The sequence below is a fragment of the Ambystoma mexicanum genome, chromosome 9 (assembly GCF_040938575.1).
Source record: "Ambystoma mexicanum isolate Mex_15411 chromosome 9, UKY_AmexF1_1, whole genome shotgun sequence".
NCBI classification, from domain to species: Eukaryota; Metazoa; Chordata; class Amphibia; order Caudata; family Ambystomatidae; genus Ambystoma; species Ambystoma mexicanum.
The window spans coordinates 228,726,611-229,880,043 of NC_090931.1; the positions used below are offsets into that span (position 1 = coordinate 228,726,611).

Below are 1,153,433 nucleotides of genomic sequence, written 5' to 3' on the forward strand. Positions count from 1 at the left end.
TCTTCATTGGATTGATTTTATTTTTCATTTGACTTTGGACAACATTTTTTTGGATTAGGATTTGGTGTTTTTATTTTTTTACACGGACATGCAGCTTATCTTTTTTTCATTGCCATTGTAGTTTGTTTCATTTCATTTGCATTCTTTTTTTTTTAATACAATTTTGTTTTCATACTTCACTGTGTGGTATCATCTCATTGGTTTCATGCATGTCATGTTGGGTGTTTTCCCATTCAATTGCAACCATTGTGTGTGACGGACATGGGTTCATTTGCTTTATGAACATTGGGGTGTAACATGTAATTTCCATTTCCATGTGGGTGAATGGGTTACTTGGTAGGGCTTTTTGGCTGTGGAGGCTGACCATAACGCACATGATTGGGGATTGTGAGGACCTGGTGGAGGCTGCCCATGGTGGCTGGTGGGTGGGGGTGGTGGGAGACATGGGTGGGGGCCTGGTGGAGGCTGCCCGTGGTGACTGGGGGGGAGGGAGACATGGGTGGGGGCCTGGTGGAGGGTGCCCCTGGTGGCTGGGGGGTGGGGGGTGCTGGGAGACATGGGTGGGGGCCTGATGGTGGGTGCCCCTGCACTGCTGGGGGGTGGGGGTGGTGGGAGACATGGGTGGGGGCCTGGTGGAGGCTGCCCCTGGTGACTGGGGGGTGGGGGTGGTGGGAGACATGGGTGGGGGCCTGGTGGAGGCTGCCCCTGGTGACTGGGGGGGTGGGGGTGGTGGGAGACATGGGTGGGGGCCTGGTGGTTGGTGCCCCTGGTGGCTGGGGGGTGGGGGTGCTGGGAGACATGGGTGGGGGCCTGGTGGTGGGTGCCCCTGCACTGCTGGGGGGTGGGGGTGGTGGGAGACATGGGTGGGGGCCTGGTGGAGGCTGCCCCTGGTGACTGGGGGGGTGGGGGGGTGGGAGACAAATGGTGGGAGCCTGGTGGAGGGTGCCCCTGGGGGGTGGGGGTGCTGGGAGACATGGGTGGGGGCCTGGTGATGGGTGCCCCTGCACTGCTGGGGGGTGGGGGTGGTGGGAGACATGGGTGGGGGCCTGGTGGAGGCTGCCCCTGGTGACTGGGGGGGTGGGGGTGGTGGGAGACATGTGTGGGGGCCTGGTGAAGGCTGCCTCTGGTGACTGGGGGGGTGGGGGTGGTGGGAGACATGGGTGGGGGCCTGGTGGTTGGTGCCCCTGGTGGCTGGGGGTGGGGGTGCTGGGAGACATGGGTGGGGGCCTGGTGGTGGGTGCCCCTGCATTGCTGGGGGGTGGGGGTGGTGGGAGACATGGGTGGGGGCCTGGTGGAGGCTGCCCCTGGTGACTGGGGGGGTGGGGGTGGTGGGAGACATGGGTGGGGGCCTGCTGGCAGGTGCCCCACAGTGCTGGGGGGTGGGGGTGCAGGGGTACATGAGTTGCACATGGGTGGGGGCCTGCTGGCAGGTGCCCCACAGTGCTGGGGGGTGTGGGTGCTGGGAGACATGGGTGGGGGCCTGGTGGAGGCTGCCCCTGGTGGCTGGGGGGTGGGGGTGGTGGGAGACATGGGTGGGGGCCTGGTGGTGGGTGCCCCTGCACTGCTGGGGGGTGGGGGCGGTGGGAGACATGGGTGGGGGCCTGGTGGAGGGTGCCCCTGGGGGGTGGGGGTGCTGGGAGACATGGGTGGGGGACTGGTGGTGGGTTCCCCTGCACTGCTGGGGGGTGGGAGACATGGGTGGGGGCCTGCTGGCAGGTGCCCCACAGTGCTGGGGGGTGGGGAGGTGGGGAACATGAGTTGCGCATGGGTGGGGGCTTGCTGGGAGGAGCCCCACAGTGCTCGGGGTGGGGGGGTGGGGAACATGAGTTTGACATGGGTGGGGGCCTGCTGGCAGGTGCCCCACAGTGCTGGGGGGTGGGGAACATGAGTTTGACATGGGTGGGGACCTGCTGGCAGGTGCCCCACAGTGCTGGGGGGTGGGGGAGGTGGGGAACATGAGTTGGACATGGGTGGGGGCCTGCTGGCAGGTGCCCCACAGTGCTGGGGGGTGGGGGTGGTGGGGAACATGAGTTGGACATGGGTGGGGGCCTGCTGGCAAGTGCCCCACAGTGCTGAGGGGTGTGGGTGCTGGGAGACATGGGTGGGGGCCTGGTGGAGGCTGCCCCTGGTGGCTGGGGGTGGGGGTGGTGGGAGACATGGGTGGGGTCCTGTGGAGGGTGCCCCTGGTGGCTGGGGGTGCAGGTAGACATGCGTTGGTGGGCAGTAGTGCAAGTTGACATGTGGGTTGGCTGGGGGGCATGGCCATGGTGGATGGGGTGCCTGCAGGACATGTGCAGGGTAGGCCCCTGTGGTGTGAGCCACCTGCAGGTGCCGTGGAGGGTGTAGAGGGAACACCTGGGAGGGCCCACACGTGCAATTCACGTGTGGTGCTCCCGGCGCACCCCTGTAATACACGTACCCTGATGGAATCACGTGTCGAACTTCCCCCGCACCCCGAAATACACGTACCCTGATGGAATCGCGTGTGGAACTTCCCGCGCACCCCTGGAATACATGTACCCTGCTGATTTTGCGTGTGTAACTTCCCCCGCACCCTGAAATACACGTACCCTGATGGAATCGCGTGTGGAACTTCCCGCGCACCCCTGGAATACACGTACCCTGCTGATTTTGCGTGTGTAACTTCCCCTGCACCCTGAAATACACGTACCCTGCTGATATCGCGTGTGGAACTTCACACGCACCCCTGAAATACACGTACCCTGCAGAAATCGCGTGTGTGACTTCTCCTGCACCCTGAAATACACGTACCCTGCTGATATCGCATGTGGAACTTCACGCGCACCCCGAAATACACGTACCCTGATGGAATCGCGTGTGGAACTTCACGCGAACCCCGAAATACACGTACCCTGATGGAATCGCATGTGGAACTTCCCGCGCACCCCTGAGATACGTGTACCCTGCTCGCACGGGCCCAATCGCGTGTGGAAATTCCTGCGCACCCCCCCTGAAATACACGTACCCTGCTGGAATTGCGTGTGTAACTTCCCCTGCACCCTGAAATACACGTACCCTGCTGATATCGCGTGTGGAACTTCACGCGCACCCCGAAATACACGTACCCTGATGGAATCGCGTGTGGAACTTCACGCGCACCCCGAAATACACGTACCCTGATGGAATTGCGTGTGGAACTTCCCGCGCACCCCTGAGATACGCGTACCCTGCTCGCACAGGCCCAATCGCGTGTGGAAATTCCCGCGCACCCCTGAAATACACATACCCTGCTGGAATCGCGTGTGTAACTTCCCCTGCACCCTGAAATACACGTACCCTGCTGATATCGCGTGTGGAACTTCACGCGCACCCCGAAATACACGTACCCTGATGGAATCGCGTGTGGAACTTCACGCGCACCCTGAAATACACGTACCCTGATGGAATCGCGTGTGGAACTTCACGCGCACCCCTGAGATACGCGTACCCTGCTCGCACGGGCCCAATCGCGTGTGGAAATTCCCGCGCACCCCTGAAATACACGTACCCTGCTGGAATCGCGTGTGTGACTTCCCCTGCACCCTGAAATACACGTACCCTGCTGATATCGCGTGTGGAACTTCACGCACACCACGAAATACATGTACCCTGATGAAATCGCGTGTGGAACTTCACGCGCACCCCGAAATACACGTACCCTGATGGAATCGCGTGTGGAACTTCCCGCGCACCCCTGAGATACGCGTACCCTGCTCGCACAGGCACTATTGCTGTATGTTGCCACTTTTGTAATGCGCACGGACGCTACCGCCTGCCTTCGTGTGGCGGACGTGTTTGGGCTTGTGCGTGTCTTTCGCTGTGCGTGGCTTTGCCCTATTCGATTCCATGAATACGTGTGGTTCGGGTGCGTGTGGGCGTTCCGTCTGCTTCCCTGCAGTACATCCCCAGTTACGCCCTTGTTTTCGCGAGTTGTTCCCGATTCCGCGCGTTACGCCCCGTGTTCCGCCCACTTTCTAGTGTATGCGCAGAGGTTGTGCGCTTTCACTGTGCGTGTCGCGCACGTCTTTCGGGATGTTGCAGTGACGTGTGCGCCATGCACGGGTTTGGCGCACATCCCGAGGAAGACACGTGCAGGGACTTCCATGAATCGCACGCGTGCGCCTGTTTTTTCCTGCTTGCGCCTGCTTGCGCGTAGATTTTCGGCGCACGTTTGTTCCATGAATCGGCCCCTAAGTTTCCTGACCAAAAGAGATGTGGCAAAAGAGCCACTTAATGTGGAAACATCTTTATTGCCTGAGAATAACTCCATGATCGATAATAATTCCCTACTGAATTTATGCCATGATTTTAGAAGACATTCAATGGGCATTCCCGTAGAATTAGGTAGGCTGTCAGTGGAAAGAAGTATTGAGCAAATGGGGAACATGGACAATGTGATCAGAATAAATTTGTCCCGAACACCAGACTTAGAAAAACTGGCTCATGAGAACTCCAGAAATGAGGAGGAGGACTATTCATGGAATGACTCTAAAAGCACACATGACATCACTCTAAATATGGGAGGAAAACTCAATGCAATCACAACAACATTGGACATTCTATTTAGTATTTGCACTAGTCTCATGAGAGACAAAGAATAAAATGGCAGAAAATATGCAAATTAAAAGTCAAATTTCAAATATTGTGTTATAGAAAATGAGGAATTGGTGGGGGAGAGTATGGATGACCTGAGTGAGTTATGCCTCGCCATGGTGGAAGAGGAATGTGGTATAGTGAATGGAGTAGAAATAAAGGAATTAGAGATACATGAAGTACGATCATCTGTTGAATGTATTGAGAATTTGGATACTTATTCAGAGGGTCTAGTATATGATATACATGGGAACAAAAGGCTCACCCGCCATAAACGAAACAATAAAAAAAGGTGTAAAAAGTAAGGGCAAACTTGGAAAAGTAAGATTAAATGTGCAAAAAAGGAATAGTATAGCATTGGCAGAGACAGTTAAAGAGGATTTTATATGTGTTGCTGTGGGCAATAGATTTGATTTAAGTGTGGTCTCTAAGGGAAAAGAAGAAGTAAGGAAAAGTACGGATAAACATGGTAGATTGATGGAAGAATGTTTAAAAGGGAAGCAGATGGGGGGCGTGGCTTGGAGCCGCAGCGAGTGGCATGATTCCTTAGGAGCTCCTGTGTAGATCATCGCGCCATCACCGACGCTGCCGCCTCCAGACCCCGTTACAAGGCGAAAACGGAACGCCTCATGAATGAAGCCACCCTGCTACTGCCAGCCGAGCGGATTCCCGCTCCATGGCTGAATTGCAGAGTTTCGGCGTTCTTTCCCCGCGAGTCCCGCACTGAGTTAAGATGGCGGCCGCGGGGCACCAGCAGAGGAGTACCTCCATAAGGGGGAGGGGCAGGCGCACTACAGCAAACAAGGCCGCCTAAAGCTTGAAGCTCTTCACCCCGCACTGGCTATTCCAGCATCTCCCCTGTAATACGCGACTACGACCAAGCCCACCTGCAGCGAGCAGACCCGTGATCCAAAGCGGCGTAGGAGGAGTGACAGCGGAGAACGATGCCGCTCCCGCCGGAGCTCCTCTCGGCCCCGAATCGGATGCCTGATGATGATGCACCTCCTTCCCCCCACACTGCACGGGGATTAGCTCATTCCCCGCTTCACGAGCCTCGGCCGAGCCGGGGCCGGTCCCCTTCGAGGAGGAGCTGTGAAAGGGGGGCGCCGCCGCACGGGCGCTCACGGTCTCTCTACCCCGGAATCCGCTCCAGAGGCAGCGACCCAGCCTCCTAGCCGGATACCAGCCGTGGGCGGAGGAGCAGCCGAATCCCGCTCAACCTCACAGCCCAGCAATCTGCTGACCGTAGCGACCCGCTGGCAGCATACCGGACCTAAGCAGCCGGGGAACTCGAGGGTTCATGTGCAGCCCCCTAGTCCTCTGAGGTCCGCACCAGATCAAGCACCCTAAGGTGAGGAGTGGGCAGGAACAGGGGGACCCCCAGCCGAAACAGCCGCCCTTTTTGCGCACAACCTGGGCCACAGGAATTCCCTCAAAGCTCCTCGCCCCGGCACTCTAGCGCAGCCCTTTACGCCACTAGGATCCAACAGTCAAACCGGTGAATCTCCTCGCCATACTCAGCAAAGAACTGCTGACAATTCATCAAGGTCATTAACAGAGCTCCCTGGAACGTGCCTGGTGGGCGAATAGCCCAAAGTGGAAACCTGAAATCCCTCCAGGGGACTGATTGTTCAAAATCACATGTAGTAAGACTCATCCCCACGACCCAACATCGCCAAAATGTCAAAAAACAGCAAGGCGGCTAAACAAGCGGACATTACTTCCCTATTATCCAATACTGCAAATGAAAAATCCAGCAAGGGGGACCCGCCGGAAGACTTCTCCGGCAACCCCATGTCTACGGCTTCCATACCGACCCACAGCCCATCCCAACTGGTCACTAAGGCCGACCTACAAGACCTACTCTCGGCCCTAACCAAAGAAATTCAAAACAGCACAGGAGAGGTCACAAAGACAATCGATTCTCTGGATAATCGGGTGGGAGATGTGGAACGCCGGACAGCTGAGATTGAATCTGAGGTCTGTGACCAGCGATTTGAAGGCGAGCAGGACAGGGACAGAATTACAGCTTTGGAGACAAGATGCAGCCTTCTGGAGACAAAACAGGAGGATGCGGAAAACCGCTCTCGAAGGAATAACATTGGTTTGCGAGGGATCCCGCCCACAATCCCAGATGCAGAGCTGGAAGGCTATGTCTCTGACCTGTTCAGATTCATCATCACACTTCCGGACACCGCACCTCTGGAGCTGGACCGGGTCCACAGAACATCCCCGAGGCGAGATTCTGCATTCCCCCCGGACGTCCTAGCTAGAATCCACTTTTTCCGTATGAAGGAGGAAATCATGCGCGAGGCGAGGCAAATGCGTCAGATCCCCTTTCGTGGATCCACGATTTCACTCTAACAGGACTTGGCTGCCTCCACCCTCCAGAAGCGAAAAATTATGCGCCCGCTAATGGAATGGCTGCGAGGAAAAAAGACCCCATACCATGGGGATTCCCAACCTCAGTTAAATTCAAATGGGAAGGTACCATGAGACAAATTTACACTCCGAAAGAAGCAGAGAAATTCATGGGTCTCAGAAAGTCGGATGGGGAGTCGGAATCAGAAGATCCAATCCGCCCCCCGGGGGATAAATCTCCCACAGGTGCCTGGTCAAAAGCTGGCAGAAGACACAGGCTACGGGGTCCCCCAAGAAAAACATCAACCCGGGATGACCAAACCAGCATTTTTTCTTGGTGGAGTTCTGGCACTCTAGATCTGGGCTAGCACCCCTTGCAGGTATCCTGTTTACTGAGAAGGAGTATCTCATTGCTTACAACAATTCGAAGTTCATGCATCAATAAAGCCCTCAGAAACATTCGCTTACAAGTTCACTAACAGTGTGGGAGCAATGTTTGAGCTCCAACATCTTTCAGTTCAGCAGCCCAGTTGGCCAACACTGGCGCTTTGATGCCACCAGTTCCCCAGTGGCAGCAGGACAATAGTTCCACTACCAGTTCAAGTTGGGGGTGGGGAGAGGGGGGACACAGGCTAACAGAGCACTTAGCCAAGGGATGGGCGCGCTGTACCCCATGGGGTCCGGCTTTTCACTCATCACAGCAACAGGACATAACAACAACTAAGCTTTCACCAGAACAATGCAGAAATCAATCTCCTCCAGCAGTGTCTCAAACCCGTGGTGAGGTCAGGGATCGAAGCAGATCTAACGCGGCAGCAAATAACAATCGCTGATGCTAGTGAGATAGTAATACTCTCATGGAACGTCCAAGGCCTGAACTCGCTAAGAAAGTGGAAGTCAGTTGAACACAGATTGGGGCAATTATCGGGAGACATCGTTCTTCTCCAAGAAACTCACCTACTACAGGAAGATGAAAACCGGGTGAGATTCAGCAGGTATAAAAACAGGGCATACTTTGCCTCCTCTGGACAGAAAAAAAGGGGAGTAGCAATTCTACTAAGCGACAGAGTCCCACTATCGAAAATCACCATAAAAAGAGACCCGGAGGGCCGCTTTCTACTCCTAAAGGGCTTATTTGAAGAACTTCCCATCACCATAGTCTCAATTTATGGTCCCAACACCTCCCAAGCCAACTTCATCACAAACTTAATTCCGATCATTACAGCCTTTTGTGAAGGTCATCTAATCATGAGTGGAGATTTTAACTGCATGCCAAATCCTCAAATGGATAAGACTTTACCTCCCACAAACTCGGACTTTGCACAAGCACGATCAATAGCCAAACTGCTCAGAGAAACCAAATCCGTGGATGCATGGAGACTATTCAACGGCACTACAAGGGACTACACACACTACTTCTGTGTGCATAGAGGCTATTCAAGAATAGATCTCATACTAATATCTGGAGTCCTATTCCCCTGCCTTAACAATGCAGAAATCCACACCTGCATGATATCGGACCATGCCCCAGTATCAGCTAAATTAGCCATTTCAGGCAGGAAATGACTTGTGCAAAGGCACTGGAAACTTAATGACGCACTACTATTAGACGTATGCATCCGATCGGAAACTGAAGAAACGCTCCTCAACTATTTCAAAGAAAATACAGCAGAGAGCTTGCCTATCAACATCATCTGGGATGCCATGAAAACAGTCGTCAGAGGCACACTGACTAGCGCTGGAACGGAACAGAGAAGGGTCGCGAACATTATGGCAGCTAAACTGGAAGGAAAAGTAAAACACCTAGAGGATGAACTGTAATTACGCAGCTCCAGGAAAACGGAGAGAGCCCTGAAGAAAGCCAAAACAGCACTGGAAATGCATTGTGCCGATCGCACAGCGAAAGCCTTAGCATTTACTAAGCAATTTTATTATACCAAAGGGAACAGGGCGAATAAAGTGCTCGTGCAAAAATTGAAAAAACTCCGGAGTCGAAACAATATTCTGAAATTAAGCGGGGAAGATGGAAAAATGTACTACTCGGAGGCAGAACAAATTGAAGAGCTATTGAACCACCATAAATCAATCATGAACGGAAACCCCACAGCACTGGACAATCTGCCAGAATATTTGAGCACATTTCCCCCCAGAGACACATCCCAGCTCGAATCCCTAGAACTACCCATCTCCACCGAAGAAATCATAGACGCAATCAAGTCTCTCAAGCCCACCGCGCCGGGCCCTGACGGCCTGTCTGCAAATTTATATAAAATGTTCGCTAGAATCCTAGCTCCTCAAATGACAGCCCTATTTAACTCCTTCATCGACTCAAAGTCAGTAACCGGATCAATGGCAGAATCACTTACTGTACTGTTACACAAACCTGGCACGGACCCCGAACTAGCAGCTTCTTATCGGCCTATCTTACTCCTAAACAACGATGGGAAGATCTTTGCCAAAGTACTGGCCAGCAGACTGGGTCCAATTTTACCAATCCTAATTGACCAAGACCAGACGGGATTCATCCCTGGGAGGGGAACTCACAATAACATCAGACGGGGGATAAATATCATCAAATTTGCCCACAAACTAAAGGTAGGCATGGCCGCTATATCGCTAGACGCACACAAAGCCTTTGATCTGGTAGACTGGGGATACATTCGAGCAGTCCTGGAACACCTGGGTTTTGGCCCAAACTTCATCACTTGGGTAATGGCCAACTACCAATCTCCCACCACGCAGCTGCGAGTCAATGGGGCCAGATCTAGCAAAATCCACATAACCAGGGGCACTAAGCAGGGATGCCCACTCTCACCTTTAATCTTTGCTCTGTCTATGGAGCCCTTTGCCGCAAGAATTATACAAAACTCCAGCATTAGGGGGCTAACGGTGGGGGGCCATGAATATAAAGTAGCGCTATATGCGGACGATGTCCTGATAACAGCGACTAACCTGGCAACGTCCTTGAAGGCTTTATGGGAGGAAATTTTTGAATTCGGGGCCCTGTTAGGGTTCTCGGTAAACCTATCCAAATCCACAGCCTTGGCGGCGAAAAAGACACTCTCAGACCACTAATGCCAATCCCATGGTCGACGGGCCCATTCAGTTATCTCGGGGTACACATCCCCAAGGACCCATTGCGCCTGTATTCGAGTAACTTCCCGCATTTGATCAGAGATCTCCAAAACGATCTCAAAAGATGGAAGCCCCAGGAAATATCTTGGTTCGGTAGAATCGCTGCTATCAAAATGAACCTAATCCCCAGATGGCTGTACCATTGGACAGCACTCCCCGTCCATATACCGGGTCCGGCCCTAGCAGCCTTACAAAAACAAATCCAAAAGTTCGTATGGGGAGGGAAAAACCCTGCATAGCCAAACGAATAATGTTAAGGGGCATACCACAGGGAGGCCTGGGAGTACCAGACAAAACAAGGTACACTCTGGCTGCGCAGTTATCTCAAGCTTTCGCATGGGTCCAAGAGACGGACAAGCCAAAATGGACACAACTCGAGGAAGCTTGGTGTCCGGTGCCTCTCTCAGTCCTCCCACACCTGCCAACAATGAAACCACAGGCAAATAGTGGACCCCTACTAGCGACAATGACAACAGTCCGTTGCTGGAAAGAAGCGGCCCGTAAATGGGGAATCCGCGGCCACATGGGCCCCCTAACCTCCATTTGGAACAACCCAGAATTCTCCCCAGGCCTGTCGACACACGACTTTCAACAATGGATAGAGGGAGGCCTACGGACGACTAACGACTTCCTAGAATCAGGAGCACCCATCTCGTTTCAAAGGTGCAAAGTAAAATTCGGGGTGGGGGAACGGGAAAGATTTCATTATGTACAAATCCGTCATTGGCTGTCCCACAGAGCAATCAGGGAAAAGTGCTCCAGAGAATTAACAGCACTGGAACTTACTTTAGCAACCCCCACAAGTAAAGGCAGGATCTCGACCCTGTATCGACTCCTTGACAGAGCAGACCCATATAAAAAAGAAAGGTATATGCTTCAATGGGAAAAGGACCTGGGAAAGGAAATTGCAATCGAAGATTGGGGAAGAATATGGGCCAGACTACATAAAAGCTCGCAATGTATCACAGACAGAGAAGGGGGCTATAAACTCTGCTACAGGTACTACGTAACTCCGGCGCAAATTAACAAGGCCAATCCATCCATACCCGGAACTTGCTGGCGAGGATGCCCAGATCCTGGCTCACTATTCCACATGATATGGACATGCCCGAAAGCCGAAGTGTACTGGAGAGAGATAATCAATCATATCAAAGAAATCACGGGTCTCTCCATCCCGTGGGATCCCGGAGTCATTCTCCTGGGTGACACAGGTGGGGGTGAATTCCCAGTCTCAGGCCACATCCCCAGGCTGTGTACGCATCTACTTCTAGCAGCAAAAATAGCAATGGCCCGGGTGTGGAAGGATAAAGAAGGCCCCTCAATGGCCCTTTGGTGGGCGAAATGTTGGGACATAGCGGTCGCCGAAAAAATCACGGCGATCCGTACGGGCTTCCTAAATAGAACCTTAAACATATGGGACCCGTTTTTGGACTATGCAGCGAAATTCCCAGCGCTCACCAGGAGGCCACTGCTGACCAGATGGCTCCAGGGCGGCCCGCTCCCCTTAACCACAACCCTAATCCATAGCCCCCCCTTTATGCCGCAACCAGCACATCCCATCTGGCATCCAAGGACAAGATGGACCATGGACAATGATGCTTCTCCCAGCATTTTGGCCCCCGCACACCGGTCTCCCCGACACTCGCTGCTGCTTTAACAGATTATTGAATGATACACTATAACTGCTGTTATGTTCAATGTAATGCTCTTTAAAAATGCCAATACAATGTTGTTATGAAAAAAAAGGGAAGCAGATGGTAGATGATGCTGATGCAATCCCGCCAATCTCATCTACCATGAAAAATTTGGAAAAGGAGGAATGTAAGGGGAGGACAGTGAGGTATTTGAACCTCCCCATTAATAAGGTTATAGGGTCTCTCTCAGCCACAGAAAAGGATATATGCATGAGTGAAATGGAGAGACTGGCAATTTGTAATAATAATAATAATGAGAAACATATTGAAAAACTGATGGGTACCATAGAAGATAGTTTAGATATGGTATCTAGTTTAGGTAAGTGCATTAGGATAATAGAGAGGAATACCTCTGAGGAAACCCTTTCACTCAACCGAGCATGGCTCTTGGAACATCTGCATTGGGTCCCCCAACTTCAGTGCATAAAAACCACAGATATTGAAAATGTGACATTCTCTGAATCCGGTAGCTGGGACAATTGGTTAATTTTTGAATTTGGGACATCTGTTATAGTGGAACTAATTAGCGAACATTCACAGGCACTATGGGATAAGGGCTACAAAATAATAATTTGCAATAAAATTATGAAAAGTGTGCCTAATAAAAGTAAATAAAGTAATCATAGTGGGAATAAAGAGCACATTTTGGAAAGTAAAAGGAGATCGGACAGGTGGATCCCAGATAGGGATTTCTTTGAATACTTTGGAGAATGTTGAGAGAAGGATATAGGCCGTGAGCCTATAATCATTTCTGGAATACTTGAGGGTTCCGCTCCTTTCTACATAAAGATGGGAAAAGTAATATGTTTGCCTTTCAGGAGACGAGGGTAAGTGGTACTATCCTGATTGAAGGTTTTAACATTCTGATAAAACCTGCACTTTGTAGTGGAAAGGGACGACCAGTTGGAGGACTGTGCATAGGAGCCAAATGCCCAGCCACAATTAGAGAGTACAATACATATGGCTGCTCTCCTTTTGTTATATGTGATATTATAGTTAATATATATACATTTTTTAAAGCGCTCACACAGCACGGGGGCATCGAGGCGCTGTTACAGGAATATGTCCTAGTTGCGTATTTATAATGCGCTTAACACCCAGAGGTTTCTAAGTGCGGACCCGGGGATCGAACCTGTGTTGCTTCGTATCGTCTTGTTTCCAAGGCGAGCAAGCTGCCGCTGAGCTATTCTCCCGGGACATATGATCATGACTGGTGATTTACTGTTGATAAATGTGTACTCATGACCAGAGGGGGGAGTTAAATGTAGAATCAGTGGGTAAGGTGATAATGGATACCATTGAAGGTTGGATGATGGTATCTCCCAAATCGGAAATTATGATAGTGGGGGACTTTAAAGTCTATGTGACGAGGCCTCTGACATGATAGAAAAATGTAATGATTTGTGTGGGGAATTTGAGGTATAACCCCCTTCTGATCTGGGAGAAAAATGGAAAAGGACATAACTCCTCTCTACAAATTATCAATGGGATCAAATGGGTAAATATGTTTCAGAGCTGGGGCTTATTTTATCAGAACCCAGATAATGTAGGGGGAAAACAAGCAACTTGGACAAATGGGAAAGTGAGTTATCGATTACATTAAATGTTTGTTAGTAATGGTCTGTGCAAACAGGTGGATCGTTTTGATCATATAACCGTCCCATTAAGTGATCATAGGGCGCTTAAATGTAAATTTACTAAATATAATCAAAAAAGAGACCATCAGAAAGGGGTTACTTTGAATATCCAGAGCACAGCAAGCAGAAACAGAATACTCTGGATGGAAAAAAACCTGAATAACTTTGATCACATGTTTAATATATTGCCCATTGATGGAGAGGATATTGTTCTAAATTGTCTAGAGGTTGTGAGTGATCTGCTCGGAATGATTAAAAAAATAATAATAGAGTGAGTGTCACCCAACATACTGTTAAGAAATATAACAATCCATATGACAGTATGATACACATGATGAAAAAAGGGTAAAGGAAGTAATAAGCAAAGTAAGCAAGGATAAGGGAATAAAAGAGGATATAAAGAGACAAAAGATTGCTACCATACGATGAAGTTTAAAAATTGGCTAAAAGTCCATAAACATGATATCAATAATGCCAATTGGAAACAAATCTTCATTCTATGCAAAACCAATGAAGCTAAAAAGTTCTGGTACTTGATAGCCAGCACCTAATTAAGGATGATAATAAAAATGTAAATGTTATAACATTAGAAGAATGGACTAAATTGTTATACCATATGGGGCATAAGACCTGTGGGATAAATATCACATTTTGGGATAGTAGCAATGTAATATTCCCTTTTGAGATGGCTGATATCCTCAAGATAATTAATAAAATGAAGCCATCAAGAGCCCCGGGGCCGGATGGGCTAGCAAACATTGTCATTAAACAAAATCCATATAAATGGGCATATGTGTTCCTCCAGCTGTTTACCTCTATTTGACAAAGTGGCATTATTCCAGTAAGGTGGCGTAAAGCAATGGTAGTACCAATTTATAAAAAGGGAAAAAGAACTAGTCCCAGTAATTACCATCTACTAGCTATGGCTGATACTAGCTCTAAAATGTTCTGCTCCCTGTTGCTGGAAATCATTAATAGATGGATGGTGTAGAAAGATCTGTTATGCCCACAGCAAACTGGCTTTAGACAGGGTCATGTTACCCTAGAACCATGTTGTTGTGGATAAAATAAGCAGAAAAATTACCAACTTGTATGTATGTGTCATCGATTACTCCAGAGCCTTTGATAGTGTAGATAGGGATAAACTCTGGAGTACATTAGTTATTTGGGAAGTTAGCCCGATAGTATTGTACTTTCTAAAGGCCATGTATTTAGAAACAACAGTCACTATTTACCTGGGTAAGGGAGTAATATGGGTTTGAAAAAAGGATGCATCACATCTCCGTTCCTATATAACCTCTATGTCGCTGATATGAGGGAAAGGCTAGTAAGAGTAAAAAACGTTCCGCCTAAAGTTGGGAATGTTGCCATTAGCTGGATAACGTATGAAGATGATACGGTCATCCTGGACAAAACTCTAATAGGGTTGCAGAGAATGCTGAATGCTATGTATATATATGCAAAAGACAATGGGGGTCATTCCGAGGTTGGCGGTAAGTATTTGTTTTTACCGGCATGGCGGAAAGAGCGAGTCCGATCTGGTACCACGCCGCTATTTACAGGCTATTCCGACCTCGCGGGCACGAGCTTTCCGCCATGCCGGTAAAGGGCCCGTTAAACCCCTTACCGGCATGTAGCGAGGCGTTCTTAACAACACCGCCATCGAAGCCTCACCGTCCGTAATTAGCGGTGACCGTAATTTACGGATACCGTAAATTATGGTCACCGCTAATTAACGGATACGGAAATTACGTCATCGCACAGGAACGGGAAGGAGCGCGGCGGCCATCTTTAAAAACACAATCCATTGCCATCCTCTTCATACAGGACCCGGAGGCATATTTGGATCGGAAAAATAGAGATTAGAGACCAGCATCATGCCAAAAGCACTGAAAAAGGGTGCCGCCCACATAAGGAAGGAGCGCTTTACACAGGACGAGCTCCAGGTACTGGTGGACACTCTGCACGAACATGCAGAGATAGTATTCAGCAGTGACATGCGTAGGCCCACCGTCGTCAGGAAGAAGGAGATCTGGGACTTGGTTGCACAGAGGGTGAGCGCTGTAGGAAACACCCCCCGCACCACGAAGGACTGCAGGAAACGGTGGGATGACCTCCGTCTCAGGGTGCGGGCCATCCTATCGGCCAACCGAAGTCAGGCCCTGGAGACAGGAGGAGGCCCAGCTTCTCCCATCAAAATGATGCCCTGGGAGGAAACATGTGCGGACATGATGGGCACAGAAGCCATAGAAGGGGTTGGAGAAATGGAGTGCGGTGCTCCGTCATCCGCTGATGGAGGTGAGTGTCATGAGTCAAGACAGTAATGTAAGGCACCGCCAAGGGCTGGGCAAGCTGTCACATCATGTATGGGAAACCCCCCCTCCCCCCAATGAAATCATGCCGTAACAAGTGGGACCCAGGCTGATGTCAGGTGCAAGGCTGCAACCCATATTGGCCATACCACACAAAGAGGCTGTCAATGTGAGTTACCACAGTACTCCGCCAACATGAGTGACCCAGACATCTGCATGCATTTTCCATCCAAGCCCAGATCACTGTCCCACTCACCACCCAAATGTCAACAAAACGCTGCAATCCCATTGTGATACCATAGGCTTGAAGAAATGCTGACCCCCAAATCATTGCTCATGCCGTCTCTCTCTTCCCCCCCACAGGCAGCGGGCATGAAAGTGAGGACCAGGAAGCCACCCGGGCCAGTACCTCCAGGGGCAGAGCCAGGGGACACCGTATACCTGCAAGCAGGAAGAAAACACATGCAACACCACCTGCTCCAGCAACCCCCATGGAGGGTGCACAACCCCCACCCGCACCCCTACCCATGCCTGCAGTGCCGCCGGACACATGCCCCACGGTGCACTCTGAGGAGTCCAGTGTGGCAGGGGAGAATGCTGCCATGTGCCTCCTCGATGTGCCAGACAGCTCCACATCAATTTCCGTGGCCAACGTGGAGGAGCCCAATGACATTGGACATAGCCCAGACACTCCATCATACAGCCAGGTGGCACACAGCGACTCCGGGGAGAGTGACACCCCAGGGCTCACAGGCCAAGGAGTACCACCTGCCTGTCCTGGATCCACTTCCCCTGCAGGAAGTCCCGAAAGGGCTGCAGGCTCAATACCAAGCCTGCCAAGCACATCGGCCACACCGCCCATGGATGCAGTGCGCTCCCAGCACCTCACGGGCCTGATTGAGGAGTTCATCCGGGACAACCGCGATTCAAGGTTGGAGTGGCACAATGACCTTCAGGCTCTGGGCGAGGTGATCACTGCGAGCACACACCGGCTCTGTGAGGTGCTGGGCCGGATCACAGATGCCCTGGAGGCAGCACCCCCCAGACCACAGCCCCAGTGGGAGCACCCACCCTCCCAAAGCTCCTCCACGCAGACCAGCCCTGTCCGTCGGTCACTGCGTACATTGCGCCGCCACGACATGGATCCCCCTGGCTCTGGGAGTGCACATTGGCCATACTGCCACACACATGTGGCCTATGTTGCACTGATGGGACTATTGTGGGGTTGTTGTGGGGGGAGGTGAAGGGGGGTGAGGGTGTGTGTGGGAGTTGGGGGGGAGGGGGAGGCGGTGAGGGTGTGTGTGGGAGTTGGGGGGAGGGGGAGAGGGGTGAGGGTGTGTGTGGGAGCTGGGAGGAAGGGGGGTGAGGGTGTGTGTGGGAGTTGGGGGGAGGGGGGTGAGGGTGGAGGTTTTGTTGTACACGTTTCTAAATTATTATTCAATACACTGGTTGATCATCCCTAAAAAACAGAGTGGACATTTATCATTGTGCATGTGTCTTTTAATGTCTCACAGTGCATGGTGTACATGTATCCCCACACCCAGTGCCCAATGTCCTGTCATCCTCACACCCTCAGCTGACTTGTGAGTCAGTAATATTGTCCGATCAATGATTGCCGCACGGAACGTCCCTCCTGTGCATCGGCACCGTGATGCTGTCCTGCCATTCCTTCCTCCTCCCCGTCATCATCACCTGGTGGTAACAGTTCCACGTTAGGGGGCAGTGGCACGTTCCGAAGGACGCACATGTTGTGCAGCATTACACATGCCATGGTGATCTTGGACACCTTCTCGTGGCTGTAGATGAGTGCCCCACACGACCGGCTGAGGCAACAAAATCGTGCCTTCAACAGGCCGAAGGTCTGCTCTATCACCACCCATGTATGGGTATGGGATCTATTGTAGTCCTCCTCGTGCCTGTTCTGTGGGTTGCGGACTGGGGTCATGAGCCACGGCTTCAAAGGGTAGCCAGCATCACCTGCATGAGAGTGGAATGAAGCTAAGTGTTTGTGCATTTATGGTGGAGAATTGTACTAGTCTTACATGGCCGCAGGTGATTGCTGGCCATACACACATGTCCCAGGATACAGTCACCGCATTACTGGCCCGGCTATGTGTCATGTGCAATGGAATGATGCAGGGGGTAGCTTCTCCCTGATGGGTCATGGTGTGCACTCACGTCTTGTTGCATGTGCATCGTATATGCATGCAGCAGTGTTGGACTGCATTCATTGATGTCTTGCGCGAGACTTGGTGTAAGGGGGTGTTGGCTGTAGTTGGTAGCATACTCGTCATTCTGCACGGATCCCTACCATGGTGACTTGCAGCAATCCTATGGGGGTGCAGGACCAGTGACAGGCTGTAGGATCCCTGTTAGACTCACTTCTATGCACTCCCAGGGATGACTGTCCTGTGTGTTGAGATGCAGGAGTCAGCGACATGGTGCTATTGCACTGCATGGTGCAGGATGCCCCTATAGTGTGTAAGGGCCGCCGATGAGTGCTGCATGTGTTGTGGTATCTGGCCAGGTTTCCTGTTAGTCATGTAGTGTTGGGTGTCAGCTCGAATTCATCACTGTGTGGTTATGTGGTCATGTGCCGTGTCACTTGCCTTGGGGCACAGTGTGCTGTGAGGTGCACATCGTGCACTGGCGTGAACATTCCCACCCAGGTGGAGTATACATCTCCCCCCCTTCCCACCCAGGTGGAGTGTGCATCTCCCCCCCTCTTTCCCACCCAGGTGGAGTATGCATCCCCCCCCCCCTTCCCACCCAGGTGGAGTATGCATCTCCCCCCCCTTTCCCACCCAGGTGGAGTATGTATCTCCCCCGCCTTTCCCACCCAGGTGGAGTATGCAGACAACCTACTCTCAGCCCCAATGCACTGCCATGGCCCATTCAGGTTACTCACCAAGCAGCCAGGCACGTCGTCCAGCATGTCGCTCCATGTAGCGTGGTAGTGTTGAGTTCCGCAGGACCAAGGAGTCATGAGTTGATCTCGGGTATCGGGCATTGCAATGTGTGATGGCTTTACTGGCATTACACACCATCTGGACGTTGATGGAGTGTTATTACTTGTGGTTGCGATACGGCACCTCCATGGCATGCGGGACCACCAATTCAACGTGGGTGCAGTCGAGGGCACCTATGCAATTTGCCATGCCTGCTAGTGCATGGAAGGCAACTTTGGTGTCATATATCTCCTGGGGAGTCCGGGGTAGGGATATGTAGTCCCTTGTGTGGTTGAGGAGGGCATCCAGCACTTGGTTGAGTATCCGGGAAAATATGGGCTGTGAAATGCCATGCATGTGCCCCACTGTATGCTGGTAGGTGCCTGTGGCAAGGAAGTGGAGCACAGACACTACCTTCAGTAGAGGGGGGATGGCAGTGCTGATTTCTATGCGGCTCACTATATCGTCATGTATCAGGTCTACTATGGTGGTAATAGTGTCCTGGTCAAGCCGGTACAGGGTGTGGATCTGCTCTGGTGTGAGGTTGAAGGGGGTGGCTCTGATGTGGGGGATTGGGGGCTGCCGGTATCGTAATTGTGGCTTCACCGGTAGGGCATGCTGGGCCTGTCTCACCATCCTTCTCCTCCTGTGTATCCTCTGTGGTGGGGGCTGTGGTTGTTGTTGTTGCTGTTGTTGTAGTTGCTGCCTTGCAAGCAGGGCCTCCAGCTCCAGGAATGCTGCTACAATTGGTATCATCTTGGTGTAGGAGGGGGTGTGGTGCGCTCCTTTTGTGCTGTGCCAGACTCCATTGCCTCCACCTGTGCTGATTGAGTGCACCTGTTCCTCTTGGAAACACTGCTCAGGGTTCTTAACACCTTCTCGGCGATGCCGGTATTTACTCCATGGCGGTAAGGTACTTTGCGGTCTTGTGGGGGCCGTTTTTTCCATGTCCGCTTTACTTGGGATCAGCTCCGGTTTACGCCATGCCGCTAATTTCGGCATGGCGTGTCGGGCGCGCGCCACTAAACCGCTATTTACGGCCTCGTACTTTACGGCGCCGTAAATAACGGTCTGGTGGGTCAGAATGGGCCGTAACGGGAAACGATGCCGGTAGTCCTTTACCGGCATCGATTTTCCCTTACCACCCAACTCCGAATGACCCCCAATAACTTATGAATCAATGCAAACAAAAAAAAGATCATGGTGTTTGGAGGACGTAGACCCAGGAAGGAGAAGTTTGACTTTAAGTGGAAGATTGACAGAGATCTTAGCAGTAGTTGAGGAATTTTGGGAATTACAATGTTTGGGAATTACAATGTTATACAAAGGTAGTAAAAAAATAATTGAATGTTATGAGGAAATATATGGCCAAAAAGGGGGGGGGCATTCAGTGGAAGTATACTAGAAATATATGAGTAGTGTTGTTTCTGGGAGCGCTATATGCACTGGAGACTTTGGAGGGCAGATATATTACTGGCCTAGATAAAATAGAGGGAACATTTAGGAGACCTGTCTTGAGACTCCCAAGGTCTATACCAACTGAAGCCATTAAATGTGAATTGAGCCTTACTTTGCTAAATACAGTGTGGAAGATACGCTGTTGCAAATTGTATATTAAAATCATGGTATCGGAAAGTAAGGAAGTGGGCCTGATTAGCACGATTGGCAGGAGCATGGATAACACAGAAAAGCGGAGCAATTTAATGTAAGGCTTGCAGCTCACTGTCAATTCATTTTTAAATGGTCATTCCGAGTAGGGCGGTAAGGGTTAACGGTCACCGGTAATGAGACCGGTGCCGTTAAACCCTTACCGCCCTATTCCGAGTTCCCTTTGCGGGTTGGTACTTAACGCCTGCTTTTTGCAGGCGTTAAAAAACCAACCCGCAAAGGGACCTTGGTGCTAATTACGGCACTGTAATTTACGGTGCCGTAATTAGCGCCTTCCCCATTCCCATTGAGCCCTATGGGCCAAAAATGGGAATGGGGAAGGGCCCATGGTGAATGAGGAATTACCGCCCCCGCCAACCTTGGAATGGGGCGGTAATTACGCCATTCACCATGGCGGAGTCGGAAAGATAACGGCCTCAACCAAGGCGCTAATAGCGCCTTGGTTAACGCCAGGGTCGGAATGAGGCCCATTGGCTTATGTCTACCGTGGGTGGTATTTCAGATTAAATCTATATATACGCAACTAAAAATAAAGGCCATCAAATGGGATGCTGCCAATAATATGGCTATATTGTCAAGTAAGAAACAATATGCACTATATAGCTTGCCGGGGCTACATATCTCTTCTCCCCAAAGTTATCTATTAAAGGCTAACAATAATGAATTCTCCAGATTCATTACTCTCCTCCAATTTAATATTCTACCATGCCTCGAGTATGTGGGGGCCTGGACTTCTATACCCAGAGATGAAAGAGTATGCAGGTTTTGTCAAAAGGAGATAGAAATTATTAGACATCTTCTAACAGCATGCAGTTGTCTTCAGGAATGGTACTACAAGGACTTAGTATGTGACCCTAGAATGATAACATCGGACCAATTCTGGTCTACTATCTATATGGCTGAAACTCTGGTATAAGCAGGAGCGGCATACTATTTTGGAGAATTAGCATTAGATAAATGATTGCATATGGTAGCAGGGTGAAAACAAAACTAAACTAAACCCATTTATATCCTGAAAGTGACACCTAACTGTTACATATTGCCTTTATACTTGTTTTATATTAAAACCTTTAGTAGGTATGCAAATGATAGGAAAAGGTTACTATTGAATTGTAGGTAATTGTTGCAACATTTGAATAGAATGAACCTGATTTTAACTAGTTATGATATGTAATGGAATGTTATATATAAATTGTGTAATTCCTTGCTATTTTTCTACAAAGTGTATAAGGTTTTAATTAACCAATTGCACCATAAATTAAATTTTAAAAAAGAAACATGGTTGCAGGGAGTGCATGTATGTTTCCATGTGTAAGAAATCTGGAAGATTTCATTTATAGGGATGTTTTTGGTGTCAAGTACTTGTAGTAGGTGCATTAGGAATTCGTGTGGATCTTTCTGTGTGTTTATTGTAAATGTTACCATTTCTATACAGTAGTCCAATTCTTCCCTTATACCTGAGACACTGTAAGTGTTGCCAGATTATTTGTGGCATTTCTGTGAAGGACGAGCATTTGCAAACACAACTGGTCTGAGCAGTTTTAAGTAAATGTTGTGAAAAATTGGTGGCAATTGAAAGAGAAGATTCATTGTTACATTAGTATAACAATTTACTCCAGATGGGTTGCTGAATTTAAATGGACCAGAGAGTTCTGTTTGTGGATCGTTTGCTGGGCATGCAGATTTTTCTGGAGAAGAGACATTTGTGTCTTTGTTTTCTGATGGACGTGCAGTTTACTTTGCACTAGACAGTTTTGTGGTTTCATTTTGTGATGTAGAAGGCGTTGGTTGTTGTTTCTTTAGCAGTAGTGTTGGGAGATCTGTTATAGATTCTGTTTGTATTAGTTGTCATTTTAAAGGTTTCGTTTTTTGAGGTACGGTTTACATATCTAGATGGGGGGTGTATAGTGCCCATAGCCTGTTGTATTCCAGGATGCAAGGAATGCGAGCGTTGACTTTGTTTGCATCAAAGTTAACTAGGAATAGATAATTCAGCGTACGCAGACGTGAACATGCTACATAGCTAGTCATTTCTTTAAAGACTGTGCTGCCAATGTCAATCAATATTTGATCTAGGTTTAGACATTGTGATTTGTGAATAGTGACAGCATATGCAATCGATAGAGAAAATTGCTCTATGTGTACGTGCATGTCTTTAAAAAGAAGGAAATGTGCTATTGTCTGGCCAATTTTGTTAACTTCTGCAAGTTTGTCAAAGTGGATGTTGACAAACTGAATGTTGTTGCCATGTGGATATGTTTGGAAGCCAACAACTATACAAATTGCTCCATTGACTAAACCTTGTTCTACACCAAGGTTACGTTTAAGAATTACTCTGCAGTTTAGACACAAAGTCAATATTTTCTCCAATTCAGTTGTGTTGGAGATACATTTTCCTAAGCTATTTAGTCATGCTGTTGCTTGTTGACACATAGGAAGTGTCATGTTGCACACTTCTACTTTGTCTGTGGAGCCGATATGCAGTATGGGTTGCAATTCATTTTTCAACATTGTCTCGTTGAATTGACTACAGCTTGCATGGGTTGCCATTAAGGACATGCATTTTAGATTTTGAGTTAATTGTTCCATGACATCACGAGCAGATGTGTTTCGTCCATATAGCTCATGGATTAGTCTACTCTTTAAGATGGATTTTTCATCTTTAGTAAGCAGACCATTTGAATGTTTTTCAAAATGTTAGCATAGGTGAGGTCTGCAGACTGATGCATGTTTTGAGTTAGTTCTCTGTAGTGAAAATGGTGCCAGCAATTAACGTTTCCAATGCTGCCGAGTGTATTGCAGCATTGTTTGTGTCATAATGTTTTGAAAATAGGTTGACCTTTTACTGGTGTTAACTCTAGGAGGTGTCATGATGCCTACCCCCGGGCATCCAGACCAAGGCCAACAACCCCGGAAGCAGGCATCATGTTACCCAGAGAAAGCCCAGCAACCCTTGTTAGGGGTTATAAGGGTACAGTCCTTGCGTCTATGGCGCCAGGCTCATATGGGGGAAAAGTCCTGGTGCCATAGGCGCCAGGCTCATATGTTAAAACTTACCTGATGCAGACCATGCTGCAAGAGATCCAAGCCCATGTGAGGCTTGGAAGGGACGACTTTACCTAGGGACTATTTTGTTACTCGGGTGTGGTTGTGGAGGAATACTTACCTGGGACTACTTTGGAGGCTTTTTAAACCATTCTGAAGATCAGCACACGCTTCGCGTTATTCTGCATCCAGCAGGGTAACGCTCACCGTGCCTGCAGTCAGCATCCAGCCTTGTGCCACACCCGCCTCGAGTCCAGAGCGCCTAGAAAGATGGGAAAGAAGAAGAAAGGTTAGAACAAGAACATCATTGGGTTTCTTACCTGATTCCGGATTCATCGCATCTTTGAACGAGAAAAAGACTTTATTTTAAACACGGTCATCGCCAGCAGCAGCGCCGCGCCATACTCACCATTCCTCGCAGCATCTCTACGATCCGGCGCTGTCTCCATCATTAAGTTGCCGCATTCCAGCACCTAAGGGGGACAAGAAAACAACAAGGTGAGCCGAGGGAAACAAATAAGGGCAATCTCGTGCCACTATATGCTTACCTGATTTTACAGCCAGAGTTATTATTCACCAGCACGCCAAATCTTCTTATGCCGCACCTGTAAGAAAAGAGACAGCAGTGAGTTACACTTGGGCATCATTTAACGGACAGTGTGGGATAGCACAGACTCTTACCAGAACGCTTTCAGCTGCCACAGAACTATCTTCATTTGGGTCTAAGCTGCAAGATAAACAAACGAATTGGACAAGAGTGATTATTCTTTCATTTTTGAACTCTTTAGAACTATATACTTACGGCCCTTCGCCAGGAGTTTTGGAGCCAAGATTTGTCTAGAACTCTTCCAATATCCTCAAGCCAGTGAAGTAACTGGCCATCAACGCGCCCCTGCATTCCTCGCAGGATGGAGAGCTCATCATTCAAAACTATAAGGTGAGCTTTGTGAAAGGGAATATCAGAGGTGATAAATGGGGACGCAGTGAGGGGCTATTACTCAACTCCACGGGTTGCTAATTCCCTTTCTCCGCCTTTAGGAGACTAGTTCTATGGGTCAAGCAGACGAAGCTAGGTGGGCCAGTCCAGTCAGTCATCTCTGCACTACGCATCACGTTGGTGGAGACCGCGGCTGTCCAGTTCCGCCCGACACCCCTGTGGGAACCAGGTGAGCGTAACAGAACACAAAGCCTCTCTACAAATCCTCACCCGGGTGTCATGGATACCTCAGAAACTGACCAATTGGCCCTATTATTAGGGGAATTTAGGGCTGAAGTACATGCCGCTCGCCAAGAAACTAATACCCTCAGGAGAGAACTGATTGTTTCTAAAGAACACACTGATGATCTTGCCAGACAATTATTGCAAAACCAAGCTGGGCAAACATCACTACCTGGACTCAGGGGGAATTCAACTCCTGTTTCATCAAGCAATCCTGTGCAAATGGTTCTACCAGGGAGCATTCCTTTAGCCCCGCCGGAACGTTTTGCTGGGGACCCGAAAAAGTTTGCCGTGTTTATGAACCAATGCCGCTTGCACTTTTTATGCAGACCTGGAGCCTTTCCAAACGATCAAGCCAAAGTAGCCTTTGTATTATCATATTTCAGCGGCAGTGCAGCGGATTGGTCAATTCCACTAGTCAATCAGGATGACCCTATTCTTCGGGATTTTCAGGGTTTTCAAATGAGCATGGAAAGACTATTTGCCCGGCACTCCCAAGGACAGGCCCTAAATAACAAACTTTTGTCTCTACGACAGGGTATCCAGGACCTTTTAACCTACATCGCAACCTTCAATAGGTTGGTGGTGGAAACTGGATGGCCCGAGGTAAAACAGATTACGTTATTTCATCGAAGACTTCGAGGAGAACTCAAAGATGTTTTGGCTCAAGTTGTGAACCCACCTCAAGACTGTGCTGAATATATAGACTTAGTGGTCCAGTTAGATCACAGACTTCAGGACAGAAAGGCCGACCGAGCCAAGTTCGAGAACAGGGTGTTGGTTAAACCCAACACTACCCCCAAAGGAGCAGATGCCTCAGAACCCATGCAAATCGGAGGGGTTAAAGGACCCTTGACTCAGAAGGAAAGAGAAAGGAGACGGCAAATGCAATTGTGTCTATACTGTGGAACTTCGGGACATTTTCTAGGGATTGCCCTGTAAAACCACCCAAGAAAGTGGTAGGAGCTGCTGATAAAAGCCATATGGAGTCTGACTCGGGAAATGACCACGCCCAACAAGCGTAAAGGTCCGCTTGCCGAGCTTGAAGAAGGATACTCAGACCTCGCACTTTATCATACCAATGGTCCTTATAGATCCAAGGCAACCATCACGTATGCACGCAGTAAGGGCATACATTGATAGCGGGGCCATAGGAAACTATGTGGACCACGAATTGGCTTCTAGGATGAATCTACCTCTCTGCAGAAAGACCACTTCAGATGTCATCACCACAGTCGATGGAACTGAAATTGCCTCTGGGCCTGTAACTCATTCCACCGCAGAGATGACACTATTGGGTCAGGATGGGCATCGAGAGACTATTGTGTTTGATTTAATCAAAGCCCCGCAGTTCCAAATAATACTGGGGATACCTTGGTTGGAAACACATAATCCTTGTATTGATTGGCGAGAGAAAAGAATAACCTTCCCGGATTGTGCACATACTTGTTACCCGAAAAACCCCTTGAATGAAGGCCTGGCCGCAGTCGCTACTCCAGTCGTGCAGTTACCTCAGGAATATCAAGAATTCCAGGATGTTTTCCAAAAAGAACAGGCAAACACCTTACCACCTCACAGATCATACGATTGTCAAATCGATCTCATACCCGGTGCACAACCTCCATGTTGTAGGATTTAAGCCCTTACTGAACCTGAAAACCTTCACCTACGACAATATTGAACCAATACCTTGCCAATGGCTTCATTCGTCCATCCAAGTCCCCTGCATCTTCAGCTTTGTTCTTCGTGCCAAAAAAAGAAGGTGACCTCAGAACGTGCATAGACTACCGCGCATTGAATCAGATCACGGTTAAGAACCGATACCCATTGCCTCTGATCCCCGAATTACTAGACCAAGTAAAGGATGCTTGCATCTACACTAAATTAGATCTCCGAGGGGCATATCATCTGGTACGTGTGAAGAAAGGCGACGAATGGAAGACTTCTTTTCGCACTAAGTATGGGTTATTCGAATACCAGGTGATGCTCTTCGGGTTGTGCAATGCACCAGCAGCCTTCCAGTATTTTATGAACGATGTCCTTCGTGAACTCATTGACGTCTGTGTTGTCGTATACATAGACGATATTCTAGTGTACTCCTCTTCAGAATCAGACCATGTGAAGCACGTTCGTGCAGTCCTAGAGAAATCACGCCAGCACAAGTTATATGCAAAATTGGAAAAATGCGTTTTTCATGCTACGGAAGTTGAATTCCTTGGATTTATCCTGACTCCAAAAGGAGTCCGAATGGACTCTCGAAAGGTGGACGCAATTCTCAAGTGGCCATCACCTAGTTCAGTTAAAGGAGTACAAAGCATGCTTGGATTTGCTAATTTCTACTGCAGATTCATTCCGGATTTCTCACATGTTGTACACCCTATCATAGCACGCTTGCGAAAAAACAAACGCTTCTTGTGGACTGAAGAAGCTGAAACGACTTCCAAGAGTTGAAAGCGAAATTCACGTCTGCACCTGTATTAAAGCACCCACGCCCTGAACTTCCATACATAGTTGAACCTGATGCATCCAGTTTAGCCATGGGAGCTGTCCTGTCCCAGAAGGATCCTGAAACTGGTCAACTTCACCCAGTAGCATTTTGGACCAGAAAGTTTTTGGCACCCGAGTTAAACTATACGGTTACCGATAAAGAGTTATTAGCCATCAAATCCGCCTTCAAGGCTTGGCGACACTATCTTCTTGGTGCCAGGCATACCATTACTGTAATCATCGATCACCGGAACTTGCAGTATTTAAAAACAGCCAAGGCCCAATCGTCACGCCAACTTCGATGGGCATTGTTCTTTGCTGAGTTCGATTTCGTGATCACTTATCGACCAGACTGTAAAAATGGCAAGGCAGACGCCTTATCCCGAATAGGGATGGGAGAAGCATATGCGAAGCCAGACCCGGTACCTATAATTTCAGAACAAAGAATTCTTGGCATAACTACTCTACAGACACTAGAGGATATTCAGGTAAAGATCCAACAACTCTTCGATCCAACAGCCCTGCAGGACTGGTTAAAGACAGGCCCGGACTACTCAGTCATCAATGATCTACCTTATTATCACGGGCGACTATTTCTGCCACACAAGGAACTACAAGAACTAGTCATCTCCAATTATCATGGCACCCGGATGGAAGGGCACCCAGGTATCGCAAAGGCTGAAGCTAAAATTAATAGACAATTCTAATGGCTCACCTGGCGAAAAGACATAAAGTCATTTGTAATGTTGTGTGGCATTTGCGCCCAAAACAAAAATCAGAAGAAAAAAACAACTGGACTTTTACAACCGTTGGATATCCCGTCTACACCATGGCACACCTTATTGTTAGACTTTATTACAGACCTACCTCCATGTAATGGATTTAACACCATTCTAGTTATTGTGGATCTTTTTTCCAAGATGGCCCACTTTATTCCTTTAAAGGGATTACCTTCTGCTTCAATCCTGGCCAAGGAGTTCCTCGAAAATATTGTTCGCATACACAGATTTCCTTCCATATTGGTCTCTGACCGAGGTAGTCAATTCATTTCACATTTTTGGAAACGTGAGGTTATCAACCAGTCACCACCCCCAGACCGATTGTCAGACAGAGAGGACCAACCAGACTCTTGAACAATGCCTGCATTGTATGTTACACCAGACTGAAGGTAATTGGAAGGACATTCTATGGATTGCCGAATACACATACAATAACTCTGTACATTCTGGAACTGGACAAAGCCCCTTTTATACCATATACAGGCACCATCCTCGAACCTCAGAACTTGACTCACCTCAACACTTAGAAATGCCCGCAGTGAACCATCTGCACGCTACTATTACACAAGCCTTTAAGGAAGCAACTGAACATTTGAAGCAAGCGAAAGAAAAATACAAGAAAAATGCTGATCAGCATAGAAGTGATGCTCCACAATGCCAGATTGGGGATCAAGTTTGGTTGGCCACAAAACACATACCTTTAAAGGGAATGCGGACCTTTAACCCTAGATATTTGGGACCTTACTCTATTAAGGCCATTATCAACCCGGAGGCCGTCAAATTGGAATTACCTGCTAGTATGCAGATTCACCCTCTCTTCCATGTGTCACTTCTGAAGCCAGTACAACCTGGAACAAGACTAATCAAGCCACCTGACCCCATCCTTGTAGACGGGGAACCCGAATTTGAAGTTAAAAGTATCCTGGACTCCAAAATGGTTCAGTCAAAACTTTTTTATTTAAACGACTGGAAAGGCTACGGACCACAAGAAAGGTCATGGGAAACCTAGTGACCACGTTCATGCACCTCGGTTGCCGAGAAGATTCCACCGGAATTTCCCAGACAAACCAGGACCAAGGGGAAGAACGACTTTAGGAGGGGCCTTGGGGGGGAGCATCCAGACCAAGTCCAGCAACCCCGGAAGCAGGCATCATGTTACCCAGAGAAAGCCCAGCAACCCTTGTTAGGGGCTATATGGGTACAGTCCTGGCGTCTATGGCGCCAGGCTCATATGGGGGAACAGTCCTGGCGCCATAGGCGCCAGTCTCATATGTTAAAACTTACCTGATGCAGACCATGCTGCAAGAGATCCAAGCCCATGTGAGGCTTGGAAGAGACTACTTTACCTAGAGACTATTTTGTTACCTGGGACTACTTAGGAGGCTATTTAAACCACGTCCGAAGGGCAGCACACGCTTCGCGTTATTCTGCATCCAGCAGCGTAACGCTCACCGTGCCTGCAGTCAGCATCCAGCCTCGTGCCACGGCCGCCTTGAGTCCAGAGCGCCTTGAAAGAAGTGAAAGAAGAAGAAAGGTTAGAACAAGAACATCATTGGGTTTCTTACCTGATTCCGGATTCATCGCATTTTTGAACGAGAAAAAGACTTTATTTTAAACACGGCGCATCGCCAGCAGCAGCGCTGCACCATACTCACCGTTCCTCGCAGCATCTCTACGATCCGGCGCTGTCTCCATCATTAAGTTGCCGCATTCCAGCACCTAAGGGGGTCAAGAAAACAACAAGGTGAGCTGAGGGGAAACAAATAAGGACAATCTCTTGCCACTATATGCTTACCTGATTTTTCCGCTGGAGGTATTATCCACCAGCACGCCAAATCTTCTTACGCCGCACCTGTAAGAAAAGAGACAGCAGCGAGTTACACTTGGGCATCATTTAACAGACAGTGTGGGATAGCACAGACTCTTACCAGAACGCTTTCACCTGTCACAGAACTATCTTCATTTGGGTCTAAGCTGCAAGATAAACAAAGGAATTGGACAAGAGTGATTATTCACTCATTTTTTAACTCTTTAGAACTATATACTTACGGCCCTTCGCCAGGAGTTTTGGAGCCAAGATTTGTCTAGAACTCTTCCAATATCCTCAAGCCAGTGAAGCAACTGGCCATCAACGCGCCCCTGCGTTCCTCACAGGATGGAGAGCTCATCATTCAAAACTATAAGGTGAGCTTTGTGAAAGGGAATATCAGAGGTGATAAATGGGGACGCAGTGAGGGGCTATTACTCAACTCCACGGGTAGCTAGTTCCCTTTCTCCGCCTTTAGGAGACTACTTCTACAGGTCAAGCAGACGAAGCTAGGTGGGCCAGTCCAGTCAGTCATCTCTGCACTACGCATCACGTTGGTGGAGACCGCGGCTGTCCAGTTCCGCCCGACACCCCTCTGGGAACCAGGTGAGCGTAACAGGAGGTCTCTGAAATCAATAACATGTTTCCTCCAAACAGTTCTACGTAGTTGGTTTTTAGGACTTCTTGCATTCTAAGATGAATTAAAGCCAACATGAGGTTGAAAACCATGCATACTTCATCTATCAGGAGCACTTTCATTTGTTTCAGAATTCTGCGTACTTCAGTAGCAGCTTCTGCTGATAATGGGTAGTATTCTAATTGTTTTAATGATCTATGGGGAGGAGCAGTAGTTACACCAACTATCTTGTAGGCAGCAACACCTATGGAGGAGCAACACCAGCCGAAAGGTTGTTGTTTGTTAAGTTTTATAGACATTTGCTGATTATTTTAACTAAGAATGTTTTACCAGAACCAGCTTCACCACTTACATACAGAAGCAGAGGTTTATCAATTTTACAGCTACAGGTTTTAGTTTCATATTTAAAACTATGTTATATTTTGTGAGTGACATCTATATAAATGGTGAGTTGCTCATCATTTAACTGTGATTCAAGCACTGACAAGTCTTCCTCAGATTGTTTATATTGACACATGGTATTTTCTACCTCAGTCATGGCTATTTCTGCTTCATTTAGAATGAGTGGTTGTCCAAGTGGTTCTTGGCTTCCTGCAAGATAAGGCTGACTGCCCTCAGGAGTGTCTTTGTCTAGCTGATCTTCAATTTCTTCCTCTTGCTGGCGTTCATTGTCCAACATTTGTTTGTATTGTTTTAAATTGTCATTTGTTATACTGTTTTCCATTTGCTTTGAATGCAGCTTCAAATGAATCATAGTCACCTAATAATTCTTCTTCTTTTCTCCAAGGTTTAAAAAGTTGGAGAAGGGCCATGTAATACATTTCTCTATTTTGGGAGATTTAAATGATAACTTTATATGATTAGACTGGGTTTTTGTGAGTTTCACTAGGCTTCCTTCACAAGATGAGACTGACTATTTTCCAGTTCTCATTTGGTGTTACATTGTTTTTGTAGGTGTAGTATTGGGCAATGTTATACAGACACATGTTTTCCAAAGCAGTACTTCTGTTTGGGTAGTATGTGTCAATTAAATAGTTTTTTCAAATGTTCTGGCTGTTGAGATCATTTGTGGCTATGTTTTCTATCTCTTGGTAGGATTTTAGTACTGAAGAATTCTCTCACGCAATTAAATGTGTAGAGAGGTTTATTTAAGTATAAGGCTTTAGCCCACCGGCCACATCAATATTACAAAAGCAACTGAACATCACTGCATCATTCCTAAAGCAATGTGTTCCACATTCCACACTCTATTAGAACATGATTCTTCCACCTGTAATCCAATGTTGCATGTCCCAATCAATTCCTGGTGAATTGCAGATAGAAACATAGAAATGGTAAGATGAATAAGCAATGAAATACTACACACCTCCCTTCTTTATAAAACACAAAGAAAATGTAAGATGTAAAACCGTTGCCACCATTCTTTCCGGACCGGCTGATTGAGAGTCCTGCAAGCGGGAGGTGTCACTCCCGCCAGGTCTGACCTGGCGGGTTTAACACCACCCGCCTGCAGACGGACATGGAAACACCGGCTCTGTCATAGACGGAACCAGTGTTTCCATTGTCCCCATCCCCATGGAGACCTATGGGGCTCCATGGGAATGGGGACTTACACAATTCCACCTCCGGAATTCCCGACTCACCGGGGTTGTAATGCCCGGTAATTCCGGGAATCACGGAGGCGGAATGGTAATACAAGTCCGGAGGTAACCTGCCGGTTTTTCCGGCTCAGTTACCGCTGGACTCATAATGAGGCCCCATGTTTAACATGATGAACTATAGTACAATATTGCAATTCACCAAAAATTACACATGGAAAAATTGTAATACACAGTATTGGAGATGGGTGTTTAGCTCACATTATCCTTAAGATATGACAGTCTTTTACACACTCGTTTGGGGCAGACAGTCTTCAGGAATTGTCTCTTTCTGGAATCATTATCCTTCTCAAACTCCTCCCTATCTTTACCGTTATCCCTAGACTTGCACTCCTGATTGGAACATTTGCACACACTGTTCATGTTCCAGACTCTGCCATCCAAAACTTTTATGGCCCCATGGAATCTTTTTACAACTTGAATAGGTTTGGACTTCTTAACAAGTCCTCTAGTATTGACAACTGGAAGCTTGATTCTCACCCAATCACCCACTTCCACACGACATTCCTTAACAGCTTTCCTCAAATCGAATAACTGTTTATTACATATTTGTCTCTGATATACTTTCTTCCCCACTTGCTCAAAATCAATGTTCCTGTTACATGCGTGCCCAACCACGCAGGACATACTCTCATGTTAGGTTTTCTACCTCTTAGGATTTCAAAAGGGGAAACCCGTGTGGTGGAATGAGGCGTGAATCTATGTGCAACAACGGTGTCTTCAACTGCCTTCTTCCAATCACAATTGCTTGTCAATGCACACCTGATGCTATTCTTTATCACCTTGTTGAATCTTTCAACTATGCCATTAGTCTGGGGATGATCAATAGAACTCGTCCTATGCTCAACACCATTGTCATTGAGGAATGATTTCATCTCTTCTGACACCAATTGCACCCCATTATCAGTAATGATGGTGGTGGGATAACCTTCCAGTTTAAATATTCTATACAAAAATGAAATAATATCCTTCGAACAAAATGTTCTGTACCCACTCAATCTCAACCCACCTGGACAGCATTTCAATGAGCACTATGCAATATCTCAAAGTATCTTGGCTCCTCATTGGACCAACAATATCTAAACCAACGCGGTCCCAAGCTATGGTGGGTATAGATGTAATGCTCATTGGTTCCTGTCTGGCAACGTATCCTTTGGCAGAATCTTCACAACTGCAACAGTCTCTAATAACCCTTTCTACTTCCAAATCTACTCCAGGCCACCAAAGATCTTGCCTGACCAATTGTTTAATCTTAGTCATACCTTGGTGTCCCTCATGTGTTATCTGCAATATTTTCTTCCTCACTCCAACAGGTGGATATAATTTCCCATTCCTCAAAACTAAACCTTTGTTTACCTTAAAGGTGTATCCCATGATTCCACTCTTTTAATTACACCTTCTATTCTTTCAAGTACTTCTGTCACTGCCGATTTTATCACTAAAGGTACCGGTCTCAGTTTCTGCACAACAGGGATGGCATCATGTTTCAATCTAATTTTGTGACTGAAATTCCCTAAACCTCCAAGTTCTTCCCTAAATACTGAGTGTTGTCTAAGAATCTCATTTAATGTTTCTTGATCTACCACATACACTGCTTCCTCTGCATTAGGGTCCAGTTTTATTTTCAATCTCCTTTGATATTTTCTCCGGAAGAAGTGTTGCACTTTTCTGAGCAGAAGGGTTGTTTTTTTGCAGATAAAGTGCAGCATGGCAATGAAGCGATGGTGAAAGTACCTTGATACATTGACAGTGACAAGAGTTCTCCTGGTGTTTTTATATCTATATTTCAAAAACACTTGAGAAGGCATTCCAGGACATATAGCACCAAAGTCATTCCTGGTATGGAAAATAATTCATTGTACACAAAAGACCTTGAGCAATAGAAAATGTGCTCACAATGAAACAAGACCTATTGAAGGCAGCCATGAGGCTACTGTGTGAGGTACCGCTGTCTGAAGACTAATTAGGAGGATCTCATGTAACAGTGTGCCTGTTGGTTATTTTCAAACAAAACGATAGCCAGTCCGGTCCGAGATAGATCGAGCTTGCTTGACTATTGAAACTAATGAAATCCAGTGGACTACCACCACAACACTTTTTCTGAAGGAGTTTCCTTCCCATACTTACCAGAATGCCAGTCACTACAGACTTGGGGAGCCACTTGGTACTACCTTGTACAAAGAGATGTGAAACACACAGAATCATCATTAATGAACTTCTGTATTAATTCTGTTTTGTACCGAGAGTCCACTGAATCAAAGGTGGAGCACCTACAAAATTATCATAATTCCCACGATGAATTTCCTAACAATCAATTGAATAGTCTGAAGGAAAGAAACATGTTGGGTTATATGATAGTATGTGTGTAGTGAAGTGTATTGTGATTGTTAATGCTGACTGTTTGGTTAGGGTTATAGATTTTTTTCTTGAGTTTGAAGACAACCTTTGGTGTGTTTTATGTTATGTTAATTGTGGTAGCTGAGCCCTGTATGTTATATTTGTGATAATAGTTTTTGTTGGTGGATACATGCTAACTGAGTTTAGCTAATTGGTATATATTGATTGAACGGTCTTAATTGTTGTAACTCTGTATACATTTTTATATAGTCACGATTATATGTGACAGAATGTGTTGTATTCTTCTATATTTGAAGTATATCAACTTTTAATGTTACATATTTTTTGTACAAATATTAAAATATGCAAGTAATTTATTCTTGAGGGTAATTTAAATGTGTTGTTACTTTCTCTTTCTTCTTGTGTCTCGTTGTGCGTAAGTGGTTTTCTACAGCACAGATGAAGTTATAGAGCACATATTTTATTGCCCAAGGTCGTTTGTGTACAATGAATATTTTTAATATTTATTCCAACTTTATTTTGGTTTGCAGTGCGTAAGAAATTGTGCAAGCCATCACATGCATACTCTGGAAAACTTAAAGTAAAAAACCATGTGGGTGGGCCTAGGTTCCTTAGGATACAACATACATCAGTGTGACATTGGAACAATTATTCTTTTGTACCATGCATGTTTGCCAAGAGATGTGTGATACTTGACTGCAAAACTTCATATTTGTCTTTTATTTGTTTAAGTAGTTGGGTAGCAGTTATGTTTAAAAAGTTAGAGCCTGTTTTTAATGTGTGTCCAACTCCCTAACATAGAGTTGCTAGTTCACTTTCGAAGAGGAGGTGCAAAATGTATTCAACATTTTGTCTGAATCTGGGGCCTTCATAATACATTCTTAAAGAGCGATATTCTGATGCACTCATTTGCGTGGATCTTTCATCATATCTTACTCCTTTTCATATAGGAAAGAGTAGAGGAAAAGAACGTTCTTCTACACTTTTTTCCCATATGCTCATTGGGGATCCTTTGGCTTGATGCATTTGATATGTTTCTAATGCACCGTCAATGGTGTCCTTGGAGTGTAGTGGATGAATTGTATACTGGTCTAAAATGTTGGCTGCAGTAAAAGGATCTACACGTTCAAATTGGCAAGTTGAATTATTTGGGTGGTTTCTTTTAAGTTTTTCTCTTTGTTGATATTGTTGTAGTATTCATTGTTTTCTTTTAGATATTGTAGGGCTTGTCTAACGTTGTTTAAGTCAACTTGTTGTTGCCACTTTTTTTGTCTTTTGTTGATACACCATTAGCTAGTAAAATCAAAGATTGATCTATTGGTCTCTGTACTCCTAGAGTTTCTACGTTTTCTTTGATATCTAATGGCAAATATACTACTTCGCCACAGATGCCCTTTAGTAACTCGGATTAAGGTAATTTGGCTGAAGGTGTATTATAGCTTGACATGGGTGTACTGTTTGGATTATAATGCTCTCATACAAGTTAAGTTGTTGGAGTGCCTTTGGAAGTAGGAATATAATATAAGTTATAAGTGATAGCACGTGATGGCATTTGGTTATTGTCAAGCTTTATGTTGGAGTAGGTGCAAACTATTGAGGTTTCAGTTATTTTGTATTTAGTTTCTGCTATTAGATATAAAGTTAATTTGTACCATTGGGATTCTTCATTGTCCTCTATTTTGTAGGCTATATCTACTATTTTTGGGCTCTTTGTATAAAAAGTTCTGCGCCAACAGACACATACTTGGTCTGGTATTTCAGCAGATGTGTTTTGAAACATATCTATTCCTTTTTTCTATGTCTTTGTTAGGATGTTGGTGTTTATGAGGTTTTCGGTAATGTTTTCTAAAGTTACAGAATTTTCTAAGTCGCCTTCAGTTCCAAAGTATTTACTTTGGATGAGCTCTATTTCCTGAAGGAGTTCTTTGGCTGTTTCATGTAGGAGATTGTTATTTCAAATTTATTTTGCAGTTGTAGAGCAGGACTTTTTTCATGGTATAGTCTATGCACAAGATTGCGTATAGTAGAATGGTGTGTTGCAAACATTTTGATGTGGTGGAAGGTGCTTTTGCAAGCAGTTCCCAAAATGCAGGCTAATGATTGTCCTCGCAGACCAGTGTGGCTGTGCACTGGACAGGAGTCCATGATTTGTAAAGTTTTCATTCAACTTTTACATTTTAGTTTCACATAGTGATTGAGGAATTGTTGTAAAGATTTAAAGGATTGTTGGCGTACATTACACATTGAGCTGCATTTGTACACTGGACGGTTTGTTTGTGCGAAAGGAGCATTTGGTTCAAAGTTTGTTGGGGATGTTTTTTTCTATAAGGATTCCTTTTGGCATAATGGTGTCTTCTACCATTTCATACCGTCGACCATTATTGTCTATGGCAATTGTTTTTTGTTGTTCTTGTTTATAAGCTTCTTCATTGAAATATGGTTCTGTACTGCTTGTTTGAATTCATTCACCTTCACAGAATGCGCATGCGCATGTTTAGAAGTACTTTTTGTAATGTATTGATTAATTTAGTAAGTGGTTTAATTCTGTTTAAAATCAATTTGAACAATGTTCTCTTTAGTAGAAACGTGCTGACAATTAGAGCTTTGAGGATTAGTCTCCTGCAATAGTTTTTAAGGGTAGATCGAGACTTTTCAGCTGTTTTGAAGAATTCTACAGTGGAATTTCTTTTGTAACATACCTTTTTTTAATTGTTTTACTGTGACTATGTTAACACTGGTAGATAGTGTTAGGTTCGTTAGTAGGTCTGATTTTCTTTGTATATATTATTTTACTTTTAGTTTTTGCGGTAGGGGGCTTACCCTTTTTAGTCATGGCTAGTTTAGTTTTGTTGAGTGAGGTTACCAGCTCTTTTGTTTTAATGAATGTGTTTTATACATTGTTTCAGAGGTGGATGACTATATGGTTTGGTTTTATTCTTAGTTGCTCTATTTTTCTTTATTTTCTATGAGTTGCTTTTTATTAGGCATTTCGTTGTGTCTTTTTGGAAAAGAGAAAGTTTGGGTTTGAAATGTGTGCAATATATATGCATGTATTGTGAATGAGTGTGTGGGTGTGATTGGGGTGCTTAATACAGTGCTGTTTGATTGTGAGGTGGCATGTGTTGTGGCTGGGAAGGTTGTGAGAGTAAGAGTCTGCAGAGATGTTTTGGAGTTGGGTTACTCAGGAAGGGAGTGGTGGTGTGATTGAATCAGTAGCGACACTGTGCTGTTTTCAGGAAAACAGTGGGTGTTGCAATGGTGGTGTTTAGATGGGAATAGTAAGAGTGAATGGTGCAGTATAATGAGTTAGAGAGAAAGAAATGTTGGTTTGAAAAGGGTAGTCTGGGGTAACATATAGTGGAACTGTGCTTTTGTATTTATATACATATACATGGTACATTACTGTACCTACTTTGTAGGATGTGAAGGGTGCATCAGCCAGAACCCATCTAACATGGGACTGTTGCAGTCTGTGAACTGACACGACATTAATAAGGAGGTTTCTTTACAAAAGATCGAAAGGACAGAAAGGACTTCAGAATTGCCCAGGAGACATTTTCCAGTGACTGAACTGTGGTTACAGTGAAGCTACCACCTGCAAACCACAACGCCACTTTAAACACTCCACCTGACATAAAGGGCATGAATTGTTGGGTGATGTTACTCCCCTTAACCTCTTGAGAAATTCTAGGGAACCCATTCCTTATATCCACATAGCGATATCCAGGCGGCACCCACGAGAGAATTTACGGACAGAATTATGAAAAGGAATATGAAAACTAGGTTACATTTTTCTCCTGACGAAGGGATTCAAATCCCGAAACATGTAGAGCTCATTACTATTTGGATGAAGGAACAAGTTACTTACCTGTAACTGTTGTTCTCCAGCATGGGTCTGGCATGGATTCACATGCTCATGAATATTCCCCGTCGTCAGGCTGGGAATCCTCGGTAAAAGAAAAAACCAGTATCAGTTTCGTTTCTGATCTGTCTTTCGTAGTAATAACCAATCACTGGTCTCTGCGTCATACTGACCACAGCCAATGACTGCCCTCTACCTAAGCACCGCCTCTGGCAGCCATCTTCAGATTTGGAAGCACGTGAAGTGGCAGTATGACCAAGTGAAGAGCCGCAGAGGGGTAGGCGGGAGGGTTCGCATGTGAATCCATGCCAGACCCATGCTGGAGAACAACAGTTACAGGTAAGTAACTTGTTCCTTCTCCAGCATGGGGTCTGGCATGGATTCACATGCTCATGAATAAAGAATACATAGCAGTACACACATGCACAACCACGGGAGGTGGCAAAGGCTCAACATTAAGCATTACATCAAACTCAACATCGAGCAATCTTACCTCCTCACCAGGCTCACCTCAGGCGAACAGGTTGCGCAGCACTGCTTGGCCGACCCTGGACTCCTCCCTGGAATCCCGATCGACGCAGTAGAATTTCGTGAAGGTGTGCGTCGACCTCCACGTAGCAGCCCTGCATATGTCCAGCAGGGGCACACCAGAAAGGAACGCCGTGGTAGCTGCGATCGCTCTGGTGGAATGGGCTCTCGGACGGCCAGGCAGCGGTCGGTTTGCCAACCGATGACAGTACATGATACAGCCGGAGAGCCATCTGGAAATGGAAGCCTTCGAGAGAGCCTTCCCCTGATTGACAGGTCCAAAGTTCACAAAGAGTTGTGACGTCTTCCGAAAACACTTCGTGCGGTCCACGTAGAACTTCAGCGCTCTAGCCACATCCAGCGAGTGCAAAGTCCTCTCAGCCGGCGACGAAGGCGACGGGAAGAACACAGGCAACACCAAAGGTTCGTTGAGATGGAAGTCCGACGGTACCTTGGGCATGAAGGAGGGGTGCGTCCTGAGCACTACCCTCGTGTCGTGAAAAGTCAAGTACGGGGCCTTGCAGGAAAGGGCCTGGATCTCTCCCACCCGTCGTGCGGAGGTGATGCCCACAAGAAACGCTGTATTCCACGACAGAAACTTCAACGGGGCCGAGTGCAGAGGCTCGAACGGAGGTCCCATGAGCTTGGTCAGCACCACGTTGAGCTCCCACGCCGGGGCCGGCGCCTTCACCGGCGGGAACGATCTGAACAGTCCCTTCATGAACTCTTTCACCAGACGATGAGACCACAAGGACGTCCGGCCCGTGGTTCTGGTGTATCGGGAGATCGCAGCAAGATGAATCTTGATGGACGCGTGTGCCAGTCCAGCTTTGGCCAGCGTCAGCAGGTACGGCAGTACCTGGGGAGCCGTAATCCGTAGAGGGTTAATCTTCTGTCCGTGGCACCCGACAGAGAACCTCTTCCATTTGTGTCCGTAGCATTAAAGAGTCGAGGACGCCCTGGCCTTTGCAAGAACCTCTCTGCAGTCGGCCGGTATGTCGTATCCTCCAAACTCTAGCGCTGCAGGAGCCAGGCCTGCAAGTTCAGCGATTTCGGGTCGTGGTGGAGGATGGCGCCTCCTTCCCTGGAGAGTAGATCCGCGTCCACCGGCAGCTTGATTGGCGGGGACGCTGACAAGTCCAGAAGGTCCGGGAACCATATCTGCCTCGGCCACGCAGGTGCGACGAGGATCATCCTGCACCGTGGCCTCTTGAGCTGGTTGACGAGCCGGATTAGCAGTGGCAAAGGAGGGAACGCGTAGAGGAACAGGCCCTCCCAGGGGAACGAGAAAGCATCGCCCATGCTCCTCGCCTGGGGAAACCTGCTGGCGAACCTCCGGCACTTGGAGTTCGTCGCCGTCGCGAACAGGTCGATCTGGGGTGTGCCCCACCGTCGGAAGAGGTGATCCACTAGATCCTGCCGTAGTTCCCACTCGTGGCACGAGCGCAGCTCCCTGCTGAGTGAGTCGGCGATGGTGTTTTTTATCCCTGCCAGATGAAACGGCACCAGAAACATCCTTTGGGCGACGGCCCAATGCCACAGGTCCTGCGCCTCCTTGGACAGCGCTGGAGACCTGGTTCCGCCCTGTTTCCTGATGTAAAACATGGTGGTGGTGTTGTCGGTGAAGATCCTCACCACCTTGCCCTTGAGGGACGGAAGGAAGGACCTGAGGGCCCAGAACACTGCACGGAGCTCCAGGACGTTGATATGGAGGAACTTCTCCGTCGGGAGCCAAAGGCCTCTCGCGTGCAGATTTTCGGTGTGCGCTCCCCACCCTTCCAGGGAGGCATCCGTGGTCACTGTCTCCTGGTGGTCTGAGGTCTGGAAGTCCATGGCCGCCGTCAGATGCGCGCGGTTGCCCCACCACCGGACCACTCGGCGGAAACTCTTGTCGAGTGTGATCCTCTCCTCGAAGCCGCCCGTCGTTTGGATCCAGCGCGCGTCCAGGAACTCCTGCAACGGGCGAATCCGGAGCCTGCACATGGGAATGAGGTAGATGCAAGAAGACATCATTCCGAGGAGGGACTTGATGGACCTCACCTTGGCCGCGTCGGAAACCAACATCCGCTGTACCTGCCCAGGATGGACCTGGTCCTTTCCTCCGACGGGGAGGCCAGAAGGGACACTGTGTCGAGCTTTGCTCCCAGAAACAGTGCGTTTTGCGCGGGTACCAGGTGGGACTTGGCGTAGTTCATGGAGAATCCCAGGTCCGTGAGAAGTTGGACGGTCCTTGCCGTGTGCTCCACGGCGAGCTCCCTCGTCTTGGCTCGGATGAGCCAGTCGTCCAGGTAGGGGTAGACGTGGATCCCCTCGCGGCGCAGCTGCGCCGCCACCGGTGCAAGGCACTTGGTGAATCCCCTGGGTGCCGACCGTAGTCCGAAGGGGAGGGCTTTGAACTGGTAGTGACGCCCTTGGACCACAAACCTGAGGAATTTTCGGTGCCCCTTTAGGATGGGAATATGGAAGTAGGCATCCTCCAAATCCAACGACGACAGGAAGTCTCCTTCCTCCAGCTGCTCCAGGACGTGCTGGAGGGTGACCATCCGGAACTTCTGCGCCTTGATGAACTTGTTCAGACGTCGCAGGTCTAGGATAGGGCGCCATCCTCCCGTCTTCTTCTTCACGAGGAAGTATCTCGAGTAAACTCCGGAGCCCCGAAGCCTCTTTGGGACGAGTTCGATGACGCCCTTCCTGAGCATCGCCTTTACCTCCAGGAGAAGCTGAGGGTCGTGAAGCTCTTTCCTGGCCACGGGGGGGACGCGCGGGCACCTTCTTTGAAACTCGAGCGCGTGGCCCCGGGCTAAGGCGTCCAGCACCCAACGGTCGGTGGAGATGGACTCCCACACGCTGACGAAGCTCGCCAGCCGGCCTCCCACCAGGGTGCTTCGGTGGGGGCCCGACCCCACGGCCGGTTCAATCCTGTTTCGACGAGGCTTTGCCGCCTTGACCTCCTTGGCGACGACGGCGGGGTCCGCCAGACTTGCCTCGTCCTCTGTAGGCCTCCTGAGACGACGAGCGGGCCGCTTGACGGTAGGTGGAGAAACCGCCGCCGGAACCTTTGGAGGCGCCCTTGCCTCCGCTGCTCCGAAAGGGCGTCCGTCGTTGCTGCAGAACCCCAAGGGCCCGGGCCGTCTCAGTGTCTGCTTTAATGGCCTGAAGGGAATCGTCCACTGTTTTCCCAAACAGGTTGTTCCCATCGAACGGCATGTCCAGGACTCTGGTCTGTACGTCTTGACGGAAGTCCGTAGCCTTGAGCCATCCACGCCGCCTAAGGCACACGCCGTTGCCCAACTGGCGAAACCCAGTGTCGGCGATGTCCGTCGCAATAGTGATGGCGTGATCCGACGCCACCTCGCCTTCCTGTAGGATCTCCAGGGCATCCGCCCTCTTGTCGTCCGGTAGGAAGTCCAGCAGGGGAGCCAGTTTGTACCATAGCTCCCTGTCGTAGCGGGCCACGATAGCCAAGGCGTTGGCCGCTTTAATCGTCGTCGCTGCAGACGAGATGACCCTGCGTCCCATATCGTCCAATTTCTTTTCCTCGCCGTCCGGTGGGGAAGTCGATGTGGAGGCCGCACCCCCCCCGCTTTCTTCCTGGCCGCCGCGGAGACGACAGAGTCCGGGGTAGGCTGCGCCCGGAGGCATAGGGGGGCCGCGTCCGGGACCCGGTACTTCTTCTCGTACCGGTCTCTTCTAGCTGGCGTCGTGGAAGGGTTCTTGAGGAGGGCGAGGCCCTCATCCCAAATGTCGTCCAGTAGAGGCACCGCGAGGACCGTCTTCCTCTTGGCCTCGCGCCGTTGATAAAGGAATCCTTCCTTTTTCTTCTCCTCAGGGCAGAGTTGGAAAAGCTCGGATGCCCTGGCGATCATGGAGTGGAACGATCCAATCTCGTCGGGCGGAGAAGCCCTGGTGGGAGGTGACGACGGTAGATCCTCGTCGTATACCTCGTCGTCCGTACCCGTCGCTGCCGTGTCAGTCCCCGTATCATCCCCTCGGGTGGACGGGGAGGAGGGCTGGACAGAGCGCGACGGCTGAAAAGGAGGTGGAGGGTGAATCCTTCTTTTCTTGGGCGGGGGAGCACCAGAAGGTCCCGGTTCAGGATCCCCCGACGGGAGAGGTTCCTCCGTCGGCAACGGTAGTCTCGTCCTTATCTCTGAACATAAGGACTGTATAGCCAACAAAATGGCCGCCGAGTTGTCTTGCGGCACTGGCAGAGGGGAATCCGACGGGCGATCAGAGGCCCCGTCGGCACCCTCGACGATGTTGTCGTCACCTGCGTCGGGATCCATCCCGACGGGCCGGTCTTCTTCCACGCCAAGGCTGTGGTTTAAGACCTCAATCAGCTCTTCCTCTGAGGTTGAGGCCGAATCTACGACGACGCCCTGCCCCCCTTTTTCTTCCCCGCCAGGGGTTTCACGGGGGTCCTATCGATGGGCACAAAAGAGGACTCCCTCCGAGGTGGCAGGGAGACTCTGAGCCCCGAGGTCGCCACCACTGGTGTAGCCTCCACAGGCTGAGCCAGGGCCGCCGCGACAGTATCGATAGAGGGCTTAGCCGGATGGATTAAGGCCTTCACCACCTTAGGTGCGCTCACCGCCTTATCCTTGAGGGGGGGGACACTGCCTCGCTCCCCCTCCGATGGGGCCTTCGAGCTCGACCGGGGCCTCTCCAGGAGCTTCGCCGGGTGCTCGCCCTTCCTCTTACCCGACCCAGAGCGTTGGCTCGTGGCTGAAGGTGCCAGGGAGGGTGCGCCCTGCCTGGCGCCCGTAGAGCCTGACCGTTCGGCGCTCCCGGTGCCAGCGGACTCGCGGTGCTTGGCCTTGTGTTGGACCCCCGTCGCCGGGGCATCCTCAAAGGTCTTAGAAGACCGCTCGAATTTCTTCCTCTTCTTCTCGCCTGACGGGCTCTTCCGTTCCAGCCAGTTGGCGAGACGTTGATGGCGGTCCTTCATGGTCCGCTCCGACATATTGCCGCAAAACGCACAGTCCTTCTCCACGTGCGTCTTGTCCTCATGTAAGCAGTAGAGACAAAAGGAGTGTTCGTCCTCCTTAAAGACGTTCTGCAGCTGGCATCCAGGGCAGATCCTGAACAGCTTTCCGGGCGTCGAGCTTCCCTTCTCCTGGGCCATGTCCGGGCCTGAGAAACTTCTGGAGTCCTCCAAAAGCGTAGCTCGACGAAATCTTCACCCTTGAGGGGCGCAGACGAATCCGACACGGATCCCCGTTGATCGGATGGAGAGTCGGTGGAGCTTGAGGCTCTTTTGACCGAAAAAACGTGAAAAAATAGCACTAACGCTCGAGAGCAATAGCACGAGGATCCCAACACATGAACGTGCGGTAAAAATCTGAAGATGGCTGCCAGAGGCGGTGCTTAGGTAGAGGGCAGTCATTGGCTGTGATCAGTATGACGCAGAGACCAGTGATTGGTTATTACTACGAAAGACAGATCAGAAACGAAACTGATACTGGTTTTTTCTTTTACCGAGGATTCCCAGCCTGACGACAGGGAATATTCATGAGCATGTGAATCCATGCCAGACCCCATGCTGGAGAATTATGTATTATATTGAGATATGTGCCATGGACAATATGAATTAAATATTGCAATATGACCATAATACAAGTGAAAACTTGTGATTACAATTCTTATGAAAAATTTGCAATTGAGTCTTTGAAATCATTTGGGTATGAAAAAGACAATTGGATATTCCACTTTCACAAATTACCAGTTACACTGATACTAGTACTCTTTGAATATTGTTTGTTACATCAAAAAACCTAGAGTGTGCATGGGACACGTGTGTTCTACAGACCGTGGGCACTGTTGTTCTTTGTTTTGTATAACTGCAACCTACTGTCAGGGCTGCTACACACTCCCCTGCACCTCACTACAATCTTTAAACAAGTGAAACCCATACAACGGCTAGGTGTGCACCTGTATAATTTCTTCCACATTAAGTTAAGAAGTATACATATACTGTCAATATATTAAACTGGCACACACTGAGTGCCAATTAAGAATTGTGTACAAACACATTTTATCTGCTTTTACTTTCTTTTATGAAAAAATGACAGTGCTGCTATAAATGCAGATATGCATTGTTTAACTTTTATCCAAATGCTTCTTAAAAAAATATGTTGAAAAGCTCAGGATTTCGTATGTTTATTCGATATACATGTGACAGTTTTGAATCTTCAAATTCAGTACTGTTTTTTTCTTTGCATTCTGGGAGTTGTCGTTTGAGTTTTACAATGAGAAAAATGGAATTGAAAGGGATACAATGCAAAGGAAAAAATTAAGACATAATAAGCACCTATAGATCGTAATGGGTGATGTTGGGATGTATGCATCCATTGCCAACATATTAAACTGGCACACACTAAGTACCACTTACAAATGGTCTACAAATCTATTTTGTCTGCTTTTCCTTTTTTATGAAAAAGGGATGGTGCTGCTGTAAATGCACATATGCATTTTTAAACTTTCATCAAAATGCTTGTAAAAACAAACATTTTCAATTGCAGAGCATTCTAATTGTTTGCTGCTTCATGTGAGCAGGTAATGAATGTTGCAATTAATGGCTAGAGTGGGTAAAAAAAAGAATGTGCTTATTGAGAAGCTTATTATAGGGTAATAGGGTAAGCAGCAGGAACTATATATATATATATATATATATTTGTGAAAGAGTTGACACATTTTATTTTAAAAATATAAGCATACCTGTACTATGTTTTGTTAGTCTTAGCAGTGCATGGAGGTGATGCGAGTTATGGTTGCTTAGTCTACCATAACCGGCGAATTTCAAGGGTTTTTCAGTTTTACATGTAACCATAACGTCCCTTTAACAAAGTGTTTCCACTGAATATAGAGGCTTCCCAGTCCCCATTGCACAGGCATCATCTAGCTTTTATCTATGTTGGATATCTGGTATTAGACAAAATAAATCTCCAATAGCACGGGTTGAGCAGTAGATTCAGGTTGTGCATTTTTTGGGGAGTCCACTGCACCCTCAAGAATATCTTATGTGTTACTGCCAGCACCGAAGGTAAGACTAATTTCCACATATCTTTCGAGGAGCTTAGACCACTTAATCGTTCTGACTTCCAAGTACAATTCTTTTTTCAGGCAATACAATTGTAATTTCTTTTTATTTCATGCTTTCATTATTATATCAGATTAAAGAAACAAGGTCGTGATATTTAAAAAGAATACAAATATAAAGACTATCTGCAATTCTGGGCAGATGCAGCAGTTATCCAGTAGATCAACAAGGTCTTTGGGAAGGTATCAACTGTTTCCTCAACTGAGACCCACTAACAAATGTACGTTAGGAACATGTTAACTTGATTTGCTACAACTTCTACTGGCGGATGAGCAGTGAATTCCCCATATGCTGTGGTCATGTCCCATGTATCAATAACGCCAACATTCATATCCTGGAAGATGAGAGTCATTGCCAGGTTCTGCATGTAGCCATGAAAGTCACTGAAACGTTCCACATCTGGGTTCTTCTCTCTGGTGTTTTCTAGTTTCAAAATTACCTTGGTGTCAGGACTTCGAACTAAGAGTCGCTGCACTGCCTTGCGGACATTGATGGCTCTTCTGAGAAAAAGGGTTATTGGAAAGGGTCTGAAATGCTGTCCAATAGTTATAACGAGGGCAGTATGTTCATCGCCAGACACCAGGTCAATTTCACGAGACAGATAGCGATGGTTTTTTACGTTGTAAAAACTCATTGTCACAAATGGGTGGCCATGTCTCTTCCACTGGATTCTGAGATTCGTGTCGATGTCCAGAGCGAGTAGGGACCCGTGTGGTGCACCTTCATGAAGATCAAAAAACTTGAGAGCTAGTGGAAACAAAACAGAGCATCACTTAAAGAAAATATCCTTCCATTGATGGATCCACATTAGTAAATTGTTGAAAGCAAGTGCAACTGTGGCTTGTGCAAGCAAGCAATGACATTTTGATTCCCCCTTCCTTGCCATACGGTCAGATTTGATGTTTATTGGGCAAAATAGCTCCCCACTACTCACAGTAAGCCTCTGCTATCAGAGCCTTAGGCAGCAGCTTAGAATTGCCTTGTAGCATGGGCATTGGTTAATACCAGGTCCTCCCAAATGAGCATTAGTAAGTTTAGTATGAACAAGTTGCTTACCTGTAACTCTTGTTCTCCAGCATGGGTCTGGCATGGATTCACATGCTCATGAATATTTCCCATCGTCAGGATGGGAATCCTCAGTAAAAAGAAAAGCAGTTTTGCTTTAGCTAAAAAACTGCATTTCTCCTCTATAATAAATCACTGTGCTCTGAGTCTTACTGCCCCCATCTGATGACAATTGTCTCCCTAAGCTCTACCCCTGGTGGCCATCTTCAGATTTGGTAGAGCACCCACAGTGGAAGTATGAAGCAAGAAGAGCTACAGAGGGTAAGGAGGGAGGCTTTGTATGTGAATCCATGCCAGACGCATGCTCGAGAACAGGACTTACAGTAAGTAAATTGTTCCTTCTCCAGCACAGGGTCTGGCATGGATTCATGTGGTCATGAATACGATTACATATACACAACCACGGGAGGTGGCAAGGCTCAACAGAAGCAAAACACTTACTCCTGGAACAGAGTCACCTCAAACAAACAGGTTGCGTAGCACGGCTTGGCTGATCTGGGACTCTTCCCTGGAACCCCTGACAATGCACTAGAATCTTGTGCAGGTGTAGGTGGACCTCCACGTAGCAGCCCTGCAGATGTTGAGCAGGGGAACACCAGAGGGAAATAACATTGTTGCTGTGATGGCTCTGGTGGAATGGGCTTTCGGCGTGTCTGGAAAAGGTCTGTTGGCCAGATAATGTCAGTGCATGACGCAGCCGGAGAGCCAGTTGGATATCAAAGCCTTTGACAGGGCCATCCCACCATTCACAAGTCCAAAATTCGCAGAGTTCAGATGTCATCCGAAAGTCCGTCATGCTTGCCACATAAAACCTCAAGGCACAAGCAAGTGTGGTATATTTCAACGCATGCAAATGCGCCCTACTACATCCCTTTGCCAATGGGGGAGAGAAACTGGCAAAAATTGAGGTACTAACCCCTGTGTGTGCCAAATCTGCAAAACTGCACATGGTTCATAAATCACAAAAAGGCTGCATCACCCTGACACACACAGGCAAAGTTGACGTCAAAACAGAACTCCCTACAGGAGAATGCCAGTGGGTGCTGTCACCTGTCACATGAAGCAAGGCCACAGAAGGGCTGAAATCCAAAAATGCTTTTAAAATGCAGTTTTCTTAATCCATTACAATCTTCAAAGTGCTGTTATGGCGCTCATTTCAATCATTTTTCCCAGTGAGCTATTGAAATTAAAAGTGGGCTGAAATCACAAATTCTCCAGTGCAGTCAAAGGAATCCAGGCCTCACTGCCTGACAGCTGTATAAGACAACTAGATGTCAAACCCAGTTTAAATGGATTTCTTTTTCCTTGTGAAATTGCAAAATTTGCCTATTTAAAGCATGTTTGTGAAGGGCTTAATTCTTTTGAATGTCCAAATCCTTTGTAAACTGTGCTTATTTTTATATGTGTTAAAGAAAATACTTTATTTTGAATTTAATCAACCCAGTATTGGAGTTAAGTAACTGCTTAATTCTGATTGGACAGCGACCAGCCTGTGAAAGTTTGACACTTCAGTTTGACATTAACTTGCTACAGGAAGGCTAATGCCTGCTGGAGGTTCCCGCATATGGAGTACAATAGACTTCATTAGACATTCGTCTTTTGGCTGAGCTAAGAACAAAGGACAGGCTGAGCATTGACCTCTGCTGGGGATGGGCAGATGCTTCCCTCTACACCCCACCCTGATCAAAGGGATCTGACAGCTGTTGTTTGTTGAAAGGAGAGAAAAAGAAACTGCTGGTCCTTTTTGATGTTTAAAACTTTATTTGTGCTTAAGTTTGAAACTGTTTAACTGTGCAACCTAAAGAAGGATACATCTGAAAATTGGTAGATGTTAACCTAATTTCAGGCTTTTGCTTTGAAGACATTGATGAACCCTGTACTACTTAAGGAACCAAATTTACAGAAAAACCCTCATTGTAGCAGAACTATTAATATTGCAAGCCTACGATTGTATATTCACGCTCCAGTGATAAGCGCCCAGAGATGTACCGAATTAGAAATTATTAATCCAAACTGTTGTGATTAAAATTGATAAAATTCTATAGAATGATAAAGACAGCTCGCACAGAGATGGGGATTGAATGTAAATATAACCCATCAAATATGCAATGTATCTGTCCGATTTTATTAGGAGACATAATTTTTTATTTTGGTTAAAATCAATGGCGGAGTTCCTAAATCCCATCGTAAAGATGACCGCTCTGTTCTGACTGCCAACCAAAACAAGGCAAGTGCCTGTGGCCACTCACAGCCGTGGGGGGGGGGGGGGTGTTTTTAAATTCTGCCCACACCATAACCTTTGTGATGTCATTTGTAAGGATAAATATAGGAGCTTCACCACACACATACACACTGCTTCCAGAACACATCCGGATTTCCGGGCAGCGTCTTGTTCCTGACTTCTTCATCTTGTCCAGAACTCTTCATCTTGCAGTTTACTCCAGATTTCTTTGCAGAATCCAGGCTTTAGCATTGCTGAACTCTTCCTAGCTAGACCCAAATTCAACCATCCCAAACTTGAAGGGATTTAATTCTGATTCAGTCTGGCTTGCTACCCTTAAGGCTTGCCCGCTGAAACTCGCATCCTGCTAATCTGCCGTGTCCAGTGACCAGAAGGGGCCATCCAAATCCCGTCTGAGGTGCAGTCCAAAATTGGCCAGAACCACCTTGCTGATCCAATCCCGCCAGAGGTGCCCTGCTGCCGGTAGACTTGACCCGATTCCATGACGAGAACCCTGACGGTCCAATTGTAATGAAAAGGGACTGTAAGTATTAATAGGAAGAACATTGACCCATAGTATATTTGCATTGTCTTATCCCAATCTCAACCCATCCCATCTTTAAGTTCAGAACCCTAGTATTTTCAGAACCATTCTTGCGCTGATTTTCTCTCATCTGTTTTACAAAACCATAAGTCATTAGTGATTTTGAGTAACTTAAGTAAATATCAGAAAGAAATAGATTATCCACCACGTGAAGGGTTACGTTGGCCACAACTGTGAAGATTACCCGGTGGCAACCTCTTTTTCATAATCATTAATACAGTATAATAAAATCAACCTGTCATTTTTAAAACCAAATTTCTGTTTCATTTTCGTGCCTATTTTGCAAAAATGCCTCTCACTAAAACCTCTATAACTTCTTCAATTTTAAAGATAGAAACGACATTTCAACTCTCACTGATACCTAAGACCCTTAGCTACATCCACAACCAATAACCGCATCGAACGGTGTGACTTTTTCCCATTCAAAGCGTTTCTTCAATCCCATCATGATCTAAAGTGTGTACTGTTGTTTATATTATAGCTCATGTGTATTAGGACCTGTTTAGTGTTGCTTTCCTAGGAATTTTTTCAATTTTAGCATTTTTGCACCCTTTTGCATTCTTTCACAAAGCCATTTTCACATGTCAGTTTAAAAGTGTCTATTTCCAAAAACAGTTTTCTCTCTTGTTTGGGGAGGGAAGATTGCATTCAAACTCTAGACATTGGGGTTCATTCCGAGGTTGGAGGTAAGGAACAGTCCTTACCGGCATGGCACAAATAGCCTGTCTGTGTAGTCAAGAGCCCGCTAATAGAGGGCTATTACGACTTCGCGGGAACAAGCTTTGCGCCATGCCAGTAAGGGCATTACCTCCATGCCGCAAAAGGCCCAAAAAAGGCCCTTAACGGCATCATGTATAGCACAGATTGCACAACCGGCATGAACCAATGCGGCATTAGCGGCCACCGCTAATAGCGGTCACTAGGTCACCGTGAATAAGCGGAACCGGAAGTAGCGTCATCGCACAGGAACGGGAAGAATCATGGCGGCCATCTTTAAAAACACAATCCATTGCCATCATCAGCAGCCAGGACCTGTTGGATACTGCTGTTCGTGTAAACTCATCCTCTAACATACCACAATGCCTAAGGCTGTTAAGAAGGGCGCCTCCCGCCAGCGCAAGGAGCGCTTCAATGAAGATGAGCTGGCCATGCTAGCTGAGACCCTGCAGGAACATGCTGACATTGTGTTTGCCCAGAGCATGAAGAAGGAGACAATTATCTGCAAGAAAGAGATCTGGGCACTTGTGGCACAGAAAGTAAGTGCAGTCCGGAACACCCCACGCACTATAAAAGACTCCAGGAAGCAGTGGGACGACTTGTGGCTGCGAGTACGCAACATACTCTCTGCCAACAGGAGCCAAGCACTGGCAACAGGTGGAGGAGCTAGCTCCCCCATAAAGCTGGCCCGATGGGAGGACATCTGTGCTAGCCTGATTGGCATGGAGGGCATAGAAGGTGTCAGAGAGATGGAGTGTGGCGCCACAAGCTCGGCGGATGGAGGTGAGTGTTCTAATAAAAAACTGTAATGCAGAGTCTGATGAAAGTCCACCAATATGTCTGTCCAAAGAGGCAAGCCATGGCCCAACACACACACATTCCCAGCAAATTTGTCGGACGCAGCACAGACACAAGCAGTGGCCTGCTGCAAGGCAATGCCGTACATGACACATACCACACAAAGATGCAAATGGCATAAGTCACACTGCTTGCAGGCCCCAACAAATATGCATGTCACATACCATACGTCTGCCCCAACATGAGTGACCCCGACGTATGTATGCCTGCATCACCCATCCATGCACTTTAGTAGACATTCATCATTGCGCATGTGTCATTTATTCATATACAGTGCATAGTGTACATGTACCCCCACACCCATTGCCCTCTGCCAACTATCATGTCACCCTCTGCAGCCATGTGTGTCAGAAATATTGTGCAATCACTGACTGACGCACAGCACGTCCCTCCTGTGCATCGGCACCGCGATGATGTCCAGCCACATCTTCTTCATCCCCTTCATCATTACCAGGTGGTAGCAGTTCAATGTCAGGGGGCAGGGGCACGTTCCGGCGGATACACATATTATGTGCAGCATGACACATGTCATGATGATCTTGGCCACCTTCTCATGCCTGTAGCGAAGTGCCCCACCCGACCAGCTAAGGCAGCAAAATCGTGCCTTCAACAGGCCAAAGGTCTGCTCAATGACCACACAAGTACGGGTGTGGGAACGTTTTTAGTCCTGCTCATGCCTGTTCTGTGGGTTTCGGATAGGGGTGAGGAGCCACGCTTCAAGGGATAGCCACTGTCACCTGCATGGGAGGCAACAAAAAATACATGTCAGTCGAATCATGATGGACAGCTGTACTAGTCACACATGCCTGCAGATTATCGTTGGTCACATGCACATGTCCCTGGTTGTATGCACGCCATTTTCAGGCCCTCAATGTGTCATGTGCCATGATCTAATGGTGTGGGTTGCATCTTCAAGATGATACACGGTGTGCACTGCCGCCTTGTTGCACATGCATCCTGTACGCATACAGCTGTGTTCGTGTCAAATTTGTGATGTGTTGTGTTCTGTGAGATTTACTTACAGGGAGCGTTGGCAGTAGTCTGTGCAATATTAGGCATTCAGCGCTGATTTTTCACATGGTGACATACAGCATTCTGTGGGTGTGGCGGCCTTGTGACAGACAGTGGATTCCCTTGTTGGTTCAGTTCAATGCACTCCCAGGGATGCTTGTTCTGTGTGGTGATTTGCTGGAGACAGCAACATAGTGCATATGCACTGCATGTTGCTGGATGGTGTTACGGAGGGTGAGGTCTGCTGATGAGTGGTGCACGTGTTGTGGGATGTGGGGTGGTTTACTAATAGCCATGTAGTGATAGGTGTCATATGGGATTTGGGTGTCATGTACCGTTTGTGATGCTTTGGGGCACAGTGTTCGGTGATGTGCACATCGTACAGTCACATCAACATTGACAGCATGGTGGTGTGTGCATCTCTCCCCCCATTTCAATGCCATGCGCCAGTCATGCAACTTACCAAGCAGCCAGGCACGTCGTCCAGCATGTCGCTCCATGAAGCGTGGTAGCGTGGAGCTCCGCTGGACCATAGAGTCATGAGTTGATCCAGGATATCGGGCACAACAATGTGTGATGATCTTGCTGGTGTCGCATACCATCTGCACATTGATAGAGCAGTATTGCTTGCAGTTGCGGTACACCACTTCCATGGCATGCGGGACCACCAACTCCACGTGGGTGCAGTCGAGGGCACCTACACAATTTGGCATGCCTGCCAGTGCACGGAAGCCAACTTTTGTATCAAAAATCTCCGGGGGAGTCCATGGTAGGGATATGTAGTCCCTTGAGTGCTTGAAGAGGGCATCAGGATGCGAGAAAATAAGGGTTGTGATATGCCATGCATGTGCCCCACTGTGTGCTGGTAGGTGCCTGTGGCAAGGAAGTGGAGCACAGACACTAGCTTCAGTAGAGGGGGGATGGCGGTGTGTATTTCAATGAGGCTGACAATGTCGTTGTGTATCATGTCCACGATGGTGGTGATGGTGTCCCGGTCCAGACGGTACAGGGTGTGGATCTGCTCAGGGGTTAGGTTGAAAGGACTGGCTCTGATGTGAGCGATTGTGGGCAGCCTGCGTGGTAACGCTGACTGCACTGGTGGGGCATGCTGGGCCTGTCTCACCCTCCTTCTCCTGCGTCTTCTCTGTGGTGCCGGCTGTTGTTGTTGCTGGTGTGGCAATGTAAGCATGTCCTCCAGCTCCAGTATTGCTACAACTATTGGAATCATCTTGGTGTGGGAGGGGGTGTGGTGTGTCCGTGTGCTCCTTTTGTACTGGGCCAGACTCCATTGCCTCCACCTGTGCTGATTGTGTGCACCTGTGGCAGTTGGGAACACTGCACATGGCATTTTCCGGTTGGTTCGCGATGCCGGTATTACCGGCATGCCGGTATCACCTATGAGCGCCTTCCTGATGCCGGTATTTGCTTGTCCGCCTACCTTGTGATTTCTTCGGATTTACGACATGCCGGTATTGCCGGTATGATGGGCCGCATGCCCGTGCCGCTATTAGAGGTACCGTTAATTAAGGTACCGCTAATAGCGGTGTACCAGTTCAGAATAGGCCGGAGGCGTATGCGATGCCGGTAATCCTTTACCGGCATCGTTTTTCCATTACCTCCAACCTCGGAATGACCCCCATTGTCTTTCATTCCTGAATATCTGCTGATCACTTACATTTGTGTAGGATTGCTCATTTGTACCATGAAGTAATTTGGAGGGGAAATATGAACCTTAACGCTATCTATTCACAAACCAAAACTGTTCTTTTTCCTGTGTTTTACATTCTGCATTATCCTAAGTGAATTCAATTGCTTTACTTATTTTCTGAATTGTATTGTCACCACTTGTTGATTGCTGCTATATATATATATATATATATATATATATATATATATATATATATATAGTTATATATATATATATACATATATATATATATGTCAAACAAAGGGTAAAGGTGCTGAAGAGAAGAAAAGCTCCACCACAAACAAAAAAATGCCCAAGCACACAAGACTTCAAAGTGTGTTCTAAAATTTCATTTATTTATCCAAAAAGAGTGAACATAGCATAAAAAGCATACATAGCAATACCTAGGCAGACCAGGTGTCATGCAGCACTCACCCACAGCGGGTGGAAAACGCCACGTGTTCCGCTCGACTCGCGAGCTTCCTCAGGCTTGTTATAAATCCAAATGTTAGTTTCCACGTGTTTTTATACCCTTGCAAGGAAGGTGATTGGGTCTGCCCAGCTGTGCAGCGCGCGTAACGTGAAAAAATGTTAGCAGTTAATTGGTTAGAACTCTATGGTTCTAATGGCAACAAATTCGCCATTGTTCAATGTGTAAATACATAGTTACCCACCATTGTGAGTCACCTAATTCCCCATTAATATGCTAAGTGTATGCCCGCTGAACATATAAACTTGACAGCCCTTCACCTCCTCTTGCTTAGCAAAATGTTAAAAGAAATGACCACGAGTTAAAGCGCCAGTGCGCCTGTTTAATATATTGCTGCGCCGTGATAGAAAAAAATATCTTCACGGCGCTGCTATCTTTCCGCTAGTGGCGTAAAGTGCCCTAAAACAAATGTATGCAGATGCTGCCCTAGAACCACAACGCCCGCTCTCGCACAGTAAAATGAGCTTTCAAGTGAAAGCCTACATTGAATGTAGTGAGTGCAATACATCAAAATCTAGGACATAGTTACCTCCCAGCCTGAAGTGTAATGGGGCGAATAAAAAACATATATGTATACATTTTACTGCAAATGCTAAAACATATCTAGAAAAGATTTCATACAAGTTATTAATGTATAAAACGACTGGATAACCTTTACCAGTATTAACATATATATATATAAATAAATATATGTGAAAAGATATGTCACATATGGTTAAAAGCTCGTGATTTCTGCTAAACCATGGCCCTATTTAGATTAACACGATAGATAAAATGCAATGCATATACTAAAGTGACAGGATAGGTCTAATTGCCAAAAGAGGAAGTAAACTAAGTTGACCCTGAAAAGGAAAAAAATCCTCTACCCAAGACGCATGATGTGCTCTAGTTACGAAAGATAAGGTTGCACCCTATGCAGAATGGCAGTACCAGTGTATTGCCATATTAAAACAATAGTAGTTTTCACTACACGGAGCGAGCATATGTGGTACAGACAGCATGATTCTCAATGACATATTAAGAAGATGACAATTAGTGAAAAATCACTAAACAGAATAAAGTGCCTAGTGCATAAAAGTGCAATATGAGACAAAATCTCAAACCTTAATCCCTATTCAGTGCATAGATATGGCTGTATGACATCCAAGTGTCCATACATTTTAGAGTATGTTAAATCATATGTTACACACAGCCAATACAAGGGGGAGTCCACTTAGTTAGGCCTCATAACTATAGACAATAATCTATGAACTAGTGATAATCATATGCGCAGAATGTGAGGATGAATGGACATACCAAGGTGTATTGGTTGACATAAAGTCCCACCTGGATATCAGTGTTTAATTTCTCATTCATGTAGGAACACGTACATCTCTGAGTCTATGTTTAGACCATTGTGTTTCAAAGTATCATATTTGCATATGAGCTTGGCTTCTAGTTGACGTAACTTAAGTTCTCTATTGCCAAGTCTTTTATGTTGTGGTATATGGGCTAGTCCTTGGAAACTCATTTCTTTTACATTTTTGTTGTGTTGTTCAGCAAAGTGTGTTGCTAGTGGATAAGTTTGATCTCCATTTTTTATAGCTTTGTAATGTTGTAAAATGCGCAATTTAAGCGGGCCTATTGTTGATCCTATATAATTCAGACCACAACTGCAGGTAATGGCATAAACAACAAATCTAGTCTGGCATGTTATTCTGTGTTTGTGTTTCCATTGTGTGCCATCAACACCGATTAATGTTTTTTTGGATACAAAATTACACATTTTACATTTACAACATTTTTTGAAACCCATGTTGTTCTCTCCTAAGAGCCAGCTTGGCGATTCATTCTTAGTCACTACCATACTTGGCGCCAAGATATTTTTTATTGTGGGGGCTCTGCGGAAGGTAACACTAGGTCTTGTCCTAAGGACTTTGCACAAATCTCTATCGGTGGTCAAAATGTTCCAGTGTTTCTGCATTATGGCTTTCATCTGTTGGGCTTGTTGGTTGTAGCCTGTTATGAACCTAATCATCTCATCTTTAAGTTTGATTTTGGGCTCAAAAAGACTGCTTCTAGGAAGCTTGTCTGCTATTTCAAAGCATTCTGTCACCGTACTTTTAGAGTATGCTTACAAACCTTCTGTCGATATTTTTGGCTTCTTCCTGGAAGTCTTTCTCCTGACTACATACACGTTTGGCTCTCAAGAATTCTCCATATGGTATGGATTTCTTGAGTGATGTGGGGTGATGACTATTGGTATGGAGGGTAGAGTTGGAACTAGTTTCCTTTCTATAGAGTGTAGATTTTATCTTGTTTTCTTCTATTTCAACAAGGACTCTCACTCAAACAGAAGAGTCAGTCCTGCTACTAGGTCTGTCATACAGCCCCACCAACGCCTATGATTATACATCTGCCAGGATAGATCTTTTCAAATTTACACGTAAACTGAAATTGACCAAATTTTATACAAATTGTATGCAACACAAGTTGGGGATACCAGATATAAAAAAGACCAAGATAAAGAAACTGCATCAATCCTGTTAGAGAGAGATTTGGGCACTCTGCTCTGTTTAGATGAACTACAAGGGAACACTGATCCCAGCATTAAATATACAGATACCGTAAACAGTGATGCATTGGCTGAACAGTTTGGAATCAATTCTAATGTGCGCTGTTTCAGCAACTTTAGACCCAAATCAGTCTTTTGTCCTAACATTGAATGCAGTCCAATTGATATCTTTGAGAAACTGGTGATTAAGGATTTGAAAGACTTGTCAACCCTCAATTCTAATGCTACGAAACTCAAGAATCTGAAAGCTTCGCAATTCAGCGCCTTGGAAACGCTGCGTAAAGATCATAATATTGTCATTCGACCATCGGATAAAGGTGGTAGTATAGTAATCATAGACAGTATCAGTTATAACAAGGAAGCCAGCAGACAACTGAGTAACACATCATGCTACGAAAAAGCCGACAAATCAATCCTTACAATCACCAATCAGGAATTCCACCCTCTGTTACATAAATGGATTGAGCAGCATCTAATAAATGAGGATGAATATTTCTATTTGAAGAACGTCCATCCCATTACTCCCCTCATCTACTTTAATCCAAAAATCCATAAGAGTCTTATTGACCCTCCTGAACGTCCTATTGTATCCCCGATAGGCAGTCTATTGGAGAACACTTTGAGATTTTTAGATCACTTTCTCCAACACTTTGTATTGAGCTTGAACTCATATATACGAGACACTTCCCACTTGCTAACAAAGCTTAATGATGTCAATTGGGAATCTAACTTTCTTTTGGTCTCTCTAGATGTAGTCTCACTTTACACTTCGATACATCATCAGTATGGGTTAAATGCATGTAAGCACTTTCTAGCGAGTAGATCTGTGAGTTACCGTCAACACAATCTCATGCTATTAGATATGTTGAAATTCTGCTTGGAACACAATTACTTCCTGTATGATAATGCTATCTATAGACAAACACAAGGTACAGCCATGAGGTCATGCATGGCACCTACCTATGCAAATCTGTATATGGGATGGTGGGAAACGACAGTGGCATGGAGTGAAGAGATGGAAGACTTCACCAAACACATAGTGATGTGTTATCGTTTTATCAACAATTTGTTCCTAATATGGGATGGTACTGAAAATGAATTAGAGAAATACATCTCCGTCTTGAATTCCAAGCCATATAATCTGGAATTGAGCAGTACTGTCAGTAGAAATTAATTGGTCTTTTTAGATGTGTTGTTTAAAATAGAAGAAAACAAGATAAAATCTACACTCTATAGAAAGGAAACTAGTTCCAACTCTACCCTCCATGCCAATAGTCATCACCCCACATCACTCAAGAAAACCATACCATATGGAGAATTCTTGAGAGCCAAACGTGTATGTAGTCAGGAGAAAGACTTCCAGGAAGAAGCCAAAAATATCGGCAGAAGGTTTGTAAGCATACTCTAAAAGTACGGTGACAGAATGCTTTGAAATAGCAGACAAGCTTCCTAGAAGCAGTCTTTTTGAGCCCAAAATCAAACTTAAAGATGAGATGATTAGGTTCATAACAGGCTACAACCAACAAGCGCAACAGATGAAAGCCATAATGCAGAAACACTGGAACATTTTGACCACCGATAGAGATTTGTGCAAGGTCCTTAGGACAAGACCTAGTGTTAACTTCCGCAGAGCCCCCACAATAAAAAATATCTTGGCGCCAAGTATGGTAGCGACTAAGAATGAATCGCCAAGCTGGCTCTTAGGAGAGAACAACATGGGTTTCAAAAAATGTTGTAAATGTAAAATGTGTAATTTTTTATCCAAAAAACCATTCATCGGTGTTGATGGCACACAATGGAAACACAAACACAGAATAACATGCCAGACTAGGTTTGTTGTTTATGCCATTACCTGCAGTTGTGGTCTGAATTATATAGGATCAACAATAGGCCCGCTTAAATTGCGCATTTTACAACATTACAGGGCTATAAAAAATGGAGATCAAACTTATCCACTGGCAACACACTTTGCTGAACAACACAACAAAAATGTAAAAGAAATGAGTTTCCAGGGACTAGCCCATATACCATAACATAAAAGACTTGGCAATAGAGAACTTAAGTTACGTCAACTAGAACCCAAGCCCATATGCAAATATGATACTTTGAAACCCAATGGTCTAAACATAGACTCAGAGATGTATGTGTTCCTACATGAATGAGAAATTAAACACTGAAATCCAGGTGGGACTTTATGTCAACCAATACACCTTGGTATGTCCATTCATCCTCACATTCCGCATATAAGATTATCACTAGTTCATAGATTATTGTCTATAGTTATGAGGCCTAACTAAGTGGACTCCCCCGTGTATTGGCTGTGTGTATCATATGATTTAACATACTGTAAAATGTATGGACACTTGGATGTCATACAGCCATATCTATGCACTGAATAGGGATTTAGGTTTGAGCTTTTGTCTCATATTGCACTTTTATGCACTAGGCACTTTATTCTGTTTAGTGATTTTTCACTAATTGTCATCTTCTTAATATGTCATTGAGAATCATGCTGTCTGTACCACATATGCTCGCTCCGTGTAGTGAAAACTACTATTGTTTTAATATGGCAATACACTTGTACTGCCATTCTGCATAGGGTGCAACCTTATCTTTAGTAACTAGAGCACATCATGCGTCTTGGGTAGAGGATTTTTTCCTTTTCAGGGTCAACTTAGTTTACTTCCTCTTTTGGCAATTAGACCTATCCTGTCACTTTAGTATATGCATTGCATTTTATCTATCGTGTTAATCTAAATAGGGCCATGGTTTAGCAGAAATCACAAGCTTTTAACCATATGTGACATATCTTTTCACATATATTTATTTATATATATATATATATATATGTTAATACTGGTAAAGGTTATCCAGTCGTTTTATACATTAATAACTTGTATGAAATATTTTCTAGATATATTTTAGTATTTGCAGTAAAATGTATACATATATGTTTTTTATGCGCCCCATTAGACTTCATGCTGGGAGGTAACTATGTCCTAGATTTTGATGTATTGCACTCACTACATTCAATGTAGGCATTCACTTGAAAGCTCATTTTACTGTGCGATAGCGGGCGTTGTGGTTCTAGGGCAGCAGCTGCATACATTTGTTTTAGGGCACTTTACGCCACTAGCGGAAAGATAGCAGCGCCGTGAAGATATTTTTTTCTATCACGGCGCAGCAATATATTAAACAGGCGCACTGGCGCTTTAACTCCTGGTCATTTTTTTTAACATTTTGCTAAGCAATAGGAGGTGAAGGGCTATCAAGTTTAAATGTTCAGCGGGCATACACTTAGCATATTAATGGGGGATTAGGTGACTCACAATGGTGGGTAACTATGTATTTACACATTGAACAATGGCGAATTTGTTACCACTAAAACCATAGAGTTCTAACCAATTAACTGCTAACATTTTTTTCACGTTACGCGCGCTGCACAGCATGGCAGACCCAATCACCTTCCTTGCAAGGGTTTAAAAACACGAGGAAACTAACATTTGGATTTATAACAAGCCTGAGGAAGCTCGCGAGTCGAGCGGAACGCGTGGCGTTTTCCACCCGCTGTGGGTGAGTGCTGCATGACACCTGGTCTGCCTAGGTATTGCTATGTATGCTTTTTATGCTATGTTCACTCTTTTTGGATAAATAAATGAAATTTTAGAACACACTTTGAAGTCTTGTGTGCTTGGGCATTTTTTGGTAGGTGTTTGTGGTGGACCTTTTCTTCTCTTCAGCACCTTTAGCCTTTGTTTGACATATATTGAGCATTGCCTGCTCTAGCCCGGTAGCACCAGCTCAGTAATGAGGCAGAGCGCAATTTGTTGGCTAAATCATCTGTTATATGTATATATATATATACTTATATATATATAATATATGTATATATATATAATAAATGTATGCGTGATTTGAATATTAAATAAATATTTACCTTTACAAACAAGCGTGATTCCTGGTACACTGTGACCTGGGGGGTATTTTGAGAAGGGTGTGATATGAGTGGTATATCATTCAGAATATTGAACTTATAGACACAAAAAAATAAGTGTTTCATTGCGCTCTACATGCTAGGCGAAACCTGGGTGTGTGCCTGAATGAAATCCTTAACACAACATCCAGTGAATGCAACATACTTTACAGCGGAATAGAAGGATTCGGGAAGAAGACTAGCATAACCAAAGGCTTGTTGAGGTGGAATTCTGAAGCAACCTTAGACATAAAGGAGGGGTGAGTTTCGCAACACCATGCTCGCAGTGTGAAAGGACAAGTACAGCTGCTTGGGACCCCATGAGCTTAGTCAAAACAATGTCGAGCTCCCAAGCAGGAGCCTTCACTGGTGGGAAAGTCGTAAAGAGGCCTTTAAGGATCTTCTTGATGAGTCTATGTGACCACAGGGAGGGCTTACCAGGTGCCTTGTAATAACGGGATATGGCAGCCTGATGCATCTTGATGGAGGAGTGAGCCAGGCCACTGACAGACGTAGCAGGTCCGGGTCCCAGATCTACTGCGGCCATGCCGGAGTGATGAGTATACCCCTGCAATGATACTGCATGAGTGTGCTGATCATACATAGCAGGAGCAGAATCAGAGGGAAGGTGTACAGGAAGAGCCCCTCCCACGGGAATGAGAAGACATCCCCCAGGCACCTCGGCTGAGGAAACCTGCTGGCGAACCTCTGGCACTTGGAGTTGGCCGCCGTTGCAAAGAGGTCATTCCTCAGTTGACCCCATTTGTGGCAGAAAAGGAATAGTTGATCCTGATGAAGCTCCCACTCGTGGAATGACCACAGCTCCCTGCTGAACGAGTCTGCAATGGTGTTTTTGGTGCCTGCCAGGTGGAATGGGACAAGGAACATGTCCTGAAGAAAGGCCCAGGGCCCCCAGAGGCACACCAGGGTGCGCATCCCCCCTATTTCAGATGTAGAGCATGGTGGTTTTGTTGTCTGTGAAGATTCTCACCACCTTCCCCCGCAGTTGAGGCAGGAATTATTTGAGGGCCCAGAAGACTGCCTGTAGCTCCAGGACATTGATGTGGAGATCCTTTCCCACTGGGAGCCAGATGCCTTTGGCATGTGACTGTCCGGTGTGGTCCACCCACCCTTCCAGGGAGGCATCCGTGGTGACTGTTAGGACTGACTTTCTATACTCTGGCCTAGGGGACAGATATATAGAAGGCCAACCTATATTGTGACAGGGACAACTCTGGGAGCTGTAGCCAAACCAGCTCAAGGTATCAGTGATGAGAGGTCTAGGCTAAGTCTCAAGAGGTGGTGATCTTTTAAATGGACCACAATGAGTACACACTACGGGACTCACAAATTACACTTAGACAGTATGCATAAAAATACAGTTATTTATTTATGGCCAAGCAGCACTATGAAAAATGACTACTAACTGGTAGAAGTACCACACAGCAATAATAATAGAATACATATATACAGTCACTAGAGTAGGGCATAATACAGATCAAACCCCTTCAATGGAAAGCGTAGATTAGTGTATGCACTACAGGTTCACAGAGAATTAGCCTTAGCTTCAAAAGTCCTTCCCTAAGTTGTCTGGGGTCTTATGCCCAAAAGTTCAGGAAATGTTCTGACACAGTTTGTAACGCAGGAAAAAATGAAGGTAGGGCCTCGGGGTCCAGTGAATGATTTGAAGGGTTAGAGGACAAGTTATTCTAACTAACAAAAGTGTCCCCAACTTCCGGAAGGCATGCACGAGCACGCAATGGCAAAGCCAAAATATTGTAAATGTTTTAGAAAAGTTAGTAGGGGCAGTTTAAGAACCACTGTAACTCACCCCCATACTCTGATGATTCTTCACAGGACTTGGCAGGTCAATAGAGGGTCTGAGGTCGCTTTTCCCACCATCAGCCTCAGTCTCTGATTCACAGGGTTTGCAGATTCAAGCAGATCTCCAGTCGGTGTCTTTGGCTGGTACAAGGACTCTCGGTGGTCACTGCAGCAGGCAACGCAAAGGGACTCATTGTAGCGGTCAGACTTTCCCTCCTATCTCGGGTCCCCCTAATGCTAGGCCTCTGACATTTCGCTGAGGTAAGTCTTGGAGGTCAAGCTAAGGATCCCCCAAGTCCCAGGCCTCAACACGGAACAGCGACACTGGCAGCAAGGTAGCCCAAACTCAGAGTTGTCAGCAACAGGGCAGTCGTGGGGCACTTCCGAAGGCTCTTCTTCACAGGGTACCGAGCAGACGACAGGAATGGATGTTCCCTCCACTCCACAGGTCGCAGTCCCCTCAAAGGACTGCTGAAGATCAACAGCAAGGCAAGGCTCTTGGAGGACAGCAGCAGAAGTTGGTCACCAGGCCTCCTTCAGACGGATCTCTTGTCTCCTTACGGGTCTCACAGCTAGACAGGAGTCTTGGCACCTTCAAGCCTCTCCAGGATCTCTCTAGAGTGGGTGCAGGGGTCCTCTTCCCATCTCAAAAGCCAGGTAAGAGCTGAAACTCCCACTAGCCAATAGAAGACCTATCCCCACAAACACCCAAGCAGTGGTCCAATCAGGACCACTGGCCGGAACACTCATGCATAACACTCAGACACATTGAAACCAGGTTTGTGGATTGGGACCAGACAGTCTCAGATCACATTCTGCCAGCAAACCCACATGGCCCTCCAGTAGCCCACCAAAAGCCTCTGCTTTCCCAGGCACTGGAAGTTCATATAAGGATTTTCCTGGCCTGACAGGCCAAGAAGAAGGCTAAAAAAGATTAGATGGCCAAAGGACAAGCGAAAAACCTCGGGGCATGGCCATGTTTGGTCAATAGAGTATCTGAAAGGCACAGGGAACCCCACTCTCTAGATTAGGGTATTAGCACAATAATTCATCTCAGAAAGAAAAATCCAGAGGATACAATTTGAAAAATACTGTATTAAGGGTTTTATTATATCTAATACATATAATCTGGTGTGAGTTTAATCACAATTTAATCCGCACTCAGGCAATTATTTACTTAACATAGCAGGAATAAATTTAAAAACATCAAAATTTCATAAAATTCATACTATTAAATGCATTCATCCACATCCATACCACATACATCAATCCACTCATCCAAACCACAGTTAGTAGCCAAACGCGGCAAGGCTAAAACAAAAAGCACAAACAAATTGTAAAATGTCACTGCTGCCACCAGCCTGTCCATTTTTGCACACCTAGGGTAACCAGAAACTAGTCTAGTGCAAAAACAAAAGTGCACCCCATTGTACTACATGGTGAGATGCATTGTACGATGATAAAAGATTACCACAAGTGAAAAAAAAATCACAAAAAGTAGTAGCAAAGTAACTAGACTAAGGGAAACTATGTTTCCCAGTACTGACAGCCTGAAGGCCATGTCATTTTGCCCATAACAGACGAGCAAAAGACAGTGTAGTGGAGTTTGAGGCTTCACTGGACTGTAAAAAGTACAGGTCAGGATCAAAAATAAAAGCAAAACGTTTGGGGGTTCATTAAAATAGAAGGATAGGTGCAGTAAAGAGAAATCTTTCCTAACAGTAACCATGGCCTGGTACGGTGTGATCTGAAATTGAACTCCTTGTGCCAGGTGCGGGTGTACTACCCACCATCATAGAGCTTGCCGGAACTCCTGGTTGAGGACAATCTTTTCCGTCCAAAAGCCCGTGACTTGTAGCCACCGCGCATCCAGTAACTCTTAAAGAAGTCCCATCTGGAGCCTGCAAAATGGAACGCGGTGGATGCATAAGGACATCATGCCACACAGCGACTTGATGGCTTGCACTGTCATGGATGTCCAAAGCCACTGTGAAGGCGTGGTCCAAGTACACCTCACCGTCCTGGAACAGGGCCAGCGCCTCAACCTTCTTGTCCTCCAGCAGGAAGTCCAGAATGGGCCAGAGCTTATAACAGAGCTCCCTGTTGTAGCGAAACAGGATGGCCCGGGCATTGGCAGCTTTGACCGTTGAGGCCACGGTGTAAATGATGCGCTTGCCCACCAACATCAAGACTTTTCCCATCTTGGTCAGAAGGCGCCATGGAAGATGAGTGCTTCCTGGTGGTGGCAGACACCACAGAGTCTGGACAAGGTTGCGATCTCTAGCACCTGGGAGCCGAGTCTGGGACTCTGTACTTCATTTCCAGGATGTCTCTCTTTGAGGGTTCCATACTCGGCATCTTCATCAGAGCCAAATCTTCCTCCCAGACATCGTCCAGCAGAGGGATTGGCTTGACTGCCTTCCCTGAGGAATCCTGTCATTGGAAGAGAAACCGCTCTTTCCCTTTATCCTCCGGTAACAAACTGATGAGAGCGGAGGCCCTCGAAATCATGGTGTGGAAAGAGCCAACCTCATATGGTTGCAAGGCTCTGGCGGGCTTATTGGCACCCAACGGCTCCCCGTCTGCTGGGACAGTCATCATACTTGTCAGTATGAGTTGCAGTAATGTCTCTATCAGTAACAGTCTCGGTTCCTCCACCACTGGAGTCAAAGGCTGGTGGGGCGGCCGCGGTGCGTCGGTTGACGCTTTGGCCCTTATGGGTCCATCGGCCCAGCAGGGCCCGGCTTAAGCCTCGGCCTAGGGGGACTCGGCCTAGGAGGACTCTGCCGGCTGCTCTTGTGGCTGGCCCAGTCCAGTCATTGCTGTATCACTGACACCAAGGTGTGGAGTGTCGTAAGAATGTCCAAAGAAATGTTCCTGGGCACCGGATGGGGTGCAAGTGGATCAGCCGGCAATGGATTCACACTGAAATGCCTTTCGGTGGGGCAGATGGCTTATCCGGCTCCACTGTAGATCCCTCCTGGGACATGGGACTGAGGCCTCTTACGTGATCAGGGTAGTCCTCTGGCAAGTGCTCGTCCTCCTTGTCGACTCTACCAGCACTCGTGGGGACATCTTCACAGGCCAGTGAAGAAAGTCCATTGGGGCAGCAGCTCCCTCAACCTACGTGAATCTTTCAGGAAGGATACGATGATGGTTACCTGAGTTCTGGGAGGCGCCTGCATGGCTGTCGTGGTCGGTTCTGTCGCAGCAGCCAGAGGCCACAGAGGCAGGAGTCGCCATCGTAGCGATCATAGAAACCACGGTCGTCGCAGGGTTCCTCCTCGCTGAAATAACTTGGTGGTGATTGTCGACTGAGTAGTTGACAGGACCGTCAATGAGGTGGACACGGGTGAGGTAGTTGACAGGGTTGTGGTCGTCAATGGGGCATCCGTTAATGAAGTAGTCATCTTGGAAGATGAAGCAGTCGCAGACGAAGGACAGGTCTTGGATGACAAAGCAGTCATTGATGTGGTCCTGGGCCTCTCCTTCACAGTCTTGTCCTTTGAAGAGGACCTGTGCTTCAAAATGATCAGGGACCTCCGCACGCAAAGGCACACGTCAACTGGTAGGCTAACCATGGACGTAGATGGAGACAGGGAATAGGTCCTTCCCTAACTGGGTACTGCAGCTGCAGCGACCCTAGTGGGATCAGCAACATAGTGCTTAGCCTTCTTTTGGATCCGCTGGGAAGAGGCATCTGCAAAGAACGTCAACCTCTTTTCAGAGGGAGCACGCTCATGGAACCGGCCAGTTTTGGAAGAGGCATGACTGCACCGGGAGGACGAGTCGAGGCCTTCCCCAACTTGAGTCACGCTGCAAACCTGCGATAAAGGTCCTTTGTCTTCGTCGGAAATCCGCTGCAAATCTTGTATCCTTGCTCGTTATGGTTGTCTGGATGTAGGCAATATAGATACTTGAGGTGCCAATCCTCGATGTAGATGTTCTGCAGTCCACATTTTGTGTAGAGTTTGAAAAGGCTCCTCTTCTCCTCAGACATCGTCGAGGTGCAAAGTAGGCCTAAACCTGGGCCTTCCGAAACTTGAAGTGATGAACTGGCAATGAAAGCAGATCCCCGCTGCCGGTAGTGGACCGACGGTTGATGATGAAAAGTATCAGAGAAAGAAATAACAAATGTACCGAATAGAGCAAAATACTCAAAGAGCAAGATGAGAGGACTCCCAAAACTGAAACGTGCAGTAAAAATCTGAAGATGGCCACCAGTGGTGGAGCCTATGGAGAAGACTGTCATTTGATGGGGGCAGTATGGCCCATAGGACAGTGATTGGTTATAGAGGAGAAATTAAAGTTACTCACTGTAGTGACTAGAGTTCCCTTTCCTACATCCTTGTGGGTGTCCCCAGTTAGGGAGAATTCTTCAGAATGGCAAATTTCCCTTACCTACTGAGTTCCTCAGCAGCTTTGCTGGATTTCTAGGAGTTATTTTTTTCATCTGGTAAGAGTGTGAGCCTTTTTTACACTCATACATGTGTTTTGGTGTGTGTGTTTAACATTTTTATGTTCATAGACTATGGAGCCGCACCTACTCAATAAGCATCATCTTTTACTGTGTGTTACACAGCAGCTTCAGTGCAGTGACACAGGGTTGTCTTTTAGACTTACCAACTCAGACTCCATTTTCTGGGACTGACTACTGTCTCACAGAACATTTAAAGTTACCATTGACTTTATTAGTCTTTTAAAATCCACAGACCCAGTACAAACCATTTTACATGGAGTACTGGAAAGGGTTAATACCTACCCCTTTTCGCTTGTTTCTCTTGGAGCATTGTTTCGCTCCCTTTTCATCAAGACTTGGCTGGTGTCAGTGGTAACTACCCTATCTTTCCTACCGCGGTTATCTTAAATAATCTTGGTATATTTAGGGTATATTGGTAGCCTCAAACTAGACCATATAAGTTTTTATACGGTTCCGTGTGGGTTTAGTCGCCATTTCTCTTTGAAAATGCCTTTCTTGTGTTTTTCTCTGTGCGCCAACCCAGGTTTGGTTCCTTTGTTCACCGTCTCTTTGCAGTCTTCTACACAGACGCCCTCCTTAGGCGTCTGAAAGTCTGGGTAGGCAGGATGTGAGGGAGGGGTTTTAGGACGCCTGCCATGGGTTCCATTGGTAACCCAAGTCGCACTCCTGTTTGATTGGCTAGGTGACTGTCCGCCAGGACAGCCACCCTGCTGTGTGATTAACAGCCAGGCTGTGTGAATGTGGGAAAACTGCATAAAAAGCAGGTCTCTGGGTCTGGAAAGGCAGAGTCGCCACTGGAGCGAAAGAAACGATGAGGAGCTGACAGAAGAGGACTCCTACCACGACTGAACCGCCCGGTGAAGCCCTGCTGCAGGTCCGAATCTCCAAACTCCAACGACAGAGAAGATCCTCCAGGAATCTTCTTCCCCTGAGCTGGTGGGACCAACCAGTTCACCCAAACTGCAAGCCAGGACTCCCTCCTCTGGTCGAATTCGCTGTACAGTGCTACAGTGGGCCAGATAGCCAGGAAGGTTGGACTCTGCTTGGGTTTTAAGGAGCGCAACTTTTATTTGTTGCTTTGCTCTGCTGCTGGTTTCTTCCCTGGTCAGTGCAGGACCCTCCAGTCTTCCTGATTCATGTCAGTCAGACAGTGGTGTGGTGTATTAAGAGTGTGATTTTTAAACTGCTTTAATTTAGTGAAATGTTATACAACTGATGTGTAAATATATATATATATATATATTCTTCTACCCAGAAACCTTGAGTCAGTGTTTGCTTGAATCATAGTAATTGATGTCCTTTGTGTAACTATTGATACTGCTCACTTGCTCTTGAGATAAGTCTGGCTGCTCAGCCATCGCTACCACTTTACTATGTAGTACAGGCTTGTACCAAAGGTGAATTTGTACTGCCACTTGTAGACTTAATTGTGTGTGGTGTTCCCAAAGGGTACTGCATATAATTCTGCCTACCATCCCCCAACATGGGGACGGTACCGGAACCCTTGGCAGAGAAAAATTGAGCTTCCCCTTTAAATTTAGTATAGGCTGCGGGGCGTGGCCTCGGGCGTGGAAATGCCTTGCCAAGCCCTCGCCCTCCGGCACCTCATCTCAGTCCCCTTTCAACACATTGGATGCTTAGATACCTTGCTACTCTTGGTACATATTAGCCCTTGGCATCCTAGTGGAGGAAGGTGGGTGGGGGGCGTATGGAGGAAATGGGACTATGCATACTCTAGTCACTACGGTATCTTTAATTACTCATACGTCCCTTCCCCTCTCCTCCATCCTTGTGGGTGATTCCACCAAACAAGAACATAGGGTGGAACTGTGATAACCTGCCTCATATCTAGGACGAGGCAAAAATGTTCTTCAGAACCGCCTGACCAAACTCTGCATCGCATCAGGAGCTAGTCTCCAGTTCGTAGTGCTTACAGAAAGCCGACGGGGTGGCCCAAGTAGCCTCCTTGTGCATGAAATCCCAAGAAGCATGTGTCCGAAATACGACAGCTGTGGCCTTAGCTCTGAGCGCATGGGCATGAGTCCTCTCATGGCCGTCTATGCCTCTGAAATGGCCTGAGCCAGCCAATCGGCGATAGAAGCCTTGGAAGCATGAGAGTGAGGAGCCTGCAAAGTCACAAACAATGCCTTGGACTTCCTAAAGGATTTTTTGCAAGAGAGATAAAACTTGAGGACCCTCTTGAGGTCCAAGGAATGTAGGGCCCTCTCTGCCTCTGACTGAGGGTTCGGGAAGGACACCGGCAGGCAGATCTCTTGATTCAGAACAAATAGTGAGATCACCTTGCTCAAGTGCTTTGGTGATTGCACAAGATGATCTTGTAGTTGTGAAACGTGGAGAAGGGCTTGCACGAAGACAACGCCTGCAGCTCACTAACCCTGCAAGCAGAGATGAGCGCCACCAGTAGAACTGTGTTTAGTGTCACCAAGTGGATGTCCACAGAGGTCATCGGATTGAAGTGGTTGCGCTGCAAAGCTACAAGAACCAGATTGAGATCATAGACCGGGATGCGGCCTATGCACTGAAGGAAAAAGCCTAGACAACCCCTTAAGGTGGGCCTTAACCACCGGGTTGGCGGCCGAAAACACATAGGGGAATTCTTGTAAGCCCCAATGGCTGCCAAGTAAGTGCGGAAAGTACCCAGCTGGACTCCAGAGTGAGACAGGTGTACTGCAAAAGGCAGTATGTCATTCAGAGGACAATGGCAGAACCTAGTCCATTTTCTCTTATACTGGAACAAAGTCGAGGGCCTCCTGGCCTGCTGAATGATGTCCCAGTTGTCATTCAGAAATTAAGCATGCTGAAGCCTCTGCTGGTCAGGGATCAGACTCCAAGGGCCAGCTGGGCCGGGTTCCGGATGTTCCACTGCCCCGCCCTGCTGCGTCAGGAAGCCCCTGCTGGAGATCGGAAGGTTGACAGGACCGTTGGAGCACAACTGCAGCAGATCGGAAAACCAGGGTCTCGAAGGACAGTGGGGGGCAATCAGGATGAGGCTGCAACCCACTGAAGCCCGGAACGTGCGGAGGGCCTGTTGGAGCAGAGGGGTGGGCGGGAATGCATAACACCTGTGTCTGTGCCAATAGATCTGGAAGGTGTCTCCCAGAGATCCCTGACCCCATTCCGCCCATGGAGCAAACTGGGGGTACTTAGAATTCAGAGGGGATGCAAACAAATCCAGGTTTGTGAACCCTCATTGCTGGAACAGGGGTGCACAGAGTCAGTGTGAAACTCCCATTCATAGGCGTTGAACCCCAAGCAGCTCAGTTGGTCCGCGTCTGCATTGCTGTCCCCGAGGAGGTGGACTGTTGAAATCCAAACACCCTCCGTCAGGGCCCATTCCCATATCAATACCGACTTCATGCAGAGGAAGGGGGGGAGAACGGGTGCCACCCTGCTTCTTCAGGTAAAGCATTATATTAGAATTGGCCATTTTGACCAGAACAGGCCTGTCCCTGATGAGGGGGAAAAACAACTTGAGGACTAAGCCCACTGCCCTGAGTTCGGGCAGATTGATATGCAGGAGGGCTTCCGTCCTGAACCATGCGCCATGAATCACATAGCCGTACAGAGTAGCTTTCCAGCCCGAAAGAGAGGAGTCTGTCATCACCACCAGGGTAGGCTCCGGCCGAGTGAAGGGGGCTCCCACTGAAACATCGCCATCATTTATCCACCAGCGAAGATCAGGCAGTAGGAGTGGCGGTATTGGGATCCTGCCCAACTTAGACCCCATCTCCTGATCCCAATTGGCCACCAGGTGGAGCTGGAGGCTCACCAGCCAGTCATCTAAATAAGGGTACAAATGATGGCACTCCAAGCGTAGAAGGCCCAGGACTGCGTTCATGAACTCCGTGAAGACACGAGTGGCCGAGTTCAGGCTGAAGGGCAACACCTTGTATTTGTATTTTGTATTTTATTTATTTCTATAGCGCACCAGGCCCAGGGGCAACCGGGCGCTTAACTTAGTTACAACAAGATGAAAGCATGACAAGGCAATGTGACAGAGTATTACAGGATTATTACAGGAAGATTTACAAAATTTACAAAATATACATTCAAATGAATATCGATAAGGCAGTGATTTACAGGATAGTTAATAAGGGATGCAGAGTAGGTCAAAGTGCAAGTAGGGCAGTAAGCTGGTGTTAGCAGTCTTGGGCGGATAGCCAAGCTTTGGTAAGGTATTTGAATTTCAGGAAGGAAGGTTCTGCTCTAAGGTCATTGGGGAGTGAGTTCCAAAGTTTGGCTGCCAGGATGGGGAAGCTGGTTCCACCAGATCTTTGGAGATTAAAACGCGGGATGTCAAGGCAGTTGGCTTGGGCCGCTCTGCGAGGTCTGGTGGAATTGTGGAAAGAGAATCTGTTTGCCAGGTAGCGAGGGGCTTGGTTGTGGAGGCATTTGTGTGTGAGAGCCAAGGACTTCAAGGAGATGCGCTGTGGGATAGAGAGCCAGTGCAGGTTGCGCCTGGTGTCAGATATATGCTGGCGCCTAGGAATGTTAAGGGCCGCTCTGATCGCATTGTTTTGGACAATTTGTAGCTTGTTTAAGTTGCGGAGATTAGTACCTAGATAGAGGGCATTACAGTAGTCGACCTTGGATAGTACAAGGGTCCTGGCCAAGGTTACGCAGTTGGCAGTGGTTAGGAACGGGCGACAGGCGGTGATGAGCTTGCAAGTATGCGCTGCTGCAGATGAGACTGCGTTGGATTGTCTAGTCAAGGATAGGGTTGAGTCGATGTAAATCCCTAGGGTTTTCGTGTCCTTAGCAATCGGGATGGTGTTCCCATCAATGGTGAAAGACTTGAAGGCAGGGTCAAGTTTAGTGAGTTTTTGTGGTGAACCAAGAATGAGGAGCTCTGTCTTTTCATCATTTAGGCAGAGGCCGTGTTGGGCCATCCACGCTTGGATGACCTGGTAGATGGCGTTGATGGCAAGGGAGTCAGTTGTGTAGTCTCCTGTGATGGGGATTAGTATCTGTGTGTCGTCAGCGTAATTGGTATACGTGACGCCCAAATGGTCCAAAATATCAAAAAGGGGTTTGGTAAACACGTTATATAACGTGGGCGAGACACAGGACCCTTGAGGCACACCACAAGAGACCGGAGCGGGTGGTGCGGCCGCAAGTGGGGAGAACACGCGCATTGATCTATTATCCAGGAAGGATCTGATCCAAGTGGCGGCATTTTCTGAGAAGTGTGCGGCTGATTTGAGGTGATGGCAGAGAATTTTGTGATTGACAAGATCAAAAGCAGCAGAGAGGTCCAGGAGAAGTAATAACGCCAGTTTGCCTTTGTCTTTGAGATCTTCGATCTGCGTTTTTAAGTCAATAAGGGCGGTCTCAGTGCCATGGCGAGGCCGGAAGCCTGATTGCCTGAGTCCCAGAAGTTTATTTGATTCAAGGTATTCCTGAATTTGTAGGTAGGCCGCGCGGTCAAGGATTTTTAGTAAAAAAGGTACAGTGGTAATTGGTCTGTAGTTTGTGGGTATGCTGGGATCCAGGGTAGGTTTTTTCAGAAGCGGGATGACCCATGCATCCTTAAGATTGTCCGGTACAATCCCAGAGCTAAAGGAGGAGTTGATGAGCGTAGTGATGAAAGGTGCTAGGTCGTGAGCAGCTTCCTTAATAATAGGTGCAGGACAAAGGTCACCCTGACAATTGGACGGTTTAAGGCTAGTGATAATCTTTTCCACTTCGAGAATGGAGAGTGGAGAGAAGCTAAAAGGAGTCAGAGAGTCTGTGATAGAGAGGTTTATGGTAGGTATAGGGATCTGTAGAGGGTTGGATTGAAGGCTAGATTGTTTGTTGTTGATTTTAATTTGGAGAGTGGCAATCTTACCTAGGAGAGCTTCTTGGATTTTGGAGCACCAGGTGCTATCTTTGGTACATGTGTCAGGTGGAGTAACAGGAGTTTCAAGTTCTTTTAGGATTTTAAACAATTCTTTGGTGTTAGATTTGGCTTGCTCGATGCGTTTGTTATATGTGTCTTTTTTTGCCTGGAATATAGCTTCCTTGTAGTTAAGGGTGGCCAGGAGTACGCGTGATTTGTTAGCTAGAGAGTGATTGCTTCTCCAGTGGGATTCTGCAATTCGTTTTTCTTTGCGTAGTGCTCTGAGATGGGGTGTAAACCAAGAGTTTAGGTGGGCTCGAGGTTTAGATTTTCTCAGTTTCGAGGGTGCAATGGTGTCTAAGGCTGTAAGCATGGCCCGGTTGAATGTGTCGACCAGGGCCGTAGGGTCAGAGCATGATGGATCCCGAACATTAAGAGCTGGAAGGAGGAGGGGGAGGAGTCTATCGCAGGTAATGTTGCGTTTGTTACGGGTGGCCATAGCCGGGGCAATGTTGTGAGGGAGGCTGATAGGTTTGGACTCAATATTGAATGTAATTAAGTTGTGGTCTGTCCAGGCGCACTGTTGGTTAGAGGTGATGTTGATGGGACAGTTGAGGGCGGCTAGCCAGTCAAGGGTTCTGCCCTTGTTGTGGGTAGGTTGGTTTAGGAACTGAGTGAATCCAGCATTAGTGAGGATGTTGTCAATAGACGAAGCAGCGGTGTCCTTGGGGTCGTGGAGGCCTAAGTTGAAATCCCCCAGTATCATGACCTGGGAGATAGCTTTGGTGTTGTGTGTGAAGATGTTGGAGAGGTCCTCCGCGAAGGTGGATAGTGGGCCGGGTGGCCGGTAGAGTAGATGAAAGGTGATAGAATGGTTGGGTGTGAGAGCTAGTTTAGCTGTCAGTGCTTCCAGAGTGGAGGAGTGATGTGTGGCTGAGAGGTGGAAGTTCAGAGCGTTTTTGTGGATGATGGCGATGCCACCTCCTTTAGATTGGATGGAATTACGGTCATGTCTGATAATGTTGTAGTCAGGAGGGATAGCGAGGGAGAGAAGAGGACCTGAAGCTGGGTGGAGCCAGGTTTCAGTGATTGCTATAAAGTCGAGGTCAAGGTTGAGGATCAAGTCAGCTACTTCTAGGGCGTGAGCCGGGAGTGATCTGGCGTTGATTAGCGCGCCTTTGATATTGTTTAAGTTAGGGGAGTTGGAAGATGGTGGTAGATTAGGTGAAAGTGTAGGTGGTGACAAAGGGAGAGGCAGTTTGATGCGGTGAGCTAAATGATGGGAAGCGTGGGTAAGACGCGAGCCAAGTCTAGCATTTCTCAAGGAGATAGAGCAGGGTAGGTTAGGTAAAGGTCTGGTGGCGAAGTGCTGGATCCAGAGGGCTGGGTTGTTAAGATAAGGGTTGGTGTGGTGAGCGTGGGATGGCATAGTTGAGGTATGATGCAAGTAAGAGTGGTAGATAGAGGTGGTGGTATGGTATAGTGCAGTGCAGCCAGGGTGCAGTATAAGGATGAGAAGGGTAGGCAGCAGTCTGGTAAGTAGGGTACTGAAAGAGTACAGTGGTGAGTTTGCAGTAGTTAGACTGTTGGTGGGGGGCATGTTGACCTGGTAGAGTCTAAGCGCGCGTGGTCTGGTAAGGAATGCGAGGGCGACCATATGACATTTACACAATAACACTAGTCTGTTAGTGACCAGGGGCACAACACAGTTGCAGTGGTCAGTTAGCGACCATAAGGCACAACACAATTGCAGTGGTCAGTTAGCGACCATAAGGCACAACACAATTGCAGTGGTCAGTTAGCGACCATAAGGCACAACACAATTGCAGTGGTCAGTTAGCGACCATAAGGCACAACACAATTGCAGTGGTCAGTTAGCGACCATAAGGCACAACACAATTGCAGTGGTCAGTTAGCGACCATAAGGCACAACACAATTGCAGTGGTCAGTTAGTGACCATAAGGCACAACACAATTGCAGTGGTCAGTTAGCGACCATAAGGCACAACACAATTGCAGTGGTCAGTTAGCGACCATAAGGCACAACACAATTGCAGTGGTCAGTTAGCGACCATAAGGCACAACACAATTGCAGTGGTCAGTTAACGACCATAAGGCACAACACAATTGCAGTGGTCAGTTAGCGACCATAAGGCACAACACAATTGCAGTGGTCAGTTAGCGACCATAAGGCACAACACAATTGCAGTGGTCAGTTAGCGACCATAAGGCACAACACAATTGCAGTGGTCAGTTAGCGACCATAAGGCACAACACAATTGCAGTGGTCAGTTAGCGACCATAAGGCACAACACAGTTGCAGTGGTCAGTTAGCGACCATAAGGCACAACACAATTGCAGTGGTCAGTTAGCGACCATAAGGCACAACACAATTGCAGTGGTCAGTTAGTGACCATAAGGCACAACACAATTGCAGTGGTCAGTTAGCGACCATAAGGCACAACACAATTGCAGTGGTCAGTTAGCGACCATAAGGCACAACACAATTGCAGTGGTCAGTTAGCGACCATAAGGCACAACACAATTGCAGTGGTCAGTTAGCGACCATAAGGTCTGAAAGTGGTACTACATAATCGTGAACCGCAGAAATTTCTGATGCGGTTAGTAGATGGGTACATGCAGGTACGCATCCTTGAGGTCCAGGGAACACATCCAGTCCCCTGCACACAGACTCGGCTATGAGCGCGGTAGTAATCATCGTGAAGCGTTTCAGTGTTAAAGACAGATTTAGAAATGACAGGTCGAGGACAACGCTCAGCCCAGCCTGGTTGTTCTTGGATACCGCAAAAATCTTGGAATAGTACCCAGAGCCCCTCTCTGAAATTGGAACCAGTTCTATTGCTCGAGCGAAAGGACCTCCCATGAAAGGGGGCCCGATCTGATGAAGAGGAGGAGATGAAGGTAGAGGGAAAGGAAGAAGACTGAAGCCTGTGGAGACTACGGATAGGATCCATAGGTTGTTGAAAAGATGCGCCCAGGTGTCCTGGAATAGGGCCACACTGCCCCCCACAAGCGAGCTGTGTTCCCCGACTTGGACATGCAATACCCATATAAAGTGCTCTGCTTCTTCCTCCTGTTGTCGCTGGCCGACCTGTGAGGCCGCCGTGTACCACGGTCCCAAAACCCCTTGAAGCCAGAGAAACCGCAGGGTTTCAACTCTGCCCTGCCCTTGGACTGAGGGAAGAATTGCTGTGCAAGTTTTGTCAGGATGGCCAAGGACTTGAGGGTTTGAGTGGAGGTTTTCTTCTTTGTCAACTTGTCATCGGTTGAGGAATGAAAAAGGTCCACGCCCACGAAGGGCAGATCCAGGATCCGCTCCTGCATGTCATATGAAAACTTAGTAGCGTGCATCCATGACGTCCTTCTCATCTCGACACCAAGGCACAGCCCTCTGCCTGACCGGCCTTGAAGGAGGCTTGCTTGTCTGAAGGAAGGTTGGGTAGAAATTCCCTGAGATCCTGCCAGAGCTTCTGGTTAGCTGTAGCCAGGAGGGTGTCTCTGTTGGCTTGATACAAATGCAATCCTGAGACAGAATAGCAGCACTTTCCCAAAGACGTCCTCCTTGGAAAGTCAACTCGAGGTGGGTCCTGTGGGGGGATGCCAGACTGGACCGTAGTATGCTTACCAAAAACCTCTGCCAGCACTCCCGACTCCTGGGGTGTTTCCTCAAGCAGAGGGACCGCCAAGAACTCTGCCGCCAGACCCTAAAAGCAGTCATCAAAGGCCTTAACAGATGCTGAGGTATCATCGTCCTGGGCGTCATCGTCCTCATAGTTGTCATCTTCCCCCCTTTTCTACAGACTGAGGGGAGTTTGGGTGCTGACGGGGTCCGCTCTCCCAAGTCTCGAGCCAAAGACAGGTCCAACGGCTGTTAAGGGGAGGTGTTGGTGGTACAGCAGGAGGTGGCGGAGTCTGAACAACCGGTAGGGCTTGGACCGGAGAAAGGATCGTCACTGAACTGTCCTTCTGGAAGAACAAGCCAGTACGCTGCAGAGGAGACAAGGTGAATGCCCCAGAAAGAACCCCTTCCTGTGGAGCAGGTGCCTCAGGTACTGGAACATCCAGAATTCACATCATGTCTAGCACCCGGTCGTGGAAGGCTCTAACAGAACGGGGCTGGTTCTCGCTGTCCTGATCCCCCTGTGTGTCATCGGACACATCCGGGTCAAGCTGCGTTGCATCTGGCCCTGATGAAGATTTGTCCACTGGAGACAAGTGAGGCAAGGGAGGAAGAACTGGAGGCGGGCCGGCCAGTAGAGGGATAGCTGGCAGAAACACTGGTGCCGCAGCTGGAACCGACCGCGCAGGAGCCACTGGAGGGTAGATTTCCCTAAACAAACCTCGTAAATACTCCTTCATGGGGTCGGAGTGCATAAGCCTTTGAAATTTTCCAAAAAAGGCGTCCTCCGCCGACGGTTTAGGTGTGGCAAGAGGGGGCCTCTCATGAGCGCAGTAGCTCCAGGGGCGTAAGGGAGAGGGCTGCCAAGAAGGTCCTTCTCCACTCAAATCAACGTAGATTAAGGGAGCAGATGCCGCAGGGAGCGACACGGTGTGCGGTAAAGGCATCTGAGCGTTCCAGTCATACACTGCACGAAAAGGATGCGTGCAAGGAAAACGATGTTCACCTGAAAACTGCTCGCAGCACCAAAAGCAGATGGCGTAGGTGTAAGGGAGGAATCCAAAATGGCTGCCGTAGTCTTGGCGGGAACGGCCAGCATTTTGTCAGCTCCTGAGGAGAACTGCGACACATGTGGGAGTGAGGCAGGGGTCTCCACAGGTGGGTCAGGAGTCTTCATTTTAGCCTTGACACAAGGAACCTCGGCAGAGCCGGTACTGTGTGGCCTAGGATGTTTCTGAGACATGCTATCAGCCAAATTAGCCTGCAACAGAGGGACCTCGGCCACGCCGGTAACAGTGGAATTACGGTCAGCGACCTCAATCTTTGCCCCCTCGACAGAACCGGTATCACCGCCAGAGCGGGAAAGATGGGGAGAACACCTCACCAACAAGACCTTTAGAGGCCTCTCAGAACTATCGGTCACCTTAGTCTCAAACAGAAAGCCTCAACCGAGGACTCAGGGCGTACCCTGGTGTCTGTATGGGAAGCTGAAACACTTCCTCCTACCGCTCCAGACAACGTTGAAGCACCCGGACCGAAAGGGAATCGCAGTAGAAGCACGAGTCCCACCGGTGGTCCGGACCCAACCACTCTAAACAAAGAGGATGGGGATCCGCCCTAGCGAAGCATCGTTCGCAGGAAGAACACTTTGGAAAATCTAACTGGAACGGCATAGACGGACTACTATGTGACCGCTAAACCGGAGCAGGAGAGGACACTAGAAGGAAAAAAATCGCCCAAAGATGCAAGTGCGTCCAGTCGCGATCGTGCAGAGAAAAAGACTGATGGGCGATGCGCTGGGCAGAGCTAAGGAGGGCAGGGTTACGGCCGCGTGCAGTACCCCACGTAAAAAGAGAGGAAGGACACATTTTTTAAAAATGTGATGCTTTTTACAAAGTGCTCTGGTATCGTCCCACAGGACGGAGGAATGTCCCATAAGTATGGAGGAAAGGGGACGGGATGTAGGAGTAAAAGCTTTTATTGATGACCTTCTGGCCAAAAGCAACACCTCCATCGTGTCTTCCAGAAGGTTGCAATCCCTGTATATTAGTCTTTCAGAAGCCAGGCATGCAGGTTGAGCGTTTATATTCTCGGGTGTAGAACCAGCCCCTATCTTAAAAGAGAAAGTCCCACCTCCGGAGAAGACGATGTGGAGGACAGATGGCCATGTCCAGAAGGTCTGGCGACCATGTTTCCTGGCCCAGTCCAGGGCAATTTGGATCATGGTTGCTCCGTACCTCTTCAACCTCCTGATCACTTGAGGTATGATGGGAATCTGTGGGAACGCATGCAAGAGCTGGAAGTACAAGTCCACCACCAATGCATCCCCCTGTGCTCCTGTCTTGGGAAATTCCCATGAGCAGAAAGGTTTGCACTTCTTGTTCACAATGGAGGCAAACAGATCCACGTGAGGGGTTCCCCAAATTGACGAAGATCTGTAGATGATCTTCCTGGCACAGCTCCCACTCATGGTAGATGGACCCCTGCCTGCTCAGGCCATCCACGGTCATATTCTCCTTCCCAGTGAGGTGAATTGCAGACAGAGAGATCTTCTGTAACACCAAGAACCAGAGCTGCATCGCCTCTCTGCACAGTGGCAGTCACCCTACACCACCTCTCTTGATGCTGTAGTGTATGACCACTTTTTTGTCCATCATGATCAGGACAGTCTTCCCTGTATGGAGGGCCAAAGGTAATCAAAGCCAGTCTGCTCGCACTCAGCGTCAACAGGTGTATGTGAAGTTTTGTCTCCATCAGTGAGCACAACCCACTCACTGTCAACTCATTCAGGTGAGCACACCAGCCTTTCAGAGATGCACCCATCACTACGCTCATCTCTAGCCACGGGTTTTCAAAAGGGTTCTCCCGCTATCACGATCTCTACCGAGTCCATCACAGGAGATCCTGAGCGACTCTGCTCGGGACTTGAATCAAGTCTGAGAACTGCCACCGTTGAGAGCAGAAGGCCCATTGAGAGCTGACAGCTCAATGCAGCGATTTCATTCCCAACAGTGCCTCTGGCACCAGGAAGATGCAGCATGCCATGAGGCTGAGTGACTGAAGAAGGTGTAGGGCTAGCAGGTGTTGGGCGTTCTGGAATTTGGTGACCATCTGTAGATGTGTAGAGCTATCTCCTCAATCCAGGACCATTTCAATGAATTGGAGTGTTTGAGAAGGTGTCAGCTGAGACTTCTTTAAATTGAGGGAGAATCCTATTTGTGGAAGTGACAGGTGCAATGGAGATGATCCAGGGTTTCCTCCGGGGGCCGTGTCCAGATTAACCAATCATCCAGCTAGGGAAAGACGTGAATCTCCCCTTTCCCGACACTGGCTGCCACTACCGCCGGCAACTTGGTGAAGACCCTCAGGCGGATGCAAGCCCGAAAGGCAAAACTCTAAAGTGGTAGTGAGTGTTGCCTATGACGAACCTCAGTTACTTCCTGTGCTTTTAATTGCTTGGCACATGTAAGTAAGCATTCTGTTGGTCGAGTGACACCAACCAAACCTGAATCTCTAGGGCCAGGAGGATCTTCAAGTGTTACCATCTTTAATTTGTCTTTCCTGAGGAACTTGTTCAAGCGTCCTCGGTACAAGAAGGGTTACAGATCTCCCCCTTTCTTCTGGACCAAAAGATAGTGGGAGTACCACCCCCTGTTCCTTTCCTGAATAGGTAACAACTCTATGGCGCCGTTTTCCAGAACAGAGGATACCTCTTCCAGGAGCAGTGGTTCTGGAACAGGAGATGGGCTTGCCAGAGAGGGTCAAAACGGCAAGCATTTAAAAATGGAAGCCATTAACCTTGGGAGACTACCTGAAGAGCCCATGCGCCTATAGTAATGGTGCACCATTCTTGCGAATGGCGTGAAAGAAGCCCCTCTACCCAGGTAGTTTGGCAGAAGTCCTTAAAGATGTTTTGTGGCAGGGGCCGCACTGAGTAGTGTGTGAAACCAGAAGGTGTCTCACTCACTAGTCCCCGGGGATCTGTCATCCAGGTGGCCAGGACACAGCCATCACTTTTGGATGCCAGTCCTGGGGGTGGACCAGTGTGGGAGGATCACCTGGGTGAGGAATCTTCGGGGACTGGGAAACTGGATGGTGAGACGCGGTATACCCTTCCCTGTAACACCTTCACCCCATCCTACCAGATAGGATACGTAGGAGCTCTACCCCCCCTTCCAAAACTAACACTTTCGTACGGACATCCTGCTATGGGTGAAAGCAGACAAACACCTGCGCAGTATTCCTGACATGTCCTACATTAGTCACGCGAGGTCAGGCAAATACTGACAATTACTCAGAAATGACTTCCATTAAACTTCCCCACACGGATAAAAGCACGAGAGCACACTCTGAGCGAGGCAAAGTAAATGAGGAAACAGCAGTTTCGAGATGGCAGCTAAACGAGAGAAGAAAGACGGAACAACAGGAGGGTATCGGAAGGAAGGAAATTCCCTTGACTTTTCCAACAAGAAATCATTACTTTCAAGAAGCCTTGAGATTAGAATGCGTACAAACAGGAAACCAGGCTGAAGAATCCTGTATTGTATGGCGTAGATACCTGGGGCCCTCCAGTGTCATTAATCAAGGTGGGGAGAAGCAGCAACTGCAGTGGTTCCGTACTAGGCTCCAAGAACAAAGCAGCAAAGCAGTGAAGTCAACACAGCCAGTGAATTGGGGAGACCGATACAAAGCCGGTCTGTGTTGAAGCCAAGGTTGCAAGTGGCAACATTGTATGGCGAGCAGTGGAACGAACATTGTTAAAACGCGTGTGATAAAAGACGCAAGTAAAGTTGAACTGCTGATGAGTGTTTGAACTTTAAAAGGAAAAGATAAGATACTTCTGACATAGTGGTCCGGCACCGCGTGGGTGCTCAATCGAAGGTCTCTGTGAGGTAACCAGCTGAGAAGTGGCAGAAGTGAAAGTTAAAGAGTTGTAAAGAATTGTGTATCGAAGTGGTCCTGTGACGGTCAAGCAAAATCCTACACACAGTCAAAAGTCTTTGATTTTTGGTACAGTGAAGAAAGTTTGGAAAATTAGATAAATTGGTTCCAGCCCAGCAGAGGGAGCCTAATTGAAAGTAAAGTTTGGTAAATGAAATAAATTGGTCCGAGCCCAGCAGAGGGAGACTAATTGAAGATTTTGTCATAAAGTGGGTCTGAGCACGGCGGAGGGGGACCCAGGGTGAACAGTGAATCACCAGAGAAGTTGTACATATGAGAATCCTGAGGAGAAAGGAACTTTGAATGTTTGTTTGTCACATCAGGCCCTCTGAAGTAAGAGACTTTGAATGGCAAAGAGACTTTGGCACAGAAGGTCCCGATACTGAGATTGGGAACGGCATCCTTGTGCTAGAGAAGCCAGAGTATGTGCTAAGCTTGAGTGTGTTGCCTTGTCCTGTGCTGAAAATGTGGGGAAGGGAAGCCAATGTCTCAACTATCCTGACATCATTTCTTGAACACTTTTCTTTTGCATACCATTATTTTCCACACTATTTGTTTTTAGAAGTAAGGATTGGCAATAGGTTTGTATAGGCCCTTTTATTTTGGCAAGACACCACTAGGTCTGCGCTATTATTTGATGGTTGTAGCTTGCTCCCACCTTTATATTCAGGATTTGATAGACGTTTTTCTAACCCAATTGGAGTTCAATAAACACACTTGAACTGTGGTCACTTGTGTCTGTCTTACTGTCTGATACCATGCCTTACTTACATGAGACAGACGCGGACGCGGCCCATTTCTTGCCTCCTCTATCTCTGAATGGGAGAGAGAAACTTCTCTGGCTTTGTCCGTGACAAGCTATTTCCCTTTTTGTCCATAGTTGTAGAAACAAAAAGATTTGCCCCTCCATTGAGTGGAAGGTTGCGCAGGTTGCCTAATCGCCTCACCTAAGGACTTTCCCAAAGCCTTGGATGCTTGCAATCTTTCAAGGCTGTTTTGGCCAAAAAGATGCGAGCTGTCAAAAGGCATGTCAAGCAGCTTTGCTTGGACGTCCTGCACAAATCCTGACTTTCTCAGCCAGTGGAATCTATGCATGACATAACATGCTGCCATAGATCTCCCGACACAATCGGCCGTGTCGAGTCCTGACTGCCAGGATTAGCGCATTGCTTGCTTGCCATCCTCCACTATATTGAGGAAACCTTTCCTCATTTCACCTTCTGGTATGTGCTCGGCTGACTCAGCTATCACAGACAAAAGGGTGTGTGTACACTTTGACAGAAGCATTAACTGCTTTAAGTGCCGTACTGCCAGAGACAATACCTTTTTCGCTAAATCGTTGCAATGCTCATCATCCCAGCCTTATTGCTCATAGTCGCAGCCCGTACTACCAGACTATCATGAGCCATATGTCTGGTTCAGAATTCTGCATCAGATAGAGCTGGTTTGAACTTCTTGGCCAAATCCTTGTGGATTTCGGGTCCCGAGCAGGGAGTCTTCCATAGCTCTCAGATGATTTTTGATGGCATTTTGTAAAAGGAGGACTGGTTCAACAGATGTGCCCTTGTCCAGAATGTCAGTGAAGTCGCATTCTGTTATGTTACAAGTTTAGTGACCCTAACCTAATGCGTCCGTCACCTTGTAAGAAGGCCCAAGGAAAAAGGCCCATTTCCTGTTTGCCGCCTGTTCTTCAATCGGAATCTACACCGCTCGTGAGAGGGTTGGAGCCCCTTCTTCTACTGACTGCAGGAGCAGTCACCCCAGGACAGCCTGTCCTGCCAGCCTAACAGTATGTCCCCCCCAGGACAGCCTGTCCTGCCAGCCTAACAGTATGTAGTGCAAGCCCCTCATCATACTTACACTGCATGTGTGACCCCCTTTGGAGACCCGCTCAATCGCATAACAGCGATCGGACCATCTCATCAGCTGTTCTCATTTCTTTCAATATCCCGAAGCGCATCGCCTGACCACAAAATGGCAGGCGTGATGCGGGATGAAACTGAGGCCAGACTCAGTTTCTAGGCAACAGTGTGCCTTATTTGGAATCCCCTGCCCCTGGTAGGCGGAAGCCGGCCACGTGGAAGAAGGCACAAGGAAAAAGGCCCACTTTCTGTTTGCCGCCTGTTTGCCGTTGGATGCCGTATTTTATGTTCTACTCATGCAAGGTACGACTACTCCCTGCCCATACCGCTACCCGCCTAACTATTCTGTCCAGTAGAGCCTCCGGCTGTAAACATCCGCGTGCGCTCACTCTAAAATCACACATCCTCCGCCGCAAGAACATTGGGCGCCCCTGTGCTACCCAGAAAGCCTAGACTATCATGCACTGACCAATGTTATTATGCTAATTGCAAAAAATGCATGATATTATTCTTGCCATTACTAGTCCCCTACTCTGCCATTTCGCCACCATCATAGAGGACTAGCACTGCCCTGACTTCGGTACTATCCTCATGCCTACTTTGAGCTGCCTCTTCTGCCTGATTTGTTGCTGCGTTTCCCTGGGTACCTTGTACAAACCTATTGTTCACTGTATTATCTGATACTGGCCTATTGTTCATTGTATTACTTGATACTGGCCTACGGCTCACTGTATTACCTGATACTGGCCTACTGCTCACTGTATTATCTGATACTGGCCTACTGCTCACTGCATACCCTAGCATCGACCCACTGCTCAGTGTGCCTTGAGCTAGCTATTGCCTATAGTATACCCTTGAACAAGTATACCATCCACTGTGTGCCGCCTGAAGTGCCAGTACCACCATTAAAATCCAGTGCTATAACATGTACACCAACACCCACAACTGTTACATCACCAGTATACTTTGTATAACCCTTTTTCCTAACACAAGGTGACTGGCTCCCTCCCTTTGATGCACAAGCCCCATCTAACATAAACAGAATGACAGCAATTAGCCCTCCCATCAACTGCCTACCTAGCTACCCGATCACATCGAGTACTCTCGCTAGCAACCCTTGCACCTTACAATGCAGGAACTCCAGACTTCGCGCTAGACTGCCCAAACTTTATGAACCTCTCACGAGATAACTGCCCTCATCAAATAAGAAAATGAACTTCCAAACTTGCGAGAAGCATAACAATACCAACCCAGGCACTACCCAGCCTCACGCGTACGCCACCACTAAGCAGCATAACGTGGACAAACCCAAGTTAGCTGACTCAATACTAACTACTCCCACTCAGCCGACTACTACCACAGAGGCTCACTCACTTAAAGGAGCCCTCATAAATGCCAGGTCCTTGGTGGCCCATGAAACAGACATCTCTGACCTCATAACAGTCGACAACCTGGGTTTCCTGGCCATATCTGAATCATGGCTACATGATGCGGGAGGATCACTACTCTCGCTAGCTGTCCCAGATGGCTACACCATACTCAGACAGGATAGAGATACAACTCGAGGAGGAGGCATTTCCATTATATCCAAAACAAGCCTTGCTCTGAGACCAGTCCCCCCGCAAACCATGCAATCTTGCGAAGTCTTCACCGTTAAACTCCCCCCAATCAACTCACAGACCCTCATTATCTACCTAATTTATAGGCCTCTGGGCCCACTTGGAACGTTCAAGGAAGACATCTACAGTTTACTGTCAAATAACCTCAAAAACACCACCCAACTATTACTACTTGGTGACCTTAATCTAGGATTTAATGACCCCTCACATAAGCACGCCTTAAATATAGCCAACATCCTATCTGATCTTGGATTATCCCAAAAAATGAACAAGCCTACCCATAATAAAGGAAGAACCCTAGATTGGGTAGCTGACTACAACTGTACTGCCAACATCACCTCCATTACACCTCAACTATGGTCTGACCACTAACTTGTGTCCTTCACATTGGCTACTGCTAGACCACTCCCGCTAGCCACACCCATTGCCCCACCTTGTTTAACAAGGAACAAAAAAAATATTACAGTGGACAAAGTGATCCCTGCCATTCTCCTGACCCTTAATACATTGGCTGACAACTTGGATCCATGTACTCTGGTCAATGAATATAACAAAACCATGCTAAACGCACTCGACAAAATTGACCCACTTAAACTTAGACCTAGTAAACCCAAATCCCACTTAAATAAGTGGTTCACCCCCCAACTAAGGGATCTACGACTCCTAAAGAGGAAATGCGAAACCACCTGGAGACTACTCCCTTCAGAGGATAACAAATCCAAACTAACCAAAATGTCCTCCCAATACAAAAGGGAAATTTGTCTAGCTACAAGTAACTCATACAACAAACGCATCTCTAACGCTAATTCCAGCATGAAGGAATTATTTACCATATTGAAGGAACTAGAATCTCCCATCCCTACACTTGATATCTGCAACAAAAATAAAACCTGGTGTCAGATATTCAACAGGCACTTTCTAATAAAGTAACCACCCACCAGAACAAAATAGCTATAAAAAAGCCTCCCTTAACATGATACCTCAACCGAACAAGCTTGACCTATCCACTAATAAAACACCTCATGACCGCCCTGCCGAATTCCAATTCACCAAAACTTCCATACTTGAAGTAGAAAAGATTATTCTCTCACTTAAACTGTCCAACTGCCAAGGTGACCTATGCCCAGCCCAGATTATAAAAGACGCAGCAAGAGATCTTGCCCCTTTTATCTCCAAACTTATTAACGCTTCATTTGCATCGGGCACCATCCCCACTAACCTGAAGCAATCCTGGGTGCTCCCATTGCTATAGAACCAAACCCTAGATCCATCAATTCCTACTAACTACCGTCCCATTACAATGGTACCCTTCCTGCTCAACATACTAGATAAGGTGGCTTATACTCTGATCCAAAAATACTTGGAACTCCATAAACTCCTGGGAGCAAGACAATCAGGCTTCCGCTCCCAACACGGGACAGAAACCGCCCTCATCGACTTGAAAATTCAAGTTGATGAGTTAAGAGACAAAGGCAAGACTGCCCTCCTCTTACTGCTAGACCTCTCGGCCGCATTCAACCTCGTCGATCACAAGGTCTTATGTGGCCATCTGGACTCAGCGGCTCACTTCTCCATAGAGGCCGTTAGATGGATCGAATCATTCCTGAGCGACAGAACCATGAGGGCCTTTTCCCCATTAGCAGCGGTGGACCCTATTCCTATCACGTGTGGGGTTCCCCAAGGCTCCTGTGTCCCTCCCACACTCTACAATATATTCACCAAGCCCCTGTTTGATGATCTGGACCTTCTGGGTATCACCTACACTAACTATGCAGATGATACTCAGATTCTCCTCCCGCTTTCTGGGGATTATGATAAGGATTTGGCTTTGGTGAATAGAGTGTATCTCATCATCCAGGCATGGATGGCCAACCATGGTCTATGCCTGAATGATGACAAGACTGAACTTATCATTCGGGGCACCCATAACAACCTCAAGAAATTAGGCCAGGAATACCCCTCATTCAACATTGATGGTGGCCAAGGAGGTAAAGACCCAAGGCTTTTACCTTGACCATGACCTCTCCTTCGATAAACAAGTGAATTCACTGGCCTCCGCCACTGCCTACACTTGTAAGCTCATTAGGTCTGCCAAACCATTCTTGTCAAATGATAATTGCATGATCCTGGCCAGAGCTCTAATACTTGCAAGGCTAGATTACTGTAATGCCTTCTACATAGGCACGAATAAAGCTATTATTCAGAGGATACAAATCCTCCAAAATAACACACTAAGAACCGCACTAGGGGTGACCAGAAGATCACATATCTCAGTAACTAGGCGCCAAAATAACTGGCTCTCGACTCAGAACAAAGTCTACCTAAAAAATGCATCACTCACCCACAAAGCACTAAACAATGCGGCCCCTAGCTACATTATGGATCAGTTCCATAGAAGAACCTCAACCACACCTATGAGAATTGGCAACGCCAACGGTCTTACTACTCCTAGATTTAGGCTTACTAAGGTTGGTGGTAGTAGCTTTCCTGTGAAAGCAGCCAAACTTTGTAAATCCCTACCACACCCTTTTAGATATGATCAACCCTAATTGACATTCCAACAAAACTATATCAACTTAAATCTACGGACCTGTAGGTGTGATCATTGTATTACCTCTACCTTGGGATATACCTCAAACACTTCTTGACCTATGTTTACTGTATATTTGTTTCTGTATCTCAACTGCTTTATAACCTACACATTTGCTGTTTTCTTGCCTCTATGCATAACTTACATATTTGCTTATTTGTGCCTGTATGGACATTTCTGCATAGTCATTGTATAACTCTCTCTATCTTGTACTTGTAACCTAAGCCTTGCATTTGCTTGTATTGCTGTGCCCTGATACCTCGGGGTCTGGTGCGCATTAAAAATAAAAAAACAAACAAGCAAACAAACCTTAGCCATAATTGTCCTATATGCCACAATATATGGGCTCTATAATCAGTGGGAACAACAATGGGAATTCCACCCCAAGAGAGGTGTTTAGGCCACTTGTGTCATGCAGGGGTAAAGCTAAGTGTTAGGCAGAATCCTGTGCAGTGCCCTTAGGGACCACTACACACAATTAAGACTACATGTGGCAATACAAGTTTTACCTTTGGTACACGCCTGTACTACTATGTCCGAGTGGTAGCAGTGGCGGAGCTGCCAGGCTTATCTCAAGAGTATATGAGCAGTAGCAGAGATTACACAAAGGGACCACAATTACTGTCTCAAGCAAACACTGACTCAAGGTTTCAGGTAGAAAAATATAAGTACATTTATTTTCAAACCATTTGTTGTAAACACGACACTTCTATTAGATTTAAAACCACACGAAAAATATACTACAACTAACCAATTCACTTTGTACAGTAAGTCTCAAGTTAAGTACCCTGTGTTTGAATGGACCGGTGTTACGAACAAAACATGTTACCGTGAATACGATTGCGATCACTTTTTTGACAGTTTGGTCTAATAACTAAACACGTATCTGTGACATGAAATGCTACCGGAGCAAAAACACACTTAGCACCTGAGATACCCAGAGGGAGTTGGAGGCAAAAATCACAGGCAATATTTCGGTTAGGCAGACAGAACCGAGAAACTCAGAGACAGGATTTCAAGAGTCAAAGGGCCGGAGCCAGGGTTAAGTGACACCGGGGACCTGTTGCCGAAGATCACACAGTCAAACAGTTCACGATTCAACGTAGCCAAGAGTACTTCGATATTGTCAATGTTCGGAAGCAAAAGTTATAAGAAGGAGGGAAGACAAGGGCAAGCCTTAAAGATGAAGAAACGGGATCACCCTGTTTACTCAAGCAGAACACAGTACCTTATTCCAATGGTGCAGCTGGTGCCCTGGCAGTTGTTCCTTTTGGTGTCCCGCAGACCCACGGTTCATGGAGCCTCGAGGTGAAGGAGGACGTCTGAAGGGGGTCTGCACCACACAGGGATGATGCCGGCAGCAGCGACAATGAATAGAAGGTGTGCTCCTTAAAAACAGGAGAGGCTCTTCAGGTGGCCATACGGACCACTACAGCAGTGTGCAGCGATTTCGACCACGAAGGTGACCTCTAGCTGAAGAAGATGAGCTGGTTATCTCCACCAGGCTCAAGGGAAGAAGACTCCGGACTGGATCTTCTCTAGTCGTCGAAGGGTAGATAGCTCTGTACTGCAGGAGGGCTTCACCGGGACGGGCTAGTTGCAGCAGTCGTCGTTCTCTCCGCTTCTCTTTGGTTCCTTGTAGTTCCAGTGGCGACTCTGCCTTCTAGCTCAAGAGACCTGCCTTTTATGCGCAAAACCCCCATTCACACAGCCTGGCTGTCAATCCCCCAGCAGCGGGGTTGTCCAGCTTGGACAACCACCTCAGCCAATAATGGCAAAGTGCGACTTGTGTTACCTAGGAAACCCTGTGCAGGGGGTGACTAAACCCCTCCCTCACATTCAGCCCACCTAGACACCCAGGCGCCTGATGGAGGGCTTCTGGGCAAAAGCCCGCCAAAAGACGGTGAACAAAGAAGGCGAACCTAGATTGCCACGCAAAGTAAAACACAAGAAGGACTTTAACAAAAAATAAATGGCGAATAAACCCAACCGGAGCCAAAAGAAAGACAATTTGGTCAAGCGGGTTTATGTTCGAGGCTAATATAAAAGCCTAAAACAATACCACATTTATCTAATATAATCGCAGTAGAAAAGTTAGGGTAGATCCCACTGCCACCAGCCAAGTCTAAATGTTAAAAGAGCGAAACAATGCTCTAGGGGGTACAGATAAAAAGGGATACGAAGTAACCCTTTCCAGTACTCCATGGAAGATGGGGTGTACTGGATCTGTGGTAGATTGACTAGGTAAAGTTAATGGTAACTTTACCCTTTTCTGGGGGACTGTAGTCAGCCTCAGAAATGGAGTCGGGGGGAAGTCTCAAAGACAACCCTGTGCCACGGCACTGAAGGTGATGTGTGACACACAAAAGAAGGGGGCTACTGAAGTGGTGTACTTCAGAGTCCACAATCACAAAAACAGAGAAATATACCTGGCAAAACACAGATAAGAGTGGGGAAAAGCTCACACTCTTACCAAGTGGAAAAAAAATAAACTCCAGAAGTCCAGCAAAGCTGCTGGGAGACTCATTAGGTGAGGGAAAATAGCCATAAATGAGAATTCTCCCTAACACTAAGTCAGACAACCTCTTTTTCTTGGCCTGGAATGCCTCAGGACGTCGAGGAAGATCCATGGGCACAACCCCAAAGGGAGCTGGGTCGTCATCCTCTTAGAAAATGTCCTGACAATAGGACATAAAATCCTTAGTAGATTTTGGGATGAATCTACTTGAGGGATCCTCGACTGTTTTCAACAGTTTAGGCTGTGACATTTATGGCACCAATGGAGCTGATGGAACATCAAAGAACGCACAAGCCGCCGATGGTGTTGACAGTCGGATCAAGGGTTTCACCGGTTTCTGACTAAAGCGCACAAGGTGGTTGATGAGTTGAGTCCCCGCTGGCCTTGTTGGGTGTGGTGGGCTCAGAGGTGTTCTTACCAGAGGAAGTGAGAACGGGTGGGGACGCTTCTCAAAGACCCGCATCATCTTGATGCAAATCTCTTCCCACATTTCCGCCCGAAGTCACGGGGTGCAGAGCACTCTATTTGTACCAACATCAATGCCACATGAGGACACGAAGCGAGGACTCGACGGCCATCGATGCGTGTAAGTTTTTCTGAGCGCTGCAAAATGTAAGGAATGCATGGTATCAAAGTAAGAGAGACACAAGTGACCACAGTTCAAGGGTGTTTATTGAACCTTATCAAGGATGTGATGAACACTGATCTAAACCTAAATCTAAGATGGGAGCAAGCTACAACCATAAAATAATAATAATGCAGTCTGTGACAAACCTGACATCTCCCTGGCTAGTCCCCAGGGATCTGTCACCCAGGTGGCCAAGACACAGCCATTGAAATTGGATCACGTTCCTGGGGGTGGACCAGTGAATGAGCATCACCTGGATGGTGGTCTTTGGAGAGTGGGGCACCGACGGGCGAGATGCGGTATCACCTTTCTTCCAACACCTTTTCTCCATCCTACCATGTAGGATAGTCCAAAACACTGCCCCCCCCTTTTCCACACGAACACTTTCGCATAACACAAAATACACCAGACTAACACCAGAGCCGTTTACCCGACGTGTCCCCATACCAGGGTCAGGCAATAGACCAGAATCACAGACACCTGACGGCCCTTTCCCTTCCCCACATGGATAAAAGGTGGAGCACAAGAAAACAATACGATCAAGGCAGGCCACATGACGTAAGAGCTAACTCAGCACGGCAGTTCAAGAGAAGGAAAAAGACCGAGAGGGGAACAAGGATAGAGTCAACCTTGCCCTTTCCGATCAAGGCCCGTGCAGCCTCCGCAGAGGGAATGATAAGTCTCCGAACAATAGCCAACGTGTGCTGCAGCAGATGTGAATGGTACACAAGACCCTGCACCACTGATTACGAAGCCGTGGAGAGACGCTTGTATCTCTAGTACCAACCTTGACTCCAAAGAGGAAGAAAGTCAAGCGGTTCATCACAGCCGGTTCGTCGAGGGCAGTGTTGTTAGGCAGAATCATATGCAGTACCGTTTGGGAACACCACACACAATTAAGACTACAAGTGCAAGTACAAATTCACCTTTGGTACAAGCCTGTACTACACAATAAAGTGGTAGCGATGGCTGAGCAGCCAGATTTATCTCAAGAGTAAAGTGAGCAGTATCAGAAGTTACACAAAGGACAGCAATTTGTGGTTCAAGCAAACACTGATTCAAGGTTTCTGAGTAAAAGAATATACATTTATTTACACATCAGTTGTATAACATTTCTCTAAAGTAAAGCAGTTCAAAAATCACACTTTTAGTACACCACACCACTCCCAATAGATTCCAGACAAGTTAAGCTCACAAATGAAGTGGGAGCAAAAGGAAAGACAAGTTTGGCAGAAATTGAGCAGCACCTACAGGGAAGTAAGCAGGGCAATCTAGAAAGACAAACTACATTGATGGAATCAAAAATGCTTAGGGCCAAAGTCAATGGGACAAACGCCTTTTGCTCCAGATCACACAGTTCAGGGTAGTTTGCCAAGAGTTCGGACGAAGTTGGTGGGTAGAAAAGTTAGTTTAACGAGTAGAGAAGGACAAGCCCTCGGATTGGAGAAAGATTTCACACACTTTCACCGCGTCTGAACGAAACGAACAACTGGATTTGAACAGTACATTTAAATGGAGAAGAAGCTGTAGCTGAAGCTTAAGTGTGAGCAAAATGGCACTCCAGCAATTTAAAAGGGAGGGAAAGGACAAGGTTATCAAAAATCAACAACTCCAACAAGTAATAGGCAGGGAAATCTAGAAAAGACTTACTACAACTAGAATTCAAATCAATAGGCCTGGGCCAATGTCAATGGTTCAGAGCCTTTGCAGAGGATCACACAGTTCAGAGTAGTTTGCGGTTAAGTCTTTGCCAAGAGCTCAAAACGAAGTTAGTCAGAGGAAAAGTTATTTAAAAGAGTAGGGAAGGACAAGCCTTTGGAGAGGCAAAAGATTTCAAACACTTTCACCGCGGTTGGACGTAACGAACGACCGGATTTGAACAGTACCTAAAATGAAGAAGAATGCTGCAGCTGAGGCGGTAGTTCCTTTAGGCTGTTACGGTCACTTCATTTCTCTGTTTTGGTTCTTTTGTCTCTTCCCCCTCCCCCTGCCCAACAGCTTCGATCTTCTGACCGCCTAGACCTCAAAGACAGGAACTGATCTCCTGCTACTAAGACTCCTTTCACACCGAGGGACTCACGCAGCTCCTCGCCCAGCGGTACCCATTATACCAGGTACCCCCCTTCTTTTGTCAATTTTAACATCATGTCAGCAACTATTAGGCTCCCCAGCCACATGTGCCTTAATCCACCACATATGTCTTTTTGAGGTCGCTGCTCAGTGTTTACCCAGCGTCCCTCAGCTAGCGGGCAACCATCCTGTTATCATAAGCACTGTTACTATCAGCACATACACCTAAAAACCTCCGATTGCAAGGTCAGTGCTTGGGTACGGAGGGCTTTTCCCAAGTTTGTAGCCTCTCACGGGCGTTTTTAACATTTGCATACATGGTCCATGTTCTGGAACATCCAACAATATTTTATATATTGTATTTTAATCATAGGGAGACCCGCTTTTCCTGGCCCCATAAGTAGGCTGCCACCCTTTCACAGCCGAAACGTCCCACGTCATCGTGTCTTGAACCTACATCATAGAGACCAATGACCTACATCATCCTTACCACCTTCAGTGTTGAAGTCGCCTCTTAGCAGACCCTATTTTTAGGTTTCTTGAAGTAAACATTGCATTATACGAAGTACTGGTTGTAAAAGTGTTGTCAAATATGAAGTAATATTTTGGAACACAACACACAGGCAACACAACAGAGTAACAATATAGTATTGTGGAGACAACACACTATACCTATCTTACGAATGTGTTCTTTTTTGAAATGTTGGCAGAGTGCCTATAAAAAGTCACTTTAGATTTTTGTACGACTTTTAAGTATAACAGGCAGCATTTTGTGGCTTCTGTGTTAAACATTTGTGTCCTTGCCTTACAAAACTCAGCAAACAGGTGATTATGTTTACTGCTTATCGTTTATATGTAAGTCTTTCAGTTAGCAAAATTGAATTATCCATGCTGAAATACGTGACCTAGATAAATATAGGTTGCAACAACTGGTTTCCAAGTTTTTCCAGAATTTGGATGTGTACGTTTCCCTCCTATGATGCATACTTATGAAGATGTATTTTACTTAATATGGAGATGTGTTATAATTGTTTCTACAGCAAACCACTGTAGTCTAAATGTTTGAAGTCAGGACCACCCCCCTGTACTAAATATAATTTCAGCCTTAACGTCCTGCCCGACCACAGGCTATCCCTTAGGTTGCAAGAGGCGGTAGTTCCTGGCAGTTCCTGCAGGCTCATGGTTCATGAAGCGACTGTTCGACTGACAAGAAGGAGGAAGACTGGAGGGACCTGCGCTACCCAGGGAAGAAGCCAGCAGTAGAGGAAAGCGACAAATAAAAGGTGTGCTCCTTAAAAGACCAAATGGACTCTCTCTCACTGGCTATCCGGTTTCCTGTAGCACAGCAAATTCGACCAGGCTGAAGAGGAGGTCCAAGGACTTTGTGTGCTGGTTGGTCCCACCAGGCTCAAGGGGAGAAGACTCCTTGCGGATATTCACTCCCGTCGGAGTTTCAGGCGATTCGGACCTGCAGCAGGGCTTCACCAGGATATCCAGTAGGTGCAGCAGTCGTCTTCCTTCAGCTCCTCGTTGGTTCTTTGGTTCCAGTGGCGACTCTGCCTTCCAAGTCCCAGAGACCTGCTTATAAGCAGTTTTCCCCCATTCACACAGCCTGGCTGTCAATCACACAGTAGGGTGGCTGTCCTGCCAGGACAGCCACCTAGCCAATCAAACTAGAGAGCGACTTGGGTCTCCAAGGAGACCCTGTGCAGGGGGCCTAAAACCCCTCCCTCACATCCTGTCCACTCAGACACTCAGGCGCCTAAGGAGGGCTTCTGTTCAGAAGCCAACCAAAGGACGGCAGACAAAGGAACCAAACCTGGTTTGGCGCACAAAGTAAAACACAAACAAAGAAACGGCGAATAAACTAAACCGGAACCAAATAAAAATAAAAGGGGTCCAGCGGGTTACAGTTCGAGGCTACCACCATAGGCTCTAACAATACCGAGGTTATTTTCATAGCTTGCGGTACAATTAAAATGGTAGATACCACTGACACCAGCCAAATCTTAGAGAAAGGGGAACAAAATAATGTTCCATGAGAGACAGGCAAAAAGGGATAACTATTAACCCTTCTAGTACTCTATGGAAGATAGTTTGCACTGAGTCTGTACATTTTTAAAAAGACTAGTAAAGTCAATGGTAACTTTACATGTTCTGGGAGACAGTAGTCAGTCCCAGAAAATTGAGTTTATCAGTGGGAAGTCTAAAAGACAACCTTGTGTCACTGCACTAAAGGTGCTGTGTGACACACAATAAAAACATGATGCCTATGGAGTAGGTGAGACTCCATAGTCCATGAGCACAAAATGTACAACACATAGCCTAAAACACATGTAAGAGTGGGAAAGAAAGGCTCACAATCTTACCAGGTGAAAAGTTTAAATCCTAGAAATCCAGCAAAGCTGCTGAGGGACTCAGTAGTAAGGGAATTTAGCCATTCTGTAGAATTCTCCCTAACAAGTGTCAATAATAAGCCGAACTGTGTTGAACGAAAAGTAGCCAAAGGCTAAATTGAACTTTGGAAAAGCAGGCGACACTAGTAACAGAGGAGGGGAAAACCAGCAATAAAGGAGTCCAGCACCACGTGGGTGCTCAATCAGGAAACGCCAAAGTGGTCATACAACAGTCTTGTAAAATCCTCTGTATCGTCGAAAGACTTTGACCGACAGATGATTATAAAATCTAAGGGAAGTGAATTCTACATGGTGAAAATTAGTACAAGAACTGGATTTCGTAAAAATTAGCAAGAGTGAACCTGGCAGAGGGATGCTAATGAGAAGGGGCGAAGACTAAAGTCCTGTGATGAATTGTCTGTAACAGTCGGCGAGAGTGAACACGGCAGAGGGAAACCGACAACAAGGGGCAAATCACAAAAACCAGTTTAAAAAGATAATACGATTTGTGAAAGGTATTGTAAGACAAGGGCAAATGTCCCCCTTGTCATTTGGGATCCGAGGCTGCCGATAGAGATCCAGGGGTGGAAAGCTATCACCCAAAGTTCACTGAGAAAGGAACTGTCTTGTGAATTTGTTGAATACAATTTCACAGGGGTCTGTGCCCAGAAGAGGGGGACCCAGAGATGATATGATATTATATGATAGGTTATTTATAACATACTTAATACCCAGAGGTTTCTAAGCGCGGACCCGGGGATCGAACATGTGCAAGGAGTGGTGTTAGGGAGAATTCTCCAAAATGGCTAATTTCCCTTACCTACCTAGGGAGAAGACTGTCATTTGATGGGGGCAGTATGGCCCATAGGACAGTGATTGGTTATAGAGGAGAAATTAAAGTTACTCACTGTAGTGACTAGAGTCCCCTTTCCTACATCCTTGTGGGTGTCGCCAGTTAGGGAGAATTCTCCAGAATGGCTAATTTCCCTTACCTACTGAGTCCCTCAGCAGCTTTGCTGGATTTCTAGGATTTATTTTTTTCACCTTGTAAGAGTGTGAGCCTTTTCTCCCACTCTTACATGTGTTTTGCTGTGTGTGTTTAACATTTGTGTGTTCATAGACTGTGGAGCCTCACCTACTCCACAGGCATCAACTTTTTACTGTGTGTTACACAGCACCTTCAGTGCAGTGACACAGGGTTGTCTTTTAGACTTCCCAAATCAGACTTAATTTTCTGGGACTGACTACTGTCTCCCAGAACATGTGAATTTGCCATTGACTTTATTAGTCTTTTTAAATCCACAGACCCAGTACAAACCATCTTACATGGAGTACTGGAAAGGGTTAATATTTACACCTTTTTGTCTGTTCTCTTGGAGCATTGTTTCGCTCCCTTTTCATCAAGACTTGGCTGGTGGCAGTGGTAACTACCCTATTTTTCCTACCGCGGTTATCTTAAATAACCTTGGTATTGTTTTAGGCTACCTTGGTAGCCTCAAACTTAAACCAGCTATGCCATATATGTTTTATTACGGTTCCGGCTGGGTTTATTTGCCATTTCTTTTTGTAAAAGTCTTTCTCCTATTTTACTCTGCGCCCCAAACCATGGTTGATTCCTTTGTTCACCGTCTTTTCGCGGGCTTCTACGCAGAAGCCATCCTTAGGCGCCTGTATGTCTGAGGGGGACAGGATGTGAGGGAGGGGTTTAGGACTCCCTGCACAGGGTCTCCTTGGAGACCCATGTCGCACTCTGAAATGATTGGCTGTGGTGACTGTCCCGGTGGGACAGCCACCCTGCTGTGTGATTGACAGCCAGGCTGTGTGAATGGGGGAAAACTGGATAAAAAGCAGGTCTCTGGGTCAGGAAAGGCAGAGTCGCAGCTGGAACGAAAGAACCGACGGGGAGCTGACAGAAGAGGACCCCTACAACGACTGAACCACCCGGTAAAGCTCTGCTACAGTCCGAATCTTCAAACTCCAACGACATAGTAGATCCTCTAGGAATCTTCTTCCCCTGAGCTGGTGGGACCAACCAGTTCGCCCATACTGCAAGCCAGGACTCCCTCCTCTGGTTGAATTCGCTGTACAGAGCTACAGTGGGCCGGACAGCCAGGAAGGTCGGACCCTGCTTAGGTTTTAAAGAGCACACCTTTTATTCGTTGCTTTGCTCTGCTGCTGGTTTCTTCCCAGGGAAGTGCAGGACCCTCCAGTCTTCCTACTTCATGTCAGTCCGACAGTCGCTTCAGGAACCGTGAGCCTGCAGGAACTGCCAAGAACGTCCGCTTCAGCTACAGCTTCTTCTCCATTCAAAGGTACTGTTCAAATGAAGTTGTTCGTTTCGTTCAGCCGCGGTGAAAGTGTGTGAAATCTTTCTCCAATCCGAGGGCTTGTCCTTCCCTACTCTTTAAACTAACTTTTCTACCGACCAACTTCGTCCGAACTCTTGGCAAAGACTTAAGCGCAAACTACCCTGAACTGTGTGATCTTGAGCAAAAGACTTTTGTCCTATTGACTTTGGCCCTAACCATTTTTGATTTGATTCCATCAATGTAGTTTGTCTTTCTAGATTGCCCTGCTTACTTCCCTGTAGGTGCTGCTCAATTTATGCCTAACTTGTCTTTCCTTCCCTTTGAAATTGCTGGAGTGCCATTTTGCTCCCACTTCATTTGTGAGCTTAACTTGTCTGGAATCTATTGGGAGTGGTGTGGTGTACTAAAAGTGTGATTTTTGAACTGCTTTACTTTAGAGAAATGTTATACAACTGATGTGTAAATAAATGTATATTCTTTTACTCAGAAACCTTGAGTCAGTGTTTGTTTGAATCATAGTAATTGCTGTCCTTTGTGTAACTATTGATACTGCTCACTTGCTCTTGAGATAAATCTGGCTGCTCAGCCATTGCTACCGTATAGTACAGGCGTGTACGAAAGGGGAATTTGTACTGCCACTTGTAGTCTTAATTGTGTGTGGTGTTCCCAGAGGGTACTGCATATAATTCTGCCTAACACTGGTGTACAACGGTGAGGATCAAGTATAGTAATTACACTTAGGGTGCTGTTATTACCTTGGATCAACTAACCACAAGGCTTACATCACTAAAAAGCAATATTAATCATGTCTGATATGGAAAGCTACAGCCAGGAGACCCTCCTTAGTTATTCTGTGGATTATTTAAAAAATCTCTGTAGGGAAAGGAATCTCTCTGCCAAAGGCAAAAAGTCTGAATTGATTGAAAAGTTTTTAAAGAACCAAAGTCTGGGGAGTGGGTATGAAATATATGACTCTCCAGAAAATGTGGAAAATAATGAGGATGATAATGTGTCTATTATTGATGAGTTAGAGAAAGTAAATGTGTCTCCTAATGTAGGCCTCACTGCTCCCTTATCTGCTCAGCAACCTCAACCTTTGTCCACTAAGACCCCATCAGGTCCTACACTCAGTCCTGAATTCACTGCTCTAGAAAAGATGAGGCTTGAATTGGAATTCACACGTTTAAATGCTCAAACTGAACAAAAGCACCAAGAACGTAAGCTCAGAGAGATGGAGTTGAATCATGAACTAGAAATGAAAAGGTTATCTCTTGAAAATGCTTCTCTCCCAGAGTCTTCTAGGTCTTCGAGTCCTAAGAGACGCCGTATGCCGTAAGAAATTGTGGGTGTGTATGAGGTTAAGCTTGTTATTTTGGATTGGTTGGCAATGTTTGAATATAACCATGGGATTCAAGGTGTTACAGGGAATCAGTTGCTTCCCTGGCTCTTCTCTATGCTACAAACAATAAAGGGACACTTAAAAATTATAAAAATTACACCTTGATACTAAGGTACATTGTCCTCTCTGTTACATTTATACAATATATCACACAAAACATAGGACAGTAGAAGCTTTCTTAGAGCTGATTACTTTGTATACTGTTATTGTGTAACTCTAGCACTCACCCTGATGAGAAGAACATCTTTCCCTTTCGAGATGTCAGATAGCCCTAGGTAGCGCTGTGGCATCGCCTAGCTAAAAGGGATGGGTGAGGAGAAACTTGCCCTCTTCCTACAATGTATTAAACTGATTCGTGCTCCTGCATGGTTATGGATACAGTTACAGGTTTTTCAGTCAAAATTACAGTTGGGATAGCTAATTCCCAGTCTGCGTCTTTCGTTTGGACAGGCAGTTTACGTGGGACTCTGTGTCATGAGGACGATTTATTTGCCCTCCGTGAAGGCTGTCTGGCCAAATCAAAAAGCTATCTGCAATAAAAAAATAATTTGTTTTCTTTCTGTCTATTGTTTACTTGCTCAAATTATTTCTAAGATTGTGTGTAGCGACAGTAAGTGGCTATAGACAAGGATTACTCAGCATATGCGTGACTGAATTTTCTGTATATAGTCCAAGAAACACCATAAGATGTTCCCGGTTGATTTAATTTGTCTGTGTGTCACCCTTAGTCAGGAGAAATCAGGAATTCAGGTCGATCGGTTTCAATGACATTTCCTCTCGTGCGTCATCTTCCTCAGGACCAATTTCTTCAATCAACGGAAATTAATCTGTTTACGCGCCAGATTGTACACAGCATACTCTAGGGGGCAAAAATAGAAAAGTTGCGAGTGACTTCTCATGTGTCGGACTGAGTTCATGCATTTATTGTATTGATGTCTAATTCTTCTATACCCAACTAATGGACGTCACACTAGTGACATTGGAAACAGTAATATGAACGGGGTCCTCCCCCCTCCCTCTTCCATCAAGCGTATATCTTTTCCATTATGTGACTTACACAATTGAGTGGTTCTCCATCATACCTGTTTAGCCTGCTGTATATAGGCGTGTGGTTCAGATGGTATTGTTCTGCCTGTGCAGATGTGTTTGCTGCTTAGGTACAACTGTATGAATTCATCTGTCTTGCGCTGCATAGGGACGGCATACAGAGATGGAATGAGTTTTCTGTTCCCCCACTTATTGCAGAGCAAGCAAGCTTAAAGTCATTCGTTAAGTTGATGTTCTGGTATACATTCATCCAATTTACCTGACGCTCAGTCAGTTAATGCATGGTTGTACTCTCTGTGTTCAATGTACGAGATTGAGCGTTGAGATGACCAAACCCGTCTTTTGCAGGCAATGTTGTTTACTCCCACAGGGTGATTCTAAAGAGAAAAAAAACCCACGTGGGGGAGGACTAACACTACCCTAAGGTGGCTTGTATTCCTTGAGTGTCATATAATTAGCGTGATGTAGCTAAACAGACAGGCTGTTTACAAGTCCTTATTTTTTTGTATATGCCCAAATTGGCCTATGGTCCCGGCGAATGTTAAATCCAATGCCTAGCCATTCTTATCCGGCTCGTGGTTGGATTGCGTGCCTTTTCAAGCCAGCCGCTTACCTGTTTCACCTCCTGATCCTGCTCAGCGTATGGCGGATCTCGTCTGCTACAGGTCGCGCCGCTCTGATTCTAATTGTGCACGCATCGCCCTGTACGCGTATATTGTTTACTTTTGACCGATCCGGTAGCCATTTTGGAGGGGGCCGGAGAGGTCTTGCTTGTCGGCCATATTGGGATGGGCAAGGGTTTACCAATCGCTATTCTATACTGCTGGTCTGTCAGACACCCAAGAATGTATGTCAAATCCGCTAAGTTGGAATCTAGCAGGTAGGTGTTCGATACGTGATTTTTGTCTAGGCCATGCGGGTGCAGTTTTTTCTTTTTTTCTCTACTTGGATCACCCTAAATTGCCATATTAGTTTAAATTTGAACAGTAATGGCTTGTCCGTATCTTAAATATAAAGGTGGGTGGGGGTCCCAGATGGATTACATGTGCTCGGATCTTGTGATGCGCGACACGGAATGGCTGTGGGAAAGAGGTTTTGGTTCCCTGGATAGCCATTTCCTGCAAAGTTATTACCCAATGTGACACTCGGCCACTGCATCTCAGTCAGACCGAAATGGCACTGTGGTATCTTGGGTTGCAGTGGCTGCTGTTTGTGAATAGTGTCTATACCTAGATGTTACTTCTTGGCCAAACTGTTCCATTGGAAACCTCGTTTAGGCCATTCCTCACTGTGTCTAAGCGAAAAATCCACTGTTGTTCCTTTTTGAAAAGTATGTCATGAAAATTACCTACCCTGCGTGGAAGATTAACCAGGTTACTCACCGTAGTGACCACCTTACTCCTAGTCCATAGTCCCCTTTCCTCCATATCTATGGGACATTCCTCCGTCCTGTGGGACGGGACCGGAGCACTTTGTAAAAAGCATCACATTTTTCAAAAATGTGTCCTTCCTGTCTGTTGACGCGGGGTACAGCACGCGGCCGTAACACCGCCCTTTCTTAGCTCCGCCCAGCGCATCACCCATCAGTCCTTTTCTATCGCCAGGTCAGAGACCTTTAAGCAATAATAGAGGAACCTTATTAGAGGGGACGGCGGGCGGGCGTATGGAGGAAAGGGGACTGTGGACTAGGAGTAAGGTGGTCACTACGGTGAGTAACCTGGTTGTACTCCTACGTCCCGTCCCCTTTCCTCCATACTTATGGGAGATTCCCAAGCACTCCTCACAGGAACTACAGGTGGATGGAAACCCCTTACTGAAAGAGGTTTTTTAGCACAACCTGGCCAAACTGAGCATCAGATCTGGAGCTCAAGTCCAAGCAGTAATGTTTTCAAAAAGCTGATGGGGAGGCCCAAGCAGCCACTTTCGCGATGGTCTCCCAGGGGACATACTTTTGAAAGGCAACAGCAGCTGCCTTGCCCCGTACCAGATATGGATGAATCCCTTTAGGATGCTGTAGAACCAGAATAGTGTAAGACTCCATAATACAGGCAGCAATCCCTCGCTTTGGATGCCTACTTGCCTTGCGGGTCACCAAAGGTCACCAAAAGTTGACAAGAACGCCTAAGTTCAGAAGTTCTGTCCAGATAGAATTTAAGAGATCTTCTAACATCCAGGCAATGCAAAACCCTCTCAGCTTCCGAAGCCGGGTTTGGAAAGAAGACAGGCAGCGAGACTGGTTGATTTAGATGGAAATCGGAAACCACCTTTGGTAAGAAATAAGGATTTGTCCTAAGGACAACCTTATCCTTGTGGAAAACCAAGAAGGGATGCTCCACCGACAAAGCTTGGAGCTCACTCACACGCCTTGCCGAAGTAACAGCGACCAAGAAAGCCACCTTCCATGAAAGGTGCTTAAGATCTACCGTAGCCATTGGTTCGAAAGGCTTATGGCACAAGGCTGTAAGAACCATGTTCAGATCCCACGTCAGGTGCGGTTTACGAACAGGAGAGTAAAGACGCATTAGACCCGCAAAGTGCCGTTTAATCACTGGATTTGACAGTGAGAAAGAGCACTGGTCCGTGGATAGGTAGGCGGCCACAGCCGAGAGATAAGTCCTGCATGACAGAACATGAATGGCCGACTCAGCTAGATGAGAGACGAAGGACAGCACCATGTCAATTGTAGCCACCCTAGGGTCCAACTGTTTAGCTAAGCACCAGTGACAGAACAAAAGCCACTTGCTCTTATACTGAAACCTCGTGAAGGGCGTCCTTGCTGCCTGAATAATACGCATATTGTCAGCAGACAGGTTGAGATGTTCTAAAGATCTGAACTCAGGCACCATGCCACCAAGCTGAACGATTGTGGGGAGGGGTGCCATAGATGCCGATCTCTCTGGTGAAGCAGATCGGGAACTAGCGGAAGCCTGATCGGTACACACACAGACAGATGATGAAGCTCTGAAAACCAGAACCTGGCTGGCCACCACGGAGCTATGAGCAGAAGAGAACAGTTCACCGTGTTCTTCAGCTTGCAAATCGTCCGATGAATCAGAGGCAGAGGCAGAAAAGCATAGGCCCTCATGTTGTGCCAGGGAATCTCGAGAGCATCTCCCATTGAGGAGCCTCCCAGCCCATTTCTGGAGGCATACAGAGGAAGTTTCTTGTTTGCCGATGTTGCGAAGAGGTCCACTTCCGGAGTGCCCCAACACAGGAATATCTGGAAGAGGACCTCCGCTTTCAATTCCCACTCGTAGCTGACCATTGTTTGTCAGCTGAGGGCATCTGCCGTGACGTTCAGCTGGCCCGGACTGTGTACTGCCAATAGCCAGACACCATGCTGAACCACCCATTCCCAAATCTGAATGGCCAGATCCACAAGAGGAGGAGACTGGTGCCCCCCTGCTTGTTGATGTAAAACATGGACACCACATTGTCCGTGCGGACACAAACCACTTTGTTGGCAATGGCTGGCCTGAACGCCTTGAGCGCCAGGAAGATTGCCAGAAGCTCCAGATGATTTATATGAAGGAACTTGTCTTTGGGCGACCAGAGGTCGGAGACCTGAAGAAGATCCAACGTCGCACCCCACCCCAGAAGGGAGGAGTCCGTTGTGATCGCCAACATCGGAGCGGGGTCTTGGAAACCCGCATCCACCGACAGGTTGCTGTAAGACGACCACCACACCAGGTCCACTCTCATAAAAGCCGGAATCGATATTATCTTGGAGTCCGAATCCACAGCCTGACGCCAAGACCTCAGAAGAGCCATCTGTGTCCGCCTCATCTTGAGCCGAGCAAGGGGAAGAGCGAATACGCACGAGGCCATGAGGCCCAGAAGCCTCTGCAACCATCAGGCCGACATGCTCTCCTACTGCGCAAACATCTGACACGTGACCAACAGATCCGCCATTCTGTCCCCGGTCAGGTAAACTCTGCAGTCGATCGTGTTCCAACGAAAACCCAGGAAAGTCAAGTCCTGAGAGACCATCATGGAAGATTTCCGCCAGTTCACCAACAGCCCAAGGTGAAACAGGAGCTGGAGGAGAGACTGAAGATTGCTCAAGGCTTTCAGCGGACAAGGACTGCGTAGCAGCCAATCGTCCAAATATGGATACACATGGATACCCTGTAGCCGAAGATAAGCTGCGATAACCGGCACCATCTTCGTAAAGACACGCAGTGCCGAGCTGAGGCCAAAAGGGAGCACTCAGAACTGGAAGTGCTCCTCCCCCATGGAAAACTATAGCTATCTCTGATGCGGATTCCATAAACGCATCCTGGAGGTCCACCACGCTGAGCCAATCGCCCTTCTGTAAAGAGGACTTGATTTGACAGGGCATAATCATCTTGAATTTCTCTTGGGGTAGAGAGAGATTGAACTGGGAAAGGTCTAGGATGGTGCGCAGGCCAGCCTTGTTGGGTTTGGGCACCGTAAACAGCTGGGAATAGAAGCCCTCCCCTCGCTCCCCTAGAGTAACGGGTTCCACTGCCCTGAGATCCAGTAATTTCTGAATCTCGGCTCTGAGGGAGGCCGACCCCGACTGCTAGAAGGGAGGATTGATGGGTGGGGTAGGGGGAGTGGTAGGGGGAAGGGGTAAGCGGAAGCCCGCCCGAGCAACTGACAACACCCACCAGTCCTCGTGATGGTCTGCCAAGCCTCCCAATGAGACACTATGCATCCTGCCACCGGAGTCTTGTGCAAGTTCCCAGTTCAATCTCTTTTTACCCCAAGAGAAATTCAAGATGATTATGCCCTGTCAAATTAAGTCCTCTTTTTGCTGGTTTGTTGGTGGCAGCATCACCTGAACCTGAGGAGGAGGCTGAGGAGCGGGAGAAAAACATACTCGTTGCTGCCTTCGGCGGGAATTTCCCAAAGGGGTGTCAACCCTGCGGGATTTCCGATCTAAAAAAAACCTGAAACCAGAGGAAGGCCGAGGGTTTGACAAGGATCTCTGTGTCCTGAAAGGAGGTTTTACCAGGACAGACAAGGACTTGGCGGTCTGAGTGCTGTCCTTAGTTTTGGTCAGCTCCACATCTGTTGTAGAATTAAATAGCTCCTTGCCATCGAAAGGCAGGTCCAAAACCTTATCCTGCACCTCCTTGGAGAACTTGGTGGCGTGCAGCCAAGCCTGACGAGAGGTATCCACACCAAGCATAAGGCCCCCGGCCGAGGTGTCGACATGATGCGCCGCAGCCTCCAGCAGATCCTGTGCCAGGACCCTGGTGTCCGACAAACCCGCTTTGAAATCTTCCAGCTTTTCAGCAGGAATAAACTCCTCAAACTCCGACAGACCTTTCCACATTTTCATATTCGCCCCCGCTAACACTAGTTCCGCATTGGCTTGACGCAGCTGCAGGGCTGAGTTAGCGAAAATCTTCCTCCCAAGGGAGTCGAGAAGCTTATCCTCTTTGGCCAGAACCTGTGTAGCCGTCGTAGAAGAGGATGACGCAGGTCTGGATTGAAAAGTGGCTGCAGCCACTACCGTGGAGGAGGGGGGCGGACACGACGCTAAGGCCACCTCTTTCGAAGAATGGAGCCTGTAATGCGTGCCAATTTTCTTGTTGACAAACAGTCCAGAGTGTGGTTTCTCCCAAACTATACGGACCTCGGCCAAAACTTCCTTCTGCAAGAACAACACGGTATGCTCCAAAGGAGATAAGGTGAACGACCCTGAAAGCATGCACTCCTGCGGAGCGGGTGCCTCGGGTACTGGAACATCGAACAGACACATCATGTCCAGCACCCAGTCATGAAAAGCTCTGACAGAGCGGGGCTGGTCTTCGCTGTCCTGATCGCCCTGTATATCTTCCGACAGGTCCGGATCAGGCTGAGTCACATCCGGCACCACAATAGCCTTGTCAACTGGGGATAACGGAGGCAGGGGTGGAAGAGTTGGGGGAGGCCCAGCCGGTAAGGGCGGCACCGGTGGAGGCACAGGAACCGCAGCTGGTACCGGTGCAGGCGGGCATATCTACCTGAACAAGCCTCGAAAGTACTCCTTCATGGGGTTGGAATGCATCAGTTTTTGAAACTTGCCGAAAAAGGCGTCCTCTGCCGATGATTTAGGAACAACAGGAGGAGGCCTCTCATGAGCGGAGTAATTCCAGGGGCGTAAGGGAGAGGGTTGCCAAGAGGGCCCTTCCCCACTGTTGTCTACATAACTCAAGGGCACTGATGCCGCAGGAAGCGAGACATTGGGCCTCATTACGAGTAGGGCGGTAAGGGATACCGGGCACCGTTAAGGAGACCGGTGCTGGTAATCACTCACCGCCCTACTACGAGTTCCCTTAGCGGGTCCCTGTGATGCTGGAAATGCATCAGAGGTACAGGGCCTCTGAATCCTTGTCCTTTACTGCTTTTTATCGTGTGTTCTGTCATGTTTTCTGCCCAGGAGTCCATGTGGGACTCCTGGCAGTGCAGCTCTCTCTTTTGGTTTGGTGAACAGACCCATGGGATACCCTTATGGCACCCATGGGTAGGGGTACAGCCCTGTGCCCCTAGTGTATGTTTTTGGGCAGCTGTGGGTGGCCCCAGAGCAGGATATGGGCTGGTGGCAGCTCCATGCTGAATTTGACAGGTGCTCTGGGTGTCCTCCATTTTGGGATACCCAGGCCCTGCCATTGGGATCAGTTGATTCCTGATAGAAAACAAGATGGCCCCTGTGGCCTCTTGCTTTCTATTGCCTGTTATCTAGTTTTCCCAAAGTCCTGGGAAGCCCTGACTCTGTCCCTTCCCCCTGACTGGCTGTTGGGTGGAAGTTCCATATATGGAGTTGTTGTGAAGGCCCAGCTAGACTGACTGGAGCCTTCCCAGTGACTGTATGATGTGGGTACCTCCTGTGGGTGGGACCTGGGTGAATGGAGTGTGTGACCAATATACACTCCTTGTTGTGGTTGTCTGGTTTCTGGCATGAGAGACAAAGACTGAGACAGCCCTGCCCGAAACTGGCCTGAATGCAGTGTGTAGTGTTGAATGGCTGGGTACTTGTCCCAATCCACATTCCTTGTTGTGAGTGTCTGAAAGGGAGGAGTGTGGCCTGAATGCACTGTGTGCCTGATTGGCTGACAGACTGCATGAATGCCCTTCTGTATGATTGGCTGCTGAGTTTGTGCCAGCAGTGTGGATGGGAGGCAGAATAGTATATCTGGGGACCTCTCACCACTGTTCAGAGGTCAGGAACGTTCAGGAACGTTCAGGAACATTCAGAAGCATCCTGGAGCTGAGTCTCCACTCTAAGAGTAACTGGAACTGCTGATCCTCGACGTCCAGCTGGAAGAAGAAGACTTGCTGTGGCATTTGCTTCGACCGATCCGAAGGCTGCCGAAATCGTCAAAGGCTGACCCGAGAGAGGACCTGGTAAGGCGCCCTCTTCCCGTGCTCCGAGGGACCATCGAGCACCGCTCCATCTTCACCAAAGCGCCCTGGAAGACAGACCCCCGAAAGGCTGTCAACCCGAGACGGGACCGCCGAGGAGATCGAAGTGAAGCACCCGGACATCGCCGCCGTCGAAGTCCATTGCCGTCGACCAGGGTTCGCAGGTTTGTGTAACCGCTGGAGGCCCGTCGAAGTTGTGTTGCCCAGCCATGGGAACCACTTGACGCCGTGCCGCCGACGACCGGAGCCTTCCGCTCCTTTGCCTAAGAACATTCGAATCGAAGGACTCCCTCGTCCGCACCGTCGACCGCTTTATCCTGCCGGAGAAAGTCGAGGACGACCAACGCGCCGAGGAGAAACCTGCCGGTGGGTTTCCCGCCACCCGAAGATCACAAAGACTCAAACGACTCGACGCCCTTGCTGGGCCTCCGTCTCCACAATCTTTGCGGTCCAGAACTATTGTCACCGAGGTGCCCCGCACGCCTCTGCCTTGCAGGACGTCGACGCTCCGATGCTGACGAGCACTGCTCGGACGAAGCTGCCGCCTCATCAACGCCGTTCTACCCTGTTTGTCGACGGACGTTCGACACCCCGTGCCTCCCGCTTGAACGGGAAGGCATTCAAGAAGGGCCGTCGATTCCCCGTCGCCGAACGCCGAGTTTCTCGACGTTTCTCGACGATCCGTGACTCCCGCTTGAAAGTGGGTCGCTCTAGAAGGATCTGTCGACGCCTCTTCGAAGAACTCGACTCCACCAGGTACATTGGGGGGGTAAAAACATTATAGGAGGGAATAAGACTTGCAGAACAATATATGGACTGGGCTTGTGCTATATCTTTATTTTACAGGTTGCCCAGGTGGGGGGATCTCCACACAGAACTGTGTCTAGTGGTAGGGGCCAGTATTCTGCCTATTGCTCAACCATCTTATTTTCTCTCCTCTCTCTATTGCTGGTTTCACTCTATTGATCTGTGTGACATTGTTACAGTATTGTTCATGCACTTTAATGAGATCTAATACAAAGGGTGGTACCACTTTAGAATTGTATATATTTGCCATTGTTGATTTTCCGGAGTACAAAGTGAGTTATTATGATAAGTGTACATAACCTTGAATATTGATTATATAAAGACTGTGTTCTAACCAATACAGTGTGTGGACATTCCTTTGTGGGGGCTTGGGGACTACACTGTACTTAAGAACCAGCCCGCATCACCTCCTGAGAAGCTAGTCCTTGATTGTTCGACCATTGCTACCGTGATAGAGAATCTTGGCTGGGGTCTTCTGTGCCTCTCCTCTACCATATAGAGAGCAGAAGTACAGACACCCCCCACCGGTCTTCTTTCACACTGGTGGCAGCGGTGGGATGCTTATGGTTTTAAGAATCAGTGTATAACCGTGCCACTTACAAAGGATATCTGCCCTTTATTAAATTAAGGTTTAGTTGTGTACAAGATAACTGCATTACAAACAATGGAGTCTATTGCAAATGGCAAATTGACTCGGATGAGCTTGGAGGCTCTCCAGAGTGCTTGTGAAGCCAGGGAGTTAGACTTTGTGGATAAGTCTAGGGCTGAGCTGATAGCTGCCCTGGTGGACTACCAGACTGATAGTGAAACTCTTGATGAGGGGGGGAATGCAACCAATGAGGACTCTGCCCCTGGGGTTTCTGCTGAATCTGTTTCTGGGAATGCCGCCATTCCTGCTGCCTCTATTCCAAACCCCAGCAATTCCTTGGAGCTTGAGTTATTAAGGATGAAATTGGCCTTTGAATACCGCAAGTTGGAAATAGATGCTGAACTTAAGAAAGAGGAGTTGGCTCAACAAGTGGAGTCAAGAATAGGGATCTTGAACTCAGAAATAAGGACCTTGAACTCAAGAGCCAGGACACTGAATGTCAGAGAATCCAGCTAGAGAAAGCTAGAGTGGAGACTTCAGCTAAAACCAGTGAGAGTGTCAGGTCCCCAGCCACCAAGTTTATGAAAGATTTAGTTGGTGTATTCGTGGAGGGTTCAGATATCCTCCAATGGATCGAAGCTTTTGAAATGGCTTGTGCGATTCATGATGTTGATAAAAGAGATTGGGCTAAGTGTTTGTTAAGCAGAGTGCCTCAAACCGGATATGACTGTATTCTGAAGCTGAGTGTGGAAGAAAGGGGTCAGTATGAGTGTATGAAGTCTGCTTTGATTGCCAGGTTTGGCAAGACACCTACCCAATACCTTAGAAGGTTCAGGGATTTTAAGAAAAGAGAGAATGTGTCTTGGGTTGACTGGGTGAGTGCTGCGCACATGAACATGATGGGGTGGATCGATGGATACAAGGTTAAGACTTTTGTTGAATTGTCCCACCTCTTGTTTTTTGAGCATTTTTCTGAAGCCTGTTCACCAGAGCTGCGTCAGTATGTGGCTGACCAGAACATTTTGGACCCCTTTAAGCTGGCTAGGTTGGCTGACAAGTGGGTCTCCCACCGGGTGTCCCCTAAGGACTCCAGTGGGAAGGACAAGGACAAAGAAAAGGCGGCCTCTCAGAAAGCTGAGGAGTCCCCCAAGCAGTCACAGTCGGGTAAACCAAAACCTTCCTCTCCTAAGACCCAAAAATCTAGTGGGGATAAGTCATCTGGGGGTGGGAATAAGAGTAGTGGTCCACCTGCTGCAAAGCAGGCTCCCAGTGGTTCCAGTACCGTACCCCGCACTCCTGGCGCTTGTTGGGACTGTGGGGCTCTGGATCACAAAAGGGGTGACCCCAAGTGTAAAGGTAAGGCACTTGGAGTACAGGCTGTCAGCCTGACCTACCCTTACCCCGTGTCTGAGGTGGAGGCCACTGTCCTCCCCTCCTCTGTCGGGATCACATTTGGTGCTCCGGTAGAGATTTCCTTAGTGTCCCTTGGGGCCTGGGACCAGTATGCAGAAGTACTGGCGACTATCCCACAGAACACCCGTAGGTTTTTGAGAAGTGTCCTCTTGAATGGCCAGCCTTCTACTGGTTTGAGAGACACTGGGGCAAGCATGACAGTGGTGGACAGGACCCTGCTCAAGCCAGAGGACTATGAAGGTGCTCCTCTGCAAACCACCAGGTTAGCTGGTGGGCCTCCCAAATTATCACCTGTAGCCTTAGTCACACTCATGATTGGAGACAAGACAGCAAAGCTTCCTGTCCTGGTTCAGGACAATGTCCCTGCTAACATTGTGTTAGGAAATGATCTAGTAGAGTTGGGGTTGATCTCGGATGGTCTTCCCATGACTGCTGCTGCAGTCACTAGGTCACAGGTGACACCGGGTCTGGCTGTGGGTCAGGTACCCGAGCCAAAGGCGAGGCCTAAGGCAAGAAGAAGGAAGACCAAGAAGGCCACCTCTGTGGAGGGAACACCTTCTCTTCCTGCTGTTCCGACAGCACCCATTGGGATCCATGCTCCGGACGGGCTGGGTCCAGTGGAAAACCCAAACTCAACTCCTGTGGGAGAAGAGACAGAAGACTCTCCTGTGGGAGAGGTTCTCAACCCGGAGGATCATCCTGACCTTCAATGCTTGTTAGCTGAAGGGGGACCCTCCCGGGCAGACTTCTGTAAGGGACAGAGAGAGTGCCACTCTCTCGAGGGACTGAGGAAACAGGCCCTGGCCCAGGCACAAGGAGAAGTGCCTAGGACATTCCGGATTTATTGGGAGGGTGAGCTCCTTGTTAGTGAGCCCACTAAGCCTGAACCTGGTGCCCTCAAGAGGTTGGTGGTACCCCAGGTTTACAGGCCCTTCCTACTGCAGTTGGCGCATGAGGTGCCCTTGGCTGGTCATCTTGGGACCAAGAAGACTAAGCAGAGGCTCTCTGCCCATTTCTACTGGCCACGGATGGGAGTAGAAGTGGAGTACCATTGCAGGACCTGCCCAACTTGTCAGTTGTCTGGCAAGACTGGAGGCAGTATCATTGCCCCACTGCAGCCATTGCCAGTGGTTGGCACACCATTTGAGAGGGTGGGCATCGACATCGTCGGTCCCCTTGACCCTCCCACTTCAGGTGGACATCGGTTCATCCTGGTCTTGGTAGATCATGCCACCAGGTACCCTGAGGCGATACCCCTTCGGACTGCTACTGCCAAGGTGGTTGCCAGGGCTCTCCTGGGCATTTTCACCCGTGTTGGATTCCCCAAGGAGGTTGTCTCTGACAGAGGATCCAACTTCATGTCTAGTTACATGAAAACCATGTGGAAAGAGTGCGGGGTAACCTACAAGTTCTCCACCTCTTACCACCCCCAGATCAATGGTCTGGTTGAGAGATTTAATAAAACTCTCAAGGGCATGCTAGGGGCTTTGGAAGAACCCCTAAGGAGGAAATGGGATCTCCTCCTGCCATGCCTGCTGTTTGCTTACAGGGAGGTACCTCAAGAGGGTGTTGGTTTCAGCCCCTTTGAGTTACTCTTTGGATATCCCGTGAGGGGGCCCCTCGCCTTGATCAGAGAAGGCTTGGAAGCCACCCCTCCAGGTCCCGCCAAGCAAGTGGGGGACTATGTGTTAGGCCTCAGACGGAGGATGACACAGATGATGGGTCAGGCAACAGCAAATCTCAAGGCCAGCCAGGAATTGAATAAGTACTGGCATGACCTTAAAGCCTCGCAAGTGGATTGGACTCCGGGACAGGAAATCCTTGTGATGGAGCCTACCAAGCCTAGAGCTTTGGCAGACAAGTGGACTGGACCCTTCAGGATCATCTCCAAGATGGGCGAAGTCAATTATCTGGTTGACATGGGAGCCTCTGGGGTAGCCCCTCAGATATTCCATGTCAACAGGCTCAAGCCTTTCCACCGGCGAGCAGAAGTCTCATGTCTCTTGCTAGCTTCCGGGCAAGAAGAGGATGAGAGTGAGCCCCTTCCTGATTTGCTGCATAGCAACCCTCAGGATGGCTCAGTGGAGGGAGTACATCTCTCTCCAGATTTGACAACAGAGCAACAGAGGGCCTGCAGGGCTTTGCTCCAAAAGTATGCCTCTCTGTTTTCACTGACGCCAGGCCTTACACCGTGGTGTAGGCATGAAATTGACACTGGTGACAGTGTGCCTGTCAAAAGCAGGTGTACCGTATGTCAGATACCGTCAAGAACCACATCCAGGCTGAGGTCGCCAAGATGTTGGATCTGGGTGTTATTGAGCCCTCAACCAGCCCCTGGTCCAGTCCAGTGGTCCTTGTCCCCAGGGCAAGTTCCCAGGCGGGTACCAAGGATTGGAGGTACTGTGTGGACTACCGAGGAGTCAATGCCGTCACCAAAACTGACGCGCACCCATTGCCCAGGGCTGATGAGCTCGTGGACACCATAGGTGCTGCCAAATTTGTGAGCACCTTTGACCTTACCTCAGGCTATTGGCAAATAGCTCTGACGGACCATGCCAAGGAAAAGACGGCCTTCTCAACACCTGAGGGACACTTTAGGGTCATGCCTTTTGGGTTGAAGAATGCCCCTGCCACCTTCCAGAGATTGGTCAACCATGCGCTCAGTGGGCTGGAAGCCTTTTGTGTGGCTTACTTAGACGACATTGCCGTCTACAGTTCCACCTGGGAAGAGCATTTGACACATCTGGATAAGGTGTTGCAGGCCTTGAAAAGGGCTAACCTCACTATCAAGGCCACCAAGTGCCAGATAGCTCAGGGGAAAGTTACCTATCTTGGTCATGAGGTAGGAGGGGGTCAAATCCAACCTCTCTCCAGTAAAGTACAGGATGTACAGAACTGGGAGACTCCCACTACTCAAACCCAGGTGAGGGCCTTTTTGGGCCTGACTGGGTACTATCGCAATTTCATGGCAGACTATGGGACCATAGCTGCACCCCTGACAGCTCTAACCTCACCCAAGCAGCCTAGGAAGGTTAATTGGACCGAAGACTGTCAGAGGGCCTTTGATGGCTTGAAAGAAAGTCTGTGTAGGGCACCTGTGTTGAGTGCGCCTGACTACAGCCGACCCTTTATCGTCCAGACGGATGCCTGCGACACCGGAATTGGAGCTGTCTTGTCCCAGTTAGATGACAAAGGGAGAGAACATCCTATCATATTCATCAGTAGACAACTCAAGGGTAGAGAACTTAGGTGGGCTACTGTTGAAAAGGAGTGTTTTAGCATAGTTTGGAGCCTTAGGCGTTTTAGGCCCTACCTTACGGGGTCTACCTTCAAGGTCCAAACAGATCATAAGCCCCTGAAGTGGCTTATGCAGATGAAGGGTGAGAATCCGAAATTGCTCAGGTGGTCCATTAGCCTGCAAGGGCTAGACTTCACCATAGAGCACAGACCAGGGAAGAGTCACGATAATGCAGATGGCCTTTCCAGAAGGTATGTTGACCGTCTGGATGAGGGTGTCTATCCCGTGGGAGATTAGACACCCTCCACCTCAGTCTGGGGGGGCGACTGTGATGCTGGAAATGCATCAGAGGGACAGGGCCTCTGAATCCTTGTCCTTTACTGCTTTTTATCGTGTGTTCTGTCATGTTTTCTGCCCAGGAGTCGATGTGGGACTCCTGACAGTGCAGCTCTCTCTTTTGGTTTGGTGAACAGCCCCATGGGATACCCTTGTCAGGACGAGGTGGGGGGGTCTGTACTTCCGCTCTCTATATGGCAGAGGAAAGGCACAGAGGACCCCAGCCGAGATTCTCTGATATGGTAACGCTGGTCGAGCAATCAAGGCCTAGCTTCTCAGGAGGTGATGCGGGCTGGTTCTTAAGTACAGTGTATCCCCAAGCCCCCACAAAGGAATGTCCACACACTGTATTACTGAAAACACAGTCTTTATATAATTAATATTCAAAGGTTATGTACACTTATCACAATAATGCACTTTGTGCTCCGGAAAATCAACAATGGTAAATATCTACAATTCTAAAGTGGTACCACTAATATTCGATTTAGAGTGCATTCAACAAGGCTGTGAAAATGCCACACGGATCAATAGCAATGAAACCAGCAATAGAGAGAAGAGAGAAAGCAGACGGATGAAACAATAGGCAGACGACTGGTCCTTGCTACGGGACACAGCTCTGAGTGGAGATCCCCCCACCTGGGCAACCTGTAAAATAACGATATATAAAACAAGCCCAGTCCATATATTGTTCAAGAGTCTCGTTCTATCCTACAATGTTTTACCCCCCCAATGTACCTGGTGGAGTAGAGTTCGTCGGCGAGGCGTCGACCGATCCTTCTGGAGTGACTCCCTTTAAGGCAGGAGCCACGGATCGTCGAGAGGCGTCGCGGACTCGGGGTTCGGTGTCGGGGAATCGGCGGCCCTTCTTGAATGTTGCCCCTTTCAAGCGGGAGACACGGGGCGCCGAACGTCCGACCGTGAACCGGGTAGAACGACGTCGATGAGGCAGCAGGCTTTGATCCGAGCGGTGCTCGTCGACGACAGAGCGTTGGCGTCCTGCAAGGAAGAGGCGTGCGGGGCACCTCGGTGACGATAGTTCTGGACCGCAAAGAGATGAAGAAGAACTGTGGCCCAGCAAGGGCGTCGAGTCGTCGGCGTCTCTGCGGTCTTTGGGTGGCGGGAAACCCACCGGTGGATACTCCTCGGCGCGTCGACGGTCAGGCCTTCTCCCACAGGAGACGGCACGGCGATGCAGACGAGAGCGTCCGTTGATCAAGTTGAAGTTCTTAGGCAAACGGGAGCACGGCGGCTCCGGTCGGCGACGGCGGTCGTCGACAGTGGCGGACAACAGTCCGGGTGCTTCGCTTTGGGATTCCTCAGCAGTCCCCGTATCGGGTCGGCAGCCTGTCGTAGGTCTGTCTACCAGGGAGCGTTGGCAAAGGTCAGCTGTGCACGATGGTCCCTCGTAGCTCGGGAAGAGGGCGCCTTACCAGGTCCTCTCTGGGTCAGTCCTTGGAGACACAGCAGCCTTTAGATCGTGAAGGAGAGCCACGGCAATCCTTCTCCTCCAGCAGGGCCTCAAGGTCAAGCGTCAGTTACTCCAGTTACTCGTCGTAGTGGACTTCAGCTTCTGAACAATTTCCAGTGGTGAGAGGTCCCCAGATATACTATTTGGTCTCTCATCCACGCTGCTGGCACACACTCAGCAGCCAATCGTACAGAAGGGCATTCATGCAGTTGGTCAGCCAATCAGGCACGCCGGGCATTCAGGCCACTCTTCTCCCGCACAGACACTCACAACAAGGAATGTGGATTGAGACAAGTACTCAGCCATTCAACTCTACATACTGCATTCAGTCCGGTTTCGGGCAGGGCTGTCTCAGTCTTTGTCTCTCATGGCAGAAACCAGACAGCCACAACACGGAGTGCATATTGGTCACACTCCCCATTCACCCAGGTCCCACCCACAGGCGGTACCCACAACATACAGTCAGCGGGAAGGCTCCAGTAAGTCTAGCTGGGCCTTCCCAACAACACCATATACGGAACTTCCACCCAACAGCCAGTCAGGGGGAAGGGACAGAGTCAGGGCTTCCCAGGACTTTGGGAATACAAGGTATCAGGCGATAGAAAGCAAGAGGCCACCGGGGCCATCTTGTTTCCTATCAGGAATCAACTGATTCCAATGGCAGGGCCGGGGTACCCTAAAATGGCGGATACCCAGCGCACCTGTCAAATTCAGCATGTAGCTGCCACCAGCCCATACCCAGCTCTGTGGGCCACCCACGTGTGCCCAAAAACATACACTAGGGGCACAGGGTTGCACCTCTACCCATGGGTGCCATAAGGGTATCCCATGGGTCTGTTCACCAAACCAAAAGAGAGAGCTGCACCGCCAGGAGTCCCGCATGGACTTCTGCGCGGAAAACACGACAGAACACACGATAAGCACAGAAAAAGGACCAGGATACGGAGGCCCTGTCCCTCCGATGCATTTCCAGCATCACAGTCGCCCCCCCCCAGACTGAGGTTAGGGTGCCTAATCTCCCACGGGATAGACACCCTCATCCAGACGGTCAACATACCTTCTGGAAAGGCCATCTGCATTATCGTGACTCTTCCCTGGTCTGTGCTCTATGGTGAAGTCTAGCCCTTGCAGGCTAATGGACCACCTGAGCAGTTTCGGATTTTCACCCTTCATCTGCATAAGCCATTTCAGGGGCTTATGATCTGTTTGGACCTTGAAGGTGGACCCCGTAAGGTAGGGCCTAAAACGCCTAAGGCTCCAAACTATACTAAAACATTCCTTTTCAACAGTAGCCCACCTAAGTTCTCTACCCTTGAGTTGTCTACTGATGAATATGATAGGATGTTCTCTCCCTTTGTCATCTAACTGGGACAAGACAGCTCCAATTCCGGTGTCGCAGGCATCCGTCTGGACGATAAAGGGTCGGCTGTAATCAGGTGCACACAACACGGGTGCCCTGCACAGACTTTCTTTCAAGCCATCAAAGGCCCTCTGACAGTCTTCAGTCCAATTAACCTTCCTAGGCTGTTTGGGTGAAGTCAGAGCTGTCAGTGGTGCGGCTATGGTCCCATAGTCCGCCATGAAATTGCGATAATACCCAGTGAGGCCCAAAAAGGCTCTCACCTGGGTTTGAGTAGTGGGAGTCTCCCAGTCCTGTACGTCCTGTACCTTACTGGAAAGAGGCTGGATTTGACCCCCTCCTACCTCATGACCAAGATAGGTAACTTTCCCCTGAGCTATCTGGCACTTGGTAGCCTTGATAGTGAGGTTAGCCCTTTTCAAGGCCTGCAACACTTTATCCAGGTGTGTCAAATGCGCTTCCCAGGTGGAACTGTAGACGGCAATGTCGTCTAGATAGGCCACACAAAAGGCCTCCAGCCCACTGAGCGCATGATTGACCAACCTCTGGAAAGTGGCAGGGGCATTCTTCAACCCAAAAGGCATGACCCTAAACTGGTAGAGTCCCTCTGGTGTGGAGAATGCCGTCTTTTCCTTGGCATGGTCCGTCAGAGCTATTTGCCAATAGCCTGAGGTGAGGTCAAAGGTGCTCACAAATTTGGCAGCACCTATGGTGTCCACGAGCTCATCAGCCCTGGGCAATGGGTGCGCGTCAGTTTTGGTGACGGCATTGACTCCTCGGTAGTCCACGCAGAACCTCCAATCTTTGGTACCCGCCTGGGAACTTGCCTTGGGGACAAGGACCACTGGACTGGACCAGGGACTGGTTGAGGGTTCAATTACACCCAGATCCAACATCTTGGCGACCTCAGCCTGGATGTGGTTCTTAACGGTATCTGACATACGGTAGCACCTGCTCTTGACAGGCACGCTGTCACCAGTGTCAATTTCAGGCCTACACCAAGGTGTAAGGCCCGGTGTCAGCGAAAACAGAGAGGCATACTGCTGGAGCAAAGCCCGGCAGGCCCTCTGCTGCTCTGTTGTCAAATCGGGAGAGAGCTGTACTCCCTCCACTGAGCCGTCCTGAGGGTTGCTATGCAGCAAATCAGGAAGGGGCTCACTCTCATCCTCTTCTTGCCCTGAAGCTAGCAAGAGACATGAGACTTCTGCTCGCCGGTGGAAAGGCTTGAGCCTGTTGACATGGAATACCTGAGGGGCTACCCCAGAGGCACCCAGGTCAACCAGATAATTGACTTCGCCCATCTTGGAGATTATCCTGAAGGGTCCAGTCCACTTGTCTGCCAAAGCTCTAGGCTTGGTAGGCTCCATCACGAGGACTTCCTGTCCCGGAGTCCAATCGACCTGCGAAGCTTTAAGGTCATGCCAATACTTATTCAGTTCTTGGCTGGCCTTGAGATTTGCTGTTGCCTGACCCATCATCTGTGTCATCCTCCGTCTGAGGCCTAACACATAGTCCCCCACTTGCTTGGCGGGACCTGGAGGGGTGGCCTCCAAGCCTTCTCGGATCAAGGCGAGGGGCCCCCTCACGGGATGTCCAAAGAGTAACTCAAAGGGGCTGAAACCAACACCCTCTTGAGGTACCTCTCTGTAAGCAAACAGCAGGCATGGCAGGAGGAGATCCCATTTCCTCCGTAGGGGCTCTTCCAAAGCACCTAGCATGCCCTTGAGAGTTTTGTTAAATCTCTCAACCAGACCATTGGTCTGGGGGTGGTAAGAGGTGGAGAACTGGTAGGTTACCCCGCACTCTTTCCACATGGTCTTCATGTAACCCGACATGAAGTTGGATCCTCGGTCGGAGACAACTTCCTTGGGGAATCCAACACGGGTGAAAATGCCCAGGAGAGCCCGGGCCACCACCTTGGCAGTAATAGTCCGAAGGGGTATAGCCTCAGGGTACCTGGTGGCATGATCAACCAAGACCAGGATGAACCGATGTCCACCTGAAGTGGGAGGGTCCAGGGGACCGACAATGTCGATGCCCACCCTCTCAAACGGTGTGCCGACCACTGGCAATGGCTGCAGTGGGGCAATGACCCTGCCTCCAGTCTTGCCAGATAACTGACAAGTGGGGCAGGTCCGGCAGTGGGACTCCACTTCCACTCCCATCCGAGGCCAGTAGAAGTGGGCAGAGAGCCTCTGCTTAGTCTTCTTGGTACCAAGATGACCAGCCAAGGGCACCTCATGCGCCAACTGCAGTAGGAAGGGCCTGTAAACCTGGGGTACCACCAACCTCTTGAGGGCACCAGGTCCAGGCTTAGTGGGCTCACTAACAAGGAGCTCACCCTCCCAATAAATCTTGAATGTCCTAGGCACTTCACCTTGTGCCTGGGACAGGGCCTGCGTCCGCAGACCCTCGAGAGAGAGGGACACTCTCTCTGCCCTTTACAGAAGTCCGCCCGGGAGGGTCCCCCTTCAGCTAACAAGCATTGAAGGTCGGGATGATCCTCCGGGTTGAGAACCTCTCCCACAGGAGAGTCTTCTGTCTCTTCTCCCACAGGAGTTGAGTCCGGGTTTTCCACTGGACCCAGCCCGTCCGGAGCCTGGATCCCAATGGGTGCTGTCGGAACAGCAGGAAGAGAAGGTGTTCCTCCCACAGAGGTGGCCTTCTTGGTCTTCCTTCTTCGTGCCTTAGGCCTCGCCTTTGGCTCGGGTACTTGACTCACAGCCAGACCCGGTGTCACCTGTGACCTAGTGACCGCAGCAGCAGTCATGGGAAGACCATCCGAGATCAACCCCAACTCTACTAGATCATTACCTAACAGAATGTTAGCAGGGACATTGGGCCTCATTACACGGTAGGCGCTAAAAAATGTGATTTACCGTCATGGCGCCATTAGCGTGTCCGCCATCGTAGGAGACCGCTAATAGCGTCACATTACGAGTTAGCGGACACGCGCATAGGGCCATGACGGTAAATGACCCCACCGCCATGGCGGAAAAGCACCTTACCGGCTCCGACCAAAGTGCTGATAGCACCTCCGCCCTCATGCTGCACGCTATTAGCGGCCACCGCTGTTAGCGGTCACTGCTATTAGCGGTCACTGCTATTAGCGGTCACCGTAAAACACCGGAACCGGAAATAGCGTCATCGCACCGGAACGGGAAAGAGCCCGGCGGCCATCTTTAAAAACACAATCCATTGCCATCCCCTGCACTCAGGACCTGCAGCAACACCACGACTGGCAAAACCACATCCCAGAAGAACAAACAATGCCCAAGGCCCTAAAGAAAGCCGATGCGCGCCAGCGCAAAGAACGCTTCTCAAATGAGGAATTGAAAATGCTGGCAGACACCCTGGCTGCAAATGCAGATGTAGTGTTCGCTAGCGACATGCGGCGCCCGGCACTCCTGAGAAAAAAGGAAATCTGGGCTGAGGTGGCGCAGAAAGTCAGTGCGGTGGGCTCCACCCCCCGCACCGTAAAGGACGTGCGCAAGCGGTGGGATGATCTGCGCCTCCGTGTACGCAGCATTTTATCGGCCAACAGGAATCTGGCCATGGGCACAGGAGGCGGAGGTGGATCCCCGATGAAGATGCAGGAGTGGGAGGAGACATGTGCCAGCACCATTGGCATAGAATCCATCGAGGGAGTGGGCCGAATGGAGTGTGGTGTGGCAACAACGTCAGACGGAGGTGAGTGACCACGCAAGACACAGCAATGCCAAGCATGAGTCCCTCCCCTAAATGTGAATTGGGAATCAGCTAATGGATGGGGTCATCACACACACATGTACACAACCCTGCATATATGCCCTGCACATCCCCACACAACCACATGCATGCAGCACCTCACACACGTGTCACCCTGACACATGTCCGGATGACCCACCCATCTGGCCAACAACCTGCAGGCCCAAAGTAGATGTCCAAATCCAAAGAACTGCAGCAACAACAACATATGCATGATGCACGTTGACCCATCACTGATGTTATCCCTGTCTTGCTCCCCCACAGGGTCACAATCTGACAGTGAGGAGCTGGACGCTGCAACGCAGGCCCCACCACCCAAAAAGCAGGCCAAGGGAAAGGATGCAGGCACCAGGCCCAGTACATCGAGGGGCACTGGGATATCTGGAGTGGCCCAGCGTACAAAAGCCACCCACGCAACGACCACACCAAGGGTCGAAATGCCATCCGACACTGTGGCAGCACCCCCACCACCCACCCCCACCACTCAGGAGCCAGTGCCAGAAGGCACGCCGTCCGCAGCCAATAGCTCCGTTGGGGAAGCAGCAGCCACGGCACCTATGAGTGATGTGGACGACCCATGTCCGACACCGGAAGGGCAGCGTACACCCAGCCCCCAGCTGTCCCCACTCCACAGCCCATGCAACACATCCAATGGCAACATCCATGAGGTGCATGCCGGAGATGCAATGGATGGGTCATTCAGTCCCGTGGCGAGCTCACCTGATGTCGGCCACATGCAGCAAGCTGCGCCGAGGAGTAACAGGGGCAGGGCCGCAGACGACACCATGAGCCTGATACGCCAGCGCCAGGAGGAGCTCAATGCCCTGGTTGCCCGGCAAGTGAGCGAGGCTGCCTCGACCAGGGAGGAGATCCGGGGGTTGTCAAGGGACATGAAAGCTGCCATGGACAGCAACACGACGCGCCTATGTGAGGAGATGGCCGCTGTGAGGCAGGTCCTAACGCGCATTGCTGAGGCGATGGAGAGCATGCGTCACTCACAGGGAGCAGATCAACCAGCCACGCCCTCGTCTACTAGCTCCGACCAGACAACCATCCTGCGCAGGTCCAGCCGGTCCTTGCGGCGGTCAGACTCACAACCCCCCAATGGTGGTAGTGGAGGAGGGAAGTAGGGCCAGCCTGTCCCTGTTGACACTTGGGAACTAATGCAGCACTGATGTGCACACCATGTTCGGTGGAGTTGTGGGGGAAGGGGGGTGAGGGTGTTTGGGGGAGTTGTGGGGGGAGGGGGGTGAGGGTGTTTGGGGGAGTTGTGGGGGGAGGGGGGTGAGGGTGTTTGGGGGAGTTGTGGGGGGAGGGGGGTGAGGGTGTTTGGGGGAGTTGTGGGGGGAGGGGGGTGAGGGTGTTTTGGGTGGAGGGTACATGCACGTTTGAATGTCATAATGCTCAATACAGACGTAATGGCATGGATAATCACATGACTCGACATTGATAATTGTGTATGTGTGTTTTATTGTTGAAGGGTGCACTGTGATTATGTCCTCCATACACCCCGTGCCCTGAGCTGAACACCAATTGCACCCTCCTAATCCATGTGCATCAGAAACAATGGTCTATCAGGTGCTGCCGCACAGCACGTCCCTCATGGGCATCGCCACCTGCATGACCTGCAGCCCCCTCTCCTCCATCCTCATCCCCGTCATCATCCTCAGACGGTGGTCGCAGTTCTATGTCAGGGGGCATTGGCACATTCCGTCTGATACACATATTGTGAAGCATGACACATGCCATGGTTATCTTGGCCACCTTCTCATGCCCGTACAGGAGTGCCCCGCCCGACCTGCTGAGGCACCGGAAGCGTTCCTTCAATAGGCCGAATGTCTGCTCGATCACCACGCGGGTACGGGTGTGTGCATGATTGTAGTCCTCTTCGTGCCTGTTCTGTGGGTTCCGCACAGGGGTAAGGAGCCACCTCTTCAGGGGATAACCTGCATCACCTGCATGGGTGCAACAATGGGTATGTGTAAGTGTCTACATAATGTGGAGCGTGCACATGTCACACAAACAAACATTGCATATTCAACGACATCCACTGATCCAAGCACGCATGGCAATCAGGGTAACTGCAATGTGGGAAGGTGAGGTGGTCCTTGCAAGTGGACATGCACCATGCATGCATACAGCAGGGATTGCCATGTCCCGCCAGAGTTTAAGTGATTTGTGTTTCCTGGCCCTGGCAACGTTAGTGCCACACTGCTAGTACACTGCCATTCCTTAGTTGATGTCCCCATACTGTTTGATGGCAATTCTGTGGTGGGGTACGGGTGTGCCTCACCACAATGGCTACAGGGGATCCATTTGTATGCACTCATGTGCGCGGACCATTTCTGATGTAGTTCAGCGTACATTTCAGTTGTGATTTTGATATGCATGTTGCTGATTTGTGTAATGGGGGAATGGTGTGTTGTGCGGTGTGCATGTTGTTTGGAATGGCCTGTTTGGCGTAATGGATTGATATGTTTGCCGTGGCACTCACTTCCGGCATGTGGTTTTGTCTCTGGTCCATTGTGGGCTGCCTCACTGTACAGTGATGCAAATATGTATGTCCATTCTTCTCATGACACAAGTTCACGCACAGTTGGAGTATGCATCTCCCCCCCCCCCATTCACGGCCAGTTGGAGTATGCATCTCCCCCCCCCCATTCACGGCCAGTTGGAGTATGCATCTCCCCCCCCCACTCACAATCCACATCACACTGACATGTGGTCAGCCTGCTACTCACCAAGTAGCCACGAACGTTGTCCAGCATGTCGCTCCATGTATCGTGGTATTGTCGAGTTCCGCAGGACCATTGCATCATGGGTTGAACCGGGATATCGGGCACAGCAATGTGTGATGATCTTATTGGAGTCACATACCATTTGGACGTTGATGGAGTGGTATTGCTTTCTGTTACGGTACACTACCTCATTGGCATGTGGGACCAGCAGTTCTACATGGGTACAGTCGATGGCCCCGATGCAACTTGGGATGCCTGCCAGTGAATGGAAGCCAACTTTGGTGTTGGAGATCTCCTGGGCAGTCCGTGGCATGTATATGTGTTGACTTGTGTGCTGCAGGAGGGCTTCGAGCACCTGGTTCAGTGTGCGTGAGAATACTGGTTGTGATATGCCATGCATCTGACCTACCGTATGCTGGTAGGTGCCTGTGGCCAAGAAGTGGAGCACTGTTACTACCTTCAGTAGAGGGGGGATGGCAGTACGGATGTCAATGAGACTCACAATGTCGTTGTATATCATGTCTACTATGGTGGTGATGGTATCCCAGTCCAGACGGTACAGGGTGTGTATCTGCTCAGGGGTTAGGTTGACTGGACTGGCTCTGATCCTGGGAATTGGTGGCTGCCTCTGTGGTATCACTAGGTGCACTGGTGGTGCTTGCTGCACCTGTCTTGCCCTCCTCCTCCTCCTCCTGCGTCTCCTCTGTGCTGCCTGTTGTTGTAGCTGCTGCACAGCAATCATGTCCTCTAGCCCATGTAATGCTGCTAGTATTGCATCCATCTTGGTGTGGGAATGGGTGTGGGGAGGGGTGTGGTGTGCTCTTTTGTGCTGCCAGTCTCCATTGCCTCCACCTGTGCTGATTTTGTCCACCTGTGGCAGGTTGGAACTCTGCTGTGCTCTTTTAACGTGTGGTTCGCGATGCCGGTATTAGCGCCTTGCCGGTAAGGGTTCTTTGGGTCTAGTACATGCCGGTATTGCCATGTACGCATGGCTCGTGATGCCGTGATATTAGCGCTATGCCGCTATTTCCGGTCTGAGGGGCCGCGCGCTCACGGACTTGCCGCTAATAGTACCACCGTACTTTGCGGTGCCGCTAATAGCGGTATGTCCGGGTCGTGATTGGGGAGGGGATTTACCGATATCGGTAATCCCTTACCGGTAACGGTATGTCCCTACCGCCTACCGTGTAATGAGGCCCATTGTCCTGAACTAGGACAGGAAGCTTTGCTGTCTTGTCTCCAATCATGAGTGTGACTAAGGCTACAGGCGATAATTTGGGAGGCCCACCAGCTAATCTGGTGGTTCTCAGAGGAGCACTTACATAGTCCTCTGGCTTGAGCAGGGTCCTGTCCACCACTGTCATGCTTGCCCCAGTGTCTCTCAAACCAGTAGAAGGCTGGCCATTCAAGAGGACACTTCTCAAAAACCTACGGGTGTTCTGCGGGATAGTCGCCAGTACTTCTGCGTACTGGTCCCAGGCCCCAAGGGACACTAAGGAAACCTCTACTGGAGCACCAAATGTGATTCCGGTAGAGGAGGGGAGGACGGTGGCCTCCACCTCAGACACGGGGTAAGGGTAGGTCAGGCTGACAGCCTGTACTCCAAGTGCCTTACCTTTACACTTGGAGTCACCCCTTCGGTGATCCAGAGCCCCACAATCCCAACAAGTGCTAGGAGTGCGAGGTACGGTACTGGAACCACTGGGAGCCTGCTTTGCAGCAGGTGGACCACTACTCTTATTCCCACCCACAGAGGACTTATCCCCACTAGATTTTTGGTTCTTAGGAGAGGAAGGTTTTGTTTTATTCGACTGTGACTGCTTGGGGGACTCCTCAGCTTTCTGAGAGGCCCCCTTCTCTTTATCCTTGTCCTTCCCACTGGAGTCCTTAGGGGACACCCGGTGGGAGACCCACTTGTCAGCCAACCTAGCCAGCTTAAAGGGGTCCAAAATGTTCTGGTCAGCAACATACTGACGCAGCTCTGGCGAACAGGCTTCAGAAAAATGCTCAAAAAACAACAGGTGGGATAATTCAGAAAAAGTTTTCACCTTGTACCCATCAATCCACCCCATCATGTTCATGTGCGCAGCACTCACCCAGTCAACCCAAGACACATTCTCTCGTTTCTTAAAATCCCTGAACCTTTTAAGATATTGGGTAGGTGTCTTGCCAAACTTGGCAATTAAAGCAGACTTCATACACTCATACTGACCCCTTTCTTCCACACTCAGCTTCAGAATACAGTCATATCCAGTTTGAGGTACTCTACTTAACAAATACTTAGCCCAATCTCTTTTATCAACATCATGAATCGCACAAGCCATTTCAAACGCTTCAATCCATTGGAGGATATCTGAACCCTCCAAAAACACACCAACCAAATCTTTCATAAACTTGGTGGCTGGGGACCTGCCACTCTCAATTGGTCTAGCTGAAGTCTCCACTCGAGCTTTCTCTAACTGGATTCTCTGACATTCAGTGTCCTTATCTTTGAGCGCAAGATCCCTATTCTTGAGTTCCACTTGCTGTGCCAGCTCCTCTTTCTTAAGCTCAGCTTCTATTTCCAACTTGCGATATTCAAAGGCCAACTTCATCCTTAATAACTCAAGTTCCATGGAATTGCTGGGGTTCGGAACAGAGGCAGCAGGAATGGCGGCATTCCCAGAAACAGATTCAGCGACAACCCCAGGGGCAGAGTCCTCACGGGTTGCATCCCCCCCTTCATCAAGAGTTTCACCATCAGTCTGGTAGTCCACCAGGGCAGCTATCAGCTCAGCCCTAGACTTATCCACAAAGTCTAACTCCCTGGCTTCACAAGCACTCTGGAGAGCCTCTAAGCTCATCCGAGTCAATTTACCATTCGCAATGGTCTCCATTGCTTGTAATGCAGTTATTTGGAACACACCTAAACCTTAATTCAATAAAGTGCAGATATTTTGTAAGTGGCACGGTTATACACTGATTCTTAAAACCATAAGCATCCCACCGCTACCACCAAGCTTGTCAGGACGAGGTGGGGGGGTCTGTACTTCCGCTCTCTATATGGCAGAGGAAAGGCACAGAGGACCCCAGCCGAGATTCTCTGATATGGTAACGCTGGTCGAGCAATCAAGGCCTAGCTTCTCAGGAGGTGATGCGGGCTGGTTCTTAAGTACAGTGTATCCCCAAGCCCCCACAAAGGAATGTCCACACACTGTATTACTGAAAACACAGTCTTTATATAATTAATATTCAAAGGTTATGTACACTTATCACAATAATGCACTTTGTGCTCCGGAAAATCAACAATGGTAAATATCTACAATTCTAAAGTGGTACCACTAATATTCGATTTAGAGTGCATTCAACAAGGCTGTGAAAATGCCACACGGATCAATAGCAATGAAACCAGCAATAGAGAGAAGAGAGAAAGCAGACGGATGAAACAATAGGCAGACGACTGGTCCTTGCTACGGGACACAGCTCTGAGTGGAGATCCCCCCACCTGGGCAACCTGTAAAATAACGATATATAAAACAAGCCCAGTCCATATATTGTTCAAGAGTCTCGTTCTATCCTACAATGTTTTACCCCCCCAATGTACCTGGTGGAGTAGAGTTCGTCGGCGAGGCGTCGACCGATCCTTCTGGACTGACTCCCTTTAAGGCAGGAGCCACGGATCGTCGAGATGCGTCGCGGACTCGGGGTTCGGTGTCGGGGAATCGGCGGCCCTTCTTGAATGTCGCCCCTTTCAAGCGGGAGACACGGGGCGCCGAACGTCCGACCGTGAACCGGGTAGAACGACGTTGATGAGGCAGCAGGCTTTGATCCGAGCGGTGCTCGTCGACGACAGAGCGTTGGCGTCCTGCAAGGAAGAGGCGTGCGGGGCACCTCGGTGACGATAGTTCTGGACCGCAAAGAGATGAAGAAGAACTGTGGCCCAGCAAGGGCGTCGAGTCGTCGGCGTCTCTGCGGTCTTTGGGTGGCGGGAAACCCACCGGTGGATACTCCTCGGCGCGTCGACGGTCAGGCCTTCTCCCACAGGAGACGGCACGGCGATGCAGACGAGAGCGTCCGTTGATCAAGTTGAAGTTCTTAGGCAAACGGGAGCACGGCGGCTCCGGTCGGCGACGGCGGTCGTCGACAGTGGCGGACAACAGTCCGGGTGCTTCGCTTTGGGATTCCTCAGCAGTCCCCGTATCGGGTCGGCAGCCTGTCGTAGGTCTGTCTACCAGGGAGCGTTGGCAAAGGTCAGCTGTGCACGATGGTCCCTCGTAGCTCGGGAAGAGGGCGCCTTACCAGGTCCTCTCTGGGTCAGTCCTTGGAGACACAGCAGCCTTTAGATCGTGAAGGAGAGCCACGGCAATCCTTCTCCTCCAGCAGGGCCTCAAGGTCAAGCGTCAGTTACTCCAGTTACTCGTCGTAGTGGACTTCAGCTTCTGAACAATTTCCAGTGGTGAGAGGTCCCCAGATATACTATTTGGTCTCTCATCCACGCTGCTGGCACACACTCAGCAGCCAATCGTACAGAAGGGCATTCATGCAGTCGGTCAGCCAATCAGGCACGCCGGGCATTCAGGCCACTCTTCTCCCGCACAGACACTCACAACAAGGAATGTGGATTGAGACAAGTACTCAGCCATTCAACTCTACATACTGCATTCAGTCCGGTTTCGGGCAGGGCTGTCTCAGTCTTTGTCTCTCATGGCAGAAACCAGACAGCCACAACACGGAGTGCATATTGGTCACACTCCCCATTCACCCAGGTCCCACCCACAGGCGGTACCCACAACATACAGTCAGCGGGAAGGCTCCAGTAAGTCTAGCTGGGCCTTCCCAACAACACCATATACGGAACTTCCACCCAACAGCCAGTCAGGGGGAAGGGACAGAGTCAGGGCTTCCCAGGACTTTGGGAATACAAGGTATCAGGCGATAGAAAGCAAGAGGCCACCGGGGCCATCTTGTTTCCTATCAGGAATCAACTGATTCCAATGGCAGGGCCGGGGTACCCTAAAATGGCGGATACCCAGCGCACCTGTCAAATTCAGCATGTAGCTGCCACCAGCCCATACCCAGCTCTGTGGGCCACCCACGGGTGCCCAAAAACATACACTAGGGGCACAGGGTTGCACCCCTACCCATGGGTGCCATAAGGGTATCCCATGGGTCTGTTCACCAAACCAAAAGAGAGAGCTGCACCGCCAGGAGTCCCGCATGGACTTCTGCGCGGAAAACACGACAGAACACACGATAAGCACAGAAAAAGGACCAGGATACGGAGGCCCTGTCCCTCCGATGCATTTCCAGCATCACAACCCTTATGGCACCCATGGGTAGGGGCACAACCCTGTGCCCCTAGTGTATGTTTTTGGGCACCTGTGGGTGGCCCCAGAGCAGGGTATGGGCTGGTGGCAGCTCCATGCTGAATTTGACAGGTGCTCTGGGTGTCCTCCATTTTGGGATACCCAGGCCCTGCCATTGGGATCAGTTGATTCCTGATAGAAAACAAGATGGCCCCTGTGTTTTCCCAAAGTCCTGGGAAGCCCTGACTCCATATAAGTTCCATATATGGAGTTGTTGTGAAGGCCCAGCTAGACTGACTGGAGCCTTCCCAGTGACTGTATGATGTCGGTACCTCCTGTGGGTGGGACCTGGGTGAATGGAGTGTGTGACCAATATACACTCTTTGTTGTGGTTGTCTGGTTTCTGGCATGAGAGACAAAGACTGAGACAGCCCTGCCCGAAACTGGCCTGAATGCAGTGTGTAGTGTTGAATGGCTGGGTACTTGTCCCAATCCACATTCCTTGTTGTGAGTGTCTGAAAGGGAGGAGTGTTGCCTGAATGCACTGTGTGCCTGATTGGCTGACTGACTGCATGAATGCCCTTCTGTATGATTGGCTGCTGAGTGTGTGCCAGCAGTGTGGATGGGAGGCAGAATAGTATATCTGGGGACCTCTCACCACTGTTCAGAGGTCAGGAACGTTCAGGAACGTTCAGGAACATTCAGAAGCATCCTGGAGCTGAGTCTCCACTCTAAGAGTAACTGGAACTGCTGATCCTCGACGTCCAGCTGGAAGAAGAAGACTTGCTGTGGCATTTGCTTCGACCGATCCGAAGGCTGCCGAAATCGTCGAAGGCTGACCCGAGAGAGGACCTGGTAAGGCGCCCTCTTCCCGTGCTCCGAGGGACCATCGAGCACCGCTCCATCTTCGCCGAAGCGCCCTGGAAGACAGACCCTCGAAAGGCTGTCAACCCGAGACGGGACCGCCGAGGAGATCGAAGTGAAGCACCCGGACATCGCCGCCGTCGAAGTCCATTGCCGTCGACCAGGGTTCGCAGGTTTGTGTAACCGCTGGAGGCCCGTCGAAGTTGTGTTGCCCAGCCGTGGGAACCACTTGACGCCGTGCCGCCGACGACCGGAGCCGTCCGCTCCTTTGCCTAAGAACATTCGAATCGAAGGACTCCCTCGTCCGCACCGTCGACCGCTTTATCCTGCCGGAGAAAGTCGAGGACGACCAACGCGCCGAGGAGAAACCTGCCGGTGGGTTTCCCGCCACCCAAAGATCACAAAGACTCAAACGACTCGACGCCCTTGCTGGGCCTCCGTCTCCACAATCTTTGCGGTCCAGAACTATTGTCACCGATGTGCCCCGCACGCCTCTGCCTTGCAGGACGTCGACGCTCCGACGCCGACGAGCACCGCTCGGACGAAGCTGCCGCCTCATCGACGCCGTTCTACCCTGTTTGTCGACGGACGTTCGACGCCCCGTGCCTCCCGCTTGAAAGGGAAGGCATTCAAGAAGGGCCATCGATTCCCCGTCGCCGAACGCCGAGTTTCTCGACGTTTCTCGACGATCCGTGACTCCCGCTTGAAAGGGGGTCGCTCTAGAAGGATCTGTCGACGCCTCTTCGAAGAACTCGACTCCACCAGGTACATTGGGGGGGTAAAAACATTATAGGAGGGAATAAGACTTGCAGAACAATATATGGACTGGGCTTGTGCTATATCTTTATTTTACAGGTTGCCCAGGTGGGGGGATCTCCACACAGAACTGTGTCTAGTGGTAGGGGCCAGTATTCTGCCTATTGCTCAACCATCTTATTTTCTCTCCTCTCTCTATTGCTGGTTTCACTCTATTGATCTGTGTGACATTGTTACAGTATTGTTCATGCACTTTAATGAGATCTAATACAAAGGGTGGTACCACTTTAGAATTGTATATATTTGCCATTGTTGATTTTCCGGAGTACAAAGTGAGTTATTATGATAAGTGTACATAACCTTGAATATTGATTATATAAACTGTGTTCTAACCAATACAGTGTGTGGACATTCCTTTGTGGGGGCTTGGGGACTACACTGTACTTAAGAACCAGCCCGCATCACCTCCTGAGAAGCTAGGCCTTGATTGCTCGACCATTGCTACCGTAATAGAGAATCTTGGCTGGGGTCTTCTGTGCCTCTCCTCTACCATATAGAGAGCAGAAGTACAGACACCCCCCACCGGTCTTCTTTCACAGTCCCTCCTTCAACGCCTGGTTTTACCAGGTGTTATGGACGGGACCCGCTAAGGGACTTCAGAGCTAATAACGGTACCGCAAATTGCGGTACCGTTATTAGCTACTTCCCCATTCCCATTGAGCCCTATGGGGATCAAATGGGAATGGGGAATGTTTTTTTCAATGGGGACTTACCGGTCCCGCAAACGTCGGACTACACCGGTAAGTCCCCATTGAACGAGACCGGTGCCGGTACTGTTATTGGAGGCAGTCATGGCGCAAATAGCGCCATGACTACCTCCAATCTCGGAATGAGGCCCATTGTGCGGTAGATCTTGGATGCGCGACACGGAATGGCTGTGGGAAAGAGGTTTTGTTTCCCTGGATAGCCATTTCCTGCAAAGTTATTACCCAATGTGACACTCGGCCACTGCATCTCAGTCAGACCGAAATGGCACTGTGGTATCTTGGGTTGCAGTGGCTGCTGTTTGTGAATAGTGTCTATACCTAGATGTTACTTCTTGGCCAAACTGTTCCATGGGAACCCTCGTTTAGGCCATTCCTCACTGTGTCTAGGCGAAAAATCCACTGTTGTTCCTTTTTGAAAAGTATGTCATGAAAATTACCTACCCTGCGTGGAAGATTAACCAGGTTACTCACCGTAGTGACCACCTTACTCCTAGTCCATAGTCCCCTTTCCTCCATATTTATGGGGCATTCCTCCGTCCTGTGGGACGGGACCGGAGCACTTTGTAAAAAGCATCACATTTTTCAAAAATGTGTCCTTCCTCTCTTTTGATGCGGGGTACAGCACGCGGCCGTAACACCGCCCTTCTTAGCTCCGCCCAGCGCATCACCCATCAGTCCTTTTCTATCGCCAGGTCAGAGACCTTTAAGCAATAATAGAGGAACCTTATTAGAGGGGACGGCGGGCAGGCGTATGTAGGAAAGGGGACTGTGGACTAGGAGTAAGGTGGTCACTACGGTGAGTAACCTGGTTGTACTCCTACGTCCCGTCCCCTTTCCTCCATACTTATGGGAGATTCCCAAGCACTCTTCACAGGAACTACAGGTGGATGGAAACCCCTTACTGAAAGAGGTTTTTCAGCACAACCTGGCCAAACTGAGCATCAGATCTGGAGCTCAAGTCCAAGCAGTAATGTTTTCAAAAAGCTGATGGGGAGGCCCAAGTAGCCACTTTCGCGATGGTCTCCCAGGGGACATACTTTTGAAAGGCAACAGCAGCTGCCTTACCCCGTACCAGATATGGATGAATCCCTTTAGAAGGCTGTAGAACCAGAATAGTGTAAGACTCCATAATACAGGCAGCAATCCCTCGCTTTGGATGCCTACTTGCCTTGCGGGTCACCAAAGGTCACCAAAAGTTGACAAGAACGCCTAAGTTCAGAAGTTCTGTCCAGATAGAATTTAAGAGATCTTCTAACATCCAGGCAATGCAAAACCCTCTCAGCTTCCGAAGCCGGGTTTGGAAAGAAGACAGGCAGCGAGACTGACTGATTTAGATGGAAATCGGAAACCACCTTTGGTAAGAAATAAGGATTTGTCCCAAGGACAACCTTATCCTTGTGGAAAACCAAGAAGGGATGCTCCACCGACAAAGCTTGGAGCTCACTCACACGCCTTGCCGAAGTAACAACGACCAAGAAAGCCACCTTCCATGAAAGGTGCTTAAGATCTACCGTAGCCATTGGTTCGAAAGGCTTATGGCACAAGGCTGTAAGAACCATGTTCAGATCCCACGTCAGGTGCGGTTTACGAACAGGAGGGTAAAGACGCATTAGACCCGCAAAGTGCTGTTTAATCACTGGATTTGACAGTGAGAAAGAGCACTGGTCCGTGGATAGGTAGGCGGCCACAGCCGAGAGATAAGCCCTGCATGACAGAACATGAATGCCCGACTCAGCTAGATGAGAGACGAAGGACAGCACCGTGTCAATCGTAGCCACCCTGGGGTCCAACTGTTTAGCTAAGCACCAGTGACAGAACAAAAGCCACTTGCTCTTATACTGAGACCTCGTCAAGGGCGTCCTTGCTGCCTGAATAATACGCATATTGTCAGCAGACAGGTTCAGATGTTCTAAAGATCTGAACTCAGGCACCATGCCACCAAGCTGAACAATTGTGGGGAGGGGTGCCACAGCTGCCGATCTCTCTGGTGAAGCAGATCGGGAACTAGCGGAAGCCTGATCGGTACACACACAGACAGATGTTGAAGCTCTGAAAACCAGAACCTGGCCAGCCACCACAGAGCTATGAGCAGAAGAGAACAGTTCACCGTGTTCTTCAGCTTGCAAATCGTCCGATGGATCAGAGGCAGAGGCGGAAAAGCATAGGCCCTCATGTTGTGCCAGGGAATCTCGAGAGCATCTCCCATTGAGGAGGCTCCCAGCCCATTTCTGGAGGCATACAGAGGAAGTGTCTTGTTTGCCGATGTTGCGAAGAGGTCCACTTCCGAAGTGCCCCAACACAGGAATATCTGGAAGAGGACCTCCGCTTTCAATTCCCACTCGTAGCTGACCATTGTTTGTCAGCTGAGGGCATCTGCCGTGACGTTCAGCTGGCCCGGACTGTGTACTGCCAACAGCCAGACACCATGCTGAACCGCCCATTCCCAAATCTGAATGGCCAGATCCACAAGAGGAGGAGACTGGTGCCCCCCTGCTTGTTGATGTAAAACATGGACACCACATTGTCCGTGCGGACACAAACCACTTTGTTGGCAATGGCTGGCCTGAACGCCTTGAGCGCCAGGAAGATTGCCAGAAGCTCCAGATGATTTATATGAAGGAACTTGTCTTTGGGCGACCAGAGGTCGGAGACCTGAAGAAGATCCATCGTCGCACCCCACCCCAGAAGGGAGGAGTGCGTTCTGATCTCCACCATCGGAGCGGGGTCTTGGAAACCCGCATCCACCGACAGGTTGCTGTAAGACGACCACCACACCAGGTCCACTCTCATAAAAGCCGGAATCGATATTATCTTGGAGTCCGAATCCACAGCCTGACGCCAAGAGCTCAGAAGAGCCATCTGTGTCCGCCTCATCTTGAGCCGAGCAAGGGGAAGAGCGAATACGCACGAGGCCATGAGGCCCAGAAGCCTCTGCAACCATCAGGCCGACATGCTCTCCTACTGCGCAAACATCTGACACGTGACCAACAGATCCGCCATTCTGTCCCCGGTCAGGTAAACTCTGCAGTCGATCGTGTTCCAATGAAAACCCAGGAAAGTCAAGTCCTGAGAGACCATCATGGAAGATTTCCGCCCGTTCACCAACAGCCCAAGGTGAAACAGGAGCTGGAGGAGAGACTGAAGATTGCTCGAGGCTTTCAGCGGACAAGGACTGCGTAACAGCCAATCGTCCAAATATGGATACACATGGATACCCTGTAGCCGAAGATAAGCTGCGATAACCGGCACCATCTTCGTAAAGACACGCAGTGCCGAGCTGAGGCCAAAAGGGAGCACTCAGAACTGGAAGTGCTCCTCCCCCATGGAGGACCATAGCTATCTCCGATGCGGATTCCATAAACGCATCCTGGAGGTCCACCACGCTGAGCCAATCGCCCTTCTGTAAAGAAGACTTGATTTGACAGGGCATAATCATCTTGAATTTCTCTTGGGGTAGAGAGAGATTGAACTGGGAAAGGTCTAGGATGGTGCGCAGGCCAGCCTGGTTGGGTTTGGGCACCGTAAACAGCTGGCAATAGAAGCTCTCCCCTCGCTCCCCTAGAGGAACGGGTTCCACTGCCCTGAGATCCAGTAATTTCTGAATCTCGGCTCTGAGGGAGGCCGACCCCGACTGCTAGAAGGGAGGATTGATGGGTGGGGTTGGGGGAGGGGTAGGGGGAAGGGGTAAGCGGAAGCCCGCCCGAGCAACTGACAAGACCCACCAGTCCTCGTGATGGTCTGCCAAGCCTCCCAATGAGACACAATGCATCCTGCCACCAGAGTCTTGTGCAAGTTCCCAGTTCAATCTCTTTCTACCCCAAGAGAAATTCAAGATGATTATGCCCTGTCAAATTAAGTCCTCTTTTTGCTGGTTTGTTGGTGGCAGCACCACCTGAACCTGAGGAGGAAGCTGAGGAGCGGGAGAAAAACCTACTCATTGCTGCCTTCGGCAGGAATTTCCCAAAGGGGTGTCAACCCTGCGGGATTTCCGATCTAAAAAAAACCTGAAACCAGAGGAAGGCCGAGGGTTTGACGAGGATCTCTGTGTTCTGAAAGGAGGTTTTACCAGGACAGACAAGGACTTGGCGGTCTGAGTGCTGTCCTTAGTTTTGGTCAGCTCCACATCTGTTGTAGAATTAAAGAGCTCCTTGCCATCGAAAGGCAGGTCCAAAACCTTATCCTGCACCTCCTTGGAGAACTTGGTGGTGTGCAGCCAAGCCTGACGAGAGCTATCCACACCAAGCATAAGGCCCCCGGCCGAGGTGTCGACATGATGCGCCGCAGCCTCCAGCAGATCCTGTGCCAAGACCCTGGCGTCCGACAAACCCGCTTTGAAATCTTCCAGCTTTTCAGCAGGAATAAACTCCTCAAACTCCGACAGACCTTTCCACATTTTCATATTCGCCTCCGCTAACACTAGTTCCGCATTGGCTTGACGCAGCTGCAGGGCTGAGTTAGCGAAAATCTTCCTCCCAAGGGAGTCGAGAAGCTTATCCTCTTTGGCCAGAACCTGTGTAGCCGTCGTAGAAGAGGATGACGCAGGTCTGGATTGAAAAGTGGCTGCAGCCACTACCGTGGAGGAGGGGGGCGGACACGACGCTAAGGCCACCTCTTTTGAAGAATGGAGCCTGTAATGCGTGCCAATCTTCTTGTTGACAAACAGTCCAGAGTGTGGTTTCTCCCAAACTTTACGGACCTCGGCCAAAACTTCCTTCTGCAAGAACAACACGGTATGCTCCAAAGGAGATAAGGTGAACGACACTGAAAGCATGCCCTCCTGCGGAGCGGGTGCCTCGGGTACTGGAACATCGAACAGACACATCATGTCCAGCACCCGGTCATGAAAAGCTCTGACAGAGCGGGGCTGGTCTTCGCTGTCCTGATCGCCCTGTATATCCTCCGACAGGTCCGGATCAGGCTGAGTCACATCCGGCACCACAATAGCCTTGTCCACTGGGGACAACGGAGGCAGGGGTGGAAGAGTTGGGGGAGGCCCAGCCGGTAAGGGCGGCGCCGGTGGAGGCACAGGAACCGCAGCTGGTCGGGGGAGACCGAACGACAGGAGGAGGCCTCTCATGAGCGCCATGACTACCTCCAATCTCGGAATGAGGCCCATTGTGCGGTAGAGGGATCCGAACGTTCCAGTCATAAACTGGACGAAACAGATGTGCACAAGGAAACCGATGTTCACCTGAAAAACCAGCTGATGGCGTAGTTGTAAGGGATGTATCCAAAATGGCCACTGTGGTCTTGGTGGGAACGGCCGCCATTTTGTCGGCACCTGAGGAGAACTGCGACACGTGTGGAAGTGAAGCAGGGGTCCCCACATGTGGGTCAGGGGTCTTCATTTTATCATTAGCACAAGGAACCTCGGCTGTCCCGGTACTGTGTGGCTTAGAATGTTTCTGTGACATAGTAACAGCCAAACTAGCCTTCAAATGAAGGACCTCAGCACTGCCGTTAACGGAGGGATTACGGTCCAAAACCTCAGTCCGTGCCCTCTCAACAGATCTGGGGTCTCCGCAAGAGCGGGAACGATGAGGAACACACCTCACCGACAAGACCTTAACAGGCCTCTCAGAACTGTTGGTCACCTTAGCCTCTAAATGACAGGCCTCGGACCAGAGTCCGGTAAAAGCCTCTTCACGAGGGGCCTCGAACTTTCGTTCGGTGTCAACAACCTCAACAGAGGTCTCAGGGCGTACCTCGGTGATTTTACGGGAAGCTCCAACCAAGGAGACCTCGAAGCAAGCTCCGGCACCCGGTGCCTCAGTAGAACTGGGCCCACAAATAGCCCCCACAGGAGGGGCCTTGGAATGTATTCCAGTGGCAATAGGCCCCATATGGAAGCCCTGGGAGAAATCTCTGGTACAATTCTTAGGCCTGGAAGGCACCTCAGGGCTAGCCCCGGTAATAGAGCTTTTGACGCTCCTCCCGGACCGTGAAGACCCCGGAAAGGAGTCCCCCAGCCAGGGTGCTCTAAAAACTAAAGAACTCACCGGGTGTTTCTTTTTCTCGTCGATAAAAGTTTGAAAATGCGCCAGAGGAGTACATTTAAAAACCTCCTCCCACCGCTCCAAACGACGTTGAAGCGCCCCGACCGAAAGGGAGTTGCAATAAAAGCACGAGTCCCACCGGTAGTCCGCACCCAAACACTCTAAGCAAAGAGGATGGGGATCCGCCCTATCGAAGCGTTGCTGACAAGAAGAACAATTTAGAAAGTCTAGCTGAAACGGCATAGACAGACTACCACGCACCGCTAAGCCAGAGCAAGAGAGGAGGAACTGGAAGGAAAAAAATCTTCCGAAGATGCAAGTGCATCCAGTCCCGAGCGAGCAGAGAAAAGGACTGATGGGCGATGCGCTGGGCGGAGTTAAGAAGGGCGGGGTTACGGCTGCGTGCGGTACCCCACGTAAAAAGAGAGGAAGGACACATTTTCGAAAAATGTGATGCTTTTTACAAAGTGCTCCGGTACCGTCCCATAAGTATGGAGGAAACGGGACAGGGCGTAGGAGTATTACCTTTTCCAGAATTGTCCATTTGAAATCGTCTCCAGTATGTTTTTCTGCAAAAAAATGGGAGACTAGTGGTGCTGTTCCTTTTTTTCGTCCTCAAACAGGACTTGTTTGATAAGTCTGGTTTTTGCAGAGCTTTCTGTCATGCCAATAGATCTAAGGTTACAGGGGAATGTGATCAAATACATGACCCCTTTGGTGTTGCAATTTGTAAACTTTCTCTGTTCCTATGGAGTCTTCCAACCTATAGCTATGGTTTTACATCTCCTGGTTTGCACAAAGGTGTATCCATACACCACTGAAGATTATTTCACACCAGAAGCCAAACAAGTAAGACCGGACGCATATCTAGCGAACCCACAAAGTGGGTACAGAAACTATAGAAACAACAGCACGGCTCCTCAAATACTTCTAGTATGAGTTCAAACAACAGTGCCCAAGGACAATGGGGTGGAGCACCAGCCAGTCCAAAACAACAAGTACGCTTTAACGCACAAAGCCACCCGGGCAATCACGGAGGAGGCGGCAACCAATATCAGCAACAACAACCACCAAATGTTTTAGGACAACGCAGCAACAACCGGGGGAGACCGAGATGGCAAACATTTTCACAGAGGGTAACTCGCAGCAGGGGACAGAATTTCGTGTAGCCAGCTTTTCCCTTATAATGAACTTTTCTCAACATCATCTCTCATGAGCTTAGGAACAGGTTTTACAAAAAAGTCTCTCTTTCGTGCCTACGGCAAGATACGATCTGTTTCAAACTCGAATAGAGATAACACAATTGATGCAGAAAATAAGACTAATACAGTTCTTTGCAGACAAAATGCAAAGTAGACGTACAGATGATACGGACCATCGGCCACCGTCCCAATTCATACCACTGCCTCACAGCAACACGCCAGAGTCGGCCACATTTGAGCAAGCTCTCATGAAAAGACTGAAAGAGTTGAAAGACCACCTACGTTTATTAATAATAACTGCTCTAGAGAACAACTGGAGGCACTTCATGATCTAGCGGCCAATGAGGAAATAACCATCAAACCGGTGGACAAAGGGGGAGGCATAGTAATCATGGACAAGGACGACTACAATAGAAAGGTAAATGACCTCCTACGAGATGAAAAAAGCTGTAGAAAACTACCGGCTGACACAACATCTACCATCCGGAGTCTCATTGCACCGGTGGTAGAAGAAGCATTGATGGAGGAAATGGTCACTACAAATGAAGCAGCATTTTTAACACAACCACATCCTTGGCTCCCAGCTTTCTATGCATTACCAAAAGTTCACAAAGGGGTGTCCCCCATACCAAGTAGACCGATTGTCTCAGGGATACAAATCATCCTGGAACCCCTTTCGCAATACGTAGATAGATTCCTGCGGGATGACTTACCCAAGATGCAATCGTTCGTGAAAGACTCCACATCCATGTTCACTTTAGTAGACACATTGGTTTTCAATGCAACTACGCAGTGGTTGGTGACAATGGATGTGGAGTCCATATATAAAAGCATCCCACAATTGGAAACGGTAGAGATGGTAAGGAGACACCTGTTAAATAATCTCACCCTTAGTCCAGGACATGTGGGTTTTATTACTGCGCTTGCAGAACTAGCCCTCACAAAAAACTTTTTTCTGTTCATCAACCAGTTTTACCAGCAAATCTCAGGCACAGCGCTGGGCGCAACCTTCACCCTGAGCCTAGGCAATTTATATGTGGATCATTTCGAAAAAGAGAATGTATACTCCTAACCCCTATTTGAACAAAATCAAGGTGTGGCGTAGATACATTGATGACATTTTTATCATCTTTGAGAGTGACAAGAACGACATACTGTTATTTCATCATTGGCTCAACGAGCAGAGCCCGTTCCTGAAATTCACAATAGAATATGATAAAACTGAAACACGTTTTTTATACTTGCATATTATGGTGCATGATGGCGGCCTCATTTCCAAAGTCTATAAAAAACCTACCGACCGCAACGCACTACTCAACTACGGGAGTTACCACCCACGTGCCCTACGTGATAACCTGCCGTTTGGAAAGTTTCTGCGATGTAGGCGCACATGCACCAAAATCACAGATTTCCAGCAACAATCAAAGGAACTAAAATCCGAACTGATCAGGAGAGGGTACCCAAAGAAGATAGTGAAGAACACACAAAAAAAGAGGCAGAAATATCCGACGTGACATCACCTTGCAACAACACATAAACGATATAACAACAGATACCATCACAGCAGTCTTGAGTTACTTTCCAATTTTTAATATACTTGAAAGAGAGATCAACAAATTATGGCCTATATTAAACACAGGCACTACCGAGTTAGTCCGTCCAGTATTTGCCATCAAGAGGAGACAGTCTATTCGAGATAGACTGGTGCATACACTGGCAGAAACAAAGGACATTCCTGAACAGAATACTCTCTGGGATACCACCACTCCGAGGGGCCACACCCCATGGGGTGCATGCATCATGTGTAAGCAAACCACGAGAAGTAAAGCCATAGATATAGGTTGGAAGACTCAGTGGAAACAGAGAAAGTTTACAAATTGCAACACCAAAGGGGTCATTTACATGCCCCTGTAACCTTAGATAGATTGGCATGACAGCACGCTCTGCAAAAAACCAGACTTATCGAACATAAATCCTGTTTGAGTACAAAAAAATGAACGGCACCACTAGTCTACCATTTTTTTGCAGAAAAACATACTGGAGGCGATTTCAAATGGACAATTCTGGAAGAGGTAAATCTTCCACGCAGGGGAGGTAATTTTCATGACATACTTTTCAAAAAAGAACAACAGTGGATTTTTCGCCTAGACACGGTGAGGAATGGCCTAAACGAGGAGATCCAATGGAACAGTTTGGCCCTGATAACATAAAATAAGAAGTAACATCTAGGTATAGACACTATTCACAAACAGCAGCCACTGCAACCCAAGACACCACAGTGTCATTTCGGGCTGACTGAGATGCCATTGGCTGAGTGTCACATTGGTTAATAACTTTGCAGGAAATGGCTATCCAGGCAACCAAAACCTCTTTCCCACATCCATTCTGTGTCGCGCATCACAAGATCCGAGCACATGTAATCCATCTGGGACCCCCACCCACCTTTATATTTAAGATATGGACAAACCATTACTATTCAAATTTAAACTAATATGGCAATTTAGGGTGATCCAAGTAGAGAAAAAAAGTAGAAAAAAAAAGAAAAGACTGCACCCACATGGCATAGACAAAAATCAACGATCGAACACCTACTTGCTAGATTCAATTTAGCGTATTTGACATACATTCTTGGGTGTCCGATAGACCAGCAGTATAGAATAGCGATTGGTAAACCCTTGCCCGTCCCAATATGGCCGACAAGCAAGACCTCTCCGGCCCATTCCAAAATGGCTACCGGAACGGCCAAAAGTAAACAATATATGCTTACAGGGAGATATGCGCACCTTTAGAATTAGAGCGGCGCGACCTGTAGCAAACGAGATTCGCCGTACGCTGAGCAGGATCAGGAGGTGAAACAGGTAAGCAGCTGGCTTGAAAAGGCACGCAATCCAACCACAAGCTGGATAAGAACGGCTAGGCATTGGATATAACATCCGCCGGGACCATAGGCCAATTTGGGCATATACAAAAAATAAGGACTTGTAAACAGCCTGTCTGTTTAGCTACATCACGCTAATTATATGACACTCAAAGAATACGAGCCACCTTAGGGTAGTGTTAATTTTACGAATTTATCAATACGAATAAAATCCTCCCCCACGTGGGCTTTGTTTCTCTTTAGAATCACCCCGTGGGAGTAAACAACATTGCCTGCAAAAGACGGGTTTGGACGTCTCAGCACTCAATCTCGTACATTGAACACGGAGAATGCAACCATGCATTAACTGACTGAGCATCAGGTAAATGGAATTAATGTATACCAGAACATCAACTTAACAAATGACTTTAAGCTTGCGTGCTCTGCAATAAGTGGGGGAACAGAAAACTCATTCCATCTCTTTATGGCGCCCCTATTCAGCGCAAGACAGATGAATTCATACAGTTGTACCTAAGCAGCAAAACACATCTGCACAGGCAGAACAATACCATACGAACCACACGCCTATATACAGCAGGCTAAACAGGTATGATGGAGAACCACTCAATTGTGTAAGTCACATAATGGAAAAGATATACGCTTGATGGAAGAGGGAGGGGGGAGGACCCCGTTCATATTACTGTTTCCAATGTCACTAGTGTGACGTCCATTAGTTGGGTATAGAAGAATTAGACATCAATACAATAAATGCATGAACCCAGTCCGACACATGAGAAGTCACCAGCGACTTTTCTATTTTTGCCCCCTAGAGTATGCTGTGTACAATCTGGCGGGTGAACAGATTAATTTCCGTTGATTGAAAAAATTGGTCCTGAGGTAGATGACGCACAAGAGTAAATGTCATTGAAACTGGTCGACCTGAATTCCTGATGTCTCCTGACTTAGGGTTACACACATACAAATTTAATCAACCGGGAACATCTTATGGTGTTTCTTGGACTATACACAGAAAATTCAGTCACGCATATGCTGAGTAATCCTTGTCTATAGCCACTTACTGTCGCTACACTCAATCTTAGAAATAATTTGAGCAAGTACAACAATAGACAGAAAGAAAACAAATTGTTTTTATTGCAGATAACTTTTTGATTTGGCCAGACACACTTCACGGAGGGCAAATAAACCGTCCTCATGACACACAGTCCCACGTGAACTGCCCATTCAAACGAAAGACACAGACTGGGAATTAGCTATCCCAACTGTAATTTTAACCGTAAAACTTGTAACTTTATTCATAACCACGCAGGAGCTCGAATCAGTTTAATACATTGTAGGAAGAGGGCAAGTTTCTCCTCACCTATCCGTTTAGATAGGCGATGCCACAGCGCTACCTAGGGCTATCTGACATCTCGAAAGAAAAAGGGTGTTCTTCTCATCAGGGTGAGTTCTAGGGTTACACAATAACAGTATACAAAGTAATCAGCTCTAAGGAATCTTCTACTGTCCTATGTTTTGTGTGATATCTTCTGTAGGCTACCCACTGTTGCATCTGATGTTGTGATGGAGTTGGGAGAGGTGGATAGGATGGATTATGAGTGTGTGAAGCTAGCTTTAATTGCTAGATTTGAGAAGACCCCTTCCCAGTACCTTAAGAGGTTTAGAACCCTCAAAAAGCAAAACCTAGATGGTTGGGTTAAGCGTTACAGAGTGAACACTTATGAAGGTATGAGAAATCTTGTTATGTTGGAGTCAATTTATGATGCCTGCTCTCCCGAGCTCAGACAGCACTTGGCTGATTCTGAGTAGATAGATCTAAATATGTTAGCTAAGGCTGCTGACTTGTGGGTTGCCAACAGGGCTACTCACAAGGATTCTGGGGCAACTCAGAAGAAGGATGAGGGAAAGCAGCCAAAGAAAGATAACAAGGAGAATTCTAATACCTCCAATCCAACAGAGGGCCACAAACATCAACATAAGGGTAAACCACGGGGCAAACCGAATCAGGCTAGTGCACTATCTGGACTCAAACCAGATGGAGGACAGAACAAACCCCCATTCATCAAGACATTTGGGAAATGTTATGTTTGTGGGTCAACTAACCATGTGAAAGGGAATCCCAGATGTAAGGGTAAACCTTCAGGGATCCACACTGTCTCCTTAGCCTTCTCCGCAGAGGAAGAAGTACCTATGGCAAGTGGAAACTTTCCCCTACTGGCTGATGAACCCATGAGAGTCTCAGCTAGTGTTTCTTTAGTGTCCCTTGGCTTCTGGGAACAACAGAATTTAGATGTCTATAATTCCGTCCCAGATAATACTAAAGAGTATTATAAAGATAGTGTTCTTGTGAATGGCCAGGAGACTGCTGCCATCAGAGACACTGGAACCAGCATAACTGTGGTGGATGAATAATTTTTCAAGGTGGAGGGTGTTGCTAAGGCACCCAAACGCCTCATCAAGTTAGCTGGAGGCCCTGTGCAAATGCTTCCCCAGTTACCAGCTCTCATCCAGAGTAATGATATGACGGTCAAAATACCTGTTAGTGTTCAGAGTGAAGTGCCTGGGCGAGTTCTGTTAGGTAATGACCTGAAAACTCTTGGAGTAGTGTCAAGCACCCCAGGCCTCCCAGTAAAAAGAGACAGGAGCTCAATAGGCCTGCAAAGGAGAGAACCTTAAGAAGCTCTCCAGAGGAGTTGATAGAGGAAACTACCACTCCCACTCCACAGGAGTTGCTCATTGCTATTTCTAGAAAGAATGAGGCAAAGGGGAAACCCAAGACCTCAAGAAAAAAGTCAGACAGCACCCCTGTGCTACCAACAAGGACATCCCCAAGATTGTCCAAGGTCACACCTGTGACTCCTCCACCTGCTGAGGCAGAGTGTGAGGTGGAACCTTGTGTGGTTGAGCCAGTTTCTGAAGAATCAGATCTGGAAGAAGACACTGTTTTAGCTAGAGATCTTGACCCTGTTGATCATCCTGAGCTGCAGTCTTTACTGGCAGAAGGTGGGCCAAACAGGGCAGACTTCAGCAGAGGACAAAGAGAGTGTCCTACTCTCGAGGGTCTTCGACAACAGGCTGCTAACCAACTTGATGGGCAAGAAGTTGGAAAGCATAGGTTAAGCTGGGAAGATGGCCTCTTCTACAGTGAACTGACTGAGTCTATCCCTGGGGACTGCAATAGAATTGTAGTGCCCCTTGCCAACAGACTCCAGTTCCTACAGTGGCCCATGAGATACCTTTGGCTGATCATTTGAATTTCAAAAAGACCAAGGAAAGGCTCTCCCTTTACTTCTACGGGCCTAAGATGGGTTCAGAAGTTGACAAATTCTGTAGGAGATGTCACACTTGCCAAACCTCTGGCAAGAGTGGAGCCAAGAATGTGGCACCCCTGGTGCCTCTCCCAGTGGTGGGAGTCCCTTTTGAGAGGGTGGGAATCGACATTGTTGGTCCCCTTGACCCTCCCACATCTTCAGGGAATAGGTTTATCCTGGTTGTAGTAGACCATGCTACAAGATACCCAGATGCCATACATATGAGAACTGTTACGGTTCAGGCTGTGGCTAAGGCTCTACTTGGTATTTTTACCAGAGTAGGGTTTCCTAAGGAAGTGATATCCGACAGGGGATCCAATTTTATGTCCCACTACATGCAAGCCATGTGGAAAAACTGTGGTGTCATTTACAAGTTCTCTACAGCCTACCATCCACAGAAAAATGGACTGGTAGAGAGGTTTAATCGTACTTTGAAGAGCATGATAGGTGCTTTAGAGGAACCCCTTAAAAGAAAATGGGACCTTCTACTGCCATGCCTTCTCTTTGCTTATAGAGAAGTCCCTCAGGAGGGAGTTGGATACAATCCCTTTCAACTTCTCTATGGCCATCCAATCAGAGGTCCATTGGCCCTGATTAAGGAGGGGTTGGAGAGTGCTCCTACCCCCAAGCCAGTCAGAGTGACTAACTATGTGATAGGTCTCCGGAGGAGAATGTCACACATGATGGCAGAAGCTAGTGATAACTTAAAAGCAGGTCAGGCTCTGGTCAAACATTGGCATGACCAAAAGGCCAGCATGGTTGAGTTTACTCAAAACCAGCTTGTATTAGTTATGGTGCCAACAAGGCAGAGGGCTTTGTAGGACAAATGGATAGGACCCTTCAAGGCTGTGGGCAAACTTGGAGAGGTGAACTATTTGGTGGACTTATGCAGACCCAAGGAGGCTCCCAGAGTCTTGCACACCAACCGTTTGAAGGCATATGTCTCGAGACCAGAAGTTGGAGCTTTGCTTCTAGTTTCAGCTCAAGGGGAAGAGGAGAGTGAACCTCTATCTGACCTCTTAAGAGGCCAACCTTTGGATGAGAAAATAGAAGGAGTCAATCTCTCTTCTCAGCTGTCATCTGAACAACAGGAGGAGTGAAAAGTTATGTTAAATCAGTTTGCCTCCCTGTTTTCACTTTCACCAGGCTTGACCCCTTGCGGCCAGCATGATATTCTCACTGGTGACTGTCTACCTGTAAAAAGCAGAGGTTACAGAATGTCATAACATGTGAGATCCCACATCAAAGGAGAGGTCAACAAGATGCTTGATCTCAGAGTTATAGAGCCCTCTACAAGTCAATGGTCTAGTCCAGTTGTTCTAGTACCAAAGGCAGGATCCAAGAAGTTGAGATTCTTTGTGGACTATAGAGCTCTAAATGCAGTCACTAAGACTGATGCCCATCCTTTGCGAAGGTCAGATAAACTGGTGGATAGACTTGATTCAGCAAAGTACCTCAGTACATTTGATCTGACGTCAGGCTATTGGCAAATAGCCCTGACACATGCCAAGGAGAAAACTGCATTCTCAACCCCAGCAGGCCTCTATCAGTTTAAGGATATGCCTTTTGGACTAAAGAATGCATCTGCTACATTCCAAAGGATGGTCAATCAAGTTCTGAATGGGATGGAGGACTTCTGCATGGCATTCTTGGATGATATTGCAGTGTTCAGCCCTACATGGAAAGAACATATTGATCACTTAGGATATGTTTTGCAGGCTCTTGAGCAGGCTCATCTGACCATAAAGGCAAGCAAATGTCAAATTGGTCAGAGCAAAGTGGTCTACCTTGGTCATGAGGTAGGAGGACGTGAAATATGGCCATTGCCTAGCAAAGTACAAGCTGTAAAAAACTGGGCCACCCATACTACTCAAACCCAAGTGAGAGCTTTCCTAGGTCTCGCTGGGTACTACAGGAATTTCATAGAGAACTATGGGACTATAGCATCTCTCTTGAATGTGATCTCCTCTCCAAAATTCCCTAAAAAGGTTAGATGGAATGAGGAGTGTACGCAAGCCTTTGAAAACCTGAAGAAATCCTTTTGTCGAGCTCCAGTCCTAAGAGCTCCTGATTATCACCAACCCTTCATTGTGCAGACAGATGCATCCAATACAGGTATAGGTGCATTCCTTAGTCAACTGGATGAGGAAGGCAGGGAGCACCCCATTTGCTTCATCAGTAGGAAACTGAAGGAACCAGAAACAAGGTGGGCAACCATAGAGCGTGAGTGTTTTGCCATTGTGTGGTCTCTGAAGAAGTTTAGACCATACTTGTATGGATCTACTTTTGTGATTCATATAGACCACTAACCCTTGACATGGTTAATGCAAATGAAAGGGGAAAACCAAAAACTTCTGAGATGGTCAATCTACCTGCAAGGGTTTGATTTCACCATTGCGCACAGAGCAGGATGTCACCACCAAAATGCTGATGGTCTCTTGTTAGGGTTGGCTCTTATACTTGCATGTGTGCTGAGCCAGATTTGATGTCATTATCAGAATGTAGGCTGTGAGTGTGGAGTGTGAGGTTAGAATGTTTGGAGTTTAATTGGTTCTAACCCAGGCAGTTACAATTTGTGAGCCTGGGTGGTGGGAGCCAGTGGGCTCTTGTCCCTGATCCTCTTGATCTCTTAATTACCTGATTATATCTGATCCTGTAACTAAGAATCCTAATAAAGTAACCATTAAGTGTACCTGGCCTGAGTATCCTGAGTGTACCTAGGAGTGAACCCTATGACCAAGGACCGGTCATAACAATTGGCGACGAGGATGGTCCAAGGTATGGTGAAGGAGGACCTTGGAGTGGACTGGAGAAAAAGAGAAACAGGTACCTGTGTAATGTCATGTAAGAGAGAAGAAGAGACTCTGCTGTGGGGGGTGCAAGCAAGAGGACAAAGTGACTGTTGAGAGAGAGAGAGAGCCCACTGCCCCCCATGGACTGTGCAGCACCCACCACCCAGGCCCAGGGCTGAGAGTGACAGCATGCCCCTGAGGGGGAGAAGAGATTTTTTTTTTCCTGTCTGTCTCTGGCAAAGGCTAAAGGTGGCTGTCCAGCCCTTGAGGAGCTGTGATCCTCCCCAGGGCTGTGTGAGGCAGCCTGGCCCAAGGGACTACCAGAAGCAAGGACCCCTGGGATAATAGGGGAGAGGAGCCCTGCCAGTGCCAGAGCCAGCAAGCATGGCAATTCTGGAGATTAGAAGTACTGCCAAGTGTGTAGAGTGACACCCTGTGCGTAGTAAGGGAAGATGCCCATCAGAGGGTGCTGCATTTGTAAGGCTACCTGCTGCCAGCATTATTCTAAGGAAGATTAAATCTGATTTCTTAATGTGGCTGAGGCTGCTGTGTGTTATCGCAGCACGGATTGTGTCGGTATCCTATTTTAAAGGGGTCGTGTTGTCTGTGATTGGACCTGAAGAAAGTAAAAGAATCTACGGTCTGTGTCAGCAGGTGACCGTTATTTGAGTGGAGCTCAGACAGGCTCTGCTGCTGCATTGTGACTGGTGACGTCACGGGGAAGACACAGGGAGATGGCGATGCGACGTAGTGTTGGGCCATCAACGTTCTCAGAAGAAACGTTATAGGAGGTGGTTGCCCGCATTAGAGTAAAGCACCTCAGTCGGCGTGCTCACATAGACATCAAAGATTCAGGAAGTGGAGAACTACGCGTTCCGACTATCCGGAACGGAGCAACAGCAATCGCGTCTGCTGCCGAGGGAGTTTCTTGTCACGATTTTGGTGGTTGGTGAGATGTAGGGAAGCGCAGCCTAGGGCAGCTCATCTCTGGTAAGGCAGCTGTTCTGTCCTACAAGAGCAGTCAAGGAAAGAACATTGTTGGGCAACGTGAGCTGCTCTGCCCAGAAAGTGAGTGCGTGCATGACTCAACGTAGATGGTATCGCTTATGTTTTCTGTGGATGCGATGCTGACTGTGGCGGCGGACTGCCCATCGGAGCATAGAGGTACTTCCAAGGTGCTCCATGAAGTGGCAGGGCAACGTGCTGTTTACCAACAGAAATAATTGCCCTGGGAGGTTTTGGGGTTTTGTGTTCACTCATAAGAATTACTATGAACTTTGTGAGTTTCGCTAATGATTCCTGGTGGGGTTATGTCGATTGCCAGTGATGCAGGCTCCATCAAGTAGCATTGTGAATTATTTGCTGCGGGGCAACAGAAGTATTGCCAATGGTACGTTGGCATGTTGTGTGGGTTTTTTACAAGCTGATGTTCATCAGATGGCATATTTAGAGAGTAATTCATTGATGTTGTCAACAGTTAAAGGTGCATTTAAGGGTGACGCTTTGGATGCATTATGGAGTTGAGTGTGAAAAAGTAATGAAATGATTTCTATGCTTAGCCTAACACTTTGAGGAATTTCAGCATTTAGAGTTGCCTTTTTGTGACAACATGGACTTTTAGGTCTCATTTAAAGTCGGTTATCACTCTTGTGTGGCTACAGGGGTTGTGTGTTAGTGGCATATATGAGGTTGACTGAGGTGTACATTCAAAGTGGTGTTGATACTATTATGCCTAGTATAACGTTTTGAGGCATTTTAGCATATTAGGTTGCCTATTTAATGGCGACTTGGACTTTTAGAAAATGTGACATGAATGTACAATGTGTCAATGTATCATTCAAAGCTATGTTTAGTATAACCAATTTTGAGGCATTACAGACATGGTGTGTGCATGTGCGTTATTAATGTTCTACCCAAGATTCCTGCTGGAGCGACTGCAGAGCTTACTGGCAGAGTTACATTCTATGTACGGGTTTGACTGTGTTTGATGTCGTGGTGTATGTTTTGACTAGAGTGTGAGTGTGGTGTATGACCAGTGGTTGGTCAAGGAACCCTGCAGGGTCTGTAAGAGATTTTAGATGTAGTGTATGACCGAGGAGTGGTCAAGGAACTTGTTGGAGTTCTGATGGGTGAATTGGTTAGTGACTCTGAGGGGTCCAGAGGTATCTAGTAGGAGACTAGTACCACAAGCTTTGCAAAGCTGTGTTGTTTTGATGATTGGTGGCTCTGAGGAGTTCACGTGAAGCTTAGTGAAGCTTTGATGTTGTTTTAGGTTGTGGCTCTGCGGAGCAGCCCAGAGGCACCTAGCAGCGGAGTAGTGCCTAAAGCTGTGTGAAGCTTTGATGTTGCTTTTGGTGACCTTATGGAGTTGTTAGGGTCCAGGGATTTTGCTTGAAATTCTGAAGATGCAGGTGACATTGCATCTTGTGTTTTCATTTCTTGAACTTTAGGTGACTTCTGGGATTGTTCTTGAGTTTTTCTTGATCAATTTCAGAAGCCTGGCAACGTTTCATCTGCAGCTGTGTTCACTTTGGAGCGATTTGATTGGTTTGAAGGGCTCATTTGTCTGGCCAACATTTGTAGCGTTATGCTGGTCGTGGTTGTTTAGTGACAGCTGTTTGCCTTTCTTTATTGGTGTGATGAGGTGAGTGATTGGTGATTTGGTGTGTCTGTGTTTGCTTGAATTTTGGATTGGATTTGACAGTGGTATGAGTTGTGAATGTGGTTTCTTGGTGACCCGGGTAGATTGTTGGGTTGTTAGTAAGTATCTTGCGTTGTTACGATAGTACCTGGTTTTTCCCGGTTTTGGGAGTTAGTGCTCCGAAGTGGCAGTTCGAGGTTCCTTTGTGGCAGGGAGGAACGGAAGGAGTTTTGTGTTTGGTTGGTTTTGGTAGTGTTTGATTTGTTTGCCGAGGTGGGTGGTTAGTGCTCCAAAGTGGCAGTTCGAGGTTCCTTTGTGGCAGGAGGGAACGGAAGGTGATTTGTGATGTTTTCAATGGTTAGAAGTGTTAGTTGTGGCGGCTACGACTGTCGTAGGATGTTAGTTAAGCCTGTTGGTTCAACTCCCGGGCTGTTAGTGGAACATGGTTGAGAGTGAGTAGTGTTCTGGTTTTTTGAAAGAGTGTTGTGGTCATTATGCAAGAGGAGGAGGTGTTAGGGTTGCTTCCTCTAAGTGAGTTTGAGGTGTGTTTGTTTGTTGTAGGAAAGGAGGTGTTAGGGTTGGCTCTTATACTTGCATGAGTGATGAGCCAGATTTGATGTCATTATCAGAATTTAGGCCCTGAGTGTGGAGTGTGAGGTTAGAATGTTTGGAGTTGAATTAGTTCTAACCCAGGCAGTTACAATATGTGAGCCTCGGTGGTGGGAGCCAGAGGGCTCTTGTCCCTGATCCTCTTGATCTCTTAATTACCTGATGACATCTGATCCTGTAACTAAGAATCCTAATAAAGTAACCATTAACCGTACCTGGCCTGAGTATCCTGAGTGTACCTACGAGTGAACCCTATGACCAAGGACCGGTCTTAACATCTCTCTAGGATGTTTTTAACCAACTAGAGACAGAGATTCATCCAGGAGTGGATTAAATCCTCCTGTCCCTTGGTCTGAGGGGGGCGTGGGGGCGAGTGTGATGGAGAATTCTCCAGAATGACTCATTTCCCTTACCTACTGAGTCCCTCAGCAGCTTTGCTGAATTTCTAGGAGTTAATGTTTTCACCTGGTAAGAGTGTGAGCCTTTTCCCCCACTCTTACATGTGTTTTGCTGTGTGTGTTTAACATTTTTGTGTTCATAGACTGTGGAGCCTAACCTACTCCACAGGCATCATCTTTTTACTGTGTGTTACACAGCACCTTCAGTGCAGTGACACAGGGTTGTCTTTTAGACTTCCCAACTCAGACTCCATTTTCTGGGACTGATTACTGTTTCCCAGAACATGTAAATTTGCCATTGACTTTATTAGTCTTTTTAAATCCACAGACCCAGTACAAATCATCTTACATGGAGTACTGGAAAGAGTTAATACTTACCCCTATTTGTCTGTTTCTCTTGGAGCATTGTTTTGCTCCCTTTTCATCAAGACTTGGCTGGTGGCAGTGGTAACTACCCTATTTTTCCTACCGCGGTTATCTTAAATAGCCTTGGTATTGTTTTAGGCTATCTTGGTAGCCTCAAACTTAAACCCGCTAGACCATATATGTTTTATTACGGTTCCGGCTGGGTTTATTCACCATTTATTTTTGTAAAAGTCTTTCTTGTGTTTTACTCTGCGCGCCAAACCAGGGTTGATTCCTTTGTTCACCGTCTTTTCGCAGGCTTCTAGGCAGAAGCCCTCCTTAGGCGCCTGTATGTCTGGGGGGGACAGGATGTGAGGGAGGGGTTTAGGACTCCCTACATAGGGTCTCCTTGGAGACCCATGTCGCACTCTGAAATGATTGGCTATGGTGACTGTCCTGGCAGGACAGCCACACTGCTGTGTGATTGACACCCAGGCTGTGTGAATGGGGGAAACTGCATAAAAAGCAGGTCTCTGGGTCTGGGAAGGCATAGTCACCACTGGAACGAAAGAACCGATGAGGAGCTGACAGAAGAGGACCCCTACAACGACTGAACCGTCCGGTGAAGCCCTGCTGCAGGTCCGAATCTTCAAACTCCAATGACAGAGAAGATCCTCCAGGAATCTTCTTCCCCTGAGCTGGTTAAACCAACCAGTTCGCCAAAACTGCAAGCCAGTACTCCCTCCTCTGGGCGAATTCGCTGTACAGAGCTACAGTCGGCCAGATAGCCAGAAAGGTCGGACCCTGCTTGGGTTTTAGGGGTCTTTCGTTCCAGTGGCGACTATGCCTTTCCAGACCCAGAGACCTGCTTTTTATGCAGTTTCCCCCATTCACACAGCCTGGGTGTCAATCACACAGCAGTGTGGCTGTCCTGCCAGGACAGTCACCATAGCCAATCATTTCAGAGTGCGACATGGGTCTCCAAGGAGACCCTATGTAGGGAGTCCTAAACCCCTCCCTCACATCCTGTCCCCCCCCAGACATACAGGCGCCTAAGGAGGGCTTCTGCCTAGAAGCCTGCGAAAAGACGGTGAACAAAGGAATCAACCCTGGTTTGGCACCTTTCATTCGTTGCTTTGCTCTGCTGCTGGTTTCTTCCCTGGGCAGTGCAAGATCCTCCAGTCTTCCTACATCATGTAGTCCGACAGTCACTTCAGGAACCGTGAGCCTGCAGGAACTGCCAGGAACGTCCGCCTCAGCTACAGCTTCTTCTCCATTTAAAGGTACTGTTCAAATCCAGTTGTTCGTTTCGTTCAGCCGCGGTGAAAGTGTGTGAAATCTTTCTCCAATCCGAGGGCTTGTCCTTCTCTACTCTTTAAACTAACTTTTCTACCGACCAACTTCATCCGGAACTCTTGGCAAAGACTTAACTACCCTGAACTGTGTGATCTTGAGCAGAAGACTGTTGTCCTATTGACTTTGGCCCCAAGCCTTTTTGATTTGATTCCATCACTGTAGTTCCTCTTTCTAGATTGCCCTGCTTACTTACTTGTTGGTGCTGCTCAATTTCTGCCTAACTTTGTCTTTCCCTCCTTTTTAAATTGCTGGAGTGCCATTTTGCTCCCACTTCATTTGTGAGCTTAACTTGTCTGGAATGTATTGGGAGTGGTGTGGTGTATTAAGAGTGTGATTTTTGAACTGCTTTACTTTAGTGAAATGTTATACAACTGATGTGTAAATAAATGTATATTCTTTTACTCAGAAACCTTGAGTCAGTGTTTGTTTGAATCATAATAATTGCTGTCCTTTGTCTAACTATTGATACTGCTCACTTGCTCGTGAGATAAGTCTGGCTGCTGTGCCATCACTACCACTTTTACTGTGTAGTAAAGGCTTGTAACAAAGGTGAATTTGCACTGTCACTTGTGTGTGGTGTTCCCAAAGGGTACTGCATATAATTCTGCCTAACAAGTGGCCAGGAGGCAGTGCAGGAGGGTGGCAGGGTGAGCAGGAGCTTGGGCCCAGTGGGCAGAGGGTGGCCAGGTGCACAGTAGGGATGTAACGGTATTACGGTATACCGTTAAAGATACCGTGAACCACTTAATTGAACAACAATAACCGTCACATTGTTTAAACCGGTATACCGTTCATACCGTTAAGTGTGTTTTTCAATCTGATTTGGAAAGGCTGCAGTAAGCAAGTGCTGCGCAGTCTTGGTCTTGCACTGTTGGATGTGCCGTCTGCCAAGTAGTTTCAGTTGGAGCAGTTTTTAATGCCATTCCATAAACCACACGTGCCTGACACAAAATCAATATGTTAGCAATAGGAAGAATAAATACAGTGCCAAGAAGGAAAAGGGTTTACTTTGGGTTGGCGGCTTTGGGGTTTATATATTTATAATGGATAATGTTTTCTAAACATATGACAATGGGGGATTTCCCTGGTTCTATCATTGAATTTACATATAATAAGTCACACTGTGAAATTTACTCATCTCTGTGGGTATTCCCTGCTGCCATACCAAAGGGTAACATGTCGGTGATTACTGAACACCTTTTGGTCCGCAAGTAAACTAAAGGCTGTAACGTAAAGAGAGATTGCGTGTGTGTGTATGAGCACAAGCGTCTACTACCATCAGACTCCATTGATCTGTGGCATGCAGGTTATCAAGATGGCAACATGTTCATCTTCACCAGTAGCCAGTGGGGGAGCTTAAAGCCTAAATGACCACTTAAGAAAAGCTATTCAGTTTGCTTTGCCAGTCGCAGCAGGGCTCCCCCCTCCCACCTTCCTCTCCACACGTCTGTTTGTGTTTGGTGGAAGCAAGGGGTGGCATTTCAGTGGAAAGTATGTTGAAAAGCCCAATTCTGGCCCTGGGTGCCTGGTTTTGTTTGTGATGATAAATCTGACAATTTATGACCTTTTAGAAAATATTTGTTAAGATTAGTTAACTCCACCTGCTATCCCGTGATAACCATGATATACCGTCATTTGGCAAGAAGGTTATTGTACCGTCATAAAACTAATACCGTGACACCCCTAGTGCACAGTGCCAAGAGAGAGCAGAACAGCAGGGGAGAGGGGGAGCGAAGGCAGAAGCAAAGAGGAAGGTCTTGATGTTCTTCCAGAACCGGAGATGGTTCTCTTCAAGTTTGCCTCAGTTTAGTTTTTCCCCCCAGAATGTGTGGCACCAGTCTCCTGCCAGAATAACTGCCTACAGCATTGCAAAAACGGAAGCTGCAAGCACAGAGGAAATTCTCCAGAGGGGCAGGCTGTGAGGGCGACATGGAATACGTCAGAGGAACATCCCATCGAAAGAACGTTACCAGTTTGGTAAGTAACTTTTAAAATTTAGATTACCCAATCAAATGGCGGAATGTAGGACCGCCTTCCCAAAGGCCAAAACCTGCCCATGGATAGAATCCAGGGAATAGTGTTTAACAAAAGTATGGACAGAAGCCCATGTGGCTGCTTCACAAATATTCAGAATAGGAACCCCCTGTTGGAGAGCAGTAGAGGCAGCGACACCCCTAGTGGAGTGAGCCCGTAAACCTACCAGAAGGTCCTTCCCCGCCAAACGATAGCACTCAGTGATAGTGAGGATAATCCATCTGGACAAGGTCTGTTTGGAAACAGCCTGACCCAAGCGGTGTCCAGCATAACCTACAAAGAGCTGATCATCCTCTCTGACCCAGGACATCTATGAAAGATAAAAGCTCAAAGCTCGCCTAGGATCCAACCTATGGAGCCTCTCCTCTTCCTTACCAGGATGCAGAGGAGGATAAAATGCCTGAAGAATTATCTTCTGGCTCAAATGAAATTCAAACACAACCTTCGGAAGAAAAGAAGGTCGCACCCTCAGGACAACCCTGTCGTTATGGAAAACAGTAAAGGGTGGCTTGGCAGAAAGTGCTTGCAATTCACTCATTCTGCGTGCGGAAAGTGGCCGCAACTAAAAACACAGTCTTCAAAGACAACAGTCTCAAAGGACAAGAGTGCAAGGGCTCAAACGGAGCTCCCATCAGAAACTTTAAAACCAAATTCAAATCCCAACCCGCCACCTGGAAAGTGGACAGTGGAAACACATTAGACCGTCCTTTCAGAAACTGTGAAACTAAAGGAATCTTAAAGTAAGAACACTCCTTAGATGAGCGCTTAAATATGGACAGCGCCCACAGGTAACCCTTAATGATACCCACATGAAGACACTTGTGGGCAAAAGAAAGCAGAAAAGACAGCACCAGAGGAATGGAACATTGGAAAGGATCCACATTCTGTCCCCTGCACCAGTCGCAGAACTTCTGCCAACGGCAATGGTACAGGGATTTTGTTGCGGGCCGCCTGGCCGAAAGCAACACCTCCATCATGTAATCCGGGATGTCCCAATCCTTGTATCTCAACCTTTCAGATACCAAGCGTGAAGGTTGAGAGACCTCACCTGACCCCCCCTCCCATGAGAGCAGATCATCTCGGATGGGAAGACGGCGTGGAGGGCAGATGGACATGTCGAGAAGGTTCGGGTAGCACACTCTCCTGGCCCAATCCGGAGCAATGAGGGTCATGCGGGAACCGAACCTTCCGTAACCTCCGCAACACCTGAGGAATGACGGGGACTGGAGGAAACGCATATAGCAGTAGGAATGACCACTCCACTACAAACGGGTCCCCTAAGGCTCCTCTCGGGGGAAATTCCCACAAGCAAAATCTCTCGCACTTCTGGTTCACTCTGGTGGCGAAGAGATCCACTTGAGGGGTTCCCCATATGGTGAAGATCTCCAAAAGGACTTCCTGAGCCAACTCCCACTCTTGAGAGACCGCGCTCTGCCTGCTCAGAGCGTCCGCTGCGTTTTCATCTCCGGAGGTTGACATACTGCAGCGCTCAAAGACTTTGCTGCAGCTTTCGAGGTCTGAAACCTCTCAAAGCTCTCGTCAGCCCTGCTGCCAAATAAATGAACACCATCAAAGGGCATGTTCAGAAGACGGGCTTGCCCATCAGGAGCAAACCCCTGTTAGGCAGAATCCTGTGCAGTGCCCTTAGGGACCACTACACACAATTAAGACTACAGGTGGCAATACAAGTTGTACCTTTGGTACAACACTGTACTACTATGTTAAAGTGGTAGCAGTAGCGGAGCAACCAGGCTTATCTCAAGAGTATATGAGCAGTAGCAGGGATTACACAAAGGGACCACAATTACTGTGACTCAAGCAAACAGTGGCTCAAGGTTTCAGTTAAAAAAATATAAGTACATTTATCTTTAAACCATTTGTTATAAACACAACACTTCTATTAATTCGAAAACCACACGTAAAATATACTACAACTAACCGATTCACTTTGTACGGTATGCCTCAAGGTAAGTACCCTGTGTTTGAATGGACCGGTGTTATGAAACAAGACACGTTACCGTGAATACGATTGCGATCACTTTTTGACAGTTCGGTCTACTAAATAAATGGTTATCCGTAACAAGAAATGCTCCCAGGGCAAAAACACACTTAGCACCTGAGATACCCATAGGGAGTTGAAGGCAAAAATCATAGGCAATATTAGAGTTAGGCAGACAGAATCGAAGAACACTCATAGACAGGAATTCAAGATTCAAAGGGCCGGAGCCAGGATCAAGTTACAGCGGGTGCCTGTTGTCGAGGATCACACAGTCGGACAGTTCACGATTCAACGTAGCCAAGAGTACTTTGATATTGTCAATGTTCATAAGCAAAAGTTATAAAAAGGGGGGAAGACAAGGGCAATCCTTGGAGATGAAGAAAAGGGATTCACCCTAATTCCTCAAGCAGGACACAGTACCTTATTCAATGGAGAAGCTGGTGCACTGGCAGTTGTTCCTGTTGGTTTCCCGCAGACCCACGGTTCCTGGAGCTTCGATGTGAAGGATGGACGTCTGGAGAGGTCTGCACCACACAGGGATGAAGCCGGCAGCAGCGAGGATGAATAAAAAGTGCGCTCCTTAAAAACAGGAGAGGCTCTTCAGATGGCTATCCAGACCCCTACAGCAGTGTGCAGCGATTTAGACCAAGAAGAGGATCCTCTGGCTGTGGAAGATGAGCTGGTTAATCAAACCAAGCTCAGGGGAAGAAGACTCCGGACTGGATCTTCTCTGGTCGTCGAAGGGTAGATAGCTCAGGACTGCAGCAGGGCTTCACCGGGATGGGATAGTTGCAGCAGTCGACTTCTTCTCCGCTTCTCTTCGGTTCAGTGGCGACTCTCTGACTTCTAGCCCAAGAGACCTGCTTTTTATGCGAAAATCCCCCATTCACACAGCCTGGCTGTTAATCACGCAGCAGGGGGGTTGTCCGGCCGGGACAACCACCTCAGCCAATCATGGCAAAGTGCGACTTGGGTTTCCTAGGATACCCTGCGCAGGGGGTGACTACACCCCTCCCTCACATTCAGCCCACCTAGACACCCAGGCGCCTGGGGGAGGGCTTCTGAGCAGATGCCCGCCAAAAGACAGTGAACAAAGGAGGCGAACCTAGTTTGCTGCGCAAAGTAAAACACAAGAAGGACTTTAACAAAAAGAAATGGCGACTAAACCCAACCGGAGCCAAAAGAAAGACGATTTTGGTCCAGCGGGTTTATGTTCGAGGCTAATGTAATAGCCAAGAAAAATACCACGTTTATCTAATATAATCGCGGTAGGAAAGTTAGGGTACATACCACTGCCACCAGCCAAGTCTAAATGTTAAAAGAGCGAAACAATGCTCAAGGAGGTACAGATAAAAAGGGATACGAATTAACCCTTTCCAGTAATCCATGGAAGATGGGGTTTACTGGATCTGTGGTAGATTGACTAAGTAAAGTTAATGGAAACTTTACCCTTTTCTGGGGGACTGTAGTCAGCCTCAGAAAGGGAGTCGGGGGACGTCTCAAAGACAACCCTGTGCCACGGCACAGAAGGTGCTGTGTGACACACAGAAAGAAGGGGGCTACTGAAGTGGTGTACTTCAGAGTCCACAATCATAAAAACAGAGAAATACACATGGCAAAAGATAGGTAAGAGTGGGGGAAAAGCTCACACTCTTACCAAGTGGAAACAAATAAACTCCAGAAGTCCAGCAAAGTTGCTGGGGGACTCACTAGGTGAGGGAAATATGCCATAAATGAGAATTCTCCCAAACACGTGTCAAATATGGAAAGCTACACCGAAGACAGTCTTTTACTCTATACTTCTGAAGGTTCTGAGAACCATGTGTAGGGATAAGAATCTCTCTGGTAAAGGAAAGAAATCTGAACCGATTGCAAAGTTAATGGGAAAAAGTCTGGAGAGTGGGTCAGAAGGGCCTACCACTCCAGCAAATGTGGATTTTGATGTTTCTGATTCTGAGAGTGTTACTTTAGAAGAAGTAGATGAGTCCTTGTTAGGAAACCCTACAACTCCTTTGCCTGCTCAGAATGCACAACTTCTGTCCACAGGGACCCCACAGGTCCTACACTTACTCATGAGTTTATTGCACTGGAGAAAATGAGACTTGAATTGGAAGTGAAACGTACTGATGCACAAACTGGCATGAAACATCAAGAGTTAAGGCTCAGAGAAATGGAGCAGAACCATGAACTAGAAATGAAAATGAAGAAACTGTCTCTAGAAAATGCTTCTCTCCCAGAGTCTTCTAAATCTTCCAGCCCTAAAAGACCCCGTATGCCAAAGGAAATGATTGGTATGTATGAGACTAAACTTGAAGTTTTGGATTGGTTAGCAATGTTTGAGTACAATCATGGGATTCAAGGTATCTCAGGGAATCAGTTGATTCCTTGGCTTTTCTCTAGGCTCTCCCCTGTTGCAAGTGATGCTGTAATGGAGTTGGGGGAGGAGGATAAACAGGATTATGAGTGTGTGAAACTAGCATTAATAGCTAGATTTGGAAAGACCCCTTCCCAGTATCTTAAGAGGTTTAGAACCCTCATAAAGCATGATGGTACCCCTTGGGCTACCTGGGTGTGTGAATGTTTGAAAAACCTAGATGGTTGGGTTAAGGGTTACAAAGTGAACACTTGTGAAGGTTTGAGGAATCTTGTAATGTTGGAGTCTATTTTTGATGTCTGCTCTCCTGAGCTTAGACAGCACTTGGCTGATTCAAAGGAGATAGATCCTAAGAAACTAGCTAAGGCTGCTGACTTATGGGTTGCCAACAGGGCTACTCACAAGGATTCTGGGGCCAATCAGAAGAAGGATGAGGGGAAGCAGCCCAAGAAAGACAACAACGAGAATTCCAATAATTCCAATCCAAAAGAGGGCCACAAACATAACCAGGGTAAGCCCCAAGGTAAACCGAATCAGGCTAATGTACCATCTGGTTCCACACAAGATGGAGGTCAGAGCAAACCCCCATTCCAGAGAGCATTTGGGAAATGCTTTGTTTGTGGGTTACCTGGCCATGTGAAAGGAGATCCCAAGTGTACGGGTAAACCTTCAGGGATCAACACTGTCTCCTTAGCCTTCTCCCAGGTGGATGAAGTACCTATAGCCGGTTGAAACTTTCAGCTACTAGCTGATGAGCCCATGAGAGTCTCAGCTAGTGTTTCTTTAGTGTCCTTGGGTCTTTGGGAACAACAGAACTTAGATATCTATAACTCAAACCCAGATAATACTAAAGCGTATTACAAAGATAGTGTTCTTGTGAATGGTAAGGAAACTCCTGCCATCAGAGAAACTGGAGCCAGCATAACTGTGGTTGATTAATGTTTTTTCAAGGTAGAGGATGTTGCTAAGGCACCCAAACACCTAACCAAGTTAGCTGGAGGCCCTGTGCAAATGGTTCCCCTGTTACCAGCTCTCATCCAGTGTAATGTCATGACTGTCAGAATACCTGTAAGTGTGCAAAATAACAAACCTGGGAGGGTCCTGTTGGGTAATGACCTTAAAACTCTTGGAGTTGTGTCTAGTACCCCCAGGCCCCCCAGCAGAAGGAAACAGGAGCTCACTAGGTCTGCAAGGGAGAGAACCTTGAGAGGCTCTCCTGGGGACATGATAGAGGAAGCTATCACCCCAAGTCCACAGGACTTACTTACTGCTATTGCATGTCAGAAAGAGACAAAGAGGAAACCCAAGTCTGCCAGCAAGAAACCAGCAAGCGCTCCTGTGCCCAGAAGGACATCTCCACGACTGTCCAAAGTCACATCTGTGACTCCTCCACCAGCTGAGGCTGAGTGTGAGGTTCAACCCTGTATGGTTCAACTAGATACTGAGGAATCAGATCTAGAAGAAGATCTTACCCTGGTGGGAGATCTTGACCCTGTTGACCATCCTGAGCTGCAGTCTTTACTGGCAGAAGGTGGATCCAACAGGGAAGACTTCAGCAAAGGACAAAGAGAATGTCCTACCCTGGAAGGTCTTCACTACAGGCAGCTTCTCAGCTCAATGGGACTGAGCCTGGGAAGTATAGGTTACACTGGGAGGATGGCCTCTTCTACAGTGAACCAACTGAGTCAACCCTTGGAGACTACATAAGACTTGTAGTACCTCTAGTGAACCGACTCCAGTTTCTGCAGTTAGCCCATGAGGTACCTTTGGCTTGTCACTTAAGTTTTAAGAAGACCGAAGAAAGGCTCTCTCTTCACTTCTACTGGCCTAAAATGAGTACAGAATGGACAAATTCTGCAGAAGCTGCCACACTTGCCAAACCTCTGGTAAGAGTGGAGCAAAGAATGTGGCACCCTTAGTGCCTCTCCCAGTGGTGGGAGTTCCTTTTGAGAGGGTTGGGATTGACATTGTTGGTCCTCTTGACCCTCCCACGTCTTCAGGCAACAGGTTCATCCTAGTTGTAGTGGACCATCCCACTAGATTTCCTGAAGCCGTACCTCTGAGGACTTGTTTTCCTAAGGAGATGATATGTGACAGGGGATCACATTTTATGTCCCACTACATGCAAACCATGTGGAAAACCTGTGGAGTCATCTACAAGTTCTCAACTGCCTACCACCCCCAAACCAATGGATTGATAGAGAGGTTTAACAGAACTATGAAGAGCATGATAGGTGCTTTAGAAGAACCCCTTTGAAGAAAGTGGGACCTTCTACTGCCATGCCTTCTCTTTGCCTATAGAGAAGTTCCTCAGGAGGGAGTAAGATTCAGTCCCTTCGAACTTCTTTATGGCCATCCAGTCAGAGGCCATTGGCCCTGATTAAGGAGGGGTTGGAGAGTGCTCCTTCCCCCAAGCCAGTCAGAGTGACTGACTATGTGATAGGTCCCCGGAGGAGAATGTCACACATGATGGCAGAGGCAAGTGATAACTTGAGGGTTGGTCAAGCTCTGGTCAAACATTGGCATGACCAGAAGGCTAACATGGTTGTGTTTACTCAAGACCAGCTTGTTCTCGTTATGGTCCCCACAAGGCAGAGGGCCTTGCAGGACAAATGGATAGGACCCTTCAAAGTTGTGGGTAAACTTGGAGAGTTGAACTATCTGGTGGACTTAGGCAATCCTAAGGAGGCTCCCACAGTCATTCACACCAACCGTCTAAAGGCTTATGTCTCCAGACCTGACATAGGAGCTCTGCTTCTAGCTTCAGCTCAGGAGGAGGAGGAGAGTGAACCTCTGCCTGACCTCCTTAGAGGCTTACCTTTAGATGAGCAAGTGGAAGGAGTTAATCTCTCTTCCAGGCTCACATCTGAGCAGCAGGATGAGTGCAAGTTACTGTTAAATCAGTTTGCCTCCCTGTTCTCACTTTCACCAGGCTTGACCCCTTGGGGCCAGCATGACATACACACTGGTGACTGTTTACCTGTTAAAAACAGGGGGTGCAGAATGTCACACAATGTCAGATCCCACATAAGGAATGAGGTCAACAAGATGCTTGATCTCGGGGTTATAGATCCCTCTACTAGCCCATGGTCTAGCCCAGTTGTGCTTGTAGCAAAGCAGGATCCAAAGAGTTGAGATTCTGAGTGGACTATAGAGCTCTAAATGCAGTCAGAAAGACTGATGCCCATCCTTTGCCTAGGACAGATGAGCTGGTGGACAAACTTGGTGCAGCCAAGCACCTCAGCACATTTGACCTAACGTCAGGCTATTGGCAAATAGCCCTGACAGACCATGCCAAGGAGAAAACTGCATTCTCCACCCCAGCTGGCCTCTAACAATTCAAGATAATGCCTTTTGGACTAAAGAATGCACCTGCTACATTTCAGAGGATGGTCAATCAAGTTCTGAATGGGATGGAGGACTTCTGCATGGCATACTTGGATGACATTGCAGTGTTCAGCCCTACATGGAAAGAACATGTTGAACACCTAGGTTATGTATTGCAGGCTCTTGAACAGGCCCATCCGACCATAAAGGAAAGCAAATGTCAAATTGGTCAGAGTTCAGTGGTCTACCTTGGACATGAGGTAGGAGGAGGTGAAATAAGGCCATTGCCTAGCAAAGTACAGGCTGTGCAAAACTGAGCCACCCCCACTACTCAAACCCGAGTGACAGCATTCCTAGGTCTCACTGGGTATTATAGGAACTTCATAGAGAACTATCGGACCATAGCTTCTCCCTTGAATGTCATCTCCTCTCCCGAATTCCCTAAAAAGGTCAGGTGGGATGAGGAGTACAATCAAGCCTTTGAAGGTCTAAAGAAAGCCCTTTGTCAAGCTCCAGTCCTAAGAGCTCCTGACTATCACCAACCCTTCATTGTAAAGACTGATGCTTCTAATGTAGGTATAGGTGCAGTCCTTAGTCAACTGGATGAGAAAGGTAGGGAGCACCGCATTTGTTTCATCAGCAGGAAGTTAAAGGATCCTGAGACAAGGTGGGCAACAATAGAAAGAGAATGCTTTGCTATTGTGTGGTCACTGAAGAGGTTTAGACCATACTTGTATGGATCTACCTTCATTATTCAGACTGTCCACCAACCCTTGAGATGGCTGATGGAAATGAAAGGGGAAAACCCAAAGTTACTGATATGGTCAATCTGCCTGCAAGGATTTGATTTTTCCATTGAGCACAGAGCAGGAAGTCACCACCAAAATGCTGACGGTCTCTCTAGGATGTTTGTAACCGACTAGAGGTATGAGGTCCATCCAGGAGTGGATTAAATCCTCCTGTCTCTTAGTCTGGGGGGGGGGTCGAGTGTTAGGGAGAATTCTCATTGATGGCTAATTTCCCTCACCTAGTGAGTCCCCCAGCAGCTTTGCTGGACTTCTGAAGTTTATTGTTTTCCACTTGATAAGAGTGTGAGCTTTTCCCCCACTCTTACGTGTGTTTTGCCAGGTATATTTCTCTGTTTTTTGTAATTGTGGACTCTGAAGTACACCACTTCAGTAGCCCCCTTCTTTTGTGTGTCACACAGCACCTTCAGTGCCGTGGCACAGGGTTGTCGTTGAGATTTCCCCCTGACTCCATTTCTGAGGCTGACTACAGTGCCCCAGAAAAGGGTAAAGTTACCATTAACTTTACCTAGTCAATCTACCACAGATCCAGTACACCCCATCTTCCATGGAGTACTGGAAAGGGTTACTTTGTATCCCTTTCTATCTGTACCTCCTAGAGCATTGTTTAGCTCTTTTAACATTTAGACTTGGCTGGTGGCAGTGGTATCTACCCTGACTTTTCTACCGCGATTATATTAGATAAACGTGGTATTGTTTTAGGCTATTATATTAGCCTCGAACATAAACCCGCTTGACCAAATTGTCTTTCTTTTGGCTCCGGTTGGTTTTATTCGCCATTTCTTTTTGTTAAAGTCCTTCTAATGTTTTACTTTGCGCGGCAAATTAGGTTTGCCTTCTTTGTTCACCGTCTTTTGGCGGGCTTCTGCCCAGAAGCCCTCCACCAGGCGCCTGGGTTTCTAGGTGGGCTGAATGTGAGGGAGGGGTGTAGTCACCCCCTGCACAGGGTATCCTAGGACACCCAAGTCTTACTTTGCCATGATTGGCTGAGGTGGTTGTCCAGGCTGGACAACCCCCCCTGCTGGGTGATTGACAGCCAGGCTGTGTGAATGGGGGGTTTTGCGCATAAATTGCAGGTCTCTTGGGCTAGCAGTCAGAGTCGCCACTGGAACTACAAGGAACCGAAGTGAAGCGGAGAGAACGACGACTGCTGCAACTACCCCTTCCAGGAGAAGCCCTGCTGCAATCCTGAGCTATCTACCCTTCGATGACTAGAGAAGATCCAGTCTGGAGCCTTCTTCCCTTGAGCCTGGTGGGGATAACCAACTCATCTTCTTCAGCCAGAGGTCACCTTCGTGATCGAAATCACTGCCCACTGCTGTAGTGGTCCGGATAGCCACCTGAAGAGCCTCTCCTGTTTTAAGGAGCGCACCTTTTATTCATTGTCGCTGCTGCCGGCTTCATCCCTGTGTGGTGCAGACCCCCTTCAGACGTCCTCCTTCACCTCGAAGCTCCAGGAACCGTGGGTCTGCGGTACACCAACAGGAACAACTGCCAGGGCACCAGCTGCACCATTGGAATAAAGTACTGTGTTCTGCTTGAGGAAACAGGGTGAACCCCTTTTCTTCATCTTCAAGGCTTGCCATTGTCTTCCCTCCTTCTTATAACTTTTGCTTACGAACATTGGTAATATCGAAGTAATCTTGGCTACGTTGAATCGTGAACTGTCTGACTGTGTGATCTTCGGCAACAGGTGCCCGGTGTCACTTAAACCTGGCTCCGGCCCTTTGACTCTTGAACTCCTGTCTCTGAGTGTTTCTCGATTCTGTCTGCCTAACCAAAATATTGCCTGTGATTTTTGCCTTCAACTCCCTGTGGGTATCTCAGGTGCTAAGTGTGTTTTTGCCCCGGTAGCATTTCATGTCACGGATACGTGTTTATTTAGTAGACCGAACTGTCAAAAAGTGATCGCAATCGTATTCGCAGTAACATGTTTTGTTCGTAGCACCGGTCCATTCAAACACAGGGTACTTACCTTGAGACTTACTGTACAAAGGGAATTGGTTAGTTGTAGTATATTTTTCGTGTGGTTTTAAATCTAATAGAAGTGTCGTGTTTACAACAAATGGCTTAAAAATAAATGCACTTATATTTTTCTACCTGAAACCTTGAGTCAGTGTTTGCTTGAGTCACAGTAATTGTGGTCCCTTTGTGTAATCTCTGCTACTGCTCATATACTCTTGAGATAAGCCTGGCTGCTCCGCCACTGCTACCACTCTGACATAGTAGTACAGGCTTGTACCAAAGGTAAAACTTGTATTGCCAGCTGTAGTCTTAATTGTGTGTAGTGGTCCCTAAGGGCACTGCACAGGATTCTGCCTAACACACAGACCTTGAAGGAAACCTTGAAAGTGAAGAATGTACCTCTCAGCCATTGAGAGTCAAGAGGGGCCAGGATATCATCTTGGACAGTGGGAGCAATGTGAGAAACTAGGCATGATATGCCTCTAACAATGGTTCTGCTCTGCTTTCTTATGTACGATTTTGCTGTAGTGTTGTCAGTGATGTGTGACTCCATTGTAATGAATCATTACAAGGAAAAAAAGTAGGACAGGAAAGATTATGTGCCTATTAATTGTACAGCCAAGAATATCATCTGTTCTATAAAACACAGAACAATATTTGCACACACGCAAACTTAGAAGTCTGTGGTGATGGAGATTTGAGAAGTGGGTGGAGGATCTAAAGATAAAAATACCAAGGAAGCTACCATCACAGGTACCAGGTGGTAGAAGATATGAATGTACTTAAATTAGCTTGGATTAACAATCTGGGATCTTTCTCTAGTTATACCATGCATTCCTAGTCCTAGGCATGATACTTAGAAGCCCAGACACAGCTGGGACCTCAAGAACAGTGTCTGTAGGTGAGCCAATAAAGGTGGGCAATCTCTTTAATTGCCACAATTCGTTTGGGGAGAGGGGAGGCTTATAAAAGAGCAGTCTTTGATGGAGTCAATGAACTGAATCCTTGTGATGTGTTGCAAGGACAGCATTGATTTTTATGTAAAGAACGAACAAAGGTTACCTAAGAGTAGGATTTGATAGAGACAGTTTTTGAGGGGTGTGCTTATCAATCAAACTTGTATTCTTTGTAAAAAGACCTTCATGTTATACAACAATAAAACACAATACAATTTTCATGGTAAAATTCATAAATGTACAATTGGCTAAAAATGTGATGAAAAGATGGAACATCGTCAGATAAAAACCTTCACTCATGAGACAGTAACGATAATTAAATACCGAAATACCAGCGAAATTGGTAGACACAGAGAGTAGAGTGTCAATTGGTATAGGCCAGAGATCATAGATCATCACCGCTAGTCAATTAGGTAGGTACTGACGGGGAGAGCAAACTCGCAGTCCCAGTGTCAGTATCATAGAGCTGTATGGGCTGAACTCCTGCTCCTGGAGTCTTTAGAATTTTTAATCTATGCAACCACGCTCTATGGGTATATCTGTCAGTTGCAAAAATGACGTGTGGTTTAAGAGATTGTCTCAGGAGCTTGACAGCATTGCCTATGCAGTGAATCCTCAGTTCGTTTAATTCTGGCTTCAAGTAACACCGTCTCAGGTTAATTGTACAAAGACATACCAGTAAGTAATGCGTTAGCGTTTCTTATGCTAATTTACACATGGAACACAATGCAGAAGCATTTTCGGGCCACCCTCTAATGAAGGTAGCAATCTGTAAAGTGCCAAGTTTCATGCAGATATATAGTGATCGTTCAAATGGGTGTGAACTGTGTTCAAGATATAAGGTATATTGATCCCCTGATGACCACCGAGATAAGGAATTTGGGCCCAGCTTTGACCACTAGCCTCTCTTTAATTCTTGTTTTTATCGCCTCCTTCAGGGTTGATGACCTTGTACCGTGGCTGGATCTAGAATGGTTTCTCTTGTCACTTATTCCCATCACACTCAGTGTATGTTTCAGGTGTGTAACCCATTTAACACTGTACGCTCCATTCAAGGTTAACAAATGGTTTGCTGTTTCACAGTAAATTGTCAATTCATCTGTATTTCTAAGGCACACCCAATATAATACCACTTTGAACTCGACTGAATCACATAACGGGGCAATTTTAAGTTCAAGCTGTAGCAGCGATGAAGGTCTACTGCTCGGTAGAAGAACCAATTTGTTTATGAATGTGTGCTCTATGCAGGCCAGTTTTCTGGTATTGGCGTATCCCCAGAGTTCAGATCCATAGATGGCTGCGGGTACAGCCTGTTTCTTGTACAGGTCCAAAACCAGAGATATTGCACCACTGCCATGCCTTCTGTGGGATGATTGAATTGCCCCACTGTATTTTTCCAGGGTAATCCCTGATTTAAGATTGCAACCATACCCCAGAATCTTGAAATCTAACACCCAAGTGGTCAAAGTATTTATCCTGCTCCAGTCTAAAATTGTTTACTTGGATCGGCAGGGGGCAGTACTTGGCAGACCGTGGTTTGAACACCATGGGCCTCATTACAAGTATGCCGGTCCAGAAATAGCGGTGCCGGTCACGCCGTACCAGCACTTTATTCCGGACCGGCATACTCCGAGTGACGATGTTGCAAACTCGTCACCGCAAATGACCTACCGTATCCGGCAGCCCCGTGAACGGAAGCTGCAGAATGACGCGTCGGCCATGCCTGAACAGGTGCACACCATAAGCACTATAAAAAAGCACAAAAGAATCACTCCCACACCATTTCCAACACAACCATGCTTGCAGCAGCAGTAGCAGTAATGGAGCTGGAGGCCATGCATGCAGGGATAGAACTGGAAGAGGCAGAGAAGGCAGTGGAGGGTGCAGTAGGAGAAGGAGGATTGACCTCTTTCCTCTCCAATCGACCCTCCCAGGTCCAACTGGGGTCTTTCCTCTCTGACATCTTTTTCTCTACCTGTGGTGTCCCCCAGGGATCTAACCTCTCTCCCTGGCTTTTCAACCAGTATCTGGCACTTCTCGCCCACCGCATCGCCGCTCTCTGCCCCAACTTTCAGTGCTATGCGGAAGATACCCAGCTCATCTTCAGGCTACCCTCGGCCCCCTCTTGTCCTTCCCTCATCTCTAACTGTCTTTCTGCTATCCAGGAATGGTGTGCCGCCAACATCCTCTGCCTTAATGCCAGTAAGACTGAGATTCTACTCATCGGCACACCCACTCCCTCCTTCCCTGCAGCTCTCTGGCCGGCTCTCTTGGCCCTCTTCCCGCTCGTACCTGCAAGGCAAAAAACCGTGGGGTCATTTTCGACTCTACACTCTCCTTCTCTCCTCACATATCCGACGTCTCTAAGAAGTCATACTACCAGCTACACCTCCTCAGAGGTATCCTTCCTTTCCTCTCCTTCCCCCAGAAGCTCACTGTCTCTGGAGCCCTGGTTCTCTTGAAGCTGGACTACTGTAACAGCATCTATCTAAATCTGCCCGCTTCTACTCTCCGCCCTTTGCAACTCATCCAGAACAGGACTGCGAGACTTGTCCTTGGCCTCAAGCCCAGGGACAGTATCTCTCCAGGACTGAAATCACTACACTGGCTCCCAGTGACTGTGATGATCAAGTTCAAAACCCTCTGCATTGTCCACAAGGCCGTCTGGGACCTTGGGCCAAAATACCTTCAACTCTCTCTTCCTAAATATCTTCCTTCTCGAGCTCTTCGCTCATCTGCCTCCAACTCCCTCAGGGTCAGCCGCCTCTCCAAAAAAAGAGTTGGGGGCAGATCTCTCTCCTCTGCAGGGGCCTCCCTCTGGAACAGCCTTCCTGCCTCCTTGAAACTTGAGGAGAACCATCTCCGGTTCCGGAAGCACCTCAAAACCTTCCTCTTTGCCTCCGCTTTCTCTCCCCCTCTCCCCTGCTAAAATTACTGAAACTGCACTGAATCTGCAACTGGGCCACTCACCGTTTTCGGTCCCTGCCCAGCCACTCTCCCCTGCACTGCCTCCCGGGCAACCCCTGCACTGTGGGACTGTGTCTGTATCCCTACAGCCCCCCTTCCCTAGGACTTGCCTGCACTTACCTCGCACTTGCCACCAGCTGGCCCTTGTTATTTATAATGTTTTTTGCTTATAACCCTGTACTGCACTTCCCCTCTCCCTTTCCCCTTGCACTTTTCTCTTCCCATCTACCCCTGCACTTGTGCGATCTGAATGACACCTGGCCTAGTAGGATTGTTGTCTGTCTCCCCCCTGTTTCCCCCCTGCCTCGTCGTGCCTTGAAACACTTGTGTATAGGTGCGTTACAAATGCCATATCATATCATATCCTGGCCATGCATAATAACAATGGCCAGCAGGTAGTACCCCACAGGCAGCCACCCATACGCTGCATAAGGGCCACACCCTTCAACCTCAGCCAAACACAGATCCACACCCTGTACCAGCTAGACAGGGACACCATCACGTCCATAGTGGACCTGATCCAAGATGACCTCATCAGACTCATCTAGATCCGTACTGCCATCCCAATCTTGCACAAGTTAGCGTATGTGCTACATTTCCTTGCAACCAGCCCCTACCAACACACTGGGCCTCATTACGAGTTTGCCGGTCCGGAAACAACGGTACCAGTAAGCTTGCCAGTACTGTTGTTACCTGACCGGCAAACTACGAGTTCTGCGAGCGGGTGCCGTTCCGCCCACCAGGTCTGACCTGGTGGGCGGAACGGCACCCGCTCGTAGACCTTGACGGATGCACCAGCACTGTTGCACACAGTGCCGGTGCATCCGTCCTCCCCATTCCCATTGAGTTCAATGTACACTGTTAACATTTTACCTAAAAGTGGATGTAATAGATGGAATGGATAGAGTGGATGGGAGGGATAGAGTGGATGGAAGGGATAGAGTGGATGAAGTAGAGGGAATGGACGGAATGAATGGGCATATGGAATGGCCGGAATGGATGGAATGGAGCGGATGGATCAAATGAATGCAAGAAATTGAAGAAATGGATGGATCAAATGAATGCAAGAAATGGAAGAAACGGATGGAATGGATGGAGTGGGTGTATGGAATTGATAGATGGAATCGAAGGATGGTGTGGAGAGATGGAACGGACAGAGTGGATGGAATGGTGGAGTAGATGGAATGGATGGAATGGTGGAGTAGATGGAATGGATGAAATGGATGGAATGAATGATGTGGGTGGAATAGATGAAATGGAAGAAAATGACTGAGTTGATGAAATGGATGGAAACGGAAGGAATTAATAGAATACTCAGTTGAAACTGTGAACATTAGCCTGCGCTGGACCCGAGGGGTTTGGGAACGCTAGCCTGTGTCGCTTCTGGATAGAAGTGTAGATGTTGGCTTGCCCCACGCCTGGGTGGAGCTGTGAATGTTGTCCAGAATCGCAACTGGGCAGAAATACGAATGTGAATGTTAACATGCCCCACACGAGTATCACCGTGCACCCTGCCTTCCTGTCCCCATGCTATTGCTATGTATCCGTATCCCCCTGTCTCTATGTGTCTGTGTGTCGCTATGTTCCCTGCCATCCTGTTCACGTGCCTGGTCTTGGGCGCTTTAAAGATAAGCATCATATCAACTCACTACGCTTACTCTCTACTATACACCATCATTCAACTAGAACACAGCTATACCCCAGATTAATTCGGCCTAGCTGTTCACATACCAATACAACCTCATGAACACCTCATCACCCTAATAAAACACAGCTAGCTGAGCACATTCCGGCCAAGTTGCTCACATATGCGTCCGTCAGGCCTAACGCAGCCAGAGCCAGTCTGGGTGTCCACCCACCAGACTGCACACATCCAACTGATATCTCCAGCACCACACCAAAAAGCTAGGATGCAGCTACCACCCGGCAATTCCATCAGCTGCACACATATCTGGTGCACCCACGCACCCTACGACACTATCTCTCTCTACTGACCAGAACTATGGTTCCCGAGGGCGTTCAACCTACCAGCGCTTTGAGGTCATACCAATGATATATAGAGCACTGTGTAAATGCCAATTAACATAACATAACACTGGGGAAGGGCAGGTGTTGTGGGCTCATGAGGTTTATTGGATTGAATTCTGCAAGCTCGTAGCTTGTGTGGTCGCTGGTCTTCCCTCTATTGTCTCCAGCATTGTCGGCTATATCATCAGCACTTGATTCATGCTAACGTGCATATGGCTGCTGTGATGGTGTAACAACAGCAGTTGGGGCTTCCTGCATGGGCGCAGCAGTGGTGTCTGTGACAGATGGGGCTGCCTGAATGGGTGCAGCAGTGGTGACAGTGGCATTTGGGGCGGCCTGAATGGGCGCAGCAGTGGTGACAGTGGCAGCTGGGGCTGCCTGAATGGGTGGGTCGCTGCAGTGTCCTGGGTGGTGGTGGTGATCCGTGCTGTCCTGCGGTGGTGGCATCTGGTGCCCTTGATGTGTTTGCATGGCCCACTTCACTGTCAGATGATGTGCCTGTGGGAGTCAGAAAGGCATGTCGTCAATGAGCAATGTGGATTCAGGAAGCACAGATACATGTAATATGTTGGTCATGGCCGTGCTGTGTCAGGGACATGGCGTGGTACATGGCATGTGTACTGAGCTGCAGGATGTGTGATGTTAGTACATGGTAGACTACTGCGCTGGGGATATTGTTGTGGTCTACTGCCACATGCTGGGTATGGTGTTAGGGGGGTGGCCGTTCCTGCGGTGGGATATTGGGGTGGGGAGGGGTGTGGTATGGATGGGGCAAGCATGGGTTTGCTGCTTGGACCAGTTGCCGGGCCAGTATGTGCATTTGTGATCAGGGGTCGGGCTGGCTGGGACAAGGGGGACACATGCCATTGACATTGTGTGCAAGGGTGGTCATGTGTGGGTGGAGATGGGGGTCAGCACTGCTGTGTTTTGGTGCCAGTGGAAGCACAGCGGGCACACATGCAGTATGCTGTAACAGGGTGATGTGAGTGTGTGGGAGCAGATATGTGAACACTTGGCAGTACAGGGTGCCGGTGCTGTGTTCAACAAGTATTTCAGGCATGGGTCAGTGTTAGGTAGCCAGGGTGTGTGTCCATGTATTCACCCTGGATTTTGTTTGTTGTGGGTGGGCGGGGTGCGTGTGCATGCAGGGTGTTTTGGGGGTGTGGATGGTGCAATTCCCATTTCAGTGATATGTTAGTACAGTGGTGGGAGCAAGGTGGCCAGGGATGTTGATTATTACATTGGGGTTACGTGTACTCACTGACCTCTTTGGGTGTCTCCGCTCCGGCCTCCGTAGCGCCGACCCCTTCTATTGATCCTCCTAGGACATCCGGCATATTGGTGAGGCGCTCTCACCACCTGGGCAGAGAGGAGGTTCTGTACCCTCAGGCAGAGGTCGTCCAGTGCTTGCGGCAGTCTCGGACTGTGCGTGGTGTTGTCCCCACTGAGACACCTTCTGTGCTACCTCTTCCCAAATGCTCTTCCTGCACAGCTGTGTTTGCTGGCGCTGGTCTTGCTGAATAGCTCCCCTGCATGTTGGACAATGGTGTCCGCAAGCATGTTGAGCTCAAGCTCTGAGAAGCAAGGCTTTCGCTTTTGGGTCTCACAAACTCGAGATGACATGGTCCTGGGGATATTTATTTGCTCAAGAGGGATGGATGTCGCCTGTCAGTTGCAGATTGCAGTGGATTGTGTTTTTGTAATGGCCACTGCCCAGTTTCCTGTTCCGGCAATCATTTATTTCTGGCCACGGTAAAAGCGGCACTGCAGTTTCTGGTGCCGCTGGGTCTGGCATTTGCGATGCCGGTTTCGGAGGCACCAGCACCAAGGACAATTTCTGTGAGTTTTCATGATGTTTCCGTGATGACGGTTCCACCATTTCTGGCATGCCGAAATGTGCGAGTCCGACAACCCGTAATCATCCGTTGATTCCGGAATCACCAGTTGCCGGAAACGGTGGCACCGGCATGATGGAAACTAGGAAAACGTACTGCCAATCTCGTAATGAGGCCCCATGACTTGTTTTTCTGCATTCAATTCAAGATGCAAGTCTTTGCATTTTGACAGAAAAATATTCAGTGAGTTTTTCAAGCCCATCGGTGTGGTGGCCAAAATAACTTGTCCGTGTAAAAAAGGGCAGGGATCTCCAGGGATGCCCTCTTTGGGAGGTCAAAGCAGCCCCTCACCAGGGCATTTATTACCTCCTGGATATTAACACAGAATAAAATGGGGGCCAGGATACCTCCTAGTCTCACTCCTTTGTTTACAGTAAAAGCATCAGTCTGCTGCCCCCTGGGCCATAGCGTACAATGGCTCAATTGATCCCCATATAGTAACATTAAGTAGGTCAGCAGTTGAGTGGGTATATTGCGATTTCTTAAAATCTGCTGCAGTAAGGTCATTGACACCGTATCGTATGCAGTTTTCAGGTCCAGAAATAGAGCATATTATTTAATTTGGCGTAATACTGTATATTTCTGGATCACTGTGCACAATAAGAAGCAGTGGTCAATTGTACCCCTTTTTGCATCGAAACCACCTTGCAAGTCACTCAACAAATTATTATTGTCGTCTCATTCCTGCAGTTGATTGAGAATCACCTTCCCAAATATCTTCCCCGCACAATCTAGTAGGGAAATTGGGCGGTAGTTCCCTAGCAACTCCATGCCCCCTTTTTTGTAAATTGGAACTGTTACTGCATTCAGCCAGGACTTGAGGATAGACCTTGATCTAAGCACTGCATTCAAAGGATTTATCAACACTGGGGCCCAAATTGCTGGCTCACCCTTATAGAGATCCAGCAGGATCAGATCTGTGCCTGCGACGCGGCCACTTCTGTTCTTTCACTGCCCTCACAACTTCATCGATTGTTATTGGCAGCCCGGAAGATATCAAATTCCCTGGGGACCAAGGCTCATTAGCCTGATAGATTGTTCCTGCCTTGCTCTTATATAGAGCACTGAAGTGAGAATGCCTTAAAGGGCAGATATCACGCAATGGTGGGTTTTGTCCCCCTTCGATTCTCTCCCCGTGACCAATTCCCAAAATGTGGTATGATCTCTATCAATCACTGCTTTTCTAAGAGCAGCCCAATGGTAGATGTGCTTATTAAACATCAACCAAGAATAGATAGCAATGGACTTTTGGATGCATAATTAAAAGCTGCAACTACGTTTACAGATTTTAGTAAAGACACATGGTACTGTGTTCATGCGAAGAATGACAGGATCTTCCACCAATAATGCTTCTCTCCCATTGGGAACCAGAGGTGATGTCTCTGGTCTTGCTGGACTAAAACATCAAAGTAGACACCCTGCAAGCACACTTAGAAAGAACCAGTTATTTTATTGAATTAAAGCCAACTCTAGAGCAAACAGTAACATCATGAACAGAGAGAGGAATTTAACGTAGTCATACAAATTCAGGATGTGGCCAAACACTGCCCCTTTTTTGGCGACAACAAACTATCAGGAGTTAATTCCCCTGTCTGTCTAGAGGTCTGCAGGCTTTTCTATTGCACCAGAAATTATTCTCTCTATGTCTGCAATCAGTTTTGTAGCGAGAAGCTGGAGATGTGGAGGCCACCGGATGAAGGAGTTGTAGAGCATAAACAGTAAGCACTACTGAAAGCACCCAAGATACTTGGTCCATCTGGCAACATTCCTGGTAATGGTGGCACACATTTCCTCTTACCAGTATGAAATGTGCCCTCTGAGGTGGGACACTGTAAGGCATACAGACCACTAAGGAATCTTTGAGAATGTTTGGGATTGGCTGATGAGAAGAGATTGGGGTTGCCACTGTATCACATCTTTTTTACTCGTGCAGCCAGATCAAAAGCAAAAAGGGCAGCAGTAGTGTATTTTAGGTAAAGGGAGTTCTGTACCTTGAAGTACCTAAACGCCTTTGCCAAATGGAAAACAGGATTGCTTACCAGCCTGGTACTGAGAGGCTTTGCTGTGAACATGCATGTTTTTTTCTACACTTCATTGGTGGAAACTTAAAATAATTCTTACCATGAAAAGGGATAGCAATAGACTAGTCATTTGCCACTTGTGTTTGGTCTAAGGACATGAGGTAAGTCTGCCTACTCACTGAAAAGAGATCACACATTTGTGCTCCTACTATATGCAGAATAGTTTCTCCTCATCCTAATATCAAAGTAACCCAAGAACTTATACACTTCTTATTGCCGCTAGGAAAAAGAGTAGAGTAACATTAAAATGTCACCACTGGAGTATGTAGCCTGGCAGGATGGCAGGGGCATAGACATGCCTTAATGAAAGACCACCTGAATGGTAATTTTTTTGCCATTGGTCTCTAAGGACTTTGAGGCTTTGTGTATGTGAGATGAGGAATGTATTCTTTTTGCTGAGAGAGGCGGCCATCACCACCACAGATTGTGTTTGATGTTTCACTTGTTTTCCCTCACCAAAATTGCTTATTGTTCAGATTGCTGCATTTTTTGTCCACAATTTGAGAAAAGGAAGGCCTGGCATTGGGTTTCTGTTGAATCTCTTTAGGCTATTTGAACCTCGAGGATGCCTGAGAAAAAAAAAGCTTTACTGATGGAGCTAAGGTTGACACGAGGGTGAACACGTCTTTGTCATTCACTGGGGATAGAGTGAACAGTCTATTGGAAATGCGTGCAGTCCTTTTACCGACCTCTAAAATAATTTCTGGTGTGGTGAAAATCTATATTCCCTACCAATATTATCAACTTTGGTTGGTTTCTGCTTTTTTGGTTTGGATTTATCAGCTTTATCCTTATTGGAGGGAGGCTCTGCTGCATTTGGGCCAGGTATGAGGGTGGATATTGGGGCTATATCAGCAGTGATGGTAAAGAGGAATCTTTTAATTTAACAATACAGTCTTTTGCCTCTCATTTAGTTTGTCACGCGATGGTTGAAAGAAAGACATCTCATGCCAGAAATTTAACACGTATTCCATATTTGTGCTTGAACCCGCTGGATTTAACACGATCCTGTGCGAGGAGCCATCCATATCAGGAAGGAGGGCCAGCAAAGGAAACTGTGGGTGTGCAATGACTATGGCACTGTTCAAATATGATAGGCTTTTTCTGATCAGGGATGCTTTTTGCACACCATTCTTTATCTTTCGGGATTTTCAGAAGGACACCAGAGATGTTTTGTTATCAGTCCAAAGTCTGAAGAACCGCACGGCAACCCTGAGAGACCGATAAGGCAGCCTTATCAGAAAAGGCACTAGCATAAATGGCACAAGGGAGAAAGGTTTACAATGCTTTTTTAGTGCCTTAGATGTAGTTGATGGAGGAGACATTACTGGCATTTCACCAGAACCTGTCCTTTGTCACATTGAACGTATCAACACCTAGTGGTTGCAGTCATCTAACCAGATTGCGTTGTGGGGAAATGGTAATATTTAACTGAGTCACATGACAGGTGGCTTCCTTGAAGCACTCAGTGGACTGCTTGCCCAATGGAGAAGTCTTGCCCCTGTCCCTTGAGCAACCTGTCTTAGTCACCCGAGCTAGAGAAACGGTTGTGATATCCTGTATGCCAAAAAAGAAAGGCAAACTTGAATAGGCGGTACAAAGAGAGAGGGGTTAGATGGAGCAAAAGCATCTCTTCACTGCACCTCTCTCAGATACTGTTGCCGTACTGAAGGAACATAGCTTGTATTCATCTTATAATCATCATATTGCTTTAAAGCCTCACCCTGGTATTCACCTTGCATGACGAATTTAATTCACTGGCTACTAAGTATATAAGGTTATTGTTATCCTTAACACTATTTATTTATTTTATTTATTTTAATTCTTATAACGCGCCGAATGCCCACAGCCCTCAGGACACACAAAAAACAGAGACATAGACAAGACAACAAGAGAGAGCATGCAGGATCAGAAAAGGGGTCACAAGGATTACTCCATGTTAAAAAGGTAGGTTTTTATGGCTCTTTTTAAATAGGAAGTAGTTTTTGATTTGTCGTAGGCCTGCCAGCAGAGCATTCCAAAGTAGAGGGCCCTGAACGTCAAGCGTGGTGGCTCCAAATTTTGCGGTCTTAAATCTGGGGGAAGCAAGGACTGTGGCAGAGGATGAACGAAGATTTCTTCCATTGCTCTTGATCTTAATGCATTCAGACAAGTAGATGGGACTGCTGAAAGAGAGGCGTATGTGTCGTAGTGAGTAATGCGAAGTTTGACTGGTAGCCAATGAAGCTTCTTCCTGAAGATGAAGATATGGGAGCGACGAGATTGAGTGAAGATGGTGCACACAGCATTGTTCTGGGCCACTTGTAAGGATTGGATATTTGCGGCAGTAGTACCAGACAATAGGCTATTGCAATAGTCCAGTCTGGAGTTTATCAACGCTGTGGATAGAAGAGCACAGTTTTCGGCTGTTAGAAATGGACGGATGTAATTAATTATCTTATTGATCAGTCCGCAGCTAGACCTGATGAAAGAGACATGCGGCTTCATGGATAATTCGTCGTCTAAGACAACTCCCAGAGTTTTTACCTTCCTTTGGACTGTAAAGATGTTGCCTGCAATAAGGATGTTGGAGTAATCAGAATCTAGTTTGCTCTGGATGTTCTTGGAGGATACTATCATTAGTTTGGTTTTATTGTTGTTTAAGGCTAGATAGTTACAAGCAATCCATTCCTGGATGGCTTTGTAGATGTTATTGATGGCCTCAACATCATTTCTGTACTGACCACCAAGCTGTATGACCACCTGTGTGTCATCTGCGTAGTTCGTATACTGAACACAAAGTTTGTTTAAGAGGTCCAAGAGAGGGCAAATGTACAAATTAAAAAGCAGTGGCGACTGCAGGAGCCTTGTGGGACACCACAGGTTTGGGAGACAGGAGTGGAGTGGTGACTCCCTACACAAACCCTAACCATTCGAGGGCCCAGAAAGGAGGTGATCCAATTTGATGCCATCGAGGAACAATTTGCTACCTCTCCGAGCCTTGTCACTAGTAAGCTGTGATCTACCAGATCAAAGGCTGCGGAGAGGTCAAGAAGCATCAGCAGTACGGCTTGATTCTTGTCAGCAATGCTCGCCAGTGTGGACTTAAGGTTGAGCATGGCTGTTTCAGTACCATGCCGAGTCCTATAACCCGACTGTCGAGTGCCAAGGATCTTGTGTTCTTCAACATGAGCCTGGAGTTGTTTGTAGGCCAGTTTGTCCAGTATCTTTAGTATAAAAGGCACGTTGGTTATTGGCCTATAATTATCCTTATTGGTGGCGTCTAAATTTTCTTTTTTCAGCAAGGGTGTTATCCAAGTTGATTTTAACACATCTGGTACCACACCTTTGTCAAAAGATAGGTTTATCAACTTGGTGATCCAGGGTACTAGCAAGTCAGTCGATTCTTTGAAAATGTTCGTGGGACAATCGTCACCAGGGCAGGAAGTAGATTTAAGATCTTGTATGACCTTGAGCACTTCCTTTTCAGAATAGTGGGAAAAGGAGAATTGGGGTATTTTATCTTCATTGTTATTGAGGTGCTTGGCATTTTTTGTGGGCAGTGGTTGTGTTACGTTGCTAAGGGCTTTATTGATTTTGGGCCTCATTACACGGATGGCGGAGAACCATGGCGCTATTAGCACCATGGTTCATGCTGGTAAAATACCGGCACCGCCTTGGCGGAAAGGGGAATTACCGCCCCATTCCAACGTTGGCGGGACGGTAATTCCCCCTTCCACCATTGCCCTTCCCCATTCCCATTTTTGGCCCATAGGGCTCAATGGGAATGGGGAAGGCGCTAATTACGGTACCGCAAATTGCGGTACCGTAATTAGCTCCCTGGGTCCCTTTGAGGGTTGGTTTTTAACGCCTGCAAAAAGCAGCCGTTAAATCCCCCAACCCGCAAAGGGACCTTGTGGTAAGGCGGTAAGGATTTACCGGTACCGGTAAATCCTTACCGCCATCCGTGCAATGAGGCCCTTTGTCTTTATGAGAGTCAATTTTCGAAAGGAAAGCATTGTGGATGTCTTGACACCATTTGGAGTCTTTAGTTAAGTTATTGGAAGGTGGAGGCTGTTCCTGAAAATCAGATAGGATTTTAAACAGTTCACCAACATTGGATTTAGCATTTATAATTATTTTATTGTAATGTGTGGCTTTGGCATTAGTGATCAGTTTCTTGTATTCATGGGTGGATTTTTAGTAGGCATCTAGTGTGTTGTTGTTATGGTCCTTTCTCCAGGATCTTTCCAGAGCCCTTTTGTTTTGTCTGGCCCTAACAATGTCATCTGAGAACCAGGTGTTTTTTGTAGTTTCAGACTTGATGGATTTCATTTTCATAGGTGCTAGTACATTCACAGCTTGTTTGGTAGAGAGAGTCAAGTGGTTAACTAAGGCGGAGGAGTCCGCTAAGTTAGTTATAGGTTGAGGCTTGGATGCTACTAGGGATGAGAATTTAGGAGATGTAATGTTTTTCAAATTATGAGTTAGTTTTCGCAAGGCGCGGGTTGGTGTTGAGGTTATGTGGAGGACCTGGTAATTAGATTTTTGCCTGGATAAGAGAGTGATCAGACCATTTACATGGTATAACCAAGATGTCTGAAATAATAGCATTTTGTGAAATAAGCCAGTCAAGTGTGTGTCCACTCTTTTGTGTGGGTGTTTTAATCCACTGGGTTAGTCCAATAGAGGTGATTGAGTCCTCTAGACTGAGTCCTATTTTGTCAAGAAGGTCGTTGGCCCCACTACATTTGCTACTTCCTACTTAAGAAAAGAATTGTGCTGTCCTTATTTCATTCCATTATTTTTGTGGTTTACGTTTACCATCTGCAAACTTTGCTGAAGCAGAAATGTTGCATTGCAGATGATTGGTCCGATTTAGAAAGATTTGCATCATAGCAAATCAGGAGATACCTTGAGCATCTCAGATTTGCTCCTGTGACCTTATACCATATTCCAAAAGCCTAAAACTGGAGCAAATATGGAGATGCCTGAAGCAACTTTGACATGCTCATTTACAAATGTGGTTCAAAAGGTTTTGCTCAAGGGCGTCTGCAAGATGGCCTTCGCACCTCCAGAATTGCTGCAGTTTTGAATCAGGCATGGTCTAGCAGAAGACAATTTCAGATGCTAAGGACATCATAAAGATTTGCACACAAACGTTCACAAATCCGGAAAACAGGGTCCTATGAATTTCAATTACTTGCTACTGAGATCCTATCTCTCCTACCTGGAATATTTTTGATTTGCATAAAAAAAAAACAACGTTGCCCTTGGGTAGCTGGGTTTTCACGTGTCGCTTAATCTTAGCTGCTATTTTCAGTATTTGATTCCATAGTTATTTTAACCTATTCATGGATGCATTTCTGCATATATTGTCAATTTTCCATAATTGTATTTTCATAAAAAAAAAATTATTTGGGAGAAACAGACATTCATGTACACAGGTCTGTAAGGGTCAATTAAGCAAATGCATTTCAGACAAATGTGCCAGTTGCACCGCTAGAGCCCTTACATTTCAACATCAAAATTACCCATAATAAACAAAAGAAAAGAAAAAGAAAAACAGAAGCAAACAAACACATTGTTAGTAACATTGTTTCATTAATCCCATGTCCTTAGACAGAATTAATTAGCTAGAACTCCAATACCTTTGTGTACTTCTTCTAATGAAGTAACTGTTGAAAAAAGTCAAAATATATACACAAGATTCAGTTATAATCATCAATTCTCAAAAGTGCTCAAAGTGCAGTAATATAAAATACAATCTTTGTTATGGAAATCACCAGCACCTCTCATGTGTTGGCATGTAGCCAAAGTATTGAGTGCTGTTCTCCTAGAAAAAAGTAGAGAAAATGTCTGCTATAAGTTTCTATAGTGTTTATGTTCTCAAGGCAACAATGTGTCCTGATTATTTGGGACATACCGTGTCAATCTTCAAATTAGTCCAGACTAGCGTTCGGGAGCAGCCGAATGGCCGGCCATTACCGCTTACCTGTCTATATTCTTTTCTGCAGATAGCGTGACGTCATCCATGCAACTTCACTGCATGTGATGTCGGAAGCGTGGTGATGTCACGCACTGCTTAGTAAACAATGGCATTAGCAAAAAAGTTGTACAGTTACCATTTCACGTATCCACTTGTAGTGTGTCAACTTAAATTCAATAAACACAGCTCTTGGCCCTCATAACTCGGGCGGGCTGTGTGTCTATGTTATACCAACATCAGGGACGTCATTTAGGGGTCGCCAGGGGTTGCAGTTGCGACCCCTGAGGTCTCCCTTGCTACCCCTAGAAAAAAAACATGTGAAACTTTTTTTTTTAAATGTAAGCTCCTGGACTGTGGCCAGTGTCATGTTGCTCTTTATTTTTGGAGTGGCTTATTTTATCGTGCAGGCCTCTTAAAAAAAAATGAGGATCCACAGGTGTATCACTTTGAGCAGTTACGCTAAATAAGAAAGAATAGGAATAACACATAATTTGTCTTTCTGGAATTCTATCCAATAATTGCTAGACTCATAGGTTCCAGGCACTCTTCAGGTGGCAAGTCACTGATTTAGCCTGTTCTTAAACACCTCCACTCAGCCTTTCACCCTTCCAAGGTCGATACATGAGTACCAACACAGGTTGGGTGATATTGTATGTATATTTGACCTATATAAAGCGCTTATGCGTAAGTGCTATATAATAACCTATCAATATCATTTGGCCTTGTACGTCTGCTTGCATTCACAGTAATTTGGCAATACGGTCCTAAACACACTGTTATTAACGATAGATATAGTGATCCATTCTTGTATTAAATATATATAACATAGAGATATCACAACCATATTTTTGTAGTGTACTTAGGAACAATATGTGATGTCCCTACCTGTTTTGTCAGGGGGTTAAAGGTAGTGTTTCATCGGTTCCTGTGATATCACTTCGAGGTGGCCGGGGGGGGTAAAATGAAATCACTTGCTGTGATGTCATCAGAGAGCAAAGGTCATGTGATGTCACTTCCGCTACTCCTAGCATTTTGGTGAAATGACGTCCCTGACCAACATCCTTATTTTTCGATGCGATATGCAAAGAACAGTGATCACATGCGATGTAAAACAGATCTTCTGTCTACACATTGATGGCCAATTAATTTTGATGTGTACTTAACTGTTATTAACTCTTAAGAACCATATTACATTTCGTGCTTTAAACAAGGTATATAGACTCTGCTCCTCCTTATTTTATACATTTCCACTATTCTATTCTTTAACCCAGCATGGATTTAATACATTTTGGTGATTTCAATACAGCCTCATTCGGCATATATATCTATAGCCACATTTGCATAAACATGATTCCCAATTCTAGTATCTCAACCTTGTATGAATGAATGCTCAACGTTTTACATAGAAGTAGATATGAACCAGTGATAGTATTTGATTCTTGGGCTCTGTAAGTTTTGTATAATGCATATTTAATTGCCAGAGCATTGAGTTCTGTGTAGTCCATATATGTGGTATCCACAGACCCTTTACACAAGAGGTATTAAAAAACGGATTCTATTACGGTACCTGATTGCAATCAACATCTTAGCTCTATAATTTTTCACAAAAGCATTGGTAATTCACTTCTTTGTTGATCCCATTCGGGGTCATAGTCTAACCGTTCTATCCAAAAAGTCTCTCTTTGGTCCAATCTTCATAATAAGTCTTCAGGCTTTCCTCTTCTTGTCACAACTTCAACCACTTGGAAGCGAATCTGGGTGATACTGTGCCTTTTCTCCATCCAGTGTCCTGCCACTGCCAAATTCATGCTGTGTGTTCGAATACACGATCTGTACTCATTCTATCTGACTTTTCACTGTCTTAAATGAATGGCTGACATAGTACATGCCACAGGGGCACCTTATTGTGTAAGCCACATTTTTAGTGTCCCAATGCTGTAATTTTTATTTTTACTCCCGATCTTGGGTGATGTATAACATTACCCTTTGTTGCAAACAACGCAGTTTGCACAGTGCAGGGAGGGAAACATTCCTGCTTTTTTAATTTGGGATGGTTCTTTAAACATTCTAGTCTTCACCAATCGATCTTTGATATTGGCACTGAGTTTATAAGCAAAAACTGGGAATTTGTGAAACAAGTGTTCGACTCGTGCATCACATGTCAATGTCCTACAATTTTTTTGTATCACAGATTTAATTGCTCTACTTTGTATTGCGTACTTGGAGACAAATACCAATCTTGAAGCTTGTTTGGTTTTTGGTTGTTTCAAAAGAATGTCCGCTTGTCGGTCTCTTGATGCACTTACATGTAGTCTTGGGCAGAGAAGAAAAAGTTATTTACCAACTGTAACGTTCTTTCGATTGTATGTTCCACCCACGTATTCCTCATCTTAGATATTTCATGACCTTTAGTTCGCCTCGGAAAATTTTTCCTCTCTCCAGCAGAGGGCAGTCCACTCGAGGCGGCGACATCGATGTCCCTCGGCGGCATCCGTCGAGCACCAACGTCATCTGTTGTATAAAGGCCTCGAGCGCGCCCGTTGGCTTCAGTTTTTTTCCGTATATCAGAGTCCATGACGATTGTTAAAAGCGTGCCTCTTTTGACCCCAGCCTCAAAAGAAATCAGAGTGTAAACCACGTAAACTGTACTGTGGGGTAGGTTGGGAGGGTCGATGAGGAATACGTGGGAGGAACATCCAATCGAAAGAACGTTACAGTTGGTAAGTAACTTGTTGTTCGAATGGATTGTGTCCTCCCACATATTCCTCATCTTAGATAGACTCCCAAAGCAGTTTTTATTGGAGGCGGGAGTACAGATATCTTTTTAGTCATGTACTGAATGTAGCACAGATTTGGCAAATAGACCTCCTTGAGAGGTAGTTGAGTCCAAAGCATAATGTTTTATGAAAGTATGCATGGATGACCATGTGGCTGCTGCACAAATATCTTGTACAGGGACACCCCTTTTAAGTGCTGTTGAAGTTGCCATGCCCCTAGCTGAATGAGCTCTTAAACCCTCAGGGGGATCTTTTCCAGCTAGCCTATAACACTCTGTTATGGCTAGGAATATCCATCTTGATAATGTTTGTTTAGTTACAGGTAGTCCTAACTTACGACCAGTGTATCCCACAAACAGTTGGTCACACTGATGTATTTTTGACAATCTTGAGATATAAAAGCTAAGAGCCCTTCTAGGATCTAGCCTATGTAGTCTTTCCTCTTCCTTACTTGTGTGAGGAGGAGGGTAGAACGTAGGTAGAATTATTTTCTGTGACAGGTGAAAGTCTGAAACTATTTTTGGCAGAAAAGAGGGCTTGACTCCAAGGACAACTTTATCTTTATGAAAGATCGTGTGAGGAGGACCACTCGAAAGTGCCTGCAACTCACTTACTCTGCGGGCTGATGTCAATGCAATCAGAAGTATCGTTTTTGGAGTAAGAAGCCTTAACGGGCAAGAATGTAAAGGCTCAAAGGGTGCACCTGTCAGAAATGGCAGTACCAAATTTAAATCCCACACAGGAACTTGAAAAGGTATTGGTGGAAAAACATTGTTTAAACCTTTTAGAAATTGTATTATTAAAGGTATCTTAAAATAAGATTTTTCTTCTGACGAGCGCTTGAAGATAGATAGCGCTGCTACGTATCCTTTTATCGTCCTAACCTGGACCCCCAGATTAGCCAAATGTAATAGAAAAGATAATACCATTGGAATATCACATTCAAAGGGATTCACATTCTTATCCCTGCACCAGTTACTGAACTTGTTCCGACAACACTGGTACAAACATTTTGTTGCTGGCCTTCTGGCTGAAAGCAAGATCTCCATAACACGATCCGGAAGGTCCCAATCCTTGTATCTCAACCTCTCAGAAGCCATGCGTGAAGGTTGAGTATGTTGACCTCTGGATGGAGAACGTGACCTCCCGCTTGCGAGAGAAGATCCTCTCTTTTTGGAAGACGTATTGGAGGGCAGATGGACATGTCTAGAAGGTCCGGGTACCACGTTCTCCTGGCCCAATCCGGGCGAATTAGGATCATGGTTTTCCCGAACTTCCTCAACCTCCTGATTACTTGAGGGATCAAACGGACTGGAGGAAATGCGTATAGCAGTGGAAACTACCAGTCCACTACGAATGCGCTCCTAGAGCTCCTCTTGGGGGAAATTCCCTTGAGCAAAACAGTTCGCATTTCCTGTTGACACTGGTCGCGAACAGATCCACTTGAGGGGTTCCCCAAAGGGTGAAGATCTCCAAAAGGACTTCCTGAGCTAACTCCCACTCGTGGGAGACTGTGCTCTGCCTGCTCAGAGCGTCCGCCGCTATGTTTTGCTCTCCTGCTAGGTGAATGGCAGATAGAGAGATCCCTTCTTGTATTGCCCAGAACCAGAGCTGCATTGGCTCTCTGCACAGTGGTAGTGACCCTACACCTTCTCCCTTGTTGAGGTAGTACATGGCCACTGTGTTGTCCGTCATTATCAGGACATTATTTCCCCGTACAGCTGGCAGGAAGGCCTTCAGTGCTAGTCTGATTGCCCTCAGCTCCAATAGGTTGATACGTAGTTTGGACTCCGATGGAGACCAACGACCGGTGATCGTCAACTCGTCGGTGTGAGCTCCCCATTCTGTAAGGGAGGCGTCCGTCACTACTGTTATCTCCGGCCATGATTGCCAAAAAGATTCCCCTCTGAGGATGTGCTATCTGCAAGTCCACCATTGGGGATCCTGTGCCACCCTGGTTGGAACTTGTAAAAGATCTGACATTTCCCCTGCAAACTGGGACCATTGAGTCCTGAGAGCCCATTGAAGAGATCTCATTCTCAATCTGGCCTCTGGCACCAGAAAAATGCCGGATGCCATGAGACCGAGCAACCTGAGAAAGTCGAAGGCCGGTAGATACTGGGCATTCTGGAATTTTGTTACCATCTGCAGAATGTGGTGAGCTCTCTCTTCGGGAGGCAAGGTTTTGCCCGAACAAGTATCCAAGACTGCTCCTATGAACTGGAGTTTCTGTAATTGTATCATGTTTGACTTTTTTAAATTCAGAGAAAACCCTAGTTTGTGAAGGAAGTGGCAAGTCTTGGATAGATGGTCCCGGGCTTGTTCTGGGCAACATGCCCTGATCATCCAGTCGTCCAAATAGGGGTAGACATGGATCCCCCCTCTTCTGAGACTCGCTGCCACTACCGCCATCAACTTGGTGAAAACTCTTGGGGCGAAGGTCAACCCGAATGGCAGAACTCGAAACTGATAGTGAGAATTGCCAATCGCGAACCTTAGGTACTTTCTGTGCTTGAGAAGGATTGGCACATGAAAGTAAGCATCCTGAAGGTCCAATGATACCAACCAGTCTTGAATTTGGAGAGCCTGAAGGATCTGAGAAAGAGTGACCATCTTGAACTTGTCCTTCCTGAGGGACTTGTTCAAGTTTCTCAAGTCCAAGATGGGTCTCAGTTCTCCATCCTTCTTTGGAATGAGGAAATATGGGGAATACCAACCCTTGTTTCTTTCCGCTACAGGTACATGTTCTATTGCACCTTTCTGTAGCAGGGTAAAAACTTCCTGCAACAGGAGCGGGTCTGGATTTTTGGTAGAGTTGTATTCCGGTGGGTGATTCTGAGGTTTCTTTAGAAAGGGAAGGCAGTAACCTTAGGATACTGTTTCCGGTGCCCAAGCATCTGAAGTACTGCCCCGCCATTCTTTCAGATGCTGTGAGATCCTGCATCCCACTGGGGTCTTGTGTGTCAAAAACTCAGAGTGGTTTTGCGGCAACTCCAGTAGCGGCTGAAGGGACAGATGCCGCTGCTGGGGCAGATCTAGCACCTCTTCCTCGCCCCAGAGGAAATTTCCTTTGCCCTCTTTGACTGGCCTGTCCCCTTCCTCTCCCAAATGAGGAGTAAAAACGAAGTGGACGACCCCTCCAGGATATGAGCCTGTGTAGGGACGTTGCTGAGGTTGTCTTATAGCGGCACTGAGTGACTTTGCCGCTGCCTTAGAGGTCTGCAGCTTCTCCAAACTTTCATCCGCCTTGCTGCCAAACAACCTCAAGACGTCAAATGGCATATTAAGAAGTCTAGATTGAACATCTGGTGCGAAACCTGACTTCCTTAGCCACGCAAATCTGTGTATCACTGCGCTAGACGCCATGGACCTGCTGATACTGTCAGCAGTGTCCAAACCTGTTTGAAGACATTCTCCTGAAGCCTCCTTGCCATCCTTAATTATGGACAGGAAACCATCACGTTCCTCTCCTTCCGGGATGTGTTGAGCTGCCGCTGACATGAATTCCCACAGAGTATAAGTGAATCTCGCCTGAGTGCAAGATACATTAGTGGATTTTAGAGCCATGCTCCCTGATGTAAAAACATTTTCGACCATGCATCGATCTTTTTGTCATCCCTACCAGGGGGAATTGTAGGGTAGGCAGCATTTTTTGTTGATGTGGCTTCCTGAACTACCAGACTCTCAGGACAAGGATGCTTACTCAAATACTCTGGATCAGAGTTACAAGGTCTGTATTTTTCCACATATTATTTATTCACTGCTGGAATGGATTCAGGGTTTTCCCAAGCAGCATTTACTCTCCTTTGCAGGGCAATATGAAAGGGAAGTATGGGATCTGGTTGAGGACCTCCTGACAAAATATCCGTCATATCATTATCCTTGTATACAGGTGAGTTCCTACCCCATCCCATAAACTCTGTTACTTAGTTCATACGTTTTCTATAGCCCAAATCAGCATGTTCTGCTGGATCTGGTTTTTCAAATTCGTATTCAGGGGACGTATCTAGTCCACTTGCAGACTGTAAACATTCATACAGGTTTTGCATTTTTGATTGAGGATCAATTAATTCCTCAGGGACCTCCCTTGCGCCATATTTTACCCCTGCTGATGAAACTTCAGGTTCAGCTTCTTCTTCATCCTCCTCATTTCCTGAAGACATTTCTATATATATAGATGTCATAGGGCCTCATTACACGGATGGCGGTAGGGATTTATCGGTACCGGTAAAATACCGGTACTGGTAAATCCTTACCGCCTTACTACGAGGTCCCTTTGCGGGTTGGGGGATTTAACGCCTGCTTTTTGCAGGCGTTAAAATCCAACCCGCTAAGGGACCTCGGAGCTAATTACGGCACCGCAAAATTGCGGTGCCGTAATTAGCGCCTTCCCCATTCCCATAGAGCCCTATGGGGCAGAAAATCCCCTTTCCGCCAAGGCGGTGCCGGTATTTTACCGGCATGAGCCATGGCGCTGATAGCACCATGGCTCACCGCCTACCGTGTAATGAGGCCCATAGTTTGGAAAAAATCATGTCTGCTTTCTGGGTGAAATACTTTCTCAGGAATAGGTTTCACCACTGTAATTGGTGTCAACGTTGACAGAAGCGTCGATGGCGTCGAAGTCGTGGCCGTTATCTTCGATGTTATCGAGGCATTCTTCGATTTTTTCGAAGGCGCTACGAATGCTGTCTAAGGAATCTTCGAGGCAATCAACGTCGTCGAAGGAGCCTTCGAAACAATCAACGCAATCGAAGGAGTCTTCGAGGTCGTCGATAAAGTACTCGACGCAACTTTTTTCGGCTGGGTCGTCGACCCCTTCTACTCAATAGCCTTCGACGGAGGCTTCAAAGATGTTTTCGTCGAGGTTCTTAATGACGTATCAACGTCTAAAGTCTTTTTCTTAAGGTCTGCCTCCTGTTTATGCACTAGAAGGCTTTTCTTTTTAGGTGTTTGGGAAGAGTCCCTAGAAGACGCCCTCGACAATTTCTTGTCGGATTTCCTAGTTTTAGACCTTCCCCTGTCACTTTTTTTGTGCGTAGAGGCATGATCTTTAACAGATATTTTTGAGGGGGTCTGGGCCGCATTCTCAAAAATGTTCATCATTGATGCTCTAAATGCTTCCCACTTTTTAGGGGAGTCATGTTTTGTTGGACAAGTAATAACTTCCTGTTAAGATGGATTTCTGAACTCTGTCCTGGAGGGGCTGAGGTTCAGAAGGCCAGCCTAGCTTCTTGGAACAGGGTAACCTCTGGACAAGCCAGACCAATCAAGGTAGCGATCGCGGCGGTTAAGACTAGGTCTCAAGAGGGGCAAGGGTGACTAAAAGCCCGCAATGAGCACACAAAGCAAGGATGCTTACAAATTACTCCAAGCAGGTGTTATATTAAAAATATAGACACATTTATTAAAAGGCCTTTGTAACATTGACCATAGTAAAGAATCACGGTAAAACTCAAGTAAACCAACACATCACAATCAAATACAATATATATATACAATTACCGAAGGGTCTAAAGAGTTAGAATCACGAAATATGCAGACCACCTAGATGGGGAGGAAAACAGGCAGTGCAAGTAATCGTTTAGACCCAGTTCGCCTTCAGAGGCCACCTAACTAGAACCAAGTCCGAGCCCTACGAAGAGTGGAGCCTTGTGCTTAAAAGTACCTGCACACGCTGGTGCCAATGGGCCAAGGGGAGTCTCTTCAAGGAAGTCAGGCAGTTCAGAGCGGTGAACAAAGGAGGGCGAACAGATCTCTGCTACTCAAGCGCGGCCTCCACTTACGGGCAGAAGCAGAGCGCGAGTGCGAAAACGGTGTGCTGTTTAACACAGAGAGGAAAAGCTACGGGCTACTGCAGGAGGGCGACCAGTTCCTAGCGTTGCTACTCACCGGTCCCCGATGCAGGCAGACCCAGGCTTCTCCGCATCAGTTTCAGTGCTGGCAGGTTCAGATACGACCAGGGGATGTCTTGGCATCGTTTAGATTCTGCGCCAGCAGAAGTTAGATTTGAGGATGTCCCAAACGCAGTGAACCCGCACAGATTGTTACCACAGCAGGGCAACGAAGCGGCTCTATGTATTTCAGCCCAAAGACACTTCTCACTTCAGACCTGGGAATGCCAAGTGTACGAATCGTGTGAGAGTGTCAAGGACTCGGAATACAGCAGCAACCTGACGGCGGTGACAGAGCAAGACTCCGAGGTAAGCTGGTCAGTCCACTGGATGGCCCAGAGATGCTTCCGAAGGCTTACGTGCAGGAGATGATGAAGATGCTGAGAATAGTTGTTCCCACTATTCCAAAGGGTCGAAGTACCAGTACAGGCCTTCTCGTTCGATCAGAGGCAGAATGGTTTCACAGGGCGACAGCAGTGCAGAGGAGCAGTCCTTCAGCGGGTCACCAGCGATTCCTCGGTTCAGCCTCTTATTTGCAGGATACTTGGCTCCTGTATCCGTCGTTCGCGAGAACTCAGGAGATCGACATGGTAGTGGTGTTTCCAGCCTCCTCTTATCCAGAGGTCCCTTCGTGTCAAAACGGAGAGGACCCAATGGGAGATCTGCTCACAAAACACTCACACCATACGTGGACCTATCACGGACCACGGTGGTCCCAGGCATTCAAGACACACTAGACTCTTTGGCACCCAGGATGTGTATTGGGACCAGACATCCCAGCCCACATCCTGGAGGCGCACACAAGGCATGCAGAAGCCGGTGAAAGCATCTGTGTTTCGCGGGAAAGTACATGCCCAAATAAGGATGGCCCCGGGTCGGCTCGACCTGGGGAAGGTGAAGGGGCAAGAGGGTCAACGGAGAGGACAAAGAACCCCGTGGCATGGCCATTTTGGAAGCCAGGCCACCCATTTTGGGCAAACGCAAGAAGCGAGGTTAACAGGGCAAAAGGGAGTCCAAAAACACAAAGAAACGATTGCTGCCACTAGTCCCGTCTGTGACATACTTGCACAGTTCGTTATAAATCCATCGAGAGTTTCTAGGGCCTGTAGAATGACTAGAGACCGAAGAGCGCAGTAATGTAAGTTACGGTGCACTCTTGTGCCATGTTGCGCGAAAGCTGCAACATGCGAAAAGAACTATGGAAAACAACGTTTCCTGGTACTGACTGTTCTAAGGGCATGTCAGTTTCCCCGTAAGAATGGAGCGAAAGCCCAGAGGAGTGTGGCGGAAGGCTGCGCTTCTCTGGCAAAGTCTAGATCAGGGTGAAAACAACAGCAAAAAGTTTAGGGGTTGCCACATGGAAGGAAAATTGCCTACAATTAAGAAATCTTTCCTAACACTCGCCCCTCCCAGACTATGGACAGGGGGAACTAATCCATCCCTGGATGAGTCTCTTGTTCAGGTCGGTTAAACATTCTGGACAACCCATCAGCATTGCTATGTTGGACGCCTGACCTCTGCTCAATAGTGAAGTCAAAGCCTTGTAGACTTATGGACCACCTAAGCAACTTTGGATTCTCTCCCTTCATGTTCATCAGCCACTTTAAGGGCTTATGGTCAGTTTGCACAGTGAAGTGGGTCCCATAGAGGTAGGGCCTCAGCTTCCGTGGGGCCCACACAACAGAGAAACATTATTTCTCTACTGTGGACCATCTGAGCTCTCTGTCCTTAAGCTGGCGACTAATGAAACCAATAGGGTGTTCCTTACCCTTCTCATCTACTTGCGATAGTACAGCTCCTATCCCAGTGTCAGAGGCGTCTGTCTGCACAATAAAAGGTTTTTGATAATCAGGGGCCCTAAGGACAGGGGCCTGGCACAAGGAGTCTTTTAAGCCGTTGAAGGCCTTCTCACACTTGTCGGTCCAAGTTACCTTCTTGGGTTTCTTCGGAGTGGTGAGGGCAGTCAGAGGGGCAGGTATGGTGCCATAGTCTGCCATGAAGTTGCGGTAATACCCCGTGAGTCCTAAGAAGGCTCTCATTTGGGTCTGTGTAGTGGGGGTAGGCCAATCTTGTACTGCTTGTACTTTACTGGGAAGAGGCTGTATCCTCCCTCCACCTACTTCATGTCCAAGGTAAACCACTCAGCCTTGTCCAATCTGGCATTTACTAGCCTTCATGGTGAAGTGTGCTTTCTGAAGAGCCTGTAGCACAATCCCGAGGTGTTTCACATGGTCTTCCCAGGTGGCGCTGAAAACTGCTATATTATCCAGATATTCAAGACAGAATTCATCCAACCCATTCAACACATGATTCACAAGCCTCTGGAAAGTGGCAGGTGCATTCTTCAACCCGAACGGCATTACCCTGAATTGGTAAAGGCCGTCTGGAGTGGAAAACGCTGTCTTCTCCTTGGCCTGTTCTGCTAAGGCTATTTGCCAATAGCCCGCAGTGAGGTCAAACGTGCTGAGGTACTTGGAGGCACCCAAGGTATCCACCAGCTCATCTGTTCGAGGCAAGGGGTGTGCATCTGTCTTGGTGACAGCATTCAGAGCCCTGTAATCCACGCAGAACCTCAATTCAGAAGTGCCTGCTTTTGGAACCAAAACCACAGGGCTGGACCAAGGACTACTGGAGAGTTCAATCACCCCAGGATCTAACATCTTGTTGACCTCTGTCTTAATGTAAGACCGTACTTTGTCTGACATCCTGTATCCTCTACTTTTGGTAGGAACGCTGTCTCCTGTGTCTATGTTGTGTGTGCACCAAGGTGTCAAACCAGGGGACTGCGAAAACAGGGGGGAAAATTGCCCAAGCAAGCTTTTCACCTCAGCCTGCTGATCAGAAGTCAGGTGAGGGGCCACTCGGACACCCTCAAAGGAGCTATCTGAAGGGCCGCTTTGAAACAGGTCGGGGAGAGTTTCAGACTCCTCTTCCTCAACATCTGAAGCCAGTAGCAGTGCTGCGATTTCGACTCTTGGGAGGAAAGCCTTCAGCCTATTTACGTGGAACACTTTTGGAGCCTGTCCAGGCCTTCCAAGGTCCACTAAATAGTTGACCTCACCCAGGGGCTCCACCACTGTGTAAGGGCCTGACCATTTGTCCTGTAAAGCTCTAGGCCTTATGGGATTCATGATCAGGACTTGCTGACCAGGTGTAAAGTTGATGAGGGAAGCCTTCTGGTCGTACCAATGTTTCACCAGCGCTTGTCCTGCCTTCAACTTGTCACTAGCCAGGCCCATCAGAAGTACCATCTGTTTTCTGAGCCCTAACACATAGTCGACTACGTTGGTAGTAATAGGGGGAGTGGGCACCTCCCATCCCTCCTTGACTATGGCTAAGGGTCCCCGCACAGGGTGACCAAACAGAAGTTCGAGGGGCTGAAGCCAACACCCTCCTGTGGTAGGCAAACAGTAAGCATGGTAAAAGAAGATCCCATTTTCTTCTCTGAGGTTCTTCCAGAGGCCCAATCATGCCCTTTAACGTTCTGTTGAAACGTTCCACCAGACCATTGGTCTGGGGGTGATATGCAGAGGAGAACTTGTAGGTGACTCCACATTCTTTCCACGTAGCCTGCATGTATTTTGACATAAAGTTGCTGCCTCTGTCAGACACAACTTCTTTAGCGAAGCCAACCCTAGTAAAGATGCCAAGCAACGCTGTTGCAACTGACTTGGCAGTTACAGTTTTTAATGGGATGGCCTCAGGATACCTGGTAGCATGGTCGACCAGCACCAGAATAAACCTATTGCCTGAGGATGTTTGCGGGTCGAGGGGACCAACGATGTCGATACCTACCCTTTCGAATGGTATTCCCACAACTGGGAGTGGTACCAATGGAGCTTGGATTGTTGAGCCACTCTTACCAGATAACTGGCAGGAGGCACAACTCCTGCAGTGACTTTCTACTTGCACTCCCATCTTGGGCCAGTAGAAGTGCATGGATAACCTTTGCTTGGTCCTCTTAATACCAAGGTGACCAGCAAGGGGCACTTCATGCGCCAGCTGCAGGAGGAAGGGTCTTACAGCAAGGGGAACCACCAACCTCGTATGGTCTCCTTCTGTAGACTCTGTGGGCTCACTGTATAGGAGTCCACCTTCCCAATAAATCCGATGCTTCCCAGGAGGTTCCCCCTCAAGCTGGGAGCAGGCCTGTCTCCTTAGGCCTTCCAGAGATGGGCACTCACGTTGGCCTCTACTGTATTCTTCCCTGTCAGGACCACCTTCTACTAACAAGTCTTTTAGTTCAGGATGGTCATTGCGGTCAAATACTTCAGGTATCGCCGCCTCCTCGTCAGGTCCGGGCGATTGACCAACTTCCTCCACCGCAGTGGTAGGTGGGTTTGCGGGAATATTTTCTTTCCCTCGTTTTGGTTTCTTTACTCCTTTAGACTTGGGTTTCCCCTTTGGCTGGGGCAGCGCATTGGTCTTGGCCAATGCTGCCCATGTTTGAGACCGTGTGCAGGGTCTGTCAGCAGTGTCTCCCACAAGCCCTAAAGCTCTGAGATCGTTGCCCAACAAGACCTTTCCTGGGACGTTTCTCTGAATGCTCACTGGAATCCTGACTGCTGTACCATTTAAAGTAAGATTTACAGGTATTACTGGAAACATGCGAGGTGGGCCGTCAGCCAACTTAGTGGGCATCAGAGTAGCTCTGGCAACTTCCTCTGATTCTACCAATGAAGAATCCACTACAGTACCACTGCACCCAGTATCCCTAAGAGCTGGAGTATCTACTCCATTGATCAGCACACTGGGCCTCATTACACGGATGGCGGTAAGGGTTAACGGTCACCGTTAATGGTACCGGTGACCGTTAACCCCTACCGCCTTACTACGAGGTCCCTTTGCGGGTTGGAGACTTTAACGCCTGCTTTTTGCAGGCGTTAAAAACCAACCTGCAAAGGGACCAGGGAGCTAATTATGGTACCTCAATTTGCGTTGCCGTAATTAGCACCTTCCCCATTCCCATTATGCCCTATGGGGTGAAAATGGGAATGGGGAAGGGCAATGGGGGAAGGGAGAATTACCGCCCCACCAACCTTGAATAGGGAAGTAATTTCCCTTTCCACCAAGGCGGTGCCGGTATTTTATCGGCATGGACCAAGGTGCTAATAGCACCTTGGTCCACAGCCGTCCGTGTAATGAGGCCCACTGTCTTTAAAGTAGTGCTTGGTGTTATTTGGAATCCTAGCATAAGCCTCTGCGACTTTAGGCTCCCAAGAACCCAGGCAAACTAAAACTACCTCAGCTTCTATCCCACTGGGGAAGGAGTCTGAGGAGAAGGATGCTCCTGTAATCTCTTCTTCCTCGTAGGAGGAGAAGGCCAGATTAGCGGAGTGGACCCCCAAACCTTACACCGGGGATCCCCCTTCACGTGGTCAGTTGCTCCACAAGCAAAACAAGATCCATTGGGTCTGTTTACATAGGGAGGCTTATTATAACCAGAGTTCTGTTTCGGAGGCTGACCTCTACTACCCTGTGAGTTCTCTTGTGTCTTACCCTTATTTTTCTTTTTGTGGCCCTTTTGAGAAGAAGATTTATCAGATCCCCCACCCTCCTTATCTTTGGACTTTTTCCCTTCCTCCTGCTTACAAGGATGAGTTTTGTCCTTATGGGACACTCGATGTGACACCCATAGATCTGCTGCAATGGCAGGTTTCTTTGGATCTATCTCCTTAGAATCCGCCAAATGCTGCTTAAGCTCCGGGGAAGAAGATGCAAAAATATGTTCCAGCATGACAAGACTTATTATGCCTTCAAAGGTAGAAACCTTATAACCTTCGACCCAGCCAATCAAGTTTTTTAAGGATTCGGTTACATAAGATACCCAAGTACCACCTTCTTTTTTCTTATACTCTCGGAATCGTTTTAAATATTGGGCAGGACTCTTTCCAAACTTTAAAATGAGAGTTTGCTTTCACATTGCAAAATCTGCTCGCTCAGCCTTCGACATTTCCATAATGGCACTACAGCCAGAATGGGGCAGTCTGCTGAGTAACCAGGCAATCTTATCAGCATTGTCAACTTGTTGAACTTCACATGCATACCCAAACGTATACAGCCAGTCCATAATGTCATTCTTTTCCTCATACACACTGAGCAGATCTTTTGGAAACCTTGGATGAGAGGAGGCCCCAGACCCATGTCCAGGACCCTTGGATCCATTTGCAACCTGAAGCTTGGCCAGTTCAAACTGGTGATCCCTATCTTTCTGTTTTTCTGCCTGTTCGATTTTTAGCTTAACCCTATTGAACTCAAGCTCTTCCTGTAGTTTGGCCATATTGAATGCAAGCTCCTTCTGCCTAAACAGCAGCTCTTGCTTCTTGAATTCAAGCATGGCCTCCCCATCGACACTGGCAGAGGAAACATTAGACATCTCATCCTCCCTGTCCTCATGGTCGCGGTGGACCAGTGCAGCGGCAGAACCGTCGGTTCTACCAGTGAGAGCAGCCCCACCTCCTTCTGCACTGTCCTCGGAAGCTATAGCGTCAAGCTGAGCTTCTTGCCAAGCCACGATTCTTTGGATCATATCCAATTTGGTGCCTTGAGAGGAGACACCTCTCTTCGCACACATCTTTTTCAATGTTTCGGATTTAGAAGCATTTAAAGTTAACAAGGTATTTGTTTCCAAACTGTTAGATAGGACTATGGCCTTTTAAAAGTTATACTACGACAATTCACTACGTGTCCTGGTAGGAATAACTTGAAATGCCTTCGCTCATGCGCAACACTGGATACCTTCAGTCGTATCCCATCGCTGTACACCAATTTGTTAACATGGATTTCTGAACTCTGTCCTGGAGGGGCAGAGGTTCAGAAGGCCAGCCTAGTTTCTTGGAACAGGGTAACCTCTGGACAAGCCAGACCAATCAAGGCAGCGATTGCGGCGGTCAAGACCAGGTCTCAAGAGGGGTGAGGGTGACTGAAAGCCCGCAATGAGCACACAAAGCAAGAGCGCTTACAAATTACTCCAAGCAGATGTTATATTAAAAATATAGACACATTTATTACAAGGCCTTTGTAACATTGACCATAGTAAAGAATCACGGTAAAACTCAAGTAAACAAACACATCACAATCAAATACAATATATATACAATTACCGAAGGGTCTAAAGAGTTAGAAGCATGAAATATGCAGACCACCTAGATGGGGAGGAAAACAGGCAGTGCAAGTAATCGTTTAGACCCAGTTCGCCTTCAGAGGCCACCTAACTAGAAGGAAGTCCGAGCCCTACGAAGAGTGGAGCCTTGTGCTCAAATGTACCTGCACACGCTGGTGCCAATGGGCCAAGGGGAGTCTCTTCAAGGAAGTCAGGCAGTTCAGAGCGGTGAGCAAAGGCGAGAGAACAGATCTCCGCTACTCAGGCGCGGCCTCCACTTGCGGGCAGAGGCAGAGCGCGAGTTTGAAAAAGGTGTGCTGTTTAACACAGCGAGGAAAAGCTACGGGCTACTGCAGGAAGGCGACCAGTTCCTAGCGTTGCTACTCACCGGTCCCCGATGCAGGGAGACCCAGGCTTCTACGCGTCAGTTTCAGTGCTGGCAGGTTCAGATACGAGCAGGGCACGTCTCGGCGTCGTGTAGATTCCGCGGCAGCAGAGGTTAGAGTTGAGGATGTCCCAAACGCAGTGAACCCGCATAGATTGTTACCACAGCAGGGCAACAAAGCGGCTATGTATATTTCAGCCCAATGTACACTTCTCACTTCAGACCTGGGAATGCCAAGTGTACGAATCGTGTGAGAGTGTCAAGGACTCGGAATACAGCAGCAACCTGATGGCAGTTACAGAGCAAGACTCCTGGGTAAGCTGGTCAGTCCACTGGATGGCCCAGAGACGCTTCCGAAGGCTTACGTGCAGGAGATGATGAAGATGCCGAGAATAGTTGTTTCCACTATTCCAAAGGGTCGAAGTACCAGTACAGGCCTTCTCGTTCGATCAGAGGCAGAATGGTTTTACAGGGCGACAGCAGTGCAGAGGAGCAGTCCTTCAGCGGGTCACCAGCGATTCCTCGGTTCAGCCTCTTAGTTGCAGGATACTTGGCTCCTGTATCCGTCGTTCGTGAAAACTCAGGAGATCGACCTGGTAGTGGTGTTTCCAGCCTCCTCTTATCCAGAGTTCCCTTCGCACCAAAACAGAGAGGACCCAATAGGTGATCTGCTCACAAAACACTCACACCATACGTGGACCTATCACGGACCACGGTGGTCCCAGGCATTCAAGACACACTAGACTCTCTGGCACCCAGGATGTGTATTGGGACCAGACATCCCAGCCCACATCCTGGAGGCGCACACAAGGCATGCAGAGGCCCGCGAAAGCATCTGTGTTTCGCGGGAAAGTACATGCCCAAATAAGGATGGCCCTGGGTCGGCTCGACCTGAGGAAGGTGAAGGGGCAAGACGGTCAACGGACAGGACAAAGAGCCTTGTGGCATTCCCATTTTGGAAGCCAGGCCACCCATTTTGGCCAAACGCGAGAAGCGCGGTTAACAGGGCAAAAGGGAGTTCAAAAACACAAAGAAACGATCGCTGCCACCAGTCCCGTCCGTGACATACTTGCACAGTTCGTTATAAATCCATTGAGAGTTTCTAGGGCCTGTAGAATGACTAGAGACCCGGGAGCGCGGTAATGTAAGTTACGGTGCACTCTTGTGTAATGTTGCGCGAAAGCTGCAACATGCGAAAAGAACTACGGAAAACAACGTTTCCCGGTACTGACTGTTTTAGGGGCATGTCAGTTTCCCCGTAAGAATGGAGCGAAAGCCCAGAGGAGTGCGGCGGAAGGCTGTGCTTCTCTGGTAAAGTCTCGATCAGGGTGAAAACAACAGCAAAAAGTTTAGGGGTTGCCACATGGAAGGAAAATTACCTACAATTAAGAAATCTTTCCTAAAAATCACCATGTCAGCGGCAGCCAAAACTCTAGGAGTTTACATAGAGTCCACCCTATCCATGTCAAGACAAGTTAGCGCCATCGCCTCATCGGCCGCGCTAACAACAAAGATCATAAACGCGGTCAAACCCTACCTCTCCTCCAAAAACTACCTGTCCATAGCCAGAGTTACAGTAGGTGTAAGGTTGGACTACTGTAATGTCCTGTTCCTAGGCACTTCATTAAAAAACCTGAATAAACTCCAAACCACACAAAACAACACCCTCAGAGCTGCCCTCAGCATACCCAAGAGGGAGCACATATGCCAAGCCAGGAGGGATGCCCATTGGCTCCCAGTTAAAGAGCGAATCATCTTTAAGGCCCTCTCAATCAGACACTCGTGCCTCGCTAACACTGCACTGCCCTTCCTCTCAGAAATCATTCACTGCGCCACCTCAGAAAGACCCAAGCGAGCCCAACACTGCAACCAGCTTGCAGTCCCGACCTTTAGAAGAGCCAAAGTAGGAGGCGCAAGCTTCACAGTCCTAGCTCCAAAAAACTGCAACACACTACCACCAGAACTCATGAGTAAAACACCTTCTGTAAACTTCAGTGAACTGTATATAATATGTAAATTGTAAGATGTAAAATGTACGTTAACTGGTCATCAAAGCAAGTATCCTGTAAGAGCGCCACAATGCCCAAGGACCGCGGAGCGCTTTATAAATTCAAATAAATAAAATAAATAAATAAATGTAACATACCCAAACAGAAAATTAGGAAGTTATGCCAGAACGGATGGTCTAGTACATGGGCCCTTTCGAATTCATGCATAAAGCAATTTCCATACATTGGTGCCATCATTGCCCCATTGAGGTGCTCTGCATTTGAAGATAGAATTGGTCCTTCTATTGAAAATATGAATTCTCTGCAATAAACTATAACAAAATCATGATAAATTCTTTCGATGATCCTAGGTGTCCTTCATTGAGGAGAAACCGCTCTATCGATTACACACCCAAGTTATGTGGAATCGGTGTATAAAGACTTCTCACATCTACTGTAATCGTGATGCTTCAGGTGAGTAAATCATTTCTCTTAACCGGTGCAGGAAGTGTGTTGTGTCACGGATGTACGTGTACATTTTTGAATGAGGGTTTGTAAGAAATAGTCAATGTATTTCCACAGTGGTTGCAGTATGCCTTCCATGGCAGCCAAAATTGGCCTGCCCGCTAGATTCATTGGATGTTCATGAATTTTGGGGAGCGTGTAAAAGTTGGGAATTCTAGGATGAGTGTTAAACAAGAACCTCTTTTTGTGATGATTAATCCATCCTAGTTCTGCTTTGTTCAAAACCTCTGTCGAAGTTTTCATTATTGATATGGTTGGATCGCTCTCTGGTTGTATATTGTTCTGTCACTCAATTTTTCTCTGGCATTCTTTATCAGAATCGCTGGTGTTTATTATCACCAGGGCCCCACACTTGTCTGCCGTGCATGTGTTTGTACGAGATCTTTCCCAGATCTTTTAGGACTTGTTTGTGGAATATCTCTACCGACGGAACATTAATCCGTGGCATAAATGTGCATCTCCCTCTAAATTCTTTCATCTCTTCCTGTGAGTCTGCATCATTCTGGTCTTCTTGATTCTCTATTTCTTAAAAAAATACTTTCAATATGAACTTTCGTATGAACCCAAAGAGTTCTACCTTAGTGTCAAAGAGGGTGGTACTATATGTTGGTACAAACATAAACCCTTCTGTAAGGTATTTATTTCGGGCAGGGTTCAAATTATTTTAGATAAATTAACTACTAAATCTTCCTCTGTTGTCTGGTCACCATTCCTCCTCCCTTTGCACTTCCTCTTCCCCCTCCACCCTCTCTTCCTTCTTGGTCCTTTCTAAAAAAGTAGCCACCACAGTTGTACTCTCTGCCAATGGTATTTCTTCTGTTTGGTTTGGTTAACTCGTGCATCTGGTTCGTTGTTGGCTTCTGAATCAGGTGTTTGAGCTGTGTAAAAGTATCAATGCAAGTGTAAACTTCTTCGTTGCGATAATCGTATGTATCTCTCTTGAATTTCCTTATTTTTTTTGTTCCTAGTTCTGTTTGATAACTTTCTAATCTTTGGTTTATTTCAACTCCTTCAATTCCTCAATTTCTTGGATATCTCCCGTGAGTGACTCCAAATTATTAGCGAATTCTTGGATTGTCAGTAGGATCAAGTCTAGTGAACATTTATTAAAAAAAAGACTCACAATTTATTAACAAATTCCTTGTTTTCTTTACAGAGCGTAGGTCTTAATTGTATTCTAAGGCCTCTTGGGATTTGTTGGTTTTAGTAATACATCCCTAGGGTTATAGCATGCAGCTTTCTGTTAATCTCCTTTTGTATAAGGTACTCAAGCTGTTTTATGCATTTGACAGGATCTGTTATCATGGTGGAAGCAGTTAATGTGGTATCTCTGATGAGATTCAGGATTGCGTCCGCTTCCTCATTTGAGAAATCTAGTGTTTCTGCTCTTTTATTGATTCTATATCTTTGAAAGACATGTTATTGGTGTGCCTCCACCTTGTGATGGCCTCTAGACAAATGTGAACGATGGGTGGGCACCACCTGAATTTCTTACAGTGTGCATGTATATTATTACCATTCGCTAATATTCAATAACAATTAATCTAGTAATAAAAACACATTGGAAACAGCTCAAGGCACTAGAGTCAAAATGACATATGAAAACCCAAAGTTGCCCATGGATAGCCGTGTCAATCTTCAAAGCTCTCCGGACCGGCGTTCAGGAGAGGCAGAATGGCAGCGGCCATTACTGCTTACTGCTTAACTGTTTTCTTCTGTTTTTCTATTTCTTTTATTTTGCTTATTATGGGTAATTCTGATGTTGAAATGTAAGGGCTCAAGTCCTGAAGACGGCACATTTGTCTGAAATGCATTGGCTTGATTGACCCTTACAACCCTCTGTACATGAATGTCTGCTTCTTGCAAATAAATGATTTTTTTTATGAAAATACAATTACAGAAAATGGAGATTATATGCCGAAATTCAACCATGAATAAGTAAAAATAATTTTGGTACCAAATACAGAAAATTGCAGCTAAGATTTAGCGACACCTAAGCACAGGGGTACCCAAGGGCATCTTTGGGTTTTCATATGTAATTTTGACTCTAGTGCCTAGAGCGGTTTCCAGTGTGTTCCGATTACTAGAATCATTCTTAATGAATGTTAGCGATTGGTAATAATATACACGCGCACTATAAGAAAATCAGGTGTTGCCCACCCATTCTTCACTTACAGCTTTCAATTGCCAAATATAATTTTTTTTAAAAAATTCGGAACCCTGCCTAGCATATGTTGTCCTCTCTAGATGGCTTCTCTGAAGCTGAAGGTTGTTCAGCCTATGATGCAAAATATGCCATTCATAGATAACATTTACTCACTGTAGTGACTACTGTCCTCACAGTCCTCCATACTCATGGGGTCTATGGCAAAGCAATTTTTTCAGCAAAAAAATCCCCCTTAATCCGACTGATGCACGTGCATGAATGTATGTGGCCACGACACTACAGGTGCCTCTCCCAGCCTCTCCCCACCAGTCTTTTTCCATATGCCCAGGCCATAAATGATTGATGATAAGTTACGATGGAAGGAAGAAAGGGGACCATGAACAAGGGGTACTTACTCCTACATCATGACTCCCTTCCTCCCTACCAATTGAAGAGTTAAAAGTAAGCTAACCCCATGGTGAAGAGACTGTATAGATGATCTAGTTAAAGACAGTGTGTAGTACTTCATGGCCAAACCAAACATCGGTTAGTTAGCTGTTATCAAGCCTGTAAGCAGAAGGGTAGGCCCATGAGATGTCCCAGGAATCATGGCACTGAAAAACCACTGAAACCGCCTTTTCCTTTGTTACGAGGCCATGGTGCCCTTTGAAGGGTTCAGATTCTGACACTGGGAGATTTCTGAAATGTAACAGATGGAAGAACCTCCATAGAGAGCAAAGATCCTGTCTCGGGAATGAAACTGACTGGTCCTGTCGCCATAGAACGAGAGACCTGTGAATGCCTGGAGTCTGTAAAACCCTCTCTCGCTCTTTCGACTCTGGAAAAAACATGCGCAAAGAGATTTCTTGGTGTCGTGCCTGGTTATTTCAGGTGTTCCCTCCCGAGACCCCTCCTCAGCTCTGGCTTCGGATGAGCTGTCTCGGGCCTCTGTGATTTCCTTCTGTCAAGACTTCTTGGGTTCCTTGGTCTTCTTGGCATTCTTTTCTTTCTTATCGTGTAAGTAGGGCCTGGCTCCCCCGGAGGCCACCGTGGCAGGATTCGTGAACCTGACCAAGAAGAACCCAAGGGGGCGAGCACTTATTCAGGGAAAAAGCCTCTTTGCACCAAAATACCCTGGTTGAAGAGTCTTGATTCACACACAATCCCGTAGGGAAGATTGGGAGTTAGGCAAGTTCGAAGAAAACTTATGGCTGATCTCCTTCTTGGACCAGATGGAAACGTTCCTAGGGATCTTGTGCTGGACGGAGAAAGCAAGTGTAGGCTTGAGTACAGGAGAACGCAGGTCGTGCCCACAACACTTACTGCAGAGAATAGCCTCTAAAGAATAAAGTCCAGGGAATAACCCCTATGGGCAGGCACAGATCAAGTAGACAGGAAGAAGACAGCCTCAGTGAGTGGGAAGGCAGACTGGCGCAGCGGAAGATAGAAACGGAAATAGACAGAGAGAAACCCCCAGAGTGGAAGACAGGTATGCAGACAACAGGAAAGGAAAGTCAGAACGAGATGTAGAAGCCCGGAGATGAAGGCGTGAATGGGAGCGGAAGGAAAGTAAGGCAGCAACGCAGAGGAAGAGTGGAGATGAGAGTACCTGCCGGAAGGACGGCAGAAACAGCCTGCGTCGGAACGCGGGGTGAAAGCTAGAACAGGATGCAAGAAACAGAAGGGGATTCGAGGCAAAGAAGGGTATGACCGGAGCCACGAGGAAGCAAGGCAACTCAAAATGAGCGGGGGAACTGCAAAACGTAGCAGCGGGTAACCAGGGTAGAGCGGAATACAACGCACTGTGCGTACCGTGTAGTGCGTTGTTATAGTCACGCTTGGTAGCCATCTTAGGTGAGGACTAGACTGTTGTCACAGTTCAGGGTGTTTCTTACGGATGTATATTCCGGTACTGGTATTTCCACCGGTGCCAGAGCAGCCACATGACATTTTGCCCTCTTCCCATGGGCACCCGCCCCCCCCCCGGCTTACTTGGGTGCATTCTATGGAATCTCTGCAAGAGTCTGGGTGCATGACAATGGTTCTTGGGTTCCCAAGTCCGCTCCGACTCGAATACCCTTTCCAGTGAATTAGATATTGGAGAGTTCCTCTTCGGTATCTGGAATCGATGATATGGGACACTTCTTATTCCTCAGGTTCTGCTGCCGGCTTGATCCTATAGGGTCTCTTCCTTCTCAAAAACGGGTCTAGAACATATTCTTTCAGAAGTGAAGCATGAAAGATTGGATGAACCCTCCTCAGACTCTTTGGGAGCTTCAGCTTGTAGGCCACTGGGTTGATCTTGTTAGTGATCAAGAAGGGGCCTAGAAACCTGGGGGAGAACTTCCATGAATGCACCCACCTGGTCAGATGCTTGGTCGACAAACATACTTGGGTACTTGGTCCCCAGTCGGGATTCGGTCTTCTCTTTAGGTCCACCTGATTCTTGTACCCTTGTCTGCTCTCTTCAAGTGCTTTCCTAGCGTCTTTGTGGGCTTCCTGAAAATAGCTGAGTAGGTGGTCCACCAAGGGAGAGTTTGTGGCGGAAAACCTGATCCTGGGAACATTGTTACACTCACCTGGTATCCACAGGGACGCTACCCAGCCGGGTTACTCGCTGGTATGCTTCTCAGCTTAGCCCTGATGTGGTCTGCGGGGAAGGTTCTGCCTGAAAATACAGGAGGTCTGTGTTCAAGACTGACCAACTGGGGTAAGGATCCTCCCTCCACCCCCGTATGATTTCAGTCCCTCTGGCGCCCTCTCCTCACCTTGTGGTATAATTAGGCGTGCTCTCCGTCCTGCCTTCTTTGCAGGGGCACGTTGTCTTTCATGGGCGAGTGTGGTCCAGTTACTTCACTGACGCCGGCCCGTTTGATATTGTTCAGGTAGGTCGTATTGCTGTTCTTTAGTTTTGTTGCTATCCTGCATGCCTTTCTTTGTTTAAAATGTCTCTTTTTTCTCCCTTAGGTATGCAGAGCTTCAGCGCGGCGAACTGGCTTGGTTGAGCCCCGCTGGTAAATGATGGCGCATTAAGAGCGCTATGATGCGGTAAGTAAGCGCTATGCGCAGCGCTGCAAATTCTTGCCTTTGCTAACCTGTGTTTTCCTTCCTTGTAGGTCGCAGTGTTCTTCAGCGCGAGTGGAATGTCCAGAGTGGTGCTAGCCGAGAGGCGACCAGCCAGGTAAGCCTTTTGAGCAGTTCGTAATTTGTAAATGTCTCTACTGCTTTCTTTAATTTTGCCTCTATCTTCCTCTTTCAGGTTGTTCTTCCCGGGAGGCGTGCAGATTCGAGGAAGCTGTTCTCAGTAGCTGCGAGTGTTTAAAGATGAAGACTGCAGGTAAGATGCTGCTGCTAATGATGTTCCTTTTGTCTCCTTGCAGGTTCTGATTCTCCCAGGTTCGAGGGAATAGCTGGACACGGTGAGCGTCACGTTGCAAGCTGCAAAGTAACGCGAAGCGTGTTGTCTTGCTCGGGTGTGGTTTAAATAGACCCAACAAAATAGTCCAGGTAAAGTAGTCCCTAGGCTACCACACCCAAAACACTAGACCGCATAGCTTGGTTCTTAGAAACCATGCTATGTGGATGCCTCCATGTTGGCTGACAATACAATAAAGTAGTTCCTAAGCACATTGTTTTTCATGGTGTATGAGCCTGGCACCATAGGCGCCAGGACTGGCCCCATGAGGGCTTTTGAAGAGGATGCCAGGCTCTAGAGGCCCAAGTCCTCACTCCACCTGGCCAATGGGTTTGCCAGAGGGGGTTCTGGGCGAGGGTCGTGACAAAGATGTTGGGGAAGATACCCGAAGGTACAATAAAACTGGCTCATCAGGGTGGATGTATGGTATTTGTAGTTGTACGAGAATTTGGCTAGAGGAGGTAATGTGGACCAGTTGTCCTGTTCTTTGTTGCAGAAATATCTTAGATAATGTTCTATTGTGGCATTTAGCCGTTCAGTCTGGCTGTTGCTCTGTGGGTGGAACCCTGATGAGAGGGCCCTCTGAATGACCAGCTGTGTACAGAAGGCTGTCCAGATCTTGTGGACTGCGTCCCTCTGTCGGGTACCAGGGTCTTGGGGATCCCATGTAAGCAAATCACATTCCTGAGAAAGACTGAGGCAGTCTCCAGGGCGGTAGGTAGCCTGGGAGAGAAGACTAATGCGCAAGCTTGCTGTAGCTGTCAACTGTTACTATGATGGCTCGATACCCTTCTGACAAGGGGAGGTTCACAATCAAATCTGTTGTGGCATGTTCCCAGGGTCTGGATGGCAGTGGGTGTTTTTGCAGCTGGCCAATTGGTTGTCCAATGGAGTTCTTATTGGTTGCGCATATGGAACAGGAAGAGATATACTTTTGGACATCTTGGTGTAAGGTTGTCCACCAGAATGTTCTCCTTACTAGCTTCAGAGTTCCTTTTTGACCCTTATGTCCGGCCAGTGGTGAATCATGGCACCAGGAGAGAAGAACAAGTTACTTTCTTACCTGGCAACGTTCTTTCGATGGGATGGTCCGACGACGTATTCCATATCTATGACAGGTAATGTCCACAGCTGTGCTGCTTCAGAAAATCTTCGGCGTCAGCGTCCTGCGTCGATGCGCCGTCCCCGAGGACCTCCTCCGACGGCCGACATCACCCGATGTGATAAGTAGGACGCACGACGCCCACAGCCTCAGTTATAGTTTTTTCCCCCAGAACGTGTGCCACCAGTTTTCTGCCAGTCAGACACACAAGGCCTTGCGGAACGCAAGTTGCAATCGCAAAAGAAATTCTGCAGCGGGGAAGGTAGGGAGGGAGCGATATGGAATACGTCGTCGGACCATCCTATCGAAAGAACGTTACCAGGTAAGAAAGTAACTTGTTCTTCGAGGGGATTGGGTCCTCCGACGTATTCCATATCTATGACAGACTACCAAAGCAGTACCAAGCAAGGAGGTGGGAAAAGAATTTAGAACACGAATTTAGCATGCCCAATCAAATTGCGGAATATAGGACTGCCTTGCCAAAGGCCAGATCCTGCCCTCTGATGGAGTCGAGGGAGTAGTGACGTACAAAAGTATGTACTGAAGCCCAGGTGGCTGCATCACAGATGTGACGAATAGGAACACCCCTCTGCAGGGCAGTAGACGCAGCCACTCCCCTGGTAGAATGAGCCCGCAAGCCAGCCGGAGGATCCTTATCTGCCAAGCGGTAACACTCGGAGATAGTTAAAATAATCCAACGAGACAAAGTCTGTTTCGTCACAGCTTGTCCCAAACGCTTTCCAGCTTAACCAATGAAAAGTTGATCATCCACTCTGACCCGGGACATGCGCGAAATATAAAAGCTCAACGGTCTCCTAGGATCAAGCCTATGGAGCCTGTCCTCTTCCTTACCAGGATGTGGAGGAGGATAGAACGCTGGAAGAACAACCTTCTGACTCAAATGAAATTCCGAAACCACCTTCGGAAGAAAAGAAGGACGAACTCTAAGGACAACCCTGTCCTAATGAAACACAGTGAAGGGTGGCTTAACTGAAAGTGCCTGTAACTCACTCACTCTGCGAGCGGAAGTAACCGCAACCAAAAACACAGTTTTCAGAGTTAACAGCCTCAAAGGGCAAAAATGTAAAGGCTCAAACGGAGCACCCATAAGAAACTTAAGAACAAGGTTCAAATCCCAACCAGGCACCAGAAAAGGTGACGGAGGGAACACATTAGTGAGCCCTTTCAAAAACTGCGAAATTAAAGGAATCTTAAAATAGGAACTCTTCAGACGAGCGCTTAAAGATGGACAGCGCCGCCAGGTAACCTTTAATGGTCCCCACTTGCAAGCCCCTGTGGGCAAAGGAAAGCAAAAAAGACAGAACCATGGGAATGTCACACTCAAAAGGATCCACATTCTTAACCCTGCACCAGTCGCAGAACTTTCTCCAATGGCAACGGCACAGAGACTTTGTTGCCGGCTGCCTGGCCGAGAGCAACACCTCCATCACGTCTTCAGGGAGGTCCCAATCCTTATACCTCAACCTTTCAGAAGCCAAGCGTGAAGGTTGAGGAATCTGACCTATGGATGGAGAACCTGACCCCCTTCCCGTGAGAGCAGATCGTCTCGGTAGGGAAGACGACGTGGAGGGCAGATGGACAAGTCGAGCAGGTCCGGGTACACGTCCTCCGGGTCCACGCCGGAGCAATGAGGATCATCCGGGAACCGAACCTCCGTAACCTCCGCAGTACTTGCGGGATGACGGGGACTTGAGGAAACGCGTACAGCAGTGGGAACGACCACTCCACCACGAACGCGTCTCCTAAGGCTCCTTTTGGAGGAAATTCCCGCAAGCAAAACCTTTCGCACTTCCGGTTGACACTGGTGGCGAAGAGATCTACTTGAAGGGTCCCCCAAAGGGCGAAGATCTCTGGGAGAATCTCCTGAGCCAGCTCCCACTCGTGAGAGACCGTGCTATGCCTGCTCAGAGCGTCCGCCGTCTCGTTGTCGTCTCCGGCCAGATGAACAGCCGAGATCGAAACTTCCTGCTGGATGGCCCAGAACTCGAGCTGCATTGCCTCCCTGAACAGAGGAAGTGACCCTGCACCCCCCTTTTTGTTGAGGTAGTGCATGGCCACCGTGTTGTCCGTTAGAATCAGGACACTCTTTCCTCGCACAGTCGGCAGAAAAGCCTTCAGGGCTAGCCTGACGGCCCTCAGCTCCAACAGATTGATATGGAGTCTGTACTCCGACGGAGACCAACGACCGCTAACTGTCAACTCATTGGCATGAGCTCCTCATCCCGTGAGGGATGCGTCCGTCACCATCGTCACCTCCGGCGAGGGCAGCCAAAATGGGTCCCCCTTCATCAGATTGCCTTCGACAGCCCACCACAGACCGAGGGCGGCACCTGAACAGGGTCCGACAGCCTGCCGGAGGACTGAGACCACTGGAGCTGAGTGCCCACTGCAAAGATCTCATCCGCAGACGAGCCTCTGGCACCAGAAGAATGCAGGATGCCATGAGGCCGAGCAGTCTCAAGAACTCGGACGCTGGGAGATTCTGGGCAAGTTGAAACTTGTGCACCATCTGCTGAATGTGAAGAGCCCTCACCTGGGGAGGAAAACACTGCCACAGGGATGTGTCGAGCACTGCTCCGATGTACTGGAGCCGCTGCGTTGGTGTCAAATGGGACTTCTTTAAATTGAGGGAGAAGCCCAGCTTGTGAAGGGAGTGGCAGGTGACGGACAGATGATCCAGGACTTGCTCGGGAGAGCTCCCCCTGATCAACCAATCGTCCAGGTAGGGGTAGACGTGAATCCCCCCTATCCTGAGATGCGCTGCCACCACTACCATGAGCTTGGTGAAAACCCTCGGGGCGGAGGTCAATCCGAACGGCAGGACCTGAAACTGAAAGTGCGAGTCGGCAACCGCGAACCTCAGGTACTTCTTGTGCTTGAAGGGCCTGGAGGACTTGAGAGAGAGTAACCATCTTGAACTTGTCCTTCCTGAGGAGTTTGTTCAAAACGCGCAAGTCCATGATGGGTCTCAATCCCCCGTCTTTCTTCGAAATCAAAAAATAAGGGGAATACCATCCCTTGTTCCTCTCCGCTACAGGCACCAGTTCTATGGCGCCTTTCTCCAGCAGGGCTTGAATTTCCTGCATAAGGAGCGGATCCGGACTCTTCAAAGAGAGGTTCCCAGGTGGATTGTCGTGAGGCCTCTGCCGAAAAGGAAGACAGTAGCCGTGGGTTATGATCTCCAGAACCCACACATCTGAAGTAATGGCTTGCCACTCTACAAGATGCTGCGCCAGCCTTCCCCCAACCGGCGAACCATGGGACCTGGCCTCATGACTGAGTGGTAGCGGCTGCGGCGTTGCCTGAGGGCAAAGAGTCAACCGCCCGAGCGGCCTTGGCACCTCGAGTACCCTCGTTTCCACCTCTGGCACTCTTACGGTGGTCTCTTTGACTGCTAGCTCCTATCACTTTACTGAAGGACGAGTAATAGAGAAAGGAACCACCCCTCCATTGATGTCCCCTAGGATAAAAAGGCGGAGGTTGGCGAACTGCAGCGCCCAACGACTTTGCTGCAGCTTTGGAGGTCTGCAACTTCTCAAGGCTCTCGTCAGCCTTGCTGCCAAAAAGATGTTCACCGTCAAAGGGCATGTTGAGGAGCCGGGACTGCACATCAGGAGCGAACATAGACTTCCGCAACCACGCAAACCTGCGTATTACGGTGCTCGCCGCCATGAACCGGCTGACACAATCTGCCATGTCCAAACCCGACTGAACGGCCTCACCCAGCAAGGAAACCATCCCGTTAGTCCCCTTCGGGAATACATTCAGCCGCTAATGCAACACAGTTCCACAGAGTGTGTGTGAAACAAGACAAGGCACATATGGAGTTGGCTGTCTGAAGCGCCATACCCCGTGAAGAAAACACTTTCTTCGCCCAGCCGTCAAAACGTTTGTCGTCCCTATCCGGAGGGATGGTAGGATACGACGCCTGCTTTGCCGGGGCCGTAGCCGCCTGCACCACCAAACTCTCTGGAGTGGGGTGCCTGGACAAGTAGCAGGGGTCGCTACTGGCTGGACAGTATTATTTTTGCGACAAAGACTTGCCCACTGCCGGGAGACTCTCCGGAGCAGTCCAAGCCGCTGCCACCCTTCTCTGCAGAGCCATATGAAATTGCAAAACCGGGTCAGTGGGGGGACCAAGATCAAGGATGTCCGTGAGATCATCCTGAACGAACTCCCCTGGGGGAGCCGACCAACCCAAGTACTCGGTGACCCGAGACATAAGGCGCCGATACGAAGAATCGGCATGAGTGGCAGGCTCCGGCCCACAAAACTCCACCTCCGGAGAGGTGTCCAGTCCACAGGCATCATGCAGTGACTGCCTCAGGTCATCAAACTGTTTATGGCCCGAGATAAGCTCATCTGGTACCGTAACCGGAACCAAGCCGTCATCAGAGCCTTCATCACCCTCTGAAATGTACTCCAGGCGGGGAGAGGAAGACATCTGGGGACCAAAGCAGTCCCTGACCTTAGCCAGAGCCTTTCTAGGGGCTAACCCCGTGCCACGGGGCCCCTCCGACACCACCGCCTCGAAAGGCGTTGAGGGCGCCATCGACGTTGAGCGAATCAGCGTCGACATCAGCTGCAGCGCCACCAGCATCGATGGCGTCGACGCAGGCCTCGAAGCCGGAGCTCCAAGCGTCAATGACCCCCTCGGAGTCGGAGCCTCGAGAGAAATCGTCGACGACTTTGGCACCACAGGCGTCGACGTCTTCTTCGAAGACGGCACAGGATCACGCAGTCTCGAGCGCATCGGGGACCGGGACCTGGAACGGGCATGGCGAGAACGGCTACCCTTGTCCGAGCGAGCCATGCCGACCACCCGAGCCCGAAGGCATATGAGCGGTGTCTCTCGACCGGTGCCGACCGACCCCACTCAGAGGCGCGGACGGACCGGTGCCCTGCGATTCAAGAATCGCTAGCATCTGCTTCCCGAAGGAAGCCCATTCCTCCGGTTTCGCTTGCATGGAGGGATAAGCGACCCGCCGACGGGCGGCGTCCTCGGAAGAGGACGGGGAAGGCGACCGATGCCGGCGCTTCCGGGAATGCCTAGAAGAGGTGGAGGAGTGGCGAGACCGACTCCTGGAAGGAGACCCACTGGACTTCCGACGATGACGCGGAGAGTCGCCTCTCGAGTCATCCGTCGAAAGCCCCGCAGACCTCGACTTCCGGGGCTTAGACACCCGACCTACCGACAGCTTCTTCTTGCGTTCCCGCAAGGCCTTTGCCGAGAGCGACTGGCAGTCGACACAGTCGTCCGTATCGTGGGCCTCCCTGAGGCACCAGAGGCAGGCGTCGTGCGAGTCCGTGACCGACATCTTGGACCCACAGTCCCCGCATTTCTTGAAGCCCGGACGCGGGGTTGAAGACGAAGTAGACATCGCCACGAACAGGTCTTCACCGAACAGGTTCAACGAACCGAGAAGAAAACAGCAAACTCCAAAGGGTCGAGGCGTACCAAGATTCACGAAGCAAACACGTTCGCGGAAAAAACGGAACTGAGGCTATGGGCGTCGTGCGTCCTACTTATCACATCGGGTGACGTCGGCCGTCGGAAGTGGTCCTCGGGGACGGCGCATCGACGTCATCGACGCAGGACGCAGACGTCGAAGATTTTCCGAAGCAGCACAGCTGTGGACATTACCTGTCTTAGATATGGAATACGTCAGAGAACCCAATCCCCTCGAACTAAGGTTTGTATTGGCTTGGTCGGAAAGTATAAGGTTGCATCGTGATATAATAACCCATCTCTCCGAGTTAGCAGTAGCACAGCCTCGTCAGTGGTTCGGATACCTTCCCAGATGGCTTTCAGGAAGGTTGATAGATGTGCTATAAACCTTTCAGGTAGAAGCAGTTACTTGTCTTGTTGTTTCTCTGTCCCTCGCCCTAGACTTCTGGAAAGGGCGTCCGCTAGGATGTTCTCGGACTCGGGTATGTATGTGATCAGGAAAGTCGTACTGTGAAAAGTAGTAGGCCCACTGGGCATGGCGTGCGTTTGAACATTCCATCTAATGGAGCACTCTAAAGTTGCGATGATCTGCACTTAATAGGAAGGGTTGTGTGGCACCCTGCAACAGATGTCGCGACTCCTCGCAGGCTTGCTTGATCGCCAAGAGTTCCTTCTCAAGGACTGCATCATTTCTTTCGCTAGGTGTGAGTGCCCTTGAATAATACGCGACGGGATGTTCCTGATCGTCCTGGGATTTCTGAAGGAGAGCGGCGCTCATGGCTCCATCAGAAGCATCAGTCTCAAGAATAAACTGTTGTGTCTGGTCGGGCTGAACTAGTATGGGTGCAGTGGTAAAAAGGGACTTCAGTTTCTGAAATGCTTGCTGTGCAGAGGGATCCATGTGAAACACTACCCCTTTCTTGAGTAAGGCTGTAATGGGCAAGACGACATCAGAGAAATTAGGGATGCGTCTGTAAAAGTTGGCCAATCCCAGGAACCTTTGAACCTCCTTGACGTTCAGGGGTTCAGGCCATCTTAGCTGCCACCTTGCTTGGCTCCATGCACACCCCCTCCTTGAATAATATGTATCCCAGGTAAGAAACGGAAGGAACGTGGAACTGACACTTCTCTGGTTTGGTGAACAATTGGTGATTCTGGAGTCGTTGGAGTACTTTAGTCACATGTCTGTGATGTTCCTTCTCCGAGGAGGAAAAGACCAAAATATCGACTAAATAGACTACTACCGACATGCATAAAAGGTCAGAAAAGATCTTCTCTATAAACCTTTGAAAGATTGCTGGAGCATTCACAAGTCCAAAGGGCATCACCCGGTATTCATAGAGGCCCAGAGAGGTCCGAAAGGCAGTTTTCCACTCATCCCCTTCTCTTATCCTTAGGAGATGATAAGCTCTGCTGAGGTCCAACTTGGTGAATATGACTGATCCTTGTACGGCTTCTGGTATGTCTCATATGGGAGGCATAGGGTAGTTTTCCCGCAGAGTGATGCGGTTGAGACCCCTGCAATCAATACAGGGTCGAAGTTCAGTCGTACCCTTCTTAAGATGAAAAAGAGAGATGCACCCCCAGGTGACCAGGATTCTTTAATCAGACCGTTCTGTAAGTTTGAATCCAGGTAGTCCTGAAGAGCCCTTTTCTCCGGAAGCGAGAGAGGGTACATGTTAGGCAGAATCACCTGCAGTACCCTTTGAGAACGCTACAGGCAATTAAGACTACAAGTGTCAGTACAATTTCACCTTTGGTACAAGCCTGTACTACACAGTTGTGTGGTAGAAGTTGCTGAGCAGCCAGACTTATCTCAAGAGTTGAGTGAGCAGTAGAACAAGTTACACAAAGGACCAACCAATACAGTGATTCAAGTAAACACTTACTCAAGGTCTCTCAGTAAAAGAATATACATTTATTTACTCAATCATTTAGAAAACATTACACTAGCACAAGCTGCTCAATATAAATACACCACAAAAATCTAACCGTAAGTAATTAAACAAGTTTAGCTAAAAAATGAAGTGTGAGCAAAATGGCACTTTAGATACTTAGAAAGGGAGGGAAACGTTATAAGAATAGACAGCCCAAACACAATTATAGGCAGGGAAAAAGGTTCAAGTTAAATACAACCAGCAATTCTTCTCAATAGGCCTGGGCCAAAGTCAATGGTTCAGAGTCTTTTGTATAGGATAGCACAGTTCTGGTATGTAACGGTTAAGTCTTTGCCACCGATTTTTAAAGGATTTGGCTAGGCAAAAAGTTTGACAAATGTTTCGGGAAGGACAAGCCTTCGTAGTGGAGGAAAGTTTCACCCACTTTCTCGATGGCCAAAAAGAATTCCGGACCGCGTTTGCACAGTGCCTTTTAAATGAAGAAAGCTGTAGCTGAGGCAGTTGTTCCTGGCAGTCCCGGCAGATCTCGCTGTTCCTGAGCTTCAGTCGTGGGGACAAGAAGGAGGACATCGGGAGGTTCCTGCACTGCCCAGGGAAGAGGCCAAAAGCTGAAACAAGACGTTGGTTTAAGGTTTGAGTGCCTTAAAGTCCCCCTGGTTTCCTTCCCTCTGGCTATCCTGTTTTTAACAGTACTCTGCTAAATGTTCGACCAGAATAGGACGGTGTCCAGGTGGCTTGCGAGTTGGTTGTTCCCACCAAACTCAAGGGAAGAAGTTAACCTTGAAGGGCTTCTCTGTCGTCGGAGTTTCAGGCAATTCGGACCTGTAGCAGGGCTTCACCGGTCGTCCAGGAAATGCAGCAGTCCTCTTCCTTCCTCTCCTCTTCGGTTCTTTCGTTCCAGTGGTCGACTCTGCTTTCGAAGTCCCAGAGACCTGCTTTTAAACAGTTTCCCCCCATTCATTCAGCCTGGCTGTCACTCACCCAGCAGGGTGGCTGTCCTCGCCAGACAGCCAGCTGGCCAATCACGCCAGAGTGCATTCAGCTCTCCTAGGAGACTAAGCACAGGGAGTCTCGGGCACCTCCCTCACATCCTGTCCACCCCAGACACTCTGGCACCAGAGGAGGGCTTCAGCACAGAAGCCCGCCAAAGGGCAGGAACAAAGGGACCAAACCTGGTTTGCCGCGCAGAGACAAACACAAGAAGGCTTTTGCTAAAAGAAATGGCGAAAATAGTTGACCGGAGTCTGTTTTTACAGATAGGTCTTGGGCGTCATATTGAAAAACATGCCTACCCTTGATTTTTAGCTACCGTTGTTAGCGGTCGGGAAAAATCATGGTAGTTGATCTAAACCACTGCCGCCAGCCATTTTAAGTAGGAAAAGGTAACATTTTACTGTGACATGAGTGTTTTGACTCAGGGGAAGCTAAGCAACCCCTCCAGCACTCTATAGGAATATAGTGTGTGCTGGGTCAGTACATTTAAAGAGACTAGTAAAGTCAATTTAACTTTACATGCTTTGGGAGACAGTAGTCAGTCCCAGAGACGGTATTTAAACCCTGGGGAGTCTGAAAGACACCCCTGTGCCACTGCCCTGAAGGTGCTGTGTGACACACAGAAAAAGATGATGCCATGAACTACCTATTTTTCCCAGCACCTAATTAATTCCTTCTCTTTCCACTTGGTTTTTAATAGGTGGAACATGGTGGGTACACAATTAAAAAATCTTTTAACTATTTAGCTTGTTTCATGAGGTGGGGCACTGCCGCATACTTATGCAGTATTTCTCTTCTCTTGCAGTCTTCTGTTCCATACCTCCTGATGAAGAGGTTGTGCAATAGACATACCATTGTGCAATAGACTTACCACGTTGAAACCGGTTGAGTTTTGTCCCCAAGGGATGTGATCTACACTACATGTTCATCTTTAGATCTGCCCTTGCGATAGATTGTTTTAATAATTTTTTCTATTGTATGTTTTTCTGCTTCTATAAAACAAAAAAAACATTAAAGTCAGCAGTTGGGATGTGAGGATTGTGCTCGCTCCCCATTATGAATTAACTTTGCCATTTTTAGCTATTGTTGTCTGGATGAGTGTCATGTTGAATGTTGTATGGGTTGAATGCTACACTATGAATGGTTTGGATGATGGACTAATTTTAGCCATGTTTTATATGTACCTCTATTGTTGTCATATGTAATAATATGTTCTCTAAAGCACTGTGTCATTAATTGATCATTTTTCAAATTCCTGTATCATGATTAAATAAAATTGATACAATTTGTAAGCAACACAGTTTTGCTCTCTGGACAATTTTTCCAGATTTCTGTGGTAGAATAATACTCTGGTCCAGAGTATAAAGTTTCCCTGCTCCTTTCTGTTTTCATGGAGTTTGTTTAAAACACCATATCCAAAGAACACAAAAGTAAAACACATCAAAATATATGAAAGAGTGGGAAAAAAGGCTCACACTCTTTCCAGGTAAAAAATTAAATCCCAGAAATACAACAAAGTTGCTGGGGGTCTCAAAAGGTAAGGGAAATTAGCGCACATTTGGAGAATTCTCCACAACAGTACATACGCCTGAATGGAACTGTGGAGCCCTCATGTAGTTCAATAGAACAACCCTCAGGCCTGTGTGGAGGTAAAAGCTTTGGTACTTTATGTTAGGGAGAATTCTCATAAATGGTTGATTTCCCTTACCTACTGAGTCCCTAAGCAGCTTTGCTGGATTCCTAGGATTTGTTTTTCTCAGCTGGTAAGAGTGGGGGCCTTTTTTCCCACTCTTACATGTGTTTTGCTATGTGTATTTCTACTTCCTGTGTGATCTTGGGCACTGGAGCCTCACCTACTACAGGGCACCATAATTTTCATGTGTGTTACACAGCACCTTCAGTGCAGTGACACAAGGTTGTCTTTTGGACTTCCCACCGACTCCATTTTTTGGGGCTGACTACAGTCCCCCAGAAAAGGGTAAAGTTGCCATTAACCTTACCTTAGTCACTTTAAACCACAGAGTATTGGAAAGGGTTAATTCTTATCCCTTTTTTGTCAGTGTCTCTTGGGGCATTGTTTTGCTCCCTTTACATTAAGACTTGGCTGGCGGCAGTGGTATCTACCCTAACTTTTCTACCGCGATTACCTTATATAAACGTGGTAAAGTTTTAGGCTATTATATTAGCCTCGAACATAAACCCGCTTGACCAAATACATTTTATTTTGTCTCTGGCCGGGTTTATTCGCCATTTCTTTTTGTTAAAGTCTTTCTCGTGTTTTACCCTTTGTTCATCGCCTTTTCGCGGGCTTGCACACAGAAGCCCTCCTTTAGGCGCCTGAGAGTCTGGGTAGGCAGGATGTGAGGAGGGGTTTTAGGACCCCTGCCATGGGTTCCCTTGGTAACCCAAGTCGCACTCTTGTCTGATTGGCTAAGGGGATTGGCCTTGCCAGGCCAGCCACCGTGCTGTGTGATTCACAGCCAGGCTGTATGAATGGGGGAAAACTGCATAAAAAGGAGGTCTCTGGGACTGGAAGAGCAGAGTCGCCACTGGAATGAAAGAACCAACGAGGAACTGGAAGAAGAGGACCCCTACCACGACTGAACCGCCCGTTGAAGCCCTGCTGCTGGTCCGAATCCCCAGAATCCGACGACAGAGAAAATCCTCCAGGAAACTTCTTCCCTTGAGCTGGTGGGATCAACCAGTTCACCCAAACTGCAAGTTAGAAGAAAACCTATGGCTGATCTCATTCTTGGATCAGATGGAAACGTTCGTAGGGATCTTGTGCTGGACGGAGCAAGTAAGTGTAGGCTTGAGTACAGGAGAATGCAGGTCGTGCTCACAACCCTTACTGCAGGGAATAGCCTCTGAAGAATAAGGTCTGGGAAATAACCCCTATGGGCAGACACGGTTCAAGTAGACAGGAAGAAAACAGCCTCAGTGAGTGGGAAGGCAGACTGGCACAGCGGAAGATAGAAACTGAAATAGAAAGAGAGAGACCCCCAGAGCGGAGGACAGGTGTGCAGACGCACAGGAAAGGAAAGTCAGAACGAGATTTAGAAGCCCGGAGATGAAGGCATGAATGAGAGCGGAAGGAAAGTAAGGCGGCAACGCAGAGGAAGAGTGGAGATGAGAGTACCTGGCGGAAGGATGGCAGAAACAGCCTGCGTCGGAACGCCGGGTGAAAGCTAGAACAGGAGGCAAGAAACAGGAGGGGATACGAGGCAAAGAAGGGTACGGCCGAGCCGCGAGGAAGCAAGGCAACTCAAAATGAGTGGGGGAGCAGCAGAACACAGCAGCGGGTAACCTGGCTGTTATAGTCACGCTTGGTAGCCATTTTAGGTGAGGACTAGACTGTTGTTAGAGTTCAGGGTGTTTCGTACAGACGTACAGTCCGGTACTGGTCTTTCCACTGGTGCTAGAGGCGCCATGGCAGACGCATGACACTTGGTTGCTGTGGAAATCTGTGACCAGCTTGGGGGTGAATAAAGGGTGGATGGGTAAGACCACCTCATCCTTATGGTAGGCCATGAAGGGTTCAGAGGAACAAAGAGCCTGCAGCTTGATCACCATCTAGCCGAAGTTAGACTACAACAAAGTCTGTCTTCCAACAGACTAGGCTAATGTCCATGGAAGGCATACATTCAAGGGTTTGTGAGCTACCATGTCAAGATCAACATTCAAATCCCAGGCCGGATGTGGTGTCCTCATGGGAGGAAACAGCTTGCACGAGTCTTTGAAATGCTCCTTCACCACTGCCTTCTGGTGCTCTGGCCCTAGACACTCGAGGCACAGGGAGTGTGGGTCTGTGGTTGTCCCCTGGTGGTTGTAGAGGGCACTGAATGAAGATCTGACTTTTCCCAGCAAAGACGAGAGAGACAGCTGAGGTCAGGGAAAATTAAGAATTGGAAAAACAAGGGAAGAAGAAGCGCAAGGACAGCTAGCTGAAGGTGCCAATCCATCCATGTGGACAAAAGTTCTAGTGGCAGCGCCTAGAGGGGCATGGTAAAGAGAACAAATCAGACTGTGTGACTATTAAGTTGCTGAAAAAATTCTTTGGTGCTATCCCTGTGAACGAGAAGGAGTAAGTTGCTTACCTGTAACTCCTTTTCTCCAGTATCGGTATATTATATGGATTCACATGCTTTGAATATTACTGTCAGGCTGTGAATCCTCAGTTACACACTTCCTACTGTATTAGTATTATTAAAGAAAAACAGGAGTGGTGTAGTCTGTCCACCTCATTTTGGGTGTTTGTAACTCCATCCAATGAGTACCAAGTCCCAACTGAAGAGGCCTTCTTCAGATTATAAACCCGGCATAATAAGGAACAAGTTGCTTACCTGAAACTGTTGTTCTCCAGCATGGGTCTGGCATGGATTCATATGCTCATGAATATTCCCCGCTGTCATGCCGGGAATCCTTGGTAAGAAAAAGAAAGCAGTCTAGCTTTAAAAGCTTGAAAACTGCCTTTTTCTCATTATCCAAACACTGTAGAATCCTGCACCCATTCAATGACGACCGTCTGCTCGAGTCCTGACCCTGGCGGCCATCTTCAGATTTTTACCACACGTTTCAGTGCAGGGAGTACTTCCGAGTTGCTCTTTAAGCTATTTTCCGTAACTGTTGTTTTTCGACAGAAAAGAATCCTATTTTTGTCCAAAATCTCTCCTTTGCTGACCCGTAGTCAGTGCCGGTAGCTGCGAACCATTGCAGGTGAAGATCGACAACTATACCGTCAGATCTTTGTGTCAAGTATTGGAACTCTTAGTGAGGTCTACTTCACTCCTCACCATGTCAGAGGAAGGCAATAGGAGTCTGTTTAGGCTCTTCTCCCAGTGTGGTGCCTCTATTGTGTGCATCGCAGCCATGAGGAAGACAGATGCAACATCTGCTGAAGTTTCCCAGCCAAGACTAAGAGCGACTGTTACTGACAGTTGGTGACATAGCCGAAGGAAGACAGGGGCCCTGGCATGGCCTATGCGCACACTCAGGCAGATCCCAGATCCGGTCAACCTCTGGAGCGCTCTCCCTCGGGTAAGAGGTTGAGATAGGCCGAGGATGTATCCCCGCAAGGTGTACGGAAGGCAAAGCATCATGCTGATGAGTTGACAAGAGATGCTGCAGCTGCGAGTCCTAGTTCGGGGCACACATGCTCTCTGTCACCATCCCGTCCACAGTAAGCTTGCCGATGGGTGGTGTATCATCTGTGAGACCTTCTAAGCATGGCCTTTCGTCGAAGGATAAATGAAAAAGCATTCCCGTAAGGGGGCCACATCAAGGTCCTTGTCGAGGATTTAATTGGTGGTAATGCCACACAAGCAGAGGCCCCCATCGACGATGCCTTCAACCACGACTTCGAAGACCAGGCCTCCATCGACGGTTGCCCCGTTGACAACTGTGGGTGGCACATCCGTGTCAACGATGCCATCAGTGACCCCCGTACACAGATACCCCATCGATGACCAGGGAGAAATCCAGGGTATTGCTGCCTCCAAGGCCCACGACCGCTCCGACCACAACTAATGCCTTGTCAACTACCACTACTCAGTCGATAAAGGCACCAGAGGTATCTTCTGCTTTGAAGGCGGCGGCAAGACCAAAGGATCTGTTACCACCAACTGATTTTCTTCCTAGATCAGTGGGGGGTCAGTGGAGCCCCCTAGGCTCCATTCCTGAGGGGCGTTCTTGAATGGTGGAAATGTACAAAATAGTCCTTTCTTGAAGTGTTTCATAATCCTGTCATTGAACAGCGGAGTGCGATTCCTTTGTTGTATCTGTAAATAGCTGCAAGATATATTCTGATAGATGAGTTTGACAGCCCCCCTTGTGACAGGCTTAGGAGGCATGTCAGAAGGCGGTTTGGTTCAATTTCCAGAGGGGGCAGCTGGTGTTAAGTGCACCACTTGCAAAATCGGGTCCACTTGTGCTTGTAGGACTTGTTGGTAGATACTGCTCTAGCTGCCTTAAAGATCCTCCTGCACTCGTCCGGCATCTCTTACTGCCCAAATTCAGGGAGTCAGGAGCCACGCAATGAGTCTGAGTGACATCAGGTCGTGGTGGAGTATTTGTCCTTTGTTTTGTGACAGCAAGTCGGGAGCTGCCCGAGTAGGATTGGGCGTTCCTGCAAATCGTGTTATAGGTTAGAGTACCACGGTTGGCAAAACCACACCGTAGCAATTAAGTTCAGTTGACAGTTATGCATCCATATCTAAAAGATCCTGTGGTTCACTGGAATCGTGTATGGATGGCGAAGCGCACGCAAACACACTTCTCCATGACATAGCGAAGGCTGCTCCCAGTGTGGACAACTGTGGTTGCCCGGCTGGCGAAGGATTTGCATTTTGCGTTCTGTTGAGTCACGGATAGATCTGTGTGAAGTATGCCCAATCATTTGAACACCTCCATGAGCTGCTGTTGCATAGCTCACATTTGTGGCATTGTTCTCTCATTGTGCTTAGGTTGTCTGCAATTGTATTTTGCACCCCTGGTAGATGAAAAGCTTGCAGATCGATCTGGTTAGTGGTTGACTGTGCCACAGTTGTTGCGCTTCCCTTGCTTTCTTATGTAGTTCATGGTGGTCGTGTTGTCCATTAGCATTCTCACCATTGTCCCTTTTAGTATCGTTGGAAACTAATGGGGTGCACAAGCCACCACCTTTAACTTGAGGAAAGTGATGTGTAGGCTTGCTTCTTGCTTTGTCCATTGTCCTTTTACGCATAACTGGTTGTCATGTCCTCCACCCATCCCACCAAGGTCATTTGGTGTGGCATTTCTTGTAGTAGCATGCCCTTGTTCTGTTTTGAGGCATCTTCTACCATCCCAATCGTTGGAATATTTTAGATGTAACCTGGACTTTTTTAGTTCCAGGTTCCCTACACTTGTGACCATCTGTCGGCTATGAACTCTTGCACTGGTCTTATATGCAATCTGCAATACGGGATCAGGGCTATGCATGATGACATTGTCCCCAGTAATTGCGTACACCATCTGATGGATATCCACATTTTTGTCTTGAATGTGGTTGCTACCTGTATGTTAGTCTTTGCTCTCTCCTGTGACGGATGAACCAGCGCCTCTGTGGCAGAGAACACTGCTCCTAAAACCACTTTCCTTGAGGGGCGTATGCAGGACTTTTTGTAATGAATTATGAATCCAAGCTGTGTTAGTGTTTCCATCAACTTTGTTAGTGCCACTGACACTACTTCTAACATGGCTCCCCTCTCGAGCCAGTCGTCCAATTAGGGGTATATGTGGTGACCCTGCCGCCGCAGGTATGCTGCCACAGGTACCAAACATTTTGTGAAGGTCCTTGGGGCAAACCGGAGGCCAAATGGTAGAACACTGAACTGGTAGTGGTTGCTGCCCACCATGAAGCACAGAAACACATTGTGTGCTTTGTGTACTGGACCACAAAAGTAGGCATTTGTGTAAATCCAATGATAGTAGGAAGTCGTTTGCTTGTACTGCCTTTTATCACATCTGATATGGTGAGCATTTTGAACCCTTGCCCTTTGAAGAAGTTGTTGTGGGCCCTTAGGTCTGGAATCGGTCTCCATTTTCTATCTAGCTTTTTTGTTATGAAGCACAGCGAGTAAACTACTACACCTTGATCCTGTTTTGCGACTTTTTGTATAGCCCTTTTGATGAGCATCTTTTGGGCCTCCGCTTGGAGAACCTTTTAAATGGGGCTGTGTCTGATATTTTGGCGCCATGTTTGTTTATTTTTTGGCTAACTCCAGGACATGTCTGATTATTGCCAGGACCCATGTGTCTGTTGTAATGCATTGCCACTCCTTCAGGTGATGTTGGAGGTTTCCTCCAACCTGTGTCCAAGTTGTGTCCCTTGCGTTTTTTAAGTCATGCCTGTTTCGGTTGCCTTCCTCTTCAGGATGACGAAGACGGCCTAAGTCTTTGCACGTTTCTGTAGTCCTTGGATTTGTATACTTGGTAGGGATTTCTGAATCCTTGGTAGTAGTAAGAACTACGTTGGTAGGACCTGCCCCCTCTTGTAGAGGTCACTGAGCGACCTGATGCTCCCCAAAATGGATGAAAAGTACATCTACCTTGTAGTGAGTTTAGCAATCGTGATGTGTTGGTGTCTGTTTTTATTGCTTCTAAAGCCATGTCAATTTGTGGGACGAATAATTGGTCTCCCTGAAACTGCATCTCTAGTATTTTACACTGAACATATGTGCGGAGGTTTGTGCAGTAAAGTCACACTGGTCTCCGGAGGACTACTCTATTACCAATTTGTTTGAACCCCGTTTCTACAATGTCAACTGCTGGGCTAATGTTCTGGTTTGATGCTTCTTCACCATCATGAAGGATGGCCATGGCTTCTTTATGTTTTTCATCAGGCAAGTGCTCTAAGATGGGCCCCACCCTGTGCCAAAACTCTGCCGCTTCAAAAAACATGATCGCTAGAGCGTTGGCTGCTTTTTCTTGTTGCTGCTCCAATGGCCAAGACTGTTTTCCCCAAGGCATCTGTCTTCTGTCCCTTGTTGTGGGGAGGAACTGATCATTTTGGCCCTTACGTCTGAGCTTTCCTTCCTGCTGTTGCTGACACTACTGAATCTGCAGTAGGATGTGCCGCAAGACATTTGGGTGTAGAGTCTGGTGCCCTAAATTCTTTCTCTAGCCTACCTTTGAGAGCCAGTTCTGAGAAAGGTTTCTTCATGAGAAGAACGCCATTCTTCCACACACGATTCAATATAGGAATGGAAAATATGGATTTTATTCTCTTGTTCATGAGATCAAACAAGAAACAATCCTTCTCCTCAGTGGGTGTGTGGCCAAACTCTTCACAAGTGTTTGTGATCATTGTGTGGAAAGCCCCCACCTAGTCAGGTGGCAATTGTTTGGCTGGGGCACAGCATCCTTGGGGATGTTATCCGTGTCCCAGTCGTCGTTCCCAAGTGAGACAGATGTTGTGGAATCTGTATCCCCTGCGTCGCCGTCTGTGAAAATGTGGTGTCGTCCTGGTCTTCCCATCTGGGAGGTGTTGAGTGATCCGGTAACTCCCGCCAGGCAGGTGACTGCATTCTTAGGCTGGCTGACCTTGAAGAGTTGACGTCGGTCTGTGCGACCTTTACCTCTCTAGCGATGACCTTGACCACTGTGTGTGCTGCCTAGCCATTTAGTACACTTCCCTTTGTGGTTTTTGGGGGTCTGGTAGACATTTGTCCAATTAAGCTACTAATGTTTGCAAGAATGTGAGCACTTGCGTAGAAAGTAGCATCTCAGGGTCTATGCTGGGGCCTGGAATAGGAGATGGCACTGTGCCTGGGACTGGTACTAGTACTGGTCCTTGGGCACCCTTTCTTCTCCTATCAGACTTTGCCTGCGTCATCAGTATAACTGAGTCATCGGAATCCGAAAATCTGCAGAAGTATTCCTGTTCAAAATCTGGGTCTATGTGTTGCTGCAGTATCTGACCGGGCATTATTTCAGAAACTAGCACTAGAGCTGGTGATATTGGCTGTGGAAAATATAACGGTTTCTTCTGCTGCACCTTAACATTGTTTTTTGTCGTTGATTTCTTATCTTTATATTATGATTGATTGGGCACTGACTTGCTGCCTTCTGATGACGGGGCAGGGTTAGATATCGTGGATGATATCACACTTGTCGGCAGTTTTCCATCGTCGAGGATTGATTCTTGGGTGACCCTAGAGAGGGTGATTTTCTCCCATGTTTACTCTGCTTCTCTGCCCCTTTGGTACTCGTCAACGGGCGATCTGCTGACGGTGTTGTGGACGACTTTGTCAACAATGTCTTTGATCCGCTCCTGTGGGTGGTCATTGAAAGTCTCATCTCGTCGAGGTCCTTCAATGATAGGGCCTTGAGTCTATGGATGATCATTGACGGGTCTTTCGTCGTCGAGTCGCGCCTTTCGATGGCATGGTCTTCGTCCACTGTACCTTAGCCGTAGTTATTGAGACTGGGGTCGTTAATTGTACTTCCATCGGACCCTGGAAGGTCTTATGCATTTTATGAATATCTGGCTGTTACACTTCGGGCTTCCTTGCAGAATACCTTGCAGAATACGACTCCTTTACAAGCTCCTCTGTGGACCAGATACAGGTTGCCATGGCGCCTGTACAAACTACGACGGAGTCCGTGTCAGATGGCACGTTCTGTACGTGGAAGACGTATGGCAAGACACGCCCCCATACGGCTTTAAAACTGCTGTCTTTCAAGGGGTTCGTTTCTGCTAATTAGCGTTACAAGCTACAGCGGTTACGTCTGTTACTACTTCGTGTCTTCTCCGCACGAATTCCTAATCTGCTTTCCTGGTTTTGACCCTTGCCTGGCTTCTGGATTGGCTTGCCTCCTCCTTTATTCTTGTCGTGCTCGTCTGGCTTTTGACCCGAAACATTATTGGATCTTGCTTCCTGCTGTCTCTTGCGGTACTTTATTCCAGCTAGCTGCTACTGGACGCAGAACCACTTTGCCTTCCTCACAGGTGACTTGCTATCAATAATCCGGAACTTTTCTATGCCTTATCTGGATGCGTGTGTGCTCAGGTACATACTTGTAATTGGCAATTCCACCTCTGCTATTAATTTTCTCCACGGCCTTGTTTGGATCTTTCTCTTTTGTTGGATTTTGGGACATTGAGTGACTATATTGTGAACTTTTCTTCAAGTGCATGTAAACGCTCTGCTGATACTGCACCAACCCGGCACTAGTGCGACTCTCGTGCCGTTCGGGGCTATTTCCCTATACTAACATTCCTGTTTGTTATTTTCTCCTTTTGTTGTCTTCTTTTCCATAGACTACCTTCCATCCTCAAAATATCCATATTCAGGTTAGTTGTTATTGGTTCAATACTTTAGGACATCTCCTTAGAATTATTCCCACTCATTGGCCCTCATTACGACCCTGGCGGAAAGTGACTGACCGGACCGCAACAGCGTAAATAGCGTTTCCGCCATTGCACGAAGGAGCAAAGTGCGGCCAATCACGACCCATCGGGCACGAGCATTACGCCATGGCGGAATCCGAAAGGCTGCGATGGCGGAAATGACCCCAAAACGGCCCTTACCGCCGCCGTACGCTGCACCAGGTGCAATACCGCCACCCATCTTAGCGGTCACCGTAATGAGCGGTCACCGTAACGAGCGTGCACCGCAAATTACGGCCACCGTAAATATACGGAAACGGAAGTAAAAGCATGTGGCCGGAACGGGAAACAGCACGCCGCACAACTATAAAATCCGAATCCCAACACAACCATAAAAAATCCGACCCTGACACACATCCCAACCCGTTAGCAACCCCAGTTAAAAAAATAAATATGGGAAAGGTAGCCAAGAAAGCGTGTGACCGCAAGCGGCAGGTACACTTCTCCCGAGAGGAACTGACCGTGCTCACCGAGACCCTACAGGAAAATTCCGCCGTCGTCTTCTCCAGTCAAATGACCAGGACGGCCCTTGCCAACAAGAAGGCCATATGGGCCCTGGTGGCACAGCGCGTAAGTGCGGTGGGGACAACACCCCGCACGCCACAGCAATGTCGCAAGCGGTGGGACGACCTGCGGATCCGCGTACGCAGCATACTTTCTGCGAACAGGAACATCGCCACAGCTACCGGTGGGGGTTCAGAGTCGCCCATCAAGTTGACCCCCTGGGAGGAAATCTGCGCCTCCACCATAGGAATGGAGAGCATAGAGGGAGTCGGAGGGATGGAGAAAGGAGTGCCGACATCCGGAGAATCAGGTAGGTTGGCCAAGAGAAACAATGCGAAATCCACAACCCACGAACATGTGCAGTACCATGTGACCCCATAGTGCAATACATACTTAGCCCTGACAGCGCCCTCTAAAAGTCAGAATGAACAAACAAATCAATCAAGAAGCCATAAACAACCCCTACATGTGCAGCATGCACCCCCTAACTGCAGGCAGCCAAATGAATGCATCCTCAATCCACACGAAAATGAGACCACCTCCAAGGCCCAGTCCCAAATCAGCCTCATGTACCACCCCAATGCATTTGATACGTTGCCATTCCAAATCCGACAGACCCATAACTAACGCTCGCCCCTCTTTACTCCACCACAGGGTCCGATACCAACGACGAGCTGCAGGACACCCCTACCAGCACGCCTGCAAAGAGGGCCAGGACCAACGTCCCAAGAGCCTCCACCTCAGGTGCAAGGATCAAGACACGGCAGCAGCAGGAATCAAGTGGCAGCACACTGGAGGGGACTGCAACAGGCACCCCAGCAGCCAGCAAGTCCACAACCCCAGCACCACAGGTCCCCCCAAAGAACGTATCTGATGGCACTGCCTCTGGTGGTAGCAGCACCATAGGTGACACAGCTGTCATGCCAGCATGCTCCGACACGGAAAACAGTGCTGGCGACGTAGGTACCATCCATGACCTTTCCCAATCCCCCTGCATGTTCCATCCCCTACACCATGACGAAACCACGCAGGGGCACCCTGAAGACGACGACTGGCCAACCCCCACAAGTCCTGTGCCAAGGCAACATGTGTTGAGCAGCCCCCCTGTCACACCACCGCAAATGTCCATGGCCCAGCAGAGGCAACAGTCCCTCGACCTGCTGATCGAGCAACAGCAGGAAGCGTCCACGCTACTCAAGGACCATGCAAATGAATGCGGGGGTTCCAGGGCAGCCATGGAAACATCCACCGAGACACTCAGGGCACAAATAGAGAAAAGTAGTGAGAGCCTCAGGGGAGAAATGGAGAGAAGCACCGAGAGCCTGAGAGCACAAATGGAGAAAAGCACCGAGAGCCTGAGGGGGGAACTGCATGCGACGTCCAAAGACGTTTGTGCTGAACTTGCTGCTGTGCGCCGTGTGCTCTCGGAGCTCTCACAAACCCTCAGAGACATGCATGGACGCGAGCAGGCAGAGACCTCATCCGTGGCAAGTTCCGTCCAGGGCAGCCCCCAACGCAGATCTGGCAGGAACCTGCGCTCCACGGGCAGGGGTGCCCCTGATACCCGTAGAGGGGGCCTGCAATAGCGTCTACCCACGGACAGCATGCATATTTGGACACTGGTGTTGGGGGGGGAGGTAGTAGGGTGGAGGGGGTGTGTTGGGCTTCACTGGGTGGCGGGTCCATAGGGTGTATAAATCAAATCACATTAACAATACAGCACCTCATTATCATCCAATGACATGTGTGGACATTGATATTTGCGTACGAGGCCTTCATAGGCGTACAGTCCACAATGTGCCTGTACTACACACACACAGTGCCACAGGTCCCCTTTCCGTGTAATAGGCACCATGCGTGGTTGCTAGAAGCATGCATCTATGATGCTCTGTCGGATTGCACGTGCATCCTGTGCCTCATGGACTCCTTGAGGTGCCTCCACATCCCCACCCTCATCATCATCATCATCTTCAGGTGCATGCAGTACAGCGTCAGGGGGCATGGGCACATTCCTACGTATGCACATGTTGTGCAGCATGACACATGCCATGACCATCTTAGAAACCTTCTCATGGCTGTATATGAGTGCCCCGCCAGACCTGCTGAGGCTGCGGAAACGAGCCTTCAGTAGGCCGAATGCCTGTTCAATGAGCACACGGGTACGTGAGTGGGCATGGTTGTAGTCCTCCTCATGCTCGTTCTGTGGGTTCCGGATTGGTGTAAGGAGCCATCTCTTCAGTGGATACCCGGCATCACCTGTATGAGACGAATAAAGGGTGTCAGTGGAATGATAGTGCTAAGTAGCCCCCCCCCCCCCCTGCAAGGTCATTGACGCATCAAATGGGCCACGATGTCATGCATGGAATGAGACTCACCGAGTAGCCAGGATCTGTGCCCTGCGTGTCGCTCCATGTAGCGTGGTATTCTTGTGTTCCTCAGGACCATAGAATCATGGGTAGATCCTGGAAATCTGGCACAACAATGCGTAAATATCTTGTTGGAGTCACACACCATTTGCACATTGATTGAATGAAATTGTTTCCGGTTGCGGTACTGGACCTCCATGGCATGTGGGACAACCAATTCAACATGGGTGCAGTCGATGGCACCAATGCAACCCGGGATGCCGCCAAGTGCATGGAATCCCACTTTAGCGTTGGTAATCTCCTGGTACGTGCGTGGTAGTGTGATGTGGTCGTCGGCGTGCTTCAGGAGGGCATCGTGCACTTGGAAGAGTGTCCGTGAGAACAGTGGCTGTGAAATGCCATGCAACTGTCCCACTGTGTGCTGGTAGGTGCCTGTGGCCAGGAAGTGGAGTGCAGACACCACCTTCAGTAGGGGTGGGATGGCGGTTGGGCTATCTATCATGCTCACGAGGTCAGCATGTGTCATGTCCACAATGGCGATTATGGTGTCCCGGTCCAAACGGTAGAGGGTGTGGATCTGCTCAGCAGTGAGGTTGAACGGATCGGCTCGGAGGCGTGGGATTGCGGGCCGCCTGCGTGGTGGTAGTGGCAGTGCTTGTGGGCCTTGCTGACCCTGCCTTGCCCTCCTCCTCCTCCTTCTCCTCCGTCTCCCCTGTGCGCCCGGTTGTTGTACCTGTTGTTGTTCGTCGTCTTCTTGTAGTTGTAGCACTTGCAGTGCTATCTGGTACCCCAGGCCCAACATCGCTAGTCCTGCCGGTAGCATTTTGGAGTGGGAGTGGTTGTGGGAGGGGTTTGGGTCTGCAATATATGTGCTGTCGGCCTGTATGGCCTCCACCTGTGCTGATTGAATGAATCTGTGGCAGATGCAATCCCTTCTGGTCGAGCACGGCCCGCACGTAAGGCTGCATTTGGCCGCATGGCATCTTGGGATTTGAATCATGTATCTAATCCCGATGGCAGTGTGATGTACTTTGACTGATCTTCATGCTATGCTCCCATTGTTACACATGCTATGATTGCAGCCGCTTACATACCTGTGAAGAGTCAGTGGTATGTAGGGCTCGATCGATGGGCGACCCTCATGCAGCACAGTAACGTAATTCACCGACGGGCGTGGCGTACCATTTGTGATTGCAGCCAGTTAGCATCATGACACACAGCCGCACTACATTGATGTAATTGTGAATGCAAGCGTTCACAGAAGCCTTTTCGACGTAATGTTGCAAGTGAGGAATTCGAAGGCCAGCATTCTGGGTTTTGAAGTAGCGGCGAGGATACGCCCACAGGTCTGGCTGGAAATGTAACGTTCTATTGTAGAATGTCCTTGGGACATGGCCCATAACGAGCAGGCAATGAATGATATGAATTGAATGGGATGCGCAATAGCGTAGTGGACGATGAGGCAGGACGTTCCCAAATCCATCTTGCTTCACAACACTACAGATCCGGCCAGGGGCACAGTGGTTTTTGCGGACTGCATTACGCACAGACGCGATGGAAGTTTCACATATTATGTGAGTGAATATTCATGCGTTTTCATTGCGGGATGAGGGAATGATGTGTGGATGCATGGACTGATGAATCCGTTTAGGGTCTGCCATGTACATGGGTTTTTTGGTTCACTCCCCTTCCCCTGCGTTATGTGATGCAAGGCTGCCATAGTGGGACATACGTCTATCTGCCCTTGTCGGATCCTCCCTGTCTCGACGCGCCTTCATACACTTGTGTCTAGGCACGTTACTAATCCCATGTCATGGGTTCTATCTTGACGGACGCATGCACAGTAACCGACGTTGCCAATGGTGTATTTAGCTCGATTGGTTTCGTTGTGATTCGATACTGAATTAGGGGTGTGTATATTCCTTTGGAGTGGGCTAGCATGCATATGGGTGTGGATTTGGTGTGTTGAATGAAGATTGTAATGCATCATGAGTCCCGTAATGCAATCGGTTGATTTGTGTTTCTTTTGGGTGACAGGTATCTCCTGCCCTATTGCAGATGCCATCTCTACGCCACTCCTCCAGATGGTTTTTACTCTCGACTCCTGCAGCTTCGGGTGAATCAGTGGAGCACCATTTCGATCATATGGGACGATCGCCAATGGGCCACATGCCCTTACGCTGTACTGGTGGCTAGGTGCAACATTTCGGCCTTTCAGCTCGACTAGTGCCTGCCTCATGGGACGGACCTGCGGTTCTTGCCGCTTCCATGTTGCCTTTTGGAACGTTGATGTAAGCCCTGTGTGCCATGATGGTACAGGGCGTCACACAAGTGGAAGCCGGTCAATTATTGCAGATGCAGCCCTCGGTGATGATGGTTGTTTTGGTGGTATTTTGCAAATTGCTGTGGGGCCTTTGTCATTTGGATGTGCATTTAAATTGTATTCCGATATTTGTCGTGTTGCGTTGTTCTTTGCAGGTGATGTGGCGATTTTCGCTTTGTGGCGGTATGTATTGCGTGATGATCTGCTTTGTGTTCCGCCTTCTGAGTTGAGTTGTGTGGTACAGTACTGGCCGCGTTTGCCTACGTAGCACAGTATGGTCACGGATAGAGGCTGCCATTGTGACTGTTTACATGATGTGCTGTTTAGGGGCGGGGGATTGGCTTTTGGCCGACTGGTGCCTGTCAGCCAGGTCGATTGGTGGAATGATGGGTTGTTCAGAATGTGGCTGGTCACAGGTGGCTGTGTTTGCGTGCGTTTGTTGGAGGGGGACTGGGGTCATGTCCATTGGAATAGCTTCTGTATTGATGCCATCTGTGCCCTGCAGCTCCCATCGGCCCCTCTTGGGATGAGCCTGGCTGCTCAGTCACTCTGCCGACTTGTGTGGTACATGCTTCTGCTGATGGTTGGTTTGTTTACTGGCATGAGTACAGGGCTGGTGCAATCCCCCTCAGGATGCTGTTGTGGATGTTGCCTTGCGCTGGTGGCAAGCGATGGGGGACTACTGTTGTTTTGTGTCATGTGTTCTTGATTTTCATTTTGATGTGTTGTACCTTCACATGCCTGTGCTGCGTCAGTACGGCTATGGTGACATGCCGTACATGGATGCCCACTCACGGGGCGCTTTGAGCCACTGCATGCTTTTCTACGTTGGCATGCATGGGTGAATTGTGGATTTCACTGGTTGCATAGTGTGAGTACATTGCGCCTGCCAGGAGTTGTGCAATGAGGCCAGGGAGTGGAGTACAGGCACTCAGTGGGCCATTTACGGTTGGTTCGCGTTGCCGTATTTCTCGCCATGGCGGAATGGTACTTTACGACGTGCTTGATGGCGTTCAGTACATGTCCGCTAGGGTCAGAATTCGCGTACCGTTGCGCCATGGCGGTGATTCCGGTTTTGCAAGGCGCGCGTGCGCGTACTTGGTGCAGTTAGCGTTGCCGTTCACTGCGGTGTCGCTAATGGCATCGTACTTTACGGTGACGGGTCATGATCGCAACGAGCGGTGTTCGATGGCGGTATTGCATTTCCGCCATCATTTTTCCATTTCCGCAAGGGTCGTAATGAGGCCCATTGTGTTTATTCATATTTTTGTAGATCCACCCCGGGGAAGCTCCACTCCAATACTTACCTAGGTATTTTCCTGTAAAATACAACTGTTCTGATTACTTAGTTTATTTTCAACACTGTCTAATATCTTTCTATTCCTTTGCAGCATTGGTATTGGCGGTGTGTGTTCTCCCCGCTCTTTTATTCAATTGACACCTCTGTCTGTCCCAATCGAAACAGCAGAGAGGTACATTGTAGAAAAGAGCCCCTCTTTGAGGAAGCCTCGGTCTTGTACTCAGGGGGGTTGGGATGGAAGGCTGAATATCGATTCTTGTACCACCATCATCTCCAAGGTCACTCATCCACATCTTGGGCCTATTTCGGAGTGGTGAGTAACAGAATTAGCAGCCACGAACAATGTACACGGAGGCCAGTGATGCTTTGACTCAAATCGTGCAAATGGTCACGGATCTACGAATCGACTTGACCAATGCACAAGAGGCACTGCACCAACGTATGGCCGCCATTCAGGCCTTGGTTACCACACCAGTGCCACAGATGGCCGGGCTGGTGCTGCAGCGTCAGGATGAGGGTTTCCACACCACAGCAGGAATCAAACCTTATCATGCTTACAACCCAGATCCCTCTAGCTCCTCCTGAACGCTTCCTTTGCGATCCTAAACAATACCGAACCTTCATCAACCAATGAAAACTGCACTTTTTGTGCTGTCCCGCTTCATTTCCAACTTCTACTACTAAAGCAGCTTTTGTTTTGTCACATTTAGGAGGCACTGCAGCCGAATGGGCTAACCCATTGCTAGAATCCAACAGTCATGTTCTCTACAATTGTGGTGCCCTTCTTGCTATGATAAGTAAAGTATTTGATACACGTTATACTACTCAAGCTACTGACCTCGAACTCTTAAAACATCGACAAGGGAACAACTCCCTATTGGTTTATTTGGCCCGTTTCAATCAGTTGGTAGCAGAAACTGACTGGCCCGAAGAAAAGAAAACTGCAGTCTTCCATCAAGGCCTCTCAGATGAATTAAAGGACATCCTCTCCGCTGTTCCTGTAGTCCCCACGGCATTTGGGGAACTGCTAGATCTAGTCCTTCAGATTGATGCCTGTAAATCCGAAAGACGTGGCGAAAAGAAACCTGCTTTGTTCAGCACGGTTCCAGCAGAGGCTTCGTCTTCTTCACTTCCTGCGCCAGAACCTATGCAGATTGGTGTGGTTAGGGGACCACTCACCCCTGCTCAACGAGAATATCGTAGATTGCACAATCTCTGCATGTATTGTGGGGCCTCTGACCATTTACTGCCTGAATGTCCCAAAAAACCTAAAAGAAAGGCGGGAAACGCCAAATCCCGACAGTAGACGGAGTCCCTACGTCGGGAAGTTCACCTTTGGACTCTACACTACAGAACCCGAGCCATCTAGTTTGCCTACCTGTTACATTTTCCCTGAATCATGGTGTTTCATTCCAGACAACAGCAGTGATTGATTCAGGAGCAACGGGTAATTATGTTGATCAATGCTTTGCCTCTATGTCAGGGATACCACTGATTCGCAAAGCTATACCTGAAACAGTGAATGCAGTGGACGGTTCAATCCTTGTATCTGGAATGGTAACTCACCAGACGGTTCCATTGCATATGAGCACCGATGAAGGCCATACTGAAGAGATATCATTCGATATCATCAAAGCACCGGCCTACAGAGTCATTCTGGGTATTCCATGGCTGAAGCTTCATAACCCTGCCATCGATTGGTCGACATCTCAGATTCAGTTCCCTTCCAATATATGCAATACCCGATGCACTACATTGCTTGGAATTACCCAGGATAGTCCTGTTAGGGCACTGGTTTCTCCTATTATGCATATTGGAGCCGTTTCTAACAACGTTGTCTCTATGATACCTTCTCAATATGCAGACTACGCGGATGTCTTCGACAAAGGGATGGCAGAGACTCTACCTCCACATAGAGTCTATGATTGCCCAATAGACCTAATACCGGGGATAAAAATACCATCCGGCAGGGTGTATTCACTCACTCTCAAAGAAGACGAAGTACTTAAAGAGTACATAGACAAGGCCTTCGACATGGGATTTATTCATCCATCCAAATCACCAATTGCATCACCGCTTTTCTGTGTTCCTAAGAAGGAAGGGGATTTACGTCCCTGTATTGATTATCGTGCATTGAATGCAGCTACCATAAAAAACCAGTACCCTCTTCCCTTGATCTCTGCCCTCCTTGATCAGTTGGGATCCTCCAAAGTATTTACTAAGCTCGATCTCAGAGGAGCTTATAATCTGGTCCGTATGAGACAGGGGGACGAATGGAAGACCGCTTTTAAAACACGTTACGGTCTATTTGAATACCTTGTCATGCCCTTTGGGCTATGTAATGCCCCGGCCACCTTTCAGGCATTCATGAACGATTTGTTTTATGACGTCCTTGACCAGTTTGTTGTAGTCTACCTGGATGACATTTTGATCTATTCACGAAACCAGTAAGACCACGAAATACATGTCAAAACAGTGCTCCAACGTCTGAGGGATCACAAATTGTTTGTAAAAGCCGAAAAGTCATTTTTTCACGCCTCAGAGGTGGAATTTTTGGGGTATGACCTTACTAACAACGGGGTGCGCATGAGCCAGTCCAAAATCAGTGCTATCCTGGAATGGCCTGTGCCCAATTCAGTCAAATCTTTGCAATCATTCCTGGGATTTGCAAATTTCTATAGACGCTTCATCAATGGCTTTTCTGGAATCTCTGCACCTCTTACCTCCCTGACAAGTGCCAAGGTGCCATTTGTATGGTCTTCAGAAGATCAGAAGGTTTTTGATCAATTAAAATCCGCCTTCACTTCCGCCCCTGTCCTCAAACATCCCGATCTTCCTTTTTTTGTTGAGGCTGACGCTTCGGGTTATGCTCTTGGGGCGGTGTTGTCACAAACCTGTCCTCATTCGGGCGAGATTCATCCTGTTGCCTACTTCTCTCGTTAATTGTCACTTTACGAAAGGAACTATTCCATCACGGAACACAAACTCTTAGCCATCAGAGACGCATTCTTGGAATGGAGACATCACCTTCTGGGGGCCAAACACCTTGTAACGGTGTACTCGGATCACCATAGTCTGTTAGCCTTCAAATCTATGAAATGCCTTACAGCTAGACAGGCGCGGTGGCATTTATTTTTTTCACAGTATCAATTTGTTATCACATACCGTCCTTCTAAAGCTCAAGTTTCGGCTGACACTCTCTCTCGCCTCCATGCGAGTGACCAGTCCCAACAGGTCGAAGCACTTCCTCGTCTACCAAACAAAGGTGTTTGCGGGTGTTCGGTTCAGCCCTCTTTGCGTTCAATCATCCTTGATTGGGTCTCAACCCATCCAAAAAAAATCACTGACTTCAACCTAGAAGTTATTCAGGGTATGCCATTTAACCAAGGGCGCGTCTATGTACCCTCAGGTCAAGCTAGAACCTTAGCTCTCCAGTGGTCCCACGATTCTTTGGTTGCAGCATATCCGGGAAGTCAAAAAACTCTTGAGGCCTTACGGCGTTGGGCTTGGTGGCCTTCCATGGCACGCGATGTAAAGGACTACATTTTGACCTGTTCCATTTATTTTTAAATGTTTTTATTGGCATTTAAGGTCATACATAAAGCAGTTAGGCATAGGTTATGGCTCGTAATATTTATTGCGTGACACATTCGCCAATTGAACATCAAATGACAACAAAACAACAACAACAACAATTCAGACTGTCCTCTCTCCTGCTGTTATAGTGCGGTCCACTCGGCACGTGTGGACTCAGTATCGGGGCAGTCTTTCTCCGTGCCAGTCTTCGGGGGTGGCGCCAGGGCGTGCGCAGGTTTGGTGGTCTCATCAGGATGGCTAAATTGCAGTTCATGCCATAACGCTCTGCTCAGGGGGGTTTGAAATTCGTCGAGAAGATCATGTCTCTCATGAGGGCCTTCCAGGGCTCTAGTGTGGCACTCACATCTTCTCCGGCTCTGCTGTTCCCCTCCTCCCAGGCTCTGGTGCCTGCGACAGTCCATCTCTCCATTTCCTTGATCCAGGGTCCAAATCGCGGGCCTGCAGGCGACTTCCAGGCCATCGCTATTGTTCTCTTCGCGAGTATGCACGCCATGTCCATGAGTTTGACTAGACGCCTGATTTTACTGAGTCTCGGGTAGGTGCCCAAGAGGCATTCCTTGGGGGTCCATTCGTACCTTTCCAGTCCAGCTTTCCTGCAGGTCTGTTCGGCAGCTAGCCAGAGCTTCTGTGATCTGGGACAGGTCCAGAACATGTGAATCATGTCGGCGTGTTCAGAGGAGCACCATGGGCACGTCGAGGCAATGCTGCCGTTGAAGGTGGATATTCTGTGCGGTGTCATATAGGTCCTGTGGAGGACGTTCAGCTGAATCATCTTGAACCTGGCGTTCCGTGAAACCTCCTTCGGTTGCAGCAAGGCCCGTGCCCATTCGCCCTCCGTGATTTCGGTTCCAATGTCAGCTTCCCACTTCTCTTTCAGGTGCGCACTTCTGGGGTTAGATCGGGCGTTTATTTGGGCATATAGTCTCGATGTTGGCTTCCAGCCGTCGCTCAGGTTGTACATTTCCTGTACAAGAGGGTGTGTCTCCGGCTCCTCGGGCCATGTGTTCCATTTTGCCTTGGCTACATGTCTCACCCTCTGGTACCATAGGAACTGGCCTGGTGAGAGCCTGTCTTTTAATTGAAGCGAGTCAAAGTCTCTGAATGATCCCTCGTCGAACAGGTCTCCCCATGTGTAGAGACCGCAGGTCTCCCAGCTCCTCATCATTGGTAGTTCAAGGGGGGTCTTGCAAACATCAGCCAGAATGGGGATTTCAGGCATATAGGGATGCTGAAGGCCAAGCAGTGATTTAACCTTGTTCCAGACCTGTCTCCCCAGCGTCACTATCATGGGTGGGTCGGGGGGTCCCACCAGTGAACTCCATATTACCTCCTTGGGGTGCATTGGCGTGATCAGCCGGTGCAGGAGGCCAGTCTCAGCCGAGGGTTCATCCGAAAGCCACTTGGTGACATGTGTTAGTTGTGCCGACAGATAGTATCTCTGGAATTCGGGCAGTTGGATGCCGCCCTCAGCATGGGGAAGTGTGAGGATGTGCAGGGCGAGTTTGTGTCTCTTCTGGCCCCATAGGAAGTCTTGAAGCAGGGATTCCAGTTTCCTGAAGAAGGGAGGGGGGATATAGTGCGCAATATTGGTGAAGTAATAGAGGAACCTTGGCAATATTATCATTTTGGATATTGCGGCTCTGCCCATCACCGAAAGGGGAAGTTTCGACCAGAATCTGATGGACCTGCGCACCCCGCACAATGCAGTTTCAGTATTGCGCTCGTGAGTGGAAAGTGGGGATTGCGCGATGGTGAGGCCCAGGTATCGAAAGGCCTCCACCTGCCATTGAATCCCAATCTCGGGCAAATCTTCGATGTCTTTCCCTCTGAGTCTTGCAAGGGGAAAGGAACCTGATTTCTGTCTACTAAACTTTATCCCAGAGTATTTGGCAAAGTTGTCGCGGATGTCCAGCGCAGTGGGTGCGTTCTATCTGGGGTTCCGTAGATATAGAAGGACATCATCGGCGTACAAGGAGATGATGTTATCTATTCCACCGATGTTGATGCCAGAGTCCAATAGCTGCCTCCTGAAATAACTTGCCACTGGTTCCAGGCCCAGGATGTATAGCATCGGCGATAGTGGGCACCCTTGCCTGGTTCCCCTTTGGATGGGCCAAGCCTCCGACACCATACTTCCAGTCTTCACCCTCGCCACTGGGTCGTTATAGAGGACCTCTACCCACCGAATGAATCGTTCTCCGAGTCCAAACTCCCTCAGGGTAGCAACGAGCCATTCCCAGAATATTGAATCAAAAGCCTTTATGGCATCTAGTGAGAGCACAGCTAGATCTATCTGGCGCTCCGCTGTTTGTTCCATAACGTGTTGTAGCCTCCTTAGGTTGGCAGTGGTGTTGCGTCCTGGGACGAAGCCGTTCTGGTCCTCGTGTATCAGGGATCCTATTACCTTCGAGAGCCTGTTGGCTAGTATAGTTGTGAGGATCTTGCCGTCATAGTTCAGCATCGCCAGGGGGCGATACGAGTAGCATTCATCGGCAGGTTTACCTGGTTTAAGCATTGGTATTATGAGGGTCTCTCTCATGCTGCTCGGCAGGGTCCCGGTCTCGTATGCCTCCGTGTACACTCCATGCAGTATCGGGGTTAGGATCCCCTCATAGGCCTTATAGAATTCTGGGATAAGGCCGTCCGTCCCAGGGGTCTTGTTTGTGGAGAGGGACCGGATCGCCTCCGATATGTCCTCCAGTGTGATGGCTTCTCCCAGCGCATCTCGTTGTTCTTGGCTTAATCTGGGTAGCTCGATCTCATCCAGGGTATCTCTGATATCCGCTTCAGGGATTCGCTCATTGTGAGCATAGAGTTTGGCGTAGAAGTTTGAGAAGACTTCGTTAATTGCTTGTTGTGATCTTTGCGTTATACCATCCTCATCTTTGATCTCTCTGAGGGGCTGTCGCGGGTTCTCCTTCCTGCATAATCAGGCAAGTATCCTGCCTGGCTTATCTGCTTCCTTGTGTGCCTTGAGAGTCCGTGCAGAGAAGTCGAACTTGGATAGTCTTTCCCATGCAGTTCTGGAGTCCTCTCTAATCTCCTTCAGCCTGGCCTCACTCGCAATGGTCGGGGGTAGAGTTCCCTGTAGGTGCCTAATCTCTTCTTCCTTGTGCTCCAACTCCCTTCTCAGTTGCCTCCTGATCCCGCCAGCTTCAGCTATTATCACGCCCCTTGTTACCACCTTCATAGCTTCCCACAGCGTGCTCCATTTCTCGACTGATCCCGTGTTGATTTCTATGTACTCTTCCAGTTTTTCTCCTAGGGTCTCCTTAAATGCGGAGTCCGTCAGGGTTTCCGTCGGCATGCGCCACATCGGGATGGGGGGCCTAGGGCCCTTCAGGCAGAGCTGCATTAACAGGGGGGATTAGTTCGCTGGCTATGAAGAAGTGGTCAATCCTGGTGGGCAGGCCGTGAGGTGCGGAGTAGAAAGAGTAAGCCCTGTCGGTGGGGTGTAGGTCTCGCCAAATATCGACCAAATGTAGATCTCCCACCGCGTTGCGTAGGGCACAGGGGGCAGGGTTATTGAAGGTGCGTGGGGTTGCAGTCCTGTCTAGCTCCTCATTCATCACGCAATTAAAGTCTCCCCCCCACAGGAAAGCTGCCCCCCTGTGGTGCGTGATTCTGGCATACAGCTGCTTGAGATGAGCAGGTATGCCATGTTGGGGGAAATATGAATTCACAATGCATAATCGAAAGTTCTCCAGCATGCCCCAGACTATGACATACCTGCCCTCTTTGTCGGCCTCCATCCCCATCTGGCGAAATGGTATGTCCGGGCTAACCCATGTGTATACGCCTCTTGCGTACTTCGAGTAGGAGGCACCATTGCCTTGGCCGCCCCAGTAGCCCACTAGTTTGTCGGTGACATCAGTTGTGAGGTGTGTTTCCTGCAGGAGGGCAATGGATACCCGCTTCCTTCTCAAGTATGAATGTATACGGTTCCTGCGCAGATAGGATCCCATCCCTCTAACATTCCACGTGATTATCTTGAGTCGTGTCGCCATCGTTCAGCTTCGATTATTGGTGTGGAAGGCTTCTCGCCCGTCTTGTGACTTGATCGTGTGTTACCGGGTGTTTTGTCCCGATGCAACTGTATGGAGTGGTAGGCTCCAGCCTCTGGCCAGTGATCCGCTATAGTCTGATTAGTGGTCTTCATGAGGAGGGCAGTCTTGTCATTAACAACAACAACTGCTAAACTGGAACTGGTGCGCCCAGCTACTGCATCATTCTTGCAGTGCTCGGGTGCTCTCGGGCCGTCGGAACCCGTCCGGGTGTCAGGCTCGAGCATGGTCGGTCAGGCAACTGGCCTGACCTGATCTATACGTGGGGGTCGGGTCCTGTGCCTGGTGTGAGGGCCAAGCGAGGGCCGCATCAAAGTTGGCTATCAGTAGTGTATGTTACTTTCTTGGTTGCTTGAGGTTGCAGGGAAGCTACGTTCATGTTACTTATGTGCTGCGGGTTGGTTTCATTTTCAGCTGTCCTTGGGATGGGCCTCAGTTCCTTCAGAGAGGTTGTTATCCTCCATCCAAATGTTAGCAGCCGCAGGGGACTCCAGGGAGATCGCCCGGCCCTTCTAGATGACTTTAAGCCTCGATGGATAGAGCAGCATGTATTTTAAGTTTAGTTGCCTGAGCCTAGCCTTAACGGGCACAAATGAGTTCCTTTCCCTCTGTACCTTCGGGGTGTAATCCGGGTAAATGGTTATTTTGGCATTGCCTCATTCAATGGCGCCCATCTCCCTGGAGTACCGTAGGATGGTTTCCCGATCTTGGAAATTGAGCACTTTCGCAATTATCGGGCGAGGATGCGAGCCCGGAGGGGGCCTTTTCTGGAGTGACCTATGTGCTCTCTCCACGGCGAATCCTTGTGTGAGTTTTCCCGCTCCTATCTCCTGTTGCAGCAGGGATTCAATGTACGCTGTTGGGTTAGGACCCTCGTCGCCCTCCGGGATGCCCAATATTCTGATGTTGCCCCGTCTGGCGCGTCCCTCCGCCTCCTTGGCCCTCGCTTCAAGAATGGCAATTTTTCTCTCAAGGTCCACAACTTTAGCTTTCAGTTCGACATTGCCTTCTGCCGTTTCCTTTATGGTTGTTTCATTGTTGGTCACCATCTCCGTTAGTTTCCTGGCATCGTGGCGCACCAGCTGGATGTCAGATCGGAACTCGTCTATTTTTGAGTCTATATGTGTGCGGAGTGACGCTATGGCTTCTAGCACTTGAGATTGGTTTGCTGTGGAGTCCGGTTCTTTTGCTTGTGGGGGATCTGGGACGGCGGAGGACGGAACGGTGGAGTCCTTACCCTTAGTCGTGACATAAGTGTCCATTGTTGCAGGCCTGGTCTTGTTTCTGGAGCCCATGCTGAAGTCTCCGCCCCAGCCCTGACCGTTGGTCTTGGTAGAGGGTTCCCACAATGGTTCTGGTGTTGCCCTAGCGCTGCGGCCCAGTTCTGGGGGTGACCAAGCTAGGGAAGCTGGGGTTTATAGTGCTCAGCTTGAGCCGGGGAGGAAGCACTCCCGGCACTCGTCCGTGACGGGTCAGGGCGCAGTCCGGGGTGTGGTATTTGGGCAAGGTGGGTCGAGGGGGGAAGGGTCTCAGTGTCCAGGGTAGACCGCTGGGGTGTGTTGGTGTTGCACAATGCGCGTGTTGCGCTGGGCACCCCCTCAATGCCACATCCCGGCCCAGATATCGTTCATGCTAGTGGGCGCCTTGTTGGGTGCTGGTGGGGTGGGGGACCAGGGTGCACTTCCTCCGGTTACGCTCCCCCCGGGTCTCCTCACCTCAGGCTTGCTGGGTCGCCACTCTGGGCCTGCCGCTGCGATGCGCCGTCGTCGCGTGGGTCCTCCCCGAGGCCCCACGGCTCCTCCGCCGATGCAGACTCCTTCGGGGTCAGGCTAGGACAGCCGGATTCGTAGCTGCTATCTGGTGTGTTGTCGGCGGCTCATCCGGCTCACGTGTCGGTAGGGTGTCGTCGCGCAGGCACCTGCCGTTGGGGCCCGAGCAGCCTGGTGGTCACCGACCCCTCCGGAGGGGGGATCACGGGCTCCTCCACTCATCCACCGCCAGCCGCTATGGGGGTATGGGAGCAGGGGCAGCCTCCGCTCGGGTCGCAGAGGCTTCACGTGGCGGTCGCCATCTTGGGCCCAGGCAATTGCGGGAGGTAGGGGAAGTGCGGGCGGGCATATGAGCGGTTCACCGCTCCGATTCCGCCAGCGGTTCGACACACCTTGTGGCAGGTCGGTTCCCACACCTACACAGCGGTTTATAGTGTCAGAAGGTGTCTGCTTCGCACCAATACAGGATCGTGATGCGGTGTCTCGGCCGGAGCTCAGCACATCAGGGTCCGTCCGCCATCAGCTCCAGGGCACGCCCCTTTGACCTGTTCCATATGCACTCAATGTAAGACCTCTAGAGCCAAACCAGTAGGCTTATTACAACCTCTGCCTGTTCCGTACCCACCTTGGCAGATGGTGTCAATGGATTTCATTGTGGAACTCCCTGACGTCCAGGGTCATGACACCATTTGGGTGATTGTGGATTATTTCACAAAATATGAACTGTTCATACCTTGTTCCAGCTTGCCTTCGGCTCCGGAATTGGCGAGACTGTTCATGACGAATGTGTTTTGTTTCTTTGGCTTACCCTCGGTCATTGTTTCTGACCGTGGTACACAATTTACTTCACGATTCTGGAAGGCTCTTACAGCTTCCCTGGGCATCGAGGACAGGTATTCCTCGGCATACCATCCTCAGATGGATGGGCAGACTGAGAGAACCAACGCTACTATCGAACAGTACCTACGCTGTTTATGCCTTCAGTTCCAACAGTCCTGGTTTACTTCTCTACCTTACGCAGAGTTTGCATATAACAACTCTATGCATACGTCAACAGGGGTTTCTCCCTTTTTTGCCCTGTATGGTGGTCATACTAGGGCACTCCCACTTGATCCGGTATTGCCGGCTGTCAACCCAGCAGCAAGAGGCTGCGTGAGAGATCTCGATAAGATTCATCGGGATGTACGCTGTCATTTGTTCCGAGCTCAAGACCCTGCCAAAAAATATGCCAATGTGCATCGATCCCCTGCACCGGTCTATCGGAGCGGCATGAAGGTGTGGTTGTCGTCCCGTAATTAACGAATTGCGGGCAAACGCTCACTTTTGCCTAAATATGTGGGACCCTATGCCATTACTGATGTTATAAATCCTGTGGCGGTCAAGCTTTCCCTGCCGCGCTCATGGCGTGTACATCCAGTTTTTCACGTCTCCCTGATCAAGCCTTTCATCCAGGGAACTCGTCTACCTACACGTCCCTCGCCGATCTTGGTGGATGGAGAGGAGGAGTACGAGGTTTCTCGCATCCTGGACTGCAGGGTGTCTAGGGGTACGTTGTTCTACCTTGTGGATTGGAAAGGTTATGGGCCTGAGGACCGTACCTGGGAGCCTTTGTCCAACTTACATTGTCTGGAGCTTCTGAGGAGTTTCCATTCCGCCAGGGGGTTGCCGGTGTCTTTGGGGGAGGATGCTGTTACACTTCAGGCTTCCTTGCAGAATACCTTGCAGAATACGACTCCTTTACAAGCTCCTCTGTGGACCAGATACAGGTTGCCATGGCGCCTGTACAAACTACGACGGAGTCCGTGTCAGCTGACATGTCCTGTACGTGGAAGACGTACGGCAAGATACACCCCCATACGGCTTTAAAACCACCGTCTTTCAAGGGGCTCGTTGCTGCTAATTAGCGTTACAAGCTAAATCGGTTACGTCCGTTACTACTTCGCGTCTTCTCCGCACGAATTCCTAATCTGCTTTCCTGGTTTTGACCCTTGCCTGGCTTCTGGATTGGCTTGCCTCCTCCTTTATTCTTGTCGTGTTCGTCTGGCTTTTGACCCAGAACGTTATTGGATCCTGCTTCCTGCTGTCTCTTGCGGTACTTTATTCCAGCTAGATGCTACTGGACGCGGAACCACTTTGCCTTCCTCACAGGTGACTTGCTATCAACAATCCAGAACTTTTCTACGCCTTATCTGGATGCGTGTGTGCTCAGGTACATACTTGTAATTGGCAATTCCACCTCTGCTATTAATTTTCTCCACAGCCTTGTTTGGATCTTTGTCTTTTGTTGGATTGTGGGACATTGAGTGACTATATTGTGAACTTGTCTTCAAGTGCATATAAACTCTCTGCTGATACTGCACCAACCTGGCACTAGTGCGACCCTCGTGCCGTTCGGGGCTATTTCCCTATACTAACATTCCTGTTTGTTATTTACTCCTTTCGTTGTCTTCTTTTCCATGGACTACTTTCCATCCTCAAAATATCCATATTCAGGTTAGTTGTTATTGGTTCGATACTTTAGGAAGTCTCTTTAGAATTATTCCCACTCATTGTGTTTATTCATATTTTTGTAGATCCACCCCGGGGAAGCTTCACTCCAATACTTACCTAGGTAGTTTCCTGTAAAATACAACTGTTCTGATTACTTGGTTTATTTTCAACACTGTCTAATATCTTTGTATTCCTTTGCAGCATTGGTATTGGCGGTGTGTGTTCTCCCTGCTCTTTTATTCAATTGACACCTCTGTCTGTCCCAATCGAAACAACAGAGAGGTACATTGTAGAAAAGAGCCCCTCTTTGAGGAAGCCTGAGTCTTGTACTCAGGGGGGTTGGGATGGAAGGCTGAATATTGATTCTTGTACCACCATCATCACCAAGGTCACTCATCCACATCTTGGGCCTATTTCGGAGTGGTGAGTAACACTGGCTTTTGTGGCCTTTCCTTGGAGGTAGACCCCTTTTGAGGTTGGGAGGTTACTTTTAAAGATGGTTTTCTTGCTGCCACATTTTTAGAGGACTACACCACAGATGGGGAGGGGCACTTGCCCTCATTCCGTCAGCACACCAGCCTCCTATGCCTATCTCTTAGGGTTTTTGCACTAAAACTTTGGCATAGCTCACAATAATCTGTGGTGTGGTTGGGAAATAGTCAATACATGTCTGTTTTATCCCTGTCACCCTCAAACATTTTTCATGCCACATGTAACACATGCTTTAAATAAAGATTTCTTAGATCTACTCTCCATGTTATTAAAGTAAAAATCCCTTGACTTATCGGTCTCTTTTTAAGTATTTCTAATGTCAAGTTTAGGAGGTTTTTCTCTCTGGAGAAAGGCGCAAGAACTCCTCTCAGTATGATGTGCGGTTAGAATCTGAATTTGACCTCTAGGATTGGGGTTTGGAACTCGATGTCCCATAAAATGAGGTGAGGCTAAAAAGGACCCTTAACAAGGTGAGCAGTTTACAAAACACTTCTGTTTTTTCTTTGTAATAATAAAGTAGGAAGTGTGCAACCGAGGACGACTGAAAATAATCAAAGCATGTGAATCTATGAAAGATCCAATGCTGGAGAACTCACGCGACTATGGGGGAAGGCGGGCGGACACGGGAGTACGTAATAAACCAGGCATGGGTGGAAAAGAGCACCAAGCCCAGGGGAAAGATGGTTGCAGCATCCAGTGTTTTTACTCTTGGATGAATTGTTTGAACTGTTAGCAAATGTCCCTCAATCCTCTTTGTGTTGGCTCTTTTTCTACCGTATAATGTCGAGCATTTATTTATTTATTTATTTATTTATTTATTTATTTAGTATTTGTAGAGCGCACTACAGCCCACAGGCAACAAGGCGCTATAAGGAAATTTTAAGAGGGCTTCCTTGAGGGTTACAATAAGCGGCCCCAGAAGGTATACTTAAATACATTCACTTACTGGTTACAGAAGATACACATTGATTGTTACAGTTGGTTACTCATATTCTTGTCTAGGTAGCAGGTGGCAGAACATATATTATCCTATACATGGTGATACAGTAGTAATGTATACCTAGAATGAAGGGCTCTTTAGATAAAGATCTGGGCTTTTAAGGCCTTGCGGAAGGCTGTGTGTGAGTCGATTGATCTAATCCGAGCTGGGAGGTTGTCAGCAGGATTGGACTTCTACCTTGTCAGCAGTATTGAACTTCTACCTGGTTTACATAAGCGAGACTTCATTTGTGTGTGATTTGTTAGAGATTATGGCATAATACACTGAAAGGATGAACCTCACAAAGGTGAAGTAATAGCTTTGCAGATAATTTGCTGAAAACTGTTTGTGATACAAGTTGAATAACCTGAAACTAAAGCATTACTTAGAAAATAGGATTCCTGTTGTTGAGAGGTAAGTTGTAAATTGCTGAATCTGTCTCTAGTTGGACACCAATTCAGAGCAACCCGCCGACAACTAATCAACACAGCCAACGCCTCCTACTATCAGAACACCATAGCAGAAGCCGACAACAAAAGCAGAGCCTTCTTCAAAGCAGTCAAGCAATGCGCCAAACCTCTACCCAATTGTGTCTCTCGAGGTGACTGTAGTTTTTCAGTTGGCGCACCTAGACTCTGGAATAGTCTTCTACTCACCTAAAGAAGGGAAGTCTCCCTACAAATCTTCAGGCCAGTATTAAAAACGTACCTATTTAAGTAGGTTCTCGTTATGCCACGGTTCCCTCTGCTCTTTCTGGGTAGTGATATCGAACCACTCTAATCATGCTGTTGTTGTTGTTTCTCATGTCGGGATTCCAACTGAGCCAGGATATGATTCAGTTTGTTGTGTGCGCGTTATAAATATATCAAAATCAAAATCAAATACCCGACACTGCCATACCACACTCCACTGAAAAATCCAACACTATAAACACCTTCTTCATCAACAAAATCAGCAAGATTCACCAGCCCATATACACCAGCTCTACATCCACAGACCCACCTCATGTCCCTCCTTACGAAATCTTCACAACCTGGACAACATTGAAGACACTCTCAACAGAGAACCTGGCAGAAATCCTGGCCACCCTCAAACCCACATTGCATACAGATGACACCCTCCTAGCATCCATCCTCAAGACCCTACCCGCTGAAGCTCTCCTTCGCTACATGGATATCATTAACAGCTCCCTAACTCAACACCTTCCCATCGCTGCTAAGGACAGGACAAATCCTCCCTCTACTAAAGAAACCCACTCTGGATCCAAACAACCTAGGTAACTATCGCCTCATCACCCATCTTCCCATCCTAGGTAAGATGATTGAGAAAGATGCCACACAACTGCAGCAACACATCAACTCCAATGATGTCCTCCAAACATTACAATCTGGGTTCCAACATAGATGCAGCACAGAAACAGCAACCATATAGGTGAGTGGCGATGCCCTGAACACCCTTGATGAATGCCACCCTTGCCTCCTGGTTCTACTCGACCTCTCGGCTGCTTTTGACACAGTAGACCACCAGCCGTTTATGGACACCCTACATCGGCGCATGGGAATCAACAACCTTGTGCTACACTGGTTCAAGTCCTACCTCGCCAACTGCCAGCAGTTTGTTCTGATGGACTCCTCTAGATCGCTAATGCTACCAGTCACCTGGGGAGTCCTGGACGGTTCCCATCCTACCCCGAGTGATCTCCAATCTATACATGGAGCTGCTGGCAGCCTTCCTAGCCACACAAAACATCCACCAATATGCCGACGACACACAGCTATACCTCAAGATGAACTCCATCAAGGACATTCATAGGCTCAAACCCTGGCTCTTGCTCATCGAGTCTTGGATGGCCAATGCATACTTGAAGCTCAACCCCTCTAAGACCAAATTCCTACTCCTAACCAACAGTACTGAACACCCAGACCTACAGACCTGGCTATCAACCATGAACACTTAGAGGTTCACAGCCAAGCTCACCTCCTGCGCCAAGTCCCTCAGGTTCCACATCGTCAAAAACCTCTCCTTCAAGACACACAAAGCTAAGTAAATTGAGACAGCTTGGTATCAGCTCTCCCTCCTGTGGAAAGTTAACCCCTTCTTCCCTCTCGACAACTTTAGATACACCATGCAAGCACTAGTCCTATCTGACTTGGATGGGGCAATGTTCTCCTCAAAGGCCTTCTGTCATCCTCCCTTGTGTCCCTGAGAAGTGACCTACGCGCGGCTGCATGCCCCATCAAGGGCCTATGCAGATACAACCACATTACCTGGCCCTCATCGACCTTCACTGGCTCTTACTGCACGCACAAATCATCTTCAAGTCTTGCTGCATCATCTACAAGGCAGTCACTCTCAAGTCACCAAGATACCTCGCAGAGAAATTTAGCATCTCTGGTGGACAGCACACTACCAGAAACCAGGACACTTGCAAACTTGAAATCCACTGCTGCAAAAAGGAAAGGACCGGAAAGAAAGCCTTCCTTGTCAATGTCTAAAGCCTATGGAACCTCCTCCCTGTCAGCATCAAACTCACCCCCACACTCCTACAATTTAGAAAAGAACTCAAGACCCACCTCTTCAAGGAGTCTCTCCTCAACACCTAGGCCATCATGTCACACCTTGTGCAATCTGACTCGCTAGACAACGCCCGCCCCTCTCCTACCCTCCGACCGGAACAGCTGTACCCCTCCTCTGTATCCTACCCCCTGCTGTATACCTGGTCTATTACCTCTGAAAGGCGTTCTGTTATGCATCTGTACTGTTGTATACCCCTGTAAAGCACTCTGTTGCTTCTCGAAGCTAGGTATGTGCTCAATAAATACCCTAATAATAGTAGTAATTTGCTTTGTCACCATTTGATTAAAAAAACATATAGAATTTTGACATGCGCAAAGTCGTTTTTAATCCTCATAACTTCTGTATAAAGAGTAATGGGTGGGGGAGAGCTTAACAGGATGGAAGAGGGGGATGTTGCATAACCTCTTTCATGCTTGTGCAGGAATGGGATGTTCACAGGTTTGGTTTAACAGGTGCAGGAAGCTTTTCCCAACCTGGCCACGGGCTCAAAACACACCCTGAGAACAGACAAAAGGCAGCATATAGGCATATCAGTAGTAATATGAATACGGACCAGGAATGCTGTATAGGCTGTCAACCTTTAGGGACCTTCAATATATAATGACAAATACGTAGAAGAAAATGGCACACTTTTTTGAAACACAATTCTGCCCCTGCTCCACAGATCAGGAAACTGGAACCCGCATAATGATGTACTTTGAAGGCACACAACCCCCTGTCATCTCTACAATTATACACGTGTGCACCCATTCACCAAGAGCCTACACAATCAGCGTTCTCACCAACTCATTATTAATAACAAAAGGTGCATGTTTTGCGCCGACACAAAGACATATGAAGTCAACTGCACAAAGTGCACAATGATGCAATTTCTTGGAATCTGCACAAAACCAACCTAATGATGCATGCTGACTGAGCCACCAACCCAGTTCATGCAGTTATGTACATTCAGTACTCCTGTCCATCAAGAGATCTGCAACACAATGATGTGTAATCAATGCACCCATCCACACACCACCTGCATAGATGAACACTAAGAATACATGCCCACATTGCTTCTGCGTAATTATGAGCATTTAGGCTGGCCCCCAAACGGGCACTGGACAAATATTCACAAAGAGGTCAATTCTCTACACAGTCCGTTTGGTGTCACCACATTGATGCTTATTCAGGGGGCCCTGCCGCCAACCTGGTGCATACCCAATGATGCAGTTGACGGAGTAGAGAGGCAACCCGTTGTGCAATCACCTTATAAAAATGTCAGAGAAAATGCTGATCTTCCTCGCGGGCCGTGGCAGTTGTATAGGAATTAAAAGGTTCAAGGGGGTATATGCATGAATGAGTGCAGGATGAGTGGAGAAAAGGGAAACTTAAAACTATATTTAATTCACAACGTTTTGGGGGAATGATTTATAGTATGTTTGAAAAATGGGTTTGCTTTATAGAGTTCTGAAGACAAAGTTAATGAAAATGCATAGCATTTTATGATTAATTTATTTTTAATCTTTAAATTAACCATTTTGACTGGGATAGTCAAGGAAATGTGTCCATTCACCCTGTAGACGAGTTGGGCAAAATTCAGAAAGAATCGACTTTTTGGTTTAACTTACAACACGTTTAAGTGGCTCATAAATGCCTTAAGTACAGAAAGGGAAAAAAAAGAAAAGGGAAAATAAATGGGTAAAATAAAAGAACAAGACACAGCATTTTTAGATATTATTTGCCTCTTTAAATCCATCACAATAGGTGTGATGCCCGTACTGGTGGTTTGGGGAGACCGTTAATTACTCCTAGAGAAGGTTGCATGTTTTGGAATGGTAAAACAGCTTTTCTAGGGGAGTGCAAGGGTTATCAAGAAATCTTTTTGTAAGGGAATTTTCTTGGACCGCTCTACAGCTTTGTTTATAAATGCAAATGTTATATAAATGTCACTGCCGCCGGTGACTGGCGTTTGTGGTGAAGGTGGAAACAGGGACGCCATTAAAGTGTTACGTTACGTGTTTTCTCCGTCTACTAGCCACGGTCTAGTTGTTTCCAAGATGGCCGCCGCCGCTTGTATATCTCACTCGGCTGCCGCCGGCTCTGCGCGTTGCAACTGAGTTCATTTCTCGCCCCCGTTGCTTGCGCTAGTTCCCTGTGACAGTGTGTCCTTCTATAGCACCATTTCGGCGCCTGTTTGTTTCCTTCTCCTCCCGTTCCCGTTTGCTCTCTCTCTCTTTGTTCCGCTTCCTTTCTCCCTTTGCTTCCCGTGCTGCTGCCCCCTCGCTGCTCCTTCTCGCTCTCTGTGGTTCCCTTGGTCATCTCTGTTTTCTCCCGTTCTCGCTTGTCCTCCACGTTGTGGGGTACTCACTAGAATCCAGCTACCTTCTACGGTCGGTCAGCACTGACACGCTGACCTCACGGTCCCTGGGTATTCGGCGGAGGACCAATCTACTTGCTACGGATCCGGCGACTTCCATTGCCCTTACGACCACTCCGGATTCAGGGGTTTTTTGCCATCCAGCAGCTTTTTCCCCTCTGGCTGTCGCGGAGAGGAGTCACCGAGGTTTTCTCTGTCATAGAGTCACGGTGGCTTCCTTCCGAGGTAGACCCTATCTTCAAAAAAAGAAGAAACCATACAATGGACTTACCCGCAGAAAGAAACTGGACTATTCAGGTGAGGAGGAGGTGATCGGGGAATGTGGTAATTCTAGTGAAGACAAAGACATTGCTGACCTTCTAGCTGATCCCGTAGCCCATAGCGCCAGTCTTGATAGCTTGCAACGCCCGGAAGAAGTTTTGGCTACGCCACAACAACTGCAAGAGCTAGTGACAACTGTCCAAACCCTCAACGCAGAAGAATATTGAATCAAAAGCCTTTATGGCATCTAGTGAGAGCACAGCTAGATCTTCCTGGCGCTCCGCTGTTTGTTCCATAACGTGTTGTAGCCTCCTTAGGTTGGCAGTGGTGTTGCGTCCTGGGACGAAGCCGTTCTGGTCCTCGTGTATCAGGGATCCTATTACCTTCGAGAGCCTGTTGGCTAGTATAGTTGTGAGGATCTTGCCGTCATAGTTCAGCATCACCAGGGGGCGATACGAGTAGCATTCATCGGCAGGTTTACCTGGTTTAAGCATTGGTATTATGAGGGTCTCTCTCATGCTGCTCGGCAGGGTCCCGGTCTCATATGCCTCCGTGTACACTCCATGCAGTATCGGGGTTAGGATCCCCTCATAGGCCTTATAGAATTCCGGGATAAGGCCGTCCGTCCCAGGGGTCTTGTTTGTGGAGAGGGACCGGATCGCCTCCGATATGTCCTCCAGTGTGATGGCTTCTCCCAGCGCATCTCGTTCTTGGCTTAATCTGGGTAGCTCGATCTCATCCAGGGTATCTCTGATATCCGCTTCAGGGATTCGCTCATTGTGAGCATAGAGTTTGGCGTAGAAGTTTGAGAAGACTTCGTTAATTGCTTGTTGTGATCTTTGCGTTATACCATCCTCATCTTTGATCTCTCTGAGGGGCTGTCGCGGGTTCTCCTTCCTGCATAATCAGGCAAGTATCCTGCCTGGCTTATCTGCTTCCTTGTGTGCCTTGAGAGTCCGTGCAGAGAAGTCGAACTTGGATAGTCTTTCCCATGCAGTTCTGGAGTCCTCTCTAATCTCCTTCAGCCTGGCCTCACTCGCAATGGTCGGGGGTAGAGTTCCCTGTAGGTGCCTAATCTCTTCTTCCTTGTGCTCCAACTCCCTTCTCAGTTGCCTCCTGATCCCGCCAGCTTCAGCTATTATCACGCCCCTTGTTACCACCTTCATAGCTTCCCACAGCGTGCTCCATTTCTCGACTGATCCCGTGTTGATTTCTATGTACTCTTCCAGTTTTTCTCCTAGGGTCTCCTTAAATGCGGAGTCCGTCAGGGTTTCCGTCGGCATGCGCCACATCGGGATGGGGGGCCTAGGGCCCTTCAGGCAGAGCTGCATTAACAGGGGGGATTAGTTCGCTGGCTATGAAGAAGTGGTCAATCCTGGTGGGCAGGCCGTGAGGTGCGGAGTAGAAAGACTAAGCCCTGGCGGTGGGGTGTAGGTCTCGCCAAATATCGACCAAATGTAGATCTCCCACCGCGTTGCGTAGGGCACAGGAGGCAGGGTTATTGAAGGTGCGTGGGGTTGCAGTCCTGTCTAGCTCCTCATTCATCACGCAATTAAAGTCTCCCCCCCACAGGAAAGCTGCCCCCCTGTGGTGCGTGATTCTGGCATACAGCTGCTTGAGATGAGCAGGTATGCCATGTTGGGGGAAATATGAATTCACGATGCATAATCGAAAGTTCTCCAGCATGCCCCAGACTATGACATACCTGCCCTCTTTGTCGGCCTCCATCCCCATCTGGCGAAATGGTATGTCCGGGCTAACCCATGTGTATACGCCTCTTGCGTACTTCGAGTAGGAGGCACCATTGCCTTGGCCGCCCCAGTAGCCCACTAGTTTGTCGGTGACATCAGTTGTGAGGTGTGTTTCCTGCAGGAGGGCAATGGATACCCGCTTCCTTCTCAAGTATGAATGTATACGGTTCCTGCGCAGATAGGATCCCATCCCTCTAACATTCCACGTGATTATCTTGAGTCGTGTCGCCATCGTTCAGCTTCGATTATTGGTGTGGAAGGCTTCTCGCCCGTCTTGTGACTTGATCGTGTGTTACCGGGTGTTTTGTCCCGATGCAACTGTATGGAGTGGTAGGCTCCAGCCTCTGGCCAGTGATCCGCTATAGTCTGATTAGTGGTCTTCATGAGGAGGGCAGTCTTGTCATTAACAACAACAACTGCTAAACTGGAACTGGTGCGCCCAGCTACTGCATCATTCTTGCAGTGCTCGGGTGCTCTCGGGCCGTCGGAACCCGTCCGGGTGTCAGACTCGAGCATGGTCGGTCAGGCAACTGGCCTGACCTGATCTATACGTGGGGGTCGGGTCCTGTGCCTGGTGTGAGGGCCAAGCGAGGGCCGCATCAAAGTTGGCTATCAGTAGTGTATGTTACTTTCTTGGTTGCTTGAGGTTGCAGGGAAGCTACGTTCATGTTACTTATGTGCTGCGGGTTGGTTTCATTTTCAGCTGTCCTTGGGATGGGCCTCAGTTCCTTCAGAGAGGTTGTTATCCTCCATCCAAATGTTAGCAGCCGCAGGGGACTCCAGGGAGATCGCCCGGCCCTTCTAGATGACTTTAAGCCTCGATGGATAGAGCAGCATGTATTTTAAGTTTAGTTGCCTGAGCCTAGCCTTAACGGGCACAAATGAGTTCCTTTCCCTCTGTACCTTCGGGGTGTAATCCGGGTAAATGGTTATTTTGGCATTGCCTCATTCAATGGCGCCCATCTCCCTGGAGTACCGTAGGATGGTTTCCCGATCTTGGAAATTGAGCACTTTCGCAATTATCGGGCGAGGATGCGAGCCCGGAGGGGGCCTTTTCTGGAGGGACCTATGTGCTCTCTCCACGGCGAATCCTTGTGTGAGTTTTCCCGCTCCTATCTCCTGTTGCAGCAGGGATTCAATGTACGCTGTTGGGTTAGGACCCTCGTCGCCCTCCGGGATGCCCAATATTCTGATGTTGCCCCGTCTGGCGCGTCCCTCCGCCTCCTTGGCCCTCGCTTCAAGAATGGCAATTTTTCTCTCAAGGTCCACAACTTTAGCTTTCAGTTCGACATTGCCTTCTGCCGTTTCCTTTATGGTTGTTTCATTGTTGGTCACCATCTCCGTTAGTTTCCTGGCATCGTGGCGCACCAGCTGGATGTCAGATCGGAACTCGTCTATTTTTGAGTCTATATGTGTGCGGAGTGACGCTATGGCTTCTAGCACTTGAGATTGGTTCGCTGTGGAGTCCGGTTCTTTTGCTTGTGGGGGATCTGGGACGGCGGAGGACGGAACGGTGGAGTCCTTAGCCTTAGTCGTGACATAAGTGTCCATTGTTGCAGGCCTGGTCTTGTTTCTGGAGCCCATGCTGAAGTCTCCGCCCCAGCCCTGACCGTTGGTCTTGGTAGAGGGTTCCCACAATGGTTCTGGTGTTGCCCTAGCGCTGCGGCCCAGTTCTGGGGGTGACCAAGCTAGGGAAGCTGGGGTTTATAGTGCTCAGCTTGAGCCGGGGAGGAAGCACTCCCGGCACTCGTCCGTGACGGGTCAGGGCGCAGTCCGGGGTGTGGTATTTGGGCAAGGTGGGTCGAGGGGGGAAGGGTCTCAGTGTCCAGGGTAGACCGCTGGGGTGTGTTGGTGTTGCACAATGCGCGTGTTGCGCTGGGCACCCCCTCAATGCCACATCCCGGCCCAGATATCGTTCATGCTAGTGGGCGCCTTGTTGGGTGCTGGTGGGGTGGGGGACCAGGGTGCACTTCCTCCGGTTACGCTCCCCCCGGGTCTCCTCACCTCAGGCTTGCTGGGTCGCCACTCTGGGCCTGCCGCTGCGATGCGCCGTCGTCGCGTGGGTCCTCCCCGAGGCCCCACGGCTCCTCCGCCGATGCAGACTCCTTCGGGGTCAGGCTAGGACAGCCGGATTCGTAGCTGCTATCTGGTGTGTTGTCGGCGGCTCATCTGGCTCACGTGTCGGTAGGGTGTCGTCGCGCAGGCACCTGCCGTTGGGGCCCGAGCAGCCTGGTGGTCACCGACCCCTCCAGAGGGGGGATCACGGGCTCCTCCACTCATCCACCGCCAGCCGCTATGGGGGTATGGGAGCAGGGGCAGCCTCCGCTCGGGTCGCAGAGGCTTCACGTGGCGGTCGCCATCTTGGGCCCAGGCAATTGCGGGAGGTAGGGGAAGTGCGGGCGGGCATATGAGCGGTTCACCGCTCCGATTCCGCCAGCGGTTCGACACACCTTGTGGCAGGTCGGTTCCCACACCTACACAGCGGTTTATAGTGTCAGAAGGTGTCTGCTTCGCACCAATACAGGATCGTGATGCGGTGTCTCGGCCGGAGCTCAGCACATCAGCGTCCGTCCGCCATCAGCTCCAGGGCACGCCCCTTTGACCTGTTCCATATGCACTCAATGTAAGACCTCTAGAGCCAAACCAGTAGGCTTATTACAACCTCTGCCTGTTCCGTACCCACCTTGGCAGATGGTGTCAATGGATTTCATTGTGGAACTCCCTGACGTCCAGGGTCATGACACCATTTGGGTGATTGTGGATTATTTCACAAAATATGAACTGTTCATACCTTGTTCCAGCTTGCCTTCGGCTCCGGAATTGGCGAGACTGTTCATGACGAATGTGTTTTGTTTCTTTGGCTTACCCTCGGTCATTGTTTCCGACCGTGGTACACAATTTACTTCACGATTCTGGAAGGCTCTTACAGCTTCCCTGGGCATCGAGGACAGGTATTCCTCGGCATACCATCCTCAGATGGATGGGCAGACTGAGAGAACCAACGCTACTATCGAACAGTACCTACGCTGTTTATGCCTTCAGTTCCAACAGTCCTGGTTTACTTCTCTACCTTACGCAGAGTTTGCATGTAACAACTCTATGCATACGTCAACAGGGGTTTCTCCCTTTTTTGCCCTGTATGGTGGTCATACTAGGGCACTCCCACTTGATCCGGTATTGCCGGCTGTCAACCCAGCAGCAAGAGGCTGCGTGAGAGATCTCGATAAGATTCATCGGGATGTACGCTGTCATTTGTTCCGAGCTCAAGACCCTGCCAAAAAATATGCCAATGTGCATCGATCCCCTGCACCGGTCTATCGGAGCGGCATGAAGGTGTGGTTGTCGTCCCGTAATTAACGAATTGCGGGCAAACGCTCACTTTTGCCTAAATATGTGGGACCCTATGCCATTACTGATGTTATAAATCCTGTGGCGGTCAAGCTTTCCCTGCCGCGCTCATGGCGTATACATCCAGTTTTTCACGTCTCCCTGATCAAGCCTTTCATCCAGGGAACTCGTCTACCTACACGTCCCTCGCCGATCTTGGTGGATGGAGAGGAGGAGTACGAGGTTTCTCGCATCCTGGACTGCAGGGTGTCTAGGGGTACGTTGTTCTACCTTGTGGATTGGAAAGGTTATGGGCCTGAGGACCGTACCTGGGAGCCTTTGTCCAACTTACATTGTCTGGAGCTTCTGAGGAGTTTCCATTCCGCCAGGGGGTTGCCAGTGTCTTTGGGGGAGGATGCTGTTACACTTCAGGCTTCCTTGCAGAATACCTTGCAGAATACAACTCCTTTACAAGCTCCTCTGTGGACCAGATACAGGTTGCCATGGCGCCTGTACAAACTACGACGGAGTCCGTGTCAGCTGACATGTCCTGTACGTGGAAGACGTACGGCAAGATACACCCCCATACGGCTTTAAAACCACCGTCTTTCAAGGGGCTCGTTGCTGCTAATTAGCGTTACAAGCTAAATCGGTTACGTCCGTTACTACTTCGCGTCTTCTCCGCACGAATTCCTAATCTGCTTTCCTGGTTTTGACCCTTGCCTGGCTTCTGGATTGGCTTGCCTCCTCCTTTATTCTTGTCGTGTTCGTCTGGCTTTTGACCCAGAACGTTATTGGATCCTGCTTCCTGCTGTCTCTTGCGGTACTTTATTCCAGCTAGATGCTACTGGACGCGGAACCACTTTGCCTTCCTCACAGGTGACTTGCTATCAACAATCCAGAACTTTTCTACGCCTTATCTGGATGCGTGTGTGCTCAGGTACATACTTGTAATTGGCAATTCCACCTCTGCTATTAATTTTCTCCACAGCCTTGTTTGGATCTTTGTCTTTTGTTGGATTGTGGGACATTGAGTGACTATATTGTGAACTTGTCTTCAAGTGCATATAAACTCTCTGCTGATACTGCACCAACCTGGCACTAGTGCGAGCCTCGTGCCGTTCGGGGCTATTTCCCTATACTAACATTCCTGTTTGTTATTTACTCCTTTCGTTGTCTTCTTTTCCATGGACTACTTTCCATCCTCAAAATATCCATATTCAGGTTAGTTGTTATTGGTTCGATACTTTAGGAAGTCTCTTTAGAATTATTCCCACTCATTGTGTTTATTCATATTTTTGTAGATCCACCCCGGGGAAGCTTCACTCCAATACTTACCTAGGTAGTTTCCTGTAAAATACAACTGTTCTGATTACTTGGTTTATTTTCAACACTGTCTAATATCTTTGTATTCCTTTGCAGCATTGGTATTGGCGGTGTGTGTTCTCCCTGCTCTTTTATTCAATTGACACCTCTGTCTGTCCCAATCGAAACAACAGAGAGGTACATTGTAGAAAAGAGCCCCTCTTTGAGGAAGCCTGAGTCTTGTACTCAGGGGGGTTGGGATGGAAGGCTGAATATTGATTCTTGTACCACCATCATCACCAAGGTCACTCATCCACATCTTGGGCCTATTTCGGAGTGGTGAGTAACACTGGCTTTTGTGGCCTTTCCTTGGAGGTAGACCCCTTTTGAGGTTGGGAGGTTACTTTTAAAGATGGTTTTCTTGCTGCCACATTTTTAGAGGACTACACCACAGATGGGGAGGGGCACTTGCCCTCATTCCGTCAGCACACCAGCCTCCTATGCCTATCTCTTAGGGTTTTTGCACTAAAACTTTGGCATAGCTCACAATAATCTGTGGTGTGGTTGGGAAATAGTCAATACATGTCTGTTTTATCCCTGTCACCCTCAAACATTTTTCATGCCACATGTAACACATGCTTTAAATAAAGATTTCTTAGATCTACTCTCCATGTTATTAAAGTAAAAATCCCTTGACTTATCGGTCTCTTTTTAAGTATTTCTAATGTCAAGTTTAGGAGGTTTTTCTCTCTGGAGAAAGGCGCAAGAACTCCTCTCAGTATGATGTGCGGTTAGAATCTGAATTTGACCTCTAGGATTGGGGTTTGGAACTCGATGTCCCATAAAATGAGGTGAGGCTAAAAAGGACCCTTAACAAGGTGAGCAGTTTACAAAACACTTCTGTTTTTTCTTTGTAATAATAAAGTAGGAAGTGTGCAACCGAGGACGACTGAAAATAATCAAAGCATGTGAATCTATGAAAGATCCAATGCTGGAGAACTCACGCGACTATGGGGGAAGGCGGGCGGACACGGGAGTACGTAATAAACCAGGCATGGGTGGAAAAGAGCACCAAGCCCAGGGGAAAGATGGTTGCAGCATCCAGTGTTTTTACTCTTGGATGAATTGTTTGAACTGTTAGCAAATGTCCCTCAATCCTCTTTGTGTTGGCTCTTTTTCTACCGTATAATGTCGAGCATTTATTTATTTATTTATTTATTTAGTATTTGTAGAGCGCACTACAGCCCACAGGCAACAAGGCGCTATAAGGAAATTTTAAGAGGGCTTCCTTGAGGGTTACAATAAGCGGCCCCAGAAGGTATACTTAAATACATTCACTTACTGGTTACAGAAGATACACATTGATTGTTACAGTTGGTTACTCATATTCTTGTCTAGGTAGCAGGTGGCAGAACATATATTATCCTATACATGGTGATACAGTAGTAATGTATACCTAGAATGAAGGGCTCTTTAGATAAAGATCTGGGCTTTTAAGGCCTTGCGGAAGGCTGTGTGTGAGTCGATTGATCTAATCCGAGCTGGGAGGTTGTCAGCAGGATTGGACTTCTACCTTGTCAGCAGTATTGAACTTCTACCTGGTTTACATAAGCGAGACTTCATTTGTGTGTGATTTGTTAGAGATTATGGCATAATACACTGAAAGGATGAACCTCACAAAGGTGAAGTAATAGCTTTGCAGATAATTTGCTGAAAACTGTTTGTGATACAAGTTGAATAACCTGAAACTAAAGCATTACTTAGAAAATAGGATTCCTGTTGTTGAGAGGTAAGTTGTAAATTGCTGAATCTGTCTCTAGTTGGACACCAATTCAGAGCAACCCGCCGACAACTAATCAACACAGCCAACGCCTCCTACTATCAGAACACCATAGCAGAAGCCGACAACAAAAGCAGAGCCTTCTTCAAAGCAGTCAAGCAATGCGCCAAACCTCTACCCAATTGTGTCTCTCGAGGTGACTGTAGTTTTTCAGTTGGCGCACCTAGACTCTGGAATAGTCTTCTACTCACCTAAAGAAGGGAAGTCTCCCTACAAATCTTCAGGCCAGTATTAAAAACGCACCTATTTAAGTAGGTTCTCGTTATGCCACGGTTCCCTCTGCTCTTTCTGGGTAGTGATATCGAACCACTCTAATCATGCTGTTGTTGTTGTTTCTCATGTCGGGATTCCAACTGAGCCAGGATATGATTCAGTTTGTTGTGTGCGCGTTATAAATATATCAAAATCAAAATCAAATACCCGACACTGCCATACCACACTCCACTGAAAAATCCAACACTATAAACACCTTCTTCATCAACAAAATCAGCAAGATTCACCAGCCCATATACACCAGCTCTACATCCACAGACCCACCTCATGTCCCTCCTTACGAAATCTTCACAACCTGGACAACATTGAAGACACTCTCAACAGAGAACCTGGCAGAAATCCTGGCCACCCTCAAACCCACATTGCATACAGATGACACCCTCCTAGCATCCATCCTCAAGACCCTACCCGCTGAAGCTCTCCTTCGCTACATGGATATCATTAACTGCTCCCTAACTCAACACCTTCCCATCGCTGCTAAGGACAGGACAAATCCTCCCTCTACTAAAGAAACCCACTCTGGATCCAAACAACCTAGGTAACTATCGCCTCATCACCCATCTTCCCATCCTAGGTAAGATGATTGAGAAAGATGCCACACAACTGAAGCAACACATCAACTCCAATGATGTCCTCCAAACATTACAATCTGGGTTCCAACATAGATGCAGCACAGAAACAGCAACCATATAGGTGAGTGGCGATGCCCTGAACACCCTTGATGAATGCCACCCTTGCCTCCTGGTTCTACTCGACCTCTCGGCTGCTTTTGACACAGTAGACCACCAGCCGTTTATGGACACCCTACATCGGCGCATGGGAATCAACAACCTTGTGCTACACTGGTTCAAGTCCTACCTCGCCAACTGCCAGCAGTTTGTTCTGATGGACTCCTCTAGATCGCTAATGCTACCAGTCACCTGGGGAGTCCTGGACGGTTCCCATCCTACCCCGAGTGATCTCCAATCTATACATGGAGCTGCTGGCAGCCTTCCTAGCCACACAAAACATCCACCAATATGCCGACGACACATAGCTATACCTCAAGATCAACTCCATCAAGGACATTCATAGGCTCAAACCCTGGCTCTTGCTCATCGAGTCTTGGATGGCCAATGCATACTTGAAGCTCAACCCCTCTAAGACCAAATTCCTACTCCTAACCAACAGTACTGAACACCCAGACCTACAGACCTGGCTATCAACCATGAACACTTAGAGGTTCACAGCCAAGCTCACCTCCTGCGCCAAGTCCCTCAGGTTCCACATCGTCAAAAACCTCTCCTTCAAGACACACAAAGCTAAGTAAATTGAGACAGCTTGGTATCAGCTCTCCCTCCTGTGGAAAGTTAACCCCTTCTTCCCTCTCGACAACTTTAGATACACCATGCAAGCACTAGTCCTATCTGACTTGGATGGGGCAATGTTCTCCTCAAAGGCCTTCTGTCATCCTCCCTTGTGTCCCTGAGAAGTGACCTACGCGCGGCTGCATGCCCCATCAAGGGCCTATGCAGATACAACCACATTACCTGGCCCTCATCGACCTTCACTGGCTCTTACTGCACGCACAAATCATCTTCAAGTCTTGCTGCATCATCTACAAGGCAGTCACTCTCAAGTCACCAAGATACCTCGCAGAGAAATTTAGCATCTCTGGCGGACAGCACACTACCAGAAACCAGGACACTTGCAAACTTGAAATCCACTGCTGCAAAAAGGAAAGGACCGGAAAGAAAGCCTTCCTTGTCAATGTCTAAAGCCTATGGAACCTCCTCCCTGTCAGCATCAAACTCACCCCCACACTCCTACAATTTAGAAAAGAACTCAAGACCCACCTCTTCAAGGAGTCTCTCCTCAACACCTAGGCCATCATGTCACACCTCGTGCAATCTGACTCGCTAGACAACGCCCGCCCCTCTCCTACCCTCCGACCGGAACAGCTGTACCCCTCCTCTGTATCCTACCCCCTGCTGTATACCTGGTCTATTACCTCTGAAAGGCGTTCTGTTATGCATCTGTACTGTTGTATACCCCTGTAAAGCACTCTGTTGCTTCTCGAAGCTAGGTATGTGCTCAATAAATACCCTAATAATAGTAGTAATTTGCTTTGTCACCATTTGATTAAAAAAACATATAGAATTTTGACATGCGCAAAGTCGTTTTTAATCCTCATAACTTCTGTATAAAGAGTAATGGGTGGGGGAGAGCTTAACAGGATGGAAGAGGGGGATGTTGCATAACCTCTTTCATGCTTGTGCAGGAATGGGATGTTCACAGGTTTGGTTTAACAGGTGCAGGAAGCTTTTCCCAACCTGGCCACGGGCTCAAAACACACCCTGAGAACAGACAAAAGGCAGCATATAGGCATATCAGTAGTAATATGAATACGGACCAGGAATGCTGTATAGGCTGTCAACCTTTAGGGACCTTCAATATATAATGACAAATACGTAGAAGAAAATGGCACACTTTTTTGAAACACAATTCTGCCCCTGCTCCACAGATCAGGAAACTGGAACCCGCATAATGATGTACTTTGAAGGCACACAACCCCCTGTCATCTCTACAATTATACACGTGTGCACCCATTCACCAAGAGCCTACACAATCAGCGTTCTCACCAACTCATTATTAATAACAAAAGGTGCATGTTTTGCGCCGACACAAAGACATATGAAGTCAACTGCACAAAGTGCACAATGATGCAATTTCTTGGAATCTGCACAAAACCAACCTAATGATGCATGCTGACTGAGCCACCAACCCAGTTCATGCAGTTATGTACATTCAGTACTCCTGTCCATCAAGAGATCTGCAACACAATGATGTGTAATCAATGCACCCATCCACACACCACCTGCATAGATGAACACTAAGAATACATGCCCACATTGCTTCTGCGTAATTATGAGCATTTAGGCTGGCCCCCAAACGGGCACTGGACAAATATTCACAAAGAGGTCAATTCTCTACACAGTCCGTTTGGTGTCACCACATTGATGCTTATTCAGGGGGCCCTGCCGCCAACCTGGTGCATACCCAATGATGCAGTTGACGGAGTAGAGAGGCAACCCGTTGTGCAATCACCTTATAAAAATGTCAGAGAAAATGCTGATCTTCCTCGCGGGCCGTGGCAGTTGAAGACGATTTGTATAGGAATTAAAAGGTTCAAGGGGGTATATGCATGAATGAGTGCAGGATGAGTGGAGAAAAGGGAAACTTAAAACTATATTTAATTCACAACGTTTTGGGGGAATGATTTATAGTATGTTTGAAAAATGGGTTTGCTTTATAGAGTTCTGAAGACAAAGTTAATGAAAATGCATAGCATTTTATGATTAATTTATTTTTAATCTTTAAATTAACCATTTTGACTGGGATAGTCAAGGAAATGTGTCCATTCACCCTGTAGACGAGTTGGGCAAAATTCAGAAAGAATCGACTTTTTGGTTTAACTTACAACACGTTTAAGTGGCTCATAAATGCCTTAAGTACAGAAAGGGAAAAAAAAGAAAAGGGAAAATAAATGGGTAAAATAAAAGAACAAGACACAGCATTTTTAGATATTATTTGCCTCTTTAAATCCATCACAATAGGTGTGATGCCCGTACTGGTGGTTTGGGGAGACCGTTAATTACTCCTAGAGAAGGTTGCATGTTTTGGAATGGTAAAACAGCTTTTCTAGGGGAGTGCAAGGGTTATCAAGAAATCTTTTTGTAAGGGAATTTTCTTGGACCGCTCTACAGCTTTGTTTATAAATGCAAATGTTATATAAATGTCACTGCCGCCGGTGACTGGCGTTTGTGGTGAAGGTGGAAACAGGGACGCCATTAAAGTGTTACGTTACGTGTTTTCTCCGTCTACTAGCCACGGTCTAGTTGTTTCCAAGATGGCCGCCGCCGCTTGTATATCTCACTCGGCTGCCGGCGGCTCTGCGCGTTGCAACTGAGTTCATTTCTCGCCCCCGTTGCTTGCGCTAGTTCCCTGTGACAGTGTGTCCTTCTATAGCACCATTTCGGCGCCTGTTTGTTTCCTTCTCCTCCCGTTCCCGTTTGCTCTCTCTCTCCTTGATCCGCTTCCTTTCTCCCTTTGCTTCCCGTGCTGCTGCCCCCTCGCTGCTCCTTCTCGCTCTCTGTGGTTCCCTTGGTCATCTCTGTTTTCTCCCGTTCTCGCTTGTCCTCCACGTTGTGGGGTACTCACTAGAATCCAGCTACCTTCTACGGTCGGTCAGCACTGACACGCTGACCTCACGGTCCCTGGGTATTCGGCGGAGGACCAATCTACTTGCTACGGATCCGGCGACTTCCATTGCCCTTACGACCACTCCGGATTCAGGGGTTTTTTGCCATCCAGCAGCTTTTTCCCCTCTGGCTGTCGCGGAGGGGAGTCACCGAGGTTTTCTCTGTCATAGAGTCACGGTGGCTTCCTTCCGAGGTAGACCCTATCTTCAAAAAAAGAAGAAACCATACAATGGACTTACCCGCAGAAAGAAACTGGACTATTCAGGTGAGGAGGAGGTGATCGGGGAATGTGGTAATTCTAGTGAAGACAAAGACATTGCTGACCTTCTAGCTGATCCCGTAGCCCATAGCGCCAGTCTTGATAGCTTGCAACGCCCGGAAGAAGTTTTGGCTACGCCACAACAACTGCAAGAGCTAGTGACAACTGTTCAAACCCTCAACGCAGAAGTCCAAACACTCAAAGCTGACAACGTGGCGCTCCAGCAAAGAGTGGCTGCAAGAGAACAACAGACATCTGATTTGCCCCCACTACCCCTGGTGTCGGGTAAATTCGATGGCTCAGAAAGAAAGGTGAAGGAATTTCTGAAAGCCTGTAATATGCACTTCACCTTCCGCAGGAATGCATTTTCCACCGATCATTCCAAGGTGGGTTTCATGATCACACACATGACGGGAAATGCCTTGGCATGGGCTACTCCATTGGTATCGCTATCTGACCCAGTTCTGCAGGACTATGCGGCCTTTAAGGAACTACTGATACACACCTTTTTGCGAACCGAATGCTCGCACGTGGCTAGCGAAGACCTGCTGGATGTGCGTCAAGGGAGTACCGACTTACTGTCCTATATTTCCACCTTCAAGAAGCTCGCTGCAGAGGCCGGTTGGCAAGAGCAGGCCCAGTACGCCATATTCCGCAGAGGCCTGCGTGAAGAGCTTAAAGATGAACTTGCCCGGATCCCTCGGCCAGCAACCTTTTCAGATCTTCAGACTGATGTTCTGAGAATCGATTTTCGCCTGACGGAACGAAAGAACGAAAAGATGAAGGCTCGAGGTCCACATCCTTTCTTGGATACGCTCCCGTCAGCCTCCTCACCTGCATCGCGTCCTGTCAGAGATGAACATATGCAGGTCGGAACCACCAGATCTCCGTTGACTGCCGAAGAAAAGAAGAGGAGGCGCAAAGGGAATCTTTGTTTGTATTGTGGAGCAGCCAACCATCTGCTGAGAGATTTCCCTGATGTGCCCCCAAGGAGATCGGGAAACGACCGCCCTCGATAGTCAGTGGAACAGACTATCGAGGGGCTGCGCCTTGTTCCTACACTACTCTTTCTGTGGCTTCATCTCAGATGTGCGAAGATTTGCGTCTCATGGTTATAGCCATCAAACTCCGCTTCCGGAAGAGAGAAGTAGAGACACAGGCTCTACTGGATTGTGGGGCAGCTGGAAACTTCCTTGACACCTTTTGGGCTGATAAGGTGGGTCTGCTTAGGATTGAGAAAAAAAGAGGACCAAAAGGTCGAAGGAGTGGATGGTACTCCTCTATGTTCGGGACTCATTACTCACACCACCGAGGAGATTCAAGTATCCATTCACCAGCATTCTGAAACCATAAAATTTGACATCATACGTGCAGCCCATTTTCCGGTCTTATTAGGGATTGGCTGGCTCCGGAAACACAATCCAACAGTGGATTGGACTAAGAATCTACTAAGTTTTCATTCCGCTTTCTGTCTACGAGAATGCCTTCCGGAACCAACGTTCGAAACTGTAAAGACCATGTTCGCTGTCGAAAGTAGTTCCATCCATTGCATACCGGAGCTCCTTTCTGAATACGCGGAAGTCTTTCAGGAACAGACCCCCATCAAACTTCCTCCACATCGTCCAGAGGATTGTGGTATCGACCTTGTACCTCAGGCATTGGTCTCCTTTGGGAGAATGTTTCCTCTCTCTGTATCCGAGAAGGCTGTGCTCTGATGCTACCTTGATGATAATTTAGCAAATGGACTCATAAGGTCTTCCAAATCCCCTGCAGGGGCCTCTCTGTTTTTCATACCCAAACGGGATACTAAGGAGTTGCGGCCCTATATCGACTATCGGGGGTTAAACAGAGTGACCATAAAGGATCGTTACCCTATGCCCATCATCTCAGAGATTCTAGAGGCTGTTCAAGGCTCCGTTGTGTTTACTAAACTAGATCTACGGAATGCTTATCATCTACTCTGCATAAGAACTGGGGATGAGTGGAAGACAGCGTTTCGCACTCCCTATGGTTTGTTTGAATACCAAGTCATGCCGTTTGGCCTTGTCAATGCACCTTCAATTTTCCAGAGATTAATGGACCGATTATTTTCTGACCTTCTGAATCTTAACACAGTGGTTTACCTGGATGACATTTTAGTCTTCTCACGGAGCCAGGAGGAGCATACTCTGCATGTCAAGGAGGTTTTGCGCAGATTACAGCATCACAGTCTTCTTGTTAAACCAGAGAAGTGTGCATTCGCTCAATCCTCGTTGTCATACTTGGGATTCATCCTATCCGACAAAGGGGTTACCATGGACCCAAGGAAGGTGGATGCCATCTTGTCATGGCCGTCGCCTTCTTCAGTTAAGGATATTCAACGTTTTTTGGGGCTGGCAAATTTCTATCGGAAATGTATTCCGAGGTTTTCCTTACTCACTCTTCCCATCACATCCCTTCTCAAGAAATCCACAGGTCCTTTCATCTGGTCCAATGAGGCTTAAGAAAGCTTCCTCAGTTTGAAACACAAGTTCTGTACAGCTCCTATCTTGAAACAACCAGATCAACTACTACCCTTTATTCTGGAGACTGACGCTTCTGCAGCTGCCGTGGGTGCCGTTCTTCTTCAGAGAGTCAAGGACCTCGAGCATCCGGTGGCTTACTTCTCCAAGACTTTGAACCCTAGCCAATGCAACTACTCTGTCATAGAAAAGGAACTACTTGCTATGAAGTTGGCTTGTTTGGAATGGAGGCATTTGCTCCAAGGGAGCCTACACCCATTCCAGATACGAACAGATCATAAGAATCTGCAAATACTTAAGCAGCAAGAGTGTTATAACACCCGTCAGGCCAGATGGGCTAATTTTTTTGCCCAGTTTGATTTTGTCATAACATTCATTCCTGGCTCTCAAAATCTTGTCGCCGACGCTCTCTCTCGCAGAGACGATGGTAACTTTCCCTACAGCAAGGAGCTTATGTTTCCTCGTACTCGGATCATATCTGCAGTGACTAGCTTTTTGGAAGAAGTAAGAGGAGCCTACCTCCACGAACCAACTCTCAATGTGGGTAATCAACCAGTCACCACTAAGGACGGTTTGCACTTCATCCACGGAAGACTGTTCATTCCATCCAAAAGTCTCAGACGACGGGTCACTCAGTGGTGCCACGATTCCACGACAGCTGGTCATCGAGGAGTGAGAGGCACTCTGGAGCTTCTACAAAGAGCTTTCATTTGGCCCAACATAATCCTGTATGGTGTGCTTACAAAGCAAATATTCCACCTCGAAACCTTTGGGGTTGTTACAACAGGAACCGGTCCCACATAGTCCCTGGAAATGCATTTCTACGGATTTTATTGTGGAGTTACCGGTTTCCCGAGGCTGTACCTGCATAATGGTAACCTTGGACACGTTCTCGAAACTTGCACATTTTTCTCCTTTGGCCAAGATCCCATCAGCCTCGGTTATGGCCGACGTCTTCCGCAAGGCCATTTTCAGGCTACATGGGCTTCCCCAAAAGATAATTTCCGATAGGGGATAGGGGCAGCCAATATACCTCCAGATTCTGTGTAACTCATTGGGCATTGAGAGAGCTCTTTTGTCGGGGTTTCACCCCCAGAAAAATGGACAGACCGAAAGGTTAAATGGAACCCTAGAACAGTACTTAAGGTGTTTCATAAATAAGCAGCAAGACAATTGGGTCGACCTGCTCCCCACAGCATAGCTTGCATACAATAACGCTGTTCACACTGCTACAGGGGTTAGCCCCTTCTTCTGTACCTACGGTTTCAACCCACAGTCCATCATTCCTGGATTCTGGGAGGAGACTAACATCCCTTCTTTGGAGACCACCCTCGTGCAGATCAAGGAGGCCCACAACACAGCCCGTCAGAGCCTCCTTAAGGCTAGCAGACACTACAAGGAGCAATCTGACAAACACCGGAAACAAGTTCCTGCCTGGGATAAAGGCTCTAAGGTCATGCTGTCCACCAAGTTCCTTCCTCGATGGGTTTGACCTTCTAAGCTGTCACCCCGCTACATCGGACCTTTCGAAATAACTTCAAGGATCAATCCTGTGGCTTACCGCCTCAAGTTGCCTAGAGGACACGGGCGGATTCACCCTGTGTTTCACTCGTCTCTCTTACGTCCCTTTGTGTCAGATACCCGGAAACAAGCACCCCCCCAAGTTATGGACTTTGCCTTTTCCAACCTTTGAGGAATACGAAGTTTCTCAGATACGTGACTCCCGTTATCATCGGGGACGTCTTGAATATCTCGTACATTGGAAGGGGTATCCCTCCTCGTAAGATACTTGGGAACCCCATTTTCACATTCATTCTCCTCGATTGTTACACAAGTTCCACCGGCTCCATCCTGAAAGGCCGGGAGGGAGAAGCCTTCGGAGGGGGCATACTGTCACTGCCGCCGGCGACTGGCGTTTGTGGCGAAGGTGGAAACAGGGACGCCATTAAAGTGTTCCGTTACGTGTTTTCTCCGTCTACTAGCCACGGTCTAGTTGTTTCCAAGATGGCCGCCGCCGTTTGTAAGATCTCACTCGGCTGTCGACGGCTCTGTGCTTTGCAACTGAGTTTATTTCTCGCCCCCGTTGCTTGCGCTAGTTCCCTGTGACAGTGTGTCCTTCTATAGCGCCATTTCAGCGCCTGTTTGTTTCCTTCTCCTCCCGTTCCCGTTTGCTCTCTCTCTCTTTGTTCCGCTTCCTTTCTCCCTTTGCTTCCCGTGCTGCTGCCCCCTCGCTGCTCCTTCTCGCTCTCTGTGGTTCCCTCGGACATCTCTGTTTTCTCCCGTTCTCGCTTGTCCTCCACGTTGTGGGGTACTCACTAGAATCCAGCAACCTTCTATGGTCGTTCAGCACTGACACGCTGACCTCACGGTCCCAGGGTATTTGGCGTAGGACCAATCTACTTGCTACGGATCCGGCGACTTCCATTGCCCTTACGACCACTCCGGATTCAGGGGTTTTTTGCCAACCAGCGGCTTTTTCCCCTCTGGCTGTCGCGGAGGGGAGTCACCGAGGTTTTCTCTGTCATAGAGTCACGGTGGCTTCCTTCCGAGGTAGACCCTATCTTCAAAAAAAGAAGAAACCATACATTGGACTTCCCCGCAGAAAGAAACTGGACTATTCAGGTGAGGAGGAGGTGATCGGGGAATGTGGTAATTCTAGTGAAGACGAAGACATTGCTGACCTTCTAGCTGATCCCGTAGCCCATAGCGCCAGTCTTGATAATAAACGCGGGTGTATTTAGAATAAAAAGGAATTTTGTTATAGGAAGTATTGCAGCTGTTTCCATGTCTGTGGAATGGTATGTGTGGACTGATTCAGTATCTTTGACATGAGCATGGTTTGCAAGGGGAATGGACAGGTTTCCCTTCCATTTAATCGGACAACGTTCCATTTCATTCCATGTAGGAATCCCCCATTTGCCTCATCTAGAAAAATGACTGTCTTTCTACTTAACCTATCAGAGTCTTTAAAATTATTGAGCAATTATAGGATGAAGGGGACAATGATATTAACACGATAGATCATTCCAACTTGCAAAAGGGGTGTTGTTCCACTTCTGACACTGGGAGGCAGAGTGTTCAGAAGGATTGTTATCTCCCATGTATGGACAGGTTTTTTGGACAGGTTTTTCTAGGTGAGAGCTGCTTACTTCCTAGGGAATGATGCCTTTTAGCAGGAAGCAAATCTCTTACCTTTGGCTAATACGCATAAATCAGTTTCCACACACTCTCTGTTGATCCCATTCATTAACAACAACTCGTTAAGTTTTAGATTCCCAGTTCCTATACCAATCTAGCCTATTTTTACTCCAAACCATGCAAGGCATGTATTGCACAGACACTCCCAGGCCTCTCTTGATTGCATATCCGGGTCCTTAGTGTTAGCAAAGCTCCTCCTGCTGTTGATCACATTTGAGATATTCTCTACTCATGTTCGGAACTGCATTGCTATCAATGGTACTATCTGGGATTACAGATGGTCTTTCAGGGAACTGCTAGTCCTCTGCACGGTCCCTCAGGTGTGGTATAAATGTGTGCTTTGCCCGGAGGAATGGTTATATTGGGGCGTTTCTGGTGTTCTGTCTGGCTCTTGGTAAGTGGCTGTCCTGTAGGCTTCTGCAATCTTTTGGGGTGGATTCTGAGATGTGCTCCCCTCTAGGATGGATGGTGTTTCTAAAGCTCTTTCTAAGTTGCTGTACTTTTTAGACTGTCTACCCACCTGTAGCCTTCTCCTGCTGGAGCTCTTTCGAAGACTTTTTTGTGGGCGATTTGTCTTTGGTGGTGTCATACAGGCCACCAACATGCCTTCTTTTCACAAAAGAGTTACGGGACTGGCTACCATAGGAGCTTTGTGTCACATTATAAATGAGGACTGATATGATTCCTGTGTCCTTGGCTCATTTAAGTCAAGTTGGGGCCCCATGAGCATTGTTATCACGCTGGATGATGGTGCATTTTCATATTTACTCCAGGCATCTCTGCCCTACATTTGGCCTTTGTCCTATGTTCGCTATGACTTTGCTATTACTGAACTGCTCTGTAGCATCTCTCTCCAAAACCCTCCTGTCCCCTGTAACTTCTTAGGCCCTGCTTGGAGCCTGGGTCCCTGGTTGCCTGCCTGGAGCCAAGGTGTGCGGGAGAGTCCCTATCCCATTTTACTTCAGGGGATTTATAAATGGAGACAACACTTTATGATATACTATTGAATTCTATACATGCAGACAACAGAGGAACATAAATGGATAAGCCCGCTAAGCAGGAAAAGAGGCGACTTGTGTCATTCAGTGTCCTAATATCCTCCTTTTCATAACCACAGGGACTTGTCCCTGTTATTGCAGTCCTGCACCCCTACACTTCAGGCACTTTGAAATGGACCATGGCAAGACCTCAGACAGCATCACCCCATCAACATTCAGCTATCCAATACTGCAATTCGATATTTTACTCTCTATTCTTTGAAGTGGGGAGTAAAATGCTAAGGGTGTAAAAAGGCCATTGCTAATGCCAGTGGTGGTATTTTCTAGGCAAGTTAAAGGGCATTTCAAGTCTACAACAGATATATGTTTGTAATATTTATTTGCACTTAGAAAAACATGTAGATTAAAAGATGCATTTTTACCTTAAAGATTCCACTTCATAACAGACAATGACAACTGTAAAGTTCCCTTCCTTTGCTCTGCTAGTACCATTGATCTGAAAATATCCATGTAGATTTGTTGGTCAAATCAAGGGGCAAGACTCCTGTCTATCAGCTGTTTCCTATTCTTTATTGAGAGTATGTTAGGCCATATTATTTTAATTGGGGACATAGCCTGCTCTCAGGGAGTAAAAGTGGCGCATTTGGTGCTTATCCATTGTTTCAAAAACAGATTTCACCTATCCTTTTGACATACCTGCAACAACCTAATGCACGCCTAAGAACAATCACTTTTGCTGGTTTTTAAGCAAGCAATAGAAGGGAGTAGTTTCTTACCTGTAACTCCATTTCTCCAGCGTTGGTATCTTTCACGGATTCACATGCTTAGAATATTCCCCGTCGTCAGGCTGGGAACCCTCGTATATTTATTAAGATGTTTTCCATAGGAAAAATTTCGACACTTCTGCGTCCTGTCTATGTCGTTTTTGGGCTGCTTATGCATGACCCAATAGGACATAGGGTATAAATAGCCACGCCCCGCGGCTCCCTTCAGATTTTAACCCCCAAAGTAGCAGGGGCATATAAAGTTTGCATTCAGGGGAGGCCGGCGGGCACATGTGAATCCATGAAAGATACCAACGCTGGAGAAAAGGAGTTACAGGTAAGAAACTACCCCCTTCTCCACCATTGGATCTTTCATGGATTCACATGCTTAGAATAGATTATATAGCATTACCCCTAACTTGGAGGTGTGCAGTGCAAACCAAGATTATCAGAGCCGCACATGCAGTTAGGCATACGAAAAAAAAAACATCACGGTACATTGACAATAACCCAAATTATGGTATATTGACAAGAGCTTACACTCCTCTGTGGGGCTTACCTTACTGAAACAGGTGTTGCAGGACTGCTCATCCCATCTGCATATCCGCTTCATGCTGTTGCTCTAGGCAATAATGCCGAGTAAATGTATGCGGCACCGACCATGATGCCGCTTGACAGATGTCCACCAGTGGGATTCCGGACCACAATACCGCCGATGACGAGGTGAATCTTGTTGAATGAGCCTTTGGATGTCTTTCCAGAGGCTTCCCTGCTTTAGAGTGACAAAAGGCAATAGTCGACGACACCCAGCGGGCTAGTCCTTGCTTAGAGATCTGTTTTCACTTCACTGAAGGTCCATAAACCACAAACAGTTGTCTCGTACGCCTAAACTCTTGAGTACGACTGAGGTAAAACTTCAGAGCTCTTTTGACATCCAACATGTGGAGAGCTTTTTCCGCAACAGAAGAGGCTGTCGCGAAGAATGTTGGCAGAACAATAGAAGAATGCCTGTGGAATGTAGTCGGAACTTTTAGTATGAAATGAGGGTTGGTTGCCAATACCACCTTGTCTTTGAAAAACCGCAAGTATGGGGCGTCAATGACCAATGCTTGCAATTCCGAAAGTCTTCTTGCTGAGGTAATAGCCACTAAAAAAGCCATTTTCCACGACAAAAACATCAACGATGACGACGACATAGGCTCAAAAGGAGCCTTCATTAGTGCTGACAGCACCAGATTGAGACTCCAGTTAGGAGGAAACTTTATGTCTGGAGTTGAATGTCTTTTTTTACGAGTAAATCTTGAAATGGCTGCCAAATGAACTTTTATGGAGGAGAAAGCTAATCCTTTCTCCGCTAAGTGTAGCAAATATGGAAGAACCTGTTCTGGCGCAACGTTTATGGGATCCACCCCCGGTGGATCCCTGCACCACACACAGAATCTCTTCCACTTACATGCATATGAAGTGTTCGTGGACGGAGCTCGTGCTGCCTGTAAAATTCGTTGACACTCTGAGGAAATGTTCCGGTCCCCAAACTCGGAGAAGTCAGGAGCCAGGCTGTCAGGCCGAGGGCGTCCAGGTCGTGATGCCAAACTGCTCCTTTGTCTTGGGGTAGAAGGTTCAGAATCTTCTGGAACCTCACTGGTTCTGTTATGGGCAGTTGGAGCAGGTCTGAGAACCATGACTGTCTCGCCCATTAAGGAGCCACTACAATTACACGACATGGGTACTTGTGAATCCACTGGAGGGTCCGTCGGATGAGTGGAAACGGATGGACACCATACGCAAACTTGTTCGTCCACGGGAAGGAGAATGCCTCCCCCAGCGAGCCAGGTTGTGGCCATCTGCTCGCGTAATGTTTGCACTTCTTGTTCTCTCGGGTTGCGAAAAGATCCAGGGAAGGATGACCCCACTTCTTGAAGATGTTTGTCAGTTGTTGAACGTTCAATTCCCACTCGTGCAGTTGATTCATCTCCCTGCTGAGAGAGTATGCTTGTACATTGCTCACTCCTGGAAGATGGTAAGCCATTATGCTTATATCCTGTTCGAGGGCCCAACACCATATTTCTTGAGCTTCGCTCGAGAGCGTCCTGGAACGAGTGCCCCCTTGCTTCCTGAGGTAGAACATTGTTGTTGTATTGTCTGTTAATATTCTTACGACTGATCCCTGTATGCGTGCTAAAAAGGATTTCAGAGCCCAACGTACCGATCTTAACTCCAGCACGTTGATGTAAAAGGTCGACTCTGCTGGGGACCATTGACCTTAAACTTGTAGGGATCCCAGATGGGCTCCCCATCCTTTCAGCGATGCATCCGTTACCACCGTCGATTGAAAATCCGGTTCCTTCAAGGGGCATCCCTTTCGTCAAATTGTCCGAGAGCTGTCACCACTGAAGTGCTCGTAGAAGCTCGCTGCTGATGCTCAACTTGTCTGACCATAAACCTCGACTTTGGGACCATCGGTCTGCCAGAAACTCCTGTATTGGTCTCATGAAGAGGCGACAGTTGTTCACCAATGGGATACAGGACGCCATGGCCCCTAGTAGTGACATGTATTTCCAGACTGACACTCTGGTGCCCACTTTCCACTCCTTCGCTTTTTGTTTGAGTTTTTGAACTCTCTCCAAGGACGGCTTCCCTAGCCCTGATTGAGTTTGGAATTCCGTGCCCAGAAATATCAAGCTCCTTGAGGGAGCTAAGGAGGATTTCTCGAAGTTGATTGCAAAGCCTACACGCTGTAGAAGTTGCATGGTGGCCTACACACTTCCTTGTGTCCTTCTCGGCGACGAGCCCCTTACCAGCCAATCGTCCAGGTAAGGGTAAACATGATGACCTTTTCTTCGTAGCCAAGCTGCCACTGGAGCCAAGCATTTTGTGAACGTCCTGGGAGACGATTTTAGTCCGAAAGGAAGTACTTTGAATTGCTAATGACTCTGACCGACTACGAACCTTAGAAACTTTCTGTGTCGTCGACGCATGGGTATGTGGAAATATGCGTCTTGTAGGTCTAACGACGCCAGAAAATCTCCCGGCTGTATGGATCGGAGGACCTCCTGAAGCGTAAGCATTTTGAACTTCAGGCTTTGCAGAGTCTTGTTGAGAGCCTGAAGGTCCAGAATGGGTCGCCACTTGTCGTTGGGTTTTTTGACCACAAAGTAACGGGAGTAAACTCCCTGACCTCTCTCGGCCACTGGAACAAATTCTATAGCCCCTTTTTGCAGCATAAGCACCACTTCTTGTTGTAATATGTGAATATGGGGTTGCACCAAATACACAGGTGGAATTTGTGACGGCGTCCCCTTGAACTGCAAAGAGTGGCCTAGTTTTACCGTGTCTAACACGCACCGGTCTGATGTTATTCTTTCCCACTCGTCGACGCGACGGGACACTCTGCCTCCCAGGACGTCCTGAAGCTCGTCATTGTTGGGACTTTGACTGCTTGCCTTTTGTGGACAATGAATATCATCCCTTTCTCCTCGAAGCCTGGTAGTCTCGGCCTCTTTGCGTTGCTTGGACAGCACGCCTATAACCTTGGGAGGAGTATGACGGCCTGCTGAAACTCCGGTCGCTGTATGCGGTAAATCGGGAATTCCCCGATGCTCTGCTGAAGAGGCGAAAGGACCGAAATGCTCTCCCGCTTTGTAGGGCTCCTAGCAACCTTGCTGTGTCCGTATCTTCTTTCATACCTTTTAGGGCCTCGACAACCTCTCCCCGACCAACTGCTCACCCTCACATGGCATATCAAGCACCTTATACTGGACCTCCGGTCTAAAGTTAGTACATTTCAGCCAGGCTTGCCTTCTCAAAACCACTCCGTTGTTTATTTGCTTGAACCTGGATTCCGCCAAGTCCACAGCGATGTTGATCACGTGGTTTGATGCCTCTTCCCCCTCATGAACCGGAAACATGGCTGATTTTCTGTGCTCATCCGGGAGGTGTTCCAGGATAGGGGGCAAACAATGCCACATCTCACGGTCGTATCTTGCCATGATAACCAGCGAGTTAGCTGCCTTAACCGTCATTGATCCTACTGACAAGACCTTCTTACCAAAGGCATCCTGCCTTCTAGCTTCATTGTCCGGAGGTGTTGTACACTTATGCTGCGAGCTGGCTTTTCTAGCCGCTGCCGCCGACACTACCGACTTCGGGGAGGGCTGAGCGGTCAAACATTTAGGTGTAGAATCTGGGGCCTTGAATTTCTTTTGCAACCTACCCTTTATTGCCGGTTCCGAAAATGGATGGCGCATGGTTCACATGCCTTCCTGCCGGACGTGGTCCAGAATGGGCACCAAGAAGACTGACTTCCTCCTCTTCCCCATATGATAAGCATTCCTTCTTTCCTTCCTCCAGGGTCAGACCAAATTCAATACAGGCTTTGCCCATCATCGCATGAAAAGAGCCGATGTCATCTGGCGCGACGGCTGAGCCAGTCTTCTAGGCGCTTCCACTTCTGCCTTCGATTCCCATGTAGGATCTCTCGAAGCGAACGATGAAAAATGTGAGAAAGAGTCTCTAGGCCCTTGTTCTGACTCTAAATCTTGCAATTCCCCTTCTTCTGGGTGTGAGCGAGGAGGCTCCTTGCTAGCTGGACGGGAGGCTGGCATCCCCGTCGTTAACTGCGGAGCGGGACCTGGTTCGTCGTCGGCAGGCATCGCCGATATCCATGTAGGTGCACCTACGGGGGGTAACCTTGCATCCAATTGGCTCAAAAGAGACTGCAGCGTGGTCAACACCTGTAAGGATAATACTGACTGAGGGTTTAGCAAAGACAATGCAACAGGGATACTTTGCCCTCCTGAACTTGTCGACGAGCCAACGCCCTGCAATCCCAGATCCGCTGGACCAACAATCTGTTCACGGTCTTCCTCCATTGACGATATTGAGAAAGCTGCTTCCTGCTGCAATAGGGTATCTGGCAAAACCTCATCGTACACCTCCGGCTGCCAAGCCTTTGGAGGATCCACGATGTCAATGTGGAAGCCCTTTCAATCGTCGCTGCCGGAGTCGACAAAACCACTGCAGGTATTGCCTGCGGCGGTGGTAATGATCCCGTCAACGACGGAACCCCTATCGACGATGGTGGAGGCTGTAACGCGGGCTCTTTATGCGATCCCGCCTTTTTTGAGCTAGACCTATGTTTCGTCGAGTCTCTACTCGAGGAAGACCTGTGATGGTCTCCTGAGGAGGCGGTCTTTAAAGGATCTTTCCCTTTTTTGACGAAGATGAAGAAGAAGACTTCCCTTGATGGCGATCTTGTCCATGTTTCGAAGAGGATTCTTTCGCCGGGTGTTTCTCTGAGGGACGTTTCTCCGTAGAACGTGGCTTCTTCACTGAAGGCTCTGCAGACACCGATTGGCGATGGACTACCAAAGATTTAGGCCTCGATGCCAGACTGTGTGCAGATCCTACCTCCGATGAAGGGTAGGTCCCCTCATTTAGCCACGTCACCAGACGCCTATTCCGATCTTTCAGCGTCTTCTGTGAGAAACCCTTACAAATCTCACAACTGTCCACAGAGTGATGCGGCTGTAGACAATACAGGCAATCCATGTGCCCATCTCCTTCATAGACTTTCTTCGGTCCGCACGTAGTACACGGGCAGCACAACGCCTTTCCAGACATTGTAAAAGAAAGACTTGCAAAGAGTAGATTCAACCTTGTACAGAGTAGAAAAAACACGAGGTGCTCCCGCTACTTTGTAGACGGTTGAAATCTGAAGGGGGTAGGGCTATTTATACCCTACATCCTATTGGGTCATGCGTAAGCAGCCCAAAAACAACGTAGACAGGACACAGAAGTGTCGACATTTTTTCCTATGGAAAACGTCTTAATAAATATACCTAGGGTTCCCAGCCTGACGACGGGGAACATTCTAAGCATGTGAATCCATGAAAGATCCAATGCGGGAGAAAACTTGAAAATCGATTTGGGAGTCAATTGCAAGTCTTTTAGGAGTAACATAGTAAAGGGTAAGTTGATACATTTTACAATAATAAATCAATCGTGTTCCAGCAAAAGAATTTGTGGATTGTACCAATTGTGAACTCCTGTAAGCCTTATGTAGTTATTTAGCTTGTTTTACAGTTCTTCACTTTGTGATAGGCACAAGACCACTTTAAATCTGCAAAACATGCATTATCCCTCGGTAACGCAGACATACCGATTTGCCATAATACATATTTTAAAGTGAACCCCCTCTAACCGGGGGTGTACTCTCTCCCTCTGTTTCTCGTTCTCTCTCCTCAGTCTCTCGCTCTGTCTCTCCATCTCTGTCTCTATACTTTCATCTCTGCTGCTCTCTATCCCTTCCCCCATTCTATCTGTCTGTTCCTGACATGTAAGAGGTCTTGTAAAGCAACCCTCCGTCACTTTTGGTGGCCTCACTGCGCTTTGCTCTGTAATAAAAAGTATGTGGGGTCACATTAGTTGGACAGTGGGAGAGGCAGATGAGAAACCTGTGGTGCAGGTCTAAAGTACCCAGTTCCTGTGCCGATATGCTTTTTATGGGATTGGTGAAGACCACAGGGAATATGATATCCACAGGAAAGAGCCCAAGTTCTGATAGACTCCAGTGCTTTAGGGCTGATTAGCTGCTGATTTAGAAGTGTGTGAAGGGGTGAATGGAGAGAGCATTATCATGGTTCGATGAGGGGGACCTGCGCGAGAAGTCTGTAAGGCATTGGTCTTAAGGGCTAGGCAGGGTACAGCATATCGGCTCATTTTTCTCAGAGGTCTATCTACCCTGCGGTTTCCCACAAGTCTTAACATCTTCTCAAACAGTTATTTTATGTTAAAGGATATTTATACTGTGCACCATCACCACCTGAGTGGTTCCCTGGTGCTCTTGTGGATCTAAAAAGCAAGAGGGCAGGGTAAGTGAGTAGGACTGAGTAGGAAAAAAGTGCAAGAGAGCTGTGATGTGCTGTTGGCAGCTTCAGTTCAGTTTACACCGTTCACGGACCGTAAATGTGATTTTTCAGTCGGTAGTTGACATGTGCTGTTGTGCGGAGCTATGTGTGGTTTGCTACATTGTTGCGGTGTAGTGAAGTGCAAGCGGTTTGTTTTGCTATATAGGTATGGTTGTGTTATGTTTAGAGTTTGAGAGGTGTAAGCAGAGGGATGAGTTTTTTAGTGGGTTGGTTAGTGGTGATGCTTTATCGTACCCCCTCCGTTTTTGCCACATGTGGCATATGTCTCTTCCAGTATTGTGCATTGTGGTGTGCTATCCTGGTGTGCAGCCACGATCGACTCCCTGGGCCCCTTGATTTATGTGTTCAATTGCCACTCTTTCCCCTTCAATTCTGATGCCTTCTGTCTGTGGTTCAACTTAGGATGTTCCAAACTCTCTCCTTAGTTTCTGGTAGGGCCCTCTATGGAGATGGGTGCAGCTGGGTCTCCCTCCCATTCGGATGTCTCTCTACTTCGCTGCACCTTGTCGTGGTCTGGTCTAATCCTCCGTCTTGCTATTTCAGTGTCCATTCCGAGGTGTGTGGGTGTTGCTCATTCATTTTTGTCCCGTTCTGAGTTAAAGAGCCAGTTTTTAGGAGTTTTCAGAATTTTAGATGGTCCTTCATGTTTCGTATTTCTCTCGGGAGGGAGATGCAAATGTTAGTGCTATGCAAGAGAATGCAAATCCACCATGTTTTTCCTTGTGTATGGTTTAGGTTCCAGGCAGATGTCCTTGCTGGGTCAGAGTGTTCTGGTTGGCTGGTAAATGGTAATTTTAATTTGTAAGAATTCAGCTCCTTGACCGTGGATTGCTCTGTGTGTTATGCACCGTGTTTTGAAAGCAATTCATTTTTTGAATGGCAGCCAAATGTAGCATCCTTAGCGCTGGAGTGATGTGGTTGCTCCGTGAGAGCTTGAGGAGAAGTCTGGCTACTGCGTTCTGTGTGTGTTGTAGTTTCTTCAGTAGATAATCAGGCATTCTGAGGTTTAGGCTGTTGGCGTAGTCTATCCTCGACAGGAGGCAGATGATGGTCAGTTTTGTGTGTGAAGTAGAGGAATGGTAGAATATTTTTGATTGGGTGCAGGTAGAAGCATTTCTTTTTTTGTTGATAATTTTATTTTAGTTTACAGTATTTACAATTAAAACAGAACAATGAAAAAATACAATAATATGTTGAACACAAAATTCACAAATACATCCCTATACTTATTTACAACTTCCCCTCAGGAGTCACATCATAGGTCATTGATCAGTACAGTGTGAGGAATTTACCCCACATTTTTTCAAATAAAGCAAGTTTTTTATCTTTCCGAAACATCACTCTTTCCATCTCTGCCAAATTATGCATTTCAGCAACCCACAACTCAATAATACCTGAGTCTGCCGTCTTCCAACCTCTAAGAATTATTTTCTTTCCCACTATTGCGCCTCTAAAAATCCAATTTGTTTTTTACATGTAGACATATCCTCCAACAATACATCACTTCCTAATATTAAGGTTTGAAAATCAAAGGCAATCCTTTCATTTAGAGCATTTTCGCAAATTCTGCCATACTCGAACCATAATCCCCTCACTCTGGCACAATTCCATAACATATGTTCCAATGTGCCAGTGTCATGGACGCAAGCCCAGCAATCAGAACTGTCAGCCATTCATCTTTTTTCTAACCTTTCTGGTGTCCAACAAACCCTGTTCATGATCTTAATAAGGTGTGACCTCTCAGTCAAACTCAAAGAACAATGCTTGATGTTCGTACACATACGTTATACGTGACCAATGATCCTCATTGATGTCGCTCCCAATCCTCCGACTCCATTCCTCTCTCAACAAATCATTGCTTTTATATTCTCCCACGATGAAGCCATATACACGACTTACCAATCCACACTCTCCCACTTTTGGTTTTTGCCACAGCATTTCAATGTTAAGTCTCATTTCCAAGTCAACCTCACCAATTGCTTTCCTGATTCTTCGATAATCGGCCATGCAGAAATTTGAAATATTACATTTTGATTTTAATTCTCTGGCATTCATCCATCTTCCATTTTCAAAAAGGTCCTCTAACCATTGCTCACCTGCTAGAAAGCACTCAGACCAAAACAAAGTCTTACCCTCCAACTTAATACTCAGATTCAACCAAACAGGGGCCCTAGGATCTCTTAATGCATCAAATCCCAAATAGCTATTCAGACTTTTCCAGGAATTTTGCAGACTTTTAGTCAAGAGAACATTTACACCACAATTTCTCAGTATAGTTGTTAATAAAGCCCTAGGTAATAGTGGACCACTGTTACTGGTTTCAGCACACACCCATTCATCAGGATCTGGTTTTATAAACTCAATCAGGGTTTGTGACATAAAGGCCAAATGATATGCTCTATAATTAGGTACCCCCAAACCCCCCGTTTCTAAGGGCAGTTGTAATTTACTTATTTTTAGACTTGGTGGTTTTTGGTCCCATAAAAAGTTTTGAGTGAGTCTATACGATTCCAGCCAATATTTCTTTTCAATGGCTAGCGGAATCATGCTTAGCACGTAATTTATTCTCGATGTGGAGACCATTTTCAATGCATTTACCTTCCCCCATAAGGATAAATGCAGCATGTTCCATCTCTCTATATCCGTTTTGTATGTAGTGCAAATCACATTCATATTTTCTTTAACAAAGTCACTGATACTTGGTAAAATCCACACTCTTAAGCATAACAATTTTTCTGCACACCACTTAAAACCCCACTGTGTTAAAAACATTCTTGTCGCAGAACGGCACCAAGGGCAGGACCTCTGATTCAGCCCAATTTATTTTATAGCCACAGTATTGATTAAAGGCCAACAAAATATCCAAGTTTGGGCAATGAATGACTCAGATTCTTGAGAACTAATAACAAATCGTCGGCATATAACCATATTTTTTGTTGCAATCCCCAACAACTTACACCCTGAAGGCCTTCTTCTGCTCTCAGTGCTACAGCTAGTGGTTGTATTCCAATGACGAATAATAAAGGGGACAAGGGACATCCTTGTCTTGTACCTCTCTCTAATTCAAACAACTCTGATCTTTGCCCATTGGTGTTCACATCATCCGTGTGTTTGGAATAGAGCAATTTTACCCGAGATATATACTGAATGCCAAATCCCATTTTCTCTAGGACCATAAACATAAATTGCCAATTTACTCTGTCAAAGGCCTTTTCGACGTCTAAAGACAGGACTGCAGAATCCTCTAATGACTCTGTTGCCACAGATATAGTAGGTAGTAGTTTTCTGGAAGTTCTTCTTTCCTTTACAAAACCTGATTGATCTTGATGTACTAATTTTCGCAGTAGATTCTCCAGTCTCAACGCAAGTAGTTTAGCCAATATTTTGTTATTGACATTAATTAGGTTAATTGGTCTATAACTTGAAGCTAGTGTGTCACCCTTGCCTTTTTTTTAAGAACACCAAGATCATAGCATGTCTTGTGGTTGGGGGGAGTAATCCCCTAGAATGGGAAGATGTAAACATGTTCAATAAGAGAGTCAGTGCTGAATTGGGTAACCATTTGTAGAATTCTACCGGTAATCCGTCTGGTCCAGGTGATCTACCAGTATTTAGTTTTCCAATTGCTTTCTTTACTTCATCTAGCGTTATGTTTCCATCTAGATTTTTTTATTCATCCTCATTAATCTTTGGAAGTTGCAGTCCTTCTAGGAACCCTCCATCAGTTGAAGTAATATGAGATTCATTTTTGATTAGGTCTGTGTAGAATGTCTTGAAAACTTCATTAATTTCTTTTGGCTTGAAAGTGATTTGCCCATCCATCCCTCTGATAGATGTAATTGTGCGTTCTGACTCTCTTTTTCTCAACCTAAATGCCAGCCATCGATCGCATTTTTCTCCTCTTTCCAAATAAGTGCATTTCTGCTGAAAGTACTTATCCGCTCGATCTGAAATTAGGGTTTTCAATTCCATCTTCAATTTCTTTAGTTCTTGGACCATAACTGAATTTGCTGGATAAGCCATCAAGTTCCTAGAGATATCTTTAATTTTTTATTCCAATTCTAGATGTCTTTTGTCAAAGTTTTTCTTCAAACCACTTGCCAAACTGATGAGCATACCAGATACTGTACACTTGAACGCTTCCCATGCAATATCCAGCCTGACCTCCCCTGTGCAGTTTTCTGTCACAAAGTAATCACTTTCTGTGGAACGTTTGTCCATCTCATCCTGGTTGTCCAACAACATGGTATTTAGTCTCCAAGTATGCTGTTTGTTTAATGCAAAGTCTAGTTTCAGATCCATAGTACCATGGGCATGGTCAGTCAATACTATGTTTCCAATTCTGGTTGTCAAATAGTTTTCAGAAACTCTACCAGACGTTAAAAGCATGTCCAACCTTGAATATGTCGCATGTGCTCTGGAATAGAAGGTGTATTCTCTGGCTGCGGTATTTTCCATCCTCCAACCATCTTTCAGATTGTGCTCCTCCAATAGATCTTTCAATGCCCTAGAGTGCATGTCAATATTTCTATTTCGTCTTGAACTGATCCTATCCATGCCCCGATCTAGAACCGTATTGAAATCCCCACCCAAAATCATATTTCTTGACCCTAGATTTTGTATGATTTGGGCAACTTTCCTGAAAAAAGTACCGTCATCCACTGTTGGCGCATATATATTACAGAAAATAACCTCTGTGCCTTGAGTATTGGTCAAAATTGCAACAATTCTACCCTCTCCCTCATTCACTTCTTTCAGTACTTTAAATGGGGCGTTTTTTCTAATCAAGATTGCCACACCTCTAGATCTTGAGTTAAACGTGGACCCATACACTCTCCCAACCCACCCTTTCCTCAGATCATCCATTTCCTTCTTTATGAGATGCGTCTCTTGAATAAGACACACATCGCCTTTTAGATCATTTAAATATGTCATAACTTTGTTTTTTTTTGTACATTGTTTAAGCCATTTACATTCCATGTGACCACTCTTAAGTCATCACCCATTTTCAAATTCAGAATGTGCTTAAATAGTGGCCCCTGATCACCTATACAATAAGTAGATGTGAACCCCACCCCACCCACTCCAAGGTAGATGCAAAACACAAAGAACAGCGTAAAATATGGACTTGTATACCACATTCCAAGGTGTCCAGCGCCTTGGGCACCTCTCCTAAATTAACTGAACTCTAAACAATTGGAACTCACTTACTAAAAATACCAACAACAAACCCAGTACCTCACCTGAGTTGGCCCATTTCAAAGATATCATACCCCACATTCAAATTGAAAATACCTGGACCACCTGATGAATATATCTTGATCTACTTGAGATAAGCATTAATAGAGCCGACTTGAGATCATTCATTTTCAGATTTGCTTTGAAGTTATTCTGTTAGTAATCTTTATCAAGCATTTCTTGATCATTGCATTTGCTTGTGGTTCTAGGGTAAGCTCATTTTCCATTAGGATTAAAAGGTTTTTTACTATTTTGGATGGCATGGGCGCTGTACCTAGTTCTGCGAGCCATGGGATGCATTGGTTGCTTCCCTGGTTTTTGTAAATAATCATGATTTCTGTCTTGCCTGGGGTGACTTTGAGGCTGCTTGTGTTCATCCATTCGTAGAGTTCTTTGAGACAGTCTACTAGAGTTGTGTTCTCCTCTTGTACATCTTCGATTTTGTAGATGATTTGGGTGTCATTTGCGTAGTTGTAGCAGGTGAGGCCATGCCTTTTGATGAGGTTGATTAGTGGAGTCATGTAGATATTGAAGAGTGGGAATAGGGAAAATCCTTGTGGTACTCCACAGGTGGTATCCCGTGGCATGATAATAATAATAATAATAATAATAATAATAATTAATAATAATTATTATTATTATTAATTATTATTATTATTATTATTAAAAGCCTAATTATTATTATGATATGAATGGTTTTATCCATACTGCTTGTTCTTTCAGATGCAAACAATTTAATCCAGAGCAGCGCAGTGTTGATGATCCCTATTTCTTCCAGTCTCTTGATGAGGATGTTGTGGCTGACTGTCGAACACTGCAGAGAGGTCAAGTAGTATCAGTGCAGAGTTTGTGTTGGAATCTAGATAGAGAGAAGTGACATCACTGTCCCTCTCATGGGTCTGAAGCCGACTTGTGTCTGGTCCAATAGTTGGTGGTTTTCTACGTGTTACAGTGTTTGTTCGTAGACATAGGTCTCTAGGAGTTTTGCTGGACAGGTAATATTTGATATTGGTCTGTAGTTAGAGAGGTCTTCTACATCGCCCGTTGTATCCTTGAGGAATGGTTTGATGTACGCAGATATGAAAGCCTGCGGTACTCTCCCCGTTGAGAGCAATTGGTTGAAGAGGTTTCTGTGGCATTCCAATAGCATGCCCGGTGTAATCATTGATTTCTAGAGGTCTGGTGGGCAGGGGTTCATTGGGGAGCCTGCTTTGTTGCTATGTTTCACCAGCTTCACGAATCTCTCTACTGATAATTGGGTGAAGCTTTTCAGCTTGTTCTGTGGTTCCAGGGTAGGTGGGGCATGGTGCATGGTCTGTTTGATTGGTCTGCTTTGTATGAAACGATGTATGTCAGTGGTTTTATTTTTTAAGTGGTCTGCAAGGTCACTGCTCAGTTTTTGGGAAGGTACTGGTGCGTTACATCCAAGTAAGTTTCTCATCTCATTAATGATGTTGAACATTTCCTTCTGGGTATTGGTAGCTTTTGTGATCCGGTTGTCATAGTATTTCTTTTGGGCTTTGAGAATTTCTTTTTTGTACGCTTGGATTTGTTTTGATAATTTATTCTTTTGTCTGGTTATAGTTTTTCCCCCATTCTAGTTCAAGTTTCCGCTTAGTTTTTTTCATTGTATTGAGGTGGGTGTAAACGATCTTGCCATTGCTTTCTTTTCTTATGGGATGAAGGGTTTATTTGGGGAGATGCTGTCTATTTTTTCAGCGATCCATTTCTGGATTAGGTCTGCTTTATTGTCTAGGTCGGTTCTGTCCAGGTTTGCGGTTGATGGTTTGAAGGATTCCAGTTCTTTTAAGTTACTACTTTCAATGGTATTCCAGTTCCTTTTCCAGTTCACAGGAAGCTCTTATGGCTGTTTGTGTGTATTAGCTGGTAGTTGAATCATGAATGGTATAATGAGAGGGTCGTTCAATAGTATTTGCATTGGTGGCACAGTTGAGATCAGTTTTTTGTTGGCGAAGACTGGGTCAAGAGTGTGTCCTGCTGCGTCCGTCTAACCATTTCATTGTACCAAGCTGCTTGATTAGGGATTTTTGTGAGTTTGCATTCTCTTCGTCAAACCATATGTTGAAGCCCCCAAGGATTATCAGGTGATTGTGTTTGATGGCCAGGTTTGTGATGGCTTCTATGAAGGGGTCTACAAAGGTTGCCTCATATGTCGGTGGTCTATTAATGTAACGCTCACCTGAAAACTCTGCGGGAACCTTATGGAACTCCAACTGACTTCTACCTTCCTGGGAACTAGACACTGAATTTCTGTGAAGAAAATAACAATTTTCCCTTCCTTAGTTTTCTCTTGTAAAACAGAAGGTCAAAACTGGTAATATGGGAGCCAGCAAATATCTCACCTTGGTATTTAATTAGTTGAGCTCTCCATCCTGTTCTATACAGGGGCGCAAGTTCTGAAGATGGGATACTGGATAACAGTTTCTTTTGAAAGGGACTAAATGGCACTAAAACAATGACATAAACCCTATGCTATTTGAACCTAAAAGGGGGCAATAAGCTGAGGTGTAATGCAAGTGTAGAATTACAGAAAAAACTACCTCACTACGCTACGAGACGGAAACAGGAAAATACCTTATCACTGAGCGTAATATGAACCTTAGTGTGACCAAAAATATCTGACTAGAAAATCAGCTTCCAAGACAAAACTCCACAGGAAAGGGCGCGAACCCGCTAAAAACAACGTAATATCCTGAAAATGCGTGAGGAATTCAAATAACATTCATACACAATTTCAATGTATCTGATAAGGCAACAAAGCAACAAAAACGAAGCAAATGCATTTGCATATAATAGGTGTACTTGCGTGAGAGAAGACTACTACGAACTGAGAGATGAGGAGACCGCTATGACAGGACTTCAACTATGGACTGTGACTGAGCCGGGAACGGCAGCAACTGGAAAACACAGGAAGGGAGCTGATAACTAATTAAAGTTACTCAAGGAATTAATGGAATTTTCTGTGGACAAGGTATATTGAGCGGTGACAGGGAACAGAGGTACGCGGCGAGCGTTCAGTCTGAACTCAGACAAACGACGCGAAGCGTGAGCCTCCTGAGGGGCGGGGCTTAAATAGCTGGCACATGAAAACAACTAGACCCGCTAACTAACTGACCAGAGGCGCCACCTAGCGGCCATTAAAGAAACTCAACCAACCATTAATATGGGGAGTTAGAATCAATAACTAGCTAGGGCAAATAAATTCCCTATGAACCTGCAACTCTTAGGACAAGTATGGGAAAATAAACTAACCTGTGGTCATGACAGTACCCCTCCTCAAGGACTCTCCTCCCGGTTTATTGGGGTGATTCTGATGAAACCTTTTTAACAATCTAGTGGCATGTATGTTTTCTTTAGGTTCCCAGGATCTATCTAAGGGACCGTAACCCTTCCAGTCAATCAGATAAAAAACCTTGTGCCTGACAATCTTGGAGTCTAAAATATCCTTCACTTCATATTCAGATTGATTGTCTTCAAACTCAACGGGAGCAGGAGCTGGTTCTAAACGAGTATCTGGCGTTACTGGTTTCAGTAAAGACACATGAAAAACTGGATGAATTCGCATCTTCCGAGGAAGGGTAAATTTCATTGCCACTGGGTTGATGATGGCTTCTATGGAGAACGGACCCAAAAATCGAGGAAGAAATTTCTTTGAACCTTTCAACATCAAATTTCTGGAGGATAGCCACACAGAGTCTCCGACTTGAAACCTAGGAGCTACACTTCGATGGCGGTCAGCAAACTTCTTCTGACTTTCCTTGGCTGCGGACAAGCTAGCTTGAGCCCTAGTGTGGGCCGTTGAGATGAATTCATGGAGAGTTTTCACAGCAGGCTTCTCTAAAGGTTCTGGAGGGTCAAAGGCTGAAGTTCGAGGATGTTTGCCATGTAATGTATAGAATGGAGTAAGCCCAGTAGAGGAATGAGTTGAATTGTTGTAAGCATATTCTGCCACCCACAATATATCCAACCAAGAGTCTTCTGTTTGGTGAAGCATGCATCGTAAATACTGTTCTAAGGTCTGGTTGGTGCGCTCCGTCTGACCATCAGTTTGGGGATGATGGCTGGTGGATAGTCGAACATCAATCTTGGCCAGAGCACAACATTGCCTCCAAAATTTAGAAACAAATTGACTACCTCGATCTGAGATTACAATGGAGGGAAAACCATGCGCCTTAACAATATTCTCCAGAAATATCTTGGCCAATCCAGAAGCTGTCGGAAGTCCTTGGACTGCGATAAAATGTGCCATCTTGGAGAATAAGTCAACCACCACTAGAATGGTGTCAAAACCCCTACATGGAGGAAGATCGGTAATAAAATCCATTGACACGGTATGCCAAGGACTCGGTGGTACATCCAAAGGTTGAAGAACACCGGCCGGTCTTTTCTTAGTATTCTTATTTTGTGCACAGGTTCAACAGGTTTGAATAAATTGAATGACATCTTTGCGCCATGTAGGCCACCAGTAGTGTCTCTTGATTTTTTCCAAAGACTTTGTGACCCCTGGATGTCCCTCAATCAAGGAGCTATGGTAGTTAGCAATTACTTGTCTTCTCAATTCTTCAGTAGGTAGGTACAAGCGATTTTGATAATGCGGGATATCCTCCTGCAGGGTGAATTGATCGCCTCGATTTGTCCAGGTAAGCAGCTCTTCAGGAACCACATTCCTCTTGACTTCCTTACGCAGTTCTTCATAAAAAGGGTCTGAAGTGTTTAGCAATCCTAAAACCCTGTCTCCAGCAATGATGTTGTTTGGAACTTGGGGAACAAAGGTCTCATCTTCATTGCCAATCCGGGACAAGGCGTCGGCCTTCCCATTTCGAACTCCTGGCCGAAAAGTGATGACAAAGTCGTACTCTGCGAAGAATAAAGCCCATCGCAGTTGTCTAGCCGATTGGGCCTTGACTGAGCGGAGATACTGCAAGTTTCGGTGGTCGGTAAGGATGGTGACTGTGTGTTGGGCACCTAGCAAATAATGTCTCCATTCCTTTAAGGCGCACTTGATTGCCAACAGTTCCCTGTCGGTAATGGTATAATTTCGTTCTGCAGCTGAAAATCTTTTCGACCAAAACGCCACTGGATGCAAAACTTGAGTCTGTGGATCTCGTTGAGACAAAACAGCCCCCATGGCAGCACTCGAGGCATCTGTCTCTACAATAAAAGGTAAGTCAGGACGAGGATGTCTCAAAATAGGAGCCTCAGTAAACTTGGACTTGAGAGTCTGAAAAGCAACGGTGGCCTCTGGTGTCCAGGCAAACATCTGGTTCTTTTTAAGCAAAGACGTGATTGGATGAACCAACTGCGAGAAATTTTCCACAATTCTTCTATAGAAATTTGCAAAACCTAAAAAACTTTGGACTCCTTTCACCGAAGTTGGAACTGGCCATGAAAGAATCGCCTCTACCTTACGAACATCCATCTTCACTCCTTGAGAGGACAGCACAAACCCTAGAAACTCTACTTCAGGAACATGAAATGAACACTTTTCCATCTTCACAAAAAGGGAGTGCTCTCGCAATCTTTTCAAAACTGCTGAAACGTGATTCACATGCTCCGAGGGGGTTGCTGAAAAGATCAAGATATCGGCAATATATACTACTGCGCAGACATCGAGCAAATCTTTCAAAACGTCATTCATAAAGCACTGAAATGCTGCTGGAGCGTTGCATAACCCGAATGGCATGACTTGGTATTCGAAGAGGCCATACTTTGTGCGAAAGGCAGTCTTCCACTCGTCGCCTTCCTTCACTCGGATCAGGTGATACGCCCCTCTAAGATCCAGCTTGGTGAATATCTGAGATCCTTTAATTTGGTCCAACAAATTTGAAATGAGGGGAATAGGATATTGATTCTTGACAGTAATCTGGTTGAGTGCTCGGTAATCGATGCAAGTTCTGAGATCGCCTTCCTTTTTTGCAACAAAAAAAAGAGGCGAAGCAGCAGGAGACTTAGAGGGTCGGATGAAACCGTTGGCTAAGTATTGGTCTAAGTATTTCTTTAGGTGAGCATCTTCTTTCTCCGTTAGTGAATAAATCCGACTACACGGAATTTCACTTCCAGGAAGAAGATCAATCTGACAATCATAGGGCCGATGTGGAGGAAGCTCCTCGGCCAATTTCTCTTCAAAGACGTCTCGAAATTCTGCATACTCGTGAGGTAGTAAACCGATGATTCCTAACGTTGATACAGAGACCTTCTCCATTAAACGGGAATCATCCTGGGTGTTTGTTTTACAGCAAGATTCTCTACACTTAGCAGCAAAGGTCAAAGACCGAGTTCGCCAATCAATCCTTGGGTTATGTTTCTCCAACCAGGGTAAGCCAAGTATAATTTGGAGTTGGGGAGCGCTAATAAGGTCGAACGTGATTCTCTCTTCATGTTTTCCCTGACAAAACATAATAAGGTTCTCCGTGCATTGAGTAACAGGACCTGAAGCCAAGGGCGTACCATCGACTGCTGATACATTTTCAGCTTCGTGCTTGTTCGTACGAGGAAAACCCATCCTAGTTGCCAAATCGATATCCATATAATTCCCAACTGCTCCACAATCGATGTAGGCTTGCAAAGTCTGCATTCTGGTGGGCTGTTTCGTACTGGATAAGGTAATGGGAAAAACAAAATGTGAGGTCACCAAACCTTTTTCCATGCTCGACAAGTTGACCTCTACACTTGTCGGGCAATGGAGTTTTCCGAACCCGAGTCCTTCTTGTCTGGGTTAACACCTCCAATAGGCTTCCTGGAAGGTTTAATAGGACACTCCTTGAGAAAATGACCAGCCTTACCACAGTAAAGACACAACTGTTGTTGGCGTCTCTTGTCTCTTTCAGCTTGTGATATCGGTCCTCTGACGGCTCCCAACTGCATGGGTTCAACGGAACTCTCTGAACTGGTTCTCAACTGATTTTCCTTGGGGCGCACAAAATAAGTTCTGTTTTCTGAACGAGAGCGATCCATTCTTCTGTCTTGCAATCTTTGGTCAAGTTGTACCGTTAGATCAATGAATTCTGCAATTCCTTCTGGAGGATTCACCACCTGAGCCAGGACGTCCTTCAATTCATTACGTAATCCTCTCTGAAATAAGGTGGTTCTTTTCTCTGTGGGCCAATTTGTTTCTGCCACCAATCTGTTAAAGGTTGCTACATATGCCAACAATTCCTGGTTACCTTGGCGAAGTGAAAGCAACTCATTATCCAGAGCCTGACCCTGAGCAAGACGTGCAAACAATTTCTCCATCTCCTTCTGAAAATCTACAAGATTTCTCAAAATCGGATCATCCCTATTTACTAACGGGATTGACCAATCAGCTGCATAACCACCCAAATAGGATAATATAAACGCTACCTTGGCCTGATCAGAAGGAAATACCCCAGGGCGACAGAGGAAATGAAGCTGGCATTGGTTGAGAAAAACCGCAAACTTCTTAGGATCTCCTAGAAAGCGTTCAGGAGGAGCTAATGGGATATTGCCGGGAACAATTACTTGAACTGGTGAGGGAGGCGTGACTGAAACGGGGGCAGATGCACTGGCAGAAGGCAAGGGAGTTTGACCCGCTTGGGCTTGCAACATCTGACGAGCTAACTCCTCAGTGCGATCCCGGTTAACAATTAATTCTCTCCGGAGAGCACTGGTTTCTGAGCGGGCTGCATGGACCTCAGCCCTTAGTTCTCCCAATAACTGAGCCAACTGGTCTACTTCTGGAGTTTCCATAATGTCCAGGCAGAGTATTTTTTTTTTAAAAGTGGCTTCGCGTTCTGTAACGCTCACCTGAAAACTCTGCGGGAACCTTCTGGAACTCCAACTGACTTCTACCTTCCTGGGAACTAGACACTGAATTTCTGTGAAGAAAATAACAATTTTCCCTTCCTTAGTTTTCTCTTGTAAAACAGAAGGTCAAAACTGGTAATATGGGAGCCAGCAAATATCTCACCTTGGTATTTAATTAGTTGAGCTCTCCATCCTGTTCTATACAGGGGCGCAAGTTCTGAAGATGGGACACTGGATAACAGTTTCTTTTGAAAGGGACTAAATGGCACTAAAACAATGACATAAACCCTATGCTATTTGAACCTAAAAGGGGGCAATAAGCTGAGGTGTAATGCAAGTGTAGAATTACAGAAAAAACTACCTCACTACATTACGAGACGGAAACAGGAAAACACCTTATCACTGAGCGTAATATGAACCTTAGTGTGACCAAAAATATCTGACTAGAAAATCAGCTTCCAAGACAAAACTCCACAGGAAAGGGCGCGAACCCGCTAAAAACAACGTAATATCCTGAAAATGCGTGAGGAATTCAAATAACATTCATACACAATTTCAATGTATCTGATAAGGCAACAAAGCAACTAAAACGAAGCAAATGCATTTTAATATAATAGGTGTACTTGCGTGAGAGAAGACTGCTACGAACTGAGAGATGAGGAGACCGCTATGACAGGACTTCAACTATGGACTGTGACTGAGCCGGGAACGGCAGCAACTGGAAAACACAGGAAGGGAGCTGATAACGAATTAAAGTTACTCAAGGAATGAATGGAATTTTCTGTGGACAAGGTATATTGAGCGGTGACAGGGAACGGAGGTACGCGGCGAGCGTTCAGTCTGAACTCAGACAAACGACGCCAAGCGTGAGCCTCCTGATGGGCGGGGCTTAAATAGCTGGCACATGAAAACAACTAGACCCGCTAACTAACTGACCAGAGGCGCCACCTAGCGGCCATTAAAGAAACTCAACCAACCATTAATATGGGGAGTTAGAATCAATAACTAGCTAGGGCAAATAAATTCCCTATGAACCTGCAACTCTTAGGACAAGTATGGGAAAATAAACTAACCTGTGGTCATGACAATTAAGGAGTAGCAATGTGAGCTTTGCGTTTTAGTTCGCCCTCAGGTGAAGGACAGGGGATTCGCAGTTTCTGATGTTCAGCGAGTCATTTGTTTTTATTTTCAGTTGTTCTTTGCATACTATTGCAAGTCCTCCTCCTCTTTTTCCTTTTCTGTTTACCCGTGTGCATTTGAAGTTGTCGGGTAGACAGCTGTGTAGTGTGACTTTGTAGTTGTCACCTAACCAGGCTTCTGTGATGAATAAGATTTTGGTTCCACCTAGTGTTATGGTGATACATGAAGTGAGGGTGTCATTTTCCCTTATTCCTTCTGGATGTTTCTGGTCTTTTCCTGTGTGGTCCCGGTATCTTGCTGGAGCATCTAGCATTGTTGGTGGTTGTGAATTGTTCTGTTGGGTGGCCCGTCGCAAGGTATGGTATTAGGTATAAAGATTTTCTCCTTTTAGAGTTTTTTTCTATTTTCTGTCATGCTTATGGGTGTGTGTTCCGTTGTCGTGTCTGTGTTTGTTGGCATGATGCCATGGTGTGGTTCCATTTCATTTATTCCTTCTCCTAGTTTTCTCTCGTATCGTCCCGTTCTATGTTGTGGAGTATTGTGTCTACTCATTTAATGAGTTTGCGTTTTTGTGTTTCAGCCGAAGGCGACCTTGCCAGCTGGCAAGACTTTCCTGAGTTTTGTTTTGGTTGTAGTTGTCCTTCGGCATCTTTGTGGTTTTCGGTGGCCTGCGGTTATGGATGTGGGGGATGTGGTCGAGGGGGGGCTTACTGTCCGACAGCTAGCAGATTGGGTATGGAGGGGATTTGAAGGCAGAGGTGGATGGTGCTTCCTGGGTGCGTGCCTTAGGTGTCCTTATTCTTTAGGTTATCCCTAAAATTCGGAGTACTGTGGGGGTGGTGGACCCTTATTATGTGGAGACATGATTCTGCTGTTGTTTCACTCGTAGCACAGCTGTAATGCTAGAGTGCAGCTCAGGCTGGACGCAGTAGAGGCGGTGGAGCACCTAGAGCTGGGAGCACGGTGCTAGATGGAGAGAAGGGTGTCTAAATTTCTGGATAGAGGGAAAAACGGCTACATTTCAAACAACAGCAAATGCAAAACACCTAGATTTGAGCTTCCTGGATAGAGAGAAAAAAGCATACGTTTCAGACGCTGCAGTAAATGCAAAACACCCAGATTTGCGATTGCAGGATGGGGGGGAACATCTAATTTCAAACACAACAGCAAATGCAATACCCCTAGATTCAAGTTTCCTGGTTAAAGGGGAAAGAGGATACATTTCAAGACACAGCAGCAAATGCCAAGCAGCATGATTGATCCCCTAACAGATTAATATAAAGCACCGCAAGTGGCTGCCGAAGGAAAGCACACACACACGTTAGAATAGCAGAAAATCCAATAGATGAAATTGTGCTTTCAACAGTGGCCCACTACTACGTGATGGAAAACAATGGTCATATATTCCAGGCACAATTAGATAGGGCCACTTCCTTGGCACATCCAGACAGAGACGACATGCCAAGGCCACACACAGACTGGCAGATAAGGCCACAGGTCTGGGAACTGGAAGTGAGTAACTTCTTTAAACTGGATAATACCCATTCGCCCACCTTTCCCCACCGCATACCTTGGCACTGCATAAAAGTGCCTGGGGTCGGATGAGAAAACAGCCGACCAATCGAATTGCGCTCTTATCGACTAGTGTTGTAGAGTGCCAACCAATGGCATGGTAGATTGAAATGCATCTAGGAGGAGTTATTAGTTGTGAAAGAACCAAAAGTAAAAGGTTCACTGATAGGCAACTATATGTCCTATGTTCCACTAACAAATTGAGTGAGAGACCAGAATTTGTTTTTAAATTACTAACTATGACATCGGCAATGATGATTATCTGGTTATTCCTCTGGTTTATAACTGTGTTATTCCTATCACCATTTTGAAATGGTCCTTTGTATCAGAATAAAACTGGGTTTGCTCGTGCACTAGGAGTTACTCAGTTTGAGTTTTTCTCCTATTGGTGTACTTGGGACTATCTAAAGAGTATCCCACTATCGCCATCGCTAACTGCGTCTTTCTCTCTCTCTCTCTGTATTTCTACCTGTCTTCTCCTTCCCTCAGTCTCTCTCTATTGTTTCTATCTCCTTCTCTTTCTCCTGTGCAGGCTCTGTGAGCTGGAGGGGCTATGACCACTTACAAATTATTTTAAAAAATGCAAAACTCCCAAGTTGATTTAAACATGTAGTGTTAATTAAGTGAATATATTTTCCAGTGCATTCCTTGAACTCCAGGAAATATAATCTGTATGGGTAAAAGTGGGCATCTCAGATGGCCACCTTCGTATCCCCTTTGCAAAGAAATTTAGAGAAGGGTCAATAAGGACGCTTCTTTTCATCAGACTACATTTTAAATAACATCATTACCAACTTCACACAATCCATTCATTGCTCAAAACATGGATGGAAATGAAATAAAGCAAGTTCTAGAAATACCAGCAGCTTTTCTGAAATAATGCAAACAGCATTTCAGAATGTTCATCAATGTTTGCCATCTTGGCAGCATTCTTGTAGTAAGGCAGGATGCAGGGATTGCCACTATGATAACGATAATTACCACCCGCAAAAATCCCGGGAATCAATCTACCTGAGACCTTTATTCCGATCCAGGCTGTTTCCTATCTTGATGACTACTTGCAGTAATTACTGTTCACGCTTGCAGTCATCTGGTAAATCTGCCCATTGTAAGATTACCTAGGATAACGCATTAATGGGTGGATATTGGCCCTCATTACAACCTTGGCGGAGGACCATGGTGCTATTAGCACCATGGTCCATGCCGCTAAGGTTACGATTCCGCCATGGTGGATGGCGCAATTACCGCCCCATTCCAAGGTGAGTGGGGCGGTAATTCCCCATTCACTATTTGCCCTTCCCCATTCCCATTTTTGCCCCCATAGGGCATAATGGGAATGGGGAAGGCGCTAATTACGGCACCGTAAATTACGGTGCCGTAATTAGCTCCAAAGTCCCTTTGCGGGTTGGATTTTTAACGCCTGCTAAAAGCAGGCGTTAAACACCAACCCGCAAAGGGACACTTGTAATCAGGCGTTAAGGGTTAACGGCGCCGACGGCGCCGTTAAACCCTTAACGCCTGAGTTGTAATGAGGGCCATTGACTTGGTTATGATGCATTTCCAGAGACGGTTTATCCATCTCTGTACAGGGTTGGCATTTCAGATGCATTTCAGGTGCTCACTATTTCATCCCCGTTTTTGAATCCCTAAAAAATGTGGGCTGTGTGAAATGAAAATTATCCTTGGAGTGGGGTTTACAAATTTTATCGACCTTTTGCATGGAAGATTTTTAATGAAGTAATTCACTTCATAATCAAGCGGTATTTACCACATGTCAAATTCCAAAAATTGCATGTTCACGGCCTATGTTATAATGAATCCCTATATTTGGCATGTATCTCTTTAATATAAATTAACAATGTACATCATGAATATTTTATTTAAAAAAGCATTTAACCTTTTCTTTTTTTCCATTGTCGTATGGTCTCATTCATGTAAAATATTTACAAAATACTTTTTTTTAGATATGTATGTTAAATATATATTTTGTGTATGTATATATGCATACATGTGTGTGTGTGTGTGTGTGTGTATTATAGTGCGGCGGTGCCAGGACTATAGTTGAGTTGAGCACTATAATTAAATTGAGTGTCAGGTTCCACAGGAAAGCTGAAAATTTAATTCCTAATAACTTGACTTGCATGACGTATTTGGCTGATATTTTGCAACAAAATGTTGTCACATCCCTCGTCCCGTGAAAAAAAAAATGCCATTTGGAGGAGAAAAAGGATGAAAGGAAGATAGTGTTTTAAAATATACAGTGGACACGGCCAAAGGCCCTGGGCTAGAGTCCCAAAAGATGGTATCAGGTATTAATATCGCCACATATATGGTCGCCGTAAATAATATCGCTGGGAAAATGTCGTGGCGATATTATTTGGGTGACCATATATGGCGACAGAGGCAAAAAAAATAAAAAAAAGTGGGGGTTGCGGGGGTGTCCCCCGCATGTTCCATGCAATAATGTCGCCACAAAAAACGACAATTTTTCGGCGATATTTTTGCATGACAATATTTTTGTGGCGACATTATTACATGGATCCCAAAAGACATGTATAATGGCCACGGCAAAGGTCTGTGGTCACCTAGTGGGTCGAAATTGAAACACATTAGGGGGAACATGTATAGTGGTCACAGCTAAATGCTGTGGTCACGTGCGAAGGACATGGCTAGCGCCCAGTAGTATTTCAAAATATACAGTGCACATGGCCCTGACGGCCCTGGCTTGTGGGCCCGAAAGATATGGATAGAATGGCCGTGGCCACCTAGTGGTCCAAAAGAAACATATTGCGGGAACATGTACAGTGTACACGGCCAAAGGATGTAGCCACTGGTGATCGTCAAAGGTCATCGCTAGTGGGCCGTAAAAAGTATGGTATAACAAAACCTTTGAAATTCACTGAAAAAAACCTTAGTTATGGTGCAGTTAGGTTGTGCAGATTTAACGTTACAAAACCCTTGAAATACAGCAAGATGTGGAAAGTGATGACCAGCTTAACTCGGCGCGTTCCCATTGAAAAGCCCAAAAGCACATACATATTATAAGCGAAGGGATTCACAATGACATACAAAATTGAATTATGGGGGATATGGCATTATGGGAGACATCAATGGGAGCGCGTCACGTTAACATGACTTCCCACATCTGCTGAATTTCAAGGGTTTTGTTGCGTTAACTCTTTGCAACATAACTGCACCTTAACTAAGGATTCAGTGAATATATATATATATATATATATAAAATAAGCCATTGCATTGAACTAAGAGTGATTTATTCATTGTTTGTGTGATCACCACATGACCTTTATACACTGCAGTTGCCTTGACTAATTAGTGGGTTCTCTGTAAATGTGCTCAAATGCACAAAATTGAATATTTCCCGATTGACAATCTTTTTTCCTCGACATTCCCTTCAATATGATCCCATTATATTTATTGTAGATTTGCCTCTGGACCGAATCTGTGGATTTCTCATGATCGTCCTGACGTTTGCCGGAAGACTCGTGCTGTCTGGGGGTTGCTTGCACATAGCATGCATCTATGTGATCTGTATAAACTTCATGTTGCCTATATGTTAAACATAGAAAGGCTCTCAGATCCCATTGCCAATTGTGGTGTTTCAGTTTTCTGAACCTAAAGATCCAGGATAGTTAGTCTTGCATGTGTTTGCAATTGGATATCGGAAGAATGTCGCCAGTACTTGAGGTGTAATAAGCAGCACCTGTTCCTGTTTACATAGGCTGTACATGTGGCCTGACCACAAGTTAATTACTCTAATAAGTAGCCACAAACATATTGGGCTCAGAACTATGACAGCCATCTTATATGCTCTCGTCCATACACTATGAAGTTGGTTTCATGAACAAGCAGGGGGATTTTGTGGTAATAGAGGTAGTATAACATAAATGCCAAGCTACTGGGACAAGCAAAAAGAAACATACTTTTCATGATGCTTCCAAAGTACTCTATCCACTGGCGCAGGGTCGAATCTCCCATGAGATAGACTGACTTATTCTTCAGGCATCCATTGATCTGATCGAGGGCTGGTTTGGACGAGAGGGTGCAAAAAGACGGCTTCCAGACATTTTGCACGAAGTGGCCACTAGGGAATGGGGACTTCATCCCGATCTTGCATTTCTGTTCGATAATTGTCGAAGTTCCTGAAAAAACACAAGAAAGTTGACGAAAAAGCACTACACTTTTCAGGTCCCTATTGGGAAGACATACACTATATGCTCTAACATGTAAATGTTTCAATGGTCAGCTCTAGACATCATGAAGTGATACTATGAAATGCCTTAAGTACACTTCAACAAATGTGTGTCCCTCTTTCCAGCCAATCACAATGTAGCAACTACCATCAATTCTCCATCCCAGCACACATTTGTAATACATTTCCTTTCTTTTGACCCTAATCTGATCCTTTCAATATAGTCTTGACCAAAGTTAACAACATAACCTTCTCGTACATGCATTTCTTAGAAACCTGCCATAACAATTGTCTGACGAAAAGTAAATGGGGCCATAAACAAAGCTGACATGATTTGCTGGGATGAGCAGTGGTAACTCTAGAAGCACATTTTGCTGTGATCCTGGATGTCTCATCTAATTTCTGAGACTCTTTCTTCATCTTTTCAGCCCATCTTCCATAGCACAATCTTTTTCTCTTCTCCATATGTTTGATCTCCTTTCCCTATTGTTCTCCCTTTTCATCTGATACGGTTTCCCTGCCCTCCTCTTGGAATCCCTCTTCTTCTCCCTTCTTCATCTTTCTCTTTCCAACCTTCTCATTTGGCCATCTCCTTATTACCGTTTTTGTCCTCTTTTCCCGCTTTCTCAGCTCCTCTTATTTTGCCTGCACTCTCCCCTTTCTGTCCAAGACGATTTTCGCCATTCATGGCTGCTATAATTAAAGTCACAATGGAAAGCTATGCTTTGGCCCTTTATTGCAGTTGGTGGTGTAAGGGTTTGCAATGCCAAATTGGGATGTCCTGATTTCCTGCCTTTCCGAAAGTAAAGGTTTATGACTGGTTTGGTTCCATGTGATTGTGCTGAGGCTCCTCTCCCTGAATATCTGACCCACTGAATCCCAGCCACTGAATAGGGCTTATACAGCCTTCACGCTAAATTCTGTTCCCCAGAATGTACCTCTTGTCCCTCTGCCTTCACACTCCTCGTCTGCTCTGTAATTAGGGGATTCAACCCCCTTACTCCACGACACATTCCTGCCCCAATCCCTCGTTCACCCCCTCATCCCCAACCTTGTTCCATCTATGCGCCATCAATGGAGGGGCTCCATCCCCCATGCTTCCCTCTCACACAGCCTGCCACATGCCCCTGAATCCAAGAAAGCCCTTTCATTCCTTACCTAATCCTTCTTCGATCCCTGTTCCTCTTTCTGCCTGAGTTCAGTGAACAATGATCATAGAAAGTAAACCAGGCTTTTTACCACTCTGTTTTCGCCATGCACAGGAGTTAGCGGGCTGTGATTCTGGTGAGTTGCACTTAGCTGAGGAAAATGTATTTGTTGCCAATGTTAAGAGAAGCAGAGGTTAGACAATCGGTCTGTGCTGTGAGATTTCTGAGCCACTACTCGGACATGCATGTTCTCTGAGCAACGGCTCATTATATCCATAGAGCTTGGCTGCTTAGAGTGTAATTGAGAGTAAAGAGCCGAGATTATTGATGTAATTTAGATGAGGCTGCCAGTGGTGGACTCTCCTCATTCTGTTTTATTCTGTATCTTTTTTTTTCCTTTCTAAAATGTTTATCTAATTATGAAAAGCACATGCACTTTGTGGCAAAGATGTACTCCTGGTCTTTTTTGTATTTTAATGAATTTAATTAATTATGTGGTTATATCAACCTTTGATATGATGGTGTTATGTTAAAATACTTATTTTTTCTTTTCTTTTCTGTACCATGAATTCATTGTCTTTATCTGTGTGTACTTTTATGGTTGACTAACCGAAATAATGTTTATGATGATGATGACTTGGCATATCATCCTCGACCTAGGAGAGTTAATCCAGTGTTTGGCAGCAGGCTGACAAAGGGATGCCCAGGGGATGAGCCAGTGGAGTAACTTTGTTGAAAATGTTGGGGGGACATGACATCTAAAGGAAAGGGGCACCTACTAAATGAGGGGGGCGGAATAGTGTGCCTATCGTACATGGGAAGGTACAGATTAGGTTGGTGATGAGAGGGACCAGTGCATGGAAGTCTCGGTGATTGCTTTGGAGTTCCAGTAGTCTCTGCAAGGGTCTGCTTCTTGAAAGATACTAGTAGAGTTCCGGTTTCTTCTTATTGGACCAAAGTGTACTTGCATACACCTGCTGGGCAAGAGAGTCAAGCACCTTCCCTCTGGTACTCGATCCAGATGCTCAGAATGCCTCCTTAATGCTCCAATTTCACAAAGCTCACCAAACGTTGCGTTTTCCACAACAGCTCACAAAGGACTAATCCCAATGGGTGCACAGACCGTAACTCACAGAAGTGCGCTACTGCTAACATGTCTGCCCAATCGATGGCTACCCACACCCTGTGCAGCGCCCTGTTGCTCTCGAGCTAAGCCTGCACTTGAAACAATAAAATAAAATATAACTTAAAAATAGAATCTCAGTGCAAATAGGGACCAAATGTGGGGCATATATTGCAGTATCTGGACTAAAGTGCTAACCTTACTACAGAAGAAGCACATTGGGTTCTCTGTGTGACTCATTTTTGGAAAAAAGGTAATTAAATGCGTGGAACCACCAATGTTATCACTTACATCATATTGGTACCCCTCAATGCAGATTTCCACATTCACAAAAAGGAGTAGCAAATGAAAGAGGAAAAACAGGCAAAATCGCCTTCATCCTTTCACTTTAATCACTGTTTTGCAAGGAAATGTAGATTCCTCCCTCCTGCAAATAACACTTTACAGGCTCAATATACATTGGATTACTATGAAATGTGCCTGTAGCAGGTGATAAATGCAGGCAAATTCCATGAAATCCATTCGTTTTACCCCAGAATGAAAATGTCATGCACCCGTAAAAGAGAGAGATTTTGCAAGCAGATTGGCAAGTATGAGGCTAAAATGAATGCCCCTCCCATTTTCAACTTCACCCACAAAACATATGTAATATCTCCAGGAGTGGAATAGAGAGGAGTAAATTGCTTCACGCCTTGGTTTTACATTTTGCTATAATTTAGTTCTGCCCGATTTAAAATACCCCCCCCCCCTGCATACTTTAAAAGTTCAATTTAGGGCCACTAGTTTGGTGTATATCTGTAATCATTTGGGGGCATTTTCATCATTTATGATTGGAAGAGGAATTTGTTGGCACTCAAGTATCGGTGCTGTTATTGGTCGTAGGATTAGAACTCTGATCCAAGAACGATTCTGAATTTTACCACCTCCTTCCTAGGTCTCTACTATTCGTTCCACTAGATGGCAGCCATCAGTCAATCAGCTATTACGCTTCTTGATACAGAAATCGGCTTTTAGGGATTCAAGAGGAGTAGGTGGTCAAGAACTAGAAACTAGGACAGGAAAGGGAATTTAACACTGATAGAGAAATGGTCCTAAAATCTATCTTCCGGTATGGATGAAGCAAAATGGGACAGGATTTGTAGTAATGAAGGAGAGCATGCAAAGCAGCTTAAGCTCTGATTTACTGGACGCCTGTTTGAATGTATGATTTGGGTATGTGTGATTCAAAAGTTATGTTGGGGATGTGGACACTTCGATGGGACAATGGAACACATGATTTGGGACTGTGCTAGAGTGAGAACATTTTGGGGTGAGGTGTGCATGATAATGAACCAGGTTCTGAGACAAGACTGGATGTTTGATTTTGAAACCCCGATATTAGGGGATAATACTCTTTTTGGAAGAATTGACCAACTCAGAAGCGATGGCTGTTTCAAGCTACAATGGTAGCGACAAGTTTGATTCTTAGAGGTTGGAAAACTGTTCAACCTCCATTGGATGATGTTTGGACTAACAAACTTAACAAATTGTCTCCAATTGAATTAACCATATACGCCAGACAAAATAAGCTATCTATATGAGAAAATCTGGGCTAGGTTTGAAGATCTAGGTTTGTAATCGGTGGGTTTACTGTGTATACTGTGGATTGAAGCATGATTTTCTTTTCCCCTTTTTTATCTTCTTTATTCATCTCAGCTTGAAAGCTATATTGGTTTGTGTTGTGTATTGTAAATACCTGTAAATATACAATAAAAATGAAATAAAAAAAGGTTTATCAAGATTCTCTTTTCCACGGGAGCTGGAATTATGGTATGGTTGGGGATGCCAGTGGCAGATCTTCTACTGCAATGAGAGACTGACTAAGTCTTAGGGCAGATCATTTCTAGTATTACACGAGAGGGCAGATGCAGAATTAGATAATTTAGGTTCGAATCCAAGTTTACCATTTATGTGCAAGTGGTGTTTGTGTGATTTCACCAGGATAGTGGCTTCTACTCAAAGTTCTGTAGTTCTTGGAGCATGAAGCCAGTGATCTGTAACCTTGATCTCTCGAGATGTTTTGGACTACACCTTCAGCTTTAGCCAGCATAGTCAAAACACCTGGCTGCAGATCTCTGATAAAGCAAAGTATGCCATTACTGTCTTCAAAGCCATTTGGTTGACCTAGCAATCGAGTGAAGATCAGGTTAATGCTATACTATCAGATTAAAGCAGGAAAATAATCCCTAGGAAAAATAATGCAGTGAAAATAATGTGATTTTAATAACATTCTTTTCTAAAAATAACATTACTTGAATCAAGTGATAGTAAATATTAGAAAAGGCAATTCACAGTGTTTACTATTTGAAAAGGTAGGTGCAAGGATCACAAATCACAGGTAGTCTACGGGGTAAATGACATGTTTACTTAGATTGAGACAAGGGAAAGGGTGCAATTTAAAGAAGTGCACACAGTTGAACGGGTCAGTTGTTAATTTGGACATAATAGCATCATTTTGTGGGGGTATGAGTGGGTGCCCACACGTTTGGCACTTTATTTAGACATTGGAGGACAGAAAACAATATAAGTATTCACAGACTTGGTAATGTACACAATGTAGGCAACTGTAATCATTCTCGCAGGTTGTTAGAAAAGGATATCGAAAATATAGCAACAAAAAGAAAACACTGACACAGGTGGATAGAAAAATCAACTACACACTCTCACTGCCTTGTGATGCCCTGGTTATTGTTGTAAGTAATTTCGTTTTGTATAATCTGGCTAAATCCCTCTTTTTTGTTACTGGGGGGGTCTGTCTCATAATGGAACAGACTATGTGAGAAAAATGAAGTGAACATAGGCTACACCGCCCTTACACACGTCAGTGAATGGATAGAAGCTACAGATTGTACTGAAGTTAACCACTAATCAGCAAATATGGTCAGACAAATTAATACAATGTATTCAAAAGAAGACAAATATATGTAGTATCAAAAAACATACTTTGCAGTGGTTGTCATTCCATCGACATCCAAATCATCTAATGCCATACCATCAAAAAAAAGCATCTAAAAAGGGGAATCTAATGCATTTTTAAAAAAAAAAACAAACCCCCTTTTTTAACCTTTAACCTTTAAAACCCATTTTTATTAAATTAAACCCTGCTTTTTTTAGATGCTTTATTTTAGATGGTATGGCTGTCGATGCAATGACCGGATACCCTTTGTGCAATACATATCATACATTTAACACAGACTAGACAGCAATCAATAATTGTACATCTACAGCCACTGGAGACGGCTGTACTTAAAACGTTCACTATTTCATGGGCACGGCGGTCACTGTGAATATGCTCTAAATCTAAGTAAGGTTAGTAACAGTGCGACAAAAGTGGCACTATCAATGTCGACACATTGTGTTTCTGGCTAGAGAGGGAAGACTGTGTCTTGCATCAGTTCAAGGTTTTATTCTTCCTTCCAGGCCTTCCTCGGGACACCCTACTCAAGGCGATGTGAATATATGGTTCCCTAATTATGAAGAACACCTCCAGATAAACACTAAAACAAAGAACATAGCGAGGTTTAAAAACTGACCATGAGAGGTTTATTTATATATGAAACCCATATACCAAAACTGTCCACCCACCTTCAATTTTTTCTAGGTATCTTGGGCCACTCATGTTTCTGCACAACATAAATAGTGTGTTCAGTAATTTCTTACAAAAATCCAAAAAAAGGGAGGGGTAATCCTGTTGCTCGTGTCATTATTGGTCACCCTATGGTGCAGTATAACTACTGAGAACATTATTAGAAATCTTATTACCTTGCTGAGTGTAGCAGCCGGTACTGTACACCTCATGTCCGGTTTCTTTTTCTTATTGTACTCCAATGATTTTAGTAACAAATTACTGAACACACAATATTTATGTTGTGTAGAAAAGCGAGTGGCCCACAAAGAAAGGTTGTCCCCCTTCCCATGAAAAGATTTGGAATGGAGCCCCTCCTTCTAAGGGTTGGGGCACAAAATTGTTCCTGCCTTGTCCTTGCTTATGTCGTCACGTAGTATTAGACAAGGGAACTAACGAAGAACTCATCACATTTCTTTGTTTGATCAAAAACTGAGTCTACTTGTTGGGACAGCTTTGGCCAAACATATAGTATTGTGAGCTCAGTGTATGCCAAACAAGAGAGTAAAGCAATGACAAAAACAATACAGAAAAAACGTATATTGCAAAAGCAGTTTATATAATCAAAGTGTGTGGTGCAGTAACACAATTTTACAGTGACACATGTATTCAAATGTAAACAGAAAATGAATATAATATATAGCACTTTCAAAATTCCATAGTCAAAGAGAGAAGGAACATATATACACCCCTAATGGGTTGCAAGAACATATATACAATGTTGTAAAATAACTCAGTGCAATCATAAAAAATGTATGAAAATTTCACATTAGTTCTGTGAAGCAATCTCTTTTAAGATTTGCAATTGAGCAGGGTTTGTGGACTAAGTCATTTCTAAAGGTGAGGAAGCCAATCTTGCATTGCTTTCACCATTTCTTGTTGTCCCTAAACTCCAGTGCTCAGGTTGACCTGTACGGTCTGGGTCTTGGACTATAAGGATATCTCAAAATGTAGCCAACGTGTTCAAAGAAAGGTAGGTTAACAGACTACTTGAAGACGGATTTGGAATTAGTAGGTCCATAGTCATCTTCTGTGTGCTGACTCGTGTGTACACGTTTCAGTGCATGTGTGTACTTATAGTACGGGGCACCTTCTTCAGGGTGTCCAGTGAGCAGACCCTATTTCAAATTTAAGAAGAAACAAAAAGGAAGGAAGTGTGAGAGTTCCTCAAATTTTTGAATCGCTGCTAGTTCAGCAAATTATTTAGAAAAATGTATATGCTCAAGTTACCGGCTGTACTTGTAGAGTAGTCGGTAACAGGATCCCAAGTTCCCTGGGTAATCCGGTTCGAGTGGGGCACTTGCGCAGGGCAGGAGGCAGTAATCTGCTTGGTGCAGACCTTGGACGGTGATGTGGCTTCCTTAGTTCGTGTGCCCATCCGTCAGAGCGGGTTGTGCTGTGTTCTAACATGGCATGATGGCAGAGCGAGAGGGAGGGAAAGAAGAAGGAAAAGAAAAAGGAGGCGCAGGTGAGCTCATAGGTACCCAGCATATATTAGACAGTTGTTGGCTGTATATGCTTTTCCTCGCAAAAGCAAGGTCACCTTGGTATGTGGTCTCTGTACGCAGACCTGATCTTCTGCGGTAGCTGGAGAGCCATCTTGTGATTAGTTCAGAAGATGTGGGGAGGGGGGGCCTCTTCTCTCCATGGCCTTCCTCCGAAGGGCATTAGATGCCTGTATGTAAAAGAGACATCATCTCAGGGGACATGCTGTAATGCACACATGGTTTGTTGTGTGGACAGGCACAAGGGTGAGCTTGTGTAGCATGGGGACTGTTGGGAATGCACGAGGGTGTATGTTACTACGTCCTGTGGAATAAGCATGCGGTATGACATTTGCTGGAGGGCACCGTGCATTTGAAAAGGAGGGTGGCGATAGATGTGGTGGTACTTGTTTCCCCCTCTTTATCCCCCTCGTGTCATGCTAGTAAGTAAACAGTCATATCTAAGAGTGCAACCAATGCTTCAAAACATTCCATGCGGTCCATTGATAGAGGAAGCCTCACTATGCTTTCTCACCTTACTTCTCTTGCTCCAATGCTCCCTATTGTGTTCTCGTTCCTTCGGCTGTATCCTTGGTCCTAACGAGGACTGCGCGGGTTGTGCTAATGTAAGAAACGCCGGCAGGTAGTTATGGCGACCGTTCCAGCTGTTACGCTCACCTGGCTCCCACAGAGGCGTCGATCTGGACTGGGCTGCTGCGGTCTCCACCAATGTGACGCGTAGGGCCGAGATGACGGACTGGACTGGCCCACCTAGCTTCGTTTGCTTGGCCCGTAGGAATATTCTTCTGTAAATGGAGAAAGGGAATTAACCACCCGTGGAGTTGAGCGTAAATCCCCCCACCCCGCTGTTTTCCCCACTGATCACCTTGGATGTCCCCTCTTATAGTATCACCTGATGATTTGAAAAGATGAGCTTTCCATCCTGCATTGAGCGCAGAGGCGCGTAGATAACCAGTTACTTCACTGGCTCGAAAGAATTGGTGAGTTCCAGGACAATATTGACTCCGATATTCCCGGCAAGACGCCGTAAGTATGTAGTTCGTAAGAGTTCAAATGCCTGACTTTCACTCTTGTCCGATTCCTTGCAGGTTGCAGCTTGACCCTACTGAAGAGTTCCTCGTGCCCACCGGTAATGTTCTGGTAAGGATTTGTATTATCCAACACAGTTCGGTAAAATAATGTCCATATGTAACCTGTTACTTTCTCCCTTATTCAGGCGCTGAGAGAAAGTATGAAGTCTCGGGGAATAATGCCTCTGGCGGTAAAATCAGGTAAGTCTTTTGTGGTGAGGAGGGTTCCCCTTGTTAGTCCCTTGTTTTACCTTGCTGTCCTTTTGTTTCCCCTTAGGGGCCGGGGTTTCGGCTTGGATGCAGTGGAAGCTGTTCCGACCCGTGAAGAAGAATAGTACCCCCGGTGGTAAAATCAGTTAAGTCTATGGGGGGTATTCCTCTGTGTATTCCCTTGGCTCACCTTGCTATTCTTGTCCTCTCCTTAGGTGCCGGAGAGCGGCGGCAACATGCAGGAGGATGCAGTGAAATGTGAAGATGCTGCGAAGGCCGGTGAGTTCAGCGCGGCGCTGCAGCAGGCGAGGCGACGCGTATAAAATAACTTCTTTCTTCCAGCTGGAAGGCGTAATGGATCGGGAATTCAGGTAAGGATCAAAGGTATTGCTCTTGTTCTAACCTTTTCTCCTTCTTTCTCCCTTTTTCTAGGAGCTCCAAACTCGAGGCGGGCGTGGCAGAAGACTGGATGCAGACTTGCAGGCACGGTGAGCGTTACGCTGCTGGATGCATAATAACACAAAGCGTGTGCTGCTCTTCGGGCGTGGTTTAAATAGCCTCCAAAGTAGTCCCAGGTAAGTATTCTTCCACAGCCCCACCCGAGTAAAAAAATGGTCCCTAGGCAAAATAGTCCATTCCAAGCCTCGTTTGACTTGGAGCTCTTGCAGCGTGGTCTGCATCAGGTAAGTTTGCAGCATGGTCTGCATTAGTATGTTTTAATCTATGAGCCTGGCGCCTATGGCGCCAGGTCTGACTCTCCATATGAGCCTGGCGCCATAGGCGCCAGGACTGCACCCAAATAGCCCCTAGCGGGGGTTGTTGGGCTTGCTTGGGGTAACTTGATGCCTGCTTCTGGGGTTGCTGGACTTGGTCTGGGTCCCCGGGGGTAGGCATCATGACAGCAGCTTGCCCTGCACTCATTGGTGCATCGTGCGTAGTGGGGAGGCACGGGTCACAGCGTGCTTGCTGAGTGGCGTCATCTGGGAAACAGACGACGCCGAAGCTCCGAGTTCCTGGGGCGGGACCGGGCTCGTAGTCCATGGGGCCGCATTTGCTGGTGAAATAACATGGCTAAATGGCTGGATAGCAAATTGGTGTCTCGGGCACAGACGACTGACATTAGGTAACAATGAGGAAAAAAATCGAATAGAGTTGTGGGTGCACCTGCCCTCTTTTTGAAGTACTTGTGAGTCTGTGGTCCTTAGGGGGGTACAGGCGGATGCCGGGGTGGCGGAATGACCATTGAGTGATCGAGTGGCCCGGGCAGGGAGCAGTCCCTGATTTCTATGTAGGTCGTAAAGGGAGTTGCCTATGGCCTGGGGGTGGTGCCATAGATGTACAGGCTATGTTCTTAGTGGAGTGTATGCACGTAAGCCTGCATCGCAATATGATGTGGTGTGCATAGAGATGCCAGATCATGTTGTTGCAATCTGCAGGTGGGGGAAGTGGGATAGTATAGGAGGATCTTTGTGCACGACTCCCACCCTATTATGTGCTAGGGTGAGTCCCATATGTGTTGAATGGTGAGTCCCATATGTGTTAGAGCCTTAATGCAAGCTGGGTTGAAGGACTCGTTGAGGCCATTGTAATACTTGTCCAAACGGTGTATCCATCTCGATTCTCCGTGCATTAAGATTTTAGATATGTCAGGTTGTGAAAACAGAAAAATAATATGAGGCCGGGAAGCCCAAAGGAAACACACCAAACACAGGTTACAAAGGAACATACAAAGTACTTCATTTTACGCTTAAGCAGTTACAAAAGTCAATGACAAATCGGATAGCTATCGGCCCTCGGTACAACACAACGAACTTCAACGGAGTTCGATGCATTCAGTGAGAGACTGTACATTGGGACATTCAGGCTTTTATACATTTCTCCAGCCTTTTGTCCAACCCCTTCGCGGGTTAACCATTCCATGAATGTATTACTGGTCTAGTGTCTCTGCCAGGTCAACCTTTAATATATTTGTCAGTATGCGCATAGATCAGTTCCGTTGATACAGGTAATCGATTTACACACAGGTTAACAGAAGGACAGGGTCTCAGATCACGACCCTAACAAGTGGCCCGCAGGCAAGTTATACATTAGCTGTACTGAGGTCATGATGACCAGATTCTGTTCGGAATGACATTGTCCGCCATTTTGATGTACAGGGTGACTTTTACACAGCAAGAGAACCTAAAATGGCGGCTTGATTCAAGATGGCGGCTTACATCAATTTCTAAGGTCAAGACCTTGCCGTAGAGAGTTATTCGCATACAGTTTTAAGCGACTTGGGGTAGGCCAATATACATACAATCGTTACAATAGGAGGCATAATATAATATCCAGTTTGACAAACCCTCCTTTTGACCTATGCCAAGTGCTAAGACTACTTCTGATTTCTTTGCAAGTAACTCCATACGTCATCATCCATACACCCTGAATCGCTGTCAGAGATATCTATGGCCATCAGGTCGTTCACTAAAATCTCTTTTAACACATACTCCTTGGAAGTTTTATCCGAGGCATATACTTTATGTCCTATCATACTTATCGCCTGAGCGCAACATCCCCCTAGCATCAAACATATACTAGGCAGACATTGGATACAACAACAAAGGAATAGCAGAATTCCCAAAATGATCTGCAACACTGAAAGCACCTTCCAGCCCCAAGATCGCAAGAAATCCCAAAACCAAGCACTAAGATTCCAGTTCCCCTCGGGAACATGCCCTTCTGAGCTAAGGACGTGCAGATTCTGAATTGCCTTGAAAATAGTCGGGGAGGAATCTGGTACGAAAACAAAGCAAGCGGACCCCACTAATTTACATACTCCACCACGTTCAGCCAGAATGACATCTAATGCCATCCGGTTCTGGAGTGCTACTAATCTTATCGCTTTCTGCTCTAATGTCATGTCATAGAGTATATCTGTGGTCCGGTTGATGGTTCTCTCCAGTACTCTCGCTAGTCTCCTGATATCTTCGGAATTTGCTATCTGCCCCCAAAATGGCACAACTGATTTTGCTATATCTCCCAGGATTTGTGCAGGAGTATCACCATTCTCGTCCCGCCGTGGACGAGCCTTTGAAACTTCCAAGGTGCTTGCCATGAACACCCCAGGTAACAGGATCCCTAAATAACAGGTTCCCTGCCAATCCCTGGGCAACCATGGAAATGCTACATTACCGCAAACGAAATAGACAGGTTCGCCTACATACAAAGGTCTGTTTTCCCCAGTCAAATTTGCAACGTTGGCACAACCTTTAAAATCTCCCATTGACCGGGTGCCATTCCTCTGTATGCAGAAAGAAACTGAATCGGGGCTATGGTTAACAGAGTAAGAAGGAGGCACGGCATCCTTATTGCCTATCGGAGCCATTTTAAAGGAAATCAAAGATTGGAAAGGACGAGATAGTCTATCAGAAGGCCTAATAGAAGCAACGTTGAGCTTACTCCTATTTGCGAAACGCGAGCATCCCAGGGGAGTCAGTACACGTTTTTCAAAACTATTCAAATTAGTTCCATCAAAGTTCCCCGAGATACTATCATTCCAACGGCCAAAGAACAGTGCTCTGGGAATAGGCATAACAAGCAGTCGTCAAAGGTAAGGGATGAATATACCAACCTAGCTCCTTATCCCCATGTTGCGGTAAATGCGAGAAGACCCAACAATTGGTTTTGTTAAAAATGGCATGTGTCGAATTCATAATCAACATCAAAGTATTGTTGTGATACTTTTGTCTATGCTGAGAGTCCCTAGGTGACAGAGTATGCAGATGTACAAAAGGAGTAAAAACAGTAGGTGCAATTTTAGTTGGCAAAAGAGGCTCTAGAGGATAAATCTCCTCGAAGTACCAAAATCCTAAAGCAGTGACTATTAAAATCCCAATTATTATCATCAAAACACAGCAATACGTTTTCGGGGCCCAGGCACATTGTTCATTGTCCAAGTTGGTCACCCCCTTAGTTACAAGTCCAATACGAGCAGTAGCGGTGGCGAGCATCGTCGTCTTCGGATGGAAACCCCAATGTTCGTTGCTGGCGACCCCCCGGTCGCGCGGCTTCTTAGTCCTTCCACTACCCTTAGCCAACAGAATCCCTTTTTCTTCCTCAAATTTGGCCAAAAACAAGCCCTCAATGATCCTTTCCTTTTCCAAATGCACAGTCAAAATCCGTGCCGTAGGTCTATTTTCTCCGCCGAAGTAACGTCACTTCCTGAGGGAAGCAACGTATTAGATGCAATGGAAGTTGCAGAATTCGGGGCAATGGTTTCTGGAAATGACTTTTCCAAAGAGTGTGGAGACAAAATGGAAGGTTCCCCAAACCCCACGGGATCAGAGAGATTCTCTGACTCACTCACAGTGTTATTTGCTGCTTCTGGATCGTCGATTGCAGCGTTAGCGAGGGGTTCTGCTTCTTCTGTAACGTGTGGCGTTGGGTGAGGAAGTTTCTTGACATGCGTCGCGTGGATCCAATTCTTCTTTCCAGCCACCCGCACTGCCGTTTGGGTGACCAACAAGAGCTGGAATGGTCCCCGCCAGCGAGGCGCGAGGCAAGAGGACCGCTCGTATGCTCTCACCAGGACCCAACTTCCAGGCCGGATGTTGTGACCTGGGCCTTCGTAGCGTACAGGTAAAGCTGATAGTACCTGATGATAAATGAAATACAGATTTTTAGTCAACTGGTTACAGTAGTCTGAAAGCAATACATTCTCAACACTTCTCAGCGCTTTAGGTTTCGGAAGACCCCAAATATTGGCAGGCCTCCCCATCACCACCTCAAATGGAGAGAGCCCAGTCTTAGTTTGAGGGGTAGTGCGCATGGCTAGTAACACGATCGGTAAGGCGTCCGGCCATTTTAGTTTGGTGCCGGCACACGTCTTAGCGAGCTTGTTCTTTAGGATACCGTTATCTCTCTCTACCAACCCGGCACTTTGAGGATGTCTAGCCGAATGAAATCGATTATCAATATGTAGTGCCGTACATATCTGCAAAATTACAGCAGCAACAAAATGTGGACCATTGTCCGACCAAATGAGTCTTGGCAACCCAAACCGCAGGAAATATTCTTTTATCATAATTTTCGCAGTGGTCATGGCTGTAGCATCTTCGACAGGGAAAGCCTCAACCCATTTACTAAAGGCACAAATGACCACAAGGACATATTTTAAGCTATTGCACCGCTCCATCTCAATAAAATCAAAATGAATCACTTCAAAAGGGACAGAAGGAGGCCCAAAGCTACCCCTTGGAGTTGCTGTTCCCTTTCCCACATTGTGCTGTAGGCAAATCATGCAATTTTGGACACAATGCTGAGCAATTTTCGAAATCTTATCATTTACCCATACTTTCTCTAACATTTTCGTGATCTGTTGAGCACACACATGTGTGGGACTGTGTGCCATGGTAACCATCATTACTATGTAGGCATTAGGAAGCAACCATTTCCCTTCAACTGTGTCCCCCCAACACCCATCATCATCTAATTTCCCCAAGCCTTCAGCCCACTTCATAGATTCTTCCATTGTGGCATCAGCTTGGATATCCTGTACAGACCCAATATCCTCGTCCATTACATAGCTATCCCTAGTTTCTCTTAGAGCATACATTTCTGTGTGAAGATCTGTGGCAGTTTGTCTGGCTATCTGATCAGTGAAAGCATTCCCTTTTCCTACATCATCTGTGATCTTGCGATGCACTGCGCATTTCATGATCGCTAACTGACTAGGGAGCGCGAGCGCCGAGAGCAATTGTACTATCAGGGGGCCATGCTGAATCTTGGTCCCATGTGAAGTTAGAAACCCCCTCTCTGACCAAAGTTGTGAGCCACCCCAAAAGCATACTGACTGTCAGTATATATATTCACTGTTAGCCCTTCGGAAAGCTCACAAGCTTGGGTTAATGCTATAATCTCTGCGGCCTGCGCAGAGTTATGCTTAATTCTCTTGGTCTCTACAACCGTACTCAATGTAGAGACTGCATAAGCAGCTGTGGATGTACCATCGGGAAGTTTGAAGCAGGAGCCATCACAAAACAGCTCCCCTTGTGCATTATCCAAAGGGGTATCCTTAAGATCAATTCTGCCCTTTGTTTCTTGTTCAGTAGTATACAGGCAGTCATGTGACTCATCAACACCGCAAACAGTATTTTGCGGGAAAGGTAGGAGTTCAGCCGGATTAAGAACACAACACCTCCTAATTTGGATGTGGGGAGCAAACAAGATCAATTCATATCTCGTCAATCGTGCGAAAGTGAGGTGTTGCGTTTGGGTTTTGTTCAATAGGACATCTACAGAGTGAGGTACCATCAGGGTTAGATCATGGCCTAGGACCATTCCCTCACTCTGCTTTACAGACGCGGCAGCAGCAGCGACAGCTCGCAAACATCTTGGCAAAGCGCATGCGACAGGATCAAGGGCAGAAGAGTAGTAACCGCACGGCCTATTCTTCCCTCCATGTTCCTGCGTTAAGACAGCCAAAGCACATCCATCACATTCATGCACAAACAACACAAAGGCCTTGTTGTAATTTGGTGTACCCAAAACCGGTGCAGAGCGTAATGCGGTTTTGAGAAGCTCAAATGATTGTTGATGTTCCAATTTCCATGGCATTGGCGAAGAAATGCCCTTCTTTGTCAAGGCCAACATCGGTTTTATCACTAGTGAAAAATTTGGGATCCATAACCTACAGTAAGAAGCCATACCTATCAAGGCTCTGACTTCCTTCTGTGTATTTGGGACAGACATGCCAGAGATGTGTTTTATTCTTTCAGGTGTCAATCTTCTTCCCTCCTTTGACAGGGCCTCCTGGCAACAATATTGAAACTTTTTAAGCAAAGCTTTGTGACCATGCTTAGCTAGATGGATGAGCAACAACACAGTGCCTTCTTTACAAGAGCTCTCAGAATCTGCTGCTAAAAGCAAGTCGTCAACGTACTGAAGCAGCGTACAAGTAGAGGGTAATTCAAGAGTATCAAGCTGTTCTTTCAAAGCCCTACTATAAATGCTAGGACTCTTGGTGTAACCTTGAGGTGCACGAGTAAATGTGAACGAGCGTCCCCCTAAGGTGAACGCGAACAAATATCTTCTGTCTTGTGTATAGGAATACTGAAGAAAGCATTCTTCAGGTCCACAACACTAAAGTAAGTAGCCGTAGCTGGAATCATAGTTAATATCGTCGTCACATCGGGCACAATTGGAAATTGCGGAGCGACAACTCTATTGATGGCACGCAAATCAATTATAAAACGAAACGGAATGGCATTATCGCCTTTTTTGTACACGGGTAAAATCGGACTATTGCACAAGCTTCCTGCAATCTCCTCAATCACCCCACGATGCACAAAATCGGAAACAATGCTCTTCAAAGCTTGCTCACCTTCAACCGATATTTTATACTGCGGGATGCGTGGCAGCTTAATACCATGTTTCAAGAGTATTCTAACAGGCTCAATCTGTAGAACACCGACATCATTGTCGTCAGCCGCCCACAAACACTCTGGGACATTACGCAATTCGGGTGGCAAAGGTCTGGTAAAAAATTGTGAAACAGAAAATTGCTGTGGTGAAATCGTCAAACGCACTCCATCAGAAGAACAATGAATTACCGCATTTAATTCCTTCAACAGATTCAACCCCAACAAATTCTCTCCGCAATTCGAAGTCAAAAGAAATGGACAGTGGTCCGTAAAGGCCAGACAGGGACATTACTGTAAACATATAGCAACTTGGGGAGAAGGATCATTTTTACCAGCGATAGTCTTCCAGCCAATGATAGTGGAAGCGTACGCCAGCGCACAATTTTGACCTCCGCCTGCTCTGCAGCATCCCGGTAGTTGTCTGCTAGAAGCGAACCTTTGGACAGAGACACCTGGACTCCCAAGTACTTGATCCCATTCGGGGACCAACGAAGCGGGTTCTCGATGGTGGGTTGTATCGTGGAACTGGTAAGTGGGAAGATCTCCGATTTAGTGTAATTTATAGTGAACCCAGAGTACATACCTATGCGAGTAATGTCACGTAGGATCGGGTCTAGATGGACATCTGGGTCTCTTACGAAGAGTAATACATCGTCCACATAGAGTGAGATAATCTCAGGGGAGTCTTTTAGCCGTACCTCTTTACGTACATGCCGCTCCCTGACGTAGTCGGCCATCGGCTCTATCGCCAAGGCGAACAGTATCGGGGAAAAGGGGCACCCTTGCCACGTACCTCTAAAGAGAGGGAACAGACCAGACGTCTTGGAGTTCACTCAAACCCTGGCCACCGGGGAAGTGTACAGCAACTTAATGTATGCCAGCATATTAGGCCCTATGCCCATCGTCTCCGGCACCAACCAAATATATCTCCAGGACACCATGTCGAACGCCTTCTGGGCATCCAGCGTGACCGCAACCGCACTCACACTGTGGTCAATGCGCGACATGACATTAATCAGTCTTCTAATGTTATGGGATGTCGATTTCCCAGGTACGAAACCTGATTGATTATCATGCACCATGTACGGCATGACCGGGAGGAAGCGGCAGCAATCACTTTGGCGAAGATCTTGATGTCCAAGTTCATTAGCGAGAGGGGCCTATAAGATCCACACTCATCAGCCGGTTTACCAGGTTTAAGCAAGACCGTGATGACGGCTTCACGCAGTGTAGGGGGAAGGGTGCCCAGCTGGTGAGACTCGTTCCAAACTTCTAACAGTTTGGGGGCCAGAATGGCCACGTGCTCCTGATAAAACTCAGCTGTTAGTCCGTACGAACCAGGTGCTTTCCCTTTGGGAAATTTGGATATAGCCTCGACTATTTCATCCAGTAGGATGGGGAGTCCAATTGGTCTCTGGTTGCGGGGGAGACGACGGTTGTTGGGATCTGCTCGAGGAGGTCGCGCATCTGGGACTCACTGTGCTCAGAGGGTTGGGAGTACAGGTCTGAGTAAAAGTCCGCAAAGACTTCCAAAATGTGTTGGTCTGACCACCGTTCCGCCCCCAGGCTGTCCCTGACGCCAACGATCTGCGCCTGGCCCCACTCACCCCTAGCCAATGCCACCAGCATCCTGCCGGGCCTGTCCCCCTGCCTGTATTTACGTGCCGCCTGTGGACGACTGAAGTACTGAACCTCCCTTGTGGCCTGCTCGTTAAAGACTCGAAGTTCCTCACTGATCTGGGAGAGGGTGGCAGGGTCTATGGATGCAGGATGAGCACTCTGAAGTTTGCGTAGTTTGGCCTCAGAGCGGGCAAGGGCAGCCCTAATGGCTTTGAGGACTCCCGCCTCCCTGGATATGGACATTCCCCTTATGAAAACTTTGAAAGCCTCCCACCGTACCCCCAAGGAAGTGGACTGAGGCGTGTTAAACTCAAAATAGGACTGGATGTCGGACAAAATATCAGCCTTGGATACTATATCCTGTAGTGCCAATGATTTGAAACGCCTTGCGTTAATTGTAGGGACGGGCACTCCCAATTCCAGGGACAGGTGGACAGGTGAATGGTCCGACAGTGTACGTGCCAATATTTTGATTTCCCCCACCCTCCCCAACAGGGTACCAGAGAGGAAAAACAGGTAAATTCTGGAGGAGCTATCGTGCACAGATGAATAATGAGTATATTCACGCCCCTGTGGGTGCATTACTCGCCATGCATCACAAATGTCAAGAGTAGCACTATGCGCCAAGAGCCTGCGGGCAGCGTCAGTGAGCAGCCTAGGGGCTGTGCCCATTCTGTCCAGTGTGACGTCTAATATGAAGTTCATGTCCCCCCCCATATGATCTGCACCCCCACGTATCCTAGCAATATGGATGCTACCTGGTCAACAAAGTCGGGAGAGTCCACATTAGGACCATAGGTATTGACCAATAAATATTCCCTGTTAGCTATTGCACAATGCAGGATAACATACCTGCCCTCCGAATCAATGTAACTCTTACGGAGAACAAACTTAAGTGATCTGTGTATCATTGTCAATACCCCTCTAGCACGGGTCGAGTAAGCAGTGGAATATCTATAGGGACACCATGATGGTGCCATGCATCTAGACAGCTGGCCCTTAGAGTGTGTTTCCTGCAAAAGCAATATTTTACAGCCGTGCCTGTTGGCGTAGACCATGATCTTACGCGCCTTGATGTAGTTACTTAAACCCCGGACATTCCAGGACATCACTATGATGGACATTTCAGAAGATCAGGGTACATCCCATAGTCGCTGTTGAAACTTGCATGATGAATGAAAAGAGCCCTGATGTCATACGTTCTGCCAGACTGCCCCTGTCATTTTCAATACCAATACCCCAACCACCAACCATACCACCCCCCATCCTCACTGCCCACCCCAACCTTGCAGTAGAACTCACCGCCCCCCCTCCCCCCGGATGCATGTACCAGCAACTAACCCGACTAGAAAGTGGAGGTCGGAGGACAAAATCCAACAGGGATATGCCCCAACCAGAGCCCAACTGGGGCCAACAAGCAGTACCATCCAACACAACATAAGCATTGCAATTGCAGTGAGGTGCGCTGTTGCTGTGCAGATAGCTACTTGACCATTATGTAGGACAGCAAAGGCTGTCAGAAACAAGTTTCTGCATAGTAGGGAGTCCATGTAGAGCCCCAAATCCAGGGAGCTATTGGAACCAGGGTGTGACTGAAGAGGCAGCCAATGGCAGGGACCAGCTCCACACCCCAAGGGGGGAAAAGAGAGAGAGGGCCACAGAGCCCGAGCCGGGCCGCGGTCTGAATGTACGCTGAGGGGGCCTAGTCCGCATGGTTAATGAGAAAGCATTGCCATCGACCCATGTGTAATGAAGGATTATCTACCATGTGGAGCCATGGCAAGCTGTAACACATCTAGTCAGTCAGGATTGGGGCGATCAGCCTGCGGATTATGAAGTGGTATGTGTGTTTCAATGAATTTGACCGCCTCGTCCGGGACCGTGAAGAAGTACAATTTGTTGTTGTGAGTAATTTTGAGACGTGCCGGAAACAGGATGGCATACGGGACATTGCATTCTCTAAGCAGTTTCTTAACCCCAAGGAATTGACACCGTTCCTGTTGCACCGCTATTGAGAAGTATGGGAAGACCCTAACGATGTGGGATTCAAGGCGTAGATCTCCCTTTTCTCGGGCCAGGCGAAGAATGAGGTCTCTGTCCCGGTAATTAAGAATCCTGGCGATGATGGGCCTTGGGATATCCCCCGGCTTGGGCCGCGGAGAGAGGGCCCTAGGTGCACGTTCAACAGTAAAGTACGGTGAGAGAGCAGGATTGTCTAGTAGATCCTTGAGTAGAGCCTCAACGGCATCCTCCATGCACCCCTTGAGGGCATTCTCAGGGACCCCAATTATGCGTAGGTTATTTCTACGAGAGCGTGATTCGAGGTCATCGCACTTAGCCTGCACACTCTTCATGTCACGCAACAAGGAGGCGACGGTACTCTGCAGCACACGGATTTCATCCTCATTCGTAGATATCCTGCCTTCGGTTTCAGTGATTCTGGTGCCTGCCTGGTCCACTCGAGTCTTAAGGGAAGCAACATTAGCGTTAATGTCGTCTAATTTCTCGTGAAAGGAGGCAAAGTTCTTAGCCATGGACTCCATGAGTGTAGTCAGATCAGGGGTTCTCGCTCCAGAGGGTGTATCACTAGCCAGGTCGTACTGCAAGGAAGAGGTGTGCCCCGCCTCCGCCCTCGGGACAGATTTGGCAAATTTATCCATGGTTCCCCTCCCAGATGACCCCCTGGATCTATTCGGCATTGCGGATATAGACTCAGAGATTACGAAGGGCCACCAGGGCAGATAATGGAGTAGAAAGAGCGGGCCAGGGACTCAAATGTCAGACAACCACAGATAGGACACCAGTGGCAGTCCAAAAACCAGATTCCGTGTGGCTGTGCGTGTGGATGTGGCAGTCCAGAGAAAGCGAGGGGTCGAAAGGATCAGAGCAATGACATCCGTCGAGCACTGCACCCATGGCGGTGGACTGGGTAAATTACAGCGGCAGGGTAGTCGGCCAGGCTGCAGCTATATTAGGGAGCATGAGACCATACAAGAACCAGTAGCAGCGGATATTCAGTCCCATAGAGTGACAGGTCCCCAACAAAAAGTGTAGAGGTTCCCCTTCGGTTAGACCAGGGATTTCTGACCAGATTCTGTTCGCCAGATACCCACAATAGAGTGGGTGGGAGGTGCAGGTCTAATATCTCACTGGATCAAGGATGCTGCAGCCACGGGTCGCCAACATAATGAGGGGGAACCCCAGTGCAGTCTGGGGTTGCAGCAACAAGATGTGGCGTAGTAGGCAGTGCCTAGCGGTCCAGGGGCCTCACAGGGGCAGGCAGTCCAGGTGTTGTGCCCTTCCTTAGAATGGAGTGCGAGGTTCAGGCCCCCCAAGCGCAGCCAGCCAGGGAGATGGGGGACAGCCCGGTGGACCCAGAGCTCTGCAGCACGGGCCACCCCCCCTCCCGCTCCTCACCTCAATAGCGAAGTTTACAGCCCCGGAGCAGGGGAGCCAGGCTCCGGCCCGGCCACCGTGCTGAAAGAAGCACTTCAGCGCTGCTGCAGTGGAAGAGGAGGCCTCCCTTCCGCCCGAGAACACGGGCCGTATGCTGTCAGGGCGGCTAGGCTCAAGCCCAGCCGCCGAGCCGAAGCGTTCGCTCTGGTGTCGTCCGCAGGAGGAGGAGTGGGGGCACGCCGGCCCCCGCCGCACACTCTCCGAGGCTGAGGGATGTAAGCTGGGTGCCGCCAAGGCAGCCAGGATCCAGCCCAGCCGCCGTGTAGAGCCGAGCACTCCGGCTTAGTTGGCAAAAGAGGCAGGGGCGCACTCCAGCGCTGGCCCCCGTGATGTTCCCTTCACGGCGCCGTCGGCAGGAGAAGCGATGGGAGGCGCGCGCAAGCACGGGACCCGCAGCAGCCTCCCGCCGACAGCGCACTCCAGGGGAGCCGCCGTGCTCGATGGGAGAGGCCTGCTGCAAGCGTGTAAATGCAGCCACGCAGCGGGTCCTCCGAGGGAGGGAGGAGGGCACACAGCAGCAGACGGAGGAGGGCCGAGTGGAGGAGGCGGAAGCCGGGCGCCCGCTGAAGCCCGGGACGCCTCCAGGCGGCCGGCCCAGATGACCCGTTCACAGGCTTCCCGACGCCGATTTGAGTCAGAACAGCGGCCAGGCAGTCGGAAGGGAAATAGAAACTGCTCCACCAAAAGTAATAAGTAATTAGGCAAAGGGAGCCGCAGTTGATGACAGCCAAGTCTGCATGGAGCTCAGGAGCTAGGCAGCCATCTTGGGCTGCTCAACAGCGCCACCCCCGATACCACATATATTTGTCTTCTTTTGAATAAATTGTTTTAATTTTTCTGAACATGCATGCTGATTAGTGGTTAACTTAAGTACAATTCATAGCTTGTATCCATCCACCAACGTGTGTATGGGTGGGGTAGCCTGTGTTCACTTCATTTTGATCATGTTGTACGTTTCGGAAACCTGTCCAAGTGTTTCTCGGAGGTTGAAAAGGAGAAGTCATTCAACCATTCGTATGGTCCCATACCATCAGCATACAACAATTCCCTGCTCTATTCCTTGCACGATGAGGATGTCTGGATAACCAATGTTTAAGAAAATATTGTTTAGCAATCAGACAATCAAGGTACAAGAACATGCACATGATCACCACAAATTTGCCAATATCACTAAAGAGATATTTAGTGGGAGATGGGGAAGCAAGGATATCAAAGTCTTCAAAAAGTGTTGCAGAAAACCTGTTCCAAAGTTAGTAAGACTAGGACGGGTCCAAAGCATATACAGTTGTAAAACAGAAGAAATGAAGTCTCTTAAAACCCTTGAAATGAATAATACATTGTAAATATGATTGACTCAGGTTCTCAAGGAAAAGATGGTCTTTTGCAACTGAAAACAGCTTGCATACTATTATAATGCACCAAGAGAATATAACTGACCATTATCTTACACTGAAAATCATCCAGAGAAACAAATTACAATAGGAAACATGTTGCTCGGGGGGAATCACAGTCTGAAGTGGCCAAACGATTATAGCCCATGCACAAACTGGATCAAAAGGTGCAGAATCTGAAGTATACCAATGAGAGGCAAAATGGGCTTGAGAAACAAGAACTCAAAATCCAGAGCTGAAATCCCTCTCAGATTGGAGGGAAGAACCACGTCCGTCCAAATCAGCCAAGCTCATCAGTGCTCGACACCATCCTTATGAACATACTAGAAAGTGAGTCCAAAAATCCTCTTTGCAGCCAAAATGTGATTAATAATAAAAAAGAATTATGGTTTTGCTAGAACTACCATTTTAAAGTATAGACCAGATGAGGAGATGTGAACCAGGTCTTCAACATTGTGGACAAGGTTCGAAGATATTTTCTCAGGTTCAAATCACAGAACTCCCTACAATTATTGGACAGGGCTATCCCCAGATAAGAAATCTAAATAAAAGACAAGCCGAAACCATGAAGGTTGGTTGGAGGCATTATAGAAGAAACAAACGGAAATCATTCAGATTTGAAACCTTATTGGTAAATCTGGAAAAAGAGGCAAAAGTACAAACCTTTTCCAAAATAGAATCTACATTAGTAGAGAGGTTATAAATGACCAACGGGATATCGTTCTCATCCGAGATGATGTCCAAAGTGGTGGTAAATTGAACCACTTATATCGATGTCTGTCTAGGATAACAGATGCTAGATGTTTGTCTGTGAGAGTGAAAAAACAAGGAGAGAGGGGACATGCTTGCCAAGTACCCCGACCCAAGGAAAATGTAGTAGAGAGTTGCATTGGTACAAGCACAGTCTACTAGATCTGTATATAATAGCTGCATACAACTGAGGAAATATGAACCAAAATGAATATGCAAAAGTGTGGAGAACAGGATAACCCAGGAGATTGAATAAAAAGATTTCTAAGCATCCAGGGCTGTGGCAACAACTGAAACCTTAGCGTCCAATTGTGACATAGTGCAGAAGAGCCACATAATGTTAAGCATGATGAATCTGTGAGGTATGAAAACAGATCAGTCCGAATGAACAGGTTAGGCATGTATGGGAGAAATCTAGAGTAGATTAGCAATGATTAGCAATGATTTTGTCATCAACATTTTTCAACGACATTGATCCATACAGCTAGTACAAGGTTTATTAAGCTTAACCACTTCTTGAAAAGTAGGAGGTAATTGACTAGGATTACTGTCAGAACTTGAGCAGATAAGGGCCAATATTTCCATAAAATCTTTGTAGAATTGTGACACTAAGCTGGCAGACCCCAGACCATTCCCACAGAAGTGATCTACAGTAGCACATACTATTTCCCCCAAGCCCTATTTCCCCATAAACCGCCAAAGCCTGTCATGATTTGCAAAGTCGAGTAGCACCTAGTGAAGCACACGTTGATATCGACAGTGATACAAGAGAGAACTGTCAAACTCATGAACAGTGCAGATTTAAGTTCCTTATCTAAAAGTCTAGCACTGATGCAACCAGGTCAATCACCGCCATGCTGATGAGTTTAATAGGTAGTTGTGCCTTGCGTTCAGAGAACGCTCGCACGCAACAAACTCGCCGGATCCGGCCAACGATCGGCTATCCAGCCCCCCTAGCGTCCTTATCTGGGAGGACCAGTTTACAGCAATTGATGTCCACCCTTAACTCAATTTGCCTTGAAAAAGACTTAGGTTGAAACGTGCGTCGGCTGTGTAGCGAGTTACTATGTCAAAAACTTGTCATTCATTTCTACAATGATGTTTTCTTTCGTGCTAACTAACCAGAAATAAACACATTAATGACTATGACCTGACTGGACCATATAATTGATCTAATCGCCCAACAAGCGACCATTGGGCCACCATGCCCCATCAGCGCCCAACTGATCCAGAGTTTGTCATCCCCACAACTAAGGAATATACCACTTGCAGTTTCCCTTTGATAGATTTCTGAAATCATAGATAAAAAAGAAAGTGCATTATTGTTCTAAAGAAAGAAGGTGTGTTTCAGTAATGTTTAACTCTGAGTGAATTGCACTAATATACTCTTTAAAGGCTTCACATAAGGTGGAGTAGGAAGAAACCATGACCAAGTTTGTCCCATAATAGGGATGAATTGAGCACTCTACAGCCTGTGAGCAACCCTTCTACTACCACCACTTATCTGCCCAAAGGTTCAATAGAAGTGTTAGTACATTAAAAGTCAAGAGCATGATATATAAGGGTGAGTAGACCATGTGACTGAGAGGAATAAGAAGTGTACTACTGTTTACAACCACATGGTTTGGCAAAGCTCTGCTGGGCATAGCATGGGTGTCTTGCAGCATTGCCACCTTAATTGAAGGATGGAACACATATGCAACATGCCTTGTAGACTTAAGAAGATGCCTGGGGCATTCCAACTCATGAAAGAAGTAAGTGAGGCCCAAGAGCAGATTGAGAGCCCGTAACCGCATGAAGCATATCTTGTAAGAAAACAATACTCACCTTTGTAACCTACATTAAACAAGAGCAACCATCAAGCTAGTTTGGCTAACAACCCCAAACCAATAATCCTCCAACTTCACCTTGTGCTACAACATGATAGTGATTCCTAAAAACCCAACATTTTGGAAACAAATGCCAAGAGGGAACTATGACCAAATCAACTAGCTGGGAGACATCAGGTGTGCTCATAGCAAATAAACGAGTAGACATATTAGCGCACTGGCATGGCACAACAACTGCATATCGCAATTCAATCCAATGTAAAAGATTTCAAGAACAAAAAGCAGAGTAAAACACAATGATGAAAGAAGCCCAGTACTACGAAATCTAACATGTCAAATACCACATGGTGTTCATCAGCTCTCCTCACATGACCAACACTACCAGTCAGACAAGGATTGTCAGACAAGACTGAAAGAGATTCATGCCCAGAGTGGGGAGAGGGCTCTGGGACCTTGGCTTCAATATAGGAGATAGCATCTGAGGGTGAGATGAAAAATAGCAGCTGACTCATGCTGAATACCCAATTTGACTGGTTAAAGCATAGCATACAGAACATGCGTCTCCTTGAGGAATTGCTTGACCACTGTAAACTATTTGCCAGAAGCCTGAAACGAAGTTCAGAAGTCTGGTTAAAGAGATATCCTGCTGAACAGAAAAAACACAGTTCTCCTCGCTGCTTGGCATATTGCAGATAAAGGTCCCTGTCATGCTAGTTCAGCATCCGGGCAATCATAGAATGGGACATAGGACAGGGGACATAATTGGATTGGATTTGGGCATGATGTGCCGTTTCCACAGTAAACTGCAGGGAGAAAGGAGACTCACCCAAAAAAGTTTTTAAGTAGGCCTTTAAGAAATAGCTCAGTATTTCCTTTAATGGAATTTTCAGGGATCCCAATGAAGCAGGGTTCATTGTGTCGAAACATTGATTCCAAATCATCAAACTGCAGGTCAGAATATCAGAGCATAACAGAGCAACAGGGACACTTCCTCCAAAGAGGCAAACAGTGCTGCTCGGAGGGCAAGAGCATAGGTGTTACACCACAAGGAGCATCAGAGTATTATAATGAATAACGGTTGAAAGAGACAGAATACATCATTAGCTGGGTCAGAATTCTTCCGCTCTGCAAATCAAACTAGCACCAATCAGTCAATGGTGCTTCAAAATCTCAGACAAGGGACATCAGAACGGAGACCAAAGTACTCTATGAGGTGCTCAAAGACTCAATTTGAAATCCAGATGAAATATGTCAAAAAGGTTCACTACCCCAAGAGCAGGCCTCAGCAGGTCCAGGAAAGCCCAGCGAGAGACCAACACTGTCAAGACAGAAGTGCTGTGGACCAGAGAAACAACAATTTTCACAGCAGGAGATTCCAGGGCCAGCCACCAAAAAACATCAGTCCAATAAAAATCAATCAGAATTGTTGCTTGCGGCAGGCTGAACCACAGGCCCCCACTGCCCACTAGAAACAGCCAGAGAGGAGAGAAGGAGGATGGTAGCCCTGGGCCAATATGCACTGTGGAGCACAAAGCACAAAGGGGATGCTTTCCACACAACGCAGAGACGAGATGAGCCCAGTGAGCAGTGCAAGTCTAGTGCAGAAGAAGGTGCTAGCAGCCAACAATGGGAGCATCATGGCAGTCGACAAGGGTTGCAAACAGAGTTATGCGGGCAATACGATTTATATGCCTTTTTGGGTAGTTCCTATGCTCAATATCATGTTGGGACAGAAAGGATAACAAGCACCCAGCAGAGATCCCACACAAAGCAGGCATTTTAACACCTGATCTCTTGCGCCTCCAATAATTAACTTTTTTTAATAATGATGTGTATGAGGAATAGCTTGAGGGTGCTGAGGGTATTGGGATTGTTACCCCATTTTAAAAACACTTTATAAAGCTTTGCACACACATTTATTTTTAATATTAAAGACCAAAGCCTAATTTTGTTTATTTTTACTTTTGTAATGTGTTTCCATTGTTGCTGTTCACATTACTTACAATGTCATTTGTTTACATTTACCTCTTTGTTTGATATAGAGTTAATTTTAGGTTTTACCCGAATCTGGGCCTAGCTACGTAGGCTATATTCTTGTCCCGCGAGAGAAAATAAAAACATGAAGAAGCACACAACATGGAGAGTAATTTATTTACTGTGCATTGCTTGCGATTTGGTTGTCTATTTAACTGTACAACTTACCTGTGTACAGTGGACTGAGCCATCCAGACTCACCACGAGGGATGGATGGAATGTAGAAAGAAAACAAAGAGAAGGGAAAGAACAATGGAGCAAGAGCTCCTGCCACAGAGTGGAATGGGCAGAGGAAAGAAGGTTGAGAAAAGGGAGTGTTAAGAAAAAACTGTTGAAGGGAGGAGAAGGAGCCAGAGACAGCAATTGGCAGCTCCCAGGGGCGGAGGGTATTCGACCTTGTCTTCAAGCAACCCCCCAGGGCAAGGAGAACATTATCAGGTGGACTGTGTATGCCAGGGGTGGTCTATCATCAACCGTGACCAAGGACAGTGTGCCCACTGCAGGCCGGGCACTCACAGGGCCTATGGAGCAGATGGCACGCAGCAGGACCAAACTGGCCAGACTCAATAATAAAACACCCAGGGGCGCATGTATCTAATTATCAGTGTTTAGTATCTAGCTTTATAGGGCATATAATTAGTAATTAGCGATGATTTAGGTTTATATGGTTGAATATAAGGTTACTTATGTATTTTATTTTAGTAAGACGAGTTAAGTGTAGGGATACCTTGGCGTGAGACAGGAAGGAGAAGAAGCAGCAGTATGCTAAAGTTCGCCCATGGGATGGGACCGTCCACTGGGGGCAGCTCCTGTCCCTCCTCAACAGTGGCCGGTGCCAGGTAGAGAGTAGGGGTCTTTCCCGTTAGTCCTACCCTATGATATATCTGCAAGCCCTCTCTTGGATGGTGGACTCGCAGGGTAGAACCCTCAGAGGGAATTCATGCCAGGGGAAAAAGCGGGCTAGGAGTATTAGGTGAACTAGTGTTATTAATGATGTTTATTGAGTTATGTGAAAAATAAAAAGGGGCCTCAGTTAGGATCCCTTAAATAATTCACTTTAGTGTCTATGTTGCAGTGAATATAGTAAGGTAAGAACTCAGGGTGTAGCCCATCTCCTGTGAGACCAACATCTTTATTTTGCAGGTTACTTAGCACCCCTTCCTATCCAGCTAGTCTGTGGTGTGGCTCCAGTGGGGTCTATCAGTGGCCTGCAGAGAACGAACTGGATTATTTGAATATATAACCAGATTACCTTTTCTTTTTATCTGAGGATAGCTGCTTAAGGGATCAATATGGTCTTTAGAACTGAATGGAAGAGGCCTGGCTTGGGTGCATACCTCCCTTTATTGAGCATATCTTTCAAAAATTGGCCACAGACTTGTATACAATGCCCAGCAGTGTAACTTTGTTGCAATGGTTTCTGTTGGCCGGCTGAAGTGACTGCACCATACACAATATCCTTTCAACAATATTTATTCCTTCTGTTTACTTTGGTTATGTATCATATGTTTGCTCTAATTATTCCAGGTACATTGATATTGGATAGGAGAGCAAAGTCTAGATCTTAAGGAAGTACACATGGCAGTGTTTCAGATTACAACCAGGGACATAATGATGAAAAGGGTTGTCCTCTGTATCCTGTAAACAACTAGTTTGAGAGTGATTATGAATAAGGCGATAGATTTATAACTGGCCCATCTAAACTGCCTTTGCTTTGTGATAGTTGATACTACCTAACTGAGTTACGTCTTCATGCCACCAGGGCATCCTTGATTTGCAGAAAACTGTTTGCAATGTGGCATATTTGTCATCAAGGGGGTACAATTTTGGGACTGGAGTCTGAAGAGGTTAGGATACCATGACCCTATAGCATAGTAAAAGGAGTCTAATTTGGATGGTTAAAGTAGGTCAACTTGCCCAAAAATGAGTCATGTGCCACTTCCAACCTTCTGGGGATTTTGTGGCAACCCTCATAGCTCTGTAAGCCAATCTGTCTAGCCAAATCCACTTTACCGATTTGGTGATGCGCATGGCAGCCTCGTGAATTTATCGGAATCACCCAGATCACTTCTGGAATTTGGTTAATATCGAAGGCTGGGAAGTGCCTGAATGCTGGCTGAGTGAGATTTGGAAGCCACAATTTGGGACAAATGCATAACGCTTTAAAGAATCTTGAGACTTCCCATTTCAGGTTTAGGTAGACTGGAGCCATGTGAGGAAGGTCCAGTCCACACTTGTAAAGAGTGGCTCCGGGGCATTTGAGAGCATACTAAACTAGTAATTAGGAGTTATATGTTTCTGTTATAGTTTAAATTATTTGCATTTGGTTTCTTTAGTATTTTTTCAGTTTTTATGCTTTCCTAGTAACACTACACATTTGAATTCCTTGTTTTCCTTTAGTAATTTGATTTTGTCAGGCATTTTACTCGGCATTTTAGGCTAATGGTATTTTCTTTTTGAGGTAGCTCTTAATTTGTTTTAAAATCGCTACTTCACTAGACACAATGTTTTTCTCTAGGGATTGTGACAAATCCCGAAATGCGTCACTTCTCCACAGGTGGGAGCCCCTTACCATCAGGCCAGGATGGTGAGCCCACTGCCCAATTGTCCCCCTGGGGGTGGTACTCAGTGGGAGGATCTCATGGAATAGACCTCCCCACTGGACAAGGGAGAACTAGTTACGACATTCCTCATCCAACACCCTACACTCCGCCATACCGCATAACCCCTAAAACTATGTCCAGTATGCCCACGTACTTTTGTAAGTCAGTGACTGAGAAATACTGAGACGAAGAAGGGACTACCCTAAGCGAGTATACTAGACAAGTACTGGGACAAGGAGGAGGTGCAGAGCCATGAAGAACGCTCCATGTAATCTGGATGAGCATTCTAGTCATCCACGGCAGTGTAAGATAAAAAGCAGCAAAGGAGCAACAATGTTGCTCAGCCATCCCAGGAGGAACCGAAGACCAGAAAGCTGCTTGGCACAGGAAATTCAAGTGGCTGCAGACAGGGACTCTGAAAAGGAGCAGACAGCTTCCCGAGCGGGTCCAACGACGGCAGACCCTGGGCGAAGCAATAACCAGACCTTGCAGGGGAGGTGGACCACGCAGTCTGTAGCGGGCACGCATAATGTTGAAGGACAGAAGTTGTGTAGCTGCTGCAGTGCAGGAAAAGCCAGCGGAAGCCACCAGAGACCCAAGCACACCGAAGGCAGACCGGAGCCCACCACAGAAGTCCCGGAAGCTACAGGAGTAAACGGGATGGTCCTGGAGGTATGAAAGGGTCCAGAGTCACACAAGGAGATCAAATCTAAATCCTAGGGGATGGGACATAACTCCTAAAATAAGAGAGAAGTGGGGAGAGTCATAAGAAGAAGTGGTTCACCAATAGGGTCACAGATCAGGCCCCCAACCCTAAGGGCATGTATCAAGAAAGGAACACAAGTCATCTTCTTTGTGGAAGTACTTGGCAGTAGAGTAAACCAAGTCTGGAGACTAAAGAAACATAGAAACACAGGTTTGGGACCCGCACCCAAAATAGGGTGATATTACAAGTCATCTTCCAGTGCTCCAGATAGGATTTTGAAATGTGGGTACTTTACTCCATATTTTTGAAATTTGGAAGTAAAATGATTTTTAGGGAGTAAAAAAGTAAGTCCTGTTCCCAGTGGGAGTATTTTATATGCGAGTAAAAATATATTCAACTACAAAACAGAAATATTTTGTGAGAAATACTTCTTTGCACCATTTTATTCACATCCGTAGACATTATCTTATTGAAAAGAATAGCATGAGAAATTATCACGTTTTTACTGGTTTTGTTTGGAATTTGGGGACATTTAACTACAATATAGGTGTGAGGTGGGTTAAGGGTAATCGGTAAGGTAGGAGGGAGGGGGCGGGGCTCTCCCACATTTAAAAATAAACCAAAAACAAATATGTATAAAAGGTAACTCGCAACTCCTCCGTGTCACTGCCTTACGTGAGACAATATACACAAAGGCCTTGTCACGCCCACTCAGCGATAGGGCTCATCCTTTATATTTTCGGAGTTAGGCATCAAGCACACTCATCTGCCAAGCTTACCGATGGGTATGCTGCTTAGTGTGTGTATCCAGACATCTACTATGCCTATATGAGATTAGAAAAGTTGTTCTAAAAATGAGGCCCACATTGTGATGGTACTAAAATCAACCTTGAGTGTGGATGCAGTACACAAGTCCTTTTTGCAGGTGGAGGGGGGCATGATTCGTCCACGAGATATTATAAATTGAAGGCAAATGAATCCCTCCCCTGTGATGAAGCTAACAGAAACTATAGATAAGAATCTCCCTTTATTGGGCGAGCTGGTACACACGATTCACCTCTGTTGCTAGCCCTCTTAGTGGCTCTCAGTGTGTGCAGAGCATGGGAAAGAGGCCGAGATGCCTATCCTACAGGGTGCACGCAGGGGCTAAATACAATATGGTCTTGGCTCTCCTCTGAGCAGGAGTGGCTCATGGGGGGTAGCTGACAAAAGGTTTACGTGTGCTTCTCTTTGCTGGGGCAGCCAGAAAAATTGCTTCTGGAGGTGCCTTTGAAAATTGAATGCAGCTCTGGACCATCTATCCTAGAGGAAGGCCACTGGCATGAAATAAACTGTGGTGAGTGTGTTAACTCTCGTTTCTTCCCACAATTGACACCGCTATTGCTTTCATGTGCATGTCAGTGTCAAATTTCACTACTTTACTCTTTTCTTCTTGTGTTGCCAACTGTACGAAAGGGCGGGTTGTATAATATACTGCTGTAAACATGGTGGTCATTCACTGTTAAGAATAACAGTGTATTAGATTATACATGGAGACTTCTGCATTCAGACACAATGCTCGTAGATGCAGAACAACATGTCTCCAATTGAGCTTTAGCTGGGTGGAAGATTACGATTTTGAGAGCTACTTGGAAAAATGGTGACTGCTACAGAGACCTCTTGATGGACTAGTATTGCAATGAATCATTAATCTTTCTGTGAAATAGTGTTGTAATGGTTCAACGTTCCTTCCCTGGCCTGGTGGCATGGTTTCTGCCAATATATAGATAGCAGCTGTTCAGCTGTACGTCCACATTCTGATGGTATCAGGTAATAAAATCACGGCAAAAATGTTGCCGGTAAAAAAAATTGCTGCAAAAAAGCTGTGGTTTGACCCGGTAAAGGTGTACCCCATTATACCATTTAAGGGAAGCGGGAGATGCGGGGGTATCCCCCGCTCCTCTTAAATGGTATAATGGGTCCAGGGGTTCCGGGGGTATCCCCCGCATTCTTTACATGATTGTGGCGGCAAAACCACAGCATTTATGCCGCAATATTTTGTATACACGGCTATTTTAAGACATGGAACCATTCTGATATCATGTCCTTAGTCGCACTGAGTAATGGAGACTGGTTGCAAGTCTCAAACGGCCGTCTTAATGCCAGCAGATTGTAGAACAGGATTTTACCTCCGAAAATGGCACAGAGTGTAGCCAGTAGAGGGTAATGAAAAAGTCCTTGTATTCTCAGAGTGCAAATCTGTAGGCGTTGCTCTTGACTTTTTGAGAAGGATCTGCTCTTCCAAGCATTTCTCCAATGCATTACTGCAAAATATGTGTTTTTTTTATTTGGCTCTTATCCGCATGCAGGCTAAAAGGAAGACACTTTAACCTTAAAAAGTGTGTAGAGGAGGGAGACAAGGAAAGGCACACAGAGCTGGTCTTCTTCATAACCTTTATGAGTAGATGTGCATGACAAACACCAGCTGTGCTAGTTATGCCTCACCAAAGCTAACATGTTGCCTCTCCACTTTTGATTATTTATATTCAGCAGGTATGTTAAAGGCAGAACACTACTCAGTGGAGCCATGTTTTGGCTAAATGTTTTGTGGTCTTCTGGAATGAACTCATTGAACTCTTTCAATAGTGGCGTCTCACATTGTTTAACATCTCAAACATCTGGAAAGTAGGTTATGCATTGTAAGAATGGCTGAAATGTGAGAATAAATGCTGCAAGTACTTAACACACGCTTGCATTCCTTCAAAAAATGCATTGTTTAAGTGTGAAGGATATTTGCAGAGAATTTTACGTGCATTGTGCTCCCATCCCGTAGGGCAAATATCACATTAGAGTTGTGTAGGCTACCAAAGCACATTTGCATCTGTTGTGGCTGAGGCCACTAGTCCCGGGCTCCTCCACTTTCTCACATATACCAGGTATTTGCATTAGTATCAAATTCTGTGTGAAGAGTGGGTGAAATCTGCCAGTGGTTTAGAAGTGTTGTCGAGTAGACAGGCATCTTGTAACTTCTGGCTCGCTCTCAGCTTCTTCTTTCGACCACTTGTGTGTTCTCTAGTGGTTTTCATTTCCCCTAAATCTTACTATATTCTTCTCTGAGAAATTTATCAATCATTTATTTTACCCAACAATCTACCTTATCCACTATCTTTTTGGGTTTCTCATTTTGGTTTGTCTTGTTCTCTTGTAGAAATGAGGTTGCATATTTCTTCAATTTCATTTCTTTTCATTGTTGCAAAGTCTTCTGAGGATCCATAATTACCATCAGCATTTTTCTGTTCACATTCATGCTCCTTCTTACGCTCAATATTTCCTTTTTTTCTCCCCACTTCACCTCAGTGGAGCAGTAATTTAGGTATCTTTCACCGCAGAGCAAGGATTTTCCTTTATACCTTTTGTCTCAGGAATTGAGAATAATAGACCCATATCGATCTCTCCCTCCACTTCAACCGTCTCTTCCAACAGTGCTTCTTACTTTTGTTTTGTCAGGGTGGACTATTCCCTTAGTTTGAATATTTTCCAGGTTTTAATATCTAATCCCAAGCATTCTCACAGGGGTTCTCAGTGCTTTCCCTCTAGCACTCTCGCAGGGGTATTGTGCTCTGGCAGGGCTTCAGTACTTCATCTCAAGCACTCACACAGGGGTTCTGATTGCCTTCTCTCTAGCACTTGAACAATGTATTTAAATAAAGTCTCAATAGCACCCATTGGGCTATCAGCAAATTCACTCAAGGATGTCTAAAGGATTGTAGCACAGCTGCTCTAGCCAAGGCGTCTCAGCACCTTATTCTATTTCTGGGAGGTATTTGTACCTCCTCCGAAGTGCTCCCACAGGGTTATTAGCAACTCCTATCAAGTGCTCCAGTAGAGTTTCCATGTCTCTTCTGTAGGGCTTTGACAAGGGTTTTCAGCAACTTCTCTTTAGTTCTAGCACAGTGGTTCTGAGCACCTCTTCTCGCCGGCACTCAGAGTCCCAGCGCCTGCTCTCTGACACTTCAACAGGCATTACCACAGTCTACTCTCTTATGCAAATACTAAATATATGAAGTGATTGACATATCACTACGGAGTTTATTTTTGTAAAGTTTTTCAAAATAGCTATACAGATATAGGATTCTTTAATAAGGGGTACTTCCAATTTCCTGGCAAGGTTTGCCAGGGCTACCTATTCACATCAGTCAGCCCCTAGTGCAAACGGAGCTCTCTCGGTTATTGCAATACATAAGTGAGTGAACAATTTTTGAACCATTACACACAATACGTGGTACACACTCTGAATCGCCATTTATTAACTTATACCTTTCTCCATAACAACTGAAAATGCTGTGGACGATGGCAAAAGAGATGAGGAGGGCTTGAGTTCTGTGGCTCCTCTTTCTACCTGACTTTATCAGCAGGAAAGTGCAAACAGCTGAAAGTAGTTATGATAGGTCTGGAGATGAGCTTGGCCAATAAGCCATAAAGTGTAAATATCATCTCATTCCTACGGCACAGTGTGGCTCAGTTTTGATGTCCCCTCTGATGTGAGGGCTTTCCAAGATAGTTTTGGTGCCATCTTGATAGTGTCAAAGAAGTACTTAATGTCAGTGGCAATATGCTGAGGTCAAACAAGAGAGGGAGATTCTTCGTTATCAAAGAATATACCTGCACCACAAGAAGTGCAAATTAATTTAACATAGGGTAGAATTTTTTCAGAAATGTTTTCACCACTGATCGTCTGTCAGCGTCTTCTTCTGTGAGAATGTGACATTAAGGCAAAGTTCCCTACTGCTATCATTACATAGATGTGGAATTTCATGGGTATATTCAATGCCAGTGGCTGTTTCATCCCAAACCGGGCAACGAATATGGAAATAAGGTTAAAGACTACAGTGCCTTGATAATTTATTGGGGCTGATCAGACGCCTTTACCTCCAACACAACAAAGACAACAATGGATTATGCTGAGCCACATAAAACCACTGTGATAGTTCTTGTTGAGAGTCTCTCTTTGTGGCTTAGGGGCTGCCCGTACCTGGGATGGCTCCATACACCCTGGGGAATCTTATGGCCATGTAACAAATATTCATAAAGCCACAACAATACTCACAAACAGGAAAGGAGATGATTTCCATTACATAGAGCTGCTGACACACCCACATTCATGTTTAATGTAACTTGCTTGTGGTGGTGACTGGCCATAAGCCACTCATACCCATACATGAACTGGACTGTGCAACTGTTTTGTGGACGTCATTCTCATTCTAGAAAGAAATTTAGCACCTCATAATATTCCAGAGGCTATATGATTGGACAATGGCCCGTATTTGTCAACTGGGATTTGCCTGTAGAGTAGTTCATGCATTCACTCAAGAAACATGTTATGTATAGCAAAATTTCAAAATTAAAACGTAATGGGGCCATGCATTGATGATTGTGAGAAACCCGGACACAAACACACTCATCAACAATTGTGTCTCCAGTGGAGGTATTGTTGGGGAGATTCATACGCTCAACATTACCATTTCACCCACCGCATCAGGTACCGATAATTGCCATATACTGTGTTTTCAACAACTTCTTTTTAATAGTTTTAATTTAGGTTGTGCACTTTTATTTAACCAGAGTTCAACCAATTGTTTTCCTAAGTGTATTTGTATGCTGGGGCAGGGAGGTGGGAGGGGTGGATGAAGGGGATGGGCAGCAGGTGGCGTTGTGAAGAAATGAAGGTATGTGGGAGACACCCCATAATCCATAATTAAAAAAAAAACTGGTTGAATTCCAGACGAACAAAATAACGTTTAAAATGAAGGTGTTCAAAACATGCAGAACCCAATGCGCAGATGACAATGTTCAATCGTGTTGAGAAGCTGCCAATAGCAGATAAAGTCAGAAGCAATAAACATATAAACCATCTATCATGGTGGGTGACCGGAGACTGTTCTCAAATAGTAAGAAGTACAAGTGGTTGGCCCTACTATTCGACGCAACCCCGCTGTCTGTCACAGCATGAGGGAAACCAAAATCTCTGCGAAACAAGGGCATACTTGGATCACACAAAATGTAGGGGATTTCAATGAGGTAGTTTATAATGACAAAGTACCAATCACTAGCCAATCAAGAGATACTGCAGTGAGAGAAGACCAATGACTAAAGCAATATGGCATCAACCCTGCGTCGGAGGATGTACAAGGGCTGGTAATGGACCGTTATTAGCTCGGGCCTCGGTGATGGCTCAAGACCAATACTGGAACTGGTACACACGCCCCCTTCCCTCATAACAACTATGACAACTATAGCTATTTGCAGGCCAGGGATCTGACCGCAGTGTGGATAGTTTTATTTACTTATTTTCACTGTAGATAGTCTCTGCGAGTACTATGAGCTAATTTTCCTTTGAGAAAAAAAACAAGATGGCTGTCGCCATTCCACATAGAAAGGGACTAAGTGTCCATTCTCTTTCCATGATGGTGGCCCGACATGAAGGCGCTCTGATGCAGGGAGCCCCAGCAGACACGTGAAGTGGTGGTGGGTGGGGGTTGGGTGATATCCCAGGGGATAATGTGGGAAGGAAAGGGGAAGCGCTGGGGCAGAGCTGGAGGAGGGCACCAAAAATGGCAGCACCAGGGGAAAGGCCTCGGGTGGATGGATATGTGGGTGGTACCACTTCTTATTTTCCTTTGTGTCTTTAGCTTTCTTTCTTGTGCACACTTGCACTTTCCTTACTTTCGTGCACGCACCTGTACCCTTCTTGCTTTCTCATGCACTTGCTTGCTTTCACACTCTTTTCCAATCGCTTTCAGCTTCATAATCTTTTTACCTTCTGTCGCTTGCTTTTCGCTCTGTGCCACTTTATATTCTGTGCCTTTATCTCGCTCCGCTACAGTCACACGTAAGCCCCCGAGTTTCTTTCTCACTGCTTTCACGAAACTCACCGGGCAGCATCACGTTGAGCGGCAGTCCATTCAGGATACACAGGGTCCAGGGTCTCACCACCTTCCCCTCAGACCCCCTTTGGGCAGGCACAGGTCCCAAGGGAACAAGCACGTTCCTGTACGCCACCAGAAGGATGCAGGCAGCCACATTCTGGCTCCTTGGAGACACGGCTCCCTCGCCACGCTCCAGCCCCTCACAAGCACCAGGCCAGCGTATCGGCACAGCGTTATCCTCCAGCCCTCAGCTCCTGTCAGACTCTGCTCATTGTGTGATGAATTCGACCATCCACACAGGGAGAGCGTGCTCGCCTGAGCTATTTGATTGTTTTGTTTATTCAAAAAGAATGATGGGAGATTAACCTCCGAAAATATGTGGGGCCATTCCTGCACATATTTTACACGCTCACTGCAGAGCAGAAAAATAGTAATGTTCTCTGGGAGGACACAGCATACCAGCACCATTCTCCCCAGTCATTTGTAGCGGACACCTGACAGCTGTGGGTACATCAAAAGCCTCTGCCCCTGGGCAGCCTGATTAGCATTTCAAGGCCCCATGGATTAGCACTCTCCACTGTTACACCTTGCTGGTGGTGGCGAATACTGAAAAATGTTAATTAGCAGGCCTCAGGGAAGACATGGTAGCAGGAAGTAACAATGGAGACCAGAGACCAACGCTTCTTTGTAATCCAATGTGTCAACTTGACAGTGAATGTCCTGGCTGGAACCACTCCTTTCAGAGCAGGGAAGTATGTGAATTGTAGGAGACGAAAGACTACCTGCAACCCCTTAATTCAAAGGAGGCCCATGTTGTGACCAAGCGCTGCATAGGACTCCGTTAATCAGGGAGACACTTTGATGTAGAGCATACAGGAAGATGGGTGGGACTTAGAAGTATGTGTTGTCATCCTTCCCCGGTCTGTTGTCAAGTGTTCTGATTCTGACCTGAAGCATCTCTGAAGATTGTTGGTGGGAACCCAGGATTGGTTCATTAAGGTGGGCTTAGCCTGCACCAATCACTGGGGCCCGTTTGGCTTTAAAAGAGGGCTGAGCCTCTCACTGATCAGATCATCTGAAGACTTTGCAAGGAGTAAGAAGGACTCATTTGGACCCGAACTGAAGGTACAGTCTACCTTACATCTTCAGCTAGTGAAGGCAGGCCAGGAGTTCTAAGAGGGAAGCAAGATCCCTCCCCTAAACATCCCCCAGGGAACAGAGAGAGATACCGGACTCAGAGGACCCATCCAGCAGCTCCAGAACCGGTACCCAGCCAGCACACAGAGTGCCCTGCTAGTTTCTGACAAGAGGCTTCCTAGGTGGGAAGTGCCGGAGAGTCTCTGGACAAAGGACAAGGCTGTTGCCTGCAATCAGTGTCCTGAGCTTTGGGCCGTCCGCCTTGAAAGGACACAGCGTGCGAAGAGGCTAGGAGGAGTGCCACACAAGCATAAATAAATAATAATAATAATAATTTAGCATTTATATAGCACTACGAACCCTTGGGTATCTGAGGGCTGCTTAATATTACCCACGGTGTGTGGTGCCCATTTATCCACCTCGGAAGGAAGAAAGGCTGAGTTTGGCCTTGCCGGGATTCGAACCTGCGTCAGCAGGCTCTACACAGATGTCAAAGCGAGCGATCTACTCGCTGCGCTATCGGACCGGCTATCAGTCAGCATCCATCTTTTAAAGAACAATTTCGAGACAGCCGGGTCCTCGAACCACATCTGGCTGCATCACTGACTGTTGTCACGCCGCAGTCACCATTGCCGTCTGAGACGCCTTGACCAGCATTCCAGATCCGCTAAACAGCACAGAGACAAAGATTTGTGGCCCGAGCCGCCATGCCAGACAGCCTGCAGACGTCCGTCCAGCCTCGCTTGCCGAAATGCCTGCTACCGCAGCTGTCTCCTGCCACTAACACTGTCTCACGGGCTGCGAAGAGCCCTGGAACCTCCTCGATGGTGTCGAGCACCAAGAACTTCTTCAGCACCAGGTACATTGTGGTTCTGTCCCCCTGTCCTTCTCCGAAGGCCCCTAGAGACAGTTATGACCCTTTGCCCCTTTGGTGTTGAAACCAAATAATCTTAAACTATAGGACCGATTACTTTACCAGCTACGCTCCCGTCAGTATCCAGAGTGTATCCCTTTCCTTCGTGAAACTGTCTGTCCTATGTGTTCCTTTAAAGTGTGGGTTGTAATTGTAGTGTGCTAGAACTGTCTGTTGTAGTAATAATAAAGTAGATATTTGTATACAACCTTGACTGAACAGTCCCTTTTTTCATTGGGTAATCATTGTATTCTCGCTGTGTTGAAACTACTGACGATCCTCGACCTTGCGGTGATAAGCCTGCTGTTCCGTCCACGTTACCAAAACTGGACAAGGAGGTCTTATAATTTACTTGTACTCCAATCTGTTCGGATCCCTTCTGGTGTACTAGAGGTGTGGGGTTGATTGATGGTTTAGAAACCAATATTCATCCTTGGACCACTGGTGCCCCGGGAGTTGATTCGTCACATCTTGGCTCCTCTGGTCCAGACAGCATCCGCAGGTGATTCACTCTTGAAAAAAAACTACACCTTTTATAGTTGTGAAAACAGTCAGGTGGAGTCAGGTGTGAGTAACAAATTAGTACGTGGGACAGTTTAAGTTGTTTCTATAGTCGGTTTCCCTTACTGTCCCCATGTTGTTTCTATGTGTTACTGCTCCCAGTTACCTCTTCCTCGTCTCAGTATTGGTTCAAAATGGGGAGGGCCTGATGGAAGGGTTTCGGAGGGTAGATCTATTTCCTGTTCTTCTATCAGGAAATGGACAATGGATATAGGGACATCCTGTAACCTGGTTTTCCCTCAAGGAGATGGTTGCCCCTTCCATAATCTTGATGGTTGAAAACATGAGTTTCTATGGTGTTCCCTGTAAATTTAATTAGTAGAGGATGAATGGATATTAACATCAGACTCCTCGCTTAGTTTTAGTTAGTTTTTCTTCCTTCCCCTTTGGTCATTGATGACAGGATTGGAGTTAGGGAAAACTAAACCTGGATTAGGGTGATGGGAATCAGTGTTTCCCGTGGAGCCTCCGGGACTTCAACCCCTCTTTTGTCACCCTGTCAGAATACTGCATCTCGCCTGGGGTATTCTCACAAAGACAACCCTGTATTCCCCTACCCAGGTGATCCTCCCTCACCTCATGCCAGTCCCACACTTCATGAGTTATAAGTTGAACTATGCACCCAAGATTAAGAACTTGGGTTACATATCTCAATCTGATTTCGGGTGCAATAGCCAAGTAGGGGCCAAAATGCAGTCCGATTTCTACTCTCTGCTCCTTTTGCGTTTGGTACTTCCATACATCCCATCTCAAGATCATGCCGCAGTAATAGGGACTTTAATTCTAGACTGGACTACGGTAACTGCGTACTAGGTGGTATCCGTAAGGGCCAGTTAAGCAAGCTTCAGAAAGCCCAAAATGTCGGAGTCAGACTTATTTTGAAAGTCCCAAAAGTCAATCCCATCTCAGCGCTGTGTAAATCCTTACACTGGCTTCCGGCCAAACAGAGAATAGACTAAGATTTTGTGCATGGTTTATAAATGCGTACACGGTCTTGCCCCCACCTACTTAGCAGAAAGGATTATACAAACCAACCCGTTCTCTACGTTCATCTGATAAACTGCTGCCTGTTAGTCCCCCTTCATGCTGGATCACCACAGGAGACATATGCTTCTCAGTCAATGGACCAAAACATTGGGGTTCCATCCCCTGGAGCATTAGCAACCTGGAAGAGTTGACCCAATTTCGGAACGCATTCAAGACCCATTTGTTTAATGAAGGCAGTGGTCAATTATCAGGGCCTAAACTGGCCTCTTGATGGAAAGGTTAAAGCTTGATTAAGATCAGCACGCAGATGCAGTTAATTCTGGCTTGTTGCACAGTATCAAGTAAATCAAACCAAGGAAGCTTCTTCTCAACAACAACAACAGGTCCCTGCTTACACATGCAGCATGAAGTGATATAAGAGCTTGGAAGCAGGAGCTCTGAATCAAATACAGTTTTTGGGACAATTTCTTGATAAAAACATCAGAGTTTATTTCAAATCTAGCTAATTCTTATATTTCTTATTCCTACAAATAACATGACTAAACAAGGGCAGGTGTGTCTATATTTCACCTTTGCTCTGAGGAAGTCCTGCCTTTCCTGAATAACAACACCCTCTCCCCAGTTGTCAATCCAAGGGTGAGGGGGGTGTTCTCCTTGGGTCCTCCACATGTCCCGGTGGATAACCAACAGGCATCCGTTGGGCTGTTGTTTGGTGGTGCATATGGGAATAGTTTCTTACCTGTAACTCCATTTCTCCATCATTGGTATTTTTCATGGATTCACATGGTTAGAATATTCCCCGTGGTCAGGCTGGGAACCCTCGGTACATTTATAAAGACGTTTCCCATAGGAAAAATTTTGACACTTTTGTGTCCTATCTACGTCGTTTTGGGCCGCTTACGCATGCCCCAATAGGACGTAGCGGTATAAATGCCCCGCCCCCGCGGCTCCCTTCAGATTTTCACCCCCCAAAGTAGGATGGGGTATATATTGTTTGCATGTAGGGGAGGCCGCCGGACGCATATGAATCCATGAAAGATACCAATGCTGGAGAAATGGAGTTACAGGTAAGAAACTATTCCCTTCTCCAGCATTGGATCTTTCATGGATTCACATGCTTAGAATAGATTGCATAGCGGTACTCCTGATTTGGCGGTGTGAATGCAAACCAATAACATCCCAACCACATATTTTCTCTTTTTTTTTTAAACTTCAGCGGTTACACGCTAGCTTAAAGAGAATAACAACAACAACCATAATATATTACGATATGGGATACATTACTCACCGTAATCGTATTTCTGATGCTTGCATCTGCTTAGATTCACATGCTGTGCATAGGCCGACATCTAGTGGAAGCTGCGGAGTATTACAGTTTGTTTTTCGAAACTCGAAAATGGGCGTCAACACAGGGCATGCCAGTAATACTATCCCTAGTGTGACGTCCGCTGTACCCATGATCCCTCACGCTTCTAGGCCCCTCAGATTGTATTTTCCTGACATGAGATAGCATGAGGAGTAGCGGGAGTACAGATAATCCAAGCAGATAGATAGATAGATAGATAGATAGATAGATAGATAGATAGATAGATAGATAGATAGATAGATAGATAAAATAAGACTACAATCATCCATGCGCCTTATCTCAGAGGGGAGGAAGGGTGGGTCGCATGTGAATCTAAGCAGATATAAGCATCAGAAATACGATTACGGTGAGTAATGCATCCCTTCTGAGGCTTGTGGAATCTGCTTAGATCACATGCTGTGCATAGATTAGCAAGCAGTGTTAGAAGAAGGAGGTGGGTTGTGAGAAGGATCATGAGCAAATAAATGTCTTAGAACCGCTTGTCCCACTTGAGTATCTGTCTTGGAATGGGGGTCAATGCAGTAGTGCTGAGTAAAAGTGTGAATAGAGCTCCAAGTAGCTGCTTTGCAAATGGTGTCAAGGGGTACATTTGCAATGAAAGCCAGAGTGGCCCCAATGCCTCTTGTAGAGTGGGCTCTTGGCGTGAAAGGCAAAGTTTTTTTCAGAAAGGGAGTAACACAGCTGGATACAGTTAACAATCCACTTAGAGATGGCACCTTTAGAGACACAATCTCCCTCTTTGCCTGTAGCTATGGAGACAAACAGTTGGTCTGTTTTCCTTAGCGGTCTGGTTTTGTTTACATAGTATAGGACCGCCCTATGCACATCTAGGGTGTGTAGTTTCACCTCAGCCGAGCTTTGTGGGTCTTGGAAGAAAGCCGGAAGCTCGATGGACTGGTTCACGTGGAATTTAGAAATAGACTTAGGTGAGAACCTATGGTGTGTACGTAAAACCAGTTTATCTTTATGAACCGTAAAGAAAGGATCCTGCACTGACAGAGCCTGAATTTCACTGACCCTTCTTATCGATGTAATTGCTACTAAGAAGGCCGTCTTATAAGTCATGTGTTTTGAGACTGCTCTTATGCATGGGCTCGAAAGGGGGGCCCATGAGTTTAGATAGCACCACGTTAAGGTCCCATCCTGGTGGTGGGTTTGAAATTGGAGGGTGAAGTCTCTTTACTCCTTCCATGAAAGCTTTAACCACTGGTACTCCACCACAACACCTTCTTATGGGATGTGGTGTATGCTTGACAGAGCTGCCAGGTGTAACTTTAGTGAGTTAAAAACCAACCCTGCGCCCAGCAGGTGGAGCATGTATGTCACAATTGTGGAAGGAGTGCAATCAACTGGGTTGATTTGCTCATTCTGGCATCAGATAACAAATCTTTTCCATTTGTCGAAGTAGCAGTGCCTCGTGTTTGGCATCCTAGATTCTCTTAGGATGTCCATACATCTCTGCGGTAAATGGAGATGTCCGAACTCTATGACCTCAGGAGCCATGCTGCCAGGTTCATTGAGTTGGGTTGAGGATGCACTTTCTGACCTGGTGCTGGGACAGTAGGTTGTACCAGCCCGGGAGTTTGACGGGTTCGCGCACAGCTAGTCTGCCTAAGTTTGGGAACCACGGTTGTCTCGCCCACATGGGAGCAACTAGGACGAGCGTCATCGATGATTCTCTGTTCATCTTGTTGACCACCTTCCTGATGAGAGGTGTTGGTGGAAAAGCGTACGCAAACATCCCTGACCAGTTCCTCCAGAGGGCGTTCCCCTGGGAGTCTGGTTGGGGGAACCTGGATGCGAATCCTGGGCACTGTCTGTTTTTGCTTGTGACGAATAGGTCTATAGTCGGAAGCCCCACTGAGAGAAGATATCTTCTACGATTTCTCTGTGTAGACACCATTCGTGTTCCTCTGGGAGGGGATCTCTGCTCAAAGCGTCCGCCAGAGAATTGAGATCCCCTGGAACATGTTGAGATGACAGGAAGAAATTCTGTCTGAGTGTCCATATGCAGATTTTCTGGGCAAGCTTGGACAGATTTGGCAAACGAGTCCCTCCTTGCTTGTTCAGGTAAAACATAGTTGTAGTGCTGTCCGTCAGGATCTGCACTGACAGGTTCACCAGGTAGGACTCGGACGCTTGAAGCGCTCTGAATACTGCCAGAAGCTCTAGCAGGTTGATATGATTCTTGGCCATTGAGTGAGACCAGAGACCCTGAGCTGTGTGGTGGAGATGGTGTGCTCCCCACCCTGACAGGCATGCGTCCGTTGTGACTACTGCCTGTATCTCGAGATCGTAAAAGGGTTTCCCCTTGGACAGATTTTCTCTTGTCCACCAGTGAAGGCTTTGTGCAAGTGTTGGCGAAACGACCACTAGATCGTCCCACTGACCACTTGCCTGAGACCACTGTTTTGCCAACCATTCTTGCATGGGACGCATGCGCAGGCGCGCGTGGGGGACCAGGTAAATACATGACGCCATCATGCCCAGCAAACGCATAGCTTTGCGTACCGTTATCTGGCGACCGGCTTGATATTGCGGAATTTGCAGCAGTATATTCCGAATTCTTTCCTGTGATGGAAAGGCCAACCCCTCCTGTGTGCTTAGGATAGCTCCTAGGAAATGTTTGGAGTTGCTTGGCACCAGACTTGACTTTTTCTCGTTTATGGAGAAACCTAATTCGAAGAGGAGGTTGATCGTTCTTTGAATGTTTGTTCTGCAAATTACTGGGGTCTCCGCCGTGATGAGCCAGTCGTCCAGGTAAGGGTACACTGGGATTGCCTCCCTGCGTAGGTGTGGCGCCGCCACCGCCAGTACCTTGGTGAATACCCTTGGAGCCGAGGCTATCCCTAAGGGCAGTACCTTGAACTGGTAGTGCTGACTGTCCACCTTGAAGCGCAAGTACCTTCTGTGCGCTGGGAACATGGAAATATGAAAATAGGCATCTTTCATGTCCAATGTTGCTATGTAATCCCCCTTTTTTAGGAGGAGGATTACCTCTTGGAGAGTAGTCATGCAAAATTTTTGGGGCTTGACATACTTGTTTGCAGGCCGTAAGTCCAATACTGGCGCATTGTCAAATCTTTTTTTTGGCACAAGGAAGTAAGTTGAATAAATACCCTTGTTTACCTGGTGTCCCGGGACGAGTTATATCGCGTCCTTTGCTAGAAGATTGGCGATCTCTTCGAGGAGGATCTTCTGGTGGTCTAATGAATGTACTCTTTGTCGTGGAGGGTGGTTTCGGGAATGCTCTAACAGTTCTATGCAGTATCCTGCGGACACTGTGGACAGCACCCATCTGTCTGATGTGATCCCTTCCCAAGCTTGGGTGAAGTTGGAAATGCGTCCCCCTACTGGGGATGCGTGGGAAGGGACCCTGAACGGAACGTCACTGTTTTGGGGGAGGCGTGCCACCACCTCTATTGGGGCTGCCTCTACCCTTACCACGTCCTCTTTTGTTACCCCTGCCACAACCCTGGGTAGACTGCTGGCTGCTGTTGTTCCATGGTGTGCCCTGCCCCTGGGAATAGTTGGAGCCTCTTTGGGAATTTTGGCCACGTGGGCGACGAAAATTGCCATTCCCCCTTTGATTCGGGGGTTTGTTGGTTAATTGGCCCAAGGATTTAAGAGTCTCGTACTCATCCTTGGCATTTTTTAGCGCGTCCTCTACCGCCTTGCCAAACAGTAGATCAGGCTCCACCGGTTTGTCTATTAACGATGCTTGGGTCTCGGGTTTGAACCCAGATTGCCTTAACCAAGCATGTCTTTTGATAACAGTGCTCTCTGCTATCAATCTGCCGGCGTTATCCGCGGCATCAAAGGTTGCTTTTAAGATGCAACCGGACACGGCTCTTCTGTAACGCTCACCTGATTCCCGTAGAGGCGCCGGTCTTGACTGGGCGTATACCGTATCTTCAAAGGTGATGTGTAACACACGGCTGGCTCTTTGGGCTGGACCTCTGTGCACTGTATGTCTGACTCGAAGGGTAAGATGTCTGCAGATAGAAAATATGGGATTAAGGAACTGGGTTATTGAATGTCTCTCTCTTCTTCCCTTTCTCTTCTCCTGTAGAACCCCAAAGGTTAACACTCTCACCTTAGGTAAGTGAACGCCGTGCTCTCCATCTGCCTCGGGGCAGGGTGCTGTAACCAGTTTCTTCACTGGATAAGGGGAGCAGGCCTCTTGACTTCAGAGGACTGCTGTCCGTCGTTTACTGCACGAACGGTAAGTTTCGAGTAATTCTAATGTCTTTAAAGTCTTTAGTTATGATGTTTCTTGTTTTGCAGGGTTCCGGCGATGGCGGATGACGGGCTGAAGTGAGTTGAAGATGGAGCCCGTGTGATGAATAGAAGCGCCTGGAAGCACGTAAGTAAGCGCTTGTTGCCTGCTTCACGATGCGCTCTAACTGTCTTTTTATTTTGCAGGTACAAGTTCGGAGCGGCTGCAGGGTGCCGGAATACCCACTGGGTTAGATGTGGAAAGGAGTAATGGCACGTGAGTATTAAAGTTCCCCAATGTCTTTAAACGCACCTTGTTTTGTCTTTCAGATGCGGGATGCAGCGCCGAAGGCCTCCGGAGCGTGCGAAGAGTTGGTAAGCTTTTGGCTTTCAGATGCCGGAATGCAGTGTGAAGACCTCCGGAGCGCACGAAGAGTAGGTAAGCCGTTGTCTTTCAGATGCCGGAATGCAGCGCGAGCCGTTGGTGACAGCCGATGGACCAGGTAAGTGAAGAGCTGTCACTGAAGACCGTAATGCTAACCTGTTCTTTCTTGTCTTTATAGGTGTTGCTGAAGACTGGATTCAGGATGGTAAGCCTTTTTCCTTAGGCCCAGGATCAGATGCAGAAGACACGATGAGCGTTCTGCTGCAGAGGATGCAGAATAACGCAAAGCAAGATTCATCCATCGGGTGTGGTTTAAATAGCCTCCTGTAGTGCTTAGGTGTCTCCTTCCACAGCCACGCCTAGGTAAGAAAAGAGTTCCTGCTTTCCAGAAGAGTTCCAGTGTTCTGAATCTAGGGGGTGGCTCCTGCCCCACCCAACAGGAAAAGTAGTTCCAAACAGAAGAGGATCAGAGGCTCAACTGGCAGGCAAGTAAGCAGCATGGTCTGCTGCAGGTAAGTCCACCCAAGCATTATGAGCCCGGCGCTTCCAGCGCTGGGACTGGGCATATTTATGAGCCTGGTGCCACTGGCGCCAGGACTGGGTCCAAAAGGTCCCAATTGGGACTGGTTGGCACTCGGAACCTGGGTTATGGATCTGCTTCCAAGGGAGTTGGGAAAACCCTGACCTTTTGGAAGCAGAGATCGTGACAGTACCCCCCCTCAAGGCCCCTCCCAAACCGGGCTTCTCCGGGGGTTTTGGCTTGTCAGGAAATGTTCGGTGAAATCTTTTGATTAGGCGAGGAGCGTGGACATATTCAGCAGGTTCCCAGGATCTCTCTTGGGGGCCGTAGCCTTTCCAGTCAATTAGGTAAAATAGTTTAGATTTGGAGATCTTGGAGTCCAGAATGCTTTTGACTTCAAACTCGAGTTCTCCATCAACTAGGATAGGTTTTGGAGATTTAGTTAGTCGGGTTTGAGGTTGCACGGGTTTTAATAGAGAGACGTGGAAGACCGGATGTATCTTCATGTGCGGGGGCAAGTCCAACTTGACCGCTACAGGGTTTACAATGGTAGTGATGGAATAGGGACCAAGGTATCTTGGGTTGAATGTGCGTGGCCCTTTTAGAGGTAGATATTTGGTGGATAACCAGACTTGATCCCCTACTTGATATTGAGGGGCTTCCTTCCGATGTTGATCTGCTCCTTTCTTGTATTGTTCTTTAGCCCTTTGAAGGTGAGAAACAGCTTCCTTAAAGGCTTGGGTGATTGTAGAATGCAGGTAGTCTACTGCTGGCGTTTCAAGATCTTGGAGGGGATCCAACTCCGAGGTTCGAGGGTGACTGCCGTACAAAAGAAAAAAACGGGGTTTTCCCAGTTCCCGTATGGACAGAGTTATTGTAGGCATATTCGGCTATCCAAAGGATGTCTTTCCAAGTTTTTTCAGTTTGTTGCAGCATGCAGCGTAAATACTGTTCCAGAGTTTGATTGGTCCTCTCGGTTTGTCCGTCGGTCTGAGGGTGGTGACTGGTCGATAGTCTCACATCAATTTGAGCTGACCGACAGCAACTTCGCCAAAAATGAGAAATAAATTGACTACCTCGATCCGAAATTAGAACCGAAGGAAAACCGTGCAGTCGGACGATGTTTTCGAGAAATTCTCGGGCCAGAGTTGCTGCTGTTGGCAAGCCTTTGAGCGGAATGAAATGCGCCATCTTGGAGAATAAGTCCACGATTACTAGAATCGTATTGTATCCGGAGCATGGAGGTAGATCGGTGATAAAGTCCATAGAAAGCGTATGCCAAGGGCGAGGTGGGATGTCAATAGGGCGTAAGAGGCCTGCTGGTCTTTCCTTTTGACTCTTGTTTTGGGCGCATACTCCACAGGACATTAAAAAGTCTCTGATATCTTTTTTCCAAGACGGCCACCAGAAGTAGCGCTTGATCTTTTCTGAGGTCTTGGCCATACCGGGATGTCCTTCCATTAAAGAATCGTGATAACAAGAGATTACTTTTTCTGTAAATCTGTGCTGGGTAGGTATAATCGTTCTTGGAAATACAATAAGTTGTCCTTTACTGCAAAGTCCTTTCCCTGCAGATGCCAATTCTGTATGTCTGCTGAAGTTACAAGTTGCCTGGCTTTATCCTTAACTTCCTCTATGGATTCTGTGGCGATTACACCCAGAATTCTTTGTTCGGGAATGATTGGTACAGGTTTAGGGTTGATCAAGTGTTCTTCCACTCCCATCCGAGAAAGGGCATCAGCTTTACCGTTCTTTGTACCAGGTCGATAGGTAATTATGAAGTCAAACTCGGCAAAGAATAATGCCCAACGGAGTTGTCTAGAGGATTGGGCTTTTGCGGTTTTCAAATATTGCAGGTTTCGGTGATCCGTAATCACAGTAACGGTGTGTCGGGCCCCCAGCAGATAATGCCGCCAAGCCTTAAAGGCAGACTTGATAGCCAGAAGTTCCTTGTCAGTAATCGTGTAATTGATTTCAGGAGGCGAGAATTTGCGGGACCAAAATGCCACGGGATGCAACTGATTGGTTACCAGGTCCTTTTGTGATAGAACTGCCCCCATGGCAAGGCTTGAAGCATCAGTTTCCACGATGTAGGGGAGTTCGGGGCGAGGGTGTTTTAAGATTGGTGCAGAGATAAATTTAGTCTTCAAATCCTGGAAAGCTTGTTCCGCCTCGGTAGACCATTCAAAACTTTTGTTTTTCTTTAACAAGGCAGTGATGGGCTGGACTATTCGAGAGAATTCGGGGATAAACCTGCGGTAAAAGTTAGCGAAGCCTAACATGCTTTGCACACCTTTTACGGAGGATGGTGATGGCCATTTGAGAACTGCATCGACCTTCTTTGAATCCATACGCACTCCGCCAGGTGATAATATGAATCCCAAGAATTCAACTTCAGTCACGTTGAAAAGCGAAAAGTTTGTGTTGACGCAATCTTTCGAGGACCATTTTCACGTGTTTCCGATGTTCAGATTCCGATGAAGAATAAACGAGGATGTCGTCAATGTAAACAACACACACATCTATGAGCTCTCTGAGGACATCGTTCATAAAATATTGAAAGGCGGCCGGGGCATTGCAAAGTCCGAAGGGCATGACCTGATATTCAAATAGCCCATACTTGGTGCGGAAGGCCGTCTTCCATTCATCGCCCTCTTTTACTCGTACCAAGTGGTAAGCTCCTCTAAGATCCAGCTTTGTATATATGCATGCTTTTCTGACTTGGTCCAGGAGTTCAGGGATCAAAGGTAACGGATATCTATTCTTAACGGTGATCTGGTTCAGGGAGCGATAATCTATACAAGTTCTAAGGTCTCCTTCCTTTTTTGGAACGAAGAACAAAGCTGAAGAAGCAGGGGACTTGGAAGGACGAATAAACCCATTTGCCAGGTATTGATCCAGGTATTGTCGAAGGTGAAGGTTCTCAGGCTCGGTGAGGGCATAAATTCTACTACAAGGAGGAGTAGATCCAGGTATCAGGTCTATCTGGCAGTCATAAGACCTATGAGGAGGTAGAGAGTTAGCCTGATCCTTCCGGAAAACATCTTGGTATTCTAGGTATTCGGGAGGTAACTGGGGAGTCTCTGAAGAAATTGCTGCCAGTGCAACACCAGGTGGAGGGTGACAAGTAGAGACACATTCTGGAAACTGGACCGTTCTTGCTCGCCAATCGATCAGAGGATTGTGTTTCTCTAACCAAGGTATTCCTAGAATAATCTGAAACTGAGGGGCCTTGATCACATCGAACACGATCTTCTCATGGTGTCCATCTTGACTTACTAGCGTCACCTCTTGAGTGGTATGCGTTACTGGCCCGGAGGCTATCTCCGTACCATCCACCGTAGTAATGACGTCCTTTACAGCCTTGGGACAAAGAGTTAGATTCATCCTCAAAACCATTTCATGATCCACATAATTGCCGATGGCACCGCTGTCGACGTAAGCTTCAATTGCATGTAATCGATCCGGATTATCAGGGCTAATGAGGACCATAGGTATCACGAAATGCGAGGTCACGGAACTGGTTTTCACGCTCGGCAAGAGGACCTCTATTCTTGTCGGGCGAGGTCGTTTCCCTGCTCAGAGTTTGTAACTTTGGTAACTGCAGCTCCTACTGCCTTCTTGGCAGGTTTCACCGGACAGTCTCGAAGAAAGTGCCCTGAGTTTCCGCAATAGAGGCATAATTGCAACTGTTTTCTCCTTTCCCGCTCCTTTTGTGTTAGAGGACCTTTCGGACCCCCTATTTGCATGGGTTCCCCGGAGTCTACTCCTTTGGAAGGAGTTGGCGGTTTGGAAAATACTCGAGCATCAAACTTGGAACGATCGGCCTTCCTGTTCTGCAGTCTGTGATCTATTTGAACGACTAAGTCTATATAGTCCGAACAATCTTGTGGGGGATTCACTACTTGGGCTAACACATCTTTGAGCTCTCCACGTAGACCTCTATAAAACAGCGTAATCCTTTTGTCCTCAGGCCATTGAGTTTCCACTATCAGTCTGTTGAAAGACGCAATATAAGCCAAAAGGTCTTGATTACCTTGTCGCAACGAAAGAAGCTCATTGTCCAAGGCCTGCCCCTGTGAATGTCTTGCGAACAGTTTTTCCATACTGAGCTGAAAAGCTTGAAAATCATGGAGGACCGGATCATCTTGATTTACTAGAGGGATCGACCAGTCTGCCGCATTGCCACTAAGGTACGAAAGCACAAAAGCTACTTTAGCTTGATCAGTTGGAAAGGCTGCTGGCCGGCATAAGAAATGCAACCGGCACTGATTGATAAATACTGCAAACCTCTTTGGGTCACCAGAAAATCGTTCGGGCGGAGCCAGAGGTACATTCCCAGGTAGGTTGATCTGCACTGGATTCATAGAGGATGTAGAAGGAAGATTTCCCCCAGATGCGGGTAACGGGGTCTGTCCGGCTTGTGACTGTAGCAATTGTCTAGCGAGATCATCTGTTCGCTCCTTGGAAATAATCAGTTCCCTTCTTAGAGCGTTCGTTTCCTGACGGGCTGCATGCACTTCTGCCCTTAGTTCCCCAAGTAACTGGGCTAGCTGGTCGGTATCCGAGGTTTCCATAGCGCCTGGACGGGAGTTTTGTGGTAGGCTTTGCGTTCTGTAACGCTCGCCTGATTCCCGTAGAGGCGCCGGTCTTGACTGGGCGTATACCGTATCTTCAAAGGTGATGTGTAACACACGGCTGGCTCTTTGGGCTGGACCTCTGTGCACTGTATGTCTGACTCGAAGGGTAAGATGTCTGCAGATAGAAAATATGGGATTAAAGAACTGGGTTATTGAATGTCTCTCTCTTCTTCCCTTTCTCTTCTCCTGTAGAACCCCAAAGGTTAACGCTCTCACCTTAGGTAAGTGAACGCCGTGCTCTCCATCTGCCTCGGGGCAGGGTGCTGTAACCAGTTTCTTCACTGGATAAGGGGAGCAGGCCTCTTGACTTCAGAGGACTGCTGTCCGTCGTTTACTGCACGAACGGTAAGTTTCGAGTAATTCTAATGTCTTTAAAGTCTTTAGTTATGATGTTTCTTGTTTTGCAGGGTTCCGGCGATGGCGGATGACGGGCTGAAGTGAGTTGAAGATGGAGCCCGTGTGATGAATAGAAGCGCCTGGAAGCACGTAAGTAAGCGCTTGTTGCCTGCTTCACGATGCGCTCTAACTGTCTTTTTATTTTGCAGGTACAAGTTCGGAGCGGCTGCAGGGTGCCGGAATACCCACTGGGTTAGATGTGGAAAGGAGTAATGGCACGTGAGTATTAAAGTTCCCCAATGTCTTTAAACGCACCTTGTTTTGTCTTTCAGATGCGGGATGCAGCGCCGAAGGCCTCCGGAGCGTGCGAAGAGTTGGTAAGCTTTTGGCTTTCAGATGCCGGAATGCAGTGTGAAGACCTCCGGAGCATACGAAGAGTAGGTAAGCCGTTGTCTTTCAGATGCCGGAATGCAGCGCAAGGCGTTGGTGACAGCCGATGGACCAGGTAAGTGAAGAGCTGTCACTGAAGACCGTAATGCTAACCTGTTCTTTCTTGTCTTTATAGGTGTTGCTGAAGACTGGATTCAGGATGGTAAGCCTTTTTCCTTAGGCCCAGGATCAGATGCAGAAGACACGATGAGCGTTCTGCTGCAGAGGATGCAGAATAACGCAAAGCAAGATTCATCCATCGGGTGTGGTTTAAATAGCCTCCTGTAGTGCTTAGGTGTCTCCTTCCACAGCCACGCCTAGGTAAGAAAAGAGTTCCTGCTTTCCAGAAGAGTTCCAGTGTTCTGAATCTAGGGGGTGGCTCCTGCCCCACCCAACAGGAAAAGTAGTTCCAAACAGAAGAGGATCAGAGGCTCAACTGGCAGGCAAGTAAGCAGCATGGTCTGCTGCAGGTAAGTCCACCCAAGCATTATGAGCCCGGCGCTTCCAGCGCTGGGACTGGGCATATTTATGAGCCTGGTGCCACTGGCGCCAGGACTGGGTCCAAAAGGTCCCAATTGGGACTGGTTGGCACTCGGAACCTGGGTTATGGATCTGCTTCCAAGGGAGTTGGGAAAACCCTGACCTTTTGGAAGCAGAGATCGTGACAGTACCCCCCCTCAAGGCCCCTCCCAAACCGGGCTTCTCCAGGGGTTTTGGCTTGTCAGGAAATGTTCGGTGAAATCTTTTGATTAGGGGAGGAGCGTGGACATATTCAGCAGGTTCCCAGGATCTCTCTTGGGGGCCGTAGCCTTTCCAGTCAATTAGGTAAAATAGTTTAGATTTGGAGATCTTGGAGTCCAGAATGCTTTTGACTTCAAACTCGAGTTCTCCATCAACTAGGATAGGTTTTGGAGATTTAGGCACTCGGAACCTGGGTTATGGATCTGCTTCCAAGGGAGTTGGGAAATCCCTGACCTTTTTTGAAGCAGAGATCATGACATCTTCCCTCCGACACCACCCGTGCCAACTGGGCCTTTAAAGGTTCCGGGGCGGAGTCGATGAGTGCTGCGACTTCTTCCCACTGGTGGCAGTTGTAACTCGCCAGTAGGGTGGTGGAGTTGGCAATCCTTGCCTGGTAGGCGTAAGTGGAGGCTACTTTCCTAACCAAACCATAAATCTTTTTGCTCTCCTTGTCGGGAGGAGCTTCAGACGATGATAGGGGCGTTCCCGCCCTCTTTCGGGTGTTTGTCAATACCAGGGAGTCCGGTCTTAGATGCCCCCTTATGTACAGCAGGTCTGACTGGGCTGCCCTGAATAGTTTTTCGATCCTGGGGTTTACCGCCCTGGTGAGGTTAGGATTTACAAGGGAAGGGTCTATTCTCCTTTGTATAGATTTGAGGATAGGGATGGCCTGGGCAACAGGTCTCCTTTCTCCCACTAATTCTTCGGCAAAATCCCTCTCTTCTTGTGCTCCCTGTGTATCAATGTAGAAGTGTTCTGCCGCTCTGGACAAAACCTCATTCAAGGGAGGTTGGTTGTCGACAGGGGAGTCGGTAACCGGAGGTTCTTTGCCTACTGGGGAATCTACTCTGTAAGTTTCTGGATCATCCTCGTCCTCCTCTTGGTCCTCGTCATGCCCATAGTAGTCCGTCCCAGTTTGGTCTCCCAACGTGTCCAAATCTGGATCCTCAATCACAAGTGGATCCTCAATATAATGAGAGTAGGGCTGTATACAGAATGGGTCCGAAGACCGACCTTGTGTTGGTGCTTCAACCCGGGACTTTTTACTTGGGGGTTGCGGGTCCCTAGAGCTAGAGGGTGTACCCCCGTCAGGGTTATAGGAGAGGAAGTGCTCAGGATTCTTGGTATAGAAGTCTGCCAGGGATGACATCCTAGACATAACTCTGTCTATGTCCTCACTAGACCATTCCTTAGAGCTGGGGATTACTCTTTCCTGGGAGAGTTTCCCTGTTGTATCATGACTGGACCTATGGCCTTGTGCAGGGGTCCTGGGTAAATTGACAGAAGACTGAGACTTGTCTGTCTGTTTCTGTGGTGTAGAAGAAGGTTGAGAATGCTTCTTTTGTTGTTTTCCCCCCTGCCCGTGGGTGGAAAAGTGTTTCCCCAGTGTGTTCGCTCCTTCTGAGCTTTTCAACGTCTGGCGTCTAGAATCGGGGGTAGTGTCCCTATCTCTAGAGTGTGGAGGTCGGGACTCGGGGGCAGTCGTCACGCGATCTGCTGACGCCGACTACTGGAGTGCGGCCTAGGGATAGAGGTCGGCTTCGTCTTCCAACCATCGAACCTCTATAACTTTAGTGAGCGAGGTACTCTTGGCAACAGTGGATGGTTGCCTGGTGTCATGCGGCGATCTTGATAGTGAATACCCAGAGGACACCGATTCGGTGGACCGTTCTCTGTGTGCCTCTTTCCGAGAACTCGATGTGCGCGTCGAGTCTCGGTTGGACTTCGCGTGTTTGGTGGAAGTGCTGTGGGTAGCGCTCGTGTCGGCGGGGGTTTTCCCCATAGCTGCCTTGCCAGACAACCTTCCGAGGTCGGGGACTTGCGCTTGGCTGTCTCTCGATGCCACGTTGCCCTCGCGGTCTGAAAGCACGGCGTCGCTGCCATCAATGAAGGCGCCCTCCGCTGCCATGGCCTCTTGTCGCCTGGCGTGGTGAGCCCAACGTTTGGTCGAACGGTCCTTTAGGGTCTTCGGTTTAAACCAACTGCACGCTCTGCAGTTCCCCTCAGGGTGGTCACTCTGCAAGCAGAGGTTACACGTGGCGTGTCTGTCAACCCAAGGGTACTTGTGGTTGCACTTGGGGCAAAATTGGAAAGGGGTACCCTCCATACGCACCCTGTGGCAGCGGGCTAGTGAGTATAGGAATATATAAGAAGATGTACCTATATATTTAAGAGTGTGGAGTATGTACCACCCCCCACTCTCCCTACTTGCAGGGCCGAGGCCAGAGGCCTTCCAAGGCCCGGGCCGAGGCCAGAGGCCTTCCTAGTCCCAAGTTCGTCGTGCAGCTCTCGACGGTTCATTCCTTCTCCGGGCCAGCGTCGAGTGTCGAAGTTCGGTGGCTCAACGTTGGGGTGAAGAAATGGGGAAATATCAAGATATTTTTGCAAAATGATGGCTAAGGCAAGGGAACTCCACGGGATGCTTCCGACCAGTATGGCGGAAAAAAACAATCTGAGAGTCTTAGATACGTGAGGGATCATGGGTACAGCGGACGTCACACTAGGGATAGTATTACTGGCACGCCCTGTGTCGACGCCCATTTTGAGTTTCGAAAAACAAACTGTAATACTCCGCAACTTCCACTAGATGCCGGCCTATGCACAGCATGTGATCTAAGCAGATTCCACAAGCCTCAGAAATATATATATATATATATTTATTAAAGGACATTCCCCTGAACAGAGCTTACCTCACTGAAACAGATGACGTAGGACTGCTCGTCCCATCTGTACATCGTCTGCATGCTGCCGTTCGAGGCAATAATGGCAGGTAAATGTATGTGGCACCGACCAGGATGCCGCCTGACAGATGTCTCCCAGCGGAATCCCGGCCCACAACGCCGCCGAAGATGAAGTTGATCTTGTGGAATGGGCTCTCGGACGCCTTTGCAGCGGCTTCCCCGCTTTCGAGTGACAAAAGGCAATCGTTGACGAGACCCATCGAGCCAGTGCTTGTTTTGAGATCGCCTTTCCTTTTTCCGACGGTCCATAAACCACAAACAGTTGTTTTGTATTTCTAAATTGCTGAGTACGATGAAGGTAAAACTTTAGAGCTCTTTTCACGTCCAATGTATGGAGAGCTTTTTCCGCGACCGATGAAGGAGCCGCGAAGAATGTAGGTAGTAGAATCGACAAATGTTTATGAAAGACAGTAGGAATTTTCGGTATGAAATGAGGGTTGGTTGCCAGCACCACCTTGTCCTTAAAAAATCTCAAGTATGGAGGATCTACGACTAATGCTTGTATCTCCGAGAGTCGTTGTCTTGAAGTGATAGCCACCAAAAAAGCCAACTTCCACAATAAGAATTTCATAGATGAGGAAGCCATAGGTTCAAAGGGAGCTTTCATTAGTTCCGTCAACACTAGGTTAAGACTCCAGTTCGGAGGAAACTTTTTATTTGGTGGAAATGTGCGAAATAAAACTTTCATGAAGTGCTTTATCAGCCTATCACTAAACAATGGTAACGAATGCCTTCTTCGCGTGAATCTTGAAATGGCTGCCAGGTGAACCTTTATCGATGAAAAAGATAACCCACTCTCTGCTAAATGCAGCAAATATGGCAGAAGCTGTTCCGGAGTTATATTCAGGGGCTCTAACCCTGGCTGATCTTCACACCACATGCAGAATCTCCTCCACTTGCATGCGTACGAAGTGTTCGTGGACGGAGCCCGCGCGGCTTGCAAAATTCAATGGCAATTCGATGAAATAGTTAGGGTACCAAACTCCGAGAAGTCAGGAGCCATGCTGTCAGGTTGAGACTGTCCAGATCGTGATGCCACACTGTTCCCTTGTCTCGGGTCAGGAGGTTCGGAACCTTCTGAAACCTTACTGGCCGCGCTATTGATAGCTGTAGCAGGTCGGAGAACCACGCCTGCCTCGGCCAATAAGGAGCCACTAAGATCACTCGACATCGGTATCTGTGAATCCATTGCAGGGTCCGTCGTATGAGTGGAAACAGGGGAAAGGCGTATAGAAACTTATCCGTCCAAGGGAAGGAGAACGCTTCCCCCAGTGAATCGATCTGTGGCCATCTGCTGGCGTACTGTTCGCACTTCTTGTTCTCTCACGTCGCAAAGAGATCCAGAGAAGGCTGTCCCCACTTTCTGAAAATCTTCAACAACTGATGTTCGTTCAATTCCCATTCGTGTATCTGATCCATTTCCCTGCTGAGAGAATCCGCTTGTACGCGTTTTACTCCCGGAAGATGGTGGGCTACTATAGTTATATTTTGTTGTAGAGCCCACTGCCATACTTCCTGAGCTTCGGTGGAAAGAGTTCTGGAGCGAGTACCTCCTTGTTTTCTCCAGTAAAACATTGTTGTCGTGTTGTCTGTCAGTATTCTCACCACTGACCCTTTTATGTGCGGCAGAAAAGCTTTCAAGGCCCAAAGCACTGCCCTCAACACCAGCACGTTGATATGAAGGACTGACTCCTCCGACGACCACCAGCCTTGCGTTTGGAGAGAGCCCAGATGCGCTCCCCATCCAGTCAGAGACGCGTCCGTCACTATGGTCATGTGAAACTCCGGTTCCTGCAGGGGAACCCCTCTGGCTAGGTTTTCGAAGACTTGACACCATCAAGGTGCTCATAGGAGCTTGTTGTTGACGGTCAGTTTGTCCGACCAAAGTCCTTGGCTCTGGACCCATCGGTCTGCCAGGAATTCTTGAATTGGCCTCATGAAGAGGCGACAGATGTTCACCAAGGGGATACACGAAGCCATGGCTCCCAATATCAACATATATCTCCTTATCGACACTTTGGTGTTGACTCTCCACTGTCTTGCCAGCTGATTGAGCCTGTGGACCCTCTCCACAGATGGTCTCACCAATCCTGACTGAGTTTCGAACTCTGCACCCAAAAACACTAAGCTTCTTGAGGGAGTTAATGAGGACTTTTCGAAGTTGACCGCAAATCCTAGTCGTCACAGAAGTTGCATGGCAGCCTCTAGACTTGTTTGGGTTTTCATAGGGGACGACCCCCTCACTAACCAATCGTCCAGATAAGGGTAAACATGATGACCCTGTTTTCTTAACCATGCTGCAACCGGGGCTAGGCACTTTGTGAACGTCCTGGGTGATGATTTTAGTCCGAATGGGAGCACTGTGAACTGGTAGTGGGTCCGCCCGACTACAAACCTTAGGAACTCTCTGTGTCGTTGACGCATTGGTATATGAAAATACGCATCCTGGAGATCCAACAACACCAGAAAATCCCCCTGTTGAATCGACCGGATCACTTCCTGCTGAAGTGTGAGCATTTTGAATTTCAGATTTTTAAATGTTTTGTTGAGGTCTCGTAGGTCGAGAATGGGACGCCATTTTCCGTTGGGCTTCTTCACGACGAAGTATCGGGAGTACCCTCCTTGCCCTCTCTGTGACACAGGTACCAATTCTATAGCCCCTTTTTGTAGCATAAGTACTACCTCCTGTTTTAAAATTTTCAGGTGGGGTTGAGCCGAAAACACTGGTGGGATGTGCGACGGCTTGCTTTTGAATTGTAAGGAATGACCGAACTTCACAGTGTCTAATACCCACCGGTCCGAGGTTATCTTTTCCCACTCGTTGACACAGTGAGACACCCTGCCTCCCAGGACGTTCTGAAACTTGTCATTGCTGGCCTTTATGAGTAACCTCCCCTTTTCCTTGAGGCTTGATAGTCTCAACGTCTTCTTGCGGTTTGAGAAGCCCACCTGTAGCCCTGAGAGGAGTACGGCGGTCTATTGAAAGTACGGTCCCTTGATGACGAGAACCGGGAATTTCCTGACACTCCTCTAAAGGGGCGAAACGAACGAAAACTTCTGCCACTCTGGAGAGCCCCAAGAGAACGTGCTGTGTCTGAGTCTTCCTTCATACCTTTCAAGGCCTCATCCACCTTCTCCCCAAAAAGAAAGTCTCCTTCAAAAGGCAAATCCAACACTTTATATTGCACTTCAGGTCGAAAGTTGCTGCATTTGAGCCAGGCCTGTCTCCTCAGAACCACTCCGTTGTTAACCTGCTTAAAGCCTGATTCTGCCAGGTCTACAGCAATATTTATAGAGTGATTAGAGGCCTCTTCCCCCTCTCGAACAAGTAACATCGCAGCCTTTCTGTGTTCGTCTGGCAGATATTCCAGTATGGGTGCTAAACAATGCCACATCTCTCTGTCATACCTCGCCATAATAGCTAGAGAATTGACCGCCATCACCGTTGTTCTACCCACCGACAACACCTTTTTGCCAAAGGCATCTTGTCTCCTGGCCTCGTTCTCCGGAGGAGTTGTGCATTTATGTTGAGACCTTGGCTTTCTTGCAGCAGCCGCCAATACCACCGACTCTGGACAAGGTTGAGAGGACAAACATTTTGGAGCAGACTCGGGAGCCTTATATTTCTTTTCCAGTCTACCTTTTATCGCCGGCTCCGAGAACGGATGATGCATCGTTTGTAGTCCCTCTTGCCATACATGATCTAAAATGGGGACCGAAAACACCGATTTTCTCCTCTTTCCCATATGATCAATCAAAAAACAGTCTTTTTTCTACTCCTCCTGGGCCAGTCCAAATTCTGTACAAGCCATACTCATCATTGTGTGGAAAGAACCAAAGTCATCCAGAGGTGACGGTTGGGCTGGGCTTCTTGGAGCTTCCATCTCCGCCACCGACTCCCAGGTCGGGGTCCCTAGAGGGGGATAACGATTTATCCGATATAGGCTCTCTCTCTGACTCGGATTCCGGCAGTTCTCTTTCTTCCGGGCGCGCACATGGAAGGCCTTCACGGACCGGCGCCACCGTCGACGCCATAGGAGTTGGTCGATGGGAAGGGCCTGGCTCGTCGTCGACTGGTCTCGCTGGAGCAGCAACCTGAGGTAACTTTTCATCTCATTTCTTCAACAAGTTTTGTAATGTAGACAGAACTTCCAGGGATAAAACAGTTTGAGGATTAAGTAACGGAGTTGTAACCGGGATATTCTCCCCGCTCAAAAGAGTAAGAGAGCTAACCCCTTGCAACCCAAGTTCCGCAGGCTGAGCCACCTGCTCACGTTTGTCATCCACGGAGGATATGGACAGGGCTGCCTCCTGCTGCAACAAGGTTTCTGGTAAAACCGGGTCATACACCTCCGGTCGCCAGCCCTCCTGTGGAGCCTCCGTCGACGAGGCTAATTTCTCGACGGTCACCGTTGTCATCGCCGTCATCTGACTTGGCGGAACCCATGAAAAACGATCTGCGTCAATGGTAGTGAGGGCGTCGACGATCGCACTCCCGTCGACGACGCTGGTGGATGCACAGAGCCCTGAAGCGTTCCCGCCTTTTTTTAACTTGATTTGTGTTTTGAAGAATCTCGACTCGAGGATGATCTATGATGATCACCTGAGGAGGATCTTGACAGGTCTTTTCTCTCCTTCTTTGACCAGGAGGAAGACAACGAGGTTTTCGTTTTCAACGAAGATTCTCTCGTGGAATGTTTTGCGAGGAGCCTTTCTCCATCGAACGCACTTTCTTCGCAGGAGGTTCAGCCGATACGGAACGGCGGGGGGGCCCCTAGAGATTTAGCTGTTGAGGCCAAGCTATGCGTGGAGCCTACCTCCGAAGGGGGGTACGCACCCGCTCCGTTATTCAACCAAGCCACCAACCGCCTATTCCGGTCTTTGAGGGTCTTCTGAGAGAAGCTTTTACAGATGTCACAATTGTCTGCCGAATGGTTAGGGTGGAGACAATATATACAGTCCATATGACCATCTCCTTCATACACCTTCTTTAATCCGCATGTAGCACACGGACGAAAAAGAGCTTTTCCAGACATTAGGAAAAACGAAAAAACAACCTAGCAAAAATAGTAGATGAGGCAAGGTGATCCCACTACTTTGGAAGACGGTTGAAATCTGAAGGGAGCCGCGGGGGCGGGGCATTTATACCGCTACGTCCTATTGGGGCATGCGTAAGCGGCCCAAAACGACGTAGATAGGACACAGAAGTGTCGAAATTTTTCCTATGGGAAACGTCTTTATAAATGTACCGAGGGCTCCCAGCCTGACGACGAGGAATATTCTAAGCATGTGTAACGCTCACCTGGTTCTCACGGGGGCGCTGGTCTAGTCTGGATTGCTGTGGCCTCTTCTAGCGTGATGCGCAGGACCCGGAACACCGATTGGACAGGACCTCCAAATCGTGCTTGCCTGGCCCGTAGGAATATCCTTCTGCAGATGAGAAAGGGGATTAACAGTCTGCAGAATAGTGTGCTAGCTCCCCCCTTTCCCCCTTCGTTCCTCTCTAACTTCCTCCAAACCTCGGTTTAAGCTCACCTTATGGTTTGGAAGGATGAACTCTCCATCCTGCTTCTGGTGCAGGGGCGCGCGTTCGTCCAGTCACTTCACTGGTTTTCAGAATGGTGCTGGCAAAATCCACTTGACTTTCCTGAGCGATGCGCCGTAAGTATGAAAGTTCAAAGTTCAAGTGAGGCCCCCTTTATGTTGTCTTTCTAACCTGTGATCTGTCCTTTATTTCAGGTGCAGAAGGCGATGCGTCGAGGGGTTAAACTGCCGAGGTGAGTAAATGTCCTTATCATTCCCCAGAAATGTCTCTTGTCCTTTCCCCATAGGGGCCGGGATACGGTACCTGCCAACGGGGCGGCGCCGACCCGAAATGTGGAAGAAAAGCCGGTAAGTATTATGGCTGTTAATCAGGCTTTCCTTCTGTGTTCCTTCTGCTCACCTTTTGTTTCTTCCTCTCTCCCCTAGGTGCAGAGATGTGGCGTCCGATGCTGACAGCCGCGATGGAGCCGGGAGATGTCTCGAGGACAGGTGAGTGAAGCGTGGCGCTGCAGCGAGCAACGCAATGCTTTTAAATGGAAGTCTTTCTTCAGGGATGCTGGCGAGAAGATTCCGGATGCAGGTAAGAAGTTTGAAATAGTCCTTGGTTTTCACCTTTCTCTTCTCTTCCTTCCTTGCAGGTCTTCCAGGTTCGAGGCAGGCGTGGCTGAAATCCAGGAGCAGGAGCAGACACGGTGAGCGTTAAGCTGCAGGAAGCAGAACAACGCGAAGCATGAGCTGCTGTCTGGGCGTGGCTTAAATAGCTTCCAAAGAAGTCCCAGGTATGTATCCTTCCCCAACTAGGTATGTATCCTTCCCTGGCCACGCCCGAGTGAAAAAATAGTCCCTATGAAAAAATAGTCCCTTTCAGGTCTCAGGGAGGCCTGAAGCGTGCAGCATGGTCTGCATCAGGTAAGTGCACAAAACACCTCCCTTTATGAGCCTGGCGCCTATGGCGCCAGGACTGATGTCCAACATGAGCCTGGCGCCAAAGGCGCCAGGACTGAGTCCAAAGAGCCCCTATAAGGGGCCGCTGGGCTTTTACCCGAGGGCATGATGCCTGCTTCCGGGGGTGCTGGGCTTGGCCTGGTGCTCCGGGGGTAGGCATCATGACAGCATGTGAATCCATGAAAGATCCAATGCTGGAGAATGTAAAAAACCTAAGGGTACTCCCCCGGTTAGAGCCCAGGAATCCCTTATTTGGGTGGCCAGGACACGGCCATCGCTATTGGATGCAGTTCCTGGTGGTGGACCAGTGGGGGAGGATCACCTGGGTAGGGGAACCCAGGGTTATGCTTGAGGGAATACCCCAGGTGAGACACGGTACCATCACGGGGAGGATGGCGAGTGGAACAAAGTCCCTGAAGCTTTTATAACCTATTCTCGCTCATCATCCCTTCCACCCATTGAATCTTCCTTACCCAAAGATAAAGCCAACAACCCATTCGCATCTTTCCAACTTGCTAAGAACCACAACTCCCAGAATCCCACTTTTCCTGGTCCAAATCAGAATACACACATTCACTTTTCTCCTTGTTCCTTTAATTATTATTTTCCAAACTCCCGGTCAGCTTTGACCAAACCCTACCCATCCTACAATTTCCCTTGTTTATTTTACAATAAGAATCCTCGTCATTCCTGTTCATTTCATAAACCCTACAAATCCTAACTTTCCGAGTTGCCTTTTACACTATGATAAAAACCAGGCTAATGTTAAAACGGTTTACCTGACATGTCCCAACCAAAGGGTCAGGCAGAGTTAGGCAATTAACTCGAATCACACACACCTAATGGCCCTTCCTTTTCCCCTCAGGGATAAAAGTTGGAGCAAGAGAGCGCAGTATGAGCGAGGCAAACAGCATGACGAGACGGCTATCCAGACCCGGCAGTTCAAGAGGAGGAGAAAGGTGGCAAGCATCGAGAGGCTGACAATGAAAGATACAACCTTGCACTTTTCGACTCAATCCCGCGAAACCTCCACACAAGGAATCGTTAGACCGAGGACAATAGAGGGAGTGTGTTGCAGCAGAAGCTGCGGTACCCACAGCGTGTCTACGCCGATAAGCAGGAGCGTGGGAAGGCCCCGCAACCGTGGTACCATACCTGACTCCAGTGAAGAAGAAAAGCCAAGCGGCTCATCACAGCCTATGAGTCAAAGGGGAGGCCGATAATAACCGGGCTGTGGTGAATGAAAGTCGCAAGGTGGCATGTTGAACAGAGTTCAAAGAACTTTAAGGGTGTTAAGAGGAGACCAGCTGCAGAGGGAATCGGCACCACCTGAGTGCTAGCTCGGGAGACTCTGGTCGATCCCTGTCTGAGTAAAACTACTGATATCAGAAGGCTGTAGGAGAGCCACCAAAACAGGTCAAAGTGGTCATACAGGAGGTCAAGCAAAATCCCTGTACAATCGAAAGACTTTGATCTGCAAATAGTTAACAAGTATAAGGGAAGTGAATCCCGCATGGTGAAAGTAAAAGGGAAATGAATCCCACCAATATTGAAAGTATTGAAACGGCAAGAGTGAACCTGAAGGAGGGACGCCAGTAAAGAGGGACGAAGACTAAGGCTCCAAGAAACAATGTGTTGACAGACATGAACCCGGTCGAGGGATGTCCACGATTAACTGTTCTGAAAGACATTGAAATAAGTGAGAGACAAAGAAGCCATAGTGAACCCGGCGGAGAGAGGCAGAAAAGATTGCGAAGGGTCTACGCCCGGAAGAGTGATATAATCACTGAATGTTAAAGCAGTCGCGAGAGTGAACCCAGCAGAGGGAGCCCGGCAACAAGGGGCAAGGCCCATTTAAAAAGACATTAAGATTCGTGAACGCAAGAAGCCTGGCAAGACAACGGGAACGGAAGTGTCCCCCTTGTCATCTGGGTTCCTAGCCTGGCTGAGGGAGATCCAGGGGTGGAAAGTTATCACCCAAAGTTCACGGAGAAAGGAACTGTCTTGTTCATTTGTTCAATACGTCTGAGGGGTCAGCGCCCAGAAGAGGGGGACTAAAGGGTAAAGCCATCACCCAAAGTGTTTGTAGAACAGAACTTTGTGTTTGTTTATTGTGGAATACATCCGGCCCTCGAGGGCAAAATACTTTTACTGAAAAGAGATGTTACTATCAAAAGACCCCGATAGCTGTAACAGAACTGAATGGTCATGCTGAGAGAGCTTGAGCGTGTGCTGTGCCAGCTGGAACAGAACTGTCAGCTCGTACTGGAAAGGCTAGATTGTGTGCTGTGCTCCACGCTGTATTCACGCTAATATGTAGCTCTGCTATCTATTTGAAAACTAAATTAGTAAATCTTCATATATTGAATGAATCGAAAAATACATTTATTGGAATCAATTCTGCATTAGAAAAATATATAACTGCTCAATATAAAAAGGTTTTAAAACTGTCCCAAAGGACAACACTTTAATACATACAAACAAACACATAGTAATTTAGTACTCAAAACAAATTGATAGCTAATATACATATCCCAGGTCTACGTCCATGATAGCACCTTATGCACACATATTCTCATGTTGTCACAATAGGGATAGCACAGGCATAGATCTCAATATTTTATCATTTACATTCAGTCCCTATACATGCAAGTAGCGGGTGCATCTCTGTCATATTTATTGGTTGGGTAAGTTTCCCATCTGAATTTTGAAGAAATACTTTGGAATATATACCCTTTAACATATTGGATGCAATTTGTCAATTATTGTGTATAACATTTAATATTTTCTACAAATGCTAGGTACATAACATATTCGGAGCATGCCGGACATTTCGGCTGAGATGTGAGGTAATGCACCTTCATCAGGCTCCTAATTATACAGAGCTCAAGGGCGATAAAAAGCACTTCTAGGAGTCGAAGCATAGTAATCTGTCCGGAGTCGACCATTTGAGGTACTCGCAGCATGCCGCCCTGCTCTGTCAGGGATACAGGCAGGCAGACACATAGGCAGGCTACTCACAAGGGTGTTGTGGGGACTATTGTGGCAGAACAGGCTCTGCGTGGGAAGTTGCAACCATATAAAAGGCTGCTTTGACCTATGTGCAGGAAAAATGCGCTAAAAACTACATTGCCCAGCAGCCGGCGCCGAGTGACTACAATTCCCAGCATGCTTTGGGCCAATCCGGGCCAATCAGGGACCAGGAAGGGCGTGGCACCCCAACGTGCATGCGCAGAGCCCCAGGCACGGGGCTTGCGCTTGAGACTCCACGACGAGAGGACGTGTGGACCGGAGCTCCAGCAAAATCACATGCGAGGGGCCCAGCCCCACCCGAGCAGCAGCCCGGCCCCTCGCCTCCACAAGATAAGTACCTCTTCATGCCTAAGCCTAAAAGGGATTGCGGTGAAAGTGCAGGGGGCCATCGTTTGCCCATCCAGAGCCCCTGCACCACTACGAAAAGATAAGTGGGTGTAACTTCGGCACCGTAGTGCGCAGGCAGCATTTTTGGGAGAAATTAACCCGTGCAGGGGTCCGCATTGTTGTTGGGGTGTTTCTGCCTCCTGGAGACCAAGGAAGACCCACGAGGCGAAAACTCCAGTGACATCCTACCAAGTTTTGAACGCACACGCATTTACGAGGGTCTGCAGGAAGACCGCTCGTGTGAATCCAGTGAAGCCTATAATTACGCTCGCAAGGGTCTGCAGGAAGACCGCTTGCTACTACTCGTACACTCTACTGTACATCACTTGTTCTTGGTGCATCTTTCTTGCAAAATCCGTGCCTTGAGAAGGCAACACTGTGTGTGTGTGTGAGTGTGGCATGGTGTGAATGCTGGCAAACTCAGAGGACACATTTTAATGCTTGTCATTTCTTTTAACTTGGACCATTGGAGAGAACATTTCACAGACGTGCCCAAGAACTCGACCGCCCTTCATGGACAGGACTCTAAAGACCAGAGCTAAGTCTGCATGCTAATTGTATTGTTTGAAACTGTGTAGTGGTCTGTTGACATAGGGCTAGATAGCGGAGGGGCGAGCTTATGTGCAAATTGGTGCTCATGTAAAGAATAGTTAGTAAGGGCTGAGGACACCTGAACAAAAGTGTGCAGCAATCAATCTTACCCTATATTCCCCCTGTCCTGTCCATAGCCTCTACCTTGTCCTCACCCCGGTTTACCTACCTTCCCCCTAACTATCCAACCATCGAGACCCTAACCCTCCTTCCCTTCTCTGGTCAAGGAAACCCGTCTAAGCTTTGACTTGCGGGCTTCGCGAACATAGTGGGGGTGGGGGATCTGGATATCGTGACATGCTTACTCCCCAAGTCGCATTGGCATAAACTGCATTCACATTTAAAGGACAGCATTATAGTCGACAAACAGTGGGTGCTTATCATCCAGATGATGAGTGGTAGGGTTGCCTCTACTCATGGAGAGAGGAAGAAGAAACCGCAAGGCGGCTACTTCGAGTGCATGTGTCATACCGGTGTTGGAGCAAAGGCCGTTATACACAGCACTGGACACAGACGTGTCGCTGATTGTTCGCGAGCCGGCTCACAAACAATCTGAGACACTTGTGTGCCACATGCACTCAAAGTAGCCACCTCGCAGTTTCCTCCTCCTCCCTCCAAGAGTAGAGTCAATTTTTTTTTAAAAAATCTAGCCTGTTGGGAATATATCTTGTGTATATGCCTCAGTGTTCTCCAGTTCCCAACAGTGATGGAGTTTTCCCTTATGTATACATGTTGCTTTGTGGTGAACATTGAATTTATAAAAAATAAAATGAGCACAGGTAAAGGATGAGCATAGCGGGGACATTCAAGCTCCTCTTGATGCAGCCCAAGCCACAGCCTGCATGACAATGTCTCATCCGCCCCATGGCACTGCCACCTGTTACTTCTGTCAACTGCCACGGTGCAATGTTTTCTGCTGTACTGCCTAGCTGAACTGGAGAGAAGATTGGAGTGAGTGTAAAGGTCAGTTATTGCATTCATGCTTTAAATGTCTTGCTTTGTGTATATGTGTGTGCATGCAAGAGTTTAAATATGTGTGCATGACAGGGAGCATGTGAATTTGTGCATGTCTGTAAGTGTATGTGCGACTGAATAGATGAGAGCGTGTCTGTCTGTGCACGTGAGTGACAATAATGCATAGATAATGTTTGGAAGAGATGGGGCGAACCATAATTATCAACTTGATTTACACTGCCAATGCCAGATTTACTGTGTTTGCAAAATCCTGAAAGCCATTTAGAATGGGAATGCTGGTTTATTTTATGGGTACAATGACAGCAAAGTGATTTATAGTGGGATGCTAGCATACATATTTTACGCAGCATCATAATGGTGATTTACTGTGTCAATGCTTGGTTACATTGTGGGCATGACATCAAAGTGATTTACAGTGGGGATACTGGCATATATTGTGGACATGGCAACTTCAATGTGAATTACAGTGGGAATGATGGCATTTAATGGGGGCACATGATCATGAAAGTGGTCTATAGTGCTGGCATATGTTGTGTTTATGCATCATAAAAGAGGTTTACAGTGAGAATTATGACATTTACTCTGGGTGCGGGATCATGAATGTGATTCCCAGTGCGACTGCTAGCATATATTGTGGGCACTATAAGATCACATACAGTGTTAATGCTGGCCTATATTGGGGGTGCTGCATCATGAAAGTGATTTCCAGCGCCAATGCTGGCATACATTGTGGGGGCTGCATCATTAAAGTGCTTTTTTGTGTTAAGGATTGGAATATATATTGTAGACATAGGCATCATTAAAATATTATAACATGCTCTTATATACTCCTGGTGACCTAGCATCTGATGGATCTTATCATGTGTTGTCCTAAACAACTGAGTGTGAATTGTAGGTCTTTTTACCCCATTTTCTCATGGATTGTGCTGTAAAATACATCATTTCAACCCATTTTTTAAAAAAAATCTCAGGGGAGAGCCCAACCGACCCCCCCCTACATACTGTAGAGCTTCCTCGATAATGCTTGGCTATATATGCCAATTAGAGGAAATATTAATGGCCCTCCACTACAAATATTCACCTGCCGATAATAACCTTGAATAATTTAAAATGTTGCTGCCCCCTCAGAAGCTTCTCAACTCCTGGCATCAAAATCTAACTCTGTCGCTGCCTCACCCACTTGCAAACATAACAATTTCTTTCTTGCCTCCATAATCCCAAATTAACTTCTGCCTGCCATCTCTGCCAATAAAACCCGTGCATTACATAATACTGTATATGCAAAACCCTTTTAAAACACTAAATTCAACTGTGTCCGCATTGCGCTTCCAACATCCCACACACTGTCAAATATGTTAATATAATCACATTATGCCTCTTCTGCAAACAAATGAGTTTTTCACTTTTGTGCATGCACATCTGTCAATAATCCAGACTAAGCTTTTATGGACAATCTCCGTCTATGAAAATTACTCCCATTGAGGATCACTGTTTCCAAATGTATTTTATATGGTTCTTCTGAAAACATGGAGTGCATTTCAAACTGAATAGGTGGACCAGAGAACTCCTATAATGGATGTTTTTTTCCTAGACTTGTTTTTGGGCCAGGTGGGAAGAACTCCCTTTTCCACGTGGGCATTGACCGAGACCAGATGTGTATTAAAAAGACATTTTGATGGCTTGTCCTTATTCGTGGACCTTGTAGATTTAAAGAGCAAGTCCCAGAAAGGTTTGGCTAATAGAGAAAGATTTTGTTTTTTATTTAGGCATTGTTATTCAGATTTGAATAAATATTACATTAAGCCACACCCACACAAACCCAAAACAAACTTACTTTTACACCGAGAGACGTGAATCGTTTCAAACGTTTTTTTTATTTCTGCACCAATGCTGGACCTTCAAAAAAATAAGTTAAAAAAATGTAAATGCATGCTCAATGTAAAGAAGTAATCATGAATAATCAAAAACTAAAGCAATTGCAAATAAATACATTTCTCTGTGGGAGGAAAGACATATCGTCCCCACAATAGATTAGGTACCACCTAAAATTGTCTGTAATCAATTTCAGCAGTTCGTTGATAGTAGAGATATCTTAGATGAACATCAATCGCAATCCAGGATGACCTACTGTAGGCTGCAGACAGGGGAAGCAATTCAATATTATTGATGCTCGACCTGTCTGCAGCGTTCGACACAATCAACCATAAGATTATACTTCAACGGATCGAAAATATTGGCAGAGCAGCCAAAGTAGTGGTGGATTGGTTTGACGCCTTTTTACAGGACAGAACTCAGCAGGTGATACTGGGAGCGTTTCCCTCAGAATTAATACAACTGAGGTGCAGAGTTCCCCAGGGATCAGTACTTTCACCTCTGATCTTCAATCTATATATTCGATCACTGTTCGACATCTTGAGGAAACACGGTCTACGTTTTCACTCATATGCCGACGACACACAGATTTATGTGGAGACAGACAATCTACCTGAGGCATTTGAGATGATAGACCGATGTATGCAAGATATAAAAAAATGGATGGCCTGCAACCAATTTCAACTTAATGCAGGCAAAACAGAAATAATATTATTCAGATGGGAGAAAAAAAATAGAGAAAAAGTTACAAATATCACCCCACAGATTTTGGGAGTGAGTATTCCGTTCTCAAAGAAAGTGAAGAACCTCGGGTATATCTGGCAAGAAAATCTTGCCAGCGAAGCCGAGGTAGGGGCAAAAGTAAAACCAGTATACTATTCCCTGCGCCTGTTTAGGAATATACTCCCCTTTTTAATACCTCAAGATTATCCAGTGGTGGTGGGAACTTTGGTGAATTCCCACCTAGACTATTGTAATAGTCTCATGACAGGGATGCCTGGGAAACAAATGTTAAGACTACAGAGGGCCCAGAAAGCGGCAGTTAGATTAACGGGCCACCTGGGTAAAAGAGATTATGTGTCCACAGCCAGGAAAGCATTGCACTGGCTGATGGTGGAGGATCGTATAAAATTTAAGGTGGCATGCTTGGTGTACAAGTGTTATCACAAACTTGCACCCCAATACCTAAATACTAGAATCCTTCACTAACACCCATCCAGAGACCTCCAATCAGGAGATAAACTCATGTTATGTGTCCCTAGGACAAAATGCACCTTTAAAGGCGATAGGAGGTTCTGTGTGTTCGGGCCTAAGCTATGGTACCAACTGCCCTTTGGCATCCGCTGAAGCACTACTTTGGCAAGGTTCAGAAAAGAACTCAAAACCTTCCTATTCAAATGAATATATCCTTTTAGGGCTATTTTAGGCTCCCACAGCGGTACATCCAATTTTTAGTTAACATCTGCGCCCAAATACAGTTATCTGTCTGGTGTGCGTAAGAAATGACTCAAAATCAAAATCAAAAATCAAAATTAAACAAGTTCTCCTGCGGTTGTGGATCTTGTTAAACCCCATTCTGCAATTTAAGGAGCGCCATCGGGGGTTCTTGAAGGTATGTCTGGGCAGCTCATACTGATGACCCCTCCCCCCTTTGGAATATTATCACTCAACCAGTAGCCCCCTGAATGTTCCAGGTGAGTCCTGGCAAGATATCGAAAAGGGGTTCCAGCAGGTGAAGGAGAGTTTTGTCAAACACACAGCTAATCGCAGAGTATTGATATTCTGGAATATAGCTTGCTGTCACAGTGGTAGTGTGAGGAGTAACTGTATTGTGTGGTTGCTCCCTGGAAATGTTATCGCACCACAGACACAGAACTATGCACAAATGTTTAAGAGGCTTGCATTAGCTAAGGTGACTGATAGTGGAAGAGTGACTAAGGTGGCACGGGCATGCTCCTGTGATTACACATTGCCGAAATCTGTAGAAAATGATTTTTACCACTGAGAAATTTCTGTTTGAGAATGAATTGAAGAGGGTGTGGGAGAAGGATTCCCAGAGAAACAGAAACCCCAATTATCTAAACCACCCTGTATCTACCATTGATAGAAGACTGTGCCCTATGACAATTCAGAGCACAAAGTGGGCCTCGCTTGCGAAATTGAAAACTATGTTAGAGTCTTTCATTTCTGGTGACTAAGACTCATTTTTCTGCACAACAACGGACATCATGCAAATAAAAATACATTTGTGAGTGACCAAACTGGACAGCAGCCCTTCAATTTAAGTTTGCCACATTAATAAAAAATTGCTGTCTGCCAAGCCAAAAGCAAGCCTCTGGGTTAGCCAAACTGAAATATCTAATGGACAGTGGGGCTGACTTCAAAAACAGAGATTCAAAACAATCTTCCCCCACTCCTAGCTTTGTTCGGGTGTTCCCAGCTGATAAACAATTGCTTTGAAAGTTTCAAGACCAAACAGAAGGATATAGCCCGAGCGTGACTGGTATTTATTGATGGGCTATATAAACAGAGGATATGATCAAGTGAAGATGAACTTTGAAAAATACCCCAAATTGAAGAAATGTTTTGGACTAATTTACTGGTTTCACTAGGGGAGAAGATACAATCTTTGATGTATAACTCAGCTAAGCTTTTAGGCTACACAAAAGTAATTGATAATTTTATTGCAGGCCTGAACCAACAGCCTAATCCACAGGCCTGAACCACGTGGGTCCAGGGAAATGAAAAACTGAATCTACCTTTTGTCCATGCAAATTATGTGGTTATTGACTTTCATCGCAAATGTTTTTTATTTAATGATGTTGAGACTGAGAGGCTTATGGGCTTGTGGACGATCTCATTTTGAAGCTAATCTTCAGGCAATGGTATTAATGTGACTTTCATTTTGATGTGGTTGGCAGTTTTATGTTACATTGAAAAGGGCGTTTTTAGCTGCCCCGCAAATGTACTGAATCTGAAAGATGGCTAGCTGATGACTTATGGAATCAAATATCTGATTAGGAATGTTCATATTCCCAACTATGTTCATTTTAAAAGTGCTAAAAACTATAGCGTACCTGTGTTACAGCGTGCCGAAATGAAAGTGACCCCCCTACTGATTTTCATGAGGAGGTGAATATTAATATCTATATATTATGGCATTTATCAGTAAGTTACTAAAATTTGCCATGTTGGGACTTGAGGAAGAAAGCGGTCATGTTAAGAAAATGCAAATGATAGAAGGTGTGTATTTATTCACTTCACTTCAATCACAAAACTCCCCTAGCCTATCCAAAGGGATGGGTTGGCTATTGGGGGGATGAATAGAGAATGATCCTCCAATGGGAAAGTTAGCACCAACAAACTGGCACCTACTAATTGTAATAATTGGAGGTGTGGCGGATACATTAAAAATATTTGCTCTATGCAGACAGGGAGGACAAGGAGAAAAGCTGCCTAAAAAACCAACCCTGAGGGAGAGCTGCCAAACAACTTCCAGGATTTACCCTTAATCCACCTGGGGGTATCCTGAGACAGTTGCCTGACATCTTGGGTGGAGAGGCCTTAACATTGAGAGGCCTTAAACCTTGCCTGTGAGAGAGAAACTGGGGGAAGCCAACAGCTGACTCGTCCCTGATCCTTAAGGAGAAGCCAGGTGGGGGATGAAAGCTGGTGACGATCTCTGACTGAAGTGACCAAACCCTATGCTGTCCAAAGAGGAGCCTGGCTGTCTTCCCTGAGCACCCCAAAACAGAGGTCCCAAGTAAGTAAAATTGATCCATTAGAAACCAAGTGTGCCTTAATATCTTCCCTTCATAGTGGGTGGGGGGCAAATTGTTTAGACCCTTAGTATATTTTAATTTAATTAACTCCCAAATAAATTGACGCAGGGGGGTGCTTAGAAGAGTATGAAACTTCCACCCCCTCTTCTAGCAGGAATAATGCTATAGTCACAAAGTAATTGGGGTGTCCTAACCACAAAAACTAAATTTGCAATTGTCAACACTTCTTAACCAATGCATTTAAACAAAGGGTTGCCCTTGGATCCAAACCCAATTCCTAAACTGTTCCCACTCCCTAGACCTGGCCTTTAAACAGAAGGGTGCAGCATATCACTGATGTCTGGGTCTTTGGTGTTGGGGGCGAGAAATGCTTGGCAAAGAGAAATTTATGTAATTTCCATAGAGCAATATATGTGACCCTGCTAGCGGAATGATTTTAGATTATTTTGGGGTAAAAAGGAAACTGGCTGCTATTTGCCAACTGCATTTTCCCAAATCTGTTTTTACGAAACTGCAATCATTTTAAAGTGTGCAGGGAATAAAATAAAGGATGGCATGTACCACCTATTCTCATGTTAAAACAGCGCTTTGTTTTCACTCAAAACTTTATCAAGTATTATTTCCCTGTTAATTGTTGAAGTTTGGTTGTGTGCCCCAGAGAAGGTTGTGTGTCTTGTCATTAAAGATTAATTGAACATAAATTATAAATACATACATATCTGCCTATACCCCTGGCTGGTTCTTGGAAAATTCTTGGCAGAGGAGGAGAGGTCCACGTGGCTCTATATGAGTCATAGATAGGGTGGGTTGAACCCAACCAACTGTGTGTTGTGGTCTCGTTTAATTGGGGGTGGTTGGGGGGACTCCCTATGTTGAGCGTTGTATCCAAATATATCATTACAAAAGTGGGGGCTCATCTGTGATTTTGCTTGCTGTCTTTTGACTCATGACAAGCGTATTGTGACAGATTCCATTATGGTGTAATCGCATTGAGTTGGATAGAAAGTTGTTATTGCTATGTTAAAGTACCATAAGGACTTGACTGCTGAGTTCCAGAGAGGTGTATAGGTGTAGAAAAATAAGATTGCATAGAGTACCGAGGCAAAAAGAAGATTGATTAGAATTGATTTTTGATTTGGCATTGTGTGTGGAAATCAAGCAGGAACAGGGTGATTTTGACCCTGCTCAAAGAAAGTGTTACAAAGTTGCAAAAAGCCATATTAAAAAATGACTACTGTAGAAGTGGGTGATGCAAGGAAACCTCTCCTGGCTAAGCTTTTCAATCGAGGAGAATAGAGTAAGGACGAAGCCGGGAGCTGGTAAACCAGAATGGTCCAGGGGGTTACATCAGTGAGCACTGACATTTGGCTGGAAGGTGAGATATTACACAAAGTATTAGAGGTATTTTACAAGATCCAAAATGCTCATGAAGAACTGAGCCAAATAGCCCAGATCACAGCTTATTTGTATTTTCACTTGCAGTTAGTGGAAGAGCGAGTGCAAAATAGGAAGGCTGGTATGCCGAGTCATCTGAGAAATATAAACATGCCCAGAAAGAAATCAGACAGTTAGAAGATAAAGCGCAACGGTGTGAGATTTTTGAAGTTAAACAACAAAACCTCATTGAACAATTACACAGTGAGGGGAAAACCCACATACAGGCCAGTGCAGAGGGAGAAATAAAGTTTGCTGTACTGAAAGACACATACAAAGAGAGTGCAGAAACTGTGAGCTACCTCCAATGCAAATTGAATGACTAGACTGGTTATAATATAGAGTTGTTAGATTACATTGTGTCCCTCAAACAACAAATGAAGACATTGGAAATGGAAAACAGTCAGTTCATCATTAATGAGATTGACTCACAACAGGAGTTTGACTAAATGCTTCAGGACATAAATATTCTGAAGCAACAGAATTTACAAATGACTAAAGAACAAGATTCATTCAATTGGAAAATGGATGCAGAAAGGGGTCAGTCAGATTTTCAGGAAATGACTAGAATGGGGCAAGAGAACATAGAACTTGTGGAGGGTGTGAAGCAAGCAGAAGCTGACCTGTCACAGGCAGCGAATTGCAGGGACGCGGAGGAAAAAGATTTGTTTCTTGAAAGACAAGCGACAAGAATATGCATGCATAATACAGGACTCCTAGAAAGAAAATTAGCATTTCAGGAGGAATTACAGCAAATGAAGGTTTGATTAGTGGTACACAGCAGTGTGCTTGAGACTAGTCAGGCCTTGGTGTCAGAATTAAAAAGCTAGCTCTCTGAATACTAACAGGAAATAAGGACAGGGAGAAGTAGGTTTCAGGATTGTATAAGGGAAATTGAAAAATATAAACAGGCCTTTATGCACACTGACCAATCAGGGTATGGGTTAGGGCCTTCTGATCAAGGAGAGTGGCCCCTCCCAGTAGAAACCTCAGGCCAGATATCCACCATTTCCCATGCACAAATGGGAACTGACCTCATGCATGCCACTGATAAAGAAATGGGGAACATGAGGCAGTTGGACTTACCCAAGCTTAGCTAAACTGATCCAGAAAGCCAGCCCTTGTCTGATATTGATGAGTACTCATTTCTACCACACAAAAGGTAAGGGGGCCGGACCAGTGTGCCCTGGAAGACTCAAAGGAATATTGCGAGTGCTTCAGACCATGAAATGTCCTATGATGAGAAAATCAGGGAGATAGATGGCTATAGATGAGACTACAAAGAGACCACACCGTCCCACTTCACTGGAGGAGCAAAACCCGAGCTCCAGCCTAGGAAGGGCATAATAAAAACCTCCATACATTCAAAGGAGGATGGGTATGTCCCCAGACTCGCTGGACGATGAAACTGTTTTATCCTGGGCCTAAAAGTGACCACTGGTAAAGTGACCCTGAGAGTTCACAGAGGTCTAGGCAAGTGGAGCCAAAATTATATGAGTCTGGAAGATATCCCCAATTTTACAGCGATTGGGATCGCCTAGAGGACAGGGAATGGAGTCCAAATAGCAGCTCTGAGTCCGAAAATTAATGGACTCGGGTGCAGAGGATAAGAAAGACAGTAAAACCGAGGGCTTCGTTAAAGACCCAATCAGAAAAATCAAGGACAAAAAGAGCTTCCTGACCTCATACCATAACAATACCAAGTATTCAGTGTGGGAGCTGTAAGTAAGGCATGGTATCGAAGTAAGACAGACACAAATGACCAAAGTTCAAGGGTGTTTATTGAAATATCACAACGGCGTGAAAACGCCTATCTAAACCTAACTCTACGGATGGGAGCAAGCTACGACCATCAAATAACAATAATGCAGTACTACAAATACAAATAGTGTGGGGTAATGTTAATGAATATAAAAGAAGTGTTCACAAAATGATAAGTCAGTATGTTCGGGCCACTGGCCTCCCTTCCCCACGTTTTCAGGGGGCAAGGCGGTTTACTCGAGCCAAGCACACACTCTGGCTTTCTTGACACAAGTATACAGTTCCAATTCCAGCATAAGGGCCTTCTGTGCTCAAGTCTCTTTTCCATCAAAGTCACATGATTGGGAGGGCCTGATGTACAAAACAAAATAGAAAGTTATTTTCTTATAATTATGTGATTGGGGTGCTTCTCTTTGGACCCCCCTCAGTCGGGCTCAGATCCCTTTATTTTAAGATTCCAAAATGATTCCTTCTCAGGTGACTCATGGTTCACCCCGGATGCCCTTGAGCAGGGCTCAGATCCCTTTATTCCTTCTCGGGTGACTCATGGTTCACCCGGGATCCCCTCAGCTGGCTCAGATCCCTTCTTCACATTCAATTAGTCTCCCTCAGCCAGACTCAGACCATTTGCAGTTCCCTTTATACTTATCAAACACTTTTGAATGTGCACAGGGTTTACCTTGATCTGTTGCAGAACCACTTTGATACAAAGTTCCCTTCTTACAATGCAGTTGAAATTCAGTTGGATACCTAACAGAGACCTTCGGAATTAGCACTCACATGGTGCCGGACCACTCTATAGACAGTATCTGGTTTGGCTTTTTCCAAGTACATTCACTCCTTTAGTTTCCACTTGTTTGCGCCTCTCATCACATGCACTTCAAACACTGTCCTTTGTGGATTTCTTCATACAATGTTGCTGCTTGCAACCTTGGTTCAAACACAAGCTGATTTTGTATCGGTTACTCCGACTCACCGGCTGTGCTGCTTCTACTTGCACTGCTTTCTTGCAGCAGCCAAGGACAGTACCACAGGGGAAATTGCTCCTACCAGCCCGAGTTATCGACACAGGAGCGTCCCTGGATAATTTTGATGCACAGCGTAGGCTTGTCCAGTTGTAGTTCCCGGTCTTAGACTTCTCACTTTCCAAGGCTCGTAAAAGTAACAGTTTCTAGAGGTCAAGGGTACTTCCTTCATTGTGACCCTCTACGGTCTTGCCGCCTTTCTCCTTGTGTTAAATCGCCACCTTGGAACTGCTGCTTCCTCGTGTGCTTTTCCTTGCTCAGATTGTGCTTTCGTGCTCTGCCTTTTATTCCGTGGGGGGAAGTGCGATGGGAGTCTGGTGTGAGTAATGATTAGTAATTGTCTGACCTTGCCTGACCAGGGTGTTGGGACATGTCAGGTATACGGCTCTAGTATTAGTCCGTTGTCGCTCACGATGAACTGTTTGTGAGAAAGTGTTTGTGTCAGGAAAGGGGAGGGGGGGTTGAGCTTCCAGGTATCCTAGTAGGATGGGCAAAAGAAGTTACAGGAAAGGGGATACCGCGTCTCACCCTTCGGTGTCCCACTTCCACTCCCTAAAGACCCCTCATACAGGTGATGCTCCCACACTGGTCCACCCCCAGGAACTGGATCCAATAGCGATGGCTGTGTCTTAGCCACCTGGATGACAGATCCCCAGGGACTAGCTGGTGAGACACGTTTAGGTTTCTCACAAAGCACTTGGAACTTTATGAGCAGATGATGGCCTCACTCCAGATCAGAAATGATGTGAATTGCATTGCATTTGCGAAATGGACATTCTCACCCGAGTACTTCAGTTTCTTTACCGGCTGGAGGACCAGAATCATTATAAATGGTCCACTTATAGGGTGGCCATTTTAATGCCTTTTTTTCACACACAGGAACCCACAAGAGGCCCATATGCTGTATATAATTTGCAATGTTGGGAGGATCAGGCACCTAGGGTGTTTGTGCAGGAGTTAAAGCGTGTATTTGCGCAGACTTCCCGGTGGGTTAACACACATAGTACCTATTTCCATCTGCTCCCCAAATATATTATTCATTTGGTGCCCGATTTTCATGAGCGCAGGACCCTGTATTGGGTAACTGAACAGGCCACCAGATTTCCATGAGGCTTAGAAGCCCACTGAGAGTAAAAACACCCAAAAGCCACCAAACCATCTAATACACCTGCTGCTGCGAAGGTGGCGGAGGTGAAAGCTACCCCTCCTTTGGATCTGGAAACGGGGGGGACCTAAAAAGAACCCTCTTGCTAATAAGCAAAAGGGAAGGCAGAGGGAACCTCCACCCTGGCCCAATCGAATGGTAGACAGGCAGGGGTCCAGAACAATGATTACTCTGGCCCTGCCACCTATGTAAGCCCTAGGTACAAGGGTACCAAACCAATCATGGGGTATGGTGGGGTTGGGCACAAAGAGCTAAGTACTGCCCTGGGAAACTTCCCTCAGGAGAAGTATCACTCCATCTCCCAACCTGAACCTTTTGCCCCAGATAGCGCCCGAATCATAACTTCCAGAACAATCGTCCTCTCTCTCTCCCCGGTTCCAGGACAACAGATCCCTGAACACAGAAGAAGGAAGACTTGGGATGGAAAATGATGGGGGGACATTCCAGTACCCAAGCTACCCTGGGAGAGGAGAAAGTTACTTACCCCTGGAAATGTTCTTTTGATTGGATATTCCTCCCACGTATTCCTCATCTTTGATATTCTATATCCAGCTTGAGCTGCTTCTGAAATATTTTTCAGCAGAGGGCACTGTGTGTCGATGCAGTCAAGTTGATGTCCCTCGAGGGCCTCCATCTCGAGGATGATGTCATCGAAGGCATATATAGCATGCGCAGCGCCCGTTGGCTTCAGTTCTGTTGTTCTTACAGTAGAAATACCTGCATAACCACAGGAATGACCATACTCAACTTTGAAATAGCGAAAGCTGTAATAGCATGGGAAATCCAACTGTGGGGTAGGTTGGGAGGGTGATTCGGAATATGTGGGAGGAACATCCATTCGAAAGAACATTACCAGTTAAGTAACTTGTTCTTCGCATGGATAGTGTCCTCTCATGTATTCATCATTTTTGATAGACTGCCAAAGCAGTATTAGATTTGGTGGAGGGAGTAAGAATGTAGTTTTTCTTTTAAAGGTTTTCATGAACCAAATGCAGGACTGCTTTTCCAAAGCTCCCATCTGGACCGAGGAAAGACTCCAGGCAGTAATGTTTCATGAGCGTGTGAATAGTAGACCACGTTGCTGGCTCACAAATACTTTTTATCGGTACACCACACTGCACGGCTGTGGAGGTAGCTATGCCGCTGGTGAAATGGGCACTTCAGGAGGCTCCTAGCCTGCCAGTTTGTAACATTTCCGAAATAGCCCGAATGATCCACCCAGATAAGGTCTGTTTCGTAACAGCCTGAACCAGTATGTGGCCTGCATAGCCAATGAAAAGCTGATCATCAATGCAAAGTTTTGATAGCCTAGATATATAAAAGCTCAGAGCTTTGCGAGGGTCTAACCTACGCTAAATAGCCCTTAATAGTTCCAACGTGGAGCCCCAGGTTGGCTAAGGATAGTAGAAAGGATAACACCTAAGGTGTTTTGCACAGAAAAGGGTCTACAGTCTTGTCTCTGCACCAGTTGCAGAGTTTGTTCCATGCGTTTCCCGAACTATCTCAACCTCCTGATCACATGTGGAAAGATGGGGACTGGAGGAAACGGGTACAGAGTGGAAACTCCCAGTCCACTACAAACACGTCTCGTATAGCTCCTCTTGGGGGAAATTCCCTGGAGCAGTGCAGTTCGCACTTCCTGTTGACACTGGTCACAAACAGATCCACTTGAGGGGTTCCACAAAGAGTGAACCTCTCTTGAAGGACTTCCTGAGCTAGTTCCCACTCTCGGGAGACTGTGCTCTGCCTGCTCAGAGAGTCCGCCGCCGTGTTCCCCCCTTCCAGCTAGGTGAACTTCCGATAGAGAGATTCCTTCTTGAATTGCCCAGTACCAGAGCTGCATTGCCTCTCTGCACAGTGGTAGTGACCCTACGCCTCCTCTTTTGTTGAGGTAGTACATGGCCACCATGTTGTCCGTCATTATCAGGACATTCTTTCCCCATACAGAGGGCAGGAACAATGTCAGCGCTAGTCTAATTGCCCTCGGTGCCAAACGATTCATATGTAGTTTGAACTCCGATGGAGACCAACGACCGCTGACTGTCAGATCAGTGGTGTGGTCACCCCACCACTTGAGTGAGGCGTCCGTCACTACTGTTATCTCCAGCCATGTTTGCCAAAAAGGTTCTCCCTTCAGAATGTTGTCCTCACAGGCCCACCACAGAACATCCTGTACGATCCTGCTTGGAACCTGAAGTAGGTTCGACATCTTTCCTGAGAACTGGGACCATTGAGTTCTGAGGGCCCATTGAAGGAATCTCATTCTCAGGCAAGCCTCTGGCACTAGAAAAATGCAGGATGCCATAAGACCGAGCAACCTCAGAAAATCGAAGGCCGGCATACTGAAATATGGAGACCATCTGGCAAGCTTTCCCAAGGATGTATCCAGTACAGCCCCAATGAACTGGAGCTTTTGGGAAGGTGGCATATGGGACTTCTTGTAATTGAGGGAGAAGCCCAGTTTGTGAAGAGAGTGGCAGGTGACGTTGAGAAGATCCAGGACTTGTTCGGGAGGACTCGCCCTGATCAGCCAATCGTCCATGTAGGGGTAGATGTGAATCCCCCCTCTCCTGAGACTTGCTGCCACCACCGCCATCAGTTTGTTGAAAACCCTCGGGGCGGTGGTCAGCCCGAATGGCAGAAATCGAAACTGATAACGAGAACCGCCAACGGGGAACCTCAGGTATTTTCTGTGCTTTAAATGTATTGGCACATGAAAATAAGCATCCTGAAGGTCCAATGACACCATCCAATCCTTGAGTTGGATGGCATGATCGATCTGAGAAAGTGTGACCATCTCGAACTTGTCCTTCCTGAGCAACTTGTTTCAGTATCTCAAGTCCAAGAAGGATCTCTGTCCTCCATCCTTTTTGGGTATTATGAAGTATGGAGAGTACCATCCTGTGTTCCTCTCCGCTACAGGCACCGGCTCAATAGAACCTTTCTTCAGCAGGGTTAACATTTCCTGTACAAGGAGCGGATATGGAAATCCCAAAGAGTGGATCCCGGTGGATTGCTCTGAGATCTTTGAATGAAAGAAGGCAGTCGGCGTGGGCTATGGTTTCCAATGCCCAAGCATCCGAAGTCATGTCTCGCCATTGTTCTAGATGTTGAGACAGTCTTGTCTACCGCTGGTAAACTGTGACTCAAGACCTCAGAGAGGTTTTGAGGTGGCTGATGCAGTGGCAGATGCCTGCTTGAACTGGCTTCGCACCTCTCCCTCGTCCACCACAAGGGAATCATCTTTGGCCCCTTTGACAAGCCATTCCTCTCGCTCTTCCCACAGAGGAGTTGTAGCAAAAATATATTCAAGGTTGTCCAATAGGCAAAAAGGCTCAGGCTGCCTAATAGCAGCACTTAAAGATTTGTCTGCCGCCTTTGAGGTCTGCAACTTCTCAAGGCTCTCGTCAGCCTTGCTATCAAAAAGGTGAGACCCGTCAAAGGCATGTTGAAGAGTACGGATTGCACATCCGGTTCAAAGCCAGACTTCTTCAACCACGGAAATCTGCGTATAACGGTGCTAGTAGCCATGGCTCTGCTGATGCTGTCAGCAGAATCCAGACCCGACTGAAGAGACTCGCACATGGTTTCTTTGCCGTCTCCAATTATGGCCAAGAAACTGTCTCTTTCTTCCCCTTTTGGAATGTGCTCTGCCGCCATGGAAATGAGGTCCCATAGAGTGAATGAGAATTTTGCAAGGGCACATGTGGAGTTGGCGGATTTGAGCACCATACTCCCTGCAGAAAATACTTTCCTGGCCCATCCATCTACTCTTTGTCGTCCCTATCTGGAGGGATGGTAGGGTAAGCTGCCTGCTTGGAAGTTACAGTATCTGCCTGCACCACCAGACTCTCTGGATCGGGCTGTTTGAACAGGTAGTCGGGTCACTACTGGAAGGGTGGTATTTTCTGGTCAGATTCTTATTCACAGGCGGATTAGATTCTGGCGTCTCCTAATTTGCTGCCACCATTTTTTAGAGTGCATTATGGAAAGAGAGTACAGGATCCAACTATGGACTCTTATCTAGGATATCCGTAAAATCATCCTTCTCAAATGGTAACGGAGGTCCACTCCACCCCATATATATTACCACCTTGGAGATTAGCTGTCTATAAGATGCACCAGCATGTTCCCCAGCTTCTGGCCTTCCAGATTCTAGCTCCGGTGAGTTGTCTACCCCACTGGCCATCTAAGGTTTCATAAAGGTCTTTCAACCTTGATTCCTCAGAAATGAAACTTTCAGGCACATTTGGTGTGCCAAAATCAAGGCCAAAGGGTGCATCGTTGTCTGAGGGCTCATTCTACTCATATATTGAGATAAGGGATTTAAAATATTCTTTTCTTGGGAAAGGAACATACGTTTTTTCAGACATCAAGTGTTTGACAAATTGTGGATTTGACGCTCGAGGAGTCATCGAAATAACTTTCAATGGCACCATAGGTTTGGATGGGGTGCCCGACGTCAACGGCACCGATGGTGTCGAGGGCGCAGCCGGGGTCAATGTCGAAGGTGCAGCTGGCATTGGTCGTGCAGCTGGCATCGATGCCGTTGGTGTCAAACGACAATGTCAAGGGCTTGGCTGGCGCCGAAGGTGCAGCAGGCATCAATGGCGTCAATGGTGTCAATTACCTCGACCTGTGCTTATGTTTTCAGCATGATGGATGCTTCGATGAATTGTCATCTCATCAAGGCCTTGACGGTTCTCGATGAGAATCAGGCCTTCGTCCCGGGCTCGAGGGCATGCAGGATTTAGGTCGAGCCCTTTCCTTAACGGCTTCTTTGGAAGGCGCGGTAGGGGCATGGCTTGCTGTGGGTTTTTGCTTTCCAAATAGTTTTAGTATTTCTGCTCTAAAAGCTTCCCATTCAGCAGGAGTGGATTTTTTTGTGGGGCAAGATACCCTCTCAGGGGAGGTGTCCGACAAAGTAGAAGAAGGCGACCTATGGTGCCTCTTTTTGGACTTCGACAACGAGTGGTGGGAGCCACTTTTTGATGTCGATCTTTTAACTTTCTTCTTCCGAGGAGAGTCGCCTCTCGACTCGTCAGTCAAAGGTTTTTTGGTTGGGGTAGAAGGTGATTTTTGGGGTTTTGATCTACTGCCAATTTCCCCTTTTGCTCCTTCAGGGCCTTTCCGGTCATCGACTGGCACTTGGAGCAGGCTGAGGTCTTATGCTCCCCCCCGAGACACCATATACATACACGGTGTGGATTGGTCAACGACATTTTCGAGTACCAATCTCAACACTTCTTGAACCCAATTTTCAGGGTTGTCAGTGTCGACAAAAAAGACATACTTGCGATGTAGTAATGAAGCGCACTGTATTTCTCGAAGCGATAGCATTCGCGGAAAAACAGAACAGAAGCCAACGGGTGCTGCGCGTGCTATATATGCCTTCGATGACATCATCCTCGAGACGGAGGCCTTAGAGGGACATCAACCCGACTGCATCGACACACGGCACCCTCTGACAAAAAATGTTCCGACGCAGCTCAAGCTGGATATCGAATATCGAAGATGAGAAATACATTGGAGGACACTATCCATTCAAAGGGACAGTTACCCTTTCTGGGAACAGCAAAGGTATGACTCAAGACCTCCCAACAACCCAGAAAAAGTCTTGCAGCTGGAACAACAAATCCAGCAACTGACGGACGATATGTGGTGCATGCAGAGGGCTCAGTCCAATCCTCAACCTAGCCCTGCTTCCCAGAATTCCCCAACACACAGGTCTGATACATCGCAGGGGAGATGACAGGAAGAAACGTCTGAGAAGCCACAGGTTCCTAAAGAAGGGGGCCCGGGTGGAGGGGAGATGTCAAGCCATAGAAGAATCTTCTTTTCATACCCAAACAGAAGCCCTAGAAAGCGGTCACGCTGTAAGGGACCCATTCTACCCCCGGGAAATTAGAACCCAAAGAGCAAAGGTTAAGTAGGAGAGAACCCGATTTGTGGTGGAGTTAAAGATCATGCCCTTTGAAATAGAAGAGCCCCTGGAAGATTCAGGTAAGCAATCCTTCTCTTGGAGGAATGGGGGGGTGCCTCCCAAAGAAAAATGGGTCCCAAAAGACCCTGCGTTAGACAGGGTAAGTAAGGAGACCGACCCAGATCAAGAACTCTTCCACCCCAAACATGCAAGCCAGACAGAATTGAAACTGAGGAGATGTCCTTCCCCCAAATGGGTTCTGAGAACTGTCTCCACGGAAAGGGGGAGAGCAAAGAAACAGGGGAGAAAGAGGATTCCCCAAATCCACCCATTATTAGTTGCACAATGTTCCTTACAGATCCCCGATCTTCGACACAGAAAATTGCCCAAGGTCACACAGTGTCAGAGTGCAATATCAAGAAAATGACTGTTGTGCTGGCAAATAACTCACTTTCTCTGCACCCTGGAGGAGAAGGATGGCAGATTTTATGCGCCGGTCAAGGTGCAAGGTCAGTGTGAATTATCGGCTCTGGTGGATACTGGATCCCAAGCCACCCTCCTATTCAAAAAGGCCTCTGACCCACTAAACTCAGACCTACTGCCATATTCCCCTCAACTCCTACTTCCCGGTCAACTTCACAATTTCAACAGGAATGACATTTCTGTCGAAGGGACTGCGAATTTGGAAATAAAAATTGGGCGACATCATTTGAAACACCCGGTGAGTTGTGACTCCAGAGGGAGTGGAACGATCTCCCAAGGAGGCCATCACCTCTGATCAACTGTGTAAACAAGATCCTCTGGACCCAGACTAATTGGCCGATAAAACTAAAAATGAGCACTAATTATGGCAGCATGAACAGTAGCTGCCATTTAATTGACCAGCGGCCAGAGAATGTAGAATTCCATTTCAGGAATAACCAGGTCCCAGACATCACTTATGTCTGTAAAAGAACAAACTGGTGATGGGAACCCTTCTTGAAAATCAACCTTCCTCACAGTTTTAAGTGGCATTCCACACTGGAAGGGAACACAATGACATTTTACACCAGTCCAAAATCAGAAGAAATATTGAGTCCCGTGAAACAAGACAATGAAGAACCAGCTCAGTCTGATGGATATTCAGAAAAAGGGTGAACAACTGTTTTTCCCCCATTCAGATACATGAGGGGTAGGAGCCTGTGCTTGCCAGAGTATGCCTGAATAAGGAAGAATTTTCATCAGAGAATGATTGGAAACTCCCAAAAGATCAGACTATCAATTGATTGATAAATGTGAAGGAGGTCTGGAAACACAAAATTCCAAACAGTTCCTGCCTAGCAGGTGTATGCTAAAAATGTCCATTGGCAACAAAAGCATAGAACATCATTTTTGGTTTGTGAGGGATGTTCCTTCCGCCTTTTGTTTAGTTGGTGACATTAACAACCAATTTGCAATCAATTTGAACCTAATTAATAATAAAACCTGGTCACGACTGGGGTTGATCCCATGGGCTTTAACACTGAATAAGCATTCTGATCAAGTGCGAGAAGAGGTTATCATCCCATGACAGGTGCGAAAATTCACAATTCCCCTCAAAATTAAGCGAGGACAGAACCTCAAACACTAGGGCCCTCATTACGACCCAGACGGTAAGTGATCGAAATTACCGCCATGGCGTAATGAGCGTTAACGCCATGGTCCGATGGCGATAAGAGCGCCATATTACGACCCATCGCGCACGAGCATTACGCCATGGCGGTAACGTAAACTACGCCATGCCGTAAACAGCCCTTACCGCCCTTGTTAACAGCGCAGGGTGACCTACCGCCACCCATCATTGCGCCGACCGTAGTCAGCGGTCACCGTAATTAGCGGTGACCGCAATTAGGAGGAACCGGAAATAGCGTAATCGCGGCGGAACGGGAAACAGCACAGCGGCCATCTTAAAAAACACAATCCATTGCCATCCTACCCAACCACACCACAACCAACCCTCAAACCCTGACATTCCCATAACCCACCCATTTCCACAGCCAACCATGCCTAAAGTTGTCAAGAAGGCATGTGACAGGCAGCGGCAGGAGCGCTTCAGTCGTGAGGAACTGCAAATGCTTGCAGACCCGCTCCAGGAGAAGGCCGATGTTGTCTTCTCCACTGAGATGACCCGGACAGCCATAGGCCGCAAAAAGGAGGTGTGGGAACTTGTGGCACAACGTGTCAGTGCTGTTGGAACCACCCCACGCACCTCCAAACAGTGCCGCAAGAGATGGGACGACCTGCGGATCAGGGTCCGGGGCATTATGCCAGCCAACCGTAACCTGGCCCTGGGAACTGGCGGGGGAGCAGACTCCCCACTGAAGATGCAGCCATGGGAGGAGACATGTGCCTCTCTGATTGGCATTGAGTGCATCGAAGGTGTCGGCGAGATGGAGAGAGGGGCCCCGACATCTAGAGAGACAGGTAGGTGCCTCATAGCCAGCCTTGCAAGACACCCTGATACACTTGCACGTGACAATCACAATGTGGCAGACGCAACACATCAGCAGATGAGCCACACCCTGCGCACATGCAGCATGTACACTGTACAGTAGGCAGACACACACCTGCATGCAAAACCGAACCTAAAGGGAGGCAACCTGTATGTCACGGGCTACTAACTCCACCATCTATCCATTACACTCTTCACAATGCCTGCTCAATGTCCGCTGAACCATCAATAGCAGTCACCCTCCTCTGCTCCACCACAGGCTCGTAATCGGACACTGGCAGGGACGACAGCACCAGCACCCCAGCCAAGAAGGCCAGGAAAGTGGGAGAAGGGAACCGTGCATCCACCTCTGCTGGACCCAGGCCGAAACCACGCCAGGCTGAAGAGGCCAGGGCAGCAAAGTCCCCCGAGGAAGGGGTCGTGACAGCGCCTGCAGCCCAACAACACCCACTGTTGCCCACTGAGGGCAATGTGTCAGCAGGGAGCAGTAATGTTGGGGAGACTGCAGCCATCGCTGCCTGCTCCGACAGTGATGTGGAGGATGACACTGGACTTGACCACAACACGCAACTGCACTCACCACACCTATCCCCAATCAGCCATCATGGAGATGACACCCAGGGCCCATCGCCACCTAATTCATGGCCAGCAACACCAAGCCCAGTGGGAGTTGTGGAAGATGGGAGTAGTCCCATTGGTCCCCCATTGGCACCCTCCATTGGGCCAGAATTCCAGCTGTCGCTGGAGCAGATTGCCAACAGGCAGGAAGCACTGGGCACACTCCTCACGCAGCATGTTGCAGAATGTGGAAGTGCCAGTGCAGCCATGGAGAGGAGTGCTGATGGCATCAGGGCTGCCATCCAAACTGCCAGCAGGGACATATGGACCGAACTTGCTGCAGTGCGGCAGATGATGAGCCAGCTCATCCAGACAATTCTGGACACATGCCGTAATGAGCAGCCCGGTACATCCTCAGCTGCAAGTTCAGCACAAGCCTCTCCCGTCCGCAGGTCATCCAGGACCCTGAGGAGCACAGGCAGGGGGGCCCCAGGTTCCGGGAGAGGGGGCAGTCAATAGTGTGTAAACTATACACACTTCACCACGGGCACTGTCACATGTTTGCAGGGTGTTCAGGGGGGAGGGTGAGGGGGGAATTGGGTGTGTTGGAGTGTTCAGGGGGGAGAGTGAGGGGGGAATTGGGTGTGTTGGAGTGTTCAGGGGGGAGGGGGAGGGGGGAATTGGGTGTGTTGGAGTGTTCAGGGGGGAGGGGGAGGGGGGAATTGGGTGTGTTGGAGTGTTCAGGGGGGAGGGGGGAATTGGGTGTGTTGGAGTGTTCAGGGGGGAGGGGGGAATTGGGTGTGTTGGAGTGTTCAGGGGGGAGGGGGAGGGGGGAATTGGGTGTGTTGGAGTGTTCAGGGGGGAGGGGGAGGGGGGAATTGGGTGTGTTGGAGTGTTCAGGGGGGAGGGGGAGGGGTTCTGTTATACCTATTCAGAAGAACAATACACTTTTTATTTTCTCACAAACGAAATGTGTGGACATTGCTCATTGCGTATGTGTGCCTTATTGTTTTACAGTCCACAGTGTTGACATACCAGACACACACAGTGCCCCAAGTGCCATCCATATGTTACACACTCGCTGTGTGTGCTAGAAGTATCGGTCAATGACATTCTGACGCATTATATGCCCCTCCTGTGCATCGCTGCCTCCCTGAGGTGCTGCCCCATCCCCATCATCATCATCCCCATCATCAGGTGGTTGTGGTTCTGCGTCAGGGGGCAGAGGCACGTTTCGTCTGATGCACATATTGTGTAGCATGACACATGCCATGACGATCTTTGCAACCTTCTCATGGCGGTACAGGAGTGCCCCGCCAGACCTGCTGAGTCAGCGGAAACGTGCCTTCAGTAGGCCAAAAGCATGCTCTATCACCACACGGGTACGTGCATGGGCATGGTTGTAGTCCTCCTCATGCAGGTTCGATGGGTTCCGCACTGGTGTGAGGAGCCACCTCTTCAGGGGATAGCCCGCATCACCTGTAAAATGTGAGAATAGAATGTGTCAGGAACGAGATTGACATGTGAACATGACGCACAACCATGCCTTGATTCTGACTGTTACTGTGCACCAATTGGAGTTGTGGTTATGGATTTACACTGTGCAACCAGTATGTGTTCATGGCTCTCATGTACTGTTTTGCATGCAAAAACACAATGCAGGGGGGACGATTGCCTTGTGAGTGGCCATCCACTGTGTCCGGTCAGGCCGTCATTCATGTGACCTTGCACGTGTCCTGTGAGCTTGAAGCTCACATGATAGCAACTTTGATGTCTGGCTCATTATGACCTCAGTGAGCATTACTGGTGTCAATGGGGACAGTTTGTGGGTCTTGTATTGGTGCATTGATGTTCCTGTCTGTCATGTGCCTCCTTTGTGCGCAGTTCTGGGGGACAGGCCTTTCAGTAGTTGGTGCATGGTGACGTGCATGTTGGTGGTTTTCTTTAGGGTCAATGCGGTCACAATTTGCACAATGCACTTGCAGATGGTTGTGTCGTTTTTGGGATGCACTTTCATTCACATGTTGGGATGATTAGGTCAGGCATGATGTGTACACTACTCTGTTGACGTCAGTGCTGCCACAGGGAATGATCTGGCTACTGCTAGTTGCACCCATGTGACGTATGCATCACCCCCCTGTATCTGCCAGATGAAATATGCATTGGTACATCATTCAACACCCACTTTGCATTTCCATGCTCATGACATTAGACTCACCGAGTAGGTAGGATCTTGGGCCTGCATGTCGCTCCATGTAGCATGGTATTGTGGAGTTCCGAAGGACCATAGAATCATGGGTTGATCCGGGGTATCTGGCACAACAATGTGTGATGATCCTGTTAGAGTCACAGACCATTTGCACGTTGATTGAGTGGAAATGTTTACGGTTGCGGTACGGTACCTCCATGGCATGTGGGACCACCAATTCAACATGGGTGCAGTCAATGGCACCAATGCAACCAGGTATGGCGGCCAGTGCATGGAAACCCACTTTGGTGTTGGCAATCTCCTGGGCAGACCGTGGTAATGAGATGTGGTCATCTGTGTGCTTGAGGAGGGCATCGAGCACTTGCATCAGTGTACCCGAGAATAATGGTTGTGATATGCCATGCAAGTGCCCCACTGTGTGCTGGTAGCTGCCTGTGGCCAGGAAGTGGAGCACGGACACTACCTTCAGTAGGTGGGGGGTGGCAGTGGGTGTTTCAATCATGCTGACGATGTTGTTGTGTATCATGTCCACAATGGTGGTGATGGTGTCCCGGTCCAGTCGGTACAGGGTGTGGATCTGCTCAGTGGTGAGGTTGAATGGGCTGGCTCTGATGCGTGGGATTGGGGGCTGCCTGCGTGGTGGCACTGGCTGTGCTGGTGGGGCGTGCTGGGCCTGCCTTGCCCTCCTTCTCCTCCTGCGTCTCCTCTGTGCAGCCTGTTGTTGTTGTTGTTGTTGTTGTTGTTGTTGTAGTTGCTGTTGTAGCACTCGCATTGCTATCAGGTCCTCCAGCCCCAACATTGCTAGTCCTATTGGTATCATTGTGGAGTGTGACTGGGTGTGGGAAGGGGTGGGGTGTGCTCTTTTTGTACTTCCTGAGTCTGTATTGCCTTCACCTGTGCTGTTTCTGTGCACCTGTGGCAGCTGCATTCACTTTACATGGCCCTTTACGGTTGGTTCGCGATGGCGTAATTAGCACCATGGCGGTAAGGTACTTAACGGGCTGGGTGATGGCGTTAGGGGCATGTCCGCTTGGGTCGGCATTCGCGTACCTTTCCGCCATGGCGCTAAGTACGGTGTGGATGTTCGCGTGCGCGCGCCCTTGGCGCAGTCAGCGGCAGCGTTAGCTACGATGCCGCTAATGACATCGTAGTTTACGGTCACGGGTCGTAATCGGCCCTAGCGGAAGACGATGGCGGTAATCGTTTACCGCCATCGTTTTTCGCTTTGCGCCTGGGTCGTAATGAGGGCCTAGGACGCTTATATAAATTTGAATTCCTCATCTCCAACACCAAGGTTTATCTTTAAATCTGACACCTATAGTGGACCTAGAACATGACCCCATTTGAATATTGGTGGATAACAGAGACCCAAGTATCACTTTTGGTGCAGACTCCTTTACTGGAATGGCGATTGATGCCCAACATTATTCTATTGATTTAGGTAATGAAATCAATGAATCAATCCCAAATGATTGCTTTAAAATCAGCATTGCACAAAAAAAGATTGTTTTCCAGACAAGGGGGAAATTTCTTTTGTACTCTTCCTGCCCTTATGTAGTGGAAGAGGTGTCCTGTGACATCAGGAGGAATGAGGTAGTGCTCATGAACTATGGTTCGTTGACAGCTGAAAACTTGCATCTTTCACCGATTTTTAACCCCTTCTGATTTGTTATGTTTTCTTTTGTCCCGTTTTTCTTTCTTTTGTCATTCTTGTGTTTTTGTTTGAGCACCCCGATGCCTGCGGGCTTTCTGCACCTTATAAATATATAAACATATAAACAAACATATAAACTCAAAGTCAAGGATCGCAAGGTAAAATCCCTGGAACCTCTTGTCCAGGGTAACACCATAAAAAAAATTCTCCTCCCAACTGGAGGGTGCCACTGAAATTGCCAAGCTTCAAGTCTTAGCAGGTTTCCTGCAGATGGTCGAAAACGGATCAATCTTGCTGATGCCTGTGAGACCAAGGAGCAAATACAAAGGCTGAAACAGGTCTTCTTGGAATGCCCACGCACCCCGAGATGGCTCCAGTATTTGTTAAACAACACCAGTTACCTCTCGCGTCCATGGAGTCACTCCTGGAGATTATTAAGAATTTAGCATCCCGTGGGATAATTTGTCCAATCCACGGTACCTTTAACAACCCGGTTCTGGAGATACTTAAACCAAGAGACCAATGGAGACTATGCACAGACCTGTGGGGGTTGAACAAACTGGGCCACGTGTCAAAATGGCCACTTCACTATATTGATCAAGGGCTGGCACAGATCCACGGGTCAAAAGTATACATCGCCATTGATTTGACCAATGGCTACTTGACAGTGCCCATGAGTAGGAAAGACCAATACAAGCTGGCATTTACCTTCGGGGGGCAGCAATAAAATGTGGACCCTAACCGCCTTTGGATCGATAAACTCTGGTAATTAGTTTGACATCTTTCTGCAAAAGGCCATGTCTGATTTGGGCAAAAGGGGAAACATGGCCTACGTAGATGTTCTGATCAAGAGCTCAACTGTGGAGGAACATACAGCAGAAATCTGTTATGTTCTAACCCGGTTGCAGAAAGCAAGAGCAAAATTCTCCTTTCAGAAAGCACAGTGGTGTAAGACCCAAGTGAACTTCTTAGGATACGAGATCCCCCCCTGAGCGCCTTAATCCCCAGGTGAAGAAGGTGGAAGCATTATTGACATTAAAAGACCCTACTACACTGCAAGAATTAAGAAGCCTTCTTGGACTCACTAATTATAGTCGAAAGTTCATTGAAGACGACGCAGAGGTCACTCGACCTTTGGTCCATTTAAGAAAGACTGTAGTCAAGTGGGAGTGGAGTCCGGTCCAGAACACTCTTAGGGAGTTAAACAACTGAAAATAAGCCTTTCCCAGGCACCTTGTTTGGCTTACCCTATAAAGACACCAAGAAGTTATTCTTGGAGACGGGGTTCTCAGATACTTGCCTAACAGTGGTGTTGTACCAAAAGCATGACAAGGTCAACAAAGTCATCTTGTAAGCGAGAAAAACGTTGTCCTCTGTGGGGGAAAAATTCAATTACTGTGAAAAGGCACTCCTGACAACAGTGTGGGCATTGAAAAATTACTGCTGGTTCATCCAGGGGAAGCACATAATTGTTGAGACCCCCCACCAACCCTTGCAATAGTTCCTGGTTTCTGTCCATGCATGGCTTTCATGTGGAGATCAGATATGGGCAAAACAAGAAGAGTCCCCTAGCGCAAGGGTTGGCGGACTTGCATAATTGTGCTCAAGAAAATTGTCTCGAGAATAAAAATCGAATGACCAACAACATGGAGGCATACTTAAAGTCCCCGCAGAAGGTCCATGAAGAAGACACGTGTCAGGGGATACCTACAGTTTATGTTGATGGGTGCTCCCTACCATGTTGATAATAAAGGGGGGAAAGAACTAGTAGCTGGCATTGGGAATGCCTGGGTGAATGATACCCTGGAAACCTCTGCTGGTTAAAAAAAAAGGACCCTGAAGTAGTCAGGTGGCAGAGTTGATGGCCGTTTATCAAGCCATCCTCAATGTAGTGCACCACCAACTCAAAGAACTGGTCATAATCACAGAGTCTGATTATGTCCGTAATGGGCTAGAGGCTTGCTTTGTGCCAACAACGAACCATTAGAGTATGGCAAACTGATCCAGTCAATTGATAATCTGGTGATCTCTATTGGGAGAAAATAAGAGGTAATTCAAAAATAGAGGGGCCAGATGAAACTGGGAATGACCTAGCTGGCCAGCTGGCTAAAACCAGAGCTCTGCAGGGGGATTTCATAGAAACCAAATCCCTACTGGATGAAATTCAAGTCGCTGCTGTCACCAGGTCACAAACACGTGACAACAGTGAACTCTTGACTGCCTAGTGGAGTAAAGATACAACAGATGCAGATATGATCACTGCACAGAAAGAGGGCCTGAATATTGGAAAATGTTATTGACACATTGAAGACCCTGTGAGTTTCCCTCTAACAGAATTGGATTATGCTGATAAAGAGAATCTCCGGGTGTTGACGATGTTTTCCAAGATGTTACTGATCCAAGACGGTTTGTTGGTACGGAGAGCCCAATCTGGATGTGACCGTCAGCAGTTCCAAAGCCTGATGTTGAACCACGGGCATGACGTGGCCACTGCCGGTCATAGGAGGTTTCATGCGACATTGGAAATCTTGTGCAAGGTTGCTTACTGGCCTCACATGGGCCAGGACCTTGACATTTACCTAAAGGGGTGTCTTGTGTGTATGCTCAATTCCAACCCAGTTCACTCGCACGCTGAGCTCCCCTACAAAGAAGGGGAATGACACTACTTAGATCAGATTTGCAAGTCGATTTCATTGGGTCAGTGATTCACTCCTCTAGAGGAAACAAGTACATGTTGCTCTTGTTCGCTCGGCTGTGAACAAGAGCATCACTGAGACCACATTTGTACATGCAGAAGCATGTTATTCCAGAGCGTTGTGTATGCAATTGCTTCCCTGATAAGATGGCCACCTCAGGCACTACGATCTGCACCTTCAAGGTACGAGGCTCTATGAAGCAAGAGGATTGGCTTGCAGTACATCAAAGATCCAGCCCCGACCGAAGCTGGATTGCAGAGCTGGCTGATACTAAAGGCTGTGTTTTAAGGACAGTAACACACTCTGCAGCTCTCTGCTGCTCGCCGCAATGGATGCAGACCAGCCCATGCAGAGCCCGCTCTGAGCAGACTCAACCTAAAGGTAAGCCTGATGCATACAATTGTACTGTCAGCTCCTATGTTGATGTTATGGGGGGGCTTGCATGCCTGCTATACTCACGTGATTATCCAGTCTCCTGCCCAACTCCGTTCCTCCCACCTGTAGTCCTTTGCCAATCTCCCACACAGATAAGTCTGTAGACCTACAGAGCACCTCCAGGAGCTACTGCCCACTTGCCGATCACAAAGGCAGTGCCCCAAAGGGCAACCCCATAGCTGTGGTAATGTGCAACCTCCACAATGCTACAGAACATCACACACACTCTTTGAACACTGCCCCGACCGTAAGCCCGATACAGGGGATACAACACCAGACTACCCCCCAAACCCCACCTCCACACTAAGCCCTCCAACATGCCATACATATAGACTGAGAAGGCAAGCGTTACGCTCTCCCTGCCATCTCTGGCTTCCGGCACACCCATACCCACCCTCCTGAACTGCGCAGTGGCCATTGGACATGACGTCTACACTATACCAGTCAGCAGACTTGACGCAAGTGGTCCTCCTGACAAATCTTACAAACTGAGAAGAGCTAAGAAAGGCACTACCCCCACGCTGCCATCTACGTTAAGGATACCCAACTCATGGAAGTAGTCACCCCGGACTTCGCTATCATAGCAGCACAGAACAGCAGACTAGGCTACAGATGAACTAAATAAAGCCCCTCCCACCTCCCAGCAAATATGACAAGAAGGAATCATCATCTTAGCCTAAGAATACTCCCCAGTGACCTCTCAACCACCTCTAACACTGAAAGTTCTCCTTAAAGAACACTATAAATACAATCACACAACACTATATCAATATACGGGCAGCAGTCCCACTCATGGAAAGAGAAGGCAGCCCACCACTGCCCCAATCAGTCTCCACCTGCTCATAAACACCAAAACACCCAGGCCACACCCCACAACGCCAAGACCACCTTACCTAGAAACACCAACATACAAATGCCCAGGCCCCACACTACACTAATAACAGAAGGCTAATTAATTTACAAAGTTATTCCTAACGCTGAATCGCTAGCACAAAGTTAAATGCCCCTATCTGTAAAAAATCTCGTATCGATTGATTGAAGGCCCTAATGAGTGCTGCTGAGCCGACTACAAGGGATGTCGAGATCCTGACCCTAAACTCTCTAAAACACTTTCCTAGTGTCTACAAGTGCACACAACATGGAGGTCGGTATTCTGTGTTTTAATCTTTCCGCCCCCACAGCGTGTGTCTTATCGTTAAAATAACAAAGTGACTATGACCTGACGGTCAATAGAAGTATTCTTAAAAACAACCTATTTTCTAACCACTGTGGTGTAGTGGAGAGAAAATATGTCTGATGATAACTAAACCAATTTCTTTTTTTTGGACAAAGGGTCGGTTCTGATCTGGCTGGACTAGAATAGGGGCTGTAGAGAAATGTTCCTTTAAACACTGGAAGGACTCCCTCTGGTCTTGATCAAATCAAAACTTGACGCCCTTCTTGAGCAAATTTGTGATGGGTTGTACTAGCTGGGAAAAATTTGGAATGAATTGTCTATAAAAGTTCGCCAACCCTAGGAATCTTTGTATCTCCTTGACATTTTGGGGTTCTTTCCAGTCTTGGATAGCACGTATCTTACTTGAGTCCATCTGTACTCCTGCCGCAGAGAGAATAAAGCCTAGATAAGATACTGACCTGGCTTCAAAAGTACACTTCTCGGGCCTGACTAATAGTTGGTTGGCCTGTAAACGGGATAATACTTCCTTGACCTGATCTCTTTGTTCTGGAAGGCTGCGTGAGTACACCAAAATGTCATCCAAGTAAACCACTACTGACACAAACAATAAGTCTGAAAATATCCTGTCCATAAACCACCGGAATATGGCGGGAGCGTTCACAAGCCCGAACGGCATCACCTTATATTCGAAGAGATCTAAAGGTGTCCGAAATGCAGTCTTCCACTCATCACCCTTACGGATCCTCAGAAGATGATAGGCTCCTCTGAGGTCCAATTTGGTATAGAACTGTGTTTCCTTGAACTGCTTCCAGAACGTCTCTTATCAAGGGCATGGGGTAGCGGTCTCTAACCGTTACCTGATTAAGCCCCAGGTAATCTATGCAGGGTCTGAGTTCTGCCGAGTCCTTTTTAGGTATAAAGAACAGTGAAGCTCCGCAAGATGACCTGGATTCTTGGATCAGTCTGTTCTGGAGGTGAGCGTCTAGGTAATCTATTAAAGCCTTGTTTTCTGGCAAACGCAAAGGGTACATCCGACCAAACGGAACTTGAGAGGAAGGCTCGATGTTGATGGCACAATCTTCCGACCTGTGGGGAGGAAGAACTCTTGGCAATATATCCTTGAAGACTTCAGCGTATTCCTGGTCCTGGAGTGGGATAGAAGATACTGTCTTCTTTATTGGATTACTCATCACTTCTACTCCAATCTGGAGGTTAGGGACCTCCATGCAATGTACTTGACAGTAATCCGAATCAAAACACACCTTGTTTGTGTACCAGTCAATTGAAGGGTTGTGCCTTCGAAGCCAGGGAATTCCGATGACCAACGGAAAGTGTGCCGCCTTAATCATATCAAATACCATGTCTTCTGTATGCTGTTCCATCTTCATCCGTAAGGGAACGGACTCCTTGACTATGGGCCCTGAGGACAGAGGAGTACCATCCACTCCTTCCACTGGAATGGGTTTAGTCTTGAGGCGCTCGGGCACCTTGTTCTTCCTGGCCCAGTCTATGTCAAGAAAATTCCCTGCGGCCCCGCAGTCCAGCATGGCCAACACCTCGATGGGCTCAGGACTCGTTATCCAGAGTTGGACCTTGAATACCATGAGTCTATTGTCTTCGCCCCCTGTTATTGGTCTTGTAATGAAGCAAGGGCTGTAGCTGGTTCCCCCGACACCTCCCTTGCATAGATTCGGGGGCTGGAGTTTTCCTTTCGCCGAGGTGGTACTTCTGGGCAGTTGCGAAGTAGATGCTTGGAAGAGCCACAGTACATACACAGTCCTGCTTCGCGGCGTCTTCTTTGTTCTTCTGGAGTTAGAGGCCCCCTGGTTGTTCCGATCTGCATGGGTTCATCCCCTCCGGTGTTTTCTCGGGAAGGTTGGAAAAGAGGTGTGGTAGTCAGTCAGTGGACGAGGTCTTCTCCTTTCTTTTCGTAGTTCGTTAAGACGCAATTCAATCTGTAAGGCTATAGTAGTGAGTTCCTGAAAGGACGACGGGCGAGCAATCCGAGCCAGCTCGTCCTTGATATCCTCATGAAGGCCTCTTCGGAATATAGTCTGTTTGGCAGAGTCCGGCCAGTCTGCCTTTGTGGCAAGCCGGATAAAACGGGATAAGTAGGTTTGGACATCTGTAGTGCCCTGTATCACATCCAAAATGGCCTCAAAAGAAGTGTACAGGACCTCCGGCCGATCGAATCTCTCCTTGAACAATTGTGTGAAGCGGTCGTAATCTTGTAGCGCAAGGTCATTGTTTGTGACCAACGGAGTGGCCCAAGCCAAAGCGTTACCAATCAGGTTAGCTATGATGAATCCCACTCTGGACTGGGCTGTCTGGTAGGCGTAGGAACGGAATGCGAAATACACCTGGCAGGCATCCAAGAACTCCTTGAGACCTCCAGGATGCCCATCATATTTCCCAAACGACAGGGCCATAGGGGGTAGATCTCCCCGGTCATCTCTTTGCAGGACTACCTGCTGTCTTAAAGCTACATTCTCTGCTTTCAATGCCTGTACTTCAACCGTAAGGTTCTGCATCGCCACCACCAACTCCTGATACTGCTCCAAGGACGCCATGGGGATCTTTTGGCGTTGTATACTGTCAGACTCACCAGGTGAGTACCCTCCTTTCCCAACCTCCTCCTCACCTGAACCTTCTGAGGTGTTGTCCTTGGTTTCTGTGGTGGGTCTTCTCTTAGCTTTCTTGTCTTCGGCAGGCGACTGCCTTTGGGATGTCTTCTTCTTATCGCGTAAGTAAGGCCTGGCTCCCTCAGAGGCCACCTTGACAGGGAAGGAACACCTGCCCAAGGGGAACCCCGAAGAGCCAAACCTCCAATGGCAGGGAAAAAGACCAAAAGGCACAAAAAACCCTGGTAGGATGTATTTCTTCCTTGAGATGGATAGTCAAAGACTGTAGATAAATTGGAGTCTTTTATGAGCAACTCCCGGTTATGATGCGGAAAACGGTATAAGGAAGCTTGAACCTCGATAGGAGTCTGAAGAGGGGAATCCTAGGATCTTGGAAGAAAGAAAGGGAATATATACAAAAACAGTTCCCACTTACCGAGAGCTCTGGCAGAACCCAGAGAGTGAAGGCACCCAAGTCGTGATCGCGGATGCCTAAAATAAACAGCTCCGCGACCGCGAACAAGACGAGAGTGCCGCGGCGCTGTGAAATGAAAGGAAAAAAAGTGCCGCGGTCAGGGAAAGAAACCAGAAACAATAAAGCGTCAACAACATCGAGTAAGTGCAAAATAAAGAACGAGCGGACAGGACAGAAAGAAAGTAACGAAGGAAGGCAGAAACCAGATCACAGGCGAGAAGGGTGAGAAAAGAAGATATGAAGGGCAGACTGAACGGAGGCAAGGAAAGCCAAAGGCTAAGCGGGAAACTCTGAGAAGAACTGTGGAAGGACGATCCGTAGCTCGCAGCGTTGAAGAGTCTGAAGGAAACACAGATACAACGCGCCGGAAAGGGGGCGTGGTTGTGTCTTATAGTCCAGAGACGCCATGTTGGGTGAGGACTAGACCGACAGTATACTATTATCAGAGACGCCATGAGCTCCACAGCTTCCATGGGCGAATCCTGACAGTAGGCTTAAATGAGGAGAACTGTTGGCAAACCCTGGCGGTTCTATAAAGTTAATGGTCCCCGTTTTAAGGGGACGAATACATTAAACACTTTGAGAATATTGGTGATCCGAAGTGGACTAAACTTGAACTACAAGCCCCAGGTATTCCCCGGCATCTGTTATAGTAATTATACGTTCGAGTGAATACAATGCGGCGATTTATACTAACATGGCATAGCATCACTGATTACAATCCATAGGTAATTTCGAGCTATTTTTACAGTGAACACGACGCAGCAATATACGCAAACACAGTCTCCATTACGGGATCACAGAATGTTCTATGTAAATATGACACTGGAATAATAGACTACAACTCCCAGGTAAACCTGCGCTATATCTGTAGTCGATACGCGATCACATGCACGTAACACGGTGATATATGTAAACATGGCCAAAGATGGCGTCGAAACGGATCGCATAACGAGAGGCGGCGAGATAAGGAGACAGAGGTAAGCGTGTCTGGCGGCGCCCCCACCTTCTGTATCTATACGCTCCAGTATGCCCCACGACTGCGAGATAAACAAATATCCTGATTAGCAGACGAATGTCCCTTAAACACTATAAATTGTAATAGAGTTGAGAAACACTAGATGTAGTTCACCTAGCGTGATAAATGATAGTGAATGAGAGGCACTATACATGTAAAATATCTGAGTGCAGACACTTGAGAATGCCCATAAAAGTATTTATACTACAATCTGATACTCCTCCCCATTACAGTGAGAACAATTCTGGAGAGAAGAGCGAGCCACACATCTTCCCCACACAGAATTGAACGTTAAAGACCTAACCGTTTATGCAGCTGAGGCCAAGAGACCTGCAGCATATAACGGACTACATGATTTAGTACTTTGATATATAGAGGTAAGGAGAACTCCATTTTAAAGTTACAGCACCTTCCAATATACGTCTTTTAAAGGGTTTTAATAGTACTTGAGACTGATGTCAGTCCCACCTGTCTTTCTTGTCTTTGATTATTCCACTATATCCACTCTGGACCACGGAAGACATCCTATAACACTTCATAGGTTTGAAGATACCTTAAGAATACCAGAATTAAGTAGTGTATTCGTCCTGAAGAAAGCGGCCAATCAAGAATCCCGCTGAAACCGATTGACTGTTGTCAAGAGGACTGGTTGATAACCCAGACCCCAACACCCTTATAAATAAAAAAAAGGGTTTGTTAAAATAAATTGTTTTAGTTATCATCACACATATTTTCTCTCCACTACACCACATTGGTTAGAAAATAGGTTGTTTTTAAGAATACTTCTATTGACCGTCAGGTCATAGAGTCACTTTGTTGTTTTAACGATAACCTCCATGTTGTGTGCACTTGTTGTAACGCTCACCTGATCCCCACGGAGGCGCCGATCTGTTCTGGACTGCTATCACCTCTTCTAAGATGATGCGCAGGACTCGGAAGACGGACTGGACTGGACCCCCAAACCTCGCCTGTCTGGACCGTAGAAGAATCCTTCTGTAGATGGAAAAGGCGATTAACTGTCTGCTGGATAATGTGTTGGATTCCCCCCCTTCCCCCTCTCACACTCCTCGAAACCCCTCCGCGATTCCCCGTAGAGTCTCACCTTAGAGTCTGAAAGGACGAGCTTCCGATGCAGGGGCGCGTTGATTTCCAGTTACTTCACTGGATCTCGGGTTTGGTGAGCATTCAACTCCGCTTGACTTTTCCGATATGAGGCCGTAAGTATTCAGTTGCAAAAGTTCAAGCCTTAATTGTCCGTTGTCCTTTTCTCTATTTCAGATGTAGGATGAAGAATCCGCATAGAGGAATGGATTCGCCGAAGGTAACTCTGGTGAGTCTTTTTGATGGATGGTTCCCTTAGTGATCTTGCTTTCACGCACTAATGCGTGTGTCTTTTTCCCCTTAGGGGCCGGGGTACGGAAGTGCCAAAGAAGCGGCGCCGACCCGAGGTGAGGAAAGATTGTCCCAACAATAATCAGGTAAGTCTTAAGGTGGAAGAATCAGGCCTTCCTCGATCTGTTCCTTCGCTCACCTTTGTTTTGTCTCTTTTTCCCCTTAGGTGCTGAAAGGAGACGGATGGTGCCAATGGTGGCTGAAGAGCCCGAGGGCGCCTCGTGAAGGTGAGTGGAACGCGGCGATGTCTTTTCTCAGGATCGTCGGAGTGATGGTTCCGGACTCCGGATGGAGGTAGGTAAAGTTCAATTATTCACCTTTCTCTCCTTTCCTTCCTTTTCAGGTGTTCCAGGTTGCAGGCGGGCGTGGCTGGAGCCAGGATGCACGGTGAGCGTCCAGCTACTAGATGCAGAACAACGCGAAGCGTGAGCTGCTGTCTGGGCGTGGTTTAAATAGCCCCCAAAGTAGTTCCAGGTAAGTATTGTTCCTCAGCCACGCCCGAGTGGTAAAATAGTCCCATAGGTAAAATAGTCCCTTTCAGACCTCAAGGAGGTCTAGATCCGGCAGCATGGTCTGCATCAGATAAGTCCATCCAAGCACTCCCATAATGAGCCTGGCGCCTATGGTGCCAGGACTGATGCCTTCTATGAGCCTGGCGCCAAAGGCGCCAGGACAATGTCCAAAGAGCCCCTATAAGGGGTTGCTGGGTCCCTCCCTGGGGACATGATGTCTGCTTTCGGGGACGCTGGCCCTGAACTGGCTTCCCGGGAGTAGGCATCTTGACAGCACTCTCCCCCAAGTCCCCCCCCAAGATTGTTCCCTCCGGGGGTTTTGGTTTGTTTGGGAAGATCCGGTGGAATTTCTTAATTAATCAAGGTGCATGTATATGGTCACTGGGTTCCCACGACCTCTCCTGAGGCCTGTATCCCTTCCAATCGATTAGATAGAAAAGTTTTGACCTTAACATCTTTGAATCTAAAATGTTCTTCACCTCGAATTCAGGTTCTCCATCTATTTGAATGGGTTCTGGAGGCTTGATTAGTCTGGTTCCAGGTTGCACTGGTGTTTAACGGCCGCTGGCTTGATTATGGCCGTAATGGAGTAAGGCCCCAGATATTTTGGATTAAAAGTTCGAGGTCACTTGAGCGATAAGTGCCTGGTAGCCAGCCATACTTGGTCCCCAATCTGGTACTGAGGTGCTTCACTCCGATGCAGGTCAGCATTCTTCTTGTATTTTCTCTTGGCTTGTTGTAAATGTGTAGTTGCTTCTTTGAAGGCTTGGGTAATTGTAGAATGCAGATGGTCCACTGCGGGCATTCCGAGGCCTTGAGGCAAGTCGAGGTCTGAGGTTCGAGGGTGATGCCCATATAAAGTATAAAAAGGACTTTGCCCAGTTCCAGAGTGTACCGAATTATTATATGCATATTCGGCTATCCAAAGAATGTCTTTCCAGTTACTTTCAGTTTGCTGCAACATACACCGTAAATATTGCTCAAGGGTCTGATTCGTCCTCTCTGTTTGACCATCGGTCTGAGGGTGGTGACTAGTCGATAATCTTACATCGATTTGTGCCAATTGACAACATCTACGCCAAAAGTGGGAAATGAATTGGCTTCCCCGGTCTGAGATTAGTACAGACGGGAATCCATGTAAACGAACAATATTTTCAAGGAATTCTTTGGCTAGAACTGAAGCTGAAGGTAAACCTTTCAATGGAATGAAGTGGGCCATTTTGGAAAATAAATCCACAATAACAAGAATAGTGTTATATTCTGAACAAGGAGGTAAGTCCGTAATAAAATCCAATGACAGGGTGTGCCAAGGTGCTGGCGGAATGTCTAAAGGTTGAAGGAGACCGGCTGGTCTTTTCTTTTGGCCTTTATTTTGGGCGCAAACACCACAGGACTTCACACATGATTTAACATCTTTTCGCCAAGAAGGCCACCAGAATTGTGGTTTCACCTTTTCTTCCGTCTTGGCAATACCGGGGTGCCCCTCTATTAGTATATCATGATAACGAGAAATAACAAGCTCTTGTAATTCCTTGTGTGGCAGAAAAAAGCGCCCTTGGAAATAAGGTAAATCATTATTTATAGTAAAGTCAGATCCCTTTTGTACCCAATCCTGTAAGTCCGTAGGGTCCAGGAGTTGTTTAACTCTAGCTTGAATGTCTTCAAGCGTTTGTAGAGAAGTCATGCCCAAAATTCTCTGTTCGGGAATTATCGGTACAGGTTCTGAGTTAGTATCAGTTTCTCCCATTCCTATTCGGGATAGAGCGTCCGCTTTGCCATTCTTACAGCCAGGACGGTAGGTGATTACAAAATCGAATTCCGCAAAAAACAAAGCCCAACGGAGCTGTCGAGATGACTGAGCCTTGGCGGTCTTTAAATACTGTAAGTTCCGGTGGTCGGTGATCTAGCGTCAAGTAGATAATGCCTCCAGGCTTTAAAGGCGGATTTAATGGCTAACAGTTCTTTGTCAGTGATTGTGTAGTTAACCTCGGGTGCCGAGAATTTTCTGGACCAAAATGCAACGGGATGCAGTTGGTTAGTTTTGGGATCTCTTTGAGACAGGACAGCTCCCATGGCTAGGCTGGATGCGTCAGTTTCGACGACATAAGGGAGATCTGGGCGCGGGTGCTTCAATACAGGTGCAGAGGTAAATTTAGCTTTTAGTTCCTGAAAGGCCTGCTCGGCTTCTTCAGACCATTCGAAACGTTTATTTTTCCTTAAGAGCGCAGTGATGGGTTGAACAACATGAGAAAATTCCGGGATAAACCTGCGATAAAAATTGGCAAAGCCAAGCATGCTTTGAACACCTTTCACGGAGCTAGGCGATGGCCATTTGAGGATAGCATCCACTTTTCGTGAGTCCATGCGGACTCCTTTAGGTGTCAGGATGAAACCAAGAAACTCGACTTCCGTGGCATGGAAAACACATTTTTCAAGTTTAGCAAATAGTTTGTGTTGGCGCAATTTCTCAAGAACTGCCCTGACATGTTTTCTATGATCAGATTCCGAAGAGGAGTACACAAGAATGTCATCGATATATACGACAACACAAACGTCGATGAGTTCCCGAAAGACATCGTTCATGAAGTATTGGAAGGCAGCCGGTGCATTGCACAATCCGAAAGGCATCACCTGGTACTCGAATAGCCCATATTTGGTGCGGAAGGCAGTTTTCCATTCATCGCCTTCGTTTTTCGCACCAGATGGTAGGCCCCCCGGAGATCTAACTTGGTGTATATGCAGGCATCCTTCACCTGGTCAAGGAGTTCAGGGATCAGAGGCAAAGGGTATCGGTTTTTAACAGTTATCTGGTTCAATGTGCGGTAGTCAATACAAGTTCTGAGGTCGCCTTCTTTTTTAGGCACGAAGAATAAAGCCGAGGATGCAGGAGACTTAGACGGGCGAATAAAACCATTGGTTAGGTACTGATCTAGATATTGTCGTAAATGAAGATTCTCGGGTTCGGTAAGGGCATAGATCCTGCTGCAAGGGGGCTGTGCACCGGGCAATAGATCGATCTGACAATCGTACGACCTGTGAGGCGGTAGAGTGTTGGCCTGTTCCTTTTGGAAGACGTCTTGAAATTCTTGGTATTCTGGCGGTATTTGCAAAATGACAGGGGTTACTGTAGCTATGCCAATATTTGGATTTCTTGGAGAACAGGTTTGTGCACAATCTGGAAAGGTTATCCTCTTCCTAGAATTACTTGAAATTGCGAAGCCTTGATTACATCAAACACAATTGCCTCCCGATGTCCGTCTTGACCCAACAATGTCACTTCTGTAGTGGAGTGTGTTACCGGCCCACAGGCGATTTCGGTTCCATCCACTGTGGTGATGACATCCTTACTGGTTTTAGGGCAAAGAGGGAGGTTGATCCTGGAAGCCAATTCACGATCCACATAGTTTCCTATAGCCCCACTATCGATGTATGCCTTAATGGCATGTAACCGCCCAGGCTGCTTCGGATTTACGAAGACCATTGGCATGATGAAATGCGAGATCAGAGAGTTAGTTTTTAAGCCCGGCAAGCGGACCCCTACGCTTGTCGGGCGTGGTCGTTTCCCGACTCAGATTCCATCAGGTTCTTATTAGCGACTCCTACCGCCTTCTTAGACGGTTTTATAGGGCAATCTCGTAAAAAGTGTCCAGAAGCCGCACAATAAAGGCATAATTGCATTTGCCGTCTTTGTTCACGCTCTTTTTGAGTTAAAGGTCCTTTAACCCCTCCAATTTGCATAGGTTCAGTAACATCGGCACCCTTGGGGTTAACATGGGTTTTGACCAAAACCCTGGTCTCAAACTTGGACCAACCTGCCTTTCTGTTTTCAAGCCTGTGATCTAATTGGACCACCAATCTATATATTCAGAGCAGTCTTGGGGTGGATTTACGACCTGCGCCAGGACATCCTTAAGTTCTCCACGTAGACCTCGATGGAATAACGTGATTCTTTTATCCTCCGGCCATCCAGTCTCCACAATTAACCTATTGAAGGTCGCGATAGAGGCTAAGAGGTCCTGGTTACCCTGTCGTAGGGATAGAAGCTTGTTGACCAGTGCCTGTCCCTGAGAATGCCGCGCAAAAAGTCTTTCCATGCTTGTCTGGAAGGCTTGAAAGTACCGAAGAATTGGGTCATCTTGAATAACCAGTGGAACTGACCAATCCGCAGCACAGCCGCTGAGATATGATAGTACAAAAGCGACCTTGGTTTGGTCGTTAGGGAAGGCCCCAGGTCTGCAGAGGAAGTGCAATCGGCATTGATTCATGAATACGGCGAACCTTTTGGGGTCCCCGACAAAACGTTCTGGTGGGGCCAGTGGCATATTTCCAGGTAGATTAATTTGCACGGGGTTATTTGAAACCACTGGGGCAGAATTACCCCCAGAACTTGGTAAAGGAGTTTGACCAGCCTGACTTTGTAATAGCTGTCTGGCAAGATCATCAGTTTGTTCTTTAGATACAATTAACTCTCTCCTGAGGGCATTCGTCTCCTGGCGAGCGGAATGAAATTCAGCCCGTAATTCCCCCAATAGCTGGGCCAGCTGGTCTGTCTCGGAAGTCTCCATAGCGCCTGGGTGGGAAATTGTAGGTAGGCTTCGCGTTCTGTAACGCTCACCTGATTCCCACGGAGGCGTCGATCTGTTCTGGACTGCTATGACCTCTTCTAAGGTGATGCGCAGGACTCGGAGGACGGACTGGACCGGACCCCCAAACCTCGCCTGTCTGGCCCGTAAAAGAATCCTTCTGTAGATGGAAAAGGGGATTAACTGTCTGCTGGATAATGTGTCGGATTCCCCCCCTTCCCCTTCTCACACTCCTCGAACCCCCTCCGCGATTCCCCGTAGAGTCTCACCTTAGAGTCTGAAAGGACGAGCTCTCCATCCTGCTTCCGATGCAGGGGCGCGTTGATTTCCAGTTACTTCACTGGATCTCGGGTTTGGTGAGTATTCAACTCCGCTTGACTTTTCCGATATATGAGGCCGTAAGTATTCAGTTGCAAAAGTTCAAGCCTTAATTGTCTGTTGTCCTTTTCTCTATTTCAGATGTAGGATGAAGAATCCGCGTAGAGGAATAGATTCGCCGAATGTAACTCTGGTGAGTCTTTTTGATGGATGGTTCCCTTAGTGATCTTGCTTTCACCCACTAATGCGTGAGTGGAACGCGGCGCTGCAGCGAGCGATGCGATGCGCTTCTAAAAATAATGTCTTTTCTCAGGATCGTCGGAGTGATGGTTCCGGACTCCGGATGGAGGTAGGTAAAGTTCAATTATTCACCTTTCTCTCCTTTCCTTTCTTTTCAGGTGTTCCAGGTTGCAGGCGGGCGTGGCTGGAGCCAGGATGCAGGAGCAGACACGGTGAGCGTCCAGCTGCTAGATGCAGAACAACGCGAAGCGTGAGCTGCTGTCTGGGCGTGGTTTAAATAGCCCCCAAAGTAGTTCCAGGTAAGTATTCTTCCTCAGCCACGCCCGAGTGGTAAAATAGTCCCATAGGTAAAATAGTCCCTTTCAGACCTCAAGGAGGTCTGGATCCGGCAGCATGGTCTGCATCAGATAAGTTCATCCAAGCACTTCCATAATGAGCCTGGCGCCTATGGTGCCAGGACTGATGGCTTCTATGAGCCTGGCGCCAAAGGCGCCAGGACAATGTCCAAAGAGCCCCTATAAGGGGTTGCTGGGTCCCTCCCTAGGGACATGATGTCTGCTTTCGGGGACGCTGGCCCTGAACTGGATTCCAGGGAGTAGGCATCATGACACTTGTAGACACTAGGAAAGTGTTATAGAGAGTTTAGGGTCAGGATCTCGACATCCTGTGTAGTCGGCTCAGCAGCACTCACTAGGGCCTTCAATCAATCGATACGAGAGGGATTCAGCATTAGGAATAACTTTGTAAATTAATTAGCCTTCTGTTATCGATGTGTTATAATACTGAGGCATAAACGGGAGGCAATCGCCTTTCAACTCCATTTTGTGGTTACCCCACACTACACTACCCATACCTCAACCAGTCCTTCCCCACACACTACTCCAAGGAACCCTCATCAATGCTAGATCGCTCCCTGCCCTAGACATCAATGACTTAATTACTTTGTAAAAACTAGAACTGCTAGCCATTACGGAAACCTGGCTCCACCAAGCCTCAAGCCCTGCCTTATCCCTGGCTCTCCCTGAAGGCTTCACTATACTTAGATATGACATAATGGATATAAGGGGTGTAGGGGTAGCACTCATCTTTAGAGACTTCCTACAAATCAGACCTCTCGATAGGCCTATGGATGGGAATTGCGAGCTCCTCTCTGTGAAGCTTACATCTTCCCCATCAGATTGAACCACCATTCACATTATCTATCGACCCCCAGGCCCAACCTCCCTCTTTGAGGCTGACTTCTTGCATAGGATTGGTGATATCATCAAGCCTACATCGAGAATCATACTTCTGGGGGCCGTTAATCTAGGCCTTAATGACCTGCAGACAGAACCGCTACTGCCATTGCAAACCTAGGTTTCAAACACTGTTTCTCTGCGCCTATTCATACTAAAGGTAGAACACTACACTGGATAACCGACATGAATAGCCACATCGCCATCAGCACTAATGTCCCTTGCCCGTGGTCAGACCACCACACTATGAGTTTCTACTTCCCCCAGTGGAAACAACAAACTCCTACCCCGGCTTTGCCCCCTACCATGTCTCGCAGCTCCTGGAAGATATCCATATCCAAAGAAACTATCTCCCCCCTCCTCACCCCACTCTACCCAGAACACCTTTACTCTACAGACCCGCAAGTCCTTGTAGACATCTACACCAATAAACTAACCAAAGCAGTAAGCCTGGTGGCACCACTACTCCATAGGAAAGCCAAACCAGCAAGTCACATCAAAGTTTGTATTACCCCAGACCTCTTGGCCTGTGCACAAAAAAGAAAAGACCGGCGGAAGCCATATGGAGAAAAGCTCCATTAGTCACCTCAAAAAACGTGTTTAACTTGACAGACTAAGAATACAAGCAGGCCATTTTCACAGCAAAAGCAGCCACCTATAACAAAAGAATAGTTAACATGAACTCCACTCACAGGAAATCTTCAAAATCCTCTGGGAGTTAGAGTCGCCTTTCTCCCCCAGTCCACTATCACCAAAGATGAGAACTGGCGCCTCAAAGTCCAGAACGCCATGCCCTTGAAAATTAACACACTACAACAGAAAATTTTAAAAAAACAAGCCTTTTGCAAAGCACACCCTCACCACATTACCTCGACCAAACCACCTAATTCACCTCAATTCCACCTGAGGGAAATATAAGAAATAGAAACAGCCAACAGTCTTAAAAAGTAAAAACCATCAAGATGTAAAGGGGACATGTGCCCAGCCATTGTCAAAGGCTGTTCAGAAGACCTAGTACGAGTCATCACCAAATTTCATCAACTCCCCATTTAGCTCTAGCCTGGTACCGGTCAGCCTCAAAGAATCATGGGTGCTCCCATTGTTAAAAAAAACCTTCACTTGGCCCATCAGTTCCGAACAACTACTTCCCCATCATAACAGTAACCTTTCCTGCTAAAGATATTGGACAGGGTGGCATACAGACAACTACAATCCTACCTAGAAACTAACCATATCCCAAGGATGTGCCAATCTGGATTTCGGCCAGGCCAAGGCACGGAATCAGCGCTTCTGGACCTAAAAAATAAGTTAGAAACCGTTAGAGACGAAAGTAAACCAATGCTCCTCCTCTTACTTGACCTCTCGGCCGTCTTCGATCTGGTGGATCACAACACTGTTTGGCACCACCTCACTGACGGAGTGAATTTCTTGCATGAAGCAACATCCTGGAAAGCCTCCTTTTTGGAAGGTAGATCCACAAGAGTGTTCAGACCTTGCCAGTGCACCACCAATACACACTTCCTTGCAAGGATCTTGTGTCTCCCCTTCCCTCTACAACATTTTCACCAAGCCCCTATTCGACCTCCTGGATAACATCAGCATATGCTACACAAACTATGCCGATGACACCTAAATCCTGCTCCCACTGTAGGCATTCATGATAAGGACTCCCTCACCATCAACAAAACTTAGTCAACCATTCAAGCCTGGATGGCAGAGAACCACCCGTGTTTCATTGATGAAAAGACTGAGATCCTACTGATGGGATCTCCAACCTTGCTGAAGAAACTTGACCCACAGTTCACCTCCTTCACCAGAGACACGATACAGATGCATCCCTCTCCCTCACTAGACAAGTTAACATGATCGCCCAATCAGCTGACTACACATTAACGCAGCTAGACAATTCCTGATTCCCACCAGCTGTCTAACTGTCTAACTATCACCCGAGCAATCACTGGGGGCCAGACTGGTTTATTGCAACGCACTCTTTGCAGGTACGTCCAAACAGATCTTAAACTACAAATAATCCAAAGCAACGCTCTATGAGCTGCGCTCAACATCCTGAAAAGGGGCCACTTTTCAGCTGTGAGAAAAAGAGTCCATTGGCTCCCTATTCGAGAAAGAATTATCTTCAGAATTCTCACAATCACCCACAAATATTTATCCAACTTTACCCCACAATATTTGTCACAAGAAATAGTGAAGTCTAAATCCACCAGACCGGTAAGGGACATCCACGCTCATAGCCTGACCCTACCAAAAGTAAAAATTGCATAACATCACTCCAGCCAACCTACTCCCCCTGCTGTTACCTCTAATAGCCTATTCACATGCATACTCTAACCCTACCTCCATGGTCAAGCTTTATAACCAAATTCTCATAGAAGCCATTAACAAGGTAGCACCCTTGAGCAACCATAAACCCAAACCAATAGCTCAACTGAATTCTTGTTAAACCCCAAATCTTAAAGCCTTACGCTCCACAAAAAGAGCAGCTGAGACTGCTTGGAAACTAATATCCTCAGATGTGAACAAACAACACTTCCCTGCCCTATTCAACACATGGGCCATATATACAACTAGAGGATTTAAAAAGCAAACTCATATTCAAGAGAGCTTTTTGCTATCTCATGTGAACTCGAAACATCAGCTCCCTCACCAGATAATTGCATTAAAGACCTCCCTTGGTGCTTGAACATCCAAAACACACTCCTCAACAAAATCTCCCTACTCCAAAACAAAATTGCAGCAAAAAAACAAACTCTCGTCAGCTGACCAGCCTCTGGACCAACACCCCCATCCCCTATCTCAACTTCTTGGTTTGAATTTGCCCCGGTCACGATCACTGAAACTACCAAAATGATCAAAGGCTTGAAACCATCCAGATGCTAACGAGACTATGCCCAGCCTCTTTTGTAAAAGATTATGCCAAACAGCTTGCCCCTTTCATTACAGCGCTGATCAATAACTCCTTCTCAACTGGCAATGTGCCAGAGAATATAAAAGAAGCTCGGGTACTCCCCCTCCTCAAGAAGCCTACATTAAACGCCAACTTTCCCACAAACTACCACTGTATCACAACCGTTCCCTTCCTCCTTAAAATACTTGACAGAGCAGCCTACCTGCAAATCCCTAAACAACTGGAAACTCACAACCTCATCGGCCTATGCCAATCGTGGTTCCGGCCTCGTGATGAAACAGAATCCGTGCTCTTGGACCTAAAAATTCAAATGGATGAAATCAAAGACAAGGGTAATCTCGCCATCCTCCTCTTACTTGACCTCTAAACGGCCTTTGACTTGGTCAATCACAAAAACTGCTCTGCCAACCCCTCTGCTCATCTGCCCATTTCTCGACCAAAGCCATAGCTTGGATAGAGTCCTTCTTATCTAACCGCACAATGAGAGTGTTCTCCATCTCTGCAGCAGCCCCTCCAGCCCCATTCACTTGCAGAGTGCCACAAAGCTCATGTGGCTCACCAACACTATACAATATCTTTACTAAGCCCCTCTATAACCTCCTAGATGACCTTGATGTCACCTACACTTACTATGCGGATGACACCCAAATCCTCCTACCTATCGCTGGCAACTATGACACTGATTCCAACGCACTGAGGGAAATCTACTAATCCATTGAGGCCTGAATGGTACGACACCGACTATACCTAAATGATGAGAAAACAGAACTGCTCCTTATTGGCACACAATCACAGTTAAACAAACTCAACGACTCCTACAAATCCTTCATTATCGACAGGAACATCACCACAGTCGCTAAATAGATAAAAATCCCAGGAGTTTACTTAGACTCTGCATTATACCCAACTAGACAGGTAAATGCTATCGCATCGGCAGCATGATACATCTCTAAACTGATCAATGCCTACAGGCCCTTTCGTGATCGCTGCATCACACTTGCTAGAGTCCTTATACTATGCAGGATTGACTACTGTAACTCTCTCTTTGCAGGCTCCAACTCCTGCAATATAAAATAATTACAGGTCATTCAGAATAACGCTGTAAATCCTGCACTAAACATCCCTAAAAAAGACCGCATCTCCACAACTAGACAAAATATCCTCGGGCTCCCTGACCAAGAACACTGTCTCTGACCCACAAATGTCTATCAAACATTGCCCTGACTTACTTGTACAGAAAATTCTCCAAAGCCCAATCCATCAGACCTACGCGGGCTGCCTACTCACACTTACTCGTCATTCCCAGATACAGGCATCAGAAGCCCAGAGGCAGCAGCCTCGCTTCCAAACACTGGAATGCCCTGCCTCTAGCTCTAAGATCAGATGCCTCCTTCTGGTCCTTCCGCAGGGGCCTCAATACCTGTCTCTTCTCCAAAGACCTCCAAAAGTAACTGAACTCGCACAACTCTATAGGCACGTGGCAATCGTCACCTCCACATAGACCAGAAACTCAGAGATTTGCACCATGTATGTACCACCGATGTTTGTAACCACTACTTTCACGCAAACCAGAGCCCAGATGCTCTCAGGTTCGGCACACTTTATAAATATCACAATTAATAAATAAATAAATACATAAGAGCCAGAGGAGGAGGCTCCAGTTTCCCCGATGGCGGCAACATTCAATTGGAACGCCCCCTCGCGAGCCCTAAGAGTAGAAGCTTCTTGCTGGCTATTCGGAAAAGCCTTAAAACTTGGCTATTTGCCTAAAGACTGGCTCTCAGAACTTATAATAAGAGACTTGAAATCAAGTCTCTCAACTACCCTCTTTCTGTAGTGGGCCTGTGGACATTGTAAGACACTGCACAAGGTTGCTTGTTTTTTATTCTTGTATGTAACTGGTTTCGCAACAGCACCGTGATGCCCCGGGCTAAGGCGCTATGCAAATTAGCAAATAAATAAATTAAAATCGCCAAGAATGAGTATGAGGCAAGTGACAAGGTTTACCTGTACATTTTCCAGAAAAACCAGACCAAATCCCTTCTGTCTTGACGTTGGCGCTTTGAAATTGTAGATACAATATCACGTGTTGCCTACAAGATCCATATCCCAAAAGGAGAACAAATGGCTGAAAAATTGGTCCACATCAATCAGTTGAAAGACTGTCATACCAGACAAGCTTTACGACTGATTGAGGAGCCCATTGAAGGTCGAGTTGAGGCACCATCTGAGGAATGAGAAATGAGAAATGAGAAGGAAAACCCTGGATGGAGACCAAAACATATATAACTTGGAGCAATTGAATTAATAGCAATGAAAAATAAAAAATAAAAAATATAGTTTAAAACTGTCATTGAAACTGATGTCCATAAATGTGTTTTCTATGCAAAAACGTTCTATGGGCCTCATCACGAGTTTGGCGGTAAACCTTGAATGCGGCAGTAACGCTATTACCGGTGCAGTTAAGGGACAGCCAAATCACGGGCTTGGCAGATTTTCCCACAATTCTGAGCTGTGGGCAAATCCGCCACTGGCGGTAATAGCGCCAAATATTCCCCATTGGGCTCAATGGGGAATGGAAAATTCCCAAATGGGTCCAATGGGGAATGGGGACTTACCGTTCCACCAAACCCCTGATGCGGCGCTAATAGCGCCAGAGGTTTGGCAGTAGGGCTAATAGCCCCGGCAGTAATAGCGCTGGGGTTGGCGCCCAACTCGTGATGAGGCCATATGTGTTTCTCAAATATTGGGTCTTTAATTTTCTGTAATATTTCCGTGGGAATAAATTTTGTATCATATAGTGAACCTCTATTTTGCTTCCTATGTCCAGAATGACTAACTTCCTTCACTTCCAGCCTGGGGGCAGGAGGGAGTCCGGGGAGGACCGCAGGGACCTAGGAAAGGAAAAGGAGGGGGGTTCCATCCCATACCACAATACCCCACAACCTAAAACACTGAAGGGAGGTCAAAATGCCCACTCACTACGGAAGGAAAAGTAGCAGGATGGTCTCCGAGGGGAAAGAACAACAAAATAAATACCACTCTTCCTTGCTCTGTCCCAGATGGGAATCGGCGGAAGATAGTCAGAGGGGATGGTGTGGGGGGCGGGGGCCTGTGGGATATTTTCAGCCCTAAAAAAATAAACTGTAAGGCCATCCCTATTGAGGGATTTAAATCGTTTATGACCCCAATCAAGATCCCCAGACGGTCAGCCCACTTTCCCTTTAACAGTCTTAGATTGAAATACAACAAACCTGTCAATATTGACATCAAATGTTACTGAGGTCTCTTGAAGAGCAAAAATGTCAAATTCGAGCAGGGCATACCAGGACCCCCCCTTACACATCCAGTGTAAAAAGCCACGAGTGTTCTAACTCAATGGGCCTCATTACGAGTTAGGAGGTAGCCATGGTGCTATTAGCGCCATGGCTGCCTCCAAAATCGTGTCCGGGTCCGGGTTCCCTGAATGGGAACTTACCGGGTCATTCCAACCTTGGAGGACCCGGTAAGTCCCCACTCAAAAAACCATTCCCCATTCCCATTCGAGCCCCCATAGGGCTCAATGGGAATGGGGATGGAGCTAGTAAAGGGCCCGTTATTAACTCCTTTGTCCCCTTGCGGGACCCGCAAAGGACGTCTGGTCTGACCAGACGTTCTGTGCGGGTCCCGCAAGGGAACCTCGTAATAGGGCGGAATGGGTTTACCGGTGCCGGTAAATCCATTCCGCCAACCTCGTAATGAGGCCCAATATCTTACAGCTTCAGTGGTTATGCCTGGATTTGGGAAGGACTCTGCAATCATTCCCAGCCCTTGATGTCATGAAACTTAACTCCCGAGTCAGGTACTACATTTAGAGTAGGGGCTTTCACAGCAGGTTGTGGACCCTTGCACTGGGGACAGCACACGGACACAATGGGCCTCATTACACGGAAGGCGGTAATCCAGGGTGCTATTAGCACCCTGGACCATGCCGGTAAATTACCGGCACCGCCTTGGCGGAAAGGGGATTTACCGCCCCATTCCAAGGTTGGAGGGGCGGTAAATCCCCTTTCCGCCATTGCCCTTCCCCATTCCCATTTCAGCCCCATAGGGCTCTATGGGAATGGGGAAGGCGCTAATTACGGCACCGCAATTTTGCGGTGCCGTAATTAGCTCCGAGGTCCCTTAGCGGGTTGGTACTTAACGCCTGCAAGAAGCAGGCGTTAGTTCCTCCAACCCGCAAAGGGACCTCGTAGTACGGCGGTAAGGGTTAACGGTCACCGTTGCCATTAACGGTGACCGTTAACCCTTACCGCCGTCCGTGTAATGAGGCCCAATGTAATTTGCTCCTTTTTATCCAGCTCAAACCCCAAGTACTTCAGAGATGCCTGGTACTGTCGAATCATAGAGGCTGTTTTGGGCAGACAGCAATGGATTCTGGTGGCCTTACCCGATCTGGAGGTGAGGGGTTCCATGAAATCAAAATCACCAAATTTCAAGTGTCAGGGAGGGGACTTTACAAAGTAGCGCCATAAAGGTCGACCTGTTCATGTTACGGCTGCCCTTCGTGACTGACACTGGCGCAGTTGTAAGGACTTTAAGATCAAATGTCCGAACCTCTTGTTCCTCAACTGGGAAAACACTTAGTGACTCATAGTTCTGGGAGGTTTCATCCTCTTCTTCGATTACGACAGGCATGGCCACCCTTTCCTGCTGAACACTAGGCCGACTAATAGGCACATGAGGCACAATGATAATTGCCTGTTGTGGACCATTTTCATTCATCAGCCAGCTAGTCACAGTACCAGCTCCTTGGGTGGATCTCCTTTTACGGCAGGCGGCTCGATTCCTTGACTTTTTAGAATGTATAATCATATCTGATTTCACCGTGGAGTTAAGGGCCTCGGACTCAATGGTGACCACCTGTGTATTCTGGCCCTTTTTTGCCTTCACTGCCAAGGTTTGTAAGCGCTTTTTTGCTGTATCTTTACAGGTAAGTAGACTAGATTGTGAAACTTGGCCCACTTCATACGCTTCATTTACAATTTTTGGATCAGCTGGAGCGATGTACGGTGCATTGCTGTGCTGGAACATTAGAGGCTTCAGTATGAGGTTTAGAGTTGCTGTGAGGCTGCTTGTTTGAGCAAGTCATATCTAGGAGAAGTGACATCATAGCCCCTTGATTTTTAATGTCTTCATGAATTGCCCCACAAAGTTTCAACAAAATTTTGACTGGAAATTGAAGAACCCCAAGACTAAAGCCACTATTGGAGCCATCCACCAAAGTAGCTTGCGGACTAAAGTTGTTATTGGCAGGAGATGGTACGTTTTTGTTTCATAAACCATTTTGGGGCTTCCAGATAGTCTCTCTTTTCAGTATGAAAAACATCTGCGCCCTCATTATGGCTACCTCGCTCAAACACCCAAAGTTAGTAGTTTCCCTTTTCATTGCCGATGTATTTGAATGACCTGCTTCCTTGGCAGAGATGTTTTCTAAGCTTCCATGTAAGGCATAACACAGCTTGAACAATGAATTATTGTCAATTTCATGAAGCAAGAAGCTCTGGCTCTCCTGATTGGGGCCCACATCCTCCTCCACAATAGAGATGTTTGGTGGCTTTCTTCGACCCCCCCATGCTTGGAGGGGAAATAAGCATTAATGTACCTCTTACCCCATCTTGATTCGCTGGTACAGGATCTGATTGTTCAAGGTTCACCAGCATATTTGATCTCTTTATGGATGTGTTCCCCTTTTCGTCGGTGTTCGAGGGGCTTTCCCAGATCCAAGGCTGTACACCTTGCAATTGTGTGCAAGGGAGGTTTTAGAGCGCCCCTGGGCTTTCACCAGCATTTTCAACAGTTTTCAGCAGTTAACACCCCAAAAAAAGGCTCTGCCACTCACACAGTGTTATGTGTTGAAGTGCGGCCCGGTACACATAGTCTCCCCAAATCTCACCTCGTGCCCGGAGCAGGTTGAGCGCCGCCTCGTACTTGCTTCGGCAGGAGAGAATATTGTACTGCAAAAGAGGGAGGAGGGGGAAAAAGGATGTTCACCACCCCCACCTTCCCCTAAACAAACAACTAACTGACTGCTCTCGCGAACCACTTCCATGCCGTGCTGTGCTTTGTGCTGCAGATAATATGGAAACTGCTGCCCGAGGTTCCTCCCAGGATTCAAGGACACTGCCAAAAGACTTGCCGGGTCACCACAAACAGACCACTTTCGTGAACCACTTGCACGCCACGCTACGGTGGGTGCCACGGATAATATGGAAACTACTGCCTGAGGCTCCTCCCTGTATTCAAGGACACTACCAAAAGACTCACCAGGTCGCCACAAAAAGACCACTTTCGTGAACCACTTTCGCATTATTATTAGGGATCACCATGTATTACAAAAGGTTTACTGTGATTTTACTGAATGAAAAGTTATAGAATGAAACGTTAATGAACCACAAATAACAAAAAAATACAAATTTTATTTCTTTTTGCCCCCCAACCTCCTGTTTCCCCCTGTTTATAACCCCACCCAACCCCACACCTCACATATATTTTTTAAATATAAATTCTGTATTTTGCGTTATTTATGATTAACATTTCATTCTCTATTTAATATTCGGTATAATTACTGGATACCATTACAAAGCACTAATCAGGCAAACCTTTTCAAAATGCACGTTTGATTCATCAGTTCAGGAACTCTCAATTAGATTCATGTTCATACACATGTGCAGAGGGTTGTTAGTGGGGTACAAGGAGAGGCAGATGTGAATCCTGTGGTGTGGTTGGATGCCGGCCATTTTGCTGCAATATGTTTGGCTGAAACACTTGGGAGTATGTTATTTGAAGGGGAAAGCCCAAGATCTGATAGACTGCAGCACTTGCAAGGGCTAAAGAGTAAAAGCGTAGTCTATGCTTGATTAGTGGTGTTGTGCTAACCGCTAGGCCTGTGCCAGCCACACGTGAGGGATTTGTGTGTATTGTGAAAGGTAGTAGGGGATCTTAGAGGGTAGTCGGTTAGTCTGAAAGAGAGGAGTAGACCTTACAAGACATTAAAAAAAACTTGTTCTTTCTGCACTCCTATCACTGAACTTTAGCAGACAGGTCCCGTTGCACTTTCTCACATCACTGTTGTAAATCTCACTCTCCAGATATCTCAAACAGATACATTGTACACCAAGGAACTGGGAATTGGCAGATGAAGGCAAGGAGCAAACTGCAAACTCTATCAATTACCTTAAAGTATATACAAAGGGTTTTGGGGAGCAAGGAATGTTTGTTCAGAGAAAGGGTTGCTTGAAATAGGAGGACGATAGGCACCCATTTCACCTTCCTTAGTATGTTGGTCGGCCGGCTAACAGCTGCCTCAAAACTCACTCTAGAATAGTGAAGTGCTGTTCTGAGTGGGCCTTTGGGGATGTTTGCCTATTAGTGCAACAAACAGCATTTGTCAAGCAATCGTCATGCAATCGGGGCAGGCCAGAATCCCTGGTAATTTCTCCGAGAGGCCTACTCTGGTATCTCCCACAAACCTCAAAGTCCTCTCAGACAGTCTGCACACCCACCAACCAAAATTAATATTTCTCCCTTGCCCTCAGCCTCCACATTCAGGTTTTGAGGCAGTTCCATAACTTTGGATTCAGGCTGATACTGAAGCCCTGCACAGGGATATTCACTGTGTGATGAGAAGCAGGAAAAACAAAAAGAAGTGCATGTTCCCTCACAAAGCTGGGGGTAGCAACCCTTGGCCTAATGGGGATGTGATGGCTGATAATGAGGCAATTTATGTGTATTTGTGTTTTTTTTTTATTTGGCTTTATTATCATGTGGATATTGTGAGAAACCTGAAGGTACTCTCACATCTACTCCCCAGGGACACTCTGTTCAGGTGGCCAGCGAAGGGCCATCACTTTTGGATCCCAACCCTGGGGGTGGACAAACGAGGGAGAACCACCTGGGTGGAGGGTCTTTGGGGATTTGGGAGAGGGTACCTGAAGGTGAGACATAGTATCTCCCTTCCCTAATAATGACCTAACTGACCCTCCCCTCAGTCTTCATGGGATATTGTCAATCTTATCCCATTTTTCCCTGTAGTTTCCCACTCAAGTACTCAGAAGAGGAACAGGCATCTAAGAGTAGTGCACACTTCCTATTGCAAACGCCACTAGTACTGGGACGAAGAACAGGGGCCTGGAGGCATCCAGTAATGAAGATCAGGCATGTCACACTAACAGGATTTCAGGCAATTGGGTGTAACTCACTCCACCTGCAGCCTGTTAAGAATGGAAAAGAGTATAAAAGGTGGAGCCCAGAAGAATACAAGAAGCAGCAGAAGGGAGAGTGAGGAGAGAATCCGCTGTGCTGAAGGACCAAGAAGCCGAGACGCAAGCAATGATCCCGGGCGACCTGCCAGAGGAAATGGGCAGGACCAGGAACCCTCGCATGTGAAGGCAGGCAGCAAGCGCTGCCGTATAGCAGTGGTGGAGCAGAGCACAGAAGTCGGATTGTGCGTGGCGATGTGCCCGGTGAACTGGCTGTTTTTTTGCCCATTCGGCAGAGCCGCTGAGAGTAGCTGCAAAGAGCTGGTAAGTGTCTGACGACACTAGGAGGTTTTGTCCATGGTTTGTCAGAATCAGAAATGTCTGAGGGAGAAAAAAACTAAAGTCATTTAAACAAAAATGACTTTCGTTTTTTTCTCCCGCTGATATTTCTGGCAACCAGCACCCCCCTACTTACTTTTTAGCGGCACATTTCGCTGTGTGTCGCCGACTCCTCCATTGCTCTGTGACACAGGTTGCCTTCACTTATGTGCATGGGAACTGGCACCGCTGGGTCCTTTTTTTTAAACCCCTCAACCCCCCTGCGATTATAGTGAACAAGGGTGCGGGGGACACCTCTTGTCCCCATGCTCACTACATGCGACTTGGATATTTATTCGAAATGTTCAGCTATTTCATAATTTCTTCGTTCAGCTGAAATTCGGATAAATATCCCATTCCTTTTTTTTCCAGTCATTTCTACAGATTCTTACTGGGGAGACTGGAGCGCACTGAGGGACCAAAAGTAAGCAGTGGTCCATGAGTGCAAGTGAACGCTGCATTTATTAAATACCAAACTGCAAGAAAATTGCTATTTCAGTGATCACAAGTAATTGCTGCATCTATTGAATACCGAACTGAAAGAAAGCTTTCTATTTTATCAAACTACAATGTGCTGAATGGTAAAGGAACACTAAGTCAAATGGACATTTCAAATAGCACATAGAAATATAAACAGAAAGATCTATGATGAAATTGAAGAGTTGTTTTGAGCACCACTAAGCAACATCTTTGGGGAGATTTATGGATGCGTGACCTGTGATGGGTGGACCGTGTGGTCTGACACCTGCGCCCAGATCAGAAAGTCTCCTAATGTGAACGTTTTCAATATCAAGTATCAAGCCAAAGACAAAGTATAGGGTTACTGGTTGTGTGACCTGTGATAGGTCGACTGTGTGGTCTGACAACGGCGCCTAGGCCAGGAAACCCTGAATGGTGAACCAACCACAAAGAAGTGTGAAACAATTGGTGAAGCAAACCTAAAAGGTGGGTCAAGCGGACCCTGTATTTTCTTTTGAACTTTGAACAGATGAACCCAACGAGAGTGCTAAATTGAAGTCTTGGGGAAGGGAGTCCCAGGACCTCCGTTTTGTGTGAACTGCAATACATTTGAACTTGGGGAATGGAATCCCAAGACCTCCTCTTTGTGCGAACTGCGATACATTTCAACTTGGAGAAGGTAATTTCAGAACTTGACCAAGCACTATTGAAGTGAATCTCTATTGGAACTGTATTGAACTTGAAATAGGAAATTCAAGAAGAACTCACGCTGAAAGTAGCTTAACCTTTACTTTTGAACACTTATATTTTGCCGAGAAGATTCCCCCACTGTTTAGTTATAGTTGTGATGACAAGCATAGATTTGGACACAGACAGACTCTTATTTTGGACTTGTAGATACAGACTTTCCTTACATTCTTTCGGAAATGGAAAATCCCAATTTAACATAGGGCAGGTTTGATGTTAAACCATCCTAATAAAGTTTTGTTTGCAAATGCACATCTGTTGTCTGCGTCATCTCTCTTGACACTATGCCTGTCTCACAATATGTGATAAAGAATAAAGGAACTTTGCAGACCCGTAGCACAATATTTATCTATAACTCTGCACCCTATTGATTTTCTTGCATAATTTACTGTTTTTCATTGTGATTGATACTGATCTCTCTTTGCACTCTGCATATTGTCCTGTCCTGCTGTACTAGAAAAAATCTGGCAAGCAAAGGTTGCAGACCCAGTGCTAGTAGGTGAAGCAGTACATTTTCTGAAACTTCCCCTAAGACTAAGAGGAATGGTAGGTTATCAAATCTAGTATAGAATTGATGAAGGGTCCTCCACGAATTGGGAAACTCATATTTTCTAACAAGTGCAACTCATGTTTGTAGGCTTGGTGTTGCTTTGTTCGGGGTACTTTTCTCATCAAAGAGTAACTAGCTGTGGCGCACATGGAGCTAAGTTATTGTTTAAGTGGATCTTAAGATTTTGCATTCCCTGCACAAAAAGACAAGCATAGGCAATGCCAACAGGTTGGGCTTTTGTAGGCATGGGAAAGGCACTCACCGGCACAGCCGTAATGGTATTAACTGGCCATTGAGGGTAGCAGCCGCAAAAGGGTGCAAGCACCTGGGAATCTAATAACAGTGCTTGGCAAATACCGGATACGTATACACAAGCCAAAACTATTCGCTTTGCCATACTTTTTTTTTTTTTAATAGGCCTTCTGTGTAGGACATGCAAAGTGCTTATAAGTCTAGTAGCTGAAGACAGATGTGGTTAGACATTTGTATTACATCAGTAGAGCGTTTACAACTCCAATGAAGTAATGAACTTTCAGAAGATTGCTTTGAGAAAACACTGGCAGGCACTTCCAGTGCTAAGTTTGATGGTGAGGCTTGATTAAAGCTAGCTCAAAGAATTCCCATGAGGATGTGTTTTGGGCGGGGAGGGGCAAGAAATGGGTGGGAATGGCCATAGGGATTAGCATGGCAATGGGCAGTCAATGGGTGGGCAAACAACCATACACTATGAGGGGGTACATGTGTGTACCATCCTCATATGCATTTATCTCTACCTGTATTCTAATGCAATAGTTGCTGCTAATTCTGTTAGCCCAGACTAAAAAAGGGTGTGCCTCGTTGTTACTTTAATTTAGTGGAGAACCAAGTCATTCCTACACAAGGGATCAGAAAGCAGAGAGAACTTCTTTTGCAGTTTTAAGTTGGGGCTTGGACGTAAATATGCTCATCTATAATACATGTTGACTGCCTAATAAGGACTAACTGTGTGGGCAAAACTCTTCCCATCGGAGGCAGGGGCAAAATGGTTTCTCCCCTTCAATAATTAAACAGACACGCTAATATCAATGGGTGTGAAGGGACCATTTTGTCATAATTGATCTCTAATTTTCCATCCATCACATTGTCATCGTTATTGCTCTACAATGAATGCTCTATATCACGCCATATTAATAGATGTGTTTACCTGTGGAAGAGCTCCTTTTCCAGATCGCTCAGGTTCGAGTGGTCTCGGTTTTTTGACATCAAGTGGGTGAAAGCCTCACACAGCACATTTTCAGGTTTAATGCAGTAGAAAAACTCTCCATCACGCTGGTCGAGGTACTCACACAATTCCTTTGTTGTGTTTATGTGAAAACCGCACTCGGTGTGAACGTCGCGTGTCAGATTTTTGAAGGTACCAGTGAAACTAATATATTCATAGCTTTCATTCCTTGCTCTCCAGAGGGCTGAAACACCCTCGCTAGAATGAAACAACAGCAACGATACTTTAACACTTCCCTCCCAAAAAAGGGTAAAATTGACATTGTATGTTCCGTTGTTGAAATCCTCAATTTTTCCAGAAGCTCCTGCTCTGATTTCGGGTGAGAAGATTCTGGCCCTCAAGAAGTCACCTCCATGTTTCTTTTGATTGCCTAGATGATCGAACATGTCGAGTCGAATGATTAATTGATCCCCCATGCAGTAATCAATCTTTCGGTCTTTAATGGTGGCCAGGCTATTTACAGAGCTGGTTGTGCGGTTGAAATGACGGAAAGTGACTTTGGGCACTTGCGCATCCATTCGGTTGAACATCTCAATGACTTCAAGCTCAGTCTCACTCAGGCTAGGTCTGGAATTGGCAGCTGCATCAAAAGTCCTAAAAAAGGAAACCTCAAAAAAAAGATTTAATTAAAACAGTGAATATTGTGGTTGTCTGTTGGCTCATTTAAAATAAATTACATTTAATGTATTTGGGGGTAACTCTAATACATAGCTCAAACTGAAGCTTGGCAGTCGCTGTAAGCCACTTGAAACAAAACATAACTATTGAAAACTGTTCAAGGATTAATGCATAAAACAATGAACATTACGAATAACACATTGGTACAAAGTGCTTAATGGCTGTTGGGATAGATTCCTGGAGGTCGGCAGAGCCGTCCGCGGACCCCCAGAGGTGGGAAGGCCCCAACACCTTCTGTGTCCCAAAAGAGTATGAGGCACACACAAGAGCAAAGGGTTACTGCTGCTTATTGCATAGAAACAGATAGGGACAGATTCATGGAGCGTAGGTACCCAGGAACTTCTCATGGGAATTGGGCTCGCAGGCCCTTATTCTAGCTGATTGATGCCACAATGTGCGTCATCTGCGAAAACTCACCCCCAAACCGAACTCTACCCCGGGTTGAATCCCAGAGTGGTAGGGTCAGTACAGGTCAGTATAGAAAGAGATATTATTGGTACAGAAGAGACCCGGTGGTACGCTTGGGTCATCCCTATGAATTGCTACCAGAAAATAGTTTCATGAAGTGAGTTAGTGATTGGCTGTGTTGTGGTGCCGTCAGGGGTTAGCCCCTCGTGTCCTGATTGGTCCATCCACAAGCCCCCAAGCTTTGGACCATCGTTGTTCCCAGCTCGCGATGTACCTGCTGCTGGCAACAATGTATGACTATGGGCCTCATTACACGGTAGACGGTAAAAATCGCCAATTACCGGCATGGCGTAATTAGCGTGTCCGCCCTCGCAAGAGGCCGCAAATTGCATGCCATTACGAGATCGCGGGCACGAGCCTACCGCCATGCCGGTAATGAGCCTACCGCCATGCCGCAAAAGTCCCCAAAAAGTCCCTTAACTGCATCGTCGAAAGCGCTGTTAGCACTTCCGACCTGCCGCCACATGCAAATAGCGGTCTTCATAAATAGCGGTTACCGTAATTTTGCAGAACCGGAAATAGCGTCATCGCACCGGAACGGGAAAGAGCACGGCAGCCATCTTTAAAAACACAATCCATTGCCATCCTCCTTATCCAGGACACCTTACAGGACACCTTACCAGGAACCACGTTGGAAAATACACCAAGGACACCGTAAAGATGCCCAAGGCCGTTAATAAATCATATGAGCGGCAACGCAAGGAGAAATTTAGCAAGGAGGAGCTCCTTATGCTCACGCAGACACTAGTAGAAAATGCACAGGTGGTCTTCAATAACGACATGCGTCGGGAGACCATTGTGAAGAAGAAGGCCATCTGGGAAGAGGTAGCCCACAAGGTCAGCGCGGTAGGCACCACAACCCGCACAGTTAAAGACTGCCGAAAGAGGTGGGATGACCTCCGGCTCCGTGTGCGGAACATTCTATCCGTTAACCGCAACCTGGCTACGGGCACAGGAGGAGGCAGTGAATTGCCAATCTAGCTCACTGAGTGGGAGGAGACGTGTGCATCAACTATCGGGGTGGAATCCATCGAGGGAGTTGGACAAATGGAGCATGGCGTGGCCATTTCGTCCGATGGAGGCGAGTGTATGCATCAAACAATGCACAGTGAAGTGTGATATTCCCCCCAATTATGTGTCCATATGAATGCCGTGGATCCAGCCACAAACAAACATGCATGCATCACCACATACCCGTACAACACAGAGCCATTCATGCATGACCCACCCAACATCCCCATTACCTGCATCCACACTAAAGAGCCCTAAATGCATAGAACGGCATGACGTATTCATTTAGCTCAAGGCAGGTTGACCCATGACTGATGGTTTTCCACATTTCTCACCCGTACAGGATCACACACTGACACTGAGGAGGCACGCACTTCCACACCTGCTCCCACATCCAGCAAAAAACCCAGGAGGGATGCCACAGGGGACACCGCCACATCCGCAAGGGCAGCCAGGACGAGTGACCATGACCACAGGGACAAAGGCAGCCGGAACACCAGTTGTACGCATCCACAGGCCATGCCTGCTCCCGTCGTGGCACCCACGGAAGTGTGTCTCCCAGCAGGTGAAGGCAGCATCGAGGGAATGCACTCTGCTGCCACCAGCGCAACGGGTGAGGCAGCAGCCACTGCCCCACCTTCAGATGAGGAGGAAACACCTGCCATTGATGATGAAAACCAGAGCCCCAGACCAACAAGCCCCTTACTGGCAAGCCCGAGGTTCTCTTCAGGTCCGGGTAGTCATGGAGAATCACCCACCCCTGAAGGGCCATGGAGCCCCCAGGTATTCTCTCCTGATGCAAGTGCAATGGATCCAGGTGCATCAGCCATCCCACCAGCGCCCACCATGCTACATGACCTCTTGTCCATCTTTCAGAGGCAGACTGAGAGGAGTGGTCTAGTAGGGCAACATGTGGCTGAGACAGCCCGCCTGAGGGAGGACATTGCTACACTTGCACAGCAGACGAGGGAGGGCATGGAGGCATGCACCAACCGAATCTGCAGTGAAATGGCCCAACTGTGGCAGGCCATGAACCGCATAGCAGATGCAATTGAGCGTCAGTGCCCACTCATGGCCCAGGAAGAACCAGACCCCTCCTCGTCTGGGAGTTCACGTCATACTAGTCCCCTACGCCGGTCTATGCGGAACCTGCGGCACACCGCTTCACAAACACCAGATAGCGATGCAGGCACTGGCAAATAGGGCCACCAAGATTCGGGTGCCACATGTGGCGATGGACATATTCACGCCATGAGACTCACATGGGAGTGTTGAGGGGGGAGGTGGGTAAGGGTGTATTTGGGTGTGTTGAGGGGGAGGGGGGTAAGGGTGTATTTGGGTGTGTTGAGGGGGGAGAGGGGTAAGGGTGTATTTGGGTGTGTTGAGGGGGGAGGGGGTAAGGGTGTATTTGTGGAGTTGGGGTAATGCACTTTTTATCACATTATGTTCAATATACACTGTTCTGAGTTTGAAACCCAAGCGTGGTCTCCATTATTGTGTATGTGTCATTCATTGTGGACAGGGTCCTTTGTGGGCCTCGAAACATGCACCAGGGCAACAATACCCGTCTACGTCCATGCTATTTAACCTTGGTGCCTGATGAGATTCCAGAATCAGATGCTGATGCACATCGTGTGCCTCCTTGGCACTGCCTCTTTCATGTCCTGCCGGGGCATTCCACCCGTACTCATCCCCAGCCACATCATACTCTTCTGGTGGTTGCGTGTCAATTTCAAGTGGCATAGGCACATTCCATCATATGCACATTTTGTGATGCTCTACACATGCCATGGTTGTCTTTGCCACTTTGACACAGCCGTACAGGAGTGCCACACCCAGGCCGCTTAGGCAGCGAGCACTGTCATTGGAAGGATGTGCAATATTGTTGTCCTCTTCCTGATGGTTTTGTGGGTTCCGTACAGGGGTTAGGAGCCACCTCCTCAGTGGATAGCTGGCATCGCCTGTATGGTGTGAGGAATGGGTACCTGTTACGGCTCACCTCTGGTGCTGGCTGTTGTTGTTGGTGTTGCACTGCTATCATGTACTCCAGCCCATCATGTCATGCTGCTGCTATTGGGACCATCTTGGTGTGGGATGGGGTGTGGTGTGCTCTTTTGTGCTGCCTGTCTCCATTGCATACACCTGTGCTGATTGTGTCCACCTGTGGCAGATGGGTACACTGCTCAGGTCTCTTAACGGGTACTTTTCGATGCCGTTATTTGCGCCATGCCGGTAAGGGGTTTTTAGGTGTTTTCCATGCCGCTAATGCCATGTCCGCATGGCTTGTGACGCCCTGGTATTAGCGCCATGGCGCTAATTCCGGCATGGGGTCGCGCGCCCGCGGCCTTGCCGCTATTAATGGCACCGTAATTAATGGGTGTGCTAATAGCGGTGGGTCCAGGTCGTGATTGGCTTGGGAAATTACCGGTACCGGTAATTCATTACCGGTACCGGTATTCCCTTACCGCACAACGTGTAATGAGGCCCCATGTGTCAGTGGTGGACAACGGACAGGTCTTTCTATTTGCTATTAGAGTGCTCCTTTCCCATCGCTGCCAGTGTCCAACTTGTTACTTCTATGTTGCGGCTGGGTCTTAGCCGTGAGACCCCAGAGCTTCTTCTGTCCTTGGAGCTTGGCATCATATCAGGTCGGCCTGGTCACGTGTTGAGAGACCGTGGCTGAGGCAGAATTACTGGGATTTGATTTGTATTTCTGCTCTGGGAAGTCTTTAGCAGGAGCAGGTGTAACCTTGGCGTCGGGAGCACGGCATGTTGATTGCAACTTTGCAGTGAACAGAGAGTGTGTCAGCGGAAACAAAATTCAAGTTAAAGTGGTGACCGGCAATGGGTTGGGGAGAGAGGGGGCCCCCGAAATTCGGAATCACAGATCAGACCATATAAACCAAACAATAATTGAAAAACATGAATATTTTATTTAAATTCCATTTGTTAAAACATACATATTAAATTTTAAATTTTGTTACGAGATCATCTCTAAATAGCAGCAGATTGTTGTAGAATAAAGTGCATAGTGAAACAAAGTGCCAATATAAAACCAGACTGAAAATTCAGTCAGTATTAACTTCATGTTGCCAAGCTGTCTGAACCTCAAGTCGGCTGAAGGGGGTCACCCGGCTGGTGGTCAGAGGCTATGGCCGCATTTAACAATATAGAGAAAACCCCAAAAATATGTGGACAAGGCAATGGTAGTTCCTAATTAGAAAAAGGGGTGCCATACGTCAACTTTGCAACCTTGGCTGTGGGCCTCCAGTCAGGGTTGTGCTGCATGATCAGCACCTTGTAGCTTCGTCTGGGCTGTTTCAGCTATGAGACCTCTGGTTTGCGGCCTATCTTTGGCTTGGTTATATGTGCCGGTATAAGGCCCATAAGGTGAGGGTCATGAGGGTGCTGATTGGTTCCTAGTATATCAGTTCATCTACAGGGTCTTGTCTTCAGGGTCTTAGTAGCATGAAGCGTCTGCAAGCATATACACAAGCTCTTCTGGTGTCTTGCGTTTCTGCGATTTAGTAGTTGGCCTATGTGAAAAATAATAACGATGCATGTCTGTGAGTGTGCAAGGTATTCTACGTCATAGCACTGAGCGTGTTCTTCATGTAGATTGGCGTGTGTCTGATCCAGGTGCCTGGCAGCATGTGTGATTCTCTCCGTCATGGCTAGGTCGTCATTTCATCTCTAATGATGGCGGTGTTGGTTGGTGACGTTTATATGGCTGGTCCATATGATCGCCTCAGCTCCACCCGCTTTCCCACCTCGTGCTCAGGATGGAGCATAGCCACGGTGGATCTTGACATCTGGGGTGGCAGTGGGAGGGTCGGGCTCATCCCACTGCGGGTGCTTAGGTTGTGACATCACTGGCCATAGTTTGGATGGGGGAAGGGGCCATTCCAGTTTCCCTCTTCTGTCCGCCCTCATGTCGACCACAAAATTATCCACTCTTTTATCTCCTCATACTCTCCATACCTTCGTTATACCTGCCAGGTGTCCGTACCGGTCCACGTGATCATCAAACGACCAGTACATATACACACATCCACCACCGGGCTTGCAATAAACCCATTTTCTAACATAGCTCTTCGGATTCCGTGGATTCTCAACTTTTATTGATGGGGGTGCAAGTCTGCTTCCACTATCTGTTGGCGCAGTCGTTTGCGTTCTTTGATGATGATGTCTGTGTGTATGTCGTCTTCGGTGGGCATTAGGATGTGCATGCCGATCATTTCCTCTGCAGTACGCTTTGATCTTGCCATCCATAGTTTTATCCCCATCAGTGATGCCATTCCTAGAATCATGCATGCTGCCAAAACCTTGAGGCCATCTGCTAACCATGATGACATCCAAGACCATAGGTATGAAAACCAGCTACCATCCTTTTTCACCCCCTTAGCTTCTTCTTCCATCTTCGCGTGCATCTTGGCCAGTTGTGATACTGCTACTGATAGAGTGCCGTTATCCTCGTCTTTTGCAGGGATGAACGTGCGGCAGGAACTTTCAATTTTGGCGCAAACACCTCCTTCCATTGCCGTCAGAAAATCCAGCACATACCTGTTTTGTAAGGCCACCATCCTTATTGCTCTTAGTTCTTCCTTTATTGAGTTAAAGCCGTTTACTTTGGAGTTGATCGTCATCATCAGCTCCCACCTGGTTATCTGTAGCCATTTTGCATTTGCATATGCCTGCACTCCTGGATGTATTACAGAGGAAAAGAACATTGCTGCTCTACTGAACAATCTGTGTGCTCGTGGGATTTCACTCAATGCTGTTTCTTTTTTTTTTTTAAATATTTATTTTTTATTATTTTCCAAACAACAAACAACTTCTCACCCACATTAGGGTGGAATTAGCCTAGCCATGTCCCTCCCAACCTCCCCCTCTACTCCCCCCCACGCCTCCCGACCCTTATATATTGTGTACTGCACCAAGGCTATGAGTATGCGTCCGAGACGGATACTGTTTTTACTGCGTGGTGGTTGGGGAGGTCGGCGCCCCCACTGACTCATTCATCAAAAAAGTTACCAAAGGTCCCCAGATGTCAGGTGGGCGTGTGTGCTGTGGTAGCAACTTAATGAAGTCTGTCTCGACATCCTGGCAATAGAGTATGTCTCTGCGCCATGCGGTGATAGTTGGGGGAGGACCGCGGCTCCATGCCATGGCAACTCTTCTGCGAGCCAGTGTCAGTAGAATACCTGCTAACTTTCTCGTAGGGGCCTTCAACAGTCTGGTCATGCCCAGCAGAGCTGCAGTGTTGGCTGGGAGAATCGGTTCACCGATTATCTTACTCGTGATTTCCAGCACCTGGGGCCAGAATGAGGCCAGTTTAGGGCAGTCCCAAGCCAGATGTAAAAAGTCTGCCGACACCAGTCCACACCTCTCACATCCGAAGGAGGAGTCTGGACTCTGCATTTTTGCTTTTGCAGGAGTGAAGTACGTTTGATGCAGGTAGTTGAAGTGGATTAACTTGAGGCGGGTATTGAGGGCAATCTTCTGGGTCTGTCTAAGGATAAAGGACCAGTCGGTGTCGGAGAAAGTTAAATTTAGGGCTTTTTCCCATCTAGATTTGGCTCGGGACACTGTGGAGGACGAGTCTGTAGTTATGGTTCTGTAGATCTGTGAGAGAGGTCTCCCCTCACCTTGAGATTGGATTGCCGAGTGCAAGAGCTGCCATATTTGGGGTTGCTGCGGAAAGGAAGGTAGGATTGCTCGCAGCGTGTGGCGTACCCTGAAATAGATAAATATTTCTAGCGAGGTAGTGCCGCCTTTTTCCCTCACCTGGTCGGGAGTTAGGAAACCGTCATCTGTGAAGAGGTCCCCCAGATTCCTGATTTGAAGTTTCTCTAGCCATTGGAGATAAACTTTTTCGGACGTCAACGGGATCCCGGGTATGAATTTTGCTGGTAGGAGTGGAGAGTATCTTGTGTCGATATTGTACCTTTGCGCCAATAGCTTCCATATCTTGTATGTTGTTAGGATTACATTCATCGTATCGTTGGGGACCGGGATATTTGCGAAGATGATGGCTCTCAGTAGGTTCGGCGAGGCTAGGGCTCTTTCAATTTGCACGTGTGGTCGGACAGGGTTTGTGGCGTACCAGTGGCTGAGAAATTGTGCCTGAGCCGCCCAGTAGTACCTCTCCAAATCGGGGAGTGCCAGGCCGCCTTTTGTTACTGGGAGGGCTAGCGTGGAGTGAGCCACTCTGGCGGGTTTGCCGGCCCACAGCAATTCCAGGACCAGACTCCTTAGTTTTTTCAGGAAGAGTTGTGGAAGTAGGATGGGAATGTTGGTGAAGAGATAGAGAAGCTTCGGCAGAATCACCATTTTGACAAGAGAGGCTCTGCCCCATAGTGTTAGGGGTAGGGTTTTCCAGCGGGCTACCCTTTCTGTTAGGGACTTGAAGACCACTTCGTAATTGTCCTGGAATATTTCTTGGTGATTTAGCGACATTTGAATGCCCAGGTATCGCACCTTGGATAATTTCCAGGTGAGGTGGAAGTCATCTTTAAATGGCTGAGTCGCCGGGGTGAGCGGGAAGATGATTGATTTTGTTTGATTAATTTTGAGGCCAGATGCTGCCCCGAATTTGATCACTTCGCGCATGATTGGGTTCAGGTTTTCTACTGGGTCTCTTATGTAAAGAACCACGTCATCCGCGTACAGTGAGATGATGAGTCTGTGCGGGCCTATGACCAGACCTCGGTGTTGACTATGCTCACGTAAATTGGAGGCAAGGGGTTCCATTACCAGGGCGAATAGTAGAGCTGACAGTGGGCAGCCCTGTCTGGTGCCTCGTTGCAGGTTGATGATGGACGATCTGGCTGTACCGACTATTATGTTGGCTGTAGGTTTAGTGTATAGCAGAGAAACTAGTTTAATGAAGCGAGCCCCCAGGCCCATCCTTGCGAGTACTGAGAATAGGAATGGCCATTCCACCGAGTCGAATGCTTTTTCAGCATCAAGAAGGAGGGCGATGGCTTGTTGGGCTGGGTCTAGTGCTCCCATCACTCCAAACAGTCTCCTAATGCCGAAAGTGGTATTGCGGCCTGGTATGAATCCCGCCTGGTCAGCAAGAACTAGAGCAGGCATTAGCGGCATCAGTCTATTCGTTAGGATTTTTGCTAGAATCTTGTTATCTAGATTTAAGAGGGAGATGGGGCGGTAGGAGGCACATTCATCTGGTGGCTTGTCTGTTTTAAGCAGGAGAATCACATTGGCTTCACGCAAGGTCTGAGGTAGGGTACCTTTCTCCAGGGCTTCATTGTATACATCGGTCAAAAGGGGAGCAAGGGTAGACGTGAAGGCTTTATAGAATTCTCCGGTCAGGCCATCAGGGCCGGGGGCTTTGGTGTTCGGGAGCGATTTGATTGCTTCAGTTATTTCTGCTGGGGAGATCCGTTCATTGAGGGGTTCTCTCAGCTGTGCCTCTACCCAGTATAATTCGGTCTCCCTCAGGTAGCTCAGTGGCGCATCGGAATTTTCGGGGTGTTGGGAACTATAGAGTTCTTGAGAGAAGCGTCCAAATTCTTCTGCCATGTCGACATCTGTGGACAATGTTCTTCCCTGTTGACTACGGATTTCCGTAATAGGCGTCGGTGTGTGGTCAGCTCTCACCAACCTCGCCAGGAGAGCTCCAGGTTTTTGTCCCTCGCCGTATTGTCTGATTACTGTGCTGCGGTGGAGAAATTTCAGTTCGCGCTCGGCGAGTGCGTGAAACCTCAGCAGTTCCTCTTTCAGGGCAGCTTTCGCCTTTGGTTCGCTCGAGTCTCTGGTTTGGCATTCAAGGTCTTTGAGGTGGTCCTCGCAGGTTGTAAGTTCACGTCTAATGAATTTGATGATGCCGCTCTCTTTAGTCTGACATACGCCCCTTACGAAGCATTTCAGGGACTCCCACAGCACACCGGCCGAGGATACCGACCCTATATTGGCTTCAAGAAAAATCTCAACCTCTTCCTTTAGCTCTGCTGCGAAGACCGTGTCTAGCATGGAGCCCGTCTTGAAGCGCCAATTCTGTAGTCTGGGAACAGATTGGGAGGGGAGGAGACAAAGGACCATTGGAGAGTGGTCTGATAGAGTCCGTGGCAGGATGTGACAGGGACCGGGCTGCAGGGGGCCTGTTCTGGATGAGAATAGGTAGTCGATCCGAGAGCTGGTATTGTGGACTGCTGAGTGGAAGGTGTAGTCCCTCAGGTCCCCATTAACCGTTCTCCAGGCGTCCTTTAGGTCGAAGGCTCGGCAAATTTCTGTTATTTGCAAGCTGGCTTTAGAGGTCTGTTGTGACGAGGAGTGTGATCTGTCCTTGGCCGGGTCTATGACAGTGTTCATGTCGCCCCCCCAAACCACCGTGGAGTGCTCGAGTGAGGAGAGTTGCGACACTACCCAGCCAAAGTTGTCTGGACCATCTACATTAGGGGCGTAGGAATTAATGAAGGTTATCGCCTTGCCTGCTATTATGCCCTTGACTAGGACGGATCTTCCTATGGAGTCTTTTGCAACGTGCGTTAGACGGAAGTTGGTTCTTCTGTGTACCAGTATGGCCACTCCTCTGGAGTAGGAGGAGTATGACGAATAATATCTATGGCATCCCCACGATTTGGCCCATGTGCGTTCTTTCTCGGGTGTTAGGTGGGTTTCCTGTAACATTGCCACGTCAATTTCATGTCTCCTTAGGTATTGGAGGATTTTGCGGGTTTTGGATGGGATGTTACCACCCCTTATATTCCATGTTGCAACCTTGAATGTTGAGAGTAAGAGAAAACTCGAAATTGCGTTGGGAACGCATTTGTCCTGTGGTTGGTGTACATTGTTCGTGACATGATGGGCTTGGAGCATGTCGTAATATATCCCATGGCGTATGGCGCATGGCGACTGGGAGTAGAGAGTGGGGAGCGAGTCTGAGGGGAGGCATCATGGGAGGGTGCCGGCTTTTCCTTGTGAGAAATTCGTACATAACAAGTTCTGGCGGTGCCAGGAGGGTGGTTGTTAGTCCATCCCTGAACAAAAAACAGTAAACAATCCAACAGTCCTTAGAACTAATCCCATTACGCGGACAACCCCCAACATGTCCGACGGGATCCCCCCCAACCTGAGTGAGGGAACAGATGCTGTGCTCGGGGCGCTAGGGGCCTCTCCAAGAACTCTGCCCTATTGTTTAATGGGGCGTGAGCGTGTTCCGGCAGTTTGTGTGCGTTTCGGGGTCGGGCCCGGGTTTTATGGAGGATTCCTGGGGACCCTCTCTCTCCGTGCGCGGGGTCGTTGAGGGTCGTGAGCTGGGCAACCGTTACGGTCCAGAAATAGGTGTACTTCCTCAGGAGAATTAAAGAAGTGGGTCTGCTCATTATGTTGTACCCTGAGACGTGCAGGAAACATCATAGAATATACGAGCTTTGCCTCTCGAAGTCTTTGTTTGGCGCTGGTGAAGGCTCTTCTCTGGGTCTGTACTGTCGATGAGAAATCGGGATAAATATGGATTTTGTCTCCGTCGTGGTGTAAGTCGCCTTTCTCCCTTGCTAGTCGCAGGATGGTGTCACGATCTCTGAAGTTGAGCAACCTTGCTATGATGACTCTGGGAGGTGCACCCGGGGCCGGTCTGGAGGACGGGGTCCTGTGGGCCCTCTCTATCATGAACATTTGCGAGAAGGAGTCTCGGTCGAAGAGGGTGAGGCACACCGACTCCACAAAGTCCTCCATCTTCCTCGGGGTGTCGCTTTCCCTGACCCCAACAATACGGATGTTTCGCCTAGAGCGACCCTCCAGGTCCTCGCATTTGGCCATTGTTGCGGCCATTTGGTTTTCGAGTCGCGTGACCTTGTTGGAGAGGGATGCGGCACCGTCATCGAGGTTCGAGATTCTCTGTTCGGTGTCATTTAGCCGTTCTGTATGTGTGTCTAGGCGATGTTGCATCAGGTCGACTTTGGAGGATAGACTGTCCAGCTTGTTGTTCAGACTCCCTATGCCTGCTTTTAGATCTAAAAGGAGTTCTTTTATTTCCATCGGATAACTTTCGGTTACTGGTTGCCCAGAGCTGCATGGTGGAGGGTCATCTTCTTGTTGTGGGTTTGGGGTTTTGGGTGCCGTGTTGCTATCAAATGTCAGCTTTTTTTGTAGTTTGTCCACTTTGCCCATCTTGGCTGATGTATGTGAGCCTTCCAAGCAAAGAGGGTCCGTGGCGGCTAGGTGGCTTGTAGTTGTTGCCGAGACTGGGGGAGAATTGGTGGCGGGAGTGACGCTAGGCCGGCGGAGGTGTGACTACCAGTACAGTGTCAGGAGATTTGGGGCGATGTGGCCGAGACTGGGTCTCACCAAGGCCCTGGGGGAGATCAGCCCCCTGGGTCGTCGCCACTAACGGACAGCTTCGCCGGGGGCCGCGTTTTGGGAGTGAAGCAAAATATTCTCGTGGCTCGTGGAGATCTTCGGCACGTACCTCAGGTCTTTGTCCTTCGGACGGGTGTCCCGACCTCCACCGCTCGCGTCTCCGCCTCCCGGATCGGCGCGGCCCGGCACAGCAGCCCCGGGGAATCGGGAGGGACGTCACCCCGATCGGCGCGCAGGAGTCGCAGCCGGGAGGAGGGGGGGGCCACTCCGGATCGTCATGCGGCGACACCCAGCCTCCTGGGGGTCCGCCGGCGAGGTGGTCTCGGGAAGGATGGGCCCTCGGCGTCTCCACCAGCCCAGGCCTCAGCCCCGCGTCCGGAGCTCCGACGCCGCACCAGCACGCGACGGGACCCGGACCGGCCCCGGGGGGGGGCGGCGGCACCCCACGAGGGCTGCCGGCGCTCGTGGATGATGGATTCCCGAGGGAAGGAACGGCTGCTCCGCGTCCTCCGCCAAGCCACACCTCTCTCCCCGGCGCCCGTCCGGCGCCCAGGCAGGCCCCGGCCCCCACGCCGATGCAGCGACGCGGGGTCCCGAGCTGGTCGATTCTCCCCCAGATTCCGCCGAGGAATGTTCAGAGCACCCAGAAGCAGGGAGAAGCCTTCTGTTTTTCAATGTGCAGCCGGGAACCGCAGGATTCAGCAGGATTTATTTCGGGCCGAGCGGGAGCTCAGGTGAGAGCGGCCATCTTGGTTGGCCCTCTAGCGCCCTCTCCACTCAATGCTGTTTCTGTCCTTCCCCAAAGGTAATTTCCTGTGAGTGGTTCTCCTTGTCTTTTTATTCTTGTTAGTGGTTTTTCTGTGGTGGTGTCACTCCGCGAGGTGCTGTCTTCTTGCCCCAGGCATCTTCTTTTCCTTCTGTTTCCCCCATCCATCTTAGGGAAGTTCTCCATGTTGATGTGTTTCTGCGGTACTACCAGGGAGGGTACGTTGATGTGTACCAGAAGTAGATACTCCATTTCACAACGGTAACATAGTGTGGGGGCTGCATGGGGAATTATCGTTATGGGTTCCTCCTCTTTGTCCAACCATGTTAGTAGTGCTGCACTCTTTGCCCACTCATTGTAGCATTTGTCGTTCCCACAACTCCATCCGCCTATCCGTTCTTCATATACACCTTGCCATAGATCAGTATTAGTGGTCTTTCCCAGCATCCTGGTTCACCTCCGATCTCCCTTGCATTCCATTTACATGGCAGGTAGTTCACTGTTACTTCTTTTGTTTGCCCTTTTGTCTGGTCCATCAGTTACGTACTATAGCCCTTCAGTCAGCTGCCAATAGTTGTCAAACATCGGTAGGGTTTTAATTCAATTGTTTTCGTAAGGGTATGTTGACCTTGATTTCCATCTTAGTGTTGCTATTTTCCCTTGGAATCGTCCTCGTGTTTGAAATAGCGCCAGATATAGGAGGCATTCTGCCGTGGTCGTTGGTACTTCAGTTGCTACAAATGTTCTGGAGGCGCTCATGGCACACGGGATCAATGAGCACACGTAGCAGTTGTCCTTTGTTGTGTCCTTGCCATTTTGAACATGTGTTTATACCACATGTTTTTAGAGACCTGTGCAGATTCAGTAAGATATGTGTCCACCCCATGTACATCGATGGAAACACTATGTTTACCTTTTTTTACGTTTGGCCCCATGCTACTCGTACCACCTGATACAGTGTTCTTTGCAGCTGGGGTAGGGGAATGTTTGTATTGGATTTTGCAGTCACACGTATGGCATAGTAGGCCTGCCCCAGACAACGGCAGTTATTAGGCCAGTGGTCAAAAATATCCCTAGCATTTTTATTACAGTTGCTATAACCACTGGCATGTTTACCTTAACCTGTGCTGTCGTCAGGCAGCTAATTTACTTTGGATGGTATAGGTGGTATAGGTGCCCGCCTGAAAATGTCTCAAAATGTGCGTTATTTGTTAGTATCTGTTATTCAAGCCCTGCGTATCAAGTGGTCATTCAATGTCCAGGCGAAAAGCTCCTCCCACGCCTTCCTTTCCGTCCTATCACTTAGAGCAGGTAAGGCTCCGTGTAGTTGTGGATATGAGCGTAATATTAGTAGGAGAAACGCGTTGTAGTAAATGCGTAGCCATCTGGGCCTTATGTACTTTGGTCTTTTAATTATATATATAAATTGGTGTGATAGGGCATTCTGGGATGTCGTATGTGGGTAGCATTTGAGCCTGGGCAGTGGCTGATGTTTTTTGTCAGATATTTGCATCCAATAATTACTATGCACGATACCTGCATATGCAAAACAAAAAGGAGAAGAGAGCAGGCACTTGTTTACACAGTGTTGTGTATATTTCAAGTGTCCTTGTCGGAGTTCTTTTTACTAGTAAGTGCCCATAATTTAACCTTCATTTCCTAATTCACCATCATAGTTAAATGTATATTAGTACAACCGTGGGGACGTTTTGTGTCAAAGACCTCGGTATCATAGGGTGGACTATGGGTGGTTGTTCGTATATGTCCTTGGGTGTAGCTGGCGTTGGTGCTGTGTCCATGTCGTCGGCGGTTGTTGCTGAAGTGCTAGCCCTGTCACTGTAGTGGTGGGGCAAGGTCTGTGCTTTGTAGGGCTTGATGTCGTGGATGTGTGTCCAAACGTCCTTGTCGGACAACTTGACTGCCCTTGGGGACACCTTTTCGACAGTTTGAGGCCCCGCAAATCTAGGGGCGTTCCACTTTCTCCAATAGTTTCTAAGGAGTACTATGTCTCCTTCTTTCACTGCCCACTGTCCAGTCTGCTCTTCGTTGTTGGTTGCTTCCTGTTGGCTGTTCCCTGAGCCGGCCGCCAACTGATGAATCTGTTGAGAGATAAAAGAGGCACTAGTAACCAGGGAAGAGACATACTCAAACATTTCTTCACCAAAAACAGTATTTGTGGCTTCACAGTCGTACATTGCTCTCGTTGGTGGGGTGAGTGGGAGGTGCATTTGACGTCCAGTCACCACCTCATTGGGTGTGAGGTGGTGGTCTGAACCAGGCTTATTTCTCAATTCAAACAGAGCCAGAGGAAGGCTGTAGAGCCAACTCTTTTTGGTTGTTTGCTGCGTCTTGGCTATTGCTTCTTTCAAGAGGCCGTTTAGGCGTTCATATTCGCCATTGGCTTGTGGGTGGTATGCACATGCAAACTTATGTTTAATCCCCAGCAAGGCAGTTATGTGCTAAAATAATTCATTCGCAAAATGGAGTCCGTTGTCTGATCTCAATACTTCACAAACCCCCCACCTCGGGAAGACCTCCCTTACTAAAAATGTAGCTGCCCTAAATGCGTCTGAATTGGAGCACGGGCCAGCCTCAATCCACCTTGAAAATGGGCAAACTACTACAATCATGTATCTGTATCCTTGACATACGTTGATCATGTCAAGGATGTTCACTTGCAGCGTGTGACCGGCCGTGAATTGTTGGCAGGTGAGACAGTTGCTGATGAAGTTGGCAACATGTGAGTTTAGCTCAGGATAGAACCAGGATTCTTTTATTTGTGCTGCAATTACTTCCTTTTCTGTATGAGTGGGGTGGTGTAGTTGGACCACCGCTGTTTTTAGTAGGGCCAAGGGCATCACAACTTTCCCTGTGTTATTCTGTCTCCATAGCGCATCTGTGGGGGACATAGTGCATCCTCTTTAAACCTACAGTTCGTTTTCTGCCATTGGAGCTGCTGCCTGCAGTTCCATAATCTATGTCTCTGGGATGTGCATGTACCCATCTTTCATTATCATCTGTTTAGCCCTCCCCTTATCTTTTTTTTTTCTTGGAGGTTCCACATCTCGCCAAAATACTCCAGGCCGGAGTTTGGACGATTTCGGAGGCAGCCATGCCGCAAATAGCGGCGTGGTTACCTCTGAACTCAGAATGAGGCCCCATGTGTACAATTGTGTGCATATTCTCCTTCTACCACTTCCTCTGCAATGAACTGTGCTGGATTGACATTGCTGCATCTTACTATTTTCAACTCAGGTCTGGACAAAATAATTTCATACCCTGTTGCTCTCTGGGTAGTCAGTGTGGATTTAGGTTTATGCAGGATTGTGAAGAGGGCGTGTTCTACGTATAGTGTGGTGGAGCAGCACATAGTAATGTAAGATGATTTTTCTACTGTGAAAGCTGCAGCAGCCAAGTTTTGTTCGCACGGGAAGTGTCCCATCATCACCGGGTCTAAGTGTCCGCAGTAAAATGCTATTGGTTTGTGCCCCATGCTTGTTTTTTGTGCTAGTACTGCCTTCATTACTGCACCATCGCAATGTGAAAATATGTAGAATTCATTTTCATAGTTGGGTGTGCCCAGAACTGGTGCGATTGAAATGGCCTCTTTAAGTTCATTAAATGCATCAATCATTTCTCTTGTCCACCCCAACTTTCTCGCCCGCCTCTGTGCCTTCCTGAGAGCCTCTAGTAGGGGCTCTATGTATGTGATGTAGTCAAAAACCCATGCTCTGCAGTAGTTGCACAGGCCCAGAAATTGTTGCAATTCCCTGATCGTTTGTGGCTGTGGTCTGTTCCTTATTGCTTCTGCCCCTTGTGGTGCAATGTTCCTTCCTTTCTGTAAGATAATCTGCCCTATGTACAGGACCTGTTCCTGACAGTATTGTGATTTTTCCTTGGCAACCGTGTACCCTTTTTTGGCCAGTACCGTGAGCATTCTTATAGAGTCCTTCCTGCACTTTTCCTCAGTGGTGCTGCAGATGAGGATATCATCTACATACTGCAACACCGTGCTTTCAAGCTCTACATTCCCTAGGTCCTTCTGTATAACTCTGTTAAAGATGGATGGTGACTCGCAGTATCCTTGGGGTAACCTAGTATGTTTCCATTTATGTTGCGGTATGTGAAACTCGTCAGATCTTGTGAGTCAGGGTGCATTGGTAATTAGAAAAACGCATTCTTAAGGTCAATCACGGTGAACCATGATGCCTCTTCTGGTATTCCACACATTATTGTGGCAGGGTTAACTGCTACCGGGTACTCTGCCTCTACAATGTGGTTAAGTGGTCTCAAATCTTGTATGAAACGCCAAGACCCTCCTTTAGCCTTGCATACAGGGTATACCGCAGTGTTGCATGGAGATTCTGATGGGACCAATATTCCTCTTTCCACTAGAGCACTTATTGTATCATAAATCCCTTCATCAGCTTCTTTGGATAGTGGGTACTATTTCACCCTGGGCAGCATTGCTCCATTCTTTAGTTTTATTTTTACCCCTCCAATGCTCTTTATGCACCCCACATCATAGGGAGTAATAGTCCATAATGAGCCAGTTACAGTGGCCAAGTCTTCCTCGTATGAGTCTGATTGTGTGGGGACGGGCACTTCTAGCGCCATTGCTATTTTCTGGGCCACCTCCTGGTATGTCACCCTTAACCAAACGTAGACCTTCATCTGGAACACTATCTTTCCATCTCCTACTTCGTCTGAGAACAGTTCCTCATCTGACACCTGCGTCAGCTTGCACCCTTCAGCCAGTGCTATCACTGCCCACCATACCTTTCCTTACCCATCCTCGGTGTGCACTGCAATATAATCTTTGGTTGCTCCAATACATTTGATGTCTTCTGATATTATTGTTCCTTCCTCCTCACCTGTGGGCGTTTCTGGCCTGAAGCGGTATGCTGCAGGCCTCGTCCATACTTTACCCTCAATCCCCGGTAGCCATGCCATTGCCATGTCTGTCCCATATTGGAAGATCTCCCCATCCTCAGGTTCTGCCCTAGCCACTGTCTTGCCAAAGTAGGCCTGAAGTATGTGTCGTGCTGTGAGCATTTGTATGCCTGGTGTTGAGCATACTATTCCCTTGTCAGTGAAAGAAATAGTCATATTCAACTTACTCATGATGTCTGGCCCTAATATATTTATTGGTGATTGTTTTGAGTATAACAAGGGCATGGATAGGTCGTGATCTCCGACAGATAAGGAGATGTTATCAGTAAAAGGAACCACCCAACGAGCCACAGAAAATTCTTGAGTGTGCATGGCATCGCCTGACAAGTTGGACTTCCCTTCCCTAATACAGGATCTAGTGGCCCCTGTGTCAACTAGGAAATAAAAGGTTTGGTCACCTATCGCCACCCTTATGGATGGTTTCTCCGCAGGGTTAGGTGTTACCGACAGGATGGGACACAACAAGGAACTCTGTGGGCTGTCCTATAGGGGGTATAATGATTGTCAATTTCCTGTGTAGGGGTTATGTTGCACTATTGTTACTCTCCCCATGTGTGTCTATGGTACTGTCGTGTGCATGGGTTGCTGTGTCTTGTCTTGTACTTGTGTGAGCAGTTGTACCGTGTGAATGTGTTGTTGTTGTTGTGCTGCTGTCATTTGCTGTTGTGCTTGGTGTTGGGCTGGTTGGGGCTCTGTTAGGGAGAATTCTCATTTAATGGCTAATTTCCCTTACCTAGTGAGTCCCCCAGCAGCTTTGCTGGATTTCTGGAGTTTGTTCTTCCACTTGGTAAGAGTGTACCCTTTTTCCCCACTCTTACTTGTGTATTTCATCTGTTTTTGTGATTGTGGATTCTGAAGTGCACAACTTCAGTAACCCCCTTCTTTTGTTTGTTACACAGCACCCTCAGTGCAGTAACACAGGGTTGTCTTTTAGACTTCACACCGACTCCATTTCTGAGGCTAACTACTGTCCCCCAGAAAAGGGTAAAGTTGCCATTAACTTTACTTAGTCATTTAACCACAGATCCAGTACACCCCATCTTACATGGAGTACTGGAAAGGCTTAATCCTTAGCTCTTTTTTATCTGTACCTCCTAGAGCATTATTGCGCGCTTTTAACATTTAGACTTGGCTGGTAGCAGTGGTATCTACCCTAACCTTTCTACCGCGATCATACTATATAAACGTGGTATTGTTTTAGGCTATTATATTAGCCTCAAACTTAAACCCGCTTCACCAAATACTTTTTCTTTTGGCTCCGGTCGGGATTTATTCGCCATTTCTTTTTGTTAAAGTCCTTTTTGTGTTTTACTTTGCACGGCAAATCAGGTTTGCCTTCTTTGGTCACGGTCTTATGGTGGGCTTCTGCCAAGAAGCCCTCCTCTAGGCGCCTGGGTGTCTAGGTAGGCTGAATGTGAGGGAAGAGTGTAGTCACCCCCTGCACAGGGTATCCTAGGAAACCCAAGTCGCACTTTGCCATGATTGGCTGAGGTGGTTGTCCGGGCCGGACAACCTACCTGCTGCGTGATTGACAGCCAGGCTGTGTGAATGGGGGATTTTCACATAAAAGGCAGGTCTCTTGGGCTAGAAGTCAGAGTCGCCACTGCAACTACAAGGAACCGAAGAGAAGCAGAGAAGAAGTCGACTGCTGCAACTACCCCGTCCCAGTGAAGACCTGCTGCAGCCCTGAGCTATCTACCCTTCGACGACCAGAGAAGATCCTGTCCGGAGTCTTCTTCCCTTCAGCTTGGTGGGGATAACCAGCTCGTCTTCTACAGCCAGAGGATCCTCTTCGTGGTCGAAAACGCTGCACACTGCTGTAGTGGTCCGGATAGCCATCTGAAGAGCCTCTCCTGTTTTTAAGGAGCGCACCTTTTATTCACCGTCACTGCTGCCGGCTTCATCCCTGTGTGGGGCAGACCCCTCCAGACGTCCTCCTTCGTCCCGAAGCTCCAGGAACCGTGGGTCTGCAGGAAACTACCAGGAACAACTGCCGTGGCACCAGCCTCTTCTGTGAAGGTACTGTGTTCTGCTTGAGGAATTAGGGTGAATCACTTTTCTTCATCTCCAAGGCTTGCCCTTGTCTTCCCTCCTTCTTATAACTTTTGCTTCCTCTGTTGACAATATCTAAGCACTCCTGGCTACATTGAATCGCAAACTATCTGACTGTGTGATCCTCAACAACAGGAACCCGGTTCCACTTGACACTGGCTCCGGCCTATTGACTTTTGAATTTCTGTCTAAGAGTGTTCTCTGATTCTGTCTGCCTTGACAAAAGTATTGCCTATGATTTTTGCCCCCAACTCTCTCTGGGTATCTCAGGTGCTAAGTGTGTTTTTGCCCCGGTAACATTTCTTGCTGCGGATACGCGTTTCTTTAGTAAGACCGAACTGTCATTACTGTCAAAAAGTGATTGCAAGTGTATTCCCGGTAGCGTCTTTTGTTTCACAACACCGGCCCGCTAAAACACAGGGTACTTACCTTGAAGTATACTGTACAAAGTTAATTGGTTAGTTGTAGTATATTTTATGGGTGGTTTTTGAATTAATAGAAGTGTTGTGTGTATAACAAATGGTTTAAAAATAAATGTACTTATATTTTGTTTTACCTGAAACCTTGAGTCAATTTTTGCTTGAGTCACAGTAATTGTGGTCCCTTTCTGTAATCTCTGCTACTGCTCATATACTCTTGAGATAAGCCTGGCTGCTCCGCTACAGCTACCACTTTAACATAGTAGGACAGGCTTGTACCAAAGGTAAAACTTGTGTTGCCACCTGTAGTCTTAATTGTGTGTAGTGGTACCCTAAGGGCATTGCACAGGATTCTGCCTAACACTGGTCTACAGCGGTGAGGATTTGGAAGTAGAGTGATTACACCTAGAGTGCTGCTATTGCTTGGGTTCAACTAAACCACAAGGCTAACACCACTAATTCTATTTAACTAAGAATCATGTCAAATATGGAAAGCTACACTGAAGAGGGTCTCTTGAACTACACTGCTGAGGTTTTGAGAACCATGTGTAGGGAGAGGAGTCTCTCTGGTAAAGGAAAGAAATCTGAATTGATTGCAAAGTTAATAGGAAAACAAAGTATGGGGAGTGGGTCAGAAGGGCCTACCCCTCCGGCAAATTTGGATACTGATGTTTCTGATTCTGAGAGTGTTACTTTAGAAGAAGTAGATGAGTCCTTGTTAGGAAATCCTACAACTCCTTTGCCTGCTCAGAAAGCATAACCTCTGTCCGCAGGGACCCCCACAGGTCCTACACTTACTCTTGAGTTTATTGCACTTGAGAACATGAGCCTTGAATTGGAAGTGAAACGTATTGACGCACAAACTGCCATGAAACATCAAGAGTTAAGGCTCAGAGAAATTGAGCTGAATCATGAACTAGAGATGAAGAAATTGTCTGTAGAAAATGCTTCTCTCCCAGAGTCTTCTATGTCTTCCAGCCCTAAGAGACCCCGTATGCCAAAGGAAATGATTGGTATGTATGAGACTAAACTTGATGTTTTTGATTGGTTAGCAATGTTTGAGTACAATCCTGGGATTCAAGGTATCTCAGGGAATCAGCCGATTCCCTGGCTTTTCTCTAGGCTTCCCCCTGTTGCAAGTGATGCTGTAATGGAGTTGGGGAGGAGGATAAACAGGATTATGAGTGTGTGAAGCTAGCATTAATAGCTAGATTTGGGAAGACCCCTTCCCAGTATCTTAAGAGGTTTAGAACCCTCACAAAGCATGATGGTACCCCTTGGGCTACCTGGGTGTGTGAATGTTTGAAACACTTAGATGGTTGGGTTAAGGGTTACAAAGTTAACACTTATGAAGGTTCTGAAGAATCTTGTAATGTTGGAGTCTAGTTTTTGTCTGCTCCCCTGAGGTTAGACAGCACTTGGCTGATTCAAAGGAGATAGATCCTAAGAAGCTAGCTAAGGCTGCTGACTTGTGGGATGCCAACAGGGCTACTCACAAAGATTCTGGGGTAACTCAGAAAAAGGATGAGGAAAAGCAGCCAAAGAAAGACAACAAAGAGAATTCCAATAATTCCAATCCAAAAGAGGGCCCCAAACATAACCAGGGTAAGCCACAAGGGAAACCGAATCAGGCTAGTGTACCATCTGGTCCCAAACCAGATGGAGGTCAGAGCAAACCCCCATTCCAGAGAGCATTTGGAAAATTCTTTGTTTGTGGGTTACCTGACCATGTGAAAGGATATTCCAGATGTAAGGGTAAACCTTCAGGGGTCAACACTGTCTCCTTAGCCTTCTCCCAGGTGGATGAAGTACCTATGACCAGTGGAAGCTTTCTGTTACTAGCTGATGAGCCCATGAGAGTCTCAGCTAGTGTTTCTTTAGTGTCCTTGGGTCTTTGGGAACAACAGAACTTAGATGTCTATAACTCAATCCCAGATAATACTAAAGAGTATTACAAAGATAGTGTTCTTGTGAATGGTCAGGAAACCCCTGCCATCAGAGACACTGGAGGCAGCATAACTGTGGTTGATTAATGCTTTTTCAAGGTGGAGGATGTTGCTAAGGCACCCAAACACCTAACCAAGTTAGCAGGAGGCCCTGTGCAAATGGTTCCCCAGTTACCAGCTCTCATCCAGTGTAATGACATGACTATCAGAATACCTGTAAGTGTGCAGAATAACGTACTTGGGAGGGTCCTGCTGGGTAATGACCTTAAAACTCTTGGAGTTGTGTCCAGTACCCCCAGGCCTCCCAGCAGAAGGAAGCTTGAGCTCACAAGGTCTGCAAGGGAGACAACCTTGAGAGGCTATCCAGGGGATATGATAGAGGAAACTATCACTCCAAGTCCACAGGACTGACTTACTGCTATTGCAGGACAGAAAGAGACAAAAGGGAAACCCAAGTCTGCCAGCAAGAAACCAGCAACCACCCCTGTGCCAAGAAGGAAATCTCCAAGACTGTCCAAAGTCACATCTGTTAATCCTCCACCAGCTGAGGCGGAATGTGAGGTTCAACCCTGTATGGTTCAGCTAGATACTGAGGAATCAGATCTAGAAGAAGATCTTACTCTGGTAGGAGATCTTGACCCTGTTAACCATCCTGAGCTGCAGTCTTTACTGGCAGACGGTGGACCCAACAGGGCAGAATTCAGCAAAGGACAAAGAGAGTGTCCTACCTTGGAAGGTCTTCGCCTACAGGCAGCTTCTCAGCTCAATGGGACTGAGCCTGGGAAGTATAGGCTACACAGGGAAGATGGCCTCCTCTACATTGAACCGACTGAGTCAACCCCTGGAGACTGCAAAAAACGTGTAGTACCTCTAGTGAACCGACTCCAGTTTCTGCAGTTAGCCCACGAGATACCTTTGGCTGGTCACTTAAGTTTTAAGAAGACCAAGGAAAGGCTCTCCCTCTAGTTCTACTGGCCTAAGATGGGCTCAGAAGTAGACAAATTCTGCAGAAGTTGCCACACTTGCCAAACCCCTGGCAAGAGTGGAGCCAAGAATGTGGCACCCTTGGTGCCTTCTCAGTGGTGGGAGTTCCTTTTGAGAGGGATGGGATTGACATTGTTGGTCCTCTTGACCCTCCCACATCTTCAGGCAACAGGTTTATCCTGGTTGTAGTGGATCATGCCACTAGATTTCCTGAAGCCATATCTATGAGGTCTGTTACGTCTCCGGCTGTGACTAAGGCCCTACTTGGTATTTTTACCAGGGTAGGTTTTCCTAAGGAGGTGATATCTGACAGGGGATCACATTTTATGTCCCACTACATGCAAGCCATATGGAAAACCTGTGGAGTCACCTACAAGTTCTCAACTGCCTACCATCGCCAAACCAATGGGTTGGTGGAGAGATTTAACAAAACTATGAAGAGCATGATAGGTGCTTTAGAAGAACCCCTTAAGAGAAAGTGGGACCTTCTACTGCCATGCCTTCTCTTTGTATATAGAGAAGTCCCTCAGGAGGGAGTAGGATTCAGTCCCTTCGAACATGTCTATGGCCATCCAGTCAGAGGTCAATTGGCCCTGATTAAGGAGGGGTTGGAGAGTGCTCCTTCCCCCAAGCCAGTTAGAGTGACTGACTATGTGATAGGTCTCCGGAGGGGAATGTCATACATGATGGCAGAGGCAAGTGATAACTTGAAGGCTGGTCAAGCTCTGGTCAAACATTGGCATGACCAGAAGACTAAAATGGTTGAGTTCTCTCAAAACCAGCGTGTTCTTGTTATGGTCCCCACAAGGCAGAGGGCCTTGGAGGACAAATGGATAGGACCCTTCAAAGTTGTGGGTAAACCTGGAGAGGTGAACTATCTGGTGGACTTAGGCAATCCTAAAGAGGCTCCCAGAGTCTTTCACACCAACCGTTTAAAGGCTTATGTCTCTAGACCTGACATAGGAGAAGCTCTGCTTCTAGCTTCAACTCAGGAGGAGGAGAGTGAACCTCTGCCTGACCTCCTCAGAGGCTTACCTTTAGATGAGCAAGTGGAAGGAGTTAATCTCTCTTCCAGTCTCACATCTGACCAGCAGGATGAGTGCAAGTTACTGTTAAATCAGTTTGCCTCCCTGTTCTCACTTTCACCAGGCTTAACCCCCTGCGGTCAACATGATATACTCACTGGCGACTGTTTGCCTGTCAAAAGCAGGGGGTACAGGATGTCAGACAATGTAAGAACCCATATAAGGAATGAGGTCAACAAGATGCTTGATCTTGGGGTTATAGAGCCCTCTACTAGCCCATGGTCTAGCCCAGTTGTGCTTGTACCAAAGGCAGGATCCAATGAGTTGAGATTCTGCATGGACTATAGAGCTCTAAATGCAGCCACTAAGACTGATGCCTATCCTTTGCCTAGGACAGATGAGCTGGTGGACAAACTTGGTGCAGCCAAGTACCTCAGCACATTTGACCCAACATCAGGCTATTGGCAAATAGCTCTGACAGACCATGCCAAGGAGAAAACTGCATTCTCCACCCCAGCTGGCCTCTACCAATTTAAGGTAATGCCTTTTGGACTAAAGAATGCACCTGCTACATTTCAGTGGATGGTCAATCAAGTTCTGAATGGGATGGAGAACGTCTGCATGTCATACTTGGATGACATTGCAGTGTTCAGTCCTACATGGAAAGAACATATTGAACACCTAGGCTATGTATTGCAGGCTCTGGAACAGGCCCATCTGACCATAAAGGCAAGCAATGTCAAATTAATCAGAGTACAGTGGTCTACCTTGGACATGAGGTAGGAAGAGGTGAAATAAGGCCATTGCCTAGCAAAGTACAAGCTGTACAAAACTGGGCCACCCCTACTACTCAAACCCAAGCGAGAGCCTTCTTAGGTCTCACTTGGTATTACAGGAACTTCATAGAGAACTATGGGACTATAGCTTCTCCCTTAAATGTCATCTCCTCTCCCAAATTTCCTAAAAAGGTCAGGTGGAACGAGGAGTGCAATCAAGCCTTTGAAGGTCTAAAGAAAGCCCTTTGTCAAGCTACAGTCCTAAGAGCTCCTGACTATCACCAACCCTTCATTGTACAAACTGATGCTTCAAATGTAGGTATAGGTGCAGTCCTTAGTCAACTGGCTGAGAAATGTAGGGAACACCCCATTTGTTTCATCAGCAGGAAGTTAAAGGATCCAGAGACAAGGTGGGCAACAATAGAACGTGAATGTTTTGCTATTGTGTGGTCACTGAAGAGGTTTAGACCATACTTGTATGGATCTACCTTCACCATTCAGACTGACCACCAACCCTTGAGATGGCTGATGCAAATGAAAGGGGAAAACCCAAAGTTACTCAGATGGTCAATCTGCCTGCAAGGATTTGATTTTTCCATTGAGCACAGAGCAGGAAGTCACCACCAAAATGCTGATGGTCTCTCTAGGATGTTTGTAACCGACTAGAGGTATGAGAACCATCCAGGAGTGGATTAAATCCTCCTGTCCCTTAGTCTGGGGGGGGGGGGGGGCAAGTGTTAGGGAGAATTCTCATTTAATGGCTAATTTCCCTTACCTAGTGAGTCCCCCAGCAGCTTTTCTGGATTTCTGGAGTTTGTCTTTCCACTTGGTAAGAGTGTACCCTTTTTTTCCCACTCTTACTTGTGTTTTGCCATGTGTATTTCATCTGTTTTTGTGATTGTGGACTCTGAAGTACACCACTTCAGTAGTCCCCTTCTTTTGTGTGTTACACAGCACCCCCAGTGCAGTAACACAGGGTTGTCTTTTAGACTTCCCACCAACTCCATTTCTGAGGACTACTACTGTCCCCCAGAAAAAAGGTAAAGTTGCCATTAACTTTACTTAGTCATTTAACCACAGATCCAGTACACCCCATCTTACATGGAGTACTGGGAAAGGGTTAATCCTTAGCCCTTTTTATCTGTACCTCCTAGAGCATTGTTTCACTCTTTTAACATTAAGACTTGGCTGGTGGCAGTGGTATCTATCCTAACTTTTCCACTGTGCTTATACTATATAAACGTGGCATTGTTTTAGACTACTATATTAGCCTCGAACTTAAACCCGCTTGACCAAATACTTTTTCTTTTGGCTCCGGTCTGGTTTATTCGTGATTTCTTTTTGTTAAAGTCCGTCTTGTGTTTTACGTTGCGCGGCAAACCAGGTTTGCCTTATTTGTTCACTGTCTTTTGGTGGCTTCTGCTAAGAAGCCCTCCGCTAGGCTCCTGGGTGTCTAGGTGGGCTGAATGTGAGGGAAGGGTCTAGTCATCCCCTGCACAGGGTATCCTAGGAAACCCAAGTCGCACTTTGCCATGATTGGCTGAGGTGGTTGTCCTGGCCGGACAACCCCCTTGCTGCGTGATTGACAGCCAGGCTGTGTGAATGGGGGATTTTCACATAAAAGGCAAGTCTCTTGGGCTAGAAGTCAGAGTCGCCACTGGAAATACAAGGAACCGAAGAGAAGCAGAGAAGAAGTCAACTGCTGCAACTACCCCGTCCCGGTGAAGCCCTTCTGCAGTCCTGAGCTATCTACCCTTCGACGACCAGAGAAGATCCAGCCCGGAGTCTTCTTCCCTTGAGCTTGGTGGGGATAACCAGCTCATCTTCTACAGCCAGAGGATTCTTTTCGTGGTCGAAATCGCTGCACAGTGCTGTAGTGGTCTGGATAGCCATCTTAAGAGCCTCTCCTGTTTTTAAGAAGCACACCTTTTATTCACCGTCGCTGCTACCGGCTTCAGCCCTGTGTGGTGCGGACCCCTCCAGACGTCCTCCTTCGTCCCGAAGCTCCAGGAACCGTGGCTCTCCAGGAAACTACCAGGAACAACTGCCGTGGCACCAGCCTCTTCTGTGAATAAGGTACTGTGTTCTGCTTGAGGAATTAGGGTGAATCCCTTTTCTTCATCTCCAAGGCTTGCCCTTGTCTTCCCTCCTTCTTATAACTTTTGCTTCCTTGTTGACAATATCCAAGTACTCCTGGCTACGTTGAATCGTGAACTATCTGACTGTGTGATCCTCGACAACAGGAACCCTGTTCCACTTGACACTGGATCCGGCCTATTGATTTTTGAATTTCTGTCTAAGAGTGTTCTCTGATTCTGTCTGCCTTGACAAAAGTATTGCCTATGATTTTTGCCCCCAACTTTCTCTGGGTATCTCAGGTGCTAGGTATGTTTTTGCCCCGGTAACATTTCTTGCCGCGGGTACGCGTTTCCTTAGTAAGAACGAACTGTCATTACTGTCAAAAAGTGATCGCAAGTGTATTCCCAGTAAAGTCTTTTGTTTCACAACACCGGCCCGCTAAAACACAGGGTAATTACCTTGAAGTATACCGTACAAAGTGAATTGGTTAGTTGTATATTTTACATGTGGTTTTTGAATTAATAGAAGTGTCGTGTGTATAACAAATGGTTTAAAAATAAATGTACTTATATTTTTTTTTACCTGAAACCTTGAGTCAGTGTTTACTTGAGTCACAGTAATTGTGGTCCCTTTGTGTAATCTCTGCTACTGCTCATATACTCTTGAGATAAGCCTGGCTGCTCCGCTACTGCTACCACTTTAACCTAGTAGTACAGGCTTGTACCAAAGGTAAAACTTGTATTGCCACCTGTAGTCTTAATTGTGTGTAGTGGTCCCTAAGGGCACTGCACAGGATTCTGCATAACAGGCTGTACTTGCTGTGCGGTGGTTGGCATGTAAGGCTGCTGTTGTGGCTGTAATTGTGTCATATCTCCTTGCTGTTCCATGTGCACCTCATTTGTCTGTGGTAGTTGTGGTTGGTATTAGTTATTGGGTCCCCCGTTGTAACCCTGTGGCCCTTGCTCTCCCCATCCTGCTTGTGTCGGCCTTGCCCTGCATGTGTGTGATACGTGTTCTACTAACCCACAAATCCAGCACGTGGGCGGCTCCCTAGCTCGCCATGGGTATCCTCCTGTACTGTCCGAATACCCCTGTTGTCCATATTGGTAATACCCTCTGAACCCTCCTCCTTGCTGGTGTGCTGCTGGACCAAACCCCCTCCCTCTGGTTAACCCGCCCTTACCTCTGTAGTTGTTTGTGTAGCCGTTACCCATTGGCGTGTACCATGGGTATTACATATGGGTGTTGTGCCGTGTATGGGAGAGGGGGTGGCAATTGCTGTGTCATAATGGGTAATTGCTGTGACAGTGTTGTTGGTGGTGGTGGTTGTTGTGCAGGGGCTTGCACCTGTGGGGCGGGGCCTGTTATTAGTGCCCCTTCCAGGGCATATTTTGACAGTTTCTTTTGGACCAGTTTTGCCTCGTCTGCCTTTCTGTCTTCTTCTTTCTGCTTCATCTTTTCTAGCCATAACCTACAATGGTGTACTATCGTTAACTGTATCTCTGGCCATGCTTTTGTTTCCATCCCCACTAACTGCCTCTGTACTGGTTCTGGGAGTACCTGTATCAGTATGTGGTAAAATGTAGCTAATGTTTTGTCCCATGGCTTCCGCGTTTCCAGGCGCCATTTCTCCTGAATTTCCTGGATGTTATTAACAGGGTCCTCGTCCTCGCGCATTTTACGTGATGTGATCGCCCCTATGTCTGATGTGTCAGGGTACTGCACCCTCAGCGCTTGCCATAGTGCGTGTCTGAAGTTTGCAAAAGGCGCCCGTCATGTGATGTGTCACCGATGGTCACCCCTGGGAATCCCGCCCTCTTCCAAATGTCATCTGCAGCATCACCCAAAATTGAAATTAATAGCCCTTTAACATCCCTAACCGCTAACCTGTGTCCTGCAGTTAGCGTCTCCATTTCGTATATCCATTTCCCCGCTCCTCCGCTTAGAGAGGGTAGTCTACATTTGATGTTGTCTTTGTCTGCATGTTTCCATGGGACATATTGGGGCCTTGTCCCACCTCTCTTTAATAGTGACATCTGTGTGTATTCTGTTATTTTGTCTGGCGTACGTCTGTGTCGTGTAATGTGTATGTTGTTACTCTCTTCCTCCATATCTGTTAACTCATCGATAAAGTCAGTATTGTGTTGCGCACGTTGTGTGTCCCCTATGCCCTTATGACCTCCCCGTCTACCCGCCTGGACCTTGTTGTGTGCTATTGTTGATCCTTCCATTCTGCGCCCTGGGAGGTCCCCAAGTCTGTTGACATAGGGTGTGTGATGGGCTGGTGGCGCTACTGGTTGTAGCGTCTCTTCCCTCTGTGTGCTGTTGCCCTCCCATCCAGTTGTTCCTCCCTCCTGTGTTCTACATTCCCATGACGACCCAGTGCCTGTGCGTGTGATGTATAGTTTGCTAAAACCTTCTCCGCTCCCATCGCTCTGTCCTCTGCACGAACCTTCCTCCTCATCACTAAAGAATCCCTCCAAGAATGACAATTTTGCGTGTGGGTGCAGTTATCGTACTGTTACTGTTTCTATGTCTATGGGCCTCATTACACGGTAGGCGGTAACCATGGTGCTATTAGTGCTATGGTTGCCGTCAGTATTTTACGGTGTCCGCCTTGGAGGATGGCGGAATTACCGCCTTACTCCAAGGTGAGCGGGGACGGTAATTCCCCATTCACCAAGGCACTTCCCCATTCCCATTTTTGCCCCCATAGGGCTCAATGGGAATGGGGAAGGTGCTAATTACGCTACCGCAAATTGCGGTACCGTAATTAGCTCCAAGGTCCCTTTGCGGCACCCTACTTTAACGGCTGGTAAAACCAGCTGTTAAGGTCGGGTCCCGCAAAGGGAACTCATAGTAAGGCGGTAAGGGTTTAGCGGTACCGGTGCCCTTACTGGTACCGGTAAACCCTTACCGCCTAACGTGTAATGAGGCCCTATGTCTGTGTACTTACCTGTATCCTCTGTGTCTGCCCCCATTTGGGGTTTTGCGGCTACTTCGCCACCACGTGAGTTCAGTGTACTTCTTGTTGCTTTGTTACTTCCTCTTAGCTCTTGGCTGCCTGGTCGTTCATCCTCACTCTCTAACTCCGCTCTTGCTCTGCGTAGTTCCTTCATTATTGCGTCGCTCACCTTCCCTAGCACCCTTGCGTCTCCCCGTATTGCGTCACTTACCTGTCCCAACACCCTCGCATGTCTATCCTTGTCACTCCTTTCCCCGCCCTTTTTTGCCAGTATGCTCTCTATTATTCTCCCTTCCTCGAACTTATGTGCACTTTCTGACAGAATCTTTTTCTTCCATAGCGTCATTTCCCCTGTCGTTCTCTTCCCATTCCTCTTCTTTCCTCCTAATCTCCCGTTGCTCCATACGTGCTACTCTTTCTGCAATCCCCCGTATGCGGTCCTCCTCCCTCTTCCTCTTCTCTTCCTCCTGCTGTTTTAATTTTGTTCGCGCTTCCCTTTCTTCTTGCAGCTTCGCCTCCTTCTCCAGTTCCTTTAGCTCGAGCTGTGTAGTGAGTAAGCTTTGCGCCTCCCGTAATTCGGCTAGTTTTGTCTCCAGCACTGCCACTGCTTCCTCTGCTATGTTCCCTGTTTCCCTGGTACACACCTCAGTCTCCCTCTGAGTGTGTCCTTCCTTCGCCTTGTCTACTTTTTGAATCACCTCCTCCTCTTTTCCCGTCACCGTCCCCCATAGTTTCAATACACCTGTGCTACTATCCATTCGTTTGGTCCTATACCTGCTAGGTCTAGTTGTGTCTTCTTTATGCTATCAGAGTTCGCCTGTATCTCTTTGGTGTCTACTGTACCCCCTACACCCGACCCTTCCTGGTAGTGATCTTCTTGTGCGTACAGGGGTGGGCTATTTGCAGGGATTGAGTATCCCTCAGCTGCTGTTAATTGTCTGGGTCGGGCTGCTTCTCTCTATTATCTCATTGGGTACAGACCTTTGGTCTCTTTCTTTACCTCTTTGATTGGGTATGTCTCCCCTCCCGCTCCCTCGCTCTAATTTTTTAGTTCTTTTATCATGTACGATCCCTCTGCCTCTTCTTAGCTCTCCTCCGCGCTCCTCGCGTTGCTGGGAGGAGGAGGAGCCTGGGGCGCACTACATCCCTCCCCTTCGCACACCTCCTCTTTCTTTACCTCCTGCATGTTCATCATCCCCAGGCAGTGCCCCTGAAACATCCTCCAAAGGTCGAAGACCTCTAAGTGGCTTTCTAATCTCTTCCCCTTGTATGTGTTGTGTGGATACGCAAGCAGTGAATTTTGGATTTCCCTGTTGAAACTACCGTTGGGCGGCCACGGTATCCTGATCCTTTCATCTGTCCCTTTAGTCCATTCAATACCATACGTTACTATTTTGTCTCTGTGCGGTGGTAGTGTTGCGCAGATGTGCTGGAGAGGTGTTGTTAATGTGCAGAACCCATTGTCTGCTCCTACCCCGTAAAATAAAGACATTTTCAAATATACAGGTATATACCCCACCGTTACCTGGCCCCTTAGTTGGGGACTTCCGACTCTCCGCTCTAAAGGGGAAAAAAAACACTTCTAGCGTTGCAATACTCTTACAACACTCTTGCACTGTTCACCACCACTCTCTTATCCTTCCGCCGGGCTATTGCCCTTCACTGACACCTCCCTTCGGAGCTAGGGTCCCCTGCAACCCGTGGCGCGCGAGGCCCCCTGCATCCTCGTGCCCAGCGTAGCGTGCTTCTGAGTCGCCCCACCTTGTCAGATCGGCCGCTACTCGGCGCACCGGCATTAATCTCCTAACCCCTCTTCCTCTCTGCTTTCCCACTGCCTGCGCAGCGCCTGTCTGTACCCTTCCACTACCACAGATCGCACTGTTGCTCGGCGCAACCCCCTTCGATCGAAGACGTGCCGGCGTTCTCCGTGCGTGGCTGCCTGCCCCCCTTCACCCTGCCTCAGCCGCGTGCCGCGGCTGCAATTTCGCTGAAGAGAACCGCAATGTCCTATGCAAACCCTATGGGTGATGCCACCACCTAGTACTACGTATTATTAATACACGCAGTTGCAACATATAATGCGTGCCAATTTCAACAGTAACATTCCCCACAGCTCTCTTCCCACCACGTCTGCGGTGGAGTATTCATTAATCACCCTTTTATTATTGTTGAGCTACACCTGCTGCTTTGCCTACCGTGTGATACACCCCCTCGCCAGGGGAGGTTAACCAGCCAACTATCTTCCGCACTGAGAAACAATCTAGCTACCTCCTGTGGGAATATGTCATATATTCACGGAGCTAAAACATTCAATTAATAGGAATCCTCATCTACTCATCGAACTACAATGTTGACTCACAGGAATGCCACACCCCCATACATGTGTTTGCAATCTAAACCAATCAGCGCGATCCTCCAGTCAACACGTTGGAGCTCGGTGCCCCACCCAGTATGCTCAACAACTCAAGAAGGGACAGTTCTCTTTCCGTTCCCTACTACGCCTCACTTATCGATCACTGCTGATTAACCAAATTGGTGCAACACTGTAAAACCACCCCCGCCCTATTCATAATTCCTCCCGTCACCCGTACAATATTATGTTGCTGATTGCGTGTTCCATACTCACATCGGGCTCTCGCCTGCCGGTGCCGCTCGGCTGCAGCCGCCCCTCCCAATCGGTTTGCCGCCTCCCCTCATCCGGACCGCACCTGGACACTCACCAACGGCTGGTGGGAAATTTCTGAAGTCGGCTCCGACGACCAATCTCCGGATTTCGCAGTCCGGTCGTCTCGCAGTTCCGCGATGGTCCTGCAGTCCTCCAAAAGGGGGCAACGGCAGAGGGGGCCGCGTTGCCGGGCCACCTTGACGCAAATGGTCTTGCTGTGACTTATCTCAGCAGTGCCTCCAAATTGTTGGGGTAGATTCCTGGAGGTCGGCAGAGCAGGCCGCGGACCCTCAGAGGTGGGAAGGCCCCAACACCTTCCGTGTCCCAAAGGAGTATGAGGCACACACAAGAGCAAAGGGTTACTGCTGTTTATTGCATAGAAACAGACAGGGACAGGTTTATGGAGCGTAGGTACCCAGAAACCTTTCGTTGGAAATGGGCTTGCAGGCCCTTTTTCTAGCTGAGTGACGCCACAATGTGCGTCATTTGCGAAAACTCACCCCCAAACCTAACGCTACCCCGGGTTGGTTCCCTGAGTGGTAGGGTCAGTATAGGACAGTATAAAAGGAGATATTATTGGTAGAGAAGAGACCAGGTGTTACACTTGGGTCGTCCCTAAGAATTGCTACATTAAAATAGTTACATGAAGGGAGTTAGTGATTGGCTGTGTTGTGGTGACGTCAGGGGTTAGCCCCTTGTGTCCCGATTGGTCCATCCACGAGCCCCCAAGATTGGGACCATCGTTGTTACCAGCTCGCGATGTACCTGGTGCTGGCAACAATGTATGACTATGTGTCAGTGGTGGACCATGGACAGTCTTGCTACTTGCAATTAGAGCACTCCTTTCACATCGCTGCCGGTGTCCAACTTGTTACTTCTATGTTGCGGCTGGGTCTTAGCCGTGAGACGCCAGAGCTTCTTCAGTCCTTGGAGCATGGCATCATATCAGGTCGGCCTGGTCACGTGTTGACAGACCGTGGCTGAGCCAGAATTACGGGGATTTGATTTGTATTTCTTCTCCGGGAAGTCTTTAGCAGGTGTAACCTTGGCGTCGGGAGCGCAGCATGTTGATTGTAACTTCGCGACCTTGGCTGTGGGGCTCCAGTCAGGGTTGTGCTGCATGATCAGCACCTTGTAGCTTCGTCTGGGCTGTTTCAGCTCTGAGGCCTCTGGTTTGCAGCCTACCTTTGGCTTGGTTAGATGTGGCGGTATAAGGCCCATAAGGCGAGGGTCATGAGGGTGCTTATTGGTTCCTGCAACATCAGTTCATCTACAGGATCTTGTCTTCAGGGTGTTAGTAGCATAAAGCGTCTGCAAGCATATACACAAGCTCTTCTGGCATCTTGCTTTTCTGCGATGTAGTAGTTGGCCTATGTGAAAAATAATAACGATGCATACCTGCGAATGTGCGCGGTCCTCTACGTCATAGCACTGAGCGTGTTCTTCATGTAGATTGGTGTGTGTCTGATCCAGGTGCCTGGCAGCATGTGTGTTTCTGTCCGTCGTGGCTAGGTCTTCATGACATCTCTAATGATGGCAGTGTTGGTTGTTGACGTTTAGTCGAGCTGGTCCATATGATCGGCCTCAGTTCCACCTGGTTTCTCACCTTGTGCTCTGGATGGGGCGGGGCCACGGTGGATCTTGACGTCCGGGGTGGCAGCCAGAGGGTCGGACTCATCCCGCTGCGGGTGCTTGGGTCGTGACGTCATTGGCCATAGCTTAGATGGGGGTCGGGGGAAGGGACCGTCCCAATTTCCCTCTTCATGGAAGATTCCTAATTGCTGTAAAGATAAGTGTTATCTTAAGTGTTATCTTAAAGAAATGTATAGGGAGACTACATTAACCATCTGTGTGAAGGAAGGAAAGGAAATGTCAACATACATTAAAACTAATATGGGGCTCAAACAGGGATGTGTGAAATCGCCTACTCTATATAATTTATATGTGGCCGACATGGGTAAAAGCTTTCATGACATAAATAACTTCCCACCTAAGATTGCAGATTTGACTATAAGTTGGATGTCATATGCGGATGACATCATTCTTATGGATAAAACGCCCATAGGTCTCAAAAGGATGCTTTGTGAACTGAATCAGTATGCTAGAGAAAATAATCTTACTATGAATGTGGACAAAACTAAGATTCTCATATTTGGGGGAAAGGGAGGTAAGAAGGAAAGATGTAAATTTAGATGGAAAGTTGACTCACAGGATATCGAGGTAGTGGAAACGTATCCATATTTGGGAATGCCAATAACACATAATCCCGCTAGACAATATTATGAGGAAATGATAGCGAGAAAGGTGGTTAAAAAATAGAGCATTATCAGAGCTTATAGGTCTACCAAGGGTGGACACTCGATAGAGGATTATTGTAAGTATACAAAATTTGCATAATCCCTAGTGCCATTTATGCATTAGAAACAGTGGTGTCCAGGTTTACTAGGGATTTGAAGGTAAACTCTGGAGACCATCTCTGAGATTAGCTAAATCAACCCCTATTGAGGCCATCAGATGCGAATTAGGACAGACTTCTTTGCTGACACTATGGAAAATTAGATGTTGTAAATTATATATAAAAAACACTAGAAGTAAAGGAGTATGACAATCTGTTGAAGATGATAGGCATAACTGTGAACAAACAAGGAAAAACTAAAGAAGCATCGAAGGACCTGAAAAACACTTCTCTCACCATTCTGAATATGATTAATATGCAATTGTCAAAAGAAACAGATAATGTGAATTTTCTGTATAAAATGCTGAAGAAAAAAACTTTACAATGGGATCTAATTAATAACTTGGATATGTTAGCTAAAAAGAGCAGGTTTTCAGCATACTGACTACAGGGAATGTTACCTAACAAACCTCGGAACAATCTGTTGAAGGTTGGAAATGGAGAATTCTCCAGATTTATTATGTTGTTGAGGTTGAACATGTTACCAAGTTATGAGTATATGGGAGCTTGGCGTAGAGCACCTATCAAAAAAAGAATTTGTAGGCTTTCTAAACTGGAGATCGAGACGTCTAGGCATTTACTTACTGGCTGTAAATAAATTGGAGGGATGGTATCACAATGGTTATAAGGACCTGGTCTATGATGACAGAATGATTATGTCAAATCAGTTTTGGACCACTATTTATATCGCAGAGCCTATGGCGTATGTGGGAGCTGCATTTTATGTTTGGAAAAGAATATTATCAGAATGGGATAAATTGAAACTAGTGAATTAGAGAGTAGAGAAATATCAGAAAGTTGGAATTAAAAAGTCAGAATTATATGGAACATTCACTCACATTGAGCAGGGGGAAGCTAGATAATGGTCATGTAACCCAAGCAGGTTTAGTAAGAGGCAGCTTTGAAATCAAATTATTAAATAATTTTTAAGATATATAATATTTTTGGATTAGATGTGGGATTATAGAGACATTATATGAAGATAATAGTATATATTTTGAGAAATGCTTTTTAATAGAAAATGGAATGAATTAATCAAATTTTATATGTTAATATGAATTGTGATGGGATGAGGATAAAGATAACTATAATTGTATATTAGGTGTTGAAACACTGTAATGCAGTTTTTGTTAGAAATATGTGGTATTTGAAAAAATGATGGTTCATTGCAATGTATTTTTACTAAGTGTTTAAGGTTTTAACTAACCAAATACACCATAATAAAAAAAATAAAAAAAATAAGTGTTACATTTGCCCAATTTAATGGTTACAGAATGAGAATGATGAAGGGCTCATTCGAAAACAGTAGAGATTTAAACGTGTGCGATGCAAGATGGGGCAAGCACTTGACTTGCTGAGTTATGATGGGGAAAAGAGGGAGAAAGCAAGAGCATTTCGGGATGGTAGTTCAAATTGCACCATGGGGTACACAGTTTGTCTTGGGGGAGATCAATATTGTATTGGTAGGCATACTTCACAGAAAAAGAGAGACTCAAAGGGAAACTTTTTGAAATCAAAGTACTTTTTGTAAATTCCTGTGAGATTGCATCAAGTTCTGTAGATTGTGTGCCTGGCTGCATGTGAGGTTAACCTATTCACCTTAAAAGCAGCATTTAGTTCTATGCATTTTGCTTGAACTACTTGGCCAGGGAAACTACATTTCCCAGCAGCCCCAGGCTCCTCAAATCAGGTGACCAGGTGCACCAGCGCTGGCGCACCTGAGACAAGCCCAATCTGCCCTAGTCATTGCCAGAATCGACGTGTTGGCTTCTTCCTCCCGCAAGCCTGCTCTGTACTCTTTTTGAAACCTTCTGAAGTATAACTCACTGCATGCTTATTGTGTGCTCGGCCATCTTTCTTCTGTGTTGATAGTTGTACATTCCACTGTATTCCGTCCATTGACGAAAGCTGCTGCACCCATTTGGTGGCCTGGTACTCCTTGGAAAGGTGTGGAAAGACATGATACTTCAATCTAATCTGCTCTTTATGCTCACAGGGGTTGTCCCTTCGAATTGTGTCCTGTACTCTGTGAGCAATCAGACGCCCTATCGTCGGTACCAACATGGGTTACCTATATAGCCTCAATCTGCTGCTTGCGGCCTAAAAGGCATGCTGCCTTGCCATCATGGATAAATATCTCTCCTTGAGATTAGACCTCCCAGTTGCCCTGTGTTTAGCCAATTCTATTCTCATACGTAAGGATGACTGCCCACAAGATTTTTGCTCTTAAAAAAATCAATAAGGACCTATGCATAGAAGAGCCACTCCCTTTAGATAATCATGTATTCCGTCTGGCCCTGTCGGCTCTAGCTGTATCCCCCAGTGGATTACCTCTCACTATGAGTGACTTTCAGCCACTAAATCAGTTAAAAATTCCTGCGTTCTACCCCTGTCTTGCAGTTTAGACTTTGAGATGGATGATTAATCTTTTCCTCTCCATCAGTCAGAGGCAACCTTGCACATTACCCCTCCCAAGACTGCAAAAACCAATAACGTCAACACAAATTTGAAATGTGCTCTACTTAACACCCGCTCACTCTCTAAGACGCCACTAATATTCATGAATATATTAAGGAGGGAGACTCGGACTTACTGTGCCTTACAGAGTCATGGCTAAATGCATCTAGTGGCCCACAGATTGAGCTGGCCACCCCAGATGGCTGCAGTATCTTCTGTCAGAACTGCCTTTCTGGCCAAATACTTTAATCTCTTTAAATAACCTTGCTCCTTTAACGATTGTGAGGTTCTGCATCTCAAATTGACATTGTCAACGAATAGTTGCATTAACTTTGTCTTCATCTATCGTCCTCCAGCTGAAACACTTTATTTTGATGAAGATCTTTTCCACCTTCTCATTACATTACCTAACTGTTCAACCTGACTAGTTGGGGACTTCAATCGTAGGCGTAATGACTTCGCCGACCAGCAAGTAACCATTCTAGAGAAGGCGTTAAATAACCTCGATTTCCACGTCCTTGATGCGCCCACTCATATCAGGGGGTCACACCCTTGACTGGGTTGTAGCAAATAATCTCGAAGTCAATGCGATGGACACCCTCCCTTGCATCTGGTCCGATCACTATCATGTCTCCTTTACAATTCTTACTCCTGGCTCATCTCCTAAACCAGTAAACCCTCCGAAAACCGTTATAAACCAAACTTTAAGAAGATTACGCAGCTGGGCCTGAAAGACTGTCTTGATAGCATCATGTGTGCCACATCTGTTCTGCACCCTCCTATCCTTACTGACTGACCCCTTTAATAACTTTATGCTCTCCATGCTGAATCGTGTGGAGCCAGTTAGGAGTAAGCTGGTTACAGATAATCCTTCTCACTAGAAATGGTTCACACAGGATCTGTGCCAAATGAAAATTCAGAAACCTCAGGCGGCGACTTAATGGCTTAAATGCCCATCAGTAGATAATAACGCCCAGTGGAAAATCCTATTAACAGAGCTAAAAAATAAAATTCTATAACATACAGAGGAAGCAAACAGTTTTGAAATTATAAAGTCCTTAGGGAAACCCAGCACTCTTTCCATCGCTATACCTCCCATGGATCAAGTCTGTGCTGATGTACAGACTCTCTTTAAAGCCAAGGTTGACAAGGTGCAGGATAAAATCAGAGCTAAACTTTTGGCTGATGAACATCTACCTCTTTGTCCTCCTCCTATTCCTCTGATCCATAAATCAGAGCAGATGTTTAGCTTTGCTCTGGTCTCTCTTGCAGACATGATGGCTACCCTCTCTACCATGCTCCCTTCTCAGTTCCGAGAGAACACCATTCCCCCTAACTTTTTCTTGGACTACAAGGATATCTTTGCACCCTTTCTGATGTGATTTGTAAACTCTTCTTTTGCCAATAATCAAGTCGCTGATTCCATAAAGAAAGCCACTATCACCCCTCTGGTTTAAGAGCAGGACTGGACCCAAGCGACCCTGGTAACCTGCGCCCTATCTCCAACTGTCATTTTCTCCTCAAGGTGCTTGATAAATGTGATACTAACCAACACGCACCCAAGCGAAGTACCCGGAAGTATCCGCTTGGCCGCTCTCTCTGCTTCCCTTTCAGTGGATTTGGCTTTTCAACCTTCTGCTCAACGGCATAGCACTGTTTCATTGGACTACTGTTGCATTTTATCATCATTGGAAGTGCCTTTATATTAAAATATCAACTTTTCCTTTGTTATTTAGGCACTACTAAGAGCGTATTTGCTCTTTAGCTGCAAGAGCCCGGCCCCTTTTGGTGCATCACTACAAAAGTCAGCACGCGCGTGCACCCAAGAGAAGTACCCGGAAGTATCGGTTGGCCGCTTTGCCGCGCTTGTCGCGCTGTTGCGGTCAGGTGATTCTACTGTGTTGGTACTTTCGCGAATAGATAGGCTTTCATATTAGCATCTTTCTCCATCCGGAGGGTTGGTAGTGAAAACATCTGTTTGCATATCTTCAATCTTGGTTGATAAATGCACCGAGGTGTATTTACTTTGAGGACTGGTATGCCTCCTCCGTCCCTCGTTCACAACAACAATGTCCAATCCAGATCACCTGCTGCCTGTGTTGGGGAGATTTCTCATTTATGGCTAATTTCCCTCACTTAGTGAGTCCCTCAGCAGATTTGCTGGATTGCTGGGGTTATTTTTTCCACCTGGTAAGAGTGTGAACCTTTTTTTCCCACTCTTACATGTGTTTTGCCATGTGTATTTCTACTTTTTGTGTGATCTTGAGCTCTGGAGCCACACCACTCCATGAGCCCCACGTTTTGTGTGCGTTACACAGCACCTTTAGTGCAGTAACACAGGGTTGGCTTTCAGACTTCCCCCTGACTCAATTTTTCTTGGCCTGACTACTGTCCCCCAGAAACAGGTAAAGTTCCCATTAACTTTATATAGTCACTTTAAACTGCAGACCCAGTACACCCCATCTTACATGGGGTATTGGAAAGGGTTAATTCCTACCCCTTTTTGTCTGTGCCTCTTGGAGCCTTGTTTGGCTCCCTTAACATTAAGACTTGGCTGGTGGCAGTAGTACCCACCCTAACTTTTCTACCACGATTATAGTATATAAACGTGGTACTGTTTTAGGCTATTGTATTAGTCTCGAACACAAACCCGCTTGACCAAATACTTTTTATTTTGGCTTCGGTCGGGTTTAGTCGCCATTTCTTTTTGTTAAAATCCTTCTTGTGTTTTACTTTTCGTGCCAAACCAGGTTTGCCTTCTTTGTTCGCCGTCCCTTGGCGGGCTTCTGTCCAGAAGCCCTCCTTTGGCATAGGGTGTCTAGGTGGGCTGAATGTGAGGCAGGGGTTTAGTCACCCCGTGCACAGGGTCTCCTTGGAGACCCAAGTGGAACTTTGTGTTGATTGGCTGAAGTGGTTGTCGGGCCGGACAAACCCCCTGCTGAGTGATTGACAGCTAGGCTGTGTGAATGGGGGATTTTGGCATAAAAGGCAGGACTCTTGGGCTGGAAGTCAGAGTTGCCACTGGAACTGCAAGAACCGAACAGAAGCGGAGAAGAAGGCGGCTGCTGCAACTCCCGAGTCCCGATGAAGCCCTGGTGCAGTCCTGAGCTATCTACCCTTCAATGACAGAGAAGATCCAGTCCGGAGTCTTCTTCCCCTGAGATCAACCAGCTCACCTTCAACAGTCAGAGAATCCTCTTCTTGGTTGAAATCGCTGCATGCAGCTGTAGTGGTCCGGATAGCCATCTGAAGAGCCTCTCCTGTTTTAAAGGAGCGCCCCTTTTATTCACTGTTGCTTCGCTGCTGCTGGCTTCATCCCTGGGTAGTGCAGATCGCACCAGACGTCCTCCTTCTTGTCCCCACGACTGAAGCTCCAGGAACCGTGAGTCTGCAGGAAATACCAGGAACAACTGTCGTAGCACCAGCTTTCTTCAAACGAATAAGGTACTGTGTCCGACTGAGGAATTGGGGTGAACCCTTTTTCCTCGCCAAAGGCTTGTCCTTTCTTCCTTCCCTCTTATAACTTTTGCTTCCCTTTTGACAATATACAAGTACTCCTGGCAATCTCGAATCGTGAACTGTTCTAACCTTGTGATCCTTGACAACATGATTCCTGGTCCATTTGACACTGGCGCAGGCCTATTGACTTTTATCTACTTTTTAGAAAGTATCCTCTGATTCTATTTGCCTTGACAAAAGTATTGCCTATGATTTTTATCCCCTATTCTCTCGTGTTAATTCATGTGGTAAGTGTGTTTGACTTCGGTTACATTTCTTCCCACGGGTACGCTTTTCTTTCATAAGACCGAACTTTCATTACTGTCAAAAAGTGATTGCGTATTAACCCACAGTAAACCCTTTGTTTCACAACACCGGTTTGTCAAATCCAAATGTACTTACCTTGAATTGATCTGCACAAGGGGAATTGGTTGTGTGTAGTATATTTGGAGTGTGGTTTTATTTTAATAGAAGTGAAATGTTTTGTGAAAAAGGTTTGAAAATAAATGTACTTATATATTTGTTTTAACCAGAAACCTTGAGTTGGTGTTTGCTTGAGTCACAGTAATTGTAGACCTTTGTGTAATCTCTACTACTGCTCATTTGCTCTTGAAATAGTCTGGCTGCTCAGCCATTTCTACCACTTTTACTGTGCAGTACGGGCTTGTACCAAAGGTGAAATTGTACTACTACTTGTAGTCTTAATTGTGTGCAGTGGTCCCTAAGGGCACTGCATATGATTCTGTCTAACAGCCTGTGCTAAACGGAAAGATTCCAAACAAACACGCTCTACGCCATTAACACGCTCCATCAAGAAGTTGACGCTCTCCTCGACTAAACCAACTACAAATATGCACATACGCTCATTCTATAAGGATCCAGACACAAGCAATGGACCATTCCCCGTTTGTCCTGGTGAGTCACAAATTCACTTGCGTGAAGGGTGCCGGTAATCCCTTACCTCCATATTCCGAGGTCCCTTAGCGGGTCCCTTCCTTAACGCCTGGTCTGACCTGCCTGGCTGTTGTAGATAGTGCGGGGGTAGGGTGGGTTGATGAGTTAGAGAGAGTTGGTTAGGGTGGGTGGAGAGTGCAGGGGTATGTGGTTTTGGTAGAGCGATCAGGGGTTTGTAGAGAGCGGATGTAGGGTAGGTCAGTGTCAAGAGAGTGGGTTAGGGCGGGTGGAGAGAGCAGGGATAGGGTGGGCGGTTTTGGTAGAGAGAGTGGGGGTTTGTAGAGTGGGGGTAGGGTCGATGGGGTATAGAGTGTGGGGTTTCGGTAGGGTGGGTTGCTAGGGTAGAGACAGTGGGTGTAGGGCAGGTGTACAGAGGGTGGGCGTAGACAGACGGGATTAGGGCGGGTAGGGTAGAAAGGGTCGGGTAGGGTGGGTGGGTATAGAGAGGGTGGGGGTTGAGACGATGGGTGAGAAGAGGGTGGGTGGGTGATTGACTGGGGAGAAAAATATGAACAAAGCAGCCTTGAAGGACTTGTCAAAAGTTATCTAAAATAGCCCAAACAAAACCCAACCAGCTCACGTAATGGGGGTGGGGGATGGAGAGAGAGAGGGCTTTGGGTGGGTGTTTATAAAAATGCAGCCTTGCGAGAACCAAAAACAGATCTGCCACTAGAAGTAACCCAGAAACAGCCCAACGTTCTGCAAAAATAGCCCAAAATGAAATCACTGCGCAGCTGGGAAAGGGAAACTCAGGCTCCTAACTTGCTTCTTACAAAGCTGCTGATTGGAGCAAATCTTGTTAGAGAGCTCCTCATTGGGTAGTACGGCAGAGGAGTTTGGAAAAATAAGTTTATGTGTGTTGGCCATCCATAGGTATCAATTGTGTGATTGGAAAAGTGTGTTTCACCTGTGTTTGTCAACCTTCCACCTCTGTGGTGGAAGGTTTACAATTGCATGTGTGGGAACCTTTTGAAGGAAAGGGCAAACAAAAGTGGATCTAGAAGAACATTAGGACGTGTTAAATCAGTTTTGCTCCTCAACTCCCCCTGCCAAATAAATTAAAATCCCATGGAGTTTAAGGTGGCAGCAAACATGGAGTACGGCTTTTACCATTACACTTGACTGGCCCGCCTCACTAGCAAAATGGCCAACAGAATATTTATTCCCCTATAACCACCTACCTGTGAAAGAACCTGCCCAAGCATATAAAACAGCAATTCACCTTCATAACACCCAAACACATTCCTTGGCAGCTACTTCCTTGTATAGTAATACATAAGGGGTCGATAAACAAAAAGGTTGTGTGAACTCCCTTAGAGAGCAAGGTGGGTGTATGCACACCAGCTGTCACTCTTTCAAATTTTTTCACCGGTGGTCCGCTTCGGATGTCCATGTAAAATAAGAGAAGTATCTGCCCGTGATCAAAGGACATTTTTAGATTCTGTATCTATAGAAGTATAAAGTGTCGACAGGGAGGCTGGATTAAAACAGAAGCTTATCATGGCTTTAAGTCTACGAGCCACTTACAGTTTGACCACAAACGGCTGGAAACATTTGTGCTCCATCTCAATCTTTTTCCATGTCCTTTAGCAAGGGTGGAATTTTGCAGATTGAGATAGTACTTCTATTCAACGAGTGAAATCATTAGACAGCACAATCCACAGTTAAAGGGTGTGAGGGCATTGCAGATTTTGCAATAATTTGGAGGAGCCAGAAAATTTGAAACACCTTATAATCTACTGCCCATTTCTTTTGTCCACACGTGCACCAATATTAATACATTTGTGTATTCCCAGATATTTGTTGAAAGCGAATATTTGTGGCAGGGATACCTAGTAGGGAAATCTATTTCTTTATCCTTGCTAGTGATCTGCTTTGAGCATTTTACAACTGGGAGGTTGAAAAAATAGTTTATGATATTTTACACTTGTATTTGTCATACATGGTAATTATGTTTGTTTTAATTTATTGTTAATGTGAAGACATGTATGACGTTATATATCAATGTTTTAGTGTTCTTTTCCTCTTCTCTGCTTTTATTATACATTTTTGCATCTATGTGTTTGTAAATCATGCTATGTAAAATGTTTTAATGGTAATATATTGTTACAGTTGAATTCTTTTCAACCAAAATACAATAATAAAAACAAAAAGGTGTTGTTGTATTATAGTGCTGACCTTTCTTATTTTATTTATTTTTATTTTATACTTTAATGTGTTACAGTCAAAGGCATTACACATACAAAAAATAAAAGTAAACATACAACAGCTAGTACAGAATTTAAAATACATAATCCAAATTTAAGATACAAGACATACATGCAGGCAGCTCATCATTCATAGGTCCATACAATATATCACTGTGATATTAGTCTAAATATCATAGACACTAGGTTTAATTGAGTCGCATTTAAAACAGAACATTTAGAATAAAAAAATTAGTCTGGTTGTATTTCGTAGTCTTGTCCACTGGTTGAGCGCCCCCTAAAGTACTAACATGGAATAGTTAAATGTGTAAAATCCTCACGGCTGCAAAATAAAGCATGTCCGTGCTGACGCAGATATTTGCATTCATAGTAAAAATAGCCTTCCCAAATATATAGTGGATGCAAGTGCCATGCTATGTGCCATTGTACTAGGAAGAATTCCAAAAATAGTTTTTTAATGTTTTTTTTATTTTATTTTATACAGTTTATACAAACCTTTAAAATCTTTACATACATCAACAATCCACAAGTAACATACATTTAAGATCATCAACTATCCTCTTCCCATTGCGTCTAGCTTCTTATTGCCCAATGTGCCTTCATTCGCAACTCGCTTCCTAAACACCAGAAACTATGCTTAACTGATGTTCAATTATCGCTAGAAATTGCGTCAATGGAATTAACAATTTCAAGTCAGTTCCATTAAACATGTATCCCCACCATTCCTCCGCACACAAGGAAGGGTGGATTACACTCCATGGTCCCAAATGCAGAGTTCTTTCGTTTCGAAAACTGTTACAAAATAAAACTAAATGTTTCAATGACTCAGGTGCTTTTGTGCAGAATCTGCACCTGAGATTTATGTCTTTGTTACGTTTCCATGTTTGTAAGCGCTCTTTCGTTTTGAACAAATTCATGCGAAATAACATAAAACGTCTCCGTGCATTGGGTTCTGGGAATAAGCCGATATAGCGCTGAGCCGTGTTGAAAGCACGTACTTCTGGTGGGACACTTATCAATTTTGCCATGGCTCTTTCAGAGCAAGTTCTCTCCCAATCTAAACGCCAGATTTTCGTTTTTGCAGCGAGTGGGTTTTCATGGAGCAAATTGATCTTGATGTCAAATTCTTCCAATAAACATTCACATCTGTCCATCCACAAGGCCACCAAATTCTGACCTTGAAGTCATAGTCCCTCTCGGTAGACCCAACACTTTTGACCAGAATTGGTTCTCCAGTGAAGACCATACCTCATGAGAACATCCCAGGGCATTTTCTGCTCCGTAGATCAATACCGGCACGACTTTTTGTTGATAAAATAGCCGTACCGGCTCCAATGAGAATTTCCCAAATTTCTTTTTCATGAGCAGCGCTTGACTTACTAGCTGGGTGAATTTTCTTTTAGTATCTGCTACCCAAGGGGAATCATTAATACAGGAACTTAAGACCATTCCTAAATATTTGACATTTTGAGATATCGACATTGGTGACCCACTCAAAAAACATTTTAATTTTTTTGCTTTTCTCGAAGTGGCCCCTCTCAGGTTTTTAAATATTAAGACTTCACTTTTGTTTGCGTTGATCAACAGGCGATTCTCTCTTACATAGGTCTGGATTGCATCTAATTTTCGTTGCAAGCCGACAGGTGTTAAATCCATAACCACCAGATCGTCAGCATATAAAAGCCAACTTACGTGTGTTTTATTTATTTTCGGCGGGTATGAGATCACTGCATCTATGGAATTGCCCAAATCCGATATATACAAGCTAAATATTGCTGCAGCAAGCGTGCAACCTTGTTTTACCCCCCTGTGTGTTTTGATTGTCGATGACAAGGACCCCAGTTGGTCAAGTCGAATCTTGATAGAGGTATCCGTATGAAGCTCCTGGATTGCGGCTACTAGCTCTTCTGGACACCCCGACTGGTGCAATTTCGGCTATAATAATTTCCGATCAACGGTGTCAAATGCGCCGTTTTGACAGCCCACGCTACCAGTTTTTGCTGCAAGACGGTGGCATAGATCTTCCCCAAGACATCTAATAGTGCCACTGGCCGGTAATTTCTGGGATTTGATCTATCTCCTTTTTTGAATATCGGTACTATAACCGCCGATTTCCATGATTTGGGAGATTGACCCGAGTTATTTATTCTTTCAAATAAGGCTAAACAAAACTCAGCCCAAATCTCAGGGTGTTGTTTGATGGTATAGTTAGTTAGTCCATCCGGGCCAGGAGCTCTCGAGTTATTGGCCTTCAAGATTATAGACATGATATCATTCTTGCAGTAATTGATTGCTCGAGGAGGGAACAGCAGTTCTTTCCCGCTGTCGACAATCTTATGCCCCTTATATAGGTCCTCAAAATGAAAAATTCAGTCCTTTTCTATCACCAGACATGTTTGCAAAGCCTTTTGCGGGGCCTGCATATTATTAATAATCCTCTAGAATTCTCGAGTCTTTATTCTTTAATACAGATAACATGGATTCCGCATCATTTTGGATGGTCAAATGTTCGTGGGCTTTCAGCCAGTTTTTATACCTTTGTTTAGCTGCTCTAATGGCCTTATTTCGATTCGGTTGATCCTTTAATTGAGCCTGGTGAATAGCTTGTCTCATCTGCCTTTTGTGAATCTGTATTTCTGGATCAAACCAATGTTTACGCACCATATTTGGGTTTTTAAGCCCTACATTCTTGATCTTGAATTGGAGCAATAACTGGTCGCATTCCGTTTGGCTGCTACGATGACAATAAGCTGTTGCCAACTGGGTGACCTCATGCGTTTCCAAACGTAGTCTAACCCTGTTTGCTGTGGCTAAGACTCTATGTTGCCACGTTGAAAAAAACTCTTTTGATGTTGTTATAAAACTTGTTATCAGCATTTTATGATCACTACTGATTTGGTTCCTGATCTTAAGGGACTTTATTCGGACATGCAAATCCATGGACACAAACATATAGTCAATTATGGATGTAGTGTCAGCCCGTTGCCTCGTTGCTGCCGGTAATAGATCTCCAATCGTGTTCCCATTTAGCATTTGCAATTGTCTTACTTCCATTTCTTCCAACCAGTTGTGAGCAAGCACCTTTTTATCATTTGTAGTAGGTTTAAAAAGGTCAATGTTCAGATCCCCACAAATCATAATATTTGCGTTCTCCCTAAGCAAAAACAGGGAATCAAGGATTTCCGCAATTTATTCAACAAATTCTATTCTTCCAGCCCTCTGATGGTTCCAGTACACATTTAAGATTATTATTTCATCAGTATCTTTAGAACACAGCTTCTCCTTTGTGATCGTAGTTTCTTGAATAAAAGGAGAATGATTGATCGACTTTGAGATCCTGAAACCAGAGGCCTTGTTAACTAGTGTTAACAGTCCCACCATCGGGTGTCCTTTCTCCAACTTTATTGCAGGATTCAGTGCCACTTCATAGTCACTTGAGAGTGGACTTTCTTGTAACCACGTTTCCTGTAAACAGGCAATCGTTATACCTTCCAACCAATTTGTATTAAAAAGGTGAATAAAGCCTCGCGTGTTCCACGAGGCCATTAGACACTCACTTGAGGATGGCGATTCCTGACATTATTGTTGGGCATTTGTGTTAAGCGTGGCTGCTACCCAACCCAAGTCACAATTAGTGTCCTTAGTACTCAGTCTGTTGAAGTCCTTATCTAATGTCATTTTTGAATTGGGGCCTCCACATATCGTAATTCTTATGTCTGTTTTTGTTGCCTCATGAGGACTTGAGTTTTCATTGCGTTTTGACCTGAGTTCTTTTTTCTCATCAAGTCTTACATTTTCACACGGCACTCTGACAGCGAGGCTACTGTCCTTTTCTCTATCATTGGTATCCTCCAAGCGGAAGTTTGTAACGTTATTGTGGCAACGTAATAGTGTGCTTTGTTGTAAACAGCTCAACGTGTCCCCGTTGCCTTGTACAATTCTTTCAGGAGAATTCACACTCGGAGCTGCCAACTCATAGACTTCAAACCCCAATGAAAAGAGCGCAGCGTTCGCCTCCATGATTGTGTTAGCTATTAACGATGAAGACACATGGAGAATTACTTTATCATTCCGTTTTTCATTTGGAAATTCAACGATCTTTAGATCATTTGACTTAATGGCACATAGGCTTGGAATCAGATCAAATAAGTGGATAATGTTAGCATGATTTAAAATCAACTTATCCACAGAGTCGAGCCTCTGGATCAGCAGCTTGAATACCGGCGCGCCTCCTTTGACCCTTTTAGGATTCTCTCTGTTCTTTGCGCGGACTGTCACTCGTGAGTCGAATTTTGCACATGGTAAATTTTCATTCTCATGGGTATTAGAAGTATCGCCAACTGCCTTTGTGTTTCCTAGAGCACACCTGACGTCCAGTTCTCCATTTCTCCATTTCTCAACATCCCCGAACGGGACTCCTCTCGTCCTGTACGATGTGCACTTTCTTGTTTAGTACATAGTTTCAACCTTCTTTCATGCATGGACAAAAATGGAGGACTTAATGGAACACTGAGGTCTGTTGTTGAATTTTCTGGTTCAGTAACAAGGCAACAGGTTCTAGTATTCTTGACTCTTGTGATCTGTAGAGAAGCCACTTGATCTACATCCCTTGAACTCTGAACCTCAGACGCAGAATTCTCCCTAACCTTGTGTTCTTGACCTACACTAGACGCGGTCATTGAAGCAAGACCGTGAGGTATTTGAATACCCATGTTCTCACTTTGTGGCCTCTGCAGGGCTGATGATATGGCCTCAATTTCTTCCACCTCATCATATGTGGACATGTTTAAGAGCTCTACCGAAATATCATTTGATGACACTTCCTTCTCTTTCAATGCTTGTTGAGAGAGACCTTTTTCTAGCTCCTCCAATTTCTGTGCATTTTCTTTCAAATCAGGTTTATTACAATTTTTGTCACAATTTGCACCAATTTTATGTTCCTCAGGAATTTTCTAGCTCCTGTATTTTTGTGACTTTTCTTTGCCGGCAAGTTTTTAGGTTTTTTTGCAGGCTTTGCAACTTTGGTTTTGGATTCCACCGATTTGAAACGAGTACTTGGAGTACCTCCAAAGATGGCGAATACGTTACGTTTCTCCATACTTTGAGTACCGAGTAACACACTTTTCTCTGTGCTTGCTTGAGTTTCCATATTAGATGTTGTTGGCGTTTGGTCATCAATACACAGCCGTTTTTTACAGGCTCTTGCTTGTTTGAAGGCTGTATTGAAAGAAATATCAGCAATTTGATCGCACTTGTGAGTAGTGTTGTCAACTTGGGCCTGAGGATTGAGCACTATATTGACCCTGCCCAAGTGAGAACAAGATTCCAGATCTACACTCTTAGAACCATCGCGATCAATGGCGCCATCTTGTGGAGTTAGTAAAGTCTCGATCGGCGCTTGAAGAACCTTCGTTGTTCCAAAAAAGTAACCCTCAGCAGCGACTTTAGCCAATTGCGGCGGTAATTCTGAGGACACAGCCAAAGACTGTTTAGGAGGTCTTCCTGGTGCATCGGTGTTAGTAAAATCACTTTGTCGTTGGAGGCCTGCTGGACCCCAACCTTCATGTTTAAATAGAGCCAAAGCTTCACGGGCAACTTCTGCCAATAATTTTTTGTCAGTTGCGTCGTTTCTCTTTTGCTCACGTGATGCTTTAAGTGAAATATCCAGATTTTTCAGTACATCATTTACATTTCCTGAAGACTGGCTACATATTTGTACCAAATATACCACCTTAGTGTTCAATAAGGCGGTCAGTGTTGTAAGGTCCTTCAGTGAATCATTTAGATTCTCGTATAATTTCATAAAGGGGGCCATAGAAATCGCTATTGATGAAATTATTGCAGATTGTAGCTCAGTTGTTATCATAGATTCCTTGGCCTCCAAGATCTTGGCCTCAAGGTGCGCTGTAGGGATTTGGTATTATCCTGCATCCTAATGGAACCTTTGGTCAGTGTATTGATTGACAATGGAGTGTTAAGGGTTAGAATGTTTATGTGTGACTGGGGTTCTATGTGGTCAGTTGGGAGATGTAAGCCTACCTGGGAGGATGCAGGTGTATGTTGCCCTGAACCCAGATGTACCTGACATTATATGACCATCATAATGTACTGGAACTAAATAAAGAAGTTACTGGAACTTCACCTGAGGTCATGGTCATCTGTGGGGAACAAGGAGTTCTACATGCGCTTCGTCGTCTTCTGTGTCCTAAGAACTCTTCTCCTCCTTACTTTTGGAAAGGGGTGTTCTATGAACAAAGAATCAGACAGGTCACATGATCCCGATGTAATTGAACTAGAATGCTGGACCGATCGTACACTTTGGTGCGTTGAATTCAGCTGCACCTGTTTAGAGTTAATAGCTCTCTTTTGTGAATTTATCTGGTTAAAAAACAGATAATTTGAACAGGCGTACTTATGTTCTCCTTTGGGTCACTGCCCAGCGACTTCCTACGCTTGTAGGACACGTTCGTCCATATGTCCTTATTGGAATCAATAAGTTGCACATTCTGCCGTTTCAGAGCTAATTTTAGATTTTGCTCAAAGTGTGAGGACGTGTCCTTCCCTAAAATTCTCTGTACTTTATTCATAGAAATCAGATTAAGCAAAATATTATTTGCGACATCCAATGAGTCGCAACGCTCCTCACACCTTTGATCAATTTGCCCCTTCACCATTGCTTCGCACAACTCCGTACCTGGATTAGGATAATTTCTCAGACACTCCAATTGTTATTTCCCTAGGAGTGCTGCACAAACACTTTTCCGACACTATTACGCCAATTTGAATATGGTACAATATCTGCAGAATAGAGATGAGGATAGTGCTGCCCTTTTTGCCCCTCGGCGCACAGATAGTAATCCATTCAGAAATCGCATACACAAAACTGATACATTGGCACAGAAATTCATCAAATTGGAATGATTTAGCAAAAAGGAAATTAATGAATACTGGGAGCAAGTCTCACTTAAAAACTACCTAAAACAAAATATCATTCCTAGGGGTCTAAGAATATTAATATTTCCGGACCTCACCCATCAGGCAGGATAATCAGGATCGAGCCTCAGATTGGGAAGCGAACCTGACTATTAGCTCAGAGAATATGATGAAAATCTTAGTGAAACATGCCGAGCGAGAAGATACCAGAGTCACTTCAGAAATAGACCAGGTTCAGAAGGAAATTTCGGAAATGCCTAACCCAACAGCAACCAAGGATAAAAACTATGACAAGATGCATACTATTCTAGGTGAATATCAAGATGGTATCAAATTAAGAAAGTTTAGGAAGTTCTAAAGAGATGAAAAAGATTATATTAATGACAGAGTATACACGTTCCAGGCAAAATACGATGGAGATCAAGCACTAATTAAAACGACTAGCATATCACCAGTCACATCAGGTATGGACTCTGAATCAGAACCAGGGACAAGTAGCCCACAGGACCTTGACCAAGCAAAAATCTTGGAGGAAGCACGACACATGAGAAGAGGGTTTTTGGCGGAAATTAAGAGGTACAAAAAGGGCAACATACCGAGCTTCAATCTGAATGTTAAGCAAGTACGCTTTCAAAAACCGTTCCCTTTAGGCCAAAATATTCCAACAACTCCCACAACCTCAGAGGAAGAAGAGGAGGAGGAGCAAAGAGGAGAGGGAATCAGAGATACAAGGAAAAGATTCACGAGATCCAGTCTCAAACAACCCAAGCCGAAGCCAATCCTCAAAGTCTAGTTATAAACCTTTCGGACAAACAACTATCAAAACAACAAATAACTGTTCTCAATTATGGCCTCTCCTTTGCACCCAGTATAGTATCTGACATGACGGAGGTACAAATAGACCTCTACAAATTTACCAGAAAATTGAAACTGAAGAAACATTTTCACAACAAACCCATATTCTACAAACCTGATATAATCCTACCACCAACTAGTTCAAGGAGCATTCAGGAAGTTGAAAACATACATCTCCTTGCGAATCTGGCAGAAGAAACCAGCCAATCTTTATCTGAGATTCAACGTGACCTAGGTGTACATCAACGCAATATGGATATTCTGGAACATAAGAACAGATCAAAATGTACGCCACCCACAATTGGTGATAATGCAATAGAAATCTTTTATAGAGCAATTACCAGGGAAATCCATCAACATATGGATGGGAGACACAGGGGTTATACTAGTAAGAACCATAACCTGTCCAAATCTGAGCAATTAGCACTTGAAGATCTTGCTGCGGACAACACACTGGTGATAAAGGAGGCTGATAAAGGAGGCAATATTGTTATCTTAAATAAATCCGACTATATTAGAATGGTCGGAGAACACCTAGCAACACCAGGCTGCTATCAAATACTTACCCATAACCCAACGGCTGAGACAGTTCAAGAACTTCAGGAACTTACACAACATTGGTATCAGTTAGGTTTGCTAACTGATGATGAAAAACATTTTTTGACAAATACCCGACCTCTGATGCCAACTCTTTACCTGCTACCTAAGGTACATAAACCGTTCACTAACTTACCATCTGTGAGACCTATAAAGAGTGTTCAAGGAGGGGCCACTGAGAACCTGGCCACATATATTGACTCTTGCATAAAGGATCTAGTACTCACTATTCCGGCGTACCTTAAAGATACAGCTCACACCATGCAAATACTTAACAATACCACATGGGAATCACACTATTTTCTGGTTACCCTAGATGTTACTGCATTGTACACATCCATTGAACACACACTAGCACTCAAGACCATTGATCATTCAGTTAGATCCCATACAGCATCTCATGCTTTGCATGTTCAAATGTTAAAAACTTTTGTGGAATTCACTCTTAAACATAACCAGTTTATATTTAATGACACATACTACACCCAAACCAAGGGGATAGCAATGGGTGCCAAATATGCCCCTTTCTTAGCCAATTTATTTATGGCATACTTTGAAGATCTACATATCTTTCAAAACAACCCCTTTAGTCAATATATTCACACATGGAGGAGATACATTGACAATGTTTTTGCAATTTGGACAGGCACACTCACCCAATTTAATGAATTTATGCAGCACCTTAATCAGAATAACTTTGGGATTAAGTTTACTGGACACATTGATGCTACAGAAATTAAGTTCCTGGATCTAAAAGTTTATATATCTGAAAATACCATTCAGACATGCACCTTTCGCAAAGAGACAGCTGTGAACTCTATCTTGCATGCCACAAGCAGTCATCGACCAAATGTCATTAAAAATATACCACGTGGGGAATTTCTGAGAGCCAGGAGAAACTGTAGTGAGGATAAACATTTTGAAGCAGAATGTAAGTCAATAAGCACCAGATTTCAAGAGAGAGGCTATACTATCCCAATCATTAACAAAGCATTACGAGATGTGAAAACAACACCACGATCCTCTAGCCTCACACAGACCTCGGGCAACCAGCCAAGAGATCCACCACTTTTCCTAAGTATGTGAACTTTATCACAAAATTTTCGAGCGATTCCAAATTCATTTATCATACCTTGAGCAAACATTGGAATCTCCTGTTACTGGCCCATATTTGGCATCGTATATTACAGAGAAACCGATGATTATAATGTCAAAGGCTCGTACCCTTAGAAATATTCCTGAAATCTGGTTACAAAAGACAGGAAAACTGGCTTATTCAGAATATCAAACCAAACTGTTTCCATAAGTGTGGCACTTGTAATTTTTGTCAGTTTGCCTTTTCGCCTACCAAAATATTCACTTGTCATGGTAATTTGAAAGTTACTATCACGGACTTTATTAACTTCAGGTCTAAAAACATCATATATGCAATCATATGTGTGTGCAAGAAAGTGAAACCTGAATAGCCAAGATGCCAAACTGCCCTTCGCATCACATTGGCAAAAGGAGCATCAAATGGCACACCAATGTGATATAAGATTTGTTGGACTTAAACACATCAAGCAACACGAAAGAGGTGGAGACAGACAATTGAAACTAAGACAAGCGGAAGCACGTATGATCTGTAGACTACGATGTGTACAACTTGGCTTAAATCAAGAACATGAGTTAAATGTATTCCTATGATTGGTTAGAGTAATATTTACTTATTTGACCTATACTTGTTTGAGACTTGGTGATACCACCAAATCACAAGAGGCTGACTAACTCACCCACTACATGTGGGCTGTGACACTACCACATCACAAATATGAAATCACCCCCAGTTTGAGGGTACATTGGATATAGCAATGCAGACTTAACATTACCTCATTTAAATGACAATACCGGTGACCTCATGTGCTCTCACCATCTAGTGTCCCATTTATGGATATCCGATCCGTATACATATTAACACATTTCATGTAAAAATGTACTCGGACTATTAGATGACCAATACCACGCTGTATACCATTTCAACGCCAGCATTTAACACTAAACTATTAGCGGCATTCGTTTTTGAACCCTAATGACCCCTCAAAAATTCTAACCAGAGATATTAGCTACACAGTATCTACTTGTGTGACTATGACACTTTGCATGTTCCGTTTTGACAATAAAAAAATATTTTTGGAATTCGTCCTAGTACAATGGCACATAGCATGGCACTTGCATCCACTATATATTTGGGAAGGCTATTTTAACTATGAATGCAAATATCTGCGTCAGCACGGACATGCTTTATTTTGCAGCCGTGAGGATTTTACACATTTAACTATTCCATGTTCGTACATTAGGGGGCGCTCAACCAGTGGACAAGACTACGAAATACAACCAGACTAATTCTTTGATTCTAACTGATGTTCTGTTTTAAACGCGACTCAATTAAACCTAGTGTCTATGATATTTAGACTAATATCACAGTGTTATCAGGATACCTTCTTACTGACTTGCAATAACAGATCTGCTAGCCTCGCACAGGACACAACGCGAGTGAGGTACATGGGGTTGCTAGGCAACGTTTGCTTAACTTGATCACAAGACCAAAATCTATTTCTATTTGCTGGGCTGTTATAGGTCAGCCATGACAACACTCACATTCCGCTAGGCTGCGACCGGCCGGACGGCAGAAACCATTAGTCATGAAAGCATTGAAGCTGCCAATTGGTAAGCCTTGCAAGGCTCCTCAAACTTTTATTGCGTTACGTCTCCTGTTAAATTATACAGATACACGGGCTCAGCGTTAGACCAACCAACCTTTTCTTCCCTTTCTGTCTTTAGTCTTGTTACAGAACACGGGATTGTTAACAGACTACAACTCTTTACTATGGAAGCGCTAATTTGAATAGTAGCCGTACTGAAAGAGCATCACGCTTTCTATTTTTTCTGTTAATTTAAGGTAAGCTGGAGTATGCTACTCACCCCAATATGTATAAAAACTGCTATTTCTTATTGTCATCGGTTAAGAATACATGGAAATAGCAGGGCTTGTCTGCCATTACAGATTGGCTGTTTCCTTCCTTTTTTGTTAGGTTTTCTGAAACTAAAATGGATAATGTACCCAGCAACATGCAGTCTTTTGCATACAACTAGTACCATGTACCCTACAGATCAGGTACTTTTCAGTTAATATCACTTGTCCCTTTGTGATGTGGAAATACTCACCAAGCGCTATTTTGGACTTTATTGTAATGTTACATTTTCTGTCTGAAACATAATATTGCCAATTGCCTTAAATGGATAACTGCCCACTCATGATTTCCCTTGTTTTTTCTCCCCTCCCCCACCCCCCTTGCTCTCTTCCTTCTCTTTCTTGCCTTAATGTTTTTTTATAATTGAACTATTTATTTTCATTGTTGTCCAACACTGTTCATGGTTATATTCCCCCTGTTTTGGGTGTGGAAACATGTTCTTTTGGTTGTCATGGTATGATAGTGATAGTTTTACGCTCTGAAGACGGCCCAGTTGGGGTTGAAACACGTGGTGGCGTTTTGGCAGTTTTTGCCTAAGAATCATATGACAAATTAAAAATACTTTTGTTTAAAAAAACTTTGTATGTAAAAATTGTCAAGTGGATCAAGTACTCCAAAAGTATAATTGGGAATATCCTTGTGTTACCTTATCATATGTCCTATATGGTAACCTCTCAGAGGTTTAAGGGAGTTTCAAGAAGCACTACCTATAACCAAGTTTCAAGCAGCACTACCTGTAACTGTTAGTGGTTTTGTCATACCCTCTCGCCCATGACATAGGTTGGAAGCGCAGATAGTGAGGCCTTGCGTCTTTCTGGTTTTCATTTATTTGAAGGGGTTTTGAGAAATTACCCTTCTGGGCCCCACTACTGACGCATACCGCCTTTTACAGTATTTCTATTTAAATACATATCAAACTCAGATTTATTACTGAGATTTGTGTGCACCTCCTGTATTAGGATAATTTCTCAGACACTCCAAAAGACTGGGTGTACCACTCTGTTTTGGTTAAAGAGCAGCATGGCCTGGGTCTTTTGCCTGTTGATACCAAGCGTGTTCTCCCTTGCATAACTCCACAGCCCCTCTGCTAACTTTATCATACCCGGAAATCCATTAGGATCAGGTCATAAGCACAGGCAAGATCAGAATCTGACCCTTAGTGAGTAAAGCCTCGATTAACTGCAATTCCAGGTCAGTGTAGTTGTGCTGTTGGCCAATTATTGTATACGATAACTTGTAATATAGCTCAATGGTTTATTTCATCTATTGCAGAGCGCTGTGTGACTCGGAGGCCATTGTTTTTGTCGCCCTCACAATTACGACGGCCGAAAATGGTGACTTTTTCATATATATATATGACGCTTAGTATAGCGCGAAACGCGTTGTTTGCAGGCTGCTGCCCCTAGGCGTCCTGTTGTTGTCCTGTCTTCTATGTGCTGCTATGTATCGTGTACTTGCTTTTTGCACGATGCGTTTTGTTTTTACCTTATGAAAACATTAAAGACATCAGTAATTCTTACACTGTGTCTGTTTGTTTTTTTCCGAACCTTTTGAACCTGGCATTCATGTTTGTGCCTGCGGGAGTGCGATTCGCCTTCTCCTCCTCTCTTTCCATATATATATGTATATATATATATGGGGAGGTATGTCATATAATGGTAATATGGAAGGTTGGGGTCTCCACCCTCAAATGTATGTGGTGTAAGGGGGGTTTTAAAAAAATGTACAAAAAGAAAAGTCATCATTTTCAGCCGTCGTAATAAAAGTGGTCGCAATAATCACATAGATCATTTTTTTGAATGCTCATCCGTCTGACCGAGTCATTTCACCTTTTATCTTTTGAAGTAAGTGTCCAATCTGTAGTGAGCCCTCGACATTAATGATTCAAACATTTAAAAAGTGTCGATATTTTGCCCGATTTCCAACCTGGTCTATGGGCCTCATTAGGACCCTGGCGGAGAGGGTTTTACGCCAGCGTAGTGCATGGCGTACCTCTCCGCCATACTACGAGTTCCCGTAGCGCCATGGCGGCCTTTTCCGCCTGGTTTTACCAGGCGGAGAAAACCATGGCGCTACGGGACCTCGTTGTTAATTACGCCACCGTATTTTACGGTGGCGTAATTAACTCCTTCCCCACTCCCATTATACCCTATGGGGCAAAAATGGGAATGGGGAAGGGCAGAATGGGGATTGGGGATTTACCGCCCCGCCAAGGTCGGAATGGGGCGGTAAATCCGCCAACCCCCATGGCGCTATCGGCGGCTTTCCGCCATGCTTCGCGGTGCATTTAGCACCGCGAAATCCGCCTGGGTCCTAATGAGGCCCTATGCCTCAAATGTTACAGAAAGAGCTATCGTGACTCGTGTTGTAGTTTGACACATCTAACGCCATTCGGGGTCCATTCTAGATTTAAGACGGTGAGATTTGCACGAATTCTGAGGCAGCTTCGCCCTGCACCAGCCCATGGAGAAGATGCCAGCGGTTCACAGTTCATCACAGTTGTTGGGTCATGGGAGTGGCCATGGTGAGGTGACTGGTAAGGGAAGGGACGTGTGTTGCGTAGTGAATACGCCATATTGCGCATGCGCAGCCCTTAACGAGGCTCGCGCATGCGCGTGTTCAATAAAGACGGTCCCGGCCGGCAGTTGCAGCCGGGACCTGAGCAGGAAACACGCGTCCCGTGTGTGTTCTTCCCATACAACACTGGCGACGAGGAGCAGCAGCAGCGGAGGCACGAGTCATTGCTCCGATTGAGTCGGAGATAGTGTCTCTTCTCCGTGCCGTCACGGGCCTATGCACATGGCCGGCGGCCATCTTGATTACCATGCGGATCGCAGCGGTTGCGGCCCAGACGGGTGCTTGTGCGCTGGCTGCGATCATTTGCTGTAAAGTACAATTTTTGGGACATTCCATGGCCCTCTCAGTCTGAGGGGCTGTGGATGCAACTAAAAAAAAAAAAACAGGAAGTCAGTGGAGACGGCTGGAGGCTTCACCATCCATTGCTGCAGGACCATTTTCTACATTATCTGGTGTTGGGGAACCTGTGCACCCATCCTGAGGCTGGATTGCCTGTGCTAACATCCAGGGGTTACCTGGCAGTGATTACCTCATCCTATTGCCATCATGGGTGAGGAGGGAGAAGAAGAGGGAGCCCCTGTGCCTGTACCACGCAGAATACACAGCACCCGTGCACCTATGCCCAAATTTGACACCACTGGCCCACCATCCAAGCTGGGGCCAAAGTGGCTTCTATGGGTTTAGAAGTTGGAAATGTTTTTCAGGGCATCAGGGGAGACGGATGATGATGCGAAAGTTGCCACCATGGTGTACTCAGCGGGCACAGAGGTCCACAGGATTTATGATTCTCTAAATCTTCAGGTGGTTACGTATGATGCAGTAAAACAGCCCCTCCAAGACCATTTTCTCCCCATGATGAATGTCGATTTTGACAGATTTATTATGTGTGCGGAAAGGCAGCAAGGGGAGGAGTCACTGGACCAGTTCTGTGCACGGCTGAGGCACCTCGCAAGTACCTGCAGGTGGGTGAATGAGAAGGAGATAGTGCGGAACCAGCTGCTTCAAGGGTGTAGCTCAGGGAAGCTGAGAAGGCACGTGCTAAGTGAGCCGGGCCTGACGCTGCAACAGATCCTCGACACAGGAAGAGCATATGAACTGGCGAAGTCCAGAGGGGCGAAAATGGACGCTGCTATGCACCCTGGGAAGGGCAAAGACGCATTTGCAATCGGACGCTCTGCCCCAGGGAGGGTGGATAGTCCCTCTGCGGCTGGTACTCCGCAGTCATATCCTTGTTGTGGGTATGACCTGCTGCATGTGGGGGAATGCCCGGCGAAGACGAGGGTCTGTGGCCGGTGTGGCACGCCAGGACACTATGCAAGGGTGTGCAGGGCCTCCACCCCAGTGACGGCGTCGAGGGGGCCAGCGAGAATAGGCGGGGGTAATGCCCGGAGAGTGAAGTACGTGTCGTCGGTTGAGCAAGGCATGCAGGATCTGGACATAGCTGAGGAGGAAGAAGAGGAGGAGGAATTCTTCTTCGTTTCTAGCATTGCTACCGGACCCAGAGGGAACAGGCAACCGACGTGCACAGTGAACATTGGTGAGTTACCCACTCCCGTTCTGATAGACACTGGCGCGTCAGTCTGCGTGTTAGTGGCAGAACACCATGAGGCCCTCCCAGGCCCTCCCAAGCTGACAGAGTCAAAGGCCCGGATATATTCTTTTGGTGGAGACACGCCACTTCCGATACAAGGAGTGTTTGTGGCGCCGGTGTCACATGGGCCGAACAAAATCAAGGTGAGGTTCTTTGTGACGAGCGTGATCCCGCACTCCCTCCTGAGTTGTGCTGCTTCCGAAGCCCTTGACATTGTACATTTTACGCTGGCCGTATACCATACAGATATTGAACGATGAACTAAAGGGTGATCCCATCAGGCTTCACATTGATGGTTCTGTAAGGCCGACAGCCCTCAAACACCGTAGAATACCCTTCCACCTAAGGGCACAAGTGGAGAAGGAACTTCAGTCGCTCACTGACTTGGACATTATTGAGACGGTTGAGGGTCCAACCCTGTGGGTCTCCCCAATTGTCGTTGCCCCAAAGCCCAAACAGCCAGGAGCCGTCTGCATCTGTGTGGACATGAGCCATCAAAAGGGAGCGTCACCTCACGCCCACGCTGAATGACATCGTCGGCGAGCTGCAGGGAGCGAAAGTCTTCTCCTAGCTGGACCTGAGGTCTGGCTACCATCAACTGGAACTTCACCCGAAGTCGAGATATATCACCACCTTCACAACTCACGAGGGGCTGTACCAGTTTAAGAGGCTCAGCTTTGGTGTCTCGTCGGCGGCGGAAGTTTTCCAGAACGCCATCCGGGGGGCCCTGGCGGGACTGAAAGAGGTGATCAATATGTCAGATGACATTCTGGTGTTCGCACAGTCGGAAGCAGAACACCTGAAGCATCTGGAGCGGGCACTGGAAAGACTCAAAAGCCTGAGGCTGACCCTGCACCGGAAGAAATGTGAGTTTCTGAAGGACCGAATAGAATTTTTCGGGTTTGTGTTCCATGCAGGAGGCATCTTGCCTGATCCAGAGAAAGTAAGGGACATTCATGAGGCGGCCCCGCCAGAGTCTCCAGCTGAGATAAGGAGCTTCTTCGGCATGGTCAACTATTGTGGACAATTCATTCGCGAACTGGCGTCGCTGTCGGAAACATTGCGGGCCTTGACAAGGAATGCCGCGGCGTGGGTCTGGACTGCGAAGGAACAGAGGGCGTTCGCTGAGATCAAGAACGCCTTGTCGGGTCAGGAGACCATGGCGTATTTCAATCCGGACAGGGAATCGGAAATAGTGGTGGACGCCAGCCCGGTAGAGTTGGGAGTGGTGCTCATGCAGGCAGGTCCGCAGGGGACCATGCGTCCCATCGCCTATGCCCGTAAGGCGCTGACAGAGACAGAAAAGCGGTATTCGCAAATTGAGCGCAAGGCCCTGACCATCCTATGGGGCTGCAAGCACTTCCGGATCTACATCCTGGGGAAGCCCGTGGTTATGATAACTGCCACAAGCCACTGATTCCGATCATGGCCGGTGCCTTGTCCAAGCCCCCACCGCGCAGCGAGAGATGGATGCTGTCACTCATGGAGTATGGGGTCAAGTTACAGTATCGCCTGGGCACTCACGATCCAGCGTCTGTCCCGTCACCCGGGGGTAGGGCGCCCTCGAGACTCTGCCGAGGTGGTAGACTGCGTGGAAATGGTGCAGCACGTGGTGGAGGCAGCCTTGCCGGTGGCCCTGGCGTGCCAGGAGATTGCGGAGAGGCTTCAAATGTGGATGAGGTGTTCCTGGTCATCAAGGAAGCCATGGACAGTGGGGAGTGGCGTGAAGTGCTCACGAACAATGCCAGAAGGGAGAGTGGGGCACAAAAGGATCTCCAAGCACTATGGAAGGTACGCAACGAGCTGTCAATCGCAGACGACGGCCATATGCTGAGGGGGTGCCAAATCGTCATCCCGCGAGCATTGGTGGGGTAAGTGCTGCAGCTCGCCCAGAAAAGGTCACCAGGGGACGGCAAAAACGAAGGCACGCCTAGTGAACAAGGTTGAAGGTTGAAGGTGTGGTTCCCGGACCTGGAGAGCAGGGTGGATGAATTTGTGCGTGCATGCATACCGTGCCAGGCGGCTAGTCCAGTGGAAAGAGGGCCGCCCTTCCAGGCAATGGAAAGAAGTGAACAACCTTGGGGGACGGTGCATGCCGACTTCGGGTCCACGGGCAGAGGAATGTACTTTCTTGCAGTTGTTGACCAGTGGTCGCGTTATCCCGAGGTGGAGCAGGTGGAATCCACGGCCAGCGATCACACCATTCTGGCCCTGGAGAAGATGTTCGCCACCCACGGGTTCCCCATCGAGATTTGTTCTGACAATGGCTCGCCATTCCAGGGGCAGCAATTTGCCCAGTACTGTGAGGAGAGGAGGATCAAGCACCGGAAGGTCACCCCACTCTGGCCCAGGGCAAATGGGGAGGTGGAGCTTTTTATGCGGACACTCAAAGTCTTCCGAATCTCGATGAATGGAGGAGAGGAGCTCCGCCGAAACCTCTTCGAATTTCTGCATGAGTACCGCACAACCCCACATCAGTCCACCAGGGTTGCGCCAGCCGAGGCCCTATTCAAGCGGTCTCCCAGAGGACTGGTGCCCGAAGTGGAAGGACGGAGTCCTGGAGTGATTGACAACAACCGAGTACGCGTGGAGAGGGCTGTCCAAAACGATCGGGAGCACGCCCGACGGAACTTGCCGGAGAAGTCGATTGCAGTAGGGGACACTGTGTTGGTCCGGAATCGCAGGCCGGAGGGGAAACTGTCTCTCCCATATGAAGCCTAGCCACTGGGCGTGACCCATGTCAAGGGGTCCATGATCACCGCAGCCAATACCAGGGGCACCATCACGCGGAATGTGTCATACTTCAAGCGGATTGAGGTGGCGCCTCCTCCAGTGATGCCTGAGGTGCCCGGACCCGGGGCAGGGTCACCACCAAGGGACGATGGACTGCCAGAAGCTCCAGGGACACCAGAGGCACCTCGAGAGGAGTCCAGAAGGTACCCGAGCCGGGCGGGGCGGAAGCCACCGCAGAGGTTCCAGGACTTTATCATGGACCCTGCCTCGTAACCGGTTGAGAACTGTTTGTGAACTCCTAAGTTGTTATTGTTGTGTGCTAATGTTATAGTTGTTTCTTGTTTGGGGAAAAAGGAGGGATGTTGCCTAGTGAATACGCCATATTGCGCATGCGCAGCCCATAACGAGGATCGCGCATGCGCGTGTTCAATAAAGACAGTCCCGGATGGCAGTTGCAGCCAGGACCTGAGCAGGCAACATGCGTCCCATGTGTGTTCTTGTGGGACGCATGCCTGCGCACGTGTGAATGCCGGCGAGGGCCCCGCAGGTCCCCCGCCCATACAACAACGTGGGGCTCGGGAGGGGTATTGGGGCGTTGAGGATTTTAGTTACAAGGTGAATAAAGAATTGAATGCACACTTGTCTTGTGTCCTGCATTTCCTTTGATCCACGGAGTAGTGCTCTATTGCGTTGTCAAGGGTGGACCCTCACATTGGCAACGAGAAGGAAAGGACCTGCGCTGCAATCCCACGTCACGTGCTGCACACAAGCAACCGGTGCGTGCGGGGAGCCGCGAAGGACCACAGAAAGAAGCCGACGTTGGCATCCATCCAGCAGACAAGTCTGGCACACCCCGCTTCCCCACACACTTAGGGGAGGGCAGGTGATGCTGAGGGAGAAGTGCTGGTGAACACCGGCAGTAGTGCATTGGCACACTTCCCTCATTTTGTTTTTTCACCGCTTGTCGTAGGCAAGAATAACCAGTTTACACGGCGACACGCAGGGACATTACAGGAGAAACCACCTGCAAGCAGCACACAGTTGCTAATCACAGCCCACACACACGGCCACCAGAAGCAGCATATTCACTCGTCCAGGGGTGTAGAAGCAAATTACAGCACAATGGTGAGGCCTGACTGAACAGTGCGAAAGCAGAACAAGGCTGATCACATGCTCCACGACCCAAGAAGGATCTCACCATGTCAGACGGAGAAATACTGGCAGCCGTACCCACAAGGACTTCAGGCTCATTTCAGACACCCTCAAGTGAGATGCAGGTAATGCACCTGCCACCTGAATTTGATATGTGGGACACTAGCAATCTAGGGCCAAGATCCATGTAGGAGCCATGGGACTCACAGATACCAGGGTAAAGAATATGCTCTCACTTGCAGTGGGTTCTGCAGTGAGAGGGATAGTAGGAAAGCAGATGGACACTGAGATAGGCTCCTCCCGCGACGTACATGAGACGCTGTGTAATTATTTCGCCACCACCTTACCCACCGACAGCTTCTTCTTGCGCTCCCGCAAGAGAGTCGACACAGTCATCCCTATCGTGGTCCTCCCCGAGGCCCCAGAGGCAAGTGTTGTGCGTGTCCGTCAACGACATCTTGGACCGGCAAACCCGACACTTCTTAAAACCCGACCGCGGGGTGGAAGAAGCCGAAGACATAATTGCTAATACACAAACGAACAGGTTTGAAGAACCGAAAGAACAGAATTCAGTAGAACCGAGGCGCGCCGATATCTCCGAAGCGAACAAGTTCGCGGAAAAAACGGAACTGAGGCTAGGGTGTCGTGCATCCTACTTATAACATCCAGTGACGTCGGCTCGACGGAGGCCCTCGAGGACAGCGTATCGACGTCATCGACGCAGGACGCAGATGCCGAAAGTTTTCCGAAGCAGCACAGCTGTGGTGATTACTGTCATAGATATGGAATACGTCGGAGGACCCAATCCCCTCGAAATGTAGACTATGAGAGGAACATATTCCACACGACACGCCAGGAGAAGGGTAAAAACACTCAGCTTTGACACGAGACTGCGCTTCAAGATCAAACATCGCGAATTCCACAGATACTCTATCAATGAAGTGTTGCGCTCCCAAGTCATTGCGGGGTGCGAATCCCAGGTATTCCGAAAGAAAGAGTTGCAAATGCAAAGGCCCCTTGAGGTAATACTCACATTAGCCCGAATGGAATCAGCCATTGATCAACAAATGGACACCATGAACAAGGTGACCATAAAACCTCAACAGGCAGAGGTGGAGAGCGTGAGCAAACTCACCCTGTCCACTAACTATGCTCCCAGGCATAGCGACTATGTGTGTTTGTAGGTACAAGTACCCCCATATGGGTGCGTGCCCCGCAATGGGAAAACAATAAGCAGCATGCGGAGGCAAAGATCACTTCCAGGCTTTCTGCAAGAACACACCCCTGCCGAAACAAGGGAAAAGACTGCCGAAAGAGAGATGGAGAGCCACGCAGACAGGCCCTCGCAAGGCCGGAACCGGCAGTGAAAAAAGAAGATGCAGAGCGGATGACCATAAGAGCACCAGATCATAACCCCGCAGTGATAATGCATGTCAACAACACCCTGCCGTATTCCTCATCGACACGAGGGGACGGTAAACATCCTAAGCGAGGAGGCATAAAACAGTCTCCAGCAGCCTCCAAAGTAAAAACCGCCTACCATAAACATCTACCAATATGGGTCCACCACACCCCGGCCATGCAAGGGAGTACTATCAGCAGTTTGCTCACACAAATCACACGCAGCAGGCCTCCAACTCTACATGCTGAAGACAGAGACCAACAGCGGTTGTATCCTAAGTTTCAAGACTGCAGTAGACATGGCGTTGGTACATGTTCTCTACCAGTTGATGACACAAATACCTGGCGAAGGCAGAAGACATTGAAAGGGCATTCCCAAAACTGTTCAAAGGGCTTGGCAAGCTCAGAAACTGCAAAATACCCCAATGGCAAGCCGATAGCCCAACACTACCGTGGCATCCCAGTCAATATACAGAAACATGTGGAGGATGAACTCAAACTATTAGACCAACCAACCTGTCATTGAGCTTGCAGTAGGGCCCACGCCCTGGGTAGCCCCTACAGTACCAGTCTGCAAGAAAGCAGCCAAAGGGTCCATATGGGTATGCCTAGATATGAGGAGGGCAAATGAGGTGATGCAAAGGGAAAGACAACAGGCGCCACAAATCACAGACATGATTCACCTGCTCCAAGGAGCAAGGTTGTTCTCAAAACTTGACATCACAAAAGGATATCACCAACTAGATATCACCCTAGAGATGCAATATATTACCAGATTTGTGACACACATGGGCCTATTCCGATAGAAACAACTCAGTTTCACGATATCGGCTGCACCCGAAATCTTTCAAGCGGAAATTCATAAAATCATAAGACATATCCGTAACTGCTGAAATTACTTGGATTACATATTCGGAAAATCCATTGAGGAACATGATGCCACGCGCCGGAGTGATATTGAACAAAAGGGCTAGCTGAGATTCCTCTGACACATTTTCTCTGAACGAGGCATGACACCCGACGCTGACAAAGTGGCAGTGCTAAACAATGCCACAAGACTGCAGAATGTGTCTGAGCTACACTTTTTCCTCGGGATAGCCAGCTAATGCTCAAGATACCTACCTATGCCACCATTAGTACGCCCCTCAGACAACTTATGAAACGTAACCAAGCGTTCCAATGGACACCAGAATGCCAGGAAGCCTTTCGAGAACATCTGATATAACATTTCGAAGGCAGAGTACATGGCATACTTTCACATTGACAGAACCTCAAAGGTGGTTGTAGATGACAGCCCAGTAAGCCTGGGTGCCATTTTGACTCAACAGGATCGAGAAAATAAGCACAATCAGTTCATAGTGGCATACGTAAGACGGAAGGTCGCACACAGAACAGGCACACTCACAGGCTGAAAAAGCCTAGCCGCTGTATGGGCCTGTGATTATTTTTACGTTTTTTTTCTATGGAAAAGCATTCACAGTCATCACGGGCCATCAGGCTCTCCTGGCTATTTTTGGCAACCTGAAGGCAAGAATGCCCCAAATAATTGCAAGGTGGGCCTACACCTACAGGATTACAAGTTCAACATTGTCACTGCCCAGGAAAAGAAGCAAATCCGGCTGACTACTTATCCAGGTAGCCGACCGGGCCCGTCGATCGCAGATGCATTCCTCAACTACGTCGTACACTATATGCAACCATTTCCTGTTGACTGGGCTACTCTCAAAAGCAAATGTGAGAAACCTGAAGGCGACTCCCTAACTAGTCCCAGGGGACCTGGGCCCGAGATCACAGGGTGGCCAGGTAACCAGTACAATTTAAGTTTAAACCAGGAAGTCAACAGGGGAGAGGAGGAGAAAAAGCAGAAGCAAAGAGAAAGGTTTTGAGGTGTTTCCGGAACCAGAGATGATTCTCCTCAAGTTTCAGGGAGGCAGTTCCAGAGGGAGGCCCCAGCCGAAGAAAAATCTACACCAACTTGTTTCTTGGAGAAGCGACTAACCCTGAGGGAATTGGAGGTGGATGAGCGAAGAGCTTGAGAAGGCAGATATTTGGAAAGAGAAAGTTGCAGGTATTGAGGCCCCAGAAGGCCTGGTGGACAATGTAGAGGGTTTGGAACGTAATCCTCGCTGCCACTGGGAGCCAGTGCAGAGATTTCAGTCCTGGAGAGATCCGATCCCTGCACTTGAAGTCAAGGACAAGTCTCGCAGTCCTGTTCTGGATGAGTTGCAGAGGGCGGAGAGTAGAGGCAGGCAGATTTCGAAAGAGACTGTTGAAGTAGTCCAACCTTGAAAGAACCGTAGCTCTGGAGACAGTGAGCTTCTGGGTGAAGGAGAGGAAAGGAAGAATACCTCTGAGGAGGTGCAGCTGGTAGTGTGATTTCTTCAAGACCTCAGAGATGTGAGGAGAGAAGAAGAGTGTGGATTCGAAGATGATCCTGAGGTTTTTAGCCTCACAGGGAGGGGGCCAAGAGAGGCCGGCCAGAGAGTGACGGGAAAGAAGGGAGCGGGTGTGCCGAGGAGAAGAATCTCGGTCTTACTGGCATTAAGGCAAAGATCATTGGCGGCACACCACTCCTGGATGGCGGACAGGCAGTCAGAGATGAGAGAGGGAGAGGAGGTGGCTGAGGGTAGCTTGAAAATGAGCTGAGTGTCATCAGCATAGCATTGGAAATTGGGGCAGACTGCGGCAATGCGGTGGGCAAGAAGTGCCAGGTATTGGTTGAACAGCCAGGGAGAGAGGTTAGACCCCTGGGGAACACCACAGGTAGAGATAAAAATAGAGGAGAGGAAGGACCCAAGTTGGACCTGGGAGGGTCGATCAGAGAGGAAAGAAGACAGCCACGCCAGGGCCTGCCCGGTGATCCCCAGGCTATCACAGAGACGGTTGAGCAAGATGGCATGGTTGACCGTGTCAAAGGCAGAAGAGAGATACAGTAAAATAAGGACACAGGGGGTGTTGGAATTAAGGTTGGGGAGCAGGTCTTCACGGATGTTCAGGAAAGCAGTTTCCGTCCTTCTGGCAGCTCTGAAGCCAAACTGATGATCATGGAGACAACCAACAGATTCAGTGTAAAGATTAAGCTGGGAGAAGGCCAGATAGAGATTGGCCGATAGTTAGCCAGGCAGGACGGGTCGGCAGATGGTTTATTAAGAAGAGGGTGGACAAGGGAGTGCTTCAGGGAAGAAGGGAAGACCCCGGCAGCGAATGAGTGGTTGCAGAAGTCAGCCAGGGCAGGAGCCAGGGGGCCAATGTGGTCCTTGATGGTTTTGGAGGAACAGGGATGAACCTGCTTTGACGAGACTTTCATAGATCGGACTGGTCTAGAAACCTCATCAGGGGAGAACAGGGGAAAGGCAGAGAAGGAGCGAGGAGAGGTGACCGAAGAAGGGCCAGAGGAAGAGCAGGGAGAAGAGGGAGGAGGTGGAGAGGAGGAGAGAGAGGACAGGATGGCCTGAGTCTTTGAGATGAAATGAGAAGCCAGTGCCATGCAGAGGGCCTGGGAAGGGATAGGAGAGGTAGAGACTGCGGCAGGATTGGCCAGTTCCCTGCAGATTTTAAAGAGTTCGGCCGAGTTGTTAGATGGCGCAGAGACGCAGGCTTGCATGTGAGCTCTCTTCTTGGTGAGGACAGAGAGCTGGAATTGCCTTTGGAGCAGGCGGCAGGCCAGTTTATCAGGATGTTACACCTTTGCACCGGTGGTCGCTTTGGCGACAACATCGGGTGTACAACACAATGCATTCCTACTCACCCAAGATGGCGGACGCCTCTGAATCTGATTGTGAAGCTCCCGCTGCAGAGGTTGCACGTTGTTTTCCTTCACGCCGCGACGATCATGTGACTCCATATAACCCGACCAGGAAGTTCAGCAAATGCGTCGCTACTCTCCAGATCGGCGCTTCGTAAGTTCGTTCCTAGGGAATCTGTTTCATGTTCCGTCCTCCTATCTATAGTTTTCTGTATCTAACTATCTGTGCTCTCTCCCCTTTCCTCCATTAGGCCATTTTCCGTACTCCGTCCGCTCACCTCCTCTCCCCTAAGGTCCGCTTCCAACCTAAAGAGTGAGTCTTGAGGGTTTATAGTTCCCTTCAAATCCTCTCCCCATTCTTAGCTCTAATACTAAACTCCGCTTCGGGTTTCCGGAAACTCTCTCTCTTTCCTCGTAGGACTCACCCCCTTCTCGAAGACTTTACACAGACTTCTCGAATCTCTCAAATCCATACCCGGAGTAAGTTAACATAGCTATTCGTAACAACAACAGACGATCGAAAGTGGAGAAAACTTACCTCTCCTTTCTTCCGTCCAGGACCAGCTTCGTCTGCACCGGATCTTTTGAAGGGAAGCTGGCTGATTCATCCTGAAGGTCTACAGTATCCTGTCACTACAACACAGGGTTTTTCTTCCCCGGAGGGTTTTCCCTGGGGACTGTGATTCCTCCTCAGCTGAAGCTAACGGCTGGGAGGGAGCAGGGTTTCCCGGGAAGCCTTCACTATCTGCCTTGTTGCTGGTGCGGAGTCCGCCCGCTGCCCAGGTTAGTGAACTGCATAATTGTTCTGTCTCATATTGGACGCATTGTAATAGTTAGCGACGCCCAACATAAGGAAACATCCTATCACAGGCTCTTGTGCAGACGGTGGACTCCGATGGAGCAACAAATGCAACAATTGATGGCTGCTATGCAGTCTATGTCTCTGGAGATGCAATCCCTAAAACAAGACAATGCTCAGTTAAGACAACAGGTCGCTCGAGCGTTTTCAGAAACTCCTCCTTATGCCTTGCATACCGATAAGTATGACGGAAACCCGCACAAACTCAAGGAGTTCCTGGATAGTTGCCTGGTTCAGTTTACCTTCAAAGCACGTTTTTTCCCTTCTGATAAGGACAAAGTAGGTTATCTGATATCCCACTTGGCAGGCCCTGCATTGGCCTGGGCGACTCCCTTAGTCACCTCAGAAAATGCCATTCTAGACTCATACCCAGCCTTTACTAACAGTTTGCGGTCTATGTTTAGTAGGCAGGAAATTTCAGTCTCTACTCAGGAGAAACTGCTAGATTTAAAACAGGGAAATAAGGATCTTATGAGTTACGTGACTCAATTTAAACAGCTCTCAGCTGAAACAGGGTGGCCGGATGACGGTCTCCTCACGCTGTTTCGCAGAGGTCTTTCCGAGGAACTGAAAGATGAAGTCTCGAAGGTTCCTCGTCCCGCCAATTTAGCCGAGATGATTGCGCTCACCATGCAGATTGATTACCGTCTCCATGAACGCTTCCATGAGAAGAAGAGAGGGAAACCCTCTCAACTATTCTCCAGTTCTCCTTCCCCGGTTTCTCGATCCCAGAAACCCGACGAACCCATGCAAATAGGAGTGGCCAGAGGCCCTTTGTCAGAGGGCGAAAGAGAAAGACGGATGAGTCAGGGCCTATGTATGTACTGTGGGGCTTCATCTCACATGCTGAAGGATTGTCCCGTCGTCCCTCCTCGTCGGACAAGGAATCCGATGCGGGGAAACGCCAAGACCCTGTCGTAAGGGGAACCACGGCAGGAGGTCCTGAAAGGAGTTCCCCAAAGAGACTTGGTACTTCTCTTAAAGAGGACATTACGGAACACACTATGTTAGTACTTCCCCTGATCTTGAAATTACCAGACTTAGAGCTACGTGGGGTTCCGGCATTGATCGATTGCGGAGCAGCTGGCAACTTTATTGATGACCAATGGGCTGCGAAGCATGGAATCATTAGATCCGCCAAGACGTGTATAACACCCATTCAGGGGGTGGATGGTTGTCCCCTTAGTTCTGGACCCATTCGAGAACAGACTACTCCTCTTACATGCCTAATTTCAACCCACCAGGAGACGTTAGTTTTTGACCTGATAAAAACTGCTCATTTTCCCATTATTTTGGGCTTACCGTGGCTGCGAACCCATAATCCTTTTATAAACTGGAAGGCAGGAACTTTGTTTCTAGGTTCCGAATATTGTGTTTCCCATTGTCTTACTCAATCATCTGTTGGCATTCAAGCACCTTCCATGATGGTAGTTCCAACCGAAGGCTCCTCGATTGGGATGGTCAGTCAGATCCCGAGGTGTCATCAACAATTTCAGTCCATATTTTCCCAGCCAGAATACCCTACATTACCTCCTCACCGTCGGGATGACTGTCATTTGGATTTGTTCCCTGATCAACCGATACCTTTTGGCCGAATGTACATCTTATCCCAACCGGAGAAAAAGGCTCTCAAAGACTACCTTCAGACTAATCTTCAAAACGGTCTTATAACTGAGTCCAAATCACCCGCCGGTGCTTCGTTATTCTTTATTCCCAAAAGGGATACAGAGGAACTACGGCCATGCATAGACTATCGAGGGCTCAATAAGGTCACCATCCCGGATAAGTATCCAATGCCGCTTATCCCAGACATCCTGGAAGCCGTTCAAGGGGCTTCGCTCTATACCAAGTTGGATTTACGAGGGGCATATCACTTGATTCGCATCGCCCCTGGCGACGAGTGGAAGACTGCCTTTCGGACCCCATTCGGTCACTACGAATATAGGGTGATGCCGTTTGGGTTGGCTAATGCTCCCGCTGTTTTTCAGCGCTTTATGGACCATCTATTCGCCGATGTACTCCTTCACTATGTAATCGTCTATTTGGATGATATTCTAGTCTTTTCACAGAAAATAGAGGAACACATCCGACATGTCAATTTGGTATTAGACCGACTTAAGGCCAACCAGCTGTATTGCAAACTGGCAAAATGCGAGTTCCACAGGAACCAAGTGACGTATCTTGGGTTCGTGCTGTCTGCCCAGGGGATTTCTATGGACCCTCGGAAGATCTCGGCTATATTAGATTGGCCTTCCCCTTCGAACGTCAAAGAGATCCAACGATTTTTGGGGTTCGCTAATTTTTATAGAAAATTCATCCCAGGATTCTCCGAGACCGTGCTTCCCATTACCAGGCTTCTGAAGAAGGGGAAAACTTTCGTTTGGGATGACCCTGCGCAGAAAGCCTTTTCGGAACTAAAGAATCTTTTCACGTCTGCTTCCGTTTTGCTCACCCCAGACCAGTCTCGACCATTCATTGTCGAGACTGATGCGTCTCACCATGCTCTAGGAGCAATTCTTTTGCAAAAGGACGAGTCAGGAGAAGAAGGACCAGTTGCTTATCTCTCCAAGACCTTCTCCTCCTCGGAAATAAATTATTCAGTCCTTGATAAGGAATTGCTGGCAATCAAGCGAGCCTTTGAGGAGTGGAGACATCTATTGCTGGGCTCGGCCTACCCGGTCGAGGTTCGAACCGACCATCACAACCTCAAGGTATTGCAACAAGCCCATACCACAAACAGTCGACAAGCTCGCTGGGCTCATTTTTTTTTACCGTATCGGATAGAATTCACTTTCCTTCCCGGGAATCAAAACCTCCGAGCAGATGCGCTTTCAAGAAAGGATCCTCCTATCAAAAAGTTCCATTCCGAGCCTTTCTTTCCTAAAGCTACATTTCTGGCGACAGTGACTGATTTTCTACATATTGTCAGACAGGAAACGGCACGTCTAGATCCAATCTGCAGGAACTTACAAGAGACTCATTCGCTGACTCAGGAGAAGGGATACTACTTTTTTAAGGATCAAGTATTCATTCCGACCCCGACACTTCAGAAAGAAGTCCTGTTCATGTGTCATGACTCCAAGGCAGCCGGGCATCGAGGATATCAAAACACCCTTGAGCTGACTACTCGTCATTTTTGGTGGCCAGGGATAACCAAGGATGTCCAAGATTATGTATCAGCATGCACGGTTTGTCTACAGTCTAAGACTCCCAGGTATCCACCTTTTGGTTTACTCACCTGTATGCCAATTCCGGACAAGCCCTGGCAAGTCATTTCCACTGACTTCATTGTCGACCTTCCGTTGTCCTCGGGTTACACCACCGTTATGGTGACTATTGACTATTTCACGAAGATGGCCCATTTCATTCCTCTGCAAAAACTCCCTGGGGCTGCTCTTATGTCAAAGATCTTTATTTCAGAAATATTCTCTAGACACGGTCTTCCTAACACTATTGTGTCTGATCGGGGTCCCCAATATATCTCGCAATTTTGGAAGGGTATTTGTCAATCATTGGGAATCAATAGAGCCCTTAGCTCAGGATATCATCCCCAAACAAATGGGCAGACTGAGCGCCTAAACCAAACACTGGAGACATATTTGCGCTGTTTTGTTTCTGCGGCACAGGATGATTGGGGAGATCTCCTACCCTTGGCTGAATATGCATACAATAATGCCAGTCATTCGGCACTAAAGACCAGTCCTTTTTACTGTTCCTATGGTTTTCATCCATCCTTTGAACCATCCATCTCTAAGTCCTCCGCCAATTGTCCTGGAATAGACAGTCTAGTCGATGGTATTCAGAAGGGTCAACAGCTCGCTCGTATAGCTCTGCAGGCCGCCCAAGATCGAGCCAAGAGGGCAGCTAATCGCCGTCGACTAGATCTGCCATCCCTTCAAGTCGGGGATGCGGTCTGGTTATCTGCCCGGTTCCTCCCGAGACATCTGGTGCCGTCCAAGCTGTCGCCCAGATATTTTGGACCGTTTAAAGTGAAATCTTTTGTCGGTCCGGTGGCAGTCCGCCTAGCGCTGCCTCCTTCCTGGGCCCGTCTTCATCCGGTCTTTCACGTCTCCCAGATCAAACTATCCGTGAAGGATAGATTTCAACGCACCCCTGCAGTTCGTCCTCCTCCGATGATGACTGATACGGGACCAGAGTATGAAGTGGCAGAAATTTGCGATTCCAGATATCACAGAGGCCGGTTGCAATTTCTTGTGGACTGGAAGGGCTATTCTCCTGCCGAACGGACTTGGGAATTGGCATCGGGGGTTCATGCTCCCTCGTTGGTTCGACGGTTTTTCAGGCGGCACCCTGGGAAGCCGGGTTATGCGCCTCGTAGGAGGGGGCATACTGTTACACCTTTGCACCGGTGGTCGCTTTGGCGACAACATCGGGTGTACAACACAATGCATTCCTACTCACCCAAGATGGCGGACGCCTCTGAATCTGATTGTGAAGCTCCCGCTGCAGAGGTTGCACGTTGTTTTCCTTCACGCCGCGACGATCATGTGACTCCATATAACCCGACCAGGAAGTTCAGCAAATGCGTCGCTACTCTCCAGATCGGCGCTTCGTAAGTTCGTTCCTAGGGAATCTGTTTCATGTTCCGTCCTCCTATCTATAGTTTTCTGTATCTAACTATCTGTGCTCTCTCCCCTTTCCTCCATTAGGCCATTTTCCGTACTCCGTCCGCTCACCTCCTCTCCCCTAAGGTCCGCTTCCAACCTAAAGAGTGAGTCTTGAGGGTTTATAGTTCCCTTCAAATCCTCTCCCCATTCTTAGCTCTAATACTAAACTCCGCTTCGGGTTTCCGGAAACTCTCTCTCTTTCCTCGTAGGACTCACCCCCTTCTCGAAGACTTTACACAGACTTCTCGAATCTCTCAAATCCATACCCGGAGTAAGTTAACATAGCTATTCGTAACAACAACAGACGATCGAAAGTGGAGAAAACTTACCTCTCCTTTCTTCCGTCCAGGACCAGCTTCGTCTGCACCGGATCTTTTGAAGGGAAGCTGGCTGATTCATCCTGAAGGTCTACAGTATCCTGTCACTACAACACAGGGTTTTTCTTCCCCGGAGGGTTTTCCCTGGGGACTGTGATTCCTCCTCAGCTGAAGCTAACGGCTGGGAGGGAGCAGGGTTTCCCGGGAAGCCTTCACTATCTGCCTTGTTGCTGGTGCGGAGTCCGCCCGCTGCCCAGGTTAGTGAACTGCATAATTGTTCTGTCTCATATTGGACGCATTGTAATACAGGAGGATGTACATGAAGCGCGCTATTTCCTCTCAGCCACCCTGCACTTGCGTTTAAGGGTGACAAGGTCAGAGTCGTACCAGGAGTTGCACTTAGATTTGGGCTTCAGACGGATCCTCATGACATGGGCAAGAACACCGAGAGTGTCAGAGATGGCAGAGTGTAGCATGGAGAGGGCTGTGTCAGGGTGTGAGTCAGCCAAAGGCGTAGGGGGACAAGAGAAGGTGGTGGTGAAAGCCTCAACTGACACACGCTTCATGGGTCGAATGACCGAGAAAGTGGGAGGCAGTGATGGAGTTGGCTTGGTCTGAGGGGGAGAGAGGGTGAGCTGGGAGGAAAGGCGAAAGTGATCACTCCAGGAGAGAGGAGTGGTGAGAGGGATGGAAAGGGGAAGGTCAGAGGAGATCAAAACATCCAGAGTGTGCCCTGCAGAGTGCGTCATGCCAGAGGGGAGAATAGAGGGTGCGAGAGAGTCGCAGAGTTGCGAAAGAGTCCAGCGGAAGGACAGGAAGCATCCAAGTGGATGTTGAAGTCTCCAAGAAGGATGAGCTGAATGGTCGAGACTAGGAGGGAAGAGGATAGGTCCGCCCACTCAGAGAGGAAAGAGGAGTTCCGACCAGGTGGCCGATAGAGTAGCCACAGTAAGGGAATGGCTATGAGAGATAGAAAGCCTGCAGACTAGGCATTCGAAAGAGGAGTAGGCCTGCGTAGGAAGGACAGAGGCAGGAATCTACTCGGGGAAGATAAGGGCTACACCCCCTCCGGAACGGTTGGATCTGGGCGCAGAGAGGATCTTGTAGCCGTCAAGGAGGAGAGTGTCAAAGCTTGTGACAGAGCTGGACGTGAACCATGTCTCAGTGAGACAGAGCACATCAAGGTCAAGTTCCTCCAGAAGGTGGCAGATGTCAGAGGAGTGTTTGACAGTTGATCAAGAGTTAAGAGTGGCAATATGGAGAAGGTTGACGTCCTTGAAAGACTTCCGGGGAGGGGTACACATCAGAGGTACGAACTGCAGAGGTGTAGAAGAAGCCAGAGGGGGGGCAGAAAGGGAAGGAGGAGGGGGCAGGGTAGCCAAGGAAGAGGCAGCAGGGGAAGGTGAGGAAGCTGTGGATGGGGGAGAGGGGACAGCAGGAGAGGAAAGAAAATTGATGAGGCGCGGGAGGCGTCTATCGAAGAGGAGAAGGTTGGCCTGAGGGCCTTGGACCAAGACGGTGCCATTTACATAAACATTAATAATGACTTTAGAGGAGTGGAAGGAGGCCAGGAGGGCATCCCAATGGGTGCCACCATTAATGGGAGAGGAGGAGAAGGGAGAGAGCACAGAGACCATATGTAGGGTCCATAAGTCTGGCGAGAGAACGACAAAGAGGATGCCAGTGAAAGTTTGCCTGGAGGAGGCACTGGTATAGGTGTCGGCGATAGGGAGGCCTGGGTTGGAGACCAGGATGTCCTTTTTAAACTTCTTCCTACTAGATTTACTGAGGAGAGCAGGATAGTCGATAGAGAAGCAATTAGAGAAAATAGGAGAGGCAGAGAGTACCATAGAGTAGGTAGGGAGAGGAGAGGAGAGAAGAGGAAGGGAGAGGGAAGGGGGAACACTAAGGAAGGACACAGGGCAGGGTGCTAGCAAACAAGACAGAGAGAGGCACGATAAGTTTGAACATCTATTAATGTCCAAACTAAGGATTTGTATGTTCTTCCTTGCCCCTGGTCTGACCATTCATTTGTGTATTTCTCTATCCAGGCAGATTTTACATTGAAACTTAAATCTAAGAGATCGCAGAGTTCTCTTTGTAAACATGTTAAATTAATTTCTCGTGAAAGAGTCGAACCGTTGTTGAATCCCTCCATTCAATTCCTAACTCAGGATTCCTCTACAGACATGGCTAGTGCCCTTTTAATCAACCTAGAAGACATCACTAAATCTTTGTCCCTCTTGAAAAACAGAAAACCCAAGGAGGGTATGAGAAATAAACCCTGGTATTCATCCGAACTGAGAAAACTCAAATCCTTGAAATTATTTCAGAGTTGGAAATCTTGTCCTTCGCCTAACGCCCTGGCCAAATACAGAAGCACAGCCAAAGCCTACAAATTGGCCATCATCGAAGCTAAGAAAAATGATCTTAATTCAAGGATTTCGAAGGCCCAATTAGAGTCGAGAGAACTCTTCAAAATACTCAAAGAGGAGGAGAACATAGGCTTACCTGTTGCAGTTTCAGTTGATAAGGATGCCGCTTGGTGCCTGAGCATTCAGGACGCCATGACGAATAAACTGAATGTTATCAGGGCAGATCTGACTCGCAGGAAAAAAGAGCAGTCGTCCACTTCCAATAAGGAGGGGACAGATCCCTTTATAAGAAATCCTGCAATTCTGCAGTATAATTTCTCCCCTATCTCGGAGGAGGAGCTTTCAGGTATAGTGAAAAGTCTCAAAGTCACTTCCTGTAAAGGGGATCCTTGTTCTGCACTAATTATTAAAACTTGTCCATTGCTTCTATGTTAATGCTCTTTGATTTGTCTGCTGCCTTTGACCTGGTTGACCATTCTATTCTGGTCGACAGGTTGGAGGCAGTAGCCAATTTCTCCCCGTTAGCAGCGCAATGGATTGCTTCTTTTTTTTAACAACCGTGAAAGCAGAGTTTTTTTCAGGGAAGCGGAAGCCCCTCCTATTCCCATTGATTTCGGCATTCCACAGGGTGCCTGCATATCCCCTTGTCTTTACAAAATATTCATGGTCCAATTCTTTGCATCACTGGACCAAGAGAGGATCATGTTCACAAACTACGCGGACGATACCCAGCGTGTCGTCCCCGTGGTGGGTACTCACTCAGTGGACAAGGCTGAATTAAATAGTGTATATTCGTCCATAGAGGTTTGGATGTTGAGGAACAATCTTGCACTCAACAAGAGTAAGACGGAGCGCATTATTGTTGGCTCTTCATCCTAACTCTCTAAGTGTAACGCTCACCTGAAAACTCTGCGGGAACCTTCTGGAACTCCAACTGACTTCTACCTTCCTGGGAACTAGACACTGAATTTCTGTGAAGAAAATAACAATTTTCCCTTCCTTAGTTTTCTCTTGTAAAACAGAAGGTCAAAACTGGTAATATGGGAGCCAGCAAATATCTCACCTTGGTATTTAATTAGTTGAGCTCTCCATCCTGTTCTATACAGGGGCGCAAGTTCTGAAGATGGGACACTGGATAACAGTTTCTTTTGAAAGGGACTAAATGGCACTAAAACAATGACATAAACCCTATGCTATTTGAACCTAAAAGGGGGCAATAAGCTGAGGTGTAGAATTACAGAAAAAACTACCTCACTACACTACGAGACGGAAACAGGAAAACACCTTATCACTGAGCGTAATATGAACCTTAGTGTGACCAAAAATATCTGACTAGAAAATCAGCTTCCAAGACAAAACTCCACAGGAAAGGGCGCGAACCCGCTAAAAACAACGTAATATCCTGAAAATGCGTGAGGAATTCAAATAACATTCATACACAATTTCAATGTATCTGATAAGGCAACAAAGCAACAAAAACGAAGCAAATGCATTTGCATATAATAGGTGTACTTGCATGAGAGAAGACTGCTACGAACTGAGAGATGAGGAGACCGCTATGACAGGACTTCAACTATGGACTGTGACTGAGCCGGGAACGGCAGCAACTGGAAAACACAGGAAGGGAGCTGATAACTAATTAAAGTTACTCAAGGAATGAATGGAATTTTCTGTGGACAAGGTATATTGAGCGGTGACAGGGAACGGAGGTACGCGGCGAGCGTTCAGTCTGAACTCAGACAAACGACGCGAAGCGTGAGCCTCCTGAGGGGCGGGGCTTAAATAGCTGGCACATGAAAACAACTAGACCCGCTAACTAACTGACCAGAGGCACCACCTAGCGGCCATTAAAGAAACTCAACCAACCATTAATATGGGGAGTTAGAATCAATAACTAACTGGGGCAAATAAATTCCCTATGAACCTGCAACTCTTAGGACAAGTATGGGAAAATAAACTAACCTGTGGTCATGACAGTACCCCTCCTCAAGGACTCTCCTCCCGGTTTATTGGGGTGATTCTGATGAAACCTTTTTAACAATCTAGTGGCATGTATGTTTTCTTTAGGTTCCCAGGATCTATCTAAGGGACCGTAACCCTTCCAGTCAATCAGATAAAAAACCTTTTGCCTGACAATCTTGGAGTCTAAAATATCCTTCACTTCATATTCAGATTGATTGTCTTCAAACTCAACGGGAGCAGGACCTGGTTCTAAACGAGTATCTGGCGTTACTGGTTTCAGTAAAGACACATGAAAAACTGGATGAATTTGCATCTTCCGAGGAAGGGTCAATTTCATTGCCACTGGGTTGATGATGGCTTCTATGGAGAACGGACCCAAAAATCGAGGAAGAAATTTCTTTGAACCTTTCAACATCAAATTTCTGGAGGATAGCCACACAGAGTCTCCGACTTGAAACCTAGGAGCTACACTTCGATGGCGGTCAGCAAACTTCTTCTGACTTTCCTTGGCTGCGGACAAGCTAGCTTGAGCCCTAGTGTGGGCCGTTGAGATGAATTCATGGAGAGTTTTCACAGCAGGCATCTCTAAAGGTTCTGGAGGGTCAAAGGCTGAAGTTCGAGGATGTTTGCCATGTAATGTATAGAATGGAGTAAGCCCAGTAGAGGAATGAGTTGAATTGTTGTAAGCATATTCTGCCACCCACAATATATCCAACCAAGAGTCTTCTGTTTGGTGAAGCATGCATCATAAATACTGTTCTAAGGTCTGGTTGGTGCGCTCCGTCTGACTATCGGTTTGGGGATGATGGCTGGTGGATAGTCGAACATCAATCTTGGCCAGAGCACAACATTGCCTCCAAAATTTAGAAACAAATTGACTACCTCGATCTGAGATTACAATGGAGGGAAAACCATGCGCCTTAACAATATTCTCCAGAAATATCTTGGCCAATCCAGAAGCTGTCGGAAGTCCTTGGACTGCGATAAAATGTGCCATCTTGGAGAATAAGTCAACCACCACTAGAATGGTGTCAAAACCCCTACATGGAGGAAGATCGGTAATAAAATCCATTGACACGGTATGCCAAGGACTCGGTGGTACATCCAAAGGTTGAAGAAGACCGGCCGGTCTTTTCTTAGTATTCTTATTTTGTGCACAGGTTCCACAGGTTTGAATAAATTGAATGACATCTTTGCGCCATGTAGGCCACCAGTAGTGTCTCTTGATTTTTTCCAAAGACTTTGTGACCCCTGGATGTCCCTCAATCAAGGAGCTATGGTAGTTAGCAATTACTTGTCTTCTCAATTCTTCAGTAGGTAGGTACAAGCGATTTTGATAATGCGGGATATCCTCCTGCAGGGTGAATTGATCGCCTCGATTTGTCCAGGTAAGCAGCTCTTCAGGAACCACATTCCTCTTGACTTCCTTCCGCAGTTCTTCATAAAAAGGGTCTGAAGTGTTTAGCAATTCTAAAACCCTGTCTCCAGCAATGATGTTGTTTGGAACTTGGGGAACAAAGGTCTCATCTTCATTGCCAATCCGGGGCAAGGCGTCGGCCTTCCCATTTCGAACTCCTGGCTGAAAAGTGATGACAAAGTCGTACTCTGCGAAGAATAAAGCCCATCGCAGTTGTCTAGCCGATTGGGCCTTGACTGAGCGGAGATACTGCAAGTTTCGGTGGTCGGTAAGGATGGTGACTGTGTGTTGGGCACCTAGCAAATAATGTCTCCATTCCTTTAAGGCGCACTTGATTGCCAACAGTTCCCTGTCGGTAATGGTATAATTTCGTTCTGCAGCTGAAAATGTTTTCGACCAAAACGCCACTGGATGCAAAACTTGAGTCTGTGGATCTCGTTGAGACAAAACAGCCCCCATGGCAGCACTCGAGGCATCTGTCTCTACAATAAAAGGTAAGTCAGGACGAGGATGTCTCAAAATAGGAGCCTCAGTAAACTTGGACTTGAGAGTCTGAAAAGCAATGGTGGCCTCTGGTGTCCAGGCAAACTTCTGGTTCTTTTTAAGCAAAGACGTGATTGGATGAACCAACTGCGAGAAATTTTCCACAAATCTTCTATAGAAATTTGCAAAACCTAAAAAACTTTGGACTCCTTTCACCGAAGTTGGAACTGGCCATGAAAGAATCACCTCTACCTTACGAACATCCATCTTCACTCCTTGAGAGGACAGCACAAACCCTAGAAACTCTACTTCAGGAACATGAAATGAACACTTTTCCATCTTCACAAAAAGGGAGTGCTCTCGCAATCTTTTCAAAACTGCTGAAACGTGATTCACATGCTCCGAGGGGGTTGCTGAAAAGATCAAGATATCGTCAATATATACTACTCCCCAGACATCGAGCAATTCTTTCAAAACGTCATTCATAAAGCACTGAAATGCTGCTGGAGCGTTGCATAACCCGAATGACATGACTTGGTATTCGAAAAGGCCATACTTTGTGCGAAAGGCAGTCTTCCACTCGTCGCCTTCCTTCACTCGGATCAGGTGATACGCCCCTCTAAGATCCAGCTTGATGAATATCTGAGATCCATTAATTTGGTCCAACAAATTTGAAATGAGGGGAATAGGATATCGATTCTTGACAGTAATCTGGTTTGAGTGCTCGGTAATCGATGCAAGTTCTGAGATCGCCTTCCTTTTTTGCAACAAAAAAAAGAGGCGAAGCAGCAGGAGACTTAGAGGGTCGGATGAAACCGTTGGCTAAGTATTGGTCTACGTATTTCTTTAGGTGAGCATCTTCTTTCTCCGTTAGTGAATAAATCCGACTACACGGAATTTCACTTCCAGGAAGAAGATCAATCTGACAATCATAGGGCCGATGTGGAGGAAGCTCCTCGGCCAATTTCTCTTCAAAGACGTCTCGAAAATTCTGCATACTCGTGAGGTAGTAAGCCGATGATTCCTAACGTTGATACAGAGACCTTCTCCATTAAACGGGAATCATCCTGGGTGTTTGTTTTACAGCAAGATTCTCTACACTCAGCAGCAAAGGTCAAAGACCGAGTTCGCCAATCAATCCTTGGGTTATGTTTCTCCAACCAGGGTAAGCCAAGTATAATTTGGAGTTGGGGAGCGCTAATAAGGTCGAACGTGATTCTCTCTTCATGTTTTCCCTGACAACACATAATAAGGTTCTCCGTGCATTGAGTAACAGGACCTGAAGCCAAGGGCGTACCATCGACTGCTGATACATTTTCAGCTTCGTGCTTGTTCGTACGAGGAAAACCCATCCTAGTTGCCAAATCGATATCCATATAATTCCCAACTGCTCCACAATGGATGTAGGCTTGCAAAGTCTGCATTCTGGTGGGCTGTTTCGTACTGGATAAGGTAATGGGAAAAACAAAATGTGAGGTCACCAAACCTTTTTCCATGCTCGACAAGTTGACCTCTACACTTGTCGGGCACTGGAGTTTTCCGAACCCGAGTCCTTCTTGTCTGGGTTAACACCTCCAATAGGCTTCCTGGAAGGTTTAATAGGACACTCCTTGAGAAAATGACCAGCCTTACCACAGTAAAGACACAACTGTTGTTGGCGTCTCTTGTCTCTTTTAGCTTGTGATATCGGTTCTCTGACGGCTCCCAACTGCATGGGTTCAACGGAACTCTCTGAACTGGTTCTCAACTGATTTTCCTTGGGGCGCACAAAATAAGTTCTGTTTACTGAACGAGAGCGATCCATTCTTCTGTCTTGCAATCTTTGGTCAAGTTGTACCGTTAGATCAATGAATTCTGCAATTCCTTCTGGAGGATTCACCACCTGAGCCAGGACGTCCTTCAATTCATTACGTAATCCTCTCTGAAATAAGGTGGTTCTTTTCTCTGTGGGCCAATTTGTTTCTGCCACCAATCTGTTAAAAGTTGCTACATATGCCAACAATTCCTGGTTACCTTGGCGAAGTGAAAGCAACTCATTATCCAGAGCATGACGTGCAAACAATTTCTCCATCTCCTTCTGAAAATCTACAAGATTTCTCAAAATCGGATCATCCCTATTTACTAACGGGATTGACCAATCAGCTGCATAACCACCCAAATAGGATAATATAAACGCTATCTTGGCCTGATCAGAAGGAAATACCCCAGGGCGACAGAGGAAATGAAGCTGGCATTGGTTGAGAAAAACCGCAAACTTCTTAGGATCTCCTAGAAAGCGTTCAGGAGGAGCTAATGGGATATTGCCGGGAACAATTACTTGAACTGGTGAGGGAGGCATGACTGAAACGGGGGCAGATGCACTGGCAGAAGGCAAGGGAGTTTGACCCGCTTGGGCTTGCAACATCTGACGAGCTAACTCCTCAGTGCGATCCCGGTTAACAATTAATTCTCTCCGGAGAGCACTGGTTTCTGAGCGGGCTGCATGGACCTCAGCCCTTAGTTCTCCCAATAACTGAGCCAACTGGTCTACTTCTGGAGTTTCCATAATGTCCAGGCAGAGTATTTTTTTTTTTTAAAAGTGGCTTCGCGTTCTGTAACGCTCACCTGAAAACTCTGCGGGAACCTTCTGGAACTCCAACTGACTTCTACCTTCCTGGGAACTAGACACTGAATTTCTGTGAAGAAAATAACAATTTTCCCTTCCTTAGTTTTCTCTTGTAAAACAGAAGGTCAAAACTGGTAATATGGGAGCCAGCAAATATCTCACCTTGGTATTTAATTAGTTGAGCTCTCCATCCTGTTCTATACAGGGGCGCAAGTTCTGAAGATGGGACACTGGATAACAGTTTCTTTTGAAAGGGACTAAATGGCACTAAAACAATGACATAAACCCTATGCTATTTGAACCTAAAAGGGGGCAATAAGCTGAGGTGTAATGCAAGTGTAAAATTACAGAAAAAACTACCTCACTACACTACGAGACGGAAACAGGAAAACACCTTATCACTGAGCGTAATATGAACCTTAGTGTGACCAAAAATATCTGACTAGAAAATCAGCTTCCAAGACAAAACTCGACAGGAAAGGTCGCGAACCCGCTAAAAACAACGTAATATCCTGAAAATGCGTGAGGAATTCAAATAACATTCATACACAATTTCAATGTATCTGATAAAGCAACAAAGCAACAAAAACGAAGTAAATGCATTTGCATATAATAGGTGTACTTGCGTGAGAGAAGACTGCTACGAACTGAGAGATGAGGAGACCGCTATGACAGGACTTCAACTATGGACTGTGACTGAGCCGGGAACGGCAGCAACTGGAAAACACAGGAAGGGAGCTGATAACTAATTAAAGTTACTCAAGGAATGAATGGAATTTTCTGTGGACAAGGTATATTGAGCGGTGACAGGGAACGGAGGTACGCGGCGAGCGTTCAGTCTGAACTCAGACAAACGACGCGAAGCGTGAGCCTCCTGAGGGGCGGGGCTTAAATAGCTGGCACATGAAAACAACTAGACCCGCTAACTAACTGATCAGAGGCGCCACCTAGCGGCCATTAAAGAAACTCAACCAACCATTAATATGGGGAGTTAGAATCAATAACTAACTAGGGCAAATAAATTCCCTATGAACCTGCAACTCTTAGGACAAGTATGGGAAAATAAACTAACCTGTGGTCATGACACTAAGTTGGGCTGTCCCTATCTTAGTTTTCTACTCCGTAAAGTCACGCTATTACCCTTGAAAAAGGTTAAAACCCTGGGGGTCGTTTTAGATTTAGATCAAAACCTTTAGATTAAAAACCTGGGGGTCGTTTTAGAAAGGAATAATTATTATTTAGAAATAAAAGAAAGGATCGTCTTCAAGACTCTGACACTGACCGACAAGTGCATTCACCTTACTGCCCCTGACTACCTCTCTCAAAGGATCCACCCCGTCTCCTCTACTAGGCCAACCAGATCACCATATACCAACATGCTCTCTGTGCCATTAGTAAAAAAAAAGCCAGAGCGGGCAGATCCAGCTTCCCATATCTCGCACCCACTAACTGGAACGCCCTACCTTACACAATCCGAGGTGAGGCCTCCCTCAGCGCCTTCCGCAAAACCATGAAAACCATCCTATTCACATAAGGTGCGTCGCATCAGTTGAATACATATCATATGTTCCCACTGTATTGTAATGACTAATTGTACCAACCAGAATATCAGTTCTATGCCTTGTAGTATTCATAATGTACCACTGAATGCTACTATTCCTGTAACTAAGCTCTTGCAAGTACAGCGCCTCAAAGCCCATGGGCTGCTTGCGCGCTATATAAATATAAATAAATAAATAAATCATGAACACACTTAAGGGCCGTGACACAAGGGGAGCCCTCAGGCAGGTAAATGGAACTACGGTAGTAAGGGAGACCCGATACATTTGAAGGTTGTAGTCCCAAATCTCTTGTGGATGTGTACGCACCCAATCAGACAACACAGTGCATAAAGGGGTTTGCAAGGTACAGGCACAGACCACATGCTGGGGCAACAATACGGGACCACCAGTCTTGGGACAGGCTGGGGTACCATGGAGTCGTGACAACGCGTCAGCTTTCGAATGCCTTGAACCCGGTCGGTATGTTACTACGAAGAGGTAGATGGAGAAGAACTCGTGCCACCGAGCATGGCGAGCTGTGGTACATTTTACCGACTGCAAGGCCAGGAGGTTGCAGTGATCTGTATACACCTGCACTGGCAATGCGCTTCCCAATAGATAGTGCCTCCATACGAGAAATGCGTCCCGTACAGCCAAGAGTTCTTTCTTGGTGATGGTGTAATTGGCTTCAAACGAAGTCAGTTTTTGTGAATGAAAAGCCACCGGGTGTAGGACATCCGTATCTTTGCACTTCTGAGACAAGATCGCCCCTTCAGCCGTTTCTGATGCATCCGCTTCAACTGCGTATGGTAAATCAGGATTTGGGTAGAGGAGGACCGGGGCTGACGTAAAAGCGGATTTCAATGTATCAAAGGCATGCTGGGAGGCTTGTCCCCACCAAAAAGGTTTTTTCGGGCTCGTAAGAGACGTCAGTGGTGCAACGATTATAGAAAAAGACTTGATGAAACGCCTGTAATAGTTAGCAAAGCCAAGAAAGGACTGTAAGGTCTTGATATTACTTGGTGCCAGGCAATCCAGGATTGCTTGGACTTTTGAGGTGCTCATTTGTATGCCCTTGTCGGTGATGTCGTGGCCTAGAAACTCGACCGGGGTCACATGGAACACACATTTTTCCAACTTAGCATACAAATGGTTGTCCCTGAGATGCTGGAGAACCAGGGATACATGTTCAACGTGGGATTTTGTATGAGGTGGAATATATCAATGTGTCGTCGAAGTAAACAACAAGGAAACGGTCCAACATGTCATGGAACACATAATTTATGAAATGCTGAATGGTGGCCGGGGCGTTGCAGAGGCCGAATGGCATCACACAGTATTCATATAGACCAGACTTTGGGCCTCGTCACGAGTTGGGCGGTAACCCTTAAATCCGGCGGTAGCGCTATTACCACCGGATTTAAGGGTCCGGCAAATCATGGATTCGGCTGATTTCCCCCCAGCTCTTAGGGGGAAATCCGCCGGTGGTAAGAGCGTGAAATTTCCCCATTGAGCCTAATGGGGAATGGTGCATTCCTGAATGGGCTCAATGGGGAATGGGGATTTCTAAATCCGCCAAACCCGTGATCCGGTGCTAATAGCGCCGGTGGGTTTGGCGGTAGGGCAGATAATGCCAGCGCTATTAGCGCCGGCGTTACCGGCCAACTCGTGATGAGGCCCTTTGTCTTGAAGGCTGTTTTCCATTCATCACCTCGGCGCATACGAACCAGATTATAAGCACCTCTTAGGTCTAACTTGGTAAATAGTTTAGCAGACCCCAACTGATCTAACAGGACCGAAATGAGAGGAATAAGGTATTGGTTCCGAATTGTCACTGAGTTGAGGGCACGATAATCAATGCAGGGATGGAGATCCCCCTCCTTCTTAAGAACAAAGAACATGGGAGAAGCCACCGGGGAACGTGAAGGTTGTATAAAGCCAGTAGCCAGGGCCTTATCGATATACTCCTTCAAACTTGCATCTTTTTTGATTGTTAAACATTAAATACAGCCAGAGGGACTCTTAGCCCCAGGGATTAGATCCATAGGGCAGTCATAAGCCCTATGTGGGGGCAGAATGTCGGCACCCTTGGAACTGAAAACGTCCTGGGAGGCACGGTACTTTTTGAGCAACACAACAGTGGTAAGTGCTCCTATATGCAGATGGGGAGCAGGTGCAAGTGAATCTAGGTCACAGAGCCTAAGCCGCGCCCACCTGGTGCCTTCCTGCTTGCCGCGCTTTTTCCCTACTTAAGGAGCCCTCTAGCCTCTTTTCCTTTGCAGATGGGGAGCAGGTGCAAGTGGATCTAGGTCATCTGGCCTAAGCCCCACCTACCTGGTGCCTTCCTGCCGCTCTTTTTCACCAATTAGCAAGCCCCGCCCACCTGGTGCCTTCCTGCTTGCCGCTCTTTTTCTCTACTTAAGGAGCCCTCCAGCATCTTTTCCTTTGCAGATGGGGAGCAGGTGCAAGTGGATCTAGGTCACCTGGCCTAAGCCCCGCCCACCTGGTGCCTTCCTCATCACTTAGCAAGCCCCGCCCACCTGGTCCCTTCCTGCTTGCCGCTCATTTTCTCTACTTAAGGAGCCATCCAGCCTCTTTTCCTTTGTAGATGGGGAGCAGGTGCAAGTGGATGTAGGTCACCTGGCCTAAGCACCACCCACCTTCTTAGCCCTGTCTCTTCCTTCCTGCTCTTAACTATTAGATCAAGGGCGTCTCTCGCCCGGGCGTCCTAATTGAAGGGCAGATGAAGAAAAGGGCAATTCCTGTTTGGACCTGTTCGGACCAGGAGGACGCAGGGCCCGACCCCCTGCTCAGACAGCAGGTAATCATGCACCAACATGTGTTACTCCCTCTGTCCCTACAGGCCATCCCCAACCCTTCTGCCCCCCGTGATGTTCCCTTGTGCGCCCACCATTCTTGCACACAGGTGTTGCCTTTTTTGCTTGATTCTTCTACCCTGTTACCCCCTCACCACCCTCATGCCTACTTCTGCAGGAGTCTGTCCTGATAAATTCTGGTTTCACCATCACCGTCTTGTGGCCAATGCTGGATTTGACTTTTATGGACTTCATTCATTCACGGTGCGTCACTCTTTCTCAAAATGCATGCTGAACTTCCTTGGCATCTTGTACTGGTGGCCCTGAATCATGTTGTTCCCATCAACATCTTGTATCCTGGTTTGCAACATTATGGGCCTCATTACGAGAATGGAGGTAATGAAAAAAGGAAGGCGGAATGGTAATATCGGCATCGTTAATGGGTCTGGGGCATTACGATCCGACAACCCGCCAATACCGCCACCGCCCGTACTGTGCCCCCTCATACTGGCATGCGCGCATACACGCGCCCCTTTGTGGAGTAAATACCGGGATGCCGGTAATAGGAGGACATCACAACCCACGCGGGCATGCAAATACCGGCATCCCGAAGGTGGTAATTAGCGCCTGCACAATGACGGCCATACAGGCATCGCAGACCACCCGTAAAGAGCAATCAGCATTCAAGCCAACTGCCACATGTGCACACAATCACCACGGGTGGAGTCAATGGAGCCTGGACCAGTATAAAAGGAGTACCCCCACACACCACACCCCTTCCTAAACCAAAATGATACCACTAGCTGTTGCAAACATGGCACTGGAGGACATGCCTATAGTGCTACAACTACAGCAACAACAACTACAGCACCAACAACAGGCAGCACAGAGGAGACGCAGGAGAAGGAGGGTGAGACAGGCCCAGCAATGACCACCACTGCAGACAGTAGTACCTCGTAGGCAGCCACCAATCCCTCGCATCAGACCCAGTCCATTCAATCTAACCCCTGACCAGATCCACACCCTGTACCGGTTGGACCGGGAGACACCATCACCACCATAGTGGACATGACAAACAATGACATCGCCAGCCTCATAGAAATACGCACTGCCATCCCCCTGCTACTAAAAGTGGTGTCTGTGCTCCACTTCCTGGCCACAGGCACCTACCAGCACGCAGTGGGCCAGCTGCATGGCATTTCACAACCACTATTTTCACGCATGCTGTACCAAGTGCTGGATGCCCTCCTGAAGCAAGCAAGCACCCACATATCCCTATCACAGACTGCCCAGGAGATAGCCGACACCAAAGTAGGCTTCCATGCACTGGCAGGCTTGCCCAATTGTGTTGGTGTCCTGGACTGCACCCATGTAGAATTGGTAGTCCCCCACACCGTAGAGGCGGTGTACCGCAATCGCAAGCAATACCACTCCATCAATGTGCAAATGGTATGTGACTCCAGCAAGATCATCACACATTGCTGTGCCAGATTTCCCGGATCAACACATGATGCCATGGTGCTGTGTAACTCCACGCTACCCCGTCACATGGAGCGACATGCTGGAAGACGTGCCTGGCTGCTTGGAGTGTTCACTGACTGGCCCATGTCATTGCATCAGGGTAGTGATGTGTTGGGATGCATACTCCACCTGGGTGGGAATGGGAGGGGAGTGCATACTCCACCTGGGTGGGAATGGGGGGATGCATACCCCACCTGGGTGGGAATTGGGGGGATGCATACTCCAACATAACACATCACTGGCACACATTTGACCAATTACGTATATCAATCACAGCATTTAAGACGCACAACCTGGCCACCATGGGTATGTCAAGCAATGCATGACTAAACATGATTGCAACTGTGCCAATGTGGCTAGTGTGACCATGCACAGTGTAGTATTCACAGCAAAAATGGGAGGCAAAACATTGTCCTACAACCACAGTACATCCGCATCAGCATTCATGAATTCACCCTGCATCATCTGTACAACGCCATCCAGACTACCACACCATATTGCAGTATATAATGCATCTAAACAATATTCGTGCATACATACAGGGACATGTTCAGGTCGACAGCAAATAGCTGTGGCCATGACTGTGAGTCATGAAGGTGGCAGCTCAGAGTGACTCACATAGACCTATCTGTATTCGCTTGCAGGTGATGGAGGATATCCCTTGAAGCCGTGGCTGCTTACCCGTGTGCGGAACCCACAGAACAACCATGAAGAGGAGTACAATCGGGTACATACCCGTACCGTGTTGTGATTGAGCAGACCTTTGGCCTGTTGAAGGCACGGTTCCCCTGCCTAAGCAGGTCTGGTGGAACACTCCTTTATGCGCCTGAGAAGGTGGCAAAGACCACCATGGCCTGTGTCATGCTGCACAACATGTGAAATGTACCACTGCCACCTGACATTGACATGCATGCACCGGGTGAGGATGATGAGGATGAAGACGGAGGAGAAGCAGCACCCCTGCCAGTACGTGATGCACAGGATGGCCGTGCAGTACGCCAATCACTGATTGACGAATATTTCGACCCACAGGGACGTTGCTAGATATGTGTCAGTGACACATGGTACACTGTGTCCATGTGGACATACACACAGGGAATGTGGGGAGTTGGGCACCGTACACCGTCATTAATTAAATGGAAACACATGAAATGAACAATGTCCAACCATTGAATGTGTTTTAACACAACAGGTGTATTGACATGAACTGAACAAAGTGCAACCCCCCCAACTCTCCAGTGAACTCCCAAAACCCCCAGTGAACTCCCAAAAACCCCCAATGAAGTCCCCCTAATAGTCCCATACACCGCCAACACCATCTGAGCCACTCCCACAGTTCTCCAACACTATTTCCTGGACTTCATGATGTCCAGGGGCAGCATTTCAGAGTGCCTCGCACTCCGTCTTGTTAGACGCACAGGGCTGGAGGGTGCAGAGGAAGTCGGGGCAGAGGAAGCGGGTGTGGTGGATGGGGTGGAAGCCGTGGGGATTTGCACGGCTGGTGCAGGTTGTGGCTGCTGCATGTGCAGCAGGATGGAGGTGAGGACCTGCGTGATGGCTCCCAGACTGTCCCTCATCAACAATGCCGAGGCATTGACGGCGGCAGTGTTCGCCGCTATGGCGGCTGTGGTCCCCGCTATGGCCTGGGCCATCTCACGCCTCGTGTCCTCCCCATCGGCGACATACTGTCTGAGCAGGTCCAACATAGAGTCCTGTCTGGCCTCCACCCTCGCTAGCCGTGCCTCAAGGTTGTTGGTGGGAGCAGCAGTGATCGAGGGTGCTGTCGGGCCTACATTTGCAGTGCTGTCCTCGGGGAGGCTGCTGAGGTCAGAATCTTGCAGCAAGGGATCCGCACTGCTGCAGGTGGGTGAGGGCTGAGTGTGGGGTGGGGGGGTGGAAACGGGGCTTGGGGAGTGTGGACATGGCACATGGGTCAGTCCATCCTGGACCACATACTCCTCCACTGCAGTATCAGTGTTGCTCAGTGGGTCAACAGCCTCGCCTTCCACTGGTGTAGCCAGCTCAGTGTCCACGGTGTCAGGCGCCCGGGTGTTGGTGTGGGCTTCGAGGCTGCCCCAGAGGTGGTGTTGTCGGTGGCCGTTGTCTTTGGCCGGGACGTGGATGCCATTGCGGTTGGATCCTCGCTGGCATCTTCTTCATCGGTGCCTAGGGGGTAGAAGAGATGCAGGGCATCAGTGATGGTGTTACATGCTAGATGTATTATATGGTGCTGTGGAGTATTTCATTTACCATGCATTCATATCTTACAGGTGTGTCACACAGGGTAGTTTGAAGGGGGCATTTTGGCGTTTGATGGATGGCAGGTGGCATGCCGTTGTGTTGTGGTTTGTGTGATGTTTTACATGGGCACGGTCCGTGTGTGTAGACTGTGTGTTGGTAATGGGATTGGCACTCAGCATGCATTTCAGTGTGGCAGGGTTTGGCCCTCCATCTGCACAAGGATATGTTCATGTGTGTGTTGGGACATGCATTGCCTTGCCTAGACTCTTTTCCACATCACTTGTGCTACGTCATGGTTTCCCATGCAGGGACCTGCAGGGTCAGTCACCTCCATTTGCAGATGTTGCGGCACCCGTCTCCATCATCTCCCCAAATCCCTCGATGGACTCCATCTGAATTAACGTGCTTGCAGTCTCCTCCCAGCGTGACAGTTTGACAGGTGAGTGGGGACCCCCGCCTGTCGCCATGGCCTCCCTCCTGTTGCTGTCCAGGATATTCCGAACCCTGAGGTCGAGGTCATCCCACCTCTTTTTGCAGTCCTTCACTCAGTGGCGCCCACAGAAATGTTTTATAGGGGTGGCCTGATGAGGCCAAAGGAAATCTTGGGGTGGCACACCAAAACAAACACATAACTGAATTTCAGGAAATCTATTATGCCGATGCAGCAATAGTCCAGTTGAAAACTATGTATATATGAGAGTTAAGAAATTGCATATTGATATAATTCCATTGATTATTTAACTGTTAACTAATTAATGTACCGGATGCGCTTACACTAATACCAGTACGGTTCACATTTTGAGTTTCACAATCCTGCTTGTGCTATGTAAGGAATATGTGATGTGTATATGCATGTTGGGCAATTTATTGTTCTTCAAATAGAATAGTTGTTCAACTTTGACTTGAAAAGTCAAATATACAGTTTTAAATTAAAGGAGCACATTGATTGTAAGGGACCAAACATTTACCGAGAACCCGCCTACCACCTGCACCTGCCACCTTGCTGGCTGCACTACCTTTTGTAATGTTGTACCCCTTGCTCAGCCCTTTCCACTTTTCCCATCTCCCTTGCACTCCCCCCCCTACACTCCACCCTGCACTTGCGCGTACTCAGTGTCACTGGGCCTAGTAAGATCGTTGTTTTGTCTTCCCTTGTTCCCTTCCCTTGCCTTGTCGCGCTCGGAAACACTTGTGTATGAGCGCGATACAGCTAAAATATCATATATCATATCATAGCCAGAGAATCCTCTAAATCCTCACTCACAAGTTTTTAATTGCCAACATGCCTATCAAATATGGTGCACTCAGCAGGGTTTGACTTATGTAGAAATAGAATACTAGATGTATCTTGTCTTTGGACTGCATTTATGATGGGAATACACCCAGTACATTTTACGCACTGGTCTCCACAAAGGAATCTTAGGGAAGACAGGTTGATGGTAAAATGAGGGTCTACCAAAAGGCTTATTTTCAGTTTCTGAAATGGCAGTTCTTCTGTCGTCCCAAATTTAGTTTTAAGAATGTTACATCTTTCCTTTATTATTTTCTGTTTCACTGAGAACACAACCTAGGTAAAGTCACCACCTGTCAGTGTGCATAAAAAACCCAGGCAATTTAAAAGTTAGACTTTCTTAGGAATACTCTTGTTCTTCAGACTGTATCTCCAGACACACTCTGCTTACCTCTCAGCTCTGAAGTGCTTGCTTCTTGCCTGCCTGGTGGAATCATCTCTCAGCGTTGCAGCCCAGGTCTCCTTTGCATGCAGTACCACTGACAGCCTTAGGCACACCACATGAGTTTCTCTTTACCTCCCTGACCCGCACTTGTGATAACCTGCTACTCTGCCGTGTGGGCACAATACACCAGCGCGGGAGGAGCCTTGGCTAGGTGAGACTACTGTTGCAGTAAGGGGTCCAGTATAAATACATAATACATTATAATTTCCATAATGCAGTGGATTCCCTTCCACAGCTCTCTAATGATGTTCCTGTTTCACTTTGGGCTTGAAGAGATGCGATTGCCTTTCCACTGGCGCTTTGACTCCATGCATTGCCAGTGAATGGTGGCGTTACATTTAAGATGGCTTGCTTTAATTTTAATGGCTCTGGGATATATCTGCAGTGAAATGCAGCTGTATAACTGGCCTGGCCCTGGGTAGCAAGCTCATGGGAATGCACCTCTGCTAGCTTGCCAGCAGTGTGGCTTATGGGCTCCCCTTAAACTGATGAGATCCGTAGTGTGGAGGTGAGGCTGGCTGTGGGCTACCGGCATCGGTTCCTGCATGGCCCCTGCTGCTTCTGTCTGCCGGGCCGTCTTTCTTAGGTGCGTGCAAAGAAATGCACCACTCTGCGGATAGGGGAACGCACACTTCTGGCTCACTCCCCTGTCCTGGGCTCACATTTGGGGACCTGCCCAGGCAAGCCACCGGCACCTGGAGCTGGCCAATTAGAGGACGCGTCCCACCGCCCCTACATCCATACACAGGAGTGCTGTCTCTCCCCTGCTTAGCTGCTTGCAGGACCGCCTGTAATTTGAGCTTGGCAGCCTTGAGGTAATTCAATTTAGGCTTCAGCTTAAAGCAAGGAAGGGAAATAAAGTGCAACATTTCTCACCAGAGCCAAAAGGCAAAACAGAAGGTGTTGATCGAGCCACTCACAGGATAGGCTCTGTTGTAGCCGAGAAAAGAGAAGTGACGGTGGGGGCGCTGACTGTGTGTGCACTAGCACCGCAGACATAGATGGGTGCAGGGTAACTGCTGTGCCTCTGGGAGCTGGTCAAAACATCTATTGTGTGGTCTGCTGCTCTGGACATGGTGCCTGCACGCTGCTACATGGGTGTGACGTCTGCCAACCCCAGAGAAACAGACAGAGGCAACCTGGAGCCACTCGGCACTGCCCAACATATGGGCCACACACACGCATTGAATACAGTGGGACACACGTTGCAACGACTCCCGCCCTGCAGGCTATATGTTCTTGGCATACATTTTTTATGCCTTAATTCATTCTCTTGCCCCAGACCATCAAAGGCTGTGGGACACAGCAAAAAAGGAAAAAATAAATCCTTTTTTTCGCACTGAACTGGGCATGTCCATGCACAGTTCAGTGCGAAAAAAAAAATATTTTTGTTGCTTTTTCACGGGGGTGGCCAATAGGGGGGCCAGCCTTTCTATAAGGGTGGCAGTGGCCCCCCTTGGCCACACTTTGGAGGCGCCCCTGCCTTCACTGTCCGTGGGGTGGTGCCGACTGCCGAGACCTTGCGGGCTACCTCCTCCCAGATCTCCTTTTTGCGCTGCTGCACCTCCCTCTTCAGGTTCTGCAGGTTGATCTCATTTGCATGTGCGGCAAGGGTGTCTGCCAGCATGTTAAGTTCTTCATCTTAAAAATGCTTTTTGCGCAGACAGGGGGTTGTTTTCCGGGTAGCCTTTGACATGGTGAAGGGATTGGCGCTGGTCTCTCCTGAACACAACTGTTGGTTTGGGAGGATTGCAATGGATTGTGTTTTTTAAAGATGGCTGCCGGCGCATTTCCCATTCCGACACAATGACGTTACTTCCGGGTCTGGTATTACGAGCCCGGTAATAGCATGCTATTATTACCGGGTCGGTAATAAGGGGTGCCTCCTAGGCAGAGGCGGTATCGGCGGGTCCCGTGATGGTGCTATGGGGCGTTGGAGGGCCTTTAGCGCCATGGCGGTATGCCCACTACCGGCATGGGGGTTCGCACGTGCTCGCGCACTCGTAATCACCCGTTATTAGCAGCGTCATACAAGCACGGACCCGTTAGTTCCTCCATGCTGGTAATGGACGCGTTTTTACTGCACTTCTCGTAATGAGGCCCCAATGTGTTACTACTGACTTCTGCAATTGTATGCACTCTCCCCTCTTGCTTCTCCACTCTTTTGACTGCCAACTCTCTGTTCTCTCCTCCTTTCCCTTCTCCCTTTTCCTATCTCCTCCCCTTACTTTCTTCTATGCACTTACTCTATCAGAATTGTCCCTGGACCTAGTATGATAGCAACCTCATCTGTCTCCTCCCCCCTCCCCAGCATTATCTGAAATGTCGTCAGGCCTAGTATGATAGTCGTTTGTTTTGTTCCTCCCCTAGCTTTCTGCACCCCTCTCCCTCACCTTTTGTTTTTCTCTGGCTCTACCAGAAATGTTGTCAGGCCTAGTACGGTAGTCGCCTGTCTGTTTCCATTTCCTTCCCACTCTCTCCCTTCCTTATCTATGTCTTAGCTCTTGCACTATCTGAAATGTTGTCATGCCGAGTACGATTCACATCCTTACTGTTCATGGCCTGTAGGAATGTAATTGTATTTTCCCTTGTTCCCTCCCTTGCCTTGAAGCGCTTTGAAACACATTGTGTATAGGCGCTATATAAATAAACTATCATATCATATCATATAACGGGAGCAGTGTCCAACAATGAATAAAAAGGGCTCTTGACCAAGTCAGGAGTATCCATGAAGTGTTCCTCACAATAATTAGATGAAAAGAAGACTTCTTCAGCCACCCAGTCTATAACCGGGTTGTGCGATTTCAACCATGGGAGACCCAAGATGACCTTATATTGTGGGGCGGTGATGACGTTGAAACGTATGGATTCCCCATGACCCGTAACAATGGTCATGTCCATGAATACCGTATGTTTGGTAACCAGACTAGAGACCAAAGTGGAACCATCCACAGGGTTCACGAGTTCAGGACGTTCTTTCGTGAGCATAGGGATGCCTTTGTCATGAGCATATACATGGTCAATGTAGTTCCCAGTGGCCACTGAGTCTAACACCACTACCCCGAGCCACGAGGAGCCCGAAAGGAGACAAAAAGTGAATGTGATTGTGAGAGAACTGGAGCCCAAGGACATGGAACTCAGTGATTGGGCTCCATCCATCACCGAGCTTTCCCGTTTCCCGACTTCTTGGGTTTTTTGGTACAGGCTTTCAGGAAATGTTCTGAGGAACCGCAATAGAAACAGAGATTGGTGGTCCGCCGCCTTTCTCTCTCGGCAGCGGTCAAAGCCCCTGTATAGCACCGTTTTGCATAGGCTCCGCATTTCCCTGAGTGTTGGGATGTGGTACTGTAACAACTGGAACTGGACCCCTCTTTTTTCGCTTTCTTTCAGCCCCCCCTAGCATCGATCTGTATTACAAGGTCTAACAGTTCATGAAAGGCTGTCAGAACCACCGTACCATGGCTAAGGTGTCCTTCAGATTGTCTGCTAGGCCCATCTAGAACAAGGAGGGCTTCTTGTCCTCCGGCCAGTCAATTTCGGCCACGAGTTGAATGGACTTGGCAATGTAAGAAAGAGAAGCATCCCCTTGTTGTACGCCTAGGAGTTCCAGAGTTCCGTAGCTTGTGTCTTATAACTTGTGTCAACTCATGGCGTCCAGAAGGGCATCACAGTCAAATAGCAGTGGGCTACCAGCCTGGAGTAAAGGGTTGGCTTAGGCTGCAGCGGTTCCCCCCCAAATGGGACAACACAAAGGCCACGTTCGTGGTGGAATCAGGAAAGGCATTAGGGCGACACAGAAAGTGTAACCTGCACTGGTTCAGGAAGGTGTGATACACCTTAGGGTTGCCATGAAAGCGTTCTCGAGGTGCCAAAGTGAACTGGGAGGTCAGGCAGACCGGGGGCATAGGCGGGCATGGAACCGGGTCAGGTGCACCAGAAGCAGATGCAAGTAATGGCACTGCTGCCCCCAGATGGGCCCCCGCCCGGTAACCCCTCAATCTGACCCTGCGTGGAAGCATGGGCCGAAGCCATTTCTGTACGGAGTTCGGCCATCATCTGCGTATATGTCTGAGAAGCGGCATTGGTCTGCTGCCATTTCTGTGCAGAGTTCCACTACCATATGCATCAAAGTAGCCAGGGTTTTGTTGGTGTCCATTCTCTATGGTAGGTATCTTATTATGTCAGGTACCTGGTATGGTCTTGTGGTGTGGACGAGAGATCTTGCCCCTGTAGTGTAGGCGAAGAAATCTCCCCACCAATGTAACTCTCTGAATGAAACACACATGCAGTGAGATCAATTAGTTGAGAGATGGACACCAGCTGGACCCAGGAAACATTGGTTGATAGATGAGGACATCAGCCAAACCGGGATACTGTAACTAAGACAAGGATAATCAATAACGGTTACAGGGAAAGTGTCTGACTATGCCAAGACTGTAGAAGATTGGCTAACCTGTATATGAGTGTCAAGGACCCCCAGTGGAGTAGCAGCAGGAAACCCCTGCTCTAATTGCAGGTCGGTTGTCTCTGAATGGACAGGAGGAATTCCTAAGAAATAACAAGAATCTATGATACAACCACCCAGGGGTAACGAGCTGTTACAGGCAAAGACATAGAGACACTTACCACCTGCGCAAGTTTGGAGGGTCAGTCCAGATACAGCACCCAGTGTGTGTTGCCCCAAAGAATCCTGCCCTGACAGCACGGGACGCCTAATACGACAGTGGTCAGTAGTCTCTAGTCCCAAGGGACCACCTGTCACGACGGAACGAGGATGCCTAATGTCAATCAAGCGCCAGGGGTGGAAGTCCTTGGGTTCCTGTGCTGAAATTAGGGCAACACACATGGGGCGCACATCGGGTTCAGATAGAGGAGTGGCACCAGGTGCTTGAGAGGAGCGACCACTGTCACTGGTAAGCTGGTAGATCTTGTGGTCCAAGTCTGCTTGTAGAACGAACCGTGATGATAAAAAAGTCGGCAAGAAATAGCGTTCTGTAGAAGGAGTCACGTTCTGTTTACCATGCCAGGCTGAACAAGGACAAATTCGTCACAAAGTAGCTGGTCGTAATGGCAGTCCGGGTCTGTTTACCATGCAAGGCTGAACAAGGATAATGCCGGTAAGATTAGCAGGTTGTTCTTCACTCTGTGGTCGTTGAGAGCAAGAAGGCAGTTCAAAGGCAGAAGGGCAAGGGAAACCAGGAATCAATGTGGGGGACAAAACGGGAGCAAGGAAAAAGCAAGAACAGAGACTTCACCCACCGGTCTTCAGAATTTCTAAATCAGGAGCAGCGTTCCTTGGGACCCGGAAGCTCAACTATCAGTTGCGTGGGGACCAGTGAACCTGCCTCTAAAGCGTGGAACGTTGCATGGCGACCGCAACGGATGCCCCAGTCGCCATGGCAATCTCCAAGCTGCTCACTCACGGACTCGAAAGCATACGATAGCCGTAGTCTTTGATTTCCTTCGGTGATGTGGGAAGATTACTGCTCTTGCAGCCCGGGTGTTGAAGCCTCTGATAGGTCTGGTATTGATTGGACTCCTGAGTGTTCTCTTGATAGCAGGAATCCTGACAAACTGTCAGAGTCTGAGCTTTCAGAGGGGTTGCTCACCTGTGTTTTCTTGCTTGAAGATTTGCTTGGCTTTTTTGTTTTTTTGTGGTTTTTGTTTTGTACGGGTTTCATGGAGAAAGGGGCGAACCTCCCCAGATGCCACCCTGCCCGAGGAATAAATACTCCGGCAAGGGGACTCCTGGAAGACTGCCACAATCAAGAAAAAACCCTTCAAGGGAAAAAAAAACCTGTATGGAGACCCGCAGCACTGATGGAACATGGCTGGGGGCAGAGATCCGGCAGCACTGATGGTACACGGATGGAAGAGGCGATACAGGAGCACTGAAGGAGGCAGAGACAGAAACCAAGCAGGAAGAACACATGAACCAGGAAGGAAGGAAGAGCAGGGGTAAGGAAGGAACCCAGGAGGTAGGTAAGCGCTGAGCTAGGTACTAGAAACACTAGCATTGAGGTGTGCTGCGCTCTGGCAGCATCTGCCTAAGAGCCCGCTGTACCGAGGAACGAGTCAGAGACTAGACCGTCACGCGACCTTTCCAGAGTAACAGCGGGCACCATCTTGGAAGGAAAGATAGCACCCGCGATGCGCAAACAGTCTTCAGGTTGCCCACAAGATCTTTTATATCTGACAAATATTAATATGATTAATGAGTTGTATACTCTAATCATTAAGTACATGTTGCACACTAGGCTTGGGAGTTATTTCCTTTTTAACAACACTCACACTAACCTGGGACATCATGGTTAGCGTTGCAGAGTTATGATGAACATTTTGATTGTAACCCAAAATGTTTATACCGATAAATAAATGAAGCTCATTTGCTAAAACAAACTAGGCTTGGAAAAGCCTAGTGCTCCATTTGACCATAGAGAAGAGCGTGCATTAGGCATACCACAATATGTCTTGGCCAATTCGAGAATAGATGCCCATGGCTAGGCCTGTTATCTGTTACTCTGTACTCCTCATACTTTATGAGATAAACGAATAGTGGAAACCACCCCAGTGTTCAACATGCAGAAAATAGAAACAATGAGCCACTAACCTGGTCTTCGGACTCTGCTTGAAGAGTGGAGAAGGTCACCTGATGCACTCTTCCTACGCCTGGAATACCGGCCACGAGAGAGAGCGCCAGGGAAACCCTCTTGGGGGAGAAAACCCTGTGATGCTCGTGAGCGATGGTAACTTAGGTAGGGACCGTCTTTGTAGCTAGAGATCGTAGAAGAGTCCCAACTGGATAATGACTGGCTGTGATTTGCTTGAATCTCCTAACTCACAGGGTGACTGCAAGATAGAGAAAGAGGGTTAGTGAGGGTTTTGGATACAGATGTCTGTTCCTGTATGACGTGATGCGTACCTCTACATGGAGCTGTGAGAACCGTTTGTATGAAACCGGGAGGCGGAACCGGGAGGCGGGACTTTGTACGCCAGTGAAAAGGTTGGATGCTTCAATAAAGACCGGTAATAGGATTTGGGAAATTCAGAGAAAGATTGGGAAGGAATAAAGGTATGATTAATCGTATTCCCCACCTACCGGGACTGAGAGGCCACAAGGACGTAACAGAGGTGGAGGAGTCCACAGAGAGACCGTGTGGAATGCTGGGGAATGTAGTCCTAGCTACCACGGTCATGCACGCCTTCTGTTAAGGAGATAATAATGTTAACCTATCGAGGGATCACTCAGGGTGGAAATGCCATGAAGGGAAAGGGCACCTACGCTGTCGGATTTAGAATAAGTAGACAGTCCGATGAAAGGCTTCAGCTGTGAAATGTGAAAGGTGGGGTGAATGCTCTTCCAAGACTGTGTAAGCTGTAATCTAAATGCAGCGGGCCCCTTCTTTTCTAGAACAGGAAAAGGGACGTAGAATTTAGGAGACAGCTTAGAAGGAACAAGACGTCTGGGTAGGAACCTGCTAGCCAACCACACCAAATCCCCGACTTGGATAGAAGGTGCCGGGGTCCGATGTCTGTCTGCCTGTTTCTTGCTCCTAGTCTGGGCTTCTAGCAGGGCCTCATGAGCTCTTCGATGACCCTGTTGAAGGGCATCCACCAGACTATCTAGACTTGGGAACAGGGATGCCTGAGGTACCAAGGAAGTTAATACTGAAGGATGATATCCATATGTACTGTAGAATGGGCTGGCTCGAGTAGCAGAATGTGCTGCGTTGTTATATGCAAACTCTGCCAATGGTAACGGATCCTTCCAGTTGTCTTGGGCAGCAGATATACAGCACCTTAGGTAGCCTTCTAGGGTTTGGTTGAGGTGCTCAGTCTGACCGTTTGTCTGTGTGTGATAACCCAAACTGAAGGTGCGGGGTATTCCCAGTATGTTACACAGGTGGCACCAGTATCTTGAGGTGTATTGTGCACCACGATCTGATATAATTGTCTCTGGGAGACCGTGAAGTGAAAAGATACGGTCCAAAAATACCTGTGCCATTTGTGTCGCTAGGGGGACTGATGGTAGTGGGATGAAGTGGGCCATCTTCGTTTATAAATCCACCGTGACCATTATGGTGATACAGCCCTCTGAAATGGGGAGATCCACAATACAATCTGTGGAAATGATTTGCCAGGGTTTAGTGGGGAGTTGCATTGTAACCAGTTCCCCTATGGGAGGATTTCGAGGGTACTTGGTTTGGAGGCAAACAGGACAGGATGCGATGTACTCCTGAACATCCTTCCTAACTGTAGGCCACCAGAAACGCCTCTGGATTAGCTCAAGAGTGTTTGCAGAACCACAATGACCTGCTGCCCGTGTATCATGGCAAAGTCGTATCATCTCCTTGTGGAGACCTTCATCAGGAAGGCAAACACTTTCATCTCTGAACAGAGGCCCTTACTCTTTGTTAGGTTATACTGTGAGATCAGTTCAGGATGGGTGGATACCTAATCTCTAGTTATGGCTTCAACCTTTTGCAGAAAGTTATGAACCACGGGCACAAAGACTGCCCTAGGGAACATGGGTTCCGATTTGAATAGAGTGTATTCCAACGGGTCCCTCCGGGACAATGCATCAGCTTTCAGATTAGTTCTACCTGGGATGAAAGTGAACACAATGCGAAAGGGTGAAAAGAAGCGAGCCCACCAGGCTTGACGGCTGTTACATGTCTGCGCATATTGAAGAGTTCAAAGATTATGATGATCGGTTCTCACTTCTATTGGGTGTTGGGACCCCAAGAGAAGGTGTCGCTATTCTTCAAAGGCACGTTTGATCGCAAGCAGTTCTTTCTCTAACACTGTGTAGTTGTTCTCGGCAGGAGAAAATGTTTTGATAGATAGGCTATTGGCCGCTCAATGTTTTTATTATCAGGTTGGAGGAGAACGGCACCCACCGCATAATTAGATGCATCCGATTCAACAATGAATCGTACCTGTTGATCCGGAACAGCCAGGATGGGGGCCTTAGTGAAGAGAGTCTTTAGGCCATCAACGGAATCCTGGGACTCGGGTGTCAAATCGAAGGGAACACCCTTTTTTAGAAGATGAGTCAACGGCAGTGTAAGGGTCAAGAAGCGGGGTATGAAACGCCGGTAAAAATTGGCAAAGCCCAACAATCTTTCGATATCCTTGACTGATCCAGGTGAAGGCCATTCTGTAATGGCAGAAACTTTGGTGGGGTCCATAGAGATGCCTTGTTGGGAAAGGATGTACCTCAAATATGTAACACACGTTTCGTGAAATTCGCATTTTTCTATCTTACAGAATAGATGATTTTGCTGCAGATGCTGTAGGACTTCTTTCACATGCTGTATGTGGTCCGTTAAGGTACACGAAAAGACCAGGATATCATCTAGATAGATGATGACATAGTGTTAGGATAAGTCTGCGAAGATGTGGTCCATAAATCTTTGAAAGACCGCAGGGGCATTTGCTAGGCCGAATGGCATCACCCGGTATTGGTAATGGCCAAAGGGGGTTCTAAACGCTGTCTTCCATTCGTCGCCGGCTTTGATGCGGATCAGGTGATAAGCCCCTCGTAAATCGAGTTTGGTGTAGACTTTGGCGCCGTGGACAGCCTCCAGAATGTCAGGGATAAGAGGCATGGGGTACTTATCAGGGACTGTGATCTTGTTTAACCCCCTAAAATCAATACACGGGCGGAGTTCAGAGGTGTTTTTCTTTGGGATAAAAAACAAAGAGGCAGCCGCAGGTGAAGTGGATTCGGTGATAAGGCCGCTTTGTAGATGTGTATGCAAGTAGTCTTTCAGGACCTCTTTCGCTTTAGCCGAAAGGATGTACATTCGCCCGAATGGAAGCGGACTGTCAGGGACTAATTCAATGGCACAATCATCCCGTCAAAGTGGAGGGAGTTCAGAGTACTCAGTCTGAGAGAATACCCACAGATATTGTTGATACTCGGGGGAACAGTCGATATCTGGTTCAGTAGCTTACTAGTAGAACTCTCGGCTCTTGTATCTGGGTCATTTCTCGGCTGAGTAATACTTTGTCCCAGATATCAATGAATACACTGCTCAGAGCCTGAGAAGAGAGTCGCCGTCGACCAATTGATATAAGGGTTCTGGTTCCTTAACCAGGGCAGTCCGAGGATGACTGGATAATGTGCTGTCCTAATGATGTCTAGGATCAGGGCTTCCAGTGGGAAGCCATGGTCATGATTAGGGAGTCTTTGATAGGCCCAGACATGAGAGGGCTACCATCCACGCTCTCCACCGGAATGATCATAGTTTTAGCGGATCTAGGGATACCATGGTTCTGGGCCCAGGAATCATCTATGAAATTGCCAGCTGCCCCGCTGTCTATCAAGGCTGGCACGTTCTCAAGACGTATGTTGCTCCATGAGAGAGAAACACTGAGCAATATCATGGTGTTTTCTGAAGAAGGACCAGGGGGGCTTGAATGGGTATTAAGCAGGGAACTAGTGGTTGTATGTGGGCCCTGAACCGTCGTTCCCCTCACGGCCGGGCACTGGCATTTCCCGCTTTCTTGGGAGGGGCAATGGGACATTCCTTGACGTTATGAGTATTGGCCCCACAGTACATGCATAAACCCAGGGGTTTCTGTCTAGAACGCTCCTCTGTAGACAGAGGGCCACAAGTGAACCCCAACTGCATAGGTTCCTAAGTCAAAACTGTCTTATTAGGAGAGAGCAACCCCTATGAGTGCTGTCTAGGGGTTTGCCCCTTCCTTTTCTCATGATGTTGTTCTTGGAGGCGATAGTCCAGTTGCATCACTAAGGTTATACATTCGGTCATGTTATGAGGACGAGGGACCGGGGATACCTCATCTTTTAATACTTTTGAAAGACCTCATCTAAATATTGGGATCAGGGTGTCATCTGACCAAGCAGTGTCAGCCGCCATTTGCTTGAATCTGGTAATATAGGACAATATGTCTTGGTTCCCTTGTTTGAAATCCAACAAACGCTCTTGTGATGCAATAGTCACTTCTTGTCTTCCAAACATAATTTTTACACTATTACGAAAGGCGGAATAAGACTCTAGAATGGGATGATTACTGGTGACTAAAGGGGTTGCACAAGCCAAGGCTGCAGCAGTCATTTGAGAAATCATGTGACCCAACTTGTATCGGTCAGTGGGGAAAAAAGGCTGCCTTAAAGGCAAACAAGACTCCAAGAACTCTTTCAGTGAATGCGGATTACCATCGAAGCACCCAGAGGGCAGAGGTCCCACAGGGACCTCAGAGCAGAGTGACCCACTTGGTGCCGTAATGCCATATTCTCCTATTTGAGTTGTTGTACCTCAGCCGAAAGAGCCTGCATGGCTGTCACTAACTGCTGAAATTGTTGCTCCATAATGGAATACTCAAGACCCCATCTCCTGCAGGTAAGCACTGGGTGGCAGCCGATATCTCTTTTGAGGCATTTATATCTGTTATTCTGTACTCCTCATACTGTATGAGATAAACGTATGTGAACTATAGGGAGGTAGTTCAGCTACAACAATTTGTAGACTTATGCATCTTGTATGTCTTTTTTCATTCTGTTCTAGTATGGTTCATTTAGATGTATAAACCATTTATACTTTTTGGTTGTATTATATAAGGAATGTATTCGAATCCATGTAACCAAATGTTATGTATGTATTTTTAAGATCTGTTCTTATTTGTTTTATATTGTTTTTGTAAAGGTTACTATGTAACCAAAACAAATAAAAAAAAAGTAAAAAGAAAATGTAAACGTATAGTGGCAACCACCCCAGTGTTCAACATGCAGAAAATAGAAACTATGAGCCACTAACCTGGTCTTCGGACTCTGCTTGAAGAGTGGAGAAGTTCACCTGATGCACTCTTCCTATGCCTGGAAAACCAGCACCGAGAGAGAGCGACAGGGAAGCCATCTTGGGGGAGAAAACTCTGTGATGATCGTGAGCGATGGTAACTTAGGTAGGGACTGTCTTTGTAGCTAGAAATCCTAGAAGTGTCGCAACTGGATAATGACTGGCTGTGATCTGCTTGAATCTCCTAACCCATGGGGTGACTGCAAGCTAGAGAAAGAGGGTTAGTGATCGTTTTGGATATGGATGTATGTTCCTGTATGACGTGATGTGTACCTCTACGTGGAGCTGTGAGAACCGTTTGTATGGAACCGGGAGGCGTGACTTCATACGCCATTGAAAAGGTCAGAACCTTCAATAAAGACTGGTAATATGATTTGGGGAATGCAGAGAAAGACTGGGAAGGAATAAAGGTATGATTAATGGTATTCCCCACGTACCGGGACTGAGAGGCCACAAGCACGTAACAGAGGCGGAGGAGTCCACAAAGAGACCGCGTGGAATGCTGGGGAATGTAGTCCTACCTACCGTGGTCATCCACCCCTTCTGTAAAGGAGATAAGAATGTTAACTCTAGCGAGAGATCACTCAGGGTGGAAATGTCATGAAGAGAAAGGGCACCTACGTTGTCGGATACAGAATCAGTAGACAGTCCGATAGCAGAAATAGCTGCGGGAAGGAATGACGATCCGCGGGAGAACGAAGGTTCCCTAGGGGTTGAAAGGTGTGAAAGAATTCACGGAACAAGTTAGCACTGGAAAGGTGATAACTCACGTAGCACGGTAACAATAAGCAGTAGCGACGCACTGCTGTGTCGGTTCCATGACCTGATGTACCATATCCGGGTATAGGGGCGGAGCACCATCCATTCCTACTCGAAGAACTGAACCATCACTGGAAGGAGAGGACACCATCTTGGCAGAACACACACGAATGCAGGAGAGATGACACCAAGGGCGCCACAATGACCAGCCCCACAGTCCTCTCGTAACAAGGCCTTTGTGGTATATCTCTACAGAGGTGGAGTAATGTCAGTTAATGTCTGTCTCCCTCAGATTATCTGTCGAATTTTACTTTTATGGGATTTTTGTGTATTGCCCATCAAAGATTTGCCACTATTGCAAGATCTGGAAGTTATTCCCTCTGGGGAAAGAGATCACAACCCACTTAAATGGTCCTACACATTTTTTTTTACCTATAACAGCATGCCTCCTGCTATTTGGTTTGCAGCAGGAAGCAGAGTCCCGATCAGAAGGGCCTTTAAATGTGACAGAGATGGGTTTGCGCCCAAATGGGTTCAGACACCGATTTCTGCTCCTTGTGAAAGATGTTGATGTGGAGATGGATTTGTCAAGGTTGAAAACATGTAGGAATTGATTACACCTCTTTCAACTGGCAAAAGGCATGTTCAATTCTGAAGGTGAGCTGAGTTGGTATGTTGGGTACTTTAGATTATCTAAGCAGTTCTTGTTGCAATCACTGAAGGTTTCCCCTTGAGATGATGTTGCATTCATAATTACAAGACCCCCATTCGAGCAGCGAGAATGAATGAGAAAGGGTGGGACATGCTAAATACTGTCACCTTATGTGTAGACATGTTATATTTTGGTCTCTTGTTGAAACTGGACTGGCAGGCAGATACTGTCACCAGTTTGCATTGGCTAAAATCCCAGTGTGACTTAGTGGCACATCTCTCATCATTGTGTGATGCAGTAAGCGAAATGGAAGCGTGTGTTGCATACACGCATTCTACTCCAAAGGGTAGCAGTGGTATAGAGGACACCACTCTGGCATTTACATAAGGCTAGCTAGCATTTACATAAGGCTAGGGGAGTGAAGTACTACTTCAGGTAGCCCCCCATGAATCCCCACGTCCTCATTACTGTCCTGTGGATATATTTAAATTTGATCTTTTACAATCTGTTTTTAATAGGAGATGTAAGCATGTGAACGCGCCAGCGAGTTGGAAAAGATCTGTTGTGGTCCCAATCTGACCCTAAACGCTAATGGCCAATTTGTATGCACAATGCAACATCAAAAATGTTTGGCGCACTTTTGATGATGAACTCCTGGACTGGGTTAAAGAATTTTACCTGATCTTGAAAGTCCAGTTTGGTTACTGTGGAAGGCTCTGCACATTCGGACAGGCGCTGAATTTGTCCATGGCTGTCAGAAAATACATGTTTTGGGTACAAGATCCTTGCCACTCTGGCTTTCCTGGACCTCTTGAGTTCCTTTGACTCCGCCAACGAGATTCCTTTATGGAATATCCTTGAATTGTTTGAAAGCACTTCTCTCAGATTTGGAAGTCAGAGAGAAGTACGAGTCTAACGTCGAACTGTCTATACTTTTTCCATGCAGGCTCAGAGTATGTCAAAGGTGCGTTCTCACCCCATTACTGTTCAGCTTGTAGATCAATGACCTTGATAAGAACATCACGGATGTTGGTGACATTCCCAGGGTAGGAGGCTGCTCATCGCGACTCCTGCCATATTTATTTCCAGTGATAGCGTTAGAAAAATAAAAAAATAAAATGTCTAATTCAAATGTGAGGGGCTGACTGAAAATAAAAAAATAAAAGGCTCATCTAATTCCAGCGCAAACAGGTCTGGAAACATAATGAATAGGGAAAACAGGCCAAAGTGGCAGGCATAGTGTAGCAGTAGCAGATGATTAAGTAAATGAGGATGGCTAGGGAGGAATATGAAAGCTTGTGGGGCAGGTGTTATGAACGTTTCTCTGCCAGGAATATAACCCAGGAATCATGTCGTCTATATTCAGGGACCACTTTAGGGGCGGTTCCCTTCCATCATGAGATATTGATACATCATCAATGCAGGAGGCAGTAATGAGCAGCAACCACCTGTGGGTCAGCCAAATACGTAAATGCTTCTACCACCTGCCCACTCCTGGAGATTGCATGTACTGTGTCGTAGCTCAATACATCTGTCTAAGAAAAGGAATTTTCTACGATGTCCTATGACGACGTATTCCCAGTTGGTTGTAGGCACGCAAAATAAGCTATTGCAAACATACTCTGGATAACATATGCCCAGGTCATGCAAAGGTGGCAGTTCAGTAAACAAGAGGCATTAATAGCGTTACTGCAACTTTTTGGCAGTAACAGAATTACCTCCACTTTTACAGCCCCACCAAATCCCAGGTTTTAAAGCAAATTGAAGGACTCCCCACAGTGGATTTACTGGGAGGTTTTACCGCTCACGATAAGTATCTGTATTTTGTATTTGTTTTATTTGTAACGCGCACCTTCAGGCCCAGAGGCATCAGGGCGCAAAGTCCTTCCAAAATCCCCATGGGTCCTGTGGACTGCAAAAAATGGCATCTACATCCCAGTGCAGCCACTCATAATCCTGTGGTAATGCCACTGAATCAAGTGGAGGTAACAAACAGCAAACGATATTTGGCATAAATTGGTAGATTTATCGATGATTTACCACGAAATGCTTAATGGGTCCCTTGAGGGTGAAATGCAAGTATGAAAGAAATTCCTACATTAACTGCAACATTATCATCGCTTTGTCCAGGTTTGAATGGCTATGACCAAACGACTGAAAAAGTGCTTCTATGGCTTTGCTGAAAGTTTACGGCGAACCTCTGTTTCTAATTTGATACAATGAACTGGCAATGTGAGTACATGGGCAGGATATTTCCTATCAGAGCACTGCACGAGTAATCAGAAGTAACCAGCTTGCATGTCTTCAGGCGTTGCATTTTAAGTGCCGATCCATAGGGAGGAATCGGAATATAAAATTGTCCTGGGCGACACAAGCAAAAGGGTCATGTTCACAAATCGTGACTTTTCATGACAAACTGAACACTACTTTTCATGACAAACTGAACACTACTTGAACACGTACAACTTAAAGCACATTTATCAAGGAACGTTGCTGTGAGGACCTATCAGCGAGATCTCGAGAGAGCGAGATCTAGCGAGAAAACGTGCAGGAAGCGCAAGAGGAGCCGGAAGTGGAGCAGAGTCGGAGCGGGGCACCAGGAGGATGGCAGGTCCTCAGCGCTACTCCTGAATGAGGGAATCAGCCCTCCTACTCAAGTCTGCTCCTCCAGCAGATCCCTATCACTGCAGAGTGTAATACCATGGCTGAAGCAAAGCCATGTGGGAGCTCTAGCAGTCAGGTAAAGTAAATACTACCCAGGATATTTATTGTGCAGTGAAGTCAACTGCACAGGGGTAACACGATTTAACTGAGTGCTACCCCCAGCCCTGGACAAATCCGCGCCTACCCTGTTACATCAGGTGTCCCAACAAACACTTTTACCTCAGCGAAGTGCCTTGTGTTAATTGAGGGCCACTACAGTTGCTGGCAATCTCTCAGCTGGACAGAAAATGTGTGCCCAAATTGACCAAGAAAACTGGCTCACAGCGGCCAGGTTTTCGCTCATTGTCCTATTTTCTGTATGGAGGTTTCCGAGCATTCAGATCAACCTCTGCAGATCAGAGGAAGTAATCCCTTGTAATATGGGTAACGTAATAGCACTGTTACTTTGGCAAAGAGATTTGACGGCTCTCAATTGCAGTTTTGGGCATGGGCACTGGGCGTTTTTTCTTCCAGGAATAGCATGCAGTAGTAATGCGCAGCTTTCCCAAACAAAGCACAGACACGTCTCTTGTTTCCAAATTATGACAATGAGACGTGCACCTTCTTAGAATTAATTGATTAACTCCATTCTCAAAGTGTCCACTGTGAACAGAGGATCCCCTAGTGCTCCAGGTAAATGAAGAGAAGAACTTAGGTTCCTAATTGCTCATGATACACACACACGCACACACACACACCCAGGAGAGGGAAACAGAGAAGGTTGTTACCCACTGTTTCACATGAGCTACCCACTGTTTCACATTATCTGTCGGTGGTGTGGTTTAGGTGTGCGGGAGGAGGTGCCACATAGCTACACAAGAAGGGGAAGTGAGTGGAGTGGGAATGGATAGCGGGCTAAATCCTGATTTGTCACGTTAGCTGTTGGTGATTGGTTTACATGTGCGGGAGCAGGTGCCATGATGCCTCTCGAGAAGAGGAAATGAGGAGTGGCAGAAGCGTGGCATGCTGTTTGGCACTTGGACGCGTAAGAGGTTGCTTTCGTGGTTCATCGGTATGGACGGAGATGCCAAGTAGCTTTGTGGTCACCAAAGAAGCCTACGGGAGTGGAGCGGTCTGTTTTCCGATAATCCCTATAGACCGCAAGCAGTGTCTTTATATCTGATGCCTACCAGCCATTCATTATAGATATCACTCTCTACCCAACCTTAAACTTGGCAAACTGCTCCCTCTTGTTTTCTCCTTTAGTGGCTTGTGGAGATTGCCCGCCCTCCCCAGTTGTCATCTCTCGGCTCCCTTGTATCTCTGCTTCCATCACTGTGTACTTCCTCCTGTGAAGTGTAAAGCAATCTGTGGCTTCACAAAGATAGGTCTCTACTCAATAAATGCTATAATAATCATATACCTGGGCACTTGGAAGCTAAGTCGACTCCAGGGCATAAATCCTGTGCAGTGTGAAGGCTGTGGCCATAGTGTTGATGAGCCTGGGGGAGCTTTGAAGGGCCTGTTGGGGGCAGTGGAACCTGGAGCTCTTTGCCAGGCTGTGACTGAAGATGCTAAAAGCTTCCAAATGTTTCTAAAGTTCTGATATTTGATGTTTGAAAATCAATCCCCATAATCCTCCTCAGGCAAGGAATGGACTGTTTTTTCTTTCTCTGGGCTCTGAAATGTTCCATGGGGTTTTAAAGAAATCAGACTAACCTCATGGAAGCACACAGCGGCTCAAATGCTTGCACAATTGCGTAATTGTACATTTGCACGCTTGCACATAGACCTATCGATTGAAGGCTTAAGCAACCTCCCGTCAAGACTTGTTTGGTTTGTGACTATTCAATGACTTTGGCCTACAGACTGATTCTGGTTTCATCTTTGATTGTGTTTGAGAGGTGGCTATGGGCCCCAGATTCGACCTCTGGGGAAAGGGGGAAAGAGGCCTTTCACCAGCCCCTTGACAGTCATCTGAATCCCAAGGATCAAATTTCAATTTAGATCTAAGATTAACTGCTATAAATAGTAGTATCATGCGGACTGGAGAGAAGAGTGAGGTAATTGTGGACTGGGCTAGAGGTTTTTCTGCAGGACTCATGCGAAAAGAATCACACAGGTGGAACTGTGACGCAGACTCTGGATTAAGCCGGGAAGGGTTTGGTTTAAGGAGTGACTTTTGGAAGAGCAGCGATGAATGAATTAGGAATGTTTGGTTTAAGTAAGAGAAGTGTAAGTGGTAATATAGCATCGCAATTGATCAACCAATTCTGCCAGTTATCTTAAACAGACAGAATTCATTCATATTTATTGTTTTAACTTAGACAGTAACCCATAGTAAAAAAGTAAAGTGCGAGTGGGGACAGATATTGAATTTAGCAACAAAAAAAGGCAATCATCTCCTAGGCCGAATTGAAAGCTTTTCACAGGAAACTGGAGAGTTGAATTACAGAGGTGGAAGGGAAAATCCTTGCAGATCAGCATGCTATTAAAACCGGAACTCAGTTTCACACTACATCTATAAACAAGGTCACACAGTGAACACGTTTTGGTGATAGAGCCTGGGAATACCGACAGAGTGCACAAACCGTACAGCTGATAATGGACAGATTAAAATAGACTCTTGGACGAAGTGTAGCTTACCATGGCCAAATGTCTTCTTTATCAATCATTTGCAGAAGGAATGGACATAACAGTGAGGCAGAAAACGTGGGCTGTGAACTAAGTTGTTCTGGATGGATTCCCATCTTTTTATACTCCTGTGTTGAGATATGGATTGTCGATATGGATTTCCACTTATTTAGATCTGACTTTTACACAATATGATTTAGACTTGAGAAATGTCATGCCTGCTTCTTTCAAGCAGAGAAACCCTATGTTTGATAAATTTATACAATTGGGTAGATCCAGCAAATGCTTCAAAGTGCTTAAACGAACTGGGCGAGGGAGTAAAAATGGTTCAAAGTAAAGTTGTGGGAAGTAACCAAGCGTTGTTAACTGGGGGCGATTAACAACATAAAGCTGGGTAAAGGTCCTTCAGAGAGTCTTTTTTTTACCACAATGAGGACACTTCTATGCCAACATGTTAGTTGTCTGATTAGATAGGATGATGAGAAGACACAATAGTTGCTTCCTGGGCGATCGTCCAATCGGACAGACCTTTGCAAACATTACGGGAAAAAACACAATTGATTATTTCACTGTGGATGTTGCACAGTGCCCAGCAGTGAGTAACTTTGAAGTTCAGGATGTGCCCTGCAGTGACCATGGGCCTCGTTCATTTTTCTGGTGCCTGGCTCCACGGAAACACCGGGGCATTATGACCCTACTGTTCCTGGAAGTCAGGCGCCGAAAAAATGTTAATCCCAATGGGGATGATGGAAGCACTGGCACCGTTAATAGCGGTGCTGGTGCATCCCAGAAAGTCTGCGGGCGGGTGACGTCCCACCCGGCATGTCAGGCCTGGCGGGCGGGACAGCAGCCGCCTGCAGACTTGGAGTGTGCCGGTCCAGTAAAAACGGTGCCGGCAGGCTTACCGGCACCGTTGATACCGGTCCAGCATGCTCGTAATGAAGCCCCATCTCCCCACTATAGACACATTAGCGTAAAAAACTCGGGTTAATTATAGATCCTGTGAATCAAATTTGGATGGGTAGTAAATAGCCAACGGGAGAAGAATAAGGTGGGATCAGACAGAGAAACGAACACTGGCAAGGCCTATCGTTTTGCCGTTTACTGCTGCTCTTTGCATTTTGCATTAATAGTCACCTGTGTGCAAGGAAGGGGGTGCAGATTTTCAAGGGAGAATGCAAGAAGGGATAGTGACATGCAAAATAATGACAAGTGGCATAGAGAAAGGAAGGAAGCCATTGAGAGAGGTTGCAATCGATGATAAGCAAGAGGAAACGAGTGAGAAAAGGTGAGAGTGGGAGGTTAAGAGACAAAGTAAAAGTATGAGAGTGCGGATGAAAGAAAAAGGGCTGCGAGCAAAGTTGAGGGTTGGCGATTAAGGAACAAGGGTGCCATAGGGCATATCCTCAATGGTGCTACGGTGAGAGGGACAGCAAAGGTAAAATGGGGATGGGTGGGAACAGAGAGCCACAGTGCCAGGAGAGGGTGTAGCAGTGCAATTTGAGAGAGTGACAGCGCAGAGAGCGAGTGACAGTGCAGATAGAAAGAGTGACAGCGCAGAGAGAGTGACAGAGCCCTTGTCTTGACAGGCCTTCAGTGACTGAAGAGATGTTTAGTAAACATGTGGTGCATGTACAGCTGCAATTCAGCTATTAATTTTTAGTGGATTGCCTAAATATAACACTGTCAGGCCATGGTCGGATGATACTGCTTGATAGATGTTCTAGGAGGATGTGTTTTGGGCTAGGAGGACCAATACTGGGTGGAAATGGCCTTAGTGATTAGCTTGGCCATGGTCATTCTATCGGTGGGTAAATAACCAAACTCCCAGATGGTGTTTGTCTCTCCTCATATGTCATCTCCCTACTAGCTGTACTCCAATGAAATAGCTTTGGTTTATAGGTGGCGTTCAATCGAAACTGACATAGCATCTAGGTTGCTCAGCTATTTTATGCTGCCCTTTTTGCTAATTTGCACACATAGGCTTTGTTTTTTGAAATATTTTAAATATATTTGAAATTAACTTAATCTTACTGTTGGTTTTGTGATCTTTTATTACTTCTCTTTGACTGTGCTTATAAATTTGAAAATAGAACCTTGCTGTATGATTTGTATCCTTTAGAAACTCTGACGCTGCCTCACTTTCATTCAGGAACCTATTAGTGCTTGAACTGCATTATCTATCTGTATTGTAGTTCCCTGTACCATCTATTTGCATTTCAGGTGCGTGAGCGCCGGCGCGTGAGGGTTTAGCCGGTCTGTGCCGGTCCGTGTTGGCACGTGTTTGCTGTGCCTTTTCTCGTTGCTGACATTTTACCACTGTGGACATGCAGGCTCTGCAAGCCATCGCTGATGGCAGAAGTAATATCGGTAAAGCAGTGCCCTCAGTTAGTGAGCTCAGGAAACAATCCTGTATCAATGCTGCACTCCAGCACCTTAGTATTACTCTTAATGATTGATACTCTATGCACGATTTACACTGCATTACTAATGTGGATGCCGGTATCGGTACTGATGGCGTAATGGATACTGAGCTACCAGGCCAACATGTTGTAGGTCAGAATACTATCAGTTCCTATATAGGAGTGTTGTAGCTTTGAGGAACCTTTTGGTGATATCTTATTATTTGTACCTTCTCGACCTGATTTGGTAGCTGCTTAGAAATCCTTAGGGTTGAACAATATGTTAGTTAATCTTCTTTTTGTCGCATAAGTGTAGGTCACTACGGAGACAATGAGTCCCTTTACTCTGTATGTAAAACACAAACAGACTGGGGTGTGCCTGCACTTTTTTGCACCAAGGTAAGTTGTTTCTTAAGGTTCACTGTAACCGTTCTTCCAATCAATAAAGTTCCAAGTCAAATGCGTGTTCACAGAATTTCTCTTTTTATTTTTGTTTATTTGAGTTTTCAGCCCTTCCTGGATGACACGTGTTTTGGATTTTAGACATTGCCTTTTTCAAATCCGGGATGATACAGTTTTGCAAATCAAAGAAAAACAAAAAGAAGGACATAGAAACGCATTTATAACACATATGTGTATGCCATGTCTAAGTATGTATCAAACACATGTGACTTCTTTGTGCAAGACCACATAACCTGCTGTATTTATCCAAATATATCACCTCATGCATTCTAATACACCTATTGTGATTGTGTGAAAACACCTGTGGGAGCAGTGGGTTGAGGGAAGGGGGTGAAGTAGAAGAATAATGGTACTGGGTTATCACCCTTTATTATTATAAAATGTGGCTGTGCTAGCGTTCGTTGGCCAGTTATTTCTATGGTTCAGGGAATGAATATTACTTTCATATATAGAGTCTTACCCTTAATATGCGTTGGGCTTCCAAAATTAGTTTTATTTGTATTCCCGTCTTGTGTGGAAATCTACATTTCAAGGGCTCAATCCCTCCTATACAAAAGAAATAAGCACACACATCACTTTTAAAAAATGACCATTTCGCTTTCCTTCAGAAATTAGAAATTGTCTTAACTCATGGTTTGAAACATTCTCTCACACAGTATGATCCTATCACGGTTTAGTTGACCCTATTGTTTACTAGACACATATAAATAACCTTACAGTTTACTCATGCCGGTTTCTTAAATTCACACGTTTCTAAAACATATGTTTATTCAGCTTTTAGTATTTATAGTTCATATGGGGTTCTTATAGTGACACGATCCAGTGCGTGCCTTAAGCATACGGTGGGCTTCCCTCCCCGATCTAGGGCTTACCTGAAAAGTCTGTTCTTGTTTCTGCCTCAAGCGTCGGATAGCCGTCGGCTCCGGGCTTGTTGTGTATTCTTAAACGTGCGGTGTACCTAAGTCCGTCGTCCCTTTTCATCAGTATGCCAAAAGTGGCAGCCATGTTTTGGGATCGTTTGCCATATCTTTCTTTTAGTTAGATCACTTTTGCACAATCCATATATTATTTTCGGGCAGGCTAGTGATTAATCCTAAAATCCTGTGGTTAATTCTTGCAGTTGGTATTTTTGAACATAAATGTTTTCAATGTATATGAACGAAGCACCAAATCATGATTTTTAAAATTAGATCAGTTTTCCTGAAACGTTGTCATACCTGCCCGAAAAAGGTTTGTATGTTCGACGCAATTATAAATTGTTTATACATACCAAAAGCGCCATGCCCTGAGTGCTATAAGTAAAATCATATCTTCAAAAAGTTGTCATGTATCCCAGAAAATGTTGTCTTCTTTGCTGAGTATACAGAAGAGAGGTGCGAAGGATTCCGGTTCCTGGAGTTTCTTTATATATCACCCCTTCTCTATTTAAGTATTTAAGTTTGTGTTGGCCCCTGAGGGAATGTATTGCGTCTACTCGTGTTTGTTGACATTACATATATACAATACAGATCATTAAGTTGTTACACTGTATGTCTGTTGCCAAAACAGTCTTGAAAGTATGTCACAGAGCAACAAGAATTGTCTTATACAAAATAAAGTGTGAAAAATTATAAATAATGTTGTTTTTTGCAACATCTCCTCTACATACGTTCGTGTATTAGAATGCATGAGGTGATATATTTGGATAAATACAACAGGGTATGTGGTCTTGCACAAAGAAGTCACATGTGTTTGATACAAACTTAGACATGGCATACACATATGTGTTTCTATGTCCTTCTTTTTGTTTTTCTTTGATTTGCAAAACTTTATCAGCCCGGATTTGAAAAAGGCATTGTCTAAAAGCCGAAACACGTGTCATCCAGAAAGGGCTGAAACTCAAAAAAACAAAAATTAAAAGGGAAATTCTGTGAACACGCATTTGACTTGGAACTTTATGGATCAGAAGAACGGGTACAGTGGAACTTAAGAAACAATTTACCTTGGCTCAAAAAAGTGCAGGCACACCCCAGTCTGTTCCTATATAGGAATGGTCTTGCATACTGACTACGCTGAGATTTTAGCCTCTTCAGCATGTGACAACGCCACCAAAACCATTAATTCTTCTGGCTATGCCATGGTTCAGCCTGCATATAACATTATGAAGGCTGATCCTTCTGTGTCACGTTCACTTAATATGGCATTTTTAACTACTCGGTCACTTGCCAAACATGCTCTAGAAGTAGCAGACCTTATACAGACCCAGCTTTTAGATATAGCCTGCTTCACTGAAACTTGGCTTTCAGACTCTACTAATAAGGCAGCATCGCTTGCATTGCCTACTGGTTACCACACCTTCAGTACTGATCGCATTCCAATAGAGGGGTGGTGGTATGGCCGTTATTGTTAAAGATACATTTGTCATTCACGTGAGCGCGCCATCTTTTATTCAGACCCTCCAGCTTATAGTGTTTTTGCGAATCCGTAAATGCTGCAAAAACTGGCGTTTTGCAAAAAGAAGTGCATAAGTGCAGAAATTGCTGTTTTAGCAAAAACACCAGCGTAAACGGCAGTTCTTGCAAAAACAACCATAAAAAAAAAATCAATGCAGGGCAAGATTCTCAAACACAGTTTTGACGCAAGAAATTGAACGCGTAAGCACATCTCGTCACTTGCGCCAAAAGATGAGCAGCCCAATCCACTATGGCACTATAAAAAAGCCTGTCTGAATGGGTGCATCTTATATGCGCCCTTTTCAGATGGCCTATTTCACCCCTTGGCTGTCTGCAAATCAAGGTCTTTTTCTGCACATTTAAAAGCGTAACCCAAATTTACAAATGAGATACGCTTTTAAATGTGCAGAAATTGTAGGGAACCCTATGCGTCTGCTTCGAATAGGCACACAGTGGGTGCCACTGCATGATGGGGTCTTCCTGACGTGGTCATCCTTTTTTTGTGACAGCAGAGTTATTAACCACTGTTATCTCACTTGCATTTCTGTTCCTCAAATAGGATAGACATTGTTTGTTTGGGTCACATTTTACGGGGGGTGGCCCCTTAAAGGCCTCCACAGAGAAATGCACTGGGAGGCTGTAGGACATTGTCAGGAGAGTGCTTCTGACACAAAAGGCGGCATGCCAGCAGCCAGCACATCATTTGTGCCACAGCTCAGCCCTGTGGAAATGCGCAGGTCACCGTTGAGAATAAGGTGACCTGCTCATTTCCAAAAAATAGGTAATCTAAAAATAGCATATCCTCCATTCTTTTTAGATGCCCCATTTTTTGAGGAATTGGGCCATAAATCTACATTTAAAAAAAATGTAAACATTGTCACAATATGAGGGACAGGAGAGAGAGGGGTGTGGTGGGTGAGATATGGAGTGGTAGGCAAGAAAGCAGAGGGAGCGTAGTGGGTCAGAGTGGGGAAGCGATGGGCAAGAGAGCAGAGAGGAAGCAATGGGGTGGGGGTTGGGCCCGACATCAGAGAGGGAGCAGCGGGCCAGAAACCAGAGAGGGAGTGGAGGTACAGGAACTAGAGGTGAGCGCGAGCCCAGGGGGAGCAGTGGGCCTAAAAGCAGAGAGGGAGCGGTTGGCCAGAAAGAGGCTTTGGGCTGCAGATTGGTAGAAAGAATGAGGGAAGAGTGCGATAGAATGGGAGAAAGAATGCAAGATGCAGAAGTACATGAAAGAATGAAGCACTGTATACTGCGGGAAAATTGGGGAGCGTAAGGTGTGAGCTGGGAGTATGATTTGGAGGGTGGCAAGGACTGGGGAGTGCAAATTGTGAGTTGGCATTGTGACAGAGCACATGAGTATGTGTATGACAGAGTGAGAGGTATGGGAATGCATGTAGTGATGGGGAATTGGTGAGGCTTGTGAGGTGTGCTGGTGAGAGAGGTGTGTGGGTGGGGTTTGGAGAACAGACAAGGAGGATATTTTCAGCATTACAACTGATAACTATCAATACTCTCAACAGTTTTCGCTTCCAGTGTCGAGCCCTTTTTTGGTGATTTTGGTATGTCGCCATTGAATCCCTTGTAAATTCTTTGTTGCATGTGACATCTGGGCCAAATTCGGCCCCTTTTCCTCCCACATCTAGGTAGAATCCTAGTTTGCTGTAGGGGGGTGAGATAAAATTACAAAAGAGCACATTTTGTGTTTTTTCAAAAAATGCCAATAAAATGATGTACAAAGAAAGCCTGTGTTTTTTTGCTTGTAAGACCGCGGAACAAATGGTTTGCTGTTCTGAATTTGCCATTTTGCAGGCTTTCAAGAACAAGTTGAGTGGAAACAAATAAAACATATTTTTATAAGGTTACCATCAGTTTTGTGAGAAGTGGGCGATTTTTAACTTTTTTTTTCCAATAGGACATGCATGGACGGAATGGAAGAGGAGGGTAGGAAAGCTGAATGGGAAGACAGAAAGGCATACATTTCTGAAAAGTAGACAAAATTCCAGGTTTAGCAAGGGGTCATTTGCGCAGGTCAGGCAACAACTATGTAGGTAAAATTCCCATAGTTTGGGGAAAAATGGCAGAAAAAAGGTATGTGCTGGATATGGTTGGACCTGTAAGGAAATGGCTTCTATGAATATTGAGAAAAGCAATACACCGCTACATTCCCACGACTCTTCTTGTTAAGAAATCATACATTTTTCTGAATGTTTCACAAAGCAAGCATTACCACAAGCCAAAAACTGAGCCATGGTACACAGTATGTTTATGCTGACGGCATATACAGATGCACTTAGCATGTGTACATAAGGAAAACAAATGTGGTGTGTTTTAGGCAGAATGATATGCAGTACCCTTCGGGAACACCACACACAATTAAGACTACAAGTGACAGTACAATTTCACCTTTGGTACGTACAAGCCTGTACTACACAGTTAAAATGGTAGCAGTAGTAGAGCAGCCAGTCGTATCTCAAGAGTAAGTGAGCAGTATCAAATAGTTGCACATAGGACAGCAATTACTATGATTCAGGCAAACACTGACTCAAGGTTTTCAAGTAAAAGAATATACATTTATTTCACTCTTCAGTTGTATAACATTACACTATTATAAGCAGTCTAAAAATCACTCTCTTAAAACACCACACCACTTCCCTTAAATTCCAGACAAGTGAAGCTCACAAATGAAGTGGGAGCAAAATGGCACGCCAGCAATTTAAAAGGGAGGGAAAGACAGAAGTTAACAGAAATGAATCCACACCAACAGGTAAGTAATCAGGACAAGCGAACAAGAGAGACTACAATGATAAAATCAGATAGAAAAGGCTCAGGGCCAAAGTCAATGGTTCAAAAGTCTTTTGCTCAACATAATACAGTTCAGTGTAGTTCGCGGTAAAGTTCGTGGCACGGTTTCCAGACGAGGTTGGTTGGTAGAAAAGTTAGCTCAAAGAGAAGGACAAGCCCTTGGATTGGAGAAAGATTTCAAACACTTTCACCGCGGCTGAACGAAACGAACAGCCGGATTTGCACATTACCTTAAAACGGAGAGGGGGCTGAAGCTGAGGCAGACGTTCCTGGTAGTTCCTGCAGGCTCACGGTTCCTGAAGCGACTGTCGGACTGATCAGAAGGAGAAAGACTGGGGGGGTCCTGCACTACCCAGGGAAGAAACCAGCAGCAGATCAAAGCAACAAATAAAAGGTGCGCTCCTTAAAACCCAAGCAGGGTCCGACCTTCCTGGCTATCCGGCCTACTGTAGCTCTTTACAGTGAATTCGACCAGAGGAGGGGTCCTGGCTTGCAGGCAGTTTGGGTGAACTGGTTGGTCCCACCAGCTGAAGTGAAGAAGTTTCCTGGAGGATCTTCTCTGTGGTTGGATTCTGGAGATTCGGACCTGCAGCAGGGCTTCACAGGGCGGTTCAGTCGTTGTAGGGGTCCTCTTCTGCCAGTTCCTCGTTGGTTCTTTCGTTCTAGTGGCGACTCTGCTCTTCCAGTCCCAGAGACCCGCTTTTATGCAGTTTTCCCCCCATTCATATAGCCTGGCTGTCAATCACACAGCAGGGTGGCTGTCCTGGCCAGGACAGTCACCCAGCCAATCAAACAGGAGTGCAACTTGGGTTACCAAGGGAACCCATGACAGGGGTCCTAAAACCCCTCCATCACATCCTGCCTACCCAGAATCTCAGGCGCCAAAAGGAGGGCTTCCGCACAGAGTAAAACAAGAGAAAAACTTTAACAAAAAGAAATGGCGAATAAACCGAGCCGGAACCGTTATAAAATATATATGGTCAAGCGGGTTTATGTTTGAGGCTAATATAATAGCCTAAAACATTACCACGTTTATATAAGATAATCGCAGTATAAAAGTTAGGGTAGATACCACTGCCACCAGCCAAGTCTTAATGTAAAGGGAGCGTGTTAGGGAGAATTCTCTGTTAAGGCAAATTTCCCAAACCTAGTGAGTTCCCCAGCAGCTTTGCTGGATTTTTGGGGTTTATTTTTTTCTCCTGCTAAGAGTGAGACTCTTTTTCTCCCACTCTTAGACATGATTTGAGATATCCTTTGACTTTGTAATGTGTTTTATGGGCTATGGGGTCTTTTACTCCATAGGGCTTCATGTGTTTTTGGGATGTGTGTTACACCGCACCCTCAGTGCAGTGACACAGGGGTGTCATAGTGACCCCCAAACATAGACTCCATACCCTGGGACTGACTACTGTCTCCCAGAGCATGTAAAGTCACCATTGGCTATATTAGTCCACATTTGTGAACAGAACCAGTGCAAACCATCATATTGTGGAAGTAATGGAAGGGGTTAATTAGATTACCCCTGGGTCTGTTTTCAAGGGGGCACTGTGCAGTCCCCCCTTGTCGAGTTTCTGGCTGGTGGCAGTGGTTACCACGCGAAATATTCCTCAAGAATATTTCCTATGGGATTTTCCCATTCATTTTAAACACACACACTTTTTGGTGCAATGTTAAAGATACCGCCGGGTTATTTATTTAATATTTATTCCCCGGTTGGGGTTTTAAAATGGCGTTTGTGTTCGCCTCTGTAACTCCAAACCCAAGTCGAGCCCTTTGTTCCACTTTGGTGCCACTCTGTCTGGGTATACAGGATGTGTGGGAGGGGGGATTTAGGCACCCTGAACTGAGTTGCCTTGGAAACTCAAGTCGCACTCTTGTATGATTGGCCCAGTGGTGAGCCGCCCGACTCACCACTTAGCATGTTTGATTGACAGCTAGGACGGGTGAATGGGGGTTTTCTGCATAAAAGCAGGGCTTTGAGGACTGGGACTTCAGACGTCGCCACAGGACCAAAGAATCCGAAGAGGGAGAAGCTGAGCCGACCTGCAACGACGACACCACCGGTGGAACCCTGCTGAACCGACTCACTACTTCTTCCAACGACAGAGGAGATCTTCAGCCCGAAGAGTCTTCTTCCTTTGACTGGTGGGGATAACCAGTTTGCCCGCATTTTCGCCTTCCCAGACCATCTCGTGGCCGCCTTGCCTGTGCCAAGCACCCCGGCAACCGGGATACCCTGTTTTTCCACTACCGCGAATAAAAGGGTAGTACCTGTTAACCGGAGAACTCAGCGGCTGGTTTCTTCCCTGGCAGTACAACGACCTTCAGCTTTCCTCCACGTCGAGATCTTCTCTTCCCCTGGACGACGCCGTGACTTGCACCCACTGCCAGGAACAACTGCCCCCACTGGAGGATCCTCTCCAATTTCAAGGTACTGTGTCCATCTGGCCTCCCTCGCAACGGTCTGTGTGGGGTGTCTCTTAAATCCTCAATTTACCACTTGGGTTGGCCCTAGGCTGGCTAACTGAACTTTTCTGAGCTGAACTCCTGCCTTTTTAAACTCTCTGCAAGACTTTTCAAGCCTTTTAAACTGTGTGATCCTGGGCACATTTGTGTTCCACTCTCTCTAAGAGGGAGCCGGGCCTCTGAACCTTTTCGCTCACCAGAAGACTTTGACTTTCCTGCCTTGCTGAGTATTTCTAAAGTGTTGTGTTGTGTGCTTTTCTAATTTCTGCCTTTTCCCTCCCTCTTTTGATAACTTATTGGAGTGCCATCTTTAATTAAGCGCTCACCTCTGTCTGGAAATAAGTGGTGTTAACTAAGACTTGTCTAATAAGGAATAAGGGAGGTGTATATATTTCTAAGTGACTGTGTTTGGAACTTGCTTGCCATATTAGTGTTAGTGTATTTTACAAGTGTGTTTTTAAATAAATAATTATATACATTTATACCAAAGCTCTGGTCAGTGTTTGCTTGTGCTACTGTATTTCTGTACCTAATGTGTATACTCTATATACTGTCTAACTCTTCTTGAGAGAAGTCTGACTGCTCAGCCACAGCTACCAGGTAAATCTGGGTGGTGCAGACTGCTACCAATTGGGTTTTCTGCCAACACCTGTAGTCCTAAGCCTTTTGCAGTGGTCCCTAAGGGAACTGCACGGGTTACGGCCTAACACTGGTGTACAGCGGTGGGATTTGTATTGAGTATACATTTTAGTGTGCTTATAGATACCTTAGTGCAACTAATCACAAAGCTTAACACTAAAAAGTTTATTTTCTAAGCCTGTCTACTATGGAAACTTATAGTCAAGAGTCCCTTGCTACAAAAACTGCTGATTGTTTAAGAGTTCTCTGTAAGCATAAAAATCTCCTGACTAAAGGCAAGAAAATGGAGCTAATAGAAAGGTTGTTAGCAAACCAAAGTCTGGATGGTGGTTCAGAGGAACCTACCACTCCAGCAAATGTAGATAGCAGTGATGATGTTGATATGGATCAAAGTATTCATAATCTGGAGGAAGAGTCAGAAGAGGAGGGTGAGGCTGTTGTAACTGCCCCCCCTAGGCCTCTGTCTGCTCTACCAGCTGTACTTACTGGACCTTTACCAGGTCCCACACTTAATCCTCAATATCTTGAAATAGAAAAAATGAAGCTTGAATTAGGATTCAGAAAACTAACTGCCCAATCTGAACTAAGGCTCAGAGAAATGGAGCTCAAGCATGAGCTAGAGATGAAGAAATTGTCTGTTGAAAATGCTTCTCTCTCTGGCTCCTCTAGAAGTTCCAGTCCCAAAAGACCCCGGATGCCAAAGGAATTGATTGGTATGTTTGAGCCTAAATTGGATGTATTGGATTGGTTGAGTCTGTTTCAATATAATCATGGGCTCCACAACATCACAGGAAATGCCTTACTTACCTGGTTGTTCTCTAGGCTCCCCCCTGTTGCAACTGATGCGTTATTGGAGTTGGGGGAGGAGGATAGGAAGGATTATGAATGTGTGAAGCTAGCTTTGATAGCTAGATTTGGGAAGACCCCTTCCAGTACCTTAAGAGGTTTAGGACCCTCAAAAAGAATGATGGTACCCCTTGGGCTACCTGGGTGAGTGAAAGTTTGAAAAACTTAGAGGGATGGATTAAGGGTTACAAGGTGAACACTTATGAGGGAATGAGAAATCTTGTAATGTTGGAGTCAATTTATGATGCCTGCTCTCCGGAGCTCAGACAGCACTTGGCTGATTCAAAGGAATTAGATCCTACAAGACTAGCTAAGGCTGCTGACTTGTGGGTTGCCAACAGGGCTACTCACAAGGACTCAGGGGTCACTCAGAAAAAGGATGAGGGAAAGCAGCCACAAAAAGGGAACCAAGAGATTTCTAATACCTCCCAACGAAAAGAGGGCCCCAAACAACAAAATAACCAGGGTAAATCCCAAGGGAAACCACAACAGGCTAGTGTACCTTCTGGTCAAAACCAGAAGGAGGTCAGACTAAGCCACCCTTCCAGAGAGCATTTGGAACATGCTATCTCTGTGGGACAACTGACCACATCAAAGGAGATCCCAGATTTAAGGGTAAACCTACAGGGATCAGCACAGTCTTGTTAGCCTTCACTCCTGAGGAGGAAGTCCAAATGGCTAGTGCTCACTTTGAAGTCTTTGCTGAATAACCTTTGGGTCTTCAAGCAAGTGTAACAGTAGAGTCCATGGGTCTGGTTAGTAATCAGAATAGGAGTGTGTACAACTCCATACCAGAAAACTCTAAAGTTTATTATGTGGACAGTGTTCTTGTCAATGGTCAGGATACTCCTGCCAGTCGAGACTCTGGGGCCAGCAGAACAGTAGTGGATGAAAGCTTTTTCAGGCCTGAGGATGTTGCTAAGGCACCCAAAGGTCCCACTAAGATGTCTGGAGGCCCTGTCCAGATGGTTCCAATTCTACCAGCCCTCATTCAGTGTAATGACATGACCGTGTTGATTCCTGTCAGTGTTCAGACTGAGGTGCCTGGGAGAGTCCTGTTGGGGAATGATCTAAAAACTCTAGGAGTAGTATCCAGTACCCCCAGGCCTCCCAGTATGGAGACCCAGAACCTAACCAAATTGGCTAGAGAGGCCACCTTAAGGAACCACTCTAAGCCTGTGGGACCCTCTACTGACAACCCCACTACAAGCCCTGGTGTTGGTAAATTGACCTCTGACCCAGGCAAATTTCAGGCTAAAATGTTAGGGAAATGGGAGCCCCAACCAAGCTCCATCATTGTTCCCCCAGTTTTAGAGTCTTTGACTCCCCCTGCTTCTGAGGAAGAGGTGGATAGACCTACTGGAACTCTAACTAGGCCTAAGAGAACTGGTAATTCTAAGTGCTGGTGGAAAACCAGAAAAGAAAAGTCTAAGGCCAAAAACCTTCAGACTGTTGGACCTTCCACAGAAGACTCCAACTCAATTCCGAGTCTTAAGGGGGAAACTCCTAAAGTAGGTAAAGGTATATCTAAGAGGAAGGAGAAGCATGTACCTTGCTTATCTCCATCACCGCCAACCAAGAGGCCAAAAACCCAACCTTCTCCCAACAGAGAGGTGGAGAGGACCACTGGAGGCCCCTCTAGATCTAAGGGAATCCTTTATAAGGACCCCTGGAAAAAGCCTAACACAGGTTCAGAAATTGTAACAACTTCTGAGGGACTGGTCAACCAGATCCCCTATAACTTTAAAAAGACTGCTGTTCCTCAAAGGGTTTGTAGGTCATATAGCTTACAAAGGAAAACCTTTGACTCTACCACTGAACATAAGTTAGGGTGTCTCCACCAAAATGCTGATGGTCTCTCTAGGGTGTTTGTAACCGACTAGAGGTATGAGATTCATCCAGGAGTGGATTAAATCCTCCTGTCCCTTAGTCTGGGGGGGGGGGGCGAGTGTTAGGGAGAATTCTCTGTTAAGGCTAATTTCCCAAACCTAGTGAGTCCCCCAGCAGCTTTTCTGGATTTTTGGGGTTTATTTTTTTCTCCTGCTAAGAGTGAGACTCTTTTTCTCCCACTCTTAGACATGATTTGAGATATCCTTTCACTTTGTAATGTGTTTCATGGGCTATGGGGTCTTTTACTCCATAGGGCTTCATGTGTTTTTGGGATGTGTGTTACACCGCACCCTCAGTGCAGTAACATAGGGGTGTCATAGTGACCCCCAAACATAGACTCCATACCCTGGGACTGACTACTGTCTCCCAGGGCATGTAAAGTCACCATTGACTTTATTAGTCCAAATTTGTGAACAGAACCAGTACAAACCATCATATTGAGGAAGTACTGGAAGGGGTTAATTAGATTACCCCTGGGTCTGTTTTCAAGGGGGCACTGTGCAGTCCCCCCTTGTCGAGTTTCTGGCTGATGGCATTGGTTACCACGTGAAACATTCCTCAAGAATATTTCCTATGGGATTTTCCCATTCATTTTAAACGCACCACTTTTTGGTGCAATGTTAAAGATACCGCCGGGTTATTTATTTAATATTTATTCCCCGGTTGGGTCTTTTTGCCAGGACTCGGTTTTAAAATGGCGTTTATGTTCACCTCTGTAACTCCAAACCCAAGTCGAGCCCTTTGTTCCACTTTTGGCGGGCTTCTGCACAGAAGCCTCCAAAAGTGGTGCCACTCTGTCTGGGTATACAGGATGTGTGGGAGGGGGGTTTAGGGACCCTGGACTGAGTTGCCTTGGCAACTCAAGTCGCACTCTTGTATGATTGGCCCAGTGGTGAGCCGCCCGGCTCACCACTTAGCATGTTTGATTGACAGCTATGACTGGTGAATGGGGTTTTTTTGCATAAAAGCAGGGCTTTGGGGACTGGGACTTCAGATGTCGCCACAGGACCAAAGAATCCAAAGAGGGAGAAGCTGAGCCGACCTGCAATGACGACACCACCAGTGGAGCCCTGCTGAACCGACTCAACACTTCTTCCAACGACAGAGGAGATCTTCAGCCCGAAGAGTCTTCTTCCTTTGACTGGTGGGGATAACCAGTTTGCCCGCCTTTACGCCTTCCCGGATCATCTCGTGGCCGCCTTGCCTTTGCCAAGCACCCCGGCAACCGGGATACTCTGTTTTTCCACTACCGTGAATAAAAGGGTAGTACCTTTTTAACCGGAGAATTCCGCGGCTTGTTTCTTCCCTGGCAGTGCAACGACCATCAGCTTTCCTACACGTCGAGATCTTCTCTTCTTCTAGACGACACCGTGACTTGCACCCGCTGCCAGGAACAACTGCCCCCGCTGGAGGACCATCTCCACTTTCAAGGTACTGTGTCCGCCTGGCCTCTCTCGCAACGGTCTGCGTGGGGTGTCTCTTAAATCCTCAATTTACCACTTGGGTTGGCCCTAGGCTGGCTAACTGAACTTTTCTGAGCTGAACTCCTGCCTTTTTAAACACTCTGCAACACTTTTCAAGCCTTTTAAACTGTGTGATCCTGGGCACATTTGTGTTCTACTCTCTCTAAGAGGGAACCGGGCCTCTGAACTTTTTGGCTCACCAGTAGACTTTGACTTTCCTGCCTTGCTGAGTATTTCTAAAGTGTTGTGTTGTGTGCTTTTCTAATTTCTGCCTTTTCCCTCCCTTTTTTGATAACTTATTGGAGTGCCATCTTTAGTTAAGCGCTCACCTCTGTCTGGAAATAAGTGGTGTTAACTAAGACTTGTCTAATAAGGAATAAGGGAGGTGTATATATTTCTAAGTGACTGTGTTTGGAACTTGCTTGCCATATTAGTGTTAGTGTATTTTACAAGTGTGTTTTTAAATAAATAATTATATACTTTTATACCAAAGCTCTGGTCAGTGTTTGCTTTTGCTACTGTATTTCTGTACCTAATGTGTATACTGTAGATACTGTCTAACTCTTCTTGAGAGAAGTCTGACTGCTCAGCCACAGCTACCAGGTAAATCTGGGTGGTTCAGACTGCTACCAATTGGGTTTACTGCCAACACCTGTAGTCCTAAGCCTTTTGCAGTGGTCCCTAAGGGAACTGCACAGGTTTCTGCCTAACAGAGCGAAACAATGCTCCGAGAGGCACAGACAAAAAGGGATAAGAATTAACCCTTTCCAATACTCAATGGAAGATGGGGTGTACGGGGTCTGTGGTAAAAGTGACTAAATAAAGTTAATGGCAACTTTATCTTTTCTGGGGGACAGTAGTCACCTCCAGAAAAATGGAGTCAGTGGAAAGTCTAAAAGACAACCCTGTGTCACTGCACTGAAGGTGCTGTGTAACACACATGGAAAATATGGTGCCCTGGAGTAGGTTAGGCTCCAGTTCCCAAGATCACACACAACGTAGAAATACACATGGCAAAACACATGTAAGAAGGGGGAAAAAAGGCTCACACTCTTACCAGGTGAAACAAATAAATCCTAGAAAGCTGCTGAGAGACTCAGCAGGTAAGGGAAATCAACCATTTATGAGAATTCTCCCTAACACCCCTCCCCCCCAGACTAAGGGACAAGAGGATTTAATCCACTCCTGGATGAATAATCTCTACCTCTAGTCGGTTAAAAACATCCTAGAGAGACCATCAGCATTTTAGTGGTGACATCCTGCTCTGTGCTCAATGGAAAAATCAAACCCTTGCAGGCAGATTGACCATCTTAGAAGTTTTGGGGTTTCCCCTTTCATTTGCATTAACCATCGCAAGGGCTGGTGGTCAGTTTCAATCACAAAAGTAGATCCATACAAGTATGGTATAAACTTCTTCATACTCCACACAATGGCAAAGCATTCACGCTCTATGGTTGCCCACCATGTCTCTGGTTCCTTCAGTTTCCTACTGATGAAGCAAATGGGGTGTTCCCTACCTTTCTCATCCAGTTGACTAAGGACTGCACCTATACCTAAATTGGAGGCATCTGTCTGCACAATGAAGGGTTGGTGGTAATCAGGAGCTCTTAGGACTGGAGCTTGACAAAGGGCTTTCTTCAGGGGTTCAAAGGCTTGAGTGCACTCCTCATTCCATCTAACCTTTTTAGGGAATTTTGGAGAGGAGAATACATTCAAGGGAGAAGCTATGGTCCCATATTTCTCTATGGAATTCCTGTAGTACCCAGTGAGACCTGGAAAAGCTCTCAGTTGGGTTTGAGTAGTAGGGGTGGCCCAGTTTTGCTCAGCTTGTACTTTGCTGGGCAATGGCCTTATCTCACCTCCTCCTACTTCATGACCAAGGTAAACCACTTTGCTCTGACCAATTTGACATTTGCTTGCCTTTATGGTCAGATGGGCCTGCTCAAGAGCCTACAAAACATATCCCAGTTGGTCAATATGTTCTTTCCATGTAGGGCTAAACACTGCAATGTCATCCAAGTATGCCATGTAGAAGTCATCCATCCCATTCAGAACTTGATTAACCATCCTTTGAAATGTAGCAGGTGCTGCATTCTTTAGTCCAAAAGGCATAACCTTAACTGGTAGAGGCCTGCTGGGGTAGAAAATGCAGTTTTATCCTTGGCATGGTGTGTCAGTGCTATTTGCCGATAGGCTGAGGTTAGGTCAAATGTACTGAGGTACATGGCTAAACCAAGTCTATCCACCAGTTCATCTGTCCTTGGCAAAGGATGGGCATCAGTCTTAGTGACTGCATTTAGAGCTCTATAGTCCACACAGAATCTCAACTCCTTGGATCCTGCCTATGGTACTAGAACAACTGGACTAGACCACGGACTTGTAGATGGCTCTATAACCCCGAGATCAAGCATCTTGTTGACCTCTCCTTTGATGTGGGATCTCACATGTTCTGACATTCTGTAACATCTGCGTTTCACAGGTAAACAGTCACCAGTGAGAATATCATGCTGGCCCCAAGAGGTCAAGCCTGGTGATAGTGAAAACAGGGAGGCAAACTGATTCAACACAACTTTGCACTCCTCCTGTTGGTCAGAAGTTAGCTTAGAAGAGAGATTAGCTCCTATCTTCATCTAATGGTTGGCTTCTGCAGAGGTCAGGTAGAGGTTCACTCTCCTCTTCCTCTTGAGCTGAGGCCAGAAGCAAAGCTCCTACTTCTGGTCTCGAGTCATAAACCTTTAAACGGTTGGTGTGAATGACTCTGGGAGCTTCCTTAGGTCTGCCTAACTACACCAGATAGTTCACCTTTCCAAGTTTGCCCACAACCTTGAAGGGTCCTATCCATTTGTCCTACAAGGCCCTGTGCCTTGTTGGCACCATAACTAAAACAAGCTGGTCTTGAGAGAACTCAACCATGCCGGCCTACTGGTCATGCCAATGTTTGACCAGAGCCTGACCTGCTTTTAAGTTATCACTAGCTTCTGCCATCATGTGTGACATTCTCCTCCGGAGACCTATCACACAGTCAGTCACTCTGACTGGCTTGGGGGAAGGAGCACTCTCCAACCCTTCCTTGATCGGGGCCAATGGACCTCTGACTGGATGGCCATAGAGAAGTTCAAAGGGACTGTAACAAACTCCCTCCTGAGGGACTTCTTTTACTTGAAAACCTTGAGTCAGTGTTTGCCTGAATCATAGTAATTGCTGTCCTTCGTGTAACTATTTGATACTGTTCACTTACTCGAGATAAGTCTGGCTGCTCTGCTACTGTTACCACTTATAACTGTGTAGTACAGGCTTGTACCAAAGGTGAAATCGTACTGTCACTTGTAGTCTTAATTGTGTGTGGTGTTCCCAAAGGGTACTGCATATAATTCTGCCTAACAGTGAGGAATGGCAAGCATACATTTTGTTGAAAGAGCACAAGCAGACCCTTTGAAGGGTAGGTGACTTTTGTAGGTTACAAAAGTGCACAGTGCCTAAAGCAGTGCTTAAATGTATGTCAGATTTGGGAAATGAAAGGGTTGTGTAACAAAGTGCAGTAGCAAAAGTTATCAAAACCAAGAGAAAATACCACATGTCCTACCTTCCCATATTCCCACAGGTGTCCCAACGAAAACAGTACCTCACATGTGTGTGTGCACCTACCTAGGCGCAAAGGGAGAAGGCCAAACTACAGGTTGTAGAGGGCTGCGGCAGTGTGGTTTTCACAGAGCTCTCAAGTTTGCTATGCCACCCAGGCAGTGAATTAAGTGGGATGCTAAATTGAGAGGGGTGGGGGGTTCTCAGTAGGGCCGCAGCATAACTTAGGTTACTCTCCCTAACGAGAGCCCCCCCTTGCCAAACGGGGCGAGGGAGGCGGGTGGTGGAAGCAGGGGAGCTGGGGCGCACTGCTATAATTACCTTTGATGCGCCCAGCCCCTAGTGGCTAGGCACACCAAAGGTGTGACACCAGTGTGCCCCAGCTCTCACGCAGAGCAGGCAGTCCTTTCATTCAAGTCGCTGTGTGGTTAAAAAACATGGGCTATGTTAAGGAGAATTCTCAGAAATGTGCTAATTCCTCTCTACCTTAGAGACCCCCTGCACCTTTGCTGGATTTTGAGGACTTACATTTTTTACCTGGAGAGAGCGAGACCCTTTTTTCCCACTCTCTCATGTATTTTTGCTATGACTTGTGCACTGTGTTTCTTTTGGTTGTGGAGTCTGACAAACTCCATAGGCATCATCTTTTACATTGTAGCACCCAGCACCTTCAGTGCAGTGGCACAGGGAAGTCTTTCGGATTTCCCAAAGGTTTAAATACCTTCTCTTGGATAAACTACTGTTTCTAAGAGCAGTGAAGTGAAATTGACTTTACTTAAATTGTAACTTTCTAGACCCATCACACACTATTTTACTGTACTGGATGGGTTACTTAGTATCCTCTTTGTCTAGCTTCTCATGTAACATTTGTATGTTACCCTTTCCTCGATGAATGGCTGGTGGCAGTGGTTTACTACTGTGGTGTGATTTTACCGTGGGAGGCATTATAAAAATGGCCCGGTCTTCTTTTTTTGCCATTTCTTTGTAGAAAGGTCCTTCTTGAGAATTACTCTGTGCGCCAAACCAGGTTTGGTCCCTTTGTTCATTTTGTCTTATATTCACGAGTGAAGCCCGCCTCTGGCTCCACTATGTCTGGCAGGGAAGAAATTGAGGGAGCTGGTCGAAACTCCCTGTGCTTAATCCCCTTGATTACAGGAATGCACCCAAAGGTGATTGGCCGGCTGGCTGTCCGGCAAGGACAGCTACCCTGCTGTTTGACTGGCAGCTAGGCTGGAATTAATGGGAGAAACCTGCATAAAAGTAAAGGCCTTTTGGCTTGGAAGGCAGAGTCGACCACTGGATGAAGGAAACAACTTGGAGGAGATGCCTGCTGCAATTCCTGGACCGTTCGTTTGCCTGGTGAAGCCCTGCTGCTATGCTGAAGCTCCGAATTTGTCTCGACTAGAGAAGCCCTGCAAGGACGAATTCTCCCCTAGAGTTGGTGGGACCAATCAACTCCAAAATAAGCCACCTGCACAACCTCTCGAAGCTAGTTGTATTTCCACTGCAGTTGCTGCTGGAATTGAAGAGCAAGGGAGAGGAACACCAGATCGTGTGCGTTGCTTTTAAGTTGGCCAAGAGCTCCAGGAAGATCCTCCAGACTCCCAAGAAGCAGGACTGACCGAGCCTGAGCCACTGCAACAGTGTGCTGGACCCCAGATGCAAGGAAAGCCCATCTCAACAGCCAAGAGTCTGCGGTGGTGCTATTTGCTGAGACGCGAGGAGCTGAAACCGCAAATTGCCACTGAGTAGAAGTTGGTCCTTTTCTGTCGCTGACCGTCCCGTTGCAGTGCAGGAGTCCTCCAGACATCCTCCCTTCTGTCCCCACGAGTGAGGCCCAGGAACACTAGATCTGCAGAGCTGCACATGAACAGAAGCCAGCTGGAACCATTTCTTCTAACCAAAGGTACTGTACAGTCTAAGAGAAGTTACCTCTTGTTGTGTAACCTCACTTGGTCTCAGTGGAGACTTGTCTTGGTTGCTTCTGTAGAGTTGCCATCAGCTCCTTTACCTAACAAGCCTAATCAGCTTGTGGCCCTACTTTGATTTCTTCTTTTCTACAAAGACATCTAAAACATTGTGCAAGACTTTTACCTACCTGCATGAATTGCTTCATCTCACCTAGACTTTTGTCCAATTGACTTTGGCCTGACCTGGCTCCCTGAATGACTCTTCTTCCCTCTGACTGTGTGTTTTGTCTTCCTTCCAGGAAGGCGTTAACTTACTTTGCATTGGGGGTTACCAGAAGTACTTACCTGCTTCAGAATATTTGTGAGATCTCTTGTTCTATTCCAATAAACCTTTTCTTTGACATACTCTTAACTAATGTTTTAAATGCAACAGTGATTTATTAATGTCCACAGTGTCATAGCTATTTAATTCACCTGAGGGTGTAGTAAGTGTCTGTGTGCCATCCCAAATGGGTACTTGCTGATTTAGAGAAACTAAGAGTGTTTATTTTGGAGTGTATTTGTGTGTTGCTATTATATTGCCCCTTCTGAAGGCTTATTCAAACTGACTGTTAAATAAATTAATAATTGTTTAATCAAGAAACCTTGTGTGTAAGAGGTTATTTGAATAGTTGTCACTGTAAATCTCTGTGTAACTCCCCTACTGCTCACATGGACCACTCTTGAGATAAGCCGGGCTGCTCAACACGCTACCAACCTGTCTAGTACAGACTTATACCAAAGGTTGGGCTCCTATTGCCAGGAGGTCAGGGTTGTTGTAGTGCACCCAAAGGTTACTGCATACAATCTTGCCTAACAGGCTACTTGACTGAAGGGGCTGTCTGCTGCATTATGACTCTTTACTCTGAAACAGGAGTGTTGAAGGGCCCAGTGCTCCTTTGGATTCTGAGTAAAGAGTCCTCACGCAACATGAAGCCTTTTAACCGAGGCTCCATGCTGTGTGACGACTCTTTACTTAGAAACAAAAGGCAAGACTGGGCCCTCCGCCCTCCTCCTGTTTCGGAGTTCAGAGTCATCTGGCAGCCCGAAGCCACGGTTACACTGACTGTATGCAGATGTCAGTAACTTCTGAAGTACTGACACCTGCAGGCAGTCCATGTAACTGTGCACGCTTCAGCTGCATGGGCTCCTGAGGTCTCAGCATGGATTGGGCTAGGCGCTGGGTGCCAACTCGGGAACCCTTTCTGGAGACCCCTAGGGCTTGGCCCCGGTTCGCCATTGCCCACTTAAAGCCCTGCAGCCAGGTAAGTATTTTCCAGTGTCTCTTGCTGCAATCTGATTGCCACGATCTCAGCTGGGCAACCAGTAATGAAGGGGTGTTCCAGTTTTCACAATCTGGCGGCTGTCATCTGCCATCTCGGTTTCACTGCTCTGCCTATGCACCTTCAAATGTTGCCCACAGAAGGACAGTAATGGGTAGGATAAGTGTCAGGCTACGGTGACACAGGTTTATGTCACGACGGCTGCAGGGCACTCCTCTTCCACCTTGGACTTCTCTTGAAACCTCACAGACACGAATGCATACTTTGGGCATGACTAACCTGACCAAGATTGAGTTATTTTGAAGCCAATTCTTTGTCAATAAGGGAATTGCTTTGGTTTGTCCTTTTAAGCATGATAAACAACTGTTGGGAATTAATTCGAGCTGACCATCCTATCGCAATCGTTGTGAATGTCTTGAATTAAAACACTCCTGCTGTAGACACTTTTCTTATGCCTTTAAATCCCACTTCTTCTCTTTCCTGTTCCCACTTTGATTGACCTTTCAGCTAAGCAGTGGATTATCCAGCAACCTAGCAATGCTATTACGATAAGGGCAGTAATCTGGACTTGTCAAGAAAGTATGGGACCCCCCTTCAGCACGGGGTGGGAGGCCTAACAGAGCCCATCCTATCCCCAAGGGGTCAGCAAAGAGGGACCCAATTCCTGTCCCCTTTGCACCCATGCCAGCATGTTTGTAAACCTTACTTCTGAAGACAGATATTTGCCAGCATTTTTCTATGTGTTACAGAGCTTCTCCAGCAACGGTAATCCACCAGAATGAAGTAACCGTGCCTGACCGCTGCGAATTTGGCCTGCTGAGAGAGATACAGCAGAGAAAAGGAACAGCAATGCCAGAGCCAGTATGCAGCAGAGACATCAGCACTCTCGGCGCAGAGGGAGATAGGCTGCAGTCATACAGAGAACCTCACGGAGCGGCTAGAAAGAACTGGCAAACCCACTCAACACCCAGACCACCCTGCAAGCCACTAGGGAGAGAAAAGGGTTGAAGAATTGTTATTCCCTAAGAGAATTACCGGAGAACCAACAAACTAGGGTCCCGGAACACGAACATGGACACTGGTTGCCCGGGGCTGCCATCTCCAGGACTCGATGAGCCAGCGTGGTGATAGTTGGCGGGGTTAGGCCACCTTTTCGAAATTTCCCTCACACATACACACCCCGGTGAGGAAGACCGAGATTGATTGACCAGGAAGATGCGGCCAATCATCACTGCAGACGGGGATTTAAGCAGGGGACAGGAAGTGTGGGTTTTTCAGGTGAGGTTAGAGGTGGAGCAAGGAGGGAACAGCTGCTGGTGAAGAAGATTCATGGGGCAGAAGAGGTATAGGATCAGCAGTAGACGTGCTTCTGTAGAGCGGATGTGTGTGGCGAGTGAATAAAGGTTTGAGAGTAGAGAGTGAATGTGAAGTGAGTGGTACGGGGTGAAAGGAGGGTGTTTGTGTTGTTGGTAGGAGGAGAATAGAAGTGAGAGGAAGATTCTAATAGTGGCAGGAGGAGAGTTACACTGGGAGGAGACGAGTAGTAGCGGTGGTAGGAGAACGACATGGTGGGAGGAGAAGAATGGTATTGGTAGGAGATTAGTAGTAATGGGACGAGGTTATTAGTGGAAGGAGTAGGAGAGTAGTAGTAGGCGGAAAAAGCTAGTAGGAATAGTGGAGTGGGCGAAGTAACATCAAGTCTGGATGTGAGAACTAGGAGGAGTGAAACATTGGAGGGACAGGAGATTGGTGGGAGAAGTAAGGTAGAGGGAAAGCCAGTAAGAATATAAGAGAAGTGAGCGTGGGCGTGAGTGAACTAGCCTGAATCTCACCAAGTAAGTGCAAAGCACTATCCCTATTCCCCATTAGATCACTAACTCTTTTATATAGTAAGTAAGGTTAGGAAGGGAAGTCCCAAGAGGGGTTTAAATAGCCTACACTTAGGGAACCTGCCCCAACTCTTCCACTCACATAAATGCAGCAACTTTCATAGCCAACATCAAAAGAAAGTGCTCCCCTAATATCTTCAGTACAGTTGCTTCCTTCACGCACACACACCTCAATGAGAGCCTTAGATGCCTCAGCCTTTTCCTGCACATGCTGCTGCTGTAAATCTGGTAACCAACTTGGTCCCTCACCAATGTTCCCCCGATTCTTTTTGTAGCTGTGCGTGGCATTAGAATACTTGTGGTTTGGGCTGTTTTTCATAACGAAGTAATGCAGTAGCCCAGGTGCAGAATGGCAAGCTCTACTTCAAGTGGGATTTGCCAACTGTCAAGCAAACAAACAGTTAACATTACAGCCAGAGCCATACATTTTACTGCTATGCAACCTGTCTGAAACAAGGTAATAATGCAGTGTTTCCACCCTACACTTCATGAAGGAAGGACACAAAGACCCTACTCTGATTTGATTTTTAAATGTGTTAAGTGCAGATCCATTGGAAACAAGCAAAGAAAATTGCATCTGGGCGCAGATGGTATAAGCAATAGGAACAGGAAGACAGATATTCAAGACGAACAACTATTCAAAAAGAGAAGTCTTCAACTTTGTCTAAATTCACACAGGGATTTAATTTTCCTATGGTCATATGGCAGCGAGTTCGAAGCTTGGGAACCTGCACAGGAAAACCGTCTATTGCCTATGAAACAGATCTCGATGGTGGAACCACAAGAAGATAGTGTCCTGATGATCGAAGACAGCGATCTGCATGATAGTCAATCTTTGAGGAGACAAATGTGGTGGGGACCCATGAACACATTTAAATGTTAGCCTGAGGGTCTTAAACAGGACCTTCTGCTGTTCCGGTAAACAGTGGAGATTCCTCCAAAACTGAGAAATGGCCGAGAGTTCAAGCTGTGAATAAACAAGCCCAACGGCTGCATTTTGGGCGACCTGCAAACGTTGCATTTGGCCTTTTGGTATTCCCATGTTACAATGGTGTAACCTAGAATTGACTGGTGTACCAACTGGAAGTGAACGAGCTTGGTCTGAAATAAGTGGTAGCAAAGGTTTCAGCAGTTTCAGGTGAAAATAAACAGCTTTAACAATTTCATTTACCAGCAGGTTGCAATTTAAATGTGCTTGCCAAATACATCCAGGTTTTTTTTACCTTGGATGAAAACGATGTTGGGACCTCAAAAAGCACTGGGCAGGAAACACACTTTAGGGTATTAGCCAGTTGTTTCTTAGACCCAAATGCTATGATTTCAATTTTTGATGGATTTTAGTTGCAGCTTGTTTTCCAGCATCCAACTTTTAATTTTACTGGCACAAGATAGTACTGTGTCCATTGCTTTCACTGGTTCTTTTAGCCGGACGTAGATTTGTGCATCGTCGACATGTGTGGTATTGTAGGTCAAATTGTGAAAAAATCTCCAGCAGTTGGCAAATGTAGGCATTAAATAATAGAGGGGACAGGGGAGAGCCCTGGGGCACTCCACAATTGACCGGTTAAGAATCTGAGGTGTGTCAGACGAGCGTGACTTGCTGTGTTTCGATTGGTTTAAAAAGAAGTAAACCAAGTCAGTGATTCCGTGGACATCTGGGCGACTCTGGAAAGCCTTGAAAAAAGAATCTCAAAGTCAACTGAATCGAAGGCTGCCAACAGGTCTAGAATGAATAGCATGCTAAGATTACCCTCATTGGCAGCCTTCAAGATATTGTCCCAGACTGAGACAAGTGCAGTCCTGGCCTAAATCCTGATTGATAGATATCCAGGATTCCTTGTTCTTGGAGAAAATTCTGCAATTGCAACGTGACAATTTTTGCCAGGATTTTAGATGGCCAGGAAAGGCCTGCAATCAGATGGTAATTAGAAAATACTTTACGGTCCAGTGTGGTTTTCTTCAGGAGAGGCATTAGATATGATGTTTTCAAATCCGTTGGAAAATACCCCTGAGTTAGAGAGGCATTTATAACAGAAAAACAGGCCCGCTTAAGGTCGGCACATGTCGTTTAACAAGAGATGCATGGATAGGATCATAGTTATGCTTACACGCAAGCCTACTAATTATAAGATTAGAGACTGTTGCCAGATCCACAGGAAAGAGTACAAACATAGGACGTGTCAAGTCTTCCATAGGGGTTGTCTCTTTGTTTGACATAGCTACTTGTTGGGGAAGAGGCTGGGAGTCAATTTCAGTCCTGATCTGATCAATTTTATCTGCAAAAAAAAGCATTACATTCATTTGACAAAGCTAAAATGGAGAAAGATGAGAGATAATGCATGCTGTCTGTTCTGGGTGAGGTTGATCTGTTTTTGAAAACATGAGACTTTAGCTAAAACAATGCACTTTTTATAGACATGCTGTTTTGGCCTCTAGATGGTGTAAGAAACCTGAAGGTGTCTCACTTGCTAGTCCCCCGAGATCTGTCATCCAGGTGGCCAGGATACGGCCATCACTATTGGATCCAGTTCCTGGGAATGGACCGGTGTGTGAGGATCACCTGGAGGGGGCGTCTTCGGGGAGTGGAATTGGGACACCGAAGGGTGAAACGCGGTACCCCCATGCTTATGACACCTTTGCCCAATCCTACCCCGTAGGATATTTAGAAGCTCTACACCCCGCACCCCTTTCCTACAAAACACTTTCTCACACCATGAAAGACGACAGACTAACACCAGAGTCTTTACCTGACATGTCCCAACACAAGGGTCAGGCAGAGTCAGGCAATTGCCAATAACTACACACCTGATGGCCCTTTTCCTTCCACACAGGGATAAAAGGCAGAGCATGAGAGCACACTTTGAGCAAGGCCGACCACACGAGGAAGCATCTATTCCAGGAGGCCAGTTCAAACAGTGGAGAAAGGCGTTGGAAACAGAAAGGACGACAAGTAGGGAGTTGCCTTGCCCATTTCAACCCAGACCCGTGAAGCCATCGATAGAATAACCGTAAGACTGGGAATCACAGCTGGCGATTGGTGTGACAGATGTCAACGGTACAGGGGCCCTCCCGCACTGATAGCCAATGCGAGGAAAAGAGCTTGCCGCCTTGGTACCGTCCTTGACTCCAGCGGAAGAAAAGCCAACGAGTTCAGCACAGCTGGTGAGTCCGAAGAAACTGATCATGGACTGGACTGTGTTAAGCTCAAGGTTGCAGTGACAACAATTGAGCAAAGAAAAGAAGATAATAGACAACTGTCTTTTGTAAACAAGCAAGGTATCAGGGTTAGAGTGGTCTGGCGCCACATGGGCGCTCATTCGAAAGACTAACGAATACCCCACTCCTGAACAAGGAGGATATGTTGAACTGAGAAAACTACAAGAACCAAGAGGCCCGAGGGGAGGCCTGCGTGAGATGTCAAAGTGGTCATACAAGGGTCAAGTCAAACCCCTTGTTCAGTCGAAGGTCTTTGACACATTGTAAATTGAAAAGCTAAGTGAACTGCATTGTGGTGACAAACGTGAACCAGACAGAGATGTCCACAGGGAGTTGTTGGTCTGAGCCCGACTGATGGAGGCTGACGTTGTGAAAGGGATCAGAGCCTGGCTGAGATGGATCCTCAGGTGAGGAGTGGTCACCCGACGTGAAGATTGATAGAAGGAACTTTTGTTTTGTTTATGATACATCAGGCTCTCTGAAACAAGAGACTTTGCATAACAGAGACCTGTGCAGAGAAGGCCCTGATATTGAGAAAAGGAACTGTGAGCTTGGGCCGGAGAAGCCCAGACTTGTGCTGAGCTTGAGAGTCCCGCCTTGTCCCGTGCTTCAAACATGGGGAAGGGAGACCCCGGCCATAACATCCTGATGTATCATTTTGTGAACACTTCTTTCTTTTTTGTGAACATTATCCCACACTATTTTGTAGCACATTATTAAGGATTGGCAATCGTTTTTTTCTTTTAGTATAGGTATTTTTTGTCATGATGCCCGCTCCCGGGGAGCCGGTTCAAGCCCTGTGTCCCCGAAAGCGGACATCCAGACCCAAGGAAGGACCCAGCAACCCCATATAGAGGCCCTTTGGACAGTGTCCTGGCGCCATAGGCGCCAGGCTCATTATGGGAATGCTTGGGTGCACTTACCTGATGCAGACCATGCTGCAGGATCCCAGCCTCCTTGAGGCCTGAAAGGAACTACTTTACCTGTGGGACTAATTTACCATCCGGGCGTGGTCGGGGAAGGATACATACCTGATTGGAGGAAGGATACATACCTGGAACTTCTTCCAAGGCTATTTAAACCCCACCCGAACAGCCACACGTGCTTCACGTTGTTCTGCATCTAGCAGCTGGACGCTCACCGTGTCTGCTCCTGCATCCTGACTTCTGCCACGGCTGCCAGCATCCTGGATCACCTGCAAAGGAAGAGAAGAAGAGAACAGAAGAAGGAAAAGTCCTTACCTGCTAAAACCGCATCCCGGAGGCATCTCGCCGACAATCCTGAAAAGGAAAACTTTTATTTCAAAGCTCATAGCGTCGATCACTGCAGCGCCGCATTCCACTCACCTTTACAGGGCGCCTCCATGTTCAGCAGCGATCATCCGGATTCGCAGTCACGCCCCAGCGCCTAGGGAGAAAAAGACCAGAACAAAAGGTGAGCGAGAGAAGGGAATAAGGAAAGCTAAATCTCCATGTTAAGACTTACCTGTTGATTCATTCCCTCTTCATTTTGGGTCCGCGCCGCATCCTGGCATTTCCGGACCCCGGCCCCTAAGGGGAAAAAGAGACACCAGCGTTAATGAGCGAATGAAAAGACATTACCAAAAAACGCTCATTAAAGACTTACCCGATTTCTACAAGGATTTCACCTCTCATCTCGGGTCGGTGCCTGTTCCCCGGAATTCCGTACCCCGGCCCCTATGGGGAAAAAGACACTAGCATTAGTACATTAATGCATGGACACAAGGGGAACCTCTTATCAAAAAACTTACCTGGAAGCCAAGCAAGTTTGGTTCTCACCAATCCGAAAATCCAGTGAAGTAACTGGATACCAACGCGCCCCTGCATCAGAAGCAGGATGGAGAGCTCGTCCTTCCAGACCCTAAGGTGAGACGCTACGAGGAATCACAGAAGGGTTTCGAGGAGGGTGAGAGGGGAAAGTGGGAGGCCGATTGCATTACCCCGCAGACAGTTAATCCCCTATTTTCGCCTACAGAAGGATACTTCTGCAAGCCAGACAAGCCAGATTTGGGGGCCCAGTCCAGTCCGTCTTCCGAACCCTGCGCATCACCTTAGAAGAGGTCACAGCAGCGCGAACCAGGCCAGCGCCTCCGTGGGAGTCAGGTGAGCGTAACAGAACACGAAGCCTTCCTACAAATTCCCACCCAGGCGCTATGGAAAGTTCTGAGACTGATCAGTTGGCCCAATTACTGGGGGAATTACGGGCCGAAGTACATGCCGCTCGTCAAGAGACTAATGCCCTCAGGAGGGAATTAATAATATCAAAGGAAAGAACTGATGACCGCAAGGTCAAGCTGGGCAAACTCCTCTACCCGGTTCCGGAGGGAACCCCGCTCCTGTGGTTTCCAGTAACCCTGTGCAGATTAATCTACCTGGAAACATGCCGCTGGCCCCACCCGAACGCTTTGCTGGTGACCCCAAACGATTCGCCGTATTCATGAATCAGTGTCGTTTGCACTTCCTATGCAGACCTGGGGCCTTCCCTAATGATCAGACAAAGGTAGCCTTTGTATTGTCATATCTCAGCGGCTGCGCTGCCGATTGGTCAGTTCCACTGGTTACTCAAGATGACCCGATTCTCCATGATTTTCAAAGGTTTCAAGCAAGCATGGAAAGGTTATTTGCTCGACACTCTCAGGGGCAGGCTCTGGATGACGAACTTCTATCCCTGCGACAGGGCAATCAGGACCTCCTATCCTATATTGCAACCTTTAATAGACTAATTGTGGAAACGGGATGGCCAGAGGATAAAACAGTCACGTTGTTTTATCGAGGCCTACGCGGAGAACTTAAAGATGTCTTGGCCCAAGTTGTAAATCCGCCCCAAGAATGCACAGAGTATATAGACTTAGTGGTCCAATTGGATCACAGACTTCAAAACAGAAAAGCAGATCGGTCAGGTTTTGAGACCCGGGTGTTGGTCAAGACCCATGCTAATCCCAAGGGATTTGATGTCTCTGAGCCTATGCAAATTGGAGGGGTTAAAGGACCCTTAGCTCAAAAGGAATGTGAAAGGAGGCGGCAGTTAAAATTATGTCTTTATTGTGGGAATTCTGGACACTTTCTACGAGATTGCCCGGCAAAACCGCCCCGAAAGGCGGTAGGAGCCGCTGATAAAAACCATGAAGACTCTGTTTCGGGAAACGACTCCGCCCGACAAGTGTAGGGGTCCGCTTGCCGAGCTTGAAAACTAACTCTCAGACCTCGCATTTCATTGTGCCAATGGTTCTCGTAGATCCAGAACAGCCTAAGCGGTTGCATGCAATAAAGGCATACATCGATAGTGGGGCTATTGGAAACTATGTGGATCGTGAATTGGTCTCTAGGATTAACCTCCCTCTCCGTCCTAAAACCAGCAAAGATGTCATCACCACAGTCGATGGAACTGAAATTGCCTCTGGACCGGTAACACATTCCACTACTGAGGTGACTCTTATTGGTCCCGACGGCCATCGGGAGGGTGTTGTGTTTGATGTAATCAAGGCTCCACAGTTTCAGGTTATTCTTGGAATCCCTTGGTTAGAGACACATAATCCTCAAATTGATTGGCGAGCTAAGAGAATAACCTTCCCGGATTGTACACAAACCTGCTACCCAGAAAACCTGAAGATTAATCTAGCATCTGTAACCTCTGCCTCCATGCAACTACCTCCGGAATAACAAGACTTTCAGGACGTCTTCCAAAAGGAACAGGCCAAAACGTTACCTCCTCACAGATCGTATGATTGCCAAATCGATGTGGTGCCCGGTGCACAACCCCCTTGTAGCAGGATTTATGCCCTTACCGAACCTGAGAATCTGCATTTGAGACAATATTTGGATCAATACCTAGCTAATGGTTTTATTCGCCCGTCAAAGTCCCCGGCATCCTCGGCTTTGTTCTTCGTGCCCAAAAAAGAAGGCGAACTTAGAACTTGTATCGATTACCGCGCATTGAACCAGATAACGGTTAAAAACCGTTATCCTCTGCCTCTGATCCCTGAACTCCTTGACCAGGTGAAGGACGCTTGCATATACACCAAGTTATATCTCCGGGGGGCTTATCATCTGGTACGAGTTAAAGAAGGCGACGAATGGAAAACTGCCTTCTGTACTAAATACGGATTATTCAAGTACCAGGTGATGCCTTTCGGATTGTGTAACGCGCCGTCTGCCTTCCAATACTTCATGAATGATGTCCTTCGGGAACTCATCGATGTTTGTGTTGTCGTATATATCGATGACATTCTGGTGTACTCCTCTTCGGAATCTGATCACAGAAAACACGTCAGGGCAGTACTTGAAAAACTGCGCCAACACAAACTATTTGCTAAATTGGAGAAATGTGTTTTCCATACCACAGAAGTCGAGTTTCTAGGTTTCATCCTGACACTCAAAGGAGTCCGAATGGACTCAAGAAAAGTGGATGCCATCCTCAAATGGCCATCACCTAGCTCTGTAAAAGGGGTTCAAAGCATGCTCGGCTTTGCCAATTTCTATCGCAGGTTTATCCCGGAATTTTCAAGCGTGGTACAACCCATTACTGCACTCTTGAGGAAAAATAAACGTTTTGAATGGTCTGAAGAAGCCGAGCAGGCCTTTCAGGATTTAAAAGCTAAGTTTACCTCCGCACCTATATTGAAACACCTGCGTCCAGATCTCCCTTATGTCGTCGAGACTGACGCATCCAGCCTAGCCATGGGAGCTGTCCTGTCCCAAAGAGATCCCGAAACCAACCAACTGCATCCTGTAGCATTTTGGTCCAGAAAATTTTCGGCACCCGAGGTTAATTATGCAATCACAGACAAAGAACTGTTAGCCATTAAGTCCGCTTTTAAAGCCTGGCGGCATTATCTGCTTGGCGCTCGACATACCATCACAGTGATCACTGATCACCGGAATTTACAGTATTTGAAAACCGCCAAGTCTCAGTCATCACGGCAGCTCCGATGGGCTTTGTTTTTCGCTGAATTTGATTTCGTGATTACCTATCGACCTGGCTGAGAGAATGGCAAAGCAGACGCCTTATCCCGAATTGGAATGGGAGAATCTGATACAAACTCAGAACCAGTACCAATAATTCCCGAACAGAGGATTCTAGGCATGACTTTGTTACAGACGCTTGAAGACATTCAAGTCAGAGTGAAACAACTCCTGGACCCTACAACCTTACAGGAATGGATACAAAAGGGATCAGACTTTACCATAGATAATGGTTTACCTTATTTCCAAGGGCGCTTATTCCTGCCACATAAGGAATTACACAAACTAGTTATTTCCGGTTATCATGATACATTAATAGAGGAACACCCCGGTATTGCCAAGACAGAGGAAAAGGTGAAACGACAATTTTGGTGGCCCTCTTGGCGAAAAGATGTTCCATCTTTTGTGATGTCCTGTGGTGTTTGCGCCCAAAATAAAAGTCAAAAGAAAAGACCAGCCGGTCTCCTTCAACCTCTAGACATACCGCCAGCACCCTGGCACACCCTATCAATGGATTTCATTACGGACCTGCCTCCTTGTTCGGGGTACAATACTATTCTGGTAATTGTGGATTTGTTTTCCAAAATGGCCCACTTTATTCCTTTGAAAGGTTTACCTTCAGCTTCTGTCCTAGCCAAAGAATTGCTCGAAAATATTGTTCGGCTACATGGATTCCCATCTATACTAATCTCTGACCGGGAAGCCAATTCATTTCCCACTTCTGGCGCAAATGTTGTCAAATGGCGCAGATCGACGTAAGATTATCGACCAGTCACCACCCTCAGACCGATGGTCAGACCGAGAGGACAAATCCGACCCTTGAGCAGTACTTACGGTGTATGTTACAGCAATCTGAAAGCAACTGGAAAGACATTCTTTGGATAGCCGAATACGCATATAATAATTCGGTACACTCTGGAACTCGCCACAGTCCTTTTTATACTTTGTTTGGGCATCACCCTCGAACCTCAAACCTTGACTCACCTCAGAACCTCGGAATGCCTGCAGTAGAACATCTGCATTCTACAATTACCCAAGCCTTCAAAGAGGCAACTACGCATTTACGACAAGCCAAGAGAAAATACAAGGAGAATGCTGATCTACATCGGAGTGAAGCATCTCCGTATCAGATTGGGGATCAAGTGTGGTTAGCTACCAGACATTTACCACTCAAAGGGCCTCGAACTTTTAACCCAAAATATCTGGGACCTTATTCTATTACGGCAATAATTAACCCAGTGGCTGTTAAACTTGATTTACCAGCTAGTATGCGAATTCACCCTGTTTTTCATGTGTCACTTCTGAAACCAGTGGTACCCAGAACCCGACTACTCAAACCTCCAGAACCTATTCTAATAGATGGGGAGCCCGAATTCGAAGTGAAGAAAATTTTTAGACTCAAACATATTTAGGTCAAAACTGTTCTACCTAATTGATTTGGAAGGGGTACGGACCTCAGTAGAGGTCGTGGGAACCCAGCGACCATGTGCATGCACCTCGATTAGTCAGGAAATTCCACCGACTCTTCCCAGACAAACCAAAACCCCCGGAGGGAACAACCTTGGGAGGGGCCTTGGGGGGGAGTGCTGTCATGATGCCCGCTCCCGGGGAGCCGGTTCAAGCCCTGCGTCCCCGAAAGCGGACATCCAGTCCCCAAGGAAGGACCCAGCAACCCCATATAGGGTCCCTTTGGACAGTGTCCTGGCACCTATGGCGCCAGGCTCATAAAAGACATCAGTCCTGGCGCCAGGCTCATTATGGGAATGCTTGGGTGCACTTACCTGATGCAGACCATGCTGCAGGATCCCGACCTCCTTGAGGCCTGAAAGGAACTACCTTACCTTTGGGACTAATTTACCATCCGGGCGTGGTCGGGGAAGGATACATACCTGATTGGAGAAAGGATACATACCTGGAACTTCTTCCAAGGCTATTTAAACCCCACCCGAACAGCCACACATGCTTCGCGTTGTTCTGCATCTAGCAGCTGGATGCTCACCGTGTCTGCTCCTGCATCCTGACTTCTGCCACGCCTGCCAGCATCCTGGATCACCTGCAAAGGAAGAGAAGAAGAGAACAGAAGAAGGAAAAGTCCTTACTTGCTAAATCCGCATCCCGGAGACATCTCGCCGACAATCCTGAAAAGGAAAACTTTTATTTAAAAGCTCATCGCGTCGATCGCTGCAGCGCCGCATTCCACTCACCTTTACAGGGCGCCTCCATGTTCAGCAGCGATCATCCGGATTCGCAGTCACGCCCCAGCGCCTAGGGAGAAAAAGACCAGAACAAAAGGTGAGAGAGAGAGAAGGGAATAAGGAAAGCTAAATCTCCATGTTAAGACTTACCTGCTGATTCATTCCCTCTTCATTTCGGGTCCGCGCTGCATCCTGGCATTTCCGGACCCCGGCCCCTAAGGGGAAAAAGAGACATCAGCGTTAATGAGCGAATGAAAAGACATTACCAAAAAACGCTCTAATGCATGGACACAAGGGGAACCTCTTATCAAAAAACTTACCTGGAAGCCAAGCAAGTTTGGTTCTCACCAATCCGAAAATCCAGTGAAGTAACTGGATACCAACGCGCCCCTGCATCAGAAGCAGGATGGAGAGCTCGTCCTTCCAGACCCTAAGGTGAGACGCTACGAAGAATCACAGAAGGGTTTCGAGGAGGGTGAGAGGGGAAAGTGGGAGGCCGATTGCAATACCCCGCAGACAATTAATCCCCTATTTTCGCCTACAGAAGGATACTTCTGCGAGCCAGACAAGCCAGATTTGGGGGCCCGGTCCAGTCTGTCTTCCGAACCCTGCGCATCACCTTAGAAGAGGTCACAGCAGCGCGAACCAGGCCAGCGCCTCCGTGGGAGTCAGGTGAGCGTAACATTTTTTATTTGACTAGACTCCACTAGGACTGTATTTTTATTATTTGATGGTCGTAGCTTGCATGGAGAGCTTTTCAGTAGAGAAGACTTTAGCTGAATGGGAGGATGGTAAGATAGAAGGAAGGCCACATGCACAGACAGACAGAGGAGACGCAGTTTGAAAGTGGTTCCATCTTGCTTTGAGATGTCACAGTGACAAAGAACACAGTGAGCTAAGAGAGAGCATGACTGACGTTGACAGACAGTCTGACGCTTGATGTAATTAGAAATGCTTGCTTGCAGAAAGAGTGAATGCTTGCAGAAGAGATATGTTACCACAGAGATATATGTACGTCATTGAATAGTATATCCAGGGGAAGGGTTTTGCAGTAGAATCAGAATCGGATGGCTTTGGCTGACATGCAGCTTGGCAGCGCAGACTGGGAGTGCAGATGAGAGCAGAGTTCGGGATCGATCTGGCAGAGAGCAGTTGGCAGGAGATCAGATGAGCTTAGCAGAGGCTTGAGGCAGTTTGAGTGAGCAGTTGGAAGAGGAGACCAGACCACTGAGAGGCCAAGAGAAAGCGGCCTGGTACGAGGCTGTGCAGGGAAACTGGCTGCAAGGGAGCTGGAGAGGCGAGGGAGACAAGTCGTGCTTGGAGCAGATTGATCATATCATGCATAGGGGAGTATTGCTGATTGCTGATTTAAGGCCTATTGACATGGTGGAATTTGCACACACGTGTGGAGTTTGACACACTGATTCAAGGGGAGATTCATGCAGGCAGATTCTCTTATGATAGAGAGCTGATGTGTGATGTTTAGTGATGAGAGAGAGAAATGCTGACGCTTGTGAATTGTTATTAGGCCGTATTTGTTGTTACTAGGCATGCATTGTTATTAGCATTATAGATCCAGCAGGACTGGATAATTGTTATTAGATTGCTTGCATAGAAGCCAGTAGATTGCACCCATGATTTGTTAGTACTGCTTACCATGCACACTGGGGGGCATGAATAAATGTGTTTTCTTGTTATAATTGCAGTGACTTGTGTGTTTTCTTTTCATGTTATTATTTCAATGAAGTGTCATTTCTTAGTGTTTGGTTTGTTGTGTATGTCCTATTTTGCAGTAACACAGCGCACAATGCACACCGCCCTGAGTTCCTGAGATAGATTAGTTGGGATATATTTTGAAGGCAATAATGGGGGGGGTCAGATTGGTCCACCTCCCCCTGAGGTAGATAGTTGGAGTTTAACAAATGGTCGCCCATATGGGGCTAGGCCAAAGGTAGATTTCATTTTCCACAAACTGTGATCACTTGTGTCTGTCTTACTTTAATACCATGCCTTCCTAGAGCTTCTAGCCCCTCTGTTGCCACGAAAGAGTTGATAGGTTTCAATATCTGTAGCAGTAGGGAAGCTGTTATTCCCCCTGAGAAAAGAGGAATTATTCCTACCAATTTCGTCTTGATTCACCCCTCTGGGGTGTTACATAAGATTGGCCTCAAAATCCGGCCTAGTGTGGAAGTTCGCTATAGATGTTTTAGCAGGCTTCATCGATCCCGACTTCTTGGGAGACGTAAAGGTTCTCTTACAGAATCATGGTGAAATCCCATTTGAAGTACAACGTGGGGAACAAATTGCTCACGGAATACTGGACAAGGCTCAATTTCCTCAGTTTAAGGAAAGTGAACCAGATGAAACAGGAAGAGGTGCACTAGGCTTTGGGGAAGCGGATAAACCTGTTAAAATCAAAAAAGGAAAAGAGAAGAGCCTACGATCTATCCCGACCTAGCCTTCGCCCAGCAAAATGATCCAGCTCTCGCTGAAGATTTTCTAAAGGCTATTCCTGAAAAAAAAGGTATAAAGAAGGGAGGTCCCATTTTCTTCTTAAAGCAAGGGTTGCGATATGGAAGGGAAACATCTACAGAAGGCTTAGTAAAGAGGCAGTTAGTGATCCCATGACCCATCGAAAGGTTGTACTGGAAATTGCACATTCCCATCTCACCGGGGGACACTTAGGACAAGCCAAAACCCAGGCACATATCAGTGGGAAATTTTACTGGCCAGATAGTCACGCCGATATAAAGACCTTTATCCAGACGTGCAAAATCTGCCAGAAAACCAGCATGCACATCCCATTACATGATCCTCTGAATCCTTTACCAATCATAGAAATCAATTTTTCAACAATCGGGATGGACATCATTGGCCTTCTAGAAAGATCCAGATTAGGCAACAAATATGTCCTTGTGATTGTTGACTATGCAACCAGATACCCGAAGCATTCCCAATGCGAAATAATACCACACATCAAATCCTCCTACTGTATTTCTCCAGGGTCGGTTTCCCCAAGGAAATACTAACCAATCAAGATTCAAACATTATGAGCAGACATTTGGCAGAAGTCAAAGAGCTACTCCATTTTACAACCTTATGAACTTCTGTGTACCATCTGCAAACTGATGGCTTGGTAGAAAGAGTCAATAAAACTCTGAAATTAATCCTATGAAAATTGGCAGATAAGGACGGGAAAAACTGAGACCGAATGATCCCTTGGGCACTATTTGCAGTAAGGAAACCCGTCAGGCCTCGACAGAATTCTCTACTTTTGAACTGCTTTATGGTAGAGAGCCCAGAAATGTCCTGGACATGCTCCGGGAAACCTGGGAATAACGAGAGGAGGCACCCATTCCCATCTCACAAACTGCTACTAGAATGCGAGAGCATATGAGACTTGTTCGAGATCGAATCTGTACTCATATGGAAAAATCCCAGAGCCAACAAAAATCCACTTATGACAAGAAAGTGAGCCTCAGATCATTCTCCATAGGACAGAAAGTACAGGTCCTCTTACCCACTTCAGAAAAAGCGTGTCTCTAAGTGGCATGGCCCCTACAAAATATTAGAACAAAAAGGAACTTGTACTTATAAAGTAGCCCAACCGGACAGGAAACAATAAGTCCATTTATAACACATACATCTCCTAAAGGAGTGGAAATAGAATGCATCAGCCACCCCTGCCAAAGTAATATCTGGTTTGTTTCCCTAAGAAATAGACAACTTTGAGTTAATTACTCCAGAGCTATACAATCAACAACAAGAAGATTTAACAGCTGTAGTTGCATAATTTCCCAATGTATTTTCAGAAAAACCAGGAAGCATAAAGGAACCTACCACTATATAACAACAACTAAAGGAAAAGTGGTTCATTAGAAGCCGTATAGACTCCTGCAAGCCCATAAACAGATGGTGGTGGAGGAAGTAAATAAAATGTTGAAAGCCAATATTATCAAACCTTCTTCAAGCCCATAGTCCTCCCCTATCATATTAGTCACTAAACCGGACCACTCCTGGAGGTTTTGCATAGATTGCCTTAAAGTCAATGCAATCTCCAACTTCGATGCCTATCCCATGCCACGCATCAATGACCTAATTGATAAACTCGGATCTGCAACCTTTCTATCCACCCTAGACTTAACAAAAGGGTACCGGCAAGTGCCAGTATATGGGCCAGGTAAGGAAAAAACTGTTGTCAATGCCCCTAGGACTATTTAAATTCAAAGTCCTCCTTTTCAGCTTACACAGCACTGCAGCCACTTTCCAGTGCCTTATGGATAACCTCTTACAACCTTATTCCGATTTCTGTGGATCTTATAATAATGATATCGTCATATATAGTAAAACCTGGGAGGACATTCTCTTCAGTTTGTATACTATTATGAAAGTCCTCAGAGAGGCCGGCCTGACTGATAATCCATCTAAATGGAGATAGGCCCAATCAGCCGTGATATACCTCAGCTTCTTTGTAGGTAATGGGAATGTACAACCGCAACATGAGAAAGTGAATTCCATCTTAGATACACCAACACCCAAAACCAAAAGATATCTTAGAGCCTTTCTAGGGATATTACGGTAGGTTTAACCCAAACTTTTCAGAAAAGAACACTAGACTGACGGATAAACTTAAGAATGAAACAAACCCTGTGCCCGAATCCGATCCTAAAGGTAGTAGATTTCTCTAAAAATGTCATTTTGCAAACAGACGCCTCCCTTACAATGTTAGGAGCAGCCCAATCAAGTTTGCGACAGATTAGAACATCCCATCTTGTTTACAAGTCGCAAGCTATTCCCGTGTGAAAAAAAGTACTCTGTGCTGGAATTAGAGGCCCTGGCCATCAAGTGGGTCATTATCCACCTTAGATACTACTGCTTAGCAAGGAAATTCACATTAGTCACATATCATTCACCCTAGTTTGGATTATGCAATGCAAAGACTCCAACCCTTGTGTCATGCAATGGTTTATAGACCTGCAACCCTACTGTTCCACTGTAGAACACTGTAAAGGAAAAGATCAGGGGAATGTAGATTCCCTTTGCCAGTCCCCAGTGAAACAGATGCGGCTACATCGCATGGAGGAAGGGTATATGAGAAACCTGAAGGGGTCTCACCCGCTAGTCCCCGGGGATCTGTCATCCAGGTGGCCAGGACTATGGCCATTGCTATTGGATCCAGTTCCTTGGGGTGGACCAGTGTGGGAGGATCACCTGGATGGGGGGTCTTCGAGGTGTGGAAGTGGGACACCGAAGGGTGGGACATGTTACCCGCTTCCTTATGACACCTTTTCCCAATCCTACCCAGTAGGATATTTAGAAGCTCTACCCCACCCCCTTTTCCTACACAAACACTTTCTCACACAGCGAAAGACAACAGACTAACACCAGAGCCGTTTACCTGACATGTCCCAACACAAGGGTCAGGCAGAGTCAGGCAATTGCCGATAACTACACACACCCGATGGCTCTTTCCCTTCCCCAGAGGAATAAAAGGCAGAGCACGAGAGCACACTTTGAGCAAGGCCGAACGCACGAGGAACAAGCTATTCCGGGACAGCAGTTCAAACGGAGGAGAAAGGGGGTGGAAACATAAAGGACGATAAGGAGGGTATTGTCGTTGCCCTTTTCAACCCAGACCCGCAAAGCCTTCGATAGAAGAACGGTAAATACGGGAATTGCAGCTGGCGATTGGTGTGACACATGTCAACAGTACACAGGGCCCTGCCACACTGATAGCCAGGGCGGGGAAAAGAGCTTTCCACTGTGGTACTGTCCTTGACTTGAATAGCCAACGACTTCAGCAGAGCTGGTGAGTCAGAAGAAACGGATAGTGGACCGGACTGTGTTAAACTCAAGGTTGCAGTGGCAACATTTGTGTGAAGAAAAGATGATAATAGACAAAGGTCTTTTGTGAACAAGCTAAGTATCAGGGTTAGAGTGGTCTGGTGCAACGTGGGCGCTCATTCAAAAGACTCTAATGAATACCCCGCTCCTGAACAAGGAGGATATGTTGAACTGAGAAAACTACAAGAACCAAAAGGCCCTAGGGGAGGCTGGCATCAGATGTCACAGTGGTCATACAAGGGTCAAGTCAAACCCCTTGTACAGTCAAAAGTCTTTGACACGTTGTAAATTGAAAAGCTAAGTGAACTGCATTGTGTTGACAAACGTGAATCCAACTGAGAGATGATTGGCGCTCGGCTAAGGGGGATCCTCGGGTGAGTAGTGGTCGCATGACGTGAAGATTGATAGAAGATACTTTTGTTTTGTTTATAATACATCAGGCCCTCTGAAGCAAGAGACTTTGCATAAAGGACTTGGGCACAGAAGGCCCTGATATTGAGAAAAGAAACAGTGAGCTTGGATTGGAGAAGCCCAAAAGTGTGCTGTGCTTGAGAGTCCCGTCTTGTCCCATGCTTCAAACGTGTGGAAGGGAGACCACAACCATAACATCCTGACTTATCATTTTGTGAACACTCCTTTCTTTTCCCACACTATTTTGTAGCATAGCGGTAAGGATTGGCAATAGTCCTTTTTTTTTAGTATAGGCCCTTTTTATTTCACTATACTCCACTAGGACTGTATTATTATTATTATTTGATGGCCATGGCTTGATCCCATATTAGATTTATGTTTAGATTGGGTGTTTATCTCACCAATTTTTACAGTTTAATAAACACCCATGAACTGTGATCACTTGGGTCTGTCTTACTTTGATACCATGCCTTCCTAACAACGGTCTGCAAGAGTTCTAGTCTTTAACCATAACTTTTATTTCTATCAATAGTCTTTTTTCAGGACTTTTAATGATTCATTGTTCCATTGGTTATTCCCGTTTCCAGGTTTATTGGTGCTTTTTATAGGGGCAAAGGCTTCACAATTGTTTTGTAGACAAGACATATAGGTTTGATATAACTCAGAGCATTTTGAGTTAGGTGAAAGACCAGTCGGACCATAAAGTAATTGGGCACCTGTGATAGTGGCCATTTCTGTTTTTACTGCATACCAGTTGAATGTCAGCAACTGGAATTTTCCCATATCATATCTGTCCCATTAGGATGGCGAAGATTACCACATACTGGTCTGACCATGTAACAGGTGTATTCTCCTGGTGGCACAGTTTTTCCTATAAACATTACTATGCCTCAAAAAATGACTACATATATGAGATGCTGGCTCAGCTAGTTTTCAAAGGTTCATGGATTGCATGATTTCCTTGAGCTGGATGTATTCCGGTTGTCAGGTTCATTGCACCATACATTACAAATCACCCAAAATAATTATGTTTGAGTGATGTAGTGCCTCCGTCCCAAGATAGGCATCAAGGTCATTTAAAAAAGAGCTGGCAGGGACCGGGGGTCTATAACAAAGAACTAGATGGTGAGAATCATTAGGGGATACGTGTAAAGTTCAGGTAAGAATTTGAAAAATCGTATCCCAAGTTGGTATTTGGAAATTAATTAGCTCCATTGGGGACCTTGCAATAATAACGTCTCCTCCTCCCCTCATCGACTGTTTGCCCACTTTATTTGAAACATTTCCCGAACCAATACATGGAAATGTGCCGCAGAACTGGCACTAAACAAAGATTCTGTTATGAAAAGGATCTCTAGCTTAGATGAAATAATAAGATCATTAAGTGTGACAGCATGTTTAACTGCAGATCTGGCATTAATCATAGCCATCTGCAGAGACAGTGTAGGGTGTGGTGATAAAGTGACTATTTGGAATGCCAAGGTACCATGCTTAATTTGCTGCAATGCCTGCAGAAAGTCTGTTGTATATAGCAGCAGCAGTTTTTTTTTCATTGTTGCATTTACAGTTTACAAAAAACCATACACACCAAAATAAAAGAAAAACGACAGATTAAAAAAATTAGACTTACAATCAGAAAGAAAAGAACACAGCTTCTATAAGTTAAAAGACAATGCATTAAAATACAGAAAATTCAATTTAAAACACTTTTTGTTTCCAATACTAAATTTTTCTTATCCAATTCAGAACTTAAAAATGTAAGAAAATTATTCAAAGCTAAAACCAAAGAAATAGCAGTGCCCCACATACAACAAAACCAAAATAATGTCTGGCCACCTCTGAGCTGTCAATTGTCTTATCCCCGAAATACCTTGTTCGTTCACTATCAAAAAACATACATACAACAACCAGGTGTTTCAGGGTTTCATAAGATTTGTTTTCACCACAGAACCTCTTTTCCCTCTCTCATGCCTTCAAATCACCCAAGGTATTTGGGCCATTCCAATTCCTGATTTTCTCGTAGACAGGCAATTGATTTAACCTGAAACGCATAAAATTCATACCGGTTACAGGGCTGGGGAATTTCTGAAGATATAGTGGAAGACATTCCCTTGCATGCGTGAACTGTGAGTATCAGGTTCTCCCCCACACCCAGGTTAATATGGAGTCTGCTCTTTAAAGAACATCTTGCCAATTGTGCAAATCAACCATATTTCTCCACCTCTGGTGAACCCCCATCCCAGCTCCTTTGCTACCTCTGCAGCCTAGCTGTAAGTATCACACTCACCTGTGTCTCTGCAGGAGCGATGGATGAGCCTCCCTTGACCCTGAGTTCTCACTTCCCCTGTTTCACCCAGAGGGATACCTGTCAAATACAAGGTGTACACTTAGACTTGAATTCACCGGATTCCCCTGGGCCCTTCCCTTCTCTTAACTGTGTGTTGTGATGTCCCCTAAGGGCTTACCTTGTCCTTTAGTAGGGTGTGCACTCCGTCATGCATTCGCAGGGGCGCAATTCACTCATGTGATTGAGGCCAATGTCTGTAGGCAGAGTTCAGATGCCACACGCTGTTGTATGCCTTCACAGCGAGGCCGAGTGTTCAAGGCGCCAGTTTCTTCACTGGCCAGAAAGTCTTTCCCACAAGTGAACGTTGCACGGAGAATGTTGAGTGTCCAAAGTTGTCCGTAATGTCTTTGTTTGCCGGTGTTTTTGTGGGTGAGTAGCAATGCGTGTAGAAGCTAGCTGCTGGTAGGTAGGCACAGCGCCTTCAATTCGAGCGCGCCTGGTAATGTCTCTCTTTTTCCCCTGCAGGAGAAATTATGTGGTAGTAGCGCCTCAAGTCCGGATTCAGCGCTACTGGAGACTTGGTGGTTTGGGAAGTGTGCACGGAGGCTTTGGTAAGTATGCACCGCGTTGAGAGAGAGAGTAGCGAAATAAGTGTCCGCGTTATAGGGGCGAGCGCAATGAATAATGTCTCTTCTTTCTTTTGCAAGGGTTTGTGCGCTCGTACAACTGACCTGGATTCCAGCGTTGCGAGAAGATTCGGTGAGTATGCGCAGTGTTACTGATGTGCGCTTGTTAACCCAGTTCTTCTTTGTTCTTACAGGTGCCGGTGTAGAAGTCCCCTCTTGACTGGAGATTGCTGCGGCGTGGAGTAAGAACGGAGGTTCCTCCGGAGCAAGTAAGCAGAAGCAGAATGATCCTGAGTGGGTAAGCAGAAGCAGAATGAACTGGAGCAGGTAAGCAGAAGCAGGATGATCTAGCAGGATGATCCGGAGCAGGTAAGCAGAAGTAGATGATCCAGAGCAGGTAAGCAGAGCTGGCTGATCCAGAGCACGGCAAGTGTGTTGCTGATACAGCTCACAGTAAGCAACTCGAAGCACTGGAAGAATCTTGGTTGTGGTTTATATAGCCAGCTACACCCAAACACTAGGGAGCTCATGAATTGTCATGCACTTCCTGTTTGGCAACAGGAAGTGGTAACCAGGAAGCTACTACAAACACTAGGAAGGAATTAAAAGGAGAGATCTGCTATGGGTTCTTGGTGTGCCTATGCCAGGCCTGCCAAGCCTCCACTCAGCTTGCCCCAACTACCTGCCTGATACCCATGACAGTAACCCAATTGGTGTGTCCCATATGTGCAATACTTTTCTGCTTTCCAGATAGTTGTGCTTTTATCAATCCCATACATGCAAAGCTAGATAGATCTCAACAATATTCTGTGATCACCGATAATTAGCACACTGGGAGGCACCCTTAGCCAATGAAAATGCTTGGAACGCTGGCTTTATTCACAAAGGAAAGCCCACGTTCCAAACACTTTCATTAGTGTTGGGCGCTTCCCGTCCCGGCTCCCCCTTCCCACTAGCAGCGTCCTTTTTAATGTTGATGACATCAGTCAACATTGAAAATGGACTTCCTGACTGAAGGCACTGTGTAGCATAGGGCGGCCGGATAAAGCTATGTTTTTCTTTATTTTCACAAAATAAAAAAATAAAAACATTAGCACTGTAAGCAACAATGTAGGCATGCTTTCCGGGTGAAAGTTGTCCACAGCAACCCTACAAAAGGGCACACCCCATAGGTGCTGTGCAATCTGTTTGCAGCTTTTCACAACAGAGCAGCAGGCCACATAGGTTTGCCCTGTAAGTAATGATGCACCAAATCGGCAATGCTACAGTGCGTCTGCAACTAATAGTAACCATGTCAGGCCGGCTGAGTATGCACAGTAATGGAGAAAATTATGAACGGGACTTGCTGTGACCCACAACCGCAGCTCTGATAGTCCCCATTGTCCCAATCTCATGGGTAGCTAGCGGCAAAGTGGAGTATGTACACGTGCGTTTCTCCAGGGGCGGTGAGGGCGTGTCCCAATGAAGCAGAAAAATTCTTTCTTCCCTTTCCAGTTTCTTCTTTGGAGCACTACGTCATTGCGTACTGCTAAAAAGTTCCACACGCTTCCACCAATGACATTGAAGAGCTCTCCATGTAACAGTATTAGTTTTGTACAACAGTCCTCTGTGTACACACCATGCCCAGAAACGTTGTTGCAAAATCCATCTGGCTCCACAATCCCATTTCCATGGCTGCCATCCTGAAAATCCCCAGATATGGCTTTTGTGCTGCGTGCGAGCATGGGGGAATAACTTGCAACCAGGATAGGGGGATGCTTCTAGAGAAACACCTTTTTCACTTTTTATTTGATTTTGTGTTTTCTTGTGCGGACATTGTTACAGTAAACGCTTCACCGCATCTTGTAGACGGGCAAATAAAACAGCATTACCAATGGAAGACAAAGAAATGCCATTTGCTTGGAAAAATTCTGCATTTCCACAACTAATGAGGTCATTGTTGCAGAAGAACATCCCAGCAGCGGACAAAAAAATATACATGCTTCTGTTGATGAGACACCTTCCTGCCTCTGGTTCGGAACAACTTCCAGGAGCAATGTCCCATACTCTTTGTAGTGTTATGGATGAGAAAAGCACCTTCTCAGTGGAAAAAAGCATCTTCACTAGATTTAGCAACCTCTTCAGTCGACGTAATAAGCCTAAACAAGACATGTAACCCATATGCATGCCGCCATAGTGGATGACGATAACATCGGCTCGAGCAAAAGTGGCCAGGTCTTTTCAAAGTGCATGCATGTCGAAGAAACTGCGCTCGTAGACACCGTTCCACAATGTGTCCACTCCGTCCAACCAGAAATTACCATCAAAGTTTCTTTCCAGGGCATACTTGTGCAGATCTAGTAGAAAGGCATCACCTATAGGCAACACAATGCGTTTCACCATGTTAGCCAGCCTCACTACGCAGATTATAATGTACAGCAGTTTGACCGTCCCTTCCTGTGACCCACACCCACAATCCCTGATTGGATAATCACGAAAGTCCCATGTCCATTGACCAGCAAGGTAAGAAGCGCAGATTGTGGCACGTGCTGTGCCCAAAGAACCACGAGGCAGGCACCCCAGTAAAGCAGGAGCAGTCTGTCTTCCCTTTCCACTACCTTATGTCCAGCATGACCTCATTGGGTACGGGTAAATGGGCACACACGATTCCACCAATGCCATCGAAGACATTACCATCTAACACTGTCAATTCTGCACAACAGTTCATAGGTACCGTTACAAATTCAGCCTGCTCGTGTGCGGTCACTGGACAGCACGTCCAGTAGAAAGTTCAGTAAAAGATTGCAAGATTTGTGCATCCACATTCATCCAATTGTACACCCATCACCACAAAATGGAGGTACGGAAACTTTTTCTGCACTATGTGTATGACTGTGTTATAAGTGCGTCTGCGCACTGTATCTGCCACTGAGCGGCCATTACGTTCTTTAAAAGCATACTGGTTTTTCTCCCATCCCCTACCATGAAGTGGCACTTCAGTGATATGTGCTTGCAACGTTCTAATTTACCCATATCATACAGTGTAACATCGAAACAGGAACTCTCTACTTCCCCTCCGACAATGCTATGAAATGTTTTTCCCACTAACCCACCTCCTACATAAATCGTAAAATAATTGTCAATGAATGTATCATACCAAGCAAAAGCAACTTTCCAAAAGATCACTGTCTGCAGAGCTGTACTTCTGTCTAGCCTGCACTATTGCAACAGGCTCTTTTTAAATCTGCCCCCTTCTACTCTCTGCCCTCTGGAACGCATCCAGAAGAGGAGTGCGCGACTTGGGATGGTATCTCGCCTGCACGGAAATGTCGCCAATAGCTCCCATTCGCTGTGAGGAATAAAGTGAGAAGACTCTGCATTATGCAGAAGGCCTTCTGGGCCCTGGGACCTCAATACCTTCAACTCTAACTCCCTATATATCTGCGTGCGCAAGCTCTTCCCTCATCCGCCTCCAACTCCCACAGGGCCAGACGCTTCTGCAAAAAAACAGTTGGCGGTAGATGTGCTTTTTTGCCTGGGGCCTCCCTCTGCAACAGCCTCCCTGACACTTGAGGGGAACCATCGGCGGTTCTGGAAACACCTCAGAGCCTTTCTCTTAGCATCTGCTGTTTCTGCTCCTCTCCCAGCTAACTGCCTGACGTAAACTGATTCTGCACTGCTTACCTGGTGACTGATGTTGGGCACATTCCACCTCCCCCTGCCAGGACGAACCCCTGCACTGGCTTTCTAGCAAACCCTGCACCTGAGGACTGTTTTCTGTATGCCTAAGAGTGCATCCACCACCTATTGTGTGCACTTATCTGTGCACTTAGCAAATTTGCCCCATATTTTTACTTATGGTCAGTTGTTCTTCTTCCCATGTACTGTACCTTCCCCTCCCTTCAGCCATGCACTCCAGCGATCTAAGTCACACCTGGCCTAGTAGGGTGGTTGTCTCTGTCCCCCCGTTTCCCCTCCCTTGCCTCGTTGCGCTTTGCTAGACGTGTGTGTAGGAGCATTACGATTGCCATAGCATACAATTGCACATCATACGATATCAGACACACAATGCATGCATACAGTAGGATGCCTGCCACTTATCGTGTACACTGCAAAGTTGTTTTTTGTTCTCCGCAGTACCACACTTACTGCACCCTTTTCAAAAAATATCACACACACGACAGCTTGCATGTTACTATCTGCAAACAAATACATACAGTTCATGCATACACCCAGGATGCCTGCCCCTTACCTTGACAAGGGGGGTCCTGGGAGTTTCTCTGCCAGGCATTAGTCCTGGTTACGAGAGACTTACCCAGAGTCTTTAGCTCACTATCTTTCACAGAGAAGAAATATCCCAAACATATCAGTCTTTGTCCTGCCCTGGGGCAGTCCAGCACCGAAATGCTAGGCAACTCTCCTCTGAACAAGAGTACCAACAGCATCGCCAGACACGTGTTTGGGTCTGGTTGGACCTCATCAGTAGGGAGGAGCTGTGCCTCTCTAAGAATAGTGAGCAAGGGGTCCACGTCTGGATTTCCCTAGTAACTTAGGGTGAGACCCAAAGTTACTTGAATATGCAAATTGACAAAGGGGGTCCTGGGAGTCCCTCTGCCAGACATTAGTCCTGGTTACGAGAGACTTACCCAGAGTCTTTAGCTCACTATCTTTCACAGAGAAGAAATATCCCAAACATATCAGTCTTTGTCCTGCCCTGGGACAGTCCAGCACCGAAATGATAGGCAATTCTCCTCTGAACAAGAGTACCAACAGCATCCCCAGACACGTGTTTCGGTCTGGTTGGACCTCATCAGTAGGGAGGAGCTGTGCCTCTCTAAAAATAGTGAGCAAGAGGTCCACGTCTGGATTGCCCTAGTAACTTAGGGTGAGACCCAAAGTTACTTGAATATGCAAATTGACAAGGGGGGTCCTGGGAGTCTCTCTGCCAGACATTAGTCCTGGTTACGAGAGACTTCCCCAGAGTCTTTAGCTCACTATCTTTCACAGAGAAGAAATATCCCAAACATATCAGTCTTTGTCCTGCCCTGGGGCAGGACAGCACCGAAATGCTAGGCAATTTTCCTCTGAACAAAACTACCAACAGCATCCCCACGTCTGGATTCCCCTAGTAACTTAGGGCAACCAGGACTAATGTCTGGCAGAGGGACTCCCAGGACCCCCCCTTGTTAATTTGCATATGCAAGTAACTTTGGGTCTCACCTTACGTTACTAGGGCAATCCAGACGTGGACCCCTTGCTCACTATTCTTAGAGAGGCACAGCTCCTCCCTACTGATGAGGTCCAACCAGACCGAAACATGTGTCTGGGGATGCTGTTGGTACTCTTGTTCAGAGGAGAATTGCCTAGCATTTCAGTGCTGGACTGCCCCACGGCAGGACAAAGACTGATATGTTTAAGATATTTCTTCTCTGTGAAAGATAGTGAGCTAAAGACTCTGGGTTAGTCTCTCGCAACAAGGACTAATGTCTGGCAGAGGGACTCCCAGAACCCCCCTTGTTAATTTGCATATGCAAGTAACTTTGGGTCTCACCCTAAGTTACTAGGCCAATCCAGACGTGGACCCCTTGCTCACTATTCTTAGAGAGGCACAGCTCCTCCCTACTGATGAGGTCCAACCAGACCGAAACACGTGTTTGGGGATGCTGTTGGTACTCTTGTTCAGAGGAGAATTGCCTAGCATTTCGGTGCTGGACTGCCCCAGGGCAGGACAAAGACTGATATGTTTAGGATATTTCTTCTCTGTGAAAGATAGTGAGCTAAAGACTCTGGGTAAGTCTCTCGCAACCAGGACTAATGTCTGGCAGAGGGACTCCCAGGACCCCCCTTGTTAATTTGCCCCTTACCTTGCCCACTTGCACCATAGCCTTCTGCACTTCTTTGTGCAAAGAGACCTTCTGGTACAGTATTCCCGTACACACCAGACCCACAAACCTTTTAATGAAATTTGCATAAAATAGTTGGAAAGGACTGTTTTATTTGGCATTTTCATCGTGCTGCCATTTTATTTTTTAGCTTTTTAATACCTGGAGCTGCCTTGCTATTTTGAAAGCACAAGTTTTCCTACTACAGCCTGCTTATTTGACTGTTTTTTGGACCTTGCAAGATGGCTGCCATGTTTTTTTGTGGAGGCAGGCTGTGCTGAACCACCTATCCCTGTGCAGCAGTCCCATTGGTTGCTGAGTGTTTTCTTCCATCCGACCAGGGACCGGCAGGCTTTAGCCGGCCCTCTCAGCAAAGGCCCACTTCTAAGGCCCTTGTCTGGTCCCTGTCCACTTCCGGAACACTAATTGGGGTCCTCCCTGCTCCTTAACCACAATGATGTTGCCACCTCAATCCTCTAAGAAATCTGGACTACCTTGACTTTGACTCCTCCAGAACTATGGGTTAGTTCCCTCCTTATGGACACACTCCTACCACCTTTGACTATCACTGTTCTGTCTGCTTGTTACTACCATGTTGTCATCCTGATGCACAGTGCTTCCTAAAACCCTTTGCTAACATCTGAATCCCTGATTGGAAAGTCAAATCTTATCGTTTTTCCTTTGTGCTAACAAGTCAAATCTTGCTGTTTTTGCTTTGTTGCTGCCCATTGCGAAATTCTCTGTATTTTGCTTGTATACTGATGCTTCTCTGTAACTTGCCAGCCCAGTGACCCCAACACTCTCTTTTGTCCCACACCTACCCGCCTTAGCACCCCCTCCAGTTTCTCCATCCTCTCCTCACTTCCACTGCATGGCATTTTCTGTTTCTCCTATCTTTTCCAACTGCTTCTCCATTGACTATCCTTCCCTTCTCACTAAGTCTGGTAGGAAGAAGTTCAAAAAGGATATCTTGACCTCTAACCATGGTCTTCCTATCGCCGACACCTTCTCCAATGCTTCCTCTAGACAGACCCTCACAGACATCCGCTTTGTCATTCCGATGCCAGATCTATGGACTCCTCAAATGATCTCTGTGCTCTGTCCTATCTCCTCCTCTCCCATTAATCTCCCTAGCTCCTTTGACTTCTATAAAGTCATCATTAATGTCTACCTAAATGGCATTGTCATGGTCCAAGGCCCTCAGGCCAATCTCCTCCTCTTTCATAGGCGCTTCCCTCGCCTCATCAATTTCCGCTCATCTCCTGCTGTCCCCTCCTCTCCCCCCTTGGCTACTTTGCCTTCTCTCTCCCCCTCCTCTGCCCCTGCTAGGGCTCCATCTCCTCCGCAGGGCATACCTCTGATCTGTAGCCCTCCCCTGAAGGTCTTTAAGGCTGGCAACCTTCTTCATATTGCCACTCTCAACTCTCGCTTTGCTGTCAAACACTCCTCTGACATCTGCCACCTCTTTGAAGAACTAGACCTTGATGTCCTTGGTCTTACTGAGACATGGTTCACGGCCAGCTCTGTCATGAGCTTTGACACTCTCCTTCCTGATGGCGACAAGATCCTCTACGTACCCAGATCCTCCTGGTCCGGTGGGAGGGAGGGGTAGCCCTGATCTTTCCTGAGTGGATTCCTGCGTCTATCATTGCCACTCAGACCTACTCCTCTTTTGAATGCCTTGTCTGTAGGCTTTCTCTCTCGCCTACCCATTATCTTGCTGTGGCTACGATCTACCGGCCTCCAGGTCAAATCATCTAATTTCTCTCTGAGTGGATGGACCTCTCCTCCTCCATCCTGGCCTCTACCACTCAACTCCTCCTCCTCGGTGACATCAATATACATTTAGACTCTCCTTGTTCCTCCTCTGTACTCTTCTGTGACCTCTGCGACTCCCTCACCCTGTCCATCCTCCCCTCTGGCCAAACTCACTCTTCAGGGCACACACTCGATGTCTTGATCTCCTCTGACCTCCCTCTCTCAATCACTCTGACTACTCCTCTCTCCTTGAGCGATCGCTCCCTCCTCTCCTCTCATCTCTCCCTCTCTTCCCCCCAAGCCAAGCCTACCCCACCACTGCCACCTACCTTCTCGGACATCCTGCCCATGAAGCCTGTATCAATTGAGGCTTTTGCCGCCACTTTGTCTCCCCCCTCCACCTCTGGCTGTCTCAAATCCTGACAAAGCCCTGTCTCTGCTCTACTCTTCAATTTCTGGTACTCTTGATGCTCTTGCCCCTGCATGAGGATCCGTTTGAAGTCCAAAGCCAAGTGCAATTCCTGGTATGACTCTGACCTAGCTACACTTAAACCTCAGTGTAGGGCTGCTGAGAGGAAATGGAGGGCTTCCTGTTCATCCTCTGACAAACTGGCCTGTCGCCTAATACAAATGCAAGACTGACTCTCTGTCCTCACCAAGAACAGAGTCCACATTCAAGCTCGTGTCTCTGCAGCATCTAACAACTCAGCCAAACTCTCTAAAATCTGCAAGGAGCTGGCCAACCCTGCTGCAGTCTCTACCCCTCCTGCTGCCTCCCAGGCTCTTTGCAAAGCCCTTGCCTCTCACTTTATTACAAAAAAACAGGACATCCTGTCCACCCTCTCCCACCCCACCCCTCCACTCCCCTCTCCATCTCTGCTTGCTGACCCTCCTTTAGCCAACCCCCACCATCCTTCTCGTCCTTTCCTCTTTTCTCCCCTGACGAGGTCGCTAGACAAGTCCGACCTATGAAAGCCTCATCAAAACAGATTCATCCCTGTTCCTCTAAAACCATCAAAGACCACATTGACACCCTCGCTCCGGCCCTTGCTGATTTTAGCTAACAACTGCTTTGCCTCAGGATCCTTACCCTCCCCTCTGAAGCACTCCCTTGTGCATCCTCTTCTCAAGAAACCCACAGCTGATCCTTCTTGTCCAGCTAACTATCACCCAATTTCCATTACTCCCTTTCTGGGCAAACTCCTGGAAAACTTGGCCATCTCTCAGCTTAACCTTCATTCCAATGCTGCTGGCTGTCTCCATGACCACCAGTCTGGCTTTAGAGCTGCCAGAAGCACGGAAACTGCTCTCCTGAACATCTGTGAAGATCTGCTCTCCAACATTGACTCTAACATTCCCTCTGTCCTCATCCTCCTTGATCCCTCTTCTGCCTTCGACACGGTCAATCATACCATCCTGCTGAACCGTCTCTGTGAAAACCTGGGTATCACTGATCAGGCTCTGGCCTGGCTGACCTCTTTCCTCTCTGATCGACCCTCCCGGGTCCAACTTGGGTCCTTCCTACCATCTATCTTCTTCTCTACCTGTGGTGTTCCCCAGGGGTCTAACCTCTCGCCCTGGCTTTTCAACTAATACCTGGCAACTCTCGCCCATTGCATTGCCATTTTCTGCTCAAATTTCCAGCGCGACACTGACGACACAACTCATTTTCAGGCTGCCCTCGGCCACCTACTCTCCCTCTCATCATTGCCTAACTGCCATTCAAGATTGGTGTGCCAATTGTCTGAATGCCAGCAAGCCGAGATCCTCCCCATCGGCACACCTTCACCATCCTTTCCCCTCACTCTCTGGCCGGCTTCCTTGGCCCTCCTCCTACCCCCACCTGCGAGGTTAAGAACCTCAGGGGCATCTTTGACTCCACCCTTTCCTTCTCCATCCACATTTCTGAGGTCTCTAAAAAGTCAAACATCCTACTGCACCTCCTCAGAGGTACTATGCCTTTCCTCTCCTTCCCCCAGAAGCTCATGGTATCCCAAGCTCTGGTTCTCTCTAGGTTGGACTATTTTAACAGCCTCTTTCTAAATTCTACGCCCTCTGCAACTAATCCAGAACAGGACTGCGAGACTTGTCCTTGGCCTCAAGCCCTGGGATCGTATCTCTACAGCTGTGAAATCTCTCCATTGGCTCCCAGTGGATGCAAGGATTACATTCAAAATCCTCTGCCTTGTCCACAAGGCTTTCTGGGCCTGGGTCCAAAATACCTTCAATTATCCCTCCGCAAATACCTCTACTCTCGAGCTCTTCGCTCCTCTACCTCTAACTCCCGCAGGGTCAGTCGTTTTTCATAGAAACAAGCTGGGGGTAGATCTCTGTCTTCGGCTGGGGCCTCCCTCTGCAACAGCTTCCGTGCCACTCTAAAACTTGTGGAGAACCATCTCCGGTCCCGGAAGCACCTCAAAACTTTCCTCTTTTCTTCTGCCTTTGCTCCCCCTCTCACCTGCTGATCTGTTCTCTCTTGGCACTGTACACCTGGCTACCCTCTGTCCTCTGGGCCCAGGTACCTGCTCACCCGGCCACCCTCCTGCACTGCCTCCGGGCCACCCCTTGCACTGGAGTCTGAATCTGTACCCTTACAGCCCCCTCTTTTTCTTCCTGCACTTATCAGACCTACCCTGTCTGCTGATTTAAACATAGCACTTGCAAATAGCTGGCTGCATTACCACTGGTTGTTGCCTATATTATTTATTTATTATTATTTATCTGTTTCTCCTTTGCTTCGCACTTTCCACTTCTCCCCCCTTCCATGTACTTTTCCCCTCCCCCTCTCCCATGCACTTGCACATTCTCAATGTCACTGGGCCTAGTAAAATGGCTGTTTTGTTCCCCCCTGCTCCCCTCCCTTGTCTTGTCGCGCTTTGAAACACTTGTATCCGAGCGTGATAGAAATAAAATATCAATATCAATAGAGCAGTGCCTTTCACTCCATAGTTTTATTTCCATGGCTCCCATCTAGAAAATGGCTGGATGTGACACATGGAAGCGTGAAAGTACAGCGTAATCCGCTGAGTTTTTGTGCTAGGGAGGGAGGAGGGGTTTGAAGGGGTTTGGGGGGTTAGTGTAAAACTGGGTAGGGGTTTGGGTCTGTAGTACTGTCTCAGAAAACAAAAGGATTTTTTTGTCCTGTTTTTGTTATCTACGTGCTTGCATACAATTTTTTTAATCTCTTTCGATGAGTTTCATTTTGCTTCTCCTCCTAACATTTGTACGGACTGAACATCAACGCTTCTCTTACAGTTCTACAGGATTGTCTGCAACGATGCATGCAGAGTGGCAAACAAAACAGCACTGCCAATGGAGGTAAATAAATGCCATTTCCTTGGAACCACTGACAATCTTGCTTGTTAATGCTGTCATAGTTGGTGCAGAACATCCCAGCAATGCACATAAAGTCACACATGCTTTTTGTTTATGAAACACCTCCCAACCTCTGGCAGAGGGTGGGGGGGCAAATTACACCAGCATGGTCCCATGCGCCTCTTGGTGGTATGGAGGAGAAAAATCACCTTGGCAGTGGGAAAAATCTGCATCACTGCTGTCATCAACTTTTTGAGGTGACGGAGAAAACGTGAGCACGACATGTACCCCAAACGTAGTGATCCATAATGCACGACCACAACATCCACAGTACTGACAGAGGCCACACATGTACAAAGGAGAACTATGGCAACGGAACCCCACTCAAACAATGTTCCCCAAAAAGCCTCCACTCCTTTCAACTCAAATTTAGTATCAAAGCCTCTTTCCACGGCATACCTGTGCAGATCTTGCACAAAGGTATCAGCCACGATGAGCACTCTGCGTCTGTCCATCTCTGTCAACCTCACTGCATCGAGGTTTGGGGAAATATATCACCACCCCTTCCTGGGAACCACACCCTCTACAACTGATTGGATAATCCTCACAGTTTCATTTGCAAAGGCACCATGCTCAGAAGGGCAGATTGCAGCATGTGCGCCTTCCCAGCTATAGTGAGGGCCACACCCCAATAATGCACAGGCACTCCTTATTCCGTTTCCACTATTGTGTATGCAAAACTGCTGCATTAGGTAGTATTCATTAGTCACACACACATGTAGCATTCAAATCCAAGACCTCTGCACCGAACACTATCATTTCTGCACTGCAGACGTACCTCTACACACTCACAGTACACACTCACAGTACAGGTCTTGTGTCATGTGAAAGCACCTCCAGGTAATAGCTCTCCAAACAGATGCATGCTTTCAGTGTCCACATTTACCCAGAGCGGCACCCAGCACCACGAACTCAAGGTAGCCATAGTTTTTTTCCTCCCAGCACTCCACCAACTCCAATGATAAAATACTTCAAAGTGCAGTACAGTAGTTAGTAAGCGGCGCAATGCACACTACTCAAGCACATACACTATTGCAGTTGAACCCTATGCACTGGTAACACTTTCTCACCACAGCACTCAGTGGACACACTGCAGAACTGTTCACTCCATAAGCTTCTGCCATGCACTGGAAAATGTACCATGTGTGAACAATGAGCACACCCATGGAATGAACAATGCATGCACAACTCACAAACCACACACGAAACACAACAGTCTGCGAAGTTGTTGCAAGCAACCCGCATAGCTGTCTATGTAAGGCTTCCAGCCATGCATCCAAAACGATAGGCCCTCACCACACACAGCACACCCTAGTGCACCCCACGATGTACTCCTCATGTCATGTGTAATGCATTCCCCATCTGCAATTGTGCCTGCCACCTTTCACCCTGGCCATATCTTTGCATGCATGGCTCAATGACGTTAGGTTGGCTGTGCTGAACAGTATGTGAGTGGCTCTGTACATTGTCCATATTGCAACTTTTTGATGCTGATGACCTCCTTTCATGGCGCAATATGTTAAAACACTTCCTCAAGCAAGGGTCTTGTAAAGGCCATCCCATAGCAAACGGAAATGCTAACATATGGCTCCCTAATGAGCAACACATGCAATGACCTACACCATGGGCTTGTGAACGCATAGCACCTCACTTTGGTAGTTCCACCAAGTGTAAAATGCTCTATGCACCCATTATTCAAAGGTCACCATCCTTGGAGAGATGCAGAAGCAACTCTGCATGGCTGCAGTATGGTGTGCTGGCTGTCCTCAAGGGATAGGATCTTGGGTGCATAGCCAACGGCCTATGGCCGTTGGCCAAGTACCCAATAGTCTAGGCCTTAGCCCAACCCAGCACAATATAATGGCCTCATGAAGGGGAACATTTGCCACATACCACAATTCACAAACGTAACATAGGATGGGTGGTGCAAAGGGCAACTCATGCCAAACGCAAATAGCGCCATGTGCCTCCCTAATGTCCAAGGGACAGTGGCATAATGTACACCATATGGTACTGGACGCACATGTCTAGGCCACACTCATCACAACAAAACAGAGAGATGCAGGCGACCATATAGGCATGTGCCAGAAATCACAAAGGCAACATACGCACCAGCACTTCCACCCAACCGCCGCACCATAAGCAGGGAGGCAAGGACACGTGTTCCACTTACCGTAATGCAGAAACATATCGCTGTGTTCGTCACCGCTACCCACTTCCAATCACAAAGCATTATAAGCATGCCAACCAAAGAAGACAATCTTCACAACATTGGGCCTGCTCCCAACACTTTAGTAGCTGCATAGAACCAATTGTGCATAGTGCGCTGCAACACTTACTAATCTGCGCAATGAACACTACGCAAGCACATATAAGAACCAGTTGCATCGTGACCTCTTCCATATGTACACTATTCTGTAAATGCACCCAGTGGACACACTGCACGACTGGTCACTGCACCATCTCCACCCATACACCGACAACTGTAGGTTGTTCTACCAATCACCACATCCATGCAACCAACATTGTGTGCACTGCAGTCAAACCAGACACAGTAAGCAACAATGTGGCACCTACTTTCAACCAGTGGACATACATTTTCAACCAATGGACATACTTTTCTGTGCGAGGGCTGCAGCCGTGCATCGAAGCTGCTACGGACTTACCTCACATAGCACACCATACTACACGCTATGTTTAAATCCTCATGTCTCGTGGAATGCACTCTCCTTCTCCAAATGTGCCTGCCACCACTCATCACAGAAAGACATTGCCGCTGCAGCTCACATGCCATAACGAAGGCTGCCCGCAATGATCACACAAGATTGTTGCCTGTTGAGGTATCCGCGAATTGGCGGAGCATGCACGGATAGTGCTGGTACACCACCGTCTTCTTTTACTGAGATATATCACACGAAGCACTTCTCACTCCTGCACCCTTTCCATCCCTTCTTCCCACCACCAGATGCCGTACACTATGTTTTTCAGGACCTTTCGCCGCCACACTGTCCTCCGATACAACATACCGCTGTCATGGAACACTCTTGACACAGGTCCCGTCATTGCACACTGAAGTGCAATCAAAATTTTGACCCTGCAGCGACAGGGGAAATAGGATGCCGGAGCCGAGCCAGATATGCCTAATTTTAGTGCACACACTGCTACGTACAAGAGGCACAGCCATGCACATAATGGCTTACAGCCTTGCCACACATAACACTATCCTCCGATACACCATGGCAGTGCTTCCCAAAACCTTTGATGCACAGCTCGCTTCCCTCCAGCCAACCACCGGCCGCATCCAATGTTCACTGACATCACGGCATACTGCAGGCCAATGAGACTTCGGTCCGCGGAGCGAACAATGAAATGGGTCCGCAAAGAACTTTTTGGTACGTACATTTCAGTTCTTTGCAACAAAAGTACTGGTCGATTTCCACCAAACACACAAAAGCATGCTTTCTGACCCAAGCCCCTGCTCCTCCCGCAACATTGCTGAAAATTCGTCCAGCCGTTGCGCCTGTAGCCGCGCGCAAAGTTTTTCCCCATTCAGTCTATGGAAAATAAAATTTGGGACCAGCCCTATAACTTTGCCCCCCCCTGCACGAAACCACACCCAACTTGGCAAAATAATTTTTGCTAAGTTTGGCGACGATTCCTCTGGGTGGAGCGAAGTTATAAGCCACCAAAAAGTGATCTTCCTATGAGTTTAGCAATTTAGCCATAACTGCATGCCTGCTACCGCGGGCCGTGTAATGAACAAGTTACTTCTTACCTTGTAACGTTCTTTCGATGGGATGTTCCTCCGACGTATTCCTTATCTTGATAGATTCACTTCCAGCTTGCTGGCCTCAGAAACATTTTTCAGTAGAGGGCGCTGCGCGTCGACGTCCCTCGAGTTGGTTTCCCTCGACAGCCTCCGTATCGGCGCCGACGTCATCATGTGTATAAATAGACTCGCGCAGCGTCCGTTGCTCAGTTTCATTTTGAAGCTTAAGAGTAGCTGTGCATGAATTGGTTATTGACCTTGAAGGAGCATAAGCTGCAACCACAAGGGAAGTTTTAATGAGGGGATGGATGGGAGGGGCCATAAGGAATACATCGAAGGAAGATCCCATCGAAAGAACGTTACAAGGTAAGAAGTAACTTGTTCTTCGAAGGGATTGTATCTTCCGACGTATTCCTTATCTTGATAAGACTCCCATAGCAGTGGTGTGTAAACAGAGGTGGGATTAAAATTGCAATATTACCCTTTAAGAATGAACAGAGTCTAACACGGCTTTGCCAAATCTAGTCTCTTGGCTAGAGGAGGAATCCAGATTGTAGAATTTTGTAAAGGTATGTGCGGACGACCATGTGGCAGCCGCACATATGTCTCAAATCGGTACCCCTCTTTGGAGGGCCGAAGAGGCTGCGATACCCCTGTTTGAATGAGCCCTAAGATTTTGAGGGGGCTCTTTCCCTGCCAGTTCGTAACATTCTAGGATGGCTAAAATAATCCATCTGGAAATGGTCTGTTTTGTGATTGGCAATCCTAATTTGTGCCCTGTGTAACCTATGAACAGATGGTCTGCTTGCCTAATCCTAGCAAGTCTGCTGATATAAAAACTCAAGGCTCACCTTGGATACAGCCTATGTAGCCTCTCTTCCTCTTTCCCTGGATGGGGAGGAGGATAGAAAGAGGGCAAGGTTATCTTCTGAGTGATGTGGAATTCAGAAACCACCTATGGGAGGAAATTAGGCTTCACTTGTAGGACAACTTTGTCTTTGTGAAAAATTGTATGAGGGGGTTTACAAGATAGGGCTTGTAATTCGCTCACCCTCCTGGCAGATGTCAAAGCCACTAATAAAACAGTTTTAAGGGTGAGAAATCTTAACGAACAAGAGTGGAGTGGTTCAAAAGGAGTACCCATCAGGAAATTTAAGACTAAATTTAAGTCCCATAAGGGAACTTGGAATGGTCTTGGGGGATAGACATTAGTTAACCCCTTCAGAAATTTTATTACTAAGGGTAATTTGAAATATGATGGCTCCTCTGCAGTGCGCTTGAAGATCGATAGCGCTGCGAGGTAGCCCTTGATCGTACCAACTTGAAGACCTGAATTCGCCAAATAGAGTAGAAAGGATAACACCATTGGTGTACCACTTGAAAAGGGTTCAATATTCTTTTCTCTACACCAGCTGCAACATTTGTTCCAACGGCAGCGGTATAAAGTCTTTGTTGCTGGCCTTCTGGCTGAAAGCAACACCTCCATGATGTCATCTGGGAGGTCCCAATCCTTGTATCTCAACCCTTCACAAACCAAGCTTGAAGGTTGAGGGTTTTGATGTCTGGATGGAGAACCTGACCTCCCTTCTGCGAGAGAAGATCCTCTCTGTGTGGAAGGCGAATCGGAGGGCAGACAGACATGTCCAGAAGGTCCGGGTACCACGTTCTCCTGGCCCAGTCTGGGGCAATTAGGATCATAGTCTTCCGGAATCTTCTCAACCTCCTGATCATCTGAGGAATGACAGGGACTGGAGGAAACGCGTACAGAAGTTGAAACTCCCAGTCTACCACGAACGTGTCCCCTAGAGCTCCTCTCGGGGGGAAATTCCCTTGAACAAAACTGATCGCACTTCCTGTTGATACTGGTGGTGAACAGATCCACTTGAGGGGTTCCCCAAAGGGCGAAGATCTCTTGAAGGACTTCCTGAGCTGTCTCCCACTTGTGAGAGACTGTGCTCTGCCTGCTCAGAGCATCCGCTGTCAAGTTCTTCTCTCCGGCTAAGTGAACTGCCGATAGAGAGATTCCTTCTTGAATTGCCCAAAACCAGAGCTGCATTGCCTCTCTGCACAGTGGCAGTGATCATACACCTCCTCTTTTGTTGATGTAGTGCATGCCCACTGTATTGTCCATCATTATTAGGACATTTGGAGACCAACGACCGCTGATGGTCAAGTCGTTGGCATGGGCTCCACACCCCGTGAGTGAGGCATCCGTGACTACTGTTATCTCCGGCCATGGTTGCCAAAACAGTTCTCCTTTCAAAATGTTCTCCTGACAGGTCCACCACTGAAGTTCTCGAGCCACTTTGTCCGGAACCTGAAGGAAATCTGTCATTTTTCCTGAGAATTGCGACCACTGAGTTCTTAGTGCCCACTGGAGAGATCTCATTCTCAGGCGAGCCTCTGGCACAAGGAAGATGAAGGATGCCATGAGGCCTAGCAGCCTCAAAAAGTCGAAGGCTGGGAAACGGGCATTTTGAAACTTGGTGACCATCTGCAGAATATCTTGAGCCCTCACCTCTGGTGGCAAGGCTTTCCCCAGGGAAGTGTCCAGGACCGCTCCGATGAACTGGAGTATCTGTGATAGTATCATCTGTGACTTCTTTAAATTGAGGGAGAAGCCCAGTTTGTGAAGGAAGTGGCAGACATAATCTAGTTGGATCTGAGCTTGTTTCCGAAGATACAGCTCTGATCAACCAATCGTCTAGGTAGGGGTAGGCGTAGATCCCTTCCCTCCTTAGACTTGCAGCCACTACCAACATTAGCTTGGTGAAGACCCTCGGGGCGGAGGTCAGCCCAAATGGCAGAACTCGAAATTGATAGTGAGAGTTGCCAATTGCAAACCTCAGGTATTTCTTGTGTTTGAGATGGATTGGCACATGGAAATAAGCATCCTGAAGGTCTAGAGATACCAGCCAGTCCTGAAGCTGGAGGGCCTGAAGGATCTGAGAGAGAATTACCATCTTGAACTTGTCCTTCCTGAGGAATTTGTTCAATTCTCCTAAGTCCAAGATAGGTCTCAGTCCTCCATCCTTCTTCGGTATCAAGAAGTAGGGGGAATACCAACCCTTGTTCCTCTCCGCTACAGGTACCGGTTCTATGGCACCTTTCTCCAGCAGGTCTAGAATCTCCTGCAAAAGGAGCGGATCTGTAAACTTCAAAGAGTTGTTCCCCGGTGGATGACTCTGAGGGGAGCGTAGAAAAGGCAGGCAGTAAGCTTGGGCAACTGTCTCCAATGCCCAAGCATCTGACGTAATAGCCTGCCATTCCGTCAGATGTTGAGTTAACCTGCCCCCTACTGGTGTCTTGTGAGGAGAGTCCTCAGAGTGGTTTAGAGGCAGCTGATGCAGATGCCGAGGGTAAAGAGGCACCTGCTGCTGCTGCGGCTTTTGTACTTTTAACCCGTCCACCTCAGGTGAATTTCTTTTGGCCTCTTTGAGCCGGCTGTCCTCTGCCTTTTCCGAATGCGGAATAAAAACGAAAGGACCTATCTCTCCAAGAGGTTCCTGAGGGGCGATAGGGAGTTTGACGGATTGCAGCTCCAAGGGATTTTGCTGCTACCTTGGATGTTTGTAACTTCTCTAGGCTGTCATCAGCCTTCTTACCAAATAAAGAAGAGCCGTCAAAGGGCATATTCAAAAGTCGGGCCTGTACATCTGGAGCAAAACCAGACTTTTGCACCCACAAAGAATCAGCGGATTGTAGTACTTGCCGCCATGGCCCTGCTGATACTGTCAGCAGAATCAATGCCAGTTTGAAGGAATTCGCACATTGCATCTTTACCATCTTTAATGATGTTCAGAAAAGCTTCCCTTTCTTCTCCTTCGGGGAGACAGTCAGCCGCTGATGAAGCACACTCCCAAAGTGTATGGCTGAATCTTGCGAGCGTACAAGTAGCATTAATGGATTTAAGTGCCATGCTACACGCGGAAAAGACCTTTTTTGACATTGCGTCCAATCTCTTATCATCCCTGTCTTGTGGAACAGTAGGGTATGCAGATCTACTGTTGAATGAAGTTGCTGCTTGAACAACCAGATCCCTGCAGCTTCCACAAAAACAAAAAAAAAGAAAAGGAGCCTGCGTTGCCGGTTCCTGATCACGGAAGTGAAAGGGAACTGGCGCTGCAGGGAGACAGTGTGAAGGAAAGGTAAGTAGGGTTTGGGTATGTTGGAGGTGTGGGTGTGTTAAGGGTGTGGGGTGGGGGTGTGGGTTTGGAGGGGCTTTAAAGCGTGTTCGCATGGGAAATGTGCAAACCTTTTGTGGTTCGCACATTTCTCATGCAAACTTTTCCGTCGCTGACTTTTCCACAACGGAAAAATCACACAGATCCATGAAAACAGATGACTTACAAAGGCAACATTAACCTAAGGGGGCAAGTGCTTCAAACTAAAGAGGAGTACTATTTAAACATACAAAATTGCATTATTGAATTGGCATGCAGATCTATGTAGGCTTGCAAATGTTCAAAAGGATGGGAGGGTAGTACGTATATTTCGGACTTTTCAAATGCCTTGTGTTCGAGCAATTACAATATCCTAGCATGCTCAAACGTAAAATGAGGTCCGCTTCCTGCAGCACTACAACACATCTTTGCTTTCTACTCTTATCACCATTTTGTAACGCATTTAAAGGATCCAGGAAAAACAAGAATCACTTCTAGTCACTTAACTCCTGACTGCCAGCTGCTGTCTTGACTGCATTATTAAACTGATTTTCTTAAGTTAAACATTGACGATAAAGTTTGCCTGGAAAATGAAATTATAGCACAGGAAATTATAGATGTTATGGGACTGGCACCTGGTAAATGTCCAGGACCAGATGGGTTTCCTATTGAGTTAGCTCCCTGCTCGCACCATTCCTATTGAACTTTTCAAAGAGATCATTGATTCTGAGCAGGTGGCTGATACCAAGATGACCGCAGTAATATCAGTGATTACAAAACCGCACAAGAATCACTCAATTTGCAGTAAATATAGACCGATATCTCTTTTGAATGCAGATGTTAAACTCTTACCAAAGATTTATGCGGTAAGGATTAACCTTCTGCTCCTGAAATTAATCCATCAAAAACAAACATGCTTCATCATTGGTAGGAATAGTTATGAAAACTTAAGGGAACAATTGGATGTTGTACATTTTAAGAGTAACTCATTCGACCTCTATGCTGTAATCAGCTTTGACGCGGAAAAAGCATTCAACAGGGTTAGCTGGGTGTTTCTCCGGCAAGTACGAATAAGAGTGACCCTCGTTTCTTGAAGCTCTTTGCAGCCCTCTACAAGGACGCAGAGGCTTGGGCTATAGTAAATGGTTGCTTATCAGATCACTTTCAAATCTATCGGGGGACAAGGCAGGGTTGCCCTTTGTCCCCACTTTTGTTTGATCTTTTTATGGAGCCTCTGGCTATTGCGATCAGGGGAAATGTTGGTATAAAAGGAATCCTGGTGGGTAACAGCACCTCTGAAGTCAATGCAGATGACTTAATTTTGCTTCCGATCCTGAGCCTTCCTTTAAGGAATTAATCTTAACACTGACTAATTTTGGAAAAATTTCAGATTATAAAATCAATGTATCTAAAACATTGATCTTTCCAATTTCGGTCGTGTCACAGATATCTTTTTGGAGTTGAACGGGATAGTTAGGCAGATAATGATTTTGTGTATCTGGGAATTCAAATTTCTAGGCGTCTTAGCTGCTTATTTGCCGCCAATATTCAAATCAAACTTACAGAGATAGCAGTCTTATGTTTGAAGTGGAGAAGGTTGAATCTAACGTTATGGGGTAAAATGTATGTAATAAAGATGACACTGCTTCCAAAGCTGCTTTATGTGTTTAGTATGCTTCCTCTACCTTTGATGGGTGATTTACTGCGTGACATTAAAAGTTCTGCGAAATTTTCGGGACGAGGGGGTAGATCCAGGATCCCAATGGTTATACTTATGAAACCAGTATGCTTAGGTGGTTTTGGTTTCCCTGATATTGTCTCATACCATAGAGCCTTCGCTTTACGCACCTTTCATTTCTGGTTAAGAGAGGACTCTGCTAGCTGCCCGAATTGGGTTAACATAGAGAAGAACGTGGTGCAACTAGTCCGCTTGGACTGCCTTCTTAGCATGGAAAAAAGGACTGCTGCAGATAAATACACACCGTTTATCAGACATATCCTGAAAGATGGGAAGAAATGTTGTGAAAGCTCTGGGGTTAAATATCTACTGAGTTTGGAAACATCAATTTGGTGAAACTCAGCATTACGTTTTAATAATCATACCCTCTTGTGGCGCTCTTGGCAGTCTGCTGGCATCTGGCGTCTGGGACAGTTACACAATGGAGTTTTGATGCTCTCATTTCAGTGTCTTAGGTTTAAATATAAGCTACATGGATCGGAGGATTGCCGTTATCGTATCCTCTGTGATGTTCTTGCAAATGTATTTGCACCTTTAATTGCCTCATTACATAGTGTCTCCCAATAATGCATTTTTCTAAGAGTACACCTCTATCGGCTTCTACGCTATATAAACGTATAGCCTAGGTGAGCAGTAGCATTCCAACTGAACAAGATAGGGCTAATTGGGCGCAGGAATTGGGTTCTGTTTTTTTGGAGGGAGATTTGAGTCTTATTTGTGCCGGACCATGCAGATACAAAGTTGACTTGGATTTGGGGTTCACCCAGCAAAGGGTTGTACATGGTATTTACTGGACGCCTTCAAAATGAAGCGTTGCAAGCTTGTGCAAGAGGATACATGTTGGAACTCTAAGTCAGATGTTGGTACTGGTTTGCATATGGTTTTCATATATGCTTTTGGGAGGAAGCCCTGCGGCATATGGCGCTTCCCTTAGATTCATTTCTTCCTCGCACTCCTTTGTTATTTGTGTTAGGCTTATTTCCGGCTGGTGTTTAGCTCTCTGTCGGCCAGCTCTTTTGGTATTATAGGGCATTTTTGATAGCTAAGAAACAGATTTTGAAATGCTGGAAGAGTGATGCTAAGCCTTCAATTGATGGCTGGTTGCAGGATTTAGACAATCTTTGAAGTACAGAGGAGGTAAATTATCAGAGGTTGAAAAAAAAGGACAAATATTGTGCTATAAGGAATATCTTTAATGAATTGTATGTATGAATTTCCCCTTTTGCTTTTACATGTATTTTTTTCTGTTCCTTCTTTTTCTTTCTCTCTTCCTGTCTGCTCTTTCTTTTCCTCGTCTTTTCTACTTCTTATAATAACTGCATAAATATGTGGACACGTTGTCTATTTGATGTTTATTGGTTAATTTATGACAATGTTTTTGTCTTTCACATGTTATAAAAATGTTAATAAAGTATACAAGTAAACTGCTTTTCTTTTATTAAAATGTAAATGGCATACAGTACATGCTACTGGCACTGATCGGTGATGTCAAGTAAAGGAATACACTTATGTAGGGATCACTTAATCTTTATTCATCTTCTATCCATCTCCATTACAATGACTCCTCCCCATCAGTTTCGCCCCTTCTCCCTCCTCCCACATGGATTCCTTGTCCCGTGCCGTGCCTCTGGCTCTAAAGGGCCAGTGCTGAGGCCTGCCCTCACAACATCACACTGATCTGGCTGAAAGGGTTTCATTAATGCCATAATGTTTGTTACTTAAGAACAAATGCAAACTATACATTATATTATAGGTGCTCCACCACCACCCAATAATGCAAAGTGACTAAGTGTTTGCCACTGCCTGATGGAGGAGCCCAGACAGCTTAAAAAAAAAAAGATTATTTTTAAAAAGAAATGTGTTTATTGGTGAAAATGTTTCGTTACATTGCATGACGTTTAAAGGATATATCATCACTAAGTTCACCAGCAGTATCTAGTATCGCTATCAACATTGACAATTCAACCAATACATATAACCATAACATTTTAAACCATACCCAATGCTTTATCCATTTAAAACCCACAATGCTAGTCGTCGTTAGAGTCACAGTGAGTCCAGTGCAAATAGGAAGTCCTTATCAATCCCCTCAATATAGGGGGGAGCAGGCCAGACTATGCCATGTAAATGTTAACAGAGTTAATTAATAGAAATCGTGTCCGATAGGGGGAGGGATTCATGGTAGTTTATCATCCGAGGGATAGAAAACAGTCTTTAAGGGCTTTCCAGGCTTCAAAGTTAAGCGTTACATCCCCACCATGTGCTTGTATCGCTCCATACCATGCAATTGTGTCTGCGTCACACCAACGTGTACATTCTCTAAACCATACTTCAAATTAAGGGCCCTTCTTTGACTTGCATGTCATAGCCAGGCATCGTTTGGCTATTATACATGCTAAATCCATGAATTTGGTGACATGCTTGTACTTGCTCAATCTGGGATATATACCCAATAGATATTCGAGTGGATTGCAGTTATGTCTTTTTATCCCAGCCTCCTCACAAGTCTGACTAATTTGGGACCAAAAACGCTGCACTACAGCACATGCCCACAGCATATGCATAAGGTGGGTGTCATCTTGATGACACCAGGGGCAAGTAGAGGGTGCCTCCTTTTTGAACTTCTCGAATCTAGAGGGGGTCATATATGTGCGATGAAGCACATTGACTTGTATGAGCCTGAATCTAGCATTGCGGGAAACATTCTTAACAAAACTCAGCGCCAGTGTCCAATGTCTATCTGTAATATCTAGGCCAAAATCAACCCCCAGCGCGTCTTCAACTTCATGGATTAAACATTAGCTCCTTCTAACAAGCATTTATATAATCTAGACACAGGTCTCCAACCATCTTCCGTAATGCAGAAACATATCGCTGTGTTCGTCACCGCTACCCACTTCCAATCACAAAGCATTATAAGCATGCCAACCAAAGAAGACAATCTTCACAACATTGGGCCTGCTCCCAACACTTTAGTAGCTGCATAGAACCAATTGTGCATAGTGCGCTGCAACACTTACTAATCTGCGCAATGAACACTACGCAAGCACATATAAGAACCAGTTGCATCGTGACCTCTTCCATATGTACACTATTCTGTAAATGCACCCAGTGGACACACTGCACGAATGGTCACTGCACCATCTCCACCCATACACCGACAACTGTAGGTTGTTCTACCAATCACCACATCCATGCAACCAACATTGTGTGCACTGCAGTCAAACCAGACACAGTAAGCAACAATGTGGCACCTACTTTCAACCAGTGGACATACATTTTCAACCAGTGGACATACTTTTCTGTGCGAGGGCTGCAGCCGTGCATCGAAGCTGCTACGGACTTACCTCACATAGCACACCATAGTACACGATATGTTTAAATCCTCATGTCTCGTGGAATGCACTCTCCTTCTCCAAATGTGCCTGCCACCACTCATCACAGAAAGACATTGCCGCTGCAGCTCCCATGCCATAACGAAGGCTGCCCGCAATGATCACACAAGATTGTTGCCTGTTGAGGTATCCGCGAATTGGCGGAGCATGCACGGATAGTGCTGGTACACCACCGTCTTCTTTTACTGAGATATATCACACAAAGCACTTCTCACTCCTGCACCCTTTCCATCCCTTCTTCCCACCACCAGATGCCGTACACTATGTTTTTCAGGACCTTTCGCCGCCACACTGTCCTCCGATACAACATACCGCTGTCATGGAACACTCTTGACACAGGTCCCGTCATTGCACACTGAAGTGCAATCAAAATTTTGACCCTGCAGCGACAGGGGAAATAGGATGCCGGAGCCGAGCCAGATATGCCTAATTTTAGTGCACACACTGCTACGTACAAGAGGCACAGCCATGCACATAATGGCTTACAGCCTTGCCACACATAACACTATCCTCCGATACACCATGGCAGTGCTTCCCAAAACCTTTGATGCACAGCTCGCTTCCCTCCAGCCAACCACCGGCCGCATCCAATGTTCACTGACATCACGGCATACTGCAGGCCAATGAGACTTCGGTCCGCGGAGCGAACAATGAAATGGGTCCGCAAAGAACTTTTTGGTACGTACATTTCAGTTCTTTGCAACAAAAGTACTGGTCGATTTCCACCAAACACACAAAAGCATGCTTTCTGACCCAAGCCCCTGCTCCTCCCGCAACATTGCTGAAAATTCGTCCAGCCGTTGCGCCTGTAGCCGCGCGCAAAGTTTTTCCCCATTCAGTCTATGGAAAATAAAATTTGGGACCAGCCCTAAAACTTTGCCCCCCCTGCACGAAACCACACCCAACTTGGCAAAATAATTTTTGCTAAGTTTGGCGACGATTCCTCTGGGTGGAGCGAAGTTATAAGCCACCAAAAAGTGATCTTCCTATGAGTTTAGCAACTTAGCCATAACTACATGCCTGCTACCGCGGGCCGTGTAATGAACAAGTTACTTCTTACCTTGTAACGTTCTTTCGATGGGATGTTCCTCCGACGTATTCCTTATCTTGATAGATTCACTTCCAGCTTGCTGGCCTCAGAAACATTTTTCAGTAGAGGGCGCTGCGCGTCGACGTCCCTCGAGTTGGTGTCCCTCGACAGCCTCCGTATCGGCGCCGACGTCATCATGTGTATAAATAGACTCGCGCAGCGTCCGTTGCTCAGTTTCATTTTGAAGCTTAAGAGTAGCTGTGCATGAATTGGTTATTGACCTTGAAGGAGCATAAGCTGCAACCACAAGGGAAGTTTTAATGAGGGGATGGATGGGAGGGGCGATAAGGAATACATCGAAGGAAGATCCCATCGAAAGAACGTTACAAGGTAAGAAGTAACTTGTTCTTCGAAGGGATTGTGTCTTCCGACGTATTCCTTATCTTGATAAGACTCCCATAGCAGTGGTGTGTAAACAGAGGTGGGATTAAAATTGCAATATTACCCTTTAAGAATGAACAGAGTCTAACACGGCTTTGCCAAATCTAGTCTCTTGGCTAGAGGAGGAATCCAGATTGTAGAATTTTGTAAAGGTATGTGCGGACGACCATGTGGCAGCCGCACATATGTCTCAAATCGGTACCCCTCTTTGGAGGGCCGAAGAGGCTGCGATACCCCTGTTTGAATGAGCCCTAAGATTTTGAGGGGGCTCTTTCCCTGCCAGTTCGTAACATTCTAGGATGGCTAAAATAATCCATCTGGAAATGGTCTGTTTTGTGATTGGCAATCCTAATTTGTGCCCTGTGTAACCTATGAACAGATGGTCTGCTTACCTAATCCTAGCAAGTCTGCTGATATAAAAACTCAAGGCTCACCTTGGATACAGCCTATGTAGCCTCTCTTCCTCTTTCCCTGGATGGGGAGGAGGATAGAAAGAGGGCAAGGTTATCTTCTGAGTGATGTGGAATTCAGAAACCACCTACGGGAGGAAATTAGGCTTCACTTGTAGGACAACTTTGTCTTTGTGAAAAATTGTATGAGGGGGTTTACAATATAGGGCTTGTAATTCGCTCACCCTCCTGGCAGATGTCAAAGCCACTAATAAGACAGTTTTAAGGGTGAGAAATCTTAACAAACAAGAGTGGAGTGGTTCAAAAGGAGTACCCATCAGGAAATTTAAGACTAAATTTAAGTCCCATAAGGGAACTTGGAATGGTCTTGGGGGATAGACATTAGTTAACCCCTTCAGAAATTTTATTACTAAGGGTAATTTGAAATATGATGGCTCCTCTGCAGTGCGCTTGAAGATCGATAGCGCTGCGAGGTAGCCCTTGATCGTACCAACTTGAAGACCTGAATTCGCCAAATAGAGTAGAAAGGATAACACCATTGGTGTACCACTTGAAAAGGGTTCAATATTCTTTTCTCTACACCAGCTGCAAAATTTGTTCCAACGGCAGCGGTATAAAGTCTTTGTTGCTGGCCTTCTGGCTGAAAGCAACACCTCCATGATGTCATCTGGGAGGTCCCAATCCTTGTATCTCAACCCTTCACAAACCAAGCTTGAAGGTTGAGGGTTTTGATGTCTGGATGGAGAACCTGACCTCCCTTCTGCGAGAGAAGATCCTCTCTGTGTGGAAGGCGAATCGGAGGGCAGACAGACATGTCCAGAAGGTCCGGGTACCACGTTCTCCTGGCCCAGTCTGGGGCAATTAGGATCATAGTCTTCCGGAATCTTCTCAACCTCCTGATCATCTGAGGAATGACAGGGACTGGAGGAAACGCGTACAGAAGTGGAAACTCCCAGTCTACCACGAACGTGTCCCCTAGAGCTCCTCTCGGGGGGAAATTCCCTTGAACAAAACTGATCGCACTTCCTGTTGATACTGGTGGCGAACAGATCCACTTGAGGGGTTCCCCAAAGGGCGAAGATCTCTTGAAGGACTTCCTGAGCTGTCTCCCACTTGTGAGAGACTGTGCTCTGCCTGCTCAGAGCATCCGCTGTCAAGTTCTTCTCTCCGGCTAAGTGAACTGCCGATAGAGAGATTACTTCTTGAATTGCCCAAAACCAGAGCTGCATTGCCTCTCTGCACAGTGGCAGTGATCATACACCTCCTCTTTTGTTGATGTAGTGCATGCCCACTGTATTGTCCATCATTATTAGGACATTTGGAGACCAACGACCGCTGATGGTCAAGTCGTTGGCATGGGCTCCACACCCCGTGAGTGAGGCATCCGTGACTACTGTTATCTCTGGCCATGGTTGCCAAAACAGTTCTCCTTTCAAATTGTTCTCCTGACAGGTCCACCACTGAAGTTCTCGAGCCACTTTGTCCGGAACCTGAAGGAAATCTGTCATTTTTCCTGAGAATTGCGACCACTGAGTTCTTAGTGCCCACTGGAGAGATCTCATTCTCAGGCGAGCCTCTGGCACAAGGAAGATGAAGGATGCCATGAGGCCTAGCAGCCTCAAAAAGTCGAAGGCTGGGAAACGGGCATTTTGAAACTTGGTGACCATCTGCAGAATATCTTGAGCCCTCACCTCTGGTGGCAAGGCTTTCCCCAGGGAAGTGTCCAGGACCGCTCCGATGAACTGGAGTATCTGTGATAGTATCATCTGTGACTTCTTTAAATTGAGGGAGAAGCCCAGTTTGTGAAGGAAGTGGCAGACATAATCTAGTTGGATCTGAGCTTGTTTCCGAAGATACAGCTCTGATCAACCAATCGTCTAGGTAGGGTTAGGCGTGGATCCCTTCCCTCCTTAGACTTGCAGCCACTACCAACATTAGCTTGGTGAAGACCCTCGGGGCGGAGGTCAGCCCAAATGGCAGAACTCGAAATTGATAGTGAGAGTTGCCAATTGCAAACCTCAGGTATTTCTTGTGTTTGAGATGGATTGGCACATGGAAATAAGCATCCTGAAGGTCTAGAGATACCAGCCAGTCCTGAAGCTGGAGGGCCTGAAGGATCTGAGAGAGAATTACCATCTTGAACTTGTCCTTCCTGAGGAATTTGTTCAATTCTCCTAAGTCCAAGATAGGTCTCAGTCCTCCATCCTTCTTCGGTATCAAGAAGTAGGGGGAATACCAACCCTTGTTCCTCTCCGCTACAGGTACCGGTTCTATGGCACCTTTCTCCAGCAGGTCTAGAATCTCCTGCAAAAGGAGCGGATCTGTAAACTTCAAAGAGTTGTTCCCCGGTGGATGACTCTGAGGGGTGCGTAGAAAAGGCAGGCAGTAACCTTGGGCAACTGTCTCCAATGCCCAAGCATCTGACGTAATAGCCTGCCATTCCGTCAGATGTTGAGTTAACCTGCCCCCTACTGGTGTCTTGTGAGGAGAGTCCTCAGAGTGGTTTAGAGGCAGCTGATGCAGATGCCGAGGGTAAAGAGGCACCTGCTGCTGCTGCGGCTTTTGTACTTTTAACCCGTCCACCTCAGGTGAATTTCTTTTGGCCTCTTTGAGCCGGCTGTCCTCTGCCTTTTCCGAATGCGGAATAAAAACGAAAGGACCTATCTCTCCAAGAGGTTCCTGAGGGGCGATAGGGAGTTTGACGGATTGCAGCTCCAAGGGATTTTGCTGCTGCCTTGGATGTTTGTAACTTCTCTAGGCTGTCATCAGCCTTCTTACCAAATAAAGAAGAGCCGTCAAAGGGCATATTCAAAAGTCGGGCCTGTACATCTGGAGCAAAACCAGACTTTTGCACCCACAAAGAATCAGCGGATTGTAGTACTTGCCGCCATGGCCCTGCTGATACTGTCAGCAGAATCAATGCCAGTTTGAAGGAATTCGCACATTGCATCTTTACCATCTTTAATGATGTTCAGAAAAGCTTCCCTTTCTTCTCCTTCGGGGAGACAGTCAGCCGCTGATGAAGCACACTCCCAAAGTGTATGGCTGAATCTTGCGAGCGTACAAGTAGCATTAATGGATTTAAGTGCCATGCTACACGCGGAAAAGACCTTTTTTGACATTGCGTCCAATCTCTTATAATCCCTGTCTTGTGGAACAGTAGGGTATGCAGACCTACTGTTGAATGAAGTTGCTGCTTGAACAACCAGATCCCTGCAGCTTCCACAAAAACAAAAAAAAAGAAAAAGAGCCTGCATTGCCGGTTCCTGATCACGGAAGTGAAAGGGAACTGGCGCTGCAGGGAGACAGTGTGAAGGAAAGGTAAGTAGGGTTTGGGTATGTTGGAGGTGTGGGTGTGTTAAGGGTGTGGGGTGGGGGTGTGGGTTTGGAGGGGCTTTAAAGCGTGTTCGCATGGGAAATGTGCAAACCTTTTGTGGTTCGCACATTTCTCATGCAAACTTTTCCGTCGCTGACTTTTCCACAACGGAAAAATCACACAGATCCATGAAAACAGATGACTTACAAAGGCAACATTAACCTAAGGGGGCAAGTGCTTCAAACTAAAGAGGAGTACTATTTAAACATACAAAATTGCATTATTGAATTGGCATGCAGATCTATGTAGGCTTGCAAATGTTCAAAAGGATGGGAGGGTAGTACGTATATTTCGGACTTTTCAAATGCCTTGTGTTCGAGCAATTACAATATCCTAGCATGCTCAAACGTAAAATGAGGTCCGCTTCCTGCAGCACTACAACACATCTTTGCTTTCTACTCTTATCACCATTTTGTAACGCATTTAAAGGATCCAGGAAAAACAAGAATCACTTCTAGTCACTTAACTCCTGACTGCCAGCTGCTGTCTTGACTGCATTATTAAACTGATTTTCTTAAGTTAAACATTGACGATAAAGTTTGCCTGGAAAATGAAATTATAGCACAGGAAATTATAGATGTTATGGGACTGGCACCTGGTAAATGTCCAGGACCAGATGGGTTTCCTATTGAGTTAGCTCCCTGCTCGCACCATTCCTAGTTGAACTTTTCAAAGAGATCATTGATTCTGAGCAGGTGGCTGATACCAAGATGACCGCAGTAATATCAGTGATTACAAAACCGCACAAGAATCACTCAATTTGCAGTAAATATAGACCGATATCTCTTTTGAATGCAGATGTTAAACTCTTACCAAAGATTTATGCGGTAAGGATTAACCTTCTGCTCCTGAAATTAATCCATCAAAAACAAACATGCTTCATCATTGGTAGGAATAGTTATGAAAACTTAAGGGAACAATTGGATGTTGTACATTTTAAGAGTAACTCATTCGACCTCTATGCTGTAATCAGCTTTGACGCGGAAAAAGCATTCAACAGGGTTAGCTGGGTGTTTCTCCGGCAAGTACGAATAAGAGTGACCCTCGTTTCTTGAAGCTCTTTGCAGCCCTCTACAAGGACGCAGAGGCTTGGGCTATAGTAAATGGTTGCTTATCAGATCACTTTCAAATCTATCGGGGGACAAGGCAGGGTTGCCCTTTGTCCCCACTTTTGTTTGATCTTTTTATGGAGCCTCTGGCTATTGCGATCAGGGGAAATGTTGGTATAAAAGGAATCCTGGTGGGTAACAGCACCTCTGAAGTCAATGCAGATGACTTAATTTTGCTTCCGATCCTGAGCCTTCCTTTAAGGAATTAATCTTAACACTGACTAATTTTGGAAAAATTTCAGATTATAAAATCAATGTATCTAAAACATTGATCTTTCCAATTTCGGTCGTGTCACAGATATCTTTTTGGAGTTGAACGGGATAGTTAGGCAGATAATGATTTTGTGTATCTGGGAATTCAAATTTCTAGGCGTTTTAGCTGCTTATTTGCCGCCAATATTCAAATCAAACTTACAGAGATAGCAGTCTTATGTTTGAAGTGGAGAAGGTTGAATCTAACGTTATGGGGTAAAATGTATGTAATAAAGATGACACTGCTTCCAAAGCTGCTTTATGTGTTTAGTATGCTTCCTCTACCTTTGATGGGTGATTTACTGCGTGACATTAAAAGTTCTGCGAAATTTTCGGGACGAGGGGGTAGATCCAGGATCCCAATGGTTATACTTATGAAACCAGTATGCTTAGGTGGTTTTGGTTTCCCTGATATTGTCTCATACCATAGAGCCTTCGCTTTACGCACCTTTCATTTCTGGTTAAGAGAGGACTCTGCTAGCTGCCCGAATTGGGTTAACATAGAGAAGAACGTGGTGCAACTAGTCCGCTTGGACTGCCTTCTTAGCATGGAAAAAAGGACTGCTGCAGATAAATACACACCGTTTATCAGACATATCCTGAAAGATGGGAAGAAATGTTGTGAAAGCTCTGGGGTTAAATATCTACTGAGTTTGGAAACATCAATTTGTTGAAACTCAGCATTACGTTTTAATAATCATACCCTCTTGTGGCGCTCTTGGCAGTCTGCTGGCATCTGGCGTCTGGGACAGTTACACAATGGAGTTTTGATGCTCTCATTTCAGTGTCTTAGGTTTAAATATAAGCTACATGGATCGGAGGATTGCCGTTATCGTATCCTCTGTGAGGTTCTTGCAAATGTATTTGCACCTTTAATTGCCTCATTACATAGTGTCTCCCAATAATGCATTTTTCTAAGAGTACACCTCTATCGGCTTCTACTCTATATAAACGTATAGCCTAGGTGAGCAGTAGCATTCCAACTGAACAAGATAGGGCTAATTGGGCGCAGGAATTGGGTTCTGTTTTTTTGGAGGGAGATTTGAGTCTTATTTGTGCCGGACCATGCAGATACAAAGTTGACTTGGATTTGGGGTTCACCCAGCAAAGGGTTGTACATGGTATTTACTGGACGCCTTCAAAATGAAGCGTTGCAAGCTTGTGCAAGAGGATACATGTTGGAACTGTAAGTCAGATGTTGGTACTGGTTTGCATATGGTTTTCATATATGCTTTTGGGAGGAAGCCCTGCGGCATATGGCGCTTCCCTTAGATTCATTTCTTCCTCGCACTCCTTTGTTATTTGTGTTAGGCTTATTTCCGGCTGGTGTTTAGCTCTCTGTCGGCCAACTCTTTTGGTATTATAGGGCATTTTTGATAGCTAAGAAACAGATTTTGAAATGCTGGAAGAGTGATGCTAAGCCTTCAATTGATGGCTGGTTGCAGGATTTAGACAATCTTTGAAGTACAGAGGAGGTAAATTATCAGAGGTTGAAAAAAAAGGACAAATATTGTGCTATAAGGAATATCTTTAATGAATTGTATGTATGAATTTCCCCTTTTGCTTTTACATGTATTTTTTTCTGTTCCTTCTTTTTCTTTCTCTCTTCCTGTCTGCTCTTTCTTTTCCTCGTCTTTTCTACTTCTTATAATAACTGCATAAATATGTGGACACGTTGTCTATTTGATGTTTATTGGTTAATTTATGACAATGTTTTTGTCTTTCACATGTTATAAAAATGTTAATAAAGTATACAAGTAAACTGCTTTTCTTTTATTAAAATGTAAATGGCATACAGTACATGCTACTGGCACTGATCGGTGATGTCAAGTAAAGGAATACACTTATGTAGGGATCACTTAATCTTTATTCATCTTCTATCCATCTCCATTACAATGACTCCTCCCCATCAGTTTCGCCCCTTCTCCCTCCTCCCACATGGATTCCTTGTCCCGTGCCGTGCCTCTGGCTCTAAAGGGCCAGTGCTGAGGCCTGCCCTCACAACATCACACTGATCTGGCTGAAAGGGTTTCATTAATGCCATAATGTTTGTTACTTAAGAACAAATGCAAACTATACATTATATTATAGGTGCTCCACCACCACCCAATAATGCAAAGTGAGTAAGTGTTTGCCACTGCCTGATGGAGGAGCCCAGACAGCTTAAAAAAAAAAAGATTATTTTTAAAAAGAAATGTGTTTATTGGTGAAAATGTTTCGTTACATTGCATGACGTTTAAAGGATATATCATCACTAAGTTCACCAGCAGTATCTAGTATCGCTATCAACATTGACAATTCAACCAATACATATAACCATAACATTTTAAACCATACCCAATGCTTTATCCATTTAAAACCCACAATGCTAGTCGTCGTTAGAGTCACAGTGAGTCCAGTGCAAAAAGGAAGTCCTTATCAATCCCCTCAATATAGGGGGGAGCAGGCCAGACTATGCCATGTAAATGTTAACAGAGTTAATTAATAGAAATCGTGTCCGATAGGGGGAGGGATTCATGGTGGTTTATCATCCGAGGGATAGAAAACAGTCTTTAAGGGCTTTCCAGGCTTCAAAGTTAAGCGTTACATCCCCACCATGTGCTTGTATCGCTCCATACCATGCAATTGTGTCTGCGTCACACCAACGTGTACATTCTCTAAACCATACTTCAAATTAAGGGCCCTTCTTTGACTTGCATGTCATAGCCAGGCATCGTTTGGCTATTATACATGCTAAATCCATGAATTTGGTGACATGCTTGTACTTGCTCAATCTGGGATATATACCCAATAGATATTCGAGTGGATTGCAGTTATGTCTTTTTATCCCAGCCTCCTCACAAGTCTGACTAATTTGGGACCAAAAACGCTGCACTACAGCACATGCCCACAGCATATGCATAAGGTGGGTGTCATCTTGATGACACCAGGGGCAAGTAGAGGGTGCCTCCTTTTTGAACTTCTCGAATCTAGAGGGGGTCATATATGTGCGATGAAGCACATTGACTTGTATGAGCCTGAATCTAGCATTGCGGGAAACATTCTTAACAAAACTCAGCGCCAGTGTCCAATGTCTATCTGTAATATCTAGGCCAAAATCAACCCCCAGCGCGTCTTCAACTTCATGGATTAAACATTAGCTCCTTCTAACAAGCATTTATATAATCTAGACACAGGTCTCCAACCATCTTCCGTAATGCAGAAACATATCGCTGTGTTCGTCACCGCTACCCACTTCCAATCACAAAGCATTATAAGCATGCCAACCAAAGAAGACAATCTTCACAACATTGGGCCTGCTCCCAACACTTTAGTAGCTGCATAGAACCAATTGTGCATAGTGCGCTGCAACACTTACTAATCTGCGCAATGAACACTACGCAAGCACATATAAGAACCAGTTGCATCGTGACCTCTTCCATATGTACACTATTCTGTAAATGCACCCAGTGGACACACTGCACGAATGGTCACTGCACCATCTCCACCCATACACCGACAACTGTAGGTTGTTCTACCAATCACCACATCCATGCAACCAACATTGTGTGCACTGCAGTCAAACCAGACACAGTAAGCAACAATGTGGCACCTACTTTCAACCAGTGGACATACATTTTCAACCAGTGGACATACTTTTCTGTGCGAGGGCTGCAGCCGTGCATCGAAGCTGCTACGGACTTACCTCACATAGCACACCATAGTACACGATATGTTTAAATCCTCATGTCTCGTGGAATGCACTCTCCTTCTCCAAATGTGCCTGCCACCACTCATCACAGAAAGACATTGCCGCTGCAGCTCCCATGCCATAACGAAGGCTGCCCGCAATGATCACACAAGATTGTTGCCTGTTGAGGTATCCGCGAATTGGCGGAGCATGCACGGATAGTGCTGGTACACCACCGTCTTCTTTTACTGAGATATATCACACAAAGCACTTCTCACTCCTGCACCCTTTCCATCCCTTCTTCCCACCACCAGATGCCGTACACTATGTTTTTCAGGACCTTTCGCCGCCACACTGTCCTCCGATACAACATACCGCTGTCATGGAACACTCTTGACACAGGTCCCGTCATTGCACACTGAAGTGCAATCAAAATTTTGACCCTGCAGCGACAGGGGAAATAGGATGCCGGAGCCGAGCCAGATATGCCTAATTTTAGTGCACACACTGCTACGTACAAGAGGCACAGCCATGCACATAATGGCTTACAGCCTTGCCACACATAACACTATCCTCCGATACACCATGGCAGTGCTTCCCAAAACCTTTGATGCACAGCTCGCTTCCCTCCAGCCAACCACCGGCCGCATCCAATGTTCACTGACATCACGGCATACTGCAGGCCAATGAGACTTCGGTCCGCGGAGCGAACAATGAAATGGGTCCGCAAAGAACTTTTTGGTACGTACATTTCAGTTCTTTGCAACAAAAGTACTGGTCGATTTCCACCAAACACACAAAAGCATGCTTTCTGACCCAAGCCCCTGCTCCTCCCGCAACATTGCTGAAAATTCGTCCAGCCGTTGCGCCTGTAGCCGCGCGCACAAAGTTTTTCCCCATTCAGTCTATGGAAAATAAAATTTGGGACCAGCCCTATAACTTTGCCCCCCTGCACGAAACCACACCCAACTTGGCAAAATAATTTTTGCTAAGTTTGGCGACGATTCCTCTGGGTGGAGCGAAGTTATAAGCCACCAAAAAGTGATCTTCCTATGAGTTTAGCAACTTAGCCATAACTACATGCCTGCTACCGCGGGCCGTGTAATGAACAAGTTACTTCTTACCTTGTAACGTTCTTTCGATGGGATGTTCCTCCGACGTATTCCTTATCTTGATAGATTCACTTCCAGCTTGCTGGCCTCAGAAACATTTTTCAGTAGAGGGCGCTGCGCGTCGACGTCCCTCGAGTTGGTGTCCCTCGACAGCCTCCGTATCGGCGCCGACGTCATCATGTGTATAAATAGACTCGCGCAGCGTCCGTTGCTCAGTTTCATTTTGAAGCTTAAGAGTAGCTGTGCATGAATTGGTTATTGACCTTGAAGGAGCATAAGCTGCAACCACAAGGGAAGTTTTAATGAGGGGATGGATGGGAGGGGCCATAAGGAATACATCGAAGGAAGATCCCATCGAAAGAACGTTACAAGGTAAGAAGTAACTTGTTCTTCGAAGGGATTGTGTCTTCCGACGTATTCCTTATCTTGATAAGACTCCCATAGCAGTGGTGTGTAAACAGAGGTGGGATTAAAATTGCAATATTACCCTTTAAGAATGAACAGAGTCTAACACGGCTTTGCCAAATCTAGTCTCTTGGCTAGAGGAGGAATCCAGATTGTAGAATTTTGTAAAGGTATGTGCGGACGACCATGTGGCAGCCGCACATATGTCTCAAATCGGTACCCCTCTTTGGAGGGCCGAAGAGGCTGCGATACCCCTGTTTGAATGAGCCCTAAGATTTTGAGGGGGCTCTTTCCCTGCCAGTTCGTAACATTCTAGGATGGCTAAAATAATCCATCTGGAAATGGTCTGTTTTGTGATTGGCAATCCTAATTTGTGCCCTGTGTAACCTATGAACAGATGGTCTGCTTACCTAATCCTAGCAAGTCTGCTGATATAAAAACTCAAGGCTCACCTTGGATACAGCCTATGTAGCCTCTCTTCCTCTTTCCCTGGATGGGGAGGAGGATAGAAAGAGGGCAAGGTTATCTTCTGAGTGATGTGGAATTCAGAAACCACCTATGGGAGGAAATTAGGCTTCACTTGTAGGACAACTTTGTCTTTGTGAAAAATTGTATGAGGGGGTTTACAAGATAGGGCTTGTAATTCGCTCACCCTCCTGGCAGATGTCAAAGCCACTAATAAGACAGTTTTAAGGGTGAGAAATCTTAACAAACAAGAGTGGAGTGGTTCAAAAGGAGTACCCATCAGGAAATTTAAGACTAAATTTAAGTCCCATAAGGGAACTTGGAATGGTCTTGGGGGATAGACATTAGTTAACCCCTTCAGAAATTTTATTACTAAGGGTAATTTGAAATATGATGGCTCCTCTGCAGTGCGCTTGAAGATCGATAGCTCTGCGAGGTAGCCCTTGATCGTACCAACTTGAAGACCTGAATTCGCCAAATAGAGTAGAAAGGATAACACCATTGGTGTACCACTTGAAAAGGGTTCAATATTCTTTTCTCTACACCAGCTGCAAAATTTGTTCCAACGGCAGCGGTATAAAGTCTTTGTTGCTGGCCTTCTGGCTGAAAGCAACACCTCCATGATGTCATCTGGGAGGTCCCAATCCTTGTATCTCAACCCTTCACAAACCAAGCTTGAAGGTTGAGGGTTTTGATGTCTGGATGGAGAACCTGACCTCCCTTCTGCGAGAGAAGATCCTCTCTGTGTGGAAGGCGAATCGGAGGGCAGACAGACATGTCCAGAAGGTCCGGGTACCACGTTCTCCTGGCCCAGTCTGGGGCAATTAGGATCATAGTCTTCCGGAATCTTCTCAACCTCCTGATCATCTGAGGAATGACAGGGACTGGAGGAAACGCGTACAGAAGTGGAAACTCCCAGTCTACCACGAACGTGTCCCCTAGAGCTCCTCTCGGGGGGAAATTCCCTTGAACAAAACTGATCGCACTTCCTGTTGATACTGGTGGCGAACAGATCCACTTGAGGGGTTCCCCAAAGGGCGAAGATCTCTTGAAGGACTTCCTGAGCTGTCTCCCACTTGTGAGAGACTGTGCTCTGCCTGCTCAGAGCATCCGCTGTCAAGTTCTTCTCTCCGGCTAAGTGAACTGCCGATAGAGAGATTACTTCTTGAATTGCCCAAAACCAGAGCTGCATTGCCTCTCTGCACAGTGGCAGTGATCATACACCTCCTCTTTTGTTGATGTAGTGCATGCCCACTGTATTGTCCATCATTATTAGGACATTTGGAGACCAACGACCGCTGATGGTCAAGTCGTTGGCATGGGCTCCACACCCCGTGAGTGAGGCATCCGTGACTACTGTTATCTCCGGCCATGGTTGCCAAAACAGTTCTCCTTTCAAAATGTTCTCCTGACAGGTCCACCACTGAAGTTCTCGAGCCACTTTGTCCGGAAACTGAAGGAAATCTGTCATTTTTCCTGAGAATTGCGACCACTGAGTTCTTAGTGCCCACTGGAGAGATCTCATTCTCAGGCGAGCCTCTGGCACAAGGAAGATGAAGGATGCCATGAGGCCTAGCAGCCTCAAAAAGTCGAAGGCTGGGAAACGGGCATTTTGAAACTTGGTGACCATCTGCAGAATATCTTGAGCCCTCACCTCTGGTGGCAAGGCTTTCCCCAGGGAAGTGTCCAGGACCGCTCCGATGAACTGGAGTATCTGTGATAGTATCATCTGTGACTTCTTTAAATTGAGGGAGAAGCCCAGTTTGTGAAGGAAGTGGCAGACATAATCTAGTTGGATCTGAGCTTGTTTCCGAAGATACAGCTCTGATCAACCAATCGTCTAGGTAGGGGTAGGCGTGGATCCCTTCCCTCCTTAGACTTGCAGCCACTACCAACATTAGCTTGGTGAAGACCCTCGGGGCGGAGGTCAGCCCAAATGGCAGAACTCGAAATTGATAGTGAGAGTTGCCAATTGCAAACCTCAGGTATTTCTTGTGTTTGAGATGGATTGGCACATGGAAATAAGCATCCTGAAGGTCTAGAGATACCAGCCAGTCCTGAAGCTGGAGGGCCTGAAGGATCTGAGAGAGAATTACCATCTTGAACTTGTCCTTCCTGAGGAATTTGTTCAATTCTCCTAAGTCCAAGATAGGTCTCAGTCCTCCATCCTTCTTCGGTATCAAGAAGTAGGGGGAATACCAACCCTTGTTCCTCTCCGCTACAGGTACCGGTTCTATGGCACCTTTCTCCAGCAGGTCTAGAATCTCCTGCAAAAGGAGCGGATCTGTAAACTTCAAAGAGTTGTTCCCCGGTGGATGACTCTGAGGGGTGCGTAGAAAAGGCAGGCAGTAACCTTGGGCAACTGTCTCCAATGCCCAAGCATCTGACGTAATAGCCTGCCATTCCGTCAGATGTTGAGTTAACCTGCCCCCTACTGGTGTCTTGTGAGGAGAGTCCTCAGAGTGGTTTAGAGGCAGCTGATGCAGATGCCGAGGGTAAAGAGGCACCTGCTGCTGCTGCGGCTTTTGTACTTTTAACCCGTCCACCTCAGGTGAATTTCTTTTGGCCTCTTTGAGCCGGCTGTCCTCTGCCTTTTCCGAATGCGGAATAAAAACGAAAGGACCTATCTCTCCAAGAGGTTCCTGAGGGGCGATAGGGAGTTTGACGGATTGCAGCTCCAAGGGATTTTGCTGCTGCCTTGGATGTTTGTAACTTCTCTAGGCTGTCATCAGCCTTCTTACCAAATAAAGAAGAGCCGTCAAAGGGCATATTCAAAAGTCGGGCCTGTACATCTGGAGCAAAACCAGACTTTTGCACCCACAAAGAATCAGCGGATTGTAGTACTTGCCGCCATGGCCCTGCTGATACTGTCAGCAGAATCAATGCCAGTTTGAAGGAATTCGCACATTGCATCTTTACCATCTTTAATGATGTTCAGAAAAGCTTCCCTTTCTTCTCCTTCGGGGAGACAGTCAGCCGCTGATGAAGCACACTCCCAAAGTGTATGGCTGAATCTTGCGAGCGTACAAGTAGCATTAATGGATTTAAGTGCCATGCTACACGCGGAAAAGACCTTTTTTGACATTGCGTCCAATCTCTTATAATCCCTGTCTTGTGGAACAGTAGGGTATGCAGACCTACTGTTGAATGAAGTTGCTGCTTGAACAACCAGATCCCTGCAGCTTCCACAAAAACAAAAAAAAAGAAAAGGAGCCTGCGTTGCCGGTTCCTGATCACGGAAGTGAAAGGGAACTGGCGCTGCAGGGAGACAGTGTGAAGGAAAGGTAAGTAGGGTTTGGGTATGTTGGAGGTGTGGGTGTGTTAAGGGTGTGGGGTGGGGGTGTGGGTTTGGAGGGGCTTTAAAGCGTGTTCGCATGGGAAATGTGCAAACCTTTTGTGGTTCGCACATTTCTCATGCAAACTTTTCCGTCGCTGACTTTTCCACAACGGAAAAATCACACAGATCCATGAAAACAGATGACTTACAAAGGCAACATTAACCTAAGGGGGCAAGTGCTTCAAACTAAAGAGGAGTACTATTTAAACATACAAAATTGCATTATTGAATTGGCATGCAGATCTATGTAGGCTTGCAAATGTTCAAAAGGATGGGAGGGTAGTACGTATATTTCGGACTTTTCAAATGCCTTGTGTTCGAGCAATTACAATATCCTAGCATGCTCAAACGTAAAATGAGGTCCGCTTCCTGCAGCACTACAACACATCTTTGCTTTCTACTCTTATCACCATTTTGTAACGCATTTAAAGGATCCAGGAAAAACAAGAATCACTTCTAGTCACTTAACTCCTGACTGCCAGCTGCTGTCTTGACTGCATTATTAAACTGATTTTCTTAAGTTAAACATTGACGATAAAGTTTGCCTGGAAAATGAAATTATAGCACAGGAAATTATAGATGTTATGGGACTGGCACCTGGTAAATGTCCAGGACCAGATGGGTTTCCTATTGAGTTAGCTCCCTGCTCGCACCATTCCTAGTTGAACTTTTCAAAGAGATCATTGATTCTGAGCAGGTGGCTGATACCAAGATGACCGCAGTAATATCAGTGATTACAAAACCGCACAAGAATCACTCAATTTGCAGTAAATATAGACCGATATCTCTTTTGAATGCAGATGTTAAACTCTTACCAAAGATTTATGCGGTAAGGATTAACCTTCTGCTCCTGAAATTAATCCATCAAAAACAAACATGCTTCATCATTGGTAGGAATAGTTATGAAAACTTAAGGGAACAATTGGATGTTGTACATTTTAAGAGTAACTCATTCGACCTCTATGCTGTAATCAGCTTTGACGCGGAAAAAGCATTCAACAGGGTTAGCTGGGTGTTTCTCCGGCAAGTACGAATAAGAGTGACCCTCGTTTCTTGAAGCTCTTTGCAGCCCTCTACAAGGACGCAGAGGCTTGGGCTATAGTAAATGGTTGCTTATCAGATCACTTTCAAATCTATCGGGGGACAAGGCAGGGTTGCCCTTTGTCCCCACTTTTGTTTGATCTTTTTATGGAGCCTCTGGCTATTGCGATCAGGGGAAATGTTGGTATAAAAGGAATCCTGGTGGGTAACAGCACCTCTGAAGTCAATGCAGATGACTTAATTTTGCTTCCGATCCTGAGCCTTCCTTTAAGGAATTAATCTTAACACTGACTCATTTTGGAAAAATTTCAGATTATAAAATCAATGTATCTAAAACATTGATCTTTCCAATTTCGGTCGTGTCACAGATATCTTTTTGGAGTTGAACGGGATAGTTAGGCAGATAATGATTTTGTGTATCTGGGAATTCAAATTTCTAGGCGTCTTAGCTGCTTATTTGCCGCCAATATTCAAATCAAACTTACAGAGATAGCACTCTTATGTTTGAAGTGGAGAAGGTTGAATCTAACGTTATGGGGTAAAATGTATGTAATAAAGATGACACTGCTTCCAAAGCTGCTTTATGTGTTTAGTATGCTTCCTCTACCTTTGATGGGTGATTTACTGCGTGACATTAAAAGTTCTGCGAAATTTTCGGGACGAGGGGGTAGATCCAGGATCCCAATGGTTATACTTATGAAACCAGTATGCTTAGGTGGTTTTGGTTTCCCTGATATTGTCTCATACCATAGAGCCTTCGCTTTACGCACCTTTCATTTCTGGTTAAGAGAGGACTCTGCTAGCTGCCCGAATTGGGTTAACATAAAGAAGAACGTGGTGCAACTAGTCCGCTTGGACTGCCTTCTTAGCATGGAAAAAAGGACTGCTGCAGATAAATACACACCGTTTATCAGACATATCCTGAAAGATGGGAAGAAATGTTGTGAAAGCTCTGGGGTTAAATATCTACTGAGTTTGGAAACATCAATTTGTTGAAACTCAGCATTACGTTTTAATAATCATACCCTCTTGTGGCGCTCTTGGCAGTCTGCTGGCATCTGGCGTCTGGGACAGTTACACAATGGAGTTTTGATGCTCTCATTTCAGTGTCTTAGGTTTAAATATAAGCTACATGGATCGGAGGATTGCCGTTATCGTATCCTCTGTGATGTTCTTGCAAATGTATTTGCACCTTTAATTGCCTCATTACATAGTGTCTCCCAATAATGCATTTTTCTAAGAGTACACCTCTATCGGCTTCTACTCTATATAAACGTATAGCCTAGGTGAGCAGTAGCATTCCAACTGAACAAGATAGGGCTAATTGGGCGCAGGAATTGGGTTCTGTTTTTTTGGAGGGAGATTTGAGTCTTATTTGTGCCGGACCATGCAGATACAAAGTTGACTTGGATTTGGGGTTCACCCAGCAAAGGGTTGTACATGGTATTTACTGGACGCCTTCAAAATGAAGCGTTGCAAGCTTGTGCAAGAGGATACATGTTGGAACTGCAAGTCAGATGTTGGTACTGGTTTGCATATGGTTTTCATATATGCTTTTGGGAGGAAGCCCTGCGGCATATGGCGCTTCCCTTAGATTCATTTCTTCCTCGCACTCCTTTGTTATTTGTGTTAGGCTTATTTCCGGCTGGTGTTTAGCTCTCTGTCGGCCAACTCTTTTGGTATTATAGGGCATTTTTGATAGCTAAGAAACAGATTTTGAAATGCTGGAAGAGTGATGCTAAGCCTTCAATTGATGGCTGGTTGCAGGATTTAGACAATCTTTGAAGTACAGAGGAGGTAAATTATCAGAGGTTGAAAAAAAAGGACAAATATTGTGCTATAAGGAATATCTTTAATGAATTGTATGTATGAATTTCCCCTTTTGCTTTTACATGTATTTTTTTCTGTTCCTTCTTTTTCTTTCTCTCTTCCTGTCTGCTCTTTCTTTTCCTCGTCTTTTCTACTTCTTATAATAACTGCATAAATATGTGGACACGTTGTCTATTTGATGTTTATTGGTTAATTTATGACAATGTTTTTGTCTTTCACATGTTATAAAAATGTTAATAAAGTATACAAGTAAACTGCTTTTCTTTTATTAAAATGTAAATGGCATACAGTACATGCTACTGGCACTGATCGGTGATGTCAAGTAAAGGAATACACTTATGTAGGGATCACTTAATCTTTATTCATCTTCTATCCATCTCCATTACAATGACTCCTCCCCATCAGTTTCGCCCCTTCTCCCTCCTCCCACATGGATTCCTTGTCCTGTGCCGTGCCTCTGGCTCTAAAGGGCCAGTGCTGAGGCCTGCCCTCACAACATCACACTGATCTGGCTGAAAGGGTTTCATTAATGCCATAATGTTTGTTACTTAAGAACAAATGCAAACTATACATTATATTATAGGTGCTCCACCACCACCCAATAATGCAAAGTGAGTAAGTGTTTGCCACTGCCTGATGGAGGAGCCCAGACAGCTTAAAAAAAAAAAGATTATTTTTAAAAAGAAATGTGTTTATTGGTGAAAATGTTTCGTTACATTACATGACGTTTAAAGGATATATCATCACTAAGTTCACCAGCAGTATCTAGTATCGCTATCAACATTGACAATTCAACCAATACATATAACCATAACATTTTAAACCATACCCAATGCTTTATCCATTTAAAACCCACAATGCTAGTCGTCGTTAGAGTCACAGTGAGTCCAGTGCAAATAGGAAGTCCTTATCAATCCCCTCAATATAGGGGGGAGCAGGCCAGACTATGCCATGTAAATGTTAACAGAGTTAATTAATAGAAATCGTGTCCGATAGGGGGAGGGATTCATGGTGGTTTATCATCCGAGGGATAGAAAACAGTCTTTAAGGGCTTTCCAGGCTTCAAAGTTAAGCGTTACATCCCCACCATGTGCTTGTATCGCTCCATACCATGCAATTGTGTCTGCGTCACACCAACGTGTACATTCTCTAAACCATACTTCAAATTAAGGGCCCTTCTTTGACTTGCATGTCATAGCCAGGCATCGTTTGGCTATTATACATGCTAAATCCATGAATTTGGTGACATGCTTGTACTTGCTCAATCTGGGATATATACCCAATAGATATTCGAGTGGATTGCAGTTATGTCTTTTTATCCCAGCCTCCTCACAAGTCTGACTAATTTGGGACCAAAAACGCTGCACTACAGCACATGCCCACAGCATATGCATAAGGTGGGTGTCATCTTGATGACACCAGGGGCAAGTAGAGGGTGCCTCCTTTTTAAACTTCTCGAATCTAGAGGGGGTCATATATGTGCGATGAAGCACATTGACTTGTATGAGCCTGAATCTAGCATTGCGGGAAACATTCTTAACAAAACTCAGCGCCAGTGTCCAATGTCTATCTGTAATATCTAGGCCAAAATCAACCCCCAGCGCGTCTTCAACTTCATGGATTAAACATTAGCTCCTTCTAACAAGCATTTATATAATCTAGACACAGGTCTCCAACCATCTTCCGTAATGCAGAAACATATCGCTGTGTTCGTCACCGCTACCCACTTCCAATCACAAAGCATTATAAGCATGCCAACCAAAGAAGACAATCTTCACAACATTGGGCCTGCTCCCAACACTTTAGTAGCTGCATAGAACCAATTGTGCATAGTGCGCTGCAACACTTACTAATCTGCGCAATGAACACTACGCAAGCACATATAAGAACCAGTTGCATCGTGACCTCTTCCATATGTACACTATTCTGTAAATGCACCCAGTGGACACACTGCACGAATGGTCACTGCACCATCTCCACCCATACACCGACAACTGTAGGTTGTTCTACCAATCACCACATCCATGCAACCAACATTGTGTGCACTGCAGTCAAACCAGACACAGTAAGCAACAATGTGGCACCTACTTTCAACCAGTGGACATACATTTTCAACCAGTGGACATACTTTTCTGTGCGAGGGCTGCAGCCGTGCATCGAAGCTGCTACGGACTTACCTCACATAGCACACCATAGTACACGATATGTTTAAATCCTCATGTCTCGTGGAATGCACTCTCCTTCTCCAAATGTGCCTGCCACCACTCATCACAGAAAGACATTGCCGCTGCAGCTCCCATGCCATAACGAAGGCTGCCCGCAATGATCACACAAGATTGTTGCCTGTTGAGGTATCCGCGAATTGGCGGAGCATGCACGGATAGTGCTGGTACACCACCGTCTTCTTTTACTGAGATATATCACACAAAGCACTTCTCACTCCTGCACCCTTTCCATCCCTTCTTCCCACCACCAGATGCCGTACACTATGTTTTTCAGGACCTTTCGCCGCCACACTGTCCTCCGATACAACATACCGCTGTCATGGAACACTCTTGACACAGGTCCCGTCATTGCACACTGAAGTGCAATCAAAATTTTGACCCTGCAGCGACAGGGGAAATAGGATGCCGGAGCCGAGCCAGATATGCCTAATTTTAGTGCACACACTGCTACGTACAAGAGGCACAGCCATGCACATAATGGCTTACAGCCTTGCCACACATAACACTATCCTCCGATACACCATGGCAGTGCTTCCCAAAACCTTTGATGCACAGCTCGCTTCCCTCCAGCCAACCACCGGCCGCATCCAATGTTCACTGACATCACGGCATACTGCAGGCCAATGAGACTTCGGTCCGCGGAGCGAACAATGAAATGGGTCCGCAAAGAACTTTTTGGTACGTACATTTCAGTTCTTTGCAACAAAAGTACTGGTCGATTTCCACCAAACACACAAAAGCATGCTTTCTGACCCAAGCCCCTGCTCCTCCCGCAACATTGCTGAAAATTCGTCCAGCCGTTGCGCCTGTAGCCGCGCGCACAAAGTTTTTCCCCATTCAGTCTATGGAAAATAAAATTTGGGACCAGCCCTATAACTTTGCCCCCCCTGCACGAAACCACACCCAACTTGGCAAAATAATTTTTGCTAAGTTTGGCGACGATTCCTCTGGGTGGAGCGAAGTTATAAGCCACCAAAAAGTGATCTTCCTATGAGTTTAGCAACTTAGCCATAACTACATGCCTGCTACCGCGGGCCGTGTAATGAACAAGTTACTTCTTACCTTGTAACGTTCTTTCGATGGGATGTTCCTCCGACGTATTCCTTATCTTGATAGATTCACTTCCAGCTTGCTGGCCTCAGAAACATTTTTCAGTAGAGGGCGCTGCGCGTCGACGTCCCTCGAGTTGGTGTCCCTCGACAGCCTCCGTATCGGCGCCGACGTCATCATGTGTATAAATAGACTCGCGCAGCGTCCGTTGCTCAGTTTCATTTTGAAGCTTAAGAGTAGCTGTGCATGAATTGGTTATTGACCTTGAAGGAGCATAAGCTGCAACCACAAGGGAAGTTTTAATGAGGGGATGGATGGGAGGGGCCATAAGGAATACATCGAAGGAAGATCCCATCGAAAGAACGTTACAAGGTAAGAAGTAACTTGTTCTTCGAAGGGATTGTGTCTTCCGACGTATTCCTTATCTTGATAAGACTCCCATAGCAGTGGTGTGTAAACAGAGGTGGGATTAAAATTGCAATATTACCCTTTAAGAATGAACAGAGTCTAACACGGCTTTGCCAAATCTAGTCTCTTGGCTAGAGGAGGAATCCAGATTGTAGAATTTTGTAAAGGTATGTGCGGACGACCATGTGGCAGCCGCACATATGTCTCAAATCGGTACCCCTCTTTGGAGGGCCGAAGAGGCTGCGATACCCCTGTTTGAATGAGCCCTAAGATTTTGAGGGGGCTCTTTCCCTGCCAGTTCGTAACATTCTAGGATGGCTAAAATAATCCATCTGGAAATGGTCTGTTTTGTGATTGGCAATCCTAATTTGTGCCCTGTGTAACCTATGAACAGATGGTCTGCTTACCTAATCCTAGCAAGTCTGCTGATATAAAAACTCAAGGCTCACCTTGGATACAGCCTATGTAGCCTCTCTTCCTCTTTCCCTGGATGGGGAGGAGGATAGAAAGAGGGCAAGGTTATCTTCTGAGTGATGTGGAATTCAGAAACCACCTATGGGAGGAAATTAGGCTTCACTTGTAGGACAACTTTGTCTTTGTGAAAAATTGTATGAGGGGGTTTACAAGATAGGGCTTGTAATTCGCTCACCCTCCTGGCAGATGTCAAAGCCACTAATAAGACAGTTTTAAGGGTGAGAAATCTTAACAAACAAGAGTGGAGTGGTTCAAAAGGAGTACCCATCAGGAAATTTAAGACTAAATTTAAGTCCCATAAGGGAACTTGGAATGGTCTTGGGGGATAGACATTAGTTAACCCCTTCAGAAATTTTATTACTAAGGGTAATTTGAAATATGATGGCTCCTCTGCAGTGCGCTTGAAGATCGATAGCTCTGCGAGGTAGCCCTTGATCGTACCAACTTGAAGACCTGAATTCGCCAAATAGAGTAGAAAGGATAACACCATTGGTGTACCACTTGAAAAGGGTTCAATATTCTTTTCTCTACACCAGCTGCAAAATTTGTTCCAACGGCAGCGGTATAAAGTCTTTGTTGCTGGCCTTCTGGCTGAAAGCAACACCTCCATGATGTCATCTGGGAGGTCCCAATCCTTGTATCTCAACCCTTCACAAACCAAGCTTGAAGGTTGAGGGTTTTGATGTCTGGATGGAGAACCTGACCTCCCTTCTGCGAGAGAAGATCCTCTCTGTGTGGAAGGCGAATCGGAGGGCAGACAGACATGTCCAGAAGGTCCGGGTACCACGTTCTCCTGGCCCAGTCTGGGGCAATTAGGATCATAGTCTTCTGGAATCTTCTCAACCTCCTGATCATCTGAGGAATGACAGGGACTGGAGGAAACGCGTACAGAAGTGGAAACTCCCAGTCTACCACGAACGTGTCCCCTAGAGCTCCTCTCGGGGGGAAATTCCCTTGAACAAAACTGATCGCACTTCCTGTTGATACTGGTGGCGAACAGATCCACTTGAGGGGTTCCCCAAAGGGCGAAGATCTCTTGAAGGACTTCCTGAGCTGTCTCCCACTTGTGAGAGACTGTGCTCTGCCTGCTCAGAGCATCCGCTGTCAAGTTCTTCTCTCCGGCTAAGTGAACTGCCGATAGAGAGATTACTCCTTGAATTGCCCAAAACCAGAGCTGCATTGCCTCTCTGCACAGTGGCAGTGATCATACACCTCCTCTTTTGTTGATGTAGTGCATGCCCACTGTATTGTCCATCATTATTAGGACATTTGGAGACCAACGACCGCTGATGGTCAAGTCGTTGGCATGGGCTCCACACCCCGTGAGTGAGGCATCCGTGACTACTGTTATCTCCGGCCATGGTTGCCAAAACAGTTCTCCTTTCAAAATGTTCTCCTGACAGGTCCACCACTGAAGTTCTCGAGCCACTTTGTCCGGAACCTGAAGGAAATCTGTCATTTTTCCTGAGAATTGCGACCACTGAGTTCTTAGTGCCCACTGGAGAGATCTCATTCTCAGGCGAGCCTCTGGCACAAGGAAGATGAAGGATGCCATGAGGCCTAGCAGCCTCAAAAAGTCGAAGGCTGGGAAACGGGCATTTTGAAACTTGGTGACCATCTGCAGAATATCTTGAGCCATCACCTCTGGTGGCAAGGCTTTCCCCAGGGAAGTGTCCAGGACCGCTCCGATGAACTGGAGTATCTGTGATAGTATCATCTGTGACTTCTTTAAATTGAGGGAGAAGCCCAGTTTGTGAAGGAAGTGGCAGACATAATCTAGTTGGATCTGAGCTTGTTTCCGAAGATACAGCTCTGATCAACCAATCGTCTAGGTAGGGGTAGGCGTGGATCCCTTCCCTCCTTAGACTTGCAGCCACTACCAACATTAGCTTGGTGAAGACCCTCGGGGCGGAGGTCAGCCCAAATGGCAGAACTCGAAATTGATAGTGAGAGTTGCCAATTGCAAACCTCAGGTATTTCTTGTGTTTGAGATGGATTGGCACATGGAAATAAGCATCCTGAAGGTCTAGAGATACCAGCCAGTCCTGAAGCTGGAGGGCCTGAAGGATCTGAGAGAGAATTACCATCTTGAACTTGTCCTTCCTGAGGAATTTGTTCAATTCTCCTAAGTCCAAGATAGGTCTCAGTCCTCCATCCTTCTTCGGTATCAAGAAGTAGGGGGAATACCAACCCTTGTTCCTCTCCGCTACAGGTACCGGTTCTATGGCACCTTTCTCCAGCAGGTCTAGAATCTCCTGCAAAAGGAGCGGATCTGTAAACTTCAAAGAGTTGTTCCCCGGTGGATGACTCTGAGGGGTGCGTAGAAAAGGCAGGCAGTAACCTTGGGCAACTGTCTCCAATGCCCAAGCATCTGACGTAATAGCCTGCCATTCCGTCAGATGTTGAGTTAACCTGCCCCCTACTGGTGTCTTGTGAGGAGAGTCCTCAGAGTGGTTTAGAGGCAGCTGATGCAGATGCCGAGGGTAAAGAGGCACCTGCTGCTGCTGCGGCTTTTGTACTTTTAACCCGTCCACCTCAGGTGAATTTCTTTTGGCCTCTTTGAGCCGGCTGTCCTCTGCCTTTTCCGAATGCGGAATAAAAACGAAAGGACCTATCTCTCCAAGAGGTTCCTGAGGGGCGATAGGGAGTTTGACGGATTGCAGCTCCAAGGGATTTTGCTGCTGCCTTGGATGTTTGTAACTTCTCTAGGCTGTCATCAGCCTTCTTACCAAATAAAGAAGAGCCGTCAAAGGGCATATTCAAAAGTCGGGCCTGTACATCTGGAGCAAAACCAGACTTTTGCACCCACAAAGAATCAGCGGATTGTAGTACTTGCCGCCATGGCCCTGCTGATACTGTCAGCAGAATCAATGCCAGTTTGAAGGAATTCGCACATTGCATCTTTACCATCTTTAATGATGTTCAGAAAAGCTTCCCTTTCTTCTCCTTCGGGGAGACAGTCAGCCGCTGATGAAGCACACTCCCAAAGTGTATGGCTGAATCTTGCGAGCGTACAAGTAGCATTAATGGATTTAAGTGCCATGCTACACGCGGAAAAGACCTTTTTTGACATTGCGTCCAATCTCTTATAATCCCTGTCTTGTGGAACAGTAGGGTATGCAGACCTACTGTTGAATGAAGTTGCTGCTTGAACAACCAGATCCCTGCAGCTTCCACAAAAACAAAAAAAAAGAAAAGGAGCCTGCGTTGCCGGTTCCTGATCACGGAAGTGAAAGGGAACTGGCCCTGCAGGGAGACAGTGTGAAGGAAAGGTAAGTAGGGTTTGGGTATGTTGGAGGTGTGGGTGTGTTAAGGGTGTGGGGTGGGGGTGTGGGTTTGGAGGGGCTTTAAAGCGTGTTCGCATGGGAAATGTGCAAACCTTTTGTGGTTCGCACATTTCTCATGCAAACTTTTCCGTCGCTGACTTTTCCACAACGGAAAAATCACACAGATCCATGAAAACAGATGACTTACAAAGGCAACATTAACCTAAGGGGGCAAGTGCTTCAAACTAAAGAGGAGTACTATTTAAACATACAAAATTGCATTATTGAATTGGCATGCAGATCTATGTAGGCTTGCAAATGTTCAAAAGGATGGGAGGGTAGTACGTATATTTCGGACTTTTCAAATGCCTTGTGTTTGAGCAATTACAATATCCTAGCATGCTCAAACGTAAAATGAGGTCCGCTTCCTGCAGCACTACAACACATCTTTGCTTTCTACTCTTATCACCATTTTGTAACGCATTTAAAGGATCCAGGAAAAACAAGAATCACTTCTAGTCACTTAACTCCTGACTGCCAGCTGCTGTCTTGACTGCATTATTAAACTGATTTTCTTAAGTTAAACATTGACGATAAAGTTTGCCTGGAAAATGAAATTATAGCACAGGAAATTATAGATGTTATGGGACTGGCACCTGGTAAATGTCCAGGACCAGATGGGTTTCCTATTGAGTTAGCTCCCTGCTCGCACCATTCCTAGTTGAACTTTTCAAAGAGATCATTGATTCTGAGCAGGTGGCTGATACCAAGATGACCGCAGTAATATCAGTGATTACAAAACCGCACAAGAATCACTCAATTTGCAGTAAATATAGACCGATATCTCTTTTGAATGCAGATGTTAAACTCTTACCAAAGATTTATGCGGTAAGGATTAACCTTCTGCTCCTGAAATTAATCCATCAAAAACAAACATGCTTCATCATTGGTAGGAATAGTTATGAAAACTTAAGGGAACAATTGGATGTTGTACATTTTAAGAGTAACTCATTCGACCTCTATGCTGTAATCAGCTTTGACGCGGAAAAAGCATTCAACAGGGTTAGCTGGGTGTTTCTCCGGCAAGTACGAATAAGAGTGACCCTCGTTTCTTGAAGCTCTTTGCAGCCCTCTACAAGGACGCAGAGGCTTGGGCTATAGTAAATGGTTGCTTATCAGATCACTTTCAAATCTATCGGGGGACAAGGCAGGGTTGCCCTTTGTCCCCACTTTTGTTTGATCTTTTTATGGAGCCTCTGGCTATTGCGATCAGGGGAAATGTTGGTATAAAAGGAATCCTGGTGGGTAACAGCACCTCTGAAGTCAATGCAGATGACTTAATTTTGCTTCCGATCCTGAGCCTTCCTTTAAGGAATTAATCTTAACACTGACTCATTTTGGAAAAATTTCAGATTATAAAATCAATGTATCTAAAACATTGATCTTTCCAATTTCGGTCGTGTCACAGATATCTTTTTGGAGTTGAACGGGATAGTTAGGCAGATAATGATTTTGTGTATCTGGGAATTCAAATTTCTAGGCGTCTTAGCTGCTTATTTGCCGCCAATATTCAAATCAAACTTACAGAGATAGCACTCTTATGTTTGAAGTGGAGAAGGTTGAATCTAACGTTATGGGGTAAAATGTATGTAATAAAGATGACACTGCTTCCAAAGCTGCTTTATGTGTTTAGTATGCTTCCTCTACCTTTGATGGGTGATTTACTGCGTGACATTAAAAGTTCTGCGAAATTTTCGGGACGAGGGGGTAGATCCAGGATCCCAATGGTTATACTTCTGAACCCAGTATGCTTAGGTGGTTTTGGTTTCCCTGATATTGTCTCATACCATAGAGCCTTCGCTTTACGCACCTTTCATTTCTGGTTAAGAGAGGACTCTGCTAGCTGCCCGAATTGGGTTAACATAGAGAAGAACGTGGTGCAACTAGTCCGCTTGGACTGCCTTCTTAGCATGGAAAAAAGGACTGCTGCAGATAAATACACACCGTTTATCAGACATATCCTGAAAGATGGGAAGAAATGTTGTGAAAGCTCTGGGGTTAAATATCTACTGAGTTTGGAAACATCAATTTGTTGAAACTCAGCATTACGTTTTAATAATCATACCCTCTTGTGGCGCTCTTGGCAGTCTGCTGGCATCTGGCGTCTGGGACAGTTACACAATGGAGTTTTGATGCTCTCATTTCAGTGTCTTAGGTTTAAATATAAGCTACATGGATCGGAGGATTGCCGTTATCGTATCCTCTGTGATGTTCTTGCAAATGTATTTGCACCTTTAATTGCCTCATTACATAGTGTCTCCCAATAATGCATTTTTCTAAGAGTACACCTCTATCGGCTTCTACTCTATATAAACGTATAGCCTAGGTGAGCAGTAGCATTCCAACTGAACAAGATAGGGCTAATTGGGCGCAGGAATTGGGTTCTGTTTTTTTGGAGGGAGATTTGAGTCTTATTTGTGCCGGACCATGCAGATACAAAGTTGACTTGGATTTGGGGTTCACCCAGCAAAGGGTTGTACATGGTATTTACTGGACGCCTTCAAAATGAAGCGTTGCAAGCTTGTGCAAGAGGATACATGTTGGAACTGTAAGTCAGATGTTGGTACTGGTTTGCATATGGTTTTCATATATGCTTTTGGGAGGAAGCCCTGCGGCATATGGCGCTTCCCTTAGATTCATTTCTTCCTCGCACTCCTTTGTTATTTGTGTTAGGCTTATTTCCGGCTGGTGTTTAGCTCTCTGTCGGCCAACTCTTTTGGTATTATAGGGCATTTTTGATAGCTAAGAAACAGATTTTGAAATGCTGGAAGAGTGATGCTAAGCCTTCAATTGATGGCTGGTTGCAGGATTTAGACAATCTTTGAAGTACAGAGGAGGTAAATTATCAGAGGTTGAAAAAAAAAGGACAAATATTGTGCTATAAGGAATATCTTTAATGAATTGTATGTATGAATTTCCCCTTTTGCTTTTACATGTATTTTTTTCTGTTCCTTCTTTTTCTTTCTCTCTTCCTGTCTGCTCTTTCTTTTCCTCGTCTTTTCTACTTCTTATAATAACTGCATAAATATGTGGACACGTTGTCTATTTGATGTTTATTGGTTAATTTATGACAATGTTTTTGTCTTTCACATGTTATAAAAATGTTAATAAAGTATACAAGTAAACTGCTTTTCTTTTATTAAAATGTAAATGGCATACAGTACATGCTACTGGCACTGATCGGTGATGTCAAGTAAAGGAATACACTTATGTAGGGATCACTTAATCTTTATTCATCTTCTATCCATCTCCATTACAATGACTCCTCCCCATCAGTTTCGCCCCTTCTCCCTCCTCCCACATGGATTCCTTGTCCCGTGCCGTGCCTCTGGCTCTAAAGGGCCAGTGCTGAGGCCTGCCCTCACAACATCACACTGATCTGGCTGAAAGGGTTTCATTAATGCCATAATGTTTGTTACTTAAGAACAAATGCAAACTATACATTATATTATAGGTGCTCCACCACCACCCAATAATGCAAAGTGACTAAGTGTTTGCCACTGCCTGATGGAGGAGCCCAGACAGCTTAAAAAAAAAAAGATTATTTTTAAAAAGAAATGTGTTTATTGGTGAAAATGTTTCGTTACATTGCATGACGTTTAAAGGATATATCATCACTAAGTTCACCAGCAGTATCTAGTATCGCTATCAACATTGACAATTCAACCAATACATATAACCATAACATTTTAAACCATACCCAATGCTTTATCCATTTAAAACCCACAATGCTAGTCGTCGTTAGAGTCACAGTGAGTCCAGTGCAAATAGGAAGTCCTTATCAATCCCCTCAATATAGGGGGGAGCAGGCCAGACTATGCCATGTAAATGTTAACAGAGTTAATTAATAGAAATCGTGTCCGATAGGGGGAGGGATTCATGGTGGTTTATCATCCGAGGGATAGAAAACAGTCTTTAAGGGCTTTCCAGGCTTCAAAGTTAAGCGTTACATCCCCACCATGTGCTTGTATCGCTCCATACCATGCAATTGTGTCTGCGTCACACCAACGTGTACATTCTCTAAACCATACTTCAAATTAAGGGCCCTTCTTTGACTTGCATGTCATAGCCAGGCATCGTTTGGCTATTATACATGCTAAATCCATGAATTTGGTGACATGCTTGTACTTGCTCAATCTGGGATATATACCCAATAGATATTCGAGTGGATTGCAGTTATGTCTTTTTATCCCAGCCTCCTCACAAGTCTGACTAATTTGGGACCAAAAACGCTGCACTACAGCACATGCCCACAGCATATGCATAAGGTGGGTGTCATCTTGATGACACCAGGGGCAAGTAGAGGGTGCCTCCTTTTTGAACTTCTCGAATCTAGAGGGGGTCATATATGTGCGATGAAGCACATTGACTTGTATGAGCCTGAATCTAGCATTGCGGGAAACATTCTTAACAAAACTCAGCGCCAGTGTCCAATGTCTATCTGTAATATCTAGGCCAAAATCAACCCCCAGCGCGTCTTCAACTTCATGGATTAAACATTAGCTCCTTCTAACAAGCATTTATATAATCTAGACACAGGTCTCCAACCATCTTCCGTAATGCAGAAACATATCGCTGTGTTCGTCACCGCTACCCACTTCCAATCACAAAGCATTATAAGCATGCCAACCAAAGAAGACAATCTTCACAACATTGGGCCTGCTCCCAACACTTTAGTAGCTGCATAGAACCAATTGTGCATAGTGCGCTGCAACACTTACTAATCTGCGCAATGAACACTACGCAAGCACATATAAGAACCAGTTGCATCGTGACCTCTTCCATATGTACACTATTCTGTAAATGCACCCAGTGGACACACTGCACGAATGGTCACTGCACCATCTCCACCCATACACCGACAACTGTAGGTTGTTCTACCAATCACCACATCCATGCAACCAACATTGTGTGCACTGCAGTCAAACCAGACACAGTAAGCAACAATGTGGCACCTACTTTCAACCAGTGGACATACATTTTCAACCAGTGGACATACTTTTCTGTGCGAGGGCTGCAGCCGTGCATCGAAGCTGCTACGGACTTACCTCACATAGCACACCATAGTACACGATATGTTTAAATCCTCATGTCTCGTGGAATGCACTCTCCTTCTCCAAATGTGCCTGCCACCACTCATCACAGAAAGACATTGCCGCTGCAGCTCCCATGCCATAACGAAGGCTGCCCGCAATGATCACACAAGATTGTTGCCTGTTGAGGTATCCGCGAATTGGCGGAGCATGCACGGATAGTGCTGGTACACCACCGTCTTCTTTTACTGAGATATATCACACAAAGCACTTCTCACTCCTGCACCCTTTCCATCCCTTCTTCCCACCACCAGATGCCGTACACTATGTTTTTCAGGACCTTTCGCCGCCACACTGTCCTCCGATACAACATACCGCTGTCATGGAACACTCTTGACACAGGTCCCGTCATTGCACACTGAAGTGCAATCAAAATTTTGACCCTGCAGCGACAGGGGAAATAGGATGCCGGAGCCGAGCCAGATATGCCTAATTTTAGTGCACACACTGCTACGTACAAGAGGCACAGCCATGCACATAATGGCTTACAGCCTTGCCACACATAACACTATCCTCCGATACACCATGGCAGTGCTTCCCAAAACCTTTGATGCACAGCTCGCTTCCCTCCAGCCAACCACCGGCCGCATCCAATGTTCACTGACATCACGGCATACTGCAGGCCAATGAGACTTCGGTCCGCGGAGCGAACAATGAAATGGGTCCGCAAAGAACTTTTTGGTACGTACATTTCAGTTCTTTGCAACAAAAGTACTGGTCGATTTCCACCAAACACACAAAAGCATGCTTTCTGACCCAAGCCCCTGCTCCTCCCGCAACATTGCTGAAAATTCGTCCAGCCGTTGCGCCTGTAGCCGCGCGCACAAAGTTTTTCCCCATTCAGTCTATGGAAAATAAAATTTGGGACCAGCCCTATAACTTTGCCCCCCCTGCACGAAACCACACCCAACTTGGCAAAATAATTTTTGCTAAGTTTGGCGACGATTCCTCTGGGTGGAGCGAAGTTATAAGCCACCAAAAAGTGATCTTCCTATGAGTTTAGCAACTTAGCCATAACTACATGCCTGCTACCGCGGGCCGTGTAATGAACAAGTTACTTCTTACCTTGTAACGTTCTTTCGATGGGATGTTCCTCCGACGTATTCCTTATCTTGATAGATTCACTTCCAGCTTGCTGGCCTCAGAAACATTTTTCAGTAGAGGGCGCTGCGCGTCGACGTCCCTCGAGTTGGTGTCCCTCGACAGCCTCCGTATCGGCGCCGACGTCATCATGTGTATAAATAGACTCGCGCAGCGTCCGTTGCTCAGTTTCATTTTGAAGCTTAAGAGTAGCTGTGCATGAATTGGTTATTGACCTTGAAGGAGCATAAGCTGCAACCACAAGGGAAGTTTTAATGAGGGGATGGATGGGAGGGGCCATAAGGAATACATCGAAGGAAGATCCCATCGAAAGAACGTTACAAGGTAAGAAGTAACTTGTTCTTCGAAGGGATTGTGTCTTCCGACGTATTCCTTATCTTGATAAGACTCCCATAGCAGTGGTGTGTAAACAGAGGTGGGATTAAAATTGCAATATTACCCTTTAAGAATGAACAGAGTCTAACACGGCTTTGCCAAATCTAGTCTCTTGGCTAGAGGAGGAATCCAGATTGTAGAATTTTGTAAAGGTATGTGCGGACGACCATGTGGCAGCCGCACATATGTCTCAAATCGGTACCCCTCTTTGGAGGGCCGAAGAGGCTGCGATACCCCTGTTTGAATGAGCCCTAAGATTTTGAGGGGGCTCTTTCCCTGCCAGTTCGTAACATTCTAGGATGGCTAAAATAATCCATCTGGAAATGGTCTGTTTTGTGATTGGCAATCCTAATTTGTGCCCTGTGTAACCTATGAACAGATGGTCTGCTTACCTAATCCTAGCAAGTCTGCTGATATAAAAACTCAAGGCTCACCTTGGATACAGCCTATGTAGCCTCTCTTCCTCTTTCCCTGGATGGGGAGGAGGATAGAAAGAGGGCAAGGTTATCTTCTGAGTGATGTGGAATTCAGAAACCACCTATGGGAGGAAATTAGGCTTCACTTGTAGGACAACTTTGTCTTTGTGAAAAATTGTATGAGGGGGTTTACAAGATAGGGCTTGTAATTCGCTCACCCTCCTGGCAGATGTCAAAGCCACTAATAAGACAGTTTTAAGGGTGAGAAATCTTAACAAACAAGAGTGGAGTGGTTCAAAAGGAGTACCCATCAGGAAATTTAAGACTAAATTTAAGTCCCATAAGGGAACTTGGAATGGTCTTGGGGGATAGACATTAGTTAACCCCTTCAGAAATTTTATTACTAAGGGTAATTTGAAATATGATGGCTCCTCTGCAGTGCGCTTGAAGATCGATAGCTCTGCGAGGTAGCCCTTGATCGTACCAACTTGAAGACCTGAATTCGCCAAATAGAGTAGAAAGGATAACACCATTGGTGTACCACTTGAAAAGGGTTCAATATTCTTTTCTCTACACCAGCTGCAAAATTTGTTCCAACGGCAGCGGTATAAAGTCTTTGTTGCTGGCCTTCTGGCTGAAAGCAACACCTCCATGATGTCATCTGGGAGGTCCCAATCCTTGTATCTCAACCCTTCACAAACCAAGCTTGAAGGTTGAGGGTTTTGATGTCTGGATGGAGAACCTGACCTCCCTTCTGCGAGAGAAGATCCTCTCTGTGTGGAAGGCGAATCGGAGGGCAGACAGACATGTCCAGAAGGTCCGGGTACCACGTTCTCCTGGCCCAGTCTGGGGCAATTAGGATCATAGTCTTCCGGAATCTTCTCAACCTCCTGATCATCTGAGGAATGACAGGGACTGGAGGAAACGCGTACAGAAGTGGAAACTCCCAGTCTACCACGAACGTGTCCCCTAGAGCTCCTCTCGGGGGGAAATTCCCTTGAACAAAACTGATCGCACTTCCTGTTGATACTGGTGGCGAACAGATCCACTTGAGGGGTTCCCCAAAGGGCGAAGATCTCTTGAAGGACTTCCTGAGCTGTCTCCCACTTGTGAGAGACTGTGCTCTGCCTGCTCAGAGCATCCGCTGTCAAGTTCTTCTCTCCGGCTAAGTGAACTGCCGATAGAGAGATTACTTCTTGAATTGCCCAAAACCAGAGCTGCATTGCCTCTCTGCACAGTGGCAGTGATCATACACCTCCTCTTTTGTTGATGTAGTGCATGCCCACTGTATTGTCCATCATTATTAGGACATTTGGAGACCAACGACCGCTGATGGTCAAGTCGTTGGCATGGGCTCCACACCCCGTGAGTGAGGCATCCGTGACTACTGTTATCTCCGGCCATGGTTGCCAAAACAGTTCTCCTTTCAAAATGTTCTCCTGACAGGTCCACCACTGAAGTTCTCGAGCCACTTTGTCCGGAACCTGAAGGAAATCTGTCATTTTTCCTGAGAATTGCGACCACTGAGTTCTTAGTGCCCACTGGAGAGATCTCATTCTCAGGCGAGCCTCTGGCACAAGGAAGATGAAGGATGCCATGAGGCCTAGCAGCCTCAAAAAGTCGAAGGCTGGGAAACGGGCATTTTGAAACTTGGTGACCATCTGCAGAATATCTTGAGCCATCACCTCTGGTGGCAAGGCTTTCCCCAGGGAAGTGTCCAGGACCGCTCCGATGAACTGGAGTATCTGTGATAGTATCATCTGTGACTTCTTTAAATTGAGGGAGAAGCCCAGTTTGTGAAGGAAGTGGCAGACATAATCTAGTTGGATCTGAGCTTGTTTCCGAAGATACAGCTCTGATCAACCAATCGTCTAGGTAGGGGTAGGCGTGGATCCCTTCCCTCCTTAGACTTGCAGCCACTACCAACATTAGCTTGGTGAAGACCCTCGGGGCGGAGGTCAGCCCAAATGGCAGAACTCGAAATTGATAGTGAGAGTTGCCAATTGCAAACCTCAGGTATTTCTTGTGTTTGAGATGGATTGGCACATGGAAATAAGCATCCTGAAGGTCTAGAGATACCAGCCAGTCCTGAAGCTGGAGGGCCTGAAGGATCTGAGAGAGAATTACCATCTTGAACTTGTCCTTCCTGAGGAATTTGTTCAATTCTCCTAAGTCCAAGATAGGTCTCAGTCCTCCATCCTTCTTCGGTATCAAGAAGTAGGGGGAATACCAACCCTTGTTCCTCTCCGCTACAGGTACCGGTTCTATGGCACCTTTCTCCAGCAGGTCTAGAATCTCCTGCAAAAGGAGCGGATCTGTAAACTTCAAAGAGTTGTTCCCCGGTGGATGACTCTGAGGGGTGCGTAGAAAAGGCAGGCAGTAACCTTGGGCAACTGTCTCCAATGCCCAAGCATCTGACGTAATAGCCTGCCATTCCGTCAGATGTTGAGTTAACCTGCCCCCTACTGGTGTCTTGTGAGGAGAGTCCTCAGAGTGGTTTAGAGGCAGCTGATGCAGATGCCGAGGGTAAAGAGGCACCTGCTGCTGCTGCGGCTTTTGTACTTTTAACCCGTCCACCTCAGGTGAATTTCTTTTGGCCTCTTTGAGCCGGCTGTCCTCTGCCTTTTCCGAATGCGGAATAAAAACGAAAGGACCTATCTCTCCAAGAGGTTCCTGAGGGGCGATAGGGAGTTTGACGGATTGCAGCTCCAAGGGATTTTGCTGCTGCCTTGGATGTTTGTAACTTCTCTAGGCTGTCATCAGCCTTCTTACCAAATAAAGAAGAGCCGTCAAAGGGCATATTCAAAAGTCGGGCCTGTACATCTGGAGCAAAACCAGACTTTTGCACCCACAAAGAATCAGCGGATTGTAGTACTTGCCGCCATGGCCCTGCTGATACTGTCAGCAGAATCAATGCCAGTTTGAAGGAATTCGCACATTGCATCTTTACCATCTTTAATGATGTTCAGAAAAGCTTCCCTTTCTTCTCCTTCGGGGAGACAGTCAGCCGCTGATGAAGCACACTCCCAAAGTGTATGGCTGAATCTTGCGAGCGTACAAGTAGCATTAATGGATTTAAGTGCCATGCTACACGCGGAAAAGACCTTTTTTGACATTGCGTCCAATCTCTTATAATCCCTGTCTTGTGGAACAGTAGGGTATGCAGACCTACTGTTGAATGAAGTTGCTGCTTGAACAACCAGATCCCTGCAGCTTCCACAAAAACAAAAAAAAAGAAAAGGAGCCTGCGTTGCCGGTTCCTGATCACGGAAGTGAAAGGGAACTGGCGCTGCAGGGAGACAGTGTGAAGGAAAGGTAAGTAGGGTTTGGGTATGTTGGAGGTGTGGGTGTGTTAAGGGTGTGGGGTGGGGGTGTGGGTTTGGAGGGGCTTTAAAGCGTGTTCGCATGGGAAATGTGCAAACCTTTTGTGGTTCGCACATTTCTCATGCAAACTTTTCCGTCGCTGACTTTTCCACAACGGAAAAATCACACAGATCCATGAAAACAGATGACTTACAAAGGCAACATTAACCTAAGGGGGCAAGTGCTTCAAACTAAAGAGGAGTACTATTTAAACATACAAAATTGCATTATTGAATTGGCATGCAGATCTATGTAGGCTTGCAAATGTTCAAAAGGATGGGAGGGTAGTACGTATATTTCGGACTTTTCAAATGCCTTGTGTTCGAGCAATTACAATATCCTAGCATGCTCAAACGTAAAATGAGGTCCGCTTCCTGCAGCACTACAACACATCTTTGCTTTCTACTCTTATCACCATTTTGTAACGCATTTAAAGGATCCAGGAAAAACAAGAATCACTTCTAGTCACTTAACTCCTGACTGCCAGCTGCTGTCTTGACTGCATTATTAAACTGATTTTCTTAAGTTAAACATTGACGATAAAGTTTGCCTGGAAAATGAAATTATAGCACAGGAAATTATAGATGTTATGGGACTGGCACCTGGTAAATGTCCAGGACCAGATGGGTTTCCTATTGAGTTAGCTCCCTGCTCGCACCATTCCTAGTTGAACTTTTCAAAGAGATCATTGATTCTGAGCAGGTGGCTGATACCAAGATGACCGCAGTAATATCAGTGATTACAAAACCGCACAAGAATCACTCAATTTGCAGTAAATATAGACCGATATCTCTTTTGAATGCAGATGTTAAACTCTTACCAAAGATTTATGCGGTAAGGATTAACCTTCTGCTCCTGAAATTAATCCATCAAAAACAAACATGCTTCATCATTGGTAGGAATAGTTATGAAAACTTAAGGGAACAATTGGATGTTGTACATTTTAAGAGTAACTCATTCGACCTCTATGCTGTAATCAGCTTTGACGCGGAAAAAGCATTCAACAGGGTTAGCTGGGTGTTTCTCCGGCAAGTACGAATAAGAGTGACCCTCGTTTCTTGAAGCTCTTTGCAGCCCTCTACAAGGACGCAGAGGCTTGGGCTATAGTAAATGGTTGCTTATCAGATCACTTTCAAATCTATCGGGGGACAAGGCAGGGTTGCCCTTTGTCCCCACTTTTGTTTGATCTTTTTATGGAGCCTCTGGCTATTGCGATCAGGGGAAATGTTGGTATAAAAGGAATCCTGGTGGGTAACAGCACCTCTGAAGTCAATGCAGATGACTTAATTTTGCTTCCGATCCTGAGCCTTCCTTTAAGGAATTAATCTTAACACTGACTCATTTTGGAAAAATTTCAGATTATAAAATCAATGTATCTAAAACATTGATCTTTCCAATTTCGGTCGTGTCACAGATATCTTTTTGGAGTTGAACGGGATAGTTAGGCAGATAATGATTTTGTGTATCTGGGAATTCAAATTTCTAGGCGTCTTAGCTGCTTATTTGCCGCCAATATTCAAATCAAACTTACAGAGATAGCACTCTTATGTTTGAAGTGGAGAAGGTTGAATCTAACGTTATGGGGTAAAATGTATGTAATAAAGATGACACTGCTTCCAAAGCTGCTTTATGTGTTTAGTATGCTTCCTCTACCTTTGATGGGTGATTTACTGCGTGACATTAAAAGTTCTGCGAAATTTTCGGGACGAGGGGGTAGATCCAGGATCCCAATGGTTATACTTATGAAACCAGTATGCTTAGGTGGTTTTGGTTTCCCTGATATTGTCTCATACCATAGAGCCTTCGCTTTACGCACCTTTCATTTCTGGTTAAGAGAGGACTCTGCTAGCTGCCCGAATTGGGTTAACATAAAGAAGAACGTGGTGCAACTAGTCCGCTTGGACTGCCTTCTTAGCATGGAAAAAAGGACTGCTGCAGATAAATACACACCGTTTATCAGACATATCCTGAAAGATGGGAAGAAATGTTGTGAAAGCTCTGGGGTTAAATATCTACTGAGTTTGGAAACATCAATTTGTTGAAACTCAGCATTACGTTTTAATAATCATACCCTCTTGTGGCGCTCTTGGCAGTCTGCTGGCATCTGGCGTCTGGGACAGTTACACAATGGAGTTTTGATGCTCTCATTTCAGTGTCTTAGGTTTAAATATAAGCTACATGGATCGGAGGATTGCCGTTATCGTATCCTCTGTGATGTTCTTGCAAATGTATTTGCACCTTTAATTGCCTCATTACATAGTGTCTCCCAATAATGCATTTTTCTAAGAGTACACCTCTATCGGCTTCTACTCTATATAAACGTATAGCCTAGGTGAGCAGTAGCATTCCAACTGAACAAGATAGGGCTAATTGGGCGCAGGAATTGGGTTCTGTTTTTTTGGAGGGAGATTTGAGTCTTATTTGTGCCGGACCATGCAGATACAAAGTTGACTTGGATTTGGGGTTCACCCAGCAAAGGGTTGTACATGGTATTTACTGGACGCCTTCAAAATGAAGCGTTGCAAGCTTGTGCAAGAGGATACATGTTGGAACTGTAAGTCAGATGTTGGTACTGGTTTGCATATGGTTTTCATATATGCTTTTGGGAGGAAGCCCTGCGGCATATGGCGCTTCCCTTAGATTCATTTCTTCCTCGCACTCCTTTGTTATTTGTGTTAGGCTTATTTCCGGCTGGTGTTTAGCTCTCTGTCGGCCAACTCTTTTGGTATTATAGGGCATTTTTGATAGCTAAGAAACAGATTTTGAAATGCTGGAAGAGTGATGCTAAGCCTTCAATTGATGGCTGGTTGCAGGATTTAGACAATCTTTGAAGTACAGAGGAGGTAAATTATCAGAGGTTGAAAAAAAAGGACAAATATTGTGCTATAAGGAATATCTTTAATGAATTGTATGTATGAATTTCCCCTTTTGCTTTTACATGTATTTTTTTCTGTTCCTTCTTTTTCTTTCTCTCTTCCTGTCTGCTCTTTCTTTTCCTCGTCTTTTCTACTTCTTATAATAACTGCATAAATATGTGGACACGTTGTCTATTTGATGTTTATTGGTTAATTTATGACAATGTTTTTGTCTTTCACATGTTATAAAAATGTTAATAAAGTATACAAGTAAACTGCTTTTCTTTTATTAAAATGTAAATGGCATACAGTACATGCTACTGGCACTGATCGGTGATGTCAAGTAAAGGAATACACTTATGTAGGGATCACTTAATCTTTATTCATCTTCTATCCATCTCCATTACAATGACTCCTCCCCATCAGTTTCGCCCCTTCTCCCTCCTCCCACATGGATTCCTTGTCCCGTGACGTGCCTCTGGCTCTAAAGGGCCAGTGCTGAGGCCTGCCCTCACAACATCACACTGATCTGGCTGAAAGGGTTTCATTAATGCCATAATGTTTGTTACTTAAGAACAAATGCAAACTATACATTATATTATAGGTGCTCCACCACCACCCAATAATGCAAAGTGACTAAGTGTTTGCCACTGCCTGATGGAGGAGCCCAGACAGCTTAAAAAAAAAAAGATTATTTTTAAAAAGAAATGTGTTTATTGGTGAAAATGTTTCGTTACATTGCATGACGTTTAAAGGATATATCATCACTAAGTTCACCAGCAGTATCTAGTATCGCTATCAACATTGACAATTCAACCAATACATATAACCATAACATTTTAAACCATACCCAATGCTTTATCCATTTAAAACCCACAATGCTAGTCGTCGTTAGAGTCACAGTGAGTCCAGTGCAAATAGGAAGTCCTTATCAATCCCCTCAATATAGGGGGGAGCAGGCCAGACTATGCCATGTAAATGTTAACAGAGTTAATTAATAGAAATCGTGTCCGATAGGGGGAGGGATTCATGGTAGTTTATCATCCGAGGGATAGAAAACAGTCTTTAAGGGCTTTCCAGGCTTCAAAGTTAAGCGTTACATCCCCACCATGTGCTTGTATCGCTCCATACCATGCAATTGTGTCTGCGTCACACCAACGTGTACATTCTCTAAACCATACTTCAAATTAAGGGCCCTTCTTTGACTTGCATGTCATAGCCAGGCATCGTTTGGCTATTATACATGCTAAATCCATGAATTTGGTGACATGCTTGTACTTGCTCAATCTGGGATATATACCCAATAGATATTCGAGTGGATTGCAGTTATGTCTTTTTATCCCAGCCTCCTCACAAGTCTGACTAATTTGGGACCAAAAACGCTGCACTACAGCACATGCCCACAGCATATGCATAAGGTGGGTGTCATCTTGATGACACCAGGGGCAAGTAGAGGGTGCCTCCTTTTTGAACTTCTCGAATCTAGAGGGGGTCATATATGTGCGATGAAGCACATTGACTTGTATGAGCCTGAATCTAGCATTGCGGGAAACATTCTTAACAAAACTCAGCGCCAGTGTCCAATGTCTATCTGTAATATCTAGGCCAAAATCAACCCCCAGCGCGTCTTCAACTTCATGGATTAAACATTAGCTCCTTCTAACAAGCATTTATATAATCTAGACACAGGTCTCCAACCATCTTCCGTAATGCAGAAACATATCGCTGTGTTCGTCACCGCTACCCACTTCCAATCACAAAGCATTATAAGCATGCCAACCAAAGAAGACAATCTTCACAACATTGGGCCTGCTCCCAACACTTTAGTAGCTGCATAGAACCAATTGTGCATAGTGCGCTGCAACACTTACTAATCTGCGCAATGAACACTACGCAAGCACATATAAGAACCAGTTGCATCGTGACCTCTTCCATATGTACACTATTCTGTAAATGCACCCAGTGGACACACTGCACGAATGGTCACTGCACCATCTCCACCCATACACCGACAACTGTAGGTTGTTCTACCAATCACCACATCCATGCAACCAACATTGTGTGCACTGCAGTCAAACCAGACACAGTAAGCAACAATGTGGCACCTACTTTCAACCAGTGGACATACATTTTCAACCAGTGGACATACTTTTCTGTGCGAGGGCTGCAGCCGTGCATCGAAGCTGCTACGGACTTACCTCACATAGCACACCATAGTACACGATATGTTTAAATCCTCATGTCTCGTGGAATGCACTCTCCTTCTCCAAATGTGCCTGCCACCACTCATCACAGAAAGACATTGCCGCTGCAGCTCCCATGCCATAACGAAGGCTGCCCGCAATGATCACACAAGATTGCTGCCTGTTGAGGTATCCGCGAATTGGCGGAGCATGCACGGATAGTGCTGGTACACCACCGTCTTCTTTTACTGAGATATATCACACGAAGCACTTCTCACTCCTGCACCCTTTCCATCCCTTCTTCCCACCACCAGATGCCGTACACTATGTTTTTCAGGACCTTTCGCCGCCACACTGTCCTCCGATACAACATACCGCTGTCATGGAACACTCTTGACACAGGTCCCGTCATTGCACACTGAAGTGCAATCAAAATTTTGACCCTGCAGCGACAGGGGAAATAGGATGCCGGAGCCAAGCCAGATATGCCTAATTTTAGTGCACACACTGCTACGTACAAGAGGCACAGCCATGCACATAATGGCTTACAGCCTTGCCACACATAACACTATCCTCCGATACACCATGGCAGTGCTTCCCAAAACCTTTGATGCACAGCTCGCTTCCCTCCAGCCAACCACCGGCCGCATCCAATGTTCACTGACATCACGGCATACTGCAGGCCAATGAGACTTCGGTCCGCGGAGCGAACAATGAAATGGGTCCGCAAAGAACTTTTTGGTACGTACATTTCAGTTCTTTGCAACAAAAGTACTGGTCGATTTCCACCAAACACACAAAAGCATGCTTTCTGACCCAAGCCCCTGCTCCTCCCGCAACATTGCTGAAAATTCGTCCAGCCGTTGCGCCTGTAGCCGCGTGCAAAGTTTTTCCCCATTCAGTCTATGGAAAATAAAATTTGGGACCAGCCCTAAAACTTTGCCCCCCCTGCACGAAACCACACCCAACTTGGCAAAATAATTTTTGCTAAGTTTGGCGACGATTCCTCTGGGTGGAGCGAAGTTATAAGCCACCAAAAAGTGATCTTCCTATGAGTTTAGCAACTTAGCCATAACTACATGCCTGCTACCGCGGGCCGTGTAATGAACAAGTTACTTCTTACCTTGTAACGTTCTTTCGATGGGATGTTCCTCCGACGTATTCCTTATCTTGATAGATTCACTTCCAGCTTGCTGGCCTCAGAAACATTTTTCAGTAGAGGGCGCTGCGCGTCGACGTCCCTCGAGTTGGTGTCCCTCGACAGCCTCCGTATCGGCGCCGACGTCATCATGTGTATAAATAGACTCGCGCAGCGTCCGTTGCTCAGTTTCATTTTGAAGCTTAAGAGTAGCTGTGCATGAATTGGTTATTGACCTTGAAGGAGCATAAGCTGCAACCACAAGGGAAGTTTTAATGAGGGGATGGATGGGAGGGGCGATAAGGAATACATCGAAGGAAGATCCCATCGAAAGAACGTTACAAGGTAAGAAGTAACTTGTTCTTCGAAGGGATTGTGTCTTCCGACGTATTCCTTATCTTGATAAGACTCCCATAGCAGTGGTGTGTAAACAGAGGTGGGATTAAAATTGCAATATTACCCTTTAAGAATGAACAGAGTCTAACACGGCTTTGCCAAATCTAGTCTCTTGGCTAGAGGAGGAATCCAGATTGTAGAATTTTGTAAAGGTATGTGCGGACGACCATGTGGCAGCCGCACATATGTCTCAAATCGGTACCCCTCTTTGGAGGGCCGAAGAGGCTGCGATACCCCTGTTTGAATGAGCCCTAAGATTTTGAGGGGGCTCTTTCCCTGCCAGTTCGTAACATTCTAGGATGGCTAAAATAATCCATCTGGAAATGGTCTGTTTTGTGATTGGCAATCCTAATTTGTGCCCTGTGTAACCTATGAACAGATGGTCTGCTTACCTAATCCTAGCAAGTCTGCTGATATAAAAACTCAAGGCTCACCTTGGATACAGCCTATGTAGCCTCTCTTCCTCTTTCCCTGGATGGGGAGGAGGATAGAAAGAGGGCAAGGTTATCTTCTGAGTGATGTGGAATTCAGAAACCACCTATGGGAGGAAATTAGGCTTCACTTGTAGGACAACTTTGTCTTTGTGAAAAATTGTATGAGGGGGTTTACAAGATAGGGCTTGTAATTCGCTCACCCTCCTGGCAGATGTCAAAGCCACTAATAAGACAGTTTTAAGGGTGAGAAATCTTAACAAACAAGAGTGGAGTGGTTCAAAAGGAGTACCCATCAGGAAATTTAAGACTAAATTTAAGTCCCATAAGGGAACTTGGAATGGTCTTGGGGGATAGACATTAGTTAACCCCTTCAGAAATTTTATTACTGAGGGTAATTTGAAATATGATGGCTCCTCTGCAGTGCGCTTGAAGATCGATAGCGCTGCGAGGTAGCCCTTGATCGTACCAACTTGAAGACCTGAATTCGCCAAATAGAGTAGAAAGGATAACACCATTGGTGTACCACTTGAAAAGGGTTCAATATTCTTTTCTCTACACCAGCTGCAAAATTTGTTCCAACGGCAGCGGTATAAAGTCTTTGTTGCTGGCCTTCTGGCTGAAAGCAACACCTCCATGATGTCATCTGGGAGGTCCCAATCCTTGTATCTCAACCCTTCACAAACCAAGCTTGAAGGTTGAGGGTTTTGATGTCTGGATGGAGAACCTGACCTCCCTTCTGCGAGAGAAGATCCTCTCTGTGTGGAAGGCGAATCGGAGGGCAGACAGACATGTCCAGAAGGTCCGGGTACCACGTTCTCCTGGCCCAGTCTGGGGCAATTAGGATCATAGTCTTCCGGAATCTTCTCAACCTCCTGATCATCTGAGGAATGACAGGGACTGGAGGAAACGCGTACAGAAGTGGAAACTCCCAGTCTACCACGAACGTGTCCCCTAGAGCTCCTCTCGGGGGGAAATTCCCTTGAACAAAACTGATCGCACTTCCTGTTGATACTGGTGGCGAACAGATCCACTTGAGGGGTTCCCCAAAGGGCGAAGATCTCTTGAAGGACTTCCTGAGCTGTCTCCCACTTGTGAGAGACTGTGCTCTGCCTGCTCAGAGCATCCGCTGTCAAGTTCTTCTCTCCGGCTAAGTGAACTGCCGATAGAGAGATTACTTCTTGAATTGCCCAAAACCAGAGCTGCATTGCCTCTCTGCACAGTGGCAGTGATCATACACCTCCTCTTTTGTTGATGTAGTGCATGCCCACTGTATTGTCCATCATTATTAGGACATTTGGAGACCAACGACCGCTGATGGTCAAGTCGTTGGCATGGGCTCCACACCCCGTGAGTGAGGCATCCGTGACTACTGTTATCTCTGGCCATGGTTGCCAAAACAGTTCTCCTTTCAAAATGTTCTCCTGACAGGTCCACCACTGAAGTTCTCGAGCCACTTTGTCCGGAACCTGAAGGAAATCTGTCATTTTTCCTGAGAATTGCGACCACTGAGTTCTTAGTGCCCACTGGAGAGATCTCATTCTCAGGCGAGCCTCTGGCACAAGGAAGATGAAGGATGCCATGAGGCCTAGCAGCCTCAAAAAGTCGAAGGCTGGGAAACGGGCATTTTGAAACTTGGTGACCATCTGCAGAATATCTTGAGCCCTCACCTCTGGTGGCAAGGCTTTCCCCAGGGAAGTGTCCAGGACCGCTCCGATGAACTGGAGTATCTGTGATAGTATCATCTGTGACTTCTTTAAATTGAGGGAGAAGCCCAGTTTGTGAAGGAAGTGGCAGACATAATCTAGTTGGATCTGAGCTTGTTTCCGAAGATACAGCTCTGATCAACCAATCGTCTAGGTAGGGTTAGGCGTGGATCCCTTCCCTCCTTAGACTTGCAGCCACTACCAACATTAGCTTGGTGAAGACCCTCGGGGCGGAGGTCAGCCCAAATGGCAGAACTCGAAATTGATAGTGAGAGTTGCCAATTGCAAACCTCAGGTATTTCTTGTGTTTGAGATGGATTGGCACATGGAAATAAGCATCCTGAAGGTCTAGAGATACCAGCCAGTCCTGAAGCTGGAGGGCCTGAAGGATCTGAGAGAGAATTACCATCTTGAACTTGTCCTTCCTGAGGAATTTGTTCAATTCTCCTAAGTCCAAGATAGGTCTCAGTCCTCCATCCTTCTTCGGTATCAAGAAGTAGGGGGAATACCAACCCTTGTTCCTCTCCGCTACAGGTACCGGTTCTATGGCACCTTTCTCCAGCAGGTCTAGAATCTCCTGCAAAAGGAGCGGATCTGTAAACTTCAAAGAGTTGTTCCCCGGTGGATGACTCTGAGGGGTGCGTAGAAAAGGCAGGCAGTAACCTTGGGCAACTGTCTCCAATGCCCAAGCATCTGACGTAATAGCCTGCCATTCCGTCAGATGTTGAGTTAACCTGCCCCCTACTGGTGTCTTGTGAGGAGAGTCCTCAGAGTGGTTTAGAGGCAGCTGATGCAGATGCCGAGGGTAAAGAGGCACCTGCTGCTGCTGCGGCTTTTGTACTTTTAACCCGTCCACCTCAGGTGAATTTCTTTTGGCCTCTTTGAGCCGGCTGTCCTCTGCCTTTTCCGAATGCGGAATAAAAACGAAAGGACCTATCTCTCCAAGAGGTTCCTGAGGGGCGATAGGGAGTTTGACGGATTGCAGCTCCAAGGGATTTTGCTGCTGCCTTGGATGTTTGTAACTTCTCTAGGCTGTCATCAGCCTTCTTACCAAATAAAGAAGAGCCGTCAAAGGGCATATTCAGAAGTCGGGCCTGTACATCTGGAGCAAAACCAGACTTTTGCACCCACAAAGAATCAGCGGATTGTAGTACTTGCCGCCATGGCCCTGCTGATACTGTCAGCAGAATCAATGCCAGTTTGAAGGAATTCGCACATTGCATCTTTACCATCTTTAATGATGTTCAGAAAAGCTTCCCTTTCTTCTCCTTCGGGGAGACAGTCAGCCGCTGATGAAGCACACTCCCAAAGTGTATGGCTGAATCTTGCGAGCGTACAAGTAGCATTAATGGATTTAAGTGCCATGCTACACGCGGAAAAGACCTTTTTTGACATTGCGTCCAATCTCTTATAATCCCTGTCTTGTGGAACAGTAGGGTATGCAGACCTACTGTTGAATGAAGTTGCTGCTTGAACAACCAGATCCCTGCAGCTTCCACAAAAACAAAAAAAAAGAAAAGGAGCCTGCGTTGCCGGTTCCTGATCACGGAAGTGAAAGGGAACTGGCGCTGCAGGGAGACAGTGTGAAGGAAAGGTAAGTAGGGTTTGGGTATGTTGGAGGTGTGGGTGTGTTAAGGGTGTGGGGTGGGGGTGTGGGTTTGGAGGGGCTTTAAAGCGTGTTCGCATGGGAAATGTGCAAACCTTTTGTGGTTCGCACATTTCTCATGCAAACTTTTCCGTCGCTGACTTTTCCACAACGGAAAAATCACACAGATCCATGAAAACAGATGACTTACAAAGGCAACATTAACCTAAGGGGGCAAGTGCTTCAAACTAAAGAGGAGTACTATTTAAACATACAAAATTGCATTATTGAATTGGCATGCAGATCTATGTAGGCTTGCAAATGTTCAAAAGGATGGGAGGGTAGTACGTATATTTTGGACTTTTCAAATGCCTTGTGTTCGAGCAATTACAATATCCTAGCATGCTCAAACGTAAAATGAGGTCCGCTTCCTGCAGCACTACAACACATCTTTGCTTTCTACTCTTATCACCATTTTGTAACGCATTTAAAGGATCCAGGAAAAACAAGAATCACTTCTAGTCACTTAACTCCTGACTGCCAGCTGCTGTCTTGACTGCATTATTAAACTGATTTTCTTAAGTTAAACATTGACGATAAAGTTTGCCTGGAAAATGAAATTATAGCACAGGAAATTATAGATGTTATGGGACTGGCACCTGGTAAATGTCCAGGACCAGATGGGTTTCCTATTGAGTTAGCTCCCTGCTCGCACCATTCCTAGTTGAACTTTTCAAAGAGATCATTGATTCTGAGCAGGTGGCTGATACCAAGATGACCGCAGTAATATCAGTGATTACAAAACCGCACAAGAATCACTCAATTTGCAGTAAATATAGACCGATATCTCTTTTGAATGCAGATGTTAAACTCTTACCAAAGATTTATGCGGTAAGGATTAACCTTCTGCTCCTGAAATTAATCCATCAAAAACAAACATGCTTCATCATTGGTAGGAATAGTTATGAAAACTTAAGGGAACAATTGGATGTTGTACATTTTAAGAGTAACTCATTCGACCTCTATGCTGTAATCAGCTTTGACGCGGAAAAAGCATTCAACAGGGTTAGCTGGGTGTTTCTCCGGCAAGTACGAATAAGAGTGACCCTCGTTTCTTGAAGCTCTTTGCAGCCCTCTACAAGGACGCAGAGGCTTGGGCTATAGTAAATGGTTGCTTATCAGATCACTTTCAAATCTATCGGGGGACAAGGCAGGGTTGCCCTTTGTCCCCACTTTTGTTTGATCTTTTTATGGAGCCTCTGGCTATTGCGATCAGGGGAAATGTTGGTATAAAAGGAATCCTGGTGGGTAACAGCACCTCTGAAGTCAATGCAGATGACTTAATTTTGCTTCCGATCCTGAGCCTTCCTTTAAGGAATTAATCTTAACACTGACTAATTTTGGAAAAATTTCAGATTATAAAATCAATGTATCTAAAACATTGATCTTTCCAATTTCGGTCGTGTCACAGATATCTTTTTGGAGTTGAACGGGATAGTTAGGCAGATAATGATTTTGTGTATCTGGGAATTCAAATTTCTAGGCGTTTTAGCTGCTTATTTGCCGCCAATATTCAAATCAAACTTACAGAGATAGCAGTCTTATGTTTGAAGTGGAGAAGGTTGAATCTAACGTTATGGGGTAAAATGTATGTAATAAAGATGACACTGCTTCCAAAGCTGCTTTATGTGTTTAGTATGCTTCCTCTACCTTTGATGGGTGATTTACTGCGTGACATTAAAAGTTCTGCGAAATTTTCGGGACGAGGGGGTAGATCCAGGATCCCAATGGTTATACTTATGAAACCAGTATGCTTAGGTGGTTTTGGTTTCCCTGATATTGTCTCATACCATATAGAGCCTTCGCTTTACGCACCTTTCATTTCTGGTTAAGAGAGGACTCTGCTAGCTGCCCGAATTGGGTTAACATAGAGAAGAACGTGGTGCAACTAGTCCGCTTGGACTGCCTTCTTAGCATGGAAAAAAGGACTGCTGCAGATAAATACACACCGTTTATCAGACATATCCTGAAAGATGGGAAGAAATGTTGTGAAAGCTCTGGGGTTAAATATCTACTGAGTTTGGAAACATCAATTTGTTGAAACTCAGCATTACGTTTTAATAATCATACCCTCTTGTGGCGCTCTTGGCAGTCTGCTGGCATCTGGCGTCTGGGACAGTTACACAATGGAGTTTTGATGCTCTCATTTCAGTGTCTTAGGTTTAAATATAAGCTACATGGATCGGAGGATTGCCGTTATCGTATCCTCTGTGATGTTCTTGCAAATGTATTTGCACCTTTAATTGCCTCATTACATAGTGTCTCCCAATAATGCATTTTTCTAAGAGTACACCTCTATCGGCTTCTACTCTATATAAACGTATAGCCTAGGTGAGCAGTAGCATTCCAACTGAACAAGATAGGGCTAATTGGGCGCAGGAATTGGGTTCTGTTTTTTTGGAGGGAGATTTGAGTCTTATTTGTGCCGGACCATGCAGATACAAAGTTGACTTGGATTTGGGGTTCACCCAGCAAAGGGTTGTACATGGTATTTACTGGACGCCTTCAAAATGAAGCGTTGCAAGCTTGTGCAAGAGGATACATGTTGGAACTGTAAGTCAGATGTTGGTACTGGTTTGCATATGGTTTTCATATATGCTTTTGGGAGGAAGCCCTGCGGCATATGGCGCTTCCCTTAGATTCATTTCTTCCTCGCACTCCTTTGTTATTTGTGTTAGGCTTATTTCCGGCTGGTGTTTAGCTCTCTGTCGGCCAACTCTTTTGGTATTATAGGGCATTTTTGATAGCTAAGAAACAGATTTTGAAATGCTGGAAGAGTGATGCTAAGCCTTCAGTTGATGGCTGGTTGCAGGATTTAGACAATCTTTGAAGTACAGAGGAGGTAAATTATCAGAGGTTGAAAAAAAAGGACAAATATTGTGCTATAAGGAATATCTTTAATGAATTGTATGTATGAATTTCCCCTTTTGCTTTTACATGTATTTTTTTCTGTTCCTTCTTTTTCTTTCTCTCTTCCTGTCTGCTCTTTCTTTTCCTCGTCTTTTCTACTTCTTATAATAACTGCATAAATATGTGGACACGTTGTCTATTTGATGTTTATTGGTTAATTTATGACAATGTTTTTGTCTTTCACATGTTATAAAAATGTTAATAAAGTATACAAGTAAACTGCTTTTCTTTTATTAAAATGTAAATGGCATACAGTACATGCTACTGGCACTGATCGGTGATGTCAAGTAAAGGAATACACTTATGTAGGGATCACTTAATCTTTATTCATCTTCTATCCATCTCCATTACAATGACTCCTCCCCATCAGTTTCGCCCCTTCTCCCTCCTCCCACATGGATTCCTTGTCCCGTGCCGTGCCTCTGGCTCTAAAGGGCCAGTGCTGAGGCCTGCCCTCACAACATCACACTGATCTGGCTGAAAGGGTTTCATTAATGCCATAATGTTTGTTACTTAAGAACAAATGCAAACTATACATTATATTATAGGTGCTCCACCACCACCCAATAATGCAAAGTGACTAAGTGTTTGCCACTGCCTGATGGAGGAGCCCAGACAGCTTAAAAAAAAAAAGATTATTTTTAAAAAGAAATGTGTTTATTGGTGAAAATGTTTCGTTACATTGCATGACGTTTAAAGGATATATCATCACTAAGTTCACCAGCAGTATCTAGTATCGCTATCAACATTGACAATTCAACCAATACATATAACCATAACATTTTAAACCATACCCAATGCTTTATCCATTTAAAACCCACAATGCTAGTCGTCGTTAGAGTCACAGTGAGTCCAGTGCAAATAGGAAGTCCTTATCAATCCCCTCAATATAGGGGGGAGCAGGCCAGACTATGCCATGTAAATGTTAACAGAGTTAATTAATAGAAATCGTGTCCGATAGGGGGAGGGATTCATGGTGGTTTATCATCCGAGGGATAGAAAACAGTCTTTAAGGGCTTTCCAGGCTTCAAAGTTAAGCGTTACATCCCCACCATGTGCTTGTATCGCTCCATACCATGCAATTGTGTCTGCGTCACACCAACGTGTACATTCTCTAAACCATACTTCAAATTAAGGGCCCTTCTTTGACTTGCATGTCATAGCCAGGCATCGTTTGGCTATTATACATGCTAAATCCATGAATTTGGTGACATGCTTGTACTTGCTCAATCTGGGATATATACCCAATAGATATTCGAGTGGATTGCAGTTATGTCTTTTTATCCCAGCCTCCTCACAAGTCTGACTAATTTGGGACCAAAAACGCTGCACTACAGCACATGCCCACAGCATATGCATAAGGTGGGTGTCATCTTGATGACACCAGGGGCAAGTAGAGGGTGCCTCCTTTTTGAACTTCTCGAATCTAGAGGGGGTCATATATGTGCGATGAAGCACATTGACTTGTATGAGCCTGAATCTAGCATTGCGGGAAACATTCTTAACAAAACTCAGCGCCAGTGTCCAATGTCTATCTGTAATATCTAGGCCAAAATCAACCCCCAGCGCGTCTTCAACTTCATGGATTAAACATTAGCTCCTTCTAACAAGCATTTATATAATCTAGACACAGGTCTCCAACCATCTTCCGTAATGCAGAAACATATCGCTGTGTTCGTCACCGCTACCCACTTCCAATCACAAAGCATTATAAGCATACCAACCAAAGAAGACAATCTTCACAACATTGGGCCTGCTCCCAACACTTTAGTAGCTGCATAGAACCAATTGTGCATAGTGCGCTGCAACACTTACTAATCTGCGCAATGAACACTACGCAAGCACATATAAGAACCAGTTGCATCGTGACCTCTTCCATATGTACACTATTCTGTAAATGCACTCAGTGGACACACTGCACGAATGGTCACTGCACCATCTCCACCCATACACCGACAACTGTAGGTTGTTCTACCAATCACCACATCCATGCAACCAACATTGTGTGCACTGCAGTCAAACCAGACACAGTAAGCAACAATGTGGCACCTACTTTCAACCAGTGGACATACATTTTCAACCAGTGGACATACTTTTCTGTGCGAGGGCTGCAGCCGTGCATCGAAGCTGCTACGGACTTACCTCACATAGCACACCATAGTACACGATATGTTTAAATCCTCATGTCTCGTGGAATGCACTCTCCTTCTCCAAATGTGCCTGCCACCACTCATCACAGAAAGACATTGCCGCTGCAGCTCCCATGCCATAACGAAGGCTGCCCGCAATGATCACACAAGATTGTTGCCTGTTGAGGTATCCGCGAATTGGCGGAGCATGCACGGATAGTGCTGGTACACCACCGTCTTCTTTTACTGAGATATATCACACAAAGCACTTCTCACTCCTGCACCCTTTCCATCCCTTCTTCCCACCACCAGATGCCGTACACTATGTTTTTCAGGACCTTTCGCCGCCACACTGTCCTCCGATACAACATACCGCTGTCATGGAACACTCTTGACACAGGTCCCGTCATTGCACACTGAAGTGCAATCAAAATTTTGACCCTGCAGCGACAGGGGAAATAGGATGCCGGAGCCGAGCCAGATATGCCTAATTTTAGTGCACACACTGCTACGTACAAGAGGCACAGCCATGCACATAATGGCTTACAGCCTTGCCACACATAACACTATCCTCCGATACACCATGGCAGTGCTTCCCAAAACCTTTGATGCACAGCTCGCTTCCCTCCAGCCAACCACCGGCCGCATCCAATGTTCACTGACATCACGGCATACTGCAGGCCAATGAGACTTCGGTCCGCGGAGCGAACAATGAAATGGGTCCGCAAAGAACTTTTTGGTACGTACATTTCAGTTCTTTGCAACAAAAGTACTGGTCGATTTCCACCAAACACACAAAAGCATGCTTTCTGACCCAAGCCCCTGCTCCTCCCGCAACATTGCTGAAAATTCGTCCAGCCGTTGCGCCTGTAGCCGCGCGCACAAAGTTTTTCCCCATTCAGTCTATGGAAAATAAAATTTGGGACCAGCCCTATAACTTTGCCCCCCTGCACGAAACCACACCCAACTTGGCAAAATAATTTTTGCTAAGTTTGGCGACGATTCCTCTGGGTGGAGCGAAGTTATAAGCCACCAAAAAGTGATCTTCCTATGAGTTTAGCAACTTAGCCATAACTACATGCCTGCTACCGCGGGCCGTGTAATGAACAAGTTACTTCTTACCTTGTAACGTTCTTTCGATGGGATGTTCCTCCGACGTATTCCTTATCTTGATAGATTCACTTCCAGCTTGCTGGCCTCAGAAACATTTTTCAGTAGAGGGCGCTGCGCGTCGACGTCCCTCGAGTTGGTGTCCCTCGACAGCCTCCGTATCGGCGCCGACGTCATCATGTGTATAAATAGACTCGCGCAGCGTCCGTTGCTCAGTTTCATTTTGAAGCTTAAGAGTAGCTGTGCATGAATTGGTTATTGACCTTGAAGGAGCATAAGCTGCAACCACAAGGGAAGTTTTAATGAGGGGATGGATGGGAGGGGCCATAAGGAATACATCGAAGGAAGATCCCATCGAAAGAACGTTACAAGGTAAGAAGTAACTTGTTCTTCGAAGGGATTGTGTCTTCCGACGTATTCCTTATCTTGATAAGACTCCCATAGCAGTGGTGTGTAAACAGAGGTGGGATTAAAATTGCAATATTACCCTTTAAGTCTGAACAGAGTCTAACACGGCTTTGCCAAATCTAGTCTCTTGGCTAGAGGAGGAATCCAGATTGTAGAATTTTGTAAAGGTATGTGCGGACGACCATGTGGCAGCCGCACATATGTCTCAAATCGGTACCCCTCTTTGGAGGGCCGAAGAGGCTGCGATACCCCTGTTTGAATGAGCCCTAAGATTTTGAGGGGGCTCTTTCCCTGCCAGTTCGTAACATTCTAGGATGGCTAAAATAATCCATCTGGAAATGGTCTGTTTTGTGATTGGCAATCCTAATTTGTGCCCTGTGTAACCTATGAACAGATGGTCTGCTTACCTAATCCTAGCAAGTCTGCTGATATAAAAACTCAAGGCTCACCTTGGATACAGCCTATGTAGCCTCTCTTCCTCTTTCCCTGGATGGGGAGGAGGATAGAAAGAGGGCAAGGTTATCTTCTGAGTGATGTGGAATTCAGAAACCACCTATGGGAGGAAATTAGGCTTCACTTGTAGGACAACTTTGTCTTTGTGAAAAATTGTATGAGGGGGTTTACAAGATAGGGCTTGTAATTCGCTCACCCTCCTGGCAGATGTCAAAGCCACTAATAAGACAGTTTTAAGGGTGAGAAATCTTAACAAACAAGAGTGGAGTGGTTCAAAAGGAGTACCCATCAGGAAATTTAAGACTAAATTTAAGTCCCATAAGGGAACTTGGAATGGTCTTGGGGGATAGACATTAGTTAACCCCTTCAGAAATTTTATTACTAAGGGTAATTTGAAATATGATGGCTCCTCTGCAGTGCGCTTGAAGATCGATAGCTCTGCGAGGTAGCCCTTGATCGTACCAACTTGAAGACCTGAATTCGCCAAATAGAGTAGAAAGGATAACACCATTGGTGTACCACTTGAAAAGGGTTCAATATTCTTTTCTCTACACCAGCTGCAAAATTTGTTCCAACGGCAGCGGTATAAAGTCTTTGTTGCTGGCCTTCTGGCTGAAAGCAACACCTCCATGATGTCATCTGGGAGGTCCCAATCCTTGTATCTCAACCCTTCACAAACCAAGCTTGAAGGTTGAGGGTTTTGATGTCTGGATGGAGAACCTGACCTCCCTTCTGCGAGAGAAGATCCTCTCTGTGTGGAAGGCGAATCGGAGGGCAGACAGACATGTCCAGAAGGTCCGGGTACCACGTTCTCCTGGCCCAGTCTGGGGCAATTAGGATCATAGTCTTCCGGAATCTTCTCAACCTCCTGATCATCTGAGGAATGACAGGGACTGGAGGAAACGCGTACAGAAGTGGAAACTCCCAGTCTACCACGAACGTGTCCCCTAGAGCTCCTCTCGGGGGGAAATTCCCTTGAACAAAACTGATCGCACTTCCTGTTGATACTGGTGGCGAACAGATCCACTTGAGGGGTTCCCCAAAGGGCGAAGATCTCTTGAAGGACTTCCTGAGCTGTCTCCCACTTGTGAGAGACTGTGCTCTGCCTGCTCAGAGCATCCGCTGTCAAGTTCTTCTCTCCGGCTAAGTGAACTGCCGATAGAGAGATTACTTCTTGAATTGCCCAAAACCAGAGCTGCATTGCCTCTCTGCACAGTGGCAGTGATCATACACCTCCTCTTTTGTTGATGTAGTGCATGCCCACTGTATTGTCCATCATTATTAGGACATTTGGAGACCAACGACCGCTGATGGTCAAGTCGTTGGCATGGGCTCCACACCCCGTGAGTGAGGCATCCGTGACTACTGTTATCTCCGGCCATGGTTGCCAAAACAGTTCTCCTTTCAAAATGTTCTCCTGACAGGTCCACCACTGAAGTTCTCGAGCCACTTTGTCCGGAAACTGAAGGAAATCTGTCATTTTTCCTGAGAATTGCGACCACTGAGTTCTTAGTGCCCACTGGAGAGATCTCATTCTCAGGCGAGCCTCTGGCACAAGGAAGATGAAGGATGCCATGAGGCCTAGCAGCCTCAAAAAGTCGAAGGCTGGGAAACGGGCATTTTGAAACTTGGTGACCATCTGCAGAATATCTTGAGCCCTCACCTCTGGTGGCAAGGCTTTCCCCAGGGAAGTGTCCAGGACCGCTCCGATGAACTGGAGTATCTGTGATAGTATCATCTGTGACTTCTTTAAATTGAGGGAGAAGCCCAGTTTGTGAAGGAAGTGGCAGACATAATCTAGTTGGATCTGAGCTTGTTTCCGAAGATACAGCTCTGATCAACCAATCGTCTAGGTAGGGGTAGGCGTGGATCCCTTCCCTCCTTAGACTTGCAGCCACTACCAACATTAGCTTGGTGAAGACCCTCGGGGCGGAGGTCAGCCCAAATGGCAGAACTCGAAATTGATAGTGAGAGTTGCCAATTGCAAACCTCAGGTATTTCTTGTGTTTGAGATGGATTGGCACATGGAAATAAGCATCCTGAAGGTCTAGAGATACCAGCCAGTCCTGAAGCTGGAGGGCCTGAAGGATCTGAGAGAGAATTACCATCTTGAACTTGTCCTTCCTGAGGAATTTGTTCAATTCTCCTAAGTCCAAGATAGGTCTCAGTCCTCCATCCTTCTTCGGTATCAAGAAGTAGGGGGAATACCAACCCTTGTTCCTCTCCGCTACAGGTACCGGTTCTATGGCACCTTTCTCCAGCAGGTCTAGAATCTCCTGCAAAAGGAGCGGATCTGTAAACTTCAAAGAGTTGTTCCCCGGTGGATGACTCTGAGGGGTGCGTAGAAAAGGCAGGCAGTAACCTTGGGCAACTGTCTCCAATGCCCAAGCATCTGACGTAATAGCCTGCCATTCCGTCAGATGTTGAGTTAACCTGCCCCCTACTGGTGTCTTGTGAGGAGAGTCCTCAGAGTGGTTTAGAGGCAGCTGATGCAGATGCCGAGGGTAAAGAGGCACCTGCTGCTGCTGCGGCTTTTGTACTTTTAACCCGTCCACCTCAGGTGAATTTCTTTTGGCCTCTTTGAGCCGGCTGTCCTCTGCCTTTTCCGAATGCGGAATAAAAACGAAAGGACCTATCTCTCCAAGAGGTTCCTGAGGGGCGATAGGGAGTTTGACGGATTGCAGCTCCAAGGGATTTTGCTGCTGCCTTGGATGTTTGTAACTTCTCTAGGCTGTCATCAGCCTTCTTACCAAATAAAGAAGAGCCGTCAAAGGGCATATTCAAAAGTCGGGCCTGTACATCTGGAGCAAAACCAGACTTTTGCACCCACAAAGAATCAGCGGATTGTAGTACTTGCCGCCATGGCCCTGCTGATACTGTCAGCAGAATCAATGCCAGTTTGAAGGAATTCGCACATTGCATCTTTACCATCTTTAATGATGTTCAGAAAAGCTTCCCTTTCTTCTCCTTCGGGGAGACAGTCAGCCGCTGATGAAGCACACTCCCAAAGTGTATGGCTGAATCTTGCGAGCGTACAAGTAGCATTAATGGATTTAAGTGCCATGCTACACGCGGAAAAGACCTTTTTTGACATTGCGTCCAATCTCTTATAATCCCTGTCTTGTGGAACAGTAGGGTATGCAGACCTACTGTTGAATGAAGTTGCTGCTTGAACAACCAGATCCCTGCAGCTTCCACAAAAACAAAAAAAAAGAAAAGGAGCCTGCGTTGCCGGTTCCTGATCACGGAAGTGAAAGGGAACTGGCGCTGCAGGGAGACAGTGTGAAGGAAAGGTAAGTAGGGTTTGGGTATGTTGGAGGTGTGGGTGTGTTAAGGGTGTGGGGTGGGGGTGTGGGTTTGGAGGGGCTTTAAAGCGTGTTCGCATGGGAAATGTGCAAACCTTTTGTGGTTCGCACATTTCTCATGCAAACTTTTCCGTCGCTGACTTTTCCACAACGGAAAAATCACACAGATCCATGAAAACAGATGACTTACAAAGGCAACATTAACCTAAGGGGGCAAGTGCTTCAAACTAAAGAGGAGTACTATTTAAACATACAAAATTGCATTATTGAATTGGCATGCAGATCTATGTAGGCTTGCAAATGTTCAAAAGGATGGGAGGGTAGTACGTATATTTCGGACTTTTCAAATGCCTTGTGTTCGAGCAATTACAATATCCTAGCATGCTCAAACGTAAAATGAGGTCCGCTTCCTGCAGCACTACAACACATCTTTGCTTTCTACTCTTATCACCATTTTGTAACGCATTTAAAGGATCCAGGAAAAACAAGAATCACTTCTAGTCACTTAACTCCTGACTGCCAGCTGCTGTCTTGACTGCATTATTAAACTGATTTTCTTAAGTTAAACATTGACGATAAAGTTTGCCTGGAAAATGAAATTATAGCACAGGAAATTATAGATGTTATGGGACTGGCACCTGGTAAATGTCCAGGACCAGATGGGTTTCCTATTGAGTTAGCTCCCTGCTCGCACCATTCCTAGTTGAACTTTTCAAAGAGATCATTGATTCTGAGCAGGTGGCTGATACCAAGATGACCGCAGTAATATCAGTGATTACAAAACCGCACAAGAATCACTCAATTTGCAGTAAATATAGACCGATATCTCTTTTGAATGCAGATGTTAAACTCTTACCAAAGATTTATGCGGTAAGGATTAACCTTCTGCTCCTGAAATTAATCCATCAAAAACAAACATGCTTCATCATTGGTAGGAATAGTTATGAAAACTTAAGGGAACAATTGGATGTTGTACATTTTAAGAGTAACTCATTCGACCTCTATGCTGTAATCAGCTTTGACGCGGAAAAAGCATTCAACAGGGTTAGCTGGGTGTTTCTCCGGCAAGTACGAATAAGAGTGACCCTCGTTTCTTGAAGCTCTTTGCAGCCCTCTACAAGGACGCAGAGGCTTGGGCTATAGTAAATGGTTGCTTATCAGATCACTTTCAAATCTATCGGGGGACAAGGCAGGGTTGCCCTTTGTCCCCACTTTTGTTTGATCTTTTTATGGAGCCTCTGGCTATTGCGATCAGGGGAAATGTTGGTATAAAAGGAATCCTGGTGGGTAACAGCACCTCTGAAGTCAATGCAGATGACTTAATTTTGCTTCCGATCCTGAGCCTTCCTTTAAGGAATTAATCTTAACACTGACTCATTTTGGAAAAATTTCAGATTATAAAATCAATGTATCTAAAACATTGATCTTTCCAATTTCGGTCGTGTCACAGATATCTTTTTGGAGTTGAACGGGATAGTTAGGCAGATAATGATTTTGTGTATCTGGGAATTCAAATTTCTAGGCGTCTTAGCTGCTTATTTGCCGCCAATATTCAAATCAAACTTACAGAGATAGCAGTCTTATGTTTGAAGTGGAGAAGGTTGAATCTAACGTTATGGGGTAAAATGTATGTAATAAAGATGACACTGCTTCCAAAGCTGCTTTATGTGTTTAGTATGCTTCCTCTACCTTTGATGGGTGATTTACTGCGTGACATTAAAAGTTCTGCGAAATTTTCGGGACGAGGGGGTAGATCCAGGATCCCAATGGTTATACTTATGAAACCAGTATGCTTAGGTGGTTTTGGTTTCCCTGATATTGTCTCATACCATAGAGCATTCGCTTTACGCACCTTTCATTTCTGGTTAAGAGAGGACTCTGCTAGCTGCCCGAATTGGGTTAACATAGAGAAGAACGTGGTGCAACTAGTCCGCTTGGACTGCCTTCTTAGCATGGAAAAAAGGACTGCTGCAGATAAATACACACCGTTTATCAGACATATCCTGAAAGATGGGAAGAAATGTTGTGAAAGCTCTGGGGTTAAATATCTACTGAGTTTGGAAACATCAATTTGGTGAAACTCAGCATTACGTTTTAATAATCATACCCTCTTGTGGCGCTCTTGGCAGTCTGCTGGCATCTGGCGTCTGGGACAGTTACACAATGGAGTTTTGATGCTCTCATTTCAGTGTCTTAGGTTTAAATATAAGCTACATGGATCGGAGGATTGCCGTTATCGTATCCTCTGTGATGTTCTTGCAAATGTATTTGCACCTTTAATTGCCTCATTACATAGTGTCTCCCAATAATGCATTTTTCTAAGAGTACACCTCTATCGGCTTCTACTCTATATAAACGTATAGCCTAGGTGAGCAGTAGCATTCCAACTGAACAAGATAGGGCTAATTGGGCGCAGGAATTGGGTTCTGTTTTTTTGGAGGGAGATTTGAGTCTTATTTGTGCCGGACCATGCAGATACAAAGTTGACTTGGATTTGGGGTTCACCCAGCAAAGGGTTGTGCATGGTATTTACTGGACGCCTTCAAAATGAAGCGTTGCAAGCTTGTGCAAGAGGATACATGTTGGAACTCTAAGTCAGATGTTGGTACTGGTTTGCATATGGTATTCATATATGCTTTTGGGAGGAAGCCCTGCGGCATATGGCGCTTCCCTTAGATTCATTTCTTCCTCGCACTCCTTTGTTATTTGTGTTAGGCTTATTTCCGGCTGGTGTTTAGCTCTCTGTCGGCCAGCTCTTTTGGTATTATAGGGCATTTTTGATAGCTAAGAAACAGATTTTGAAATGCTGGAAGAGTGATGCTAAGCCTTCAATTGATGGCTGGTTGCAGGATTTAGACAATCTTTGAAGTACAGAGGAGGTAAATTATCAGAGGTTGAAAAAAAAGGACAAATATTGTGCTATAAGGAATATCTTTAATGAATTGTATGTATGAATTTCCCCTTTTGCTTTTACATGTATTTTTTTCTGTTCCTTCTTTTTCTTTCTCTCTTCCTGTCTGCTCTTTCTTTTCCTCGTCTTTTCTACTTCTTATAATAACTGCATAAATATGTGGACACGTTGTCTATTTGATGTTTATTGGTTAATTTATGACAATGTTTTTGTCTTTCACATGTTATAAAAATGTTAATAAAGTATACAAGTAAACGGCTTTTCTTTTATTAAAATGTAAATGGCATACAGTACATGCTACTGGCACTGATCGGTGATGTCAAGTAAAGGAATACACTTATGTAGGGATCACTTAATCTTTATTCATCTTCTATCCATCTCCATTACAATGACTCCTCCCCATCAGTTTCGCCCCTTCTCCCTCCTCCCACATGGATTCCTTGTCCCGTGCCGTGCCTCTGGCTCTAAAGGGCCAGTGCTGAGGCCTGCCCTCACAACATCACACTGATCTGGCTGAAAGGGTTTCATTAATGCCATAATGTTTGTTACTTAAGAACAAATGCAAACTATACATTATATTATAGGTGCTCCACCACCACCCAATAATGCAAAGTGACTAAGTGTTTGCCACTGCCTGATGGAGGAGCCCAGACAGCTTAAAAAAAAAAAAGATTATTTTTAAAAAGAAATGTGTTTATTGGTGAAAATGTTTCGTTACATTGCATGACGTTTAAAGGATATATCATCACTAAGTTCACCAGCAGTATCTAGTATCGCTATCAACATTGACAATTCAACCAATACATATAACCATAACATTTTAAACCATACCCAATGCTTTATCCATTTAAAACCCACAATGCTAGTCGTCGTTAGAGTCACAGTGAGTCCAGTGCAAATAGGAAGTCCTTATCAATCCCCTCAATATAGGGGGGAGCAGGCCAGACTATGCCATGTAAATGTTAACAGAGTTAATTAATAGAAATCGTGTCCGATAGGGGGAGGGATTCATGGTGGTTTATCATCCGAGGGATAGAAAACAGTCTTTAAGGGCTTTCCAGGCTTCAAAGTTAAGCGTTACATCCCCACCATGTGCTTGTATCGCTCCATACCATGCAATTGTGTCTGCGTCACACCAACGTGCACATTCTCTAAACCATACTTCAAATTAAGGGCCCTTCTTTGACTTGCATGTCATAGCCAGGCATCGTTTGGCTATTATACATGCTAAATCCATGAATTTGGTGACATGCTTGTACTTGCTCAATCTGGGATATATACCCAATAGATATTCGAGTGGATTGCAGTTATGTCTTTTTATCCCAGCCTCCTCACAAGTCTGACTAATTTGGGACCAAAAACGCTGCACTACAGCACATGCCCACAGCATATGCATAAGGTGGGTGTCATCTTGATGACACCAGGGGCAAGTAGAGGGTGCCTCCTTTTTGAACTTCTCGAATCTAGAGGGGGTCATATATGTGCGATGAAGCACATTGACTTGTATGAGCCTGAATCTAGCATTGCGGGAAACATTCTTAACAAAACTCAGCGCCAGTGTCCAATGTCTATCTGTAATATCTAGGCCAAAATCAACCCCCAGCGCGTCTTCAACTTCATGGATTAAACATTAGCTCCTTCTAACAAGCATTTATATAATCTAGACACAGGTCTCCAACCATCTTCCAGTGAATACATTAGTGTCAGAAAAGCATTTGCTTGCGGCTCAGCAAGCCATTCACTCAAACTGCGCTTGGCAGCTTTCACCACTCATGCAACTCAAGAAATGTCCTTTGGGTAATCCCTCCCGTTGGATTAGGCTAGTCAAATCTCTGAATGTTCCATTATCGTACCTGTCCCCCCAGGTGGTTATGCTTACCTGTTCCCAGCATCCAGCTTCTTTTAGTTCATCTAAGTTGCTGCATGTGACTGCAAGGATTGGAATATTGGAAGAGAAAGGGTGTTGAAGTCGAAGTAAATTTAATGTTCTAAACCAGATCCACCTACCCACATTTAATGCCAAGGGTTTAAATTCTTTCCAATCTTTTGGGAACCATAAGGCCTCCCTGAGCCAAGCGGGTCTCACCAATGTGCTGAGCAGTTCATGTTCAGATGTGGTTTTGTCTGACAGGGATTTTGTAATAAAGCTTAACTGGGCAGCCAGGTAATAGATCTCCAAGCGTGGGAGTTGAACTCCTCCCTCTTCATAGGGTGGAGACAGAACAGTGACTGCCAGTCTGTGTCTGTTTGGTCCCTACAGAAAGTCTCGGAGTATGCCTTCAAGGTTGCGAAAGAAGGAGGTGTCTATGTAAAAAGTACATTGGTAAAACCATATAGGAGTCTGGGGAGAATGATCATTTTAGATATGGCAACCCTACCCATGAGAGATAATGGTAGACGAGACCAAAATGGCATCGACTTTTTAATGCCCTCCACTGTCAGTCTTTTGTTGAGTGTTGGCATATCTACGGGGGAATGTGCAATTTGTATGCCCAAGTATTTAAACAAGTGTGGTTCCCATCTAAGACCCAACTCAGGCAATTCAGCCACATCTACCCCTCACAGTCCAGCTAGAGGAAAAAGGCACGATTTCCGTCTGTTGAAAGAGAACCGTGACAGTCTAGTAGAGTAATCCAGTACCTCTAAAATCAGTGGCAGGTTATGCTGTGGTTGGCATAAGTAGAGTAATACATTGTCTGCATACAAAGAGACGAGATCGCCCCAGGAGGATACCTTAACGGCAACGTGCGCGCCTTGGAAGCAAGACGACACGAAGCAACACAGGTTCGATCCCTGGGTCCGCGCTTAGAAACCTCTGGGTGTTTAAGCGCGTTATAAATACGCAACTAAGATTAACAAAAAAAGAATTATGCAATTAAAAAAAAAAAAAAACAATACCTGTAACAGCGCCTCGATGCCCGCGGGCTGTGTGAGCGCTTTAAAAATGCAAAATAAAATAAAAAATAGGTGGAGCCCCCTATATTAAGTCACGCCTCCGAGTTTCCTGCATAGTGCTTGGAAGTATACCTGTGTTAAAAGCCTCCTCAAATACTTTTAATAGTTTGGGAGCTAGGGTGGATGGATACATTTTCTAAAACTCAGCAGGGAGGCCATCGCTTTCCAGCATTTTGCCCGTGGAGAGAGGGGCTATTGCTTCATTCGGCTCCTGTAATTTAAAAGGCTGTAGCTCATTTTGATACAATTTGGCATAATAGTCTGCATATACATTGTTAATCGCCCCCTGGGCTTGCCATAGGGTCCCGCATTCGTCATGTATCTTTGTAGTCAGTGTTCTAGATTGCTCCCGCTTGCATAGAAAAGCTAGTAATTTCCCAGACCCGTCTCCTTCAGTGTGTGCGCGTGTTGTTCGGGTGGCATAGTCAAACTTTGACAGTCTCTCCCTTTGCCGTTAGGCACTGATATCTGGACTTCTTAATTTTGCTTTCGGCCAATTGCTTATCAGAGCATAACCTCTCAAGTTTGCTTACTTTAGCTTCCAGAGTTTCTAATTCCTCCTTCAGCTTCCTACGAATGCCCCCAGCACCAGCAATAACGTCTCCCCTGGTTACTACTTTCAGAGTTTCCCAAACCATCCCCCCAACTGTCCACGCTACCGATGTTGTTTTCTAAAAAGGTGCCCAGCAGTACACAACATTGTTCTCTGAAGAGGGGATCTGATAGGGCTACGGTAGGCATACAGCAAGGGGTGTCCCATGTGATCAATAGGGGAGAGTGATCAGATATTGTGCGGCCCATAAACTCCTCCCTAATATATTTGGCTAGTTGGCCTGTCCCCACAAACACATAGTCAATCCTGCTAAATAACCTATGTGGTGATGAGTAATAGGAGTACTCTCGCCCCAGGATGAAGTTCCCTCCAAACATATACTAGGTCCAGATCAGTGGTCATTTTGTTCAAGGCGATAGTAGCCAGTGGTGGGCCACCCTGAGGGGGAGCAGATCTGTCTAACATTGTTTCACATACACAGTTAAAATCACCTCCCCGTATGAAAAACGCCTCTCATTTGGGGGCAATCCGTGTGCACAATGCACAAGCGTGCGATGGTAACATATGGTTAGGGAAATAAGAATTTACGATTGATACTTCTGTGTTGCCAAGGTAGCCCCAGAAAATATATGTATCAGACTTCTGCATCCTTATCTAGGTCCAGTTGTCGGAATGGGAGATAATCAGCAACCCTTATGAGCACCCCCATAGCACATTTAGAATTTGGAGCCCCAAAGACAGTCCCACCCCAGCGGTTTGTAATCACGTCCTGTTACTCTATGGTCAGGTGCGTCTCTTGAAGGAGAGCTATGGATATCTTTTTTCGGTGTAAGTATGATTTCACCCGGTTCCTGCGCGTATAAGTGCCAAGGCCCCTCATATTCCATGTCAGTAACCTAATTTCTGCCATTGCCTATTACATCTAACATCATGCAGGCATATCATAGAGCGTGGTAGGCGCATCCTACCTCTTAGCAGAGTACAAATGGCAGTTCTGTTTCCATGGCCAGCACACAAGACACCGGGCCTCATTACGACCGTGGCGGTCCGGAAATAACGGTGGCGGTAAACCCGCCGCCACCGTTGTTTCCGGACCGCCTGATCCCGACCCCTGCAGGCGGGAGGTGATGTTCCCGCCAGGTCTGACCTGGCGGGTTTAACACCGCCTGCCTGCAGGCGGACGAGGAAACACCGGCAGCATTACAAGATGCTGCCGGTGTTTCCATGATCCCGATTCCCATTGAGTCCCATAGGACTCAATGGGAATGGGGATTTACACCATTCCGCCTCCGTGATTCCCGGAAAACCGGGGTTGTAATGCCCCGGTAATTCCGGGAATCACGGAGGCGAAATGGTAATACGAGTCCGGCGTTAACCAGGCGGTTTTACCGCCTCGGTTAACGCCGGACTCGTAATGAGGCCCACCATCATGTTTATTTTGTGACAGGAAACTCCACCCAACTAGGGTCACCTCGCAAGCTATATCATCTCACTCCAAGGGTATTTAAAAAAATGTTTAAAAGCCCCTGAACGCGGGGCACAAACAATGTATGAATCTTTCTGCATCGTGAATCACGATATTCCCACGAAAGATAAAAATAAAAATATTAGGAGTTACTCTTGATCAAACCCTGAGCATGTCTGCTCAGGTTAATAGTCTGGTCTCGGGATCAGCCTATTTTATTAGGCTCCTACCGCATATCCGCCCTTTTTTTACCTCAAAATGGCTGTGAAATGATTGCCCGAGCCATCATTTCATCTAAAATTGATTATTGTGGCTCGCTTCTTGTAGGGGTAGGAAAAACTGAACCTGCCAAATTACAAGTGGTGCAGAATAGTACCATTAGACCGATCACAGGGATGCAAAAGTATGCACATGTGTCTTAGGTGAGAAAACTACTACATTGGCTTCCTACTGTAGAGAGGATAGATTTTCGGCTGCTCACGATTACATATTGATCCCTTAATGGATAATTCCCGGGTTACATTGCTGACAGACTAAAAAGCAAACCAGTAGTGTGCTCCCTCCGCTATAATGATGACAAACTTTTGCAAATTCCGAAAACCTTGAATTGGTGAGAAGGGGGGCATTCTGGGCAGCTGGCCCGGCCAAATGGAATGCATTACCTTTGGATCTAAGAAACTGTCCTACTTTGGAAGCATTCAAAAAACATCTCAAAACACATCTGTTTAGATAAGCTGGTGGCTTGCCCCCTGTTAGCTTTCTGAACCCGCTTTTCTGATCACTTGGCGCCTGTATGCCTCTGGGCCCCTTGTTTGCGCCTTACAAATAATTTAATGTAATGTGATGTAAATGTCCAATAGGATCCTCCTGTTCGGACAAACCAGTACCTGACCAAGATGGCATTATCGCCAGGCACCAGTTCAGTAAGCCGGCAACAGTTTGATGCAACGATCCATATAGGTCGGGTCGTCAGGTCAGCACCCAGTAGGCAATGCTGCCCGCCCTCACTAAATGTCAGGTTCAGCGGCAGATAGCAAGTACCTTCACAGATCGGTTTTCAAAAAGTATGTTTCCCCAAGTGCTGCTTCCCACATACATGCATTCCTGTGATGAGACACACAAGTAATAGCCAGGGCCACATGTAGTCCAAATGGCCAGTTCGCAGTCCCAACTAGGAATCTTCAAGTCTCAACAGAGTCTGGCGCCTATTAGTGATCCATCTCCGAGAGGATCTAAGCCCCCCATCTTAGACTTCTGCAGTTGTCTGTATGCAAGTTATTGTGTTCCATCCACATGGACACTGCCTCTGGGCTCTCAAAAAAGTGTGCCTTCCCATTGTAAAATACTTTAAGCCTGGCTCGGACCAATCGATTCCTCTGTTGTTGCACAAGGGGAGCATAGTCTGGATATATAGCGATATTAGAGTCATTTCTCTGTATTTTCCCTCTGTCTTTTGAAAACTGAAGGAGCACTTCCAAGTCCTTAAATGTAATATTCTGTTTATTATCGGGCGCGACCTGAGTGGGGGTCTCTTCTAGATCGAATGGTGTGCTAGTTCCACTGTGAATCCTTGCGACAATTTCCTGGGGCCCATTTCCTAAAGAAACAAATTCTCAATGTAGGTCGTCAGATCCCTGCCCTTAGTGCCTTCTGGAATTCCCAGCACCCAGACGTTATTCCGACGTAAACAGCCCTCCACGTCCTCACCTCTCAAAAATATTATTTCTATTTTCTGGTGTTTTCATCCAGGCGACCAGGTCCGCAGTAGTGGTGACTGTCATTTAGTAGTGACACTGCGGTCGTTACCCTTTCCGCAAGTGATCTCACGTCCAGGCGAAGAAGTTGAACATCGATCTTCGCCTCCTCCATTTTGTTTCCCAGGGAGGATCGTAATGCAGCTATAGCTGCCAGCACTTTGTCCTCCTGCAAGTCAGGTCATGGCACCTGGGCCTCAGCTGATGTTGCCCCCACTATAGGGTCAGGGATTCGTGGGGTCAAAGAAGTCCATGGTTGGGCCCTTGCGTTTGTTCTTAGTAGGAGACACAGGGCCTCATTACAAGTCCGGCGGTAACCCTGCCGGTGCTGCCGGCGGATTGCTGCCAGACATGCAATATTTACAGGCGCCTAGCTTGCCGGTAACACAACGGGATTACAACCCCAGCGTTCCTGGAAGTCAGGCACCAGTAAATTGTAAATCCCCATTTCCATTTGAGTCCCATAGGACTCAATGGGAATGGGGACCACAGAAGCGCAGGCACCGTTAATAACGGTGCCGGTGCTTTTGTGAAACTCTGCGGGCGATTGCCAATCCACCCTCCAGATCTGACACTGGTGGGCGGGACAGCACCCGCCCACAAGGTTGTACTGTGCCAGTCCAGTAACAACAGTGCCGGTAGGTTTACCGGGGCCGTTGTTACCAGACAGGCACAGTCGTAATGAGGTCCATAGTCAGCAATTTGCACTAGTGACAATATTCCAATCAATGTGATTTGTCAGCGAGTGTAAGAGTGCGACTGTAAGAGTGTACAGTATTGGCAATTACAATAGGGATGATATGTATGGTATCGCCTGCTGGCCTTTGCATCCAGGTCTAGTCCAGAAATTAAGGTCTGAGTTGTGCTACAAGGGTCCAAACCTAATAGGATCAGGCACCAAAAGCAGCTACACTTGTGTTACTCCACATATTCACCTCCACTGGGGACAGGAGGGCTTAGCAAACAGAGGCCAGCACAGTCAATGTCTCACTGTGCATTAGTTCTCCATGAAATGTCTTCCTCAGTGCATGGATAATCACATAAGGCGCACGTGTCCTGAAAGCAATGTTCTGTGGTTCAGAATGTCAAGTGATGTATCCAGGGATCGTGCAACTGCTAAGCAGGGCCAGAGCAGAGGAGGGAGTCGTGCAACGCCTCCGTGTTTGCAGCAACAGTTATTGCTTATTTGTATAGTTATCAGTCATAGTCATTTTCACAGAGCTGGCAGTCCTCTGCTTCCAACCTCTTTCGCGCACTGGCCAGGTACAGCTCGCTCACCTCAGTATCTTGATTGCCGCAGTCCATAAATGTCACGGCAGGCGTTCTTCTGTTATCTGGAGCTCCGGTCAAACCTAGCCACAGCAGCTACCAGTTTCCTGCAGTCTCCGCTGTCCAGTGCCATCCAGGGAGTTTGATCAGGTGTCACAGAAACTCCTCATTCATTGAGTTATGACTCAGCAGTGATCTCGCAGCTTCTCTACTCGCCCCTCTCCAGCAGCAGCACTCGTCCCACAGGCATAACTAGGAACTGTGGCTCACTTAATGCCGCCAAAGGGAAGCAATCGCCATCTTGGTTCTCCCCACTCGGGTCCCGACACAGTCTCTCCCTGGGCAATCAGGCACCAGTCTTACACCCGGGATGTGGCTCGGGTAGCTCTCCATCTTCAGTGTTAAGGTGAGGGATCCACAAGAACTCTCACTTTTCATCAAAACTGCGAAATTCGGATCAATGGAAGGATCGTAGTGGGAGTGCAGGCAAAGCAGGTCCTACTACATGAGACCAGGCCACGCCCCCCATCCTAGACAGCTTAGGGATATAAAATTCAAGTAACAGACCAGGCAGGTTGTTGAATACTTCAAACGGATTACGGCTGTCGGAGCGATTAGATTGACCAATACTTAAACGATTAGAAGAAAATTACAAAGTGAGGAACATGCAAGCTATTTTTTCTAATTCATGTGTATCTTGAAAGAGGCTTGTGGCATGGAACTGATGCATTGAAATATACACAAAGGGGTCAATTCACAGAAGTGTTTTAATAATTGGGCAGTCCCATTGGAAAACGCTCTGTGAATCAGGCAGGTAGTGTTCTGACAGACTCCTCAGCATATGGCAAGCATCACGGTAGTGCAAGAGAGTGTCTTTGCCATCTATGCCAGCAGAAAACATCCAGTCCCCACTCCCTCACGTATTAAGGAACATTCACAGCCCTTTGAGCTAAAGTGTGCAGCTGCGCAACAGTTAACATTCCCACTCAACTATAACATTTCTTCCTTGACCTAAAAAAAGCCAACTAAAAGATTCTACTGCTTCAGCATCCAACAGCAGCACATCCACTTCATCTTCCCTGAAAAGCTGTCAAGTTGCTTTTTTTTTTTTTTTTGCTTGCATCCATCCTATGTGTTACTCAGCCATATTTTGCATCTTGCCATTTGTATTAGTCGGCAACAGTTTGCATTTCGCCAGTTTTGGGAGGGGTAGAGTTCTATGGACTAGCCTGACGTCACAAATGTAGACCGAATTGTGAAGATTAGCATGCACCACTTTAGAGTGAATTTTGAAGATTAGTTTTGCGTCACATCGAGATAGAATTGTGAAGATTCTCATTGAGTCACATCTAGATAGAATTTATTTTATGGAGCATTTGTAAGGCGCTTATACAACAGAATTGTGTTTCAAAGTGCAAGAAGCCTAAATGGGAAGGGAACAGGCGGAATAACGATGGCAAAAAAAGTAAATATACAATTGTGGTCCTACTAGGCCTTGTGGCATTCAGGCATGCAAATGCATTGAGAAGTGCAGGGGATGGAAGGAGGGTGTGAGCAGAGGAGTGGACAAGGGCTGGAGGAGAGCACGGGAGTGGAGTGCTAAGTGGAGCCAAGGAGGAGAACCGCAGGCTAAATCCTAGTGCAGGGTTGGATGTGAAGCTGCCAAGCAGGGGTCCGCAAGGGCAGTGCAGGGGTTGGGGGTGTTGGTGCTGGTATTGACTGGGAAGAGGGAGGCACCAGCCAAGGAGAGAGACCTGCACCACTCTCTGCTTGGAGAAGCATTTGAAAGTCAAAATGTTGGAGTTAGAGGAGTACAGAGCTCTAGCAGGGGAGTATTTAGGGATGGAAAGTTGGAGATTGCGTGTTCCCAGGCCCCAGAAGGCATTGTAGATGATGCAGAGGGTTTTGAATTTGATCCTTGAAGCCACCAGGAGCCAGTGGAGAGATGTTAGCGCTAGAGAGATGCAGTCCCTGGGCTTGAGGCCAAGGATAAGTCTTGCAGCCCTATTCTGGATTAGCTGGAGGGGCAAAGGGAGGAAAGAGGGAGATTGAAAAGAGGCTGTTGCAGTAGCCCGGCCTGGAGAGGACCAGAGTTCTGGAGACATTGAGCTTCAGAGGGAACGTGAGAAAAGGAAGAATGTCTCTGACGAGGTGGAGCTGGAAGTGAGACTTCTTGGTAAGGTCCATGATGTGAGGGGTGAAGGAGAGAGCGTAATCGAAGATGGCCCTGAGGTTTTTGGCCTCACAAGAAGGTGGGAGTAGATGGCCCAAATAGGGTGGCCAGAGGGTAGGAGGAAAAGAGGGCATAGGTTTCCAGATGAAGAGGATCTCAGTCTTAATGGCATAGAGACAGATTGTTGGCTGCACACCATGCCTGAATAGCGGACAGGCAGTCAGGGATGAGAGAGGAGGAAGAGGGGGAAGTAGATGGATGTTTGAAGGAAAGCTGTGTGTCATCGGCATAACACTGGAAACGAGGAGAGAAGGAGGAGATCAGCTAAGTAAGAGGGGCGAGATAGATATTAAAGAGCCATGGTGATAGGATAGAGCCCTGGGGGACGCCACAGGTAGAGAGGGTGATAGTGGAGAAAGGGCCCAGTTGCAGCTGGTAAGGGTGGTTAGTGAGGAAAGAGGTCAGCCAATCCAGTGCCGGGTCAGTGATGTTAAGGGTGTGTCAGAGTCATTTTATGAGGATAGAATGGTTGACCGTGTCAAAGGCAGAGGAGAGGTCAAGGAGAATGAGAACAGCAGGAGAGTTGGAGTCGAGATTTGTGAGCATGGTTTCACGGTTGTTCAGTAGAGCAGTTTCTGTGCGTCTGGATGCCCGAAATCCAGATCGATGGTCATGAAGGCAATCAACAAGATCAGTGTGGAGCATCAGTTGGGGGTAGACCAAGTTCTCCAGGAGTTTGCCCACGAAGGGGAAGTGGAAATTGGGTGATAGTTAACAGGCAGGAGGGGTCAGCAGACAGCTTTTTGTAAGAGAGCGTGCACAAGGGAGTGCTTGAGGGATAGAGAGAAAGCCAGTGGCGATGGAGTGGTTACAGAAGTCAGAAAGAGCCGGGCGAGAGGGGAGATCTCCTTAATGGTTCTGGAGGAGCAGGGGGACACCTGTTTGGAGGAGGCCTTCATAGAGCGGACCACTTTAGAGACCTCATCTGGCTGGGAGAGGAGAGTGACGGGGGGGTGAGAGGAGGGGGACCAAGGGAGGCAGGAGAGCAGGTGTGGGAGTGCAGATGGGGGTGAAGATGGGGGTAGAGGATTGTGAAGACAGTATGTCCTGAGTTTCAGATGTGAAATAGGAGGCCAAGGCAGTGCAGAGAGCCTGGGAAGGAAGGAGAGAGGTAGAAACTGCAACTTGATGGGCAAGTTCCTTGCAGATTTTGAAAGGTTCGGCTCTGGTGTTAGTGGTTCCAGAGATGCAGGCTTGGATGCGGGCCCGCTTCTTGGAGCGGAGTGAAGCGATATTAAGCAGGCGGCAGGCTGGCTTGTCAGAGTATAAGCCCAAGGTCTGCCACTTCTGTTCAGCAACTCTGCACTTGCGTTTCAGAGAGGCTAGATCGGAGTCGTACCAGCTGTTCATGGAGGCAGGGTTTATGGTGGATCCTCAAGGCAGGGGCAACAATGTCAAGGGTGTTAGAGATGACGAGGTGCAGGTTAGCAAGGACAGAGTCAGAGTGAGAGTCTGAAGTGACTGACACACACTTCATCTTTCGAATGACAGTGAAGGAAGCTGGTAGTGCTGGGGGTGGCTCGGATAGTGGGCCGAGGAGCCCCAGGCTGAAGGAAAGGAAAGAGTTGTCAGACCAGGAGAGGGCCATGGTGACGGGAATAGAGATAGCGATGTCATCAGAAATGAGGGTATCAAGAGTGTGACCGGCAAAGTGAGTCAGGCCGGAAGGAAGAATAGTGAGAGAGATAGGGAGTCACAGAGGACCCAGAACTAAGAGGTGGATTATTCAAGAGAGTCGAGGTGTATGTTGGTCACCAAAGGAGGAGGAGTTTGGAAGAAGAGGTTGAGGGGGATGAGGCGAGGTCAGCCCATTTAGAGAGGGAGATGTGGCCTCTAATCTGATTAGCCTTGTGTCACATCTCAGCCTTGCAAAACATCAAGATAAACTGTGAAGACTAGCCACCTTGAAGAACTTTAAGAATTCACAATGTACTAACCATCCCGCTCCCCTCCAACACACCTCTCAAATACTATACAGACCTTTGGGCTAGCCAAACTACACACAAACACACACCCAATGCATGCAACATCCGCACACAACAAACTACCCAGGCAGTGGGCCTTAGTCCAACAGATACAACAAGCCAATGTGCATAATCACAACCTTAAACACCAGCAAATCTACACATAAAACACTCAGACACTAACAACATAACTAACTTTCACAGACGACAAAGAACCCAGGCACTGGACTTCACCTTTATGGATACAACAAGCCACGGCACACAATCAAAGCCAGCTGCAATCAAACACACAGCTGCACGTTTCTCCTGTTGCTGGACCTATCCTATCCCTCTACCCTCACTAACCCCCCGTCCTCTTTCTTGCAGAGCCACGTGAGCGTCTGGAGACTGCCTCTGCGGTGGAAGAGGTGTGCGGTGCAAATGAACATAATGTAACATAACATGTCATTTGGGCTCTGGGTCACTTGCTCGGCCATCACCACAAGACCAGAGAGGAATCACTGCAACCACCCTCTAGCTCTAGACCAGATGGAAAGAAAGAGGCAAGTTACGAAACACGTGACATACTTGTACTAAAACTGGAGACAGGCTACTTCCTGAGTTGTTATCTTATCTTATCTATTGTTACTCCGGCTGTATTTCCAACGGAAAGCTGAATTTCTCCAAATAATCCACAGGCAGTCTTGGTGTACCGTGCAATTAAAAGTGTCCTTTATTGTTAAAATACATGGACCAGGAAGACAACAGCAGTCTTAGATGCAAAGAAAGAACAACGCGTTTCACCCTACCCGGGCTTCGTCTGGTATGTGACAGAGAGAGAGGACTGTGATATTATAGAAAAAAGTGTATAAATCCATTTTTGATGTTTAACACTTAGGTAAAATGACAATGGTTAGTCAAGGAGGCGGCCATATTGGAACTATATGACCTCTCACTTTAGTGCACTTGTTAAAAACACTTTGTATTAGATACATTTTGGTAATTTTTTTCGCACTCGTCCCGAACACCTTTTAGCCCAAGTGGGTTAAAGGTGGACAATTTTGCACAGAATTACTGATTTAAGATAATATAATTTGTATCCTTATTTTCACCATTACCAACAAGATTGAAGGAAGCAATTCTTCATCATTTTCTAATTCACCAGGCATATTTTAACAGCCCAAGTGGGCCGACACAATATCTTAGCCTGAACTGAAATTCGCTATCAAAGGTTTACAAAATACATATTATAAACATTAGTACCAAAATTACAGCTATTTCATAAGTAAGAAAGTGCTATGTGCTATGTAAACATCAGAGGACTATTGATTACCAAAGTGCTTTGTGCTATCAATAAGGTGCTTATTATAAAGTGCAAGTTTTAAAACCACATGTAGTTTATGCATTAGCCATAAGGCTGTATGTAACCCTTGCGGGTGCCTCCATGGTATATTCTTTCATACATAAATCAAATCAATTCAACATAGATATACTGGAAAGGACATGAAGATCTATAATACATGTTGTAGATATTCATAATAAGACACGTAAATTGATCTAGTACAGCAAAAAAGGCAGTATGTTACCCTTGCGGGCGCCTATATGTTGTGACTTGAGGCTGTATTTAGCCCTTGCGGGTGCCTCCGTGGTATGTTCTAGTATACACAAATCAAATCAACTCAACATGAATATGCTACGGAAGACATGGTAATCCATAAAATATGTTGTGAATATACATAATAAAACACATAGGTTGGTCTGGTTCAACAGTAAAGGCAGTGTCTTACCCTTGCGGGCGCCTATATATTGTAACTCAACCAGCCTATGTATTAGATGGTCTAATACTTCCATGCGATTCAAAAACTTGATGATAATTCACTTCACGTATTGATAAAAACAATACACAATTTCTAAAAATATAAAACAGACTCTCATTTCAAAAAATGTGTACTAAATTAGTGATTAAATGATATTAGTGCTACACACAATGAAGAATAAAAATTAATAAATAGATGCAGAAAGAACTGCAAATAGATGCGTAAACATCCAAATCAAACATGATTTGCTAGAAACCTTAATTCATTATATGGGCGCACCAGATATGCAAAAAAGCAGAAAATTCAGGGAATTCAGACACTCACATACATACCTATGTTGTCATATAAATATAACCAAGTAACTAAATAATAAATAATAGTTTTAAAGTTTTAGAGTTTTCAAGATCCCAGGAATGCATATAATTCTTCATCACGATTGTGACCTCCCGGATATTTAGTATTAAAGTCTACTGTATATCTGGATTCCATTTGTCTTAAAGTTCGCAATCTGTCCCCTCCTCTGCGGTGAATTCCTTCTGAGTCAATAATAAAATATTTGAAGGAACTGATGTCATTTTGATGAGCCTCTTCAAAGTGTTTTGCAAGTGGATACGACATATCATGGTTCTTGATGGCACATAGATGTTGCAATATTCGTAACCTGGCTTCCAGCTTGGTGCTACCAATATGCCATAAATTACAAGCACATGTAATCACATAGATAACAAATTGTGTAGAACATCTCAGATCTTTTTTGATTTTAACTTCTTTCTTCGTTCGAGGATGTGAGAAAACGTTCATGTTCATTCCATAACGACATGCTTTACATTTGGCACAATATAAAAGCCTGATGTTCTTGTGGTTAGCCAAGTGTTAATACTTTGTTTGGCCGATTGTAACATACTGGGTTGATAGTCTATTTTGTATAGAAGGTGGTTTTCTATGGGTCACAGTAGCATGTGTTGGCAAATGTGGACTGATATCCAGATCTCATTTCAAAAGGTGGCAATGTCTGTTTAAGATCTGTTCTGTTTCTTTGGCTCCAGAGTTAAATGTGGTGATGAATCTGAGTGAGCAGTCTTTCTTCCGGTTGATCCTTTGTTTGATCCCTGAGTGTACTTTTTTTGGCCAGGATCACCTCTCGGGTTTTGTTACAGGTTCGGTTGTAGGCTTTGTTTACAACTGTTTTCTTATAGCCTCGAGTTAAGAATTTGGCTGCAGTTTTTTTAGCATTTGTTTCCCATACTCCATTCTCACTACAGTTTCTTTTCACCCGCAAGAACTCACCATATGGGATACTGTCTTTGAGACATTGTGGATGCGCACTTGTTGCGTGCAGTAATGTGTTAGTACTTTTCTTTTCTATGCAACTCTGTGCTTATAGTTTCCAATGACTTTCACCTTTATGTCTAAATAGACTATTTCTGTTTTACTGTGATGTTCCGTAAATTGTAAATTCTGCTGGTTTTGATTCAGAATATGAAAGAAATGTGTCCATTCCACATTCGTCCCACTCCAGATAATGAATAGATAGATCATCAATATATCTTTGCCACATAATTACTTTGTCTGTGTGTTCTTTGTAGTTGTCATTGGAGAAAAGATCTTCTTCCCATGCGCCTATGTACAAATTAGCAAAAGTTGGAGCCACTGCTGTGCCCATAGCCGTTCCACAAAATTGATTATAATATTTGGAATCAAACATGAAAGTGTTATGAGTCAAAATAAAAGACAGCATATCTAAAAGCATGATGGAATGTTCATGAAAACTCAAAGATCTGGTTGAGAAAAATCTTTTAACTGCTTGTATGCCTTTTGAGTGGGTAATGCACGTATAAAGAGAAACAACAACTAACGTAACTAAAAGAAAGTCAGGTTGCCAGGGAATATGTGCAATTTGATTAAAAGAAATGATGTGGTATCTTTTGTATAAGAAGGTAAAGTTTCTACAAAGGGAAACAAAGTTGTCAACAAACTTTGAAGTGTTTTCAAAGAGAGAATCTATTGATGCCACTCTGGGTCTTCCTGGTGGTCTAGTCATTGATTTGTGGATTTTCAGTATAAAGTGAATGATTGGAGTTTTAGGATGGTTTTTAGTTAGATACTGTTTCTCTTTAATGGTAATGAGTTCCAAACTGTACCATCTGTCCAACATGATGTAATATTGCACTTTATATTCCGGGTAAGGGTCACAGGGCAGTTTGACATAGTTACTAGTGTCATTCAATTGTCGAGCTGCTTCTTTTTGATAGTCCTTAGTATTAAGAACTACCATATTTCCGCCTTTATCCGAGGATCTAATATAGATCGACGTATCTGCTTGTAAATTTTACATCGCTGTGTGTGGTAGTCTTGTCAAATTCTGGACTGTACCTGGTCTAATCGCCAGTTTTTTTAGATCTATAACAAGGTCCTCAAATAAATCTATCGTTGGACAAAATACATTAGAAGGGTTGAATTTGGACTTATTTTTCATTCCACTAGAAGCCGCCATGCAGGTATCTATTTCCGTAGGTAATTCGATTTGCCACTCATCCTGTACTGCATTTGTAGGAATCTGGGTGGTATCCATTTCTCCTAAATTTGCAAGATCTCTTAATGCTGGTATATCACTGATGTTCAAATGTGAAGGAATTCTGTTCTGCCCAGGCGTTGGTACGTTATTCAAACTAGCGTGGAATTTAGTCAATCTTAATTTACGAATAAAACAGTACAGATCGATTCTTACTTGGGAATAATCAAAGTTAGCAGTGGGGCAAAAAGAGAGACCCTTTTCTAGTACTTCTTGTTGTTATTGAGTCAGGGTTCTGTCTGATAAGTTGATTACTTGCATTGTATCTTCTACTGGGTGTTCTTCTTGGTTTTGCCAGAGCGTGTCGACGGCCTGTCGATTGCTCTCCTTTTCATATATATATATTCACTGAAAAAACGTTGTTAAAGGGACGTTATGGTTATGTTGGACTAATAAAAACCTATGAAATTCAAAGAAAAAACTTTGTTAAAGGGACGTTATGGTTTCAAGTAAAACCGAAAAACCCCAGAAAATCGCCAGTTATGGTAAGCTAAACAACCATAAGCCATGCTTCGTGTGCAATCTGTAGCTTCGAGCACACGCTTACCTTATTCGTGATTCCAGAGGCTTCTCCAGCATTTTGCCGCTCTCGCGACTGTTGGGTCAACCCTCTTCACTGCGGACACTCGCACTTGAAAAGAGAAGGACAGAGACGTTAGCTCAAAAGACCCGCCTTTTTCTACTCACCTTTCCAGCGACCGTCCGGAGGTTTCCGCGACTCCCTCTTCTATTCGCGGACCGGCAAGTCAATCCCGCTTCGTCTTCTCTGCAGCTGCTTCTGGATTTCCGACTCCGAGCAACGTTTGACGACCTGCAAAAGAGAAAAGCAAAGTAAAAACAGGTTGGAACTTGAAGAGCATTGTTAGCAATAATCTCCATAGATAATACGAACCTGAACTTTTCAAACGCTCTAACCCAGTGGAGCAACTGGGAAACCACAGACATACAGCACTTACCTGATCCGATTCTAGCGATCCAATTGTGCACATCTGCCATTCTGGCAGCGCGAAGGATCCAGTGAGGTAACTGGCCCTGGGGACAATCTTCAGGAGAACCACAGAACTCCGATAACCAAATAAACGGCAGTGCTTAACATCGCAGTGCCAGCGCATCAGCCAGCAAAACCAGTACCAAGCCAGCGCATCAGCCAGCTGGTCCCGCACCGTAGCGCCCCTGCAGATGCAGGACGGAGAGCCCACCATCCTAAGCTGAGAGGTGAGCCCCCTAGACACTGTATTCCAGCACACAGGAATTGGGGAAGAGGGATCCCAGGGTTTAGGTAACGCCACTCACTAACCCATCGTTTTCCTTACAGATAGAACTCCCAATATACCGGGTGAGGAGAAAGCAGGGCAGAGGTCGGCGGAATCCATTGCTCCTGCAGAGATTCAGGTGAGAGTGACAACCTATCATGAACTACTTAATCTATTAAAGAATGTACTCATCTAATATCAATGTATTGGAGTGTTGTTGTTAATACAGAAACCTAATCATATATAAACAAAGGCAATGACTGCAGCATGCACCATAGAAGTACACTATTTATAATCTTGTCATTTTGGATAATACAATAATGAATGCTACCTTATCAGAGTTTTGAGTAATGGTAAACATGTAATAACTAGCTAACAAGTCAAGACTTACAACACTTGTGCTGATACATAAAATACATATGAAGAACCACAATGCATACAAATCAGAGGCACATAGAGGGAAACTAAAGTAAGGAAGAAAGAAACTGCATCATCAGAAAATGTTAATGACATTAAAGTTTATCTTCATGTATACAAATAAATTGTGTGTTTGAGGCCTGCTCATTTCCCCATGTATGTGCACCATGAGCTGAGACCAAACCCTAAAGAAAGTACTTAAAGAACATATGACAAGGTTAACGTCTAGATGTATAGCACTTTTTTCAATTTTATTATTCTGACTGCCAGTGAACAAAACCACCTGGCCTCTATATGTCAATGAACAAAAACAAGTGGGCCAGATATGTGATGTCATCAGTGATGTCATCAATGACATTTGTGATGTCATCTTTGATGTCCTGGGTGTTAGTCTTAGAAGTGCAGGGTGGTGTTTAGCTCACCATAACTGGCGAATTTCTCAGGTTTTTCAGTTTTTCTTGAAACCATAACGCCCCTTTAACAAAGTTTTTTCAGTGAATTTCAAAGGTTTGTATTAGTGCAACTTAACCATAACGTCCCTTTAACAAAGTTTTTTCAATGAATTTCATAGGTTTGTATTAGTGCAACTTAACCATAACGCCCCTTTAACAAAGTTTTTTCAGTGAATTTCATGGGTTTTTACCAGTGCATGCTATTTTCCTAATATCATTCTTACCCAATATAGCAATATTTGTGTCCAAATTACAAAGTGTCACCTTAAGATTCTGCCATTTCCCACCTTCTGGAATCATTTTTAACACTTCTATACACTTTTTGCAACTATTTCAACTAGACTTGCATCCGTAGAGGTCTACGAACATCTGACTTCATAGCAGACCTTCCGGATAGTGCCACATGACAATACGCTGGCGCGTGGCATGATGACGTGTCAGAGAACCCGTCCGCACTTCACAATAAGATCTGTGCTTGCAAATTTCTGGGGGTTTTCGGTTTTACTTGAAACCATAACGTCCCTTTAACAACATTTTTTCATTGAATTTCATAGGTTTTTATTAGTGCAATTTAACCATAACGCCCCTTTAGCAAAGTTTTTTCAGTGAATTTCATGGGTTTTTACCAGTGAATGCTATTTTCCTACAACTTACTAATATCATACTTACGCAATATAGCAGTATTTGTGTCCCATTTACAAAGTGTCACCTTACAACTCTGCCATTTCCCACGTTCTGGAAACATTTTTAACACTTCTATACACTTTTTGCAACTAATTCAACTAGTTTTGCATTCATAGATGCCTACGAACATCTGACTTCATAGCGGACATTCCGGACAGTGCCACATGACCATACGCTGGCACGGGGCATGATGACGTGTCTGAGAACCCGTCCGCACTTCACGATAAGATCTCTGCTTCGCGGACAGTTCAGAACTGCATTTTCTACTGATATAGGAACTTTCAACTTCAAAATTTCCCTTGCACAGCTCCAACACCTATTCCTACTCATTATCCATTAACAATCTACAGTACATACTTTTAGCAAAACTGCTATTGATCTTAAAAGGGCATCAGCTAATGCCATCCCTCCTCCCCAAGAGCCACCACCACTGCTGTAATCAAGGAGCATGAGAAACACTGCACCCTACCTTAGAAATAACACATGTGCAAAATTTTCCCTTGTCCACCTAACCCTCCATATTAGTGTTTGTTCCTCTTCCGTCATTTCCCTCCCCACCTTTCATTCTTAGCTCTCCTGCCAAAAAAAAATACATCCAAAAACAACAAAAGACATATTCCATTAGGAACCACCTTTCACAGTTAAAAAATAGAACTAAAAAAATGTATAGACTCCCATCTACTTTATATTTCTCAGTAAAGTACATAGACTCAAGATTTTCCAACATTTCCATTTGCATTTTGTGTTATGCTAATGGGAATATTGTGGTGTTCATCCTCCGTTTCAGGGACTGGAACGGTGGATACCAGCCCAGCAGCCCAAGTTATTAGCCCGAGCGAAGCGAGGGTGGATAACGAGGTCTCTGAAACATTATCCCCCCATTCCAGCCCCTGAAATGGGGGATGAAGGCCATTAGCACCCTAGGTTCCCAAAGCATGAACCCGGGTGCTAAAAAAGAGGAATTTTCTTCCTACAGCGAGACGCCGCAGGCGTCCCGGTGTAGGAAGGAAAATCCTTTTCCAAGATGGCCACCATGGAAAGGGAAGGCGAAGGTTCCATGCAGGGCACCTCTTCGCTTTCCATGGCAGCCTGCAGAAGGCAAAAAGAGAACCATAGGACCCTATTACCACGAGCACATGTTTCTTCCCTTTCAGATCTATCCTAATTTCGAATAACCTTACCACAAAGCCAGTCCCATGTGGACATGGCCACTTTAATCCTATGTTTTGCCCCTTGTGGTCATGGCCAGTAGCCAGACTGTCCGGACCATGACCTTATTCCATAACCCAGACAATCTGGCCACTACCCATGGTCACAGGCTACCCCCTAGTCACTAAAGGTATACCGCTATTTTTTGTAGCTACATTATGACACTTGTCAAATAATAAAACACTGGCACATTTGCAAAAAAATGCTTGTAGGTCCTTGCCAATACTCCTTAAGCAAGTTTGCTGGAAATCCACCCATGTTTTATTTTTTCGAAAGTGTCAAATGTATGCACATACAATCGTCATATAACCTAGCCCCCACTTGACAAAATCCATTCAGACTTTACGAAAACATCTATATCTAGATCCATTATCATTTTGCAAATCTTTGTGTAGATTTGTCAAATGGCACCACATTTATAAGCCTTTACATTATTTTGGGACCCCCCTCTAATTGTGCCCCCTCATGACAGAATCCCACCAAACTTTGCAAACTCACTCAGAATCAGGTCAGAAATATACATGCAGTTCCATTAAGTGGCGCTAAAGTTATAAGCCATCCAAGAACTGCATTTCACCAACCCTGTAATGCTGAGGTGTTCGCGAACTTTACAGGACTGTTCGCGAACATCCGAACTGTTCGGGGTCTTTCGCAGGAAAAAACACCTGTTTTTTTTGCTTCTTGCAGCCATATCCCAGCCCATCCTCATCACCCCTCACCTCCCCAGAGATTATTTGATAAATTTGACAAGTGCAACGTTGTGTTTTTTTATATGTTTTTACAGCGATGTCTGCGGACACCGGCCGCTGTCCGCGAATCCAAGATGGTAGCCATTTCCAAAAATCTGACGCACTTCACGCTCTTCACCATCCAATCAGTGAACAGGTCGCATGTCCGCGGACATGACGCAAGCCGATTAGCCAATCGGTGTCCTGTCCGAGGAGCGAACAAGGAAGTGTGTCCGCAGAGCGGACATAGATATCAATACATTTTGTGACCTACTTTTTGGACGTTTTAAAGAAAACGACTGGACGGATTTTCACCAAATTTACAAAAGCACGCTTTCGGGACCAAGCCGCTGCTCCTGCCGCAAATTTGGTGAAAATCCGTCCAGCGGTTTGGGCTTTAGGCATGAGCAAAGTTTTTTCCCCATTCAGTCTATGGAAAAAAAAGACATTTTGGGACCCCCCCTATAACTTTGCCCCCCTGGACCAAACCTCACCAAATGTTACAGGGTGGGCCATATACTTTTTTTTTTTACAAAGTTTGGTGTGGATTCGTCCAGGGGGGAGCGATGTTATAAGCCGCCCAAAAAGTGCTCTTCCTATATATATATATATATATCTATAGTAAGCTAAGCAACCATAACTCGTGCCACCAGTGTGCACTGCAAGGACTAACACCCATGACATCAAAGATGGCATCACAAATCTCATTCATCACTCAGCAGTGTGACTGAAGGTATCAAGAGGTCGAGTGCCGGTCGTGCAGTTGAAGAAAACATGTAACTGCAGGTGGGACATTTTGTACTAAGTCTGCAAAATGGCAAAGCTGGTGCACCTTCCTCATGCACATACTAGTACATGTAAAGACATAAAAAAACGGCAGAATATGCGAAGCGCAAACATACTTAGTGGTGGTTAGAAAAGCGTGTTAGCTGCATGGGTCGCACACAATAAATGGCTCCCTGCTGCACGTAATGAAGCAGTGTTTCCCGTTGTTGTAAACATTCTTGTATTCCACAATGTATGCATATCCGTGAATGCTAACCCTAACATTAATGGCGTAGCATAAACTGGTTATACTGTATGTGACGACAACTAAAATGAAAGCACAGGGGACCAGTGGGCAGGCTACCACCCTTCCAACAATTACGTATCCTACTTTCATGTACAGCATTGCCCACAATTGCTATGGACAACAAAAGGGGCACTAGTGGAGGGCAGCAGAGCTCTAAAACAACCATAGCAAACCATGTGCCACACTACAGACCCTTACCCGGCAAAGGGCATTGTATTGTGCATCTACTGGAACGCGCTACTGTACAAAGGGAAGGTACTTTGAAGTGCGTGGGAACGGTCCTTACGGGAGCATTACAATGACTGGAGCCTATGTACGTGAGGGCCACCCAATAATTCTGTCTTCTGGCACGTCCCTGTAGTTTCCAGGTAGGTGCTGCCCCTTCTGTACCTGACCGTTGCAGTCATTCCTTCTGTGGCGTGTGTGAGAACAGCATGATAAATGAAAATGAACTGGGAAAGGAACAAAAGGTAAATAAAGAAAGCACCTTGCACAGATCAGCAACAGAATTGCCAATGCACACATGGCAGTGTGGGAAACACTGTAGTGGAATCGGTTAGAAAGGGGGCCGCTGTACAAATAGGTTTGTTTACGTGTTGCAGAGCGTTTTCAAGAGAGTCACAGCGCAACACTAACTACAAATAAGTATGAAAGGCAGAAATACACTTCTTTGCAATGTACCGCTCTGTCTGCATTCACGGACGAAATAGAAAATGACGCTCCCACATCAGTGACTGCATAATGTGGTAAAAACATATGCAAAAGATCAGAAACAAACGCATGAACTGGGCAAGTGCCTCCTTCATCGCAAACAGCACTGAAACTCGTGTAACATGCTGTGCAATTTTCCTTGCACAATCAACAACAATAATATCGGCATGATTGCTTGCCACCAAAGTGTCACACATAGAAACCAAAATCAGGCAAGTCATTGTAGCTACTCCATAGCACTACACATTCACATCATAGATTGCAAAATTAGTAGCCACTGCACAGTGTTTTCCATTCACTTTGTCAATGTATGTTGGAATCGCCTAAAACCCCTACGCTGTGCCTCGTGAAACACACAGCCATAGCCGCACCCTCTGCATGTCTGTCCACAAATACACTGTGTAGCACAGTCTGTCCATACATACCACACCCACAAACTTTTTTACCCAATCCCGTAGTGTCTGCAGGCCCATTTCTATGAGCATCATCTGCAAAAGGGGCGTATGTAACACGTGCCACCCTGCAACTATTGCAATATTTGCTGACTTTTCATGCTGGGCGCACGCAGCAGTCGGGGAATAACTCTGAACCAGGGGAGCAGACGTCGTTAGTTGTGCTGGCTCTGAAAAGAATCTTTGGGGTCTTCATTTGTATTTCTTTTTAAATGTCCTTCCCTAGAAACACCGTTTTTGCTGTTTTTATATGTAAATGTGTGTTTTCAACATTAGCTCACATTCTTACAATAGGCTCTTCAGTGCAGAGTGTAGGTTGCGAAACAACACTTCATTGCCACTGTACAACAAACACATGCCATTTGTCGTGAAGAGGTGTATGTATCGCAAACCAATGTTCTCATTCTCACAGTAGAACATCCCAGCAGCACTTAAGAAGTCACACATGCTTCTGTTGATGAGACCCCTTCCGACCTCTGGCTGGCGCCAAAAAAATACTTCCACACTATTCTCGGGGGTATACATGAGAGAAGCACCTTGGCACTAGGAAAGAAGCACTGCACTACTTTCATCATAATCTTCAGTTGACGGAACACACGAGAACAAGGCATGTAACCCACAAAGAAGGCTCCAAAGTGCACGATCACTACATGTACAGTTGACGAAGAGGCAAAGCGTCGACATTCTAGAAGCAGTCCGCCGAAACAGCACAATTCAACACTACTCCACAAAGCGTTTACTCCCTCCAAAACTAAATTGCCAGACATGTCTTCTTGAAGGGCATACAAGCACAGATCTTCCACAAAGCCATCACCCACGACAAAAACTGTACATCTTGCCATGTTTGCCAGCCACAGTGCACAAAGTAATGGGGAAAGTGAATGCCTCCCTTTCCTGTGACGCACAACGCACACCCAAAGCATCTGATTGACCAAAGGCCATAGTCCCATTTCTATTGGCCAGCATGCTCACAAACGCAAAATGTGGCACGTGCCTTTCTCCAAGTACGCCCCAGTAAAGCAGGAGGAGGCCTTCTTCCTATTGGCATGCTTTCCTCTGATGCACACCCTGCGCAGCACATGATAGGACAATCGCTACAGTTCCATTTCCATAGGCCAGCATGGTGAGGAGCGTCGAATGTGGAATGTGCGGGTCCCCAAGTACGTCGAGGGCCGGTCCCCAGTGCAGCAGGAGTCCCTCTTCCTATTGCAGCACATCCTAAGCAACTCATTGGACAATCCCCACAGTTCCATTTTCGTGGCCGCCACTCGCAATATCCCTGCATGTGACTTTCGTGCTGCATGCAGGCGTGGGGGAAAACTTGTAACCAGGGCAGGGGGAGTTTGTAGTAAGGGGCGACTCTTAAAAAAAGTCTGTTTTTTGTGTAGATCCTTTTTTCTGTTTTTAGTACCTTTTGTGTTTTCTTCTACACACATTAGTTCAGTAAACTCTTCACTGCATCCCGTAGACGAGCAAACAAAACTGCATTGCCAATGGATGACAACAAAATGCCATTTTCTTGGAAAAATTCTGCATTTCCACAAGTAATGAGGTAATTGTTGCAGAAGAATATTCCACGAGCAGACAAAAAAGTGAACATGCTTCTATGAGACACCTTCCTTGGTCTGGCTCGGAACAACATCCATGAGCAGTAGGCCATACTCTTCGCAGTATTATAGATGAGAAAATCACCTTGGCAGTGGGGAAAAAGCATTCTCACGACATCCAGCAAACTCCTCAGTCTACAGAACAAATGTAAGCAAGGCAGGTAACCCATATGCATGCCGCCGTAATGAATTACGATAACATCTACTACTGGAAACCTGGTGAGGTCTTTGCAAAGTGCATGCATATCGACAAAATGGCACTCAAACAGCGTTCCACAATGCGTCCACTCCTTTCAAACCAAAATTGCCGTCAAAGTTTCTTTGCAGGGCATAGTTGTGCAGATCTATTACAAAGGGATCACCTACAGTCAACACAATACATTTCGCCGTGTGAGCCACCCTCAGTATGCAGAGTATAATGTGCAACGTTTCACCTCCTCTTTCCGGTTAACCACACCCACACTACCTGAATGGCTAATCCCCACACTGCCATGGCAATTGGGCAAGGTGGAGTAAAGGACAGATTTTGGCACGTGCGCCTCCCAAAGTAGCGTGTGGGCTGCACCCCTGTAAAACTGGAACAGTCCTTCTTCCCTTTGCACTATCTTCTCTGCAGCTCTACTTCATTAGGTTACTGGTAAATAGGAACACACGCATCCACCAATCTCATTAAATCCACCATCATCGAACAATGTCACTGCTGTATAACACTTGAAATGTACAGTTACGCATTTACAGTACAAGTGTTGTGCCATTCCAAAGCATGTCCACTACAAAGTTCAATGAAAGTATGCACGATTTCTCCATCCGCATACATCCACATAGCCATCCAGGATATGGCACGTGCCATCCTGAAAGTACCGCGTAATCCGCTACCTTTTTGTGATAGTGAAGGTGGGGGGTGGGGTGGCAAACAATATGAAACTGGGCAGGGGATTCAGTCTTCTTTTTACAACATTCTGGTCAATGCTTCTTGCACAGTGTGAAAGAAAATGACATTGCCAATGGTGCTCAAATAAAAGCAATTTCTACGGAACCACTGCATATTTTGCGACCTCATGATCTCATAGTGGCTGGAGAACATGCCAGCAGTCTGCATAAACTGAGGCATAATTCTGTTTATAACACACCTTCCGACCGCTAGCTGGGGACAAATTACACTGTCATGGACCCACACTGCTCTTGGTGTTATGCATGAGAAAACCACATTAGCAGTAGGAAAAATATGCATCACTGCGGTCAACAACCTCTTCAGGAGACAGATTAATCATCCACATGACATGTAACCCAAATGTACACTTCCATAGTGCACCATGACACAGTCCATGTTCGTGACAGACGCCACATATCTGCAAAGGCGAATCATGTCGACAAAACTGCAGTCACCTGACAGGCCCAGAAAGCGTCCTCTCCTTCCAACCCGAAATGACCAGCAACTCCTCTTTCCATGCAACACCTGTGCAGATGGCGCACAAAGGTATCACTGACGATAAGCACTGTGCGTCTCTCCATGTCGACGACCCTCACAACACAGAATTGTGATGAAATGGTACTACCCCTTCCAATGAACCACGCCCTAAACTCCTAATTGCCTATTTCCCACAATTTCATTTCCATTTCCACCCTGCTCATAATGGGAAGATGTGCATGTGCGCTTTCCCATCTACAGTAAGGGCCACGGCCCAGTAAAGCTCTGACAATACTTCTTCCCTTTGCACGGTCACTTTTTGCAGCACTCCCCCAATTGAGTGCTGTCTCATTTCAAAACACGCATGCACCAATCACATACAAAACCTCTGCATTGCACACTGTCATTTCTATACACCACTCCTTATTTACCGTTAAACACTCTCAGTACACGTTCCGTTTGAATGCAAAGCCCCTCCACCAGAAACTTCTGCTAAAGAAGGCACTATTGCAGCATCCACAAACATCCTAACAAGCCCCCAGCACAGTGTTGGCTATGCACACAACATTGCAACCCTTTCCTCACCCACAACACTATACATCCAAGCAAGCAACCATGTGGGCATCTAACATTATGCACAAACGTTACATACGTAGCGGCTGTTCTACCCATCTCCCACAAAGCGTAAAACACCCATTGACGAAAACGTGTCACACTAAGCAGAAGCCACAAACACCACCCCTAGGCACTACCATTCAAGCGCTATTGTGTTACTGCCACCCGATGCACACCACCTTCACAACATTGGGCCTACTTCAATAAATCTGCACACAGCAGAGTAACCAACCACATATAAGATGCCCTTCAACCATACCCACTTCCATACTCACATTACGTACGCACTGCACCCTGTGGCCACACTACCAAACTTCTCACTGCACCATCTCCTGCCACACACCAAATACTGTAGCATGTTCCAACTATCACCGCAACCATAAAATGCACAATACACGCTTTGCTAGTTACTTGTGCTGCAGTAGCACGTCGACAATGTGCTCCACACGCATTCTCCAAAGATCGCCACCCTGTGCCTCATACACTGCCAAACCTGCATTGCTTCAGTGGGTCTGCTCCTTGCACACATTGCCCTCACTGTAATTCAACAATACATGTCAGCATATCACCAAATACCACTATGCACATATGCACCACTGGCACAGGGGTCGAGGCCTAAAAAATAAAGTGGGGGGACTCAACAAACGCAGTGGGATGTGAATTCTCCAGAAATTACCATATCAAGGTGAAATGTGCACATTTCATTAAATTGGCTTTGCATAACCACCCAAATTGAACAGGACGAATGCCATTTGTCTTTCATAAAATCAACACACGCACAAAACCAAGAGAGGATATTTTCTTCTAATTGTGTTTTTGAAAACATATAACCAATATAAATGTTTTCCCTGGGATCCTTTGTTGTTGCTTATTTTTCATCAGGTTATATAGTTTAGTGGTGAAGTGTCTGGCCTACAAATCTGCCGATTGCTGTTTGATCCCCAAGATTGGCTTTAATTCATAAATTCAAAGAGGACATTCAATGTTTCTCATTTTAGCTGGGGGGGACTGAGTCCCCCCTCTGAAAAAAGTGGGTGGACTCCATCCCCCCACATGTACCCTCGACGAGCCCTGCACTGGCACCAGCACTCCTAACCAACCTCGACACTGCAATGGACATACACATCATTACATACAACTGTTACCATAATGTATAAACATGACACTGTCTCTGGCACCCCTACGCCCTTTCCTTCACATACTATTGTCTTACCCACTTCCACTCAGAAAGGATTGTTTCACTGGTAAACGCAACATGTTTACAACATTGCCCATACTGCAAGCATTGTGCAAACAGCACACTATCCAAGCACGTATAAGCTGCCCTTAAACCATACCCTGTAGAATACTGACAGTATACAAGCATTGCACCCACACAGTGCAACTTTTCACTGCAGCATCTCCAACCACAGGGCATCGCCATGGAGCTATGCAGTAACAAATTGCAACAGTTATTGTGATGTACAAACAAGACACTCTCCTGCATCGCTGTGCACTTTCAATCACATACTGTGGGCGTACCCACTACCATTCACAAAGTATTGTGCCACTGCTAACCTACCCACAATCTGTTTGCAACAGTGGCCTATAACGGCTTAAATGTGCTCCACACCCATTGCTTACATGTCACCACCCTCTAACTCATGCACATTGAAAAATGCATTACTGCCGTGTGTGTCCTCAAGGCCTAGGATCTTGAATGTATGTCATACGGCCAGGCATTCAATAGTCTAGGTGTTGAACACACTCACTGCAACATAATGCCACCATGCATGTCCCCATATCAGCAACTGCGACAATCCACATAGACACCACTGCCACCAACACTCCTACCCAACCTGCACACTGCCATGGCACTACACAGCAACAAATGGCAACAGTTAACATAATGCCATGTGGGCAGCTACCATTTTGCACAAACGTGCCACACATAGGTAGCAGCACTTCACCCCAACTCCCCCACACCATAAAACACCCAATCACGAACACAGGTCGCACTTACCAGAATGCACAAACATACCACATCCTCCACCACCTCTACCCACAGCCATTCACAAAGGATTGTGTCACTAACCACAACATTTTCACAACATTCGGCCTATTTCAACAATTCTCCAAAGAGCATAGGGCTTGAACATACCTACAGCAATGTAATGCCACCATGCATTTCACCATTTTATCAAATACGACCATCGACATACACACCATTGCCACCAGCAGTCCTACCCAACCTGCGCACCACCATGTAGCTATGCAGCAACAAATTGCAACAGTTAACACAATGTGGAAAGAAAACACTCTCTCCTGCAACCCTATACACTTTCATTCACATACTATAGGCGTACCCACTCCCATTCACAAAGTACTGTGTCATTGCCAACCTACACACATTCAGTTTGCAGCACTAACGCTACTGCAAACAATCTGCACTTACCGCACTATGCAAGCACCACACTGTACCAGATACAGACTCAAACATGCCTTCCTGCGGTTTGTATGTTGCAGCCCTCGAGGTCCCTTTGCGGGACCCGACCTTAATGGCTGGTTTTACCAGCCGTTAAAGTAGGGACCTGCAAAGGGACCTTGGTGCTAAGTACGGTGCCGCAATTTGCGGCACTGCACTTAGCGCCTTCCCCATTCCCATTGAGCCCTATGGGGTAAAAATGGGAATGGGGAAGGGCCAAGGCGGCATGGGGAATTACCGCCCCGCCAACCTTGGAATGGGGTGGTAATTCTCCATTCCGCCATGGCGGACACCGGCATGGACCATGGTGCTAATAGCACCATGGTCCTCCGCCTGGGTCGTAATGAGGCCCCCTATCTGCAAATGACCTGCCACCACTCACCACGAAAAGAGTTTGCCGCAGAAGCTAAGGGACCATTACGACAGCTGCCTCCAATCACCACAGAAAATACTAGCCTACATATTTTATTTCTTTATTTTATTTATTTATTTGTATCACGCAAGTCGCCCTTAGGCATTAGGCGTCACATAAAGACACATAAGACAACAAGTAAACTACCATGGAGACGGGACAATATATAGACGGTAGTGTAGTTCTCGAGTTATTTGAAGAGGAGGGTTTTCAGCTTTTTCCTGAAGCACACAAGGTTGGTTTCTAGTCTTAGATCTATAGGCAGACTATTCCATTTGACAGCTGCGGTTATGGGAAAAGCCTATGTAACATATCTCACATATAAACCACTTCTCACTCCCCCGCCATTCCCTCCCTTATTGCCGCCAACACAATGCGTACGGTACATTTTCCAGACCCCTCCGCCACTGCACTGTCCTCCGATACAACATGGCGGGTTTCCCCAAAAATGTTGACGCACAGCACGCTTCCCTGCAGCCAACCACCGGCCACATCTAAACTTCTCCGACACCACGCCGTACCACGATCCAATGACACTTCTGTCCACGGAGCAAAGAGATATCACAAATTTTTTGGGACAAACATTTCAGTATTTTACAAAGAAATTACTTGTCGGATTTCCACCAAACACACAAAAGCATGCTTTTTGGCCCAAGCCCCCGCCCCTGTCACAACTTTGGTGAAAATCCGACCAGCCATTCAGGCTGTAGCCGTGTGCAAAGTTTTTCCCCATTCGGTCTGTGGGAAAAAAAAAAGTTGGACCCCCCTATAACTAACACCCCCCCCCCGCCACCCACGCATGAAAGCTCACCCGATTTAGCGAAAAAAATCAGAGCCGGCCATATACTTTTTTTGCAAAGTTTGGAGAGGATTCGTCCAGGGGGAGCAAAGTTATAAGCTGCCGAAAATGTGCTCTTCCTATGAGTTTAGCAACTTAACCATAACTAATTCAGGGGAAAAAAACATTAGTTGCAGGGACATTAAGGTGAGAAAGTAAAGCAACAAAACCCCTGAAATTCAGCTAAAGCCACTGTAACTTCACACTTCCTGTTGCGCAGCCTATGACCACAAACAATGCTGATGGCATCACTGATGACATCATCTATGACATCACTAATGACATCATCTGCAATGTATATTTTACAACACTACCAGACCACTAGCCATGGCCTTCGGCCGTGCCCACTGTATATTTTAGAACACTACCCAGACCACTAGCCATGGCCCAAGTGGGCACAGCCTTCATCCATGGCCACTGTATATTTTAGAACACTACCAGGATTTATAGTGATAAATTCGAATGACATTATGTCGAAAGTCATAATGTCGAAAAAAAAAGTTTAAAAAAAATATTCGTTCAAAATGGGGGTGGGGGTTCCCCCCCAACTCCCGCTTTTTTATTTATTTTTTGTTTTACTACTTTTTTTTAACTTGCGGAACCCAAAAAAACATGTAAATAAAAAAATAAAACATTCAATTTTTTTTTTATTTTCGATATTTTTTTTTCTGACATGTCTTTCGACATGTTTTCGACTTTTTCACTGCCTACCCACTACCAGACCTTTTGATACCCCATTGTTTTTTTATGTGCCACTGGCCATGGCGTTTGGCCATGGCCAGTGGCCACAGCCTTTGGCTCTGCCCACTGTATATTTTAGAACACTACCAAATCACTAGTTATGGCCTTTGGTCCTGGCCACTGTATTTTTTAAAACATTAGTTGGTCACTGGCCCTGGCTACAGCCTTGTCCAATGTATATTTTAGAACACTAATAGAGCACTAGCCATGGCCTTTGAATGTTTTTAAAACACTAAGAGGCCTTTGGCCATACCCACTGTACATTTTAAAAACACTTGCAACCCACTGGCCATTTGAATATGCCCACTGTATGCAGTGCTGGAGTGGTGAGAGCATATACAAATAGAGAAGTATGTCTTCAACCTTCCATCTCTCCCTTGAATTTGCCTCTGTACCTGGCAGTTGTTAAGATGGATTTCTGAACTCTGTCCTGGAGGGGCAGAGGTTCAGAAGGCCAGCCTAGTTTCTTGGAACAGGGTAACCTCTGGACAAGCCAGACCAATCAAGGTAGCGATCGCGGCGGTCAAGACTAGGTCTCAAGAGGGGTGAGGGTGACTGAAACCCCACAATGAGCACACAAAGCAAGGACGCTTACAAATTACTCCAAGCAGGTGTTATATTAAAAATATAGACACATTTATTACAAGGCCTTTGTAACATTGACCATAGTAAAGAATCACGATAAAACTCAAGTAAACCAACACATCACAATCAAATCCAATATATATACAATTACCGAAGGGTCTAAAGAGTTAGAAGACCACCTAGATGGGGAGGAAAACAGGCAGTGCAAGTAATCGTTTAGACCCAGTTCGCCTTCAGAGGCCACCTAACTAGAAGGAAATCCGAGTACTACGAAGGGTGGAGCCTTGTGCTCAAAGGTACCTGCACACGCTGGTGCCAACGGGCCAAGGGGAGTCTCTTCAAGGAAATCAGGCAGTTCAGAGTGGTGAACAAAGGAGGGCGAACAGATCTCCGCTACTCAAGTGCGGCCTCCACTTGCGGGCAGAAGCAGAGCGCGAGTGCGAAAAAGGTGTGCTGTTTAACACAGTGAGGAAAAGCTACGGGCTACTGCAGGAGGGCGACCAGCTCCTAGAGTTGCTACTCACCGGTCCCCGATGCAGGCAGACCCAGGCTTCTCCGCGTCAGTTTCAGTGCTGGCAGGTTCAGATACAAGCAGGGGACGTCTCGGTGTCGTGTAGATTCCGCGGCAGCAGAAGTTGGAGTTGAGGATGTCCCAAACGCAGTAAACCCGCACAGATTGTTACCACAGCAGGGCAACGAAGCGGCTGTGTGTATTTCAGCCCAATGTACACTTCTCACTTCAGACCTGGGAATGCCAAGTGTACGAATCGTGTGAGAGTGTCAAGGACTCGGAATACAGCAGCAACCTGACAGCGGTGACAGAGCAAGACTCCTGGGTAAGCTGGTCAGTCCACTGGATGGCCCAGAGACGCTTTCGAAGCCTTATGTGCAGGAGATGATGAAGATGCCGAGAATAGTTGTTCCCACTATTCCAAAGGGTCAAAGTACCAGTACAGGCCTTCTCGTTCGATCAGAGGCAGAATGGTTTCACAGGGCGACAGCAGTACAGAGGAGCAGTCTGTCAGCGGGTCACCAGCGATTCCTCGGTTCAGCCTCTTAGTTGCAGGATACTTGGCTCCTGTATCCGTCGTTTGTGAGAACTCCGGAGATCGACATGGTAGTGGTGTTTCCAGCCTCCTCTTATCCAGAGTTCCCTTCGCGCCAAAACGGAGAGGACCCAATGGGAGATCTGCTCACTCTGCTCACAAAACACTCACACCATACGTGGACCTATCACGGACCACGGTGGTCCCAGGCATTCAAGACACACTAGACTCTCTGGCACCCAGGATGTGTATTGGGACCAGACATCCCAGCCCACATCCTGGAGGCGCACACAAGGCATGGAGAAGCCCGCGAAAGCATCTGTGTTTCGCGGGAAAGTACAAATGCCCAAATAAGGATGGCCCCGGGTCGGCTCGACCTGGGGAAGGTGAAGGGGCAAGACGGTCAACGGACAGGACAAAGAACCTCGTGGCATGGCCATTTTGGGAGCCAGGCCACCCATTTTGGCCAAATGTGAGAAGCGTGGTTAACAGGGCAAAAGGGACTTCAAAAACACAAAGAAACGATCGCTGCCACCAGTCCCGTCCATGACATACTCGCACAGTTCGTTATAAATCCATCAAGAGTTTCTAGAGACCCAAGAGCGCAGTAATGTAAGTTACGGTGCACTCTTGTGCCATGTTGCGCGAAAGCTGCAACATGAGAAAAAAACAACGGAAAACAACGTTTCCCGTACTGACTGTCTTAAGGGCATGTCAGTTTCCCCGTATGAATGGAGCGAAAGCCCAGAGGAGTGCGGCGGAAGGCTGCGCTTCTCTGGCAAAGTCTAGATCAGGGTGAAAACAACAGCAAAAAGTTTAGGGGTTGCCACATGGAAGGAAAATTACCTACAATTAAGAAATCTTTCCTAACAGCAGTGAAGAGTCACTCACTGTCTCTTGGGTTCTAAGTCGTCCCACATTTCTTTCTTGCCATATTTTGAATCTTTTTGTCTGGGCTGGTCTTGTCAGGCTGTCACAATCATTCTCCTGGACTTGTGGAATACCTGGCACCACCACCTCTAATTGCCATGGTTCGTCAGACTGTTTTGCTATTTATTGAGCCTTGTATTAACAGGTTTTGTCCCACTTTTTGGTTGTGTGGACCTGCCTCGACTAATCTTCTTATCCAGATTTCCACTTCCACCAGGCCCTTTGATGTCAATGTATGATTAGGCTTGAGGTAGTTACTCTGGGGAGTAAACCTCTTTCTTCTCTACCTTTCCATTCACACCCTGCATCCACATTTTTGCGATCGTTTCTTTCTCTCTCGTGCTCGCCTGCCATCTAATTTCTCTGATCACCCTCTTCTTTTTCCTCATTGCCATTCCTCCAGACAGCAGGTTCCTTCACCTCAACACCCCTTCTCTTCCGCTGTCATCTCCGTCCTCCCCTTCAATAGTTTTCCTTTCTCTGCCCCTCTCAGATCTCCAACTCCTCTCCACCTGTCCCTTAATTGAGCTTCTCTGATTTGGTTACCTCTATATTCTTTCACTCTTCCCCCCCTCGTGCACTCCCGGTCTTTCCTACTCACCACACTGCCACCCTCCACATACTGCTCTGCTCTCTGTGCTCCTAACTACCAAGGCACCTTTCGGGCTCTGGCACCTTTTATCCCTGCAAGGGCCTTGGCCAACGTTTGTCAAGTAGATACGTGTTCTCAGCTGTGTTTGGGTTCATGGGAGTTATGTGATTAATTGAGTTTCAACTGTAGAATCAGCACCAAAGACACCCCAGTCAGTGTCACCTCCATGGGCCATCATATCAAAATAGCCGGACGCTATCCTTGTTCTATTTTCTAAGCGGGGACTATTCATGCAGTGTCCAAGGTTCGGAAACACATGGTCTTTCTCACCCTTACACTAATGGCTTGAAGTCCGCGCAAGAGAGTGATCACAGGGTGCCTGGGGAGCCAAGTGAGTCAAACATGCAAACTGTTAACTTTTAACAAACTAGGCTTTGCTTTTAGACAATCTGCACCAGCCCAAGCTGCATGCCGCTTGTCTGCCATTCTCTCTAATCTGTTGACATTGAAGTCTATTTTCACTTTGCCAAGGGATATTGTGATTGTTACAGTGAGTGATGCACATGAGGCTGTGGAGGAGCCATGGTGTCTTGGGGCCACCATCATCGAGTGGGTGGTGTTTGGGACATCAAAAGTCCCGTCCACTGGCCTCAAAGATGTAACTTTGTCAGAAGCATTAACAGCTATAAAATAGGCGGGATTTTAGAAATACTATGGGCCTCATTCCGAGTTTGGTTATAAAAACACAAGCATTTCAATTACCGCCAATGCTGTCAGAATTATAGTGGCATTTAGAGGCCTAGGTCATGCACTGATCTGTCTGGCAGCATCAGTAATTCCATCTCACAGAATTACTGTGAAAATACCTTACCCATCACTACTTTTGGCACTTTTAACTGGAATTAGCATTACTGCTAACAGCAAGCTGGAAGTAACAGGAAGCTGAGCGATGGAGATCTTTAAAAATCTATAGTAAATCACCCATTTCCTGGTGATGTCCTAGGGAGAAAGCCAAGGTAATCAAGTCAGGGGACAAAAGCAAATTCCAAGCCCCACAAATGAGGCTGTGATAACCAAAGTTCACAGATGCTGAGCTCACTTACTGGCTGATGAGGTGGCGGCACATTCCGAAGAGCAATTTGGTGCACAAGTCAGAAAACCACACACCAGAGGAAGCCTGCCATCCGGGCAGAGGTGTGTGACAAAGTGGCGGCAGTCAGGATGGTGTCCTAGGACACAGCGAACATCAAGAAGCAATGGAGTGACCTATAGGCTGTGGATTGCAGTCTACTCACATACTGCCACAATGAGACTGCTGCGACATGTGGAGCCATGTTAGGCAAGGTTTTAATGCAGTACCCTCTGGGAACACTACAAACAACTATGACTACAGGTATAGGCAACCCAACCTTTGGTATAAGCTTGTACTACACAGTTTTGGTAGCGTGTTGAGCAGCCAGGCTTATCTCAAGAGGGAAAATGTGAGCAGTAGTGGAGGTACACAGAGATTCACAGTTATAAGTATTCAAATACACTCTTACACTCAAGGTTTCTTGCATAAACAATTATTAATTTATTTATCAGTCAGTTATAAAGCCTTCTTTAGAAGGGAGCAATAAACTAGTAACACACAAATACACTTCAATATTGTACACTCTGAGTTAGTTTCTGAATCAGACAAGGCCCTTTTGGGATGGCCCACAGACACAACCTACACCCACAGGTGACTTCAGTAACAAGGGTGCTGGGGACATTAGTACCTTACTGTTGGCATACTGAATACTCTGAATAGTTTGTAAAAGGCAAAGGTTATTAGAACACAACAAATTACAAATATTCTTATGCAGGGCAAATACTTTCAGTTAGCAATAGAAGAGTCATTCAATTCAATAGGGTAAGCCAAAGTCAATAGGCAAAAGTATTTGTATAGGATGCATCACTTCAGGTAAGTAAATGGAAAAGTCTTTGCACAAGTTCTTAGGAGTCTTTGATAAAAAGAAGAAACACATGTGAGTTGCAGAAGTTACAAGCACTTTCACAGTAAGAGGTAGGTTCGCTTAGACTTGTTTTACAGTACCTTGGTAAAGAAGAAAAGATGCAGCTGAAGACATCTGTCCCTGTGCAGCTCTGCAGAGCTCACTGTTCCTGGGCCCCAGCCGTGGGGATAAGAGGGAGGACGTTGGTGGACTCCTGCACTGACACTGTCAAAACTGGTAACCGTCAAACTTTACTTTCAGTGGCTGTTTTGCATTTCAGCTCCTTGCTGTACAGCAAATAGCAATACGCGCGGTTCCCGGCTGTCAAGGTGGACTTTCCCCACATCTGAGGTCCCACACTCCACTGAGGGGGGTCAGGCTTGGTCAGTCCTGCTTCGTGGGAGTCCGGAGGATCTTCGAAAAGCTTTAGGCCAGCTTACAAGCAACGCACACAATCTGGTGTCCCTCTCCCTAGATCTATGGTTTCCTGCAGCAACTCTGAGGAAATGCAACCAGCTCCAAGATGGGTGTCCAGGTGGCTTACTTGGGAGTTGATTGGTCCCACCAACTCAAAGGCAGAAGTCGTCCTTGCAGGGGCTTTTCTGTCAGTGCAAACTTGCCGATTCAGACATGCAGCAGGGCTTCAACGGACAAACCAATGGCCCAGGAGTTGCAGCAGTCGTCCTCTTCAAGCTCTTCTTCGGTTCCTTCGTCCAGAGGTCGACTCTGCCTTTCAAGCCAAAAGACTCACCTTTTATCCAGTTCACTACCATTCATTCCAGCATAGCTGTCACTCACCCAGCAGGGTGGCTGTCCTTGCCGGACAGTCAGCCAGAATCACCATAGAGTGCAATTGAGTCTCCTAGGAGACTAAGCACAGGGAGTTTCGGTCACCTCCCTCACTTCCTGCCTATGCCAGACACTCGGGCGCCAGAGGCAGGTTTCTCTCAAAAACCCTGCCAAAGGCGAAATGAACAAAGAGACCAAACCTTGGCACGCAGAGAAACTCTCTAGAAAGACCATCCAACAAACACCTGGCAAAAAAAAGAAGATCGGGCACCATTTCAACAAAGCTGGCTGGACGCCATTTTGAAATAGATGGCTCCCGCGTACTTTTCCGAAGCTGTAGACGGTCACAGTAAATGCAAACCTAGGTAGTTCAAAATGAAACCACTGCCACTTGCCAGTCAATTGAGGAAGGAGTAACATAAAATGTTACATGAGCATTTAGACACAGGGGATGCTAAGTAACTCCTCCAGCACTCTATTGTAAGAAAGGGTGTGCTGGGTCTAGCAAGTACAATGCTAAATAAAGTCAATTTCACTTTACTGGTCTGGGAAACAGTGGTTGATCCCAGAAAAGGTATTTAAACCTTGGGAAGTCTGAAAGACTTCTCTGTGCCACTGCACTGAAGGTGCTGTGTGAAACAATTGTAAAAGATGATGCCTAAGAAATGCAGAGGTAAAATTGAAAATTAAAATACATGAGAGAGTGGGAAAAAAGGTTCACACTCACTCCAGGTAAAAAATCAAGTACTCAAAATCCAGCAATGTTGCTGGGGGTCTCTATGGTGGAGGAAATTAACACATTTTGGAGAATTCTATGTCAAGACCGGAGGCTCACATTATGCTTCTCTTTCTTTTAATTATTTATATAAAGAAAGCTCAGCAGCAAGGTATTTTATGCACTTAATATAACAAAAGTCGTTCTGAAAGTGCGTTGGAAAAATACAAAACACAAAACTGTTAAAATACATAAAAAGGTTCATAATATTAATAGAGTAACGGGAGAAAACTTCAAATCCCATGATGCTCCAAAGGTCATCAGTGTCCGTGGTCACGTGGTACTGTCCGTCCAATGAATGCATAGGTGCTCCCATGAACAGTCCTGAACAAGAATTAACTACCTCTTTCTTTGCTGCTCACAGCAAGAGATAAGTCATTTCTTGTTCAGAACTGTCTATTTGCAGTATTTGTTAGTATTTGATAACGTTATTCCTATGAGCGTTTGTTTATTTCATAAGCATATTGTCTATTGGTAATCTCGCTTGTAAATTTCATTTTGCAGCGTTTCATCTTGTTTTCCCCTCATCGTTGTTCACCGACGCCAGCTGCTTCCTGCCGACGTCGGTGTAAATGGGGATTGTTTGAACGTTTGTTATTAACAGATCTTAATCTGTTTTGTCATCGCGATTTCATTCAAGCTGCCGCGGCACATGCGGCGCCACGTTTTTGTTTTTCTTTGCCTCCCCGTCACGGTATTACTCGCGGGCTCCATGGAGGACTATGCTCCTCACTGAAGGGCGCGACGCTCTCGGGCGGCACCAGGGCGAGCTCCCGCTCTCCCTGGTCTGTTTCTCGAGCTCCGGCGCTCGTACAAGCATTTCCGTTGTGACAGTAACGGCTAATGCGAGTGCGAGCACCGGAGCAGGAGCAGGAGTCTAGTCAATTTCACTTCTTTTAAAAAAAATTAATAAAAAAAATAATACGAGTGGGAACGCTAGCAGCATCCAAAGCATACAGCTTGGTCTGCTTAGCTCCCACTAGCCAGACAGGATTGAAAGTGATACTCACAACAGGATTTACTTATATAAAGAAGATCTGGCATAATAAAAGATCTGGGCCAGTGAGAGAAGGCGGTCAAGCCCAGAACATATACAAAAAAGAAAAAACATGGCAGCACAATATTCCCCTCAACAGAACCAGGAATGGTTAGAAGGAGAGGAGGACTGTTGTTACATAGATGAAGTGGCAATGGAAAGGAGCCTACAAAAGGTCCTAGGATCCGCTGTTGAAAACAGTGTACAAAAGCTGTAACAGGTATAATTCTACCAATACAGCAGCGCCTGGAAGACATGGAAGAGCGCATGCAAGGGCATTCTCCTAAGAGAGGAAAGGGGACCCATGAAAGGAAACACCTTACCCAAAGGGGAAGTAGTCCGCTCGTAAGGGCAAAAGCTCTCCGACCCCCCCCGAGCCAATCGATTCCTGCCACAGCTGCCCTGTCTGACGCCTTCTCCAGGCTGAAACAAGCCTTCACGACTAGGAAGGTAACCCCTTCCGTTGAGAGACCCTCTACCCCCGAGGAAGGAAAAAGGGGTGTTAGACCCTCAAGCCCAGAAGGTGAAAACCAGGGCATTGAAGATGAAGTAAATCCGACAAGGTATGATGATGAATCATCACACACTTCTTCAGAAGAAGATATCGAGAGTTGGGATTCAAAACCCTCAACCCCGGGGAGTGCGGCAGTCCCCATCCCCAAGGGAATCCCCGGGGAACAGCACCTTACGGAGGGGATGTTTGACCCGTAGGATTTGATACATCCCAGGTCCACAGACTGGGAACCATCAGTCAGGACAACTGATTATATGTTTAACAGACTACGTAAGCCTCTGGAGAAAGAAATCAGAGCGAGACTCAGAGCAGAGTGTCCACGCCCTGAAATACCGCACAAAGTGGCGATGACACCAGAATTAGATTCTAAAATGATCACATTCATGGCTAAACATGTGAATGACCCTAGAAAGGGTATAGACAGAGCCTGGAAGTCCTGCCAGGATAAACTCTTGGACGTTGCCGGTCCTCTCGCAAAAATATTAGACCTGGCAGAGGGAGCCTTTACCTCCTCAACCTCAATCGATCTGGTTATTCTTTCCGGTTGGGCTCAAAGAGCCATCTATCTACTGGGAAATGCAAGGTGCGCTATTTCTACCGAGCGCAGGAAAGGCATACTATACAAAATTTGATTCCAAACCTGCGGAATTGGCAAACACAGAGTCTGGTGCCGCCGCACAAGGGCTACTCTTTGGCGATCCTTTTATGAAGGAGATGTCCAAATTCGTAGGAACATTTACAGCACTGGATAAAGCCCAGGCCTCTATCAAGAAGGTCTTCTCATCTAAGGTTTTCACCAGGGCCGGTTGAGGGCGAGGTCGCTCTTCCGGCCGTTATGCCTTTGACAGAAGACCTCATTACCAACAGCAGAACACCTGGCAAGATCGTGCCAATACCTTTTTCCCCTCCAGAGGACGTAGCAGAGGCCGCTACTGGAGGAGAGGACCGAGGAACGGAGCTCAACAACCTTCAGGTCAGTCTAATGATAGCAGCGCCAGTGCCACTCACGCCCATTGGGGAGAGGCTAACATTTTTTTCAGAAGCTTGGGACGCCTTGTCAGGAGACGCCTGGGTCAGGGATGCAGCGCGCGAACTGCGACTGTAATTCTTTTCTCAACCTTTCCAGCCCAGTCCCCCTGCCCCAATAATAAAGTCAGAGCTAGATCAGAGAGCGTTAGACAGCGAAATTCACAGTCTATTTCAGAAGCGAGCGATTCGGCCTTGCTCGACCCCGGGCGGGTTTTTCAGCCCAATCTTTCTAGTGCGCAGAAAGGAGAAATTAAGGCCTGTGATAAACTTGAAAGCGCTAAACGAATTCATAGTTTATCGACATTTCAAGATGGAAGGCATGCACATGTTCAGGGATCTTCTCAGGCCGAACAGTTGGCTTGTACGTTTAGATCTCAAGGACGCTTACCTTGCGGTGCCGATCCATCCGGAACACGTAGATTATCTAAGGTTTTCTTGGGATTGCAAAGATTGGGAATTTACGAGTTTACCCTTTGGTCTCTCTTCAGCTCCCTGGGCATTTACCAAGCTGTTAAAACCCGTAGTAGCTCACTTAAGAGAACAAGGCGTCTGCCTGATAATCTATCTGGACGACATTATTCTGATGGCTCAATCTCAAGACCTTGTGCAAGAGCAAATCAAACTAGCTATAAACTTGCTCCACAACTGGGAGAAGTCGGTTCTTTGTCCTTCCAGGAATCTAGAGTTTCTTGGGTTCGTCGTAGACACCCAGAACTCGCAGCTCTGTCTTCCAGCTGCCAAGATACACTCAAGAAAAAGAGAAATTTGCAGGCTCCTACAGAGAGATTTAATCTCGCTACGGGAGCTAGCAAGAGTAAAAGGACGTCTGTCCTCGTCCATTCAAGCAATATTTCCGGGTCCCTTACATTACCGGGAATTGTAAAGATTGAAAGGCCAACACCTGAGACGCAGTCTTTCTTATTCTCAATGATTGACACTACAACTTCAAGCAAGGACAGAGCTAAATTGGTGGCTATCACATATGGAGACTTGGAACGGCAGGGCCATCTTCAGTTCTACTCCAGATATCATCATAGAATCAGATGCCAGTCGTTCCGGATGGGGAGCAAGATGTGGCACTGCAGCCACTGGAGCAACTTGGTCTCCACAGGAGCTAGAAATGCACATCAATTGCCTAGAGCTTCTCGCAGGCTCTTTCGCAGTACGCTCTTTCGCCAGAGACCAAGTGAGTTGTTGTATTCTGCTAAAGATGGACAACGTATCTGCCGTAAGATACATCAATCATCTGGGTGGCACCAGGTCTCGTCCATTAGCAGAGCTCGCCAAAGACTTTTCGCATTTTTGCTTGGATCATCATATTTCAGTCACAGCAGAATATCTGCCGGGTCTCAAGAATGTAATAGCGGATTGGCAATCTCGCCATTACTCCGATTCCAGCAACTGGAGTCTAGACAAGAACATATTTCTCCGCTTACAGCAGAACTGGAGTCTGCTGTCCATAGACCTTTTTGCGTCTCGGCTCAACACTCAGCTTCCTGTGTTTTACAGCTGGAGACCCGATCCAGCGGCCTCAGCGACAGATGCATTCCTGCAGACTTGGACAAATGGGATTCTCTACGCGTTTTCCCACTTCTCCATGATAGCGAGGACCCTGGCGAAGGTCCGTCAGGACAAAGCAGAGCTGGTCCTCATAGCCCCAGTATGGCCTTCTCAGACCTGGTATCCAGTTATTCTGGAACTTTCCATGGATTCTCCAATCCTTCTACCCCGGTATCAGGATCTCCTACTAGATCCTTGTGGTCAGCCTCACCCCCTGCTAGTTTCGGGTCTCTGACTCTAGCAGCTTGGAGGATTTCAGGGCAAGATGGAGAACTCCAGGTATGTCCACCAAAGCAATCCATCTCATTGAAGAAAGCTGGACCCATGCTACCCGCAAACAGTATTCCAATTCCTGGAATACATGCAGGACATGGTGCCAGGACCGAAACCTACATCCAGTTTCAGCACCTCTAGAAGAAATTCTCAACTTTTTAGCCTCTTTAGTAGAAAGAGGCCTTGCTTACAGAACAGTAAACGCATATCGATCAGCGATATCGGCAGGCCACAATTTCATAACAAGGGACCCCAGCTGGAGAACATCATCTAGTTTGCAGATTTTTAAAAGGTATCCGCCTTACAGTACCACCTCCGTCCCGTTACGACAAACTTTGGGACGTTAATACAGTGCTCAATCTCTTCCTTTCATGGCCAGTTAACGAAGAGTTATAGCATATGGCACTCTGCGGCGAGCTTACTACCTTGCTTTGTCTCATTTCTTGCAGGAGAGTATCGGATGTTAGAGCTCTAGATCTAGAGGGTAGGTCTTTTTCCCCTGACGGTATTGTCTTTCACGTAAGAAGAAGAACTAAATGCGATTCAAGAGTGATCTCTTACCCAGCTTTTAGGGAACAACCCAAACTATGCGTGGTTCAGTGTTTGAAAGCTTATGAAAAAGTAACAGCTCCGCTCAGATCCTCTCCGGGCGGTCAACTGCTCATAGCTATTTGCAAGCCCCACCAGGCAGTCTCAGCCCCTACCTTAGCCCGCTGGGTGCGCTGGACGCTAACCCAAGCAGGGATTGATACACTCCAGTTCGGAGCTCATTCAGTCAGAGGAGCCATGGCCTCAAAAGCCTTTCAGATTGGCGTTCGTCTAGAGGACATTATGAGGATGGCTGATTGGGCAGGCAAATCGATATTTAAATAATTCTACTTGAAACCAGTAGAACAACCAGCTTTGATAGTGGTAAGTAAGCTTTGAACGAGCATAAGGTGAGCCTCCGGTCTTGACATAGAATAAAGATTTTCCATAATAACTTACTAGAAATTCTTAATTCTATTAAAGACACGGAGGCGAGCATTATCCCACCCATCTAAGAAACAGCATATTGCGTACTGCTTAAGAATGACTCTAGCGTTTCAATCTGATAATCTAATCTCATATATTGTGTAATAATAATAAATGCCTTTTTCTCGCACCACTTTAAGGGAACAAGGGTTGTTATATGCAACAGTTAATATTTTTATTTTTTCTTTGGCAGCCTCTACAGACAAGTCAACTTGATTTGATTTACATGCCAACGGATCCTTCATCTGGTTAAACGAAGTTTAGAATTCTATCATCAAAGACAGCAAGTTCGCATCCTCGAAAGAGGAAGTTATTTCTTGTTCAGGACTGGGAGCACATATGCATTCATTGGAAGGATAGTACCACGTGACCACGGACACTGATGACCTTTGGAGCATCATGGGATTTGAAGTTTTCTCCCGTTATTCCATTAATATTATGAACCTTTTTATGTATTTTAACAGTTTGTATTTTTCCAACGCACTTTCAGAACGACTTTTGTTATATTAAGTGCATAAAATACCTTGCTGCTGAGCTTTCTTTATATAAATAATTAAAAGAAAGAGAAGCATAATGCTCGCCTCAGTGTCTTTAATAGAATTAAGAATTTCTAGTAAGTTATTATGGAAAATCTTTATTCTCCCTAACAAGGCACCATAGAACCCCCTAGAGTGAAGCCCCCTGCCCCCCTTGGAGGGGACGGTCATCACCATCTCAAATGGCCGGCCTGAAGGGTGTAGGAGCCACCGAACACAGAGCCAGCAGTCAAGCTGGAGCAGGCGAGTACATGATAATAGATATGCTAAAATGAAAGCCCGTAATAAATGGGAAGGCTTACACTGTCTGTCATGTTGCCGACACTGGGGCTGGCAATGAAGCTGCACAAAGGAGAAAAGCAAAAATTAGGGAGGGCCCAAGGCAGATCACAAGCAGGGAAAGTAGACATGTAGTATTAAAACACACAGCTACAAAGTACCAAACCTGTGACATGCGTCATCTATCTTGGATTGGCCATAATAGAACAATACCATCGACATGAAGCATAACTCTTTATTTTCACATACCGGCCTCCGCAAATCATAATGGAATACGTCCTCGACATTGGGAATGTAATGGGTCCCCCAGCCATATATGGAACAGATCATCTACAAAGCACTAACAAGTAGCAATAAGGCCTATGTAGATTGCATTACCCAACAGTCAGGGGGCATCCCATTATAGGTAGCACCATACCTCACCGTTCCAAACATCTGTACCTGTGCCCGTGTCACTATTACCTCACATCACTTACTGCATGCAGGTAGGTTACATGCATGTGTATAATGTGAGCATTACCAATATAAAAATGTGCACTTGGCAGCCAACCCCATACATTGGTAGCCATGCCACCCCATCACTGGGAGCATGAAGCCAAAAAGTCCTATGTGCCCCTTGTGTAATGTCTACAGCCTTCCCTACATGAACTACAGTGCGATTCCAACAAAGGGCCTGATCACGACTTCGGCGGTAACCCTTAAATCCAGTGGTAGCGCTAATACCGCCAGATTTAAGGGTCCGACGAATCAGGGCTTCGGCGGATTTCGCCCCAGCTCTGAGCTGGGGGGAAATTCGCCGAAAATTCGCGCTATTACCGCCGGCAGGAAATCCGCCGGCGGTAAGAGCGCGAAAATTTCCCATTGAGCCCAATGGGGAATGGGGCATTGACGAATGGGGAATTACTTTACCGCCAAACTCGTGATCCGGCGCTATTAGCGCCGGGGAGTTTGGCGGTAGGGCGGTAACACCCAAGTCGTGATCAGGCCCAAAGTCTGCAAATGCAATGCAGAACAAACCCCTTGTGGGCACGGTAAGTGATAGCATGTCACGTCTCTTTCACATCACAGCTCCCATACCAGACAGGGAGAGGATGAAGGCACTAGCAGAGCAGGCACTTGTACGACCACCTCATCCACCAGTGCATCACCCTCTAGCTACTCCTCTTCTCCCCCCTCGAGATGCAGTACAGAGTGCTGGTGGTCTCCAGAAAATAACCAGCAAAACAGCTACTGCTACCTCTTTGCCAGATGCTATCACCTCTGTATCTGGTAAGGCCCATCAGTATACCAAGCACCTGCACAAGCCCCATCTGCTGCAGCAGTGACAGTGTGGCTACTAACATTACTGTTACCATCAGCACCTCTGCCATGTGTGACTCTGCCATCACTACAACCACTGCTGACAGCTCCACCTCAGCCTCATGCATCTCTGAGGTGCCTACCATCAGTGTGGCTACTAACACCTCTGCATCATGTGTGCCAGCATAAGTCCATGGTTCCCTCGAGGGTGGACATCGGGCTTTTGGACTCCCCTCCCCCCTCACTACCACTTTGTTACCCATATCCCCATGCCATGCACTGTAGTGGCACCATCAGCAGGACACTGACTTCATGATGAGCAAGGTGCCACTGCTGATGTCGTGGATCATGTATAAGGGAGGCAACTGATCATGACATGGTGTAGTGCATGTGCGTAAATTAGTTAAAAAACATTGCGCCGATGTACGGCCATTTTGGACATTCACTTTCAGACTACGATGAAAGTCTACGTTTCAGCAAGCTCAGTTAGGAGGCTGACATGATTTCAGCAGTGGTTGCAATATTTTAGCACAAAGTAGATGAGTTCACTGTGTATGATAGTTTGGGCATTGTTTGCTCAAGGATGAGCCGAGAGGGGAGTCGGAGATGGGCAGGTGCATTGATAAGGGGTGCCAGGAACGAGAGCGTGGAAGATGAGCTGGGTTTTTCCACTGTCTGGATTTTTCAACTCTTGCCTCCAATACTTGCTGTCTGACTTCAGCCGGGGGCTGTCAGTAACATATGAGGGGCAGGGATTTGTCCCCCTTAAGAAGAGAGGTATCCCAATGAGGAGACAGAGAATTGGAACCCCGGCAGATTAAGTCTTGCATGAGATGGAGGACGCTCAATTCCAGACCCTGTTAGAAATATTTCACTGCCTATCTGCCTTGGACTGGGTGGTGTTGCCGTGGCTGAGATTAAGATTTCTCCTACAACTGCCCTAACACTGATGTGTTTGTGTTTATTCTTTTTCATATATCTATCTATAACCAGTTGCATTTATTTTATTATTTTATGTTCTTGGTCCAAGTGTACGTTATTGTCTTGCTGAGTCCAAGAACTTTTGGTCTGTGTAATAGGGTGAGTAATTCTGAAATCTTTACACGTGTCTGAAAAGCAAAACATGGTGGCGCTATTAGCAGGGTATTTGTGATGGAATTGGTTCCAAATCCCAAACGAATCTGAGGCTTGGACACAGAAAGACAATTTCTTGTGTTTTTCTTTTTGAAGTTTGTGAATTGTGTGATTGTGTTTGAGGTTTTTGATAGGGGACTTAAAATATCCATCAAAACCACAAGTTCCTTTTTTAGGAAAAAGGGAAGTTCTGCAGGCGGAGATGATGGTCCTGAAGTGATGATCACAGGGTGGACAAAGAGTCCTCATGATAAACTTCCACAGACTTGGGCGTGTGGGGCAGGTTTGAGTGAGACCTGGAATACGGGTACAGGAGAGGTGAGTCCGGCCGAGGTGGCGGCTTGCTTGCAACAGGTTCTCGTAGAGAAGGGAAAGCAGTCCTCTGCTTTGGGCAGAAGAGGTTGGATTTTGTTGCATACGTTAGGAAAGATGCATCAGCAGAATGTAGAATTGCAGGCAAATATCTTGAGGTTGGAAAAAGAGCTGGCTGCTGAGAAACAGATTGCGCTAATACAGCAACTTCAAATGAAATTGTATCATGATAAGGCAGATAAGTATCAGGCAGTAGCTAAGAGAGCTGCTGCAAGGGTTGCCAGATATATGGAGTTGAGCCCCAGCACCAGAGAGGGCAGGAGCCCTACTCCCTACAGGCACCATTTCACGCCAGCGACGACACCAGCACGCAACTGCTGGAGCAGCCACACCTTCACCCTGCGTCTGGAGCTGCCGTGCAGAGCCTATCCCATCATTGCTCCCAGGTGAGCATGCTGAAGTCTGCAGCTGTGCACCTCGTTTGCAGTGAAGCACACACTCGATCTACCGCATCCGCGAGGTGGATGCATCCTAAAATGGCCGCCTGCGTTTTGTTTAAGCGCGTTGCCTAGCAACCACGCTTTTCCTACCCAGAACTCTGCCGGTAGGCAGAAGCTGGTCCTGCTCTAGGAAGGCCCGCGAGAGCCAGGCCATACCCTGTTTGCCCCTGTGCACACTGTGGAGCGCGAGGGAGCACATCACTCTGGACCTTGTTATCACAAAGTATGTTTCTTCTACACGCACAACAACCACCTGCTAAGACGATATGCACGGCTAATGTATTGGGCATCTCATGTCTCATGCAAGTCGTTTTGCTTGTCTATTCAAATATCTGTCTCTCCCAAACTGCTTATTACTGCTGTATATCCCCTCTTATAAGAGCCTACCTAGATTGCCTCATATCTGTATCCCATACAGCAGCCCTATACAATCCCAATAGCTACAACTACGACCTATGACGAGTAATTGCAAAAGTCGAATTTGCTCTCTGTGACTTCTGGGAATCTATGATACACTGCTCGCCCATACCTACTGTGCTTAGGCCCTCTTAGTAAAAAACGATTTTGCCCATTCTGATTTTCATTGTACTATGGCACATCTCTGTATTTAGGTGCACCAGCATAAAGTGAATCTACCTACTTCTATTTGACTATTGCATTTGATTACTGCATCCTGTACCTAGCTGCCCTGCTCTTGAATATCATTCTTGTCATCTATGATAGAATGATAGCCAGTAGCCTAGTAGCCACCTGCCTTTCTATTTGACTGTTGCACTTGATTACTGCATACTTTGATTACTGCATCCTGTACCTAGCTGCCCTGCTCTTGCATACCATTCTTGCCATCTATGATAGCATGATAGCCAGTCACCTAGTAGCCACCTGCCTTTCTATTTGACTGTTGCACTTGATTACTGCATACTTTGATCACTGTATTCTGTACCTAGCTGCCCTGCTTTTGAATACCATTCCGGTCATCTATGATGCACCTAGTTGCTACCTGCCCTTCTATTTGACCGTCGCATCTAGCACCTAGCTGTCCTGCCACCTGATAGCTACATTTAGCATCTAGTTCCTGATTGTGGCACTCCGCACCCTGCCACATTCAGCCTACATCTGCCCTGCCATCTGATTGTCGCATCTCACCCACACCCAACAGAATGTACCTACCAGGCAGCTACTCGGCACTACAGAGAGTAATTCTCCACCTCATCCACGCATCTAGCTACCCTAGCCCTCGCTCTAGTTCTGCCTCCATAGGCTCTAATTCCCCACCCATTATGCACCTCTCTACGCCATGCAGCCTTTTGGTTAGAAATGCCAGACTTCGTGCCAGAATACCTAAACTATACGAGCCTCGAGCCAGGGACACCATCCAATCTAAACTGACTAACCGGACCCCACCTTTGCACTTGGTCGCTTCCACCAACCGCCCCACGGACAGACCCAAGCATAGCCTAACTAATACTATGACCAAGCATAAGGTTCACAACATAACCACCATACTTCCCTGCACTAAAACTATCACCCTGCCCATAAGAGGCACCTTAATGCAAGATATGTAGTAGCCCATGCCACAGATATAGCAGACCTCATTCTACCAGAAGAACTAGATTTCCTAGCCATCACCGAGTCCTGGCTTCATGCAGCCGCTGGCCCAGCTCTCTCGCTAGGCATCCCTGATGACTATACTATCCTCCGAGTGAACAGAACAGAATCCAGAGGCGGAGGCCTCGCCATAATTGCTAAAACACACCTCAACATTATACTTGACACCACAAACCACCTCCCATCATGTGAATCACTTACAGCTAAGCTTCCCACTGCCAATTCCCAAACCATCGCCATTCACTTATTCTACAGACCTCCAGGACCCCTAGGTTCCTTCGAGGAAGACCTCACCGCCATCCTCACAAACAACTTAAAAAACACCACCCAGAGCCTCCTCCTAGGAGATTTCAACTTAGGCCTCAAAGACCCCAAAGACCCCCAGGCTACCCTTATTAACAATACCCTGTCAGAATTAGGCTTTACCCAAAGAGTGTCCACCCCTACCCACAACAAAGGGAGAACCCTTGACTGGGTAGCAGACCATAACTGTGTTGCCTCCATCACCGCCAACACCCCTCAATCATGGTCCGACCACCATCTCCTCACCTTCACCCTTAAAGCCTCAAGCCCCATCACTAATAACTTACTAGACACAGATATCCCTACGGGAAGCAAGAAAATCATCACAGCGGAAAAACTCATCTCCCTCATTCTCCCGACTTTGAACCAACTCTCAGATACCTCCAACCCCCACCACCTTGTAGAAAAGTAAAACAAAATCATGCGCTCAGCCTTAGACTCAATTACACCGCTAAAACTGAGAAAATGTAAGCCGAGAAAACACTTGAACACTTGGTTGTCTACCCACCTAAAAGCTCTAGAGAAACGCAAAAAGGAACAAGCCTGGAGACAATCTCCCACAGACGTTAACAAGCGGATCCTCAACAAAATAGCCTCCACATACAAAAAAGAAATCTTTATCGCTAAACAAGAATCATACAACCAGAAAATAGCACAAGCCAAATCCAGTACTAAAGAACTGTTTACTATCATCAAAGAGCTGGAAACACCTATCCTAGTCCCAGACACATGTGTGAAAGATAAACAATGGTGCACTAGTGTCCAAAATGCCCTATCCAATAAAGTCGCTGGCCTTCAAATCAAAATCAACAACAAGAAAGAATCCCTAACTAACTCTACTAACCCCACGAAGACTCCCCCACACCCCACACCCAAGAACCCTATACCTAACCCACTCACCCGTTTCAGCTTCTCCAAAGTCTCTACGTTAGAAGTGGAAAAAATCATCCTCAGCCTTAAACCGTCCAATTGCCAGGGTGACCCTTGCCCCTCACAAATCATTAAAGAAGCGGCAAGAGACCTCTCACCTTTTATTACCAAACTCATTAACGCCTCCTTCTCCTCAGGCATCATCCCCAACAACCTCAAAGAATCGTGGGTCCTCCCTCTACTAAAAAAACCTTCCCTAGACCCTTCTATACCCACTAACTACAGACCCATCACCACCGTCCCCTTCTTGCTCAAAATATTAGATAAGACAGCATATCAACAAATACAAAAATACCTTGAACAAAACCACCTCCTGGGAATCCGGCAATCAGACTTCAGACCCCAACATGGGACAGAAACTGCTCTCATCGATCTTAAGGCTCAAATCAACACCCTGAGAGATAATGGGAAAACTGCCCTACTGCTTCTTCTAGACCTCTCTGCAGCATTGGATCTGGTAGATCACAAAATTCTATGCAACCACTTGGACTCGGCTGCCCATCTTCTCCCAAGAAGCCATCGGTTGGATTAAGTCGTTCCTGAGTAACAGATCTATGCGTGTCTTCTCCACCTCAGCTTCTGCTGACCGCATCCCCATCACATGCGGGGTCCCTCAGGGTTCATGCGTCTCCCCCACACTGTACAACGTGTTCACAAAGCCCCTGTTTGATGATCTTGACGGTCTGGGTATCACCTACACTAATTACGCCGATGATACCCAGATCCTCATTCCGTTGACGGGAGATTGCAACAAGGATTTGGCCTTGGTGAACAGGGTGTACCTCATCATCCAGGAATGGAGGGCCTCCCACAGTTTATGCCTGAATGATGACAAGACTGAACTCATCATCCTCGGATCCACCCCAAATCTAAACAAACTGGATCACAACTACACCAGCTTCATTATAGACAGAAATTCCATCAAGGTAGCCAAGGAAGTGAAAACCCTAGGAATCTACCTAGACTCTTCCCACTCCTTCCATAAACAGGTTAGCTGCATGGCCTCCTCCACAGCCTACACATGTAAGCTTATAAGAGCAGCCAAACCTTTCCTATCTACCCAGAATTGCATTACCCTAGCCAGAGCCCTTGTACTATCAAAACTGGACTATTGTAACGCCCTTTATGTAGTAGTCAACAAACAGGTTACTAATAAAATCCAGACCCTACAAAACAATGCTCTCAGAGCAGCGCTTAGCATCCCCAAGAAAGACCACATCTCTAACATCAGGAGAACCCATAATTGGCTTACCACTACCGACAAAATCCTGCTCAAAGTAGCCTCCTTAACACACAAATGCCTCAACAATGCAGCCCCTCGCTACCTAGCAGACAGAATAAAAAGATACACTCCTAAAAGGCCCACCAGAACCACCAATACAAACCTGCTTACAGTTCGCAGGTTCAAACTAACCAAAATGGGCGGCAACAGCTTTCAGGTGAAAGCAGCACAACACTGGAACTACCTACCATCCTCCTTAAAGGCATGGTCTAGTAAAAAATGTTATTGTCCCTACGGGTCGGCCATGTTTTTTTAAGCCTAAGAGGCACGATTTTAGAAAACTTTCCTATGGACCTTACCCGAGTTTTCGTCCATTAAACGCAGGCGAAAACAAGCACCAGGGAGCCGGCATTTTCTGATAATCCTATCTTTTCCCCCATCGCCCTGGCTGACCTGCTTTTGCGGCACTAAATCAATTCCCCCGCCCCTGAGCCTGTCATCAGCAGACTCGTACTGCCCATTTCCCAACGCCAAAGCACGTCTCATGTCAACATTCGCCGCGCTTCAGCTAATGACGTGTCGCCATGGAAATGGCAGGACGCCTCTTTACTCAATAAGTATAAACAGACCGTTTCACAACACACAGCAGCAGATTTTCGATTCCATTCCTCTCTCTGTGTTACTTTGAGTATTCTGTGACTTGTTTCAGTGCTCTGGTCAGCTACCTTCGCCGCTTGTAGCCCGTGTGAACAGATACCAGTACCACCGCTATAAATTATTTTAGTGTCTTTAACACACAATGGCTACAATAATGCCCTACATGTACGAGCCCGAGTATACCGAGGAGGAACTACTGGAAAGGGAAGCACGCGAAAACGATGGGGATTCGGACGGCAGTTGGCAGGACGAATCAACAGATGAAGAGCCTGGGCCTAGTCGAATGTACGGCGTCTCCACCTGGTGCACATACAATCGGTGCGAGCTAATGCCAACTGAGGGCGAGAACTGCTGCTGCCGAGAAAACTCGGGATGCCTGGCCTACATTTCGGAAGGCGAGCCACGACCGCAATGCATCACCGAGCTGCCAGACTTCAGGGCAGCCTGCCTCACACGGGCCGTGTTGAGAATAATGATGGTGCTTATGCACGAACTTCGCACAACTGTTCGTCCTCGTAATCCGAGTAACGAGTAAGTATACTCTGCTTGACATGCCACTCCTATTTCATGTTCTTCTACTATATCCAAAATTACATCTACATATCATTGTAACGCAAGTAAGCCGTTCAATAGTGTGCATTGTCTAGATAGCATTTGTCCGTGCAGAATGCCATTAGTTACAAGAATTGTCATTGACAACAAACGTTTATTAAACTTATCTTGGTCATTTAAAAACAGTTTGTTTCATTCCTTTTCACAGGTGGTACAGGCTGGTGGCCTATCGTTTCTTTACATGGTGGCTCCACGGGAGGCTTGGGCACCGCGTTCGAAGAGTGATACCCGCCTGTGCCGTTCGTGCCATTAGAGAAACGTTCCCGAGTGACAGCGGTCAGTACAGGGGATTTTCTCTCGCTGTGCTGCAACCTGAACTGTACAATGTTTAAAGTCTTGTATTTTTGTGTCATCAAAATAAGATACAAAATAAAACACCACATATATTTTAACAACGGTTGTTTCGATTTTTAAATGAATCAAGTGTGTCTCCATTCAAGGATGGACGTCAGACATCTGTGCTCCGAATGGGCGAAGGTCTAGTCGCTGTGAAGCAGGGTGGTCACTATCTATCTAAGCTAACATAACATATTCTCGATATTGCATGTACTAAATAACACTTGTTCAAAGTATTTCAGTGGGTTATGTCTCTATAAAAGTCACAAATATGTCTATACTAACAATTACCATTGGATTATACAGGCCTTGGGTCTTGACCACTATAATACACCGGTTGAAGTGTGGGTCTGTGCTCACAAGAATCTCCGGTATGTGGCATTTGTTATTGATAAGCAACGATATACTATCATTGATTTAAAGACGATATACTATATATTGATATAAAGGCGTTTCGCGCCGGTGGATGCGCGCTGGCATGGGGGGCTGTCAGGGGCGCGAAAGGCCAAGATGCCAAACTACATGTACACTTCAAAAGGTGTCCCACGCCAAGGGGCCATCGGTCACATGGCCTCCTCAGACCCCGTGTCTCCAGCCAGGCCTCCCCTTGAAGCAGGCCGCCCCCCTGCAATCCACATAAGTGTGTTTCCATTCAGCAGTCTTCCTGTGCCTTATCTGCACGCCCCAGGCCCATCCATCCCACCCCCCTGTATCAAAGGCGGTTCGCGCCGGTGGATGCGCGCTGGCATGGGGGGATGTTAGGGGCGCGAAAGGCCAAGGTGCCAAACTACATGTACACTTCAAAAGGTATCCCACGCCAAGGGGCCATCGGTCACATGGCCTCCTCAGACCCCGTGTCTCCAGCCAGGCTTCCCCTTGAAGCAGGCCGCCCCCCTAAGACCACGACATACATACGTCATTCATTCACAAACACACCTCTGTTTCTAATACTTTATAAACCACTTGATATGTCTCATGAGAACATATTTGTGCTTTGCAAGTCAACTCCTGAACGTGTTACCTGGCAACCACTGAGATCTACGCTAATCTGCTCGTCGTCGTGCTATCCGTGACCTTCTGTGACCGCTTAGAGCAAACCCATCAGTGTGCTACCTGTGGCCACCCACCTATTCTCCTGCAACATACTGCTCTGCTTGCTGAATCCAACTGTTTGTTGGTCAAGGTAAGGCCATGTATCCTAGTCATATTTCGCAGATTTTTAAATTTCTATCTATTTGCGAGTTGAGTACACAATAGTGCTAGGTTCATTGGTCTCATTGCTATTGACTTGAGTTTTCCATTGCTATGCTATCAATAGATCTATTTATTTTCATCTGTGTCTATTGTCATCGAATTGCACAATTCGGGGGTCCAGTCTATAATGTAAGCATGTTTCCTTCTCGTGCAATACAGAACATCCAAGGGATGAGTCACATGTTCAGTTTTTAGTCACATCATTTATACATTTCTGCAAATACTAACACATAATGAACTGGTATAGTTCCTGCAACCAAAACAAATCTTGCATTGATCATTGTATGATTCATTTACTTTTGTATCAAATCTTTATTCTTGAAGATTGTATAATAATGTCGATATTTACTTTTCAGATTTTTCAACAATGCCTGACTGTTTGATTAGCGGTTGCCCTTCGAAGACCCATGCTAAATCTGAAGGCACTACAATGCATGTATTCCTGAAAACTGTTGATCAAATAAGAGAATGGGTCAGACATTGCGGATATCCACTGGATGAGCTGGAAAGTAGAGTCCAACAAGTCTTATAGGACAAGAGGGGTGATCGATACCGCTTCTGCAGCCGGCACTTTTCCTTGGACATGTACACAACATCTTGGGTAACAAAGAAGAATAAACGGCGAATGACACGGAAATTGCTCGAAAACGCTATTCCCACTCTATTCGTCCACATTCCGCCACCGGTGAGTCAAGTGTCCGGATTTAGCTTTAGGCCTTGCGGTAGTGTGTAGGTATCCGAACGGATTAATTGATATTGTAGGTGTTCTATCCCTTGTAATAATATTGATATTGATATGAGTGTATAGTTTTTTGAATAATGACATTTACCAATATATTCTTTTTTTCGATTTCATAACCCACAAACGCAATGTATATATATGGGAACAGGGAACTGTGCTGTATTGAGCATTTTACAAGTATTCCGTCGCCTTACATGGGTATTTTTAATATTGGCATTTCATTATCAATCATTAATTTACCTTTACAACTTCTTGACTATCCCTTGAATCTGAAGCAAGAACATTCTACATCCTTGACGTGGTCGCAGTTATCAACCACTTCTAGCGCGTATCAGGTAATCTTACTAGGCTAATACGCTACAGACTTGTTTTATGCATGTCAAGTAATATTTTTATTTTATCGTGTAATCATTTTACCGAATGTTTGGTTAGTGCTTTCCAATTGATATACACCTTAGTTATTGTCCACTGGTGTTTGTTTTCAGTTATAATTAGTGTTATCCATACTAATGCAAGTACTGTCTTTCAGGGAGATGCTGAAGCGTCCGCCACATCTACAACATTTCTAGATGTTCTTCAACAGCAGGAGGTACGGATACTGACAGCTCCATCGAGCGTCATCATCAGAGCTGGAATTCTTGTCGTTTGATTGTTCTACACAATGTTTCATTCGTGGTTAGCCGTTGATATGTACCTGTGCTGTCGACCCCAGGTGTGTGTTATGTTTTCACTATTGTAATCCTCACTAATGCAAGTACTATGTTTCAGGCAGTTGATGGAGCGTCAACCCCTGCACTTGATGCAGAGCCTGACATTCAAGTAAATCCAGGGGAAGTGAAAGCGGGACCATGCATATACGAATCGGCGCAACAGCTTTCGGAAGTGCGCACTACATTTGCAACATCCATAGATATTCTTCAGCAGCACGAGGTATGGATAATGACAGCTCCATCATGCGTGATCATATAACGCGATTCCATTTGCTATACTTTCTTCCCTATTAACGCAAGTGCTGTGTTTCAGGGAGACGCCGAAGCTTCCGCTACAATCACAACATCCAATTTAGATGATGCAGATGTAAATAAATCGGAGCAATAAGTCGATGAAATGTGATCGTATTTAGATTTTCCTTGATTCTTTTGGACAATGCATCATTTGCGGTTATCTCTTTATATGTACCTGTGCGGTCAGCCCCAAGTGTGTGTTATGTTTCCAATATTGAAAACCATACTAATCCAAGTACTGTGTTTCAGGGAGACGACGGAGCTTCCACCACAATCACAACATCTCATTTAGATGATGCAGATGTAAAGGAATCGTTGAAATAAGTTGATGAAATGTGATCATATTTGGATTTTCCTTGATTCTTTTGGACAATGCATCATTTGTGGTTATCTCTTTATATGTACCTGTGCCGTCGATCCCAAGTGGGTGTTGTCTTTCTAATATTGAAAAGCATACTAATGCAAGTACTGTGTTTCAGGGAGATGCGGATGCCTCCTCTCCAATACAACCATTCATGGCAGTCCATGCAGAGCCAGAGGTATGGATACTGACAGTTCCATCGAAATAGATCATCACTGGTCGTATACTTGTCGTTTGATTGTTGCACACAATGTTTAAATCGTGTTTGGCTATTGAGATGTACCTGTGTGTTTGTCCTCACGTGTGTTTTATGCTAACAATATTTTGATACATAGTAATGAAAGTACTATGTTTCAGGGAGACGATGGAGCCTCATTCCGTGCTGTCTATGCGGATACAGAAAATATAGTCGTTTGCAGCGCAAGAGGAAGGGAGGACATGCGGAAACGAATCGGAGCTACAGCGTGCAGATGTTCAAGGTCGAGTCAAAAAAGTTGCAAAGAAAAAAAAACAAAAAAAGGTTAGTTACAGACAGTTCATAACTTTAAAAAAATGTTTGTGCTGGGGACTATTTTATGTTTTTTTCCAGTCAATTCTACTACACTCATTCTTGGGTTTAAACTGAACATCCCTTTTCCAATCTTTCCTCCAGTTACCCGTGGGTGTCAGAACTATACACACACAGACAGTGAAGCGAATGAGAGATGTGGCTTGCCAGACCGTGTACACTATGGAGGAACTATTAATTGAGGCGAGGCGTGTTCAGGCTTGAGATGCTCATGTCCAATGGCAGAACATGAATTAACTGTGTTTGGAGACTACAGCAAAGTTGCATTGGACCATAGCTACAGTGCGACCGCACCACCACAAGAAGATGTTATTGAATGTATTGAAGATAGGTCTGAAGTAGTTGCAGATCAATTTACACAATCTACACCCGCCAAAAATTTGCCACCAAAAAACCTGTCGACATTGTTGTGTTCTCCCATCAATGTTGAAGTAATAGATGTCGAAATGACAGAGAATGAACCAGCCGCAGCATCCATAGACGCATCAGAACTTGATATCAGCGATATTACTTTCCAATGTGTTGAAATCTCCCCAACGTCACAGGCCGAAACAACGTTGACGCAGGATGACAGTCTAATGAAAGAGAGCAAATACATTGTATTCGACAGTTGTTTGATGGAAATTATAAGTATGCTGAAATGTGTGCATTCCATTAGAGGGAAAGTATGTGGGAAGCCATTGATTAATGTGACTCGTCAAATAAAAGGCATTAACGTCAAAATAAATGCCGCCTGTAGATTAAATCATAGGTTCTCATGGTCTGCACAACCGATGCTGGGGAAACTGCCAGCAGGCAATCTACTGTGTGCAGCTGCATCACTTTTTAGTGGCTCCAGTTTTAGAAAGTTAGAGGCTTTCTTTCAGTTTGTGGGACTCCTTTCTAAAGCGCTGTACTACATATACCAACGTGATTATCTGTTTCCGGCCATTAGTGATGCTTGGAAAATTGAACAATTGTCTCTAGCAAGTACATTCGAAGGCAAACGATTCAGGCTAGCCGGAGATGGACAGTGTGACAGCCCTGGATTTTCTGCCAAGTACTGCACCTACCACTTTCAGGACATGGATAGTAAGAAAATTGTGAGTTCGGTGGTCGTGCAGGTAACACAATGTACATTGTCAGTGGCCATGGAGAAACTAGGATTTATAAAATCAGTGGAATATCTACAATCAAGGGGAATGCACATCGACCTCATAGCCACGGATAGACACGTTTCAATTGCCATGACAATGAGAGAGCAGTTCCCACATATTAAACATCAGTTTGACGTATGGCATCTTGCTAAATCAATCAATAAGAAAATCTCAGCTGCAGGGAAAAAAAAAGGTTTTGAAAGTATTTTGCAGTGGTCACATTCCATCACCAACCATCTTTGGTGGAGCTCAAAAACTTGTGAGGGGTCAGTGGAAATACTACTTGAAAAATGGCGCTCACTGATGCACCACTGTACCAACGTTCACCGCTGGACAGCAAATGAACATTTCCACCAATGTGAACATGGCCCTTTGTCCCCAGAGGAGGCACGGAAGAAGAAGTGGTTGATTCCATCTTCACCAACACACAAAGCCATTGAGAAGATTGTTTTCGACAAAACTCTATCAAGAGATTTGAGAGGACTGACAGAATTCTGTCACACAGGAGATTTGGAGGTGTTCCACAATATGTGCCTAAAGTACAGGCCAAAGCGCTTGCATTTTAGCTTTCGGGGCATGAAACATCGCACTCTACTAGCGGTCTTGGCCCATAACAGCAATGTCGGACGTGAACAATATAGGACTAGGGGTAAAGTAAGGATGCCTCGCTACACTAAGGTGTTTTCAAAACGAAGTAAGCAATGGGTGATCAAACCAGTCTATGATGAAATGCAGTTCGACTTTGTGAAAGGCCTTATTGTTGCTGTGTTAGAGAAGCACAGATATGGAATTTTGGACGTTTCTGTGCAGAGCAGTGATCCATTGCCACCGAACATTGCGACTGTGCCATGCCCACCCAAAGCACAGCTGATTGTGAAGTACAAATCCCGGTTTAAATAATTGCAATTCGATTGTCTTTTTGTAAATAAATGTTATTGTACAGTGTACCTGTAAACCTAACCCCTACCTTCACCATCATGGGTGGCGAACAAGCTGGGTGTCATCTTTGAATTCTCTCTATTCACCTCACATATGTGTATGTATATATTTTTCTCATGTCTCATCTCATGTAAATGTAAATGCTGCGCACTGTTAACGGAGGGGAGGCTTGCGTATTGCAAATAATAAAACAAACAAACAAACAATAAATCTCACTTTTAACTCAACTCCTGTGGTACTTTATACTTTCCCTGACCTTCCACCAAAAATTAAATGTCTCAATTTGGGCTGCAAAGCTCGCAGACAACGGGGACAAAATTCGGGCACTTAGAACGCGCCAGCCAAGCGGGCCGTGGCATTTGGGAGAGAAGCCAGTTGGCATTTGCACATTGAGGCGCACTACATAGACGGATTCTAAACTTCAAGTTCTCACAGATGCCTATACTACGTGATGTTGCAAATAAAGAATGCGAAGGACAGCGCCCAGATGAGGCCCACAAGTCGCACTGGGAGTATAAGGGTCTATTGTTTTTTGACCTTGAGACAGGGACCATGCCGAAAGAACTACATTTGAAGGGAGTGCGCAATAACGTAAGAGACGATAAGGCAGAAAATTCAGAAACTAGACCGAGTTTCATTTTAGTTCAGTATACGAAAAATCGTTGTCAAGAGCACGGTCCGTTTTACAGACTGCATTACGAAGAGACACAATGGAAATTTCAAATATAATGTAAGTAAATCTTTACACGCTTTTACACCGGAATGGAGATTTAATGAATGGATGAATGAATAAATGAATGAATGAAGAGCTAGGAAAAGCAAGTAAAACGTGTTCGTAGTGGGCACATGGGCATGCAGGTCCACTGGTCTCACCGATCTCGGTCCTTAGCCCAGCCACTTTTCCCTGCACTGCCTACCTGCACTACGGGACTGTCTCTGTATCCTTCAGCCCCTTCTCCCGGCATTTAAATTGCACTTGCCACCAGCTGGCCCAATTATTTAATTTGTATTCAACTAACCATGTACAGCCCTTCCCCATGCGCGATCAGAAAGACACCTGGCCTAGTAGGATCGTTGTCTGTCTGCCCTTGTTCCCCACCTGCCTCGTCACGCCTAGAAACACTTGAGTATAGGCGCGTTACAAATGCCATATCATATATCATATCATTCCTCATGCATGTAGACTAACTGTCGTTTATCATTGTGTGTTGGCCTCGATTTATTTTGTTACTTTTCGCATTGATTTTAGAGCCGAACATACTCCATTGAACTATCCTTGCAAGCAAATAGTTTCTGATCGGCTGTAATATATAAAATAAGTAATATTAATGAAGATCGGCTGGCGAGACTAATTATATTTTTTTGTTTTCATAACAGGTATTTGCTCCCCTTCTGCTACTGCCATCGGTTTGAGACACCAGCAGATGGCTTTTACAGTAGACACCTGCAGCTTCGTGTGAACAACTGGAGCACACTGACAATTTTATGGGACGATCGCCAAGGGCCCACATGCCCTTACGCTGTACTAGTGGCTAGAAGCAACATATCAACCTTTACGATGGACTAGTGCCCAGTTGATGGAGCAGCCTTGCGGTTCACCGTGCTTCCAAAGTGCTTCTTTTAACGAAAAGCAACACCCTGTGTACCATGGCAGATACAGATAAAATAAAATAAATGGCTTTCGGAGTTCATATGGCAATTGCTGAATATTCTCTAAACATTTAATGTAAAATAAATGTACTTTACCAAATGTACCGTGTTGCTGTTTGATTTTAAAGTAAAGTTTCATATTCCGAATTGTGGCGCGCTGTGTTGTGAGATGGTCTGTGTTGGTTTCCGGGTTCTGTGTGGAGTTGCGTAGAAGACGACTGGGCGCGTTTGCCTACGCAGCACAGTAACGTCACAGAGAGAGGTGGGGAATATGAATGTTTTGATAATGTCAGGCTCAGGGGCGGGGGAATTGATTTAGGGCCGCAAAAGCAGGTCAGCCAGGGCGATCGGGGAAAAGATAGGATTATCAGAAAATGGCGGCTCCCTGGTCTTGTTTTCGCGTGCGTTTAATGGAAGAAAACTCGGGTAAGGTCCATAGGAAAGTTTTCTAAAATCGAGCCACTTAGGCTTAAAAAAACATGGCCGACCCGTAGGGACAATAACATTTTTTACTAGACCATGCCTTTAAGGACACCTCAAACCTACCCCCACTTTAGACGCAACTACATTCATTGGTTAAAGAATAATGACCACTAATTGACCTTTGCTTTTGTAAATTATGTAAATATGTATACTTGTAAACTGTATATCACTGTATCCATCGCGACTGCATTAACCTATGTACACACTGTAAATTACTGTACAGCACTATAACCAAGCTGAGAATAACCTTTCTGCTCCTGCGCCCTCATACCCTCGGGTCTGGCGTGCAATATAAATGAATAAACAAACATTGAAAGCGAAGAGGGAGAGTGAATACCCGCAAGGTGGCAACAGTGATTGCCTCTGCAGGGGTTGATTGGGATCCCGACCAATGGGACAGGGATGTATTTCACAGCACAAGTTCAGAGAGTGGATCAGAGAGAGAAACTTTGTCTAAACCAGAACCTGACATGAAAGTGGTGACCGTTAAACTGGTTACGGTCCAGTCCGGTGAAAGGTCAGTACTTGACCACCAATAGGAGTAACTAGTGTTTTTAACTATTTGGGTCCTGTACCTTTGACTATGACATGTGAATGTACATGGCTTTTTAACCACTATGCGTTTACATTATTCTTTATACACCATATGTAATAACCTTAGTTCCCCTTTACTTTCTACAGGGGACTCCTTTCCTTGGCTCCATGAAGAAGGCTGTGACCCACTGAAAGCCGAAACGTCCTGGGACACTCTCACCCCCTTAGGGTGTTGTTAGGTCCCCTTAAAACCTCAGTTTAGATTCATTTCAGTGACGTCGATCCATTATTTTGATCACCCTTTAGCCTGGCTATGTTAGACCCTTCCAAGGTCTTCATTTTAAAGGAACAATAGGTTATGTTAGTTCCACTTTGGTCAGGTGAACTTGTTTAAAACCTGCTTTTAAAAAACATGGTCTATAATGAGAAGAACAGAATGTATTAGAAGCAATAAGATGTTTTTGAATTTGTGTCTCTCTCTATCACTGTTACCATGCAGCATGTTCATGCATCAATTTGTTTTGGGCTTTGATCTATGCTTACCGCTTACATTTGTTTGAACTGTGGTCTGTTATATGGGCGGAATGACAGTTACTTAATAAAAGCTGTTCCTCCCTTCGTAAACTAGCTAGCACATGTGGATTATTATTCTCCTTCATGTACACCTACCCTAGGATATGCATAATAAGTGCCACCAAAGGGTAGTGAATACTCCATAACGTTGACTTGCAATAAATAAGTTGCAATTAGCTCTGACTCCTACAGCCAGGACGAAACCCCCCTTTTTGTACACATCAGAGAGTGGATCAGACAGAGAAACCTTGTCTAAACCAGAACCTGACATGAAAGAGGTGACCATTAAACTGGTTACGCATAGACGAGCTGTGTCACATCTGCAAAATCCTGTGGGTTGTCTAGTAGATTTGACAACATTGGACTATTATTCTCAACAAGAGGTTGGGGAATTATTCATCAATTGAAACAGAGGGCTGGTGAGTCTCTTATCCTGGATGGTTAGGTTATTTGATGGTGGTGCGGTAGGTTCAACAGATTCTCCACGATTTCTGCCATTGTCCGATGAGACTAATATTCAGGAGGTATTGCATGCAGGGCCACCCCCTGAAGCCCAAGGGAAAGATTCAACACTGTCTTTGTTACTGTTAGCTGCTCAAGGGCGTAATCGCAAGTATACGACTATGTCAGACTAGCCTAACAAGGAGAAGAGGTGGTGCACACAGCGAGGCAATCCAAAGACTTAGAGAGCATGCTATGAAAGAAGCCATCCATAATGATGATCCAGAACATATGGGGGTGGTGGCATTATCGTGTTTCAGCCCCAAATACAATTTTTTTAACTGCTCCACCGGCTTATAAAAATGTAATCATGACTTTGCTGGTGAGGTGGACTGGTAAATTAACGGATGAGGTGGTTGATTGTATTAAACAGTTAGCAGACCTGGGGGAATGGGACAAGTTGAAGAAAGGCCCAGTGAAAAAGTGAAAAAGAGAGAGAGGGAGAGAGAGGGAGAGAGAGAGAGAGAGAGAGAGAGAGAGAGAGAGAGAGAGAGAGAGAGAGAGAGAGAGAAGGAGAGGGGCATAGTGATAAACTGACTCCTGGAAAGAGATCCGACAGCAGGGATTCTCACACATCGAGAAAACAAATGTTCTTACCGCTGTTAAAAGATGGAGTGCCACGAGAAGACATTGACAGGATTGAAACCCGGAAAATGTACCAGCAATATAAAAAGCGAGGGCTTCACAGGAAAGAGTGGTACAAACAGGTGAAAAGACAAGATGTGAATAATCCAGCTGTGGACAAGTCCCCTTCTGCGCCGCCTAAAGGGGAGATGGATGAGGGGTCCATGGGGACGGCTTCACCATATCAGCCGACTTATGCTGACTTGAGTAAAGTGGCGGGTACGAAGTTGGAGACAGAGTCCAAATACACACATTCAAAATACGAATAGGATTGCAGTCAAACTCTGGTAGCGTAAGCCCGATTAGGGTAGACAGACGGCCTCATGTGAATGTGAAACTATTCTGGCAATGAGGGAATGCACAAGAGGTTCGAACTTTGATTGATACCGGAGCGGGGGCCTCATTGATCCATGGTAATCCTTTGAGATTTAATGGTAGACATTTAACCATAACTGGACTGGGATGGAAAGAGACCCTGTAGTTCAAACAAAAGTTGATATGAAAATTGGTAATTTGAAAAGGAATAAACATCAAGTGTTGATTGTTCCCATACCTGAATATATTATTGGCTTGGATATTCTGGAGGGATTAATTTTCGGACTTGGAGGTAAAACCTATCAGTTTGGGGTGAGTGCATTAATGTGAACTCCCGTTATTGTGGGAAAATTGAAGATGCCCCTAGTGCAGGTTCCTTTGGCCATGAAACGTGTGTCGATGAAGCTATATTGCATCCCTTGGGAGCATAAGGTAATCACAGACACGATCAAGGGATATGTTGAAGCGGGCTTGTTACGTCCTGTGACTACAGCTTGGAACAATCCGGACAGGCCGGCTAAGAAGCCAGATGTAAGTTACAGAATGACTGCGGATTATCGCGAGTTGAATAAATACACTCCTCTGTTAACACCTGCAGTCCCAGATGCCGTTACTCTGATCGAGAATGTGCAAAAGTTTGAGGCAACTTGGTATGCTGTGATACATTTGGCAAATGCATTTTTTACCATGCTGATTGCAGAAGAGCGTCAAGAGCAGTTTGCATTTTCTTGCAATTGGAGGCATTATATGTTTCAACGTATGCCCATGGGGTAGGTGCCCAGTCTGACTATTTGTCACTGGCTAGTGGCAGAGCATTTGTATAAGTACTGTGCAAACCTGATGTACAGATTCTGCACTATATTGATTACATATTGATACAGGGAAATGATGAGCAAAGTGTGCAGACGCACCTAGAAGTAATTATTGAAAGATTGAGAAAAGAAGGTTGGAAAATTATTGAAACAAAAATTCAGGGTCCAGCGGAGACCGTGATTTTTCTGAGACTTCAGTGGCATAATGGGTATCGTGAAATGGTGCCGAAGGCCAAACAAAAGATTCTTGAGTTCACCACACCTGTGAATAAGAAACAAGCTCAACAATTTATTGGGTTTTCTGGATTTTGGAGACAGCATATACCACATTTGGGACAGATTCTAGCGCCTCTTTACAAAGTGACACGAAAGAAATGTGGCTTTGAATGGAGGGAGCATTTCAGCTTGCGAAAGATACAATCCAAAGAGTGCTCGATATATGTCCATTGAGAGCAGGAGAGGTTGAATTAATTGTGTCTTTACATGATAATTACGCCAACTGGAGTTTATTGCAAACACAGGACAGGAAGCGTGTTCCATTGGGATTTTGGAGTTGTAATTTACCCAAAGCTGGTGACAGATACACTCCCTTTGAAAAACAGTTGTTAGCATGCTATTGGGCTCTTATAGACGCAGAGCAAATGACAGTGGGTCATGATGTACTGATCAGACGAGAAATTCTGATCATGCAATGGGTACTGAGCTCGCTTAAAACACATCGAATAAAACACGCTCAGGAGGCTAGCATAATCAAATGGAAATGGTGCATTCAGGATCGTGCCAAAACTCGGAAGGCAAGAGACAAAGGTTTTGGCTCATCAGACAAAATAGTTCTAGGAGCAAAAGTGTGGAGTGAGAAACCTAGTGGCCCGCCAGTTCTGGCAGATGTAATTGCAGCAGGAGAGGATCAGGTTGTTCTAGTGAAGGAACCAGGAAAGAGGAAATGGAGCCACATTCCCGCTGACAAATTTCATTTACATAATTGATGTACTTCACTGATATCTTGTTTAAAAAAAAATGTTTAAACAAATTCAGATCCTGTTTGTGATGTGTGTGCTTGTGGATTTGTGTGGAGTCTGTTCGGGAGGATCCAGGGACATGCAAAAAGATTTGGCAAACGTCTCCATTGTACGACCGACTACGATGATCTGGATGACGACTGCCGGCTTCGATGTTGCCACGCTGCCTGACACCGATTTGTTTGTTGAGAAAACTTTGTGAACATGGGCTTGATGTTTTGCCCTCTTCCGCAACTTCCATGTCTTTTGAACAGCAATACTATGCTGTGATTGTCAAGCAACCTGAGAATATGTAGGCTTTTCTAGCCTGACGATTTTTGAACATCTCATTCTTTTGCCTAGCTGATGTTCATGATGCTTCAAACTTGATGATTTCGACGTGTCTTGTGGCCGTACCAACACCTGCACCTGTGCTGCGCCACATTTTCGTAGTATTGCATAATGATTTTCTAGTGGAGGATTCTGATGTGAGTGGTTCATTTTTCCGTGTATGAGTACTGCAAATTTTGTTCTGACACAGATCGCATATGGAGGAATAGGACACGTATTGTCAGCTATGACATTGCTCCAGACGATGTGTGTTATATTATGTCTTGTGATCCTCGCCGCGTTGGAAATGCCAACAATTGTACTTGACGAATGGAGTGACCCGGACTGACTTTGAGAATCGTTTATGTGCACGTTCTGGCAGCGCATGCTCTAATGTTTCAAATTCAATGTTATATAATTTTACTGTTGTGGCTGCCAGCCATCTTCGACATGTGAAACATCTGACAGGTTAGCTATTTTCTTGTGGTAACTTTACTTACTCCTACATTCCCGCAAATGTTTCTGGTGGACCTTGAGTGTTGACACGGCTCGGTTTGATGATGTTTCCTTTACAACCTGCGATTCATCGTGCTATATGTTAGGAAGGCAATTTGGCGAAACAGATATTCTGTAGAATATTTGTGTTTGAAACATAATTCGGGTTGTGATGCTGTTGAGATGTGCTGTTTTGATTTGAATGTCCATTTCCGTTCTATTGAGAAACATTCGTAACTTGAATGACCTGATTTCCCAAGTAACTCAAGATCAGAGCGGGAGCTGTTGGGATCAAATTGTTTCAATGATTCCTGAAGCTTTGCATTATATTTTTGTTTGTGTTTTTATAGTTGTTTTTGTTTTGATTGTGTGTTGTTGTATTTCTTGTATTCCTAATTTAGTAGGGAGGTTTCGTTGGTTTCAGAAACCGTCATTTGTTTCATTGGGGTATGGTAGTTGAGTTTCCAAGGGGTGGATTGTAGTGCATGTGCGAAAATAAGTTAAATAACATGGCACCGGTGCACAGCCATTTTGGGCATTCACTTCCACAACACAATGAAAGTCTACGTTTCAGCGAGGTCAGTTAGGAGGCAGACATGATTTCGGCAGCAGTTGCAATAGATTAGCGCAAAATAGATCAGTTCACTGTGTAGGATAGTTTGCGCATTGTTTGCTCAAGGACGAGCCGAGGGGGGAGTCAGATGTGCAGGTGCATTGAGAAGGGGTGCTGGGAACGAGAGTGCGGAAACGAGCTGGGTTTTTCCACTGTCTGGATTTTTCCACTCTTGCTTCCAATACTTGCTGTCTGTCCTTCGGCCGTGGGCATATTAGGGGTGGGGATTTGCCCCCTTAAGAAGAGATCTATCCCAACGAGACAGAGAATTGGAACCCCAGGTGATGAAGTCTCGCTCCAGACCCTGTTAAAGAAATATCTCTCTGCCTACCTGCCTTGAGACTGGGTGGTGTTGCCATAGCTGATCTGAAGCTTTGTCCTACAACTGCACTAACAGTGATGTATACTTGTTGTGTTTGTTCATGTATCTATGTATAACCAGTTGCATTTATTTTATAGTTTTATGTAGGTTTAGAACGTGTGAATAAAGGGCCTGTAAAGAGCCAATTACTTTCTAATTCTTAGTCTAAGTTTACGTTATTGCCTTGAGTCCAAGAAAATTTAGTCAGTGTAATAGCGTGAGTAATTATGAAATCTTTACACGTGTCTGAAAAGCAAAACACATGGCATTCCAGTCCCCCAAAAACCCATGACATTCTATCGCAGAGACTCAGCCAGACCTAGCAGTAAAAGGAGTATATACAGTCCATGGCGCAGGAACAACTGGGCCACTTTCAGGACTTGTGTGATGCTGTGCAGGGTGAACTGGGGAGGCTTGCATCCGCTGAGGAGAGGCAGATCAGGAGAGAAGCAGATGCCATTGTTACCATCAATGCGGTTGTGCAGCGGATGCAGGAGTTAATGTTCTCAAATAATAGGACCTTGATGAGGGGCATCAGTGCCCTCACTTTACAGTATATCTGGAAAGGGGGTGTGGGGTGACTGTGAGAGCTCCAATCTGGCAACACCCACAGAGAGATCTGCTTTCAGGAGCCTAGTAAGGCGATCTTACTAGGAAAATGTCAGGATCAAGGAAGAAACGGCATGCCACAGACATTGCTTTGGAGATGAGGGTGGTGGGTGGGCATGGATGTTTACCAGTTGAATAAAAAAGTTAGCATTCCAACAAAATAATCCAGTCATCATTTAGCATCTGTCGTAGATGTGGTTTTAGTGATGAGTAATATAAAAGTGAAAGGTGGGTTCATATGTGGTAAAAATAGTTCTTAATGAGCTCCTGACAGATGATGCATCCCCCTTCCATAATCACATCCACTCCAAGGTGGCCCATGGTCACCTGCATCATCATCAGAATCTGGCGGAGCATTGCCATCCTCTGGAGGTATGGGGACATTAACACATGTTGTGCAGCATTGCACAGACCACAACAAACGTCCCTACTGTCTCAGGGATGGATAGGAGTGCTCCACTAGTTGGGCAGAAGCACCACAATCTTCCCTTAAGCAGTCCAAATGAGCCCAATTTCCACACACTGGTCCAGATGTATGCCTGATTGTAGGCCACCTAATGTGGCGTTCCAGGGCTCCTGGTGAATGTTATAAGCCATGGTAAGCCATGGTAGCTGTCTTTTGCCGGATTCACCCGCAATAGGCAAGAGTTTGAGAGTTTGTTGTGCAAGTGCTCAACATTTGACTGTGCAGCTGGTCTTTCTGGTTCATCATATGTAATGATTCTCACTCCAAGAGAGAGAGAGAGAGAGAGAGAGAGAGAGAGAGAGAGAGAGAGAGAGAGAGAGAGAGAGAGAGAGAGAGAGAGAGAGAGAGAGAGAGAGAGAGAGAGAGAGAGAGAGAGAGAGAGAGAGAGAGAGAGAGAGAGAGAGAGAGAGAGAGAGATATCTTGAAATGGGGAATGGACAAGGGCTACTGTGTGGAGGGAAAAATGCAGTTGGATGAAATGAGTGTTCAAAAGAAAGAAGACTGCTCTATATTTGTAAGAGAATTCAGATGAAAAAGAGAAGATATGTGTGGATATAAGAGAAGACCTTATATTCCCTGCACTGGCCTGGTATAGTTAGTGAGACTCCACTTTGAATGATATATTAGCTTGATGACAAAATGGGGCTTCACTTTGGCAAGGATTTACCCACCTCTTGTTTAAATACAGATTCAGCCCACATAAATGTATCTTCAAACACACTGCCGAATCCAGTGCAGGTTGACCAAACCTCAAGCAGAAAGTTGATATCTCAGTTTGGGCTTAATTGGCAAGCTAGCGCAGATCTGTGCTAATATCTTTGGGAGGTGTAGGGAGTCACCTTGGAGGGGCCAGGGCCTCGACTATTTCCAGATAAATGTTTATTATATCAATTGGAAGGTCTGAAAACCTTCTTGATGAAGTCATGATGTATTTTACCAGACATATTGATTTCGATGTATTCAAAATCTATATAGGTTTTTGCCGTGGCAGCACCAGGTAACACATGCTCGGCATTGCTAAAGTTTTGCATTTTGTGTTTTCCATCTGCAGTGCAGCTCTTAAATGTTAATGGAATGTGAAGGCATCATGAATGAGACACAGAGAACAGATTAAAGTTTGCTCTACAACCTTTTATTTTAACAAAAATTCAGGATGGAATAAGGCTTAACTTGCCCTATGCTAAGGTGGGATTTCCCTGCCTAACGAAAACTAAGGATAGTCTGTCTCAGGAAGTCCAAAGCAAATGTCTGTCTGTGTCCAAAACCTATACTTACCCTCACATCTAAATGTATACAATGTGTAGGGATGTCAGCATCAAAACAAGTAGTGTTCAAATAAGAGATCAGAGCTTCTTCCAACTCCTGGCTTGTAACCAGCTTTCCCTTGCCCAAGTTCAAGACAGTTCACAAAGCACAAGGGTTCCCTTCCCAAAGATTTCAAGACTTTGGCCTCATTACGAGGTGGGCGGTAAGGGAGTACCGGCACCGGTAAGGGCACCGTGCCAGTAATCCCTTACCGCCCTACTATGAGGTCCATTAGCGGGTCCCTTCCTTAACGCCTGGTTTTACCAGGCGTTATGGAAGGGACTCAAGGGACTTCAGGGCTAATAACGGTACCGCAATTTGCGGTACCGTTATTAGCACCTTCCCCCTTCCCATTGAGCCCTATGGGGGCTGAATTGGGAATGGGGAATGGCTTTTTCAATGGAGACTTACCGGTCCCGCAAAGGTCGGAATAGACCGGTAAATCCCCATTGAACGGGACCGGTCACGGTACCGGTACAGGTATTGGAGGTAGTCAGGGCGCTAATAGCCTCATGACTACCTCCAACCTCGTAAGGAGGCCCTTTGTTTCCGAAACAATAACATTACCTGGGATACTTCCAAGCTCTTCTGATATGGTCATCTTTCACCAATTCATACATGTACTCCAGTTCCTTGACTTCAAATCACATAAGGGTGCCTTGCAATTCAAACACAAGCTTCTCTGTGGGTGTTTTCAGTGGCTTTTCCATATAGGGGTACACTGTTACGCTCACCTGGTATCCACAGGGACGCCACCCAGCCGTAGGGACTCTAGTATCCTTCACTGCGGTTCCCAGGTGTGACCAGCGGGGAAGTTCTGCCTGGAGCAACCCCCCACCACCCCGTATGCCTGCAGCCCCTCTGGACCTCTCCACACCTTGTTCTTAATTCAGGTGTGGTCTCCATCCTGCCTTCTTTGCAGGGGCGCATTGTCCTTTGTGGGCGAATACGATCTAGTTACTTCACTGATGCCGGCCCGTTTTGAGTCTTTCAGGTAGGTCTTATTGCTGTTGTATATTGTTGTTATTCTTGCATGCCTTTCTTGGTTTAAATAATGTCTTTTTCTCTTCCTTAGGTGCGCGGAAGTCCAATGTGATGCATTGGCTGAATTGGGTCTCGCCGGTAAATGATGGTGTATTAAGAGCGCCTTGATGCGGTAAGTAGGCGTTATGAGCAGCGCTATGCGCAGCGCTATGATGCCTTGCCTCTTTCCCATAGATTGCGGTGCTCACCCGGTGTATGAAATCCCGAGGCGATGCTGGTCGAGGGGCGACTTGCAAGGTAAGCTTTTCGGCACAATTCGTTATGTTGTAAAAGTGTCTAATGTCCTGTTTCTTCCTTTTTTGCAGATCCGCTGGTCCAGGAGACGCGCAGATCCTAGGATGCTGTTCGCAGGAGCTGTGGGCAGCTAACAATGAAATTACAGGTAAGCTGCTGCTGTTAACAATGTCCTTTTGTCTCTTCCCAGATGCTGTTCTTCCGAGGTTCGCGGGTACAGCTGAACACGATGAGCGTTGCAAAGTAACGCGAAGCGTTTTATCCAAGTCGGGTGTGGTTTAAATAGCTTCAAGAAAGTAGTCCAGGTAAAGTAGTTCCTAGGCTACCACACCCAAAACACTATACCGCATAGCTTGGTTCCAAGGAGCCAAGCTCTGTGGATGCCTCCATGTTGGCTGGCACTTGAAATAAAGTATTTCCCTAAACACAAGTCTTTATTAAGTATGAGCCTGGCGCCAAAGGCCCCAGGACTGGCCCCAAGAGGGCCTAGGCAAAGGATGCCTAAGTTTGTTGGAGACCCGAGCCAAGACCCCTCCTGGCCCATGGACTTGCCAGCGGGGTCACTGGATTTGGGTCGTGACATGCACTCATCTAGGCGCAGTTGTCGGTACACCCATTACAGGTTACGCAACCGATACACCTTGCATGTTTTTTTTCTTCAACACGTGGCCACTGCTTCAGTGCTGTTTGATTCATTCACATGTATTACACCCTCTTGATGTTGTATCGTGGCTTGATTTGCCACCATACACTGGTTGCACTTTCTTATCTTCTCCTGGCTCTTGCCAATGCTTGTTTTCTCATATACAGTTCCCTGAATTCTCTTGGCTCTTGACAATGCTTTTCTTCTCATATTAGTGTGACAACCTTTCTTTCACCCAGATTGGTTTTAAAAAATGCTTAAACTTGCTTTCACTGAAATTGGTATTCAAATACATGCTTGCTTTCATTTAAATCGGTGTTCATTGCTCGCCTTGCATGCTTGCCTGGCCTCTAGGTCCTCCCCCTGCTTGCTAGTCTCACCGGTCGGAGTTTACAGCTTTCCCGCAAGGTCTCCTGCCTCCATGAGCTCCCTTTTCCTCGTGCGGTGGTCGCAGCTCAGGATTCATGTGACCGCTTGGTTTTGCTGGTTTCCCTCTCGCGGTCTGCCACCGGCGTCCAGCATCCTTCAGCTTCGCTTCCCGCTGCGTCTCGAGCACTCCACTTGCCATGCCACTTTTACAGAGAGGTCTGCTTTCACCCAGCAGTCATATAGCCCTGCTTCCACAGCTGACTCCATTACCACAGTACTTGCTGCTATTAAAGTTCCCACCACCATGATTGTCCAAAAAGGACTACACCGCTCACTGTTGAAACGGTAGTCCTGCATTACTCTTGCTGGTCAACTCCTCGTCCCAGTACACAAATGATGTCTGTATATGTGTGTGTTACTAAAATTAGGATGGGTTTCTCTAGTGGGCCTCATTCACGTCCCAGTAGCATACTGGTGTTCCTTGGGGAATGTTTTAAGGGAAGATCAGGAGAAGGATTGACAATAGCCTATACAGGCTTGAGGGACGGAGGATTCATTATGACGGGGAAATGGAAGATACCATGTCTTATCTAAGGATGTCTTCTCTCAACTCGCCAAGTTTTCTACACCTAGGTGATACTCCCTTGCATATCCACCTCCAGGATCGGGATCCAAGAACACTGGCCTTTCCCTGGCCACCCAAGCGGAGTATACATGGGGAAAAGAAGTGAGGACACCCTGAGGTTCCTCACACAAACCAGCCTCACCAAGATTCGAGCCCCATGTCTGATCACTTCGCCAAAGGCTGATCCTGATACATGGTCACTGATGTGGCCGCCATTCTGACCTCACTATCCCAGCTGCAACTTCGCTCATACTCATTGGCTGGTTGCTGGACTTTCACAGGTGCGGCTAGGAGGAATGGGGGGCGAAATTCACTTGACAGAAATTAGCAAATTCTGATAAAGACCTACACTCTGGCAATTTCGCATGTGAAGCGAAACAAGCCATTTATGTTGTTTTGCCACCCTAAAATTTGCTTTTTGCTTGAAATTTCATTTTTTTCCATTAGGGGGCTGCAAAATGTTTTAAAAAAATGAAACAAAATGGAGTTTGGGGATCAAAAAGTGAAATTTTGGGGAAAAAGCAAAGTTTACCTACAAGCAGCTATGGAAGAAAAGTCCCATCCATCAGCCGAAGCAAAATTTAAGGCATATCTCAGCAATTTTGTTTTTCCGGCGGTAATTTCGCCCACCCCTAGTTGCAGGCCATTAATGCTGTGCATTGTTGAATGGTCTTGTCATTTGAATGCCTTTCAGTAAGGTACAGAGACATGAAAGTGTGTACGTGCGCACACACACACACACACACACACACACACACCCACCCCCCCCACCCCCCCCACCCCACCCCACCTACCTTTTGATTGAACGCAAAAATCATTTCTCAGAGGAAAATCAAATCGAATCTGGGTGTCACGGTCAGACCACTTTCTACCACACATCCCCCTTACCATCCAGCCAGACAAACCAAACATTACAGACACAGCCTTAGGACCCCCTCCTCCCCACACGAACATCTCAACACCCTCATCAACAATTCCAAAACACCATCATCAAACAGGCACTCGACACAATTTCCCCCCTCATTTCGCAAAAGACCCACAGTCACTGCCATAAAGCATGGTTCAACAGCTTCCCCCTCTCTATCAAGCAGGAAGCCAGTCACCTAGAAAGAGCCTGGCAAAAGAAGCCATGCCCCGCCACCAAAACACCAATCAAACTCTTCTGCAACAAAAACAAAATAGCCATATGCAAAACCAAATCCAGCATTACCTCCGAGAATTCCAAACCGCCACCAATCGTACACAAACTACAAAATGATCACATTCCCCTCCAAACCACAACTCCCACTTTCCACACACCCCATCTTCTGTGGTACGCTACTCCCTCATGGTCTACTCCAAAACACATCATGCAAGGACCAACTGCTGCTCTCCCACTTTCAACCCCTGCTCTGAAACATTTGAACAAATTGAACACCTTCTATTCCATCAACACAGACACCCTCTACACCACTTACTACCAAAAGAAAACCTGCACACTTCCTGGATGATGCATGCTCACCTCAAGCTGCATCCAATTGTATCATCACCGTCACTCTCCACTGGCTCATAAACTCTTGTTTCTCACATTGTCCTATCATCTCTGCTCTCAAAACGGGACTCATTTCACCAACTCTCTACCCCACACGCCCCAGAAATGACTGTCCCCTCACTTTACTGCCATACCTTTGCAGATTCATGGAACAATTCTTCACTACCCAACTGCAACCACATCTTACCATTAAACAACCTACTTGACACTTTCCAATCTGGCTTTTCACCTGGATACAGCACAGAGACAGATACACTTCACATCCTTGATGACCTCCACAACAATCCTGACAAAGGACACACAGCACTACTGGTGCAACTCTCTGCAGCCTTTAACACCAACAACTATACCATTCTGTTCAACATCCTATCCCACAGGATGAAACACGCACCATCCTTGACTGGCTCCCCTCCTTCCTTACTGACAAGACAATGTCACCATGCACCCTTTTTGATCTGACCCCAACCAAGTCAAGTACATGGTCCTGCAAGGCTCCTCATTTTCTCCACTCCTCTCCCACCTATATGTTGAAACCCTTGGAGAGACCGGTAGCAAATACAACATCCATTGCCACCAATACGTAGATGACACAAAAATAATTCCAAATCATATCTCCCTCACAACTCTGCATTCTCAAAAGCTGCCTCTCCACTATCACCACCTGGATGGCCATTCAATTCCTCAAACATCAAAGAACTTGTCACGGACAGCCCATACATATCCCTCTTCACACCCGTCAAATCCCTTGGCTTCAGAATTGACCCCCACCTTGCATTCACACACCAAATAGCTGCTGTCACCAAAACATGCAATCAACAACTACACCTCCTACAAAAGTTTTGTCAGAATTCTCCTGTTAACACCCACAAAAGCACATGAGAGTTGACAGGTACTTGGTTTTTTATGAATCCATTATATACTTTGATAATTGTTTTATATTTAATTTTAGAACTTCTTAGCATCAAACACTGCCTTCCTGTATTGTGTTTGGTTGTCTGAATTTTAGCCATGCTAAAACTACTGGCATCCCAAAGGTTCGGCAATTGGAAAGCAAATGGCTGTAAGATAACAATCGAGCATTTATTCTATACTCAAAGGGGTATTTTCACGTGACCAGGGAATACCCTCAATTTCTTATTGTAAAAAAGGCCAAGAGCACCTTTGGACAATTAATAAGAAACCACAATTTATATTGATTCTCTTCTAAATATAGAAGCATTGCATTTCTCCTCCTGAAGAGCCATTCCACACAGGATGGTGAAACACGTGTAGGAATATATGCGTTTCCATTCCAGGCTGCAATGGCATGGAACAACCTCCCACCTAATCTGCGTACCACTCAAAATTCTATGCTTTTCAGTAAACAATTGAAAACTGTCCTGTTTGAATAACGTGTCTTCCTGCCCTCTCTGCCCTGTTCTGGCACTCCAGCCTCTTTTTGAATGTGCCCTGATGCCTGTGGGCTCTGACACTATATAAATATATAAAGTAAAGTAAAGGATAGCTATAAGGATAACTAAATGAGAAAGATTTAAGAAAATCAATCAATGATACACATGAGGATAACCTAACGAGGATAACCAGTTAAGTAAACAAAGCAAAGCATAACTTGATTAACTGAGAACTGCAAAAGAAGAAAGCTGATTCAAGCTGAATAAAGCAATAAAATGTTATAATCGTATTACCATTTGAATCTTCATTTCACAACTACCATTATACACCTATTGGGACAATTCGTTTTGGGTATTGGCACAGATCGTTGACCTGATCTTTCCATCGATTTAACTCTTGACTACTGGGCAGGCACAAAGAGGACAACCTGCGACAACCAAAACTCTTATTAAGTAGATAAGATTCTTTTTGCCAGTGGTCTGTACTATGTCTGCAACCTATTGTTAACTTATGCTAAGACTACTGGTATAGTGATGCATATTTTCTCAAAGGACATGATTTGAATACGATTATGGCTGCTCAACTATGGCATTCCAGATTTTGGGATGGACACCCGAGCCAAAGATGCTTTGAGGACCTGAGGGAGATTTGATTCTGCGTGTGCAGCATCCACATTTTGGAAGATATGTATGAAACATCAAAGTGCACCAAAAAGGGTCTCCCCCCCAGACTTGCTCGTAAGTTATTTCCCAAAACTGTTCTGTGTTTCATCACACACAGAGTCAGGTAAGTAATATGTATATATTACAGGGCCTGAGGTAGCAGCCCTGCACTTATGGTTAAGTTGCTCAACTCATAGAAAGAGTACTTTTTGGGCGGCTTAAAACTTTTTCACTGTTCAACGAATCGTCACCAAGCTTTGCAAAAACAGTATTAGGCCACCAAGGGGGGTGGGGGAGAGAGGCGGGGTGCAAAATTAGAGGGGGGAAGGAGGAGAGGCGGGGCACAAAATAAGAGGGGGGCCTCAGCATTTTTAGATGGCTTATAACTTTGTTGCTGCACAAACGTTTTTCAGAAAGATTGAAATGTTTGTGCAAAGTCTGAATGGATTTAGTCAAGTGGGGGCTAAGTTATATGACTATGTACGTACATTTTGACACTTTTCAAAAAATAAAACAGACTGATTTGCAGCAAACTCGTGTAAGGAGCATGGCAAGGACCTGAAAGCATGGTGTTGCAAATGCGTCTGTGTTATTTTTTTTAAAGTGCCATAATGTAGGTACAAACAATAGTGATATACCTTTGGTGACTGAGTGTCAACACTTAAGTACAAAACATTTTGATATAACTTTGATGCACAGACAGTGGGCCTGGCCCTCGGAAAGGACGAATGCCTACTCGGATTTACTTATCGGTGCATGCTGCATGGCCGAATCCCATGCCCCACTGGCCATTGGTTACATTATGAGGGGTTTATAGTGACATTTTTCGAATGTCACATTTTCGAATGCCTTTTGTCGAATGAAAAATGCAGACAATTTTTTTTTCGAATGCTTTTTTTAAATTTTATTTTTTAATGGGGGTACCCCCCGTTTTTTTTTTGTTGACACTTTTTTTAAATTACTAAACCAAAAAAAACACAATAACAAATATATATTCAGATTATTTTTTTTTTCGACAAAATGGCATTCGAAAAAAGTGCATTTGAACATTTTACTGGATACCATTATGAGGGTATAGTGGACACCGAACTAGGATGCAGGGTAGGTGCAGTGGATGACAGGGGTGATTTGGTGGGGCTGCTGTCATGGTTGAGCCTCATGCCCTAGGTAATTCAATCATGACTTGCATTCCCAGCATGAACTGCTGATAAAGACACACATCGGTATGCATTGCAAAAAATATATTGTTAAAGGAGGTTTACAGTTGTTTCATATATGTTAAAAGAGGAATTATTAATAACTTTTATACAGTGATGTAACATGAAACATTTTCACTCATAAAACCTATGAAATTCAGGGAAAAAAACATTGTTAAAGGGACGTTATGGTTACAAGTAAAACCGAAACCGCCCAGGAATTCGCCAGTTATGGTAAGCTAAACAACCATAACTCGCGCAACCACCGTGCACTGCTAAAACCAACACCCAGCATATCAAAGATGGCATCACAAATGTCATTGCTGACATCACATATGAAATTAATTTTGATGAAAAGTCCCTACAAGGGGTTGTGTTTATAATGATGGTGTATATAATGATGGTAACAAGATGGCAGGGGTGATCGGGAGCCCTTTCATGAACTACTCAATGTATTAAACACCGGCGCAACAACGCTTGCATCAGCCCCACCACCATCAGCCACCCCACCATCACTACCATCACCACCCATGCTGCAAGTGGCACATCAGTGGTGCCTGTGCCTGGCGTCCTCACCACACAAGTGGTCAGCGGGCCCACCACTGGTCAGAAGGGAGACACACCAGTCCCAAGAGCCACCTCTGAACAGACCACAGTGTGGGCACCCCGTGCTGCTGTCCCTCCTGTGCCCTCAACACCACCACCTTCACTGCAGCCGATGACAAGACATCCTACCCCACCGCTTTTTACAGCCCTGGTCCACCACACAGCCCTCCACCACTCCCACTGCCCAGCTTACGATCACTGGACGCACGCCTTTGTGCCATTGGGGACAAGCAGTTGTAACTCTCCATCATAGCACGCCAGCAGCTCGATGAGATGTGTCTGATGCGAGAATGCATGAAGGGGTCGAGCTGCAAGACTGCAAGGCCCTGCGAACATGCCACTGCCGCCCTCATCTCCCTTGTGCAAACGGTGTGTGAGGGTAATGAGGTGGCCTCTACCTCAGCTGAAGCCATCAATCACAGCATCCAGTTGACCCGGCAACACATGTGGGGCCAAGGATCTGACCCACCAACCTATGTCGTCACCACGAAGGCTCCCAGCCTGGATCCCCACAGCGCCGCTCCCCGCTACTCGAGTCATCACAGGCGCAGGCAAAGAGCCCCATGGCAAAGAGGCGCCACATTTAACAGTCGAACTCAGGCAGGGTGCATCACTGGGTGTGTGGGGAGAGAGAGGGAGGTTTGTGGGGGGGATTGGGGTGTGTGATGAGGAAGCAAAGTGTTTGGGGAGAGGTGTGTGGGGAGGGCGAAGTAAGGGGGTGTTTGAGGTTGCCACTATTTACGTTACAATACAAAACATTTCACTTGAAGCAATGACTGGGCATTCCTTTTTTCAAACAAGTGTTTACTGTAATGGTGCATGATATTTATAAAGCGTCAAGGGGTGTGCAGAATAGAAGGTAAACTTGCCGGGCCATGCTCCCATCCCTGGCCTCCAAGCGCGCAGTGCGCACATACATGGGACCGGCGGCACTGCATCATCATCCTCTGGGGGAGGCATGTCCACATCTGTGGGCAGCAGTATTATACAACATTGCAAAAGCCATGAGTATCTTTCCAACCTTGTCTGGCCTCTCCATCAGTGCACCGCCAGACCAGTGTGGGCATCTGAATCAGCCCTTCAAGAGGTGGAAGGTCTGCTCAATGTTCTCCCTGGTCCTCACATGAGCCCTGTTATATGCCTTCCTGCAGCATCTGGGGATTCCTCAGAGGTGTTATCAGCCACAGAAGAAGTACCTTTCCAGAGTCACGTACAAAGGGGGAAAGACACAGGTGTGACTCATGATGCCCGGCAGTGGTATTGCTCGTCACTCGCCATCTCAATGGTCAATCTGCAAATGCATGCAATGCCAAGGGGGTTTTCCAGTCTGACATGGATACATTTGCACCCAGCACACAGCCAACATACATTGCATTTTGGTATCTGACTGTGGGGGTGCTATACCATGGGGGTTGTTTGACCCTCTGCATTGTCACCATGCGTGGTACCTGATGGGAGTCTGGGTCACATGTGAAGGTGGTCTGTGTGGCATCCATGATGGTGATATGATACAAGTCATTTATAATGCACCTGTACACAAGTGTTTCTAGGCGCGTCAGGAAAAGGGAGGGAAGACAGAGGGAGGACAAGACAAACGATCTTACTTGGCCTTGTGTCATTCAGATCGTGCAAGTGCGAGAATGAGAAGGCACAGGGAAACGGGGGGGGACTGCAAGGCAGAGGGGAGGGGGAAACAGGGCAGCAATGCTCTGAGTAAGTGCAGCCAGGGCAACGGGGCTCTGGGTCATTACTTGTGAACAAAGTGCATGCCAGGTCTGAGTGCAGGGTAGTGACCCTCAGTAGTAGTTTGGCAGTTTCTCATCCATATCTGGGGGTGTCATTTGGTGGTGCGACTTATGGCATCGCCATTGGGCAACATTGTTGTATGTGGGCGCTGCACCTCGTCTTGGCTTGTATCCTAGGGCTTAAACCAGGTGTGTATGTGCCTGAGCAGCCTTGTGCGTGTCATTCGACATGCGCAGGTAATTGTGCAGCACTGTAATGTGAAGTGCCAGGAATGAGACACGGACACAGGGGGTTCATGTTTTGTCTAAAGACTTGGGGAAATGCCTCGTCGTCCCTCCTCTATAGGTGTTTCCCTACCAAAAAGCAAAACTAAGGTTCTGCCAAAGTCAGAATGTCCAAAACAAAACTGGCCTGTATCCAAAGCTCTATTCTGGCCCTCACACTTTACCCTTTGCCCCTTAGCGTTTAGTGTTCAAAAATGGTCAAATTTCAACATAAGAGTTCACAATCCTGGCTAAGTGCAGTCTTGCCACTGTGCCTCTCTCCTCAATGCGCCACTCCCACAGCATTTCATGGCACATGGACGGTAAAGCACTGGCACCACCTACTTGCCTTGGTGAGGTCAGGTCGGCCTCTCTGCTGGCTGTCGCAGTGCGTCTTCCCCCAGTGTGGTGTTCAGCTGCGTTACCGAATGGCAGGCAGACCCGCAACTGCAGCTCTCTTTTCCTGCTGCTCCCTCCCTCTACTTCGTAGACTCTAATGGGTCTCACCCCTGCAGGGTAAAGAAACAAACTCCTGCCAGTTTGGTAAACTCAGTAGACTGGGAGCCCCAGCGTTCCTCCTCAGCTTGCTGGCTAGCTCTCTCTATCTCTATACTGGACCAGTCTCACCTGGGGTCTGTGCAGGTTTAGCAGACTGAGCCCCAGCTCTCCTGGTCAGCTACCTTCTCCTTCTGCTTTAATCTGGTAAAATGGTTATTTCTGGACTGTCTTCTTCCCTGTGAATTATTCTGGAATTTAGCAAACTGAGGGTGGGCTGGACTTTTCTTTTTTTTCCCCCACGGATTGGGTGCCCTCTGGCTCACAACAGGAACTGTTCAGATTTCTCACTGCGCTGCCGGTTGGTGCTTTTCCACCCTTCAAAGGGTCACATCATTAACGCAGCAACAGAACTTGGGGTTCCCTGGTATCAGGTAAGATTAGGTTGTGAGTTTACTGAAGGGGAAATCCCAAACCGTACTGTAGTTATTGTTAACCCCTGTGTTTCCTTTGCAGCTACCGAGGACCTGGCACAGTGCATCCAGTCCCACATGTGGTCTCAATAAATGGCTAGAGATTTAACCTTTAGTCTCCCTGGCTTCGGAACGCAGGTATAAGTTCATCTGGGAAGACCATCAGTACAGATTAAGAAGCCTTTCTGTTCCACCTGAATTTATGGATGCAGCCAGGGACCTGGTGGCAGCTTTGGTGCAAGCTATTACCCAGCTTAGGGTAGAAATGACTGCAGCCTATACCACCTTGCACCAGAGATTGAATGCCGTCCAAAGTGAACAACAATCTCTACCCCCAGACGACCAGCCACGGTTTACGTTCCCACATCATTTCCCTTAGCTCCCCTTGAACGGTTTTGCGGTGACCCACGGTAATTATGCACCTCCACGAACCAGTGTAAACTAAATTTCTTATGCTGTCTGCAGGCCTTTCTTGACTCTGTTACCAAAACAGCCTTTATGCTATCTCGTCAGTATAGCAGCTACTTGGGCCAATCCGTTGGTAGAAAGCAACAGTCCGGTCCTGTATAATTTTGACCTATTGATAACAGAAATGACCAAGGTCTTTGACCCTCGCTTCAAGCAGCAGGCTCGTGACCTCAAACTACTAGGATTTACCCAAGGTAAGAGTAGTCTATTGGACTACATTACTTGCGTTAATCAATTGGCAGCAGAAAATTCATGGCATGAAAACAAGAAGGCTGTGGTGGTCTACAAAGGATTTAATGACTATATGAAAGATGCCCTGGCAGTAGTACCGATCCGACTTAAGCTGTTTTGTGAACTGGTTGATCTAACCCTCCAGGTTGATGCCAGAAGAGATGAAAGAAAGTCAGAAACACATAAAGTACCTGGGTTTACCACCCCACCACCGTCTCGTTTGCCCGGTTCAGCTGAACTTGCTGATGAGCCCATGCAGATAGGAAGCGTACAGGGACCTTTAACACGGTATGCACAAGAATGGCCACGCCTGTCCAATGCTTGTTGTTATTGCAGCCAAGCGGCGCATTTTGTCAAAGAATGTCCTCAATGGCCAAAACGACTGTTGGGGTTTCAGGAGGCTCATCCCTAGAGAAAGGAATACAGATGAGCCCAGATACAGGTACCCATATTATACCACCCACCCTTGACTCCACTGCCTATGTGGTACTGGACACCTGTCTAGCAATCCCAGGTTCCATCAAATATGCAGTACATGTCACCATCGATCTGGGCACTACAGACAACTATATAGATATTAACCTAGCCAACTCTTTGCAGCTCCCTGTTCAGGAGAAACCCAGACGTGAGCTGGTTCAAGCTGTAGATGGATCATCCCTTGTCTCTGGTCCTATCAGGAAACAAACTCATCCACTCAACCTTAGTATTTCAGGTACCCATTCAGAACTTATCACGTATGACCTCATTGCCACTCCCCAGTTCGGCATCATACTAGGAATCTCTTGGCTGAAAAAACATAACCCGTTCGAAACATTGACTTCCATTCGTCCCATTGTAGGGAGCGCTGTCTATCCTCTCATGTTGGTCTATTTTCCCCATGTCAAGCCTTGGTCTCCATCAGTCATGTGGTTGGTTCAGTTACCTCAGTTATTCTGAAGGAATATGTATCCTTCATGGACATATTCAACAAGGGTAGGACAGAGGGTTTGCCCCCCCACCGCCCTTATGATTGCCCCATCGACTTGGTCCCAGGCGCAGAGATACCACACGGGCGTATTTATTCCTTAACACCAGTGGTAGATCAAGCACTAAAAGAATATATCAACTCTGCCCTTCATAACGATCACATTTCCCCCTCGCAATCTACTGCGGCCAGTCCCATATTTTTTGTTCTGAAGCATGAAGGTGATTTACGACCCTGCATAGACTATATGTGGGTCAATCAAATCACGATAAAAACAGATATCCGATACTACTGACCTCTGCTTTACTAGACTTGCTGCATCAGGCTACCATATTCCCTAAACTTGACCTTAGGGGGGGGCCTACAATCTAGTTTGTGTCAGACAGAATGATGAATGGAAAACCGCCTTCTGTACGCGTTATGGTCTATTCGAATACAACGTCATGCCATTAGGTCTCTGTAATGCGCCAGCTACTTTTCAGCGCTTAATGAATGACATCTTCCAGGATATCGTAGATACTTAGGTCATTGTCTAGCTGGACGATATTCTGATCTATTCTCCTACGTATGCAATCCACATTACCCATGTCACAGAGGTGCTTGTTGGTTACGTCAACATACATTATACGCCAAGCCTGAGAAGTGTGCATTCCACATGCATGAAATTGAGTTATTGGGGTTTCACATTTCAGCTCAGGGTCTGTCTATGAGTACAGAAAGATAAAATAGAAACCATTCTGGAATGGCCTGTGCCCACTTCTCTCAAGTCCCTACAGACTTTCTTGGGATTTGCCAACTTTTATCGCTGTTTTATCCCTGGCTTCTCAGCTCTAGCCGCTCCTTTGACCTTACCAGTCAGCTGAATCCCTTCATCTGGTCCGACTCACAACAGAACGTTTTTGATACCCTGAAAATGGTGTTCTCCAAAGCTCCCATTTTACAACATCCAAATCTGGACGTTCCGTTCATCGTGGAGGCAGATGCTTCCTTATTTGTTTTGGGTGGCATACTCTTGCAAGCCTATTCAGGTACTGGGCTCCTGCACCCAGTGGCCTACCATTCCTGGAAGTCACTTCCACTGAGCTGCACTACACGGTCACAGAAAAGGAACTACTGGCGGTGAAAGACACCTTTAAAGCCTGGAGACACCATCTGCTGGGGGCTAAATGGCCTTTTATTGCGTTCACAGACCAAGACCTGGCTTCCCTCAAGTGTGTGAACAGTCAACCAGTACAGTGGCATCTGTTTTTCACCGCTTTCAATTTCATTATAAAGCTGCGCCTGGGCCACAAACACCAAAAAGCAGATGCAATATCACGGCACGATGGGGGCGAGGTTCCTCCGGTGTTTCCACCTACTGTTCTAGAGAAGGTACACTTAATTTGCCTTTACACCCCTCCTCCTTGCCAGTCTCCTCTATTAAGGATTGGGTCACACTCCATCGGGACAAATTGCAGGAATGGGACGTAACCTATCATGAAGGTCTGCCTTATTTTCAGGACCGTCTATTCGTACCAACCCTGCACACCAGACAACAACAAGGCACTGAGCCAATAAATTGCAAACTGCAAATGGACGTCTCAAACTTAAGCATATGTTTCAATGCCACTTTATACAGCAAAAACCTCATACTCATTCAGAAGGCATCCACTCAATGGAATTGAACCCATGTATGCTTCAATACCACTTTAAACTGCACAGATCTATCAATGAGAATGTGATGCACCACAAAGGCGAATCAGGGTCATCCATATCTTTGACTCACAGGCAAAAGGGTCTTGCGAAAAGGCTCCCCTCGATTATGGGTCTGCAACCTCTGCCTCTCCAGTTGTCTTTGACTACGACCCCCATGATCCCTCACCATTGACTCTGATGGCTATGGATGATGTCAGTTGTAGCCCAAAACATCAGGAGAGCCAAAGGTTGCAGACCTGTGATCTCGACCAGCTGAATTTGCGCAACAAGCTGTCAGCAACAGAAACACAACCTTCAATTGTGTCATTCCTCTGGTTCATGTACTCAAAGACCAGGCTGAGAACTTGGGGCAGGAATTTAGGGACAAGAAGGATTTTGAGGGTATGTGTCTGACCAAGGACATATACCAGTGATTAGAGTCAAATGGAAGGACATTATTTCCTCGAAACGCCTTATAAAATCAAACCCTTTTATTCAATTGTATATATTATAAAGAAAATGTCAATCCAAGTATAATGTATTATTCATATATGCAACTATTTGTCAACTAAGAGAAAATCAAAGAAAAAGTATCAGCGTACAATAACCAGCACATATTTTACTCACTTCTGTGGGGTTTCCAGGCGTGAGTAAACAAAACATAAACATCTAAAAACATGTATGAATATTCTCTAATTGTTTTGTTTATCTCTTTTCTAAAATCACTACTCTTTTGAAAAACATAGAAAAAATATATGGAAACTCTTGAACAGTCTATTCCAAAATCAAAATATTAATTTGCATACATTTTTACATCAAATTTCAAAGGCTGTTGTCTAAAAAATCAACTTGACTGTCTGGTCTCATTAAAGTTAGATACCCCTGCCATTGTGGGTCCTGTGAAACTGAGGTGAACCTTGGTTGTTGGAAGCAGACAGGAGTTTGACTCCTTGTGATGTACGTCGGCTTACATGTTCTGAGGTGCTGTTCTCAGAGTTTTCTCTGTTTGGATCTTCCCGCTGCAGCTCCTGGTGTCCAATGCCCACCTGTGCCGTTGCCGGTAAGCGTACTGGTTGCCGCTTGGAAGGCAGAGCTGGTTCCCTGCCAAGCACTCATCAGGAATTCTCGAGCCGGAGTGAGGGAGAGATTGGGTGAGTCCGGGTGAGCTGTGGAAGCCTTGGTGGCTCAAGGCGGATGTGGCTCCATTGCTATGGGGAGCAGTGGGGGCAACACTTTCAGCACCCCAAGCGGGTCAGTGTTATCATCATTGACTGCTGGGCTCTCCAGCAGCTGTTTGACTTCTTAAACATCTTCCTATGACAATATGTGCGTCGGGAAGTTAGATTTTAACGTGGTACTTGCCCCTTGCTGTAAGGGAAAATAGTACCACTTCAGAAGTGCTGAGGTATCCCTTTGGGAGAGAACGTCCTAGACCGGGCAGTATCCAAAGTGCTGGAAGTAGCGGTCGAGGGAAGCTCTGTTAAGAATTATGCAAAAATCACAACTTTCTTCCCTTTAGCTAATACCCGTCGGTATAGTACAGTGGTTCAAACTGAAGAGGAAATATCATTCCAGCCGCATGTTGAACCTATTTTAACAGAGGATCCTTTAACAGTGACCAAACTACCTGCATGTCCTGGTTCCCGGCATGATTTGCAGATAGCTAGCTTACCTTTAAATGTGGGGACGACCACGCAGAGCACCTCGCTATTCAATGTTTGTGCTACTTTAGAGGAAGATATAAGATTTAAACATCCCTCGCAAGAATCTGAGTGCCTCTCCATGTCTTTTCCCGAACTCCCAAGTGGATCCGGACTCCTCATTGAACTCTATGATGTCTGCGCAAAGCCCTCAGGGCTCATTTCTATCACTTGGGGCCGCTAGAGCCAGTTTCCATCAATCCTTTTATGACCGAAGAAGTGAGTGGGTTACTCCTTGACAGCCTTGAACATTATATTACAAGGTCTCATCGGGATGTATGACAACATTGATTCAGAAGTTAAAGCTCATACAGCTTTGTTGGCAGAGAAAAAGGGACTTTTATCTACTATTGAGCAAAACCAACATACTCTTCGAGATTTCTATTCTATGACCAGACCGCAGACGTAGATGGTCCTCTTCTGGAAGCATGTGGTAGCGGGTAAACGGAAATGTGCTCCTCCACCCAAAGGAAAAAAAATCAAAGAATGTAGCGAATTGTGCAGTGGTTAAGAGATCTGATTCCCATACATTTTTAAGAACTACATTGCAGGCTTCTTTGTCTAGATCTTTTTCAGCAGAGGCGTTCCAGTCTCCCATTCCTTCCCTACCAAGTATAATTCTGGACTCATGAATCAATGAACGGGTGGATGTTGGCACACAATCCAACATTTCTTCCCCCCTCCCTTCAATGGGAGAACTTCCCGAAGAGCTGAGCCACACAGAGCCAGCTCTACTTCACAAATCTTCCACAACCATACTTTTTTTTATTAATTAATTTGAACAACATAAACAACCAAACAACCAACATAAACCAAACAATAAACAACAATAGGTCCTCTCCCCATTACCCTCCCCCTTCCCGAGCTTACTCTACTTCACAATCATCCATTGCGTCAATCAAGGGTGCCTTCCCTTCTGCACCAGTCGAGGAGTCATCGTCTCCTGAGCAGGTCTGGGCAGACCCGAACAGTGTGGCCACCAAATGCCTCCAAGCCAACAGTGTCTCCCTTTGCTCATCCCCCTCTCAGTTAACTGCTTCACTCCACAACGCTGTCTCCGCATTTTTGGAGGCCATACCAACATACTTCCACTGTTGGTCTGTTGTTGGCTTTCCAGCCCATGGCAATTCTGTGCTTGGCCAGTATATAGTCTTTGAGTTGACATACATGTTTCATCTCGCAGGGCCTGGGGAACCCCCCCACTATGCATGCCCAAACCAATTCCACTTCCAGCTTAATCCCCTTCTTGGTCAAGCGATGGGACACCTCCCCCCAAAATCTCCTTATTTCGGGCATGCCCAGAATATATGCATCATTCTAGCATTCACTTCTCCACATTTGGGGCATGTTTGTGTTTCTGCATTCCCAAACCATGCAATCCTCTGAGGGGTCGTGTACACCCTGTGGGTAATATATAACTGGATTTGTTGCAATCTCGCATTCCTAGACACTTTTTTGTTATACCTCCGAACTCTCGCCCACAACCCATCACTCATAGATTCCCCAGTGTCCTTTTTCCAATCTTGTGTCAATTGGACCACCTCCTTACTTAGCCATTAGGAGTTTGTAAATTCGGGAGACTTCGTGGCCTCCCTCTGATATATCATAAATCATTTCTGTGGCCGCGTCGGACTGATCCTCCAGCGTTATTTCAGACCATGTATCCTTTACTGCCCTCATCAAACTGGTATAAGTGATATATTGTCCTCAGTGCAAACCGGTACCCTCCACTAGTGTGTCAAATTCTACTGCTTTTCCATCCTGACATATATATCCTAGTATTGCTATGCTATTTGGTTCCCAGTGTCTCTGTATTATTTTCCTCAGCTGCTTGCCCCCCCCCTCACTCAATGCCACTAACGGCATCTGTGGGGAACACAGGGTCGGGTTCTCCATGGCCCGGCAGGCTCTCTGCCATATTTTCAAGCCCAATTCCAGCAGTCCCGTACACTCCTTATGTTGTGATCTCGGCAACAATATACACTCTTTAAAAAAGATTGGGGCACATTCGGCCTTTAGTAATCTAGACTCCAATTTTGGGTCATCTGATAACCATCTAGTCACATATTGTAAATGAGTGGCCAGAAAATAAATCTCAAAGTTGGGTAGTCTAATGCCCCCATGATCATATGTGATTTGTAGTTTCCACTGTGCTATTCTGTTTCTAGTATTGGGCCATATGAATCCCCTGCACATGCTTTGGAGCATGACAAAGATTCGCTTGGGTATCATGTATGGTATATTCCCAAAGAAGTACAGCAACCTGGGCAGCAACACCATCTTTAACAATGCCACACTCAGTCTCTCCTTCTTCCTTCTGTCAAGGATTCCACTGCCTCCAAGTAAGCGTTCCGATGTTCCCTCTTCTGTCTTTTCTGGGCTGGCTTCAGGGCTCCTCTCACACTCGAGTCTTTCCTTGCTTTTATATTGACTGTGGCCAAAAGGATTTGGGGAACGACTAGACAGCTGATAGTGGTTCTCGTTAGAAGTGATCATCATTCCTCCATTCCTCTCCCTTGTCACAGTACCGAGGAAGTGATCTTCATAGAGGGGACTCTTATTCTTCCTCGTCCCAGTACCTTTTAGGGGAATGGTAAGAGGGGGTACAATTTATGAGTCGATAAGGGGTGGGGTTGTTCTTAGGCTTATAGGACAGCGGTTTAAGGTCCTTCAAGTGGTGTGAATGCTGCGTTCCATCTAGCAAGTCTACTTTACTCCCATTAGGATTGTCTCTCTCCCCACATGGTCCTCCATAGAGCAGCCACCCGCAGGGTCGGGATTAGGCAGCGGCTGTCCTTCCTTGGCCATATAGGGTGAAGATTCTCCTAGGGAAAATAGTGGTGGCTTGGCTAGATTCATCACAGTAATGTGTTGTTCCGCCCTGATACTTGGTCTTTGTTGTTGCTTTAAGTCATCTTCAGGCTTGACACTGGGCTCTTGGGGGTGCCCCTGGACATACATTTGATTCCCCTAGGTGGCCATGCCAACCTATTCACTGCCATTGCATGGGGGCAGGGTGTTGTATTCTGGTACCTGTCGTGCATTGCATGTGATTGTCCTGTTGGAGCTAGATAAACCTGGTCAGTGACTGATGCATCCCCAGTCATCTGCTACTCCTGTGTGTTGTGAACTTTTGAGGGGTGCGCTGGTGGGTCCTGCATGTACAGGGACCATCCCAGATATGCATTAGTGACATTGTTGCCCCGACCCGCCTTTACATGTCACTCATGCTGCAAGGTAGATGGGATTGTATATGTACTCACCCAGCATCCACGTCCTTTGTACTCTGTGACACTCCCTGTAGGCGAGCAGTGTGATGTTCTGCAGGACCATTGCGTTGTGTGTTGATCCTGGGAATCAGGGACATGCAGTGCGTGATGGTAAGGTCGGCGTCACAGGTGACCTGGATATTCAGGGAATGGAACTGTTCCGGTTCCTGTAGACCTCCTCAGAGCCGTGGAGGGCAGCAGCTCAACCTGCGTGCAGTCCAATGCTGCCACCACATTGGGCATGCGCACAATTGCATAGAAAGAGGCCTTGGTGGTGTTCAGCTGTGGCTAGGTGGTGGGGAGGGCAATGTGCTGGCCCACATGGCACAGGAGGGCCTCCAGCACCTGCAGCAGCACTCTGGAGAAGGCAGGCTGTGAAATGCCATTCAGCTGGCTCACAGAGTGCTAAAACATGCCACTGGCCAGGAAGTGAAGGACTGACACCAGCTTTACAGTTTTATATTAACTTCAGGGAGTCAAAGCAAGCCTGATCTCTCCGCCCCCACCCCCCATTTGATTTTCTGTGGCTCTGCATTTCTGAACTTGTCAGTCAAGCAAGAAGTCAGAGAGGTGAAGTTTGGTATAAACCTTCTATAATACCCACCAGACCTAGGAAGGCCCTTATGTCTCTCTTAGTTTTGGGGGTAGGGGTCTCCTACACTGCCTTCAATTTTTCTAGCTGTGGTTGGACCATGCAGTTACTTACAAAGAAGTCTAGGTATTTGACTGCCAACTGGGCAAGATGGCACTTCTTTGGGTTAGCGGGTAGTCTGGCGTTACATAGGGCTCTAACAATCTGATACAGATGCGACATATGCTCATTCCACATCTTACTGTTCATGATGATGTTGTCTAAATAGGCCCAGCAGAAATTTGAGTAAGGTTGTAAAATGTGGTCCATCAGCCTTTGGAAGATTGCTGGTGCTCTGTGAAGCCCAAAGGGAAGAACCTTGAAATGAAATAGTTCTCTTGGGGTAGCAAAGGCTTTTTTTTTTCTTTATCATCAGGGTTCAGTGGGACCTGCCAATACCCCTTGATCAGATCAATCGTGGAGATATACTTGTCAGTGCCCAGTCGATCGATGAAGTTGTCAATTCTTGGCATCAGGTAATTATCGAACTGGGACACAGTATTTAATTTGTGAAAGTCGATACAAAACCATCAAGATTGATCCGGTTTTGCAACAAGGACTATTGGTGAGGACAATGGACTCTGAGATGGTTCTAGGCTATCCTTAGCCAACATCTTCTCCACCTCCTCGATGATTATTTCCCTTCCAATTTCCGGGCTCCAGTAAGGTCTTAGATTTATGACTTATCCTAGGGGGATATGATGATACACACCTTTTACTCTCTCTGGCTTGTATCGAAATACATCAGGCAACTAGACCAGGAGATCATAAAGATCCTGTTGTTGGACAGGGTGGTCACTAGGGATTAGATTCAAACTATCTCCCGCCCGGTTAACTAACTAGTCGTTACTACAGATATTGAGTCAACTGGGTCTCGTTTCCACTCCTTAAAGAGGTTGATGTGGCATACTTGAACTTTTAACTGTCGGTCTGGTTAGGAGAGCCAATAGTTACATGGTCCGTTCTGCTCTAGGATTTCATAGGGACCGTACCAATGGGCCACCATTTTGTTTCCTGATGTGGGAAGTAGAACAAGGACTTTTTGCCCTACCAAGAGAGAATTTCTATCATAATAACCCTTCAGTTTTTCTTGGGCCTTGGTCAGGTTGGAATTTACTATACCCCTTACCAGTGCCATATGCTCTTTGAATCGATGTGCTGTCTGATAAAATGGCAAAATAGCGTCCTCTCTCTCCTCCCACATTTCCCTAAGCATGTCTAGAACATCTCTGGGATCTCTTCCATATAGAGGTTTAAATGATGAAAATCCCAGAGAGCTTTGGTGGGCTTTTCTTACAGCAAACAAGGCCCACAGAACCATCATACCCCAATTATTTATGTCTGCCTCCACCAATTTCTTCAGAATCCTTTTTAGGGTTTGGTTAAATCGTCCAACCATGCTGTCAGTCTGTGGGTGATGTTCTGAGGGTTTTTATTTTAAAGGACTTCCTTCACCTCAGCCATGACTCTACTCATGACGTTGTACCTTGGTCAATAAGGATTTCCTTGGGGAAGCCATGCCGTGACAAGAAAGGGATTAGGTGTTTAAATATTTGTTGGGTGGTATTACTTCGTATAAGGAAAGCCTCAGGATAATGGGTGACATAATATAAGATGACAATTGTATATTGATTTCCCAATTTGGAGGGCTCCAAGGGACCTACTATGTCCATCCCTATTCTTGAAAATGGTACATCTATGATGTGTAAGTGTCATAAGGGAACTGGCAGAGGTTTTTGGGATCAGTCTTTTGGCACAAGGGGCATGCTGCAACATAATTTGTATTTTTTTATTTTGATTGAGTTACAGTGTATTCAACTTTTCACAAGTGCAGACAAAAACACTTTACTCAGTTAAAAATTCAATGATTTTCAAAATTTCCCTCCAAGACAAGGTAAAATATGTGATACACGCATGGTCATTGCCCTTCATGAAGCGTTCCCATAGACCCTCTTGCGTCAAAGGTAATTCCCAACCAATTGATTTCCCCACCTTCCATCTTAACTCTGCTGGTGCTTCACATTTGCATAATAAATGTCTAGCGGATTCCATGACTCTGACTCCACGGAACCGACATACTCTGTCTTGTCTGGTGATCTTTTGCCATGCTCCCTCGTTTTCTAAAACATAGTTTTTAATGTCTGCAAAAATAGCTGGCTAATAGAACCTGTAAACCACTTGACTTTGGGTCTTTGCTGTGCCGAGATGTCCATGGGTGAGATGTGCATGGGCAATCTCCAGAACCACCCTCCAATGACTCCTGGGGACTACCATTTGGGACTGTACCACCCCCTCACTAGTAACATCCCTTCTATATAATAGTCCATGCTTTGTAAAAATAAAAAAATAAAAGCCCCTTTTTCTATTCCCTCCTTTTCGTGTATTCATTTGAGGAAGGCCTCAGACAAGATGGCGGTCATTCCTTTGTGCAAGGTCTGGGATGAATTCTGTTTCTTCCTGGTCAATTTGGGGATTGGGAGCCTTGGTACTGGTAGATGGTAGTAGGTCTGCCTCCCCAAACCCTTTTGTATCTCTGTCAGTCTGATCTTGGTCATGAACTTCCTCTATGTTGGGGAACACTGCTCCCTCTAAAATACCTTGGGCCACCTCGTCCCCAACCTTGATTTGATAATAGTTTTCTGTTATTTTGCATCAGAATTTTTACATCTCCCTTATAGTCTGTGTCTTCTACACCTGCTAACACATCAAAGCCATACCTCCCATGCTAGCCCAGATTGAGATGTTAGTCGATATGTGCCTTTTGGTGGAGTTAAGATTAGACCAGTGGGAATTATCTGTCTCTCTCCTGGCTATATGGTCAATTCTTGACTCCTACAAAGATCAAAGCCAATAGACTCTTGTGTAGTCACAGTTGGAACGGAGGCTTTAATTGTAAGTTTAGTAAATCTTAGGGTCCCCTGGTTTGTGTAAATTAGACCACATCCCACTCCAGAAATCTCTCTTTGCTGTCTGTTTGCAGCCTAACTTTGCAGTTCAAAAGTGAATGTTCCAAAAGGTGTAGAAAGCAAACAAAAGTTTCTCAAGACTAAAGGGGTTGATTAGCTTTTCCTTCAGTCTTGCCAACCTGCTTGATAGGCCTGTCTCCAGGGCCTGTGGCAAGACAGAATGGCCTGGACACCTTTCACAATCCGCCTTGAGGGACCCAGACCCTTTGTGAGCAGACCCGACTCGCAGGTACTGTGACAAAGAAGAACAACCTGGATGCCTCTTTCCAAGCTGTGTTTTGGGTCCCACACCCTTGATCAGTGCCCCCCCCGTCCACTCTCCTGACAAGTGGGGTACTCAATGTCCAAGTTCTCACTGCTTCTTTTTTCTAAGTTCACATCCGCCCATAGTCTTGATTTATTCTCTTGACAAGGTCTCTGAGTGTCAATTGTGTATGTTGGCTTTTTGTTTCTCTTTATTATCAGCATGGGTGCCAGACCCTCCTTCACGTGGTTAGCTTCACAGTTCTCTTTGTGCCCAGCCTTGGTTTACTCTCCTGCAAAGCACTGTGAGCACCATTCGTAAGTGTAAAGTTTGTGTCCCTTCTTATTGCGATTTGGGGTGTGTTACCCCAATAAGGGTCCCAGACCCCTTTCAGCGTACTGATATCCGTTGCCAAATATTAACTTATCTTGGTCCTAGGGTAAATAAAGTTGAGCAGTGGGGTTCCTCCTTTTTATCAAACGGGGCTCTTGTGGGTGAGCAAAGTAGTACAGTCAAAAAAGGGGATCCACAACTAGCTACCCTGCTTTCACACACACGTCGTAAATGTCCAACAGACAGTGCAACTATAGTACTGTAGTAAATTATTTGTACAGTCACATACCAGGTCAGGTAAAGTAAACACATATTTTAATCAATATACAGGTAAATCATTAAGCTAAAACTCATAAAAAACAAGCCTTACATACACAAATAGCTGCGTCTAAACACGTGTTGTATTGAACATTAGCAACACAGGCAGAGAGAGAACAAGCAATATTAAGTTGTTCTCAATTACTTTTGTGAAGTTAGTAACAAAAGTGAGATACATTTAATATCTATCACCATATATTGGTTTTCTCCATGGTGCGTCTACACATATTAGTGTTTCTAGGTCTAGAGGAAACACCATAATGAACTGGTCTATTTTCGATGTGTCTTCAAACCCGTCTTCAGGACGCTTGTGAAAGTTGACAGAGGCCAATTCACACGTTGCTTTGTGCACAAAGCCTTGTGCAACAGAAACTTTTGAGTTTTCGTGGTGTGAAAAGTATTAATCGTGGATATCCCTTTTTGTGGCATTATCCAGAAAGTTTATGTCATTTGCAACTTTGGACATTATTGCTATTGGTCCATGTCCAATCTTGAGATGAGGGATCTAGATTGCTTCACTTGTGCGCCACTTAATCTGATGGCTCCTATTTACTGATGATGATTGTTCTTGCCAGTAAATTCTAAGAGAAAGACACACTTCGTGATTTCCACCACGTTGTCGCTCCATTAATCATATCTTATTTAAACTTAAATGTTCTTCCGTCTGTTAGGGAGAATTCCCCAGAATGGCTAATTTGCCTTACCTACTGAGTCCCTCAGCAGCTTTGCTGGATTTCTGGGATTTATTTTGTCACCTGGTAAGAGTGTGAGCCTTTTTTCCCACTCTTGTGTGGTTTGCTGTGTGTATTTAACATTTTCTTGTGTTCATAGACTATGGAGCCTCACCTACTCCATAGGCATCTTTTTACTATGTGTTACACAGCACCTTCAGTGCAGTGACACAGGGTTGTCTTTTAGACTTCCCAACTCAGACTCCATTTTCTGGGACTGACTACTGTCTCCTAGAACATATAAAGTTGCCATTAACTTTATTAGCCTCTGTAAAACTACAGACCAAGTACACCCTATGTTACATAGAGTACTGGAAAGGGTTACTAGTTATCCCTTTTTGTCTGTTTCTCTTGGAGCATTGTTTCGCTCCCTTTTCATTAAGACTTGGCTGGTGGCAGTGGTAACTACCCTATTTTTCCTACCGCAGTTATCTTAAATAGCCCTGGTATTGTTTTAGGTTATCTTGGTAGCCTCAAACTTAAACCCGCTAGACCATATACGTTTTTATACAGTTCCGGCTGGGTTTATTCTCCATTTCTTTTTGTAAAAAGTCTTTCTCATGTTTTACTCTGCGCGTCAAACCAGATTTGGTCCCTATGTTCACCGTCTTTTCGCAGGCTTCGACACAGAAGCCCTACTTAGGCGCCTGTATGTCTGGGGGGGACAGGATGTGAGGGAGGGGTTTAGGACTCCCTGCACAGGGTCTCCTCGGATACCCATGTCGCACTCTAATCTGATTGGCTCTGGTGACTGTCCCGGCGGGACAGCCACCCTGCTGTGTGATTGACAGCCAGGCTGTGTGAATGGGGGAAAACTGCATAAAAAGCAGGTCTCTGGGTCTGGAAAGGCAGAGTCGCCAATGGAATGAAAGAACCGAAGAGGAGCTGACAGAAGAGGATCCCTACAACGACTGAACCGCCCGGTGAAGCCCTGCTGCAGGTCCGAATCTTCAGACTCCAATGACAGGGAAGATCTTCAAGGAATCTTCTCCCCTTAAACTGGTGGGACCAACCAGTTCACCCAAACTCCAAGCCAGGCCTCCCTCCTCTGGTCGAATTTGCTGTACAGAGCTGCTGTGAACCGGATAGCCAGGAAGGTCGGACCCTGCTTGGGTTTTAAGGAGAGCATCTTTTATTTGTTGCTTTGCTCTGCTGCTGGTTTCTTCCCTGGGCAGTGCAGGGCCCTCCAGTCTTCCTACTTCGTGTCAGTCCGACAGTCGCTTCAGGAACCGGGAGCCTGCAGGACCTGCCAGGAACGTCCGCCTCAGCTACAGCTGCTTCTCCATTTTAAGGTACTGTTCGAATCCGGTTGTTCGTTTCGTCCAGCCGCGGTGAAGGTATGTGAAACCTTTCGCCAATCCGAGGGCTTGTCCTTCTCTACTCTTTAAACTAACTTTTCTGCGGACCAACTCTGTCCGGAACTCTTGGCAAAGACTTAACAGTAAACTACCCTGAACTGTGTGATCTTGAGCAAAAGACTTTTGTCCTATTGACTTTGGCCCTAAGCCTTTTTGATTTGATTCCCTCACTGTAGTTCCTCTTTCTAGATTGCCCTGCTTAATTACCTGTTGGTGCTGCTCAATTTGTGCCTAACTTTGTCTTTCCCTCCCTTTTAAATTGATGGAGTGCCATTTTGCTCACACTTAATTTTGAGCCTAACTTGTCCAGAATCAATTGGGTGTGGTGTAGTGTATTAAGAGTGTGATTTGTCAACTGCTTTACTTTAGTGAAATGTTATATAACTGATGTGTAAATAAATGTATATTCTTTTACTCAGAAACCTTGAGTCAGTGTTTGTTTGAATCATAGTAATTACTGTCCTTTGTGTAACTATTGATACTGCTCACTTACTCTTGAGATAAGTCTGGCTGCTCAGCCATTGCTACCACTTTACTGTGTAGTACAGGCTGGTACCAAAGGTGAATTTGTACTATCACTTGTAGTCTTAATTGTGTGTGGTGTTCCCAAAGGGTACTGCATATAATTCTGCCTAACACCGTTGACTTTCCAGTGGCATAATACGTAAAGATATTACAATTTACAACATTATACTTCTTATTTTTCGTTTTCCATCTATACATATCATTATATGTAGACAGCAAGTACCTGTCAGTGTTTACTCGATTTAAACACTGACAGATTGTGTGGCGCACAACTGAAGGAATCTAGGGATAAACCTGCGGTAATATCCTATTAACCATAGACAAGCTCTAAGATCCCTTTTAGTTTTTGAGGGTAGGTGTATCTAGGACGGCTCTCACTTTCCCATGTTGGGGCTGTACTTTTCCATTCCCTACAAAAAAAACAAGATACAACAGCTGATTGTGCCAACTAGCATTTAGATGCATTAGCAGTTAGGCTGACTTGTCTGAGGAGTCTCATAATAGTATGAAGGTGGAAAGGATGGTCTTCCCAGGTTTTATTATAAATGACGTTATCGTCAATGTAAGCTCCACAGAAGTCGGAATAGGGGCGTAAGATTTTATCCATTAGACAGTGGAAAGTGGCTGGTGCACTGTGTAAGCCAAAAGGGAGGACTCTGAATTGAAACAATCCTAAGGTGGTTGAAAACGCGGTCTTTTCTTTATCTGGCCCATATACTGTACCTGCCAGTACCCTTTTGTTAAGTCTAGGGTTGATAGCTCCGAGTTTATCAATTAGGTCATTGATGCGTGGCATGGGATAGGCATCGAAATCGGATATTGCGTTGACTTGACGGAAGTCTACACAGAACCGCCAGGAACGGTCAGTTTTATTGACCAACACGATAGGGGAGGACCATGGGCTAGACGAGGGCTCTATAATATTAGCTTGTAGCATTTTGTTACATCCTCAACCACTATCTGTTTACAGGCCTCCGGGAGTCTATAGGGTTTTAAATGGACCACTTTTCCCTTAGGTGTTCTAATATAGTGGTGAGTGCCTTTCATTCTTCCTGGTTTGTCTGAAAATACATTGGGGAAGGATGTGATTATATCTCTTATATCTTTTTGTTTTTGGGTACACAACTCAGGAGGAATTAGTTCAAAGTTGTCTATATCTTTTGGAACCAAACAAGATATTACTTTGGCATGGGTGTCTGATGGATCTTCTGTTTTTGGTCCGGTTGGGCTACTTTATAAGTGCAGGTTCCTGTTTGTTCTACTATTTCATAGGGTCCTGTTACGCTCACCTGGTATCCACGGGGACGCCCGTATGCCCTGGTTGCTGGATTCCCCCCGGATGTGCTCAATTCGGAATTGATGTCTTCTATGGCAGGTGGGCCTGAAAACACAGGAGGACTGGACTTGGGCACAGATTTCGTTTCCTCCCACCAGCCCCTTGGACTCGACCTGATGGCCCCCTCCTCACCTTGTTATGATGTTTGGCGTGCTCTCAGTCCTGCTTTCTGCACAGGGGCGCGTAGTTTTCTGCGGGTTGAAGCGACCGAGTTAACTTCACTGGTGCCAACCCATTTAAGTGTCTTTAAGGAGGCAAGTTCGATTATAGCAGTATCTGAAGGCCTTTGCTTTTCTTTCGTGCTATTAATGTTTTTCCCTGATTGTTTCCCCCTTAGGTGTGCGGAGGTTTGCTGGGTGCGCTGCTTGGGTCAGGCTCCTGCCGGGATTTATGGACGCGGAGTGTATGAAGAAAGATAGGTTCAGCGCGAAGTGCGGCGCGCTAATGTCTTTTTGGGCTAACCTGTATTCTTTATTCCTTTTCAGGTCGCAATGGTCTTTATGGGCGTGCAGTGATTTCCAGAGCGGAACCGGCCAAGATATGCCCAGCCAGGTGAGGAGGTTATGGATACTGCTGTGATTGCCGTGAGTAACCTGTTTAACGTTGTCCCTTTTTCTCTCTCCCCTCCAGGTGCTTCGTTCCGGTGCATGCGTGATGTCCTGAAGATGCTGCCAACCGGATGGAAGACAGCGAGCAGCCAGGATCAAAGGATGGAAAGCTGCAGGTAAGCTGGGACTGCTAATGATGTTCTTTTGTCTCCTCTGCAGGTCCGCGATTCCAGGAACGCCGGGTGCTGGTCTCTGAACACGATGAGCGTCACGCTGCTGGCTGCAGAATAACGCGAAGCATGTTCTTTAGCTTGGGTGTGGTTTATATAGCCTATCCCTGTAAAGTAATCCAGGTAAAGTAGTCTGGGCTACCACACCCTAAAACACTGCACCGCACAGTCTGGTTCTTAGGGACTAGAGTGGGTGTCTCCATGTTTGCTGCAGGCTTCCACACAAAAAGTAGTCCCCATCAAGTCCCATTCCAAATATGAGCCTCGCACCAAAGGCGCCAGGACTGACTCCAGGAGGGTCCCTGGTGATAATGTAAGGGACTTGGGGCCCCAAATGAACCCCGACTCCTAACCCTACCTGGCATGTGACCATGCCAGTGGGGTTCTGGGTCACGGGTCATGATAGGCCCATGCCATTTAAAAACAAGCTTGTCTTCTGAGGTGGGTAATAGGACCAATGCTTTTTGCCCTAGAGAAAATTATCTCAAGCTTACTTTCTTATCATAGTTAGATTTTTGTTGACTTTGGGCGTTTTCCATAGGAGTGCTAACTAGATCTCAGACAAGTCTTATATGTCCAAGCATTCGGGTAGCAGTTTGCGAGATGGGAATGGGTGCCTCTTCTCGTTCTTCCCAGGTTTTCCATAGCAGGTCCAGGACACCTCTGGGCTCTCTGCCATAAAGTAACTTGAAAGGGGAAAATCCTGTAGAGGCCTGTGGGGTTTTCCTCACTGCAAATCGTGCCCACAGGATCATTCGGTGACAGTCTTTCTGGTCTTTGTCTACTAGTTTCCGCAGGATTCATTTTTAGGTCTTATTGAATCTTTCTACAAAGCCATCGGTTTGGAGTGCTACAAAGAAGTTTGCAAGGTGGTAATATGTAGCAGCTCTTTGACCTCGGCGATCAGCTTACTGATAAAATTTGAACTGATATTGGTCAATATTTCCTTGGGAAAGCCAACCCTGGAAAAATATGGTAGGAGGTGTTTAAGGATTTGCTGTGTGGTATTATTTCGCACTGGGAGAGCTTTGTGGTATCTAGTGGCATAATCCTCCTTGTGCGTTCGGCCTTGCTCAAAGTGTGCTTTCGTGCTCCGCCTTTTATCCCTGTGGGGAAGGTAAAGGGCCGTCAGGTTTGCGTGGTTATTGTCCATTGCCTGGCTCTGATTTTTCTGTGTACTGGGACATGTCAGGTAAACAGCTCTGTTATTAGTCTGTTTGTTACTGTTTAAGAAAGTGTTCGTATTGGAAAAGGGGCCGGTGGTAAGGCTTCTAAATATCCTACAGGATTGGAAAGGTGTTACAAGGAAGGGGATACTGTGTCTCACCCCTTGGTGTCCCACTTCCACTGTGCGAAGAGCCCTCGCCCAGATGATCCACCCCCAGGAACTGGATCCAATAGCGATGGCCGTGTCCTGGCCACATGGATGACAAATCTCCAGAGACTAGCAGGTGAGACACCTTTAGGTTTCTCACATTACTTTACCTAAGATTCCCTGTCTTCTATGGGTCTCCCCAATCCTGGGCTCAGCCACCCTTATACCGGCAGGGTCTTGGCGGTTGCCCTCCGGTTTTGTCTCTGACTTCGCCAGCTACCCGGAGTCTTCTCTGATCTTCCGCAAGCCTCTCCTGCAGCCCAACAGTGAGTTTTCTGTGCTCTGTCAGACTACGTCCATGGCGAGAGAGTCTCCTCCTCTGCAGGAAGATTCCTGGGACCTTTGTGGACGTGCTTCCCTCCCCAACTCCGTCTGCTTCTCTAGTCTGACCTTCTCCTTGTAGCTTTCTGAGCTCTCAGTCCGTGCAGAGGGGTAGAAGACGCCATTGTTCAGTTCCCGCTCTCGTTTTGAATGACAGCATGCCAATCGGTTGTTTCAAACTAGACAACATTCCTTGATTCTGGGCATTGATCCTCATTGCTTTTGGCCTTTTCCTCGTGCCAGTACTGTCATTGAATACCCTATTGTTTTCAGTGGCTTCTACCCAAGAGGTGGCACAATAGTATATTAGAGCAGCTAATGGGAGGGTAAGAGAAGGTTTTATACGGAAGGTAGGAGGGTTAGAGGGAAATTGCGTTCTCCCCAGATTGCCACTATTCTCAATGGGGTCCTCCCTCCGCATGAGATCCTCCTGCCGAGAACCAACCCGAGGGGTCTATGGTGTAGCAGTCTCACCACCATGGCCACATGGAAAGGGGCTCTGCCATCAAAAGCAGTGACGACACCTTGGGATTTGTCACACCAAGCATTGAACATTCAAAGATTCTGGCACACAGCCCAGGATCTATGCATCTTTTTGGCCCAACTTGCAATTTCATTTACTTACAAAGATTCTACAGCCCTCGACATGGAACATAAACCCTGAATGCAGACACTACTAGAACTCAAAACTGGGTTGCTCCAATGGTATATATGAAGGGCTCCCAAAGAAAACAATTACCAAACTAGGCCATCTAAAACAGAGCTGCATTATCCTGTGGCTAAAATAAAGAGACTATGAGCAATACAGAATCGGGAATAACTGACCATCCAATACCACATAGTACTGAAGGATCTGTGAATCATCAGGAAAGCTGTGTGGACCTTGAGGACCCACTTCACCCTCTTCAGATCCTTGCGTTCCATCTCAGCAAATAGACTTACCCAACCTGCCTACTGACTGAAAAGGTTGGAAAGCAAAACATTGGTCATTGAAGGCCCTGAACAATGGAACACTCTTTCCCAGGAACTAAGACCTGAAATTCTGGAAAGCCCTCAAAACATGTTTTTAACAACTGTATTTTTGCTACTTAGCAGCAAATCACAGAAGGGTCAGCATTTTGAGTAGTGAGATCCTACCCGCAATTGTCAAAGGTAGTTTGGGCCATTGGTTGACCTTAAGTAGCAAGTGGTTGAGGTATGCTTTGTAATTCTCTCTATAAAGTGAGCTGTGAAAGTTAGATATTTGTATCCCCAAAAACATGATCCCATTGGGAACCCATGAAAATTCGAACATGTTTTGAGGACAGGGTGTGGCATCGGTAAGTGAAAATAGTTCCGATTTTTTTGGGGTTTTTTGTTTGTTTATTTATTTATATTGCACACCAGACCCAAGGGTATTCGGGCGCAGAAGAAAGGAAAAGAGGATTGTTCAGCTTAGGTTACATTGCTGTGCATTATGATACGAAAAATGAGTAAACATTGCAAGCTATAGCATACAGATAAGCAAAATAATTAGGACATAAAGCAGCAGTGATATACAATATACATTATATACAATTTATACACAGCAGTGGGCAATGTGATGGAGAGTTAAATATCATGCTCCTTAATCCATTGTATTAGGTTGGATCTGAAGCGTGGGAAGGGCATGTCTTCTCTTAAAGGATTTACAATCCTGAAAATCTGCCAAATTCTGTCACATCTAGCATAATAGTCTTGAGATTGTCACCCAGTTGCCTAAAAAATAACAGGCTATCATCAGTGTGCAGGGAGATTATATTTGCATGTCCATTGATAATAATCCTTTGTTTAGTAAATTTGTGCTGCACTAGGTCTAACAATACCGCAATTACGACCGCAAAAAGGAGTGGGGATAGACGGCAGCCTTGCCTTGTATCCCTGCCTATATTAATCGTTCCGGAGAGTTCGCCATTCGTTAGATTTTTGGTCTCTGGAGATGTATATATGAGACGAATTTAGGTCCAAGTTTACATTGCTCCAATACTGTATAAAGATATTGCCAGGATACAGAGTCAAATGCCTTTTAGGCATCGAGCAGAGCAGAGTGTAAGGGAGGTATGGTATCACAAGTATGACACTGACACAAGAGTTACAAGTTTCAAAACCTTTATTCAATTCTTGCTAAAATGGGAGTAGTCTCTACCATCAAATAAACCAGTCCTAGTCAGTCTTTTTCAAATAAAAATGTCCTATACTAACAAAACCTAATGCCTGCCCCATCTCTTATACAAAAAGTGTGTAAAGGGGAATGTGTATGTAAAAGAAAGTCAGTGTTATAGCATAAAAATTAACGTGGCAGAGTCAGCTCTCCTCTCCACGTTGGACAGCACGGAGTAAACCAGCCCCCGTAAACAGGATGACACACTCTGGTTTAGGTTATAAACAAAAAGTTCAGAACATGGGTCGTAGCCCGCTTGGCCTTCCACGTTAAAGTCACTTATTCCAGCTTTCCAAAGTTCTTTTACAGTAAAACAAAAGTTCAAGTAGGTCTCCCTCTGTTTGGCTCGGACCTCTCAATGTATAAATAGTTCATGTGGTTCTCCCTAGGTCGGGCTCGGACCACTAAACCAAAAGTACCTGATTCAACATAGATCTCCCTCAGCCGGGCTCGGACCTCGAAATCAGAGCACTTGCAGGGGTTCCCTTCCTCAAAATTATTTAATGCTTCCGGTCTCCCTCAGCCGTGCTCGGACCTTTCACTGATGTCGAAGACTTTCGAATGTGCAAGGCTTTTACCATAAGCTCCTCCTTAATGTTATTTGCTGCAATGTGTCTTGGTATTGATAGTTCTATACCACAATCAGACATGTTCAAATAAATCTTCCTCTTCATGCAATCACCTTTTAAATTCCCCTTTCTTCGGGGTTAACCTTGACCATTGCGCATTTCAGAGTGTGTTCACTTTGCCGCTTCATAACAAGACAACAAACATTTTGCAGAGACTTTCGAGTGGGCTACTTCCTTTCGCCGGACCACTCTGCTACTCTGTATCACTGGCTTCACAGTTATCGGCAACTTAAAAGTTAAATACTGGTTAGCTTTCTTTCCCTTCTCATCAGCACGTGCTCAACTTTCAATCGTGCAATAAATACACTTGCGGCTTCAATCTTTCCTGGACACAAACCGGCCTGTCATGTCTTTCACTAACTCACCTGTTATGCGCATTACCTTGGTTCTGCAGTTTTGATTCACGAGTCAAGGTTGATACAAAAGGCTTGGCCTTGACTCCCCAACTCTGTCATTCACCCGGGAGGGTCACTGGCATTCTTGAAATACCAATGCAGGTTTCTTCTTCTCTGCAATTTGGCTTTCTCCGCGTCTGCTTAACAGTTTCCCGGAGGCAATGACCTCTTGCAGGGAACTTCAGGGTTCCTCTACCCTTCGCTCTGGTCCCTCGATCGGTCATCCAGCTCCAGTGGGTTTGCCCCGGAAGATCTGCTCCTTGTGTCTCACCTTGCTCAGAGTGTATCTCTATGTTCCGCCTTTTATCCGTGTGGGGGGAGTTAATGGGTATCAGATTAATGTTATTACGGTCCAGTGCTTGACTTTGTCTGGCCTGTTTAACAGGACATGTCCAATGAGATATGTAAGTGTTGGCCTCTCTACTCTCAGTCGCCCTCTTCCTCGGTCCAGTGTTTGTGTAGAAAGGGGCGGGGGGAGTTGGGACATTGGAGAATCCTAACAAATAGGATGGGGTATGGGGACGGGAAAGGGGGTGTGGCATCTCACCTGCGGTTGCCTCACCCCTACTCCTCGAAGATCCCACACCCAGGTGATCCTCCCACACTGGTCCACCCCCAGGGACTGGATCCAAAGGTGATGGCCATGCCCTGGCTATGTGAGGGAGAGATCCCAAGGGACTAGTAAGTGACACACCTTTTGGTTTCTCACAGTAGCCATTGCTGTGGGGATTTTGGGGTCAATTAGGGTCAACATATTAAATTACCAATGAATACAAAGACTAGTAGATCACCCCAGAATTAATCCCGCTTGATCTGTGTATATTATATGTGTCATGGATGGCATTAGCCTATTGGCTAGAACCTTTGTGTATATTTTAACATCTTTATTAATAAGTCAGTGGTCTATATGAGCCACATGTATCCCTCTACTGAACAAACAGGTATGGCGAAATGTTGGAATATCTCTGTCTCCAGTGCTTCCTCCCATATTGACAACAACTGTTTACTAAATATTACTTTATTCTGCTTATATATTTCAGCTCCGAGTCCACCAGACCCCAGAGCTTTCCCTCCAGGGAGGTTATCAATGGCTATTTTAATCCCAATGGTCAGTGGGTTGTCTAATAATTGCATTGTCTCAGAGAGCTGAGTCAAGGATAATTGTTCTAAATATGCCACGGTATCTGTGTATGAGCATTCACTAGTCTGAGAGTAAAGTTTTCTATAGAACTCCTCAAAGACCCAAGACCCTCTAACTATTGTACAAAGTACAAATGTTTGAAAAATCATGCACCTTTATACCTATGCGATAAACAGACAGACAGACTGACTAGATCGTCCCAATTCAATGCCCTAATCTTACCTAGGTTTTAGCTCCAAAAGGCAGGTGGCAGAAGCTTCCGGTATCTTGCAGCCAAAAATTGGAATGCCCTACCCACCAGTATCAGACTGGAACATTCTTACAACAAATTCCAAAAGAGCCTCAAACACTGGCTTATTATGAACGAAGCCTAAATATCGACACATTACTTCTATCTATATATGTCTTGCTATGTAAATACCTACCTCTGTATCTATAAATTGTATCCTGCAGCCTTGTATATGGAAATAACGTCTATGTAACTGTGTAATTCCTGTAACCATAAGAAATGTGCCCAGATGCCCAAGGGCTTGGCGCGTTATATAAATAAAATACAATACACCTGACCTTTTTCACCTTGAATACAAAGAATACTATTCCTGCCTCTATGTGGCCTCATACCGAGGAGTAGATTAGTGAAATTATCAGGGGCCCTTCGCAGTTTGATCCAGCGTGGTACCCATACTAATCCTTTGAGTATATCATCTGGCGAACAGAGCTCCATGGCAATTTCCTCCGGGAATATTTGAAAGCTAATAAATATCCCGGCAGGATTGGTTGTATGCAATGAACCCTGTCTATTCTTGGAGGACCAAGAGTGCAAAAACAAATTTCAGCTACATAGCGAATAAGTGCATTACAAACAAACAAACAAGTGCATTACGGACTTGATGGTCCTCATCATCTCCATTGCACAACACTTAGGAGCGGTAGTGCAGCAATAATTGGATACAGTTTAGCAACATTTTCATTCATGTGAGGTTATTACTAACATCCAAGACAAACTATGTGAAATCCAGAAACAGTTTGGGGACTTTAAAAACATCACCTTGGGTTAATAAAACAAAGAATTGGCCAGGCATATCCAAGAATTCAAACTTGATGCAATATATCGCTACCTGGCAGCTAATTATTTGCAGTCTATAAATATGGACAGAAAACCTACCATGGGTGGCCAAAGGGGCAGCAGACGGAGTCACTTTTTCCGATACCAGTAGTGACTCTTTTTATGATGACGGCATAGGTTCAGGGTTTCTATTGCCCCTTCCTCTCAACCATATAGAGACTTTAGGCATTTTGTTAAGGAGAAGACAGACGAGAGGCCTGTGTTGGGACCCCTATTACATCGACCCATCATGGAGCCCGGGCCTGAGGCACCAGAGGTCCAGGAGGAGGTCCTCTTTCAGATAGATCAACAGCTCTCAGTCCCAGTGTTCAATCGGTCTCGGACGCAATTGAGTGTTTTGACTAAGGGACTATCTTTTGTCCCAACCACACCCACTGACTGGTTTATGGTGGAAACAGATATACGCACATTTTTGAGGAAAATTAGGCTGTGCTCATTTTTTTAAGGACAGTGACCTGCAACGTGAACCAGAAGAGACAGGTTTGCGTTGTCCATCTACATTTATGCCTATGGACATCCAGACCCCACGGGATATGCTTACCTTCGAAAAATGTGTTTTAAAAGAACTGAAGAAGTTGGCACATACAGGTCAAGAGATTAGATATAACCTCTCTAATGAAGAAAGGCAGGCTTTGAAAGCATTGACCAATAAACCCTAACTAATTATAAAGCCAGCAGATAAGAGAGAGGGTATTGCATTTAATTCTGAACAATATCATCAAATGGTTATGTATCTCCTTGATGATCCTGGTAGCTACAGTAAACTCTGCAAAAATCCCACGGATGCGCTTAAGAAACGTCTTGGAAGTGACATCTCTGGCGCTACAAAGGGAATGGATTACTGATGATGAATTTGGGTATTTGAACTTTTCAGAATGTTGTATTCCAACTTTGTATGCTATTCCTAAAATACACAAAGATCCCATGTAACCACCAGGGTGCCCCATTGTGGGAGAATGCGATTCTGTCCTGAAACCTTTATGTAAATATATAGACACGTTTTTACAATCTTTGACTCAGAGAACTGAGACCTATATCCGGGACAGTTCCTCTGTGATCTACCTCTTTGAGGGTAGGACATCTGACTCCACCAAGGAGGTCCAGGTTACCCTAGATACAAGAGCATTGTACACAAGTATACCTCAGGAGGAGGCAATTCAATGTATTCTGGAACTTTCTGTTAATGAGCCTCCACCCAGGAGTATATCTACCAAGTTCATTTTGGAATTGCTTTTGATAGCTCTTCAAAAAAACTTTTTCAAATATAAAGATCAATTCTTTTTACAGACTTAGGGACTGCCACGGGCAAGGCTTTTGCGCCTAGTTTGGCCACCCTGTTCATGGCAGCATGGGAACATCATTTTGTGTTATCTTAGAGCAACCCGTTCCGTCATCAAATAAGGTTAAGAAGTCACTATATCGACGACATTATTTTTTATTTGTCAAGGCCCTGAGGCAGGACTTGGAGATTTCCTCTCCTGGATAAACCAGTGCCACAGAAGTATCCAGTTTACGATGAATACCAGCAAACAATAAATCAATTTCCTGGACCTCATTATTAGAGACTGTAGCAATGTCTTGACATGTTCATTATATAAGAAACAAACAGATAGAACCACATTGCTACATTTCTTCAGCTTCCACCTTAGGAGCCTTAAAGAAAACCTTCGCTATGGCCAAATCTTACAGCTGAGAAGGAACTGTTTTTCTGTGACAGACTATCGGACGCATGCTAACAATTTAACTAAGACTTCAGGCTAGGGGCTTTCCCAAGAAGCTAATCACACGATCATCTAAAAGGGCAAGATATACATCAAAGGGATAAGACGAAACAAGAGAAACTGGTGTGTGTGTGTGTGTGTGTGTGTGTGTGTTATCATAGAACACACATACCTTTGCAGTAAAGAAATTGATGAAAACATTTTGGCCATTGGTCCAACTTAATATTCTTAATGAATCTGTCCCTCTTCTTGCTATGAAGCATCAGAAAAACCTTAGGGCCGCCTGGTTCATTCCAGACCACAAGGGAGCAGGTCCACCAACACGACCTGGGACCTTAAACCTCTGGTTGGCCATTTCCTTGCGGCAACTGTTCCGTGTGCGAATTAAGCAAGAAAATAAAGTCTTTTGAAGTACGAGGCAAACAATGATACTTGTGGAAACGCACAAATTGCAAAACGTATATGCTGTATCCAATGTCCATGTGGGCGTAGATACATTGGACTGACTGCAAAAACAGTGCACACATGCATTGTAGAACACAGATCCCTCATTCAGTGCTGCCATACCACTGGACCCTTGGTGGCACATTATATTGCGCACGGCCACTCAGCAGATGATATTCAGTGGTGGATTGTTGATACTATTTCAAATGTCCCATATACGGGCCGAGTCTTGGCTATGCAAGAAACAAGATAAATACACAGATTGGATACATTGGAGCACGGTTTTAATGATGCATTACGCAATTATTGGTGATCCATTGTTCTTTAACCACCCGGGCATGGCTTTTGGGCTTGTGTGCTCTACTTTTTCAGTTGGCCCTTCGACCCGAGGGAATGGACACATTGAGGAATATGGTATCATGGCACGTCTGGTACCCTTGGTAAAATAAGAGTGCCCTCCCTTGCACTGTTCCTAAACATCCTTAGAAGCCTGTCTTTATTTTCGATATGGGATACTGGGATTGGGCAAAGTAGAGCCCTCCAGTAACACATAGGCATAAGTCTCAACATGGCACGCCTCTAATCTGTTAGCAGTTCTCACGTGACGTGACTTAACTTGTCACATGATTAGGGTTGCAACACATCTCCAGTAACGTGCCTTCATCCTGTCATCATACCTCATGTGACATGATGGAACGGGTCACATGATCAGGGCTGCAAAGCAGCACGAGTAACGCGATCAGCTCCTGTAGCTCGGGTTCACTTGCTGTCCGATACACATTTGGACTTCTTGATGTTTTGATCAGGTAAGCAGATTTGGATACGACGCCGGTATGAATCACTCCTCCCACTTGCAGGATCTAATGCTTTATGATTTTCTGATAGGGTGTGACCCCCACAGTATAAGGGAAGATATATATAAAGAAAAGAATAGGGCTGTGACACAGTCCAAGGTGCAGCGGCACTCAGGCAATCATAAAAGACAATCCATAAATCAGGTCCCAGGCATCTTTGGCTGTGCAGTAAAGTCCTTTATTGGTATATCATCTGTGAACAAGGAAGAGGAAGAGCAGCAGCACGAAAAAATAAAAACAACGTGTTTCACCCTGAACAGGCTTTGTCAGGCTAGGTGCAAATGAAAAAAGGGACTGATGCTATATAATTGTGCATTTAGTACTGCATTGATGTTGTTAGCAAGGAGGCATTGGGGGCATCCAGCTCAGTATTACTAACAATACAGCGCACCATCTTGGAATGGTTTTGGCCACACAGGTTGCTTAACATGTATCTTTATATACCTATAACCAGCCTTGCAGTGCCACAGTACATCAAACAGTACAATACATAAACCATAAGACATTCTAAGTTGAAATGTAGTACATATATTAAAGTAAAACATTGAATAGAAAGGGTTTGAATAGCTAAACGGATAAATCCGTATGGAAAAAATGTCAAAATAAAACCCATGTGTTGGATAACCCTGGTAGCTGTATATTTTGCTGCATTGTGCAAATACGAGTTCGCAAAGTGCAGTATCCTAAGTTGATGATGCCATGACTGGATAATATTACACAGTCTTATCTGTCTCCAAAATTCGGTGTACTGCATGATGCCAGAAATAATCTGTAAGTGTGGTACACAGTATTACACTGTTATCTCTATCTGCACAGTGCAGTATACCGTGTGCAAATTAGTTACATGACAGGGGCTGAATGGTAGATATTGTGAATCCCTAATGTTAGGGTTAAACTGATCCACCATAATAGTTTGATTTGGTCCGGTTGGAATGGAAAGTGGAGTGTCCTTCAACTTGTCCAGATGTCATGTAGCCAAATCATGCTAAATCCCAATATCAATAAGATGTTGAGACACTGTGCAAATAGGGCAATTGGATAGAATAAAGCAGCGACGGACAGAAGTCCGATCATCCCTAGTGGGTATAGCTGCCATCTGGATCAATATAGTGTAGTATATTGCCGTGAAGGTAGAAAGTGCAATGTGCTTTGTGCGATTGAGAATGAAAAATGAATACTCTACTGGGTATCCTATAGCAACATGCTAGATCCAAATGCCAGCAATGTGTCGAGACACTGTGCAAATAAGGCAATTAGATGAGGTGGGGCAGAGAAAGGCAGGGATCCAATCATCGCTAATCGGTATGGCTGACGCCTAGGTCAATAAAGTGTGTGAAAAAATATATATAATGACCGTCTCATGTCTTGAACGCCTAATTGGCCTTTCATGCTACCTAATGCTTTCTCTGTCTATCTAAATATATATAAAGTGCACTGTGCTAATATAACAGACCCTCACATATATGGAATGTTTTCTACAAATAGATGGCTGACAGTAATCCCTTGCGGGTGTCAGTGTCCTCTATTGTTAGGCTAATTCTGCTGCCCCCTGGTGTGTGCATCAGACTGATGTATAAAGTGTGCCGTGCAAATCTAAAAACCATCTCAAATCTGGAAAGGTTCCATAGTGGATCACTGACAGTGAACCCTCGTGGGCGTCAGTGTCAGAGTCCTATATTCAAAAGCTGAAAGAAATTCTACCTAATGGGTTTCATATCCAAATATATAAAGTGCAATGTGCTCATATCAGACTGTCATATATCTAGGAGAGTACTGCAATGAATTGCTAGCAATGATCTCGCACATGCATCAGTGTCAAATATATACATAAAAGGTACAGGATGCTTCATAGACTCATGTACCGAATATAAGCAGCTGTTAATAAAATCGCACCTGCCAGACCCTACTGGCCGGTTTAGCACCAATTTCTCTGACATTAAAAACAGTATGTGTAAACAGCAATGCAAAAAATACACCTGAACAAAAACAAGAATAATATGCGAACGTTAAAACAAAAATCAGTGAGAATTCAAAAATTGTTAATGTCAGGTATTTGATCCAGAGAAGAGAGGAATGAGTATTATTTAGTCCCCCACAAAGGTATAAAGTTCCTCATCTTCATTGTGGCCCGCTGGGAATTTGGTGTTGTACTCTACTATGTAGCGAGATTCCATCTGTCTAAGCCTCTTCAGTCTGTCGTCTCCTCTTGGATGTACTGAAACAGTGTCAATTGCAAAATGTTTTAAGGAGGAGAAATTGCCTTGATGTCTATCCTCAAAATGCTTGGCAAGAGGATAGGCCATATCTCGATTTTTAATTGCTCGCAGATGTTGCAGGATGCGTAATCTTACTTTCAGTTTGGTACTGCCTATGTACCAAAAATTGCAGTCACAGGTGATCACATAGATTGCAAACTATGTGACGCACTTCATTTCTTTCTTAATTACCACTTAGTTTTTCTTTCGGGGGTGTGGATACTTTTTCATGTTTAGCCCAAAGCGGCATGCTTTACATTTTGCACATTTAAGAAAACCAGGAGTTTGATTGGGAAGCCAACCACCTCAATTTGTGATGTTGGCCGGTCGGAACATGCTAGGTGATAATTTTGTTTGTATTGAAGCTGGTTTTCTATATGTAACTTTTGCATTGGCTTGGAGGAGATGACAATCTCTCTTAAGCAAATGCCAGTGTTTACCCAAAAATTGCTTTGTTCTTTTGGCACCAAGATTGTACGTGGTAATAAATCTGATGACATTGTCTCCACTATCTTGCAGATTCCTGGAGCAAGGGGATTTCTTGGCTAGTATATCTTCCCTTGTTTTGCTGCAGCCGCGATCATATGCTTTATTGATCGTGCATGTACGGTAACCTCTCGCTAGGAATCTTGCAGCTGTTTTCTTGGTGATGTTTTTTCAAATTGTGTTCTCGCTGCAATTCCTCTTTATTCGGAGGAACTCACCATAGGGAATGCTGTTTTTGAGAGAAGTTGGATGTGCACTTGTGGTGTGTAAAACAGCCTTAGTACTGGAGTCTTTCCTATTTCTGTAGTGATAATATCCTTCACTATGTTTACTTTGATATCTAGTTAGACCACTTCAGATCTATGGTGATGTTCCATGAATTTGAGGTTCAAATGTTCCTGATTGAGAATATGGAAAAAGGCCATCCATTCTGCCTCTGGTCCGTTGCATATAAAAAAAAAAGGTAATCGATATACCTTTGCCATAGGATGACTGTCGGTAAACCTCTTGTTGTTTTCGTCAGAGAAAAGATTTTCTTCCCAGGCCCCCATAAACAAATTGGCAAAGGTAGGGACTACTGCAGTGCCCATAGCGGTTCCACAGGTCTGATTGTAAAAAACCTGGTTGAACATGAATGTGTTGCGAGTTAGAATGAAATGAATCATTTCTAGTAGAATTTGCGAATGATCGCGGTAGCCAAGGGATCCTGTGGATAGATATCTTTTGACTGCTGCTAGGCCTTGCAAATGTGAAATACATGTATATTATGAGACTACATCCAGTGTGACCAAGAGGAAATCTTGATGCCATGGAATGTGATCAATCTGTTTAAGGAACGTTGGAGTATATTTAGTGTAAAACAGAAGCGTCTATACAAATGGAAACAAAAAAGTATCCACAAATGTAGAAGTATTTTCAAATAGTGAGTCAACTGACGCCACTATTGGCCGGCCTGGTGGTCTGGACATAGATTTGTGGATTTTGGGGATAAAGTGAATTATCAGAGTGATTAGACGGTCTTTAGATAGATATTTCTTTTCTTTCAGATTGATAAGGCCTTGGTCATACCAACACGACAGATTGTTGTCATATTCTTGTTTATATTGAGGATATGGGTTGTGTGGTAGTTTAAGAGCCGTTATGTCCTGAATGGTGAGTACAGATGGGGTTGAGATCAAATCAGATTTTCCTGTATAATCACTATTGGCACAGAATTTGGCCAATCTCAATAGTGAGTCAACTGACGCCACTATTGGCCGGCCTGGCGGTCTGGACATAGATTTGTGGATTTTGGGAATAAAGTGAATTATCAGAGTGATTAGACTGTCTTTAGATAGATATTTCTTTTCTTTCAGATTGATAAGGCCTTGGTCATACCAACACGACAGATTGTTGTCATAATCTTGTTTATATTGAGGATATGGGTTGTGTGGTAGTTTAAGAGCCGTTATGTCCTGAATGGTGAGTACAGATGGGGTTGAGATCAAATCAGATTTTCCTGTATAATCACTATTGGCACAGAATTTGGCCAATCTCAATTTTCTGATGAAACAATACAGGTCGATCCTAGATTGTGGATAGTCGAATTCTGCAGTTGGGCAAAAAGATAACCCCTTTTCCAAAACTTCGCACTCATTTTTGTTATAACTCTGTCTGATAAATGTATCACTTCCATGGTGTTCTCCATTATTGGGTCTTCTTGTTCTTGCCAAAGCGCGTTAGACAGCCTGCTGATTGTTCCTGTCGCTTTTTTCCTTTGTCCCCTGCGTCCCCTTGAAGTCTACCTCTTGATGGGGCTTGTTTTGGTGTTGGTTTGTTTTTGCTTTGATTTCTGCCTTATGTTGTTTACCCACTTGATGCAGTAGTCTCATATCGTCTAAAAAAAAAATTGAGTTTTATGGGAGTATCTTCATTGGTGGTAGTAGAGATGTCGGTCAATGTGCTGGCAGTTTCATCAGGATCTGATTCTGTTTGTGGGATACTTGAGGCTTTTGGCCCTGTTGTTTTCTGCATAGCTTGCGAATGCTATCGTCAGGCCTCCAGATAAGGTGGATACAAGGCCTTTTTACGGATGAAAATCTTGCAAATACACCAGCTTTATTATTTTCCTGGGTACATTTACACACAGGTTTAGAGCAGAGGGCAGTGCAAAGATCAGGTTACTTGATAGAAACTAGGAGGCTTCTTTTGGTTTTTATCTACATGGATGTAATTGCAAGCCACCTCTGAAACAGAATTTATTTCTCTGGAGCCTTTCAAAAAAAGACCCTGTATACTGTGATAAAAGGAATGGTTTCTTTCCATTCAGCTTTAGAAGCACTGTGCATAATTTCCTAGGATTTTAGGATTGTATAATTAATAAAATTGAAAACTAAGTTGCAATTTAGAATTAATATTTTGTAACAAAAATATTGCACAATTGTATTTTTCAGAGTTCTGGTGCTGTGTGCATAATCATCCAGAGGCAGATCATTTTTACACTGATAATTTAATTTACACTCTAATTGTAAGTGTGTAAAATGATGACAATGCACAGTCTAGATTACATCCATTCAACCTTTCAGTCAATGGGGAACATTACTATAAATGGTCAGTGGCAGCAGAGTCTTTGCTCGAGGGCGAGTGATTGTCATTACACCAATCACAGGTGTTCTAGCCTCTCAAATCTTCAAGACTACAATTAAAACATCCAAAACCTGTCCCTCCAGGAAGCGCAAGCGCTGTTCAAAAACAAACAAATGAAAAATACATTTGTAATTGAAATAGAAACTCAGCAAAACCTGTCCCTCTGATAAACTTCATGTAATGCTTCATAAATGATTTGTCCAACATCTAGGTACTGTGATTATTACACCTCAGTCGATATTCAGTTAATAAACCTCTGAAGGATGTTAGCCAATAAGATAACTCAGCCAGTTGAGCACTCATTGCTGCAATCTGTGCGTGAACTGTAGGTTGCAGGCTCGAATCCCGGCAAGTCCAACTCAGCCTTTCACCCTTTCGAGGTCGATAAAGGAGTACCGACTTTGGTTTGGTGATATTTTTGATAAATATGTTTTATGTGCAACGCTTGGCCAAAAGCGCTATATAAATAACCATTTCACCATTAGATTAGATGTAGAATTTAGCATGGAGTCATTGCCTCTCTGCACTGTTGTATCATAACATTGGCATAACATTAGGTAGTAATAGCTCCAGAAAATGAGGACTCATTTAAACATCAAATGACAATTCTGCTATCGAACCTCAAAACACACAATGCAATTCATGTTTGCTTTACTATGTAATTGGGTAGGTTTTTGTGATTTCAACATTTAAATATATACAGACCTTAGAGAAATAATGAAGGGTGTTTCTGTCACAATGCAGAAAGCTGCCGTACGGTAATGATTTCCATACAGTTTGTGCATGCGTCGGCTGGATGTCCCATACATTTTACTCTTTTGCAAAGGAGAAAAGTCATTTTCACTCCGTTAAAATCACATTCACTCTCAAAGTTTAAAAACGGGGAGTAAAATACTCCCACCTCAAAATCTTATCTGGAGCACTGGCTATCATATTTCCTTGCAAAGGTGTAAATACAGCCAGTGGCGTAATCCTCTTTATCCCTCAGGAATTTTCTTTGTTTATGGTCCTTGATTTCATCTTCGCATTAGCTCAGGTATTTCTGCATTTGTGACTCGATGTTATTGGCCGTTTCAGCCTCGGGCCAGTAAACACTTCTTTTTCTAATTCGTCAATGTCTTTGAGTGCTTTGGCTCGATCTCTTTTGGCATATTTTGACTACTACAGTCAACATTTTGAATGAACATTTGTTTGTGGCATCACCCCATTCATTGAGCATTTCTAGATCGGGATCTTCATATGTAGGAATTGTGAAAATCCAGAGGCCCCTTGGTATTCTTTGGTTGTCTATATAATTTTGCAGAGATTTTATTTCCCAACATTTGCTGGTCTCTTTCCTGTGCAGTTTTTCTAATTTGAAAATGTTCTGTTGTATAGACTTAGTTTGTTGTGGTTACATATTTTCTGTGGTTTTGGAGTTATGACTCAATTCTCACTGAATAAAATCGATGCTTCGGCATCTCTGCTGCCTTCCATGTCCGTCATTTTGTATGCAAGTATCTGATATTGATTTCAATTGTCACCTGGGACTCAGAAGATATCTGCGTTGGTAAACGAAGTGTTTTACGATTCATATCTCCAAAAGTAATGAAATAAACTAAATAGGTTAGTTCATGAAAGATGATTTATAGTCGAAAAGTCACTTGCATGCCACGTGTCTTAGTGTGCCCGGGTCTCTACATACATGCCGTTTACTATATTAGTTTACCCATTGTCAGGGGTTACATGCAGTCACATGGGGGAGTCGTTAGCCTTACCTGCGTTGTCCGGGTCCTCCAACTCGCGCAGCACGGTTGACAGCGAGCTCCACGTTGCTGGTTCTTGCTATTTGCACAGCAGTATCCAAGGCTTGTGCAAAGAAAAGGTCTTTATGGGGCACCATACGCTGAAAGTTCTCCTTTCGTTGAGCTGGACCGGCTGATACGTATTGCGCTACTGGTACATTGATATCAGTTTAAAAATAAAACCGACAGGTGCCAGCTGCTGGCCGTGGCCGGACCCCGTTAGAACATGAAGAAAACAATAGGGCTGTTTTTCTGTGACAGACTATGAGACACATTCTAACAATTTAACAGAGAGACTTCAGGCTAGGGGCTATCCTACGAAGCTAATAACACGATCATCTAAAATGGCAAGATATACATCAAAGGGATAAGACGAAACAAGAGAAACTGGTGTGTGTGTTATCGTAGAACACACATACCTTTGCAGTAAAGAGATTGATGACAACATTTTGGCTGTTGGTCCAACTTAATATTCTTAATGAACCTGTCCCTCTTTTTTCTTCGGGGCCACCTGGTTCATTCCAGACCTCAAGAGAGTAGGTCCACCAATACAACCTGGGACCTTAGAGACTTATTGTTGGCCATTTCCTTGCGGCAACTGTTCTGTGTGCGAATTTAGCAAGAAAATAAACTCTTTCGAAGTACAAGGAAAACAATGGTACTTGCGGAAACACACGAATTGGAAAATGGCATGTGCTATATACTGTAGCAATGTCCATGTGGGCGCAGATACATTGGACAGACGGAAAGACCAGTACATACATGCAATGTAGAACACAGATCCCTCATTCAGTGCTGCCATACCACTGCACCCTTGGTGGCACATTATATTGAGCACGACCACTCAGCAGATGATATTCAGTGGTGGATTGTGGATACTATACTTTAAAATGTCCCATATACGGGCCGAGTCTTGGCTATGCAAGAAGCAAGATGGATCCACAGATTGGATACATTGGAGCATGGTTTGAATGTTACATTAACCAATTATTGGTGATCCATTGGTCTTTGACCACCCGGGCATGGCTTTTGGGCTTGTGTGCTCTACTTTTTCAGTTGGCCCTTCTACCCGAGGGAATGGACACGTGTGATACCCTTGGTAAGATAAGAGTGCCCTACCTTGCACTGTTCCTACCTATCTTTAGAACCCTGTCTTTATTTTCTATACGGTATACTGGGATTGGGCAAATTAGAGCCCTCCGGTAAGACGGTAAGACATAGGCATGAGTCTCAACATGGCACCCTTCTACTCGGTTAGCAGTTCTCACGTCACGTGACTTGTCACATGATTAGGGTTGCAACACAGCTCCAGTAACGTTTCCCCATCCTGCCATCAGACCTCATGTGACATGATGGAACGGGTCACATGATCAGGGCTGCAAAGCAGCATGAGTAACGCTTTCAGCTTCCGTAGCTCGTGTTCACTTGCTGTCCGATACACATTTGGACTTCTTGATGTTTTGATCAGGTAAGCAGACTTGGATACGACGCTGGTATGAATCACTCCTCCCACTTGCGGGATATAATCTTCCGGCTATATGAGTTTCTGATAGGGTGTGACCCCACAGTATAAGGGAAGATATATATATGAAGAAAAGAATAGGGCTGTGACATAGTCCAAGGTACAGCATCACTCAGGCAATTATAAAAGACAATGTATAAATCCGGTCCCAGGCATCTTTGGCTGTGCAGTAAAGTCCTTTATTGGTATATGATCGGTGGACAGGGAAAAGCAGCAGCACAAACAAAGAAAAAAAACGCATTTCACCCTGAACGGGCTTCGTGGGTTAAGTGCGAATGAAAGAGGACTGGTGCTATATAGTGTGTATTTAGTCCTGCATTTATGTTGTTAGCAAGGAAGCATTGGTGGAATCCAGCTCAGTATCACTAACAATACAGCCCACCATCTTGGAATGGTTTTGGCCACACAGGTACCTTAACATATAACCAGCCTTGCAGTTCCACAGTACATCAAAAAGTATAATACATAGGGGGGCGTGGCCAAGCAGCCATAGCGTAAGACGTGTTTCAGACCGTCTCTTGCCGAATACCAGCAGCACGGAGCAAAAGCATCCCGTCTAATATCCGTCAAGCAGCAGAGCAGCTACGGTGGAAATTGTGCCAGCAGCGAAGGACGGCGCTCCCTGTAAAAGATGGCGGCCGGACAAGTCTGCCGAACAAAGGAGCGAGACGACTGACGAGGAGAAGGGCTTGCTGCGCGCCCTGGGGGTAAGCACCCGCTGCCAGCCGAGAACACGGCGCAGGCTGCGAACATAAAGCGTACGCATACCCGGGATGCGTTGCTTATGAGCGCGGAGAAGCAGTCGCACCAGTTGAGGCCCTCAAGGTGAATTCCACAAATATACGGGGTGCGTCCCGCCCTCCATTGCACCGCGCCCCGGTGCAGGGGAAGCGGACATGCTCCGGAGTCGGGAACGCACAAATGCTCACAGACCCGGCGGGGCGCAAGTGGCACGCGGTGTGCAAAACGGGACAATCACAAGGGGGGAGACATGGAGCCTCACCTGTGCATACGACTGCCTGATACAGGGCGGCCGCACAGAAGCCACGCTGTCCCCAGCCGGAGAAGGCGGGCTGCGCAAAAGACGTGCGCCCCCACATTACGGGGCCCCAACAGAGTAAGGAAAAGCACTTATAAATCCTCCTCTGTACATGCAGAGAAGGTGGGTGGGGCTGGAGCTGCCGAACACACCGGTGGACGGAGTGGCACCAACGAGGAAGGGATTGGAGCAAGTCCTTCCAGCACAGTCAGGTTGAGACCGCTCGGGATGCCCATGAGTGGTGGAAGGGACACAAGCCCCGAAAGCGACCACGAGAAAGGCTGCGGCACCCAGCCCAGGTCTGGGAGACAGCTGGCGCCAACGGATGGCACCCAGTACATGACCTCGACACTCGGCCCAGAGGCTGGACTGGAAGGTTGCAGAGGCACAAAGCCAGGAGACTGGCAGGCATAACCTCCTAAATGGGTTAAAACTAGCTATACCAGCCCTCTGCAGCATAGACCCAGGAGCACCACAGCTCCAGGCAAGAGACACCAAGTCGAGGCATTACACCAGAGCGACAGAACCCCAGTGGTGTATGCGAGTGCCTCCACGGCCCACGACAACGGCACTGGGGGCCAGCAAACCTTGGCTGGGCATTTGAGATACGGAGAGCTCCAGGCGCCTTGAACTCGCATGAATCCAGGCAACAAGATGACATCCAAACTTCCCAAATCCAGGGGGAAGCAGCCCACAATGGAAGATTTCACCAAAACCCTGCAACAGATGGAGGGGGCGAGACCTAAGGAAAAAAAAACACAAGAGGACACCACCCCGACGCGCGTTGTTCGGCAGATCCTAGAAGCAATTGCAGATCTAAAAGCCACGTGGGAGAGCAAGCTAGAGGCAGCCACAGCCAAACTTAAAGCAGCGCTGGAGCTCAAAGTTGGTGCAGTACAGGAGGAGGTCAACTTGCTCAGACTGGATGTACGGAAAATTGCGGAACGCACAGACGAGCTCCAAAAAGAAGTGACCACAAACACGACAGCCCGAACATCTCATGCCTCGGAGATCCACATTCTGAAGCAGCAGGTGAGCAACCTAGAGTACAGAGCAAAGGAAGCTGAAGGGCACGCCCGGAGGAACAACGTGTGCATAGTAGGCCTTCCGGAAGGGGAAGAAGGCCCTAACCCGACGGACTACGTTGAAAATATGCTGTTTCAGGAAATAGGAGGTGGGATCCTCACGCAAGGATGGAGAGAGCTTTGAGAGTCCGGAGGACGCAACATAGTGGCTGGACACCCACAATTGCCTGGAGGGACCGGACAGTTGGAAGGAGGATGGCACGGACAAGTGAAGCCTGATCCTGAGACCGAGGTGCTGTATATATTTTGTGACTTTGGGACTTGAATATAAAATAGAGCAGAGTTGTGTCGGAATTCAGGGGCGGCAGATTAAGAATGTAACATAGAAGGTGCACAACGTAATGTGGCAATTAACAGGAGACGCGAAGGAAGAACTCTTAATAGTTAGGAGACAAGTTAGGTCACCAATATATTGGGGATACCCTGCCGGGTTCCCGATCTCGTCATTCCGAGGTGGGACCAAATGAGAGGGAGCCTGAGATCCAGGGATGGAGCTGGGCACCAGTTGGGGTGGGGTAGGGAGGTGGGACACAAGGGGTTGTGTGCAGTGGTTTATAGTTGAGTTAGGGGGTATGGGGGGGTTAGTTGGGGAGTTTAAGTTTGGAGAGGGAGGGGTACGAGCCCAATTTCATGCTAAACTAGACTGGAACGGTAACCTGGGAAGAGGGGAGGCTGTACACACCAAGCATGGCTATGGGTAGTCTCAGAATTGTAACCTGGAACGTGAGAGGCCTCAATAGTTACCTGAAAAGGAATAAAGTGATGATGTACCTGAGAAGGCTGAAAGTGGACATAGCAATACTATAGGAGACCCACCTTACTAGGGATAAACTGGAGTTAGTCAAGAGAAAGTGGAGGGGGACCACCACAGGAGCCACATCTTCAGTTTACGCTAGGGGGGTGGCCACATGCGTGGCACCTCATGTACCATTTCAGCTGCTTCAGTCTACGCCAGACCCATACGGAAGAATGCTAGTGGTGTGGGGGATGCTGGAAAATAGGGGTGTGAGCATCATAAACTCATACGCCCCCAACCAAGACACGGTGGCCTATTTCAGGGCCCTATATGGCAAAATTAGGCCGCTAGTGGGCAGCGCTACCATTGGGGGGGGGGCTTCAATTGCACATTCCACCCCAAATTGGATAGGTCCGACAACAAACTAGACAGACCCACCCCAGCCGCAAAGGCCTTATTGGCCCTCCTGCGGGACTTCGGGCTAGAAGATGTTTGGAGACAGTTGCACCCGGGAGACAGACAGTACTCACATTATTCGGCCCCCCACAACCTATACACGAGACTGGACTATATGTTCGTGGCCTCGGAGATAGCAGGGGAAATGATAGATTCGGAATATAAGGCCAGAGTACTTTCGGACCACTCCCCCTTGGTGGTGGAGCGGAGGCATCAGCCGCCTAGGGGGAGAATCCCGACGTGGAAACTTAGGGCTGAAGCCCTGCAGGACTCAGGATTCCAAGAGGATTTAAGGGAGGCAATTACTGAGTATTTTGACATTAATACAGGTAGTGTGCAGTCGGAGGGAACCTTATGGGAGGCGTTCAAAGTGGTAGAACGGGGCGCAGCCATATCTAAGTCTAGAGGGCTCCAAGGGGGCATAGAGTGAGAGTTACAGGAGACAGAGAAGGAGCTGGAAGAAATAATACATATTACAGGGGAGCACCTCACAGGAGGATAACGCAAGGGCGAACCTACTGCAACAAACTAGCAGGGAGCACTGGGACAGACGCTGTAAGTTAAACTATAAAAAATACATCGTGAGACAACACACGGGAGGAGACAAACCAGAAAGGCTGCTGGCTTGGCTATACAAGAATGAAACGCCACGCCCAGTGATCAGGGAGTTAAAGGGTGAAGAAGGTCAGACTTGGAATACCCAAGAGGGAGTCAATGAGGGGTTTCTTAGATTCTATAGATGCCTATATGAGGACATGGGGGAGGAGACGGGGCAGGAGACTCAGGAGGATATAGGATTGCCTAAGCTGAATGACCAGGAGCGGGAGGACCTGGACACCCCAATCACATTAGATGAACTAGAGACAGTGATACAGCACCAGTGTAAGGCTCCGGGGTCGGATGGGCTCCCAAGTGAATTTTTCAAGACGTACAAGCAGGAGGTGCTCCACCCCGCTGCTCGCCATGCTAAATGAGGCGTTTGAACGAGGGAGGCTACCGGAGTCTCTGAGGGAGGCGGTGATGATTCCACTCTTAAAACCAGGCAAGCCGAGCACGGACTGTGGATCATACCGACCCCTGTCAATGCTCAACCAAGACAGTAAAATCCTTACAGCCACGCTGGCAAATAGGCTCAAAAGTGTTATCGGCAAACTGGTACACACCGATCAAACAGGGTACGTCCCATGTAGGAATATAACAGACAATCACAGAAGACTCCACCACATAATTGAACAGACAGAAGGGGACCCGGGAGAAATAGCAAAAGTCTCATTGGATGCCATCAAGGCATTCGACGCTGTGAGGTGGCCGTGGTTGTTAGCGGCGCTGAAGGAATATGGAATGGGGCCAGGGAACCTGAGGTGGGTCAAAATGATATACAGCTCCCCAATTGCCAGGGTTAAAACCGGCGCAATAATCTCAGACAAATGGCAACTTAGTAGGGGCAGGAGACAGGGCTGCCCCTGGTTGCCCATGTTGTACATCCCCGCTCTGGAGCCACTGGCAATCTGCCTCAGACAACAGTATAGGGAGATCGGCATCCCCACGAAGGGAGGAACGCACCTTACATCACTGTATGCAGATGACATCCTGCTATACCTGCGCTTCCCAGAGGAACGATACGCCACCCTCTCGGGCATAGGGGTAAACCCCAAGAAATCAAGCATGTTCCCCTTAGGGAGATACAGGAGGGCCCCGCAGAGGCACCTACCGGTCCTGCCGATACCCTGGCAGACTAGGACATTTCAATACTTGGGTATCAACATATACCACTCGGCCGAGGACAAACACAAGCACAATACGGAAAGGGCAGTGGCAGGTATTAAGAATAGCATGGGGTTTTGGTCCAGGCTACCTCTGGCCATGTTGGGTAGGGCGGCGCTGATCAAGATGGTGGTCCTGCCGAGACTGCTGCACTTTTTTATGAACATTCCATATATGCCCCCCAAACGCTTTTTGTGAAACTCCACAGCTTATGCAGGGGCTTTATTTGGCACAACTCCAGGAATAGGGTGGCCGTATGTAAGCTACAAAACCCATGTGACAGGGGGGGTATAAACCTACCAAATTTCGAGCTATACTACCTGGAGGGGCAGCTTCAGTATGTGGCTAGATGGTTGTCCGAAGTGGAGACAGCTGAAACCAGGCTATTGTACAAGGACTCCGCCCCCTTTTTTTTGAGAGAGGTGGTATGGTTGCCCAAATCCAAGTTGCAGGGAAGGGCGAGACTGTTGAAACTGGGTTGGGAAATATGGAACAAAACATGACAGGTGGTGGGAAACCCGACCCCATGCTCCCTGCAGGTGCCGTTGGTGGCGTTATGCGGGGAGGACTCCTACAACATATAGGGATCTGTAAATACTGGGAACCGATGGGCCTTGTGACCCTCGGTGATGTATGGCAAGAGGGGGAGGCACTAGACTTCAGGACGCTGATGGAAGACACCGGGGTGCACATAGGCCAACATATTACCTATACAAGAGTCATCAAACGGGTGTGGGAAAGGTGGCTTGCGGAAGTGCTAGGGAAGCAACCTGATATGGTTATTGAGACGATGTATGATATCTCAGAAGGTGGGCACGAAATATCCCGCATATTCGAAATTACTGATGACCAGGGTGGGTAAGGAGGTGCTCCAACTGAGGCGAGACTGGGAGGAGGAGGTGGGAGAACCTATGCTGGATGGACAATGGGATACAGTTCAAAGGTACCACAAGAAGGTGTCCCGTAACGCAAGGCTACAGCAGATACAGTTATACGTCACCCATAGGACATATATGACCCCTAGTAGGATCGCCAGGTTTGGAAACACAGCAGTACAAAAATGCCCACGGTGCGGGAGGTGGAAGCTTGGTTGATACACATGTTTTGGGCTTGCCCGGAGGTGGGTAGATTCTGGACAGAGGTTAAGCTACGCCTAGCAGAAAAAGGGATCGTACTGGAGTTGGAGTCAGTATGGGCATGCATGGTGGGGGTGTTTGCCAGACCACACAACCTGAAGCACATTAGTAAGATGAAAGATCTGGCCTACATCCTGGCCAAACGGAGAATTGCAATGGGCTGGAAGGCTGCCCAACGCCCCAGAATAGAGACACGGTGGGCTGACCTCCTGAAGTGGGCAGACGCAGAAACGGCAGCTTGGTATGAAGCAATCAGTGGAGGAGGGGAGGAAGAAGCGGGACCCCTGATAGCGTGGAGGCAACTAGTGGCCACAATGGCGGGCCCCCCCAGGCGGATCTTAGTGAAGATGACACGAGGGGGACTATTGAGTAGGACATGTATATTGACATGCAAGCTGGTGGCATTAAAACAGGGGCTCAAGTTAAAGGGGTAGGAGGGGGGAGGCGATGCACAATGAGTGAACATAATGAAGCAAAATTCATATGCAACTGTCCTCAATGTTTGTAACGTTTGGTGTGGTGTTAACAAAAATAATTAAAATTGTTTTTAAAAATAACAGTATAATACATAAACCATAAGACATTCTAAGTTGAAATGTAGTACATATATTAAAGCAAAACATCGAAGAGAAAGTGTTTGAATAGCTAAACGGATAAATCTGTTATATATATATATATATATATATATATGGATACTTTGCCATCACCGAATTGCAGGCATTTATTATATGGTATGTTTGGTTCCCGGTTTTTAGGCATTCAGTCTTGATGCTGGCACGCATGGTGTGGTCAACGTAAAATGACCAGTGATTTATGTCACCTTTTTCTTCTAGCAAAATACGGGAGCATGTACGTCGACAAGTGTAGGTGAACCAAGTAAGAAGCAGCATATATTGGGTGCAAGCTCACTTTTTCGGTTTCCATTTAAAATAAACTCTTTAAAATTATTTCTTAATCTTTTAAATAATAGCTTTTTTCTTGGCTCCCCTCTATCTTAATGTTCAGCACTCGAGCGTGGAGGATACCTCCTCGTGGTTTGCTTCTCCATCAATGCGGCACTTTGTGGCCCACAAGTACGATCTAAATTGATATCTTTTTATCTAACGGCGCCCTACCTTTCAAAAATCAATTTGATTCTGGTGAGAAGTTTTTTCTTTATAATATAACTTACCTGGCCCACTTGGAATAGAATCTATGGTACAATGCCCAGGTGTGCGACTCAGGTCTCCTTGTGGTGAAAGTATTGGGGTAGTGGCTCATGCAATTCCACTCTTTCGGTGCACATGTTTCAAGGAAAGTATACGTATCATTTCCTGTAACCTGCTATCTGAATCATTCTTTTGGAATTTTTTTTTTTAATTAGTTGCATTTGTTTCACATCCATGATGCTCATATCCTTGGGGTGCTGACGAAGGAGAGTCACTTTTCAACCCCACCAAAACATCTGATATGCACGTAACATGTTTCAGATTCAGCATCCAATGCAAAATTTTAAGTGATTAACATAATATTCGTAACCGTGCTTAAGTCTTGATAGTTGTAAAATCTGAATGTACATCTGAAGATCCAAGTGGTGAATAAAAAAAAAACATTTAGTATAATTGAGATGCATCTTGTACAAGCACATATATGTTCTTGATGTAAATTGAAAACATTGATATCCAGGACTGTGCTATACTGATCCTGATAAGATGTGTGAAATAGGTGCAACTGTGGACATAGACCTGTCATGTATATATAAGTTCCCATCCCCCTTTCCACTTTAGATTAGTAGTAGAGTAGGGTCCCACGGCCTCTTGGGGCGGGGGGGTAACAGTAGATTTAAACGATAGCTAATATTGGTACTATTCACATGTCTCTAATTTATTTGAGTATTGAATGTTAATGTGCACTTGTTCTTTTTTTGTATATTTCATAATAATGTCCCTTGGGACCTTTTTATGTTTTTCTATATTTGTATAGCTGTATATATTTCTAGTTTCTTAATGATTCAAATACATTGATTGAGTTTATTCGATATGTGAGTTATGAAGATTTATTAATTAGGTTTTCAAGCTGATAGCAGAGCTATGTACATGTTTAAGTAAAGTAATTGCCTACACCGAATCTGAATACCTCAGTGGCCTCTAAATTAACCTGTAGGCAACACGCTTTCTGTATATGTAGCCTCATTATTATCACCTCTTACTCCTCCTTCCGCACTTCCTTAAAATCCTACCTACTCCAATCACCTGCCTGACAAACAATGGCTGTTTTGATCGCTGGTCAGCTATATGCAATTCTATATTACTGTTTGTTTCATGGTAAATTGTTCTGTATATTGTTCTCTGCTTCATGATTCATGATATAATTCATTTTGCTTTGTGATGTACTACCTGTTGTTCTATGTAAAGCGCTGTGGCTAAAAGAGCTATATAAAATCCAATAAAATACAAAAAACACAAATTATTCCAGCCAGAGTACTCCCTAGTTTCTCACCCTTGCTATATTTCCAAGCTGCTGTTGGTATTCGAAACATTTTATTTCCCGATCAGCATTTTCAAGAAACTCCTCAGTGGCTGCATTATTCTCTTCTAGTATCTCAGAAGAAGGCGTGGTAGAGTATAATGTCTCTAATCTATTAATTTCCTTTTCACTATTATTGATATCTCTACATATAGTTTTCACAACCCCAAAATCTGTGGAAATGGCAATGCCACGAATGTAGGCTTTGAATGGCTGCCAAAGAGTGCCTTTACTATTTACAGTGCTCTGATTTATCTAATTATCTAAAAAAAAACTCATGAACTTTGTACCTTAAATTAGAGGCGAATATCGGGTCCTGTAACGCTAGAGGTTTAATGTGCGATTCACAAACGTGAATAGATTTAACAATGTTGTTAGTATTTTGTCTACCATGATCCTATTTGATTTGTGCCAAGTAAAAATTTTAAACCCAACAATCCTCCAAAACTCCCCCCTCACTTCCAGTCCCCCAAATGAAGTGTACCCACTGCCTCAACCTACAAATATTATGTTAATGTACTTGGTACAGGGCAGCTTTCACTCGAAGGTATCTTTTAGCTACTTAGTTCGGGACTTCTGTAAGCAGCGATTCCATTCCTGTCTGTAACTTCTTTAAACGGCGTAGTTTACAACCAAGCATATATTAGATCCAATGCATCAGATATCATTTACTGTAGGAACATGCTTTAAGAAAGGATACACACATTAAAACAGAGGGATTTCATGGCAACATTGCATATCAAAGATGCATACTTTCATATTTCAATGTTTCCAGCGCACAGAAAATACCTCCGCTTCAAATTCGCAAGTGATCATTACCACTTCAAAGTCCTCCTCTTCGGCATTTCATCAGCACCAAGGGTGTTCACAAAGTTATTAGCAGCGCACCTATGCAGAGAATCAATCGCAGTGTACCCTTACATAGACGACTGGCTCGTAACAGGGGAGACCCCACAGATGTGCAAAAGCAACACCCAACGGACAATCAACCTGTTGTTTGAATTGGGGTTCTTCATCAATGAGAAAAAAATCACGTCTACTTTCCAGTCAAAACAAACAATTCCTGGGAGCAATTACACACAAAAAACACAAGAAGAATTTGCCATCCACTCAATCAAGACAGTACAAAACATGCTATTTCAAGTACCTCGCTACATAGCCAGTCATCAGATAACCGCGAACAAGGCAATGCGCCTGCTTGGGATAATGGCTTCATGCATTTGCCTAGTTCACACACGCTGCTGCGCATGCACCCGAGGCAAGAGTGGCTGGTGAAACAATGGTCTCAGGCAAGCAGTCAGTGGGACAATCTAGTGGTGGTTTCACTAACCTTAGTACAAGCTCTACGCTGGTGGACTAAAGACAACATGTGTAAGGGAGAATTCTCCAGAATGGCTAATTTCCCTTACCTACTGAGTCCCTCAGCAGTTTTGCTGGATTTCTAGGATTTTTTTTTTCACCAGCCTTTTGTCCCACTCTCATATGTGTTTTGCTGTGTGTGTTTAACATTTTTGTGTTCATAGACTGTGGAGGTTCACCTACTCCATAGGCATCTTGTTATGTGCGTTACACAGCACCTTCAGTGCAGTGACATAGGGTTGTCTTTTTCAGACTTCACACTTTAGACTCCATATTCTGGGGCTGACTACAGTCTCTCGGAACATGTAAAGTTGCCACTGACTTTATTTATTAGTCTTTTTAAACTCACAGACCCAGTACAACCTATCTTACATAGAGTACTGGAAAGGGTTAATGTTTATCCCTTTTTGTCTGTCTCTCTTGGAACATTGTTTTGTTCCCATTTCATTAAGGCTGGGTGATGGCAGTGGCATTTACCATATTTTTCCTACCGCGGTTTATTTAAATTGCCTTGGTACTGTTTTAGGCTATCTTGGTAGCCTCGAACTTAAACCCGCTGGACCATATTCACTTTAATATGGTTCCGGCTGGGTTTAGTTGCTACTCTTTTTGTAAAAGTCTTTCTTGTGTTTTACGTCAAACCAGGTTTGGTTCCTTTGTTCACTGTCCTTTCGCGGGCTTCTGCACAGAAGCCCTCCTTAGGTGCCTGAATTTCTGGGTAGGCAGGATAAGAAGTATGGGTTTTAGGGCCCCTGCCATGGGTTCCCTTGGTAACCCAAGTTGCACTCCTGTTTGATTTGCTAGGTGACTGTCAAGCCAGGACAGCCACCCCGCTATGTGATTGACAGCCAGGCTGCGTGAATGGGGGAAAACTGCATAAAAAGCAGGTCTCTGGGATTGAGAAGGCAGAGTCGCCACTGGATTGAGAGAACCGAAGAGAAGCCAAGGAAAGAGGACCTCTACCATGACTGAACCTCCCGGTGAAGCCCTGCTGCGGATCCGAATTCTCCAAATTTCGACGACAGAGAAGATCTGCAAGGAATCTTCTTCCCCTGAGCTGGTGGGACCAACCAGTTTGCCCAAACTCCAAGCAAGACCTCCCTCTCCTGGTCGAATTTGGTGTGCACAGCTGCAGTGACCCGGATAACCAGGAGGCTCGGACCCTGCTTGGGTTTTAACGAACACACATTTTATTTGTTGCTGTGCTCTGCTGCTAGTTTCGTACCTGAGCCGTGCAGGACCCTCCAGTCTTCCTCCTTCGTGTCAGGCCAACAGTCGCTTCAGGAACCGTGAGCCTGCAGGATCTGCCAGGAACGTCTGCCTCAGCTACAGCCGCCTTCTTTATTTAAGGTAATGTTTAAATTCGGTCGTGCGTTCCGTCCGACCGCGGTGTAAGTGTTTGAAATCTTTCTCCAATCCGAGGGCTTGTCCTTCTCTATTCTTTTGAGTAACTTTTCTTCCGACCAACTTCGTTTCGAACTCTTGGCAAAGACTTAACCGCAAACTACTCTGAACTGTGTGATCCTGAGCAAAGACTGTGAGCCATTAACATTGGCCCTGGCCTATTGATTTGAATCCTCACTGTAGAAGCCTTTACTAGATTGCCTGACTATTCACTTGTTGGTGCTGCTTAATATTTGTATAACCTTGTCTTTCCCTCCCTTTTTAATTGCTGGAGTGCCATTTTGCTCACACTTCATTTTGAGCTTAACTTGTCCAGAATTCATTGGGTGTCGTGTGGTATATTAAGAGTGTGATTTTTCTGCTGCTTTACTTAGTGAACTGTTTTACAACTGATGTGTAAATAAATGTATATTCTTTTACTCAGAAACCTTGAGTCAGTGTGTGTTTGAATCATAGTAATTGCTGTCCTTTGTGTAACTGTTGATACTGCTCACTTTACTTTTGAGTTAAGTCTAGCTGCTCAGCCATCGCTACCACTTTACTGTGTAGTACAGGCTTCTACCAAAGGTGAAATTGCACTTACACTTGTAGTCTTAATTGTGTGTGGTGTTCCCAAAGGGTACTGCATGTGATTCTGCCTAACACTGGTGTACAGTGGTGAGGATAAAGTATAGTAATTACACTATACTTGGAATGCTGCTATTACCTTGGATCAACTAACCACAAGTTGAAACAACACTAAAAGCAAAGTTTAATCATGTCTGATATGGAAAGCTACAGTCGGGAGACCCTCTTTAGTTACACTGTGGATTATCTGAAAAATCTGTGTAGAGAAAGGAATCTCTCTGTTAAAGGCAAAAAGTCTGAATTAATTGAAAGGTTGTTGAAGAAACAAAGTCTGGGGAGTGGATCTGAAATGCCTGCCTCTCTAGCAAATGTGGAAAATGTTGTGGAAGATGATAATGTATCAGAATCAAACTCTGATGTTATTGATGAGTTAGATGAGGCAGATGAGAGTCTCAAAATGTAGGCCTCACAACCCCTCTACCTGTTCAGAAACCTCAACCTTTGTCCACTGGGACCCCCACAGGTCCTACACTCAGTCCTGAATTCATTGCTCTAGAAAAGATGAGGCTTGAACTGGAATTCAAACGTATTAATGCTCAAACTGAACAAAAGCATCAAGAACTTAAGCTCAGAGAAATGGAGTTGAATCATGCACTAGAAATTAAGAAATTGTCTATTGAAAATGCTTCTCTCCAAGAGTCTTCAAGGTCTTCCAGTCCTAAGAGACCCTGTATGCCTAAAGAAATTGTTGGTATGTATGAGGCTAAGCTTGATATTTTGGATTGGTTGGCAATGTTTGAATATAACCATGGGATTCAAGACATTACAGGGAATTATAATACCTCCAATCCAAAAAAGGGCCTCAAACAGCAACATAAGGCTAAGTCATCTGGGAAACCGAATCAGGCTAGTTTACTATCTGGACACAAACCAGATGGAGGTCAGAACAAACCCCCATTCATCAAAACATTTGGGAGATGTCATGTTTGCGGGTCAGTTGATCATGTGAAAGGGGATTCCAGATGTAAGGGTAAACCTTCAGGGGTCCACACTGTCTCCTTAGGTACTTCTTCTTCTGGGGAGAAGGCTATGGCAAGTAGAAACTTTCAACTACTGGCTGAGGAACCCATGAGAGTCTCAGCTAGTGTTTCTTTAGGCTCCTTGGCTACTGGGAAATCAGAATTTAGATTTCCACAATTCCATCCCAGGTAATACTAAAGAGTATTATAAAGATAGTGTTATTGTTAATGGCCAGGAGACTCCTCCCATCAGAGACACTGGAGACAGCATAACTGTGGTTGATGAATCATTTTTCAAGGTGTAGGGTGTTGCTAAGGCACCCAAATACCTAACCAAGTTAGCTGGAGGCCCTATGCAAATGCTTCCCCAGTTACCAGCTCTTATCCAGTGTAATGGTATGACTGTCAAAATACCTGTTAGCGTGCAGTGTGAAGTGCCTGGGAGAGTCCTGTTGGGTAATGACCTGAAAACTCTTGGAGTTGTGTCAAGCACCCCCAGGCCTCCCAGTAAGAGGAAACAGGGAGAGGCAAAGGGGAAACCCAAGACCTCCAAGAAAAAGACAGATAGCACCCCTGTGCTCCCAACAAGGACATCCCCAAGATTGTCCAAAGTCACACCTGTGACTCCTCCACCTGCTGAGGCAGAGTGTGAGGGGCAAACCTGTGGGGTTGATCCATTTTCTGAAGAATCAGATCTGGAGGAAGACATTGTTTTAGTTGGAGATCTTGACCCTGTTGACCATCCTGAGCTCCAGTCTTCACTGGCAGAAGATGGACCCAACAGGGCAGACTTCAGCAGAGGACAAAGAGAGTGTCCTACTCTCAAAGGTCTTCGACAACAGGCAGCTTTTCAACTTAATGGGCAAGAAGTTACGAAGCATAGGTTGAGCTCGGAAGATGGCCTCTTCTTCAGTGAACCGACTGAGTCTATCCCTGGGAACTGCAAAAGACTTGTAGTGCCTCTAGAAAACATAATCCAGTTCCCACAGTTGGCCCATGAGATACCTTTGGCTGGTCATTTGAGCTTCAAAAAGACCAAGGAACGTCTCTCCTTATACTTCTACTGGCCTAAGACGGGTTCAGAAGTTGACAAATTCTGTAGGAGCTGTCACACTTGCCAAACCTCTGGCAAGAGTGGAGCCAAGAACTGTCGGCACCCTTGGTGCCTCTCCCAGTGGTGGGAGTTCCTTTTGAGAGGGTGAGCATCGACATTGTTAGTCCCCTTGACCCTCCAACATCTTCAGGAAACAGGATTATCCTGGTTGTAGCAGACCATGCTACTAGGTATCCTGAAGCCATACCTATGAGAACTGTTATGGCTCAGGCTGTGGCTAAGACTCTACTTAGTATTTTTACCAGAGTAGGGTTTCCTAAGGAAGTGATATCCGACAGGGGATCCAATTTTATGTCCCGCTACATGCAAGCCATGTGGAAGAACTGTGGTGTCACTTACAAGTTCTCTACAGCCTACCATCCACAGACAAATGGGCTGGTAGAGAGGTTTAATCATACTATGAAGAGCATGATAGGTGTTTTGGAAGAACCCCTTAAAAGAAAATGGGACCTTCTACTGACATGCCTTCTCTTTGCTTATAGAGAAGTCCCTCAGGAGGGAGTCGGATACAGTCCCTTTGAACTTTTCTATGGCCATCCAGTCTGAGGTCCTTTGGCCCTGACTAAGGAGGGGTTGGAGAGTGCTCCTTCAGCCAAGCCAGTCAGAGTGACTATGTGATAGGTCTCCGGAGGAGAATGTCACACATGTGGCAGAAGCTAGTGATAACTTAAAAACAGGTCAGGCTCTGGTCAAACATTGGCATGACCAGAAGGCCAACATGGTTGAGTTTACTCAAGACCAGCTGGTATTAGTTATGGTGCCAACAATGCAGAGGGCCTTGCAGGACAAATGGATAGGACCCTTAAATGTTGTGGGTAAACTTGGAGAGGTGAACTATCTGGTGGATTTAGGCAGACCTAAGGAGGCTCCCAGAGTCTTTTACACCAACTGTTTAAAGGCCTATGTCTCGAGACCAGAAGTGGGAGCTTTGCTTCTAGCTTCAGCTCAAGAGGAGGAGGAGAATGAACCTCTACCTGACCTACTTAGAGGCCAACCTTTGGATGAGAACATAGAAGGAGTCAATCTCTCTTCTCAACTGACATCTGAACAGCAGGAGGAGTACATGGTTCTGTTAAATCATTTTGCCTCCCTGTTTTCACTTTCACCAGGCTTGACCCCTTGGGGCCAGCATGATATTCTCACTGGTGTATTCTCAAGGTAGGGATCACCCCATTCTCTTCATCAGTAGGAAACTGAAGGAACCAGAGACAAGGTGGGCAACCACAGAGCGTGAATGTTTTTGTCATGATGCCTACCCCCGGGGACCCAGACGAAGTCCAGCAACCCCGGAAGCAGGCATCAAGTTACCCCAAGCAAGCCCAACAACCCCTGCTAGGGGCTATTTGGGTGCAGTCCTGGCGCCTATGGCGCCAGCTCATATGGAGAGTCAGTCCTGGTGCCATAGGCGCCAGGCTCATAGATTAAAACTTACCTGATGCAGACCATGCTGCAAACTTACCTGATGCAGACCATGCTGCAAGAGCTCCAAGCCAAAAGAGGCTTGGAAGGGACTATTTTACCTAGGGACTATTTTTTTACTCAGGTGGGACTGGGGAGGAATACTTACCTGGGAATACTTTGGAGGCTATTTAAACCACGACCGAAGAGCTGCACATGCTTCGCGTTATTCTGCAACCAGCAGCGTAACGCTCACAGTGCCTGCAAGTCTGCATCCAGTCTTCTGCCACGCCCGACTCGAGTTTGGAGCTCCTAGAAAAAGGGAGAAAGAAGGAGAAAAGGTTAGAACAAGAGCAATACCTTTGATCCTTACCTGAATTCCCGATCCATCGCGCCTTCGAGCTGGAAGAAAGAAGTTGAACTTACCGGCCTTCGTAGCATCTTTGCATTTCACTCATCCTCCTGCATGTTCACGCCGCACTCCGGCACCTAAGGAGAAGACAAGAACAGCAAGGTGAGCCAAGGGAATACACCGAGGAATACCCCACATAGACTTACCTGATTTTACCACCGGGGGTACTATTCTTCTTCACGGGTCGGCGCAGCTTCCACTGCATCCTAGCCGAACCCTGGCCCCGAAAGGGAAACAAAAGGACAGCAAGGTGAAACAAGGGACTAACAAGGGGAACCCTCCTCACCACAAAAGACTTACCTGATTTTACCGCTGGAGGCATTATTCCCCGAGACTTTATACTTTCTCTCAGCGCCTGAATAAGGGAGAAAGCAACAGGTTACATATGGACATTATTTTATCGAACTGTGTTGGATAATACAAATCCTTAACAGAACATTACCGGTTGCTACGAGGAACTCTTCAGTAAGGTCAAGCTGCAACCTGCAAGGAATCGGACAAGAGTGAAAGTCAGGCATTTGAACTCTTACGAACTACATACTTACGGCGTCTTGCCGGGAATATCGGAGTCAATATTGTCCTGGAACTCACCAATTCCTTCGAGCAAGTGAAGCAACTGGTTATCTACGCGACCCTGCGCTCATTGCAGGATTGAGAGCTCATCTTTTCAAATCATCAGGTGAGAGAGGGCACATCCAAGGTGATCAGTGGGGAGAACAACGGGATGGGGGGATTTACGCTCAACTCCACCGGTGGTTAATTCCCTTTCTCCACTTGCAGAAGAATATTCCTACGGGCCAAGCAAACGAAGCTAGGTGGGCCAGTCCAGTCCGTCATCTCGGCCCTACGCATCACATTGGTGGAGACTGCAGCCGTCCAGTGCAGATCGACGCCTCTGTGGGAGCCAGGTGAGCGTAACAGTTTTGCCATTGTGTGGTCTCTGAAGAAGTTTAGACCATACTTGTATGGATCTACTTTTGTTATTCAGACAGACCACCAACCCTTGACATAGTTAATGCAAATGAAAGGGGAGAAAACAAAACTACTAATATGGTCAATCTGCCTGCAAGGGTTTGATTTCACCATTGAGCACAGGTCAGGATGTCACCACAAAATGCTGATGGTCTCTCAAGGATGTCCCTCAGTCTGGGGGGGGGGCGAGTGTTAGGGAGAATTCTCCAGAATGGCTAATTTCCCTTACCTACTGAGTCCCTCAGCAGCTTTGCTGGATTTCTAGGATTTATTTTTTTCACGTGGTAAGAGTGTGAGCCTTTTTTTCCCACTCTTTCATGTGTTTTGCTGTGTGTGTTCAACATTTTTGTGTTCATAGACTGTGGAGCTTCACCTACTCTATAGGCATCATCGTGTTATGTGTGTTACACAGCACCATCAGTGCAGTGACACAGGGTTGTCTTTTTCAGACTTCCCACTTTAGACTCCATATTCTGGGACTGACTACTGTCTCTAAGAACATGTAAAGTTGCCATTGACTTAGTCTTTTTAAACTCACAGAGCCAGTACAACCTATCTTACATAGAGTACTGGAAAGGGTTAATAGTTATCACTTTTTGTCTGTCTCTCTTGGAACATTGTTTCATTCCCTTTTCATTAAGACTTGGCTGATGGCAGTGGTATCTACCATATTTTTCCTACCGCAGTTTATTTAAATAGCCTTAGTACTGTTTTAGGCTATCTTGGTAGCCTCGAACTAAACCCGCTGGAACATATTCACTTTAATTTAGTTCCGGCTGGGTTAAGTTGTCATTTCTTTCTGTAAAAGTCTTTCTTGTGTTTTACTCTGCGCGCCAGACCAGGTTTGGTTCCTTTGTTCAGTGTCCTTTCACGGGCTTCTGCACAGAAGCCCTCCTTAGGCGCCGGAATGTCTGGGTAGGCAGGATGTGAGGGAGGGGTGTTAGGACCCCTGCCATGGGTTCCCTTGGCAACCAAAGTCACACTCCTGTTTGATTGGCTAGGTGACCGTCCGGCCAGGACAGCCACCCTGCTGTGTGATTGACAGCCAGGCTGTGTGAATGGGGGAAAACTGCATAAAAAGCAGGTCTCTGGGACTGAGAAGACAGAGTCGCCACTGGATCGAGAGAACCGAAGAGAAGCTAAGGAAAGAGGACCTCTACCACAACTGAACCTGCCAGTGAAGCCCTGCTGCGGGTCCGAATCTCCAAACTTCGACGACAGAGAAGATCTGCAAGGAATCTTCTTCGCCTGAGCTGGTGGGACCAACCAGTTCGCCCAAACTCTGAGCAAGATCTCCCTCTCCTGGTTGAATTTGCTGTGCACAGCTGCAGTGAACCGGATAGACAGGAGGCTCGGACCCTACTTGGGTTTTAAGGAACGCACATTTTATTTGTTGCTGTGCTCTGCTGCTGGTTTCTTCCCTGGGCAGTGCAGGACCCTCCAGTCTTCCTCCTTCGTGTCAGTCCGACAGTCGCTTCAGGAACCGTGAGCCTGCAGGATCTGCCAGGAACGTCTGCCTCAGCTACAGCCCTCTTCTTCATTTAGGGAAATGTTTAGATTCGGTCGTTCGTTCCGTCCGACCGCGGTGAAAGTGTTCGAAATCTTTTTCCAATCCGAGGGCTTGTCCTCCTCTACTCTTTTGAATAACTTTTCTTCCGACCAACTTCGTTTCGAACTCTTGGCAAAGACTTAACCGTGAACTACTCCGGATTGTGTGATCCTGAGCAAAGACTGTAACCCATTAACATTGCCCCTTGCCTATTGATTTGAATCCTCATTGTAGAAGCCTTTACTAGATTGCCTGACTATTCACTTGTTGGTGCTGCTTAATTTTTCTATAACCTTGTCTTTCCCTCCCTTTTTAATTGCTGGAGTGCCATTTTGCTCACACTTCATTTTGAGCTTAACTTAGTGAACTGTTTTACAACTGCTGTGTAAATAAATGTATATTCTTTTACTCAGAAACCTTGAGTCAGTGTTTGTTTGAACCATAGTAATTGCTGTCCTTTAAGTAACTGTTGATACTGCTGTCTTTACTCTTGAGATAAGTCTAGCTGCCCAGCCATCGCTACCACTTTACTGTGTAGTACAAGCTTGTACCAAAGGTGAAATGGTATTTACACTTGTAGTCTTAGTTGTGTGTGTTGTTCCCAAAGGGTTCTGCATATGATTCAGCCTAACAACATGTTAACAGGAAATCTTTTCGCAACCCACCAGTATAAGCCACTCTCACAACAGACGCCTCACTCTCAGGATGGGGAGCTCATTACCTCCATCACACTGTTCACGACACAAACAGCAAAAAAAACACATAAACCTACTAGCTCTCACCTACTAAAACTACACAGACCAGACCCAGATCATCCTTAAAATCCCAAAATTGGCAGGATCCATCCGTCCAGATCCATCATCATGCCTCTCGGATATCGACTACTGGATGACGACCAACCACCTCATCCTCAATCCTAAAAAAACAGAAATCCTAGTCTGTAGGAAAACAGCGCTCCTTCCCCAACCTGTTACCCTGGCATCAATCCCTAGGCCCAATACCACACCTCCCCCCGGCAACCTCCACCTCGGTGACAAACCTTGGCTGAACACTGGACATTAACTCATCCCTCTTTCAACACATCAACTCCGTATCCAGAATGGGTTTCTTCCATATACGCATCCTCAGGCGTAGCTTCCCATACCTCTCCTATCCTCACCATTTCTCTGCCATCATCCTCTCCTGTGTATCTATGTAAACTGCCTTTACCTAGGCACGCCAACGTTTCAGCTAAGCAAACTTCAAAGAATCCAAAATGCTGCAGCCTGCCTGCTCATTAACCTACCTCCCAGAGAACACATCAGCCCTACCCTAAGAGTCCACCATTCGATCCCTATTGGTCGACGCACTACATTTAAAGCCATGTATATCACTCATGGTGCCATCCACAACACCAGCGATAAATATCTCCAAGACACTAGTTACCACCCCTCAAGGATCACACTGAGATCTTGCACAGCATCTCTCCTAGTTGTCCCACATTACAACAGCGGATCCTCCTTCTCCGTCCATATGCCGATCATCTGTAACTCTCTGCCCCTGCATATCCGCAACTTTGACAATTACTTGGAATTCAGAAAGGCCTTCAAAAGTCTGTCATCCACCGCCGCCGCGATTGGCGGATTCTTCCGCGGTGTGGTTGGCGGCACAGAGGTAGAATGTTTTAGTCCCCTCTCTGTGTTCATGGTGTAGACGCGGCTTCAGTCTTAACAGGCGCGGTGCCCGCCGGGAGTATATATTCCTCTTCCTCCACGGCGGACACTGCGTTGCAACCCACTTCGGATGTTTCCGCTTCTGGGTTCTCACGCTCCTTGAAGACTGATGCTCCGCTCCCTGAACTGTCAGTAGTGTTTCTTGGCTTTCCGACTTCGCTGCTCTCACGAAGCATTCTTTCCTTTCCCTTTCTTCCGCTGCCTTGCGGCGGTCTTCTGCACCTCATTGTCTAGCGGGCCACGTCTTCCCGGACATGGCTCCGCTCTTATTTGTGCTCTCCCTGAAATTTCTCTCTTTCCTTTCTGCTTGTAGACCGGATCTCCAGTTCTACTTATTTTCCCTTACTCTTACCTGGCCGTACTCTCCTATGTCCTGCACGGGCCCGCGGGTTAAACCACACCTTCGCCGGCAGAGCTCCCCTGCTTTCTTCACCGTCAGCTGTGGTTTATTTCATCGCTCCCCCGGGCCATCTACTCTACATCTCCCTTCAACTTCACCTTTCTACACCGCCCTCCTGTCTGCAGAACAACCTTGTCGGTGAGGATCGAGGAAGTGTCTACGTGCCACAAAGGTTTTTTTCCCTATTTGGGTTTTTCCCTTATTCCGGCTTGATTCCGGAAAGGGAGTCACAGGACTGCTGTCTCCAAGCGGTCACTGTGGCTTCCTTCCGTGACAAGCACATCCACCGAAAAAGGAGAGAGATTACCTAACTCGGCGGCACCTGCAATCCACAGACGACGACTCCAGCAGCTCAGGTGAGGAGAGTGTGAAAGAAGGGGGAGAAGAGGGAATCAGGGTGCTGAAATCATCACAAAGGCACACAGAGAGGAAGTGGGAGAGAAAGTGGTCTTTCGTGGTCACTTTACAAGTATATTTGCTGTTTCTAAGTGGAGGAGGAGCTTATGTGCTCCAAGGGCTGCAGAGACCTTATCTTCCCATTTGCTGTGCGGGGCGCGCGCGGAGACGAAGTGGGAGAGAAAGTGTTCTTTCGTGGTCCTTCGGTGTCCGAAGAGTCGGGAGGAGACTTCCCCAAGAAACCAGTGAGCCTGTGAGTAGCGGTGGAATGGGTAAGCCGACGGCTTGGAATTTTTGACTGTATATGGCAATTAGCATGAGTGCACAGACTGTCGGGTTAAGTCCCCTTTGATCTCGCAGTAAGCTCCAATCTCACCAAGAACAAGTTAAAAAACTACCTGTGTGATTTTCTGAAGGGGAAAGTGGTTTCTTATCAAAGGGAAAATTTTAAAAATCCTCCCGGGAGCACCTGAAAGTAATCATGTTACTGGCACTAAAACGGGCTAGTGCGCTCATTTAGTTTGTAAACATCGAGGCAGTAAGTGGGAGACTGTTGGGGTAAATCCCCTTTGATACCACCGCTTTCAACTAATTCAGTATCAGCTGAATCTGCTGCAACAAACTGCATAAAGTCAGGGTGTAACCACCACAGTCGGAAAGGAAAAAAATACCTTAAATGGGAGGAGCAGAGTCAGCGCGATCTTTCCCATTTACACTTCCCGCTTGTTAGAAAGGGATTTAGCTCCATCTGTTTACCTTCCGCTTGTAGTGGCTCACTGAGAAGGGAAGAAATAGTGGCAAAGTATAATAAACTGCTGAGCGAAAATCAGATGGATAACTGTAATCACGAGGACCTCCTCTGAATCCATTCTCCTTTATTCATTCTTTCTAACACCACCTTTTAGTTTTAAAAATAATGAAACTTCGGAGTACCATGCTTCAAGATGACGTTGGGTCTCCAGAATGGGTAGAGCCGGGCCAAATGCCTCTTGCAGCTGAAGAACAGTCTGTTTTATCGGACTATGTTGCGGCAGGGAACTGTCTTATCCCGGCCTGCAGGCAATCCATCCAGGCCCAAGTGCATGTTCAACCATTGCCCCAAACCCCTGAGGCAGGACCAGGTTTGATTCACTAGACATAGTAACAACAAAAATGATCCAAATGAAAATACATGACCATTTGGGAAAAAAGAAGCAGGAGTGTAAATGAGGATGACCTAATGATTGTTACCCATTTCCCCAGGACACTGCCTAGGGAAGGAGGAAGTGCAAATGGGGAACAACCTGACCTCACCCCTCTAATGGAAGTGTCTCGGGTAACAGCAAGAATGGGTGACTCTGACGCCGAGGTAGGAACAGAGAGCTGTTCTCTAGTATCCCCAATACAAGTCGGGGGGACTCCAGATGAGGAAGATGAACGCAATGTTTCACAGAATAATTCCACAGCACAAACTGGGACACAGCTAAATGAAATAACTTTGTCTGTGCTTAACTTTGTTCTAAACTCTCTGGTATCTGTTTGTGAACTTTTAAGAGCAGAGGTTCAATCGCAGGCCGGGGTTTTATTGGAACTAACAACAGAAATAGCAAACCTTGATTCATCCCTGGTGGGGTGTAATAATGCTATAAACCCTGCACAGACTTCCATTTTGAAGGATCTTCAACTGGAGTTAACCAAACAAGGTTTGCCCTGTCAGCTATCCAATTATCGCTGTCGACCGAAAGGAAAGAGGAAGTCTCTAATAATAGTTTCCTGCAGGACATTTTGAAATAACTGAACTCAGGGTACCTAGGGAAATCGGAGCAAGGAAAGGGAGATAGGATTGAGGAATCAAAATCTCCCTTTGATGATATCCCGTTATCAGATTCCATTCTGTAGGAGTTTAGAAGACTGGCTAATGTGGTAGAGGAGTCACCGGAGGGAAGTACAACTACCCAACAGCTGGATGAGTCTACCCCTAGAGACCCTGATGCAGTTGAACAAACTAATACAGTGACTGGGTTACGTCTCTCTAAAAGTAAAAGGAGATTGAGGAAGAGAGAGGCTAGAAGAAGGAGAAGGATTAAATCTATTTTACCCAGAGAGGACTGGAAAAAAACAAAGAAGCAAAACTGTGTAAAATATAAGAAAACAGAAACAAACTCCTTTGTGAAAGCACTAGATAATCTGTCCTCAGTAGCGAACCCTAGGGGACAAGACTTCCTGAATTCCACAACTGTCATCAGTCAGGATGTCAAAGTAAGTCTCTCAAAAGGACAGCGAGAGGCAGGAGAGCAAAACCAAAAAGATAAGAAGAAGGGTCTGGAAAATGTACAGCAAGAAGGAGTTAAAATCATAAGTGTGAGTGTGGGACTACAAACGGACTGGCGGACACAAGAGAGGGAGAATAAGATAGAACAAATGAAGAAGCCTAAGGAGAATGGGGTTAGTGTGAGCCAGAAGAGAACCAGGAAACCTGGTGGTGCTAATTGTGGGTTGTCTGCAGATGGTCGAGAAATCCCTATGGCGCCAATCTTTTTGATGAACAAAGGGCAAATGAGAGCCCAAGGGAGTGATCCCATTGAAACGGATGTCTCAACAGGAAGGAAGACGATAAAACTCGCACCTATCTTCCTGAAATGCCTCACAAACAAAATGGAGCAAGAGGAAGTGAGATTGGGTCAAGGGAAGAACTGTATGATAGACACAATCTGGAATGGAGCCGTGTTGAGGAGAATTCTCATAAATGAGCTAATTTTCCTTACCTTTTGAGACCCCCAGCAACTTTGCTGGATTCCTAGGACTTTCATTTTTAACTGGAAAGAGTGTGAGCCTTTTTTTCCCACTCATTTATTTTGATGTGTGTGTTACTTTTGTGTTCTTTGGATATGGAGTTTTAGACAACGCCATAGGCATTATCTTTTTCTTGTGTGTCACACAGCACCCTCAGACTTCCATAGGTTTAAATACCTTCTCTGGGACTGACTACTGTCTCCCATGTAAAGTTAAATTGACTTTGCTAGTCTTTTTAAATTGCTAGACCCAGCACACACTGCCTTACAGCAAAGTGCTGGAGGGAATACCTAGTATTCCCTATGCCTAAAAACTCACCTAGCCCTCAAAAGCTACCCTTTCCTCTCAGAATGGCTGGTGGCTGTGGTATTACCATGATTTTCCCGACCGTGATCCATTTACACGCTCCGGTAGCTAAAATCCACCAGAGCCATGTTTTTCAAGATGGCGTCTGAGCACCCTCTGTAAAAACAGGTTCTGGTTGACTTTTTTCGCCATTTCTTTTTGGAAAGGTCCTTCTAGTGTTTTTCTCTGTGTGCCAATCCAGGTTTGGTCCCTTTGTTTGTTTGCCTTTGGCAGGTTTCAGTACTGAAGACCCCCCCCCCTCCCCGGCACCTGAATGTCTAGGGTGGACAGGATGTGAGGGAGGTGCCTGAAATTCCCTGTGCTTAGTCTCCTAGGACACCTGAATGCACTCTGGCGTGATTGGCTGGCTGACAGTCGGGCAAGGACAGCTACCCTGCTGGGTGAGTGGCAACCAGGCTGGAATGAACGGGAGCACACTGTTTAAAAGCTGGTCTCTGGGACTTGAAAGGCAGAGTCGACCACTGGAACGAAAGAACCGAGACGAGCTGAAGGAAGACGATTGCTGCAACTACTGGACCGTTGGTTTGCGCGGTGTAGCCCTGCTGCAGGTCCGAATAGCCTGAAACTCCCTCGACAAAGAAGCCCCTTCAAAGACGACTTCTTCCCTTGAGCTGACTCACAAGCCACCTGGAAACCATCTCCATACTGGTCGAATTTTCTTCAGAGTGCTGTTGGAAACCGGATAGCCAGTGAGAAGGATACCAGTTTGTGGACTTTAAGGAACTCACACCTTAAACCAACGTTTTGCCAAACTTGTGGATCCATCCCCGTGCAGCGCAGGAACTTCCCGACGTCCTCCCTCTTGTCCCCACGACTGAGGACCAGGAACAGCGAGATCTGCAGGAACTGCCAGGAACAATTGCCTCAGCTACAGATTTTCTTCATTACAAAGGTACTGTGCAAACACGGCTGAGAAATCCTCTCTGCCGCGGTGAAAGTTCGTGAAACTTTCCCAACATTTGAGTCTTGTTCACTCCTAATCCAACATATAACTCTTTTTCGTGCAAACTACTTTTAAGAACATTGGCAAAGACTTAACCGTGTACTATCAAAACTGTGCTATCCTATCCAAAACACTGAACCATTGACTTTGGCACAGGCCTATTGATTCAAATTGCCTCTAGTAGTGAACTGAAACTATTTGCCCTGCCTGAGAAAGTTTTGTGTTTAATTCTTATAACCTGTGTCTTTTTACCCCTTTTTAAAATTACTGAAGTGCCATTTTTCTCCCACTTCAGGGGAGTCTAACTTGTCCAGAAACATATTGGTTTGGTACTGGAGTGTATTATAGTGTGATATTGAGCTGCTTATTGCTAGTGGAATGTTTTCTAAATGACTGTGTAAATAAATTAACATTGTTTTACCAAGAAACCTTGAGTAAGTGTTTGTTTGACCCACTGTGATTGCAAGTCCTTTGTGTAACACATTGTACTGCTCACATCCCTCTTGAGATAAGCCTGGCTGTTCAGCCCTGCTACCACAAAAATGTGTAGTACAGGCCTATACCAAAGCTGAGATTGTGCTTACTCCTGTAGTCTTAATTGTGTGTAGTGTTCCCAAAGTGTACTGCATGTAATCCTGCCTAACAAGCAGGGAAATCGACAAATATTGGAGGGATCACTGCGTTGCCCACCATTGTGAAGAAGGATTTAGAACATTTGGGAGAACAAGAAATGGCGAAAGCTGAAGAAAAGTCAATTTTTGAAATGCCAAAAATTTGGCTCACTGTAAACTCAAATTATAAGAAGGTGAAATCACTCTGTAGAAGTCAAATTTTGTCAAGTTTGAAACAAGTACCAAACCTCTATCTTCTAAGCTCAAAAGACATTGAATATGTACGATTTCCAGACAGCAAGAACTTCCATATGGTGAAGGGTGGCCTAACAACAGGAGAGGGCCAAGACGCTATATGGAGAGCAACAAAAGAGCTAAAGGGTTTGGGGCTTTTGGTCACTAGCTCGCTACCACTGGAAAATGAACACCAAAAGCAATTAACATCAAGGTGGCCCTCAAGATTGGGGGTGGACTTTGGGTCTGGTGGGAAAACTGTCACACTCTTGAGAAAGGTGGGGAATATTGGAGAGATTGAACAGGCAAAGACCCTCTCACTTTTGCCAGAAATTTTGACTCTGGTCTTACAGAACCTGGGGGTGGGCCCACAGTCCCTTTCGACAGATGGGGCTAAATGTGATTTGCTGGAACACGCAGGATCCGAATACAATCAATTTGAGAAAAAATGAGGGAGTACTACCTCTTTTGTAAAGGAGACAACTTGATGCTGCAAGAAACGTTGCTGGTTAACCCAATCGCTATTGAAGGTTTTACAATTTTTTCCCAACCAGCACTCCAAAACGCCGAAGGCAGACAAGCAGGTGGTCTGATATTGGCATTCAAAAACACGATAATTGGAGATTCTACAGTGCTACACAACAACAAAAGGGGAATCCAGGTTTGCAAGGCATCTATAAAAAATCAGAGGTCTCCCATCGAGTTGATTATTGTAAATCTATATTGGAACCCCACCTACCTCAGCTTGCAGGGTTTTCTGAATGATCTGGCTGAGGTATTTGAAGGGAATCAAGACAGATTTTGGGAGGATCCACATACTTTTGGGGGGTGACTAGAACTCCCAGTGTATTCCACTGGTAAAAAGAGGGACTATTCAAAGATCTTGTAGAATATCAGAGAAAGGAAGATCTTGGGTGGAGTTTCTTGAGAGCTGGGACATGAAAATGACGAATGGATCTCTGCCGGGTGATTCCCCAGCAAACCCAACTCAACCCCAGGGCTCCTCTGTCTCTATTATCGATTATATTTTTCTGTCAGCTGACCTCTTCAAATATAATGTTTCATTGAATATTGAGCGGAAGGAGGGAGCGATCATTCCCGGCTAGAGCTAGCCTTCTCCGACATGGCTTCTAGTGTACAGGATAAACAGAGACAGGCCCTGGTGAATAAGAAAGGGAGAATCCGCCTGCCAAAGTAGAAAGGGGAGGGGGAGCCTCTCAATAGATACCTTCTAGATGTACCAGAGAATATTCTTCATGAAAATTGCAGGCCAGATATCTTTGTTAAATTTATCTGGTCTACATGTCCACCAAAGTGGGGAGGTGGGGTAAAAAGCAGCTCCACCGTTATTCTTTTCGAGAGGAAACCACACAAAGGAAAAAAACAATTGAATTAGAAATTGAGGAAACTGAATAGGTTGAACATACGTGGGGCTGAGCAGAAAAGAAAGGCCAGCGCCCTATTACAGAACTATAAGCACTGGTCGGTGGGAAGAACACTGCGCCTCCAGCAAGATGGGGAACAGATGTTGAAGTTGTTGAGTAACAAGGACTGTAGAAACTTCTGGTCTGTTATTAATCAACTGGAGGGCAATTCAAGCAGTATGCACTACAATTTGGTATTGGAAAAGGGGTGGAGTGAATACTTATCCGCAGCCTTTGAAAAACCCAAAGGGACTACCCATTTTGCAGTGAAAGACTCTGATTGGAGTCTCCCTATTGATGAACCGACTTTGGTGGACCTGATTTTGAGCAGTTTATCCTCCAGGGCTGCCGGTCCAAACGGGTTAACGTATCAGGTTTTAAAAAGCAACCCTTTGTTTTGGGCAAAAATGCTTTACTGGTTATTCAGGGAGATTGTAGTGAGCCAAACATTTCCACTGTCATAGAAATAGGCAATCATCAATCCACTGTTCATGGGGGGCGACCGGGCGGTGCCAGTGAACTAACGTCCGATCGCCCTCCTGAACATTGAAAGCAAACTCTTTATGAGAATCCTTTTGGGTGAATTGGAAATTTCGGTGAAGAAAGCGAAGATCCTCTCTAAATATCAAACAGGGTTCAGAAAGGGTCTCTCAACGGCCCTAAATGGAGTGGCATTAAATATTATGAGCGAAAAAGCAGGATGTAAGGGAGGACAAGCACTCTTTGGGGCTTCAGTGGATTTTTTGAAAACGTTCAACGAGGTTGACAGAAATCACCTAGGGGCAAAGCTAAGGATGTGGGGTATTCCTGAGGGATTTCCGTCAATGCTGGTCGAACTCCACAGGAACACCACAGTCAGAGTCTGCCTTGATGATGAGGGCTGTTTGTCTGTGTCCATTAATGTGGAAAGAGGGGTCCGGCAGGGCTGCTTAGGAGCACCCCTATTTTTCAATTTATATCTAGCGGATGTAGGGGAATACCTAATATCATCAGCGTTGGCTAGTCCGGTGATTAATGGTTCCAAGGTGCACTGGCTGGCTTACGCTGTGGTCCTACTGGACAGTACAGCGGTGGGGATGCAGCGCCTTTTAAACAAACTCGACTGACATACTACAGAAAGTAGTCTTGTCCTAAACCCCACTAAATCAAGGGTAATGGTCTTTAGACATTGGCAAAAAAAGGTAATTTATCCTCATTGGGAGCTGGCGCATAACAAGAGTGGAAGACCTGGTCTATCTGGGTTATAAAATCAAAGCCTCCCCAGCTAACTGTAAGGTTGAGCATGATGTACAAAATAAGATCATGCAACTCATCTCCCAGATGAGAAAAATCATAGCAAAATACTGCACATTTTCGATCGTCCCCCTGATTAAATATTATCAGGCTAAAGTGATTCCAGTAGTTCTGTATGGGCTAGAAGCAAAGGCCCATTTATGGTATGTCGATTGGGATAGATGGGAGCGTCTTATCTGGAAGAAGGCTCTTAGCCTTCCAGCAAGGATACCCGTCTCCTGCATCAGATTTGAATTGGGTCTGCGTTCATTAAAGGTCCAAGCAGATTGGAAGCTGTTGTCTCTATATCGGCTGATTACGACGGCTCAAGAGGGGACATTTTATGCTGACATCAGATCCCATATGGAGAATAGCAGATCCAAAATGCTTTAAAATCTGGGGATTTGGGTTGTGGAGGGATTAATTCAAGCAGATACGGACCTCCAAACACTAATCCTGAATCCAATGAAAGCAAAAAAGACTATGGATACAATGGACTGGATTATTACAATAGAGAATATGCAAACTAAGACTGGTGCAAACTCATTTCTGGCAGAGGATACAAAATTGGGACATATCACAAAATACCTAGTGAAGTATCCTGATTGGAAAATAAAAAAGAAGTTCCTCAGACTATGGTTAAATATTGCTCAAACCAGGGAGGTGCTTTCAAAAAGAGGAATGAGGGAACTAACCATGTTCTGCTGCAATGGGTGTAAAACCCCTGAGGAACAAACACCTAAACACCTGTAAATGGACTGCGAGGGAACATGGCAGTTAAGATCTTTGTTATTTGCCAGATTTGGTGTGATCGCTGGGAGATTTGTGGCGGACATGTTTTGGGATTGGTTAATCTCAGGACAGAACCAGGCCCTCTCAATTGCAGTAGTACAGGTACTGGATAGATTTAACATAGTATCCTAAAAGGGCAAAGCCTCTGTCAAGCTTGAGAAGACACTTTCTTGGTACCTTTCTAAGTGTCAGGAGAAATTTGACCCGATGTTGCACTATGACCTTTCTCTGGTTTGTTACTTCCCATTTCCCCCTTCCTTAACTCTCCCATCTCTCGCTCAGTTTGAGTCTAATTACCCATTAGTTTTATGATCAGCTTTTTTTATGGATTTTACCTGCTGCTTATTTTTGTTTATTATGAATTGGGAAAATTGTTTTGTTTTCTAAAATGTTAACGTAATGTGTATGTGTAAAAGGTTAAAATTTACCAAATACAAAAAAAAGAAAGGCCTTCAAAACAGGTCTTTTCCCTTCCTCCTCTTGAAACCCTCTCGCACTGTATACAGTCGATATGCACACAGAAACACTGGCCCAAACCAAACAACACACCTATCCACCCAAACTTCCATGGATGCTGGCAGCGTTCGCAGCGGTACACAATGACAAATTTGGAACCCCCTCCCCCATCACCCACAGACAATCGTACACCACTCCACCCCTCCAGACCTCTCTCCTACTGCCCAGACTTTCAATCTAGAGAGACCACAACTGTCCAGACCAGATTATCGCATTGGACCCAGAATAATGACATTTAAGATGAACTCAATCCAAGTTTAAAGGTATGTATAATTTGCACCACTCTAGAATGCAGCTATGGCTAGGCAATTCCAGTCTAGCAGCTTGCATAGCTGCTCACACAAACCCCTAACGTACCTAAACACCTCTGCATTAGTATACAGCGACAACCAAGAAAGAATTTTGGGCTAGCTGGGCGCACATCGAATCTCCAACACTAGCACTATCCTTAACCACCAACAGCACCCCTCATGTGCCTGACCTCGGGGCTGCTTACTGGGACTTAGCCAGCCCACCTAAGTCCTAACCCAGCAAAATGCACACACACGCATCTTTTAATCAACTCTTAGAATCTCCCACACACAGACTACGATCAATGAGGGCGTTCCAACCACAAAGCGTATTGAGGCCATACAAATAGAGACAGCACGCTGTATAAATGACAAATACAATAAAATCAACATATGAGCTTCAGGTCTGGGGTAATGGTATCCTACTTTCTATAAAGGAGGTCGCCTCTTCTGGTATGTTGAAAAAGTAGGTTTTGCTGTGAACTCAAACCTAAGCTTAGCAGGGAACATCATTGAGTATGTGACAGACCAAGCACAAAAAGGTTTCTTCACGTCCGAGAACGTTTTCTGTTCTTGTTGTACCGCCAGTGAAAAGTCTGTGTATATATGGGCTCTGATGGATCCCAGCAGCATCTCACACATGGTTCTGGCAGCTCCCAGGATAGCATCTATGACCCGGCAATTAAGTATTCTGGCAATGATGGGTCATGGCTTTCCACCATGACCCATGGCGCCCTTTCGACTTGAAATGCAGAGGAAATGTTCGGGTGACTAAGTAGAGTCAGCAGTGTCTCTTCAACCAACAATTCCATGTATACAGCTATCGGACTCTCAGATATTCATAGTATACATATATTGTTTTGGCGTGAGTGTGATTCAAAGTCATCACATTTTTCCTGCACGGCTGACAGCGCCTTCAAAACGCCTGCCAATTTACCTTTAATGCCATTTGCCTCATCATCCACCAGGCCCGCTCTGGATTCAACTTCAGCGATTCTGTTTTTTGGGCCTTCTCCAATTTAGAGTTCATGGCAGAGATATTTGTCGTAATATCATTGTGTTTATTGATGCAAGCCCGTTTTTTATGATGCCCATGATTACAGTTCCTTGGGGGCAGGTTAGGCAACCACATCTTCATTACTAGGCACTGGGCCTGGTGTCCTTGGCATCGCCTTGGTTGAATGGTCCATGCTGCCTTCTTTTTTCTGGTCTCTCTGACAAGTCTAGTTATATCGTCACTGATTTTGTTGAGGGAAGCTTCCCTTACGTGGCCAGGGAAAGGCAGAAGCTACCCAACTCTGTCCCTGGGGTTGGCTATTTGCTGGAAGACCACATGGGGGAGATAAATTCAAGAGGGACATAACAAAAACATTACATCAGAATACCCCTTCACTTGTATTTCTTAGTGACACCTGTGAGGAACCTGAAGGTGTCTCCTTGGCAAAACCCTTGAGATCTGTCATCCAGGTGGCCAGGACATGACCATCGCTACTGGATCCAGTTCCTGGGGGTGGACCAGTGAGGGAGGATCACCTAGATGGGGAGCCCTCAGAGAGTGGGAGTGGTACACTGATGGGTCAGATGCGGTATCCCCCTTCTTTGAACACCTTTTTCCCATCCTACCACGTAGGACATTCACAACCACTGACCCCCACCTTTTCCGACACAAACACTTTTGCACGACACACCAGAGAACAGACTTGTTCACCTGACATGTCCCAATACAAGGGTCAGACAATTGATCAGAATCACACACACCTGGAGGCCCTTTCCCTTCCCCACAAGGATAAAAGGTGGAGCAAGAGAGCACAGTATGAGCAAGAAAGACTGCACGACGAGACAGGTATCCAGACCCAGCAATTCAAGAGGAGGAGAAAGGCAGAAAACATTTTGAGGCTGACGAGGATAGACACAACTTTGCCCTCTTCGACAAAACCCTGTGAACCCTCTGCTGAAAGAATCGTAAGAACAATAACCTAAGTGTGCTGCAGCAGATGTAAATGGTACACAGAGTATCAACGCTGATAAGCCGGAGCAAGGGAGACTCCTGCTTCCGTTGTACCGGCCTTGACTCCAGTGAAACAGAAAGCCAAGCGGTTCATCACAGCCGGTGAGTCGACGGGAGAGCCGATAAGAACTGGGCCGTGGTGAATGAAAATCGGATAGTGGCAAAGTGAGAGAAGTTCAAAAGAACTATAAACATTGTAAAGGGGAGACTAGCTGCAGAAGGAGACTGGCACCATGTGGGTGCTGCTCCGAGAAACTCTGGCCGATCCCCGTCTGAGTAAAACTACAGATACCAGAAGGCCTTAGGAGAGCTGCCAAGATAGGTCAAAGTGATCATACAGGAGTTCAAGAAAAATCCCCATACAGTCGAAAGCCTTTGACCTAAGAACTGTGAGAAAGCCAGGGAAGTGAATTCCGTGAGCATTGAAAGTAGATGTGGATTGCGAAGTTGGCAAGAGTGAACCCAGAAGAGGGATGCTGAGGAGAAGGGGACAAGTCTAAAGTCCCAAGAAACAGTGTGTTGACAAGAGTGAACCCGGCCGATGGATGTCCACTGGAACGGTTTAAAAAGACATTAAGATCTGTGAAGGAAGGAAACGCCATAGTGAAGCAGTGAAGCCAGTGGAGGGAGGCTGAAAGTAAAGAGCGGTTAGAGGGTCAGCACTCGGAAGAGGGGGACCCAAGGGTGAAGAATCCTCACCCTAAGTGAAACCAGGAAACAAACTTCATTTTCAAGAGAAACGAGACTTGGCCATCGACAGCCCTGATATCTGCAAGTGGAACTGTCGTCTCGTGCTGGGGAAGCCCAAAAGTGTACTGTGCTCCAGGATTCCGCCTTGCCCTGTGCGCAAAACGTGGGGAAGGGAGACGCAAGCTGCCATATCCTGACATATTATTTGTGAACACTTACTTCTTTTCTTGAAAACTAACCCACACCCCTTTTGTATTAATTGTAAGATTTGGCAATAGCTTTCTTAGTATAGGCCCTTTTTATTTGACACAACACCACTAGGACTGCCTTGTTTTCATTTGATGGTCGCTTGCTCCCATCTTAGATTTACACAAGAAACACTTGTGTATAGGCGTGTTATAAATGCCATATCATATCATATATCATTTAGGTTTATACTAGCCGTTTTTCCAACCTGCATACAGTTTAATAAACACCCTTGAACTGTGATCACTTGTGTCTGTCTTTACTGTTGCCACCATGAGTTCCTTACACACCATTTACCTTTTCAACGTTCTTCTATAGTGTATTGTAATGTAAATGTAGAATCTCCAAAAATGAACCATCACCAATCTTATTTGTATTTCCCTCTGCTTGACAGCACTGAGACGAGGAAGAGTGATGGAGTAAGGATGATCACTAGAAGCGGGAAGTCAATGCCACATTCTAGTGTTTGGAGAAGATCAACAGGTGCCAGGAGATTTGAAAGGAGGGCACCTGAACGCAGCGCAACACTCCGGCCTCCTGACCGTGGTTGGGACACAAGGGAACGAGAGAGCTACAGACTGGAGAGGCACCTGACGTGTGCGGACACTGAAGGACGCCAGAGGTGAGCAGACTACAGAGTACAGTGTAGAGGTTAATGGGTACGGTTTGCAGAGGGACCAGGTCGGCAGAAGTTTGACGCGTTTCTGTTATGGGCAGCCAGAGCTGCCGAACACAGAGGGAGGCAAAGCAGGAAAACAACTCGCAAAGCGTACTGCGAGCCAGTGGACCAGGAGTGCAAACGCTGGTGAAACACGAGCAATGCTGAAGATGCTAGCCATATCCGGTAAGCCCAGGGCGAGAGCGGGTTACCGGGGGGCTTCTGGCGACTGCTGTGTTTCACGTACCAAGATCCTATTACCAATACGAGCATTGTTAAGAGAAAGAGCCTAATTAAAGGCAGTATAATTATTATCGATACGAACATTGTTGAGAGAAAGAGCTTAAATAAAGGCAGTGAAATTATTGCAAGTACGTACATTGTTGCGAGAAAGAGCCTAAGCAAAGGCAGTGGAACTATTGCAGACACAAACCTTATTGAGATCAAGAGCTCAAATAAAGCAGTGTTGTTCATAAGCCAAGGTCGCTGACCCAATACTGGAGAAGTGTTGTCAGCTGGATAAAGGGAATGTTAAAGATCAGAGGAGACCTGGCAGGTTAGTGAAACAGGCAAACAGCGAGTCTAGGTCTATAGGCCTTTTTCAGCAACAAGGAACAATACCCTGACAGGAGAGTATACCAGGGAAAAGAAGTATTGAAAAAGCCAGCCGTCAAATCGCTATATATTTTAAAGTGTGAAACAGAAAAGGGAAGATTTATACCGCTTTAAGGATTCAAGAGAACTATATTGTGAACTATGTTGTGATTCAAGAGAACTGTGTTGTGATTCATGAGAATTGTGTAGAGGCTCAATGGAAGAGTTTTCCCCTTTTAAAAAATTGAAACTGTGATGAAATCATATCGGAACCACAGAGAATTAAGAGAGTGTGAGATCAAAACCTATAAATTAATGGAACATTACATTCTTAAGATTGTGGCTTTATTTGGAAGAATAACGGAAAATCAGTGGAAAACCAGTAAAAACATAGGGGGAAGGGAAAACCCCTCTTTCCGGGTGGAACAAGATTTCTTTTCTTTTCCGCACCTTGGAACTTTTATGCTTGGAACTACAAGAAAAAGCTACAAGTCTATATCTCATAGAACCCCTATTTTCACCTTGTATTTAGTTTAATATGTAATGGTTAGTTTAGGGTTTTGGACACAGGACAGAGGACGCTTCATTTTTTGAACATCCTGACACAGATGTTCATTAGTCTTATTGAGGCAGGGAAATCCCTCAAAGACATAGGGATAGGTAGGATTTCCCCAAACCCTCTTATTATTTTGACAATACAAGTTCATAATCAAAACTAAACATGCCACTGTGTCTGAGTCTTACTCTTCATCCCTTATATATGGTGTCAGGGTGGGATTTAGCTCAGCTGACACAAAGTGAAGATCCCACATGAACAACAAACTAGTTAACATGATCACTAGCCCGAGTGATACATCCCCAGAAGAGCGAACCAACGTCCTACTTTTCACCAGCAGGTAATCTACCCGAGGACCAGTAACCAATCAACCCCACTTCATTTGGTCAAGACCACAAGGCCAGGATCATTTGAAAAGCCATGAGCCCCTCACTCATCCCAGTACTAGAATGGGGATTACCTTTCAGCAATTAAGCTAGCAGTCCATTCTTCCAGTAAGAAAAATAGTGGAAGTATTTAATCTCTTTAGCCCCCAGGTTTATCTGGTGCCGGGAAGAGACAACCATAATCTCGTTACAGATGAGTTTTCCCACCGGCTGAGCCATCTACGTTATGCCTCTGAGAGGAAAGGAGCTAAATATATTACACTTTCTTTCTTGCAAAGGTGAACTAAAAATGAAACTTTTGAACGTCTTACCAACCTGTTAAAATCAGAAGGGGCGAGGTAATGGGAAACCTGATGGATGAAACCCTATAGGATTCTCCCTCCAATAAGACCTATAGGGAAAGCAAGAGAGATTGCCTTGACTATACATCTGAAGGGGGTAGAACCCTGGAATATTTTTGTTATCCCTCAGAAGGGCAGGTTGAGTACGATCAGGCCAGGAGTAAGTCCTTGTGGCAGAACACCAAACTGTCCAAATACCCTGATATCCGCAAAAACATTCTCCTCACTGGAAATAGAAAAGCTAGAGCCTAAAATCTCAAGGTCCTCCTATAGAAGTGATAGTCTTAAAGACTCTGGGGGTAAGGTTTGAGTTACTTACCTGTAACTATTATTCTCCAGCATGGGTCTGGCATGGATTCACATGCTCCTGAATATTCCCCGATGTCAGGCTGGGAATCCTCGGTAAAAGAAAAAGCAGTTTCACTTTCACTTTAACACTGTATTTCTCCTCTAAACCAATCACTGTCCTCTGGGTAAAACTTCCCCCATCGAATGACCGTCCTCTCCCTAAGACCCACCTCTGGCAGCCATCTTCAGATTTGGTTAGCACGTAAAGTGGCAGTATGACCAAGAAGAGCCACAGAGGGCCGGAGGGAGGGTGTTCGCATGTGAATCCATGCTGGAGAACAATAGTTGCAGGTAAGTAACTTAAACCTTCTCCAGCATGGGGTCTGGCATGAATTCACATGCTCATGAATAACGAATACACAGCAGTACACATTACACAACCACAGGAGGCGGCAAGGCTCAACAGAAGCAATGAGCACTTACCTCTGGAAAAGACTCACCTCAAGTGAACAGGTTGCTTAGCACTGCCGGGCCGACTCTGGACTCCTCCCTGGAATCCCTGTCGACGTAGTAGAGGTTTGTGAGGGTATGCCTGGATCTCCACGTTACAGACCTGCAGATGTCTAGCAGGGGAACACCAGAAAGGAACGCTGTTGTCACAGCGATCCTGTGGTAGAGTGTGGAGGGGGCTCTCAAACCGCCTTGCAGAGGCCAGTTAGCCAGCCGATGACAGTGCATGATGCAGCCTGAGAGCCATCTTTAGATGGAAACATTGAACAAGGCCTTCCCATGATTCACAGGTACAAAGTTCACAAACAATTGAGAAGCCTTCCGAAAACTCATGTAGCACTTCAAGGCACAAGCAACGTCCAGCGAATGCAAGGTCCTCTCCGCCAGCGACAAAGGGTTTGGGAAGAAAAAGGGCAACACCAAAGGCTTGTTGAGATGGAATTCCTACAAAACCTTTGGCATGAAAGTGGGGTGCGTATGCAGCACCACCCTCGATTTTCGTAGAAAGTCAGATACAGCTGCTTGCAGGATAGGGCCTGGATCTCACCCACTCGTCTGGCTGAGGTGATGGCCACAAGGAATGCCGTCTTCGGTGAGAGAAACCTGAGTGGGGCTTGATGCATGGGTTCGAAAGGTGCCCCTGTGAGTCTGGTCAGGACCATGTTGAGTTCCCATGCCGGGGCAGGCACCTTTACCGGCGGGAAAGATTGAAAAAGCCCCTTGAGAAATTCCTTGACGAGTCTGTAGGACAACAGCAAGGATCTTCCCCAGATCTGGTGTAGTTTGAGATGGCCGCCAAGTATACCTTGATGGATGCGTGAGTCAAGGAAAGCAAGTATGGAATAATCGGTGAGCTGTGACCCTCCGAGGGGCAATCCTCTGTGACCGGCACCACGTAGCAAAACGCTTCCACTTATGCCCATATGGCATTTATGAGTTGAGGACGCCCTGGCTTTGGCGAGGACGGCCCTGCAGTCTGCTCTGCAGGAGCCATGCCTTCAGGTTCAGAGATCCTGGATCGTGATAAAGGATTGCACCTCTCTCTCTGGTGAGCAGATCCGGAAGTACCAGCAACTTGACTGGAGGCAACACTGACAGGCTGTGCAGGTCCAGATACCAAATCTGCCTTGGCTACGTCGGGGCGATGAGTATCATATTGCACTGACACTGTCTGAGTATGTTAATCACATGTAGCAGGAGAGGAAATGGGGGGAAGTGGGGGAAAAAGCGTACAGAAACAGACCTTCCCACAGGAAGGAGAATGTGTCCCCTGTGCTCCTCGGTAGGTGTAATCTGCTGGCAAACTTCTGGCATTTTGAGTTTGGCACCGTGGCAAAAAGATCGATCAGAGGTCTGCCCCATTTGACGAACAGAGGGTCCACCTGATCCTGACTAAATTCCCACTCGTGGCAGGAGTGCAGTTCCCTGCTGAGGGAGTGGGTGATGGTGTTCTTGATACCCGACAGCTGGAACGGGGTGAGAAACATCCCCTGTCCGATGGCCCAATGCCTGAACTTCCTTGGAGAGCGCTGGGGATGAAGTGCCCTCTTGCTTCCTGATGTATAACATGGTGGTGGTGTTGTCCGTGCAGATCCTCACCACCTTGCATCTCAGAGATGGTACGAAAGACTTGAGGGCTTAGAACACTGCCCGTAACGCTGCAATGTTGATGTGCAGATCCTTCTCCTCCGGAAGCCACAGACCTCTGGCATGTAGACGTCCAGTGTGAGCTCCTCAACCTTCCTGAGAGGCATCCGTGGTGGCTGTCTACTGGTATGGCAGGGTTTGAAATCCTGGCCCCTGGGCAATGTGGGAGTGCACCTGCCACCACTCTATCGCCTGCCAGAACTCCTCGTTGAGAGGGATCTTGTCTGCAAAATTCCCGTGGATGGGGACAAGGAAGTACGCATCCTCTAGGTCAAACAACGTCAAGAAATCCCCTTCCTCTAGTTGGCCGAGCACGTGTTGCAACGTGAGCATCCTGAATTTTTGGGATTTCAAGTACTTGTTTAGACGGCGTAGGTCCAGGATGGGTCTCCAACCCCCTGTCTTCTTTCTGACCAGAAAGTATCTGGAATAGACTCCGGAGCCCCAGAGCCATTGGAAACGATCTCCAATGCCCCTTTCCGTAACATAGCTCGCACTTCTTCCAGGAGCTGAGGGATGTGCTGCTCCTGACGGGGAACCAGTGGAATACGAGGACACCTGTGTTGGAACTCCAAGGTGCGTTCCTGGGCGAGATGGTCCAGCACTACTCGCTGACGAACCTAGTCAGCCGGTCTCCCACTGTGGTGCACGAGTGGGGGCCTGATGTCTTGGCCAGTTCAGGCTTGCTTGGGTGCCCTGCCCTGTGGGCGATGGCATAGCTGACCTCTGCTACTGTAGGCCTGGGAGCGACCATTGTAGGCTTCCTGCGTGGGGGATTGGGGAGGTTGCCTGTACGACGCGGAGTATCCCTTGGATGATCTGCTCGATTGTCCCCTGGAGGAGTGAAAAGACGAGCAATGCTGCTGCCGACGCCACCTCCCCTTCCTTGGAAAGGGCGAGAGCCTCGGTTTTCTTGTCGTCGGGGAGGAATTCCAGGACAGGGCCCAGCTTGTACCAAAGCTCATGGTCATATTGGGACAAGATAGCCGCTTTGGTCCTAGATGCCACTGAGTACATGATTCTACCCGATAGCGTCCATCTTCTTCCCCTTGTTGTCCGGGTGGACTGATGATGCGGAGGCCGGCTTGGCTGAACTCTTTCTTGCGACGGCCGACACTACAGCGTCTGGCGATGGTTGTGACCTCAAGCACTTGGGTGCGGGGTCCTGTATTTCTTCTCCAAACGGTCTCGTTTGGTTGGAGCCGTGCATGGTGTTTTGATGAGGGCTAGGCCTTCCTCCCAAATGTCGTCCAAAAAGGGTACAGCCATGCTAGTCAGTTTTCTTTGAGAAGCACAGGCATATCTCGCACCAATCCTCGTTCTGGTTCGGGTGCAGGCAGTACAGACACTTTTGATGTTTGTCCTCCACAAAACGTTCCTTGGCCCACATTGAGTGCAGGGCCTGAAAAGTGTCCTTCCCTCCTTTTTCTCCTCCGTAATGGTCGGGGCGTGAAGTAGGTCCAAGACGGCCTTCCAGAAACTTCAACGTACAATCGGCCTTGAGGGGCGTGCAACTTCACTGACAACGGATCCCTGTTGCCGGCCAAAGATAGGAGCACACGGGCTCCGATGGAATAAAAATAGAACTTTTCAGCGAAAAAGTTGGAAAAAAATTACAAAGTAGCTCGGAGATCAACTAGAGGAATCCCAACACTGAAGCATGCAGTACAAATCGGAACACGGCTGCCAGAGGCAGGGCTTAGGGAGAGAACTGTCATTGGTTGGGGGCAGTATGACTCAGTGGACAGCAATTGGTTTAGAGGAGAAGAACAAGTTACTTACCAAACTGGTAACGTTCTTTCAAGGGATGTTCCTCCAACGTATTCCTTATCTTTGATAATCCACTTCCAGCTTGCTGGCCACGGAAACATTTTTCCACAGTAGCGGGCGGTGTGCGTGGACGTCCCTCGAGTCAGTGTCCCTCGAAGGCCTCCGTATCAGCGTGGACATCACCATCGTTATAAATAGTCTTGCGCATCGTCCGTTGCTCAGATCCGTTTTGAGGTGCTGTTTTGCTTTGCATGAATTGGTTAATAACCTTGAAAGAGCGTAGGCTACAAATACAACGGGAAGTTTTACTGCGGGGAAGGATGGGAGGGGCGATAAGGAATACGCCGGAGGAACATCCCATCAAAAGACTGTTACCAGTTTGGTAAGTAACTTGTTCTTCGAAGGGATTGTGTCCTCCGACGTATTTGTTATCTTTGATAGACTTCCATAGCAGTAGTATATAGAGGAGGTGGGAGTAAAGTGAAATGTTTCCCTTTAAAGATGCACAGAGTGCAACACAGCTTTTCCAAATTTCGTCTCCTGGCTAGAGGAGGAATCAAGACTGTAGAATTTAGTGAAAGTGTGTGCAGACGACCATGTGGCAGCCGCACATATGTGCTTAATTGGAATGCCTCTTTGGAGAGCTGAAGAGGCTGCAATACCCTGGTTGAATGAGCCCTGAGATGTTGAGGGGGATCTTTTCCTGCCAATTTATAGCACTCTATAATGGTTAATATAATCCATCTTGAAATGGTTTGTTTTGTAATAGGCAAACCTAATTTGTGCCCTGCATACCCCACAAACAATTGGTCTGCTTGCCTAATACTTGCAAGTCTGCTAATGTAAAAACTTAAGGCATGCCTTGGATCCAGCCTGTGTAATCTCTCGTCCTCTTTCCCTGGATGGGGAGGAGGATAGAAAGAGGGTAGAGTTATTTTTTGTGTAATGTGGAATTCTGAGACCACCTTTGGGAGAAGATTCGGCTTCACTTGTAGAACAATCTTATCTTTGTGAAAGATTACATGTGGAGGTTTGCAAGATAAGGCTTGTGATTCGCTAACTCTTCTGGCAGAAGTTAAAGCCACTAGAAAGACTGTTTTAAGAGTGAGAAACCATAATGAACAGGAATGAAGGGGTTCGAATGGAGTACCCATTAGAAATTTCAAGACTAGGTTCAGGTCCCACATTGGAACTTGAAAAGTAGTTGGGGGAAAAACATTAGTTAACCCTTTCAGAAATTGAATCACTCAGGGCAATTTGAAGTATGAAGACTCCTTTGCAGTGCGTTTGAAGATTGACAGCGTTGCAAGGTAGCCCTTGATTGTGCCAACTTGAAGACCTGAATTTGCCAAATAAAGCAAAAAAGATTACACCATCTGTGTACTACGTGAAAAGGGTTCACTATTCTTTTCTCTGCACCAGCTGCAAAATTTGTTCCAACGTCAGCGGTATAAAGATTTTGTTGCTGGCCTTTTGGCTGAAAGCAACACCTCCATTACGTCAACCGGGAGATCCCAATCTTTGTATCTCAGCCTTTCAGAAACCAGGAGTGAAGGTTGAGGGTCCTGATATCCGGATGGAGAACCTGACCTCCCTTCTGCGAGAGAAGATCCTCTCTTTGCGGAAGACGAATCGGAGGACAGATGGACATGTCTAGAAGATCCGGGTACAACGTTCTCCTGGCCCAATCCGGGGCAATTAGGATCATGGGTTTCCGGAATCTTCTTAACCTCCTGATCATTTGAGGAATGACAGGGACTGCAGGAAACGCATACAGAAGTGGAAACTCTCAATTCACTACGAACGTGTCGCCTAGAGCTCCTCTCGGGGGAAATTCCCTTGAGCAGTACTGATCGCACTTCCGGTTGATACTGGTTGCAAACAGATCCACTTGAGGGGTTCCCCAAAGGGCGAAGATCTCTTGAAGGACTTCCTGAGCTTGTTCCCACTCGTGGGATACTGTGTTCTTCCTGCTCAGAGCGTCCGCCATCAAGTTCTTCTCTCCGGCTAGGTGAACTGCCAATAGAGAGATTCATTCTTGAATTGCCCAAAACCAGAGCTGCATTGCCTCTCTGCACAGAGGCAGTGACCCTACGCCCCCTCTTTTGTTGAGGTAGTGTATGGTCACTGTGTTGTCCGTCATTATCAGGACATTCTTTCCCTGTACTGATGGCAAGAAAACTTTCAGCGCTAGTCTATTCGCTCTCAGCTCTAATAGGTTGATGTGCAGTCTGGACTCCGATGGAGACCAACGACCGCTGATGGTCAAGTCGTTGGCATGGGCTCCCCACCCCGTGAGTGAGGCATCCGTGACTACTGTTATCTCTGGGAATGGTTGCCAAAACTGTTCTCCTTTCAAGATTTTCTCCCGACAGGCCCACCACTGAAGGTCTCGAGCTGCTCTGTCTGAGATTAGTAGGAGATCTGACATCTTTCCTGAGAATTGAGACCACTGGGTCCTTAACGCCCACTAGAGAGATCTCATCCTCAGGCGAGCCTCCGTCACTAGGAAAATGCAGGATGCCATGAGGCCTAGCAACCTCAAAAAGTCGAAGGCTGATAGACGTTGGGCATTTTGAAAACTGGTGACCATCTGTAGAATATCTTGAGCCCTCACCTCTGATGGGGAGGCTTTTCCCTGGGATGTGTCCAGGACGGCTCCAATGAACTGGAGTCTCTGTGATGGTATCATCTGTGATTTCTTTAAGTTGGGGGAGAAGCCCAGCTTGTAGAGGAAGTAGCAAACATAATCTAGATGAATCCAAGCTTGTTCTGGGGACACTGCTCTGATAAACCAGTCGTCTAGGTAGAGGTAGACGTGAATCCCTTCTCTCCTTGGACTTGCAGCCACAACCGTCATTAGCTTGGTAAAGACCCTTGGGCGGAGGTCAGCCCAAATGGCAGAACTCGAATTTGATAATGAGAGTTGCCAATTGCGAACCTCAGGTACTTCCTGTGTTTGAGATGAATTGGCACATGGAAGTAAGCACCCTGAATGTCTAGAGATACCAACCAGTCCTGAAGCTGGAGGGCCTGAAGGATCTGAGAAAGGGTTACCATCTTGAATTTGTCTTTCCTAATGAATTTGTTAAATTCTCGCTAGTCCAAGATGGGTCTCAATCCTCCGTCCCTCTTTGGTACTAGAAAGTAGGGGGAATACCAACCCTTGTTCCTCTCCGCTACCGGTACCGGTTCTATGGCACCTTTCTCTAGCAGGTCTAAAATCTCCTGCATAAGGAGTGGGGCTGGAAACTTCAAAGAGTTGTTCCCTGGTGGCTGGCTCTGAGGAGTTTGTAGGAAAGGCAGGAAGTAACCTTGGGCAACTGTCTTCAATGCCCAAGCATCTGACGTAATAGCCTGCCATTCTGCCAGATGTTGAGTTAACCTGCCTCCTACTGGTGTCTTGTGAGGGGAACCTCAGAGGGGTTTAGAAGCGGCTGACGCAGATGCTGAGGGTAAAGTAGCACCTGCTGATGAGGGTTTGGTACCTTTGACCCGTCCACCACGGGTGAATCATCTCTGGCCCATTTGAGCTTGCTGTCCTCTGCCTTTTCCGAATGCAGAGTAAAAACGAAAGGGCTTAGCCCTCCAGGATGTACGTGTGGGGCGATTTCGAGTTTGCCGGATTGCAGCCACAAGTGATTTTGCTGCTGCTTTGGATGTCTGCAATTTCTCTAGGCTGTCATCAGCCTTTTTGCCAAATAGGGAAGTCGCGTCAAAGGGCATATTCAGAAGTCTGGCTTGCACATCAGGAGCAAAACCAGACTTCCGCAACCACGCAAATCTGCGGATTGTGGTACTCGCTGCCATGGCTCTGCTGATGCTGTCAGCAGAGTCGATGCCTGTTTGGAGGGACTCACTTGATGATGTTCAAGAATGCTTCTCGTTCTTCCCCTTCTGGGAGACAGTCAGCCGCTGATGAAGCACACTCCCAAAGGGTGTGACTGAATCTTGCTAGCGTGCAAGTGGCCTTGATAGATTTAAGCGCCATACTGCATGCCGAAAAGAATTTTTGACATGGCATCAAATCCTTGATCATCTCTGTCTTGTGGTATAGTGGGGTATGCCGACTTACTGCTTGATGACGTTGCTGCCTGCACAACTAAACACTCTGGAGTTGGGTGCTTGCTTAGATATTCAAGGTCTGAAGCTGACACTGTATTTAGCAGAGAGTTTTCTATTTACTGCAGGGATAACTTCAGGTGTCTCCCAATTTGCTGATATTTTCCTTTGCAGTGCAGCATGAAAAGGGATGATAGGATCCTCTTGGGGCCCTTTATCTAAGATATCAGTAAGATCATCTTGCTGGAAAGAGGGTGCAGGTGTAGTCCACCCCATAAATTGCATAATTCTAGCCATAGGTCCATGTAAGGTATTTCTGCATGTTCCCCAGGTTCTGGTCTAGCAAATTCTGCCTCTGAAGAGGTATCTATACCACTGGCCTCCTGTAAAGACTATTGTAGATCTTTCACTCTATTTTCTTCTGAAATTAGTTCCTCTGGAATGGGTACTGTTGTTCTGTGTAATCCAAAGGGTCTCTCACTGTCAGAGTCCTCCCCTTCTTCATATATAGAGGATAAAACTCTGAAGTAATCAGATCTTGGTTAAGGAGTAAAACCCATTTCCAGAGAAGGAGCCAAATTGGTGGTTACTGCTTGTGAAAAACGTTGTGGTTGTCGAAGTAGACGGTGTAGGTCTCGACAAACCCGTAAAAGACATTGAAAAGGGCCTCGATGTACTCGAGAGGACCGGAATCCTACTCGGCGCCGTCAAAGTTGTCGACGCCACTCTCGACGCCTTGGTCGGAACCTTCGACACATCTGGTGCCCATGGCGTAGTTGAGGTTTGAGGTCTCGAGGACATATCTTTCATCGGGGGTTGACGAAGAATATGGCGTCGATGACACAAATTTGTGCGTTGAAGGTACCTTTGACGATGGCATCGACGACGCAGCCTTATCCGATGATGTTTTGCCTTTACTCGAGGGTTCATGACGCTCTCAAGGATTTTTGCTCGCTGGGTTCAACGACTTGCGGCATTTTTGTTTTTCGGGTCTTTCACCCAGTGTAACACCTCTAGGCATCTCCGAGGGGGTTAAGCCGCTTTCTCGAGGACCCTAATTATCCATTTACTAAATTCTTCCCACTTAGCCAGAGAGCTGTGTTTTGTGGTGCAGGTGACCCTTTCTGGGGAATTTGAGGAAGAGGAAGAGGGAGATCTATGATGCCTCTTCTTAGAGTGTCTCGATCTCGAAGAGTGATAGGAACCGCTTCGAGATCTCGATCGGGAATGTTTCTTTTGACGGCGAGAAGACAAATGTCTCGCCTCAGCCGAGGATAATTTTGAAGGGGTAGAGGTTTTAACAGCCTTACCTCTTTCTAACTTCGTTCCCCTTATGCTCCTTCAAGGCTTTCGGCGTCACGGACATGCAGTCCTCACATTCTGAACACTGATGCTCTGATCCCAGGCACCACAAACAGATCCTGTGAGGATCTGTTAGAGACATCTTCTTTTCACAATCTCGACATTTTTTGAAGCCGCATCTTGGCGTCGATGGTTCAGATGAAGATGCCATTGTTAGAAACTTTAGATTTTCGATGAATTTCGAAGATTTTTTCGAAGAATTGAACCGAGCGTTGCGTCTCCGAGGCTCACGAAGCGTGAAAAAATGGAACAGAGCAACAGACACTGCGCGAGACTATTTATACCGATAGTGACGCCGGCGCTGATAGAGACCTTCGAGGGACGTCGACGAGCATCGCCCTCTACTGTGGAAATATTTTTCCGAGCCAGCAAGCTGGAAGTGGATTATCAAAGATAAGGAATACGTCGGAAGACACAATCCCTTCGAAATACACTTTAAAAGTGAAAGGGAAACAGATTTTTCTTTTACTGAGGATTTCCAGCCAGATCACAGGGAATATTCATGAGCATGTGAATCCATGCCAGACCTCATGCTGGAGAATGAGAGGTCTACCATATACCTTGAGAAGAGTAGAACACCCGAGCAACCAATGGCAGTAGCTCAACCCACCTTTCCAACCACAATTAGAGTTAGGATCCCTATCCGGGATGACAAAGGCCTTCCTGATTCCCCATATTCTTGGGAGATTTCCTGTCCCTTGAAGACAGAGGAATGTGAGACTTCTAAGAATCCAGGCACCCTGTCCCCAATCTAGGATAATAGTTGCATTACATCCGGGACAGAGTGGGAAAATAGAGTACTTTCCTTAAGAAAAAAACTATCAGACCTATCTGTTCACCCTGGAAAACTAGAGATCCTCGAAGGATGAGAATGGAGAAATATTTTCCTCTAGACTATCCTCTCTTACAAGAGACGAACCAGATCCCACGTGGGAAGAATTTGGATTCCTTCTGGGGTATTGCCCTTCACAAGAGGAGGAATGAGAACTATCTACCTGTTAGAAGAACTCCTAGAATCCTATGGAGCCACTGGAAGTTACATCAACCACGATATACTCAGTGGAATCCAAGATGGCGGCTCCTTGATAACATCTCTATCCACTAACAATGCAGGTCTAGTCTTTTTCTTTCACTTTGTCGTCCTTCTCTTTCTAACAATTGTTCGTACTTATTCCCCGCGAACAAACTGATAACTGCGTTGCTACTCTGTTCTATAGCATTGCTCCCTTGTTGTTGTTCGCTCGTATCTCTTGGTATCTGCTCCCACTCAGACCTCCTTCTGAGTCCTCCCTCTTTCCCTCCTCCTTTTCCCTTCCTTCGTAATTTACTGTTACTTCGGTTTCTTCCATTTCCTTTCATCCCGCTCCCGACTTTTTCTGCTCGGAGCCTGTTGCCTATTAGCCGTTCTCGGCACTGTTTTCTGCTCTCTGTCTTTTCTGCCGCCCTTGGCACCCTTTCCCTCCGTTTCCTTTTCGCTGTCGCTTGTGGCCCCTGTTCTTTCCAACCGTTCGCAGCTACTTCCAGCTCTTACCTTGTCTGCCGCCCTCAGCATTTCTTTTCCTCGGCTTCGGTAGCCTCCGCTTGCAGCTTCTGTTTTTGCAGCCGCTCGCGGCTTTTTACTGCACTTACCTTTCATCTGTCTCCGCTTGACTTACCTAAACATTCTTCTTCCCGACTCTAGCTGTCCTCTCTCTCCTTTCATACGTCTGTCTTTCCTCTGTCCCGTTTATTCTGCTGCCCTATTCCTTTCCTTCTTGCTACAGCCGTCCACGTATTCTACTGCATTCAAGAATCTTCAGCCATTTTTGCACCGATTGGATTGGGAGATGCTTCATCCTTCTACCTGACACTACGGACATTGTGCATCTGATCCTCCTCTACACCTGCAGAGTCTGGGTTTTCTTCCCCGAGAGGGTTTCCCAGGGAGTGGCCCCCTGGGGAGCAGAGAGCACAGATTATCTGGCCTCTGGACCTCCAGGGGGACGCCTCTTACCTCTTCACGTCTGATCTTAGAGTCCGAAGAGCCGGGAGTACCCCGTCTGAGTACCAAAGTTGTAAGAAGTTGTAAGAGATAGCAACGCCCAAATAAGGAAATAGAAACATGGATCAACAAATCCAGCAGTTGATGGCTGCGGTGCAAACTTTGAATACAGAAATGCAGGGATTACGGAATGAAAACACCCTGCTCCGCCAAATGGCAAATACAAGGACTGAATTACCTCCAGGACCCTTACCTATGGGAAAATATGAAGGCAACCCCAGGAAGCTTAAAGAATTCATAGATTCTTGTACCGTACAATTTACGCTGAAACCGGGATGTTTTCCTACAGAACGGTCCAAGGTTAGTTTTATTATCTCTAACCTCTCTGTTAGTGCGCTAGCTTGGGCTACTCCATTAGTGACCACTAACAATCAACTCTTAGACTCTTTGGCAGGGTTTCTCAATAGTCTACAGGCCATGTTTGGTCGCAGAGAATTAGTGGTTACAGCCCAGGAAAACCTTCTTAATTTAAAGCAAGAAACCATGGAACTAATGTCTTTTATAACACAATTCAAGCACTTGGCTAACGAGACAGCATGGTCCGATGATGCCCTCTTAACCATATTCAGAAGAAATGTTAACGAGGAATTAAAGGACGAGTTATCTCGCGTTCCCCGCCCACATAATCTTGCAGAGATGATCACTCTTGTTCTTCAAATGGATTATCGCATCCAAGAACGAAATTCAAAGAAAAGGAAAGGAAAGGCAAAAGGAATACCATCTTCTCTTATAAGCGATACACTCAAGACATCCCGTACCACCGAAGATGAACCTATGCCAATAGGCACTACTCGAGGCCCTCTTACAACTGAAGAGAGGAACAGGAGACGTACTCTGGGGTTGTGCATGTATTGCGGATCCGACAAACATGTACTTAAAGACTGTAACCTGGTTCCTCCACAGCGCTCGGGAAACGCATCCACCCGTTCATAAGGGGAACCGTGAACGGGTCCATTTTGCAGCGTTCCCTCAACTGCGTAACGAATGCCCCGCAAATGGTAGTGTTACCCTTAACCATCCAATTCCAGGACTCTATAATCGAAAAGGTACCAGCACTGGTGGATTGTGGCGCGGCAGGAATTTTTATGGACATTGATTGGGCATACAAACATAAGATACCCCATCTATACAAGACCACCGCTATACCAGTGGAAGGAGTAGACGGAGAACCACTGTCCTCAGGCTTCATCAAAGAAAATACTTTGGTCCTTACGATGAAGATAAACACACATCAAGAAGAGGTGATCTTTGACCTTATAAAGGCCGCACATTATCCTATTATCCTAGGAATTCCTTGGTTATCAAAACATAACCCCTATATCAACTGGAAGGCCGGAACTATGTTTTTGGGATCTGAGTAATGCATTGCAACATGCTTACCCCACTGTGACACTGGCCTACATATCTCCCAAGCTCAAGTAGCACCACCGAATTCCTCTTCTGTAGTACTGAATCTAAATCTGCTGCCTGAGAGCTATCATAAATTTCACAGAGTCTTTTCCAACAAGGAATTCAAGGAGTTGTCTCCCCACAGACGAGATGACTGCGCCATTGAGTTGTTACCAGATGCTCAAATTCCTTTTGGAAGAATGTATACTCTTTCTAACCCAGAAAAGGAAGCCTTAAGGGAATATTTACAAACCAATGTACGCAATGGATTGATAACCGAATCCAAAAGTCCAGCTGGGGCTTCGCTATTCTTTATACCAAAGAAGGATTGCAAAGAACTTCGACCCTGTATAGACTATAGAGGTTTAAACAAGGTCACTTACAGAGACAGATACCCCTTACCTCTTATCCAAGACATCCTCGAAGCAGTCAGGAGTGCTTCAGTCTTTTCAAAACTGGATTTACGTGGTGCGTACCATTTGATTTGGATAAAAAGCGGAGACGAATGGAAAACCGCGTTCCGCACACCATTTGGCCACTACGAGTATCGTGTGATGCCATTTGGATTAGCGAACGCTCCTTCAGTTTTTCAGAGGTTCGTTGACCATTTTTTTTCTGATTTACTCCTCCATTCCTTAATCATCTACTTAGACGATATATTGATATTTTCCAAAAATCTACAAGAACATGTATGCCATGTTTCCGAGGTACTCCACCATCTACAGGACAATCACTTGTTTGCTACATTGGAGAAATGTTTGTTTCATCAAACTAGTATCCCCTATTTGGGTTTTATCCTCTCTGCCGAAGGGGCTTCCATGGACCCACGAAAAGTATATGCCATACTGCAATGGAAGGCTCCTCAAGGGGTAAAAGAGCTCCAAAGATTCCTGGGATTCTCGAACTTTTATCGCAGATATATCCCTAACTTCTCAAAAACCATCAAACCTTTGACCACTCTTCTTCAAAAGGGTAAGAAATATATATGGACTACCGAGACACAACAAGCCTTCGACAAACTTAAGACTGCCTTTTCCACTGCACCTATCCTGAGATTACCAGATCAAACAAAACCATTTGTTCTCGAAACTGATCCCTCACATTCAGCTATTGGGGGAGTATTAAAACAGGCCTCCTTGTCGGGCCTCGAACACCCCATAGCCTACATGTCAAAGACCTTACTTCCTTTGGAACAAAACTACACAGTCCTTGAGAAGGAACTACTCGCTATTAAGAAGGCATGCCAAGAGTGAAGACATCTCTTAATAGGAGCAAGACATCCTATCACCATCAGAACTGACCATAGTAATCTGAAGGTACTCCAAAACTATGAATGTCAGAACAGTCGCCAAGCCCGCTGGGCCTATTTCTTTTTCTCCTTTGACTTCATCATTACTCACATTCCTGGAACCAACAATCAATTGGCGGATGCCTTATCCCGGAGTCTATAAACAGAAGAAACCCACATTCAAGAGAAGATATTACCTCAAGCCACTTTTATCTTTTTGGTATCCACCTTTCTTCAGAACATTCGCAAACAGCTCCATGGAATCAACGAAATGGATATCCAAAAGTACCAACTCCAGAAAGAACAAGGATTGTACTACCACAACACAGAGCTATACGTGCCTACTGAGTACCTCAGGAAACAGGTATTATACATGTGTCACGACCACAAAATCGCAGGACATAGGGGAATAGCCAACACCCTCGAACTGGTAAATCGACATTTCTGGTGGCCATCTGTTTCTTCGGACGTTAGAGACTACGTTACAGCATGTCCTGTATGTCTTCAAGAAAAGACAACAAGAAGACTACCTATAGGGAAGTTATTTCAACCTCCCATTCCTAATCAACCGTGGGAAAGGATTTCGACTGACTTTATTGTGGAACTGCCTCCTTCCAATCGCAACACCACCATTATGGTGACCATTGATTCGCTGACTAAAATGGCACATTTCATTCCCATGGTAAAACTTCCAACGGCTGCCCAAATGGCATTGTGCTTCCTACAGACTATCTTTCGTTTACATGGCTTACCAAAGAACATCGTCTCTGGCAGAGGGCCACAATACATTTCCGCCTTTTGGAAGAATCTTTGCCAAGCTTTAGGCATACACCGGAATCTTACCTCAGGATACCATTCACAAGCCAATGGTCAAACCGAAAGATTAAATCAATCATTGGAACAATATCTCAGATGCTTCGTGTCCGCTACACAGGATAACTGGAATGAGTTATTACCATATGCAGAAATTGCTTACAACAATTCTCAACATTCCGCCATCAAGATGTCCCTGTTCTACTGTAACTATGGGTTCCATCCTGTGGTTGTACCCATCACAGCCTCTCGGATAACAAACTCCCCCTGTGTAGAGGAGTGGGTGGCACACATTCAATCTGGACATAACATTGCTCGTACCATCCTGAAAGACACTCAACAGAGAACCAAGGTCCAAGCGGATAAAAGAATATCCCAAGAACCAACGTACAAACAAGGAGATCTCGTATGGTTGTCATCTCGTTATTTACCCAAAAGATTGATACCCTCCAAACTATCTCCCAAATTCTTTGGTCCTTTTCAGGTACTCAAGGCTATTGGAAAGGTATTGTATCAGATACAATTACCACCTTCTTGGTTACGGATACACAATGTATTCCATGTCTCCCAACTAAAAACTCATGTATCTGACAGATTCTGCAGACAAGTAGTGATAGCACCCCCTCCTATTGATACACCAGAAGGAACGGAATATGAAGTTTCCGCCATAGCTGATTCCAGGTATCACAGAGGTACCCTACAATACTTTGTTGATTGGAGGGGATAAGGTCCGTCTGATAGAACTTGGGAACCAGCATCCGCAGTGCATGCACCTGCTTTGATGAGGAAATTCCATCGATTCCATCCCTGGAAACCCGGTCCTTTCCCCCCACGGGGAGGGCATACTGTTAGAAGAACTCCTAGAATCCTATGGAGACACTGGAAGTTACATCAGCCACGATATACTCAGTGGAATCCAAGATGGCGGCTCCTTGATAACATCTCTATCCACTAACAATGCAGGTCTAGTCTGTTTCTTTCACTTTGTCCTTCTTCTCTTTCTACCAATTGTTCGTACTTATTCCCCGCGAACAAACTGGTAACTGCGTTGATACTCTGTTCTATAGCATTGCTCCCTTGTTGTTGTTCGCTCGTATCTCTTGGTACCTGCTCCCACTCAGACCTCCTTCTGAGTCCTCCCTCTTTCCCTCCTCCTTTTCCCTTCCTTCGTAATTTACCGTTACTTCGGTTTCTTCCATTTCTTTTCATCCCGCTCCTGACTTTTTCCGCTCGGAGCCTGTCGCCTATTAGCCGTTCTCAGCACTGTTTCCTGCTCTCTGTCTTTTCTGCCGCCCTTGGCATCCTTTCCCTCCGTTGCCTTTTCGCCGTCGCTTGTGGCCCCTGTTCTTTCCAGCCGTTCGCGGCTACTTCCAGCTCTTACCTTTTCTGCCACCCTCGGCATTTCTTTTCCTCGGCTTCGGTAGCCTCCGCTTGCAGCTTCTGTTTTTGCAGCCGCTCGCGGCTTTTTACTGCGCTTACCTTTCATCTGTCTCCGCTTTGACTTACCTAAACATTCTTCTTCCCGACTCTAGCTGTCCTTCTCTCTCTCCTTTCATTCTTCTGTATTTCCTCTGTCCCTTTATTCTGCTGCCCTATTCCTTTCCTTCTTGCTACAGCCATCCACGTATTCTACTGCATTCAAGAATCTTCAGCCATTTTTGCACCGATTGGTTTGGGAGATGCTTCATCCTTCTACCTGACACTACGGACATTGTGCATCTGATCCTCCTCTACACCTGCAGAGTCTGGGTTTTCTTCCCCGAGAGGGTTTCCCAGGGGGTGGCCCCCTGGGGAGCACAGAGCACAGATTATCTGGCCTCTGGACCTCCGGGGGGACGCCTCTTATCTCTTCACGTCTGATCTTAGAGTCCGAAGAGCCGTCAGTACCCTGTCTGAGTACCAAAGTTGTAAGAGGTTGTAAGACTACCTCAAAGGCGTCACATCATGATTTACAGGCATCAGAGACACCCGATTAGCCTAGAAGGAATTAACCAGGGTTGGATGCTTAAATAATAGAGAGTGGAACGAGAGGTATACCTTATGTTGTGCTCCCATCTACCTTAAACCAGAAATGTTATTCCTGTGGCGAATGTATTAATTAAGCGAGAGATTACCCCTCAAGCAAAATTGATCTCTCTATCATACTATTGTTTAAGCCACCCAGCCAGGATGGGCGAAGCAAGGCAGCGAGGGCTGAACCATCTTTTGCCGGTATCCTCTTTCCTCTTATGCCCAATTTAGTGAGATGTCAAATCGGGAGGAACACCCAGAGAGATATCTCCCTAGAGGGAAGAAGGATACGCACAGGAGAAGATCCAACACTTTCCTCTATACAGGGAGGAAAACCTTGTACAGCGTTCCTGCCACCCTAGAGGGCAGACCCTTCTGAGCACAACTGGATATTGCAAGCAAGGGGTGTGCATACAAACAAAACTACTACCCCGAGGGGTGGAAGAAGAGGCGAGAAGAAAGAGTAGGCCGTGTTCATGTCCATATTGAAAACTACCCACAGACAAATCCATGCTACCATTTTAGGAAAAGAAATATGTCTGACGGTGGCAGTAATCCCGAACTTGCCAGCCCAACTATTTATAGGGAGTAGCGTACCCCAGTTCAACCAGTGAGTCGCATAAGTGGGCCAAATAAAAATGAAAAGCAAAAAGGGTGGACCTACCTGTGTGAGAGAAACCCTCTAACCTACAGGTAGGAGAGGCACTATCTGATCTCCTGCAAGACAGCAAGATAGGACACTTGTCGCTTAGCCTTCAAAGAGTACAAAAAAAGGTGAGTGCCGGGAAGAGTAAAGCGCTTAGATTATTTTCCCTTGGAGGACTTAAGGGGAAGGATATGTGACAAATCTAGCAATATTGTCACCAATTCTCGGGAGGGAAGCTTCCCTTATGTGGCCAGGGAAAGGCAGAAGCTACTTGAATCTGACCCTGGGGGTGGCTATTTGCGGGAGGGCCAAATGGGGCGGGGGAGACAAACTCCAGAGGAACCGAACAAAAACATTAGATCAGAATAACCCTTCACCTGTATTTCTTAGTGACACCCATTTGCTTTTTCAACATTCTTGTAGAGTATATTGTAATGTAATCATGACCAATCACCAACCTTATTTGCATTTCCCTCTGCTTGACAGCACTGAGACGAGAACGACAACTGGAGTAAGGAAGATCACTAGAAGCTTATGCGTCTAGTGATCTTCCTTACTCCAGCCCTCTTCCTCGTCGCAGTGCTGTCAATGCTGCATTCTAATGTTTGGAGAAGATTAACAGGTGCAAGGAGAATCAAAAGGAGTGCACCTGAACGCAGCGAGAGACTTGAGCTTCCCGACGCTGGTTGTGACACAGGAGAATGAGAGAGACAGAGACTGGACAGGCACCTGACTTGCGCTGACACTATGAAAGATGCAGGAGGCAAGCAGACTGCAGAGCCCAGTGCAGAGGCCAACGGGCACTGTGCGCAGAGCAACCAGGTCGGGAGGAGTTTGACGCTTTTCTGGTATGGGCAGCCGGAGCTGCCGAACACAGAGGAAGGCAAAGAGGGAAGTGAAATAACTCGCAAGGCACACTGCCAGTCGGTGGATCGGGATCGTAGATGCAGGTGAAATACGAGAAACGCTGAAGACACCAGCCATAGCCGTTAAGCCCAGGGAGAGTAAGTGGGTTACCAGGGAACTTCTGGGCAAACACTTTGTACTGCATACTATGCAAGAGGGCCTAAGTAAAGGCAGAGTCATCATTATTGATATGAACATTGTTGAAAGAACCTAAGCAAAGGCAGTGGAACTATTGCAGACACAATACCTATTGCGTGCAAGAGCCTAAATAAAAGGCAGCAGAGTTCATAAGAATGGGTCGCTGACCAATACTGGAGAAGTGTTGAGCTGGATAAAAGAGAAAATGAACAAAGCGCGGGGAAGCCCGGTCAGGTTAGTGAACCAGGCAAACAGCGAATCTGAGACTCGCACACAAGCAAGAAAGTGACAATACCCTGGCAAGCGGGTAAACCAGGGGTAAGTAGAAACAGTGATAATGAGGGAAGGTCCATACCCCTTTTTTAGGAACAAGGACAGTACCCTGCCAGAGAGAATACCAAGGAAAGGAAAAAAGATTGAGAAAGCTCGGGGGTCAAATTCCTTGTATATATTATACTTCTACTTGGCATTTATATAGCGCTCTATATATCATTGGTAGGACCTCAAAGCTAGTGTAGGTTGAACGCCCTCAGGAACCGTAGTTCTGGTCAGCAGAGAGAGATAGTGTCGTAGGGTGCGTGGGTGCACCAGATATGTGTGCAGCTGATGCAATTGCCGGGTGGTAGCTGCATTTTAACGTTAGGTGTGGTGCTGAATAAATCAGTTGGATGTGTGCAGTCTGGTGGGTGGACAACCAGACTGGGCTTCTGGCTGCTTTAGGCCTGAAGGACGCATATGTGAGCAACTAGGCCGGAATGTGCTTGGCTAGTTGCGTTTTATTGGGGTGATGAGGTGTTCATGGGGTCATATTCGTATGTGAACAGCTAGGCCAAATTAATCAGGGGTATAGCTGTGTTTTTGTTGAATGATGGTGTATAACAGAAGGTAAGCGTAGTGATGGGTTATGATGGTTATCTTTGGTGCGTGTTAGGCAGAATTATATGCAGTACCCTTTGGGAACACTACACACAATTAGGACTACAAGTGGCAGCACAAATTCACCTTTGGTACAAGCCTGTACTACACAGTAAAGTGGTAGCAGTGGCTGAGCAGCCAGACTTATCTCAAGAGCAAGTGAGCAGTATCAAATAGTTACACAAAGGACAGCAGTTACTATGATTCAAGCAAACACTGACTCAAGGTTTCCAAGTAAAGGAATATACATTTATTTACTTTTCAGTTGTATAACATTTCCCTAAAGTGAAGTTCAAAAATCACACTCAATACACCACACCACTCCCAATAGTTGGCAGACAAGTTAAGCTCACACAAATGAAGTGGGAGCAAAATGGCATTCTGTTAATTAAAAAGGGAGGGAAAGACAAAGTTAGGCAGAAAGAAGCAGTACCAGCAGGTAAGTAGTCAAGGCAATCTAGAAAGGAATAGGACAAAAGTCTTTTGCCCAAGATCACACAGTTCAGGGTAGTTCGCGGTTAAGTCTTTGCCAAGAGTTCAGAACAAAGTTGGTTGGCAGAAGAGTTAGCTTAAAAAGAAGAGAAGGACAAGCCCTCGGATTGGAGAAAGGTTTCACACCCTTCCACCGCAGCTTGACGAAACGAACAACCGGACATTGAACAGTACCTTAAATGGAGAAGAATCTGTGGCTGCGGCGAACGTTCCGGGTAGTTCCAGCTTGCTCACGGTTCCTGAAGCGACTGTCGGACTGACACGAAGTAGGAAGAATGGAGGGTCCTGCACTACCCAGGTAAGAAACCAGCAGCAGAGCACAGCAACGAATAAAAGGTGTGCTCCTTAAAACCCAAGCAGGGTCCGACCTTCCTGGCTATCTGGCTCACTGTAGCTCTGTACAGTGAATTCGACCAGAAGAAGGGGGTCCTGGCTCGGAGTTTGGGTGAACTGGTTGGTCCCACCAGCTCAAGGGAAGAAGATTCTTGGAAGATCTTCTCTGTCGTTGGAGTCTGAAGATTCGGACCTGCAGCAGGGCTTCACTGGGCGGTTCAGTCGCTGTAGGGGTCCTCGTCTGTCAGCTCCTCTTTGGTTCTCTCGTTCCAGTGGCGGCCCGGCTCTTCCAGACCCAGAGACCCGCTTTTTATGCAGTTTCCCCCATTCACACAGCCTGGCTGTCAATCACACAGCAGGGTGGCTGTCCTGGCGGGGACAGTCACCCAGCCAATCAAACAGGAGTGTGACTTGGTTACCAAGGGAACCCATGGCAGGGGGTCCTAAAACCCCTCCCTCACATCCTGTCTACCCAGACTTTCAGGCGCCTAAAGGAGGGCTTCTGTGCAGAAGCCTGTGAAAAGACGGTGAACAAGGGAACCAAAACCCGGTTTGGCGTGTAGAGACGAACACGAGAAAGACTTTTCCAAAAAGAAATGGAGACCCAGCCAGAGCAATATTAAAAACAACATGGTCAAGCGGATTTAAGTTTGAGGCTACCAAGAGAGCCTAAAACAATACGATGGTTATTTAAGATAACCGCGGTAGAAAAAATAGGGTAGTTACCACTGCCACCAGCCAAGTCTTAATGGAAAGGGAGCAAAACAATGCTCCAAGAGAAACAGACAAAAAGGGATAAGTAGTAATCCTTTCCAGTACTCCATGTAAGATGGTTTGTACTGGGGCTGTGGTTTTAAAAGAGACTAGTGAAGTTAATGGCAACTTTACATGTTCTGGGGGACAGTAGTCAGCCCCAGAAAATGGAGTCTGAGTTGGGAAGTCTAAAAGACAACCCTGTGTCACTGCACTGAAGGTGCCGGGTAACACACTTAAAAAGATGATGCCTGAGGAGTAGGTGATGCTCCACAGTCCATGAACACAAAAATGTTAAACACACACAGCAAAACACATGTAAGAGTGGGAAAAAGGGCTCTCACTCTTACCAGGTAAAAAGAAAATCCTAGAAATCCAGCAAATCTCCTGAGGGACTCACTAGGTAAGGGAAATTAGCCATATATGAGAATTCTCCCTAACAGAGCGCCCGAGACCAGGCACGTGAACAGGATGACAGGGAACATAGCGAAAGTGTGTAACAGAAAACAGAAGACTCATACCCCTTTAAGGATTCAAGAGAACTATATTGTGAGCTATGTTGTGATTTGTGTACTTTTAGAGAGGTTCAAGGGGAGAGTTTTCCCCCATGAAAAAATTGGAACTGTGATAAAATCATATCAGAACTATTAAGAGAAAAAAGAGAGAGTGTGAAATCAATACCTATAGAACATTAAATGTGAATAAAGGGGGAAGAGGATAACACAATCTCTCCTTTTGAGAACAGTAAGAAATCCATCAGTAGATGACAAACTGGAAGAGTGAAAAGAGGAAGAATCATTCTTCTTCCGATTGTGACTTTATTTAGAAGAATAATGGAAAATCAGTGGAAAAACAGGGGAAACATAAGGGAAGTGGAAAACCCTTCTTTCCCGATTGAACATTATTTCTTTTCTTTTCTGTACTTTGGAACTTTCAGGTTTAGAATTACAAGAGAAAGCTATTAGTCTATAGCTCATAGAAACCCCTATTTGCACCTTGTATTTAGTTGAGTGTGTAAGGGTCAGTTTAGGGTTTTGGACACAGGACAGAGGACGCTTTCAGTGTTGAAAATTCTGACACAGCGTTCATTAGTTTTGTTGAGGCTGGGGAAACCCCTCAGACCTACGGATAGGTACGATGTCCCCAAACACTCTTATTTTTTTTAAATAAAAGTTTATAACCAAAGTTTTACATGCCACTGTGTAGAGCAGAGGTATTCAAACTGTAGGGCGCGCCCCGCAGGGGCGTGCTGCCGCAACCCAGGGGGGGCGCCAGGGCCCACCATAAAATGTAAAAAAAAAAGATATATATTTTTTTTTTACATTGGAGGAAATGGGAAGGAGCATCTCACATGGTCAGACTGGGCCATAAAACGGTCTTAGGCACCAATGAAAAAATGGCCAGCAGTTGCAAATGGATATTCAGTGTTTAGTCACAGGCTGTTTGAATAGTACCCAACGGGTTGTTTTTTGTTCAAATGTAAACTAATGGTGATATTTAAAGAATATTTATTCAGCAACAGTGGTCAAAACTATTAGCTGCATAGTGAAGTAACTCCTCAAACTGGCCCACATTGGCCAAAAAAGTGGCCCATTTTTTACTGGCCTACACTAGCATTTTGCATTTTTGGTAGGTCATCGCCCTATTGCCCTATAGGCCAGTCGAAGCCTACCGGCTCATCCATAATGGGTGAGGGGGCGTCCACCCACTGGCCCCCTCACCCATTATGGAGGAGCCGAGGAGGCAGCCCAGTGAAACACTGAGCACTCCCTCAGCTGCTTTTTCCAGCTGAGGGAGTGTTAATGGGCTGGCTGAACTGTCAAAGGGAAACTCTGTTTGCTTTTGACAGTTCATTTCCCCAGCCGCACATGATCACTGAGCCATGCAACGCTGGGGGTGTTTTGCTTCGCCAGCCTTGCATAGCTCATTGGACATGCTGGCTGGGGCACTGCATGTATGTATGTGCGAGGGGGTGCTCCTGCGCCTCCTCACACATACGGGCAGAGCAACCTGGGCAGAGCAACCTGGAGCGGGGCATTTTAACAACCACGCGAGGTACGTTTATGGCGATTTATTTTTTATTTAAATGTGTATGGATGTGTGTATGCTTGTGTTATGGGACTGTGGTGGGAGCAGGATGGGCGGCAGCACTGGGATAGTGGTGGGAGTAGGGTGGGGAGAGCCCAGGGTCTGTACTGGGAGTAGGGTGCAGTGACAGCACCAAAAGTTCATAGAGATTTCTACATACTGCCCATCTGGCACTTTTGGGGGGGCCCTGCTTGCCCCAACTTTGCTCAGGGGAGGCCCAGGCCAAAAAAGTTTGAAGACCACTGCTGTAGAGTCTTATTCTTCATCCCTTTCAGGTCCATTAGTCATCTTGGTTAGTAGTATTTCCCTGTTATTGGGCTCACTTTATTGAGGTATCTAGTCATAGCCGGCAATTTCCTGTTCCCAGTAGAATGAAGGATCTGTGGTATTTCAAAGAGGATTTACAAAATTAGCCATCCAATGTGATGGACAGAAACTCGCTTCAGGCCCTGCCGCTCTCCCAGCAGTTATAGTGGGCTATGCAGTTTCGCATTGCGGTATTGTGGAAACAGTATAATATAAGGTGGCTTTTACCTCAGCCATCACCCTGTGTACGAGTAAGAATGGGTCCCCCATAGCACGTTTCATAGTCAGACACACCCTTTATATTGTGCTGAGCGTTGTGAGTATTCACTGCTTATTTCAATTATTCTTCATATAGCACAAGTTCAAACTTGGTGTTGACAAGTTGATTTATGTGTGTAGGGTGCAACTCACTAATTGGTACCACTGTGCTAGGCACTGGAGATGAACTAGGCTACTAAGCCATCGGTGTGGGCTGCACACCATATTTCCAACAATGGGTTTGCTTGGAGGTGGTCAGGTTAAAAAAGTAACTTGCATATTGGTATTTCAAATAAGTGTTTTTATTCAATTATATTCAAAGTGCAGATGGGGAGAGATGCTAATGCATTTCGGACTAAAGTGCGTCCTTCATCAGGGCCTAATTTCCGCGCCTTATTCAAAGTTCATCAATCATTATTTACATGTTGCCACAAAACTAAAGAAAAAACAACAGAACATCAACAAACATTAAAGCAAAAAGGTCATTTGTGAAAACCGAAGAACCGTAATATTGAAGTGGTGGTCAGCAATACAGGTCGATATTGTGCCATTCCACAGTGGGCCTGCAGTTTTGATTATTGAAAGGGTGTAGTGGCCCATCCAGTCATGCAGCTGCTAGCCACCCCAAATAGTCAGAGCACAGCGGACACAGCGCACAGAGAGCTCTGTGCCGCGAATGCAGAGGTCTCCAATCAGCTTGGAACAGCTCCTGCCCCTGAGGAAAAGGAGGGGCCGCTATCCCAACAAGAGGTGGGGGCAGGGATACCCTCTTGGGCGATAGAGGGGAAACCCACACCTCCAGGCCGGGGGTGGGCACCGCCTCAGATGTCACCCACCTGCGTCCCGTAGACATCCCAGACGGAAGAGGGTCCGTCTCCGACACAGGCCTCACAGCATTGAACAGTTGTAGAGATATGAGACGCATGCGGAAGCCGGATCATGCACCTTCGATCCGCCCTGAGAGGGCCCCTGGACTCAGAGCTACACCTGCGCCACACAGTCCAGCGTCCTACTGGTGGCACAGGCCGCATGTCATAGCAATTGCTTCAGTTTCTGTTGGACCCCGTTTTTCGGACCCCTTCAGCCCCAGATGGGTCAGATATAAAGCTACAATCACGCGTTATGCAGGTGTTGGAAGAAGTTTAGCAAGATTTTGGTCAGAGCTTTAAGGGGTGCCGTGGCAATTTTGTGCAGTAACGCCCCCAAAGCCCTTTTGTACAGGCTTTCTCCCAGGGTTGGCCATGTTGTCTTCATCTGTACATTTGAAAAAGGCTGGTGTTTTAATTGCGATAATCTAAAAAAAAAATGTGCTCCTTCATAGGCTGGAATGTGCTGTTCACTGTGCTTTTAAATCTTCCAGCTATTACCAAACCTGAACGATGGGTCGTCACTCCCGATTCCCCTTAACCACATTTCCTCTCTCTTTCTACCCTTCCCCTCATGTTGCCCGCAGCACTCTCTAGCATCTTAAAATGAAAGGAATAAATGCCCATGAGAAAAGAAACAGACGATTATGTGCTAAAACAGTGATACAAGAACATACCTGTATTGATAAAAAGTACATCGAAAGACATCCGATGGTACCGGCAACGATAAGTGATGCTGCAAATATCTTCATCAGGGCTCTTGCAGACATGTTAGGTGTGCGCTGGAAATAGAAAAGACTACAATCCAAGTCCTGACTTAAATATTGTGTACTCTAAACATGGCTCTAAACAGAAAGATATGAAGTAACATTGCTTGGCCATTATTCTCAATCAATCTACTTATGCTGGGCTGCACTAAAGGCCAAAAGCAGGACCTTGGTAGGTCGCGTAGAAGGGGTCCCTTGAATTAGACAACTAGACTTCTACATGGACTTGTGAGAGGAGGTCACCAAATGTCTGCAAAATTTGAAGCGTGTCTATTGCAAGTCTTTTCTGAGCAGGTGGGTTACCAGAGAGCTTGCATCTTCTGGGTGACCTTGAAGGGTGGGGCCTGCTTTCCATCTGTCAAGTGTTACATTCCATGGGGCAGGGGGAATGCATGGAAGACTTTCAATGTTACACTCACATTGTCTTTAACTTGGATCTTGGGAAACTAGGAAAAGAAAAAATAATTTAGTTGACTGCATCACTTGAAAAATACACTCTTCCACCAAAATTAACATTCTCAGATGGAATCCATAAAAGGGCAGCAATAATCATCAACATGTACATGGAAACATTACTAAGAGCAAAAGGCACAAACCCACACAGCAAAAAGTCACCCTCCTAGTCGTATACTCAGCATAGCATGGGATTCTGTACATTCACAGAGTGTGTTAGTTGTCCTGCCAGATTAGTGGCAGGAATAAAAGTGATTCTTCTTCGAGAGGGCCATGTTAAGTCTTCGGGTGGCACCCATGACTAGGAAAAGTAGACAATTTGGTATCGCCTTAAAGAAAAGAGCCATTGCCATGTGAAATAAGGAGTAGTGGAGTCTATTAGAGGAGGGCAGGATATGGCCACAGACATGTGCAACAGGATGGAGACCATAGGCGGGGGCAGTCAGGGCAAGAGCGATAGCTGTATGCAACAAAGAGCACTCGAGTCCATTATGGGAGGTCAGGAAACCGTCACAGTTGTGTGCAAAATGGAGAAGTGCAGTCCTTTCGGAAAAACAGGCAAGAGCCATAGGAGTGTGGAACAAAAAACAGTGGAGTCCATTAGGTGAGGTCAGGACAACAGAGTCGTCAGCAACAGGGAGCAGTGGAGTCCTTTAAAGGGGGTCATGACAAGAGCTATAGCTATGTGCAACAAGGAGTAGATTCCATTATGGGAGGACATGACTATATTGAGAGCTTTGTGCAACAGGGAGCGGAGGGGTAATTAGCTGGGGTAAGTCCCACATCAGTGTGAAAAAGTGAGCGAATGGAGTCCATTGGGGGCGACCAGGACAAGACCCGCAACTGTGTGCAGCAGTGGATTTCAGGTAGGGAGGTCAGAACAAGAGCCACATTCATGTGCAACATGGACTAGTGGAGTCCATTGGAGAGTCCAGCACAAGAGTCACGGTCTTGTGAAGCAGACAGCAGTGGATTCCAGGTGGTAAGGTCAGTACAAGATGCACAGTCATGTGCAACATGGAATAGTGGAGTCTATTGTAGCAGCCAGGACAAGAGCCACAGCGATGTGCAACAGGAGCAGTGGAGTCCATAAGGGGCAAGAATGGGGGTTCAAGATGAGAAACAATACTTAAAATGTACTTATACAATGATTAAAACTCAAGTAGATTTTTTATGCATAAACATGTTTCCTCACAGTTCTGCAGGTTAAGCCTCATCATTAAGTGATAGATATAAATGCATTACTCCACTATGGGGGGGGAGTCATGCCAAATATTTAAAAAAACAATCTTCCATTTGGACAGTTTGCAAGACTGAACAGAAATAATAGTACACGTGAGGATTATGAATAAGAGGCCAACATATTAATACACAAAATGGGAGCTAGAGGTTATCCAATGGCTCTAGTTGAAAAATCAGCAAAAAGAGGTTCCAATATACATACTTCCATAGAGTTCACAGAGCTCACCACTCCCACAGAGACCACGAGGCTGCAGGATCAACTTGACATCACACGGTCTCTAGGTAAGCCTAGTTGGGCTATACTCGAATTATTAGGCAATATCTGTGGTGCACTCTCTTTGATAGCATTTGTGTGCCTAATTTAAACAGGGTATTTTGCGCAATTCTGTCATTTTACAATTGCTGCGTGCAGCTCTCACTGCAGTTTCAATGTTCCTCGTGGCCTAATGGGGTTAATTTTATTGGAGGCCTTTCTTCTTACAACATGGACACTGCCACTGCAGTCCACTACAGGCACCTGTGTACTTCATCTACCTCTAGACTACGGATGCCGTGATTGGTCACCCTCACCCTTCTAAGGCCCATCGGTGAGCCGGCAGCAGAGAGAGCCGGCCAATCAACCAAGGCCCCTCTCTGAAGGAGGAGGGAGCCTCTCTCCATGTCGCCGATTCAGCAACCTACCCCCAGCCGACGTTGCTCAGTGAACAAACCTTCTGTTATCCCCTGCATTCAGGCACCATGAAAAATCTGCGTCTACACTGCACCGGTAAGCATCATGGTTCACCCTGTCCTGGACTATAACCCTCTGCCTGGTTGCTTGCTGTATCATTCCTCCCTTCACCGAAAAGGAATGGGAAAGAATCCTACAATATCCCAGAGAAGTGTCAAGAAATGCGACTAATCCAGCTAAATGTCCTACAAAGAACATACCTGACCCCGAGCAGAATGGCCAAATTCAACAGGTCCATGACACGCTGCCCCAATGCAGCTCGGACGAAGCAGGAATGACACACATGTTCTGGAGTTGCTCCAAGATACAACACTTCTGGGCCAAAATCGCACAAGCTTGCAGAAGAGCGGGTCTGACCTGATATGAATGGACGACGCTGGAATGCCTGCTGGGAGCCTACCCGCGAATAAGCAAAATCAGGCACATCATAAAATTCATGGATATGACCTGTGTGCTGGCTAAAAGGGCTATCACAATGACATGGAAAAAACAGAAGGGCACTCTATACGCCAAATGGCATAAAGAGCTGGAACACTGGTCGGAGGCGGAAACGAGAATCTGGGGAGAGGGAACAGCCAAGACAGGGGAGGACACGAGCATGACTTATGAAGCTTGGAAATCCATAATATGGGCCATGTTCCACCCGTCCGACGACAAACCCCCATGAGAAAAGTGGATTTACCGTTAGGACTTGGATGTACGTTTGTAATTATCCCTCAACGATGAACTAACTACCCCCCAACCAGCAGTCCCATCACTCCCTTGATAATGACCCCATTCCTACCCCCCCCCCCACAGCGATACCAACACCCCAAAAAGACGCTGGAAGATGGTATAAGGCGATGAAGACCGCTGTTGTTTGTTTTTCCAAGTTATTTATTAGTTACATGGTTCCTAATTGGTATATGCTGACTGTTAACTACTACTGTATCCAATGTATTTTGAAATGCCAATAAAAACATTTTAAAATAAAATCATGCCTCCCTTCCCCTCTAGCCCAACTACAAACTGTCATTTCTGTCCACTTGGTATATGTATCTACTCTAAACCTGACATTGCTCGCTTTCTGCTTCCTGTAAGTGCCTTACTCAAAATTCGAATTTCGGTGTCCTTTTAAATCTGTGCACTCTGCATTTTGTGCTGTATTTTAGTACTTTATTGTGGTGCTAAGCCCCCGTTCCAAGGGCTTGAACAGGGGTAAAGGCCCGGAAGCCCAAGTTAATGGCCCAAGCAAAGCAAGGGCCATTAACAAGGGTTCTGGGCCATTACCGCTCGTACCAGCCCTTGGAACGGGGGCTTAAGGCCATTCGCACCACGGGCTACCAAAGCAATAACCCAGGGTGCTAAAAAAAAAGTATTTCAGTCATTGAACAGGACGCTTCGCATGTCCCGTTCAATGACTGAAAATAAGGTCTAAAGATGGCCACCATGGAAAGGGAAGGCGGGGCTCTGTACGGAGCCCCTCTTCCCTTTCCATAAAGGCCGTCGGGAGCAGAGTGGACGGTGGGTCTGCGGCAGAGAGGGACGCGCAACTGAAATAAAGAAAGTTGGGAGGGGGTGGGGGAATTAAAACATTATAATAAGGGGTCGGAGGGTGGGGTGAAGATGGCGGCAGAGAGAGCTGGCCGTCCGGTGGGATGGAACATGTGCTTTCACCGACAGTTCAAGCCTGCATTCCTAGCCACCTGATTGGCTGGCTCCCCCCACCAGGGTGCTAATGGGAATTCGATTTTAGGTGTGCTTTTAAATCTATTCACTCTCCATTTTGTGCTGAATTATAGTGCTTTATTGGGAATTCGAACTTGGGTGTGCTTTTTAATCTGCATCAAGTGTCTTCCATTGCACACCTCCTTCTGTGCCTGCCTGGCTGCTAGGCCCTTGGTGAATTCCTGTGCACTGTGTAGTTCCCCTGTTGTCTCTCGCGCTCTCTCCTCCGCTATTCCAATGGCCCCCTATCTCCCCTATCTATTCCAACTGCTATTCTATCACCTATCCTACCTCTCTCACGAAATCTGGAAGAAAAAAAGATGAAAAAAGCTCTCCTGGACTCTAACCCAGTCCTACCTATTGCTGACACCTACGTCAATGCCACTTCCAGGCAGACTTTTTCAGACATCCTCTTTTCTGTTCCCTCTCCTGACCTATGGAGACCCCCCCACCTGGTCTCCACTCTCTCCCCTTTCTCTACCTAACCCATTAATGGTGGCACCAGGTGTGAAGTACTCCTGGCATACTTCTCATCCTCTAGTTGTATTATTTTAATGTCTGTCACAATGGCACTATCATGGCCCAAGGTTCTCAAATTACTCTTCTCCTTCTCAACCAGCACCTGCCCTCTTTCGTAAACGCCCTTCTTTCTCCTGTCACTCCTTCTTCCTCTCCTCTTACCTCTCCACCACCACCGACAGGAGTACCACACTTCCCCACCTCGGAAAATATTCAAAGGTGGTAACCAGCTTCACTTAGCTACTCTGAATACTCGCTCTGCTGTCAAACACTCCTGGACTACTGCAACAGTGTCTTTCTCAATCTCCCGCTTTCCTCCTTACGCCCCACCAGCTAATCCAGAATAAGGCTGCAAGACTCATCAAGCCCAGGGACCATATCTCTCCAGCCCTGAAATCTCTCCACTGACTCCCGGTGGCTAGTGTAAGGAAGGCATGGTATCAAAGTAAGACAGACACAAGTGATCACAGTTCAAGGGTGTTTATTCAACTGCAAAATGGGTACGATAAACACCTAATCTAAACCTAAATCTAAGATGGGAGCAAGCTAATCATAATAAAACAGTCCTTGTGGAGTCTAGTCAAATAAAAGGGCTTATACTAAAAAAAACTATTGCCAATCCTTACTGCTATGCTACAAAAAGAGTGGGATAATGTTCACAAAAAGATACAAGTGTTCACAAAATGATAAATCAGGATGTTAGGCTGTGGGCCCCCTTGCCCACGTTTTAGCACGGGACAAAGCGGGTCACTTGAGCACAGCACACTGCAGGGCTCCTCCGGCACAAGATCACAGTTCCTTTCACCAACATCAGGGCCTTCTGTGCCCAAGTCTCTCTTAGTGCAGAATCTCTTGACTTAGAAGACCTGATGTCCCATAAACAATAAAGAAAGGTTCCTTTCTCAATATTCACGTAGAGCGATTTACTCTTCACCCAGGATCCTCAGTCGGGTTCAGACCAACTTCAATTTGTAGGCATCCCTCAGTCGGGTTCACAAGTGCCTCAACAATCTTCTCGTGTGTGTTAATCTTCACCCAGGATCCCCCTCTTCCGGGCTCAGACCCCTTTTCTACAATTAGTCCCCCTCGGCAGGGCTCAGACCAACTTCAGTTTACAGACAATCCAAGACTTTTAAGTGTGCACAGGATTCAACGCAACCCGCTGCAGGACGGTGTTCAGTTAAAGGTGCGATTACAAAAGGTTTGAATGCAAAAGGTGACAGTCAATAGGATCGAAACCAAAAGGTTCAATTTTTTTTTTGAATATATATATTTTTTTTTGGGTTTCCGTTTAGGTAAAAAAAGTGGTTTTTACCACAAAAAAACAAGGGTTCGGGGGGACCCCCCCCCAAAAAAATGTAAAAAATGTGAACCTTTTGTATTTGGTCCTTTTGATTCGAACCTATTGTATTTTGAAACTTTTGATTTACACCTTTGACCTATAACCCTGCAGGACCACTTCGATTTTACAGTTAAAACATTCTTCCCCGCTCAGAAGGAGGGGGGGGGCACCAAACAGAGACGTTTGAGTAAGCACCCATGTGGCGCAGGACCACTCTGTATCTAGTACCAATCTTAGTTTCACAAAGTTCAATTATATTCAAGTTCTCTTGCTTCATACAATGTTGCTGCTTGCAACCTTGAGCATAACACAGTCCGATCTGCTATCAGTTTCTCAAACTCACCGGCTGTGCTGAACTCATTGGCGTTGTTTTGCTGTCAGGGTCAAGGACGGTACCACAGTGGCAATTGCTTCTCCCCGCCTTGGCTATCAGTGCACACGCTACACTGTTCATCAGCTGCAATTCCCGGTCTTATGTTTCTTTTCCTTGAGGCTTCTTGAAAGTCGTGGTTCTGGGTTGTAAAGGGCAAGGGTAATTCCCTCCTTGTCGTCCTCTCAGATCTCACCGCCTTTCTCCTCGTTTTTAACTGCTGTCTCACTATAGCTGCTTCCTTGTGCGTTTGGCCTTGCTCAGAGTGTGCTTTCGTGCTCCGCCTTGTATCCGTGTGGGTAAGTGTAATGTGAGCCAGGTGTGTGTAGTTATCAGTAATTGCCTGACTCTGCCTGAACCTTGTGTTGGGATATGTCAGGAATACGGCTCTGGTGTTGGTCTGTTGTCGCTCACGATGAACTGTCTGTGAGAAGGTGTTCGTGCGAAGGTGTTCGTGTCGGAAAAGGGGGTCGGGGTTGAGTTTCTAGATATCCTACCTGGTAGGATGGGGAAAAGGTGCCATAAGGAAGGGTATGCCACGTCTCACCCTTCGGTGTCCCACTTCCACTCCCTGGAGACCACCCATCCAGGTTTTCCTCCTGCACTGGTCCACCCCCAAGAACTGGATCCAATAGCAATGGCCATGTCCTGGCCACCTGGGTGACAGATCCCCGGGGACTAGCGGGTGAGACACCTTCAAGTTTCTCACAGCAAGGATCAAATTCAAGACGCTTAGCATCATCCACACGACCTTCTGGGGCCTGGGACCACACCATCTCCAACTCTCCCTCCCTAAATACTCTCCTTCTAGAGCACTATGCTCCTCTAACTCCAACTCTTTGACTGTCAAACGCTTCTGCAAGCAGAGAGTGGGGGGCAGGTCTCTGTCCTTGGCTGGCGCCTCCCTTTGGAACAGCCTCCATACCCCTCTCAGACATGAGCCAGAGCCTCCTTAAATTCTGGAAACTGCTAAAAACCCTGTTGTTCTTTACCTCTTTCTCTTCCCTGTTAATAACCCCACTGCCGCTGTGACTTGTGGCCTGATCCTCATGAATCTCACAGGATTCCAGGCCCTTCTTCCCGGTCGATGCCAGCCTCAGCCCCACCCCCCCCCCCACTGCAATGCCCTGCCCTTGCGGGCCCCTGCTTGGAGGCTCTGTATCCCACCCCTGAGAGTCGCCTGCACAAGCACTTAGCCTGAGGTTCTTATCCTTGGCTCCCCTTAGCACTTCCCTCCCGGACCCTTCACCAGCACATGTCGACTCCTCTGCCCCGCCCTCCTCCTCCTCCTCCTCCTCCCTCTGTATCTCTTGCACTTTTCCTCACTGCACTTTTTCACAGCCGAATGCCAAAAGGCCTAGTAGGACCCTTACTGTATTTTACTGTTTTGCCATTGTTATTACTTCCCCTGTTTAGCCTTGTGGCTTTGAAACACAATTCTGTTGCATAAGGCACCTAACAAATGCTCAATAAAATAAAACAATAACAAATCATGGAACTCTTTTAGAACAACAACTAAGGAAGTGATGTGTGTTTGTGTGTGTAAATGCCTTCACAAACCTTTCTTACACAATCAAAAAACCATAATAAATATTTGAAAAAGGTTTTGGATAAAAAAATAAAAGAACCAATGATTGCTTTAAAAAAATGTACACGCATGACAAATGTCACAATGAGGAATGATATAAAGTTATCCAATTCGAAACAGAGGACACTCACAGAACTGTAGGCGCTAACCCCATAGAAGGAAATTTCCTGTGTGGCAAATGCATAGTATGTAAAAACATGACCAAAACAAATGAAGTTGAGTTTGGACTCCAGAGGCCTTGGTAAATAATAAATGTTACAAACTTTAACAGAAAAAATGTGGTCGAGATGATATCATGCCCAAACCAACAAAAAATAGAACATAAAAGCTGCATCAAAAAACAAAAAGAGGCAACCCAATTAATGAAGCATTACCTAAGTGTCACACCTACCAGGAGTTTAAATGGGATATGCTTAAAAAATGGAAACGATCTGGTCAATAAATTATAAACAAGAAGCTATTACATTTGTAACAGAAATTAATTTTTTTAACCAAAGATAGATTTAAAAAAATGCATAATGAAAATGTGGAATGGCAATACCTAATGTAGGACTAGCATTTTCTATTTATTTGATTATCAAGGGAATTTAATATCAAAATCTCAAGTGTTCCAAACCTCCTCCTCTCGCCTTATTTATTGCACTGTAAAACAAGGAACTGGCTAAAATATAAACACTGAAGGATTATTCATGACTAAGGTATGTAATCAAAATAGTTTCAGAATCGTCAGTACGATTACACATAAAGATGACGCACAGAGTTCAGTTCAAAATACAAATTACTGATGTAAGGATGGTGATCACTTGCTACCCCTTAAAGGCACATAATCAAAACAGTTCTCATAATCAACATTGTGAATAAACACTAAAGTTTAGGCTACTAAAAAGATGGTGGCCATGAAAGTACTTGCGTGATGATATCATCAGGCCACTCTGTGCGCTGCGTTAAATAACGACCAATTTGTAAAGATTCTTGTAGCTGACATTTTCAACAAGAAGACATGCCTTAGCTAAAGCGCAGAGAGGAACACTTTCAGTCAACAACGGAGAAGGCTTTGAGCATTCCTAATGAAAGCAGTAAAAATGTGGCATTCTTAACAGGTTCCACGGGCCATACCAGGGATAACGGCCCGGCAGACCGACTTAACGGTACGAGTGCAGTGAGGGTGGTTAACAAGGGCCCCGGAAAGTTACCCCCAGTACGGCCCGTGGAACAGGTTAAGAACGCCACTAGCACACTGGGTTACCACTGCGGTAACCCGGGGTGCTAAAAAAAACCTTTTCATTAATTGAACTGGATGCTTCCCGCATCCCATTCAATGAATGAAAATGCTTTTTCAGGATGGCCACCATGGTATTAGAAGGCGGAGCTCCTTATGAAGCCCCTCTTCCATTACTATGGCGGCCTGAAGAGGCATGGGAGCTGCTGCGGTGGTGGAGGATGGCACCACCGCTGCCACAATCAGGTAAGTGGGGTTGGAGAAGGAGATTGGGAACATACATTTCTTTTCTTTTAAAAGGAATGGAGGGTGGGGGAGGGAAAGAAGGTGGGCTCAGGAGCTGGCCATCAGACGGTTTGGAACGTGGGCTAGATCGGGAGTATCAGCCCATGATTCCAGCCTCCGGACTGGCCGGCTGTCACCTGTTGGGTGCCTATTTAGAAACACACAGTTATAATTATTTGATTCGTAGCTATTGTGACCATCTAAATATATCTTAATTTTTATAGTTAAGAAGCTACCCCAGCCAACAACAAATCAGAGAAGCCCACAAGAGCACCAACACAACATTTCCAGCTACTTTTTATATAATGAATAAGAAGGTCTCCATATGAATACAATAAAGTAACTTTAATGAAAACAATGATTCTTCTAGTTGAACATCGAGCTGTTGATGGAGGTTTACGATAAATATCTTCCTTTTGTTTTTGCTTCACAGAAATAAGAAAAAGTTCTGTATGGAATCAATTACATTAATAGTGATGGGAAAAATATACTGAAAAAGGCACTTCAATTTTCTTTGTTCTACAGTGAGGAATAAAGAGAATAGGTTGACATAAGTCAGATTACTTGAAAAGATCAGCATGTTCACAGAGATATGTTTTTGTCTTACTTGTATGCAGCCAACAAGAGTGCATTAGACGACAATGAAATAAAATGAATAATCATCCAAGAACCTAAGAGATTTTGCAAGAAAACTCAATAGAAGAGATAAGTGATAAGTTGGAGAATGTTCAATGACTATTTCAGTAGAGACAAAACAATTTGAGACAACTGAAATTTATATCTGTAAACACCCCTGAAGAATGTCCAGCAACTAAGCGACTAGGGACAGAAACATGTACTTGTAGGGTCAGCAGTAAAATACATGAGTATATTGCAGTGTATCTATCAAAACTAGATCTTTACAAATGTGTCAAGGTCTTTAATTGACTCCATATGATTCCAATTGAGCGTCTTAGGATTCTTTTTTGTGTAATCTTTCTTGGATGATGCCTCTTCAGGTTTCTCCACTTCTATTACTACCTCTCTTGACAATCTATATACTCTCTCTATATGTCTTCCTTCTCATAAACCTTCTCAGCCTTGGCATACTCCTTATCTTCGCTCTATGCGAAGGGCTCTTCGTCACTGGTTGCTGGTATAGATCTCGATCTATGTCTGATGGCGAGTCCTCTTACACTTTATATGATGGTGCACTTCTTTCTTCTAAATGTCTCTATTATTCGGATGTCTTTCACTCCCAATCATCTCACCCCCGCTGTCTTTTGAAATCTCTTTTTCTATTGGCTCCCCCTCTGCCTGATCATTCCCTTCTCTCCACACTTACTGCATCTGACTTTGCCCATTTATTCACTTGAATTCTCTTAATTCTGCAATTTCTTTTACTTCTCAGCCTTCTTCCAGCCCTGTTTTCTCTGCGGTTCTTTCTTCCTTTTCACCTATCTCTAATTTTGATACCTCTTTATGTATCTCCCACGCTCATCCTACTGCTTCTCCTAAAGAACCTGTTCCTCTACTTAATTCTAAAATCTATCCCTCTCTCAATTCATATATGACCAGTCTTCTTAATAACTCTCTTATCACTTCTACTTTCCCTCTTCTATTTAAACATGCCATCATTCTTCCTGTCTTGAAAAACACCTCCATTGATCCTGCTATTCCTTCTAATTTTTGTCCTATTTCTCTCCTTCCTTAACTTTCTAAACTGTTGGGAGGGTCGCATTTACTCCCAGGTTTCTTCTTTTGTCACTCTTCACTCTATTTTACTTCATTTCCAGTCAGCTTTTCGACCCCTTCACTCCACGTAAACTACTCTTCTCTGTCTGTGACATGATATGTTAAACACTCTTCTATCCTTATACTCTTGGACTTATCCGTTGCTTTTGATACAGTGGATCACACACTTAAGCAATAGGCCCCGAGCAGGATGGAGGCCTTACCTGAAGTGGTAATGCCCCCCCCTGCTCTGAGCCTATTGCTATTAGTACCCCGGCCCGCAAGACCGGGGTACTAAGAGCATTTTATTTCTGTTCCGAAACACTGGAGCATTGCAGAACAGAAAAATAAAATGTCAAAAAAATGGCCGTTGGGGAAGGGAAAATGAAGTCTGTTTCCCTTTTCCACGGCAGCCATTGAAAATCAATGGAAAAAGTAAACAAACAAAAAGGCCACCATGGAAAGGGAGAAGGACTACAAGTAGGCCCTTCTTCCTTTCCATGACGGCCTGTCGCGGATCGGGAGCGGACATGTAGGGGACAGAAGTATTCCCAGCGTGTCCACTCCCGAAATGGACAAAAAAGAAGGTAGGTGAGGTTGGGAGGTGATTCTTAGGATTGTGGGGTGGGGGGAGGGAACAAGACTTACCTCGATCCCCGGCAGGGGAAGATGGCAGCCTCAAGTGGTGTGGTGGCTCAGAGTAGGGATTACCCCGTTCCAAGCCTCCTTATCGGCTGAGTGGCTGCCACACCCCCCCACCGGGGACAAGGAAGGAACGTTATGGCGAGAGAGATTCCCGGTCGGGTAACGCCCCATCGAGGGCCAATGAGACTGCATGTTACAATCTCATTGTCCCTTGTCAGGTACAAATACTTCTTCAATTCCTTCCATCTTTTGGGTGTTCTGGTACTGTAATCACATGGTTTCAATCTTGTCTATCTAACTGCACTTACTCAGTATCTTGGGTCGGTGTTTGCTCTGATCCCCTTCCTCTTTCCCAAAGTGTTCCACAAGGGTCTGTTCTTGGCCCATTTCTCTTCTCTCTTTATTCCTCTCCCTTGGCTAATATCTCTTCTTTGGGTTATCTCATCATTTGTATGCTGATGACACGCAACTATTTGTATCTTTTTCATCTTTTACACCTACTATACACATGAATCTCTTTGCATGTCTCTCTGCTAACAAAATCTGGATGTCAGCCCACTTTCTTGTACTCAATCCTTCTATGACTGAAGCCCTCTTTCTTCCTGCAAATAATATTCCTCTGCCCGTTTCTCCTCCCTTTGTCTTATTTTCCCCTTCTCATCTGCCTTTTTCCCTTACTGCCCACAATCTTGGCCTCCATCTCAACACTAATCTCTTTCGTTCATCACATCTCGATTATATCTGTTATACAGAATTGCATGCAGTACCCTCTGGGACCACCACATACAATTAGGACTACAGGTGTATGCCAAACCAACCTTTGGTATAAGTCTGTACCACACAGTTTTTGGTAGCAAGCTGAGCAGCCAGACTTATCTCAAGAGTGAATTTGAGCAGTACAAGAGGATACACAGAGGTCTTTCAATCACAGTGCTTCAAGTAGACACTTATACTCAAAGTGTGCTGGTAGAACACTTATTAATTTATTACACAATCATTTAGAAAACATTCACTAGAAGGAGGCAACTTAAAAGTATACACAAACACACTTCAGTACTGAACCAATAAGTTTCTGAACAAGTTAGGCTCCCCTGAAGTGGAAGCAACATGACACTTCAGTTACTTTCAATGATAGTAAAAGGCACAAGTTAAGTAGAATAGATAATACATACTTTCTTAGGCAGTGCAAATAGTTTCAGTTCACAAGAGGACTCAGTTCAGTTCAATAGGCATAGGCCAACGTCAATGGACTAGTGTCTTGGATAGGAAAGATCAGTTCTTGTAGTAAATGGTAAAGTCTTTGCAAAAGTTCTCAGAAGTAGTTTAGACGAAAAAGAATCATATGTTGGGTCACAAGCTGATTAGGCCTGCAAGTTGGGAAAGTTACACAAACTTTCACCGCGAGAGTGGCGTTCTCTCAATCGGGTTGGCACAGTACCTTAATATGAAGAACAAAATGCAGCTGAAGACGTTGGTTCATGGCAGGTCCTGCAGATCTCACTGTTCCTGAGCCTCAGTCGTGGGGACAAGAGGGAGGACATGAGGGGACGCCTGCACTGCACGGGATCATCTGAAAACACTGACAAGATGGAGTCACTTCAGTTCCAGTAGCTGTAATTCAAGCACACAAGCTGGTGTCCCTCTCCCTGGTTAATCCTAACCAGCCTTGAGAATGGTGTCCAGGTGGCTTACGAGTTGATTGGTCCCACCAACTCAAAAGAAGAAGTCGTCCTTGAAGGGGCTTCTCTGTCGAGATGAACTTGGCAATTAGGACATGCAGCAGGGCTTCACCGGGCAAACCAACGGTCCAGAAGTTGCAGCAGCTGTACTCTTCCAGTTCTTTCGTTCCAATGGTGGACTCTGCTTTGCAGTTCAAGAGACTCGCCTTTTAAACAGTTTTCTCCCTTTCATTCCAGACTATCTGTCACTCACCCAGCAGGGTGGCTGTCCTTGCCGCACAGTCAGCCAGCCAATCACGCCAGAGTGCATGTGGGTCTCCTAGGAGACTAAGCACAGGGAGTTTCGGGCACCTCTCTCACTTCCTGCCCACCACAGACACTCAGACGCCAGAGACAGTCTTCTGTCCTGAAGCCCGACAAAGGCACACGAACAAAGGGACCAAACCTGGTTTGGTGTGCAGAGACAAACCATAGAAGGGCCTTTCCAAAAGGAAACGGGGAAAAAAGAAGACCGGGGCCTGTTTAAACAAAGGGGTTTAAGGCGCCATCTTGAAAAAGATGGCTCCCGTGATTTTTAGCTACCGGTGTTCGCGGTCGGGAAAAATCATGGTAGTTTGTTGTAAAACCACTGCCATCAGCCTTTTCAATAGGAAAGGGTAGCATTTGACTGCTACATGAGTATTTAGACACAGGGGATACTATGCAACCCCTCCAGCACTCCATTGTAAAATGGTGTGTGCTGGGTCTAGAAATTTGGAAAGACTAGTAAAGTCAATTTCACTTTACATTCCATGGGAAACAGTAGTTCATCTCAGAGAAGGTTTTTAAACCTTTGGGAACTCTAAAAGACATCCCAGTGTCACTGCACTGAAGGTGCTGTGTGACACATATAAAAAGATGATGCCTATGGAGTTATCTAAAACTCCATAATCAAAGAACACAAGTGTAAAACACACATCAAAATACATGAAAGAGTGGGAAAAAAGGCTCACACTCTTTCCAGGTAAATAAATCAAGTCCTCAAAATCCAGCAAAGTTGCTGGGGGTCTCTAAGGTGAAGGGAATTAGCACATTTAGGAGAATTCTCCCTAACAATATCCCGTTCCTGTCTTTTTCATTTTTTCAATATTTCGGAATGTTAGACCTTTTCTAACCTTCAGTGGCACTAAGCTTCTAATCTCTTACTTACTTTAATCTTTTCTTGACTATTCTATTGCTCTGTACTCCTCTTTGGTCACCCTCTCTCTTGTCTAGCTCCTCATAAGTCTATTTTTAATTCCTCTATTCCTTTTCGGTATTCTTTATCTTTTCGTGACTCCATCTCAGCCTCTTTGGCCTCTCCTCGATGGCTACCCTTCCACTCTCAACTTAACTTTCTCTGTATAGTATTCAATCCCTCTCTGGACTTGCTCCCATTTATCTCCCCTCCCTTGTTTCCTTTTATGTTCCTTCTCGTACACTTCGCTCTCAACCCCACTTTTCGTTTAACTATGCCTTGTCCTCCATGTACTTCTCGCTTTCGTTCTTTTTCTTTGCCGGCTCCTCTATACTAGAATGCTCTCCCTCTCTCTCTGCAGTCTATTCACTCCTTTCCTACCTTCTGTGCTGCTTTGAAAACTTTCTTCAATCTTATTTGTATTTGTGTCTCATTGTAAGCTATATTTTGTATTGTATTATCCTTTTCATTGTAACTCTACTGTAAATTGGTTTTGTACAGTGCCTTGGCGTAAGGCACTCAAATACGAAATACAAAGTCATTAAAAAAAATCTTATTTATGTGTTGCATGTGTAATACTAATGGAATGTATTTTGTGATTTTATAACTCTAATGAATGCAGTATTATTCTAAGGTATGAATTTAATGTTTGATCGAAATTGTATTTTGCACATTAATCATCACATATAAGAAATTTAAATTATGCATGGAATATATTCATTATGATACGAGATTCAATGATTGTATGGAATAAATATGTAAGCATAATTTACGCTTTGAGCATACAGAAGCACACATATTCTATCTATGTATCTATCTATTTAATTTTTATATAGCGCACACTCGCCCAAAGGCCTCAGGCGCTCATATTGTGAACATAACATTGAGGTCTCTACTTTGTCTTATAATACTGATTCAGGATAAGATCCATCGTTGTGCAACAAGGATTAGCGGCGTCCATTAGGCAAGTGAAGACAATAGCCAGAGTCATGAGCAACAGGAAGAAGTGGAGTCTGTTGGGGGAGGCCAGGACAAGAGTCATAGCGTGTGCAACAGGAACCACTGGTGTCCATTAGCTAAGGGCAGAACAAAGCTATGTGCAACAGGAAGCAGTGGAGTTCATTAGTGGAGGTCAGGGTAACAGCCACAGATGGTTGCAACAGGGTTCAGTGAACCCCATTACGTGAGTCCAAGAAAGATGCCAAGTCTGTGTGCAAAAGCGAGCATTAGAGTTCATCAGGAATTATAAAATAAGAGCCACAGTTGGGTGCAACAGGGAGCAGTGGATTATATTAGGCGTGGTAAGAACAAGATCAACAGCCATATACAAGACGCAGCAGGGGTGTCCATTCAATTAGGTCAGAACTAGTGGCACAGCCCTGTCAAACAAAGAACAATTGAGCCCGATAGGGGAGGCCAGTACAAGAGCCGTAACTATTTTGCAACAGGGAGTGTGGAGGCAATTGGAGAGGTCGGGGCAAGAGCTATACGTGTGTGCAATAAAAGCAATGGAGTCCAGTAAGGGAGGTCAGGAAAAGAGCCAAAGCTGTGTGCAACAAGAAGCAGTGGATTCAATAAAGGGAGGTCAGGACAAGTGCTAAGACTTTTTGCAAAAGTGAGCAGTGGGGCCCATTAGGAGTGATCAGAACAAGAGCCGCAGTCCTCTGAAAGAGGGAGCTAGGGGTGCCCATTAAATGAGGTTAGAAAAGTGCCACATATTTGTGAAACAGAACAATGGAGACTATATGGGGAGGTCAGAACAAGATAGAAAACTATTTGTAACGGAGCTGTGGAGTCCATTTCGGAGGTCAAGACAAGAGATATAACTGTGTACAATAGAGAGCAGTGTTGTCTGTTAGGGGAGGTCGGGAAGTGGAGTCTATTAGGGGAGGTGAAGGCAAGAGCTGTAACCTTGTGCAACAGGGAGCAGTGGCGCCCATAAACAGAAGTGCCGACAACAGCCATAGCCGTGTGCTAAACAGAGTGGTGGAGTTGGTGAAGTGCATTAGGTGAGGTAAGGGAATGAGGGAATGAGCTAAAGAACACGCAACAGTAAACAGAAGAGTCAATGTGGGAAGTTAATCGAAACATGGTGATGGGAGATGGGAGATGGGGAACAATGGCAGGACCTCACAGGTTAATAAATAAAATTAGCATTGCCCCTGAGCCCTGCCTGGGCACTCAATACTCGACGACTGGCAGAGCAGGAACACACTGGTATAGATATGCGAGGAATGGACTGGTACTGCCCAAACAGTGCATGATGTAACCAATGAAAATGGAAAACGCCTTTTGTGCCAGGGAGATACTACTGCAACCCACACCAATCCCAAAAGATCTTCATTGTTATACCCTCCTAAGTGCATACAGGGTTTTCTAATGCCCCTTCAGTGACTTAGATTGGAAATCCCTATCAGCTCGAGATAGTGTGCTCTCAAAAGAGCCAACATATGAGTGTCTGACAAAGAAAAAACATTTGTTATAGTAACTAATATAATTTTCTTCACGTGAAATAATTAACAATTTAAGGAAGATCTGATAGGATTTGTGTCTCGAAGGCTGCCGTAGACTAAACAAGTATTAATGGTGATGGATTTTAGCATATGGGCTGTGACAAACACCTATCCTAGCCATATAGCCCACTAATCTAAAAAGCAGTTGATAATTCCATACACTTAAGTTCCAACTCATGAGGCAGAACAAAATAGATTAGTCAAAATATATTTAAAAGGTTATTCCACTTCTGGATTTCTTTATGACAAACACTCTTTTTTGTAATTGCAGTGGCCATTACATGGTAATAGGTACGATTTACGTGACTGCATCTGTATAGCTGCGCCCCTCAGGTGTGATGTTAGTAAAAGGACTTCATCCATTGATCACTCAATAACATTCAAATTCTCCAGTGACCAATGACAAGTGTGCAATGTATCTGCAAGTGCACTGCAATCTAGTGTGGTCAATGGGTTTCTAGAGGCTGGAAGAATGTTCAAGTTGTTTTCTGACAAACCTGTGGTAGCCAGAGAGGCTGTGCTACAGAAGACTATGGTCTTCATTCCAGATTCTTATGAAACATGAGGGTGTTAAAGCAATAACCAACAATCGTGCTTGCCCTGGATTTCTGTATGACTGTTAGTGGGATAGGGCAAAGGAAACACATAAACATAGTACTTTGTAGGTTTATGTGTTTCCTTTTCCCCATCCCGCTAACAGATTCTAGGAAAGGTAGACTCTGAGGGACCACCCCATCTACCATCTCTAGGTTGTGCATTTTACAACTATGAGAAGTGGAGCTTTTCCTGCCGTCACCCGCCCCTGCCTGTCTGAATCCTCACCAGTGATCCTAAATAGTGTGTCATAGTCATACAAGCTGGAACTATGGAAAAGTGTTATACTAATCTGATAAACATTGCATTATCAAAACAATGGATTCATAAATCTGAACATGCTGAAAATAGAGCTTGAAGAGTGAACCTCACCCGATATGGGTTTTTTCTGGGGGCAGGAGGTGGGGGCGGTTATAACCTTTAAGAGAAAGTGTTGAATCTTGCAGGACCTCATAGACCAGTCACAGTTGTTGGGTTGCAGATTTCTCCAGATCTGATATTAACCAGGTTACTCATAGTAGTGACCACCTTACTCCTAGTGCATAGTCCCCTTTCCTCCATACTTATGGGACATCTCTCCGTCCTGTGGGACGGGACCGGAGCACTTTGTAAAAAGCATCCAAAAAGTGTTTTCAAAAATGTGTCCTTCCTCTCTTTCTTGCGCAGGGCCCGGCATGCGGCCGTAACCCCGCCCACCTTGGCTCCGCCCCACGCATCGCCAATCAGTCCTTTTCTATCGCCAGGTCAGAGACCTGTTAGCAATAACAGAGGAACCTTACTAGAGGGGATGGCGGGCGGGCGTATGGAGGAAAGGGGATTATGGAATAGGAGTAAGGTGGTCACTACGCTGAGTAACCTGTTATACTCCTACGTCCCGTCCCCTTTCCTCCATATTTATGGGAGATTCCGGAGCACTCCTAACAGGAACTACGGGTGGATGGAAATACCCCTTACTGAAAAAGGTTCTTCAGCACAGCCTGACCAAACTCAGCATCAGCTCTTGAGCTCATGTCAAGACAATACTGCTTACAAAAAGCAAATGGGGAGGCCGAAGTAGCTGCCCTAGCAATGGACTCCCAGGGGACATATTTCTGAAAAGCAACCGCGGCTGCCTTGCCCCGCACCGGGTGTGCATAAATAACCTTAGGAGGTTTCAGCCCCTGGACGGTGAAAGACTCCGTAATGCAGGCAGCAATCCACCGAGAAATAGTCACCTTAGACGCCTGCTTACCCTGAGGGTTACCAAAAGTCACAAACAGTTGCGAAGAACTCCTAAGCTTGGAAGTTCTGTCCAGATAGAACTTAAGAGCCCTTCTGATATTGAGACAATGCAGAACCCTTTCTGCCTCTGAGGTAGAGTTCGGAAAAAAGACCGGCAGGGAGATCGACTGATTCAGATGGAATTCAGTTACCACCTTCGGCAGGAAAGCAGGATTCATCCGTAGGACTACCTTATCCTTGTGAAAGATCAAAAAGGGATGCTCCACTGACAAGGCCTGGAGCTCACTCACCCGCCTGGCTGACGTAACGGCGACCAAAAGGACACTTTCCAGGATAGGTACTTGAGGTCCACCGTGGCCATTGGTTCAAAAGGCTTATGGCACAACGCCGCCAGGACTACATTTAGATCCTAGGAAGGAAGATCGCCAGAAGCTCTAAATGATTTATGTGGAGGAGCTTGTCCTGAGGCAACCAGAGATCCGAGACCTAAAGAGAATCTAACGTTGCACCCCACCCCAGGAGGGAGGAGTCCATCGTTATCGTCACCGTAGGGGCTGGGTCCTGAAACCCTGCACCCGCCGACAGGTTGCTGAGAGATGACCACCATTCCAGGTCCACTCTCATGGAAGCCGGAATCATTATCAGCTTGGAATCCGGGTCCACAGCCTGACGCCAAGAACTCAGAAGAGTCATCTGGGTCCGCCTCATCTTGAGACGAGCAAGAGGAAGAGCCAACACGCACGAGGCCATGAGGCCCAGAAGCCTCTGGAACCACCAGGCCGACATGCACTCCGACTGCACAAACATCTGACACGTGGCTAACAGATCCGCCATCCTGTCCCCGGTCAGGTACACTCTGCAGTCGATCGTGTTCCAGCGAAAACCCAGGAAAATCAAGTCCTGCAAAACCGTCATGGAAGATTTCCGCCAGTTCACCGACAGCCAAGATAGAACAGGAGCTGGAGGAGAGACTGAAAATTGCAGGCGGCTTTCCCGGGCAAGGGCTGAGTAACAGCCAATCGTCCAAATACGGATACACATGGATACCCTGCAGACGAAGATAAGCTGCAATCACTGACATCTTCGTAAAGACACGTGGTGCCGAGCTGAGGCCAAAAGGAAGCACTCAGAACTGGAAATGCTCCTCTCCCACAGAGAAACGCAGGTATCTCTGGTGTGGATTCCAGAGCAGAATATGCATATATGCATCCTGAATGTCCACCAAGCTGAGCCAATCACCCTTCTGTAAAGAGGACTTTATCTGACCAGGCGTGATCATCTTGAATTTCTCTTGGGGTAGGAAAAGATTGAATTGGGAAAGGTCTAGAATGGTGCGCAGGCCAGCCTGGTTGGATTTGAGCACCGTAAACAGTTGGGAGTAGAAGCCCTCCCCTCGTTCCCCTAGGGGGAACGGATTCCACTGCCCGGAGATCCAGTAACTTCTGAATCTCGGCCCTGAGGGAGGGCGACCCCGACTACTAGAAAGGAGGATTGATGGGTGGGGTAGGGAGAAGGGGGATGCGGAAGCATGCCCGAGCGGCTGACAAGACCCACCGGTCCTCAGTGATAGTCTGCCATGCCACGCCTCCCAATGAGACACAATGCGTCCTCCCACTGGGATCTCGTGCGAGCGCAGTGAACCCTCATTTAGCTGGTTTTTCGGTGGCGGAACCACCTGAACCTGAGGAGGAGGCTGAGGAGCGAGAGAAAAACCGACTCCGTTGTTGCCTCCGGCGGGAAGTTCCTGAAGGGGTATCGACTCTGCAGGATTTTTGATCTAGAAAACCCCTAAAACCAGAGGGGGGCCGGGGCTGTGACAACATTCTCTGTGCCCTAAATTTTTAATTTTTAAATTTCTTTATTGGCATTTGCGATAAATACAACAGCAGTGGGTGCCCACTGCAACCAAGAGGGAAAATTGTGTAAGTGAGCCAAAAAGGTTATAAACAACAAACAAATACAACTGAAAACAATAACATAGGTGTCTCCACGTAATTAGTATGTAGTCGTTCCTCAAGGGTTATTAGGGGGGGGTAAGGGAAGGAGCCCGAACAGGTGGGCAGGCATAGAATCAACTGAGAAAAAAAATCGGTTTGTGTAGGGGTAGTTCATTCAGGGGGGTTTGTCGTCATTGGAGGGATGAAGCAAAGCCCATGTGAGGGACTTCCAAGCATCTAGTGTCTGACTTGCCTCATCGGGGGACCTGGCAATGCTGTCTTCCCAAGCCAAAGTTTCTGCGCCTACCCAGCGTTCAAGTTTGTTGCGCCATGCTTGGGTTCGTGGGCCGCCAGGTCGCTTCCACGCCATGGCGATGGTCCTCTTGGCTAGGATGCACGATAGATCCATGAGCTTCACAGTATGCTTGATTTTGGCAAGTCTGGGGTAGGTCCCAAAGAGGCACTCACTGGGAGACCATTCATACCTGGTCATGCCAGCCTTCCTACAGGTTTGTTCCGCTGCAGCCCAGAGTTGGCGAGTTTTGGTGCATTCCCAGAACATGTGCATTAAGTCTGCTTTGTCGCCGTTGCACCATGGGCAGTTGTGTTGGGGTAGATCATAAATCTTTGCTATTCTATGAGGTGTTAGGTACGAGCAATATAGAATATTAAGTTGAATCATTCTGAATCTGGAGTTTCGGGAGACCTCTTTGGGGAACGCCAATGCTCTCCCCCATTCTCCTTCGGTCATCTCGCACCCCAGGTCCCTGTCCCATTTGAGTTTCAGATCTTGGCTGGGGGGGTTGAGCCTGTCTGCCGAGTGTTTGTATATTTGGGACACTGGTCTCCATCCTTCCCCCAACCCGTAAAGGAGTGTTAAAAAGGGGCTAGATTCGGGCTCCTCAGCAGGGACGTCATTTGGAGGTCGCCAGAGGTCGCAAGAGCGACCGCTGCCGATTGGCCAGCGACCTCTGTCAATCTCTTGCGACCTCTGGCATCGTCCAATCAGAGGAGGGGGCGTGGCCACAGCTATCTTCATGCCATGCTCTTGGTGGTCCTCCATTTTGCACGTGGTTTCTCTCTTACAAGAGAAGACATTTGCGCTGCTCCTGTTTCCAAGCAAGGCCAACTTCACCGTGAGTAGACAGTCTGGGACTGGTGGCAGAGCTGTGTGAGTGTGACTGAGGTCGGGGGCCGGTGTGTGTATGCGGGGGTTGCTGTAGCGTGTGTGTGGTCAGTGGTGCCCAGCCCTCGCCTGTGGTGCCACCACCAGCGCATGTTGAGGTCGTGCGTGGGTCGGGTGTGTGTGCTTCGCCAGCCGTCAGGCACACTAACAATTTGGAATTCGCCTGCGGTGGCCGCGGTGCTGCCGCAGGCCCTGAGCCACTGGAAGACGGCATGGCCAGGCAGCAACCAGTTACGTTTTTCAATAATTTCTGAAATGCTGTTGAGAAATGGCCGTATGATTTAAACAGCATTTGTGAACTAGTTATTGATGTCGAATGGTGTTGCAGTTTTTTTTTATTTGACCAATAGATTTCCCTTTGTTTTTGGAACTAAATGGTCCATTATCTAAAAATATATGAGCTAGTACCTGGATGCAGCAGAATGGGTTCCCATACAACGACAACTGTATGCACCCAGCCCAAGAGTTTAAACACTCCCATTAGCATCTTCCTTCAAAGGCAAAAAGGTGACAGGCCGCACCTGGATTCCTTTTAGGACCTATCTCACAGGGCAACTTTCAGCTCTAAGCACCTGCGCGTCGCCGCCTTTCATTCTCAGATTACATTTTCCATGGCACGGCACCTCCACGGTAGTTTCCCATGTGACGCAGCGGTGGGTGGATTTCATACCTGCACAAGAAAAAACGGACGAAGCGGTTCAGATAATTTCCCACAGTGTTTGTCACGCGTTGAAAAAGAAATGGGACAGACGGGTGTTGCTGCCATACATTAAGTGCAAAAACATGGTTAAATCTAGAGAATGAGTCTGGTGCAAAAACAACCATCTGCTTAGTGCTTCTACCCATTGAAATGTGGAATTAAGTCATTGTAACTAATATATTTCTAAGTGATGTGTGCTAGTACCTCAACACTGTCACTCCGAAAAAAAAAAATATTAGTACCTCAACACTGTCCTTCCGAAAAAAAAAATAGATTTGCTTTCTCCAGGTTCCTTAAACATCGATCCAATGAACTCATGCTTCTTACGAACATTTGAGGAAGTGCACACACTGCAGGTACCACGAGCCCTTCTGTGGGTTTCATTGTTTATTACACATGTCCGGAAGGTAACCATCAGCTACTCTTGCTATAGTTTAGCCAGAAGTGCTATGCATTCTGGGAATTGTATGTCCATAACCCTATTAGAAATGTAGAATTGCAAAGCCAACAGTTTTGGTTTTTTGTTTAGGCATTGCCATAATGGCCATAAAATGGCAAAAGCTGGCAAATGGCGTTAGTGTCTCGTCAAATGACAGCAATGTTTGACAAATGCCTATACAATAGCCACACCGTTTGGCGTTTCCAATGCTGTCTCACCAGGAATTGAGTTCAAGGAACACCAGCAAGGATACAGATATTGCATAAGAAGTCAAGTGGTGAATGGCACACGTGGTTGAGTCTTTATTATTGGACCAGCAGCTGGTTTGCAGGTGCAATTAACCCATTACTTTTCAGAAGACTGTTAGACCCAACATTGCAATTCTCTTTAAAGTACCGATTCAGGTCAGAGGGATTACAGGAGAGGTGTGCTTTGGGTAGGGAGTGGTGGTAGTTTGTAGGGATTGTCATATGGCGGAATGATGTAGGATAGTTCATCATTTGTGAAATATTTTGAATTGGGAGCACTTGGAGCATACATCTCCCCCGGCTCTGAAAGGACGTACAACACGTGCAGAGGAAGCATACTCACACTGCTCTCTCCAGTGTGCCACATGTCTGCCCTGGAGCTAGGGGTACCAGATTGCTCCATGTAACTGGGACACACCTTTTACCATTTAAGGTATTTCATTTTACAAGCCACGGGTCTGCTCAATTGAAATTAATCAAGACTACAAATCCCAGAATACATTTTCTTTTCTCAATTAAAGCATAGAATTCGAATAGTGGTGTTCTGGTGTGACTCACGGCACCTTCAAAGACGAGATGGAGCACCCTTGCAGGGAGCATTTGTTCACTCCACCTGGGGACACAGACTGAGTTTATACCATTGCGCTTGGCTCAGTCTGGGCCTCTGCAGTGTACCAACTGCCACAAGGGTGCTGCAAGTCAACGACAGACATTGTGTGTGTTTTCTTTTGGTGAGGTGGCACCAAATTATACTTGTTTTGAAAGTGATGGTAATAATGTATAGAAACAAGAACTTGAAACGTTTTTTCCTCTTGATTTATGCACGTACTTTGAAGAGATACAGGAAGATGATCAGGTAGCAGTATTTGCCAATGCACTTATAAAACCCATTTTAAACTTAGCTCTAGGTTCTGAAGGAGATGAAAATCAGAGACGTCTGGCTGTTTGGTGCTGGAGTAATGAAGTCCATGAAACAACAGCAAACAGTACAGCACAACGCTGAAGGCTTGTTGAATCAGAAGAAAATGGGGTTAAGTGCCAAAATCATTAAAGACTGTATGCCATCGACTGGTGAAATATTCTGCCTCTCCCCTTTTACCCTGGCTTTCCACTATCCCCATACCCGCCTATCCACCCCTGTGCCCCCAGAATGTGATTTTGCTCTGTAGTCCTGTTGAAATAACAGGGCGGATCCACATAAAGAGGGGATTTAGGTTCATACAATTCCAGTGGCAACATGGACCTGGACACTGCTACATATGATGATCCATTCTTGTATGAGATGTCACAATACACTGATATTGTAACCATATTTTTCTTAGTGTACTGAGGGATAATGCTTTATGAAGCCACGTCCTGTGATGTCACGCGGGGGTGTGGTCAAATGACATCACTTCCTTTGATGTCACGTGGGGGGGTGGTCAAATGGCATAACTTCCTGTGATGTCACTCTTGGAGGTGTGGCATTGTGATGTCACTACCGCTACCCCTGGCATTTTGGTGAAATGACGTCCCTGCTCCTCAGGCCAGGAGTCCCATTTAGCGGATGCAAGTTTACGGATTCTGAGATACCACAAGAACTGACCACTGGGGACGCCATCTGTGGATTGTGAGGAGGAGAAGTCTCAAAAGGAACCCTCGTGGTATAGATCCTCCCATGTGTACACTCCCAGCCTTTCCCAATATCTGGTGGTTGCTAGATCAGCATTGTTCTGGCATAGGTCGGCTAGGAGTGGAATGTCCGGTGCATATGCATGCTTCAGGTGGAGGAGCAATATTGTTCTGCGCCATATTTGTTTGCCAAGGGCTACTAGGTGGGGTGTCCCACCTGTGAGTTGCTGGGGAGCCCAGATGAGCTCATTTAGGCGGATGGGAGCTATCGAGCAGTGGAACGGTGCAGTTTCTGGAGTGACATCGTCCATCAACCATTTGGTAACGGGGCTGAGCTGGGCTGATAAGTAATACTTCTCCAGATCAGGGAGCTGGATGCCGCCCTGTCCATATGGAAGGGTCAGTGTGGATAAAGCAAATCTGTGCCTGCCTTTGCCCCACAAAAAATCACTAAGTATTGTTCCCATCAGCCGAAAGAAGGGGCCTTGATATAGCAGAACACATTTTGGAATCCATAGAGAAACCTGGGGAGAACTATCATTTTAACAATGGAAGCCCTTCCCAACATGGACAGGGGGAGCTTAGACCAGAATCTGATCGACCTACGCAGGGAGGGAAGTGCTGCCAATGTATTGTTTTCGTGCATAAGCTCAGGTGTGTGATATACGTTGATTCCCAGGTACCTGAAAGTGGTTGGTTGCCAGGCCACCCCTAGTGAGGGCAGATCCTCAGGGTGCATATTTCTGAGGGTCCCCAATGGAAAGAGACAAGACTTATTTCTGCTAAAGTGTATGCCAGATACCTTAGCACAGTTGTTGAGGACTTCTAGCATGGTCGGGACGTTCAGATGCGGATCTTTAATGTAAAGGAGGACGTCATCTGCATATAGGGATATTATGTGATCCGTCCCATCTAGTTGAATTCCGGCATCAAAAAATTGTTTTAGAAAATAAATGGCAATGGGTTCCAGTCCCAGGATGTATAGCATAGGGGAAAGTGGGCATCCCTGCCTGGGGCCCCTCTGAATGTCCCATGCCGTAGAGATAAGCCGACCGGACTTCACTCGTGCCTTAGGTTTAGTGTAGAGGACCGTGACCCACCTGATAAAACTCTCTCCAAAGCCGAATTCTTGAAGCACCGCCAGCAGCCACTCCCAAAAGATAGAGTCAAACGCCTTTATGACGTCCAAGGAGAGCAGTGCGTAAGGTCCCTCATCCAGACTGACCTGTGACAAGACATGCTGAAGTCTGCGAAGATTGGCGGTGGTATTACGGCCCGGTACAAAGCCGTTTTGTTCAGGATGCACCACTTCTCCTATTACCCTGGAGAGACGTTTGGCTAAGATCGTTGTCAGGATCTTGACGTCGTAGTTGAGCATTGCGAGCGGGCGAAAAGAATTGCATTCTTCAGCGGGTTTATTGGGCTTAAGCATAGGAATCAATAATGTTTCGCGCATGCTCTCAGGTAGCATTCACAACTCATAGGGCTCTAGGAAGACCTCATGTAGCAGTGGGGTTAACTCAGGTTTGTAGGTCTTGTAAAATTCAGAGGGCAGCCTGTCAGTGCAAGGGGCCTTGCAGGTCGCCAAGGACCTGATCGCTTCTGCTATTTCGTCCGTGGTGATATCTGCGTCCAGGGCTTCTCTGTGTGCAGACGAGAGCGTCGGCAATCCTATCTCTTCTAGGGTGTCTGAGATCTCATCCAAAGGCACCTGGAAAGGATGGGAGTAAAGCTGAGCGTAGAATTGTTTAAATGCGTCGTTGATGCTTTGTTAGGTTTGATGTAGTGTGCCCTCTGCGTCCCTCAGAGCCACGGTCGGGTGCCTCGGATGTTCTTTTCTGTGTGCCCTGTTGGTCTTGGCGATGTAGTCAAACTTGGCCAATCTGTCCCAGGCCTTCTTGCATTCGGTCCTAATTTGGGTGAGTTTCTCTTCTTGCTGGGATCCCCGGATATCCAGTTCCAGCTGTTCTATTTCAGCCTCCCATTGCTCAAGTTCGGACCTCAGGTGTCTGCTGATTCTGCCAGCCTTTGCGATGATTTCCCCTCGTATGACCACTTTGAGGGCATCCCAAAGCGTGCTTAGGTGCGCAACGCTATTTGTGTTTTCTTCTATGTAATGCACCAGAGACTCCCCAAGATCTTCTCTGAACGATGGGTCTTTCAGAGCTTCGGTGGGCATCTTCCATGTGGGTATCGGGGACCGGGGCCAGCAGTGCTCCATTCGATCAACAAGGGGGAGTGATCTGAGATGGTCCGGCCCAGGTATCTTGCTGCGTCAATTTGGGGGAGGCACTCCCTGCCTGAGAATATGTAGTCGATCCTAGTGTGAGGATTATGCGGGGATGAGTAAAAGCAATAGCCCTGGTCAGTTGGATGGAGCTCCCGCCAGATGTCCACTAGATTAAGGCAGTGCAGGATAGCATTCAGTGCTGTCGTCGATGCCGACGGGCTTCCCGATAGTGGGATGGACCGGTCAGTGGTCGGGTTGCTGACACAATTGAAGTCACCACCCCAGATAAAGAATCTGTCTCTGAGGTGCGTGATCTTAGTATACATCAGTTCCAGGTGCGCTGGTATGTTGCTGTTGGTGAGGTATGAGTTGACAATGCACACTTCTGTCCGCTCGATGTTGCCCTGTACTATCACATATCTCCCTTCTGAATCTGATTCGGAGCTGATGTGTCGGAAAGGAATTTGGGGGCTAATCCATGTGAAGACCCCCCTGACATATCCGGAGTAAGTGGCTCCGTACCCTTGTCCTCCCCAGTGTGTTTGAAGAGTGGCGATGGACTCCTTTGTAAGATGAGTTTCCTGAAGGAGGACCATCCCTATCTTCTTCCTCTGCAAAAACGATTTAATTCTATTGCGGCGAAGGTAGGTGCCCAGTCCTCTCACATTCCAGGTCACAGCCTTAATGCGTGCGGCCATATTATCGGGAAATGGAGTCTACGAGCATGCCTCGTGCTGGCCTTCAGTGCCCACAAGGCCTGCCCGTGCCTTAGGCACCCGCAGTCAGGATCAAACAGTATGGGTGCATATTTCATACCCCCCCGGATCCTCGGTAGAGGAGCTGCATTGTAAATTGGAGACTTATAAACCCTTTTAACTCCCACACGAACAGGTGGGTCGGTAACATAAAGCAACTGTGAACTGCCCCCAGCAGTTGCTCCGGGGAAGCAACTCTCAGGGGCACCCGATTCCCGCCGGCCTATCCAGGACATGGGGCAATGGTTATAAAGGGGTGGGTCGTGGTAGCTGTCCTACGTAGCGCTCTGAGCTCCCGTCTATGGGTGCATAATCAGTCTTTTCTAGTGAAGGACCACGTCTTAGGCGCTGAGTTTTGGTGTCTCCACTCGGCGAATTTCATGCATTGGGTTCGTAATTTCTGCCCGGTTTCCCGACCTCCTTGTTGCTCTCATCGTCATCCGCCAAGTTGTTATGTTGAAGCACATAGTGGCTGCAGCTGGGGTTTCTAAGACGATGGCTTTTCCTTTATAGAGTATCTTGAGACGTGAGGGGTATAGGAGCATGTATTTAAGATTGAGCTTGCGCAGCCTTGCCTTAATGGGGATGAAGGAGTTCCTGGCACATTGCACGGCAGGAGTATAGTCTGGGTACATGACGATCTCGGAAATTTAGAATCTTAGCAATCATAGGGCGTGGATACGACCCTGGCGGGGGTCTTTTCTGAAGAGATCTGTGAGCTCTCTCGACTGAGAATCCCTGGGTGAGGTTACCGGGGCCGACCTCTTGGAGTATCATGGACTCTACATACTCAGTTGGGTTAGCTCCCTCCGTGTCCTCCGGGATCCCGAGGATTCGAATGTTGTTACGGCGGGCCCTCCCCTCCGCCTCCTCCAATCTAGCCTCTAGTCGTTCGACCTGCCTTTCCAGTGCAGTCACCTTGGTTCTCAGATCTGTGGTGGTATCTGTGGTGTCTCGCAAGTTCGCCTCCACTTTGGTCACCCTTTCAGTTACGTTTCGGGCGTCCTGACGTATAAGCTGCATGTCCACCTTGAGTTTGTCTATTTTGGTCTCCATGAATGACTGAAGCGCTGTGATGGCCTGCAGCAGCTGGGCGTTTGAAGGGTCTCCCTCGGGCAGTGGTGGCTCCGTTTGTGTGGTGATTTCATGCTCGGGCTGTTGCTTGGGCCTTGCCCCAGAAAAGGAGTCCATGATCGTCACCCCCTTGTTTTTCTGACGTGATGTAGACATATTGCGTTGTTAGATGCGGGTGAGTACAGCAGGGGTTAGCCAGATACCCTGCACTGGAAGCGGCCCTTGACGAATAGTAGTAAAGAACTGGAGTTCTAATGTCCTGTGGCGGGGCTTGTATGAAGTGCGCGCTAGTTCTCCAGAGCACACAATGTCAGATGGGTCAGGCGAGGATGTTGGGGCCTTTGCAACTCGATGAATGAGACCCGTAGAGGGGGGAATCCCCACCAGGGGCACAAGTTATGCTGCTGGACGAGTTGTCACTGGTGTGGCAATGGTCGTGTGCTGGCTTCACACAGGGAAAGGTTCAGGGCCCTAGTACCTGCGCACAGCCTCACATGTCAAGCAGGCCGGGTGAAGTCACTGAGCCTATGTGGCTCGAAGAATGAGGCCTGCAGGGGGGGGGCCACCATAGGAAGCACGAGTCATGTTGCTGGTCCAATCATCCCTTGTGTAACATCAGGCGTATGCTGGTTTCACTTATAGGCAGAACAGGGCCCCAGTGCTCGCCTGTAGCCTCGCACGCCGAGTGGGCCTGACAAAGTCGATGGAGCCTGTGTGACACAGTGAGTGTGGTTCATGGGGGGGGGACCACCACAGGAGGCCTAATGTATGTTGCTGGTCCAAATGTCATTACTGTGTAATCAGGCGTGCAGTGGCTGCACGTGCGTGCAGTACGGAGCCCAGCATTTGCTTGCAAGTTCCTCTGTGGAGAGTCTCGGCAGCTCGCGTGTCCGCTCACGCCAGAGGAGCCGCCTGGCAACGAGGCCAGGATAATGCGCTGGTAGGCGCGGGGGAAAAGCAGCCCATCGGCCTCCGCGGCCACGGTGCGATTCAGGTGCCAGCGGTCCTCCCCACCCCCCGGAGCGGTCGCCGGGGGAGTCCTCCAGCAAGATTGAGGCCCGGCCGGCCCAATGGAGCTCTGGCCGCCGCTCGGTCTCTGGAGCCGGGCCGCGGCAGCCTGGGGATCAGTACAGGTCTGGCGAAACTGTGGCACCCACAGGGGAGTCGCCGCCCTCCACACAGTCGCCCAGCCTCAGCGGTCCAGGATCCGGGGGTGGGATCCTCAGCATACGCAGCGGGCGCAAGCCCTCCAACTCTCGGCGGGTGTCCGGGCCCGGGGCAAGCCCCTCCTCCGCTGCGCTCGCCGACCCGCGCCGGGACCCCGGGGTGATTTCAGAGGCCGCGTTTTGGGGGTCGCGGGCACCGTTTTACGTCAGGTCTTCACCAGGCGGGCACAGCAGTGCTTGTTGTAGCTGGAGGCAAAGTTTATTGGTGGAAATGTCGCATTTGATAGCAACTGCAGGATCAGTAAGAAAAACAGGACAGGAGCTCAGCCTGCTGCTGCCTTACTCCATGAGCTCCGGCCACGTCCCCCGTCTCTGTGTCCTAAAAGGTGGTTTTACCAGGACAGACAAGGACTTGGCAGTCTGGGTGCTATCCTTCGTTTTGGTCAGCTCCACATCTGTTGAGGAATGAAAGAGCTCCTTGCCGTCAAACGACAGGTCCAAAACCTTGTACTGCACCTCCTTAGAGAACCTGGTGGCGTGCAGCCAAGCCTGGAGAGAAGTATCCACTCCAAGCATAAGGCTCCGGGCCGAAGTGTCGACATGATGCGCCGCAGCCTCCAGCAGATCCTGAGCCAGGACCTTGGCATCCGACAATCCCGCCTTGAAGTCCTCAAGCTTTTCAGCGGGGATGAACTCCTCAAACTCCGACAGACCTTTCCACATTTTCATATTCGCCCCCGCTAACACCAGTTCTGCATTGGCTTGACGCAATTGCAGGGCTGAGTTAGCAAAAATCTTCCGCCCAAGGGAGTCAAGAAGCTTATCCTCTTTCCCCAGGACCTGTGTAGCCGTCGTAGAAGAGGATGCTGCAGGCCTGAATTGCAAAGTGGCAGCTGCCACTGCCGTGAAGGAGGGGGGGCGGACATGACGCTGTTAGGAAGAATTCTCTGTTTAGGCTGAATTTCCTAACCTAGTGAGTCCCCCAGCAGCTTTGCTGGATTTTTGGGGTTTATTTTTTCTCCTGCCAAGAGTGAGACTCTTTTACCCTCACTCTTGGACATGACTTGAGCGTGTTCTCTGTGACTTGCTATGTGCTTATGGGCTAGGGGGTAATTTTCCCCATAGGCCATCATTGGTTTTTGAATGTGTGTTACACAGCACCCTCAGTGCAGTAGCACAGGGGTGTCTTAGAGACCCCCAAACATAGACTCCACACCCTGGGACTGACTCCTGTCTCCCTGAGTCAGTAAAGTTACCATTGACTTTACTAGTCTTAACTTCGGAACTTAACCAGTACAAACCATCTTACTGTGGAAGTACTGGTAGGGGCAATTAGATTGCCCCTGGGTCTGTTGTCGAGGGGGTACTGTCCCGTCCCCCCTCGCCGAGTTCTGGCTGGTGGCAGTGGATACCACGGAAATATTCCACCGGAATATTTCCCAATGGGATTTCCCATTGGTTTTTGATGCACCACTTTTTGGTGCAATGTTAAAGATACCGCCGGTTTATTTAATTAATATAAATTCACCGGTTGGGATTTTTTGCCGGAACTCGCCGCCAAAATGGCGTCTAGGTTCACTTCAGTAACCCTGAACCCGAGTCGAGCCTTTGTTCCACTTTTGGCGGGCTTCTGCACAGAAGCCCTCCAAAGTGGTGCCATTCTGTCTGGGTACCACAGGGGGTGTGGGAGGGGGTTTAGGCACCCTGGACCGAGTTGCCTTGCCAACTCAGGTCGCACTCTAGTGTGATTGGCCCAAGTGGTGAGCCACCCCGCTCACCACTTAGCATGTTTGAGTGACAGCTAGGCTGTATGAATGGGGGTTTGCTGCATAAAAGCAGGGTTTTTGGGACTGGTTCTTCAGAAGTCGCCACAGGACCTAAGAAGCCGAAGAGGGAGAAGCCGAGCCGACCTGCCAAGACGACACCACTGGTGAAGCCCTGCAGAATCGTCTCACCACTTTTCCCGACGACAGAGGAGATCTCCCGCCGGAGAGTCTTCTTCCCTTAACTGGTGGGGACAACCAGTTGCTGCCTTCTTTTCGCCGTCCCGAAGCATCTCGTGGCCACCTTGCCTGTGCCAAGCACCCCGGCCAGCGGGCTACCACTTTTTACCTCAACCGCGAAAGAGGGGTAAAAATCCTTTGTGACCGGAGAACTCCACGGCTGGCCTCATCCCTGGTAGTGCAACGACCTGCAGCCTTCCTCCCCGTCGAGATCACCTCTTCCTCGGGACGATGCCGCGACTTGCACCCACTACCAGGAACGACTACCACCGCTGGAGGAATCTTTCCACTTTTAAAGGTACTGTGTTCCGCCCGGCCTCCCTTGCCACCGATTGTACGGGGTAGATTTAGCCCTCGGCTCTCGAACCTGGGTAGGTCTGGGACACCCTAACTAAACTTTTCAGAACCATAGTAAAACCGTTTTCTACTCACCTGCAAAGACTTGTGACGTTGTGTGATCTTGGGCACATTTTCGCCTGGCTCCCTCTAATGCGGGCCCCGAACTAATTCTCCTGGTTCCACTATTGACTGTCTTTGCTAACCTTATGTGAAAAGTGTTTTACCTTACTGCTCTCTTTATTTTTGCCTTTTTCCCTCCCTTTTGGTAATACTTGTTGGAGTACCATCTAACGTTAAGCACTTGTGACGTTGTGTGATCTTGGGCACATTTTCGCCTGGCTCCCTCTAATGCGGGCCCCGAACTAATTCTCCTGGTTCCACTATTGACTGTCTTTGCTAACCTTATGTGAAAAGTGTTTTACCTTACTGCTCTCTTTATTTTTGCCTTTTTCCCTCCCTTTTGGTAATACTTGTTGGAGTACCATCTAACGTTAAGCGCTCACCTCTGGTTGGAAATAAGTGGTGTTAACTTAGAATTGTCCAACAAACGAGTAGGGATGTACATATGAGTAATAGTAACTGTGTTTGACTTTCTTATCTTTTCTAATGTGCTAGTGTAATTTATGAGTGTACCTTTAATAAATAAGTTTATACTTTTACACCTAGCTCTGGTCAGTGTTTGCTTGTGCTATTGTACCTCTGTACCTAGTATGTATCCTCTGTATACTGCCTAACTCTTCTTGAGGGAAGTCTGACTGCTCAGCCACAGCTACCACAGTGAATCTGTGTGGTACAGACTGCTACCAAGTGGGTTTACTGCCAACACCTGTAGACTTAAATCTTTTGCAGTGGTCCCAGAGGGAACTGCACAGGTTTCTGCCTAACACTGGTGTACAGCGGTGGGATCTGTATTGAGTATACACTTTAGAGTACTTGTGAGATACCTTAGTGCAACTAACCACAAAGCTTAAGCACAAGAAAGAAAAAAGTCATTTTTAACCTGTCTACTATGGAAAGTTATAGTCAAGAGTCCCTTGCTACAAAAACTGCTGATTGTCTAAGACTTCTCTGTAAGCATAAGAATCTCATGACTAAAGGAAAGAAAATAGAGCTAATAGAAAGGTTGTTAGAAAACCAAAGTCTGGAGGATGGTCCAGAGGAACCTATTACTCCAGCAAATGTAGAAAGCAGCAATGATCTTGATATGGAACAAAGTATTGATGATCTTGGGTCAGAACCAGAAGAGGAGGATGAAACTGTTGTAGATAGTCCCTCTAGGCCTCTGTCTGCTCTACCAGCTGTACCTACTGGACCCTTGCCAGGTACCACATTTAGCCCTCAATACTTTGAACTAGAGAAAATGAAACTTGAATTAGAGTACAAGAAAGTAAATGCTCAAACTGACAAAGAACTAAGGCTAAGGGAAATGGAGCTCAAGTATGAGCTAGAAATGAAGAAATTGTCTGTTGAGAATGCTTCTCTCTCTGGCTCCTCTAGAAGTTCCAGTCCTAAAAGACCCCGGATGCCTAAGGAATTGATTGGTATGTATGAGCCTAAGTTGGATGTGTTGGATTGGTTGTCTATGTTTGAGTATAATCATGGGCTCCAGAACATCACAGGTAATGAGTTACTCACCTGGTTGTTCTCTAGGCTTCCCCCTGTTGCAACTGATGTGGTAATGGAGTTGGGGGAGGAGGATAGGAACGAGTATGAATGTGTGAAACTAGCTTTGATAGCTAGGTTTGGGAAGACCCCTTCCCAGTATCTTAAGAGGTTTAGGAGCCTCAAAAAGCATGATGGTACCCCTTGGGCTACCTGGGTGTGTGAAGGGTTGAAAAACTTAGAGGGATGGATTAAGGGTTACAAGGGGAACACTTATGAAGGAATGAGAAATCTTGTAATGATGGAGTCAATTTATGATGCCTGCTCTCCTGAGCTCAGACAGCACTTGGCTGATTCACAGGAATTAGATCCTAGGAAACTAGCTAAGGCTGCTGACTTGTGGGTTGCCAACAGGGCTACTCACAAGGATTCTGGGGTAACTCAGAAGAAGGATGAGGGAAGACAGCCTAAGAAAGACTCCAAAGAGAATTCTAATAATCCTAATTCCAAAGAGGGCCCCAAACAAAACCATAAGGGTAAGCCACCTGGGAAACCACAGCAGAGTAGTATACCTTCTGGTGCTAAACCAGAAGGAGGTCAGAACAAGCCTCCATTCCAAAGGACCTTTGGGGCCTGTTATGTTTGTAAGGCTACTGACCATGTGAAAGGAGATCCCAGATGTAAGGGTAAACCTTCAGGGGTCCAACTTGTCTCCTTAGCCTTCGCTCCAGAGGAGGAAGTCACTATGGCAAGTGGAAACTTTCTACTACTGGCTGATGAACCCACTGGAGTCTCAGCCAGTGTTTCTTTAGTCTCTCTGGGGTTGTGGGAACAACAAAATTTAGATGTGTATAATTCTATCCCAGATAATACTAAAGAGTATTATAAGGACAGTGTCCACGTGAATGGTCAGGAGACCCCTGCCATCAGGGACATTGGGGCCAGCATAACTGTGGTGGATGAATCATTTTTCAAGGCAGAGGATGTTGCTAAGGCACCCAAATGCCTCACCAAGTTAGCTGGAGGGCCTGTGCAGATGTGTCCCCAGTTACCAGTTCTCATCCAGTGTAATGATATGGCTGTGAAGATACCTGTCAGTATACAATGTGAAGTGCCAGGAACAGTTCTGCTGGGAAATGACCTAAAAGCTCTTGGAGTTGTGTCACATACCCCCAGACCTCCTAGTAAAAGGTTACGGGAGCTCACCAAGTCTGCAAGAGAGAAAACCCTGCAAGGTTTATCTCAGGAGATGATGACAGAAATCACTCCTCTCCCACTGGAGCAACTTACTGCAGTAACTACCAGATCAGGAGCAAAGGGGCAACCCAAGACTCCTAGAAAAAAACCTACAGCAAGCACTCCAGTGCTTCCAACAAGGACTTCCCCGAGGTTGTCCAAAGTTACACCTGTAACTCCACCTCCAGCTGAGGCTGAGAGGGAGGTACAACCCTGTTTGGTTGAACTAGACTCTGAAGAAGAGCTAGTAGGAGGCCCAGAACTTATTGGAGACCTGGACCCGGCTGACCATCCTGAGCTGCAGTCTTTACTGGCAGAAGGTGGACCCAGCAGGACAGCTTTTCGTAAGGGACAAAGAGAATGTCCAACTCTGGAGGGCCTTCGCCAGCAGGCAGCTTCTCAGGCTGATGGGCAAGAGCCTGGGAAGTATAGGTTACACTGGGAAGATGGCCTCTTCTACAGTGAACCAACCGAATCTGAACCTGGAGCATACCAACGCCTGGTAGTGCCCCAAGAGAACAGACAACAGTTCTTGCAACTAGCCCACGAGATTCCTTTGGCTGGTCACTTGAGTTTCAAGAAGACCAAGGAAAGGCTCTCTCTCTACTTCTATTGGCCAAAAATGGGGGCTGAAGTAGATAGGTATTGCAGGAGCTGCCATACCTGCCAGACTTCTGGTAAGGTTGGTTCCAAGAATGTGGCACCTTTAGTGCCTCTCCCAGTTGTGGGAGTCCCATTTGAGAGGGTAGGGATTGACATTGTTGGTCCCCTTGATCCCCCAACCTCCTCAGGCAACAGGTTTATCCTTGTTGTAGTAGACCATGCTACTAGGTACCCTGAGGCAATTCCTATGAGGACTGTTACAGCTCAGGCTGTGGCTAAGGCCCTCCTTGGTATCTTTACCAGGGTTGGGTTTTCTAAGGAGGTGATCTCTGACAGGGGGACAAATTTTATGTCCAACTACATGAAAGCCATGTGGAAAACCTGCGGAGTTACCTACAAGTTCTCAACCGCCTACCACCCTCAGACAAACGGGTTGGTAGAAAGATTTAACAGAACCATGAAGAGCATGATAGGTGCCTTAGAAGAACCCCTTAAGAAAAAGTGGGACCTTCTACTGCCATGCCTTCTATTTGCTTATAGGGAAGTCCCTCAGGAGGGAGTAGGTTATTCTCCCTTTGAACTTCTCTATGGCCATCCCGTCAGAGGCCCCTTGGCCCTGATTAAGGAGGGGTTGGAGAGTGCTCCTTCCCCCAAGCCAGTCAGAGTGACTGACTATGTGATAGGTCTCCGAAGGAGAATGTCACACATGATGGCAGAAGCAAGTGATAACTTGAAAGCTGGCCAAGCTCTGATCAAACATTGGCATGATCAGAAGGCTAACATGGTTGAGTTTACTTAAGACCAGCTAGTTCTAGTTATGCTCCCAACAAGGCAGAGGGCCTTGCAAGACAAATGGATGGGACCCTTCAAGGTTGTGGGAAAACTTGGAGAGGTCAACTATCTGGTGGATCTGGGCAAACCCAGGGAAGCTCCCAGAGTCTTCCACACCAACCGCCTCAAAGCCTATGTCTCTAGACCAGAAGTAGGAGCATTGCTTCTAGCTTCATCGGAAGAGGAGGAGGAGAGTGACGCTCTACCTGACCTCCTGAGAGGCTTACCTTTGGACGAAAAGGTTGAAGGAGTTAATCTCTCTTCAGATCTGACCCCTGAGCAACAGGAGGAGTGCAAAGCTATGTTAAATCAGTTTGCCCCCCTGTTCTCACTTTCACCAGGCTTGACCCCTTGGGGACAGCATGAGATACTCACTGGTGACTGTCTGCCAGTCAAAAGCAGAGGATATAGAATGTCAGAACATGTCAGAACCCACATCAAAGGTGAGGTCAAGAAGATGCTTGATCTCGGGGTAATAGAGCCCTCTACTAGTCCATGGTCTAGCCCAGTGGTGTTAGTACCAAAGGCAGGATGCAAAGAGTTGAGATTCTGTGTGGACTATAGAGCTCTTAATGCAGTCACCAAGACTGATGCCCACCCTTTGCCAAGGACAGATGAGTTGGTGGATAAACTTGGTGCAGCCAAGTACCTCAGCACACTGGACCTTACGTCAGGCTATTGGCAAATAGCCCTGACAGACCATGCCAAGGAGAAAACTGCATTTTCTACCCCAGTTGGCCTATACCAATTCAAGGTTATGCCTTTTGGACTGAAACATGCACCTGCAACATTCCAAAGGATGGTGAACCAAGTTCTGGCTGGGATGGAGGACTTCTGCATGGCATACTTGGATGACATTGCAGTCTTCAGCCACTCCTGGGAAGAACATGTGACCCACTTAGGACATGTTTTGCAGGCTCTTGAGCAAGTGCCAAATTGGTCAGAGTAAAGTGGTCTACCTTGGACATGAGGTAGGAGGTGGAGAAATAAGGCCTTTGCTCAGCAAGATTGAAGCTGTGCAAAATTGGACAACACCTACTACTCAGACCCAGGTGAGAGCCTTCTTAGGCCTCACTGGGTACTACAGGAATTTCATTGAGAACTATGGGACCATAGCTTCTCCTCTGAATGTGATCTCCTCTCCAAAATTCCCTAAGAAGGTCAAATGGACTGAGGAATGCAATCAGGCCTTTGAAAACCTGAAGAAAGCTCTCTGCCAAGCTCCAGTACTCAGAGCTCCTGACTACCACCAAACTTTCATTGTACAAACTGATGCTTCCAATGTAGGTATAGGTGCAGTCCTTAGCCAACTGGATGAGAAGGGTAGGGAACACCCCATTTGCTTCATCAGTAGAAAACTGAAGGATCCTGAAACAAGGTGGGCAACAATCGAAAGAGAATGCTTTGCTATTGTGTGGGCACTGAAGAAGTTTAGGCCATACATGTATGGTTCTACTTTTGTCATTCAGACTGACCACCAACCCTTGAGATGGTTAATGCAAATGAAAGGGGAAAATCCAAAGCTATTGAGATGGTCAATCTGCCTCCAAGGGTTTGATTTCACCATTGAGCACAGGTCAGGGTGTCACCATCAAAATGCTGATGGACTCTCTAGGATGTATGTCATCGACTAGAGGTATGAGGTTCATCCAGGAGTGGATTAAATCCTCCTGTCCCTTAGTCTGGGGGGGGGGCCAGTGTTAGGAAGAATTCTCTGTTTAGGCTGAATTTCCTAACCTAGTGAGTCCCCCAGCAGCTTTGCTGGATTTTTGGGGTTTATTTTTTCTCCTGCCAAGAGTGAGACTCTTTTACCCTCACTCTTGGACATGACTTGAGAGTGTTCTCTGTGACTTGCTATGTGCTTATGGGCTAGGGGGTAATTTTCCCCATAGGCCATCATTGGTTTTTGAATGTGTGTTACACAGCACCCTCAGTGCAGTAGCACAGGGGTGTCTTAGAGACCCCCAAACATAGACTCCACACCCTGGGACTGACTACTGTCTCCCTGGGTCAGTAAAGTTACCATTGACTTTACTAGTCTTAACTTAGGAACTTAACCAGTACAAACCATCTTACTGTGGAAGTACTGGTAGGGGCAATTAGATTGCCCCTGGGTCTGTTGTCGAGGGGGTACTGTCCCGTCCCCCCTCGCCGAGTTCTGGCTGGTGTCAGTGGATACCACGGAAATATTCCACCGGAATATTTCCCAATGGGATTTCCCATTGGTTTTTGATGCACCACTTTTTGGTGCAATGTTAAAGATACCGGCGGTTTATTTAATTAATATAAATTCACCGGTTGGGATTTTTTGCCGGAACTCGCCGCCAAAATGGCATCTAGGTTCACTTCAGTAACCCTGAACCCGAGTCGAGCCTTTGTTCCACTTTTGGCGGGCTTCTGCACAGAAGCCCTCCAAAGTGGTGCCATTCTGTCTGGGTACCACAGGGGGTGTGGGAGGGGGTTTAGGCACCCTGGACCGAGTTGCCTTGCCAACTCAGGTCGCACTCTAGTGTGATTGGCCCAAGTGGTGAGCCACCCCGCTCACCACTTAGCATGTTTGAGTGACAGCTAGGCTGTATGAATGGGGGTTTGCTGCATAAAAGCAGGGTTTTTGGGACTGGTTCTTCAGAAGTCGCCACAGGACCTAAGAAGCCGAAGAGGGAGAAGCCGAGCCGACCTGCCAAGACGACACCACCGGTGAAGCCCTGCAGAATCGTCTCACCACTTTTCCCGACGACAGAGGAGATCTCCCGCCGGAGAGTCTTCTTCCCTTAACTGGTGGGGACAACCAGTTGCTGCCTTCTTTTCGCCGTCCCGAAGCATCTCGTGGCCGCCTTGCCTGTGCCAAGCACCCCAGCCAGCGGGCTACCACTTTTTACCTCAACCGCGAAAGAGGGGTAAAAATCCTTTGTGACCGGAGAACTCCACGGCTGGCCTCATCCCTGGTAGTGCAACGACCTGCAGCCTTCCTCCCCGTCGAGATCACCTCTTCCTCGGGACGACGCCGCGACTTGCACCCACTACCAGGAACGACTACCACCGCTGGAGGAATCTTTCCACTTTTAAAAGGTACTGTGTTCCGCCCGGCCTCCCTTGCCACCGATTGTACGGGGTAGATTTAGCCCTCGGCTCTCGAACCTGGGTAGGTCTGGGACACCCTAACTAAACTTTTCAGAACCATAGTAAAACCGTTTTCTACTCACCTGCAAAGACTTGTGACGTTGTGTGATCTTGGGCACATTTTCGCCTGGCTCCCTCTAATGCGGGCCCCGAACTAATTCTCCTGGTTCCACTATTGACTGTCTTTGCTAACCTTATGTGAAAAGTGTTTTACCTTACTGCTCTCTTTATTTTTGCCTTTTTCCCTCCCTTTTGGTAATACTTGTTGGAGTACCATCTAACGTTAAGCGCTCACCTCTGGTTGGAAATAAGTGGTGTTAACTTAGAATTGTCCAACAAACGAGTAGGGATGTACATATGAGTAATAGTAACTGTGTTTGACTTTCTTATCTTTTCTAATGTGCTAGTGTAATTTATGAGTGTACCTTTAATAAATAAGTTTATACTTTTACACCTAGCTCTGGTCAGTGTTTGCTTGTGCTATTGTACCTCTGTACCTATTATGTATCCTCTGTATACTGCCTAACTCTTCTTGAGGGAAGTCTGACTGCTCAGCCACAGCTACCACAGTGAATCTGTGTGGTACAGACTGCTACCAAGTGGGTTTACTGCCAACACCTGTAGACTTAAATCTTTTGCAATGGTCCCAGAGGGAACTGCACAGGTTTCTGCCTAACAGACGCTAAGGCCACTTCTCAAGAATGAAGCCTGTAGCGCGCATCAATTTTCTGTTTGACGAATAGTCTAGAGTGTGGTTTCTCCCAGACTCTACGGACCTCGGCCAAAACGTCCTTCTGCAAGAACAAGCCGGTACGCTCCGAAGGAGACAAGGCGAACACCCCCGAAAGCACGCCCTCCTGTGGAGCGGAGCGGGTGCCTCGGGTACTGGAACATCCAACAGACACATGTCCAGCACCCGATCGTGAAAGGCCCTGATGGAGTGGAGCTGGTCTTCGCTTTCCTGATCGCCCTGAGCGTCGTCCGACAGGTCAGGATCAGGCTGAACCACATCGGGCAACAACGGCCTTGTCCACTGGGGACAACGGAGGCAAGGGTGGGAGAGAAGGAGGAGGCCCCCCAGACAAAGGCAGCGTTGGCGGCACCACCGGAGACACAGGTGGAACCGATGGCGCAGGCGGGTATATCTCCCTAAAAAAGCCTCGAAAGTACTCCTTCATGGGGTAGGAGCGCATATGTTTTTGAAACTTTTTGAAAAAGGCGTCCTCCGCCAACGATTTCGGGGCGGCCGGAGAAGACCTCTCATGAGGGGAGTAATTCCAGGGACGCATGATAGAGGGTTGCCAAGAAGGCCCATCCCCAGACGTGTCCACATAAATCAAGGGCGCTGATGCCGCAGGCAGCGAGACATTGTGCGGAAGGGGCATCCGGGCCTTCCAGTCATAAACTGGACGAAACGGATGTGCACAAGGAAACCGATGTTCACTTACAGAACCAACCCCCACGCCTAAAGCCGATGGCGTAGTTGTAAGGGATGTATCCAAAATGGCTGCCGTGGTCTTGGCGGGAACGGCTGCCATTTTGTCAGCACCTGATGAGAACTGCAACACGTGTGGAAGTGAGGCAGGGGTCCCACAGGTGGGACAGGGGTCTTCATTTTAGCCTTAACACAAGGAACCTCGGCCGGGCTGGTACTTTGTGGCCTAGGATGTTTTTGTGACATGCTAATAGCCAAACTAGCCTTTGCAGGAAGGACCTCTGCACTGCCGGTAAAGGAGGAATTACGGTTCAAACGCTCACTCCTTACCCCCTCAACAGTTCTGGAGTCACCGCAAGAGTGGGAACGATGAGGAACACCTTTCACCGGCAAGGCCTTTGTGTATTACTTGTATAGCGCGCCAAACCCGAGGGTAACCGGGTGCTTGAGAATATACGTTACAGGTTACAGCAGGTGAGCAGGTTATGCAAAAAATAACAGAAGGAGTGTCCCTGGTTACAGTTGGGACGATTACGTGATACAGTGACCCTGGTTACAGTAGGGTTGATTACAAGATACACAGGTGATGGTGCAGCGGTGGACGCTGGTTACAATAGGTACTGAAAAAGAGTTGGCTGGTCTTTAATGGGAAGGGTTGTTGTTTAGCCATGTTTTTATGCCTGCTTTGAAGGTAAGGAAGTCTGGTTCCTGTTTGAGTGTGGTGGGGATGGGGTTCCAGCGTATGGCTGCTTGAACTGGGAAGCTGGTGCCGCCTGCTGATTTTAGGTTGTATCTTGGGATCATTAGGTTTGAAGAATTTGAGGATCTGGTAATGCGGGTGGGTTGGTGGAGGCAGAGTTTATCTGCGAGATATTTCGGGGCGGAATTGGTGAGGCACTTGTGCGTGATGGCCAGGGTACGAAGTGTAATTCTGTCTCGGATGGGCAGCCAGTTGGCGTTTTGTCTATGTGTGGTGATGTGGCAGGATCTCGGGAGGATGAGTGATGCTCGTAGTGAGTTGTTCTGGAGCACCTGGCCTCTCAGAACTGTTGGTTACCTTAGCCTCTAAACGAGAGATCTCGGACCCGAGTCTGGTAGAAGCCTCTTCACGCCGGGCCTCGAACTTCCCCAACCACAACTGAGGCCTCAGCGGACGCACCGCGGTACTTTTAAGGGGAGCTCCAATCAAGGAGGCATCAGAGCGAGCTCCGGTACCCCACGACTCAGTAGAACTGGGTCTACAAACAGCCCCCACAGGAGGGGCCTCGGAATGTAATCCGGTGTCAACAGGCCCCTTACGGAGACCCTCAGAGAAAACTCTGGTACACTTTTTAGGCCCAGACGGCACCCATGGGCAAGCCCTGGTAACAGAGCTCTTGACGCTCCTCCCAGACCGGGAAGACCCCGGGAAGGAGTCCCCCGGCCGGGGTGCCCTAAAAAATAAGGAACTTACCGGGCTTTTCTTCTTCTCGTCGATGAAGGATTGGAAATGCGTAGGGGGAGTACACCTCCTTCCACTGCTCTAACCGACATTGAAGCGCCCGGACCGAAAGGGAATCGCAGTAAAATCACAAGTCCCACCTGTGGTCAGGACCCTAAACAAAGAGGATGGGGATCCGCCCTAGCGAAGCGTCACTGACAGGAAGAACAATTCGGGAAGTCTAGCTGAAACGGCATAGACAAACTATCACGCGATCGCAAGGGAGAGTCAGAGGGGAGGAAATTGGAAAAAAAAACCTTTCACAGATGCAGGTGCATCCAGTCCCGAACGAGCAGAGAAAAGGACTGATGGGCGATGCGCTGGGCGGAGCTAAGAAGGGTGGGGTTACGGCCGCGTACAGTACCCTGCGTAAAAGAGAGGAAGGACTAAAATCTTTGCAAAATGTTGAAGCTTTTACAAACTGCTCTGGTCCTGTCCCACAGGACAGAGGAATGTCCCATAAGTATGGAGGAAAGGGGACAGGACGTAGGAGTAAGGGTTACTACTTATCCCTTTTTGTCTGTTTCTCTTGGAGCATTGTTTTGCTCCCTTTCCATTAAGACTTGGCTGGTGGCAGTGGTAACTACCCTATTTTTTCTACTGCGGTTATCTTAAATAAACATGGTATTGTTTTAGGCTATCTTGGTATCCTCGAACTTAAATCCGCTTGACCATATTGTTTTTTAATATTTCTCCGGCTGGGTTTAGTAGCCATTTCTTTTTGGAAAAGTCTTTGTCGGGTTCGTCTCTATGCGCCAAACCAGGTTTGGTTCCTTTGTTCACCATCTTTTCGCGGGCTTCTGCACAGAAGCCCTCCTTTAGGCGCCTGAAAGTCTAGGTAGACAGGATGTGAGAGAGGGGTTTTAGGACCCCTGCCATGGGTTCCCTTGGTAACCCAAGTCGCACTCCCGTTTGATTGGCTGGGTGACTGTCCCCACCAGAACAGCCGCCCTGCTGTGTGATTGACAGCCAGGCTGTGTCAATGGGGGAAAACTGCATAAAAAGCCGGTCTCTGGGTCTGTAAGAGCAGAGTCGTTGCTGGAACGAGAGAACCGAAAAGGAGCTGACAGAAGAGGACCCCTACAACGACTGAACCGCCCGGTGAAGCCCTGCTGCAGGTCGAATCTTCATACTCCAACGACAGAGAGGATCTTCCAAGAATCTTCTTCCCTTGTGCTGGTGGGACCAACCAGTTCACCCAAACTCCAAGCCAGGACACCCCTCTTCTGGTCGAATTAGCTGTACAGAGCTACAGTGGGCCGGATTGCCAGGAAGGTCAGACCCTGCTTGGGTTTTAAGGAGTGCACCTTTTATTTGCTGCTTTGCTCTGCTGCTGGTTTCTTCCCTGGGTAGTGCAGGACCCTCCAGTCTTCCTACTTCGTGTCAGTCCGACAGTCGCTTCAGCAACAGTGAGCCTGCTGAAACTACCAGGAACATCCGCCGCAGCTACAGCTACAGCTTCTTCTCCATTTAAGGCACTGTTCAACATCCGGTTGTTCGTTTCGTCCAGCCGCGGTGGAAGGGTGTGAAACCTTTCGCCAATCCGAGGGCTTGTCCTTCTCTTCTCTTTAAGTTAACTTTTCTGCTGACCAACTTCGTTCTGAACCCTTGGCAAAGACTTAACCGCGAACTACGCCGAACTGTGTGCTCTTGAGTAAAAGCCTTTTGTCCTATTGACTTTGGCCCTAAGCCTATTTTACTTGATCGCATCACTGTAGTTCCTCTTTCTAGATTGCCTTGACTACTTACCTGCTGGCACTGCTTCTTTCTGCCTAACTTTGCCTTTCCCTCCCTTTTTAATTAACAGAGTGCCATTTTGCTCCCACTTCATTTGTGTGAGCTTAACTTGTCTGCCAACTATTGGGAGTGGTGTGGTGTTTTAAGAGTGTGATTATTGAACTGCTTCACTTTAGGGAAATGTTATACAACTGAAAAGTAAATAAATGTATATTCTTTTACTTGGAAACCTTGAGTCAGTGTTTGCTTGAATCATAGTAACTGCTGTCCTTTGTGTAACTATTTGATACTGCTCATTTGCTCTTGAGATAAGTCTGGCTGCTCAGCCACTGCTACCACTTTACTGTGTAGTACAGGCTTGTACCAAAGGTGAATTTGTGCTGCCACTTGTAGTCCTAATTGTGTGTAGTGCTCCCAAAGGGTACTGCATATAATTCTGCCTAGCAAGAGGATACATCAAAACATTACTATGGGTATGCCCATGCGCATTTACAATTACATAGTTGCTATGACACGAATCAAGGCGGAACAGAATAGTCCATATATCTGTGTACAATCACAATTTTGGCTGTGCTAATGATTAACATAGTGCGAGTACTCAAGAGAGTACATAGGCAATTTGCTCCATCTAACTCCTATAGTCAACATAATTGCTTTGACATATGTCATTTTGGCCCCACTTGAATATGTTACTTCAAAAATCACATTAGACAGAGCAGCGCGATGAGGAGGACGTAGCTCTCCGCCGCTCCCGAGATCGCCGCATGAATCCTGATAAATCGCGTGATATCGCGAATTATAAAACTTAAAAATTACCTCTATGCTTAGCGGGAACCGTGGTGCTCACTCGGACCAGGCGGTGAAAATATTCGGAAGCAGGGTACGAAGATACGTCAAGGCGAAGGTGGAAGAAGAACCGCCTGGTGCTCTCCTAAAATGGCCGCCTGAGTGCAGAGACTTAATGAATGGCACGCACTGGGTGACGAGGTGCTGCGACGGTCTCTGCCGAGGAAAAGACCGCAGAAGGAGCTGGGTGCTCCTATTCGAACCTTAAGAGGCGGCCTCACGACGAACCGGACCCGGAGCTGAGCGGAACAGCGGGGGAGGTGGACAACTCGCCCCGGCCCTGAGGATCCGGGCCTCGCCCCGTGTCAAGGCAGCCAAGGCCGGTCCCTGCAAACGAATGCCTCGGCGCCCCTCCTCCCCTCCCCCTGGGACACGAACTGGCTCACGCGAGTGGTTTCCCCACCCGCCATATCTGTGAAGAATAGCCGGGCCTCGTCAAGAGCGGCTCCCGGTTCTTCCCCATTAATCCGCTCCAGTGCGCAGTGGATCTGGCAAATTGGCCACTGGAGGAACGGGGTGGCCTCGACGAGCGGGAAGGTCTAGAGTACCGCACTGCCTTGCATTGCAGAACCAACGCTTGCAGAGGTGGCCCCCCGAGAAGGAGAAGAACCGGCAACACCGGCCTAGATGACAGACGCCTCCCGCACTGAGACCACAGCCCTGGGACACGGAGCACACGGAGCGGGGGTGGTACACCGTCGGGAAGAACCCAGCAGCGCCGTGGTTAGAGAGCAAGAACGTTTTAAATCCCGAATCCCGGCAGGAGTACACTCGTAGGCCCAAGTCACGGTATACATCCTGACACATTTAAGGGCCACGAAGCTGCGGTTGCCCACTGAGGGGTGACATCACCTTGGCAGGCGGTGGGCTCTGTGTCCAACCACACCACCTTTCTCCCTGCAGGAGGCCGCAAAGACGGGCGATAGACCTCGCACCGCAATTCTAACAAGATCGTTTCTCGGCTCTGCCATGGCTCGACTGAGACGGGATCGACCCAGCGGACACCACCGAAGGCCCTTGGTAAGAACACTGTTATCGAGCTACTGCCCCAGGATCGGGGTGCGACCATGGGCAAAGAAAAGACGAGGAAACCCAACATGCAGAACAGAATTGAACAATATACTGTGCCTTCCTCACAACAGATGGATTCCCAACAGCTACATCCTGACGGGATGGAAACTGAATACGCGCTCTCGCATAAAGACGTCATGGTGGCAATTGCAGACTCCTGCTCATCTATGGAGCAGAAGATAGACCGCATGAGCCTCGACGTCTCCCTCCTTAGACACGACCTTCAAAAGCTGTCGCGCACACTGGAGAGGCAGAACGGATTGTGACGACAGAAGACGGCCTACACAATGTGCAGCAACAGATCCATGGAATCTCGGCTACACTCAAGACGCTGGGGGCCAGGGTGGAGGACAGCGAGGGAAGGTCCAGACGCAATAACGTTCGCATCCTTGGTATCCCCGAGAAAGAGGAAGGGCCCTGCATGGAACTCTTTTTGGAACAATTGTTAACAGACCTGTTTGACTTGCAATCCTTTTCAAAGTTCTTTTCCTTTGAGAGAGCGCACCGAATGCCCGCAGGTAGACCACTGCCCGGCGCTCCCTCACGCACCGTGATCGCGAGGTTCTTAAACTATTGAGACCGGGATGCGCTCTTACAACTTGCAAGATCCAAGGGCACAATTACATTCAATGGATCTAGACTGGCCTTCTTCCCCGACTATACCAGGGAAGTACAGAAAGTGAGACAGTCCTTTGGGAAGCTTAAGAAGCAACTACAGAGATTGGGAGTCAAGTACGGCCTCCTGTTTCCCGCACAATTGAAAATTTATCACAGAGGCACGACGGTCCACTTCGATGATCCCGGAGAGGCATGGCGCTGGGCGGAGCAGCACATTGAAGGAGACTGGTCCACACCGCGAGGTAACAACAACAGAAACAGGAACCCCAGACCATCACCGGAGCAACATCCCAGGCCGGACCGGCCACCACTACCAGACCCACTAGAAGATGGGGGCGATGGGCCACCGTCCTGAACCCGCCGATGGCCTCGCCCACGGGGTACCCACTTTGTGGTCACTGACAAAACGAAGCCATGGGACTACCAAAGGCGATTTCACACTCTTGTAATGCGGTAAGCGAGGGATCGCTGCCCTCCCACTTGGGTGTTTAAGAGGGGGTACAACAACATCACAGCCCCCCCCTGACTTACTAGTTGAAATTTAATAAGGGCAGTTAAAGCTGACAATCTACTCTCTTTGATTATCAGCGATGTTGGGTCGACAGGTACTTCACGTTGGGGTGAAGTATAGGGAGGGTGAGGGAGGAGTTAGTTGGGGAACGTTTTTTGTTATTTCAGGACTGACCCTCCCTGGTAGTTCTCCAGGGATGGTAGAGCCCCTGGCCAGTTTGGACCACACCACACATGGACAGCGCTTCAGACCTCAATCTTTATCTCTCTTGCCCTTGGGGGCAGCCAGCTTATCCCTCTTACACCTCTACTAGATGCCACTTGACCAATCTCACCCATCCATGTCCACGCGCCCCAGCTCTCTCAAGGTTCTCACCTGGAACGTGAATGGGATGGGCTCCACGATCAAAAGACGTCTGTCAAGCAGCTACTTTCCAGATATTCCCCCGACGTGGCTTTGCTCACTGAAACACACCTTGCGGGTGCACACTGTAAATTTTTTCTACGCACCAATTATAAGACCGCCTTCCATGCGGGATAAACCATGGGATCCAGGGGCACCCTCATTCTTATACATAAACGGGTCCCGTTTGTCTTGCATGCACTAGAGCAAGACCCTCTTGGACGCTACGTGATGGCGCTTAGGACACTCCGGGAAGAAACACTGGGACTTGTTTCCATTTATTCTCCACCTGGGCTGGGGCAGGAACTCCTCGATGACCTGACCTCCTTGATGGGCAGGCACCAATCGGACAAGTGTTTCCTGGGAGGCGGTTTCAATGACGTCATGTGCAACACCTTAGATCGCTCGCACCTTAGACAACGCAACCCGAACCTTCGCACAAAGCTGTTTAACTTTGTGTCTGCCCTGGGTCTTGGTGATGTATGGCGGGAACTGCACCCGGCAACCAGAGGCTATTCGTTCCACTCCGGGGCCCATGGCTCCCTTTCCAGGCTTGATTACCTATTTGTTCCACACACAGACCTGTCTAATATGCTCTTGGCAGACTTGCTCCCCCGGGGGGTTTTGGACCACTCGTCTCTCCTGGTGGAAAAGCGACTGCAGGGAACGCCCCCCCCCCCCTAGAACGTGGCGATTGAACACTTACTATTTAGGCAGCTCGGATTTGGTGGACCGCCTTACGGAGGACTCAACTGAATACTTCGAGATTAACGGTTCTGATGAAACCGACACGATGGTGCTGTGGGAGGCCTACAAGGCCGTGCTGCATGGAGAGATAATCTCTTGGACAGCGAACAAAAGAAAGGAGAGGCTCCGGAAGATAGCTGAGGCAGAGGAGGAGGTAACCCACAGAGAGAATGAGCATACCCTAGACCCTACCCCACAGACCCACATGTCCCTTCAACGTGCCAGTGAATGCCTCCGAAACCTTACGTTAGACAATGCCAAAGAGGCCCACTGGGAATCCAGAGCCCGGATATACGAGCTTGGGGATAAAGCCGGTAAGCTGCTGGCTTGGCTTGAGAGGAGGGATGAGGGTCGCGCTCGGTCCGTGAGATCATCACCCCGCAGGGCGAGATCTGTCGTCAGACGCCGAAATAGCAGAAGCCTTCGCCCAATTTTATGCTGAACTATACCATGCCTCGGAGCTACCGCTGGACCGGACCCTCCTTGATGGAGTGGTGCTCCCCACCCTATCGGCGCAACAACGCGAAAAGCTGGACTCTGATCTTTCTGAGGCCGAGCTGGTAGAAGCCCTGGGACAGCTGCAACCGGGGAAGACCCCGGGCCCAAACAGATTCCCCATAGAAATATGGCAGAAACTGGGAGGTAATAACTTAGGTAACCTCCCCTGCATCAGATGCTGCTGGCCGTGCTAGTGCGGGGCTCCCTACCGGATGACCTATGTAAAGCCACCATAGTGGTCATCCCCAAGCCGGATAAACCCCAAGAGCAATGTGCGTCTTATAGGCCGATCTCGCTAATCAACGGCGAAGCCAAGGTCCTGGCCAAGCTCTTGGCTAACCGACTGCAACGGGTAGCGGATACACTTATACATCCAGACCAGTGTGGCTTTATGCCTCATAAATCAACCAGGATGAATCTACGCCGACTCCACCTGGCGTTAGAACGGGCCCCCATCCTTGATACCCCATTAGCACTGCTGGCAATAGATTTTGGGAAGGCATTTGATTCTGTCCGTTGGGATTGCCTTTGGGAAATCATAGCCCGTATGGGATTTGGAGAAAGCTTCCTAGGTTGAGTAAAATTGCTTTATACAAACATCCGGGCAGAAGTTAAAGTGAACGGATGGACCTGCAGAGCCTTTCCCTTAGGTAGAGGCACGCGGCAGGGCTGTCCCCTTTCCCCTCTCCTCTTCGCCCTTGCCACTGAACCATTGGCACTGTGGCTTCGTCAAAGCGGGGCATGGAAAGGATTCAAGTGGCCCGAAGGGCATGAAGACCGCATATCTCTTTATGCAGACGATCTTCTATTATACCTGGCTGACCCAGTTCGGAGCTGCCCCATAGTAACTCAGATACTAATCACTTACGGGGAATTCAGTGGGTTGAAAATGAATTGTAAGAAATCCGTAATGTTCCTGGTGAAGAGGGGGGAGCAGGTTGAGTTACCGAATTGCCCATACCGGCTTGAACGGCAGGGCTTTAAATATTTGGGGATCTGGGTAATACCTGACCTCACTAGATATGCAAGACACAACCTCCAGCCAATCATGGATAGGTTGGTCAACAACGTCCACCACTGGAAACTCCTCCCTCTGACCCTCATGGGGAGAGCCGCACTCTTTAAAATGATGTAATTACCAAGATTCCTCTATGTTTTGCAGAATGCCCCGCTTGCGATCCCTGCCCCTGAATTCAATCGAATAGAAACCCTCCTTAGGGAACTCATCTGGGGGGGGCCGTTCACGCATTACACTAAGTACCTTGCAGAGGTCAGACTGGGAGGGTGGGATAGGCGTACCCCGTCTCCAGACTTACGATTGGGCTTCACAACTCTTGGTGGTCAATGACCTGCTCCACGGGGACCGGGCGCTACCTCACATTAGGGCAGAAGTGGAACCCATGCAGGGTGCGTACCTGCTGCAGGAGCTCTAACAATCTCCGGGTAGGCCTCCCGCTCACAATTAAGGCTCACACTACTACGATTTGGAGGCAGGCACACGTGTTTGTTGGGTGGGAAGATAAAATAACAGCAGCACAACCCCTATGGCACAACAACAATCTGAAGGAAATTGAGAAACTTGAACCATGGCCGCGCTGGGTAAGAGCGGGAATCCTTAGAATTAAAGATATCCTAAAAGATGGGAAACTAACCTCATTTGAAGACATGCAGGGTAGATTCCAATGCCTAACCCAGAGCGATATCACTTCACGCAATTGATCCATGCCCTTCCGAACCCATATACCCCCAGGTGATTCAATCCCTGACTACACTCTGATAGAACGCAATATGCTACCCGAGCATATCCCCAGAAAATGTACATCCACTCTCTATAATGCTATCACCTCCTTCGCAACTCCCGAGCTATTGGGATTAAAGGCCAAATGGGAAAGGGAGGTCGGGGAAATAGACCCTGAGGACTGGATCCAGGTCCTAATGCACCCACGGGAGGCAGCCATCTCCTCCAGACTTAGACTGGTGCAACTTAAAATCCTGCATAGGGTGTACTACCCTCGAGCTCTTTTAGATGGCTGGAAGAGAGTAGAGTAGTGAGTCCGAACTGTCTCCGATGGGGAGAGGAGGAAGGCACCTTCTATCATAGCCTCTGGACATGCCCTCGGATCAGTGACTATTGGACTGCATGCTGTACGGAATTGTCCAGAGCCCTTACTTGTCCCATTGAACTAGATCCGAAGGTCTTAATATTGGGTGTACCGGACATGTCTGAATCTAATAAATGGTAAAAACTGCTATTGAACACTGTGATGGCCCTAGTGAAACGCAACATTGCGCAAAAATGGGGAGTGCCTGACCCTCCGACACTGGAACAATGGATACTCGACATGGACTCATGTGCCATGATGGAGCACCGAGTCTATGGCGCAAGAGGATGCCCGAATAAAGCATCCAAGATATGGTGGAAATGGGAAGAAACTGGGCCTTGACGTCCTGATGCAGTGGTGGCCTCCACATGAACAGAAGGTGGGTGGGACAGGTAGCCCGCGACCCATGGCGATGAGAGATACTATAATACTATGTAAACACGTGATTGAAGATGCTGTACTGGAGTGCTTTTAATTTGTTGTCCCCTCTTTTTTCGTTGTTTTCTTGTTCTTGGCCACCGATTCGATGGCCGCTTTGGTTATGTCACAAAATACAATAAAAATGTTTTATCAAAAAATAAAATCACATTAGACAACACTAGTCTTGCAATATACATGTACAAATAGTTATAGAGTTGCACAGATATTTATAATGTACATATACAAGTAATGTGTAGGGCTGCACGATTCCTGACGTAAACATCTGACCATTGATGCTATAAGAACACAGATAGTTCATGGTCAGTATTCAACCCTGTCTACACTGTCCAGTACCGACAGATTAGTCTGGCCTCTAGTTGTCTCAGAAGTAATTGGCGGTTGCCCCCTCTTTGGGACAACAGGACCTTGGCCATACCCACAAAGCGGATGTCTTTTTTATCATTCATTTGATGTGTGTTTTGCCAATGTATGGCCAAAGAATACTTTGCTTGTTGATTACCAATGGTGTACCATCTTGTATCCTTTGTTAACTGAATTTGATTTGCTAATATGTTGCACCTTTGATTTTGACAATGGGGTGGAAACCCCTGATATGCCTTTTGGTTGTTGTTCATTTTCTCACTAACTTTAATTTGTACATGATGTACATGTTTCATATCACTATTGATTTTGACTGTTGGAATACACTGTACATATAATGCCCAGCCTTAAGAAAGAGCAGTGCTCGAAACACGTGTCGGCTGGTTCAGGAGTTGCTTCGCCTTTCCAAATACCTTTATTAAAACACAATATTGAGCGCTAATTGGCGAAGTGTGGTTGTCTCTCTGTAATTGAATTGTTTAACTTTGTGGAACTGAAAGCAGAGGCTCCATATTTGACGCAACCGCCCGCAGTCAGTGCCCGCTAATTTTATGTGCACTTAATCACAGTTACAAGCGCTGGGATTCCAGTTCTTTTCTGCTCCTAGTCGGTTTCTTCATTCAAGACAAAACAAGCAAGCATAAAATAAAATGTCTTTTTAAAGCTTCATTTATTTCCACAATGCGCGTTAGTGTTTTTATGTGAATATTCATATTTGCTTAACACCATCCATGGGGCTAAAATATCCATTCCACTTGGGAGAAGGAGTTCAGTCCTGGTTTCAACTTTTCATTCTGGGGTTTGTAGTCCTAGATTTCCCCTTTATAGCACCTGAGAGGAATTATACCATCCGCAGGGTGGGTGTGCGCTCGCCTAGGCTTGTGTGACATTTTTAATTAAATGGAATGATGGTAGACCAACCTCAGGAAAATTTGTGGGGCTAATGCACACACATTTTCCTATGCTCACACCACAACAGAAGAATAATCCTGTGTACTTCAGGCTGGGCAGGGACTACAGACACTGTCCACCCACTGTCATATTTAGTTATAATGTGACTGCCGAGAAGTGCACAATGTCATCTCCAGGAAAGGGGGGGGGACCAACCTCCCCTCTGCCATGGTCAGCCTCATTAACTGACAAAGGCTCCATGGATCAGCCCTGCTCTTTTGTTAGGCCCTGCAGTTGGTGACAGCGATGATCATACCAACAGGGGGTACAGGGTCTGACTGCAGAAGATAAAGGAGGCAGAAAGCCTAACAACCTTTCATATGCAACTGTGTCAATCTGAAACCAGCTCCCGCCTCTCAGTATTGATGGCATTGAACTGCCATGTCTGGGTCTGTTGTTTACAGTAGGCCACCCCACTAGGGGACCCCATTCATAAGGTACGAGGATGTGATTTGAAGAAGCCAGAGAGTCTGGTCTTGACACAGTGTCAAGGGAGACCAGCTGCTTTAACAAGGACCACACTGGGAAGACCATTAACCAGAAACTCTTTGAACACAACAGGCAGGAAGGTGGGTGGGGCTTAGAAGCACAAGAGAGTGATCCCAGAGCTCTCTGTTGAGAGAAGGTTTCCGCCATATTAGTTCTGGGGCACACCTTGTTCCTGTCTTCACCTCTTTACGTTTCCTGTTGCAAAGCACTCTGGTTATGACCTCATGCATGCACAAAATTGTTGGTAGGGTCCCCAGATTTGGGTAATTAAGGTAGGCTTACTTAGCTTTAAGAGGGTCGAGCCCCTCTTTTGGCAGATCTGAAGACTTCACAAGAAGAAAGAAGAACTCAACCTTGGGCACCTGGCTTAAGATACAGTCTGCCTTACATCTCCTGACAGTGAAAGAAGGCCAGGATATCCAAAGAGGGAAACAAGATCCCTCCCCTTAGCTTCTCCCAGGGAACAGAGGGAGAAACAAAACTCAGATGACCTACAGCCACTCCAGGACAGCTACCCAGCCAACACACAGGGTGCCCTGCTAGGCTCTGCAACAAGCTTTCTGGATAGGTAGTGCCAGAAGGTCTCGGACCCTACAGCCAAGGACAAGGCAGCCGCCAGCAACACACTCCACAGCCGCGTGCTGTCTGCCTTAAAGGACAACATGAGCCCATTGAAGAAGATGTCAGAAGTGCATCGACAAACATCTACCACCATCCTCCTTAAAGGACATTTTCGAGCCAGTCGAGTTCCTCGTTCCGCAACCGACTGCAATGCTGACCGTTAGCAAACCAAAATCGCTTAAAGACATGCAAGACGTCTGGACCAGTGCTTCAGAACTGCTGCATTATGAGGACATTTCCTGACCCCGAGCCGGCGCGTAGGCCAGCCTGCAGCCATTTGCTAGCTCCGTTTGCCGAACCATCTTGCCGCCTGATACTCGCAGCGGACACCCATCTAAAACTCTGACACAGAAGCCTGCAAGGTGCCCCGAAGCTGACTCGACTCTGTCGAGCATCAGGAACACCTACAGCACAAGGTACATTGTGGTTCTGCCCCCCTGGTCCTTTCCAAAAGGCCCCTATATACATTTTAAGACCCTTTTCCACCTTTATACTAAAGCCAGGAAACCTTAAACCATGGTGGTTATTAACCACACCGACTACCCTCTTGTCAGTATCCAGAGTGCATCTCTTTCCCTTCTAAGAAACTGCCCGTCCTAGCCATTCCTTTACAGGGTGGGTTGTATTTCGTAGTGCTGTTAGATTGACTGTTGTGATTGAGTCGATATATGTTATACAACCTTGAATGGAAAGTCCCTTTTATAATCGGGTAATCACTGTACTTTCAATGTGTTGCAACTAACCAATGATCCAGGAACTTTCGGAGATAAGCCTGCCGTTCCGTCCACCTCATCAAAATTGGAAAAGGAGGTTTAGAATGTGCTTGTTATTCTAATCTGTTTGGATTCCTCTTGGTTTATTAGAGGTTTGGGGCTGACGGATGGTTTAGAAACCGATATTCATCCCTGAACCTGGACCACTATTACCCCGGAAGTTGATTTGTCACAGCACCACTACTACGAGTCTCACAATGCAAAATTAAAACCAGGAATGGGCTTTTGCCTTCCAATTGAAAAGGAAAATGCTCAGTATGATGCATAACAAAAATCTGGACTAGTCTGTCAAACAAATACTTTTGGCCAGTGGTTGAAGTGGGCGGGAGCAGTGCTCCTCTCATTTTTTTAATTAAATTTGACTCTTCCTATACTTTTATTTTGAAAAGGAACTGTTCCGGAACAGTTTCGTTTTTAAAATAAAAGTGTAAAAAATTGAAACGTGCACTTTCAGTGCACTGCAATGAACGTCCCCTTAAACAGCAGGTGCATGTGTTTGGGGGTTTGTATTGTCTGTGGGAAACGGCGTGGCGATCGGGTTTGTGGGGAGCAGGGAAAATAGTTCCACTACTTCTTTTCGTACACTTCAACCACTGCTTTTGGCAGGTGTACAGATCACACAATTTATTTTACAGTGTGTGTAAATGCTGAAAATATAGTGATGAGATTTTTCAGGTTTGCATTATTTTGTATTTATTTTCCATTCATGGCATGGATAATAAAGCTAGGAATCTGTACTCTTTTGGCTTAACATACTTCTGGAAGGATCCATATATTGTCAGATTGCTCTACATTGTAATTTATGTTCTTTGAAAGTAATTGCTAAAAAAATGTAGTTCGTGAGAATTGTACAAACTAGAGATTGGAAGGTACGCGGTCAAGTGTCTAAATTACTCAGTGGGTTTAAATCCTGGCTAGAGTTGTTTGCAAATAGCGTGATCCTGGCCAAATAATGTTATCCCACTGTCCCTTCTGTGCGAAAATTGAAAGTGGTAAGAAAAAAAAAAAAGACTCCATACCAAGGGGCATATTTAGAGAACGCTTTTCCAATCTCCCCGAGTGGTAATGTGTAAGCTAATTCACAACCCACTCCAGGGGATGTTCACGTTTTTGAAGTGACCGGGTGGGGCCACCAAGCAAAATTAACATTCCCACCACCACGATACATTCCAATTGTCAAAAACAAATGCATGTTCTCCAGCATCTGCTTTTGATGACGGCGGCTATTGATTGTATTCTTAAGGCATTCACAAGGTTTAAGCAACTGGCAATAGCTGGGCAGATTCTGTAAGAACACATGTAAATGCCTGCCACCATATATGGCAGGAGACATTTACATTTGCAATAAAGAGTGGAAACAATGCACAGAAACTTGGGTCTTCCCAAATTTCCAGGCATTGTTTGCAAACAATCAATATTGAAGTGAGTATTGCCCACAGGAAAATGCCATCTTCCCACCAAAGCCTAGACGTGTTATGTTGACCTCAGTACAAATCTGCCGAGCAACTCATTAAGATGATCAGGTTTAAAGGTAAGGCATACCCCTGTCTGTTCATTATTTCACGGATGGCCTGGGACCATCAGAATAGTTTACATGTGGTTTGTGAGAGTTTATAGTTGGCTTTTTTGTTTGGGCACCCTTGTTTGCCCAAAGATCATAGTTATAAGTTTAGTATTAGTGGTCTTTAACCTTCCTTACTCTCAAAGAAGATCAACTTGGGTACCTCACAAGAACAGTGCCTACGCAGGGCAACATCAGTCTGTGATCAATGGACGTCTTTGAGAGATTGCTGTATTGGGCTGAGAGACTCAAATTTCAAGTGAATGACTTAAGAGTATGCCATTATACTGGCCTTTTGTTTGCAATCTCTTACTTAGGTTTCACCGTGACATTCTCCCAAGACCCAAGATAGGGAAAAACGACTTAGACGCACGGAAAGTGTGACAAATAAAGGTTATGCAAATGGAGGGGGAGAAACAGGGTAAGATTATTAGAAATGGCTCAGGAAGACCCGGCAGAGGAGTTTTCGGACTTTTCCGAAACCGAGCCCTAGCCCACCTAAAGCCTCGGTTGGTGAAATGCTTGCACCCCCCATCCCCGAACCCTCCCACACCCCAAGTTGGAATAGACCGTTAAAAAGAAAACGATTTTTCCTAAACTGAAAACCACTAATTCGTTTCTGTAAATTACTACATATTTATTTTTGTGGGAATTATGCTTGTATTCACGGTATCCCAACACCCAAGGTTATGTATGGGTTGGGGCAAACAGCTCTTGCCTACGACACCTGCCCCCACTTTTGGCAAAGCCCAGCACTAATCCTACGCCCCCTTCTTAGAGCCTTCACCGCTCGATTTCTCACCCCACTTAAAAGTACTGATCTGTGGACTCCTGTGCAATACCACCGACGTTTCCCTCTACGTGAGCGAAACTCGGACTAGCGCCCTCTGCTGTGCGAGATCTTGTGCCGACAATCAAAGTCGCCCTCCATTGCAGTGACTCTCTCTCCCACTACTGGAAAATGATTTGCCATTAAAATGACGATCTACAGAGTTCACCGAGAAGGTTCCGGAGTCTCTTTGAATTATGACGTGCGTCTGGTCAGGCCATTCCTCTAAATAGACCTAAAATGCATATATGTGGTCAGCAACGAATCGCCTTCAGTCAGCCCACACCTTACAAATACCGCAATACGTTTACTATGGGAATAATACGGCTTACTTCCTTTCTCTCGTACATGTTCTATTGGCATTCAAAGTTTGTGCCGACCATATTTTTTTAGAGTATTATAAAAGGCACATACGATGGTAAATCCGCACCTATCGATGCTTTACTAAACGTTCCATCGCGCTGGCTGAAATTCTATTAAAGCTTGTCCTTATGCTAACAAGTACCTGAAACTTGCGCTGCGTTTAAGGTCTCCGGTAAATTATTCTCATAACCATCACTTACAAAATAAAGCCTACATTAATCACAGGAAAATATCAATGTGTTTACAATACTTTTCCGGCTGGTATATTGAAAAATACTAAATCGCGCACACATTAAACGTTACAAGTATTAATAAATCCGATGCCACTTACCGTGCTTTCTCTGCTGACCCTAGCCTGCAGAGGCTGCGAGCTGTGTGAGCGGAATTGCTGATTGTCACGTTTAGCAACAGGTGTGGTGCCACTTCCGCAAGGTAGAGCAGGATCGTGGAAAGCCACAGACGCCTAAAGGGAAAGGGGCGGTGGTGTCGGGAGCTCCCAGGAGAGGAATCTGTCCCCTCACTTCAACGCTTGACATTAGCTTACAAAAGCTGTTCCCCATCCGTTATTGGGCAGTACTTTCAAAGTACGCGAAAGTAAAGGTAATTTCATGCCATGTTTACGGTGCGTACGTTCCCTGTTCCTATATTGTTACTGTCTACGGCTTCTGCTCGCGTGTGTTACAGGGTCGTGAGAGGGCTTTTATATAAACGTAAACATGTTTTTATTGTACAGACTTGCACATAACAGCAGTCCTCAACTAGAGCGGATATTTCGCCGATCATTTCCAGTTGGGTATTGGTGGGAAACAAGGCACATAACCACAACATCATTCTCACCCAAACGTTGCGCAGACTTGGGGCTGGCCTGGGATCCAATACTAAATGGTAGAGCATGGGGAGAGCAGGTTTCCCACACCCATCTTCACGTTACTTTTACAAAACAGTCCTGATACTTTTCCCTCCAAATGCAGCGCGCGTGATTACATATGGTCTCATTCGCATCCGTCGCGCCCCCCATCCCCGTCACTCCAATCAAAGTTTGTAATAACATTAATGGCAGACTGGCAGGTGGTATTTTAACACACACATAAAATACGTGCAGGATCATTACAAATGCAGGACACATCTATTAGAGCTCTGGCCAGGCTCTGCGAGGCAAAGCACATGCAAACTTCCGAATTTGCATATAGATTGCACCAACAGAAGTGGCTTCACAGAAAACGACATTGCAAGGAGCATCATCCGTCTTTGATACTCGAGGCACCATGAACTGGCTTTAGAATACGTTGCTATAATTAAGCAAAGTGGCAAATAAGGTTCTCGTGCAAAATACCTAAATTGCACTGTTATTATGTATGGAGCAACTCTATAGTCATTAGGTTTTTTAAATTGTTACTATAGCATGATATATTAACATAAGCTATTAAGTGAATCATAGAGCTGCAGATAAGAGACAGTGGCCCTCATTACGACCCTGGCGGAAAGTGACTGACCGGACCGCCACAGCGTAAATAGCGTTTCCGCCATTGCAAGAAGGAGCAAAGTGCGGCCCATTCCGACCCATCGGGCACGAGCACCACGGCATGGCGGAAGTGCAAAGTCCGCGATGGCGGAAATGACCCCAAAACGGCCCACACCGCCGCCGTACGGCGCCCTAGGTGCAATACCGCCACCCATCACAGCGGACACCGCAGTGTGCGCCTACCGTAAAGTACGGTGACCGGAAATATACGGAAACGGAAGTTAAAACACGGGCCCGGAACGGGAAACAACCCGCCGTACACCTATAAAACCACTAAAACCACACAACCACTAAAATCACCACCCTGAGACACAACCCAACCCGTCATCCACCCTAGCGAAACCAAGAAAAATGGGAAAAGTAGCGAAGAAAGCGTGCGACCGCAAGCGGCAGGTCCACTTCTCCCGTGAGGAACTCACCGTGCTAACAGAGACCCTCCAGGAGAATGCTGCCGTCGTCTTCTCCACGCAAATGACCAGGACGGCACTCGCAAACAAGAAGGCCATATGGGCTCTGGTGGCACAGCGGGTAAGTGCGGTGGGGACCGCACCCCGCACCCCACAGCAATGCCGTAAGCGATGGGACGACCTGCGGATACGCGTCCGCAGCATACTCTCTGCCAACCGCAACATTGCCACAGCCACCGGGGGAGGGTCGGAATCACCAATCAAGCTGACCCCCGGGGAAGAAATCTGTGCCTCCACCATCGGAATGGAGAGCATAGAGGGAGTCGGAGGGATGGAGAAAGGAGTGCAGACATCCGAAGATTCAGGTAGGTGGGCCTAATGAAACAATGCCAAAACCACAAAGTCCATCCATGTGAAGCACCATGTGTCCCCATAGTGCAACAGAAACACATGTCCAGGAGAACGTCCACACACATTGGCCTGATGCCACAGAAGGCACTGCCTCCGGTGGCAGCAGCACCATAGGTGACACCCCATTGATGGCAGCATGCTCCGACACAGAAGACGGGGATGTCGAAGTCAGATCCATCCATGACCTGTCCCAATCCCCCTGTCTGTTCCATCCCGTACTACATGAGGATACCACGCAGGGGCACCCACAAGACGACGACTGGCCATCCCCCACAAGCCCTGTGGCAGGGCAACATGAGGACAACAGCCCCTCTGTGACACCCCCGCAAATGGCCATGGCCCAGCAGAGGCAACAGTCCCTCGACCAGTTAATCGTGCAACAGCAGCAACTGGCCACGCTCCTCAAGGACCATGCCGATGAATGTGGGGGCACTAAGGCAGACATAGAAACATCAACTGAGACACTTAGGGCACAAATGGAGAGAGGCACAGAGACACTAAGGGCACAAATGGAGAGTAGCACCGAGAGCCTGAGAGTCCAAATGGAGAGAAGCACCGAGAGCCTGAGGGGGGAAATGCATGCGACGTCCAAAGACGTATGTGCCGAACTTGCCGCAGTGTGCCGTGTGCTCACTGAGCTCTCGCAAACCCTTAGGGACATGCATGGACGTGAGCAGGCAGAGACATCATCCGTTGCAAGTTCCGTCCAGGGCAGCCCCCAACGTAGATCTGGGAGGAACCTGCGCTCCACAGGCAGGGGTGCCCCTGATACCCGCAGAGGGGGCTTGCAATAGCGACTGCCCACGGACGATGAGCATCTTTGGACACTGGTGTTCGGGGGGGAGGTGGGAGGGTGGAGGGGGTGTGTTGGGCTCACTTGGGTGGCGGGTCGATAGGGTGTACAACATGATATCACATATGCCATAAAAAGTGCACGATCAACCAATGAGATGTGTGGACATTGATCTTTGTGTACTAGGCCATCATAGGCGTACAGTCCATATTGTGCATGTCCCAGACACACACAGTGCCACGAGTCCCGTGTCCATGTATCAGCCACCAGGCGTGAGTGCTAGAAGCATACATCAATGAGATGCTGACGAATGTCACGGGCCTCCGGTGCCTCGCAGACTCCCTGAGGTGCTGCCACATCCCCACCCTCATCATGACCATCTTCAGGTGCTTGCAGTTCTGCGTCAGGGGGCATGGGCACATTTCTACGTACGCACATGTTGTGGAGCATGACACATGCCATCACCATCTTTGCAACCTTCTCATGGCGGTACAGGAGTGCCCCGCCAGACCTGCTGAGGCAGCGGAAACGACCCTTCAGTAGGCCGAATGCCTGTTCAATGACTACACGGGTACGTGAGTGGGCATGGTTGTAGTCCTCCTCATGCTGGTCCCGTGGGTTCCGGACTGGTGTGAGGAGCCATCTCTTCAGTGGATATCCAGCATCACCTGTATGTGGACGATAAACGTATGATGTGGAATGCCATTGCTACGTACGCACACCCCCCCCCGCCCCCTTCCTGCCAGGTCATTGCCGAATCACATACCCCACATCATCATGCATGAAATGAGACTCACCGAGTAGCCAGGATCTGTTCCCTGCGTGTCGCTCCATGTAGCGTGGTATTGTTGAGTTCCTCAAGACCATAGAATCATGGGTTGATCCAGGGAATCTGGCACAACAATGTGTAATGATCCTGTTGGAGTCACACACCATTTGTACATTCAGGGAATGAAATTGTTTTCGGTTGCGGTACTGGGCCTCCATGGCATGTGGGACGACCAATTCCACATGGGTGCAGTCGATGGCACCAATGCAACCCGGTATGCCGCCAAGTGCATGGAATCCCACTTTTGTGTTGGTAATTTCCTGCTCCGAGCGTGGTAGAGAGATGTAGTCGTCTGCGTGCTGCAGGAGGGCATCGAGCACTTGCAATAGTGTCCGTGAGAACAGTGGCTGTGATATGCCATGCAACTGTCCGACTGTGTGCTGGTAGGTGCCTGTGGCCAGGAAGTGGAGTACAGACACCACCTTCAGTAGGGGTGGGATGGCGGTTGGGCTATCTATCATGCTGACAAGGTCAGCCTGTGTCATGTCCACAATGGCGGTTATGGTGTCCCGGTCCAGACGGTAGAGGGTGTGGATCTGCTCATCAGTGAGGTTGAACGGATGTGCTCGGAGGCGTGGGATTGCGGGCTGCCTGCGTGGTGGTAGTGGCTGTGCTGGCGGCCCTTGCTGGCCCTGCCTTGGCCTCCTCCTCCTCCTGCGTCTCCTCCGTGCGGCCGGTTGTAGTTGGTGTTCGTCTTCTTCTTGGAGTTGGAGTACTTGCAGTGCTATCAGGTCCCCCAGGGCCAACATCGCGAGTCCTGCCGGTAGCATTTCGGTGTGGTTGTGGGAGGAGACTGGCTGTGCAATTTATGTTTCCAGGCTGAATGGCCTCCATCTGTGGTGATTCATTCCACCTGTGCAAACTGCTCTCCCCTTTGGCCGAGCACGTCCCGCGCACAACGCTGCAATTCGTGGAATGGCATCTTGCTATTGCAATCTTGTATTTGTACCCGATGGCCGTGTAACATTGGTTGATATGTTCATTCTGTTGTGGTCCCATTGTTTCACATACTATCTGTGCAGTCGCGAACAGAGTTGTGAAGGGTCAGTGGAACGTAGTACTCGAGTAACGGTGGGCCCTCATTCATCACTGTACCGAGTTGCAACGACGGGCGGGGCGTCCCATTCGTGGGTGAAGGCAGTTGCCATTTTCACACACAGCCGCACTCGATGGATTAATTAGTGTTTTCAAACGGCCACAGATGCCTCTTCGACGTGATGTTGCAAATGAGGAATTCGAAGGGCGGCGCTTTCGGTATTCAGCTAGCGGCGAGGAGATGCCCACAGGTCTGACTGCAAATATAACGTTCTATTGTTCAATGTCCTTGGGACAGGGGCCATGGCGAGAATGCTATGATTGATATGAATAGTATGGGATGCGCAATTGCGTAGTGGACGATAAGGCAGGACGTTCCCAAATACATGTTACTTCACTAGACTGGAATTACGTGCTGGGGCACTGTGGATTTTGCAGGCTGCATAACGCACAGACTCAATGGATATTTCTAATGTTATGTGAGTAAATATTCAGGCGTTTTCATTACGGGATGAGGGAATGATGAATGGATGCATGGGCAGGTGATTTGATACAGTGTTTGCCATGTACAGGGCTTCTTGGGATCTGTCCGCCCCCCCTGCGCTATGTGATGCAGGGCTGCCATAGTGGGACCATCGTCTATCTGGCCTTGTTGAGCCCTCCCTGTCTCGACGCGCCTTCAGACACTTGTGTCCATGCACGTTACCAATCCCATCTGAAGGATTCTGTTTTCACAGGCGCATGCACAGGTACACTCGTTTGTGATGGTGTTTTCACCTCGATATAGATAGTTATGATTCGCAAGTGGTTTTGGGGTGGTGATGATCCTTTGGAGTGGGCTTGCATGCATATGGCTGTGGATCTAGTGTGATCATTGAAGTGAGTTGTTCGAATGTAGTTCTGATGGCCATTCTATTCTGTTTCTTTTCTTTTGGTTGACAGGTATCTCCTCCCCTTTTGCCACTGCCATCTGTATGCCACTCCTGCAGATGGATTTTACTCCCGACACCTGCTGCTTCGTGTTAATCAGTGGAGCAGCATTACGATCTTATGGGACGATCGCCAATGGGCCACATGCCCTTACGCAGTACTGGTGGCTCGGAGCAACATTTCGGCCTTTCAGCTGGACTAGTGCCTCCCCATTGGGACGGCCCTGCGGTTCTGTGCGCTTCCATGTTGCCTTTTCGTACGTGTATGTGGCTCTGTGTACCATGAGGGAACAGGGCGTCACACGAGTAGTGGCTGGTCATTTCTTGCGGATGCAGCCCACAATGGTGAAATGTGTTTTGGAGTTCATGGCCTGATGGCTGTATGGGCTTGGTGATATTGATGTGCATTAAAATTCTATTCTGATATGGGCCGTGTAGCGTTCTTCTTTGCAAGTGATGTGGCATATTCCTATTTGGGGAGCGATGTATTGTGAGGGGATCTGCATTGGGTTCCAGCTTCGGAGTTTTGTTGCGTGGTCCTGTACTGGGCGCGTTTGCCTACGAAGCCCGTGAGGTCAGGGATGGGGGCTGCCAATATGACAGTTTGAATGTTGTCATGCTCAGGGGCGGGGGATTGGGTTTTGTGTGACAGATGCCGGTCAGCCAGGTGGACGGGTGGAATGTTGTGATTTTCGGAATATTGCTGGTCACAGGTGCCTGTGTTTGCGTGCGTTTCTTGGTGGGGGACTGTGGTCATGTCCATTGGGATGGCTTCTGTATTCGTGCCATCTGTGCCCTGCAGCTCCCATTGGCCCCTCTTGAGGTTCATTTGTTCGTTGGCATGCATGGGTGACTTGTGCATTTCACTGGTTGCATTGTGGCTTCGTTGCACCTACGGGGAGTTGTACTTTGTGGGCAGGGAGCGGTGTACGGGCAGTCAGTGGGGCCGTTTACGGTTGATTCGCGATGCCGTACTTCTCACCATGGCGGAATGGTGCATTCCGCCATGCTTGATGGCGTTAGGTACATGTCCGCTGGGGTCGGAATTGGCGTACCGTTGCGCCATGGTGGTGTTTACGGTTTGGCATGGCGCGCGCGCGCGTGCTTGGTGCAGTTAGCGTTGGCGTTCACTACGGTGTCGCTAATGGCATCGTACTTTGCGGTGACGGGTCATAGTCGCACCGAGCGCTATTCGATGGCGGTATTGCATTTCCGCCATCGTTTTCCGAATTCCGCCAGGGTCGTAATGAGGGCCAGTGTGATTAAATAATTTGCCCAGGATCACACACTTTGGTTAAATGGTTTAGTTGATATAGATATTTATCAAGGTTTTTCTTTACATTTCATGTGCCTAAATAATACTTTATTTATAGCAATACCTTGGAAGTAAACCACATTACATAATAAAGTAGCCTTGCATATGGCTTTAGTTGTATGATCCCCATCCTGCATGCAAAGGACAATAGCATCATGCAGTTTAATGTGAGCCTAACAAATACCCCTTGGGTTTTAAAGCCATAGTCCTTATTTCATAAAGCATGCAGCATTTCTCAAGGGGCAAAAGTCCCTGCTAATAGTCACCTGTCCCTCCCATAAATGTATAATGGCTCCCATTGTAATGCTCTGTGCCAGGACAATGAGGGTGCTGAGCAGGAACACTGTTCCTGCTCGGCACCTGCATTGTCCTGCCAGCAGAACACGTTTCTCATTCGACACGCTCATTGAGATGCCAAACGGGAGAGGTATCCCACAGCCAAATGTCCCAGCCTGGCTCTTAAAAGAGCCACTGGGGGGGCAAGTTGCTCCCAGCCCGCCCACTCGGTAGGCCACTGGTGTCTGCTCTCGGCAGTGTCGCCCGCTCCTTCAATTCGCCCTGCCCAGCAGCAATCCAGTATTAAACAACTACATAGCAACCATGAAGTCTTGCTGCTCAACTAGTGTGTAGAGCCTGTGGGTCTAATAGAGAGAGAACAATATATGCTATTCTGAAGGGACTACAAAGGGCAACGAAAGAGCCGTTTTTATGGAGTTGTGGGGTGGGATCACAAACTGTACAGGTAACTGTGCTATCTAGTATGTTTTCTAGATAATAATATGAAGAACTAGCAAAAAGTACCCGTTATCCACACAGGTTGTGTATGCAGACACTGATTTTAGTAAATCAATTTTTTTTGTTTTGAAGCACTCGCAAAAACAACCTGTAAATTAACTTTTAGGATGGAACAGATCATGTCATGTTATGGGGAAGCACATGTTCTATACCCCGGACCAGGCATGGAGGAGAGGCGAGAGTTGGCGTGCTGCAGCATACTGGTACCTACTGTGCGCTCTCCACACCTGTCGCGTCACCCTGGCGCAGTGTTCTGTGTTGCGGTGCAAATATCTCAGAAAGCATCCACCCTAGGGCCTTCAAATGGTTACATGTGATGTTACCAAATCTTCTTTTACTGAAAAACTGTAATACTGAACAATTGTTACCAAAACCTTTTTTTGGTTTTTGTTGTTTATGGGGGGTCCCCCACAAGCCCTTTATGTTTCCCTGTTTCTATCCCCTCCCCATTCTCCTTTCTACCCATTTTACCCACTTATACCACTACCCATCTATTTTTTAAGAAATAACACATTTTTTTTGCGGTAAAACTTTCTGTAGTACCGTTTTTGGTCAAAAAGATTCAGTAACATCACTGCATACCCCTTGGAACGTGGTTTTCGAGCCTTTGAATTTTGTTTATCGCAGCGAGAAAAGCTTATATTAATAAAGCATTTATTTATATTAAAATATAATATATATCATATATATCATATTAATACATTAATATATATTTCTCATATAAGTTTTGTGAGGTCTGACCTTTCTCTAGTGTCGGGTGCAAGAGTGGACAATGCAGTTGATCCGTTTCAGCCTGAAGTAATAACACCATTTAATTCTCAAACAAAACTTTATATATGTCAATTTCAAGCACAGAATTAAAAAATAACATACAATTACCACAAGGCAGCGACTCATTTCCACACTAAGCCAATTAACAAAAACATATCTTTTTTGGACCAAGGGAGAAAATCCATAACGCCCCATAACAGTGTTCAAGTGCCACAGAGGGATTTTACATCATCCCCACTATCAACATTTTGTAATGGGAGGGCTCCCTTATCGTGCGGAATAAATCAGGAACAATTACAACTTAGTCATGATTCGTGTCACGAAAAATCAAAAGAGAACAGGACCCATGACATTCAAGTAAATGGACCCTTGATACAACAGGAAAAGGAATTATGTGAAACGGATCATCTTCGAAACCCCCAAGCAAATATAAACCAAACGATGGAGCCTGACCAAATGCCAACACCACAGGCAGTGAAAAAATGAAAACATATCAGACTATCTGAAATAATTGAAAAGGATACACCAACCAAAAAAACAGACCTTTTTGCAATCATGTCGGCGGTCACTATAGCCTTGGTGCCTTTTTCGAAATTATATGAGGCGCTGAATGATACTCTGAAGGACCACACAACGTTATCAGCTATGATGCACACTAAGCTGCTGTATCTGTAAGGTTACATTACCCCCTTAGGAAAAAACGAAAGGAGCAGTGCAACCTAGAGATAAAGAAACATTAACAATAAACTTGATTGATCCTGAATCCAGAGAAAAAGGTGATGAGGGAAAAAAAAGTGAAATGTCAACACGCAGCACCCAGACAAATTCAAATCCTTATGTTGAGAAACAAGGAAAAACAACAACGGATATGTCAGTTCAAACTAATGTAATCCAACAAATGTGTAAAGATGCAGTTTGGAACATCAACTAAAGTAAAGTATTATCACAGGCATCTCAACTAGAAAAACAAACAAAAAGTATGACCGGTAACAAAGTGATGAAAATCTCGACTCAATCAAGGGCTTGTCAACACGGATGTATATTATTAGAAATAAACAAAACCACGACGTGTTTGCCCTTGCAAAACCATCAACTGAATGAAGTGCAACCTGTCTTTCCAAACCCTGACGATGTCTATCCAATTTTTGCACAAAATCTGTGCACTAAATTGTCAACTGGAAGGTGCGTGACGATAATAAATGATCAGCAAATGAAATAGACATCTTTTAACAAAACGAAAATCATATAGATAAAGAAAAATCATCAGCAACGACTCCCAGAACATTTGTTCTGGTAGTGCCCTCACGCGATCTATCTAAAGCTTTGAACAATCTGCCTACCGTGAAAAATAAAGACCCGCTGATAATGGTAGCAGATTCAATAGAGAGCATTGACTTGATGGATCTATCACAATACTCGGTAGAGGAGTTGGAATCAGAATTAACCAACCATCAGACAGGTGTTGACCAGACAACTACGGAACTGAGAAATGCAGAATAAAATATGCAGGAAAAAATTCAAAATACACAATCTTCTTAACCCTTGCAGACAGATGTGAACAATTAGATAAAGGACGGCAACAAACATCAAAACATCTGTATCAGGCTCAGTACTAATGTGAGGTTTGTCAGCGATCTCAACATCCACCTCCCCTTCCTCCTCACCTGAATCCTCAGAAGAGGTGACTTGCCGGGCAGACTTCTTCTTTGATTTTTTTCTTGAGAAGAGATACGGCCGTCCGCGGTGAGAAGCCACCCTGATTCCCTGCCAAGCTTCCTTCCCGCAGGGACCGGTGGGAAGCGGGAAAAAGAAGCGGCTCAAAAAACCCTCTTTGCGTCGGTAGACTGATGCAATGACTTGGCTGGTCCGGGAGGTTGTATCGGTAGATTCTTGATAGCCCGGAGCTGGTATGAACAACAGTCCAAAGCTGAACAGCTGGAAGGGTGTTCCGTGAGGCAAGGAGCAACAGATCCGGCTCCAGCAGGTAAGAGAGTTCGCGTTGGGTGAGAAAAATCCAGCAACTGGCGAGGAAGCAAACGCAGGAAAACAAAACTGCAGCGGGAGTCAGCGAGAGAAGGTAAGCACCTCCCCGAAAGCAGGAGTTCAAAACAGAGGCCACCTCGTACTCATCTGGAGGAACCTTAACCGGGACTGGATCAGGAGGTAAGGGGCGATGAAAGGGATCAACCTTGTACTCCCTCAAAAGAGAAGAATGAAAGACAGGGTGAAGGCGGTGCATGTGATTTGGCAACGAAAGACAAAAGGCAACAGGATTGATCCTGCGAAGAATGGGGAAAGCCCCAAGAACCGGGGTGACAATTTAGAGGGATGCAGCAAGCGCGGAAAATACTTCGTGGATAACAATACTTTAGTACCTTTTTGACAGGTGGGAGAGGGTAGGCGCTTGGGATTACTCTGAGAACAATAGCGCTGGCTGCTAGCCCGTAGACTATCCATGGCAGTCCTATGGGCTTCTGACAAATTTGCGAGAAGAGAGTCCACAGACGGAACAGTAGAAGGGGAAAAAGATAAAGAAGGAGTAAAGCTGGGATGATACCCATAGGAACAGTAGAATGGGCTAAAACCAGTGGCACTGTGTACGGAGTTATTGTAGGCAAACTCTGCCGTGGGGAGAAGTCCCACCCAATTGTCTTGTTGACTATTCGTGAAACAACGTAGATACTGCTCAAGCGTGGCATTGGTCCTCTCCGTTTGCCCATTGGTTTGGGGATGGAAACCGGATGACAAGGCACGGTCTATCCCCAACCTTTCACAGAGTTCCTTCCAAAAGCGTGAGATATATTGAGGACTCCTGTCCGAGATGATCTTATCCGGGGTACCGTGCAATCGAAATATCTTTCGGGCGAACACTGCCGCCATCTCGGCTGCGGTGGGTAGTCCAGCCAAAGAGGTGAGATGGGCCATTTTGGAAAAACAGTCAACCGTTACCATAATGCAGGAGCATCCATCTGAAGGTGGCAGACCTACAATAAAATCTGTCGAGATCAGACTCCAGGGTCTTCTAGGTACCTCTCCTTGTTGCAGAAAACCAATGGATTTTTGAGTGGAATTCTTAGACCGGCAGCACACCGGACAGGAATGGACGTAAGAGTTGACTTCTTTGGACATGTTGGGCCACCAGAATCGTCGTCGTAAGAGTTCCAGGGTGTTCTTAACCCCACTGTGACCTGCCACTGCGTCATCATGACACCATTTAAGCGCAGTACGGTGAGTCTGTGAGTCGGGCAAGAACAGGCATTGTTTCTCGAAACCCAAACCATCCTGGATGAGAATGTTTCCAGAGTGTAGAGTAGTGAGAGGAATACCAGCAGACCGCGTGGCTTTGTGTATCTTTTCCAAAAACGTCAACGGAACAGATGATCTTGACCTCAGGAAACAGTAAACTAGGGAGTTCCTCTGAAGTCTTTCCGGTATAAGGTCTCCTGGAAAGGGCATCAGCTAAAACCTTCTTGGAACCTGGCAGGTAGGTCAGAAGAAAGTCGAATTGCGTAAAGAAGAGAGCCCATCGGGCCAGACGCGAGTTGACACATTCCATGTTTTGTAGGACTTTAAGGTTCTTATGATCAGTTCTGATCTCGAAAGGATGATTAGCCCCCTGTAAGAGGTGACGCCATTCTTCGCAGGCGGTCTTCATTGCCAATAATTCCTTTTCGATGACCGAGTAATGAATCTGACTGTCATTTAAGGTCTTGGAAAGATAAGCCACAGGGTATTCTAGACCAGCATGTTCCTGCAGGAGGACTGCCCCCAAAGCAGCTGAAGAGGCATCAGTTTCCACTATGAACCTTAATCCTTGGTCGGGTTGACGGAGGACGGGAGCAGAGCAGAATTTCTCTTTCAATAGCTGAAAGGCCCGACTAGCCTCTGGAGTCCAAGTAAAAGGGTTCGAAGATTTTTTCAGTAATCTGGTTATGGGAAGTACAATGTCTGAGAACCCTTGAATAAATTTGCGATAGAAATTTGCCAGTCCGAGGAACTTCTGGACCTCCTTGACCGAACCAGGAGGAGGCCAAAGCAGAATGGCTTCTATCTTGGCTGGATCCATATGAATACCCTCTGAGGAGAGTATGAAACCAAGGTACGATACCTGGGGTACCCCAAAAACACACTTTTCTGCATTAGCTTTGAGGTGACTGTCTTGTAATCTTCTAAGCACCTGGTGAAGAGGAGTGTTATGGGTCTGAGTGTCCTTAGAAAATACCAGGATGTCATTGAGGTAGATGATAACAGTGAAATAGGAGATCAGAGAAGGTATGGTTCATGAAGCACTGAAAGATGGATGGCGCATTGACCAGGCCGAACGGCATGACACAGTACTCGTAATGTCCGAATGGAGTCCGGAATGCCGTCTTCCACTCATCTCCGGAGTGGATGCGCAGAAGATGATAGGCTCTGCGGAGGTCGATCTTAGAAAAGATCTGGGCACCCTGGACAGCCTCCAAAATGTCCCTTATGAGTGGCATTGGATACCGATCTCTTATCGTTACTTGGTTCAGGCCCCGGTAGTCAATGTCATGATGCCCGCTCCCGGGGAGCCGGTTCAAGCCCTGCGTCCCCGAAAGCGGGCATCCAGTCCCCAAGGAAGGACCCAGCAACCCCATATAGGGGCCCTTTGGACAGTGTCCTGGCACCTATGGCGCCAGGCTCATAAAAGACATCTATGGCGCCAGGCTCATTATGGGATGCTTGGGTGCACTTACCTGATGCAGACCATGCTGCAGGATCCCGGCCTCCTTGAGGACTGAAAGGAACTACTTTACCTTTGGGACTAATTTACCATCCGGGCGTGGTCGGGGAAGGATACATACCTGATTGGAGGAAGGATACATACCTGGAACTTCTTCCAAGGCTATTTAAACCCCACCTGAACAGCCACACGTGCTTCGCGTTGTTCTGCATCTAGCAGCTGGACGCTCACCGTGTCTGCTCCTGCATCCTGACTTCTGCCACGCCTACCAGCATCCTGGGTCACCTGCAAAGGAAGAGAAGAAGAGAACAGAAGAAGGAAAAGTCCTTACCTGCTAAATCCGCATCCCGGAGACATCTCGCCGACAATCCTGAAAAGGAAGACTTTTATTTTAAAGCTCATTGCGTCGATGGCTGCAGCGCCGCATTCCACTCATCTTTTCAGGGCGCCTCCATGTTCAGCAGCGATCATCCGGATTCGCAGTCACGCCCCAGCGCCTAGGGAGAAAAAGACCAGAACAAAAGGTGAGAGAGAGAAGGAAATAAGGAAAGCTAAATCTCCATGTTAAGACTTACCAGTTGATTCATTCCCTCTTCATTTCGGGTCCGCGCCGCATCCTGGCATTTCCGTACCCCAGCCCCTAAGGGGAAAAAGAGACATCAGCGTTAATGAGCGAATGAAAAGACATTACCAAAAAACGCTCATTAAAGACTTACCTGATTTCTACAAGGATTTCACCTCTCATCTCGGGTCGGTGCCTGTTCCCCGGCATTCCGTACCCCGGCCCCTATGGGGAAAAAGACACTAGCATTAGTACATTAATGCATGGACACAAGGGGAACCTCTTATCAAAAAACTTACCTGGAAGCCAAGCAAGTTTGGTTCTCACCAATCCGAAAATCCAATGAAGTAACTGGATACCAACGCGCCCCTGCAACAGAAGCAGGATGGAGAGCTCGTCCTTCCAGACCCTAAGGTGAGACGCTACGAGGAATCACAGAAGGGTTTCGAGGAGGGTGAGAGGGGAAAGTGGGAGGCCGATTGCATTACCCCTCAGACAGTTAATCCCCTATTTTCGCCTACAAAAGGATCCCTCTGCGAGCCAGACAAGCCAGATTTGGGGGCCCGGTCCAGTCCGTCTTCCGAACCCTGCGCATCAACTTAGAAGAGGTCACAGCAGCGCGAACCAGGCCAGCGCCTCCGTGGGAGTCAGGTGAGCGTTACAGAACGCGAAGCCTTCCTACAAATTCCCACCCAGGCGCTATGGAAAGTTCTGAGACTGATCAGTTGGCCCAATTACTGGGGGAATTACGGGCCGAAGTACATGCCGCTCGTCAAGAGATTAATGCCCTCAGGAGGGAATTAATAATATCAAAGGAAAGAACTGATGACCTGGCCAGACAGCTTTTGCAAGGTCAAGCTGGGCAAACTCCTCTACCCGGTTCCGGAGAGAACCCCGCTCCTGTGGTTTCCAGTAACCCTGTGCAGATTAATCTACCTGGAAACATGCCGCAGGCCCCACCCAAACGCTTTGCTGGGGACCCCAAACGATTCGCCGTATTCATGAATCAGTGTCGTTTGTACTTCCTATGCAGACCTGGGGCCTTCCCTAAGGATCAGACCAAGGTAGCCTTTGTATTGTCATATCTCAGCGGCTGCGCTGCCGATTGGTCAGTTCCACTGGTTACTCAAGATGACCCGATTCTCCGTGATTTTCAAAGGTTTCAAGCAAGCATGGAAAGATTATTTGCTCGACACTCTCAGGGGCAGGCTCTGGATGACGAACTTCTATCCCTGCGACAGGGCAATCAGGACCTCCTATCCTATATTGCAACCTTTAATAGACTAATTGTGGAAACGGGATGGCCAGAGGATAAAAGAGTCACGTTGTTTTATCGAGGCCTACACAGAGAACTTAAAGATGTCTTGGCCCAAGTTGTAAATCCGCCCCAAGAATGCACAGAGTATATAGACTTAGTGGTCCAATTGGATCACAGACTTCAAAACAGAAAATCAGATCGGTCCAGGTTTGAGACCCGGGTGTTGGTCAAGACCCATGCTAATCCCAAGGGAGTTGATGTCTCTGAGCCTATGCAAATTGGAGGGGTTAAAGGACCCTTAACTCAAAAGGAATGTGAAAGGAGGCGGCAGTTAAAATTATGTCTTTATTGTGGGAATTCTGGACACTTTCTACGAGATTGCCCGGCAAAACCGCCCCGAAAGGCGGTAGGAGCCGCTGATAAAAACCATGAAGACTCTGTTTCGGGAAACGACTCCGCCCGACAAGTGTAGGGGTCCGCTTGCCGAGCTTGAAAACTAACTCTCAGACCTTGCATTTCATTGTGCCAATGGTTCTCGTAGATCCAGAACAGCCTAAGCGGTTGCATGCAATAAAGGCATACATCGATAGTGGGGCTATTGGAAACTATGTGGATCGTGAATTGGTCTCTAGGATTAACCTCACTCTCCATCCTAAAACCAGCAAAGATGTCATCACCACAGTCGATGGAACTGAAATTGCCTCTGGACCAGTAACACATTCCACTACTGAGGTGACTCTTATTGGTCCCGACGGCCATCGGGAGGGTGTTGTGTTTGATGTAACCAAGGCTCCACAGTTTCAGGTTATTCTTGGAATCCCTTGGTTAGAGACACATAATCCTCGAATTGATTGGCGAGCTAAGAGAATAACCTTCCCGGATTGTACACAAACCTGCTACCCAGCAAACCTGAAGATTAATCTAGCATCTGTAACCTCTGCCTCCATGCAACTACCTCCGGAATACCAAGACTTTCAGGATGTCTTCCAAAAGGAACAGGCCAACACGTTACCTCCTCACAGATCGTACGATTGCCAAATCGATCTGGTGCCCGGTGCATAACCCTCTTGTAGCAGGATTTATGCCCTTACCGAACCTGAGAATCTGCATTTGAGACAATATTTGGATCAATACCTAGCTAATGGTTTTATGCGCCCGTCAAAGTCCCCGGCATCCTCGGCTTTGTTCTTCGTGCCCAAAAAAGAAGGCGACCTTAGAACTTGTATCGATTAAGGCGCATTGAACCAGATAACGGTTAAAAACCGTTATCCTCTACCTCTGATCCCTGAACTCCTTGACCAGGTGAAGGACGCTTGCATATACACCAAGTTAGATCTCCGGGGGGCTTATCATCTGGTACGAGTTAAAGAAGGCGACGAATGGAAAACTGCCTTCCGTACTAAATACGGATTATTCGAGTACCAGGTGATGCCTTTCGAATTGTGTAACGCGCCGGCTGCCTTCCAATACTTCATGAATGATGTCCTTCGGGAACTCATCGATGATTGTGGTGTCGTATATATCAATGACATTCTGGTGTACTCCTCTTCGGAATCTGATCACAGAAAACACATCAGGGCAGTACTTGAAAAACTGCGCCAACACAAACTATTTGCTAAATTGGAGAAATGTGTTTTCCATACCACAGAAGTCGAGTTTCTAGGTTTCATCCTGACACCCAAAGGAGTCCGAATGGACTCAAGAAAAGTGGATGCCATCCTCAAACGGGCATCACCTAGCTCTGTAAAAGGGGTTCAAAGCATGCTCGGCTTTGCCAATTTCTATCACAGGTTTATCCCGGAATGTTCACGCGTGGTACAACCCATTACTGCACTCTTGAGGAAAAATAAACGTTTTGAATGGTCTGAAGAAGCCGAGCAGGCCTTTCAGGATTTAAAAGCTAAGTTTACCTCCGCACCTATATTGAAACACCCGCGTCCAGATCTCCCTTATGTCGTCGAGACTGACGCATCCAGCCTAGCCATGGGAGCTGTCCTGTCCCAAAGAGATCCCGAAACCAACCAACTGCATCCCGTAGCATTTTGGTCCAGAAAATTTGTGGCACCCGAGGTTAATGTAACGCTCACCTGAATCCCTCGGAGGCGCAGGTCTGGGCTGGGGGTTCTCGGAGTCTTCTAGGGTCACGCGCAGGCCTCGAATGCCACCCTGGAAAGGCCCTCTCCTCACTGAGATCTTGATCTGAAGGGTGAGGTGTCTGCAATTGGGAGAGCAAGGGGTTAATAGGATATATAAGCCTGACTGGGCAAGCTGACTCCCCTTCCTGGTACTCCCCACGTAGTTCGTAGGCTAAATGTGCTCACCTTAAATAGGTGAAAGCTGAGCTCTCCATCCTGCGTCTGTGCAGGGGCGCCGAAGCCAGTTACTTCACTGGTTAATTGTCCAGCCTCTTGGTTGCAGAGGATGAAGATTTGGAGCTAGGCCGTCGTTAGCAGCACGAACGGCGGTTGCTTGAATGGAGAGCGATGGAAAGGCGAAGGTATTGCAGGCAAGTAAGTAGAAAATGTCAATTCGAAGTTTAAAGCACTTCTTAATGTCTCTTTTCCTTTTTCAGGTTGCAGAAGCAGCTGGGTAGAAAAATAGATGTCGAGGAATACGCCGAGGAGTGAGAAAGATGAGAGCTGCCCAAAACACGTGCGTATGGATGGAGTTTTGTATTTCTTAATGATGTCCTTTTGTTTTGCAGATGCGAGTAGCAGCGTCGGCGGAGGCGAGAAGAATGCAGCGCAGGTAGGGAAAGTTTCACGATGGTTACTAACCAATGTCCTTGCTTCCACAGGGTGCCGAAAAATGGAAAGCTGCAGCCCGTGGCTTGAGATGCACCGATGGATTGGGTAAGTGCTGCGCTGGTTGTTATCTCGTGCAAACCTGGTGTTCTTTTCCCTTCTCAGATGCTGCAGAAGACAAAGATGGTATTTCAGAAGGTAAGATTACGGATTTCTCTTCCCTAGATGCAGAAGTTGAAGATTCTCTGGAGCTGACACGGTGAGCGTCTTGCTGCTATTGCAGAATAACGCGAAGCACGTTGCTCTGATCGGGCGTGGTTTAAATAGTCCTACTGGAGTGCTTAGGTGTCTCCTTCCACAGCAGCCTCGCCCAGGTAAGAAGTCCCAGCTTCCAGAATAGTTCCAGTATCCAGTCCCAGGGAGTGGTGCTGGCCACGCCCAGAAGGTAAAGTAGTTCCAGCCATGGATGGATGAGGATTTCATCCTGCAGGGGAGTGAGCAGCATGGTCTGCAGCCGGTAGGTCCACCCAAGCACCATTCCTTACATCATGAGTCCGGCACGTCCTGTGCCGGGACTGGGTCCCCTTATGAGCCTGGCACCACTGGCGCCAGGACAAGGTCCATAAGGCCCCTATGGGAGCCGATGGGTGCCTGAAAATAAAGTTGTGACCCAGCTTCCGAGGCAGTTGGGCTAAACCTGACTCCTTGGAGGCTGCGGTCATGACAGTTAATTATGCAATCACGGACAAAGAACTGTTAGCCATTAAGTCCGCTTTTAAAGCCTGGCGGCATTATCTGCTTGGAGCTCGACATACCATCACAGTGATCACTGATCACCGGAATTTACAGTATTTGAAAACCGCCAAGGCTCAGTCATCACGGCAGCTCCGATGGGCTTTGTTTTTCGCTGAATTTGATTTCGTGATTACCTATCGACCTGGCTGCAAGAATGGCAAAGCAGACGCCTTATCCCGAATTGGAATGGGAGAATCTGATACAAACTCAGAACCAGTACCGATAATTCCCGAACAGAGGATTCTAGGCATGACTTCGTTACAGACGCTTGAAGACATTCAAGCCAGAGTGAAACAACTCCTGGACCCTACAACCTTATAGGATTGGATACAAAAGGGATCAGACTTTACCATAGATAATGGTTTACCTTATTTCCAAGGACGCTTATCCTTGCCACATAAGGAATTACACGAACTAGTTATTTCCGGTTATCATGATACATTAATAGAGGGACACCCCGCTATTGCCAAGACAGAGGAAAAGGTGAAACGACAATTTTGGTGGCCCTCTTGGCGAAAAGATGTTAAATCTTTTGTGATGTCCTGTGGTATTTGCGCCCAAAATAAAAGTCAAAAGAAAAGACCAGCCGGTCTCCTTCAACCTCTAGACATACCGCCAGCACCCTGGCACACCCTATCAATGGATTTTATTACGGACCTGCCTCCTTGTTCGGGGTACAATACTATTCAGGTAATTGTGGATTTGTTTTCCAAAATGGCCCACTTTATTCCTTTGAAAGGTTTACCTTCAGCTTCTGTCCTAGCCAAAGAATTCCTCGAAAATATTGTTCGGCTACATGGATTCCCATCTATACTAATCTCTGACCGGGGAAGCCAATTCATTTCCCACTTCTGGCGCAAATGTTGTCAAATGGCGCAGATCGACCTAAGATTATCGACCAGTCACCACCCTCAGACCGATGGTCAGACCGAGAGGACAAATCAGACCCTTGAGCAGTACTTACGGTGTATGTTACAGCAATCTGAAAGCAACTGGAAAGACATTCTTTGGATAGCCGAATACGCATATAATAATTCGGTACACTCTGGAACTGGCCACAGTCCTTTTTATACTTTGTTTGGGCATCACCCTCGAACCTCAAACCTTGACTCACCTCAGAACCTCGGAATGCCGGCAGTAGAACATCTGCATTCTACAATTACCCAAGCCTTCAAAGAGGCAACTACGCATTTACAACAAGCCAAGAGAAAATACAAGGAGAATGCTGATCTACATCGGAGTGAAGCACCTCCGTATCAGATTGGGGATCAAGTGTGGTTAGCTACCAGACATTTACCACTCAAAGGGCCTCGAACTTTTAACCCAAAATATCTGGGACCTTATTCTATTACGGCAATAATTAACCCAGTGGCTGTTAAACTTGATTTACCAGCTAGTATGCAAATTCACCCTGTTTTTCATGTGTCACTTCTGAAACCAGTGGTACCCGGAACCCGACTACTCAAACCTCCAGAACCTATTCTAATAGATGGGGGCCGGAATTCGAAGTGAAGAACATTTTAGACTCAAAAATGTTTAGGTCAAAACTGTTCTACCTAATTGATTGGAAGGGGTACGGACCTCAGGAGAGGTTGTGGGAACCCAGCGACCATGTGCATGCACCTCGATTAGTCAGGAAATTCCACCGACTCTTCCCAGACAAACCAAAACCCCCGTAGGGAACAACCTTGGGAGGGGCCTTGGGGGGGGGGGGAGTGCTGTCATGATGCCCGCTCCCGGGGAGCCGGTTCAAGCCCTGCGTCCCCCGAAAGCGGACATCCAGTCCCCAAGGAAGGACCCAGCAACCCCATATAGGGGCCCTTTGGACAGTGGCCAGGTGCCTATGGGGCCAGGCTCATAAAAGACATCAGTCCTGGCGCCACAGGCGCCAGGCGCATTATGGGAGTGCTTGGGTGCACTTACCTGATGCAGACCATGCTGCAGGATCCCGGCCTCCTTGAGGCCTGAAAGGAACTACTTTACCTGTGGGACTAATTTACCATCCGGGCGTGGTCGGGGAAGGATACATACCTGGAACTTCTTCCAAGGCTATTTAAACCCCACCCGAACAGCCACACGTGCTTCGCGTTGTTCTGCATCTAGCAGCTGGACGCTCACCATGTCTGCTCCTGCATCCTGACTTCTGCCACGCCTGCCAGCATCCTGGATCACCTGCAAAGGAAGAGAAGAAGAGAACAGAAGGAAAAGTCCTTACCTGCTAAATCCGCATCCCGGAGACATCTCGCCGACAATCCTGAAAAGGAAGACTTTTATTTAAAAGCTCATTGCGTCGATCGCTGCAGCGCCGCATTCCACTCACCTTTTCAGGGCGCCTCCATGTTCAGCAGCGATCATCCGGATTCGCAGTCACGCCCCAGCGCCTAGGGAGAAAAAGACCAGAACAAAAGGTGAGAGAGAGAAGGGAATAAGGAAAGCTAAATCTCCATGTTAAGACTTACCAGTTGATTCATTCCCTCTTCATTTCGGGTCCGCGCCGCATCCTGGCATTTCCGGACCCCGGCCCCTAAGTGGAAAAAGAGACATCAGCGTTAATGAGCGAATGAAAAGACATTACCAAAAAACGCTCATTAAAGACTTAAGTGATTTCTACAAGGATTTCACCTCTCATCTCGGGTCGGTGCCTGTTCCCCGGCATTCCGTACCCCGGCCGCTATGGGGAAAAAGACACTAGCATTAGTACATTAATGCATGGACACAAGGGGAAACTCTTATCAAAAAACTTACCTGGAAGCCAAGCAAGTTTGGTTCTCACCAATCCGAAAAAATCCAGTGAAGTAACTGGATACCAACGCGCCCCTGCATCAGAAGCAGGATGGAGAGCTTGTCCTTCCAGACCCTAAGGTGAGACGCTACGAGGAATCACAGAAGGGTTTCGAGGAGGGTGAGAGGGGAAAGTGGGAGGCCGATTGCATTACCCCGCAGACAGTTAATCCCCTATTTTCGCCTACAGAAGGATACTTCTGCGAGCCAGACAAGCCAGATTTGGGGGCCCGGTCCAGTCCGTTTTCCGAACCCTGCGCATCACCTTAGAAGAGGTCACAGCAGCGCAAACCAGGCCAGCGCCTCCGTGGGAGTCAGGTGAGCGTTACAGTCAATGCATGGCCGCAATTCACTTGATCCCTTCTTAGGGACAAAAAACAGAGATGCCCCAGCAGGAGAGTGGGAATGTTGAATAAGTCCATGGTGTAAGTTTGAGTCGAGGTACTCCTTAAGGACTTCTTTTTCCTTGAGAGAAAGGGAGAACATGCGTCCAAAGGGAACCACAGAATTGGGTAGAAGGGTGATGCGGCAGTCCTCTGGGCGATGAGGTGGTAGTTCTTGAGGACCACCATCTTGGAAGACTTCTTGATACTGTAGGTACTCCTTGGGTATGCAATTCACCATCAAAGCCTCCGGTATGGGGTGAGGATCCGGAAGAGTATTTACTGTAGTGGACAGTGTTTGCACAGAGCAGGACTGCTTACAAAACCTGGACGAAAAAGACAGTTGGTTCTTGGTCCAATCTATAGTCGGATTATGTTTCCGCAGCCAGGAAACCCCCAGAATTACGTGGAAGTGTGCCGCACTGATAAGATCAAATTGAATGGTCTCAGTATGATGAAGCACCTTCATTACCATGGGAGAGGTGGTGTGAGTGATGAGTCCGGAACTCAAGGCGTGCCATCCACACCCTCCACCTTTTGGTCTTCCTCCTTCTCCAAATGACTGATTCCGGTTTTGTCAGCCCAGACAACATCCATAAAACATCCTGCCGCCCCACAATCCAGCAGCGCTAAGACTTCAAATGTTTGTTGAGAGAGAGACAACTGAACTGCGATAACCATGAGATGGTTGTCTTTGGTGGGGTTGACTGCTGGTGTAATGGACAGGGAAACATAGGGACCAGAAAATTCCCCTCGGTAACTTGTCCCCACTAGTTCCGAGGTATGCCGTTTCCCGACCTTCGGGGTGGCACGTCTGGGCAGTCCCTCAATATGTGCGTGTTAGATCCACAGTACATTCACAGGTTTTGGTCCCTGCGTCTTTTTCGTTCTTCAGCGGTGAGTGGTCCTCAGGTGGTCCCGATCTGCATGGGTTCATCCTTAGTAGTACACGTAGGAGCGGGTAAAGGCGGGCTTGGTTCTGCCAGTCCTGGGAACCCACGCTGTCTCCGACGTTCCGACCTTCTTTCTGAAAGACGTAAGTCCAGCTGAATGACTGTGGCCCAGAGTTCAGTTAGTGTGGTAGAACGGTTAACCCTGGCTAATTCATCTTTGAAGTCTTCTCTCAGGCCTCTGCGAAAAATGGTATACTGGGCATTCTCCTGCCAACCAGAATCAGCGGCCACCCGCTTAAAGCAGGAAATATATGACAAGAGGTCCATATTACCCATGCAAATATCCAGCACTTGTTCACTGGCTACCAGAGTGGTATCTTGTCGTTCAAACGCCAGTTTGAACTGAGCTGTGAACCCAGCAGTGTCTTGTAGCAAGGGACTGGCACTGGTCACCAGAGGAGCAGCCCATGACAGAGCATTCCCGGTTAAATTCGATATTAGAAACCCTATGCGGGCTTGGTCTGCGGCGTAAGTCTGGGGTCTGAACGTGAAATATATCACACAAGCTTCCATGAACTCTTTGAATTTGTTGGGTGAGCCATCGTATTTTCCACATGATAAAGGCATAGGAGGAAGGTCACTTCAGGACTGTTCGAAACTGTCTATCCTCTGTCTGAGGGCAGTGTTTTCTGTCTTGATAGCCAGTAACTCCTGCGTTAGATTCTGCACGGCTGCGAGAAGCTCTTGCACCTGTTCAGGAGTAGCCATAGCTCTTGACTGCTGGCGTTGCAAACTATCAGGCTCAGTAGTAATGTGAGGTTTGTCAGCAATCTCAACATCCACCTCCCCTTCCTCCTCACCTGAATCCTCAGAAGAGGTGACTTGCCGGGTAGACTTCTTCTTTGATTTATTTTTTTTCGAGAAGAGATATGGTCGTCCGCAGTGAGAAGCCACCCTGATTCCCTGCCAAGCAGGGAAGCAGTAGGCTTCCTTCCCGCAGGGACCGGTGGGAAGAGGGAAAAAGAAGCGGCTCAAAAAACCCTCTTTGCGTCGGTAGACTGATGCAATGACTTGGCTGATCCGGGAGGTTGTATCGGTAGATTCTTGATAGCCCGGAGCTGGTATGAACAACAGTCCAAAGCTGAACAGCTGGAAGGGTGTTCCGTGAGGCAAGGAGCTACAGATCCGGCTCCAGCAGGTAAGAGAGTTCGCGTTGGGTGAGAAAAATCCAGCAACTGGCGAGGAAGCAAACGCAGGAAAACAAGACTGCAGCGGGAGTCAGCGAGAGAAGGTAAGCAGGGCGGCGAAGGATCGCCGAGGAGGGAAAAAGGAGGGAAAATGGAAACAGGGGAAAAGATACAAGGTAAGGGGGGAGCGAAAACAGGAGAGAAGCAAAGCGAGAGCAAAGGAGCAAGCAACAAGGCATAAACTGACAAAGTTGCAACACGCCGAACCCGGAAGGGGGCGGGACTTACATAGGAAACAACAGAGCGACAGAACAAAAGACTAGAGCGGAAAACCAGGAAGTAGGAAGAGAAACCTGGGACAACCTAATGGCGCTGCCAGCGCCAGGCATTCCATAGTCTGCAGCGGCAGCCCGGAACCGGCGGCATGACAATCTGAATCAGCAAGATCGTTAACTGAACAGAACTAGGCAATACCATCCCAAATCCAGAAAGACAGACAAAGTAACTCTCCTTACAAGACCTCAATATGCAATAGAAACAAAGAAGACTATCATGGCCAAACAGTGAGGCTAACACGGAAAAAGGCCTTGAGGCAATCACGTGCAAAAGATCAAAATAGATTCAGGGAAAAAGGACAAAGATCCCAAAAAAGAGAACAACGAGAAAAGGGGACAGAGCCCTATATAGAGAAAAAACTAATCATGTCAGAAACTTCAAACTTGAGAAAATTGGAAGGAAACAAGATGGAACAGTTTTGAACAGGAAAAATGTACTGACCCCTTTTCACTTTATTCCAAACTTAAGACAGATAAGAACAGACGATATAAAATTCGTAGAGTTTGGAATAAGGGAGAAACTGGACTGTGTATACCTTCATGTTGCCTCCCCAGTGGTGTACAATGCTATTATCAGCAACGGAAAATCTACAAATGTTGGGTTTTCACCTAACTAATTATTCAGGAGAAGAGAAGAGATCCTCGGAGCCCAGACAGGAAGAGCGCTCATTTAACAAAAGGAAATGAGTACCTCAACTAACGGAGACAAAACTACGCAAAGAAGAATATCGAGAGGAGGTAAAAAAGGAGTGCAAACAGCGTAACGTTTGGCGGTCAAAACCTACAGAAAACACCCAGAAGAAGTATGAAGAGCAGGGGGGAGATGGAACGAATACGCAACGTGACCACCAACATGTATCTGAACAGAGTATAAGAGAGAAAGAACTCATAAATTCCTTTAAAGACCAGCTGGATATAGGGCCCGTGCCTTTGGGCCTGTTGCCAATACTTAAGGTCAATTTCACGCCAGACGAAACTCTACCTGTGGATTCGGATGAAACTAATCACCAGAGGACCAGCGCACTAAATCAAGACCCACAGAAATGGATGTGTATATCTAAAGCTTTAGTTTTCTCAGATCGAAGATAGCCATCCACAAGGGTGGTCTCTCATCAGGAGATTATAAAAGGAGACCTAGAGAACCAAAGCTTCGTAACACTGTGATCATGGAACACGAGAGGTTTTACTCATCTACTCTCACCCAGCGACATACATTTGGGAGCTTTTGACATTCTTTGTCTACAGGAGACTTGGTTACTTGACAAACCCCATATGGATGGATACGAGACCTACCTATTTCCAGCTGTGAAAGGCCTGCATGGCCCGCCATCTTACAATCTATTGACTTTGATACGCTCAAATAGCGAACTTCACTATGTGCAAACCCTGGTGACTAGTTTGTTCCTTTAAGCCTTGCTTCTGAATTGGAAGGGAGAAAATTTATTAGACTCAGAATGAGGGTGAAGTCCTGATTATAATAAACACATACTGCAACCCCTTGGCAATGAGCAGTGAACGATTTGTGGAACTGACAAGTAATACTCTAGACGAAATCTATGTTGAGCATCAACCAAAATATCTGATTCTATGTGGTGATCTGAATATGATTTATCCCAAAATTCACCTAGTTATCAAAAATACCAAAACTAAACCAGCCACAGTTTTAAGAGGTATTAAGTAGGCTAAATTGATTAACTAAATTGATAATCGACCATATATTCTTATCTGGAGAACTTTTCCATATATTGTCCATTTTGAAACAGTACAGACTAACAATAGTGATCATAACCTGCTCCTTGCCAGATGGGAAACAAAGTATGAAACAAAAAAGAAAATGAAATCAAAAATAGAGGAATGTAGCGGTGGAACCAAATTAAGACTAACGGCTACAGCAGTTAAAAACGTAACCTACAAATATACCACCAATCCCTAGAATTGTGAGCACCAAGATGCAACTAATATCGAGTATGAACCCCTCTTGCACATCTATCAAACTAAAAGTAAAAAGAACAATAATCAACAAAAGATAAATCATCATTGCTACGATAAAAAACTGGTTGTGGAAAGAAGAAAAGTAAGAACAGCAGAGCGCCTAGCGATGAAATCTAAAACGGCAGCAGACAGAGAAACAGCCAATAAAATGAAGAAAACCTACAAAAACTGGCTGAGATCGTATCGAGCAAATATGTATCAATCGGATGCAGAGGATATGATAAGAGTAATAAGTGGTCGAAAATCTAGGGAGTCTTGGACTTTGATAAAAACAACGGCGAAAGACACCAATAACCGACTTCAAAATAACATTGGAGAAGAAGCCTGGATTAACCACTGTACTACACTCTTTCAGAAATTTACACGACACAGTGAGTCTAAACAGACAACTACCGAAACAACTTGGGATCTACCATACGATCAACAAACAATTGAGGGTAAAATCCTAAAACTGAATAGCTCAGGTGCCCCTGAACCCGATCGTCTAACTAATGCACATCTAAAAGAGGCGCTGGAAGAATGGGCTGCTTTTATCCACGAGGTGATCAAGAAAATAATCAGCACAAAATCATTGTTTAATTGAAGTACCATCAGTACCATCGACTTGGACATCATCCATAGTAGTTCCCATATATAAAAGTGGACAGAGAGAAAATGTCAAGAACTATAGACCAACAGCACTATTGGATGTTGTTGGTAAGCTCTTTGGTTCACTAATATTGGACTGCTTCCAAAATTGGGTGAAGATGACCGATGTAGCAGACCCATTTCAATCGGGTTTTGTTCAAAATGCTGGGACCTCAGTGAATATCCTTTTGATGAGCATATTAAAAGGCAGGATAAAAGAAGGTGGCCCAAGAATTTTGGTGGCTTTTGTTGACCTAGTCAGGCATTCGACCAGGTCAACCAGGAAATCTTATGGGAAAAACTCTTGGTAAAAAACTGCCCATGGAACATCTTAGAACCTATTCAAGTGCTACACGAAAATACTTCAATGACAGTCTGAATGAATCAAGCAGGCTCTCTGTCAAAAACAATCCCAACGGCGAGTGGAGTGAAGCAGAGGTGCCATCTTGCACCAACCCTTTTTAATTCGTACCTCTGGGATTATAAGGACACAGTATAAGACGTTCGATCCTTTCCAGTATCTATGGGCAGAACAACAATATCCCGTCTTTTTTACGCAGATGATCTGATTCTTTTATATCAGACACCCATAGGCCTCCAGCGCCAGCTGGATAATTTGGCCACATATATTGGAAAGAACGATTTGGAAATCAACAAAACAAAGACGAAAGTAATGATCCTGGAAAAAACGGTAACAAAGAATGACAAATTCAAATGGTACTTCGATGAGGTACAAATTGAAAAAGTGACAGAATTCAAATATCTGGGAGTCATCTTAAGCAACAACTTAAGAGACACAAACATGCAGGCAAATCTCTTGGAAAAAGTAAATGAACAACCCAAGCCAAAATCACAGACAGAAAATGCTGCCGCTTTTAAATAACGCAAATTCTTCAATTCTAAGCCAAGATTATTCCCTCACTGAGTTTTGGAGCAGACACCATGCCGAAAATTCCAAATGAAATTTGGCTGAAATTAGAGAGTTACTTCTGGCGAAACCTTCTGGTATTACCAACGGCAACACCAATGGTTCTGATTTGAAGGGAGCTGTGTTTACTCTCACTGCAGGCTGTAGTAGCAAGAAACTGTCTGATATTATACAGAAAAGTAATTCTGTCAGATCATTCAAAGATTTTCGATATTCTGTATACGGAAATTCAAGGGGGAAAAACCAAAAGCCTTACAGACTGGGTAAGGAAAAACCAAACAAAACTTGGGGACATTGAATCAACAGAAGAAGAAATGAAAAATAATCCAAATAAAGTAAAACCCAAACTAGAAAGATCTGATTGGATATCAACACTGGACAAAGCGGCAAGTTATAGACGAACGTCTCATTTGCCACAAGTAAGTCGAAAAATCTATGACATATGGCCCTATTTGGAAACATTTCCAAATAAAAGGCTGCAAAACATATTTATGATAGCCAGATTAAATCTTCTGATAACCCACGAAATAAGGGCAGTTAGAAAAATGTCATATAACAATACTTGCCGTTTTTGTGATCTACCCGACCAAATCGAAACTGTTAGACACTTACTTTTATCATGTAAGGGACTAACTAACAAGAAGAATATACATATGGGTCATCTGTTTTAAAGGTTTATCATTTTGAAATGAGGTGACTGGTGGATTTGTTTAATTGAAGGGGAAAGAACTAGAGATGTGATTGCTGTGATGCAGTTTCTACAAAAAACTAGAAAAGAACTAACAAGAAGTTGCGACAGAGGGAGACCAAAGTGATGAAAACGGGAAATATGTTAAGCAAAAAGTGGCATTATTTCTTAACTGGGAGACTACAAATTCAAATACCAGAATGCAATTCAGCAAAATGGCCTTTGGGTTTAGAAAATGTATTTTCAAAGATGCATAACAACATGTAATGTGTGAAAAGGTCACCTCTTTGTGTTTCAGTGTTTGACAAATGAAGGGTTCATGTATGATGTGATGAAAATATCACATGCTACCAAAAATAGACTCTTTTGTGTGTAAAATAACAGCATGCAAAAATAATGTAGCTTATTTAAAACTGTTTTGGTTCATATATTGTAATTGATCTAGAGGAGAGCGTAGATTTAGGCATCTATATGGTGCTTTGTGTGTGCTTTCAAAATGAAAAAAATTCTGATTACTTACCGGTAATCTTCAATACTCCTAGTCATACTCTTCCTCGTCACAGTACTTACCTCATTAGGCACCCGCCTCCGACACAGGACCTTCTTCTATTTCGTATTATTTCTATAACTCCTCCCCCACACCCACGTCACTTAGTTTCATATTACCAAGCCGTAGCATGGGACCTTCCCCGCAGGGAGGGTGAGGAGGGTCGTCAGTACTGTGACGAGGAAGAGTAGGACTAGGAGTAATGAAGATTACCGGTAAGTAATCAGAACATTACCTCCACGTCCACTCTTCCTCGTCCCAGTACTTACCTCATGAGGTATACCGAAGCAACAAACAGGGAAAAAGGTCCCAATGAGACAAAGAGTCAAACAGTGCAGAAACACACACCTTTAATAACTCCAATTTTACATCCCCACAGACAAAACTCCAACCCCGAAGGAACCAACCCCCGAGTGGGAGACATTCAACCTATAGTGGTTGATGAAGGTGCTCTGATCAGCCCAAGTGGCAGCTCTACGTATCTCCGGTAGAGAAACCCCCCTAGCATCGGCCCATGAGGCCGACAACCCTCTGGTGGAGGACCGCCCCTGAACGTGCGCAGGCACAGGCAGGCCCGAAGCCACATAGGCCATGGAGACCACAAGACGGATCCATCGGCTAATGGACACTACAGATGCCTTACGCCCAGCCCCAGTCGGGCCAAAAGTAATCAGAAGACTGTCAGAGCGGTGGAAAGGGGCAGTTCTAGCCAAGTACTCCAACACCGCCCGCCGCACATCAATGTTATGCCAAGCCACTTCCTCTGGCGTTTGCGGATTTTGAAAAAAGGCAGGGAGAACCAGACCCTGAGAGGTGTGAAAACGAGAAACAACTTTAGGGAGAAACTTCGGATCACACTTCAGCACCACCGAGTCCGGCAGAACCCTCTGGAAAGGGGGGTGACATAACAGAGCCCCAATCTCCCCAAGCCTACGGGCAGAAGTTATGGCAATCAGAAAAGCAGTCTTCAGCGTCAGATGTTTCATATCAATTTCGGAAATGGGCTCAAAGGGAGGCCCTTGAAGAAACTTTAAGACAAGAGGGAGATCGCAAGGAGGAAGCCCCTTATAAGTACAAGGACGGGAAGAAGAAAAACCCCTGAGCAACTTCCCCACCAACACCTCCCCATCCAAGTGCCCATCAGAGTCCCCCAAAAGGAATTTTATGAAGGCCCACTGAGAGCGAAGCGTGGAAACCGCCAGGCCCTTGTCAAACCCATCCCGCAGGAATTGAAGGATAGCGGGGAGGCCAGAACGCAGGGGGGGAATCCCAGACCGCCCACACCAGCCCCGGAAATGGCTCCAATGTCTGCCGTAAGCCTTCAGAGTGGAGGGTCTAAGAGCATTCATTATGGAATCCACCACAGGACCAGAAAACCCCTGAGATATCAGCCTAGCCCGTGCAATATCCACACTGCCGATTGTATCTGGCGGACCCCCAACCATAGCTACCCCAGAAGGGGACAAGGCCCCTGCAATTTCAGCAATAGGCGGGCCGGGACATACTGCCTCCCGAGAACCCTGCCCAGAACAGTCAGCAAGCGACGGACCCTCTCCAGGGACAGGAACACCTTCCCCATCCTTGTGCAAACCTGTGCACCAATGAAAACTAGATCCTGAGAAGCCTCCAGTTGGGACTTCTGCCAGTTCACCAGGAAACCCCAGTCCTGCAATGCCTGGCAGACCAATCGGAGATGAGAAATGACAGTCTGCCGGCAGGACGCTTTGATCAACCAATCGTCCAGGTAGGGAAATATCTGAATGCCCCGCAGATGTAAGTGCGCCACCAGGGGAGCCACTAGCTTGGTGAAAACTCTGGGGGCAGATCGCAGTCCGAACGGGAGCACCCTGAACTGAAAATGTCGGGATCCCACTGCAAAGCGGAAGAACTGCATGTGCCAGGGACGGAGAGCCACATGGTAATAAGCGTCCTGGAGATCCAGAGATGTCATCCAATCCCCCTTTAATAACATCGGAAGAATGTTCTGTAAAGTCTCCATCTTGAAGTGTTCCTTTTGGACGAAGCAGTTCAGGGCTTTGAGGTCCAGAATTAGACAGTACTTCCCCGAAGGTTTGGGGACCAGGAACACCCGTGAGTCGAACCCCTGACCCTGCACAGGGAGAGGAACGGGCATGATGGCGGCCTTCAACACTAATCTGGAGAGCGCGGCGTCCATGGCCAACCTCTTGAGCCGAGACCTGGGAATCACAGTCCGAATCATGCAATGCTGGACAGGAGGAGACAGGAAATGCACTCGATACCCCCATTGTACTGTGTCCAGAACCCATGAGTCGGAACACCACCTTTCCCATACTGGAAAAAACTGCCGGAGCCGCCCGCCCCCCCAGCAATTCCAAACCGTCAGGACTTAGGTGCCAGCCCAGGACGTGAAGAGCGTGGAGGACCCCGACCCCCCCTAGCTCTCCGAAAAGAATGTGATGAGGAGCCAGGAAAAGACCTGCTGGTCACTGGACCAGCCCCAGAGGAAGATTTCTTGGCCATTGAAGGAGGCTTGTGTCGAAGTTTGTCAGCATGTTTGTCCGCCCTAAAAACTTTGTGCACCTTATCCTCAAGGCAATCACCAAAAAGCCTGGACCCAGTGAAAGGAAGTTTCAGGGCAGCCGCCTTCTGAGACCCATCAGTCTTCCAGTCCCTTAGGTGCAAATGCCTCCGGGCAGATATACCAGCCCCCATGGCCATGGCTGAACCACATCAAAAGCCAGATCGGCCAAAAACGCAACCTGTCTCTGCATGTCTGTAGGCAAAGGGGCACAATCAGAGCCTTCATTGACAGCCTTTTTCACTCCCTGAAACCATTCAACACTGTTTCAGCTGTGTAGGAACAATATATATTTGCACGAAGGGCCAGATGCGCCCCTGCATGAACCTTCTTAAGGCCGGAATTAACTCGGCGGTCCACTGGATCCCGGACGGCCGCCTCCTCGGCCGACATAGAGGAGCGACCCACCAGGCTGGCGAGGATATCGTCGACCTCAACTGGATCAGACAGCAAAGTCTCGCCCTTCAAAGGGTAAAGTTTGGACATGAAGCGGGGCATTGCAATCTTCTCTGGGTCATGCCATTCCCGGAGGATTTTATCCCGGATATCGGAAACCAATGGCAACCCCTTCCTTCTATTCGCCAGTATAGGCATACACCTAGGGTCGGCTCCCTCCACCGGCACCAGGGGCTCTGAAAATCCCATGCAATCCCCAACTTGAGCCAGCACCTCCTCCACTCCCTCTCTGTCCAGATACTTCCCTTCAGCATCAGCCGAAGAGGAACAAGAAGAGGCCAATGACTCAGCGCAAGAAGAAGAGGAGGATGAGGAAGACAGACGCCTGCGCTTGTGTCCATGAGCACGTGTGCGACTCCCTCTACGATGCTTAAGCAGCTTCTTCAACTCCTTTCTGGTCAAGGAAAAACGCTTAGCCTTCTTCTTTCTCTTTCTGTGTAAATCAGGAGAAGAGGAAGACGAAGAAGAAGACAGGACCAGATGCCTGCTCTTTGCAGAATGTTTTCCCATGTTGAGTAAGCTCAAAAACAGTGACCAAGGAAGCCTGCTTCACCAAAGACCCCTGTACACCGAATCAAGGCTCCACATACAAACAATTGCTAACGTGCCTCTCCCACATTCAAATAGAGGCCAGAAAGAACAACAACCAATAGGAACAACATCAATTAATTCCTATGGCAACATGCCTGCAGCACCAGAGGAGGAGCCCACCCTCCTCCGGAGCACATGGCTCAAACAAGAAAAAAATGAGCCGCCAATCCGTGCACAGCCACCCATGCAGCATGGCCATGCAACAGGAAAAACATGCCCCCCTTCTCCTTACCTTAACCTGGGTCCGTTCTCCCAGAACCCGGGCCACGATGCCCTGCGCTGGCCAAAGCCCAGCAGAAACCAGGCAAGGCAGCCTGACTCAACCGGGTCCCAAGCCCCGCAGGGAACCCAGGAGTCTTGCCACACCTGAAGGAGCCGAAGGCCCCGCCACACAGCCCCACCAGGGGGCCAGCATTCAGAGCTCCCCAGCGCCCCGCGCCGGGAAGAAAAAACAAGCCCAACCTGCCAGAGGCAGGAAAAATTAAAACTAAGTGATGTGGGTGTGGGGGAGGAGTTATAGAAATAAGAAGAAATAGAAGAAAGTCCTGTGTCGGAGGTGGGTGCCTCATGAGGTAAGTACTGGGAGGAGGAAGAGTGGAGGTAATGCCTATTTGCATACAAAGAAACGTCACAAACATCTCCTCCAAAACAATGGTCTCTTAAATGGGCCATCATTTGTAAATCTCACCCACTTCAATGGACTGCTTGAAAAAAGATAGTGATAAGCAGTCATTAAAGGGCCTGCAGCATCTGATGGGCCGCTGGGTCCACGGAAAACCAAGGCCTCACGAGAGCTTTATTCAGGGAAGCTGCACAGTAGTTGAGGCAGACACGTGTGCCTTGTGGGGCCACGGCACAAATGTCCCACACTTCAGCCGGCTCTGTTGGGAACCATCCGGTTTCCTTAAGCCAACCACACCACATACTCTATAGCTTTTTAAGAGACTCTCGTTTGGCTGTTCCAACCGGAGAGATCAGTTTACTAGTTCTCACGTAATTTCACCTCATCCATCAAAACAAGTCAGTGGAATGTTCAGGTGCAACCAACAAGTCCACGTAAATGTGTTAAGTCGAGATCACCTCTCCTACCAACACAGTTTGTACTGCCTCTAGCCAGGACTAAACTCGCATAGGTTTAACTAACATACATTAGAAATACACTGAAACTCTTACGTTCCTCAGGCGAGCACTTCTCCGATATTTAGCTCTGACGTTTGAGCACTCGCTGACAGAGAAGAAGAAAGGGGACTGCCCTGCTTGGGCGGCGGAGCCATCTTAGAATGGTGCAACATTTACAATACACACACGATGACACGAAATGTTTTTTTTTTCTGCTTTTTTATGGGTCTGGAGTAGAGGGAGTTCACGGTTGCTCTCAAATAAACCATCAATACGCACGGTTCAAGTCTATGCTGGGTGCCAGAAAAACAAAAGTAGATACGTGAAACTTTCTCATGCAGACCATCCTGGAATGGAAGAGGCGAGAAACTATGCGCATACTTGCCATACATGCCAACGCTCCCGATTTGGGCAGGAAACTCCTGATTTTTTCAGCAGAAATGGTGCTCTTTTTTAGTTTCTCCCTCCTAAAATATTGTTAACCCCAATTTAATCCAATGGGAAAATTCACTTCTCCAGATTTCTGTTATGAAATCTCCCTCCCAGTGGTGGCAAAATGTTGCTTATATGAGTCTTGCCAATATTCCGTGATCAAAAAAATGTAGTATTTTCAAGTTTCAAAAATAATACTTTGCATAACAATTACATCACAGCAAAATACAACATTGTTGGCATAACTGGAGCATTCTAAAATGTACAACCCATCAAACAGCACAACACAGAAAGTTGCTGAAATGTTTAAAATGTATAATTGTGAATGGTAAGTTAACACCAAATTAAATTACCTAACTTCACAGAAAGTAATCACACAGAGCTGGTAGGCAATGTTTGTCAAGGTTCTGTAGCAGCAGCCCGAGCAGTACATATGTATTCCTGCAGTGCAGGTTGAACACTTAACAACATGGAGACTGATACCCTTCTCAGTCTAATATGCAGATGCTGTGTGATGGTGGTACACTCTGCCTTCACTGGTGGTTCACCTAAGGCCTGTCCCGGTCAGTCTGCAGGGCATAGTCATCTAACTGTCAGGTCACTGGATTGTTCTGAGTCCATCACTCAAAGTAATCACATAACCGCCCACTGCACAGACACACTAACTAATGTGTTGCAGTCTTTGTCCTGGGCCGGTTTAAAGCAACCTTGCTTAGAGTCACATAAATTACATGCCCCTGTAAAAAGTAGTAGGATCTCTCAGGCGTTGCGTCAAGTATGCCAGAGGCAGTGAGTGATAAACCTTTTAATGTGGCCTTATTCACATACATGCCAACCCTCCCGATTTCTAGGTGAAAAATATTGCTATTTTTCACTGTCTTTTCACGGTCTTCCCCCTAAAATAACTAGCCCCAATGCATTCCTATGGGGAAATAGCATCTCCCGATTTCCTTGTGGAAATCTCCCTCCCAGGTGCATCATGAATGTTGTTATGTATGATTATTGGAGTAAAACAAACGTGCAATGTTGGCACTTATGCAGGTTGATAGAATGTGAATTTCCCAGTATCTAGAATGTCAAATTTTCCAGTATCAGATACTAGAAATCTCTTTAATACATGATTGCCAGGCAAGCAGCCCTTCAGGTGTCAATTCAACTACAGTATAACCTCTTGTTTAAAATATTCCTGATGGCATACTGCATTTGTTCGCAATAAATCATTTCTCTGCGAACTAGCAGAGTGACCAAATTTAGAAAAGTAATGATAGTATTATTAATACTAGTAATAATTGTTTGTCTCCTTTTTTGCTTCAGCGCCCTTAAGCTCCAGGGTACCTGGTGCGCTTTACAAATTAAATAACATAACATAAGATAACAGAATTGCCAAATCTCGAGGAAGTGAGATGGGAGGCTGGCACAAGAGGTCTAACAGGCTCAGAAACCATGCCTGCCTCCACCAAATGGGAGTGACGAGCATTAGTAGCACTCCTTGCCTCCTCACTTGGGCTAGCATCCGTGCTATCAATGTGAATGGAGGGAACGTGTACTCCCTGCAAGGCCCCCAAGCTTGAAGGAAGGCATCTGTTGCTGCTGCTACCGATGAAGTTGCCTGTTTAGCCTGGTGGCAAATAAGCCTGTCTGACAAGGTCCTCTCCGGGCCATGATCTTGGGGAACACTTCCAGATCCAGCTGCCAATCGCTTGCATTTCAGAGGTACCTTCACTCCCAACTCACTACTTCGTTCTGAAGACACAGTAGATATCCTGGTGTCACGCTGACGTTGTTTCTGGAAGCACAAGTGCCAGAAGTCTTTTGCTCGCTCTGCAAGTATCATGGACTTCGTCCTTCCCAGCCAGTTGATGTACTGGACTGTGGAGATGTTGTCCATCTCGAGCAGCATGCAACAGTGCGCCCTCTCCTGCGTCCAGCACTTCACCACGAAGGAGCCTGCCAGAAGCTCCAGGCAATTGATGTGGAGATTGAATTAATCTTCTGACCATCTGCCTCCGGTCGTCATCTCCCAGCAACGTGCTCCCCAGCCCGAGTCCGGCATTTAAAATTGCGTTGTGAAAGTATTTAAAATTGCACTGTGAAAGTATTTAAAATTGTATTGTGAAACCTAGGCCTTTTTCCCACTATACAGGACTCTCAGACTTAGTTGGGTTATCTCCGGTATTTAAAATAGCATTGTGAAAGTAGTGCCGTTCTGTGGTTTTGCCTTCTTAACAAAGCATTCATCTAGCAAACATTTCTTCCATTATCTGAGCTCCTGTCGTCTTGTCCAACTGTCTACTATTTTTTTAAAGAGTTTTATTGGTTAATCACATTATTAACCTTTAACATAAACCATTTTAGCACTAATAAGTGCTTCCGTATACATTTATTCAGCCATCAATTTCCAATTGTTTCAGTTTGTTTCTGGTCTTTACAGAAGGCAGCAAAAAGCCTTTTGTGGTTTGATCTGTTTTCTAATCAATATGACCTCTTTAGAATCCAGAATATTTAATCTGCACCGCATCAGTAAGTCGCTATGGTGAGACAATGGACATTTTCTTAAATATTCAGTTGGTTGATTTAACTTTTTCCGTTCCCATATGATGTTAGTGCAAAGTTTGTTCTCACTTTTCCGTTCTAGGGTTTCCACCCAGTCTTTATCCTGTTAGATCTTCTTAACCTTATTAGGGTTATTTATTAAAGTTTCTTTCTCAATGTTATATGTTTCCAGATATTCTTTACATCGAGATTTCCATCTCATCAGATTTTTGTCCTTTGTTATCGATGAGTTATTCAGGATATCAAAAGGCATGGGAGGTGAGTCCTGCACACATTTTTCGATAAAGAGTGATGGATTTCCACATAACCATTGATGTTGGTGATTGGAGTCTTAATTTGTATCTTATTGTGTGTACCGACAAAGAGGTCGGCAGCCTCAAGATTTTTCTCCAGAAGAAAGCCTCACAGACTTCCCATATTCTCCCAGAGAGGTTTAGAAGTGTCTCAGACCAATTCGTTAGGACAGCTACAACCTTTTGTTTGTAAAAGATAAGGGTCAGAATCAGTGAGAAGGTTCCATATCTGCGATGGAGAGCTCTCCCCTGATTTGATAATTTCATCACCTTTTCCTTGATCAGTAGATAGTGTCCTTGTTCGTTCACATTTTTATTGATTCTTATTCCTAGATAGATTATTGAGTTTACAACTTCCAAGTGATGATTTTCAATAGTCCATCTGAAATCTTTGGGCTTTTTTGATTGCCACAAGCTTGTTCCATTATTAAGGTCTTTGATTTCTTAATATTGATCTTCATGTCATTTTGTAAAGGTATCCTTTAAATGCATCAAGTCGCCTCTGGAGTCCTATTGCCGTCTGATCTATAAAGACCAAATCGTCTGCATATAGGATCCTAGGTATAATTCCTTCTTCCATTTTGGGTTGAAAGGCCCTAATACTCCTCTGTGCTTCATTCATATCCACCAAGTAAAGTGCAAATAAAAAGGGAGCCAGGGCGCATCATTGTTTGATACCTATACAGGTTTTGATTTTTCTTGATATGGAGCCATCTATTGACAGTCAAACCTGTATGGACATATCCAAATAAAGAGTCTGGATTGCTTCAAGCAGATCTTCTGGGCATTTCCATTGTTTTAATTTGTCCCACAATAGTTCACGACTGATCCCGTCGAACGCTTTTTCTAGATCTATGAATCCAAGGTAGATCTTAGTCTTTGATTCCAATGCACGCTGTTTCAACAGGCTTAATATGAATACATTCAGTGATGTGCCCACTCCATTTCGTTAGACCACCGCCAGGCTTTACCTTTGAGCTGTTGCTCAGTCTTTGGTTTCTTTGTTTAGCAGTTTAATGTTCAGATCCCCACATATGACGATTAATTGATTTTTATCCTCTAGCATAGATTTGTCAACTTCATCCATAATTTCTTTTATATATTTCTCAGGGGGCATTTATTTTCACTCCAATATGTGTTAATTAGGAGTATTTTAATCTCCTGCTTTCCCTGACATTTCTTAATTTTTAGAATCTGTACGAAGGGATTCAGAGTGTATTATTCCGTTACTTGCAATTCGCTGTCAATTTTAATCAAGGTTAGGAGACCCACATGGGGCCTTCCCTTCTCTCCTTTCCTCGCTGGATTTGCATAAACTTCATATCCCGCACATATAGGTTTCGTCCTTAACCACGTTTCTTGAAGGCATATGATTTCATATTGCCCTTGAAAGTCATCTTCCCCTGCGTACAGATGTTTAAATCCATGGGTATTCCATGAAGCACATACCTCATTTCCCTTTTCTTCCTTCCTTTCATTCTATTTTTTCTTTTTTTCAAACAGCACTTCGGCCATCCAGGACCAGTCCGCTGCCTTCTGTTCCTTTTTTATGTGGTTTCTACTGCTTTCAGTTGCTTTCTGGAGTTATCAATGGTGAATCATAGCTTTTTCGCTTGGTCTGCCGAGAGCAGGGGACTCTCAGGGGCCTTCTTTGTGTCTCTCTGGGGCTTTTGCATCACTCCTTTTCCAGTGTGGTGTTTCATCGCATCCATTTGACTGAAAATCCTTTCTGTGTCAGACGTACTTTGTTTCCCTTTATCACAGTTCTTGTCTTCTAACTTCCCAGGTTTCGGCCCCATTTTCTCCTTCTTGAATTGTCGTCTTTCCTTTGAGGTACTTTGAGGGCTTGGCCAGTTTTTCTCTCTCTGCTTTTTCATTAACTCAACTCGTAGCCTCATACAGCGATTTTTTTTTCTCTCATTTCCATTACTGAATCTTTAATTATTCGAGATTTCAAGTGCAAGGTCACCCAGTCTAACCTTTTTTCATTAAAGAATTCTACAATTAAGATGTCATTTGATGAAATAAATCACAGTGTGGGAATCTGTCTAAAGAGATACATCACTTTTTCTCTATTTAACAGGACCTTCTTTGAGTCTTTCGTTATTTTCTCTGGTCGTACTTTATGGCCTTTTTCTTCTCTTCTTGGTTTTTCTTCATCATCCCAATCTTTCCTTTTAGCCCAAGAGTCTGTCCTTGCTGCTCTTTTTTCCTCAACTATCTTTAACTTCTTCTCTTTTTCATTTAATTGCATTCTTTTTTCCTTTACAGAGCGTTTTCTTTTTTCCTAAAATGTTCTAAATTCTTCAGAGTTATTTCTTTCCTTACTCTCGGCACAGCCTTTGCGTTTTTCCTTTGGCTTAGAGGTGGCCTTCTTTACTTCAGCATATCTCTTATTAGGAGATGTTTTCTCTCCATTTGATCAATTCGGTAGACCCCGTACCTGCTTTTCTATTTCATCCCATTCTGATGAGCTGAGATTTTCCCAGTCATCCTTCTTTTAATTTTTTCGATGATCTCTATCAGATCACTCAAATAAACTTCAGACACAAGTTCCTGATAATCCTCATCCCCTGAATTATTAATGGTTATGCTAGAATCATTCACTTCTAGTATATCAAAGTGGTTTGTTACTATCGTCCTTTCTCTTCTGGAATTCTTAGAACATGGAGTTACTTCCAGTCTTGGTGGAGTTTTTATATTCCTTAAGAATCCTCTTGATCCATGTATCTTCTGTTTCAATGTTTGTTTCATATTTTGGGATTTTCTTCCCTCCTATTATCCTTCTGCATCAGATGGATTTCATTCTGGCCTGGGACCAATGATGTTCCTACTGTTTCGGGGCCCTGGAAAATCAGGAAATTTGATTTTACCAGCTCTCCCAATATTTGTTGCAGAGAGTAGTCCAGCCCTTCATGCATATTTGATTTGGGCCCGAGCCATGAAGTGAATTTCTCTCGTCTTTTATCAGATGAGGCGTCATCCCATTTCTTTTCTTTTTAATATTTTCATCTTTTTTCATAAGAGTGAACTTTCCATTTGCTCCTCGTTTTTGGGTTTTGTTCTGCCTACAAATGTTTTCATTTGGGGCTGTCTGACCCCGGCGTGGTTCATTCTGACCTTCATTGTTTTCAACAGTCTCCACATCCACTTGCAGTCCTATAAAGCAACCTCCATTAATAGTGATTTGTCATTTGTCTCTCATCTAGCCAGTTCACTCAAGCGGTTTTGCTATATGCTTGTTAATTTGGCTTCTTTATCTAGCCTCTGTTCTACTTTCTTCATGAAACATTCCTATCTTGCAGAGTTTCATTTATATTTTCATTTAGCGACTACAATGGTTAAAGCTGCCATGCCAGTAGTTTGGATGTGCGATAGTTCATCCATTCTTTCCTTATTCTCCTTTTCATACTGTCTTGTTTTCGTTGCCTCATCTTGTTTTTTACTTTGCAGGAAGGAAACATCTCCTCAGACATCATTGTTCCCACTGGATTTAAGCTTTCTTTTTCCCTCTGGGCGCATTGTCGATAATCCAGGGATGGGGTAAAGAATATGTCTTTCGACACTCGCCTGTCCTCCCTGTTGGCCTCCCACATTTGGGGCAACAATACTGCTTTATTCTCCAAGGCAGCAATCTTGTCTTTAATAAATGAGAGGCTATTTTGTTTCTCCCATGCTATTTTCCCAGTAAGGGCGGAAATATCTTGTAAAAGTTTGTCAGCCAACACCAAATTACTTGGGTCCCTTATGGGTGGTCCAGCGTTCTTACTTGGAAGTTCTTTAGTCAACCTGGAAGGGGGTCTTTCATTTACTTCGGAGGTCATATTTTTCTTGGATTCTAGATCTGCCGTAGCAGCTCCTTTGGGCCTCTGCGCTGGGGCGGCCTCTCTTTCGATTTGTTCCTCAAGGATAATATTCAATGACAGCACTCTGTCTTTTGCCGGATCCATATTCCTGCTTGCCGACTAACTGGTTCCTCAGACTCTTCCTCCAACTGTTCTAGAGCAGCCAGTTCCTCCCAGATTATGCTACTCGTTTCTCTAGTGTCTAGATCGATCATTTTGTCTTCTTGGTGTTTTATGACCTCAATATCTGTTGCATGAGGGATACTTGCCAAGGCTTTTGGCTCCATCTGCTTCGTGCATCTTCCCTCGTTTGTAAGAGCAATATCCATTGGGGTTTTACCCTTAACTGGCACTGCCAGTATTCATCAATTAGAATGTAGATCTTTGTGGACACAGTTCATATCAGCTTCAGTTTCCGGCCTTTTGCTTGAGAGTTCTATTCTGCTATCGGGAGGGGTTGGGGTCGTCCTCTTGCTCCTTCACTCTCCCCACCCCGTGGATGTCTTTGTTTCCAGGCTCTAGCCCAGGTATTTCGCTCTTTAACGGAGATGGGGGGAGTGAACTCTTTATTCAATCTTGCCCCCAATTGCTTGTCCACAAATGCTGTTTCTATCTCTTCCGAGTGGATGGTCACGTTTATAATGATTGGTGGCAGCAGATCAGTCGTTGGGCCAGCGCTCGCGGCATGTGGTCTTAAGGTGAGATCTCTGAGATCACTGAAATTTCCTTCCCTTCCTGCATCCCCCAAAACTCTTTTTGCCCTTGAGTTTTCCAATGATATCTTCTCTATATGGAGGTCAGAGCTCTCTGTCCCGTCTCTGTCTACGTCTAAGGACTGCGACGGGATCGCACTAGCTGCGCTAGCGGTCACTTGTCCAAGTGGGGGGGGGGCAGTCGTTATCTTTCCTTTGCTCTTGGTCCTCATTAGTTACCCGATTCACTAGGATGCATTTTGGTCGGGCATGCAACGCGGTGTCCAGTTAAAGTACCGAATTCAAAAGGATCGAATGCCAAAGGTGAGAGTCAATTTGACCTAAAACAAAAGGGTTGAATTTTTTTTTTTTTTAATATTTTTTGGGGGTTTCCGTTTTGGAAAAAAAAGTGTTTTTTACCACAAAAAAATGGTGTTTGGGGGGACCCCCCCAAAAAAAAAAATTCGACCCTTTGGCTTTCGGTCCTTTTAATTCAACCCTTTGGTCATTCGATCCTTTGCATTCGAAACTTTGACCTAGAACCATGCGACGCCAGGGGCTCATGCGCATTAAACAACAGGTGCAACTGTTTTAAATTTGTGCCAAAAGTCAAAGGGGAAACCAGTGCAGGGAGCGAATTCACGCGCTGTCTCACCTGGAGTCTTGTACATGTTCCTGACGACTCCCCTGTTTCTTCCTGTTGATCACCCAACATTTTCTTCATGGTCGTGCAGCTCCTCTGGGGCAGTATAGGCACCTGCCACAGAAAACACCACTTCTGCTCCGCTTACACGGAAGAGGGTACTAATAAGCAGTGCAGGAAGCGGCTCACACCAGCAGCTCCTCCTATCGCTGCCTGAAGGGGCCAGTTGCATGCCAAGTGTTTGCAGGTAAATTCTCCATGCTGAACACTGAAAACACCACTTTCACACCACTTCCGCTGTGTACTATTGTCTGGTCTCTCTCTCATCTGCTTGTGCCCCTCTGTGTGTGCTCACTAGTGTTCTCCCCGCCCCCTCCCCCTTCTTCATCTCTCCTCTCCCTACCTACTCTATGGTGCTCTCTGTTTCTCCTATCTTTTCTAACTGCTTCTCTGACTATCCTGCTCTCCTCACTAAATCTGGTAGGAAGATGTTTAAAAAGGACATCCTGGTCTCCAACGCAGGCCTCCCTATCGCTGACAGCTATACCAGCGCCTCCTCCAGGCAAACCCTCACACACATCCTTTTTGTTGTTCCCTCACCAGACCTATGGACTCTTCATATGGTCTGTTCTCTCTCCTATCTCTTCTTCTCCAAGTAATGGTGGTACCCGGTGGGAGGCCCTCCTGGCCCCCTTCCACTCCTCTCAGGTCATCAGTAATGTTTACCTGAATGGTACCGCCTTGGTCCAAGGCCCTCAGGCCAACCTTCTCCTTTTTGATAGACGCTTCCCACGCCTCATCAATTTCCTTTCCTCTCCTGCTGTCCCCTCTCTTCCCCTCACAGCTTCCCTGCCTCCCCCTGCTGTCTCCTCCTTGGCTACCTTGCCCTGTCCTCCTTCCTCTTCTGCCCCCTTCCCCATCTGGCTTCCTCTATACCTCTGCAGGGCGTACCTCTGATTTCTATGCCTCTGCGAAGTCTTTCAAGGATGGAAACCTTCTCCATATTGCCACTCTCAACTCTCGCTCTGCTGTCAAACACTCCTCTGACATCTGCCGTTTCCTGGAAAAACTTGACCCTGATGTCCTTGGTCTCACGAGACATGGTTCACGGCCAGCTCTGTCACAAGATTTGATACCTTCCTCCCGGATGGCTACAAGATTATCTCCATGCCCAGTTCCAACCGTTCTAGGGGAGGTGTAGCCCTGATCTTCCCTGAGTGGATCCCTGCCTCTGTCATTCCTACGCAGGCCTACTCCCCTTTCGAATGCCTCATCTGCAGGTTCTCTCTCTCTCCTGGCCATTCCCTTACTGAGGCTACCATCTATTGGGCACCTGGTCAGATCTCCTCCTTCCACTCTAAGTGGGCGGACCTTTCCTCTTCCCTCCTGGTCTCGACCACTCAACTCCTACTTCTTGGAGCCTTTACCATCCACCCGGATGCTTCCTGTCCTTCCTCTGGGCTCTTTCGCGACCTCTGGGACTCTCTCTCACTCTCTATTCTCCCCTCTGGCCCGACTCACTGTGCAGAGCTGTTGTATCGCACTAACGGCGCTGGTCTTTGTGGTGCCGTGGTAGACTTTGTTTTGCCTTTCCTTTGGTCCTCCCCAAGATGGCCACCAAGAGTTCCCGATATGTCAGAACAATACGGCGAGGTCCTGACAATGCATTGCTTCCGCAGTCAAGCGATCACGTGACGGCATATAGCCTTTTGGACTCAGAGGCTCAGTGCATCACTACTCTCCATCAAGGCGCTTCGTAAGTTTGTGTCCTAGGACTTCTTGATTTTCTCTACTTACTCCTGGTTACTTACGTCTTTACTTCTCATAGGTATTATTCGCCTGAGACTACACCCACGCTGCAAACAAATGCGCAAAACTCGTTTGTCCCAGAAGGGAATCGTTCACGGAAAGCGAAAGCTAAGATCCGACTCACTTGTCTCATAGTCTTACCTGATTCGAGCAACAGGTAGGAAACTAATCTTTCCCATTCCCTTTATCCCCCATTCCCTTTATCCTTCTATTCACGTGACATTCATTCTCATTATATTATCGTAGGATTTACGGATCCCATCCTTGGACTCTCCCGGAAACGGCCGTCTCACGGTCACGTTACCCTGGCACCGGATTCCTACTAACAGCTACATGTTTTTCTACTTAGGTTACTAGAGATTCTTACCTTCTCTTGAAATATTTAGACTCTGCCCGATTCTAACGCATTATATCCTGTCTGTCCTATTTTCCGGCTCAGAAGGTGTCACAACATCCAAGACATTACTTAAGAACCCATAGAGCTCCCAGATAGAAGTGAGGAGTACCTCCTTTTCCCATTCTTCTATTTCTCTTACTCTTTATCTAATTACTTACCATTCTCTTCTCATCTATCAGGCTATCTGGAAGGAATCTTCTATAGCTGCTGATCCAGTAATCCAGTCGGAGAGGGAAGAAGGTCGAACTGCAGTAAACAACTCACTCTATTCCAGCAAAGGTTTTTTTACCCCAAGTGGTTTTCCTCATGATTCTCAGGGGGATTTTTCACTATCTCCAAGTCACTGCCATCTGATCAGGTTAGTGTTTCTTCTGCTTTATGGAATTGTGGCATGATAAGGGAACACTCTGGATGTTCTGATCTCTTCAGACTTTCCCCTTTCTATCCCTCTCACCACTCCCCTCTCCTGGAGTGATCACTATCTCCTTTCCTCCCAGCTCACCCTCTCTACTCCTCAGGCTAAGCCACCTCCAGCACTGCCACCCACCTTCTCAGTCATCCGACCCATGAAGCGTGTGTCAGTGTGTCAGTTAAGGCTTTTGCCGCCACTTTGTGAACACACTTCCCCCTTTGGCTGACCTACACCCTGACGCAGCCCTTTCCATGCGTCACTCTACTATATCTGGTACTCCTGATGTTCTTGCCCAGTCATGAGGATCCTCTTGAAGCCCAAAGCCAAGTGCAACTCCTAGTATGACTTAGACCTTGTCACCCTTAAACGCAAGTGCAGGGTAGTTGAGAGGAAATGGCGTGCTTCCAGTACATCCTCTGACAAACTGCCCTGCCCTGCTGTCTGCTCCAAAGGCAACACCGACTCTCTGTCCACACCAAAAAGAGAGCTCACATCCAAGCCATTGTCTCTGCGGCATCTAACAACTTCACCAAACTCTTTAAAATCTGCAAGGAACTGGCCAATTCTGCTGCAGCCTCCACCTCTCCTGTCGCCTCCCAGGTCCTCTGCACGGCTCCGGCTTCTCATTTCATTCCTAAAACTCAGGGCATCCTGTCCTCTCCCTCTTCCTCCTCCCCCTCCTCCCTCTACTCTCTGCTCTTCATCTGGCCCTTCTTCGGCCACCTCTCCCCCTCCTTCTCTGCCTTTCCCCTGTTCTCCAAAGATGAGGTTTCTAGACAAGTCTGATCAATGAAAGTCTTGTCGAAACAGGTTCACCCCTGTTCCTCCAAACCCATCAAGGACCACATTGACACCCTGGCTCCTGCTCTTGCTGACTTCTGCAACCACTCCTTCACTAATGGAGTCTTCCTTTCCCCCCCTGAAGCACTCCCTTGTGCACCCTCTTCTTAAGAAACCCTCTGCTGAACAGTCCTACCCGGCTAACTATCGCCCCATCTCCATCACTCCTTTCCTGGGCAAACGCCTGGAAAAGCTGCCCATCTCCCAGCTTAATCGTCATACTGAATCTGTTGGTTGTCTCCATGACCATCAGTCTAGCTTCAAAGCTGCCAGAAGCACGGAAACTGCTCTCCTGACTATCAGTGAAGACCTGCTCTCCAACCTTGATTCCAACACCCTCTGTGTCCTCATCTTACTGGATCTCTCTTCTGCCTTTAACATGGTCAACCATGCCATCCTGCTCAACCATCTCCTTGATAAGCTGGGTATCACTGATCTGGACCTGGCTTGGCTGACTTCTTTCCTCTCAAATCGACCTTCCCAGGTCCAACTTGGGTCCTTCCTCTCCTCTATCTCTATCTCTACCAGTGGTGTTCCCCAGGGGGTCTAACCTCTCACCCTGGCTGTTCAACCAATACCTGGCACTTCTTGCCCACCACATTGCCGCTCTCTGCCCTAACTTTCAGTGCTATGCGGATGACACTGAGCTCATTTTCAGGCTCCCTTCAGCCACCTCCTCTCCTTCTCTCATCTCTGACTGGACTGCGAGACTTGTCCTTGGCCTCAAGCCCAGGCATAGTATCTCTCCAGGACTGAAATCTCTGCACTGACTCTCAGTGGATGCAAGGATTGAGTTCAAATCCCTCTGCATTGTCCACAAGGCCTACTGGGAGTGGGGCCTCAATACCTTCAACTCCCTCTTCCTAAATATCTTCCTTCTCAAGCTCTTCGCTCATCCGCCTCCAACTCCCTCAGGGTGAGTCGCTTCTCCAAGAAACAAGTTGGTGGTAGATCTCTTTCTTGGGCTGGGACCTTCCTCCTGAACAGCCTCCCTGCCTCTGTGAAAATTGAGGAAAACCGTTTCCGGTTCTGGAAGAACAGTCGTTCCTCTTTGCTTCTGCTTTCTCTCCTTCTCTCCCCTGCTGAACACCTGGCTGAAACTAAAACTGCACTGGTCGCTTGGTAATCCTCTGATCTCAGGGCCAGGTCCCCTCCCCGTCAGTTGCACACCTCCACTGCACCAGTGGCAACCCTTGCACTCTGGGGCTGTTTCTGTATCTCTACAGCTCCCCACCAGTACTTGACACCTGATTTCTGCACTTACCCTTGTACCTGCCACCAGCTGGTCACACTTCTTATTCATGCTTATTTATTATTCTACTGTTTATCCTATGTACTGCACTTCCCCTCCCTCTTCCCCCTCGCACGTTTCCCCTTCCCCCCTCACCTGCACTTGCGCGATCTCAATGTCACCTGGCCTAATAAAATCGGTTTCTGTCTTCGTTCTGTTCCCCTCCCTTGCCTCGTCACTCCTTGAAACACTTGTGTATAGGTGTGTTATAAATGCCTTATCATATCATATCCCACTCAATGATTAGGTCCGAGGAAGATCCGAAAATCGCTCTTGTTAAGGATTTCAATCAGGCGTCGCACACCTTAGTCTCGGCCCAGCATGCAGCGCACGATTGAGATGCTTATGTTAGATAAGATTCAATATTGAGATGATACACCACTCATATCATCCCCTCCGCCCCCCACTTTCAAATACCTGGGTCACAATGGATCATGAACCAGGCTGGTTGATAAAATATATTTATTTGTTTGAAAATTCAAAAGAAATCATACAGTTTGTAATATGGGGCAGCAATCTCCATGTAAGCAATACGCTTAGTTTAACCTTCTATTGACCCAACTACAAAACATCAGGGAATAGGAGCACTTTTTGATTTTAGGTAAGATAGCACTTGAGTTAGAATTTCCCCCTGCAATGTTCCCTCAACCCACAAATAATCAATTGTATGTAGATTAACAGAATCAGCAGTTAATCAGGAATGACTGACAAGAAACAGAATTTAAATCTGACCTTCCCTCCACAGACAAGAGAGAAAAACAGATTTCAAACCTTGGCAATGCTAAAATGACAGTCGGAAATGGATGAATAAATCGATGAATGTGTGTAAAAATCTTGAAATAAATGCAATTCTTTACTGGAGCAACAATGGAAAGATACTAGCAATCACAAGCAATGGATTGAGCAAAAGCATAGAATTTGAAATTAAATGGAAGATTTAAAAAGGTTTATAATCAAAATGACAAGCTGGAAATTAACACACTTTTGCAAATCCCGCCTGAATTTACCAAAACGGGTTTTAATACAAACGGGTGAAATATTGTACGCGGATATTGGGTTGGGGGTAGCTATGGATCCTAGGTACAATATGAAAGTGAAATGAGGGCACTAGCTGTTAAATTAATTGAGTTATGCAAGATCTAATGAGGTGCGTTTTTGAGAAAATGCAGGCGCGAAAAAGCAAAGAAATCAGTTATGACAAGGAACAGTTTTACTCTACACTAGGGCATTCAGGCTAGGCTACCAGATTGAGAAACAGTAAGCTCTGGGGTTGACTCGCAAGTTCAACCCCAGCACTTCCGTGCCTGCCCTGGCGGACCTAGTCCAATCACTCCAAACAGGAGTAATAGCTCAGGATTTTACAAGACAAAATTATTAAAGATGTTGGCGCTTGCACAAGAAATCAAAGCAGGGTAGCAAGAATGATTTTGACAATATTACAATGATCAGGACAAGCATAGGAGGACTTAGTGGAACTAAGGACAAGACAAAGCAAGTTAGGCTATGGGTTTCTATGGTTCCTATTGATACTCACAGTACACTTTTAGTTTGGATTTTGGACAGTCAGCAGTTCTGGTCGCCACACGGATCTGGTCTAACACAGGACAGCCGGACAAAATCAGTGGGCATGGACTGGTTACTGGGTAGCACTTCTGGTTACTGGATAAGCTAGGGCATGAGGATAATAGGATAGCAGCAGCATGCAGTGAGTGGCAAACCAGGTTAAATCAGGTTGCTTCCCAAAACACCACAGCGTTTCCCTTGGTTATTGGGATTAATTTAGAATTGAGGCCTAGCTGAAGCAAGATCAGCAATGCTTGGCCTTGTGGTTGGGATCTGGAGTTTAGATGGATAGATGCAAGATGAAGACAGGAACATGACAGGACGCCGGGCAGGAAGTCAGGAATCGGTCAGGAATCAGTGTGTACCTGTGTGTTGTCAGGGGCTCTTATTTATAAGCCAGGTGACATCATCACAGAATAGGACAGGGGCAGGCTTTACTACACACACCTCTAACAATAGGATTGGGCAAGGGTAGAAGTCTCCGCCTAGCTCTTGGCTGGTTTGATCTCAGAAAAATGATGTCATGTTTATGGGGTGAAATTTACAGTGCCCAGGAACCTCGCAGAGTTACTGGAACTGAAATCTAATTTTGCCACAAACACATTTACACAATTGCAACCTTTTAGTAAATCAGGTACACAGGTTACATATTTTCTTACTGTCACAACTCAGAGGTTGTTTTCTGGTCGTTGCAGATAATCCTTCCCCTAGGGAAGTTCCTTTCACTCAAGGAACCTTGGGTCTTTATGGTGATGTGCCAAAGACTTCTCTCCCAAGAGCTCAGCCTACAGGGATCAATACACCTGGCAGGCCGGGGGCTTGAGCGAAAAGGCCGGAGCAGAATCGTCAGAGCTAGAGGGACAAAGAACAATACAGTTGTTCAGGAAATGCAGCCAAGTTGTGCCGGAGAATAAACAGCCAACACCGCCCACAATTACCCACTCTTACCTGCTCCGTAGGAACTATATACCAGTAACCTACTAGTATCGAAATGCAGAAAACAAGGAGGATGAAGGGTGAAGGGAAGGTGTCCCAGTATCCTAGGAACACCACGGTGAAAGCAGCAGGGCTTTCCAAAAACTGTTCAAAGTAATCCAGTGTCAATGCAGCAGAGCGTCCCATAAAAGATTCAAAGCAATCCAAAGTGTAAACAGCAGAGCGTCCCAAAAAGGTTCAAAGCAATCCAAAGTGTAAACAGCAGAGCGTCCCAAAAAAGGTTCGAAGTAATCCAAAGTGTAAACAGCAGAGCGTCCCAAAAAGGTTCAAAGCAACAGGAGTGGGCAAGGAAAGAAATGAAAAGATCAGGGAAGCGAGCGTTCACCTCACGCTATTTCCCGTATGGAAATGTTCGGGTTATCGGGTCACCAAAACTTAAGGATTTAGAAGTGGGAGGTCAATAATGGGTAAGCCGGGTTCATATAATCCAAGGGGAACAATCGAAGGAGGCAGGCGTCGGGAGGCAGACAAGGACAAGGCAAAGACAATAACTTGATTAAAGCGCCAGGTAGTCAAGGATTCAAACGGGTATCCGGGAACAGAGCTCGTAACTAACAGCAGTTTAGGAGCACTCGATCTCCGGATAGATGGGAGTTAAATGTAGTTCCCAACAAATGAAAACACAGCAACGTCATGCGTGTATGTCACGTGGCTATAATAGCAAGAGTTGTGGGAGTTGTAGTTTCAAGGAGTTTTACGTGCCGGATAGCGCTCAGACAATCGCCAAGGCAGTTTCCAATTTAGCCGAGACGTGACATTACCCCTCCACAAAGAGCGCTCTCTCCTGAGTCTTTGCAAGCGTTGAGACCAAAAGGCACGTAACAAACGGGGTGCGTTCAAATTAGAGGCCGGTTCCCAGGACCTGTCCTCTGGACCATACCCCTTCCAATCAATCAGGTAAGACCGAACCCCACGACATAGGCGAGTGTCCATGATGGCACGCACCTCATACTTAACTGGGGTGGGGACAGCAGGTAACCGTGTGCCAGGTACAAAAGGGCGAAGCAAGGAGACATGGAATACCGGGTGCACCCGCCAATGAGATGGAATCTCTAGACAAACAGTGACAGGGTTAAGGCACCGTAGAATCGTATAAGGACCCAGGTAACATGGCAACAGTTTCCTTTTACCCTTAATGGCCAGATGTTTTGAAGAGAGCCATACACGGTCACCACAAGAATACGAAGAAGCCGGTGCGCGTCGCTTGTCAGCCTGCATTTTGGTACGACGTTGCGCAGTTTGTAAATGGGATAACACTGATTTACGGATGGCAAGTAAGGAATCCTTCACGGCATTAGCTGCGGGAAACTGCTTTAAAGAAGGCAAGAGAAGCGGCAGAGTCCTTGGGTGCAGACCATATAAAGCATAAAATGGAGAGCAGCCAATTGATGAATGTATAGAATTGTTATAGGCAAATTCTGCTGCACCTAGTAGCGAGAACCAGTTAGACTGATGTTGCAGACACAGACAGCGAAGAAACTGTTCCATAGTGCCATTGGTACGTTCAGTCTGGCCATCCGTCTGAGGATGGTAGGCCGAGGACAAGCGGGCATCGATACCCAAAGAGGAAGTAAGGGAGCGCCAAAAGCGCGAGGTAAATTGAGACCCCCGGTCAGAAATCAGAACCATAGGAAGTCCAAAAAAACGTACCACATGGTCAAAAAACAGACTCGCTAACATAGAAGCAGTAGGTATTCCCGAGCACGGTATAAATCGTGCCATTTTGGTGAAAACATCCACAACCACAAGAATGGTGGACATGCCCCCGATACAAGGGAGTTCCACCACAAAATCAAGGGTGACAGTATGCCACGGATACGGGGGTAATGGCATGCTCATTAGAAGACCTACGGGTTTGCCCGGTTGTCTTTTGCACTGTGTACATACGGCACATTTGGAGACATATTGTTCGGTGTCCTTCTTCATACCAGGCCACCAGCACCATCGGTGGAGAAGATCATAGGTTTTAGCCCGACCAGGGTGAGCTGCCAACGGGAGATCATGGGACCATTCGAGAGCTTTTCGCTGAGTTTGATTATCATGCAGGTATAGTAAGCCTTTGACATATGGAAGACCGGTGATGAGTTCGGCGTCCAACTCCTTAAGAATAGGAGCATGATCCTTAGCCCATCTTCTTAACCCATCTAGGATGGACGGAGAAACCGAACAAACACACACTACAGTCCCTGAGGATAATACTGGGGTTGACTGTTTCATAGTTTCCATATCTGTACCAATACGTGACAATGCGTCAGCCTTTCCATGTAACGGACCGGGGCGATATGTCACCGTGAAATCAAACATGGTAAAAAACAAATGCCACTGTATTTGCCTAGCATTGGTGCATTTCACATGGGACAATGCTTGGAGATTCCGATGATCCGTATACACAGTAATGGGATGCTTAGCACCTAATAGATGATGTCTCCACTCATTAAATGCCACCTTAATCGCCAGTAATTCTCTCTCCATGATCGTATAATTACGTTCGACTGGCGTAAGTTTCCGAGAATGGAAAGCCACCGGATGTAGTCGATGGGTAGCTGGACAAATTTGCGACAGGATGGCCCCCACGGCAATTGCAGAGGCATCGGCTTCCACGATAAATGGAAGGGCCGGATTAGGGTGCTGCAAGACGGGAGCGGTGGTAAAAGCCTCCTTCAATTTGTGAAATGCAGATTGCGCTTGTTCATCCCAAAGGAAAGGGACGTTCGGACTCGTCAACCGAGTTAGTGGCGCAACTATTTCGGAAAAGGAAGCGATGAAGCGTCTGTAGAAGTTAGAAAAACCCAAGAATGATTGGAGGGCTTTTACTGAAGTCGGGACAGGCCAATCCAGTACTGCCCGGACCTTGGAGGTGCACATAAGCACTCCCTTTTGAGATATTTGAAATCCCAGGAACTCTACAGACGATGCATGGAACACACACTTCTCCAGTTTTGCAAAGAGGGAGTGCTCTCTTAGACGGAGTAGGACAGAGCGTACATGTTGTATGTGCTGAGATAAGGATTCTGAATATATCAGGATGTCGTCCAAATATATTACGACGTAACAATCCAACAAGTCCCTGAAAATATCATTAACAAAGTGTTGGAACGTCGCTGAGGCATTGCAAAGCCCGAAGGGCATTACACAATATTCATAAAGCCCGAATTTCGTCTTGAATGCGGTTTTCCATTCATCCCCCTTACGTATTCTCACCAAGTTGTATGCTCCCCGTAAGTCCAACTTGGTGAAGACGGTAGAGGAGGTCATTTTATCAAGGAACTCCGTGATAAGTGGCAGTGGATACTGGTTTTTTATCGTGCCATTATTGAGGGCACGATAATCCACACATGGGCGTAAATCCCCTTCCTTCTTAGGTACGAAGAATATCGGGGAGGCCGCTGGTGAACGGGATGGACGTATGTGTCCCAAGCGCAAAGCATTGTCCACATAGTCTTGCAGGTGTTCTTTTCCTTTTGAGTAAGTGAGTAGATACGACTGTGTGGAATGACTGCCCCAGGTATGAGATCAATGGGGCAGTCATAGTCTCTGTGTGGAGGCAGTTTTTCTGACAAGCCTTTATCGAACACATCCGAGTACTCTCGGTATTCCAATGGAAGTACAGGGACCGGGATAGAGGATAAGGCACTGATGGAAGGAACACTAGTCACCAGGGCCAGGCAAGGAGAGAAGACTGCTGCCTCGTGAGACCCAAGGCATTTCTGTATGCAAAAAGAGGAAGAGAACCGCACGGTTTGTTCAACCCAATCGATTACAGGATTATGGGTTTGCAGCCAAGATAGACCCAAAATCATACCGAACTGGGGGGCCGTAATAAGGTCAAATGTAATAGATTCTGAATGACCTTGTAAGGTGGACATTTGTAGTGAAGTCGTTTGCTCCGTAACTTGTCCGGATACCAAACGGGAACCGTCTACAGCATGTATGTCCTCAGGTCGTATTTTGGGAATTATGGGTAGTCCGTAATGTTCGGCCAACCTAGAATCCATATAATTCCCACTAGCCCCTGAGTCTATCATTACAGGCTTGGAAAAAGATTTGATGCCAGTGGCCTTGAAACACATAGTAAGATACACATGTGAAGACGGAAAACACTCATCCGAGCCCGGGTACATTTGACTTATCCTAAAGGCCCGGTTTACGGACGAGTCCTGGCGTTTCCCGCCGGTTTGGCGGGTCTTTTAGGACATAACCGAATATAGTGTCCTGACTGGCCACAATAGAAACATAGGTTATTCAGTACCCGTTTCTCTCGTTCAGCCTTGGACAATGGACCCCTGACGGCCCCAATTTGCATGGGTTCGGCTTCGCCTTGAGAAACAGGAGTAGTGCCATCTGATCGGGAAGAGGTACGAATATCAGGATACCGACGTTCGCCCCGTCTTTGCCGAAACCGAGCATCAACTTGAAGAACCAAGTCGAGTAACTCGGGAAAACCAGGTGGAAGGGCGGGCACCACTGATAAGGCATCTTTTAGATCATCCGACAAACCTTTGTAGAAAACAGCCGCTTTCTTCTGTTCTGGCCACGTGGTCTCAGCCGCCAACTGGTTGAAACGAGCCAGGTAGGTCAAGAGATCCGTCTTGCCTTGATTAATAGCCAAAAATTCCAAATCCGAGGTTTGTGCTTTATATCGCATATCAAAAACGCTTTTCATGGATTGAATTAGCATATCGAAATCATAAAGAGCCGGATCATTAGCTTCCAGCAAAGGATTAGCCCATGCTGCGGCAGTGCCACCTAGATAGGAGAGAACGAAGGCCGCCTTAGTGGTAGCGTCTGGGAACGCCAAGGGACGACAAAGAAAGTGAAGGCGACATTGATTCACGAAAGTCCGATACGCCTTGGGATCCCCCAAAAAGCGTTCGGGTGGGGCCAAAGGAAAGGGCCCAGGAAGGACAACCGGAGCTGGAGCTGGGGGGGATACAGGAGGAGGTGTTGCTGCAGCGGCATCACCGAATTCCTCATCATGGGGTAATGGCTGCACGAAGCTCTGTAATACATCCATGCGTTGATGTAAGGTCACATGGGCGGATGCCATATCGGTACGCAAGGCAGAAAAAGCCTGCATGAGAGCTGCCATCGGGTCTGATGCAGCCTCCATAACCAATAGGCGTTATTGTAAGGCTCCTAAATCTGTCACAACTCAGAGGTTGTTTTCTGGTCGTTGCAGATAATCCTTCCCCTAGGGAAGTTCCTTTCACTCAAGAAACCTTGGGTCTTTATGGTGATGTGCCAAAGACTTCCCTCCCAAGAGCTCAGCCTACAGGGATCAATACACCTGGCAGGCCGGGGGCTTGAGCCAAAAGGCCGGAGCAGAATCGTCAGAGCTAGAGGGACAAAGAACAATACAGTTGTTCAGGAAATGCAGCCAAGTTGTGCCGGAGAATAAACAGCCAACACCGCCCACAATTACCCACTCTTACCTGCTCCATAGGAACTATATACCAGTAACCTACTAGTATCGAAATGCAGAAAACAAGGAGGATGAAGGGTGAAGGGAAGGTGTCCCAGTATCCTAGGAACACCACGGTGAAAGCAGCAGGGCTTTCCAAAAACTGTTCAAAGTAATCCAGTGTCAATGCAGCAGAGCGTCCCATAAAAGATTCAAAGCAATCCAAAGTGTAAACAGCAGAGCGTCCCAAAAAGGTTCAAAGCAATCCAAAGTGTAAACAGCAGAGCGTCCCAAAAAAGGTTCGAAGTAATCCAAAGTGTAAACAGCAGAGCGTCCCAAAAAGGTTCAAAGCAACAGGAGTGGGCAAGGAAAGAAATGAAAAGATCAGGGAAGCGAGCGTTCACCTCACGCTATTTCCCGTATGGAAATGTTCGGGTTATCGGGTCACCAAAACTTAAGGATTTAGAAGTGGGAGGTCAATAATGGGTAAGCCGGGTTCATATAATCCAAGGGGAACAATCGAAGGAGGCAGGCGTCGGGAGGCAGACAAGGACAAGGCAAAGACAATAACTTGATTAAAGCGCCAGGTAGTCAAGGATTCAAACGGGTATCCGGGAACAGAGCTCGTAACTAACAGCAGTTTAGGAGCACTCGATCTCCGGATAGATGGGAGTTAAATGTAGTTCCCAACAAATGAAAACACAGCAACGTCATGCGTGTATGTCACGTGGCTATAATAGCAAGAGTTGTGGGAGTTGTAGTTTCAAGGAGTTTTACGTGCCGGATAGCGCTCAGACAATCGCCAAGGCAGTTTCCAATTTAGCCGAGACGTGACATTACCCCTCCACAAAGAGCGCTCTCTCCTGAGTCTTTGCAAGCGTTGAGACCAAAAGGCACGTAACAAACGGGGTGCGTTCAAATTAGAGGCCGGTTCCCAGGACCTGTCCTCTGGACCATACCCCTTCCAATCAATCAGGTAAGACCGAACCCCACGACATAGGCGAGTGTCCATGATGGCACGCACCTCATACTTAACTGGGGTGGGGACAGCAGGTAACCGTGTGCCAGGTACAAAAGGGCGAAGCAAGGAGACATGGAATACCGGGTGCACCCGCCAATGAGATGGAATCTCTAGACAAACAGTGACAGGGTTAAGGCACCGTAGAATCGTATAAGGACCCAGGTAACATGGCAACAGTTTCCTTTTACCCTTAATGGCCAGATGTTTTGAAGAGAGCCATACACGGTCACCACAAGAATACGAAGAAGCCGGTGCGCGTCGCTTGTCAGCCTGCATTTTGGTACGACGTTGCGCAGTTTGTAAATGGGATAACACTGATTTACGGATGGCAAGTAAGGAATCCTTCACGGCATTAGCTGCGGGAAACTGCTTTAAAGAAGGCAAGAGAAGCGGCAGAGTCCTTGGGTGCAGACCATATAAAGCATAAAATGGAGAGCAGCCAATTGATGAATGTATAGAATTGTTATAGGCAAATTCTGCTGCACCTAGTAGCGAGAACCAGTTAGACTGATGTTGCAGACACAGACAGCGAAGAAACTGTTCCATAGTGCCATTGGTACGTTCAGTCTGGCCATCCGTCTGAGGATGGTAGGCCGAGGACAAGCGGGCATCGATACCCAAAGAGGAAGTAAGGGAGCGCCAAAAGCGCGAGGTAAATTGAGACCCCCGGTCAGAAATCAGAACCATAGGAAGTCCAAAAAAACGTACCACATGGTCAAAAAACAGACTCGCTAACATAGAAGCAGTAGGTATTCCCGAGCACGGTATAAATCGTGCCATTTTGGTGAAAACATCCACAACCACAAGAATGGTGGACATGCCCCCGATACAAGGGAGTTCCACCACAAAATCAAGGGTGACAGTATGCCACGGATACGGGGGTAATGGCATGCTCATTAGAAGACCTACGGGTTTGCCCGGTTGTCTTTTGCACTGTGTACATACGGCACATTTGGAGACATATTGTTCGGTGTCCTTCTTCATACCAGGCCACCAGCACCATCGGTGGAGAAGATCATAGGTTTTAGCCCGACCAGGGTGAGCTGCCAACGGGAGATCATGGGACCATTCGAGAGCTTTTCGCTGAGTTTGATTATCATGCAGGTATAGTAAGCCTTTGACATATGGAAGACCGGTGATGAGTTCGGCGTCCAACTCCTTAAGAATAGGAGCATGATCCTTAGCCCATCTTCTTAACCCATCTAGGATGGACGGAGAAACCGAACAAACACACACTACAGTCCCTGAGGATAATACTGGGGTTGACTGTTTCATAGTTTCCATATCTGTACCAATACGTGACAATGCGTCCGCCTTTCCATGTAACGGACCGGGGCGATATGTCACCGTGAAATCAAACATGGTAAAAAACAAATGCCACTGTATTTGCCTAGCATTGGTGCATTTCACATGGGACAATGCTTGGAGATTCCGATGATCCGTATACACAGTAATGGGATGCTTAGCACCTAATAGATGATGTCTCCACTCATTAAATGCCACCTTAATCGCCAGTAATTCTCTCTCCATGATCGTATAATTACGTTCGACTGGCGTAAGTTTCCGAGAATGGAAAGCCACCGGATGTAGTCGATGGGTAGCTGGACAAATTTGCGACAGGATGGCCCCCACGGCAATTGCAGAGGCATCGGCTTCCACGATAAATGGAAGGGCCGGATTAGGGTGCTGCAAGACGGGAGCGGTGGTAAAAGCCTCCTTCAATTTGTGAAATGCAGATTGCGCTTGTTCATCCCAAAGGAAAGGGACGTTCGGACTCGTCAACCGAGTTAGTGGCGCAACTATTTCGGAAAAGGAAGCGATGAAGCGTCTGTAGAAGTTAGAAAAACCCAAGAATGATTGGAGGGCTTTTACTGAAGTCGGGACAGGCCAATCCAGTACTGCCCGGACCTTGGAGGTGCACATAAGCACTCCCTTTTGAGATATTTGAAATCCCAGGAACTCTACAGACGATGCATGGAACACACACTTCTCCAGTTTTGCAAAGAGGGAGTGCTCTCTTAGACGGAGTAGGACAGAGCGTACATGTTGTATGTGCTGAGATAAGGATTCTGAATATATCAGGATGTCGTCCAAATATATTACGACGTAACAATCCAACAAGTCCCTGAAAATATCATTAACAAAGTGTTGGAACGTCGCTGAGGCATTGCAAAGCCCGAAGGGCATTACACAATATTCATAAAGCCCGAATTTCGTCTTGAATGCGGTTTTCCATTCATCCCCCTTACGTATTCTCACCAAGTTGTATGCTCCCCGTAAGTCCAACTTGGTGAAGACGGTAGAGGAGGTCATTTTATCAAGGAACTCCGTGATAAGTGGCAGTGGATACTGGTTTTTTATCGTGCCATTATTGAGGGCACGATAATCCACACATGGGCGTAAATCCCCTTCCTTCTTAGGTACGAAGAATATCGGGGAGGCCGCTGGTGAACGGGATGGACGTATGTGTCCCAAGCGCAAAGCATTGTCCACATAGTCTTGCAGGTGTTCTTTTCCTTTTGAGTAAGTGAGTAGATACGACTGTGTGGAATGACTGCCCCAGGTATGAGATCAATGGGGCAGTCATAGTCTCTGTGTGGAGGCAGTTTTTCTGACAAGCCTTTATCGAACACATCCGAGTACTCTCGGTATTCCAATGGAAGTACAGGGACCGGGATAGAGGATAAGGCACTGATGGAAGGAACACTAGTCACCAGGGCCAGGCAAGGAGAGAAGACTGCTGCCTCGTGAGACCCAAGGCATTTCTGTATGCAAAAAGAGGAAGAGAACCGCACGGTTTGTTCAACCCAATCGATTACAGGATTATGGGTTTGCAGCCAAGATAGACCCAAAATCATACCGAACTGGGGGGCCGTAATAAGGTCAAATGTAATAGATTCTGAATGACCTTGTAAGGTGGACATTTGTAGTGAAGTCGTTTGCTCCGTAACTTGTCCGGATACCAAACGGGAACCGTCTACAGCATGTATGTCCTCAGGTCGTATTTTGGGAATTATGGGTAGTCCGTAATGTTCGGCCAACCTAGAATCCATATAATTCCCACTAGCCCCTGAGTCTATCATTACAGGCTTGGAAAAAGATTTGATGCCAGTGGCCTTGAAACACATAGTAAGATACACATGTGAAGACGGAAAACACTCATCCGAGCCCGGGTACATTTGACTTATCCTAAAGGCCCGGTTTACGGACGAGTCCTGGCGTTTCCCGCCGGTTTGGCGGGTCTTTTAGGACATAACCGAATATAGTGTCCTGACTGGCCACAATAGAAACATAGGTTATTCAGTACCCGTTTCTCTCGTTCAGCCTTGGACAATGGACCCCTGACGGCCCCAATTTGCATGGGTTCGGCTTCGCCTTGAGAAACAGGAGTAGTGCCATCTGATCGGGAAGAGGTACGAATATCAGGATACCGACGTTCGCCCCGTCTTTGCCGAAACCGAGCATCAACTTGAAGAACCAAGTCGAGTAACTCGGGAAAACCAGGTGGAAGGGCGGGCACCACTGATAAGGCATCTTTTAGATCATCCGACAAACCTTTGTAGAAAACAGCCGCTTTCTTCTGTTCTGGCCACGTGGTCTCAGCCGCCAACTGGTTGAAACGAGCCAGGTAGGTCAAGAGATCCGTCTTGCCTTGATTAATAGCCAAAAATTCCAAATCCGAGGTTTGTGCTTTATATCGCATATCAAAAACGCTTTTCATGGATTGAATTAGCATATCGAAATCATAAAGAGCCGGATCATTAGCTTCCAGCAAAGGATTAGCCCATGCTGCGGCAGTGCCACCTAGATAGGAGAGAACGAAGGCCGCCTTAGTGGTAGCGTCTGGGAACGCCAAGGGACGACAAAGAAAGTGAAGGCGACATTGATTCACGAAAGTCCGATACGCCTTGGGATCCCCCAAAAAGCGTTCGGGTGGGGCCAAAGGAAAGGGCCCAGGAAGGACAACCGGAGCTGGAGCTGGGGGGGATACAGGAGGAGGTGTTGCTGCAGCGGCATCACCGAATTCCTCATCATGGGGTAATGGCTGCACGAAGCTCTGTAATACATCCATGCGTTGATGTAAGGTCACATGGGCGGATGCCATATCGGTACGCAAGGCAGAAAAAGCCTGCATGAGAGCTGCCATCGGGTCTGATGCAGCCTCCATAACCAATAGGCGTTATTGTAAGGCTCCTAAATCTGTCACAACTCAGAGGTTGTTTTCTGGTCGTTGCAGATAATCCTTCCCCTAGGGAAGTTCCTTTCACTCAAGAAACCTTGGGTCTTTATGGTGATGTGCCAAAGACTTCCCTCCCAAGAGCTCAGCCTACAGGGATCAATACACCTGGCAGGCCGGGGGCTTGAGCCAAAAGGCCGGAGCAGAATCGTCAGAGCTAGAGGGACAAAGAACAATACAGTTGTTCAGGAAATGCAGCCAAGTTGTGCCGGAGAATAAACAGCCAACACCGCCCACAATTACCCACTCTTACCTGCTCCATAGGAACTATATACCAGTAACCTACTAGTATCGAAATGCAGAAAACAAGGAGGATGAAGGGTGAAGGGAAGGTGTGCCAGTATCCTAGGAACACCACGGTGAAAGCAGCAGGGCGTTCCAAAAACTGTTCAAAGTAATCCAGTGTCAATGCAGCAGAGCGTCCCATAAAAGATTCAAAGCAATCCAAAATGTAAACAGCAGAGCGTCCCAAAAAAGGTTCAAAGCAATCCAAAGTGTAAACAGCAGAGCGTCCCAAAAAAGGTTTGAAGTAATCCAAAGTGTAAACAGCAGAGCGTCCCAAAAAGGTTCAAAGCAACAGGAGTGGGCAAGGAAAGAAATGAAAAGATCAGGGAAGCGAGCGTTCACCTCACGCTATTTCCCTTATGGAAATGTTTGGGTTATCGGGTCACCAAAACTTAAGGATTTAGAAGTGGGAGGTCAATAATGGGTAAGCCGGGTTCATATAATCCAAGGGGAACAATCGAAGGAGGCAGGCGTCGGGAGGCAGACAAGGACAAGGCAAAGACAATAACTTGATTCAAGCGCCAGGTAGTCAAGGATTCAAACGGGTATCCGGGAACAGAGCTCGTAACTAACAGCAGTTTAGGAGCACTCGATCTCCGGATAGATGGGAGTTAAATGTAGTTCCCAACAAATGAAAACACAGCAACGTCATGCGTGTATGTCACGTGGCTATAATAGCAAGAGTTGTGGGAGTTGTAGTTTCAAGGAGTTTTACGTGCCGGATAGCGCTCAGACAATCGCCAAGGCAGTTTCCAATTTAGCCGAGACGTGACACTTACTCACATTTCAATCCAAACCCCCAGTTCGTGAAGCCTGGTTTCGCACTTGTCACTGGGATTTACATTCCTCCAAATTCAACAACTTTACACATGAGTGGGGATTGTCATAAGGAAGATATGTACAATATTTTACATTTGCAACATGGATGCTTTTTTTGTAATTCCACATATATCACCCGGTATCCAGTCATAATGTCGAATACAATAATGTCGAAAGTCAAAATGTCGAAAACATTTATTCGAAAATAAAAATGTCGAATTACAAAAATGTCGAATTTTTTTCGATTTTTTTTCAAATTAATGTTTAAATAAATAATTAATTAATTATAGTGTATGAAACAAATTTTTTTTAAAATGGTTAAAGGTATATCCATGGTGGGTGGGGGGGATGGGGAGGAGGGGGAGGGTTGAGGTAGGGGTTTGGGATGTTTTTTTTTAATAATTATTTAATGTTTTATTAAATACTTTTTAAAAAAAAATTAAAGGTATATCCATGGGGGGTGTTGGGGGGGATGGGGAGGAGTGGAGGGTTGGGGTAGGGTTTTGGGATGGGGGTTTGGGGGGGGACCCCCCAATAAAAAACGTTAGTATGTGTGACATTTTACATAGTTATTTTAACATTGGGTTTTCGATTTTTTTTTCGACATTTTATTTTCGAAATAATTACTTTTTCTATTATATGTATGTGTTTTCGACATTTTTGAATTCGACATTTTTTTTCGACATTTTTGTAATTCGACATTATTTTTTCGATATTATGACTATAAACCATATCACCCTTTTTGTCGCCTTGGTGTCACTACATTCTACCAAGTTTTAAACTAAAGGCCACAAATGTACTTTTACACTGTGACAATTCTAAATTGTTACCAATTTTGGTTGCAAGTTTTAAACTAAAGGCCACAAATGTACTTTTACACTGTGACAATTCTACATTGTTACCAATTTTGGTTGCTGAGTTAAAAGTCTTTAAAGTTTCCTTATGGAATAGTCTTTAGAACAAATGGGAGTCACTGTCTGTCATTTTTTTTTCTTTCCAGCTGACCCCAACTGGCATTTCCTTTCAAGCAGGATGTTCCTTCAGCTTGATTGATGTTTTATGGTCTTTGACACCTCGGGCTTCCTTCCTTGAGAACTGTATTGTCGTGGGTTCCAACAGAGATTAAAGTCTGTTCCACCCTATCATTATCCGTGGGTTGGCAGGATCTGCTGGGAGAGATAGCCCTTTTGGCAGAAAACCTATTTTTCAACTCTGTAACTCAAGCCACCCTGGGTTTAACATCTTTCACTTTTGATCTTAAATCCAGAATTAAATAAGCCTGTTACATCAAATAACACATATGATATATTCTCCCCAGTAACAAACCCCTTTATTTTTCTAAAGACAAGTAAGCAGCCTATTTTCACACGTGGTGCAAGCTGACATTTCTTTCTTTAATTCGGTTCTGGGTCAGCTCACTCAGATTTCCACATTGTCCTTGCAGCTAAAGTCATTTTTCTTTGAATGCATGAGTTTTATCTGAACACTGGTATATGAAACTGACCAGGCTCAGATAGTTACATTTCTTTTGAAGACAGCTGATGTTCGCTACATTGTAAAGAAAATGAACGTGCGTTGCTGTGTTAGTAAAATAAAGATCCTTGTTAATTTCTTTCCAAGCTACTTTGACTGGGCCTTTCATTAAGGAATTATGCCTGGTTTTTCTGAGGCACAATGACTTATCCTGGGGCTGGCAGGGCCGTTTACATCACAGTGGTTTCAGAATTTACAGATGAAATAGTATAACACAGCATTTTGAAAGAGTGAGAAAAGGGTTTCATTCTGAAGGGGAATTTTTGGCTTTTGCAGCAATGCAGTGCTGCTGGTTCACTTGATTCCATATACATTTCTCAGAAGACACTGGCATACTTTTTCAATGTGTCCCCTTATTCCATTTTGCCTGAAGTGTCTGAGGCAAGATGGTGCAGCCATTTTTCTGTTGCTGCCAAAACACAGTTTTGAGGTCCTGGTGGGCACAGGAGCCAGCGCAGCCAGGTTGCTGTTTCTTGCGCAAATGCAGCTCAGTGATGTGTGGCAATGCATTGAGTGGGTCAATATATCCCACACTCTCCCATTCCAAGCCTCCATGTGATGATGATACTACCAGGACAACTCTGCCCTGGCTTACAGAGAGACCCTTCCAGGGGTGTTGTATTTTGAGGCATTGCAATGCACAGTAGTGGAGAGGACCGGGAAATATTGCTTGAATAGACGACACAAGGCGTCCTACCAGTCTTGATAGTTCCCTGAGCAAGACTTGATCCTTCAACATGAACAATTTTATCTCCTTCCTCATTGCATTGACCTTTGCTAGGGGCAGTCTGAGGGTCCCTTACGTGGAGTCCACCACAAAGCCCAAAATCTCCATTGCATGGGACGGTTCCACTTCCGATTTGTTCCAGTTGATCAGGAATCCTAGCTCCTGCATTAGCGAGACCGTGTACGCCACCTGTTCCCGCAACCGATGCTTGTCCTAACACATCGGGCACACATCGTCCAGGTAGATGATGACCGTGATGCCCTTCTCCCGCAACCTGGAAACCAATGGCTTCATTACCTTGGTGAGATATCAAGGTGCAGAGGCAAGCCTGAACGGGATACAGGTGAATTCCCATCTTTGGCAATGCCAGAGAAACTGCAGGAAGCGGCGGAACTGCTGTGTCATGGGCAACATGAGGTAAGCATCCTTCAGATCTATCCTTGCCAGCCAATCTCCATTCTGAAGGATGTCTTACAGTAGATAGATGCCTTATATCTTGAAGTCGTAGTACACTGTGAAAAAATGGAGGTCTCTCAAGTCGATCATCGGGCATGGTTTAGCATTGCGCTTCACCAGAAACATATTGCTCACAAAAGAGCTTGGGTCGGCCTCTGCTAGCACGATTGCCCCCTTGCGATGCAACTGCACAAACTCTTCCCTAGAAGGCGCTCGTCTTCTGCTGCGAACGCTATGGGCCTGAGCAACCCCGCTTGCATGATATGCTGACAAAACTAAAAGCAAAACACTTGCATCACTTGCAGCACCCATGTGTCTTTGGTCATCTCGAACCATCTGCGCACTGAGCCAGTCTGCCCCTGACTGGCAGAAGATATGTACTTGCCAGATCGCTGCATGGTTGGCAGTCTCACCTGAATTGGCGGGCAGCTGCTTTCCGCCGTACCTCCAGTGTCTTCCTCTCCTTCTCCCGTTCTGCAAAGGAAGAAGAGGTTTGCTTCCACTCTTGTTAGGACAGTTTTTCTGAAGTCCAACTAAGGGCTTAGTAAAACCATTCCACTGAGACAGTACAAGACTCCACTCTTAGAATAAGGCTGTACCACCTGGGTATATGGTAGCGTAGACAGAGCAGCCAGTCTTATCTTAGGAGAGAGGGCTGTAGAATCAGTACACAGAAATTGTAAGACACATATTGTCCAAAGAAACACTGAAGCACTGTATTGTAAAAATAAATGGTTTATTTAAATACAAGTAGGCCCAAATAAATCTTGGGGGAAATGAGAACAATCACAGATCATATAAAAATATTATAAAAACATACCACTATGCTTGCAGGTACACATTCCAAAGCATATAACCTTATTCGGAACAGCTAACAGTAGTTCTCATGAAGTAAAAAACAATAGTTACTTTTGGATTACCATGAGTAATACCAGGGTAGTAGACCCTAACAGTTGTACCGTGATGCTCAGCATGAAATCACATAGTAAGTGAATTAAACAATATATTTTACAGAATAGTGGAACACTTCCAGGAACAGTATAAACCTATATCTCCGATTCATGATAGCACAGTTATTGTATGGGAGTAAAACCTATAACTCTTTAACTTGTTTTAGCATGCCACACTTCTAACACAAGGTAAGTAAAACCTAAATACTTTTAAAAAGAGCTTTCAGCAACTTAAGAGGCCAGTATAACCTAAGGCAGACTTATTCTGGACAGGCTAACAGCAAGTCAGGGGACGCAAGACCCAATTAGGGCACTCTTAAATGTATATCCTTTGATATAGATTGGGACAGAATTGAAGCAAAGCTATGGAGGAGAGTATTGGGTCTCCCTAATTGCGCTCCAGCAGCTGCCATACGATATGAACAGGGTTTGACTTCACTCAGAGCTTGGCTGGAGTACAAGTGGATATCCTTATACAGACTGATTATTCACCCCCCGCCCCCCTCACCATCTCTATATGAAGATGTGTTGGTCTTTTTACAGGGGTTCGGGATCACCTTCCAAAACAAGTTGAGGGAAAAGTGTATTGACATATTGACTCAATCAGAAAGTACATCCGAAGTTCTGATCCATAACCCCTTAAGGTTAAAGATTCCATGAAAAAATAGATTGGATCAGGACCATAGAGAGCATGAGAAGATGAGGGCTGCAAACATATCAGTATATATGACATCAACTGATAAAGCAAGATCCTCTCTCCCTAGAAACTTAGGGAAATCCCCAGAGCCCAGCACGAGATCAGACTTTCTAAGATTTTGTTTAAACCTTCTTCCAACATTAGAAATTCAACATATTAGAAATAGTCTGGAGATTTCATCTAACATCTGTCAAAAATGTGATAGGGCAGAAAATCAGTCCCTTGAACATCTGTTATCTGCATGCCCAGGGACATGGGACCTGAGTGCAAAAAGACTTCAAAGATTTGTGCACATGCAGTGGTTTTTAGAAACGCTCACCTTCTGGTTAAGACTAACCTCAGGGAATTAACCCTTCCTGAAGGCGGAAGTCATACAATTTTTGAAAGAACTGAAATTGAGTGGCATTTATCCCCCGCATTCAGATTCCCTCAAAATAGACAAGTAGAGGGTTAGGAGAGGGTAATTATATATATATATATATATACCCCAATTGTAAGTGTAAGGTGTTTCTCCCCTATAGTCTGTAGTGATGAGTGAACAGCAACCTGTAGGAGACCTGAGCATGGGAGTCTAACACCTTATTGCACACATGTGCAAGAACATGACACCCGAGGGGAACGAATGGATGGACCCTCATGAGAGCCTAGAGTGGGTCAGTCCAGACTGACTGCCAGCTATACTGGTGTCCCTGGTTAAATAAACAGACACAGACTTATTTCTTATAACACGCGTGAACTGTTTTTGTTCATGTAATTGCAATCTATCACACCAATACTCAGTACACTTGAGTAATTTTATACCACTGTGCTCCTAGCGGAGGCTCTCTCTGCTAGTACTTTGAACGAAAAAATTCTTAAAAGTTCTCCGTCCGTGCATTCGGTATAAACGCTTAAACATTAGATACAAAAATATTGAAAAAGGTCGTTTGGGACACCTGAGAGAAAGTCCATTCCCATTTGGTAAATAAATAATCACATAGATCCGTGGGGTCACCTGAAACCAGTGCATTCACATTTGATAAATAAATAATCAACTAGACCAGTGGGGTCTCTTGAGAACAAGTGCATTCACATTTGGTAAATAATCAACTAGACCAGTGGGGTCTCCTGAGAAAAAGTGCATTCGCATTTTGTAAATAAATAATCAAGTAGACCAGTGGTGTCACCTGAGAACAGGGGGATTCACATTTTGTAAATAAATAATCATATATAATGATAATGATGCTGTGTTATTTATATAGCGCCTTAATCCAAAGCGCTTTTCAGAGCACATATTTACATACAATATCACTCAAACGAAATTGGTACTCATTTATCGACCTCGGAAGGATGAAAGGCTGAGTTGGCCTTGCTGGGATTCGAACCTGCGCCCTGCAGATCACGCTCAGATCGCAGCAGGTGTCTCCTGAGAAAGTGTGCATTCACATTTTGGTAAATAAATAATAAACTAGACCAGTGGGGTCTCCTGAAATCAAGTGCTTTCACATTTGGTAAATATATAATCAACTCGAACGATCCAGAGTCTCCTCCCTAATGGTAGCAGCAGACTGCCCCTGAGACGTACAACATGTAACACAACAATTCCCCAATCACCCAGTCAGGCCACCGGGCCATAACACAGCTCCACACTGAGCTACGCCAGCCCCCTCAGAGAGGTCCTAGCGAAAATCTTCAGATTCTCTACCGGGTGGGCTAAGTGCCAGCTCAGAACTAGGGAAATCCCTGCCCCCCAGCGTGGCTATAACCCAGAGAAGGGGAACATTTTTTCACAAACCAAAAGGACCAGAACTGGGCCACTGGAAGAACAAAAAGGGGCTCTTCCACTACACAGGTGAACAAACCCCTCAAGGCACCAATGGACTCTTCACTCCATGTCTCCCGAGTCGACCACCCCTCCTCGTGTTTAAGCGAGTTACCTCATCTCCGCACTCCGCTGGAGCGACTGATAGGGAACCGCCGCTCAGCGTCACTGGGACAGGTGAGGAGAATATTACCTTCCAGAGATCATGCACCACACACATGTTTGCCGTATGCTGGCACACACAGGGCACAGCGTTCCTTTTTCACTCGTTCCCATTCCCACCTTACGGCTAAAACACAGCACAAGAACCAAACGCTGCTCTCTCTCTCTCTCAAGCAGGGTAGAATGGCAGGGTGAAAACCCCGCCAAGTGCTCTTTACAATAACGTACCCCAGCACACTCTCTCGACCCCGGGTGGGGGAGAGAGAAATGACGGCCTACACAGGTGTACGGCCTGTTGAGGGGGGGCGTCCCTGACAACACAGATTTCCTGGATGCTCTCTGTGACAGCCTGGAGCTTCCTTCTTGGCTAGTCTCTCCCGGTGCTCTCCCTCACACGCTCCACACAGGGCTCTTAGCTGCCTGGGGACTTTCCACTTGTGTCCGCCATCAGGGGGGCTTGCGCATGTCCTGAGGTAAAATCACCTCAAAGGCAGCCCACTCCTCCTGCTGGTGGAATCTAGCATGTTTGTTTTGACAAGTTCTACGCGCCTGAAACCTACAGCAAAGTGGAACGGACCACAGGAATGGAAAATAAACAATGCCCGCAAAAAAAAAAAACATGACACATAGCCCATGCACACTCGAAAACCCACAGGAAATGCGGGTTTACACTCATCCCCTTCTCATTCAAAAACCCTTGTCCCTAAGGGTTCCCCTATCCTCCGCACTTCTCTTCCCCCTCATCCTTGGATGCTACAGATGTTACAGTACTTCGGCTTGCAGGTTGTAGGATTTTAGGATTTCACCATGGACGGACTTCTGTTGATGACCCCTGGTGCTCCTCTTAATGAGGGAAGAAAGAACTTCAGCAACGGTCCATTATCACACCATCCCCTATCAGCAGGAAATGATTCTGTGGAGGGTCTTCACATCCCTCGGGGAACCTTCTCTTCTCAGTCTGAACACTGGCAACCCTGTCAGCGGTTGCTCAATCAGATAGGGCTTCGATTCCCAGCGGTCTCCCAGCTTGTTTTGCCCTCTCTTCCCTAAACTCCTAATGAGCACCCGATCCCCGGGTTGCAGGTGATGGAACCGGACCTTGTCATCATACCTCTTCTTGTTTTGCTGCGCATTAAGTCTGGCAGTGGCTTGTACTAGTTGGAAGGCTTGGGACAATTGGTCTTGAAGGTCCCTCACATCCTTGCATAGTTTTCTACCCCTGTCCCATCAGAGGAGACCCCAAAACTCAAGTCTATGGGTAGTTGGGCATCCCTGCCGAATATTAGCTGATACACGGTGAATCCAGTGCTGTCATTCCTGGTGCAGTTGTAGGCGTGCACTAGAGTGGCCACATGTTGGCTCCACTTCAGTTTCTCTTTAGCATTCAGTGTCCCCAGCCTACCTAACAATGTGTGATTGAAACTTTCAGCTTGTGCATCCCCTTGTAGGTAGTAAGGGGATGTTCTGGTTTTCTTTACCCCAATCAACTGTTCTTTGATGAGTTTGGATTCAAAGTCTCGCCCTTGATTGGAAAGTAGGTGAGCAGGCCAGCCAAAATGCACAAATAATTTTTCCCAGAATACTTTTGCTATGGTAGTCGCCTTCTGATCTCTGGCTTGGGCATATCGGGTGAAATGGTCTGTCACGATCAAGATGTTCTGAATCCCTCCGCTGTCAATTTCAAGGCTCAGGAAGTCCACACAAACTAAGTCCATGGGTCCAGAGATCTGTAGATGTTGAAGTGCTGCTGCTGGATAACTGAGGGTTTTTCGGGCGATGCATCTGGCACAGGTATGGGAGTACTCTTCTACTTCTGGGCCTAGGCGGGGCCAGTAAAATCGATTTCGTACCAACTCTAATATCTGTTCACTTCCCAGGTGTCCATGTTGGTCATGCAGAGCGTGCAGGGCTAAGGGGCGTAAGGATTGTGGCAACAAAAGCCGGTGTATGAGGCGCCCTTGGATTTGACTCTCCTTGTACTTACTCATCCCTTTGTCACTAGCGATTTCCATTCTCTGATGTAGATCTGGTAATTGGGCATGTTTCTTCTTTCCAGTGACCCTTTGGCACCGTTCATTTTGCCTTGCGGCACTTCTCGTAGTTCCAAGTCTTTTGTCTCAGGTCCGTCTGGTTCAAGTGCAGCAGTTCAGGAGCCATTCGACTGGTTGCGTCACAATAGCTCACGGGGACCCCTTTTTCGGTCCCTCCTAGGCAGTCTATAAAACATGTTTGTTCAGTGGTCTGACCAGTTCCTTTTTGGAAAATGGCTTTCATCGCGGCCACTGAAGCCATTTCCCTAGGGAAGGACTCAGAGCTGCCGTCAGCAGGGGTCTTCGGGACAGGGCATCAGCATCTATGTTGTTGATTCCAGGGCAATATTCCAACTGGAAGTTGTACATGGAGAAAGCAGGGTACGACGTCATTTCATTGCCGGATGTTTTTTCGCTGGGCTTTTGGCTTCGAAAAAAAATCATTGAATTCTTTGGGAGGGGGGGGGGGGGTAAAAAAAAAATATAAATTTATAAATTGGGTTTGGGTGTAGGGGGATATAAAAATAATTAAAGGGGATGGGGGGTTTGTGGGGGTAACCCCCCCCCAAAAATTCCATGATTTAAAACCCGCGATGAAACAGCAGGCGTTGAAATCACATGGAACCGAAAGCAGCTAACTATCGATGGCCGGTAGCATCCAATTTGACGGACTTGAGAATATATGTTAGTGGATTGTTGTCTGTTGTCACGATGAAATAGCTCTGTATAGGAAGTCATGGAGTTTTCCAGATACTGCGCACTTCAGGGCCAAAAACTCCAGTTTGTGAGTAGGGAAGTTCAATTCAGAGGGGTTCAGCCGCCGGCTGGCAAACGCCACAGGTCTGACAGTTCCTTCTTACTCTTGATAGAGTACGGCACCCAACACATCAGAGCTGGAATCCACATGTAGGATATGGGGCAGGTGAGGATCAGTGTACACCATGAAAGGCGCTTTGATAAGAGTCTTTTTAACTAGGCAAAGGCTTGTTCACACTTCTCACTCCATCGCAAATAAAAGTTCTCTTTAGGATGATACCGGGTCGTGGACTGATTCCCACAGCCCGCTGCCGTCTTCTGTGGGGCTGGATAACTCTTGGTCAGTTTTGTGTATGGTAATAATCGCAGAACTCCAGGAAACTCCTTATCTCTTGCAGGTTCTGCGGATGTGGCCAAGAGTGCTTCTATCTTGGCGGGGTCCACACCCATTCCTTCCGCAGACACCACATGACCACACGGGTGCGGCAAAACTGGCATTTTTCTAGGGATTCTTTCAGCTCATGTTGCTGGAGATGATCCAAAACCTTCACTAACCTTTGGTGATGTACTCCCAAGGTTCTCCCAAACATGATCACATCATCTAGGTAAACCAGCAATTTAAGTAAGTTCATGTCCCCCACTGTTCGTTCCATCAAGCATTAAAATGTAGCTGTAGCGCCCGATATCTCCTGTGGCATACCAGTAAACTGGTACAATTCTAACGGGCAGATGAAAGCCGTCTTCTCTTTATCCTCGGGTGACATAGGAATCTGGTAATACCTACTACAGAGATCCAAGACAGTAAACCACTGGCTCCCAACCAGACAGTCAAGGGCCTCATCCACACGGGGTTGGGGTGGTGGTATATTGGGCTGGCACAGTTCTGCTGTTTAGCCACCAGTAGTCGATGCACAGCCGCACATCCTGGTTCTTCTTTCGCGCAACCACTATGGGGGAGGCATAGGGGCTTCTCGACTCCTGAATTATACCTGCTTGCAGCAATTCTTCAAGATGACACCGGACATCCTCAGGTGCCAGCCTTTGTGATCTTTCTCTTAAGGGGTTGACATTGTTCAGACGCATGTGGTGCCACACTCCCTTGGCTTCACCCATTTCCCAGACACTGGTGGAAAACACATCTGCTCTCAGGGCCAGTTTGTCTCTGTAAAGACCTACCGGAGGGGGGTGTCTGTACTCCTGCTCTCTATGTGGTATAGGAGAGGCACAGAGGATCCCAGGCAAGATTCTCTATTACGGTAGGTGGTAATGGATGAGCAATCAAGGCCTAGCTCCTCAGGAGGTGATGTGGCTTGCTTCTTAAGTGCAGTGTAGTCCCCAAGCGTCCACAAAGGAATGTCCACACACTGTATTAGTTAAAACACAGTCTTTATATAAATAAGGTTCAAGGTTATATACACAATCACGATTATACACTTTGTGCTCCGACAATTCTAAAATGGTAAGTATATACAGTTCTTGTCATGATGCCTGCCCCCGGAAGACCAGACCAGGCCCAGCAGCCCCGGAAGCAGGCATCATGCCACTTGGAGCATGTCCAAAAGCCGCAGTTATGGCGCGAGGCTCATAAAGATAAAGTCAGTCCTGGCGCCATGGGCGCCAGGCTCATTATTGATAACTTACCTGAAGCAGACCATGCTGCATACTCACCTGAGGCAGACCATGCTACATGAAGACTCAAGCCAAATGAGGCTTAGGAGGGACTATTTTACTGAAGGGACTATTTTGTTGCTTGGGTGGGGCTGTGGAAGAATACTTACCTGGATCTTCTTCCAAGGCTATTTAAACCACGCCCAGACAGCCACACGTGCTTTGCGTTATTCTGCTTGCTGCAGCGTAACGCTCACCGTGTTTTCAGCAGCTCCAGTCTTCATCCACGCCCGCTTCAGTCCTGGGACTCCTGAAACAAGAAGAAAAGAAGGATAAAGGTTAGAACAGGAGTTTTAACTTTAATCCTTACCTGAATCCTGATCCATTTCGCCACGGAGCTGAAAGACAAAAGTCTTTGAAGCATCGCTTCGCATTCCTACGGCGCCGCGCTGAACTCACCTGCTTGGCGGTACTTCAGCATTCCATCACGCTCTCTCCATCTCGCGGCCGCCCTCCGACACCTAAGGAGACAAAGACAGCAAGGTGAGCAAGGGGACTCTCTAAGGCTATACAAGCTACCCCCAAGGACTTACCTGATTTACCACGGGGGGTACTCACCTCATCTCGGGTCGGCGGAGTCAACTCTGCTTCATCGCCGTACCCCGGCCCCTAAGGGGAAAACCACAATAAACCACAATAGACTTACCTGAATCTTACCAATTGCCATTTGGAAATCTTCGAGTGGATTAATCGGCAACCTGCAAGGAATCGGACAGAGTGAAGATCAGACATTTGAACTCTTATGAACAATTGGACTTTAGAGTCAATACTGGAACTCACCAATTCCTCTACGCCAGTGAAGTAACTGGTAATCAACGCGCCGCTGCGGTCGACGCAGGATGGAGAGCTCATCCTTCCAAACCATCAGGTGAGACTAAGGAGGGGACATCAAGAGTGATCTGTGGGAAGACAACGGGAGTGGGGAAGGTGGGTTGACACTCAATTCCATGGGTGGTTAATTCCTCTTCTCCTTTGCAGAAGAATATTCCTGCGAGCCAGACAAACTAGGCTGAGCGGGCCAGTCCAGTCAGTCATCTCGGCGCTACACGTCACGCTGGTGGAAACAACAGCGGCCCAGTTCCGGTCGACGCCCCCGTGGGAACCAGGTGAGCGTAACAGAACGCGAAGCCTACCCACAAATATCCACCTGGGCGTCATGGAGACCTCGGAAACTGATCAGTTGGCCCAATTATTAGGGGAATTAAGGGCCGAAGTGCATTCCGCCCGCCAAGAAACCAATGCCCTCAGGAGGGAACTGAGTGTGTCAAAAGAACGAGAAATGATGAGTTGGCCAGACAATTATTACAGAGCCAGGCTGGACAAACACCTCTACCAGGACTTGGGGCAAGTCCAGCTCCTGTACCATCAAGTAACCCGGTGCAGATAAATTTACCTGGAGCCGTTCCTTTGGCTCCGCCTGAACGCTTTGCCGGAGACCCAAAAGGGTTTGCAACATTCATGAATCAATGCCGCTTGCACTTTTTATGTAGACCTGGAGCTTTCCCAAACGATCAGGCCAAGGTAGCCTTTGTACTGTCATATCTCAGCGGCAGTGCGGCGGATTGGTCCATTCCACTAGTTAACCAGCTTGACCCGATTCTTCGAGATTTCCAGGGTTTTCGAACAAGCATGGAAAGACTATTCGCCCGACACTCCCGAGGACAGGCTTTGGACAACAAACTTTTATCTCTACGTCAAGGTAACAAGAACCTTTCTCTTACATTGCAACTTTCAATAGATTAGTAGTGGAAACCGAATGGCCTGAAGCCAAGCGAATCACATTATTCCATCGAGGACTTCGGGGAGAACTCAAAGATGTTTTGGCCCAAATCGTGAACCCGCCTCAAGACTGTGCTGAATATATAGATCTAGTGGTCCAGCTCGATCATAGACTTCAAACCAGGAAGGCTGACCGAACCAAGTTTGAGAACAGGGTGTTGGTTAAAACCCACGTAAGCTCCAAGGGAGTAGATGTCTCAGAACCTATGCAAATCGGGGGGGGTTAAAGGACCCTTAACCCAGAAGGAAAGAGATAGAAGACGGCAACTGCAATTATGTTTATATTGCGAAACTACTGGTCATTTTCTTCGGAACTGCCCTGTAAAACCACCCAAGAAAGTTATAGGAGCAGCAGACGAAAACCATGTGAAATCTGATTCGGGAAACGACCACGCCCGGCAAGCGTAGAGGTCCGCTTTCTGAGCTTAAAGAAGGACACTCTGACCTCGCATTTCACCATACCCATGGTCCTTGTAGATCCAGAGCAGCCATCACGCATGCATGCGGTAAAGGCGTATGTAGACAGTGGAGCCATAGGAAATTACTTGGACTGGGAATTGGCTACCAGGATGAATCCATCTCTCACCCACAAGACCACGGCTGATGTTGTCACCACTGTAGATGGAACGGAAATTGCCTCTGGACCCGTAACTCATTCCACTGCAGAGATGACATTGCTGAGTCAAGATGGGCATCGAGAGGCTATGGTGTTTGACTTAATCAAGGCCCCACAGTTTCAGCTGATACTGGGGGTACCTTGGTTGGAAAAACATAATCTCTGTATTGATTGGCGAGAGAAGAGACTAACCTTCCCAGAATGTGCTCACACCTGCTACCCAAGGAAAACTCAAAACTCAGTCCTGGCCCCAGTAATTCCAGTAGCCATACAATTACCTGTTGAATACCAAGACTTTCAGGATGTCTTCCAAAAGGAACAGGCAAACACCTTACCACCTCACAGATCGTATGATTGTCAAATAGATCTTGTACCTGGAGCACAACCACCTTGCAGCAGAATCTATGCCCTTACGGAACCCGAAAATCTCCATTTGCGCCAGTACCTTGCTAATGGCTTCATTCGCCCGTCCAAGTCCCCTGCATCTTCAGCTTTGTTCTTTGTACCGAAAAAGGAAGGCGACCTTAGAACATGTATAGACTACCGTGCACTGAATCAGATAACCATCAAGAATCGATACCCACTGCCTTTGATCCCAGAACTACTAGACCAGGTGAAGGACGCTTGTATATGCACGAAACTAGACCTTCGGGGGGCATATCATCTGGTACGTGTCAAAGAGGGTGACGAATGGAAGACTGCTTTTCGCACCAAGTACGGACTATTTGAGTACCAGGTGATGCCCTTCGGACTATGCAATGCACCAGCAGCCTTCCAGTTCTTCATGAACGATGTCCTCCGAGAGCTTATCGACGTTTGTGTGGTCGTTTACATCGACGACATCTTAGTATACTCTTTATCAGAATCTGAGCATGTAAAACACGTCCGAGCAGTCCTAGAGAAGTTACACCAGCATAAATTATATGCTAAACTGGAAAAGTGCATCTTCCACACTACGGAAGTGGAATTCCTTGAATTTATTCTGACCCCGAGAGGAATCCGGATGGATACACGAAAAGTGGATGCCATTCTTAATTGGCCTTCGCCAAGTTCAATCAAAGGAGTTCAAAGCATGCTAGGCTTTGCCAATTTCTACCGCAGGTTTATCCCAGACTTCTCGCACATTGTACATCCCGTTACGACGCTATTGCAAAAAAACAAACGCTTTGTGTGGACAGAGGAAGCCGAGAACGCCTTCCAAGAGTTAAAAGCTAAATTCACATCTGATCCCATATTAAGACACCCGCGCCCCGAGCTTCCCTACATAGTGGAAACAGATGCATCCAGTTCAGCCATGGGAGCACTCCTTTCCCAAAAGGATCCCGAAACTAACCAGCTTCACCCAGTGGCGTTTTGGTCAAGAAAGTTTTCAGCCCCCGAATTAAATTTTGCCATAACCGACAAGGAGCTGCTGGCCATCAAGTCCGCCTTCAAGGCTTGGCGGCACTATCTACTGGGTGCCAAACATACCATCACGGTCATCACCGATCACCGCAACTTACAATACCTAAAGACAGCCAAAGCCCAATCTTCGCGCCAACTCCGTTGGGCATTGTTCTTCGCCGAGTTTGATTTTGTAATAACCTATCGACCAGGTTGTAAGAATGGTAAAGCAGACGCCTTGTCCCGGATTGGAATGGGAGAAGCAGAAATAACTTTAGAACCCGTACCCATAATTCCGGAACAGAGAATCCTTGGCCTGACATCCATACAGACAATGGAGGACATTCAAAACAAGATCCACCAACTCTTTGATTCCGTTGCCCTACAGGACTGGGCAAAGAAAGGTCCAGAGTACTCTGTCATCGATGATTTACCTTATTACCAAGGCCGGCTATTTTTACCACAAAAAGAACTACAGGAACTTGTCATTTCCCATTACCATGACACCTTAATAGAAGGGCATCCGGGTATTGCAAAAACCGAAGCTAAAATTAGGAAGCAATTTTGGTGGCCCACCTGGCGAAAGGATGTCAAGTCAATTGTCATGTCTTGTGGCATTTGCGCACAAAATAAAGGGCAAAAGAAAAAACCTGCTGGATTATTGCAACCATTAGACATACCACCTACCCCTTGGCATACCTTGTCATTAGACTTTATCACGGATTTACCCCCGTACCAAGGTTACAATACCATTCTAGTTATTTTAGATCTTTTTTCTAAAATGGCCCACTTCATTCCTTTAAAATGGATACCTTCAGCTTCAATCCTGGCCAAGGAATTCCTTGAAAATGTTGTCCGCCTGCATGGCTTTCCTTCAGTGTTAATTTCAGATCGGGGCAGTCAGTTCATTTCACATTTTTGGAGGAAATGCTGCCAACTGGCACAAATTGATTTTAGGCTTTCAACCAGTCACCACCCTCAGACCGGCGGTCAAACGGAGAGGACCAACCAGACTCTTGAACAGTACCTCCGTTGTATGCTACATCAGTCTGAGGGGAATTGGAAAGACATTCTGTGGATCGCAGAGTATGCGTACAATAATTCTGTACACTCAGTAACTGGACAAAGTCCTTTTTTTACCATTTATGGGCACCATCCTTCAAACCTCGATTTGGACTCACCCCAGCATTTAGAGATGCCCGCAGTGGACCATCTCCACGCTGTTATTACACAAGCCTTTAAAGAAGCAACCATCCATTTGCAAAAGGCTAAGGAAAAATACAAAAAGGATGCGGATCAGCACAGAAGTGAAGCTCCTCAATACCAAATAGGGGACCAAGTATGGTTAGCCACTAAGCACTTACCACTCAAGGGGACTCGGACCTTTAACCCCAGGTATTTGGGACCTTTTTCTGTCAAGGCAGTTATTAACCCAGTGGCCGTCAAGTTGGACCTACCTGCTCATATGCGAATCCATCCCGTCTTCCACGTGTCTCTTTTGAAGCCAGTGCAACCAGGAACTAGGCTAACCACTCCACCTGAACCTATCCTCATAGACGGGGAGCCCGAGTTCGAAGTCAAGAATATTTTGGACTCAAAAAGAGTGAGATCAAAACTCTTTTACCTAATTGAGTGGAAAGGTTATGGTCCGCAGGAAAGGTCTTGGGAACCTAGTGACCACGTGCATGCACCTCGTTTAGTGAAGAGGTTCCATCGGGAATTTCCAGACAAACCACGGCCAAGGGGGAGAACAACTTTAGGAGGGGCCTTGAGGGGGAGTGCTGTCATGATGCCTGCCCCCGGAAGACCAGACCAGGCCCAGCAGCCCCGAAAGCAGGCATCATGCCACTTGGAGCATGCCCAAAAGCACCAGTTAGGGGCTGTTTGGGTGCAGTCCTGGCGCCATGGGCGCCAGGCTCATTATTGATAACTTACCTGAAGCAGACCATGCTGCATACTCACCTGAGGCAGACCATGCTGCATGAAGACACAAGCCAAATGAGGCTTAGGAGGGACTATTTTACTGAAGGGACTATTTTGTTACTTGGGTGGGGCTTTGGAAGAATACTTACCTGGATCTTCTTCCAAGGCTATTTAAACCACGCCCGGACAGCCACACGTGCTTCGCGTTATTCTGCTTGCTGCAGCGTAACGCTCACCGTGTTTTCAGCAGCTCCAGTCTTCAGCCACGCCCGCTTCAGTCCTGGGACTCCTGAAACAAGAAGAAAAGAAGGATAAAGGTTAGAACAGGAGTTTTAACTTTAATCCTTACCTGAATCCTGATCCATTTCACCACGGAGCTGAAAGACAGAAGTCTTTGAAGCATCGCTTCGCATTCCTACGGCGCCGCGCTGAACTCACCTGCTTGGCGGTACTTCAGCATTCCATCACGCTCTCTCCATCTCGCGGCCGCCCTCCGACACCTAAGGAGACAAAGACAGCAAGGTGAGCAAGGGGACTCTCTAAGGCTATACAAGCTACCCCCAAGGACTTACCTTATTTACCACGGGGGGTACTCACCTCATCTCGGGTCGGCGCAGTCAACTCTGCTTCATCGTCGTACCCCGGCCGCTAAGGGGAAAACCACAATAGACTTACCTGAATCTTACCAATTGCCATTTGGAAATCTTCGAGTGGATTAATCGGCAACCTGCAAGGAATCGGACAGAGTGAAGATCAGACATTTGAACTCTTATGAACAATTGGACTTTAGAGTCAATACTGGAACTCACCAATTCCTCTACGCCAGTGAAGTAACTGGTCATCAACGCGCCGCTGAGGTCGACGCAGGATGGAGAGCTCATCCTTCCAAACCATCAGGTGAGACTAAGGAGGGGACATCAAGAGTGATCTGTGGGAAGACAACGGGAGTGGGGAAGGTGGGTTGACACTCAATTCCACGGGTGGTTAATTCCTCTTCTCCTTTGCAGAAGAATATTCCTGCGAGCCAGACAAACTAGGCTGAGCGGGCCAGTCCGGTCAGTCATCTCGGCGCTACACGTCACGCTGGTGGAAACAACAGCGGCCCAGTTCCAGTCGACGCCCCCGTGGGAACCAGGTGAGCGTAACAGTTCTAGATGTTACAACGATCACTCTGATTCCATTAAAATGCATCAACTGTACTCAGTTCAAATAGCATACGAATCAACACAGGAAAACGATTTCAACCATAGAGTTAGGAGGAAGACAAGTTGGTTAGATGATTGGCAGACTGCCTGCCCCGTCTACCTAGGCACAGTTCTGTATGAGGATCCCCCCACCTGGGCAACCTGTAAATGAAGATGCACTACAAGCTCAGTCCATATTTTGTCTATTAAAGTCTTATCTTCTTCTATAGTTCTGCAACCCAAATGTACCTTGTGTTGGAGAGTTCTTAGTCTGGGAATCGACAGGCCCTTCTTGAGTGCACTCCCTTTCAGGCAGGAGCCTCGGGTTGTCCAACTTCCGAGATGAAGGAAAGGTGAATGTTGTCGTTGAGGCAGCAGCTTCGGTCCTTGCAGTGCTTCTTGACGATCTGTCGAAAACGTCCTGCAACAGGGGAGGCATGTGGTGCACCTCGATGATGATGGTTCGTTGCCGCAAAGAGTCGGTGAAGAACTTTGGACCAGCAAGTGCATTGAGTCATCAGCATCTGGCGTCGGCGAACGGGATGTGACCACGGCTGGCTTCAGTAGCTTCGTCTGTGTCTCAGAGGTCTTCGGGTGGTGGGAAACCCACCGGCGGATTCTCCTCAGTCGTCGGCAGCCTTGACTTTGCAAAAGGGCTCCTGGAGACAGTCCTGGTGCCTTTGGCACCAGGCTCATATGTAGGAAGGAAGGGCTGTTCAAACTAGGTCCCATTTATGTACATGGGCCTTTAAATCCAATATGGAAGCACCCACACAGTCTAGTTCTAATAACCAAGCCATGCGATCTAGGGTTTTGGATGTGGCAGGCCTGGAACTACTTTCCCTGTTACTACTTTACCTGGGCTATATAAACCACACCCTGACTGCAGAACACGCTTCGTGTTATTCCGCAACCCGCAGCGTGACGCTCACCGTGTGCAGCTCCTGGTCTTCAGCATCTTCCTGTATACCTGCAAGAACAAGAACAAGATTATTCTGTTTTACCTGAGAAAACACCATCCAGCACTCAGCATCTCAACTGGGCTGCAATCTGTGGAAATCGAGAGAAGAAGAAACCTCACTCACCTGTGAGTACTAGCTTAAGGACTTCCAGCGAACCGCTACCACAGCTGCTGTTCGAACATTGCGACTGCAATAACGAGAAAGGGAAAAACAATATTAGAACGTGTGCTTCTAAAACATCGAATTCCATTCATCCGGAGCACCACAGCAACATCTGCAAAGGAAAAGAGACATATTCAGGTACCATTTCAATATTAAACAACCACACAGCACTGTGCTTACCCTAATGGATTCCTGGGGCCTGTTTTTCATCACACTCTCATCCACTCACAGCACCACAGTGGCCTGTGCGGAGAAAAAGAAGAAAACACAGGTTAGCTTTAAAAGACAATAAAGGCACTGCGCTTCGTGCTTTCTCTTACCTAGAAAACGTGCCTCTCCATCCGGCACGCCAGCATCAAGACCTTCACACCTGAAAAGGAGGAGATAAAGACATTAATGAATTCCCACCATAAACAGGACAAAGACATACAATTAACAAACCTACCTGCCCACCAGCAGGTTCAAAGCAACCTGGGCAGCTCGCCAACAAATGTCAAGCGCCCCTGCACAAGAAAAGGAGGACAGGTAGCTCACCCTACAAATAACTAAGATTCATTATTCAGCACTGGGAAACTACGCATCCAGGGTACCAGATCTCAGAGCCTTCCAGACGCCCCCGGGGACATCAGGTGAGCGTAACAGAACACAAAGCCTTTAAACCTTATCCACCTGGGCATCATGGAGACATCTGAGACTGATCAGTTAGCCCAGCTTTTGGGACAATTAGGCGCAGAGGCACATGCAGCCCGGCAGGAAACCAATGCCTTAAAACGAGAGTTAATAGTCACAAAAGACTGTACTGATGAAATAAGCAAACAGCTACTACAAACACAGGTGGGGAAGGCTCCAAAGCCCGGATTCAATGCATCCGTCGATACACCATCATCAGTCAATCCAGTACAGATAACGATGCCGGGAGCAGTACCCCTGGCACCACCAGAACGGTTTAATGGAGACCCCAGAAGGTACGCAACAATCATGAACCAGTGCCGCCTCCATTTTCTTTGTAGGCCTGGGGCTTTCCCAAACTGTTGAACGGGATATTATATTGTGCCTCTTTATTATATATATTGGCCTAAACCCAGTCGCTCTGCATTCTAAAATGGTGGACAGTGTTCTTCTGTTTGTAACTTGGCCGTCTTGACCTCTACATGAAGTTAATGCCTAAACTGCTCGCATGCCAAATGTTAGGGTCATGTAAGGAGACCTTGTCCTTCGTTGACTTATAGATCGAGGATTACCTATGCCAACAAAACTGATCTGCGAGCATATATTAAGCACAATGTTGTTTAGATATTGAATGTCAACACTCGTTGAACTACATTGTATAAAACATGTACGAAGGCTTAATGTTAAATCCGAAGGTACACTGTTGCCATTGTGACTTATTTGTATAAAAACTGGGAATAATCCATATGCATATAGATGAATAAATTAGAAGCAAACTCGGCATGAATCCCTAGCCCGAGAAATGGTTAACCTGTAAATGGGCTGGACATCGTGTTACAAATTGTATAAAAGAGTGAATATTCTGATGTATAGTCCCACTCACTTCTCACACTGACAGGGCTGGTATGTATTGAGGGCCAGAAAGATATCTGATACTTTGTTCCTTTGAAAACTGTTCAGTTGTAGAATAAAGATCTGTGTATCTTTGTAAGCCCGAATTTGGTGTATTTCCTTTTGTGGTACTCAGCCTCGATATTCTCTTTTTGCTTTTACAGATGGCGCCGAATAGGGACCCTTAAGATTTATGTCAACTCATTGAAGGTTGACTTGCTATCGGACTGGGATCGGACAGTGTAAGGGGGGCCCCTTTCTTGGATGAGAAGCGACACCTCAGCAGCGCTGCACGACCCAATCCCTGGACGGTGAGCACGTGGTCCGAGTCGGCATCTTGACGAGGGTCCACATATCGAGACGGGCAGATTTGCTGAAATCACCAACCACGAGGAAATCTTTGTTAGAAAATGTTGTAATCCGATCGGACCTCCTTAGGATTTGATCTGGTGAGTCGTGACCCGATTCTTAAGTATCCTGATAATTTGTTTTGGTGTATTGCACTCGCAAGTTCAATTATTGACCAGGTAACACCAGTATTCTGATATGCCTGGGAAATTGTCTGCCTGCTTCAGGGTATTATTCCGCAAGGACAGACAATCTTTGGAATTTGGCCGACCGGCACCAATGGAGGGGTCCCGGCGTGTACTATATACTGTAAGCACGGCATTGGTAGTATAGTATTTAATGATATTTGGCACAGACAAACTAGACATGCCTCCGAACTTCAGTGGCCAATCAGCAGTAGTTTCGAAATCCCTCGTATTGAATACCTAGAATCTATATGATTGAAGAAGAAGGCTAGACCTGCAGCATTCGATGTATTACAGAATTGGGGGAAAGAAGCTTTGCAGTAGCTTAAGAGTAGAGAAAAGCATGCACACCGCCATATGACGAACGCTGAAAAAGCGTTGTTGTATGACCAAAATAAACAGTCTGAGTCTGTTAGGAATATGGGTAGGGCTTACTCACTTGGGATTCAGAAAATGTACCCTTCTAAAGACTTTCATGTTTCTGATGAACTTATCGATAAACTGTTAAATGAGTGAAGGCCTGGTGCCACTGCACCACCTCAGTATGTTCCTCTTCCTGCTGCTTTGCCTCTCCCTGCTGTTATCCCTCCTCCCATAGTTCCTTCTGCTCCACCTATTGTTCCTCCTTTTCATCCTCCTGCTGTTCTTCTTCCTCCAGTCGTTGTTCCTCCTCTTGTCATTGCTCCTCCACCCGTTTCTCCACCTTTGCCTGCTGTACCAGTAATAACACCTCTGATCTCCGATGATCAAAACTTGCTTACTCTCCCTCTTCCAAGTGGTTCTACACTGTTTGTAGTAGATCGGGGAGTAGGATTGAGGGTTGTAACTCGTAATACTGTCTCTCCAGAGGAAAAACATGAGTTAACTGCGTGGGCTAAGCATTGCATGGAGAAGGGTGAACAAGCTAATGTTTTCCCCACACTTTCTTATATAGACAATCTTCCTGAGAAAAACGTTTTTATCGAGGGTTTAGGAATTCATTTATGTGTAATGTGGAACAGGCTAAATAATATAGATCGCCCACAAGGGTTGAGGGACCTGAATACTTTAGCATTCTCTGGAGATACTGCGGAGAAAGTGCTAGAGCATGTTGAGAGGATTCTTGAGTATAGAAGGGAGGTGGAAAGGTTATGGTATGATGATGAAGATGGTGATAGTTTGGATGTTATGTTCGTACAGAAACGGTTCCTTCCTTGTCGAAAATCGATAACTGAGGAAACACAAATTTATACGAAAGATGCGATTAGGTGGATCTCAGACATGTCAATAACTCCCGTAGAAGTATATGAAACATATAGTCAGTATACGTCAGAAATGCAGAGGAAAGTGATACAGGTAATGGTAGAGTACCTACAGGATGAGTGTGTAAAGAAGAAGATTTGTTGTCCCGCAGAGTTATTGAGTATTTATAAAAGGGCTTTTTCGTTTGACACTTCTTCAGCTGCTTTAGCGCTCGATTTGGCTCTGTTGCTTAGTAAGAGTTCGGAGTTGCCTACTTCTCAGTTGCCTATGAGGGAGGTCCCTCCGACGCTTGTCTCAAAAGTCGAGGTTCCAGCGGGTGCCGGAACGGGTGCGCAAGCCTATGAAATTCCTGCACATTATGTGTCACAGTTTGTTCACGTCCCATTCTCGAGACAGGAAGTGAACACCATCAAGCAATCTATTACCGACATTAGGAAGAATCCGACAGGGTTCTACAAAGAAGTAGAGTCTGTCTTGCAATCATCGGTATTCACCTTAAGTGATATTGACCTGTTATTTCCCGTACTCCAGCCTGTCGACTTGTGGAAACAGATTAGAACTGTAGATGATGTACCAGGGCTAGGAGATACATGGACTAACATGGTTAGACTTGATGGAGAAAGGCCAGCTGTCGAAAGACCGCCTTAAGTAATACTAACTTTACCTGACAGAATAGTTACGAAATTGAAAACTATAATTCCTGAGAAGCGAATTATTTGGGACAAGCTTACTGCCTGTGTCCAAGGGAAGTTTGAGGGTGCTACCGAGTTCTCTAATCAGTTCAAACAGGTATTTTCGGATTTCAGTGGACAAGATTTAGGCACAGAGTCTGGTAAAAGATTATTTGTGGACACATTTGTGCGTGGATTGCTGCCTGACATCCAGTCACAAATTATGTCCTCCAAGAGTGCTTGGCAAGCAAAATCTCAGTCAGAAGTATTGCACATGGCTCAGTACTATGAGAATTGTGTCAATAACGAAAAAGAAAGAGTTGAAAAGAGAAAAGGAGACTTAAAGATGAAAGTTCTATTGCAGCAAATAGTTAGAGGCCCTAGAGGGGGTAATTCGCAATTTAGAGATCAGTACGTTCCACAAGGAAATGCACCCTTGGGTCCTGTAAACATTAACCAGCGTGCATATTGTAGACAAGAGGGTCATTGGCGTGCACAATGCCCGATCCTCCAGCAGAGGTCAAATAACACATTTGGAAATATTGGTAGACGATCCAGAGGTCGCCCATGTGTAGGGGGGTCCTGGTAGAGGTCAGTTTTCACAGGACAATCAGGCATCGAGTGTGGATAATAGAAACATTTTTGATCAAAATCTGCTGCTTACCTCTCTGAAGAACTTCATTTTGATGACATTCTGTTTTGCTAGGATTGCCCGAAACAGGGTTTGGAACCAACGCCTATTCCCGTTAATCAGAAAAGTCCCTACGTTGAGATGTTAGTGGGAAATAGGAAACATCTATTCTTGATAGATCGAGGGGCACAGAAGTGTTCCATTGATCATTCACGGGTTCCAAAGATTCCACTGTCAGGGCAAACCAATGTTTTTGTAGAGTTTTCTGGAACACCAGTTGTCTGTCCAGGTCCTTCACTGGTACCGATTACCTTGGGTCCATTCACGGACCACTGTCCATTCCTTTTGACTACGAATTGTGGAGAGAATCTGTTGGGGTGGAATCTGTTGAAGGAATTAAATGCGGTAATTCATTGTTCTTCTGATGGAGTGCGTTTGACGATTTCACCACAGCAACTTTCTGTCTTTCAGTTCTTGACCAGACCTTTGCCGCCAGAATTCAGTGATGTTCCGAAGTGTTTGTGGGCTATTGATGATGATGATGTCAGTGTCTTGCAAATTGAACCTGTTAAGATTATCTTGAAACATGGAGTAAAGCTGCCACGTATTCCACAGTAAAAGATTTCGGTTGATGGTGAGCAAGCTAGGAAATGCATTGTCTCCGATTTTGTGCATTGAGGGGTGATTGAGGAAATTGCAGGTAGTTTGTGCAATAGTCCGATTTTACCTGTGTACAAAAAAGGTGATAATGCAATTCCTTTTCCTTTTATAATTGATCTATGTGCCATCAATAAGATCGTTGCTCCACAATTTCCAATTGTGCCTGATGTGACGACAATATTAACCATGATCCCGGCTTCAGCTACTCATTTTAGTGTTGTGGATCTAAAGAACGCTTTCTTTAGTATTCCTATACACAAAGACAGTAGATACCTGTTCGCGTTCACCTTAGGGGGACGTTCATTTACCTTCACTTGTGCACCGCAAGGTTACACGGAAAGTCTGAGTATCTATAGTAGGGCTTTGAAAGAGCAGCTCGATACCCTTCAGTTGCCCTCTACTTGTACATTGCTTCAATATGTTGATGACTTGCTTTTAGCTGCTGACTCAGAGAGTGCTTGTAAGGAGGGCACTGTGTTATTGCATATTAATTTGTCTAAACATGGACATAAAGCTTTGCTTAAAAAATGTCAATACTGTTGTCAAGAGGTCACCTATTTAGGCTATCTCCTGTCAAAGGAGGGAAGATGGTTGACGCCTGAACGGATAAAACCATTTCTAGCATGTCTGTCCCAAATACGCAGAAGGAAGTTATAGCCTTGATAGCTATGGCTTCTTACTGTAGGCAGTGGATCCCCAATTTCTCACTAGTGATTAAACCAATGTTGGCCTTGACGTGTCAAACGAGAAATTATATCGTACCTCCTAGTGCAACGAATATACGTATATTGGCCTACACCAAGCTACTTATAAGTCACTTGCGAAGAAATCCGTGTTGCAAGGTCCTGACCTTAGAATCAATGCAAGCCGCCATTTTAGGTCAATCCGCCATTTTAGGTTCACTCTGTAAAGTCACCCTGTGAGTTAAAATGGTGGATGATGTCATTCCGAAATACAACATGGCCGTATTGACCTCTGTTTGTAATTAATATGTAACTTGCTTGCAGGCCACTTGTTGGGGTTGTGAAATGAGACCTTGTCCTTCGCTGACCTGTGTGTAAAGGATTACTCACGCCAATGAAACTAATCCACAAGCATATGTTAAGAACAATGTATCCAAATACTGAACTAAGAACACTTGTTTAACTACATTGTATTAATGTTTGAGAAGCCCTGTATAAGTAATCCTAAAAAACACTGTTACCGTATAGGCTTGTTGACGTTTGTATTAAAGGCAAACCTGTTGCATGTAGATGTACGAATTCGGCATGAGCCCTAGATCAGTAATGTATTAGAGGAATATTAACCCGAAGTAGGGTTGGACATCATGTTCGCAAATGGTATAAAAGAGCAACGAATTCTAATGTACAGCGTCCCTCACTAAGCACACTGAACCACGCTGGAGTTCGTTGTGTTGTACTGAGGGCCGATAGCTATCCGTTATTTTTCTCTGTAACTGTTCAGTATAAATTAAAGATCTTTGTATGTTCCTTTGTAACCCGTGTTCGGTGTATTTCCTTTTGGGGTACTCAGCCTCCATATTTTGATTTTGTTTTCACAGTTGGTGCCCGAATAAGGACCCTCAAGATTGATGCCGGATTGTCGAAGGTTGACACGAGCTATCGGACCGGGATCGGACGGTGAAGGGGGCCCCTTCTGAACGAGACGCGACACCTCAGCAGTGCTGCAAGACCCGATCCCTGGACGATTAGCTTGTGGTCTGAGACGGCATCTTGACGAGGGTCCACTTATCGAGGCAGGCAGATTTGCCGAAATCACCAAACACGAGGTAAGATTAGTTAGGTAAGATTCTTTGTAATCCGATCGGACCTCCTTAGGATTGATCAGGTGAGTCGTGACCCGATTCTTAAATCTCCTGATAATTTGATTTTGGCGTATTGTATCTGCAGACACATTTATTGACCAGGTAACACCAATAATTTGATATGCCTGGGAAATTGTCTACCTGCTTCAGGGCGTTATTCCGCAGCGATAGACAATCTTTGGAATGTAGACGTCCGGCACCACAGGATGGGTCGCCGGCTTGTACTATGTACTATAAGCATGGCATTGGAAGTATAGTGTTTAATGATATTTGGCACAGACAAACCAGACATGCCTCCGAATTTCAGTGGCCAATCAATGGTAGTTTTGAAATCCCTCGTATTGAGTATTTAGAGTCAATTCTATTAAAGAAAAAGGCTAGACCTGCAGCATTCGATGTTTTGCAGAATTTGAAAAAATAAGCGCTGCAGCAGCTTAAGAGTAGAGAAAAACATGTGCGCCGTCATTAGACGAACGCCAAAAAAGCATTGTTGTATGACCAAGATAAACAGTCTGAGTCAGCTAGGAATATGGATAGGGCTTTCTCACTTGGCATTCAGAAAATCTATCCTTCTAAAGACTTCCATGTTTCTGGATGAACTTATTGACAAATTGTTAAATGAGCGAAGGCCTGTGCCACTGCGCCACCTCCGTATGTTCCTCTTCCTGCTGTTGTGCCTTTTCCTGCTGTTATTCCTGTTATCCCTGCTCTGCCTGTTGTTCCTGCTCCTCCTAATGTTCCTCCACCTATTCCTCCACCCATTCCCATTACACCCTTAACAGTACCTCCATTGAATTTGCCTGATCCCCCTCTTCCAAGTGGTCCTGTGCCGCTTGTAGTCGATCAGGGTGCGGGGTCATGGGTTGTTACTCGCAATACTCTACCGCCAGAGAAGAAATGTTATTTGATTGCATGGGCGAAGCATTGTATGGAGAGAGATGATCAAGCTAATGTTTTTGCCACACTTTTTAATATGGATAATTTTCCTGAGAAAAATGTTTTTATTGAAGGTTTAGGGATTCATTTATGTGTAATGTGGGGCAAATTAAATAATACAGATCTCCCACAAGGGTTAAGGGATCTAAACACTTTAGCGTTTTCAAGAGACACTGTGGAGAAAGTAAATGAGCATGTTTTGAGGTTGTTTGAGTATAGAAAGGAGTTGGAAAGGTTACAGAATGAGGATGACGAGGGGGAAAGTATGTATGTACAGAAACGGTTCCTTCCTTGTAGTAAATCGATATCTGAGGAAGCACAAATTTGTACGAAAGATGCGCTTAGATGGATTTCAGACATGTCGATAACTCCAGTTGAGGTATATGGCACATACAGCCAGTATACGCCAGAAATGCAGAGGAAAGTGATAGAGGTAATGAAAGAATACCTACAGGATGATTGTGTAAAGAGAAAGATTAGTTGTCCCACAGAGTTATTGAGTATTCATAAGAGAGCTTTTTCACTTGACACTTCTTCGACTGCTTTAGCATTCGACTTGGCTCTGTTGCTTAGTAAGCGTTCGGAGTTGCCTATTTCTCAGTTGCTTATGAGAGCGGTTCCTCCGACATTGGTCCTGAAGGTTGAGATTGCGGCCGATGCTGCGCGGGTATAGTCGGTGTGGACATTCCTGCACATTATGTATCACAGTTTGCTCACGTCCCCTTCTCAAGACAGGAAGTGAATACTATTACACAATCTATCCCTGATATTAGGAAAAATCCGACAGGATTCTATAAAGAGATAGAGTCTGTCCTGCAGTCCTCAGTATTCACCTTGGGTGACATTGATTTGTTATTTCCTGTACTCCTGCCCGTAGATTTGTGGAAACAAGTTAGGACTATAGACGACGTGCCAGGGTTGGGAGATACATGGGCTAACATAACTAGACTCGTTGGAGAAAGGCCAGCTGGTGAAAGACCGCCACAGGTGATACTAACTTTGCCTGATAGAATTATTGCAAAATTGAAAACCATAATTCCCGAGAAAAGAATTATTTGGGACAAGATTACAGCCTGTGTCCAAGGGAAGTCTGAGGGTGCTACCGAGTTCTTTAATCGGTTTGAACAGGTATTCTCGGATTTCAGCAGACAAGACTTAGGCACAGAGTCTGGGAAAAGGTTATTTGTTGACAAATTTGTGCATGGATTTCTGCCTGACAACCAGTCACAAACAGGGCTGGACTGGCCCACCGGGACATCCCCCGGTAGGCCTCTGGCCTGTAGGGCCTCTTTCTGAGCGGAAGGATACACATGCACATTAACATAATAAACACATCGAGTGATTTTGCCTCGGCTCCGTCTGGGTGGTTTGCCTTGAATTGGCTGACACCACCGACTGAGCCGAGGCAGGTGCTGTAATTTTTTAAAATCTTCCCAGCAGCCAGGCTGGGCCTGCGCCTGCGCATCAGGGCCTCCTGGGCTGGGCATCGGTTGGAAGGAAGTGGAACCGCACGTGCCCTGTTGCAGCCCAGGCTGTGCGCACAGTGCACACATTATCAGGCAGGTCAGCAGGGCAGCAGGCTGCAGGCAGGCAGTTGGCCTGGGCTGCATGAGGACTTGACAAGCCGCAAGATCGATCTATTGACTGTCAGGTAAGAAGCAGCAAGCAAGACGCTGCACGTTGCAACGTTATCATCACTATCATTGAAGGAACTGCATCTCGAGTCTTGAGATCGTGTGATCGAGTAAACAACTCCCCTGCCTGACTCGTGGATTACACTCTGAACACGCGCGTTCTTTATTATGTCCCCTTAGTATACCGAATAAAGTGCCCCATTAGCCGATGATTAGGATATTAGAACTAGCGACCCTTGCGTCTGTGGCATGCAAAGCTGTGATGTCATTATGAACTGCACTTCATAGCTGTATTATTTTACACTTGGTTCCTGATGCATTTAGTAATGTACAGTTCTGCTGTTCACCTGTGCAGTTTTAAGGCGATGCGCCTGCACGGATATGCACAAAGCATTCTTGCTACCTACCAGGTGAGGAGGCTCTGGGGGGAATGCTGCCAGTAGGGTAAGGGGGCCTGTTATCCTCCACTGGCCCTGTCTAAGAATCCCCTGCCTTGCAGCGCTCGTACAGTGCACGCCTTGATCACAGTGTCAGTCTTGCAGAGAGCGTGCACTTTTTCCAGCGTGGGCACCTTGCTCATCGAATGCACTTTGCAAAGGGCGTGCCTTTGGTGGCCAGTGTACATTTTGTGCAGTATGCATGTTGCGAAAACATGCTTTTTGCACAGTGTACATATGCGTGCCCAATGTACGTTTTCTGAAGTGTGCACATTTGTGCAGTGTGCCTCGCGGGCAGACTGTCAGTCTTGAACAGTGTATGAGCTTTGAAGCGAGTGTGTGTTTGTGCATAGCGTATATTCTGCAAATAGCACATGCCAATGTGCAGAGCCTGCGTTTTGTGCATGATGCACAGTTTGTGAATAGTGTGCACGGTACGCAGTGTGAGTTTTATGCTGAAGTGTGGTCTCGGCAGGGGAGAGTGTAGGCGGAGGCATGGTGCAACGTGTGACAAGTGTTGCTGCCGGGCCATTGCAATAGTCTAAGTGTCTAGTAACTAAGGGCCCAAATCATGGAATGTTTTGCCGGTTCAAAATGGCTTTGCACTGTGACTTTGCACTGCTGACACAAACCCTGATTCATTGAACTGTGCAAAGTGTATTTTTGCAGTGCAAAGCCACTTTGAATCGTGCAAAAAGTTCCCTATATCGGGCCCTAAGGCTCCTCTTATAACTTTGCACTTGCACAGGGGACATGAATGGGCACATTCTCTGTATAGAATGGTGAACATGGGCGCAGGAATGGTAAACAGATGCACGTGAATGTAGTGGGACATAGCTGCGCTCACTTCCATCCCTGGTGTAGTGCATACAGGGCTTCTGTTTCCATAGTGTGCATCTTTCACAGAGCGGCCATATTGAGCATCGGATGCACTTTGCACAGAGTGACTTCATTCTGCCCATGAGTATCACTAACTTGCAGCTGCTCCCTTGCACCTGATCCACAAAGGTTAACACTGAAGTAAATCTGGAGATGCCGGAGCATCTCTGAGATGCTCACGTGCAAATGTGAGTCTCAAAGATTTGCACAAGAGCAGCACAGGGATGCTACAGACATCTCCAGATGTGCACCTGTTTCAGGTATAAAGCAACGGAACACATATTCTCTCATCTGCCCCAGTTGAGATCTTTGCAAATCGGGCCCAGTGTGTACTTTGTGCATAGTGTACCATTTGCGCAGTGTGAGCCATGCGCAGAATATGCTCTGCACAGTGTGTCCATTTTCCGCATAACGCAGTGTGCATCTTGCACAGAGCGTACTCCTTACTGCATACGGCTTGTGCTGATAGGGCGTTGATGTGCCCGGAGTTTGTGCGCATTGCGCTGAATGCAGCAGTGGGAAGATTCGTTGTTATCCTGCAAACATGAGTGGTGCAAGAGGGATTTCCATATATGTTTTCGCAGCTGTGGGTAATCCTGCTAGCAAATATAAACTTAGCTTTGATGAAGGCTTTGTAAAATGTCCAAGAGGTCGAAAGCTCATAATGAGGGGTGAGTTCGCTTTGCAGGTGTTAATAAGTGATACAGGGTGAGGTCTGAGGGGGAGATGGGGGTCAGGTGGTTGGTTGCTTGAAAGGATCACATGGAGATGACCTTGGCGCTCGGCCTGGTGGAGGAGCGACAGATGGCAAGTCCGACGCTGCCTCGGCACCCCACACCGCATTGTTCTATGGTTGTCACATTGTCCAGCAACTCTGAGGTGGAAGCCCCCCTGCTTCCGCGCCCTCCCCTCACTGCTGTCGCGGGGGCAGGGCTTAAAGCTGGGGGTACGTGAAGGGGAGGGCTGAGAGGTCATGGGCACCGTTGGTTAATAGTGGGGTGGACTGGCTTATAGGGAACTCTGGCGATGTCTGTGTAGGCCTCTGCTCCCTGAGCAGAGGTGGACTGGCCTATAGGGAACTCTGGAGATTACCCGATAGGCCGCTGCACCCTGGCCAGGGGTGGGCTGGCTTATAGGGAACTCTGGAGATTTCCCAGTAGGCCTCTGAACCCCGGGAATCTTTTGTGTGGTATTTCCAAATGTTCTCATAGGAAAAGGCTTTGGCTTGCTGAAAATGTCTAATATGGGGCCACTTTGAAAATTATTTCCAGGGCCTCTTTTGGTTCCCAGTCCACCCCTGGTCACAAATGATGTCTTCTGAGAGCGCTTGGCAGGCGAAGTCCCAATCAGAAGTACTGCACATGGCTCAGTACTACGAGAATCGTGTCAACAATGAAAACGATAGAGTTGAAAAACGAAAAGGTGATTTAAAGACTAAAGTATTATTACAGCAAATTGTTAGAGGTCCCAGAGGTGGTAGTTTGCAGATTAGAGGTCAGTATGTTCCCCAAGGGAATGTGCCCTTGGGTCCTGTGAACATTAACCAGTGGGCCTATTGACGACAAGAGGGTCATTGGCATGCACAATGCCCCGTCCTTCGACAGAGGTCAAATAACACATTTGGAAATATGGGTAGACGATCTAGAGGTCGCCCAGGTGTAGGGGGCCCTGCTAGAGGTGAGTTTGCACAGGATCCTCAACAACCTTTTTCACAGAATAATCAGACTCCGAGTGTGGATACTAGAAACATATTTGATCATCCTTCTGCTGCATATCTGTCTGAAGAGCTTCCTTTTGACGACAATCTGTTTAGTTATGATTGTCCGAAGCAGGGTTTGGAACCTACATCTATTCCCGTTAATCAGAAAGGTTCCTACGTTGAAATGGTAGTGGGAAATAGGAAACATCCGTTTTTGATAGATACTGGAGCACAGAAGTGTTCCATTGATCATTCACGGGTTCCAAACATTCCACTGTCAGGGCAAACCAATGTTTCTGTAGGGTTTTCTGGCACACCGGTTGTTTGTCCAGTTTCTTCGCCAGTACCTATTTCTTTGGGTCCCTTTACGGACCACTGTCCATTCCTTTTGACTTCGAATTGTGGAGAGAATTTGTTGGGGTTGAATCTATTGAAAGAATTAAATGCGTTAATTCATTGTTCTCCTGACGGAGTACGTTTGACGATTTCACCACAGCAACTTTCTGTCTCTCAATTTTTGACTAGACCTTTACTGCCAGAATTCATTGATGTACCAGAGAGTTTGTGGGCGATTGACGACAGTGATGTCAGTGTTTTACAGATTGAGCCTGTTAAGATAGTCTTGAAACATGGAATTGAGCTGCCATGCATTCCACAGTATAAGATTTCAGTTGAGGGCGAGCAAGCTTTGAAATGCATTGTTTCCGATTTTGTGCATCGCGGGGTGATTGAGGAAATTTCAGGAAGTTTGTGCAATAGTCCGATTTTACCCGTGTACAAAAAAGGCGATAATGCAATCCCATTCCGTTTCATAATTGATTTACGTGCCATTAATAAAGTCGTCGCTCCGCAATTTCCAATTGTGCCTGATGTGACGACAATATTGACCATGATTCCAGCTACAGCTACTTACTTTAGTGTTGTGGATCTGAAGAATGCTTTCTTTAGTATTCCTATACACAAGGACAGTAGATACTTGTTTGCATTCACCTTAGGGGGACGCTCGTTCACATTTACTCGTGCACCTCAAGGCTACACAGAGAGTCCTAGAATCTACAGTAGGGCTTTGAAAGAACAGCTTGATGCCCTTGAATTGCCCTCGACTTGTACATTGCTTCAGTATGTTGATGATTTGCTTTTAGCTGCTGACTCTGAGAGCTCCTGTAAGGAGGGCACTGTGTTGTTGCTTATTCACCTGGCTAAACATGGACACAAAGCTTTGCTTAAACAGTTTCAATATTGTTGTCAGGAGGTCGCCTATTTAGGCTATCTCCTGTCAAAGGAGAGAAGAAGATTGACACCTGAAAGAATAAAACACATTTCTGGCATGTCTGTCCCAAATACACAGAAGTAAGTTAGAAACTTGATAGGTATGGCTTCTTACTGTACGTTGTGGATCCCGAATTTCTCACTAGTGATCAAACCGATGTTGGCTTTGACAAAGAAGGGCATTTCTTCACCATTGCCGTGGAACACAGAGCACCAGCAATCATTTGATTTGCTCAAGACTGCATTATCCTTGGCACCAGTTTTGGGCACACCAAACTAGGAAAAGGCCTTTGTGTTGTTTGTGCATAAATGCAATGGATGTGCTTTGGCTGTATTAACGCAGCAACATGGAGGGAAGAATAGGCCATGCGGTTACTTTTCTTCCACCCTTGATCCTGTAGCATGCGCTTTGCCAAGATGTTTGCGAGCTGTCGCTGCTGCGTCTGTAAAACAGAGTGAGGGAATGGTCCTAGGCCATGATCTAACCCTGATGGGTCCTCACTCTGTAGATGTTCTACTGAACCGAACCCAAACGCAGCACCTCACTTCTGCATGGTTGGCGAGATATGAATTAATCTTGTTTGCTCCTCACATCCAAATTAAGAGGTGTTGTGATCTTAATCCGGCTGAACTCCTAACTTTCCCGCAAGGTACTGCTTGCGGCGATGAAGAGTCACATGACTGTCTGTATACTACCGAACAAGAGACAAAGGGTAGAATTGATTTGAAAGACACCCCTTTGAATAATCCGCAAGGAGAGCTGTTTTGTGATGGCTCCTGCTTCAAACTTCGGGATGGCACATCCACAGCTGCTTATGCAATCACTACATTGAGCACGATCGTGGAAACCAAGAGAATCACGCATAACTCTGCGCAAGCCGCAGGGATTATAGCATTGACCCGAGCTTGTGAACTTTCCGAAGGGCTTACAGTAAACATATATACTGACAGTCAGTATGCCTTATAGGTGGTTCACAACTTCAGTAGACTTTGGGCAGAAAGAGGTTTCTTGACTTCACATGGTACAAAAATCCAACATAGCTCCTTGATAGTACGGTTACTCTCAGCACTTGCACTCCCTATTCAACTAGCTATCATAAAATGCGCAGCGCATCAGAAGATTATAAATCATGTAGGAAAAAAGAACGCTTTTACTGACCAGCTAGCCAAACAGACTGCCACTGATCTCTCTTCAGAAATGTATACTTCAAGGGAAGCCACAAATGCCTGTACTTTGGATGAGGGTATTGATTCCGTTAGGGATATCCAAGCCGATACCACATTAGAAGAGTCTAAGAAATGGGCTGAGGGCTTGGGGAAACTGGATGATGATGGGTGTTTGGTGGACAAAGTTGAAGCGAAATGGCTACTGCCTGATGCATATATTATGATGAAGGTTGTTATGGCTCATGGTCCCACTCATATATGTGCTCGTAAAATCACTAACATGTTGCAAAATGTGTGGGTAAATGACAAAATCCCTAAAGTAGCTGAACGCTTCGTTCAGGGGTGCATGATTTGTTTACAGTATAATGTGGGGAAGGGCACATCAACTCCTAGGGGTAATTTTGGTCCACCTTCTGTCCCCTTTGAGTTTATTCATTTTGATTTTATTGAGATGGAGCATTGCAACAATTTCAAGTATGTATTAGTCGTTATCTGTGCTTTTAGCAAATGGGTTTAGGCTTTTCCTGTCAAAGATGCCACAGCTATGACCACGGCAAAGACTATGTTAAAGGAATATTTTCCAAGATTTGGGTTGCAGAGAGTCATCTGGTCGGACAATGGTCCACATTTTATCGCTGCTGTAATTCCGCGCGGGATTACAGATCGATAAACGGTTCCATTCAGCTAGACATGCTCAGAGTGCTGGACTAGTAGAAAGACACAACGGCATCATCAAGAACAAGCTCGCCAAGACGTGTGCCGGCACCAAACTAAAATGCCCGGACGCCTTACCGATCGTGTTGTTTATCTATGCGAACAACCCCTCAAACTAAGACTGGGCTCTCTCCCTTTGAGGTGGTTATGGGGAGGCCAGCTAATATTTGGAATTTTTCGAAGTCCCGTTCTTTACGAGATGTCGAAAATGTACTTCTCTCTGACTACTGTGGCCAGTTAACTAAAAATCTGTATTTTATTTATCACCAGGTGCGAGAGGCTTTACCTGTATGGTACGAGGGTCCCGGTCACAGCATATGACCGTGGGAGTGGATCCTCGTGAAATCGTTTGAGTGATCTTCTTGCCTCGCACCTCGTTGGCGGGGCCCCTTCCAGATTTTGCTGGTCACACAGACTGCGGTGTGGGTAGCAGGATGGAAGAACTGGATACATGCGTCGCACACCAAGAGGATTCCACACCCAGTGCCATATGATACAGAAGATGCAGAACCCCTCACCAATGCTGTAACCAACGATCATGAAGCAGTAACTAGCATCGAGAGTGGATCGGAGACTCTCCCTGAGCCCGTGAGGCCTGGGGAAACAGCCATTTCATCTCCACATTCTCCAACAGTTTCGTCTTTTGAATTTGTTCCGTATCTTGCATCAGATCCTGCTTTGGATTTGCCACTTCCAACGGGAAGTGACGATACGTTGTTCACAGATCACTCAGTACCAGGAATCACAAGGTACGATCTGCGTCCGAGGAAATAGACCTACTGCACAGTTCGGCTGTGCCATCAAGGAAAAATCATCAAAGGGCTCGTCTTTTTTGCCCGATCATTTGTACAAAAGGGGATTCTGTTGGCTAGGGTTTGTGGAAGGACTAAGAAAACGCTCGGCCAGGAGGTCGCCAGCAAATAACATTGATGCATTCGTTTGAAGACTATAATGCCTGCAAACACTTCCGCTCGTACAGAACTGATAAGAGAACGTGTGACCAGCTGCGAGAATGGACAATCCACTGTGTGGGCCCCGAAAACAAATTGCTGTCTTGTGATAATGTTAATTGGTTTCGTAATAGTCATTGTTTTAGGTTTCTGGTACTTAGAAGAAGTACATCCGTTTGAGAATTTGTTACCTACTGAAAATGTACCTACTGTTTCTACTCCTTTCGTGCATTTGCATACTCTATCTCCTAGAGACTCTCAGCACAGACAGAATTATCACAACAACACACTACTACTCATCATGAATGCTACACCTGCCGTTTTTAACAAATCTAATTGTTGGGTCTGTTCACATTTACCGCAACACGGGGAAAAGGGGCTAGGTTGGTATATTCATCCTTTATCTTTGACAACTGCATGTTATGCTTATCTTAGAGCACTATTCTTTGATGGAACAATATGCAAATAGGACTAAGCTTCATGTTGCTTCTGTTAGGCATTCTGATAGACTGTCCCGTCCTTTTCAATCTTTGATCTCTTTCAAGATCGCTTCTATATGCAATAAGGATGCCACGCCTCCTTCCTACACTGTTAACCATAGCCCCGATTCAGTTTCTTTCTGCATACAAAGGAATGGTACTCAGTTAATGGGTGATTTTAAAGGTTGTGCCAACATTGCGAATTTGACTAGCGAGGACAGACCTTTGTATGTAGGCGAACCTGTCTATTTTGTTTGCGGTAATATAGCATTTCCATGGTTACCGAGGGATTGGCAGGGAACGTGTTATTTAGGGATCCTATTACCCGGGGTATTCATTGCAAGTACTGTAGAGATTTCAAAGGCTCATCCACGGCGAGACGAGAATGGTGACACTTCAGCACAAGTTCTGGGAGATGTAGCTAAATCCTTTGTGTCATTTTGGGGGCAAATAATGAAGTCTGAAGATATCGGGAGACTTGCGAGAGTACTGGAGAGGACCATCAACCGGACCACTGACATACTCTATAATTTGACTCTAGAACAGAAAGCAATAAGGTTAGTAGCACTTCAGAACCGGATGGCATTAGATGTCATCCTGGCTGAACGTGGTGGGGTATGTAAATTAGTGGGGTTTGCTTGCTGTGTTTTTGTGCCAGATTCCTCCCCAACTATCTTCAAGGCAATACAGAATCTGCATGTCCTCAGTTCAGAAGTGCATGTTCCCGAGGGAAACTGGGATCTTAGCGCTTGGTTCTGGGACTTCTTGCAATCTTGGGGATGGAAACTACTCTCTGTCTTGCTGATAATTTTAGGTATCCTGTTGTTTCTTTGTTGTTGTATACAATGTCTTCCTGGCATGTGTTCGATGCTTGATGGGTGTTGCGCACAAGCAATGGGGACATTAAGACACAAAGCATACGCCCCAGACAAGAACTCCAATGAATATGTACTGAAAGAAACCTTAGAAACTGATCTTATGGCAATTCATATCTCCGATAGTGATTCAGGATGTATGGACATTGAGACGTGGAATTACTTGTAAAGTGACTAGAAGTAGTTTAGCGCTTGTCTTAGGCCAAAAGGAGGGTTTGTTGAACAGGATATTATATCGTGCCTCTTTATTATATATATTGGCCTAAGCCCAGTCGCTCTGCGAAGAAATCCGCGTTGCAAGGTTCTGACCTTAGACCGATTTAGCCGTCATTTTAGTGTCATCCGCCATTTTGATTCTCACTCCAAAGTCACCCTGTGTTCTAAAATGGTGGACAGTGTTCTTCTGTTTGTAACTTGGCTGTCTCAACCTCTACATGAAGTTAATGTCTAAACTGCCCGCAGGCCAAATGTTAGGGTCATGTAAGGAGACGTTGTCCTTCGTTGACCTATAGATCGAGGATTACCTATGCCAACGAAACTGATCAGCGAGCACATATTAAGCACAATGTTGTTTAAATACTGGTTGCGCTGCTGGCTCATACAAAGTTATGTATCTAGAACATTGAAATCCCTGATAGGCAGTCTGTGCATTCCATGTAGTTCAAATCAGACATTGATTAGTTTGGACGTTTCTTTAATTGTATGTATATCCAATAACAGAGTCGCCTGCCAATGCGTGTTTCGACCTCCACAGGTCCTTTTCAAGGCAAAAACTCTGCTCAATACAAGTCAAATGCAATGATTTCAATACACATGTGTCACCATGCAAATAACAGGATCAGCCGATACAGGAAAAAACATCAACCAGTAAAGTAAGGTATACATTACCAGGTCAGGGTATCGTTACAGGTAAACACACCAACATATCATCAGCAGCACATGGAGCAAAAATGAAATGGGAAAAGAAAAGTCTCCAGGTATCAGCTAAGCATTTACCCAAAGCGTAATCTCACTGATGAGTATCCTCTTGTCATAACAGCCAAAGGTAAATAAACCATGAGGTTGCCTTCCAAATTTGCAAAAATCGGTAGTGCCTGGTGAATGCAACTGATTAATTACTCGCAAGAAGTAGAATATTTTTATGGCTCTAAATAGAGTGAAATCCCCATCATGTGCAAAATTGACATTACCTGCACAAAGGTACAATACCAATGCAGTTATGATAGCGTTCGCAGTCCAAGTAACAGCCCGCCTTCAGTGGCAATGCCTAATAAAAAATGGGGTAGTACGTATTTGATAAATATGGAATAAACAACCCCTGTGTTTGCATTTAAAACACTAAATATCACTACCGGGGTCACTTACATCAATGCACGTGACATGTAGTCACGTTCCCCAGTTAGGTCACGTGATAATTCGGCATGTAAATAAAACAATGCGAGTCGCGTTTCCGAGTGAAACAAACAACTGTTAAACATAATTTGACATATGATCGTGTGCTCAGCTCACTCATACTTTACAATCCCGGTCTCGGATTGGGAATTACATGAAGAAGTTGGCAAAATATGTGATGCGGCACGTATTCCCGATCATGTACTCCACATATTACCCGGTACATTGCCCATCTCATAGTCAAATTGCAGAGACCACTAGAACCGAATTGTGTGCTCTTACAATGTATTCCATGGCAATGTCATCACAATACAGATTTAGAATGGACTTAATAATGAGGTATCAAAATATATTGGGCAAACAATACCACGTGTACCCGGTACAATGCCAATCTCATTCTCCAATTACAAAAACAACTTTTGGCAAAACGAATATTGTTTAGATAATGTTCAATGACAACAGCATCACGATTCGAATTAATAAAGCACTGGATAATAAAAATGTCTAAACGTGTTAACCAAGGATAACATTTGTTCCATTACAGCTTTTGAATGTGCTGGATGGAAAGCTATCTGGACAAAATGATGCCACGTCAGCAGGGGATTGAAAGAGTGAATAGGTGAGCCCAAATGAAAAAGAAAGCAGAATATGTGAATACCATTGCATTTGGCCCATGTATGCAGCGCCGACGCCCCACCGGTCGACCGGACTGAATAAAATGCATCGGGTAGAAGGTCCCACAGCAGCCTACCCATCTACAAGAAAACATGCATTTCCGTATCACTGTTAAGTCCCAAAGTGGTACATTGCAACCTGCACATAAAGCGAGCTTCCAATTGTCGTAGCAATGCAGGACGATCTCCCCCTCTAGGGTGAGATCTCGCTCGCATTAGCCCAATAAACCTAATGTCACTAACATTATCCATTTGGTGATGAACTTGCCAGTGTGTGGAAAGCAGTAATTTAGAATCACATTTCTTCAAACTAGAAAGGTGTTCTCGAATGCGTATTCGTAATTCCCTTATGCTGGAACCAACGTACACTTTACCACAAATACAAAGAATTGCGTACATTACATATTTCTTCTTAAAATTCATGAAATCGCGTATTTGTATTGAAATGCCATTATGGCATGAAAAGGTATCAGCTTGGATTGCAAATTTACAAAAATTACATGTACCACATTTAAAGAAACCATTTGGCTTAGATGGCAACCATGTGCTCAAGTGTGAAACATTAGTTTGTGGAGCTAAAAACGAGGGGCACAACTGCCCCTTAAAAGTGTTATTCCGTGTGAAAATAAACCTGGGTTTGTCTGCAATGTAAGGCAAAATGTCCGAATCAAGTTGAAGTAAATGCCAATGCTTGGCTAATAGTCTGTAAAGGAGATGAGAATTTTGAACATACTTAGTAATAATACGTACATCCGAGAAACCAGTGGGCTTTTGCCTCACATGTTCAGACAACATATCCTCGCGTGCTATGACTTGAGCTTGTTCGATACCTTTTTTGATACTTTGGATAGAGTAACCTCTTCTCTTAAACCTATCCTCGATCTGCCTGACTTCATCGGTGAAGTCTGACATATCACTGCAATTGCGGCGGGCTCGGTAAAACTCTCCAAATGGTATATTATCAATAACCGATCGTTTGTGACAACTTTTTGAATGTAGGATTGAATTCACAGCCGTAGGTTTTCTGAAGGTTCGAGTATGCATCTGACAATTTGAAATACTAATAACAAGGTCCAGGAATTCAATTCTATTGGCGCTTACATGTCCCACAAATTCAATGCCGAAGGTTTTGTTGTTTAAATAGTCTGTAAACTGGTGAAAAATATCCTTAGGGCCATTCCAAATGAGCAAGACATTGTCAATATACCTCTTCCATACTACAATGTGCTCTGAAAATGTATGTGTGTTGTAAATGTAATGGTGTTCAAAACATCCCATAAAGAGGTTTGCTAATAGAGGCGCATATTTGGCCCCCATAGCCACCCTTCTGGTTTGCACGTAATAGTGGCCGTTGAATAGAAACTGATTGTGTTGGAGCGTGAATGCCAAAATGTCCTTAATCATGGCTATGTGATCGGCATAGGAGGCGGAATGATTCCTGAAAGAGAAATCAATAGTGTCAAGAGCTAGCTCATGCTGAATTGCAGTGTATAATGATTTTACATCATAGGTTGCTAACATAAAATGTTCAGACCATTTTATGGAAGATAAAGTCTGTAAAGTATGTGTCGTATCTCGCAAATAGGCAGGCAATGTGGTCACCAAGCTTTTAATGGTGGTATCAATATATTGTGAGAGACCTTCTGTGGCCCATCCCAAACCGCTAAGAATGGGTCTAACCTGTGGTAGCACTACATATTCTTTATGAATTCACGGTAGAAAATACATGGTCGGCATGACTGGAGCCGTGCGCAACAGGAAATGTTTCTCATCATCGGTAATTAAGGCACGTGAATGCCAGTTATGAATAAGGTTTGCTAGATTTGAGACCGTTTGCAAGGTAGGATTGCCAGGTAGTATTTGATAACAACCAGGGGTAGCTAGGTGTTCATTTGCCATCTGAATATAATCATCTCTGTTGACTATAACTATATTACCGCCTTTGTCGGCTTCCTTGATAACTATACTTGAATTATGCATCAGTTGATTGAAAGCTTGTTGTTACACTTTTGAAAGATTATTATATCGTGACAAAATGCTTTTGGGGTGGTCAATGAGATGATATATATCTTGTGTGACTGCCTGATACAATGTATCTATTAGGCTCTCATTATTAGATGCAGGTACAAATTTGGATGCCTTCTTATGTTCCGTCAATTGTAAATTCAATTGTTGTATACCCAATTCTTGTTGTAATTGGCCTTCTTGATATTCAGAAATATCTGACAGGGACAACAGTAATTCAGTATTTTCTATGTCAGATAAGGTGAACTGACTGGGAGCATCCGGAAAACTCTTGGATTTATGTTGCTGTACCTGTGTGTGAAAGACTTTTTTGAGTTTCAACTTGCGGATAGATTTGAACAAATCTATTTGAAAATCAATAAGGTCAGACTGGCGACTTGGTGCAAAATACAAACCTTTATTCAAAACAGACACTTCTCCGGGGTAAGAACCTTAGAGGATAGATTGTGCACTAGGTTTTCAGAATCGATTTGGCTTGAAGATTCTTGAGACTGGCCCTTGTGTGACGTCTGTTTGTGTTGTGCCCTGTATCTGGCCCTCGATCCTCTTCCTCTTCTTCCTCGGACGATGTGGTGGGTGTTGCCGTAGCTAGTCCTAAAGGGACGTCGAATCTAACATGTTTGTTAGTGGGAGCATTGTAATTAGAAAGGTTACCTTTTTTGTGCCTTTTGATTTCTGCCAAAAAGCCCCTTCTACGGTGAGTTACGGAAGGGGTAGCGTTTTCTCCCTCTGTCCCCTTTGTTCTGTTCAAAAGTTCTTCCTCTGAATCTACCTCTGAGGTAACTGGGCTTCCAGTTGGTGTTTTAACCAATGGGCCAATATTATCTTTATCATATTTGGCTTGAAACGTATACAGCCGATCATTATTGTAATCCCTCTTGTCCCGAAAGAATTTACGAAATTTACGGATTTTGATCTCACCCTTATAGTCTTTCAAAATGGTATGCATAGTTTGAAAGTTCTTTTCTTTAACTGCTGTTGGATTCCCCATTGCTTCAATTTCTTTCTGTAAAGCCTCAATTTGGGTGGAGACTCTTGTGTGTTCCCTTTCTGCATGCGTAATTAGGAGTTTCAGCATTTTCTCTGAATTTAATGTGAGATTCTCTTCGCATTCTTGGGCAAGGTCCTGATCTGCATTGTTCGTGAAATCAGGAAAAATAAGTATTCTGAGTCCCCGCGGTATCCTATTGTGCTCTAAATAGTTGGCTAGTGATACTTTTTCCCAATACTTATTTGTTTCTTGTTTGGACAATCTCTCGAGTTTCACAAATTTGTTAGCTAAGGTTTCTTGTTGTGAGTTATTACTAGCAAAAGCATTCCCTGGGGTGCCTTTGGGGGAGAACAATGCTACCCTATCCCTTTTTCGATTGATTATGTATTCAGCCATGTTAAAGTATTCACAAATTCACCGATATATATGCTGCTCAGCAAAGCCCCTCCTGGCATAAAGGAAAACAAGAAACAGTACAACTGAGGTATGCCAGTAAAGTGGAAGCGCTTGAGATTATGTGTTCAAACAACAATCCTTATTTGACCGAACCAAGCTAGCTGCTGCACCCTAGGGGAACAAGTGGGTACCTCAAACCCACTGTACAATTTAAGGAAACAGTATATGTTCCACAATCGGATGCGCTGCTGGCTCATACAAAGTTATGTATCTAGAACATTGAAATACCTGATAGGCAGTCTGTGCATTCCATATAGTTCAAATCAGACATTGATTAGTTTGGACGTTTCTTTAATTGCATGTATATCCAATAACGGAGTCGCGTGCCAACACGTGTTTCGACCTCCACAGGTCCTTTTCAAGGCAAAAACTCTGCTCAATACAAGTCAGGATCAGCCGATACAGGAAAAACATCAACCAGTAAAGTAAGGTATACATTACCAGGTCAGGGTATTGTTACAGGTAAACACACCAACATATCATCAGCAGCACATGGAGCAAAAATGAAATGGGAAAAGAAAACTTAAACTCAAGTATACATCGGTGGATTATCTGAAATATTATTTCAATGCTGACAAAGAATAATATGAATGTTTGCTAGAATATTTGCGTAATTTGAATGTGTGCCACCACCTAGAGCCCAGTGTCACGAGCAACAGCACCTATCACCGCATCCAGTGAGTCAAATGCATATATGTCACTAAATATGACGTGAATCAATATTTAGTGATTCTCAGACCACTGTGTGAGGTGGGATTCCAGAAATCCCATCACAATCGTGATTAAAGTCTCCAGGTATCAGCTAAGCATTTACCCAAAGCGTAATCTCACTGATGAGTATCCTCTTGTCATAACAGCCAAAGGTAAATAAACCATGAGGTTGCCTTCCAAATTTGCAAAATCGGTAGCGCCTGGTGAATGCAAATGATTAATTACTTGCAAGAAGTAGAATATTTTTATGGCTCGAAATAGAGTGAAATCGCCATCACGTGCAAAATTGACATTACCTGCACAAAGGTACAATACCAATGCAGTTATGATAGCGTTCGCGGTCCAGTTAACAGCCCGCCTTCAGTGGCAATGGCTAATAAAAAATGGGGTAGTATGTATTTGATCAATATGGAATAAACAACCCCTGTGTTTGCATTTAAAACACTAAATATCACTACAGGGGTCACTTACATCAATATCCTGCCGTCTATGCCTGTCCGTCTTGTTTCCGACGAGTCCAAACGCGGAGGTACCCGCGTAACGTATAAAAAAGGAAAAGAAAAGAAAAGCACCCTAACAGCACGTGACATGTAGTCACGTTCCCCAGTTAGGTCACGTGATAATTCGGCATGTAAATAAAACAATGCGAGTCGCGTTTCCGAGTGAAACAAACAACTGTTAAACATAATTTGAGATATGATCGTGTGCTCAGCTCAATCACACTTTACAATCCCGGTCTCGGATTGGGAATTACATGAATTTAATTTACAGTGCCGTAATTATCGCCTTTCCCCATTCCCATTATGCCCTATGGGGCAAAAATGGGAATGGTGAAGGGGCCATTGGTGAATGGGAAATTACCGCCCCACTCACCTTGGAATGCGGCGGTAATTCCGCCATCCACCAATTGCAACCTTAGTGGCATGGACCATGGTGCTAATAGCACCATGGTCCTCCGCCAAGGTTGTAATGAGGGCCAATGTCTGATTTGAACTACATGGAATGCACAGACTGCCTATCAGGGATTTCAATGTTCTAGATACATAACTTTGTATGAGCCAGCAGCGCATTGATTGTGGAACATATACTGTTTCCTTAAATTGTACAGTGGGTTTGAGGTACCCACCTGTTCCCCTAGGGTGCAGCAGCTAGCTTGGTTTGGTCAAATAAGGATTGTTGTTTGAACACATAAGCTCAAGCGCTTCCACTTTACTGGCATACCTCAGTTATATATATATACTGTTTCTTGTTTAAATACTGAATGTGAACACTCGTCGAACTACACTGTATAAAACATGCACAAAGGCTTAATGTTAAATCCGAAGGTACACTGTTGCTATTGTGACTCATTTGTATAAAAACTGGGAATAATCCATATGCATGTAGATGAATAAATTAGAAGCAAAGTCGGCATGAACCCCCTAGCCCGAGAAATGGTTAACCTGTAAATGGGCTGGACATCATGTTACCAATTGTATAAAAGAGTGAATATTCTGATGTACAGTCCCACTCACTTCACACACCGACAGGGCTGGTATTCGCTGTGATGTACTGAGGGCCAGATAGCTATCTGATACTTTGTTCCTTTGAAAACTGTTCAGTTTTAGAATAAAGATCTGTGTATCTTTGTAAGCCCGTGTTTGGTGTATTTCCTTTTGTGGTACTCAGCCTCGATATTCTCTTTTTGCTTTTACAAAACGACCAGGTGAGGGTGGCCTTTGTGTTATCATATTTGAGTGGAAGTGCCAGAGACTGGTCGGTACCTTTAGTGAGCCGGGATGACCCATTACTGCAGAACTTCAGGGGTTTTCAAGAGGAGATGGAAAAGTTATTTGCTCAACACTTGCATGAACAAGCTCTTGATAACGAACTACTGTCCCTCCGCCAAGGGAATCAAGATTTGCTGACTTATATTGCCACCTTTAATGGACTGATTGTAGAAGAGGGATGGCCAGAAGATAAAAGAACCACGTTGTTTCATTGGGGCCTACAAGAAGACCTGGAGGATGTCCTTGCTCAAGTGGTAGACCCACCGAAAGACTGTGCACAGTTTTTCAACCTGGTAGTTCAGTTGGACCACAGATTACAGGATCGAAGAACAGACCGAAGTAGACTCGAAAATCATGCCATGTATGTACGTTCAAAAGATAATGTTCAACGTCCATCAGAAAATACCACAGAACCCATGTAGATTGGAGGAGTACGACACCCTTTAACCAATGGTGAAAGAGACAAGAGGAGGAAGCTACAGTTATGCCTATACTACAGTAAATCGTGTCACTACCTCAAAGAATACCCAGTGAAACCTCCAAAGAAGGTGGTAGGCTCTACAGAGAAAGAAGATGATGGAAAGGAATCGGAAAACGACCAGGCCCAGCAAGCGTAGAAGTCCGCTTGTCGAGCGAGAAGGATGAGTCACAGACCTCACATTTCGCCCTACCAGTAACCTTGATCAATCACCAACGACCGTCATGGATGCATGCCACAGAGGCATATATAGACAGCAGAGCAGTTGGTAATTACATAGATCGAGATCTGGCAACATAAATGGGACTTCCCTTATGCACAAAACCAACAACTGAAAAGGTAACTACTGTTGATGGTACAGAAATTGCTTCAGGACCAGTAACCCAATGCACAACAGAATTAACCCTTCTGTGTCAGGATGGACCTCAAGAAGCAATCACATTTGACCTCATCAAAGCTCCTCAGTTCCGGTTGATCTTAGGGATGCCATGGTTAGTAACTCACAATCTCCACATAGACTGGCGTGCAAAGACACTGACCTTTTCCAACGAATGCACCCACGCTTGCTACCCGAAATCTATACCACAGCCAAACCTGAAATCTGTTCAAGGAGTAGCATTGGGGATCGGGGAACCAATGGACACCTTACCAAAAGAATATCAGGATTATCAAGATGTTTTTCAGAAGGAACAGGCTAACACCATTACCACCACATAGGCCCTATGACTGTCAGATCGACCTGATACCTGACGCACAGGTTCCTTGTGGTCGAATTTATGCACTTACGGAAACCGAAAATCTACACTTGAAGTCCTATCTGGATGAACACCTGGCTAATGGGTTTATCTGCCCATCAAAGTCACCGGCAGCCTCTCCCTTATTCTTCGTACCCAAGAAGGAAGGAGATTTGAGGACTTGCATCGATTAGCGCGTACTTAATCAGATAACAGTAAAAAAACACTACCCTTTGCCCCTTATCCCGGAACTGTTGGACCAAGTCAAGGATGCCCGAATCTACACCAAACTAGACCTCAGAGGAGCATACCACCTTGTCTGTGTTAAGGAAGGGGATGAATGGAAAACCGCGTTTCGCACCAAGTATGGCCTGTACGAATATCAGGTAATACCTTTCGGGCTGTGCAATGCTCCCGCCGCGTTCCAATATTTCATGAATGATGTATTATGGGAATGCATCGATGTCTGTGCCCTGGTATATATCAACGACATCCTGTTGTATTCCCTCTCTGAAAGGGATCATGTGGAACATGTTTGCTCAGTCCTTGCAAAACTTCACCAGCACAAACTAAATGCTAAACTCGAGAAATGCTCCTTCCATGTCACTGAAGTTGAGTTCCTCGATTTTGTTCTCTCGCCAAAGGGAGTAAAGATGGATTTACACAAAGTAGATGCCATCCTTAATTGGCCGTCACCTTCTTCACTTAAAGGAACGCAAAGCATGCTCGGCTTTGCGAATTTTTATCGCCGATTTATTCCAGATTTCTCATGGATAGTCCACCGAATCACATCGTTACTGAGAAAAAAACAACAAAACATTCCAATGGACTGAAGAGGCGGAACAGGACTTTCAAGAACTCGAGAAAAGATTCACCTCTGTGCCAATTTTACGACATCCTCAACCTGATCTCCCCTATGTAGTGGAAACTGATGCTCTCAGCGTAGCTATGGCAGCGGTTCTCACTCAAAGAGATCCAGAGACAGGCCAATTACATCCCATGGCCTTTTGGTCACGTAAATTCTCACCACCAGAGCATAACTATGTAATTACAGACAAAGAATTGTTGGCAATAAAATCAGCTTTCAAAGCCTGGCGGCAGTATCTATTAGGTGCCAGACATACCATCACAGTAATCACAGATCACCGAAACCTTCAATACCTAAAGTCAGCAAAAGCCCAATCGTCACGACAGTTGCAGTGGGCTCTATTCTTCACAGAATATGATTACGTAATAACATACCGACCGGGAGTTCAGAATGGGAAGGCCAATGCCTTGTCTCGTATGGCTGTTGAAGAGAAAACAAACAGTACCTTGTAACCTGTTGCCATCATCCCAAGTGATAAACTACTGGGACTCACCACCACATTGACTCTGAGTGAACTTCAAGATAAGATTTGAACCCCGAGATCTTACAGAAATGTAATTCCCAAAATGAACATCACACGGTCCTGGGTGGATTGCCCTACTTCAGGGAACGACTATATCTACCAAGTAAAGATCTGCAAGAATTGGTCATGTCTGGTTATGACGATTCCCTGATCGAAGGTCATCCCGCAATTGCTAAAACTCTAGCCAAGGTTAAACGGAATTATTGGTGGCCAACCTGGCGTAAGGACATTGCTCGATTTGTTCTATCCTGTGGGATATGTGCACAGAATAAATCACTAAAACAGAAACCAGCTGGCCTCCTACAACCACTGGATATTCCACCGGCTCCCTGGCATACTCTTTCTCTTGATTTTATTACGGATTTACCTCCCTGTCAAGGTTTTAATACCATTCTGGTGGTTGTAGACCTCTTCTCTAAAATGGCACATTTCATTCCATTCAAAGGACTTCCTAACGCTACCGGTCTGGCAAAAGCATTTCTTGAACAGATTATAAAACTGCATGGTTTCCCCTCAGTCCTAATCTCAGATTGTGGAAGCCAATTTGTATCCAACTTCTGGAGGAAATGTTGTACCATGGCACAAATCGATGTTCGATTATCCACAAGCCATCACCCTCAAATGGATGGACAAACAGAAAGAACAAACCAGACATTAGAACAGTATCTACGTTGCATGCTGCATCAAGTGGAAGAGAATTGGAAAGACTTGTTATGGATAGCGGAATATGCATACAATAACTCCATACATACCAGCACGGGACAAAGCCCGTTCTATACAATATACGGAAGACATCCACGTACCTCTGAACTAGACTCCCCCACGACCTTGGAAATGCCAGCGGTAAAGACTCTACACACAAGCATAACCCAAGCCTTCAAAAGGGCAAATGAACATTTACTGCAAGCCAAAGACAGACAAAAACAATTCTCGGATCGGCATCGAAAGAAAGCTCCCGATAACCAAGTTGGAGACGAAGTCTGGTTGACATCAAAACATGTGCACATAAAAGGTACCCAGACCTTTCGTCCAAGATATCTAGGACCTTATATCATTGAATCAGTGATAAATCTGGTGGCCGTCAAGTTAGCCTTACCACCAAGCATGCAAATTTATCCGGTGTTCCATGTGTCACTTGTAAAACCTGTACAACCAGGAACCCGAGTCTTAACACCATCAAAAACTGTGCTAGTTGATGGAGAGCCTGAATTTGAAGTTAAAAACATCCTGGGTTTGAAACTTACCATATCTAAGCTATACTATTTAGTGGACTGGAAAGGGTACGGCCTCAAGACAGAACTTGGGAACCAAGTGAACATATTCACGCACCATGTCTCATTCAGAGGTTTCACCTGAATAACCCCACCAAACCCGGACCGGATAGGAAGGATACCATGAGAGGGGCCTTGGGGGTGGGGGCAGTGCTGTCATGACCACTGTGAAGGGGCACAAGTTGTGCCACAAGCAGGCTCCCACCAGAACCCTGAGGGCCTTAAAACCACTGCAAAAGGGCTCCTGGAGCCAGTCCTGGCGCCTTTGGCACCAGGCTCATATGTAGCAAGGAAGGGCTGTTCAAACTAGTTCCCATTTATGTACATGGGCCTTTAAATCCAACATGGAAGCACCCACACAGTCTAGTTCTAAGAACCAAGCCATGCAGTCTAGTGTTTTGGGTGTGGCAGGCCTGGAACTACTTTCCCTGGTGCTACTTAACCTGGGATATATAAACCACACCCTGACTGCAGAACACGCTTCATGTTATTCTGCAACCCGCAGCGTGATGCTCACTGTGTCCAGCTCCTGGTCTTCAGCATCTTCCTATAATCCTGCAAGAACAAGATTATTCTGTTTTACCTGAGAAAACACCATCCAGCACTCAATATCTCAACTGGGCTGCAATCTGTGGAAACCGAGAAAAGAAGAAACATCACTCACATGTGAGTACTAGCTTAAGGACTTCCGGCGAACCGCTACCAGAGCTGCTGTTTGAACATTGCGACCTGCAATAACGAGAAAGGGAAAAACAATATTAGAACGCGTGCTTCTAAAACATTGAATTCCATCCATCCGGAGCACCACAGCACCATCTGCAAAGCAAAAGAGACATATTCAGCTTTGCTTTCGATATTAAACAACCGCACAGTGCTGTACTTACCCTAGCGGATTCCTGGGGCCTGTATTTCATCGCGCTCTCATTCACTCGCAGAAGCACAGCGGCCTGTGAGAAGAAGAAGAAGAAAACACAGGTTAGCTTTAAAAGACAATAAAGGCGCTGCGGCACACTTTCTCTTACCTAGAAAACGTGGCTCTCCATCCGGCACGCCAGCATCAAGACCTTCGCCCCTGAAAAGGAGGAGATAAAGACATTAACGAATTACCACCATAAAACAGAACAAAGACTTAAAAACAAACCTACCTGCCTACCAGCAGATTCAGGGTCTCAGCAGGGCTGGGCCCAAGGAAGGCGTACTGCACCAGTGAAGCAACACGGGCAACTCGCCAACAAACTTTAAGCGCCCCTGCACAAGAAACGCAGGACGGATAGCTCACCCAACAAATAACTAAGATTCATTATTCAGCACTAGGCAACTACGCATCCAGGATTCCAGATCTCAGAGCCTTCCTGACGCCCCTGGGATATCAGGTGAGCGTAACAGGTAGTCAGGCAGCCATTCAGGCGCACAGTGCATTCAGGCCATTCACTTCTCTCCAGACACTCACAGCAAGTAATGTGTATTGGGACAAGTACCCAGCCATTCAACACTCCACACTGCATTCATACCAGTTTCAAGCAGGACTGTCTCAGTCTTTGAGTCACATACCAGTTACTAGACATCCACAACACAGACTGCGTATTCGTCACACACTCCATTCACCCAGGTCCCACCCCCCGGGTGTACCCAAAACATACAGTCATTGGGAAGGTTCCAGCCAGTCTGGACTGGACTTCCCCACAACACCATATATGGAACTTCTACCCAACAGCCAGTGAGGGAGAAGGGACAGAGTCACGGATTCCCAGGACTTCAGGAAAAGTAAGGTAACAGGCGATAGAAAGCAAGAGGCCACAGGGGCCATCTTGTTTCATATCAGGAATCCACTGATTCCAATGACAGGGCCTGGGCATCCCAAAATGGAGGATGCACAGGGCACCTGTCAATTCAGCACAGAACTGCCACCAACCCATACCCTGCTCTGTGGGCCACACACAGGTGCTCAAAAACATACACTAGGAGTACAGGGTCGTACTCCCACCCATGGGTGTCATAAGGGTATGCCAAGGGTTTGTTCACTAAACCAAATACAGGAAGAGCCGCACTGCCAGGAGTCCGACATGAACTCCTGCATGGAAAACAAGACAGAACATAAATGATAAAAAGCAATAAAGGACAAGGATTCAGAGTCACTGTCCCTCCGATGCATTTCCAGCATCACAGTCTCGTAGATTATTTTTTTCACGTTCCGACAACACGGATTCCCCAAAGTTTATCTTTCCCACATCAAATAGAGGATATGTGCTTTGGGTTCCAGCCCTCTGTGCCACAGAGTCAGCAACGTGAAACTGTGCGATTATCAGGCCTCTGGGTAGATGCACAGTTTTATCAGTGACATTAGTGATAGGGACTCTGATGTGGGTCACTCCTGGGCCGGTATCGCTGATCAGCGTGCGTTGGACCATCAGGCCTCTAGGCAGTTCTTCTCCTTCAGGAGCCTCCATCACCAATCTCCTTTAACGGTTTTGACCTTGGAGCTGAACATGGCCCGGCACCATTAGTGTCTGACCAGGCAGTATGTCAAGTTGACTGTGGTTAGTTGTGGTCACATCTCCCACGTGCCCGTCAGGTTTGCAGCCTTCTCCATGCTTTTCATAAGGTAGACCTGTTGGCACGCTGGGTGCATCGACAAAAACTGTGCGAATTCCAGACCTGCCATCTCCACACACATCCTGGCTAAGGTACCAAACAGAGAAGAGTCGGTGCCCATGACCAGGGGTACCTCTGGATACTGATTATTGGTGATACACACTAATGCCCGGCCGGTCAAAGTGGTGGTTACTCCAGCCACCTCTTGGTTTGGGTGGATCTTCATCCAGATGTACCCCAGATATCGGCAGGAGGCACCTCTGACTCCCATCAGATGTAGCCTCTAAAGCGGTTCTAAGGGCAGTTGTGACATAGGTTGGTGGTAGTAGGGCTCATAGACAATGGTGACCTGAGAGTCCAGTAGGGCTGTAGTCCTTGGCCATTCAAGTTCAACTGGGATTGTCATGGGGGGCCCAATCAGGCCCGCGGAAATGCCTCTGGGAAACCGGGTATGAGTTTGTAGTCTGTTGCAGGTCACTGGTGACATCTTCTTGGAGTTGCAGAGCTCATGGACAGATGGAGATGGTCAGCTGTGGGACCCTCCTGAGCCTTAGTCTGGTGCTTGGTAGTTAGTGAGTCGGAATTTCATATCTTTATGGATATACAGGAGTTATTGGCAGTGGAGTTTAATCCTGTGTTTGAGGTTCTAGCTACTCCTCCGCTACAACCTCCCGTGCGTTTCCCGACATTGTTTGGGCGGGAGTTGATTTCAGTGCAGTAAATCGGGCAGCTACTCGGGCATAGTCTTGGTCTTACAAAAATGTTGAAGAAGGTTCTGTGGGGCACCTGAGAGCAAGTACATTCCCATTTGGTAAATAAATAATCACATAGATCAGTGGGGTCACCTGAAACAAGTGCATTCATATTTGGTAAATAAATAATCATATATACCTCGGGGGTCTCCTGAGAACGAGTGCATTCACATTTGGCAAATAATCAACTAGACCAGTGGGGTCTCCTGAGAATAAGTGCATTCACATTTGGTAAATAAATAATCAACTAGACCATTGGGGTCTCCTGAGAACAAGTGCATTCACATTTGGTAAATATATAATCAACTAGAACGATCCAAAATCTCTTCCCTAATGGTAGCGGCAGATTGCCCCTGAGACGTACAACACGTAACACAACAATTCCCCAATCACCCAATCAGGCCACCGGGCCGTAATACACTGCTACACTAAGCTACGCCAGCCCCCTCTGAGAGGTCCTAGTGCAAACCTTCAGATTCCCGACCGGGCGGGCTAAGTGCCAAGCTCAGAACTGGGTAAATCCCTGCCACCCAGCGCAGATATAACCCAGAAAACGGGAACAAAGTTTCACAAACCAAAAGGACCAAAACCGGGCCTCTGGCAGATCAAAAAGGGGATCTTCCACTACATAGGTGAACAAACCCCCTCAAAGCCCCACTGGAATTTTCACTCCATGGGCCTCATTACGAGGCTGGCGGTAGCCGTGCCCTTGTTAAGGGCACGGCTGCCGCCGGCAATAAAATGTTACTGGGTCCATGGAATGGGCAATTACCGGGTCATGCCGACCTTGGCAGACCCGGTAATTGCCCATTCCATGGACCCGGTAAAAATTAATCCCTGTTCCCATTTGAGCCACATAGGGCTGACCTGACGTCCTTTCTGGGTCCCGCGAGGGAACCTCGTAATAGGGCGGAGTGGGTTTAACGGCACTGGCATCATTACCGGTGCCGTTAAACCCATTCCGCCGGCCTCCTAATGATGCCCCATGTCTCTTGAATCAACCACCCCCCTTCGTGTTTAAGCGAGTTACCTTATCCCTGCACGCCGCGGAGCGACTGATAGGGAACCGCGGCTCAGCGTCACCGGGACAGGTGAGGAGAATATTACCTTCCGGCGGATCATACACCGGCCACGTGTTTGCTGTATGCCAGCACACACAGGGCACAGTGTCCCTTTTTCACTCTTTCCCTTTCCTACCTTACGCCTAAGACGCAGCACAAGAACCAAACGTGTGTGTTTTATTTGTTAAATTTCATTTTATTCATAAACTAATTATCATCAAGAAAATACATCTACAAAATATGCAATAAGAAATATTGACTAACCATGATTAAAAACCAACTGTAAAAAACACACATATCACACCAACCAGTGAACACATATCACACATCATTCATCCCATCTACTTTCATCCCTGTTCATACCCAAAACCTTTTGTACTTGTGCAATGAGCGCAATGTTTACTAATCTATTCTGTAACCAGAATATCTATCTATATTATAGATATTTCACTGCTGGATGCTTGTTCATTTTCTGCTAAAGTGCATCGACATCAGTCTTAGAAATGGAATATGTTATCAAACTTTTTTTCAACATATGATAATTGCCACATTTTTTGTATATTAACCCAAGTCAGAGCCAACTCCTGGTGGAGTGGGATCTAAGGTTGTCTCTACTCGAGTTTCGGGCAACTAGACAGTAGTACAATTTCCATCTAGTGCACCTTATCAGGACATGTACTCTTAAAAAATACAATTTGTTAACAACAATTCAAGTTGGTGTGTATTGAATTAAGTCTAATAATTGACATATAGATTCTTCCAGCTTGCAGATTCCAAAACTTCTATAAATCAGATGTTACCAGTGGCTTGTGGGTGAAAAAACACTGGATATGCCACAACGCGCATACCCATTTGTTGGGAAGGGTTTCTGTACCATTTCCCTGTGGGTAGAACCTCTAGACCATTAATCTTTCATCAGTTTAGTACTCTATTCCATTTTACACAGACGTTGTGTCTACTTCAAGGTGCGACTACCTCACCCAAACAAGAGACCAACGGGTGGAAGAGACCCGAAGATTACATGGTTTCTCGTCCCATTGTGGATACCAAGTGATGCCACTTCCTCGCTTACTGCGTTACTCCGTCCACTGTGAGCTCTAAGGATCATGTTGACCGAGCAGCATTCAGCTAATGGTTTCCCATTCGCACGCCGCCTGCTCTGGTGTGAAATCACCTCACAGATAGCCACGCTCCCCCTGCTGGTGGAACCTACCATGTTTGTTTTGACAAGTTCCACGCGCCTGAAACCCGCAGCAAAGTGGAACGGACCACGGGAAAGGAAAATAAAAAATGTTCCTTAATTGTGCAATTTTGCAATTGATTTTTAGACTTTACACATTTTTCTTGTTTTTATTGACTTTTCTTTTTTATATTTCTTTTTGTTGTTTTTTCTTTTAAATGTGGTGTTCTTTTCATTTGTGTTATACTGCGCGTGATAATCCTAGAGGTCTTGTTTTTTCCTATTTAAAAAGTATTTTTGTGAAAAGTCAAATTTTGACTATAAAACAATTTTAGAAAATGTACCGTGAAAGTACAATGAAGTACTGTTTACTGGTGCTTTCCTGGACTGCTCTTGGAGAAATACACGTGTTGTTTCCTGATCGTGAGGCGAGATTCTCTCTGGAGCACTGCCTTCACTGTGACACCAACCTGCTGCTTGGACTTGTAGCTTTCCCTTTAAGCCCTGTAAGCCAAAAGAAGGAAAAAAAAAAAGAAAAAAACTTGAAAGGACTTGGGTCCGTGTTTTTGCCCGTGTTTTTGCCTGTACGCTGGATTGCATTTGCATATCCCTTGCCTTATCCCTAAAACATGTACCCCTTTCAGTCTCATCCCCAGGCTCTCGGGTCTGTTGGCTCTGCCCCTTGAACTCAGGGTTTCATTTCTACGAATACCAGCTGACTCGCACACGCACCGTGGAAGTACAACAAAGTACTGTTTACTGTTCACGGTGCGCAGTGCGGGTGCGGGCGCGGGCGCTGGGTCTTCTGGTGAGTTGTGGAGGCTAACTTGCCCTTCCTCTTTATTCTTATTTTTTGTTATGGTTGGCGTCATAATTGAAACTTGGTAGCCCACTAGCTATATGCACGCCTGTGGAACAGAATGTTCATCTCTAATTTTTTGATTGCGAATTTTAAACGTTGTATTGTGATCTTTGTAGACACAGTATTATTCTGTAATTCTATTGTGCACCCTTTGTTGATTTGTGTATGTATTTAATTATTTCATTGTTAGCCCACTATCGTTTTAATACCATTTCATAATTTCAGTGCATACCTTTTTTGTTGGTTTTAATATTTATTTATTTTTGATTCACTACTCTCATTAATTTAAAAAACGCACAAATGGCAACAGGTGCTTACACCTTGAAGTCAGACATGCCGCTTAAGGCGAACGTAGAGCAGGTTAATCATCCCATGATTGTGGGAAGAACAGAACTAACACCACAGTCCTCCAAAGTTAAAACTAACAGGAGGCTTACAGAAAAGGAGAGAACGTTCGGTTTCCCTAGCTACTGATATCCGACAATTTTGCACTATTGACTTGCCAATTTGTGACTCGAAAGGTCAATCTACAACCAAGTCCCTAACCTCTTTGCCATATAACATGGCTCAGAGCTTAAGTAGTGAAACAACCAGTCAACTGTGCCAGATCAATTCTATAGAAGTTCAATCGGCATCAGCATTAGTCACTGTAGCAGCTCAAATGCATTCTGAAACAACTCCCCCAGTAATTCATGACTTGCAATCATTATCCGTTGTTGCTACCAGTACTCAATTACTGACGCCCGTGGAACCCTCTAATGCATTGGCTACAGTGCAGGTCAAAGAAACCTCGGATTTGACTCTCCTCTCTGCCTGCAATAGCAATGAATTGCTTAGTTCCCAGCAAGTGACCCTAGTCCAATCCACTGTGTCTTTGGCTCAACCTATGCCACCTTGTACTGTTCTTGCCCAACAAAAGCTGCGGGCAGCACACGAGGCCATGATCGTTACAGGTGAGATTGACGAGGACATGACTAGTTTCATGAATTCCTCCAATACCACCTGCATTGATCCTAGTGAGGTCTTGTATATCTGTTCCAACACAGGTGACCTTACTCAATTCGAGCAAGACAACACGGTCATTTCCCAAAAGGGAATATCCCCCCCTCACACAACAGCACACAACACCGAAACTATAGCGGTTGAAATGAAGACTCTGCCTGATGAATTATCTAAGTCACCAGCCATGTTTGATAAATCTCCAGATTGCTCATCTAACAATTGAGTATCCTTTATTGCCCCGACCCCAAGAGGTTCTAGATTTAATTCACAACCCGCAGCCCATCATTTTTTTTATTAATGGTTTGAGAACTGGTCGCCCTTCCTTTCCAGAAGCTCCAGCACTTAATAATACATTAAGTGCCATGAATACTGCCTTGTTAACAATAGCAAAATTGTATGAAGTCCTGGAGAGCAAGATGAACACGCAGACGCAAATCTTGCAACAATTGCTTGACAAAGAGGCAAGGGGTCTAGATGTAGCTCAATGGAGTGGCAGAGCTTCACTTCCGTTGAGATCGAGAATGCTTGAAGCACGCAGTATTGCTTCACAAACAGACTACAGCAACGCTTGTCCAAAAACTATTCAACCTGGACAAGGTTTGCTGTTGACTTTGAGCACAGAGGAATCAGAGGTTAGAGACAATGTTGTGGGCGGCTCAACACAAAACCAAAATCTCGAGCCCGTAACCATCAATGAGACATCACAAAATGTGATTAGTTTGGACAAATCTCAAGAGATGGGTGACACGCCTGGTCCTAAAACGCTGGCTCTGGTCCCCAGTCTAGGAAATGCTAATGAGACGGGTGGGGTGAGTCTGGTTTCTACTACGAACCAGTCCCATCTTAAAAAAGATTCACCCGCTGAACAACATCTCCCTCCTAAATTGACCAATCCATTTTCCCTGATGGGGAAGACAGCGACAGTCCCGCAGGGAAAAAGGAAAAAACCAGGCATGCCTAATAAATGTAAAATCTTGAAGCCCCCCCAATGAAGAAAGCTTGTGTCAAACCAATTGCTCCCGCAGTAATTCAACCACTGACCTTAACTGTAACACAACTGAGTCAGCCCATTGTTGCCCAGCATTCTAAGATGATATGCCCCCAAGAACATGAGCCTTTGAACAGGCTAGTGGCCTTATTACCTGATCCAACTCTACAAAACATCACCTTGGAACCTCAAAAGGCCCAGCACGGTGGCAACTCTCACCCCAACCCCTCGCTTGAAGAAATACGGCAAGAGATCGCGAAGACGATAGCTCTTCATATTGCTCAAATTCCTACATTCTTTGCCTCAAATGCTCAGGAACCTATGCATCAACAAATACCCCAAAATCAAGTGCTAATGTTAATCTGCCCCAGCTTACTCAAACCCAAGACAACTCCATGTTCTACCCCTCTTCAGAAGAGGTACAACATGCTGTTAAAGAAGCACTCTCACAGCACTTGGCAGTGTTGGCAGTGCCCCGCAACTTTGAACAAAAAGACACGACTATCCAAGTTATGGATAGAAAAACACAAGAGAATATGTAGAGGGAAATTCCCAATCGCCAGGATCTGCGTGAAGAAATTAGAGCTGCAATAGCACAATACATTTATCATTCTACAGATTCCTTGGGCTCCTCGTACCCGATGCAGCAGCCGTTGGCTGCAATGCTGGATATATCCCAGCTTCTAAAAGGCCCAATGATCGAACGAAATGGACCAATACCTATGATACCGAATTCTCAAATCTTTAAAACATCTGCTGGGCCAGAATTTCCAGGACCTAGCAGACAAGCGTGTGATCCGGCAAACTCAGAAACAACGGATTACAGCAAACAGACCCTGGCTCATGGAGCCTATTCCCATCGGTTGATATTGTCATGTCGCCTTCATCCATTTCCCAAGTATGACCTAAATCGCAAGAGCATTCTGAATATCTGTGCTGAAGTATCCACTCTTCAAGATCTGTCGAGCACGGATATTGACCTGATAGAATTCATTAATTATAATGACTTATCCAGGGTCAGATTATTCATGCTATCGGGAATCATATTGAACGCCCTCTGGCAAGCCAGAGCTGAACTTTATACACTGGGATTTCTCATCTTGCAAGATCTAGCTCAAGAGATGTCAGCTTCTACAGCTATGCCACTCTCAAGGAACTATCCCAATATTCCGAACTCCTCTCAGTACAATCATGCTAATGTGACGTCAACTAGGGGCTCGGATTTCCAACAACAAAACTCATAACAATCCAGGTCAGACAAATATATCACATTAATCTTGTGGAACACACGTGGTCATAGGCATTTCCTAAATACTCCCAATAAAGAACTGAATGCTTATGACATTGTTGTTTTGCAAGAGACCTGGCTTGTGGAGGAACCTATTTGGGACACACATTATATTGCTATGATCCCCGCTATTAAAAACAATTTCGGTCGGCCTATGGTTGGCCTCTTGATTGCAATAAAGAAATCCTTGAACTTGCGTATCACTCCCTGTAAATCTCCGTCACCCTACATTCAGATTGTTAAACTATCAAGGTTGAATGATACAACTGCGATAGTTAACATATATTGGGGCAAACAACAGCTATCAGCCGAGTTATTTTTTGCACATATTTCTAATGTGCTTGACTCCCTAATTATGGATCCCATTGTAAAATATACGATTCTCTTGGGTGATTTAAATTGACATCTTCTTCCATCTAAGCCCAAAAATCATTTGTCTCATGAGTCCCAATGGTTGCAACTGATGAAGGATATAAACCTCATGATGTTAAATGGCTCCATAGATGGGGACATACCTCCAAAGGCAACATGGCACAGGGAACTGTCTACAGCACATTTGGATTATATATATTCAAACATCGCTCTCATGGATGCTTCAATTTCCTTGACGGTTTGTGAGAATGATGCAAGCGACCATAACCAACTGTGTTTAACATGGAAGTGGTCACAATGGTCCCATCTTTCAAAACTAAATGTCCAACAAGATTTGCAGTCCATTGAGATCAACCAAGCAAGGAACCGCATTAGATGGTCAGACCATAAGCTCATGCTGTTTAGCAAGGCTCTAGAACTTGAGCTGGGGTCATTTTCATTTTATAACAACGAAGGAGGATACTATATTCATTCCATGCAAATGTTCTGCACGAGGGGGACCAGTGGACGCCAGCATGCTGTTAGGCACTTACATGCGTTTGATCCAGAGCTTAAAATAAGGAAGGCACAATTACGCAAAGATGTGCAGCATTTGATAAAAAATCTGAAATACATATATAAGAATTGGTGCAGGTCGTGGAGAGCCTTGCAATATCAAAAAGATGGAGAAAGAATGTTGTCACAGATTATCACCAAGTCAACTGGTGACATATGGTCTCTACTTAATGAGGCTGTTGGCACGCCACAAGGTGCCCTCCGAACTAATCCAATTGCAGAATTGATACGGACTGACTACTATGCTGGCCTCTATCGATCCCCCTTTCCACAAGCTAAAGTAGACTGGACATTTTTAAGAATGAATTCTCACTTTCATTTTGACATGGATGATATCTTACATTGCATCTCCAAACTAAGCAGGTCTCGTGCAGCTGGGCCAGATGACATCAGTAACTTAACAAGAAGACAAAATCCAACAAGGTGGGCAGCAATATTATACAACATTTTTCAACACTTGTTGCAGACTGGCAAAGATCCCAATTCTTGGAGAAAATCCATAATAGTTCCCATCTATAAAAAAAGGCCCGAGGGGTGATCCTAGGTTGTATCGACCGATCGCTCTCTTGGACTTCCCTGGCAAAATCTTTGCGCGCATACTGCTAGCTGCATTTAATACATGGCTAACAACAAATTTCATCAGGGACGATTTTCAAACAGGTTTTGTAGCTGGTCTAGGCACTTCCATAAATCTGATCACTCTGAGCTCTCTGATAGATGCGCATAAACAACGGAAGCAGCCCATTTTTGTGGCCTTTATAGATTTCTGTACTGCATTTGACGGTGTCCCCCGTAAGATACTAAGAAGCTTCTGATAAAGGGCTGCCTCTGGCCTATCCTGCGATGAATAATTCAGCTCCATTCTGATACAACCATCCAGGTTCGCCTTCGTAGAGATGGACTGTTATCTAATGACATCCAAACAGGCCGGGGTTTAAAGCAGGGGTGTCTTTTAGCGTCCGCAGTCTTTAATTTCTTCATCTCGGACATAGGGCATGCTTTCAAGGACCTGAAAACTGATGCACCTCGACTTAGGGGCATACCTATAAATTGGTTGCTCTACGCCGACGACATGGTGCTCATGTCCAAGACACCCCAGGGACTTAAAAGCTTGCTGAAGGCTCTTAACGGTTCTGCTCATTGCAACTGCATAGCCATTAACACCTCTAAAACCCAAATCATACAGTTTGGGAATCCTAGGCAAAGTTGTAGAACTTATTTATGGATATTGCAGAATAGTTCCCCAAGCATCGTTACAACATATTCTTACTTGGGCGTTATAATAACTAATCATCCATCTGATTTACCCTATGAGGAGGTCAAGAAGGCCAAACTCCATAACGCCATATCACAAGCAAGAATCATTAGGAGGAAATTTTGCAAATTTTCGATATCCCCACTTATAGCGTATTACAAACAGAAAATGTCAACTATATTGCTATATGGAACGGAAACCAAACATTGGTGGCCGTATAATTATTGGGCCAAGATGGAAGGAGCATTTTGGAGGAAAATGCTGCAGCTACCTAACTCTGAGCCTCTGCCCTTAATCCGACATGAGTTGGGATTAATATCCTTCCATGCCAGATATAAGTGGCTGTGATGCTCCCGCTACCGCAAATTCATAATGGGTAATCTGCAAAATGGTTTAGCTCGAATTATGACAGGCTATGCTGCAGAAGAAACCCATGATGATTTTATGAAAACATGGAGGCTTAGAGCGTTGAAGTTGCTTGATGATGCTGACATATCTACAGATCTGTTAATTGCTAATCCTTGCAAAGCTAAAGAGAAAATGTGGCAACATCATTGGATCCTTACAAATGCACAATGTGCGCGATACAAGAAATTTCAGGAAAATCCATTTGAACCAAAAAGATATGGTCAAACTGCCCGGTATTTTCTGGTATCCCCTAATCCTCAGCATCGTCAGGCTTTTTTGCGCTTTAGGCTCCAATTGTGTTCTACGGCAGACCTTCTCTACGGCAATATGCTGCCTAAGGACGAAAATAAGGGTAGGTTTTGTCACCATTTGTCAGAGACTGTGCGCCACTTATTGGTTGATTGTGACCATTGGTCAGATTTAAGAGGTGAACTGTTCAAACCTTTTTTTGAAGGACACATCAATGTAACACGTGAACAACTATGGTCCATATTGTTTCACACGAACAAGAAGTCAATACAATATGCAATTATTGACTTCTTGAAAACTATGAAACTATGAATATGTTGTCACTAATTCGATAATTCTGTCTAATGCTGGAGTGAATAATTGTGGACTTAAGGTATTATAGTAGATTGTCTGTAGGAGCAATTTCTTTTTGCTTTTCTTTTCTCTTTCTTTTTTTGTAAATGAGTAATTGTTTTATGTTGTCTATTGTAACATTATTCTAGATTATGTTTAAAACTGATATTCTATTTTAAGCTTTTTTGTAAATAAGTATTTTAAATGAAACAAAGATGAAAATGTAATGTTGAAAGGTTGGAAAAATGTATTTTTCTATAGCCAAAACAACAATAAAAAAATATAAAAATAAAAAATGTATATCCCAACAGGAATAGTACTGTGGAACCAACAGCATTACTTTTGGGAGGAGGGGGCCCAATTCACAGGTGAGTAAATTAATCTTCTATCTACTTTCTGTTAGAAAGAAAGACTTTACATATACTTTTTAGAATGGCAGCACATTTCTAAGGAAGTTAAATAACCTTAAATATATGTTTACAAGTGGCAGAACACTTTCAAGGTAAGTAACAACGTTTGTAACTGTTCACTCTCAGAGTTGTAGTTACCAATTAACACTTTTTCAAGCAAGAAAACGTTTCAACACTTTTTTAAAGGCAGACCCCTATAAATATCCAGCGCTTGTCAATTCTATTACATGAGTTCTCTCAGTGGCAGAAGAGGGATCCTAGTGGTTTCGGAGCCAGCTGTAGGCAGGGTGAGATAGGGCTCAGTTGCAGGTAAAGTCAGGGATCCTGAGGGAGACTGGTCAAACATCTAAGTATCTCACTTTCAAAGTTAGCTGGGAGTCCAGAGACTTCAGAGAAGACACACTAGGGGGATTCTGCAGGAGCCCTGGGTGAACTGGATGAGACATCTCCCAATCACAAGAAACATCCCAAAGCTACACATTAATCACAAGAGACTTAAGGGAAGTAATACCCAAGTTAGGAGAGTACCTCAGCACAGAAGAGGAGTTTGCAACAGGAGGACTTCATGATCTGCAGCCAAACACCCAGGCGCTGAATTCCTCATTCTGAAGACAGAAAACAGGACCCTGGATGGGCTTTTTCAGCAAGAATCAATGCAGAAGGCTCCAGGCAAGAGGCACTGTGGTTTTGGTGCCCTTTTCTTGATCCAGAAGAATACTGAATATCGGAGGTCGGATTCTTGTAGTTTGCAAGGTCCAGCACTCTGGTGAGAGGACTTTTCAGACTCGATTCATGCCTCTTGAGGTTCAGCAGGATGCTCACAAAGTTTCAGCAATATTCAGAATTCGGAAGACTGTGCACCGCGCAATAGCTTGAGTTCCCAAGGTATTGTGGTCAATGATCGAAGTGTACGAAAAGAAGTAGTGGAACTATGTTCCCTACTGGCCTGCACCGTTCCCCACAGACCTCATCACCGCGCCCCCTGCCATGCACAATAAAAACCCCAAAACACATGTGCCTGCTCTTTAAGGAAACGTCCTATGCAGTGCACTAAAAGTGCAAGTTTCAACTTCTTCCTACACTTTTATTTTAAAATGAAACCGTTCCGGAAAACGTAATTAAAAGAAGTAGAGGAGCACCTCTCCCGACCGCTCCCGCCCACTTCGACCACTGATTGTGGTATTGCAGCCCGCAAGGTCGCAGCACGATGTGAGATGGATGTGAGATGGCTCAAATGCAGGTCTTCTTGAGTCTGGTCGGTCTCAGTAGGCTCTGGGTTGGGGATGTCGTTTCCAGAGTCCCCAGGTTGATTGGAAGAAAGGGTAACAGCAGGCTCCGGTTACACTGCAGGCTCACCAGTCACTGGAAATTGTCTCAGCCTCATTTTCTGCATCATCCTCTTCGGTTTTGGTTCCAATGGTCGACTACTACTTCAGTTTCCAGGATCAGACTTTTATGCAGGAATCCAGCCCATCAAACAGCCATGCAACATTCAAATTGGGGGGGTTGGCAGCCCTTTCAGGACAGCCAGCCTCCTAGTGTGAACTGCATTCTCGCAGTCAGGCTGGAAGACAAAGGGGTGCAGAGTTTTGGACTCCTCCCTCGCTTCCTGCCTTCACAGACACTCTGGAGTCTCAGCAAGGTGTCCACAGGAGTATTGTCAAAGATAAAACTGACACAAAAATTGCAAAAAAAAGACGTGGACCTTTTTGGTAAAATGAGCACTCATGGGTGCCTTTACCGGGGCTGTGCAAACAGTCTACGGTAAAGGTGCACTGAATTAGTAAAAAGCTTCACTGCCACCAGCCATTAGAGGTAAGTGTGTCCTTGTAACTAAATGTTACATTTAGAAGGAAAAATGGGATACTCAGTATCTCCCCAGCACTCCACATAAGGTGGGGCAGGGGGTGCTGGTCTCACCTAATCAAACGTAAAAGGGATCCAAAGATCCTATCTACCTTTGGGAACTGTAGTTCTCACAAGGATAGCCAGAGAAAGTTAAAAGGGGAGTCCCAAGGGCAACCTAGCAACAATAAGCAGTATGTGCCAAAAGTTGTCAAAGCGAATATCATTAAAAAGACACTATGCAGAGTCTTAAAGATGACACCCATTCAAAGAGTAAAAGACTGAGTGTGGAAAAAGGTTCCCACTCGCTGAGGTAAAAGGACACATAATCCACCAGTAAAGCAAAAAGTTCTGGGGTTGACACATGTCAGGAAGAGTTATAATTTCTATGAAAATCTTAACTAACAGGTCTTCCTGGTCACGCCAGCTTTCCCGGGCGGGACACTGTAGCCGGAGAAATGGCTGGCAGAGCGGGCCCTGCCATTGCCAGCCCTGCTAAAATCTCCAGCTCTGAAAATCTTGTTTAGGGACGACAGCTCTGTTGTGAGCAGTGATTATATTGACATACTTGCCCATGGCCTTGATGAAGGATTCGCCGAATAGCTTCCCCTTCACAACGCCTGCTGCCTCCAATGATGTGAAGTCACCTAGTTAAAGTCGATTTTAACCAGGATCAACCTCCTGCGTTCAGTTGCCAGGGCGAAGTTGGCATTTTCTTAGCAGGCAAATTGCCTATTGCACCAGCCCGCTAGGACCTCGGGATCGACGGCTCGCTGGTGCTCCTTGGTCTCATCTGCCAGTTGCCAAATCTTTGACAGGGGCCCAACGAGGTCTAAAACTTTATCTTGGCATGCCCTCCAGGAACGCTCAATGCCCTTCTTAATGTCTCTTCCGAAGCGCCCCATAAATGAGAACACGCGCTCGTCTATCTCCGGGGTCTCAGCCTCCTTGCTCGGCAGCCACGACGGGAAGCACTTGGCACCAAGCTTGTTGCGGCCCTCCTTGTCCAGAGGCATATGTAGCCGCTTCCCCAGTGTGACGTCCCCGTTTGGTTGTTGCGCATGCGCGGGCCTCGTTGTGGCCCCGCGCATGCGTAGTTTAATAAAGTGCGCCCGTGCGGCAGTTCCCGCCGGGACGCGGAGCAAGCAGCATCGCGTCCCGAGTGTTCTTGTGTGTTCGGGTCTGTGTGTGTGCCTGCGTGGGCCCAGGGGGACCAGATATAACAACTGGCGACGAGGCGGAATCGCTGCCACAGCGTTCACCCTACGGACGTGGGCGTAGGACACACGTCGTCGGCACGAGAGTGCACGACGCGGACTGAGCGAGAACGTTTGTCGCCTCGAGGCAGTAGCGGCCTGAAAGGGTGCTCGTGCGCTGCCACGAGGGAAATTTTTGGAACTTTTGATTGTCCCCAGCAATCTGGGGACAATCCAAAGAAAAAAAAAAAAATTACAAAAAGCCAGGCAAGAAGCCGCTGATTGGACACAGCGGAACGTGCGCGGAAGAACACATCAGCCAGGTTAGCGGCCTCTATCACACCGAGAGGTGTCTGTGCGACCTGTGAAGATGTCAGGCAGCGAGGATGAAGCAGAAGTGGCGACAAGAGTGGTGAGGACACAACGGGGATCGCTACTGCCCATGCAGGAATTCGACATGTCAGGGCCCCCGTCTAAGCTGGGTCCCAGGTGGCTCCTATGGGTCAAGAAGTTGGAAATGTACTTTACAGCGACGGGGACTTCCAATGACGACGCAAAAAGGGCGACCCTTCTATATTCAGCTGGCCTGGACGTTATGCGCATCTATGAATCACTTGCCATACCGGTGGTCACGTATGACACGGTCAAGACCGCGCTGGAAAACCATTTAATTCCACAGTCCAATGTCGACTACGAAAGGTTCTTTTTCTGCAGAGAGAAGCAAAGGGAGGAAGAATCTCTCGATCAATTCTGTGCCAGACTTCGATTGATTGCCAGCACGTGTCGCTGGGACAACGACGAGCTGATGATTATAAACCAGGTGCTCCAGGGCTGCAGCTCGGGCAAATTGCGACGTCAAGTGCTGAGGGAGCCAGGATGGTCACTGCAGCAGATACTGGACAGTGGGAGGACTTACGAGCTAGCGGAATCCAGAGGGGCGAGTATGGACGCAGCGGTCAGGCCGAATGCAAGGGAGGAGGCCTTTGCCGTTTCCAAGAGAACTAAGCTGAAAGAAAAGTGGGCCCTGAAGGCATCGGGGAACGGGTACCCGTCCACGCCTGGGTCGATTTGTCCGGATTGCGGGTATGACTTGCCTCATGTTGAGGAGTGCCCCGCCAAGACGAGGTCGTGCGGGCGGTGCAATGGTCTAGGACACTATGCTCGCATGTGCCGCGCACCGGCCCCTGTACCCACCCAGAGCGGTCCCGCGAGAGCGAGAGGTGGCGGATTCAGAAGGCAACGCAGCATTGCTGCCCTCGATCAGGAGATACGGAAGTTACAGATCGCGGAGGAAGAGGAAGAAGACGAAGAGGACGAAGAAGAGGTATTCTTCATCTCCAACATTGCCTCGGAGAGCAAAAGGAGGAGGCAGCCCAGGTGCGAGGTGGACATATTGGGGGTGCCGACCCAGATACTCATAGACACAGGTGCTTCTGTGTGCGTGCTGGCAGAGGAGGACTACCAGAAACTTCCAGGTCCGCCGACACTAGACAAGTCCACGGCGAAGATATTTACTTTTGGAGGAGACACCCCGCTGCGACTCAAGGGTGTGTTCGTGTCACCTGTGTCGAAAGGGGGTAGTAGCATCAAGGCAAAATTCTTTGTGACTGACGTGAGCCCTCACTCGCTCCTCAGCTGCGCTGCGTCGGAGGCCCTCAACTTGGTTCACTTTGCATATGGTGTATACCAGATAGACATTGAGACACTGCTGGACAGGTTCTCGGGGCATCTTCGAAGGCATAGGGAAACTTAAAGCACCCCCAGTGCGCCTGCATATCGACGAGTCCATCAGACCGACGGCCCTCAAGCATCGCAGGATCCCGTTTCACCTGCGGGAAAAGGTGGAGGAGGAACTCCGATCACTGGTAGAGATGGACATTATTGAGAGAGTGGAGGGGCCGACGCCCTGGGTGTCCCCGATAGTGGTGGCCCCCAAGCCAAAGCAGCCTGGGGCAGTGAGAATCTGCGTAGACATGCGCCTCCCAAACGCCGCAATTAAGAGGGAAAGGCACATTACACCCACTCTGGATGACATCATCGGAGAGCTTCAGGGGGCGAGAGTATTCTCGAAGTTGGACCTACGAGCGGGCTACCACCAGCTCGAACTGCACCCGGACTCCAGGTTCATAACTACTTTTACGACGCATGACGGCCTCTTCCAATTCAAATGACTGAGCTTCGGCATCTCATCGGCCGCCGAAGTTTTCCAGAACACCATCAGAGGAGCTTTGGCTGGCCTTAAAGGGGTGCTGAACATGAGCGACGACATCTTAGTCTTCGCGGACTCTGAACGGGAGCACATGAAGAGGTTGGAGGACACGCTCCTGAGGTTGAAGAACCTAGGGCTCACCCTTCATCGACAAAAATGTGAGTTCTTCAAGGACCGCATTGGCTTCTTTGGGTTCATATTCCACGCAGCCGGTGTGTCGCCAGACCCCGCCAAAGTGAAGGACATTAAGGAAGCCGCCCCCCCCCAGTCACCTACGGAAGTGAGGAGCTTCTTGGGGATGGTAACTTATTGTGGGCGCTTCATCAAGGGGCTAGCGTCGCTGGCAGAACCACTCAGAGTGCTAACGAGGAACGACGCTGTGTGGAAATGGGGAGCCAATGAGCAGGAGGCATTCCAGACTCTGAAAAATGCCCTATCAGATGGAGACACCATGGCCTATTTCAACCCCAAAGTGGAGTCAGAGGTGGTGGTTGACGCCAGTCCGGTAGGAGTGGGAGCGGTGCTGATGCAGCCTGACGAACGTGGGGACATGCGCCCCATCGCATATGCGAGTAAGGCCTTTTCGGACACGGAAATGAGATACTCTCAGATTGAACGGGAAGCGTTAGCCATCCTGTGGGGCTGTCGCCATTTCCGGTTGTACATACTGGGCAAACCTGTAGTGGTGGTAACGGACCACAAGCCGCTCCTGCCCATACTGGCTGGGGGGTCGTCCAAGCCGCCCCCCAGGATCGAGAGGTGGATGCTGGCCCTGATGGAGTACGGGGTGAAACTTGTATACCGACCAGGCTCGAACAACCCGGCCGACTACCTGTCGCGCCATCCCAACAAGGAGAACTCCGTCACCGACATTGGGGCGAATGAGTGCCACGGGCTGTTGTGTCAGGTGGTGGAAGGGTCTCTTCCAATGGCAATATCGAGGCTGGAGATGGCAACGGAATGCTCAAAGGATGAGGTGTTCACCATAGTCAAGATTGCCGTGAGGAGCGGCGAGTGGAGGGAAGTGCTGCAGGACAACTCCCGCCGTCAAGCGGAGGCTCAGAGCGACCTCAGAGCGCTCTGGAAGGTGAAGGATGAACTCTCAGTCGCGGACGATGGACTCATACTTCGAGGGCGGCAAATTGTTATCCCAAGGGCACTGCAGTCAAGGATCCTCGAACTTGCCCATATCGGCCATCAGGGGATTGTCAAAATGAAGGCTCGGCTGAGAAACAAAGTATGGTTCCCGGACTTGGAGGGGCGAGTGGAGAGTTTCGTGAGAAGGTGTATCGCATGTCAAGCGGCGGCCCCGGGGGACAGAGCTCCGCCGATAAGGTCGATGGAGCGTAGTTGCAGACCATGGGAAACTGTCCATGTGGACTTTGGCTCGACTGGTCGGGGAATGTACTTCCTGGTGGCAGTGGACCAATGGTCCAGGTACCCGAGGTGGAGGTGGTACAGTCGACGGCGACAGAGTTCGCAACGAAGGCACTAGACAAAATGTTTGCTACCCATGGATTCCCAGACCTCCTGTGCTCGGACAATGGGCCACCGTTCACCGGCAGCCAATTTGCAACTTACCTCCGTGAACGGGGATCCGGCATCGCAGGGTGTCCCCGCTGTGGCCGCGGGCCAACGGAGAGGCTGAGAGAATGATGCGGACTCTTAACAAGGTCCTGAGGATCTCCGCCTGCGGCGGTGAAGACCTGGAGAGGAAGCTCGTGGAGTTTCTGAGGGAATACCGGACGACGCCACACCAATCCACGAAAGTGGCCCCAGCCGAAGCACTGTTTGGGCGATGCCCGAGGGGAATGCTACCGGAGGAGGATGGCCGTCTGCCCAGAGTGATAGACGATGAGGGTGTCAGGGATGAACGGGCCAGGCGCAATGACAAAGAAAGTGAAAGGAGGGGTCTGCAAGAAAAGGAGGTGCGAGTGGGTGACACAGTGTTGGTCCGGAACAGGCACCCCGAGGGGAAGTTGTCCCTGCCCTACGAGCCGCGCCTGTGGAAGGTAACGCATGTTAAGGGCACCATGGTGACGGCAGCCTGCGACCGAGGAACAGTCACGCGCAACCGGTCGTTCTTCAAACGCATTGAAAGACCGGCTGAGAATGGGACCTCCGAGGAAAGCGCAGGGCAGGCTGATCCGCCAGGAGATCCGGAGAGCGGGCAGGCCAGTCCGCCAGGAGCTCAGGAGAGCGTGCAGGGCAAGGAACCACCGAGACCGGAACATGAGGTTTCTACTCCGCCTCCCGCCTCGCCAAGGTACCCAATCCGCCGTGAGCGGCGATTGCCCGGGCATCTCAAGGACTATGTCCTGGACTCACGTGACTGAGCTGAATGAGGCAAGGTGAGACTCCCGGGCGGTCATATGTCCGCCCGTGCACCCGGCGTGCAGGTAGATGCGCGCCCAACTGTTTACTTTATGTTGATTAAAGTTAAAAAGGGATGTGACGTCCCTGTTTGGTTGTTGCGCATGCGCGGGCCTCGTTGTGGCCCCGCGCATGCGTAGTTTAATAAAGTGCGCCCGTGCGGCAGTTCCCGCCGGGACTCGGAGCAAGCAGCATCGCGTCCCGAGTGTTCTTGTGTGTTCGGGTCTGTGTGTGTGCCTGCGTGGGCCCAGGGGGACCAGATATAACACCCACATAGGCTGCTATCCTCTCTGTCGGTTCCCACTCCGCCGACCTTGGATGCATAAAGCTATCCGGGTCTAAAAGGTCATCTTCCTCCAACCTTTTGCTTTTCTTCAAGGATTTGCACAGCCTCCCCCATCTGAGAACTGGTGCTCTTCCTTCTCTTCATGACTTCCTTCAGAGGGGTCCGCCCAGCTGTCCTCATCTATACTGCCCGAGAGGAGTTACCTTCTCCCCGACCTTGGATTCTGCTGTTCCAAGACCTTGTGCGCTTATGATGCCTCCCAAGAGGGGAACCTGGGTGGGGTACGGGCACTTCTGGACTGCAGGCTTTGGGTCTTCCCCCTTCTCTCTTCCAGTCTCTGAGCTCTTGGATACCTTGCGAGAAGGCAATGAAATGCCCATTATGCTCAGCTGCTTCCTGATTGGCCCTAGGCCAGTGCAGGCTGCTTTCTGCATCACTCTCCCCGTGGAGGGGTGCAGCGGCCGGCTACAGTGCGGCCTGCCCTCCTCCTCAGAAGAGCTGTGCTCCCCTTGGCTCATAATGCTGCTGTTCACACTGGATCGGAATTACAGGTAACCTTGGGCCTGCTCCCGTCAGAAAAATTGCAAAACTGCTGGCAATAGGGTAGATGACACAGAGAGTGGTCTGGGCAGCTTAACAGTTCACTTGGGAATGTACCCGTAGTTGCCCAGCCTTCTGGCTTATTAGGGCTGAGGCTATGCCTCGGCTGAGCAAGGCTTGTAATGTGAGATATTTGTTTATATACTGGCCACCAGGTGGCGCTGTGGAATGCACTGCCTCTGCTAACAGGCTCTGCTACAGGAGCCGATTTGCGCTGTTAGAGCGAGTGATCAATGGTGCCAGGCTTCAGATGCCGGTAAAGCAGACACTCATAACGGTGACGGCTTCCACTCGGTGCGGGACTATGTATGGGTGTGTAGTAGTACGCAGGCGAGCGTCAGAACCTGAGGGCCCATTGCCCTTGTGTAGTATAATACTTTCAATGAAGACAGGAGCCTCTGATCTTGTGACGTTGTATTTATTTACTCACAAGCTTTATGCAGCGTGCACACAACGTGTGTGCCTTAATGCTAAGGGCCAACGGGCCTAAGGTGGCTGGGAGATTGTATGGCTGAGTCTCTGTCCAAGATCTGTAAGGAGCGGGCCCCGTAGCAGGAGGGCTAAGCAGGGCTAAGCAGGACGCTCCTTATCGCGTCCTCCTCTCGTCCCGTAATGCGCGCGGAGCGCGTGGGGGCGGAGCTTGAGCATCGCGCGAGATCTCGCGAGAGCGCGGGCTTTCGCGATGTCTCTACACATCTCCCTTTTTTCTTCGGTAACTGGATTTTAACCAAGTCTCCCTTTCCGATGTCTGACGTCTGCTTGGTTCTTCTTCTCCGATCACTCCATGATTTCATGCGTGCCTTATCGCTTTCGATTCTCCAGACTATATCTGCCATGTCCACCGCTTCATCTTCTCGTATTTTCGACAACCATGGTGGGATCAGCGTGGATGCCGCACTCCTCCCTCTCAACATTTTGAACGGGGATATTTGGGTGATCCCATTTGGTGTGAGTCTGTGGGCTGCTATGGCCTCCTTGGTGGTTTTGAGCGGGTCCATGCCCGAAGCTGTTGCCAATTGGATGGCGCCTTTTATGAACCTGTTGGCCCTCTCAACAAGCTCATTTGCTTGGGGGTGATACAGGGCCGCTTTCTTTTGTTTTATGTGATTCCTTTTTAAGAATTCCTCCATGTCTTTTGAGACTAGTTGCACCCCGTTGTCTGTGACTACCTCCTTGGGGAGGCCTTCCCTCTGAAAAATTTCTGTAAGTACTTCTATAACGGTTGCCGTGGTTATGTTCGGGACGAACGCGGCCTCCACCCACTTGGATAGGTAATCGACCAGTACTATGCCGTACCGGTGTTCGGGTGCCATTGCTTCCAAAGGCCCTATGAAGTCAATGCCGACCTTTGACCACACCGCTTCTGGAATTTCTGTGGGTATTAGAGGTGCTTGGCAGACCTTGAGTCTCTTGTCGCTGTTGAGGCATTCATGGCAACGTTCTATCATGGATCGAATTTCTTGGTCCATGGATGGCCACCAGTAGGCTTCTCTCACTCTGCGACGGGTCATGGTGTTTCCCAAGTGGCCCGCGTGGGCTCTACCCAGGATGATTCTTCTCATTCCTGCGGGAGGAATAATCTGGTCTGACTTCATGATTATCCCCTCCGTTTCTGATAGTTCGTCCGACACCTTCCAGTAGGGTCTCATGCCCTCGGGTAACGCCTTTTCACTTGGCCATCCTTCCTTGGTCCATTTGCGGATCATGGCCATGGTGGGGTCTCTCCCATCTTCCGCTTCCCAGTGTCTCTCACAGAGTTCCAGGTAATCTGGCGCTCTCAAGTCCATAATGGATGCAACTATGCATTCTCCATGGAGGAACGTGGTGGCTTATCCTTACCCTCCGGCAGTCTCAACATGCAGTCGGCTTGTGAATTTTTCCAGCCTGAGATATGCTGGATCTCAAACGTGTACTCTTGCAGCTTGGCTGCAATGCGTGCCAATCTGGGCGTGGATACTTTTGTGCCTCCCGGGCTAAGCATATGGATAAGGGGCTTATGATCAGTCACCAACTTGAATTTGGTGCCCCATACATAGGTCCTGAAATGTTCCACCGCCCATGCGCAGGCCAACATTTCTTTTTCAATGGTGGAATAGTTCTGTTCCGCCTCCGATAATGCCTTCGATGCAAAGGCCACAACGTGTTCAGTGTCGCCTTTCTTTTGAGTTAGCACTGCTCCCAGTTCGTAAGCACTGGCGTCGTTGGTGACGACTGTTACCCACGCCGGATTAAACGGTTGAAGGCATGGTGCATCTACGATATGCTGTTTTATCTTCACCATCGCTGTCTTTTGGGGTTCTTGCCATGCAAACTCCGAGCCCTTTTTGAGTACATCGAGAAGGGGTGCCGTGTTTTCGGAAAACTTCGGTATGAACATCGCATAGTACTCAGCCAGCCCCAGAAATGACCTTACTTCCTCTTTGCTGATTGGTTCCGGTGCTTTAATGATTGCTTGCATGAGATTCTGTTTGGGACTGATCCCTTTTTCTGAAATCTTATATCCTAAGTATTCAACTTCTTTCACTCTGAACAGGCATTTCTCTTAGCGTAACCGCACCCCTGCTTCTTGTAGCTTGTTTAGGACAATTCTTAACGTGGCGTCGTGCGTTTGTTCATCCTCCGCATACACGAGGATGTCATCCTGGAAGTACACCACGTTTTTAACTTTCTTCAGCAAGACATCCATCATGCGTTGGAACGCCGACGCTGCTGATGACAACCCAAATGGCATTTTGGTGAATTGGTATGTGCCAAATGGAGTGATGAATGCCGTGAGGGGTTTCGATTCTTCATGTAGCTGTATTTGGTGATATGCATTCCTCATGTCCAGTTTTGAAAATATCCTGGCTTCTTTCATTAACAGAATGAGTTCATTTATGCTTGGAAGGGGGTAGTTATCTGTGATGACTTCCAAGTTTAAGCTGCGTAGGTCTATGCATACCCTGAGTTCCTGTGATTGGGGTTTCTTTATGAGCACGACAGGGCTCAGCCATTCAGATGCTTCGATTTCTTCTATGACGCCCTCCATTTTCATCTTTTCCAACTGACTTCTAAGGATGTCCCTTGCCGTGGCTGGTACTGGCCTCACTCGGTGCTTTACAGGGACCGCATTCCTTTTGAGTATTATTTTGTGCAGAAAACCCTTGATGTGCCCCGGCTCCTCGGAGAAAAGTGTTGGGTAGTCGCTTTTGACAACCGGTCCTCCCGTCACCCTGACCGACAGGACTTGTTCTTCGGTGCTGGGATCCAGTCTGATTTTCAGCTTGTCTTGGTCGTCCCACCCTAGCACTGCTGGGCGGTGTGCAGTCATAATGTCGACAGCAATAATGTCGACAGTCAAAATGTCGACAAATTAATGTCGAAAAACAATAATGTCGACAAACAAAAATGTCGACATTTTTCGATATTTTTTCGAAATTTAATTTAGTGTATGTATAAATAATTAAATAAATATATATATGATGTGTTGAGTATGAGGGGTGGTTGGGGGGGTGTGGGGGGGGGGGTGGCAGGGGGGTGTTGGGTGAGGGGGGGTTGGGGGGGGACCCCCCCATAGTAAATACAATTTTTATTTATTTAATTATTGAATAAATAAATAAATAAATAAATAATTGGTATGTGTTGAGTATGAGGGGTGAAAGGGTGGTTGAGGGGGTGTGGGGGGGTGGCAGGGGGGTGTTGGGTGAGGGGGGGTTGGGGGGGGACCCCCCCCCCATAGTAAATGATCCTTTTTTAGGTTATTTATTTATTGAATAAATAAATAAATAAATAAATAAATAAATAAATAAATAATTGGTATGTGTTGAGTATGAGGGGTGAAAGGGTGGTTGGGGGGTGTGGGGGGGTGGCAGGGGGGTGTTGGGTGAGGTGTTGATAGTTTTAAGGGTTTATAGTCATAATGTCAAAAAAAAAAATGTCGACATTTTTTTTTCGAAAAAATGACTTTTTACATTATAAGTATAGGATGTCGACATTATTATTTTCGACATTTTTTTTTCGACATTTTTGTCTGTCGACATTTTTTTTTCGACATTATGACTATAAACCGGCCCGGTGTGCAGTCATAATGTCGACAGCAATAATGTCGACAGTCAAAATGTCGACAAATTAATGTCGAAAAACAATAATGTCGACAAACAAAAATGTCGACATTTTTCGATATTTTTTCGAAATTTAATTTAGTGTATGTATAAATAATTAAATAAATATATATATGATGTGTTGAGTATGAGGGGTGGTTGGGGGGGTGTGGGGGGGTGGCAGGGGGGTGTTGGGTGAGGGGGGGTTGGGGGGGGACCCCCCCATAGTAAATACAATTTTTATTTATTTAATTATTGAATAAATAAATAAATAAATAATTGGTATGTGTTGAGTATGAGGGGTGAAAGGGTGGTTGAGGGGGTGTGGGGGGGTGGCAGGGGGGTGTTGGGTGAGGGGGGTTGGGGGGGGACCCCCCCCATAGTAAATGATCCTTTTTTAGGTTATTTATTTATTGAATAAATAAATAAATAAATAAATAATTGGTATGTGTTGAGTATGAGGGGTGAAAGGGTGGTTGGGGGGTGTGGGGGGGTGGCAGGGGGGTGTTGGGTGAGGTGTTGATAGTTTTAAGGGTTTATAGTCATAATGTCAAAAAAAAAAATGTCGACATTTTTTTTTCGAAAAAATGACTTTTTACATTATAAGTATAGGATGTCGACATTATTATTTTCGACATTTTTTTTTCGACATTTTTGTCTGTCGACATTTTTTTTTCGACATTATGACTATAAACCTCTGGGCCCCAGTAAGCTCCTTACGTCTTCCCGCCGTTTCCTCGACTGCCCTGGCGATCTCAATCGCTTTCTCCAACTGCAGTTCCTTTTCGACAATAAACTTACCTTGGACTTTCCGGCTGTTAGTATGGACGACCAACATGTCACATATGAGACTCTCCGCGTTGTTGCCAAAATTACACAGCGCCGCTAATTCCCTCAGCTTGGTGACGTAATCGTCAACTGGTTCAGATATTTCTTGCCTTCGTGTGTAAAAGCGTATTCGGTGGAGCACTGTGTTCTCTTTACTGGCAAACCTTTTTATGATTCTCCTGACAGCCTCCTTGAAAACATCGTCATTGTCGCCAGCCACCGGTATCGGGGTGAGACTCTCGAATATTCTCTGTCCTTCCACTCCCAGGGCATTTAGTAGCATGGCCCTGCGCCTCGCCGCTGAAAACCCCGCCCCACCTAGGGCCTCCACATATGTCGTGAATAGGGGCTGCCATTGTGGCCATGGAATGGCAGGCCTACCTGGAGTTTGGAGAAATGGTGGCGGTGGCGTTGCTCCTTGCATGTTCCTCTGTGGGTCCTGGTGATGATCCTCGTCGCCAATTTATGTAGTATAATACTTTCAATGAAGACAGGTGCCTCTGATCTTGTGACGTTGTATTTATTTACTCACAAGCTGTATGCAGCATGCACACGTGTGTGCCTTAATGCTAAGGGCCAACGGGCCTAAGGTGGCTGGGAGATTGTATGGCTGAGTCTCTGTCCAAGATCTGTAAGGAGCGGGCCCCGTAGCAGGAGGGCTAAGCAGGACGCTCCTTATCGCGTCCCCTCTCGTCCCGTAATGCGCGCGGAGCGCGCGGGGGCGGAGCTTGAGCCTCGCGCGGGCTCTCGCGATGTCTCTACACCTTGCCTGCCCCCTAATGAAAGTAAAGGAGCGCCGGAGCCAAGATGCACTGTTGCGCTCCGGTTGCCTAAGCAGAGACATTCCTCCACGCGAGAGCAGCGCGGTAGCAGCTGAAGGAATGCGAACAGCTAGCGTGCTCTGCTAGTACGTAACTAACCACAAACCCAGTTCCGCAACTCAAAGCACAAATATATAATACGTATCTGCTGATCGAGCAGCAAAGAAAGAGGAAGAGAGCCACTCAGTCAGGAGTCCAGTTCTAACTCTCTAACATGCAACACCCTTTTATAGGATATGAGGCAAAGCAATGTGGCAAGCTTCGCCGATATCGCTTTCCTTGAGAGATGTTCACTGTCTGGCCAATGACGAATTAGATTCAGCACTTCATTTATGTCTCACGTCTGAGAATACTTGGGCATTGGAGGCCTCATAAGCCTTACTCCTCTGAGAAGACTGCAAACTAACGGAAGTTCCCCAACTGGGAGACCCTCTATCTTAGGGTGTGCTTCGGATATAGCTGAACTACATGTATTAACTGTCCTGTATGCTTTTCTGTTGCCGCCAGAGCTGGCAGAAAATTCACTATATGAATTATGTTTGCTCCAGTGGGATGTATGTCCCGTGCCACACACCAGCTACTCCATTTTGACAAAGCTGATCCATAAGTCTTCCTGGTGCCTGGCATTCATGCCTCTTCGACCAATCTCTCAGCATCTCCCGAAAGTCCTGGCATCTGCCAGACTCCCCGGAAATCGACTAGTGGTAAATCTCGCCCTCGGGTCCCTGAACTATCATTTTGAATTGCGGGAGTAACAGCGGTTTGTCAAATGACATCTTTAAAAAGTCGGGAAACCATACCCGGATCCTCCAATATGGTGTCAACAACACTGCTGTTGCCTTTTGTCTTCTTACTTGTGCTAGGGTTCTCAGAAATCATGGCGAATGGCGGAAAAATGTATTCCCTCCCCGGACCCCATTTCTGGGGAAAAGCATCAGTCACTTCCGCTGCTGGATCTGGACTCCAGCTGAAAACCATGTCAGCTGTCTGTTCAGCTGTTAGGGAGAATTCTCTGTTTAGGCTGAATTTCCTAACCTAGTGAGTTCCCCAGCAGCTTTGCTGGATTTTTGGGGTTTATTTTTTTCTCCTGCCAAGAGTGAGACTCTTTTACCCTCACTCTTGGACATGATTTGAGTGTGTCTCTTTGATTCTAGATGTGTTTAATGGGCTATGGGGTCTTTTACTCCATAGGGCTTCATGTGTTTTTGTGATGTGTGTTACACAGCACCCTCAGTGCAGTAACACAGGGGTGTCATAGTGACCCCCCAGTATAGACTCCATACCCTGGGACTGACTACTGTCTCCCAGGGCATGTAAAGTCACCATTGACTTTACTAGTCTCAAATTCTGAACAGAACCAGTACAAACCATCATATTGTGGACGAACTGGCCGGGGTAATTTGATTGACCCGGGGTCTGTTAGTCGAGGGGGCAAGTCTCCGTCCCCCCTGATCGAGTTTTGGCTGGTGGCAGTGGATACTACTTTTTATATTCGACGGCGAATATATCCCTATGGGATTTCCCATTGTTCGAGGCTACCAACTTTAATTATTTAATTCCTATAGCCTCGAACATACCGCCGGTTTATTTATTTAATATTAATTCTCCGGTTGGTATTTTTTGCCAGAACTCTTTTCTAAAATGGCGTTTGTGTTCGCTTCTGTGACTCCAACCCAAGTTGAGCCCTTTGTTCCTCTTTTTTGGCGGGCTTCTCCACAGAAGCCCTCCAAAGTGGTGCCACTCTGTCTGGGATACTTAGGAGGGGTGGAGGGGGATTTAGGCACCCTGGACTGAGTTGCCTAGGCAACTCAAGTCGCACTCCGTCCTGATTGGCCCAAGTGGTGAGCCGGCCGGCTCACCACTTAGCATGTTTGAGTGACAGCTAGGCTGAGTGAATGGGGGTTTTCTGCATAAAAGCAGGGCTTTGGGGACTGGAACTTCAGAAGTCACCACAGTACCTAAGAATCCGACGAGGAAGAAGCTGTGCCGACCTGCTACGACGACACCACCGGTGGAGCCCTGCTGAACCGTCTCACCACTTTTCCCAACGACAGAGGAGGTCTCCAGCCCTGTGAGTCTTCTTCCTTCAACTGGTGGGGATAACCAGTCTGCTTCCTTTTTCGCTTCCTGGGACATCTCGTGGCCACCTTGCCTGTGCCAAGCACCCCAGCAACCGGGATACCACGTTTTACCACTACCGCGAATCAAAGGGTAGTACCTTTAACCGGAAAACTCCGCGGCTGGTTTCTTCCCTGGCAGTGCAACGACCTTCATCTTTCCTGCACGTCGAGATCTTCTCTTCCTCTGTACGACGCCACGACTTGCACCCGCTGCCAGGAACAACTGCCCCTGCTGGAGGATCCTTTCCACATAAGGTACTGTATTCCGCCTGGCTTTCCTTGCAACCGACTGTACGGGGTAGATTTAGCCCCCAGCTTTCGACCTTGGGTTAGCCTGGGACACCCTGGCTAAACTTTTCTGAGCCTAACTAAAACCTTTCCAAACTCCCTGCAAGACTTTTTAAGCCTGTTGTCATTGTGTGATCTTGGGTGCATTTGTGCCCTGCTCTCTCCAAGAGTGGGCCCGGCCTATGGACTTTGGCCCACAAGTAAGTTTTGACTTTTCTGCCTTGCTTAAAAGTTCCTAAGTATTAGTGTGGTGTATTTTCCTACATTTTGCCTTTTTCCCTCCCTTTTTCGTTAACTTATTGGAGTGCCATCTATAGTTAAGCGCTCACCTCTGTCTGGAAATAAGTGGTGTTAACTAAGACTTGTCCGATAAGGAGTACGGAGTGTATATAATAATAATAGTAATTGTGTTTAGAGTGATTTACAATAATAGTGCTGGAGTGTTTCAATAAGTGTGTTTTTAAATAAATAATTATATACTTTGATACCAAAGCTCTGGTCAGTGTTTGCTTGTGCTATTGTATCTGAGTGCCTATTGTGTATACTTTGCATACTGCCTAACTCTTCTTGAGGGAAGTCTGACTGCTCAGCCACAGCTACCAAGTGAATCTGTGTGGTACAGACTGCTACCAAGTGGGTTTACTGCCAAACACCTGTAGTCCTAAATCTTTTGCAGTGGTCCCACAGGGAACTGCACAGGTTTCTGCCTAACATCAGCCTGGACACAAACAAGTCTGACCTGCATGGACCCCTCAGATTCATTAGGATCTGAAATACTGATCTATCAAGTTGCAAACGCTGGCGTCCCTCATATATCTTGAATTGAATTCCAGTCTGCCACCTGATTCTGCAGACCAGGGCGATACTGTGCCATAACGCTGACCTTGTTCTGAAGGCACATGTGCAACAATCTTTCGCCAGGTCTGCTAGCATCTTGAACTTCGTTTGGGCCAATCTGTTATGTATCTTACCGGGGAAACGTTTTCAATTTTGCAGTAGCACGCAGAGATTCACTCTATCCTGAGTCCAACACTTCACCATGAAGGCCCCTGCCATTAGCTCCCTCGCAGACCACCTGCCTCCCATTGTTATCTACCCACAATGGGCTCCCCAGCCCCATCGGCTGGCATCCGATTCTATTATGATCCAAAGGATCTCTTTCGTTCCAGGCTTCCATGTGTTGGAACCACTAGCACAATTCTGTGTTTGCCTCCGTAGATACTGGTATTTCCTGTTCGTAAGATAGGCCTTGTCGGAGATGCTGAATTTCTAGTCGTTTAAGTGCCCTGCAGTCAAGAGGCACTGGGAGAATCGCCTGAATGGAGGAAGCCAGTCATCCTACCAGACTGGCTAACTCCCTCAGTGAAATTACTTCCCTTGCCGGCATTGTCCTGATCTCTTTCTTGATCAGAATTACCTCTGATATGGGTAAACTGAGAGTGGGTGCCCTCGTGTCTATCACGCACCCTATACATTCTATGGACTGGGCTGGTGCCAAATCTGACTTCTTCCAAAACTCTGTAACAGGTTGGTTGTTTTTTTTTTGTTGTTGTTCTCACTTGTTGTTCTAATTTCTCCTTGTTCTGGCCCATCCGACAGAAATCGTCTAGCTAAACTATCAGCCTGGTGCACTGCTCTTTCAGGTGACTGACTACTGGTCTCATCAGTTTGGTGAGCCACCATGGTGCTGATGCCAGTCTGTACAGGAGACTTGTGAACTCACACCTCTGACCTCACCAGAAGAATTGAAGGAACCGCTGATGGAATCGTCAGCTAGGTATCCATGAGATCTATCCGCACTAGCCAGTCTCTTGATTGTAACACATCCCTTAAAAGATGGACTCCCTCCATCTTGAAATGTCTGTAACTAAATGAAAGCGTTTAGGCTTCTTAAATGTATCACTAGTTTGGTTTTCTGTTTTGACCTTTAGGAACAACATATTGCTTATAAAACCAACCGAGGCGCTTGAAGTCTGTGTAATGGCCTTTTTTTCTGCTCGCGATCTGATATCTCTTTAACATCTCCTCGTCTTCCTTGTTGAACAGAATAGCTCTTGGCCACTCTGTTTGTGTTGGGTCTTAACAGATTTCTAGATGGAACCCCTGTATTTTCTGTTCAACCTATGCATCGCCTGATAACTCTTTCCACTTCTCTATGAACAGTGTCGTCCTCCCACCTACCTCTGTCACTGTCCCCTCTCGCAGTGTCGCATTGCTCTGGGCCAGTCTCACCTGTATTTGCTTGTTGACCTCTGTTGCTGTTTCTCCAACCTCTTCCTCTACCCCTTCCCCTCGATTGGAAGAAGGGGTTTGGGTTGCGCTCCCCCTGCTCTCTGCAGCTGCTTCTGTTACTGTAGTTGGGCCTGTAGGTCGATTAGCCGAGCGGACCAACCTCTGCCACCCCTTCCAAAACTAAACTTCCAAATACCCTCTTCAACGAGGCCTGAGCCTTGTTCATTGCCGCATTGCCAAAGTTTGCCATCTCTTTAATGAAGGCATCTCCGAAGAGCTTGCCTTTGCAGCTGTTGCTGATTCGGATGTGGCCAATTCCCCCATTTTGGGGTCTATTTTGTGTAAAATAGATCTCCTCCTCTCTGTGGTTCAAGCACTGTTGGCACTGCATAGTAGACATATTGCTCTTTGTAGCCAACCAGCCAGAATCTCTGGGTCCACTTTTTGATCTAGCTGCTTCGCTTCTTCAGCCATCTGCCAAATCTTAGTTAATGGTCTCAGGATGTCTAAGACCTTATCCTGGCACAACCTCCACAATCTGTCTATACCTTTCTTCATGCCTCTGCCATACCTTCCCATGAAGAATAACACCTTTTCATCTATTTTGGGTGTCTCTGCCACCCTGTCTGGCACATGGGGCCTGGGACATTCTGCCCAGAGTTTACTCCTGGCCTCCTTCGATAAAGGATTTTGTATCCTCTTTTTGAAATAATTAGCAATCTTAGTGGGGGGTTCTCACTCTGCCGACCCAGGATGGATGAGGGAGATGGGTCAAACACATCATCCAGCTCTTCTTCCTCCATTTTCTTGGCAATCTTTTCCCTTGTCGAAGGGCTCTGTGATGACCGCTCTATTTCTTCTGAGCTTTCTTCTGGTGTTTCGTCCCAATCCCTGTCGGCCTGTTCCTCTGAACTGGACTCTTCATCATTGTAATATTTGCTCTTTGTCCCTTGGACCTCACCCTTCTACCACCACATATCTTTCTTTGTGGTGGGCCTAGTGGGGGGCAGTTTGGCCTGTGTGTGCATTACAGGCTTTCTCTCTTCCCCCTTGACCACCTGACTTCTGTCTGGGGCCTCTCCTCTCAGAACTTGCATACACTGAGAGAAAGCAATCAGGTCATCCACCAAGCTCCTGTCCTGAGTTAATGGCCCCATGCCTGCACTCAGTACTCTCTGTACTGCCTGTCCCATGCTGGGTTCTGTCCTCTTTCGGCTGTTATGGGGCTCGCTATAGTCATCACTGCAGCTATGCATTCTTGAATCTCGAATGCTGGTGGGTCACTTCAGGTGTCTTGGGCCTGCCATGTCAAGTAAGCTGCTTTTAAGTGGGTCTGGGTGTGCCTTTATGCACTGCAAGTTTTCCTGGGTCTGCACCTGTCTGAGAGTGTAACTCACTATATATGTAAATATATTTAAAACTGCCTTGTTCACTGCTGACACAGTGGGCCTCATTACGAGGTTGGAGGTAGCCTTGCTGTTAAAACCGGCAAGGCTACCTTGAAACCGGCAAGAAAACTGGCACTCGCGAATGGGCAATTACTGGGGTATTCCAGCCTCACCGGACCCAGTAATTGCCCTTTCAGGGGTGCTGAAATCGGGTGATTCCCATTCGAGACCCATAGGGCTCAATGGGAATGGGGATGACTGTAGCACCGGCACGGTTCATTACGGTGCCAGTGTTACAGGCTTGCTGTGCTCGCGGGTGCCTTTCATTCTGCCAGGCCAGGCCTGGCTGAATGAAACACACCCGAAGCACAACTCAGAGTTTGCCGGTCTGGATACAACTGTACCGGCAAGCTTACCGGTACCATTGTATCCAGACAGACAACCTCGTAACAAGGCCCATTGTCGTGCTACTCTTTCCCGCCAATAGATGGTGTTAGCTCACCTCACTTTAGTCAAGCTTGCTTCAAAGTGATGAGGGCTTCTGCTTCTTGAACACTAGCGTGAAGCGTACACACTCCGACCTTCAGGTTCCTGTCAGCGCTTTGATTTATACACAATGCACTTTATATTTTTTTTTCCTGCCACTCGTTGGATTGCGCTCCAACTCATCTCAACCATAACATGCAACTCCCACGGAAGTGACACCAAGCAGTGCTGGAATTACGATCCTTTCGTACTGCTGTGTCTTCCATGGGAGAGCACCCTCACCCGATGCCTAACTCTGCAGGCACCAGGCCCCCCCAACAGCCCTGTCACACCTGCCCCCTTGTATACTATATAGAAATGTTTCACTATGCACTCCCTAGCCTGACAAGGCTTGCACGCGTGGCAATCTGCCAGTAAAGTTAACCAAACGAATTCAATGTCACACACGCACACACACACACTCATATGTAAAGAAAGTTTGGCTTAACTGCTGCCCGAGCATCAAATAAAGAGGAAGGAAAGAGAAAGGAAGCCTGGGTTATGGAATCAGTGGGAGAGGGTTGGATAAAAAAGCCACATAGATAGGTTTAATTTCTATCATAAACAGACTACTAAAAATACTGTTTTCACAGGAAATGTAGTTTTTTGTGATGGTTTATGTTTAATGTTGATTGTTTTAATGCTGCTGAAAAAAAGTAAAGAGAAGAGTGAGCATAATCCAAGCCTCCGGTCTTGACTCAGAATTAGACTCAAGGTTTGAAGAAGGGGTTATGTGCTCTCACTTGAGAACTGGAGGTAGTTTTTCCACTGACAGAGTGCCGAGGTTATTAGCCCTTGACAACCAATGCCAAATTACTAATTATTTGACTTGTGTGTGTAAGTGTGTGTGTTGTCTCAGGGTGTGATGGCCTTCTTGCATGACATTATATATTAATACAGGCTGGCGGGGGCCTCTCATATGGAGTCATGTGTTAATCTTCTGCAAAGCACCCTTGAGGCCCGGTGCCCTCTGGTCTTTTGCTTCTTGAATGGCATTTATTTGCCTCAATGTTCGATTTCTGTCTATACAATATTGAAGGCGAGTTTGAGCCTTACTGTTACATTGCATTGCCTAGCTAAATGATGTTTATGTTTTTTAGACATGCATTCAAATCAACAGGATAACCACGTCCATGATGTCCCCCTCTGATCAAGGCAACTTTATGATATAATATGATATGATGTGGCATTATATAAGACACCTGTACACAAGTGTTTCTAGGCACGACAAGACAAGGAGCGTCAAAGAAGATAGGACAAAATAACGATCTTACTAGGTCTTGTGTCATTCAGATCACGCAAGTGCGGGGAAGAGGGAAGGGGAGAAGTGCCAGGGTGAGGCTAAGGGGGATGTGCAGTTAACTCACAAGTGCAGCTGGTGGGTGGCTCATAAGTGCAGAGAGAAGGGACAGTAGGGTTGCAGATACAGACCCTTAAGTGTTTGGGATCCCGGAAACTGGACATGCAGAAGCCTGAGCACGATTTCAGAGGGTGGCCAGGTGACCAGTGCACAGAGTATTCAGGTGCATCAGCAGGAGAGAGGAAGAGAGAAAGTGGAAGCGAAAAGGAAGGTCTTGAGTTGCTTCTGGAACCAGAGGTGTTTCTGCTCAAGTTTGAGAGAGGCAGGGAGGCTGTTCCAGAGGGAGGCCCCAGCCAAGGGGATAGATCTGCCCCCAACTCTCTGCTTGGAGAAACGGCTGACCCTCAGAGTTGGAGGTGGATGAGTAGAGCTCGAGAAGGAAGATGTTTTGGAAGAGAACGTTGGAGGTAGAGCTGTCCCAGGCCCCAGAAAACATTGTGGACAATACAGAGGGTCTTGAAGTTGATCCTTGCGTCACAGGGAGCCAGTGAAGAGATTTCAGAGCTGGAGGGATACAACCCCTAGGCATGAGGCCAAGGACAAGTCTTGCAGTCCTGTTCTGGATAAGTTGTAAAGGTCAAAGAGTAGAGGCAGAAAGATTTAGAAAGAGGTTGTTGCAATAGTCCAACCTAGAGAGGACCAGAGCTATGGAGACCTTTAGCTTCCGGGGGAAAGTGAGAAAAGGAAGAATACCTCTGAGGAGGTTCAGCTGATAGTTTGACTTCTTAGATATGTCAGAGATGTGAGGAGAGAATGAGAGTGTGGAGCCAAAGATGACACCAATTTTCATAGCCTCACAGGAAGGAGCAGGAAGAGGGCCCAGAGTGGGCAGCCAAAGAGAAGGATGAAAGGAGGGAGCAGTTGTTCCAATGAGGAGGATCTCAGTCTTACTGGCATTAAGGCAGAGATAATTGGCGGCACACCATTCCTGAATTGCGGCCAGACAGTCTGGTATGAGAGAAGAAGCAGAGGTGGCTGAGGGGAGCCTGAAAGAGCTGTGTGTCATCCGCATAAAATTGGAAATTGGAGCAGAAAGTAGTGATGCGGTGGGCAAGAGGTGCCAGGTAGTGGTTGAAGAGCCAGGGAGAGAGGTTAGACCCCTGGGGAACACCACAAATAGAGAGAGAGAGATAGAACAGAGGAAAGACCCCAGTTGGACCTGAGAGGGTCGGTCGGTGAGAAAGGAAGTTGTTAGGACAGTTTTTCTGAAGTCCAACTAAGGGCTTAGTAAAACCATCCTACTGAGGCAGTACAAGACTCCGCTCTTAGTATAAGGCTGTACCACCTGAGTTCAGGGTAGCGTAGACAGAGCAGCCAGGCTTATCTTAGGAGGGAGAGAGGGCAATAGATACATTACAAGTGAAATTGTAATACAAATGATCCAAAGAAACACTGAAACACTCTGTATTGTAAAAATAAAGGATTTATTTAAATACAGGTAGGCGCAGATCAATTTAGGGGGAATAAGTAAGTACTAACACATTATATGAAATCACAATATAAAACACAACACTATACTTGAAAGTACACAGACCCAAGTATAGACCTTATTTGGAACACCTAACAGTAGTTCTAGGGAAGTCAAAACCTTGTTATACACATTTAGTATAGGTCAAGCCTATTCTTTGGGAGTATAAGACCAATGGTTACTTTCAGATTACTTTTGGTAATACAGGGGCAGTAGGCCCTTCCAGTTGTACAGTGACTCTTGGAACAGATCACATAAACAGTCAACTGGACAATGCACTTTTTGGTGAATAGTGAAATACTTATTCTAGGTGCAGTAGAAACCCATAACCACTTTTGTCATAACACATAGTTATACTAGGTGAGTAAAACCTAAGGATGTAATATACAATTACAGATGCTTTGGGAATCAGGGAACCCCAGATTGAGGTAAGCAATAACTCTGGTAACTTGCTTTGGATGGCACACAGCTAACACAAGGTAAGTAAAACCCACATGCTTTAACTTCACAATGAAGGGGAAAGTAAAACCCAATGTCACACTTTACTGAATAGTTATTCTAGGTAGGCAACAACCTAATGTAGACTTATTAAGGACAGGCTAGCAGCAAGTCAGGGGAAGCAAGACCCAGTTGGGGGACACTCATACAGTTATCCTAACAGGACTAACCTGGTGATACCAACAGTTGGAGGATACTCATACAATTACCATTCAGAAATAATCTGGTGAAACCAACACATTACTTTTGTAAAGAGGCACAACCTAATCACAGGAGAGTAAACACCTTTACATCTACTTTCTTTTAGACTGGTAAAACAGTGGCTAAGGAAGAACAGATGTTAACCATACTTTTAAGAATAGTGCCTCAAAAATTCAAGATCAGTAAGAACTTTTGTAACTGTTCACTCTGAAAATTACAGTTACCCATCAACTCTTTACAAGTAAAACACTTCATTTCTTTTCTAGGCAGAAGTCCCAAACCCTTCAAAGTCTTTCCCTTATTCTTGGAGCATGAGTGTTCTCAGTAGCAGAAGGGGGGGTCACTAGGACTAGTGACCAACAGGCAGTGTTAGAATAAGTTCTTTAGTAGCAAATGTCAGAGTTTCCTCAGGAAAACTGGCAAACAGGTGAGTACTTTACTTCTAGGGTTAGAAGAGGGTCCAGGGGCTTCACAGAAGACACCCCAGCAGGATTCGAGCAGTGGGACTGGGTGCACTGGATGAGGGACCTCCCAATCACAGAAAACACCCCAAGACTACACAGAAATCCCAACAGGCTTAAGGAAAGTATATACCCAAGCTAACACAGTACCTCAGCAATGAAGAAGAGATTGCAGCAGGAGAACTTCAGGGACTGCAGCCAAATACCCGGTTAGTGGATTCCTTGTCCTGGAGACTGAATACAAGACTTCAGAAGGGACTTTGCAGCAGGGCTCAACGAAGAAGACTCTAGGCAAGATTTCTCTCATGGGTGAATGCGGTTGTGCGGGTTTTGCGCCTTTTCAAGGAGCACCGAAGAAGACTGAACATTTTGGTTGAATTCTCTTTGTTTAAAAGGTCCAGCAGTCTTGTGAGGGGACTTTCCGGACTCGATTCGTGTCTCTGGAGATACACCAGGATGCCCACGAAGTTTCAGCAAGATTCGGAATTCAGAAGATCATGCACCGCACAGTGGCTGGAGGTTCCGCGGTATTGGGGTATTGCAAGAACGCAAGGTCACAGCAACCTGTGGGATGGCTCAAAATGCAGGTCGTCCTGAGTCTAGTGGGTCACACCAGGCTCTGGTGTCGGGTCATCATTTTTAGAGACCCCAGGTCGATTGGAAGGAAGGGCTGCAGCAGGCTCTGGTTACACAGCAGGCTCTCCGGTCGCTGGAAATCATTCCTGCTACTTTTCCTTTGTCATCCTCTTTGGTTTTCTGTTCCAGTGGTTGACATGACTTCAGCTTCCAGGTTTCCAGTATTTACCAGGAACTACAGCACAACCTCTGCATTCTCTCCCCGCATTTTACAAGAAAGGGGCGTCTGGCTGTCCAATCAGGACAGCCAGCCCCCCTCTTGGATTTGTCCCAGTTGAAGGATGGCGTAAGACAAAGGAGGGGGAGGTTTTGGACTCCTCCCTCACTTCCTGTGCTTACAGACTGACTGGAGCCTGGGCGGGGTGTCCAGGGGACTCCCGCGAAAGACAAAACTCAAACAAAGGAATTTCCCACCCTGGATGTCGTGGTAAGGAACAAGAAACGACAAGAAACACTAAAATGGCAGAAAAAGAAGACAGGGGCCATTTTGGTAAAATGAGCACCCTTAGGTGCCTTTACTGCAGCTGTGATTACAGCCCGCGATAAAGGTGCACCAAATTAGTAAAAGGTATCACTGTCACCAGCCATTAAAGGTAAGCTTGTCACTGTAACAGAATTGTTACAGTTTTAATGTGAAAGGGGATACATTGTATCTCCCCAGCACTCCACATAAGGTGGGGTGTGGTGGTTTCACAGAATAAAATATAAAAGGGATCCAAAGATACTTTCTACCCTTGGGAACTGTAGTTCATTCAAGGTTAGCACAAGAAAGTTAACTGGGGAGCCGCTAGGGCAACCCAGCAACAACAGGCAATTATTGCCAATAAGTTGTTAGACATGATAACTTTAAAAAGACACTATGGAGAGTCTTAAAAATTACATCAATAAAAAGAGTTAAAGATTAGGTGAGTACGGAAAAAGGTTCCCAGTCACTGAGGTATTAATGAAAAATATCCCACTAGAAAAGCAAAAAGTTCTGGAGTTGAACCAGGAAAGGAAGATTTACCAGCTCTGTGGAAATCTTACCTAACAGAAGTCAACTAGGCCAGGGCCTGATCAGTAATACCAATGTTGTCCCGGAGATGATTGAGCATGATGGCATGGTTGACTGGGTCAAAAGCAAAGGCTAGATGAAGGAGAATGAGGACAGAAGGGAGATTAGAGTCAAGATTGGAGAGCAATTTTTCACGGGTGTTCAGGAGATCAGTTTCCGTGCTTCTGGCAGCAATGAAGCCAGACTGGTGGTCATGGAGGCATCCAACAGATTCAGTGTGTAGATTAAGCTGGGAGAGGGTCAGCTTTTCCAAGACTTTGCCCAGGAAAAGAGTAATGGAGATCAAGCAATAGGTAGCTGCAGAGGAAGGATCCACCGAGGGCTTCTTTAGAAGAGGGTGCACAAGAGAGTGCTTAAAGGGGGGGTGGTAGTTCAAGTGGCAAAGGAGTGATATGATAAGATATGATATGTTATTTATAACGCGCTTAATACCCAGAGGTTTCTAAGCGGAACCTGGGGATCGAACTTGTGTTGCTCCGTGTCGTCTTGCTTCCCAGGCGAGCACGTTACCCCTGAGCTATACTCCCGGGACGAGTGATTGCAGAAATCAGCCAAGGCTGGAAAGGGTATCAATGTGGTCCTTGATAGTTCTCGATGAGTAGGGGAGAACCTGCTTTGATGAGACTTTCATCGATCAGACTTGTCTAGAAACATTGTCAGGGGTGAAGAGGGGAAAGGAGGAGGAGAGACGGCTTCAGACAGGCCATGAGTGCTAGAGAAGGAGGAGGAGGAGGTAGAGGAAAAGAGGGTGGACAGGATGTCCTGAGTTTTAGTAGTGAAATGAGAGGGCAAAGCTGTGCAGAAGGCCTGGGAGGGAACAGCAGAGGTAGAAACTGATGCCCTCCACTTCCTCTTCCCCACCCTACACTTGCGTTTACGGGCAGCAAGGGCAGCATAGTACCAAGAGTTGCACTTGGATTTGGGCTTCAAACAGATCCTCATGACAGGGTGGTCAAGGACATCCAGAGTGTTAGAGATAGAGAGATGAAGGTTACAGAGAGCTGTGTTGGGGTGTGAGTCAGCCAAAGGGACTCACACATGATGGCAAAATTATTGTGCTATGGCCAGGGCAGGTGCACATTAAAAGGAATGTCTCACCATTATCACTTGTCTACACCCTAATTCGGCACAATCGGCTATCTTTGCTTCTGTGATCGTGTATGTGCTGGGGTCCTGTATGTGCACTTAAACCCCTTTTAATTATTAATCAAGTGAACAGTGAGGTTCACATCGTGAAAGGTAACATTAGGGTAACATTACAAAGCATTCTTTACAATCATTTTTAGATCTACACCATTCCTTCTCCAGCTTTTCAGCAAACCCCTATGTCTAAAATGCTTTATTTACAGTGCATTACTGTACAGCATAAGGCACACTTTTACTGAACACACCATTAATGCATATTTTCCCATTTGCACTGTCGATATGCCTTGCCCTTCTGTCGCTGTTGTTATATCAGAATGTCTGCCTGGCATGATGGTGTACCTCACTGTTTTTCTTCTGCAGCTTGCTATGAGAAACTCGTTTTCCTCCTAATTTTGTAGGTGCAGGCCGAACTCATTTTGATAAGTGATAACCTTATTCTTCAACTCTGACTAGTACTCTGGAAATAAATGTTCTGTATGATCGTGGCCTTTTGCATCACTGTTCTCTTTACTGGTTGCCAAATATCTTCTTAAAACTTCCATGGGTATTCAGCAGGAGAGGTGATGGGAGTTGTTGTCCGAAACATTCTGAGTGCTGTAGGTTGCCGACCGTGGGGCTGGGCCCACATTATCCTGATATACTTCTACTAGCATAGCACTGTACTGATTCTCTAATGATTAGTAATGTCATCTATCGTAACGTTTTTTCATTTAAAGGCTGCCCCCAAGCCACACTCATTCAGATAAGCAATGTCCTTACACTATTCTGCAACTAATCGCTAAATGTTTTTTGCTACAACTGCCATCACTTGTAGCCAGGCCATTCATGGGAGGGCTCGTGTGAGTTGTTGTCTGAAAAATCTTGAGATGTTTTGCTAAATTGGGGCAAGGGGCCCACTTTTTTGTTTTTTGGGGGGCCTAATCATGAGGGATATAACAATACTGAAACAAGGGCTCAGGCTACCCCTCCTTGCTGACACAGGCCTAGTAGGAACCAGCACTCTATTGATAGATCACTTCAAATTATCTGTCTTAAGAGAACACCCCGGGCGACGTATAACACAAATACACATTTTATTCATAAAACACAGCAATTGCTTGTACTAGCATGACTTAGCTAGTTTACTTGCCCTTTTAAGACTTTCAAGTCAAATTTAAACATTCATTTATACATTCAATTATTTTTCAGTGTGGGTTAGTACATATTGGTGACTGAGAATATGGTCTAAGTGACCCAACATCTATCTCGTTGACACTGATTGGTGTTTCTGGCATAGAGTAGGTTGCTTATGTTCTAATGCCGTCTTCAGGACAGTTCTAGTGGACTTGATGATGGCACCGATATTTACTGATGGGGTACATCTGAAATGAAGGGCGGAGTGATTAAAAACAGGGTGTCTCTACAGGGACTACAAAGTACCTGGTAGGGTGCTGGATGATTCCTACCTGGGCTAGTTGATTCCAGTGTCACAGGCATAACGGCAAAATGGATTTGCCTATCGTTCTTGAGAGCCATATGTTGAATAGGTTGCAAGAGTGATGTTTCACTGGGGTGCTGATGTCCAGTATCCCACCTTGCTATCAAACTGCCATAAATCCTCATTTATAGGAATGTTTTGTAATGTCAACTCACAGGAACTTATTTTGGTTAACTTTGTGTCCCTAAGCCATACTTGTTCAGATAAGCAATGCCCTTATAGAAATCCGCAAAACATCCATGAACTGTTTTTTGATACAAATCTCATCAGCCCTACCCAGGAAGTGAAACGTGGAGGACTGATGGGAGTTGTAGTCCAAAATGTGTAGTTAATCACAGATTGCCGACACTGCATCCTAAATTCTCTTGGTATGCGTATATCAGCATAGCAATGTACTCTAATCCTTGATGTTAACAATTTCCTTGTCTGTTCTCAAGTAGCACACTTTCACTGTAGCAATTCTCACTGAATATTCTGCAATGCTTCCCCTCATGCTTTTTTACTTCATCTCTCACCTGCCCTAAACAGGTTATTCAATGGGGTGGGATGGCGGGAGTTGCAAGTATCAAACATCTAGTGGGCTGCAGATTACAGACACTGCCAACTCAAATATTATTCAAATGTATATGCCAGAATAGAAATGTACTGTACAACACCTAATGTTGCACCTCAGTTGCCCACTGTGTAAGGACATTAACGGTTTGATTTTGTCTCATTGATTTGTAGATATGCATTGAACAGTAAGTCATAAATAAATAAAGTAATACGCGAGGAAACTAATCTGCATTCATCAGAGGGTGGTCTCATCTGGAGGGGGTTTGCGGTGTGTTGGGTTGAGTTGTTATGTGTTGGCCCGAGGTGGATGTGATAGCCATTTGCCTGACTAAAGGAAGCCGCTCAATGGGGATACAAAAGTGGCCAGGCATATTTGTATTTTGTATTGGTATTTATTTGTGACTTATACAGAACGAAGAGAACATGCCCTGAGGAAGACGACTTGACCATCATTTTCGTCCGCTTAAACTTGTAAAATCCAGGGTCTCGGAGTAGCTGTCAGGACCTAGCAATACCCTTGTGATGCCACACACACGTTGGCAGACCCTATGTAGAAAAGAGTCTACCAATGAAAAACAGAGTAATTAAAGACATCCTATGCGATGATGGGAAAAAGATATATGAATTGAACTGACTACAAAATGATTGAATGATTTGGTCATACATTGATCTTTGTTTCAAATAACAATGGATATATGGATGAACACAAAAAGGAAAACAAATGATTAGATAATTTGGTGATGCCTTCCAAATTCTTTATTTTCTTTACATCTTCCGTACGCATTTTTTACCTATTCTGTACTGCTTTGGCATTAAGGGATTTTTGCTGAGATAATGGCTATCATACCTTTTACGACTCCTTCAGTTTACTGGTCCAAGGTTCTGTTCCTTGGTCTAATATAATTTTTGTGTAATGTTTGACTTGCGTTATGTCATGCTTTGACATTGCATGTCTGTCTTGAATAGATTGATTGAATAAATATTGGCTTTTTACATTTTCTTACAATTATCATAATTTTCGTTGTGTTTTTGTACTTTAGATTGTCATACCAGAAAAGCACCAAGCGGAATATTAGGTTTAGATACCCACAGACTCTAAATTTGATCACAAATAAGAATAATACAAGATTCCAGTGGTGGAATATTATGTTTTCTGTACAAATGTTTTCAAGACATGGGGAGGGAGAATCTCTAAATGGAGCAATGCAAGAAGGCATCCGACCCAGCTGAATTATCCTTTCAATCACATCTACCAGAAGAATGAATGAGTTTGTTAGTTACTACGTTGTGAATTTTGATCTCTTAGCTTGGTTAGATCTGAGTGAGTTGGTGGCACTAAGCAAAAGTCTAGTAAGGAGGGCTCGGCTGTCTGCTTGCTCCTCAGTAAGGCTCTGAGTGGAAGTCAAATGTATGTAGAGCTGAATGTAAGTGAGCCAATGGTATATGCCAAGATGAGAGAGGCGCATACAAGGAAGCGTGTGAAGTCACCCTGGGTACTTATGTTTTTTTTATACCTTTCACACAACAGAAGAAAGTCAGAGCTAGTTGAACAATTGGGTCTGATTTGAAAATTAAATATTTGGATCAGTGGGAACAAGGTGGATGTCTATGATAGGTCATTCGATTGTGTGTGACTCTAACGTCACTGACCTCCAAGCTGATATCTGTAACTCTACACCACCGGATTTCTGTACTAATGTTCTTCCCAGGTGAACTTATACCTGCGTTCCCAAACACCAGCCAAAGAGACTAAAGGTCAGTTTAGACTCCCTAGTCAGTTATTGAGACCACAGGTGGGACTGGATGCCCAGCACCGGGTCCTCAGTAGCTGCAAGGGAAAAGGAAGGGTTAACAATAACTACAGTATGGTTACGGATTTCCCCTTCAGTAAACCCACAACTTAATCTTACCTGATACCAGGGAACCCCAAGTTCTGTTGGTGCGTTGATGACGTGACCCTTTTAAGGGTGGAAACGCACCAACCAGGAGCACAGTGACAAAATCCGAATGGTTGCTGTTGTGAGCAAGAGGGCGCACAATCTGTGGGGGAAAAAAACAAAAGTGCAGCCCACCCTCAGTTCGCCAAGTTCCAGAATAATCCACAGGGAAGAAGGCAGTCCAGAAATATCAAGTTCACCGGAGTAAAGGTCAATGTCCAAGAAGTAGAGCCAATGTAAAAAATGCACAGTTTGCCAGAAAAGCAGCAGGGGCAATCCAAAAGACAATCCAGGAGAAAAACACAGGTTGAAACCACAAAAACAGCAGGATCATAGGCGTAATCCGGGAGCAATCCAACACACAAACAGAGGGTCAAAAAGTAGCCAGAACAATCCAAGGAGAAGTAGGTGGTCAATCAGCAAGAAATAAAACCAGGATCAAGGTAGCTGCCCATAGGAGTTGAGAAGCAAGGAGAAGTGAATGTAGGTTCCTTAAATAGCCGAATTTCCTGGTTTACTAGATCATGTGACTGTAAATAGTCACATGATGAGTGCTTCGATGTGCTGAGCACGTGACCCGAGACACTGCTGCAGCGCATCACTCCCAGGCACCATGGTAATGCCCACGGAGAACGCAGGACCCCTGGTGTTTTGGGGAAGAGCCGCTGAGTTCTCCCTGCACAGCAGAGCTGCCGGGCGGGAGGCCTCCATGACCGAGCAGGCAGTGTTTCATGACAGAGCCCGCCCAAGCACCGCGGAGCCTGCAGGTGGTGTGGATGGGACTGGTGGAAGTGTCTCAGCAAAACAGAGGCATGGATGTTCTTGACAGGTTCCCAGGTACGTTCCTCTGGACCAAACCCCTTCCAATCTACTAGATACTGAGAACACCCCTAAAGAAACGTCAAGGATGGCATGTACCTCATATTCATCATCAGAACTAAGAGTGACAGAAGGAGGCAGGACAGTGATTTGTGTGGACGGCAGACATGGGAAGCATGAAAGACTGGGTGGATGTGCCAGAAAACAGACAGAGCCAGTGAAAATAAACCAGGTTGGTAGATTTTGTGATACGGTAGGGTTCCACAAACCGTGGTTGTATCTTACGGCAACCTGGAATACGAAGATGGGGTGTGGACAGCCACACCTGGTCACCAGATTTGTAAGGAGGAGCAGGTCGACGATCCTTGTCTGCTGCCTGGCGCATGGTATCTTGCACTTTACGGAGGTTTACATAGGAGTGTTCATGGACAGCCTGCAGGCTAGAATAACAATAATGTGCAGCTGGTACAGAGAAAACGGGGGCAGTAGAGATGGGCAGGGTATGTGGATGCTGACCATAAAGAGAGAAGAATGGAGAGGACCTAGTAGAGCAGTGCAGAGCGTTGTTGTAAGCAAATTCAGCTGTACTCAAAACATTGTGCCATATTTCTTGGTGTTGGAGGAAAAGGCAACGCAGATACTGCTCCAGTGTCTGATTCACGCACTCAGTCTGCCAATCAGTTTCAGGATGGTATGCTGATGAAAAACGGGCATCTATACTTAACATAGCAGTTAGGGCTCTGCAGAAAAGGTAAGTGAATTGAGAGCCGTGATCAGCAATGATATTGGACGGGAGACCGAAAAGACAAAATATAAGTTGGAAATATAAACTAGCCAATACAGGAGCAGAAGCAACACCTGAGCAAGGAAGGAAATGGGCCATTTTAGTAAAGCAATCTCCCAAACACCCAGATGGTGCCATGCTTTTTATTCTTGGGCAGAACAGTTATAAAGTCCATGGAAATGGTATGCCAGGGTTTATGTTTTATGTTTTATGGGCATTGGTTGGAGTAGACCAAGTGGTTTGCCTCTCAGATTCTTTCCTTGGGCAGAGGATGTGCAAGTGTTAACATATTCATTGGTGTCTTTTCTTATGATGGGTCACCAACACCAGCATTGCAAAAGGGTCAGGGTTTTATTCTGTCCTGAATGTCCATTGATAAGGGCATCATGGGACCAGTCCAGTCCAACGCTTGTCTGGTGTGCAGGGTTGGTAGGAATAGACAGTCCTGAAAATAAGGCAGACCTTCATGATAGCTTACGTCCCATTCCTGCAATTTGTCCCGATGGAGTGTGACCCCATCCTTAATAGAGGAGACTAGGCAAGGAGGAGGGGTGCAAAGGCAAATTAAGTGTACCTTCTCTAGAACAGTAGGTTCTAGAGAAGGTACACTGGAATAACCTCGCCCCCATCGTGCCGTGATATTGCATCTTCTTTTTGGTGTTTGTGGCCCAGGCGCAGCTTTATAATGAAATTGAAAGCGGTGAAAAACAGATGCCACTGTACCGGTCGACTGTTCACACACTTGAGGGAAGCCAGGTCTTGGAGATTCCAATGGTCTGTGAACGCAATAAAAGGCCATTTAGCCCCCAGCAGATGGTGTCTCCAGGCTTTAAAGGTGTCTTTCACCGCCAGTAGTTCCTTTTCTGTGACCGTGTAGTGCAGCTCAGTGGAAGTGACTTCCAGGAATGGTAGGCCACTGGGTGCAGGAGCCCAGTACCTGAATAGGCTTGCAAGAGTATGCCACCCAAAACAAATAAGGAAGCATCTGCCTCCACGATGAACCGAACGTCCTGATTTGGATGTTGTAAAATGGGAGCTGTGGAGAACACCGTTTTCAGGGTATCAAAAACATTTTGTTGTGAGTCGGACCAGATGAAGGGATTCAGCGGACTGGTAAGCAGGGTCAAAGGAGCGGCTAGAGCTGAGAAGCCAGGGATAAAACAGCGATAAAAGTTGGAAAATCCCAAGAAAATCTGTAGGGACTTGAGAGAAGTGGGCACAGGCCATTCCAGAATGGCTTTTATCTTTTATCTTTCTGGTACTCATAGACAGACCCTGAGCTGAAATGTGAAACCCCAATAACTCAATTTCATGCATGTGGAATGCACACTTCTCGGGCTTGGCGTATAATGTATGTTGACGTAACCAACAAGCACCTCTGTGACATGGGTAATGTGGATTGCATACGTAGGAGAATAGATCAGAATATCGTCCAGCTAGACAATGACCTAAGTATCTACGATATCATGGAAGATGTCATTCATTAAGCGCTGAAAAGTAGCTGGCGCATTACAGAGACCTAATGGCATGGCGTATTCGAATAGACCATAACGCGTACAGAAGGCGGTTTTCCATTCATCATCCTGTCTGACACGAACTAGATTGTAGGCCCCCACTAAGGTCAAGTTTAGGGAATATGGTAGCCTGATGCAGCAAGTCTAGTAAAGCAGAGGTCAGTAGTATCGGATATCTGTTTTTATCGTGATTTAATTGACCCGCGTATAGTCTATGCAGGGTCGTAAATCACCTTCATGCTTCAGAACAAAAAATATGGGACTGGCCGCAGGAGATTGCGAGGGGGAAATGTGACCGTTACAAAGGGCAGAGTCGATATATTCTTTTAGTGCTTGATCTACCACTGGTGTTAAGGAATAAATACGCCCGTGTGGTATCTCTGCGCCTGGGACCAAGTCGATGGGGCGATCATAAGGGCGGTGGGGGGGGCAAACCCTCTGTCCTACCCTTGTTGAATATGTCCATGCAGGATACATATTCCTTCAGAATAACTGAGGTAACTGAACCAACCACATGACTGATGGAGACCAAGGCTTGACATGGGGAAAATTGACCAACATGAGAGGATAGATGGTGCTCCCTACAATGGGACGAATGGAAGTCAATGTCTCGAACGGGTTATGTTTTTTCAGCCAAGAGATTCCTAGTATGATGCCAAACTGGGGAGTGGCAATGAGGTCATACGTGATAAGTTCTGAATGGGTACCTGAAATACTAAGGTTGAGTGGATGAATTTGTTTCCTGATACGGCCAGAGACAAGGGATGATCCATCTACAGCTTCAACAAGCTCACGTCTGGGTTTCTCCTCAACAGGGAGCTGCAAAGAGTTGGCTAGGTTAATTTCTATATGGTTGTCTGTAGTGCCCAGATCGATGGTGACATGTACTGCATATTTGATGGAACCTGGGATTGCTAGACAGGTGTTCAGTACCACATGGGCAGTGGAGTCAAGGATGGGTGGTATAATATGGGGACCTGTATCTGGGCTCATCTGTATTCCTTTCTCTAGGGATGAGCCTCCTGAAACCCCAACAGTCGTTTTGGCCATTGAGGACATTCTTTGACAAAATGCTCCGCTTGACTGCAATAACAACAAGCATTGGACAGGCGTGGCCATTCTTGTGCATACCGTGTTAAAGGTCCCTGTACGCTTCCTATCTGCATGGGCTCATCAGGAAGTTCAGCAGAACCGGGCAAACGAGACGGTGGTGGGGTGGTAAACACAGGTCCTTTATGTGTTTCTGACATTCTTTCATCTCTTCTGGCATCAACCTGGAGGGTTAGATCAACCAGTTCACAAAACAGCTTAAGTCGGATCGGTACTGCTGCCAGGGCATCTTTCATATAGTCATGAAGTCCTTGGTAGAAGACAAGAGCCTTCTTGTTTTCAGGCCATGAATGTTTTGCTGCCAATTGATTAATGCGAGTAATGTAGTCCAATAGACTGCTCTTACCTTGGGTAAATTCTAGTAGTTTGAGGTCACGAGCCTGCTGCTTGAAGCGAGGGTCAAAGACCTTGGTAATTTCTGTTATCAATAGGTCAAAATCATACAGGACCGGACTGTTGCTTTCTACCAACGGATTGGCCCAAGTAGCTGCTATACCACCCAGGCGAGATAGCATAAAGGCTGTTTTGGTAACAGAGTCAAGAAAGGCCTGCAGACAGCATAAGAAATTAAGTTTACACTGGTTTGTGGAGGTGCAGAATTACCGTGGGTCACCGCAAAACATTTCAAGGGGAGCTAAGGGAAATGATGTGGGAACGTAAACCGTTGTTGGTCGTCGGGTGGGTAGAGGTTGTCGTTCACTTTGGACGGCATTCAATCTCTGGTGCAAGGTGGTATGGGCTGCAGTCATTTCTACCCTAAGCTGGGTAATAGCTTGCACCAAAGCTGCTACCGGGTCCCTGGCTGCATCCATAAATTCAGGTGGAACAGAAAGGCTTCTCAATCTGTACTGATGGTCTTCCCAGATGAACTTATACCTGCGTTCCCAAGCACCAGCCATGGAGACTAATGGTTAAATATCTAGCCATTTATTGAGACCACAGGTGGTACTTGATGCACTGTGCCAGGTCCTCGGTAGCTGCAAGTGAAACACAGTGGTTAACAATAACTACAGTACGGTTTGGGATTTCCCCTTCAGTAAACTCACAACCTAATCTTACCTGATACCAGGGAACCCCAAGTTCTGTTGCTGCGTTGATGATGTGACCTTTTGAAGGGTGGAAAAGCACCAACCGGCAGCGCAGTGACAAATCTGAACGATTCCTGTTGTGAGCCAGAGGGCGCACAATCTGTGGGGGAAAAAAAGAAAGCCCAGGCCACCCTCAGTTCGCTAAATTCCAGAATAATCCACAGGGAAGAAGGCAGTCCAGAAATAACCATTTTACCAGATTAAAGGGTAATCCAAAGGCAGTCCAAGAAGCAGAGCCAAGATCAAAATGCACAGTTCACCAGAAAAGCAGCAGGGGCAATCCACATGACAATCCAGGAGAAAAAACAGGTTGAAACCACACAAACAACCAGATTAGAGGGGTAATCCAGGAGCAATCCAACACACAAGCCAAGAGTAAAAAAGTAGCCAGAATAATACAAGGAGAAGTAGGTGGTCAAACATCAAGAAATAAAACCAGGATCAAGGTAACTGCCCATAGGAGTTGGGAAGCAAGGAGGAGTGAATGGAGATTCCTTAAATAGCGCTATTTCCTGGATTACCAGATCACGTGACTGTAAATAGTCATGTGACGAGTGCTTCGCTCTGACAAGTGCTTCGATGTGCCGAGCATGTGATCCAAGCTGCTGCCATGGTGCGTTGCCTGGGCGCCATTGGCAAACACCACGGAGAACATGGTACCCCTGGTGTTTTGGGGAAGTGCCGCCACATTCTCCCTGCACAGGGGAGCTGCTGGGCTCTAGTCCACCGTGACCGAGCAGGTAAGCGGCAGTGTTTCATGACAATTTCTCACTGAGCATACTGAAAGCAACAGGGTTCATCAGGCAAACTGGTAGATCAATACAAAGTTCAACTCCCCCCAAAATTCATATTAAGCCAGGCCTTCAAAATATTTGGTAAGTCCCAGGGGGTGGTTTACAAAATGAGGCATGCCCAACATGATGCAAGGTGGTAGAAGGGTGTCTGGACTGTGGTAATCATAGGCAAGGGAGAAAGGACTCTTTTTGGAAGTGTAAACACCTTAGGTCTCTACACTGGCATTGAACCCTTCCACCTCAAGAAAGAGCCAGATAACTTCCCCCACAGAGAGTCTTTTTTTCACAGGTAGAATGACAGAATTGTGACAAAATGCCATCTGGTGACAGTGGAATAACGAGATCTTTTGGGGATTTTATTGCATAATATGATGTGGGTACGTCTTTTTCTGAAAAGGAAGTCTGCTAATCAGATCTCCCATTCATAGGTTTCCAATACCAAAATGATAGTGAACACATGTGCCTTTGTTGAGATAGCCTATAGGTGCCCTTAGCACCAACTTAGTATTGGCACAGTGCAGATTGGAAGGCCACATGTGCATTTCACAAAGTTCCTGTGGTCAGAGGTGGCTTTTTAATCTTCTGCACCTCTCATGTAAATTATAGTAATTGTATGCTGCGACTAATAACATTCTGGGGTACCAGTGGCGCAGGGGTGAATATTGGTTTCTAAACCATCAATCAGCTCCACACCTTTAATACAGCAGAATGGATCCGAACAGATTGGATTAAACAAGCAAACTGTATAATTAAAAATATAAACCTCCTTGTCCAATTTTGGTAATGTGGACTAACGGCAGGCTTATCTCCTCTAAGGGTTATGGATCGTTGGTTATTTGTAAACAGCGAAATACAATTATCACCCGATGATAAAAGGAGTTTCCAGTCAAGGTTGTATACAAATATCGACTTTATTCATACCACAAAAGAAAATCTAATAACACTACTAAACACAACCCACCCTGTAAAGGAATTCAGAGGACAGACATTTTCTATGAAGCGAAAGGGTTGCAATCTGGATACTGACAGGATGGTAGCTGGTATGGTTAATAACCACAATAGTTTTTCAAACGGCTTCTTGGTGTCTGCGAAAGATAGAAAAGGTCTTAAAATGTCTACAGGCTAGCATTCACAGTGACCCAGGGTCAGGAATCATTCTCTCAGGGCTGATTGGCGGTTCTGAAGCACTAATTGTGGTGTCTTGGGCTTCTTTCAATGATTGTGTCTTGACAGCGGTCAGCAATGCAGTCAGTTGCGGATTGATGAACTCGACTGGCTCGAGCATGTACTTTAAGGTGAAAAGCGGTTACTGCTTGCTGTTGCACTTCTTCCAGCTTCTTCAATGGGCTTGCGTTGTCCTTTAAGGTGGATGGCCCAAAGCTAGGGAGTGTGTTTCAGGCATCTGCTGTTACCTTTGTTTTTCTGGTTCAGAGAACTTCTTGCACTCCTTGTTCCGGGAGCTTGTTGCAGAGCCTAGCAGGGCATGCTGTGTGCTGGCTAGGTACCGGTTTAAATGTGGCTGGAGGCTGTTCTGAGTTCTTCTCTCTCTCTGTTCCCTGGGAAATTTAAGGGGAGGAATCTTGCTTCCAAACTCTTTGGATATTCCTGGCCTTCTTTCACAGGCAGAAGCTGTAAGGCAGACTGTACCTTCAGCCAGGGTCCAAGGATGAGTTCTTCTTCCATGCTTCTTGTGAAGTCTTCTCATGATCTGTCTAAAGTGGGACTCCAGCCCTCTTTTAAAGCCAAGTGGGCCATAGTGATTGGTGTAGGCTAAGTCTACCTTAGTGATCCAATCTTGGGATGTCTACCAACAAGTTTCTGTCTGTGTGAGGTCATAACCAGAGTGCTTTGCAACAGGAAAAGTCAAAGGGGAGAAACAGGAACAAGGAGTGTCCCAGAACTAATATGGCAGAACCCTTCTCTCAACAGAAACCACTCTGGGCCCAATCCCCTGTGCTACTAGGTCCCACCCTATCTTCTTATCTGCTGTGATCTAAGAGTCTCTCTGGTTATGGTCCTTCCCTTGTGGTTCCTGATTAAAGGGCACAATCTCCCTTGATGATGCTGAGAGACCAGACTCTCTGGCTTCTGCAAACCACATTCTCGTATCTTATAAATGGTGCCCTCTAGCATGGGTGTCCTACTGCAACAATAGACCCATGCATGTCAGTTCACTGTCATTGATTCTGAAGGCGGTATCTGGCTTCAGGTTGACACAGGTGCAAATGAAAGGTTATTGGGTTTCCTGTCTCCTTTGTTATCCTCTGAAGCCAGGCCCCCATGGGTGCCTGTTTGAATAACCTTCTTATTGTATGTTAATCACTGCCACCAGCTGCAGGGCCTAACAAAAGAGCAGGGCGGTTCCATGGAGCCTTAGTTAATCAGGCCAGTCCATGGCAGGGGATGTTTGGCCTCCCACTCCTTGTGATGACATTGTGTCCTCCTCTGCTGTCATAGTCCAACTAAATATGAAAGGGCGGACAGTACCGGTAGACAGTGTCCAGCATGGAGTACTCGGGTCTATGCATTTGTCAATGTTTGAGCGTAGGAAAATGTGTGTGGATTAGCCTCACACATTTTCCTGAGGTCGGTCTACCATCATCCATTTATTTGAAACATTTTTTAAAGGTCCATGCAGATTGTCAAATTCCTCACATGACCCCCAGCCTCAACACGTCAACCACCACTTACTAAGGGTCTGGTTCGTCATCTAGGCAAAAGTACCAGTTTATGCCATCTGCAATTCCATGCTGGAAGTCTGGCTTGTGCTCAATATCCATATCTAATCCCTGGTGGTCTGTTTGGATTGTGAAGTGAGGCCCAAAAGATGTAGATGTTTCATTTTCTTCTTTTTCCACGATGGCCCAGTTCCTTTCCCTTTTTGTTAATCGTCTGCTAATGCAGGCAAAAGGTTGCTCTGCCCTTTGAGTGTTCAACTGCGCTAAAACTGCTCCAATCCCAAAATCACAGGTGCCTGTTTGGATGATGAATTCCTGACCGTTGTCTAGCAGTTTCAGAACTGGGGCACTGCATAATCCATTCTTTAAATCCTGAAAGGAGGTTTGATAAGCAGGGGTCCAAGTTACCTTTTAGACATCTGGTGAATTCCACTTTTCACCGGCTTATTGTCTCCAGTCTCCACATTATAGGTGCACCAATCTGCGTGACCCGGAGTCAGTGAAAACTGACCAGCAAACTGTCCCGGTAACCAGTGACAGTCTGTTAGTTGCCTTTCTGACAGGTCAGTTGCAAGGTTGACACCTTCAACTGACCCATCTGTGGCTTTAGTGAGCGGCAGTCTGGGAGGGGATCCGTCTCCTCCTCTGTCCCTCCATCTGTCACTAATGCCATGACCAAGTCATCCCAGCTATAATGGGGGTTTAGCCGGTTGACATGAAAGACCCTGCACATTTGTTTAGGCCCTTTCATGTCACTCAGATAATTTACCTCCGTGACCTTTTCAAGTACACAGTAGGGCCAAGTCTGTTTGTCCTGAAGGCCACTGGGTTTGACAGGTTCCATAATCCACACACACACTGGTCTGGAGGATAACCTGTCACTGTGGCGTTCTGTTCATGTCAGTGCTTCATCAGCTTCTGACTGGCCTTTAGATTTTTCATAGTCTGGTCAGTGCGCTTTGCCATTCTCGAGCAAAGGTCAGGTTCATAGTCCACCATATCTTGTGGTGGGGATGAGGGATTGGCCTCCTAAACCTCTCTCAATGATTAAGGGGACCTCTTACCAGATGTCCAAACAGAAGCTCAAAGAGGCTAAACCCTACTCTGTTCTGTGGCACCTCCCGGTAGGTGAACAATAGACATGACAGGAGACTATCCCATTTTCTCCTCAGGTGCTCTTCCAAGCCAGCTATCATGCTTTTCCGGGTCTTGGTGAACCGCTCACAAAGCTTGTTGGTATGTGGATGGAAGGCTGTGGAGAACTGGAAGGTTACTCCACATTCTTAACACATAGCCTTCCTATATGCTAATATGAAGTTTGGTCGCCTGTCAGAAACGACTTCCTTAAGGAAACCAACAGAGGAGAATATCCCAATCAGAGCGTTAGCAACCACATTGGGCTTTGATGCTCTTCAGAGGGACAGCTTCAGGTTACATAGTGGCGTGGTCTACCACCACCAAGATGTATCTGTTCCCTGGGCTGGTTTGAGGATCCAAAGGACCCACAATGTCCATGCCTATTCTCTCAAAAGACTGCTCAACCACGGTTAGTGGAATTAAAGGGGTGTTCGTGGCACTGCCTGACTTGCCAGAAGCTTGACAATTCGGACAGGACCGGACAAATTCCTTAACTTTTACATCAAACTGGGGCCAGTTAATGTGCACAGACAACCGGTCTGATGTCTTAGTCACTCCCAAGTGACCTGCTAAAGGAATCTGGTGAGCCAAATCCAAAAATAACTTTCTGTGGCATTGGCGAACCACAAACCTTCTGGTGCCTACTTCCTCACAGTCTTTTGGCTTACTGTACAGGAGAGTAGAAACAGGGGGGGCTTCGAGCCTTCTTTTTTGTTGGAGGGGGGCCTGACTCAAAAAGGCTAATAGTATAGGAAGAAAAAAGGAAGAGTCATAGGCTTCCCCTAATCTAACCATATAAAAAGGTAGGCTGAGAGGGAGCAGGTAGCCAGTGTATAAATGCTGGCGAAAGAGGAAAGAGGCTGAAGAGATTACAGCAAAAACAACAATTTATTTACACATTTTTAAAACAATGGGTCTAAACACAAAACCTATTTGAGGGTTTTCTTGAGCCAAACCTCAACGCAACATTGGAATTGTTTTTAAACATCACAGTTTGGAATAGGTGGAGGTTAGTAACATATTAAGTGGAAAAAAGGTTTGCATTACTACTTTGAACATATAGTAGCATTGGTTGCCGACACATGAATATGTTTCCAGTCCGGGATGGAAATACGACTTCACTTGAGCGTGGTGGTGTAGTTTAGTGAAGGGTCCGGACTTTCATCAGGACGTGGTTCAAGGGGTTGGGTTTCTACAAAAGGATAGGAAAGGTTAGAATAGTGTTTAGAAAAAAAGGGGGGGAACCTAAAAACCTGCGGGGTCGGAGCCTACCTTGTGCAACATGAACGGTCAGAATGGATAGTCTTTTGAAGAAGGCCTGCGTAATGAGCTAGGCGGAACGCTGTAGCCGGAGTCTACAGGGAAAATGGATAACAGCAAGTTATCTAAATGCAGAGAATTCCACAGGATGGCGACCATATAATATAATTTAAAGGGTTACCTTAGTCTAAAAAAGGAAATACAGGTATGAGGCTGTAAAGCGGAGGCAGTGGAATGCCGTGTCCAAACGTTGATGGCACTGAAAAAATATAATGGTGACAAAATAACTTAAAGTAAGAGCGTCCTAAAGTGCTCAACCGAAAACATATTAGTCAAACAAATAGTGCGCGGTTAAGTTTTTGCAGTGGGATGTTGTAAAGACTAGCGCATAGGAGGACGGTGTGGTAAGGCCGTCCGTGGGGGATGAATAAATAAATGATGGCGCTTGTTGATGGAAAACTAGGGGGAAACTATGTCCTAGTAACAAGGCAGAACGTAAGTGGGTCAAGAAGAACAGATAATAAAGCCTAGGGCTGTAAAAACTTACCAACTAAGGCTGAGTTACAGATGAAGGTAGCGCTTCTGTTCGTGAGCCGAGAGCGGTGCACGAAAAATGAGCTGTCTCCAACTGGGGTAGCTAGAAAATGCTGTTGGGTACGCATGCGCATAATAGGGCCGCAGGGAAGCTGATCGCGCGCATGTGCGGTGGATGATACTAGTCAGCGGAGCATGCGCGATGGAAAGAATCGCAAAAGAGGAGTAAGTGTTATTAAACTAAAGGTATACCAGATAGTGTGGTTGATTCTCACACATGGATGTCAATAAAATGGTGAGATGAGCAGCTACAGCATTGTATCGTGTCGGTGCAGTGCGAAACATTATAAAGGAAACAAATTTAAATTTTTTTCCCATGGATGTCAGTAAAAAGGTGAGATGGGCAGCTACAGCGTTGAATCGTGTAGGTGCGAATTAATTGAATTTATAGACAACAATGAGTGACTCTTAATGTTTTGGCAAGGAATATGTTGCATAAGGGCATAAGTTATGTCGTTGCACAAAGGGGCAAGTGCAAGGTCAAAAAGCTATTGTAGAGAAAAGCTGTTATTGAGAAAAGCTACAGCAATCAATCATGTAGGTACAATTCGAAGCATTTACAAATTAATTAAATTGATAGACAACAGTGAAGAGACATTATAAGAGAAACTCTTAATGTGTTGGCAAAAAATATGTTGCATAAAGGCACAAGTCATGTCGTTGTACAAAAGAACAAGTGCAGGGTCTAGAGGTTATTGATGAGAACAAAGACAGCAGAAGCATTGTTTGCAATTGTAGTACTGACTTGTTTTTAGTAACACATGATAGAATAATCTGACCTTAAGGACAATAGGACAGGGGACAGGGAGAAATGGTAGGTTATTTGAAGAATAGGTTCCATTCGATGGCCACGTTTAGGCCGTGCTTAACTGAATTCAGGCGATATATCCACTGTTGCTCCAATTTGCGTAGGGCCAAGTCTCTGTCTCCTCCTCTGAAAGGGTTCTTGGCTGTTTGCAGAATGAACCAGAAAATATCATTGTGTGTGTGTTTCTTTTCTTGGAAATGTGATACCATTGGTTTATCTTGAATGCCATTCCTGATACATGAGCGATGCTCACAGATACGTTGTCGTATCTCTCGTTTACTTTTGCCAATATAGAAAAGTTTACATGGGCACTGTATGGCGTACACGGTCCATTTACTTTTGCAATTTGTGAAAGTGTTGAACAGCCAGGGTTTGCCGTTCAGTTCAATGGATTTCATGTCTTTTGTTAAGCAACATATGGAGCAAGATCCGCATCTGAAGTGACCTTTTACCGGTGGTAGGTTCCATAGGGTAGTTTGTCTTTCAACAGTTGTTTCAGTATATGTGTGGACCAGTCTGTCTTTTAAATTCTTGCTTCTCTTGAAAGCAAAGCGAGGTTTGAGAGGTTTGAAGGTCTCAGTGTGCAAGATGTTCCAATGACGTAAGATGCTTTTCTTGATTTGGTTGCTAAGTGGAGTGAAGGTTGTGACACAGGTTATTTTTTCCGTATTGGTTTCACGGGGAGTCGGTGTGAGACAGGATTCTCTACTCCTATTTTTCGCTTTTTTCTTTGCCTGGCGAATAATATGGCTTGGGTATCCTCTTTCTTTTAAACGCAGTGAGAGATCTTTGCTTGTTGTGTCGTAGTCTTCTCGGGTTGTGCAGTTGCGCCTAAGGCGTAAGAATTGGCCTAAGGGTAGATTGTCTTTGAGTGCTGCTGGGTGAAAGCTTTGGAATTCCAAAAGTGTATTTTTTGCCGAAGCTTTGCGATAGAGAGTGGTAGCTAGGGTATTGGTAGATGTTTTATACACTCTCAGATCTAGAAAGGGAATTGAGGTTGTATCTGACTGTATCGTGAATTGGATACATGAGTCTTTTCCATTCAGCCAGATGAAGAATTCTTGCAGATCTGTTTCGCTACCTTTCCACGTCATAAATACGTCGTCAATGTAGCGAACCCAAAAGCCTATTTGGTCTTTGAAAGGGTTGTTGATGTTATATATTGATTTATCTTCAAAAAAATCCATGAAAAGTTTCGCTACATCAGGTGCAAAGGTTGCTCCCATGGATGTGCCATGGCATTGTTGATAGAAAGTTTTCTCGTAGATAAAGTAGTTTTCCATGAGAGCAAGTCGAATGCATTCGAGTAGGAAGGCGGTTGGAGGCTCCATATTGGTTCTGCGATTAAGGTAAGTCGCTAGGACATCTATACATTCGCGCTGGGCAATACTGGTGTATAAAGATTCGACATCCAAAGTGACCAAGAGGTCATTGTGTCCTACGTAGAGGGTATCTAGTTTCTTTATGGTTGACGTTGTATCTTGTACATAGGAGCGCATTTGTCCGATAAAAGGTCTTAAGAAGTGATCAATGTAGATGGAAAGTGGTTCTAGGATAGATCCTATTCCAGCTACTATCGGTCGGCCTGGTGGGTTGGTGGCGTCCTTATGGATTTTTGGTAACAGGTAAAAAGCTGGTAAGATTGGGTTTCGGTTTATCAAAAAAAGTTTTTCGTCATCGTCGATCCAGCCTTCTTGCCAGGCATGGCACATCAGGCTCTCTATTTCGGAGAGCAGTCTAGTAGTGGGGTCGGTGGCAATCTGTCTGTAAAATTTTGTGTTTCTCAGGTGTTTCTGAACTTCTGTATCATACAGTGTTTTGGCCCAGAGGACTTTGCCTCCACCTTTGTCCGCGGGTTTGATAAGGAATTCCAGATTGTTCTCGAGGTCGTTGAGTGCCAGACGTTCATTTTTATCTAGATTGTCTGGGTATCTGATTTTTTTGTCAAAAAGTTGGTTTACTTCCAGAAGGATACGATTTTCATAGGCCAAGATTTCAGGGCACACCATGTGGGATAGCGGCGTAAAGGTGGAGGGTGGTCGGAGTTGGAAGGGATTTGCTCGGGTTTATTCATGAAGAAGTATTTAAGCCTGATGGTTCGGAAGAATTTTCGTAATTCGACTTCGGTTTGAAATCTGTTTGCTGGTGTTGTAGGAATGAAGCTGAGGCCTTTGCTAAGGACGCTGATTTCTTCATGGGAGGGTGTATATTGGCTTAGGTTGAAGATGGGTATTGCCAAGTGTGGTTCCCTGGTGGCATCCATTGGCGTGTTCTCATTGGGTGTTGGGGGTACTGTCCCGGTCGTCCTCTTTGACCACGTCCTTGAAAACCCTGTTGTTGGTTGGGGATCAATGTTCCTGAGGAGGCTGAACCTGTGTCACTACCAGATCCACTGCTGTTAGAGCTATTTGAAAAACTGACAAATTTCTTTTGTGGTCTGCGTGGGTTACGCTTGTTCTGCAGGATGTTCTGGTTAGCTTGGTTGTAAAAGCCTGGTACGAGGTATGGGTATGTTTTGTCCTCTGTGTAATTTTTTATATCATTCTGTAGTTTCCATATTTTTTTGTCAATTGTAAATTTTTCAAATTTCTTGATTTCTTCCTCTATTTTTTCCAGATGGGTTTTGGTGTCTGGTATGACGTTTTCAGTTTTGATTTTCTCTTCTAGAACTCGAAGTTCTTCTGTTTGGCTCTTAGTTTCTTCCTCCGCAGTTTCTATGACTAGAATCACCCAGTCGCGGGAACATTTATTACCTACACCACTGAATTTTTTCATAAACCTAGGATTGTCTAGAAATACACGTGGAATGTTTCTGACTTGGAGGCCTTCAGGGATAACTCCTGCTTTAAGATATTCGAGCATCAGGTGTCCGTGAGATTCTGTCCTTACAAGTTTTTTCTTTTTTGCGAATAGGGTATCGAGATCATTGGTGGATGGATCTTGAACTGGGATAACTGTCGGTGCTTTATTTCCGAGCAGTGAGGGTGTGGTTAACAGTTTTTTGTATGTATCATCCGAAAAAACGGTGATATTTACATTTTCCATTTAATGGAGAGGGGGGGGGGGTAATTGAAGCCCAACAACCAAAGGGTTGTCCGTGGATGAGTAGAAACAGGGGGGGGCTTCGAGCCTTCTTTTTTGTTGGAGGGGGGCCTGACTCAAAAAGGCTAATAGTATAGGAAGAAAAAAGGAAGAGTCCTAGGCTTCCCCTAATCTAACCATATAAAAAGGTAGGCTGAGAGGGAGCAGGTAGCCAGTGTATAAATGCTGGCGAAAGAGGAAAGAGGCTGAAGAGATTACAGCAAAAACAACAATTTATTTAACCATTTTTAAAACAATGGGTCTAAACACAAAACCTATTTGAGGGTTTACTTGAGCCAAACCTCAACGCAACATTGGAATTGTTTTTAAACATCACAGTTTGGAATAGGTGGAGGTTAGTAACATATTAAGTGGAAAAAAGGTTTGCATTACTACTTTGAACATATAGTCAGAAAGAAACTAGATACCCTCTACGTAGGACACAATGACCTCTTGGTCACTTTGTATGTCGAATCTTTATACACCAGTATTCCCCAGCGCGAATGTATAGATGTCCTAGCGACTTACCTTAATCGCAGAACCAATATGGAGCCTCCAACCGCCTTCCTACTCGAATGCATTCGACTTGCTCTCATGGAAAACTACTTTATCTACGAGAAAACTTTCTATCAACAATGCCACGGCACATCCATGGGAGCAACCTTTGCACCTGATGTAGCGAACCTTTTCATGGATTTTTTTGAAGATAAATCAATATATAACATCAACAACCCTTTCAAAGACCAAATAGGCTTTTGGGTTCGCTACATTGACGACGTATTTATGACGTGGAAAGGTAGCGAAACAGATCTGCAAGAATTCTTCATCTGGCTGAATGGAAAAGACTCATGTATCCAATTCACGATACAGTCAGATACAACCTCAATTCCCTTTCTAGATCTGAGAGTGTATAAAACATCTACCAATACCCTAGCTACCACTCTCTATCGCAAAGCTTCGGCAAAAAATACACTTTTGGAATTCCAAAGCTTTCACCCAGCAGCACTCAAAGACAATCTACCCTTAGGCCAATTCTTACGCCTTAGGCGCAACTGCACAACCCGAGAAGACTATGACACAACAAGCAAAGATCTCTCACTGCGTTTAAAAGAAAGAGGATACCCAAGCCATATTATTCGCCAGGCAAAGAAAAAAGCGAAAAATAGGAGTAGAGAATCCTGTCTCACACCGACTCCCCGTGAAACCAATACGGAAAAAATAACCTGTGTCACAACCTTCACTCCACTTAGCAACCAAATCAAGAAAAGCATCTTACGTCATTGGAACATCTTGCACACTGAGACCTTCAAACCTCTCAAACCTCGCTTTGCTTTCAAGAGAAGCAAGAATTTAAAAGACAGACTGGTCCACACATATACTGAAACAACTGTTGAAAGACAAACTACCCTATGGAACCTACCACCGGTAAAAGGTCACTTCAGATGCGGATCTTGCTCCATATGTTGCTTAACAAAAGACATGAAATCCATTGAACTGAACGGCAAACCCTGGCTGTTCAACACTTTCACAAATTGCAAAAGTAAATGGACCGTGTACGCCATACAGTGCCCATGTAAACTTTTCTATATTGGCAAAAGTAAACGAGAGATACGACAACGTATCTGTGAGCATCGCTCATGTATCAGGAATGGCATTCAAGATAAACCAATGGTATCACATTTCCAAGAAAAGAAACACACACACAATGATATTTTCTGGTTCATTCTGCAAACAGCCAAGAACCCTTTCAGAGGAGGAGACAGAGTCTTGGCCCTACGCAAATTGGAGCAACAGTGGATATATCGCCTGAATTCAGTTAAGCACGGCCTAAACGTGGCCATCGAATGGAACCTATTCTTCAAATAACCTACCATTTCTCCCTGTCCCCTGTCCTATTGTCCTTAAGGTCAGATTATTCTATCATGTGTTACTAAAAACAAGTCAGTACTACAATTGCAAACAATGCTTCTGCTGTCTTTGTTCTCATCAATAACCTCTAGACCCTGCACTTGTTCTTTTGTACAACGACATGACTTGTGCCTTTATGCAACATATTTTTTGCCAACACATTAAGAGTTTCTCTTATAATGTCTCTTCACTGTTGTCTATCAATTTAATTAATTTGTAAATGCTTCGAATTGTACCTACATGATTGATTGCTGTAGCTTTTCTCAATAACAGCTTTTCTCTACAATAGCTTTTTGACCTTGCACTTGCCCCTTTGTGCAACGACATAATTTATGCCCTTATGCAACATATTCCTTGCCAAAACATTAAGAGTCCCTCATTGTTGTCTATAAATTCAATTAATTCGCACCTACACGATTCAACGCTGTAGCTGCCCATCTCACCTTTTTACTGACATCCATGGGAAAAAAATTTAAATTTGTTTCCTTTATAATGTTTCGCACTGCACCGACACGATTCAATGCTGTAGCTGCTCATCTCACCATTTTATTGACATCCATGTGTGAGAATCAACCACACTACCTGGTATACCTTTAGTTTAATAACACTTACTCCTCTTTTGCGATTCTTTCCATCGCGCATGCTCCGCTGACTAGTATCATCCACCGCACATGCGCGCGATCAGCTTCCCTGCGGCCCTATTACGCGCATGCGTACCCAACAGCATTTTCTAGCTACCCCAGTCGGAGACAGCTCATTTTTCGTGCACCGCTCTCGGCTCACGAACAGAAGCGCTACCTTCATCTGTAACTCAGCCTTAGTTGGTAAGTTTTTACAGCCCTAGGCTTTATTATCTGTTCTTCTTGACCCACTTACGTTCTGCCTTGTTACTAGGACATAGTTTCCCCCTAGTTTTCCATCAACAAGCACCATCATTTATTTATTCATCCCCCACGGACGGCCTTACTACACCGTCCTCCTATGCGCTAGTCTTTACAACATCCCACTGCAAAAACTTAACCGCGCACTATTTGTTTGACTAATATGTTTTCGGTTGAGCACTTTAGGACGCTCTTACTTTAAGTTATTTTGTCACCATTATATTTTTTCAGTGCCATCAACGTTTGGACACGGCATTCCACTGCCTCCGCTTTACAGCCTCATACCTGTATTTCCTTTTTTGACTAAGGTAACCCTTTAAATTATATTATATGGTCGCCATCCTGTGGAATTCTCTGCATTTAAATAACTTGCTGTTATCCATTTTCCCTGTAGACTCCGGCTACAGCGTTCCGCCTAGCTCATTACGCAGGCCTTCTTCAAAAGACTATCCATTCTGACCGTTCATGTTGCACAAGGTAGGCTCCGACCCTGCAGGTTTTTAGGTCCCCCCCCCCTTTTTTCTAAACACTATTCTAACCTTTCCTATCCTTTTGTAGAAACCCAACCCCTTGAACCACGTCCTGATGAAAGTCCGGACCCTTCACTAAACTACACCACCACGCTCAAGTGAAGTCGTATTTCCATCCCGGACTGGAAACATATTCATGTGTCGGCAACCAATACTACTATATGTTCAAAGTAGTAATGCAAACCTTTTTTCCACTTAATATGTTACTAACCTCCACCTATTCCAAACTGTGATGTTTAAAAACAATTCCAATGTTGCGTTGAGGTTTGGCTCAAGAAAACCCTCAAATAGGTTTTGTGTTTAGACCCATTGTTTTAAAAATGTGTAAATAAATTGTTGTTTTTGCTGTAATCTCTTCAGCCTCTTTCCTCTTTCGCCAGCATTTATACACTGGCTACCTGCTCCCTCTCAGCCTACCCTTTTATATGGTTAGATTAGGGGAAGCCTATGACTCTTCCTTTTTTCTTCCTTTACTGTACAGGAGTCCATCCTCCCAGTACACTTTGAACTGTCCAGGGGCTTCACCCTATGTCTGCTCTGCTGCCTGCTTCTGCAGGCCCGCCTCAGTGGGACACACTTTCTGGGTTTAAAGAAGTCAGTCTGATATGGGTCCCCAGCTGAGGTAAGGTTCCAGTGCTGCGCCTGGCAACGTACAAGTCACTGAGTCACCTGCGACCAAAGTAGGGTTTTCAGTGGCTACTGGCCCCTCTCCCACAGGAGTAGGCGACCCAGCAGTTTGTGGAACTGGACCCGAGAGTTACCGGCCACACCAGTCCCTCACACAAGTCCTCTGGAAGCCCTCCAGGCCCTAAGGCTCTGAGTGTTTTCAATCTGGTGGCCTCTTTGGCCTTCAATTTTGTAACTGCCACGACTATCTTGGGTCCAGGTAGATCATTACCCAGCAGACATGGGACAGGGAGTGAGTCTTTCACTGCTTCATGGCGCTGGGCAGTTTCACCCCGCCAACGGAACTCTACTATCACCCAGGGGCACTTACTCCGTCTGTCAAACCCATTGACTTTAGAACAGGCTCAGCCATTTACTGTCCTGGCTGTACCCACTGCCGGGGGACAGCAGTGATGCCAGCTGTAGTCTCTCCGACGGCAGGAGTTTTGTGTCCATTGCATTGATATAAAGATTTTCTAAGAACAGTTGAGTGGTGTTGGGAACTGGGACCTCTACTGGAGATCCGGTATTGTTTGCACTCAGTGCAACCAGTCCACATTCAACCACTCCTTGGCCTATTGGGAAGTCCTCCTCTAGGAGGCCCACACTAATGATGGCCTCCTCCATGAGTCCAACATGCACTAGGGATTGCTTGGTTAAGCCCTTGCAAGCAGAATTCCTTTTCTTTAATAAATGTTTTCAAGCGCTACCAAAAAGACCTGCAGGCATACGGGTGCCTGGAACTAGAGTCCCTAGAAAGATGGTTATAGACAATACAATCGGACCTACCAGTAACTGTCTGAGCTGATATAGGAACCTAGCTAAATAGGTGCATTTTTAGTTTTCTTTTTTTACTTTCAAGTGACACACAGCTTTTGAGATCCACAGACATGGCATTCCCGCTCCGAGGTGCAGCCACCAAGAATGCACTTCTTTTGACCAAGGTCAAGTTAGATCTAGGAACCTCTAATGATTTGAGGTCATTAGATCGGAGGGTCCTAGATTCTCTCTTCTTATTAAGAGTATCTGCCACATAGGCAGGATATTGGCCTGCTAACACTTATATGTGATAGTTATGACGAAACACGATCCTAGCCTCTATCAGAAGTCAGTGGAGACTTCTCCTAGCATCAGAGACATGATCACATTTTTTTAGTCCCATAATGGCTCTGCACAATCTAGCCTTATCACCCTTCCCAATCCCCACCAGTAAACTGCTGCAATAGTCAATCTCCGAGCATATAATAGCTCTGGCCACTGTCTCGCAGTTTTTTTGGGACAGGTAGGAATGGATATGATGCATGAGTCTGATGTAATAGTTCGCAGATGAGAAAAGACTACTCACCTGAGCCTTCATGGACAATGTTTGGTCAGAAATAACTCCGTGTCTTTATTTTATCTTTGGTCATAATTTGAAGCATCTAAAAATAGATAACAAAACCGTAATGATGTAATGATGTAATGTAATAAAGCGCAGTGGTGCAGAGAAAAAAACGTAGCATGAAAGTTAAAGCGTACATTGAAATGGAAAGTGGTTTGAAACCGAAAGTGAAATTGAAAGAGTGGTGCAATACAGACATGGGGGTCATTACAAGGTGGGCGGTAAGGGTTACCGGGCACCGGTAAGGAGACTGATGCCGGTAAACCCTTACCGCCTTATACCAAGGTCCCTTGGCAGGGACCTAAGGAACGTGTGGTCTGACCACACGTCCCTTACGGGTCCCACTAAGGACCAGGGCGATAATAACGGGCTAACAAGTCGCAAGCCCGTTATTAGCACCCTCCCCATTCCCATTGCGCCCTATGGGGGCTCAAATGGGAATGGGGAATGGTCTGTTCAATGGGGACTTACCGGTCCTGCCAGGGTTGGACTACACCGGTAAGTCCCCATTGAACGAGACCGGACACGGGCACGGTATGGGAGGCAGCCATGGAGCTAATAGCTCCATGGCTACCACCCATCTTGTAATGAGGCCCATGGTATTTTTCTAGACAATCGGATATAACACTGCAGGACAATCTCAGGGTTATCGATTTACCAAAATGCCAGGGGAAGCGGAAGTGACATCACAGATCCAATGGCATCACAGGAAGTGATGTCACTTGACCTTTAACCCAGATGGCAACATTTCCTCTTAAACTCTGGTCAAATTACTGAAAATGGCTTTCATGGGTAAAACAAGTACATAAACGTAAACATTTTAAAATACCAAATACGTACTGAAGCAGACAAGAATATTTTAGATACCAACCACATTTCAACAAGGGTGCTGCCTTTAAATGGCATGGATGGGGTCATGATATAATAGGGTTAGATCCAAATGTACAACATAGGCCAAGGAAATATTGGTTCCATCATCAGGTTCACCAAGCGAAGATTTGAATATATCTTTAAGCAATCATTATGATAAAGCATTGAGCAATCTTGGGGATTGCTGTGACCTGATTCTTGCTGAAATGGACTCAGCAAATCTTACATTGATGGACAGCACAGTGAAGATGTACAATAAAATGAAAATTGTAAAATGAGGAAAGATATACGGAGAATGTAATTGTATAAACTACAAAGGGTGGTAACCACACACCTGAGGACATATAAGGAGAAGCAGTACTCTGTGATGAGATTCCAAGGGCTGAAATATCGTCGTATTTATATGCACTTTCGTCTTAGCTCAGTAAGCTCCCTACAAAGGTGGGGTCCCATAAAAGGGATCCCATGGCAAGACATACATGATATATGATATGATATGATAAGGCATTTGTAACACGCCTATACACAAGTGTTTCATTGCTGGCTCTGTAAAATGCTGGGGGAAGCAGAAACACGAAAACATTGCCTGATTGGCCAGAGCGCAACACTAGGGCTGAAGAAAATAAGGTTGGGAAAGTTCATAAGAAGATTAGAGGATTTAAACAGTGAAGTAATGTGGGCTAGACTCTTGTATGGATACTCAATGACCATTGCTTTAGTGAATATTTTAATAGTGATACACAAAAAGTTGGCAGAAAATGTTTTTCTCTATTAGTCCACCATAATGAAGTAGGGAAGGGAGTAATTTGTCAGATAGGTGGACAATGTAATCTTGGGGGTTTGAAAGGGAGGCCCTGATGGGGATATAAAATATGATATTATATCGTGGTGTGTTGAATTAATTAGTCTCTGTAATGTCTCAGAATGTTGTGGCTGAAGTAATTTATTGCCATTTGTAATGAACTAGGAGTTAGGAAGTATATGATTAAAAATGTGTTAAAGTTTTTAATAAACTATAAACACATAAAATAAAATAGGCAGCGGCACTGCCATAGAGATGCCATTTAAGCATTTTCTGGCCAGTTAATTTCATATTATGCCAACTATAGCTGCATGTCGGTTATTGTCATTAGATGAAAAGCAGATCCCCTACATTGCCAGCTGCTGCGATAATACAGTATCAAAAAGTCTATAGATGCAAGTCACTTTCAGTGAACAGGAGAATTAGTGCTTTAATGATAATTATTTCTTATTTATATTGCACTTTCACCAAAGCTCTGTACATAGCTCATAATTACATATAATTATAATCCCAATTGAAGTTGGTACTAATTTATCAACCTCAGAAGAATGAAAGGCTGCGTTGGCCTTGCCAGGATTTGAACCTGCGACCTTCAGATCATGCACAGATCACAGCAGCGAGCACTTACCCCACTGAGCTATCTTACCGCATTGCTATTACAAATACAATGCCACCATAAGAAAGCATGTCAAAACTGGATGCACCGTGAAGGCCAGACAAATAATAACAGTTATCAAGTTTATTTTAGCCTTGATGATGCACACTAAAAGACATTACATACCACAGTAAGACATACCTAGACTGGCAGCACCCAAATACCAATCTAACCACGCAATTACACTTATCATGCATACTTTATCATAGCTGCCCCGGAGAATATACAATGCCGCTGTCATGATGCCTACCCCCGGAGCACCAGGCCAGGCCCAGCACCCCCGGGAGCAGCCATCACGCCCCCGGGTAAAAGCCCAGCGGCCCTTTATAGGGGCTCTTTGGACTCTGTCCTGGCACCGTTGGCGCCAGGCTCATGTTGGACATCAGTCCTGGCGCCATAAGCCATATGAGCCATAAGAAGGCTCATAAGGGGAAGTGTTTGGTGCACTTACCTGAAGCAGACCATGCTGCACACTCACCTGATGCAGACCATGCTGCATGAAGAACCAAGCCAAATGAGGTTTAGGAGGAACTATTTTTCTGATGGAACTATTTTGTTACTTGGGTGGGGCTGTGGAAGAATACTCACCTGAAACTTCTTCCAAAGCTATTTAAGCCACGCCCGGACAGCCACACGTGCTTCGCGTTGTTCTGCATCCCAGCAGCTGAACGCTCACCGTGTCAGCTCCTGCACCTGGACTCCAGCCACGCCCGCCTTGAACCTGGAACACCTGTAAGGGAATAAGAAGAGAAAGGTGAAAACCAAGAACTTATTCAACCTTCTTACCTGCATCCAGAATCTTCACGCCAGCATTCCTGAAGGAAGACTTCCATTTAAAAGCACCGCGTTGCTCGCTGTAGCGCCGTGCTTCACTCACCTGTTCCCGAGACGCCGCCCGGCTCCATCGCGGCTCTCAGCACCGGTCGCCACATCTCTGCACCTAGGGGAGAGAAGAAGAGACAAAGGGTGAGCAAGGGAACACAAGAGGAAAGCCGAATTTTCAGCCATATTTCTTACCGGCTTTTCTTGATGAACCATTCCACATCTCGGGTCGGCGCTGCATCTTTGGCAGGTACCGCACCCCGGCCCCTAAGGGGAAAGGACATTTTCAGCCATATTACTTACCGGCTTTTCTTGGTGAATCATTCCACATCTCGGGTCGGCGCCGCATCTTTGGCAGGTACCGCACCCCGGCCCCTATGGGGAAAGGACAAAAGACATCACTGGGGAATTATAAAGACATTTAGAGGGGTTGCCCTCATCACTAACTCACCTGATTTTACCACCAGCAATTTAACCCCTCAACGCATCGCCTTTGTTCTGCACCTGAAATAAAGGTCAGGAAAGACAACATAAAAGGAGGCTCACACTTGAACTTTTGCATCTTCATACTTACGGCGTATTACTCAGAAAAGTCAAGTGGATGTGCCAGCGCCATTCTGAAAACCAGTGAAGTAACTGGACGAACGCGCGCCCCTGCACCAGAAGCAGGATGGAGAGTTCATCCTTCCAAACCATAAGGTGAGCTTAAACCGGGGGTATTGGAGGAATCAGAGAAGAACGAAGGGGGGAAGCGGGGAGCAAGCACATTATTCGGCAGACAGTTAATCCCCTTTCTCATCTGCAGAAGGATAATCCTACGGGCCCGACAAGCAAGATTTGGGGGTCGTGTTCAATCGGTGGTCCGAATTCTGCACGTCACGCTTGAAGAGGCCACAGCAACCCAGACCAGCACCTCCGTGGGAGCCAGGTGAGCATTACAGAACGCGAAGCCTTCCTACAAATTCCCACCCAGGCTCTATGGAAACCTCCGAGACTTACCAGTTGGCCCAACTACTGGGGGAATTACGGGCCGAAGTACACGCCGCTCGTCAAGAAACTAATGCTCTCAGGAGGGAAGTGATTGTAACAAAGGAAAGAGCCGATGACCTGGCTAGACAGCTTTTGCAAGGTCAAGCTGGCCAAACCCCTTTACCCGGTTCGGGAGGGAACCCCGCTCCTGTGCTTTCCAGTAACCCGGTGCAGATAAATCTACCTGGAAACATGCCGCTGGCCCCACCCGAATGCTTTGCTGGGGACCCCAAATGATTTGCTGTATTCATGAATCAGTGTCGTTTGCATTTCCTGTGCAGACCTGGGGCCTTCCCTAATGGCCAAAGGTAGCCTTTGTATTGTCATATCTCAGCGGCAGTGCTGCCGATTGGTCAGTTCCACTGGTAACTCAAGATGACCCGATTCTTCGTGATTTTCAAGGATTTCAAGCAAGCATGGAAAGGTTATTTGCTCGTCACTCCCAGGGGCAGGCTCTAGATGACAAACTTCTATCTCTGCGACAGGGCAATCAAGACCTCCTTTCCTACATTGCAACCTTTAATAGACTAATTGTGGAAACTGGGTGGCCAGAAGATAAAAGAATCACGTTATTTTATCGAGGTCTACGCGGAGAACTTAAAGATGTCCTGGCCCAAGTTGTAAATCCGCCCCAAGAATGCTCAGAATATATAGACTTAGTGGTCCAATTGGATCACAGACTGCAAAATAGAAAAGCTGATCGGTCCAATTTTGAGACCCGGATGTTAGTCAAGACCCACACTCAAGGGGGCTGAAGCCTCTGAGCCAATGCAAATCGGAGGAGTTAAAGGACCTTTAACGCAAAAGGAACGTGAAAGAAGACGGCAGATGCACTTATGTCTTTATTGTGGATCCTCTGGACACTTTCTACGAGATTGCCCGGCAAGGCCGCCCAGGAAGGTGGTAGGAGCCGCTGATAAAATCCATGAAACCTCTGTATCGGGAAACGACCCTGCCCGACAAGCGTAGGGGTCCGCTTGCCGAGCTTGAAAACGAACTCTCAGACCTCGCATTTCACTGTGCCAATGGTCCTCGTAGATCCGGAACAGCCTAAGCGGTTGCATGCAATAAAGGCATACATCGATAGTGGGGCTATAGGAAACTACGTGGATCGTGAATTGGTCTCCAGGATTAACCTTCCCCTGCGTCTTAAAACCAGCAAAGATGTCATCACCACAGTTGATGGAACCGAAATTGCCTCGGGACCGGTAACACATTCCACAGCTGAGGTGACACTTGTAGGTCCGGACGGCCATCGGGAGGCAGTTGTGTTTGATGTAATCAAGGCTCCACAGTTTCAGGTTATTCTCAGAATCCCTTGGTTAGAGACACATAATCCTCGAATTGATTGGCGAGCGAAGAGAATAACCTTTCCGGAGTGTGCACGAACCTGCTACCCAGAAAATCTGAAGATCAGTCTAGCATCAGTAACCTCTGTCTCCATGCAACTACCTCCGGAATACCAAGACTTTCAGGATGTCTTCCAAAAGGAACAGGCCAACACGTTACCTCCTCACAGATCGTACGATTGCCAAATTGATCTGGTGCCCGGTGCACAACCCCCTTGTAGCAGGATTTATGCCCTTACTGAGCCGGAGAATCTGCATTTGAGACAATATTTTGACCAATACCTAGCCAATGGTTTCATTCGCCCGTCAAAGTCTCCGGCATCCTCGGATTTGTTCTTCGTGCCAAAAAAAGAAGGCGACCTTAGAACATGTATCGATTACCGCGCATTGAACCAGATAACTGTTAAAAATTGTTACCCTCTCCCTTTGATCCCTGAACTCCTTGACCAAGTGAAGGACGCTTGCATATACACCAAGTTAGATCTCCGGGGGGCTTATCATCTGGTATGAGTAAAAGAAGGTAACGAATGGAAAACGGCCTTCCATACAAAATATGGACTATTCGAATACCAGGTGATGCATTTCGGGTTGTGCAACGCGCCTGCTGCCTTCCAATTCTTCATGAATGATGTCCTTCGGGAACTCATCAATGTCTGTGTTGTCGTGTATATCGATGACATTCTGGTGTACTCCTCTTCGGAATCTGATCACAGAAAACATGTCAGGGCCGTCCTTGAGAAATTGCGCCAGCACAAACTGCTCGCAAAGCTGGAAAAATGCGTTTTCTATACCACCGAGGTTGAGTTTCTTGGATTCATCCTGACACCTAAAGGGGTCCGAATGGACTCACGGAAAGTGGATGCCATCCTCAAATGGCCATCACCTAGTTCGGTGAAAGGTGTCCAAAGCATGCTTGGTTTTGCCAATTTTTGTCGCAGGTTTATCCCGGAATTTTCACGGGTGGTGCAACCCATCACTGCATTCTTGCGGAAGAATAAACATTTTGAATGGACCGAGGAAGCTGAACAGGCCTTTCAGGAATTAAAAGCTAAATTTACGTCCGCACCTATTTTGAAACACCTGCGTCCTGATCTCCCATATATAGTCGAAACCGACGCATCCAGCTTAGCCATGGAAGCTGTCCTGTCTCAGAGAGACCCCGAAACCAACCAACTGCACCCCGTAGCATTTTGGTCCAGAAAGTCCTCGCCGCCGGAGATAAATTATGCAATCACTGATAAGGAATTATTAGCCATTAAATCCGCCTTTAAGGATTGGCGGCATTATCTTCTTGGCGCCAGGCATACCATCACCGTGATCACTGATCACCGAAATTTACAATATTTAAAAACTGCCAAGGCTCAGTCTTCACGACAGCTCTGATGGGCTTTATTCTTTGCTGAGTTCGATTTTGTAACCACCTACCGTCCCGGCTGTAAGAATACAAAGCGGACGCGCTATCTCGAATTGGAATGGGAGAAATGGACAGAAACTCAGAACCTGTGCCGATAATTCCTGAACAAAGAATCTTGGGGATAACCACTTTACAAACCCTTGAAGACATTCAAGCACAGCTAAAACTATTCCTGGACTCTTCATCCTTGCAGGATTGGATCAAGAGGGGAGCTGCCTTTTCAAACAACGATGGCTTACCTTACTTCCAAGGACGTTTATTTTTGCCAGAAAAGGAATTGCAAGAACTGGTTATTTCCCGTCATCACGATACTCTGATGGAAGGACATCCTGGCATTGCCAAAACAGAGGAAAAAATTAAATGACAATTCTGGTGGCCGTCCTGGCGAAAGGATATTAAATCTTTCGTGATGTCCTGTGGAGTTTGCGCCCAAAACAAAGGTAAAAAAACAAAACCCGCCGGTCTTCTTCAACCCTTAGACATTCCACCAGCACCTTGGCACACCTTGTCACTAGATTTTATCACGGACCTGCCCTCTTGTAATGGATACAATACTATTCTGGTTGTGGTGGATTTATTTTCCAAGATGGCCCATTTTATTCCGTTGAAAGGATTACCTTCAGCTTTTGTTCTTGCCAAGGAATTCCTAGAAAATATCATCCGTCTGCATGGATTCCCGTCCATACTAATCTCTGATCGGGGAAGCCAGTTTATTTCTCATTTTTGGAAAAAGTGTTGTCAACTGACACAAATCGACGTAAGACTCTCAACCAGCCACCACCCACAGACCAATGGTCAAACGGAGAGAACAAACCAGACCCTTGAACAATATCTACGATGTATGTTGCACCAATCGGAGGGTAATTGGAAGGATATTTTATGGGTGGCTGAATATGCATACAATAACTCGATAAACTCTGGAACTGGTCAGAGCCCCTTTTATACCCTATATGGACATCACCCTCGTACTTCAGACTTGGACTCACCTTTGAGCCTCGAAATGCCCGCAGTGGACCATTTGCATTCTACGATTACTCAAGCCTTCAAGGATGCTACTGCACACTTACAACATGCGAAAGGGAAATACAAAAAGAATGCGGATCTGCATCGAAAGGCGGCGCCTCCATACCAAATAGGGGATCAAGTATGGTTGGCTACCAAACACTTATCGCTCAAGGGACCTCGGACTTTTAATCCAAGGTATTTAGGCCCTTACTCGATCAAAGCTATAATTAACCCAGTGGCAGTCAAGCTAGATCTACCAGCTAACATGCAGATTCATCCCGTTTTTCATGTGTCGCTTTTGAAACCAGTGCAACCAGGAACCAGATTAATAAAGCCACCAGAACCAGTCCAGATAGATGGGGAGCCTGAATTCGAGGTGAAGAACATTTTGGACTCTAAGATCTCAAAATCAAAACTTTTCTATCTAATTGATTGGAAGGGGTACGGGCCTCAGGAAAGATCTTGGGAACCCAGCGACCACGTACATGCACCTCGGCTAGTAAAAAGGTTACTTGGGTGGGGCTGTGGAAGAATACTCACCTGGAACTTCTTCCAAAGTTATTTAAGCCACGCCCGGACAGCCACACGTGCTTCGCGTTGTTCTGCATCCCAGCAGCTGAACGCTCACCATGTCAGCTCCTGCACCTGGACTCCACCCACGCCCGCCTCAAACCTGGAACACCTGTAAGGGAATAAGAGAAGAGAAAGGTGAAAACCAAGAACTTATTCAACCATCTTACCTGCATCCAGAATCTTCACGCCAGGATTCCTGAAGGAAGACTTCCATTTAAAAGCACCGCGTTGCTCGCTGCAGCGCCGTGCTTCACTCACCTGTTCCCGAGACGCCACCCGGCTCCATCGCGGCTCTCAGCACCAGTCGCCACATCTCTGCACCTAGGGGAGAGAAGAAGAGGCAAAAGGTGAGCAAGGGAACACAAGAGGAAAGCAGAATTTTCAGCCATATTACTTACCGGCTTTTCTTGGTGAACCATTCCACATCTCGGGTCGGCGCCGCATCTTTGGCAGGTACCGCACCCCGGCCCCTAAGGGGAAAGGACATTTTCAGCCATATTACTTACCGGCTTTTCTTGGTGAATCATTCCACATCTCGGGTCGGCGCCGCATCTTTGGCAGGTACCGCACCCCGGCCCCTATGGGGAAAGGACAAAAGACATTACTGGGGAATTATAAAGACATTTAGAGGGGTCGCCCTCATCACTAACTCACCTGATTTTACCACCGGCAATTTAACCCCTCAACGCATCGCCTTTGTTCAGCACCTGAAATAAAGGTCAGGAAAGACAACATAAAAGGAGGCTCACACTTGAACTTTTGCATCTTCATACTTACGGCATATTACTCAGAAAAGTCAAGTGGATGTGCCAGCGCCATTCTGAAAACCAGTGAAGTAACTGGACGAACGCGCGCCCCTGCACCAGAAGCAGGATGGAGAGTTCATCCTTCCAAACCATAAGGTGAGCTTAAACCGGGGGTATTGGAGGGATCAGAGAAGAACGAAGGGGGGAAGGGGGAGCAAGCACACTATTCGGCAGACAGTTAATCCCCTTTCTCATCTGCAGAAGGATAATCCTACAGGCCCGACAAGCAAGATTTGGGGGTCGTGTTCAATCGGTGTTCCGAATTCTGCGCATCACGCTTGAAGAGGCCACAGCAACCCAGAACAGCGCCTCCGTGGGAGCCAGGTGAGCGTTACAGCCACAGTAAGGGCTGGCTGCACGCAAGTGCCAGTCTATCCAGGTAATTACGCTTATCATGATTGCTTTATCAGAGATGCTCAGTACAAAATGTCAAGCCACAGTAAGAAATGGCTAGTCTAGCTGCAGAAAAAAACTAGTCTAGACACGTAATAACATTTAGGATGCTTACTTTATTATAGATGCCCAGAAAATCATGCAATGGCGCAGCAAGTAATGGCTATGATGGCTGCACCCAAATGTAAGTCTAGTAAGGTAATAACCCTTATCATGCTTACTTTATCATAGATGCCCTGTACAAATGTCATGACACATGAGGAAATTACCGGACTCACTGTACTGAAATCTAGACACTAATAACCCATCATGCCGGCTTCATCCTGGATGCCCATTACCTGATAGCGTGCCCCCCACCCGCCTCACCCTTCTGACACATTCCCTATGCATCTAACCCTCCTCCTCCGAGCCAAGCTCAAACTCAGTCCCTTGGCCCAGCAGTACCTCCACGTCCCTCTTCTTCGTCCCAGTACTTATGTCTGAGGCAAGGTGCTTCATGGGCAATTACTGGGACGAGGAAGAGTATGACTAGGAGTAATTAAGATTACAGGCAAGTAATCTAGGTATTGAACACAAGCACACTATTCACATGCTCATTAATACTGCACCCATCGACCATTAAGTCCCAGGAGGATAGCACAGCGGCAGCGTGCTCGACTTGGAAACAAGACGACACGGAGCAACACAGGTTCGATCCCTGGGTCCGCGCTTAGAAACCTCTGGGTTTTAAGTGTGTTATAAATAACCTATCATATCATATCATTTATTTACACACCCAGACACCCATACATCATGCACTCACTCACACACATGACCTAATATACATATACATACACACTCCCCTTTCATGCACGCACGCACACACATTATCAGAAAATGTACACTTTTGTACCTTTTCCAAATCCATTGCTGCTCCGACGACAAACTCCTCTGCAGGCAGGCTTATCTGCCATGCTCCATGCACCAAGGAACCAGCTCTGGATCATGTCATGCGAACAGCAGCAGAGACAGAGCCTTCCATGTCCTGTGAGGAGAGGGTTCTTTTTTTTAAAGTTGTCTTACTTCAAAAACAAATCAAAACTGTAACGGAAATAATTTCAATTTTGAAGTCAGACTGACTTAAAAAAGAAATGAATGTAAAGAGGGCTCTCAGTTTTAGGTCTTTACTTTTGGTTTCTCTCTGCCTCTGCAGACACCAGAGGTTGCAGGGGCAGAGCCTGTGGTGGAACAGAAGTTGCCAGGGGTTGCAGTTGTGACCCCTGGCAACTCCCAATCGACATCTCTGCACAATCTCCCCCTGCTTTAGTACCACCTGCCTATTGTGGGTGCCAATTGGGTTGTGGCACACGGCCGGCTTTGTAGGTGCTGGGGGGCCCAGCACCCTGTTGGGATTGTCGGGGTTACCCAGACATACAGTGGTTTCAGGGCGGGACCCTGTTAGGCCATGGGGACATGGCCTGCGTGCTGGGGGCACCATGGATGTCGGAAGCCTCCTAGATGGATGGTGCCTGGGCTGGACCCAGGACACCATGCTGATCTGGAGGGCTCAGACCAGCAAGTACCTGCAGGACCGTGATCACACGGTGTGGGCCTGCAGGCTCAAAATGAGAGGAGTCAGCAGATCTATTGTTGGGGTCTGCAGCCGTTCTGTGGCATGTGCATGCAGGGGCTCCTTTTATTCGGTCGGGCCATGACAAAATCATGGTCCATCTTAAATGGACAATAGACTTGGGAGGGACACACCAACTTAAAAGAGCAACACACTTGGGAGGTCACACATATCACTTCTCCTTTTTCATAACAAACAAAGAAAAATGTTACTGAAACATAAATGATTCCCCCGTTACAGAACGACTGTACTTATACCACTTGGGGATTGTAGTGTTGACAAATCGCAGGATAGACCAATGATACAAACATAGGGACTGAGGTAGTTGCAGACATATAACACACATCGAACACTCTGTACATATTTAGTGGGTGACAGTTGGGGTTGGCGAACTGCTGGTGGCATGTTGGCAGTTCTACCACATTTAATAAGACCCTTCATTAATCTGGGGTAAGTGGAACTTCAACCACTGAATGACGCCATTGTTAGCTGCTGACACCATTTAGAGCATGCCTACAAACTAAGGGAGCACAGCTTCGCATCCATTTAACTTGGACCACTTTAAGCATATATTTTACATGCAGGGCCACAGCATTTAAACACATGTTTCCTGAGTCTTCTCCGACCACTTGCAGGACTGCAGGAGACCAGTTCACTTTGCACAAGTGTTGGTTCAGGATAGTCACTGCCACGGATCAAGGTCCATTCATGGCATAGTTCAAAGACAGGCAAATCCTCCCCTGGGAGCAGCAATGGCCATATCAGTGCAGTACCTTGATGTTGGGGCTGCCAGCGAGATGTGAGTAGCAGGGGCTGCGCCACATTCAGGCTCAGTCAGTCCCTTGATGTTGGGGCAGGCAGCAAGATGTGGATAGCAGGGCGTCTAGGCTGGGCCACCTTCAGGCTCCCCCAGACGGGAATGCCTCATGAAGTTGACAGGGTATGGGGTGGCAGCATGTTACTCACCCCCTCTTCTTTGCCACGCTCCCCCAGGCAGGAGTGTCTCTTCACTGTAGTGGCACAGGAGGGGGCCCAATCACTCATACAGGGCTGCAACCCTCTCTTGCTCGTTACACATTTTCTTGGTGGCAGGTGTCAGGCAGTGAGATTTTGGTTGGCCGGACACAGGTGACAGGGTATCTGGCCCACTTCTTATACTGCTCTATATCGGGTCCACTGCTCTCTCTTTCCTTTTCCCCCAACCTGTGTGGTAGGATGTCTGGGTCACTTCTTCTCCTGCCCCAGGCAGGAGTCACTGCTGTTGGTGGGACAGCAGCCCTGTCCAGTCCTATCTTCCTTCCTTTCTGGCAGGATAAATGGGCAGTTGGTGTCCCAGTTCAGGGGCTGGCACAACCCGGGCCCGGAACCACATCCGCCTGGTCCAAAGATGGTAGGGCAGGGAGGACAGCACTAGTGGTAGTGTTATGGCCATTTGCTAGGCAGGCAGGGTGACACTAATGGAAGGGTGTTGGGGCCACTCCATTCATTTCCCTCCCCCAAGCAGGGGTTCTGTTCTTTATCTTAGCTCTCTTCATGCAGCAGTACTTTCCTTTCCCCTTTTGCCTTTCTCTTTCTTTTCATCAGCTCCGCTCCCAGAGCACACAGCTTGGTATCACATCTCCTTTCCAAAGACATGTCCTCCACACCGTAGGGAATCGGACCAGTTCCAGCATTTCAGTGCACTCGTCACACCATCCGAAGAGCTGGTACCCATAATATTGAAACATGACCCATTTGCAGGGATGATGTATAAAGTATGAGCCTTTTCAATAAACATGTTTCTTTGAAAGATAAATGTCACCTAATATTTTAGAACCCTGCCCTTGCGAGCCAGCTGAACTTTGCACTGTTTTTGTTTCTTGTGTGGTGTCCGATTGGGGTCACCTTTCAAGCTCTGACATGGATCGTCTTCACATTCAGCGCCGGGTAGCCTGGGATCACTCTTTGAAGGCTGCTGCATTTATTTTTTATCGCGCTGTGCTCGGCATGCAGCACTTCATTTCTTTTCACTGCCAGCGGCCCGGGAACATAAATGAGCACTGGCATGGAGGATTTAAATTTCCATTCCGCTCTGAGACAGAGCACATTACCATTTGTGAGACACTTGAAGGTGTCTCGCCCATGTCAGGAATCGAGGGTGGAAGCTGTGGGATCGATGGACGCTCTAGTCCTCACCCAACATGGCTGCCTCCACTATAAATCTAGGCCCCACCTCCAGCTCGGCGCGTTGTATCTGTGTATTGCTTTCACTTCTACCAGCGCTCAGAGTAGCTCGTAACTTTCTTCCAAGTATCCTCCTCGCTCTCGTTTTCGGCGTGAGCTTGTTATTTTTCTCCTGTGTCCCTCTCCCCTTTCTGTCCGCTCTGTGTTCTAGTTCTATGTGGTTTTTCGTAACCGACTATCTGTGTTCTGCCTTTCTCACTCACGAACCCTTTTCGGGCTCCGCGTCTTGCTTACCTTCCTGTTTACTTTTTCTCCGCTTGCGAATCCCTTCGCACTCAGCTCCTCGCTCTGCCTTTCTGATTCCTCTTTCTCCACTCGCGATCCTTTTCGCATTCCGCTTCTTGCTTACCTTCCTGTTTACTTTTTCTCCGCTTGCGAATCCCTTCGCACTCAGATCCTCGCTCTGCCTTTCTGATTCCTTTTTCTCCGCTCGCGATCCTTTTCGCATTCCGCTTCTTGCTTACCTTCCTGTTTACTTTTTCTCCGCTTGCGAATCCCTTCGCACTCAGCTCCTCGCTCTGCCTTTCTGATTCCTTTTTCTCCGCTCGCGGTCCTTTTCGCATTCCGCTTCTTGCTTACCTTCCTGTTTACTTTTTCTCCGCTTGCGAATCCCTTTGCACTCAGCTCCTCGCTCTGCCTTTCTGATTCCTTTTTCTCCGCTCGCTATCCTTATCGTGTTCAGCTTCTTGCTTACCTTACTTTTTCTCCGCCTGCTAATCCCTCCGCACTCTGTTCTTCGCTCTGCCTTCCTGTACATTATACTACTTGCGGCTCCTATCTGCTTCGGTGTCCGAAGCATCTGACACTCTCGGCATTCTGCAGTGCCCTGACTTTGGAGAAAGCTCTAGCCTTTCAATCCATCATTCCTGAATCTTCATCATCTCATCCTGGGAGAACCTGCCTTATACCTGGCCTTAGGAACCACTCCTCACCTTGCCTGCAGATCTTCATTCAAGGGTTTTTATTGCCGTTCCGGCTTTTTCCCTTGGGCACCGAGGCTGGCCCACTGGGAGCCCCCACGGCAGGTTTCCACTTCTGCCACGGTGGCCTCCGGAGGGGCCAGACCTTACTTGCACGATAAGAAGGTTAGAACACCAAAGGATCTTATCTCTACCAAGAAGAAGGAACGTCCCCGAATCCGGACTACGGTAAAGGACTCAATATCAGAAGATTCAGGTGAGGAGAAGGGGGAGGTGGAGCTGAAGTCTGACAGCATACAACGCCCAACTACAAACATGGCATCTTTGGAACAATACCAGGAACTAGTAGCAGCTATACAGAACCTGACAGCTGAAGTGCAATCCCTAAGGGCTGAAAACATAGTCCTTCGCCAACAAGTAGTGTTGCGTCGAGATGACCACGGAGACCTACCCACGATGCCTCTCTCAGTCGGCAAGTATGATGGTCATCCAGGAGGTCTCAAGGATTTCCTGGACGCCTGTAAAGTATACTTCACATTCAGGCCTCATGCATATGAGTCTAGCCGTGCCAAGGTCGGATTCATAATTGCCAATCTCTCTGGGAATGCCTTATCATGGGCAACTCCACTGGTCTCCAATCATGATCCTTCCCTAAATGTCTACGATCAGTTTGTGACAGCCTTTAAGGATAGATTTGATAGACCTGAGGTTCTATACTCCTCATTAGAAGCCATGCTTGATGTCCGTCAAGGAAATATAGACGTGCAAACATATATCTCACGCTTCCTCAGACTGGCTGCAAAGGCGGATTGGCCGGACTCGGCTCAACAGACGATCTTCAGAAGAGGACTTCAGGACGAGATCAAGGATGAGCTTGCGAGGATAGCCAGACCACAGTCATTTCGTGACTTGATGACCTTGTCCCTCCAGATCGAGTTCAGGCTGCATGAACGCAGACAAGAAAGGAGACGTCCACGGGGAACCTCACAGACGATAGGCCTGCCCTCCCAGACTCCAATCCAGAGACCGCTATCATCCACCGAAGAGTCAATGCAGATAGGAGCAGCTCGTGGACCTCTGACTCCTGAAGAAAGGAGACGGCGCCGAGAGGTGGGATTGTGCATGTATTGTGGATCCTCTAAACACCTGCTGAGAAACTGTCCAGAAGTTCCTCCTAGGAAGAAGGAAAACTTCCACCCCCGGGCTGTTGCAAGGGAAGTCTCGGGGGACCTGCCAGTTACCCTTGCAACCACTCCAGAACCCTTTAAGAGGGCGAAGACAGTAGTTTAATGGTTTTCAAGGTCCACGTGAAGTTATCTGAAGCGACATCAGTTGAGGTATTGGCAATGTTGGATTGTGGTGCCGCGGGTAACTTCATGGACATTAATTGGGCTAAGGAGAACCTAGTCTCTACCAGACCCAAGCCCAGACCCATACCTGTTGAGGGTGTGGATGGTGTACCTCTTTCTTCGGGTCCTATCCTGTGGGAGTCGATTCCATTGCAGATTAGAGTAGGCAATCACCAAGAACTCCTAGTATTTGACCAGATACGTGCAGCTCATTTTCCTTTAGTTCTGGGAATACCTTGGTTGAGGAGACATAATCCTCTTATCGATTGGTCTGCCAACAAGGTGTGCTTCGACTCCCAATTCTGCAAATCAAACTGTCTGAATACTACTGCGGCTATGGTGGTGACTGGAGAAAGTTCCGAAGCTCCCGGCTCCTTAATTGTAGCAACAGTTCCGCCCCAATACCATGAATACACCAAAGTCTTTCTGGATACTCTACCTAAGCAGCTACCCCCACACCGGGCAGAGGACTGCTCCATCGACCTGGTGCCTGATTCTATCGTTCCTTTCGGAAGGATGTATCCCCTGTCTCTTCCGGAACGAAGGGCCCTCAGAGAATATCTGGATGCTAATCTACAGAACGGGCTTATTCAGGAATCCAAGTCATCCTGCGGTGCATCATTGTTTTTTATCCCCAAGAAGGATTCGGATGAGTTGGCCCATGCATAGACTACAGAGGACTTAATAAGATCACTATAAGGGATAGGTACCCCATGCCCCTTCTACGAGACATCCTGGAGGCGGTTCAAGGGGCTAGGTATTTCACCAAGCTAGATCTAAGAGGGGCCTATCACCTCCTTAGGATCAAGGAGGGGGACGAATGGAAGACCGCCTTTCGCACTCTGTTCGGCTTGTATGAGTATAGAGTCATGCCGTTCGGTCTTGTCAATGCTCCGGCAGTTTTCCAGAGGTATATGGACAAGGTGTTTGCTGACATGTTATACCTATCCGTGGTGGTCTACCTAGACGATATCCTCGTCTACCCCAAATCTCTTGATGAACACAGAGCACAGGTCAAGAAGGTGTTGAAAAGACTCCTTATCCATCGGTTGTTGGTCAAGCCCGAAAAATGTCAGTTTGAAGCCACTTCTGTATCCTACCTTGGGTTCATCCTTTCGCATGAAGGGATCGAAATGGACCCAAGAAAGGTTAAGGCCATTCACGATTGGAAGGAACCCGGAAACATAAAGGAGCTACAGTTTTCTGGGTTTAGCTAATTTTTATCGGCGTTTCATCCCCAACTTCTCACAAACTGTGCTCCCCTTGACCTCTCTACTTAAGAAGGGAGTACGGTTTTCTTTTGAAGGAGAACCTCAGAAGGCTTTCCAACTCCTTAAAGAAAGATTCTCCACGGCTCCCATCCTGATCCAACCTGACCAGACAAGACGATTCATCATGGAGACTGACGCCTCCATTGGAGCAGTGGGAGCCATTCTCCTCCAAAAATTCGAGGACGATCTTGAGCATCCTGTAGCTTATTTTTCCAAGACCTTAACATGTAGCAAACAGAACTATTCCGTATTGGAAAGAGAGCTACTAGCCATCAAGCTAGCTTGTCAGGAATGGCGTCATCTCCTACAGGGAGCTGCTCATAGCTTCTTGATTCGCACCGATCACAGAAATCTCAGGGTACTCCAGCAGATGGAATGCACCAATGCCCGTCATGCCCGATGGGCCTATTTCTTTCTACAGTATGACTTTGTGATAACTTACATTCCTGGGACGGAGAACAAGAAGGCTGATGCCTTATCCCGAAGTAAGGGGGAAGTATCAGGATTATATCAAGGAAATGACTTTGTTCTCCCCAAGCTCAGGATTTTGGCCTCCACGACCACTTTTCTCAAGCAGCTTATACCCCTGTATCAAAGTTGCCCAGAGCTCGCGCATACTACCACCAAAGGGAAGGATGGATTGTATTACCATGAGGAGGCGCTCTATGTTCCCACCAAGAAGCTTCAAAGAATGGTTCTTTCCTGGTGCCATGACTTGCCCTTGACAGGTCATCCTGGCATCAGAAAGACATATGACTTAATAAGTAGGGGTTTCTGGTGGCCAACGCTAAGAAAGGACGTGAGTCAATACGTGTCTACTTGCTCTGTTTGTGCTGCAAACAAGTATCAGACGGGTAGGCCAATAGGGTTGTTGCAACAGCCTCCTCTAGCTAATCGCCCCTGGGAACATATTTCCATGGATTACATTGTGGATCTTCCGGTGTCTTCTGGTATGACTGTAATTATGGTCACTTGTGACTCCTACAGCAAGTTGGCACACTTTTCAGCCTTTCAGCAACTGCCTTCGGCTTCTGAGACAGCTGCTGTCTTCCTCTGTGACGTAGTCCGCCTGCATGGTTTGCCTAGGACTGTAGTCTCTGATCGTGGTTCCCAATTCACCTCAAGATTCTGGGCCACTCTCTGTCGGGTTCTGGGAATCCATAGGGCTCTCTCCTCGGGTTATCACCCCCAAAGCAACGGCCAAACGGAAAGACTCAATGCCAGCTTGGAACAGTACCTTAGGTGCTTCTGTAGTCCACAGCAAGAAAGGTGGTTTGAATTTCTCTCCCAGGCAGAGTTTGCTTATAACAATGCAATTCACACCACCATGCAGATGAGTCCGTTCTTTTGTACATACGGTTTCAACCCACACTATCTACCCTGGGTTAACACACGATCGACCAAGGTTCCGGCCTTAGATGAGGCTCTCAGAGATCTGCACGAGGTGCAGGAGACAGCCAAGAAAGCTCATCTTGCCAGCCAGGATGCCCAGAAGAAGTGGGCAGACAGGAGCAGACGCTCTAACCCCGACTGGAAGGTGGGACAATTGGTATGGCTGTCAACCAGATTTCTTCCCAGATGGGTTCACAAGGGGAAGTTTTCTTCTAGATTTCCAGGACCCTTTCCCATTGTTCAACAGATCAATCCGGTGGCTTTCAAACTTAAACTTCCGGATTCCCTCAAGATGATTCACCCTGTCTTTCACACTTCTGTTCTCAAGGCCTACAAGGAAGACCCATTTCAGAGGCCTGTTCATAAGGGACGCCCTAAGGTTGATCCTGCCCCGGACGAGTACGAGGTGGCTCGTTTGATCGATTCCAGGTATCGTAAGGGCAGGTTACAGTACCTGGTACATTGGAGGGGCTATCCTAAGGAGGAGAGAACCTGGGAGCCTGACTACCACATACATGCTCCTCATCTTGTGAAAAGGTTCCATCGTTTTCAGCCAGGCAAACCGGGGGGACCCCCAAGGAAGAGGGGGTATACTGTCAGGAATCGAGGGTGGAAGCTGTGGGATCGATGGACGCTCTAGTCCTCACCCAACATGGCTGCCTCCACTATAAATCTAGGCCCCGCCTCCAGCTCGGCGCGTTGTATCTGTGTATTGCTTACACTTCTACCAGCGCTCAGAGTAGCTCGTAACTTTCTTCCAAGTATCCTCCTCGCTCTCGTTTTCGGCGTGAGCTTGTTATTTTTCTCCTGTGTCCCTCTCCCCTTTCTGTCCGCTCTGTGTTCTAGTTCTATGTGGTTTTTCGTAACCGACTATCTGTGTTCTTCCTTTCTCGCTCGCGAACCCTTTTCGGGCTCCACTTCTTGCTTACCTTCCTGTTTACTTTTTCTCTGCTTGCGAATCCCTTTGCACTCAGCTCCTCGCTCTGCCTTTCTGATTCCTTTTTCTCCGCTCGCGATCCTTTTCGCATTCCGCTTCTTGCTTACCTTCCTGAATTATTTTGTGCGCACAGCTCCCCCAGCAACAACCACGCTAACAATTGCATCCGTAACTGTGTGTCATTGTATACAATTCTTTCTCCATACTAACAACCTTGAAAATCCGGCCAACATATATACCTTAAAAACCGGTATGGCGTGAAAAATCGAAACGCTAGGGCTAGTAGAACGCTTAAAATGGACACTGCTCAAAACCGATCACACAACCGCTTCAAAGACCATTTGTGCATCGCGTACACGGGTGCGAGTTATTTCACTTAACACAGAAATATGGACCTTCTACCCGGCTGGTCTAGTAAAAGGCAACCAATCAATCGTGGGAAGTATCATGACTGCCGCTCCATTGACGACTTGTACGAGTATAGAGTCATGCCGTTCGGTCTTGTCAATGCTCCGGCAGTTTTCCAGAGGTATATGGACAAGGTGTTTGCTGACATGTTATACCTATCCGTGGTGGTCTACCTAGACGATATCCTCGTCTACCCCAAATCTCTTGATGAACACAGAGCACAGGTCAAGAAGGTGTTGAAAAGACTCCTTATCCATCGGTTGTTGGTCAAGCCCGAAAAATGTCAGTTTGAAGCCACTTCTGTATCCTACCTTGGGTTCATCCTTTCGCATGAAGGGATCGAAATGGACCCAAGAAAGGTTAAGGCCATTCACGATTGGAAGGAACCCGGAAACATAAAGGAGCTACAGTTTTCTGGGTTTAGCTAATTTTTATCGGCGTTTCATCCCCAACTTCTCACAAACTGTGCTCCCCTTGACCTCTCTACTTAAGAAGGGAGTACGGTTTTCTTTTGAAGGAGAACCTCAGAAGGCTTTCCAACTCCTTAAAGAAAGATTCTCCACGGCTCCCATCCTGATCCAACCTGACCAGACAAGACGATTCATCATGGAGACTGACGCCTCCATTGGAGCAGTGGGAGCCATTCTCCTCCAAAAATTCGAGGACGATCTTGAGCATCCTGTAGCTTATTTTTCCAAGACCTTAACATGTAGCAAACAGAACTATTCCGTATTGGAAAGAGAGCTACTAGCCATCAAGCTAGCTTGTCAGGAATGGCGTCATCTCCTACAGGGAGCTGCTCATAGCTTCTTGATTCGCACCGATCACAGAAATCTCAGGGTACTCCAGCAGATGGAATGCACCAATGCCCATCATGCCCGATGGGCCTATTTCTTTCTACAGTATGACTTTGTGAAAACTTACATTCCTGGGACGGAGAACAAGAAGGCTGATGCCTTATCCCGAAGTAAGGGGGAAGTATCAGAATTATATCAAGGAAATGACTTTGTTCTCCCCAAGCTCAGGATTTTGGCCTCCACGACCACTTTTCTCAAGCAGTTTATACCCCTGTATCAAAGTTGCCCAGAGCTCGCGCATACTACCACCAAAGGGAAGGATGGATTGTATTACCATGAGGAGGCGCTCTATGTTCCCACCAAGAAGCTTCAAAGAATGGTTCTTTCCTGGTGCCATGACTTGCCCTTGACAGGTCATCCTGGCATCAGAAAGACATATGACTTAATAAGTAGGGGTTTCTGGTGGCCAACGCTAAGAAAGGACGTGAGTCAATACGTGTCTACTTGCTCTGTTTGTGCTGCAAACAAATATCAGACGGGTAGGCCAATAGGGTTGTTGCAACAGCCTCCTCTAGCTAATCGCCCCTGGGAACATATTTCCATGGATTACATTGTGGATCTTCCGGTGTCTTCTGGTATGACTGTAATTATGGTCACTTGTGACTCCTACAGCAAGTTGGCACACTTTTCAGCCTTTCAGCAACTGCCTTCGGCTTCTGAGACAGCTGCTGTCTTCCTCTGTGACGTAGTCCGCCTGCATGGTTTGCCTAGGACTATAGTCTCTGATCGTGGTTCCCAATTCACCTCAAGATTCTGGGCCACTCTCTGTCGGGTTCTGGGAATCCATAGGGCTCTCTCCTCGGGTTATCACCCCCAAAGCAACGGCCAAACGGAAAGACTCAATGCCAGCTTGGAACAGTACCTTAGGTGCTTCTGTAGTCCACAGCAAGAAAGGTGGTTTGAATTTCTCTCCCAGGCAGAGTTTGCTTATAACAATGCAATTCACACCACCATGCAGATGAGTCCGTTCTTTTGTACATACGGTTTCAACCCACACTATCTACCCTGGGTTAACACACGATCGACCAAGGTTCCGGCCTTAGATGAGGCTCTCAGAGATCTGCACGAGGTGCAGGAGACAGCCAAGAAAGCTCATCTTGCCAGCCAGGATGCCCAGAAGAAGTGGGCAGACAGGAGCAGACGCTCTAACCCCGACTGGAAGGTGGGACAATTGGTATGGCTGTCAACCAGATTTCTTCCCAGATGGGTTCACAAGGGGAAGTTTTCTTCTAGATTTCTAGGACCCTTTCCCATTGTTCAACAGATCAATCCGGTGGCTTTCAAACTTAAACTTCCGGATTCCCTCAAGATGATTCACCCTGTCTTTCACACTTCTCTTCTCAAGGCCTACAAGGAAGACCCATTTCAGAGGCCTGTTCATAAGGGACGCCCTAAGGTTGATCCTGCCCCGGACGAGTACGAGGTGGCTCGTTTGATCGATTCCAGGTATCGTAAGGGCAGGTTACAGTACCTGGTACATTGGAGGGGCTATCCTAAGGAGGAGAGAACCTGGGAGCCTGACTACCACATACATGCTCCTCATCTTGTGAAAAGGTTCCATCGTTTTCAGCCAGGCAAACCGGGGGGACCCCCAAGGAAGAGGGGGTATACTGTCAGGAATCGAGGGTGGAAGCTGTGGGATCGATGGACGCTCTAGTCCTCACCCAACATGGCTGCCTCCACTATAAATCTAGGCCCCGCCTCCAGCTCGGCGCGTTGTATCTGTGTATTGCTTACACTTCTACCAGCGCTCAGAGTAGCTCGTAACTTTCTTCCAAGTATCCTCCTCGCTCTCGTTTTCGGCGTGAGCTTGTTATTTTTCTCCTGTGTCCCTCTCCCCTTTCTGTCCGCTCTGTGTTCTAGTTCTATGTGGTTTTTCGTAACCGACTATCTGTGTTCTTCCTTTCTCGCTCGCGAACCCTTTTCGGGCTCCGCTTCTTGCTTACCTTCCTGTTTACTTTTTCTCTGCTTGCGAATCCCTTTGCACTCAGCTCCTCGCTCTGCCTTTCTGATTCCTTTTTCTCCGCTCGCGATCCTTTTCGCATTCCGCTTCTTGCTTACCTTCCTGTTTACTTTTTCTCCGCTTGCGAATCCCTTCGCACTCAGATCCTCGCTCTGCCTTTCTGATTCCTTTTTCACCGCTCGCGATCCTTTTCGCATTCCGCTTCTTGCTTACCTTCCTGTTTACTTTTTCTCCGCTTGCGAATCCCTTCGCACTCAGCTCCTCGCTCTGCCTTTCTGATTCCTTTTTCTCCGCTCGCGGTCCTTTTCGCATTCCGCTTCTTGCTTACCTTCCTGTTTACTTTTTCTCCGCTTGCGAATCCCTTTGCACTCAGCTCCTCGCTCTGCCTTTCTGATTCCTTTTTCTCCGCTCGCTATCCTTATCGTGTTCAGCTTCTTGCTTACCTTACTTTTTCTCCGCCTGCTAATCCCTCCGCACTCTGTTCTTCGCTCTGCCTTCCTGTACATTATACTACTTGCGGCTCCTATCTGCTTCGGTGTCCGAAGCATCTGACACTCTCGGCATTCTGCAGTGCCCTGACTTTGGAGAAAGCTCTAGCCTTTCAATCCATCATTCCTGAATCTTCATCATCTCATCCTGGGAGAACCTGCCTTATACCTGGCCTTAGGAACCACTCCTCACCTTGCCTGCAGATCTTCATTCAAGGGTTTTTTCTGCCGTTCCGGCTTTTTCCCTTGGGCACCGAGGCTGGCCCACTGGGAGCCCCCCACGGCAGGTTTCCACTTCTGCCACGGTGGCCTCCGGAGGGGCCAGACCTTACTTGCACGATAAGAAGGTTAGAACACCTAAGGATCTTATCTCTACCAAGAAGAAGGAACGTCCCCGAATCTGGACTACGGTAAAGGACTCAATATCAGAAGATTCAGGTGAGGAGAAGGGGGAGGTGGAGCCGAAGTCTGACAGCCCACTAGTCTCCGGGGATCTGTAATCTAGGTGGCCAGGACACAGCCATCGCTTTGGATCCAGTTCCTGGGGGTGGACCAATGCGAGAGGATCACCCGGATGAGGGCTCTTTGGGGAGAAGAAGTGAGACACTGGATGGCGAGACACGGTATCCTCTTCCCTGTAACACCTTTACCCCATCCTACCAGGTAGGATATGTAGGGGCTCCACCCCCCCCACCTTTTCCGACACTAACACTTTCTCACGGACAACTCACTGTGAGAGAAAACAGACTAACACCCGAGCCGTATAGCTGATATGTCCCAATACAATGGTAAGGCAGGGTCAGGCAATTACTGATCATTGCACACACCTAACTTCCATCACACTTCCACACACCACATCGATAGTCAAGGCGGGGAGAATCGTTTGAGGGAGATCCGGGTGAATAATGAATCACCTATAAGTGAATATTCGTGAAAATCCAAAGAGGAAAATAACTCGTTTTATTTTTATTGTATCAGGCCCTCTGAATGAAGAGAATTTGAGAAACAAAGAGCCTTGCGAACAGAAGGTCCTGATGCTAATGATCAAACTGTATCCTCGTGCTAGGGAAGCCAGAAACTGTGCTACTCTGGAGTGAACCGCCTTGTCCTGTGCTGAAAACATGGGGATGGAATCCAACCGCCTGAACATCCTGACATATCATTTTTTAACACGTCTTTCTTTTTTCATAAACTCGTGCATTCAAGCAAGTGCTTTAGTAAGTGCTGTTGTGGGTACTGGATCTTTTTGCTTTTTCTACAAACCCTGCAGTGAATTACACCACCTACATACTAACGGAGCTAAGCCTTGCCCATTTCGCCCATTCCGCCATACATTCGGAGCACAAGTGAATTTGCACGTAAGTGCTGTTAGTAAGTGCTGTTGTGGCGGTTTGGGATGTGCGGACTTAAGGTATGATACAAACCTGCTCCTAAATTGTTAAGCGTCATCAAAACATTTTGTGTCTTTCCTGCGGAATCAGTATCCACTGAATTATTTTGTGCGCAAAGCTCCCCCAGCAACAACCACGCTAACAATTGCATCCGTAACTGTGTGTCATTGTATACAATTCTTTCTCCATACTAACAACCTTGAAAATCCGGCCAACATATATACCTTAAAAACCGGTATGGCGTGAAAAATCGAAACGCTAGGGCTAGTAGAACGCTTAAAATGGACACTGCTCAAAACCGATCACACAACCGCTTCAAAGACCATTTGTGCATTGCGTACACGGGTGCGAGTTATTTCACTTAACACAGAAATATGGACCTTCTACCCGGCTGGTCTAGTAAAAGGCAACCAATCAATCGTGGGAAGTATCATGACTGCCGCTCCATTGACGATAAATCAAAGTGAGGTAGAACAACCGTCACCTCACACTGATACAGTGATTGACTTAATAACGCTGGCTCCCATATTGCTCACCAATGGCCCTAGTGACTGCATTATGGAAATGCTTGTGCAGGATCCGAAACTCTGCATAATATTGGGACAAACAAACATCAATCAAGATGGAGTGATTGACTCGCAGCCACGTCAAGAAACCGTGATAGCAGCTCAGATACATGCAGATGAGATGTTGCTGATCAGATGATCTCATTAAAATAAGTCCACCATCAAAAAGCGGCATGGAAGCTGCATACAAAACTAGAGAGTCAGGAAAAATCAGTTCAACTGCCAACAAGCATATTACTTCCCTGCGTGCACTGCTCACCTTGCCTCAAATGTCGAAACCTGTGACTCACCACTTGAGCTCAAAAACACACTCAAATCTATCGTGATCCATCTATACAAAACTCAGTTTTGTCTCTGTCCTTTAATCAGCCCTCTTCAAGGAAGCATCAGCAGGACACAAGTACTAAAAATTCAAGCATCTAGATAAGATTGTGAATGTTAGCATGCCCGCACCTAGATAGAATTGTGAACATTAGCCTGCGTCGAGTCTAGATAAGATTGTGAATGTTAGCATGTGCCACACTTAGATAGCATTGTGAACATTAGCCTGCGTTGCATCTAGATAAGATTGTGAATGTTGGCATGCCTGCATTTAGGTGAAACTTGAATGTTAGCATGCCCACACTCAGATAGAATTGTGAACATTAGCCTGCATCGCATCTAGATAGGATTTTGAATGTTAGCATCTGCCACACTTACAATTCTGAACATTAGCCTGCGTTGCATCTAGATAGGATTGTGAAGGTCAGCAAATGCTACACTTAGACAAAACTGTGAATGTTAGCATGCTAAATGTCAGGTAACCCACTAACCAATAAAAGCTCAAACTCTCTGCATACTTAACTCACTCAAAAAACTCACACAACCATCTCTCGCACAACAAGCCGCACGCACTTCTCACACACTGCAACAACACATAAACCGCACCAACAGCACACGCGGACTGACACCGATCCAATACCTGCACCAAAGCTCAGCACCCGGTGTATACTGAGTTGAAGCTGCCAACAGAACACCACTCCTCTCACTATCCTACTCCCTCTTCACCTTACTAACCCATCCCACCTTATCGTTTACAGACCCGCCAGAGCGCCTGGGGACCAATTCCGTTGGTGACGTGCGCGGTACAAATACCTTTAACATTTAACATCTTCATCGCCCCTAACAACTCTTTTGGAAGTAACATTAACAGCAATGAATTTAACCCTTCAATCCCTCACAAAACATTATGAGGTGATGGACACAAAAATACACGCACACACCATCTTGCTAGAAAAGGCGTTTCATCAAGACTTCCTGAAACTCACAAACAAAGCAGTAACATCAAAATACACACACTAGTCATGACTGAAATCAAGCAATCTCCCACACCACCTCTATCAAATAAAGAGGTGCACATGACCTCAGCATGTACTCCCAATCATGCATTGCCAACCCCACCAGATCATTCATTGGCTGAACGGCATGTCAATACAAATAAGCAAGAGGAAATAAAGAAAACGGACAATGTGTTTTTTAGTAAAACCAAGAGCAGAATAAAAAAAGATGAGAATAAAAACCAAAAAAAAGAAAAGCAAGAATGTTAAGACAACGCCACTCCATAATCACGCTGCATCAAAGCAATTCATGAAATTATTGATAAAACCTAAAAATAGTTTACTAAATGTCAGTATGGCAATCACAAAGAAATATATACGAAAATTGCATGGTCTAAAGCATACAAATAAGACTACCAAACCACTGAAGATTGCCACTGGCAATTTCCTTCTACAAGAAATTGAAGTTCAAAAACTAAAAACTTCACATTTCAGGAGTAAACAGGAGCCTAAAAAGCAGGACCCCTGTTGAAAACCCTTTGAACAGAGCATTCCACACAAGGAAGCACCCTTTCAAACCCTGGAACAACGGAGAACCGAAATAGCAAAATCAGTTGCCCAACATTTTCACAATTCGCAACAGACTCATGGAATTATTAAATCTCAAATTCATCAAGAGGTCATTACTCAAATAACAAAAACGCCTCAACAAGTGAAGAAACAGCACTTGGAACCCAAGCATGCATCACAATTCAATAAATCAAATATGAATTATAGAACAAATGCATTTTGTCACAGTATAATTATTGTCACAGTATAATTATTCAATGCAGACCTGGGCCTTATCCCATGTACAACCTCAACAGAACGTCCATACTAAGCATATTCAGTGATGTGCCAAGTCTTGAAGATTTAACAACTACGGACATAAACCAAGTTGAATTTCTCCACGAATCCGACTTATCAGCTGGCAGACTATGGATTCAGTCTGGCATAGTACTAAATGCAAAATGGCTGGTCAAGCAGGCCCTTCATAAACTTGGATTTGACATCATCCATCAGTGTGACAATACGGAAAAGACAGACTAAAACACAGACAACCGTCAATTTGTTTATGACATATTGAGATCTAACATCAAAATCACAACCATAGGAAATCCCGAGGACATGCTAAGACCTAACGTAAAAATGACATTGATGCAAAAGCCTGTATATGACCGCCAACAAACACATTAATTGATCAAAGAAAGCTATTCCAAACAAAACTTATCTTGTGTCATGAACCGCCGCCTGTGTTCCTTCTGGACGTCGCGGTCCTTGACACAAAGGGGATTGAACTCAGTAATCCTTCCAACATGGCCGCTTGATGCGGAACGCTGCTTGCCAGTCTCTGCATTACGTTCTACAAAACAGACACGCCCCCCGCGTCTCGACGCTACTGCTTGCCGTAGCTGGATGTGTGCTGCCGGAGTTCGCTCAGAGCTATTTTCCTGATCTCTCTATTCCCGGTTCCTTGATTCCTCCTCCTTTCCTTTCATCCCTCAAACTTACCGAACTTTCCTGGATTTTTGCCCGTGCTCGAGCCACAGTTTCCGTGCCTCCGTGCGCAGACATTGTTCCTTCCTGGTTCCGTCCTGGACAATCTGAACGAAACACTCTGGAATCCGAAGACCCGCGCGCGGGCTTATATGAATCCCGGACCGTGCAGAGGAAGTCACAAAAGAAGGTCGCAAGCAAACAGGAAAGACAGGTGAGAAGGGGAGAGACTTGTGACATCTTATTTAGAAGCATAGCAACTAACAGACCAACAGTATAAATGCTTTCACCTAGTTAGCTGGAACACTCGAGGACATGGTCATTTAGTAAACTCCCAATTGAACGGCCTAGAACAATATGACATCATAGTATTACAAGAGGCATGGCTGACAGAAACGCCAGCATGGGATGACTTCACTGTCCTACTATTGCCAGCAATAACTCAAGCTAAAGGGAGACCAATGGCCGGACTGATGAGTCACTAAACTCTCTACGGGATGTAAGCTTCAGAAATGGGAGGAACCAAACAAATACCTTCAATTTATGAAAATCGCCACATACTCTAAAATCTTTGCTTTAGTAAATGTCTATTGTAACCACACAGCGATGTCAACAGACATTTTCTTTCAAGATTCTGAAGCCCTCTTAGACTTGATCATACTAGACTCCACCATTTCAACAACAATAGTAGCCAGCGACTTAAACATACATTGTTTAACAAAGTCCAAGATAAATCACTCGCCTACAATCAAGTGATGGAACTCTTTAATGGCCAATAGACAATTGATAATGTTAAATGGAGCAATGGGGAGTGACATACCACCATCCAGCACGTGGAGGAGACTCAACCAACATGCTATCATAGATTATATCTACACAGATAGATCATTCTTTTCCAATGTGGATACCTTCCAAGTTAAACATCAAAATGCCAGTGATCATGTTCAACTAATACTAACCTGGCGATGGCAATGACCCTCATCTGTCAATGATAATCTCAGATACAGCACTAAAGTAATCGTAACAGGAGGACGTAATCAGTTGCACTGGACTACCAACCAACTGGCAAACCTGGATAAGATCATAACAACCAAATCGGCATCCCTGACTGACACAGGTAGTTACTATATTGCTGCTCTGCAATTATTCAAAGAAGTTTCCATAAAAACAAACAGACCAAATTTTAAACATAAACATACAAACAATTCAGAAGTCTGGGAACAAAAAAAATCCTTCGTAAAGCAATAAGGCTAACTGGAAATTTGCCCCTGAAGGATCGGTTGGACAAAATTAAACAAATTAAGTCCAAATATAAAAATTGGCAAAAAGGGCGGAAAGCACTAATGTATCAGAAAGATAGTGAAGTGATATTAAAGACCATAGCCTCACAAAAACTCAAGAGACATTTGGCAATTGATCAACGAAGCAACTTACAATACACAAGCTCCTCTTCAATTAAATGCAGCTTCTGAAACAGAATGGCCATCGCACTTTTCAAATCTTTATGCCTCAATTGAACCAGATGAGTTTAAAAGTGAGTCAGTATCAGAAGTCACAGTCCCACTGAAACTCGATCTAGAAGATATAAAGGACTAGATCTTGAAATTGAGCTCCTCTAGAGCACCAGGACCAGACAGACTGATTAACTACATTCTTAGAAATCAACCTGACCAGTGGGCAAAAATACAGTATAAAGTCTTTCTAGATGTAATTTCCACCAAGAACATACCTGCATCTTGCCGCAAATCGCTGATTGTACCAATCTTCAGTGATGGCAATAGGCAGCTGGCCAGCAATTGCCATCCAATAACCTTATTGGATGTTCCGGGCAAACTATTCGCTCGACTCATCCTGAGAGATTTGAACCTTTGGACACGAAACAACAGCCTGCAAGATCCCCATCAGACTGGGTTTCTACCAGGGCTAGGCACTGTCATCAACTTGATGACAATAACAGCAATACAAATGCAAATTACAACCACCTAGCAACCAATCTATATGGCTTATATAGACTTCAAATCTGTCTTTTACTCCATTTCCAGGAACAAATTGATGACCAAACTCAAAGAAGCAAGTTGCCCGAACACCCTTCTGAACTTAATCTACCAATTTCATTCAAATACATCCATTCAAAGAAGACTTACGCAGGACGGAAAACTCTCAGATCCAATTAACACCTACCAAGGCCTTAAACCAGGTTGTGTGTTGGCATCAGCTCTCTAACTTTTTTATAGGAGATATGTGAAAGACTCTCTGAGACATGTAATTTCTGAACCCCCGTGCCTAGGAACATCTTTAGCAGCATGGATATTCTACACGGATGATCTCGTCCTTCTCTCAAAAACACTGAAAGACTTGCAAAATGTACTTAATGCCCTGGAGACCTACACCAACATGAACCATCTTGAAATTAATGTCCAAAATACTACACTGCAATCCAACAAAATCAGGAAAGATTACAACAAAATGGTTGTTAAATAAACAAGCGCTTGAAATTGTCAATGAATACAAGTCTCTAGGAATCAATATTAACAACCACACTACAGACCAACCCTATCTTGGAGCACTTCGGACCAAACTAACAATTGCGATTTCGCAAGCAAGGATAATCCATACAAAATATGGAAAGTTTTCACATTCATCAGTTAACATTTTACATGAAATGAAATGATATTTTAATTATATTGCACTCATACACAAGTGTTTCAGAGCGCAGCCAGGCAAAAAGGGATGGGAACAAGGGAGGACAAAAAAAACAGCAATCTTAATAGGCCCAGTGATATTTAAGAAAGTGCAAGTACCTGGAAAAGGGAAAAGGAGGAAAGTACATGGGGGGGGGAGTGGAAAGTGTGGAGCAGAGGAGAGAAAACATAAAATAAATATTAAATAAAATAAAACTAAATAAGGGTGATGAACCATGATAGTGCAGCCAGCAAGTGGCAGGTGAAAGTTAGTCAGATAAGGTCAATCTGATAAGTGCAAAAGAAAGTGGGAGCGGGACTGTATTGGTACAGATACAGAAGAACTCTAGTGCAGAGGGTGGCCTGGAGAAAGTGCAGGAGGGAGGCAGAGTGAGCAGGTACCTGGGCCCGAATGAACAGAGGGTGGCCAGGTGCACGATGCCAAGAGAAGAAACAGATCAACAGTGGAGAAGGGGGTCAACGGGAGAGGCAAAGAGGAAGGACTTGAGATGCTTCCAGAACCGGAGATGGTTTTCCTCAAGTTTCAAGGTGGCTGCAAGGCTGTTCCAAAGGGAGGCACCAGCCGAAGAAAGAGATATACCCCCAGCTTGTTTCTTTGCAAAGCGACTAACCCTGAGGAAGTTAGAGGAAAAGGCGCAACAGGCTTGAGATGGGAGGTATTTACGGAGGGGTAGTTGAATGTATTTTGGACCCAGGCCCCAGAAAGCTTTGTGGACAATGCAGAAGGTTTTAAATGTAATCCTTGCATCCACTGGTAGCCAATTAAGGGATTTCAGGGCTGGAGAGATACGATCCCAGTGCTTGAGGCCAAGGACAAGTCTCGCAGTCCTGTTCTGGATTAGTTGTACAGGGCGGAGAGTGGAGGCAGGTCGATTTTGAAAGAGGCTGTACAGTAATCCAGTCTGGAAAGAACCAGAGCTTGGGAGACAGTGAGCTTTTTGAGGGAAGGAGAGGAAAGGCAGAGTACCTCTGAGGAGGTGCAGTAAAAAGGTGGACTTTTTGGCGACGTCAGAGATGTGTGCGAAGAAGGAAAGTGTAGAGTCAAAGATAACCCTGAGGTTCTTAGCCACGCAGGTGGGGTTAGGAGGAGGACCAAGGGAGGCCAACCAGAGAGTGAGACGAAAGGATGGAGATGGTGTACCAATAAGGAGGATATAGAGCTGAAACAAAGCCACTTAGACCTGAATCGTATTGGACCAAGATAGAAGGGCTTTATTAGAGATGTGGCTTTTTTTTTTTTTAAAACATATTTTTATTAAGAGAGCAGTTCACAAGCACAACAATAATTTATACAGTACCATTAGTATACAGAGAGGGAGCATTCAAAAGTGAGACGTCACAGTATCCAAATTGTAAATTCAAAAAACATCACTGGCACGATAAGCAGATAAAACAAATCAGGGTGTATGTTCAGATGCTGCATCCGAGTCTGAATCCAGGTCACATAGATAGAAACGAAGCAATGAACCCTACCAAGCTCTCAGCGTATGGCTATTCTTAGATTCAAGCTTGGCCTACCATCATTGTTTGTTATGTATACTTGGAAAGTTTGCTCTCTACATAGAAAATTTCTTGAACAACATGAGTCCAAGGCACTCCTTACTACATTAGCTAACTAGATTAACAACTCTGAACATTCTTTTGCAGCAAAATGGAGAGAACAATCCCAGTCATTATTAATATTAATAACAGCTGACATTTTGGAAGAACTGCTACTATGTGATCCGATACGAGCTAAAAAGAGGCTACATCAGCAAGACTGTAAACGAACCATCGAATTATGCAGAACATATAAATCATACAAAGCCAGTCCTTTTATTGAGAAAAAACTGCATCACACAGAAGGGTATCTTCTAAAATTCTCCATTCCAGCTTACAGGCATGCATTCTTACGCTTCCACCTCAATCTACACAAAACCAGAGAAATTCTGGCACGACTAGGAGAAATACCCAAAGCTGATAACATCTGTAGATTCCATTGTGATCCACAACAAAATGGTGACCACAGTCGAAGGGTGTTTATTGAACTTCAACAAGGGTGTCATAAATGGCTATCTAATCCTAAATCTACAGATGGGAGCAAGCTACGACCATCAAATAATAATAATGCAGTCTCAGTGGAGTCTTGTCAAAATAAAAGGGCCTATACTAAAAAAATATTATTGCCAATCCTTACCGCTAAATACAAATAACGTGGGGTAGATTCATGAAAAAGAAAGAAGTGTTCACAAACTGATATGTCAGGATGTTCAGGCCATTGATCGCCCTTCCCCACGTTTTCAGCACACAACAAGGCTGTTCATTTGAGAAAAGCACACACTCTGGATTTTTTCAGCACGAGGATACAGTTCCATTACCAGCATTGGGGCCTTCTGTGCCCAAGTCTCTTGATTCAGAGGGCCTGATGTGTCAAAATTAAACACCAAGTTATTTTCCTTTCTCAAGTATTCAATTCAGATGATTTACTCTTCACCCTGGTTCCCCCTCAGCCAGGCTCAGATCCCTTTTTGCATTGCTCGTTACTTTAGATTCCCCTCTTCCGGGCTCAGATCCCCCTTTGCAATGTTCAGAGAATATTATTTTTCAGGTGATCCACACTCACCCCGGATCCTCCTCTTCTGGGCTCAGATACCCTTTTGCAACATTCAGAGAATAATCTTTCTCGGGTGACTCACGGTTCACAGCAGATCCCCCTCATCCTGGTTCAGATCCTTCCTCTTATACAATTAGTCTCCCTCATCCAGGCTCGTACCAATTTCAGTTTGCATCAAACTATCGAAAAATGTTGAATCTGCACAGGGTTTAGCTTGACCAGTTGCAGGTCCACATCGATCTCAAAATTCCCTTCTCACAATTGCCAACCAGTTGGATACATAACAGAGACCTTCGGATGAGCACCCACGTGGTGCTGAACCACTCTGTCTATGGTATCTTTCTTGGCTTCCTAAATTCAATCAATCCTCTAGGTTTCAATAATATTTGCATCGCTCATCACATACGTTTCACACACTGTTCTCTTTAGATTTCTTCATACAATGTTACCGCTTGCAACCTTGGTTCTTTCTCAGGCTACTCTGGTATCAGTCTCTCTGACTGACCGGCTGTGCTGTCTTTACTGGCGCTGCTTTGTTGTAGGAGCCAAGGACAGTGGCACGGTGGAAAACTCTCCTCCCCGCCTTGGTTATCAACACGGGAGAGCCCTGTTAGGGAGAATTCTCATTTATGGCTAATTTCCCTCACCTAGTGAGTCCCCCAGCAGCTTTGCTGGACTTCTGGAGTTTATTTCCTTTCCACATGGTAAGAGTGTGAGCTTTTCCCCCACTCTTACCAATGTTTTGCCATGTGTATTTCTCTGTTTTTATGATTGTGGACTCTGAAGTACACCACTTCAGTAGCCCCCTTCTTTCTGTGTGTCACCCAGCACCTTCAGTGCCGTGGCACAGGGTTGTCTTTGAGACTTCCCCTGACTCCATTTCTGAGGCTGACTACAGTCCCCCAGAAAAGGGTAAAGTTGCCATTAACTTTACTTAGTCAATCTACCACAGATCCAGTACACCCCATCTTCCATGGAGTAGTGGAAAGGGTTAATTCATATCCCTTTTTATCTGTACCTCCTAGAGCATTGTTTTGCTCTTTTAACATTTAGACTTGGCAGGTGGCAGTGGTATCTACCCTAACTTTTCTACCGCGATTATATTAGATAAACGTGGTATTGTTCTTGGCTATTATATTAGCCTCAAACATAAACCCGCTGGACCAAATCGTCTTTCTTTTGGCTCCGGTTGGGTTTATTTACAATTTCTTTTTGTTAAAGTCCTTCTTGTTTTTTACTTTGCGCTACAAACTAGGTTCACCTTCTTTGTTCACCGTCTTTTGGCGGGCTTCTGCTCAGAAGCCCTCCACCAGGTGCCTGGGTGTCTCGGTGGGCTGATTGTGGGGGAGGGGTGTAGTCACCCCCTGCACAGGGTATCCTAGGAAACCCAAGTCGCACTTTACCATGATTGGCGAAGGTGGTTGTCCATGTCATGATCTCTGCTTCCAAAAGGTCAGGGTTTTCCCAACTCCCTTGGAAGCAGATCCATAACCCAGGTTCCGAGTGCCAACCAGTCCCAATTGGGACCTTTTGGACCCAGTCCTGGCGCCAGTGGCACCAGGCTCATAAATATGCCCAGTCCCAGCGCTGGAAGCGCCGGGCTTATAATGCTTGGGTGGACTTACCTTCAGCAGACCATGCTGCTTACTTGCCTGCCAGTTGAGCCTCTGATCCTCTTCTGTTTGGAACTACTTTTCCTGTTGGGTGGGGCTGGAGCCACTCCCTAGATTCAGAACACTGGAACTCTTCTGGAAGGCAGGAACTCTTTTCTTACCAGGAACTCTTTTCTTACTTAGGCGTGGCTGTGGAAGGAGACACCTAAGCACTACAGGAGGCTATTTAAACCACACCCGGTGGATGAATCTTGCTTTGCGTTATTCTGCAACCTCTGCAGCAGAACGCTCATCGTGTCTTCTGCATCCGGTCCTGGGCCTAAGGAAAAAGGCTTACCATCCTGAATCCAGTCTTCAGCAACACCTATAAAGACAAGAAAGAACAGGTTAGCATTCCGGCATCTGAAAGGCAAAGGCTTACCATCCTGAATCCAGTCTTCAGCAACACCTATAAAGACAAGAAAGAACAGGTTAGCATTCCGGCATCTGAAAGGCAAGTTTACCAACTCTTCGCACGCTCCGGAGGCCTTCGGCGCTGCATCCCGCATCTGAAAGACAAAACAAGGTGCGTTTAAAGACATTGGGGAACTTTAATACTCACGTGCCATTACTCCTTTCCACATCTAATCCAGTGGGTATTCCGGCACCCTGCAGCCGCTCCGAACTCGTACCTGCAAAATAAAAAGACAGTTAGAGCGCATAGTGAAGCAGGCAACAAGCGCTTACTTACGTGCTTCCAGGCGCTTCTATTCATCACACGGGCTCCATCTTCAACTCACTTCAGCCCGTCATCCGCCATCGCCGGAACCCTGCAAAACAAGAGACATCATTACTAAAGACTTTAAAGACATTTGAATGACTCGAAACTTACCGTTCGTGCAGTAAACGACGGACAGCAGCCCTCTGAAGTCAAGAGGCCTGCGCTACCTATCCAGTGAAGAAACTGGTTACAGCACTCTGCCCCGAGGCAGATGGAGAGCTCGGCATTCACTTACCTAAGGTGAGAGCGTTAACCTTTGGGGGTCTACAGGAGAGGAGAAGGGGAAAGAGATAGGGACACCCCAATAACCCCAGTTCATTAACCCCATATTTTCTATCTGCAGACATCTTACTCTACACGTCAGGCATACAGTGCACAGAGGTCCAGCCCAAAGAGCCAACCGGGTGCTACACATCACCTTTGAAGATACGGTAGTCGCCCAGTCAAGACCGGCGCCTCTGCGAGAATCAGGTGAGCGTTACAGAACGCAAAGCCTACCGCAAAACTCTCGCCCAGGCGCTATGGAAACCTTGGATACTGACCCCCTAGCCCGGTTACTTGGGGAACTAAGGGCAGAAGTGCATGCAGCTCGTCAGGAAACGAATGCTCTAAGAAGGGAACTAATTGTTTCCAAGGAGAGAACAGACAATCTTGCTAGACAAGTGCTACAGTCACAAGCCGGACAGACCCCGTTACCCGCATCAGGGGCAAATCTTCCTTCAACATCCTCTATGAATCCAGTGCAGATCAACCTACCTGGGAATGTACCTCTGGCTCCGCCCGAACGATTTTCTGGTGACCCAAAGAGGTTTGCAGTATTTATCAATCAGTGCCGGTTGCACTTCTTATGCCGGCCAGCAGCCTTTCCAACTGATCAAGCAAAAGTAGCTTTTGTACTTTCGTACCTTAGTGGCAATGCGGCAGACTGGTCGATCCCTCTAGTTAATCAAGATGATCCGGTTCTCCATGATTTTCAAGCCTTTCAGCTTAGTATGGAAAAAACTGTTCGCAAGACATTCACAGGGGCAGGCCTTGGACAATGAGCTTCTTTCGTTGCAACAGGGTAATCAAGACCTTTTGGCTTATATTGCATCTTTCAATAGACTAATAGTGGAAACTCAATGGCCTGAGGACAAAAGGATTACGCTGTTTTATAGAGGTCTACGTGGAGAGCTCAAAGACGTTTTAGCCCAAGTAGTGAATCCCCCACAAGACTGTTCGGATTATATAGACTTGGTCGTTCAAATAGATCACAGGCTGCAGAACAGGAAGGCCGATCGTTCCAAGTTTGATGCTCGAGTATTTTCCAAACCGCCAACTCCTTCCAAAGGAGTAGACTCCGGGGAACCCATGCAAATAGGGGGTCTGAAAGGTCCTCTAACACAAAGGGAGCGGGAAAGGAGGAAACAGTTGCAATTATGCCTATATTGCGGAAACTCAGGGCATTTTCTTCGAGACTGTCCGGTGAAACCTGCCAAGAAGGCAGTAGGAGCTGCAGTTACCAAAGTAACAACTCTGAGCAGGGAAACGACCTCGCTCGACAAGAATAGAGGTCCTCTTGCCGAGCGTGAAAACCAGTTCCGTGACCTCGCATTTCGTGATACCTATGGTCCTCATTAGCCCTGATAATCCGGATCGACTACATGCAATTGAAGCTTACGTCGACAGCGGTGCCATCGGCAATTATGTGGATCATGAAATGGTTTTGAGGATGAATCTAACTCTTTGTCCCAAGGCTGTAAAGGACGTCATTACTACGGTGGATGGTACGGAGATAGCCTCCGGGCCAGTAACGCATACCACTCAAGAGGTGACGCTAGTAAGTCAAGATGGACACCATGAGAAGATCGTGTTCGATGTGATCAAGGCCCCTCAGTTTCAGATTATTCTAGGAATACCTTGGTTAGAGAAACACAATCCTCTGATCGATTGGCGAGCAAGAACGGTCCAGTTTCCAGAATGTGTCTCTACTTGTCACCCTCCACCTGGTGTTGCACTGGCCGCAATTTCTTCAGAGACTCCCCAGTTACCTCCCGAATACCTAGAATACCAAGATGTTTTCCGGAAGGATCAGGCTAACTCTCTACCTCCTCATAGGTCTTATGACTGCCAGATAGACCTGATACCTGGATCTACTCCTCCTTGTAGTAGAATTTATGCCCTCACCGAGCCTGAGAACCTTCACCTTCGACAATACCTGGATCAATACCTGGCAAATGGGTTTATTCGTCCTTCCAAGTCCCCTGCTTCTTCAGCTTTGTTCTTCGTTCCAAAAAAGGAAGGAGACCTTAGAACTTGTATCGATTATCGCTCCCTGAACCAGATCACCGTTAAGAATAGATATCCGTTACCTTTGATCCCTGAACTCCTGGACCAAGTCAGAAAAGCATGCATATATACAAAGCTGGATCTTAGAGGAGCTTACCACTTGGTACGAGTAAAAGAGGGCGATGAATGGAAGACGGCCTTCCGCACCAAGTATGGGCTATTTGAATATCAGGTCATGCCCTTCGGACTTTGCAATGCCCCGGCCGCCTTTCAATATTTTATGAACGATGTCCTCAGAGAGCTCATAGATGTATGTGTTGTTGTTTACATTGACGACATCCTCGTTTATTCTTCATCGGAATCTGAACATCGGAAACACGTGAAAATGGTCCTCGAAAGATTGCGTCAACACAAACTTTTCGCTAAGTTGGAAAAATGTGTTTTCAACGTGACTGAAGTTGAATTCTTGGGATTCATATTATCACCTGGCGGAGTGCGTATGGATTCAAAGAAGGTCGATGCAGTTCTCAAATGGCCATCACCATCCTCCGTAAAAGGTGTGCAAAGCATGTTAGGCTTCGCTAACTTTTACCGCAGGTTTATCCCCGAATTCTCTCGAATAGTCCAGCCCATCACTGCCTTGTTAAAGAAAAACAAACGTTTTGAATGGTCTACCGAGGCGGAACAAGCTTTCCAGGATTTGAAGACTAAATTTATCTCTGCACCAATCTTAAAACACCCTCGCCCCGAACTCCCCTACATCGTGGAAACTGATGCTTCAAGCCTTGCCATGGGGGCAGTTCTATCACAAAAGGACCCGGTAACCAATCAGTTGCATCCCGTGGCATTTTGGTCCCGCAAATTCTCGCCTCCTGAAATCAATTACACGATTACTGACAAGGAACTTCTGGCTATCAAGTCTGCCTTTAAGGCTTGGCGGCATTATCTGCTGGGGGCCCGACACACCGTTACTGTGATTACGGATCACCGAAACCTGCAATATTTGAAGACCGCAAAAGCCCAATCCTCTAGACAACTCCGTTGGGCATTATTCTTTGCCGAGTTTGACTTCATAATTACCTATCGACCTGGTACAAAGAACGGTAAAGCCGATGCCCTTTCTCGGATGGGAGTGGAAGAACACTTGGTCAACCCTAAACCTGTACCAATCATTCCCGAACAAAGAATTCTGGGTGTAATCGCCACAGAATCCATAGAGGAAGTTAAGGATAAAGCCAGGCAACTTGTAACTCCAGCAGACATACAGAATTGGCATCTGCAGGGAAAGGACTTTGCAGTAAAGGACAACTTATTGTATTTCCAAGAACGATTATACCTACCCAGCACAGATTTACAGAAAAAAGTAATCTCTTGTTATCACGACTCTTTAATGGAAGGTCATCCCGGTATAGCCAAGACCTCAGAAAAGATCAAGCGCTACTTCTGGTGGCCGTCTTGGAAAAAAGATATCAGAGACTTTATAATGTCCTGTGGAGTATGCGCCCAAAACAAGAGTCAAAAGGAAAGACCAGCAGGCCTCTTACGCCCTATTGACATCCCACCTCGCCCTTGGCATACGCTTTCTATGGACTTCATCACCGATCTACCTCCATGCTCCGGATACAATACGATTCTAGTAATCGTGGACTTATTCTCCAAGATGGCGCATTTCATTCCGCTCAAAGGCTTGCCAACAGCAGCAACTCTGGCCCGAGAATTTCTCGAAAACATCGTCCGACTGCACGGTTTTCCTTCGGTTCTAATTTCGGATCGAGGTAGTCAATTTATTTCTCATTTTTGGCGAAGTTGCTGTCGGTCGGCTCAAATTGATGTGAGACTATCGACCAGTCACCACCCTCAGACCGACGGACAAACCGAGAGGACCAATCAAACTCTGGAACAGTATTTACGCTGCATGCTGCAACAAACTGAAAAAACTTGGAAAGATATCCTTTGGATAGCCGAGTATGCCTACAATAACTCTGTCCATTCGGGAACTGGGAAAACCCCGTTTTTTCTTTTGTACGGCAGTCACCCTCGAACCTCGGAGTTGGATCCCCTCCAAGATCTTGAAACACCAGCAGTAGACTACCTGCATTCTACAATCACCCAAGCCTTTAAGGAAGCTGTTTCTCACCTTCAAAGGGCTAAAGAACAATACAAGAAAGGAGCAGATCAACATCGGAAGGAAGCCCCTCACTATCAAGTAGGGGATCAAGTCTGGTTATCCACCAAATATCTATCTCTAAAAGGGCCACGCACATTCAACCCAAGATACCTTGGTCCCTATTCCATCACTACCATAGTAAACCCAGTAGCGGTCAAGTTGGACTTGCCCCCGCACATGAAGATACATCCGGTCTTCCACGTCTCTCTATTAAAACCCGTGCAACCTCAAACCCGACTAACCAAATCTCCAAAACCTATCCTAGTGGATGGAGAACTCGAGTTTGAAGTCAAAAGCATTCTGGACTCCAAGATCTCCAAATCTAAACTATTCTACCTAATTGACTGGAAAGGCTACGGCCCCCAAGAGAGATCCTGGGAACCTGCTGAATATGTCCACGCTCCTCGCCTAATCAAAAGATTTCACCGAACATTTCCTGACAAGCCAAAACCCCCGGAGAAGCCCGGTTTGGGAGGGGCCTTGAGGGGGGGTACTGTCATGATCTCTGCTTCCAAAAGGTCAGGGTTTTCCCAACTCCCTTGGAAGCAGATCCATAACCCAGGTTCCGAGTGCCAACCAGTCCCAATTGGGACCTTTTGGACCCAGTCCTGGCGCCAGTGGCACCAGGCTCATAAATATGCCCAGTCCCAGCGCTGGAAGCGCCGGGCTCATAATGCTTGGGTGGACTTACCTTCAGCAGACCATGCTGCTTACTTGCCTGCCAGTTGAGCCTCTGATCCTCTTCTGTTTGGAACTACCTTTCCTGTTGGGTGGGGCTGGAGCCACTCCCTAGATTCAGAACACTGGAACTCTTCTGGAAGGCAGGAACTCTTTTCTTACCAGGAACTCTTTTCTTACTTAGGCGTGGCTGTGGAAGGAGACACCTAAGCACTACAGGAGGCTATTTAAACCACACCCGGTGGATGAATCTTGCTTTGCGTTATTCTGCAACCTCTGCAGCAGAACGCTCATCGTGTCTTCTGCATCCGGTCCTGGGCTTAAGGAAAAAGGCTTACCATCCTGAATCCAGTCTTCAGCAACACCTATAAAGACAAGAAAGAACAGGTTAGCATTCCGGCATCTGAAAGGCAAAGGCTTACCATCCTGAATCCAGTCTTCAGCAACACCTATAAAGACAAGAAAGAACAGGTTAGCATTCCGGCATCTGAAAGGCAAGTTTACCAACTCTTTGCACGCTCCGGAGGCTTTCGGCGCTGCATCCCGCATCTGAAAGACAAAACAAGGTGCGTTTAAAGACATTGGGGAACTTTAATACTCACGTGCCATTACTCCTTTCCACATCTAATCCAGTGGGTATTCCGGCACCCTGCAGCCGCTCCGAACTCGTACCTGCAAAATAAAAAGACAGTTAGAGCGCATAGTGAAGCAGGCAACAAGCGCTTACTTACGTGCTTCCAGGCGCTTCTATTCATCACACGGGCTCCATCTTCAACTCACTTCAGCCCGTCATCCGCCATCGCCGGAACCCTGCAAAACAAGAGACATCATTACTAAAGACTTTAAAGACATTTGAATGACTCGAAACTTACAGTTCGTGCAGTAAACGACGGACATCAGCCCTCTGAAGTCAAGAGGCCTGCGCTACCTATCCAGTGAAGAAACTGGTTACAGCACTCTGCCCCGAGGCAGATGGAGAGCTCGGCATTCACTTACCTAAGGTGAGAGCGTTAACCTTTGGGGGTCTACAGGAGAGGAGAAGAGGAAAGAGATAGGGACACCCCAATAACCCCAGTTCATTAACCCCATATTTTCTATCTGCAGACATCTTACTCTACACGTCAGGCATACAGTGCACAGAGGTCCAGCCCAAAGAGCCAACCGGGTGCTACACATCACCTTTGAAGATACGGTAGTCGCCCAGTCAAGACCGGCGCCTCTGCGAGAATCAGGTGAGCGTTACAGTCCAGGCTGGACAACCCCCCTGCTGGGTGATTGACAGCCAGGCTGTGTGAATGGGCGTTTCGCGCATAAAAGGCAGGTCTCTAGGGCTAGAAATCAGAGAGTCGCCACTGGAACTACAAGGAACCGAAGAGAAGCGGAGAGAACAATGGCTGCTGCAACTATCCCGTCGCGGTGAAGCCCTGCTGCAGTCCTGAGCTATCTACCCTTCAACGACTAAGAGAAGATCCAGTCCAGAGTCTTGTTCCCTTGAGCCTGGTGGGGATAACCAGCTCATCTTCCACAGCCAGAGGATCCTCTTCCTTGGTCGAAATCGCTGCACACTGCTGTACTGGTCCGGATAGCCATTTGAAGAGCCTCTCCTGTTTTAAGGAGCGCACCTTTTATTCGTTGTCGCTTCTGCCGGCTTCATCCCTGTGTGGTGCAGACCCCCTTCAGACATCCTCCTTCACAATGAAGCTCCACGAATCGTGGGTCTGCGGGAAACCAACAGGTACAACTGCCAGGGCACCAGCTGCACCATTGGAAGAAGGTACTGTGTTCTGCTTGAGGAAACTGGGTGAACCCCTTTTGTTCATCTTCAAGGCTTGCCCTTGTCTTCCCTCCTTCTTATAACTTTTGCTTCCGAACATTGACAATATCGAAGTACTTTTGGCTACGTTGAATCGTGAACTGTCTGACTGTGTGATCTTCGGCAACAGGCCCCCGGTGCCACTTGACCCTGGCTCCGGCCCTTTGTCTTTTGAACTCCTGTCTCTGAGTGTTTCTCGATTCTGTCTGCCTAACCAAAATATTGCCTGTGATTTTTGCCTCCAACTCCCTCTGGGTATTTCAGGTGCTAAGTGTGTTTTTGCCCCAGTAGCATTTCATGTCACGGATACGCGTTTAGTTAGTAGACCGAACTGACAAAAAGTGATCGCAATCGTGTTTGCGGTAATGTGTTTTGTTCCTAACACCGGTTCAATCAAACACAGAGTACTTGCCTTGAGACATACTGTACAAAGTGAATTGGTTAGTTGTAGTATATGTGACGTGTGGTTTTTGTTTAAGTTTAATAGAAGTGTTGTGTTTATAACATGTGGTTTAAAAATAAATGTACTTATATTTTTCTACCTGAAACCTTGAGTCAGTGTTTGCTTGAGTCACAGTAATTGTGGTCCCTTTGTGTAATCTCTGCTACTGCTCATATACTCTTGAGATAAGCCTGGCTGCTCCGCCACTGCTACCACTCTGACATAGTAGTACAGGCTTGTACCAAAGGTAAAACTTGTATTGCCACCTGTCGTCTTAATTGTGTGTAGTGGTCCCTAAGGGCACTGCACAGGATTCTGCCTAACAAGCCCCAGACACCTTCGACACACCACAAAGGTTTCTTCAGCTTGAGTCCCAGGTCTTAGGTTTTTTGTTTTCTAAGGTTCACGAAAGTATCGGTCTGAAAAGGTCAATGGCACATCCCTCCTTGGAACCCTTTCTGGTCTCACCGTCTTTCTCCTCGTAGTAAACTGCCATCTTGGAATTGCTGCTTCCTCGTGTGCTTTGCCTTGCTTAGAGTGTGCTTTCATGCTCTACCTTTCATCCATTTGGGGAAGTATGATGGAAGTCAGGTGTGTGTAATGATCCATAATTGCTTGTCCTTGCCTGACCATTGTATTGGGCTGTGTCAGGCATACAGCTCTTTCTCTGTGGGAAAGTGTTTGTGTTGGGGGAAAAAGGGGGGTTTAATTCCAAAGTATTCAACATGGTAGGATGGGGTAAAGGTATTACAGGGAAGCGGGATACCGTGTCTCACCATCTAGTGTTCCACTCCCCGAAGACCTCTCATCCAGGTGATCCTCCTGCAATGGTCCACCCCCAGGAACTGGATTCAAAAGCGATGGGCGTGTCTTGGCCGCCTGGATGACAGATCCCTGAGGACTAGTGGGTGAGACACCTTCTGGTTTCTCAAAGGAGCATAGGGGGATCAGGCACTCCCTGACACCAACAGGCAAAGTAGCACCTGGTGGGGCGGGGGTCTCATATGCTGTGCCTCCACAGCTCTTGTGAGGAACATTGGGGGATCTTGTGGACATGCAGATATCTGGGCCCTGTCGGTGACAGCCAAAGCCGGCCTTAGGGAGGGCGAGCCGGGTGACTGCCTGGGGCGCCACGCCCCCAGGGTGCCATTTGCCCCCACCACGCCAGCTCGGGGGAGTCTTTCAAGGCTCCCCCGAGCTGGTGTTGTGGGTGAAGACGCAGCAGGCGGCCTTTTACTGTAAAATGTGCCCGCTGCGGCGGGTGCATTTAAATGCGCCCCTCCTCCGTGAGCACTTTTTTCATAAGAAAAGGCGCCATTACCCCCACACCACGCCAGCTCGGGGGAGTCCTTCAAGGGCTCCCCCGAGCTGGCATAGTGGCAGAAGGCGTGGCAGGCACCTCATTGTCTTTGAATGAACCCTCGGCGGGCTCATTCAATGACAATGGGGTGCTAACACGCCCTATTTAACCTCCTCGCCCGAGCAAGGAGGTAAAAAAAAAAATCATAAAAAAAAAGTGGCCCATCCTGGCCCCACTCCCTTCCGCCCCACCCCCTGTTAACCAGGGGCACGTGGTGGGCGAGGGAGGGCGCTGATTCGCCCATGGCGCTGCTGCCCTTAAGGCCAGCCCTGGTGACAGCCCCAGACTCGGAGACATCCTTGCAAGGAGGGGGTGGGCTGCAGGCCTCCATCGTGGGCCAGAGCGCTTCTCTCTCTCTTTCTCCAGGCTGGAGTTCATTTACTTAATGCGGCAGTGAAGGCAACTCCTTCTCTTCCCCTCAGGTGATAGGCTGAGTAGTGTGGGCTCCCCTTCGCTCTTGTTCCTAGTCCCTAGCACCCAGGATAAAGAAATAATAGTACAGACAGGGTTTTTGTTTGTGGAAAAATTATAGGCCGTAGGCTTGTTTATTTTCTACAGAAAATAACACCAAACAATAATCATAACAACCAAAAATAACACCAACTCGCTTTTGGGCACTTCGTGTCCAGGGGATGTAGATGCCCAGCCTTCTCCTCGGCTAGTCTTAGTTACCCTGGGACATCCGTTCCTGGACACGTGCCGCTGCCTATGACTTTCTTCAACCGTGTACCGAAGAAAGTACTCAGCGTTCCTGTTCCTTGTTCTTTCTCCTCTCCTTGCCTTTTTCCGCTGGGTGGGTTGGGTGGCAAAACGTTTCCTTCTCCCCCTTTTCCAGGCCCTGGGAGCTTACCCGAATGAGGCGAGCTCCTTACCTGGTTGTGCCTAACCTGCTTTTCGTTGGGGTACTTACACTCCCCTGGCCCTTTGTTGTACCTCTGGGGGGCCGGACTTCCTCCTGCCCCCCTGTTGCTTTTTCCTCACACCTTTCCCCCATTTGTGTTGTGCTTCCTTTGGCAACGCCGTGGGTGGGGGCGCCGCTTGGCTGCCCCTCCCCTTGCATTTCGCGCCGTTTGTTTCCCCCACCCCGCGCCTATCCCGCCAGGCCCTCTATCGTGCTGTACTTTGTACCGCACGGGGCCTGGGGCATAGGCTGAGTAGTGTGGGCTCCCCTTCGCTCTTGTTCCTAGTCCCTAGTACCCAGGATAAAGAAATAATAGTACAGACAGGGTTTTTGTTCGTGGAAAAATTATAGGCCGTAGGCTTGTTTATTTTCTACAGAGAATAACACCAAACAATAATCATAACAACCAAAAATAACACCAACTCGCTTTTGGGCACTTCATGTCCAGGGAGTGTAGATGCCCAGCCTTCTCCTCGGCTAGTCTTAGTTACCCTGGGGCATCCGTTCCTGGACCCGTGCCGCCACACCTGAGTGGGTGTCGCCTCGGCCGCTCAGGTCCCCCCAAAAAGTGCCCCTATCTGCATCCTCGCTCTGCTAAGGCTCTAAAAATGTTATCTGAAAAAATTCCCATCCCTTTGTTGGATAGGTGTACACCGTCCTGGTGGAACATCTCTGGGTTGTTCTGCGACAAGCCATGCTTTATAAACTGGAGCCCCATACTCCTACAGTACCTTTCTACTGCCTTGTTGAGCTTTTTTCGTGCAGTTTCAATGGCCTGCCTCCTGTGCGCCCCGTACCAGACTCTGCGGGTAATTATCTCAGACATAAAAATTTCGGTTTTCCACCAGCAGTGTGCTATAGCCCTTTGGGACTCGCACATGTTGCGCATCAGTTCACCCCTATTTGTTTTGACCAGGTCATTACCACGAAGGTGGATTACCAGGTACTCCGGTGGGTCCCTGGACCCGATCAGGTCCGATAGCCGATCGTGAATGTCCTCCCAATGCATTCCTGGGAGGCCCCACCAGGATGTTATTGTCTTTTTAAAATGCAGACCCTCTTTGAAGTAAGTCTTCGATCCACCTGCCTCCCCGGGTCACAAAGGAATGGCCTACTATCCATGCCGACTTGTAGAGGCTCGTATCTGCATGGATGGATGGGAGAGGAATCATATCAAATTTTCTCTTACATATCTTTTGAAGCATTGTGACCTCCACCCCCCAATTTTCTTTACGCCTTTCGCTCCCAGGCCTCCCGCCCATGCTGATGTGGCTGCCCCTATTCTGAAAGAGAAGGTCCCAAACTCTGCTGCATCCCACCCTGCTTTTGCTATAGTTTTCTTTAGCACTGCTTGGAACTGGTATCTGCTGAGTGCTCTGCCGTCCCTGTGTATCAGTAGTTGTCCCCCGACTTCCGGCCGTACCTCGAGAAATTTTTGGGTGATGCACCTGGGACAATGCTCGCTTTCCTTAATGCAATTCAGCTCTATTGTTCTTCCCTTCCCCATCTGGTCTGTTTTTGATTTCATCAGCATTATCGACATGCCCTTGGACCCTATGCTGACATCACTTCTCGCTAGCCCGTCCCCTGCAACTGTGTTGCGCGCTACCAGCTCCCCAATCCTAAAAGCCCCATAATACGCTAGCGCAAAAGCCGCCCTGAACAGCATTGTCTCATAACTGTGGCTACATGTGCTATGCAATAATTGTAACAGTTTAACCACTTTCCCAAAATTCAAGGGTCTCCTGCTGTCTGGTTTCCTTCCCTCCAATTTCGCCCAACCCTTCATAGCATATTTTATCCGTGGGCTAAATGTTGGGTCTGTCACCCCGGCCACCTTCGAGGTATATGCGACCGCAGCCAAATGCGCTGCTGCCCAGCTTTTCCTTTTCCCCTGTGCAAATGCTTTCTCCAGGAAGTCACACATTTTGGAAATTGTAATCTCCCCCACTTCTTGCAACCCTGTTTCTTTTAACACATTATTCACATGTTTCTAATACTGCTTACCAGTTTTGTATGTTATAGCGTTCCTGGCCAATCTTTCTATCACTTGACCTTGCTGCTGCCATTCTTCCTCCTCTTCCAAGTCAACCTTGTAGTTAACCGTTTTTTCCTCCATTGCTTTTAATGGGACCTATGCCTTTTTTGGCGTGGGCGTCTTTATCCTTTTTGCATCCGGCCGCAGCTCTCTGAACTTGCCCCACTGGAAACGAGACAAGGCGTCAGCGACCACATTTGCTTCTTCGGCGATATGCCTCGCCCTTATGCCAACATTGTTATTCAGACAACCCAATGTTATTGCCCTCATTAATTCCAAGACCAACTGGCATGATGCGCTTCCATTATTTATTACATGCACTACTGCCATGTTGTCTGACTAAACATTTAGCTCTTTGCTATTTAGCTCTGCCTCCCATGCGCACAGCGCTACCCAGATAGGAAATTGCTCCAGTAATGTAATATTACTCGTCCATGCTGCCTCCTGCCATGCCTTTGGCCACTTTTCTGCGCACCATTCTGTACCCAATATTGCGCCAAAACCACATCCCCCGGCTGCATCTGTAAACAACACCCTCTTGTTCTCCTCGTTTATTGGTGAGCGCCAGATCACTGCTCCATTGAATGATTTAAGGAATTCACCCCATACCTCCAAATCTTTCTCGATTCCCCCACCAATTCTGACTCTGTGCTGCCCCTCCTTGGCCCCTCTTGTTCTCTGCTCAATCCTTCTTTGGAATATCCTGCCTTGCGGTATGACCCTACCAGCAAAGTTTAGTTTACCTGCTAGTGATTGCAATTCCTTTACAGTGGCCTTGTTTCTCCCTTTTAGGCCTTTGATTGTTCCCAGTAGTTCCGCCACTTTTTCCTCTGGGATCCTGCACACTCCCCTTTGTGAGTCAATTTCTATTCCTAAAAATTGGATTATTTGTGTTGGGCCCATTGTTTTTTCTTCCGCCAGCGGTGTAACGCTCACCTGGTTCCCACGGGGGCGCTGGTCTAGTCTGGATTGCTGTGGCCTCTTCTAGCGTGATGCGCAGGACCCGGAACACCGATTGGACAGGACCTCCAAATCGTGCTTGCCTGGCCCGTAGGAATATCCTTCTGCAGATGAGAAAGGGGATTAACAGTCTGCAGAATAGTGTGCTAGCTCCCCCCTTTCCCCCTTTGTCCCTCTCTAACTTTCTCCAAACCCCGGTTTAAGCTCACCTTATAGTTTGGAAGGATGAACTCTCCATCCTGCTTCTGGTGCAGGGGCGCGCGTTCGTCCAGTTACTTCACTGGTTTTCAGAATGGCGCTGGCAAAATCCACTTGACTTTCCTGAGCGATGCGTCGAGGGGTTAAACTGCCGAGGTGAGTAGTGATGAGGGCGATCCCTCTAAATGTCCTTATCATTCCCCAGAAATGTCTCTTGTCCTTTCCCCATAGGTGCCGGGGTACGGTACCTGCCAACGGGGCGGCGCCGACCCGAAATGTGGAAGAAAAGCCGGTAAGTATTATGGCTGTTAATCAGGCTTTCCTTCTGTGTTCCTTCTGCTCACCTTTTGTTTCTTCCTCTCTCCCCTAGGTGCAGAGATGTGGCGTCCGATGCTGACAGCCGCGATGGAGCCGGGAGATGTCTCGAGGACAGGTGAGTGAAGCGTGGCGCTGCAGCGAGCAACGCAATGCTTTTAAATGGAAGTCTTTCTTCAGGGATGCTGGCGAGAAGATTCCGGATGCAGGTAAGAAGTTTGAAATAGTCCTTGGTTTTCACCTTTCTCTTCTCTTCCTTCCTTGTAGGTCTTCCAGGTTCGAGAGGGCGTGGCTGGAGTCCAGGAGCAGGAGCAGACACGGTGAGCGTTAAGCTGCAGGAAGCAGACAACGCGAAGCATGAGCTGCTGTCTGGGCGTGGCTTAAATAGCCTCCAAAGAAGTCCCAGGTATGTATCCTTCCCCAACTAGGTATGTATCCTTCCCTGGCCACGCCCGAGTGAAAAAATAGTCCCTATGAAAAAATAGTCCCTTTCAGTTCTCAGGGAGGCCTGAAGCGTGCAGCATGGTCTGCATCAGGTAAGTGCACAAAACACCTCCCTTTATGAGCCTGGCGCCTATGGGGCCAGGACTGATGACCAACATGAGCCTGGCGCCAAAGGCGCCAGGACTGAGTCCAAAGAGCCCCTATAAGGGGCCGCTGGGCTTTTACCAGAGGGCATGATGCCTGCTTCCGGGGGTGCTGGGCCTGGCCTGGTGCTCCGGGGGTAGGCATCATGACAGCACTCCCCCCCCAAGGCCCCTCCCAAGGTCATTCCTTCTGGAGGTTTCGGTTTGTTTGGGAAATTCCGATGGAACCTTTTTACCAGCCGAGGTGCATGTACGAGATCACTGGGTTCCCAAGACCTTTCCTGAGGCCCGTACCCTTTCCAATCAATTAGATAGAAAAGTTTTGATTTTGAGATCTTAGAATCCAAAATGTTCTTCACCTCGAATTCAGGCTCCCCATCTATCTGAATCGGTTCTGGTGGCTTTGTTAATCTGGTTCCTGGGTGCACTGGTTTCAAAAGTGACACATGAAAAACGGGGTGAATCCGCATGTTAGCTGGTAGATCGAGCTTGACTGCCACTGGGTTGATTATAGCTTTGATCGAGTAAGGGCCTAAATACCTTGGATTAAAAGTTCGAGGCCCCTTGAGTGATAGGTGTTTGGTAGCCAACCATACTTGATCCCCTATTTGGTATGGAGGCGCCTCTCTTCGATGCAGATCCGCATTCTTTTTGTATTTCCCTTTCGCATGTTGCAAATGTGTAGTTGCATCCTTGAAGGCTTGAGTAATCGTAGAATGCAAATGGTCCACTGCGGGCATTTCAAGGCTCAGAGGTGAGTCCAAGTCTGAAGTATGAGGGTGATGTCCATATAGGGTATAAAAGGGGCTCTGACCAGTTCCAGAGTGTATCGAGTTATTGTATGCATATTCAGCCACCCATAAAATGCCCTTCCAATTACCCTCCGATTGGTGCAACATACATCGTAGATATTGTTCAAGGGTCTGGTTCGTTCTCTCCGTCTGACCATCGGTCTGTGGGTGGTGGCTGGTCGAGAGTCTTACGTCGATTTGTGCCAGTTGACAACACTTTTTCCAAAAATGAGAAATAAACTGGCTTCCCCGATCGGAGACTAGTATGGACGGGAATCCATGCAAACAGATGATATTTTCGAGGAATTCCTTGGCAAGAACAAAGGCTGAAGGTAATCCTTTCAACGCAATAAAGTGGGCCATTTTGGAAAATAAATCCACCACGACCAGAATAGTATTGTAACCATTACAAGAGGGCAGGTCCGTGATAAAATCTAGTGACAGGGTGTGGCAAGGTGCTGGTGGAATGTCTAAGGGCTGAAGAAGACCGGCGGGTCTTGTCTTTTGACCTTTGTTTTGGGCACAAACTCCACAGGACATCACGAAAGATTTAATATCCTTTCGCCAGGAAGGCCACCAGAATTGTCGTTTAACCTTTTCTTCTGTTTTGGCAATGCCAGGATGTCCTTCCATCAGGGTATCATGATGACGGGAAATAACCAGTTCTTGCAATTTCTTTTCTGGCAAAAATAAGCGTCCTTGGAAGTAAGGTAAGCCATCCTTGACTGAAAAGTTAGACCCCCTTTTGATCAATCCTGCAAGGCTGAAGAGTCCAGGAATTGTTTCACTCGTGCTTGAATGTCTTCAAGGGTTTGTAAAGTGGTTATCCCCAAAATTCTTTGTTCGGGAATTATCGGCACAGGTTCTGAGTTTGTGTCGATTTCTTCCATTCCGATTCGGGATAGAGCGTCCACCTTGCCATTCTTATAGCCGGGGCGGTAGGTGATTACAAAATCGAACTCAGCAAAGAACAAAGCCCATCGGAGCTGTCGAGACGATTGAGCCTTGGCAGTTTTTAAATATTGTAAATTTCGGTGATCAGTGATCACGGTGATGGTATGCCGGGCGCCGAGGAGATAATGCCGCCAAGCCTTAAAGGCGGACTTAATGGCTAATAGTTCCTTATCGGTGATCGCATAATTTATCTCCGGCGGCGAGAACTTTCTGGACCAAAATGCTACGGGGTGCAGTTGGTTGGTTTCAGGGTCTCTCTGAGACAGGACAGCTCCCATGGCTAAGCTGGACGCATCGGTTTCGACTATATATGGGAGATCGGGACGCGGATGCTTCAAAATAGGTGCGGACGTGAACTTAGCTTTCAACTCCTGAAAGGCCTGTTTGGCTTCCTCGGTCCATTCAAAACGTTTATTTTTTCGCAAGAGTGCAGTGATGGGTTGCACCACATGTGAAAACTCCGGGATAAACCTGCGATAAAAGTTGGCAAAACCAAGCATGCTTTGGACACCTTTCACCAAACTAGGTGATGGCCATTTGAGGATGGCATCCACTTTCCGTGAATCCATTCGGACCCCTTTAGGTGTCAGGATGAATCCGACAAACTCAACCTCTGTGGTATGGAAAACACATTTTTCCAGCTTGGCAAACAGTTTGTGCTGGCGCAGTTTCTCTAGGACGGCCCTGACATGCTTTCTGTGATCAGATTCCGAAGAGGAGTACACAAGAATGTCATTGATATACACGACAACACAGACATCAATGAGTTCCCGAAGGACATCGTTCATGAAGAATTGGAAGGCTGCAGGCGCGTTGCACAACCCGAAAGGCATCACCTGGTATTCGAATAGTCCATATTTTGTACGGAAGGCCGTTTTCCATTCCTCGCCTTCTTTTACTCGTACCAGATGATAAGCCCCCCGGAGATCTAACTTGGTGTATACGCAAGCGTCCTTCACCTGGTCAAGGAGTTCAGGGATCAGAGGCAGAGGGGAACGATTTTTAACAGTATCTGGTTCAATGCGCGGTAATCGATACAAGTTCTAAGCTCGCCTTCTTTCTTAGGCACGAAGAACAAAGCTGAGGATGCCGAGGACTTTGACGGGCGAATGAAACCATTGGCGAGGTATTGATCTAAATATTGTCTCAAATGCAGATTCTCTGGTTCAGTAAGGGTGTAAATCCTGCTACAAGGGGGCTGTGCACCGGGCACCAGATCGATTTGGCAATCGTACGATCTGTGGGGAGGTAACGTGTTGGCCTGTTCCTTTTGGAAGACGTCCTGAAAGTCTTGGTACTCTGGAGGTAGTTGCATGGGGACAGAGGTTACTGATGCTAGATTAATCTTTGGATTTTCTGGGTAGCAGGTTTGTGCACAATCCGGGAAGGTTATTCTCTTCGCTCGCCAATCAATTCGAGGATTATGTGTCTCTAACCAAGGGATTCCGAGAATAAGCTGAAACTGTGGAGCCTTGATTACATCAAACACAACTGCCTCCCGATGGCCATCCGGTCCTACAAGTGTCACCTCAGCTGTGGAATGTGTTACCGGTCCAGAGGCAATTTCGGTTCCATCTACTGTGGTGATGACATCTTTTTTGGTTTTAGGACGCAGAGGGAGGTTTATCCTAGAGACCAATTCTCGATCCACATAGTTTCCTATAGCCCCGCTATCGATGTATGCCTTCATAGCATGCAACTGTTTAGGCTGTTCCGGATTTACGAGGACCATTGGCACAATGAAATGCGAGGTCTGAGAGTTAGTTTTCAAGCTCGGCAAGCGGACCCCTACGCTTGCCAGGCGTGGTCGTTTCCCGATACAGAGTTTCCATGGATTTTATCAGCGGCTCCTACCACCTTCTTGGGCGGCTTAACCGGGCAATCTCGTAGAAAGTGTCCAGAGGAACCACAATAAAGGCATAATTGCATCTGTCGTCTTCTTTCCCGTTCTTTTTGAGTTAGGGGTCCTTTAACCCCTCCGATTTGCATAGGCTCCGAGGCATCAGCCCCCTTGGGGTTAGCGTGGGTCTTGGCCAACACCCGGGTTTCAAACTTGGACCGATCTGCTTTTCTGTTTTGCAGCCTGTGATCCAATTGGACCACTAAGTCTATATATTCAGTGCATTCTTGGGGCGGATTTACAACTTGTGCCAGGACATCTTTAAGTTCTCCGCGTAGACCTCGATAGAATAACGTGATTCTTTTATCCTCTGGCCAACCAGTTTCCACAATTAGTCTATTGAAGGTTGCAATGTAGGATAGAAGGTCTTGATTGCCCTGTCGCAGAGATAGAAGTTCGTCATCCAGAGCCTGTCCCTGGGAGTGTCGAGCAAATAACCTTTCCATGCTTGTTTGAAATCCTTGAAAATCACGAAGAATCGGGTCATCTTGAGTTACCAGTGGGACTGACCAATCGGCAGCACAGCCGCTGAGATATGACAACACAAAGGCTACCTTGGTCTGATCATTAGGGAAGGCCCCAGGTCTGCATAGGAAGTGCAAACAACACTGATTCATGAATACGGCGAATCGTTTGGGGTCCCCAGCAAAGCGTTCAGGTGGGGCCAGCGGCATGTTTCCAGGTAGATTATTCTGCACTGGGTTACTGGAAACCACAGGAGCTGGGTTCCCCCCGGAACCGGATAAAGGGGTTTGTCCAGCTTGACCTTGCAAAAGCTGTCTAGCCAGGTCATCAGCTCTATCCTTTATTACAATCACTTCCCTCCTGAGGGCACTAGTCTCTTGACGAGCGGCGTGTACTTCGGCCCGTAATTCCCCCAGTAATTGGGCCAACTGGTCAGTTTCGGAAGTTTCCATAGCACCTGGGTGGGAATTTGTAGGACGGCTTCGCGTTCTGTAATGCTCACCTGGTTCCCACGGGGGCGCTGGTCTAGTCTGGATTGCTGTGGCCTCTTCTAGCGTGATGCGCAGGACCCGGAACACCGATTGGACAGGACCTCCAAATCGTGCTTGCCTGGCCCGTAGGAATATCCTTCTGCAGATGAGAAAGGGGATTAACAGTCTGCAGAATAGTGTGCTAGCTCCCCCCTTTCCCCCTTTGTTCCTCTCTAACTTTCTCCAAACCCCGATTTAAGCTCACCTTATAGTTTGGAAGGATGAACTCTCCATCCTGCTTCTGGTGCAGGGGCGCGCGTTCGTCCAGTTACTTCACTGGTTTTCAGAATGGCGCTGGCAAAATCCACTTGACTTTCCTGAGCGATGCGTCGAGGGGTTAAACTGCCGAGGTGAGTAGTGATGAGGGCGATCCCTCTAAATGTCCTTATCATTCCCCAGAAATGTCTCTTGTCCTTTCCCCATAGGGGCCTGGGTACGGTACCTGCCAACGGGGCGGCGCCGACCCGAAATGTGGAAGAAAAGCCGGTAAGTATTATGGCTGTCAATCAGGCTTTCCTTCTGTGTTCCTTCTGCTCACCTTTTGTTTCTTCCTCTCTCCCCTAGGTGCAGAGATGTGGCGTCCGATGCTGACAGCCGCGATGGAGCCGGGAGATGTCTCGAGGACAGGTAAGTGAAGCGTGGCGCTGCAGCGAGCAACGCAATGCTTTTAAATGGAAGTCTTTCTTCAGAGATGCTGGCGAGAAGATCCCGGATGCAGGTAAGAAGTTTGAAATAGTCCTTGGTTTTCACCTTTCTCTTCTCTTCCTTCCTTGCAGGTCTTCCAGGTTCGAGGCAGGCGTGGCTGGAGTCCAGGAGCAGACACGGTGAGCGTTAAGCTGCAGGAAGCAGAACAACGCCAAGCATGAGCTGCTGTCTGGGCGTGGCTTAAATAGCCTCCAAAGAAGTCCCAGGTATGTATGCTTCCCCAACTAGGTATGTATCCTTCCCTGGCCACGCCCGAGTGAAAAAATAGTCCCTATGAAAAAATAGTCCCTTTCAGGTCTCAGGGAGGCCTGAAGCGTTCAGCATGGTCTGCATCAGGTAAGTGCACAAAACACCTCCCTTTATGAGCCTGGCGCCTATGGGGCCAGGACTGATGTCCAACATGAGCCTGGCGCCAAAGGCGCCAGGACTGAGTCCAAAGAGCCCCTATAAGGGGCCGCTGGGCTTTTACCCGAGGGCATGATGCCTGCTTCCGGCGGTGCTGTGCCTGGCCTGGTGTTCCGGGGGTAGGCATCATGACAGCGGGAAGCCCCAGTCTTCTGTTAATGCCATGAATTTATTCAAGGTAGCCCTACACAGCTCGGAACCCTGTGGCCCCAAAAATAAGAAATCGTCCAGGTAGTGGACTACTTGTGCCTCCTCCATCTCCTTTGTGAGTGCCCATTGTAAGAATCAGCTCACTTTTTCGAAATATGCGCATGAGATGGCGCAACCCATTGGGAGGCATTTATCAACAAAATACTCGCCCTCCCAATGCATGCATAGCCACCTCTGTGATTCCCTATTGACTGGTAGCAGGCGAAATGCTGACTTTATATCGGCCTTCGCCATCCATGCCCCCTTTCCTGCCTTCCTGACCATCTGTACTGCTTCCTGAAAATCTGAATAAGACACCGACACTGCATCTTGTGGTATGCCATTGTTCACCGATGCCCCTGGAGGGTATGATAGGTGGTGAATCAACCTGAATTCGCCTACCTCCTTCTTTGGGACCAGACCCAATGGCGAGCATATGTACTCCAAAAATGGAGGGGATCTGTAAGGTCCCCTTATCCTCCCCAGTTGTACTTCTTTCTTGATTTTCTTGCCCACTAACTCTCTGTTCTCTAAGGCGGATTTCAGATTTTTTGGGGTATTCTGGGACCCTTCCCCTTTGAATGGAATATCGAAACCCTCCTGGAAACCTCTCCTGATTGTCTCTGCAACTTCCTGTTCTGGAAGAACCTGTAGCCACCTCTCCATTTTCTCAATCTTAACTGGTGTGGCCCCTTTCTCATCTCTTCTCTTAACTCCGTTTTTCCGGCACCCTGTGCGTGCCAGTTGTTGCTCTGGTGCATTTAGTGGTACTATGTTCCCCCCTACAATTTTCGCATCTGTGGCTGAATTTGCATTTCTTGCCCCAGCTACATGGTATCCCATTCTCGAAGTTTCGACATTGGGCTGCCTCTGTCCTTGTTGACCCATTGCTCCCCCTACAACCCACTTGTGCTGTTGGTAGTATGCTGTTCTGCCAACTTCTCTGTGAGCTGTATTGCCTGCTCCGAAAGCTCTGATCCCTTGCTCTGTCATAATTGCTCTCGTATCTTCTGTTATTATATTTGTAATCGTTTCTGTAATCGTTTTGCTAATATTGCCTCCCTTGATAACCTTCCGCACTACTCTGTTCCCTGGTGTCCCATTTTTCTTTTAGCACACTGAATATTTACAGGTTGAAATTCTCCTCATCCCAACCTATGCCTGGGAAGCAATCCATTTCTTTCCTTAAATTCGTGGCCATATTCCTTCCATGCATCCCCCCCAAATGCTTTGTAAACCTTTAAGACTCTCTGCTGATATGTCACCAGTGATACACCGTCTTCTGGATATTTTTGTAGTATGATAGTGGACATTATTTGAAAAGTAGCCGTCCAATTATCAAAATTCCTTGATACTGGTGCCCTTTTTAGTAAGCCCTTCTCATCCTCCTTTATGTCCTCTAATGATACATTCTGCCCTCTCTTTTGGACATCTAGTAACGGAAAGATATCTATAAATTCTTTTCTCCATATCTTCTCCTTCACTTTTTCATTAATGTACCATGCCTGTGACTTTATCGAACGTCCTTGGGCATCTTTTTCGACCGTGGGCCTGCCATATTTTGTCATAACTGTGGCTGGTTCTTGTACTGTTACAGTGGTAGGCCCAGCCGGCGTCACCGGTAGGCTGGTGGTCATCCCCTGGGGAATAGACCCTGGCGGGACCCCTTGTACCAGCCCCTGTGGTATGGGGACCCCGTTGTCTGCTGGACTTGGCCCACCTGCCCCCTGACCGTCACCTGCTCCTTCTACCCTTGCCTTTCTCTGTTTATCTTTACTTATTACCCCCTTCCATTTCACCCATGCCTTCAAGTGGTCCATCTATTCATCTTCACTACTTTCTGTTTCAGATGTTACCACCCTTTGCCTCTTCTCCTTCCCCCCACGGGTTCTGGGCGACTTACCCTGAGCCGTGATGCATGTTTTTTAACATTTTTACAATCTTGTGCCCAATATTATTATCAATTTTTACAGTACCTTTTTTATTTCCTTTCTTTTGCTTCTTCCTAGGCTCCTCCGGCTGCTCCTGTGATCCTCTTGCCACTTCTCTTGCCCTTTTCTGGCGTTGTGGTATTCCTGCCTCTTCTTCGCTGCCGCTGGAATCCTCTAGCAGCAAAGGCGACATTGCCCTTGCCCTTTCCTCCGTCTGCATTACATCCAGCACCCATTGTGCCCCATACTCTTTTTCCGCTTTTTTGGCCCATGCGCTGAATTCTTGCGCTCTTCTTGCCCTGTCTTCTGCCATTCTGCGCACTCTGCCTTCCACTGTGTTTTAGTTTTAGTCTTTAAAATTGTCTCTGCTTTTTGTCACCGCTACTGGGATTTTCAGTTGGCTCGAACCCCCAACCTTTCTGGCACTCGTCACAACTTTTCCTGGCTGTGACCTTAGGCTGGCTTGCTGTGTCTTTTCATGTGTGCCTTCCTTCTACTAGGCGCTGTGTGCCTGTCCCTTTAAGACTCTCTGCCGCTTCACCCTTGCCTGCCGTGCCCCTCCCTGGTGGGCTCTGACGACTCCCAGGCAAATGTATCTGTTTTGGAGATCCCCGCGCTCAAGGTGGGTGGCCCCGCCTTCCCGCTCTTGCGCTTTGCGCTTCTTGTCCTGAGCGGGCAGCGGTTGCCTCTTCGTGGCTCTCTGCTGCGGCTCCTCCTGTACGCATGTACCTGCTTCCCCTTCTCCTGCTCGCCGGGCTTCGTCACAGCGTCTCCCTTTGCTGCTTGTCGGAGGCCTTGGAAAATGTGCACCCGCTGTTCCCGCGCTCGTCGCAGCTCTTCGGCTGCCACCGCCGGCTTCCTCCAGACCTCCAGCTCCCGGCACGGCCCCCGCAGCTCCTGGTAATCTTCTCCACCCGAGTGGTCATTGTCTGCTCACGGCCCCGTGAAGACGTTAAGATAGATGTCCTGCTTGCTCACGCCGCTCCGTCTGCAGTTGGGGGAACAAAAAAGACACGAAAAGCCTGCAGAGGCAAAACGTTTCCTTCTCCCCCTTTTCCAGGCCCTGGGAGCTTACCCGAATGAGGTGAGCTCCTTACCTGATTGTGCCTAACCTGATTTTTGTTGGGGTACTTATACCCCCATGGCCCTTTGTTGTACCTTTGGGGAGCCGGACTTCCTCCTGCCCCCCTGTTGCTTTTTCCTCACACCTTTGCCCCATTTGTGTTGTGCTTCCTTTGGCAACGCCGCGGGAGGGGGCGCCACTTGGCTGCCCCTCCCCTTGCATTTCGCGCCGTTTGTTTCCCCCACCCCGCGCCTAACCCCCCAGGCCCTCTATCTTGCCGTACTTTGTACCGCACGGGGCCTGGGGCACAGGCGAGTTGTGCAGCAGTCTGGACCGCAGCCACCCACATTCAACGCCAGGCAGGAGATCGGCATATGCTCAATGTGGCAACGTGCCGCTTCCCTGCTCACATTAGTATGGCAGCATAGGCTGTGCCGCTCCTTCTCTCCCCCAGGCGGCACTCAGTACCAGATGATTCAAGGTAGCGACGATGGCTGAGGTTCACTTCCCAGGTGGGAGCTTTATCATGTTCAGGCCACGTCAGCAGCCTTGCCACCCTTTAGCTCTCCAGCGGAGACTTAAAAATAAAATAAATAGACGCGGCGCCACGTCTTCTCCACGGCCACACATGCCGGGCTCTCCGGCAGTGTGCATGATCCTTGGGTTGTAAGGACACCCACTGACAGCACTGGGACTACGCACTGCGCTTCCTCCTGCAGGCCCGTACCGGGGGCTCCAGTGGTGGGTGTGTCCTACAGAACCTCGTTGGCGGTACCAACGGTCATCAGATAAGATCCAGCAGTATCTGTGAGCTCCGCTTAGCGGGCACGCGCAACAGCGTGCTCCACCACGGCTGTGCAGCATGCAGGTGGGGTGCTGGGTAGGAGCGAACCTCCACCTGCATGTTCTCATGAGGAGCGTTGTGCTACAGTGATAACCAACACATGACACTGCACAAGCCCTGGGTGGGGCAGTAGATCATAACAATCAGTAATTTCAGTTATTTAATTAAAATTTCTCATCTGTACTGCGTGTTCTTGGTTTGGAATTTATTGGAAAGTGTACATTAATGGATACTTTGGGTGGCACTAGCTGGCTGACTGATGTCCTGCTGACTGTATGCAGCAGAGTGGGGCTGGCATTTTTCGAGGCAGCTGGTCTCTCAGCTGCATGATGGCATTGGGATTAACAGCAGGGCCATTTTAAGCACTTTTGGGGCCCTGGGCACGAACATCTTTGGGGCCCCCTCCACCAAACCGAAGGAATTAAGTGATAAAAAATATCTGCGCTCCCCCCCCCCGCGCGATCACAAGCCATAGGTTGATGTGCTGCGTCACAGCATTCAAAATATGCATGTTTACTGCCTTTAAGTCCTCTTACCCTCTTCATTCTTGCTCTAATCATAATGACAAACAAGTGCCATTGGAAGGCCAACATTATCAGTCTACGAAGAGGTTACTTTTGTTCTAATGTAGATACAGAAGACTTTTTATCAAAAGCAGCCAGGAAGGTATGCAACCTGTAGTATTAATGCAGGACCGTATGTAACAGGTACATGTAACCCAGAATAGGCAGAGAGCTCACATTTGCTGCCTCACAGAACGCAAATGTGCTCAAGCATGGACAGAGAAGACCAATTGGAAGGAAGGCAAAAGCTACACATACCCTACCATGGATATTCCATGCAGATTAGAAGCTACCAGGATAGCGTCGGTATCCAGACAGACCAAGATTATAAGTGGGACATAGTTTTCAAGTGGTGTTGTCATTAGAGATCAAGGGAACACATGCTTGTGGTGTCCAATATATCAATTCTCAGTATTATAGTGGAAGCAACACTATAGCCACTGAAAGCATGAGTGAGGCTGTTTTGAAGATCATACCCTAGGAAGGAAATCACTCTGAAGGGCTGACAATTTTTGAAAGGTATAGAGACTGGCAATTTCGAGAGGCTAGGCAACACAAGATTAAATGAGATGCCCAGGATCAAACATTGGCTAAGTTGTGAAGCTGCTATTTCTGCATTTGAACATTTTCATTAACAGTTCTTACCATGAACGAAAATAATCTCATTTTATAAAAACTAACCTGGAAAGTACACCAATCACATTTCCAAACATGACCATTTTTAAAAACAAAATATTACAGAAGGGTATAACACAGAATGATTCGAGCTTCATTCTTTCCATCATCAAGAGAAGTATATAAGTACCAGCATACCAGTCAGTGGGATTTAAGAGATTTAATCTGGTTTTGCCTTTTGTATTTTAAAGCTTTACATACTTCCAAATCAAAGGCTTGTGAAATTGTCATTTATAAACGTGCAGAAAAACCTTTAACTTTTACAAAAATACAAAGCGTTTTTTTGTGTCAAACGAGCAGACTTTAAAATATGCTTGCCCGAGTCCTGCACCATCTGGTCCGCTCCCTTCTGTCTACCACCCCTTCCACTCAAATGGTCTATATAAGAAGAAAGATCAAGTAATGGGCTAAACGATGCCACTGGCATGCAAGAAGGAAAACTTCAAAGAAGACAGTACAGTAATGTACGAGATATTAGATGATTTGACCAGGATCACTGTGTTGTCTGCTGGCAAAGCCAGGATACAAGCATGAATGCTTTGGTTCCAAATTTGGATACTTATTTATCTCTTGGACTAACAGTTTATGCTCATTGTTGGAGGTGATTGCCTAGGTTTTACAACACCCCATCTGAACAAACCAATTTCTAGACCCTCACCACACGATTGACATGTTCGTTTTTATAGCAACCCCTATCTGGTGCAGGTACATTGCTGATAATAGCACCTGTTGTGCTGCAAGATCAAGTACATGTGCAGGGAGGTTTATAAACTTCAGACATAGGAAAGGCTCAGACAGCCTTTCAGGAATGTTCTATTCTAATCTCTGCAATGAGTCCTTAACACACTGAGCTAACTTCTGAACCATTGTGGCACTCAATGTACCAATATGCATTTCAAATTTGGCTATTGCACATGATAAACATAATCCCCACAGGAAGGAAAGAATGCTACATGAGTTCTGCAGCAAGGAACACACAAACTAAATATACCACAGAAAGCACTACATGATGAATTGATCGAGGCAGAATGTACTTGCCAAAACAGACAGGCAATAGGTTTAGAGCCTCAGCAATGTCCTGATGCATGCTATTTAAGTCTGGTGAACAAAGGAATCTTACTTCTTTTGATCAGGCAGCCTTGTGGGGCCCCCTGCAATCCCTCCCATAAAAACGTCTCTGATTAACAGCCTGCCTCAGACTCCGTCCCAGTCCAGGCATGGAAAGTCAAATGGAATGCAAATTTAAATTTCCAATACACTGAACAACGACAGTGTACAGCTTCATGCTGTGGCATTAGGGAGAGTACACTCAATGAATAACAACTGTGTGGTGTTGACTTTTGAGGATGAGGGCATGCACAGAGCTCAGCAGCAGCCACTGTTTGCCCACTGAGCTATCTTGTGTTGCTTTTGCGAGCAGGGCAGCATGCCAAGGGTCTACCAAGGTATTTCAGGTGTTTAACACAGTAATGCGTAAAATGCGCATGTGAGACAGTAAAAATAGTTCTGCCATCGTGTCACCTCCTCTTTGACTTTTGTCTGTCACGTGATGAATAGAGAACCAGAGAAATTATCTTAGCGGTAACAGTGATTCACACTTTGCAAATAGGCTCGACAGCTGTGTTCTTTATTTATTTTGGGGTCTTAATGTTTGCTTCCGCTATGGACATTCTGCCAAGTAGTATTGCTTTTTTCGTTCCACTACTAGAGCAAACGTTTGTAAAACCACTGGGTTCTCTGTGCGCAAAGCTTCGTCTATGTGCTGTCAATAATAATTAGTGGGTCAGATGTTGCAGACTTGTGGGGTGCAGGCGTGTGTGTGCTATAGGGAGCAGAGTTGCATTCTCCAGTTCTAATTAAGGGCATGTTGCTTGCCTCGTTTGTGTGTGTTGGGGGGCTGATGTTACTCCCCCATCTGTGTTGAGATGATTGGTGTTGCACACGTTAAAAAAAAAAAAAACGTTCCATGAGGCAGCGTTTCCAGGTTAATGCTAATCACGAACACTATGCTTGCAGGTGGCTGCTCTTTCGGGCCCTGGGTCCGTGGTTAGCAGGGGCGTTGCTAGGGGGGGGCTAAGGGGGCTATAGCCCCTGATCTTTTGGTTGTAGCCCCGGATAGAATCTCAGGAGCTACAGCCAAAAGACTAGCTAGCCCCCAGTCCCAACAGTTCCAACATCAGCTTAGCCCCGGGGCTTTTCCAGACCTAGCAACTCCCCTGGTGGTTAGCTTAGCTGACTGTGATCTGCAGTTGTGTGCTGTTTAGAGTGATTTATTGCAAGGGCTTTGTTCTCGATTGATTATTCCAGGCGTGCAGGCGTGCATGTATTTTAGGGGCACCTGCTGCTTGTATGTACTTGTGATTTCGGGTTACTACTGCTGAATCCTCTGTGTACGCTAATGTTGTAGAGGGATGGCCATGATGGCGTGTGTATTCTGTAAAGAAGGGTGCTGTTGATTACGCCCTATGTTTGTTATATGACCCCTGTTTTCGCGGTTGGATTTTGAGAGTGGCAGGCTCCCATTTGCCCTTTGTCCAGCCAGTGTAGGTAACACAACATACATGTACTGCTTATAATGTGTTAATAGGAATGGAATGCCCCACAGGCCGACCACACCTTCTGAAAAACAATACAGTAAAGTGGCTTGGCAGGGTTCATAAGTATACTCTACTTTGGGAGGACAGAGAATTGCCGGCGGCCTTTTTCACTGTGGGCATGGGAGGGAGAGGCAATTCTATGACAAGACAGGAGGCTCATATTATGCATGCATTACAATCTTTACTCTGAAACCACAGCAGCAAAGAAAATACTTTTACAAACAAAAAAGTTTCCACAACAGAACTAGATAGAGTTCAATGTCAATGTATGGGGAACTCCCCAAACTATCATGGAGGACAGGTCATGCCCTGCAGGGGACCAATGAGCAGGGACCCTCCTCTACATATGTTCATTACTCTAACCCCAACCCCTCTTTCTTTGCTGCTGAAATCCACAAGCTAAGTCACTCCTCCTAGTTCTTGACTTCGTGTTGAATTTATGGAGTTTAGAGTGTTATTTTCTTTTATTTATGTATATTGAAAGTGATTTATTGCACTGTACCAGTGAAAGAGTGTTGTATTTTCTTGTACTATGAGTAATTGGCTGAGTGCAGTCAGCGGCGTTTTCGCCGTGTTCAGTGTAATCACAGTCACCTGCCTCATAAATCTCAGGCGGCGACACGTGGGATTCTTTCCCTTCAGGGGAGGTTTGTTTATTTTAGCGCGGCTGCCTCCAGTCTCCGGAGCCAGTGGGCCCTGCCCACGTGTGTTTTAACATTCTTTCCCCTCAGGAGAAGTGTGGGTTCTCTCGCATAGCTCACTGCACTAGGATCCAGCTTGGGGTAATAACATGGCCTGTTACACAGGTTCGTATCCTACCTTCGGTGTTTAACTTGTGTGTAATAATAACATGGCAAGTCCAGTGCGCATTGCCCATATGTTTGTCACGGTGGCAATACAGCTCTGTGTAGTTTCATTTCTCTTCACACGCGTCGCGTGTGTGTGTGTGTGTGGTTTTCTTTTATACGCTGCTCGCGTTTGAAACCAAATGCACACAGGTCAGGTATGTTCTTGGGACCCGGCTGGGAGGCAGTTCGTTAGGCCCTCATTTCGTTGGTGTAGCTCGTTAATGAGCATTTCTATTATATTCCTTAGTATATATATATATATATATATATGAAGGCTTCTGTTTCAGCACACAAGCGACATAGCTCAAGGGGAAGGTTGCCTGTTTACCATACTGAGGGAGCTGGGTTCGCTGCCCGCCATTGCAAGTGTACACATATGGATGTGTATTTATATGTAAATGTAGTTACATGTGTTTATATATATATATTTAAAAGTGGATATTTTATGTCATGTTTTAATTTGATATTTTCAGCTTATATTTACACCAGTTCGCCTACGGAAGTGCCTCATACGCTGCCATTCTGCTGGTTTTATTTATTTATTTATTTAAGTGCGGCTCACGGCATGGGTGATTTGCCTTCACTGTAGGTGCCATACCCTGTTTCGGTTTCAGGTTCTGCCCGAGTTCTATTGTGAGGTTAACCCCTCGTCTGCTGCTGATTTCCACACCCTGCTGGGGTGAGCAGTTTCAGGTACATTGGCTCAGTGTATTGCTCCCTTAAACTTGGCAGTTTTGTTTAAGGGCGGCTGGTGGCAGATGTCTTTTTCTCCCAGGTTAAGTACCGTCACCTGCTCGGGGGCGGGTCTTGCCTGTGTTTTTTGCTGCGAGGTGGCCCCTCGTATACGCCTCGTTCCACACCCTGCTAGGGTGAGCAGTTTGCGGTACACTTCTCAGTGTTTCCTCCCTTAAAGTTGGCAACTTTGATGATTACAGTAACTGGTATGTGCCATACCCTGCTCGAGTTCAGGTTTTGCCTGAGTTCTAATGCGAGGTTACCCCTCGTGTACTGCTGGTTATCACGCCCTGCTCGGGCGAGCAGTTGGAGGTGCACTTGTTCAGTGTTTTTCCTCCCTTAAGGTTGGCAACTTTGTTTAAGTGCTGCATATGGCGGATGTTATTGTTTTTTCTGTAAACATACCATAACCTGCTTGGTTTCAGGTTTTGCCTGAGTTTTACTGCGAGGTGCCCCCTCGTGTACTGCTCGTTGCCACACCCTGCTAGGGTGAGCAGTTGAGATGCACTAACTCAGTGTACTTTGATAAACAATATGTTTAAGTGATGACTGGAACACATTGGCATCTTCAGAAAGGTCTGTAGCCTGCACAGCTCAGTAGGTATCAGCTTCTATAAAGGCCGGGGGTCCGGACCCCTGTGAGGGCGTAACCCCTCTTCTTTGGATATCTTATATATATATTTTATATTATTTATTGAGTACTTTAAAGAAAAGAGTGTATAAAGGTTGTTGTACACTGACCCATAATGGGGGGTCTTACCTTCCTCTCTAGCCATCACTCTGGTGTTAACCTTCGTCTTTTAGTTAAAATTCTGTTGCCCTTTACCTTAGTTAGTTGCAGGACAACTCAGTCCTTTCCTTGGGTTTGCTTTCCCCGATATCAATTGCTCCACCCAATACCGGGGCTGGTTAAGCTGCAGTATTTTTCTCCCAACATAAGGATGAAAAGATGATGCGATTTGCCTCTATTGAGGTCTGCAGGGCTCGAGGCTCTCTTTAGTGGGGACGTGTTTCCCTTACTATGTGTCCCATGGACATTCATTATTCTATTGGACTATTGGTGGAGGCAGGGTCAGCTCGAGGGTAACTGTTCAGTTTGTTGCATGGCAACTTGAGCAACCATGTTCTACTTGGAGGAAGTGTTTGGAAACACTTGATGGTTTTGGATAGCCGAATGGCCAAATAATAACTTTATGGCACCTGCCCATGTTTCCTCCCAAAGCTTGACCTATGGTTCAGCTAACCGTCTAACAGTGTGTTGCAATTTCTCCTCTGCTCGAGGAGTTTAAGCAGGTTTCTGTACCCTCTAGAGCGTTGCTTGACCTCTTTCGGTGTGTATATATATATATATATTTATATATATATAATTTTCTACAGTGCAGCGAATAGAGTGCTGTTTTTCATATTAGTGCTGACCCTACTGATACAGATTCCTAATTTTGGAAAGGTTTGAATAAGTCTTTATCCTGCTGAGATCGATAAGTGAACACCTCTCTCCACACCGTTCATAGTAGTGATAAGCACCACTCGTATACCTGTGGGTTCGTAGTACTATATATGTACTGTTTTGCTATGGACAATGTGTTTAATTTTTTCCTTCACCTGATTCCCTTAGTGGCCAGTCACCCTCACACGAATACAGCAACTCAGACCTCAGGGTTTGTGGGGACAGTGTCCCTGATTTTCTTTCACAGCCCTACATTTGCGGGGCATTAATAATTATACAGGAGTCTTTTTCCCCCTCATTCCTCTTCTCGCCATCCCTGGGGGAGATTGCATCATGATATACACCTCTTGTTGCTCCCGATGGTTTCTGTTTCCTTTTTACAGGAGTTCTGGCTCGTGACCTGTGCAAACTCGCACTGTGCATTTCCCTCTCGCCAGTTCTTTTCCTTTGCGCAAATTCCTGGTATTTCAATAAGTTAAGCGGAGCCTGTCCACGGTCAGGGGATTGGTTAGAGGGGTTAGAATGTATTTATTTCTCTTAAGGATGTAAAGTGGGGCCTTAATGGTCCTCAGGATAGCCTTCTTCTAGTTTGCAAGGTTTTCCCTTGGATAAGTGAGTGGAGGGTTCTCCTCATTTGTGAAGGCTTAATATCCCTTGGTGGGATAGAGGGGTCTGGGAGTGATACTAATCTCCCATCCAAGTTATTAAGACCCTCTATCACGATGCGTTCCAGCGTCTCTACATTAACTATCAGAAGGTGTCTGCCAGTACGATTCTCAAAGGGCTGGGATATGTATGTTTACTTAGTAACTTGGTTCTCCTAGTCACCTGCTTTTTTCACAAGAGTTTGTTTTTGCAATAAGGTGCCAGCTCAGGGTGCTGTGAGCTTCATGGATCTTCAAAATTGGCTGATATAGAGGTTAGACTTCTTCTGGTGGGCAACTTCAGTTTAACTGTTTAGTGCTCAGAGCTTTACAGTTTAGAGTCTGGCTAAGACTTTGGCATTTAGGTGTCCTCCTTCGGTTAGTTTTTGATCCTATGGGGATTTTTTCACCCAGGGAGGGAGAACAAGGTTCAAGCACCGGGTATATCTACAAGGGGGTTTAGATATCACTATAATGGTGGCGATTGGATGTAAGATACATTTTTTCTCCTTGCCAAGTTTGGCCTCTTAAGGATCAGGTTTGTAAATATCTGCCTTTTGTCATGGTAGCTAGGTCCTCCTTCAAGAGTTCGGGAGGTCGGTAGGTCTCCGTGTTGGCGTTTTGACAGCTTTAGCTTCCCAGGTGGGCCCCTCTCTTCCATTCTGCTCCAGGAGTCATCCCTCCTTAGTATACACATATGTCTGAAGACAATTGTGGGTTAAGTCTATTGCTTTTCAGCTCCCCTCAGGATGGGTGACCTATTACAAGTTAACAAAATGTCTTTTTACTCTCATTTTACCTTTTGAAGATTTGTCTTTCCCACTTGATTCCCCAGTGTAGTGATGTGACATGCCCTGTTTCCAATGCGATATCTTCCTTTAATGCATGGGATGGATCCTACAAGTCTTTCACCCCTATGGGGTACTTTTCTTTATCTCTAGAAGTGTTAGGTGCTTATTATTTTTTCTTCGGTACACTATCCAGGTTCCCAAAGAAGGTATGAATTTAAGTGTTTTAAATGTTTGACTGGACAAAGGAGGCGTTTATTTCAGATGAGTTTTGTCCTAACCTATTAGTATAGGAGAACTTTGTTCAATGTTTTTTTCCCCTCTTTTAATCAGTTGGTTTTGGTGCCCTGTAAGGAACGCTGGAATTGGCACTTTTCTTGTTTTCTTGCAGGATTTGACTGCCTTATAAGACAGTTTTTCGGGCAGCCTAGTCTTAGGCAATCCTCTTGCGGTCAGCTGATTAATTTAATAAAGGCTTTTAAAATGTTTCCTTTCCTATTAGTTATTTTATTTATTATTGGCTCTATTGTATGGATCATGTTGTACTAATGAGATGCCAGGGCTTTGAACTTGCATAATATGAGCCTCCTGTCTTGTCATAGAATAACTAATCCCCCACACTAACGTGAGATGGGGGTTTAGATTCTATTAAAGACAAGGAGGCGATTATTATCCCACCCTCCCACCCTTTATATGATATATGTCAATTGTGATACGCATGTACACAGGTGGTTCAAGTAAGAACATTCGTTGGTTTGTTGTTCTTCCCAACCACCCACCCTTCTTGCTTGTTCTTACAGCTACGAGTTGAGGTTCTGATCAGGAGTGTGGCTCGCAGTTACAAGTTGTGGAGTGCGTGATTAAGTCCTCTCCAGAAGAACTTCGGCATAGATTCAGGCTGCGGGAAGGTGGAGATCTCCAGTTTCGATGGATCCTTTCTCCGCGCTACGCAGTTCAACCGTTTCATTGGACTTCTGGTGCAAGACAGCTGCAGAAAGAGGGGTTGGGGTTAGAGTAATGAACATATGTAGAGGAGGGTCCCTGCTCATTGGTCCCCTGCAGGGCATGACCTGTCCTCCATGATGGTTTGGGGAGTTCCCCATACATTGACATTGAACTCTATCTAGTTCTGTTGTGGAAACTTTTTTGTTTGTAAAAGTATTTTCTTTGCTGCTGTGGTTTCAGAGTAAAGATTGTAATGCATGCATAATAATCGCCTCCTTGTCTTTAATAGAATCTAAACCCCCATCTCACGTTAGTGTGGGGGATTAGTTATTCTGGGTGCAGACAGCTGAGGGTGAAAGAAGTCCACTGGCACTGGGGCAGCTTCAGTTAATAGACCCATATCGCTGGGGTTTTACAAAAATATATAAATTGAGATTATAATGTCAGTATTACTTTACATCTGGGCGTGGGGTCCCTCAAATTGATGTGCGGGCCGGGGAGTGGACATCAGAGGCCCGTGAGCACTGGATATAGATTTGTGGTGGGGGATGAAAACGAAGCCCACATAGCCCAATGGTATTGCACAACTACTCCAGTATAACAGATGCAAACATATATTCTACAATTTGGAAGCTTGGCATTGATTTTGCAAACGTGTTTTAGAAAAAGGTATGGGGTCATTATAATGTTTAATCACAATGTTATTGTAGAACTCCTAAAAGTCATGGCAACATATGATGATGGCTTACTCAGGGATCTGGGGCTTGGTGAGTTCTTGGGGTCCGAGGTCTAAGTGTGTGTACTGTGTGTACTGTACTGTGAAGTGTTCAACTTCGAGATTATCTGTATACTAATGACAATAATGTTAGAAGTTAGTAACCATTAGATACAATTCATGTCATTGAGTACCTTCAGAGAGTGTATTATGGAGTCTGCGTTCTGTCCATGCAGGTTTCTGCTGTGACCTGCAGTGCAGCCTTATCATCAGGTTAAGGGCACTTTGGGTGCCAACCCGATTGGTGGATTAGATATCTTGGGGCGGGCCTGATCTCTTGTACCTCATTTCCTGCTACAACAGATCACAGACTCCAGAAGACAGTGGGCCTCATTTCGGGGTTGGCGGAAACCCGGTAACACCAAATCCGGCAACTGACTTCCCGGTGCCACCGGGACATTACAAGTCCTGGCAGCACGGGAAGTCAGGTGCTGGATTGTGTAAGTCCCCATTCCCATGGAGTAGGACTCCATGGGAGTGAGGAGACGGAAGCACCAGCACCGTTGCTAACAGTGCTGGTGCTTCCGTGATGGCTATGCCTACCGCGGCTGTTGCACCCGCCAGGGTCAGACCTCTCAGGCGCAGTGGGCCCAGCAGGCAGACTCGTAGTGTGGCGGTCCGGATACAAGGGTGCCGTAGAGCTTACCGACATTACTGCTAAACATGATGCAGAAAATGTACTCTCCAGCTACTGTGTACGTGCATGATATGTAAGCTATGTGTGACTAGTTGTCAAATGCTACTGTAATCTATAAACTGTTGAATCCAGGCTCCTCCATTCCAGGGTCTCCAGCTACCAAAAAACATGCTTTAAATGGACTCATTTTGAGTCATTTTAATCACATTAGTAGTGCAAAGGGGTACCAACATCGTCAATGTTAAATTTGTCAGGTGCCCTGCACCCCATTTCCGGTCTAAGATCCACCCCTTTGATATTGATTAGATATAAAGCTAATATACTTTTTATATAAAAAATTACATACACTTTTTAAATATCTTTTTTTTAATAAAATGTATACACAAATGAATATAAAATTAATATTTTTTAATATAAAATGTGTATAAAATGTATATAAAATGTTGTTATACAATTAATATAATTGTACGAGTATTTGTAATTGGGCCCTAGGTATGGAACCGTCTTTGCTAAGCTCCATTAAATTTTCTGCCAGGTCACAGGATGGGGTTGAGGTGAAGCCCACACCTCCTTTATTGTTCGATCAGAGGTTTATCCTGGATACCTCGCGATTTGTTCAACATTCCAAAAAAGTGGATTTGCCACACTTTCTTTAAAAAAGTCTGTTTAAAGTGCAACGGACCGAGACGCACGTATGCGTCCTCATTGACTTCATTTAAAGGCACACTCCAAGCCCAGCCGTTATCCATAGGACTGACCGCTCCTCACCACGCTACCCCAATGGGGCATCTATTTTCATACCACCTGCCTTGATAAAGACCCACGCGGTCGAAACACCTGTCAGCTGACCACAATTAGGACTATGAGTCCACATGAAATAATTGAGAAAAGAATAATAAAAATTGCACTTTAAACTGACTTTTTTTAAAGAAAGTGTGGCAAATCCACTTTTTGGGAATATTGAACAAATTGCGAGGTATCCAGGATAAACCCCTGATCAATTAATATAATTGTTTTTATATATGATTCAATATATTTTTTATATCGATTTAATGACCCAAAACATTTTAATCAACCACCAAAATTGTTTATATCATTTTGATAACAAATTCATATTCTTGTATGAAAGTCACTATACAGTATAGAGGACATCCTGGCAGTCCAGATGTTCAATGGCATCTAAAAATAACCCTGTAGAGTTGAACTCACGCGACACCTAGTAACAACAAACTTTGATATAGATTTTGCATGGCAACCTCAGACCTTGGATGGTGGCCAAAATAAACCTATGTGAATTCGTTTTTTATGCAAAGTGTGGTTCATGGTGCCAATACAAAAGACCCCAAACTATTGGTTTTTGGCAACGCATGTTTCTTTTTAAATTAAAACAACTTGCGCCCTTGAAACGTTTACATAAAAACTTTGGCGGCTGGCAATGTATGTTTCTTTTAAATAATGAAGACCAAGCTCACCCGGGAAACATTTACATAAAAAATATTGGATTTTGGCAATGTGTGTTTCTTTTAAATAATGAAAACAAGTTGCACCGTGAAACATTTGGCTTTAGGGGATGCTTGTTTCTTTTTTAAATGAACACAATGCAGATGGAAAAGGGCAGTTGTAGAATCACCTCCATAGCCTTCAGAAACTACAGGGATACATGCCACATGCAGCAGATAAATGCCAGAGTTGGGGGGGCATGCATATATTAAGCTAGCACTGCAGGGGTCGCAGGGTTTGGCTTTGCAAAGCTCAGACACAGGTCAAGCAATACACTAATTCAGGGGCTTTGGAATGCCAGGAATGCTGATGACTCAAACTGCCATTTCTGCATTTTCACCAAGCCAGCAACCAAATGCACATGGGTGGCCTGCTAAGATGGCATTCTGTATTTAGCTCTGCTGAACTTGACAGAATACAAGGCTCCCAGAATGCACACAGATGTTGTTTACCGGGATAGGCGGGGGGCTATTTTCATATTCTGATAGAATGATGCAGCTATGAAAACGATAGGATTGAATCACTGAAATGCTATTAGATGTATATATACATCCTCCATATCGATATATGTATTTATGTGGTTTTTTTACTTTAACGTAGGACCAATGGCCTACGCAATAAATTATAACTATTTTGTATAAAACGACAAACACTGTGTATTATATGTTACATTCTGTGTGGTGATTCAAACAGCATATGGAATGGGACCTGGTATGAGCTAAAACTGGGCCATTAAATCAGTTGCTGAATGGTTCATTTGGGGGACCCCCCTACGTGTGTTTATGAAAGCGATAGGAAGCAGCACCCGAGGGTCAGGCTAATTTTAGATGTGCTACAATGCCATAGGAACCCCATTTTGTGCAAAGTAAGCAAGAAATACATGGGGTATGGCACACATGTAGATGCAAGGGCCTCTGTGACCAGGAAATAGCACTTGGGATGGGGTGGGGAGTCATTACCCCATTAAAGGGGCAGGTATGACTTCAGCAGGGACACTGCCTTGGGAGTCATGTGCATTTACCCTGGAGATTAATTTCTGTCATAGCTCTCTCCTGGAGACTCTTGCTGTGCACTTAATTGACTGATTGGAGTTGATTGATTGGATCTGCTGCTAGGCTGGGGAAACTCCATGGAGCTAATTGGATCTATATGTTTTCTATCTTTTTGCGCCTTGAAACACTTGTGTATGCGCATGCTATAAATGCCATGTCATATCATATCATGGCTCGGGGCACCGGGACAGAGGATGGTGACCCCCTGCTGACCATTTTGATTGGAAACCAGCCCCTGAGTTTACAAATCAGCTTGAGGACTGACAGCAAGAAAAGGTGAGCTGCTTTTTTTTTTTTAGAGATGGGGCTGTCTCTGGGGTGTAGCTTTTGAAGAACCGTGGATGTGTGGTCTTTCCATTGACAAGGCTTTTGTGTAAAAGGTGTTTTGACATGTGAAATATTTAGAATAGAGCAGAGACACATTTGATGCTGCAATGACTGATACGCCATACCCTTTTTGAGGCAGCCTGGTTAAATATGTTTTCATGGTTGTTCAGCTGGTGGCTTTGCATGTCGGCTAGGAAAATGCATAGGTGATGAACAGGCAGAGAAAAAAATGGGTCTGCAAAAGGCATCTATGGTAGAGTTGGATTGCATCTCTGTATTGCCGTGTGTGAGATCGCATAAGTGGTGCTACGGGGTGCAGAGCTTATGTTCTAGAACTGTTTTCAGATTTTGACTACATCACTTGGTAACAGGTTGGAATTGTGTTGAGGTTTTTGTACATGTTTTTGGAGTGGTCACACAATCGAGAATTTAATAAAATGTAACTTAACGTGTTAAAAGCCCGCTCTTAAAAGATGACATTAAAGCTTGGAAAGTATGAGGTCAAAATGATAGAGGGTGGTAAACTCCCGGCTTTGCTGTTTACTCAAAGTGTGTGATCCTGTGCAATTATTTAAGCCTACACTGCACATTCAGGCATTCCAAGCCTATGGGCCTCATTACACGGTAGGCGGTAAGGGTTTACCGGTATCGGTATTTTACCGGTATCGGTACACCCTCACCGCCTTACTACGAGGTCCCTTTGCGGGTTGCTACATTAACGCCTGCTTTTAGCAGGCGTTAAAAAATGAACCCGCAAAGGGACCGGGGTGCTAATTACGGTACCGCAATTTGCGATACCGTAATTAGCGCCTTCCCCATTCCCATTATGCCCTATGGGGAAAAAATGGGAATGGGGAATGGCAATGGAGGAAGGAGGAATTACCGCCTTCCCAACCTTGGAATAGGGCGGTAATTCCCCTTTCCTCCAAGGCGGTACCGGTAAATTACCGGCATGAACCATGGCGCTAATAGCGCCATGCTTTACCGCCTACCGTGTAATGAGGCCCTATATCTTTGCACCCATGCAGAGATTACACTTTAGAGCAAAATGTAACCTGAGGGTCAACATACACCCAAACGCACAAGCACACACATGTGCGTGCAACATATTCTTGCATATATGCTTCTTCTAGATCATGTGGTGCTACTGATTCTAAAATATTTTAAGTGTGCAAAATATTCATCACAGGCTGATTATGACCCGATTCTACACCCTTGGGGGTTGCTGTGTATGAAAGATGCAAGGTTTTGTGAACTTCTGATTTTGGCAGACCAGGCACTGTGGCATTTGAGTTTTTGTCAAAGAGCACGCATTTTGATGAAGCCTTGTACCCAAAATTATTTCAGACAAACTGCTTGAATTGTTGACATTCTTTTAGGGGGCAAGTACAGGGTGTTACGTTGGACTTAAGATGTTATGTGAGATGTTATGTATTGGCTGGAGACATGTAAAATCTGTGTTCTTTCAAGTTCCACCGACTGTAACAGTTCATGTTTTAGTTCGTGCCCAGTAGGTCTAGTGGACACATTTTGTATTTCCAAGTAGTTGCTACAATTTACATTTGTTTTTGTTTTGTGATTGCAAAGCAGCACAATTTGCAGGACTTAGGCAGTAAAACGTTTTGTTTTGTGTCTAGCTTCTGCGTGCAAGGGAAGCTCAGAGTGTTAGAACTCAGCTTTTACATATGGAAGACTCAATGGGGTATGCTAAGGTGCACATCACTTTTAGCGGTTAACTGTGAGATAGAAATGCGATACCTTTTTTAAAATACAGTTATAACTCCAGCCGTGTCTCACACAATACTGACAAGCCCCAAGATGCAGGGGTTTATGAACTTCCAATTTTGACAGACCATGAGCAGTAGGGTTTATTTGTCAAGCATCACTCATGTTGATGAAGAGGTGTAGCCAAGATTCATTAGCACAAACTGATGTAAAGGTTGACTTTTATTGTGTTTATCATTGGGCCAGGTGAACCATAACACAGTAGCTGTTAATGTTTGAAAATAAAACTTATTTTTAAAATGTATTTGAATAGCACAATGCAGTGATTGTCATTGTGTAACAGATGTCCTATTCTGATACTATATTCTTTTTGTTTTTATTTAGCGCGACCATGTATTCCAACAGCTGGATGACACAACAGGCTGACGCTGAGGAAATGGACTGTTGGCCCCAACAACCATCAGATGCTGTGAACATCGGGATTTGTGCATCTGTTTCAACACCCCCAGTCTGTTTTGGGGGACTGAGCATGGGATTGCATGTTCTTTAGAGTTATCAAGTGTATGGGGGTGGATTGTGTCCCCCAACAAGGGGCCAACAGAGTGGATGGGGCCCCAACATGGTGGAGGTGTCCTTCAGAAGCAGCAATGGTTCATGGCTGGGTTGTAGCCCCCAGCAAGGGTTGATGGGGTCATGGGGACCTCCCAAGTCAGTGTACCTGCTGCAGGCTGACATGCCCCTTTTAAGAACTAATGACCCCCACCCCAGTGCTGTTTTCTGGTCACAGAGGCCCTTGCATCTACAATTGTACCAAACACTCTGTATTTCTTGCTTACTTTGCACAAAATGGGGTTCTTGTGTTGTTGTTGCAGATCTAAAATTAGCCAGACCCTCATGGGTGCTGCTTCTTGTTGCTTTCATATTGGCATTATTCTAACAGAATATTTAAATACCCTCCCATCCACCCCTGCTGCCTACAGCTGCTTGAGTTGATAAACTACATCCCTGTGTATTTTGGGAGCCTTGTATTCTGTTGAATTCAGCGGAGCTAAATAGAGAATGCCTTCTTAGCAGGTCACCCATGTGCATCCAGTTGCTGGCTCAGCAAACATGCCAGTTTGAGTCATCAGCATTCCTGGCCTTCCAAACTCCTGACGGAAATGTAGAAATGCCAATGTGAGTCAGCAGCATTCCTAACAATCTAAAGCCCTTGAGTCAGAGTATTGTGTCATCTGTGTCTGAGCTTCACAAGGCCAAAAAAACTTTTGCTGGCTTCATAACTGTGTGTTTCCACCAACTGCGGCATGTCTCCCTGTAAACAGCGTTGGAGTTTCTGAATCACTGATTCCACAACTGCCCTTTTCCATCTGCATATGCATTGCCACAAGCCAATACTTTTTATGGAAAACTTTCATGGGTGTGCCCTGTTTTCATTATGTAAAAGAAACATACAATTCCAATCATTTTTATGTAATTTTTTCACGGGCTCGAGTTGTTTCTATTTAAAAAGAAACATACATTGGCAAAAGCCAATCATTTGGGGTCTTTTGTGTTGGCACTATGAACCACACTTTGCGTATGAAGTGAATTCACATAGGTTTATTTTGGCCGCCATCCAAGGTCTGAGGTTGCCAGCATCTATTTATACTCTATATAAAATCTATATCAAAGTTTTATGTTACTAGGGGTTGTGCAAGCTCAACTCTAGAGGGTTATTTTTAGACGCTCAACGTCTAAAAGGCCATGACATCATCTGCACTATATATAGATTTTATATCCAGTTCTTATAACATTGATAAACATTTTATATTAAAATGATATGAAACATTTTGGGGGTTGATTAAAATGTTTTGGGGGACATTAAATTGATATAAAAATATATTGCATTTTATATAAAAACGGTATATTAATTTTGTATCAACATTTTATATTAAACTATATATACACGTTATATTAAAATATATTCATTTTATATTAATTTCTATATACTTTTTAAATAAAAAGACAATTTATATATAATTTATATAAAATGTATAATAACTTTATATCGAATTGATATCAAAGGGGCGGGCATTAGATCGGAAAAGCAGGGGGGCACCTGTCAAAGCTAACATTGATGATTTTGGTACCCAATTGTACTGCTAACAATTTCTGGAGAGGATACCCCCAGCCCCCTCATAGAAGGGTTGTGCTCACATGCTATGCTCACGCGTTCAGCGAAATATGGGCCTACTCTGAAAATATTTTCCAGGGCCACTTTTGGTTCCCAGTCTATCCCTGGAAGCACGTAAACCAGACCCCACAAGAAAGTTGATTTAACTTGTGCTGTTACAAAGAGAACAGAACATCTGAATACCATTTGAATACCAAATATTGTATCACCAGGTTCCTTATCAATGCTGTATGGCGTTGGACAAAAAGGCAAATCATGAAAAAGGATGCCCTCTTTGAACATGATAAAAAGGTGCAGATCCCCTTTCCCACAGTCTTTGACCCCTGGTTTCTGGGTGCAATGGGTCTGAAGGTCTCAGAAACTGACTTCTAAAATAGACCCCTTTTCAATAACTTTCTTGCTGTCTCTATTCTTTAGGATTCCACCTGTTTCCTGTGTGGTCCATGCCAATCCACTTAAAAGGGCTTCAGGGGTGGAAGGGATAGGCAAACATCTATGTAACCACAGTGTTTTTCTATACAATCGAAAACCTAGGGGGTCCACTAGAATCAAAAGGTGTCAAGCTCAGAAAACCAATACAGTGAGTAGCCTGTTCTAAACATACCTGTTATCCTGACACCAGAAAGTCCAGACCCTAGCCTACAAAGCATGTTTTCTGTGTGGTCGCTCCCAGGACATTGTCCAACACAGTCACTCAAGGAGTTAAAGTGCCCTGTGCACTTCTTTCTCCTTGTTGGGGTCCAGGACCTCATGACCCAGAATTTCTCACAATACAGCCTGGAACTGTCATGCTGGTTTCCGATTTTTAACACTTTCACGCTTCCTGGATTATGAGGCTTTGTGCGCAATCTCACTGCCATTCCTTTCAAGACTACTCACGGCCTGAGGAGGGTGCTCTAGAGCCTGAGCAAAATGGCTGCAGACTGATGAGGCTCTTATGTGAATGTGCTAATCCCTGCTATGTTTAATTAAATTCCTGCCCAATGAGCCATGCTGCCAGCTGACGACATGAAGAGCAATTGACCCGATTTAGAGCCGCTGAGGTGGCCCGATGCTTGAAATACAAAGACCTGGGCCACACAGGCCTATGTCGGACACGCACCTTCCCACCATCCCCATAGTAGCATCCCAACTGGAGTTGGCCGAGACAAAAACCTGCAAGCCATAGGAGCACTCTATGATCTGGGAGATGAGCGCCATTGACTCCCCGATGCAGAGGTTGTGAGTGTGACTGAGGACTGTGAGCTTGTGTGCAGCCGGGTGTCAAGACATCCTCCACGCAGCTCCTGAGAGCGGGAGAGCCACTGGAACTGGGCGCAAACTGTTGCTGGCATGATCCCCTGCTGGGAGTGAATGAAGAGCAGCATAGCTGCCAGACTTCCCTGGTTGCATAGCTCCGGCAACATCCTGTCTGCCACACCACCCCAGAGTCAGCTGCCGGTCCTCAGAGGCCCTGATATTGACGCAAGTACTGGATGCGAGGGCTACGGTTGGTGGCCGGTGGGGGGAATCTAAGGAAAAAGGTGTTGCAAGGCAGCTCAGGAGTGTGTTTCCGTGCTGCCTGTAGGTGATTGTTGGCATGGCAGGCAAGGCCAGAGGAGAGCAGGTGTCCAGGCGTTCTTGCAGGTCGTTGGACAGGATCGGGCCATGCAGTGAGGTGGCGTGCTTCTTAAGGACTCTGTTCATCATTGGGGCACAGAGCATATTATGGTGGTGTGTTCCATCCAACGCAGGATTTACCATTGCCTGGGGTGGAGGCGGAAAGCGCTCCCCAGGCCTCAGTTAAGTGATATGGGGAATGTGAGGGTGATTGGTGTGAACATTCATTAATGGCTATGAAGCTACTCGCACAGGGTATTGTTCTCTGAGTAGTTCATATCCGCACACTGTAAAGACTAGTAACACGTGTACGGATACCACACGTGTGTTTTCCTGCAGAAAGAAGTCTCATGAACTCATGCTGAGCAAACCACAGGAAGCGGACTCCTAGCGCTCTGAACATTAGAACGTCTGGGGCATTTTTCATATTAAGAGCGTCAGACGCTTATGTTTGTTTGTGGCTGCTTGCTCTTGTCCATTTTCATGTTGTGGCAAGTGTTAGGAAAGGTTTTATATTAGAATGTAATTTTCCCTCCATGTGTCAACCCCCAAACCTTTTGCTGCTGTTGTACACCCTGATCTAACCTTTGCCAGAGAAGCGCAGCCCTCAGCCGCCCTCTTCTGGGCTTTCGCTCACTTCTTATGGGGAAACTGACATGCCCTTAAGACAGTCAGTACTGGAAGACTTTGTTTCCCTTAGTCCTTTGCTCATGTTGCAGCTTTTGTGCAACATGTAACAAGAGTGCAATGTAACTTACTTTACCTTACCCTTGGGTCTCTAGTCCTTTCCAAGGCCCTAGAAACTCTCTCTGGACTTTTTATGAACTGTGCAGATGTGTCACGGACAGGACTGGTGGCAGCTATCATTTTTCTTATGTTTTGAACCCTTTCTTGCCATATTATCCGCGCTTACTGCGTTTGGCACAAATAGGTGGCCTGGCTCCAAAATGGCCATGCCACGAGGTTCTTTGTCCTGCCCTTTGGCCATCTTGCCCCTTCACCTACCCCAGGTCGAGCCGACCTGGGTCAGTCCTTATTTGGTCATGCACTTTCCCACAAAACCCAAAGCTTTTGCGGGTTTCTGCATGCCTTGTGTGTGTGCATCCAGGATGTGGGCTGGGATGTCTGTTCCCAATACACATCCTGGGTGCCAGAGAGTCTGGA

General features: G+C 46.6%; 1 protein-coding gene across 3 annotated transcripts; it reads right to left on the reverse strand.

Annotated features, from left to right (window-relative positions):
- Nucleotides 1-45,854: 45,854 nt before the first annotated feature.
- On the reverse strand, nucleotides 45,855-898,339 carry LOC138487895 (NXPE family member 1-like). Of its 3 annotated transcripts, none has more exons than XM_069614518.1 (7): nucleotides 898,200-898,339; nucleotides 840,337-840,363; nucleotides 839,828-839,932; nucleotides 420,760-421,445; nucleotides 367,559-367,620; nucleotides 297,590-297,808; nucleotides 45,855-46,574 (listed from the first exon to the last, which is right to left on the reverse strand). In XM_069614518.1, the coding sequence occupies exons 3-7, from the start codon at nucleotides 839,918-839,920 to the stop codon at nucleotides 46,039-46,041; spliced, it is 1,596 nt and encodes a 531-aa protein (XP_069470619.1). In that variant the 5' UTR covers nucleotides 839,921-839,932; nucleotides 840,337-840,363; nucleotides 898,200-898,339; the 3' UTR covers nucleotides 45,855-46,038. The 3 variants fall into 3 exon arrangements, with proteins under 3 accessions (XP_069470619.1, XP_069470620.1, XP_069470621.1); XM_069614519.1 differs by lacking the exon at nucleotides 898,200-898,339 and adding an exon at nucleotides 862,598-862,707; XM_069614520.1 differs by lacking the exons at nucleotides 840,337-840,363; nucleotides 898,200-898,339 and having other exon boundaries at nucleotides 420,760-421,431; nucleotides 839,828-839,894.
- Between the last annotated feature and the right edge of the window lie 255,094 nt (nucleotides 898,340-1,153,433).

Coding starts and splice junctions, on each gene's coding strand:
- LOC138487895 (XM_069614518.1), bottom strand. CDS start 839,920: ATGTCTGCAAGAGCCCTGATGAAGATATTTGCAGCATCACTTATCGTT. Junction 421,446..839,827: donor TGTACTTTTTATCAATACAG/GTATGTTCTTGT, acceptor CTTTTTTTTGAG/GTTTCCTTTTTTAGGACTTT. Junction 367,621..420,759: donor GAAAAGGAGCTCTTCCACAG/GTAAACACATCT, acceptor ATTTTTTTGAAG/GTCCAGCATTGGTGCAGAAA.